Raw genomic sequence first — 1153433 nt, 5'->3', positions numbered from 1 at the left:
CGATTTCATCTCTATATAAGGAGATCTCTCTATACAAGTGACCATGTTTTATTTTTATTTATTTATTTTTCCAGAGGTACTTAGTTTATATTGGGCAAACTTGCAATCATAAGAAAAATAGGAAATATACTAAACCCCTATCACCAATACAATAATCATCTATATTACATTATATTTGCTTCATTGGCTTTTTTTCAATACATTTTTAAAATTAACATATGATTTATTATTTTCCCCCAGGGGTAGAGGTCTGTGAATCATCAGGCTTACACATTTCATAGCACTTACCATAGCACATACCTCCCCATTGTCCGTAACCCAACCACCCTATCCCTGCCCCCCCATCCCCCCAGCAACCCCCAGTTTGTTTTGTGGATTAAGAGTCTCTTATGGTTTGTCTTCCTCCCGATTCCATCTTATTTCATTTTTTTCCCTCCCTACACCCCATGACCCCCCGCCCTGCCTCTCAAATTCCTCATATCAGAGAGATCATATGATAATCTTCTTTCCCTGATTGACTTACTTCGCTTAGCACTATACCCTCTAGTTCAATCCACATTATTGCTAATGGCAAGATTTCATTCCTTTTGATGGATGCATAGTATTCCATTGTATATATGTACCACATCTTTATCCATTCATCTGCTGATGGACATCTATGTTCTTTCCATAGTTTGGCTATTGTGGACATTACTGCTATAGACATTCAGGTGCATGTGCCCCTTCAGATCACGACATTTGTATCTTTAGAGTAAATACCCAGTAGTGTGATCGCTGGGTCATAGGGTAGCTCTATTTTCAACTTTTTGATGAACCTCCATACTGTTTTCCAGAGTGGCTGCACCAGCTTGCATTACCACCAGCAGTGTAAGAGGGTTCCCCTTTCTCCGCATCCTCACCAACATCTGTCATTTCCTGACTTGTTAATTTTAGCTATCCTGGCTGGTGTGAGGTGGTATCTCATTGAGGTTTTGATATGTATGTCCCTGATGCCAAGAGATATTGAATGCTTTTTCATGTGTCTGTTGGCCATCTGGATGTCTTCTTTGCAGAAACATCTGTTCATGTCTTCTGCCCATTTATTGAGTAGATTATTTTTTCTTTGGGTGTTGAGTTTGAGAAGTTTTTTATAGATTTTGGATACTAGCCCCTTATCTGATATGCCATTTGCAAATATCTTCTCCTATTCTGTCAGCTGTCTTTTGGTTTTTTTGACTGTTTCCTTTGCTGTGCCAAAGCTTTTGATCTTGATGAAGTCCTAATAGTTCATCTTTGCCCTTGCTTCCTTTGCCTTTGGTGATGTTTCTAGGAAGAATTTACTGTGGCTGAGGTTGAAGAGCTTGCTGCTTGTGTTCTCCCCTAGAATTTTGGTGGATTCCTGTCTCACATTGAGGTCTTTCATCCACTTGGGGTCTATTTTTGTGTGTGGTGTAAGGAAATGGCCCAGTTTCATTTTTCTGCATGTGGCTGTTCAATTTTCCCAACACCATTTGTTGAAGAGACTGTCTTTTTTCCATTGGACATTCTTTCCTGATTTGTTGAAGATTAGTTGGCCATAGAGTTGAGGGTCTATTTCTGGGCTCTCTGCTTCTGTTCCATTGAACTATGTGTCTGTTTTTGTGCTAGGACCATACTGTCTTGATGATAACAGCTTTGTAATAAAGTTTGAAGTCTGGAATTGTGATGCCACCAACTTTGGTTTTCTTTTTCAACATTTTTCCTCTGGCTATTCGGGTTCTTTTCTGGTTCCATATAAATTTTAGGATTATTTGTTCCATTTCTTTGAAAAAAAAAATGGATGGTATTTTGATAGGATTGCATTAAATGTGTAGATTGCTTTAGGTAGCATAGACATTTTCACAATATTTGTTCTTTTAATCGATGAGCATGGAAGGCTTTTCCATTTCTTTGTGTCTTCCTCAATTTCTTTCATGAGTACTTGATAGTTTTCTGAGTACAGATTATTTGCCTCTTTGGTTAGGTTTATTCCTAGGTATCTTATGGTTTTTGGGTACAATTGTAAATGGGCTTGACTCCTGAATTTTTCTTTCTTCTGTCTTTCTCTTGGTGTATAGAAATGCTACTGGTCTGTACATTGATTTTATATCCTGACACTTTACTGAATTCCTGTAACATTCTAGCAGTTTTGGAGTGGGGTTTTTTGGGTTTTCCACATAAAGTATCCTATTATCTGCAAAGAGTGAGAGTTTGACTTCTTCTCTGATGATTTGGGTGACTTTAATTTCTTTTTGTTGACTGATTGCTGAGGCTAGGACTTCTAATACTATGTTGAATAGCAGTGGTGATAGTGGACATCCCTGCTGTGTTCCTGATATTAGGGGAAAAGCTCTCAGTTTTTCCCCATTGAGAATGATATTCACTGTGGGTTTTTCATAGATGGCTTGATGATATTGAGGATGTACTGTCTATCCCTATACTTTGAAGAGTTTTGATCAAGAAAGGATCCAGTACTTTGTCAAATGTTTTTTCAGCATCTCTTGAGACTCTCATATGGTTCTTGTTCTTTCTTTTTACTAATGTATTGTATCACATTGATTGGTTTGTGGATGTTGAACCAATCTTGCAGCCCAGGAATAAATCCCACTTGGTTATGATGAATAATCCTTTTAACGTACTGTTGGATCCTATTGACTAGTATTTTGGTGAGAATTTTAGCGTTTGTGTTCATCAAGGATATTGGCCTGTGATTCTCTTTTTTGATGGGGCATTATCTGGTTTGGGGATCAAGGTAATGCTGGCCTCATAAAATGCATTTGGCAGTTTTCCTTCCATTTCTATTTTTTGGAACAGTTTCAGGGGACTAGGAGTTAATTCTTTAAATGCTTGGTAGAATTCCCCTGGGAAGCTGTCTGGCCCTGGGTTCTTGTTTGTTGGGAGATTTTTGATGACTGCTTCAATCTCCTTACTGGTTATGGGTCTGTTCAGGTTTTCTATTTCTTCCTGGTTCAGTTGTGGTAGTTTATATGTCTCTAGGAATGCTTCCATGTCTTCCAGATTGTCAAATTTGCGGGCATATAGCTGCTCATAACATGTTCTTATAATTGTTTGTATTTCTTTGGTTGGTTGGTTGTGATCTCTCCTCTATCATTCATGATTTCATTTATTTGGGTCCTTTCTCTTTTCTTTTTGTTAAGTCTGGCTAGGGGTTTATCCATCTTATTAATTCTTTCAAAGAACCATCTCCTAGTTTCATTGATTTGTTCCACTGTTCTTTTGGTTTCTATTTCATTGATTTCTGCTCCGATCTTTATTATTTTAGTTCTCCTGCATGGCTTAGGCTTTATTTGCTGTTCTTTTCCAGTTCCCTTAGGTGTAGGGTTAGTTGATGTAATTGAGATCTTTCTTGTTTCTTGTGAAAGGCTTGTATTGCTATATACTTTCCTCTCAGAACCGCCTTTGCTGTGTCCCACAGATTTTGAACAATTGTGTTTTCATTATCACTTGTTTCCATGAATTTTTTCAATTCTTCTTTAAATTCTGGTTGACCCATTCATTCTTTAGTAGGATGCTCTTTAGCCTCCATGTATTTGAGATCTTCGCAACTTTCCTCTTGTGATAGAGTTCTAGCTTCAGAGCATTGTGGTCTGAAAATATGTAGGGAATGACCCCAATCTTTTGGTACCAGTTTTTTTGTGACCTAGTATGTGATCTATTCTGGAGAATGTTCCATGTGCACTAGAGAAGAATGTGTACTCTGTTGCTTTAGGATGGAATGTTCTGAATATATCTGTGATGTCCATCTGGTCCAGTGCATCATTTAAGGCCTTTATTTCCTTGTTGATCTTTTGCTTAGATGGTCTGCCAATATCAGTAAGGGGGAGTATTAAAGTCCCCTACTATTACTCTATTATTGTCAATGTGTTTCTTTGATTTTGTTATTAATTGGTTTATATAGTTGGATGCTCCCATGTTAGGGGCATAGATATTTAAAATTATTATATCTTCTTGTTGGATGGACCCTTTGAGTATGATATAGTGATCTTCCTCAGACCTTAGAATCTTTGGTTTAAAATCTAACTTCTCTGATATAAGGATTGCCACCCCAGCTTTCTTTTGATGTTCATTAGTATGGTAAATTTTTTTCCACCCCCTCACTTTTTCTTCATTTTTTTTTTAAGATTTTATTTATTTATTTGACAGACAGAGATCGCAAGTAGGCAGAGAGGCAGGCAGAGAGAGAGGAGGAGGCTCTCTGCTGAGCAGAGAGCCCAGGAGTAGAGAGCTCTGAGATCATGACCTGAGCCAAAGGCAGAGGCTTTCACCCACTGAGCCACCCAGGTGCCCCATCCACCCCCTCACTTTAAATCTGGAGGTGTCTTTGGGTCTAAAATGAGTTTCTTGCTGACAGTATATCAATGGGTCTTTTTTTTTTTATCCATTCTGATATCCTGTGTGTTTTGATTGGGACATTTAGCCCATTTACATTCAAGGTAACTATTGAAAGATATGAATTTATTACCATTGTAATGTCTGTAAGGTGACTTCTACTGTATATTGTCTCTGTTCCTTTCTGGTGTGTTACTTTTGGGCTCTATCTTTGCTTAGAGGACCCTTTCAATATTTCCTGAATGGGGGCGCCTGGGTGGTCCCGGGGTCCTGGGATTGAGCCCCGTATTGGGCTCTCTGCTCGGCAGGGAGCCTGCTTCCTCCTCCCTCTCTGCCTGCCTGCGTCTCTGCCTACTTGTGATCTCTATCTGTCAAATAAATAAATAAAATCTTAAAAAAATATATTTCCTGTATGGGTCATTTGGTGTTTGCAAATTGTTTTAGTTTTTGTTTGTCCTGGAAGCTTTTTATTTCTCCTTTTATTTTCAACGAGAGCCTAACTGGATATAGTATTCTTTTTTTTAAAGATTTTATTTATTTATTTATTTGACAGAGAGAAATCACAAGTAGACAGAGAGGCAGGCAGAGAGAGAGAGGGAACAGGCTCCCTGCTGAGCAGAGAGCCCAATGCGGGACTCGATCCCAGGACCCTGAGATCATGACCTGAGCCGAAGGCAGCAGCTTAACCCACTGAGCCACCCAGGCGCCCCTGGATATAGTATTCGTGGCTACATATTTTTCTCATTTAATGCTCTGATTATATCATGCCAGTCCTTTCCGTCCCTCCAGGTCTCTGTTGATAGGTTTACTGCCAATCTAATATTTCTACCATTATATGTTACAGACCTCTTGTCCTGATCTGCTTTCAGTATTTTCTCTTTGTCACCGAGACTTATAAGTTTTACTATTAGATGACACAGTGTGGGCCTATTTTTACTGATTTTGAGAGGGGGTTATCTGTGCCTCCTGGACTTGATGCTTGTACCCTGTGCCTAATTAGGGACATTCTCTGCTATAATTTAGTCCACTATACCTTCTGCCCCTCTCTTTCTTCTTCTTCTGGAATCCGAATTATTCATCCCTGCCGTGTTCCTGACGTTAGCGGAAAAGCTTTCAGTTTTTCTCCATTGAGAATGATATTTGCGGTAGGTTTTTCATAGATGGCTTTGATGATATTGAGGTATGTGCCCTCTATCCCTACACTTTGAAGAGTTTTGATCAGGAAGGGATGCTATACTTTGTCAAATGCTTTTTCAGCATCTAGTGAGAGTATCATATGGTTCTTGTTCTTTCTTTTATTAGTGTATTGTATCACGTTGATTGATTTGTGGACATTGAACCAAACTTGCAGCCCTGGAATAAATCCCACTTGGTCGTGGTGAATGATCCTTTTAATGTACTGTTGAATCCTACTGGCTAGTATTTTGTTGAGAATTTTCACATCTGTGTTCATCAAGGATATTGGTCTGTAGTTCTCTTTTTTGATGGGATCCTTGTCTGGTTTTGGGATCAAGGTGATGCTGGCCTCATAAAATGAGTTTGGAAGTTTTCCTTCCATTTCTATTTTTTGGAACAGTTTCAGGAGAATAGGAATTAGTTCTTCTTTAAATGTTTGGTAGAATTCCCCCGGGAAGCCGTCTGGCCCTGGGCTTTTGTTTGTTTGGAGATTTTTAATGATTATTTCAATCTCCTTACTGGTTATGGGTCTGTTCAGGCTTTCTATTTCTTCCTGGTTCAGTTGTGGTAGTTTATATGTTTCTAGGAATGCATCCATTTCTTCCAGATTGTCAAATTTGTTGGCGTAGAGTTGCTCATAGTATGTTCTTATAATAGTTTTTATTTCTTTGGTGTTAGTTGTGATCTCTCTTCTTTCATTCATGATTTTATTTATTTGGGTCCTTTCTCTTTTCTTTTTGATAAGTCTGGCCAGCGGTTTATCAATTTTATTAATTATTTCCAAGAACCAGCTCCTAGTTTCGTTGATTTGTTCTATTGTTTTTTTGGTTTCTATTTCATTGATTTCTGCTCTGATCTTTATGATTTCTCTTCTCCTGCTGGGTTTAGGGTTTCTTTGTTGTTCTTTCTCCAGCTCCTTTAGGTGTAGGGTTAGGTTGTGTAACTGAGACCTTTCTTGTTTCTTGAGAAAGGCTTGTACTGCTATATATTTTCCTCTCAGGACTGCCTTTGTTGTGTCCCACAGATTTTGAACCGTTGTATTTTCATTATCATTTGTTTCCATGATTTTTTTCAATTCTTCTTTAATTTCCCGGTTGACCCATTCATTCTTTAGAAGGATGCTGTTTAGTCTCCATGTATTTGGATTCTTTCCAAACTTCCTCTTCTGGTTGAGTTCTAGCTTCAGAGCACTGTGGTCTGAAAATATGCAGGGAATGATCCCAATCTTTTGATACCCGTTGAGTCCTGATTTAGGACCGAGGATGTGATCTATTCTTGAGAATGTTCCATGTGCACTAGAGAAGAATGTGTATTCTGTTGCTTTGGGATGAAATGTTCTGAATATATCTGTTATGTCCATCTGGTCCAGTGTGTTGTTTAAGGCCTTTATTTCCTTGTTGATCTTTTTGCTGGGATGATCTGTCCATTTCAGTGAGAGGAGTGTTAAAGTCCCCTACCATTATTGTATTATTGTTTATGTGTTTCTTTGATTTTGTTATTAATTGGTTTATATAGTTGGCTGCTCCCACGTTGGGGGCATAGATATTTAAAACTGTTAGATCTTCTTGTTCGACAGACCCTTTGAGTATGATATAGTGTCCTTCCTCATCTCTTATTATAGTTTTTGGCTTAAAATCTAATTGATCTGATGTAAGGATTGCCACTCCTGCTTTCTTCTGATGTCCATTAGCATGGTAAATTCTTTTCCACCCCCTCACTTTAAATCTGGAGGTGTCTTCCGGCTTAAAATGAGTCCTGGAGGCAACATATAGATGGGTTTTGTTTTTTTATCCATTCTGATACCCTGTGTCTTTTGATTGGGGCATTTAGCCCATTAACATTCAGGGTAACTATTGAGAGATATGAATTTAGTGCCATTGTATTGGCTGTAAGGTGACTGTTACTGTATATTGTCTCTGTTCCTTTCTGATCTACCACTTGTAGGCTCTCTCTTTGCTTAGAGGACCCCTTTAAATATTTCCTGTAGAGCTGGTTTGGTGTTTGCAAATTCTTTCAGTTTTTGTTTGTCCTGGAAGCTTTTAATCTCTCCTTCTATTTTCAATGATAGCCTAGTTGGATATAGTATTCTTGGCTGCATGTTTTTCTCGTTTAGTGCTCTGAAAATATCATGCCAGCTCTTTCTGGCCTGCCAGGTCTCTGTGGATAAGTCAGCTGCCAATCTAATATTTTTACCATTGTATGTTTCAGACTTCTTTTCCCGGGCTGCTTTCAGGATTTTCTCTTTGTCATAAGACTTGTAAATTTTACTATTAGGTGACGGGGTGTGGGCCTATTCTAATTGATTTTGAGGGGTGTTCTCTGAACCTCCTGAATTTTGATGCTCGTTCCCCTTGCCATACTGGGGAAATTCTCCCCAATAATTCTCTCCAGTATACCTTCTGGTCCCCTCTCTCTTTTGTCTTCTTCTGGAATCCCAATTATTCTAATGTTGTTTCGTCTTATGGTGTCACTTATCTCTCGAATTCTCCCCTCGTGGTCCAGTGCTGTTTGTCCCTCTTTTGCTCAGCTTCTTTATTCTCTGTCATTTGGTCTTCTATATCGCTAATTCTTTCTTCTGCCTCATTTATCCTATCAGTGAGAGCCTCCATTTTTTATTGCACCTCATTAATAGCTTTTTGATTTCAACTTGGTTAGATTTTAGTTCTTTTATTTCTCCAGAAAGGGCTTTTATATCTCCCAGAGGGTTTCTCTAATATCTTCCATGCCTTTTTCAAGCCCGGCTAGAACCTTGAGAATTGCCATTCTGAACTCTAGATCTGACATATTACCAATGTCTATATTGATTAGGTCCCTAGCCTTCGGTACTGCCTCTTGTTCTTTTTTTTTGTGGTGAATTTTTCTGCCTTGTCTTTTTGTCCAGATAAGAATATATGAAGGAGCAAGTAAAATACTAAAAGGGTGGCAACAACCCCAGGAAAATATGCTTTAACCAAATCAGAAGATATCCCAAATTGTGAGGTGGGAGAAAGGGGATAAAAAGAGGTTCAGAAAGAAAGAAAGAAAAAAAGGAAAAAAAACCCCCGAAAAGAATTAAAAATAAAATGAATAAAGAAAAGTATAAAAAAGAAAATATATATATATTAAACTAGTTAAAAAACGTTAAAAAAGAAAAGGGTAAAAGTTAAAAAAATTTTAGAAGAAGAGAAAAAAAATGAAAAAGAAAACAATTGAATTAACTGCAAGACTAAAAAATCACAGGGAGAAAGCCATGAGTTCCGTGCTTTGCTTTCTCCTCCTCTGGATTTCTGCTGCTCTCCTTGGTATTGAAACCGCACTCCTTGGTAGGTGAACTTGGTCTTGGCTGGATTTCTTGTTGATCTTCTGGGGGAGGGGCCTGGTGTAGTGATTCTCAAGTGTCTTTGCCCCAGGCGGAATTGCACCGCCCTTACCAGGGGCCGGGCTGAGTAATCCGCTTGGGTTTGCTTTCAGGAGCTTTTGTTCCCTGAGCGCTTTCTGTAGAGTTCCGGAGGATGGGAATACTAATGGTGGCCTCCTGGTCTCTGGCCAGGAGGAGCCGAGAGCCCGTGGCCCCACTCCTCAGTGCACCCTCAGAGAACAGCGCCCAGTTACTCCCGTCTGCCTGACCTCCAGCCGCACTCCGAGCTCACCGAGCCTGCGACCAGTTCAAGGTAACCCTGAGCTGTGAGCCTACTGTCAGCTCTGTCTTGTAGCCGGCTTTCCCGTTCCAATACCTGCAAGCTCTGCGACACTCAGACACTCCCTATCCTTCTGTGACCCTGCGGGACCTGAGGCCATGCTGACCCCGTGTGGGCTTCGCCCCGGGTTAGCCTCTGGAGCGATGTTCCTCAGCAGAACAGATTTTTAAAAGTCCCGATTTTGTGCTCCGTTGCTCTGCCGCTTTCCGGGAGCTGGCCCCTCCCCCTGGGGTCTATCTTCCCGTCGCTTTGGATTCACTTCTCAGCCAGTCATACCTTTCCGAAAGTGGTCGTTTTTCTGTTTCTAGAATTGCTGTTCTTCTTCTCTTCGATCTGCCGATGGATTTGCAGGTGTTTGCAATCTTTAGATAAGCTATCTAGCTGATCTCCTGCTAGCTGAAGTAGTCTCAGCCTGCTACTTCTCCGCCATCTTGACTCCTCCCTCCCTAAAATTAAAAAAATTTAACTTTGAAAGACTAAAGGATCATGGGGAAAAAGCCATGAATTGTATGTGTTGCTTTCCCCTAGCTCTGGAGTTCTGCAGTTCTCATCAATTGGTGAACTTGGTCTTGGCTGGATTATTCTTGCTGATTTTGTGGGGATGTGGCCCATTGCAGTGATTCTCAGATTTTTTTGCCTGAGGTAGAATTGTACTGTGCTTGCCATGGGCCAGGCTAAGTAAACTGCTCGGGTTTGCTCTTGGTAGCTTTTGTTCCCTTAACGCTTTCTGTAGAGCTTTCTAGAATGGGATTGAAAATGGTGGCCTCCCAATCTTTGGTCCCATAGGAGCCAAGAGTCAGGGGCCCACTCCTTAGTGAGAAAAGCAGTCAATCATTCCTATCTCCCTGGTCTCCACCTACACTCCAACCTCACCCAAGCTGTGACTGAGCATTTCTATTTCTGGCCCATGGCCCAGTTAGGAGTCTCTAAGCCCAGCAAATTCCTGCCACACCCTCCCATGTTGCTCTTCCCAGAGGAGAAAGGAGGGGTCTCCCTGGATCTGCTACTTGTAGGGTCCCTACTTAAAAATCAGTGGCCTGACTCTGCCTTGGATCATGGTTTAAGGTAACTCCTACCTGAGAGCCTACTTCTCAGTTCCATCTCTATATCTGGCTTCCCCATTCTGATACCTGGGAGCTCTGCCACACTCAGAAACCACTGTTTTTTTGTTACCTCATGAGTCCTGAGACCATACAGTCCCTGCAAGGGCTCCACTCCCTGCTTAGCCTCTGGTGTGACATCCCTCAGTGGATCAGACTTCTAAAAGTTCCAATTTTGTGTTCTGCTGCTCTATCGCTTGCCAGGAGCCAACCCATCACCCTATGGTCTATCTTCCTGTGTGTTGCCTTGAATTTACTTCTCCACATGTTATACCTTTCAGAAAGTGGTCAATTTTCTGTTCCTATAATTGCTGCTCTTCTATTCAATATCCTGTTGAGTTTTTAGGTGCTCAGAATTGTTTGATAACTATCTAGCTGCACTCCTGGGATTGGATGATATTTCAATCTCCTACTCCTCCACCATCTTGCTCCTCTCCTGCTCAAGTTACCATGTTTTAAATTCAAGTAGCAAGATTTAGAATCTAGTGCCATTATCTCTGATCATGATTAGAGTCTTTAAAGCAATCTGAACCTCAACTTATTTATCTGTGAAGTGGGAATTATTGTCCTGCTGTCTCAGTGGTGAGATCATGTGAACTCCATGGAGCCATGTCAGTGTTTGGATTACTGCTGTACCGAGGCACTTAGAGTGGTGCTTTGTGCATAGTAGGTGCTCAATAAATACTTGTTGAGTGAGTACATGAAAGAGAATGTACTCAAAGACCTTTAGGAAAACTGTAAAAATCTATGTTATGTTATGTTATTAGTTCTTAGGTTATGTTATATTATGTTATGTTAGGTTATGTTATTAGTGAACTAAGACAACTGTGGAGACCAGTAGCTTTTGGGGAGGCCGGAATTAACAGCATAATTACTTTGTTTTGACTTAGCCTGTCAATTCTAGTTGCCCATATAATAGGATAATGAGGACATCCCCTCAGCATTTCTAGCTTCTGGTGCTCATATGCATTTTCATAAGTCAACAGCACCTGGACAGCTTATGTAAGAACAGATTTGATGAGCATCCTATTTTTAATTAAGGATGTCTGCTTTTTAAAATCAGTCTCATTAGAGAGTTTTTTGCATCATGAGTCTGATCATTGGTGAAGCTGATAATGAAAATACAGAAGGTACATAAAGCCAGGGGGAATTGAATTCTAATCTTGAGTCAATGAGTTAATACATGAAAGTTCTTAGAATAGCACCTGGTATAGTAAATGCTTCAGAAGCATTAACCATTCTTATTGTTATCTATAAATTTATTCATTCATTCTTCTTTCCTCCTTTCTCTCTACCTTATTTCTCTCCTTCCTTTTATTTCTCCATATTTCCTCCCTCCCTCCCTTCCTTCTTCCTTCCTAATTCATTAATCTTCTCATTTTATGACTGTTTTCTGACACCTGTTTTGTGGCAGGATCCTGTGGGAAGTGTCAGATATATGAAGATTAACGGGGCACTCATGAGATAGTCACATGAAGCCAATTAGAAAGCAATGTGGAAATGGCATCTATTCAACCCATTTTTTTCCCCTGATATTGTGTTAATGTAACATAATTGCCTGAGTGGATATACTTAAGTTCTCCAGACTTTTCTTTTCTTTCTTTCTTTCTTTCTTTTTTTTTTTAAAGATTTATTTATCTTAGAGAGAGCAAGAGTGGGAGGGACACAAGGAGAGGGAGAGAGAATCTTAAGCAGACTCCTCACTGAGCACAGAGCTGAACATGAGTCTTGATTTCACAGCCCTGAGATCATGACCTGAGCCCAAACCAGAGTCAGACACTTAACCAACTGCACCACATAGGTGTCCCATGTTCTCTAAACTTTAGAGAACTTTTCTCTTCATATGGTAATAAGATGGCTCAATCAGTGCCCTACTTCAGTGCTTTCTGAAGATTCCTGGTAGTCACGTCTAACTCCAGTTTTTTTCCTGCTCTTCATTTGTCATCTTGTCTCCTACTTTCACTGTGCTAGATCTGAATGGATTTATTCCAAGCAACCCAAAGCACAACTAACTGAAGGTTACTATGGATAAGAGATTTTTATTGTGTTTTGAGTGGATAATGGGAAGTAGGAACATAACTTCATATGCAATGTCAGACTCTGGTATTTCTTGAAATGTATCACCTTTCCTGCAATTCCCCCATTAAAAATGCTCCTCTTTAGACTTTGGCTTGTTGTTCTATAAATGGAACCTTATTTTACTCTCCATAGTTTTCTCTGAAAACCCCTCCTCTGGTCCTTCTAGGGATGCGGATGGAAGTGGAGAGCAAGTGTGGAAACTAAAGACTGGAAAGAAGGCTAGGGTGGAAATTCAAGTGCCAGATGACAGTGATTTGGATTATCATAAGGGGAGGTTGTAAGCAAGCAAATAGATTCAGAATTCTTTTGAAGGTAGAGATGACACATCTGCTGATATGGGATCTTTCAGAAAAATGATTTGTGGTAGCTCCAAGATTACTGGCTTGAGCAACAGAAAAAATAAAATTATCAAAAGTGACTCATGCTTAATGCAGAATATCTGGGAAATATCTAAAATATAAGTAAGAAAACAATAATTACCTCAAATTCCTATTACCTAAAGATAAACATTGTTAAAAACTTGGTATTTCCATGTGCTCATTTTTTCCTCCCTATTTACTATTGTAGACATTTTCCTGTGTGTGTATGTATACATAATTACAAAAATACACAAATATATATATACACTGGCACACACACACACACACACACACACACATCCTGCTTTTTAAAACAAACAAACAAACAAACAAACATAGTGAAAATATATCTGAGCTATTGATACCCAAAATTTTTCTGCTAGTGGGCAGTGTTATGCAGGCAAACTTCCCTATAGTGTTATTTTCTAATATTCTGAGTATTTCCCCATGTCATTAGATGGTTTTGGAAAACACTTTATTTATTATTTTTTGGAAAACATTTTAAATAAATGCATAATATACCACAATACAGCTGTAATATAGCTTTAGCTATATTCTTTAGCCATTTCTTTATAGTTGGATGTCTAGGTACCTTCCATTACTGTGCTATGAAAAATCATGCTGCATTCAGTGTATGTAAACACTTGGTGTGTCTCTGATGACTTCCTTGTAAGAATTGTTGAGTGTAAAATCAGTAGGTCAATATTTTTAAAGGTTAAAAAGAAATGACTTCTTGATTATTGATTATTTCTCAGCATTATACCTAACGCATCATGATAAGCTGAGAGTTAAGGTCCCCAACAGTGAATCATTTAAGCACTCACTTACTCAGTGTCTCACCAGGCTTTTAAAACCTGTCCCTCTTCCACTTTTGATTAAACTGAAAAAGCTAACTATAATTAATCTTTGTTAATGAGCATGAAGAACATTCTAAAGTCATGTAGAAACTGATGATAATGAAATCTTTTCATCCAACATCATGCCTTTTATTTCACAAAAGAAGAATTTTCTTTTCCACCAAGCCTAGGCTGATCAATCTCTTTGGTAGGGCATACTCCTGATCCCAGTAGCAGATATTTCTAAAACTAAGAGCAGAATATAAAAATAATGAATATTTTCCTAAACCTATGTCATCTTCAAATGCTAGCTAAGGTTGTCACAAAGGATGATGACAAATAACTGAAGCCCAATAAAACAGAGGGCTCCATATACGCAGCCATGGAAAAGCATAACCAAGTTAGGTCTCTGGCTAGGAGGCAGTCTCAGGCTTGTTCAGTGGAAACTTGCTGTACAGTTTGGACTCTGATTTGACCTTGCAGAGATCCAGCAAGTGTGGCTCTAGTATTCACCCAATACAGTTAAGTTCTCTTGTACTGTTTACACCCCATTTTGGGTCCTCCTCTTCCCCTCCCCTCAGTTGATGTTAATTGGTTATTTCTCTTTTGGCTTATGAAACATGACAATGATTCTAGGAGTCAATGTTATCCAAAAGATGTATTCAGAGAAATGTCATTACCCTTATCCCAACCACCCCATGCCTCCTCCCCCATTCTTTCCACACCATTCTCACCCACTCTTCACAGGTAGTAATATCATTAGTTTCTGGTTATTCCTTCTTTTATTTCTTTTGCACAGATGAGCAGAAACATTTCTTTTCTTATGTACTTTTCTTTTTTACAGGAAGGATAGCATACTATATATACTTTTTGTACTTTTTTTTTCCAGTTAGCAATATCCTGGAGATTGCTCCCTATCAGCTCACAGAAATCTTATCATTCCTATACTGAAATTACATGCTGTGATGTGGTTGTATCATAGTTTACCCAATCAATCCCCTATATATGGGCATTTAGGTTGTTCCATATATTTGCAGTTGTAAACAATGATGCAGTGAACATACATAGAATTGAAGATTTACCTTCAAGAAGTGAGATTGCTGGTTTGAAAGTTAAGTGCACATGTAGTTTTGTCATACATTGCCAAATTTCCTTCCTAAAGTTTTACCAGTTTACATTCCACCTGCATGTATGAGGGTGTCTGTATCTGTTTCCCCAGTCTTGCCATACTTTTTAACTTATGTCCATCAGATAACTGAGCAATGATGCCTCCCTAAAATGTGATTTCTATATCCTTAACTCAACCAGATTGCCAAGTGATTTCTGTTTGGCAGCAACCTCCCTGCATTATGGCCTGGAAATTGCCTCCCAACGTTAAGCTGGACTGATCCTAAGTCTCACCTCATTTGTTTCACTTTTCTCAGGGATGATAGTCCTAAATTCCATTATCCAATGTCTAATACCCACCATTTCTGATATTTTGTTCAGTTTTCTAGTCGTTTAAGGCAAAAGCATAAAGTCAGTCGCTGTTACCCAATCATGGGTAGGCGGGGAAGCTGGACCAACACTCGTCTGATAAGATTACCAGACAGAGAAAAGAGATAATCAAAGATTATCAAGACAATAAAAAAATTCTGAAACTGAATAGACATGTTACATTGAAATAGACATTCTTACAGAGAATTGTAAAAAAAATTTTGTAACAAACTCTATCTGGTGAGAATTCCTCACCCTAAAAGAATAAAGAAAAAGTTAGGAAACTTTTATAGGGGGGAAAGAATACAATAGAAAGGGAGGCTTTCTCTACAAAATGGATAGCAGCTAAGTAGTGACAGACTTCTCATTGGCAGAATGCTGAAAACAATGTACCAAATTTTCAAAGATCTGACAGGATTTGATTTTTGAATCTAACATTCTATACCCAGGCGAATTAAAATATGAGTGATAACTGAATTTTAAAAGAGTATTGTGAAAAGCTTAATAGGAACAAATTTGAAAAGAAAGTTGCAATGTACAATTTTCTTAGAATATATATATTAGGCATGCCAGGGTGGCTCAGTTGGTTAAGCCGCTGCCTTCAGCTCAGGTCATGATCCCAGGGTCCTGGGATCAAGTCCTGCATCAGGCTCCTTGCTCAGCAGGGAGCCTGCTTCTCTCGCTGCCTCTGCCTGCCTCTCTGCCTGCTTGTGTGTACTCTCTCTCTCTCTCTGGCAAATAAATAAAATCTTAAAAAAAAAAAAAAGATTCTTTAAAAAAAATTTATATATAAATATATATATAGAAAATATATATATATATATAAATATCTATGTAGATATTTATATATAAATATATCTATAAATATATCTATAAATATAAATATATCTATAAATATAAATATATCTATCTATATAGATATCTATATCTATCTATCTCTATCTCTATCTATATAGATATTTATATATAAATCTCTCTCTATATAAATATATATATATATAGTTAGCAAAATTGACTCAAGAAGAAATAGAGAAATTGAATAGAACTATATTTACAAAATAAATTAAAAATTTATTTCAGCTATTACCTTTTAAAAGGCACCAGGCCCAGAAGTATCTATAGAAGAGTTTTATTAAACGTCAGGGAACAGATGAAAAAAAGAAAAACTTTCTAACTCATTCAAAGAGGTGACCAGACCTTGTTACCAAAGCCAGACAGGATAGTGGACCAGTGAAGGTCCAGTCAGGGGATAGAAAACTTGCCAGTTACTGAAAAACAATTAAATAATGAAAGAATGGGTAACTTGATATAAAATTGTTACCCAGGTAACTGAAAGGCTAGCAAGAGAACTATTAGCATTGTAGCTACAGCAGAAAGCAGGTTCCATACCAGGGCATGAAGAAATAAAGGGAAGAACTTAAATTTATTAAAATACAGAAGTTTAGAGGAGGGTCTATATGAACTGAAATTCAGATCTCTCCAGAGAAGCTACTGCCCCACTTGTCCTGGTGTCTGAGATGCGGTGGAGTGGAGATGTGGATCACGCTGAGGCTGGTTCTGCAAGTATTGAAAAAAACCCTACCAACTGGAGTCAGCCGTTGCTATGGGAAGGAACTGCCGCTGCCTGGGTCAAGAATCGTTGCCAGGATACCACACACAGGAAGAGGAGCAAACAGGAAGACCACAGCAAGCTGTCAGGAAGGAGTAAATCCCCTCTTCCTCTTCTAGCCCTGTAGTCTTCTTTGTTAGAGCCTAATAAAAAGCTAGCTGGCAGAGCAGAAATATGGCTTGCAAAATTCTAGCACCACGAATCAAAGTATGGAAGGGTAGCCTTGGACCTGAGCGACAGTAACTCGAACTATCACAGAGAGCACCCATGCAGAGGAAAATGTATTCCCACCCATTGATAAATGGATGAAAAATTCTTTTTTTCCCCCCAAAGATTTCATTTATTTATTTGACAGAGATCACAAGTAGGCAGAGAGACAGGCGGGGTGGGGAGTGGGGAGAGCAGGCTCCCTGCTGAAGAGAGTCTGATATGGGGCTCGATCCCAGGACCCTGGGATTCTGACCTGAGCCTAGGGAGAGGCTTTAACCCACTGAGCCCACCAGGCATCCCAGGATGAAAAATTCTTAAATAAAACACTAGCCTATTAAATCCAGCAATGTAGAGAAAAATAATATTTCACAAAAAAATTGGGTTTATCCTAGGAAGACAAGAAAGCTTCAATATTTGAAAAGCTGTTTACTAACAGGTAAAAAGTACATAGATACTGAAAAGGCTTTTCATATGTATGTAGCTCATCAAACCACTCAACAAAAGTAGGATTGGAAAAAAATCATTATCCCTAAAGGTGAAAATCCGAAAATTCCTGCTTCTGTCAGATACTAGACAAGGAAGCCCATTATCACTGCTACTATTCAACATTATTCTGGAGGGCTTAACACATATGTATAATGAGAAAAAGAAGAAAGTATGAATATTGGACTAGAAGAGATAAAATTGTCACTTTTCATAATTTTTTTAAATTTCAAGAGAACCAATAGAACAACTAGGCAGACTAATATGAAGATTCAGAAGATCACACATGATCACACAAGAAGCTAGAAACCATAGCTTTCTCATGTATAGCAGTGAGAACTAATTAGAAAGCATAAAACTCCTGTTTATCTTAGTGATAAAACTATAAAATGGACATCAAAAAACCTAATAAGAATTGTGCTTATGACTTAAAAACTATTATACATATATATATGAATAAACCTAATTAACAAGAAAGGTGCAGAAAGCTCTTTTCAAGAATACAAAATAAAATATATATTTTTACAATATAAAAAGACATTTTGAATAGGTCTGGAAGGGAAGAGTGATTTTCATAAACATGTCAGTTCAGTCCAATCTCAATAATGTTTATAGCTGAATTATTTTTTTTGAAAGAAAGCTAATAAACTGATTCCAAAATTCATCTGTTTGAAAAAAATTGGGCTAGAATAAAAAATATTTTGAGAAAAAAGAATAATGAGGATCTTGCCTTACCAGATATTAAAACATATTGTAAGGCAGTATTTTTTTTAAGAATTTATTTATTTATTTGACAGACAGAGATCACAAGTAGGCAGAGAGGCAGGCAGAGAGAGAGGAGGAAGCAGGCTCCCTGCTGAGCAGAGAGCCTGATGCAGGACTCGATCCCAGGACCCTGGGATCATGACCTGAGCCGAAGGCAGTGGCTTAACCCACTGAGCCACCCAGGCTCCCGTAAGGCAGTATTAATGAAAACAATGTGGTACTTAATGTGGAAATAAATAAATTGATCAATGAAGCAATAAGTTTAGAAATGGAGGCATACATTTACAGAATTTAATCTATGGTAAGGTTGTCATTTCAATAGTAAAGAAAGATTACTGGATATTGATTTGGAAAAGAGATCATAATCTAAAACAAAGTATCAGATTATTACATATATGTAAGTAAGACAGTATTAGGACAAAATAAGGAGCAGCATATTTAAATCTTAAAAATGAGAATGGCTTTCCTAAGTAAGACATAAACAGAGAAGCCCTAAGGAGAGAAAAATGGATGGACAGGACTCAGAAAAGTGGAAATTTTTTGCCCAAAGTAAAACACTATATATAAAGTTAAGAAACACAAGAATTCTTGGGAGAATGATTTTGCAATGTAGTTAATAGATAGTTACTCTCAATAATCTTTTCCAATATTAAAAACAACTTGTAAATGTTTCATTTAGGATTTTTAATTATCAAAATGGACTATAAGCCAGGCACTGTGCTAGCTCTTTCCAGACATGATTTAGTCCTCAGAACTACCCTAGGGAGTTGATACTATTATCTCTCTGGCAGAGCAAAAACTGAGATTTAGAGAGTCTAAGTAACTTGCTTAATTTCTCACAGTTTCTAAGTGACAGGCTGAAATTCAACAGCAACTCTGACTCCTGAGCTCTTTCCCAGGCCCTTTCTTCTTTCCAGTGCTAATTAGTTTACCTTAAACATTTCTAAAATTGCAGTATTATCTCCCACGAAGTATTCCCTGACCTCATCTTTTACGCTAGATCTGGCAGAGTATTATTCCCTTAAACCACCAATAACACAATGACTAAATAAATGCATTATATGGACAGGGTAATGTCAGTGAGTGTACAAATATTTATTCTAAGTGAAGGGAAAGAGATAACCTTATTGTGTCCATTCATAATTAAAAACTTGGCAAAAACAGTAGCTAGTTGAGAAATCTGAAGTTGGCCAGTTCGCTAATTTGGTGTGTGATGTTGTCAGAATTATTCATCAGCCTGGCTTCATGCTGACAAGCAATGATTTCTCCAGGGCCAAGTGATTTTCATGACCCAATCCCATAGGAAACTCTTAGGCAAGGAATTTGAAGATGTTCACTTTATCTATCAATGAATGTCTCCATACTAAATCAATGGGATAATGGGGTGGGAAAAAAAAAAGAATAAAGTTAAAGTTATCAGAATTAAAAAAAAAAAGTTTATTTAGATAAAACCCTGTGGCTCCTGTTTTCCACCTTATCTTGGTCAAATATTTGAACAGATTGGCAATTAAAGAGCTAAACTGACAGTTTTCACTTACATTTCTTCCTTGTGTGCTGCTAGATTATGAGTACTGTTGCCGTTGTTATCTGAGAGTGTTAATGTCTGAGCTGGTCTTTTAAACATCCCTTAATAGATTCCATTCCCTCCTGTCTGTACTTTTAATTCTGGCTTTTTTCAGAGTCCTGCCCAAGGCTCTGGTCTCATCCACTCCTATAGCTTCAGTTACCATGGGTATGCAGATTATATCTGCATTATTTAGGGAGACTTTGGCTGCAGACATCAGAATACCCAATAATGGCCAAACAATGATGAACTTTAAGTGTCATCTCACAGAACAAGAAGTCTGGAGATAGTCTGTTCCAGGGTTGGTTCAGGGGTTCAGAGGTGTCACCAGGTACCAAGGTCTTTCCACCTTTCAGCTTTGCCATTCGAAAAAGGCTGCCTCAGAGTTTCAAAATGGCAGCTAAAGCGCCAAACCTCAGGTTCCCAAATAACACATTTAGAGTGGGAAGGAAGGGGGTTTTGAAGGCAGAAGAGAGCTTTCTTCTCATGCTGCTCTATGTTTTATCAGAGAGAAAGATCCCTCCTAGAAGTTCCCCAGTAGACTTCCCTCTCCTTAAAAATGTGTAATATCTGCAAATTCAAAACTGCTTACCAGTTTTGATAAAAGATAAATTTTAGTTACTGATGGATAATACATGTTTGAAAAATTTAAGCAAGTGCTCTTAGTGTAGGATGCCCTGGAAAAGAGAGTATGAAGCAAAATTTCCATGCAATGCTTACTGAAGAGGGTGTAATCCTAAGAATGCTAGAGGGAGGGAAAAATGGAAATAAGACAAGGAAGGAAGGAAAACAATACAAGTTGGTATGTTGCCACACTTAGACACACTTTCTCAGGAATACATGGCTAGCTAATGTGGGACATCTCCTGAGTGGCCACATGGATTCATGATTTCTTAGAATAGTCCACTGTGGAAGAAGAATAAAGGCATGGCATTTATCTGCAAGCCTATTTCCATCTTCTGCTTCACTGGGGAAAGCCTGCCCTATAGGGCACCAAGTTTCACTCACTTGCCTGATGTTGCCCTTTTCAGCAACCACTGGCTGTGATAATCAGGTTGGGGCTGCACCCTAAACCTGCTGCTGTTCTCACATAGCTGGTGCAGAGAGGAATCTGTGGCTAAACCCAGCCCTTATCCCTGGGGAGGCTGAGAAAATTGGAGATGTTGGGATATGAGGTGATGGTGGCAGCAGCTGGGATGTGAGCCATCTCTGGGATTGCTCCAGCCTGGGAAGAAAGGCAAGTGGCCAAGGCTGCAGGGTATGTGAGGATGAGCAGATCTGGAGTGGAGCAGAAACAGAGCTCAATACACAAGCTGAAGATCCTATGTTGCATGAGAAATGGATGAAAGACTCTGAAGAGTGCTTTAACAGTGATGTAGAAAGAAAAAAATATGTATGACTTCTTTTCAGAGTTCTTTCAGCTACGTCTGATCTTTTTTCTGGACTCTCTTGGGTGTCCTTTCTACTTTTTCATAATTTTTTTTTTTTCTTTCACAAGTCCTCCAGTTGTCATAAAAGCTACAATTTGGTATTCTTAGAGTTAAAAGTTTTTAAGTTTAAATTTAGATTTACTTCTCCATGGATTAAAGGCCCCTATTTGAAAAGAAAAACTATAAAATTAATGGAATAAAATATTGAAAGATATATTTTTATGGCTTCAGGTAGGAAAGGATTTAAGACATAGCCACAATTTATAGAGAAAAAAATTGACACTACAGTGTTCAAATTCTGTGCATGAGAGTTTAAAAGACAGACCACAGAGAACATATTTGTAATGCATATCACTAGAAAAATTTAAGATTCCAAATATGTAAAGATTTAGTTATAAATCAATGAAAATCCAAACAACCCAATAGAAAAATGGGCGAAGAATATAAAGAGGCATCTCACAGAAGAGGAAAACTGAATGGCAAATAAACCTAAACAGTAATCAAGGAAATGCACATTAAAATGAGATATTATTTCAGTTTCATGATTTAAAGTAAAAAAGTAAGCAAAAAATAAGAAAGCTGACAAGATATGTTAGCGAAGATGTACAGAAATGAGAGTATAATTGGTAGAACAAGTTTGGAGAGCAATTCAGTACGATTGAAGTTTAAAGTGTTCATACAGTACAATGCTACCATTTCAGTTGCACGGACATATCTTATGAACCTGTGCCTCTGGAGTTAGACGTGAGAATGTTCGCTTAAGCATTGATTGGAATATTTCAAAATTGAAAGCAACCTTAATGTTCATCAGTGGGAGAATGGATATATTTCAGAATAATTATAAAAGACAATGAAAATGAATGAACTAGAGCCTAATGTTGAAAGAAAAAGCAGGTTGTAGGAGAATATGTACAAAGTTTAAATGAACCAAGGATGAAAAAACCTTAAGATTTCTTGAAAATGATTTGTTAGTGATTCTTGGGGTTTGAAAAAGATTTGTTGTTTCTCTGTATAGTTGAAGATTTCATGCAAAAACACTTATAGAAGAAAAAATCTGAAAGAAATAAAAATTTTAAGCTTATTTAAATTTAACTGAAATGTAAACTAAAGCTAAATTCAGAAGCATGCTGTGTTAATTGGAAATGTTTGAAAAAAATCCCATTGCATATAAAATGCTGAACTTTTTATTTATAACCCAAAACAATAGAGATCTGTCCACTTGATAAGAGTTGGCAGAATGATTCTACATGAAAAAGGAAAACAAAACAAAAAAAGCAGTAGAAAGGAAATGAGTAGGGCTTACTCTAATGGATAATCTGATTAGAATGCCTGTCACAGTATTTACTGATGCGGCTTATGTTTGCCAATATCTGTATAAAGAGGTGTATTGGGCAGGATATAGTTTTAATAGCTGTCACAAAGAACCAAAATAAAAATTGCTTAAGCAAGGGAAAAGTCTATCTGTTCAATCACATAATAGCCTTCATGTAAGTGGTTCAGGACTAAAATAGCAGCTGTGTGGTGTCAAGAACCCAGAATCCTTCAATCCTGTTGCTCTGTCTTTCTCAGCACACAACCTTCTCTCATGGTTCAAGATGGCTGCTCCAGCATTCTCCATCATGTCCACATTTCAGCCAATAGGAAGCAGGAACAAAGGATGTACTAAGAGGTTGCTCGTATTAGTTCTGCTCATATTCCATGACTATACCTAGCATCAAGGAAGACTGAGAAAGTCTTTATTCTGTGTCTCCATGTACACAGCTAAATTTCAGTAGTTCTAATTTTAAGCTTATAAAAGGAGATTGGCTATTGGGAAAGAATTAGGCAACTTGGTCCAAGTGGTGAAAATCATTATTTTATTTATTTATTTATTTATTTTGAAAATCATTCCTTAATAGCTATGAGTCATTTGAGTTTGAAAATATAAGCATCAGGGCTAAGACTAGGAAGAGGAGGTAAAATAAAAGGAGTTTGGATATTTCTCTGCATAGGCAAATGAAGGTATTAGGAAGAAGAGAAAGGGAGGGGTACCAAGTTACTTAACAAAGAAGTCTAGACTCCCCAAACTTTTATCAGGGTGTTATTCAAAGAAAGGCTCTGTGAGGTTGGGTGTTATGTGTGAGTGGGAATCCAGGAAGGGGCTGAGTTTCACATGCAAATTGATATTGTGCGTGACAGAGAGACCATTTGAGAAAGCAAACAGTTCATGAGCGGAAATACTTAGCATCACCCCCCCAACACACACACATACACACAACTTTCCATGGGCGTGGTGTCCTCGAACCCAATTTTGGAAGAGTTATTTCCCAAGAGTCTCCTGGGTGTTCATAGATATTGAGCCCCTGGCAGGCCTCTTTCACGTCTTCTAGACATGAAGTAGATTTGAGTTCTAGAAAGAACACAGCTCAGTCTCCACCTGCAGGCCTTGCTAAACTCAGTCTGATTTTGGGAAAGTCCATTCACCCACCTCTGTCCAAGCTTTCCCTGTCACTGAGAGAAATAGTGCAATGCAAAGACTCCAATGTGAGAATTTCATAAGGTTTGTTTGAGAATTTTGATGAAAATAGTTACAAAGATGGCCATGGCTTTGAAAGTTCTCTAAAAAATTGACTCTGGGGATTTAAAAAAGTTATTATTTTGTGGCTTAAGCTGAAAAATTATATTTAAATTGTTACTATTCAAAAAGTTCTTTGTATCTCAAGTGGACTCAGCTAAACATTCATTTATTATGATAGGTGCTATGGGAAGATAACACAATGCATTAGATACGGTCCTTGGCCTCATGTAGCTTTTCATTAATCAGTTAGATCATTCATTGATTATGTGAATATTTATTGAGCAACTACTATGTGCCTGCCACTGGAGTAGGAAATGGAATGGAATGAATGGAAATGAGAAATACTGCCAGCCCTCAAGAAGTTTCCTATGGGTGAGGTAGACATGGAAATAAACCATAAGACAGTGTGATTTATGTCATCAATGAGGCAAGCATAAGGTGCTATGCTTGTTGATAGCAAACATACAACTTTTAAAGCCAGAGTCATTTGTGAGGTCTTTAAGATGAAAAAAGTGCAGACTGGGAGGGCCCTTCCAGTTTCCAAAGCATCTGTGATTTCTCTGGTATTGTTTATAGAACAGAGCCTGAGAAAATCTTTTCTGCTAACAAGCCAGAATTTAGTTTATAATTAGACAAGAGGGCTCAACAACCAGGGGTGATGGAACATTGCCGAGAATCTTGGAAAGGACCAAAGGGAAGAAGTTTAACCTTAATTTAAATTTTGAGGTTTTAAAAATGTCCATTTATTTTCCATGGAAAGAAGGCTCACCCCACCTCAGAGACTGGGTATTTATGGGTAGGATTATTTGTTGTCTATTTATCTGCTTTAATCCCAAGTAGGAATTATTAAACATTTACTATGTGCTGGGCAGTGCCAGATGGTTTGTATATATTATCTTATTTAATCTTTATAGGCATCTTGTGTGGGAATTCTTAGTCCCATTTTATGAAACAGAGGTTCAGAAAGTGTAGTTTGTTTCAGTTTACACAGTAAGTGGGGCAGAACTGAGATTTGAACCCAGAATCTACAAGATTATAAGCCCTGTGCTCTGAGCCGCAGGATCTGTATTCCAGATCCTATAATTTTATTTTTAAAAGATTTTGTTTATTTGACAGACAAGAGATCACAAGTAGACAGAGGCAGCAGAGAGAGAAGAGGGAAGCAGGCTCCCTGCTGAGCAGAGCCTGATGTGGGGCTTGATCCCAGCACCCTGAGATCATGACCTGAGCAGAAAGCAGAGGCTTAACCCACTGAGCCACCCAGGTGCCCCCCATTTAGTTACCATTTACCTTTTATATTCTCCTGACTACTTCCAAAAACCCATGTAATAAAATATATTATAATAAACATAATAGCAAAGCAATTACAGTAAAGATAAAAAGGAAATCAAAAGCCCTTTGAGGTAGGGACAAATAATCACACTAAAATAATCACTTTTCAGAAATGTTTGTTGAATGAACAAATGAGTGAATTAAAGTAAAATCAGAAATTTTAAGCTTATCTAACATAAGAAAACATGTAATCTTGGCAAAACTAGTTATTGTGTGGACTTTAGTAACAGGGTAAATACAAATGGTGATATCTTCAACTATAGTATTTTAGAAGAAACAGAAGTGGTCTATATATAAAAGTTATTTTCATGGGACGCCTGGGTGGCTCAGTTGGTTGGACGACCGCCTTCGGCTCAGGTCATGATCCTGGAGTCCCGGGATCGAGTCCCGCATCGGGCTCCCAGCTCCATGGGGAGTCTGTTTCTCTCTCTGACCTTCTCCTCGTTCATGCTCTCTCTCACTGTCTCTCTCTCAAGTAAATAAATAAAATCTTAAAAAAAAAGTTATTTTCTAATGGTATTTTTAAAAAAGACAATAAATCCTTATGAAGAATTTATGGAAGGAGCTAAGCTAATATGCTCTAGGTAGGTCTCTTTCTGGTATTCTAATGTAATGATTTGGGTTCTCAGAGGGAAAGTCCTCTTCCCAGAGAAGACGTTGCCATACAGGGGAAACAGTGGTATTGGAAGGCTGTTGGGTTTTGGTTCAAACCCCAACACTTGGACTTTTCTGGCCATTTAGCTTTAAGCAAGCTTCTTAGCCATCTTCAGCTTCCTTTGCTATAAAGAAGGTAACAGGATCTACTTTGGAAAGTTTTTTTTTTGTATCAAGGTAATTATACGCAGAATGGCAGATCAGGACATAACGAGAATGATGATTATTGTCTAGGTTTTTTATTACTACTTGCAGCCGTGGATGCCTGAATTTGTTTCAGTTGCTTTTGTGCTTATACTTTTTTTCATGTTGTTTGTTTATATAAAGTAGATTTGGAGTTTGCTAGATAATCTATTTCGTAAAATAGGAAATGCTTCATTCTTGTGCACTGTTGTATACCTAGTAACTGGTGCAGAGCAGGGGCTCAATAAATATGTATTGAATGAATGATTGAATAAGTGAATGAATGAATGAATGAATGAATTAGGGTGAAGTGGGGAGTGCTTGTGCCCCTAACTACTACTTATCCTCATTATACCATGCATCAAGGCTTCTGATTTGGAAAACATCTTTCTAAATCACATTGTGCCTAAGGATGAGCGGTCTGAACCCTCCCTGAGATCTCGAGGGTCTGAGTGATATTCATTTGCTCCCTTTTCTACTGTTGTTGAAGATCTCTTTGATTTTCATAATCACCTTCTCTGTCCTACTTCCTTTTACATGTAGGAGGGAGAAGAAGAACTCCAGCTCTGGTTATAATTTAGATTTCATGTAATATGTCTATATGTTATAGACATATTTTGCTTATTTTATCAAGTAGATAGTAGCTTTGCTTTTTCAATATAGTGCATTCATCAATTAAGCCCAGGGAAAGAAGCCTACATTTGTGGATATTAATATTATGCTATTGCTATTAATATTATGCTTTAACAAACTATCCATTATCTTCACAGAGAAGATATTACCAAAGTGATTCATAGAGACTGATGCTTAGAACTGAATTTTAAAAGTCAATTAAGAAAAAATGTTAATAAACCAGGAATTTAATACTCACAGATAAGAAATCATAAAATGAGAAAGGATGAGAGAACATCCAAGGATGGGTTTTAGAGGAAAAAAATGAAAGGAGGTGACATTGACAAAATTAAACCTAGTAATTAAAATCCAATGAGCAATTATCTATTTTTCTTTATAAAATTAAACTGGGCCTCGTTCTGATGATAATCTGATTCTCTTTGGTAAGTACAGTAGCAGAGAGGGACAAAGCTTTGAAAATGGGCTTTGTTAAAGTAACAAAGCATTCACTCTTTTCAGCTTCATCCATGATATCTGATCCCCAAATCCGATACGGACACACTCCCTTCCTCTGCCTGCAAATAGAAAAGAGGGGGATGGGCTGACAACATCTTATGTCTGAACAATTTATCTTTTTGCAATGAGATGTGTTACCTTGTCTTATATCCTCTTCATATAATAGATGATGATGTATTATTGGAGTAGGAGTAGGAGTTTATTTCTGAAATGTAAAATCCCAGAGATGGGTATAGATTTTCAGCCCAAATTTGCCTATTGCCCCAGTCCTGCTTGTAAGACACCAAACCAATAGCTTATACCTAAGGTATAAGCTTGCTGTGCTGGACAAGGGGAGAAAATAGCCTGATCTGGTAGAAGAAGTGTTCTCAAAGGCTGTACACTCCATAGTCCAGGAAGGAAGATTTCAGCCCCATCTGCTGAGGTGCCACCAGAGTGTCAGGTCCAGGACCTAGAATTTTAAATTGCTGGCCAGAAACTCAAGTGTATGAAAATAACCTATTTTCCATTCTGCCATGCTGGAAAGATATTCGATCCTGGTCATTATTGGGACTCTACTCCGGTGTGGTGTCAAGTTCTCATACACAGTAAAATTTCATCAATCATGGGACACCATCCATGATATTCACCCCCGGTGTGCCCATTGTCCTAGCCTGCAGGGGCCTTTTCTGCAGCTCCCTGGTTCCTGCACCACTCTGATGGTGCCCGAATCTTTGGAAGGTCTTGGAACCCCTGGGCCTAGAGCCCAAATTTTCTAGAAATACACTGGAGCCATTTCTTTGGAAGTCCCCCTATTGCTCAAAGCAGAGTGGGGGTTCTTACTAACCTTCTCCTTTGCAGTCTTGGGAATATATTTCCTTTCAAGTATTAAGGGCTAGATAAACCCCAAAGTAGAATAGTCAGTTAGGGTACTTGCATTGCAGGACTTGGACACACACACACACACACACACACACACTTTGAAAATAATTGATACTACAAAAGATCATTTTATTGATCAAAAGAAATCTAAAATCAAGTAGATTTCTTCTTTAGGGAGGTTATGGGTTAGTATTGTTTCTATTTTGATATATGTTTGGAGGATGGTAATGTTGGCACTCCTTTCAGTCAGGATTTCTAAAATTTTTTTTTTAAGATTTTATTTATTTATTTGACAGAGAGAGATCACAAGTAGGCAGAGAGGCAGGCAGAGAGAGAGAGAGAGGAGGAAGCAGGCTCCCTGCTGAGCAGAGAGCCCGATGCGGGACTTGATCCCAGGACCCTGAGATCATGACCTGAGCCGAAGGCAGCGGCCTCACCCGCTGAGCCACCCAGGCGCCCCTGGATTTCTAAAATTTTTAATCTTGCCCCCAAACCACTTTTCTGTCTCTCTCCTCTCAGGTTACCATTAAAATCTCTTTGAAGATGTCCTTCAGGCATATTCTTCTTTCTTGTCAGTTGGATGTGTGGGGCGCTTGGGAGAGGATAGGCAAAGAAAAGGAAATACATGAGATCTATCTCCCTTAGTAGAATGGTGGCTTTTCTGGAGGAACTGGAGAAGAGAGCAACAACACATGCAAATGATCATTCCATTAATATCCTGCTTCACGGGTCATGGTAAGATGTTATAATCATGATAGAAGCAAAATTTGACAACTGTTTATATTTAGTTCTTTTGGGGTCGAGGCAAAGGATTATAACTGCCAGGTTAAAGGGGGCTATGTTTACAGGTGAAATGTGCATCTCTTCTTCCTGCAAATTAATTGCAAATGACATTGATATTTCTTTCATTTGTCTTAGCTGAAGGAGGAGATCTTTTCATTAATTTTTCAGCACTCAAGATGTACTCTTTAAGAAACAATATGTTTAGTTATTTTTTGTATTTTTGCCACTTGAACAGAATTTTTTTTTTCCTAAAGTGTATTCTGCTCTACCCTGCCTTTTAAATGGAAGAAGAGGACATAACATACCTCTCTTTGCAGCTCTTGCACACTCGTTCTCATCTGGGCTTTAGTATTAAGCACAGTCCATTCATGTTTTGGGGAATGCTTCAGTTTCTTGCATTGTGGCCACCTCTCACCTTGCTCTTCTGTTCTCTTCAGGTTTGCTGATGAACATTTGTTATTGGAAGGTAAACCAAGCACCTCGACTGGATACCTACCAAGTAAGAGCATATGGGCTCTGGGCCAGACCCTTTGCCCAACTTTAACACAGGAACTTCAGGATGACCATTTTAATGGCATAGTCAACTTTAATTGAGGAGGGCTATTAAATAAATGTTAGGCCCAGTGTTACTTAGTGTTCTAAATTAAACTTTATAAATTAAACTAAATTAAAACTTTATAAGACACCAAGATACTGATAATTTAATCCCCTTTTTCTAGTAGACCCTAGAACAGGTCAGAAACTTGCCCAATGGTCTTAGACTTAACATAAGTTTTTCAAACTACCTGTCACAATCCATGGATGGGTCATGAAAACAATCTAGTGGGTCAAGGTCAGTGTTTTAAAAATCAGAATAAAATTAAATAGAAAATATCAGTACAGATACACATAGAAAGCCTAAGCATTTTTTTTTTTTTTGCAAACTTCCATTTCAGTTACACATGCATGAATGTGTGTGTGTACATTTGTGTACTGTATTGTGGTATGAAATTTATTTGTTATCATGGGTCACAATCCAAAATATTTGAAAAACTCTTGTCCATACTCCCCCATAGAATAAGGTTGTTAGAAATGTGCCTTCTGGGAATGGCTGACATCAGAACTCCTGACAACCAAAGCAGATGAGAAGAATAGTCTACTCGTTATTCCAGAAAGGGTAGAGTTTCCTTATAAAGCTGTGGACATGAAACTATTGATGAAGCACTTGGGATATTTGGTTGAATTAAAAAGGCCATCCGGGACCATCCCAAGGAATCATCGAAATCACTGAAGACCTTCACGGTTAGTAGACACTGTCTATCTTACCATAAAGGACAACAGCTGTTATTGTCCAGAATTTACTGTAGAGTAGACCCTGTTTTAAATGCTTTACATACAGGCTCTCTTTTCACCTTTATAGCAACTTTTATGAGGTTGGTGTTACTGCCTACCGCTTAAGGTAAAGACCCTGGGATACACAAAGGGTGACTAAGTTGGATGCAGCTTGGTGTCTACACCATCACGTCTAATTTAGAGGAAGGGAAATTGATACCCTATCTTCCCTCAGAGTCTGTTCCCTCAGTGTTTAACAACTTCGTATTTTTCCTGATGAAAAGATTTTCTCTGAATGTAATTCAGATTGCTCATGCGGCAGTTGAAGCCCTTTCCCTCTTTGTCTCCTTTGTGGCGGCAGAGAACAGCTGGTCACCATCCCACTGACAATGATATGCCGTCAAGTAGGGGACAGTCATTGTCCTCCTTCCGAACCAACAATATCAGCTCCTTGAACCATTTTTCCTCAGCCCCATTTTCCACCAAACCTTCAATTACTTCTTTGTTTCTTTCAGTTCTTTGAGAATGGCTCCACAGTTTAACTCCTTACCAGACCTGGATGTGAGCCAGGATGAGGTTCAGGCACTTCTAGTTCATGTTCCTCTGAATTTCCCTAAGATGGACACCACAAGCCTGATTTCTAATCTGCATTCAACCTCAGGAGCCCCTCCCAGAATGTCAACACCCAGATCTTGGCTTCCTATGCAGGCACTCACAACCGTAGAGGACACAGAGATCTTCAGTGACCTTCACTTCATTGTGTGCTAAAGCTTATCATGGTGTCCTTAGTTGTGCCCCCTTCCCTGGGGGTGCCCTCTCCTGCCTTCCAAATAGCCTCACAACTCTCCCTTTCTTTAAAGGCTCTGCTCTGCCTGATGACCAGGAGAGTGGACTCTCACTCACCTTTGACAAGATGCACACATTTTCTGTTTCCCTGTAAGCTCTTTTGACTTTCTGCCTCAGAATCTTTGTGTATATATCATTCATTTAAAACATTAATTTGCAGTTTAATTTTTAAAACAGACAGTATGTGCACATAGTATCCAATTCAAAAGGTACAAAGAAGTACACACTGCAAATATTTTTCCCTAATATCTTGTACCCCAGAGGTAGGCAACCAGAGTTACCAATTTCTTATGTATCATTCCAGATACATCCTATGTATCCCATTTGTAATTTTATGTGTGTGTATATGCATACATATACATATATATACATATACAAACATGTATGTGTATGTATATAATTACATATGCAAATGTGTGTGGATCCACAAATTGGATAACTACTACAAACATTTTTCTGTACCTTCTTTTCAATGAGTAGTTTAGCTTGGATTCTGTTCCATTATGAGTTCATAAAGAGCGTCCCCATCTTCTTTATGGCTGTATAAGTTTCTATTCCGTGGATAGACCCTAATTAATGTCAATCTCTACTGAGGCACATTTTGTTCTAAGAGCATAGGCTTCAGAATCAGACTACCTTGACAGAGTTCTGGCTCATCACTGATTAGCTATATGGTGTTGGGTAACTTCTTTGTGCCTCAGTTTTCTTCTCTGTAAAATGGGAATTGCAATAGTACTTCCTCCCTAGGGCTGTTGTGGGGATTAAATATGATAATCAGTGTAAAGTGCTTAGAACAGTGTGTGTCACATAGTCAGCTCTCCAGTAAATATTAGCTTTTGATTGTTTCCCAAGTTTTGCTATTGGATTTTATGCTGCAGTGAACAGCCTTGAATATAGGAGTGAGATCAAGTATCTAATAGCCCTCCCAGCACAAGCAGAGGTCAATCAGAATGAGGCTGGGCACGGGGCTGACGCATGGTCCTGGCGGCCCCTGCGGTATCAGGCATGACCTCTTGAGTTGCCCTGTTGCAGCAAGGTCAGGGGGTTTGAGAGGAGGAGCTGAATGACAGGGCAGAAGTGGGGTGCTGGGTGGGCTCAGGGCAGCTGTGTTTACCAATATATCAGGAAGAATTTCAGTATTTTAACAATCAGTGCAGCACATCTGGAGCATACCAGGTGAATTTAGCTCTATGTTTAAGTATCATTTCACACATGATTGTATGAGTATTTTTAGGATAGATTCCTGGAAATGGGATTACTGGGTAAAGGGTTATGCACCCTTGCAATCTGTCCTTAGAGATTGTACCAACTGACATTCCTACCAGCAATAGATGGGAGTGCTTGTTTCTTTATCCTCACTGGTACAGTATGTTAGCAGACTTCTTTTTATCTGTGTCCATCTGATGGGTGAGAAATGATATCTCAGTGTAACTTGCATTTCTCTTATTACAACTGAGTGTAGATGGCTTTTTATGTGTTACTGGCCATTTATTTGTCATTTTTTGTCTTTTATTAGGATTCTTATTATGATTGAGTCTCGATGTCATTTTATATGTGTAATGTTCATGTGTATATCTTTTCTATGTATCATATTTGCATGTGGTTTACCCATTTTTCTTTTGTGTTGTTGAACTTTTTTTTTATGGATTTGTAGGAGCTCTTCATATATCATATGTCATTCATTTGCTTACTTACCATGGACTTTTTTTTTTTTTTAAAAGATTTTATTTATTTATTTGACAGGCAGAGATTACAAGTAGGCAGAGAGAGAAGGAAGCAGGCTCCCCGCTGAGCAGAGAACCCGATGCGGGGCTCAATCCCAGGACCCTGGGATCATGACCTGAGCCGAAGGCAGAGGCTTTAACCCACTGAGCCACCCAGGCGCCCCACCATGGACATTTTTTGAACACCTATAGTAGGCTTGGTTCTGTGCTAGGACTGGAAAGAGATTGAAAAAAAAAAACAACAAAACACCTCAGGACTTGCCTTCAAGGAGCTTACAAACTAGTGAGGGACATACATAAGGAAGTAAACAGTTGCAATAATGAATAAAAAATATGTTGAGGGGGTGAACATGGGGTGCTTTGAGGGTACAGAGAAGAGATAACATTCATATGAACTATGCTGATTAGGGAACTCTGCAAAGGGTAAACAAAACCTTTGAATAGCAGATGTTTAATAAAAGATTGTTCTATGTGTAAAGACTAATGTTTTAAGTACCTGGTTGGCTCCTGTGTTTCAGAATCATTTCTAAGGAGACCAGCATCATGATTTTCATCATATCTGATTCTGCTCCATAGTTATGGCCTATATTCAGCCTCTGAAACACAATAGGAATAGTGTAAATACAGTATCACCACCACTGTAGAGCTCTGAAAATATGCCTTCTTGACGATAAGTAGCCTTGTCCCCACTGAAGAAAGATAGCTTACCATTGAGCCATCATCTGAATTTCCCCAACAGATGGGGGCCTTTTCAAAATAAAATGGGCCATGTCCCCAAATGTGTTCTTTGTTCTACCTATTAATAATCTTTAGCAACCTTTGGGTTTAAAATGCAGGTTGGCCATAATACAACACTCAGGCCCAACACTGACCTTCATCTTTCTATTATATCTTTTATTGAGAACCTGCTGTGAATATTTCACATCCAATTAACCCATATAGCAGCACATAGCATTAAATGGGTCATCCTATTCTAAGACTTTTTTTTGGTAAGAGTTGAATGCAGTTTGGACAATCCACTCCAGCTGGGGCTAGAACAATTGAATGCAAGCCTCGGGCAGAACAAAAGTTCTAAACAGCTTCCCTTATGTGTTGTTCCTAGTGCACAGCAGACTTTTGAAACAGGGTAGGTCATAAACCTTCTAAGCAGCTTGTAATTTATCCACCAAGGGTGAAAGAATGCCATGTTCCTATTAGGAAGACTTCATGTCTGCATTAATAGACTGGACCAGTTACATAAATTGTGGGGCTCCATGGAAAATGAAAATATGAGGCCTTTTGCTAAACAATTATTAGGAATTTTTAAAACAATAACAATAGAGCATTCAAACACACAGGGCCTACTAAGTGAGGGACCCCTTGTAACTGCAAAAGTTACATGTTCATAAACAGCCCTGTTAATGAACTTCAAGAATCTGCAATGGGTTAGCACAGACCCCTGGAGCCACAGATGTGGAAGGGACCTTGGCTGTCATCTGGTTGAACATCCTCATTTGGTAGGTGGGGAAATTGGGTTTTAGAGAGATTAGATGAGTTGCCCCCAAATACCAGTAGGGAAAAGCAGAGGCAAATCTGTAACTATAGACCTATAGACATGATGTGCCCAAAATATGTGAAGAAGAGAGGTACAGATTACTTGTCACACCCTGAAATTTATAATTTCACCTACTATAAAACCATGACTTATGTTATAGCTAATTTTGCGTACCTTTGAAAGTTCTATTACGTTTCTGTCCATTGCATTTTCCTACCAGGGAATACAAATGGGATATGTGTCCCTTCTCTGTTCCCTGGGCTTCCTTCCCCACCAAACTATGCCCTGAATCTAAGCCTCATTAGCCCAGATTCTATGATCTTTTGACTAAGTAATGCTCAGTCTAGATCTAACCAGTGTTGAGTTAGATTTACTCTGTGATCTTACAACCGTGTGTGTGTATGTGAGTGTGTGTGTATAGTATATATTACATATATAGGCCTCATCAACACACACATATGTAAGTAAAATAAAAGCTCCGTTAATTGGTACATACCTTTCTACTTACAATGGAAATATTTGCTATGCTATTTTAAAACATATGCTATTTCATTGAAAACAAGCAAATGCTGGTCATCATCCACTAATTTGATTTTATGAACCACTAATGGGTCATGTCACACAGTTCAAAAGACACTGCTTGAATGTCCATGTTGCTTCTGTACTGGGAAGGGTGAGGACTGAAGACATCTCAAAGAACATTTCCTCTGAAAAAAGAAGCACCCACAAGGCCCCCAAGTGTTGAAGAAGGACAAGAACTAGACATATTGAGATCCTATTGGGAGAATATAAATTAGCATGATGTTTCTGAAAGCAGTTTGCTAAGTTTATTGTAGAATCTTAAAATGTGTTCACTCTGAACAATTAACTCTAGAAAAACAGGCTATAATCTTAGATATAGCCAAGGATTTAGCTACAAAGGATGATCATTGCAATATTATTTATAATGGAGGAAAATTGGGAAAAAAGTCAAAGTTTCAATAGTAGGCAATTGATCAATGAGGGCTTTATATCTATGAACTGAATGTTATATTGCCATTAAATTATGTTATATATGTAATGAAAGATTCAGTGATATTAAAGTATTTCTGATACAATAAAAGAGGAAAGCATATTCAGAACAGTATATAGCACATGGTATTTTTTTTTGAAAAGAGAAGATGTGATATATGATATATCTATTTGTATTAAAAAGAAGAAAATAATATCAGTGTTAATAGATTATTCTATGATCCTGTGGATTGTAAGAATATAAGTAAATTTTATTTCTTTCTTTATGATTATCTGTATTTTCTGTTTTTACACTAACAGTTTCTACTTATCAGTTAAAAGCAACAATAATAAAGGACCTCTCCAAAAAAGGGAGGGGCAGGGAAGATATAGAATGCAAAGTGCATTTGATCTAGGATGAGTGGAGAAACTAGCTTCTAAAGTACAATATAGTAATGTTCTATCTTATGGGTTAAAACGGGTTGTGAATATATATTTTTTTATTTGAAGAACCAATATTGTTTCTTTTTAAAAGTTTTTTAATTTAGGGGTGCTGGGTGGCTCAGTTGGTTAAGCAACTGCCTTCAGCTCAGGTCATGATCCTGGAGTCCCCGGATCGAATCCCACATCTGGCTCCCTGCTTGGTAGGGAGTTTGCTTCTCCCTCTGACCCTCCCCCTTCTCATGCTCAATCTCTCTCTATCATTCTCTCTCTCTCTCTCTCAAATAAATAAATAAAAATCTTAAAAAAAATTTTTTTAATTTAAATTCATTTTAGTTAATACATAGGATATTATTAGTTTCAGAGATAGAATTTAGTGATTCATAAGTTTTAAATAACACCCAGTGCTCATTCCATCAAGTGCTCTCCTTCATGCCCATCACCTAATTACCCCATACCCTCCCCCACGTTCCCCTCAGTAACCGTCAGTTTGTTTCCTATAGTTAAGAGTCTCTTATGGTTTGCCTCCCTCTCTGTCTTTAATCTTATTTTTCCTTCCCTTCCCTGATGTTCATCTGTTTTGCTTTTTAAATTCCACATATGAGTGAAATCCTATGGTATATGTCTTTTTCTGACTGACTAATGTCATTTAGCATAACATCCTCTGGTTCTAGCCACCCTGTTGCAAATGGCAAGATTCCATTCTTTTTGATGGCTAAGTAATATTATGAATATTTTATTTTTAAAATGCTCTGATCATTAAGACTGGCTGTCCAGGTTTGGATGAGTGTCCTGCTGTGTATTTCACCATCTATAGGATGGCTATCCCTGCAATGTGAACCTAGTGAATTAGTGAGTCATTTAAAAGTTGATTGCAGAGAGATGGGTCAGACTCCCATGGTTTCTAGTTTCCAGAAGATTTCACATTTTATAGTGGGGGGCTTGCTAGTGCTTCTCTTTGCTGTTTTCATGCCATGCATTTCCATGTGATATTTCATGTTGATTTTTACAGTAACCCTAAGAGTCGGGCATTGTTTTCCATTATATTATTTTGGGGGAGGAAACTAAGACCCCAAAATTGACTTGCTTAAGGTCATGTGACAAGACCAGAGTCAGGACTCATACTCAGGTCCCTGACTCCAATACCCACACTTCTGGCACTGCCCCTACCACGTTGTCTTCAGTCTTACAAATTTTCTCTAGTTTTGAGAGCACAGCCTCTTTAGGGCTATAGTGCCTAACCAGAGAAAAGAAGTTACTTAAGGCGGTGGTATAAGGACTGCTGCAGACTAACTTCTTAAAGACTTGGTTTTGGGACAAAGATTCACTAATAGCCAGGCCTGAGCCAATGGAGAAAGAGCCCAACTCAACTCTCCAGGCTTTCTTTCCTTCCCTCCCTTTCTATTTTACTGTTCTCTTTGTGGTCACTGCCCTGTGAAGCTGCGTGCCCTGTCTCTGTTCTCTGACTGTGGTGGTCACCCATGTCTCCTGCTCCTAGGTTAGGTCAGACCTTTGCTATTTTAACATTCAAAGTTTACCTGTTCTGCTTCGCATTTGCTTCAGGATCTTTGGTGCTTTTGATCTATGAGGAACTCATTCATTAGGGTGGGTTGGGGAATTTTCAATTAAAAAAGGAATCTTTGAGAAGATAAAGAAGCCAAAGCATTAATTTAAAAAATGGGAATTTCTAGGAATAGAGATTTTTTTTTTCAGAGTGGCTTTTATGTTATACATCTACTATTATACCAGAGTTGATCACTAACAATATGTTAATGACTTCCCTCATCTCTCTCTTATTCAGCAATTAATTAAAATATCCCAATACTGATAAGCATTTCATAAATATTTTGATCTTACTTTGCCAGCCGTAATAGTGTAATAAAGTAAAGGAGGACTATATTAGCTTTGGAGAAAACCAGTCCAAGTTTAAGGTCCCAGCTTTGTTGCTTTTGACAAGTCACTGATCACTAGGTCTTGGTTTCCTCATCTGTAAAATGGAGATAACACTTTCTATTTTCTAACTTACAAGGACTAGATGGAAGAGGCCCTCGTGCCCTTGGTGGACTGCTGAGTTGGCTTTCTCTGGCTCACAAGAGCCATTTGTTAAATTTTCAGGAACTTCTGAGTGGGTTGGTAAACATAGCCACATTAAAAAATTAAAGTATAGAGGGGCGCCTGGGTGGCTCAGTGGATTAAAGCCTCTGCCTTGGGCTCAGGTCATGATCCTAGGGTCCTGGGATTGAGCCCCCCATTGGGCTCTCTGCTCAGCAGGGAGCCTGCTTCCTCCTCTCTCTCTCTGCCTGCCTTTCTGCCTACTTGTGATCTCTGTCAAATAAATAAACAAAATATTAAAAAAAATTTAAAGTATATAAACTTACAATTAAATACATTGTTTTAATATTTTATTTATTTATTTATTTGACACAGAGAGAGAGAGAGAACAGAAGCAGGCAGAATGGCAGGCAGAAAGAGAAAGAGAAGCAGACTCCCTGCTGAGCAGAGAGCCCAGGACTCTGGGATCAGGACCTGAGCCAAAGGCAGACACTTAACTGCCGAGCCACCCACCCGCCCCTAAATATATTTTTTAAAAAGATATGATAAATGTTTAAAACTCCTCACCTGCTGGTTATTGTGCTGTATTTTGCAATTATATATGCTCCTGTGGTTATTCATATCTACTGTACCCATAAGGTGGAAATACTAAGTAATAATGTACCAATGAACCTGTTTCCCAACCTTGTGTTAAGTACCACCTGGTTGATAGTTTGACCATGATGAGAACATTTACATGACAGAAATGAGCAAAAAATCCATGAATTTGATTTGATTTGATTCATTGTTTTGTCTGAGGCAAGCAGGGCTGGCAGACAGAATTTGGTCCATTGATATTTTGGAACAACCTGCAAACTAAGAAGAGGTTTTCTATTTTTAAAAGATTGTAAACTATGACAGAGACCAGATGTGGCTGCAAAACCTAAAATATTTATTTTCTGGCCCTTGCAAGAAAAGTTTGACATCTCTGGGCTAGGTGGAATAAAGATTAGAAGTGTGTCCTTAGAACTTAGAAGTGTGTCCTGATTATAGCTTTACATTGTGAGGAGCACATACACAAAAATGAAGGCATGTCTTTCAAGGTCTGAAAACTATTATCTGATTCAGCCAAGAAGCTGCTCATGTTACTGATTAATGAAAGAGTTTCCAACATATATATTGGGACTGAAAGAGGGTGAGATTTAATGGATATAATTTGTTTGAGGGTAGCAGTTCAACAATATATCACACATGTGATTTCATGACAGCAAATGCATTGGGAAAAACATTCGTGGAACAGAATGCAGTTCCGTTGATCAAATCATGGTTGAAAATCAGTGAGCAATACAAGAGTTCGGCGAAGCTAAGTGAAAGCATTCTGTGAGGATCAGTTGGGCTACATGGAATTTACAATATACAAAAACTTTGTGTGATGTTATTATTTGTGAAACATGTTACACATGTCTAATATCTAAAAAGTAACATGAGCGAGCGCGCGCGTGTGTGTGTGTGTGTTGTCTGTCTTTGAGAGAACGTTCCTGGCATACCTACCTCCCCATCCATATTTCTTCACAACTCCTCTGTGTTCTTAGTTGAAAAACACGGGCCTTCCCTCCTTCATGGGATTCTGCAAGCTACTCCAGGCTCAGAGCTTTTGCTGTTGCCTTTTTCTTACCCTGAAATTTTCTCCTTCTCAATACCTTTCATTCCCAATGCCAGAGATCCTTCAGATCTAGTTCTGGTTAGGCAGATATGATAGCATCAAATGCCCAAGGGAAAAGAGTAGTGACTAATGCTTAGTTGGCAAGTCTATGTATCAGACACTCTTTATGAACAGCACTTTGCACATATTAATTGATTTAATCTTTACAATAACCCTGTGAAATAGGTAGTAATTATATGTCCATTTTACAGATGAGATGTTAAGTAAAATCCTAAGGTCTAAGGTCATACAGCTCACAGGCAGCAGAGCTGAGATTTGAACCCTAGTGATAAGTACCTGAGTCTGCGTCCTCAACCATCAGCCTCCATGGCTGCTAGGGGGAATGAAATCACAATACAGGCTCTTGCCATCCAAGAAGAATTGGTCTGGGAATCATGCAGGAGTCCTTCGGTTATCCCAGAGCTGCAGAGCAGGGGGAGTGTCGTCACAGACTCTTCAAATGGGAGGGGAGGATTTATGGGGCTGGGTTCCCCCTCTTCCTGTGATGAAGGGTGTGTCTGGGGGCATGCTTCAGTACATAGGGAGTCCATGGGTTTAGGGAGTGTGAGCCTGGAGGACCCACAGAGGCTACTTAATAAAAGTAAAATGTAGCACTCCTAAGGGGTTTGAAGTAGTAGACCTTCCACTAACTTTACAACGGGGAACATTGGTAGATGCGCATATACGGACACACACACACACCACACACACCCATGTGTGCACATGCTGCCTTGGAAAGTTCTTCTTTTCCCAGCTCACTCATTGATTTTTGCTAACAAATAATTATGCAGTAGTTTTCCATGAAAGCACTATGAGAAGACCAGGGATGGATACAAAGGCAAGTTGACTACCATGCTTTTCCTCCAGAAATTTTGTTCTTTTAAAGGGGTATGTAGGTAACTATTATATACAAGATCAGAGGAATTAAGGGACAATGAGAGAACTACAAATAAAGGATGAGAAAGGTTTGGTGGGCAGAGTAGGGGAAGATGAGGCATGGGGATGGCTTCAGGTAGAACACAGCACTTGTGGTGAACCTGCCAGACCTGAGAATATGAAAGGAAGGTGATTTAGGTAAAAGGAGGAACTTGAGCAAAGGCACAGAGCCAGGAGAGGTTGGCATAGGTGGGTAAGAGGTTAAGGTCTCTTGAAGAGACAAGATGTAAGAAAATGTTAGAAAGATGGATTAGAGCTAGACTTCAGATGATGAAAGGAGTTCTAAATGTCAGACCAAAGCATTTAAAATTTATTTTTATGGCAGTGGGAACCCACTGGGGGATTTTGATTAGCAGAACACCTAGGAAGTTGCTTTCTGGGTGCATAGTATGCAGATGACCATTTAATATCAGTTCAATTGATAAAACAATTAGTTCAATTGATAAAACAAAATTGAAACTTATTGGGTGCTTGCTGTAGGTCAGGCACCTTTCAAACATTTTGCACGTTTTTAACAATGCATGTAATTCTCACCACAGCCCATGAGATACTGTATCTCTACCCCATAGAGGAAGAAACTAAGACTCAGAGAGGCTATATGTCTTGCCCAGGGTTGTGACAAACAAGCCGGCATCTGACTGGAGCCCATGCTTTATATCGCCATGCAACTTGAGAAACGGAGGGGAAAAAAAAGTAAAGAGAAAAGAGGTATGAGGCCGATGCTGTTCTTCAGAAAGGAGGCTGTGGTAGGCCCAAATTAGCAGAGGAACAGGGTGGGTTGGAAATAAGAGACAGTCCAAAGATAGAATCCACATGGATCTGTTATTACTTGCTATAGGAGGCCCAGGAGAGGGAAGGGTCAAGAAGGCTCAGTTGCTAACCTCAGTCCCTGGGAGGTGGTGGAGCTATTAAAAGAAATTAGGGGGGAGGGGAAAAGACAGTTCAGTTTCAGACCAGCCTGCAGACACCTGGGGACTCAGAACCCTACCAAGGAGCCTGAGGAGATTCGCTTTAAAAGCTGAGCTTCAGGGTTTCTTGGACAGGTCCCATTCCTTTCTTTGGGGCTGTGGGAGTTTGTCCTGGGAATCTCGAGGCCCTCCCAAGGTTCCTTTCTATGTTTATATCATTTATCGGGGAAAGGATTGTTAATGACTAATCTGTGTTCATGAGGCACGGAGCCAAGGAAGAGATGTTGCTGCTGAGCCAGAAGGCCGTCGGTGATCATCCACAGCTTTTACTAGAACTCCCTCCTCTTTCTCCTCCTCCTCCTCCTCCTCCTCCTCCTCCTCACGCTGCTGTCTCCTGGAATCACCCCAATGCAAACCCAGGTTCTGAGCATTTGTAGCAAAAGTGCTGTGATTTGGAGAAGAAGATTGGCCTCAGAATCCTCCGAGGGCCTTGAGAGTTCATCTCCAACCTGAGACAATCTAAGTGAGTACCTAATTCCTCTGGGGCCAGGTATCCATCTGAAGGCAGCAGAGGGGAAGTTATCATTTAAAACTTCTCTTTAATATCAGGAAGTTTGATCGATGGATGAATTCTAAGTTACTAGAGTCTAATGCAAAATCCTGAAAACGAGAAGGGAAAGAAAAGGAAAGAAACTCTAAAAACAAACAAGAGGAAGCAGGAGTTCATGGGTCTAACAGTTGCTTACCTTATTGACAAATTATTTAGGAATATCTTTTAAACATTGTGGTTATCCAAGAGAATCACAGAGACAGTGAATTTCGGAAGTTTCTCTGTTCTGATTCCATAGACAATTTGACCTGAATAGTATGCTCTATTTTGGTGATTTATCAAATCTTGCTGTGAGTTTAGGAATACTGCTAATCTCAAATGACTTGAGATCTAGGGACAGGACGATGTTTAAGCCATGCGTAACTGAAATAAAATTTTTCCTAGAAGAAGAGTAGGTTTAAAAAGCTTTCTCTTTTGATTTTGGTTGTAAACTTGGTTTCCACTTATAGTATTAATATTGGATGGAAACACTAAAAAAGATGGAAAATGTTAGGAAGAACTTTGAGATTAAAATTGTCCAAGGTCTGAATCTACAGATAAAACATTGCCTTGTCCACTTACTGCCATAGTGAATTAGGCAACTAATTATAAGGTGATTCTGGGTTGTTTCTCTTTATTGAGTTTTTATTTCAAGGTGGGGAGGGGATACTCATGACTCACTTTGGATTCTCTCCTTGGGAAACTCACCTGAGTTTTAAAGAAATCTGATATTGCCTCTGGGGCTGCCTTAGATAAAGGGACCTCAGAGTATCGACAAGAGAAGTAGAGCGAGCCATCACTGGGTTTCTAGCTGTGATTTTATGAAATGATAAACACTTCATCTTTGAGTCACCCCCTCCTCCAAATGATGGACCTATGCCATTTGCACCGTGGACTCTTCTGTTTTGCTGAGAATGTTGCAATGTGGCTGATGCAACTTGGAGGTAGCTGATAATTACCACTTAGGGACAGCACACACTTGTTCTGAGACCCTCCCTCAGTATCTGCAACTGTGTTTTCCTCCAGACTCCTCTGCCCTCTTTCCAGAGTCCGAGAGGGAAAAGAATGTACTCTGGTCTTCCCACAAGTTCCATGCCTCCCAAATCTGGCCAGATTGTGATGCAACACCTGGTAATACTTTGTAAGGAATGGAAAAGAAATATGTGTGTCCATGAGTGTGTAGTGGAGTTTGCTGATTTTGAGTGTCTACTAATATGTCACAGGCTTTCCCTCAACTGCTTGTTTCTTTCTCACAATGAGCCTGCTTGGGAGTTTTTCTTATATTCATTTTACAGATGAGCAAACAGAGGCTCAAAGTGGACAGCTCATTTTTTTGTTTGTTTATTTTTTGAGTAAACTCTACCTACAATGTGGAGCTAGGACTCACGACCCTGAGAGCAAAAGTCACATGTTCTACCCACTGAGCCAAGCAGGCTCCCCCTCAGAGGACAAATAACCTATTCACGATCACACAGTTAGGAAGTCGCAGGTACTGAACATGAGGGCAGGTCTTTCTGACTCCAAAGTCCTTTCCTTGCTACCCTGACTTTGTCAGAAACTGGGAAACGTTGACATCAGGACTAATGGGAGAGCAGGCAAAGCAGCCTGTAAACGTTTTAGTGGGAAGGGGTGACGTGTTAAGCCCTAGCACAGCTGTGAGAAGTCCTAAAGCCTTGTAGAGTGTTTTCTAGTAGCTGCGCCATTAGCAGCGGTAACTGGAAACTTCCAACCGTATTTGCTTTAACCCAGAGATTAGTCTAGGAGCACTGGTTGGAGACTTCAGTCATCAGTATTTTAATTAAAGACTCCATGAGCCCACCATGGTGCTATGATTAGGGATGTCCAAGAAGAGCTTAGCACTGCTGTGGTTCACAGAGTCTGAAGGTTATGAAAGCCAGGAGAATACACATCACCATGTGACAGATTCGAACAGACTCATGCTGTCCATAGGTGGGTGGATGAAGGAAAGCATGAAGGAGTATGTTCTTTTCTTTTCTTTCTTTCTTTTTTTTAAAAAAATATATTTATTTATTTATTTATTTATTTATTTGACAGACAGATCACAAGTAGGCAGAGAGGCAGGTAGAGAGAGAGGAGGAAGCAGGCTCCCCACCAAGCAGAGAGCCCGATGCGGGACTCGATCCCAGAATCCTGGGATCACGACCTGAACCAAAGGCAGAGGCTCTAACCCACTGAGCCACCCAGGCACCCTGGAATATGTTCTTTTTTTGATAGTGAGAATTTTCCCCTTGTTTTTCTAAAGTCTCATTTTCCTCTTTCATCCTAGCAACAGAGAGCGTGAAGGGGCTAAGAGACATAGGAACAATTTTCTTCTTCCCAGCTATTTCTTATTGCTGTATTACTTGCTGCCAGTGGAGTTGTGGCCACAAGGCATCACTATATATGAGTCCTTAGTTACCCAGCTGCATGGGGAGGAAAAAGTTGTCCTTATCATTTCTTATAATTCTATGGGTTGGCTAGTTGGTTCTGCTTTTTCCTGGGCTCAATCATGCAACTGATTTCAACTGGAGTATCAACTAGGTCTTACTTCCACGACTGGGTCCTTGATGTTGCTGTTGGTTGGGATGCTTGCAATGGCTAAGTCTCTTTTGCCTGGAGTATTTCATTCCCCATCTTTTTATGGTGTGATGGTCTCAGGACATCATTCCAAGAGGGTGAAAACAGAAGCCACAGGTCTCTTGAGCCTTAGCCTTGGAATAGAACAATTCTGTTGGTCAAAGCAAATCACAATAATAACAACTCATTAAAGGGGTGGAGAAATAGACTTCACTGCATAGTGGGAAAAACTGCAAAGTCAGTTTTTGGTTCAAGATTACATTGGTATCACTACAGCAATTTGCGTAACATTTTCTGGATCTTTTATGAGCCTTTTAAGGACTCACTCTGTGCCTGAAAACAACTTCTTGACCATTCTGAATATAGCAGATTGTAGGGAAAAGGAGACAGCTTTCCTGACTATGAAGAGTAAATATTAAGAAGACAAAACACTATTTCTGGTAATTCTCAGGAAAGAGAAATTAACAAAAGGAGATTTGGGAGGGTTATTAAAACTATTTCCTGGGGTGTTCAATTCCATGTATAAAATGGATAAGAGATTTTCAACAGGAATGGATACAGTTCACTAATTAGGGATCCATTGTGGGAAAACAGCCTCAGTTATCAGGTTTTGTATGTGATTTAAAAAATCCTTCTCCAGGAGCACCTGGGTGGCTCAGTGGTTTAAGCCTCTGTCTTCAGCTCAGGTCATGATCCCAGGGTCCTGGGATCAAGTCCCACATCGGGCTCTCTGCTCAGCAGGGAGCCTGCTTCCCCCTCTCTCTCTGCCTGCCTTTCTGCCTACTTGTGATCTCTGTCAAATAAATAAATAAAATCTTTAAAAAAAATCCTTCTTTAGTTTTTATGTGTTTTCTTGGACATTTCAATTCACTAATGATCCTGTGGCCCAAACAAGACTGATTCTAAAGGTGGTTGGTTATCTGTGAAGGTATACTATTCAGTTTCCATTTGTGCATTCAGTTAGTTTATTCATCCATCCTCTAATGCATTCAATCAACAATATTTCTTGCATATCTACTATGTGTCTGGCAGTCTGCTAGGCACTGGAGATCCTGGGTGAGCTTTCCTAGAACTGATGGTACAGTGGGGAAGACAGACAATCAATCACCACAAATGAAAAGACAAAATTAAAACTATGACAAGAAGAAGTACTCAGTGGTATGAAAACCTCCTGAAGGGTAATGCTAGTCAAGAGAAGCTGGACTGGGGCTTGAGCAAGACAAGCAAGAGGCAAGTACAGAATAGAGGGAATACTTACAGTCAGGTTCATGGCCCTAGGGGACTCAACTTTTTTATCTAGTTGGAGATAAAGCTCAGCCACTCTTTAAGCCCCATTGTATAACTCCCATATGCAGAAACTCAAAGGGCTGTAGAGGCTGTAGGTATTTTTGGTTCACAATACCTGAAGGTAATATACTTTAATGGAGACTTGAGAAACACAAAAGAAGAATTAATATAATATAATATAATATAATATAATATAATATAATATAAATATAACAGGCAAATCCTTTACAGGCTTAATTAATTTGTACATATGAATGCATTGACTGCCTTAGGCAGAAGTGACTTTGCAGAACTGCCGATTCACCTCACTAGGGATTAGTAAGTGGTTAGTTACAGTCTCGGTGGGAGAGCTGCATGAGTGAGCATGAATTTAGAGTTAGATGTGGGTTTACATCCCTGTTCTGCTTACCACTAGGTGAGAAGGTCAATGTGTCAGAGTGACCTTGAGAAGCATGACCTTGTGAAGTTTGCTGAATCTCTTTGAATCTCAGTTTTCTCATCTATAAAGTTTGTATGTTAATACTTGACTAATTATAGATTAAATGAGATAACATAGTATGGATGCTGACACATAGTAAGTACTCATAAAATGATAGATATTATTTGTCTATCTCCCCCCAAATATGTACAGTAATAAATACTGTTTTGTTCCTAGAGGGCAACACTTTCAGGGTAATGTGATCACAATGACCACACTGGCTCAAGGTCATCCTTCCTGACCTCTGGTTGGTACCGGTCGAACATTGTCTTATACATCTCTCTGGACTTTGGGAAGGATCAATGTCCCTTACATTGTATTCTTGCCCTGAAAAGAATTACTTCAGTTTGAGTGCTTCTGGGAAGACCAGATTTTCTTTTTTTTTTTTAAGAGTTCCTTTCTCTTTTCTCTTAAGAACATTCTTCCAAATTTTAGCTGAATCCAGAGCTTCCCCTGGGCATGAAATAATGACAGCTAGAAAAAGCTTACTTTTTTTTTTTTTACTGTTCTTTAAGAATGCTTTACATATTTAACTTTGCCCTCAACAACTAAGTTCATCTGAGAAAAGCGTCACCAAGGATGGTGTCCTTGAGTGTGAACAGTTTATAGAGGACCAGCACATGTAACTGGTTTTTATCTTCATCTTCTGAGAACTGAGATTCTTCTAAATCAGAGTCAAAGCTGTTTAATTGAACAGGGTTTCTCCAAGGTCTCTGTTTGCAAATGGTTTATGCTGCATCAGAGGAGATCCACACCATGAACTTCCAGTGACACAAAGGATCTAAACAAGTAAAAATTGATAACCAGAAATTTGGAGTCTAAGTTACCAGTCACTCTGTGTCTTATCACATTAAAAACAAACAGTGTGAATGATTTCTGAAACTGTTCTTGGGTCCTTAAGTTAAGACTTAGCGTACAGCATCATACAAATAAACATGAAGTAAAATAAACATTTTGTTCCTGCTTCTACTGATACTCAGGGCTTAAGCTTTGAATCATCAGGCTTTCTTCTCCCTGCCCCCTCTTTATGTTTGCTGTATTCAAGGCCCCTATTTTCCATTTCCCAAGACCCCATAAAGTGAAGCACGTGATCCCCTCACTTCAGCCACAGATGTCTGCCTTTCACTGCTTACCCTCCTCATCCTACCATCTCCCTAGAGTACTCTTAAACATAGATCTCATTGTGCCATTCAGTGCTTCCAGTAGTGCCTCACTGGCCACAGTTAGAGTCCCCAAACATTCAATGGAAAGGAATACTTTGGGGGCACTTGGATGGCTCAGTCAGTTAAGCGTCTGCCTTCAGCTCTGGTCATGATCCCAGAGTTCTGGGTTTGAGCCCCATACTAAGCTCCCTGCTCAGTGGGGAGCTTAGTTTCTCCCTCTCCCTCTACACCCCTCCCCAACTCATCCTCTCTCTGTCTCTTTGTCAAATAAATAAATCAATAAATAATTTTTTTAAAAGAAAAGGATACTCTCTCCTCAGAGCCTTGAGAATGTGAAGGAGGACAGAATCATGTATGAACTTGCATAACTTCACAGATGAGGAAGATTTTTACACATATAATTCCATTCAATCTTTTTCATCATGAAATATTTCCCACATGCAAAAACATTGAGTACTATCATCAACCCCCTTGTATTTACCCTCCAGCTTAAGAAGGAGAGTATTACAGATGCTGTGGAAATTTCCTATGTATCCACCCAAGCCTTCTACACCACTACTCTGACTATGGATTCAACACTTCCATACATGTCTCTGTAGATCAGAGTGGGGATCACAAGTGTTTTCTATAAAGACCAGATAGTGACTATGTGGACTATGTTGAAACTTTTTAACTCACCTATTGTGTGAAGACAACCATAAGTATATAAGCAAAGGGGCAAGCTTTAAGTGTACTGTTTGATTTTCCTACCATGTGCTTGTGTTACCACTTTGAAAATTAGAGTTTCCTTTTCTTTAAGCCCCTTCAGGAATCATAACTCCATCCAACCTGGTTTGAGCAGACTCTGCCATGGATTCTGGATCTGGAGGGCTTTCTTGTTAGCTAATCAGGGGGAACCTACATAATGGATCTCCAGCCAGGGGTAATAACCCAATTGCTATAGAATTAGAGTAACTGGGCTTTCATTTGGGTAAGAGATTGATAAATTACGTCCTTTGTGCTAATAAGGATAATCATATCCTTATCTTTTGCCACTTCCAGGAAGAACATGACAAATGACAGGGAACTGGGCAGAACAAAGTAGGAGAAACAGTTAATACAGGTTATTTAATTGAGCTAACATTTCTTGAGGGCCTATTATGTGCCAGGCACTTGAAGGTACCAAGTTATATGAACATATACAGGAAAATATAGGAATCCAACATGAAGATGAGTATACCTGGAAAACACTACAGAGTTATCATATGGTACAGAAGTATGAGGGAGCTTGATGAACATGACTAAAGATTAAAAAAGACAAGTGTGAGAAAAAGCACAGAAGGAAACCCAAAGGAAGAGACAAAGAACCAAAATCTCCTTTTTTTTTTTTTTTTTTTTTTTAAGATTAGAGTATATGGGTCTTAAATTACAGGGCATACGTTTGGATTGAATATTAGGAAAATAAGAGTCTCTGTATATTGTGGGTTCCTGGAAATTATTATTTTGGGAAACTGTGGGATTTTCTATTCCAGAAGAGGACCTCTATCTAGAATAATAGTTGTCTGAATTTGGGGGATGTTTTCAATCCATTTATTATACCATATGCAGACATGCACACACAATTATTACACATAATTAGTTGATATATTAATATATACACAGTGAATACACACCTATATAATTTATATACACATATTAAACGTTGATTCTCCCTAATCTGCAACTAGCTTGTGAGTCTGAATGAGGTCTCATTCAACTTTCACTGGTTTATTCCTTAGGACCTTTAGCTTTCTGTCAAAGTCCAAGTATTTCAGAAATGCCTTAGGGTATCCTGTTGGTTCATGATCAGGTTTGTTCTGGCTGCTGCTTCCGTTATTTCTTGTATCCATGAGTGAGAACAGTGGCCAACCAGTAGTCACGATTTCTCTGCTTTTCTGTGGATTATGGTGAGACCTAGCATGCTGCTCCTATTACACAATTTCCCCAGAAAGGCCCTGGTCCTCTTGGGGTCAAAGTTCCATTGTGATATGTGGCAGAGTGGTGTGAGAGCGAGGGTGGCTCTGAAGCAACTACTCTCTCCTACTTGTTGGAAGAATTCTGTTGGAAGGGTCTACCTCTACTTTTTACATCAATGTTTCTAGGTTTCATTTTTATTTATAGCTTTTCTTTTCAGCTTATAGCGGTAGAAAGGAGTTTTGAATCCAGTATGGATTGGCCAAACACTGTGCTACAGTGAGAATTACACATTTCTCAAATGACTAAGGTTTGCTTTAGGGTGAAGGTCATGGTTCTTGGCTCCACCTGCCTTTAGAATGGGTTTTCTCCCAGCAGGCTCCTTGGCTTCCTGGAGAATAGATTCTGGTAGGGCATGCCATTGGTTCACTAGATGGGCCCAGATCTGTCTGCATTCCCATAGTGGGTATGGTTTGTGTCCTGTAGCAGGAGGTTTTCTTTCTTTCTTCTGTCTTCAACCACCCCCTCTCTAGTGTCTTCTCATCAACTCAGATGTACCCTAGTCTTGACCGTCTTTAGAAACTGCCCTTAAAACCATATCCTTCATCAGCATTTTCCATATCTTGACTCCTTTTCACACTAAAACCTCTCTATTAGGGCCTTAATCTTGGGGTTATTGTAATGACAATCTGTAATCATCTGTGTATACATGTGATTTTTAAAAAAAATTTTTTTAAAGATTTAATTTATTTATTTGACAGACAGAGATCACAAGTAGGCAGAGAGGCAGCCAGAGAGAGAGGGGGGGAAGCAGGCTCCCTGCTGAGCAGATAGCTCGACATGGGGCTCCATCCCAGCACCCTGGGATCATGATCCAAGCCAAAGGCAGAGGCCTTCACCCACTGAGACACCCAGGCACCCCCGTGTGATTATTTTTAATGTCTCTTTTCTTTATTAAGCTTGATGTCATCAGTCATAGACATTTCTTTTTCCTTTCACTGTTTTATCTCCAAAGATCCAGCCCAGAATTTAGTACTGAATAAGTTCTCAATAAATGTTTTTTGAAAGCATGAATAATGGAATGAAGGCAGCAACATAGTCTCGTAGACTGCCTTACCAGTAGCCCAGTGTATCTGAATCTCACTTCTGCTTGAACTGGAACATTCTGATGAGTGAAAGAACAATAAATAAAGACATAAATGGCAGGGACAGTCTAAAGAAATAAATATTTGCTCTACAGAAACCCTATATTATCTTCCTGAATAGCAAATATAGTTACTTATTTGTAAACAAAATGATTTCTTGGTGGAGACAAGATCAAGAGGTTTGAATATCATCCTTGGAAAACAGCCTTGGAAAAGAGATTCTGATAACACAAGTTTTCATTATTTGACCTTTTAAATTACTTCTGCAGGAAAGTGGGAGAAATATTGGAAGGCAGGAGGAAAAGAAGACCTAAAAATATAACTAAAAGTAAACATTGCTTCTCTTGGGCTCTTGGATTCATTCTGGACATTTCCTCATGATGAAACTTCAGACACTTTGGTGAGATCTAACATTATTTTTCTTTTTACCATAACTTTTTTTTACCTCACATAAATATAAACCATGGGAGACCCCAAGAGTGAAAATGCAAGCCTCTGAAATTTTCTGACAAAAGCAAAAGTTAAGATTCTGAGACAACACTTTCTGAATTTTTGATTTGCCAACATAGTGCCTACTCAAGAAGATTCCAGCAGGAAGTGGTCTTAAATCACTTTTGTGTCTTTGTAAATACCTGCTCAACTTTGGAATAAGGTTTAAGATAATAAGTTATTGATTTATCACATTTTTGTCCATGACTTTCTATTTCTTTCTATTTTTTCTACTTGTAAAAGAAATAAAGAAATAACCAAAATGTCATCAAATCTTGCCCAAATTTCTCAAGTGCTGAAACTTAAATGAAAACATATGGTGTTTTACCAGACATTAGAGTCTCTCTTTTGAAGGCACATATCCTGGGCATTTGTGAGTCCAAATGAGGTGTAAAAATGATAAATATTGAAAGCAGATATGTACTGAAAGGCTATGGCAAAATGTCTACAAAGGTATCTATTTGCTATTTTGTGTGTAAGTTTTTGTTCCCTCCTTCTCTCTCACTCTCAACTATCTACACTGCCAATCCTTCCTCAAACTCTCTACTTATTGCTTTGTCTTTCAGAGTTTTTTTGGGTTTTTTTGAAGACCACCATAACGAAGGGGCGTTCTCTCCAATAGAACAATTTGGTTGGGATCAAAAATGAATCTCATCGAACACTCCCACTTACCTGTCACAGAAGAATTTTCTCTTTCTGACAATTTATTTGGTAAGTTGTCAAGTTCCCTTGAATTTAAATTAAAAAAAAAAAAGGCAACCTGGAAATATAGGGGGGAAAATGTCTAGATGATGAATCCAGCAGAGACTGGCAAATGTTTTTGTTCCTCCCAAGTACTCAGTAAACATTAAGTACTATGCCAGATTAGAGTTGGATCAGACCTTGGATTTATTGAACCTAATGGTCTTCTTTTTTATAGATGAGGACTGCAAGACTGAGAGCTTTGTGACTAGCCCAAGGCCATGAGGCTAGATAATTAACAGACGTGAGAGTAGAAATGAATTCCTGTTACAGGCTAATTCTGATATTATTATAGCATGTACTAAAGTATGAAATCATGCTTCTTATGGTTTAATATTATACCTATGAAAAGCTGAGATTACTTAGATTACAGTTTCCACTATTCATCTCATGCTGGGGGATATATGGCATAGTGTCATGATTAGTCATTTAAATTGGATTGAGGACAAACTGTTCTAGGTTGTTTTCAGTAGATCTGTAACTAGATGACACCATAAAATGATATATTGCTTCACTTTATGCATTTATGAAAAAACTGTCATTATAAAGAGTTTTAATTGGGAACACCAGCAAACTCAACAGCAGCAATATTTGGGATGGGGTAGGGAAGCCGCCTGCCACTTATAAAATACTTCCCTTTTGTACAATAGCCCTGCTGGGAGACTTAGATGCTCCCAGTTTTCTACTCTCCTACTCTCCATCAATGCATGGAACATGGTAGACTATGATAGTGAAAATGCAAACATTTGAAATTCCACAAAATTCAGTGTTTGAAGGGATGATCCCCTATTTGGTTGCAGACATCCTTGAAAGAGATTAATTAATAGCTTATGCTATTATTTACTACTCATTAGTATCTTAGTGTACAGTGGTTTAGAGGGTCATTTCCAAGGAGAGTTCTTTTATTTGTATTACCTATTTACATATCTACCTGCCTCATGCAGTATAATAGCATTTAAAGGCAATGACCATATTTTATTAACCTTAGTTTGCATTTGTTAATAAGAACCAAGTAATAACTAATAAAAGGGAAGGAGAAAAGAAGTTTAGAGAAAAAAAAGAGATATTTATGAATAACGCTCAGAGAGACCTAAGGCAGTAGTATCTTTTGTGAAATGCCAGTTGTCAGACATACTTGTCTTATTTCTTCCATGTACATGCATTCAAGGCCAATGAGCCCTACCTCCATGGCCGGCTACCTGATTATTTGCTTCTGGTCTACCCTTCTATTAGTTCTTAAAATAAACGGTGCATGGACATCTTCATAATTCTTGTCTACTAATCAGAACTCAAGATAATTAGAACTATAAGTGCATATCATAAACTAAGGAAAATTTCACACAAGATTATTTTTTTACCTCACTGAAATTTTATGACTACGTGGTAAGACCCTCAAGCAAGCATGTTAGATTGAAGGCTAACCTCATCAGCCATGAAGTGAAAAAGATGTGAGCAGAGAGAGCAAAATTGTGGGGGTGCTGTCAAGTTAGAAGCATCTGGGAATGATTGCTTAAGGAAGCACTGTGACTCATGCCTCCAGTGTTGCTTTTCCTTTAGCTCTCCTTTGCTAGACCATATTCTCATCTTGTTTCCTAACACTGTCATTGAAGATTCCTGAGAGCACAGGCTGCACATGCTATAAGCACAGCTGTTATTCCTGGCTGGAGCAGTTTTCTCAAATATTCATCTGGTCTTCTCTCCTGGTACGCCAGTATCTGGGGTGGCCATGGGGACACTTTTTCTTTTTCTGCATTAAGTTCTAGAGCTAGCTCTAAGCATTATTATTACATCTCTTTCCTCCCAGGCCCTTGATCTCACTCTGCTTAACTAACCTGAGCTAAACATATGCCAAAGGGGTGGATAAAGACTTGCATTTTAATTTCTTTATTCCTCCTCCTCATCTTTTGTGTCCTGATGACACTGACGGATTCTTTGGACTTCCACCCTGAGCTTAGGATGCAGAGCTCTAGGGAAAACATTGTGGCCCATGGGTGAGTAACTGGCAATGCTGAACTCACCACTCCTGGATCTTGAGATATACCAGAGATTCACAAGTGTTAACCCATGGGCCCAACTAGCTGGAGAGTGGAATTCTTTTCTAATGGTCTGTGTAATGAATAATAGCTATCATGTCATTACAACAAAGGAAAGTGAGGCTGATGGTAGAGAATATGGATAGCCATCCTTTCTTCTGCCCAAAAGTTGAGTACCAGCTATATACTAGGCATTGGAAGAAAGCAGGGAGTAAGACAGGCAAAATCCTAGTGGAGGGTAGACTCACAATAAACACGCAAATAAATAAATAAATAAATAAATAAATAAGCAAACTATCATCAGGTAGTGGTGAGTGCTATAAAAACAACAAGACAGGGTGATATTAGAGTAACTGGAAGGATGGGGTTGCTCTAACTTCTGTGGTTGGGAAATGCCTCTGAGGAGTTGACAACTGAGCTCAGACTGACAGGCAAGAAGCCAAGGAGAACATTCTAGATGGAGGAAATAGTAAATGAAAAAGCTCAAAGTCTGGAATGGACTTCCTTGTCTTTTCATTTTTATTTAGGGCAGTTGAAATGGTCTAGAGAATGGGCTCTGGAACTTGTATTCTCATTGGACCCTTGTATTCCCAACTAGTATGGGTAATGGGAGATTATTAGACTACATATTCTGGAACCTCTGTATAGTTTTAACAATTGAGTCCACAAATTGCTACAGTTGTGTCAGAAAGTGGCAACTTGGATTCATTGGTACTCATCTGACCCAGGATGTGACTCTTAAGGTGGCCTTAGGTATGGCTGTTCTCCCTGCAGGTGATTAAAAGAGCCATAATGAAATCCCCGTGTTGGGACATTAGGAAGGTGATATGAAGATTATTCTGCAAATACTGATGAGCACTCACTAATGGGCACTGGAGACAGTGATGACCTCTGGAGTGAAGACTTTCAGTGTCTTCCACAGATGGCTATGAACCCCTCACTCACTGAAGGCTTTGCTTAAGGTGAAGGGGAAGCAGCTCCACATGTATAAATGGTAGCCCTGAAGAGAAGAGCCCAACGCAGGGACTTGTATGCAGGTAATCCATGTGAGAGGTGATCATGGATAGTGGAAGCAAAAGACTGGGGTCATGAGACAGGGATAGAGGAAAACCAAGACAAGATGAATTATGAGGGTCACTGCTGTGTAAGGGAACCTGACACCCCTGGGGGTAGCACAGAGAATTGTCTTCGAGGGACCAAGGGCTGGGGCAGTTCGTAACAGGTTGAATATCACCCCTGAAGACATAAGGTCTCCAGCACTTCTGGGTTGTGCTTCTATTACTCCTAGTGGAATCAGGCCAAGTGGTCTCTTGTGATGTTGGAGAAGTTCTGGGCAGAAAGCAAAAAGATGTGTGGCATGCTCCTGAAATGACAGACCGAATATGAGGTGAGTCTGAACTCAGGTGTGATCATTTGCTGTGGCTACAGCTGAAATGAGGAGTGGGCTGAAGGATGTGACACTGCCACCAGAGGGGTTTGCCACACACTATAAATGGGATTTTTCCCCAAATCAGTTTAAGTATTCAAAGGAAGGCTAAGATTTTGAGGGGGGATGGTACAGATTTGCTCTATAGTTCTGTTTCTTAGGCTGCTGTTTGCAGGAAAAAAAGGAAAGAAGCCTAGACAGAATAGAGTTGTAGAGAAGAGGCTGGAATGACCTTGTGAGGTCCTTTATTCTGCTGTCACACGTCCCTGACAAACTCAGATGGGAATCTAGCTCATTGGTAACTCAATCCACACACAGAACTCGGCATGGAAGGACATGGTGACCCCAAAGAGATAAGTCTCTTTTCCTTTGGGACATCCTGCAAGCCAGGAAGCTTGGTCAAAGATTAATTTAGTGAATTGAGAACGAGTTCCCTGATGAGTGAAGAAGGCAGGGCCTTGATGCAATTAGTGCATAATAAAAGGTAATGATGGCAAAGTCCATAGCTTCCTGTGGTTTGGTATGGAGAATAGGGTAGGAGATGGTATGTTAAATACAACCCATGTATTCTTTTAGTGAATTGTGCTTTAAGAACTCAAAAAAATCACAGAATTTCAGACTAATGGGAAAGCATTCTAACAATAGCACAGAATAAGCAATAGAAGGTACTGTCTTATGCTCCCGTATCTATCGTTCCCAGTACAATGAGTCCTGGTTCTTTTAGCTCAGTGATATTGGGAAAAGTTCCCTGAATGTGAGTGGAAATAAGCAATGAAATTGAAAGAAATAGTCTTGGAGGCCATGGAGACACTCTGAAGTTTAGTTTTGTCCTTTGTAAACAAGGATAATGACGACATGTCACAGCTTGTTGGGAGAATTGAATGACTGTCTGGGAAAGTGTTCTGAAGGCATCACATAACATAATTAATCTAGAGTTAATTAATCTAGCAACAACGTAGTTGTTGCTACTTAAATCGTTGAAATGACAAACACCGCTCTACCCATTAAGGGAAGGAAGTTCTATTTATTTTAACATTGTTGAATGCAAAGAATCTTCATGGAGCCAACAAACCCCGACAGCATGGAAATAAATGTGTGGATGCCCTAAGAAAGGAAACACATACTCTATCTCATCTTGGTATTATGGCATTGCTAACAATAGCTGTGGAATCCATAGTTTTATATTATTTTTTATTAGGGTATCTAATACTCTTTCCAAAGACACATTCTGAATGAAGTCCAGCAAGTGGTAGGAGGCCTATCTCCCATCATCCCTTTCCTTTAGCTATTTTTGCATTACTTTGTGCTTCTCTCAGCTACTGATGCCCGTTTTCTCTGGGTAAAGCTTTATTTTTATTAGAAGATACTCACTTTGGAATCTGATTCTTGTTTATGTATTTTGCTTAAATTGAAAGAATCTTTCAGATGTTACAAAATCAGCTAGATGTTTTAAAATACAACTAAAGAGGGGCGCCTGGGTGGCTCAGTGGGTTAAGCCTCTGCCTTCAGCTCAGGTCATGATCTCAAGGTCCTGGGATGGAGTCCCGCATCAGGCTCTCTGCTCAGCAGGGAGCCTGCTTCCTCTTCTCTCTCTCTGCTTGCCTCTCTGCCTACTTGTGATCTCATTCTGTCAAATAAATAAATAAATAAATCTTTAAAAAAAAATAAAATAAAATACACCTAAAGGTCTTTAGATGCAGTTTTGTGGAATATTTCTGAATTTGACTTCAGGTATCTGAAGTCACTGGGTTTATCTCACTGGGTTCAACTCAAGTGAATGTAGTTCTGTTCTAATGGGTAAATCATAAACAGAAGTTTCCAGAAGATGGAAGGATACTATTGGCTCACATAGCCCCCACAAAATGGGAGCTATGTTTTAGCATAATTTAAATATTGTTTCTTACCCACATCTTTTCCGCAGATTTATGCAATATATAAGATTCTTATTAATTCACTATGGGTTGGTTTTTGTTCTTCCAGGAATCTCAGATCTGATAACTCTTGTTAGTGGAGTTAAGAAATGGAAGAAGGTAAAGAACTAAGGACAGAGACTTTACTTATGACAAAATGGACTACTGCTTCTTTTGATAAGGCATGAATAGTTTGGAAAAGGCTGGAGAGAGATGAAGAATTTTAGACAAGTGGCCAGATGGTGGATAATACCATCCAGGTCCTTGCTCTCAACCTTGCAGACTAAGAAACAGATCTCAATGGAGAGTTCTAAATTCCAAAAGCTTTAAAAACTAAACATTTTAACCAAGCCGAGAAAGGTTGACTATGAAATCAGATTGCAAATGTATACATCTACAGGGATTTAAAAAAAAATTGTGACAATGGTAACAACTACTGTTTCTTGAGTGCTTTAAGAAATAGTCAGATACCATGCTTAAGCACATTTTAGACCTGTTAGCAGATTTCCTGCATGCAAGTCCATCTCTGTCATTTACTGGTACATGGTCTTGGGAAAATTCCTCAACTTTACACGAGTGACTTGCTTTATTTAATCAAGTTCTCAGAAGAATGCCTGGCACATCATAAGTGTGCTATAACTATCTGCCATTGACATTAATTCTCGCAACACTCCTATGAGCTACATACCATTATTATTCCCCTTCTACTGGTGAGAAAGTGGAAAGTTAACAATGTTTAATAATATGCTTAAGGTTCTATAGGTATAAGTGGCATCCAAAATATAATCAAGACAAGCAATTAGAATTAGATGGTTAAGGATCCAGGCAAACAGAACACTCTTCTTAGCCTTCTCTGTGGAAAAAGTCTTTCCAATGAGATTACATTACTCAAAGTCTTTGGCCAACTTCTCAAGGATAGTTTTCAGAAAAGCATTGCCAATATTTGCTCTGGGACTTCCCTTTTTTCATGACTTCATAGCTGATGCTCCCACTTACCATGAATAATGCATCATTCATATTGCTCCCAAGTACCATAGGCATAGGACCAACAGAACTTTCCATGATGATGGAATATTCTAGATCTACTTTGTCCAAAATGCCATAGCCACTATCCACATGTGGCTATCAAACCCTTAAAATAAAACCAGCATAACTAAGGAATTTATTCTAATTTGTTTAAATTAATTTAAGTAGCCATCTATGACTAGTGGCTATTATTTCAAAATTCAGTACACAGAATGGCAGAGGAAAATGTATTTTTAGAAAAAAAAGCATGAGGCTGTTGGGCATCACTGAGAGAGAAGCAAAGGTGTCCAGTCCATCTTATGAGAATATCCTGTGTGAATTTTACTAAGGAACAACAGTTTGCTTGATCAGCTAAATTGTCCTACTCGTTTCCTTGTTAGTATAGCAATTTCTGAGGACAAGAGGTCCATTTGTTTGACCATTGAGGAAGTCAGTAGAGAATTCCTTTAAAACAAACAAAAAAAGGATTTATAAGGATGATTGGGTAGCTCAGTTGGTTAAGTGTCTGCCTTCAGCTCAGGTCATGATCCCAGGGTCCTGGGATTGAGCCACACACTGGGCCCATTGCTCAGTGGGGAATCTGCTTCTCTCTCTTCCTCTCCCTGCTGCTCACCCTGCTTGTGATTTCTCTCTCTACATCAAATAGATAAATAAAATCTTTAAAAAATAAAATGAAAAACTCATAGATAGTTTATCCTGGTTTACATTCTCTGGGTAGCTCTCTCACTCATGATCCTCTCAAGGCAAGGATAGCTCTGGGGTTGTGAGGAGAAGATCATGAGGTCAGAAGTAGAGTGAAGATTGAGAATAGCTTTGCAAATGGTAAGCCTTGATTTGACAATCCAAACTAAAAAGTAACCATAGACCATCACTCTTTTCCTCTTTCTTGGCAATGAGGGCAAGTGTGCCTTAGTGTTTCAACCACGGGGTTTGAGTCAGAAGACCTGGGTTAAAGTCCTAACTTAATGCCTCACTAACTGCGTGACTTTCGACAAATAACTTAGTATCACTGGCTTGCCTTGTGGAGTCTGTAAAATATGGTAGAAGATAGAGGGCATCATAAATAATACCTTCCTCAGAGGGTACAAGTAGGATCAAATGATGTAATGCATATGGAACCACTTGTAAAAGTGTGAAGGCCGTAGAAATGTCTTGGCAAGGATGATTGCATTTATATAGATCACTTTTGCCTTTCAAATTGCTCTCATATTTACTGTATTTTTATCTTCACAACACATCTATGAGGGGAAATAGGGCAGGAACTATTATCTATGTTTTACCATCTGTTGATGGAGACAAATGAGGCCCACAGAACCTGAGACTGGCCTAAGGTTATACAGGGTGTCTGGCTGCATTAAGTCTGAGCTTACCCCTGGGCCTACCGAATCCTATTTTAAAACCCTTTCTTCCAAAAAATAACCAACAGCCACAAGCTTGATAGCCACAGATTATGCTGCAGAATTATTCCTACTCAGTAAGCCACCCTACAACCTGAGTCCAAAGCCAAATAATCATAACATTAATGTAGTGATGGTGGGTAGCCATTTACTGTGCTAAGCATTTTATAAATATTATCTTATTTAATGCTCATTGTAACTCTGTGAGGTTGTATGGTTATCAGCCCCATTTTACAGTGAGAAAATGGAGAAATAAAATGGTTCAGGAATTTGTCCATGTCCACAGCTAATGAGTACCAAGGGAGTCTGGAAGTATTAGTTTGTTAAAGAGGCTGTAATGAGGGGCACCTGGGTGGCTCAGTGGGTTAAGCCGCTGCCTTCGGCTCAGGTCATGATCTCGGGGTCCCGGGATCGAGTCCCGCATCGGGCTCTCTACTCAGCAGGGAGCCTGCTTCCTCTTCTCTCTCTCTCTGCCTGCCTCTCTGCCTACTTGTGATCTCTCTCTGTCAAATAAATAAAATCTTAAAAAAAAAAAAAAAAGAGGCTGTAATGAAGGACCAGACTGGGTGGCTTAAAGAACAGGAAAGGATTGGGTGCCTGGGTGGCTCAGTGGTTTAAAGCATCTGCCTTCAGCTTAGGCCAGAGTCCTGGGATCCAGCCCCACATCAGGCTCTCTGCTCAGCAGGGAGCCTACTTCCCTTCTTCTCTCTCTGCCTGCCTCTCTCCTACTTGTGATCTCAGTCTGTCAAATAAATAATAAATAAAATCCAAAAAAAAAAAAAAAAGGATTGTTTCACTGTTCTTGAGGCTAGAAAGAAGTCCAAAACCAAAGGGTTAGCATGTTGATTCCTTCTGAAGGCTGTGGGGTAAGGGTCTATTCCTGGTCTTGGGGTCTATTCTTGGCTTATAGATGACTGCCTTTTTCCTTTATCTCTTCATAGTGTCTTCTCTTGATGTCTGCCTGTCTCAGTGTCTACATTCCCATTTGTATAAGGACACCAATTATATGGGATTAGGGATCATCTTCATGAATATTTTAACTTGATTACCTCTATAAAAACCCTCTCTCCAAATAATGTCACATGCTGAGGTCTGGGGGTTAGAATTTCAACATACCAATTTGGGGGGCTGAGGAACACAATTCCACTAACATTGAATATAAACCCAGATCATTTGGTCTTGTACTGTTAAGCATTATGCTTCGGTGCTTTCTGACATAACAAAATTATATTATTCTGTACACTTTTGATAGAAACAAATGTCAAGACACAGAGTATGGCACTTGACCCCAAATCCACTTTTAGAGCCACTGAACAGAAATCTACTCTACCTATTAAGTTCTAAAACTCGAAAGTGCTCCCCCAAAATATTTAGCTAAAAGACTGGTTTCCAGCTACTAGGCAACTTGGCATCGAGGTCTTTTCTCATAAACATTTACAAATATTCTGCTCTGTAATGAAGTTAATCAGTAAGCCACACAACCTCTGGCCTCTATCACTGCTTACCTGGTCTCATTTTCAGTTGCTGTGAGTAAGCTAAGAATGGTAATGCAGTTTCAGGGGTTAGAAAATCCAATTCAAAGTAGTCCTCGCCATAGACACGCATCATCAGGATTTATTATGGAAATGATGAACATGAAGTCTGATAAAGGTAAGACACTGTTCACAGGTGCTCTTGACCAAACTTCTGCAACTGGACTGAGGAAGTGGAGGGCTTTTGTTTGAGATTTTAGCAACGGGTGTCTGTCAAAGATGTCTTAGTCAGAACCAGAAGGCTGGGGTGAGAAGTTGGGGCGGGGTGATTTTTGAGGATTTAGGGAGGTGAGTATCTCATTGAGATAAAATCTAAGTATGTTTCCCCTAAAATTGTTCATTAAATATTATGTAAAATTAGCAGGCTTTTCTCAAGTTAAACACTAGGCAGTTCTAATTAATGCCAGTAGACACATGAAAAAGTACTTTGAAGTACGTACTTAATGCAGTGTTTTAAAAATGGCACGTCTCAGATCCCAGTGGGTTACGAAGTCTATTTGTGGCTATGACCACCATTAAAAAGTTAGAATAGTTTAGAATAGAATAGAATAAGAGTAGAGTAGCATAGAAATGTCAGAGTGCACTTCAAGAAGTAAGGATAAGTGTTATTTTGTGAAAATCTTGTTTCAATTACTTCTACATATGTTTAAGTGTATACAGGAGTTATGATATAAGATGTATTTCTTCTTTTTTTTTTAAGATTTTATTTATTTATTTGACAGAGATCACAAGTAGGCAGAGAGGCAGGCAGAGAGAGAGGAGGAAGCAGGCTCCCCGCCGAGCAGAGAGCCCAATGTGGGGCTTGATCCCAGGACCCTGGAATCATGACCTGAGCTGAAGGCAGAGACTTTAACCCACTGAGCCACTCAGGTGCCTCAATATAAGATTTATTTCAAACTATGGGTTGTGATGAGAAAAATAAAGAGAGGTTGAGAAACACTGATTTACTGAATTGGTTTCATAGCAGATTTCTCCCAAATTGATGGAAAATCAGATAAGTAAAGAGTTCAGTTTTAGGCTTACACTATTTGTTTTCTCTGAAGTAAAACATAGATATATAATGAAAACATAGACCATAACATGTAATATTGTCTATTTTAATATTTTTTCAAAACAGAATCTTACCTCTTAAATTTTTAGTTAAAAGAGGAACTCTAATCATTTTTACAATAATTATAATTTTAAATATATGATTGTAGAGTTAGCAGCATACTATTTTATTTAAATATGTTTAAAAGTGATTGACACTGTATTTACAAAATCAGTTAGAAGGCAGGAAAAGCAAATCTTTGTATCATTTCCATTTAATAGGCATTTATTAAGCATACCATATCAGGCTTTGTGTAAGGCACCAGGAATGAAATAAAAAAAGGGGGGGGGGAATATAACCCAATATATTCCCCAAAGAGTTCACAGACTAACCACAACAATAAAAACACATCACAAACTCCTTGGAGCTGTACTATCTAATATAGTAGTCACTAGCCACAAGTGGCTAAGTAATTTTTAATTTTAATTATTTAAAATTAAATAAAACTGGGTGCCTGGCTGGCTCAGTTGATAACTGTCTGCCTTTGGCTTAGGTCATGATCCCAGTGTCCTGGGATTGAGCCCTACCTCAGGCTTCCTGCAGAGCGGGGAGCCTGCTTCTCCCTCTCCCACTCCCTCTGCTTGTATTCCCTCTCTCGCTGTGTGTCTCTCTGTCAAATAAATAAATAAAATCTTTAAAAAATTAAATAAAACTTAAAACTCAGTTTCTCAATATCGCTAACAACATTTCAAGTGTTTCATATTCCCATACAGTTAGTGGCTACCGTATTGATGGTATAGAATATTTCCATCACCTCAGGAAGTTCCCTTAGATGGTACCCCTTTAGAGAAACTACTGACTGCTAGAGACTCTACCCAGAAGAATTTTGTTTTCCTTTGCATGGGGTCTCAGACTTCCCAGGTGTCTATACATTCATGTGTTCCCATTTAAAAGCTCTTCCTCGGAGCGCATGGGTGGATCATTGGTTAAGTGTCTAACTCTTGATTTTGGCTCAGGTTATGATATCAAAGTCGTGAGATTGAGCTCTGCATTGGGCTCTGTGCTCAGTGGGAGTCTGCTTGAGATTCTCTTCCTCTCCCTCTACCTGTGCCCCTTCCCTGCTCACATACTCTCTCTCTAAATATAAATACATAAATACATAAATCTTAAAAAAAAAGAAAAAAACACCACTCTTCCTAAACGCTCAGGGAGCATTTCCCATCATAAGGGAATCTAAATCCCCCCTCCCCCACTTTGGGATAGACTGATTCTGGAAAAGCACTGATAAATCCAAATTTATAGATATATATTAATATATTATTATTTACTTTAAATTGTAGTAAAGTAAAAATAAATTTACTTTTATAGAAATCATGTTTTAAAGTTGACCCATCTCTGCTCTTTCACATCTGTGCTTTATCAGAAAGTTCTGGTATTTGTTTGCTTGTTTTTATCCCAGTCCTTGATATCTCTATACACACACACACACACGCACACATGCACATGCCTGCATATGTAGGGAATGACTGGGGCCCTTTTTATCTGTATTCCCTTTGTCTTGTTCACTGTTTGTATCCTCAGAGCCTAACACATTGTCTGGAAAATAGCAAGTATCGATACAATATTTATAAATGAAAGGAGTATCCTATAACTTATGTTATCAAAACAGACTAAGATAATTACTAATTAACTATCAGTTAACTATTAAAATTGGGATTTTGCTAGGTTTGCTAGGAACAAACGTGTTTTTTCATGACATTCAACTTATCAAAACGTTTCCTCAACTACTTTATTTTATACTCAGAACTACCTTATAAGATAGCAAGGCTGGCTGTTAATAGTTCCATTTTATGGAAGAAATGAAAACAAAAAATGTTAGGCAGTTGTTCAAAGTCTTACAGTCAATTCATGATGGAAGTTGTTCTAATCCCACTATTTTGGGTGCTGTTGACCATGCTGGGCTTCTTATTATAAGTTGCCTGCATACTGTGGAAATTTGGTGGGGACACTGAAATACTACATGTGGATGTGCTTTGAGGATAGAAGCATTATTTAATAATATTATGTGCTATTCTCATATTCTTACCATGTTTCCTTGCTTTCGTATAATATTGTCAATGTCTTTGTGAAAGCTTTCCATTTTGCTTGAAATGATTCCAAAGGACCAATAAGATTTTGATGCCACGATCTGACTTTAGTCAGGACTACATGCTATCTATTGATTATAAGAATACTAGCTTAATTGAAACAATGATTTGAGATCTTGGAATTGTCACGTGAGGAGGAAAAATTACACATTTCCCTGGATTTTGTAAAATCCAGTGTCTGTCATTAATTGTTTGACCCCAGGCAAGTTGCTTTAACTTGCTGGATCTGCAGGGGTCGGGGGTGGAAACCAGTAATTGACAGTATAAGATCGGTTGGGGGATAAAATCCAGCAATAAGTATAAGTGAAAGTAATGCTTTTAATGCTTTTCAGTTCTTTTCAAACCCACTCACTCCACAAATTTTAGTCATATTTGGTTATAAAATAGATCAGAATTTTGTTTATATTTTATCTCTTCTTTTTGTTGTAATCATATTCTATTTCATATTCTTCTATTTTGTGGTAGTAAGACAAAGCACCATTGCCAAAACTTGGTCTTTCAGATATAATCACTTAATGTTGGTTTTATATGGAGAAGTCAGGCATAGAAGACAGGAAGTTAATTTTTTCCCAGATAGTATATACTTTGTGCTTCGACAATCTTTTTCTGGATCAATGCAGAAAGCATTCTTTTCAACAAACTTTTGGTACGCATATATTCTACTTTGCCATTGTAGAAAAGCCTTGAGTTCTCACGACCATAGTCTTTTAGTTATTCACTAATGGAGATTTTAGATATAAAGAAGAACTGTAAGGTTATCCAGCATGAAGTCTTTTCTTTAGAGATGAGCAAAGGGCAGCCCACAGAGGATAGGTGAGTACCGTGTAACTAAACTCAGAACACCCTGGGACCTAGAGTCAGGGAAGACTTCCTCAAAGAAGCTATCCTTACAAAGAAATTTAGAGATAGATTAAGTGTAGAATAGTGAGATGAAGCTCTGTGAGCAAATGGCTGTATTGTAGACAGTTCTAGGCTCAGGAAGCAGTGGAGCTAGGGGCAGGGAAGGGAGGTTCTGAGTCTGGAACCTGCAGTGCAGATTCTAGGATTAGGTAACTCAAAACATGAGAAATGGCTGGAAGCGAAAAGGTAGGATCATGTGGCACCTTGCACACCTGATTGCAGCTTACCTGCAAGCAGAGGTATTGAAGGGACTCACCAGCTGAGGTATAGAAGGATGAAGAGAAAACCGTGTACTCTCATGCTTTAAAGCATCACACATCTGAAATTATCCCAGAAAGGAGTGATTCAGCACATGGTTCGGAAGTCAGACTATCCAAGTTCAAATCTCAGCTATTTAGGAACGTAGGAGTAAAGTTGCCTTCCTTCTCTGTGCCGCAAGCTACTCATTTGTAAATGAGGATACTCATGTTACCCACCTCGTAGGATTTTTGTGAGAAGAATTGCAAATATACAAGCGCCTGGCACTAGGATGGAGTTTCTCAGAGTTTTCTGACAGTAGTAGTAGCAATAATAACAACCACAGCAATTTTGGGGGGCACTGCAAATGTATAGATGCGTAGCTCTACAGTCCCTAATGGACAGTTCTAAATTCCAAAAGCTTTAAAAATGAAACATTTTAACCAAAGTTTTGACACAAATTTCTCTGGTGGCAAAAACCTGACCCGAATGGATGGGAGGATATTAATGGCCTTTATTTATTTACTTATTCTGCATCGTATGAATATTTATACATTTCACCATGGAAGATTGCTGTGTTTGATTCTGAGTTCTGTCCCAGACCACACAGGGAGAAAGAACACTGTGTTCTGTTCTAAAACACAGTCAATCAGTTCTGAATTCCAAAACACATGTGACCCCAAGACTTTCATAAAGAACTTAAGGAATAAGTGGAATAATCTGTATTACCTCATTCAATTCTCAACATAACTCTGGATAGATATTTTCATCCCGAGCTTGCTGCCATTAAAACTCGGCTCGTCAGTAGTTCAGCAAGGCTCGTCAGTAGTTCAGCAACTTGCCCAAAGTTCCACTGTTCAATGGAAGTGGAATTGGAATTTTGGTCTAGGGTTGCCTGATCATGCTTTGAAGAATCAGACACATTTGTACACTCTCCTATATTTTATTTATGTTCGTTAAAATTTTTAATGTTTTGCATAGCTTAAATATTTTTTTTCTAAAGAGTCATTGTTTGTGTTTCTAGGAAATAGAAGCACTTTCACAACCTGATAGTTTTCTAACATCTAGAGGTTTTATAGATAAAAAGCTCATTTTGTAATAACGGCAGTAGGAATAATGATTATTACTACTACTTTAATGGCAACTCTAATTTATCTGGCACTCTTTGTGTGCCAAACGTTTAGCAAAGTGTTTGGCATACATGATCTTGTTTAATTCTTACATCAGCCTAATGAGGTAGCTATTATTCTCTGTTTTATGAAGAGAAATTTGATCCCTAAAGACATTAAATAAATTGCCAAGATGCACACAGAAAATAAGTAACAGGACTAGAATTTGAACCATACTCACAATTCCAGGCACTGCATTCTTTTTTTTTTTTAAAAGCTCCTTCTTTGTTTTATCATGATTAAAATACTAATCTACATGGCAAAGTTACGAACAACATAAACACCATGCAACCTCCTACCCCAGAAAACAATGGAACAATCTCACTTTCCAGTCACCATCATCCAGTTTCTTTTGTATCGTGCAGAAACTTGCCTTGTACACATGCGTGTGCACACACACATTGTTCTTTTAATACCCACATAAATATATATATTATTCTATAAGTTAATATTTTCAAATGTCATCATATCATAGAAACCTTTCTTTATCAACACCTATAGATCTAAATTCACATCTACATAATATTTGAGTGCATGGACATAATGCAATTTAATAAGACTCCTATTGGTGGATATTTAAATTAGTTCCTGATTTATAGTTTTTACAGATTTTCCTACACATGGATATCTTTATAGAAGCCTTTCACACAAATACGTGCCTGTTTCTACAATAAAATTTCCTTGCAGTTTCTACAATAAATTTCCCTGCTTTAAAAGAGTATTTGAGTTTCAAATGCTGAAAGATAATGAATAATAGTCCTCTAAGAATGTTTGCTTTTCTGAGTGTTCTATTGAGCATTTTTAACCTTTACTTATTTGAGGATGAACATGGTCATATTTTATATTGCAATTTAAATTTAAATTTAATTGTTGATGAAGGTGAATGCATTTTTTTAATGTTTATAAAATACTTTGTGTTTGTATTTCTAAAAATTGTCCTTTCATATCCTTTATCACCATCACCCATGAGGTTGTTGAATTTTTCTTATTGGTTTGCAAGTGCTCTTTACCTGTTAGTGATATGAGTCTTTGGTCTATCTTTTATGTTGTAGATATTTTTCTGAGTTTGTAATTTGTCATTATTCCTTTTTATAGTTTTTTTGTTTTTGTTTGCTGTAAAGAAGTTGTCAATTTTTATATAGTTAAATTTTGGTCTTTTTTTAGACATTAATTCCAATTTTGTTACTCTTGTCCAGGTGTACTAACAGAGCAAGCAGCAGGACCTTTGGGACAGAATCTAGAAGTAGAGCCATACTCACAATACAACAATGTTCCGTTTCCGCAAGTTCAGCCACAGATCTCCTCGTCATCCTATTATTCCAACCTGGGTTTCTATCCCCAGCAGCCCGAGGAGTGGTATTCTCCTGGAATATATGAACTCAGGCGAATGCCAGCTGAGACTCTCTACCAAGGAGAGATTGAGGTAGCAGAGATTCCTGTAACAAAAAAGGCCCGAATGAGTGCATCAGCAGGGAGAATAAAAGGGGATGAATTATGTGTTGTTTGCGGAGACAGAGCATCTGGTTACCATTATAATGCACTGACCTGTGAGGGCTGCAAAGGTAAGCACCTCTGGTTGGCCATTCTCTCCTTGAGGTTTTACTCTTTGAACTGATTGTTGAAATCCCTCAGACTGAATTCTTCCCTTTTTCCAGATAACTTCCCATTTTCTCTTCCTACATGCCTACCTGTTATAAATCTCTAGGAAAAGCCTTTTAGTGTATTTAGCTTATATATAAGTAAAATATTTTCTAGTTACAACCTCACATATGGTTAAAGAAATTAAATAGATTATGGGGTTTTTGTTTGTTTTTGAGAGAGAGAGAAAGCAAGCAGAGGAAACAATAAAGAGAGAGAGAGGTAGAGAGAGAATCCCAAGCAGGCTCCATGCCCAGCAGAGAGTCTGACGTGGGGCTCAGTCCCACAACCCTGAGATCACGACCTGAGTTGAAATCAAGAATCGGACACCACCCACGCTCACCTGTTGTTTTTTTAAAAGAAAGAGAAATGAACGCATCCCTTTTAAAACTGAGATAAAAGAGAATAAGACTCTATTAGTTGATGTGTTTATTAAACCTCAATAGTAAACTTACTAGTTCTAATACTTCATTCCCATTTTATAGATGAGAAAAGTGGGTTACTTCCTCAAGGCTTCACAGCTAATTAGGGGTGGAGCTTCCAATCTATAACTGATAGGCCTAACTCCAGAGCATTTGCTCTGGAGTTAACCACTAGCCTATCCTGTCTTTTGATCCTTGCCACTATGAGTGGTCATTCTACTCTTTGAGCTAGTTGCTCAGGACTAATATTGACTAAATCAATGGATAAACTATTGGTATTATCTGGGCCAGATAATAAACCTCTGAAGTCAGTAATCTGAGTCAGGTCACTTCCTTACTGGTGAACACTTTGTGAAACTTGGTCCTCCTGAGAAGACTCTGGGGCATCCAGTGTGAATGGAGTGAAATAACTGTGCCTAAGACAACCCCCCAAAACACTGACTTTAAAAGTGGGCAGGGGAGGGGTGCCTGGGTGGCTCAGTCATTAAGCGGCTGCCTTCAGCTCAGCACATGATCCCAGGGTCCTAGGATTGAGTCCTGTGTCGGGCTCCTTGCCCAGCAGGGAGCCTGCTTCTCCCTCTCTCTCTGCCTGACTCTTCCCCTGCTTGTGCTGTCTCTCTCTTTCTCTGGGTCAAATAAATAAATAAAATCTTTAAAAAAAATAAAATAAAAGCAGGCAAGGGAAGAGTTGCCCCTAAAAGATATCCAAGGAAGCTAGAAATGGGAGGGGACCAGGAAAGTACAGGATCACAGAGCACAAGGGGACAGAGAAGGACTCAGGAGAGAACCCATCCTTGGGGAGATTCAGGAAGGAAAAGCTGGATCTGGATGTGGATATGATTTTTAAGAGCAGAGAAAGGTTGAGCTTTTTCATTGATTCTGACTTGAGACTTTGCCCCCATCATGGGAGCAAAAGGACCAGAGTGCAGGGAGAAGATGAGATGGAGTGAGGAAGAACCTGTGTTCTACATCAGAGGCTGGCAATGTTTTTTCCCTGTACAGAGAGAGTAAATATTTCAGGCTTTGCACCATTGCGGTTTCAGTTGTGATTACTCAACTTTGCAAACACACCCACATAAAGAAGGGGCATAACTGTGGCTTTATTTAACCTACAAAAATAGGCAAGGAAATTAAAAAAAAAAAAAAAAAAAAGCAAATGGACAGTAGGTTGAATTTGGCCCATAGGCCTGGCTGTATTTTGCTGACCCTGTTCTAGACCAATGGCTATGGAGGTTGAGTGCGAGAAGTAACTAGAAGCTGAGTAGCGAGAGAGTACAACACTCAGGGCATGGATACGGGACACGTAAACTCATTTTGTATGGCTGGATTGAATGGTATAGCTGGATTGAAATCATGGAAACTATATTTCATTGAATTCAGGATTATTCTACTCATCCCCCCTCCCCCCCGCAAAAAAACCCTACCTTTCTCTGGGGTTTTGTCTAAATTCTATGATTACGCAGTGCCCTGCAAGGATTGAGCACTGCAGGGGAGGCTCTGGTTTTCACCGTTGTTCATGCGGTGCAGCATCTGCCGGGTGTTATTCTAGCTGGTCTTCAGTCACCAGTCGGAAGGGTTTCTGAGGCTCCATTCTGGGGTCTTGAGCACACTTCTCCTTCCTGTCTGCTCTGCCTGCTGTTCCGCAGCTCAGCTGGGTGGGTTCCTGATGCTCCTCCCGTGTGGTGCTGACATGCCTGGCTGCCCAGAGAGGCATTTCACCTGTTCCTATGCCGCCCTGAGTACCAGCAGACCCGGATGCCTCTCTAGGCTGTCTCCAGGAAAGGGCACAAGAATTCTTTTGTTCTAGGACTCCTAAATGACATGGAGTTGCTATATTCTTTCAATACACACATCCCAGGGTACAATCTGGGCTTGAAGGTGGGAGGGACAGAAGTCAGGGCCTTCTCATGAACTTACCATGACTTGGCTTTTTTTGATTTCTCTTTATTTGTCTATCTGTCCCAACTTGGGAAAATTTAGTGTCTGGGATCTTGATGCTTAGGCTTTTGTGACTGAAAAGCCAATAATGAGCTCCTTTATGCTTTGTATATGTTCTCCTGAGGAAACAAATGAAAATTATCCTAGCTTAGAGAATAGGAAGGAGGCTCACAACATAGGGTAGACTACAAGGGAAAGAACCAGTACCCCGTGCCAGGCAGGTCTACTTGGCCAACTTGGCCCCCCACTCCACACTCCTTGGATATCTGTGCTTACCAAATACAGAATGAGTCTTACTCCATAGCTTTCCATCAAAAGAAGGGTGTGGATTTTGGGGTTTCCTAGACTGTCATTCTTGGCTGAGTAAGCATGTTACTTAATATATTGGTCAGAGTTCAGTGAAATAAAACAAAAATTTCAAGCAGTAAGGAATTAACACAGGAGAAGTTGGAAGGGTAGAGGAGCAGGTTCTGTACTGAGTCTCCAAGAGGATGCTCAGGGTCACCCTGCAGAACTGGCCTGCCAAGGACTTGCTATGGTCAAGAAGATGGGAAAATGGGAAGCGAACACAGAGCTGCTGGCTCCAGAAAGACACCACCATAGCTGCCATCCAAGGATCAGAAAGATGCCTCCCCCATAATTACTGACTCCAGAGCAATGGCTTGCCAGCTAAACTTAATATACCCATGACGAATACCCTGTGCCTTGCCTTTCAGTGCCCTCGAAGTTAGCAATGGGAAACCAAGATGCTGCTATAGCTCAATTCCACAGCCCTGCTTGCCCGCAGAAACAAGTCTTACAAGGGCATCTGTCCTGCAGAGCTTAAATCATATCCACAATGTTAGCTGCAAGGGATTTTGGGAAAGATGGGGTCCAGTTTTCCTGCCTTTACAATAGAGAATGTACCCTAGTGTAGAAGTGGGTGCCACGGATATCCGGCCAGCCAATTCTTAGTTTGTGGAATACTTGGCTTCTCTGAGCCTTCACTCTGCAAAAAAAAAAAAAAAAAAAAAAAAAGGGTAATATCTATTTCACAGGGTCTGTGTAGAATCAACTTAATTTTATATGTAAAGGTCCTGGCAGCTCTCTTTCTTTAGGACTTCACTGCACGTCTGTCAGATCTGTGATACTTACACACACATACACACAGGAGGAAGTTTTTAAAAACTTAAAAACAGGGACAGACTGGGTGGCTCAGTTGGTTAAGCAGCTGCCTTCGGCTCAGGTCATGATCCCAGCATTCTGGGATTGAGTCCCACATCCGGCTCCTTGCTCAGCAGGGAGCCTGCTTCTCCCTCTACCTCTGCCTGCCATTCTGTCTGCCTGTGCTCACTCTCTCCCTCTCTCTCTCTGATAAATAAATAAAAAATCTTTAAAATAAAATAAAAACTTAAAAACAAAACAAAGATCATGGCTAAACATCCTGATTTCATTAGTCTCATATCTATTTCTTTTTTTTTTTTTTAAGATTTTATTTATTTGGGCGCCTGGGTGGCTCAGTGGGTTAAGCTGCTGCCTTCAGCTCAGGTCATGATCTCAGGGTCCTGTGATCAAGTCCCGCATCGGGCTCTCTGCTCAGCAGGGAGCCTGCTTCCTCCTCTCTCTCTCTCTGCCTGCCTCTCTGCCTACTTGTGATCTCTCTCTGTCAAATAAATAAATAAAATCTTTAAAAAAAAAAAAAGATTTTATTTATTTGACAGAGATCACAAGTAGGCAGAGAGGCAGGTAGAGAGAGAGAGGGAAGCAGGCTCCCTGCTGAGCAGAGAGCCCGATTTGGGGCTTGATCCCAGGACCCTGGGACCATGACATGAGCTGAAAGCAGAAGCTCTAACCCAGTGAGCCACACAGGAGCCCCTCATATCTGTTTCTAATTATAATGAATGTTTTATTGTCAACACTTATGGCATCAATGAGAGAAATTCTAATACATTTTTAAAGAGCAATGATTCTAAGAGCACAAGCATAACACACTGACAATGTCTGCCATTTGCTCAGCATCAGATTACATCAAGAGTTTTCTTTTCTCCCTCTTATCAGTGGGGCATATGAAAATGTGCTCACATGTGGGTGAATTTTGATTCAAACTTCAAACCTCAGCTAACAAAACTGATCTGCATCTGACTGGAAGTTTCAAATGGCTGCATTTCCAAATAGGTCAATGTCAGTCACATCCATCTCCAGGCTGGGAGAGTCTACACTTGTCAGTGAGAGAATGGTAGAATTCTTAAAGGGCATTTTAATGAGTAAATGGGTGACCTATCGTCCTTTTGAAAATATTCTGACTTAGTTCTGAAGTTCTAGAAAAGACTCCATAGTTGTTGAGTCTATTCTGATGTGTGGAATAGATGCAGAGTGTTTCCAATGGGCCCTTTGTTTATGTGTCAGGGCTGAGGCGCCCTGACTCACACATGAACTTCCTGAAATCCTACTTGATTTTGAGGTCTGAGTTTATAAAATTTGGTCATGATCCTACTGAACTCTGTAGGTCCAATTGTCTTGGAGAGGGATGCAAGGGGGTGGGGCTTAAACTATTTCACCACATTGGAAGCCTTTTGTAGTTAAGTGTTATAAAAGTGGCAAGAGGAGTCATATTCTGATGGCAGACAACCCAGATTTCAACACCCTCTTCCCGTGCTGCTGATTCTCTTCTCAGATGTTCCAAGTTACTGAATGTGTCTGGGCTTCAGACTTCTCTCCTATAAAGTGAGGATAGTAATAAAGATGAGGAGGGGGAGGTGGAGGTTGAGATGAGGATGATGGTGATGCTGGTGAGAAACAGATAAGGTATATCAAATGATTATCATGCACAGGTTTTATCTGGGGCTTTACCTGTACTAGCTCATTTAATCCTCAGGACCATGCTTTGAGGTAGGCACCTAGGAGTTGGTGAGAGGATTAAAGAAGATAATATGTTTAAAGCAATTAACATAGTACTTGCTATGGTACTCAATAAATGTCCTCCAATAAATGTCCATTATTGGTTTCACTTATTTGTGGAGCATAAGAAATAACATGGAGGACATGGGGTGATGGAGAGGAGAAGGGAGTTGAGGGAAATTGGAGGGGGAGATGAACCATGAGAGACTATGGGCTCTGAGAAACAGAGGGGGGTGGGAGGTTGGGGGAGCCTGGTGGTAGGTATTATGGAGGGCACGGATTGCATGGAGCACTGCCTGTGGTGTATAAACAATGAATTCTGTTACACTGAAATTAAATTAAATTAATAATTAAGAAACTAAATGTCCATTATTATTACTATTATCATTAAGTTACTGTGAAGAAAAAAATGAGACATTGTTTTTGAAACATCTAGCTCTATGTCTGGCACACTTGAATGTTCAGTAAGCATTAGTTTTTGCTCCTTTGTTGGTGAATTCTTATTATTTTATTGTTGTTATTCTTCTGTTCATCCAGACTCTCAAACTTTGATCATACACAGTCTTCGAAACTCTCTTTCTTCCTATTAGTTAATTAAGTAAGCCTCCAGCTCCTGAGCGTTTGAATTCATTAATTCAGTTCTTTATTCAGCAACTATTATTAGGTACCAACCATATGCCAGGTTCTATTCTAAGCATAGGAGATGCAGTGAACAAAACAGACAAAATTCCAGCTCTCTTAGTCACCATTTTAAAGCAAAGCAGGGAAACAGTTTATATAACCGAGCTAAAATAGACAAAAAGAGAAAACAGCAAGACAAAAAAATAAAAGATTAAAAAATATAAAAGCAATGAAATAGTGTCAAAAAGAACATACAGAAAAATTAAATGGTAAAAGAATGATTTCCAGTGGATAAAAATTGAAATTTCAAATAAATATATAGTTAATGTGCAAGAGAAATAGAGACTATAAAAATTACATTTAAACAAGAAGGCATGTTTAAAGTAAATACATAAGCAATATGTAAATATGAAAGTAGTTACTAAAAAAACCTCTAGTTAAGCCTCCAGCTCCTGGGAGTTTGCCCACCTGGGAGTCTGAATGGCTCTTAAAGAGATGCAAAATCAAGCTCACACAGAGCATTATTACCCCTCCCCTCATTTTCACAATCTAAAAGCATTGACCTCCACCTCCATCATCTTTGAGATGATCCAGTGTAACCCTTTCAATGAGGGGTTGAAAACAAAAGCCCAATGCTAGAGTTATCTTATTTTTAGAGGTAGACGACTTTAGCTTTTGTTTTATCAAGTGAACATGGAAAAATGGCTACCCTCTTGGGATGGGAAAGAAAAGTAAAAAAAAGGCAGCAGTGGGGAGAAAAGGTTAACCTCCCAAATAGGAAAAAGAACAAACAACAAAACATCCACGAAACACTCAATAAGTTATTCTTTCATATTAGCATTGCTAAAATTATTGAAAAACACATAAATGGACGCAAATTATTGGGGAAGGTAATGAGTCTCTGTTATGGGCTGGTCAATTCCCAGCACAGACTGTTTATTTCATTTACCTTATAATGGTTCCAGTAGATGGTATTATCATCTCCTTTTTTGCAAATAAAGATACCAATATTCAAAAACTTGTCCAGGCCTCATGGCTATGAAAGAATGGAGTAGAATTGATCATCAGATCATTAGGACTCCTGAGCTATATTTTATCTCTGTGCTGTCTTTTTTTGTATCCTTCTGTCAATGACTTTCCAAAGACAGCACGAAAGCATATGCAAGGAAAATGAGTGTTTTAAAAGTTGGTTCTGTTTAGAGAAAGAACACACCAACAAAGAGAAAAACAAACAAAATCTAGGTGATGGGGAATCCAAACCCATTCGTTATTTGACAAAATGATCTCCTGACACAGAAGCAGGCACAACCATAAATTATTGGACAATATTCATTTGTGTACAAAATAGACCATCTTCTTAATAACTAAGTAGGGTCGTCAGCCACTTTCACACATAGAAATAACAACCACTGGTCATATCACTTTTAAAAATAAAGAATGAGGCATCTAAGTATCTTCATTTCTAATTGTGATATATATGAGCATTAGAATATATAATTTAAGAATTGCCTTTGTGGGAGCTTACCTTGCACTGTCTTATACTTTGACCCTGCACCTTGTATTAATAGGTTATGGTGAAAGTAGGAATAGACCAAGAGCTGCCTCCCAGGCAAACCCCCACAAAGGTGATCCTCAAATGATTTTAGGAAAGAGAGTGGTTTCTTTAAGTAGCCTCTGAGATTCCCTGTTCACTCCTCTGAGATGCTGTTTGTGTTTGTGCAGCCTGCTTTTAGCAGTCTGGAGGGAGGACAAGACATCTGGCTGGATAGAATGTTTTGGTCCTTATCTTCTAGGCACAAAGACTCCCCATTCCTTCTGGGCATTGCCCTGCACTGTGGTTTATATTTATTGCTTGAGACTACAGGCAAATACACTGTTCTTGGGGCGCCTGGGTGGCTCAGTGGGTTAAGCCGCTGCCTTCGGCTCGGGTCATGATCTCAGGGTCCGGGATCAAGTCCCGCAACTGGCTCTCTGCTCAGCAGGGAGCCTGCTTCCCTGTCTCTCTCTCTCTCTGCCTGCCTCTTTGCCTACTTGTGATCAATCTCTGTCAAATAAATAAATAAAATCTTAAAAAAAAAATACAATGTTCTCCATGACTTAGATGGATGGTGAACTTTCATAAAGGGCCAGATAGTTAATATTTTAGGCTTTGTAGGTATTAAGGTCTCTGGCACAACTACTTGGCTGCCATTGTAGTGTGAAAGCGGACATGCATGTAAATGAATAAGCTTTATAGTCGAATAAAGCTTTATTTACGGACACTAACATTTGAATGTCATACAACTTTTACATACCACAAAATAACTTCGAGGTTTTTTTTTTTTCCACTCACTAAACATGTAAAAACCATTCTTAAGTTGCAGATCATGCAGAAATAAGCAGAAATGGAACTTGCCCTGCATTTCGTAGTTAGACAACTCCTGGCTTAGCACAGTGTTCCCGCTGAATGCTTACAGGCCATCAGCATCTTGTACCTGAACTCAGTTTCCTCCATTGCTCCTAATCCTGCATTCTCTGCACCTATTTTGGGCATGTTTTTCACAAATTTACTCTGTTCCCTGGCTTTCAGAGATTAATCCGCTTTTTTGATACACTGAGGTATTTGTATTCTAACTCTTAGAGATTATGCTGTTTCCATGAACTTTTCTCTTATTTTGTGGTATTTTTTTTTGACAGAAGGGAGTATAGAAGTTTGGTGAATGCCCTTTGACTACTAAGTTGTTTGTAGATTTATCTGCTCTGAAAGGGGGTTAGCCAACTTCTCAAAATAATTCAAAGTCAGTCTTTTTAAAATGTATTTAAGAAAAAAAATCAATATGGATTATAGTTGATAGAAGTTAAGTGTTAGAGAAGTCAGGTGAATTTTTTTTTTTTTGTCTGTCTGTGGCTCTCCAATAGGTTAAAGGGTGAAAACCTCAAAGTTATCAGCAGGTACTAAATAGCCGATAATGATTTTCATCACAAGTAACAGCTGGTAGTGGTGAGAGTGTGGAGAAAACAGGACCCTCTTGCCGTGTTGGTGGAAATGCAAACTGGGGCCGCCACTGTGGAAAACACTATGAATGGCCCTAAAAAAGTTGAAAATAGAACTATCGGGTGATTCAGTAATTGCACTACTGGGTATTTACCTAACGAATACTAAACACTAATTCAAAGGGATACATACACCCCTGTTTATAGCAGTATTATTTACAATAGCCAAGATATGCAAGCAGCCCAAGTGTCCATCGGTAGATGAATGGATAAAAAAGATGTGGAATACGTATACAAGGGAATATTATTCAGCTATAAAAAGAATGAAATCTTGCCATTTGCATGGCATGGGGGGAACTAGAGAGTATTATGTTAAGGGAAAGAGGTCAGTCAGAGAAAAACAAATACCGTAGCATTTCACTCGTTTGAAATTTAAGAAATAAAACAAATGATCAAAGGGAAAAGAGAGAGGGAGAGATAGATGGATCAAGAAACCAAGAAACAGATTTAAAATTATAGAGAACAAACCAATGGTTACCAGAGGGGAAGGGTTGAGGGGATGAGTGAAATAGGTGATGGGGAGTAAGGACTGCCCGTATTATGATGAATGCCTGCTGATGTTTGGAAGTGTTGAATCACTCACCATATTGTACACCTGAAACGAATAGAACAGTGTGTTGACTAACTTGCATTAAAATGAAAGCTTAAAAAAATAGTAAATTTCATCAACTTCATCTCAGAAGTTTGAGGGATGCTTTTTCAAAAATAATAGTCTGACACTGCTTTTGTGAGGTGATCAGGAGTCTATAAACAAATTCTAAAATGATTAATGTCTAAAGACAGTTTTTAGCAATGTAAGCTCCTTACTAAAAGGATAGCCTAAAGCACAAATTAAAGGCATAGAGTTTGCCAGTGAGCATATCAGAGTTCAAATCTAAGCTCTACTGTTTACTATCTATAGGATTTGGAACAAAGTGCTTCATCTCTGTGATACTCAGTTTCCTTAGCTGCAAGAAGGAAATAATAATAGAATCTACTTCATAGGGGCGCCTGGGTGGCTCAGTGGGTTAAAGCCTCTGCCTTCGGCTCAGGTCATGATCCCAGGATCCTGGGATCGAGCCCCACATTGGGCTCTCTGTTTGGTGGGGAACCTGCCTCCTCCTCTCTCTCTGCCTGTCTCTCTGCCTCCTTGTGATCTGTCTGTCCAAAAAAAAAAAAAAAAAAAAAAAATCTACTTCATAGGATTGATATGAATATTAAATGAATCACCATATGCATATGTTTAGAACAGTGCCTGATACAAAGTAAGCTCTAAGTGAGTGAGTGATGGAGTCCTTTTTATTCGACAATGTGCTTAGATAGACCTGTAGACTGATTCTATTTAGGCTATAGTGGATGTAAAGATCACTAGTTATTCAGCTATGTGCATTTGTTGCTGTTTAAAAAGTGTGGAGACCCTGAAATGTTTTTTTAGGGTTTATTTATTTATTTATTTGAAAGAGAGAGAGAGAGAGCAAGCAGGAGAGGGGCAGAAGGAGAGAATCTCAAGCAGACTTTATGCAGAGCAAGGGGCCTGACATGGAGCCTGATCTTACAACCCTGCGATCATTACCTGAGCAGAAACCAACAGTCAGATGCTTAACCCACAGAGCCACCCAGGCACCTCGAGACCCTGAAAATGTTAAACAACCAATATTTTACTGATTTCAAACAGTCGTTACTGTCGGTCACTGGAGTCTGATGTGTGCATATGCATATGTGCTTGTGTGTGCACATATATGTATATATGCATTGGAAATAGGGTATAGTCTATGAGTTGTGTCTATATAAAGAAGCAGAGAAACAGGATATGCAGTATTTTGCACACTTGAGGGATCCATTTTCCTATCCTATAGACATTCTCCTGCCATCACAGGAATTCCCCTAGTGCTACACCTTCGTCAGATAACAAGGCCAGCCCTGTCTACTCATCTTTCATTATCAGGGAGTCTCTGTTCCTCAGTGAATTTCCTTTCCATTCATCTTCAAATTACTTTTCTGGGCATTGTTGAATATGCTCACGATAGAGTCAGAGGTACGCATATGGATAAATTTGCATAAGTATAAATATAGTATATGCACCCATATTTAAGTGATATAATGATAATATTGTGTTGCCATCTCAGAATGAAAGCTAATTAATTCAGCTAGCTATTGAGATGATAATGATTTCTTTCTCAGTTAATACCAAAGTTCAAGAAAAAAAACAAACCTGCAGAATTGTCCTAGCACTGTTCCTTTGATCCATCTTGGAATAAGGAGGTTTATTTCTGTTAACTATTGTGCTATCGGTATCTGCAATTTTTTTAACATTTTATTTATTTATTTGACATATCACAAGTAGGCAGAGAGTCAGACAGAAAGAGAGGGGGAAGCAGGCTCCCCACCTAGCAGGGAGCCTGACGTGGGGCTTGATCCCAGGATCCTGGGATCATGACCTGAGCCAAAGGCAGAGGCTCTAACCCCCTGAGCCACCCAAGTGCCCCTGGTTTTTTTTTTGTGGTTTTTTTTGTTTTGTGTTGTGTTGTGTTTTTTGTTTTTTAAGATTTTACTTGTTTATTTGACGGAGAGAGACACAGCGAGAGAGGGAACACAAGCTGGGGGAGTGGGAGAGGGAGAAGCAGGCTTCGCTCTGAGCAGGGAGCCTAATGTGGGGCTCAAATCAAGGACCCTGAGATCATGATTGGAGCCAAAGGCAGATGCTCAAGGAATGAGCCATTCAGGCACCACACCCCATGATGGTTTTTTAAATGGAATCTTTCCTGGGAGGGGCTAAATATTCATGTAAAGATTGACTCAGGTTGACTAAGGAACATCATTGAGCTCACTGATTTGGTACAAGGAAGAAAACTAACTAACTTCCCAACTTCTTAACTTCCTTCCCTCCCTCCTTCCTTCCTTTCTTTTTCTTTCTTCCCCCCTTCCTATTCCTTCCTTCCTTCTTTCCTTTTTTTGCCTAGAGGCTCTTTTAAAATGCGTGCTTTGGTATTTGCACTTCCTGTATCAATGTTGATCTGAAGCACAAAGTCTTTTTTTAGACTTGGTGTGGTTGGATTTGACATTTAGGAAAATGGTAAGATCTTTCCTACTGAAAGTTATACCAGCTGACAGATTCACAAGCAAGTCTATGGCTTTTTTAAACCTTGCTATCTCTAACTTTTTCTTCAGGCTCTGTTTTTACGTTAAGTTAGTTAACAAGTCCTGAGTTCCCCTGTTTCTTCCCAGTTCTCACCATTTAGTTCAGGCACCAATCACCTCTCAGCTGTTTTACATTTTTCACCTTGCCCCAAGGATCCTTCCCAAGATGCAGGCTACCCTCTTCTGCCAAAACCCTCTAATGGCTTCTCTCTTTCTGCATGGTAAAAACTCAGCAGTTTTGCCTTGTGTTGAAGGGCATTTAACCATATTCTGTCCCACTAATGCTCTTACCCACCATCCACTAATTCTCCCTATACTCTACCCTCCCACCAAAACAGATCATCTACCCCTCGTTGGTATTTCCATAACTTTCTCATTTCCCAGAATGCCCTTCCTCCCTCACAGTCCATGTTTCAAAACCCTGCTTATTTCCTAATGCCTGCCTAAATTCTACTTCTTTAATGAAGTGCTCTCTGATTTCCCCTCAAAATTAATCAGGGCCATACCTAGCCATATAATGCCTTTTCCTCAAGACACTCAATTTCTAGCTATTGGGATATTGTCATATTATACTTATTTTACCAGAACAATTTTTATGGCCTTCTGCTGGAAAAAAATTGCCATAACTAATGTGCAAATCTCCATGTCTGTGATGAAATTCCTGCCTGAGTTTGAATCCTCCTAATCCCCTTATTAACCATGTGATCATGGCCAAGATGCTTAATCTCTCTGCCTCTCTTCCACTTCTATAACATGGGAATATATAATATTATCTTCATCATAAAATTGTTATGAAGGTTAAATAACTCAATGCAGGTGAAGTGGTTAGAACAACAGCCAGTGAGTGCTTGATAAATGTTAGCTTTATTCCAACAGGCTGTTAAAATAAGAAGGACTCTTGCTGTCTCAGTTTCAGCATTCTTGAAGATTAGGTGCTATATCCAAAGTGAGTCCATCTTGCAGTGGGTAGTTAAGAAATAGTTAAAACCTCACCTACTTTGAGGGTATGAAGTGGTCAGGAGTTGGAAATTCTAGAGTAGTCTTTAAAGATTTTGGAGCATGTGACTAGTGCACCATAAATCCCATATCCCCAATGCAGAGGGGGAAGGGTGTGGGATGCAGGTATCTGTCTTGGGGACCACCACTGAAAGTATGGTACTTTTGTGAGGATTAGGAAAATGTGTCCCCCCTTCTCCAGGTGAAATCTATACACTAAGGAGGCCCTGCTGCCCCATGCCCAATGAAAGGGTCTTCAACAGGATCACATGAGGAGATTGATAAGTATCCCCTACAGCTGAGGAACACAGGAGACTGGCACCTGACTTTTACCTGAGAAGGGCCAGAGGTATGGCGACTGCTTATGAATAAGTGGGAGAGATTCCGCGACCTCCTCCCCAGTTTGGGGCACCAGAGAAAGCTGGCACAGGGTTATCTTAAGCTCATGACAAGAAGGCCACATGGAGGGACTACAGAGTAGAGGATGGTGGTAAATTGCTAAATTCCTAGATGCAGAAGAAAGGGATACAAGTCATGGGCTATAATAGACATGTATTTTCCCCATTGAGGAATTTCAAAGGAACATAATGAACATGTCCCAGTGGTGGGCATCCTCTAAAGAACCCAACCCAAGGGAGAAGGAGTCAATTTCAGAAACTTGCTGGGCACAAGCCAACTTCTAGCAGTACAGGCAACAAAGCACTTTCCTAGTACTTCTTCCCCTTGCCTCCCACAATCCTTTCCTTATTCACTACTTCACCTTGACTCTGGAAGTGTCAGAAATTGCAGTTATCCAGGTGGAGGAGAAAGAGTAGAAGTGGCAAGTGGGGAAAAAGAGAAAGGCCTTCCTGCCTGTAGCTTAACTGTGGTAGGCTGCCACTGCGGCCATATACATATTTGCTTTTAAAGCAAGGTTGGCATCTGTATTATTACACTAGGCTGGGCATCTTAAATACTGAATGGAAGCCTTCAATGTGACCTCTCCCAGGATGTTTGGTAAATAGCAACTTGTTTTGCAAGGCTTAGCTCAACACTGACCATTCTCTTTGCTTCCTCAGCCCAGCCCAGCCCAGGAACACTTAATTTCACTTGTTTGGTTGTTTGCATGGGTTTGCCCTCAACCAGGCTATAAACTCTAAGAGGGTAGGGATGACTTCTTCATCGTTGTACCACCAGCACCTTGAGCTCACTGGCACACAGTTGTCTCCCAATAAAGATATAAGGAAAGTAACCTGCCTTAAAAAAAAAATTAAGGGGCACCTGGGTGGTGCAGTGGGTTAAATGATGGACTCTTGGCTTCAGTTCAGGTCATGATCTCAGGGTCCTAAGACTGAGCCCTGTGTCAGGAAGTCTGCTTGAGATTCTCTCTCTCCTTCTCCCTCTGTCATTCCCACTTCTCTCTCTCTCTCTCTGAAACAAATAAATAAATCTCTAACTACCCCTCACAAATTAAGATTTTTCTTAAGAGAGGCTATGATTCAAACATGTCTTTATCTTTGAGACAGACGTTAACAATAGTTGTCTTCTGGACGATGAAGTGAGGTTGAAGGTACCTTTGTCACCTGTACTCTCAAGGATGGCCTGGGTGCTCTCCAGGGGTTCTTGAGAAAATGCTCTAGCATCCCTTATTCCTAATGTGTTTTTCTGAATAGGAGTTGTTATGAGTCCTTTTACTCCTTTCTATGTTTCCTCCACAGGTTTCTTCAGGAGAAGCATTACCAAAAATGCCGTGTACAAGTGTAAAAATGGGGGCAACTGTGTGATGGACATGTATATGCGAAGAAAGTGCCAAGAATGTCGCCTAAGGAAATGCAAAGAGATGGGAATGTTGGCTGAATGTATGTATACAGGTATTCACATCAAGCAATTAAATTCCACTTAAAATCTCTTAAGGAGGCAGATGCAGGTAACTCGTCTGATTAGAATGGTACTTCACATACTAAAGAAGGGATGAACTAAACTGTGGAAGTTCTGGAAAAGGATAAGGAACGCCTGAAATTGACCAAAGTATCAGTGAAAAAGGATTTTATTCCCCTGAAAGAAGCAGCTTTTTGCTGTTCGTTGTTGCAAGGAATCATATACGGAGTAAAATGGCATTAATCTGCAGTGAAAATAGCATGTTGTAAGAAGCTACCAGGAATAAAAACAGCCAAAAATTTTCTCCAAATTTGATTTAGTATCTTTCTTATTGTTTAATTAGCATAAAAATTCACAGTTGTGGGAAATTAAGAATGTTTTATAAGGTATAACTGCCTCTGAATTGTCTAAATAGAGTTTTAAACCAAGTCATTTTATTAGAAGTCCTTCTTCTCTTAGTGCAGCTTTGAACCAATTTGTATAGGTTTACACAGGAAATTAACTACTGTGAGTTTTAATATAATTTGGCCCTTTGATCTGATAAAGAGACACTGTATTAACTGCTGGTTTTGTGAGGAACCATAATCTTCATCAATTTGGAATGCATGCTCGTATATAACATATTAATTTTTCATTCTGCAAATTCTACAGACCACTCAGATTTTGAGATATGGCCTATTCCTCCTCAAAACACAAATGACAAACAAATGTCACCAAGGGGATGATAACATTCAGGGAGGGAATGCCACATGGAATAAAAGCCTTTGGAAGGTGACTCCAATTCTATTGTTTCCACACTGTACAGGCGACTGGGATGGACCCAGAGAAATAATGTGTGCAAGAGGGGGAAAAATAGGCCAGTGTAAATTATCCAGCTCTGGGTAGATGAAAGTTTTATAGTGGATGATCACTATCTCCTCTTAGCATATGAAACAAGAGACTGCAGTAGGAACGTCTGCTGGAATCCAATCTTGCAATGGAAATGCTTACTTTGATAGTGGGGGGTTCATGTTGCTCATCACTTATATATGAACTCGTTCCAATGGGAGCACTGAGGACATTTTTCATGATTCCGCGTACCAGAGTCTATACTATTATTAATGCAAACTTGCCCCATAACAGATGCAGAGTTTTATGTGATCTTACAAAATAAATTCCTGGACAAAAAAGTTCCCAGAGCTTAGTTTCATTAACATTGAGAGGATAAGGACGTTAAATGGGAATATGGAAGATTGTTCTGCATTATTTTTTATAGCTCTGTTTTAGTGTAAATTAATGATGATGTTATAAGATTCTTCAAAAGGAAATTTCAAAGTCCCTTTGAGTTATTTTCATCTCTGTGTTCTCAATAATGTACACAGTTCTGAAAAATGACAAGATTTAAAATTTTCCCTAAAGGATGTTGACATTTGTTTTGCTCAGCATGTGTTTACTTATGTGTGCTTAATGTGACATGGAATATACTTTTTAAGATACAGTTACATAAACATGGATGAAAAATAATATTAACATTATGTTATACAACGCTAGCTCTCAGGGTCCCCTAGACCAAGAATGGGGACAGTGTCCTTCACTTTTTTATTGACTGAATACCATGCATTTGTACAATGCTTTCGTGTTACAAACTCTTTACATAAAATACAACTTTTTTTAAAAGACCCAATTACTCTTAATCTATACAAAACTCTTTGAGGTAGATATTTTTCCTATTTTATCAATGAAGAAACTGAGATTCACAGGGGGAAAAATTTCTTGTTCAAGGCCAAGTCTCAAAATTCAGAAGGATTAGAATTAGTGCTGTGCCAAATTGCAGAGATGTGAGCCAACTACACATCAGCTGCCTCATGACCACAGGCCCAATAGGACTCTGGGCTGAAATCTCTCTGTTTTATCTTTTCAGGCTTGTTAACTGAAATTCAGTGTAAATCTAAACGACTAAGGAAGAATGTGAAGCGGCATGCAGATCAGACCATTAGTGAAGACAGCGAAGGTCGGGATTTGCGACAAGTGACCTCGACAACCAAGTCATGCAGGGTAATAACGTGCAATGGTGTCCGCTGAAGCCCACAGCAGCTGAGCTTCTAGGCCTGTAGTGACCTGGCTGAGAGGCTTTAAAATTAGAGCCACCGTAAGCAGAATTTCATTCCAGTTGTGCATTAAATGGGTTTCTTCTTTTTAGTGGAGAAAGTAAAATCTGCTCTGGTGTAGAAATTCAAATACTAGCAGTAAATAAAGCAAAATGAATGCTCTCTGTTCCCCTGGCTCCATTCCACACTTACTCCCAAGAGGATCCCAGTAGAAATGGTTCAGTGTAGAAAATGGATTTTTCAGGTTGAGGGTTTTTTTTTTTTTTTTTTTAACGATTTTATGTATTTGATAGAGCCCGCATGCACAAGCAGGGAGAGGGAGAAGCAGGCTCTCAGGGAGCCTGATGTGGGATGTGGGCCTGGATCCCAGGACCCTGGGATCATGATCTGAGCCAAAGGCAGACACTTAACCTACTGAGCCACCCAGGCACCCCTCAGGTTGAGTTCTGATGACAATTTTCTTTTTTCTTTCATTAAGAAGGGAAACTTAAAAGTGGGAAGGATGTGTATTCAGTAGAGGTTTGTGGGTTAGTCCCTATCAATGGGTAAAACTGAGTCGATACACATCTGTGGAACAATAGAGAAAAGCCTTTCCCATAGATCTCACGGATTATGCAAGAAATCCTTTGAGCAACCTGAGACAAAATAGAGGAACAAAACAGCATTTTGGATGATTGGTTAAACACATGGTGATAATCCACAGAGTATATGGGGAACTTTAATTTGCCAAAAGCTGAGAAAACAAAAATCCATGATTGTTTAAATCACACTCTTCTTAATGCTTATGATACTACTGACAAGGAAAACTTCATCCACAATTAGTTTTCCAAGTATAGTATTTCACATTCACTTCAGAAAAAAATACTTTCATATTATCTTGCCATAGGACATTCACACTTTGATATAAGGAAGCAAAGAGTTGACAAATTAACCATACTCTTCAAAAGATGCTAGTAGGGAGAAAGGGTTGTTCAGGGTCTGAACTGTGCAGATTGATGACTCTACTTCAAGGTTAGGCAAACACTTTTTTCTATAAAGAGTCAGATATTTTAGGCTTTGGCCATAGGTCTCCATGACAACTACTCAAGCCTGCCATTTTCGTGCAGAAGCAACATAGATAACACATAAACAAGTGAGTGTGGTTTGTTCCAATAGTCACAAAACCAGGTGGATTTGGTAGATGGGCCACAGTTTGCTCAGAATGCTCTTAAGTGTGGGACATTTTCCTTAGTGACTAAACCTTGAACTTTCACTGAACTTCCCTATGAATGGGCTTGATAGACTTCATATCCAGACTATCCTATATTCCCAAGAAGTACATGAAATGGATATTTTGTTACTCCTATTTTACAGATAAAAAAATCAACAACTTGGGAGACATTTAGTGAAAGGGTATAAGGCTTGCCCAAGGACCCAGAGTAAGCAATTACAGCACACAATTTCTGAAATTAGTTTATTCCAGATGGATGCACATATATGAAAGATGCCTTAAAACCACCTTCCCTAACACCTTTTATTTTTTTGCCAGTGTAGGAGAAAACTGAACTCACCCCAGATCAACAGAATCTTCTGCATTATATTATGGATTCATATAGCAAACAGAGGATGCCTCAGGAAATAACAAATAAAATTGTATGTACAAATACCTGAAAATAGTTTAAAGTTAATGTTTTCTGGAGCTTTTAGTATTTTGGAGATAGAATTTATATATAAATTTGTTATTTCTAAATGATTACAGCTGAGAATTTAGTTTATATGTTTAAACTTTTAGCAGCATTGAACAAAGAATAAGAGGTCTCATATCTGTCTAGGTGATAGTAATTGTTCTCTGGCAATCTGAAAAATATGAACTGAAATTTAAATTGTATTATCCAAATCTCATTCTTTAGTCTAATGATTTTGTGTTATTTATCCTTTTATCTGCTTATTAATCATTTGATTTTTTTTTCCTTAAAATTTAGTTGAAAGAAGAATTCAGTGCAGAAGAAAACTTCCTCATTTTAACTGAAATGGCAACTAGTCATGTACAGATTCTTGTAGAATTCACAAAAAAACTGCCAGGTATTTTTATATGTAGATACTTTTTTGTTATACTGTGCAATATTCTTGTGACATTGAGAGAATCAGTTGTGTTTATTGTAAAGTAGGGATTATTTTACATCCGATTTAAATTAATGTGTCTAGCAATTATAGACATGAAATGTTAGAACATTTCATGTTCTATTTAATGTGTTATAACATAAGATATGTGAACTCATAATAATTCTTCTAATTGATAAATTAAGAAATTGAGACTTTACAGATTTGTCATTCATCCATTTACTCATTTAAAAAGCATTTGTTGATACCTATTTCATGCTAAGTACCTAGCTATTACCTTCAAGGGGGTGTCTAAAGAAAGGCTATAATAAAAACAATTATATACAAAGTGCTGTTTGAACAGAGCAGAAGTGGTTGTTAATTGTATCTGAGAAAGATAGGGAGACTTCAAAGAAAACAATATTTTAATTGGGTCTAAAAGATAAAGCATTGGGGAGGGTATGGGATATAGTGAGTGCTGTGAAATGTGTAGGCCGGATGATTCACAGACCTGTACCCCTCAGGCAAATAATATATGTTAATAAAAATAATTAATAAAAAATTTTTAAAAAGATAAAGCAATTTTTTTTAAAGATTTTATTTATTTATTTGACAGAGAGAGATGACAAGCAGGCAGAGAGGCAGGCACAGAGAGAGGAGGAAGCAGGCTCCCTGCCGAGCAGAGAGCCCGATGCGGGACTCAATCCCAGGACTCCGAGATCATGACCTGAGCCGAAGGCAGTGGCTTAACCCACTGAGCCACCCAGGCACCTGATAAAGCGATTTTTTTGGTGGCACAGAAGAGAAGGAACCTCCCAAGTTGAAAAACCTGCTTGTGAAAATATAAAATATAAGGCATAAACAAAAATAGGATTTTTAGAGATGAAAGAGGAAAATTCAATGGGATTACAGCATAATGTGGTGGGTTCCTTGGTTAGACATAATGTAGTTGGTACCAGACTGATAAGGGCCTAACTAAGGAATTTAATCATCATTCCCTGGATTGTAGAGAGCTTTTGGTGCCTCTTTGTTGTTGTTGTTTGTGTTGACAGGAAAGTTATGGATTTATGTTATATAGATATGACTTGATCAGTTTTATATAAGATGGATTTGAATAGGGAGGGACCACGGAGGAGGGGTCATTTAGGATGCTACTGCAGAGGTCAAGGCAGAGGGCTTGAAATAAAACAACAGCAGTGGGAGACTGAAGAGAAAACAAAATGAAGAGAGATGCAAAAATTGACAGTACTTAATGAACAATTTTATTTGTGAAATGAGGGAGAGGAACTTATTCATAGTCATTTGGATGGTGCCAGTACAGAAACTGGAATTCAAGATTCTTGTCTCCCAGCTTCCCAATTCTTCCAACAATACTACCAATGCTATCTAAGCCAATACATTTAATTTGTTTCAGTGTTTTAAAAATATATTAGTACAATAGAATTCCATGATCTAGGAGAGTATAATTAATACCTTGTACAAGAGCATAACCTTGTAATATTAAATTACAGAAGGTAACTTCTGATGTAAGATTTTAATTAGGTTAATTTGTCTTCTTTTGCTGACATTATGCAGTTATTTTATTAAAGTGTCATGGATAGACATAAGCCTACATAAAACTCATAAAATGTGAGGAGAAAGTGTTCATTATCATTTTAACATTAATATTCTCTCATTTCTTTATTAACAACGAAAGAAGGACTTAATTTGTTATATGCTAATTAGGGCAGGCTTGATCAAAAGCAAGTGTATACAGGAGTGGAAAGTGTGGGAGGAGGAATTGGGAGAAAAGGAAAAATATAATGTTTTTGGTTGTTTGTGAAAAGAGAGTTTTTCAGTTCAAATTGTCTGTTGGTCTTGAACCACAAAATAATTGAAGAAAAAATTCTTCTTCATAGAATGTAGCTTATCTGAAAGCAACAGCAATAACTGACACATCTCTTTATTCCCCATGCTTAGACTAGTTCCTGAGGGGAGGAAAGAGTACAGTTAATGTATGTTTAATGGGTAAAGCAAGGGCACTGGCTGGCTCAGTGGAGAGAGCATGTGACTCTTGATTTGGGGGTTTTGAGTTTGAGCCCCAAATTTGGGGTAGAGATTATTTAAGAATAAACTTTTAAAAAATGAAAAATATTTAAAAACGTTTTAAAAAGAAAAAAAATAAAATACAGAAGGAAATAAAAAACACAAAACTCATGAGAAAAATTTTAGCAATAGTAACAATATAGTTAATATTTTAACAAAAATAATGGAAATGGCATTATTATAAATAGTAATAATAGTGCTGTAACTCCAAAAATGAAGGGGTTTTTGTGAAAGATAGATGAATTGTTTCATTCTGTAGTTCATTGAGCATAAACTGTGCCAGGCACTGTCCAGGGTGCTGGAGACCCTGCAGGCTTGGCTCCGGTCCTCAAAGGAGCTTTTCAATTCACCAACACAGTGATTCTTAATCCTTCACATTTCTCTCTTTTCTAAACTTCCACTGTTATTTAATACTTTTCTAAGCCATTTGGACCCTGATGATGTTAGTTTATTTTTATATGTGGTGTGTGTGTGTGTGTGTGTGTGTGTGTGTGTATACATGTGCATAGGAGCTTGTGTTGTTTTCCCATTTATTCAGTTATCTAATTATTCAACAAGTAATTCTTGGCTGTCAATTATGTGCCAGGCACTGGGAATACAAAAATGAAGAGAACGGCAAAGTCTCTGACTCCAAGAAGTTTATACTCTATTAGATGTGGCAGACAATTAGCAAATATGAATAATTTTATTATGTGAGGTAGTGGTAAACTCTATGAATAGAAAATAAAGCAGGTAGGAACCAGCAAATTCTGGGGGATATTATTTTAGTAGGATTACCTTGAAGCAGAGATCTGCATACAGTACATGTCTGTATACAGTGAGACATGGGGATAGCTGGAGAAGAGCATTTACCCTTGAGGCAAAACAACATACATGTTCATAGTAGAGCCCAGGGTCAGTGTGACTAGAGTGCGGTCAGTGAGGGGAAGGAGGAGGAAGAAATGATGTCAGAGAGGTAGCTGGGGACTATGGCATATAAGCCAGGATAAGGACATGTTCCTTCAGGTTATCAACTCATTCCCATATTTCTCTAATTTTTTTCTACCCTGTATGATAGATAGAGTGCTGAGCTCAGAGCAGATATCTTAACATGATCTTGATTGTTTTATTAATTTTTTTTGAAAATTCCCCCATTCTCCAGATTGACTAATGAGCTAGACAAATAATCCCTTAAATGTCTGGATATATGTGAAAATTTTTTCTTTTTTTTCCTTTTTTTTTTCTTTATAATTTATTTATTTGACAGCGAGAGAGATCATAAGTAGGCAGAGAGAGAGAGAGGAGGGAAGCAGGCTCCCTGCCAAGCAGAGAGCCTCACATGGGACTGATGTGGGGCTCGATCTCAGGACCCAGGGATCATGACCTGAGCCAAAGGTAGAGGCTTTAACCCACTGAGCTACCCAGGGGCCCCTGAAGACTTTTTTCTGTTTTGTGGATGCTTCCATTCTGCAGAGTTAACTCCAAGACACCAGATGCGACTAATATAATAGCTCAAAGAGTATCTGTTTGCTTCTAATTTCTGAGGGTTGCTTCATCTGGATCTCTGCTCTGCCATAATATATATTTTTGGTGTGGGTCTGACATCCTTTTTTACCCAATTTATTCAACAAATTCTGCTTAATAAAGATAAAAGTCAACATCTATTTGGGAGAGAACAATAAGCACTTAATGGCTCAAACTACCCAACCTTAAAACAATTATAAAATCACTTTATGGAAATGTTTTATCAATGGGAATGATAACGATGATGAAATACTGTTATATAAAATTCACAATTCCCTCACACTGATTTGATTATCATCTTCATCCAGGATTTCAGACTTTGGACCATGAAGATCAAATTGCTTTGCTGAAGGGGTCTGCAGTTGAAGCTATGTTCCTGCGTTCAGCTGAGATTTTTAATAAGAAACTTCCAGCTGGACATGCTGACCTATTGGAAGAAAGAATTCGGAAGAGTGGTAAGTGATTTGGCTAATGGTAAAGAGTTTGTTCCTGCAAGTAAGAACTTGTACATCCCACAAGATAGGCGTCTTGTCTGTCTTATGCAAAGTTATGTGCCCATTGTGATTAGTATGGAGAATGGCTCTAAAAAGATATGTGTTAAATAGATGAGGCCTTTAGAGGGTTGGTTCAAAAATCCTTGTTGTATTAGCAAAATACTAAAAATACTCTTTGCTCTATATTAAGATTAAAGGTCGAAGGAAAAAATTTTTTTTAAAGTTCAGAAAACTACTCTGATAAAAACAGCATACAGGAGCTGAGGTTATTCAGTCCAAAAAAGATTCATTTGTTCAAAACCTTCACGTCTGAATGACCATGGATCAAACTATTATCTATCTCTATTCAAAGTAAAATAAAAGGAACTATTAATAGCAACATTTATACACCATTTACTAGGTTTTAGACACTGTTCTAAATACTTTACATATATGATTTCATCAAATCCTTGCAAAGTCCTCTGAATAAGTACTATTATTATTCAAATTTAGTAGATAAGGAAACTGACACAGAGAGTGCCTAATAACTTTTCCATCGACAGACAGGAAGTCTGACTTTAGAAGCCCTGTGTCTAAACTACTATGTTACACTGTCTCTCAAGAGACAAAATGAAATAATAGTATGAGTTGAACTTATTACAGAGGAATACTGGGACAGAAAGCACTAAGAGATATTGGAATGAATTTCCAGGAATTCTGTGCTATTTATCTTAGAATCTGAGTCTTAAAATAGTATAACTTTTCATTTACCTGAGAGACTTTATATATGGATTGGGAGAGAAGGGATGAATGAGATGAAATGATGGCTTAAGATCCTTTCTTCCCAAAGTATTATCTTTTTATGAATTACTAGAACAAGTTTAAATATTTATAAAATTAGTGATTTAGAATAGAGATTGGAAGGAAAGTTTTTAGGAACTTCTGCATTTGCAATATAAGGAAAATAATTGAAAATAATTTTTTTAAAAAACAGCCATCCCATAATTGTTGTGTTTTCTTCTCTTAAACACTGAAAGCATAATTATCATCATTGTTAGATTTAAAGGATACACATTTTACAAAGATGCATTCATTATTCAAATAAATCCACTAATTTATTAGTTTAACATATATTTAAGGGCAAGATACTGTGGAGGTAGTGAGAGGAATCAGGCATCTTTCTTCTCTTAGGAAGCTTATAGTCTAGTAGGGAGATGTGATCTGTACATTGATAGTTACAATAAAATGTGGAAGAGAAATGAGATGGGGTGACATCTTGTTGGTAAGGCTCTGGAAAGATTTCATTGGCAAGCTGGGCCTTAAATGATATTTTATGTGACTATTCAGAGTGGAGGTACAAGAGAAAAGGACCAGCAGAAACAAAGGACTGAGGCAGGGGAGTTCAGGTTATACACACAAAGAAGAATGAATATTTGAGTTTGATTAGATTAAAGGTTACATCAAAGGGAAATGGAATTTTTTAGAAGTCAGAATCAAATGTTTGAGGACCTTGAATGTTAGGCTAAAAGATGTATCCTTCATTTTCTAAGAAACAGGGAGACATTAAAGATTTTTGAGAAGGAGAGGAAAAATGCCAGTCATGCTTTACAAATCTGCCAGCAATGTTAGGATAAACCAGGATGGGAGACGCCTCTCAGGAGGCAAGAGGTTTCAAGAATGTGCTCCCAGAAGAAATGAAGAGAAGGGAAAGAGTCTGAGAAATACATTGTCAGAGATTTCCGCCCTTTGAAAGACAGTATATTAGTAAGAAATATGGGTTCTGGTTCTGGACAGATTTTATTTTACATTTTCTGGAACATAGTGGTGTGTGTGTGTGTGTGTGTGTGTGTGTGTGTGTGTTTTCACTCATCTGTGCATCTGTCCAGGCAGCTGGGGTAAGGGAGAAGGGTTGAATCAGGTAACCTCCACAGTACCATCCAGTTCTAATTAGTTCTTAACCAATCAGTTTTTCTGATTGCTGGGTTAACCCGTCACTTGGGCAGCTACTGAAGTATCTTGATTTTTTTTTTTATTGTGATAAGAACACTTAACATGAGATCTACACTATTAGCAAAAGTTTAAGTGTACAATACAGCATTTTTGCCTATAGGTATAATGTTGTAGAGCAGATATTCATCTCACTTAACTGAAGATTTATGCCCATTGAGTAGGAGGGGGAAATGAGTTACTAATTAGTAGGCATAATAAAGGAGATCTTTCTATTCAACAAGTATACATTGAATACTTGATTTGTGCCAAGCACTGCACAATTATTGAGGTATGGAGGTGAGGAATTATGATCTCTGTCCCCCGGGAGCTTACAAACTAATGGGGAAGATGTATAAGTTAAGAATTCCTAAACAATGTGCAGTGTAATAGGGACTATGAGGGATGTATATGCAAAATGAAACTGAAGCAGAAAGATGTGCTTGACTTCCCTGAGTCTACATGGTGAGTCAGAAAAGGCTTACAAAGTTGACAAGTGAACCATGGAGGATTGTTGTGAACTCATCATGCCACAAAAGTCTGAGAAGGGTACTCCAACAGCTATAGCCATTAAATAGTAATACAGAAATTTAAAGTGCAAAAATGTGGAGGTGTGAGAGCATCCATGTGTTAGATCCACAAATACTGTGACATTGCTGAAAAATAGTATTTTTGAAGGTGAAATGTAATAATGCTAGATTTTTAAGGACCTTGAACACCACAAAAATAGATTAGTGTAGTTCCTGTATAATGAGTCTTGTAATGGTCTGAGCATATATGACATGACCATAGAAGTACTGTAGAAAGGTCTTTCAAGCAGTAATATGAAGGAACTTTTACAGGGATTGAGACAAGTCTATAAGGAAATCAATGCAATAACTAGGTGAGAAATGGTGAGGATCTTGCAGGTTAAAAACAGGTAAAAAATAGGAAAAAAACTTGCTTGATTAATGTAGGTTTCAGAACTTGTGATTTTGCAAGTTTCAGAAAAGTTCCAGAATGAAGTTTTCTAGAATGCAAACTATATAAATAACTACGTGTGTCTCTGGTTCATAAATAGATTACTTTACCCAAACATCAACCACATATTGTGACAATAAAAACCATCGAAACTCACATTCTGCTTCATATTTTATTATCTATAATGATGCTTCCATTTATTAATATTTATGAATTTGCTTCTCCCAGTGGATTTTCAGAGCATTGCCTCTTCCATACACCACATAAAAACCTGATCTTGCAAGATGACCTTTCAGAATAACTTTTTATTCTTATGCAAATATAACACATTCTTCTATTGTACATTTAATTCTAGAGAAACATAGCATCTCAAAGTTGCCCTGACTATGCCTACAGAACTCTTTAAAGAATATAATGTGAAATTTAATTTCTTGTTCTTCAAATTTGTACTCTTTTGTTTGCTATTATTAAATTCCAATTACATACACAAAAGTACTGTCTCCTGAGATACATTTACTTAATGAGAGCTATAGTGCTTATTTGTATTAATTGAAGCTTCAGAATATTATATCTGACATAACTTGTGGTTGGGTTATTTCTATATAATTCTAGTGCCTCAATTATATTATTTCTAATGTACTATTATGCAAACTAGGTTTTAAAGCTGAAATATTTGTTAAAACTAGAAATAATCATATGATACCATAAAATATGACAGCACTGAAATTGCTAACATTGAATGAGTTTACATTTTAACATTAAGGAAATTAGCAATAACTTTTCACAGACCATGAAACTTGTTCTGTTAACTTCAAATATAACCTCTGAAACATATTTTTTGGCTTTTTTTTATTCCCATAACAGACATAAATGAAATATCCAATCCCTAAGTGTTTATCAGGATGACAGTATATCTTAGGATTTTGCAGTTGTTAACTTATATACACATCATCTTACGTATATTCTCAATGGTCCCCAAAGGTGGGTTTTACACTCCTGTTTTATAGATGAGGAAACAGTCTTAGAGAAGCTAATTGACCTGCACAGTGTTGCATAGCTAATCAGCAGATTGCCAGGAGATGAATGCAATTGATCTAACTCAAAACCCGGTGCTCTTTCTATATGTTGCACCTGTCACTCACCATGGTCTAATATTTGCTCTACTATCCGCTAGTAGGGAATGCAAAGACCTAGTAAAACACAGTTCCTGCCCTTTGGTTGAGAGGGAACATATAAGGAGCAGGTAGCTATTTGAAATTGGCTTTAGGTAAATGATAAAGTGAATAGAATCAGGGAGATCAGAGAAATGAGAGATCCTTATCAGCATGATGGAGTTGTAGCTGGTTTATGGTAGCATGGTCAAGTGTACTCTATACCTTACTTATTTTTCTGCTTTTTAACTACACATAATTTCATTGCCTTAGCTTTGGCTACAAATGGAAACAATTCTAAGAACTAACTTTTGTAAAGAGGATGATGTAAGCTGATTGTCAGTTGAGATACTGACTTTGAAGAAAGGGCTGGAAATGTTAAGAACAAATAACAGAATATTTATAAGAAAAGTAAAATGCATAAATCAAAATTTGGAGCCCTTTACACCACATTTTGCTTTTCAAATTGATTATGTAATAATTATATTATTATAATAATTATATTGGCATAGACCAATGGGGGTTCAATCTGTAGGAAAAAGGCATTTTCAAAATAAAAGAAAGTATTAAATTAATATAGGAGTCAGCATTTTCATTGGCTCTCAGCTGTATTCAGTAAGCCTTTTATACTTGACCAGTATTGGACAATATGTATTTATTTATGTATCTGTTTCTTCCATTAGTCTGTTGACTGCTAGAATGTTATTCCCAGCATTATCACAGTGCCTGGGGCACCGCTGTTGTCAAAAATTGGTGAATTTTGTTGAGATGATTTAGAACCTGACGATCCAAACCCTGGCAACTCCTAAGCACCAGTGAAATATAATTTAGCCACATAACCTTAGCCACTAGGACTAATGGGAAGCACGTTATTTATTAAATATTTCAAATATTTTATTTTGAAAGTAGTAAGTTTTTTGAATTGCTAATTTGATGGCAACTTTTAACTTAAAGCCAACAGCATGGCACAAATGACTGACAGGGTAGAATTTGGCAGTTGAAGTAGAGGTTAGGGTCCAAGCTTTTAACATCTGAGAATGTTTCCATGTCCTAAGGGCATCCCTTGCCCCCATGATGTCTCACAACTATGTCACCTTTGTCACAAGGAACTAACAAAACAGAATATTGCCCAATTTAACAAACATTTGTTCGTCGTTATCATGTCTCCAGCAGGATGCTGATTACTGAGTAGAGCACCTTTAAGTAGTCAGGCAGTGTGTCAGGCACAGGGAGTACGATGTTGGTTCCTATTCTCAAAGTTTTGTTTTTTCTGGTATTTCACACTCCATTGGGAAGGAGAGATATGAATTGTGATACATGCATAGAAATAAACGTAGAGAAGAAAACAACTAATTCTGCTTCACTGTGACAGGGAAAGCTCCACAGAGGAAGCAAAATTTGAGTGTTGTCTTGAAACATGAGTGGTGTGTCCTAGCCTAATAGGGATCCTGCCTTATATTTCAAGCAAAAAAGCATGAAGACTAAAAATGTATCTTATTTGGTAGAGGAACTATCTGTTAGGATGCCCTTGGCTGATGATCATAGAAAATCCAGTTCAATATAACTTAAACAGTAAGGACATTAGCTCAAATGAGAAACCCAGAGGAAGGGTGGCAGCAGAATTGGTTAATGAAGTTGCTCAGCAGGTTATCAGAAAGACAAGTCTTTTTCAAAACTTCTGCTCTGCGATCCTTGGTGTATTAGCTTTACCCTCAGGCTGATTCTCTTCCTGGCCACAGCATTTCCAGGCATCACATCCAGGGGCAACTGTGCCCAAAGGAAAAAGAAACTTCAGAAAGGAAATTAATGACCTCTTCCTGAATATAGAAATCTTTCTTGAGACCTCCCAAGTAGACTCTCCTTTGCCTCAGTAGCCAGAATTGTACTGTTGCTGACTATACCAACAGTGGCTGGACCTTGGGCTGGAGCTTCCATCTTTTCCTCTGCAATAGCACATTGGCCATGGCACTGGAGGGGAAGAGAGGTAGAGAAGTGTAGACTGACATAATTCGGCTCCAGGAACCAAGAGTTTCTGTCATTACCTCACAGGGAAACTACTGGGATGGAGAGAGTTTTATAAGGAAAGTGGAAGGCAAACATTGCTTTGTGGGGCATGTCAGAGACTTATACCTTAACTTCTATGCTATGGGGTGGTGCCCTTTCTAGGAAAATGTCAAATTACATGGTTTTGAGCAAAAAGCATCATTTTTAGTAAGATTCTTGGTCTATCTTGATCCCATCATTTATAATAAATCAGATAGAGGTGTTTAAAATACCAGGAATGTTGTCTTATATACTATCTTGTATCACATACACACATCCCTCTGCTTTATTTTTTTTTTTTAAAGATTTTTAAAATTTATTTGACAGACAGAGATCACGACTAGGCAGAGAGGTAGGCAGAGAGAGAGAGGAGGAAGCAGGCTCCCTGCAGAACAGAGAGCCTGATGCGGGGCTCTATCCCAGGACCCTGAGATCATAACCTGAGCCGAAGGCAGAGGCTTTAACCCACTCTCTGCTTTATTTTTTGTCCCCAGTTAAAATTTGGAAGTTTAATTTGGAAATAAAAGACATTTACAATTCAAAATAACTTAAAATAGCATAGAGTTGATTCTATCAAGTAGTTTTTCTCTGACTGTTTCTGATTAATGAACAATTAATTGTTCAGTTACATACCTCTTTCTCTAGAAAGGTAAAACAAGAAACAGAGAAGCAGAGACACACTTTTTTTTTTTTTAAACAACTATGCCCTTTTCCATAGTAGTCTTTGTTGTTAAATTAGAAAATAGCCCCACCTTGTGGCCAAAAATCAGCTAATTGGGTAAAGAAACAAAAAATGAAACAGACTTAAATCTCCAGAAAGGAGGAGGCAGGAAAACAAGAAAAGATTGCCCCTTCGGAATGATATTATTATTACATTTCCTAAGTTAGAAATTGCTGGTTCATAAAACTTAAAGTACCCCTTTGTTGATGGTGCTCCAGTTAATTCTGATTATTAACTTCAATTCTAAAAGCAGATTTATATTTGATCTATGCTATAAGAAATTATTTTTAATTCTACTATTTTCTATATTTTCACTATATTCACTGTTAGCTTGTACAATATATACAATATAAACAATCATAACAAATATCTTTACCTCTTTTTTCCTCAAAAGTATTAGCTATAGTTAGATAACTAATGGACGTAACATTTTTGTAAGGTTAATGGATATTTAGAAAGACAAAATAGGAAATTAGGTAGTCAAATATGTTTTCTAAAAATTAAATATTTTCAAATCAACCACCTTTAATATTATCATCAATCTTTGTATGCTATTTTAAAATATAGCATGGAGTTATTATTTCAGGTAGCCACAAATGATGGGTGTAGTCCCTGAATGCTGAGGAAAGCCTAAAGACTGCCATTTTTCTTTTTTAAAGTAAAAAAGAACATCCTTACCAGGAAAATATAGATCTTAGTTTAGCTTTAACAAGTTTTCAGTGTTTTAGAAAAACACTGAAGCAGATCACTGATCAGCCAATTTATATTAATCTCTAGGGAGGTCCAGAATGTAAAAATAAAACAAAAACATAGCTCTGTAAACACAAAAGTAAATGAGCTGTCTAACTAAAATTGAGATAAACTGAGATAAAAATGAATTAATGAACTAACATTGATCTAATTTCTTAAATAACAATAATAGTATTTGTGCTAACATTCATTGAGGGTTTGCTATCAACCAGGCATTATGCTAAGCACTCCACATATATTATCTCATATAATGCTATTGTTATAATTCACATTTCACAGATGAAGACACTGAGGCTTATAGAATTTAAGTATTGTGACCAACATGGAGTCATAGATCAGATTTCAAACTGAGCTGGCTCACTAACTCTTAACCTCCTCACTAATTCTTAACCCGGACTGATATTCCCAGGCTCGCAACCTTCTAGATTTTAAGTTGTGTCTAGTTTGGTTGTGGGTATTCAGCTCAATCTGTAAAAGCTGGAATCTTCCACATGATGCAATACCCAAGTTGCTTAACAAAGACACTACTGTTAAGAGAGCCCCCTGGGGTCGATTAAAGAATCAAAAGTCAAGGGGAAAGAAGAGTGTGGCATTTGGACTAAAAAGAGAGAAAGGCCACGGATTCAGTTCCGGAAGACTCTTTAGATTATTCTAAAGGCAAGGATTTGGACTTTCTGATTCTGCGAAGCGTAATATTATATGAAAATTGTTCTCTTTAGGGTCTGGAATCCAGCTGCATTCTGGTTTGGTTTGGCCAAAGCTGTATGGCTCCAGGTCTGGTTGGAGATGGAATAGAGCAGTCCATTTTTGTGTGGACCAACTCTGGGAAATTCATCCTCATCTTAATTCATCCATAAATCACATCACAGTCTCTCTCTCTCTCTTTTTTAATTTCCATGGTCTTTTTCTTTTTCTTCTTCTCCTTCTCCTCCCCTTCTCTTCCTCCTGTTCCTTGTCCTCTTCCTCCTCCTTTTTTTCTCTATAATTCCTTAATCACAGCTCTTCTGGAGTGGAGCCATGCACAGAACAGATCCAGAATTAATACTTGTTGAAAGACTGTAGGAAGTGACACAAAGGAGTCCTAAGTTACGAAGAAGTGCCAGCTAGATAAAGGAGAAGGAGACTATTCCAAGTAGAGAGAATGTGAAAACTGGGCGATGTGAGTTATTTAGAAAGCTCTGAGTAGCTAAACATGGCTGGAGTAAAGGCTGTGTGATAGAAAGGTCAGGCAGCTTAGTGACCGCTAAGAGCCAGAACTCTGGAGCCTGCTAGTTTCGAATCCCGCTTCCACCTCTCACCAACTGTGTGTCTTTGGGTGAATTATCTAACTTCTTGGTGACTATCTCATAGGGTATTAGGAAGACTGAATTGAGGAGACAAAATGTGATTTAAATGTTAAGATTCTGGGACTAAACTGAAGACAGGAAGACCAATGAGGAGGCAGGTGTAGTAATCCAAATGAAAAGAAAGGACTTAAACAAAATCAATTCCAGGTGCCACAGAAAGAAGAGAGAGCACCCAGGGAGAGGTAGCAGGTCAAATCATAGGACTCACACCTGCCAGAGTTAAGAGGGAGGACTGAGTCTCAGTTGTCAGGCAGGGGCAGCTGGTGGGTGAAGGTATCAGTAATTGAGAATGGGAATTGAGGAAGGGGATGGATTTGGAGGAAGATGGGGAGTTTAGTTCTGTACATGATATTTTTGATTTTGGATGTATTGACTTTGAAGAGAACAGCGAAGTACCCATGCCCTAGTAGGCAATGCAACTCTGAGAAGAACCCTAGCTGATGTATTAAATGAAGATGTTTATACCTCTGGACTTAGGAACAACAATTTTTGTTCCTTGTTTAAGATGCTGCCTATACCTTGATTATAGATATTAATATTAAAAAGATTAAAACATATCTAGAAAATGGTTGGGAGATTCTTTGGGCAATTTGAGAATATTGTCATTTACTGGCGAATAGTTGTGACTGAAACAAAGGCTCTGCTGAGGGCAACTGGGTGGCTCAGTCAGTTAAGTGTCCGTCTTTTGCTCAGGTCATGATCCCAGAGTCCTGAGATCGAGCCCCACATTGCTCCTTGTTCAGAGTGGAGCCTGCTTCTCCTGCTTCCTTTGCCTGCCACTCCTCTTGCTCGTGCTCTCTCTCTCTCTCTCTCAAGTAAATGGAAAAAAAAAAAAAAGGCACTGCTGAAATTAGGAACACATAAATCACTGATTAGGTGATATTTTGAGGATTTTGTTAATTGACCTTCTTTGCAATGACCTGCCTTTGACTGGAGCCATAATATACAGTCATTATTTATACATTTGTGCATAAATATTAACGTGTGTGTGTATACAAGGTGTCTATAGTTCTATACTTTTTTTCATTTAAAAATTTTGTTATGCCTCTGCAATTTTTCATCTTTCCACCATAGGTATCTCTGATGAATACATAACACCTATGTTTAGTTTTTATAAAAGTGTTGCAGAATTGAAAATGACTCAAGAAGAGTATGCTCTGCTTACGGCAATTGTTATCCTCTCTCCAGGTAATTTTGTTGCTACATTTTTATTTATTTATTTATTTTTTTTAAAAGAATTTATTTGTTTATTTGACAACAGAAATCACAAGTAGGCAGAGAGGCAGACAGAGAGGGAAGCAAGTGCTCTGTTGAGCAGAGAGCCCCGTGTGGGGCTCCATCCCAGGACCCTGGGATCATGACCTGAGCTGAAGGCAGAGGTTTTAACCCACTGAGCCACCCAGGTGCCCGCTACATTTTTATTTTTATGCCATTTGTTTGTTCTACTCCCTCTCCAATGTAATAGTAATAATGTTTCTTTAAAGAAAATCTGGAAGACACAGCAGTGCAAAGAAAAAGTAAAATGGCCTGTAATCCCACCACTCAAATGAAATCATTGTTAATATTTCAGTGTAGTTCTTCTCAACCTTTATTCTAAACATAGTACTCGTTCATTGAATAATTGCATTTTGAACACATACCATGCATTAAACATGGTTCCAAACACGGGGGTGTACAGCAGTAAAGAAACAGGCAGGAGACAGCTGCATGGAGCTTGCGTTCCAATAGGGTGAGAAAGATAACGAATGAGGAGACAAAAATAATTTTCAGGAGGTGGTAATGTTAAATATATATATAATATAGATGATAAATTTTATAATTTAATTTATATATCATATTATAATTATATATGTATTTTCATATAATTTTTGTTTTATATAATATATAAAATAAGTAAGTATATATTTTATATAATACATACTTATATATAATTTAATTTATATATTGAGTTATAATTATATAGTATAAAATTTATAAATAATATTTATATAAAATATATAAAGATATATGTTTTATATATCTTTATTATATATTTATATTATATATTAATATATTTATATTATATATATTTATATATATGTAAAGGTGAGGATATAAGGAAAGAAAGTGGCAGCAGGATGTTGCTATAATTAGTAGTCAGGAAAGGCTTTTCTAAGGGTTTGATATTTGAACAGGAACCTAAACGGAATTACATACTTTTTAACACAATAGAGCACATATTGTCTTTTTTTTAAGTTTATTTTCCCATGTCATTAAAAATTATACTAGCAATGGGATGCCTGGGTGGCTCAGTTGGTTAAGCATCTGACTCTTGATTGTAGCTCAGGTCATGATCTCAGCGTTGTGAGATTGAGCCCCTGTTAGGCTCTGTGCTAGGCATGGAGCCTCCTTAGATTCTTTCTCTGCCTCTCCCCCTACCTCCTGTGTGCACACGCATGTGTTCTCTCTTTCTCTCTCTCAAAAAAAAAAAAAAATTTATATATATATATATCAGTAAAATTTGTTGTAATATATGTCTCCATCATATTGATATACAATCATTTACTGGTTAACATTGTTGGGTCCCCCAATAATGGGTCCATGGTCAAAGGAGTGAGACTGATACAGAGCGAAGGTCAAGCAAAGCTTTATTTTGTGCCAAGCATCAAGAATCAAACCAACCATCAAACAGACCTTACAGATAGGGCGACCCCTCCCTGCCTCACAGACTAACTTTTATAGAGAAAAGGCTATGTTGTTGGGCCTGGCCACACACAGATGGCGAGTGAGATTGTAACAGTCATGCTAGGTCACACATATGTGACCAGTTGAATTACAATTTACCCTATAGTAGACATTTGAACTAGCCTATCACCTTGGTGTGAATTGGCGCCCAAAAGGTGGGGCCCGACTCCTTGGTAGCTAGGGAGACCTTATGCATGCTTTACTGATTGGATGTCTCTACCTGACCTGACTCATCCCTGCATTCGGGCTGTTATCTCCACCTGACCTGACCCACCCTTGTATTTGGGTTTTGTTACCTGGGACTGGTTTCTTGGACTTGCTTTTAAGTAAGGGCGGGGGGCAGGGTCAGTTTAAGTTTTACTGCATAAACAACAAAATGGCTGTTTAACCGGGGTGGGGCCACTCTGGCTAAATAGGCCCTTACATTTACATCGCAAGCAAGTTACTGTTGCTACAGTTACGCCAAATTAATACTTCCCCACTCTTTAATTTTGTCTTTTTATCTTAAACCTCAAAACAGACAGACAATACATAAAGGACAGAGAAGCGGTAGAGAAGCTCCAGGAACCACTGCTTGATGTGCTCCAGAAGTTGTGTAAGATTTATCAGCCCGGAAATCCTCAACATTTTGCCTGTCTCCTGGGTCGCTTGACTGAGCTGCGGACATTTAATCATCACCACGCAGAGATGCTGATGTCCTGGAGAGTAAATGACCACAAGTTTACCCCACTTCTTTGCGAAATCTGGGATGTGCAGTGATGAACACTGCAGGGGCAACAGCATCTAGCTCTTGATTTTCCTCATAATATAAATCTGATGTACAACTTTCTTTTATTTCATTTGTACCTGGTCTCACACAAGAATTTTGACAAATATTTATGCAGTAATTCCATAACTTCCACAGTTGTAAATATAGAGCTAGATAGAATGAGTTTCTTTACATTGTATTTTATAAGGCTTCCGGGAATCTTTTGTTTAACTGGCATGCCCTGTTTGCCTAACTAAATGGATCACTCTTTACCTCTATCTGTTAAAATAGGGAAGATTTCATTTTGCTCTTTATCTTACCTTATTTGCATACATTTTATCAAAGAGCTGGTTTCAATTTTGGCAATAAACTGAACATAATGGCAACAGGCTTTTCTTCTGGAACAAAATTTGAAAAATATACAAACTCATTTCTTTAAATGGTGAATCACATCCTAAGGGGCCCGGTGTGTATCTGGGAGGTGGGGTGCGGGGTGGGTGGGTGAAGGGTAATTTACAAAAAGATAAACTCTCACAACACAGAGGGTGTTTTTCTCATCCCTGGAGAAGTCCTGGAGAATATTCATTTATTTGTAATAGCCCTTGGATTGGTTCATTTTCTTTGAAGTTCAAGGAGATAATATACAGAAAAGTTAATGATTCTCACATAAAGCATTTCCTCAAGCAAACCCTTTCACAGGCAGAGTCTTGAAGCAGCATTTTCAAATACGGAAGACTCCCTTGATGGGATATTCCCTTTTCTCTCTCAAAAGTATTCGCTATTGGCTTCAGTGTTTATAATTAATCTCTCTCTCTCTCTCTCTCTCTTTTTTTTTTTTTTTTTTTGGTTTGTTTTGTTTTTGGAAAACAAACCTACAGCTGGGTGCACAGCTGTTGTATACTTCCCCCAAAGCAGGAATTAGTTCATTTCCTTCATTCATTGTTATACTGTTGCATTCTTCTCCCCATTAGTCTTTGGTGAATACAATAAAATACCCTCTGTATGTAATGGGCCTGTATGTTCCCTTCTCCTGGAATCAGAGAAAATGGAGCTAGCTAAGCATGCAAAAAGATTTTTTGTATTAAAATATTAGAGCAACCCCAAAGTCCTAAATATAGTAAAAGAGGGAAGACGGTAGAGCTAGCTTTGATTGTATTCCATTTGATAGGAGAGGAAGACTTGAGTCCTTGCTAATTACAAGATGCCTACAGGGACACAGTAACTGCCTGGAGGGGTTTACAAAGAAGTGCCGCGGCAAGTTCTATGGGGTCACTGGGCAAGTCTCATGGAGGAGGTGACCTTTCCCTTGGGCTTGGAAGGGTATTCCAGACTTGGATCAGGGTGAGAGGAAAGGGGATTCAAGGTGAAAGGGGCAGCAGGAGCAAAAGCAGAGGCTGGTGAGTTGCGCAGCTGTTGACGAAGAACAAGTAATCTGGAGAGGGATCACCCTTAGCACAATCCTTTGTGACCCTTAGTTTCACCAGGGTGAGATGAAGATACCAGCAACTACCACCTCTAGGGATTGAGCGAATGAATGAAAAGGGGGAAGTTGCAGGCCCACCAAGGGAGAGGGGTGGTAAAGAAAGGACACTTCAGACGGAGAAATCAATTTCTGAATGCCTGAAGGAGGAGATCTAGTTTGAGGACCTGAATGTGGGTCGGTGTTGCCCAAATTAGAAGGCATCTGTGGGGAAAGTGATGGGAATTGAGTTGGAACTGAGGGGGCTCTGTAGACACAGCTAGGAGTTTATAGTGTAGGTATGGATTTATTCACATAGTGAAGACCTTATAATAGTAAATAATATGCTTCTCCTGTGGAAAACTAATTGTGATAAAATTACAAATATATATACAGGCTCTTTGTCCCCAGTTCCTGACACAGAGGTTCTAAAACCTTTGGAATTTTGTGATAGGGGTGAAAGGAGCATCTTTTGTTATTCATGACAGCTCCTTTCAAAGGGCCTGAGTTTACAAACAAGGGATGGGGGTGGGACTATGGAGCTTCAGCATGGGGGGTGATTGCTAGAGTAATCAACCCTGTTGATTAGAGAGCTCCATCTTTCAGCCCCATTCCCAGAATCTGAGGAAAAAAAGATGATCCCAGAGATTGAGGTCAGTCACAGTGGCCAAGTATTTAATCAAATAATGCCTATTTAATGGATCTTCCATAAAAACACCTAAATGATGGGTTTGGAGAACTTCTGGGTTGATGAACACATTGAGGTCCTGGGAGGGCAGTGTGCTGGAGAGAGCATGGAAGCTCATGTCCTCTCCCCTACCCCCATACCTTACCCCATGCCTCTTCCATTTGGCTATTATTGAGTTGTACCCTTTATAATAAACCAGTAACAGTAAGTAAACCGTTTTCTTGAGTTCTATGAACCATACTAGCAAATTATCAAAATTGAGGAGGGGGTCATTTGTAAAGACCTTATTTCCAAATAAGGTCACATTCTGTGGTTCCAGATGGACATGAATTTTGGGGAGGGGAGACAGTATTCAATCCACTACATACATATAACACTTTACTATTAATTAGAACTGTTGTTATAAAGTTTTATAACATTGACTTACTTATATTAATATAAATCTGCAAGATTTCTTTAAGATAAGCTTAGTATTGTTTTTAATGTAGTTGGTTCTCAATAGATTATCAGGTGAATGAGTAGTTTAGTTAGTTATGGGTTACTCAAGCCCTCTGTTGCCCCCAAATTTTATTCCAATACTTCATACAAGGTATAATCCATAGACTGACACTCAGTAATGTCAAGGCATTAAATGCAACAGCAGCGGCAGCCACAAAATGCAGAACAAAACAACTAAAAAAACCATCAAAAGCAAAAAAAATCAATCAATCAATCAATCAAGAACTATTTCTTTTTTTTTAATTCCAGTATACTTAACTTACAGTGTTATATTAGTTTCAGGGATGCAATATAATGATTCAACAATTCTACATATTACTCAGTGCTCCTCCTCAAGAATAGTATACTCTTTGGGGCACCTGGGTGGCTCAGTGGGTTAAAGCCTCTGCTTTCAGTCTGGTCATGGTCCCAGGGTCCTGGGATTGAGTCCTGCATTGGGCTCTCTGCTCAGCGGGGAGCCTGCTTCCCCCTCTCTCTCTGCCTGCCTCTCTGCCTATTTGTGATCTCTCTCTGTCAAATAAATTAAAAAAAAAAAAAAAAAAAAGAATAGTATACTCTTAAACCCCTTCACCTATTTTACCCAACCCCGCACCCTCCTGTCTTCTGGTAACCATCAGTTTGTTCTCCACAGTTAAAGAATCTATTTTTTGGTTTGTCTCTTTTTACTTTGTTCATTTGTTTTCTTAAATACCACATATGAGTGAAATCATCTGATAGTTGTTTTTTCTCTGACTTATTTTATTTAGCGTTATACTGTCTAGATCCATCCCTGTTGTTCCAAATGGCAAGATTTCATTCTTTCTTATGGATGAGTAATATTCCACTGTGTGTGTGTGTATGTATGCATATCTATATATATAAATATATATGTATATTTATATATATATAGTCTACCTACCTATCTATTTCTCTATCATCTATCATCTATCACATTCTTCTTTATCCATTCATCTATTGAAGGAAACTGGGCAGCTTCCATAAATTGGCTATTATAAATAATGCAGCAATAAACATAGGGGTGCATATATCTTTTCAAATTAGTGTTTTTGTATTCTTTGAATAAATCTCCAGGAGTGTAATTACTGTATCATATGGTAGTTATATTTTTAGAACCTCCATACTGTTTCCACAGGGGCTTCACCAGTTTGCATTCCCACTAACAGTGCATGAGAATTCCTTTTTCTCCACACCTTTGCCAACACTTATTGCTTCTTGTATTTCTTGTGGTTCTTTGCTTTTTTTACTTTAACCATTTTTTTAAAGAGAGGGGGCTTTAGGGGAGGAGGTAGGGGAGAGGGAGAAAGAATTTTAAGCAGGCTCCATACCTAGTATGGAGCCTGATGCATGATCTCAACCCCTGAGATCATGACCTGAGCCAAAATCAAGAGTTGGATGCTTAACCAACCAGGCACCACAGCTTCAGCCATTCTGATAGGTGTGAGGTGATATCTCACTGCGGTCTTGCATTTCCCTGATGATGAGTGATGTTGAACACCTTTTCATTGTCTTTTGGCCACCTGTATGTCTTCTTTGGAGAAATGTCTGTTCATGTCTTCTCATTTTTAATTGGATTATTTTTTTGGTGTTGAGTTGTATAAGTTCTTTATATAGTTCAGATACTAACCCTTTATCAGATATGTCATTTGCAAATATCTTCTCCCAGTTCGTGTGTTGCCTTTTAGTTTTATTGTTTCCTTCACTGTGCAGAAGTTTTTTATTTTGATGTAGTCCCAATAGTTTATTTTTGTTTTCCTTGCCTCAGGAGATAAATCTAGAAAAATGTTGCTATGGCCAATGTAAGAAAAATTACTGTCTGTTCTCTCTTCTAGAAGTCTTATGGTTTCAGGTCTTCCATTTAAATCATTAATACATTTTGGGTTTATTTTTGTAACTACAGTATGTTTTAAAGCAATAGAGCATTCTTTCAGGGCTGTGAAAAAGCCAAATCATATCTCTACATCGAAGGGGTATATGATTTTGAGAGGCTCTTCTGTCTGATTAGTCAGATAAGTGATTATTCCTAATGTAATAACTTAATATTTAGATTTCCAGGCATGGTGCTTTCTTAAAATGGGGCACATCTTCACAATTCTGGCAAAGCCATAACTAATAGACTTTATCATCTGATGAAAACAGGCTGGTGAAACTTGCTCTGCATGTTGTAACCATGGCAATTTCAAGTAAAGTAAGAACCTCTAAAATATAGCTATTAACCTAACCACCAATTAGAAAACCTACACATGAAAGTAGATTTCACCTCATTAGGTGGAACCCTCAATTACTAATTGTAGTGTTAAAATCAAGATAGGTAAGATGGTGAGTGCACTTAAGGAGTGGGGTACTAACCAGGAACTAATGTAAAAATGAGGTTAAGAAAGCATAAGAGAACTTTCTTATTTATAATACAGAAGGGAAAATCAATAAGAATCAAATAATTTAGAAGGAACTCCTCACCCAATGTACACATTTAACCAGTGAGGGATATTGACTTAAAGAAAAGTGATTTGCTTGGACTTTTTGGTTGCAGATTCATTTTCCTCCTGTCTTGTATCTTTATAAGGTACAGAAGTTACCAAGACAAACTACACAGACAATGAGAATAAAAAGAAAGCAAGCATAAAATGCCTTTCAGTCAAAGTTTCAGTAAATAGTTCAGAAATATTAGGTGGGGTGTGTGTGTGCGTGTGTATGTGTGTGTGTGCGAGAGAGAGAGAGAGAGAGTTTATATATGTATATAAGTATAGCATCTTTCAATTTTTAATAAGTGGTATTCAAATGTTTAGGCACACAGTATGCATGTAAGAAAAAATAGTTAACTAATGACTCATCAAACAACTCTTAAATTTCTGTAGAGAAGTGTGCAGATTTTGATATTAGGTAAAGCCCAATTTAAAGCTACAACTCCACTTTGAAATTTGTCTATATAAAGTAATATGATAAATTGTCCTTAGTTTTAAACAGAAACACTATAAAACATATATTTATTTGAACAATAGGTAAAAATTGATTTATTGTAGCCAGGGGCACCAAAGGCTTCTGGGATCAACTGCAGTAAAAAAGGAAGGCCCACTATAGGGCTTTAGGTTCAATTACCTGAATATGTCCAGTTTTGGATGACCCTCTTATCTACCCCAGAATGTCAACTCTGTGAGAACAGGACCCTTTGTGCTAGGATAGAGTCTGGTGTGGGGCACGTACTCAGTAATATTTGTTGAATTAACTTCTCAAATCTGTATCTCCTGCACCAACCAATTAAACCCCTCTGAGCCCCTCTACCTGCATGTTCCTCTCGCACTTCAATCTGAATACACCCCAAACCAAAGTGCAGTTTTCTTTTCCGATGGTTGTTTTCCTTGTGTTCCTTAGATTGGCACAATTATCACATGATTACTAAGTCCAGATAAGTCAGCTTCTCAGGTTATCTCCAGAGACCTCGTCCTCTCCATCCATTTTGAATTTAGTTTAGATAATTCTTAACTTCTAGTTTTTGGAATTGTTGCCAATCTCACTCTATTCTTCAAAAATCCTTGAAAAATTTTTTTTTCTAAAACACACCATCATATCATTCCCTTTTGATAACCAATCCCAAATAACTGCAAGAAAAATTCTGAACTCCTCAGCACCTACCAGACCTTTCATCTGTGCCTACTCTTTCAGCTTGATCTACCTCCCAATCTCCAGTCTTCAGTCTTTCAAGAACTACTATTCCCAGGACATTCCAGGTGCTCTCACATCTCTGGAACCATGTGTTCTTTGCCTGGAAAGCGCTCCTTATTCCCAATTATCCTTGCTTTTGCAAGATTCCTAACCATCCTTCAAAAACTCAGCACCTTTCAAACCTCTGACCATCACCTTCCAAGACTGTTAGGTGTTCCCTTCTTTGCAGACCCCATTAAACCTTTACCAAGGTACTCAGCACTTTAAAGGGCGGCATTGTCTTCTTCATTTTAGTCTCCTCAGCAATGCAGCAGCAGAATCTCATTTTTTTTTTTTAAGATTTTATTTATTTGATAGAACCAGCACAAGTAGGGGGAACAACAGGCAGAGGAAGAGGGAGGAGTCTCCCCACTGAACAGGGACCCCGTCACGTGGCTTGATCCCAGGATCTGGGGATCATGACCTGAGTCAAAGGCAGACGCTTAAGGACTGAGCCACTCAGGCTCCCCATTCTCATTGATTTTGATGAGTGAAGGAAAGAAGAAATTCTAGAGAGAGAGAGAACATCACTCCACATCAACGCTCTCATTTTACAGATGGGAAACTGAGGGCTAGAGAAGGGACATGATCTGACCAAATCGAACTAGAAGGGAAGGGTCTGGGCCTCCAGGCTTTTGACTACTGACCCCTCCCCCCCACCCAACTATTAACAAGTCACATTACAGTTGCAGTTATCAGACCTTTTTTTATTGCTACACTGAAGTCCAGTCTCTGCTCGATTTCAACCCTCCGAGCTAGTAAGCATCCCTCATTGTGATGAGGTGAATTTTTTTACCACCCCCCCCCCCCGCCCCCGTCTCTTGGGTTTCCTGAAGTAAGAGCCAACATCCTGTTTGCTTCCAGTTGTGGCCGGGAGCTCTCCATCTTTCAACACCGAACCTCACAGCGGGAGGGACCTCTCTCTCGGGAAGGTTTCTGCTTAGGACTCCTATTCCTATGGGTGACAGTTTGTCTCCGGAAACCGTGGCGCCCGCACTGCAGCCGGATCTCCAGCGGTTTACAGCTGGGAGGGGCTCTTAAGGGATCTGGGTACGACCCGGCAACACCCTTGTACTCTACCCGGCAGCTCTCCAGGATGTTTACAAGCGAGGTTGATTCACCTCTTCTGCCCATCGGGACAAATTTCGGGGCTGTTGATGTCGCCGGGATGCCAGATGGGGGGGAACCTGCTTCGAGACCAAGCCACTTCCCTTTTCCATGAAAAGCGGGGTTGGCCACCAGACTTGGAAGGCTCCAAGGGGTGGAAGGCGGGGCGCCCCGGCTGACTGAGGCGCGCGCGCGCGGGTCGCGTGCTCCCTGCGGCCTGGGGCGGGGCCTCCAGCCACGCCCTCCCTCCGCCTTCTGATTGGTCCTTTCGAAACAGGCGGCGAACCGCGGCGAGACCGGAGACCCAGGCGGAGGCGGAGGCGGCGGCGGTTGGTCAGGGGCGTGCCGGCTTCGCACAGATTGAACCGAGATGTCACCCCGCAGGGAGAAGTGACCATCCCGCGCCTGGGCGCGTGAGTACTTCCCTGTTTGCTTTCTCTTTTCCTCGCGAGCCTTTCCTCGCCTTACTGGGGCTGTCGCGCCTCAGTCTGCGGGCTCGAGGACCCTCGGCGCTCCGCCGAGTCGAAGCGCGGGTTTGGTGGGATCTCTCCCCGGAATCCAAGACGCTCTGCGATTGGCCCGCCGCGGAAGCCGCGTCCTCTGATTGGTCCCTGGGGCTGTCAAGGTGACGTTTTGCCTGCCCCGTCTTGCCCACCTTGGTGCGGCGCGAGGGGCAACAGGTGTGCAGGGGAGGGGAGGGGGGGCAGCAGGTGCGGACGTAGTAGGCTGGGGAAGAGGTGTCAAGCCGCTATTGGTCTGCTTTAGAAAACGAGAGGGAGATCAGAACCTGAAGCTAGTTGAAGGTCTCCAGGGGCACCCTTCTCCGCAAGCGCCCGGCGCATATAGGGTCACTTGATTCCTCAACACCACCTTTTGGAAGAATTAATAAAGTCATAGACCTTGGAAAGAGAACGACACAGACGTTCATTTTCTCCTCTGGCAAAGTTTACAGCCTCTTCCCTATTTGTTCTCTCCAGTCCGGGCAGGGCTTTGCTTTCCCAGCTGCATCCCTTAGTTTGGAGGGCTGCCTTGTGGGGTAAAAGGAAGGGAAGGCTTGTAGATTGCCCTGGAAATCTGGGGAAGCTCTTGGAAGGTGTCCTTCCTGATGCAGTCACTCCTGGTTCCTAACCAATCTTTTCAAGTTGAATTTTACGGATTTAAGAGTGCTGTGGTATGCATGGCGGAGTTGCTGATCCAGTCCTTAAGTGAAGAGATGGTTTTTTGCAGGCACAGTCCAAGTCACACTTTGGGTTTTGTTTTGCTCGCGTGAAGAGCGCTGACAACTACTTTATCAGCAGATAAGCAGTTGGTGAGCTGCTATGTGATAACATTTCTTGGGATTTAAATTATTAGGAATTGGAATTCTAGCCACCTCAGATTTTCTTTGGGAGGAGATTGGGTTGGATTTGAATGAAAAAGTGGAAACTGATGAGAATCTTCTAGCATATATTCTGATACAAGTTGTCTGATTCATCTGTTTCAAAAATTCCTTAACAGCTTTGGATAGTAGGTGTCTGCTATTTTGACATTATTGAATTAAAAGTAATATTTCTTTTTAACATGGCAAAGTTGCTAAGCATGCAGGTTCTGAAATCAGGTTTACCAGGGGTATGGCCTTAGGCAAATTTTTTAATCTTTCTAAGGCTAAATTTCCTAATCTGTAAAAAAAAAAGTTAACAATAATTCCTGCCTTATTGATGGGAGGATTGTCATGAGGATTAAATGAAATAAATAATCCACGTAAATGGTTTAGTACAGTGCCTGAGATATAGCTATTATTATTTCTTGCTGTTTAATTTGGATTAAGTTTCAAGCTACACCCAAAGGACTGAGAGGCACAGCAGGTAAAGGTAGTGGTAAAGATAGTGATGAGTTCTAATTCATTGATTAATTTAATACCTGTAAGCACTAAAAATAGTATATATCAAACACATTATTACCTAGATGGTGCAGGTAAGTGTTTTAGGTGCTTTACTTATATTAATGTTAAACCTCTTAGTAATCCTGTAATGTAGTTGGTGTAATCTGCACGTTATAGGTGAGGAAACTTAAGCTCAGAGAAAGTAAATAACCTACTTAGTCCACTCAGAATTCAGTCCACCCCGTTTTTTGTGTGTGTCACACTGCCCTTCATTTATATTCCTAGTGTTACATAACTTCTCTGCACAGAGTTGTTTGTATAGCACAGTTCATTTCTGCCATGTATAGTTTTATTTTTGAATACTTCATAATAAAAGAAATAGTAAATAATTTGTGATAGTAGATCAAAGTGTGTGATAAGAGAAGAATGTCAGCAACATACATGCTATTACTAAAAACTAAATGAGTCTAATGGTGTTTGGAGAATTCACCAGTTCAGAAGTAATGTTTCCTAATTTGTATTTAGCTTTGGTGTATTCACTCTATTTTTACTATGCAGCACTCTTCTATTATCCCCTCTCCAACCCCCTGTAAATCTCAAGTTTGGAGTTAAGAAAGTTCAGTTATTTCAATAATTTTTCTCAAGCCAACTATTGAGGAGGGAAGTAAAGGATTAAGGTTAATATGTATTGTTATAGTTTACTTTCAGTAACATGTCCGTGTATATCTGTGTTTATGTGTTTTATTTCCTTATTACCTATTGCCTTCTATACTTTGATATCAGATACACCTTTACATACCTAAAGAATCATGTCATGTACATAGAATTTGAGAGAATAGGAAATTTGAGTCTGTCAGTAAGTTTATCTCACTTCCAGTTTCACAATTTTTAATCAAAATTGAACTGCCATAAAGAAATGCCTCCGAAGGCATGTTTACACAATAAGGCAGTCATTGCATTTGTATTTCTTTAGTGTTTCTCCTTCTAAAAATACAAATGTTATTACATTGTTACGTACTAGGTTGTTTTAACAGAAAGTTGCCATTTATCTTATCAATAAATTACTAATTTCTAAAGAACTAGGATGTAATAAAATGTAGCATATGCACTAAACATTAGTTTCATCTTTGATGTTGAAAGCATCTTAGTAATTTATAGTACTATGACCATTAGTCATATGGTAGATATTGCTGAAGTGCTGACTGATGGAAATTTCTGTCCACTATCACACAACATATACTTTTCTGTAACAGTATACAGTTAACTATGGTTGAAGAGCTCACTTTATGTAGTTTCAAACATAATGACTTTTTTTCCCCTCTGATGGGTGACATGTTACAATTTTGGATCCTAAAAATAAAATTGGCTGTTGAAAAACTTGTTTGACTGTGTTCAGAAGTTTTTTTTATTTTATACCCTCCCTCCCCCAATTTAGAAAACATTGTGATCCCAATAATATAATTATGCATGCTGTTCTACAGGTTGCTTTTGGTCACATAACATCTTTTCATATCAGTAGATATAGCTATTATTTTTTCAAGTGGCTGAATAAATCCACTGAATGAAAGTATGACGACTTATTTGAGCAGTTTCTTGTTAATAGATACTTTATATTGTTTTTATATTTCTTTATATTAGTGTTTGTGTATGGGTATGTTTTCCGTAGAGTCTTTTAGTTTATCATATATAAAGGCAAAATGTTTTAAGTTCTTTAAAAGTTTTTTGATAAATGAATAGTTCTATTGAACATAAAATTAAGTTATTTAGGTAGAATCTCTATGAAATATTGCAAAAGGAAAATTTCAAATAGAAAAGCAAAGACTCCCCACAAATGAATAGTCTTTATAATTTTGCAAATAACATGTGATGTTTTTATGAAGCTGTAAGAATCTTATTTCTTTCTCTTGAAAAATCTTTTTATCTGCTTTGGAAGCTGCATTTTCCTTTAATGAGTATACCACAGATTTACTTCATTATTGTTTCATATTCTCTTTAGTGATAAATGTAACATTTACTGTATTTAGGAGTAATTCTGGTACTAATTTTAGCACTAATTTCTACACAGTAGTAGAAGAAGTAGAGAATGTTAAGGGTCTTATTTTAGAAAGTATAGAGTAAAATAAAAGCATATATTGCTGTGTAACCTAAATTAGGGAGGAGTTTGGGAGGTTTTTTTTTTTTTTTTTTAATTTTTTTAAATAGATGAATTGAATCTGAAATAGGTAGGAATGAGTCTGGAAGAAAGGAGGAGGAAGATTGTTGCATGTAGATAGATCATCACGCAAAGTCCCAGAGATGAGGGAGCATGCTTGAAGGGTCTAAAAGAAGTTCAATATGGCTGGAGTGTGAGGGTCTAGAAAAGAGGCTAGAGGGGATTTATCAGGCTTTGTTAGCTTTGTTGAGGAGTTGGGGCTTTATCCTGAAGGCATTGGAGGGTCATTAAGTGCTTTAAGTAGGGAAGGAGAAAGGTATCCTCAAATAAGGGTTTCTGAAGGATCAATCTGGCTGCAGCACATGAAGAACAGGTTGGAGGCTTGCAAAGCTGGGAGAGGGTGACTGTTTGGAAGCTGTTTCAGTAAACCTAGAGAGAGGGGTGATGATGACTTGAACTAGAGGCGTGGCCATAGATACTGAAGAGGAAATTTAGAGGTAGAAGCAACAAAGATGTGGTCACTATTTTAACTGACAAATGCAAGGACTCTGTGAAGGTGTGGGAGAGGAAGGAATCATGGATGATCTATTTAACTTGGTGACTGTTGGTGCTATTCCCTGAAATAGTAAACATAGGAAGCCTTTGTAAATATGTAAATGAGGAAATGAATAAATAATCTCAGTTATACAAACGCAGGGCCATTTGATGGTAGTGATGATGATGATGATGATGATGAGATGATGCTAGAGAGCACATAGCACAATGGGTTTTACCTATAAATTTTGCATTTTTGTTTGTTTGTTTGGTTGGTTTTTATTTATCTTTTAGCATACTATACAGACTGGTGTCATTTTTCTCACTACTTCAGTATGTTGGATCACTATATCTTCCAGTCATGTTCTGGGTGCATATTGCTTTCTTGGGGCCAAATATCTTGACCCTCTGGGCATAGCTTCCTTTCTCTACTATTACTTTCCTATTATTGCTGGAACAAATTACCACAACTGTAGTGGTTGCAAACAACACAAATTTGTTATCTTATGGTTTAGGAGGTCACAAATATGAAATGAGCTAAAAAAAAAAAAAAAGATGTTATTAGGGCTTCCTTCTTTCTGGAGGCTCCAGGGGGAAGTCCCATTTCTTTCCCCTCTCCAGCTGTGGAGAGCACCTGTGTTCCTTGTCTCCACCTTCCATCTCAAATCTGTTTCTCTGCTTCTTTGACTTTTCTTCATCCCTCTTTTTAAAAAATGTATTTTTATTGAGATACAGTTGACATGTCACATATTAGTTTCAGATGTACAACATACATGCTTGATATTTGTATATATTGCAAAATGATCACAATGAAAAATCTAGCTAGCATCCATCCCCATACATAGTTATAATTTTTTTTCTTGTGATGGGGACCTTTAAGATCTACTCTCTTAGCAGCTTTCAAATGTGTAATACAGTATTATAAACTACAGTCACCATGCTATACATCACATCCCCATGATTTATAAACTGTAGGTTTGTACCCTTTGAACCCCTTCACCCATTTTGCCCACCCCCTTAATTCCTACCTCTGGCAACCACCAATCTGTTCTCTTTATCTATCAGCTTGGTTGGTTTGTTTGTTTAGATCCCACATATAAGTGAGATCATATGGTATTTGTCTTTCCCTATCTGACTTATTTCACTTAGCGTAATGCCCTTAAGTCCTTCTATATTGTCACAAATGGCAAGATTTCATTCGTTTTTATGGCTGAGTAATATTCCATTGTATCCATACACCACCTCTTTATCCATTTATCTGTCATTGGACACTTAGGTTGTTTCTGTATCTTGGCTATTGTAAACAATGCTGTAGTGAACTTGTGGATGCATATAGCTTTTCAAATCAGTGTTTTGATTTTCTTTGAATAAATACCCAGAAGTGGAATTGTTGGATCACATAATAGTTCTTGTTTTCATTTTTTGAGGAACCTTCATACTGTTTTTCATAGTGGCTGCATAAATTTGCATTCCACTAAGAGTGCAGGAGGTTTCCCTTTTCTCTACATCCTCACCAACACTTGTTATTTCTTGGCTTTTTGGTAAGTCATTCTGACAGGTGTAAGGTGATACCTCATTGTAGTTTTGATTTGCATTCCTTGATGATTAATGATTTTGAGTGTCTTTCCATGTGTCTGTGGCCATCTGTATGTCTACTATGGACAAATATCTATTCAGGTCCTCTGTCCATTTTTTAAATTAACATATAATGTATTCTTTGCTTCGAGGGTACAGATCTGTGAATCATCAGTCTTACACAATTCACAGCACTCACCATAGCACATATCCTCCCCAATGTCCATAACCCACCCACCCTATCCTTCCCACCCCACAGGCCTCAGCAACCCTTAGTTCTTGGTCCAGTTTTAGACAGATTGTTTTGCTACTGAGTTGAGCTGGATATTAACTCCTTATCACATAAGATATGCAAATATTTTCTCCCATTCGGTTGGTTCCTTTTCATTTGTTGATGGTTTACTTTCTTGTGCATCAGCTTTTTAGTTTGTGTAGTCCCACTTATTTATTTTGGCTTTTGTTGCCTTTGCCTTGGGAGTTTGATCCAAAAAATCATCTCTAAGACTGATATCAAGGAGCTTATCACCCATGTTTTCTTCTAAGAGTTTTATGGTTTCAGGTCTCACATTCAAATTCAAGTCTTTAATCCATTTTGAGTTAATTTTTGTGTGTGGTATAAGATGATGGTCCAGTTTCATTCTTTTGCACGTGGTTGTCCAGTTTTCCCAATGCATTTATTGAAGAGACTGTCTATTTGCTATAACATATTTTAGGCTCCTTTGTTATACATTGATCATAAATGTGTGGGTTTATTTCTGGATTCTCTTAATTTTTTCCATTGATTTATATATTTTCATGCCAGTACCATGCTGTGTGTTTTTTAAAGATTTTATTTATTTTTTGAGAGAGAGAGAGAGACAGAGACAGAGAATGAGCAAGCATATAAATTTTAGGATTGTTCTGCTGTGTTTCTGTGAAAAATGCCATTGGAATCTTGAGAGAGATTGCACTGAATATGTAGATTGCTTTGGGTAATATGGACATTTTAATTGATTCTTCCAGTTGAAGAGCATGGAATATCTTTTCATATTTTGCATCTTTTTCAGTTTCTTTCATCAATGTCTTACAATTTTCAGTTTGTACAGGTCTTTTACCTTCTTGGTTAAATTTATTCCCGGGTATTTTATTCTTTTTGATGTAACTCTAAATGGGATTATTTTCTTAATATCTTTTTCTGATAATTTGTTATTAATGTATAGAAGCAACAGATTTCAATGTATTGATTTTTAAATCCTGTGGCTTTACTGAATTCATTTGTTAGTTCTAAGATTTTTTGATAGTCTTTAGGATGTTTTATACATAATATCATGTAATGTATAAATAATGACAGTTTTACTTCTTCCTTTCCAATTTGGATACTTTTCTTTTTCTTGTCTAATTGTTTGACCATGACTGCCAAATACTATGTTGCATAAAAGTAGTGAGAGTCGGCATCCATTTCTTGTTCTTGATCTTAGAGGAAAGCTATTCAGCTTTTGACCACATGATATTAGCTGTGAGGTTGTCATATATGGCCCTTATTATGTTAAATTATGTTCCATCTGTAACAGCTCTGTTGAGAATCTGTCTCATAAATTGGTGTTGAATTTTGTTAAATCTTATTTCTATATCTATTGAGCTGATCATTTGTTTTTTATTTTGTTAACATGGTATATCATGTTGAATGCTTTGTGGTTTGAACCATCCTTGCATTCCTGAATAAATCCCACTTGATCATGGTATATGATCTCTTTAATGTGTTGTTGAATTCAGTTTGCTAATATTTTGTTGAGCATTTTTGCATCTATGATCATCAGGAATTTTGGCCATGGCATTCCCCTTACATAGACTCTTGTGATTTTGTTTGACCTACCAAGATAATCACTCATCTCAAAGTCTTTAATTTACTCAATCTGCAGTGCCCATTTTGCCCACAAAGTAGTGTATTCACAGGTTCTGGGGATTAGGATGTAAACATTTTGGGGAACCATTATTCTGTCTACCACAAATGGAGTTCATTAAAGATGGGATAAAAGTGTACTTGTTCACTGAGACACACAAGTTCCTGAGTAGCTCATTGCTTCCAGAATTCATGCCCCTTGTCACAGCTATTCTATGCTTTTCACTTGGACCCTCTGCCTATACACCATTCTTTTTTTTTTTTTTTTTTCCTTAGTGATTCCTTTGGTTATCAGGCATCTCAGTTGGCCTGCTGGTACTTTGACTAGTAACCATTGTACATATTCCACCTTGGAAATGCTGGCTGAGAGGCAAAATAATTTATCAGTTCATGTCACATGAAAATAATAAAGAATACCAAAAATTTAAAAAAAAAAAAAAAAAAAGGTCTCCCAGTAGATACTTGTCTATGATTTAGCTGGTTCCAAGCTGCTGTCACATTTTGTTCCATAGCAGAAACACTGTGGAGAAGAGAGACAACCCAATTTTCCCTAGAGATTTACCAAAAATGTTTCCTAAACTTTAGGCTTAAATACTCTTTCAATACTGCTAGCAGCAGTCTAGGAACTTACAATACAGTTGGCAAAGCAATGCACAGAAATAACACAAAATGATATGAAGCAGTGTAAAGGCAAGATATTGGGGAAATGCTGTGTAAATTCAAGAGCTAAAGATAGAATCAGAAGTAATTCAGGCCAGTCAGGAAGGGCTACTGGGAGGAGGTTAAACAAATTATAAGCCTGGGTTAGTTAAGATGATGAAGAATCTTTTCAACTGTTCTTTCTCTATCTCCTATGCTAACTCCTTCTCAGGACTAATATTGGATTTTCTGTTTTTTCTCTTGTGCTTAGGCCCTTATTACTGCTTTCTTCATTTCTTTCTCAAGACAGAAGAATTATCTCATTCTTCTTAATAGCTTTACCTCCCAAGTATTTTCTGACAATTTCTACCTTCTCTTAAACTTTCTTCTCGGCTCTAGATTAGTATTACCATCTGCCAGACAAACACTTCCACTAGAATGTCTTTAAAGTCTTCTCAAATTAAACATGATCAAAGCACAGTGCTTTTGACCTGTCTGTATTGTGTTCCCTGCCTTGATTTGTTCACACTCTTATCATCCTCACCTCAATAAAAGCTCCCACTATGTATTTGCTCAATTGCTTAAGCCAGAAACCTGGGAGTCACTTTTGACCTTTCACTCTGCCCTTCCACTCCTCGTCTCTAACCATTATCAGGTCTTGGTTCTGACTAAAGTGGATATCAACTCCATCCGCTTCTCGAAAGTGGAGATAATGTTGCTGTTCTAGCTCACTCACTGTCACCAAACTACTGCAGTCCTGCAGATTTTCTAACTCTTCCTCTGCCAGGCTCCTCTCCATCTCTTTACCTGTGTGCTCCCATTTCCTATCTGGTCTCACTGTTTCTATCCTCTCCATGTCTCCTCCTTTCATTGTTTCCCCTGGTTCTTTTCCCCACATCTCTAGCCACTCCCCTTTCTGTTTCTTTTCCCCTTTCTCTGTTAAACCCATCACTATTTCACTGCCGTCTTCCACTCTCCCCCTCAAAGAGCTCTTTTGAAACTCGGAATTAGATTGTCTCTCCCTTGGTTAAAGCTCTCCCATGGCTTCTCACTGCATCTAGAATAAAATCTAGTATCTTCAGGAGGCCTAGTGGGATGGGGCTGCTGCCTAACTTTTCAGTCCCCTTCCAAGCCACACTTTGTTCTTGCTGCAGCCATGCCTGCTTCTTTCGGTTCTAGGAATATGCCACGTTCTCTCCTCAGTCTTCGCAAAAATTATTCTCTTCCTCTCATTCCCTAACTCCTACCGTTCTTCAAATTCATGTTTTCCCTTCAGCTAAACCATTTCTAAGCATTCGATCTAAGTCTCAGGTAGGCCCTGCTGTTTCCTTCCCCCGTTCTTTCCTTCAAAGTAAAATGGTCAAGATTTAACTCTGTGTATTCATTTGTGTGGTTGCTTTTTAAAAATTTCCCAACTGGTGTATTAGTTCCATAAGAGTAGTCACATGTCTGTTACGTTCATTACTGTGTCTCTTGGTTGTGGTCCTAGTTCATTAAAGAGGAAGAGTAAATGCTTGTTGAATCAATGCACGAGTGTTCACCCCATGGAAAAGCATCCAGACTGAACAGTGATGTAGCCACAGAAGTGAACAAATCTGAGGGAGGACAAGGAGCAGACAGACTGAATGGAGCAGAGGGTTGATGTTAGATAAGTTCCTGAAGACTTGTATTCTAGCAAAGAGAACTGTGAGTCACGGATTCATATCTGAGTATCCTCCCCATGATGACCTGGCTATTTTAAAGCTTTTGCTTTCACTTATAACTATATTTATTTATTAGTAAAAGAAGCTTCCCATATTATGTTTAATGATTTCTAGGTATTACTGGCCTTATCTCTTTTTAATTTGATAAGTTATATTAAATGAACTATAATCATGTCTCGTCAAAATATTAATCATATCAACTCATTTGTTAAGTGGTAGTTATGTGTCAGGTACTTCATGTGTGTCATCTCATTTGTTAGAATAACCATGTGGAGGAGGTGGTGGTATCCCATTTTACAGATGAGAACACTGAGAATCAGAAAAGTTAAGCACCCCAAGGTCATATAGCTAATGTGCTGGACCTGGAATTCAAACCAGTTGTATCTGCTACTTTCTACTACCAGAGCTGGTGCTTTTATGATGTGTTATTTTAGTGCATATTTTAAAAAATGAAATATCTTTGGTATGACTGTAGCATTTCTATTTTCCCTATTAGGCAATTAGGAAATATTCAGCCCAAACTTTTTTTTTTTTTTTTTTTTTTTTTTTGCCACTGAATCATATACTTTATTTTTTTTTTTTTTCTCCTTCATTTTTTTTTTTTTTTTTTATTTTTTATAAACATATATTTTTATCCCCAGGGGTACAGGTCTGTGAATCACCAGGTTTACACACTTCACAGCACTCACCAAATCACATACCCTCCCCAATGTCCATAATCCCACCCCCTTCTCCCAAACCCCCTCCCCCCAGCAACCCTCAGTTTGTTTTGTGAGATTAAGAGTCACTTATGGTTTGTCTCCCTCCCAATCCCATCTTGTTTCATTTATTCTCCTACCCACTTAAGCCTCCATGTTGCATCACCACTTCCTCATATCAGGGAGATCATATGATAGTTGTCTTTCTCTGCTTGACTTATTTCGCTAAGCATGATACGCTCTAGTTCCATCCATGTTGTTGCAAATGGCAAGATTTCATTTCTTTTGATGGCTGCATAGTATTCCATTGTGTATATATACCACATCTTCTTGATCCATTCATCTGTTGATGGACATCTAGGTTCTTTCCATAGTTTGGCTATTGTGGACATTGCTGCTATAAACATTCGGGTGCATGTGTCCCTTTGGATCACTACATTTGTATCTTTAGGGTAAATACCCAATAGTGCAATTGCTGGGTCATAGGGCAGTTCTATTTTCAACATTTTGAGGAACCTCCATGCTGTTTTCCAGAGTGAGCCCAAACTTTAAAGCTAAGAAAGTCCCCCACCCCCCGACCCTGAAAAAAATCCAGATATCCTCTGCAGTTATTTTTCTAAATGAAGCATTAAAAAATGATGAAATGGTTTTTTACATACAGAAAGGCATACAGACTAGTATAATAACCCCTGTGTTCTCAACATTTATCTTGAAATAAAATCTTACCAGTGCATTTGAAAAGCTTCTGGGCATTTCTTCCCAGTCTCATCTTTCTCCCACTCCTCAACAGTAAGCATTATCCCACTATCCCAATTTTGGCATTTATCGTATCCCTAAAGTTTATGTATTTTGGCAGTAATCTGGTGTCTGAGTGCTAAATGTGGTATGGTGGCAGTTAATGTCATTTTTTTCCTGAAAAAACTTACCTTGTTTCTTTGCTTTTTCGTCATTTTTTTCCCAAACTCCCCCTCCCCCATTTGTACCAGGAATGTACTATTCTACCTTATTACCTCCCGTCATATCTTACAATGTGGGTGGGGGATAAAAATGTACTCAGTTTCAAAGCCTACAGCTGTGGGAAGAAGGATCTGTTCAACAGGTTGGCATTTTCTGCCATCATGATTTTAAGTTAAATTGGTATGAAGAGGCTAACCATAAATGATCTTGAGGACCTCATGACTGAACCTGTTTCTAAGATGAGTAGGTTAGGCCCAAATTCTGTTCAGGTTTCAGGTGGATGAGTGAGTGCCTTTTGTGTTTCTGATTTCCTCAGACTGTAAAAGTTTAGTTCTCTTCCTTTAAGATCTCCAATCCTGGTCTTGTGAATGATTCCCAGCAGGGTTACAGTATAGTTTGGTCAAATCAGAGATCTTCTTGCCCAAATCTAAGGGAAAAGACTTCCTCAAGTTGTCAAAGAATTGAAATAGGCTCCTCCCAAAAGAGAGAAAGACAAAAACAAAACAAAATAAAGGCAATAATTTGCTGATTAAAATGCAGCTCCAAAAATGAAGTGTTGCTGATTCATCATATTTGGTTTATGTGAGAAAAATAGAGACTGAGACTTTTAGGGAAAGATAGAAGGGTAGGTAGTAACAAAATGAATGGGAGGTAAGAATTGTGATTGTGATGCAGACTCGGGATAGGGGTAACTGTAGAATAGATGCTACTGTTGGGATTAAATACCTGAGGACACAAAAATGGTTTAGAAAAAGAATACTAAATGACTAGAAAATATCAATAACTGGCTCTCAGGATCTGGAACATGATGAGTACTCATTAATTAAGTGAGTCACTGATACAATCTCATCAGTTTATAGTTTTCCAATAAAAGCATGTATTTGTATATGTGATAGTTTTTCATATATGAAGTTACATTATTGCCTATTTGAGTACAATTTATTAGAAAATTTCTTTTTAAAGGTAATACAGGTGGTTATATTTTTATCATCCTAAGAGTAGTTCTTTGTATTACACAAGTAGAATGCTTTGAAAAATATGTATAAAAAAGACTGTTCTGCTAAAGCTCAAGTGACTGAAGGTTGTGCACAAATTCTTTATTTGTTTCGTAAAACCAGTTTTGTTGGATTTTCCATAAAAAGTGCAACTACGAAACATTTTTGTGATAGCTTCTTTGTGAATGTGTCACTGTTCTTGATTTGCAGACGCCTTATAATTTAGGCCTTCTTTTGTTTTGGGTTGGCAGTTCCAACTGTTAAAGCTCTTGTCTGATTATGTGGGACTCCTTATTTTAATGGGAGCAGCTTCTTTGCTGCATTTTTAAAAAATAGTCTCGGAAGCTTCTTACTGTGGATCTTTGTTGAGGACAAAGAATTATTTATGCCAAAGGAAAATGTATTCTCCACTGAATTAGCTCGTGGGAAGCATAACAAGCTCATTAGTAATGCTCAATTGTACTTTGGCCTTTTGCTATGGTAGAGAGAAGGAAAAATGACATCAAAAAGGACATTCTGCTGTCCTTTGCTTTCCCGCAAAGAAAACGTGATGTAATATTAGACTTTTCAGTTAGATTTAGCTCAAGTTCAACTTTGGTACCAGAAGAAATGTTCCTGAAAGGAAAGTCGTATGTGTAGTTGATACTGTGCATGAGGTATGTTTGGCAAAACTTAGAGGAGAAAATAACTTTTTCTTGGAAATTGACAGCATTATAGACCATTTTAATTTTTTTATAATGTTTTAATGGTAGTTTATAATAAAAAATAGACTAGTATATTATGCTGCCATAAGCAATAAAAAATCCTAGGTTTTATATAGTCTCTTTTATTCTGAGTGTTTTTAAGCTCTTCACCTTTTTTCCCTCTAAAATTACATTAAATAATTGTACTAACCTAATTAATTAAAATTGTATTTTTTTTTCAATAGATTCCAAAAGTAGTACTTTGGAGTTAAAATTGCTGTTTCTTTTTTTTTTGTCTTTAGTATTTTATGTAGAAAACAGCTTATGAAAATTTATTATGGGAAGGCATTGAGTATTGTTTTATAGTTAAAGTTGATATCTGTCTTTTCTACCTTGTTGTCTGGCAGAAGAGGCTAATGGCTAAGCTTGTGAATTTCTGCAGAGTCCAGATGAATTTATATGATCTCTTTATAAAAATCAGATGAGAGATACTTGACTTCCGTGTCAGTTGTTGTGCTGTTGGTGTTTGCATTATAGTTTACATTATGTTTACAGGGGAAATTTTGGGGAGACTTTTATATATGCTAAGTTTTATTGTCAGTTTTATTTTTCTAGCCAGATGCTTCCAGAATTACCTTGATATTAGGCCAGAAACTGTTTCAGGTTTTCCTCTTTTAAATGAGGAGTACTTTCATAAGTGAGAAGCTAGGAGTGATTATTGATTTCTTCTACAGTCACACTGTTCTAAATAGAAGAAAAAGTTCGAAGTTTTCAGTCAAATAGGAGACTAAAGCAGATTCCTTAAAATTTGGGGGTTGGGGAGTAGGAAAGCTACCATTATTTGCATATTAATGTTTTGTTCTATTTTCAGAAAAGCAGTTTCATTTCAATATAGATGATCATGCAACCTGCAACTCAAGTAAGTGTTTTTCTTGGGAAAATATGTATTTAAATTACAAGATAATAATTATGTGAGGTTATATAAAATTAGATAATTAGAATACTAAAATTATCCCAAAATGCTTTTACTGTACTAGTTCTTTTAAGCATGAAATTTTAATAACAGAAATGACTATATTTTAACTTTCTAGTTCTGGAAAGATTTTAAGCTTTCACTTATACAAATTATTTGTAAAGAGTCAAAAATTCCTTAATCTCAGGAAACAAACTGAGGGTTGCTGGGGAGTGTGGGGGTAGGTATAGGGTGGCTGGGTTATGGACATTGGGGAGGATATGTGCTATGGTGAGTGCTGTGAATTGTGTAAGACTGATGATTCACAGACCTGTACCCCTGAAGGAAATAATACATTATATGTTAATAAAATTTTTTAAAAAGTCAAAAATTCCTTAGAATTGGTGTGTCAGCCCTACTACCCTGGGAAGGGAATTGGAACATTTTATAATTTTCCTTTCCTTACAATTTAGTATGTATTTGTAATTGAACGAGTTCTCAATGAAAACAATTATAAATTATTTTAGATAATTATGCCTGTGCCCTGTAATGCCTATAAATGACCAGACATTAAATCTTAAAATTTAAAGTGGTTTTTTTTTTTGCTTGTTTATTTGTTTTGGGTGAAGGGAAACAAGATGGAGATAATTAGACAAACCAGAATAATCTTACATTTGAATGATTTCCAGAAATGGTATTTGCTATATTACTCTTATATTCTTTTAAAAGTTTTCTTTTGATATAATTAGAATATGCTTGAATCTTAATTTAAAGATAAAAATCACATTGAAATTCTACCTATAAAGATGCAAGCCTCTGATAATAAAATTTGCTTTGTGAAGTGAGAACTTCAGAATCAATCATTTCTGGTTCTGGTTCTGCCAACTCTGTAAGATTCTGAAAGTTTATTTTACCTCTGCATCTTCACCTCCAAGATGAGGTTGTTGTTCAGGAAATCAATGGAATCGATGAGAGAACATGAGCAAAGTGCCTACTAGAATGTATGTTGCATAGTAGACACTTCAGCAGTTTGATTGTATCATTGGTATAACCAAACTCTCCACATATAAAACTGGAGATTATACCTATGTCATGAAACCCTTCCTTCCTTCCTTCCTTCCTTCCTTCCTTTCTTTTTCTTTCAAAAGAATGCTTATCACGATGACAGTGGTGAATACTAAAGATGATTTATTTATCAAATGTTAACAACAATTCTGAATATGATCCTGCTTATACTCCCTCCTATGTGTGCTATGCAGCTGTATTAATAAAGAGTTCTATTATACTCTTTCCCTTTTGGGACTTGGGAGTCCATGGCAGTCTCCCAAAAGGTCTTATGCTTGCTCTTTGGGGCCTCTCAAATCCCCATTGAGTATGCTCAAAACTCCTTTATTACTCAAAACTATTTTTTTATCCAATTATTTCAATTTGTTCTCTTTTGATCTAAGTCTCAGAAGTGTCATCAGTTTCATGTTAATTATATTTTCTTGATTCTTTATTGGGTGCTTTTTATAATTGCTGCATTGACTGTTTTTCTCATTCTACTCTAATGCCATTAATATTTTCTTAGCTTGGTGATTTTTCTTTAGAGTTTTGTTTTATAGTTCCATGAAACCTTCTCTGATCTAGAGTCTATAGATCCATCTTTATTAATTCTTTTCTAAGAGTACTCTTGACATGGATGTTTCTGCTTCTCTCTCTGATGAGTGTGAAAACTTTGTAGGATTTTCACCTCTTTCTCTGCTAATTATATTAGACCATTGTGTAGTTATTCATAAGTGCCTCCTAGAGAGGAGACATTCAGTAGGTAGCTTATTAGCTGATTTCTTGTTAATTTAATACATTAAGATCTTCCTTGCTCCTTTTTTTTTTTATATCGTTCATTCTGATTAGTAAATAAACATACGGTCTAAAAAAAATCAATGAACAATTGTTCCTGATCTCTTTTGGGTCATACATAGTCCCCTTTGAGAATCTGACAAAAAGCTATGAACTGAGAAAAGGCCCATTTGTGTATGGGCATAAAAGTTTGCCTACTTGTAAGTTAAGTTTTTGTATGTACTCAAGCTCATCTATAGATTGCCTGTGGATTAACAGTCTTTGCAGTATGACAGCTTTGACATGTTTGAGGTCATTTATATATACAGTTTTTGCTGTTAACATCTAAATTTTAACAACATGAATTATGGTACTGACTAGCCCATGTTATTGTAGTCTTTTTTGGGCAAGAATAGGAGAATCCAAATACTCTTTTCCCTAATGTGGCAAGAAATTAGAATGGCTTCTGTTAATGTTAGCCTCTTCATTTTCACAAACAATTTTTTTCAAAACCACCCTTCTAACTGTATCACATCCTTCCTTGACAAACACTTGCAACTGCTCTGCCTTTTTTCAGCTCAGCCAAATTGTTAAAAGATAAATAACATTCTATTTGCTATAAAATATCTTCAACTGTAAGATACATCTTTATTTTGATGGTGCAAAGAGTCATTTGCTAATGTCTTCAATTATTTAACAAATATTTAACTGACTACCATGTGCTAACAAAAATAAGACATGCTTATGAAAGGAAGATTTAAATAGTCAATCTTTGCTATACTCCCTTTGAAATAATTTTAAGAGAATTCAGAGAAATAAATAAAAAAGACATCTTGTCTTTTTCCTATAACTTTTAGTATCTTTATATATTTAGGATTTCATTCCCTAATCTCTACTCTTGGTTCCTAAAATAATGGCCCTCTAATAAGTTATTTATTTATTTTTAATCTTTTAATATTTTTATTGAGTTTTGCTACTTCTGCTTCCCGCTTGTGGTATGTATTCATGCCCCCCGCCCCTTGCTTTGGGATTTTTTTTAATGATTTGCTTCTCATCATAGGAACTTGGAAACAACTGTTTTTTTTTTATTTTTCTCCAAAGTTTGTCTGGATTAACAATGGTGTTATGGATTTTTATTTTGTGTAGTAAGACTTGCCTTAAATACACTTCAATAAGTTTAATATGTATATTTTTTAATTTTTTAATTTTTTATAAACATATATTTTTATCCCCAGTGGTACAGGTCTGTGAATCACCAGGTTTACACACGTCACAGCACTCACCAAAGCACATACCCTCCCAATGTCCATAACCCCACCGCCCTTCTCCCAACCCGCCTCCCCCCAGCAACCCTCAGTTTGTTTTGTGAGATTAAGAGTCACTTATGGTTTGTCTCCCTCCCAATCCCATCTTGTTTCATTTATTCTTCTCCTACCCACTTAAGCCCCCAAGTTGCATCACCACTTCCTCATATCAGGGAGATCATATGATAGTTGTCTTTCTCTGCTTGACTTATTTTGCTAAGCATGATACGCTCTAGTTCCATCCACGTTGTCGCAAATGGCAAGATTTCATTTCTTTTGATGGCTGCATAGTATTCCATTGTATATATATACACCACATCTTCTTTATCCATTCATCTGTTGATGAACATCTAGGTTCCTTCCATAGTTTGGCTATTGTGGACATTGCTGCTATAAACATTCGGGTGCACGTGCCCCTTTGGATCACTACATTTGTATCTTTAGGGTAAATACCCAGTAGTGCAATTGCTGGGTCATAGGGCAGTTCTATTTTCAACATTTTGAGGAACCTCCGTGCTGTTTTCCAGAGTGGTTGCACCAGCTTGCATTCCCACCAACAGTGTAGGAGGGTTCCCCTTTCTCTGCATCCTCGCCAGCATCTGTCATTTCCTGACTTGTTAATTTTAGCCATTCTGACTGGTGTGAGGTGATATCTCATTGTGGTTTTGATTTGTATTTCCCTGATGCCGAGTGATATGGAGCACTTTTTCATGTGTCTGTTGGCCATCTGGATGTCTTCTTTGCAGAAATGTCTGTTCATGTCCTCTGCCCATTTCTTGATTGGATTATTTGTTCTTTGGGTGTTGAGTTTGCTAAGTTCTTTATAGATTTTGGACACTAGTCCTTTATCTGATATGTTGTTGCAAATATCTTCTCCCATTCTGTCAGTTGTCTGTTTGTTTTGTTAACTGTTTCCTTTGCTGTGCAAAAGCTTTTGATCTTGATAAAATCCCAATAGTTCTTTTTTGCCCTCGCTTCCTTTGCCTTTGGCGATGTTCCTAGGAAGATGTTGCTGCAGCTGAGGTCGAAGAGTTTAATATATTTTAGAAGGAAAAATGATCTACATTTAAAAATCAAGAAGAGAATAGATGCACTTGGTATTAACTATACTCATACCTCCTTTTTAAAATTAAAAAACCTTTATTTTAAGGTAATCACAAACCTACAAAGTAGCTGTTAAGTGTAGAACAGAGATATTTGTTTGCTAAACCATTTGAGAGTAAGTTGCCAGTCTAATGCCCCATTACCTCTCAATAGTTTAGTGTGTATTTCTCACAAATAAGGACATAATCCTACACAACAGCAATGAAATAATTGGAACCAGGATATTAACATTGGTACAGTATTGCCACCTAATGTCATGTCCCTTAATCTGTCTAGAACAGTATCTTTGCTTTCTTTAATGACCTTGACACTTTTGAAGATTAGAGACCATTTATTTTGTTAGATGTCTCTCAGTTTGGATTTGTCTGTTGTATTCTCATGATTAGATTCAGGTTATGCATATTTGGCAGGAATATCACAGAGGGATACTGTGTTTTCTCACTGCAACCTTTCGGGTAGAATGTGATTTCTGTTTGTCCCATTATTGATGGTGTTTACCTTTGTCACTTGCTTAAGTTGCCGACTGTCAGGTTTCTCTACCGTAAAATTACTTTCTTCTCTTTGTGAAAGTATTTTGTGGGGAAATACTTTGAAACCATATAAAAATCTCATTCTTCGGGGCGCCTGGGTGGCTCAGTGGGTTAAGCCCCTGCCTTCGGCTCAGGTCATGATCCCAGGGTCCTGGGATCGAGCCCCTCATCGGGCTCTCTGCTCGGCGGGGAGCCTGCTTCTTCCTCTCTCTCTGCCTGCCTCTCTGCCTACTTGTGATCTCTGTCTGTCAAATAAACAAATAAAATCTTAAAAAAAAAAAAAAAACTCATTCCTCATCAACATCCCAGTTTGTTCATATATTTATATCTATATGAACTGATAGTTTTCTATTTTATTCAATGTCTAATGCTCAAGTTGCTCTTGATTTATCCAGTAGAAGTCCTTTCTTGCTGACCTATCATTCTTTGAGCCTTCTTTGCTTTCTGGTAAGATATTCCAGTCACCACAGGATTCATTCTAGTTTTCTCTTATTCTGAAAGAGTTGACCTTTTACGGCTTGTGAGAAACTTGGCTTCAGTTTGATAAATCCCTGTGAATATAACAATCTCCCATTGTTGCTACCACCTACTCCCTGAGTTGATGTTTTTCTCAGCTCAGTTGGGCTCTGACACCCTGCACTAGGATGTTCCCCATCTTCCCCTGGGGACGCCCTCCTCATCCTACTCAGGTTCTAATACTGTGCACAAGGCTGTCCCCATGTGTGGATACACTCTAATCTCACTCAAGTTCTGGTCCTCCATTTCAAGCTTCCCTCCAGTGAGGATCCCTAATCAGTTCACTTGGGCTCAAATACCCCTTCCTGAATTGAGAAACTAAAGTCTTTTCTCTAAATAATCTTACACTAAAGCACTTCTAATTGTATTTCAAAATTTTGCAAGTGTTGGTTTGGTATTATATTTAGGTCAATTTTTATTCTTAACATTGGGATTGGCCAGGTAGTAAATATTCTTGGCTTTGTGAGTAAGTAGGCAAAATTGAGGCTATTACATAGGTACGTAGATAACAACATGTAAAAACCATTCTTAGATTGTGGGCCTTGCAAAAATCAGGTGACATACCAGATTATTTAGAATTTTTTAAAGATAACACTGTTATTATGATCAGAAGTTATAAAATGCCATTTATGCATTTATTCATTCATTTATCCATTGTATAACAAATGTTGTTAGCCCCAGTGCTAGATGCTACAAAGATGTATCTTGTAAGGCAGATACCATTGACTGATTCTATAGCTGAGAAGCTGAAGCTGTGGTTCAAGTAATTTATTAAACTTAGTTAGCTAACAAGTGAAGGAAAAATATTATTTGTTGACTTTAATCCTGTAGTTCAATAGTAGAATCCATTCATTGATTAAGGATTCATTTATATTTACCACAGTATTGAATATTGAAAATGTCTCGAGTTTCTGGATTAATAGTTTGCTTCTACTTTATAACCTTTCTGTGAACTGCCACAGTTTTATACATGTGCATATTATGTATGGTCTATAATTCATCATATAAATATAAGTGTGGGTTTCACTAACTTTTAAAAAGGTCACATCCATTTGGTTGGTATTTTCTTCAGGTATGGTTTGGAGAAGACCTGCCTCTAAGTCCACGGAGTCCTCTGACCCCCAGACATGGGCCAGGTTTGGCTGATGTTTGTCAGTATGATGAGTGGATAGCTGTGAGGCATGAAGCCACCCTGTTGCCCATGCAAGAAGATCTGTCGATCTGGCTATCTGGTTTATTAGGTAAGGCTTAAAGAGATACTCAAAATTGTAGTTTTTTATTTACTAAATATTTATTGAGAATCTTACTTTTTGTTAAGGAGTGATTGTTCCAAAGGCTGAGGATACTCTAGTGAATGGAATATTTGATATGCTTATTCTTGCAAGCTTACATTCCTATTGGGGAGATATTTCAATTCACCCCGAACCTTAGCGCTTGGATAGTAAGAAAGGTTGAGGCTTAATAGAAAAGGTATATAGTAATCTTTGAATAATCAACATTTTCACTGTTAATGTTAAAACCTTTTTTTTTTTGTAAATATATAGGTCTGATTTGGTATCTCTATTACTGATGTGCTCCCCCCATCTCATATAAGCATGACATTCTGAGGGGAATATATATTGTAATTAAAATGATTACTACTTCTGAGGGATTGAGGGGCAAAGGCATGTGAAACCTAGAAGGAAGTGTCAGCTTGGAGAATATCTGGCTTCATATTTCTTTATCAGTTAGACTAGGAGTGCTCTGAACTATCTCCCAGAAAAACACTTTTTTAAAATTTAGATTTTTAGGGTGCCTGGGTGGCTCAGTTGGTTGAGCAACTGCCTTCGGCTCAGGTTATGATCCCGGACTTCTGGGATCGAGTCCCGCATCAAGCTCCCAGCTCCTTGGGGAGTCTGCTTCTCCCTCTGACCTTCTCCTCTCTCATGCTCTCTCTCACTCATTCTCCCTCAAATAAATAAATAAAATCTTAAAAATATAAATTTAGATTTTTATTTATATATATGCACAGAGAGAGAGATCAGAAGTAGGTAGAGAGGCAGGCAGAGAGAGAAGGGGAAGCAGGCTACCTCCTGAGCAGAGAGCCCAATGCAGGGCTCGATTCCAGAACCCTGAGATCATGACCTGAGCCGAAGGCAGAGGCTTAACTCGCTGAGCCACCCAGACGCCTCTCTTTTAAATACAGAATTTCATCTGTGGCCTTCCCAAGATAATTAAATACACTATACACTCTAATTATCTCATATCAGTTTGATGATTTGGATAGTTTTTTAAAAGCTTATTATGTAATAATAATCATCCTAAAGAAGGGATTTTAGAGGCAAAAAGTCTGGTATTCCCTAGGCGTTTGTTATACTATTATCTTTAATTTTAAAATCACAACAAAGGCCATGTTTTTTTGGAGAATCTTTTTCTTGTGCAAGCAGTAGTAATGTGCAGTAAATATTCTGGTTTTTAAGAAATGAAATAAAATGTCATTTTATTTTTTCTTCTCCATCACAGATATTTTTGTTTCTCTTGTCTTTCACTTAATTTCACATTATCTATTTTAACTATAACTTCTAAGAATGAATACTTGGAGTCCAATCTAATATTTGTCTTGTGTTTCAGCTATAATCTAATTACATTTAATTAAATTTTAACCATATTGTTTGAATTTACTGTTTCTAGTAGAATCTTGACTTTGAAATACGTTTTTAGGTATTGAAGTTAAGGCAGAAAGATTATTGGAAGAACTTGATAATGGAGTACTACTATGCCAACTGATTGATGTTCTTCAAAGCATGGTGAAAACTTTTGAGTCTGGAGAACCCAGGGTAAGAACATGTTTGACAGGAGGTGATTTTATCTATCTGTCTGTCATCTATCTATCTATCTATCTGTCTGTTCATCTGAGAGAGCAAGCAGGAGGAGGGGCAGAGGGAGAGAGAGAGTATCTGAAGCAGACTCAACACTGAGCCAGGAGCCCAACGTGGGGCTCCATCTCATGACCACAAGCAAGGTCATGACCTGAGCTCAAACCAATAGACAGACACTTAATCAATGGTGCTACCCAGGTGCCCTGACAGTGATTTTATACTTTGGTACATATTAATTTGTTTTTGTACATTTCTTATCATATCTGAAAAGTTGCAAACTTCTACCCAACTATGTATAAGACCTTAGATAATTTACCTAATCTTGCAAAATGGGAGAGTTAATATTTATGTTGTCAGATTTATTTGCAAGGATTTAGTGAAATTAAATGAAGTAATGTATAAATGGTATTTAGGTTAGTGCCTAGTGTAAGTAAATATCCAGTAAGTAGTTATATCTCCTTGAGAACAATCCTCATATTCTCACTTGTTTTGAGAGTTAAATGAGAAAAGAGCTTGTGATGGTTCCTGGGACACAGTTATTATTTTTACTACTATTATTATTACCATTATCATCACCATCTTTATATTCCCCATATTTTGTCTTGGTGGTAAATTCTATAATTTGATTGAATGAATAATAATTTCTTTTAGGTAGTGTTCCTCCATTGACCCTGAAATGATTTGAAATATTCAAATATTCAAATGATTTTAACTAGATAAGGTTTCCTTTCTTTTTATTGAATGTGGGTCACCTATGAGATCTGGAGTCTGTGAGTGTGCCATCTGGATACACACGTAGGGTTAGTAGAAATATAAATTGCTATCATCTTTCTGGGGGGTAGTGGGTGATATATATCACATTGAAAGTAAAGTATATCTTTTGATACTAACATAATTCTCCCAGGGATTTATTCTAAGAAAATAACTACAAATTCACAAACGTATTGTGCAGAAAAATTAAAGAACAACATAAATGCTCATCAATAAAGAAGTTGTTAAAAATTAATTATGAGGGGCATCTGGGTGGCTCAGTGGGTTAAAGCCTCTGCCTTTAGCTCAGGTCATGATCCCAGGGGGATCAAGCCCCACATCAGGCTCTCTACTCTGTGGGGAGCCTGCTTCCTCCTCTCTCTCTGGCTGCCTCTGCCTACTTGTGGTCTCTGTCTGTGAAATAAATAAATAAAATCTTAAAAAAATTAATTATGATGCCTAAACTGAGTGGAATGCTTATCTATTCATTAGAAATTACTATTTTAATCTGTTATTTTTCACCCCAAAAGATGCCTGCAGCCTTTAAGTGTGTATGCACACATACACATATAGATCAGATTGCAGACTAGCGTGTTTGTGTGGCATTCTGTATGTACAGATATGTGTACCCTTGTGTGTAGAGATGCTCACTAACATGTAAGTGAGAAGATTTCAGTTCACAATGAGAAGAACTCACAAGGCCATTTTAATTCTGGAAAATATAACAGGAAGGCTATATAAAGAACTGGTATTAGTGGTTATCTCTAGGAAGAGAGAGGAACTGAGTGGTAGAGGTGGGAGACAGACTTGTGCTCCATTCTGCCTACTGCAAAAAAATCTTAGCATAAATTGCTTTTTCAAGTAAAAATTTAAAACAGAACTAAAACCCCTGTCTCAGCAGGATTATCTAACTATTCTTGGTCCAGATAGTTAAAAACTTAGGTTTCTATGTAACTGTTAATTTTCAAAGACTTGAATTAAGAATGGGCTACTACTTCCTTATTTGACAGTCTCCTCAAGAAACTCAGAACCATATTTATGAATCCGTAAATAAGGAAGTAAGCAAAAATGAGTGTTCCATTAACCTTTAACATGGCAGTAATTTTGTGTTGTATTGAACTGTGTATGGAAAGACATTTAGAGATGTGCTTTGGAATTATTAGACTGTCATTTTTTGTTTTAATTAAGACTCTTGTGTCATTTTAAGAAGAACGAGGTTAGAGATGCTTGATCTTACTGCTAATTTTGACTTCCTATGAGTCATTTTCTGGAATATACTTGAAGTAATTTTTGAAGATACATTTCCTCCTAACGTGTACTTTTTAGTCAGATTCAATACACTGAACATTTATTTCGTAATATTAAAATGGATATCTAATGAAAATATCCTTGATATGAGTTTTTGAAATTAGTCTTTCATCTTTTTCAGAATTTTCCAATGGGAAAAGTGCCTTGTAAGAAAGATGCTGCCTCAGGTTCATTCTTTGCTAGAGATAATACTGCGAACTTCCTTTACTGGTGCAGGCACATTGGGGTTGATGAGACTTACCTCTTTGAATCCGAAGGTCTAGGTAAGTGTTGGTGTGATCATTGTGTTTAATGTTTATTAGGGTATTTTTGTATGTCTCACGCCTAATTTTTTTTTTTTCCAAATAAAGACTTTTTTCCAAATAAGGCCGTGTCTCATTTTCCTAGAAAAACTTATATTTCAAATATGTGTAAAACAATCGGAGAATCAGATTCTAAACAATATAGATTAAGCTTTTCATAATATCTTATATATTTAGAATGCCCTAGAAATATTTTACTTCCTAAATGAGTTGGCCAAGGAAAGGTTCTGGACTAATGCTTTGCTAATTAATGTTTTCATCAAGAATGACTCTACCAAAGTCTAAATTACTAGTAATTTCTTTTTGACTGGATAATTATAGAAATAACAAAAGGTCAAATGATGTATACTCACAGAATTTAGATTTACCTTGTACACAGCAGTTGCCAAGTTGATCATCTAAACCGATTCATGTTTTTGACAATTCATTTTAAAAGTCATACTTTGCCAAAGAATTATTGACATATTATCTCATTTTCTTTAAGTCAATAGAATCGTCTTTGCAGTGACTAATTTGAAAGCTACCTAAGTTTTAGACTACTATATATATATTTCCTTAGAGCATTTATACACATACATGCATAGAATTTGTAACATTTTGAAAAGAACAGTAGTATACCAAGTGTGGGCGGAAATCATGGGAGTAGTAGCATACCGTGGTAGAGAGAATTATGTTATCACTGATGTTGTTTAGAATTGCTGGTTCATGGTGATAATAAAAAAACAAATTTTTAGGTGGTATTATTATAGTTTGAAAATTCTCTGGGCTAAAGAAAAAGGAATAACCAGTTCACTGCCTTAAGCAAAGACTCAGGTTATTAGGTAACCATGTTTTCATAGTTCCCTACCAAACATAAATGGACAAAATGAACGAAAAACAGAACAAAATAAAATGAAATTTTCTGACTGTGCACACTGTTGTTTTGTTGCCTGTGTGTGGGGTCGGCTGCTCCCACTGCTACGCATTTGATATGCCTCTGGATATTCCTATCCAGTATACAATAAAAAAAAAATGTAATGGATTGCTATTTTATTTCCCATTTTGCACCCTGCTTTAATCCAGGTGTGCTGATTTTTTTTGACAATGAGGTTGATTTAATGGCATATATAAGTTGTAGAGATCAAAGGAAAGAGGAAATGCTTTGAATTCTCTAGTTTCCAGCTTACTGTTTCTGAAAGGATATAAAATTGTATATTTCCAATTGTTAGTAGAAATTAGACAGTCATCTTCTGACTCTCCTGAAGGTCAACATAGGACTAAATAAAGCACTGCTGATAACAATAACTGCTTTCTAGGCATTGAACTGATGAGCTAATATTTTTACTTACTAAAGGTTTTCAGAGGTAAAGCTCTAAATTTTTACATTTTGCTAGGAAATCAAAGCAAATAAAAGACCCCAAGTATGCTGTGGTTAAAGTATGCTTTAAAGCTACTTTTTAAAAAACAAGTTTAATAAAAATTTCAAGACAGATTCCTTTTGGTATGAATTTAAGATTCAAATATAGGCCTTCTTATTACATTGGAAGGGTATACTTTGTGCTTTGGGTATATAATAGATAATATTCATAAATCAAAGGAGAACTGCCATTTTCATTGGGGGAGTCAGTGTGCATGTTATGTTATTCATCATACATGCCATTATTCTGTTAAGTTTCAGAAGTTTTCTAGAGCATTTAACTCAAGAACAGGAACAGAAAGGTAGATGAGCCACATCTGTAGATGGCATCTATGGGTTTGCATATTGTGGACACTTTGAATAAATAGAATCATACTATATGTGGCTTTTTGTGTCTGGCTTTTTTCATTTAGCATGTTTCATTTACGTCATTGCATTCAGCGGTACTTGATTCCTTTATAGGGCTGGATGACTCAATGTATGGAGATACTGTATTTTTATTTTAAGATTTTATTTGCCTATTTAACAGACATCACAGGTAGGCAGAGAGGCAGGCAGAGAGAGAGAGAGGGAAGCAGGCCCCCCGCTGAGCAGAGAGCCCGATGCGGGATTCGATCCTAGGACCCTGAGATCATGACCTGAGCCGAAGGCAGCGGCTTAACCCACCGAGCCACCCAGGCACCCCCCTGATGGACATTTTGATTGTATTTTCTTTTTGGTCAATATGAATAATGCTGCTGTCTACTACATTTGTTTACAGGTTTTTGAGTGAACATGTTTTTAATTCTCTCAGGGATATACCTAGAAGTGGAATTGTTGAATCGTATGGTAATTCTATGTTTATCTTTTTGAGGAACTACCATTCTTTTCACAGTGGCTACACAATTTCATATTCCCACTGGCAGTGCACAACTTCACATCTCTGCCAACACTTGGTTTTTGTTTTTTCTTTTTTTCCGATGACTAAACTAGTGGATATGTGAAGTGGTGGCTCATTGTGATTTTGATTTGCATTTCCTTAATGACAAATGATGTTGAGCATTTTCATGGCTTATTGGCCACTTGGTGTGTCTTCTTTGGAGAAATGTGTCTTCAAATCTTTTGCTCATTTTTAGGGGCTTATTTGTCTTTTTTTGGTTGACTTGTAAGTTTTATTTATTCTGAATACTAGGCCCTTATCAGATATATGATTTGCAAATATTTTCTTTCTTTTTTTTTAATTTTAAAGATTTTTATTTATTTATTTGAGACAGAGAGAGAAAGCATGAGCAGGAGGGAAGGGTAGAGGAAGGAGCAGGCTCCCCACTGAGCAGGGGATCATGACCTGAGCTGAAGGCAGATGCTTAACTGACTGAGCCACCCAGGTGCCCTTGCAAGTATTTTCATCCAGTGTTTGGGTTACTATCACTTTCTTGATAGTGTCCTTTGGTGCATGAAAATTTTTAATTTTGATGAAGTTCAATTTATTTTATTTTATTTTTTAAAGATTTTATTTATTTATTTGATAGAGAGAGAGAGAGAGATCCCAAGTAGGTAGAGAGGCAGGCAGAGAGAGAGGGAGACACAGCCTCTCCGCTGAGCAGAGAGCCCAATGCGGGAGGCTCCATCCCAGGACCCTGAGGTCATGACCTGAACTGAAGGCAGAGGCTTCAACCCATTGAGCCACCCAGGTGCCCCTGAAGTTCAGTTTATCTTTTCTTTGACTGCTGTGCTTTTGGTGTCATATGTAAAATACTATGGCCTAATCCGAGGTCACACAGATGTTCACCTCTTTTTCCTCCTAAGAGTTTTAGAGTGTTAGTTTTTAAGTTTAGGTCTTTAATCCATTGGAGTTATTTTTTGTATATGTTGTGAATTAAGGATCTAAATTCATTCTTTTGCATACAGATATTCAGTTCTAGCACCATCTGTTGAAAAGACTGCTGTTTCCTTACTGAGTTGTCTTGCCACTCTTTTTAAAAATCACCTGAACACAAATGTCTAGGTTTATTTCTGGACTCTTAGTCCAGTCACTTGTCTATATGGCTGTCCTTATGCCAATAACACACTGTCTTGGTTACTGTAGCTTTGTTGTATGTTTTGATATGGGGAAGTGTGAGTCTTCCAACTTTGTTCTTGTTTTGGCTATTCTGTCTTTTATAATTCTGTATGAATTTCTGTAAAAAAAGACTGTTGGAATTTTGATAGGGCTTGCACTGAATCTGTAGGTCAGTTTGAAGAGTTTTGTCATCTTAACAATATTATGTCTCCCAATCCATGAACACAGGATGTCTTTCCATTTATTTGTATCTTACTTAATTTCTTTCAACGATATTTTGTAATTTTCCATAAACAAGTCATAAAATCCTTTGGTGAAGTTTGTTCTTAAGTACTTTATTCTTCTTGAAACATTGTAAATTGAATTGTTTTTTAAATTACATTTTCAGATTGTTTATTGCTGGTATATAAGGTGAAATGATTTTTGTATATTGATCTTGTATCCTTCAACTTTGTTGAAACTAAGATTGCTCTAATACTTTTCTTTTGTAGATTCCATAGGGGATTTTTATACAAAGGACAGTGTTACCTGAATGGAGTTAGTTTTCCTTCCTTCTTTCCAATCTGGATGTCTTTTATTTGTTTTTCTTGCCTAAATGTCCTGCCTAGAACCTCCTGTACAATTTTGAATAGAAGAGGTGAGAGTGGACATCCTTGTCTTCTCCCTAGTCTTAGGAGGAAGAGTCTCAGTCTTTCACCTTTTTTTTTTTTTTTTTTTTTTTTTAAAGATTTTATTTATTTATTTGACAGAGAGAGATAACAAGTAGGTAGAGAGGCAGGCAGAGAGAGAGGAGGAAGCAGGCTCCCTGCTGAGCAGAGAGCCCGATGTGGGACTCGATCCCAGGACCCTGAGATCATGACCTGAGCCGAAGGCAGCGGCTTAACCGACTGAGCCACCCAGGCGCCCTCAGTCTTTCACCTTTAAGAACGATGTTAACTATAGGTTTTTCATAGATATCCATTTTCAGATTTCCTTCCATTCCTATAAAGTTTCCTTCTATTCTAATTCGTTGAGGCTGCTTTTTTTTTTTTTAAATTGTGAAAGGAAGATTTGATTTTTGTCAAATGCTTTTTCTGTGTCTCCTGAGATAATTGCACATTTCTTTTCCTTTATTCTGATAATATAGTGGATTATATTGATTGATTTCATATGTTGAACCGACCTTGCATTCCTGGGATAAATCTCACTTGCTACTGGATTCAGTTTGCCAGTAATAAACTGAAGATTTTTACATCTATATTCATAAAAGATATTAGTCTTTAGTTTTCTTGTGATGTATTTGTTTGGCTTTGGTATCAGGATAATACTGACCTCAGAGAATGAGTTAGGAAGTACTCCTTCTTTTCTGATTTTGAAAAAGTTTGAGAAAGCCATTAACACATAGTCTTAAGCTAAAGATAGTTTAGAATAAAATTGAGGTGGTATATCTCATCAAATAATAGCTCCTGTTGAGAGATCTGAAATATAAATAATTTAATGTTATTAAGCCCTTAGTCTTTTAGACTTAAAATGCTACCAGTTAGGGTACATGCTAAATTTTCATCCTCTTCTCATTAGCCAGTTTTTAAAAAAAATTATGGATGATGATGATAATATGTAGAGAAAATGTCTTTTCTAAGTCTCCAAACAAGTAAACCTACTGTCTTCGTTATTCTTTTTTTTTTACTTCTCCTATGCCAGAAATTTATTTCTCTATTTAATTTGCCCTTTAAAATATGTGGTCTTATTTTTTTACAGTTTTGCACAAAGATCCAAGACAGGTGTATCTTTGTCTTCTTGAAATTGGTCGAATTGTGTCGAGGTATGTATTCCACATTATTTCAGAATTTCAGTGTCACTAATTTTATAAAAGCTACTTTATTTTAGATAGAGCACTATTTTTTATAAATAAAAGAAAATAATTTTGATTGAAATAAAACAACTTAATTTCCTTTTCTTTCTTCCTTTCTAACTTTGTTCTGTTTGCATGAGCTGTGTCGTGTGTCAGCATCTGCTCACCCATTTAACTTGTTGTCATTTAGTATTAAACTATAAAAGTCATTGCTTAAATTTTTTAAACTAAGAGTAAGGTAAGAGCATATAAAACTCTCGTAGCAGTTGAAGGCAAGGCAAATCTTCTGGACACAAAGAGGATCTGATAAGAAGGCTTAGGCTTAGTGTCCTCCATACCTGACTCAGCCCCATCTTTACTTTCAAGCTAGCTTTAAAGGTGGCTGACTTTCAGGATCTCTAGTTGAATACTGGAGCATCCAGTAATCCCAATAAATGCTATAATGTGAAGATTATATGTTGAATTTTTGATGGTCTGTGGGATATTAAAAAGCATTTCCAAATGTCCCAGTGAAACAGTTGGTAGAAGAGAATCAAATAGACTTCACTTTAAAAATAAGACATAACCTATTGTGATATGCAGGGAAGTGAATGAGTCAAACTTTCCTTGAATTATGAGATCTCCTAACTGGTTTTCAGATATGGGGTTGAGCCACCAGTATTAGTAAAACTTGAGAAAGAAATCGAACTAGAAGAGACCTTACTTAATACTTCTGGGCCCGAAGATTCCATTAGCATTCCGAAATCGTGCTGTCAGCATGAGGAGCTACATGAGGCTGTAAGTAATCACTGTATTTTCTCAGTTGTGATGTGTCAGAGTCTCAGTTTGCTGCAGGTGATGCTGTGTTTAAAAGAGAATGTTTCTTATTCAGAACATATACCAGTATTAACTACCACTCCCTGGCGAGTTTAGGGCACTGTATATTAAAGGTGATGCGTTGTTCGTGTATGATGAGGAATGGATGTGTATGTAGTTGAGGAATGGGGAGGTAAATAGGCTGGAATCCATCATGAAGGGAACTGGAGGTCACAGGAATTCATTGATTGTTTTTTTAATCATGGTAGTGGTATAATCTGATTTGCACATTGTAGGGATTACTCTCATGGTCATGTAGAGGTCATATTGGTTTTGTTGTAATAATCCAGGCATACAATGATGAGAGCCTGAACTTGAGCAGCAGTAGTGAAGGTGAAGTCAAAGGGACAATAACAGGACATATTTAACAGGTAGAATGGGAGAATCCTAATTCTGATAGGGAGGGAGAAAATCTAGGATGATTTTTGAAGTTTCTAAGTAAATAGTACACTGATACGTGGAGAATATAGGAGGCGAAAAAGTTCTGAGAGCGAATTGATGGGGTTTGGGGAATATTCCCCTGACAATGTATGCAGACTTTTAGATGATGGGTCTCAGCTGGGAAGTCTTTGAGCTTTACCTGGTCGTTGTTATGTAGAGGTCACTAGAGCTGCAGTTGTCCTTGGCTGAATCTTCTGTAGTGACTCTAGTCTAGTAAGTGATGGAGGTGAACTGAGTAGCAAACATTTTTTTTGCTTACACTGTTGTTTAGAATTATGGTCTTTTTCAGACTGTTGTATTTTATGAAAGTGCTTAATGTACAAAATTATTTAAGAAATAATGAGCAAGTCAGTACTGATAAACATTTGGAAAGTGTTGCTTTGATTGTTTTGTTTAATGTAATGAAAGTCTATAGTAAAAGATTTGGATATCCTTGCAAGACAGTTTAAGAAAATGTCAGCCTGAATATTTTTTACCAGGCCAAAATATACTTACTTATATTATATTAATGATTTATATGATGACTGTCAATGTCCATATGTGACACAGTGATAATGCAATAGGTTAAAAAATAAAGCTTACTTTAAATCTTATATAAACTAAAATATTGATAATTAAATAAAAAAGAAAACATTGGCAAAATATTTTTTTAGGAATTGGAAAGACTATATACAGTTTGATAAGAAAAGCATTTCCAGGGGCACCTGGGTGGCTCAGTGGGTTAAGGCCTCTGCATTCGGCTCAGGTCATGACCCCAGGGTCCTGGGATTGAGCCCCGCATCGGGCTCTCTGCTCAGCAGGGAGCTTGCTTCCTCCTCTCTCTCTGCCTGCCTCTCTGCCTACTTGTGATCTCTGTCAAATAAGTAAATAAAATCTTTAAAAGAAAAGCATTTCCAGAAGGTAAATGGGCAAGGACTGTTGTTCACACAAGAGGAAAATATAGTGTTGAGTCTTGCTGAGAATGAAGGAATTAAGATACACAACTTGCCTCATTAGTAAAATTTCTTAAAATTATAAAACCTGGTGCTGGTAAATTTTGTAAAACTATACTTAGGGATTGCTACTGGTGGTGGAAGATGATGTAAACTTTGAAAAACAGCTGACAAATGGTTATCAAGTACCACAAAAATGTTCCTCTTTAATTTTTTTACATTTGAAGGGGAATTAAAAAGTAGAATAAATGAAAGGTTTTTTTGTGCTATATATAATGGTGAAAATTAAAAGCAGTATGAATACTCTCAGAGCAATGGCTAGGTGAATTAGGATTCATTATCTTAACAGAGTAATCATTATATGTGATCATTATGAAGACTATGTAGCAACAAGAAAAATATTTTGTGAAAAGTATGTATATATGGACAAACTGTAAGAAAAAGAAGGAAAATAATCGATAGTAGATTAGTGCTTTTATAGATTATTTTAATTTATGTTTCCTTTAGTGTTTTTTTTTTTTTAAGATTTTATTTATTTATTTGACAGACAGAGATCACAAGTAGGCAGAGAGGCAGGCAGAGAGAGAGAGGAGGAAGCAGGCTCCCTGCCGAGCATAGAGCTCAACATGGGGCTAGATCCCAGGACCCTGGGATCATGACCCGAGCCAAAGGCAGAGACTCTAACCCACTGAGCGACCCAGGCGCCCCCCTTTAGTGTTTTAATATTAATTATACAGTAGATAAAACCAGAAGAGAACATTTTTTATCCATAGCTCTCACTTCTTTTAGGCTTACTCCTTTCTTTAGATTGTGGGTTAATGCTAATTTTTACTGCTGAATGTAAGTGGTATTTGGATATTTTAAACAAATAAAGCAAGTGACTTTTCATGTCTACATTCTTGTTGTGAACACTAAAAAAGAACACATTTCTTTAATATGCATATGGTATTTGAATACATTCAGTGTCCACCTCTATATCCATGATCTACAGATTTTGCAATTGTGTTTAATGTAAGGAGTAATTATCATCTGATTCATTATTTAGAGTGCTGTATTCAGCTATATTTCTGATGCTTATGAAACTTTTATTGATAGAAAGTAGTGACTGAAAAAATACCTCCTTTCAGATTACTTTGGTTAACATGTGTAAATAGTTCTAATAATTGTGAATTCTGTACCCATGTTCAGTTTACGTTTAGGCATTTTATTTATGCCTGTGCTGTGTGAGAGCATGAATGTGTGTGTACACATGCATATATACTAGGCTATGAACAAGAGAAACATAATTGAATGGCTTATGATAGTTCTATTTATGATCATATTATTTGTTAAATGAATGATGTGGGAAGATAAATTCTGGGACCTTGTGATCATGTCCTGGTGAATCCACCTGTGACTGTTCATTTTGGGTAGATAATGAAGACAGTCATGGATTTCTATCAGTGCTTAGCTAAATTAGGTGTATCTGAAGAGACTTTGGTTTAATATCATATGCAAATTCAATTAATGAGTTTGTGTAGATATAGTCTGTGTGACAATTGAGAAAAATATTCATGGCCTTGCTTTTTCCAAAAATGTAATTTTTAGGAAAACAAAATATTTTCCATGGTGACTGATAGCAACTTTTTTTTCAAACATCTCAACAGATGTTTTTATTTTTATTTTTTTCAAAGATTTTTATTTATTTATTTATTTGACAGAGATCACAAGTAGGCAGAGAGGCAGGCAGAGAGAGGAGGAAGCAAGCTCCCTGCTGAGCAGAGAGCCCAATGCGAGGCTCGATCCCAGGACCCTGGGATCATGACCTGAGCTGAAGGCAGAGGCTTAACCCACTGAGCCATCCAGGCACCCCAGATGTTTTTATTTTTTAATCAGTTTATAATAACTTCCTTATTTTAAATATAGAACTCCTAAACTTCTTTTTATATTCATTTTTATAATTTTTTAGATGTTTACTGCAGTTAAAAATTCTGTAAGCGCCTTGAGGGATAGAAGTAAGGACTTGTCTCCAGTTCTCATCTACTTAGCAGACTATTGAAGCAAAGTGGGTACTTTTAGAAAAATGCCTCTTGAATTGAATTGTTTAGAATTTCATCCAGTCTTGGGTGAATAGATATAAATTTGCCTCTGGTTATTTTAATAGTAACTTTGGAACAATCTAGATATCCCCCTCCAAATGTTTAGCATAGTGTTAAGGGACAAGTGCGAATTCCTACTTTAAGTTTATCTGACTGGCCTGTCTTTGACTTGACACAGATATATTAATCCAGGGCATAAAACAATTCAAGTTCAATAATAAACTCTTGTGTTTCCTATGACTTAATGAATGTGCTTTGAATTGACCTTCCTGTTGTTCAGATTCACAGACCTCCAGTGCTCAGTGAATCCACTAGGACCCTGATTAGACTTGGGCAGAGAGAGGGAGAGAGAGGGAGAGAGGTGGGGTAGGGAGGGAGAAAGGGAGCCTCAGACTTCATCCCTAGGGTTCCTGGCTGGCTCAGTCAGCAGAGCATGCGACTCTTGATCTCAGGGTCCTGAGTTTGAGCCCTACTTTGGGTGTGGAGCCCACTTTGAAAGCTGAGAGGAAAAAGGCTGTCACTGTCAGCTTTTATTAGATTAGTTAACGTCTAACCTCAGTATCTGTCCAGGAGCCTGGCTGGCTCAGTCTGTGGAGTATGTGACTCTTGATCCTTAGGGTCATGAGTTCAAGCCCCATGTTGGGTGTAGAGATTATTTTCTAAAAAATCCTAATCTCAGTATTTGTCAACAAGTAAAGGAGAGGTAATAATAAATGGTTCAACTGTCTTTAAATTTTTATCTTTTGATTTCCCATCTATCAAATAAACCTTGCATTTTAATGTTAAATATTTTTTGTCATAAGCACTAAATTTTGTTTGTTTTTAATCTTAGGTTAAACATATTGCTGAAGACCCCCCCTGCAGTTGTTCCCATCGATTCTCTATTGAGTACTTATCTGAAGGACGGTACCGACTTGGGGATAAAATACTCTTTATAAGAGTGAGTCCACCATTTATATCCTATTTCCATAGAGGTCTTATTTTGAAATTGGATTTATTGTTTAACCAAATTCCTTTTGCTTGCCTTTTACTTTTTAAAAAAATTCAATAGGGAGTGTTATTGATGGAAGAATTTTACTGTACAGGAAAAATATGGAATACTTGCTTTCACGAGTACATACGAGTTTTGGTAGACACCTTTAACACAATAAACTACTAAGGATAGCGAAGACTATTCAGACATTTAAAATAATTGTGGGGAAAAAAATCTTTATGTACCCAACCTGTTTTATTCCATGTTTCAAATTTTCTAAAAAGGCATGATTTCCTATAATAAGAAGAAAAAACTAAAACAGTACATGTAATAAGATTAAATATCAGTAATAAGAAAAGGAAGTTGAAATGTTGCAGTTTATAATAATGTATAGATTGGGTCTTAAGTATCAAACCTTTTCTCTTTGACACAGCATCAGTGTATTTCCCAATATCCTGATGTGCATATTCATTTCCTTCCTTTGTCCCACCTGTGATCTGCAGTTGATTAACTGTCCCCTTTATTGGTAAAGAGATTGAAGTTTCACCTGTTTGGCATTCTGTCCACTTTTATTTCCAATCTAGGAATATAATATAAAAATATTTAAAATTATTTCACTATCCATATTTAAAAATTTCATATGTTATCATTACCTCCTCACACCCTGCCCAACTTGCTTAGAAACATTTCCAAGACTTTTTGTTTTTTAATTAGCTTTCTTTTTTTAAGGCAGTCTGATATAATGATGGGAGCATGGGATTTGGAGTTAATGTTTGCAGGGCAATCTCCTACAATGGTGAAGAATTGCTTGCCGAGTGGATAGGGACCTGAAAATCAGCTGGGACTATGCTGGCCTACCCAGGATGCATCTTGGCTGCACAAAAGCGCCATTTGAGTTGTGCAGCCTGGTATGTTTGAGGCCAGGCTCAAGCTGTGTGATTTGAGACAATTTCTTCAACTTTGCAGAGCCATAATTTTCTTGTTGGCAAAGAAGGACTAAATTGTAAATTATATTAAGTTTTTTGAAAGTTTAAATTGCTAAATTATATATATGAAAGTAATTTATTAATTTGCAAAGTACAAGTTTTAGTTGTTTTTATCTTTCCTCCGTAATTTTTTTCTTTATTATGAGGCATATTTTCTGTAAGTCCTCATTTCTCCTTCTCTTCCTCTCCTTCTGCCTTTCCTTTCTCTTTTCTTCCTCTTTATTGAACAATATTGCCCTTGCAATTTTGTATATTTGCAATTTGGATTTTTAGGATGCAGGTTGTGTGCAAAAATTTTTCTTACAAATTAGAGGACCTATTTTAATTGCACAATTCAGTATGAATTAAATTGATAATTTTAGTAATGTAAGAAATAGACTATCAATTTATATTGAAGCTGCTGGCAAATACTCTCAATTTCATAGATCATAAACATCACAGGTTGTGATTGCTAATGAATTGGAACTGTGAACCTTATGGGCTTTTTGTTTATTTGTTTGTTTTTTTACTTTCTTTTGGGGGAAAAGATGCTTCATGGAAAACATGTCATGGTCCGTGTTGGTGGAGGCTGGGATACTCTTCAAGGATTTTTGCTTAAATATGATCCCTGTCGAATATTACAATTTGCTACACTAGAACAAAAAATTCTAGCCTTTCAAAAAGGAGTTTCCAATGAAAATGTACCTGATTCGTCTGCCAGGACACCTCAGCCTCCTGAAATGAATCCTTTGTCAGCTGTTAACATGTTTCAGAAACAAAAATCAAAACCTGGCACGCCAGTTGGTATTCCAAGAAGCAAAGAAAAGCAGGTACGTCCACTGGATGGGTTGCTGCCAGCATCTTCCCTGAAAGGAGGGAATCTGGGCTCTGTGTCAGTCCGTTCCAAATTGCTAGATTCTCCAGCATCATCTTCTCATCTTAAGCTCAAATCTTCAAAAGGCATCACAAAGAAACCACAGGCCCCTTCAATCAAAGCAGTAGGTAAAAGCACTTCTTCACCAGCTTCATCCAGAACCACACCTTGTGAATCTCAGTCATTGAGAAAACTTATCTCATCACACGATACTTCTCAGGCCAATCTTGTTATGGCCCAGAAGCCCAGAGATGTGCCTGAGTCTGCACTTGTGCCAAATAAGTCTTCTGGAAAAACTGAACCAAAGCATTTGAAACACACTCTGAAATCTTCCAGGGATAATGCAGAGTCTCCTTCAGCGGCACATTCAGATTCATCGTCAAAGCATCCAAAGCCACCTATGGCAAATATACATGTAAGGCCTAAACCTTCCCCCTCTCTCCATTCCCCTGCAAAAATAACAAAATCCAGTTCCAAAACTATACCCACAAGTCTAGGAACACGGTCTCAGCCCTCTGATAGAGCCCCACAAGCTGGGGCAATGCCAGCACACAAGCTTAAGTCAGCCTTAAATTTAAACCAGCCACTGTCTGTATCCTCAGTTGTACCTACAAAAACTGCACAGGAATCAAAAGATAAGAATATGGTTTCAGTTGCCAAAAAGCAGCCTCAGAATAAAAGTCCATCCCAGAAGATAGGACCCAGCTCCTTGAAGTCCCCTGGCCGTACCCCACTGTCTCTCATGAGTCTTCCCCAGTCCTCTGTCAAGACACAACCTGTATCAAAGTCAGCACAGATGGCCACTAAGAGCCAGTATTCAGCAAAAGGGCCTCCAAAAAGTGGCAAAGCCCCAGCTGCAACCAGGAAACCACCCTCATCTGGTAAGGAAGCAGTTAGTGGAGATAAAAAACCTACCACAAAGAAAAAGGAAGACGATGACCATTATTTTGTTATGACTGGAAGTAAGAAACCTAGAAAATAAGTACAAATGCATCCTTTAAGAAAACAGGAAAAGAAGAGAGTGAAATATGTTAGCATCACATCTTAAAAGTTTTCTCCTGTGGGTGTTTGTCCAAATAGGTTCAGATATTAGGCACAGGAAGGTGAGGGTTGGAGGTTGGGGATGGGTAGAGTGTGCATCAGAATTCACATTTCTGAATTCGCCAGAGGTACCCTTTTGAGGCAGACAGTTGTAAAATCATCAAAATGTTCTTATTAATAATAGATATTGATATGATTTTTAATACATAGCATCTTTGTTAATGTCTGCCCTTTAAGGGAAATGTAGAGCTAAATAACACTACTAGAGTTATAACTATAGTTGTTGAATTTTTGAATATGTATTAAATATGGAGGTTTTATACTGGCTAATAGCAACAGTGGTGCTCTTAATCTTAATATTAGTTATTGCATTTTGATAAAATAGCAACGGTTTGGCACTTGTCTTACAAAAGGCACCTAATTTAATTTTTTGATCAGGATTACCTGATTGAACAATACTAAGTACCAATGGCTGCTGCTGATTAGCTTGACATTACTCTAGGGTTGGTAGAATTCTATTACTTAACATTTTAAGCTTTCCAAATCAGAAGGAATGGTTTTTAACTGGCTTATATTAAAGTTGTTAATATTTTATTATATTTTTGGTAAAAAAAAAAACCATTAGATATTGACATATAAACTGAAATTGGTAAAAAAACAAAAAGAAACCCAAGACTTTTTATATGTTATTTATAAGAATCTACACCTTATATTTTAGATGAATGCTGTGCAATGTGAAAGGGGAAACTGAGTTAGTAACTTTTAGCATATTAAAAATATTTTTACTATAGTTTCCTCTGAGTACAGATATGAATTTTTACATTAAAATAATGTTTTAGGGACGCCTGGGTGGCTCAGTTGGTTAAGCAGCTGCCTTCGGCTCAGGTCATGATCCCAGCGTCCTGGGATCGAGTCCCACATCAGGCTCCTTGCTCAGCAGGGAGCCTGCTTCTCCCTCTGCCTCTGCCTGCCATTCTGCATTCTGTCTGCCTGTGCTTGCTCTCTCCCCCTCTCTCTCTCTGATGAATAAATAAAATTAAAAAAAAAAAAAAAAAAAAAAAAAAAAAAAAATAATGTTTTATATATCAGAATTATGTGTTAACAATCCTAAAATTAAGGTGTTACTAAAGCATCTTATGGTGATGCTATATAAAAATTCTATCATGTGATTATTATTTTTCTTTAGAGAGCACAATGCCAGTTTTAATTAGACCCTTCCAATTATATTAATTTTCTTTCATAAAATCATGCTGCTTTCAGTTTTTCAATGGCAAGTGGACAGTATAAATGCAGTGTTTTCGGCTCTGTAGGTAGACTCTCCAAGGAACATATCCACATCATGTAATGACTGCATAGGTTCCACTACTCTAAGATATTTGTAAATAATTTGTTTTTTAAGGGATTATGGCTATTTAAAAAAATCATTAATGTACTTTCAGAAGTTTTGGGGTGTGTTTAATAACTTTATAGTATTATCAGTTATCATAGGTTATTATATTCAATATTGAGGTTTGTGTTTCCCTATTAAGCTAAAATGTGTTTTCTAAAGAAAAACAATGGTTTACACAAATGTGCAATTATAAGATAATCATCTTAAGCTCACTAACATTCTGTAGATTATAAAGCAAGAAAACTTTGTATAAAACGAAGTGATCTTTTGTCTGAGGAATACAGTTAAAATCAGAGATATAGGCAAGCTAGTTTTTGGAATAATTGATACTTCTCTTCTTAAAAGAGACAGTCACCAAATACTTGGTTGAGTTCTGTTGCTCTGGGCATTGAGAGAATATTTACATTTTTGGAAAGTGAAATCAGTGTTCAAGAAGTGCTAGAAGCTTTACATTTTTAGTAATCAGAAATGTTTAATGCATCTTTCAAAGAGAAAAAATTTAATGTTCAAGAAGTTTATTCCCTCATAAGATCAAATAATATTTTGGTATTGGTAACTTCTAGAACTTAAAAAATAATGCTATTCCAACCAACCTATGAAATAAAGTAGATTTTACAGTATTAAACAGTAACTTTTGTATTGAGAATAATCAGGAATAAAAGTATCCCATAGGCATCTGGCATAAATTCCAAGAATTTTTTTTTAGAAAATTGGAAGTTAATTTATAAATGACCCTATTTTTCATCAGTAGGGAATTTCTCCAATTATATTGATGTTGCATGATCCCTTTCAAGATACCTTTGAAGCTTATCCTTCCAAGATAAAGATTTTTAAAAATAAACAACAGTTGAAAAATACTTTCTTCAAATATATTTTGAAGTGCTCTTAAAGACCTTCAAATATATTGTTTTTGATCATTTTCACAATTATTAAAATACAGTGTTGAAGTTGGAAAGAAGTTTTCACTTCTTCTAACTAAGAGTGCAAGATTTTATAAGATTTTTCATGCTTCATATTTAACAAAATGAATTAAGCTTAAATTACTAAAGCAGCTGGTGGAAGAAATAACATGTATTTTCAAAAAACAATGGAACGAGTTTTTATTTTTCTTTGCCAAAATTTGTGAACATGACTGGTATATCAATTTGATCTTAGGAGGAAAATGAAATGCTGGTTATTTTTAGATTGTTTGGGTTTACAGTGGGCATTTATGTCTTACGTCTTCAAAATATCTTGATGCATTATGTGACCTCTAACTTTCCATGTCACACAGAGTTTACAATTCCTAGTGGACAAGGGAAATTTTTTGAGAAACAGTTACTGTTCCTTCTGCGATCTTTTAATCCTTATCTCATTTAAAAATCTCTTACTTCCTTTAAGGCCTTCAATAACAGGTTGTTTTGATACATTTGTACATCCAGGTTCACATACTGACTCTATTGATATTCAAATGTGTATATATTCTTTTCTTGTGCAGCAGTGTTTGTATCAGATTTTAACTTTTGTTTTCTCAAGTATTAAAACTTAAACATATGCACTAAGTTTTCAGTGTGCTTTTTTGTGTGTTGGAAATGAATTCTGATCACTCGGTTCATGTGAGAAATTGCATATATCAAGCACTCATAATTTGAGAATAGTTTTGATTTTGCTACCTAAACTGCCCTTTTCATACTCGTGGAATTCACTTCACTGCTTCGAGGAAATTGTAAGATTCTGCCATTAAATAGCAGAATTTGTTCCCTAAGTTGCTGTATCTGTTAGAAGTTTGTCTCAATAAGGCTCATACTTAATAATTACCAAGATAATAGAAATAATTATTAGAGTACAGTTATTAGAGTACAGTTCAGTAGATTACACCAGTCTTATGTTCATGGAAGGCTCCTGACAGTAGGAATTTCCAGTGCCTTTGTCTTGATTTCACACTCAGACACAAGTGAAAAGAGTCTTGAAATACTCATGTTTGTATATTCACGATCAGAGCAATTATAAAAAGCAGTTCAATATGTGTTCATTAAGTATTTCCTGTGATATTTCAAAAAAGAAAACAGGAAAACACCACTTGGGCAAAATTCTTATTATATTTTTCTAGCTATTTGTGTGTGTAAAATTTTAAACTTAAATTCATGAGTATATGAAATTTGGGGGAATATTATGAAAACATTAAAAAACAATTGCCAGTAAATATGAAAATATAAAGAAATGTTTTATTAAATTTAAGCTGCTTTCCTATAAATATACTGATTTTTTTCTTATAGAAAAACACAAGACTTGATCTTGAAGAAATAATACATGCAAAGATTTAGCAGTAAGTTTGTTAACTATAGCACATAGTAATATTGGTATAACCATAAAACAGAATACAAATAGCCACTAAATATGATGTGGACATTAACTTGTCTTTTTTTTTTTTTTTTAAAGATTTTATTTATTTATTTGTCAGAAAGAGAGAGAGAGAGAGAGCACGAACAGAGGGAGCAGCAGGCAGAGGAAGAAGCAGGCTCCTTGCTGGGAAGGAGCCAGATGCAGGATTTCATCCCAGGACCCTGGGATCATGACCTGAGCCAAAGGCAGATGCTTAACTGATTGAGCCATCCAGGCGTCCCTACCATGATTTATCTTAAAAGAAGTATGTATGGTGGTGAAGTGGTTTGTTTTTGTAGGACTGCTGTGATACAACATTAATTCAGAATATTTTCTTTATTTTGGGTGTTCAGTCAGGGTTAGCACAAATCTTATTTCACGGGATGTGATATCTAGGTTAATATAATTAATCTCTTGTGGATAGTCCCTTAGAGTTTCATATAATACATTTTATTTAATGTAACCAACTTTCTTAAGTTGCTTTCGGTAAATTATACTGGAATGAATGAATATAATACACTAATGTTGGGTATGACTGTGGAGGACCTCTAGTGGTCAAATGTGATAGTATTGGGTACTTGTATCTACTCAGATCATCATTTAGTAAAACCTACTGAATGGTGGAGATAGAATGAAGAAAAAAGTGGTTCTCACATTCAGGAGCCTTGGGTTTACAAAGCACTTTGCAACTCACAGAACGCTTGGTTATATTAATAGCCAATCTTCCAAGCATTCCCATATTAGTATTATTATCTTCATGAGACTGTTAACACCATACAGACAGGAATTGCGTCTGTTTTGTTTACCACTGTGTTCCCAAAGCATAAGCCAGTATCTAGCACATAGTAGGCATTCAGTACATGTTTGTTAATAAATTTAGGAGTGAACTCTCTTTTTATAGATGAGGAAACTAAGGCTCAAGAAAACTGACAGTAAATATAAAAATACCTACTAGGAGTGATGGATTGAGCTTAAAGGATAAATTTATTTTTACCTATTTACCCTTCTCTACACATTTGATTTGTTATCTATGTTTATATGATAAGGAAATCAGGACTTAGGTGGCATCTTTTTAAAAAATCCATGGAAATACAACATCCTGCTTTGTTTTATTTCTTCTGAGAAAAGTTTTCTTGATTTAATTGTTTTTGGACTTTTCTATAAGTATTCTAAACTTGAATAGATTTAGAGATTAGTATATTTTTATATCTTTAGTTTATAAAGCTCTTAACTATGTTCAAAGCATTGGATGTAGGACAAAGTGATGAAGTAGAGGTGCTCTATAAATGTTTGCTGGGTGAAGGAATGAAAGAAAATTAAATTTAGTACAAAATAGTAAAATTAGCAATTAAAATCAATTTCCTGGCAGTGCAATGGAAGTAGATATTGGTAAAAGATACCACATTGTAGATGGCCCTAGGGGCTCCATTAAAAACAAAACAAAACAAAAAACTTTTGAAAATAAGTGACTGTCCTCTGAATGAACAGGTTTCATATGCTTCTTCCAGAATGAATAAATAGATCTCTCTCATGCAGCCCTGCAAGTGTGCTACAAAGTCACGCCATGCAGATCTCTCCAATAATTCATTGCCCTGTGCTGGGTGCTCTGGGACCCAATAAGTAGCTGTGGAAGAATAGGCCAACCTGTGGTGTTTATTGGAAGAGGAGGGGAACGTAACATTTTAAATTTTAATCCCAAGCACTGAGGTAAAATGAAGGCAAGTGCCTTTATTTATTTACTTTTAATTCTAGTGTAGTTAACACACAGTGATATATAGCTTCAGGTGTACAATATGGCAATTCAACAGTTCTACACATTACTCAGTACTCATCGAGGTCAGTGTACTCTTAATCCCCTTCACCTGTTCCCCACCCCCCTTTATTCACCTCCCCTCTGGTAACCATCTGTTTATTCCTTATAATTAAGAGTCTGATTTTTGGTTTGTGTCTTTTTTTTCCCTTTGTTTGTTCTTACATCCTATATATGAGTGAAATCATATGGTATTGTCTTTCTCTAGCTGACTTACTTCACTTAGCATTATACTCTCTAGATCTATCCACTTCATTGCAATGGCAAGATTTCATTCCTTTTTATGACTGAATAGTATTCTGTGGTGTATATACCATGTCTTCTATATCCATTCATCTATCAATGGACACTGGATTACATAATTTGGCTACTGTAAATAATGCTGGAGTAAACACGAGAATGCATGTATCCCTTTGAATTTGTGTTTTTGTATTCTTTGGGTAAACACTCCATAGCATGATTACTGGATAATAGGATAGTCGTATTTTTAATTTTTTGAGGCCTCCATGTTGTTTTCCACAGTGGCTGTACCAGTTCACATTCCCACCAACAGCGCACCAGGGTTCCTATTTCTCCGCATCCTTGGAAGGCAAGTGCCCTTAAACAGCAACATGCAGTAGTTTCCATTTACCTTAGGCATCAGCAAAAATGTTTTTGATGTCCATGAAGTCCCAGGTCTCCTTAGAGGTTAAAAAAAGTCAATACTGAAAATTATAGCCTTTGAGATCAGCAAAGCTCAGAGAACAAGTTAAGCAGAGAGCGTAGTTCGGTGTCTTCAGAGAGGGGAGATGCTATTCCCTTGACTACCCACACCTTCCCTCACTCCAGCCCCTCACCTGGCTCACAGTTAACCTTCATGTCACTCACTCAGAAACCCAGACCTTCCAAGCCTGGGTTGGATGTCTCCAGCGTACTTTCTCCCCAACTCACATTTTGTATCATTACATTGCACCAAACACCAATCTCCTGCTTACTTGCCTAAATCCCTGACCAAACCCAGAATAGGAACCCCATATCTCACTTGTTCATAGTTGCATCTCCTGCAATTAGTGCCTTCATTTAGTGCCTAAATGCTGATGGAAGGAGGGAAGGAAATACCCTTTTACTGAGGGAAATAAGCATCAGTGTGTATAAAGGGAACCTCTAGCTTAATGTTGTGGACCCACCTACTGTGAAAGGAGTGTTTTCCAGAGAAAATACCAGGGTAGAGTTTGAAGTCTGCAGACATGACCCGCTCATTTTGGAAGAAGAGAGGGAAAGAGAACAGTAATAAGAGGGGCCTTAAACTTACTGATTTCTTTCATTACATTAACCACAGACTGCTACAGTTTCATAGAAGAAAATGTTAGAAACTTCCCTACTTACTAGCCAGGTTTTTGTTTAAAAATATGTATTTTCAAAAAAAAAAAAAATGTTCAGGGATGTGAGAGAACACTCAGAGTGAACAGAGATTACTGAGGGTCCTGCAGCTAACTACTTCAGTCCTCACACTAACAGATGGGGAAACTCAGGTCAGGGAGTTTGTTGTTGGTAGAGCCCATTAGCTGCACAATTAAGCCAATCCTTTAAGCAGCAGAGTGAAGTCAAATGGCATAGGTAGTTGTCCCTTGGGTGTATGAATTATCCCAGTTCAATGGCCCTTTCAGTGGGTCCTAAATGCATTGGGTCCAGCCCAGCAGATTCTTTGTATTACCTATAATTGTGATTGCTTTCTAAAGCAATCTATGCAGCCACAATGCAGCAAAACATTTATTCATTTGCCATCTAGCAAACAGTTTTTCTGAGTGCCTACTCTGTGCCGGACACTAAGTTGTATGCTGGGGACACAGTGACAAGACCGGCCACTGTTCTCCAGGAGATGACAGTCTTCATTCAGGTCACTTTAAAAAAAAGTGCGATTTTTAAAAAAAATTTATTTTATTATTATTGTTTTTTTACTATAGTCCACTTGATTCTTTCTTTGTGATTTATTTCACCCATGGGATAAAATACCTTGATGAGAACATCTTATCTTCTCCTATTGCTTCAGACCAGGAGCCTATAAAAGAAAATGGAAATTTGGTATTTGTACCTGAGCCTTGAGGACAAGGGTCATTTGCCATGAATTGTTACTTGGAAAATAGAGCAGTAAGAATCAAGTCTAGGGGCGCCTGGGTGGCTCAGTGGGTTAAGCCGCTGCCTTCGGCTCAGGTCATGATCTTTGGGTCCTGGGATCGAGTTCCGCATCGGGCTATCTGCTCAGCAGGGAGCCTGCTTCCCTATCTCTCTCTCTCTCTGCCTGCCTCTCCATCTACTTGTAATTTCTCTCTGTCAAATTAATAAATAAAATCTTTAGAAAAAAAAAAAAAAGAAGTCTGAACAAGGGATTGGAAACAGAAAGAGACCTGAGCTTTTGTTGGGTAAGCCATTACTTAAAATCAAGAAACATACATCTTTAACACAAGGCTGCTTCTCTTCTATAGTATTTCCTTCCTACCCTTTCCACTAACCTCCACTTCAAGTCTTAAGTGTACCACAGAACAGAGATGAGCTCTCCACATGGCTGCGTGGAGAAGAAGGCTGGTCACCCTCCAGGTACCTCTGTCATGTCTAGAGAGTGCAGTTTAGAGATGCTTCCTGGGATTGGACTTCTCAGTGCCTTGCCCTACCTGATGACAGAAGAAACATGCTCTTGCTGTATATTGCAGAACAACACCTTCTGGGCCTTTGCTGCATCTTGTCTGCTGACCTATAGCTCCACAGAACCCAGAGGCATCCTGTAAAGACCTGGTGTATTGGCCACATATCCAGCAAGTCTGGTCTGTGGTATGCTGGTGTACACAGGAATAACACAACATTTCACCCTCTCCCAGAACCAAGACCAACAACTATACCCTCTCTACATCTTCAGTTTCTTTTGCCAGTTTTCCCCCTATTCCTACAAACATGCTATGGTCTCAGATTATGCTTTTTCTCCTCACTCCCTCATCCCCAAGTGGCAACCATGAGTTGGTCAGGGTGAGCTGGGCTTTGCTGCAGAAACAAGAAAACACTCGTCTTGGCTTTTAGCAACAAAGGTAATTTTCACTCATGCTAGATGTCCTTCGGGTCATTTGGGGCTCTGCTCATTGTAGTGGTTCAGGGACCCAGGCTGATGGCTTATTTTATTTTATTTTATTTTATTTTCAGAAAGGGAGTGAGAAAGAGAAGGGGGAGGGGCAGAGGGAGAGGGAAAGGAAGAATCTCAAGCAGACTCCAAGCCCAATGAGTAGCCGGACATGGGGCTTGATCTCACAACACTGAAATCATGATATGAACCCAAATCAAGAGTTGGATGCTTCACTGACTGGCCCTCCCATGTGCCCCTTGACAAATACTCCAGCAATTACTGTTGAGGGAGAAGGGGGTATGGGAATGGCCAGCCCCTCCTTTCTGAAACTCCTCCTTGGTCCTCCTGACATGATCCTGAATTTTCTCACGATTCTTTGATTCCTCCCTCATCAGTCCCATTTTCTGACTCATGTGCCCTCTCTGCGCTTTCCATGTAGCTAATCCCTAAGGAACATTCTTTGGCCCTCTTCTAGCACATATTTTCTCTCTTGCCAATTTCTTTCAAACTGTAATTTCCAGTACCATCTCTGTGTGAATGATTTCCAGATCTGTATTCTTAGCCCTATTTCCCTAAGCCCCAGTTCCATTGTCAGCAGCCACCAGCCTCCTCCCATTACTGCCTGAAAATCTCTTGTCTGAAAAGGAACTTTCTATCTCCACCAAAGCTACTCTTCCTCCAAACTGCCCTCTTTCTGTTGACACCTCTTCCTTTCCCCACACTGAAACTGTCAAATTATTTTACAGTGTGTCTTAAGTGTCTTAGATCTGCTGCCTTCCATTACAGCCCAAATTCCTGGCACTTCTCTCCCAGAGGGCAGAAGCTCTTTGGCCATGTTTTCAGCTTTTCTCCATTGCTCAAGGCTGTACATGGTGCAACTCCAGGGAGCACCATTCCAGGTGAATGGCATGCCCTAGAGTTGTGCAATGCAGTGGCTCTGCAGGCCACACTGTGTCCGTAGTAATCTGCCTACAGCTCAGCTTAATCATGACATACCACTGTTCAAAAACCTTCCTTGGCTTCCTAGTTCAACCTGAATGCCTTGGCTCTACCCCCACAGGTCATGATGGAAGTCACTCTTCCTCTTCTGAACTGACATCTTTCCTATAACAAATAATATTTTCTATCCTGCAATATAGTGATTTAAGAATAGTTTTTCCTCTTATATGCTTGCTAAGTGAGAAATTACTTCTTACTTGAGGTATTAAATTAATAAGTCAAAATGGTGAAAAAAGTCAAAATGGCTTATTGTGAAAAAAGTCAAAATGGTTTACGTTTTAAAAGAGAATGCATTGGCTCACATACATGGGAATGGCAGAGGTTACACCTATTGTTTCAGGCATAGCTGAATGCAGGGCTCAAGTGAGATTCTTGGGATTCCTTCCCTCTTTCCATCCAGGAAGCTGAAATTACAGCAGGCTTGTCTGGCGGCAGCTGGAGCCAAGGAGGAGATGCGGCTACTGCTAGAGATGCTGCCCAAGGCAGATAGGGAGAAGAAACATTACAGCTTCTTCCTTTTCCTGTTCTCTGGTGCCTCCCTTTGGCTGACCCCAGAGTCCAGGAACTGTAGGGCTCAGATGAGATCAGGGGAAGACAAAGGGGGGGGGTGGTGTCTCAGAACAAACAGGCAGACCACCAGCACAGGTAACTCACTCAAAGCTAGACAACAGTAGGTGGTGGAGCCTATCTTGAACCGTAGCAGAAGCTCTGAGTCCTCCCTATGCTGCAGCCAGCATGAAAGGGCATTCTAGTTGGAGCATCTGTGTGAGCAAAGGCACAGGGGGAAATTCTAGAACACGTATGGAAATAGCAGGGATTTCCCTTGAGCTGCAATATGGGGTGCTCTCAGAGGAACAGTGGAGGAATAGGATGCCCACTATAAAGCCTTAAGTCTGGCTCAAGAATTTGGCCTTTGTTTGGAAGCAAAGGGTTAGTTTTTGAGGGAAAAGAAAGAGTTAAGATAATTTATTTACAGCTATAAAAGCTTCAGAAACAAAGGAAATGCTGGGACTCTCTTCAAACAAAAGCAAGTACAAAGTGAAATAATCTTCAAGAATAAAGATTACAAATGTGGTAGGGTTTCTTTTTCCCTAACTTTTGTATGGTTGCCATCTTTGATACTTATAAGAAAAATTGGGAAGGAGCCCTCATTCATTCAAGTTGAGGACCTGCTGTGAGCTGGGCCTTGCACTGGGATTTTAGAGTAGGCCAACCGGAGTCATTTGTTGGGTTATTCTCATATTTCTCTTCTGGAGTTGCAGGAGCTCAGTCCATTTGGTCTGAAAAGAGATCTGTGGTGTCCAGAAAGTACATAAAGATGGTTGTTCACTTTGTACTTGTTTGTGGTTTTTAAATCTCAAGGTCATAGGCTCTGGCTGGCTTTGAAGTTAAATGGCTTGAGCTCATTTGCAATGATATTGGCAGACTGTGAATAAATACAGTGTGGACAGGAAAGGAAAATGCCTCTTGGGGAGAAGGAGATTGCATTTTTGTGGGGTGAGATTAAGTTAGTTATTAAGCCCCTTGACATTTCCATTTCTTTAACCACAAACTGAAGACACTCACTATTTAATAAGTTTATTGTCACCATCTTCAACAACACAGATGCAACAGCTAAATGCCTGATTGTGAGCTGTACAACATAAGGCACATCACCAAGGGGGACATCTTATCATAAAAGCTGAGTTTCTACAGAAAGCTAGCTTTGCAATTTTTAATCAACAGACAGTACATAAAAAAGTATGAATCCCTAGGTGTTTGGAAAATTAAGTTCAATTCCCCTCCCATGACCTAACACTTGCAATTCATTCATTCAGTGTTTATTAAGTACTTTCTATCTTCCATGAATCCAGCAAAGATTGATTGTTTATATGTATTCGTCCTTGGATAATGGTGAACAAAATAGTTATGGGTGGACCCTTTGTGGAGCTTGCAGCTAATGGAAGTACAATGTCCTACAGAATAAAAATCTGGTGAATATATACATTTTAATATACTTAAAAATAGTGGGGAACAATCTAGAATTTTTTTTAAAAAAGAAAACAAAACAATCAATCAATCAGTCAAACTAGAATCTTAGATCTCTTAGATTTCAACATTTTCAAAATCGGATAATAGTAAACTTTGGTAAAGACAGGCAGCAACATCAGCCCTCAAACATGGTTAGTGGGGAGGAAGATTAGAGCACTTGCTTTGGAGAGCAAGTTTCTGGTTATTAGTAAAGGTGAAGATGTGCATGCAAGACAGGCTAGCAGTTCTACCTCTACCTGGAAAAACTCAGACATGTGCATACAGATACAATAATACCCCTTGCAGCATGGATTGAAATAAACAGCCAGAAACAACCAAGATGTCCCATCAAAAGCAGAATGGATAAATAAATTGTGGTGTATCCAAGCAGTGGAATCTTCTGGAGCTGTAAAAATGAATGAACTTGAGCTATAATTATGCACATGACTCAGTCTCACAAATATTATATTTAGCTTTTAAGAAGGCAAGTTGTAGAGTGATAAGGCAACATGATTCCATTTACATAAAGCTTAAACATAAAATATACATGATTTGTGAATTGTTACATATGTAGAAAAAGTATAAAATATGTTTGATAGGGTGACCAACCATCCTGGTTTGCCTGTAATTTTTACTGTTTTATTACTGAAAGTTTCATATTTTGGGACCCACCCACTGGCCCCCAGTTCCAAGCAAATCAAGACAATTGGTTACATCACTTGAAAAAAGGGAAACATCAAGCTTAGAATGGTGGATTATTTCTTTTTTTTATTTATTTTTATTTTTTAATTTTTTAAAATTTTTTATAAACATATAATATCTTTTTATCCCCAGGAGTACAGGTGTGTGAATCGCCAGGTTTACACATGTCACAGCACTCACGATAGCACATACCCTCCCCAATGTCCATAACCCCAACCCCCTTCTCCCAACCCTCCTCCCCCCAGCAACCCTCAGTTTGTTTTGTGAGATTGAGAGTCACTTATGGTTTGTCTCCCTCCCAATCCCATCTTGTTTCATTTATTCTTCTCCTAACCCCTTAACCCCCCATGTTGCATCTCCATTTCCTCATATCAGGGAGATCATATGATAGTTGTCTTTCTCCGCTTGACTTATTTCACTAAGCATGATACCCTTTAGTTCCATCCACGTCATCGCAAATGGCAAGATTTCATTTTTTGATGGCTGCATAGTATTCCATTGTGTATATATACCACATCTTCTTGATACATTCATCTGTTGATGGACATCTAGGTTCTTTCCATAGTTTGGCTATTGTGGACATTGCTGCTATAAACATTAGGGTGCACGTGCCCCTTTGGATCACTACATTTGTATCTTTAGGGTAAATACCCAGTAGTGCAATTGCTGAGTTACAGGGTAGTTCTATTTTCAGCATTTTGAGGAACCTCCATGCTGTTTTCCAGAGTGGTTGCACCAGCTTGCATTCCCACCAACAGTTAGGAGGGTTCCCCTTTCTCTGCATCTTCGCCAGCATCTGTCATTTCCTGACTTGTTAATTTTAGCCATTCTGACTGGTGTGAGGTGATATCTCATTGTGGTTTTGACTTGTATTTCCCTTTTGCTGAGTGATGTGGAGCATTTTTTCATGTGTCTGTTGGCTATCTGGATGTCTTCTTTGCAGAAATGCCTGTTCATGTCCTCTGCCCATTTCTTGATTGGATTATTTGTTCTTTGGGTGTTGAGTTTGCTAAGTTCTTTATAGATTTTGGACACTAGCCCTTTATCTGATATGTCGTCTGTAAATATCTTCTCCCATTCTGTCAGTTGTCTTTTGGTTTTGTTAATTGTTTCCTTTGCTGTGCAAAAGCTTTTGATCTTGATGAAATCCCAATAGTTCATTTTTGCCCCTGCTTTCCTTGCCTTTGGCGATGTTCCTAGAAAGATGTTGCTGTGGCTGAGGTTGCTGCCTGTGTTCTCCTCAAGGATTTGATGGATTCCTTTCTCACATTGAGGTCCTTCTTCCTAGAATGGTGGATTATTTCTTTTTTTTTTTTTTAAGATTTATTTATTTATTTGACAGGCAGAGATCACAAGTAGGCAGAGAGGCAGGCAGAGAGAGAGGAGCAAGCAGGCTCCCTGCTGAGCAGAGAGCCCGATGTGGGGCTCGATCCCAGGACCCTGGGATCATGACCTGAGCCGAAAGCAGAGGCTTTAACCCACTGAGCCACCCAGGCGCCCTGGTGGATTATTTCTTGATGGAGGAAGAAAATGGGATTGGGTAAAACTACACTGGGTATAATTCAGCTGAATTTGTAATCTCTTTTTTTAAAAATCAGATTATGGATATGCAAGTGTTTGTTATATTATTCTCCATTTGTATATCTGAAGTATTTCATATTTAAGAAAACCCAAAAAATCTATTGTGGATGCTTTGGTGTGCCACCCAGATTCACCCCTGCCTTTTGGGGCTGGAGCCTTCACTCTTCCGGCTGCCCAGAGTGCTGGTATGTTTACCATCTGACTCCCAGTTGAGGTTTGAAGTTTCCCAAATCCCGATTGCCTTTGTTTGTCTAGAGCACTTCACTTACGGGGGAAGTCTGCAGTCAATGACTGCATAAGGGCACTTGGGCATAAGGGTTTATCCCTCTTTCCTTAATTTGGGCCCCGTCTGAAAGACAGTCCAGGCCCCAGTGCTCCCTGTGGGATCAACTGAGATGTCAGTAGTGACATCATCACAGTCCAACTACTACTTCCACCCACTTGTGCTTCCTTCCTTTCCCTTCCCTTCCAGGTGCTGATCAGGGAGCATTCCCCAATAAGCAATGATGCATGCAAATCTCCACCTCAGAGTCAATTTCCCTGGGCCGCTTGACCTGCATTAGTGTCCTTCCAGAAAGGGATAGATAGAAAAAGAAAGAGAGACTAAGATCACCATTAAATTGTAAATATAAAGCCCCTGCCTCTGTTTTTTTCTTTAACACCTCCCCCCCCCCGCCTTGTATCCTATTTTATTTTAAAATCTCAAGCTGACATGCTATACAGAATTTGAGGTGTGGCTGAACAGAGTCTGGCTATAAAAAAGGCCCTCAGTAAATTGATTAATTTTCAATGAACAATAATAAAATGATAAAATTTTTTCTTTTCATAGAGGGATTTTGTGTTAGAGAACATTCTGGCACAGTTTTTTAATTTTTTAATTGTTCTTGTTGTTTTGTTTTTGTTTTTGGCACATGATTTTGTTGTTCCCGCCAAATGAATCATTCAAGGAGGGCAGGTGATTTTTCCATCTGAGCAGAGTTTGTCACTCTGCGAATAAAATAAAGCAGTCTAAAACAATATATAATGAATCACCAAAAAAAAAAATTCACTAACTTGTGTAATGTAGATAATAAATACTCTTAGGATAGAGAGGAGAAGAAAATCAGAGATAATGAATGTGGTCAGGCTTAGAACACAGACATGGAATAAAAGTAAATGGGAAAAAGAATGAGCATCTCAGTGCGGTCCTCTATAAGCTAACCAGATCTTAAAGAAAGGTCAATTGCTTGATCTTGGACCACAACCTAAAAACTGCCAAGAGCACAGGCTGCCTTATCTGTCACCACCATCCCCTCCTAGTCCTGGCTCCTGTCACCCTGCACACTCCAGAAGGACACACACACACATATACACTCCCTACAGTGGTTCCTAAACTACCTGATTCTATCTCAAGTGTTCCTAGCCAAGTTCCCTGGGGGCAGACACGGTTTGGTACTGCTCTCTAAATTCTGCTGTCAGGAAAGGCCCCTGGAAGCTAGATTTAAATCACAGCACAACCAATTACTGGCTGTGTGAACTTGTTCAGGCACCACACCTCAATTTCCTCAATTATAAAATGAGAATATGGGGTGCCTAGGTGGCTAAGTCGGTTAAGCCTCGGCCTTTGGCTCAGGTCATGGTCCCAGGGTCCTGGGATTGAAACCGACATCCAGCTCCCTGTTCAGCTGGGAGTCTGCTTCTCCCTCTGGGCTGCCTTTGCCTCAGCTTGTACTCATTCTCTCTCTCTCAAATAAATAAGTAAAATCTTTAAAAAAAAAAAAAATGATGATTAAGCCAGAAAATGTTTCCAAATCATTGAGTGCAGTGCTTGGAAAACATGTATAGGGTTTAATAAATAGTCCATAAGTTGAATTTTAAAAAATTAAAAAATAACAACTCTAAAAAGGTGTAGGAATGAAATACATATTTCAATACTATGCAACTTATTTTAAACTGACTGTGATGTAGGATTAAAATAAATCTAGTGAGGAAAGAAGGGAGAAACAAACCTCACATTCTTCCCAACCCATCTGTAGAAATGTTAAAATTAGAGCATTCTTATGACAGAGAATTGTCATGATAGTTGAACTAAATTGTGTGTGGAGGGGGGAATGGTCAGGTTCTGTTTAATGTAACAATTCCTATGGGAGTAATTAAAATCTGAAGTTCTGTTTCTTTTTTTAGAAGTGATGTCTGCTTGAAATGAGCTCTAATTGTCCCTATTTACACACTGACTGCTGAACGCCCATCTTGCTGCAGACATCTCTGTAATTAGCTCCATTCAGGAACAAAGCAGTGACCATCTCTCAGCTGCTTCCTGGCTTTTGAGCTTCGGAGGCAAAGGAGAGTTTTTGGCAGACTTGCAAAATGGAATTTAAATCTACCACAAAGCAGTCAGTTGCAAGGGTGATAATTGCACAGTTCATTACAATTGATTTATACAGGCTCCAGGAAAGAATGATCTTCTGGCTAAAATTATCCAATGAATAACAGTAATATGTGAAATTTTCCCTCCTTGGAATTCGAATGGCTGTATTTAGAATAACGTGGTAATGTTGACCTATTTCTGATACAGTGACTAAGCCGGCTGATACTTGGGGGTGTCTCTTAATCATTCTCATAGATAACACCTTTTTGAATATTCACTTTGATCCGCTTCACATTCAGTATTTTGCACTTTTCAGAGAAGCTTTCAAGGAAAAAGAATGTAACTACCTGAATTACACCTTGTAAAAGAATATAGGCAAAAGTTAACATCAGGCTACTGGGCCCACAAAACGTTGAAGTGCCACCAAAACCTTTTACAAAGAGCCTATAGACTGAATTAGCATCCTCTCTCTGCCCGCAACACACACACACACAGCACAGACATACACATATACACTCAGAGGAAATGGAAAGTGTGTCACACGGTCACACGTAGATATCTTATTTTGTTTGTTCCAGTCAACCGAGGAGTTTCTTTATCCTGTGAATTTCATCCATCTACACTATTGTGATTGCTGATATATTTGGACTATCTCAGGTATTTTACCCCGAGTTTCTATTTTCAAACTTTTTCTTTTTCTTTTTTCTCCTTTCCTGCCTTCTGCTCTCTTTACCCCTTTTGCTTTGTACCAGGTTGTGAACATTCTGGTTTTATTCTTTTAATGGTTACATTAAACATTTGAACACATGAGCAAAAATACAACTCTCAAAGGAAACAAGGAATTAGCTCTGTTTATTTTCCCTCCTAGCCCCACCCATTGTTATTTTTCATGCTACTAACTAGAGTTTTAGGTACCATCTTGTCTCCAAATAAGAAAAAAATAATTATTATTTCTATCTTTCCTGCCAATAACTATTTCTATTTTATAGGCAATAATTGTGCTCCTCACCTTACTTGTGGATTTATTACTTGGGATTTTTCTTCTGTTTTGTTGTTGTTTGGTTGGTTTTTGTAATTTTGTCAGGGAAGATCTTTAGATAATAAACTAGTCTTTGCTTGAGAATATCTATTTTTTTTCTCTTTAAAAATTTTTTTTTAAATTATACTTACTTTTGGGAATAAGGAATACTTACTTTCACATGACACAAACTTCAAGTGAGCCAAATGTTTTAATTGGGTATAGAATTCTGGATTGAGTATTGCTTTTCCTTGGCACTTTGCAGACAGACTTCCATTTATTCTCTCATGTTTCTGCTGATTAGAAGTTTTGAATTAGTCTGATTGTCATTCTTTGTAGATTTTCTATGGCGGCTTTTAAGAATTTTCTCTTTTTTGATGTTCTGCAGTTATGCTTCTACAAGGTATTTAAGAGTAGAAGTTTTTTTAAAAGTTGTCCTGCTTGATATGCCTTGATATACAGTTTTATATACCTTTCATAGACCTTCTTAGTCTGCAGACTTATGTTAGAGCCTTATAGTTTGTCAGGTCTCTTTATTTCACTTTTAATTTCCTGTCACTTCATCTCTCTGTGTTGTATTTTGAATGATGTCCTCACTTTTAATCACTGCTTTTTTAACTGAATCCAGTAAACTGTTTTACTTACTTAGGTCAATGACTACTTTTTTATTTTCCAGAATTTTTTTAATTGGTTGTTTTTCATAATTCCTTCACCTTGATTATAACCCCCATCCTTTATCTCTTTCAAGATTTTAAATGTAATTAAAAGTCGCTTCTGTATATTTATTTCTTTGAGTATATACTTTCTTATTGGTTTGGTTTGTTGGCTGTCTTTCATGGGTTTGGATCCTTGTTTCATTTGTAAGCTTATAGTCTCAGTTCTCACTCATTACTATGGATGACTCTGTTCCACAGAAACTTTATTTTTAATTGTGACTATATTTTTAAGTTTAAAAATATATATAATTTTAATATTTTGGGGTTAGAAAGGAAAGATTCCATATACTCTTACTTCTCTATGTGACTGGAAATCAATTAATTTGAAATCAATTAATTTTTAATTAAAATCAAAGAGTATAAGAAAAGATAGAGCTGAAAAATGTATAAAATGCATTTGGGTAGAGTTAAATAGGATACAATGAAAAAAACTATAGACAAATTATAACTATAAGACATTTCTATATAAACCTGAGGTTCTGTCTGTGTTGGATATGTGTATTTAATTGCAGTATTTCTCCAAAGATAGATAATTAAGAATTATGAAGTCACTTATTTATATTTTGAATTCAACAATTATTGAATTCCTTGGCCCAGAAGTGTAGTAAGTGTAGTTATACAGAGGCCAGTAAGTCTTAGTTTTGCATCTGTAAATGGGGATCATAGTATATAACATGCAAGGCAGTTATAAAGAGTGGAGATGAAGATGATAAAGTTCCTAGGGGAGTATCTGGTAACATGGTAGGCAACTAATAAATTGGAGCTTTCCATACTGCTATTATCATCGACGGACGCTGTCATCATGGAGATCATGTTGATTTGGGAAAACAAACAGGTAAAGAAATACTTAAATACACAAAGTCTTATGAAACGTAAAGAAGGGACCAATCAACTGTGCGTAGGATGGCTAGGAGACCTGTGAGGAGAAGACACATGAACTGGGTCTTGAAGATTGTGCAGGTGTTTGCCAGGGAGAAATATTGGAAAAAGTGGCAAACCATGCAAACTTGAAACAACCCATTATATTCTGGGAACTGAAAACACTCGATACAAGTGGAGGACACAGGTGAGCAGAGCTAGAGGAGATACATTTGAAGAGGTGGGCAGAGGCCAACAAGAGAGGGAAGGGCATCTCAGTTACAAGCTGTAACGATCTGGAAAAGAGATGACCCCAGTTTAACAAAGAGGGTAGGAGGGAAGAGATGGGAACAGATTTTGAAAAATAGGAGAACACACGTGCAGGACTTGGCAACTGATAGAATGTGGAAATTCAAATGCTAGGAAGGCCACTTACCAGCTGTGGGACCTGCATAAGTTATTTTACCCTCTGGGCCTTAACTTCCTCACCTGTGAAATGGGGAGAAAAGTTAGGGCCTATTTCATGAGACGGTCCTGAGCATTAAAAGACACAAGACACATAAAGCATTTAAAAGAGCACCTAATTCATAGAGAGTATGAATACAGGATAACTTTTATTTTCATATGGGAAGTAGAGGGTGCTGGAGGAGCCACAGTGAAGCCCAGATTTTTCTGGCTTAGCAACTGCAGAGTTGCGGCTGCTACTTTCAGAGCCTGTGACAATGGAGGAGGAACAGATTTGCCTTGGATTTCCTGCTCATCAATGAAGAAGAGCCAAGCTATTGTGAAGGATCAGCTATAACAGGTCTCCAAGGAGTGGGTTGTTTCCTTCATTAGAGAACCAGTGCAGAGCTTACTCCTATACCCTGTGGGAAAGCAGTGTGCAAACACAGTACGAGGAGTGAGCTGGGGGGCCTGAGTCAGAAATGTCCTGGAGGTCCCTGGGGAATCTCTTGCCAAAAAGAAATGCACAGGAGGTAGGGGAAGGAACTTGGGAGCATTTTAAGAAACAAGTCCACAAATAGTTGCATGCTGCTTAAAAACTGAGAGAAAGAGACCATCCACTAAGAGATCAAACTCTTGATCCTGTGATTTTCAGTTAGGAGCTTGTGTAAGTTTTTCTCTGCTAATATCATACAGTCCTGCTGAGAGTCTCTTATGTTACATTACTTTGTATCATCTCATAAACACTTTGAAGGATAAGAAGAGCAGTTATTATTTTACTTTCCAGGTGAACAAACAGGCTCAGGGAGATGCTATTTGCTCGGGTCTCCATGCCTGAACAACAGGCAAAATCCAGACTAATACCAAATATTTTGACTTCTAGTCTCTCTTACTGCTTCTCAATATGCCTCGTTTTAGTGGGGACCTCTTTTTTCTCATCTCCTGTTGTTTCTTTCCCATGAAAGCCAGCCAGTCATTTAACCCGGCCTCTCCCTTTCCCCACACCATGCTAGGGAAGTAGCAATTTACCTGATTGGTAAACTGAGGAAGAATTCTCCCTTCATTCGTCTTGGGAGGGAGTCTGCCACCCAGAGCAAATTTCTATGCTGCACTGCAATGCAGGAGCTATGGGAGGCAGGGTGAGAGTTTTTTTCTGGTTCATTCCTGCCTGGAATTTGGGCTTGAAATCATCTAATCCAGGCCTCAGGCCCACTTGGTTAATACCATAAATGTTACCCTCCCATTGAGCTTCTATTATGAATAAGGTCAATACAATATTTTGGTTTCTATCTTTTTTTTTTTTTAAAGACTTTATTTATTTATTTATGAGAGAGAGAGAGCGCGTGCACACAAGCAAGCAGAGTGGCAGGCAGCAGAGGCTGAGAAAGAAGCAGGCTCCCTGCCGAGCAAGGAGCCCAATGCGGGACTCAATCCATCCCAGGACCCCAGGACTGTGGGATCATGACCTGAGCCAAAGGTAGCAGATTAACTGACTGAGCCATCCAGGCATCCCTTTGGTTTCTATCTTTACTCATTGTTTTATTTCCCAACTTTCTCAGAGCCTGAACAAAGAATAAGGTTACTATTTACTGGGGACCTGCTACATATCTGCAACAGTCTCGAGAGTCTGGAAATAAGAATGAAACCCTATGACCAAGCATAAAATAGCCACAGGAATATTGCGTGACTCAGAAAATGCACTGGACATCTACAGAAGTTAGCTTGGAGAATCTGCTGATGGTACAAGTAGCAAGTAATAGTTGGAAATGCTGAAAATGAAACCCATTCTCTTAGGACAAAAATCAATGGATCAGATAACAAATTAACCTCTATTCACTGTTTAAGTCTCTAGGAGCAAAAATAAAATCAATATGTACCAAGTATGCAGTGGTTCTAAAAAAAAACAGCATCAGAAATGAAAACTAAGGTGAAGCATGAGGCTTTCGGGGAAAAAACAATTTGTATAAAATAGGCTTATATGTGACCTTCTTTACTTAAAAATTAACTGAAGTTCCACTTCTTCAGTGCAGCTTGCCTAGAATAACCATACACAACTTTTTTTTTCTTTAGTGCTAACTATATGCTAGATAACTCCTGACACATAAAAATGTACACAAATACTCAGGTAAAGGGCAGAATGGGGTTCCTTACTGAAGAAAGAAGTTTAACAAACTTCTCAGTTGGGAATGAAGAATTTACAAGAGAAAGAAGACTCTGGACTTTGGACCAGGGCTGGCTAGACCTTGAATGTGTGTTTGCAGATCCCTGTTCTTGTAGATTCAAATGTTAGAACCCAAGCACATTCCTGCTCAGGCCAGAATAGATACCCCATAGCAAATTCCAGAAGAAGCAACTTGGTGTGTCTCTGGATCTTTCCTACTTTCCCGCTTCTCTGTTGGAGCCGTCGAGAGTGTTAGGTCAATGCCTCATTGACCTAACTAAAAAAAGCCTTAAAAAAAAAAAAAAGGCCTTTTTTTTTTTTTTAAAAGAACTGAAGTCATTCTTGGCATTTTAATATAGACAGCTACTTAGGTAGCTGAGGTCTGGATATAGCTGGCTTTTTCATATATTTAAAAGTATATAATCGTCTTTTTTTCAAAGGCCCAAACCAGTATGACACCATCATTATCAAATGGGAAAGAGGATTGTTATTCTGGATGAAATCAGTAAAAGGTGTTTTAGAGAAAGGGCAATTTGGAAAATAAAGACGTCAGAGTCGATTATTCCAAGTTAGAGTATTTTAGTTATTAGCAGTGGTTACCAAATAAGCTGAAAGTAAATTTCTTCCAAGGAGCTGCTCAACATTTGCTTTGCTGAGAAGAGGCGAGGAGCCACTTCAGCGTTCCTCTATAAGATGATGCAAGTTTTTTTTTAATCCTTGAAAGGGTTTTCTGAGGTCGGTATCCCTATCAGCAAAGGGTCGCTCCTGGCGTGCTCCGCACAGTAGGACAGGAGGTCCGCGGACGCCTTTGAAACCTTTATTCTCTCAACGGAGGCTTCCATTCTCAACTGTTGCACTGTCCTCCTGGCCTGGGCAATGTTGTTGGTGCTTGCTGGTTTGCGGGACATCTTCAACTATTGTTTCTACCTGAAACCAGTAAGACTTCCTGGGGCCCACCATTTTCAGGTTGTAACTGGCAGAGTTCTGTATAACGAATTAATTGGATTTGATTGGTCCTTTCTGAATGGATTCAGGGTCAGGTAGTCTGAAGAGTCTCTTCTGTTTACATAGAGTTCGAACTATTCATACAAACAGACATTCAAGGAACATTCACTGAGCTCACTACAGCTGAGCCTCAGAGAAGAATGTTCACCTCAGGATGCTTATTTACAAAGACTCTCTCCTGAGTTTCTGTTGCATTTTCATTTACTAAGGAAATAATACAAGACCAGTACTCTATCATGATAGAAACTTGCTTTGAAAATGGTGTGATGAGCATGTACAACAGATATTTTAAAATAGAAGTGTTACATTTGGTACTTTTAATAGTGATTGCTTCTTTCCTACTTTGAATTTTTGTTTGGCTGTTCCTAAAAATGACTTACACACTCTTCTACTAGGCTCTAAACTTCCTGGGGGGCACGGATTGGGTCATATTAATCTATGTAGCCCTCCTAGTGGTGTGTGTACAGATCGTGCTCAGTAAATATTTGCTAGATGAAAGCCCAGCCACATTACAAGAGAAGAAAGAACTCTAAGCCATCCTGAGGTTTAGTTGTTACTTTAACTTCCCATCAGGCTTACAATACTTCTGAGAATGCATTCATATGGAGAATAAAGATGTCTTGCTGTGGGCCACAGAAGTAATGGCAGCAGGAATTTTTTTCTAGATACCTAAAAAGTTTGCACATCTGCTTTAAAGTATATACTAGTGGTTGCAAAAAATGAGGACTTCTTTAATGCAACTAATCTTAAAAGATTTTACTTGTCAGAAATACCTTAATTTTATTAGGATTACTGGTCAATAGTAAATAAAATGTTTTTATACTTCTTGATAAATATCACCAACTGTTTTTGAAATAAGTTTTCTTGGTTTCTAATACCATCAGAGGGATAAGAACATATCTTTCACAGTAATCTTTCCCTTCCTCAACTCTGGGTAATCATCTTTTTTCCCTTAAAGTTTTACTCACTTAATAAATTAAAATGCAATGTTTGTTGTTCTTTTCATTTGCATTTCTTTTGAGGCTGAGCAATTTTTCCTATTTTTTAAAAAAATATTTTTAAGGGGCGCCTGGGTGGCTCAGTGGGTTAAATCCTCTGCCTTCGTCTCGGGTCTTGATCTCAGGGTCCTGGGATTGAGCCCCATATCGGACTCTCTGCTCAGCAGGGAGCCTGCTTTCTCCTCTCTCTCTGCCTGCCTCTCTGCCTACTTGTGATCGCTGTCAAATACATAAATAAAATCTTTTAAAAAAATCTTTTTTTTTAAAGATTTTATTTATGTATTTGACAGCCAGAGATCCCAAGTAGGCAGAGAGAGAGAAAGAGAGGAGGGAATGAGAAGCTTAGGGAATAAAATTATAACCATTACTGCTATTTCTGCTTCTGTACCTTTGCTTGCTAACCCATGAGGAGATGGAAAATACCAGCAGACTTTCTATAGACACTCTGTAACCACACATCCCAGCCCAGAATTGAACCTGACAGAATGGCCGCTCCCGGACCCCCCACCCGGCTCTGGGCCAAGAGATAACAGCCATCTAGTGCCAGAGAAACCCCCACCCAGAATTGGATGTGACAGAATGACCGCTCCCATACCCCCCCACCCAGCTCTGGGTGCAAGAGATAATAACCATCTGGCACCCCGCGGCTTGACAGGGAGACCCTGGCCAATCCTGAGGTGACACATACCCTAGTGGCACCAACCAAGCAGTTTGAAGAATGACAGCCCTTTGACCTAACCAATAATCTGTTCCCAGCCTTTTCCCGCTCTGTAGCGAGCCAGTTATATTATAGAGTTGCTTTATGATTTTCCCGCGGTACGTGGCGATTTGTTACAAGATACTATCATGTATGCTAAGTCCCTGCCTCCCCAAAAATAGTGTATAAAAGGTGTTGTGATCCCAAGCATGGGACCTCTTAGCGTCACTGTGCATAAGGCTCCACGTAACAGGTGCGTGGAGGTCCGGGTTTGAACTCCGAATAAATGACCCTCGCTGTTTGGCTTTGACTCTGGACTCTGGTGGTGGTCTTTGGGGGGTCCCTGTTGAGCAGAGAGCCCGATGCGGGGCTTGATCCCAGGACTCTGGGATCATGACCTGAACTGAAAGCAGAGGCTTTAACCCACTGACCCACCCAGGTGCCCCCCCCCCAATAAATTTTTTTAAAATTTATTTTGAGAGAAAATGAGAGAGCACGCATGCTCATGAGCTGGGGATGAGGCAGAAGGAGAGGGAGAGAAGCCTAAGCAGAGTTCCCCTGAGCAGGAAGCTTGATGTGGGGCTTGGTCTCACCACCCTGAGATCATGACCTGAGTCGAAATCAAGAATCAGATGCTTAACTGACTGAGGCACCCAAGTGTCCCAGGAATTTCTCCTATTAATGTCCTCTGCTCGTTTTTATCCTTAGCAGTCTTAGTGGCCTTCTTGCTAATTTGCTTAAATTTTATTACATAAAATTGAAAAATATTAACCCCTGCCTTTGTGCTTGTTGTATATATAGTTTTTCTAGTCTATTTGTCTTTCGTCTTATTTTTTTTATGTGAGGAAGTTTTAAATTGTGTGCAGTGAAATCTCTCACTCTTGTGATTCATTCAGTCACTCCCAAGTTTGGACTGCCCCTCAGAAGTTTGATAAATATTTGTTTTATTTTCTTCTGCTTTTTGAAAAATGGCCCAAGTTTTATATATAAAGACTAAATCTGTTTGAAATGTATTGGGATGCGTGTGTGAGATAAAGGTCTAAATAATTTTTCTACCAAATTGCTAACTATTTCAATACCATTAATTGAATTATTGTTCTCTTCTGTATTATTTGGTGATGTCTTTGTGAAAGATCACATATTAAATTCTTATATGTAATAGGGTTTACATCATCTTTTATTCTAGTCCAATGATCTGTCTGATTTTTTGAAAGAGTACCATACTATTTAAATACTGCTTTAGAATCTTCTACTATGTAGGACTCTTCTCTCTACCCCACCAGTGTTACTACTGCTTTTTTGGAAGTTATTTTATATTTTCACCTTTGTCTATTGTTTCACATGAAACTTGAAAATATTTTTGTCTTCTCTCCCTAAAAATAGTCCTGTTGGATTTTTGTCACTGATCTATAAACTAATTTGTGAAGAATTGACATCTTATGCTATTTACTTTTTCAATACGGTGTATCTTTCCATTAATCAAATATCTAAAACTCTCCTTAAATTTTTGGAATTTCTTTGTAGAGGTCATATACATTTCTCATAAAAATTAATCCCAAATACTTTTTCTTTTTTCTCTGTTTTTGCTACTGCATCTGGAATTTATTTCTCATTATATTTCCTAATAGCTTCTCAGTGATATATAGAAATGCTATTGATTTCACAAAACACATTTAGTTCTTACCCTGCCTTTTATTTTTATTTTTTTAAGATTTTATTTATTTATTTGACAGAGATCACAAGTAGGCATAGAGGCACAGAGGCAGGCAGAGAGAGAGAGAGAGGAGGAAGCAGGCTCCCTGCCAAGCAGAGAGCCCGATGCGGGACTTGATCCCAGGACCCTGAGATCATGACCTGAGCCGAAGGCAGCGGCTTAACCCACTGAGCCACCCAGGCGCCCCCTTACCCTGCCTTTTAAATCCATGGTTTCTATCTTTTGTAGAAGGATCTTAGGGGAAGCATTTATGAGAAGAACATTTCTATGTCATTTGCAAAATCCAGAGTCACCATGTGACTCAGTGCCCCTCAGAGGAAAGATGCACCTAGATTTCTTTTGGGGCAAAGAGATATATTTATGTCCTTTGCATCTCTGGTCCTCAAAACACTGCTTTCCTTCTCACCCCAGGGCCTCCCCTGGAATTCCAGCTGTGACCAACAGCTGTTACGCAGGAATGCTCTTTTGTCTCCTGGGTTTCTCTTTGGGGTCACTAGGCATGGTTTGCCCAGTTGGAATGCTTTTGTGACTTGCAGAGTGTGGCCTCTCATCCACGTCCTCATGAGGCCACTCTTCTTGTTTTGATGTCTCCAGCTGCTGTCACTGAGTGACCCTTTGTCTCCATTTATCCTGCTCACCTGGGAGTCCTTCCAGCCAGACTATACCTTGGTGAGACTCCAGGAGCAACGGTCCATCTTGTTTCCTTTTGTTGCCCAAGAAACCCAAAGTTAAACTTGTGACTGTTTAACTTACCTCTTGCAAATCTCTCCTCTTGATAGTTTTTTCAATCTCATAATTTTTTTATTGTCTTGCTATATATAGGATTCAGTATCATAAACCACATCAAATCTTTTTAAGAAAATAGGAAAGATACAAATCATTAACAACTAGAACTATTAAATAAATTGCACCATGTACACTATTTGTACTAACAACATTTAAAAAAAAGAGGAAGTAGTGGGGATATGGCACATAAAAGTGTCACTACGTGGCTAATTTTCCATTTGAAAAACAAGGTAGAATACCTTCTGTGTATATGTGTGTGTGTGTGTGACTGTGTGTACCATATATATGCATGTGTACAGGTTGGTATTCAAGCATACATGTGTGCACAGGTGATGAAAACATTTTAAATGAAAATGAAAAATATTTTAAGCCAATATGGTCATTGACACCTGGAACTGGATTATTCTGTTGAATTCCCTTAAAAAGTTTTTTAAAAGAGGGGCGCCTAGGTGGCTCAATGGGTTAAAGCCTCTGCCTTCAGCTCAGGTCATGATCCCAGAGTTCTGGGATGGAGCCCCCACACAGGCTCTCTGCTCAGTGGGGAGCCTGCTTCCTCCTCTCTCTCTCTGCCTGCCTTTCTGCGTACTTGAGATCTCTGTCAAATAAATAAAATCTTAAAAAAAAAGTTTTTAAAAGATTCCAGCAACTCTATTTTAACAACATAAATTTTGTTCTAGAATGAAAATCACTAACCAATGCATCAAACTCTTCTTCCAAATACTTCCCCATTGAACTGAGGGACATTAGGTTCCTGAACCCCAGGACTCTGTGCAGACAGCTGCTGAGACCGCTGTCCCAGGAGGCAGCCCCTGGATGCCAGTGCTCCCCATGTGGACTCAACCCAGACTACCTTCACCTCAACCTGAAATTCTGCTTGGGAAGTAGGAAAAAGAAGAATGGGTCTCCTTGACCCAGATCCCGGGCCAGACCCCCCAAATCGGGTCAAGGAAATGAGGTCTACTACCCGGAGCTTCCTGGAATCACTGCGGAGAGGACCCAGAACACCACCATCCTTATTCAAGCTGAAACAGACAATTACCGCCAGGTGGCGCCAACCGCGGCGTTCCGGACTTAGAATAGGTTTGGATCTTGCTGCTCTGTCAAAACTGTTAAATCTCGCCTTATTTAATTAGCCTGGCAATAATGACCCATTATTTACATGACTCGAGGGTTTTTATTTTATTTACTTCTCATTCTGTATTATGGATGGGAGAATTGAATTTTAGGTTATTATGAGACTGTACCTTACTTTTTTCCCCTTTCCATCAATATTTTATTTGGCAGCATTTGAAACCTAGAGAAAAATTACAAGAACAGTACAATATGTAATGAATACCCATATACCTTCCACCTAGATTCACTAATTCTTAATATTTGGCCTCATTTTCTCTCTCACCCAGATCTATGTGTACATTTTTTTTCCTGAACTATTTGAAAATTAGTTTCATCGTCTTCACCTTTCATCAACTAAATATTTTAGCAAATTGTCTCTTAAGAACAAGGACATTTTTCTGCACAACGGACACACTCAGAAAATGTGACGTTGGTACAGTACTATTATTAATATATAGATCTTAGTATTGAATTTCCTAACTTGCCCTGGTAATGCCACTTAGAATTTTTTTTTAATCCAGGATCCAATCAAAGATCACACTCTATATTTAGTTGTCATAACTCCTGTCCTTAATCTGACCAGGCATGGCTCCTCAGCCTTCTTTTTTGGGGAGAGGGGTGTCTTTTATGAAATTGACATTTTTAGAAAGTCCAAGCCATTTGTGCCCCCCCCCCGCCTTTTTTGGCAGTTGTCTGATTCTTTCTTTTATTTTTTTCTTGAATAATTTTGGGCTAAACATTTTTGGCAAAACACTGCAAGGTGATGATTCATTGTCTTAAAAAATAGTTTTTAAAAGGGTCCAGCAACTTTATTTTAACAACAAACTTTGTTCCAGAAGGAAAACCGTAATTATTGGCGCTTGCTTTTTAAACACATAAAAACCTTATTGGTACTTCCAAGTTTGTCACTGCATCCCACTTCCATAAGTAGATAACATTACAGAGAGCATGTAAAACAAGAGGAGATTAACATTGAAAATTGGTAGACCCAAGTTCATTAGGAATTACCTATAAATTAAGTCCCAATTAGTTCTATTAAATTTTGTTTCTGATCGATACCTGCCTTGTTTGACCAACAAGATTCCTTTCAAAGAGCTACCACTTCCCTCTCTGCATGGCCCTGGATGGCTGTCAGTCATGGGATTCAACCTCCCTACTGTGGTGATTGGTTCAACGATAAGTGGGATTCAACCTGAGCAGAGCCAGTGTCTTCCCTGAGAAATTATGGATTCTGGAAAAGAAAGTCTCTTCTTCTCCCGGGATCATGAAACGAAATATAACACTGGCTAGACCCATTTGTGGTCATCTTTCTGATCTCAAGGGGCAGTGTCTACAGAAAAAGAGAATAAAATCCACACACACAAAATGAAACAGTGGCAAGCTGCTGGGATAAACAGATCAACGGAGAGGTAGATTTAGTCCGTGTAACTTTTTTTTTAGTCCATGCATCTAGCCATGTCTGACAGTAGTTAGATCATCTAAGAGTTCCTCTCTCTTACCCACAAGCTATTTGAGTTGGGTTTCTATCTGTCACAACTGAGTTTTGACTAATGCACTCATGATTAAAAGACTTGGTCAGAACATCAGGGGTATTTTCTTTGTGATTGTGAAAGCCACGTCAAGTCACTGAGGAGCCCCAGGTTTCTGGGCTATACGTAGGGATGATAATAGCCACATCAGGACTGGGAGGAATAAGGAAGGAACTAAGTCAGTCCTTCACAGTGCCTGCCTCATATTAGGGACTCGGTGAGCTCCAGACATGTATACAAAAGTGTAGAGCATCTGCCAGCCTTTTGCCATTTGCTCTGTGCCCTTGAATTTTCTCTCTGTCTGCCCAGACTAAGTCAAACTTTGCTGAGAACACTGCTTGGTCAGGTAATATTAATTGCTCACTGTCATCATCTTGGTCATATTCTCTCCATTTGTCCTATAAATGCAGCAGCACGAACAGAGCATTGAATATGTCTGGAGGGTATTCAGCATTTGTTAGGTTATTATTGTTCCAGGTGAGGGAGAAGCCGTGGGTGAGGCTAAGTGGAACTTAACTGCATTGACATTTTTGGCAGCAGGCACTTCCGGCATAAGCTAAACCTGAGGCTGGGGTGAGGGGTGGTGGAATGGAAGGGGAGGGGCAGTGAGAAAAAAATGTTGGGGTTGGTTTTTGTTTTTGTTTTTTTTGTTTTGTTACCATTTGTGTTTGTTTTGATCTCATTTATTTTCTTCTGCAACAGTTTCCAGAAGGCAGATTCTTCTGTCAGCCACAATAGCTTGGGTTTGTTGCTGTCAAAGGGATCAGTGTCTAATAGGCTTTCAGAAAATAAAGGTCCCAGAGAAGAAATCATGAAGTTTCTGTAAGCACCTTCCTGACTCAGGCATATCATAGGGATTCAAGAATTGCAAAGACCCTCACAATTGCTACATTTTTCTTGGCTCTTGCTCTAAGTACCTTAGCAACTGCTAAGAAGGGACCACCCCAGACAGGAACAAACAGATGTTCTGGTTGACGTTAGACCTGGATGATCAGAGGAGGTGACACAGAATTGCTGGCTGGGGCAGACTGTCCCATGGCATGAATTTCCACCCATCCTATGGTGTGCCTGGAGTAGGGAGCAAGGGTACAGCAGGGTCCACTCATGCCTGAATAATCAACCTCATGTGGAGAAAATCTGCTGGGTGTGATTTGTCGAAGTCAACCAATTCAGTTTGCTAGCAACTTCCTGTATGTTTTGGGGTTGAGTGATGGTAAACTCAAGGTTGGAAGCAGATGATTTGACTATATCAGTTTCAAGGGTCCTGATTGAAGAGTAATCCTTTTTTTTTTTTTTTTATTTGATTGCTTGAAGAAGGACCATGGCATAAGCCTGGCAGAAACTCTTTGCTGGAGGGGCTGTTAGATCCTCCTGGGAAGGAGTTGGTGCTAAGGACAGGTGCAGCACACAAATTCTGCCCAAGAACAATGTCTCGATGGTCTGAGGCAGGAGTGGTTTGAGTATAGTGAAGTTTACCTTCCAGGTGCTCCCAAGAGAGTCCTAGAGAGAAGCTACAAGTAAAAACCCAAGAGCTTCTCTTACACATCTCTATGAGTGTCTGGAACACTAGTCAGCAAAGCTTCGGGCCATGCTTGAGGAAGGACCCAAATACACAGAAAGAGCATTTCCTCTTTCTAGCAGAGTAGCTATAGACATCACAGTGAGACTTCAAGGATCAATGCAGGGAGCATGAAGGATGGTGGCAACATTGGTGGTCACCTAGAGGGACCTGAGTGCAGCTTTTGTGGGTCCCAATACCTCCATGAGCCAAGGCAATTCATGGTGTGATGGAAACAGCACTCCACATTGGTGCCAGAGAGAATAGTGCACTGGCCTTGGTGGCTGAGACCTGGACAAAGACCTCTGTGAGGGGGGGCGAGATGATGGGGGACAGGAGGAAGCACAGAATTCTGTATTGATGAGCTCAGGAGTGCTCTTGCCCAACACTTCCCAGTAATAATGGGGACAGGAGAGTGGGACAAATGTAGAGAAATATGGTTTGTCACAGTAAATGTAACCCCATTGTTACCCCTTTTCTCCCAGGAAGTGGCCGGGGATGAGGGGAGAGGGGTACGTGGGTTCCATCTGTAATTTCAAGTTGACTTTCTCCGATGATAAACAACTCGTGCTACAGAAGAGGAGAAATGATGCAGGGTTGTTGTACTTAATTGGCTAGGAAGCAGAATTCGGAGGAAGCCTGATCTGCTCTTGGGAAGATCAGCTTGTGGCTTTCCCTTAATTCCCCCTGAGGGCCCAGAGTCTAAAGGTAGATTTAGAAACGTCCGGGGATTTTGTGAGCAAATCTTCTTAGGAGGAGATTTGAGCCCAAGAACTAATAAGAGGAACGATCACATCTAAATCAACGTCATATTTTGGGGCAGCATTTAGTGGCCAGTCTCAGTAAAGGAACTATTACATAACTGACGATAAAGTGAAGGAAAGAGGAGAGAACAATACTCAGATGGCTCCACTACAGGCTCTTCAGAAATACCATTTGCAAAAACAGCGACTGTCTTGGATTGCCTGTATATCATCTATTATTCTCTAGTGAGACTACTTTGTGCACAGAATTGTATATCCAGACCATGATTGCTGAAGCCATCAAACCTAGTTTTCTGATTTTTTTTTTCTGATTTAGTGCTTGGGAAATTCAGTGTGGCAGAATACAAGGACATTTACATTTTAATCATAACCTGGTTTGCTCTACTTTTACCAGCTTGTGTGCCCTTGGGATCACGTGACACCGCTCAGCTTCAGTTCTGTAGGACAGGGAAATGCAGGTAATAACATTTGCTGAGTTCCTGTTAGCGTGTCAGAAACACACAATTCTAAGTTTCAGCAGGAGTTATTAATACAGTATAACATTTATTGCGGTCTGATTCTAACAAAGGGTGTAAAGCAAAAATAGCTCTAATAAGCACACGTTGCAGACTGAGCCGGTCATGGAAGTGAGAATGAGAGGGGCTGACATCCAGAGACCCAGGTTAGGCCTGAGCTGCTTGCTCTTGCTTTTCTATTGATTGCAGCTCTGGGGGATGCTGAAGACGAAGCCCAGCAACTCCAATTTGAATCACAGCAGTCATGGTTTTAAATCATTTAAACCTTGGTTTACCTACTGAGGTAAGATGGTTCAACGTTTTAGAAAAAGGCCACTCCAGTACTTGAATTGAGGATTGTGATTATGCCACATCAAGCATCCAGAAAACACCAAACCTGATGGGGAAATGGACTTGAGCTCTAGTTGTGCTGTTTCATTCCAGTTTCTACCCTTGATCACACATAAGGTCATCCTCCATGACTGCACTTTGTGGCTGAGGTCCCACAAAATCTGGGTCCACTCTTGATTCGGATATTCAGAGCATCATGAGGAGGAGGTAAAATTAGAAAATGAGGCTTAAAGGTTGAGGAGGGGCAGGTCCATGAAACGGGTAGAGCAGAGCAACATTCCAGACAAAGGGAAGTGTCCGTGTGAGCAAATGGATGGATGGATAGAGAGGAGGAGGAAGGGAGACATGCCCTTTGATAGAAATAAATTTATCTCCAACATATGGCTGGAGCTTATGCTGCATAATAGCTACTACGGACTCTTCTCCCACTGGAAGTATCATGGCTAAAGTCACATCTATTGGATGATTGGCAAGACCCCTATCTGAATCGTGCCCGTGCTGGTTACGTGTTACCTGTGTGGTCTAGAGTTTGATATTTCCTGCAATCTCCTGGGCCTCAAGTGTCTCAATTAATATCCAGACATTAATATCCACTTCAAAGATATGTTCTAAGAATTAAATGAAAATTTGTAAGGCTGTTAGTGCAGTTCTTGGCCTGTATTAAGTATTGGATAAATGTTAGTTTTAATCATCATCATCATCATCAACAGGTAATTTCCATCCAAGAAAAAGCAGTGACTGATTACAATAGCCACCTGAACCACATTTAACAAACACCAGACTGAGCTAAATCATCTCAAAACCAGAGATTTCCAGGGGCACCTGGGTGGCTCAGGTCATGCCTTCGGCTCAGGTCATGATGTCAGGGTCCTGGGAATCGAGCCCCTCATCGGGCGCTCTGCTCAGCAGGGAGCCTGCTTCCCCTTCTCTCTCTGCCTGCCTCTCTGTCTACTTGTGATCTCTGTCTGTCAAATAAATAAATAAAATCTTTAAAACAACCCCCACTCCCCACCCCCAGATTTCCAGAAGAAATGCACAGGGATGTTATCTGAACATCTTCACTTGCCCAAACATATGACCTAGCCTGAGAGATCAGAGCCTGGTTTGAGATGCTGGTTACTGAATGGGGCACAGTGAATCAGACACCATGCACGGTGTAATCAAAGCTGGGTTCTGTCCGGGCAGTACAAACAGAACGGATCATCTGGAAGAAGGTTCTAGGGATTGTGGTCCTTTGTAAGAGCTGTGACTCTGGACTGTAATTTTTGCCCTCCACAGAGAGTAGCAGCATGTTCAAAACAGACGAGTTGGAATACTGATTCCTGAGATTACTGGCTCTGTAACCTTTTGTACTATTTCTTGTGTTTCTTCATCTTTAAAATGGTGATGCTCTACTTAACTTCCAAGGTTGCTCTGCTCATTGGATAAATGACCGAAAGCAATGGATACAGAGGTTCTATGATTAGCGCTGGTGGGATTGTGACCCAAAGGTTTCCAATGTTCTTAGACAACGTGCATTTCTCAGAGAGCAGAAATGCCACCTGCCCATAATAAATAATTCAGGGAAGCTGAATTATTTATTTATTATATACTTGGGTTTACAAGGAAGGAAATTGGTTTCTTTAAAACAATAGCATTGATTGGCTTAAATGGCAGAAACAGCACTCTTCCATCCTTATTTACAGACCCTGGACTGAGTTCAAGCATGCAGTGGCACATTATGGATGTACCTTCTGACCTGAGTCCAATATGAGGGTCAAAAGATCAATTAAGTAATCTTAACTCGTGAGTGGAGGGGAAAATATTTTGGCTAAAACATTGATCTTGGTTCTGAAATGAAAGACAGCGGAGCTAAAGAAGTTCATGTATTCACAGGCAGTGGCATCACTTTCTGGCTCATATCCCGGCCGTGGGGATATATGACTGATGGAAGGCAAAGGGAACCCAAGGTTGGGAAAAGAGGGTGAATGGATATTTACTTAGCACCTATTCCGGCCAGGCACCCCTCCTGGCTGTTTCATGCAGGCAGCTCACCTAATGTCTTTTAATCTCTGGGTAGTTAATTTCCTTATTTCTCATTCTTAGGTAATACAACTGGCCAGTGGCCGATGTTGCAAAAACCAGGACCTGACTCAAAGACCAGTCAGTGTTCTTTGTCACACCCAGACTGACTATTCATTTAATCAGTCAACAAGCATCCATTGGGCTGCTTCTATGTCCTGGGCATTCAGGAAGCAAAGACACGCCAGGTAAGGTCTCTGCCCCCAAAGAGCTTATAGTCCAAGAGAGACAGACAATTAAATCTGTAATTACAAGGCAGGGTAGAAAGGATGGGGTCAGAGGGAGATTTATTCTGAATCTTAATCTTGAAGGCTGCTCATTTTTATGTGTCCCTTCTAAATAAGTAATCCACTTATATGCCTACATCTGTATTTGTAATTTTTAAAATTGTTTTCCTTAAAGGGGTTCCCTCAAATTGTAAAAGCTTCAGAACCCACTAAGCCTGGGTTCAGCCCTTGGCAGGATAGAGTGAGCACCACGGACATGGAGATAAAACATGTATCAGCCAGGAAGGGTCCTAAGAGCTGGCACATGAAATGAGACTTGAGTGAGAGAGGCATTTTTAGCTACAAGAAGTGGAGGTCAGGTGTGGGGTGGGCAAAGAGAACAACTGAGAGTGTGTTAACTTTTTCAGGAAGCCATGAGCTGGGTGGTCGTCGAGAAAGGTGTGTTGGCTGTGGGGTGGCCAGCAGGGGATGGGGTATTGGTGAGGAAGGGCCAGGTGAGATACTGGGCCAGTGTAGAAAAGAACTTATATTCTGAATTCTCCAGAATTTTAACTCTTATCCTTCAAGCTGGAAGGAACTATTGAAGGATTTTTAGGACTCCTTTTTTAGGTTTATATTTTGCAAGCATTCCCCTGGCAGTAGCATGTAGGATGACCTGGAATTAAGGTGACCAACAGTTACTCAGGACTCTACTGGTTTTAGAACTGACAGTTCTGTATCCTGGAAAACTCCTCAGTCCCAGGGAAACCAGGACCGTTGGTCACCCTACCTGGAGGAAGGTGGACCCAAAGCAAGAGAAGGTGCTTTTAGTGATCTCTGCTGAACTTCCGAGTTGTCATGCGTGTAGCTACCCACTTGGATGTCTAGTTGGCATCTCAAAATCAGTGTGTTTAAAACATTATGGCCTTTGACCTTGCTGTTTCGTCTGCCAGAAATGCTGTTCCCAGATACCTCATGGTTCACCCCTTCAACTCCTTCAGGCCCTTACTCAATCTTACTCTCCCAGGGAGGCCTTCCCTGAACTCCTACACTTGCTGTTTCCTATCCTTACTTTGAATGTCACTCTTTGAGAGAGCATGGAAACTCTATACCCTCTTGCCCATATCTGGCTGTTTCTGAGTTACATCCTCTGATAAACCGGCGATCTAGTAAGATGTTTCCCTGAGTTCTGTGAGCAGATTAACTGAACCTGAGGAGGCGGTTGTGGAAATCTCCGATTCACAGCCACTTGATCAGATGCACAGGGGACAACCTGGACTTGGCTGTTGGCATCTGAAGTAGAGGAGGGGGTGGTCCTGTGGGACTGGGCCCTTAACCTGTGGATTCTGATGCTATCTCCTGGTAGACAGTGCCAGAATTGAACTGAATTGTAGGACACCCAGTTGGGTGGGTTAAATAAATGTTGAATGAAGCATCTGCACAAGAAATGATGAAAATCTGAAGTAGAGAGGGAGAAGATGTAACACCTACTAAGGAGATCTGAACTATATGACTTATTGGAAAGGAAAAAAAAGACTCCAGACCCATTACAAATAAAATAATAAAAATAGATTAATTTAAAATTAATAAAAGAGCTTTCATTTCATTTAAAAAAATAGTGCTAACACCTTTATGAACCAATTTTTTTTCCCTCTTAGAAAAGGCAGGAACTTGGGTTTGCTTGTCATATTGAAAGAACTAATTACCCTCCTCACTGGTAAAGACAGTGAGTAAGCTAGAAGCATTATTTCAGAAAAAAATTTCAGGAAAAATGATCCTTTCTCTTCTCCCCTCTTTCTTGCTAGTGTATTTATAAACCTCCAGGCAAGGAAGCGTTTTGCTGTTCAGACCTTCGTGTTGACTCTCAAGAAGCAAATCTCTCTCTCTTTTATAAAGATTTTATTTATTTATTTATTTATTTTTTGAGAGAGAAAGCAGGAGAAGGAACAGAAGGAGAGGGACAAGCAGACTCTACACTGAGTGCAGAGCCCAATGTGGGGCTTGATCCTAAGACCCGAGATTATGACCAGAGCCGAAGTCCAGTGTCAGCCCCTTAACTGACTGAGCCACCCAGGCACCCCAAAAAGCAAGTCTCCTGAAGGTCTTTGCAGAAAGCCCTGTTTGCTCTTGAACGTGCTGAAGAATATTGCTTCTTTCACAAGGTCTGTTTTGTGTCTTCAATTGATAGATGTTACTTTTTTCCTATTTACCATTCCTTACTCCTTCCTCTTGGGGTTCCCATGTCCTTCCCTCTTCCCTCTCACAATGCTCATATCTACTGAACTTGCCGTGTTCTCCATGTGTGATGCAGGGCACATGCGTCATCTCTAATTTCTCCGCTGCTCTGTGAGGTGCTATTATGATTCCCATTGTACACATGGGGAAAGGTAATGCTTACAGAGCCAAGCAGTGTAGCAGGTGCTATCAGTACCCTCTCCCATGTTCCTCAGGTCTTCACCATCTTGGAAGATATTGGCTGACTTCCCACGGCAAGGGTCTGCATCTGTTTCCCTGGCCACCACAGTAGCCCAGAAGTGCTAGAGAATTATGCTCATTTCCCCATCCTAACACCCGCTTCGCCACCACCACTAGTCTTTAACCAATGATTGATGAGAATGGCTGTAGAAATACCCCAGCTCCGGGCCCCTGGGTGGCCCAGATGGGGAAGCGAATGCCTTTGGGTCATGTCATGACCCCAGGGTTCTGGCATTGAGTCCCACATCAGGCTCTCTGCTTGGCAGGGAGCCTGCTTAACCCTGTGCTTCTGCCTTTCTCTCTCTGTGTCTCTCATTAAAACAACCACCACCACCACTACCACCAGCACCTCTCCCCACCCCCCCCCCCCCCCGGTCCCTGGCTCTTTAAGTGGGATAGAACTGAACAGCATTTCTTCATGCTGCCTCCCAGGGACTTCCAGTAAGATTATGCTCCAGTGGCCTAGAGGTAACTGTTTTGGTAATGTACTTTTTTTTTTAAGTTCTTTATTTAAGTTCCAGTTAGTTAATATACAATGTAATATTAGTTTCAGGTGTACAATATAGTGATTCAACAATTCCATACATCACCCAGTGCTCATTACTAGTGCACTCCTTAATGCCCTTCATCTATTTAACACCCCCACAACCTCCCCTCTTGGTAACCATCAATTTGTTCTCCATAATTAAGAGCCTTTTTTGGTTTGCCTCTCTCTCTATTTTCCTTTGCTTGCTTGTTTTGTTTCTTAAATTCCACATATGAGTGAAATCAGAGTATTTGTCTTTCTCTGACTGACTTATTTTATTAGCATAATACTTTCCAGCTCTATCCACATCATTCCAAATGAAAAAATGGCAAGATTTTGTTCTTTTTTTATGGTGTAATAATATTCCATGATATATGTAATTCCATAAAATCCATATAGACCTCACATCTTTACTCACTCATCAATCAAAGGATACTTGGGCTGTTTCCATAATCTGGCTATTGTAAATAATGGTGCTATAAACATCAAGGTGCATTGAATTAGAATTTTTGTATTCTTTGGGAAAATGCTTAGTAGGGCAATTGCTGGATTGTAGGAGAGTTCTATTTTTAACTTTTTGAGGAAACTCCATACTGTTTTTCCACAGTGGCTGCGCCAGTTTGCATTCCCATAATACAAGAAAATTCCCTTTCCTCCACATCCTTGCCAACACCTGTTACTTCTTGTGTTGTTGATTTCAGAAATTCTTACAGGTGTGAGGTGATATCTCATTATAGTTTTGATTTGTATTTCCCCTGATAAGTGATACTGAGCATCTTTTTCGTGTGTCTGTTGGCCACCTGTATATCTTCTTTGCAAAAATGTCTATTCATTTCTTTAGCACATTTTAAATCAGATTATTCATTTATTTTTAGTTGTTGAGTTGTTTAAGTTCTTTATATATTTTGGATCCTATCCCTTTATCAGATATGTCATTTGCAAGTATCTTCTCCCATTCTATAAGGTTGCCTTTTAGTTTCATTGACTGTTTCCTTTGCTGTACAGAAATGTTTTTATCTTTTGTTTTTATGTAGTGTCAATGATTTATTTTTGCTTTGTTTCTCTTGATTCAGGAGACCTATCTAGAAAAAAGCTGCTATGGCTGATGTCAGAGAAATTATTGCCTATGCTTTCTTCAAGGACTTTTATGGTTTCAGGTCTCACATTGAGGTCTTTAATCCATTTTGAGTTTGTTTTTGCATATGGTGAATTAGAATGGTACGGTTTCATTCATTTGGATATTCCTGTCCAGTTTTCCTAGTACCATTTATTGAAGAGATATTTTTCCCACTACATATATATATTTGTGCCAGCACCATACTGTTTGATCACTATAGCTTAGTAATATAACTTCAAGTCTGGAGTTGTGATGTCTCCAGCTTTGCTTTTTTTCTTTTTCTTTTTTTTTTCTCCAATATTGCTTTAGCTATTTGGGTTTTTTTTTTTTTTTGTGGTTTCATACAAATTTTAGGATTGTTTGTTCTAGTTCTGTGAAGACTGCTATTGGTTTGCATTAAATGTATAGATTTCTTTGGGTAGTGTAAATATTTTAACAAAATTCATTTTTCTAATCCATGGGCATGGAATGTCTTTTCATTTCTTTGTGCCATCTTTGATTTCTTTCATCAGTGTTTTATAGTTTTCAGAGTACAGCTCTTTCATCTCTTCTGGTAGGTTTATTCTTAGGCATCTTATTATTTGATGCAATTGTAAATGGGATTGATTCCTTAATTTCTGTTACTTCATTATTGGTATATAGAAGTGCAGCAGATTTCTGCACATTGATTCTTTATCCTACAATTTTACTGAATTTGTTTATTAGTTCTAGAAGTTATTTGGTGGAATCTTCTGGGTTTTCTACATATAGTATCATGTCATCTGCAAATAGTGAAAGTTTTACTTCTTTCTTGCTGATTTGGATGATTTTATTTCTCTTTGTTGTTTGATTGCTGTGACAAGGACTCCCGGGATTATTTTGAATAAAAGCAGTGAGAGTGGATATCCCTGTCATGTTCCTAACCATACAGGAAAAGCTCTCAGGCTTTCCCCATTGAGGATGATGTTAGCTGTGGGCTTTTCATATATGACCTTTATTATGTTGAGGTATGTTCCCTCTAAACCCACTTGTTGAGGGTTTTTATTATGAATAGATGTTGTGCTTTGTCAAATGCTTTTTTGGTGTATATTGAAATGGATTTTCTTATTCTGCTGCCTTCTTTCTTAGGAAAACTATTTTGGAACTTTCAATGGATGCCTCCATATCCCTCTCTCACTTCCCCCACTGGTGTTTCCTGGGATCACTTCCTAAAATTTCTCACAGTGGAATCCTCATCTTAAGGTCTGTTTCTAGGGGAACCAAAGATAAGTCCTTGCTTAAAGTTGAGTAGCTACCAGAGGGCAGAGCTGAGCTGCATACTCAAACTGTGTGATGCCAGAGCTTTTGTGCTTAATCACAGTGTTTTAAACCTTGCCTTCGCTTTATTATTTTTTCTCTTTATTCTATCTCTTATAGAGATAACTTTTTCCTTATGTGTCAAATCATAAGAAACAATGCTTTTTTTTTTTTTAAACTATCCCGATAAACCATCTGGAATATGATAGCATTTTGTTCAGATTGAAATTTTAGTTTATAGTGACAAATTTAGGTATGAAAGGACCAGTTTCTGAAAGTCCACAACCTAGCATTAATGGGAACACCATATGATATGAGTCATGACAGGAACATGAGATAGGGTAGACTCATGATAAGTTAGGGGTTCTTGTTAAGTTAAAACTGAACTTGCTGGAATGTCTTGGTCAGATTATGGAATTGAGAGAAAAGCTTCACAGTCAAGTCTCATAAAGGACAGAAAAATAGGGGTAGCTTTGGGGAATGAGAAACTCCTGGATAATCTTTTTGGTATTATGGTCAGGTTGATGAAGCTTCAGTCATTCTCCATCTTGGGGAAGAAGCTAATTCCTGGGAAAGAGGTGTGATTGGCTGAGCTGATAGATATATTACTGATTCATATAGCACTTTGATTAACACAAGCAATGGGGGGAAATACCATTTTCCCTGCAAAGAAATCACCTTGCTGCTTTAGAAAAGGAGTGGGATTCTGGGCAGTCGAAATGGCAAATGCTCTTCAGGAAGAAAGGGGAAAATGACTGTTATGTAAAGAAAAGAGAAGAGGGAAAATGACAGCACACAGAAGAGACAAATAAGGCACGGTATAACAAAAAGTGAGTGTGGATATTCCCTGCTGTCTACAAAGACCATGCAGTGTGTCAGTTTCCTTCTGGTGTAATCTCCTGCTATTCTCCCTTTTGTTCGTTCTGCTCCAGACACACTGGTTTTCTGGTGTTCTAGCATACCAGATACACTCCTGCCTCAGTCCATTTGTGCTTGCTCTTCCTGTTCTGGAACATCAACTATCAGCATGGCTGTTCCTTTATCTCCTTCAGACCTTTGTTCGTATTTCACCTTCCAAGAGATACTGTTTCTGTTCACCATGTCCCCGGACCCCCTCCTCTGCCTCATTTATCTCCATTTAAACTGGATGCTATCTACTACCATGACATATTTATTTACTTTATATATGTATTCTTTCATGAGAATAAAAACTCCATGAGGGCAGAGATTCTGTAACCTCAGTTTTCTAGAGCACTCCTGACACATCATTAGTGCTTGATAAATATTCATCAAATGAATGATGAATGATCTCTCCCCTTTCCCTTCATTAAGTCTATCAACTTTGAATATCAGGTTTCAAAATGACTCAGAGAGACAAGGTCAAAATGAGGTACTAGGGCAGGCAAATGGGGGACAGAGGCTGTCTAGTAGAGGCCCCTGTGGGCCAGAGAATTCTCTACTCCTCCAACCCCTGAACACACAGAGAAGCCACAGGCAGATGCCATTATTCTCTCAGTGTTTTAATTAATTCCTGTTAAAGTTCGGTTTTATAACCTGTGGCAATAACAATATTAATTTATTTAATGATATATAAAAATAACAGTAACCCTAAGAGGAATGGTTGGATGATTATCTGTTATTTTATGGATGATTATCTGTTATTTTATATATTAATAGGGGCTCTGGGAAAGGAGGAAGGATAGGCTAGCCAATATATGAAATTAATTCGTGAGAAACTCATTAAAGTGTGAACTGACCTCAATCTTACTCAAATAAAAAGTAATCCTTATCAATCTTGAAGACCCATTTTCTATGAGGTTTTGCCATTTCTTTTATCTTAGAGTCTCCAAATATAAACAGCTGAGTTGTATTTCTTATTTTGCAAGTCACCAGACAACAGCATTAAAGCTTTTATTTTTTTTTTGTTTTTTTTTTTGTGTGTGTGGAGGGGGTGAGTGGGAGAGGCTGATTTGGGTATAAGTCTGCAAAATAATGTTTCTAAGTTAAACACATCTCAATGTTTTGCTCCAAGTTTTCTGAGAATTAAGTAACAACAGATTAGTTAAAGTCCGGAATGATGAAAAATAAGTATAGGTCATCAAAAATTGGTTTAATGACCATTAAGACATTTATCGAGCACTTAAAATATACCAAGGCACTATGTTATGTGTGTATGGTTGACAGAAATCAGCTCATTTAGCTCAAAAGACTTTTCAGTTTCAGGTCTATAAACATTAAAAGGCTCTTGTGCCAGGCAGTGAATATATAAAAATAAACTACAATTTCTGTCTTCAATTTTTTTTGTGTTAGATTAATTTCTCTTATGTTAATGATATAGTGTGGAAAAATATCCATAAATTTGAAGACACATGTGCCCACGTGATCTTCATGTGGGCACACAAAGACCTTCATTCTGAATTCATGCTTGTTTATCTTCCCTGCCTCATTGTCTGTTTTCTCCACAAATTATATCTAAATCCTACTCATTTATCTAAATAAGCCATATGATTTCACATCCGTAGGAATTTATACATGTTCTTCTCTTTGCTTTAAATTCTCTGATCTATCCACTGAATGCTGAATACCCTTCAAAACTTATTTCCCATGTCAACTCCTCCATGAGATTTTCCTTGAAATCCTGTCCCCATGCCTTGCCCACTAGAGCTGACTATAGTTGTGGATGTTTTGCCTTTCCCATATCTAGTCTATCTTCATTTGGCAATAGCACCCATTTTTCCTGATGAAGCCACTCCTCCTACTTTCTGTCCATAAGGTTTAGGTGAGACTGATCCCACCTCCAGCTCTCCAGAGAGGGTAATTGAGTTTAAACTCCCAGTCCAGGGTCCCTGTGAGTGGCTCAGGGATGGGCACGTGACTTGCCCAGACCACTGAGAACCAGCGTCAGCACTTTTGTTAGAACTGTTGAGAAAGAAGCTCCCGACTTCAGCTGAGGGTGCCCAACTACCAGACAAACCTGGTGGCAGTCTTGGGCCTATGCAAGGAGAGCCTGAAAATAAATCCAACACAGAAGAAAGCAGAGCTTAGGAGTAGACTGAGAGAGATTTCTAGAGATGAAGATCCACTTTTAAAATGCTTGAAAATTTTAACTGTAGATATTTCAGCATTTTCTTGTTGAATAAATGAAGGAATGAACCTATAAATTCTCCCTTTCTTGAAAGTTGAAACCCAACTAGACTGCGTTGGGTTTCAGTAATTTGCAACAGCAAGTATTCTGTTAAATATTCCCTTTCTCACTCTTATATGATAGATAGATAGATAGATAGATAGATAGACAATGTTATAGAAAACAACAAAACAACAACATTGTTTTCAGTATCCTGGATACCTGTTCTCCCACAAAACTGTGAGGTTCTTGGGGTGCCTGGGTTAAAGCCTCTGCCTTCAGTTTGGATCATGATCCCAGGGTCCTGGGATCGAGCCACAGGTCAGGCTCTCTGCTCTGTGGGGAGCCTGCTTCCCACCCCCCCTCTGCCTGCCTCTCTGTCTACTTGTGATCTCTGTCAAATAAATAAAAAATAAAATCTTAAAAAAAACAAACAACTGTGAGGTTCTTAAGGAAAGAGCATGTCTTGTGCCTCAGTGTATCTTTAATAGTAGCATAGTGTTTGTTGAATAAAAAAAGGAATTAATTCTTTCCTTTTTCTCTATACCAGCATAGTAGAATGCTACAGAACTAGGAAATCCCAGGCACCTTCTGAATCATACTTAATGCATTTATGTTATGTCGATGATGACTTGTATAGGTATAACCCTCATAATCTCTGAGAGAAAGTATTACAATGATCACATCTATCAATTTCATAGGCTTTTGATGAGATAAAAAAAAAAAATCCCTGCCTCTAGAAAGTTATAGTAGCATGTGATATGGGTCAAAATTAAGTATAATAATAACAACAACATTTATATGGTACTTACTATATACCAGGCTCTGTTTCAAGAGCTCACAACAACTTTATAAGGTAGATACTATAATTGTCTCCATTTACATCTGGGGAAACAGAGGCATAAAGGGGTTTACAACTTACCCAGACCCACACAAAGAGCACATGGCAGGCCCTGCCTGCAGGAAAGGATCAGTTGAAGATGATAGATGGTGAGTCAATAAAGGCACCCAGAAAATGTCTTAAGTGAATAGAAGGAGAAGAATATGAGGAAAAGGTTTAATTTTACAGGAAAAAAACCCCAAAAGACTCAGATTCTGTTTCATTAAAAATTCAGGGCCAACATTTTGCAAAATAAGTAATTAAAAGATGTTTGTAATTTGCACCTATATACCTCCTGTTCCAGTGTCCAACCAGGTACCCTCATGGCTCCATCACATTCCAGTGTCCTCTATGTATATAAACTTGGACAGTGTCTGGGCCGAACCTATGACTCTAGTCGCACACTTGGCTGAAATGTCTCACTTCTTTCCCTGGTTCCCAGGATGCCTCATACACACAAGATCAATGAATGCTAATATATTAGTCATTTCTCCCTTTTATTGGTTGCCCCTTCTAAAGGATGTTTGGATTTTAAACAGAGGACTCAAAAAATAGGAATTTCTTAAGCTAAAGGAATATTTTGGCTTCTAATTTCCATGTAATTATAGGCATAGAGATACAACTTGGGTGTTTTTTTTAATCTTTAATTTTTAATTTTTTATAAACATATAATATATTTTTATCTCCAGGGGTACAAGTCTGTGAATCGCCAGGTTTACACACTTCACAGCACTCACCAAAGCACATACCCTCCCCAATGTCCACAACCCCACCCCCCTTCTCCCAACCCCCCTCTCCCCAGCAACCCTCAGTTTGTTTTGTGAGATTAAGAGTCACTTATGGTTTGTCTCCCTCCCAATCCCCTCTTGTTTCATTTATTCTTCTCCTACCCCCTTAACCCCCCATGTTGCATCTCCATTTCCTCATATCAGGGAGATCATATGATAGTTGTCTTTCTCCACTTGACTTATTTCACTAAGCATGATACGCTCTAGTTCCATCCACGTTGCCGCAAATGGCAAGATTTCATTTTTGATGGCTGCATAGTATTCCATTGTGTATATATACCACATCTTCTTGATCCATTCATCTGTTGATGGACATCTAGGTTCTTTCCATAGTTTGGCTATTGTGGACATTGCTGCTATAAACATTCGGGTGCACGTGCCCCTTCGGATCACTACGTTTGTATCTTTAGGGTAAATACCCAGGAGTGCAATTGCTGGGTCATAGGGCAGTTCTATTTTCAACATTTTGAGGAACCTCCATGCTGTTTTCCAGAGTGGCTGCACCAGCTTGCATTCCCACCAACAGTGTAGGAGGGTTCCCCTTTCTCCGCATCCTCGCCAGCATCTGTCATTTCCTGACTTGTTGATTTTAGCCATTCTGACTGGTGTGAGGTGATATCTCATTGTGGTTTTGATTTGTATTTCCCTGATGCCGAGTGATATGGAGCACTTTTTCATGTGTCTGTTGGCCATCTGGATGTCTTCTTTGCAGAAATGTCTGTTCATGTCCTCTGCCCATTTCTTGATTGGATTATTTGTTTTTTGGGTGTTGAGTTTGCTAAGTTCTTTATAGATTTTGGACACTAGTCCTTTATCTGATATGTCGTTGCAAATATCTTCTCCCATTCTGTCAGTTGTCTTTTGGTTTTGTTAACTGTTTCCTTTGCTGTGCAAAAGCTTTTGATCTTGATAAAATCCCAATAGTTCATTTTTGCCATCACTTCCCTTGCCTTTGGCGATGTTCCTAGGAAGATGTTGCTGCGACTGAGGTTGAAGAGGTTGCTGCCTGTGTTCTCCTCAAGGATTTTGATGGATTCCTTTCTCACATTGAGGTCCTTCATCCATTTTGAGTCTATTTTTGTGTGTGGTGTAAGGAAAAGGTCCAATTTCATTTTTCTGCATGTGGCTGTCCAATTTTCCCAACACCATTTATTGAAGGGGCTGTCTTTTTTCCATTGGACATTCTTTCCTGCTTTGTCTAAGATTAGTTGTCCATAGAGTTGAGGGTCTATTTCTGGGCTTTCTATTCTGTTCCATTGATCTATGTGTCTGTTTTTGTGCCAGTAACCTGCACATCATCTTGATGATGACAGCTTTGTAATAGAGCTTGAAGTCTGGAATTGTGATGCTACCAACTTTGGGTTTCTTTTTCAATATTCCTTTTGCTATTCGAGGACTTTTCTGGTTTCAAATAAATTTCAGGATTATTTGTTCTATTTCTTTGAAAAAGATAGATGGTATTTTGATAGGGATTGCATTAAATGTGTAGATTGCTTTAGGTAGCATAGACATTTTCACAATATTTATTCTTCCAATCCAGGAGCATAGAACATTTTTCCATTTCTTTGTGTCTTCCTCAATTTCTTTCATGAGTACTTTATAGTTTTCTGAGTATAGATTCTGTGCCTCTTTGGTTAGGTTTATTCCTAGGTATCTTATGGTTTGGGGTGCAATTGTAAATGGGATTGGCTCCTTAATTTCTCTTTCTTCTGTCTTGTTGTTGGTGTAGAGAAATGCAACTGATTTCTGTGCATTGATTTTATATCCTGACACTTTACTGAATTCCTGTACAAGTTCTAGAAGTTTTGGAGTGGAGTCTTCTGGGTTTTCCACACATAGTATCATATCATCTGTGAAGAGTGATAGTTTGACTTCTTCTTTGCCGATTTGGATGCCTTTAATTTCCCTTTGTTGTCTGAATGCTGAGGCTAGAACTTCTAGTACTATGTTGAATAGCAGTGGTGATAATGGACATCCCTGCCGTGTTCCTGACCTTAGTGGAAAAGCTTTCAGTTTTTCTACATTGAGAATGATATCTGTGGTGGGGTTTTTCATAGATGGCTTTGATAATATTGAGGTATGTGCCCTCTATCCCTACACTTTGAAGAGTTTTGATCAGGAAGGGATGCTGTACTTTGTCAAATGCTTTTTCAGCATCTATTGAGAGTATCATATGGTTCTTGTTCTTTCTTTTATTGATGTGTTGTATCACATTGATTGATTTGCGGATGTTGAACCAACCTTGAAGCCCTGGAATAAACCCCACTTGGTCGTGGTGAATAAACCTTTTAATGTACTGTTGAATCCTAGTGGCTAGTATTTTGGTGAGAATTTTTGCATCTGTGTTCATCAAGGATATTGGTCTATAGCTCTCTTTTTTGATGGGATCCTTTGATGGGATCAAAGTGATGCTGGCCTCATAAAATGAGTTTGGAAGTTTTCCTTCCATTTCTATTTTTTGGAACAGTTTCAGGAGAATAGGAATTAGTTCTTCTTTAAATGTTTGGTAGAATTCCCTCTGGAAGCTGTCTGGCCCTGGGCTTTTGTTTGTTTGGAGATTTTTAATGACTATTTCAATCTCCTTACTGGTTATGGGTCTGTTCAGGCTTTCTATTTCTTCCTGGTTCAGTTGTGGTAGTTTATAATAAGGCCATCCATTTCTTCCAGATTGTCAAATTTGTTGGCGTAGAGTTGCTCATAGTATGTTCTTATAATTGTTTGTATTTCTTTGGTGTTAGTTGTGATCTCTCCTCTTTCATTCATGATTTTATTTATTTGGGTCCTTTCTCTTTTCTTTTTGATAAGTCTGGACAGGGGTTTATCAATTTTATTAATTATTTCAAAGAACCAGCTCCTAGTTTTGTTGATTTGTTCTATTGTATTTTTGCTTTCTATTTCATTGATTTCTGCTCTGATCTTTATGATTTCTCTTCTCCTGCTGGGCTTAGGGTTTCTTTCTTGTTCTTTCTCCAGCTCCTTTAGGTGTAGGGTTAGGTTGTGTAACTGAGACCTTTCTTGTTTCTTGAGAAAGGCTTGTACCGCTATATATTTTCCTCTCAGGACTGCCTTTGTAGTATCCCACAGATTTTGAACCGTTGTATTTTCATTATCATTTGTTTCCATGATTTTTTTCAATTCTTCTTTCATTTCCCGGTTGACCCATTCATTCTTTAGAAGGATGCTGTTTAGTCTCCATGTATTTGGATTCTTTCCAAACTTCCTCTTCTGGTTGAGTTCTAGCTTCAGAGCACTGTGGTCTGAAAATATGCAGGGAATGATCCCAATCTTTTGATACCCGTTGAGTCCTGATTTAGGACCGAGGATGTGATCTATTCTGGAGAATGTTCCATGTGCACTAGAGAAGAATGTGTATTCTGTTGCTTTCGGATGAAATGTTCTGAATATATCTGTGATGTCCATCTGGTCCAGTGTGTCATTTAAGGCCTTTATTTCCTTGCTGATCTTTTGCTTGGATGATCTGTCCATTTCAGTGAGTGGAGTGTTAAAGTCCCCTACCATTATTTTATTATTGTGATGTGTTTCTTTGATTTTGTTATTAATTGGTTTATATAGTTGGCTGCTCCCATATTGGGGGCATAGATATTTAAAAGTGTTAGGTCTTCTTGTTGGACAGACCCTTTGAGTATGATATAGTGTCCTTCCTCATCTCTTATTATAGTTTTTGGCTTAAAATCTAATTGATCTGATGTAAGGATTGCTACTCCTGCTTTCTTCTGATGTCCATTAGCATGGTAAATTCTTTTCCACCCCCTCACTTTAAATCTGGAGGTGTCTTCAGGCTTAAAATGAGTTTCTTGTAGGCAACATATAGATGGGTTTTGTTTTTTTATCCATTATGATACCCTGTGTCTTTTGACAGGGGCATTTAGCCCATTCACATTCAGGGTAACTATTGAGAGATATGAATTTAGTGCCATTGTATTGCCTGTAAGGTGACTGTTACTGTATATTGTCTCCGGTTCTTTCTGATCTACCACTTGTAGGCTCTCTCTTTGCTTAGAGGACCCCTTTCAATATTTCCTGTAGAGTTGGTTTGGTGTTTGCGAATTCTTTCAGTTTTTGTTTGTCCTGGAAACTTTTAATCTCTCCTTCTATTTTCAATGATAGCCTAGTTGGATATAGTATTCTTGGCTGCATGTTTTTCTCGTTTAGTGCTCTGAATATATCATGCCAGCTCTTTCTGGCCTGCCAGGTCTCTGTGGATAAGTCAGCTGCCAATCTAATATTTTTACCATTGTATGTTACAGACTTCTTTTCCCGGGCTGCTTTCAGGATTTTCTCTTTGTCACTAAGACTTGTATATTTTACGATTATGTGAGGGGGTGTGGGCCTATTCTTATTGATTTTGAGGGGTGTTCTCTGAACCTCCTGAATTTTGATGCTCGTTCCCTTTGCCATATTGGGGAAATTCTCCCCAATATTTCTCTCCAATATACCTTCTGCTCCCCTTTCTCTTTCTTCTTCTTCTGGAATCCCAATTATTCTAATGTTGTTTCATCTTATGGTGTCACTTATCTCTCGAATTCTCCCCTCGTGGTCCAGTAGCTGTTTGTCCCTCTTTTGCTCAGCTTCTTTATTCTTTGTCATTTGGTCTTCTATATCGCTAATTCTTTCTTCTGCCTCATTTATCCTAGCAGTGAGAGTCTCCATTTTTTTTTTAAGATTTCATTTATTTATTTGTCAGAGAGAGATCATAAGTAGGCAGAGAGAGAGAGAGGAGGAAGCAGGCTCCCTGCTGAGCAGAGAGCCCGATGCGGGACTCGATCTCCGGACCCTGAGATCATGACCTGAGCCGAAGGCAGCGGCTTAACCCACTGAGCCACCCGGGTGCTCCGAGATTCTCCATTTTTGAATGCACCTCATTAATAGCTTTTTTTGATTTCAACTTGGTTAGATTTTAGTTCTATTATTTCTCCAGAAAGGGCTTTTATATCTCCCGAGAGGGTCTCTCTAATATCTTCCATGCCTTTTTTGAGCCCGGCTAGAACCTTGAGAATTGTCATTCTGAACTCTAGATCTGACATATTACCAATGTCTATATTGATTAGGTCCCTAGCCTTTGGTACTCCCTCTTGTTCTTTTTTTTATGGTGAATTTTTCTACCTTGTCATTTTGTCCAGATAAGAATATATGAAGGAGCAAGTAAAATACTAAAAGGGTGGCAACAATCCCAGGAAAATATGCTTTAACCAAATCAGAAGAGATCCCAAATCGTGAGAGGGAAGAAGGGGGATAAAAAGAGGTTCAGAAAGAAAGAAAGAAAAAAAAAAGAAAAAAGAAAAGAAAAGAATTAAAAAAAGAAAACGAATAAAGTATAAAAAAGAAAAAAATGTATATATTAGATAAACTCGTTAAAAAACGTTAAAAAAAGAAAAGGGTAAAAGTTAAAAAAATTTTAGCAGAAGAAGAGTAAAAAAATGAAAAAGAAAAAAAGTTAAATTAACTGCAAGACTAAGGAATCACAGGGAGAAAGCCATGAGTTCCGTGCTTTGCTTTCTCCTCCTCTGGAATTCTGCTGCTCTCCTTGGTATTGAAACTGCACTCCTTGATAGGTGAACTTGGTCTTGGCTGGATTTCTTGTTAATCTTCTGGGGGAGGGGGCCTGTTGTAGTGATTCTCACGTGTCTTTGCCCCAGGCGGAATTGCACTGCCCTTACCAGGGGCCGGGCTGAGTAATCTGCTTGGGTTTGCTTTCAGGAGCTTTTGTTCCCTGAGCGCTTTCTGTAGAGTTCCGGAGGTCGGGAATACAAATGGCGGCCTCCTGGTCTCTGGCCCGGAGGAGCCGAGATCCCGGGGCCGCCCTCCTCAGTGCACCCTCAGAGAACAGCGCCCAGTAACTCCTGTCTGCCTGACCTCTAGCCGTGCTCCGAGCTCACCAAGCCTGCGACCAGTTCAAGGTAACCCCGAGCTGTGAGCTTACTGTTGACTCTGTCTCTGTAGCCAGCTTCCCCATTCCAGTACCCGCAAGCTCTGCGACACTCAGACACCCCCGATCCTTCTGTGACCCTGCAGGACCTGAGGCCACGCTGACTCCGCGTGGGCTTCGTCCCGGTTTAGCCACTGGAGTGATGTCCCTCAGCGGAACAGACTTTTAAAAGTCCTGACTTCGTGCTCTGTTGCTCCGCCGCTTGCCGGGAGCCCCCCCCCCCCCGGGGTCTATCTTCCTGTTGCTTTGGATTCACTTCTCCGCCAGTCCTACCTTTCAGAAAGTGGTTGTTTTTCTGTTTCTAGAATTGCTGTTCTTCTCTTCGAGCTGCCAATGGATTTGCAGGTGTTTGCAATCTTTAGATAAGCTATCTAGCTGATCTCCTGCTAGCTGAAGTAGTCTCAGCCTGCTACTTCTCCGCCATCTTGACTCCTTTCAACTTGGGTGTTTTTGATAGAGAAAAGACCTATGGGGGGGACAAAAGACCTATGGGTAATATTCACTAAATGTTTACTGTGAGCAAGTTGTGCCTAATGTTTGTATTCTGTGGCAGAGACCATTAATTTTCTCCCAATATGTTATTTATTTCTTACATATTAAAAGGAATCTGGTTTTTAGCTAGACATTTGGCTGGCTGGAATAAAAAAAAAATTCCCAGCTTCCCTTGCAGTTGGAAGTGTTATACAATTACGTTCTGGCCAACAGGATGTTAATACATGTTAATGTGGTGTTTGAGAAGTATCCTTACAGGAAGGAGGCATGCCCTTCTGTGTGCCCGCCTCTTTCCTGCTGGCTATATTGTGCATCTGATAGGGATACTGGATATTGTGATATATAATAAGAAATATATATTTGGTCTTTATTATCTCTTCTGGCACAAAGCTCCTAAAACCTTTGGAATTTCCTAAGTGATGAGAGTGCTAACAGTGTCTTTTGTTATGTTAATAAGTGATTTTCAGAGCACCTAAGGATGGGGCCCGGTTGTCTGGAGAACCCTCCTTGTGTTTAGAGGGTTGGAACTTTCAGTCCCTCCCTCCTGACCTCCAGGGAGGGAGAAGAGGCTGGACGTTGTGAGGAGATGGTTGTGAAAACCTCTGATTCATAGCCAACTGACCAGAAGCACAGGTGACATCCTGGGCTTGGCTGTTCGCATCTGAATGGAGGAGGGGTTGATCTTGTGGGAATGGACCCTTAACCTGTGGATTCTGACGCTATCTCCTGGTAGATAATGTCAGAATTGAACTGGATTGTAGGACACCCAGCTGGTGTCCAAGAATTGCTTGGTTGTATGGGGACTGCCCACCCCTGCCTTGCACATCCACCCAGCTGGTGTCTAAGAATTGCTTGGTTATATGGGTACTGCTCACCCCTGCCCCATACCCCCACCCAGCTGGATCTGGGTGCAGAACCTTTAAATGCTCAAGCAACTATCTTGGCCAGTGATGTTTGATGCCATGTGCTAGGATGGCAGAGTCACACACGATGAGCTTCTTCTCCTAAATTCATCAATCACCTACATTACTCCTCCTTCCGTGGGGATCAGAGAAAAGCCAGGAATGTGAGCCTAATGGAAGTTTTCCAAATGGGAACATGAGCAATGGGAAATTGGTGTTACATGACACAGTACTTTTTTAAATCTTAATTTTATTTAGTGAAACTAAAGTAATACAATAAGTATTATTGTACAGTTCAGCCTGACTGTAAAACCTATGTCCTTAACCACTACAGAGACTGCATAGGTTACCATTACTAATAGTAGCATGCTGGTAAACAGTTAACAACCAGCTGCAGGTAGTGCAGGTACACCAGTTCCTTGGTGTACATATTCCCATCAAGTCAGTTTTAAGCTACAAATGGTTCAACAGTTGACTTGCAAAATTCCTAAAAATTTAACAGTCTGGGCCTTTATGAGCCAGCTCTGGAACCCATCTAAAGTATACTTACCTGAGCCTAAGAGGAATAGCTACAGGCAAAGAGCAAGATGTTTCCAGCTGTCCATCCTAAAATCCAGATTTTATGGTTCTGGGTCTAATTAAGATAATGGCATTCCAGAGCAAGTAGAACACCTCGTGGGCCCTCATGATGTTGGATAGGAAGTGATTAAAGCACAATAGCTTGGCTTATGGCCTCTGAGGAACTACGTAACAGTGTCCTGGCTTACCTATTTCTTTTTGATGGGCAATCCATTTTCAGAGAGATAACATGTACCAAGTGACTCTTCTGGTCAAAAAGAGTTTCAAGTGGTTGCGCTCCGCCGGGCCGCCGCCTGAGCGACTTCGCCCCCCGCCGGTTCTCCGCAACTGTCGAGTCGGATTCGGGTCGCCGGCATCCGTCCGCCAGGGCGAGGGATGCCATTGTGTTCCATCTGCAGGCGGGACTGAGAGCTGGGACTTAAGACACCAGAAGTGTCCTGCGCCCACGGAAATGTACTCAAGAAGAGTTCTGAGAGAATATACTCAGTTGTCCTTCTGTGATTAAACGAGACGCTGCTGTATTTTATTGAATAAAAGATTGAGTTAGAATAACCAAAGTAGCTTGCGGCATTCAAATTGCATGATGCGGGGAGGAGTCAAGATGGCGGAGAAGTAGCAAGCTGAGACTGCTTCAGCTAGCCGGAGATCAGCTAGATAGCTTATCTAAAGATTGCAAACACCTGAAAATCCATCGGCAGATCGAAGAGAAGAACAGCAATTCGGGAAACAGAAAAACAACCATTTTCTGAAAGGTAGGACCGGCGGAGAAGTGAATCCAAAGCGACGGGAAGATAGACCCTGGGGGGAGGGGCCGGCTCCCGGCAAGCGGCGGAGCAACCGCGCACAAAATCAGGACTTTTAAAAGTCTGTTCCGCTGAGGGACATCGCTCCAGAGGCTAAACCGGGGCGAAGCCCACGCGGGGTCAGCGTGGCCTCAGGTCCCGCAGGGTCATAGAAGGATCGGGGGTGTCTGAGTGTCGCAGAGCTTGCGGGTATTGGAACGGGAAAGCCGGCTACAGAGACAGAGCTGACAGTAAGCTCGCAGCTCGGGGTTACCTTGAACCGGTCGCAGGCTCGGTGAGCTCGGAGCGCGGCCGGAGGTCAGGCAGACGGGAGTAACTGGGCGCGGTTCTCTGAGGGCGCACTGAGGAGTGGGGCCCTGGGCTCTCGGCTCCTCCGGGCCGGAGACCAGGAGGCCGCCATTTGTATTCCCGTCCTCTGGAACTCTACGGAAAGCGCTCAGGGAACAAAAGCTCCTGAAAGCAAACCCGAGCGGATTACTCACCCCGGCCCCGGGTAAGGGCGGTGTAATTCCGCCTGGGGCAAAGACACTTGAGAATCACTACAACAGGCCCCTCCCCCAGAAGATCAACAAGAAATCCAGCCGAGACCAAGTTCACCTACCAAGGAGTGCGGTTTCAATACCAAGGAGAGCAGCAGAATACCAGAGAAGGAGGAGAAACCCAAGCACGGAACTCATGGCTTTTTTCCTGTGACTTTTTTTAGTCTTGCAGTTAATTTAATTTTTTCTTTTTCATTTTTTTTTTCTCGCCTTCGTGTAAAATTTTTTTTTAACTGTTACCTTTTTCTTTTTTAACGATTTTTTACTAGTTTATCTAATATATATATTTTTTCTTTTTTACATTTTTCTTAGGTGTTTTCTTTTTTAAAAAATTCTTTTCTTTTCTTTTCTTTTTTTTTCTTTTCTTTTTGTTTTTTTTTTCTTTCTTCCTTTTTGAACCTCTTTTTATCCCCTTTCTCCCCACTCACGATTTTGGATCTCTTCTAATTTGGTTAAAGCATATTTTCCTGGGGTTGTTGCCACCCTTTTAGTATTTTACTTGCCCCTTCATTTACTCTTATCTGGACAAAGTGACAAGACGTAAAAATTCAACACAAAAAAAAGAACAAGAGGCAGTACCGAAGGCTAGGGACCTAATCAATACAGACATCGGTAATATGTCAGATCTAGAGTTCAGAATGACAATTCTCAAGGTTCTAGCCGGGCTCGAAAAAGGCATGGAAGATATTAGAGAAACCCTCTCGAGAGATATAAAAGCCCTTTCTGGAGAAATAAAAGAACTAAAATCTAACCAAGGTGAAATCAAAAAAGCTATTAATGAGGTGCAATCAAAAATGGAGGCTCTAACTTCTAGGATAAATGAGGCAGAAGAAAGAATTAGTGATATAGAAGACCAAATGACAGAGAATAAAGAAGCTGAGCAAAAGAGGGAGAAACAGCTACTGGACCACGAGGGGAGAATTCGAGAGATAAGTGACACCATAAGACGAAACAACATTAGAATAATTGGGATTCCAGAAGAAGAAGAAAGTGAGAGGGGAGCAGAAGGTATACTGGAGAGAATTATTGGGGAGAATTTCCCCAATATGGCAAAGGGAACGAGCATCAAAATTCAGGAGGTTCAGAGAACACCCCTCAAAATCAATAAGAATAGGCCCACACCCCGTCACCTAATAGTAAAATTTACAAGTCTCAATGACAAAGAGAAAATCCTGAAAGCAGCCCGGGAAAAGAAGTCTGTAACATACAATGGTAAAAATATTAGATTGGCAGCTGACTTATCCACAGAGACCTGGCAGGCCAGAAAGAGCTGGCATGATATTTTCAGAGCACTAAACGAGAAAAACATGCAGCCAAGAATACTATATCCAGCTAGGCTATCATTGAAAATAGAAGGAGAGATTAAAAGTTTCCAGGACAAACAAAAACTGAAAGAATTCGCAAACACCAAACCAACTCTACAGGAAATATTGAAAGGGGTCCTCTAAGCAAAGAGAGAGCCTACAAGTGGTAGATCAGAAAGGAACAGAGACCATATACAGTAACAGTCACCTTACAGGCAATACAATGGCACTAAATTCATATCTCTCAATAGTTACCCTGAATGTGAATGGGCTAAATGCCCCTGTCAAAAGACACAGGGTATCAGAATGGATAAAAAAACAAAACCCATCTATATGTTGCCTACAAGAAACTCATTTTAAGCCTGAAGACACCTCCAGATTTAAAGTGAGGGGGTGGAAAAGAATTTACCATGCTAATGGACATCAGAAGAAAGCAGGAGTGGCAATCCTTATATCAGATCAATTAGATTTTAAGCCAAAGACTATAATAAGAGATGAGGAAGGACACTATATCATACTCAAAGGGTCTGTCCAACAAGAAGATTTAACAATTTTAAATATCTATGCCCCCAATATGGGAGCAGCCAACTATATAAACCAATTAATAACAAAATCAAAGAAACACATCAACAATAATACAATAATAGTAGGGGACTTTAACACTCCCCTCACTGAAATGGACAGGTCATCCAAGCAAAAGATCAGCAAGGAAATAAAGGCCTTAAATGACACACTGGACCAGATGGACATCACAGTTATATTCAGAATATTTCATCCCAAAGCAACAGAATACACATTCTTCTCTAGTGCACATGGAACATTCTCCAGAATAGATCACATCCTGGGTCCTAAATCAGGACTCAACCGGTATCAAAAGATTGGGATCATTCCCTGCATATTTTCAGACCACAATGCTCTAAAGCTAGAACTCAACCAGAAGAGGAAGTTTGGAAAGAACCCAAATACATGGAGACTAAACAGTATCCTTCTAAAGAATGAATGGGTCAACCGGGAAATTAAAGAAGAATTGAAAAAAATCATGGAAACAAATGATAATGAACATACAACGGTTCAAAATCTGTGGGACACAACAAAGGCAGTCCTGAGAGGAAAATATATAGCGGTACAAGCCTTTCTCAAGAAACAAGAAAGGTCTCAAGTACACAACCTAACCCTACACCTAAAGGAGCTGGAGAAAGAACAAGAAAGAAACCCTAAGCCCAGCAGGAGAAGAGAAATCATAAAGATCAGAGCAGAAATCAATGAAATAGAAACCAAAAAAACAATAGAACAAATCAACGAAACTAGGAGCTGGTTCTTTGAAAGAATTAATAAAATTGATAAACCCCTGGCCCGACTTATCAAAAAGAAAAGAGAAAGGACCCAAATAAATAAAATCATGAATGAAAGAGGAGAGATCACAACTAACACCAAAGAAATACAAACTATTATAAGAACATACTATGAGCAACTCTACGGCAATAAATTTGACAATCTGGAAGAAATGGATGCATTCCTAGAAACATATAAACTACCACAACTGAACCAGGAAGAAATAGAAAGCCTGAACAGACCCATAACCAGTAAGGAGATTGAAATAGTCATTAAAAATCTCCAAACAAACAAAAGCCCAGGGCCAGACGGCTTCCCGGGGGAATTCTACCAAACATTTAAAGAAGAACTAATTCCTATTCTCCTGAAACTGTTCCAAAAAATAGAAATGGAAGGAAAACTTCCAAACTCATTTTATGAGGCCAGCATCACCTTGATCCCAAAACCAGACAAGGATCCCACCAAAAAAAGAGAGAGCTATAGACCGATATCCTTGATGAACACAGATGCGAAAATACTCAACAAAATACTAGCCAATAGGATTCAACAGTACATTAAAAAGATTATTCACCACGACCAAGTGGGATTTATTCCAGGGCTGCAAGGTTGGTTCAACATCCGCAAATTAGTCAATGTGATACAACACATCAATAAAAGAAAGAACAAGAACCATATGATACTCTCAATAGATGCTGAAAAAGCATTTGACAAAGTACAGCATCCCTTCCTGATCAAAACTCTTCAAAGTGTAGGGATAGAGGGCACATACCTCAATATCATCAAAGCCATCTATGAAAAACCCACCTCAAATATCATTCTCAATGGAGAAAAACTGAAAGCTTTTCCGCTAAGGTCAGGAACACGGCAGGGATGTCCATTATCACCACTGCTATTCAACATCGTACTAGAGGTCCTAGCCTCAGCAATCAGACAACAAAAGGAAATTAAAGGCATCCAAATCGGCAAAGAAGAAGTCAAATTATCACTCTTCGCAGATGATATGATACTATATGTGGAAAACCCAAAAGACTCCACTCCAAAACTGCTAGAACTTATACAGGAATTCAGTAAAGTGTCAGGATATAAAATCAATGCACAGAAATCAGTTGCATTTCTCTACACCAACAGCAAGACAGAAGAAAGAGATATTAAGGAGTCAATCCCATTTACAATTGCATCCAAAACCATAAGATACCTAGGAATAAACCTAACCAAAGAGACACAGAATCTATACTCAGAAAACTATAAAGTACTCATGAAAGAAATTGAGGAAGACACAAAGAAATGGAAAAATGTTCCATGCTCCTGGATTGGAAGAATAAATATTGTGAAAATGTCTATGCTACCTAAAGCAATCTACACATTTAATGCAATTCCTATCAAAGTACCATCCATCTTTTTCAAAGAAATGGAACAAATAATTCTAAAATTTATATGGAACCAGAAAAGACCTCGAATAGCCAAAGGGATATTGAAAAAGAAAGCCAACGTTGGTGGCATCACAATTCCGGACTTCAAGCTCTATTACAAAGCTGTCATCATCAAGACAGCATGGTACTGGCACAAAAACAGACACATAGATCAATGGAACAGAATAGAGAGCCCAGAAATAGACCCTCAAATCTATGGTCAACTAATCTTCGACAAAGCAGGAAAGAATGTCCAATGGAAAAAAGACAGCCTTTTCAATAAATGGTGCTGGGAAAATTGGACAGCCACATGCAGAAAAATGAAATTGGAACATTTCCTTACACCACACACAAAAATAGACTCAAAATGGATGAAGGACCTCAATGTACGAAAGGAATCCATCAAAATCCTTGAGGAGAACACGGGCAGCAACCTCTTCGACCTCTGCCGCAGCAACATCTTCCTAGGAACAACGCAAAAGGCAAGGGAAGCAAGGGAAAAAATGAACTACTGGGATTTCATCAGATCAAAAGCTTTTGCACAGCAAAGGAAACAGTTAACAAAATCAAAAGACAACTGACAGAATGGGAGAAGATATTTGCAAACGACATATCAGATAAAGGACTAGTGTCCAGAATCTATAAAGAACTTAGCAAACTCAACACCCAAAGAACAAATAATCCAATCAAGAAATGGGCAGAAGACATGAACAGGCATTTCTGCAAAGAAGACATCCAGATGGCCAACAGACACATGAAAAAGTGCTCCATATCACTCGGCATCAGGGAAATACAAATCAAAACCACAATGAGATATCACCTCACACCAGTCAGAATGGCTAAAATCAACAAGTCAGGAAATGACAGATGCTGGCGAGGATGCGGAGAAAGGGGAACCCTCCTACACTGTTGGTGGGAATGCAAGCTGGTGCAGCCACTCTGGAAAACAGCATGGAGGTTCCTCAAAATGTTGAAAATAGAACTGCCCTATGACCCAGCAATTGCACTATTGGGTATTTACCCTAAAGATACAAATGTAGTGGTCCAAAGGGACAATGCACCCGAATGTTTATAGCAGCAATGTCCACAATAGCCAAACTATTGAAAGAACCTAGATGTCCATCAACAGATGAATGGATGAAGAAGATGTGGTATATATACACAATGGAATACTATGCAGCCATCAAAAGAAATGAAATCTTGCCATTTGCAACAACATGGATGGAACTAGAGCGTATCATGCTTAGCGAAATAAGTCAAGCAGAGAAAGGCAACTATCATATGATCTCCCTGATATGAGGAAGTGGTGATGCAACATGGAAGCTTAAGTGGGTAGAAGAAGAATAAATGAAACAAGATGGGATTGGGAGGGAGACAAACCATAAGTGACTCTTGATCTCACAAAACAAACTGAGGTTGCCGGGGGGAGGGGGTTTGGGAGAAGGGGGTGGGATTATGGACATTGGGGAGGGTATGTGATTTGGTGAGTGCTGTGAAGTGTGTAAGCCTGGTGATTCACAGACCTGTACCCCAGGGGATAAAAATATATGTTTATAAAAAATAAAAAATTAAAAAAAAAACAAAAAACAAACAAACAAAAAAAACAAATTGCATGATGCTATAAAGAACATTTTTTTTTAACAATTAAAGATATTTAAAATAAAAAAAAAAAAAAGAGTTTCAAGTATTCCTCCTGTTGACAAAATGCTAAGAATGGCATCCTTTAAGAATGCATTGCCCGACTGAGGAATTGTAGTTCTGCAGAGAAAAGCAGGACCAGAGAGCGCTTGGGTGAGAGAGAGAGAGAGAGAGAGGGAGCGCTCTGTTGTCACAAATCCATAGTTGATATCTTGCAGGGCATGTTGGAGGGATGCAGTTCTTCCTCCAGTCATCAATGGAGGGCTGTAGCTCAATGAGGTCTGTAATTTGAGCAAGTGCTGAGAGGAAAGACTAAGACTCTTTAATAAGTTGTCTGTGGTGACAAGGGCAAAGCAGGGCATGCAGATGAGGATTTGGACAAAACTTACCCGAGAAAGTTCCCTTACTTTCCACATCCTTAGGAGAAAGGCTGGAAACTGTTATTGGAACCCACTGTACATCCTCTGTAGTGTGTGGATGGGGAGTTTATGCCACAGCTATAAATAGTTCTCCTAACAGAGTGGGCTCAATCACACTCAATAAATCATTTTGCTAACTACATAAATTCCTGAGTTGAAGAGGCTCTTCAGCTTCACTGGATACAGATTCCAGACCTGGAGGCCCCTACTCATGGATGAGAGGCTCTGCACGTGAATAAATCAAGGCCTTCAGCCCCTCCCAGGATTCTAGCCCAACTGAGGCCTAATCCTGTCTGTCTTCCTATGTTACATAAGCAGGATGTTTTGACCTGACTGTTCTCCTTCGCATCCCTCTGCTCCCTAAGAGAATCTGTTGCAAGGCCCCAGTGTTTTTGATCCACATCACTTGTTTTGAATCTGTTTTATTGCTCCCAAGGTTGAATTGCAAATTTCAGTTTTCTAGTGGTGACATAGTGGTTGTTCAGTAACAGAATTGTAGACTTCTTTTTTTTTTTTTTTAAAGATTTTATTTATTTATTTGACAGACAGAGATCACAAGTAGGCAGAGAGGCAGGCACAGAGAGAGAGAGAGGGAAGCAGGCTTCCTGCAGAGCAGAGAGCCCGATGCGGGGCTCGATCCCAGGACCCTGAGATCATGACCTGAGCCGAAGGCAGCAGCCCAAACCACTGAGCCACCCAGGCGCCCCGAATTGTAGACTTCTTACATGGAGATATTAGAGAGTGAGGGTCTTGTCCTTTGGTCCCAACATGTCCCTACTTATGAGGCAATAATGCTCACGTATTAGTCCACAAACAAGCCTCAGAAGGACCATGAACTTCTAATTTGCATGGATCATGTCTCTAAGTCTGTTTTTTGGGGTAGTGGGCCTATCAGATTCTAAAAGTATTTTGTGACCCTTCCACCCCAAATTAAGATCTGCTGAAATTGTCCCTACCTTTTGAAAAATGTATTTGACTTTGAATTATGTCTTTTTGATCCTCTCCTCATTGACATTTTCTTTAACCTTAAAAATGTGAGTTGTCGTCTTCTGCATTCTGTCTACATGATCTTCCTATCCCTATCCTTCTCCTCATCATCATTTTATTTTAGGGCTTTTCAGTGAAGGCTCTTGAAAAGTAAGTAACAGATAAATGGATGATGTTGAAATTAGTATTCCTGATCTGAGTCACAGGGTATGTCATATAAAAATATTTAGGTGTTAATGAGAAATCTCATTGTACTCTGGAAATCAGAGCAGGTGTCTGTGAGTGGTGACTATGTGCTGGTTTTATGCTAACACTTGATGTGGATTATCTCATCAATCTGGTAGTCCTTTGAGGTGGGTACTGTCACTAACCTTATTTTATAGTTGAGGGAAATGAAGCTTGCAGTTAGAGTAACTTGCATAGGTCTCCAGCCTGGGTCTGTCTGGCTCCAAAGCCTAAGCATTTAACTGCTGCCCTGATTAGAGCTTTTTCTGCATCTAACAAGAATCCCCTTTCTTTTTCTAACTTTAAGCTATGAGAGCGTGGATCACAAAAAGGAGCCTTGAAACTATCAGGTAGGATTTTTTTTCCTTGCCAACTTTTATTTTAAAATATTTCAGACTATGGAAATATTATGAGAATCATACAATGAACATCCACATATTCTTTATGTCAATTCACAAGTTGTCAGCATTTGCACATTGTGCTCTTTCTCTCTACGGAGAGATCTTTTCTTAACGATATGAAAATATGTAGCAGGTGTTATGACATCTCATTCCAAAGTTCTTTAACATGCCTTTCCTAAGAAAAGGTCGTTCTACTTTTATAGTGCCATGATCACGTATAAGAAAATGAACAATTCTCTGTGATCCAATATACAGTCTGTATTTAAATTTCCATAGTTTTTCTTTAGAACATCTTTAATGCCTGTTTTCATTCCTTTTTTTGATCAGGATCCAATCAAGTTTCATGACTTACATTTTCTTGTGATAAGTCTCTAGTCTGTTTAAATCAGAACAGAACTTCTGCTTCCCTGGTTACTCTATGACATTGACATTTTAAGAGTCTGAGCCAATTGTGTTGTGGTCTGTCACACATGGTGCATTTGTTTTGTTCTTTCTTTGCGATTAGATATTGGTTAAACATTTTTAACTGGAAAGTGTTATTGGTGGTGTTTTATTGTATCAGATCAGTAGGTACCTCATGCCAGGTTGTCCCACTATTGGTTTTTACAAAGTTTGACCACTTAGGTAGTGTGATGGTCACAGACCTTTCATTGTTAAGATTACTTTCCCAATGTAATTAATAACTTGTGATCATTTGAGAATTTGTGAATGTTCTCCTTCCCAACTATCTCTCATCCAATGGTTTTAGTTTTTATTAATGACTTGCCTTAAACAATTAATATATGGAAAATGACAAAACTGTGATTTTTTCCCTATTATTTCTTACACTTTCTTTTTTTCCTTTTATTTGGTGATATTATTCTTAAGAAACAAAACAAAACAAAACCAAAAACCTTCCCCCTCCTCCTTTTTTGAGTATCACTATAGAATCATAATTTCTTAAAACTAGTTCATTGCTTCTTTGTCCTTTTGACATAGCCCCATTAATCTTTGAGTACTTCCTTGACATCTGGCCCAAGATGTCTTGGTATCACCTTTTATGTTCCCTGCCCTGGGCCTGGAACCATGCCCATAAGAAACCCTGGTTTCCTTGAATGGGAAACGGCATTACAAACAAAAAACTCAGTGTGAGGTATACTCATTACTCCTGGAGTATTACTGTTTCTGGTTTTATAGAAAAAGCTAGAAAAAATATTAAATGATGAACAATAATGATTCCTCAACTGAAATAGAAACCAATCTAAAACCTTAATCCCACACAATATATATGTATTTTCCTTATCCCATAGTGAAAACCTTGGTTTTCAACATTAACATAATTACATGTTTATACTATCATAAACACAATAACACAATAAACACAATATGGTGTCAAAAACACAACAACCAATAACCCTGTCAATTATGAACCTATTAAGCTCAAGATGTCTTTGCAATTATTTTGATCTTAAAATATATTCTATTAAAAATGCACAATCTTAGTATTATATTTAAAAGTTACTTGAATTAATTTATTATCCTATTTGGTGATCTTATTGTAGATTCATTTCTTTCTGTAGTCAGTGTTAAGGTTTCTTTTTTATTAAATTTTATGATTTGACTACATAAAGTATTTACACATTAAACTTAAGACTAGTAAAAAGTTCTGATCAGAAGTCTTGCTGTCACCCTTATTCCTTATACCCCACCAGCTGCCCCCTATGGGCTCTTTTTAATTTACCCTCCCTGACTTTCTTTTTGCAAAAATAAGGAAATATATACATATACGTTTTAAGTTCCTCTTTCTTATACAAAAGGGCATACTATGAACACACTTGTACTTTGCTCTTTATCAGTCGCCAGTATTTTCTGCAAACTACTCCGTATCAGTTCATAGAGATCTTCCTCATTGTTTTGGATGGCTGTGTAATATTGTGTGGATTTACCATAATTTATTTATTATGCCCTGTAGATGGATATCTGGACTATCCTTAATGTTTTGTTATTACAAATAATGCAATAATAATGAACTTGCATATATATTTTGCTTTGTGAGGGTATGTTTTTCAAGGTAAAGTTCTAGCAGTGAGATTGATGGGTCAAAGGGTTAATGTATATATAATTTTGCTAGTAGATGCCAAAATCCACCTCCTTTTGGGATGTACCATTTTTCTCTCTCACCATCAATATACAAAAGTTCTCTTTTTTCCCCATAGTCTTGCCCTAAGTATATTATCCAGTCTTGAGTTTTTTACCAACCAGAATAGTTGAGAAATGGCATCTCAGTGTAATGTTAATTTGTATCTCTTTTATTATGGGTAAAATTGAATATTAATATATATTTAAAGGCCAGTTGTGTATCTTTTTCCATGAACGGTCTGCTCATATCTTTTAGTATCCACTAGATTTTTAATGGATATCTTAGCAATCATCAAATTCTATTTATAATGTTGGAGTTTACAAAAGACTTTCACAAGTCATCCTATTTGATTCTAAAAGATTTTGAAAACCTCAGAAAGAATAAAGACAGCACTGGTGAAATAGAACAGTCTTGTTAATCTGGAAAATATGGGAGTCCCTGCAATTACATATGAACTATCTTGTCTGATGCTGATCGAGCCCTTGAGCAAAATGTTTCAAGTAGAAGATTATTAATGCTGCCCAAGGGAAGCTTGTAACATCTGTATAATCATTTAATGATCATCCTAAAACATCCAGAGTGGTCACACAAAGCTCCAGTTGTTTTCTGGTTACCGTACGCCTGAAAGGAACAGTGGGATGGAAAAGTGGGTCAGCAGAGCAGCAGCCACACCTGTGAAACACTACAGTCTTGTGTCTCTGGTCACTTGGCTGATTTTTATCGTTGGTTTTTGGAATTTTTGCTTTTATTCTCCCTTTTATTCAGAGAGTAACTTGAATTCTCCTCAATATCTAAGCAGTTGCTAATCCCCAGCAATTTTCCTTAAGAGGCTCCCTGCTGAAAACGTTCCATTTAGCAAAATGAACCACTAAATGCTATTGTTGGGCCAATATAGAATGAACCACCCTGCCATACTGTGACCCAGAGAAAGGCTTTTGGAAAATAAAGATCTTTCCTCCGTTGGAATAAACCTGCTCTGCAAGGAATCAAATTGTTCCTCTTGTCAGCATGATCTTCTTAAGTAAAGAGAAAGATGAATGTGTTCTGTCCACAATTGAAGTTGGCCAGGCAAGTTGGGGGGGTGGAATGGGTGTGGAAAAAGCCTTACTAGCTTCCCGATTGATCTGAAAATCACCTTCTCGAAGAAGTAAGGTGAGAGAGAGAGCACACATCTCTACTTTACAAACCACTTTCACTCATGGGCAGGAAGAAAGATACAATATAGTGTCTCCATTAAGCTTACACTATCCTCAGAAATCATGCCAAAAATGAACACAGCGTTGGAAATGGAGGGAAATGGATGACTCAGGGTTTCTCATGAAGGATGCAAAACAGCTACTCTCAGACGCTGTCCCTTGACGAAGGCAGAGGTCAGAAATGACTAAACAGAGCACCTGGGTGGCTCAGTTGGTTAAGTGTCTACCTTCGGCAGAGGTCACGGTCCCAGGGTCCTGGAATCAAGTTCTGCATTGGGCTCCCTGATCCACAGGGAGTCTGCTTCTCCCTCTGCACCTCCTCTCACTTGTTCTCTCAACCTCTCTCTCCCTCTTTCTCTCTCATATAAATATAAATAAAATATTTTAAAAAAAGAGAGAGAAAGGACTAAACACAGTTTCCATCTGAAGTTATGCACCACAGACAATGACGTACTTGAGGCTTCCATATTTCTATAGGGTAGGTTGTTACAAGGGTAAACACCAGGTCCAATAATAAATATGAGAGACAAGATAGTGCACGTAGATCACAGGAGATTAAGAGGTGGGTGCAGGAGAGTTCATATACTTTTAAACTAACTTGACTAAAGTATCATTCATAAATAATAAAATGCATACATTTGAAGTGTAGTTTCAAGAGTTTTAACAAATGTATATACTCATACCACCACCACCACTGTCAAGATCTAGGATGTTTCCATCATCCCAATGATCCCAGTGATCCCTTGGGTCATTCTTGGACCCAAGCAACCACTGACCTGCCTTCTGTTCTATAGATTATATTGAAATTTTCTGTGAGTTTCATGGAAATGGAATCCTGTAGTATTTATACTTTTGTGTCATGCTTTTCACTCAGCTTAACATTTTCAGATCCATCCATGTTGAATTTTGTACCAGCACTTAGTTCCTTTTTATTTATCCATTGTTTGGGTATATGACACTTTGTTTATCCATTCACACATTGATTGACATTTGACCTGTTTACAGTTTGGGACTATTATAAATAGTTTGGAACTATTATAAATAAAGTTGCTGTGACCATTCACATACAAGTCTTTGTGTGGGCTTTTGTTTTCATTTTTCTTGGATAAATAATAGAAGTAGAATTTCTGTGTCATGTGGCAAGCATATGTTTAACTTTGTAAGAAACCACCAGACTATTTTTGAAGTGTCTATAGCAGTCTACATTCCCACAAGCAATAAATAAGAGTTTAGTTACTCCACATCCTCACCAACACTTGGTATTGTTACTCTTTTAATTTTAGACATTCTAATGGTGTCTTGACTTGCATTTCTCTGTTAATTAATTATTTTAACATCTTTTCATGTGTTACTGGTGGTTTATATATGCCCTTTACATATTTTTTTGCCCATTTAAGAAATGTGGGGGGAGGTATTTGCATTATTGTGGTTGTTAAGAGGTCTTTAGAGATATTTTTGATTTCTTGGTACAAATTTTTTTTTCATCTACTTGTATTGCTAATATTTTCTCCTAGCCTGTGTCTTTCATGGAGTGCTATTGGTGGACCAAGACAAAACAAAAACAAACAAAACAAAACAAACCAGCACCCAAACAAGAGACAAGAAGAAACACTTACTGTAGGAGGAGGTGACTTTTGAATTCAGATTTGAAAGAGGAGTTAGTGGGTGGTTGAAGCCACCGTAGTGGAGGTTTCCCAAAGGCATCAAAAAATGACCGAACCTTACGTTGTTCTTTCCTTTCTCGTAGATAAAGCTCCAGAGTGGGCTGATATCATTAAAGTAGTTAATACTAATACTTGAGTCACTATTAAGGATATTCCTGCAAAGAGGTAAATACTAAAAATAACAATCTTCTTGCCAAATTACTTTCAGTCTACTCTTTTTTATAAATCTGAAACTGATGGAATTATAGTGGGGGAATTTTGGAGAAGGGTGACTTCTGGCTTTGTCTGTAAATGTTTGTCAATAAGTGTCTATCAGTAAACTGAAGAATATGCCAAGGCAACACTTAAACCATTTCTTTCAATTTCCTTTGTCCTATAAGTGGCAAAGTAACCATCCTTTGTAAATTGTCATTGTCAAAGTATTAAAGCAATCTATGAGTCACCTGGCCAGGTTATGGCCTTGATGGACAGTTGCTTCATTCCCTTTTCTGTAGTAACAGCTAGAAATACTATGAGGTGAAGAAACACCATAGTTCCTGGTCACAGAAACTGAGAGATAATAGTGACTGTTTCCCTGGGATAATTGTTTTCTGTTGGTGTTTCCAGGGATTGAACTGGCCCTTTCCTTCAAAATGATGGAGATTCCTGAGATAGATAATGGGTATATAGGTGAATGGGTGGATAGAAGAATAGATAGAGAATAACTGGGCAGCCAGAGGGAATTTTACCTGTCTATCTGTGAGGATGATAGATGAAGCAGGAGTAGAAAGAGTGGGCATTGAATGGGAAGGAGTGAAAGAAGGAATCAAGAGATAATAGATCACTGTGGTGCTACTCAGGAAAAGCAGAAATAAAAGCAAACAGAAATGGGGTGCCTGGGTGGTGAAGTGGGTTAAAGCCTCTACCTTCAGCTCAGGTCATGATCTCAGGGTCCTGGGATTGAGCCCCACATTGGGCCCCCTGCTCAGAGGGGAGCCTGCTTCTTCCTCTCTCTCTGCCTGCCTCTCTGTCTACTTGTGAACTCTCTCTCTCTGTCAAATAAATAAATAACCTTAAAAAAAAAAAACAGAAGAAGCTAACTGTAAGCAGAGGACCACATGCACCTTAAAATACTCATAACTGGGTGCCTGGGTGGCTCAGTCATTGAGCATCTACCTTCGGCTCAGGTCATGATTCCAGAGTCCTGGGACTGAGCTCTGCATCTAGCCCTGCATTGGGCTCACTGCTCAGTGGGGAACCTACTTCTTCCTCTCCCCGTGCCTGCTGCTCTGCCAACTTCTGATCTCTCTCTCTCTCTGTCAAATAAATAAATAAAATCTTTTAAAAATACATATTACTGGAGGGACTATGAAAGGGTAAGATTTTTGAGAGTTGACTCCGCAGTGGCCTTGCCGTACAGCTCATCAGAGGGTGAAGCGCAAGGCTGCCAGGCAAGAGAGAGGAGCACCCTTGCCGGCCCCCTTCCCTCTAAACTCCACTCGCTCATATTCCACTGTCTCCTGCTCAAATGAAAAAAAGATGAGATCTTCTTTATACTCATTACGGGGTTTTGTTTTGTTTTATTGACATATTCACATAATATGAAATCAACCCTTTTAAAGTGTAGAAGTTGGTGGTTTTTAGTATAGTCAGCAACTTGTACAAATGTTATCACCATCAAATTCCAGCACATTTTCATCACCCCCAAAAGAAATCCCAAACCCATGAGTAGTCACTCCCCATTTCTTCCTCTCTTCAAGCCCTTGGCAACCACTCTCTACTTAATTTTTTTTTTTTTTTAGAGCAGCCTTAAGTTTACTAAAAAAATTGACATGAAGATAAAGAGATTTCTCCTATACTTCCTGCCCCAACACATGCATGGTCTCCCATATTATCAACATCATCTACCAGAATGGAACATTTTTTACCAAGGATAAACCTACATTGATACATCATATTTGCCCAAAGTCCATAGTTTACATTAAGATTCACGCTTGGTGTTGCATATTCTATGGATTTGGACAAGTGCATAATGACATGTACCCATCATGATAATATCATATAGAATACTTTTGTTTCTCTAAAAATCCTATTCATCCTATTCATTTCCTAATACACACTATCTATCTACTTCCTGTCTCTATTGCTTTGTCTACACTGGGAATGTCATATAAATGGAATCAAGCATATGGCATTTTGTATCTGGCTCCTTTCACTTAGCATAGTGTGTTTTTTCTTTTTTTAATTAGTAAATTTTATTTTTCGGAGCAGTTTTACAGAAAAATTGTACAGAAAAATTAAGAGGAAATAGGGAATTCTTGTACCTTCTTTCCCCATGCCTTACACAGTTTCCCTACTGCCTTTATTAATTTTTTTTTACCATCTTACTCATTTTTACATGTACAGTTCAATAAAGTTAACTATATCCCAATAGTTGTACCAGTACAGTGATTTTTTTTTTAAAAGGTTGGGACGGGGCACACCTGGGTGGCTCAGTGGGTCAAAGCCTCTGCCTTTGGCTCAGGTCATGATCCCAGAGTTCTGGGAACTGCTTCCCAGAAGCAGGGAACCTGCTTCCTCCTCTCTCTCTGCCTGACTCTCTGCCTGCTTAAGATCTGTGTCTGTGTATCTCCTTAAGATCTGTGTCTGTCAAATAAATAAATAAAATCTTTAAAAAAAAGGGGGGAAAGCAGTCTTTTCTTTTCTTTTTTTTTCTTTCTTTTTCTTTTTCTTTTCTTTTCTTTCTTCCTTTCTTTTCTTTTTTTTTTTTTTAAGAGAAAGATAATAGGGTAAGGGGAGAAGGAAAGGGAGAGCAGGCTCCATGCCAAACCAGGAGCCTGATGCAGGGTTCCATCTCCCGACCCTGAGATCTTGACCTAAGCTAAAATCAAGAGTCAGATGCTCAACCAACTGAGCCACCCAGGAGCCCTGGAAAGTAGTCCTCTCAGTCAAGGAGAAAGAAATTGTGCTCTCCCTAGAACTGGGAGCTCCTGACCTTTATAAGACACTCTTATTATCATGTAGCACCCCAGAGGCAGCCCCATGTGGCTGGGGGTTCTCTCCCCCTTGCCAAGCCCCATTAAAGGCCTGAGGAGCAGTGGTGACTCTCCAAGTATGTGCATGTCCTTCCCTGACCTTGTAGCATTGATTTGTTCTCCTCCACTTTAGTAAATATTTTAAGGTATTGAATTGGATTTTAAGTATCAGAGGCTTATTTTTATCTTGAATAAAATTTAACTGAATTCATATCGAAAGCACTAAATGATTCAACTTTAAATACTTGTTGAGTGAGTTCTTCCTAAAGCAACTTCAACTGTTTATTTGTAATATATTTGTCTCTTGGTGCACAGAGGCCGACTGTTCTGGAATATTGATATTGATATAAGTTCTGGAAAATTGATAATACTCTTGAACATTGGAGATTTTTGCATGCATGCAAGGTAATTTAGGAATAATTCCCATAGGACTGCATTACTTTTCTATGAATATCAATGAAAGGATAAATTGAAGAAAAAGTATAAGGGCATAAAGAGCTCTCTGCATTTTTAGTTTATCTATATCCAGTAGGGAAAAAATAACCTCACTGGATTGGAAATAATAATTGTTACAATTTTTTGAGAGATTAATATGTACCAGGTACCATGTTAAGCATTTTTACATGTGTTTTCCTTTTTGAAACTCTTAAGAGTCATGAGTTAGATGTTATGAGCATTTTTTATTGAAATATATATATATATATATTTTTTTTTTAAGATTTTATTTATTTATTTGACAGACAGAGATCACAAATAGGCAGAGAGGCAGGCAGAGAGAGGAGGGGGAAGCAGGCTTCTTGCTGAGCAGAGAGCTGGATGCAGGGCTTGATCCCAGGACCCTGAGATCATGACCTGAGCCAAAGGCAGAGGCTTTAACCCACTGAGCCACCCAGGTGTCCGTATTGAAATGTATTTGACATATAACATTTATATAAGCTTAAGGTGTACAACATATTGGCTTGATACATATTTGAAATATGATTGGCATTGCAGCATTAGTCAACACCTCTATCATAAAATAACCACTACATCTTTCTGCACATCTTTTTAACAATCTTTTGCATATGCACATTCTCATGGTGGGAATAATTAAAGTTCTGGTCTCTTACAAAATTTAATGTTTATAATATAGTTTTGTTGTCTGTCACTACTGTACTGTGTATTAGATCTCCAAGACTTATCTGTGCTCTAATTGCAAGGAAGCACACTTAAACATCTCATGACTTTTGGAGGTAAATTTAACTTCAGAGTCCAAGTGTTAAAGCACTTTGCTGACATGCAAGTTAGATCAAGTAAATTCTCATCCTGATTTTATGGCTCAGTGTAATTGGGTCTCATTTTCCTCATCTGTAAAATGGCGATATTGGCTTATGTCCCTGATTCTTAATCTGTGGTTGCCTTGGAAATGTGCTGAACCATGCAGTAGGGAACATGGTTTACTAACAGTCCCCAGCTACTTCCTCTGTGAAACTAAGGCCATACTTTACCAGGCTGCTTTCAGCCAATGACTGAACATGGCAGGAGTACTAAGGCTGGCCCAATCTGGGCTTCCTCTGATGGGCAGGTTTGGCTCAGGGACTCCAACAGCTGGGCAAGTAATCCTCAGAACTACACTGCAGTCTGAGTCTCTTCCTACCCAACCCTTTCTACCTTATACCTCCTTCCCTGATACTAGACCAGCATCATGATCTGCAACCTCTCCAAGCCTACTCTTGTCCACATCCCATTATCCTTCCAGAAATATCCTTCAATAAAGGATATTTTTTGCACAGCTAATCTGGTCTTGGTATCTGCTACTTCGAAGACCAACTTCCAACCTGGGTAGAAGGGTCAGGAAAATGTTTCAAAGGGTCCAGAAATTCCACACTCAATAAGCAATGTCTTTAGATTCTATGAATTCTGTGTATTACATTTTATGAACCATTGTTCTCCAAATGAATATGGATAATAAATATAATGTAGAAAATAATATAAGAAAATTATTTTATTTATAGTTATTTTTGTTACTATGCATGTTTTCAACCATGAATTTTAAAAGAAAGATAACAAGAGTCTTTTTGCTTGAAAATTTTGGGAGCTACTGGGCTCAGGCTCACTCAGGGCCTCTCAGATCTGATGTGCTTCAGTTCCCTATTTGGGCTGTACAGCACAGTGGTCACAGAGCAGGGCTGAGAGAATAGGCTTTGGCACAGGGCAGACCTGGGTTTGAATCCTTACTCTGTTTCTCACGAGCTGTATAAGCTCAGGCAAATTGCATAACTTCTCCAAATCTTTATTTCCTCAACTGTGAAATAGAGATCTTAGGATTGACTTCTGCACAGTATGGTTGTGGGGGTTAAATATGAAAAAAATGAGTGTAGAGTACTTTGCCTGGTGCAGAGTAAGTGCTTTGTAAAAGTCCACTTGAGTTATTAACATTACTCATTCTTAGTTTCATTTTGTGTATTCTTCTTCGCTTCTAACCAAAAGATCATTTGTAGTGTATTTCATAGGGTTTAACTCTACTTCATGAGAAGAGGAGATAGTGTTTCTTATCTTCCTAAATTATGTGTTTCATCCTTCCAAAGAAAGTACATCTCATGTTGAATATACCCCCACTCCTTTAGGCTTAGACCTTTGTAACCAACTCTACTTTCATTTAATCATCTGGAATAATCTGGATCTTAGTGTTTTCCCCCATGTGGTTTCCTTTCACAGCCAATTTTGTCTTTAATGCTTCGACTGAATAATAACACAGAGAACTGAGGAAATCTATCGTTCACATAACCCCATCTCAAAGAGATGACAATTTCAGGCAGATGTAAGGGTTTGAGGTTTGGAAGCAGGGCAGCTTTTGGAATAATATAAATGATTGCTTATCTGAATGCTGATTTTACATTTGACAGCAAAAAGTCATCTGGGGTGGCTCATTAGTGAAACAGGTGCACGGGCAGCTGTTCTAATTAATGTGTTTGGAATCCCCATTCTTGATTTCTATTAAGGATTAGAGAAAAGCTTTGCTATCTACCTGATTATACAAGACTGGGATGAGGTCATATAACCACTAGGAATGTTGTTAGCTGAAGGTAATAAAATACATGACTTCAGTGGCTTAAACAAACAAAAGTTTATTTTTCCTATCAAAAACAAGGTCAAGAAGCAGATAGTTGTTTGTGCTGGTTTATCAGCTCAACAATGTTTATGCATATCTCCCTGAGATTCTTTTGGCCTTTCCTTCATTGTCTCAAAATGGTTATAGGAATTCCAGTCATCATGTTCACAGTCAAGGCAAGAAGAAGGAGGAAAGAGTGGGGAATGAGGAGGTCCAGCAGATTCCCAGCAGACCATTAGTATGAGCAAACCCCATGCTTATGTCTCATTGGCCAAGACTGTACATGTGGCCACGGCCTTACCTGAAAAAAAAGCTGGGAAATGAAGTTTTCAGCAGAGCACTTTGCTATCTTATACACAATCAGGATGCTATCAGTTAGGGAAAGCTGAAGCAGGTATGTTGGGAGGGTTACCAATTCAAGGAGCTCTCAGAGACAAGTCTAAGAATGTTATTGATATTTATGTCTTAGATCCACCTTGTTTTCTTTGTGGGGAGAATGAGAGGACTAAGAAATGATGTAGTGAATAGCGATCAAAACATATCACAACAAACCTGAAAGAGGCGTCTGCTGCATTCTATTTAAGCTTCCACTATATTGAGAAATACTTGTGGTAAAACTTAGTCATCTTATTTTTAGTAACGAAGAAATGTTTGCGGTAATGATCTCATGTCAATAGGATTTATTGCAATCACAGATATAACAGAAATTCTTACAGAATTGCCTTGATTTCTCTGAAACAATGAGATATATTTAGGGGACAGTATATCCTGGAATGTGACAGGCAGTTGTAATTCACTGGAATTAGTTGTCCCCAAATTCACAATTTAGTTTTAAGTTATAAAAAAGATTCAAACTACATCAGGAGCTTAAGCAGAATATAAATAGATCTTAGAGTCCTGAGGTGTGCAATATAAAATAGGCCATGCCTCAGGAGTTTCTTGTGAAGATGCCTGCAACATGAACTTTTGGACCCTGATTCTGCAAAAATTACACATCTTCAGAACCAGGTAAAAGTGTGAAAGGTGGGCAAGTATCTATCTGAGCTCTTTCTTGTTTGTATGGTATTTAGCTGCCTTTGTCAGAAATTATAATGGATATATATATAGTTTTCATTTCTATTTGAAATATTGCTTAAAATTAATTATATATTTGTCATGGGTAAAACCAATGTATCTACTTGACTTGTAGCATTTATTTGCATTGCTTAAATAATCCTCTTTCCTGATATCTTTATTATAGCATCTTTAAATGATCTAGGCATCAGATTTCCCTTTAAAAATTAATGATATTTGGAAATTGTTATTCACGGAAAATTTGAAAATTACACAAAAGTAAAAAAGAAAACTTCCTATTATTTAAGACACATTTAGATGTGTTTATTTGATTCACGCCAATGACCACTTGTAGCAGTGTCCAGGATATCCAAGATATACACAGATACATAGTGATGTTATATGCCTGGAATGTACCAATACCTACTTAAATCTGGACAGATAAAATCATATTCTAACCATGTACCAATTGATGCATTTGGTGAGAGCGGTCATTTACAGGCCAATTTGAAAATGGAAATGAGGTTGAAGATGGCAGTTAAGAAGAGGCAGCTAGAAGAAGCATTTTATCATTTATCATACTATGAGTAGACCTGGTAATTCATTAATTTAAAAATATATGTAAATACATATAACCAGAGAAGTTAGGTGACATAACAGGACACAGATACAAAGAATCAGAACTAGAACCTGGGCTTTCTTATCCTTACACTAATGAGTTCTCCCACTAAAAATCGATGTTCAGATCATGCAAGTGAACTACAAACCTATTCAGCTAAAAGCTCCTCTTTTTTATATTTTCATATTTCGTATATGCTTGAGGATATGTTTAGGAACTAGAACTATTTTAAAATAATGTCTGTATTTCTTGCTTTGTTTTCCTTTCTCTTCTCTCCCTCCTTCCCTTCCTTCCTGCCAGGTGAGTGACAAAGAGATTTGCATGGTCTTGGGAATCAGACTTGGATTTGAATCTTGGGTCAGCTGCTCACTAGATATGGGATCCTATGCAGTTTGTTTAAACTTTCTATGCCTCAGTTTTCTTCACCTACAAAGCTGATGTACGTGCACTTGTCTTAAAGTATTATTTAGTGTGTAATGGTGCAATTATCCTTGATTCTACTGCAGCAACAACTCAGGTTTGTTTCTTGTTCAAGCAAAGTCTATTGTGGGTCTGGGTGACCCAACGTTCAACATTCCACATTGCCTCATTTTTATGGCACTGGAATATTAACAGAGTCTTGTATGATCACCACAGCAATTAAATACTTCAGCCTAGAAGTGACATGTATCATTTCTTTTTTAATTAATAAAGAATTTCATGGAAATTCCTGACTTGAACAAGCTAAAGAAGTGCAGTGTTCCCCCTGTGCATGTAGAATGGAAAGCACCACTTGTTGGTAAGCACCACTTACATCTACCCCAGCCTGTTTTCCTCATCAAGTTTTCTGTGTACTCTTCTCTGCACACGAAATCCATTCATTTTTCCCCATGTTGACAACCCAGTAGTTCCATCTCTCTGAGTCCAGGATGAAACACACTTGAGATCCAAATTTTGCTAATCTTAATCCAGAGCCAATGATTTAGAGTTCATGGAGTGCTTCGTGCCTGACACAGGGCAAATTCATTATGACTAGCAGTGGGGATAGCAGGTAGACAACAGCAGCAATTATAATATCTTTCCAATCCTGCTATGACATAGCAACCCCTTCTTCATCAGGGTATTTTTGTATTTCAAGATACCTTTTGTTTCAGCAGCTAAGTATCAAGTTCCCTTTCTTAGGGAATTCACCTCTTTTCAGTTGAGTCCATGTGATTTAGATGGGAGTGCTCCTGCGCTCCTACCATGAGGGGTGGGCGTATGACCAAGTCCTACTAAAGAATCGATTTATTCTTGTCTTACTGGCCACTGAGATAGGTTTACTGAGATAGGTGCTCCACTCAACTTGGTTCAGGGAGTCTCAATCCTTAAACTTTTACTGGAAAGTGGGGAAAAACCCACTTTTTCTTTTAGGATGTTGAGAGGTTGAGATGAAAGTCTGTACCTGCTGAAGGTCATCTTGTGACCAAAGTGAGAGCCTTCTAGAAATGAAATAAAAAAAGAAGAAATGTCAAGGAGTCATGAGAACCAGTTCTGCTGGCAGTATTTGAACCACTGGATTCATGCACTACTGATTCTCTGGTATTTTCAATGACCTGAACCAGTAATTTCTCCTTTTGGTTAGCTTGGATTGTTTGGGTTGTGCTGCTGATAGTGGTAGATTACAAAAATGGCCACATATTCTTCCCCTCCTTATATTCATACCCACCTGCTATATAACTTTGAGAGTTTTCCCCATTGACTCTGGGCCTAGTTAGGTGATTTGCTTTGGACAAAAGATTCCCACAAACAGGACACAGAAGAGGTCTGAAAACCATGTATGCAACAGTTTTTCCTCTCTTGATGCTTTTTAGACCCCTCATCACTGCTGCTATGTGAATAAATGCAGACCACCTCCTTGGGGAATAATGAGAGATCATGAAACAGAGAACTGCCTTAGCTGAGCCATCTCAGATTAACCAGCCCAACCAATCTACTAACTAACCACTGACACATGAAAAATACAGCAGAGATCAGCCAAGCATTGTTCATACCAGAAAAACTTCCCAGAGGATCATGACCCAAATAAATGATTGCTTATTTTAAATTAACAAAATTGGGGGGGGGGTTGTTAGGCAGCAAAATCTGATTGATACATTTGCCAACAAAAGTGTGCTACCTGCTATAACCACCTTATGATAGTCCTTTATACTTGTCTTGCCTTTTTGTTTTATTTTTAAAGATTTTTATTTCTTCATTTGAGAGAGAAAGAGAGAAAGAGCATAAGCAGGGGGTTGGAGCAAAGTGAGAGGGAGAAGCAGACTCCCAACTGAGCAGGGAGCCTGATGTGGGGCTCAGTCCTAGGACCTTGGGATCATGACCTGTGCTAAATAAAGGTAAATGCTTAACCAACTGAGCCACCCAGCTACCCCTTGTCTTGCCCCTTTTAAAGCATACCAATTTTATAATAGTTTAATGAGCATGTAAGTAAATGCTTGAAATGAATAGGGGAACTTAAGGGTCAATATCTTGCCCACAGAATTGATTCCAATGTTGAATGTTTTAGGAAGGAAAGAACTGTGGAGGGAAGAACTGTGGGGATGCTGACTATCTTTTTATGCATTTATTGACTATTTGCAATCTTTTTTTTGCAAAGTGTTCAAATAGTTTGCTCATTTTTGGGGATAGGTAAGGGAAATAGTTTATCTTATTATTGAGTTGTAAGAGTACTTTATATATCTTAGGTACAAGTCCTCTATTAGATAAAAATATTGTTAATTTTTTTTCCAATCTGGGGCTTTTTGTTTTCTTAATGGTGTTTATTGGATAGCAAATTTTATAATTTTTAAGTCTAACTTATCAGTATTTTATTTTATGTTTTATTTTTTTAAAGTATTATTATCATTATTATTTTTAAAAAATATTGTTAATTTTTTTTCCAATCTGGGGCTTTTTGTTTTTTTCTTAATGGTGCTTATTGGATAGCAAATTTTATAATTTTTAAGTCTAATTTATCAATATTTTATTTTATTTTTTATTTTTAATTTTTTAAAGTAGGCTCCACACCCAGTGTGGAGCTCAACATGGGCTTTGAGTTCATGACACTGAGATCAAGACCCAAGTTGAGATCCAGAGTTGGATGCTTGACCTACTGAGCTACCAAGGCAACCCCTAATTTATCAATATTATAAATGGTCCATGATTTTTATATCTTATTTTATAAATTTTTACTTATCTCAAGATCACAAAGATTTTCTCCTGTGCTTTTTCCTGGAAATTTTTATTGTTTTAGCTTTTTACATTTAAGGCTGTGATCCATTTCAAATTAAAATTTGTTTTGGTGTGAGATAATTTTTCATCTTTCCCTTCTGCTCCCTTCCCTCTCCTTCCTACCTTCCTTCCTTCCTTTGCATATGAACGTCCAATCATTCCAGAACCATTTGTTGACAAGACTATCCTTTCCTCATTGAATTACCTTGGCATCTTTGTTGAAAATCAATTGACCCTATAAGTGTGGATCTATTTCTCGGTGCTTTATTTTGTCCCATTGATCTATATGTCCAGGTTTATGCCAATACTACACTGTCTTGATTCTGCAGCTTTAGAGTAAATCTTGAATCAGATAGTATAATCTCCCAGGACGGTTTTTCTCTTAAAATTGTTTGACTCTCCATTGTCATATAAGGTTTAGAATTATCTTATTATTATTATTGTTTAAAAGACCTGCTGGAGTTTTCACATGGATTGCATTTAATCCATTGTTCAATTTGGGGAGAATTCACATCTCAACAATATTGAGCTTCTCAATCCACAAACATAATATATCTAATCCCCTATTTAGGTCTTCTTTACTTTCAGCAATGTTTTCTGGCTTTAAGAATACAGATGTTGTACAATTTTGACAATTTTATTCTTAAGCATTTTTAATGCTATTATAAGTGGAGCATTAAAAAATTATTGCTGGTATTGAAATAGAATAACTTTAGTTTTGGTAGTTTGTGTCTCTAAAGGAATTTGCCCTTTTCATTTAAGTTGTCAAATTTGTTGGCATGAAGTTATCATAATATTATTTTATTATTCTTTTTATTTTATTTTATTTTAAAGATTTTATTTATTTATTTGATAGAGATCACAAGCTAGCAGAGAGGCAGGCAGAGAGAGAGGAAGGAAAGCAGGTTCCCTGCTGAACAGAGAGCCCGATGCATAGCTCAATCCCAGGACCCTGGGATCATGACCTGAGCGGAAGGCAGAGGCTTAACCCACTGAGCCACCCAGGCGCCCCCATTTTATTATTCTTTTAATATCTGTAAAATCTGTAGTCACTGTCCTTTCATCTCTAATATTGATCATTTGTGTCTTTTCCCATTTTTTCTTCATCAGTTTACCTAGATGGTCTCAATTGTATTAATCTTTTCAAAGAAACAGCTTTTGGTTTTATTGACTTTCTTTATTGCTTTTATGGTTTCTATCCCTTTGGTTTCAACTGTTATCTCTATTATTTCTTCCCTTCTACTTGCTTTGGGTTTAATTTATTTTTGTTTTGTAATATAATTAGGTGGAAACTTAGATCTTTGATTTAAGACCTTTCTTATTCTCTAATATAAGCAGTCAGAGCTATAAATTTCCCTTTAATTGCTAATTGAGTGTACACTACAAATTTTGACATGGTTTTTGCCAATTTTTATCCAGTTCAAAATATTTTCTAATTTTGCTGATATGTTCTTTGACCCATAGGTTATTTAAAAGTGTATGTTTCATTTCTAAGTATTTTGAGATTTTCCACGTATCTATCTACTATTGATTTCTAATTAAATTCAATTGTAATTGGAGCACACACTCTATAGGATTCAATCAATTTTAAATTTGTTGAGACTTATTTGTACACAGTTGTGGTTTATTTGAGTGATTATTCCATATGCAACTGAAAAGAATATGTATTCTGCTATTGTTCAATGAAATGTTTTATAAATGTCACTTAGGTAAAATTGATTCATGTTTTTCAGATCTGTAGCCTTACCTTTTTTTTGTCTACTTGTTTTATCTTTTACTGTGAATGTCAAAGTAGCCAACTATAATTGTGAATTTGTTAATTTATTTCTTTAGTTCTATCACTGTTTTGCCTCACCTATTTTATTATTAGGTCCACAAATATTTAGGATTGCTCTGTTCTTTTGATGAATTGGTTCACCCCCCCCTTTCTTTTTAAGATTTTATTATTTATTTATTTGAGAGAGAGCGACAGAGATAGTAACAGTGATAGTGAGAGAGAGTGAGCAAAAGCAGGGAAGAGCAGGAGAAGCAGGCTCCTTGCCCACCAGGATGATGTAGGGCTCCATCCCAGGACCCTGAGATCATGACGTGAGCTGAAGGCAGATGCTCAACTGACTGAGCCACACTGGAGCCCTGAATTGGTCCTTTTAACAGGAAATGTGCATCTTTGTTATTGGCAACAGTCCTTGTTTTAAAGTTTACTTAATCTGATGTTAATATATCTCTTCTAGCTTCTTATTAGTATTTCATGTTATATTTCTCTCACCTTTTAGTTTTAACCTATCTGTGTCTTTATATTTAAAACACATTTCTTGTAAATAGTATATAGTTGGGTCTTCCTTTTTTGTTTCATCTAAAAATCTCCTCTCTTTAATTGGTATATATAACATTTAATTGTAATTGTTTTTATTGCTGGGTTTAATTTTACCTTCTTGCTATTTGTTTTCTATTTGCCCAATATGTTTTTTTTCTTCTTCTTCTTTGGGATTAATTGAGGTTTTGTTTTGTTTTGTTTCACTTTATCTCCACTATTGATTTATTAGCTATTATTCTTTGTTGTACTTTTTGCTTGAGAATTAGAGCAGGCTTCCTTAACTTACCATATACCAGTATGAATTAATTAATAAAATGTCTCTGCACATATAATGGAAGAATCTTTCAATACTCTATGTTACCTTTATCACCTTTTCTATTATTATATATTTTATATCTATTTTATAAATCCTGTAATACATTACTATTGTTTTTTATCTTTTAAAGAAATTAAGAAACTATATCCTCATCCTTAAACAAATTAGCTCATGACTAGTTGAACACCATTAGTTGATTTGTTTAAGTCTGATTAACTGAATTAATCATTGTCCAAGGGAGATGGATTTATCTTTAGACCACTCAGACCTATAGAAACACTAACCTGGACACACTTTTTCTGACTAGCATAGGGTTTTTAGAGAAGAAATAGAAACACGAAGAAACAAATTTTGTCTGTTTTAAAAGGAAAAGGAAGTAATTGATGTGGTCTAGGTAGCCAACAATGGCCACTGGCTCGAGTTATTTGCTTATTTTTAATGGGTGTGGCTCCAATACTTTAAGTGGCTGTCATCCACTAGAAACTCACACAAACATACTCTAAGAAAGACCAGTTCTGTATGATTTGATTGATTAGGTTTCATAGGTATCATTTAATACCATTATTGTACAACACCAATGTCAATGCATTTTATATGAATTGCAGTTAATTTTAAGGATGGCGGGTATAATGCCTCTGTTTTGAGTAGCACTCCTGGGAATCTATGACATATAGGACAAGAATCTTACCATAAAGTTTATCAAGAAGATTGATTAACAGAAAATATTAAAATGGAATATTGAGGAAGTGGTGATGCAACATGCGGACTTAAGTGGGTAGGAGAAGAATCAATGAAACAAGATGGGATTGGGAGGGAGACAAACCATAAGTGACTCTTAATCTCACAAAACAAACTGAGGGTTGCTGGGGAGAGGGGGGTTGGGAGAAGGGGGGTGGGGTTGTGGACATTGGGGAGGGTATGCGCTTTGGTGAGTGCTGTGAAGTGTGTAAACCTGGCGATTCACAGACCTGTACCCCTGGGGATAAAAATATATGTTTATAAAAAATAAAACATTTTAAAAAATGGAATATTTGAATATCAATTAATGTAATCTATCACATCATTAATCTAAAAACGAAAAATTACATGATTATATTAAAAATGCAGATTATACAAAAAATTCAGTAAACAGAAATAGAGAGGGACTTCCTCAACTTAATAAAGACTATATTTACAAAAACCTCCAGCGAATATCACACTTAATGGTGAGAAACTCAAAGCTTTCCCACTAATATCAGACACAAGGCAAGGATGTCTCTCTCACCACGACTTTTCACATCATATTGGAAGTTCTACCTAATGCAAGAAGAGGACACAAAAGGTATCTAGATTGGGAAAGAAGACTGTCCTTGTTTGCAGATGACATGATCAGCTATGTAGTAAAGTCAAAAGAATTGACAGCCCACCTCCCTCCAAACAAATAAAGTTCTCCTGGCATTAATAAGTGATTATAGCAAAGTTGTAGGATATAAGGTTAATATACAAAAATCAATCACATTTCTATATACCAAGATGAACAAATATAATTTGAAATTAGAAACACACATCCCCTAAAAATGAAATGCTCAACTGTAAATATGATAAATATGTGCAAGACCTATGTGAGGAAAACTATAAGGCTGGTGAACAAAATCAAAGAAGAAATAAATGAAAGTTTTTCCATGGTCATGGATAGAAAGATTCAATACTGTCAAGATGGTCAGTTTTTTCCAGCAAGTTATTTTGTGGATATTGACAAAGTATATGGAGAGGCAAAAGACCCAGAATGGTCAATACAATATTAAAGGAGAAGAACAAATTTGGAGGCTGACATTACTTGACTTTAAGACTACTGTAAAGCTACAGTAATCAAGACAGTGGTATTGATGAAAGCATAGACAAATAGATCAATGGGACAGAGCAGAGGCCAGAAATAGACCCACATGAATATAGCCAACTCATCTCTGACAAAGGAGCAAAGACAATACAATGGATCAAAAATAGTCTCTTCAACAGATGGTCATCTACACATCATCACAGGAAATGCAAATTAAAACAACAATGAGAAACCACTATATACTTATTAGCATGGCCCAAATCCAGAAAACTGACTATATCAAATGCTTGAGAGGATTTATGGAGCAACAGGAACTCATTCATTTCTTTGGGGCCGGGTGGGGGGGGGATGTAAAATGGTATAGCCACTTTGGAAAATAATTTGGCAGTTTCTTACGAAACTAAATATACTCTTACTATTCATCCTTCGTATTTACCCAAAGCAGTTGAAAAATTATATCCACAGAAAAAAAACTGCACATGGATTTTTATTGCAGCTTTATTCATAATTAGTAAAATTTGGAAACAATCAAGATGTCTTTCTGTAGGTGAATGGATAAATAAATAGAAGTGTACACCTAGGCAATGGAATATTATTCAGCACTAAAAATAAATGAGCTATCAAGCCATGAATAGACATGGAGGAAACCTAAATGCATTTTACTAAGTGAAAGAAGCCAATTTGAAAGGGTTACACACTATGTAATCCCAACTATATAATATTCTGGGAAAAGCAAAACTTTGGAGACAATAAAAAGATCTGTGGTTGCCAGGAGCTGGGGCAGGGGGTGAGGGGAAGGATGAATAGGCAGATTATAGAGGATTTTTAGGGCAGGGAAAATATTCTGTATGATACCATATTGATGTATATAGGTCATTATACATTTGTCCAAACCCATTGAATGTATGCTATCAAAAGACTCTAATCTATGGACTGTGAAAGATTATGATGTGTCAATATATGTTCACTGGTTGTAACAACTGTATCACTCTGGTGGAGAATGTTGGTAATTGGGGAGGTTATGTATGAGTCAGAGTAGGGCTATATGGGAAATCTCTATATCTTCCCCTCAATTTTGTTGTGAACATAAAGATGCTCTAAAAAAAATGAAACCTTAGTGGAAAAAAAAAAGGAATTCTCTTTCTTCTTTATTTCTTTCTCCTCTCTTTCTCTCCTCCCCTCCCCTCTCTTCCCTTCCTTTCCCTTCCCGTATCTTCTTTTTCTGACCGATGTACCTAAAAACCAAAAGCAAAACAAATGAAAAATGTTCCATTCCAAAATGAGATGTTATATTTCTCATTGAAAGCTTGCAAGTGACGTGGTTACACACTGGTTTTGCAACCTTGAAAATACAGTATTGAAAATGAGAAGGGTGAACTACCAGAGTCCTGAGGGCTGAGAGACGAAGTACTAGCAGCTAGCCAGAGGAGAAGATTGCCTGTGTTCTGAGAAGTTTAGATGGATATTCCCAGAGGGGAAATCTCTGAGGAACCTACAAAATGGTCCCACCAGGTACAGAAAGATCTAACCTGACATGAAAGGCTGTTGTCACCCAGTATTGGCTCTCTGGGCTTTTGGATGTTTCACCAAATGGAGAGCCATGAGTTCAAGACAATGAATGGAGAACCAGGGAGCTCTTTGATTTAACATGTTCTTTTCACTTAAGGACTCTCCTGCCACTGTTGTTTAAATCTTCTCTGGGTTTTGTTTACTTTTTATTTCTTAGTCTGCTTTTCTGCAGTGGAGGCAAATATTTTCCTCCCTAATGACCATATTCTTCTCACATGAAATTTATTCTCAGAAGACAGCTAGCAAAATCCGTTCAGCATTTCTCTTGGTTATTAGTTTTATTTTGAATGAGTAGATGTTATTTTAAGCCACTTTTCCTTATACATGTTGTATCAAAGAGATATTTAAAATATCATTTTTAAAGTGCTCATAAATAGGGGGTTTATTTATTTACTTTTAAAAAGACTTTTTAAAAATTTATTTGGCAGAGAGAGAACAAGCAGAGGGCAAGTGAGAAGCAGACTCTTCACTGAGCAGAGAACCAGAAATAGGGCTCTATCTCAGGACCCTGGGATCATGACCTGAGCCAAAGGCAGATGCTTAACCAACTGAGCTACCCAGGTACCCCATAGATAGAGGCTTTAAATGTCTCCCCCAAATATCAGTTTGTTATGTACATTCCGATAATCCCATTATGTTTGCTTTCACTTCTCTCAATAGGGACTTAGAAACTTAAATATGCTCCAGATGAGGTCTAATTTGTTCTTCAGAGTCATTAGGGAGTTCAGTGACTTGGATGTCTAGGGTGGGCAGGTGTGAAGCAGAAAGATATGCAAAAAGAACACATTGCTACCAGTCATAAAGTATTAAAATACTCCAACCTTGGTTGGTAATAAACAGGCATTGCCCCCAAGACCACCACTGCTTGGCATCTTGGTTTCCCTAGACTTCTCCAGCAGCAAAATGGGTAAGCCAGGCAAGCTTGGGGTCCCTGTTTGACTAGTGGTGCCTGCACAGTATTGTCTGTTCAATATTATGAATGCCACCACTTGATGAAAGAAACGGAAAGGAATTACTCCTTGATTGGTATTCTTAAGGGAATCCTGAAAAAGTGGACATGATAATCATAACTCATTTAAATCCTATGCTATAACTATTATTATTATTACCTGCATTTCACAGATGAGGAACTGAGGCCCAGGATGGGTTATTCGCCCAAGGTCACACAACTAATTAGTGGAGGAATTTAGAATTTGAACTCAGGCTGACCCCAGAACCAGTGTTTTTTTGTTTGTTTGTTTGTTTTTAAGTCTCCTCATGGCTCTGACCTTCTGTGAGTCTCTAAGCAATAAACATTTATTGGGCTCCTGCCATGTAAAATACTGTGTAAAGCACCATGGGTGAACTAAAGAAAAATAAGACGTAATCCCATCTTTTCATAGTTTACCATCTAGCAAATTTGGTCATGCTCTTCTTCTCCCGATTGGGACAACACAAGTAGGGCATAATCCCTTTCTGTGTCAAAGAGACCATGTGAAGAACAAATTCCAGAGGAAACGTTGGGTACATAGGACTCTTGTTAAATGGCGTTCACTGAAGATCAGAAAGGTGATATTTTCAAAGGTTATTTTCTGGGGCACAGGAAGTAGTTTTTTAATGTGGACATTTTGGTTTTTCACATTGAGAAGGAAATTTGTGATAATGTTTTTCATGAATATGAATTTAGAATAAGGTAGATCAAACTGCATCCAACCAAAAGGGTTTGAATATAAAACATTTTCATCTATCTGCAATCATCTATCTGTACAGCTATTACAACACTCAGAATTTTAGGATGAGATACATGTGCCTGTTTTCAGAAAAATTCTGTCATTTATTTAACAACATAGAGTATATTTAAGGTAAATGTGATGGGATCCCCCCATCCAAGTACTAACCAGGCCAGACACTGCTTAGCTTCCGAGATCAGATGAGACCGGGCACATTCAGGGTGGTATGGCCATAGACTGTGATGGGATCCTATCTTAAATTTTCTCTGTATTAATGCATGGGATTTGATAAAGAGGTAGTGTCCCCTTAAAGCAAGTTCTATTAGTGTGATATGTTATGAAAGGCATTCACGCAAGGACAGAATGCCTGAAGCAGACTCCAAACATTTATTACTGGCAAAATTTTTCTGCTTTAAATTGAAGTGAGATCTTCATGACACTGAGAAATGGAGACGAGGAAGACAGAAATAAAATAATCTACTCTCTTCTTCGAGATAAGAACTCACTGTTCAGGGGTGCCTGGGTAGCTGAGTGGGTTAAGCCCCTGCCTTTGGCTCAGGTCATGATCTCATTCATGTCCTGGGATCGAGCCCTGCATCAAGGCTCTCTGCTCAGCACCTGCTTCCCCCCACCCTCTGTCTACTTCTCTGCCTACCTGTGATCTCTGTCAAATAAATTAAAAAAAAAAAAAGAAGAAGAACTCACTATTCATGTTTACTTTTGCAGGGTTATTCAACTGGTTGGCCCTGATATACTTAGGAAAACCTCACGTAGCCTCTTCTAGACCATCACACCTTCTACCTATCAGTGCAGGTTACCTATTTTTTCTTAAGGGAAAAACTATAAATAAAATGGTATTTTAAATAGATTTAGAAAACAAGACAATCAGATGCTTTATATATATTCAACAACATTTGGGAACAGGCTATCATGAGCTCTGGAATCTGGTTTCAAATCTTGGATCCATTCTTACTAACAGTTAATTAGTTACTCTGGGACTCAGTTTCCCTAACTGTCAAATGGTCAATAGTATCTATTTTGTTAGTCTTAATATTTGTTAAGACTATATATATATTATATATACATATATAGGACTTTACATATGTACTTAAATATATATTAAAATGAATATGTATACACATATGTAATTAATTATATGTAAATAATTGTACCATTAATTGTTACAAATTTGCCACATTTTATAGAATGTGTTATAAACATTGATTTAAAGTCCTAAAGCATGAACTTGATGTATCTGTTTCTTTGACATCTTACGTTACTGGGTTTTTGTTTTTGTTTTGTTTCAGAAAAATAGTATGGGGATTTTACATTTCCATTTGAAAACCCCAGATTTAAACATCAAGGATTAAATGCTTTATATAATTTAAATTTATTTAATTTTGGAATTTTGAAAAATGAGATTGTTATTTCACTTTATCTATATGTATTTTTCAAGTATGACAAATTAAAGCATGGGTCCAAGGGGGTCAGATTGTTATAACAAAACGATCTAATATGTAGTTATAATTCTCTATTGTTGCTATAATAAGTGATATACAAGTATATTAAGTGTTACAGGAATACAGAGGAGGTAGGGACATAAATTTTGATCAATCATTAACAGTGGTATTTTAAAATGTCCAATTTGTTAAATTTTGATAATGGACCAAACTCGGAGTCAAGTTGATCATGGGCAAATGAAAACTAAATTATGCTTCATAGTTTAAATAATGAGTATTTACAGAGTAGCTACTAAAATCCAGAATTAAAATATTATTAAAAATGTTTATCACAGAGAGTCAGTCTCTTCCACTGTCAAATGCAATATAATCACATTCAGGCAGTTAATAGTGAATCGAATAGTTCTAGCTCAGGGCATGCTGAGAAGAAAACTAGTTTTCCTCAGTCTACTATCTGAAAAAAAGCATTTCCTGGAAAGATTTAGAACACAGCTTTCATCAAGGTTGTGGCAGTTCATACTTTACTCCCCAAAACATGGCAGATGAATAAAACATAAGAAAATTTGAATGATAAGCCTGTCTTTAAGAAATTTTCCTGGCAACAACACAAATTCTGAACCTCATCTTTTAAATTTCATTTCCTTGGTGAAGTCATCTGTGAATCCTGCAAAGACAGAAAGAACCGCTTGCTCCTGGTGGCCAGGTTTCTTTCATAGCCTATGCTCCATGACAGTATCATAATTCTTTGTTGATATTTGTTACCCTCAAGAATGTGAGATAGGGAGACCACCCCCTCCTGCTCCAGACTGGGAGGCAGGAGGCTGCTTAATGATGTCAATGTCACCAGACAGCACAGGATTCTTAACAAATCTAAGATGTATTTGTCCATCAATTCCTCAACCAAGAGGCCTGGTATTTTCAATCTTAGTTTTATTGAGGACACTGAATATCTCAAGGACTTGGAGTGGTATTGTTTGGGCAGAGGTTCATTTGGCCTTAAGAGAGGTTAATTAATTAGACACTACATTTTAGTTCTTGCTAATTAGAAAGAGCTGCCAAGAAGAATTAAAGTGCAATTTGTAACTCATTTTGATTGTCCTTCTTCATGACCCTACCTGAGCTAAAATGTGGAGGTAAAAGGAGAGGAAAGCTGGAAGTCAGAAGACAACTTGAAAATGGCCTTGGGTAGCAGCAGTGACACAGAGAAGGACCAGAGTTGGGAAAGGCTGACACCTGCTCCCAGACTCAGGTGCTAAGGAGCTAGGAGGTTGGGGGATAGGGAGGCTGCTGAGGTCCTGGAGGATGAACTGGGGGAGGTCCTTGGGGTGCACTGGGGGAGGCAGACCTGCTCTGAAGCCCACCTTCCGGCTACACCGGTGTCCTCATAGAGGATCTGAGGCAGGTTTCCACATGCTCTAGGCCTGGGGACAGCAATTCAGTGTGGGAGCAGGTGAGTGAGAGGTTGAAGAGAACTAAAGGGAGAAGCATATGGCAGCTCTCAGGAGGCAAGTTCAAGGCATGAGCAACGTCCAAGACAGTGCCTCAGAGGCCTCAGGGATGAAACCACCTGCATTCCACCTAACCCCAGCTGTCGTCCTGTGAGGTGGGCATGGCAGTAACAATGGCTACCCTCACTTTAGGGATGGGGAAAATGAAGGTTCAGAGCGAGTGTCTCGACTAAGCGTCCACGCTGGTGGTTGGTTGGCCTAGCCAGCATAAACTGTCAGATCTATACGCTCTCACTCCCCAGGGCGCCCTTTCCCCGACGCCCTTTCCACTTATTACAAAGGCGAAGGAAGTGTGGGCACTGATATTTCATCCCTGAGCCTCCACCACCACGGGTCACCTAGCTGCCCTCCCAGAAGAGCAGGAGAGGGGGAGGGGCAGGAGGGTCGTCAGAGCAAAAAACTGATGATAGGGTTAGACCGAGCATGCCCAGGGTCTTCAGCCGCCAGAGCAGGAATGTGCGGAAAGCTTCCTAAAGAAACGCCCAGTCTTGCGTTCCATAGATTTCTCTGCCCTCTCTGTGCCTCCATCCGAATTGGTACAACCCCAAACACAGTTGATAGCCTCGACCTCTTCGCCATTCAATTTGTTGGACGCTGGTGGATTTCAAGGCCGCTTCCCTTGGTGACCAGGCCAGTGGAAAGCCCTCCCGCTCCGCGGAGGGGCACTCATGGGCTTGTGAATTCACTCTTGGGACTAGCGAAACTCCAGTCCTCTTGACCTCAAGCGCGTGCGTCACTGGATAGCCTCTCCCTTTTTCCTGTTCTCCCAACTTCTTACCAGTTTGTTCTTGGGAATGGCAAAGCTCCACGTGCTTCTGGGTCATTGGGCGGCCTTCCCTTTTTTCCTGTTCTTCCTTGCCGCCTTACTCGGGATCCCAGGGCTTCCCACTCTCTTTCTCCTCCCGCTTGCCCCTGAGCTGATTCCAAAAGGAGAACCCACCCACGCAGTAGGATGGGTGGGCTTCCCGGTAGGGAGAGCTGGGCGGGGCTAGAGCATTCAGTCACTTAACAAATAACTGCGTTTTTGCTCTGTTTGAAGCACGGGTAATCACTGTGGAACAGGGCACCGGTCAGAGCCTCGTGGGGGAGACAAATGCACCAATGAAAGTGACAGGATGGTGAGCTGCGACAGGTCTGGGCTGTTGGGGTCAGAATTCTGTACTTGGTGGTGAAGGAGTTCATTAATAAAAATCCACAGGACTCATTTGCCACTCTCGTCTGGGCTTTGGCCTCAGAGGCAAACCCTTCCTGAGACTGTCTGTCCTCTAGGCTGGGAATTGCGCCCCAGAGTTATAGGCGGTCAGTGCCACCACCTGCTTCTTTAGGAAAAGAGCTGGAGGCTTGAGGTCCGAGAGGCTATGGCGCTGTGGCGCGCTCCGGACTCCCCGACCCCACGTTTGCCCGCGTGACTCTACCGCCTCCACCTGGAGGGGCACCCTGCTTGGAGTGGATCCAGTCGGGTCCCGCCCGACGTCTGCCCGTAGGGGCCGCATCCGCCGCGCGCCCGGCACCTCCCACGGCTTGCTTCGCTCCTCCTCTCTCCTGGTCGCCAGTCCTGCGCTGCAGGTTCAATCCCCGCGGACACTGGAAGTGCGGGGACCGAAGCGCGGCTGACCGTCTGCGCCCTCGCTCCCCACGCCCTTGCAACCGAGACCCGGCCGGGGGCACCTGCGAGCCGCGGGCACCTCTCCCGGGCGACCGCGGCGGGCTGACTGGGCATGCTCAGGAGCGGGGCGGCCGGGCGCCGCGGGAGCCAAGCGCATGCACTCGCGGGGCCAGGGGCCGACCGTCCAGGGGCGCGGCGTGCAGGCGGCCGCTCTGGCCGACGCCCTGGCCAGCTTGGGCAGGACGCGAGCCAGGATGGCCTCCCTCACGGCATACGGTAACGGCGGGCGGTCGCCGGCTCTCGGGGAGGCTGGAGCGGGCGGGGCCGGGAAGCCGTCCGAGCACCCCGGGGAACTTCGGGGTTCGGCTCCCGGGAGGGTCAGGACGGAAGGGAGGGGGGGTGCAGCGTACGGGGGCGTGGGACTGGGGGGCGGGGTGGCGAGGCTTTGCGGGGTTGGAGTTGCCTGAAACCTGGGAAGGGGGTATTAGCAGAAGGAGTTGATGGAGTAAAAACGCCTGAAATGTAGGTGTCTGGGAGCTTTGGGTCTCCAGAAAAATTCCACTCGCTTCAGACCACAGAAGGGAAGGGATAAGGGTGTTAAGTTCGTTTCTAGCGGTGCGAGGCTTGGAATTAGGAGGTCTTCGTTCAGTCAGGGCTTATTCTGTCCCTGACTGACCTTGGGCAAGTTATTTAAACTTTTTTTTTGTTTGTTTTTGTATTTCTCCATCTGTAAATTAGAAATGAGAACATCTCTGACAGATGCTATGGAGTTAAAATAATATGTACCAAAATACGTTTTTAATGCAAAAAAAAAAAAATCAGCTTGGAAATAAAAGTTCCATGGAAATGGAAGGCATTACCCCCCCCCCCCCCCACCACCACCCCATTTTGGCTAAAGAAATATATATTTTTATTATTTCTTTAAAGGCATTGCAGAATTCTAAGGAAAGCAAAATCACAGTATGAAGGTTTCCAGCTCAGCTAGAAATCCCAGCACACTGGGGAAGCCCACAAGGCTTTTTATCAATATTACTGCTTGTGTGAAAAAAGCAATTCTGTGTAGACCTTTGTCAGAGATGCTGCTGAGATTGGTTATAGGAGGCTGAAACTCAAGTAGACCCCCCCCCCTCCCGGGCTTGCAATCAGTTGCTGTGATAACATCTAGTTTTGGCGTTTTAAACGTGAAGATAATGAGAATTGTTGGAGAAGGTTTTGCGGGGACCTCTCCAAGCCTGGAGTTAGTGGGAGGGAATTTGCTGCTTTTTGGTGTGGAGACTTCATCTCCAGGCCAGTGATGTCACCTGCCATTTTCCCAAGGTTAAAGCAGTTGGTCTTTCTTTTGGGGGGGGGGTGAGGGGTGGGGGAGAATCTAAACTGTTTAAAATGACCACTCAGGTGGTCCTGAGGGTTTGCAGTTGATCTTTGTGAACTGATAAAGAACTGTGAGAAGATTACAAACTGCATACTACTGGTGTGTGTGTGTGTGTGTGTGTGTGTGTGTGTGTGTGTTTTAAACTTAATGCATCTTCTGCTGGGCTGTGAATTGTTCTTACTCCTCCTGCACATTTAACACATAACATTGTTATTCTTGGGTTGCCATCTAAGGATAATCCAGCATTCTGATAGTCTTTTAGGTATATTCATTGGCAGATATCTATTTTTACACTTTTTTTCTATCAGAAGTATCCATTATGTTAGATTTCGCATGGTGCCCTGTGGATACTGTCAGTGATAGTAATAATCAGTTCTTTAAATTTCTAGAAACTTCAAAAGCTTAATTGGGCACCCAGGTAGAGAAAATGAATTCAGAAAGAGTGAAATTGTTTTTTGAAAAGCAAGTGTATTTCAGTAATTAAAAGTGTGACTTTTGTGGGGGTCAACTTACACAGGTTTCTCTTTAGGACCTTAAAGGGAACTAAAGTAGATTTAAATAAATATATCAATTAGAATTTGCACTATTTTAAATATATTCTTCACACTTGTCTTCCTTCCTCATCCCTAGAGTGGTGAATACATTTGACCACAGAGTAAACATTAATTCTTTGGTCCATAGCGAAGTGACCCAAGACATGACAAGATAAGTTAGTTCATCAGGGATTCCATCCTGGTGAATGAGTTAAGGAAAAACAAATTTGAGCACAGTCAACATATTCCTTATCCGCTGAATGCTGTTGAGATCATTATCTGATGAGAGCTTGGTCCAGCTCTGGAACATTCTACAAATCATCTCTGACAACTGAACTGCTTTAAAAAAATGTTCCCTTTCAGTTCTGTTGGATTTGGGTTTAGCTATCATGATGGGGGATGATCTAAGTTTCTTACCCGGGATTTATAGGTTTCAATTTTTATATTCATTTGACTGATTTAATAAAGGCCTTAGTCCTATCTTTAGCACCGGGGCTGCCAGGAGAATGAACAGTTATACTGTAGACTGTGTGTTTTAGGATCCTGAGGGAGAAATTTGGCTTATGTATGCATTTCATTAGCAGCAGCCTCCAGTAAACCTCATTAGCTTCCCATCTAAATATGCATTTTTGATCCTATATTGGAACTTGTTCTTTCACATTTTAGCATGAATTTTTACTTTCAGACAACCATCTAGACTCCTATCTTCTAGAAATGTGAAATGAAATTCAGGTAGTCAGTAGCTGTAATATGCACTCTAACAAATATATGTTCAATGGATGATGCAGTTTTAAAAATTCTGGATTTTTAATGCCTCAACCTTTTGTACTCACTGCTGATTTTTCTTTCTTTGTCCTTTAAATGGTTTGGGTTCTTAACCACTTTTAGCTTATTATATAACCATGTGCATGAGATGAAGGATGGGTGACAAGTCTCCTTTAGAGAGAAATGACTGGGACTTGATTTGTTCTTGGCCATCCAAAAGAAGGCAGAGGGGCTGTGTTCTAGTCTGAACAAGAAAATGACTTGTGGTTGGACCTGTCAGCTTCGGATCTGAAGATGCTTAATATGAGGCTTGAGGAGCTTACAGAGCATAGTGGGGCTATTTAGGGAAAGTGTCTCTGAGGAGATATTTGAACAGAAGGGACAGAAACAGAATTTGAAATGAAGGGATGGAATGAACCATTCCGTTATGTAGGGAAAGACTATTCCTGGCAAAGGGAATAGTAAGGGCAAAGGCCCTGGGGTAGGAATGAGATTGTCATGTTCAGAGCTAGCTAGAAGGTCAGTGTGGCTTGAGCAGAGACAACAAGTAGAAGATCAGAAGGAAATGTAATCAGAGCCAGTATTGTTCTTAAAACTATTCTTTCCTCATTTTCCTCCTACCTCTTAAGTCGCTTCTTTGTGGAGTCCCTCTGTTTATGTTGGTGTTTTCCTGGGTTCTGTCTTTGCCTTTATAATCTTACTCTCAACCATTTGGAGGACATTAATTAGACACCTACCAAATGCTGGACAATGACCCTAAATGCAGAGCTAGTCCCTTGTTGGGAGACCTTTAAATTAGAGTGACAAAGTTTTCTGCATTTTAAAGTGGAAGTGTGGGGCATGCTGGAACATAAATAATTGATAATGGTACTCTATATGAATGGCCTTGGTGAAATTTCACAAAAATCTTTAAGAAATTGGTCCAGTGTTACCCTGTTATCCATTTGAAGAAATTGAGGTATGGATAGGTCGAGGAACTTACTTAACCTCACATAATAAATAGGGAGCCCAAATATAGATTTAGAGAGTTTGGCTCTGGAGACTTGGGCTAAGGGTAGTTAGGATGAGGAAGAAAATGAACAAATGTGTGTGTGGGTAATTCCAGACAGAAGGTGTGGCTTAAGCGAAGTTTAAAGACCACTGGTGACCAGAAGTTCAGTATTTATGATTAGAAGAAGGTATGGGAAATGGGTATAGTAAGAGTCAAGACTAATCATACAGCTTGAGTATGAAATGAAGCAGAGAAGGGATGAGAGCATGGGACACAATTTCTCTTCCCCTGACTTTGTCTTTATTCAGGTGATTTCCCAATGGAAATCTCCAAGTCACCGACTCGGAACTTTTTTGTGTGTGTTAGCTTGTATACCTAGTTGTAGGCTCACCTTCTCTACATATGTCTCTCTAGCATCTCAGTTTAGCTCAGTGTATCCAACACAGAATTCCCCCCCTCCCCCCAACATGTTTCCCAGAGAATAACTTCAGCTCTTCAGCTGCTGAGCTCAAACTATGTTTCAGGCTCTAGCCTGGACCTTGGACGGCCTGGATGAGTGAGATTTCATTCTTTCTCTCACAGATGGCGCGATCAGCTGGAGGAGACAGACTTCTAAACTGAGGATTATAATGCATTGCTGGGGGATGGTGGGGACGGGGAGAAGTGAGGGATAGGTCAAGAACAGTTCCCCGGGGGCGCCTGGGTGGCTCAGTGGGTTAAGCCGCTGTCTTTGGCTCAGGTCATGATCCCAGCGTCCTGGGATCGAGTCCCGCATCGGGCTCTCTGCTCAGCAGGGAGCCTGCTTCCTTCTCTCTCTCTCTCTGCCTGCCTCTCAGTGTACTTGTAATTTCTCTCTGTCAAATAAATAAATAAAATCTAAAAAAAAAAAAAAAAAAAAGAACAGTTCCCCGGAGGAGACAATGTTAAGAGGCTAATTGGGAGAAGGAGGGCATCCCAGGAGGGAAAATAGTGTGAACAAAGGGGAGACATGCTAGGGGGCATAAAGGCAGGTACCAGGAACACATGTTGGTAGAGCTTGACAACCTGGAGAGGTTGACAGGGGCCATTGTGTTCTCTCTAGGCACCTAGGCCAGAATTCTGGGAGCCCTCTTTGAGTCCTCTGGAACATACTAATCATAATACCTTGGGTAAAGGGATTCACCTCCTGTGTCTTATTTGTAAAATGGGGTCATTGAAGTAGTACTGTAGTTGCATATGGCTGGTACGAGGAAGCATTAGCTAGTTGTCACTGTCAATGGCTCTCCCAGCCAGTATACTCTCAATCACCAAGTCCTGTTGATTCTTCTTCCTTAAAATCTTTCTACTGCATTTTCTCCTCTCTGTGCCCACTGCTCTTACATTAGTTGAGACCAACATCATTGTCATTCTGACTGTAGCAGCAGCCTCCCAGATGGTTTCTCTGCCTCCAGTCCTGTGTCTTTTGGTCCCAATGGCAAATCTCATCCTGTATTCTGCTTATAACATTTTGGTAGCTCCCCTCTGCTCATAAGTCAAAGTTTAACTTCTCTCATTTGGCCAACACGGTTCTTAAGGAGCTGACCACCCTTCTCTCTTGTGGTCTCAGCATCCCACCTTTTAGGGACATGGGTTGTTTAGCATGACTAATTACATCAGGCTTTCTCAGGTGTCTGGACCTTGGCCCATGCCCTGAAACATAGCCCCCTCCTCCCTTACAAGGTTCACTTTTCTTCCCTTCCTCTTGACTTGAGATGTCTCATGGGAAGTCTTCTCCCCCCAACTTTTCATGTTGTCCTATGGATTTTCCCCTCTGTGGGCTGTAATATCCCAAAGGACAAGGAGCATATCTTGTATCTTTGTAATCCTGCACTGTGCCCTGCACAGTGCCTGACGCATAATAGGAGATCAATCCTTGGCTGTCTGACTGACTGAATGGACTCTATCAGGGGGGCAGGGCACTACATACGAGTTTTTAAAACCTCACTTTCCTATGCAACTAACAAGCAAAAGGACTTTTACCCTTCAGAAAAGAGGAACAAGCAAAAGACCAAAAGCATCGACACCATGTGGTACAATCAGATGTGTGCTAACTAACTGGAACTCATGCTTTATTTACAAAATAAATCCAAGGAGGTATTTGATGACTCCTCTTATTTTTGCCTTTTACCACCTGGCATGCTTGTTATTATGCAATGCAGAGACTCATGGTCAACATTGATTAGGATCCTTTTGATGAAGAAGCTGCAGCAAAACATGTACACATTATTCTTTGGCCTTCAGTCTCCACATTTTAGAAGTCTCTTTCTGGGATAAGATCAAATTAAATTTTTATTTTGATGCTGTGAAGAAGCATTTTAATCTTTTCTTTCAAAACACTTTGTTCTTGGGGCTTCTGGGTGGCTCTGTTAGTTAAGTGTCTGCCTTTAGCTCAGATCATGATCCTGGGGTCCTGGGATAGAGCCCCATGTTGGGCTCTCTGCTCAGCGGGGAGCCTGTTTTTCCCTCTCCCTCTGCTGCTCCTTCTGCTTGTGCTCTCTCTCACTCTCTCTCTCTGTCAAATAAATAAATAAAATCTTAAAAAAATAAAAAGCCACTATGTTCTTTGTAACAGTCATGTGAAGTCTTCTATTAGAACATAGTCCTAGACAAGTAGTTCACAGCTACTAAGGACGTTTCTAGAACAGACAATTGAAAATATGTTTTGTGAGTGCTCACTCTGTGTCAGGCACTGTTGTAGGTTCTGGAGGTAAACGAAAACCAAAAACTACTTGTTTTCCTCAATCTTACATTTACTAATAAGAAATGGATCTTTACCTCCTGGCAAAGTGAAATAGAATGTAGGATTGTCAGCACTGAAGCAAATAGGTAAAGGGGGAAAGAAAGGAAAGGAAAGGATTTTCTCTAATTAGGCTTCAAGACAGGGCTTTTGTAGCTGTGGAGACTGTGAGAGTGGAATCAATCAAAGGGAAGCTGAGATAATGAATATCAGGCACAGTGTTTAAAATTCAGGAACAGTGATTAAAATTTTTGAAAGCTTACTAAAGGCTTTGGCAAACATTCATTGTGCCTTCTATGCATTAGGCAGAGCTAGGCACTATGGCACAAGACACTGCCGTCTAGGAGTTTGGGTCTAGCTCAGTTCCCTTGGGGGATGCAGAGGCTGCTACTACCAATATTGTTACAACTAGTGCCTGTCCTGCTTGTCTCCTAGTGCTATTGCCAAAATCACATGAAAGAGCAAATGCAGACATTTATGAAAACAAGAAAGCCCTATAGCAATTTAATATACAGCATTATGTGTTGCTTTTATTGTAGTAATAAAGAGATCTGGTATAGGATCTGGTATAGGTTTATAGGAAGTGCTGTGTTGAGTGGAAACACACTTACTGCACTTTGACTGATTCATCAGCACCTTAGTGAGACCTCCCAAGACACCAGTTCCTGCTGGGGGCCAGCCTTGTCTACTGTATGTGGTGGGCAGTCAACACTTTTTGAATGAATGAATTTCAGTCACAGTGTAAAGGAGGAATTTAAAGCCCAGGGAAGTTAGCTGATGATATACAGGTTATATGGCTAGGAGGAAAGGCTGGGTCTTGAATATTAACTTTTCTGTAAGCCTATAAAATATATAGCAAATGTGGAATAGATCACATCAATATTTCTGAGCAATAGATACATGCATATATACATACACATATTATATATATATATACGCATACATATATTCTACTAGTAGGTTCTCTAGAGCCTTTTACAAACAACATAAAGTGATTCTTTAAAAATTAAGATGCAGTAGGCAGCTCATGCTATACAATGAATATGTATTTTATAAATTATTTCCAGTGCACTAGTGTGGATAGTTACAAAAGGAATTGCATAATGTTTGTTTTTGTAGAGCTTGTAGTTATGTATCATTTTTCTTTTTGGTAAATTCTTGTTTCATCTGTTCACATGTATAAGTAGATTTATGATATGATTTAAAGGGTTTGGTGAAAATATTTTCTTTCCTTTTTAAAAAATCCCCTTCCTTTAATTGTTGGCGAGATATTTCCCCAGGCTTTGTGGATTCCAGAGGGGGGCTATACCTGTCTGCAGTCCCTCTACCAGCAGCGTTGGCACTAGCTGAAAGTCTTTTCAAAATACAATTGTCAATTTTATCTCAGTAAAACTTAAAGGAAGAAAAAGAAAAGAAATACCAAATTAAAGGCCCACCCAAGACCTACTAAATCAAGATCTTTATTTTTTTAAGATGATTTTAATAAAATGCTCAAGTGATGTGTAATCTTAAATTTTCCTTTTTAAAAGAGATTTTATTTATTTATTTGACAGAAATCACAAGTGGGCAGAGAGGCAAGCAGAGAGAGAGGGGGAATCAGGCTCCCTGGTGAGCAGAGAGCCCGATGTGGGGCTTGATTCCAGGACAGGACCCTGAGATCACGACCTGAGCTGAAGGTAGAGGCTTAATCCACTGAGCCACCCAGGCACCCCACATTTTCCTTATTTTCACTAAATTTTTGCTTGCTCAACCAGTTATTGTGTATTGAAGTCTCTCCATATGATGGTGAATTTGTCAGTTTCTTCCTGTAGTTCTATTAATTTTTGCTTCATGTATTTTGAGGTTATTTTATTTTGGGCACACAGAGGTAATATTTTTCATACCTTCCTGAAACATTGAGCCTTGAACCTTTTATCATTATTTATTGACCCTTTGTATTCTTAACAATGATTTTTGCCTTAAAGCATTTTTTATCTAAAAATAACATAGCTACTCTGGCTTTATTTTGGTTAGTATTTGCTTGCTATTTTTAAAATATTTTTTACTTTTAACATTTCTGTGTCCTTATGGTTTAGACATTTCTTTTATAAGTAGCATTTGATTTTTTTAAAGAAATCTTTCTCACAATCTCTTAAATAGCAAATATCGACCATTTACGTGTATTGTGATTACTAATATATTTGAATGAATTCTGCCATTTTACTTTGTATTTTATTTGTCTTGATTTTTATTCTTGTGCTTTATTCCAATTTATTTCCTTTTCCTAAGTTAACTTTTCAAGAAAAAAAAAATTTATTGTTAAATCCTCTCTCTCAATTTTCCCTACCATCTATCTGTCTCTCCCTCTAACACAATCACCTGGCTTGAAATGCAGTTTATTTCTGTTGTTTCAATAACTACTCTTCTACTTTCATTTAAATCATGCCTAACAAATCTTATACCTACTCATTACACATTAACTAACTCTAAATTTAATATGTTGACCTCACCCCTGAATAGTCCTTTGCCTTTGAGGGTCCAGCTTCTGGCTTGTGTACTATTATTATTTAGTATTTGATTCCTATCCTTTGTTTTTAAGTCTCCCAAATTAGACATCATAATGATCATTTTACACTGAAAGTTTTTGTTTAGGTTTGCCTACGTATTTCCTAGAATTCTGCAGTCAGTGGAAAGACATAAGTAGGTGTAGTGCTTTCTTTTTCCCCCTGTGGTTAAGATGAAGGTAAAATACATTAAGTGTTGAAATGGGTGAGGTTTTCTTTTGTTATAAGAGGGTTCTGTTAATGAGTATGCCTAAAATAATTTGAGACAAAAAAGTGTTAATTTTGTCATAAAATTTCTGTTAAGAGAAATATATAGGATGATGTCCACCTTGTTCCCTGTAGACTCTCAGTGCTTATCACATCAGATAAAGGACTCTCAAAGATATAGCACCAGATACCAGAAGAATCCTCCTAACACAGCTTGTGATATTAGTCTGTCCTCCTCCTGTCTTCCCCTCTGTTCTCAAATATTTGTCTAGTGTTAGACAAACCTGGGTTTTAATTCCAGCCTCATGACTTCTCAGAAGTATGAGTCTGTGCACATTCCCTAATTTTGTGAGCTTCTAGTTCCTCATCTGTGTAGAGGAATAATCAAAGAGTTGTTTTGGAGCTTAAGTGAAATATGGATGTAAATTAAATAATCAGTGTTTAGCGTAGTGCTTGGTAAAGAGCCAAGCTCTCAATAACTGGTATTATCTGATTCTACCACCATCTCCTTTTCTTTTTTTCCTTAAGATTTTATTTATTTGTCAGAGAGAGAGATACAGAGAGTGCACGCACTAGTAGGGAGGGTGAAAGGCAGAGGAAAATCAGGCTCCCTGCTGAACAAGGAGCGCCATGCAGGACTCGATCCCAGGACCCTGGGATCATGACCTGAACCAAAGGCAGTTGCATAACCCACTGAGCCACCCAGGCGCCCCACCATCTCCTTTTCTTGGATTTTTTTTTTTTTTCAGAATTTTCATTACTGGTTTGCCCTGTCATGATTTCTTTTCCTCTTTATTTCTTAAAAACAATTACTGTGAGTTAAAACACATATAAAAAAGGAGGGGAGAGAAGTTTGTAGTTTAACAAATACTTACAAAATAAATATTGTGTAATCACTACCTAAATCAAAATACAGAACATTTCCAGTACTGCAGAACCTACCCCCCTCCCCATCCCCCCTCCAAAATCAAAGTAGCTTCTTGTCCACCAAAAAGAACCACCATGCTGAGTTCTGTCCTAATTATTTTGCTACTTCTCTTTATTGTATTACCATCCATGTGTGCATCCCTAAACGATATAATTTAGTTTTACTGTTGAAATTTTTCATCAGTAGGATCATGAGTTTTGGGGTGGTTTCTTTCATTCAACAGTGTTTGTGGGATCTATCCATAATATTTTGTGTAGCTTTACTTCATTTCTTTTCTTTACTATATGACATTCTGTTTTATGGATATCCTTGCTTTTTTTGAAGTATAAAATAAATCATAGCTAACACTAATTGAACACTTTCTATGTGCTGCCTTACAAGGTAAGTGCCTTTATTATTCTCATCGTACATATAAGGAAACAGAGCTACATAGAGGTGAAATAATGTGCCCAAGGTTTGGAACCAGGTGTCTAACTTAGATATTGATTCCAGAACCCATAAGTTTTATTAATCTCAATTATAGTCTCACATTTTCCCACTAGTTAACCTGATTTTTTTCTTAACTACAATTATCCCTAAAGGATTAAATGATATTTAGACACTCCCTTCAAAAATTTAGCATTTTAATTTTAATTCCTACACGGGAGAAGTATTTTTTTACACAGAATGCCATAACTTGTGCCGAAACTACCACAGTCTTTATACTTTTGTGTTTTGAGTCTTTTCAGACTATTGCCACCAAAATTATGCCCCAGTTTTACCATTCAGCTTTTATTCAAATTTCAGTAGCTTTACCATTAAGTTTTATTTATGGCCTCTTCCTGAGCATTCATTCCTTATTCAAGCATCCTGCTTCTTTGTTGATTGCTGATTTCTGAGTATGCTTTTCTCCTTCATTTCTTTTCTTTTCTCCCCATGCATAGCCACTTCTGGACTTACGAATTTCTCTTTATATGTACTTATTTATATATCAGCTTTGATGCTGTTGACCTTATCCCTGGCAGTTCTTGTCTCTTCCAAAAATCTTTTAAGGACAGATCATTAGCAAAGGGTTTACAAAGAAATTAGGAATGACAACTTTAGAGCAGTTAGATACGTTTTAGGTCTGGATCTTGTTGATTCAGCTGATTCCACAAATGTGTACTGAATTATTTGCTAACTATGCATTTGTGTAGCCAATTTATTTTTATTAACCATATCGTACCAACTCCCCCACCACTAGCAAAAAAAGAAGTGAGATAAGCATTATTGTCACCATTTTCAGGTAGAAACAGCTAACAGTTTGACTAAATTCTAAGAGTTCTTGTGTAGCAGAAATGGGCTTCAAACATAGGCCTATTGTCTCCCAGCCCAGTGTTCTTCCTCTAATGAAGTTACACTAACAGAAAAGGGAAATTCATGCATCCTTTTAAAGGATTTAAAAAATTTAAAAAATTTCATGCATCCTTTTCTCTTTCTTTCAACCAACAAACAGGTACTGAAGAGTCAACTGATGGCAGGCACAGCAATAGATTATGGAAATCACAAACTGAATAGTGCATGGCTATGCCCTTGACAAGCCCACAGTTTAGATCTGTGTAAATCAGGGCAATTTCTCCTGCTCAGTGCTGGCGTGGGGGCGAGGGGTGTCTGAGGATATGGGAGTACCCAGACATGCTCAGGAAGTACCTTAGAGAGTGCAGATGGTTTGGGAATGTTTCTTGGAGGAGGAGTTGGCCACATGAACTTGCTGAAATTATGTCTCCCACATTAAAAATAGTTCAAAACATTTTCTAGCATCGTGTTTGTGGATGTACTGTGGCCTTGACATAGTTTCTGAGGGCCACCACCATTTCTCTGCCCTCTGGATCACCATCTGCTTTTGTTAATATTTCCCAACTGCTCTCCAACCACAGGTATATAGGGATACCCCTGCAGGGGCCTCTCATTTCCTTCCTTCTGTCCACGTATCCGCTGTTCTTTCCTCCCAAGAGTGTTCACGTACCATACCATCTTCTCTACTGGTCTGCATCGTGGTCTCATTAAAATATGATTCTCAGAATGTATCTTTGAGTGCAATTGACTTATTCTTTTTTTTTTAAGATTTTATTTATTTAATTGACAGAGATCACAAGTAGGCAGAGAGGCAGGCGGAGGGAGGGGCGGGAGGCAGGCTCCCCGCTGAGCAGAGAGCCTGATGCAGAGCTCAATCCCAGGACCCTGAGATCATGACCTGAGCTGAAGGTAGAGGCTTAACCCACTGAGCCACCCAGGCACCCCGCGATTGACTTATTCTTAATAATTATGTCCCCTAGCCCGATAATTTTCACCATTTATAGATCAGAGTTTCAAAGTTTTCCTAATATTATATAACTTAATATTCCAGTAGTTCCTTTATATCAGTTTGGTAACCATTAGTATAATGACTCTTTGTCTCTAACCTATAGAGTTTCATATTAGAAAATCTATATTTACTTTGATATTTTAAAATCACATATTTATGCCCTGCTGTGTTTCCTAAACAGTTCGAAGTAGTTCTGATCTCCATGTGGTATCTGTTCTGCTTCATGCTGTGGTGTGGCCCTGGGGGCCAGAGCCATCTCAGCCTTCCCATCAGAGACTGGGGTTGGGGTGGGCAGGGTTGATGCCTGCTTGTTCTACCTCATGCGTGATGCGATGTGGGTGAAAATGCTGGGATGCTATGTCAGTGGAGCCTTTGGGTTTCTTTTGTCCCGAATGCCTGGAGCATTTTCTGTTCACAGTCATGAAGAATTTAGTGTGGTGTGTTGTACTTTTAGCCTCAAAGGGAATTGTTTCTATGTCTCTCGTCCCCACTGACCTTCTCCCATGGCTCGGTCACCCTCACTTCCGGTCAGGATGATTGCAGCAGCCCCAGAAAGAAGTCTCTTTGCCTCTTATCTTGCTTCTTCCAGTATATTCTCCATAAGGTCACAGAGTGATCTTTCCAAAGTGAAAATGGGATCCTTGTATCTAGGCAAGATCCACACTGGTTAATGTGGTTTATAAGACCTGTCATAGACTAGCTGCTGTTTATCTCTCCTCTTCCTGTGCTCAGCTGCCAACTCAGGAGGCTGCCTATGGCCTCAGCCTCCATTCTTGAGGAAGCCTCTCTGTTTGGATCTTTTCCCTCAGTTCCTCCCCCTTTGGCCTAGTCAGGCAGTACTCACCTTTAGGTTTTAGTTTATTTATTTATTTATTTTTTAAGATTTTATTTATTTGCCAGAGATAGAATGAGAGCGAGCGAGAGAGAGAGTGAGTGCACAAGCAGAGGGAGGAGCAGAGGGAGAGGGAGAAGCAGATTCCCAGCTAAGCAGGGAACCCCCAATGCAGGAATTGATCCCAGGACCCCAGGATCACGACCTGAGCCCCGGGCAGATGCTTAAAGGCGTCCCTAGGTTTTAGTTTAGATGTCACTTCCCTGAAGCCTTACCTGCTACCCTCACTAGATCAGAGGTTCTCTCACCTGTCCCCGCACCTTTGCCAGCATCCCTTTTCAACCCCATCATAGTAACAGTGGCACCCCACTGAGATCGCCTGTGTGGGGCAGTCTAGGTTGTTTGCTGAATGTTCCAAGTGCCTGGCGCTGAGCACTAGCTAAGCATCAGTGAATTGAACGAATGAAGGAGCAGGAGACTGCCCAGAACTGGGGGCTGGCTCATCTACCAATAGATGACATATTCACACTGTGTTCATGGTGTCTGCCAGGATATAACCAACCTTCTCTTTTATTTCTTAACAGACAGAGATGTGAGCAGTGGGAGTTATAACCTTTCCTCTGCAACGACAGGCAGCTACTACAGTTGTGTCAGCCAGATCACCATAGGTGAGCAATTTTGACATTTTGTTTTATAAAAACTATTATTGCTTGGAAGTGCGTGGGGTGGAGGTGCTGAGGAAGAAGTAAGTAGAAAATCTAAAGGCGCCTGTATTTTCAGAATCAGGGCAGGTGCTCCTGGTTCACCTTGCTGGAGCACCCTCTTGTGGATTCTTACTGCTTTTGCATAGGTATTTTTGGAGGAAATGTGGTCCAGAGAGCCAGAAAAACAAAAACAAAAACAAAAACAAAGAAACCTCTATGTTTTCCAAGCATTTCATCATTTGCTTTAACTTTTTAATTTGTATATCACCTGTTTTATTATGTATACTTGATATTAAAATTGACTTCCTTTTTAAGGTTTATATTTATCTACTGCTTCTGTTGGCCATTAACATGCATTATTTTGCTTCATCAGGGCTCTATGAGGAGGACACTGTTACTTTCCCATCTCACAGATGAGGAAATATGATCTTTTCCACCTAGGCAATAATGAATGTATCCATGATTTCAATCCAGATTTGTTTGACACTGAAGTTCATGCTCTTAAACACTATATAATGGTTTCTCAAACCTCCGTAATGTGGACTCCAGTGAAAAGAAATAATAACGATGAACCCCTAAAATTGATTTAAATTATTTTTATTATAATGATACTTAAGTATGTTCAAACATAAAACTAAGTATAAACACCTTATTCATACAAATATCTATGTAAATCAAATCGAGTTTTAAGTTTTATTTAAATAAATAATTATTTGTTTATTATATTTATTATTTATAATAATTATTTATTTAAATAAAACTTAAAACACTGTCAAGCAAAAAATTACAAATCTATCACATTAATTTACTATGATAAATATTGGTATCTTGCTGACGTACAATTACTTCTTGTAATGCAGCGTGGTATTGGCTGCAGCAATGTGGGATCTTTGAGTTTAGTACAGCTTTACAGCTAATTCATGATATCTCTGCTCTGCCATTTGCTTTCTCTGCACAGCCCACTATGAAATCTTTGCTGCTGCTGAGGTTATTGGATCTTCCTTTGGCATGAATGCTCCTTGACATATCCATCTCTCTTCTTTTCTCATTGAGTGTAGCAGTTAGTGCCAACTTGCTGGAAACAGAGAAGAAAATCTAGGCCCTAAAATTAGATGGTGGAACTGGGTCCACAATACGCATCTATTAATTTTTAACTGGCTATATTAACTTTAAAATGAAAAACAAAAACAATTAAAAAATTCTTGTGGAGACTTCATGGACTCTGGTTTGAAAATACTAAATAACCTACAATGACATTCCTAAAGACATTTGTTAATTAGTGGGAGGTTCAGAGGAGAAGGGTGACAAGATGAATGCATGGATGAGAGAAGGGATTCTGTTGATGGATTTCACGTGTGTGTGTGTTGGGGTCTGGTGTTATAACAGAGTAAGTGGCTGTGACTTTATCCTTGACATGAGACAGTAATGAACTTGATAGGTGGGATAAAGAGCAGGTCTGGAGGGACAGATGTGGGAGAGCTGGCAGGACTAGTCATTGACTGGATAAGTGGAAAGACAGGTGTGTTTGAGTCAGGTGACAGGGGGTCTGAGCCATGCCTAGAAATACAGCAATCAGGAAGAGGACTTGATGGCTATAGGTTAGATACATTGGGCTTGAGGTGCCTGTGAGACTCCCACCTCAGAATGACCCACAGGAGAGAATGGGCAGGAGATGAAGATACTGGAATTCTCTGCATAGAGAAGTCAGTTGAATTTTTGCAAGAGGGTTAGATCATAAGAGTCAGTACATGGAGTGAGTAGAGGGCCAACAGCCAGTCTTTAGGAGAAGCATAATTGGTAGAAATAATGACAGAGGTAGGAAGACCTAGTTAGCTCATTTTTTGGAAAGCTCAGGGAATTTCTAAGAGAAGATGAAGAGGTTAGATTTCAAGGGCTGTCCTGGTGATATCCCCAAGAGCCATGGTAGTAAGTGGTGGGAGGGAAGCCAGGTGGCAAAGCTTGGCATGAGGATTGAAGAGCTGCGAACAGACACTTACCTCTTAAGACATTTGTCCATGAAAGTAGAGGGGTAATAAATAGTGAAGACCACATGGGAGCTTTCTTAGTTCCAAGAACTGTTCTAGGTCCTTTTACTGTATTTACTCATTTAATCTTTACAAAAATCTTGCAAATTAGATACTGTTATTTTCCCCACTTTTCAGATGAGGAAACTAAATTCTGGAGAGGTTAAAAAGTAATTGAAATTACATGGATAGTGACAGAGGGGATTTCAACCTAGGTAATCTAGCTCTCACTGGATGACACTCTTGCTATTTGCTATAGGCCTAGTGCCCTTTCTTGATCCTTTTTGGGTTCCTAGACTCAAGTCCAGTGTGTGTGGAGGTTCTCCCCGGCCCCGCAGTACTAAGAAAATTTCAGACACCAACAGAGTGTCTGAGATTTCAGTTCAGTTCTGACACCAAAGCCACTTTTGTTAATAACAAGACACCCATGTCACATTTATGGCTCTGAAACATTTTCAGCAACGGTAGATGAAGACCAAATAGACCTGGAAAATATGGTCTCAATGGCCAAATATATATTTCTTGTATGTCATTTTAGTGCACATAGTCAGCTTCAGCCACTATGTTAAGGTATTATGGGTTGAATTGTGTCCCCTGAAAAGATATGTTGAAATCCTAACCTCTGGATGTGACCTTATTTGGAAATGAGATCTTGGTAGATGTAATCAAGTTAAGAAGAGACTCCATTAGGGTGGACTTCTAATCCAATATGGCTGGTGTCCTTACAAGTAGGGAAGAAGAGGCACAGACACACACAGGGAAACATTACGTGATGGTGGAGGCAGAGATCAGAGAGTTATGTGTATAAGCCAAGGAACACCAAGGATGGCTAGTAATGTCAGAAGCTACAAGAAAACCATAGAACAGGTTCTCCCCTAGAGACTTCAGAGAGAGCACGGCCCTGCTGATATCTTTTCAGACTTCTAGCTCCAAAGCTGTGAGAGAATAAATTTTTTTTTTCCACCCTGTTTGTGGTACTTCATTAACAACCCTGGGAAACTAATAACAGTAGGTCTGTACTATGCAGTCACCTCTGAAGGGGCGGTGGGTATGACAGACAGTTTTCTCAGAAGATGACAGCATAACTGAAAGCCTCTTTAGTGTTTCTTCAGTTCCCTAACTCAAAGTGGCTGAAATCATAAGGAAATTTATTTCACATAACAGGAAGACCAGAGGCAGGTCTGTCCTCAGGATGGGTTGATTAAGCTGCTCAATGATGTTGTGAAAGACCTTCTCCTCTTTGCCTTCTGGGAGAATTTATCTTAGTGTGGCAGCCAGATGGCTGCTATGGTTCCAGGAATTACATCCAGACATGATCAGAGGGAAAAGAGCTTTAGTGGCTTCCTCAGCCTTTCATTTGAGGAGCTGACACTTTCTCCTGAAGCCCTCAGACACTGCTCCTATCTCATTGGGCAGGATTGGGTCACATGACTCCCCCTTAAACCAGTCATTGGCAGGGAAGATGAGACAGGTCAGAGTGGTTGAGGGGAGGGATGGGGATGATGTCAGATTGCCCTCATTGCTTTGGCTGAGTGGGGGGTACGCTGAATTCCCAAAGTAGAACTCTGTTGGGAGGAAGGAGAGGGATGGATTCTGTGCAGGCAACAGGCAATGTCCACTATCCACAGTTTTTTTAAAAAGATTTTATTTATTTATTTATTTGACAGAGAGAGAGAGAGAGAGCGTGTGAGTGCGCACAGGCAGATGGAGCAGCAGGCAGAGGGAAAGGGAGAAGCAAGGAGAGAGAAGCAGACTCCCCACCCAGCAGGGAGCCCCACATGGGGCTAGATCTCAGGACACTGGGATCATGACCTGAGCCAAAGGCATATGCTTAACCATCTGAGTCACCCAGGGGCCCCTCACCACCCACAGTCTTTCTAGTACAAAGCACATGGGCAATATTTATAGTAAAACCAGAAAATAAATAATTAATGGCCTTATACTCAAATTACTAGAGGGAGGACAGATCTGTGGATCACCAAGCAGTTCTTTTTTTAAAAGCTCTTTTTGGTCTCTTTCATCTCCTATATTTCAGTCCTTCTGTTATGGAGTACTTACTCATCCATTCCATTGTAAGAAATAGCATGCCTGTGGACTTCCTGTTAATAGTTCCTTATAGGAACCTATGTCCTACCAAAAGAAGAATTGCTAAACCAAACAACAATAACAAAACAATTAAGAACCAACAACAATAACAAAAACAACTAAGGAACAGAATATAAAGACTCCTGAAATCTTTCTCTATATCCATGAAACTCCTGGATAACTCCTTATTTTCTGATAGTAAACTCCCACTCTACCTAAGTATGAGAGATTTAAACATGTCATAGTTAATTAACATTTTCAGTTTACATTAACATTAATATTAACATTTCAAAACAGCTTACATTTTGAGTGTCCCTTACATGCCACTTCTCATGATTTTGGGTGATACTTTGACATAGAACTCCAAGGGAACTGAGACCCCTGTTCCTACCCCACTCGTCATCAGGGGACAGGATGGTAGGTAAGGGAGGATGGGTCGGCTACTAATGTGACATTTCTGTTACTTGCTTCTTGGACATTTGGATGCCAGCTGTTCCCCTGGATGGTTGGTTATCCTCTCAAAATACTTTGACCTCATTGCAAATTTAGGCTGGTCCATTTATATTCCATTATAATCACACAGATATGATTATAGTTAATTTGTATCAATAGCATGGATTAAAATATTTGCTAATGAACTCCATTTCTGGAGTAAATGATGTGGTAATTTTTGAAACTAAAAAAAAAAAGGGCTTGCTAGCTATGTGAATGATGTTTCAAAAATTAACTGTAGGGGCAACTGGGTGACTCAGTGGGTTAAGCCTCTGCCTTCGGCTCAGGTCGTGATCTCAGGGTCCTGGGATCGAGCCCTGCATCAGGCTCTCTGCTCAGCGGCGAGCCTGCTTCTCTCTCTCTGCCTCTCTGCCTACTTATGATCATTGTCAAGTAAATAAATAAAATCTTTAAAAAAATTAACTGTAACTATAAGTCAGTTCTTTTATAAAAGAAATGGTAAAATCTGAAATTGTGGAGAATTCAGATTTTATTGGGACTTTAAAACATAACACTCTTGCTCTGTGCTTTATTCTGTACAATGGCTCCAGAGAAGCTTGGGAATGTGGAAAGAGAAGAGGGGTTTAAGTAAGGTTCTGAATGAAGCGACAAGCAAGGGAAAACAATTAAATAATAAAATAACAATAAATAATATGTAGAATATGTATATAGAATATTATTATTAGTAAACGAACTATATTCTTGTAAAAGGATTGTCCAGTGTAAATAGAAGGTACTACATCTTCAAGTTTTTTAACAAATCATAATGGAATGTCAAGTTAAATGGAGAAATCAGGAATTTCATTTCTATGGTCCAGTGAGCTGTGGGAGAGTGTTGGTCATACAATCAACAAATTTGTGTCAGAAATTTAGTCCAGGGCACCTGGGTGGCTCAGTCATTGGGCACTGGCTTTCGGCTTGGGTCGAAATCCCAGGATTCTGGATCAAGCCCTGCATTGGGCTTCCTGCTCCACGGAAAGCCCGTTTTCCCTCTTCCACTCCCCCTGCTTGTGTTCCCTCTCTCGCTTTCTGTCTCTGTCAAAAAAATAAATAAAATCTTTTAAAAAAACGTAGTCTAACAAACATGATAAGGGCAGGCCTGGGGTCTGTAGCATTCAGTTCAGTCCTCTACAGCTTTGGCTCCATTGCAGTTCTAAACATTGAGAATTCGTGTTCCCTTTGATTATCTTCAGTGGCTCCAAAGCCCTCACTCCCGAGAGATGCACTCACCTTCATCATTACATTCTGCATAGTAGAACTCACCTTTTAGGAAGGTGACCTACCAAGAAGAGTCCAAACAATCCAGTGGGCAAGTTCTCATGTTTGTAACCACTTCCTTTCCACGATCATTCTGTCCATTGGGATTTGTCTAAAGTTGTTGAGGAAGGAATAAATAATCTAAGAGTGATTTGTGGGGCTGGGATTGGGGGGGGGATAGGCCCCATTTCAAGGCCCCAGAATCCCTCTTGCCACCTCCTCTCTTAGGCACCCGTGTTCATCTTTAGCGAGCCTGGCCTTAAATCTTAACTGTTGCTTCTGTAGAGCTATTGACTTTGAGGAAGTTATAATGTCCGCTGGCCTCATTTTCCTTATCTGTCAAATGGGAATATTAGTAGTATCTGCCTGACAGGGTTATTGTGAGGTTAAATGAAGTGTTGCTGGTAGGTCCCTTAGCACAATGCCAGTAAAAATTAGTTAGTGAATTTATTATTTTATTACAATGATGTTACTTTTTCCTAGGCCTCACCTATGATTTCTATGTGGGTAACTACTAAATTTATGGCTCTGGTCTCAGTTCTCCTGATCCCACTTCCATTTTTCTCCTAGCTACCTGCCAGATGTTTCCACATGGATATTTCCATGAAGGCTCAAACTCCTCATGTCTAAAAACACACTCAACCTTCTTCAGCCCTTGCAAGCCAGTCCTTCTGATTGCCACAGTTAGGATGAGGAAGTCTATGTTTTCGTTTGTCACAAGTCTTCTCTGATATCTTGCCAGGGAAGGACTGAACTACCCCAAGCTCTTTCTTTGGTCAGTATCATGTATCTCTCTGGACTTCTTTTCCTTTCCTGCTGCCAACACTTAAATGTGGTCCCTTAGTAATACTCCCCTAGCCTCTCCCTCACAGCTTTTTGCATTATCTCCTTGCTGCTGGCATCGAGGAACTCAGTGAACAGTGGGTATCCATTGAGTGCCATTCCTAAGTCTAGCTTTGTGCTAGGGACTGGTAGAAGAGGAAAGAGGGAAAGAGCCAAATAGACATTGGAAGGGAGTTTCAAAGATGACTAAAACATCCTTGAACCTTGAGAAAGGCTCAGTTCATGAAGGACCCATGTATGGAAAGAATAAAATGCTTGGGTGTAAAGTGTAGGCATTGATTATTTGACACATACCCTGTTCAAGATGGCCCCAGACACCATGGTTGGGCTGTAGAATCTACATAGATGTCCTCCCTTGTTACCTCCTCTGGGCTTTCTTTTATTTTCCTTCTTTTTAAAGATTTTATTTATTTATTTGACACAGAGAGAGATCACAAGTAGGCAGAGAGGCAGGCAGAGAGAGGAGGAATCAGGCTTCCCGCTGAGCAGAGAGCCCAATGCAGGGCTGGATCCCAGGACCCCAAAGTCATGACCTGAACCAAAGGCAGAGGCTTAACTCACTGAGCCACCCAGATGCCCCATCCTCTGGGCTTTCTTGATTCTTCAACCTGCCCTCCCCAGTTTGAACTTTCTCTTCCAATACCTCCAGTACCCACACACCAGCACTCTGTAGTGGGCTATCCTTCACAAATGGTTTAAAAAGCTTGGGGGTGTCAGCGGAGGCCTCCCAGAAGAGACAACCACCACAGCAAGAAGGGACAGGTTCTGACTACCTTTGTTTTCTTTAATTTGATTATGCTAGTCCTCACTTCATAGACTTTCAGGAATATTGTTTTACTTGCCAAAAAATTAAGTTTTTTTACATTGGCATTTAAGACCCTCAACTGTCTTGTATCAGCTTACCTTGCCATTCTTCTTTTCCCCCTGGATTATACTTATATTCCTAAATTCTATATCCAGGTTGCAAATGTAAAATCCTGGAGAAGTTAAGAATGTAAGACAAAGGAGTAAAACAGGCTGGGAGTAAGGTATTAGGGAGTGGTGGGGACTGTGGCAGACTGGAATTCCCTCACTCCACCTGAAGAAAATAGCTCCTGGAGTTTCTCCAGCTGACACTTGCTATGTGGTAATGTGGTCCAGTTTCACTTGCTCTTGAGGAGAAGATCAAGAGATTTTTCAAGAGAAACTAGAAAGCTGGATTCTCTTGAGAACTCTCTAGATTTTTATTGTTGTTAATTTGAATTTGACTTTTACTTCACCTTAAGAAAAGAGTGGGCCAGCTAAGACACATCTGCAGAACCGATCTGTCCCTCTATTTCCTCTGGCCTCTAGGTTGCAACACTTGCTTATAAGGCCAAGTTTATACCACCTTCTTCATGACCTTGTCCCTTCACCAAGAAGAACTTTCTCCCTTGAGATCCTGAGGGGGTACATTTCTGTCCTACTTGAAACTATCTCTTTCACTTTATTTTGTACTGTAGTCCGTTGTGGTTTAGAGGAAAGAACACAGATTTTGGAATCAGACAGATCTGGGCTTAAATTCTGCCTCTGGCACTTCCTGGCTGCTTAACCGAGGGCGAGTTGAGATCCAGTTTCCTCATCTACGGAACTGAAATAGTAACAGTCTCCTTGTACAGTGGCTTCCTAAATATATGTTGAACGGTGAACATGACCCATGAAGTGTGATGATTCCTGCTTCTTTGTTAGTAAGATGCATCCTTATCTCAAGTGGTATTGGGTTTGATTCACAGCTACGACTCTGAGAAATACGAAAGCGGATATGGTAAGAGGCGTTGCTTGCTGCTTCTAACCTAATGTGTTTGTTTCGCCAGGTTATGATGTTGCTGGGCCTGTTGCAATTGGGCTCACCCACTGGAAAAATCCATATGCACAAGGCAGACCTACCCTTCCATCAGATCTGCCTCTCTTTGTCTCCAAAGATGCGGGCCTCCCTGTGTACCACCGATCCTTCACCCGCAAGACTGAGCTGGCTACACCTTTGTCTTGTCCAGCCTCACTGTCCATCACTCCAGTGCCTTCTTACAGCAGCAGCAGCCAGGAAACCCTCAGTCAAGACACGACAGGTAATGGTGTTCGTTCCCTGTTGGAGATTCAGGACTCAGTGTATTTAAGGTTCCTTCACCTGTTTATTTACCTGCTGAACAAATTGCATCTGCTTTCCTGATTATATGGTGCTGTGGACTCCCAACAATTCCCCTGTATTCACTGGTCTTTAATAGCTTGGCTGTACCTGAAGGAAAGATGTGTTTAGAAATATTTGATCTAAGTGTTAGTTCGATCATCTGGAAATCAACTCTGAATCAGAATTCCAAGTTTTGTCATATGGATTTTTGTTTAATGTCTTTAATTTTATGTTTAGTGGCAAGCCATCTTTCTTGGGCTAAACTTTTATATTCAGAAAAGTTATCAATAAGTCATTTATGAATACCTTAGTTACTACCAATTCATGTTGCTCCAAAACTGATCTTTGTCACAGGTCTGCAGACTGCTGCCAATGGGCCAAATCTGAGCCATCCACCCGTTTTTGTGCAACTCAAGAACTGGGAATAGTTTTTACTTTTTAAAAATGATTAGTGTCTTTGTTCATTCATTATGTCTAATTTCGTCTTAGTTAGAGTGGCTGTAACAATACCTAGACCAGGTAGTTTATAAAGAACAGAAATTTATTTCTCATAGTCATGGAGGCTAGAGGTTTGAGATCAGGGTGCCAGCATGGTCAGGTGAGGGCCCTTTGTCAGGTCTCAGACTTCTAATAGTATCCTCATACGGTGGAAGGGACGAGGGATCTCTGTGGTGTCTCTTCTTTGAGAACGCTAATCTCATTCTTGGTGGTTCCACTATCATGACCTAAACATCTCTCAAAGGCCTCATCTCCTAATACCATCACTTCAGGTATTAGGATCTTAATGTATGAATTTGGAGGTAGAGGGGGCAAACAGTCAAACCATACAGTTAGAAAAAATTAAAATAATAATAATATTTTGATACATGTGAAAGTTACATGAAATTCACCTTTCTCTGTTCCACATTTCAAAGTTTTATTGGGACATAGATACACTCATTAATTAATGTATTGTTTCTGGCTGTTTCCCTGTGATAGTGGCAGAATTGAGTAATTATGACAGAGGCTGTATGGCCTCTGAAGCCTAAAATACTTACGATCTGGCCCTTTGCAGAAAATGCTTGCCAGCTGCTGATCTATGTGATCTTTGGGAGTCATGGCTTAAGCAGTCAGGGCAAGAAAAATGCTCACAACAACACATTGCCTTAAAATTTATCACTTACATTTCACTTTAAATGTTACAGGAAGCTTTATGCAAGAATAACCAGTTAATTGTTTTTATTTCTAAAGTCTAAGTTGGAACTTTAAATTACGAAAAAATCTATCCTGCCACATTTTTCTTCCATAGATATAGCACTTAGGAGTAATGGCTTAGTTGGACAAACCCAATGTGTAATTCCTGTTCTGGAAATAAATCTTTGAAGTTGACAGACACTCAACAGTCGCAACAACATGTAACAGTTCACGGATGCTGCCACCTAGAGGTGAGATGCTGATGTTGCAGAAGTTCCAGATCAAAAGCAAACTGAAGCAGTAGATTGCTGACGTAGCACGAAGTGTGTAGGCTCACCATTGAACTTGTTAAAAATGAAGATTCCTGGTCTCCTCCAGAGGATGCTGTGTCCATGACACAAAGTAAGCTTCAGCAGTCTATATTCGGCAGACTACTCTCTCCTGGAATTTTGGTTTCTGAGGTTCACCCCTCCAGATGTCTTTGGTTAAGTGGCTAGATAGTACTGTTCACCATTGAGCCGTGGAGGGACATTTGCATACCGTTAGCCCAGCCATGGCAAAAACAAACTATCTTTCTACGATCAACTTGATAGTAGAAAAATTACAATCTGGGCTGAACTTTGAAATCCTCTAGGATTTGAAATTATCATGAATGAAAATGGATTCTGTTTGCTTTAAAATTTTAATACAATCTGAAGTTAAAAAATGAAGTGCTGCCTTTGGCTGGGGTAGCTGCAGGGTTCTGGTATTTCTTGGCAAAGAAGAGTGTGAAATGGCAGCTGCCAGATTAACATTTTATCACGTTTCTCTGTGAGTTGACTTCTTTCTTTCCATAGAGTGCCATACTCAGAAGCAATCCAATTTCTAGAGGAGGTTTCTATTTTTAAAATGCAGATTTTCAAAAACAAATTAAGAGCCCATAGTTTTCTTCATTCCTGGGAATTTTCCATTAGCAATAAAATACTGTATTTTTTCCAAGCAACTGTTTATTATTTTTATTTGTATACTATAAATATTTTTATTTGTAGCCTCAACATTTAAAGATATATTAAACAAGGATGTAGTATTTTTTAGTTAACATATAATGTATTATTTGCCCCAGAGGTACAGTCTGTGGATCATCAGGCTTTCACATTTCACAGCACTCACCATAGCACATACCCTCCCCAATGTCCATAACACAGCCACCCTATCCCTACCTCCCTAACCCTCAGTAACCCTCAGTTTGTTTAATGAGATTAAGAGTCTCTTATGGTTTTTCTCCCTCCTGATCCCATCCTGTTTTATTTTTTCCTTCCCTACCCGTCAGACCCCACCTCCGCCTCTCAAATTCCTCCTATCAGAGAAATCACATGATAATTGTCTTTCTCTGATTGACTTATTTCACTCAGCATAATACCCTCTAGTTCCATCCACGGCTATTGTAAATGGCAAGATTTCATTTATTTTGATGGCTGCATAGTATCCCATTGTGTGAGTGTGTGTGTGTGTGTGTGTGTATGTGTGTGTGTGTATCACATCTTCTTTATCCAATCATCTCTTGATGGGCATCTAGGTTCTTTACATAGTTTGGCTATTGTGGATATTATTGCTATAAACATTCGGGTGCATGTGCCCCTTCGGATCACTATATTTGTATCTTCAGGGTATATACCCAGTAGTGTGATTGCTGGGTCATAGGGTAGCTCTGTTTTCAACTTTTTGAGGAACCTCCATGCTGTTTTCCAGAGTGGCTGCACCAGCTTGCATTTCCAACAACAGTGTAGGAGGGTTCCCCTTTCTCTGCATCCTTGCCAACATCTGTTGTTTCCTGACTTATTAATTTTAGCCATTCTGACTGGTATGACGTAGTATCTCACTGTGGTTTTGATTTGTATTTCCCTAATGCCAAGTGATATTGAGCACTTTTTCATGTTTCTGTTGGCCATTTGGATGTTTTCTTTGCAGAAACCTCTGTTCATATCTTCTGCCCATTTCTTGACTGGATTATTTGTTCTTTGGGTGTTGAGTTTGTTAAGTTCATAACAGATTTTAGATACTAGCCCTTTATCTGATATGTCATTTGCAAATATCTTCTCCCATTCTGTCAGTTGTTTTTTGGTTTTGTTGACTTTTTCCTTTGCTGTGCAAAAGCTTTTGATCTTGAGGAAGCCCCAATAGTTCATTTTTACCATTGCTTCCTTTGCCTTTGGTGATGTTTCTAGGAAGCAGTTGCTGTGGCTGAGGTTGAACAGGTTGCTGCCTGTGTTCTCCTCAAGGATTTTGTTAGATTCCTATCTCACACTGAGGTCTTTCATCAATGTGGAGTCTATTTTTGTGTGTGGTGTAAGGCAATGGTCCAGTTTCATTCTTCTGCATGTGGCTAAGCATGTAGTGTTTTATTATAGAAAATTGAAGATGCTGGGGCGCCTGGGTGGCTCAGTGGGTTAAGGCCTCTGCTTTCGGCTCGGGTCATGATCCCGGGTTCCTGGGATCGAGCTCCACATCGGGCTCTCTGCTCAGCAGGGAGCCTGCTTTCCTTCCTCTCTCTCTGCCTGCCTCTCTGCCTACTGTCAAACAAATTAAAAAAAAAAAAAGAAAATTGAAGATGCTGGTATAGCTTCTATAAATCTCAATTAAGATTTTATATAGGTTAATTAATATATTTATTTGATTTTGTACAGTAATTTATTGATTTTATTATGTATTTTCTGTGTGAAAGCATCCAGTTTCCTTTCTCCTTCCTTTTCTTTTTTTTAAGTAGAGTTAATGTCATTATTTTCTTATATTTTATTTTTTGCTTCTCTTGCTAGTTTGAAGAAACCTGTGGGGTGAGATAAGTCAGTTCTGCTACACCAGGATTTCTTAAGCGTTCCAGATTTTGCCAGACATCCCTTCACATTTCTAAGTCATCTTTCTTCTGCACAAACTGTCTAATGGGAGGTCTAATGGGAGGAGCTGACAAGTTTTAGTCACAAAATCACTCTACACTTATTTATTGATTGTTGGGATTTTCTTATGTTTAATAATTTCTTCAAACATACTTAAAAATAATATTTCCATTTTATAAACCCCACCACTCTACAATTCTAGAAGCAACTAAAAGACACAGAATGCCTAGAACTTACCTGGGATTGTCATTTTATTGAGCTGTTTTTACTCTTGTCACTGCCCTATGCTATTATCCTTTCCCTTCATTGTATGACTAACCTGTACAATAGCTTCTCTTGATTTGACTTTACTTAAACCTGTTTGCCACCTTGCACAGTGAACAACCTGTGAAACTCTGCATGGTGGCCCTGGACATGGCACTCCTTCCTCATGGTGGAGAATGTTTTAATCGGTAAATCAACTGTAGCAGGTTAAGTTGGAAAAGCAGTCTCCATTGTTCGGCTGGCTCCATCCATTCATCCTTCCAGCCATCCATTCCTCTGATACATACTAAGTTCCCACTCTGTGCCATGTACTGTGATAAGTCCTTGGAATAGAAAGCTGAGTAAGGAGCTCAGAGTCTACAGGAGGGGGCATATAAGTAAATCAAGTATTTTAATTCAGCATACTAAGTGCTAAGATAGAAGATTTCACAAAAGTGAATAACAAGTGAATAACAAAGGAAATAACAAATAAAAATAACAATACACTTTTTTGTTATTGAATTATTTCATTAATATACTATTAAAATACAAATGAGGTATTAAAATATGCTGTTATGAAAATGTAACATTAAAATATATTTATCAAAATATATTGAGTACAAAAGCTGTTATTGAATTATTTCATCAATCAAAAGAAGGTAAATTTGAGAGAACCAAAGGAAGGAATTCTGAAACTGGCTCTCAGATATTCTGTGTAGGTTTGATACTCAGTTTTTGATGATCAGGCTTTGTAACTTGCTTCGCTACCTGCACATGGCTTGCATTTTTGGTCACTCTGCCCCCAGCTAATTCTCGGTCACTTTCTCCTATTGTATTCAGTGCCTCGCTGCAAGCTCATGACTCTTAAGTGCTATTACCATGTCTGGTTTCCCTGCCAAGCTTTAAAGATGTATTTACAACTGCCTTCCAGAACATTCAGCCTGGATATATCCCAGACATCTCAAAACTATGTGCCACAAAAAGAACTTGCTTCTGGTACCTCTCAGAGTTGAATTTACTACTCTATTTAATGGTGTCACAGTCTGTCCAGACTCCTAAGCCAGAAAGTCAGTGTCCTCATGCTCAACTCTCTGCTGGCCATCAGCCTACACAGCCAGCTGGCTGACACATGCATTATGTTCGCCTTAGAAATATCTCTAATTAAGAGCATTCTCATCATCCCTGCGGACACTATCTCTGCTCCATTTCTTTCTTTTTTTTTTTTTTAAATAGGTAGGATGATTTTTTTTTTTTAAAAGATTTTATTTATTTATTTGTCAGAGAGAGAGCGAGCGAGAGCAAGCATAGGCAGACAGAGTGGAAGGCAGAGTCAGAGGGAGAAGCAGAAGCAGGCTCCCTGCGGAGCAAGGAGCCCGATGTGGGACTCGATCCCAGGACGCTGGGATCATGACCTGAGCCGAAGGCAGCTGCTTAACCAACTGAGCCACCCAGGCGTCCATTTCTTATCATCTCTACCTGCACTAGTATAGCAGTCTTCTTAATTCCTAATTGATTATTTAAAAAATTCTTAATTCTTCCATATCCACAGGTGTCACTTTTCCAAATTCATCTGTCTGTGTTTCTCTCTTGCTCTCCTCTTTCCCTGCTCTATTACTGCCCTCTCCTTTCACTTGGGAAAACTTCTCCCATTGTCGATTTCATATATGGTACCGGAGGACTTTTCTAACTAGCGTACCAGACCCCCTAACACCTCTCACTACTCTCTTCAGATGTATCCACACCGTGGTTACAGGTGGTTCTTCACTGAAACTCAGAGATTCATGGTTTTACACACGCCGTGCCATCCGCGTGGAGACCTTTCTTTACACTCTCCTCCTAGAACATTTTCTCTTCAAGCCTACCTACAAGGTGCCCTTCTCTGTGAATTCTTTTCCTTTTCTCCTCAGCGTATTTAATCATTTTTTTCTGTTTCTGGCAATTTCTGTTGACACTTTGAATTCTGTTCTTGTTAGATTGTAAAATAGGTTTTGTTTTGTTTTTTTTTTCCATGTTGGCCGGCTTAGTAGATATAAAGATCTTGAGTTGAGGATTAGTGTCTTAATCATGTATTTGTTTGGTCAATGGAGATCCTGGTATATGGGAAGTATATTTTCTATGACCATTTCAACTGCAGATTAGACGCATTTGAAGAGAGAACGAGGCCTGAAAGATAGAGCTGAAGGAATTACCCTAAATACAAAATAGAGGGGATGTAATAAAACAAGGAGGAGGAGATTGGAATATAGAAGACAGAATGAGAAAGCCCAACATACAATTAATAGAAATCCTATTCTGGAGTAAGAGACTAGGAAGAGTGGAGACACATAGAATATTTAAAAAAAAAAAAAAAAAAGACAATGAGAATTTTCCAGAATTGATGAGAGACACAAATATTTTGATTCCTGGAACAGTGAATACCAAGCAGAATAAGTAAAATAAGCAAAATCCACTATTATTATAAAATAAGTAAATCCACTATTATAAACATATCGTGGTGAGTCAGCAAAACACAAAGATAAAATATTAGAATTCTGAGGGGGGAACAACAGATTTCTTGCAAATGAGAAAAAAGTGAGGAAAGCCTTTCCAGTAATAATGATAAAGGCCAGAAGACAGTGGATTAGTATCTTAGAAGTGCTGAAGAAATAACAGTCAATTCAGAATTCTAAATCCAGCAAAATGATTATTGAAGAGGGAGGTCAGTATAAGAACATTTTTGGAAAAAGAGTGGGAAAGTGTACCCAACACAAGCCTAGTGAAAGAATGACTGAAAAGCCCGTTATTGAAAAGAAGGAAATTGAACCTAGAAGAAAGATGAAAGAAATAATGAGGGGGGAATATATATGTATTTTTAATTCAGGAAGGTCCCTCTAAAAGAATGACTTTCAACCAAAAATAATTTGGTTTCATGGTGGACATTTGGCAATGTCAGGAGATATTTTTGGTTGACACATGTGGGCAGGAGGTATTACAGGGTTTGAGGCCAGGAATGCTGTGATACATTCTGCACGTGACCTGGTCCTTAACTTATTGTTCCATTAATTCTTTTTTAAAAAAAAATTTTTTGTTTATTTATTTGACTAAGAGGGAACACAAGCAGGGGGAGTGGGAGAGAGTGAAGCAGGCTTCCCGCCAGCAGGGAGCCCGATGTGAGGCATGATCCCAGCATCCTGGGATCTTGACCTGAGCCACCCAGGCTCCCCTCATCACTAATTCTTAATGCTCTTCCTCCCTTTGAGTTTCTCTTTCTGTGTGTTATACCATGACATTGCAATGGGCCCTGCCTTTGTGGCATTTCCAGGACTCTTCGTGCTGCTCTATCTGCAGCCGTTCTTAATAAAATACATCTTTGGCACTTTTGATTTTCCCTTTTCCATACTTCTTCCTGTCCTCTAACTCTTCCTAAATTTTATTTCACGCTGCCCCTAGGCCTTTTCTCTTCTTGTTCACTTACATCAGTTTCTCAACCTTGGTATTATTGACATTTTGAGCAGAGTAATTCTTTGCTGTGGGAGCTGTCTTGGGCACTGTAGATGTTTAACAGCATCTCCGGTCTCTATCCAACTGGGTGCTGGTGGGACAACCAAAAATCATCACCAAACGTTGCCAAGTATCCCTGGGTGGGGGGTGCAAAATTGTCCCCAGTTAAGAACCACTGATTCACACCAATTAAATCTGGTCCTATTCTTTGGAGTTCTGCTTAGTGGGAGTAATCTGGTAACCTAATTGTTTAGAATGTGTCTGTGGGTTGTAATGGATTTTACCTTATATTTAATAAGAGCCTTTGCAAATCGTATCCTAGTTGAAAGCAAGGAGGGACTTCCTTTCTGAAGATGGAGATTCCCACCCCCAAGTTTAAAGTGTCACCTTTAAAAAATTTTTATTTATTTATTTATTTATTTATTTAAAGTTATGTATTTATTTATTTTTAAATTTCTTTTCAGTGTAACAGAATTCATTGTTTTTTGCACCACACCCAGTGCTCCATGCAATACATGCCCTCCTTAATACCCACCACCTGGTTCCCCCAACCTCCCACCCCCCCCCCCCGCCCCTTCAAACTCCTCAGATTGTTTTTCATATTTATTTCTTTATTGAGAAAGAGAGAGAACATGAACTGTGGGAGGGCCAGAGTGATAGGAAGAGAGAGATTCTCAAGCAGAGTCCACACTGAGCACAGAGCCTGATGTGGGGCTTGATCCCACAATCTGGGATCATGACCTGAGCTGAAACCAAGAGTTGGATGGTTAACTGACTGAGCAGATTTTCATTTGTGACAGGAAAGGAAGGTGTGAAATGACTATTGTGTTTCAAATTGGTAATCATTTCCCAAGAGTCGAGCTTTTACCTGTGTGCCTGCAGTCTAAGCAAAATACTGTGTCTCACCATGGGATGGAAGGTGTTCACTTATGTTTCCTAGCGACCTCGTAAGCTTACCAGTGCTTCTGTGTGTGGACTCTGACATCTAGAGATATGCCAGACTCGTGATGCTATGAATTTGTCTGAGATAGAGAGTACCTTAGAAGAGGTATCTGTTTGTGTGATTTAATTTCTTTCAACAAATTGTGACCAGATACATTCAAAAGTGATGCTGAAGAAAACAGGGGAGTTTTAAATTTCAGAGGTAAGGTGCCACAAAAAAGTGACCCTGCAACTTGAGCTCCTGATGTGACCGTGAGCGTAATCTGACCCAATTGGGAGCTCAGTGGTCTCCTTTTAGAGATGCCTAGAGATGCCCATTGGCCTGCTCCTGCTTGTGCACTGTGTGCCCAGTCAGGCAAAACCCAGAATTCTGCTTGAGTGTCAGCCCAGCTCAATTCATGATACAGAGTAATGGAAGGATAACTATAAAAAACAGGACCATATAAATTAGACATAGTTTTTCTAAGCCATTATATTTTTTAAATATGAAAAAGTTTGAAAGGTAGAAATGAAAGGAAAGAAAGAAGAGAAAAAAGAAGGAAAGAGAGAAGATTTCTTACAGACAACATAGAGTTGGGTCTTCTGTTTTTATCCACTCTGACAATTTGTCCTTTAAGTGATGTATTAGACATTTAAAATGATTGCTGATACAGTTGGATTAATATCTACCATGTTAGTAGCTGCTTTCTACTCATTGCATTTGTTCACTGCTTTTTTTTTTTTTCCTTTCCTTCTCTGTTTTTTGTTTGTTTGTTTGTTTGTTTTTTCCTTCTCTGGTTTTAATTGAATATTTTACATAAATCATAATAGAATGGGTACCTCCCTGCTTCTGCCTCTGCTTTCAAAATTTTTCCTCTTGTCAACATGTCCCTGAAGGAGTGTTTCAGTTTTGTAAAAACGATATTTATCTACTTAACTTTTCAGAGCACTATGCACACAGTGGGAGGGGTAGTAAAAGAGGGGAAAAGAATCTCAAACAGACTCAGTGCTGAGCCTAAGGGCTTGATCTCATGACCCTGAGATCATAAGCTGAGCTGAAACCAGGAGTCAGATGCTTAACTGACTGAGTCCCCAAGGTGCCCCAGGAGTGTTTCAGTTTTAACTTTACACTGTGGAAAAGATCTCCTGGTAAGGGTTATGTGAAATGTGGGTCTGATGATTAACCTATGTAAGTTGGGTAATTGTAACAAGTAAAACCACTTGTCCTGGCTTTTTGGAAGGTGATTTGTGGTTTTCTAGAATACTGGTGGGGTAGAAGATATCACAGTAGAAGGGCAGGCGTTTGAGGAGAGGTTGTTCAGATAAGGGACTGGTGTTTGAGGCAGTGGGACAGTGTATGGAGGCTGATTCCAGAGCAGCTGGGAATAGCTGTATTGTTCTATTCAAGGTTGAGCACTGAATGCGTTGTCCATAGAAATACTGTTACATGTGCTAGCTGGGTTCTCTCAGGCTAGTACTCCAGTATTTCCAATGTTTTTTGGCATTCGGTGAATTAATTGACATTTGTGATTAGGTCCAGAATCTTAATCGCCATGTATATGCCACTTCTCTGAGAAAAACTCACATGGAGTTAGGGACTACTTGCACTTTAGGACTAAGAGGATCATTGGAAATATTCATTTGACAAGAGAATTGGCTAAGAGAAATAAATCCATGAACTACCTTCAAGTTTCTGAATTTCCCCACATTCTCTTATATTTGGCTGTATTGTTCTTCTCAGAATTCAAGGCCATGCCCTGTCACTTGATTTCTGATTCTAGCACAATCCTTCTCTGTTAATTCCTTCTCTGTGTGTGGTGGTTATTTAGTTTTAGAAGATTGAAGCATCAGTGAATCAGGAAATGATTAATGGCACATGAAGACAAAGTCAATTAAACGATGCAGCTATGAAGTTACTTGAGGATTTCTGATATAAGAAATTGAAAAGCTTGACTTAAAGCTGTGTTAAATCTGATTTGCAAAGAATAATATACTTTAGAATCAAAGACACGCAGATGCTCCAAAAAGCCATTCATTCATCTAGTCATCTAAACTCTTGCTACTCCCAGTTTTGTCCTCAAGAGATAAGAGGGCCTGATTGAAATAGTTCCAAAGGCATAGAAATGATGGGCATTTTGGAGATAGCTTCAGTTGGACTTGTGATTGGTGGATGAAATATGTGAGTGAGTGGTGATCCCAAGTATTTCCATAAAGTTAATATATAATACTGAAGCTTGGAAGCTTAGACCAGTGGTTCTCAAACTTTAATGTGAGTAAAAATCACCTGGAGATCTTGTTAGACTGCAGATCCTTCTTAAGTAGGGGTGTATGTGGAGGGGGGAGGGTGAGATTCTGCATTTCTTACAAGCTCCCATGTGTTGGTTGTGGAGCTTGGAATTTAGTATGAGATGCAGATAACAATATTATACCAAAGAAAGTATGGTTACCAACGGGCAGGTGCTGTGTGAAGAAAAGGATCTTCTTAAAGATCCTTGATAGTATTGTATTGATCAAAACATGTGTCTGAGTTCCCAAAACAGCACTGCATAACCACCAGTTGTAAGTGGGAGGTCTCTGATGAAGGGAAAATTATTGACCTGTGAGGTATAGATGTTCTCAGTTTTTCATATACATTGTTTAGGTCCTAAAAAGCAAGCCAAAAAACCAACGGCCCTGGTAAGAACTTGAGAGGGAGCTTAGTTATCTTAGTTTGGGTTCTCTGGGAAATGGATTCTGAGCGGGAGATGTACATGTAAGAAATTTGTTAGGGAGAGCCCATGGGATCAAGGTTGTGTGTGTGTGTGTGTGTGTGTTTAGGGGGGATGGAACAGAGGAGGATTAGGCAGAGAGTGGATCTGGACTGTAATGATGCACAAAGGCCTCAGTCCATTGCAAAAAAAGATCTGGAGCTGGGATGACCCTTCAAAATGGTCCCATCCTGGGGTTTTTGGACACTCCCATCATTGCCTGAATGCAACCTGCTACAGGGAAGGGGGGTGATCTTGAGAAACTTTGTTTGGGAGCAAGGACTGGAGACAGAGACTCAGCCCAGAGCCATACAGTGTCAACACCGGCAGCAGCCGGGGGAGTAAGAGGACACAGGCTGGCCTCCACCATGTGGGCTGGTTGAAATGAAGGCAGAGGATATAAATAGGAATGAGGTGGAGGAACCTTGCTGCCCTCAAGCTTTGGGTAGGGTAAGTCTCTGCAGATCTTGGTGGGATCCGGAGGAGATGACTTGCTGCCTGTTTGTTAGAGTGCTGGGTGGAATCGGGTTGGCGTTTTTGAGATGAGGTTCATCAGAGTACATTCAGGAGGTTTGTGAGTACCAGCTGATTTGTAAGTAATTTGGAAAGGCAAGACCAGGTAGAGGATCAGGGCTTAGCTCTGTGGAAAGAGGTCCGGCGTCGGGGCAGATTTTATGAGCACCTGGATTCAGGTTCAGTCTGTAGCTCTCTCCAGCAAGGAGGAAGCTAAAATAACCCCCTTCTGTCACTGTTCACCTTGTTATGAGCCTGTATATTTGGAAACTTGGTACAGTTTTTTCTTTTTCAGGAAAATAGGATACCACTGACTTAGGGTTGTAATTGGAAAATGGGAGAGTTGGCTGTAGTTTTCTCTTTAGAGGTAGAGTGATTCGTATTTATTCAAGAGCTGTTCCCTCAAGTGCCTCCTAATACGCGCCACTGCCGCAGGTCCTGGGGATACCGTAGTGAACCCTGGGCAAGGCCCCTTTCTTTGTGGAATGATGGTGATGCGGGCTAGTGGATGCGACCGATATTAAGTCATTGCACAAACAACGAAAATCTGGTCAGCTCAATGAAAGACAAAGACACTCCCCGGGATTTACGGAGGGTGCTGCTGGTGGGGCGCTGCGCAGCCCCTAGCCCAGGTCCCGGCCTGGACTCGCAGCGGCGGCGGGCAGCGTGGGCGGCGCCTGGGGCTCCGGGGACTCCGCGGTGGCTGCGGCAGGCTGGGGCAGGCTGGCGGACGGCAGAGCGCGGCCGGGGAGCGGAGGCGGGCGGCGGGGGTGTCGCCGGGGGCCCGAGTGATGGAGGCGGCAGCGGCGGGCCGGCTGACGGTAGGTGGAGGCGGCCGAGGCGGCGCAGGTGGAGCAGCGGCCGCCGGGGAGTCTCGGCGCGGCGCGTACAGCAGGGCCGCCCCGGGCGAGCCCGGCCACCTGGCGGCGCAGTCAGATCCCGGCTCCCACAGCGGGCGCAGAGCCTGCTCGCCCCCAGCAAACAGAAGCGAAACCCGACTAGGAGTGTAGCAAGAAGGGGTTTAGTTTAGATTTTGGAAACCGGTGCAATCTCTGAGTGTGGCAGCAGGCGGAGAGCGATCTCAAAGGTGCACTGGAGCTCGGGAATGTGGACCTGGCTTCTCTCCCAAGCTGTGTCACTTACCATGTTACCTTCGCATGAAGGGCTTGACCTCTTAGAGCTTTGATTTCTTCATCTGTGAAAGGTGCTATTTTGAGACTCAGATGACGTGCAGTAGGCAAAAGTGTTTTTAAAATCCTAAAATGTGAGTGAAAGGTGCTATTAATTACCCGGGCTTACCGATTGCTTCTCTTCTCTTACGGGTCTTATTTCTCTTGGGCTGGGCTTGGATGCCCAGTTTGGTGGGCTGTAAAATGTTATTCAGCTGTCTTCTTTCAGCTTGTGGCTTTCAAGTTTGGGGTTTTTTGTTGTTGGTGGTGGTGGTTTTTGTTTGTTTGTTTTTCCTTTGCTTTGACTCTTACCTAAAGTGAGAAATACTTTTGTATTGTGATTCCCCCCTCCCCTATCGCCTCTGAAAAAAGTTTCAGAAACTATTTAGCCTTATTATTTGTCATGTATTCTGTTATCTTTCATTCCATTCTTACTTCCCCTCCCAAAATGCTCATCAAGATCTACCAAATCAGGGGCACCTGGGTGGCTCAGTGGGTTAAAACCTCTGCCTTCGGCTCAGGTCATGATCCCAGGGTCCTGGGATAGAGCCCCTCATTGGGCTCTCTGCTCAGCGGGGAGCCTGCTTCCTCCTCTCTCTCTCTCTCTCTCTGCCTGCCTCTCTGCCTACTTGTGATGTCTCTCTCTGTCAAATAAATAAATAAAATCTTACAAAAACAAAAAAATAAAAAAAAGATCTACTAAATCAATGTCATTCTTACTAATGAATTACAACTTATACATTGAACATTATTAACTTGATTCCTTCTGAAACCATATAGGGTTGTCATAGGAACAATTTTTTCCTGGGGTCTGTACAAGGTTTATTGTACAAGGAAATTATTTCTTTGAGGACTAATTATTAATGTTCCTTAAATCCTCTGTGATGCCTGTGATGACAGGACTATCTTGAAGCCGGATCCCACAAAGGGGCTCTAGGTTCCCTGATGTTTCCACAGTGTTGAGTCAACAAAGAACTGTGGTAAAGAAACTCGTTTCAGTTGATCATCACCATAATATAATACCATATATCGAGGGACAGCAGAACCTCAGTGGCCTACGACACTAAGCATTTACTGATACATCTGCGATGAGGTGGCTCTGTTGATCTGGGTGGAGCTCATTCAGTGTCTTAGCTGACTCTTGGCTGATCTAGGCTGACCTAAGCTGTAGCAACTGGATGACTGTGCTCTGTTCTCTAAGTCTTTCATCCTCTAGCAGGTTATCCCCGGTGTGCTGTCCTGAAAGAAAACTTTGCAAGCTTCTGATGGCAACATACTTGCTCATATCCCATGGAACAATCCATGTTAAATGGCTGAGCCTGGAGTTAAGGATGGGACAGAATGTCTCTCAGTGGGAGGCATTGCAAAGTTACATGGCAAAAGGATGCGGAATTAGGGAAAGATAAAGAATTAGAGCCAATGACCCCATTTATCACAGCTTATCTTCACACACTTTGCTTCCTTGATTCAAAGGAGGCCCTTTCTCCTTTCAGATCAGACTCCTTGGGCCTGGACTAATGATATTTGCCCAAAAGAGACCTAGTGCTGTCCTCCTCATACCCTGATTATATTGTTGTCCTTTACCTGAACTTCCTTTAGAAGCCCCTCTTTTCCAATGCAGATAATCTTAGAAAAGTATGCTTGCATGATCTACCAACATAAGATGTGCCTGGGGTTGCCTGAGTCCTAGCTATGGGCATAATTTAGATGAAGCCATGACCCACACCACTGATTTTACTCATTTTCCCCAGTACTTCCTAGGAAGTAACAGCATATTACTTATGACATTGTATTATGGTATTTTGAGTTAATCTGTGAAGTTAGATATCAAAATGAGAGATCCTAATGAGTAAGGCTACCAATAGTCTGTTTCAAAATATGGTCTTTTGTCCCGTGTTTTCCCCCTGAGACTTTGTTCTGAATTTCTAGCTGTCTACTGGACATCCTTACTTCTGTATTTCCATTAGCACCAGTCTAAACCATTTCAGTGTTCCCTGTTTCAACAAAATGTATCGCTGTCCATTCTGTTCCTCACAGAGTAAGAAGTCCTTTTTACCTCCTCATCTACAGTCATGCTCTGTCATTTCTCTTACAAATAATGTCGGGTATCATTATTCAGACAAACACGACATTGTTCTTTGATTACCTATGGAGCAGGTTCCCTGTTAAGCACTGGGGATGAGAGGGTCACTAAGACATGACTCCTCTTTGAAGCACAGCATTCATTCAAGGACATGAATTGTCAGCATAGAATTCATGCTCTAACATAGAGCTATGAATGATTTCTTCCATCCATTCCCATGTTTAGTTGTTTATCACCTCAGAAACCTACCCTTTTCTCTTCACTCTTGTGGTCACTTCCCCTGCTGTGGATTAAAGTTTTCTATGCTTGACTAGGGCAGTAGCTTCCTGGATGGCCTCTTGGCCTTCACTCTTACCAGTCTCTTCTGTCCTGGCTGGCTACACTGGTTAAAACATCAGTCCCAACGTGCCATTCTTGGCTTGAAAACCATCAGTGGATTTGGTACTTCTACAATAACTGTAACAGTGAATTATTGTATGACCCAGGAATCCTCTTAGGTACATAATCAAAAGAATTGAAAACAGGTGTTCAAACAAAAATTGATACACTAGTGTTTCTGGTGGCAGTATTCACAACAGCCTAAAGGTATAAACAGTCTAAATGTCCATATGCTGATGAATGGATAAGCAAAATATGTTATATTCATACAATGGAACATTATTCAGTCATAAAAAAAGAATTAAGTACTAATAGATGCTATAATGTAGATGAACCTTGAAAATATTGTGTTAAGTGAAATAAGCTGGACACAATAGGTCATATATTTTATGATTCCATCTATATGAAATATCCAGACTAAGCAAATCTATAGAGACAGAAAGCAGATTAGTGGATGCCAGAGGCTGGGGGAAGGAGAAAATGAAGAATGATTGCTTAATGTATATAGGGTTTCCTTTTGGAGTGCTGAAAGTTTTCTGAACTGGATAGTGGTATGATTGCACACATTATGAATATACTAAATGTTTCTAATGATTAATTTTATTTGTCACACAAATAAAAAATCAAACTATCTGTGGTTGGGGACCACCAGTAATTTGAGTCTGAACTTTATAGTATGGAGTTTAAGATTCTTATGCTCTTGCCTTGGCTGTCTTCTTATCTATGTTGACTTCAAATCTCCTATGTTCTGGCCCTGATGGTGTACGTAATGTCTTCCTGCCTTTACTTATGCCGAACTCTTACCAAGAATGCCCTGTTATTCCTTCTTTTCTCCCTGATAAAATTTAAGATCTGGATCAAATGCCATTTCTCTATGAGGACTACCCCACACTCCTTCCTCTGTGCTCCCATAGCGCCACATTCAGACAATTAACCACAGCAAGTCCTAGTTGAGTATATATCCTCACCCTGCCAGATGGTGAGTGCCAGGGAAGCAGGGAAAATGTCTGATTTGAATTTGGATCCCTATGGTCTTGGACAGTAAGTGATACATAATTGTTGATAAATATTTGTTGAATTAAAGACTTGTTTATTAAAGTCTTGGTTTTGTCCTTAAACTAAGGCTGTATCCCTAATCCTTAAAACTCTTTGTAATAATCGTTATCTTTGGATTACAGTCATCCTTGATTTTCTTGATTTAATTACAATTAATTGACTTAACCTTAAACTTGTTCCCAGTTTACTAGCTCCTGCTCAACACAACGATTGGTTTTCTTGGCACTTTGAGCATTCACTTCGCTTTTGCCGGCTCTCACATTTGCTAATATTGCAGCTGATGTTGTCTTGCTTCCCTTTCCTAGGCACAGAAATCCTTTTGATATTTTAACATTGAACCATTTTCTCTATTCTAGGATAAGTGTGACAGAGGACAGATCTTTTACTCCTTTACCAGAGCATCATTTGGTCTTAGAATAGCGTAGTTTGCGAAGAGGGTCTGTGTGGTCAAGCATGAAAAGGGTGGTCTTCTCGACTTTATCCCAAGTCAGGGTTTCAAGTGTCATTAGTAATACTAGTACCATTTTATGAAGCATTAGATATCATTTCTTTCCTAAATAAAATGCAACCAGGAAGATTTAAAAGTTCCATCTAAGTGATTTTGAATATTGTGCATTATCCATTATCCATCTGTGCTGCTAGCATTTTCCTCCCAGTTTTGAAATATAATTGTTGTATAACATTGTATCAATTTAAGCCATACAACATAAGGATTTGATACATGTATTCTATAGATTGCCTTTTCATTTTGTTGGTAGTTTTCTTTGGCTGTACAGAAGCTTTTAATGTGATATAATTCCACTTGTTTGTCTTTTGCTTTTGTTATCTTTGCAAATCCCCAACACCAAAAGGTCATTGTTTTGACTATTAAGGACCTTACCACCCCTCATGTTTTCAAGAAATTTTATGGTTTGTATTGATAGCTTCAAATTACAACATAGCAAAGACAGCTAAAGTTAATATTTTTGAGTTGAAGATTCAGGATGAAATTGAAGGTGTCACTTTAATTTGTGCACAGAAAATTATTTTATAATGAGGTTTAAAGATGGAATAGGGATTGACCAGAAAATTCCAAGAATTAACAAGGGACAGGGGAAGAGTTAGGTGATATACCTCATCTCACCTGACCCAACATTTGATTTTTTTTTTTAATCTGTCTTAAATCTTGAGGAAAAAATTGCTGTATAAATTCAGTTGTACTACTTACTGAGATATATTCTTATCATTTGACTAAAACACAATAGTAGCCCAAAAATGTGAACTTTCAATTTGGTCTTATTTGCTCTGAAATTTAAAAATAAATTAGGGATGATGATAATACCTACACTATAGTGTTTTTGTAAGGATTCAGAAAGTCACTCAACTTAAAGTTTTTAGGACCAACAGACACACAATTACTGCTATTCTCATGACCATAAATCTAGTTAGGTACTTAATTCATCTAATACTTTCTGAGTACCTCCTATGTGCCTGCCATTGTGTAAAGTATTGAGGATGTAAAAATGAAAATGTAGGGTCCCTAGCCTACATTTTGAGGCTTCCAGAAGAGGAGATTGTTATGTAAATAGTAACGATTCACTGGAATACACTCCTCTCTCATCAACTGCTTTCCTGCCATCCTTCTTTGTTTCATGGCTGCTCTTTACCATAGTGGGTTCTGTTCCTTTGGCCTCTTCAGGTATTTTACCTTTTCAGTTCCTCTTCTTCCCAATTAGCATATATATTCACCAATTCTACATCCTATAAACAAAGAGACAAAACTCAGTTCTCAATCTGTTAAAAAAAAATGCACCCCCAAATCCCCCAACAAAATAAGCAAAACTCAACTCTTAATCCCCTCTAGCTACTGCCCATTGTCCCGCTCTTCAGAGCCAAACTCATCCGAGAGAAGCCAGCGCTCATTCTCTTCCCTTTTTTGATCTTCTATTCCTTAACTCTGTATCTGACATCCCCTCCACCCCCACATGAGATATATTCTTCTTAGGTCTTCAGTGACCACCTCGCTGTCAAACCCAACAGATATTTTCTCATCCTTACCTTTCCTTCTCTCTGTGTGGGATATTTTAACTCTTGGGATATCTCTTCCTTAGAGCTCTGTTGCTATGAGTTTTGTCATACTTCTCTGTCCATCACTAGACCTTCTCTTACATATGTCTCTTAACAGTCTACTCAAAGTCTGCCTTTTGCATCCTCTTACTCCATCTGCCTTTCTGGTCTGTAGCCACGAATCCTATTTCATCTGAGGTCTGTATTCTGTATTTTAGGCTCAGATCTTCCACCTGATCCTTTCTGACTTCTTTCTGGGCATGTCCATATAGATGTCGCACAGCACCCTAACTCAGGTTAACCAAAAACCATCTTTTACCTCAAATTCTTTTCTGTCCTGTCTGTATTTTCTATCTTGTTGAATGTACTCCGTTGTCCAAGGCAGAAAATTAAATTAATCCTAAGTTCTTTGCTTTGTCCTATTCCCCACATCCAGGTGGTAAGCCTTGCTGAGTCTGTGTCCTCATCCCCACTCTCCCTGCCTTGGTTCAACCCTTTGCACCTTGGTCTGGACTATATTTAGTTCCTGGTCTTCCTTGCAGTCTCTCCAATGCATTCTGTACATGGCTATTGCCTTAATCTTTCTAAAGGGCAAATCTGATTATGCCACTCCCTTTGTAACTTTACTGGTTTCCAGTTTCTAGAGAATAAAGTTAAATCTCTTTAGCCCTTTATGATTGGGTCTCTGCCTTTTCATCTTCTCTCTGATTACTGCTATATACTCTTCTTTCCCTGGTTTAGTTGCTAAAGTAGGCTTGATTGTGAGAGCCTTGAGTGCTATATGCCAAGAAACTTGACCTTATGTAGGAGGGAGTGACTGAAAACTTTGCATTTAAGGAAGGTGAATTTCAGAATTGAGAGAAACCTTTGAAGCCCACTGAGTCTACTCTGTTAATTCTTGATGAGTAGATGTCTCCTCTCTGAACACCGTTTGGCAGCCTGTCTCCTGTTCTTTGTTCTGATTTATAAAGTGGGAACACCAGCTTCTATTCAAGCATATTATGAAGTCAAAAGTTACCATTAAATTCATCAGAGATGACCATCCCACCGTTTTCTTCCATTCCTTTTCCTTTAGGGTTCCTCAAGAACTTTTTCCTTCTGTTTCTTCCATCCAAGATGTTCTTTCTGCCCATTTACACTGTATGTCTATGAATTTCAATGAATGTATATCTACTCTCCATTCCCTCAAAAACTGTAGATTTTGATATAAAGGAAAATAATAAACACCCAAGACACCCTGGATAATGTTATACCTGGGAATGTACTAGATGAGGTTTCTTGGATCTGAGATTGACAGTTGAGGGCCTTGCCTTGGGTCTGCCCTTCTTCAGCCTGGAGCTGATTTGCTCTGAAATACTCTGACCCAGATGCACTGTTTGCAGAAAGACTGGCCCCAGAGTCACCTGCCCTTGTTCTTGGCTCATTCAGGTTTAGAGTAAGGTTGACATTGAACTATACTTGGATGTGAGTTGTTGGTGCAGATGGTGACCTCAGAGTGGAATGCTTGCCATGTGGTCAGTGTCTGAAAGCAGATAGGTGCCTTCTTTGAGGAGGAGGCAAGTGTCAGCTGGTGCACAAAGGCATATCATACAAGTGGAGTGAGTAGGTCTGGAGCCGGCAAGAAAAGGAGGCAGATCTCAGCATTCTAACAGTCCTATCTGGAGAAAGCTGCTGGGTATCTGTCCTTAGGAGCAGATCTAGAATTTGTTTCTTCACAGAAGATAAGTTACTCTTCCAAATTCTGTGACTTAATGACAGCTACCACATTTAAATAGTTCACCGTGTGCTTTCACATGCATGATCTTATTTGATGTTCACACTGACCCTGTAAAGTATTGTATCACTTTCCTAGGACTGCTACAAAAAATTGCCACAGACTTAATGGCATAAAACCACAGAAATTTTTTTTTCTTCTAATTCTAGAAGCCAGAACCCTATGAGCAGGGCTGTGCTTCTTCCAGGGAACTCTAGGGAAGAAATTCCCTTTTCCAGCTTTTGGTGACTCCTCTTGGTTTGTGACAGCATAACACCAGTCTCTGGCTCTGTCCTTGCATGGCCTCCTCTGGGTGTGTCTTCCCTTTTCTGTCTCTTTATAAGGACAACTATTACTGGATTTAGGACCCATTCTTTCTTTCTTTTTTTAAGATTTATTTGAGAAAGAATATGTGAGCAGGGGAAGGGGCAGACAGAGAGGTAGAGAACCCCTAAGCAGACTCCCTGCTGAGCAGAGCCTGACATAGGGCTCGATCCCAGGACCCTGAAATCATGACATGAGCCAAAATGCAGTCAGATGTTCAACCGACTAAGCCACCCAGGCACCCCTTTAGGGACCATTCTAATGCAGGTTGAGCTTGTCTTGAGAGCCTTACCTTAATTATATCTGCAAAGCCCCTACTCCAAGTAAGGTCACATTCTGGGCTTCTAGGCGAACATATATTTTAAAAAGCACTATTCAACTTACTATAATTAGGTATAAATCAGCTCCTTTGAGGATGTGGAAACTTAGAGACACATGGAACATGTGTCTTTTGCTCAGAGACACATGGAACATGCTAAGTCTTCGGACAAGAAATCTCTTCCTTTCACTGGGTCTTCTTAGTCCTCCATCTCTCCAAACACGGGCCATCTGTATACAGTGGGGGTACTGATTTCATTCTGTGTATTTAAGAACCTACTGCATTCCTTGTGAAATGCATATATCCTTGTCAAATTAAGAACAGACTAATTTAAGAGCTTTTTAAATTTTGGCTAAGATCAGAATGAGGAGAGAATGAGTTCATAATGGATTCCTGTGTCTTGGCTGATTTGTTTTTTCTCCCCTAATTCTTTTTTCCTACATCTTCAGAGCTATCAGGAGGGGCTGGGCAAAGCCTAGCTGCTAAGGTCTGTGATCAGTGTGGCTGAGCCAACTCAGTGAAGACATGTGACCTTTTCAATGTTGCTGTTTTTGTTGTTGTTGTTCCTGGACAAAAGGCACTTACACCCCAAACCTGAAGTAGGAAAGGAATATAAATATAAGTAATGTTTTCTGTTTCTGTATACATTTCTCTGGGCCAGATGAAACTGTGATGGGGTGCAAGGTTGTCCTGTATCCTTCTTCTTGAGCCTGTTTCCCCAGGGACCGTCCCACTAACCCACCATTGCTGTTCAGGACCCTTCCCCTGGAGCAGTTCCCCATACCCCCAAAGTTTTCCCCTTTTTTTCCCTCTTGCATATAACCTGTGGTTCCATGTGCCATTTTCTCAAGGACTTATGTGTTTTACTTAAACAATTCATTATGAAATATTTCAGAGATGAGAAAACACTTTAAAATAGGAAACCCATATCCATGACTTACCCGAGGACCTCAAATATTGCTGGTACATTTGAAGCCCTTATGTACAGTTCCTTTCCCCCCAGAGATAAGTGCTATTCTGAATTCAGGGTTTTTTATTCCCATGCATTTCTTTTTTGAATAGTATTTTTTTTTTAAGATTTTATTTATTTGACAGAGAGATCACAAGTAGGCGGAGAAGCAGGCAGAGAGAGAGGAGGAAGCAGGGTCCCCGCTGAGCAGGGGACCCACTGAGCCACCCAGGCGCCCCTCCCATGCATTTCTTTACATGGTTACTCCATTGCTCTATTCCTGTGACACACGGTCTTGATCCCATGGGAATGCAGAGCTTCTCTGGGCTTTGAAGGAGGCCATTTGGGGTGATGTATCGGGGAAAGATAAGCTGCTAATATTGGTGCTTACTATATATTGGGTCTTGTGTTTAGGGGTCTTTTGTGTGCTCATCATGACACTGGCAGCGTGGACATCAGCCATCAGCATTTGGAGTCATTATCCTTATTTTATAGCCATGAAAACCAGGAACAGAGATGGGAAGTAGTTGCCCTGAAGTCTCACAGTTAGTATCTGTCTGACTGCACCAGGTTGTTCCTCAAACTGCAGCTCCTCTCTCCATATAGGGTTCTAGTTGGGAGCCTGGCTGTATGACTCTGAATGAGTTTCCTCACCTCTCTGGTCTGTCTTCCTTTCTAAATGAGTAGCTCCTGCATACCCTCCGGACGTGGTGCAGGAGGATCTACTGGTACCCAGAGTGCTTCATCCTTAGTTCATGGGTCTGGGTGCTTTATTTTAGTAAGGAGGCCTTTTGTGAATTGGCCTTGAATTTTGCCATGACTTATATACCCACTTTATTCACCAGTCTACCCCACATTTATTAAGCATGGGCCAGCACTGGGGCTTCACCCTGACAGTCGAAGAGGGGTACATACTCATTAGTCATGTGCTGAGCTTCCTTTCTGGGTTCTGAACAAAAGGCCTAGTAACTCCTTCTTTTCTAAACTGAGGACCACCTCTTAGCACCTCAAGGAGAAAATGCAAGGACAGTGTGTGGGACGTGCATATTTGGGCAAGAACATCCTCTAAGGAGACCTAATACATTTAGCTGCAGACAACTTTTTAAAAAATTTATTAATTATTTTTATTAACATATAGTGTATTATTTGCCCCAGGGGTACAGGTCTGTAAATTGTCAGACTTGCACACTTCACAGCACTCACCATATCACATACCCTCCCCAGTATCCATAACCCAACCACCCTCTTCAAACTCCCCCTCCCTCCAGCAACCCTCAGTTTTGTTTCATGAGATTAAGAGTCTCTTATGGTTTGTCTCCCTCCCAATCCCATCTTGTTCCATTTTTTTCCTTCTCTACCTCCCAAACCACCCCCTCTGCCTCTCAAATTCATCATATCAGGGAGATCATATGTTAATTGTCTTTCTCTGATTGACTTATTTCTTTCAGTCTAATACCCTCTAGTTCCATCCACATCATTGCAAATGGCAAAATTTCATTCCTTTTGATGGCTTCGTAGTATTCCATCATATATATATACCACATCTTCTTTATCCATTCATCTGTTGATGGACATCTAGGTTCTTTCCATAGTTTGGCTATTGTGGACATTGCTGCTATAAACGTTCGGGTGCATGTGCCCTTTCAGATCACTACATTTATATCTTTAGGGTAAATACCCAGTACTGCGATTGGTGGGTTGTCAGATAACTCTATTTTTGACTTTTTGAGGAACCTCCATGCTGTTTTCCAGAGTGGATGCACCAGCTTGCATTCCTACCAACAGTGTAGGAGGGTTCCCCTTTCTCCGCATCCTTTCCAACATCTGTTATTTCCTGGCTTGTTAATTTTAGCTATTCTAACTGGTGTGAGGTGGTATATCACTGTGGTTTTGATTTGCATTTCCCTGATGCTGAGTGATGTGGAGCATTTTTTCATGTGTCTGTTGGCCATCTAGATGTCTTCTTTGCAGAAATGTCTGTTCATGTCCTTTGCCCATTTCTTGACTGGATTATTTGTTCTTTGGGTGTTGAGTTTGATAAATTCATAATAGATTTTGGATACTAGCCCTTTATCTGATGTCATTTGAAAATATGTTCTCCCATTCTGTCAGTTGTTTTTTGGTTTTGTTGACTATTTCCTTTGCTTTGCAAAAGCTTTTGATCTTGATGAAGTCCCAATAGTTCACTTTTGCCCTTGCTTCCCTTGCCTTTGGTGATGTTTCCAGGAAGCAGTTGTTGTGGCTGAGGTCAAAGAGGTTGCTGCTTGTGTTCTCCTCAAGGATTTTGACAGATTCCTGTCTCACACTGAGGTCTTTCATCCATTTGGAGTCTATTTTTTGTGTGTAGTGTAAGGAAATGGTCCAGTTTCATTCTTCTACATGTGGCTGTCCGATTTTCCCAACGCCAATTGTTGAAGATGCTGTCTTTTTTCCATTGGACATTCATTCTGGTTTGTCGAAGTTTAGCTGACCATAGAGTTGAGGGTTTATTTCTGGGCTCTCTACTCTGTTCCATTGATGTTTGTGTCTGTTTTTGTGCCAGTACCATGCTGTCTTAATGATGACAGCTTTGTAATAGAGCTTGAAGTCTGGAATTCTGATGCCACCAACTTTGGCTTTCTTTTTCAATATTCTTCTGGCTACTCGGGGTCTTTTCTGATTCCATATAAATTTTAGGATTATTTGTTCCATTTCTTTGGAAAAAATGGATGGTATATTGATAGGGATTGCATTAAATGTGTAGATGGCTTTAGGAAGCATAGACATTTTCACAATATTTGTTCTTCCAATCCATGAGCATGGAATGTTTTTCCATTTCTTTCTGTCTTCCTCAATTTCTTTTGTGAGTACTTGATAGTTTTCTGAGTACAGATTCTTTGCCTCTTTGGTTAGGTTTATTTCTAGGTATCTTACTGTCTTGGGTGCAATTGCAAATGGGATCGACTCCTGAATTTCTTTCTTCTGTCTTATTGTTGGTGTATAGAAATGCAGCTGATTTCTGTGCATTGATTTTATATCCTGACACGTCACTGAATTCCTGTACAAGTTCTAGGATTTTTGGAGTGGAGTCTTTTGGGTTTCCCATATAAAGTATCATATTGTAAACTTGTATCTGCAAAGAGTGGGAGTTTGACTTCTTCTTTGCCAACTTGGGTGCCTTTAATTTCTTTTTGTTTTCTGATTGCTGAGGCCAGGACTTCTAATACTGTGTTGAATAGTAATGGTGATAGTGGATATCCCTGCCTTTTTCCTGACCTTAGGGGAAAACCTTTCAGGTTATCCCCTTTGAGAATGATATTCGCTATGGGTTTTTCATAGATGGCTTTGATGATATTTAGGAATATACTTGTTATCCCTACACTTTGAAGAGTTTTGATCAAGAAAGGATGCTGACAAAGCAAACTGAGGGTTGCCAGGGGGAGATGGGTAGGGAGAGGGTGGCATTGGGGACGCTATGTGCTATGGTGAGTGCTGTGAAGTGTGTAAACCTGATGATTCACAGACCTGTATCCCTGGGGCTAATAATACATCATATGTTAATTTAAAAAAAAAGGGAAAGGATGCTACTTTATCAAATGCTTTTTCAGCATCTATCGAGAGTATCATATGGTTCTTGTTCTTTCTTTTATTAATATATCACATTTATTTTGTGGATGTTGAACCAACCTTGCAGCCCAGGAATAAATCCACTTTGGTGAATAATCCTTTTAATGTACTATTGGATCCTATTGGCTTATATTTTCGTGAGAATTTTTGCATATGTGTTCATCAAAAATACTGGTCTGTAATTCTCTTTTTTGATGGGATCCTTGTCTGATTTGGGGATCAAAGTAATGCTGTCTTCATAAAATGAGTTTGGCAGTTTTCCTTCCATTTATATTTTTTGGAACAGTTTCAGGAGAATAGGTACTAATTCTTCTTTAAATGTTTGGCAGAATTCCTGTGGAAAGCCGTCTGGCCCTGGGCTCTTGTTTATTGGGAGATTTTTGATGACTGCTTCTATCTCCTTACTGGTTATGGTCTGTTCAGGTTTTCTATTTCTTCCTGGTTCAGTTTTGGTAGTTTATATGTCTCTAGGAATGCATCAATTTCTTCCACATTGTCAAATTTGCTGGTGTATAGTTGCTCATAATATGTTCTTATAATTGTATTTCTTTGGTGTTGGTTGTGATCCCTCCTATTTCATTCATGATTTTATTAATTTCAGTCCTTTCTTTTTTTGATAAGTCTGGCCAGGGGTTTATCAATCTTATTAATTCTTTCAAAGAACCAGCTCCTAGTTTCATTGATTTATTCTACAGTTCTCTTAGTTTCTATTTCATTAATTTCTGCTCTGATCTTTATGATTTCTCTTCCCCTGCTGGGTTTAGGCTTTCTTTTCTGTTCTTTCTCTAGCTCCTTTAGGTGTAGGGTTAGGTTGTGTACTTGAGAACTTTCTTGAACTTTCTTGTTTCTTGAGAAAGACTTGTATCACTATATACTTTCCTCTTAGGACTGCCTTTGCTGTGTCCCACAGATTTTGAACAGTTGTGTTTTCATTTTCATTTGTTTCCATGAATTTTTTCAAATCTTCTGTAATTTCCTTGTTGACCCATTCTTTAGTAGGATGCTCTTTAGCCTCCATGTGTTTGGGTTCTTTACAAATTTCCTCTTGTGATTGAGTTCTAGCGTCAGAGCATTGTGGTCTTAAAATATGAAGGAAATGATCCCTTTCTTTTGGTACCAGTTGAGACCTGATTTGTGACCCAAGATGGGGTCTATTCTGGAGAATGTTCCATGTGCACTAGAGAAGAATGTGTATTCTGTTGCTTTAGGATGGAATGTTGTGAATGTAACTGTGATGTCCGTCTGGTCCAGTGTGTAATCTAAGGCCTTTATTTCCTTGTTGATCTTCTGCTTGGATGATCTGTCCATTTCAGTGAAGGCGGTCTTGAAGTCCCTTACTATTATTGTATAATTGTCAATGTGTTTCTTTGATTTTGTTATTAATTGGTTTATATAGTTGGCTGCTCCCATGTTAGGGGCATAGATACTTAAAATTGTTCTTCTTGTTGGACAGACCCTTTGAGTAAGATATAATGTCCTTCCTCATCTCTTATTATAGTCTTTGGCTTAAAATCTAACTGATCTGATATAAGGATTGCCATGCCGGCTTTCTTTTGATGTCCATTAGCATGGTAAATTGTTTTTCCACCACCTCACTTTAAATCTGGAGGTGTTTTTGCATCTAAAATGAGTTTCTTGTAGACAGCATATTGATGGATTTTGCTTTTTTATGCATTCTGCTACTCTGTCTTTTGATTGGGGCATTTAGCTCATTTACATTCAGAGCAACTCTTGAAAGATATGAATTTAGTGCAATTGTAATGCCTGTAAGGTGTCTATTATTGTATATTGTCTCTGTCCCTTTCTGATCTGTTTCCTTTAGGGTCTTTCTTTGGTTAGAGGACCCCTTTCAATATTTCCTGTAGGGCTGGTTTGGTGTTTGCAAATTTTAATTTTTGTTTGTCCTGGAAGCTTTTTATCTCTCTTTCTATTTTCAATTATAGCCTAGCTGGATATAGTATTCTTGGCTGCATATTTTTCTCATTTAATGCTCTGAATGTATCATGCCAGTTCTTTCTGGCCTGCCAGGTCTCTGTGGATAAGTCTGTTGTCAATCTAATATTTCTACCATTGTATGTTACAGGCTTCTTGTCCCCAGCTGCTTTCAGGCTTTTCTCTTTGTCACTAAGATTAGTAAATTTTACTATTAGATTATGGGGTGTGGACCTATTTTTATTTATTTTGAGGGGTGTTCTTTGTACCTCCGGGATTTGATGCTTGTTGCCTTTGCCATATTAGGGAAATTTTTCTATTATAATTTGCTCCAATATACCCTCTGCCCTTCTCTCTCTTTTTTCTTCTGGAATCCCAATTCTAATATTGCTTCATCTTATGGTATCACTCACCTCTCAAATTCTCCCCTCGTGGTCCAGTAGTTGTTTGTCTTTCTTTTGCTCAGCTTCTTTATTCTCTATCATTTGGCCTTCTATATCTCTAACTCTCTTCTGCCTCATTTATCCTACCAGTACAAGGCCCCATTTAAAAAAAAAAAAAGATTTTATTATTTATTTGACAGAGAGCTCACAAATAAGCAGTGAGGCAAGCAGACAGAGAGGAACACAGGCTCCCCACTGAGCAGAGAGCCCGACAAGGGGCTCAGTCCCAGGACCCTGAGATAATGACTGGAGCTGAAGGTAGTGGCCCAGCCCACCGAGCCACCCAGCAGCCCATAAGCCTCCATTTTTTTTATTGTGCCTCATTAATAGCTTTTTTGATTTCAGCTTGGTTGGATTTTTGTTCTTTTATTTCTCCAGAAAGGGATTTATTTTTCCAGACATGATTTCTCTGATATCTTCCATGGCTTTTTTCAAGCCCAGCTAGCACCTTGAGAATCATCATTCTGAACTCCAGATCTGACATATTACCAATGTCTTTATCGATTACATCCCTAGCTGTCAGTACTGCCTCTTGTTCTTTTTTTTAGTGATGAGTTTTTTCACCTTGTCATTTTATCCAGATAAGAATATATGAATAAGGGAAAAAATAATTAAAAGGGTGGCAAAAACCCCAGAAAAATGTACACTAACCAAATCAGAGGAGACCGCAAACTGGGGGGCAAAAATGGAGGTAAAAAGAAATAAAAAAAAAAATATATATATATATTTATATATTTGTTTATTATTAGACTGGTAAATAGTACAGAGCCACCCACTTGATTTTTGGTGTATTTTCGTCTCTTAGAAGAAACTACCTCCCAAAATTTTAATGAAAGAAAAACATATATATATATATTTACACACACACACATATATATAAATAAAATAAGGGTAAACACGAGGGTTGGAATATGACTATAAAGATGAAAATTTTAAAAAATTCTAAAAAAGGAATTGATAAGTTGGTTTGAAAAAGAAAGAAGAAAAAAAAGAGAGAATGCGTTCAGGCTGGAGACTAGAACAATGCCCTGTGCTAGATTTAAGGTATATTTTGATCTATTAGAAGAAATTGCATCCCAAAATTTTTTAGAAAAAAAAAACCCTATATGTGTACAAAAAAAATAAGGTTAGATTCAAGGAAGGATAAAATATGACTATAATAATGAAATTTAAAAAGATATTTTTAAAAGAAAGGTATTGTAAAGATAAACTAGTTAAAAAATGTTGAAAGAGGAAGAGGCAAAGTTTAAAAAAATTAGAATAAGAAAAAAAATTATAAATTTTATTTCACTTTGCAAGACTAAAGGATCATGGGGAGAAAGCCATGAACCCATGCATTGCTTTCTTCTCTCTCTGGAGTTCCACTGTTCTCCTTGATCAGTGAGCTTGGTCTTGGCTCCACGTTCTTGCTGATCTTCTGGGGGAGGGGCCTATTGAAGTGATTCCTAAATGTCTTTGCCTGAGGCAGAATTGCACTGCTCTTGTCAGGGCCTCCTCTAAGAAATCTGCTTGAGTTTGCTCTCAGGAGTTTTTGTTCCCTAAATGCTTTCTGTAAAGCTCTAGAGGATGGGAATGAAAATGGCAGTCTCCCATTCTTATGTCCTACCTTTCAGAAAGTCGTTGATTTTCTGTTCCTAGAATTATTGCTATTCTTTTCTTCTGTCTCCTGTTGAGTTTGTAGGTGTTCAGAATGGTCTGATAACTATCTAGCTGAACTGGGACCTGATGTCATTTCAGTCTGCTACTCCTCTGCCATCTTGCGTCTCTAAATCTGCAGACTAATTTTAAACTGGAAAACCATCTGATACCCATGGATGGTTGGGCTAATTGTCACTTGATCATTTTTGTTCATATGCTTCCTCAGAGCATCATTGAACCGAACATGTGTCCTGGAAAGTATAGTGCTGGCAGTGTGTAAAGTGACAGCTAATACTCTTGGTCATACTCTTATTGGGGATGACAAGAGGTGAGTCCAGAAGCCATGATTATAGGTGAGTTGCTTGCTTGATTATACCCTCATTCCCGCTATTAGGGTTTGCAAGGAGAAAGGCGCTTGAGAAGGACTTCAGTTAAAGTGAGTAAAAATGTCAAACTGCTTTGTTTATTTAAAGAAATGTACTGAGAAGGAATGAAAATGTGGTAAAACCTTGTTTTTCTAAAACTGGGAAGAATGAAACATTTTACTGATCTCTTGAGGGGTGGGGACAACAAAATAAACTTCTCTGGAGAGGGACTGACTGCTAGACAGTTTGAGTTTGGAGTCAGGCTTTAGGGGTCTAAGTCATAGCTCTGTGACTGATTGGCCAGAGAATCTTACATCTCAGTTCTTGTTGGATAATGCCACACCTTATTCACATGAAGCTGCCTAGAAGGGCCTTTTTTTAATGCTGGAAATGTAAAGTTGTTTAACATGACATTAGGTAGAGATATTCAGGTAGGATTGGAGGAATGCCAGGACCCACAGTGCTTGAGACCATGTGGAATGGTAGTGATGGAAGATTTGAGTCTTATTTGTATGTACACTGTGTATAGTGCTCACCTAAGAGCTGTGTTCTCCTCTAACTTGGCCAAAAACAAGGTCCAAACCCACCAGAGGGACCAGACAGAAGTCCTCATGCTTTGTAATATACATATTTCACACGGTGGGTGGAATGAAGGTTGTGGAGATGAAAAATTCATTGAAACCCAGGGAAAATGTTATGACTCTGACTTTGTACATTTAACATTTATTTCAACCCTCCTCACACTGCATTTTAATTTATGTGCTTACATATCCAACTCTCTTGGGTCTCTGAGTGCTTCTGGGTCACAAACTTCATCTTATTCCTGTATTTTCAGTGTATTTTTAACACCACGCCTGGGCATCATAGGTCCTCAATGCGTTCATTGAATTTAATTGCTTTATTTCGTTTGTTACAGCTTTGAGCTGTAAATGCTGTATTTTAAGTTAGTTTTTGCTAGTATTTTTGAATGAAAGAAGACAGGATATTTTTCTGTGACTGCAAATGCTACAGTTTCCCCCAAATTCTCTGATTTCCCCACACTGAGTTCACATTATACTCAGATGTATTAGGTGGAGTGGGAGTAGCATTAATTTTAAAGGCAAAATGATGTTTTTATAGAATCTGACTTTGACTCCTTTAAATCTAAGTAATTACCAGATATTAAAAATGTCATGTCATGAATCTCTGTGCTTATGATAGCATCTAATGTGTGAGGAACCATCTGTTTAGGTAGCTATTTACAATGTGACAAATAGCTTCTCTCTTGAAACCAAGAAAAAACCAAAATATGTAGATAAAGAAATTTATTCATGGAGTCATTTTTTAAATGAAGAAAATACTCATGCCTTCACATAGGACTTCAGAAATCAATTTTCTTAGGTGCCATTGACAAAATTACACATTCTTGTCAATCTCACTTTTCTCATCAAAGATGCAGGGATATCCTGAGATATATTTGTGATTTAAAAAAAAAATGACATAATGTATTATTTGTCCAGGGGTACAGGACTGTGATTCATCAGTCTTACACAATTCACAGTGCTCCCTATAGCACCTGCCCTCCCCAGTGTTCCCCACCCAGCCACCTAAACCCTCCTACCTCCCTCAGTTTGTTTTCTGAGATTAAGAGTCTCTTATGGTTTGTCTCCCTCTCTGGTTTTATCTCGTTTCATTTTTTCCTTCCATTCCTCTATGATTCTCTGTCTTTTTTTTTCTCAAATTCCTCATAACAGTGAGATCTTATGATAATTATCTTTCTCTGATTGACTTACTTTGCTTAGTATAATACCCTCTAGTTCCATCCACAGCATTGCAAATGGCAAGATTTTGGGGTTTTGATGGCTGCATAGTATCCCATTGTGTGTGTGTGTGTGTGTGTGTGTGTGTGTATAATCACATCTTCTTTATCCATATTTAGAATTTTTCCATATTTAGAATTTATCCATATTTAGAAATTTATCCATATTTAGAATTTTTCTAAGAACTGTAAAGGAATATACAATAGAATTATCATAAAAGGGCAGGTCATCTGGATTGTAGATTACTTCTAGGAAATCTTTGTCAGTTCTGTGGACAAAAGAAAGTACAAGTACATCTAGACTGATACTCTCATCCCCTATGTCTAATATGACCTCTTTGTTTCCCACCCATAGGACTATGGTAGGGCTCCATTAAGTTTGTTGAAACTTAATGAAACTTAATGAAAGCCATGTCTTGGGGAGGCTTGGGAGCCAGAGCCAGAATTCTAATTGTTATAGGACATTGGCTTCACACATTACTTCCAGGAGTAAAATGAACTTCGAATTTTATTGACTAATACTATTTTTACATTTTTTTCCTCAGCCAAATTATTCAAACTTTTAGGAGATAATATTTACATATTTCAAGTAATTCAGCTTAGAGACTGTTTATTATATAAATAGTAATAAAAACACATTATATTAATTTTAGAATTTATAAGATATTTGGATAAATATAGTGATAGTTATATAATATACCATGTTTCCCATTTTGCTTTGGCTACCAGAAAACACAAAGCTCAGCTTTCGATTATAATGCTCATTTTAGCGAAAGTCAGTTTTAAGAGGGCTGTCCTTAGACTACTAGCATCAGAAATCACCTGGAGTGCTGTTCATATGGACTCTGGACCTCACCCCAGATCTGCAGTAGATTTCTTGGACCCTGGGCCTTAATCTGCATTTTATTTTATTAATTTTTTTTAAGATTTTATTTATTTATTAGAGAGAGAGAGAGAAAGATCACAGGTAGGCAGAGGCAGGCAGAGAGAGGAGGAAGCAGGCTCCCTGCTGAGCAGAGAGCCTGACGTGGGGTTCCATCACCCTGGGATCATGACCTGAGCCAAAGGCAGAGGCTTAACCCACTGAGCTGCCCAGGCGCCCCTTTTATTAATTTTTTAATTAAAGATGTTTATTGAGGACGAGAGAGCACAAGAAGGGAGCAGAGGGAGGAGAAGATTCCTCACTGAGCAGAGAGCCTGACATGAGGCTAGATCCCAGGACCCCAGGATGATGACCCAAGCCGAAGGCAGATGCTTGACTGACTGAGCCACTCAGGTGCCCCAGTAATCTGCATTTTAGATGAAACACTGGTTATTCTTAGGCACATTAAAGTTTGAAAATTCCTGGCTTAAGATTTCAGAATCTTGATTCTTCATTTCATTACATGAGTTTTAACTTTTAATAGCCATATTTTATATCTTATAATCACCCATAGCCTTTTTGGAATAGGCAAAGCAGAATAACTAAAAATATTTATCTGTTTGGAAAAGATTATTCTGTGTTGGTTTTTGTAATATACATTCTGCCAGTTTCCTTGTATTTCCTTTCCTGAGGTGTAAGGTCTTCAGATCAACTCCTGTGTTGAAGGAGGTGAGAAAGAAGGCTTGTGGGTAGGAACTGCTAGCTCCTATTTGACCCCTTTGTTTTGGCAGGAGGACCTAAAAAGGCTGGACATATATCTCATGGTTAAGAGTGTAAGAGGCCCTGTCTTGGGGTGGGTGCGGTGTGCATGTTGCATCTATTAAACTCTTTCTAGTGCAATGCAAGGATCCTTGGGGGTGGGACTTTTTCAGTCCCTTGAGGATGGCACAGAGCCTGGAACTAAGACTGCAGGGGGAGGGAGGGAGGAAGGAAGGAGCAGAGGTGCTGATTGGTGTCCAGAGCCTAAATTTAACCTATTGGTCTAAGTTGCTGAGAATTGTTATATCCTTGGATATGCCTATTTTTTAAAATATACATTCTGAGCCAAATCTAAATGATTTTAGAATATGATTGATTCTGTAGTACCCCCCACATCATGGACTCTATTGACAAGGAATGGGTTAAATTAGCAGATTTTGGCCTGAAACCAAAATGCTCTTTGGTTTTCTTGAAATATTCCTATTATTCTGTCTGGCCTGTATTCCTTCACTCCCAAATCTCTGCACTCTTTCAGCACCCAACACAGATGGCATTTGAGTCACAGGGAGACCATGTGGCATAATGTAATGACTTATAGGCCAAGAACACCTCACCTCAGGGATGCCAAACCCTCAGGGAATATTGACACTTGGAAATCTGTGACCAGGCACACTAATTAATTGTAGATTTTTTTCCTACCTTGGAGTCCAATGCAGCTGCAGAATCCCAAGGCTGTGCCACCAACTAGGTTGATAAAAAAGAAACCTATTGGCCATAGTGACCTCCTTTCCTATTCCTCCGTCAGAAGTAACCTCTCTTCCTTTAATTCTTTTTAAAAATAGGTTTATCAATTATTAAGTAGATATAAAATATTTATAAAGTATACATAAGGTAAAGAATGACACAGTCTTAAACACCTGTTTATCCACTACCCAATTTAAAAAAAGACCATAAACATTGCCTTTGAACACTCCTGTGGCCTTTCCCTGATTGTATTTTTTTCCTCTTCCATATTAAAAGTAACTACTCTAATAAATTTGGAGATTTTTATTTTATTGCTTTATTTTACTTATTTTTTGCTTTATTTTATAGTTCTACTATACATTCATATCCCTAAACAATACATAGTTCAGTTTCTTAATTTTGAAAATTTCTGTTTCTTAAAATTCAAGGATAACTAGCATGTATCATTATACATAGTTTAGTTTTTGAATTTTATATAAAAAGGAACAGTGTATTTTTGAGACTTTATTTTTCACCTGAAGATAAATTGGAGATTCATGTAGGTTGTTATGGACTGGTGTAGTTTATTTGTATCTGCTCCTGTATAGTATTTCAGCATACTAATATACTCAACATGTCTATTCTACCATTTACAGACACTTGCACAATTCTAGTTGGGACTATTAAGAACAATTTTTTTTTACATAGCCATCCAGGCCTCACTCAAAAAATTGAAAAATCCCCAAAACACCAGATCTCTTTACACCATAAAGAACTGGAAAATCACAACAGATTATTTCCCTTCTTGTGCGTGGGGTTAGCTTAATCAAGATTAGAGCAGAGATCAATGAGTTAGAAACTAGAGATACAGTAGAAGACCTCAGTGAAACTAGAAGCTGGTTCTTTGAAAGAACCAATAAGATCGATAAACCACTGGCCAAACTAGGCCAAAAGAAGAGAGGACCCAAATTAATAAAACTATGAATGAAAGGGGAGAGATGACTAACACCAAGGAAATAGAAACAATCATCAGGCATTATGGTTAACAGTTATATGTCAATAAGTTAAGCAACCTGGAAGAAATGGAGGTATTCCTAGAAACCTATAAACTTCCAAGCCTGAAACAGGAAGAAATTGACAACCTGAATAGACCAATATCTAGTAATGAGATTGAAGCAGTGATCAAAAACCTCCCCCAAAATACAAGAGCTCAGGACCTGATGGATTCCCTGGGGAATTCTACCAAAAATTCAATGAAGAAAAAATACCTATTTGCCTGAAGCTCTTTCAAAAAATAGAAGGAAAACTTTTGCTATGAAGGCTCTTTCTATGAAGCCAGCATTACCCTGATCCTCAAACCAGGCAAAGACCCCTTCAAAAAGGAGAATTTCAGACCAATATCCCTGATGAATATGGATGCCAAGATTCTCAACAAGATCCTAACTAAAGATTATCTAGCATGACCAGGTAGGATTTATCCCTGGGATGTAAGGGTGGTTCAACATTCCCAAATCAACCAATGTGATAGAACAAATAAGAGAAGAGAGAAGAACCACGTGGTCCTCTCAACTGATGCAGAAAAAGCATTTGAGAAAATACAGCATACATTCTTGATTAAAACTCTTTAAATTATAGAGATAGAGGGAATATTCCTCAATTCATAAAATCCATGAAAAATCCACAGTGAATATCAGTCTCAATGGGGAAAAGCTGACAGCCTTCCCTTTGATATCAGGAACATAACAAGGATGCCCACTCCTGCCACTGTTGTTCAATATAGTGCTAGAAATCCTCGCAACAGCAATTAGACAACAAAAAAAGTATATATTCAAATTGGCAAAGAAGAAGTCAAACTCTTTCTTTACAGATGACATTATACTTTATATGGAAAACCCAAAAGACTCCATCCTCAAACTACTAGAAATCATACAGCAATTCAGTAATGTGGCAGGATACAAAATCAATGCACAGAAATCAGTTGCTTTCTTATACATGATCAATGAAAATATAGAAAGGGAAATTAGAGAATCAATTCCATTTACTATAGCACTAAGAACCATAAGATAGTTGGGAATAAACCTAACCAAACAGGTAAAGGATCTGTACTCAAGGAACTACAGAACACTCATGAAAGAAATTGAAGAAGACATGGAAGAGCATTCCATGCTCATGTATCAGAAGAATAAACATTGTTAAATTGTCTATACTGCCTAGAGCAATCTAGACTTTCAATGCCATTCCTATCGAGATTCCATTGGCATTTTTCAAAGTGCTGGAACAAACAATTCTAAAATGTGTATGAAACCAGAAAAGACCCCGAATTGCTAAAGAAATATTGAAAAAGAAAAACAAAACTGGAGGGCATCACGTTGCCTGATTTTAAGCTTTACTTCAAAGCTGCGATCACTAAGACAGCATGGTACTGGTATAAAAACATACACTTAGACCAGTGGAACAGAGTAGAGGGCCTAGATATGCACCCACAACTCTATGGTTAAATAATCTTCAACAAAGCAGAAAAAAGATATACAGTGGAAAAAAGACAGTCTCTTCAATAAATGGTGCTGGGAAAATTGGACAGCTGTGTATAGGAGAATGAAACTTGACCATTTTCTTACACCATACACAAATATAAACTCGAAATGTATAAAAGACCTCAATGTGATGCAGGAATCTATCAAAATCCTAGAGGAGAACATGGGCAGTAAACTCTTTGACATCGGCCACAGCAACTTCTTTTAAGACCCGTCTCCAAAGGCAAAGGAAACAAAAGTGAAAATGAACTTTTGGGACTTCATCAAGATAAAACCTTCTGCACAGCAAAGGAAACAATCAACAAAACAGAGGCCACCCATGGAATGGGAGAAGATTTTTGCAAATGATACTACTGATAAGGTCTGATATCCAAAATCTATAAAGAACTCCTCAAACTCAACATTCAAAAAAAGATAATCACATCACAAAATGGACAGAAGACATGAACTGACACTTCTCCAAAGAAAACCTACAAATAGATAAAACACACATGAAAAAATGTTCCTCATCATCATTAGCCATCAGGGAGATTCAAATCAAAACTACATTGAGATACCACCTTCACCAAATGGCCAAAATCAACAAGATGGTAAACAAGTGTTGGAGAGGATATGGAGAAAGGGGAACCATCTTATACTGTTGATGGGAATGCAAGTTGGTATAGCCACTTTGGAAAACTGTGTGGCGATTCCTTAAGAAATTAAAAATAGAACTACCCAATGGCCCTGCAATTGCACTACTGGGTATTTACCGCAAAGATACAGTTGTATGAAAAGAAGGGTCATCTGTACCCCAATGTTCATAGCAGCAATGGCTACAATTGCCAAACTGTGGAAAGAGCCAAGATGTCCTTTAACAGATGAATGGATAAAGAAGATATGGTCCATAAAAACAATGGAATATTACACCTCCTTTAGAAAGGATGAATACCCAACTTTTACATCAACATGGACAGGACTGGAGGAGATTATGCTGATTGAAGTAAATCAAGCAGAGAAAGTCAATTATCATATGGTTTCACTTACTTGTGGAGCATAAGGAATAACATGGAGGACTTTAAGAGAAGGAAAGGAAAAGTGAACTGGAGGAAATTGGAAGGGAAGATGAACCATGAGAGACTGTGGACTCTGAAAAACAAACTGAAGGTTTTGGAGGGGGAGGGATGGGGGGATAGGCGAGCCTGCTGGTGTGTGTTAAGGAGGGCACCTATTGCATGGAACACTGGATGTGGTGCATAAGCAATGAATCTTGTGACACTGAAAAAAATAAAATTTAAAAAGAGAAATATACCATGCTACATGATTGTTGGATTCAATTTTATGTTGTCAAACTATAAATTCTTCAAATTCAATAAATACATAAATTTAGTCCAAAAAAAGAGAACAGTTTTGTTGGGATGCCTGGTGGTGCAGTCAGTTAAGTGTCTGACTCTTAGTTTTGGCTCAGATTGTAATCTTGTGGTCGTGATCTCAGAGTCATGAGATGGAGCCAGGCATTGGGCACTGTGCACAGTTCAGAGTCTACATAGAACCGTCTCTCCCTCTGCCTCTGCCCTCTCCCTTCTTCAAGTAAATAAATCTTTAAAAAAATTTTTTTTCCTTGTAAATCCTCTTGTATATGTTTCGAGGTGCAAGAGTTTCTTGAGGGATCTACCCAGGAGTGAAATTCCTGGGTCGTATGCATAAACCTGCTCAGCCATATTAAAGGCCATATTGTTTTCCAAATTGGTTATATCCATTTACACTTTGACCATCATACATAATTTCGAAGAGCATGATGATGATGGATGGCTAACTCACACAGTTCACTGTGCCTGGTAGTCCTCTGAGCACTTCACACCTATAAACTCATCTGGTCCCCGCAGCAGCTCTGAGTGTCCTCATTGCACTACATGCCTGCCAGCTCTGAAAGTGTCCTTTATATTTTGCATATCTAGTGGATGGGGATGATAAGTTATTATGGTTTTTATTTTGTATTTCTGTGGTTACCGATGACATGGAACATCTCTTCCTAGGTCTATGGAGTGCTTGTTCAAGTCCTTCCCTCATTTTTAAGTTAAGGTTTCTTTGGTTATCTTTAAGTCCTAATACCTATACTTTTTCTACTTTCTGTTGTAACTCTGAATCCTATCTTATTTCTTCCAATAAATTGTGAGCTCCCAAAGAGACTGATAGTGTTTTAGATGTTTGCGTTCTCACAGAGCCAAGCATTATGATTTGCACCTGGTCATTGCACAGGAATACTTACTTTTGAAAGTTTGTACCCTCTTACCAACCTCTTCCTATTTTCCTTAGCCCACAAACATCACTTTTCTATGAGTTTCTTCCTTCCTTCCTTCCTTCCTTCTCTACATATAAATGCTACCTTGAAGTATTTGCCTTTCTCTGGCTGGCTTTTTCACTTGTGTATTTTACTCAAGGCTCATGCATATTGTAAATAGCAGGATTTCTTTCTTTCTCATGGCTCAATAATATTTGTGTGTGTGTGTGTGTGTCTTGGTGTGTGTGTGTGTGTGTGTGTGTGTGTGTATCTTGGTGTGATATTGTGATTTATAATAAGAAATTTGGATTTTTTTGGTCCTTTTTTCTGGTACAGAATTTCTAATACTCTTGGAATTTTCTAAGTGATGTGAGCAATTAAGTTCTTTTCTTAATGAGGTAACTTTGGTAAAGCAAAATGGGGGCTGCTTGCCAGTGGAGTTAGCCATGTGATTAGAGGGTTGGAACTTACAGTCCCAGAAGGGAAGAAGAGCTGTAGGGTTCATCAGTTGCCAATGACCAATGACTTAATATGTCATGACTATGTAATGAAGCTTTCCTAAGACCCTAAAAGGTCATGGTTCAGAGAGCTTCTGGGTTGGTGAACACATGGAGGGACTGGAAGTGGAGTGCACCTAGAAAGAGAATGGAAGCTCTGTGCCCTTCCCCATGCCTTGCGCAATGCTTCTCTCCCATTTGGTGCTCCCAAGTTATATCCTTTTGTAATAACCCAGTAAGCAAAATGTTTCTATAGGTTCTATAAGCTGTTCTAGCAAATTAATCAAAGCCAAGGAGATTGATTTAGAAACTTCTTTTTATTATCTAGTCAGTTAGAAGCACAGGTAATATGTAACCTAGACTTTCAATTGACCTCTGTGTGGAGGATTGTCTTGTGGGGCTGAGCCCTTTTATCTGTGGAATCTGATGCAGTCTCCAGGTAGTGTCAGAATGAAGTTAAAATGAGTTGAAATCTTGGACGCCCTGCTAGTGTCTGAGTATTGCTTGTTGGTGTGAGGAAACCTACACACAGTGCTGCAGTGAACATGAGAGAGCAGATTTCTCTTCAATATCCTATTTTCATTTCATTTGAATATACAGAAGTAGGATTGCTAGATCATATGGTAGTTCTATTTCTAATTTTCTGAGGAACTGCCATACAGTTTTCCATAATGGCTATACCAGTTTATATTCCTACCAACAGTGCGCAAGGCTTTCTTCTCCTCTGTCCTTGCCAGTACTCATTTATCTTCTTGATGTAGCCATTCTATTAGATGTGAGGTGATATTTACATTTTGATTTGGATTTCCCCGATGAGTGATGTTGAATACCTTTTCGTGGATATACTGCTTAGCCATTTGTAGGTCTTCTTTTAAATGTCTGTTCAATTATTCTATCCAGTTTTTAATCAGATTTTTTTTTGACTATTGAGTTGTAGGATTTCTTATACTTTGGATATTAAACCCTATAAATACTTTCTCATCTTCTGTGGGTTGTCTTTACATTATGTTGATGGTTTGCTTTACTGTGCAGAAGATTTTAATTTGATAGAGTTCCACTTGTTTGGCTTTTGTTGCTTTTGGTGTCCATGAGAATATTTATTGAATGAAATAAAGACTAGTTTTGCTTTATAAAATGGTAATCCTTTCCCCCAGTCTAGCCTGAAACATTTTCCGTCACAGATTAACTGAATACTTGCCAGGGATGTTGCAAAAGAATTCCTCCATTGGGAAGGAGGTTGGACTATGTAACATTAACTTTCTTCCAACTCTAAAATTTTTCAATCTCTGTGAAAATCTTTGTCCTGTCTAGGAAAGTTCCCTTTGTATCTTGCTTCTAAGCCTTGACCAACCAGCTTCCTAGATCACTTAGTCACTTACTTAAAAACAAAACCCAACTTTATCATGAAATATAAACACAGATATGCAGACAAGTACATTAAAGTATATGGATAATTATAGTACTCAATTTTTAATACAACCTGTATTGTGATGTTGGGTAACAGGTCAGCCACCCTTAGAAATTCAGCGTCTTGGGATGATCTAGAGTGTTGGCAAACTGGTCTGTGGGCCACATGTGGCTCAATGTCTGGTTTTGTAAATAAAAATTTCTTAGAACACAGTTATGCTAATTTGATTTCATATCCTCTATGGCTACTTTCATGTTACAACAACGGAGTTGAGTAGTTATAGCAGAGACATATATGGCTCACAAAACAGAAAATATTTACTCTTTGGTCCTTCACAGAAAGTTTGCCAACTGCTGTTCTAGAGTCTGACTTGGAAAAACGGAACTGCTTCTATGTCCTGTGTGGTATCTTCTTCTCAATAAAAGTAGTCTAGAAAACCTTTGTTTAAGAAGAGGAAGTGGGGTGCCTGGGTGGCTCAGTGGGTCAAAGCCTCTGCCTTCGGCTCAGGTCATGATCCCAGAGTCCTGGGATTGAGCCCTGCATCAGGCTCTCTGCTCAGCGGGGAGCCTGCTTCCTCCTTCTCTCTCTCTGCCTGCCTCTCTGCCTACTTGTGATCTCTGCCTGTCAAATAAATAAATAAAATCTTAAAAAAAAAAAAAGAAGAGGAAGTTAAATAATTATAACATTCAAAAATGTTAAGCTCAAGGATCTATTTTAATGAAATCTTACGAATAGCCAGAAACTAAACCCCAAGCAAATTACCTCTAAATCTTGACCTCCTTAAGGGTGTACTGAACTGCATCAACAACATTTTATAACGAAAAGACTGGAGCAACCCAATAATTTTTTAGGTCAGAGGGTATAACTAATTGAATAGAAAGAGATCAACATCTTGAGATTATATCCCTGGAGAAGGCAACACCTGAAACAGATTGAGTTTTTTGATTAACTTATTCCTCCGTGAGTAGAGGTGAAACATCCCAAACAGATGAAAATACTTGATGGGAAATAGAGCTAGAGCATGCATCATTCTGGAATTGACATTTAGGACGTGCACATGCACACTGCCCCCTTCCCCACACCACACACACACATACACATGATGTGTTTAGTCAAATACAAACCAGGAGGAGAGGATCCCTGTCTGTATGTTTTCTACTTGGACAAAGAAAGTTTTGGCTTTAGTTCTTTTTTACAACTGTCAATTTCACTACAGCAAAATCAGTCTAATTTTCTTTGGACCATCTCACAAGTGAAAAAGTAAGGAATAATTTTTGCTTAACTGCCTATAGGGTAAGTGCAGTTGAAGCCCAATGATTGTGTCAAGTTAATTAAAGAAAAAAAATTCCAGTGTAATCTCTCCTCCAAGCTGTATTTCAGTCTAGAGGTCTGATATGCTCAGGGGTGGGATACCTTTCATTGTGTTTCTCTGAGGTGAAGAGTGAGTTGTAATTTGAGAAAGGGCTATACAATTCAATGCCTGATTATACCACCTTCTTCTCCTTCCTTCTACAATTAAAATACATATACATATATGTATCTTTCCAAATTTGCATTTGAAGAATGCTTGTGTAGGGTTTCTGAGTGAAAAACTAAACACATTAAAATAGCTGTCTTTGAAATAGAATTTTTTTCCCTTTCCTCCAGAATAACTACTGGAAGTACAGCTCTTTGGAAATGTATTTCTTTCTTTCTTTCTTTCTTTTTTTTAAAGATTTTATTTAGTTATTTGATAGAGCAAGAGATCACAAGTAGGCAGAGAGGCAGGGGGAGGGGTTCGATTCCAGGCCCCTGAGATCATGACCTGAGCCGAAGGAGAGGCTTAACCCGCTGAGCCACTCAGGCGCCCCAGGAATGTATTTTCTTAAAAATGATGTGTGGAACATAGGTGAGCTGGAGATTAGAAGGAGGCCACAGACCCTCTCTTCTAAGAAGAGCGATCCATGTTCACGTGAATACCTATCTTTTGCATTATTAGTTCCTTTATATCCTTCATCAAAGCAGGTATAAATGACAGGTGGCAGTGTGATACAGTGGTTGGGAGTTCAGTGTTCGTTATCACACCTGGGATCACTTCCTGATTGTGTGACCCTGGAAAAAGCTGTTTGTCCTCTCAGAATTTTAAGGAGCTCAGCTGAAAACTGCTAGCAATACTGATGTCTACCATAGTGTTGTTTTAAGTATTAAATGAAATAATATTTATAAAAGCCTTAAAGTAGTACCTAGAATATAGTAAAGGAGTAAGAGAAAAAATGAGCAGGACACTCACAAGCTTGTTAGTTGCTACTCCAGGGATGAAGCTACTGACAAATGGTATAGATTGTGTGTGTGTGTGTGTGTGTGTGTGTGTGATTGTCATTATGACATTTTAGAGGTAAGAGCCTTTTGTTTGTTAAGGAAAACATTTAATAGCTTTCTCCCACCTGTGTTTTCAGATACGTAGATTTTTAAAAATTTGCAATCCATACTGTAACCACAGACTTCTTACCAATCACTGATTAAAAGCAGCACTGAATAAAGGTGCCAAAAGGCTAAATGATGATAGTAAACATTTAGTGAGTGCTTGCTATAATGCCAGGTGCTACTTGTTAAAGAACTAGTTCTCTTAATCTTTGTAAGACCTTAGAAGATAAAAGTTATTATTCCCATTATGCAGGAGGGGAAGTAACCTATCCAGGTTACACAGGTAGGAATGGGTAGACCCAGAGCTCAAGGCCCCGAAGTCTGGCTCCCGAGTCTGTTCTGGGCATGCCATTGTGTCCTGGATGCTCAGATTTTCCTGACGTCTTCTCAGCAGTGAATAGAGTGGTTTCTGGGGCTGAGGCTATTAGAATGAACTCCTGGGAGAAGTGTGCAGAGATCTAGACCCATGTTCGAACTCACATAAGTTAATGGTTTGGTTCAAAAATCACCCTAGGGATTCAGCACCAGAAATGACTCACGGCCTCCCTACCTGGGAAGATGAGGTCTTGCTGTCTCAGTTTACTTTTTTTTTTTTCCTAGATCTTTCATTATGGGGGTCAAAGAGTATAGACTCTGATATAGTTGTTGGAGTCTGTTGATAGGATATCTTTTGACGACCTTTTTAATGTGAAGGGGCTACTTGAATTTGTCATAAAGAAATACTTGTAACCTTTAAGAGTTGTTTCTAAGGATTAATTTAAGACTGAAGAAAATCCCCTTCATCTTCAGGGCCCACCTGGTCAGTTGATTTTCTTTCTTTCTTTCTTTTTTTTTTTTTTTTTGCATTTATTTCTTTTACAAATACTAATCAAAAAAGGAAGAAGGAATGCCTTTTCAAATAACTCCTAGCCTTTTCTTTTCCTTTGGGGTAATTTTCTTTGCAGACTACGTTTTTAAGAACTGGCTAGGAATGAATAGAAGATGAGCAAAGAATGATTACGTGGGAGAAAAATATCCAGGTAGTCCTATTTAAGATTATTCCTTAGGGACACTGCCAGATGTCTTAGATGAGACACACAGGTATTCATTTTTTTAATTTAATTTATTTTTTAAAGATTTTATTTATTTATTTGTCAGAGAGTGAGAGCCAACACATGCACAAGCAGGCAGAGTGAGAGGCAGAGGCAGAGAGAGAGAAGCAGGCTCCCCGTTGAGCAATGAATGCTGTGTGGGACTCGATTCCAGGACCCTGGGATCATGAAGGCAGTGGCTTAACCAAATGAGCCAACCAGGTCCACCAACACACAGGTATTCAGTCCAGGATTTTAGCATTGTGAGGCCCCTCAAAGACCATGTAGTCCCCATTTTTGCAGGTAAGGAAGCTGAGAAAAAGCAATTGAGCAACATCTTTTCGTATTTTGAACTGATTGCTGGGAAGAGCAAAAAGCCATGACAAGAGGCAGCTCCCAGAATTTTCCCTAGGCTGGCAGATGCAGCCTTAACATTTAGTTTCCCTAAAATTTGGGATCTTTCACAAAGAGAGTCTATAAATTAGACATTTTCTAAGTTGTATGTGGGAGAAAGAAAATGTTGCCTTTGTTGCATGTAAAACTTGGCAATAAACAGTGCCTTATATTTTGCAATGATAGTGCTTGGAATTCAGGCTTATTTAATTTAATCCCTGTCTATCTACTTCCTTCCACAAAATGAATCTTTGTGTCTACAAAGATTTTCCAGCCTTTTACTTATACTAATATCCCCCATTCAGAAATTGCGATTTACTCTTTTTTTTTTTGTTTTTTTATTACTTTTTTATTTTTTATAAACATATATTTTTATCCCCAGGGGTACAGGTCTGTGAATCACCAGGTTTACACACTTCACAGCACTCACCAAAGCACATACCCTCCCCAATGTCCATAATCCCACCCCCTTCTCCCAACCCCCCTCCCCCCAGCAACCCTCAGTTTGTTTTGTAAGATTAAGAGTCACTTATGGTTTGTCTCCCTCCCAATCCCATCTTGTTTCATTGATTCTTCTCCTACCCACTTAAGCCCCCATGTTGCATCACCACTTCCTCATATCAGGGAGATCATATCATAGTTGTCTTTCTCTGCTTGACTTATTTCGCTAAGCATGATACGCTCTAGTTCCATCCATGTTGTCGCAAATGGCAAGATTTCATTTCTTTTGATGGCTGCATAGTATTCCATTGTGTATATATACCACATCTTTGTGATCCATTCATCTGTTGATGGACATCCTGGTTCTTTCCATAGTTTGGCTATTGTGGACATTGCTGCTATAAACATTCGGGTGCACGTGCCCCTTTGGCAATTTACTCTTTTGATTTTCACTTGCGACTAGGAATGCTCTTTTTAAAATTAACATATAATGTATTATTTGCTTCAGCAGTACAGGACTGTGAATCATCAGTCTTACACAATTCACAGCGCTCACCATAGCACATAGCCTCCCCAATGTCAGGAACCCAGCCACCCTCCCTATCCCTCCTCCCCAACCCCTCAGCTACCCTGTTTGTTTTGTGAGATTAAGAGTCTCTTAGGGTTTATGACTAGGAATGTTCTTACATAGTCATTTCATTGCCATTCCTCATTGGCTTTAGAAGATAGTGCTTAATATTTTTGAAAATGTCCTTTTTCTTCCTCTCTGCCACAGCAAGGAGTTTCAATAGACTTTAATATTTTTGAAGGCAAATGAGGGTGAATGTATGCTTGAGTTTTCTGTGGAATCTTATAGTATTTGAAGGCAATGGGAGTCAGTAAGGTAGATAAGTATAATTTAATTAACATACACAAATTAGAGATTATAGCAGCTGAGTTCCAGTGTTGTTTTCTGCCGCAAGGAAGAATCAAAATAGAAGACTCCTGGTCATTTAAAGTCCAGAAAAGACAACTCCTGTGTCTCCTTTCCTGGTCTGCTCTGGGCCTGCCCCTCCTATTGGAGATTGCATGGTGTGCTGGAAGGAACACTGGACAGAAAGCTGTATGATCCAGGTTCGTGGGCTGACTCTGCTCCCTACACCCTGTTAGGTTTGGGGTGCATAACATTACCTCTGTAGTCCAAAGTTCTCTCATTTGTCAATTTGGGTTATGGCTAAGACCAGTGATTATGTCCTGGCTATGCATCTTGATCAGTTGGAGAGATTTTGTTTCCTGGATATTTTATTGACTGTATTAAAACAAATGTTGGTTGAATTTTATAGTGAACACTCACCACCTGGATTCTACCATTAACACATTATTTTAAAGACCCCACCCCACTAATAGATTAAACACAGATTCACTGACCAACTCATACATATTATGGAATAAATACCTCTGGGATTAGGGAAGGTGAAGAGGGGAAATTTCTTTATATACTTGTGTTTGAGATTTTGTTTCGTAGTGAACATGTATTACAACTGCTATTATTGCTATTACTAAAAACTTCCATAGCAAAACAAACACTTACACATATTATTCTTGGACTCCAACCTCCAAAGAGTGATACAGCCGGTCTGGGGTCAGTCTTTGGCATCTCTATTTTTCTGAAAAGTAGGCAGGATTGAGAACGCAGAACTATGCAGTCACTGAAGTGCCACTGAAGGTTTAGTATTCTAAGGGGCTATGAACTCCCTTTTTTTGTTTACCAGAAGTCCCCTCTATAGCAGATTGGTTTCAGTTTCCTCTACATTGGTTCCATATTTTTTCCTGGTTCATACACAGGCATGCAGCTGAGAGCTGCTATTGTCATAGTGATGAGTCTGCAGCATAAGGAACATCCCAATGTAAGTGGAGGAAACCTCAGTTTCAAGCAATGCAACTGGCTTCCTGCCCTCTTTTTTTACTTTTTTTTTTTTTTTCCAATTCTAACTTGGGACAGTTTGATATCTCTCTAAAGCCCTTAAAACTACCTTCTTTTCCTCTTTCTTTTAGATGATTGCCAGTTTGTTATGATTCAGACCATTGCTGTTCTAGGTGGCTTCCTATTCTCCTCCATTGGTTCCGTTCAGACGTGCTTGCTCCCCAGGGAAACTCTCTTTAACCTCTAAGATCTGGGCTGGGTGCACTAAGCTCCCCAAACATCTTGGCCATTCCTCCTTTTGAGGTACTTTTCTCAGTCCTGTTGCAGTTGCTTATCTGTGCTTCTTTGTGTCTTCCTTACCGTGCTGTCTTATGTATCTTTGTTCTGTCTTTTGGTGGCATGCAGTAGGTGCTTGATATCTAGGTTCCAGACGTTTCTCTCTCCGTATCAGTGACCTATGTCAATAGGAGTTTCTTGCTATCCTTGATGAGACTTTTGTGTTTCCAAAAGACTATGTATTTGTCAGCCATTTAAATACTAATATTTTATTCAAGTTACTAATTTAAAATTCTAGTTTTTCCCTAAACTTTTAAACTCAAACTTTTTATTCAATTTTAAATTTATAAATGTTAATAGTCACAAGGAATCTGGTTATAGTTTGGTCTCATTTAGTTAATTAAATTCTCTTAAACACTCTAATGCATTAATAATTCTAAAATTGTTTTGTTTTTAAGACCTCATTTTCCTGCCTAATAAAAATGTTCTTAATTCTTACAAATCTAATAAGTGTATAATGTGGTGAAACTTCTCCTAAACCTTCCAATATTGTAACAAGCTTAGCAAAGTTCTGCCTTACTTTTTAATTTCAAGGCACAGAATCACATAATTTACATTGGAATTGCAATGGTCATCTGCTAGCTAATCCAATATGCCACACTCTCTTAAACATTATAAACACTTCAAATATTGAACTCAAAAATACTGATATGACAGATTTAATTTAAAACATTATTTACATGAATTTCTAGGTACTCCCAGCCTTAAGGGATGTTTGCCCACCAAAAAAAGGAATTCTACCATCAACCATTCCACTAGGTTTCAAGGTCAGGAGGTGCTGATGTCCAGGTGGATTTTTCTTAAAAATATGGGGGACATGTAGACTGCTCTTTCATAGTTGGTATGCCAGGGAGGTCTCCAAATCCACGTATCCACATGGAATGAATGGTTTTACAGTCCTCATCTGGTGGATTCTGGTTATATCTTCTGTGGTCTGTTTTAGGTCTATCATCCTCCATCCTGGTTGCTTCACTACTAGACTGGTTAAATCCGATCTATTTACTGCTTGATTGTATTCCATTTTCTCTTTTCTCAATCCAATGTTTGTAGCTATTTAGATAATATCTGATTGTATTCTGTGTGTTTCTGTAGTTCTGCTGACATAGTCTTTGATGACAGTTAATAGTTGTTTTGCTATGAAGGACCCTTTTATTATCCCCTACCACGGATTTTGGAAGACTATGGGGGAGGGGAAAGGGCAATATTTAATAAATGATAATTACTGATCACTTTATTTTGGCTGACCAAAGACAAATTTAACTTCCTATCAGAGTTTCTTATTTGCATGAGTTAACCGGTACTACAAAATGGATTGATAGAATTCCAATCAAAAGGAAAATTGTTTGTTTATTTGTAGCCTGATCTGTGCATATGCCTAACATCTGTTGGGCTTATTGGCAAATGAAATCATTTCTCAGGTCCTCCTCATTTCCTCTGTAGGTATCAGGGGGTGGACTACAACTAAATCTTAAAAATTTATCTGTTTTCCTTCCCTTCTCAATGGCTGCTTCATTCTTTCCATCTTTTGGGGACCTTGCTTATTCACTGCCTTTACCCATCACATCTCTGATTTCCACCTTTCTCTCTTCTCTTTGGCCCATAAGCATCTTGCCCTTGTTAAAGAAGTTCCTGCTTGATTTTGAATTCCTGTGAGCATTTTTTCATCTACCCTAATTTATTGTTCTGCTTAATTGGCGATTATGTTCTGGTATTTTCTCTACTTCTCTTCTTTCCTCTCTGACCAGTCCTTTGTCACTTTCATTAACTCTTCTCATAGAGGCCGAGGGAGAATAATGAGCACAGGTTTTGGAGTCAGACAGATCGAGATTTGAACCTCAGCTCTGTCATCAACAGGTATGTGACCTTGGGAAGTGCCGTACTTTGCTGAGCTTCAGTTTCCTTCTCTGTAAATGAGAACGATAACACCTCACTTAGAAGTCATTATAAGAATTAAAGGACAATGTGCATATAGTGTCTTAAGTGGTGACTGGCATTTTATAGACTCTTTTTGTAGTTTCGTAGTAATATGTGTATTAGCCAATCTTCACGGAAGCATGGTCTTTTCCTTCCTTCTTTGTGAAGCATTCAGCTTTTATTTTGTGCAGTAATTCCAAAATTTCTGTCAAATCTATTTCCCAGCCTCCAGATTTCTGTGTCTACTGGTGTGCTAAATATCTTCACCCGGATGCCCCATCTGATCCAAGATTCAACATTATTCAAGCAATACTCAGCCTGTGATTACTTGGCTAACAGAATCTCATTCCTCACAGTTGCTCTGAGGCTGGAGATTTCCTCCCTCCCTTTTTACCTCCTCCCTTCTATCTACCCAACCGGTGTGCACTGAGCATTCTTTTATGGACTGTTCATTGTGCTCTGTGCTTAGGCTACAGCAAAGAGCCAGAAAGTCTAAAGCCTGAAGAGAAGGATGAATTTTAAGAAAGTGTGATAGGTCCTATGATGGTGAAGAACAGAGTACAGAGGACCCTGGCAGACTTGGGATGAAGTAGGGCCAAGTTTAAATTTCTTCTCCCATCTCCATTTTGAATCAACCCAATAAATTCTACTTAGGAAAATTTTATTTCCATTCCTTTTTCTCTCTTCCCACTACAACTCTTGTGTTCAGTCTCAGTATTCCAGACACATTGGTCATGCTGGACATTCCTAAGAGTTTTGCAAATTTGTCTCCACTTTGTCCTGTAAGCAGCTGCCAAGGTCTCTTCCTGAAGCACAAATCCAATCATATCTCTCTTGCTTAAAACTTTTTTTTGGCTATCTCTATCAAAATTCAGTATAGGAAACAGAGGTCACTCTAGGTATTCTAATCATGAAAGGATTTAACGTGGGGGATCAGGGATTATAAAATCAGAGGAAGATTAGAGGAGCAGACACAGGAAGGATACACCAAGAATCTACCTCTAAGGTCTCTACGAAAAGTCTGGAGTTAAAGAACCTCAGCCGTAGTTGTTCATCAATCAGGAAGCCAGAGGTGCTACTGCCGCTCAACTGCCTTTCCTTACCCAGAAAGACAAAGTACCCCAGACTGGTGCTGCTGGAATACATCATTTCTCTGTAATCTTACCAAATTGGAAAGCAGCCAAAAGAGATCAGAAAATGGTCTCCTTTTAATTTCTACCTTCCAAAGCTCATGCAAATACATCAAATTCATGGAACCTGATTTTTCTTCTGGGTCCTGGCTTCAAAGAGTCTGGTAAATGTAGGTTTTAATTTGCTAGCCTCTGTATGGGAAGGGAGACTAGAAAGAGGGAGGGGTTGAGGATGAGCAAGGCACTCATGGCATCCATCCTGCCAGGCTCTCTGCTGCCTATAACAAATGCAACCTAATGTTCAAAGCTGTGTGCAGTTTCATATATGCCCATCATATTTTGCTTAACCTCTTATACCACCTATAATGTCTGCCACTGGCAGGTGCTAAAAAGATGTTTGTTGAATGTCTGAATGAATGACTGAATCCATTCATTCCTGATGCAGTTCTCTCCTGCTTCTGGCCATAACTTTATCAGGTGTGATCTTCATGGCTGGTCCCAACTTCTACCTGCAGAGAGCCTGCCATTTCTCTGAGGCCCAGCCAAATCTGCCCTCCTCAGAAGGTCTTCTAAAATTCCCCTGCTCCCTGCTTGTACCTGTATCTCAGAGCTCATCACCATCTATCTATGTTGCATATAGCTATGTACTCATGTTTTTTTTTTTTAACTACCATGTTGTGAACTTCAGGAGAACAGTTATTGTTTTATTCATGAACATGGCATTCTTTCCCTCCATGCTTCTTCCCTTCCACTTTTCTGACCACCTTCCCCTTTCCTCCTCCTTTTCTCCAGATAGAGCCACTCCAAGACCCTTCTTGGAGATTTTCCTTTCACTTTTCTTATTTTCCCATATTGCAGTTGAAACTTGATAATTTATAGGTGTGGTTAAATCTTTGTAGCTGCCTTTCTCTTGTCTTGCATGAAGACCTACATGCCCATTTTTTCTTAACCTAACACATTTTTCCTGTTTTGCTCCAAGGCAGTAATACAGAATAAACCTAAAAGGGGAAGAGCCTTAGAAGGAAAGAGGATAAATTTTAAATTTCTTTTTAGTTTTTTAGTGGAATTCACAATATGTTCAGTGTTCTGGTTTTGTAGGCCTTGACAATAGAAACTGTATTAGTGGAACATTCCAGACATTATCATATTCATAGCTGGGATTCTGAGGTATAAAGACAGAGTCATGTGATTTGTCTGTGTTAGCCACAGTCAAGTTCTTAGAACTTTACTTTGTTTGGAGTATGGGAATCTTCTCACTATTCGTTCAAAAAGTTCATTTTCCAAAGACCTCTACCTCATAAGACAACTGAAATTTGTAAAACAAAACCTGTAGTCTTCAGGGAAAGTGAGTTTTTCTTTTTGTGCTTAAATAAACTTTTAGAGAAGTTTTAGGTTCCCAACAAAACTGAGCACAAGTACAGAGAATTCACATATACCTCTGTCCCAAATCCATTGCCTCCTCCCTTATTAACATACCTCACCGTAGTGGTACACCTCTTAAAACTTATGAACCTACATTAATACATCATCCCCCAAAGTCCATAGTGAATATGAAGGATCACCCTCAAGGTTATACTTTTGACAAAAACCCATGAAATATATGATGTATCTATCATTACGTTTTATAGAGTAGTTATAGGCCTTAAAATTCCTTTGTTCTCTACCTATTCATCTGCCTACTTAACCTCTGGCAACCACTTATCTTAACTATCTTCATAGTTTGGTGTTTTCTAGAATTTTATATAGTTGGAATTATACAGCACGTACCCTTCTAATATTGGCTTTTTTCACTTAGTAATACACATCCAAGTTTCCTCCATGTCTTTTCATGGCTTGATAGCTCATTTCTTTTTACTGTTTAATAATAATGTTCCATTGTCGGGATATAACACTGTTTTTGGACATTCACCTGCTGAAGGACATCTTGATTTTTTCCAAGTATTGACAATTATGAATAAAGCTGCTATAAATACTTGTATACTGGTTTTTGTGTGGACATGGGTTTTCAACTCATTTGATAAAAAATAAGCACAGTTTTGGATTGTATGGTAAGAGTATAAGAGTGTGTTTTAAAGAAACCACTAACTTGTTTTCTAAAGTGGCTGTATGACTTTTGCATTCCCACCAGAGATACAGATTAGTTTTTATTAGAGGTTCAAGGGACCGCTTAAAGATTCATAAATGGAAAAATCCATCCCTACAAAGGTATAGAATGGTCAGTGTATGGCCTAGTTTCATTTTACCAAAATATGAGCCTGTCATAGTTATTTCAAATGCTCATTCTGTTTCTCCTCTCAACTCAAATAATAGAACTCAAGATTGGTTACAGGGAAAATTATATTTTTAAAAAAGGCAGACTAGATAATCACATCTGTAGCACTGATACTATGGTTCATTCTTGACTTTTTCTGCTTGTGGATAAGCAACTTTGGAAGAATGAGGAATGCAGGTGTTCTTCTGCTCCCCACCCCAGCTGACTTGGCCAGGTGTCTGCAGTCATTTGGGTGGACTTCCTTGCTGATGAGGCTATCACCCAGTTGGTCACACCAAGGGGAAACTAGTTCCTTAGGTGTTAGTGGACATTGCAGCTACAGACAGAATTTTATTCCTATTCTTTAGATCCATTGTAGCTAACTTTCTGTGAGAAATTAGATAATAGTCTGACTGGGGTGGAGGGTCCATTGTAAGGGCTAGATCTTGCCTTACTTCCTCAAGCCGCACCCCTTCTTGCAGTGGTGCCTTTATACTGGGTGGGGTACTGGATTTTCAAGTAACAGCCGCAGACCATTGGTAGCCTCACTGTTAAGAGTGAAATTCTGCACTCAGGAACACAGGACTCTGTCCCCTCCAAACTTAAAGGCTGGTGAAATTTCTCCAAGAAGGCCCTTCTGCTCAAGAAAATCAATAGCCTTTCCTCTTCCAGTTAATTCAAAGTAGAAATTATGTTTGGAATGCTTTATTGCTCCCAAGGTGCCCTAATTAGTTGGGTTATCATTAAAAGCCAGGAGTTTCAGAGGTTGAATCTTTGTGGAGTAAATTAATGCCTGTGGTGTTCTATAATTTCAAGGAGAAGGAGAATTCTTAAATAAAAAAGTGAGCTAATTAAAAATCATTTCAGAGGGATTTTTAAATTTTTTGAACTGAAAGATTTTTTCCCAATCATATGAAAAACAATTCCACAAATACACAGAGTATCCATATATACCAGTTAGTAAGCTGAGGGGCTAAAAAGACAAGATACTCTTACATCCCTCAGGAAACACAGACTCTAGTAGAAGAGTCAGATACAAAGAGGAGCCTAGTCTCCCTATTACCATTTATTTGAGTGTGAAGAGGGAGAGTTCATCTGAGGATGCAAAGATAAATAAAACTCAGGACTAAAACTTTCCTGAAGGAATCTGCTAGGAAGAGAGAATATCATGGGATCAGTGCCATAATGTAGAAATGGTTAACTCTAGCATGTAGGGAGTGGTGTCTGGAAATGCTTCAAGGAAGAGGGAGATGTTTGAGTTGGGTCTTAAACAGTAGGAGTTCAGGAAGAGGAGGGCAGGGAGAAGAAATTCTCAGCAACAGAAAAAGCTTGTGACAAGACCCTGGAATTTTAAATAGCTTGGCAGGTCTGGAGCTCTGAATATTAAGACATAGATGAATGGGAGTAGTGAAATGGGAATATGAGAGTTAAGGAATACCCTTCATCTTGCACATGGTAAGAAGCAAGGAAGAGTTTTCAGTGGGAGAGAGAACAATGGTGTTTTCACTTAAAAATCCTCAGGTAGTTGTGGGGGATGGATTGGACAAAGTGAGATTGAAGTCTTCTGAGACCATCACATTAGCCCAGAGGAGAATTGGTAATGATCCTGGGGTGTGGCAGTGGGTTGCTGATGGACAGAAGAAAGAGATGTTTTGGAGTACAGGCAAGATGAGTTAAAGAATGATGCCTGGGGACTGCCTGGGTGTCTCAGTCAGTTAAGCAGCTGACTCTTGATTTGGAATCAGGTCATAATCTCAGGGTTGTGAGACTGAGACCTGTGTTAGGCTCCACACTCAGTGGGGAGTCAGCTTGTCATTCTTTTTCCCTCTCTCTCTCTGCCCCTCCCTCTGCTTGCTTTTGCTCTCTCTCTAAAATAAATAAATCTTAAAAAAAAAAAAAAAGAATGATGCTGAGATATATACGTACCCTATAGAGTAGCCAAAGTAGTCTTCTACATAAAGGTCAATAAAAATTTTATTTGGGCCACACAGTAGAGTGATGCTCTTAATTGGAAAAAAAAAAAATCCAAAGGAAGAACAGGTTAGGAGGAAAAAATTGTTTGGTATCAAGTCTAGGATTTTTTTCCCCCTTTTTAAAAGACAAGACAAAACTACCTGATTCCTGCCAATGACAAATCCATATGCCTGTTTTGTAGATTGGCATGCTATTGCTAATTGAAAATATTCTAATTGAAAACGATGTCCTTCCGATGACCATTGGAAAGTAACCTTCATACATTATACAGGATTGCCATGGTTATTTATTTATTAGGCCTCCTCTCAGGCTGGGCTAATCAGAAACAGGGATGATGTGGTCAGGCTCGGGAGGATTTCTGTATTTTGCCTTCGAGACAGCTCCCTGGGAGGGGAGAGAAATTGCCTAGATTCCCGGACTGCTGGTAGTCTGAAAACCATTTGTTCTAGTTGATGCTTCAGAGATCAAGGACCTTGTCAACTTCTCAGGATGAGCTTGGACCAGAGTACTTTAAACATTAAAGAGAAGGAAAATGCAAAATAAGGATCTAGTAAAGCCCCTGATTTATGAAATAAACATAATTTAACATTTTTGCTCAGTTCTTTTGTTCCTGTGTATAGGTGAGGATCAATATGCCATTCTTGGTAATTTCTGTTTCTCATGGGGCAAGAGTTGGCATATGACATGTAGATGCCCCCATCCCTGAATAATACTTTAACGTCTGTTATACATTATTAAATATCTATATAAACTTGAATATTGTGGTATTGTCCTGAGTATCATATTAAGTGACTTCTGAGATTTCATTCCACCTCAATAATCATGGATGATTAGAACTTTGGATAGATGTAGTTAAACAATATATACATATTGGTCCTGCTGTAAATATTTAAAACATATATACTGAGTACTGAGTGATATAGCATGAGTACTGAGTACATAGCATGTTCTGGATACTTATTTTTAGGCTCTGGGGACATAACAAGCACATCTTGGCCTGAAGGGAGCCTTCTTTATAATGTAGAAGATAAAATGTTAAATCAATAATCATATAAGATAGTTACAGATAGAGGTAAATATGTAAAGTCTAGAGAGGAATGTGCTGAAAAATGATTGGCAGAGTTAGGGAAGCCTTTGCTTGGATCTGAGGCAGAGAAAACCCATACAGAGATCCTGTAGTGAAATGAGCTTTGTGATTCAAGAGACAGAAGGAGAGCAGTGGTTGGGGTATACGTAGATACCATAGAATGATGGAGAAACGGCTTTTTCCAACGAGCAATAGAATGCTTATTAGAGACTCAGATTTATGTATGCTGCATATAAATGCCTATCCCATCTCATTCAACAGCTTAGTGAAATAGGCATTCTGACTCCCATTTCTGAGATGAAGGACCTGGGTGTGAGGGACTAGGTTTCTAGGACCCGAGTCTGGGCATTCTGATTCTTCCACTGTCCCTAACAGCAGACCCGCAGGATTGAGCAAGGCACTTGGAAAGAAATGCTGAGTCACTGGCTTCCTAGGCTGCCTTTCAGAAGATATTTGTCTTAAATTTTGTGATGGCTTTGATGGGCTATTAACGATGATCAAGCAATGATAGTGGTGGCAGTAACTGCCAACTAGCATAGAGTTTTATAGTTTGCCAAGTATTTTATGTGGTTCCGCATTTGTGGCTCAGAAGAGCCCTCAAAGGTAAGCAGAACTTGTTTTATTCTTCTCATTTAGGTTAAGAGATTACCTGAGGTGACACAGGGGACAGGGCTGAGACTTGGCTCCTCTGATTCTAATTCAGGGCTCTTGCCTTAAACCACAGAAGCTCCTGATGGAAGGAGGAGATATATATGGCTCATAAGCCTGTAGTCCTTCAGACTTCCAGAAATCAAATTTGTGCTTTCTTTAGAGTGCTTTTGCCTGTGAAGAAGAAGTATAAAAAATGGACTCACTCATGAGTTTATTGAACTCCTATTGTGTGCCAGACACTGGGAACATGAAAGGATCTCAAATAGGTTAAAAAATACAAATTATTTTAGTACAGTGTTTCTGGCCCTATAATACAAGACTAGAAATAATGCTATGAAAATGCAGAGTAGGATGTGATTAAGTCACTTTGGGGAAAACTTCATCAAGAAAATAACCATAGGGCACCTGCGTGGCTCAGTCGTTAAGCATCTGCCTTCAGCTTAGGTCATGATCCCAGGGTCCTGGGATCAAGCCCTGCTTCGGGCTCCCTGCTCAGCAAAGAGCCTGCTTCTCCCTCTCCCACTCCTCCTGCTTGTGTTCCCTCTCTTGCTATGTCTTTCTCTGTCAAATAAATAAAATCTTTAAAAAAAAATAATCATAAACTGGTTTTAAAGGGTAAACAGTAGGGTTTTTTAAGGGAAGGAAGGTTATTCTAGGAAAAACAAATAGTTGGTGTTCCTCAGATACTCTATTCCTTTATCATGGTAATTGGGTGTATACAGAGCATGGAATATACAAGAAGGACTCATGGAAAATGATGAAGTTCAGTTGCAAAAGGCCTTGAGTGCCAGGCTCAGGAAGCTCTGTATTTGGTCTGAACTTCACAGGTGTTTTTAGTAAGGCAGTGGTATGATTATACTCACTGTGTTTTAGAAACCAAATGCTATTAGCAAGGGGATGCCAGGTTGGGACAAGGGAGAAGTCAGAAATTATCGTAATAGTTTGGTAGAAGGAACAAACACCTGAATTGGTTGTCATACCTAATTATACATTGAGGAGAACTGTAGGAGTAACAGTGAGACTTAAAGATTAATGTGGAGACAAACCAGTTGAGTTTTTGAATGCACACACTGTTTTTTTCTTTTTTTTTTAAAGATTTTATTTATATATTTGACAGAGATCACAAGTAGGCAGAGAGGCAGAGTGGGGAGTAGGCTCCCTGCTGAGCAGAGATTCCCAATGCAGGGCTCCATCCCAGGACCCTGAGATCATGACCTGAGCTGAAGGCAGAGGCTTAACCCACTGAACCACCCAGGTGCCCCACACACTGGTTTTCTATCTGAATGCACAAACACCTTGTTTTGGTCTCCCTAGACTCAATCTAATTCTCTGATTCTTTAAGCCACTGTTGATTTATTTTTCTATCTTCAAAAAGGAGAGAAAAAGTTTTAGGTCGGTGATCTTAGGGATCCTTTCTGTGTGATGTGATTGTTGATTCCATAGGATTCCTCTGGCTGAGAAATGCTGAGTGCAAACACATCCTTGAAAATTTGGATGCTATGACTATATTTATGTATTGCAGATTATTTACCTTTTATGTATTTGCAACTGTTAATGCATATTTGAAAGCCCGCCTACTAAGCACGTTGGGGAAATTATTTTCATCCAGTGACCCCTGGTAGGTAATCATTAGCAGAGCAACATACTCTTTGAATTTCAGGCTTCCCACTGAAGACTGAAGGAGAATTTAGGTACGAAGTAAGGGATTATACTGCAGTATTTACGTCAGATTCCACACTTTTCTGGAATATTCTCTGCTCTTCTAGTAAGTAGGGACCACTCATCTTGGTTTTAACATGTAATGTAGAGTTAGATTTGAGAAAAAGAAATCAACAAATACCAATTGCTTGTTCTTCAAATTCTAAGCATCAAGAATTCATTTCTGTTGTGTAAAAGGGTTACACTTAATCTGAGGTAAAATTAGTGTTTCTCCTTTAACATGGAGTTGTCCCATTCCTACTCACCCAAATTCGCATAACACTGTAGGAAGAGTCCCTAAGGCATCTGGCCTGTTTAGTCAAAAAGATTTTAGGGGTTCTCCTATGCCCAAGTCCTGGGTGTCCATGGGGAAGAGGAAGCATTTGAGACTGCTCTGGTTGTTCATATGCTGGTATTAACACCTGGGCAAGGAAGCTCCTTCAGCTTCCTGGATTCCCAGTTACTGCACTGAACATAATCTTATTCATGTCCTGGGAATGTTGTGAAGACTAAGATATGTCAGTCCACTTGAATGAAGTTGCATACATAGTAGGGTTCAGAATATATTAGTTCCTTCAGACACTGGTTTATGGGAGTTAGGTAAGAGACAGGCTTTTTCTTTAGGAAGATTTTAACTTTGTTTTCAAAACCATTGATGGGCAACATGTTACTTAGAATTCGCTGGTTCTCATACCTCTGTAAACAGATTCTGATGTCAAAAAATGGCGGTATATGGCCAGTTACCCTCTTGGCAATCAAGAAAATAGGTATGTTTTTACTTTTTTTTCTTTAGACTGGTTATGGAAAATAGAATCATTTTAGTGTCAAAAGACCTATCTTTAGGAATCCTGGTCTTTCAGACTTTTTAAAGCTGTGTCAGCAGGCTTCTCTAAAGCAGATTTTCTGAAAAAGCTATCTTTTTTTCTTTTAAAACACATGGCAGGTATAGGTACATATTTCAAATTACCTTCCAGTTTTTGAAAAGAAGTGTTAGTAGTCCCAGAAATTGTCCCAAGTCAATTGACTTGGATATTTTGTCCTCCACAAAATTTAACTGGCATTTGTAGTTATCTGAAATGGAAGGTGGTTCTATCATCTTTTGAAGAGGGAGGAGTGGAATAGTGGCCAAACTTTAAAAAATTAATTGCATTATGGTAAGTGACTGGAATACCCATTTTCATTGACCTAATTGTATATCGATGTGCAAATATTTAATCTAAGTAATTTGTACTTCTGTGGTTTTATCGTTTTCATGCTTCATTATCACCCTATATAGTCAAGCTGTTGAACCTGTTCCATAAACAGTATTAATCTCAATTACTTTGGGAATTTTAAACAATATTCCCTTATTAAATATATTCTTTGTTATGCTGCCCATGTTTTTGCAGTGTCAGAAGCTGTTGATGCTGATAAAAGCAAACATTTAGTTAAAAAACCCTTTCATGTTTTAATGAGATTAAAAAAGAAAAACACACACATTTCTATTTTCCCAGGGTTTTGGTTATGGAAAACACCTTGTTAGGCTAATTTAGAACCTTGGAGTCCAAAATCCAACCTCATGGCTTGGTTTTATTTGAGGGACATTAAAATAGTAGATCATTTTCAGTCTTGGCCAGAATGACAGTGTTGATATTTTGAAAAGAAGAATTTTAATTTGGGGCACCTGGGTGCCTGAGTGGCTCAGTGGGTTAAAGCCTTTGCCTTCGGCTCAGGTCATGATCTCAGGGTCCTGGGATGGAGCCCTGAATCCAATTGGGATGTCTGCTCAGCAGGGAGCCTGCTTCCTCTCTCTCTCCGCCTACCTCTTTCCCTACCTGTGATCTCTGTCAGATAAATAAATAAAACCTTAAAAAAAAAAAAAAGAAGAAGAATTTAAATTTGTCCATGAGACTATAAACTTCTTGAAGGCAGGTTCTGTCACTTTCATCTCCCTACCTCTGACACATAGTTGCTTGTTTTTTAAGTGTTTGCTGGTTGGAGTTGAACTGAAGTGAATAACGAAACAGAATTTGGGACTCTATGTTCCAGATTTTCCTTATTTAATGTACATAAGACTACCCTGCAAACCATCCTTTCTTCATTTCAGAAATTCCATTTTATTATGTTCATCTTTGATGTGGAACATTTTTATGGCCTCCTGCTGTGACTCATTTGAGTGAGTTAACTGCTTCCTTGGAGCCCAGCCCTTCCTTTTAAGCTGTGGTATTCAGGTTCCCCAAAGTTAGTTTGCCTCTGGCTGGAGATCACAACAAAATGTCCAAATGATACTTCAACTTCTAGGTAAAGAAAGAACTAAAATAAAAACTCTGCCTCATGTAAGTCACCTGTAAAACAAAACTAGGAGCATTTGTGTCTTCCCATTAACTCTTGACTAGCACAAGAGAATTAATCTTTTGTGACAAGATAAAAAGGTGACCCAAGGCCATTCTACCTACATTTAAAAAATAGTTCTGAAGTTTTAGTATGGAGTCCAATTTGACTGGCATTTAACTTGAGAACCTACTCCTCTATCTAATTTAACTGTACAACCCCAAACAGATTCATATATATGTGCTAAGTTTATAGGTTCAGTATTAAAATTGAATGGGGGAAAAGCAAGAGGGAAAAAGTGTTAACTTCTCTACTCATCCTTTTGTCTCCAGAAAGGGGTTTGCTCCTGTGCCTCTTCCATTAGTCTAGCACAGTTTGTCACACTTCATTGTGCCTATGAATTGTTGTACAGGGTTGTTTACCCAGTACCACACATTCTCTCTTACCAGTGATTTAAGAGACCTCAAAGGGAACTTTTAGCTATCTTCATACATTCGTCTCTAACAACTACTTCTGTGCATATATTACACAAGAAAATGATGACATCGAGAAGCAAATTTCTGGAGAGAACTTTTCAGCCTTTTCTGCCTAAATTTTGGACTTGTGTAATAGGGAGACCAATCCTGGGTCTCCTCATCCTGTGCATTGGCCATAAAGAAGCTCATGTCCAAGTTGCCGTCCCCAAACTCAGGACGACCTCTCCGTGCACATGAGCAGGTTGTCTGGTCTGGATATGCCAGTAGATCTCATTTAGGGTGGGTTTCAAATCTGGATTCTTGCAGAGATGCTGTGGGATGCACAGGAAACTTCCTGAACGTCTGGCTCTCTATGGGGTTTTAGAGCTTGTTTTTAATAACAAGCAAATATGAGCAGCAACTGGATGGAGAGCGAGATGCCAATCCTGCCAAACTTCTTTTAGAGGCAGGGGGCTGTCCTGCCCCTCTCAGAACCGGCTGACTTCCGATGCTCTCTTGTCACACTGACAAGGGCCCCGTGGCTGGGCTGATTGGTCGCCGGCAATAACTGATATGGAATACTGATACATTCTCCCTGGCAGTTCCTTCCACTCCAAAGAGGCTCCTTTCCTCCCCTCTTCTCATGTTCGCGACCCCAGCCTGGTGCCCAGCCAACCCCGTCCAGGACGCCCCTGCACCCGGGGGAGGACAAGTCCTGGGCGTGATGCTCTGAGCCGGCGGCGGCGGCGAAATCCACCCGGCTGCTTTTCGCTCCAGCTCGCTCTCCGGAGAGTCCTGCTCCAGACTTCTCAGGGTTTTTACAGCACAAACAACTGCATGCGGGGCACAGGGGAGGCTGAAAAGGACTTGTGTGTGGTGGTTCTATAGCCTTTGCTGGCTTCATCCCGAGCCTTGCCTGGATTTCTTTCTGCCGAAGACACGGAGGAAGGATCCCTTCTCCTTCTTTTGACTCTTTCTATTTTTATGGTAAGTGCTTGCATTGAATGAGCTGCTCTGCTGCAGTGAACTGGAGGCTCTCGCTGGCTCCCTCTCTTCCCAGCTAAGCTTTAGTGACCTTCTCTTTGCGTTGCTCCCTTTTCTCACGGATCTGTGTCGGGGGTGATCCGGTTAACTAAAATGCCGGGGGTCATTGGTCTGGGCTGTTTGTCTTTTAATTTCAGTTTTATTTATTTATTTTTCATAAACCTGAGCTGCTCGGCTGTGATGGAAACATTAGCACTCTCTCTTTGTCCTTGAAGCAGCAGCCAGGGGAATGTGTTCACGGTGGTAAACTGCAGCAGTGTGCGGGGAGTCTGTGGAGGGTGGCTGACAAATTTGGGCAAGATGAATCCTTGGCGTGCTGAGGGGCACTCTCGGAATCCGGAAGGGCTGGGGCTGGGCTGCCCACACAGCAAACTCTTCCCTCTTTCCAGGTGAAGATGAGCATCCGTGTGAGTTACGTTGGAGTCTGCCCTAGGCAGCGGCACTTGAAGTACCTGTCCCCCGAGTCCCCGAGTCCAGAACGGCCCTGTCTCTTGTGGGCTTTACAACTTGGGCAGGAACATTCACGGCAGGCGGAATCCTGCACTGGCAGATGGAGTAATTCATGACCTCATTGCTGCTTTTCCTTTGGAATCTCAGGGTGCCTGTTCTGCAAACCCTATTTTACGTCCTCTTCAGAGGCCGGTGGGGCAATGGTGATAGGAACGTTTTTTTGAGATGACAACATAGTTTCATCCTCCTGGGAGAGAAAATGCTTTGAGGCTACTGGAATGGTCAGACTTTTCTAAGTGGAAAATGAGCAGGTTTCTGGGAAGAACGTGCGTGTTGTGGTGTCCACAGGCAGATTGTTTATTCCAGAACATCACTCTTAGAAGAGTGCCCTAATTTTTCACCTGGTCTCCTGCTTGCTGCAGACAGAACCACAACTTCAGGTCTGTTGCTGGCTACCTGCCTCTTGCAGCCCATAGGAAACCAAGAACATTTTGGTATAGTTCTTACTGGTGGTTGATGGGAGTAGCTCTCTTCACAAGGGGGTTTTCTTCTCTTGTTTTTTAGTAGCAGGTGTGTTGAATTGTTTTGGCATTTCAGAAAATAAGCCTTACCATAGTAATGCTGCTTAGTTCTTTTCCAGCCTTGGGCTGGAGCTAGGTTGTCTTATTTGATTTTGTATGGGGTTTCCAGTTCTGGTCCATTTCACTCTGGGAAAGGTTCTGATCAAATGTAATTCAGCCTGTGATTTGTAAGATACTGCACTAAAAAATGTGATTTTTGGTAACAGATGAGAAAAAAAAAAGTGGGATAAAATGTCTGGTCTTTCCCCCTGTTGATTGGGAGTTTGGAATATAAAGTTCCTTAACTGTTTTGCTCATTCTCACCACTTTTATTTCTACTGCCTGTGTGGATTTTTCTTAAAATAGTGGTGATGACATCCGGCATATGCTTTTATTCTGTTCCTTGGGTTCAAAGTAGATATATTTGGTGGAAGGTTTTTACATGAAAGCATACATTTAAATAAAAAGCAAGAATTTGTGGATGTTTACACGATAGCCCAGTTGCAGAGTGAAACCCACAAATAGGTTAACTGCAACAACAAAAACATTAGAACCCTTGCAGACTGTAGTCTCTGAATCCTTAAGTAATGTTTGAAATACTTTCAGCATTGTTTGGATTAGCTGTTCTAATATCTACTCTTTTTCCTACACTCAATTATGGCTCAAAGCAACGTCGTGATCTGACTGGTGGACTTCTTGGCTTCCTTTGATCATTCTTTCATGCTTACTTGTTTACTTTCATCCTTAATGGTGTTTTCTTACATTGTATATTCCTTTTTCCCCTCCAGTTGTAAGGATTTTTATCAGGTGCCTGGCAACACAATTTCAGGTATTCATCAAGATGGAAAGAGAATCAGTTTGTATGTCGTGGAAAGAGACTCCGTATTTCACACTGTGAACAATTTTGGATGCATTTAGAAAATATTTCCCTTTAATTAGTAGCAACTTAAGCTTTGAGAGAAAAAGCTCCTTAGGCTTCTTTATCTGGCTGAACAGAATGTTTGCTTATGCAAGGAGAATTTTGTGTGTGTGTGCATATATGTGTGTGTATATATATGTATGCAAACATATACACAAATGTACTGTTGGTCTATTATGTGAACATATTTTTAATAGTTGTAGCATGCCCATTTAGAGAATAGAACAAAATTCCCAAGCTATTGCTTAGCATCCTCTAGCTAGCTTTTTTTTTTTTTTGGTAGGGATTTCCCCACTTCTTACACCCCTCCTCCAGATAACGCCTTTGGGAATTTCTTTGAATTGGGGGAATGCATTCTACAGCATTTTTTTGTCTCACAGCATGGTGTGATGTTAATTCCTTTGCAGGGTCTCTGAAGGCAGGAGAAATTGAAACTACTGCAGGAGAAATTGATAGAAGCGGTGCTGAGTGGAGTCAGTAGCCTCTTGGTGTGATGAAGTCACCACAACATTTTGTATGTGTTAACTTAGCTGCTTTACCTTGCAATGGATTTTGCTGATTGGAAATGGGTCTAGAAGCACCTAGATTGGTGTAGATGCACTTACTCATTTTTCATTCTTCTTAATTATAGCTATTGTTAAAACCGTGCTTTTACTGTCCCTGTTAGTGGTGGTTTAATATGAAACCTGCAGCTTCTGTTGTCTATCAGTCTTCCATGTTTATCCTCTTCATTTCTGTGTTCTTTCCTACTTCTGCTTTGTGTATGTTTCTACGTGTGAGCACGCATACGTGTACACATAGGAACTCAGGCAGTGAAAGTTGATGACTAATGAAGAGTTGGTTACAGCTTCTTTTTTAGTAGCTGAACTCCAGAGTTCAACCTGCAGTCCTGTTCATGAGGGAAGAAATTGCCCCCAATAATACAAACACAACCTCATGCTTCTGCAAGCATTCTTGTCATTGAAACTACTTTCCATAGTTGATTACCAGTACCAGGAATAGAATCAGTTTTGCATTTTAATTAATGACATTCTAGATCTGTCTAGGTTGGACTGCCCTCAAATATTGACATGCTTACTACCTACAAGGTCTTTGTATTAAGAGGAGGAGTTTATGGAGTTCATTTTTATAAAGCAAAAAAAAATTTGATTATGTGACACAGCCTTCCTTTGGGAGTTAGATGAACCAGATTAAGGATGTTGGCTGAATTTTTCTGTTGCTTTTTCTAGTACAATTAATATACTTCCTTTACCATCTCTCTCCATGAGTCTTTTTTTTTTTTTAAACAGAGGATAGAGGGGAATGTACAACTCCCACATAAAGCTGTTTAGGGCGAGGACTGTTCTTTAACAGAGGTTCAAGACCACTTCTAACACCAGCTATGGTGATCTACTTTGAAAGGAACTTGCTATTCAATTGGCAACTTAGATTTTATAAAATAGAAGAAATGCTTCATGAGCTGTATCGAATAGTGCATTTTTGATCTGTGCCTCCCTATTGAATTCATCTAGGGCTATAGTCATTAGACAGCTTTGCAGAAGATAATCATGTCCTCAGTAGCATAATAATCTAGCCAGACTGTCACAAATGTTTTTGTTGCAAGTTATATTTCTTGGGTTGTAGAGGGAGATGGCAGAATTTTGGAGGAGAACCAAATCACAGCCCCAAAATTCTTCCCTTTATTTAGCATTTAATACTCCAGTCAAGCTGTTTGCTCTTAAGTCTGAAGATCCAATAAATTGTTAAAAACACATAATGACATGTTTTGAGAAGCCTTTCCACTAATAGAAATCTTTGACCCTTAATTAGGCATCTGTGCTAAGACATCAATGACCTTTCCGCTTGTGTGAGCCAGCAGCCATTCTTATAGAAAGCAGACATCTTGTAATACAGCAGGAATTTACTTACTTACATTTTTCCTGTTTGTCCCCTACTGGGGACCTCCTGTGAGTGTCAGAGGGAATGAGTGTCTGGAGACAGTCAGAGAAGACAACTAGTCACAGTGGGATGCCTTCAGAACCCAGGGTTCCAGTACAGCCCCAGGCACCAACTGCTGTGAGACTAAGACTCCTATTTGCCTCCTTGGGCTTGGGCCAGATAATCTCAGAGGGGTCTCTCAGCTATTGAAAACTATGAACTGTTATTTTACCTCTATTTTTTACTAGATGGATGGTACTTTTTAAGGCAGTTGATCCAGATTAGACATTCTTGGAGAGAAGATGGGTTATACATTCTCTCGATCCTAGAAGTTTGACCATGGCACGAGCATCAGTATTATACAGAAAAGTGTGATCATGGTGAACCGTCACGAACAGAGCTCCTGTGTATGTGATCACTACCAGCTTACCCTGGGATATTTTGAAATGTTTCTCCTTACCGTCAATAAAGGACCTTGAGGAGTGTCTTATCAAACCTCTCATTTCCTAGATAAGGTACCTAAAGCTCAGGGAGGTTAAGTGCCTCCCCAGGGTTGGAGACCTGGTTAGCACCTGGGCAAGACATTTTACTGCAATGTGCATGAATTTACTCAGATCTTTGTTCCATTCCTGGTGCGGGGCCCTTTCCACAATACACAGCTGACACTTACTGTGTCATTCATTGCTCACAAAACTGCTTTGTGGCATCTAACTCACTGGTGTCCATTATTTCTGGGTTTGTTTCATGCAGATTACGTGGCTGTACCAGTCAGAGTGAGTCACATCAAGCCAATATTTATGGTAATTTGTTCATGCTTATGTAGAAATGCATTTTTTTTGTATTGAAGTTTTGCTTTTCTTTTGAACATTTAAAAAATTTAAAAACACTGTGCTGAGTTTTTTTCCGCCTGCGCTTCAACTATTTAACTGATGATCAGTTTTGTAGAGAGAATATTTATGGATTGAATCTTCCATTCATTCACCTAATACTTATTGAGCACCTATTGTGTCCATCCAAATGCCACACGGCAGGGGCGCCGTGGTGAAACAGCTGGACGCTGCCATTTCTGAGGTTATTCAGAGTCTAGCTACGTTTCATGGAGTTTGTCTTGACTCCTAGCCAGTGACCTGTTTCACATCGCTTCTCAAAGAATCCAGCTGAAAAGCCGTTTGCTTGGTCAGTTTCTGCCTTGCGATTATTCCACTGACAAGTTCTTTTCCTGAAAAGGCACCTTTGCTGTCATTGCAGCATGTATCATCCAGTTTTCCAAAACCCTGTTCTTAGCTTCTGTTCTGTTACCTGACTGAACAAAAGAGATTAATTGGCTAAACTTGTTTGTAACTGTTGTGATTCACAAAATGAGTGTTCCCTTCTTCGGAAAAACTGTTCCCTGGAATCCTAAATGGGTAGTCTAGATAGCATGGTGTCTAGGGAACTAATTGCAGGTTAAAGACCAAATCCCTTGGCCTTGCATAGCAAGCCCATTATTATGTACAGATATTTGCTTGTTTTATCTCTTGTTCTGAAGCTCCTGTGGAATGTTTCAGAAGCACCAAACCTATTGCAGTGCCTAGAGATATGCAGTGTTCTCCCTTGGATACAGTGCCTTTGCATGTGCTGGTTCCTCAGCCTGAAATGTTTCTCTTCTCTTCAGACTAACTTTCGAAGAAAGTTCGGATACCATCTCTCATGAATGCTTTGTGATGTTTACCCTCTTTACTGACCCCTGTTGTACAGAGCTGAGCTAGGTCGACGGTGTCTATCTTAAGATCCCTTAGTACAAAGATCCCATAGGACTTGATAGACTGTATTGTGATTATTTGTCTATTGGTTCTCTTTCCCAAATAGGTATTTTGTTCCTTGAGGGCAGGGACTCTATTTTCATCTCTATATCCCAAGGCCTAGTTCAGTGTACTGCAGATACCAATAGCTAGCAGATTGGGAATCGCCATATGAAGCCTATGGTGCTGGTATTGGCAGCTACTGCTCTATGTGGAGAACTTAATTTTTCAAAATAATGTGACTATATGAATTAGGCTACAAAGGATAAAGAGATTGGCAGTCATCCTAATGTAATCCATTAGAAATTTTATGTAAAACCCCCCAGAAAATGATTATCTCCAAATCAGTTTCAGTAAAGCAAACAAGAATTAAGTGCCTTCTCTAAACAAAGCATTGTATTAGATCTCTGGGAATGAAAGATTTAAGAAAAACCATAAGCTAGTAAAGATTTGTTTCTTGTATAAATGGTCTGATAATAAGGCAGAGATTCTGCTAGGCTGGAGATAGGCATATAAGTTTGGAGGTAGAAGGTGCAAGGTGCATTCCAGAGAGGGGAGCTGGCTTGAGCAAGAACCTAGAGATTTGATGGTCAGCAAGAAGATGTCTTGGGTAGTGGTGGTGATGAAATGGAAAAGGCAGGGGAAGACCAGAGACCTTTGGGTGGGGGAGATGGGGATGGTATCAGAAGAGCTAAGTGACACCTTATTATTTCCTGAAAGACAGGAGATAATTAATGGGGCCTGGATAAAGCCAAAAAGGAATCTCTCCTCAGGTTTAATTAAATCAAGTCTGTATTCAGGGAAAGAGCAGTTGCTCAGTATATAACCACATAAAACGTTTGCTTCTCCCCCAGCCCGTTTACCCTTGAGGGTACACTTTGACATTCAAAGTCATCACAAGGAAATGAAACCAGGAAATCTAATCTGAATCAATCAGTTTAGACCTAGAGAGAATTTAGGATGGAGGTCACTGAAGTGCCTGTGAAAATACCGTCCAGAGTGTAAAGAACCCCATGGTCCTTTGGTGCTTCATTACTCACACCTTCTGTTTCTTTTTCTTTGGCAATTAGCTTTGTGCTATTTACAAAGAATACAATCATTTTATTAATTAATGAGGTTATGAATGGAGAAGCTGCTTTCATGTAGGTGAAAGAGTCGCTTATTAAAAAACTATCTGTAATCACTTCTATTCATCCCTAAGGTGTGATCTCTCCTATGCCTCTTCCCACTTTCCTTTTTTCTAAAAGAATCAGGGAACAAATGTTTAGGGAGTGGTAAGTTAAATTTTGTGCCTCTGAGAATTGGATCTGGTCAGATGCCTCTCTACCCTGGATGTAACCTCAGAAGATGGAATTGTAAGGATAATCTCTAGATCCCTTGGCCACAGCATGAAAGCAAAGAGATTCTGAGTGAGAGATGATGAGGTAGAAAAGAAGCTCATTCACTAAACAAGTGCTTATTCAGGCATAGTTCTGGGTAGAGAAACAGTGAACAAAACCACCTATATTTTGCTTTCATGGAGCTAACATTCTGGGAGAAAGGGGAGAAAGGGGAGGGGCCAATAGACAAACACATTAGCAGATACAAAGCATGTCACAATGGTGAAAATAAAGAATGTTTATGCTACTATTATAGTCATATTTGGGGTTTCCATTCATTGAACATGTTCATAATATTTAATTTGGCCCCATGCATTGTTTTTAGCTTACTGCTTTTATATTTACTTTCTGACTAGGCTACATAAACTGCAATCTTGAGGGGTTTTTTACCCCCCTAGGTAAGTATAGCTGTTGAAATAATTGGAGTACGGTGAACAGAAGTTATAATCAGGCATTTAGCTCTGGAATTGACTTCAAGAAAAAGTAAGATGGACATCAGAGCTCATGAGTATTTTTCTCAACAGTAGAACTGTCAGAATTCAGATGAAGAATATAGGATAGAAACAGACCTGTCTCTCACTTGAGTCTGAGGGTAGCAGATTGGACTGCTCTTCTGGAAGACTGGGAGCTTGAGTTTAGGGGGCTCTGGCACTGGGAGGGAGGCAAGGAAGTGGTGGACACCACCGGTGAACACAGCTCCTTAGGAAGAGATGAGAGTGATCTAGTAGGTGTTCATACAAGAAATTTAGCAAGAAATTTCAATTTGGGTGGGAAGGAAGGAAGATAAAGTCAGTGAGATGCATGTACCTCAAGGAGCAGCACTTGTAAAAACAGGTCCTGCCCAATTTAGAACATTTGGGTAATAAGTCATATAAATGATGTCTTGAAACAAAAAGCAATATTTATGAATTTTTAAGAATTCTTACACTATTATGTGTGATCTTTAATTCAGTGTCTGTGTTCTATTATATTCCAAGCAAGATTTTGGTCAGTACTTTCTACCTTTCTTCTAAAATAATTAGGATTTAAAGGAAAATTTCTCCTGGTGGTGGAAAGAGACTGGGCTCTGGGGTAGACATTCTGGTTCTCATCCTGGCTCTACCACTTACTCACCTTTGGACTTTAGATAGGTTGCATAGTCTCCTTGTATATCATTGTCCTTCAATTGTAAAACTCAAACTAACAGTCCCTACCTGATAGAGTTATTGTGAGTGTTAAATGCAGTAGTACATGGAAAGCGCTTGACACAGTGTCTGTAAGATGGTTATGTTGCCCAACAATTGTTAACTCATTATTTGTCTCTCTTGTGTTAGGAATTTGTTTGTGTGTGCATATTTACCTGTTGAGCAGACTCTTTGAATGATCATGATCACACTTTCTTCTACATGTTTGGATGAATGATTTTATGATGAAGTTTTAGAAAGAGCTCTGTTTTTGCTATTAGTCTTTTAAATGCTGATTCAGTTTACTTGAATTGCAAGTCTGTATCACAGTGACCTATGAACAGGGGAATTGAAGGAGTGAATGACCACAGGGGTCCATGAAGGAAGACCACTAGACATAGTAAGTGACTTTCTGTCAGGAAAAGAGAAAAGGGGGGGGGTAGGAGCAAGATAGCAGTAAATAAGATTAAATTCCTCTCACTGGTACAGAGGAGTTAGGGATCGTTTCTCCTTACATGGTGCATGGTCTAAGCAAGCCACTGCTACAGTGTTGTTTGCTCTTTCTAGGAGAGAATAAGCAAGGAGATGGGATTGGTGTAGATGCAGGGCAGGATGGTCAGGGTGGTGTTGTTATGTGGCAGTTTGTAGGAAAGATTTCTAAAAGCAGAGTGCTTGGGTCACAGTGTAGATGGGTTTAAAATGAACTCTTATCAAGTAGCTAGTAACAGAAGTATGCCAATTTATATTCCCACCAGCACTGAATGAGAATGCCTGTTTCACCAAATGCCTGCTGCATCAAAATGCAAACATTTTGATCTCTGCTACTCTGCTAGGTGAAAATTAGTACCTCATAGTTTAGTTCGAGCATCTTTTCATGTGTTTAACCCATATTTTCTTCCTCTGTGAACAGTCTTTTAATGGTTTTTGCAAGCTCACTTTTGAGTTTTGGTCTTCTTGATTTGGAATAAAGAATTTAACATTTTCTTATGATTTTACCCCCTACTTTGTCATCTGTCTTTTGATATTGTTTGATATTGATATTGATATTTTGGGGATAAGAAATTAAGTTTTATGTAATGAAAGTTGTCATGTTACTTCTGTTGTTTTTGGGTTTTGTATAATAATGAAAAAGCCTAACCCACTTTGGTATCATAAAACTGATCCAACAATGTCTTTTTTGTATTTTAATGACTTAATTCTTATTCACACATATTTTAGTTTAATAAGGAAATAGAAATTTATTTATTCCCAATGACTACCTAGTTGCCTCCAAACATTTTTTGAACAATATATCTTCATATCTTTTCTTTGCCTGTGATAGCTTAATTCTTGAGAAAGTTGATATTTACTTAGACCAGGGTGGAGGTGACATGAAAGGGTAGCAGGAAAGGGTGGCATCATCTATTAAATCCCCTTCAGCAGTTTGAACTGTTTGGGGAGTTTGCTCTGTTTTATTAACTGTTAGTTTCTTAACTAGCTCTACACTGTTAATTTCTCTATTTTGTTTTCTCTACTTAGCCTTATTATCTGGTGTGGCTAGTCTCCTCTTATTATTCTTTGTTCCAAGAGGTTCCTGGATCTTCTTACATGCTTGTTTTTCTATATAAACTTTAGAAGTCGTTTAGTACTTAAAAAAAAAATGATGTTTTGGAGGAAGGGTTAAATGTATAGGTTAGTTTACCAAGAATTTATGAAATTGAACCAACCTGTGCCCAGAGTTCCCATTTATTCAAATCCTTTAGGATCTGGCTAGTGTTCTCATAGTATTCTTCACATGTCTTGATAGTAGTTTTTTATTTAAATAATTTGATAGGTTCTTGTCTAATCTTCATATGTTTCCAGGTATTGAGGGATGAGAAGGGAATAGGAGTGTTCTTTAGGCACCATAGAATGAGTAAATAACCTAGGGGAAAAAAATACTGAAAATTTGCATAGATTGACTCATGTTTCTTTTACCCCTCCTTAAAAACCCCATCTTTTGAATTGTTGTTCTAACTAAAAACATGTATTTGCCTTGAATCTCTAACTGTGTTTAATACATGTTTTTCTCATTCCCAGATTGAGAACACCAATTGCTTGGATCCTTTTTCACAGCGTTCTGTAACATTGTCTTTTACTAATTTATTTACCCATTAATAAATTAATTAAGGAGGCATTTAACAAGTACTTACTATAGGTCAAACATTAAGAATATGCTAATGAGAGGTCCCTTTCATCAAAGGGTTTGCTGTTCACTAGTAGACTGGCCTGAAAACAAATAATAATAATGTACTTCTTGAAATTATATGAAGGGTGGAATTGAATCCTGGAGTTGGAGTGCTTAAGGCTATCCTGGGGCAATCAGGGAATGCTTCACTGAGGAAGTAGCATCTAAACTGGGCCATTTAAATGAGTTGCTGCCAGGTGGGCAGAGCAGGGGAAGCTGTACCAGAGAGAAACTAGCAAATACCAAGTCACTGGGATATGAGTGAGTTACAAGTAATTTAGTTTGAGACAGGAAGGAAATGACGCTTAGCCAATGTGCAGGTACTGCATTTCAAAAGACTTTATATAACATGTAGAAGAAGTTTTCCTTATTCAAAAGGCATTGGAGAGGATTTTTGAGCAGAAGAGACTAGGTCAGATTGTAGACTGCCTCACTTTGGTAGCTATATGGAAGATAAGTGAGAAGGGCAGGGGTATACACTCAGGAATACTCCTGTGGAGGTTACAAGACGAAGCACAGTGAGAGACTATTTTCTCTTAAACTAGGGCTGTGGCATTAAGAATGACAGGGATCCCATGTAATTCAATGATTCCACAGTTATTTATTACATTCACATATAGGCCAGGCTTTGTACTAGGCTTCTAGGATGGAACAGCATATAGGATAGATATGCTTTCTACTTCTAATGAGATTACATTCAAGTGGGAGGAAACTGACAAAGAAGCTGATAAATAATCTGATATGACAGGCACTGGTAAATGGAATGGAGCAGAATGAAGGGGAAAGGCAGGGTGGTGTGGAGCATGCTGTTCAGGACACAACTTTCAGCAGAGTGATTGTTGAATACAGACCCAAGGTGGGGTTGGGGAGGGTGTAAACCAGAGGTTGTATGGGAAGGAGGGTCTGTGCAGAGGGAATGGCTGGTGCAAAGGCCCCGAGAAGAGACTGTGGTTGGCATGATTAAAGAATAGCAAAGAAGCCAGGAGGGCTGGAGCTGAGTGACAAAGGAGGAGCTGGGAGCCAGAGGTCATTGTGGGAATTAATTAGATGTTAGAGTGAGATGGGAAATCTGGCAGTGGTTTGAGTACAGGGGTGTAATGATTTGTCTGGTAGCATTGAAAGCATCTTGTTCGTTGCTACATGGAGAACAGATCATTGCGGGTTAGGGTATAAATAGATCAGTCAGGAGGCTAGTCCAGGAATCTAGGAGAGGTGATGATGGACCAGGGTGGTGGCATTGGATGTGATTGAAGGATGGCAGGATTATGGATTTGCTTCCAAACCGAAGCTAAAAGGATGCTGCTAGAAATGCCTAGGAAGTGAAACTGGCAAGAATGGATAAGATAACTACTGCTAAGGAAATTTGCAGTATTTTCAAGGGAGATGAGGAAAGAATAGTTCGGAGCGCCACTGTAGCACAAGCAGTTAACACAGCCAGTGTGGTGAGTGGGCCATGGTGAACTCTTACCGAGTCCTTCCATGCATCTGTATACTTGTAAGCCACACTGGAATGTGTGAAATGATTCAATAGAGAGTTCCTAGGATTGCCTTACTCTAAGAGGCTGTTAAATAGGGTTAATTGAAAGTATATAAATGGTGTCTACTTTCCTGGGCAATAAAATTGATAAAGAGACTACACTTAAAGTTAACTTTAAACAATTTCACAGGCTGAGGATTTTCAGCAAGCAGTAATCAGAGCTTTGGTAATGTAAGAAATTGGCAGCCCATTTTGTATTGACATGGGTCAGAGGAACATTGTGGGGGACACAGAAAAGGACCCACAGATCATGGATCTTAGGAGTGTGGGGGAAAATGAATTAAGTATGGTTGAAAATTATAAATTGCCTAACCTTTTATCCAGGTGCTTTTAGATAAGTGTTCTCTCTAAAGCTTAGGTACTTTTCTTTACTAGCAAAAAGGTTATAAAATGTTCCAGAGAGTCGAGTCAAGGCTAATTCCCTTATCTTTGGACGTTATCTTTGAGTGGTGCAGGGCTGTCTGTTCCAATCATAAGTATATTTCTGTAAATCATGTGGTGTGTTCTATTATGAAACAGAAAATACATTCATGAAGGTTTTTTATGGGTCCAAGCCAGGTACCCCTTTTTTCAGACCTTGCCTTTTGAAGGATTTTAGACTGTTCATAAGAATTCAGGTTCCCCTTGCTTCCCCTTGCAAAATTTAGGATGAAAACCATGCCCAAGGCTGTTGCAGTCAGTGTGGATGGGGTAAATTTCCACAGTAAGACAAGTTAGAGATCAAAGCCATATAGGATTGAAGACTGTTCTCCTGGCCATAACTGATCAAGGGCTATAGTTCAACACATATTTTTCTCCAGTTAACTGTATATACAGTCAACCATGCACAATCCTCATTGAATTGGGTGGGTTCATTCTTTCTTAAATTCATCTGTTTTGTCATCATAAGTCACAAAATTAACTCACTATTATAGCCAGAGTAACGGATAAAAAAGAATCTCTTAAACCACAGCAGTTAATGTAAAAATCTTTCTTCTGTTAGTTGGCTTGTTTTTATAACTTTGTATAGGCTTAGGTAGACTTATGTCATTGTGTTAATGATGTACTATGCATGTGCGTGTGCATGTGTACATGCATGCTGACACATATACATATGTAATTCCTCTCTTTTCCTCCCCAGACTGTAGTAGTCTTTCTGAAACATGAACTCTTCTTACGTTTTTAAATTTCTTTTCATCTAGCTTAGTGTCTGACACAAAGTAGGAGCTCAAAAAATGATTGTTACTCAAAACATAGAAACATTGTATTTTATTGTTCTGTTGACTATACAGTATACCTTGTTTACTTTTGAAATACTGATAGAGACTCTAATGATTGTACCCTGTGTTCTTGGCATCTTGGTTTTATGTGACAGTCTATGACATATTCATGACTCCAAACATTAAAAAGGCAGCCTTTTTAAAAAATTTTTTAAATTTTTTAAAAATATTTTATTTATTTGACAGAGATCACAAGTAGGCAGAGAGGCAGGCAGAGAGAGAGGAGGAAGCAGGCTCCCCGCTGAACAAAGAGCCCGAAGTGGGGCTCCATCCCAGCACCCTGGGATCATGACCTGAGTCGAAGGCAGAGGCTTTAACCCACTGAGCCTCCCAGGTGCCCCAAAAGGCAGCCTTTTTAAAGGGAAGTGACTCTGTGCATGAATGTAGAAGGAGCATATGAGATTATGAGACAAAACTCTAGTACATATGTACATATATAGGTATTATAGGCTTATTTTCTCCTATTAGAAGGAATTTTAGGCTGCTGATAGGAATAGATGATATTTGATGTAGTGAAAGTTCAAAAGCAAGGAGGACATGGTGGGAACAAAATGGAACCAGGTATGCAATTAAATTGCAGGTCAGAATGATCTAACTGTAGGATATAGAGGCCACAACTTTGGCTCTAAGCTTTCTGTCAGCCAGCAGGAAGAGGAAGTTCTTGACGAAGTAAAGAGAAGCCAGTTGCTCAGAATGATTATAACTATTCTTGGCACCAACATCAGACAAGAATTTCTCCCAAGAGTCCCCGTAAAGAGTACACTGTGTTTTGTTTTGAAAATGATCAAGTCTTGTAAGGCTGATTCTCCTGAAACACATTTGTTTTAATTGTGTTGCTTCAAAGCCGATTTTGTAAAAGCAACTGCAAGGTTCTGTCCAGGTACTCCATTCTCTAATGATGTGGTTTAGCCCAGAGATGTGAAGAGCAGATGAACTACTTGTCCTTCAATCTACCCTGTGTACTGTTTTTCTCAGCAGAGGGTTTGAGAATTATTCATTACATTGAACTTAAAGGTGGCGTTACTGCCTCCTACATAGGCCTAGATTGCAGCAATTCCTCCTACATAGGCCTAGATTGCAGATTACAGAGAGATACGGTACCCTAGCAGAGTGTCAAGTTAAAACTGGGCTTTAGCATCCTTTGGAGTGAGCTGAGTTGCTAACAAAGACATTTGCCTGAATAGAAAGTTGCCCTCCTTATTTCCAAGGGTTGCGTGGTGGGGAGCCAAACAGCTAGGCCAGGATTATACACAGAATATTCTCTACTGGGGCACCTAGGTGGCTCAGCTGGTTAGGTGTCTGCCTTTGGCTCAGGTCATGATCCCAGGGTCCTGGGATCAAGCCTTGTATCTGGCTTCCCTGCTTTTCAGGGGAGTCTCCTTCTCCATCACTCTTTGCCCCTCCCCTAACTTGCGCACTCGCTCTTTCTCTCTCTGTCTCTCTCTCTCTCAAATAAAAAAATAAAATCTTAAAAAAAAAAAAAAGTTCTTTAGTACTTAGACAAAGGGGATGGTCTACTCCAGGGACTTTAAACAAGTATTCCTGGGGGTGTTTCTGAACAGTCAGGAAAGTGTGGAAAGTTCCAAGGGCATCCGTTTCCAAAATCTGGACTGTGTGCTCAGTCTTGTTTCTCCTCACCCTTTCACAGTTACTCTTTTCGCATTTTAGTGAAGAAAGGCATCTCTCTTATCTGTCCTAAATCTTGCTGTAATGTGTTGTGCATGGGCATAGAATCCACCTGGGCACTGAACAGAGCAGCAATTTGAAATATTTTCTTACAAAGTAGTATGGTAGTGTTAGCCATAAAAGACTCACTAACATAAACATATGCTGTCTCGGGATGAACTTCTGTGGGGAAGGTAGACTGATGTTAGAGCTAAAGAGAAAAGCTTGCCATATACGTTTTCCAACTAGAAAGGAGGAAATTGAATTTATTTATAAAGTTGATGATGGTGCTTATATAAGGGTTCTCTAGAGAAACAGAACTAAATAACATACATAAACACACACACACACACACACACCCCTGGTTGTGGATAGGGCAGAGAGAAAAATGATAAGTGAAAAAGAGATTAAGAGATTATAAGGAATTGACTCATGTCATTATGGAAGCAGAGAAGACCCAAGTTCTGCACTTGGCAAGCTGAAAACCCAGAGGAGACAATGGTATAAATTTCATTCCAAAACCCAGCAGGCTGGGGCGCCTGGGTGGCTCAGTGGTTTGGGCTGCTGCCTTTGGCTCGGGTCATGATCTCACAGGGTCCTGGGATCAAGCCCTGCATTGGGCTCCCTGCTCTGCAGGAAGCCTGCTTCCCTCTCTCTCTCTCTCTCTCTCTGCCTGCCTCTCTGCCTACTTGTGATCTCTGTCTGTCAAATAAATTAAAACAACAACAACAACAACAACAAAAAACCCAGCAGGCTTGAGATCCAAGAAGAGCCAATATTTCAGTTCTAGTTCAAGGACAGGAAGAGACCAATGTCCCAACTGAGGGCAGTGAGGAAAGGGTTCCCTCTTAGCCTTTTTGTTCTGTTCAGGTCTTCAATTAGTTGGAGGAGTCCCACAGGCTTTAGGGAGGACAAACTGCTTTACCCATTCAAACATTAATCTAATCCAGAATAATGTACCAGAATAATGTTGGACTGAAAATCTGGATACCTTGTGGCCCAGTAAAGTTGAAACATTAAATTAGCCATCATGGTAGGAAATACAAGTTATGTTATTAAAATTTAACTGTCTACTTATGACATAAATTATGTTTTTGTAATTCTATATGAGTTTATGATGATGTCAACTTTAAACTTCATGGGGTGAATTAAGACTTTGGGAGAGAATACTTAAGTTTTTGTTTGTCTTTTGTTTTTATTTTTTAGGATCTATATGAACAAGTATTTGAAGACCACAAATTACTCCCTATAGTATGATTAAAATAATTGCTAGTTTGACACATGCTATACCCAAAACAAAATCTCAAAGATAGGTCAAAGTTTAGTTCCCCTTTTTTAAGGTAAAGAGAATAGGTTCAAACTATGTCATTGCAGGAATTTTCATTATCACCATCTTGATCAAAGTCACAGTTCTTTCATGACTGGATCATCACAGCAGCTTCCCTGCTTGACCTTGACTGTTACCCTGTGTTCTCAGCACGGATGCCCAGAGTTATCTGGTTAAAACAGAAGTCGTGTCATGCCAGTCTTCTGCTCAAGGTCCTGTTTTGATCTTCCCTGGACCCAAATGATTTCCTCACTCTGTCTTACACTATTTCCCCCCCTACTCAGCTGGCTCACTGTGCTCTAGTCACAGTGGCCACCTTGCTGGCCTGGAGCATGTCACCAGGTGATTTACATTCTCCCATCTTTGCCTTGTTATTCCCTGTGCCTGGGAACCCTCTTCTGTTTCTCCTCTTAGTCCAAGCCCTACCCTCAAGTCTTTGCTCAAATTCTCCGTGAAGTCTTGCTCAACCACCCTCTGTATAACTGCATCACCTTCTACCTTTTCATATTCTCTGCATTGCAGCTTAACTTTTCTTCCCATATGCTCACTTCTCAACAATTTTGTGTGTCTTGTTCACTGGTATTCCCCAGTGCTTGGAATAGCACATAGCAGGCACAGGGCAGCCACATAGTAGGCATAGAGTAAGTATTTATTCAGTGAGTAGGCCTATGTTTTGTGTAGTTTTCATAGATCAAGTTCATTATTTTATCTCCTTTTTGACAACTAGCAAGATAGGTAGTAAAAAAAAATATAGAATCTTGAAAAGGCACAATTATTATTTAGTGTTTTACTAAATTTGAGTTGAAAATCTTTACTTACCCCTGTTTTCCCTGTTCCTTGATAATGATTTTATCTTAAATTATATTTTCTGTGCATTTATCCTGTTTGAATTTTTTATCAAAAAGTGTTTATTTTGAAATCTTGAATACCTGTATTTCTTAAAAAGTCAAATCCATTTTAGATGAATTGATGTAAACATAGCCATGCACAGCTGGGCTTTCTGGATGACTGCAAGGTCAGGAGGGGCTATTGCTCAGGGGTGCTCAGGTGTTGACTCTGTTTCTCCGACTCCTCCCCACTTTCTTACTGTGGCAATATTGCCTTGCACATGTGCAGCTGGGCTCACGAACCAGGAGATGTTTTTAGCACCACTTCAAAAGAACAGGTAATGTTGTTAGCATAAGTTCTTCCAGAGCAGTAAACTAAACCTGAGAAAGGAAAGGGAGGGAATCTGGTGAGATTTAGGTTTCTCTCTCAATTCTGGCAGTACCCTGCCCCCATGGAGAAAGAGGGTCATTGGTGGCACCAACATGCCCCATAGGGAATCAAGGAAGAAGAGAAACTCTGTGCAAAGATATGCTGCATCTCCCACTACTTCGTATAGGTACCTTCTTTTTTTTTTTCCTGTTAAATTCTCTGTGCTTGCTAAATAAATTGGGAATTTATAGCCAAGAAGCGTGTCTATGTGTGTTGCTGGTGGTGATGGGGTTGTTGGGAAGGTTGATGGTATTGGAACTGTTGGTAGTAGACTGTTTTGATGGGGCTGGTGGTGCTGAAGGAGGAGGACGAGCTGGTGGTATGCAGAGTTTTTTCTATCAATCCATAGTAAGACCCATTGTGCCGTATGACCTAAATACAATTATTGCCATTTATATATATTTGTATATACATATATAAATAAATTATTTTGGAATAGCTATAAGGAGACTCTATTAATGTATCTTTCAAGACATCCTAAGATTTCTAGGAATTTCTTTGAGTCCAATAAAGCCACTTCTCTGTTTGAGGTCCTTTGGACTCTAGCCTTTAAAAAGTTGTTTATCTGGTGGTTGTTCATACACACATGCTCTCTCTTACTCATAAGGATTCTCTGTCAGGGTAAGATATTTTCAGCCTAGTGTGTTACCATCCTAAATTCTTCAAAGCAAAAGCAAATCTTTTGTTTCCCCATTAAGCCTGTTTGCAGGGTTAGCATCTTGATGGTACAATGAATTTTCCAGCTAACTTCACACACTCTGTCCTGTTGTGTCTTTACAATAGTTATGAAAGGTAGGCAAGGATTACTATTATCTTTATATGTCATTTGAGGGTTCGTTTTATAGATAACAAAAATTGAGACTCAGATAAAATGGATTACTCAGGTCAGTAAATCCCAAATAGAGTGAGGACAAAGACCTGCATCTTGCAACTCTTGATCTTTTAATCAGCCTGTTTTTCCTTTTCTGATCCCTAGTGGTTTCCTCTCATCCTCCCCCACTGACAGCAGACAGGGAACATCCTCCCTCTCAGTATTAGCTCCTTGCCTGGATCATTGAATCCTTGCTCTAGATCAATTCTCCAGTTTTTATATGAATACAGAATGTCAGGCCAGCTTCTAGCTCTACTTTTCCTTCTTGTTCCGATTAATACTTGGCTGTATACTTGCATATAATTCTAACAGATTGGATTGTGTCTATGCTAATTCTCCTACCAAATAGAAATATCTTTAGTTCTAGAAAACTGAGTTTGTTTTGTTTTTGTTTTTGTGACAGCTTATATAATACAGAAAGACATACTTAAAAACTTTATTGAGGTATATTGTACATAACATATAATTCATCCATTTCAAGTATGGTTGACCCTTGAACAGTGTGGGGTTAGGAGCACTGATCCCCTCTCTGCACAGTCAAAAGTCTGGTTATAATTTTTGAGTTCTTAGAAACTGAACTACGAGTAGCCTAATGTTGATTGGATGTCTTATCAATAACATAAATTGTTGTTTAACACATATTTTGTGTATTTGTTTTATACTGTATTCCTAAAATAATTTTTTTTCTAAATTTTTTGTATTTCTAGGCTGTGCAGTTCATCTGAGTTTTTTAAATTATTACAAATCTCAATTTTCTAATATATTTCTTGAAAAAATTCTGCAGACAAGTGGACTCACACAACCCAAACCTGTGCTATTTAAGGGTCAACTGTAGAGAATTCAATGATTTTTAGTAAATTTTTCAAATTGTGAAATCATCACCATAAACCAGTTTTAGAATATTTTCATCAGCTCAATAAGACTCATCATGCCCATTTACATCAATATTCCTGTTTTTTTTTTTTCTTCTATTTTTGAGAGACTGCAAGTTCACATGAGAAATGCCCAGGAACAGTTAGCTAAGGATGGAAGAAAGCAAGAATGGCAGGACCAATTTTATCATTTATCAAAATATGAATAATAGGATTGCCTATTTATTTTTTTTAATTTTTTATAAACATATATTTTTATCCCCAGGGGTACAGGTCTGTGAATCACCAGGTTTACACACTTCACAGCACTCACCAAAGCACATACCCTCCCCAATGTCCATAATCCCACCCCGTTCTCCCAAACCCCCTCCCCCCAGCAACCCTCAGTTTGTTTTGTGAGATTAAGAGTCACTTATGGTTTGTCTCTCTCCCAATCCTATTTTTTAAAATAATATTTCTACTAGTTTTTCATATATTTTTATAGCTATATAAGCAAAAAGATATTAAAGCAGGCTCTGTCTATCTCACTTTTGCCAGCGATCCCAAAGACCAAGACTAGTATAATAGGTTTGCCCATACCAGTTACCTATTCAGAAGATAAGAGCCAGAGGTTAAACGTCAGAATTAGTTACTGTCTGCACCATCTTATGCATGAGGTTAAAGTTGGGGTCCAGCTGACCATGTCGGGGTAGAAAGAGTGTGCTCATCCTTATGAAGTTCTGGAATCTCCTCTATATCCCAAACCAGAACATGTGAAAAACTGAGAAGAGTTTCCATGAGAATGAAGTGGGAGAGGCGGCCCTAGGTACAGGACCATAAATTGGTGGGGCAGGATTGTGAGATTCTTTTCATAGATCAAGTAGATGCTCAGATTATTTATCTGAGATAAAGGAGTGCATGCAAGAGGATTGCCTGGGAGACTGGATGAGAAAGAGAGTAATACAATATACTATATATAAATATTTATTAATATAAGTAAATATTTATGATATATGAATATAATATAAAAATATAAGTGATTATAATTTCCCTAAGTATTCTGAAAAACATAGGAATGTACTCTAAACAGATCATACAAAAAGTGGCCCATTTGCAATTTGACCATTGCGTAGAGCTCTGGAATCTGACACGCCTGGGTTTAAGTCTCTCCATGGTCCTCACCAAATTACTTTGAGCTTTCAGAGCTGTTATGACCAGTATTTGTTGTAATGATACAGTCATTGACTTTGTTAATCCTGAAACTTGGATTTCAAATGTTGAAATTTCTGATATTTGACATCGGTTGTTGAAAGGCAAATATAACTATTCTATATAAATAGTCAATGTCCATGATTTAGCTAGAGATCTAAAGTAGTCATTAACAGATAACTTGAACATTTAGCATATAGCATTTCAATATTTAGCAAAACCCATGGTATTTCACTTACTGTACTGCCATTTACTTATTTGGATTAAATTTGTTACAAGTTTTTATAAGCTTGTATTCATATATGTTGAAAGTAGAAATAAATGGAGTATAAATAGTAATCCCATTTTGTCTAGACTACAATTCAGATTTACTAATTTTAAAATAAGACTATTTTAGGCATTATTGTTAGTAAGACTTCAGCAGATAACATTACATATATGAGTGTGTGTGTGTAAATTTGAGTGTCTATTTTTTGCCAACCAAGAGAAGAGTCATTTGAGGACAAGACTGAATATTTATGACCATGAAACTAAACAATTGAAAAATTTGGTATATTTAAGCATTGCAATAAATAAGCAAGAATACTTAACTATTTATGCAATTTGTGTATAGAAATGCATTTTGCATATTGGCAGATGGGATCCATGAATTTTAAAAGGAAAGTTTGGTTAGATTTAGAAGAGAATGAAGTTAATTTTAAAAATATATTTAATTCAATGTTCTTTAATTATCTTCCCAAAGCATTTAAAATATGTAACTGTCATAGCACCACCCACATGGCATAATATTTTTTAATTTAAAATATTTACTGAGCATCTACTGTATGCCAGGCAAACTACTAAACAGTGGGCATACAATACTGAATAATATGGTATAATCTCTGTCCTTAAAGAACCTAGAATTCGGTGTGATAGACATAAGAAATAAACATGTGACTGAATATATAATGGTCATTGCTATGAATAGTGAGAAGAAAATTACATGAGTGAGAATAACTGGAGAATCATAATTTGTGGTAGTAGGGAAAGCCTCTATGACAAAATGGTATTTACGTGAAGATCTGAAAGATGAGGAGACATTATGCAGTTTAGAGTAGGTTAAGAATAGCTCAGATGGAGGGAATAGCATCTGCAAAAGTCCCGTGTTGGGAAGGAATATGGACTATTTAAGGAGGGGGCAGGGAATGGATATGAGTAGCTCAGTTAGCAGGTTATTACAGTAATTCAGTTGAGAAATGAGGTAGTCTAGAGACTAGACTAGGTTAGTGACCATAAAATTATAAGTAAATGGCAAAGCAGTTTATGTGCTTATGATGATCACACTTTCTAACAGCACTACTTATTTTTTTCCAAACTTTTCAATTGTAAGCTTCTTAGAATTGAGGATTTGTATCTTCTTTACTTGTTATGTCTTCAGAGTTCTTAGCCCTTTAAACTAAGTTGTTGAGCCAATTTTTTTTTTAATGTAGAGAAAATAACATTTAATTTTAGAGAAAAAATCTTGATTATTTATTTGGTGGGGGGATGACTTAGGAGTTTTCTTGAAGGCAGAGCTATGAAATGTAAATCCTTTACAATTTGCCTTTGGGTTGTTATTTTGTAGGGATCTGGGAAAATATAAAATTCAATCAATGGACACGATTGAGCATACACTTTATACAATTCCATAAAGTGTATGTCATAGAGACCTTTCAAAAGATAAGTTAAAAGGTAAAAATTGCTTGATTATCTGACTCTTATAGAACATGCTTACTTGGTAACATCCAAACATGAAGGTACAGTTTATATTCCATTAGTAATTATTGTATCTGAGTAATTTAACTAGTTCCCAAGGGATGGAACAAAGACAAATAACCCCTATTTAGGGATAGCATCGTTAGAGTCTGGTTTAGGTCTTTTTGGTTTGTGTATGACTTGAGATTTTGAAAACAAAATGCTTGAGAAGAATCAAAACAATATTATAATGAAGATGACAGCAGGTTTACTGAAGAGCTCACTTAGCCATATAGCTAACAAATTATATGTGAAATGAAGATTTTATTATAATGTAACCACTACAAATCCTCACTAAAGTATGGGCAAACTTTATAGCCATGAGTGACAGAAGGAAACACTGTTATTCAGTTGTTGGGTCCCATATTTTTATCTGCTGAAGTGGCCATTTGACTTTCATACTGTACACTTTTTCTTTCTTTTTTTTTTTAAACATTAAGAGCATTTTTAAGCTCACAACAAAATTGATCAGAAACTATAAAGAGTTATCTTATACCCCTAATCTCACACATGCTTAGCCCCTATCTTAGCCGTTATCAACATCCCCCATCTGAGTGGTACATTTGTTAGAATTGATAAACCTATGTTGACCCATCATAATGGCTCAAAGCCCATAGTTTACATTATGGTTCATTTTTGGTATTGTATATTCTCTGGGTTTGGACAAATGTGTAATATTATTCATCCTTATGGTATGATAGAGTGTTTTCATGGCCTAAATATCCTTTGTGATAGGAATCCTCTAACTGTTTAAATCTTCTTCACCCTGCCCCTAGCAACCCTGATCATTTTACAGTCTCCATAGTATTACTTTTTCCAGAATGTCCAATAGTTAGAATTACATAGTATGCAGCTTCTTCAAATTGTCTTCTTTTCAGTGAGTAATATGCATTTTAATGTCCTCCCTCTTCCCCCAAGTCCCCAATGGAATAGAATAATATTCCATTGTCTAGATATATTATAGTTTACTTACCTGTTCACCTACTGAAGGACATCTTAATTGCTTCTAAATGTTGACCATTATGAATAAAGCTGCCATAATATTTGTGGGCAGGTTTTTGTGTGGACGTAAAATTTCAGCTCCTTGGAGTAAATGCCAAGCAGTAGAATTGCTGGATCACATGGTAAGAGTATTTCTAGTTTTATAAGAAACCATTAAACCCTCTTTCAAGTGGTTGTACTGTTTTGCATTTCTATCAGCACTGAATGACAGTTCTTATTGCTCCATAGCCTCAGCAGTCATTATTCTGGATTTGAATGATTCTAATAGGTGTGACTGGAACCTAATTGTTTTAATCTGACTATAATGGAATGAACTTCCTTAATATCATCAGAGATAGTTAGAAGGCTTTTTAATTTAAAATGCTTAGGACTAATTTTGTTGGTCAATGGAAAAACATATTTAGATGAGAGAATAATTAAGACAACTTAATGTATGCATTTTTGAACATTTCACTTTAATTGAGAACACAGATTAGGCTGATTTGCTAGTCTTTTGTGTGCAGCCATAGGCATTTCTTCAAGTAAGAATCGTTAATTTAATCTGTTAATTTGTTCTATGTTATCTTGTATAAACCATGACTGTTTAATTCATGAATTAAGAGGACTTAAATACTTATGAAAATAATCTAAGTGCATAAGTCATTTAGTTTTTATGATTTTACTCATTATTACCATAGTTTCTTGTTTTATAGCAAGTTTATATATATATATGATTCAACTTTATCAAGTGTTTCCAAAGCTTTTAACTTTTTTCATAGAAGCACCAACTCTTCTTAAATAAATACTAAAATTTTATTGGCTTACACACTAATTTAAAAAGAAAAAAATAATCACAGAATTACAATAATTATGAATGGCATAAAAAGTTTTGGGGAGCAAGCACAATTTTTGAAAATTATACAACTCCAAAGGGAGCAGAAGTAGATGAATATGCTAAAGATGAGCTAATTTAAACTCTGATTTTGGTGAACTGTGATATCAGTCTTTTTACACTTTACAGGGACTGAACATTGTTGTTTAAATTGAGGTTAAGTTGGTTAAGTTGGCAATGTCTAGAAATCATGACCTTGTAGATTGTGATGGGCATGATTGACTTGTGGGAAACTGAGGAAAACCTAGCCGCCTGGAAAATGATTGATTATCCAAGTTATTTTCTAGCTTCTTCTTTATGGTGACTCTGCCAAAACTCAAGACTCAGAACGTAGGGCTATGCTTTATAGGCAAAACATTTTTTTACTCTTTAACTATGTGTAGGTTTTATAATATACTCAATATAATTCATGTGTATTAAAAACTAATCCTGCTTTTAAATGAGGAAATGTATTCTTTGGAATGTATTCATGAATAATTAGTTTTTGAAAGCCTTTGCGTCCTGGCCTCCTTAGTTCTCTAACCTAATCTTTGGTCATTCTTCTCATGGTTTGAAAAATTAAATAGTAAATTGCAGTTCCCACTGTTTCATGGTCCCTTGCCTTTACTTTTGCTTTTTCCTTTGTTGATACTCTCTTCCCACTTTTGATTGACTTTCTAATATATTATCCTTAAGAACTCAGTTCCCAGCAACTCAGTTTGGGCTCGTTATTCCTGAACTTTGATAATGTGGCATCTTTTTTGTAGAATTATTTTAAAATTGACTGCACATATTGTACATTGGATTGTAGGTCTTCCAAAGGTAAGCACTGTGTCTCTCTTTTATACACTGGATTTAGCAAGTGCACATGCTAAACCCTCAGTGCTTGTCGAACTAAAGAGCAGCGTGCTGAAGCTCATATTTTGTAAAGTTCAAAACAGCCATTCAGGCATAGAATTTTATAACTAGCCCTTGTAAAAGTTGGCTGTAGAGAGCAAACATTCGGTAAAGGACTAAAAAAGGGATAATGTGAAAATTGCATTTTTAAATTTCTGGTATAATATATTTGTATCTTGGCTACATACTGATATTGTCATTTTAGGATTTGAAAAATTTGGATCACCTACAGTAGAAAAATGTACAAATGATAGAAGCTTAAATATGTTCATCTTAAATCATCCCAGGCTAGTTTTTTTTTTTTTTTTTTTTTATAAACCTTAGATTGCCCTCAAGTAGCTAAAGAAAATTGAAGGTGGGGGAAGTTTCATGTAATGCAGATAGAGTTAATTGATTTTTAAAGTTGTAAAAAAAATTGTTTATTATTAATCAGCTTCATCATTATAAGCTGAATGACCATCTAATTACCTAATATGGTAATACCTAATGGGAGAAACAGAGAGGCATTGTTGAAAGACTATTAACCTAAGATTCAGATAATTTGGTTCTATTCCCAGTGATGCTTTATTCTAGCTTTGTGGCCTTGAGTAAATTGCTGAAACTCTGATTCAACTTCCAAATTTGCATACTGGTAGTTCTCAAATGTGGACGATTTTGTTCCACAGCAGACATTTGGCAATGTCTGGAGACATTTTAGATTATCATGATTTGGGGGACGTTATTGGTATTTGGTGGATAGAGACCAGAGCTATTGCTAAGCATACCTATAGCACACAGAACAGCTGCCAACAACAAATTATCTATCCCAAATCTCAGTAGTGCCAAGACTGAGAAATTCTAGGTGAGATCACATATCCTAAGAGGGTGTTTTCCAACCTAATTATCTCTTATTCTCAAACTTAGGCTGATAGTGTGTTTTTTTTTTTTGTCTGTTTTAAGTGACCTGAATAATATAAAGGTGACATTGAATGAATTCAGTTGTCTAATAGGTCTTTAATTGAGGTTTTAGTGATTTAGAATGAATTAAATAACATAAGTGGAGAAGAAATGTCAAAATTTACTACTCTGCACTTTATGTGATTCAGCATTCTCAAATGTAAGTTAATTATAATTATAGAAACCCCAGGATAGATGAAGATGATTACTTTTTCTGTAGTGTGACAGTTTTCCAATGTTAACTGTCAGAGAGGTACTATTAGTATTTATAGAAAAGGGGAGAAAACTATTTAATGTTGGAGAGCTTAAATGCTGTAATTTCTTTGAAAGTCATATTTCAGTAAATACAGATTTAGGGGTGGATATGCATCCTTATGATTTAAAGTAAAATTCATCAGTGGTATAAAAATATTTTAGTATCCTGAATTTTATGGTGTGGGATAGTTACAAATGAGCATCAGTGCTAGTAGAATTCTAAATTATTTTGGAGGAAATGTGCATTTTGAAATTCTTGGTGGTGATTAGTGGTTATACCCCATCTGCTCCATATTTTTATGACATAAATGTTGGCTTAAAGAGCTTGAGAACAGGTTTCAAAAGCAACAACATAGGTACTCTCTTTTAAGAAGAGAGCTAAGAGAAGCACTCTCTTCTAAGTGTAGATAGTTTTTCTTTTGTTGTCTTCAAGGTCTTTTAGAGAGTGTAGTGAAAGCATGAAAGCCTTGAGGTAGCTATGGAAGGAGAAGTTGGAGGTGGGTCTCTGCCTTTTGTCTTGTCACTTCTCTCTTTATTCTTTCTTCCTGTTTGCCTACTCCAATCCCATGCACACTTACTTACCCTGCCTGGAACCCCAGTTGGAACCGATGCCAAGTTCCTTTGATGGTAGTGCCACGTCTGATTTGTCTTTCTATCTCTAATGTCTGGTATGTGGTGGCTCTAAATTATTTCTCTGTCCTTAGGCTCTTTCCCTCAGGCAGCAGTAGCATAGTTTCTCCTTTTTGTTCTGTCTTCTTTCCCCTTCTGCCTATCCCCCCCTTCCTTCCTACTTGGCTTGGCATTTAAAATTTGCGTGGTTGTAAAGCTACATTTTAGCATTTGTAGATGTTTAGAGCAGAAGAAAAACCTTCCCACCTGTCTTTAACCTGCCACACTGCTGGAACCCATTCATTCTTCAATCTATCTTACTCCTACCTTTTATTACCAAAGAAATTCTTTCTAACAGCTAACTTGTAGGTCTCCTGGTTTTCTTTCCACCCCAGTAAGAAGATCATTTTTCTCAAAACCAATGCCCCCTTTCCCTACCCTGATTATTATGTAGCAGGAGATTTGACAGAACAATGACAGGGGATGATTACAGAACAATTCTTTTACTGTTGAAATACATTTGTGGCATTACTGTCTCAAGGAAAACCAAACACTTCTCAAAACTGAGAAAAATGTAAGTCAGCAAGCTTATCTCTAATTCCCCATGATAAAAGAAATTGAGTGTGTTAGGGCTGTCAGTAGTACTTGTATAGTTCTTTCTCTACTGCTATGTCAATTATTTTTCTCCCCCTCAAAATAGAACTGGTATACAGGCAAAATTTAAACTACTGGTAGATTCTGGACTACTTCCACTATTGGACTTAAATTCATAGTGTATCCCAAGGGCCTGTTCATTCCTGGTTTGCAGTGCAGAGTTGAACTTTTAATCTTTTGTGTGTATGCTTGAAAAGGAAAATGATTAAAAAAAAGGGATACTTCTCTTCCTTCTGCTTTGTCATCCTGACCCTCGTTGTTCTGGTTGACTTTTTTTTTTTAAGATTTTATTTATTTAGTTGACAGACAGAGATCACAAGTAGGCAGAGAGAGAGAGAGAGAGGGAAGCAGGCTCCCTGCCAATCAGAGAGCTCGATGCGGGGCTTAATCCCAGGACCCTGGGATCATGACCTGAGCCAACGGCAGAGGCTTTAATCCACTGAGCCACCCAGGTGCCCCCTGATTGACTTCTTTATTAAAGATGCAAGGTCCACTTAATCTGCATTGTGCTCAGCTGGGCATCGTTTTTCATATCTTACTTTTTATTGGTCAGCACTGTTATGAATAGTGTTGAAACTCATTTACCTAAACACTCTGACTATGCCATAGCCAGCACACTTTCGAATAAAAGTGCTTGCATTTGTCAGAACTGAAGGGACATACCTGTATTTCTGATTGGCTCCCACATTTATCTGTTGATGCCCTGAAGGTAATTGTCAGCTGTTTTATTTATAGAAATGGTTTATTCAGTATAGTCCTATCTAGTAAACTCCCATATGGTACCTTAGTATCAAATGGGTAATCAAAGCTTAGGGACTAATTTCCAAGAACTAATAAAACAAATGTGAGCTTTATTTGGGATAGTCTAGGCATCAGTGACTAGGATACTGAGAATGGTTTTGCCTTTCTCTCAGCTATTTGGTAGACAGGTAGACAGCAGTTTTTAAACAGGTATGCCCAGTATAGTACTTTAAAATGTTTTATTTTTATAATTAAAAATCTGTATGGACTAGAAGAATAAAAATGAAGTGACTCAATTTATCCTCCTACTACCTTTATATTTCTCTTGGCAATATGCTTTGAGATAATCACAAAAATAGAGATGGAATCATATATATTAAATTTAAAAATAAAAATGAATCTATATATGTATTTTTTTTTTCAGTTAATTTGTCTTAGAGCAGGTTACATGTTAGGATATGTAGGTCCACCTCATTCTTTACAACAACAGTGTGGTACTCCAGATCATAGATACAATGTGCCATAATTTAGGTAAGTTTTTCACTATTGATAAACACAAGGCTGGCTATTTCTAGGGTTTCACTGTTATAAATAGCAACTTAGGGAACATTGTTGTACCGATATCTTGGAGTAAATTGGCTGAAGTTTCTGTAGGATTAATATGTAGAAATGGAATTTATTGCTTAGCAGCTATATATGTTTTGAATTCTGATAGGTATTCACAAAATGCTTCTCTCCAGATAGTCTTTTTTTTTTTTATTTTTTATAAACATATATTTTTATCCCCAGGGGTACAGGTCTGTGAATCACCAGGTTTACACACTTCACAGCACTCACCAAATCACATACCCTCCCCAATGTCCATAATCCCACCCCCTTCTCCCAAACGCCCTCCCCCCAGCAATCCTCAGTTTGTTTTGTGAGATTGAGTCACTTATGGTTTGTCTCCCTCCCAATCCCATCTTGTTTCATTTATTCTTCTTCTACCCACTTAAGCCTCCATGTTGCATCACCACTTCCTCATATCAGGGAGATCATATGATAGTTGTCTTTCTCTGCTTGACTTATTTCGCTAAGCATGATACGCTCTAGTTCCATCCATGTTGTTGCAAATGGCAAGATTTCATTTCTTTTGATGGCTGCATAGTATTCCATTGTGTATATATACCACATCTTCTTGATCCATTCATCTGTTGATGGACATCTAGGTTCTTTCCATAGTTTGGCTATTGTGGACATTGCTGCTATAAACATTCGGGTACATGTGCCCCTTTGGATCACTACATTTGTATCTTTAGGGTAAATACCCAATAGTGCAATTGCTGGGTCATAGGGCAGTTCTATTTTCAACATTTTGAGGAACCTCCATGCTGTTTTCCAGAGTGGCTGCACCAGCTTGCATTCCCACCAACAGTGTAGGAGGGTTCCCCTTTCTCCGCATCCTCGCCAGCATCTGTCATTTCCTGACTTGTTGATTTTAGCCATTCTAACTGGTGTGAGGTGATATCTCATTGTGGTTTTGATTTGTATTTCCCTGATGCCGAGTGATATGGAGCACTTTTTCATGTGTCTGTTGGCCATCTGGATGTCTTCTTTGCAGAAATGTCTGTTCATGTCCTCTGCCCATTTCTTGATTGGATTATTTGTTCTTTGGGTGTTGAGTTTGCTAAGTTCTTTATAGATTCTGGACACTAGTCCTTTATCTGATATGTCGTTTGCAAATATCTTCTCCCATTCTGTCAGTTGTCTTTTGATTTTGTTAACCGTTTCCTTTGCTGTGCAAAAGCTTTTGATCTGGATGAAATCCCAATAGTTCATTTTTTCCCTTGCTTCCCTTGCCTTTTGCGTTGTTCCTAGGAAGATGTTGCTGCAGCTGAGGTCGAAGAGGTTGCTGCCTGTGTTCTCCTCAAGGATTTTGATGGATTCCTTTCGTACATTGAGGTCCTTCATCCATTTTGAGTCTATTTTTGTGTGTGGTGTAAGGAAATGGTCCAATTTCATTTTTCTGCATGTGGCTGTCCAATTTTCCCAGCACCATTTATTGAAAAGGCTGTCTTTTTTCCATTGGACATTCTTTCCTGCTTTGTCGAAGATTAGTTGACCATAGATTTGAGGGTCTATTTCTGGGCTCTCTATTCTGTTCCATTGATCTATGTGTCTGTTTTTGTGCCAGTACCATGCTGTCTTGATGATGACAGCTTTGTAATAGTCTTTTAATTGACATGTTCACCAGCATTGAATGCAAGTGTTTATTTGCCCCAGACCCCAACTGGTGACCAGTGGTTTTCTTGATGTAAAAAATTTTAAGGTTCTTTGGTGTTTGGCCCCATAATTCTCAACCCTGACCACACTCACTAAATAGAATCCTATTGTACTCCATGAAGAGTACAAACAAACCAAAAAGCCATGGATATGGATCTTTTGAGCAGCTTAACTAAACCTAGGCAAAACAAATGAAGTGACTGTTAGCAGCAGAGTCCTCTGCTCACCCTGTGCTAAACAAGCAGGCAGGCTGGATCACATGGAGAATTGCACAAATCAGGATTGTTATGAACCAGTTGGCAAGTCAAAGGTGTTTCTCCATTTCTTCCTCCAAATTCCCAGGCTGAGTCTTGGATCTAACAATCTCCTTTGGAAGAAAAAGTCCACATCTACTAATGTTCAAATGATAGCGAGCATTTACTTTGAGACTTCACAGTCACCCTTCTCAGATCTTCTCAAGTGAGACAGCAACCCCTGGACCTGGTAGCAAGTGTGTGAGAGAGAGTCTGGGAGAACAAGCACCCCCTCCTAACCCCAGGCACACATATGCACACAGAGAGAGCGGGACAGAGGGAAACATTTCTCCAAGGGAGTCCAAAAAATAAGCAAAGAGTATGGATAAGAGAGTGTTAACTGGGCATTATCCCAGCTATACTTGGTGGGTGGGGGATTTTTTTTTTAAGACAAAGTCTTAAATCTTGATCAACTTATTACTTGATGGAGAGAGGAGCGGAGGGACAGGTGGTAGAAGAACACAAACTTCCAGTGGGAACCATTACACATTGTATTAGATGTGTATTGCTTATCCTCAGCATTCTTACCCATACTATCTTTGTGGCTAAAATTTGAACTCTTTCTATTTGTTATTTCCTTTCAGATCTTACCACTTAGTACATTATGCTTTGTTTTGTATTTTCCTTCTCTTGATGTATTTTTTGCTTGAAAACAACAAATCTACTTGAAAAAATTCCAACTTCAACTTTTTCATTATGTTTTTTTTGTTATATTTATGGATAATGTACAGAACTAATTTTATGCTGCAGTTATGTCTAGGTTCGATGTCATCTTTACCACCTATTTATTGCATTATGTAAATATTAAGGCATAGAAATACTTTTTTTTAAACTGTGCCTTAATAGGAAATTGGCAGCCAAATTATGTCTTCTACTTAAAAATTAATTTACTTAGACACATGGTAAATTCTTAGGTAAGCCAGCTCAAATTCTATACCAATTCAGGAAGTCCTCTATAAGTAGGTTATCATGAGAATTGGTAAAATATGTCATATCACTTAAAAGTAGAGGGTCACTCCTTTTTGTTAAACATTTATCTCTTCTTTTCCATACCTCCCATTTTCCCCATTTTCCCTTATTTCTTGTTGCATAAAAGGCATTTGGGACATATATTGCTGCTATTTTTTACTTCCACATGTAGGACAGAACTCTGGAAAATTAAAGACTTTGTAGTGTCATCCTTGACTTAAATCATGAGCCAGGTATTTTGAAACAACTTTATATTAAACAATTTTAAAAACCAGTTTATTTGTATAAATCAAGAAATTTCCTTTTTTCATAAAGTTTCTAGTTTTTTTTTCCCCTTCGAATGGAAGCCACTTGGAATTACAAACTGTACAGTCTATAAGTATTTTACAAGTCTGATAAAGCTATGTTTTGTAGTTTGAGATGACTCTGCAGGTAGCAACAAAATCTACTTGGAGAATGAGCTATTATACACCCACAGACTGGATTTGATGAAATGGTAGGCAATTAAAGTTTACATAAACATGTACTGTATTAGAATAGTTCACATATAGTAAAGATAATTGGATTTTTTTGGTACAGTAACCAACCAGTTAGACAATAGGAATAAAAGTGCTATAAAACTTATTTATGAAGAATGTCATTAAAAGACAGCCCTTGTTAATATTGAGAAGTTTCGGGGGTGTGAGTGGGCAGATGAGGAACTAAAAAAATAATGTCAACATAAAAATCAAACCAAGGGTTTCTGAGCTTGTTTTTCACAATTGAGAGCTTTTGAGACTGTGTAGGAGACTGTGCACTTTCGAAAGAGACCTGTATTAGAAGCAGGAAAATCTGGCATTGGACTTGGCTCTCCTGTATATTAGTCATGTTACTTTGTCCTTCAGGTCTCCAATTCCTCACTTTATTTATTTATTTTTTTTCAGTTTCTCACTTTAAAAAGGACTGTGCTGCAGAGGAAGGACTTAATAAATGCTTGCTAAATGAAAAGGATTTTTAAAAGAATCCTTTTCCAAGATTAGGAAATTCCATTGGGAATACAAAAAATAAACATGAAAAGATAGCAACAAAGATTTTTAAAAACCCTCCAGCAAACATTCTTTTTTTTTTTTTTAGCTTAAATTTGTAGATTTTTGAGATTTTTCTAGAGAATGCATTTTCTTAGATGGGCACAAAATGACTTCTGGTCTCAGAATACCATGCCATATTAACTGATTTACAACGAGTCTGGTATCCTACAGAAATACAACTCTGGATAATGCCAAATTGTCACAGATGGGAATGAATTAGTTGTCCAAAACATCCAAGTATGTGATACATAAAGCAACATTGGCAGCCTGTGGGAAAGATCTTATCAATGAAGTACACAAGACAGTGAATGTTTACTTCACAGAGGAAGTGGCTTCAGAGACCAGAAAACTAAGTTGTCATAGAAACTCCCATGACAGATATTTTAATTCTAGTATTGACACATTAAGTGGAATCAGAAACAAAGGAAGTATATTCTAAAAACTAACTTAGATATTGTGGTTTTACTTTTAACTTCCTTAATTGTCCATTTTCAAAAATATTCTTCATATCTAGAAGGGGGTAAAATATTTCTCTGCAACTCATCCGTAGATTTTTACAGAAAAGCTTTATGACATTGAATCTTTTTGTCAAAAATTGTGAGCTGTCTCATGTTTCCCATCATATATTATCTTTTTACTTGAATTAAAAATAACTTCACTGGTATCAATAGTGACATAGGAAAGAATATGTCTCAACTGTCTACATTTTCATACACAGGATCTTAAAATTTTTTACTTAAGGAATCAAATAGTAGCTATTATTGGTTTACAAGTAAAAAGTATTTTAATCACCTTAATAGTCAGCCATTTAGTAAAACCGACATATGGAATTACTGAATTATCCGGAAAACTAGTATTTATTGAGGGCCTATTATGTGCCTGGCTATGCTAGACTATGTATATAATTCTCATTTAATCTTCTAACTACTCTGCAATATATCTTTTTAATTTTTGATGTATAAGCTGAGGCTAGAATATACAATGATGTGGCCAAGATCACATACAGGTAGATAAGCTAAGGTGGAATTTAAACTCATTGGGCTTCCAAAATGGCACTATGCTGCTACATATAATTAACTGGATACAAAATCTAAGGAACAGAATGGACTTCTAGAATAAGTAATATGTGGCTTAGATAGGATAAAGACTAGGATAATATCTAGGCTTCACATATGAAGGACCAAGTTAGATGGAGTTAGACTTCTCTAATTGGATTTCCAGCCTGGTGTGAAAATTTGAAACCCTTAATTATGGACATGAACATATTTCCACATAATTTAACTAATGCTACTTTGGTAAATAATCCAAAGTATGCCTATCTGTGTTTTCAGCTTTTATTTTTTTTAAAGATTTTATTTATTTATTTGAGAGAGAGACAGTGAGAGAGAGCATGAGCGAGGAGAAGGTCAGAGAGAGAAGCGGACTCCCCGTGGAGCTGAGAGCCGGATGCAGGACTCAATCCCGGGACTCCAGGATCATGAGCTGAAGGCAGTCGTCCAACCAATTGAGCCACCCAGGCTTCCCTGTTTTCCGCTTTTAAAAGGGAATGACGTGGTTCTAGGTTTTTGGTTATTTACAACCTATTGACTGGATATTTTCAGATGTTTTCCTGTAACATTTATGCGTTATTATCTATAACATGTTAGATATTATTAAACAAAATTAGTCCTTAAATTCCACAAAATTACTTTATCATAGAACTTGTTACCAATATTAACCATCTTGGAAATATGTATCACTGAGGAATTTGAACCAGTCAAATCATTAGGAAGAAGAATGTAATCATCTGGACCCTAGCCAAGCACCAGTGATGGGCAAATTAGTTGCACCATGCTCTGCTGTGGCTGATGTAATATTTTATATAAATGAACATAGATTAGTTGAAAAAGAGTAACATTTAGAAGTGAAAGATAATGTAATAGAAACTGAAAATTTGAATTGGAATGTGAAAAATGTCTGAAGAGGACAACTTTGGTAAATGTATAAGCATATTTTTCTGAAGTATGTGTTTAAAGACAGAAAAAGTATGTCTGAAGTTGCAGTTGGGAAAGAAAGATATGGAAAATGGTGACTGGCCATAGAAAAAGATTGACAGAAGACATTCAGTATGATATGATCTGATGGATGCAACTAATAAAATGACTACAAATAACCAAGATGATCCATTAGTATTGACACATTGAGTTCCACTAATCTAACTATGGATGCAGTATGATGAATACTTCCCCTCCACCCCACCAGCAACAATATGTCAGGTACTGTCCATGGTGCTGAACTTGTGTTGCATGTGAGAAATGGTAGGGATGTTTTCCTTCTTCCAACTGCAATGCTGTTTCCTTACCTTGCACTGTTTTTGATTGTAAATGCAATGTATAAATCTTTCAGTAATATTCCTTGTTACTGCCATTTCCAAGTATGGTATTTTTTCATAGAGATTCCAAACTTAACATCGCTAAAAGTTAGATCCTGATATTTTTTCCAAACTAATTCCTCTTGCAGTCTTCCCCATCTCAGTTAATGGCAGCCTTGTTCTTTTACTCAGGCTGAGACCTTTGGCATCATTCTATACTGCACTATTTCATATACCACATCTATTGGGTCTAACCTTCAGAATAATCTATAAATTTAATCAGAATCTAACCAGTTTTCACCACCTTACTGTGACCATCCTTGTACAAGCCACCATTATCTCTCTCACTGTTCAAACTTTTCACTGGTCTTCCTGCTCATGTCCTGCTCCCTCTTATTCTCACTTTCAAAGTCTGTTCTCAGTCCAGCAGCCAGAGTAATTTTGTAAGATGTTAAAGTCAGATCATATCACTTATTTTCTGAAATCCTATGATGGCTTTCTGCTTCAGTCAGAATAAAAGCCAAAGTCCTTCTGGTACAATGTGGCTTTCTTTACTGCTGTGTATTTAAGTTATCTACTTTTCACCACCTCATGTATCCTATTTCATCCACACAGAAACCCCTCCTCTATAACAGTTTGTCTCCTCTTCCTTGGGTTTTTCCCCTTTAGCATGTTTATAATCCAAGAAACTATATATTTTAATTAAATGTATTGTGTTTCTCTCTTAGATGTAAACTTAATGAAAGTAATGATTTATTTTTGTGCTTTGTTTACTCCTATGCCTAGAATAATGCATGGCACATAGTAGGAGCTCCAGAAATATTAATTGAATGAATGGGATTCACAAATGATTGGTTTGGATGATAATTAAATGTCAGTATTTGATTATATACTTGGATACATCTCATTCTGTAAGATTATTTAGACAATAAAATGTTCTTAATATTGATTGTTTTATGGTTTAGATTCTTGTTTCTATGTGTAATAAACTAGGTATGAAGTCCAGCCATTTAAGATGCAAAAGATCTTAACAGAAGTTCCAGAGCTGGTCAGTTCTCCAGCAGAAATCTTACATGAAGTCCCTTTATCCTATATATCTCGCCTTCATTATTTACCCTATTTCTAACATATATGTCTTAGAGAAACTGAAGGTTTCTAGTGGTATAGGGCTAAGAGGTGTATTCTTCTGACACGATTTCAGGTGGAAAGAGGTAGGTTGTATCTAGTCTTACTTTTAGAAACGATTTAATTTGTGATCTTACTAAAAAGAAAAAAAAAATGAATGTGCACCATCCACTAGGGGGTGCTGAACATTTATATTCAAAGTAGGGTCTACAGTCTCATTTGTCTTGCCCAGTTAGGATGTCTAGTCTAACTTCAGACCATTTCCTTATTTGTGTTCCTTTTAGTATTTTGTATGAAACTTACATATATTTAATACTTAACCCACTCCCCTCTTCCCTAATATATTCTCCAGTCGGAGAGAGCACTCATGGGATTGTTTGTCTTTTCACCTTTAGATACTGTGTTTAATTACTGATAATCTCATTCTCATTTGCCTGGTGGCAGTGGCTCATACAAGGAGGCTTATGGCACTACAGGTCTGCTATGGTCTTCCCACCTTTAGTAATCCTTCACTTTCCTAAAAATTGGCAAAATCTTTTAAGTGAATTTTGCTTATGCATGTAGGAGACTTCAGGAATATATTTATGAGTCCGTTTTTTCAAGTTTTTGATTTTGTGCTGTTTTAATTTAGGAAAATAACAGCCCACACAGAACCACCCTACTCTTAGTAATTTCTATACATAATTGATTGTAAAGGAATGGGAAGACCAATATCCCATTGCCAAGAGTTAAGCAGGAATCAGATAAGAATAGGGGCAAAAAGTGGAGGTAGAAATACATATACGAATAACTTTCTTCTCTCTAATGTAATATAGCTTACTAGGTCCTTAAGTTAAACTTTGTTCTTCTTTAGTTAGGACAAAGTGCCCTTATTCGAGTGCTGGTAGAGATCCACGTGTGAAAAATGTATCTTGATTTCTTTCAATACATTACTATCTGGAAAAAATGAGTCAATGTATGTTGTAATGCAAAGGTTAAAATCAAGTTTTTTGGTGTTATAGACCTTGGCTTGTAACTAACTCTGTTGCTGTTAGTTCATCTGCATGGTTCCATCAGTTAAGCATCTGACTTTGGATCACATCATAGGTCTTAATCTCAGGGTCATGAGTTTAAGCCCCACACTGGGCTCCACGCTGGGCACAGAGCCTACTTAAAAAACAATAACAACAAATAACTAACTGCTGCTTATTAGGTGAGTTAATTTAAGCCTCAATTTCTTCATCAGTCCAATAAATTTAATAATCTATACCCCATAAAATAAGTGTGAGAATTCCTAGAGACTTATGTATCTATATCTATATCATCAGTAGTGCTTGTGTAGTTCTTTATATATGCATATAAAAATGCACGAATGCACATGTATGTGTATAATGGCCAACACACAGAGTATAGCATACAGTAGCTGCTCTGCAGAAGGTAGTCCCTTTCTATTTTCATATTAAGATTCTTAATTTAGTTTTTAGATTATCCCAGTCCTAGCAGAAAAGTTAAAAATTGGCTTCATTCTCCCTTAACACAGTAGAAATCACTAGTAGGAATTCTGTCATTAGAATTTTTAGAAAGTAAGGAAAAACCAATATTTTGCTTTATGAAGATATTTTTATTACTCCTGGGTGGAATTCAGAGAAGAAATCAGGACAAGGTAATTCACTCAATATTAAAGTCATGCCTGTTGAGTTATGCTTGATTGCAACACTGCAGGAAGAATCAACTTTAAGTACAATGAGCTACACAAAAAACTCTGTATGCAATCCTTTCTTTGGCATAATGAATCCCCAGACCTATTCCTTTGTGAAATGGGTGCCATAGCTTTCCGTGATGCAGTGTCTCTGTAAAATTACCTGTCACTCCTCCATATTTTGTATAGTTTTCACAGGTCATGTGTTGACAATTTGTCTAACATGATGCACCATGTTAGAGAGAATTAACAGTATTATACTTAGTCCTGGCTCTTCTACTCAATATTTGTGTAACATTGGACAATTCCATACAGTTCTTATCTATTAAGAGAAATAGTAATTTTACCTATTGCATATCCTTGTATTGGTGCTTAAGTAAAAATGTAGACATAAGGGCTTTATAAACTGTAGAATGCTCTCCAACTGTAAGGTAGTTTTTATTGCTGGACTGGTGGCTGCTGCTTCCACTTGCCAACCATGTTTCTGAAGCAATATAGAGTTGCTGTTTAAAGTAAAGAATATGTAAGAGGCCCCAGGTGTTGGGAGGAAACCAGCATTTCTACTTATTTTTTCAAATGGCAGTGGTAAGAAGTCTGAGATAGAAAATCAGGGGATTAATTAGGAGATGATTCTCTATCTGTTCAGGGAAATGAATGGTCTTTTTAGGATGCTTTGGAAATTAAACTTTATTTAGGATTCTGTTACATTTTCTACGTGAGTGTTTCCAAGTATTCCTTGAGTAGGACCCAAACAGATTCTCCTACCTAACACTAACATGCTTTTTCCTTTACTTGGAAGGACACCATAGTGTAGGTCCTGTTACCTGGGATCATCTGATCTCAGCCTTGACAGCAGATGAAACTTAAGGGCCTGCTTCTTGGGTCATAATGAACATCATGTGGGCTCTCCAGCCTCTCTTTCAGGGCTCTTTTTTTTCGTTCTTCCTTGCTTGAACAAGAGTTTCAGACAATGCTCTGCTCCTGTCATCAATGGTGACCTGGCTGCTGAGATATGTTTCTCACATTTTATTTCACTACTCCAGCATATTTATCTTAAGACATAGTTAATGCTAGTTGTATTTATTGGTGGCTTATGTATCTACTTTGAGCACCAAAGTCTGGATTTTTAAAAAAAAATTTAAAAAAATTTTCATTTTTGGCTATTTCAGTGATAGAAGGCTTTTGTAAGTGCTATAAGAAACCTGCTTCATGTGGAAAGTAGACTAGAACCTATGTCTTAGTAACATAAAAATATATTTCCCTTTCATGAAGAGCTCAACATGTGTATAGTACATTTTAAAATTTTAATATATTTACAACTTGTGTTTTACAGTGCCTTTTCTATTGCATTGTAACTTGGCCAAATATACCATTTTAAACTGATATTTAAAACTGTGAGAAGAAAGGGTGCCTGGGTGCCTCAGTCATTGGGCATTTGCCTTTGGCTCAGGTCATGATCCCAACGTACTTGGATTGAGCCCCACAGCTGGCTCCCTGCTTGGTGGAGAGCCTGCTTCTTCCTCTCCCTCTCCCTCTGCTTGTGTTCCTTCTCTCACTGTGTCTCTCTGTGTCAAATAATAAATAAAATAAAACTGTAAAAAGATCCTGTGGCTATTGATAAAAGTACTTTAGTAGAAAACACTGACATTTAAAACATTGCCACGCCGTACTGGTTGACTTTTCTTTGACATTATTGTAAATATCCCATTGTTGATATTTAGCCATTTTCCTGATGCCAGGTTCCTTGCATAAGGCCTTCTGAGTTTATTGATGCTTGTGAATTATGCATTTCAGAGGTACCCAGAGAGGGCCCCCTCCAAAAAGAAAATGTTTCTTCCATCAGTTTTCTGATGGAGATTTGCTATAATTCCAGATAGTTTCCTTTTGAGTTTTTGTTTTTGAACAGGTAGCTTCACAAATAAAGTCACTCAATGAATATTTGTGTGCCTACTATGTGATATGTACCATAATTAATTGTTTCTACTGATGGGAAAAGTGATGAGCTGGTTTTGATGGGAATGGAGAGGAAGAAAGCAATCTAAGAACACTGGGCTCCTGAGTCTAGTAATAAAAAACTGGCACAGAAATAGGGTATTAAGAGTCACTTATGGTTTGTCTCCCTCCCAATCCCATCTTGTTTCATTTATTCTTCTCCTACCCACTTAAGCCCCCATGTTGCATCACCACTTCCTCATATCAGGGAGATCATATGATAGTTGTCTTTCTCTGCTTGACAAACTGAGGGTTGCTGGGGGGAGGGGTTTGGGAGACGGGGGTGGGATTATGGACATTGGGGAGGGTATGTGCTTTGGTGAGTGCTGTGAAATGTGTAAACCTGGTGATTCACAGACCTGTACCCCTGGGGATAAAAATATATGTTTATATAAAAAAATAAAAATTTAAAAAAAAGAAATAGGGTATAGGCAAGTTTGACCAAAGGATATGTTTAATAAACAAATAAAATGTAGCTACTGAAATAATTCTGTGATCCTGACATCATCAAGTTGTACTATAGTGGAATGCCTAGTGACCTCATGGTAGGTAAACATGGGTTTTACCTGGTTGTCTGCCACTAAACCACTTATTTGTGACCCTTGAGAAAGGCCCCTCACTTCTCTGGGCTAAAACTTATTAGTGGAGTGATGGAATGGGACTAAATAATTTATAAAATGAGTCTTTCTTCTTCTCTGAATGCCGCACACCTGAATTTTAATGAAGATATTGCTGGTTAATATTTATTGGGAAGTTAAAATATAGCAGCCACCATCTTTATTCCCATATGACAACGGATATGATTTGTAAGTTATCAGTCCAGTACTCGGTTCTGGTGTCAGAGCCAGGATTTGAATGGAGACCCATCAGTCTCTGCAGTCCTTGTGCTTAGCTCTTACGCTGCACAGCCTCTGAGTGAAGACTGAAGAAGAAAGGGAGCCTCTCCTCCCCTGCTTCTCCAAGATTTCAAGATGCCACTTACCATGAAAGATTGCAGATGATCTATGCAGGAGAATTATGTTCCCTTATATTTCAAGATGCCCAGCAGGCCTGCTAGGGTCCATACTTATTTTTTTGGTTCAACGCAGGAATCCTTTCTATAAAATCTATGACCAAAACTATTTTTGCTAAAGGGTGTGTTGGGGTAGGTGTTGGGATCAGTTGGCAAAGAAGCAAGGCCAATAGTTTCTCTGAAACACCCATTAGGGAGAATTAGCAGTGACAGAAGAATATCTCTTTAAGTAATCCCTCTTCTAATTCACATAGAACAGATGACATTTGTCTATGTTCACTTATCACCTCAGGAGTCATTCTGATTTCTCAGAAACTTATGTAAAGTGTCAACTTAGGTAAACATTATTTTATGTTGCTGGTGTTGGAACATTTGCTTTAGTCAGGAATATTCAGCTAATAGTTCTTTTTCTCGCTGTGCTTATTGCGTGTGTGTGTGTGTGTTCAGATTTACTGATCAGTGATTTCAGGTAGTCACCTGCCAAGTCTAAACCATTTGCCTCTCAAGATGTGCTGAGTTAGTTTTATCTTATCACAACAGAAATGAATTTATTGGACCATTTTCTGTTACATGATCTTAAAGATACCATCTTAAATAAAGAGAAGGTAAAGAAAATAAGATTTCAATCCTAGGTTTCTTTCCCAGATCTATCTCATTGCCTTTAGTATATTGTTCATTTCCTGCTAATGTTTTTAACATTTAAGCTCAATAAATATTTAAACTCATGTGTAAGCAACTGATTTTTAGACTTTTAGAAGACTGATTGCTTGGGACTGACCCTTCCAACCAAGTAAAAATTTTTTTTTTCTCAAAATAGTCTATAGTTGGGACACCTGGGTGGCTCAGTTTTTTAAACATTTGCCTTCAGCTCACGTAATTAATCTTGTGGTCCTGGGATCAAGCCCCACGTCCAGCTCCTTGCTCACTGGGGAGTCTGCTTCTTCTCTCCTCCTCATGCTCTCTCTCTCTCTCTCAAATAAATAAAATCTTAAAAAAAATATTCTGTAGTTTATTGTCTCCATTTATTTGTGAACACCAGAACTAAGCCCAGATGGGGGAAGGTATGCATGTTTTCCAGAAAAGTATTGAGGAACTAGATAGTGTAATTAAAATGGAATATGTAGCTTATGGTGGCCAGTCTCTATTTTTAACCAATTGAGAAATGAAAAACTAACACTTAACACCTTCATTCCAGCACCTGATTAGTTGTTGGGTTTTGTGGTAGCTCAAGGAAAACATTGTATGAAAAGAATAATAAACAAATGGAACATATTGTTAGTAATATGCATATTTACATTTGTTTATTAGTTTAGATAATTCATTTACTATTCCATGAACAAATGTGATAAGAAACACATTTTTTTCAAATTTGTGTTTCTTAACAAATTTGTTTCTAACCTCACTTTCATTCCTGAATCCTATTCAAAGATGAGTAGTCATAACCTGAAGATTTAAATTGAGATGTTCTACCATTTACTACTTTACACTTAATCTCAGATATTTTCAGCTCTTCTCTAATTAAGCAGTTTTTCTGTTAGTCACTTAATCTTACATCCCCTTGAAACCACACTTTGATATTACCTCCAGTCCAAGTTCCACCACTTTCTGCTGGTTGTGGGTTCTTGTGTCAAGTGCCTAGCAAAGTACCTGGCTCATAAGAGTTCTTTAAATCATGGTTTTGATTCCCTTGCCTCAGAGCCTCACCCTTTTTTAACATCCAGACTAGGTTTGGTCACATCTCTTACATGAAGCCCATGGGACTTATATCCTTCTCTGAGCCAAATAAGGAAAGTTATTTGTCACTAAATAGATACCACTGTGAATTTTTTTTTTCATGTTGTATCAGTTGGGGCTCTTTGGCTAGAAGCATTAAAAATGGATTTGGCTAACTTGAGTGAAAAAAGAAAATTTGGGAGTAAGCTGTGCATAGCCCACTAAATTCACCAGAATCTGTAGAACTAGGGCTGGAAATGAATGGAAACAACACAGTATCACATGGATGAAGAATGAAGAATCAGGTGAATGGTCTCATAGCTGGAACAGTCTGATCAGCAAGCCACTGCTGAGATGAATGAACTCTAACCACTTCTCCCACTGTTGTGGCAGTTTCTCAGGATGCAAATAGAAGAGAAATAACCAAATAACCAAGGCAATGAGTTAAAGAATTTGTCTTTTTTATTGCACTAGAAAAAGGCCAGGTGCCTGAACTTACCATCCCCAAAGACAGCATGTAGTGGGAGATAATAACCCCCTTAAAAGAAAAAGGTGATGCTGTTAAGAAGGAGAAATAGATGGTTAGTGACCAAATAGGGTGTTCTCTACCAGTTTTGCCCTTTAATCTCCAGAAATTTTTATTTCTTTGAGAGCACATATTGTATTGTACTATTTTTTTTAGCATTCCTATAGTTTATTCATTACATATTAATCTCTTATGTGTGCACCAGTACCTATCTTAGGTGTATATAAATACTATATACCATATATATATATATGGTATATACAGGCGTATATACTGTATTCAGTAGTATACACATAAACACTTCTTCAGAAATCTTGCGTTTTGGTGAGGGAGTGAGACAGTGAGCAAAATGAGTAAAATTTGGGTTGTGTTAGTAATAATGTCAGTTATGGAGGAAAAATAAGGCATGGCAGGGTGGTAGAAAATGCTTTGGTACAGAACTTGCAGTTTCAAAAAAGAGGCCAAGGAAGGTCATACCAGGAAGTTGACCTTTGAACAAAAACTGGTTTGCACAGGTAGCAAGCAATGCAGATATGCAGGGGAAGAGTGAGACATCAAAGGGAACAACAAATGTAAAAGGACTGAGACACGTGTTCCCTAGGGAGGCTGAGGAACAGCATGGAGGCTGGTGTGGTTAGAGTGTAATGAAGGAGAAGGAGTTGAGATTAGAGATGTAGGTGAGAACTAGACCACCATGGAGGCAATACATGAACAACACATGGCCTCTGTTTCCATGGGTCTTATGGTCTAATAGGCACAGATGCGTGAAGACCTACATTACAGTGAGTATATACATTAGACATATGGGTGGGATTCACTGCACCCAGGCAGCAGGACAGGCCTGGCTAGGTGTCTACGAGCCTGTGAGCTCTTTCATGGAAAGACCTGTTTTATTCATTTTACTTCCTTAACTTCTTACAGAGTGCCTGGCATGTATCTTTTTTTTTTTTTTAAGATTTTATTTATTTAATTTAGAGAGAGAGAGCATGTGCAGGGAGGAGCAGAGCAGGTGGGAGAAGGAGAAAGAATCTGAAACAGACTCTGCACCCAGCACGGAACCCCATGCCCAGGTGGATCCCTTGACTGAGATCATGATAGACTGAGCCACCCAGGTACCCTACTGGCATACACCTTTTATGTATATATTTTAAAATTCATTTTGAGTTACTGAATAATGAATAGTTTGGGCATAATACTCTAGGAGGAACTTATTTTCCTTAATCACACATAGGTGAGGCTTACAGAGATGACTGGGAATAAGGGAAAGTCACAGAGGATGGAAAAGCTGGGATTTGAATCTCTGCAATTTATTCTCTACTCAGTATTTTTCCTGTCCCTGGCATCATTGCTTTGATGTTATGAAATACTGAAAACAAAAATCACTGAAAAGAAATTTTTAAAAGGGGGGGGTACTTTCCAAAAAAAATTGCTAAAAAAGATTATGGAGAGATACACATAATATCAATTTTAGTTGTGTGATTTGTAATGCCAATGTAGTTGACTATCTTGCTGCAAAATAGGGATTAGATTTATTGGTTTATTTGTGCTGTTTTATCTCCATGTGGAAATTTTTGGGCTTGTTATTGTAATTTTTCTCTGCAGTGTACCCAACGAACATCCAAATGTAAAATGAAACACATCCCGTATGGCTGCAGGCGGCTATCAGGCACCTGATAATTTGAATTTTTCTATTGCAGCTGGTGATGTCAGTATTTTCAGCTATTTAGTATTATTTAATGCTGAGTGGCTCCTTCCACCATGGCCCCTTGAATTGTGAAGTGGAAGTTTGGTGCCCTTATGTAACCCAACACTTGTATTATTTAATTAAGCAAGGTGCTACATTAATCAACAAAATAATCCAAGCAGAAATCAGGAAAACACATTTCAATTAGTGACAGCAGGACCACTGCCTGAGGGCCCCATTCATCCAGCAAAAAATATGACAATGCCAGAAAAATATAAAACATTACTTATAATATTTTCTGCTAAACCAGTATTTTTTGGAGTTGATAATTTTTGCAACATACCTCTCACTTACTTCCCTTCATATTCCATCTGTCATTAAATTTTTGGAGTCCTTACAGATAAAAATGTAAATTTGTGTTAAATATTTAAAACTCCTAGTAAAGGCTTGTCTGGGTTCAGAAGCCTATTAATTTGAAAAACATTTTGTGTCAGGTATTGTACTAGGCATTAGGGATACAAAAATGAATTTAAATACAAAGTCTTTCCTTAAATTTTTAACAAGAGAGTGAGAAGCCATTAACTAACATACCACGTGAAAATGGCTATGTTAGAATATTTGGAATAGAACACTTTGAGAGTCTAGAGGAAAGAGAAGGTATTCCATCAAGGCACAGAAAATGCTTCCAAGAAACTTTTATGATAAAATGGAGAAAAAGGGAAGAGATTTCCAGGTGAAGGAAACAGCATGAGCCAAGATCTAGATCATTGTTAAAGTTTAACACTGTAATAGAGCCATATGAGATGCATACTGAAGGATTGAGATTTATTCCGTCGGTCAAGGAGAGAGGTTATATGTGAAATTCTTGTGGAATGTTTAAGTGAAGATGTCAGAAGACCTTTAAGAGATAATAGGTGTGGAACTCCTGAGGGGAGTTGGATTGATATCCCTAGAGAAGAAATTCACATTGAAAGTGAAAAGGGCTGGTAACAGGAGGTCAGAGAAAAAAGTACTGTTTGTGGGTGGGAAGAAGAGAGGAAATCAAAGGAGCAGGCTTTGCCTTGTATTTAGACCTGGTCTGCCAGCTATTCTTTTAGTAGTAAAAGATAATAACAATAACAAAAAAAATGATAATAGTGATAATGGTAGCTAATATTCATTGACTACCTATTCTGTGCCAGGTATGTTCTAAGAAATTTTTGTTTAATCCATATAGCAACCCTATAAGATAAGCAATATTGTTGTCATTCCCATTTTACAGATGAGGAAAGCCAAACACAAGGGTTTAAAGTCATTTGCCCAAGGTCACTGAGCTACTAAGCAGTGAATCTGGGACTCCAACAGAGGCAGCCTGGCTCCAGATTCTGTACCGTATTATCTCTCTGAATTCTAACCATTTTTCAGAGAAGAATTAGGAATAAAAATTGGTTTCTAATGCCCAACAGTCAGGGCCCAAGAGTTCAGTGAAGTTACATAAAAGTATGGCTTTAACAGATTTTTATCTTTAGATTTCCAAGTCAGCATGTGATTGTCTGATAGAAGCATCGTAGACATATTGAAGCAATTCTACTTCTCAGAAAGTCCCCATGCCCCCTTGTAACTCCCCTTCCTTTCTAGCAGACCAGCTGATTCTGTTCAACATGAATGAGGCTTGGGTACTCAGTATTGCACTGGAACATATCTGGCCTGTTGGTGGTCAGGGTAGGCAGCATGTCTGATTAGCTGATCCCTGTGATATTAATCATGGAATAGAAGACACAGTGGTGCCAGCTGGCTGAATTTGGTGGTGGTGAAGATGAGGGGATACAGTAGCAAATGGTTGGAAGGAGCATGGAATAAAAATGAGTTGGGTGCCAACTTGATAGATGACTGAGCCCCAAGATTTTTGACGTTTTTGATGATTCTAAGATGACAGTCTCCTAGGGAAAAGGAATAGAGTGCATATTCAGTGTAAAACCAAGAAATACCATTAGTGTAACAGGGATACAGAAAAAGAGGAAGTTCACAGGGCCTGACAAAGTCAAGGAATTCTTTGCCAAGAGAAAGGGATTAGAACTCAGTAAGTGTGCAATAGCTTGAGCAAAGAAATGCTGGGAATGCATAGGGTGGCCACAAAAGTTAGAACAGCCTAAGTATCAGGTCACATGTGTGATGAGGAAGGTGGGAAATAATTTGAGTGAGGTCAGATTATGGGGGCCTTCAAGGGAGTTTGGTGTTTGGGCATCTCCACTGGCTCCCTTTTTCTTAAACAAAGAGTTAATAAATGCAAGGGTGTTTTAGGGTCATTGATTCTAATACATTGCATTACAGAAAGACTGCAAGAGGGAAGGGCAGTTAGACTGAGATCCTAAAGTATGTGTGAAATGGATGGAGGCCTGGAAGAAGGTGGACCTATGGGACTAAGGAGTAATGTACATGTCCATCAGGTAGTGTGAAGGGAGGATTGAAAATACAGTTAGAGTAGATGGAAGAGAAGGGACATGATAAGTACATTCCAAACGCAGCCTTGAGGAGTGGAAGGCTGAGAACACCATGGATGAGGTACATGGTCAGTTTTTTTTCCTCCCCTCACTTTAAATCTCAAGGTGTCTTTGTGTCTAAAATGAGTTTCTTGTAGACAGTATATCAATGGGTCTTGTTTTTTTTAATCTATTCTGATACCCTGTGTCTCTTCATTGGGGCATTTAGTCCATTTACATTCAGAGCAACTATTGAAAGATAGGAATTTAGTGCCATGTATTGCCTGTAAGGTGACTGTTACTGTGTATTGTCTCTGTTCCTTTCTGGTACGTTACTTTTAGGCTCTCTCTTTGCTTAGAGGACCCCTTTCAATACTTCTTGTAGGGCTGGTTTGGTGTTTGAAAATTCTTTTAATTTTTGTTTTTCCTGGAAGGTTTTTATCTCTCCTTCTATTTTCAATGATAGCCTAACTGGATATAGTATTCTTGGCTGCATATTTTTCTCATTTACTGTTCTGAATATACCATGCCAATTCTTTCTAGTCTGGTCTTCTGGGTCTCTGTGGATAAGTGTGCTGTCAATTTAATATTTGTACTTTGTACATTACATATCTCTTGTCCTGAACTGTTTTCAGGATTTTCTGTTTGTCACTAAGATTTGTAAGTTTTACTATTAGATGATGGGTGTGTGTACCTATTTTTATTGATTTTGAGGGGGGTTCTCTGGCCTCCTGGATTTTGATGCTTGTTTCCTTTGCCATCTTAGGGAAAATCTCTATTATAATTTGCCCCAATATACCTTCTTCCCAATATTCTAATACTGTTTCATCTTATGGTATCACTTATCTCTTGAATTCTCCCTCATGGTTCATTAGTTGTTTGTTTCTCCTTTGCTCAGCTTCTTTATTCTCTGTCATTTGGTCTTCTATATCACTAATTCTCTCTTTGACTCATTAATTCTAGCTGTAAGAGCCTCCATTTTTTATTGCACTTCATTAATAGTCTTTTTAAATTTCAACTTCGTTAGATTTTAGCTTTTAATTCTTTAGAAAGGGATTCTTTAATATCTTCCATGTCTTTTTTCAAGCCCAGCTAGCACCTTGATAATCGTCATTCTGAACTCTAGTTCTGACATATTACCAATGTACGTATTGATTAGGCCCCTAGCCATAAGTACTGCCTCTTGTTCTTTTTTTTGTGGTGAATTTTTCTGTCTTGTCATTTTATCCTGATAAGAATATATGAATGAGAGAGTAAAATCTAAAATGGTGGCTAAGACCCCAGAAAAATATATGCTAACCAAAGCAGAAGAGACCTAAAATGGGGGGGGGGCGGTCGTGGAAGAACAGGGGAGAAAAGTAAAAATAAAACACACACACACACACACACACACACACATATATATATATATATATATATATATATATATATATATATGTATGTATAAAATTAGACTGGTGAATAGAAGAGAGCCACCCATTTGATTTTGGGTGTATTTTGGTCTCTTAGAAGAAACTACCTTCCAAAATTTTAAAGAAAGAAATTTTATATGTATACAAAAATAACGGTAAACATGATGAAGAGATGGAATATGATTGTAAAAATGAAAATTCAAAAAGATTCTAAAATAAGAATTTATAAGTTGGTTGGAAAAAGAAAAAATAGAAGAGAGAATGAGATCAGGCTGGAGCTTGATTTAGGGTATATTTTGATCTATTAGAAGATGTTATATCCCAAAACTAAAAATAAAAAACCTATATGTATACAAAAAATAAGGCTAAATAAAATGAAGGGATAAAATATGACTATAACAATGAAAAGTTAAGAAAAAATTTTTTAAAAAAGCTATTGATAAGAGAAAATAGTTAAAAACATTAAAAGAGGAAAGAGGAAAAGTTAAAAAAAAATAAAAATAATTTAAAAAATTTAACCTTGAAAGGCTAAGGGATCATGGGGAAAAAGCCATGAATTCTATGTGTTGCTTTCCCCTAGCTCTGGAGTTCTGCAGTTCCTGGTGAATGTAGTCTTGTTTGGATGTTCTTTCTGATTTTCTGGGGGAGGGGCCTGTTGCAGTGATTCTCAAAAGTCTTTGCCTGAGGCAGAATTGCACTGCCCTTGCCAGGGGCCAGACTAAGTAATCTGCTCGGGTTCACTCTTGGTAACTTTTGTTTCCTGAATGCTTTCCATAGAGCCTTGGAGGATGGGAATGAAAATGGCAGCTTCCCAATTTCTAGCCTGGAGTAGCTGAGAGCTCGGGGCCCAACTCCTCAGTGCTCCCTCAAAGAAAAGCAGTCAGTCCCTCCCATCTCCCTGGTCTCTTGCTGTACTCTGTGCTCACCCAACCTGTGACCGAGCATTTCTATCTTTTGTGCACAGCCCCATTTGGAGTCTCCAAACCCAGCAGATCCCTGCCACATGCTCCCACACCAATCCTTTTGAAGGAGGCAGGACAGGGTCTCTCTGGATCTGTCCCTCGTGGGGTCTCTGTTCAAAGAGAAGTGGTACCACTGTGCCTTGGCTCATGGTTTAAGGTAACCCCAAGCTGAGAGCCCCCACCTCAGCTCTGTCTCTGTAGCCAGCTTCCCCTTGATAACTGACAGCTTTGCTGCACTCAGACATCCCCAGTATTTCTGTGACCCTGCAGGTCCTGAGACCATGCTCCCCACAAGGACTCCATCCCTGCTTAGCCTCTGTAGCAATGTCCCTCAGTGGAACAGACATTTAGTTTTGTTCTGTTTTTTGCTCCACTGCTCCACTACTTGCTGGGAGCCAGCCCCTCACCCTGTGGTTTATCTTCCTGTCCTTTCGTATTCACTTCTCTGTGCATCCTACCTTCCTGAAAGTGGTTGATTTTCTGTTCCTAGAATTGCTGCTCTTCTTCTCTTCTATTTCCTGTTGGACTTGTATGTGGTAAGAATGGTTTGATAACTATCTAGCTGAACTCCTGGGACCTAATGCTATTTCAGTTTCCTGCTCCTCTGTCATGTTGCTTCTTTTTGTTGCTTGTTTTTAATTCTCAGTACATATAATGGGCATCTTAAAATCAGAGACATTTTCTGTTCATTGAAATAAGGTAAAATATCCAGGACCCACTGCTTGTTTGATATTTGCTTACTGTGGATTTAAGACAAACATTTTAGAGACTTCTTTAGGCAGAATTTTGTTTCATTTATGTGGATTGAGTGGATTTGGATGCTGTTCACTGGTTAATTTAGGGTGTCAAGAAATAATGATGCTGTGTCTATGAGCTTAAACTTTGAGAAAACTAGTGAATTATACAGTAGCTACAGTGTGTATTGGTCTTCTCTGAAGTCTGAGTAAGTAGTGCTTTGCACATTCCTACACTGCTTCTTTTCATCTGAACATGGATCCATTGCACTTTTACATAACATTTCTAATACTCAAGAATAGGATAAATGACTTCTCAAGGATAAATTACGTTAGCCACATTGATAATCTGTGTCAATTTCTGTCAGTTTCTGTTTGAACTTCCCCAGTTTGAAACAGTTTGTACTACTGGGTTAGTTCAGAAAAAAACAGGCATTATGCCACTTACATTTGGGAAGGTGAAACCCAGAGAGGGTAAACAACTTGTTCAGGTCATGCTGGTTAGTACAAAGTGTCAGAGAAGAGATGGACCCAAGTTGGATGGCTTCTTGTTCAGTGCTCTTCTTCTCCTTTGTTCCTATTGAGTTGTTCTAGAGGTTGATTTGAGAGCAAAATAAAACCAAATCCCTTTTTCTGAGTCACAGCCCCGCAGGTATGTGAAGGCAGTCCTCACAAGTTGTCACTTCATTTCTAGGCCACACATATCCTTTTTCCAGACTGGAAGTATCAGAACTCCCCCAAAGATCATTGAAGTGACATTTATGTAGGAACAGGTCAGATTTACTCAATTGTGGATTGGCCAAGGGGGTATGTTGGGCTATAAAATGTTATTTCCTACATTTGTCTTTATTTAGCCTCCACTCAATTTACTATAAAAGTACCTTCAAATCTACCACATCATGTCATTTTTTTTGAGCTGGGTCTCCAGACCCTGTTAGAATCCTTTAGGTATATATACAACACTGTTTGACAAAATCCAATGAAATGACCATCTCCATTTGTCTAGCACTGGTTCTTAAAGGAAAGTGAGCAATGACAACTCTCTCTTAAAAAACAGCAAAAACTAAACACCCTTACCACATACCTACTGGAACAGAAATTTGGGGAGAGCAGCCCAATAAAGGTATCATTAAAGTAAATACACTTGAGAGATTCTAATGTATCTTTGAGATATTACTGTTATACTAATAAGTTCTAAAACGACATTTAAGAAATGCTCCCACATAAGTTTTTTTGCTCATACTAATCTCGCCCTTATTTGATATCATCATGACTTTTTCCATAAAAACTGTTACTGAGCTAGGTATCCCTACTCATGCACATATTCATGTATTTATTCCTTCATTCAACAAATACACATAGAGTGCCTGCTATGTTTTATGTATGGTAGTTAAAGTGGTAAATGAGCAAAATACATATTGCCATGGAGCTTATATTCCATTGCAGAGGCAAGCAACAAATAGGTGGAAGTCTCTCTTCAGAAGTGGTAAATGCCATGAAGAAAGATATAGCTGTGTAAGAGAATAGGGAATAATGGATAGGAGGTTGAAACTATACAAATAGAATGTCAGAGAAGGCTGAGGTGGTATAGTGAGGAGAGTCTGGAATAAAGTGAGAGAGAAAACCATTAGAAGATCCAGGGAGAAAGGTAGTCCAGGCAGAGGGAATAGCAAGTGCAAAGGCCCTGAGGCAAGGAAGAATTTGGACTGTTACATTTCGTGTTAGTATACAACTATTTTTGATTCTGCAATTTAGTTGGCCTAGTCTTTCAGAAACTTAGGATAAAACTTAGCAGAGCCTTGTCAAAGATTAGTTGACCATAGAGTTGAGGGTCCATTTCTGGGCTCTCTATTCTGTTCTATTGATATGAGGAATTTGAGAGGCAAGGTGGGAGATCATAAGGGGAAGGGAAGGACAAAATGAAACAAGTTAGGGTTGGGAAGGGATAAGAGGCTCTTAATCTCAGAAAACAAACTGAGGGTTGCTGGGGGTGGGGAGAGAGGGATAGGGTGGCTGGCTTTTGGACATTGGGGAGAGTATGTGCTATGGTGAGTGCTGTGAATTGTGTAAGACTGTTGATTCAGAGACCTGTATCCCTGAAGCAAATAATACACTATATATTAATAAAAAAAACAAACTAAACAACAACAACAACAAAAACCTAGAAGAGCCTGAAGGTTGAACTTTATTGAAATAGTTTAGGGGTTTCTCATTTTCATTTTCTTATCTTAGTCAATGTCTTTTAAACAATATTTAGTCTACTTTTTTCTATTTGCTCTTTGTAGAAGATAATAATTGAAGTTGGATAATGGTGTATCTTCAATGACAGTTTTGTTAGTGTGTTTTAAGAAAGGTGTGTTGCATTCTTGTGGATGTCTAGAATTTTCCTGGTAACTGATTCAACCAGACTGGTGGACATGACACTAGCATATATTTCAGCCAAATATACTGTATATCTTCTGATGTATGCTTATACTATAGTGTCCTCCCTCCCCGCCCGCCCCAACCCAAAGCCAAGGACATAATATTCTTACTCATTTTCTGGCTCTGAGTGTCTTTGTTTTTGCAGCCTAACCTTTTGTCATCTTTGGCATTTTTCATAGGCTCCATATCATTCCTGGCTTTAGTTAAACTTTACTGACATTCTTACAGATCAGTGCTTTTGTCTATTTCTTTCCTTGTTACTTGTTTTCCCTTTCATCTTCTGTGTGCTTATTTTAAAACCTGATGTTCTCAGAAAGTTCTCTTTATGTTATTTTCTTTAGAATTTTGCTGTTTTGCCTGCTCTTCAGAGCTGTTTGTGCGTGTGTGCATACCCAAGCACATCTGTGTTATGTGGATGTCATTCTTAGAGTCTCTGGTTCCTTTTGAGGGAGGTGGGTTCCTATTTAGAACATCCTGAGTATAAAATCATGCTTACTTTACTTCAAAGATTGATGAGCATTTTTATTAAAATCCTAAGTACATGTCTTAATTCAGGCTTTCTCTTCTTTTGTGAACAAACTCATATGATACAATTTCTTTTTCCCAAAGTTCCTGTTTCACCAGCATCACTAGCCAGTGATTCTTTGTTAGAATTATGGTAAAGGAGCAGTTGCTCTTCTGTTAGCGTAGTGATTAAGAGCAGGGCCAAAATATGGGTTCAAATCCTTCTCTGTCACTTACTCTCTGGGTGACACTAGGAAAGTTGTAAGGAAAACAGAAGTAATACACTCTAGCTGCTTTGGACAGTGCTTGGTACATGGCCATCACTTAGTGATCTCTGAGGCCCGGGTGCCTCAGTTGGTTGGATATCTGACTCTTGATCTCGGTTCAGGTCTTGATCTTAGGGTCATGAGTGGAGCCCACTTAAAATACTAATACTAATACTACTACTACTAATAATAATAGTCACTACCACCACCACCACCATCGTTATCCTCCTCCTCATCAAATCATGTTTCTGAGAAAGTGAATTGTCAAGGCCAGTCAAGAATTACCAGGTTCTCTAAAGAGGTATCTGGATTGATAAAATTTCCCATCACTATGATATTTTAACTCTATAAAAATATTTCCCATCTACATTAAGAAAATATACTTCACACCTCTGTTCCTAAGAACTTCAATTTCTTTTTATATGGCAGTTTAATTCTCCTCAACTTCTGGTCCCAGACTTATAAATCCAAATCCTCATCTTCATCAAAGTGTTCAACAGAATTGGAGGCCTTACTGGTGTCAAAAGTACCCTGTAATGTAGACAAAATAGATAAATTACTTTTGACTTGATTAGAATTTTGAACAAGGAGAAAGAAAGAGCTTAATTAGTCATTTTAGGGTGAATAATTCAACCATGCTGATAGAGTGGCATGTAATAATCTGACAGTGGTGGTAAGAATTTAGAGTTTCATCTGAAATACATAATGTTGTTCATATTGAAAAAGTGGTCAGGGGGCACCTGGATTGCTCAGTGGGTTATGCCTCTGCCTTCGGCTCAGGTCATGATCCCAGGTCATGATCCCTGGATCCAGTCCCTGGTTGGGCTCTCTGCTCAGGGGGAGCCTTCTCCCCTCCCCATCCCACCTGCCTCTCTGCCTACTTGTGATCTCTGTCAAATCAATCAATCAATCAATCTTTTTTTAAAAAAGTGGTCAGAAGTAAAGAATATTGATTATTAGACACTTCTCTTTGGATAGAATTTAAGCTAATAAACTTACTACTTTATTTCTGTTTCTTCCACTTAAAGTCAGAGACAAGACAAGGCACATCAAAGATGTTAATGCTGCATTCATTCATTCATTCATTCGTTACCTCTTGGGTGGCCTCTGTACATCAGGCACTGTTCTGGGCATTAAGGTTATAGAGGTGAACAATATAAGGTGCCTGCCTTCACAGAGCTTATATTCTGGAGGAAGGAATTAGATGTTAAATAAATCAGAATGATAATTTCAGCTGGTGCTAAGGGCTGTGAAGAAATAGACAGACAATATAATGGACTGGGAGTACTACCAAGGGGAAAGAAATGCAATACTTAGTAGAGAGATAGGAAGGTTGAAAAGTTGCAGTTCTGTGTGGGGGTAGTACTTACAGGTGCAACTGGGTTTTCTATTTTCTCCTATATGGATTGGGAAGCCATTTATGGGTTTCTGGCAGGAGAGTAACATGCTCTGAATTTCATTTCACAGCAATTCCTCTCTCTCTTGTCAATAATGTATTAGAAAGAGATGAGAATTTATGTGAGAAGACCCATTAAGAGTTGGGACTATAGGAAGGAGGATGGTGGTTTGGACTCAGTGGGGGAAGTGGACTTGGAGAGAAGTGAATAGGTTCAAGATATATTTCGGGAGCTGAGTTAACAAGACCTGCCAGTAGACTGGCTGTGTGGGATGATAAGACAGAAGGATGTTTCTGGCCTATCTAATGGGTGGAGGATGGAGCAAGCCCTTTACTGAGAAAAGCGGAAGAGAAGCTGGCTTTGGAGAGAGTGGGGATAGAGAAAGAATGATGAAAATGAAGGTAGGTTTTATTATGCTTGAAAAGCCTATGAGGCATCCACATGGAGGTATAGATAGCCCACCAGTAGAACGATCAAGAGAAGAGTTAAATTTGGGAGGTTTAATACTATGGGAATGGGAAAGAAAAGAGCCCTGGACAAACCTTGGTGAAATCCAATTTGGTAGATAGAGAAAGAAGAGATTATTAAAAATAGAGCTTTTTCAAAAACAATAGCAATCTTTTTTGTTCCTCATGATTCTGTGGGTTGAGTAGGCTCATCTAGGTAGTTCTTAGTTGTGGTTTCAAGCAGCAGCTGGGGTCTTGGGTCCCCTCAAAACTTTTTCATCCCACACAGATTGCCTGGCTGGAAAGACTCCAGTGACTGGGGCTCCTCAGGCAACTCTCTCTTTGAGGTCTATCCATATGGCAGCCTCAGGGATCTGATCTCCTTACATGACAGCTGAAGTATTGAAAAGGAACAGCCTGAGCGGAAGGGGGAAAACCAAGAGAATATTTTATTGCTAAATCCAAGAAGAGAATTTTGAGGGAGGTAGTTGTCCATCATGTCAAGTTCTACTGGAAGATTAAGCTGAAGGCACAGAAGGTGCATCATATTGGCAAGATGGAAGTCCTCATGCCCTAAGCATAAATGGTTTTGGTGGAATATGTGGGGTTGGGGAAGATTGGAGGGATTAAGGAGTGAACAGAAGGAGGGAAAAACAGATGGAGATGGTGAATGCATTTGATTTCTCTAAAGAAGCTGTAAAGGGGCCAGAGAGAGTAGGACCCAGAGGGGGATGTGAATTTAAGGGAATCTTAGACATTTGAGATGATACCTAAAAGAAAAGTTCATCTGGGCAGAGGACTGGCTGGCATATGGTAATTCTGGGGCTTATACGGTAGAGATAGCTTGGAGTCAAAGTCTCTGTTTCCTTTTCAGTTTAAGGAAGTCTCTCTCCCTCTGTCTCTTGCCAGGGGCTTTTTGAGTATCCATCTGTGACCTGAAATTAGCCTGTCCCTACATATCTTAGTAACATGAGCCAATAAGTTTGCTTCTTTTTTCATGGCTTAAAAATACTTGCTATATTTTATTGTCTATATGGTACATATATCTATATATGAAACATGTCTATATGATGAACTTCCAAAGAATTTTAAAAAGCACACTGTATAGTTCCCTTTAACACCCATCCAGACTAAAGAAGGGGGGGGTGGATAGGAAAAAGTAGTATTTTATTATAGAGTTGTTTTTTGGATAGCATATATAACATTTACTTTACCATTTCAATGTAAGTTACTAGGTATTTAGAATTGGAAATGAAATCTGACACCATCTGGTTCAAATTCTTCACTGAATAGAAGACATGGTTGCCTCAAGTGAGTGAATGACCTGTGGAAGAAAAAAAGCTAGGACCTGGGTTGTAACTAAGAAACCAGATTTCGGGGTCACACAGATATGAATTTGAATATGAATTTGACTATGAATTTGATATGAATTTGAATATGAATTTCCTGGCACTGACCCTCACAAGTCCTGAGCTTATAAAAATTATTTAACTGTTCTGTTTGTTTTCTGGTATTTACTCTGAGTTAGTTAATTCATTGACCTCACCATTATTGTGAGGCATAAATCAGATTGCAAATTAATTAGTAAGGCATCTCGCACCTACATAACCTTTGTTTAGTGTTAGCTCTATATAGTCCCAATTCCTTGAGTGAATTAATACTCTAAACACTGAAAAATTGAAGATCACAATAATAAGGGTCCAAATTTTCTCTTGTCAGCTTATTGTTTGCTTTGGCTAAACCAGTAATTTGACTTTTCACTTGAAATTATTATTCAGATAAATTGTAGATTCACATGAAATCATAAAAAATAATTCAGAGAAAACCCACATACAATTTATTCAGTTTCCCCAATGGAAGGACTTTGGAAAAATTATATCACTCACAATTTGGTGTTATAAAAAGAAAATTTTTTAAAATTCTATTTTGTTTTTTTTCCAGTGTTCCAAAATTAATTGTTTATGCACCACACCTAGTGCTCTATGCAATACATACTCTCTATAATGCCCACCACCTGGCTTACCTAACCCCTGACTCCTTCCCCTCCAAAACCCTCAGTTTGTTTCCAGAGTCCACAGTCTCTCATGGTTCATCTCCCCCTCCGATTTTTTCCCCATTCACTTCTCCTTTCCATCTCCCAGTGTCTTCCATGTTATTCCTTATGCACCACAAATAAGTGAAACCATGTGATAATTGACTGTCTCTGAAAATTTTTAATTGATGCTAATATCTATTAAGATACCAGAAGTTATTCCTTAATACACAACCCTTCAATAGAAAACAAAAATTACGAAGCTTCCAAATTCTATCTTTGTTCAAATGGAATTGTGGATAGCATGAATTTTGATACTCTTTTTTTAAAGTTATAATTAATTTTACATAATTTGGAGCTAAAACAATGTCCTGATTTGAACATCTGATAGAACCATTAGACAAGAGGATTTATTGCAGCAGACTTCTGACTTGGCTTTCCTTTGGTGACCTTGGCCAAGCCATTTAAATTTTATATTCTAGAGCTAATTATAAACTTGGGCAAAAGTATGTATCTCTGCCTGATTCATGGGAATATTCTGGAAGAATTAGACACCATGTTTATCTATCCCCTGCCTATCTTTGCATCCTCCTTTCTTTTCTTGATACTCTCCTTTTGTCTTCTATACTTGGCCATAAGAATGTTCTCAGTTCCTCAAGCACAGCATGTTCTATCTCATTTGCTCTCATTTTCCTATGCTTTTCCCTTTACCTGGAATTTACCCCCATTCCCTCTCTGCCTTGCCTCCCAATCTATTCACACATGCGTTTTCTCCCTCCTCTCCTCCCCAACCCTCCCTAAGTCCTACCTATTTTCCTGATCATATCTTTAACAAAGTCTATAGGGGAAGCTCCCCATGACCTCTCAGCTGGATTAGGTTCCCATATTCTATGTTCCCTTAGCATTCTGTGCCCTTATTTCATGGGACTCAAGCCCATGTCCTTTCTGTGTTTTGTCTGGTGCCTATTTTCACCAATATACAAAGGCAGGAATCCATCTGTGACCTGTCCCTACACATCTCAGTAACATGAGCCAATAAATTTTCTTTGTTGCTAATCACATCTATCATAGTACCTGCTGCAGAGTGGGTTCTCAATAAATATCCATGGAATGAGTAATTAAATAAATTTAATAAACATAGGCTTAGCTTTTTTTTTTTTTTTTAAGATCTTATTTATTTGACAGAGGGAGATCAGAAATAGGCAGAGCAGCAGAGGGGTCCGGGGGGGAAGCAGGCTCCCCGCTGAACAGAAAGTCTGATACAGGGCTGGATCACAGGACCCTGAGATCGTGACCCAAGCCAAAGGCAGAGGCTTAAGCCATTGAGCCACCCAGGTATCCGTAGGCTTAGCTTTTTGGAAGAAAACACCACACAAGACAGGTGGAATTATGGGTGGTATTTATTTAGTATGTGATCATCTAGATTTAAGACCATTAAATGTTTAGAACTCTATCTTTATAGGGTGGTTTGGTTTTCCCTTTTCTTTTGTTTCATGTTAGAATTGTTGTGTAATTATCTTGCAAAATCCTCAAAGTGTGGCTAAGATGAATTTTAAAAAGGAAGACAAGCCCAAAATAGAAAGGAATGTTTACTTTAATGCATTAGAGTTGTGAATGTGAAGCTCTTTCCAGTCCTCAGTAAAAAACATACAGTAGCAAATTGCTGCTTCTCATTCTGCCTCAGATGGTGAAAATACCTTGCAGTTTTCAGGCGAGTTGAGGTTGTATGTGCTGTATGCATCCGATTGCCAAATATGATGCTGTAACTAATTTTGTTGTTGAGATAAAATAATGCTAAAATGTGCTGTGTGCTTTGGTGTCTTGTACTGACTTAAAAAATAATCAAAGGAGAAATTTTTGTGTCTCTGTCAACTGAAATCTCAGTGCTTTTTTTCTCTCCTTGTAAGAGGTGGTAAATGTTACCTTTTGGGGGACTCGCCTTGATTTATCTCATTGTTCCTACTTTCCATTTTCTCTGTCTTGTCTTGGGAAAATCCCAGTGAAGCCAGCTTTCTGCTTACTCAACACTTAAATTGGAAGGGGGGAGCCAAAACATCGCTGTGTCTCTTTTTCAGTCTTCAGCAAAGTATTTTGAATTTCTGCCAGGAGATCCTAGATCCCAGTGGTTCTCATACTTGGTTTACCATCAAAATCACCAGCCAAATATCTTAAAAACTTAAATTTTCAAAGCGTCATGCTCTAAAATCCTCATTCAGTATGTCTGGAGTAGAACCTGAAAATCGAACTCTTTGATGATAGTCATGTACAATCACATTTGGAAACTGTGGGAATCCCAGATGCTTGAAAATGTTTCTGTCCCTTTGATGCTTTTGGGCTAACATCTCAATGCATGAACTTGGTCCTTTGTGGTCTCACTTCTTCTCGTCCATTGCTCCTAGGTTCATTTCTCTTCATGACCTTGCACTTTCTCTCAAACCAAGCCAACCACTGGTAGGCTGCAGAATGTACCACAGGTTTTGTCTACATTCGGACATGGTAGAGAGTTCTTATCCCCTCCATGTCCTGGGTAATTCTCACTTACCTCTTAGACTTCTCTCTCACCTCTTTTGATTGAGTGGAGCCCCTTGTCTGGGCTGTCCTTGGCCTTTGTTCTTCCCTTCCCTTCCATGCTTATCACATTGTATTGATTTGCCCAGCACAATGTAGATGCTTAATAAATAGTTATGGACTGATTAAGTTGCCTGTTTGCTTCTGTCTTTCGTACTGTATAGTGAGTATCTTAAGATATGACCTGTGTCGGGAGGTCTGGATGGCTCATTCAGGTAGGCTTCTGACTCTTGATTTCTGCTCAGGTCATGATCTCAGGGTCATGAGATCAAGCCCCGCATCTGGTTCTGCATTCAGTGGGGAGTCTGCTTGACAACACTCTCTCTCCCTCTCTGTCTGCCCTTCTCCCCACTAATCCCTAGGCTTGTGTGTGCACACACACTCTCTCTCTTTTTCTCTAAAAGGAAAGAAGGGATGGAGGGAGGGAGGGAAAGAGGAAGGAAATTAAAAAAAAAAAAATAAGACCTGTGTCTTTTCTGCTTTGTAACCCTAGGACATGTGCTGGTTAGCTCATGGAGAGTACTCACCTAATCATAGTTAAATCATGAATGAATGAATTAACTGTTAAGGAAAACAGAATAATCCTGACCTTTGGCTAGAAAGATATTTTGATGTTTGTCATTGTTCAGAGTTGGAGAGCATTTGCCTATTACAATACATATATATTTTAGTAGAATAAAAAAAGACCTTGGGCTGTTAGCAGTAGTTGTTTATTGTGCATATTGGAGAAACAGGAACATAATGGTAAATTGTCTTGTATTTTTCAAGTGTTTTATTTTTATAGATGTAACACCTATATAAGCTGTTAAAAATTTTAAAGATACAGGTAAGTATACAGAAAAGTTTCCTTCCTGCCTCTGTTCCCCAGCTACCAATTTCTTCAACCCAAGACAATCAGTGTTGCAGTTTTATGCCTCTTAAAAGATAAATGATACCATATGCTACATATTTGTTCAACTCTGAAATTTTTTTACTTACGGCTGTGTTTTAGTAAACATCTTATGTAAATGAATACACAAGGACCTTCTTTTTATCTCTTTTACAACTTCAAACTAATCTACTTTATGAATGTATCCCAATCTACACATTCACTTTAGTACCTTATTGATGGATATTTAGGTTCCTATTTCAAACTCCCTATCTATGAATTAGTTTCCTTATACATGTTATTTGGGATATTCATTTGTATATGCAGGAAAATTTTTAGAGTTATATTTGCTGGATCATTGAGTACATGCCTTGTAATATTGGCAGTGCCAAAAATAGGGATCGTCTTAATTGTCCTGTTAATTGTCATCACAAAACTCCTACAGTACCTTGACTATCCAGGACTTGTGGCTCTGACCATTAAGGACATGGTCCTTTCTTAATAAACAGAGTTGGTTGAAATTAGTTGGAAGTATCTGAGGGCAGTGGGAACTTGGGGAGCTTCCTGTAAGTTAGCATTGAGGCTGAGTTTTTAGAATGTTCGTGTTTATAGATTAAATATTAAATAATTTGAGGATACTTGTTTAAATACTGTTAATAACTATAATTAATCATGTTCTCATCAGAGTTTCAATACTGTTCTGCCATGATTCTTAGAGAGGGGACTGTGTGTGTGATTAACGGAAGGAATTTGGAAATGGTAGTAAGTAATAGCAAATAGTTAAAAGACTGACCTGGATGGGAATGTTCTTCCCTGTATATGTACCATCTTAACTACTAAAGAGAATCATTCTTCTTCTATTCTTTCCATTTTAATAAGAGATCATGACAATAGCACTTTCTGGTAGGATTTCCCATAGTACTCATGATAGGTTCAATATTACTTTCTTTTGTTTTTCTGTTTTGGAGCTATTGATTTTGTCTTAGGTGATTTTTTTCTGGCATTACAAAATGTGAGTCTATTATTCCTTATATCTAAATGATAAGCATAAATTTTACCTGAAATACCCAATGGCATGATTAATATTTACTATAACTCATAATTGCACTGGCAGAACTTAGATCATGAGCACTGTATTTTAAAACATGCATTTTTATTATATTTTAAGTAAGATTCATTTGTTCTGATTTTTTCCTAATCATTGATCAAAATTTAGGAAATACAGAAATCTATTTTAAAAAGGAAAAATTCCTAATCTTGTAATATAAATGCAGAAATTATTGATATTTGGTCTATTTCCTTTGACCTTTTTGATGAAACATTTATTTTCAAATACTCAAAAGTTTACTCTGTGTAATCTATGTGGCATCCTGTATTTTTCAACCACCATATTATAATATACATTTTTCCAGATTGTTAAATTTCTATAAATTATTTTAATAGGGCACCAATAGTCCATCATATGTATACGATATAATTAACCATCCTCTTATTGTGGGATATATGTTTCTGATTTTTAACTTTTATAAAATATGCTACAGTGACATTATCTTTGAATGTTAGTCTGCATATACGATTACCCTAGATATATACCTGAAAATCTCAACACTGGATCATAAGATATAAATATTTTTTAAACTTTTGATACAAACTACCAAAATGTTTCCAGCAAGAGTTTATTAATTTATAGCTTCTCTATCAATTGTTGAGATTGCCCATATCACTATATTCTTTCAATACTGCTATTTTTTAAAACCATGCAAAATAAATCTTCCTGATTAAATTTTTAATTTTATTATTAAATAGAGTATTTTAGAAGTTTGTGACCCATTTTTTCCTCCCTTTTTGTTAAATATATATTCTTACCTGTCCTTTTGTATTTCTGTCTTTAGGTGATTTATACTTCATAAATTTTTAAGGTTATTTTCATGTGAACCATGTTTCTATGTCCCAGATTTTTTTTTTCAGATAATTCTGGTTTGCTTTCATTTAACTTTTCTTGAACTAGGCAATTTCAAGAAATTTTATTTAGATCAAATCTATTGGTGTTTCTCTTTGTGAATCTTCCCTAGTTTTTGTGTTTGGAAATCATTTCCACATCCACAATGCAGACATATATTTAGCTATATTTCATCCTATATATTTTAAAAGTTTCATTAAAGGTTTGAAATTTCATAAAGGAGTAACTCTGAAATGCATCAGGTGGTGTGTAATAAAAGAAGCAGAGTATAACGACCACAAGGGATATTTGAAGTGAGGCTGTTAGGGAAGGCCTCACTGCTATGTCCACATTTGAGCTGAGACCTGAGGGGGCCAGGGAGTAAGCCAGCCAGGTGTGTGGATGTACATGTTCCAGCAAGAAGGATTAGCAAACATAAGGGTTGTTGATGGGAACATGCCTAGCATATACACCGAGGGAATATTAAAAAGACCAGAAAAGACCTCGAATAGCCAAAGGGATATTGAAAAAGAAAGCCAACGTTGGTGGCATCACAATTCCGGACTTCAAGCTCTATTACAAAGCTGTCATCATCAAAACAGCATGGTACTGGCACAAAAACAGACACATAGATCAATGGAACAGAATAGAGAGCCCAGAAATAGACCCTCAACTCTATGGTCAACTAATCTTCGACAAAGCAGGAAAGAATGTCCAATGGAAAAAAGACAGCCTTTTCAATAAATGGTGCTGGGAAAATTGGACAGCCACATGCAGAAAAATGAAATTGGACCATTTCCTTACACCACACACGAAAATAGACTCAAAATGGATGAAGGACCTCAATGTACGAAAGGAATCCATCAAAATCCTTGAGGAGTACAAGGGCAGCAACCTCTTCGACCTCTGCCGCAGCAACATCTTCCTAGGAACAACGCAAAAGGCAAGGGAAGCAAGGGAAAAAATGAACTACTGGGATTTCATCAAGATCAAAAGCTTTTGCAAAGCAAAGGAAACAGTTAACAAAATCAAAAGACAACTGACAGAATGGGAGAAGATATTTGCAAACGACATATCAGATAAAGGACTAGTGTCCAGAATCTATAAAGAACTTAGCAAACTCAACACCCAAAGAACAAATAATCCAATCAAGAAATGGGCAGAGGACATCAACAGACATTTCTGCAAAGAAGACATCCAGATGGCCAACAGACACATGAAAAAGTGCTCCATATCACTCGGCATCAGGGAAATACAAATCAAAACCACAATGAGATATCACCTCACACCAGTCAGAATGGCTAAAATCAACAAGTCAGGAAATGACAGATGCTGGCGAGGATGCGGAGAAAGGGGAACCCTCCTACACTGTTGGTGGGAATGCAAGCTGGTGCAGCCACTCTGGAAAACAGCATGGAGGTTCCTCAAAATGTTGAAAATAGAACTGCCCTATGACCCAGCAATTGCACTATTGGGTATTTACCCTAAAGATACAAATGTAGTGATCCAAAGGGGCACGTGCACCCGAATGTTTATAGCAGCAATGTCCACAATAGCCAAACTATGGAAAGAACCTAGATGTCCATCAACAGATGAATGGATCAAGAAGATGTGGTATATATACACAATGGAATACTATGCAGCCATCAAAAGAAATGAAATCTTGCCATTTGCAACAACATGGATGGAACTAGAGCGTATCATGCTTAGCGAAATAAGTCAAGCAGAGAAAGACAACTATGATATGATCTCCCTGATATGAGGAAGTGGTGATGCAACATGGAGGCTTAAGTGGGTAGAAGAAGAATAAATGAAACAAGATGGGATTGGGAGGGAGACAAACCATAAGTGACTCTTAATCTCACAAAACAAACTGAGGGTTGCCGGGGGGAGGGGGTTTGGGAGAAGGGGGTGGGATTATGGACATTGGGGAGGGTATGTGCTTTGGTGAGTGCTGTGAAGTGTGTAAACCTGGTGATTCACAGACCTGTACCCCTGGGGATAAAAATATATGTTTATAAAAAATAAAAAATTAAAATAAATAAATAAATAAATAAATAAATGAAAAAAAAAAAAAAAAAGAAAGCCAGGAGGTGGGTAATTCAAGGCTAGATCAGAAGTTTCTAGTAAGGCATCAAGGATCTAGTCTTCTTCTATCACACTAAGCATGTATGTGGCTGCCATATTGTTTATAAAATTGTCCACTAGTCATGAAATTCTGATTCCAGACAAGGGGAAGAAGGGGAAGAAGCACAGAGGGGAGGTAAGACTGTCCTTTGTCACAAGGAAACAAATAATTTTTCTGTAATATCCAATACTAAGCATCTGATTATTTCATGGTCAAAATTGGGTCACATACCTGCTCTTAACTTTAGGGGAGTCTTTAGAAGGAAATATTTTGAATTGGGTACTTGGCTGCTTTGACTACAAGCTGCACTTTCTTAGTTAAGAAAGAGGGAACTAACAGTGTTTGCCACAATGGATAGCCTATAGCAGAAGCAATACAGATAAGTCTCAAAAGAAAAATATACATGGTCTGGTCAATATATGTGTAAAAATGATAAGATCTATAAAATTCCAAAAATGCAAGTTAAAACTGTGATCACTCTGACTCATTAAGTTGGCCAAATTAATCATAGTTTTCAGTACTCAAACTTAGTGAGCATAAGGTGAAATGACACTCCTTTAGGAAGTATAACTTGGTATAACCTTTCTGGAAGCAATTTAATAATACATGTGCTGTGTGTGTAAGAGTATCTTAGTGAGGGTTTGTTTTGCATTTCCCTGATGGCTAATGAAGTTGAGCACCTTTCATATGTTTCATGACCATTTGAATTTCCTCTTTGGTGAGTTGCCTGTTCAAGTCTCTTGCCCATTTTTCTACTTAATTGTTATCTTTTTCTTATTAATATGAAGTTCTTTTTATTTTCTGGATACAAACCATTTGTCTGGGATATGTGTTGAAAAACCTCCCAGTCTGTAGCTTAATTTTTCAGAGCTTTCTTAATAATATCTTTATATACAGAATTTCTTAATTTCAATGTTGTCTAGTTTAGCAGTCTTTTTCTTTATTGTTAGTTTGTAGTTTGTATGTCCTGTTGAAGAAATTTTTCCCTTACCTCAAGTTAAGATATTTTCTTTTAAGATGTTCTGGAAAATTTACTGTTTTTATTCTCATATTTAGATCTAAACATACTTATTTAAAAGGTTTCTTTTTCTCAATCATTATCTTTGCCATAATTTAAATATCTTTATTCACATCCATCTTCTTCTGAGCTCTTGCTTCTGGTTGCTCTATTTATCAATCACTGCACTAATACTATTCTTTCTTATTTACTGTAGTTTAAAAATAACTTTTGATATCAAAGATTTGGCAAGTTCTTCTATGGTTTTTTCCCTGTTCATTTGAAAGTCCTTCATGTGTCTTTACTATAGAAACTGCAGTATACTTCCTTGACCTATTAAAGTCTACTGTTAATTGAGGTACACAGAAGTGTTTTATATGTATACTTACTGAAGGTTAAAGATAGTGTCTCTATCCCAAACAACATAAGATTCTTGTTTATTTTTTTCAAGAAGGCCTCCTGTTCTGCCTATTGAGTTTACATATCAATTCTAGCATAATCTTGTCATAAAAAACCTGTTAAGATTTTGACTAAGATTGCTTTATATTTAGAGACTAATTTGGAGAGAATTGATAAACTTTCAATATGTAAACACAGTATAGCTCTTTATTAGATTAAGGCTACTTAGATGTTTAGGCATGTTTTTCAGTTTTCTTTATAAATAATAATGCATAATATTATTTTTAGCTTTATTTGTAGATATGTGTTATTTTAATGCTCCTACAAAGACATTTTCTTAATTTTCATTTTATTACTGGGATTAGAAATACATTTAATGCTTAAATTACTAACTTTATATTCAGCAACATTGCTACATTTATTTGTAGATCCTTGGATTTTCTATGAACATAATTATATCATCTATAAATAACGATAGTCATGTTTGTTTCCTTTCAAACATTTTATCTTTCTTGTGTTACTGTCCTGGCTAATTTCATCTGTTCATTGTTTAACTGGTGATAGCATGTGTATGTATTTTGTACTCTATCTTAAAGAAAAACTCTCAGTAATTCACCAGTGTGATGTGTGTTGCAGATTAATCATCAGATTAAGGAATTTCCCATTTTCCCCTAGTGTACATATGATTTCCCTTTCATTCTGTTGACTTTTAAGACTTTTTAATTCTGAAAAATTTCAAACTTACAGAAATGTTGCAAGAATAATGCCATGTATTCCTTAATATTCTTTATTTAGATTCACTCATTGTTAATATTTTCCTCATTTATTTTATCACTGTCTAGTCACATTTTCATTGTAACTGTTCCTGAACCATTTGGGAGTCAGCTGCACTTATATGACCCTGTAATTCTAAATATCTTCTAAGAAAAAGTATAACCTTTTTTAAGCCTCTGTATAAAGATCAAATTTATGAAATATGACATTAGTTTGATTCTATAATCCAATGTGCAGTCCATAGTCAAATTAACCCAGTTGTCTCAATAATGTCCTTACAGCAAAGTTTTTCCTCTCTGGGATCAGGCATTGTATTTAGTTGTCTTATCTCTGTAGTTTCCTTTAATCTGGAACCTCAACTCTTCTTTGTCTTCACTTTTATTATGTGCTTTCTATTCCTTTTCTGTATTCATTTTTCCCCCCTCTTCCTTTCTTGCTTCCTTTTGGTTTGGGCATTTAAATAAATTGTTTTTTATTGTTAGTAAAGACTGTAGTCTTTCATTACCTTTACCTTATATATGAATTATGTCATTTTTCCTTGACTTACTAAAGCCTAGTGTTAGTAGTAATATCCATAGAGGTTTAACATGTATATTAGTCAAGGGCTAAAGATAATATTTCTTTCCTCTTTCCCAATAGCACAAGGATCTAAATACTAAATCTTCCCACATTTTTATGTAATACTTCGGTTTAGTATTTTACATACACCTGCTTTCTGGTCCTCTTATTATATTAACTAATATTTCTTGTTGTTTTTTATACTCAGTAGTTTTGTATAGTTTTACCAGCATAATAACCAGTTTATTTCCTTATTATTGCTTTCTGCATCTCACTTATTCCTCTGGATTCTGCTTGGTTCTTAACAAGGAGCATCTTTTTTGGCTCTATGCATGGTAAAATCTTTCATGTTTGCTTGAAAATGTCTCTTTTGCTTCATTCATGAATCATAGTGTTGCAGAGTATAGAATTCTAAAGCAAGTTATTTTTCTTCAATTCTTAGAAGATAATTTCCTAGACATTCTTAGAAGATATTTTTTCATTGCTTCCTGCATCTTTTGTAGCTGATGAGAAATCTATCACTCTACTCATGCTTTCTTTATTATCTATTGTCTTTATTTGCTTTAGCTACTTCCTCTTTTCTTTGAAGGAGTGTAGTTTTAAGTTGTGGTAACTGTGGTCAAGTTAAGAAGTATTAGAGACCTGGGGTGCCTGGGTGGTTCAGCGAGTTAAGCCTCTGCCTTTGGCTCAGTCCTGATCTCAGGGTCCTGGGATCAAGCCCTGCATTGGGCTTTCTGCCCAGCAGAAAGCCTGTTTCCCTCTCTCTCTGTCTGCCTACTTGTGATCTCTCTCTCTCTGTCAAATAAATAAATTAAAATCTTTTAAAAAAAGAAAAAGAAGTATTAGAGACCCACATCTTCTTTCAATTGTAAACATTTTTCAATCACTAGTTTGAATTTTCTCCTTTGCTATTCTGTCTTCTTTCATTTTAAATCTTGTGTATACACAGGTTGACTATTCTGTGCTTCATGTTTCCTAATGGATCCTGTATATTTTTTTCATTTCATTTCTCTGTGCTGCATTCTGCATGGTTTCCCCAGTACTATCTTCTAGTTTATTAACTCTCTCCTAAGTTGGCTTATTTTTTGGTTCTTTTTCAGAACAACCTTTTATGTCCATAGAACTACATCCTAGTCCATTTTACTAATTTGATATAGTAAAACATTATCTCTTTAAAACTTTTCTATTTCTTTAGTTCTTGGGTCACAAATTATTGTTTTTTATATACTTAATTTTCCTTATCATGTTCCATTTCCTTATGTGTTTTGTAGCTCTCCTTTGTGAACTGATCTTCTGCAGGAGTTTTGACTGTCGTGGTTGTTTATGTGTGCGTTAGTGAAGGGGTTCCATATGTCCTGGCTCCTACATGGGTCCTTTCAGAAACATTTGAGGATTACCCCTAACGGACTAGATCTTGAACCAGTTTCTCAGTTAATTTCTCAATTCAGGAATCTCGATCCATGCAAATATGAATTTGAATTCTGTACCTATGCATGATCAAGCCTAGGGTTTGGATTTCTCATAGGTGGCTTTTCTTTTTTCCCTCTCTCATTGTTCAATCAGCAGGATTCCTTGCTACTTTCTTGAATGAGTGGACACAGTTTATCTAGTGCCTTTTTCATGGACTGGGTGACATTTTGAGTTCCTGGGGTTTGTTTAGGGAGACTTAATACTAGCTCTTACCTCATGTAGTCCCAAGCACATTTTCTTTTACCTCCTTTTATGGGCTATGACCCAAGTTCCTAGGTTCTTATGTCTTAATTTGAACTCCATTTGGACCACAAGTGTATCAGTTTCTGCTTTCTTATCAGGAATTGAGTTCCTTCTTTGTTTTTGTAGCTTGAGTATTCCATTTCTTATTTTCAGACGCAACTCTGATCACTTTATTTGTTATATCTGTATGCATAGCTTCTCTGTGTGAATAGTGTCAGCTTGGTTCAGCATATGCTTTTTTCTCCTTTATTTCTGTTTTTTAATCTTCATTAACTTCTGCTTTCTGTCCTTAAGCTTTTTGTTATTATCATTATTTACCAAAACAATTTTATGTTAACATTGGAGGAGATTTATTTTTAAAAAAGGAAAGAAAGAAAAAGAAAAATTTCCCCATAATCTCATAATTGGGGCAGAATGGCTAATTTGTAGTATCTGGATATTCTTCAAATCTTTATTCATAGGTTTTTTTTAGTTACGACTATTCCACATATTTAATTTTGTGTTCTAACTCTCTGGTTTACACTTTTCCCCACATTTCTAAGTAATCCTCAAATTACCACTTTTAATGGTTCTGTGATACTTTCTTGAATTGATGTACTCTATCATGCTTAGAGAATTTCTTATTTTCAGTTTTTCATTGTTTTAAATAGTTTTCCCAGAATATTTTTTGAAGATGTAACTTTTACATTATTTCCTATTTCCTATTTCCTATGGCTGAAATCTCAGTTAGGAAGATGTTCAAATAAAAATCATTGGTCAGGCATTGCCAATTTGTCCTTTGAGTAGACCTTCTCATCTTATAGTAACATTAGGAATACATTTACATAGCAACCACAAGCATTTATTTAACACCTACTGTGAGGACAGCTCTGGTTTTTGAACACCATAGTGATGAAAAAGACCTACTTCATGTTTCAAGTAACTTACAGTGAAGTCAAGGATGTAGCTGTGTTAAGTTTTATAATATTATGGCAAAAGGAACAAATGCTATAGTCAAATCTAATCAAGGAAGAAATTTCACAGAAGAGCTTGCATTACAGTTAAGGATAGAGGAGAGAGTGGGATCTCCCTGGGCAAGGAGAGGCTGGACAATGTTCCATGCTGAGAAAACTTAATGGACAAAGCCAGAGGCATGGAAAATTCTACAGTGCATTTAGAAAACATTGAAATTGATGGTGTGGCTGAAACAATGGGTGAGAGAGAGGATCAGGTGGCAGATGATGTTAAAGGGGTGTTGTTGGATTGTAGATCTTGAGTACTTTGCTAAATGGTTTTGAATATAATCAGCCAGAGTGTTCATTTCTGCCTCTAATTGCAAATGCTGGGTTTAGAAAAGCACGCACTGTAGAATCATGGTACCTTATGGTATGCAGAGGTCTTAGCCAGTTCTCTATTTTTTAAATGAGAAAAATAATTGCTATAGAATTTAGGAAACTTTTTCAAGTTTATACTGATACATTGAGGTATATCGGAGGGTAAGCTTATTTCCCTTTTCCATAAAATATTTGTTGAATTATCTGTTCATGGCCCTATACTAAGCGCTGCTTCTGAAGAGAAGAAAGTGAATAAAGTATACGGCCTGCTGTCATAGTTGGTCAGGGAAAACAGAGTGGGGACAATGATACTGATGGGTAGAAGGTATTCAAAAAACATAGAAGAGGGGCTGCTATTTTAGCTTGGCAAGGTGGGTGGGAGAGAAATTGTGGAAGATGATGTCTTATTATAACATATCATGAAGATGATGTCTATATTGTATCATAAAGAGTGGGTAGAAAGAAGTTTGCCAGTTATATAAAGACCATGGTGAAGGAAAGGTGTTCCAGCATGAACAAAAGCATGAGGTTGGAAATAGCAAGGTGAATATGGGAAACAAGGCCATTTCTTATTGTAGGAGAATCTGTTGTGAGGCAGAGGGTGTCAGGATCTAAAGCAGTGACTAGATGGCTAGATTGTGCTTGTCATGGTAAGCAGTATGAGCTTTGTCTTTCAGGATAGCAGAGGATCTTAAAATACTTAAGAGGGAAACTTGGCAGGACTTTCTGACTGATTGGAGGTAGGGGCTAGGCTATGGGAGAGATGAGCAGAATATGATTCTCATGGGAACTTACGTTCCTTCTCTAGTTAGTTGGGTTCATCAAGATTTAAGGGGATGGTGCTTTTGTTTCAGTAGAAGCAGTGGTGTGGCGGTATGTGGTGTCTATGGCAGTGGAGCAGGCTTTATTGGGCATATGGCGGCTCAATCATTCTTGAAATACCTGAAAGGACATCCAGGTACATTTGGAGGTCACTGCCAGGGGCATGGACATTATCACATTTTTTAAAACCCCTCTTCATTGCTAAGAAGTTTGCAGGTATTAAAAACAACAACAACAACATAAGATTCAGAAAACTTTAAATGGATGATTTCAAATGTACAATAGACAAAGCAGAACTAGAAGTTCTTATGGGTAGAGCAGCTCCTCGTTACAGAATGACAATGCTAAGTGGTAATAGTAACTAATATTTATGGGGCACTCGTTTTCTACATGTGGTGCTAAATGTTTTGCATTCATGATCTTATTGAATCCTTACTACAGCCCTTAAATGAGGAAAAAAGAGCACAGAGAATGTAATTACTTGCCCAGGGTCACTAATTAATACACATGCTGAGGGATACCAACTCTAAGCCCCTCACTCACAAACTAACTCCAGGCCATCCTTCTTCCTTGTGAAGCTGATAGGCAGAAAGGTGTGGTTCCACATTGAGATTTTCAGGGTTCAGCTGTCAAAACAATGGCATCATTAGTTCACCCATGTGAAATAAGAGGTTGAGTGCTTTACATCAGCTGTTTGAGAAGCGGTAGATGTGGGATGAAAGAAAGACATTAGATGATCTCTGAAGCTGAGTCTGTAGCAGAACTACAACCTCTTTAAACCAGAATTATAAAATTTATGTCATTGCTTCTCTTATGAAAGATTTTTCTTACTAAATAGGTCAATGGGAGAAGACAAAATGAAACAGATTAAATATTAAAGGCCTCCATTTGAAATCAAACCATTAGAACCAGCAAAGAAAATTAAATATAACCATTCCTTAATTTCTTGGCAGGGATATATGTATGAAAAACATAAATTCTATCATCAGAGATAGAAGTATTTGAGATTGAGGACTTCATGAGTTAAGGAGAACAATTTTTTTTAAAACTGTGCCTCTGGAAACCATATACATAATTTATATTTGCTAAAATAAAACCATAAACCTCATACTAAATATAGAAAATAGACATTTTCTGTATTTACATGGGTGTGGATTATATAATTAACTTATTCTTTGCTTTTTAGACACTTTATGCTCCTCCATTGTTCATAGTTCCTTTTAATTTCCTCTGTTTACATAAAACATAAAACATTTGCACAGAAAAAGGATTTTGTCTTATTTGAAATGGAGAACCAGGAACAGAAAGTGTGACTTACCTATCTCTCTTCTTAGAGATAGAAGTGGAGTTTCAGGATTTGGGGTCTATTTTCCCTTAGCTTCCTGTTTCTTGCCAATAATTGTATCACAAAAACCACTTCTCCTCTGCCATCCATCCTGCTTCCTTTCTCTATTTTCCACCCCCATTTCCTCTTTTTCTAATTGCTCCCAACAGCAGTGACTCAAACATATATTAGAAGCAAGAGTCCCACAGTTGCCAAATAGGAGTAAGAATTTCACAAAAGGAGTCATTGTGCATCTGGATTTTCATCTCCCAGAGAAAAAGAACAAGGACCCTTAAGGAAAGATAAGCCTTAGTGTACAAAGTAACATTATAAATGAAACAAATTCAGGAAGAACACTTTCCTATACTTCCACTTCTGTTACATCTTTAACGTAACCTTCCAGGCTGTTTACAGTTACTTGATTCTCTCCCTCTTTGGGATACAGTATCATAGAGTGGCTCTTCCTTACTCAACTGAACTCAAATATGGCCCTATGACTTGTCAGAGCCAGCTAAATTCAAGTGGTAGTGGCACATGTCATTTCTGAGCAGACGATTCAAGAGTCAGTGCATGCTTTGATGTATTGTAGTTTTTTTTAAAGATTTTGAGAGAGAGAGAGTGCACACAAGTGGAGGGCAGGGGCAGAGGCAGAAAGAAAAGCAGATTTCCTGTTGAGCAGAGAGCCTCAGCGCACTTGATACCAGGATCCCAGGATTACTGCCTGAGTGGAAGGCAGATGCTTAACTGACTGAGCCATCCAGGCACCCCAGTGTATTCTGATTCTTGACAGTAGCTCTTTTCAGCTTGAGTTTCTTTAGGGATGATATGAACAGTCCTGTAGCTGACTCACAACAGGACATGTAACTTGATCAAGAAATAAATCATTGTTGTTTAAAGTCACTGAGATTCTGGGGGTTGTTTCTGTGCGCAAACCCAATTCATCTTCATATATTAAAGTCTTCCAGCATCTTAGGCCCATTAAAAAAAAAGTATAACCCTGGGCACCTGGGTGTCTGTCAGTTAATCTTCTACCTTCAGCTCAAACCATCGATCCCAGGATCCTGAGATCCATCAATCGATCAAGATCACATGGGGAAAAATCCCTGCTCAGTGAGGAGTCCCTTCTTCCTCTTCCTCTGCTTCTGCCCCTTCCTCCAGCTCTCTCTCTCTCTTTCTCTCAAATAAAAAAAAATCTTTTTAAAACATGTATACTCTTGGGAATACAAGTTGGTGCAGCCATTTTGGAAAACAGTATGGAGATTTCTCAAAAAATTAAAAGTAGAGCTACCCTATGACCCTGCGATTGCATGGATATTTATCCTAAAGATAGAGATGTAGTGAAAAGAAGGGCCATCTCTACCCCAATGCCTAGCAGCAATGTGCACAGTCACCAAGTTGTGGAAAAGGCCAAGATGCCCTCCAATAGATGAATGGATAAAGAAGATACAGCCCATGTATACAATGGAGTATTATGCCTCCATCAGAAAGGATGAATACCCAACTTTTGTAGCAACATGGACAGAGCTGGAGATTATGCTGAGTGAAATAAGTCAAGCAGAGAGAGTCAATTATCATATGGTTTCACTTACTTGTGGAGCATAAGGAATAACATAGAGGACATTAGGAGAAGGAAAGAAAGGTAAATTGGGGGAAATCGGAGGGGGAGACCAACCATGAGAGACTGTGGACTCTGAGAAATAAAGTGAGGGTTTCGGAGGAAGAGGGTGGGAGGCCTGGTGAGCCTGGTGGTGAGTACTAAGGAGGGCACGTATTGCAGGGGGCACTGTGTGTGGTGCATAAACAATGAATGCTGGAGCACTGAAAGAAATAAAATAAAATAAAATGGTAAAAAAGTGTATAATCCTATATGTAAATCACAGATGATTTGCAGACTTAAAAATTTAGGGATGCCTGGGTGGCTCAGTTGGTTGAGCAGCTGCCTTCGGCTCAGGTCATGATCCCAGCGTCCTGGGATCGAGTCCCACATCGGGCTCCTAGCTTGGCGGGGAGCCTGCTTCTCTCTCTGCCTCTGCCTGCCATTCTGTCTGCCTGTGCTCGCTCTCCCCCCCCCCTCTGATAAATAAATAAAATTAAAAAAAAATTTTAAAGTATTTTTAGAGCATTAACTTTGAGAATGCACTTTTTCTGCATTTCTACAGTAGTGACTAACCTATTGCATGATAGTTTAGTGTTTAGAGATCCAGAGGCTTCTTAAGGACAGGATGATGTCTTATTCTTTCTTAACCCTAGGCATCTAGCATTATGTGTGACATTTAGTGGGGACTAGATGATGATAGATTAATGAAAAAGACTAAAAAATTGCCTGGCACCTAATAGGTGATCAATAACTATTTGGTGTTAAATATCTTTGTATTTGTGGTTGCACAAAGTTCATTCACCTCCTTGGTGGTAGCTCCTTGGCTTATTTTCCAGGCACAAAGGAACAGTGTAATGTGATTTCTCAAGTTGTATTTTCCATGCCAACAGGGCCTTTAAAAAGCTTTATTTAAAGAAGTACCGTTAGTGCAGCTTTGGCTGGAGGGTTGATGAATTTGTATACAAACTTGTTTGGACCTGGATGCTGCGCTTCCATCTGGGCATTATAATTACGAGGAAATCCTGATGCTAAAGCTTGACTAGTGCATAGTTTGTGATTCAAGGTTTGTTATTTCACCAGGGATTGTGAAGAATTTTATCTGGTTCAAAATGTGCCTAATACATGTTATTCTGAATGTTGAGGAACTATCAACATTCTGCTTTATGTGCTTGCCTTGGTCCAGTGAAAGCTCTGCCTCAGTCCCTTTGCTCCTCCCACCAACCCCATTTTATTTGTTTCCTCTCCAGAAGGATTTCGGGCATCTGGGAGAACATGCATACACAAGCTGTTGTGATCAGGTTCCTACTTGCCTACCCTTCCATTTGCTCCCACCTCTCTAAATTTAAATTCCCTAAATGGAGCACACTTGGTTCAGTTGCCTTTTTTCTAAGCAGGTTCTCCAGTGTCCAAAAAGCCATTCTCCAGGTTTGTTCATTTATTCTTAAATATTTATTGAGAGCCTACGCTATACCAGACATTGTTCTAAGCTTTGTAGAACAGCTTCTTGGGGGCTTACATTCTGTTGGAAGAGACCAATGACTAGCAAATAAGTAAATAGATAGTATGCCAGGTAGTGATAATGAAGAAGATAAGCGAGATCATGAATGTGGGCGTGGGGCAGGACAGTGCTGCTAAATTTTGCAGGGAAAGGAAAACCTAAAAGTGCTTATTAGGTGCCTTAAGCAAGGAAGAAAGCTGTGAGTGCAGGGGATAAAGGGGAGCTGGAAGGGTTCACAGTGATAAATGCAAATACAAAGGCTCTGAGGCAGGAGCATGCTTGCAGAGGAGACACAAAGAAAAGGAAGGAATCCTTGTCCAAGTCAGAGGGGTAGGCTGGAGATGGGCTGCACAAACCACGTAGGGCTTTTTGATCAGTGTATTTTTATCTTTTTTTTTTTTAAGATTTTATTTATTTATTTGACAGACAGAGATCACAGATAGGAAGAGAGGCAGGCAGAGAGAGGGGGGGAGGCAGGCTCCCTGCTGAGGAAAGAGCCGAGGATATGAGATGCGGGGGCTTGATCCAGGACCCTGGGATCATGACCTGTGCCAAAGGTAGAGGCTTTCACCCATTGAGCCACTCAGGCGCCCTAGTGTATTTTGATCTTCAGTCTGAATGAAGTGGGAAGCTATTGGGCATTTTTTGGGCAGAGGTATGTCTTAAAAGGATGGCTGGCTGATGTGATGAAAAGAGATTGTCAGGTGGGTAGAAAGGGAAAGGGTAACCAGTTAGGAATCTCTTAGACTTATTTAAACTTGATATGAAGGCATTGACCTTCAATACTCAACTTAAGTGTTGGCTTTTCTAGAAAGCCTCTCCTAATTTCCCTAGACTGAGTTGGGGCCACTTTTGAGGTCCCATAATGAATTTATTTTTGAAATGAAGGTGTGTACTTGAGCTGGCTTAAGTCTGGAAGTCAACTGTAGAATTGAGAGTTCTCTGAATTCATTGCCAATTAAACACTACATTTATTTAAAGATAACAAAATAAGGTAATTTAAAACATATATGTATGGTATGTTATCATACTTTACAGTAACTGCCATAATTATTTGGAACTTCAGGGAAGGAATATTTTGATAAGATTTTAAATTACCAGTTAATGGTAATAATAAAAAGCAGACTGACTCATAGTGGGTTCTATTATTGTTCTTAAATTCTTTATAATCTACTTTTTTAGTGCCTGTACCCAGGGTTGGCTTTTTCTACCATGTCCTTCGTTTGTCACTGATGGTAAAAATTTTTTCTATTGTAGGTGACAGAGCACCCAACTCAAAGTGCCTTGAGCAAAACAGAAGTCCAGAGGAATATCTAGCTTTAAGCATGATTTGGTCCAGGGATTCAAAATTTTCCTCTGGGCTGGCTTCCTTCTCAGGCAGGCTGTCTACTCTTGGGTACAAGGTGGCTGACAGTGTCGCTCCAGCCCTGTGAATCCCTTGCTCTGGGTCACTGCAGCAATAGTCCCAAAATATCACTCTAATACCATTATATGCTCACCATCGAGTCAAAAACAGTGGCCAAGAGGATATGAAATTCAAAGTGACCAAACTGGTCTAGGTCTCTTTTCCCCTTGTCACTGTAACTTCCTCTTCCTTTAGGGTTAGATTTACGAGTGCAACACCCCCCCCCCTCCTCCTTCTCTCCCGTTCTCTCTCTCTCTCTCTCTCTCTCTCACACACACACACACACACACACACACACCCTTTCCTAATCTCTGCGTTTGCCTCAAAGCCTTTACTTGAGCAGATCTCATATTTCATGTGTGTGTGTGTGTGCGTGTGCATGTGTGTGTGTGTGTGTTCAGAAAAACAAAATAATGCCTCACAAAAGCTGCATTTTATTTTACCCTGTTGATGCTATATAAATCTGAGTCTCAGCATGAAACAGATGGAACACTCAAATTAGGATAATTTGAGAAGAATGTAATAAAGGGACCATTTGCAAAGGTGTAGGCAGGGTGTAAGGAAACCACAGGAACAGTATAGCACTCTGGGGCTTGTAAGTGCAGCTCTATTTACCTCCCCTAGGCCTGAAGGGGCGGAGGTAGATAGAAGCCTCTGGCAGACTTGTGCAAGGGGACACACCAGTTGTTGCTAGAAATGAGGATGTATGTTTGAGTCTGTTTAGGTCTAGAGACCATCTATATAACTGGCCTCCCGATGGCAGCAATTAACAACCTGACATCGCTCTCCTTTAGCTTTCCTGTCTTCTACTGGTGGCTCCCATTGGCAGAAACCTACCAGAAGCCACAGGGCAGAAGAGCCCATTGATATAACCCATCCAGGTCAGCCTCTTAGTGCATAGGACAGGATGGAGAGGGTGGAGAGAAGATCTGGAGGGACAGTGGGTGATACTCGGCACAGTTCATGCCTTTGGCCTCTCTGTATATCTGTTTATCTTTTGTCTAAGTGTAATGTTCCTGTGACCTTCACAGGGTTCTCAGCGAGTCTCATCCTATGGTTCATTGTTGAATAATGTCACTTCAGTGATGCTCCCTCCTCAAACCAGGAGCAAGGGAATAAAGGAACAACGCAAAGCACAGCTGCTGCAGTGCTGGATTCTGTTGCATGAGTTGTCTTTCCCCATGTCATGCTTTCTGACGCTTATTTCCTCCAGCTTCTCAGCTAGATAGGATAGGAAGAGGGAGACCCAAAACTTTTATTCCTGCAGAATCTCAGTTTTGGCAGTCTGTTTTTTCTTGGGTTGCTTCAGTGTTCCCTGGTTCCATGGAGGAGCACAGTTCTCCGTGTTATATTAACAGCCCAGTTTCTACCCACTAATTGGGATTAGTCAGTGAATCCTTCTCTTGCCTGCTTAGTCATATGGCCAATTCAAGTGACCCAGAGCCACCTCAGCTTCCAACTCAGTGGAACTCTGGCGGTGTTTCCCGATTAGAAGCATGTCACTAGGCACTAAGGCTTCCCAGGTCAGATAGTCAAAGTTGTGGGGATGAAAAGCAAAATTTCTAGAAGTGGATTTTTTGGTATTAGGGTGGGAGTTAGGACAAGAACACTCTCACCTCTCTTCCTTGTTTCTGGACCAGTATATTTTGGGGGAGGAGGAGATAAATTATGTAAAATGCTGTTTGCATGGGAAACATGGTAAGATCAGTAGATCCATGGATGAGAGCGCAATGCTGCCCTTCTTTTGTCTCAAAATACATTCCTGGGACATAGGCAGTGTTGGATAAGAGAACACAGCAATGGATAAGTCATGCTTCAAGTCCATGAGAGGTGGTACTGGCAGAACTGTTCTAGAGAATAATACGACAGATCTGCTGCCACAGTAAAGGTATATCCTGTTTTTCCCAATAACTGAAAGCAAATTAATTCTGATTTTCTTTACTATGGGGATGGAGGGAAATAGCATTTTCCTGGTTAGTAACTGCATACCATATGCCACAGTCTGTTGATTTCTACAATAAAATACTGTGCCTGGAGCCGCAGTTGTGATTGGCAACGCCACTTGGTTCAGTTTGTGATTGTCTCCCAATAGTCTCCACAAACCATCTGGCTTTTTCTGAGTTAAATAAAGATAAGATAGGAATCCCCACCCTTTAATTCTTCCAGTCTTGGGTAGTAGCACCAATCCCTGCAGTTCCCCTACTTGTATGATTTTAGTTTATTCTTTTGGATGGAGTATTTCTAGGAGTGTCTATGTAGCCCTCACTCAGTGAGTCAGTGAAACAGTGTGAGGGTTTTGGTAATTGATAAATATATCTGTCTCTGCTATACATTCCAGATCTGGGGAAATGGTCCTGGGATAAGTGTCTGGTCCATTGGAGCTACTGTGAGGTAGACTCAAGCCAAGACTCTTACCACATATCTCCACAAGCTGCCTTACTTTGAATGGGGCAGTATTTCAGAGAGTGTTGTAATTCAGATCTGGTATCTAGTTTGTGGAAGTTCTGAGTATTTTTCCTTTCTCTAGTGCATAGTCACTTTAGAAACAGCCACAGGATCCTCCAGGGGAGGTCAAAGGGATAACTGAGGCAGCATTATAGGGTTATCCTCAAAAGGACTCAGGCTCTCCCTCTGTTGGGAAGCTGTGTGTTAGTGAATCTTGGTAAGAGGGTGAGAAGCCCTACTGTAATGACTGTATTAAATCTCAGCCTATCAGGCCTAGAATTTTTCCTCTCCTATGTGTCAAGTAGCACCTTCGTAGGTCGATCTGATTTTCTTTCATTTCTTCAAATCTTGATCCTTGTGGATCAAGGCTCTAATTACCACTCATTCCTGCATCCATCTTGTCACTCTCAGTCAAGTACCACCATCTGGCTTCTACCATTCTTGGATCCGTTTATCTCCATTGAGATCAAAGAACTTGATTTCTTTTCAGCATTATCCCTGCCACTTTCCATCTTCATCTTCAGAGGACAGCCACCATGAGCTTTTAAAGGGTGCCTCCCTTCCCAATCTTGGTGAAGGGTGGGAGTTCTGGTTAGGGATTGGTGATTGTTCATAACAAGGACACTTTAGCATCCCATCTCTTTAAGGTTTTAGACTCTTTCCCCTACAGTAGAAATAAGCTCCTTCAACTTCTGTCGAGGGCCAGATGGTATGTATTTTCTCAAGACACAAAATTTAGCAAATGTTTTTGCCAAAGACTAATAATTTTTGTTGTTCTGGTGGCGGTGGTTGTGGTGGTTTGTACGCTTATATTTTAAGATTAAAACAACTAAAAATTATTCTTAGGTTGTGGACTATACCAAAACAGACAGAAGTCCAGATTTGGCCCAGAGGCCACAGTTCGCTGACCCTTACTGTACAGGATGGCAGGGAGATTTAAAGTGACATCATAAACTTAGGGCACCTTTGAGTCCAGGATTTAATTTGATGGTATGTCAAATCACTGATGCCACTCTCTGATGCTCAGATAAAAACATGAAATCCTAAACATTGAGTGAGTGTACACTGTTGCTGAGTTAAACCAGACCAATGTCCTTAGAAACTCAAATCCTCCCCTGGCTCCTGACAATACAGATTGGCAAGGTTCTAGAAGTGTTAGCCATGTAGGCTGTCTGATACTCCTCTCTCCAGGCTTTACTAGGTTAGGTATAGACCTAGAGGTAATAAGAGGTGGTAGAAATGGGTTCTGGGAGAGAATGAACCATAAACGGCTTATTATGCAGGGAGAGGCTGATTTTGTTAGGGAGGAAATATCTATCCCCATGTGCAGAAGGATTTTGTGGGTTCAAAGTTTTTGCCTTTGTCTATGACCATTTATCAGGGTTACACACCCTGACCACCAGGACCTTACCTTAGTATCAAACACCTGTGTACAACCTTTATAATATGGCCCTAGGCTTGTTCTTCAGCCATGTCTGTCCTGTGACTCTAAAAGATGAGTGATTGCTGTACTGTAGGAGATGTGTGGCTATGAGAAATTTCTCTCTTATTCACTTATGCTCTCGATTGTATAATCGCAGATTTCAATTTCTCATTTTTCCATTTATACACCTTCTAGGGCTGCGAGAAGAAGCAAGAGACTTGATAATATTTATAATCACTGCCATCACCATAGTAATAAAGTGCCTTGACTTCTTAACCTCCCAACACCTTCCCTTCCACCTGTATTTCATCTCATGCCACCACTGGTGACAACTTGAGTAACTGATGTCACCCTTGGCCTGGGTTGTTGGCCTTCCCTTTCCTCCTTTCCCTTTTCTCAGGTTTTGCCTGCATTTCTCAAATACACAAGAAATCTGATGCCAGAATCCCACTTCACAGTCTTTGTAGAAAGCAAATAGCTTGTTCCGATTAGGATAATTTGAGAGGAATTTCATAAAGGGATATGATGGGAGAGAGCAGTTGCTGGAATCTAATGCAGTTGTTACTATGTAGGAAGGGTTCCCAGAAGGGAAATAAAAAGATCCTAAGTTAAGGGATAGAGTCCACACCTTTGACATTGTCCTGTAATATTTGATGCAGTTATGCAGCCAATCTCATTTTAAATGTACCTTATATATAACTCCAGAGCGTCCTATGACTCCTTTTTCTAAAAGTTCACAAAATAATTTTTTCACTTTCTTTAGACATCCTTATCAGGTTTTTTAGCTGATGGAATTCAGTTAAACAGCCTTGGCTGTCTATTGAAAAACTAAATGAATACAGTGAGGATTTTTCAGTTTTCATTAACTTTTTTTTACAGCATAGTCCTTGAAACATGACAGTTTGTCATTCCATAATTTGTAGGAATTTTTTTTTAGAAAACCATCCCGATCTATTTTCTTCAAATACCATCATAGCATAATTTATTTTAATCCCTTAGCCTGTGGGTCATTTTTATCTGATGATTACTTTCATTTAAATTTTAATTAGGGTTTGTAAGCTCTTCCCTTAGATACTGCAGGACAATAAATAAACTTTTATAGTGTGGCAGTGTGATCCATAGCTCAGGAAATCAATATCCTGGCTTCTATATGCATTAGTTCAAAGCAAGAAGTATTTTTTCATTTGTTCTTGAATAACTTTAGATTTCCAAACATAAAGTTCTACATTCTGTAAGTTAAAGATGTAGGTTCATTGGTTCTAAAGAAGTCTCCTTCTTCAGAGTGTTGTTTTTCAGGTATTATTGGGATATGTTCTTATTTATCTGGAGAATGGGTCCTCTTAACTCTTCTGCATATCTCCTACCCAGTACTAGGAGATGACAAAAAACCTCATTTAATAGGTGGCATACAGGCCTCGTAACATTATTGTCCCCATATATGAGGTTATTAATTATTTCCTGGAAATCATTTTACTAGGGCAGTTCCTAGTCACCTCTCTCCATCCATCACTTTGTGATTACTGAGTTTTTATATCACCTTAAATTTTGATGAGCTGTTGCTAAAAGAAAGAAGGTCATTTATCATGTCTGTTTTATTGAAAGGACTAGACAAGACAAAGAGGAGCTACCTAAACCATTATGCCCATGAGACTTTCTAAGCCATGTTCTTCAAGAGATGAGAATTTTTTTAATCAAACTTTGTACAAAAATAAATGAAGGGGCGGGGGATGGGAGGTTGGGGGATTCAGGTGGTGGGTGTTGGAGAGGGCATGGATTGCATGGAGCACTGGGTGTGGTGCAAAAATAACGAATACTGTCACGCCGAAAAAATAAATAAATAAATAAATAAATAAATAAATAAATAGGGTGTTGTTTGTGAGAAGCCCCTTTCTCTCCATGCCAAACTTTTTTGCACCTTTCGATATATAGCTTAAAAGTCTGCTTCTCTATGAAGTGTTTTTTTTTCTTTTTCTTTTTCTTTTTTTTTTTTTTTGAACCTGCGAGAAGCAATTAGCTGTTCCCAGAGCTGTGCACCAATGCACCTTGTATGCATTTCTGTTATAGCACTAAACACCTCTTGGTTTGTTAATGTATGTTTTTACAAGTCTTTCTCCTCCTGTAGAGTGAGCGCCCTGAGAGCACAGACTGTTAATTATTTACCATTCTGCACACAGGGCTGCTCAGTGCTTGATGCCTGGCTGAGTAAATTTTGAGCAGCAAGCTTAGCTGACATGTCTTTGCATTTATGTGGGATTGCTATTAATAACTCAACAGAATTTATGATGCATTGAGGATGTTGTTTTCCTAGTCTTGGCAGCCAAATGGTTACTGGATGAACTTTTTCAGTTTTTTGCATTCATTCATTCATTCATTCATTCATTTAGCATTGATTAAGCACCTATTAAATGCCAAGCTCTGACTTATGCTTTGGGAATTATAGAAGAGTAACTCCTTGTGCTGTCTTGCCCTTCTTTTAGTTAGGAAGAAAACATAAAAACAAAAAGTTGTATCACTGCACTATAGATGCTATCACAAGTCAGAGTGGGAACAAAGGAGTTGGAATGGAGCAGGGCAGCTGAAAGACAGGCACCAGCCCCCAAAGGAAAGTAAATGCATGATCATGAGGTCAGTTCCATTTTCTGAGCAAACCTGGCAAGCTGGTATAGTCAGGAACATGGGCTCATGTGTCCAGGTAACCATTTGTTTTTCACTGTATAATGCCAAATGATAATGAGGATTAGCTGCAGAACTAATACATATTATCAGCTAAGCAAGTCATTAAACATAAATGTAAATCCAATTAAGCTACTCTTTTAGCTTTAATAAACTAATATGTTACCGTAAGAACCTTGTTAATTTGTATGTTGATAGGAAAAAGCTACAAAAATGACCTGATTTGCACTTTAATTTATATTCAAGCAGCAGTGATTTTATAAAAATGGGACACATTGGCCATCTACAAAGTACTTAATATATGATTTCTACAAGTCATTTAAAGTGATTATCATATAATCCAAATGTTTCCCTGAGGTTCCTATAGGAAGTAAAGAATGTTTAGTACTAAGTACATAGGTCCTTTTTTCCCCCACCATCTATTAATGTAACAAACACTTACTAAGTGTTCACTATGTCCCAGCAAACAAAAAGACAAAAATCCTAAATTTACTCTTGACCTGACTCCTGAGGTCACATAGAATAATTACTGGAAAGGATACTTTCAGAGGCTCCTTTCAACATCCTGCAGCTGGGACACCAAAGCCAGTCTTTTGTGGGGCTCTCTCCTCTTGAAACTACATACACTCCAGAGATATGCTGCCAGAGAAGTGAGTTTGTGTTAATTAAAGTAACTGGTATGGCTATAGCAGATAAACATCAAAATCCCTGGCAAGATGGTGGAGAAGGAGGAGACCCTGTTTCAATAAAGTGAGCTAATTATCTACCAGAACACTCTGAACACCCATGAAATCAGCCTGAGATATAAGATTATACACTTCTGCATCTCTACAGGGGCAGAAGACGTCAGTGGGGAGGGAGTGGTGATTCCGATTGCTCAGAAGTGTTTCAGGGTGAACCTTGCCAGGATTGCGGTTGATATATTCAGCTATACATCCCCTCAACCACCTTTCACCAAAATTACTAGGGGGAGGAGCACCAAACAGGAAAAATTCAGCAACTGTGCCCTCTCCATCAGAACTATTGGTTATGGACATAAACAGTATGTCAGAAAGGGAATTCAGGGTAACAATTATCTGGGCAATGGCTAGGTTGGAGAAGACCATTAGTGACAATATAGACTCTCTAAGGGCAGATGTGAAAACCGCCTGGGAAGAAGTTAAAAATGCTATCAATGAGGTCCAATCTAATCTAAATACTCTAACAGCTAGGGTAACTGATGCAGAAGATAGAATTAGTGATCTAGAGGACAAACTGATAGAGAAAAATGATCAGGAGGAGGCATGGAAGAAACAGATTAGAAACCATGAAAACAGAATTAGGGAAATAAATGATGCCATGAAACGTTCCAATGTCAGAATTATTGGGATCCCTAAGAGGAAGGAGAAAGAAAGAAGACTAGAAGATAGTTGAACAAATTCTAGATGAAAATTTTCCCAATCTAGGGAATGGAACCATTGTTCATGTCCTAGAGGAAGAAGGATCACCCCTCAAGATCAACAAATATAGAAAGACCTTGAGACACTTGATTGTCAGACTGATGAATCATAATTTTATTTTTTATTTTTTTTTTAAGATTTTGTTTATTTATTTGATAGACAGAGATCACAAGTAGGCAGAGAGGCAGGCAGAGAGAGAGGAGGAAGCAGGCTCCCCACTGAGCAGAGAGCCCGATGTGGGGCTCCATCCCAGGATGCTGGGATCATGACCTGAGCCGAAGGCAGCGGCTTAACCCACTGAGCCACCTAGGCATCCCCATAATTTTAGACAAGAGCTCCTGAGGGTAGGTATAGGGAGGAAATTCCTTAGGTACAGAGGAATGTCTATCAGAACAATGTCAGACCTGTCCACAGAAACCTGGCAAGCCAGAAAGGGCTGGCAAGACATATTCAGGGCCCTAACTGAGAAGAAGATGCAGCCAAGAATAATTTATCCAGCAAAGTCGACATTCAGAATGGATGGAGAGACAAAGAGCTTCCAAGACTGGCAAGGTTTAACAGAGAATATAACCACCAAGCTGACACTACAAGAAATATTAAGGGGGGGGATCCATAAAAGAAGAAAGAACCCAAGAGTAACGTAGAACAGAAATTTACAATCTATAGAAACAAGGACTTCAGAGGCAACATGATGTCAATAAAAAACATATCTTTCAATAATCACTCTCAAGGTGAACGGCCTAAACACTCCCATAAAATGGCACAGGGTTGCAGATTGGATGAAACAAAGTACCCGTCCATATGCTATCTACAAGAGACCCATTTGGAACCTAAAGATATATCCAGACTGAAAGTGAAGGGATGGAGAAGCATCTTTCATGACAACGGGCCAGAAAAGAAAGCTGGTATAGCCATTCTTATATCAGATAAATTAGATTCTCAACTAAAGAGTGTAGTCAGAGATAAAGAAGGACACCACATCATTCTTAAAGGGTCTATCCACCAAGAAGATCTAACAATTGTAAATATTTATGCCCCTAATATGGGAGCTGCCAACTACATAAAACAACTGCTAATCAAGATAAAGAGTCATATTGATATGAATACATTAATAACAGTGGATCTTAACACACCACTCTCACTAACAGACAAATTATCCAAGCAGAAAATCAATAAAGAAACAAGAGCATTGAATGACACATTGGACCAGATGGATTTCATAGATATATACAGAACATTCCACCCTAAAACAATAGAATACTCATTCTTCTCAAGTGCACATGGAACTTTCTCCAAAATAGACCACATACTTGGTCACAAATCAGGGCTCAACCAATACCAAACGATTGAGATTATTCCCTGCGTATTCTCAGACCACAATGTTTTGGAACTGGAACTCAACCACAAGGAAAAGTATGGAGGGAACTCAAGCACTTGGAAACTAAAGACTACCCTGCTTAAGAATGTTTGGATCAACCAGGAAATCAAAGAAGAACTTAACAATTCATGGAAACCAATAAGAATAAAGACACATTGGTCCAAAACCTGTGGGATACAGCAAAGGTTGTCCTAGGGGGGAAATACATAAGCATCCAAGCCTCACTCAAATAAAAAGGAAAAATTCAGAATACACAGCTCTCTTTATACCTTAAAGAACTGGAAAATCAACAACAAATTAAGCTAACCCCACACACAAGAAAGGAAATAATCAAGATTAGAGCAAAGATCAATGAGATAGAAACTCGAGATATAGTAGAACACATCAACAAAACATCAGAAATTATTATCAACAGAAATTATTATGAAGTCATATGCCAATAAATTAATCATCAGAAATTATTATCAACAGTCATATGCCAATAAGTTAAGCAACATGGATGAAATGGATACATTCCTGGAAACCTATAAACTTCCAAAACGGAATCAGGAAGAAATTGACAATCTGAATAGACCATTATCTAGTAAGGACATTGAAACAATGATCAAAAACTTCCCCCCAAAGAAGAGCCTAGGACCTGAGGGATTCCCTGGGGAATTCTACCAAACATTCAAAGAAGAAATAATACCTATTCTCCTGAAGCTGTTTCAAAAAATTGGAGCAGAAGGAAAAATTCCTTTCTTGTTGCTATTATTATTATTAATTACATTATCCACAATTACCATTTATTGAATACCATCTTGCAATAAGAATTTTACACTAATTGCCTCGAAATTTTCACAACATCTCCATTTACCCCTTGGTTCACTAGCACGTATATATTGTGCTGCTCTCATTAGCCAAGTATGAAGCTAGGGTGGACACAGTAGTAAAAATTTGATCATATTAGGGATATATATTTTGATAGGATTTTTTTGACATACTACATCTGCTATAAACAGTAGAGGAATCAAGAATGACTTTCAAGTTTGGGCATGAGAAACTGGAAGAATGTTGTCATTTGCTGAAATCAAGGGATTGAGGCAGGGGCAGAATATGGGGAAATGCAGAAGTTGTTTTTTGGGGGGCGGGTGCTTATCAAGTTTGAGATCTCTCCTAGTCATGCTGCCAAGGTGGCAGTTGGATAAAGAAGTCTGGAGCTTAGGGGTGCCTGGGTGACTCAGTTGGTTAAGTAGCTGACTCGATTTCAACTCAGGTCACTGTCTCAGGGTTGTGAGATCAAGCCCGGCATCAGACTCTATGCTACTCATGGAGACCGCTTAAGATTCTCTCTCCCTCTGTCCCACCCCCACCCCTGCTCACGTCCTCTCTCACTCTCTCTCAAAAAAAAAAAGAGGAAAAATTCTGGAGATTAGCAAAGGTTGGGACTAAGGATTTAATTTAGATGTCATCAACGTAGATATGGCTATTAAGCCAAGAGAGCAAATGAGAGCCTTAGAATAAAGGCATAGATAGAAGAAAATGGTTTGGGTTGGTGTTTAGGGATCCTTTAACTTTGAGGAAGGAACCAGAGCCAGCTTGGGGTATGTGACTTTCACAGGTGTGTACACAGGGCTCCTAAGCTTTAAATGGTCCATGTTTGGTTTAATGGTTTACTATTGCTATCTGGGAATTCTTAATTTTTTAAGGGCCCCACATTTTGATTCTTCAGTGGGTCAAATAAATTATATATAAATTCATCAGTCCTAGGAGAAATTCCATGTGAAGCAAAGGAAATTGAATGTGGGGTCCTGAGGACAAGGCAAGAAATGGCTTTTAAGGTGGAAGATGTTGTGAGAGAATCAAGGAAAATAAAGACAGAGAAGTAACTATGGGTTTTGACAAGATGGAGATTGCTGGTGACTCTGACAAGAGGCACCAAGTGGAGTGAAAAGGGCAGAAATCCCACTGATATTGGCTGAGAAAAGAATGGTCTTAGAAGAATAGTCAGGTAGCTGACTCTACCCGCAGGTTTGTGGTCAGCAGGGTGTAGGGAAAAGTGATGGTAGCTGGAAGGGGATGCTGAGTCAAGGAATGTTTTTGAAAGTAAAGGATGTTTATCTGCAATGTGAAGAACTCAGTAGACGGGGAGACACTGGTGATGCAGTGAGAAAGGGAAGAATGGTAGGGGAAAGTTCTTCAGTAGGTGAGAGGGAGCATGTGGAGGACAGGTGAGGGGTGATTTTAAGAATAGACATCTTCATTTCAAAAGCAGAGAAGGCCTAGCCCATGGATTCAGGTAGGTTGTCAATTGAGAGTTGGTTCTAGGCTGAGTACCTCTTTTTTTTTTTTTTTTTTAAACAGAATCTGTGGTAAGGTTAGTAGCTGAGGTGTTGGTAGAAGGTGTCATGGGTTTGGTGAGTCACTTTGGAGAACTGACAAGTTAGTTTACTATGAAAAAGTAGGATCTGGGGGAGATCTTGTGCTGAGGTCCCATTTGAGATTTTGCAAACATCCATGTCAGTCAACATGGTTGAATGACCTTTTTTCAGCATCTTTCAAATTGTTCAGGTGCAAGTCTAGAGTAGAAGAATAGTGGGATTTAGACAGAATTGGTTGTTATTGTCCTTGTTTTACAGATGAAGAAACTGGGATTCAGAAAACTTGCTAGTGATTGGCAGAATTCAAATGTAAATCTCTGACTCCAGACCCCAAGTTCTTGAGTACTATGCCATATTTCAGAGATGTTCTTGTTAATATGCACTAATCAATATAGGTTCTATAATATTTTGCTCCTCCCCCAGCAGTGAGTAGGTGGGTAATAGCATAGTTTGTATCTCAGTTTTTTTCTAGTGTTATCCAAAATGTCATGCTTGGGTGCCTGGGTGGCCCAGTGGGGTAAGCCTCTGCCTTCGGCTCAGGTCATGGTCTCAGGGTTCTGGGATGGAGGCCCACATCAGGCTCTCTGCTCAGCAGGGAGCCTGCTTCCCCCTCTTTCTCTGCCTGCCTCTCTGCCTACTTGTGATCTCTCTTCCTCTGTCAAATAAATATATAAAATCTTAAAAATAATGTCATGTTTTTCAGCTAGTCAACAAATCATGGGCTTTAGAATTAAAGGATCCATTCAACATTTATTGAGCACTTGTGGTATGCCAAGCAATATGGAAGGTGCTGAGGAGATAGTAGTGAATTAATCTTAGTCTTATCCCCATGGAATTATAGTCCATTGAATTCAGTGATATAATATATGGACAGTGTTGTGTCCAACCCAAGTTGGGCACTTGATACACGTTAACCTTTGCCTTCTTTATGTGGTTGTCTTCAAGTAACTGATGATACTTCTTGTTGAGAATGTAAACAACCAGGGGGAATTTGTTCCATTTCCTGATCAGATACTAAGTGAGGGTCCCTATTATATGTAAATATCCAACTGTGTTACCACTTAAAAATTGGTTCCCTCCCAGCCAGATCATAATCAACAATTTGGAGCCAAGGCAAGACTCCTACTGAGTTGATATTCTCTCTCTCTCTCTCTCTCTATATATATATATATATGTATAAATATATATATATATATACACACACCCCTATAATATATATTATATATATAAATTATATATAGAGAATATATGTAATATATATAATTGTTATTTTGTATATTATATATAAAATAACATTTTTTAAAGCAATAGGAATAAACACAAGTTAGCATGATTGCCTGTTGGCAGTAATCCCTGAATAGTGTTATTGTCTAGTTGGCAGTTAGGTATTTTATTGTATTTTATTTTATAATGAAAGAAGCATCAACATTTTGTGGTTTATTTGATCTCTTAGCCCAATGAGAATTCTTTAAGTGAAGTGAATCAACCATTGATAGATCTTAAATTTTACCCTCTCATGCTGTGATTCACCAGTCAATATTATTTCTGAGCTCCAGACCTTGAAATCTCTGTCTGTGGTACTTGAATTTATGTTTCCCAAGAAGCCAAGCCTTGGGATGGTGATTGTTTTCTAACACAAATGAGGGTAGATTTTGTACTCCCGGAGGAGGAAGTATTTTGTCTTTCAGCCCTGCATCAAAGGGTCTATTGCAGGAAAGTTTGTAAAATGAATGAAGGAATGGACTCACAGTGGGGAAAAGGGCCCATTTGGTATTAATGTTTTTGAGTTCAATGCCATAAATCTCACTTTCTAAAATTGCTAGTACTGTTAAAGTTTCTGATAGGGAAACAAGCCATTGAAACATAACTTCGTCAATATTAGAAATATTATTCACTCTGCTTAGCTTCTTATTTTATACATTCCTGGTTTTGTAGAAATCATGTCGTAGATAATGTAGTAAGAAATTAAGAATTTTGGAGACCTATAGATTAGTCTCAACCTCCTCTAATGGAGCTGATGTTGATAGTTTTAGATAAATAACTGTGAGCTCCAGCTTCATTTGGGAATCAGGGGTAGGATTAGAGCATATGAATGTATTTGTGCTCTACCTGTAAGATCAGGCATCCCTCTGGGCTGAGATCAGATCGTCTTCTTTTGCATCTATTATAGCACTCAGCACAGTACTAGGCACATTGTAAATATGTAATAAATATTTGGTGGATTAAAAGTTAAATTTTGAGAAAGATATATATATATATATATATATATATATACTTTCAAGTACACAAAAAGTGTCTATATATATATAGACACTTTTTGTGTACTTGAAAGTTTCTGAGATCTTAACCATTCTTACCACACGTTAACTATGTGATATCATGGATGTGTTAATTACATCTTGGTAATCATTCTATAATGGGTAATACTGAGTGCTTACTACACACAGGTACTGTTGAAGGCACATGACACAATATTGTGAAGGCACAAGCTTCACAATAACTCTTTTGAGGTCGATTTTTTCATTATCTTTTGTTGACATATGAGGAAACTGAGGCATAGAAGTGCCAGGCCACAGTCCAGACTTGAATCCAGAAAATCTGGCTCCAGAATTTTGTCCTAATCACTATGCTCTATTGCAGTATGAAAAATATATTGTAGTATTGTAAGTCTGAAGTTAATTTATAAAATAAAAAGTTACATCAAAACTTAATTCTCATTTCATATCTAAAGAGCAGCATGGATCACTGCTTCTCCACTTCAGATTAAAAAAAAAAAATGCCTTGACTATATTTCTTCCCAGTGATGTGATTTTTTTGTGAGGTGAGTAATTTAAGGTCACTGCCAGTGGATCCTCACCACCGCTGCGCATTTGCAAGACCTCACTAAAACTCATTGGTATGTTGAGACCCCTGGGTGGCTCAGTCGGTTGTATGCTTTTGGCTCAGGTCATGATCCTACGGTCCTGGGATCAGGCTGCCTTCTGGCTCCTTGCTCAGTGAGGAGGAGTCTGCTTCTCCCTCTCCCTCTGCCCCCCCCCCATTCTCACTCTCAAATAAATAAATAAAGTCTACAAAAACATGTGAATATGTTTAGTATAACTTCCAGCCAGGCCTTTGTGCTGCAACAGTACCTACTCTGTCTAAGCTGTGTAGACATTTATGTGTGTGACCATTTTCTCTGAAATTCCCTTCTTTATATCCCTACACCCGTCATGCATCCACCCAGTGCACTTCCAGGAGTCAGATTTAGTGGAAGAGTATGCCTTTTCATGAGTTTTTTTGCAGAATATCCTCAAGCATTGATTGTGCTTATCAAATTCTCCACTCTTAATAATATGTAAATCACATTGTAAAATGATTTCCCATTAAGTTTATGTTGTTAAGTCTTAGCAGTCTGTTGTGATGGGAGAGTTTGAGACCAGAAAATCTGATTTAGTTTTTACTCTACTTCTGAAATTGTGGGTGTCGTCTGGGCCTATCATGGAACTGTACTAGACTCCATTTTCCTCATCTGGAATATGAGGTTGTTGGAATAGATCTGTAAGCTTTCTCCCAACTCTAATGTTACATGTTTGTAGAATTTTATAATCCAGTACAGTTGTTTAAAAGGGGGAAAAGCAGTTGTCATAGCAACAATAATTTAATATACAATAGTTTCTTTTTTTCTTACCTTTATTGAGGTATAATTTAATATATTTAGGGGCATCTGGGTGGCTTAGTTGGTTAAGTGTCTTCCTTTGGTTAGGGTCATGATCCCAGAATTTTGTCTTAATCACTATGCTCTATTGCAGTATGAAAAATATATTGTAGTATTGTAAGTCTGAAGTTAATTTATAAAATAAAAAGTTTTTTTTATTATAAAATAAAAAAACTGGCATTGAGCCCCAGTTCCGGCTCCCCCTCAATGAGGAGTCTGCTTTTCCTTCTCCCTCTATGGCATACTCTCTCTCAAGTAAGTAAGTGAAATCTTTAAAAAAAATTAAAGTATTCAATGTGATGATTTGATACATGTAGACATTGTAAAAGGATTTCCACCATCAAGTTAATCACCACATTCATCATCTCACAGATTACTCTATGTGTATTATCTCTCTCTGTGTCAAATAAAATCTTTAAAAAATAACACAATATATGGTATGTGCCAAATTTTCTTTATCCATTGATGGACATTTAGGTCGTTTCTATGTCTTGGCTATTATAAATAATGGTACAGTAAACATGGGGGTACAGATATCTCCAAGATAATGACTTGATTTTTTTGTTTGTTTGTTTTTGGATACATACTTAGAAGTAGGATTGCTGGATCATATAGGAGTTCTAGTTTTAATTTTCTGAGAATCTTCCATATTATTTTCTATAGTGGCTATATCAATTTACATTCTAATGAGTAGTGTAAAAGGATACCATTTTCTCCATATCCTCACCAATAAGTGTTATTTCTTACCTTTTCCATAATAGACACCCTAGCAGAGTGTGAGGTAAAATCTCATTGTGATTTTGATTTGCATTTCCCTGATGATTAGTGATATTGAGCATCTTTTCATGTACTGGTTAGCCATTTGTATGCCATCTTGGGGAAAAATGTCTATTCAAATCTTCTTCTGCCCATTTTCAAATTGGATTGTTTCCTTTTTTGTTATTGAGTTGTAGAAGATCTTTATATATTCTGGATATTAGCCCCTAATAAGATATGTGATTTGCAAACATTTTCTCCCATTTAGTAAGTTGCTTTTTCATTTGGTTGATAGTTTCCTTTGTTGTGTGAAGCTTTTTAGTTTGATGTAATTCCACATATTTATTTTCTTTTGTTGTCCTTGCTTTGGATAATAAATCTAAAAGAACATTGCCAAGACCAGTGTCAGGAGCTTGCTTACCTCCTATGTTTTCTTCTAGGAATTTTACAGTGTCAAATATTCCATTCAAGTCTTTAATCCATTTTGATTTGATTTTTGTGTATGGTTTAAGATAAAGGAACAGTTTCATTCTTTTGAATGTAGCTATCTTGTTTCCCTAGCACTATTCATTGACGATATTGTCCTTTTCCCCATTGTATATTCTTGGCTCTTGCATGAATTTATTTCTGGATCCTCCTTTCTGTTCCATTGATCTATGTGTGATTTTTGTATCAATACCATATTGTATTGGTTACTATAGCTTTGTTATATAGTTTGAAGTCAGGAAGTGTGATGTCTCCAGTTTTGTCCTTCTTTCTCTAGATTGCTTTGGCTATTTGGGTTTATTGTGGTTCCATACAAATTTTAGGATTGTTTATTCTATTTCTATAAAAAATTCCACTGGATTTTTAAGAGAGATTGTATTCAATCTGTAGATTGTTTTGGATAGTATGGACGTTTTAACAATATTCTTCTAATTCATTAGCACAGAATATCTAATCACTTATTTGGGTCTCTTTAAATTTCTTTCATCAGTGTTTTGTGGTTTTCAGTGTACAGATCTTTCACCTGCTTGGTTAAATTCACTTCTAAATATTTTACATTTTTGATGTTACTGTTAATGAGATTATTCTCTTACTTTCTCTTTCAGATAGTTTGTTAGTGTATAGAAATGTGGCTGATTTTTGCATGTTGTTTTTGTATCTTGCAACTTCACTGAATTTATTAATTCTAACAGTTTTGTTGGAGTTTTTAGGGTTTTCTATAAATAATACATCATTCAAACTGAGGAAATCTTGCTTGTACTTTCTCTTTTTCACTTTGGATACCTTTCAATTTTATTTCTTACCTAATTGCCCTAAGACTTCTAGCACCATGTTGAATAAATGTGGTCACAATAGGCATCCTCATATTTTTCCTGTAATATAGGAAAATCTTGCAGCTTTTCACTTTCAAGGATGATGCTAGCTGTGGCTTTGTCATATGTTTTTATTTTTATTATGTTGAGGTACATTTTTTCTATGCTCAGGTTGTTGAGAGTTTTATTATGAAAAGATGTTGAATGTCGAATGCTTTTTCTGTATCTATTGAGATGTCATATCATTTTTTCTTTCATGTTGTTATTGTAGTGTATCACATGTATTGATATGTTGAGCTATCTTTGAATTCCGGGAATAAATCCAACTTGATCTTGGGTATGCATGATCCTTTTAATATGATGTTGAATTGAATTTGCTTATATTTTGTCTGAGGATTTTTGAAAATGTTCATCAGGAATATTGGCCTATAATTTCCTTTTCTTGTAGTATCCTTGTCTGGTTTGTTATCAAAGATAATGTCGGCCTCATAACATGAGTTTAAAAGTGTTATTTCCTCTTCAGTTGTTTTTTGGAAGCATTTGCAAATGATTGGTATTTAAAAAAAAAAAAAGACTTTTGTTTCTTAGGAGGTTTTTGATTACTAATTTTTATCTCCTTATCAGTATGTATGTATGTACTCATTCATTTATTCATTCATTCAGACTATTTGTTTATTCATGATTCAGTTCTGGTAAGTTGTACATTTCTAGGAATTTATTCATTTTTTCTAGGTTATCTAATTTGTTGGCATACAACTATTCATACTAGTGTTCTTTTGATTCTTAGTATTTCTGTGTTATCAGTTGGAATCCATCTTTCATTTCTTAGTTTTCTTTCTCTTCTTCTTAGTCTAGGTTTGTCAGTTTTGCTGATCTTTGCAAAAAAACAGCTCTCCATTTCATTGAACTTTTGAGTCTTATTTCTTTTCAGTCTGATCTTTGTTCACCTCTACTTCTGCTAACTTTGGCCTTAGTTGTTTTTCCTTATCCAGTTTCTTGATGTGTAGAGTTAAGTTGTTTATCTGAGATGTTTCTTTTTTCATCTTTTTAAATTAAAAAAAAATTTATTAACATATAATTTATATTTTGCCCCAGGGGTACAGGTCTGAGAATCATCAGGCTTACACATTTCACAGCACTCACCATAGCACATGCCTTCCCCAATGTCCACCACCCAGCTGCCCAATACCTACTCCACCCCCAACAACCCTCTGTTTCATGAGATTAATAGTCTCTTATGGCTTATCTCCCTCCCGATCCCAACTTGTTTCATTTTTTCCTTCCCTACCCCCCACCAACCCCCATCTGCCTCTCAAATTCCTCACATCAGAGAGATCATATGATAATTTTCCATCTCTGATTGACTTATTTTGCTTGACATAATGCCCTCTAGTTCCATCCACATCATTAAAAATGGCAAGATTTTGTTTCTTTGATGGATGATAATATTCCATTATATATATAAACCACATCTTTATCCATTCATCTGTTGGTGGACATCTAGGTTCTTTCCATAGTTTGGTTATTGTGGACATTGCTGCTATAAATATTTGGGTGCACATACCCCTTCAGATTACTATATTTGTACATTTAGGGTAAATACCCAGTAGTGCGATTCCTGGGTTGTAGGGTGGCTCTATTTTCAACTTTTTGAGGGTAGCTCTATTTTCAGCCTCCATGCTGTTTTCCAGAATGGCTTCACCAGCTTTCATTCCCACCAACAGTGTAGGAGGGTTCCCTTTTCTCCACATCCTTGCCAACATCTGTTGTTTCCTGACTTGTTAATTTTAGCCATTCAGACTAGTGTGAAGTGGTAGATCACTGTGGTTTTGATTTGTATTTCCCTGATGCTGAGTGATGTTGAGCACTTTTTTATGTGTCTGTTGGCCATTTGGATGTCTTCTTTGCTGAAACGTCTGTTCATGTCCTCTGTCCATTTCTTCACTGGATTATTTATTCTTTGGGTGTTGAGTTTGATAAGTTCTTAATAGATTTTGGATACTAACCCTTTATCTGATATGTCATTTGTGAATATCTTCTCCAATTCTGTCAGTTGTCTTTTGGTTTTGTTGACTGTTTCCTTTGCTGTGCAAAAGCTTTTGATCTTGATGAAGTCCCAATAGTTCACTATTGCTGTTGCTTCCCTTGCCTGTGGTAGTGTTTCTAGGAAGGAGTTGCTGCAGCTGAGGTTGAAGAGGTTGCTGCCTGTGTTCTTCTCAAAGATTTTGATGGATTTCTGTCTCACATTGAGGTCTTTTATCCATTTTGAGTCAATTTTTTTGTGTTGTATAAGGAAATGGTCCAGTTTAGTTCTTCTGCATGTGGCTGTCCAATTTTCCCAACACCATTTGTTAAGGAGACTGTCTTTTTTCCATGGGACCTTCTTTCTTGCTTTGTCAAAGATTAGTTGACCTTAGAGTTAAAGATCTATTTTTGGGCTTTCTGTTCTGTTCCATTGATCTATGTGTCTGTTTTTGTGTCAGTACTATACTGTGTTGATGATGACAGCTTTGTAATAGAGCTTGAAGTCTGGAATTGTGATTCCACCAACATTAGCCTTCTTTTTCAACATTCCTGTGGCTATTCAGGGTCTTTTTGGTTCCATATAAATTTTAGGATTTTTTTCCATTTCTTTGAATAAAGTTGATGGTATTTTGATAGGGATTGTGTTAAATGTGTAGACTGTTTTAGGTAGCATAGACATTTTCACAATATTTGTTCTTCCAATCCATGAGCATGGAACATTTTTCCATTTCTTTGGGTCTTCCTCAATTTCTTTCATGAGTACTTTATAGTTTTCTGAGTACAGATTCTTTAGCTTTTGGTTAGGTTTATTCCTAGGTGTCTTATTGTTTTGGGTGCAATTGTAAATGGGATTGACTCCTGCATTTCTCTTTCTTCTATTTTGCTGTTGGTGTATAGAAATGCAACTGATTTCTGTGCATTGATTTTATATCCTGACACTTTAGTGAATTCCTGTATTAGTTCTAGCAGTGTGGAGTGGAGTCTTTTGGGTTTTCCACATAAGGAATCATATCATCTGCAAAGAGTGAGTTTGACTTCTTCTTTGCCAATTCAGATGCCTTTAATTTCTTTTTGTTGTCTGATTGCAGAGGGTAGGACTTGTGGTACTATGTTTAGCAGTGGTAATAATGGACATTCCTGCCATGTTCCTGACCTTAGGGGAAAAAAGGTTTTCCCCACAGAGAATGATATTCGCTGTGGGTTTTCATACATGGTTTTGGTGATATTGATGTATGTACCTTCTATTCCTAAACTTTGAAGAGTTTTGATCAAGAACGGATGCTGTACTTTGTCAAATGCTTTTTCAGCTTCTACTGAGGGTATCAAATGGTTCTTGTTCTTTCTTTTATTAATGTGCTGTATCACAATGATTGATTTGCAGATGTTGAACCAAACAGCAGCCCAGGAATAAATGCCACTTGGTTGTGGTGAATAGTCCTTTTAATGTACTGTTTGATCCTAATTGGTCAGTATTTTGTAATAATTTTTGAATCCGTGTTCATCATGGATATTGGTCTGTAATTCTCTTTTTTGATGGGATCTTTGTCTGGTTTGGGGATCAAAGTAATGCTGTCTTCATAGAATGAGTTTGGAAATTTTCCTTCCATTTCTATTTTTTGGAACAGTTTCAGGAAAATAGGTATCAATTCTTCTTTAAATGTTTGATAGAATTCCCATGGGAAACCATCTCGCCCAGGGCTCTTGTTGATTTTTGATGACTGCTTCAATCTCCTTACTGGTTATGGGTCTGTTCATGTTTTCTATTTCTTCCTGGTCCAGTTTTGGTAGTTAATATATGTCTCTAGGAATGCATCCATTTCTTCCACATTGTCAAATTTGCTGGTGTATAGTTGCTCATAGTATGTTCTTATAATTGTTTGTATTTCTTTGGTATTGTTTGTGATCTCTCCTCTTTCATTCATGATTTTATTAATTTGGGTCCTTTCTCTTTTCTTTTTGATAAATTTGGCCAGGGGCTTATCAATCTTATTAATTCTTTCAAAGAACCAGCTCCTAGTTTCGTTGATTTGTTCTACTGTTCTTTTGGCTTCTATTTCCTTGATTTTTGCTCTGATCTTTATGATTTCTCCTCTCCTGCTGGGTTTAGGCTTTCTTTGCTGTTCTTTCTCCAGATCCTTTAGGTGTAGGGTTAGGTTGTGTTTTGGAGACCTTGTTTTTTGAGAAAGGCTTGTATCACTATATTATTTCCTCTCATGACTGTCCTTCCTGTTTCCCACAGATTTTGAACAGTTGTGTTTTCATTTTCATTTGTTTCCATGAATTATTTTCAGTTGTTCTTTAATTACCTGGTTGACCCATTAATTCTTTAGTAGGATGCTCTTTAGCCTCCATGTATTTGAGTACTTTCCAACTTTCCTTGTGTGATTGAGTTCTAGCTTCAGAGCATTGTGGTCTGAAGATATGCAGGGAATGATCCCAATATTTTGGTACTGGTTGAGTTCTGATTTGTGACCTAGGATATGATCTATTCTGGAGAATGTTCCGTGTGCATTAGAGAAGAATGTGTATTCTGTTGTTTTGGGATGGAATGTTCTGAATGTATCTGTGATGTCCATCTGGTCCTGTGTGTCACTTAAAGCCTTTATTTCCTTGTTAATCTTTTGCTTAGATGATCTGTCTGTTTCAGTGAGGGGACTGTTAAAGTCCTCTACTATTGCTGTATTATTGTCAATGTGTTTCTTTGATTTTGTTATTAATTGGTTTATATAGTTGGCTGCTTCCATATTAGGGGCATAGATCTTCGTGTTGGACAGACTCTTTGGTATGATATAGTGTCCTTCCTCATCTCTTATTATATAGTCTTTGGCTTAAAATTTAATTGATCTGATATAAGGATTACCACCCCAGCTTTCTTTTGACGTCCATTAGCATGGTCAATTGTTTTCCCTCCCCCCACTTTAAGTCTGGAGGTGTCTTTGGGTCTAAAATGAGTTTCTTGTAGATAGCATATCAATGGGTCTTGTTTTTTTTATCCTTTCTGATATCCCGTGTCTCTTGATTGGGGCATTTAGCCCATTTACATTCAAGGTAACTATTTAAAGATAGGAATTTAGTGCCATTGTATTTCCTGTAAGGTGACTGTTACTGTATGTTGTCTCTGTTCCTTTCTGGTGTGTTACGTTTAGGCTCTCTCTTTGCTTAGAGGACCCCTTTCAATATTTCCTGTAAGCCTGGCTTGGTGTTTGCAAATTCCTGTAATTTTTCTTTGTCCTGGAAGCTTTTTCTCTCTCCTATTTTCAATGATAGCCTAGCTGAATATGGTATTCTTGGCTGCATATTTTTCTCATTTACCGCTCTGAATATATCATGCCAGTCCTTTCTGGCCTGGCAGGTCTCTGTGGATAAGTCTGTTGCCATTCTAATATTTCCACCATTGTATGTTACAGATCTCTTGTCCCAAGCTGCCTTCAGGATTTTCTGTTTGTTACTAAGATTTGTAAGTTTTATTATTAGATGATGGGGGTGTGTACCTATTTTTATTGATTTTGAGGGGGGTTCTCTGTGCCTCCTGGATTTTGAAGCTTGTTTCCTTTGCCATATTAGGGAAATTCTCTATTATAATTTGCTCCAATATACCTTTTCCCCTCTCTTTCTTTCTTCCTTCTTCTTCTGGGATCCCTATTATTCTAATATTATTTCATCTTATGGTATCACTTATCTCTTGAATTCTCCCTCGTGGTTCAGTAGTTGTTTGTTTCTCCTTTGCTCAGCTTCTATATTCTCTGTCATTTGGTCTTCTATATCCCTAATATATCACTATATCACTAATATAATCACTTCTATATCACTAATTCTCTCTTCTGCCTCACTTATTCTAGCATTAAGAGCCTCCACTTTTGATTACACCTCATTAATAGCTTTTTAAATTTCAAATTGCTTAGATTTTAGTTATTTGTCCAGAAAGGGATTTTATTTCCCCAGAATGGGATCCTCTAATATCTTCCATGCCTTTTTTGAGCCCAGCTAACACCTTGATAATCATCATTCTGAACTCTACTTCTGACATATCACTAGTGTTTTTTTTTTTCTTTTTAAATCACCAGTGTTTTTATTGATTAGGTCCCTAACCATCAGTACTGCCTCCTGTTCTTTTTTTTTGTGGTGCATTTTTCTGCCTTGTCATTTTATCCAGATAAGAATATATGAATGAGAGAGTAAAATACTAAAAGGGTGGCAAAGACCCAAGAAAAATATATGCTAACCAAATCAGAAGAGAACCAAAACTGGGGGGAGGATAAAGGAGGAAATAATAAAAATAAAAAATATATATATATTAGACTGGTGAATAGAACAGAGCCACCCATCTGATTTTGGGTGTATTCTGGTCTCCAAGAAGAAACTACCTCCCAAAATTTTAAAGAAAGAAAAACTTATATATATACACAAAAAATAAGGGTAAACAATATGTAGAGATGGAATATTACTGTAATGATGAAAATTTAAAAAGAGTCTAAAGGAGGATTTGATCATTTGGTTGGAATAGAAAAACAATTAAAAGAAGAGAGAATTTGTTCAGGCTGGAGCTCGATTTATGGTATATTTTATCTATAAGAAGAAGCTATATCCCAAAATGTTAAAGAATATAAAACTTAGATGTATACAGTAATAAGGTTAAATACAATGAAGGGATAAAATATAATAATGAAAATTTAAGAAGATTTTTTTTCAAAAGGTATTGATAAGAGAAAATAGCTTAAAAACATTTAAAGAGGAAGGAGGAAAAGTTTTAAAAAAACAGAATAAGAAAGAAATAAAATAAAAAAAGTCAACTTTGAAAGACTAAAGGATCATGGGGAAAAAGCCACGAATTCTATGTGTTGCTTTCACCTACCTCTGGAGTTTCGCAGTTCTCATTGATTGGTAAACTTGGTCTTGATTGGATGTTCTTGCTGATCTTCTGTGGGAGAGGCCTGTTGCAGTGATTCTCAAATGTCTTTGTCCAAGATGGAGTTGCCCTTGCCAGGGGCCAGGCTATGTAATCTGTGAGATTTTGGTCTTGGTAGATTTTGTTTACTGAATGCTTTCTGTAAAGCTTTGGAGGATGGGAATGATAATGGCAGCCTCCCAATCTCTTCCCGTAGGATCTGAGAACTTGGGGCTCTACTCCTCAGTGCTCCCTCAGAGAAAAGCAGTCAAATCCTCCCATCTCCCTGGTCTCTGGTCATGCTCTGTGCTTACCCGGCCTGTGACTGAGTGTTTCTATCTCTGGTGCCTACCTCCATTTGGGGTCTCCAAATGCAGCAGATTCCTGCCACATTCCTATGCTGCTCCAGAAGGAAGAACGAGGGGCTCTTTGAATATGCCAGTTGTGGGGTTCCTGCTTTAAGTGCAGTGACACGACTGTGTCTTGGATCGTGGTTTAAGGTAACCCTGAGCTAAGAGCCCCCACCTCAGCTCCATCTTTGTAGCCAGCTTCTCCGTTTGATACCTGGCATCTCTGCCAAACTCAGACACCCCCAGACTTTGTGTGACCCTGTGGGTCCTGAGACCACACTGTCCCCACAAGGGTTCCATCCATGCTTAGCTTCTGTAGTGATGTCCCTCAGTCGAGCAGACTTCTCTAAAAGTTCTGTTTTTCACTCCACTGTTCCTCTGCTTACTGGGAGCCAGCCCCTCCCCCCACAGTTTATCTTCTCGTCCTTTCGGATTCACTTCTCTGCATGTCCTACTTTCCCAAAAGTGGTTGATTTTCTGTTCCTAGAATTGCTGCTTTTCTTTTCTTTGATCTCCTGCTTTGAGTTTGTCGGTGTTCAGAAGGTTTGATAACTATCTAGCTCAACTCCTGGGACCTGATGTTATTTCAGTCTCCAATTCCATATTGCTTCCTCTCCCCCTGTTTCTTTTTCTTAATGTAGGTGTTTAGCACTATAAGCTTCTTTTCTAGAACTGCTTTTGCTGCTTCCTATACATTTAGTAAGTTGTGTTTCCATTTTATTTGGCTCATATTTTCTGGTTTCTTTGTTGATTTCTTCTTTGACATATTCAGGAATATGTTTTTTAGTCTTTACATACTCGTGACTATTCTTTTTTTCATAATTTGTTTCTAATTTTATATCATTATTTTCAGAAGTGATGATTGATAGGGTTTCAGTATTCCTAAACTTATTTGGACCTGTTTGTTGCCCAGCTTATGATCTATCCGGGAGAATGTTCCATTGCTCTGGAGAAGAATTTGTATTCTGCTGCTGTTGGATAGAGTGTTCTGTATATATCTATTAAGTCCCTCTGAACTAACATGTTATTTAGGCTAATGTTGCCTTTTGAACAGACTTTCAACACTGTGTAACAAATGACAAAACAGTTTTAAAAGATCCTTTAGAAAAAATATATCTTGCTTTGAGTTATCTCAAATCCTTTTGCTAAATATTTTTGCAATGTAAGGGATAGATTATTTTAAATGTTTAAGGAAAAAATAATCATTTACAATTTAAGGTATCTCAGATGGGTCTTAAAATATAAAAATTGTCTCCTAGGCAAATTTTCATTAATTATTAACTGTATCAGAAATTAATACTGAAATTAGTCAAGGTCAATTTTATAACTCAAATCACATAAATAACCTTCACTGTTCTTTTGGAAATAATCATTGTAAATTTGATTTAAAAGTTATATTTCATAGTGCATGTAACTTAGTGTCATTTTGTTCCTGTTTTTCAAACATTTGTTAAACCAAGTGTCTATAGAAGCACATTATATAGCTAGAAATCTAATTGTACCATTATTAGCATAGAGCTGGAATCAGTAAATAATTAGTGGGCTGTATTCTGAAGTTAGTTTTGATAAATTTTTAGACATTTTTGAATTAACATTTGTTTTATGGTCAGTTAAATTAAATATTGATTAAGGAAATTGATACAGAGCCATCTGTCTCCTTCCCTGTTCCCTCAGTACACTGCCTTGAACATCTGGGAGGCCATACTGACTCTGGGAAAGGCTCATTGTCAATGAGGGCGACTTGGGATTGGCCAGTAGACCAGGGTGTTGGAATTATTAGCAAAAATATTAATCAGATTAAGAAGAGCTGGGAACCTGGATTAGTGTTTTATTGCTATGGTAACAAATTTCCACACACTTGGTGGCTCAAAATGACACAAATTTATTAACTTAAAGTTCTGCAAGGTAGCAGTTTGACATAGCTCTCACTTGCCTAATTAAATTGTTAGCAGGACTGTGTTTCTTTTGGAGTCTCTAGGGAAGAATTTGTTTCCCTTCCTTTTCCAGTTTCTAGAGCTGCCATATTCTTTGCTTCATGTCCCTTCCATGAGCCAACAACTGAGCATCTCTCTCTGACCCCAGCCACAAAACAGTCTCTGTTTTTAAGGCCTGATGATGGGATTGGGTTTCCTTATTTCACCCAGCATAATCTCCCCATACAAAGTCCTTAATCAAATTTGCACACTCCTCTTTGCCATGTGTATGGTTCTGCCTGCCATAGGACTTGAATTCAGTGTATTGGATTCACTGTCTTCACTTTCTGTGTTTATTGGCCATCTTCTCATTCTTTAGCTTTTTGTGTTTAAACTTCCATTTCTGTCTCAGTGTACTTTGAACTCTTCTCTTCTCCGTTCTCAATTTCCTCAGCATTCCTTTAGCAATTTGGTACTTCTCCTACTTCTCCTTAGAGCAACATTGCTGTGTAGGCTAGTCAGGCTGCCTGGGTTCAAATCTTGGCTGTGCCACTTATGTGTGGCCTTTGGTAAGTTACATATTATTTCTGTACCTCAATTTTCTCATCTATAAAATGGGAATAAAGAATTTGTATGTCTCATGTGTGATTGATACAATGATTAAATGAGTTAATGTATTTATTACTCATAGAATGATGCCTGGCACATAGTAAATCCTCTACAAATGCTAACTATTGTTGCTTTTATTTTGTTTACTCCTTTCTAGAAATTCCATTAAGATTTATCTGAGATCTCACTTCTTTTCTACAAAAAATTATTTTCTATAGTATCTCTCAGAGCTTTAGCATTAATCTGTCTCCTTCACTCACCCCCTCAGTGCAGTTGTGGACAAAGAACTGCAGCCAGAAACATTTCCAAACTCCACACCTCTATTTCTGGCAGTGCTGGGTGAACATTTTATTTGGTTGTCCAACTCCAAAATCTGTGGCTTAAAATTAATACCTTGGAAAAAGTTATTTTTCCAGGGGGAGCCAGAAACCTAACATATACAAAGCTTAACCCAACATCTTGCCTATTAAATATCCCATCTGTTTTTATTTCTGCTAACCATCTTCAGATCCAAAGTTAATTTTGATTCTTTCCTCACACCCCTAAACCTCAAAAAGTTTATCAAATTCTACAGAATCTACTTTCAGTCTCTTCTGAATCTGTTTGAATCCTTATTGCCACTGTTCTGATCCAGGCCTCTGTGGTTCTTAGCCTGATCTATTTCCGCAGTTGAAGTAGTCAATATCTTCTTAAATCCCTGTTCTGATGATACACCCTCCCAACCTTGATCACATAGCTTCAGTGATTCCTTGCTGTCCTAAAATGAAGATGATACTCTTAGTGCAGTGTTCAAGGCTCTTGACAAATTGTCTAAACATTTTAAAATTCCATATAAAAGTCAGTTATCTCAGTCTAAATAGCCAGTGTTACTGCTCACGTATCTTAAACATGCTTGAAACTGGACACCTCTTCCTCCCATGAATTCACTCTGTTCTTTCATACCCTCAATGCCCTTGTTTCCAAGAATGCTCTTTCCCTTCATCTTTGCTGATTAGAAACATACCCATCAGTATAGACTTAGTGACACCATGTACTGCCCTCTTCACTTGATCTTAGCCAAAAGGCTGAGAAGCGATGTACTGCCATCTTCATGAAGACTTTCCTAATAGCCTTTCCCCCATAATTCTGGGTGGGAAAAACTATAGCCCAAAGACCAAATCTGACCTCCTGCCTAGTTTTAAAAGTAGAACTTCATTGGAACTGAGTCACATTCCTTTTTTTATAAATTGTCAATAGCTGCTTTGGAGCTATATGAGCAAAGTTGAGTAATTGCAACAGAGATCATATGGCCTGCAAAGCCAAACTATTTACTATATGGCTCTTTATAGGAAAAGTGTGCTTGGAGTGTATATATTCTGAATTGTACCTCCCTTGTGGCCCTTTCATCTCCCCCTTCTTTTAGAGTTACTTCCACATACTTTTTTTCCTTGCCAGAACACAGATTCTACCTTCATCATCCTTATTTCTGTCATTGGAGGGTGTAGAGCTCAGTCACTGTCAGTAGAAATGTTATTTTGTAAGAAGGAATTCTTTTTAACTAAATTTTTGCTCACTTACTTAAATGACCAAAATCTTACATAAAGCACTGTTCCTTTTAGGGGGTTAGTGCTTATCATTTGATGTTACTGGCAATAAACCATTTTGTTTCACTTTTAGAAGTGTCTTATTGATTGCCAAGATAAATTAAAGTTGAGTCCAAGGATTTTAAGGAATAATGTTCTTAGGCTATTTAAGTTGCTCACTTGGAGATACCACTTAATAAGTGATTCCACTGAAATTTAGCAATTGTGGTGTTTACTGTTTCACAAAGTGTGAATTTTACCATATAAAGGAGATACCTAGTTTCTTCATTATTTTTGTTGTCTACTGCGAACTGTATGTATTTGGGATGTGGTAACAGTTGACTATACCACTCTATTATGAAAAATGTCAATTTGTTAAATTTGTTTTAGGAAAAACAGAGATGCCTTTTCACTTGTTGCTTAAGGAAAGACAAAATGACCTGATCTTTTTTTAAATCCAAGAAGTGTTGCTATCTTTCTCCAGATGACATTGGAATCCCTAGCTCTTTGCTTCTTTAGGACTGGGGTATGCCTCCTCTATCAGACTCTGAGCTCCATGAGTGTAAGGACTTTATCCTTTAATCTTTGAATTCTTGAATCCTCAGTGCTTAGCAGAGTGAGTTTTAACAAATGTTTGTTCCGTGCATCAATCAGTAAACAATTGAAGGTCTCACAAAGAGCTCTTTCCCAAAGTATTAATTTTAAACCATACTCTTGTAATTGCCTACTTCCATCTTGTTTATATCCTTAAATATAACCTATGACAAATTTCTGGTTAGAAGTTTTATATCTGTGTGTATGATGGCAGGTTGGGGAGGGGGGTACATTTTGTCTAAGGCCACACAACACAAGGAAAACCCTTAAACTTTCATGGAATGACAAGAATTCCATAGCCTTTTTCTCAGTGCTCACCAGTGTGAGAATGTAAAGATTTAGGTTAAGTTAAATATTGCTAGATGAGGTGAAGGTCTAGATTAGCATTCAGAGTAGTGAAGAAAAAAAATAAAGATGACCAAAATGTCACAAAATGAGAAAATCTTGGGGAATAAAGATGAAGGATAACACACATGAAGTTTTTGAGAACCTTCCAAGGAAGTTCTCAGTGATATTGTTGTTGACTTACGAGGATGTAGTACCTTTACATGTTAAAATTGAAAAGGATGGATTTCCAAGTCTCTAATAACCAAAGTGCAGGAGAAAACAGAATTCTAACAAATGAAGAGACTAATAAAGGTGATACTTTGCATGTTTCATAGGAGGGATTGTGTTAAGGAAATTAAGAGGTACAGAAGCACTCAGGGTCTAGCAACTGTGAAGGCTTCACTATTTTTTTTTTTATTATGTTATGTTAGTCACCATACAGTACTTCCATTAGTTTTTGATTTAGTGTTCCATGATTCATTGTTTGTGTATAACATCCAGTGCTCCATGCAAGATGTGCCCTCCTTAATAACCATCATCGGGCTAACTCATCCTCCCACACACCTCCCCTCTAAAACCCTGTTTGTTTCTTGGAGTCCATAGTCTCCCATGTTTCATCTCCCCCTTCAAGTTCCCCCTCCTTCATTTTTCCCTTCCTTCTTCTAATGCCCTCATGTTATTCCTTATGTTTCACATATAAGTGAAACCATATGATAATAGACTTTCTCTGCTTGTCTTATTCCACTCAGCATAATCTCCTTCAGTCCCTACCATGCTGATGCAAAAGTTTGGTATTCATCCTTTCTGATACCTGACTAATAATCCATTGTGTATATGGGCCACATATTCTGTATCCATTTGTCTGTTGAAGGGCATCTTGGCTCTTTCCACAATTTGGCTATTGTGGACATTGCTGCAATGAACATTGGGGTTCATATAGCCCTTCTTTTCACTACATCTGTATCTTTGGGGTAAATACCAGGTAGTGTGATTGCTGGATCAAGGGTAGCTCTATTTTTAATTTTTTGAGGAACCTCCACATGGTTTTCCAAAGTGACTGCACTAACTTGCATTACCACCAACAGTGTAAGAGCATTCTCCTTTCTCCACAACTTCTCCAACACTTGTTTCTTGTCAATTTTTGCTATTAACTGGTGTGAGGTGGTGTCTCAATGTGGTTTTGATTTGAATCTCCCTGATGGCTAATGATGATGAACATTTTTTCATTTGTCTCTTAGCCATTTGTATGTCTTCTTTGGAGATATGTCTGTTCATGTCTTCTGCCCATTTTTTGACTTAATTATTTGTTTTTTGGGTGTTGAGTTTGAGAAGTTCTTTATAGATCTTGGATATCAGCCCTTTGTAGTATCATTTGCAAATATCTTTTCCCATTCTGTGGGTGACCTCTTTGTTTTGTTGATTGTTTCCCTTGCTGTGCAGAAGCTTTTGATCTTGATGAAGTCCCAAAAGTTCATTTCTGTTTTTGTTTCCTTTGCCTTTGGAGACATGTCTTGAAAGAAGTTGCTGTGGCCGATGTTGAAGAGGTTACTGCCTATGTTGTCCTCTAGGATTTTGATGGATTCCTGTCTCACATTGAGGTCTTTCATCCATTTAAAGTTTATCTTTGTGTATGGTGTAAAAGAATGGTCAAGTTTTATTCTTCTGTATATAGTCATCCAATTTTCCCAGCACCATTTATTGAAGAGACAGTCTTTTATCCATTGGATATTTTTTCCTGCTTTGTTGAAAATTAGTTGACCATAGAGTTGAGAGTCCATATCTGGTCTCTCTCTTCTGTTCCATTGATCTATGTGTCTGTTTTTGTGCCAGTACTTTACTGTCTTTGTGATCAAAGCTTTGTAGTATAACTTGAAATTATGCAATGTGATGCCCCAGCTTTGTTTTTCTTTTTCATCATTTCCTTAGCCATTTTGGGTCTTTTCTGGTTCCACACAAATTTTAGGATTGTTAGTTCCAGAACTTTGAAAAATGCCATTGGTATTTTGATTGGGATGGCCTTGAAAGTATAGATTGTTCTGGGCAGCATGAACATTTTAACAATGTTTATTCTTCTTATCCAGGAGCATGGGATGGTTTTCTATCTTTTTGTGTCTTCTTTGATTTCTTTCATGAGTTTTCTGTAGTTCCTAGAGTATAGGTATTTTACCTCTTTGGTTAGGTTTATTCCTAGGTATCTTATAGTTTTTGGTGCTATTGTAAATGGAGTTGATTCTCTAATTTATCTTTTTATAGTTTCATTATTAGTGTATAAGAAAACAACTGATTTCTAGGCATTGATTTTATATCCAGCCGCAGTACTGAATTGCTATATGAGTTCTAATAATTTGGTGTTGGAGACTTTTGGGTTTTCCACATAGTATCATGTCATCTGTGAAGAAAGAGAATAGTTGAACAATAGTGGTGAGAGTAGGCATTCTTGTCATGTTCCTGGTTTTAAGGGAAAGGCTCTCAGCTTTACCCCCTTGAGAATGATGTTTGCTGTGCGTTTTTCATAGGTAGATTTTATAAAATCAAGGAATGTTCCCTCTATCCCTATAGTCTGAAGAGTTTTGATCAGGAAAGGATGCTGTGTTTTGTCAAATAATTTTTCTGCACCTATTGAGAAGATGGGTTTCTTGAGAGACTATGGGTTTCTTCTCTCCTCTCTTATTTATTTGTTCTATAACATTGATTTATTTGTGACTGCTGAACCACTCTTGCACACCAGGGATAAATCCCACTTGGTTGTAGTGGATAATCCTTTTAAAGTACTATTGGATCCTACTAGCTAGGATCTTGCTGATAATCTTAGCATCCATATTCATCAGGGATATTGGTCTGAAACTCCTTTTTGATGGGGTCTTATCCTGGTTTTGGGATGAAGGTAATGCGGGCCTCATAGAATGAGTCTGGAAGTTTTCCTTCTGTTTCTCAGGACAATAGCTATTATTTCTTCTTTGAATGTTTGGTAGAATTCCCCAGGGAATACGTCAGGTCCTGGACTCTAGTTTTTTGGGAGTTTTTTGATCACTGCTTCAATCTTGTTACTGGTTATTGGTCTATTCAGGTTGTCAGTTTCTTTCTGTTTCAGTTTTGGTAGTTTATAGGTTTCCAAGAATGCATCCATTTCTTTCAGGTTACTTAATTTACTGGCACATAGCTGTTGATAATAATTTCTGATAATTGTTTCTGTTTCCTTGGTGTTAGTCATGATATCTCCCCTTTCATTCATAATTTTATTAATTTGGGTCCCTTCTCTTTTCTTTTGGATAAGTCTGGCCAGTGTTTTATCAATCTTATTAATTCTTTCAGAGAACCAACCTCTAGTTTCTTTGATGTGTTCTACTGTATTTCTGGTTTTAATTCATTGATCTCTGCTCTAATCTTAATTATTTTCCTTCTTGTGCATGGGTTAGGCTTAATTTGTTGTTGATTCTTCAACTCTTCAAGGTGTAAAGACAGTTTGTGTAATCAGGATTTTTCTGTGTTTTTGTGTGAGACTTGGATGGCTATGCATTTCCCCCTTAGGACTGCCTTTGCCATATCCCATTTGTTTTGGTGTTTTTGTTCTCATTGGTTTCCATGAATTGTTTAAGTTCTTCTTTAATTTCCTGGTTGACCCAAACATTCTTGAGCAGGATGGTCTTTAGCTTACAAGTGTTTGAATTTCTTCCAAACTTTTTCTTGTGACTGAGTTCCTGTTTCAAAGCATTGTGGTCTGAGCATATGCAGGGAATAATTTCAGTCTTTTGGTGTCAGTTGAGACCTGATTTGTGATCCAGGATGTGGTCTATTCTGGAGAAGGTTCCATGTGTGCTTGAGAAGAATGAGTGGAATGTTTTGGTTAACAGTTGGCTTATGTAGTTGACTGTTCCCATGTTGAGGGCATGGATATTTACAATTGTTAGATCTTCTTGTTGGATAGACTCTTTAAAAATGATATTATGGGGACGCCTGGGTGGCTCAGTTGGTTAAGCAGCTGCCTTCCGCTCAGGTCATGATCCCAGCGTCCTGGGATGGAGTCCCACATCGGGCTCCTTGCTCAGCAGGGAGCCTGCTTCTCCCTCTGACTCTGCCTGTCATTCTGTCTACCTGTGCTTGCTCTCTCCCCCTCTCTCTCTGATAAATAAATAAAATCTTTAAGAAAAATGATATTATGTCCTTTTGTATTTTAACTACAGTCTTTAGTCTAAAATCTAATTTGTCTGATGTGAGAATTGCTACCCCTGCTTTCTTTTGAGGTCTGTTGGCATGAAAGATGGTTCTCCATCTCTTCATTTTCAGTCTGGGTATATCTTTAGGTTCAAAATGAGTCCCTTTTAGGCAACATAGGGATGGATCCTGTCATTTTATCCAATCTGCCACCCTGTGCCATTTTATAGGAGCATATCGGCCATTCATGTTAAGAATGATTTTTGAAAAATATGATTTTATTGTCATCATGTTGCCTGTGAAGTCTTTGTTTCTGTAGTTTGTATCTGTAAATTTCTGTTTTATATCACTTCTGGGGTCTTTCTACTTTTAGAGAACCCCCCTTAATATTTCTTGCAGGTCCAGCTTAGTGGTCACATATTCTTTCAGTTTCTGCTGGTCCTGGAAGCTTTTTATCTCTCCATCCATTCTGAATGACAGCCTTGCCAGCTAAAGAATTCTTGGCTGCATGTTCTTCTCATTTAGTACCCTGAATATGTCTTTCCAGGTCTCTGTGGACAGGTCTGATATTCTAATATTCTAATATTCTAATATTCTAATATTAGGTTATTCTAATATTCCTCCCTCTTTGTGTAAGGAATCTCTTCCTCCTAACTGCCCTTAATATGGTTTCCTTGGTTCTAAGATTTGTGAGTTTTACTATTATATGCTGGGGCATTTGTCTGTTCTCCTTGATCTTGGGAGGGGTCCTCTCTGCCTCTAGGACATGAATACTTCTTTCATTCATTCATTCTTGGCTTTGCTTTGTTCAAATATATCTTCTAACCTTTCTCTCTCTCTACCATCTCAGGAATCCAAATAATTCTGACATTGGAACATTTCATGGCATGATTTATTTCTCTAATTCTGTTTTTATGGATTTTATGCTGTTTGTTCCAGGCCTCCTCCTGTTCCTTCTTTTCTATAAGTTTGTCTTCTGGATCACTAATTAGTTCTTCTGCCTTGTTTACCCTAGATGTCAAGAGTATCTAGATTAGACTGGATCTCATTGATAGCATTTTTAAGTTCTGCCAGTTCAGCTCTCACTTCTGCCCTTAGAGAATCCATGTTGTCATTAATGGTTTCCTCCATTCTAGCTATTGTCTTCATAACTGTTACCCTGAAGTCCATTTCTGACATCTTGCTTATATCCATATACATTTGTTCTGTGGTAGAGGTCACAGTCTCTGAATCTTTCCTATGTTGGGGGTACCTTCTCTTAGTCATTCTGTTGAGAGGTGGTTGAGGGAATGTATAGAGTCCAAATTATTGACCACAACCCAAGCAAGATGCACCTGTTTGTTGGCCTCTTGTTCTTCCAGCCTACCTTCTGGGGGAGGGCCCTGCCATGCTATTACTTAGGCAAACCTGTTTGGGCAGAGTTGCCCTGCCCACTGTGGGAGTGGGGTAGGGAATGGGCTCAGTAAAAACCAGTTTGGGGGGCTTTTGTTCCCTGAGGTCTTTCCCTGGTGGCTTTCTTGTCTCTTCTGAGAGTCAGAGTAGAAGTGACTATATCTAAACATGTCTCAGAGCAGAGAGATCGCAGTCTGTTCTTCAGTGAGCTCTCCAGGCCACACTGTCTCCATTTCCATCTGTGCTGCTAAAAACTGCAGTGTCCTGTGTTGTACACCCCACAGCAGCATTCCCAGCCCTCGCTTCCAGGTCTGGGCATGTCTCTGGCCTTTGTGCTTCTAAAACTGCCAGCTACCCCCTGTTCACATGTGCACCCTGACAGCTCCAGCTTTCAGTCTGGGAGGCTGCCTTAAAGTCTTTTTCCCGCAGTTACTGGTCTGCAAGTCTGTGCCAGGTCCCCAGTGCAGGAGGCTTTTGGGCTCTGGTGGTGCAGGATCCCAGATTCCACCTCCCCCTTCCATTTATCTTCTGATATCTGCCTGCAGAATCATAGCTCCCCACTTTATATCTTGAGACCAACCGTGAGGTATCCCATTTGTAGAGATCCAGGTGTATCTTTTTACATCACAGGCTGATTTTGTGGGTGTTCAGAATGGTCTGGTAGATATCCAGCTCAATTCAGGGGACCTGTTGAAATAGGGTGCTTACTCCTCCACCTCTTTGCCTCAGAGGGGCTTAATTATTTGTAAAGAAGCAAGGGTAATATTAGAGCCCAGCAGAAAGAGAGCCATGTAAAAGGGGCCATCCAATAGGAGTAGATCTTGTAGAGGATCCTCAGAAGTGTTGAAGTAGGGAGGGAGCAGGGAATAAGTAACTCAGGCAAAGCAATGCAAGCACATTTCATGTCTCTGTTTTCATTATGTCCTGTAGCATCTCATTAACTGAAGCAAGTCATGATGACCAAGTCCAAAATCAACAGAGCAGGAAACATACTTTCTCTCCCTACTGGGAAGGACTGATGGATCACATGATAGAGAGGAGGTATGAACTGAGGACAATCATTCACTGTGTCACCGTGGTTTCCTGAAATGAAGTGCTTCTGGTAGAATTCTGTAGCGGGGGGGGGGGGGGGGGGAGAGAAACTCTCTCTAAATCAGACCCAGGCACAGGAAAGAAAGTAATTACAAAAAAGGTTATCTAGAATCTTTAGGTGGGTTTGAGGGAGAGAAACCTGGTAATTTATCTCCAGCACTTTATTTGAATTTAGTAATGCTGGCTATACATTCTTATAGTCTCCTATCCTTTCTGGTTCTATAAATTCTTTATGTAGACATTGAGCTAAAAGTTAAATCTGGGTAATATTATATCTAATCCTTAGCATTTTTGTCTCTTACCAAAGTGCTTGAATGCCAAGTTCATGTGGCTTTAGATAGAAAACTGTCAAAAAATTCCAAATAACAGTGTCTTGGCAGTTTTGATATGTTTTGATGTGTTGGTGCTGCTAGATTTTGCAACATGTTGATGCCAATCTGTCAAATAGCCTGCTACAAGGCAGGGAGACCAAACAGGTGACATGACACACGCAAGAACCTGGTATGATGGAGGAAGGTTGGGTTGTAGCAAATCCTATCATCAGGTCTACTAAGACTAAATAGTCCTCCATCTTCAGACCCCCAGAGAGGTCTCATATGAGTTACATCTCAGCATCTGTGATTGCTCCCTAGAATGTACCCATATTCAGTTGCCCACCATTTCTGATACTCAAAGCTCCTCAGAATGTTTGCTGTGGGTCCACCTGAGTTCATCACTGAGGTTGCACAAATTCTGCCCCTGTGATGGGATTTGACCTAAGCTAAGAATAATTGGGGTACATCCTTGGCTATGTGCAATCTATGTGTTTGAATTTTCTTCCTCCCTAGGGTATGGGAGGGTATCATACCCTAGGGTATGGGAGGGTATTTATATTTTATAAATATTTTGTAAAATGTACTTTGAACCCAAAAAAGAGGATATTAGAAAAGCTCCAGAAGTTTGGGAAAGCAGTTCTAAGCCTGAGAAGCAGCCAGGAGAATTTTCATCTCTGTTCTCATAACTGTTTTGGTAAGAGGAAGTGTTGGATTCGTTCTCTACATTGTAGTTAAATCTGAGAAAAAAAGAGAAAACTAGAAATAAATATCCCCTTGCATAAATTACTTTTTTTCTTAATCAGGAATAGGTGATTTTTATGTTTTGCTCATGGTAGTGACATTCAAAACATAGGTTTTCAGTGGTTTGAAAAGTAATTTATCTAAGAAATGACAAGGAGAGTGATGCAACCCAGAGATGCTCTGGCTGCAAGTTGTAAAACATCGACAGAACTGCAGATGTTCCCATGGCACTGAGCTCTTCTGAATCACAGGAGTGACATTTAGATGAAAGCGAATCGTTTCTACATGGGTGTACTTCTACTGCGCAATGCAGCCAGAGCTAGTGAACCTTGGAAGTGAGCCAGAAAGAAGGAGCACCAAAGAATTTTATTTTATTGAGAAAAATATTCACATTTTAGATAAGATTTTAAGGAACTGTGAGGTACTTAAAAGAAATATGAGCTTGTTTTTTCTTATCAAAATATTAAACATTTATTGTATTTCTGTGGAGTCATCGAATTTCTCAGGGGAAGGCAGACCAAGTAAGAAATATGGGCTTGAAATTTGGGAGACAGAGCAAGAGTGACTTTGGGAGAGGATCACATGAAGACAAGAGCTGGAGACATGGAATCTTGAAGATTGCTTGGCTAGGAGATAGAGAGAAAGAGAAGATCAAAGTTAAAACCTTGAGAAACAACCCACTGTGGTAGACTGATAATAGTCTCCAAATATACATCCATGTTCTAATATGCAGAGCTTGTGGAAGTGACCTTATTTGGAAAGAGTTTATAGATGTGATTAAGGACCTTAAGATAAAGAGATTATCCTGTCTTACAGGTGGTCTATAATGCCATCATGCATGTCCTTATAAGAGAAAGGCAGAGGGAGATAGGAGGTGATGAGACCATGAAGACAGGTATTGGAGTGATGTGGTCACAAGGCAAGAAATACCAAGGAATGCTAGAACCCATGAGAGGCTGAGAGAAGCAAGGAGAAAAGGTTACCTCCAGAGCTTCTGGAGGGATCACAGTCCTTCTTGACTTCAGATTTCTAGCCTCAAGGACAAAGGAATAAAATATTTTTGTTGTTTCGAGCCACCAAAGCTGTGGTAATAAGTTATGGTAGCCCAAGGAAATTAACACCCCCACCTTTGGGAACAAGTTAGAGAGTTTCCAGTTAGGAGAGGGAGTGGTAACAAGCATGAGTGTCATGGAAACCAATGGAAAAATTTAAAAACAGATGAGCAGAAGCAATGGTGTTAAATTGTAGGGCCTAAGGAGTGAGAGAGGAAAGTGCAGAGAAGTCACTGATATGATAGAGGCAATGATGACCTTTGCCTTGCACTGAACACTTGCTGTATGCTGGGCACTGCCCTAAGCACTCTGTAGGTATTAACTCATTTTCATGACTCTGTGAGGTAGAAACTGTTATTGTCCCCATATCACAGGTAATTAAGCTGAGGCACAAAAGACTAAATAACTTGTAGTAAGGAAAATAGGTAGAATATGGTATGACCCAGAATCGAACCCAGAAATCCTGATTCCAGCACTCACATTTTAACACCAACTATGCTTGCCCTCTTCATCCCTAAAGGATGTGTTTCTCAAGGTTCTGCCTGCATATCTTTTATCAAGTAAGGTAGATGATAGGTCTCAAGAAAAAAAGATACTTTTTTTGAAAGGTATTTTGAGGTGGAAAGGTGGTAAGATTAGAAACTTGACATTGCCTGGGCTCCATCTTCTCAGCTGCATTGGGGAGGAAGCTGTCTGCTAAAGCTGAGGAAAGCAACCAGGTTTCAGGCCTTAAGGTGTCTGGGAAAGATGATGAATATATAATGATATAGGAAATATGAAATTAAAAATTTGTTGCACAGGTCAACATACTCAGTGTCATTTCCTTGGCTGGCTCTTAACTCTGCTCTGCCTATTCCCGAGGAGTCTTTGCACCATATAGAATGCAACGTGCAGAAGGAGAAGGAACTGAAGGCAAATATTCATCCCATACCTCTGTATGGAGTGTACTTTTTTTCAGAGCTGAGGAAGGACTCTGAGAAGTACACAATAAGATCCTTGCTCTTAGAGACTCTTGAGCTAGTTGGAGAAATAGGATAGCCATGTGCTGACAGGTGAATGAGAGTAAGAGTACTTACTGGCTCTTACTAAGGTATTTGGTAGATGGTCGAAAACCAGGAAGACATTACAAAATGGATAGAAAAGAGAGAGAAGAGATAGTTTCATAAGAGTTTGTGTCCAAGTCATGTCAGCATAACATACCTTCTAACGCTGCCTTGTTAAATTATTTAGAACCACTATAGACTTAAAACAGCCTATTTAGGGGCATCTGAGTGGCTCAATAAATTAAGCATCCAATTCTCGATTCTGGCTCAGGTCATGATCTCAGGGTTGTGAGATCAGACCCCATGCCATGCCCTACATTAGGTGTGGAGCCAGTGTAAGACTGTTCCTCTCCCTTCTTTCAGCCCCTCCCCCTCCCTCTCTAAAAAGCAAACAGAAACCCACACACAAAAAGCCTATATATTTGTATATAATTAATTAAGTTCATTAGATTGCATGCTACAGTGGAAAAAATGAGGGTTAAAATTTCAGTTACTCACTTATGTGACATTGGACAAGTAACTTTGCCTCTTGAGCCTCAAGTTTCCTATCTTTAAAGGGTGGATATGACTTCTCTGTTTTGTAGGGTAGGGGTGAGGCATTAATGGTGTAATGATCAATATTTAACACAGTGCCTGACATTTAATAGATGACTAACATCAACATTTTTTCCCAAAGTAATTAAGAATTAAATGGACCATGCAATTTATTGACTGATAATTTATTTCTGAGGATGTAACTGCTGAGTCTTCAGTAAATGTTAACTTTTCATATCTGTAGTATATTTGATGTCTTATGTGCTATTTGTTTACATATCTCTCTCCCCCATGGACTTAGCCATTGTATGAAGAGAACTCTGGTGGACCAGGTCCTTTATCTATACCTCTGAGAAATCTTAATTTTTGGAGGACCATATGAATTTGCTGAGCCAGTAAGGATTCCTCATGAATTTCCTTATAGCATACCATCTTCCCCATATTCATCCTCTCATGGCAATACTCATGAATTTTTTTGACATTTTCCCCATGATCTACATTTTATATATTTTAATATGGAATTTAACATTCCAAGTACCTATGCCATTTATTTCCACAGTGTTATTTTTATTATCATTTATTTTATATTTATTTATTTATTTATTATCATTTACATTTTATACTTCCTTGAAAGGAGTTTTATAAGAGCTAGAAGTGCCACACTGACTCATAGTTCTGGTTCCTTTACCCCAATAATCCTCTACAAAAGGGACAAGGAGAAATGTTTTTTCAAGAGTGGTCTGTCTCGTGGTAGCAGACTCAGACTGCATGTACTGTCTGATGTTGATTTAAAGCATCTCCTAGCCCTTTCATTTGTCACCTGAAAATTGTCTACTTTCTTCTGGAGTCTTGTGGGTCTAGAGATAACTCATTTTGCATCTCTCTGGAAGTATGGAACATATAGCCATGGTAGGGAGCATGACAGAGTGGAAGAAAACCAGCTTGATGCTGTTATGTTAGTTCTGCTCACAAACACCTAGGAGTAAAAGACTCACAATTGGCCAGGCATCTGAGTGTCAGAGTGGGACAGGCATTGTGAGGGAAAGGCTGCCTGTGGTCTCCCAAGGGGTTACCCTGCATGGCTGGCCTTACCTGGGTGAATTTCCCAAGAACAAGTCTCGGGCTCATAGCATTGTGGACTTAGAAACCAGATCCGTGGGCAGATTCATTCTAAGCCATCATGAGGAGATATAAGTGTAGAAAGAAATTCAGGGTGCCAGTTTGTTAGGCCACACTGAGAACCTTGGTCTCTGGGTCCGTGGGAACATTAGTATGATTACTTTCTCCCTGCAATAGAAACCAAATCCTAATCTGAAGATTGTCAGGTGAGTGCTGTTAGAGCAAGGGCAGTTAAGTGGATAAAGGAAAGTAAAATTGTGTCTCAGGACTGTCTGGCTCTTGGTATACTTGAACTTTTAGACTCAAGTCTAAAAGTAGTGTCTGGATGGGCACTACTCATGTTTGTTTATTATGAGCTTTATTGTTTTTGTTGTTGTTTTGCCTGGCTGACCAAACCTTATTCTGATTTGAATCATCGTTTCTTAATATTTATTAGAATTTACTATTTGGCCCAGTTCACATCGTTTTGCTTTTATTTCCCTCATTTCCGGTTTTTTTTTTTTAAGCTTTTATTTATTTATTTGTCAGAGACAGAGAGCTCAATTAAGGGAACAGCAGGCAGAGGAAGAGGCAGGCTTCCCACTGAACAAGGAACCCTATGTGGGACTCGATCCCAGGGACCTGGATCATGACCTGAGCCAAAGGCAGACACTTAACCAACTGAGCCACCCAGGGTCCCATTTCTGGATTTTTAATAGACTTCTTACTGTGGCCTTCCAGTACTGATAAGTAGACTGATTGTTTTTCTTTGGCAGACTCAGTTTTCTCATCAATATAAGGCACCAGATTAGTTAACCACTAAAGTAACTTCCAACTCTAGATTTCTACCTTCAAATTATAAGATAATTTCTCTTCTTAATAAAAAAAAATTCTGCAGTTGGGTGAAGCACAACTTTTCTCCCTCAGATAGCATAATTCCTGACCATGTTCCACTCCCCTGGCTTCTTGGCATTAAATAAGGCTAACAGGCTTTTTTTTTAAAGATCTGGATTCAGTTTTCCATGAGTCTGAATTCTACTCTGTCCTCGCAGTGCTTCTTTAGACAAAATTTATCCTTCATATTTCAGTGAGGCCTCTAAAATAATTTTCCAATTCTTTTTTTCATCAATAATTTATTAGTTGGAAATATGTAGTGAAAATTTTATCAACTATTTGGTTACCTTCAAATATGGTTAGTAAAGGAAAAGCAGTGAGCTTCTTTCCCTATATCAATTTTCTGAGTAATGAATTGGTGTTTTAGCAACATTTAATGATGAGCAATGAGTGTTCTTTTTTAAAAATCTTTGAGTATTAATAATTTATTATTTTAAAATATCTTCAATATGTTATATGGTTCATATGTATCAGTAGGTGTAGTCCATATTGATATAAACAACACAAGCCAATACAGTCAATATTGTTTTTATGAGATTGACATAATGTCTAGAGTTTGCTTTAAACTACTTTAGCATCTAAAAAGCATATCAACAACAGAGGGAGTAGAGTATGTTGAAACAAGATTAGAAAAATCTTTTTTTCTCTCCATCTTTATGGAAAAATCTGGATATTTTTTGAAGTTAAGTGATGGGTACATGGAATTTATTATACTAATCTTTTTGCCTTTGGTATGTTTGAAATTTTCCTGGATAAAATAGCTCTAAAAAGGGACATAATTCGAATATTATCAGAGGTACAAATCTGAGTTCAATCTTCAACTCTGGTCTATACATGAGTCCCATGGAAAAGTTGCTTTTTTTTTTTTAATTAAAAGTTGCAAATATCTTCTCCCATTCTGTCCATTGTCTTTTGATTTTGTTAACTGTTTCCTTTGCTGTGCAAAAGCTTTTGATCTTGATGAAATCCCAATAGTTCATTTTTGCCCTTGCTTCCCTTACCTTTGGCGTTGTTCCTAGGAAGATGTTGCTGCGGCTGAGGTCGAAGAGGTTGCTGCCTGTGTTCTCCTCAAGGATTTTGATGAATTCCTTTTGCACATTGAGGTCCTTCATCCATTTTGAGTCTATTTTTGTGTGTGGTGTAAGGAAATGGTCCAATTTCATTTTTCTGCATGTGGCTGTCCAATTTTCCCAGCACCATTTATTGAAGAGGCTGTCTTTTTTCCACTGGACATTCTTTCCTGCTTTGTCGAAGATGAGTTGACCGTAGAGTTGAGGGTCTATTTCTGGGCTCTCTATTCTGTTCCATTGATCTATGTGCCTGTTTTTGTGCCAGTACCATGCTGTCTTGATGACAGCTTTGTAATAGAGCTTGAAGTCCGGAATTGTGATGCCACCAATGTTGGCTTTCTTTTTCAATATCCCTTTGGCTATTCGAGGTCTTTTCTGGTTCCATATAAATTTTAGAATTATTTGTTCCATTTCTTTGAAAAAGATGGATGGTACTTTGATAGGAATTGCATTAAATGTGTAGATTGCTTTAGGTAGCATAGACATTTTCACAATATTTATTCTTCCAATCCAGGAGCATGGAACATTTTTCCATTTCTTTTTGTCTTCCTCAATTTCTTTCATGAGTACTTTATAGTTTTCTGAGTATAGATTCTGTGCCTCTTTGGTTAGGTTTATTCCTAGGTATCTTATGGTTTTGGGTGCAATTGTAAATGGGATTGACTCCTTAATTTCTCTTTCTTCTGTCTTGCTGTTGGTGTAGAGAAATGCAACTGATTTCTGTGCATTGATTTTATATCCTGACACTTTACTGAATTCCTGTATAAGTTCTAGCAGTTTTGGAGTGGAGTCTTTTGGGTTTTCCACATATAGTATCATATCATCTGCGAAGAGTGATAATTTGACTTCTTCTTTGCCGATTTGGATGCCTTTAATTTCCTTTTGTTGTCTGATTGCTGAGGCTAGGACCTCTAGTACTATGTTGAATAGCAGTGGTGATAATGGACATCCCTGCCGTGTTCCTGACCTTAGCGGAAAAGCTTTCAGTTTTTCTCCATTGAGAATGATATTTGCGGTGGGTTTTTCATAGATGGCTTTGATGATATTGAGGTATGTGCCCTTTATCCCTACACTTTGAAGAGTTTTGATCAGGAAGGGATGCTGTACTTTGTCAAATGCTTTTTCAGCATCTATTGAGAGTATCATATGGTTCTTGTTCTTTCTTTTATTGATGTGTTGTATCACATTGACTGATTTGCGGATGTTGAACCAACCTTGCAGCCCTGGGACTAGTGTCCAGAATCTATAAAGAACTTAGCAAACTCAACACCCAAAGAACAAATAATCCAATCAAGAAATGGGCAGAGGTCATGAACAGACATTTCTGCAAAGAAGACATCCAGATGGCCAACAGACACATGAAAAAGTGCTCCATATCACTCGGCATCAGGGAAATACAAATCAAAACCACAATGAGATATCACCTCACACCAGTCAGAATGGCTAAAATCAACAAGTCAGGAAATGACAGATGCTGGCGAGGATGCGGAGAAAGGGGAACCCTCCTACACTGTTGGTGGGAATGCAAGCTGGTGCAGCCACTCTGGAAAACAGCATGGAGGTTCCTCAAAATGTTGAAAATAGAACTGCCCTATGACCCAGCAATTGCACTACTGGGTATTTACCCTAAAGATACAAACATAGTGATCCAAAGGGGCACGTGCACCTGAATGTTTATAGCAGCAATGTCCACAATAGCCAAACTATGGAAAGAACCTAGATGTCCATCAACAGATGAATGGATCAAGAAGATGTGGTATATATACACAATGGAATACTATACAGCCATCAAAAGAAATGAAATCTTGCCATTTGCGACAACATGGATGGAACTAGAGCATATCATGCTTAGCGAAATAAGTCAAGCAGAGAAAGACAACTATCATATGATCGCCCTGATAAGAGGAAGTGGTGATGCAACATGGGGTCTTAAGTGGGTAGGAGAAGAATAAATGAAACAAGATGGGATGGGAGGGAGACAAACCGTAAGTGACTCTTAATCTCACAAAACAAACTGAGGGTTGCTGGGGGGAGGGGGATTGGGAGAAGGGGGGTGGGATTATGGACATTGGGGAGGGTATGTGCTTTGGTGAGTGCTGTGAAGTGTGTAAACCTGGTGATTCACAGACCGGTACCCCTGGGGATAAAAATATATGTTTATTAAAAAAATATATGTTTATTAAAAAAAAAGAAGGGAATCTTTCTGCCCTTCAACAGACGAATGGATAAGGAAAATGTGGTCCATATACACTATGAAGTATTATGCCTCTATCAGAAAGGATGAATATCCAACTTTTGTAGCAACATGGATGGGACTGGAAAAGATTATGCTGAGTGAAATAAGTCAGGCAGAGAGAGTCAATTATCATATGGTTTCACTTACTTGTGGAGCATAACAAATATCATGGAGGACATGGGGAGTTGGAGAGGAGAAGGGAGTTGGGGGAAATTGGAAGGGGAGGTGAACCATGAGAGACTATGGACTCTGAAAAACAATCTGTGGGGAATGAAGTGGTGGGGGGGTGGGAGGTTGGGGTACCAGGTGGTGGGTATTATAGAGGGCACAGATTGCATGGAGCACTGGGTGTGGTGCAAAAATAATGAATACTGTTATGCTGAAAATAAATAAATTTAATTAATTTTTTTAAAAAAAGTTGCAAAAAAAAAAAAAAATAGAAGTTGCTAGGGGAATCCTAGGGAAGATGGCTAAGGAGCCTAAGTTCACTTCTCACAGATACATCTAGATACTACTCACTTCAGAACAAACAACCCAGAAAAGGAACCAAAGACTGGCCAAACTCCACAACTAAATGTAGAGAAGAGGCCACATGGAGAGGGTAGGAGATGAAAGGACTTGGTAGGAACATAAACCCCACGAATTTGATTTCTTGAGGAAGGTTAGCCACAGGTACAGAGAAGGGTGAGAAACAGCTTAGCACTCTGGGGAGCCTATAAGCAGAAGAGGAGTCCCCACAGCATTTGGCTCTGAGAATCAGGGACTGAATTTCATGAGTACTTACAATCAGCAGGACTTAATGTTTGGAACTTTAAAAATCAGCTGGCTGAAGCTCTCAGGGTCCCAGGGGCAAAAGGAAGCTGAGCCCCTATCCTTAAAGACAGCAGAGCAAACAGCCTCTCAAAATGCCGCTTGGAAGAAGCAGTTAGAAAGACACCTGGAACTTAAAGGAAGGAAAGTTAGTTACTAATCTCAAAGTTCGCTGAGAGATTTTCCAGGAACAAAGGAGCTGGCAGGTGTCATTTTCCTCCTCTACCCCTCATGATAAACACACAGCCACCTGTGGGAAGCAGCTGGACACCAGCACACCCTACCTAACTTGCTTATACTGCTTCCTGCCCCTCCATCAAGTCCTCCTTCAGTACTGGTGATGTATATCCCTTTCCTGAGAAGAACCATAGAGACCTCACCAACACTGTATCTCCCAGCCACCCGTGGAAGATGTGGGCACCTTGTTAAGAATGCATCTCTCACCTGTGGGTTAAGAATGCATCTCTCACCTGGTTCTGTAAATACCTTCCCTGAGAAGAACCATAGAGGCCTCACCAACACTGTATCTCCCATCCATCTGTGGAAGATGTGGGCACCTTGTTAAGAATGCATCTCTCGGGACGCCTGGGTAGCTCAGTTGGTTAAGCAGCTGCCTTCGGCTCAGGTCATGATCCCAGCGTCCTGGGATCGAGTCCCACATCGGGGTCCTTGCTCGGCAGGGAGTCTGCTTCTCCCTCTGCCTCTGCCTGCCATTCTGTCTGCCTGTGTTCATGCGCTCTCTCTCTCTGACAAATAAATAAAAAAATCTTAAAAAAAAAAAAAGAATGCATCTCTCACCTGTGGGTGGTTTGTGGGGTGACCAGTCTAACCCAGGTCTCTGCTAAGGCTGTGTATTCCCTGTGGAGGAGAACCAGCACTACCTAGTTAAAAATGCACAGCTGGCCCACTACTTTCAAGAGCAAGAGATGTAGCTGACTTCCCAAACACACAGAAACAGACACAGAGAACCAGACAAAAATGAGGAGACAGACAGAGGAATATATCACAAATGAAAGAACAGGACAAAATCAGAGCAAGAGACTTAACAGAAATGGTTATAAGTAACGTGCCTGAGAGAGAATTTAAAATAATGATCATAAAGATACTCACTGGACTTAAGAAGAGTGGAGGACATCAGTGAGGCCCTTAACAAAGAGGGAGAAAACATAAAAGAACCAATCAGAAATGTAGAACACAACAAGTGAAATTAAAAATAAATTAGATGGAAAAAATAGGCTGGAGGAAACAGGGGAATGAAATTAATGAACTAGAAGACAGAGTAATGGAAAGTAATAAAGCTGAAAAACTGAGAGAAAAATTATGCAAAATGAGAATAGACTTAGGGAATTCAGCATAGTTCCATCAAGCATAACACTGAATTATAGGGATCCCAGGAGAAGAGAGAGAAAAGTGGGCAGAAAATTTATTTGAATAAATAATTGCTAAAAACTTCCCCGATCTGGGAAAGGAAACATATCCAGCTCCAGGAGGCACAGAGATCCACCAATAAAATCAACCAAAGGTGGTCCACACAAAGATACATAGTAATCAAAATGGTAAAAAGCAATGATAAAAATTTTTAAGAGCAACAAGGTAAAAGAAATCAGTCACATACAAGGGCATCCCCATAAGGCTATCTGTGGATTTTTCAGCAGAGACTTTCCAAACCAGAAGTGGGTGGCACAATATATTCAAAGTATTGAGAGATAAAAATCTATAACCAAGAATACTCTATGCAGCAAGGCTATCAATCAGAATAGAAGGAGAAAGAGAGTTTCAGACAAAAACTAAAGGTGTTCATGACCACTAAAGTAGCCCTATAAGAAATAATATAGAGAGGGTACCTGGGTGGTTAGGTTGTTTAAGTGTCTGCTTTCAGCTCAGGACATGATCCTGGAGTTCTGGGATGGAGACCAACCCACATTTGGCTCCCTGCTCAGTAGGGAGCCTGTTTCTCCTTCTCCCTCTGCCCGCTGCTCCCCCTACTTGTGCTCTCTTTTTGTCTCTCAAAATAAAATCTTAAAAAAATAATAATAATAAAAGGAACTCTTTGAGTGGAAATGAAAGACTATAAATCAGAGTATGAAAAGTGGGAAACACAAAAGCAGTAAAAATAAGTATTTCTGTAAAAAAAAGTCAAGGAATCCATAAAATAAAAGGATGTAAAACATAATATTATGTAAATAAAACATGGAGAGGAATAAAGAATGGGTTTGAACTTAAGTGACCATCAACTTAATATGGATTGCCATATGCAGAAGGTGTTATCTACAAATCTAATGGTAACCACAAATAAAAGCCGCATAATAGAGATGTAAAGAATAAAGAGAAAGGAATCCAAGCATATCACTAAAGAAAAGTAGCAAGCCATGAAAGAAAGAGAAGGATCTGAGAAAAACTACCAAAAAAAGTAACAAAATGGCAATGAACACATATCTGTCAAAAATTACCTTGAATGTGGGTGGGGTTGTGGACATTGGGGAGGGTATGTGCTATGGTGAGTGCTGTGAAGTGTGTAAACCTGGCGATTCACAGACCTGTACCCCTGGGGATAAAAATATATGTTTATAAAAAATAAAAAATAAAAAATAAAAAATAAATTTAAAAAATTACCTTGAATGTAAATGGACTAAATGCTCTAATCAAAAGTCATAGGGTGACAGTAGATTACAAAAAACAAGACCCATCTACATGCTTCCTACAAAAGACTCATTTCAGACCTAAAAATACTTGCAGATTTAAATTGAGGGATGGAGGGGCACCAGGGTGGCTCCGTGGGTTAAGCCTCTGCCTTCAGCTCAGGTCATGATCTCAGGGTCCTGGGATCCAGCCCTGCATTGGGCTTTCTGCTCAGCAGGGAGCCTGCTTCCCGCTCTATCTCTACCTGCTGCTCTGCCTACTTGTGGTCTCTTTCTCTCTGTCAAATAAATAAATAAAATAAAATCTTTAAATTGAGGGGATGGAGAAACATTTATCATGTAGATGGGTGTCAGAAGAAAGCTGGAATAGAAATACTTAAATCAAACAAAATAGACTTTAAAATGAAGACTTTAAAATAAAAATTTAAAAGAAGGGCATTATATAAATAAAAACAAATATAAACTATTGGGACTACATCAAAATAAAATATTTCCTCACAGCAAAGGAAACAATCAATAAAACTAAAAGGTAGCCTACTGAATGGGAGAAGATATTTTAAAATGATATATCTGATAAGGGGCTACTATCTAAAATATACTTAAAAACTCAACACCTAAAAACCCACAAGTAATTCAATTAAAAATGGGCAGGAGGCATGAATAGGCATTTCTCCAAAGAAATAGGCACAAGAAAAGATGCTCAACGTCACTCATCACCAAGGAAATGCAAATCAAAACTATAATGAAATATTACCGTACACTTGTCAGAATGGCTTAAATCAGTACAAAAACAAGTTTTGGTGGGGATGTAGAGAAAGGGGAACCCTTTTGCACTGTTAGTAGGAGTGCAAACTGATATAGCCACTGTGGAAAACAGTATGAGGGTTTCTCAAAAAGTTAAAAGAGAACCATCCTATGATCCAGTAATCACACTTCTGGGTATTTACCCCTCAAACAAAAAAACACTAATTCAAAGGGATTCATGCATCCCTATGTTTATTGCATCATTATTTGCAATAGCCAAGTTATGGAAGAAGCCCAAGTGTCCATCAGTTGATGAATGGATAAAGAAAATGTGATATATATATATATATATATATATATATATTATTCAGCCATAAAAATATGAAAAATATGAATTCTTGCCATCTGTAGCAGCATGGATGGAGATAGAGAGTATATTACAAAATGAAATAAGTCAGAGGAAGTAAAATATAATGTGATTTCACTCATATGAAATTTAAGAAACAAAACAAATGAGCAAAAGTAAAAGAGAGACAAACCGAGAAATAGACTCTTAACTATAGAGAACAAACTGATGGTTAGCAGAGGGGAGGTGCATGGGGGATGTGTGAAATTGGGAATTAAGGAGAGCATTTGTTGTATTGGGCACTGGGTAATGCATGGAATTGTTGAATCACTATATTGTACACCTGAAACTAATATAACACTGTACGTTAACTCTACTGGAATTAAAATATTTTTAAGAAAGGGGAAAAATGCTCAATTTTTATTGAATCTCCAGATACCCCAGTAGAAATTGCTAATCTAAATAAGTGCATATTTTCCCAGGATTTTGGTAAGAATTTTAATATTTGACTTCATTGGATCTCCATTCATGAAACTCTTGTCATGATAACTGAGGATGTCCACTCTTGAATGAAATAATGTTCAGTGAATAATCCAATGTGAAAGTCAATCAGTGTCAGAATTCCGGTGTCATTAACATCCCTTAAGAATTTGAACCATTGTAACTTAAACTGTCTGTATTTTAAGTCAGAAAGTAATTTGGTATTTTAACCATTCAGAACTGACTTTTTAGATAATAATGGTGCTATTTCTCATTCCAGGTTTAAGTTTATCTATTCATGGGGCTGAAAAGCATTTGCAAATCCATCAACGGCGAAGTGTGGCAAGACGCCCAGGGTCACATCGCCTGCCTGTGGTCAGGCATTCCTCACTTCCACCAGGCAGGAGGTCAATAAATATGGAGGCAAGCTCTTCTGGAATCACTAATGGGAAAACCAAAGTCTTCCACCCAGGTAATGCGTGGTAAATATTCAACAGAGACCCATTTTAGTAGCAACGTAGTACTGTCAACATTATATTTTTATTACAGTTAAACTTACTTTTTATTTTTTATGTTTATTTTTTTAAACTTGTCTTTTAGAGTCTTGTTTATTTCCCTCCTCTTTTCCCTTTGGTCAGTGGTAAATATCTCCAAGACCAATAAGAAGAGAAAGAGCTCAGTGTGTCAGAAAAAGGTTAAGACTATATTCTACCTACCTAGTGGAATCTAAGTGAAAATCTGAGTGAGTAAACTCTTACTCAGTTCAGAAAAGCTTACTGTATAATACAATAAAATAGAAATTTGGCCATTTTCTTGATAATTTGCTCTAAGATAGTCCAGGTAAAAATTCAAGCTAAAAATGCCCACTTCAAAGCCTGCATTACCTGACTTGCCTTGGCTATATTGTCTGGAGATTAGGAGAGAAGACTGGAGTTATATTGAGCTTCAAGGCTCTGGAAAACATCTGTGATTTCTTAAAAATATTAAATGAGTCTATGTTAAAATAGGTAATCTCAACTAAAAGGTTTTATTTGCTTGTTTATATGAGAAGCTCATCTAAGCTTTCACTCATTCATTCATTCATTCAGCAGATTTTTTGAGTGCCTTCTATATGCCAGGCATTATTTTGGGTATTGAGAAAACATCAGTGAATAAGGCAACATTTCTGCCCATCTGATTCATAGAAACACTGAACTGTGAGGCAGTTCAGAAGTCCTTTAGTGTAACTGTCACCTGATCCTGATTCCTCTGAGTTATGTACTGGCTGGTGGCTACCCAGCCCCAACTAAAGCCAAACCTCCATCTCTAGATCTATCACACCATCTCTCTCTCAACTGATAACCTTGTTTCCTAACCTCACTGAGCTACTCCTGGGCCACTGGGCATGAATTACTACATATTCCTTATCCTCCTTCTCCAAATCTGCTTACTTTCATCCTTCTTCTCTTTCCTCCAGTTTTCAGAAAGTGCAGGTCCTCCCACTGTCCTTGCTCAAGCCTTCACCTGTGGTCTTGGCCACAGCTCCTCTCTTGAGCCTCACTCAGGAGAATGTGTACCCTCATTCTTGTCTTTTCTCCCTCCCTTGCTTTTGACTTAAGAAAACTTAAAAGTTTCTCCCATTCTAATCATTTTTATTTGAAATTGATCTTTTCTCTCTTCTGCCATGTTTTCTTCTGTAAAAGAATAATCTACTCCTGTTTTCTCTTTTCTCTCACTTCCCAGCCATTCTTGAACCTAATACAATCTAGTTTCTGGATTCTCCACTCTAGCACAGCTGTCTTATGGTCCTTTGTAACCTTTTATCACAGAATACTGAGTGGCAGACTCTTCTGATGCACCAGATCAGGGTGGACCACCACTTCTTCCCAACACTGTTCCCTGGTTTCCATGATGACCTTCTTTCTTGGTTCTCCTCTTACTTTTCTCACAGGTAACTTGGATGGTTTCCCAACCACCAGTATCTCTCTCTTCCCCTTGCTTCCTATCCCATTATATCCTTTATATCAAATCCAGAAAGATTTGTCTCAACCCTAATCGTGTCATTCACCTTGCTGATCCTACTGATTTTGAGGTAAAGTTCAAACCTCTGAGCATGTTAAAAACAAATGCCTTTTTTGTTCTAGCTCTACTACATCTCATCCTTTAGTTTTGCCACCTTCTGCCTTTACTTTATATTCTAGTATATCAGTCCCGGTTCAACCAAAAAAGCAGAACCCGTAGAAGATGGATATTTAGAGATTTTTATAATAAGATTTTGGCTTCCATAATTGGGAAGGCTATGTAGGCAAGTCTGAAATCCATAGAGCGGGCCCTTATGAATGACATTCTGGAACTTTTGGGCACAGATGAAGCTTCTGTCTGTAGGAGAAATTTCTTCAGAGAAGCCTCAGCTCTGCTTTTGAGACCTTTCAATTGGTTGAATCAGTCCTACCCAGATTATTTAGGACAATCTCTCTTACTGAAAGAAACTAGCTATGTACTTTAATTATGTTTAGAAAACACCTTCACACCAACACCTAGATTAGTGTTCATTGAGTAACTGGGGACTGTAGTCTCTCCAGGTAGTCATATCAACCAGACCATCACATCGAATCAGACTGACTTTCTTTCAGCTCTCCATCACATGACGCTATTCCACGTCTCCAACCTTTGTTCATGCTGTTCTCCTTAGGGTGCCCTGTCTTTGTTCCATTATCTTTTAACATTTTGAAATTATCTGTGTATCTCTCCACTATAAGGTATTCAAGGGCAGAGATTCTGGATTATATATCTTTGTCCTTTCAATAAATATTTGTAGGGTAGAATTGAACTGAGTGTCCATTACTTATTTACCAGACTGTTACAGTAGTTTTATTGTACATTTTCCCAGATTTATTGGGATATCATTGACACATTACAATTGTTTTATAATTGTTCTACCTGACTTTCTATCAACAAATGTTTATTGGAAGCCTATTAAGTTACCAGGTACTCTTCAAGTATTTGGGATACATCAGTGAGTGAGGTGAGGGATGAGTCTGTAGTTTGAGGAACAGCACAGAGACCCCTGAGCCTAGAATGAGGGGAAACACCAGCCTAGATAGGTCAGATAGAGCAGGGCCTTGTAGGCCACTATAAGGACTCAGAGCTCTTTGCAAAATGAGAGTTCTTAAAGGTTTTTGAGCAGAAGAATCCCATGCTCTCACTTAGTTGTTTTTTTTTTTTTTCCTAAATTTACTTATTTATTCAGGAGAGAGAAAAAGAGAGCATGAGAGTATGTGAGGGTCGGGGGAGGGACAGAGGAAGAAGAGAAGGGGAGAGAATTCTCAAGCGGATCTCCCACTGAGTGCAGAGCTTGATGCAGGGCTTGATGCTAGGATCCTGAGATCATGACCTGAGTCAAAATCAAGAGCAGGATGCGTAACTGATTGAGCCACCCCGGTGCCCTGATGTGACATATTTTAAAAGGCCCACAGTTGCAGCTGTGTGAAAATACACCATAGATGGAGAGGGTAAAAGGAGAAAGGTCAGATAGGAGACCATCATTACAGTCTGGTAAAAGGGAAAGTGGTAACCCTAACTAGGTGTGGGAGAAATGGTATTAAGAATTTGGATTCTGGAAGTATTTTAAAGTTGGACCATCAGGATTTCACAGTGGATCAGATGTGGGGTAAGAGAGAAAAGAGAGCTAGAGATGGCTCTAAGGTGTTTGGCCTGAATAAATTAGATTGGTATCAACTGAGATGGAGAAGGCTGCAGGTTAAGTAGATTCAGTGGATTTTAGGGAGGAGGAGGGAAAAGATGAGAAGACCAATTGTAGACATGATAATATTGAGAACTAATGAGTTCATATGGGTCAGTGGAATAAGCATGTCTGGGGTTTGAGAGATTGATCTGGGAAGGGGAAATAAAATCAACTTTTGTTGACATATAAATGGTCTTTAAAGTCATATGATGAAAAGAGATGACTGAAGGAAGAAGTAAAGATGGAGAAGGGGAGAGGATGAAGGACTAGAATCTGGGTGACTCTAACAGTAAAGGTAGGAGAGAATGAAGACCAAGAACAAATGACTGTTAAGGATGTAAAGAAACTAGAAATTACATGTTTTGGAAGTAAAGAAAGTTTATCAAGAAGAGAGGAGTGGGGGCACCTGGGTGGCTCAGTAGGTTAAGCCTCTACCTCCAGCTCAGGTCATGATCTCAGGGTCCTGGGATGGAGCCCCACATCAGGCTTTCTGCTCAATGGGGATCCTGCTTGCCCCTCTCTCTCTGCCTGCCTCTCCCCCTACTCTCTCACTGTCAAATAAATAAATAAAATCTTAAAAAAAAAAAAGAAGAAGAGAGGAGTGATTATATAGGTTAAATGTTGCTGAAACTCAAGTAAGATGAGAGATAAGAGTTGGCCATTGATTTTAGTAAAGTGGCAATCAATGATGACTTTGATAAGAACAGTTTTGGTGAAGTGGTGGGGATGAAACCCTAATTAAAGTGAGTTAAGTGGAGCCTGGGTGGCTCAGTCCTTACATCTGCCTTCAGCTCAGGTCATGATCCCAGGGTCCTGGAATTGAGCCCCACATCAAGCTCAACATCAGGCTCCCTGCTCAGTGGGAAGCCTGCTTCTCCCTCTCCCTTTCCCTTGCTTGTGTTCCCTCTCTCGCTGTGTCTCTCTCTGTCAAGTAAAATAAATAAAATCTTTTAAAATAAATAAATAAAGTGGGTTTAAGAGAAAATGGAAGGACATGAATTAGATATTGTGACTATTGATGACTTTTTAAAAGCAGTCTTGCTGTGCAGGCTTGTGAAGAAATAAGGCCTGGGCTGAAGATGAAGTAGTCAAGAGAGCATTTTGTTTTTTTCAAAATAGCACATCTCAGCAGATAATTTATGATGTTCAGGAGAGGGGAGAATTCATGATGTGGGTGTCAGTGAGAAATGAGAGTTATACACAATAGAATTATGAATAATTTATCCATGATAACAGATGGGAAGGGAGAGTGTGTGTGGCTGTTGGCAGTGCAATGAGGGTCTAAAAGGTTCTTCCCTATTCTATCAGTTTTATCTGTAATGTGGGAGGCAAGATCATCACTGAGAATGAGAATGAAATCTTGTTCAGAGAGGGAGGGAGAGGGAGATGTTATAAAGATAGGTTGTACGGATGGGGGAAATAAGATTGACAGCCAGCCTACATTAAAGGACTATTTGAAATTCATGGTCATGAAATTAGGACAAGTCATCATGGTTGTGTGTTTTTCTTTAACTCTGTTTAGGTATATGCATGAAGACATAGAATAGACGTACAGTTATATGTAGTCAGGGTTGTGATTTTTGCCAAGGAAGTAGGAAAAGAGAGAGAGAATCAAAGGTGTATGAGAGGGAATTATGACAATTGGTTATGTGATTCAAATGTGATAAAGAGGAGAGTGAAACCAATAAGGGAATGAGGGGGTAGTGGGAAGTTGAGAGAATCGGTTGAAGGTTCCAGATGGGTTGAAAGCATGTCAGGTTAGGGTAGGGAGAAGTAGAGCTAGAACATTAAGAGGTGGTTGTAAAAGAGTGAGTGAAATGACTGGCACTGATATTATGGAGGATTTTGTTATTATTAGTAATGACAAGATCGATACTAGGGTATGAAATGAATGGCTGTAATAGAGTGGAAGGCAAGATCATTGGAGGAAAGAATTCTCAGGGACTGAAAGGCCAGGGTTTGGGAAAGATCATCTATATAGATACTGAAACTGTCAAAGATTGAATAGTATTTAGAAGAGGAATAATAAACCATGACTTGAGCTCATCCAGAAATGAGGGAGCATGACTTGAAAGTGATATAACAACCTGAGATTCAATACTAGGGATGTTTAGAGAATAGGGAAAATTGGTGGTCTGAAGGTGTTATTAATATTCAAGGAAGATACCTCTTCCTCTCCAGGTCCATTGGTGTTAGGACTATAGGAGAAAAAATAGTACCATAGGAAAGAGCCACAGGTAAGCAGTGACTTCTGGAAGAGTCAGGCTTTGATAAGAGCAAGATGATGAGAAAAGTCTGAGAAAGACTGATGATGGGAGGAGAATTGTGGAGGGTCCAGTGGAAGAGATTTAGATGCGGGAGAATTGCATTCAACAGCTTTCTTTAATTATTTTTCTGAACCATCCCAAAATTTTCCTCCAAAGATCATTAATATTATCCCTCCTCTACTTAATAATCTTTATGGCTGTCCAAAAGAAAGTGCAACCTTATGAGTCCAGTTTCTCAGGCCCTCTACAGTGTAACCTCTCCCCTTTTTTTCCTGGCTTATCCTTATACCCCAGTCTCCCTTATTCTACTTTAACCACCTATGGCTCTTCATTATTTCTCAAATAAGCTCCTTCCACTTTTGGAAATGCTCCTTCCCCCAGTAAATCTCTACTTAGCCCTTCTCATTCCACAAAATGTAAACCAGTTCCATATCCTCTCAAAAGCCTTCCTAGATCTCATTGGTCAGAAAGCCCACTTTCTAGTACTTCTACAGAATTCAGAAGCCTTATCAAGTCCATGCTTTTTTATATTTCATAGTTCTCCTGGAAGTCAGGAACTGTATTCAATTTTTCTTTGTATTCTCCATCTCCACTAACCCCATGCTTTATTCAGAGAAAGTTTACTAAATGATTATTTGCTGTTTGTCAAAATCTATTCCACCCACTGCATACAGGTTTGCATACTGAAGTTACACAGGCTAAATCTAGTTCCTTCAAGTGATGTTCCTTTAAAAACTCATCTTGAGCTATTTCCCAACTGAAACATTTCCTTAAGTGTCTTCAATGCTTCCTTCAATGATATGGTATTCAGATTGTTTACCATCCTACTCACTCTACTATTAGAAACCATCTTATTTCAATTACTGCCTCTTTGACTATACAGTGCCCAGAATTACATAGAGTATTTTGTTTATGTGTGACCCAGGTAGAGTCAGTCAATGTTTAGTTGACATCCTATGCTGAAATAAATATAATAAAAATTTGAAGAAATATTTAAGTATTTGCTAATGGTATAATGTCAGTGTGAGATAATTTAGCAGATCTCAAGTGACTGATCTCACATTAAAAATATCACTATGTTTATCCATACTTTCATCATAGATATTGAAACCTACTTGCATTGGGTAATGGTAGAAAATATAAATAAAGCCAATTCTTTAGCAATGAATTATAATTAAAATTATTTTAAATTATAATTAAAAACCTGTTTTTAAATATATATATATTTAAAACTATTCTGCAAGTTAGATGTAACTTCAGATACAACCTTTTATTTTTAGTATACTTACACTAATGCATCATAGCTCTCTGTTGGGAGATTATACAAGAGCTCTCAAACTTATTTGTAGTGAGTCATAGATTTTAGAAGCATCATGAACATTTTAGTAATATTAAGGCCTATTACGTGATCATCATCTTTTTACAAAGTTAATAATCCCAGTTCTCAAAGTGCTCTCTAAAAGCTCACTCAGACTGGTTGTGAAGTACAAAAAGGAAAAAATAAAGAGTCTCGTTGATCTTCAATGCTATCATCCCTGAACAATTTCAATTCATTTATTCCCCTTTGAGTTTACCAAAATTTCTGAGTTCCTACTATGTACAAACAAACATTTATTTGGAAGATAACTTGTTGGGACTGGAATGGTGTAGAACTCTATTACACATGGACCTTAGGAGGCTTACAGTCATGTCCAGAGAGAAATCAGCCTGGGTTCTTTGGTTATAAACAACTGAAACTAATTATTTAATCCAAGCAAAGAATGAATTTAAATCTGGAGGATATGTATGGAAATGGATGGAAACAGCCTTGGAAAAGGAAGAGAAACCAATAAATGAATTATTTGATTATCTGGAATAAATAAACCATTTGTTTTAGTTTTGCATTATTTGGCTGAAGTTTTGAAGACTTGGGAAAGCCAGTCTTACTGGCCGTGCACCTTTCCCTTGGCTGAGGTGGTGATGAAAGAAAGGATGGTGAAGGAGACTTCTCCAGCTGTTATAATAGGATTGTAGGACCACCTGGGCTACATATTGTAAGGGAAAGACACTGCCCCAAAAGTAGAGGGGATGTTAGAAAAGAGAAATGAATATACAAGAATGTCCACTACAAGGACCTCTATGTAACCTGCTGTATTAGAAGCCAAACTGTTTTAAGGGCTGGAACAAAGATAAAAATAAATCAATGGGAATATTCTTAGTGAGAAAAATTTAAGAATTCATAAGGTGTAAAGTCTACAAATTGGACTTTGAAGTCAACTAGAATATCAACAGGAGAATGGAGGGATGGCCATTCATATGTAGGAGAGTTATTGTTCTAATAACAGAGAATGTATTGTGCTATTTATTAATGTAGACTTCGTTAGAGATTTTTGAACCCAGATATGTTAACTGATAGCTATGCAGACTTAGGCAACTGACTTAATTTCTGTAAATCTCAGTTTTCTGACCAGCAAAATGAGGATATTAATACCTATTTCATAGTGTTAGAGTTGCCAGCTGAAATACAGAGTTCATAGTTAAATTTCAAATAAACAGCAAATGCTTTTGGTGTATTTCTTGATACTACATGGGGCACCTTATAATAAAAAATTACTAGTTATTTATTTGAAATTCAAGTTTAACTGGGTACTTGTATTTTTATGTCCTATAGCTGGCAACTCTATATAACAGTGTTAGGACAAGTTAATAAATGTAAAATGCTCAATATGATCCTTGTCACGTAGTAAGTGCTCAGTAATAAATAGTAGTGATTACTTTTGTTTTCATCATCACAGACAAAATTCAGAAGCCTGAAAGTGAATGTGTCACAGGACATTTTCTGGCTCAGTCACTGTACCATAGAGCGGTTTTTCAACTTGGGCTAGAATGAATATTCTCATTGTGCTATACAACACAGGAGCTGTTTACCTTTGTCTTGTATGTGTGTGGTTTTGTTTTTCTTCTGATTGTTTCAGATTATTTCTCTCGTGTGTTGATTTCAATCTGACCTTATCTTTTAGCCACTCATAATTAACAAATATTATTTTCTATTCCCTTTTATAGGCCAATAATAGAAGTATTAAATGGTACCAAGCTTGGGACTATAATTTAAGGATCAAGAGCAGAGTAAACTGAAGTATTGACTGCAATGTTTTTAATTTGAAACTGTAAAACTTTGTGGGTATAGATCACATTATCCCAGTTTAATGACTATGCCACATAAAATAGAATTAGAAGCTTTCTGCAATCTTAAATACTTCTTCTATTGCTTTTCCTTTATCTGTTAGGCCTATCATATAGTCCCAGAGGAATATCATCAATCCCAGAATTTGTCCATTATTCTCTTTTAGAGTTTGTAAAATGGCATTTTTACTGATATGTTTAATGGTTTTCCCAAGTAATTTCTGACACAATTCCTTTTTTCTTTTAATTTAAAACCTGAGCAGTCCTTTAAGCCTGATTATCATATATATATATATAATATATGTATGTATGTGTGTGTGTGTGTGTATGGTATCTAAATGCTGGGACAAGTTGATTTCACACAAGAGACACTTTAGGATTTTGTAGTTCTGTCTGTATACGGAGGTGTTAAGTGTTTGATAGAAATAAAATTATAGCTACAATTTATTAATTACCATATTCTCAATCTCAAGAACTGTTAAGCTGCTTGCATCATTCCTTATCTCATTTAATTTCCCTAATATTCTCATGCAGTTATCCTTATTTTTCTGACTGGGGAAACTAAGGCACAGAGATGGTTAAATAACTTGTCCAAAGATGTATATCCGGTAAATGGCAGAAGCAAGATTCCACATGAGTTAGTCTGATTCCCTTATTCAATGTGCTGATGTTACCTTCTTCTTTAAATGATGTGGTGGCAATATATTTCTAGCAAGTTAGTATAACAAAGCCTTGGAAAACTTAAATTACAAGTCCTGTAATAGTTCGTACCTTAGCATAAGAAGACTGTACTGAAGAAGGGATCAGTAAGATTCCATTGGAAAGTGATGATCCACTTTGTAGCTTTCTTTTTTGTTCTACTCTGCATTAGGCCTTCATTTATTTATTTACTTATTTATCCTCCCTTTTTCTGGTTCCAATTCTGGTTCTGATTATAGAACACATTCCCATTTCCCTGAGTTTTAACAATTACTTTCTGGCCCTTATGTCAAGCTCTGATCTCAAATTAGGGAACAGATTGAACTCAGCAAGTGGCTTTCATGTTCTCTTTCACCCCTTAAATGGCAGTACCAAGTACCAGGCGCTATGCGGAAAGGGACAGGGAAAGACAAGGAGCAAGTAAGGAGAGATTTTTTTTTTTTTTAAGCCAAGAAAGACTTGTGTTTTTCCTAAGAAGCCAAATGAATGTTGACTTACCTCTAGTTCTGCCAAAATGAGAGTGGAGATTCAACTCGTTCTTTAGGGAAAGAGTAAGGAAAAAGCAAATGGATGGCTATTCTTTACCACAGTAAGGATTATAATACAGCCACCTCACATTAAATGATGCTTCATTGTTTTCAAAGGGCTTTCACAAATATTTCTCCTACATCTCATTTAGTTCTTCCAGCAGCCCATGAGATGGAATTATTCCTATTTTACTGTGGCTCAGGAATTATTCCTATTTTACTGTGCCCAAATGCATAAAATTAGTAATTGGTACCTATGTTTTTAATTTCTTATGAGTGGGTTTGTGTTTTTTGTTTTTTTTTTCAGCTATGCCCTTTACCCCCCTTGAAGATGAAAATTAGTTGAGTGTGAAATTTTAATGTTTTTCTCATCACTTTATCTGGAAACAAACATTGAGAATTGTGGCTGAAATTTCTTTACTGAACCTAAAGAACCTGGCTACTCTTCCTGAATAGATCTGAAGCTGGGTAAAATTACGTTTGTTTTATCTGTGAAGTGGGTTTTTCATGTGACTGGAAGATAAGATCTTCCACCTGGCTTTGAAATTATGTGGTAGAAAAACTGTAAGAGTTACTTTGGGCTTCTCTTTCATTTCTCGTTGTGTTGAAGGTAAATGAGGTATCTTTCACAACAGTCAATGGTATGATTTGGAAATAACCCTAATCATCCTTCATTTTAATCTCTTCTGCTTTAAGTGTTTTTTATTTTTTTTTAATGTGTGATGTGAGTTTAGTAAATATGGGGTGCTTAGGAAAACAAGCTATTTTGGGCTTTGTTATCTGTGTTCCTTGCTCTCACTTGCTGAGTAACAAAATTGTGTTTTCTAAAAATATGTGCCAGATTCTTTCCTTAGATATTTACATTTTCCTTTCTCTTTGCTGAGGGACATATGCACATCTTTTGACTTATATCATGCATGTAGAGAGAATTTTCTGAGGTATCTTTTCACAACCATTTGAACACACGAAATGAAGAAAGTTGAAGAAAAGCCAGCTACAAGGAAAGCCAAATGACTAATTTCTGGAACAAGGATTGTATTTTGTGGAACATAAAAATCTATCTTCTGCCCAAGGTTACTTCAAAAATTTTATATTTAAGAAGGAGAGATTTAAATTATAATTTAGCTCAAGACCATACAAATATAACTAGTGACCTTACCCCAACCTAAGCCCTTAATTGTGGTATTTAATAATAAACTTCTACTATGCTTAATTTCCTCAGTTAGAGGTGAGAGTCATGTACAAAATGGACAGAATCTTAGCTCTCATGAGACTTGTTGTCTTTTAAGGCCATGCTCTCATACATTCATCTCAAGTTCTTCTGTAGATTTATTGTGCAATTTAAGAAAATAAGCAACATTATAGTAATGCTGAAGGTCTCATGGTTTCTATTCTGCAACCTCTCCTAAAGTCCTGAGGATTTTTCCTTCCCTTCTTCTATAAGAACACATTTCATCATAGCAACAGAACTCAGTGCTAGGAGATAGGAGGACACCCCCCCCCGCCCTTTTGCCCCCCACCCGCCATGGAGCCCTTTCTATAGGACTCCCAGATCCTTCCTGCCGTTTGGAGCTTTGCAACTCTGATTTCTAAGCCCTCTTTGGAACATCTAGAGCAAGGATGCCCTATAATTTAGGAGACACTGTTTACCAATCCTGAGAAACATGAAAACAATTTTGTTGAAAGTCAGCCATTACTGGCTCAAGTATTAGAATTATTCTTTCCATTTTAAACCTGAAAAACATCTATCTGCTATTAGCCAAATGTGGCTCTCTGTCAGGACCCAGTCCAGAATTAAGTCCTTAGATCTGCTCAGTGTTAATCATTTTGGAAAAAATATCTAGCTTTTATAGTGACTGGTGTCAGTGAATCTGTCTGTTTATTCCTTCTAATACAATGCTGGGCTTTCTTTTGTAAGACAATGATCTTGAAATATCACTAGATTTATAGTTATACAACACTAATATGAAAGAGTGATTCATGTATCTTTTTACAATAGCATTTATGAAGCATCCTCTCTTGTGAAGCCTTTTTAGCTTACAGCATGCTAGATAGATTATTGGTAAGCAATATAAATGAAATTAAGAAACAGAGATAGAAAATTTTTCTAGAACTGGTGGAATATCCCACATGTGAATCTAGGGTTTCCAATTTCAGATCCTTCAGAAGAACTGAATTTATTTTCTTCCTTCTTAAAAGATATATCTTGAGCATTGTCTGATGCAGGGAAAGTTTGTAAAGAAGACAGAACGTACCTCCCCCCCTTCTTAATACTGTGCTTCATCTTAACACTGTCATAAAAACACTGAATTCACTACAGGGAATTGAAAACAAACTCTCAATGACAAGAATGTTGGGTTTTTTGCAGCCTATTAAGTCCAAAAATATTCATGTGAGGATTTATTTTAGATTTTGTTATCATGTTTTGATATATCACTATTGCCTATTCTGTAAAAATGTTGCATTTGATAATTTGTATTAAGAATACCTCTTGGGACAGGAAATACCAATTTTTATTTGCAGAGTATAAATAGAATGTAGACAGATGCTCAGATCAAGCATCATTCATTATGAGGAAATCATAGAAAATATCATTGTTCCTTTTATCCCACTTTACAGAGTTCCCCATCTTGTATGTTGTATGGCAAAGGTAAGATTTAACTTGTCACACTTCTCTTTATTTCTGTTTCAACATGAAATCATTATTTCAAGTCTAATTAGAGGTTTTTAATGCATTTTTAAATTTAATCCAGGCCCTAAACTTGGAATTGGCCTTCATTTTTCAGAGAACAGAATTTGTCATTATAAAATTAGACAGTTGAGACATAGAAAATAGATCATCAAAAAAAAAAGGAAAAAGAAAATAGATCATCACTTGATGATCTAACACTATGAACCATATTTGCATGCATGTAAACAATTGTCAATAATTTTTTAGAGCTTCTCAAAAATTTCCTCCTTTCCATTTTATAAATGAGAAAAATAAGGCTCATTATTTAATGGCTCAGGGTTACATACAAAAGGAATTCAAATCCAGGTCAATGTAGTATCAAAATCTGCTTTTCTATACCATTATGTATAAATTTGCAAATATAGGATCTATTTATATTTGAACAAGATATTGAATTTAAAGTCATTTAGAGTTATTGAACTGAGACAATATAACAGAATAACTAAGAATAATGATTGGATGGGTGGGTGGAGGGCAAGAGGAAGTGGCAGTCTATCATATAACTTATATTGTCTGGTATCATAGCAGGAAGTAATAAGTAATATATAAAATTGATCAAGATACAATGGCATACCCACATGGAAATAGCTAAAGAAGTAAAAACAAACTCTTGAGAGTATTGATGCTAAAGGAATGGGTTTGGGGTTAAGAAGGGGGTAAGGTTGACAACTGTTGACTTTCATTATAAGATTTAAGATGTTGGTACCTTAGCCTTTTCTTTATTACTTGACAGGATTTGAGAAGAGTTCACAAAAAAGTGTTTGATTTAGAACATGTCTCTCACAGTTATCTATAGATAACCTATCAAGAAGTCTTAAAATTATGTACAATGAAAGAAAACTGGGATGTTTTCTCAGTCTGTTTCCACTGTTACTAGTAATATAAAATTGCAGTGTAAGAACTTTAATTGAGAAATTAATATGTTCAAGGCATTGATCTAGATTCTATAGGAGATAAAAAGGTAGATGCAGTTTGGTCCCAGGCCTCCATCATGTTATAGTTTAGTTGAGGGTGCTAGAGATTTAGAAGAAAATCTAGATGGGGAGAGATAAGAGCTCACATGTTGTCTGTGTCTACTCCATACTGTGACAAATACTTTACCTACCTGATTTTTGATGGGAAACATGTACCATAGAAAAGATAAAATATAAGTAGCTATAGAAGTTCAAAATAGAAATATAGGAAATGGTGTTTGCTTGTTAGGGTCAAGAAATGCTTCCTAAAGCAGAGCATTTAGGAAGGGCCTTAAAAGTAGAAAGGGAGGAGAAGGGAATTGGGGGAAATCAGAAGGGGAGGTGAACCACAATGGACTCTGAAAAACAATCTGAGGGTTTTGAAGGGGCAGGGGGTGGGAGGTCGGGGTACCAGGTGGTGGGTATTATAGAGGGCACAGATCGCATGGAGCACTGGGTGTGGTGCAAAAATAATGAATACTGTTATGCTGAAAAAAAAAAAGTAGAAAAGGATTTCTATGGGCAGAGATGGAATGGGAGAGGTATTGACATATGTGTTAATTGAGACTCCTATTTAGAACTTTTTTTTCTTTTTTTGATTCCTTTTGTATATAAGCATTTAGCTAAATCCATGTAAACTAGTTCTAAATCTAAAATGAATTTTTAACATTTTTTTTTGCTCAGCTGAAAATCTTTTATTAAATGTAAGCACTGTTATTATGGTTCCTTTTTATTAGAACTACTTTCAACTTGACTCACACAACAGAATCACAATTAAGATTTGAGTATAATCATTCAATCAAGTGTGAGAAAAGCTCAAGGTGGATTTGGATCACATGAATTTTGTGGCTATTTTTGATTTTTAAAATTGTTCATTATGTTCTCCACATGGTCAGGAATCTTTTTAAAGTTTCCCCTCTTTAATATAACTTATTGGTTTAGTTTCCTTGGGATTACATTTGGTTGCATGCCAATGACTGAGGCCCAGTGGTGTTATATTTTATTTTAAAACTTCATCATTTTGAAACCATGACATTTTCACCATCTTGCCTCTGAAAAAGAGCTTTGTGTTTTGACTCAAAGTCAGAGGCATCTCTGACTGTAGAAAGAGCTTTGATTCTTTACTTTTTAGAGATCACATCAAAAATGTAGGACTAACAATAAACAAATATCAGAAGTTCAAAATAGACATAGAACTTTCTGTATTGAAGTGTTTTGTCTTGTTCACTGGGCAGTGTGCGCTAAAGGTAAAGATTGTCACCTTGAAGGATTCATTTGAAAATGTCCTTGAACAAGTGATCACTTTCTATTTAGAAAAGTTTACAAAAGTCCTTGTTTTATAACATCCTTTACTTTGTCATGTTGGACTTTAATGAATGACTTCCTGCCAGAAGTTCCAGACCCTTATATTACAATTTAAAGTGTATTTTATATTTCTTTGAGAGCAGAGGAAGGAAAATACCTTTTGTTTTAGGGATTCTAAATGTGATCTTACAATTTACCATGAAGAGAATGTTGCATCCCACAATTTGGAGCTATTTAAATTACATATTTTAAGAATTAATTTATTCATTAATTTACATTTAAGAATTTAGAAAATTATATGTTAGATTTTATGTTAGATTGGTCCCTTATTAGCAACTGTAGTCTTTAAGTCTTGAATCCTGAACTCTCGATATTTAATGTTCTCCAGCAAGTGTAGTCTTTAAGTCTTGAATCCTGAACTCTCGATATTTAATGTTCTCCACAGTCTGAATTTAATGACTTCAAAATTACAAAAATATTTTGTTTAGTGTTAAAAAAATAGAGAAGATAAAGAATTAAACAAAATATATGAATGTTTTACAGGTGAGAGATAGCTTCTGTGCCCATTTGGACTATTTCTTACTGCCTTTTTTTCTAGTATATAAGGATAATTTTTTTTAATTTATTTTTTATTTATTTTCAGCATAACAGTATTCATTATTTTTGCACACACCCAGTGCTCCATGCAATCCGTGCCCTCTATAATACCCACCACCTGGTACCCCAACCTCCCACCCACCGCCCCTTCAGAACCCTCAGATTGTTTTTCAGAGTCCATAGTCTCTCATGGTTTACTTCCCCTTCCAATTTCCCTCCACTCCCTTCTCCTCTCTAACTCCCCAAGTCCTCCATGCTATTTGTTATGCTCCACAAATAAGTGAAATCATATGATAATTGACTCTCTCTGCTTGACTTATTTCACTCAGCATAATCTCTTCCAGTCCCATCTATGTAGATACAAAAGTTGGGTATTCATCCTTTCTGATTGAGGCATAATACTCCATAGTGTATATGGACCACATCTTCCTTATCCATTCATCCATTGAAGGGCATCTTGGTTCTTTCCACAGTTTGACGGTCGTGGCTATTGCTGCTGCTATAAACACTGGGGTACAGATGGCCCTTCTTTTCACGACATCTGTATCTTTGGGGTAAATACCCAGGAGTGCAATGGCAGGGTCATAGGGAAGTTCTATTTTTTAATTTCTTGAGGAATCTCCACACTTTTCTCCAAAGAGGCTGCACGAACTTGCATTCTCCACATCCCCTCCAACACATGTTGTTTCCTGTCTTGCTAATTTTGGCCATTCTAACTGGTGTAAGGTGATATCTCAATGTGGTTTTAATTTGAATCTCAATAAATCCATTTATCTCTATCCCTGTATCCATTTTCCTTACATTTTCTTGAGATCTTAAGCATTAAATATTCTTTAAAAACAGACTTTAATGGCCTGAATGCCTCTTTTATGTTGTTTTTTTGGTGACTTTCATACTTCTATACTGTTCTCAAACCAAAATAATTACTAAAAAATTGTGGAATTTTGGTTATTAGAAACTATAGCTATTAGTCAAAACTACTTCTACATGAATTTATGAGCTCCTGACTAAGACAAAAAAGATAAACAAGTTGGGCTTCTGTTTATTAGCCTCTTTAGCAAGTCATTTGTTTTTTAGTTTATGTAATGGTATTTGTCATGATCTGAAGCACTAGAACATGAGACTATTGGTAAATCCATTTCCCTTAGTCCCAATAGCCTATATTTTTGACTGCTTTGATATGAGGGGTATTCAAGACTGGTAGGAGCATGTGTTGAAGTTGCATCTTGAAAGCTTAGTAGATGTGTGACTTTGGGCAAATTATTCCTTTTCAGTGCACCTTCATTTCAAAGGTAAAGACTAAATGAGATGATAAAGTACATAGCCCAGAGCCAGCCTATAGGCAGTATTGAATATTTATTTTTTGTCATTGTCATTATAAGGCCTTTGATTATTGAGCAGAACAAAGGCAGTTAGCCTTAGCAGAAGTTGAAATCAGTAGACTGTCTTTGTACTTATGCACATTAGCTGGCCATTGGGGGAAAAACCAAATAACCCATTTTAATTCCTGTTGAGAAGCTTAGTCTCACCTGTTAACTTCAGTGAGGCAACTGCATGCATGCATTTGAGAAGTTCACTATGTCTGCAGTGCTTGACAATGCTTGATAGTCACTGAAATGCATGCTGGTATCCCAAAGAATAGGATTGTGGCTTCCTTCTCATTATTCAGTAGCTAGTTTCTGTATAAATGTCAATGTTCCTTTAATACATTATTATGGATGATAATAGTAGTGGCTTCCATTTACTGAGTGCTGACTATTTAACAGCTAAGAGCTGTTCATGCATTATGTCATTTAGTCTTCATGGCTGTTTTGTGAGACTGTTATTATCACCCCTATTTTTTTTTTATTAACCTATAATGTATTAGTTGTTTCAGGGGTACTGGTCTGTGATTCATCAGTCTTACACAGTTCACAACACTCACCATAGCACGTACCCTCCCCAGTGTCCATAACCCAGCCACACCCAATTCCTCTCCCATCCCCAAACAACTCTCAGTTTGTTTCCTGAGATTAAGAATCTCATACGGTTTGTTTCCCTCCCCAGTCCCATCTTGTTTCATTTTTCCCTCCTTTTCCCCCACGGCCCTCTGTCCTGCCTCTCAAATTCCTCATACCAGATATAATTTTATAGATGAGAAAACCAAGATTTAGAGAGACTCTGTTTCCTAATAATGATTTGAATGCTGGTTTGCAGGACTCTAGAATCTAAGTTTATAGATTTATTTAGAGCTGTATGGCCTTTGTTTCAAAATTATCATGTAGGCTTAGTCATTTGTTCAGCCTTCCTTTGTTGAGGGCCTGCTAGGCACTGTTCTAGGTACTGGGTGATAGCTCTTCTAAAGCGTACCTTCTATTATATTAAGTTACTTCTGTCCACATCCCTCCTAGAATGAGTGTCCTTATACGATAGTGACTGTGCCATATTCTTTGAGTTTTAGGGTTGTAACTAAAATTTATTCAAGGCTAAGAATAATATCTGGGCTTATGAAATAATTATTTCTACAAAAATATTAGAAGCTTAGGCATGCTCCACTCTATTTATCAGGCTATCTTTTTATTTTAGCACTGGCTTTTTAGCTCTTCGAGACTCCTCAGAGTTAAAGATGTTCTTAGTGATTATTTTAAGAAACATTTAAAGGTTTATTATTATTAGTGATAAAACTACTTTTTGAGGTCTTGGTTTCTTTGACATCTTTAATGTTCTATAGATGTGTGGAACAGCACACACACACACACGCACAAATTCTTCTTTAGAGCACACCAAAAATACATGAGAAAAATATAGTACAACAGGTTTAATTATATCATAGAAAAAAAAAGTATTCTGATAGAATTGAAAAATAAATGATGTAGCAGGAAAGTCCAACTGTGAGGGGAAACACGATGTCTATTTTCCTGTATTATCAAGAATATTAAATCCTTTTCTGTGAATGAATCATAATTTTAGAGAAGATGATATGAAGTATTTGTGTTGAATGTCACTTTTTAGCCATATGAAGATGAAAATAAATTTTAAACAACCTTGGGTGGAGGCTAACATATATCTTCACCTAGATCAGTAAATACTGTGAAGTGTATGATATTTTAGTAGAGTAATTGCCTTATTTTTTACATTGGAAATACAATTAAACCATTTTGGTCCCATAAGGAGCAAATGGTTGGTAATGTTTCTCATTTTTTTTTTAAGTCCTTTTTCTAAGAGGGAGGATCATTGGTGAATCAGCTGGCTATTTGTGTTAGATTTTGACATTGCTTCTCCTTGGGACCCTAATGCTGGGCTCTCTGATAACCAGTGCAAACTCCATGAATATCTTTCATTTCTCTAGAAGGAGGTGTGGATTTGCAAGGCTACCAGCTGGATATGCAAATACTACCTGAAGGCTCAAAGAGTGATGTGGACTTTTCAGAGATTCTTAATGCAATACAAGAAAGTAAGTTTCCCTCAAATTTTAATTTGACCATGAAAGGAGAAACTATTCTAGTACTTGGGAGGGATGATAAAACTAGAAGCCTTAGATGCCAAGTTTAAAGAAAATGAAGGAGATACTGTGTAAAATAATTTTGAGTCCAGAAGAGATGGTTAGTGAAATGCAGGTTTAGTTTGTGAAACTAAGCCACACAGTATTGGGGCCTTTGAAGAGGCCTGATGGTAGAACTGGAGTTCCATATTTAGTATACTATAATACATCGTGAATCACTAGGTACTATAATATTTAGATTCATTAATTAATCATAATCAAATACATTTTCAAGAATACTATTATTAGAATACTATTCCTTTGCTCAGATGTATGAGTAGTTAGAAGTAAATGGTGATGTAGTGGTATCATGAATTTATTCTCCAAAAGTGTGTATTTCAAGTCACTGATGATAGGCTATAACTTGAGAAGTGACCTCTCTCTTCTAAGCATTTTGATTAATGTTAACTCTTCTTACATTACTTTGTTTTATAGATTTTACTAAGAATTTGATCTTAATACATTTACTCAAGTTGTAGATTTAGCATTGAGGATGGATGATGTAGTATCATAGACTAAGTCATTAAAATTTGTGTTTCATTATCAGAGCCCTAATACTAGATAATGATACTCTTTTAAGATCAAATAGTATTCTACAGTGTTGTGCTTGAAGGGATTAGATCTGAAGAGCACTCCAGGAAGAACCACTATAATTTTTTGCTACTTTTTTGTGACATTGCATTTCTATACTAAATTTTTAATGAGAAATTTAAAGTATTTTCATGGCAGTTATCCCCTTTTGTCATCATACTACCCTCCCAACCTTCTGAGATAATTAATACTTCCACTTTATAGGTAGAACTGAGGGTGGAAGAAGTTATGTGCCAGGCTAGTATGATCAAGAATGGAGACCAGCTAGAATGGAGGGTCTCCTACCCTTTATCTAATTCCTTTCTGAATGTGCTCAGTATGGGCTTGAAACACATCAAGCGGAAGGATCCTAAAATTGAAGATGAGGCTGGTTCTAAGAGAAATATTTTTAATGAGAAAGACAAAAGGACCAGCTATTTGTTCTGCTTGGGCAATCCCTTAATATAAGGTTAATGAATAAAAGAGAAAAAAATTTCCCCAGGAGATTAAAAATCCAATTAATAAACATGGGGGAGAAAATAATTTTTTCATGGAAAGTTATAAAATTCTGTAATTACTTCATCTGATTTGAAAGATGATAGATTATAGAGTGCCGAAAGGATTTTTTTAAATTTTTAATAAGTGATAAAGTTGACTTCTATGCAAGTGCAGATGAACCTAAGGCTTTTTTAGGGCTGCATGAACTTATATCAAAATGACTTAAATGGTTATGAGAGTATTTTTAAATAATTTTTTATTTTTTTAATTAACATATAATGTATTATTAGCCGCAGGGGTTACAGGTCTGTGAATCACCAGGTTTACACACTTCACAGCACATTAAGAGACTATTTTTTTAAAGTAATTTTTATTAGCATATCTTACTAAAGGCAGAGTTGTATATGGTATTGTTTAGAACAGTGAGCTCTTTGTGATCTAATAGAAGCATATAAGTTTGAGTAGTTAATATTTAAGTTTAAAATTAAGAAAAGGGAAATATTCTTTCATGGTTTGTCTCCCACTCTGATATCCCCGCATTCATTTTTCCCTTCCTCCTCCTAATGTCCTCCATGATATACCTTACGCTCCACAAGTAAGTAAAACCATATGATAATTGATTTTCTCTGCTTGACTTATTTCACTCAGCATAATCTCCTCCAGTCCCATCCATGCTGATGCGAAATTTTGGTATTCATCCTTTCCGACACCTGAGTAATATTCCTTTGTGTATATGGACCACATATTCTTTATCCATTCGTCTGTTGAAGGGCATCTTAGCTCTTTTCACAGTTTGGCAATTGTAGCCATTGCTGCTATGAACATTGGGGTGCATATGGCCCTTTTCACTACATCTGTATCTTTGGGGTAAATACCCAGTAGTGCAATTGCTGGGTCATAGGGTAGCTCTGTTTTTGATTTCTTGAGGAACCTCCACATGGTTTCCAAAGTGACTTCACCAACTTGCATTTCCACCAACAATGTAAGAGCGTTCCCCTTTCTCCATATCATCTCCAACACTTGCCTTGTCAATATTTGCCATTAACTGGTATAAGGTGGTATCACAGTATGGTTTTGATTTGAATTTCCCTGATGGCTAATGATGATGAAAATTTTTTCATGTGTCTGTTAGTCATTTGTATGTCTTCTTTAGAGAAGTGTCTGTTCATGTGTTCTGCCCATTTTTTGGACTTATTTGTTTTTTGGGTGTTGAGTTTGAGAAGTTCTTTATAGGTCTTGGATATCAGCCCTTTGTCTATAGTCTCATTTGCAAATATCTTCTCCCATTCTGTGGGTGGCCTCTTTGTTTTGTTGAATATTTCTTTTGCTGTATAGAAGGTTTTTATCTTGATGAAATCCCAAAAGTTCTTTTTTGCCTTTGTTTCCCTTGCCTTTGAAGACGTGCCTAGCAGAAAGTTGTTGTGGCTGAGGTCAGAAACGTTGCTGCCTCTTTTCGCCTCTAGGATTTTGATAGATCCCTATCATACATTTAGGTCTTTTGTCCATTCAGAGTCTATTTTTGTGTATGGTGTAAGGAAATTGTCCAGTTTTAATCTTCTGCATGTGGCTGTCCAATTTTCCTAACATCACTTGTTGAAGAGACTGTTTCTCCATTGGACATTCTTTCCTGCTTTGTCAAAGATTAGTTGACCACAGAGTTGAGGTTCCATATCTGGGTTCTCTATTCTGTTGCATTGATCTATGTGTCTGCCTTTGTACCATGCTGTCTTGGTGATCACAGCTTTGCATTATAGCTTGAAATCAGGCAACATGATGCCCCCATTTTTATTTATTTTTTTCTTTTTCTTTTTCAACATTTTCTTTGTGATTCAGGGTCTTTTCTGCTTCCATACAAATTTTATGATTATTTGTTCCAGCACTTTGAAAAATGCCATTGGTATTTTGATCAGGATGGCTTTGAAAGTATAGATTCTTCTGGGCAGCATAGACATTTTAACAATGTTGATTCTTCCAACCCATGAGCATGGAATGTTTTTCCATCTTTTTGTGTCTTCTTCAATTTTTTTCATGAGCGTTTTGTAGTTCCTAGAGTATAGATCCTATAAAACACTGGGTGTTACATGCAAACAATGAATCATGGATCACTATATCAAAAACTAGTGAAATACTGTGTGGTGACTAACATAATATAATAAAAGGGAAATATATTATTTCACCTTCAAATGCAAATCAACTCTTTTTAGGTTTAAGAATTTTCTAATACTTTGGAACCAATCTGTTTTCTTGTTAAAAAAAAAATAAGTTTTTTGTTAAGTAGTTTTAGGAAACTGCCTACATGGCTTTGGTCATTTCTGGTAGGAAAGATTTGGGCCATTTATCTACCTTCAGTTTCACCCTAGATTCCAAATGTGATTCAGATATTTAACAAATTAGTTGAAACTTCTAAGTATAAATACACATAGTTTGGTTCTTAAAGGGACTGTACCTTAGACTATTATTTATAGGAAGCTTTGAGAGACCAACTTACAAAAATGTAAAAATACATAGGATTTGGACATCAGAAAAACTCCTCTCTCCTACAGACATTTTTGTTGAGATGACAGAAAATTTTATTATTTTCTTGGAATTTTGTGAATATATATACACACACACACATACACACACACACACACACACACACATACACACACATATGTTACATATATATAAAGGTTATATTTATATAACCTTTAGGATCAAGCTAGGAGAGAGACAGAATTTGAAACATTTTTTGAGTTTCTAAGACAAGCCAGCCATTGTAATAAGTGCTCTTCCCTTACTATCTCTTTTCTTAAAACAACCCTACAAGAAATAGTAGATGTGTTTTCTCCATTTTAAAGATGAAAAAACTGAGTATACTTCCCCAAGGCTCTATGGTTAATATTTGACAGTCAGTATTTAGTCATATGCTGGCCCTTGTTCTGATAAATAAAAGATTAAATAAACATGATTAGGAAAAGTGAGCTACTCAGTATTTTTTTTAATTTATTTTTTATTTATTTTCAGCATAACAGCATTCATTATTTTTGCACCACACCCAGTGCTCCATGCAATTTGTGCCATCTATAATACCCACCACCTGGTACCTCAACCTCCCACCCCCCCAACCACTTCAAACCCCTCAGATTGTGCTACTTTAATTTTAATAAAATTATTCTTATTTTGTTATATCTTGATGCAAGAATTCTTCCCCATGCTTCTATACTGTAAAATACTTTACATTTTTTTTTCCTATACTGTTTAAGCCCTAACAATGGCTTCTCCTGTTCAAAAGATATCTTAGAGTGGCTAGCCACCTACAGGTTGTTTCTCAGATTTCCCCATAACAGACGTACAGCTTATAAAGAAGGAAAGTTATTTCAACCATTCATCCATCTCTCCACCTGACCTGTCATGTACCGGGGCACTGTGTTATGCATAGTATCTTAAAGCAATGGTGAAAGTTTTTGTGCACAGTTCAGTTCAAAAGAAATTGAAACAGAGATCACATTTGTTTTATTGTTCAAAATGAAAGCAACCTGATTGTTTTCTAAGAGGAAAACATTCCTATATGACAGTATAATGTAAGGGTGTATGTGTGTGTGTTTTCCTTGATGTAATTTTTCCCTCTCTCTCTTCTAACCCATTGTTTCCCATCCCAAGGTGGTAGCTAGGTGCCCTGAACTCCTTTGTTTCAGCAGAGTTCTGTGTTACCTAAAGTTCCTGGCTTTTGTTTTCTGAAAGTCTGAGCTTCGAGAGGCTAATCCTTGGTAAAAAGAGACAGACACACAGAGAAATACCCACACAGAGACAGAGTGGGAGAAAAGGAATTTCCTGTCCAGCTCCCTTAGACTGTCTTGCAGTGGTAGCATGGCTTCCCATGGATGGGGGAAAAGGGAATGAATGGCTGGGTTGTATGCTAGGAGCCAGCACTTGAGCCCCCTGAAAGCCAGCATTGGCTAACATTCTCCAGCCTGAAGAGATCTTCCATATTTCAGCAAGTTTTGGGGGTTCTGGGAAGGAGGCAGTCTCATCTTCCTGTTTCATTGTTGCATATCTAGTACCTTAAGCAGAGTACAGAGTATAGTAGCTGCTCAACAAATTTCTTTCGTGAGTGAATGAGTGAATTTTACTCTAAACTTACAAAGTAAGTGGCTCAGCAGTAGCAGTGTGGCTTGGAGACCTGAGTGGTCTCTAAACATCCTTTAGATGTTTAGAAAACCTTTGTCAAAATCTTTTACAGTCCTACATATGGTGGGTAGAGGAATGGGAATGTCAACAATGACTGAAATTAAGTGGTCTACCAGGCCAGTTGGGGGAGGGACGTAATGTAATGATGACAAGGTCATAGGGGCAATGCTTACTCTTGAGTTTGTCTAATAAGATTCATATCACCTTAACAGTCCAAGGATTTTAGTGCCTACTGTATCATGTACAATAATAGCAATTAAAACAAAAAATCCTGCTTTTTTAGTCACTGGGTTTTAAAAATCTGGACATTTTTTTGAAAAGCAGACATTTAGAAATATTTCATTGTGACATCAGATTGAGAATCAAGTCTTAAAGCCCTATAGTCCATGTCTATGTGTATGTACATTTATTATATTAGCAAACCATTAAGAAAGATATTATTCAAAGGCTATATTGAGCCTCTTAATTCTTGCTTTAAATTATTACCAGGGCCCAGTCTTTTCTAGGGATCAGTTCTCTCCCCTCCCCCACTTCTTGTTGCCCACCCCTCCTGCCTTGTCTTTTTTTCTTTTCTTGATTCCTAGTATATGCAGATACAGATTGTGAGGACTGTCAAGTGGCATTCATACCATAGCACATTATTGTGTTATGGTCTGTTAGGTTCTAATGAAGGGAAGAGAGCAAAAAGCAAAGTGTCTGAAACGAGGACTTGCAGGTTGGAAGGATCTTGTTATCCTGTAGTTGGACCCTCTGCCCTTGCATGTGTGTCTGTGTAATCCACAGTGCTGTTCCTGCACTGTGCTTCTGCGTCCGCAAGACTGAGTCATTTCTCGGTGACATCCAGTGAGTCATTTTGAATCCAATTACTTGAGCCCTGATTTCCATTTTTTTTTTAAATTCATATGGCCATGCTGTTTCAAAGGGGAAGATGGGGAGGATGGAGGTGCTGACATATATTGAAGACATAATCTTGCCTGGCAACTCTGTGGTTGACCTTTTACTCATATTACTGTATTTAGTCTTAGATTCTGCTTGCCGTAATTTCCACATCTGATGAAGGGGGGATAGTTCTAATAAACTGTGTAAAAGCCCTTAGTGTGGTGCCTGGCACATGGCAAGTGCTACATTAGTGTTGGCTGCTGTCTTGTCTTCATTCCTATCAAAAATCCTGTGTGAGACATTGTATTACACCTGCTGAAAATATAAAGACATTAAACCTTAAATAAATTAAATAATCCAATCTAAGAGCTAGTAGGTATGAGACTAGCATTTGAACCTAGGCTTGTCCAAATCCAGAGCTAATGTTCTTTCTGAAGAAGGGGAAGTTATGGTCAGGAGACTCGGAGGATCTTTAATATAGAACATCATTGATTTCATTTCACATTGTAAAAAGATAACCAAGGCTATTGAGCAAACCTGCTTTAGGTACTTGGTTCTTCTCTAAATATCATTCCCAGGTAGTTAAGAGGTACTATTATTATCTGCCTTGTTATAGAAGTAATTGAGATGTCTGTCCTTTTCTTGAGAACAAAGTTAATAGCAACAGAAGCTCTTCCTAAGAAACATGCTGTCCCAGGAATAAGTTAATGATCTTTGCCCCATTGCACAGTGTTCTGTAGATGCCCCATGCTGTGGTCTATGCTCTGTTTTATAAACTGTGTCATTACTGAGCCAGGAGATGCCAATGAAATTTTTTTAATGACCACAAATTAAAAAAATATATATGAGTTTTTTTTCTTTGCAGAGATCTATTTTCAATCTTAAAATATTTCAAGTAAACTTCCCATGGCAGAAAAAAGTGCCTACTCTCATAGCTATAACAATTAGAACCCTAGCTTTCTTTCCTCAGATTTTCTTTGGGGAGATGTTATACAATCATATAACCGTTGCTGTACAACACTAGCAGAGATTTCCAAAAATTTTAAAGCAGTAGAATCTATTTTTTCTTCTTCAAATATATTTTCACATATAATCTCAATATATAAAAAGGTAGCTGAGTTGTTTGGGGTAGCTGGGAGTGGAGGGTGCAGTGCTTTTCCCACTTAGTTTCCTCTTTGTCCTTTCCATTGCTCCTGAATCTCCCCCCAAAGGATCCTGCAGTTCTAGGGAACACACTTTAAAAGCCACTGACCTTTGGAAAGGAATAAAACTAGCTAAGGAGGATTTATATCTTTTCCAACTACTTTATTTATTTTGAATTTTCCAAATTGGGCTCTTTTTTTCTCTCATTGGCAAACCAGATAGTCTTAGGGGTGTTATTAAGATTCACTTGAAGCATGTTGAGCAGAGTCCTAGGCTTGCTGGTATACACATGTTAAGTGGTGTTTCGTCTTTAAAATCCCTGTGCTCAGTCTGTGTGTTTCTCTGACTTTTTAAAAACATTGAATCTATCTGTTAAATTTTAAAAAGTGTCAGACCTGTCCAGCAGCAGATGTAAAGTCTAGCTTTATTCAGATAAATATTGCAACAGTGACAAGATAGTTGGTTGGCAACTAAAGGACTTCCTGTGATGGAAAGCCAAACATGATTTTTTTTTTAAGATTATTTATTTATTAGGGACAGAAAGAATGCACACACACTATGCATCCATGAAAAGGGATGGTGGAGGGAACAGAGGGAAAGAACTGGGATGCAGACCCACTAAATTGGAAACCCAATGCAAGGCTGAACTCCAGGATCCAAGACCATGACCTGAACTGAAACCAAGAGTTGGATGCTTAACCGACTGAGTCATACAGGTGCCCCAAGCCAAACATGATTTAGGAACAGTAGTATGCTTTCCACAGAAACAAGAGGCCAGCTAGAAACAGCATAGATTTGGGGGTCAGAACCGGGTTAGATTTTATCTCTGTCACTTACTAGCTTTGTGGCCTTACTTAGTGTCTCTGAACCTGGATTTTTTTCTCATAATACCCTTTTCCTAAGGTATTTTGAGGAAGAAAAGGGAAAACAGACCCCAAAATTCTTAATACATAGTCAGCTCTTAGTACATTGTATTGCTCTTGTTTTTGTCTTCCTTTCCACTGCTTCGTATTCAATCTCTGAGTCTGGGAAAGAAACAGACACTTTATTTATTTGGGGGGGGGTCTTTTTTTTAAATTTCTTTTCATTTCAGAATTCATTGGTTTTGCACCACACCCAGTGCTCCATGCAATCTGTGCTCTCTCCAAAACCCACCACCTGGTTCCCCCAACCTCCCACCCCCCGCCCCTTCAAAACCCTCAGGTTGTTTTTCAGAGTCCATAGTCTCTCATGGTTCACCTCACCTTCCAATTTCCCTCAACTCCCTTCTCCTCTCCATCTCCTCATGTCCTCCATGTTATTTCTTATGCTCCACAAATAAGTGAAACCATATGATAAATGACTCTGTCTGCTTGACTTATTTCACTCAGCATAGTCTCTTCCAGTCCCGTCCATGTTGATGCAAAAGTCGGGTATTTCTCCTTTCTGATGGAGGCATAATGCTCCATAGTGTATACGGACCACATCTTCCTTATCCCTTCGTCCTTTGAAAGGCATCTTGGTTCTTTCCACAGTTTGGCGACCGTGGCCATTGCTGCTATAAACATTGGGGTACAGATGGCCCTTCTTTTCACTACATCTGTATCTTTAGGGTAAATACCCAGTAGTGCAATGGTGGGGTCATAGGGAAGCTCTATTTTTAATTTCTTAAGGAATCTCCACACTGTTCTCCAAAGAGACTGCACCAACTTGCATTCCCATCATCAGTGTAAGAGGGTTCCCCTTTCTCCACATCGTCTCCAACACACGTTGCTTCCTGTCTTGCTAATTTTGGCCATTCTAATTGGTGTAAGGTGGTATCTCAATGTGGTTTTAATTTGAATCTCCCTGAGGGCTAGTGATGATGAACATTTTTTCATGTGTCTGATAGCCATTTGTATGTCTTGATTGGAGAAGTGTCTGTTTATATCTTCTGCCCATTTTTTGACATGATTATCTGTTTTGTGTGTGTTGAGTGTGAGAAGTTCTTTATAGATCCTGGATATCAGCCTTTTGTCTGTACTGTCATTTGCAAATATCTTCTCCCATTCCGTGGGTTGCCTCTTTGTTTTGTTGACTGTTTCTTTGCTGTGCAGAAGCTTTTGATCTTGATGAAGTCCCAAAAGTTCATTTTCGCTTTTGTTTCCTTTGCCTTTGGAGACATATCTTGACAGCTATATGTAGAAGAATGAAACTCGACCATTCTCTTACACAGTATACAAAGATAAACTCAAAATGAATAAAAGACCTCAGTGTGAGAATAGGAATCCATCAGAATCCTAGAGGAGAGCATAGGCAGTAACCTCTTTGATATCAGCCACAGCAGCTCCTTTCAAGAAACAGATACTTTAAAGCAATCTCTAAGATAACTAGAAAAAGAAAACAAATAGGTGGGTATTAAGGAAGGCATGTATTGCATGGAGCACTGGGTGTGGTGCATAAACAGTGAATTTTAAAACACTGAAAAAAATAAAATTGAAGTAAAAAAAAAAGAAAATTATAACATATAAAAATATTCTGAGTGAAATAAGTCACGCAGAAAGAGTCAATTATCATATGGTTTCACTTACTTGTGGAGATAAGGAATAACACTGAGGACATGGGAAGATGGAGAGAAATGAGCTGGGGGAAATTCGAGGGAGAGACAAACCATGAGAGACTGTGGTCTTTGAAAAACAAACAGGGTTTTGGACAGGAGGTGGGTGTGGGTGGGATGAGCCTGGTGGTGGGTATTATGGAGGGCACATATTGCATGGAGCACTGGCTGTGGTGCATAAACAATGAATTTTGGAACACTGAAAAAAAATTTAAAAAATATTGACTAGAAAAATCTTTTGGGCACCAAGATTTATCATAGTTCTAAATCAAAATGAGCTGGGACCCTCAATATTTGATTTCTATAAAATTTGATCTTTAGTTTAGCATTGTGAATGCATAGTTAAAAAATAAAAACAAATTGATAGACTCTTACAACTAGTTTTTATTTACTTAAAAATGGGCACCAGTGCCTCCTATTTGCTAATCAGTTTGAGAGAACTGTGTTGGGCTTTCACCTGGAAGAGTCCCTAGGGCTAGATGTAAAGAGAACTTATTACAAAACAGACAGCTAAATGTTCAAATTAAGATGTAAACAAGTTTTTTGTTTTGTTTTGTTTGTTTTGTGTTGTTTGCATTTTAAATCATTCCTGAAGGTTTCCTTTTTTGTGTGTGTTTTCTTTTTTGTCTGTGTTTAAGGTCAATATGCAGTATTTTCAAAGTTCTGAATATCAGATGTAATAATTTGGAACTCGGGACAAAAATAGTAAAATGAGCTGGCACTCTGGAGGACAAATATAAATAAAGCATTACACTACACAGTCTTATGTTGTCTTCAGTGACCTATAATTTCACTGGATTTTCTCTGTATCAGAAAATACTGAGATTAAAGTACTCCTGTGCTGTTAATGCTACCGTGGGATTTTTCTGCTGCATTTGAGGAATAGGAGAGTTAAAAGAGCAGTGAGTCGAGTGCTTTGATTTTTTGGTATTTATTTCTTACTCTCTAAAAGATACAAGACACCCTTAGTGTTTGTTTTCCCTGCCTTTATAGTCCTGCTTCGATTTTATTCACTCATGTCTTGTTCATGTTCGTGCCTCTAGCACCTAACATAAATGTTGGCTCAGTGAACAAATGGCAGAAGATAATTAATTTATTTGCTTACTTATTTGAGCCCTTGAAATACATTTTTGGCGTTTTTCCCCTAGAGGTGAATAATGGCTAATAATCCAAGTGATTTACTGAATAATTTAAATAATTACAAATATTTAGTCAGTAGATTCAGTGCTGTCGAGGTAAACTTGCCTTCCCATAAAAAGAATGTCAGAATTGCCCTGTCTTCTGACCCTCTGACTTCTCTGCTCCGTCTCTATTCTGGGATAACAAAGCAAGTCAGCCTACAGAAATCTCTTACCTATTCTGAGTTTGATGATTTACTCAGACTCTAGCAGGTTTTTGGTCTCCCAAAATTGCCTCCCAGGCAATCTGAGGTTCTTGACTATTGTGTAGCTATTATATGCGAGTCTTTGCTACTTTGTTCCCTGTTCTTCTTAGGCTGAGTGCCTGCTTTTTGTGAAGGACAATCATTTGAGCCTCTCTCTTGCTTTCCACATGTGTGGTATCTATCTATCGCGACTCACCTTCCCAGTTCTGTTCACACAGCCCTTCCTGAGTTTATGCAGAGCAGGTCTGTTACTTGGGCTGCATGAAAGGTGAGGGGAATCCATTAAAAGTAACACTGTTTGAATGTAGAGTATCTTTGTGACATCCTTGCCATGGATAAAAAGGCCCCACTGTCACCTTGACTGGATGGTGAGCTCTGTGAAGACAGGGGCGATGGTTGTCGTGTCTAGTACTTGACCTAACCCAGCACAGTGCCCGGCCAAGATAGGTAGCTAAGTACTTGCTGAATAACTAAAGTAACTTGCTGAATAAACAGATTTTTTAAAATTGATTAACTCTGGAAGTTGGAGGTTGTTTTTCTCCTTAAAGAAATGATGTAAGTTTGCTTCAAAAGATATTATACTTTGTTTCTAAAACTTAGCTTGTATAGCTGATCTGTCAGTAAGAATGGTGGAGTATTGATAAAGGACAGGTGTTTCTTCTGTCTGTATAGCTGTCTACTTGTTCTACAGTCTTCTTACTGGCCATGTGTTCACCTGAGAATTTTGACAGATCAGCATTTTTAATCCCTGTTAAGACTCTTGGGAGGCTGACAGGTGATAATGAGGTCTTAATATCACTTAATTCTCTAAAAGTTCTCTAAAATTCAGATTGTATGACATACTGATTTCCCTTGAGCTCTCAGGTAGCATTAGCTGCATCACAACTTCTTCAGCAATAATGATGGGCAGAAGTAGGGAAAACAGACTTCTCTTCCTTTTTCCAAGCGAGCTGATCCCTCTAGAATCAAAGACGTGCACCTTTAATAGAGCATAATTTTTCAGTGTCGACACTATTGATATTTTGGACTAGATATCTCTTGTAGGGGGCTTTTCTGACATTGGAGCATGGTTAGCAGTACCCCTGGCTTTCACCTGCTGGATGTTAGCACTACCCCCTCTTCTTAGCCAAAATGATAAAAAAATGTCTCCAGACAATGCCATATATCTTCAGGGTGACAACAGAGCCCCAATTGGGAGCCCCAGAATATAGAGGGCTTTAAAGAACTGGTTGTACCAACACCAGAAGGTGATACCAGCAGAAGATCTTATAGTTTTCTACATTAGCAAAAGCAAAGGGGCAATTCTCATGGACAGATGAATGCAAGAGTTTGTCCCCAAGGAGAGCCAGTCACTTGGACATGAATCTCATTGTCCTCTTTAGCTTCTTTATTTCACACCTTACCCCAGTCTACCCTTCATAACAACCATTCCAACTTGTAAATGCCTGACCTGTCTTGTGCTGCTGAGACCCAAGTGCTGACGTAAGGTCCCAGAGTCTAAAATTGGTAAGCCTGCATTCCTTGCCGCTCTGCTGTGGGTCAGACTAACATTTATATGATCTCAATGAATCCTCTTTTAAGCTACCCTGAGAGAGAAGTTTCCCATACCTGCCTCACGAGTGAGGAAATGGGAGCACACGTTCACACAGCTGAGGGGTGGAATTTAGAATCGTAAGCAGATCTACTTTGCTGAAACATTTTTATGCTATTGTTCAAATCTAATCAATATCTACTTGAAATTTAATCACTATGCACTTAAAATTTAATCAGCCTCTACTTGAAACTGTGGAGCTCCTGGCTCGTGAATAAGAATTGTGTTAGGAAAAATATATATACAATGTCCTAGAACCATAGGATATTGGAGAAAGGGGGGCTCTCAGACATCATGAAATGTGTCCACCTTGAGATCATTGTTCTGTCATTAAATATGTGTTGAGGGCTATGCCAGGACCTCTGTCCACCAGTCAAGACAGACAAGGTCCCTTATGGAACTTCTATCCTAACAGAGTAAATATCCATCACACAGTAAACAAATGAATAAACAGTATAATTGCAGTTTGTGATAAGTGCTGTGAAGAAATGAGCAGTGAGAGACGATAGAGAGTAAGTGGTGAAGAGGGACTTTCCTTATGCAGGCCTGTCAGAGAAGTTGTCTTTCCTCTTGACATCTCCCACAACACTGGACAGACTGTGCTCCCTCAAAACTGTACCTTTCCTTGAGTTCCTGGCCTATTAGAGGTGCTCCTAAATCCCAGTTGTAGGAAAAGACCATGATATTTTTCCTTTGGATCTGCAGAGTCTAAAAACCTGTAACAAGTGTATTGGTTTACTCTTGCTGCTGCCACAAATTGTCACAAACTTAGTGACTTAACACAAATTTATTTTTCACTGTTCTGAAGGTTAGAAATCATCAAGATGCCAGCAAGACTGTGTTCCTTCTCAGGTATAGGGGAGAATCTGCTCTCTTGCCTTTCTCTACTTTCTAGGGCACCTGCATTCCTTGACTCATGGCTCTATCCTCCATTTCCAAAGCTGACATCATAGCATTTTCCAATCTGTCTCTCTGATTCTGACCCTCTTACCTCACTTTTAATTACACTGGGCCCACTCATGTAATCCAAGCTAATTTCCCATTTTAAGATCCTTGAATTAAGCACATCTAGAGTTCATTTTACCATAGAAGGTGACATATTCATGTGTTCCAGGATCTAGATCACCTTTGGGGAGCATGATTCAGCCTGCCACAGTAAGCAGTAAGTGTTAATTTATTTGCCATGCCGATTTTATTTTACAGAGGAAAAACTTGGATGTTAAATGAATTGCTTTAGAACCTGGTCACACCAACTAAGTAGATGATCTCTATTCCCACTGTATCCAAAAGATGTTCTTTTCTTTATAGCACTTGATGCAATTTATAATTCTTTGACTATTTGTTTTGTTTACCAGTTACCACAAGGGCAGGAAGACATGTCACTTTTGTTTATCAGGGTATGGCTATCACTCAACTCTGTGCACAAGATAATGTGCACCTCTCTAAAATTTTTTTAAATGAAAGGATGAATACTCTTGTATGTGATAGATAAATAGTACTGTATTGCCTACAAATTATTCTGCACAGAGGCTTGTGGTGGATTAAAAATCCTTAGCAATTTCTAAAGCATCAAAGGAAAAGGTGAACCTCAATGTTGGTCTGCCATTCGAGATGCTAAGGAAGGGTCCTGTACCTGGCACTGTATGTCTTCAGCCACTAGTGCTGAACTTTCTTATCTGGTCCACTTCAAGGTATTATGTATTTGAATGGTAAAGTCTTTATTTGGAAGTCTGATATATAGTTCTTTATGTATTGGCATCAACAATCTCTTGGGAAAGCCCTTGAATGGGTACCTTCATGATTTCAATTCATGATTAGAGAAAGAGAAAATGCAGCAAACCTAACTACATGCTTTATTACTGTATAAAGTTTTCTTTATTAGACCTTGGGAAGGAACAAAGGAATAAAATTACAGATCTTACTGAACCTTGACAGTTGGCACATAATATGGGTTCACTTAGCAAGTTGTAAGGCACTTTCATGAAAAATAAAATGAGATAAAGTAAAAGAGGTTAGGTCCAACACAGAGAATGAGTTCTTAGAAGTAATAAGTGAAAGTACTTGATGCTAAACAAGTAGGTGAAGGAAAACTAAACAAACATAACACCTCCTCTTGTCATGGAAGGAAAGTTATATTTATATTATGGAGGTACTTCACTTTGCTTCACATTTTCCTTGCCTTAACAAGACACTGTTTGATCAACATGTTTTACATCTGACCTTATTTTCTCATACAAAATAATATACCTATCATTCAAGGTGTTATTGAAACAATGAAAAAATATGAAGCCAAAGGGAGTGTCTTCTATTTTGGTATTGATTTTAAGATCCCAAGTTCTTAACCCCACTTCTAATGAATTTGTTTTGGTTTTAGTGGCCAAGGATGTCAATATTCTTTTTGATGAATTAGAAGCTGTCAACAGTCCTTGCAAAGATGACGATTCTCTGCTTCACCCTGGAAACCTGACCAGTACTTCAGATGATGCTAGTAGATTGGAAGCAGGGGGAGAGGTAAGTGTATGATTTCTTAAAAATACAATATTTCATCCAGGTAGAAGCCTGTGAAGTGTATTCCAGCAGATTGTGTGAAGTCATCATCTCGTTGAACTGTGGGTTTCCAGAAAACAAGGGACAAGTTTTATAGTCTTTTGATTTCCTCCATAGGTCTAGCAGATTTTAGGGATCCTGAATCTACCTATGCTTAAAACAGACTTTCACTAAGTGATAGATTTCCCTTCTTATACCTAGAGACATTTCATTTATATAAAGGGAGACACTTAAAATCACCTGTCATTTTGTCATAATCTACATTCTGAGTGTCACTACTAGAAAGAAAGCTTTACAAGCATGGACTTCCTTGAATAAATCTCCCAGCACATAGAACAGTGATAAAAAATGGACCAGCTCTCAGTAGATTATGTTGTCCAAAGCCACTCGCCAGTTTCTGTTTGCCTCTGTAATCTGGAAACATTGCAATTGTAAATAGATCCATCTGTTAATATGTCATTTTGGAAGAAAAGTCTTTTGTTAGGGGCATTCACTATTGCTTAGATCTTGTCTCAGTGGAGTTTAATACCTTCTTTGTATATGCATTAGGTATAGGTAATAGGAACCAAAATCAGTCATTTATGCATATTCCTACTGTTATTATTTGAGAGGCGGTTAACCATTGACAGGATAACACCTTTGAACAGGAAAAATTGTTTACTTCTACCAAGCTTCCCGGACTTCTTTCTACCAACACCATATGCTACTATTCATGTATTAAAACAAAAACAAAAAACCTCATTCCTTTTCATCTCTTCACTTAGTTACCTTGAGTGCCATGATGTGACATAAAGGAGGATTCTCAAAAGGGACCTCGAAGAGCACCTAGTCTTATCTCCTTAACTTACAGAAAAGGAAACAGCCTCAAGAGAGTTAAGGCTTTGGTAACCCTCCTCCTGATGCTGTGGCTGAAACCTTATTTTTGCAGACAGATACTGCTGTGCTAAGTCTACAGAGTGGTTCCCTTTTCTGGTAAATAATTGTGAAGAAAGTGTTTATTTGGATAGACCTCTGAGTACCTCTTAAAGCAAAAGTAAAATAAATAAATAAATAATAATCAGTGAGGGCTGGTCATCCATTGAGAATGTCTGGACCAAGACATGGGATGTGACATTTCCATTCCTCCTAGCTGACACTTTCCCTTTTGGATGAGACAGCAGGCATTGCACTTGTGCAAGAACGTACATTCTAGCAATGACCTTGGAGGCCTGGCATGTTTGCCTCCCATATACCACTATTTGAAAACTGATGTAAACTGGGCCTAAAGAAAAGGCAGCCAACCCCCATCCCCCCATTTCCACTTTCTAGGTTCATAGACATGTTTTCGAAATCTATCAGCCTGAGAAACTGGGCTAAAGCCTAACTGGCCTGTACTTGATGTCTCTTTCAGTGTTGCACATGATTATAACAAGCCTAGGGAGCCTGGAAGAAAATTACACCTACTGTTTTGTTCTTTAATTTTTTATGTGTGATGACTACTAAATAATATTTGTAACTTACATGTAAGTTTTGAAAATAACAATTGAATTACCATCCAACGGATGAACTAAGTATTTTTCAAATTATGATGGCAACCTAGTTTTGGGTTACTAACTCCCAATTATTTTTAGTGGAATGGAAAATTAATATTAGCATGTATGCAAATAGAAAGGATAAGTTATCTTGTGAACTTTTGTCTCAGATACTTGGTATGTTTATATATGCACACAAATATCACAGAGTAAGCTTTTTTTTTTTAATTGTGAACAAATTTCTGAGGAATGTTGAACTAGAATAATACTAAGACCACCAAAGCAACTTTAATCTCATCCCTCTACCATATTCCTGAATCACTGCTTTTTTTATTCTCTTGCCCTAAAAACAGCTTTACCATGCACATATATAGCCTTAACAGCTTCTTTCTAGTTTCATTTTATTTTGTGCTTTATTAAAAATCATGTAGCATGAAGTCTTCTGTGATTTGTTTTTTTTTCTGTCAATATTGTTTTAAGATATATGCTTGCTATTAGATGTAACTGTAGGTCATTCGTTCTTTTTTAATTTTTTTCAGTGTTCCAAAATTCATTATTTATGCATCACCCCCAGTGCTCCATGCAATACGTGCCCTCCATAATACCGCCCACCAGGCTCACCCAACCCCCTACACCCTCCCCTCCAAAACCCTCAGTTTGTTTCTCAGAGTCCACAGTCTCTCATGGTTTGTCACACGCTATGATTTCCTCCCACCACTCACTTCTCCTCTCCATCTCCCAATGTCTTCATTTTTATTGTTGCATAATATTCCACCATATGACTGTCCTATAATTTTTTTTACCTCTTTGCCTGTCCATAGACATTTGAGTTGATTCACATTTTTTATTTTCTATTCTTATGAACAATGTTGCTATAGATAATTATATACATGTCTCCTAGTTGCTTTTTTTTTTTAAAGATTTTATTTATTTATTTGACAGGCAGAGATCACAAGTAGGCAGAGAGGCAGGCTGAGAGGGAGGAGGAAGCAGGCTCCCCGCTGAGCAGAGAGCCTGGCCCCCACGGGGCTCAATCCCAGGACTCTTGGGATCATGAACTGAGCCAAAGGCAAAGGCTTTAACCCACTGAGCCACCCATGCGCCCCTCCTAGTTGCTTTAATAAGGATTTTTCTTGTTATGGGTTGTATGTTATGTAAATGTTCAATTTTACAAGATAATGCCAGTGTGTTTTCCAGAGTAAGTATATCAGTTTTCACTCTCACTTTTAGAATATGATCATTTTCAGTTGTTCCACATCCTTGCCAACATTTGGTATTATTGTTAGGTGTCTTAAGTTTTGTCTACTTCACTCAGTTCTTTTTCCAATTTTTATTTTCTCTTTCCTGCTGTTTACATTTTTCATTATAAAGATGTGATCTTGGTAAAACACAGTGAAAAATTCATTTACTTATAATTCTTTAAATTGATTTCTTCCTCTCTGTGTGCAGACAGTGCCAGAAAAACACAAATCGAATGGACTTTACTTCAGAGATGGAAAGTGTCGAATTGACTATATTCTTGTGTACAGAAAATCCAACCCACAGACCGAAAAGAGAGAAGTATTTGAAAGAAATATTAGAGCAGAAGGATTACAAATGGAGAAAGAGGTAATCTTTCTTGGATGAGAATCTCATCTTGGATGAGAAGAAACACAAATGTATCTATTCATACTGAGAGGCAATTTATGTTATGTTTGTTATGTTAATTGAACATTTCATTTGGTTGGAGTTCACCAGTCTACAGTGTTTGGGGATGTTCCAATAATTAATTTTTTGAAACACAGTTTGACTTTGAGAGCATTTTAATGCCAAAAGAGTCTATGAAAATCAAAATACTCTATTTCGACTAAATGAATTATTTCAAAGTGTTATGATTTACTTGAGTTCCTATGCCCATTTTCTATGTCTTTGGGAAGGGAGGGTTCTATTACATGGATTTAAGAAAACTTTGGATAAAGCACAATCATCCTACTCTGGAGCCTCTTTTGACATTTCAGGAAACATAATGAGCTTGGGCATCACGTACCAGGAGAGACTATCTTGCTGAATTGGCCAAAAACAGCTGGACTTTAGAAAATGATTCCATTTTAAGAGACATTCAGGTGTCTACCAAGTTCCATAACTCAAGATTTAACCTTACCAGTGCTTTGATAAAACACTCCTCTTTCCTTCTCTGTATTGGTATTTTTAAGAGAAAAATTACTAAGGAAGATACCAGAGGTCCAGCCACACCTCTGACCCACAATGAGATTATTGTGTACCCCCAAATACTGCACATTTATAGAACTTGGCCCTGTTAGCTAGATTACATAATTCTTCTTAGATTTTCCTTAAACATGTTGCAAAACTTCTGGAGCTTTTCATAGTCAATGAGAAGAACATATTGGCAGTTAAAAATGTTTGCTTCTGATTCTGCTCTTCAAGGCTGAGGGGATACATTTTGAAATCAGACATCTACATTCTTCTTTGTATGGTACACATGGGTTGCGTGCTGGTCTTAGGGAACTTTAGGTATGTGGGATTTTTCCAGATCTGTTTGACCTTAACTCTTAAGCATTTATGAAACAGAGTAGTATTTTTCTGGAACATCTCCAAAAAGAGAACTAGAAAAATGGCAAGGCTGCCAGGGTGGCTCCATTGGTTGAGCATCTGACTCTTGCTTTGAGCTCAAGTTGTGATCTCAGGGTCCTGAGATTGAGCCCCATGTTTGGCTCCTCACTTGCTGCAGAGTCTGTTTCTCTCCCTTTATCTATCTCTCCCTCTGCCCCTCATCCTGAGAGCACGCCTTCTCTCATTCTTTCTTTTTTGCCTTCTCTCTCAAATAAATAATTATTTTTTAAAAAATGGCAAGATGACAGTGGCCCTAAGAGAGGTCTCCTCAGGAAAGTGAATCTGGGTTTCTCCAAAGACTATCTCAGTTGGAGGCTTCCTTGGAGCAACACACAGGGTTAAATATGTTGTTTCCACTTTTTTGGGGCTTCAGGAAATCTTTTTTCTACTCATAGAACATATCTTTGATAAATCTTGTTCTTTAAGTGCTTATTGAGACAACTGTATACTCTTTTCTTAACATGGTAGTGCATTAATATTTTTATTTTTTATAAGATTTTATTTATTTATTTATTTGACAGAAAGAGAGCACAAGCAGGCAGAGGAGCAGGCAGAGGGAGGGATCATGACCTGAGCCCAAAACAGACACTTAACTGACTGAGCCACCCAGGCACCCCTTTATTTTTATCCTTGGAAATCATTCATTCATCTTTTTTTTTTTTTGTTTGCTTGTTTGCTTTTTCTTTTTTTTATTTATTTTCAGCATAACAGTATTCATTATTTTTTCACCACACCCAGTGCTCCATGCAATCCGTGCCCTCTATAATACCCCCACCGGGTACCCCAACCTCCCACCACCCCCGCCACTTCAAAACCCTCAGATTGTTTTTCAGAGTCCATAGTCTCTCATGGTTCACTTCTCCCTCCAATTTCCCCCAACTCCCTTCTCCTCTCTAACTCCCCATGTCCTCCATGCTATTTGTTATGCTCCACAAATAAGTGAAACCATATGATAATGGACTCTCTCTGCTTGACTTATTTCACTCAGCATAATCTCTTCCAGTCCCGTCCATGTTGCTACAAAAGTTGGGTATTCATCCTTTCTGATGGAGGCATAATACTCCATAGTGTATATGGACCACATCTTCCTTATCCATTCGTCCGTTGCAGGGCATCTTGGTTCTTTCCACAGTTTGGTGACCGTGGCCATTGCTGCTATAAACATTGGGGTACAGATGGCCCTTCTTTTCATGAAATCTGTATCTTTGGGGTACATTCCTTCATCTTTTACTCTTTTTCTTTATTTGGAATTTTTATATAAAGAAATGTGAATTGCCACCTGATCCTAAATAATGAAAGTCCTTCTTCTGATCCATTCTGACTCTGTCAGACAGTCTTAATTCTCATTAAAACTAGGAAGCTTTGTTCAGTTACTGAGAGATTTCTATTTTAAGCTTCATAGCTATGTACTCCATTCCTGGGGTTTCTTCTGCCTAGATCAATTTAATGCCATCTTATGACTTATTAGTTAAAACTCAAAAAGCTCAATACTTTTCTGAATAATACCCAATACTACAGAGATTGAAAATTTTCTGTGTCTCCTAAAATATCTTCTGTGCTACAGTATTCATCTACTGGAATTAACACAGGTAGCAGAGAATTGTTGTGCCTTTTGTTACCCAGTTGTGCTGACCATGGTGTGCTGGATGATTGCTCTATGATTTTGGTTGCATACAAGATAATATTATTTGGTTGTAATTTTTAAAAATTTTAATAGCTAAGTATTTGTTTACTGTATACTAGAGAAAAATAGCAAATAGAAAAATGGTCATGTCACTATATGGAAAACTTCATAAAAACTTATCTAAGCATTTCTTCTTCCTTTTCCCTCCAAAACTACTTCTCCAGATGGCAACTTTCCTATATCTCCTTTTCCCCCATAATCCTCTATCCACTACCAACAGCTAGATTTTTCCTTTTTCTGGAACCTTTGTTCTAAACAAACTTTCCCACTGCCCGGCTCCAGTCTTTTAGATACATGGCACAACTGGCTCTAATTCAGCTCTGAAATTAAAGCAGCTAATTCTGCTTTGTGTTCTCATGGCCAAGCAGGCTCAGCAAGAAGAGTCTTCACAGGTTCTTCTCTGCCTGAGAGGTAGCAGGAAATTATAGATAAATTAATTTTTCCCTGTCACAAATAATTAAATAAAATATCCCTTAGTTGAACAATAAACTTGCATCTACTTAGTGTTATTAGATTTAGAAGCCTTCAAAAGCACTCTTACTTGGGACGCCTGGGTGGCTCAGTGGGTTAAGCCTCTGCCTTCGGCTCAGGTCATGGTCTCGGGGTCCTGGAATCGAGCCCCGCGTCTGGCTCTCTGCTCGGCGGTGAACCTGCTTCCCTCTCTCTCTGCCTGCCTCTCTGCCTACTTGTGGTCGCTCTCTCTCTCTGTCAAATAAATAAATAAAATCTTAAAAAATAAAAAGCACTCTTACTTAAATCAAGTGTTTTATAAAGAGCTACAGCCAAGAGACAATAATACTCATAGCTATTTCAGCTTCTGGAAGTTACTTCACTTTTTCACCCAGAAAACAAAGAACTTAGCTCAAGGTGGAAAAGAAAAAAGAAAACCTGGAAAGCCTACTATTGAATCCATTTACATCTGAAATGATTAACACTACATACATTTTATGATTAGTGGTTTTTCTTCATTAGCTGTGTGTCATGATGCCCAACAATTACAGAAAACATGTCTCATAGACTTAGAGGGTTTTGCCTTCACATGGATAAAGACAGGCTCTGTAGTTAAACATTTCGACACTAAGAGAATCGTTATCTCTTTTAACACTAAATTTCAAGAAAGAACTAGGAGAATCTTTAATTCATGATAAAAGTGAAGACATAGTCAAATTTAATCTCCCCTAAAAAACTTTGCCACTGTCTGATTAGTCAGCAGCTCAGTGCTTACTTTTGGCACCCTGGGTCTTTAATATTCTGTAGCTCATCTTTCATATTTGACCAGAGAAAGCAGTCCACAGCAAAATTCCCAAATAAAGCATCATTAAGTCCAAATCATCTGCTTTTTTAGTGTGTATTGAAGGAAATCCCCCCCTTTAAAGGTAAACTCTTATTTACTTACTCACATTTTCCATTTCACATTTTTTTTCATTTAAAATTTTATATCCATCATTGGCTATTAGTATTTGAAATGATTATCATCAATAAGTTTATCTTTTCCTTCATATAAATTATCAAATTGTGGATGATTTTTGAATTTCTTGGAATATGTGATTAGTAGTTATATTAATGAAGTGCTCTTTCTCTTTAGACTGATGCAGAACTTGGAAAACCTCTATCATTGGTCATTACAAAATAACTATAATTAGATAAATCATACCGTTTTGATGATACTTAATTCATTCAGTAAACACATACACTTTCTCTTTGCCAGGCACTGCTTCAAGTACGAGGAACTTAGCAGTAAATAAAACAGACAAAAAGCCTTTTTCTGTTGGAACTTAAGCACAAAATTAAAAAGTAAATATATATATAAAATATCAATAAACATCATATGGGAAAAAGTAAAGCAGAAAGTGTTGGATGGGATTTGTAGTTTTGTAGAAGTTGCTAAGGGTAAGCCTCTCTTTCATAAAAAGAGAATAGTAAGTTCAAAGGCAGTAACTTCTAAGGCAGACGTTTTCCTGGCAAGTACATGGAACAGTAAGGAGGCCAATATGACTGCACTGAACAAGGTGCAGAATAGTTAGAAATTACTCCAGAGAGACAACGGAAGACATATAACATCAGGCCTTAGTGGTCTCTGGGAAAATTTAGCTGTTTTGAGTGACAAGAGCACCCCTGAACAGTTTTGAGCAGAGGCATGACAAGATTTGTTTTCCATTTTATTAGGGTCACTCTGGTTGCCTGGTGATTTTAGGCTATGGAAAAGGGAGTCATGGCAAGGGCAGAAGGAGGGAGATCAGTGAGGAGATTTGTTGCATGGATCCTGGAAGGACGGATGGTGGCTTGGTCAAGCACACAACGGAGATGTTGGGAAGAGTAGAAAGTAGACATTATGGGAATTTCAGGTATGTTGGGTGAGCGATGTGAGAGAGAAGGGCCACAAGGCTATTTATCTGTTACATGCTATTTAAGGAATTGGAAGAAAGGAACTGTCATTTATAGAGAAGCAGAGAAGAGTGGATCCTCTTGTAGACAGATTAAGCTTGATGTGTTCCAGGGGTAGAGATGTTGACTAGGACAGAAGAGCCTGGAATACGGAGAGCTCTGACTGTGAGATACACACTGGAATGAGCTCACTGAAGGAATAACTACAAATGGAAGAGAGATTGAACTGTGGGACACACCTGTGTTGTAAATTTGGAGGATAGAAGAGTCAGCAGAAAGCCAGAAGGGGACTCAGAGGGTGTGGAGCCTGGAGGAGAGTGTTTCAGCGGGGAGCAATTGTGTCATATGCTGCTGAGAGGGCTAGTAAGATCAGGACCAAAGTCAGCAGTTGAATTTAGCAACATGGAAGAGTTTGGTGAGCTGGGCAAGGGAAGTTTCTGTGGGGTGGTGGAAGCAAAAGCATGACCAAGGTATATTCAAGAGAGAATGGGAGGAGAAAACTTGGAGAGAGAAGTTATAAATAGCTCTTTCAGAAGAGAGAAATGGGGTGAAAACTGGAATAAGAAGGTGGGTCAAGAAAGAGTTCTTTCTATTTAAGAAGGGAGAAATAACTGCATGTTTTCATGCTAATAAAAATCACTTACTTTCCAAAATTAACATTGTAGGAGAGTGAAGGAAGAATTTACAGTGCAGTGCCCTTGGAGCAATAAGAAAAGAATGACCTGGGGCACCTGGGTGGCTCAGTGGGTTAAGCCGCTGCCTTCAGCTCAGGTCGTGATCTCAAGGTCCTGGGATCGAGTCCCGCATCCAGCTCTCTGCTCAGCAGGGAGCCTGCTTCCCTCTCTCTCTCTCTCTCTGCCTGCCTCTCTGTCAACTGTAATTTCTCTCTGTCAAATAAATAAATAAATAAAATCTTTAAAAAAAAAAAAAAAAAGAATGACCACAAGTTCTGCCCATTGCAGGGACCCACTTGCTTTCATCTGTGCCCAGAAATGCAATCTTCCCTCTCATGATAAGGGTATCTTGACCATGTTCCTTGCTAAGACCAACTCTTAGCTTTGGGTTCAAGATCCTATTCGCTCAGTCTTATTCAACAGCATTGCCCCTAAATGTCATTAATTATAGTAAGCTTTAAAAACACAACAAAAATTGCAAAATAATGCATTCTGTCGATTTTATTTTTGCAGTTTTCACTTATTTCTAGAAGGGATTGAAAACCTAACTGCAATAATCACATACACAACACTTAAGGTTAGGCACCTTGGATATTTTCCTTTGAGATTATAACAAAAGCAGTATTAAAATGTTAACTCTTATATTTATTAAGCACCTACTATTATCATCCCCATTTTATAGATGAGACAATTGAGGCAAGGCAATAATTTGCCTCAGGGGATGAGGCCAACAAGAAATAAAGCTAGGATTAAAACCTGAGCATACTTGCCCTTCATTTTTTATATATAGTGTTTATTTCTGGTATTTGAAGATGGATCTCAGAGTTGAGGAGATTAGGAGAAAGGCTGAGGGGACAGGTGGACTTAGGAAAAGGAACCAGGAAAGTTGGGATTCATAATGAAGTTGGGTGCTGTTTAGATTGTGCACTTTGGCTGCCATTAGCCATGGACTTGAATCTTGTTACAACCACTTACAAGCTGCATCATCCTGAGTGGCTAACCAAGCTTTTCTGGATCTCAGTTTCCATATATTTAATAAGGAGGATGATATTGCTTACTATGAATTGTGTGATGATTAAATGAGACCGTATAGGCAAATACATTATAAATCTTTGTTTTTTTTTTAAATATTATTTTACATTTTACTTTGCTTTGGTTTTACCTTCTATTTATGACAAGTAATATTGATTTTCCTATATGACTGTGTTGTAAAAGTTTTTTTATACAGACCTGTACCCCTGGGGATAAAAATATATGTTTATAAGAAATAAAAAATTTTAAAAAAATAAATAAAATAAAATATTCTTAAAAAGTGAGTCCATTTAAGGAAATATAGGAAATTAAAATATTGTAAATAACATATGCGCTTTTGGCAAAAATTGAGAAGTTGGCACAAGCATGATTCCATTTTGTTACTTGCCTAGTGGTTGTGGTGGAAGAACCTAAAACCTCTTGGTTTTCACACCTTTGTATAATTTCCTCCCCTTGAATGCAGGCAGGATTTGTGACTTGCTGTCAACCAATAGACTATAGCAAATGTAGTAGAAATTCACTTCTGTGATTATGTTATGGTATTTATGACCCCATCTCAGTCAACTGACATTAGAAAGACTCTTGTTTGTTGGCTTTAACGAAGTAAACTACCAGGTTGTAAGACAGTCTGTGAAGGGGGCCAGGTACAAAGAAAGATGGGATGGCCTCTAGGAATCAAGAGTTGCTCCCAGTTGACAGCCAGCAAGAGAACAGGGACCTCAGTCCTAAAACCATGAGTTCTGCCAACAACTGGGGGAATTTGAAAGATCTTGCCTCGCTTGAGCCTCTAATGTATCTGTAGCCCTAACCATGAGTTGTATTGGAACCTGGTGAGACTCCAGAGCAGAGAAGCCAGCTATGCCATGCCAGGGTTTTGACCTACAGAAACTCTGACATCCCCAATGTATGTTGTAAGCCTGTAAATTCATGATGCGATCTGCTATACAATCATAGGTAGCCAATAGAGTGATTAAAAGTCTGGGTCTAGACATTCTCAGTCCTTGTTTTTATTTTCCAGCATTAAAAGCTGTGTGCTCCTGGGGAAGTTAGGTCAACTACATAATGAAACTAATGAGATACACTTCATGGTTATTATGATAGTTAAAGGAGATAATTCATATCAAGTGTTTAGCTCTATACCTGTCATATTTTAAGCATTTAATAAATATTTATTATTATATCATTATAGTTATAATAGCTGAATAAAGTATATTAATACTTTAAAAATAGTTTTTCAAGGCAAACTTTAGAAAATTTTTCTTATAGTTTATAAGTTCCTTAAAATATAACTATTAGGAATAGTAACATTAACTGACCATTTGTTGCTAATGTATATACATTAATGAGCTTAATGGTTATCTGTAATGCTCTTGGAAAAACTCAATACATTGGGCAACAAGTTTAGCATTCTCAAGGTTCAGGTATTTATCTCCTTCCAGAGGATTTAGTTTTGGATTCATCAAGGAATGAAGTTATAGATCAATCCAGAGCTTTAAAAAACAAACACCTAAACCTAAATATTTTTCGCCCATCCTAATCTTGCTTTACCCTCTTCAAGGGAAAATTTCACAAAGATTTCCCCATTTAAAACTAATTTCACCCAGAAGTTCTTGCCTACAGAGACTTCCTGCCCATACCACATTTTCTCTTTTTAATCCCTGTTTATGTTCTACAACCACATCCAGCTAGTTGCTGTAAATGCGCTCTCAGGATCCAGAGCTCTGAGATATGAGGAGAAGAGAAACAGGGACTCCTTCCTTCCTTCATAGTTAAAACTATGATGATGAGTGTCAGGACAAATTGAACTATGCAAATTCCTGTCCTCTAGTGCTTTCTGGCCTTAAAAGAGAGATTTACTGTACTTAATAATCTCTACTTCTTTATATGTCACATATAGGTATTACCAAGGATCTCAGGTTGAGGAAAAGGGAAAAGAAATTTAAGGGCAATCGTAAGAGCAGAGAAAACAGATTTTCTCTGAACATCAAAGCCCTAGAGATTCCTTATAGTTCTGTGTTAGTCCCTTCAGGCTGCTGTAACAAACTACCACACACTGGATGGTTTATAAACAGTAGAAATTTCTCACAGCTCTGGAGATTGGCAAATCCAAGATCAAGCAATCCACAGATTTGGCTTCCGCTGAGGACCCACTTCTTGGTTCATAGCCATTGCCTTCTCATTGTGTCTTCACATGGCAGGAGGGCTGATCTAGCGCTCTGGTGTCTTATTTATAAAGGCTCTAATCCCATTCATGAAGCCTCCACCTTTCTGACCGAATAACCTTCCAAATACTCCCATCTCTTAGTATCATAACATTGGGGATTAGAATTTCAATATATGTTATTCAGACCATAATAGTGTCTATCAGGGGTTACTATTGGCTTTTTCATTAAGTTTTTAAATTCCACTATAGTTGACATACAGTATTATATTAGTTGCAAGTATACAATGTAGTGATTCAACAATTCTATACATCATTACTCAGTGCTCATCATAATCAGGGTATTCTTAATCCCTTCACCTATTTTACCCATCCCCCCACCCACCTCCCCTCTGATATGCTTTGTTTTAAATGAGTACCCTCAATTAAATTTATTATTTTTTCAATGATAATATTTTTTACTTGAAACATACTTCAGAACACATGGTTCTAAAAGATATATATAAACATTCCATCCAAGAAAAATAGAGTACAGATTTTCTCCAAGTACACGCAGAAGAATTCCCTGGTTAAATCACATAAAAAGAGGCATAACAGGGGGGAGGGGGTTTGGGAGAAAGGGGTGGGATTATGGACATTGGGGAGGGTATGTGCTTTGGTGAGTGCTGTGAAGTGTGTAAACCTGGTGATTCACAGACCTGTACCCCTGGGGATAAAAATATTTGTTTATAAAAAATAAAAAATTATATAAAGCAAAAAAAAAAAGAGGCATAACAAATATTATAAATTTAAGAAGACTGAAATCATACCAAGTATGGTTTTCAACCACAATTCTACAAAACAAAAGATCAACAATAAAGAAGGCTGGAAAATCTACACTGTAAATATTAAATATTTAATATGTAAATATTAAACAACATACTACTGCACAAACCAGTGGTCAGATAAGAAATCAAATGCCAAATCAAACTATGTTTCAAAACAAAAGAAAAAGAAAATATAGTATTCCAAAATCTATGGGATACAGCAAAAGCAGATGTTAGAGTAAAATTTATGCTTGTATTTTAAAAAAAAGCTCAAATAAACATAACACCACAAAGAAGTAGAAAAAGAAGAAACTTAGCTGAAATTTAGTAGAGGAGAAGTAACAGAGAAAAATCAGAAATAAAATAGAGACCAGAATAAGCAATAACATAACATTGAAAGTAATAGCCAGTGCCCCTCCAAAAAAAAAAAAATGGCAGTGCTTTTACTACATTAACTGAGGAGAAAAGAGAAGTCTCAAAAACCAGAATGATAAATGGAAGAGGAAACAATACAACAGATAACTATAGAAAATACATAGTGTCATAACAGATTATTATAAAAAATTATATACTAACAAATCAGATGACTTAGAAAAGAAAGGATTCTTTTTTTTTTTTTAAGATTTTATTTATTTATTTGACAGACAGATCACAAGTAGGCAGAGAGGCAGGCAAGAAGAGAGAGGAGGAAGCAGGCTCCCTGCTGATCAGAGAGCCCAATGTGGGGCTTGATCCCATGACCCTGGGATCATGACCTGAGCCGAAGGCAGAGGCTTTAACCCACTGAGCCACCCAGGCACCCCAGAAAGGATGATTCTTAAAAATGCACAAGTTACCATGATTGAATCATGAATCTTGAATCTAAGAAATAAGAAATCTTTTTAGACCAATAACAAGAATGAAAGTTGAATTAGGAACCAAAAATCTCCCAGGACTGGAAAGCCTAAGACCACATGATTTCATTGGTAAATTCTACCAAACATTTAAAAAAATAATTTATGACAGTTTTTACCAAATCTTAAACACAATGGAATAGAGGGAACACATTCAAAATCATTCCATGAAGCTAGTACTACCCTAATACCAAAGCAGGATAAAAACAAGGACAAGAAAGTCTATTTTGTCTGATAAGTGTAAGTATATCACTCTGACTTTCTTTTGACATCCACTTGTGTGATAAATGTTTCTCCACACCCTCACTTTCAAGCTGCAGTTGCTTCTAGGTCTAAAATGAGTTTTTTATAGGCAACATATACATGGGTCTTGATTTTTTTCCCCCCAACCCATTTTGACACCTGGTGTCTTTTTTTTTTTTTTTTTTTTTTTTTTTTTTTTTTTTTTTTTAAAGATTTTATTTATTTATTTGACAGAGAGAGTTCACAGTAGACAGAGAGGCAGGCAGAGAGAGAGAGAGGGAAACAGGCTCCCCGCTGAGCAGAGAGCCTGATGCGGGACTCGATCCCAGGATCCTGAGATCATGACCTGAGCCGAAGGCAGCGGCTTAACCCACTGAGCCACCCAGGCGCCCATCACACCTGGTGTCTTTTGATGGGAGCATTTAGTCCCTTGACATTCAAAATAATTATTGATAGGGATGTATTGTTTGCCATTTTATTACTTGTTTTGTGGTTGTTTCTGGACATTTTTTTCTGATCCTTTCTTGTCTTTGACACTTTTGGTCTCTCCTTTGCACTCAAAGAGTTCCATTTAACAGTTCTGGTAGAGCTGGTTTAGTGCTCACAAACTTCTTTAGGTTTTGTTTGTCTGGAAAACTCTCTCTCTCCTGCTATTCTGAATGATAGCTTTGCTGCATAGAGTATCCTTGGCTGCAGATTTTTCCTACTCAGCACTTGGAACATATCATGCCACTCTCTTCTGGATTGCCAAATTTGTGGTGGGAAATCTCCAGTTAAACTTACAGATTTTTCCTTTTAAGTTAAGGACTACTTTGGTCTTGCTGCTTTTAAGATTTTTTTCTTTATCACTATGTTCTTCAAATTTAATTATAGTATGTCTTGGTTTTGGCTTACTTTTGTTGATTTTGTTAGGTGTTCTCTACCTCTGGATCTGGCTATCTCTTTCCTCCTCAGGTTAGGGAAATTTTCTACCATTATATTTTGAAATAAATTTTCTGCCCCCTTTACTCTTTCTTCTTCTTCTGAGATTCCTGTAACATGAATGTTGTTACGTTTGATGGAGTCACTGATTTCCTTAGGTCTATCCTATTGTTACTTAATTCTTTTTTTTCTCTTGTTTAACTTCATTGTTCTCCATTATTTTGTCTTCTAGGTCATTCACTAATCAGTTCCTTCACTTCTTCCATCCTGCTGTTCATTGCATCAAATGTGTTTCCAATCTTGCTTATTGTATTCTTCATCTCTAGATGAACTCTTTTTTAACTCTTTTATCTCTGTTGTGTTTCACTCATGTCTTCTTTTCTCAGGCCCAGTGAGTATCCTTATGACTGTTACTTTAAATTCTCCATCAGTCATGTTACTTATACTTGTTTCACTTAGATCTCTGCCTGTAGCCTTATCTTGTTCGTTCTTTCCTCTTTTAAAAAAAATTTTATTTATTTGACAGAAAGGGACATAGAGGCAGGCAGAGGGAGAGGGAGCCCAATGTGGGGCTTGATCTCAGGACCCTGGGATCACGAACTGAGCCCAAGGCAGACACTTAAACAAGTGAGCCACCCAGGTGACCCTCTTGTTGTTTCTTTTGAGATAAATTCCTCCATCTTGACATTTTGTTTAAGTCTGTGCCTTCTTCTCTGTGTTAGAAAAACCAATTGTGTTTCCTACTCCTAAAAGTAATGGCCTTATGAAGAAGAGATCATGGAGTACTCAGAAACTGGCGCCTTAGGGAGTGCCTCTAGTGTGTGCTGTGTGTGCTCTGCTGTTGTGTTTTGACTGTTCTATCCTTTATGCCAATCACCTGCAGAGACTCTCCTTGCCAGATGCAGGCAGTGTTTGGTTCCTGGCCTGAATGTGGTGAGTTTTAACTAGGTGTGCTCTTGTCTGCTTGTGAAATGAGGCCTGACACAGACTCCACCAGAATGGAGGCCCTGCAGAACTCTCTGGGCAGGAGACATGGTGTAAGCAGGGTTTTGTGCTGGTCTTCTGGGGAAGGGGGTCCACCATGCTGGAACTGATGCAAGCTTGACAGGACTGTTCCACAGCAGCATAGGGGTGGGTGGGGAGGGATGTGTTGTGTGTGTGTGTGTGTGTGTGTGTGTGTGTGTGTGTGTTGGGGGTGTTGATGTAAGCAAGTTAGGCAGCCAGTATCTGGGCTGGGCTGCTTCCCTCAGGTGACTCTGTTTATGCTCAGGGGTTGGAGACAGAAATGGCACCAGCCAGTTCCTTTGTTCCTGGAGAGATGTCTCCTCCAATGCTGCCTCTAGATTAACAAATTATCTCCCCACTGTGTGTCCCAGGCATTTTTCAGATCACTATTTCCATACTGTCTGCCCCCAATTTATTTGCCTGCCTTCTCTCCAGGAACAAGACAGGCCCTTTGAGCTCTATCCCAGCCATGACCACTGACCTTTAAAACTCCAGATTTTAAGCCCTATTGATTGCAAAATCTCACAAAATTCAGTCCCTCTCTTTTTCCAAAGCAGTGGCTTTGGGGAAATATTCTCCTTGTGTGTTCCCTTGTGTGCTTCTCTTTCTCCTTCCTTTCTCTGCAATCACAGCTCCCTCCCCTCTGCAGCACCTATGATCTGTTTCTCTCTCTCTCTCTCTTTTATTTTTACATTGTTTTATTTTTTTTTAATTTAATTTTTATTTTATTTTATTTTTATTTTTTTCAGTGTTCCGAAATTCATTGTCTTAAACCACATCTCCACACCTACTTTCTTCATGTGGCTACTTCTCTCCCTTTAGTTGTGGACTTTGTTCTGTCAGTATTCAGGCTAATTTCTGGGATATTTAGGATGAATTCATAGTTATCTAGTTGTGTTTGTGGGATGAGGTGAGCCTAGGGCCCTCCTACTCTGTTGCCATCTTTGATCGGGGTTACCATTGTTGATGCATGCTTTCACTTGCCCCTTTTAAAAAATGCTATCTTAGGGGGCACCTGGGTGGCTCAGTCTGTTGAGTATCTGACTCTTGATTTTGGCTCAGATCATGATCTCAGGGTCCTGGGGTCAGGCCCCATGTTGGGCTCTATGCTCAGTAGGGAGTCTATTTAGGTTTTCCTTAGCAGAAGCGGAACCTGAGATGAGGATTTTGCTAAAGTTGATTGGCAGAGTACTCTCAGGAGAAAGGGAGGTGAGGAAAGTAGAAAAGGGCAGGGAGTAAAGCTAAGACAAAAATATGTTCTTTGATTCAACAGGGAAGCTCTGCAGCAGAGAGTGCACCACATAGCTGGGTGACTTTTAAACCAAGGGTCCCCATGTTAGTTACTGGCTGAGGTTTGTGGAGGTGGTAGGAGGTGGATGGTATTCGTTTTTGACAAAGGATAATTCTCCAACATTCATGGAAACTTGACTTCTGGGCCAGGCATCATTAGCATTCACTACCACTGATAATGAGTTTGTAGTTGAGATTTTAACAAGTCTTTGAGGTTCAGATGGCCTACTTTGAGATCCCAGTAACCAGGGAATTCATGAGGGTCCTTGATGGAAATAAAGAAAGAAGAAATTCACATGGACATTTTAATTTTGCCCAGTCAGTGAACAGCTGATTTCCATGGCTGTGTCTAGGTAACACCAATCAATTTAGGTCTAGGGTTTCTCAGTTCTGCACTATTGACCTTTTGGGCTGGGTAAGTCTTTGTTGTAGGGGCTGCCCTGTATACCAAGGGTTGTTTAGCAGCATCCCTAGCCTCTGTCCACTAGATCCTAGTAGTGCCTCCCCCAAAGTTATGATAACAAAAAATGTCTTTAAGCATGTCCTATATCTCCAGGAAGGGAAGCAGATGAGTGCCAAATCATTCCTTGTTGAGAACCACTGAGTTATATACCCTTTGATTCAACATCAAATAGTTGCAGTGTTCATGAGGTAGTTAGAGGAACTAAAGGCAGCTATTTCATGTGGACTAACTAATTTAAACACTTTTGACATCAGACTCTTGAGTCAGAAAGGGCCTATGTATTTGAGCGGGAAAATAGGGTAACATTGGCCTTTCAGGGATTGTGGATCCAGTTACTACTTTATCACCATAACTAGATATGGTTCTTAACCTCTTACTACCTCAGTTTCTTCATTTATTACATGGCAGATAATTCTCTCTTTTTAATCTGTTTAAAAGATTTATTTATTTGTCAGAGAGAGAGCGAGCGAGCACAAGTAGGCAGAGTGGCTGGCAGAGATAGAAAGAGAAGCACACTCTCTGTTTAGCAAGGAGACTGATGCAGAACTCGATCTTAGGACCCTGGGATCAGGACCTGAGCTGAAGGTAGCTGCTTAACCAACTGAGCCACCCAGGCATCCCAAACATGGGAAATTCTAATGGGGTTATTAAAAGGAGCAAAGGAGTTAACACACTATAATATGCTTAGGTAAGAGTCTGGCGCTCGTTAAGTGCTTGGTAAATGCTTGCTACTGGTATTGATAATGAAGGGAGTGACTTCAACCAAGGGTCACCGGTTTCTTTATCTCAGGCAATCAACCCTATCACCTCTTGGCCTGAGGGTCCTTGCCCTGATCTGTTAAGTAGCAAAGATATGGGTGGTAAATCCTACCTCATTGCCAGGACTCAGTCCTTTTTGATGTCACCTACAACTATAAGCTCCATATCAGTCCATCAGAATCATGTCCTTATTCTCACTGTTCCATCTTCTTAAGACAGATGTGGGAGAGTTCTATCAGATTGTGGGAGAGTCCTCTCCTTCTCTATCTCTGTCTTACTCTGTCTCCCCCTCTTCTCTCTCTTTTATTTCTCTTCCTCTCTCTCCTTCTCCCTAACAACCCCTTTACTTTTACTATACTTTTTGAGACCAGTTAAAGATCTGAGGGCCTAATTATTATTGCCTCCATTGCTTTTGCTTATTTACGCACTTCTGTTGCCAGGTCAAGATGACCAGTACAAAGTTATCTTGAACTGACTTACTCAAATGTTTATCTAAATAAACACACATTTCTTACAATTCATGCATATTCCTTTGCTAGACACAGAATAATATTAACAGAGAAAAACACCCATTATACAAAGCACAGCTGAAGAACTGAGTTGGTATTATCCCACAAAACAAAATAATCTGAAAGACTTCCTAAGTGATCTAAACTGAACTTGTCTGATATAAAACAAAATTTGCATTGTCATCCCTTACTTTGTACCAAATGTGGGCATTGCATTGTTGCACTTCTGAAAGGAACTGAAGCCCTTTCTTTATGGTGTTATTTTTGTTCCTGTTGTTTTTACTGCATGTTATATGAAATTGCTGAAGGTGACTCAAAGTATATACTGGAGATAAGGCATACTTATTTATTAATGAGATGGAGAAATTTCAAAGCTTTGAAGCAGTCCAGAGAACTATAAGTTAATCGTCTCCTGCCTATAATCCATGCAAGTGGAAACTTTGAAATGATGAATTATATGCTGAATTTCATTAACCAAGCCTGATATACTTCGGTTGCAAAAGTGATGATGCAACACTGTCCCTGGAGGCAGGGACCAAGGTTTAACTCATTTCCTATTGTGTTTTAGGCATATTTTAAGAGCAGTTGTTAGTGTCTGATGACTTCATTTCCAGATGGATTCATTCTTTATTCATTCATCAAATAACTAATGAGTATCTGCTCTTATTGAGGGAAGAGAAGCATAAATAAACAAATATGTCAGATGTTATGAGTACTATGGAGGAAATAGGCAAGAATACTGGGAGGGAATCACTAGTTCGTTCCAGAAGTTCAGAGAAGTTCTCTAAAATAATGGGAGAGCTGATAAGCACAGAGAAATTGGTATTTGCTTTCCTAAGTTCTACGCTCTGAGGCAGTTTAGAGTTTTCCACTGTTTTACATTTGTTTTGCATTTTTGTTTGTATGGACAGAGATGAGGTTGGGAAGACTAAGTCGAACTGACTAGGGAGGGTATACTACAGGAAGGGGAACCAGCTGGATTTGGCTGGAGGAAGGATCTGGAAGGACCACAGTGTTTTGTATCTAAATGGGTTCCCCCAAAGTTCATTTTCGCTTTTGTTTCCTTTGCCTTTGGAGACATTTCTTGAAAGAAGTTGCTGTGGCTTATATCAAAGAGGTTACTGCCTATGTTCTCCTCTAGGATTCTGATGGATTCCTGTCTCACGTTGAGGTCTTTTATCCATTTTGAGTTTATCTTTGTGTACGGTGTAAGAGAATGGTCAAGTTTCATTCTTCTACATATAGCTGGCCAGTTTTTCCAGCACCATTTATTGAAGAGACTGTCTTTTTTCCACTGTATATTTTTTCCTGTTTTGTCGAAGATTAATTGACCATAGAGTTGAGGGTCCATATCTGGGCTCTCTACTGTGTTCCACTGGTCTATGTATCTGTTTTTATGCCAGCACCATGCTGTCTTGGTGATCACAGCTTTGTAGTAAACTTGAAATCAGGTAACGTGATGCCCCCAGTTTTAATTTTGTTTTTCAACATTTCCTTAGCGATTTCGGGTCTCTTCTGATTCCATACAAATTTTAGGATTATTTGCTCCAGCTCTTTGAAAAATACTGGTGGAATTTTTATTGGAATGGCATTAAAAGTATAGATTGCTCTAGGCAGTATAGACATTTTAACAATGTTTATTCTTCCAATCCAAGAGCATGGAATGGTCTTCCATCTTTTTGTGTCTTCTTCAGTTTCTTTCATGACTGTTCTGTAGTTACTCTAGTACAGTTCCTTTACCTCTTTGGTTAGGTTTATTCCCAGGTATCTTATGGTTCTTGGTGCTATAGTAAATGGAATCTATACTCTAATTTCCCTTTCTGTATTTTCTTTGTTAGTGTATAAGAAAGCCACTGATTTCTGCACATTGACTTTGTATCCTGCCATGTTGCTGAATTGCTGTATGAGTTCTAGTAGTTTGGGGGTAGAGTCTTTTGGGTTTTCTGTTTAAAGAATCATGTCATCTGTGAAGAGAGAGAGTTTGACTTCTTCATTGCCAGTTTGTATACCTTTTATTCCTCTTTGTTGTCTGATTGCTGTTGCTAGGACTTCTAATACTATATTGAACAAGAGTGGTGAGAGTGGGCATCCTTGTTGTGGTCCTGATCTCAACAGGAAGGCTGCAAACTTTTTCCCATTGAGGATGATATTTGCTGTGGGTCTTTCATAGATAGATTTGGTGAAGTTCAGGAATGTTCCCTCTATCCCTATACTTTGAAGCGTTTTAATCAGGAACGGATGCTGGATTTTGTCAAATGCTTTTCTGCATCAATTGAGAAGACCATGTGGTTCTTTTCTCTTCTCTTATTTATTTGTCCTATCACATTGATTGATTTTCAAATGTTGAATCATCCTTGTAGCCCAGGGATGAATCCCACCTGGTCATGGTGGATAATCTTTTTAATGTGCTGTTGGATCCTGTTTGCTAGGATCTTGTTGAGAATCTTAGCATCCATATTCATCAGTGATATTGGTCTGAAGTTATCCTTTTTGGTAGGGTCTTTGTGTGGTTTGGGGATCAGGGTAATGCTGGCTTCATAGAAAGAGTCTGGAAGTTTTCCTTCTGCTTCAATTTTTTGAAACAGCTTCAGGAGAATAGGTGTTATTTCTTCTTTGAAAGTTTGGTAGAATTCCCCTGGCAATCCGTCAGGTCTTGGGCTCTTGTTTTTTGGGAGGTTTTTGATCACTGCTTCAATCTCGTTACTAGATATCAGTCTATTCAAGTTGTCAATTTCTTCCTGTTTCAATTTTGGGAGTTTATAGTTTTCCAGGAATGCATCCATTTCATCTAGGTTGCTTAGCTTATTGGCATATAACTTCATCAAGATCAAAAGCTTCTGCACAGCAAAGGAAACAGTTAACAAAACAAAGAGGCAACCCACGGAATGGGAGAAGATATTTGCAAATGACAGTACAGACAAAAGGTTGGTATCCAGTATCTATAAAGAACTCCTCAAACTCAACACACACAAAACAGACAATCATATCAAAATATGGGCAGAAGATATGAACAGACACTTCTCCAATAAAGACATACAAATGGCTATCAGACACATGAAAAAATGTTCATCATCACTAGCCATCAGGGAGATTCAAATTAAAACCACATTGAGATACTACCTTACTCCAATTAGAATGGCCAAAATTAGCAAGACAGGAAACAACATGTGTTGGAGAGGATGTGGAGAAAGGGGAACCCTCTTCCACTGTTGGTGGGAATGCAAGTTGGTGCAGCTAATTTGGAAAACAGTGTGGAGATTCCTCAAGAAATTAAAAATAGAGCTTCCCTATGACCCTGCAATTGCACTATTGGGTATTTAACCCAAAGATACAGATGTCGTGAAAAGAAAGGCCATCTGTACCCCAATGTTTATAGCAGCAATGGCCACGGTCGCCAAACTATGGAAAGAACCAAGATGCCCTTCAACGGATCAATGGATAAGGAAGATGTGGTCCATATACACTATGGAGCATTATGCCTCCATCAGAAAGGATGAATACCCAACTTTTGTATCAACATGGATGGGGCTGGAAGAGATTATGCTGAGTGAAATAAGTCAAGCAGAGAGAGTCAATTATCATATGGTTTCACTTATTTGTGGAGCATAACAAATAGCATGGAGGACAAGGGGAGATGGAGAGGAGAAGCAAGTTGAGGGAAATTAGAAGGGGAGGTGAACCATGAGAGACTATGGACTCTGAAAAACAACCATAGGGTTTTGAAGGGGCGGGGGGTGGGAGGTTGGGGGAACCAGGTGGTGGGTATTGGAGAGAGCACAGATTGCATGGAGCACTGGGTGTGGTGCAAAAACAATGAATACTGTTATGCTGAAAAGAAATAAAAAATTTTAAAAAATGGCTTCTCCCAGGGCTCAGAGCAGGGATAAATCAAATGCTTGAAACTACTTTCCTTGGGGAGACCAGATCTGGTTGCAAATCACCTCCTTAACTTTTTCTTTGCCATTCATCAGTTTAGCTGTCACCTCTGTTGGTGCAACCTCTTTTGAGTTCTTTCATCCTTTTGTCTATACACACACCAAAATTTCTTCTTTTCATGTCTTCCCTACTGCTTGTAACTGCTTAGAGTTAGGGTTCTGCATGAGGACAAGCCATTCTGTGTCTTCCAAGAATGAAGTGTTCAATATTGATGCTTGCGGCACTGCTGATAAGGCTACTGAGTGAAGTACAAACTACTTCCTGAAGTACCGTAGGGGTGGGTCTAGGAGCTGGTCTGGAAACCACTACAGAGATCTCAAGAATGTCTGACTATGGGACAAATGATTCTCAAAAAACTCACTGAAGCTGTCCTTAACTTACACCAATAACTTATACAGCTGCCTCTAACTCCTTACCTGGGGTGGAGAAATAGCTGCTTCTTTTCCATCTTCCAGATTTCACCTAAGCATCACTCATCTTTCCACAGGGAAGGGAATTCTGTAAAATGTAGTCCTAGCTTTTTTTTCTCAGCAATAGGGAGGGGGCCTTAGGAAGGGGCAGAGGTGCCAAGTTGACAAAGAACATTACAGGGCGGCCATCAGCCCTACTCCTGACAGGATTGATTAGCCACCTGTCCCTTCACTTAGGGCTATGCCAGCACCCCCTCTGTCATATCCAAATAGTTTTACAGTTGTAAGTCATGAACCTTAGTACCACCCCCACCAAGATGGTGGGGGGATAGCCCTTTCTGGTGTTTCACATGGGCATGGCTGGGTGAATTGTCTACAATCACAGTGCCTTCTCCACACCCACACCCTTGCTTTGATGCTAACACTAAATAGTTCTGTTTGTTCAAAACAGAGCTAAGTTCATTAAGACCAAATCTTTAATTTGAGAAACAGTAACTCAAAGCCTGCGTAGACATCCATGTATTTGTGATGTAGAGGAAAGTGAAAGAACAAAGCAAAGACAAGCTGAAAACTCCTTCTCCCACAACTGCCCACAGGTGGAATAAAAGAGGAAGGTCATCTCCACCATATCCAACTCTTGTGATGTGTATTGATCATCATGCATATGTTTATTGAGCATCTATCATATTTTAGGCACTGTTCCAGGCAGTGGAAAATCAAAAATAAAAAAGTCTACTAGTTACCTATTGTTGCATAACAACTCTAGAACTACTGGCTTAAAATAACACTCCTTGGAGCCTGGTTGGCTCAGTGGGTTAAAGCCTCTGCTTTCATCTCAGGTCATCATCCCAGGGTCCTGGGATTGCGTCCCGCATTGGGCTCTCTGCTCAACAGGGAGCCGGCTTCCCCCTCCCTCTCTGCCTGCCTCTCTGCCTACTTGTGATCTCTCCCTGTCAAAGAGATAAATAAAATCTTGGGACTATGGACTCTGAAAAACAATCTGAGGGTTTTGAAGGGGCAGGGGGGTGGGAGGTTGGGGGAACCAGGTGGTGGATATTGGAAAGGGCACAGATTGCATGGAGCACTGGGTGTGGTGCAAAAACAATGAAAACTGTTACGCTGAAAATAAATTAAAAATTTTAAAACAAAAACAAACAAAAAAAAGCACTCCTTTATTTTACTCTCAAATCTATGCTTGAATAGAGCCAACAGGAATAGCTTTTCTCTGCCTCATGGGGTATCAGCTAGAACAGCTCTTTCTAGGGGTCTGGTGGATCCCTTTTCAAGATGGCTAATTCACAGAACTGGAAAGTTAGTGCTGGCTGTTAGCAAACAGTTCAACCTGGCCTGTGGGCTGTGGGCCTTGGTTCCTTTCCATGTGATCTCTCCACAGGCTTTTCTGAGGCTCCTTTGGTTCAGGCTTTCCTGTCACATGGTGGCTGGGTTTCAAGAGAATAAGGCGGAAGTGCATTTTTATGACCTAGACGCAGAAGCATTTCTTCTACTATATCCATTTGCAGATGGAGGATCAAAGGGAAGGGACAGATTCTACCTTTTGATGGAAAGTGAAAATGATCTAGAATATGTATGGAATGAAGGGTACTGTCAGGGCCATCTTTGGAATATACAGCCTCCCATAATATGCTCAGTGTGTTGAGAGGTCATTGATTGCTGTGAAATAGATGGTTGGTATACAGCATGAAAAGTTTCTGTGAAAGTGCTAAGGGAACTTCAAACTCTGTCCAGAGGTTTCAGGAAGGTTCAAGGAAGTGACCTGGGTCTTGAAGGATGAATAGATGAATAGGTATTTTCTGCATGGCATTGCAGAAAGGGAGCAGTTTGAGCAAAGGCATAACTTCTGATTGAGGCCTCAGGGCTTCTTTGTGCATCTCTGCTTCCCCATGTAATGTTCATGGAAATCTCATGAGGACTGCAAGGGTTTCCCCCACAGAGCCTAGCATAGTGCCTGGATCATCATTTCTTCTTGACTTTCACATTATTTATGCTCCTTCAGCAATTTCCCCTGAATAAAATTCATGTCAGATATAATTGTTTTCCTAAGTCTTAATAACTGGACTGATAAAGCCAGATATGCCTTTTTTAGTTATTTTTAAAAAATATTTGGGGCGCCTGGGTGGCTCAGTGGGTTAATGCCTCTGCCTTCGGCTCAGGTCATGATCCCAGGGTACTGGGATCAAGCCCCACATCGGGCTCTCTGCTCAGTGGGGAGCCTGCTTCCCTTCCTCTCTCTCTGTCTACTTGTGATCTCTGTCTGTCAAATAAATAAATATTTATTTATTTATTTGAGAGAGAAAAAGTAGAGTGAGAGAGAGCATGAGCAAGGGTGAGGGGTGGAGAGTGGGGGGGGAGCAAACTCCACAAACAGGGAAGCCAATGTGGGGCTTAATCCCAGTATCCTGGGATCATGACCTGAGCCGAAGGCAGACACTTAACCAACTCAGCCACAGAGGTACCCCCAGTTATTTTTTTAAAGGTCTAACTTAATATTAATTAGCTTCTTTGCAACCAAATCCGTTTAAATAGAGTAATCTTATTGCTGGATTTCTTGTTGGCCTAGAGTTTTAGTAAACCAATGGTGCCAGCTATTATCTGCAGATTTAATTTAAACGAAGACTATGATGGTCTTCTAAGAAAATGCTGTTTGTTACTCACTAGAGTTCTTTTTATTTATTTTTTTTAACTTCTGTTCTCCTCTGTTCTGACTTTTTCTACATGCATTGAAATTAAACAGAGCTTTATGGAAGGCTGGGAGTAGACAGGCAGAAGAATGAAACTGTACTACCAGCTACTTCCCTTGACCTTAGCAGTCCAGCAGGCAGGAAAGAAAATTACACACAGTGAGACCTCATGTCCATTAGTGTTTCAGAATTGCATTATGTCTCCTCTTGGGACCTCTCCTCCTCCACAGTCTGTAGGTTCCTTGGTTTAGCCAGGATATTATTTTGGAGTGCACAGCAGTACATCACTTCGGCATTCATTTGAAGCTGCCTTGATTCAGCTTTTCAGACTAATAAGTGCCTTTGGGTTCTTCTGAAATCTAGTTCTTCATTCAGCAACTCATGGATAACACGGTATACGTTACGTTTGAGGCATCTCCTCTTATTTCTGATGGCTGGAAGGGCTCTCCCACCCCGCAGTTCTCTGTACAAACTCTAGTAGAATGAAAACAAAACAAAGCAAAACACAACACAACAAAACTACTAGTTTTGATTCATTATGTCATACAGCACTCTGTTTAGTTGGCAAAACAAAGAAAAGTAATCAACATTTCAGTACTGAATTTTAGTTTGTGATTTTCCTTTTTTCCCCCTGTTTATACTCAGTGAAGTTGTACCTCTACCTCCCTTTAAAATCAAGTCTCTTAAGGCTTCTGGGTGGCTAAGTTGGTTGGACATCCAACTCTTGATTTTGGCTTTGGTCACGATCTCAGGGTCCTGATATCCAGCCCATGTCTGGCTCTGTGCTCAGTGGGGCATCTGCTTGACATTCTCCTTCTTCATCTCCTTCTGCTCCTCCCACCTCTAAAATAAATAAATAAATCTTTTTAAAAAAGATAAAATTAAGTCTCTTTAGGGAAAGAGAGGTCTAAGTAAACTCTTAAATATTTGGAACTGAAGCTTACTGTGAATGAATGTAAATGTTCTAAATTGTCACTGGGAAGTACATCAAATATGATAATGAGCCTGTTGAGTAATTGTCCCAGTCATGTTTTTAGCATCATTTCATCACCATCATCATGAACATCAGTGAACAGAACAAAGAAGCCCTATCCTCATGGTGCTCACATTCTAATGCAGGAGACCGTGAATAATAAACATAATAAATAAGAAAATAGCATAGTATATTAGAAAGTAGTAAATGATACGGCAAAGGGAAGAGTAGAACAGGATAGGAGAGTCCTGGGGATGAAGGAATTCTGATTTTAAATAGGGTATTGAGTAGGGGGCTTACTGAAGGTGACATCTGACCAGAGACTAAATAGATGAGGGAGTTGGCTACTTTTCACCCCTTGACTGTCTCACCTTTGTATCTCCCCCTACCACCACCACCACTCACACAGGCTTCCCTGATAACCTTGCTTATGCTCTGATAAGAGAATAGAAGCAGTTGGGCAGGATCTTCTGCATCTGTCCCTATCACTGCCTTCCCTCTGTTGCTATGTATGAGTGTCTGCCACTTCCCAGGAGCACTTTAATTATGTGCTGTGTCCCTTCCCATTTCACCTTCTCAAGGACCTTGCTCCTGTAACCATCTCCTCTCTCTTCAACATCATCAGTTTTTTTTTTTTTAAGATTTTATTTATTCGTTTGACAGAGATCACAAGTAGGCAGCGAGGCAGGCAGAGAGAGGGGGAAGCAGGCTCCCCACTGAGCAGAGAGCCCAACGTGGGGCTCGATCCCAGGACCCTGGGATCATGACCCGAGCCAAAGGCAGAGGCTTCAACCCACTGAGCCACCCAGGCGCCCCAACATCATCAGTTTTTGCTCTCTTCTCAGTCAAACATGCTCCTGTTAACTCACATCTTAAAGAGAGAAATCCCTTAACCCCCTATGTTCTCCTCCAATGAATGCCTCATCTTTCTTCTCCACCTCACAGAAAATCTTCCTGAAAGATTTGTCTGGTATCACTCTCCCCACTTTCTCACCTACCATTTTCCTTTAAAACTACTCAGACTGAGCTTTCTCCTTCATTTAATAGAAACTGCTTTCATAAGTGTCAGTCATGACCAAATCCAGCAGTCATGCCATCTGTTATCTTACTGACATTGTCAGCAGCATTGCTGCTCATAGTTTGTTTGTGCCTTAAAAAAAATGTTCTTTTGGCTCTGGAGCATGTCATGCTCTCCTTGCTTTCTCCCTTCTTGATTGGTTCTTTCTCAATCTCCCTTTCTTGCCTACCTCTTCTCTTTGATCTCCAAATGGTAGAGCATCCTCAGTCTTGCTCTTGAGTTCCCTTTGCTTCCAGATCTCCTTGTGATCTCGTGAAGTTCCACGCAGATCTTTATATAACTTCTACATGTCACTCCAGGCTTTGTCATCTTAGAGGCATAAGGCAACAGTGTTTAGTTCTTGATCTCCAGATAATAGGGGAGGGTGAAAGAGACTGCTTTTATAGTTAGCAGGGAAGCTTCACACAGCAGTGTTCAAGGCTCTGCACACAGCTCAATGGCCAGAGCTCATGATATGGTTCTAGCCTACCACAGTGGGCCAGGAAGCTCAGAAGACCATTTTCCCTGAAGGAGAAGAGAACCTAATGTTAGGGACACATTAATGGAATCCATACAACATTATTTCAAATATATTATTTAATATGTTAACATTTATATCATCTAACATTTAATCTATTTAATATTTATATATTATATAATACTTAATAACATATATATCTCTATAGGCCAGTAGATAGATAGATAGATAGATAGATACATAGATACATAGATACATAGAGAGATACCTTAGTTCTATAAAGTAAGGCAAAGAAGTTACATCAGTTCCTCACTAGCATAATGTTGATATGAGTTAGGTAAAATGTATCAGGTACATTTCTTTTTTGTCAAAACTCATATGAACCTCATTATTGACAAATTTTTCATGACCTTTAGGTAAAAATCACTTTGAAAGCTATACAGCCTTGTGCCCTATTATTCAATCCTCCAATTTTGATTAGCATTTCTACCAAAAGACAAATAGAACAGGCCTAGGAAGGATGTCATAACCTTTCCAAGCTCATTAGAAGGTATTTCCAAAGTTAAATTGCTTCTTCACTGGCAGCAGCCACTGTGTGCATCTGTCCTTTCTGGGTCATGGTTATTTTATGACTGTTAATCACTGTAATTTAGTAAGGGCATAATGATACATGGGTTATTGACTAAGTCATAACTGTAAATAGTTATCAGTGGGTTGATCGTTAATGTTAATATAAAGCATAATAGTGATGATATAGATATTTTCATGTTCAACTTATCTAATATGCTACCTTGAAGGAAGAGGGAGATGTTATGATGATCTGTAACAAGTGAAAGGACTTTTCAGGGTATGTAGAACAGAAATGACATTGCTTACTTCCGAGGAGAGATTTAGTGCTACACAGAGAGAGCATCCACAAAGGGAGTGTTTTCACTCCTGTCCTCCCATAGTACATTAAACCAAATTCTGTTCATATCCATCAAATTATTTATAGTTAGTATAATAATGCCTCTACTAAAATGTGAGCTCCCTGAGTTGCAGGAACGTGTCTCAGGTTTCTCTAAATCCCTAGGGTCCAATATAGTGCTTGGGATGTAGTTAAGATTAGCTTTTATAATATTTGTTTGAATGACTTTATGATTCATTATGTTGTGAGGAAGAAAAGACATTTGCTTTACACACTCGGTTTACTGTGATACTAAGTAGGTGATGGAGGAAGGCTATTCCATACCAGTGTGTATTAATTAGCACTACTCATCAGATATAATCCCTCTTCCTGATGGTCTTATAGACAAATGGATCCAAATGACTATTTATGTCCAATGGGATGGGCACAGAAGTGGCATGTGTCCTTATGAGATTCTTATGTCCTTATAAGATCTTATGAGATCCTTATGTCCTTATGAGATCTTCCTTCCCTCTGGCACAGTGACCCATCGTCATGAATCACTGAATTATTAAAGTGAGCTGACCTGTAATGAATAGGTAGCAAAAACAAATTAGCCTTTATCATTGCACCATTCAATAAAAATTATATAATCTAAAATTTTCTAACAGTCACATGTGAAAAGTAAAAAAAAAAAGCAAATTAATTATAATTGTTTATTTAATACAATAGATTTAAATTATTTAAACATGTAATTCATATAGAAATTAGGCATTTTACATTCTTTATTTCAGATATTCTAAGTCTTTAAAGTTTAGTGTATATTTTCTACAGGCAGCACATCTCAGTTTGGATTAGATATATTTTAAGTGCTCAGTAGCCACATGTGGCCAATAGCTACCATGTTGACAATATAGCTTTACCATTTTAAGTCACTGATATTTGGGGTTATTTGTTGTTGCAGCATCACTTAGCTGATCTTGACTGATAGACCAGACATTGATTTTCTTCAGATATCCTGATGAAGTATGTTTCCTAAGCTTGATGTAGAAATCACCAGGATTGATGCAGAGTAACCAAGAGTAGGTTGCATTGGTGTTCATTTAATGGCAACAGAGGGAACTTTTGATGAACTGTGTGAAGATCAGTCTTTAGCTCCTTAGTGCTGTATCTCCTGATTATGACCTAGAGGAGTGTTTACTTGAGCTCCTCATGTGTTTAAGCCATTTTGAAACCTTTGTGGTAGGAAAAAGATGAATTTTTTCTGAAAGGGTTTTAATAAGGTAATCAACAACGTGAAAAAGCCACTTGTAGTTTAGATCCCAAGATGTTCATAAATTAATTTAGGGAACATTCACTTTCAATGACTATGTGCTAAGTAACATACTGTATATTGGGAATACAGCTGTAGAAAAGATGAACAGTTTCCTAGAGACAACAGGGTAATATGTAATTACAGAATTAACTCATTGAAATGTGACCTGTATTGGTTTTATATTGCTGCATAAAGAGATTACCTCAAATTTAAAAGAATTTAAATAACCTATGTTTATGCTTTCATAGTTTCTGCAGGTGTCAGGAGTCCAGGTATAATTCAACAGAGTCTTTTGATCAGGATCCCATAAGACTGACATCAGGTGTCAACCAGGCTGCATTCCTTTCTGGACTTTACGATTCTCTTATGGTTTTTAGCAGAATTTAATTTCTAGAGGTTGTAGGACCAGCACCCCCATTTTCTGAGGGACTTCTCTCAACCACACATGATTCCTTCCCATCATAGACCCTCTTAAACACAGTATCTCACTTCCTCAAAACCAGCAGAAAAATCTCTCTGATCTTGAGGATAATCTGTGGTAGTGATTAACTTAAAGTCAGTAGATCAGTATCCTTATCCCTGAAGTGATAGCTCCTCATATTTACAAGTTCCACACACCCTCAAGGAGAGGAGTTTATGCCAGATGAGTACATTGGGAGGGTGGGAATCTTGGAAATAATATTAAAATTCTACCCACCAAACAACTTGATACCTGAAAGAGTTGGAATCTATCAGGCAGAGAAAATAGCATATGAGAAAACCCTGAGACTATCAGAAGCTTGGTGATGAAGAAAGAAGAAGAAAGGCCCATGTGACTGGGAATGTAGAGAAAGAAAGAGTGGCACTAAATAACCACTTTAGTGATTTTCTGGAGAGCCATGGGAAACCATGGATCACAATGCATTTTTAAAGGCATTTCTGATGCCAGTGAGAATACACAAGGAGGAATGGAAGTGGGAAGTGGGGGGGGAAAAAAGAATGGAATCGGAATGAGCCCCCCTAAGAGGCTGTTGCAGTCTTTGAGGAGATAGATGATGGTGGCTCAAAGGAGGACGGTGGCAGTGGAGATGGAGAGAAGTGGGCAGATTCAAAGGCATTTAAAGAGGGAGAATCAATAAGACATGGTGAGTAATTTTATGTGGGGTAAGGAAGGAGTCAAAGACAACTCCTGTACTTGAACAGTTTGATGGGAGGTTTTACCATTTCCTGAATCTAGGGATACTCAGGAGAGGAACAGTTTTGCCAGAGAAATGGATCCATTTTATGGATCTTATGTGCCAATGAGACAGCCAAGGGCAGGTATCATGGTGATCATTGGCTAGGCTGATCTGGAACTCTGAAGAGTGGTCTGGGCCAGAGATAAGAATGTGGAAGGTTTTGTATGATAGGTGACATTGAAAGCCATTGGGAAGGGATGAGATCATCCAGGGAAACAAGGAGATGAGACTAGAGCATGAAATGGACAACCCCATTTAAAGGTCTGCTGAGGAGGAATGAGCAGTCCTTTCACACATATATTTCCTGTTGCTGATTCTAACATCATTCTTAGGGAATGAACATTGAGGCCATTTAGGAGTACAGTACCTCAGAGGTTTCTCTCCATCAGGGCATAGTGACAGTGTGTATGTGCATGAGTTGTAGAGAGAGAATTACATCATAATCAGCTGAAGAGCCTTTTTGAAGTACACTCACAAATTCTCCTGTGTCTGTAAGGGAATAAAGTATAAAAAAATGCAAAAAAGGAAAAAAAAATCTCCTTAGAGATGTATGTCCTTATTTTTCAGAGAAAATGGGAGCTCAGAAAAGTGCAAGTAGCTAGATGGCATGACACACAGCTGGCTAGATGCCAGACCAGCTGAGAGGAGCAGAAATTGCTTGGTGATTACCTCCAGCCCTTCACCCCTCCAGAAATGTACAATTCTCCATCAGTTTCAGAGCATAGATTACTGATCCATCAAGAACTTATAGCATCAGCTAGGGGTTAGCAGAATGTCCACCAAGCATTCAGGAACTCTAGGAGCAAGAAGAAATCCTTATTCAACCATTTACAGCACAACCATATCAGTTTTAGAACAACCTTGCAAGGTGTTTATTGTTATCCCCATTTTACAAATGAGGAGATGGAGGCTCATGAGCTAAGTAATGTGCCCAGAAATATACATTGTGAAGGGAAGAACTGGGTTTCATATTTGTTTTTGTTTTTGTTTTTTTTAAAGATTTTATTTATTTATTTGACAGAGAGAGATCACAAACAGGCAGAGAGGAAGGCAGAGAGAGAGGAGGAAGCAGGCTCCCTGCTGAGCAGAGAGCCCGATGCGGGGCTCGATCCCAGAACCCTGGGATCATGACCTGAGCCGAAGGCAGCGGCTCAACCCACTGAGCCACCCAGGCGCCCCTCATATTTGTTTTTACTATTGGCCTTACATTCATTTTAAGATGTATAGAGGGAACTGTATGCACTATTCGCTGGATTCCAATGTGTCTCTAAGCATTTTTTCCAAAAAATAAAATGACATTGGAATTGAATCCATGAGAAAATACATTCACATGAGCCCCAGATCTCCTTAGTCCAGCTGCCTGGATGACAACCTAGGCTCCACTTCTTACTTACGCTGTGACCTTAGCAAAGGTACTCTACCTCTTTGTGCTTTGGTTTCTTGTGTGCAACAAATCAGGATAACAGTAATGCTTGCCTCATAGGGTTTGGTGAAGGTTATATTATTTAATGTGTGCAAAACCCTAAAAATATTTCCTAGCATGTGGTAGCACTATGTAACTGTTCCCACCTCTACCACTGTTTTTTTTTTTTAATTGAACTCTAGTTGACATACAATGTTATATTAGTTTCAGGTGTGCAACATAGTGATTTGACAACTCTATACATTATTCTGTGTTCACCATAAGTGTAGTTACTATCTGTCACCATAGAATGTTATTATAATATTATTGACTGTATTCTCTTTGCTGTACTTTTCATCTTCATGACTTATTTTATAACTGAATGTTTTTACCTGATTATCCCCTTCATCCTCCCCCCACCAACCACCAATTTGTTCTCTGTATTTATGATTCTGTATCTGTTTTGTTTTTTAGATTCCATATATAAGTGAAATCATATGGCATTTGTCTTTCTGTGTCTGACTTATTTCATCTAGCATAATACCTTCTAGGGTATAATATAGGGTCACACACACACACAGCCCACATCTTCTTTACCCATTCATCTATCGTTGGACACTTAGGTTTCTTCCATAACTTGGATATTGTAAATAATGCTGCAAAAAACACAGGGCTGTGTGTATCTTTTTGAATTAGTGTTTTCATTTTCTCTGGGTAAATACCCAGTCGTGGAATTATTGGATTGTATGGTATTTCTAGAGGAACCACCATATTGTTTTCCACAGTGGTTGGACAAATTTATATACTTGAGTCCTCTCTTTTTGTCTTGATGAATCTGGCTAAAGGTTTATCAATTTTATCTTTTCAAAGAACTAGTTCTTGGTTTCATTGATCTTTTCTGTTGTTTTCTTCTCCATTTTATTTATTTCTACTCCGATCTTTAAAAGATTTTATTTATTATTCGAGAGAGAGAGTACAAGCAGGGCAGGGGTACTAGGAGAGAGAGAGAGAATCTCCAGCAGACTCCTTGCTGAGTGCAGACCCTGACGCAGGGCTGTATCCCACAGCACTGAGATCATGACCTGAGCAAAAACCAAGAGCCAGATGCTCAACCAACCCAAACACGCAGGCACTCCTCTATTCTGATCTTTATTATTACTTTCCTTCTACTAACTTTGGGATTTTCCTTTTTCTAGTTTTTTTATGTGTAAGGTTAGATTGTTTGAGATTTTTCTAGTTTCTTGAGATAAGCCTGCATCACAATAAATTCCCTTTCAAAACTGCTTTTGCTGTGTCCCAAAGATTTGGGACAATTACATTTCCATTTTCTTTTGTCTGCATGTATTTTTTTTATTTCCTCTTTGATTTCTTCACTGTTTGTTTAGTAATGTGTTGTTTAGCCTCCATATGTTTGTGTTTTTTCTGTTTTGTTTTTTGTTTTTTCTTGTGATTGATTTCTAGTCCTGGCATTGGCATTTTGCTCAGAAAATATCCTTGGTGTGATTTCCATCTTCTTAATTTATTGAGACTTGTTTTGTGGTCTAACATGATTTATCCTGGAGAATATTCAATATGCACTTGAAAAAAAAATATGTATCCTGCTGTTTTTGGACAGAATGTTCAGTATACATCCCTTACGTCCATCTGTTCTAATGTGTCATTGAAAGCCACTGTTTTCTTATTGATTTTTCTGTCTGGATGATCTACTCACTGATGTAACTGGGGTGTTAAAATCTCCTACTATTATTGTACTACTCTCAATTTTTACCTTTATGTCTGTTAATATTTGCTTTATATATTTAGGTGTTCCTATGTTGGGTACATAGAGATTAACAGTTGTTACATCCTCTTGTTGGACTGATCCCTTTATCATTATGTAATGCCTTTCTTTGTGTCTTCTTATAGTCTTTTTAAAAGTCTTTTTATATAAGGATTGCTATCCTGCCTTTTTTTTTTTCCATTTCTATTTACACGGAATATCTTTTTTATCCCTTCACTTTCAATCTGTATGTGTCTTTAGGTCTGAACCACTGTGGTCTTTTTCTTCAAGAGGCCTGAGGGGCGCCTGGGTGGCTCAGTGGGTTAAGAGGCCTGAGGTCCTTGCTGAAATTAATATCTTTTTTATTTGACCCAGCATTTTAAGGGTTTGCTTTGTTTTCCTACCAGTAAAGTTATGAGAAAGTGACATCCAGCTATTTGCCTAAGGGGATACAGAACAGGTGCAAGTGACTACCCTGATTTGACCCTTTGTGCTCAATAAAATGAAACGTGAGGCATATTTATGCCTCAGGCCTTTTGGCTTTGACTCTTCTTGCTGCCTGGAATGTTCTCTCCCTGGATAACGAAACTGCATTCTTATGCACTTTCTTCAGGCTTCTGCTCAAATGTCACCTTATCAAAAAGCCTATTCATAATGCTCTATCTAAAATAATATCTTCTTCCTACCATTACTTTCTATTTCCTTACCCTTCTTTTTTCTTCTTCAAAGCATACTATCAGATATATTATATACCTGTTTACTGAGGGTCTCTCTTTCCCTGGTAGAATTCACAGAAATAATGATTCAGTCTGTTTTATTCATGGCTTTCCTCCTGATACCTCATAGGCTCTCAGCAAAGTTTTGTAGAATACAAGAATGTGTAAGTAAGCGAGTGTTAAATTATAGATCCCAGGATGAGATTCGTGGTCATCTGCAAAGAGCACCATGATTTTCAGGTGCACTTCCCCTGCACACGTTTGGAACAAACTGAATGATTCCAGACCTTCCTTCTGCAGGTGAGGAAACTGAGGGCAGAGGGGAAGAGGCCTGTTTCCAAATCTAAGGTCCAGTCAGAGACAAAGCCAAGACTGTGTAGTTTTCAATGTGCTTTCACAGCTTATGCCAATCAATGCCTCAAAACAGCCCTGGAAGTTGGCAGCTCAGGGCTCATGTTATCTCTGCATGGTCAGGGGGGAACTGAAAGTCAGAGGAGCAAAGTGATTTATCCTGGTGTGCAATGGAGAGAGCTGTGGCAGGACCTGCACATGTGTTCTTTCCACTGCACAGCACCACCAAGCGGGTTGTTGGCCAATGGTTACCTTTCAAGAGAAGCCAAAGATACTTCTGGATACTTTTAGAAAGTATGCCTTGGTCTTCTTTAGTCTTTTGTGTCCTAAGTTCCAGCTCTTTTAAGCCCATTTCTTTCAAGTTAAAACAAACAAACAAAAAAGGATTTGGTGTCATCTTTTGAGTTCAGTTAATCTAAGATGATAAAGGGGCCTTTTTAACTTTGGCAACCACTTGTAGAACCCCCAAGACTTCTCAGGGTGCTGTGGACAGTCCTAGACCTATGGAGACTCTTTCCAATCAGACCTCCATTTCATTTTTCTCATTCCACCTGTTCCCTCTTCCTTTTGGGTACAGACATAACCCCAATCTTACTTTTTATTTTAGACGAAACCAGAATCTAATGAGCTTGCAAGTAAGAGAGGCAGGCTCCCTTGAGCCAACCATTCACTCCATGATATCCATGGAGAGGAACAATCTTCAGTTCTCACATGCAGGTGCCTTTCCTAGTCCCTCCAAGCAAATACCTCTTTATTCCTAATGTTCCATCACTATATATTCATGGCCAAAATTTGCAAGTCAGGCTAGAAGAAAGTGACCTTTTTTGTTCCTCAGTCAAAGCTTTAACTATGAAAATTTTTCAAATGTCTTTGATGATGCATCACATACCCTCTTCCCCATTTGAAGAGCGCTTTAGTGCACAAGGGAGTAACTAAATACTTGCATGCATTAAAACATGTAGCCCTCAGAAAAAATCTGAAGTAAATTCTGTTATTCACACTTCACATATGAGAGAATGGAGGCTTACAGAATGAAATATTTTGCTCAGCCTCACCAGCTGCTAAGGTAGCATTTCTAGCTGTTGAACCTTGGATTCCAAAGCTTAGGGATTCCAAATCCAGGACTTAACCATTACACCATGTGGTTCCACTACTCTATTTTTTTTTTCAATATATAGAGAAAGGTTACATGTCATGCCTTGTTTATTTCTTATTTTATAATTCTCCTCAAATTCTCCTAGCCATGAAGATCACATGCAGTTATTATTTCTTCATGGCTAGGATACTAGTTTCTCATGGATAGGAACTCTCTCCTTTTTTGTGTAGGCCAAGGCACATCAGAGTTAGTTGCCTCATTAGAACACAAATGACCCTTTCTTAATGCGAACCTAGTGATTAACAGACATGTAATAAATGTTTGGTAAATAAGTGATTAACCAAATCCTTTTAAATTACTTTTCTTTCTCCTGCTACTTTTTAAGAATTGCCACCATCCTGTTTTAATATAAACAAATTAGTGAACATGGACCTGAAATGAAAATAAATGGATAAAAATTTCTCAGAATGAGATTTCTATGGCAAATGTGATTTCTGGTATATTTCCTTTATGTAAACACACACACACACACGTGCGCGCGCGCGCACACACTATCCATGTGTGACTGTGTATAAGATCATGATCTCTTTCAGTCCTGTATCACAGATATAAAATGAAACTCAAATTGCAATGAGCTTTTTCTTTGAAATCAGCATATGTGTGTGTGTGATGAGGGCATGGAGGTAGAGTGGAGGTCAGTCTGCATGTCCATCTCAGAAATCCTAGGAGGTCGTCAGGAGTTTTTGCCTGAGAATTCCTGGGAGAAGTGTGGAGAGCATGCAGTCAGAGACCGGGAACTCCAGGTACAGTGCACAAACTCAAGTCACTTCTGACTCCTTGACAAAGTTCTCTGAGAGGACTGACAGCTGTCCCCAGTGGGAAAAGGGAGCCATTCGTGGGCTTCATTCTTTGCTGCTGGTTTGCATGAGGGCAGGGAGAGGCACTTGGGAGAGACCTGGCTTGGTACTGGTGTGCCCTCCTTGAAATTAGCTCTAACTCCTCATGAAAGCTCCTGGCTTCCTTTCAGGAAACCAGCTGAACGCTGTTGGACACAGTTCCACCTGAGCTCTGCAACCTCTTCAGAGAAAGGGCCAGCAGCAGTGTCAGCAAGCTCAAAGAGGCAGCTGCAGCAGCAAAGAAGAGACAAATGGCACTACTGTGTAAGGCCAACTTCAGGCAGCAGCCTGGGGTAGCTGAGGGAAGGGCTCCTGAGTGTCATCCTCCTAGAAACCTCCATCCTTCCCAGCTTCTATTTTGTCCCTCTTCTTGTTGTTTCCCATCTACCTCTCGGGCAGCACTTTCTTAGCCTTCTTTGATGGTTGCTTCCTCCTTTCTCAGACCTTCTAAATGTTGATGTGCCCTAGTGCCTAATCTTTGTTACTTGCTTAGGTAACCTCATCAAGTTCTGTGCTTTTAAATATCAATGGTGTGTCTGTAATTCTCAAGTTAATAAGTCTCATCTCCCCCCTCCCACCCTGAGCCAGATTTATATACTCATTTGTCCACTTCACACCTGTATGTAAATATCTCCCAGGGATCTCAAATATAGCATATCCCAAAGTAAACAGAAACTTTTCTGTGATTCTTTTCTAATTCATTGTGTTGTACTACCATCTATCCACTTCTCTCACCTGTGAAATTCTCTCATCCGTGAAATGTGAATAACAAAATTTACTTCAGATTTCTGAAGAAATAGCATGCATACTAATCTGGACACTGGATTTTTTTTTTTCCTCTCCTCATTTGACCAATCCCAAATCCTTTGAAATCTACCTCCACATTAATCTGCACTGTCCCATTTTTTCCTCACTACATCTACCTTCTGGTTTCAGCTACCATCTTGTCTCACCTGACCTACTGGAATAACTTTCCTATTGACCTTCCAACTCTTGTGTTCCCTCCGGGACATTTTTCCACAGGACATTCAGAGTACACTTTATAAAAGAAGAAATTTTCTTCTCCTTCTGCATTTAACCCATTGGTGACTTCTTAGTAACCTTACAAAATAAAATCTGAACTCCTTACCCTATTGAACATAGCCAGGCATAATCTGTCCATAGCCATTTTCTTTAACTCCATCTCAGGTAACTCTTCCAAACTCACACTACAAAGTCCAGTCACCTGAGTCTTTCAATTTATGGTACAATCTCCGTGTCTTCCTACTTGCTGTTCCGTCTGTCTGAAATGCTCTTCATTTGGTTTCTCCATGGTTAGCACTTTCTCATCTTTTGGATCTCAGGTTAGATGCCATACCTTCAGAAGTCAACCAAGCAATCTAAAGTCAGGGGCCTCCAGTTCTTCTCTCCCATCGCATTATATATTTTCCTTTTTGTCACTTCTCATAATTTTAAATCATATGTTCATTTGTTGTTTAATGTTTGTTTACTGCTCTAAATTCTGTCTACTTGGAGATTGAGCAGAGTATCTGATATGTAGTACTCAAGGAATGTCTGTTGAATCTTATTGAATGAATGAATGTTCTTAAAGGTACATGTAAGAGACCCTGGGGGCCATGGAGCCACCTGAGACAGGAATTGGGGGCTTGCCTCTGTGGGTTTCTTCAGACTTAGACTTGTAGTCAAAAATTCTCTTCAGGTATTGGTTCCTTATTTATAGGTTGTAACTTGGATGATTAGGAGTGCTGTGTTCTTCCCAACATCATCAATATGACATGGCCCTTCTTGGAGATCATGATAACTAACATGTTTTACCTATGCATCTTATCCATATTATGCCATTTAATATGATTCCATAGTTAGATTTTGCTATCATTTCCCATATTACAGTTGAACAAACTAAGGCACAGAGAGGTTAAACAGCTTGCCCAAGATCACAGAGCTAGTAAGAGAGACACATAAGAACATGAATATGTATAATCTGACCTCAGAGTCTGCATTCTTTTTTTTTTAGCTTTTTTCCTCTTTGAATTTATTTAAATTCAATATAGTTAACATATAGTGTAATTTTAGTTCCATAGATAGAATTTAATGATTCATCAGTTACATATAACACTCAGTGCTCATTCCATTCTGTACATTCCTTAATTCCTATTACTCAGTTACCCCATGCCCCACAGCAACCCTCAGTTGTTTCATAGAGCTAAGAGTCTCTTATGGTTTATATCCCTCTCTGATTTTGTCTTATTTTATTTTTCCTTCCCTTTCCCTATGTTCATCTGTTTTGTTTCTTAAATTCCACATATGAGAGAAACCATATGATAATTGTCTTTCTCTGACTGACTTATTTCACTTAGCATAATACCCTATAGTTCCATCCTTGTTGTTGCAAATGGCAAGATTTCATTCCTTTTGGTTGCTGAGTAATACTCCATTATATATAAATACCACATTTTCTTTATCCATTCATCTGCAGATAAATATCTGGGTTATTTCCATAGGTTGGCTATTGTGGATATTGCTGTGATAAACATCGGGGTGCAGGTACCTTCTTACACTACTGGTGAGAATGCAAACTAGTGAAGCCACTCTAGAAAACAGTATGGAGGTTCCTCAAATAATTAAAAATAGACTTACCTTATGACCCAGAAATTGGACTACTAGGTATTTACTTCAAAGATTTAAATGCAGGGGCTGCATTCTTAAATTAACCTCTGATTTTCAACTACCCATGTAGCCCTGCACTGGCTCTCAAAGTGACCTCTTCAAATCCCATAGATTTAAATACCATCTATGTCCTGGCCATGCTTGCTTTATATCTCTGGCCCAGACTGCTCCCCTGCACTCCAGACTAATTTATCTTAACTACCCACAGGCATCTTTTCATAGGTAACTGAAAGTTAACATTTCCAAAACTGAGTTTGTACTCTATCTCTATCCCCCACTTCCAAACTTGTCACCCCAGTAGCATCTCCTTCTCAGCAATGGTATCAGGGGTCATGAGATGTAAATATGTGTACATCCATACATGTGTCTTAGAGAGATGGCCTGAATTAGAAAATGGCATGATATTTCTTCTTTTCCTTGCTATTGCTTGATGTAAATTTCCCTTACTAAATCATGGCCTACCCAGGACATACCCAGGACCAGGACATATATTATCCTGCATTCCTAGCATCAAGTGCCTAGAAGGTGTTGAAAGGATCTTGTTGAATGAAGGAAAGAAAGAAGGAATGTTTTCTGTGAATGTTATCTATTTCTACTGCAGGTAGTTTCCATTCTACTTCTTAATTTCTCAGGATGTTTTCTTCTTCCCATGTTTCTAACCTAAGGGATGGGATATTAATGAAACTCTGTTTCCAAAAATCATTTTCATTTCTCTTCGCTTTGTCACTTGCACCCTTGGATTTATGTGGAAAGGAATACTAAATAATGAGGAAAAACCCATTTAGAAATGTAGTGTAATCATTCAGTGGTAGAGAAAAGAGTGATATATGAGCCATATAATTAGCAGTAATCTGTTTCATATTTATTTTTCTGGGCTGAAGTTCAGTTCCTCCTTGAAAAATTGAATGCAAGTAATAAGTTACACACACACAGCCTATGAATAGACATCCATCGTCATCCAAGGGAATTCAGCTAACATTTTCTCAAGATTATAAAAATAACTTTTAATTGTCTCAAATAAAATTTCCGTTCTTAATAGCTTAATATTGCTTCATTTTTGTTGCTTTGTTTTCTAAGATATAGAACTCAGTTTATTTTTTATAAACTAATAAATGAACAGTTCAGAAATTAGGTATCTTCAATGTATGTACAAAGCCATGGATTTATTTATTTATTTAAACCTCAGAATTTATTAGGTAGAATTGACAAGGGAGCCAAGGGATGTGAGTGTTAACTGTATCTGGGATAAATGTTCAGTTTGGCTGTGAGTGAATTACTTGGCCACTCTCTCTCTCCGCCTCTAAGAAATTGAAAGAAAAAGCCTCTCTTACAAGGTTTATGTAGGAGTAAAATGAGGTAACAATGTCAAAGTGCTTCCAAAATTACAAAGGTCTAGAAGATAATAGTAAAGTGATGGCTTTATAATTATTGTTATAATTGAAATAAGAAAAATGAAGTTGTTTTTATCATGCTGAATAAATCAAAACAGCTATACTTTTATGCAGAAAATGGAAGAGATCCCACATTAGAATTTTAGTTGATTTTGTGTGCATTCAGATAATGAACTTGGCTTTTCCATGCACAGAAATGTAGCATTTAAAATGTGCCCTAAGTAGAATATTTTAATGATTTCTCTTTAATGTTTTTATATATTCATGGAGATATACAAAATGATTTGTCTTCTACTATATTTACTTTCTGTAAACCTAGCAATTACAATAATTTCATGGAGAGAGTATATCCTAAGATGATATTCTGCTATAAGTCATAGTTCAGTTGAGTCTTTGAATCATTCACATTAACATATTCCTTGTGCAGTTTCCCTCTTTGTATCATAGGAAGATGAGAGAAGAAAGAACAAGTGAATGTAGAATCTTGTGGAAATCTGAGTTTAAATTCCCATTACACAATTAACATTTTAGGTGGGAGAGCCACAAAACCTTCCCAGACTCTAAAGTATGTCTTTAATATAAACAATAAGATCCTTTTTTTAAAAGAAAATGAAGTCTTTCTTTTGTTTTATAACTTAGATAACTATACTATATATTGGAAAACAAGTGTCAATATTTTCTGATGTACAAAAAACTCAACTTATAAGCTGAGACCATCTCAGATCTGCATCTGCAGACATGAAAGGGACAGGATGGAGATTTTCGTGGGTGTGTGCTATTTCTCCATGTTCTGTATGGACACTGACACCTGTGAGCTCATTCCCACTCACCCTGGCTACAAAGCTCTAAGCACCCAGTACAGAGAGGATTGGATATAATGAGTTACTAAATAGAAAACCAGTTCATGCAAAGAGACCCAGCACTGGTCCATTACATCTTCAGTGTGTACTAGCTTGTCTGTGCTCTGGCTGGGCTCCTCATTTGCAGTTACCAGATATGTTGGTTCTAAGAGTCACTTCATCTGAAGTTACTTCTTGCTTCACAGGACAAACAACTCTCATCAGGGCCAGGACTAACTGTTCACATTTCACTAACCATATTCTGAATTAGAAAAGTATTGGTTGTGTGCTCCCTCTGGACCAGGCATTGTGCTAGACCCAGAGGATTTTACTGTGAATAATAGAAACTTTCCTTGTTTTTAGGAGACTTACAGTCAGAGGTCTGCTTGTCCCAAGCTAGAATATACAACTTCATTTTAGCCTGAATTGCCAGAATGTTTGGTTTTTTAGACCAATATCAAAGGGTGCTCTTCACCATGGTGGATTTGGGCCCAGGTCCTCCTCCTTTTGGGAAATTTAGTCCTGTCAGAGTCCCTGGGAAGTTTGTAGTTGATACCAATTTGATTTTCATAATATCTTGAAGAATTCTTATAAATTAAGTACAATATTTATAAGCCCAGCAAGATGACTTTGAATGAGAATTTGAGCAATGAATTGTAATTGCACATCATCTGGAATTTAAAAACAATTCTCTATAGTGCAAATTTACCCCATAAATTTGGGCTTCTATTTTTGCCAGCATGTTAAACTATTGGACTGTTTATGAATACAGTTACAAGGAGAGGTTAATCACAAAAGCCTAACACATCTGTTGACATTCTTATACTATAAAAATTTAAATGGCATGCAGTCCAGAATGAGCCGTGTGAAAAAGATACGGATAAATAATAGTCCATTTTGCTGGTTTAAGCTGGTTTGGCTCTCACTATTTTCTCATTTTTCTTCTACCTCCTTCCACAACCCAGCCCTCCCCCTGGGAAATAACTTCCAAAGAAAATCTAATTGGAGAAGTCCTTTTGGTCTTGTTGGGTGGTTTTTAAAATGCAAAATCCTTGGTGGTTTGGTGGCTCAGTCAGTTAAGTGTCTGCCTTCAGTTGAGGTCATGATTCCAGAGCCCTGGGATTGAGTCCCACGTCAGGCTCCCTGCTCAGCAAGGAGGGCCGTCTCCCTCTGGCCCCTCCTCCGTTTACGCTGTTTCTTGCTCATTCTCTGTCTCTCAAATAAATAAAATCTCTTAAAAAAATAAAATGCAAAGTCATCATTTACTTCCCTCTCTATGTGTTGTATTGATTAAAAGCCCAAGAGGAGGCAGAAGTTTTGGGCCAAAGAACACAGTCCTTTGAAAAAGCCTTCCCTGACACTGACCCCGAGTCAAGACTCACATCAAGTTCCTCCTTCTGCACCACCACCAATTTTTGGCTTTTGCCTGGTTGGTTGAAAGCATCTTTTCTCTCTGATTTTGCTGCAGCTCTCCTTCCTTACATTATTTTCTCCATGCAGCAGCCACAGTGATCTTTGAAAGTCTAACTCAAAATGACTTCCCAGTGTTCCTAAAATAGGGTTCAGTTGTTCTGTTGGGGCTGGTAAAGCACTGCACAGACTGATTCCCCTCACCTTTTTAGCCTCTTATGCTAATTTTCATGATGTATACACTCCAGCCACCCTGCTCTCCTTACTGCCCCTAGAACATCAGACACACCAAGCAATTTCCCAGCTTAGGGTCTTTGTACCTAGATCACTCATCCCATGCTTTCCCCCAGTCCTGGCTCCTTTTTGTCTCAAATTTGTATGTCCTCTTTGCAGAGGAGCCTTTTCTGAACCCCTTGCCCAAAGTAGTGTGACCCCATCCCTATAACTTCTCCCATTAACTTCATTATCTTCAGAACATTCATCATTACCTGAATTCATCCCTTTCTTTTAAACTTTTTTTGCCTATTTCTTTTTTTGTTTGTAAGTTTGCAGAATGTAAATGTCATTCATATCTCTTTTGTTCACAGCTGGGTTTCCAGTGCCTGACACACAGTGGTATATTTTTTGAATGAATAGATGCACATGTAAGGACCCAATTTTTTGCTGAAGAATGCCCCAAATCTTAAACTCCATATAGGTTCATGTGTTCTAAGTTCCAATTCAATTTAAGCCATAGGAGACTTGGATATACTTTTCAATTTAGTTTCTTTTTTCTGTTTCAGTCCTCTCTAATAAATAGTGACATTATCTTTGTGAAGTTGCATGCCCCATGGGAAGTGCTTGGAAGATATGCAGAACAAATGAATGTAAGAATGCCTTTCAGGTAGGTGTAAATATGTATTTCCCTACTCTCTGCTGCTTCCTTGTAAAACTAATATGCTCCTCTGTTGAAACAAATAAAACTGAAATGCAGACTGGAGTAGTATTAGAGAGGATTCTTAAAATATCTAGGAAATGCGTTAAGTCTTCATGACTTCTAATGACTTCATGACTTTTTGTGAAAATTCCTGGCTAATTCAGTCCTTAGTAGGTAGATATGTCAAGTGCCTGTGAGAAAGAAGCCTTTTCCAAGTAGGATTTTCATTTCCAAAATGCCATTTTCAGAAGCCCTGTGTGTTGTTGCTTTGAATGGCCACACTCCAGACATCAATGGTGCAGGTCTTTACTGACATTCAAATCTGCTTCCAATAAAGCAAGTTCAAGAAATTTCATAAAAATGTGATACACTTTTAAAATTTTTTTAAATTTTTAAATTTTTAAAAAGTCGGGTCATAAATGCTGTACAAGCACAAGCATTGGTATTTTTCCCAAGGGTAATTAGAAAATACTTTATGTGGATTGCTTAGTTATTTAAAGTATTAATTTACCTTCATCTCATAGTGAATATTCATATTTTCCATAAAGATTAAGGAAAAGTGATCTGCATTTGCTAAAGTATTAAACTTGAAATTATAAATGCCAAGATATATGGAAAGTAAATAATGGAATCTTCTAAAGGAGATGGAGGGATTTAGTACCAAGGACAGTTCTAATGGGAATAAAGAATTAAATACTTTTGATCCACAATTTGCCCATAAGAACAAGTCAGATGACAGAAACCAGGCAAACTGGTGCCAATTCTAAAATATACCACCTAATGAGCTGTAGAAAATTATAGAGACAGAGAGGCGCTAGGGACCCATTTAGAGAAGGGCAATTTCTATTCAGAGGTCTGTAATGTATCTCCCTGGTGTATCTTGTTTTCTTTGTTTATTGGCCTTTATATTCTGATACCAAGTCAAAATACAGGCTGGGATTTCTAGCATCTGTTTATGTTGAGGCAAAATTCTCAAAGGAATTGAGATAACCATAGTTCTGAACTTTCGATTTATTTTATTTATTTATTTTCAGCATAACAGTATTCATTATTTTTGCACCACACCCAGTGCTCCATGCAATCCGTGCCCTCTCTAATACCCACCACCTGGTTCCCCCAACCTCCCACCCCCAATCTGAGGGGTTTGGTTTATTTTTGTATTTAAAATGTAACAAAGACATCTGAGAATCCAAGAATTAAAAAATATATAAAATCACTTGAGTCATTTATCAATTTAGTTTTCATTGAAACTTATTTACTATAGTTATAATTAAAGCCAGTTATTTATCAATGCTATAACTGTCCACTATGGATTAATGCTATATTACACATAAAAGCCAAAAGGAAAATGAAATCTGTGCTTAGATACAGTCATATATATCAGACCAACATCTTATAGCCAACAATCAAAAGTCTACATTCTGATGTAAGTGTGATAGTAAAACTTAGTGAAATTGATACATTATCCCTCTGAGCAATCTCACAAAACCTTCCGCCAGAACACACTTTTCAAGCCAAGAACCCAAGCAAATTGTAACTTGAGCGGTGTTAACGCACAGCAAGTTCCTTGTACCTGGAAGCACATCATATATGAAGGGCCTGACTGTATCATAACTAACACTCCTATATGCTCATTACATAACAAGGAAGTGCTGCCTTCAAGCAACATTAATACTTCCTTTATTAAGAGAATGTGATCCAGGGAATAAATGATAACCACAATAACTATGAATAATGTTCTTTTTAAATGTAGGGGTTTCTGCAAGACAGTTTTAGGAGACAATACTGTTTATGTGTGGACACTAATTGCTCTCATAAATATTGATGTGATTTTACCTAAGCATAGCTTCACTAGCTACAACCTGATGCATTTAAAGTGTGTGCTATTATTTTATCCAGTGTTTCAGATAAATAACTGTAGCCTAAGAAGATCTATGTATTTCCAAAGGAGGAATTTTTCTGCCATATCACTTCAACAAAATGTACAAATATCAGTTTGGCTACATGTGGATGCCTCAAAGAATGTTATATGTATTTATTTTTTTTCTGTAGATTACACTTTTGAATCCCAGGTTTAGTATTCTTGGATTTTTATCCCTATAATGTTTGAAACAAAGTTGAAAAATAATTTTCTTATGGGAAGTTGTAAACAAAATTTGCTTCTTAAATACCTGTATGTCCATGGATATGGACTCTTTTTAATTAATAGACTAATTTTAGGGCATTTTTAAGTTTACAGAAATTTGAGTTGAGAGTACAGTGTTCCCATATATCTCTTCTCATCCCATTCACAGTTTCCTTATTGTTACTATGTTGCATTAATGTGGTATCTTTGTTACAATTAATAGACCAATGTTGATGTATTATTATTATTATCTAAAGTCCATAGTTCAGTTTAAGGTTCACTCTTTGAGTTGTATATTTCTGTGGGTCTTGAGAAATCCATAATATCATGTATCCACCATTATGTATCACACAGAATGATTTCACTGCCCTAATTTCATCTGTCCATCCCTTGTGCTGCCCACCCCAGAACAAACCCTTAACAACCACTGCTTCTTATTGTCTCCATTGTTTTACCTATTAAAAACATGAATATATTTTTAAGTTTTCACAGATCTACAAAGAAAGTTGTATGTAGACTTCCCATTTTCCATAGTATCAGAATACATATAAACCACATCAGTTTCATTACTACTCCATTGGTGGAAGCCCTAACTATGAAAAGGCTGACTGCAGTTTTTTAAAAATATCTAATCCATATGCTCCCCATTCAAATTACATCCTAAATTTTATCTGGAATGCTTTAAAAATGCAGATATAAAGAAGTACAACACATCCTTAACAGTCTCACATTTTTTATGATTTTTTATTTTTTTATTAACATACAATATATTATTAGCCCCAGGGGTACAGATCTGTGAATTTCCAGGTTTACACACTTCACAGCCCTCACCATAGCACATACTATCCCCAATGTCCATAACCCCACCACCCTCTCCTCACCCCCTCTCCCCCCCAGCAACCCTCAGTTTGTTTTGTGAGATTAAGAGTCTCTTACGGTTTGTCTCAGTCTCACTTTTAACGGATTTTTTCCAAGATTCTTTGTTTTGTTTTGTTTTTTTATTTTTTTAAATAAATTTATTTATTTTCAGCATAACAGTATTCATTATTTTTTCACCACACCCAGTGCTCCATGCAATCCGTGCCCTCTATGATACCCACCACCTGGTACCCCAACCTCCCAACCTCCAGCTACTTCAAACCCCTCAGATTGTTTTTCAGAGTCCCTAATCTCTCATAATTCACCTCCCCTTCCAATTTTCCCCAACTCCCCTCCAAGATTCTTTGTTTTATCTACTTAACTCACCTATATTAGGGCCAGTGTTTAGGTAGTATTCACTAGTGTGGTTATTTGCAGCAGGATGTTGATCCTGATTAGTGTTCTTCCCATACTAGTGGTAAAATACATCTTTTTATATTACCTTGTCTATATCAAAGGAGAGAAGGGTTCTGTAAACTAAAGTGCTCTGTAAATATTAGCTAATATAATAGTATGTCCATTAAATTGTGCATGTTGCCAGCCAGATGGCAATCCATTTCTTCATTCCTTGAAAAAAAGCTGACCTCAGCTAAATTCATACAAATACCAGTTGCCCCAAATCATTGCTCTGCACTGGCTATGTAGGCAAGGAGTGACCAAGAAAAAAAAAATTATGATAATGAGATGAAATATCAATGGACAGTATTTCATAAGATTTCATGACTCAAATGCATGCCCTATGTTCCCACTACATTTCTCACTGTTAATCTCTTTTTAGTTTTTTCTTCTTCACCTCTTACAGGCTTCTATCTTCAATCTCCTTTCCTTCCTTGCTAGTTCAAACTGTAACTGACGATGGGTTTTCTTCTCGACTGGCTTCATTTTTGCTGTTCTTCCAGGAGAAAAATCTATTACCTGCCCCGCCGGTACAAGTTCATGAGCAGGTTAGTAGCATGCTTTGTCATGATGTGTTTGATATGTTGGCCTGTTTGTTCCAACAATGACAAGGAATACGAGCTGGGGAGGATGAGCTTTTGTCCCATGGCAAAAGTGATTTCCAAGGGCAATCCAAAAATCGCTATTTCAGGTTAGCCTGAAAAGAAAAAAGCAAGATGGGAATGTTTCTCTCAGAATCTTTCCTATGATTTCTCCACACTTGGAAGGACAGCATTTATCTGCAGTTCTGTTGGGGCTGCTTTTTGTCTTTAGCCTATTCTCTTAGACAAATTACCAAAAAACCCAGATGTTCAGCACATCTTTGGTCTGAATGTTATTTTTTTCTACATAACCCCACCCTCCACCATAAGTAACTTGAAATCTTGAAGTGTAGATAATCAACATCTCAAAAAGCTGATAGCTGTCTAGCCCACCCCATGGGTGGGGCCCTCCTATGTTAGTAACATTTTGTTAATAAAGTATGCAGATGTATTACCTTATCAAAAGCCCTTTCTACCCCCCCTTTTTTTTCTTTTAGCCTTCCCCACCCACCCAACATTCTACTGGCTAAAGATTGCCTTTAATGTACTATGTATCTTTCTAAAGTTTGTTTCTTAATTTTTTGAGACATTAGGGAACAAGGGAGAAGCATCAATGATGTCCTATAATTCAATTCTATTGTGATCACTGGAAAACTAATTTTAAAATTTTAATTGGTCTTATGTAATCATTTACCCTGAGCTGAGCTAATGGTTAAATTTGGAGACCATTGCATTTCTCTGAAAATCCTTTTTGTTCAGTTCTGTGAGAATTAAGATTTATGTTTGCTCTGTTTATGTGCTGTGCAAAATATAAGAGTAATTGACATGTTCTAGTGGGTTTACTCAAATGCATGTACATTCAATAAAGTATGATATAAGAATTGACATCCAAAGAAACCAAGACGTGTTTTCCAAAATTTCCCTGTGCAATATCTTTACTGAGCAGTGCTTCTTTGCTTAGACTGTAGCCATGGCATTTGGATTCACCATGATTTAGATTAGTCCCTTGTCATATAATGACCCTCTATAAAATCCCAAGATAACATATTAGCCTATATCAGTAGTCCTCTATAGTTTTCAAACTTTAACCAGCATTAGAATAACCTGGGGGGGCGTGGGGCACCTGGGTGGCTCAGTGGGTTAAGCCTCTGCCTTCGGCTCGGGTCATGATCCCAGGGTCCTGGGATCGAGCCCCACGTCGGGCTTTCTGCTCTGTGGGGTGCCTGCTTCCTCCTCTCTCTCTGCTTGCCTCTTTGCCTACTTGTGATCTATGTCAGATAAATAAAAAAAAAATCTTAAAAAAAAAAGAATAACCTGGGGGGCTTATTAAAACACAAGATTGCTGGACCTGTCCTCTAATCTATGGTGTTGATGTCCACCTCTCCACCTGGATGGTATGTGAAGGCAAGGATGGCTTATCCAATTCTATATTTCTGGTACCTAGCACATAATAGATGGGGTGAGTGGGAAAATGAATCTCTACACATGTGAGAAGATTTGAATGAGGAAAAAGGAGATCACAAAGAAAAGCATAGAAAAACCAGTGTGGCTGAAGTGTCAGACACAGACTTGGAACTGAAACATTTGCCCTCACTATGGAGGGGAGGTAAGCAATGAGGGCTTGAAAGAAAATGGTGTAAAAGGAACCATAAATCTCAAACTTGGATTGGACATCAAATGTCATCAAGTCCAGCCATTCAGCAGATACCTGAACCTCTGCTATATGGTCAGCCAGCCCATGTTTGAACATCTGTGGAGACAGGGAATTTCAGAACACAACTGTGGGTACCTGACTTTTAGGAAATTCTTCCTTAAAATAAGCCATAATCTCTCTGTCCCTTCAGTTTTTACTCCAAAGAACGTTCAGATTACAGTTCTCCTTGGATAGATGAAAAATAATCTACAGAGCAAAAAGGCAAAATGTATGAGAAAGATTGTGAAATTATAGGCAAAAAGACTTATTATTTGGAAATGGGGGGGGATGAGAAAGAGGTTTCCATATCTAAGGAATTGGAAAATTGTTGATGGTAAAAGGAGAGTGGAAATTCAGAAGAGATATGGCTATGGTGAGAAAGATGATGATTTTTGTTTTAATAATCTTGTATTATAACTCACAGTAGGTCTTTGACACATAGGTGTCCTGAGGCCCTCTGGAAATGATGGCAAAGCAATTGAGAAAAACAAGGCTATTGATGGCAAAGCAATTGAGAGCAAGGCTAGAGAATCCAGTTTGGGAGTCTGAAGTATAGAAGTCATGACTTGAGTCAGAGGAGTGGATAGAGTTCCCCAGGGAAGGACTAAAATGCAAAAAGAAGGCCAATGGCAAGTCCTTGGAAAATCTCATTAAGAAGGCAGGAAGAGATGGAAGAAAAATGAAAAATAATAATTTAAGAAAGAGGCAACCTAAGGGAGGACAATGTCAAAGAGACCAAGAAAGAGTTCTCATAAAAATGGGTGTTCTTCAACTTCTGATGGAGGCTGAGAGATGAGAATCGATTTTTAATATTTAGAAGTTAGTGATAACTACCATGATAGCAGTCTCCATGAGAGATGATTCTCAAAGTTGAGTGGACCTCAGGATTATCTTCAGGGTTTTTTAGTACTCAGCTTATCTAGCCCATTCCACGAGTTTCTGAGATGAGGCACAATATTTTGCACCTCTATCAAGATCCTAAATGGTGCTAATGTGGCTGATCTGGGACTATGTTTTGAGAATGAGGACTGCAGAGAGGAGGGTAATAGAAACCAGATTACAGCTGGTGGGGGATGGAAGGCCCTGATGAATTAGAGGCAATGCGGGATCAATACTACCCTCATAAATTTTGAGACAGAGGAAAATAGAGGAGGGACAGGCTTAAGAACAGTAGCCAAGAAAAGGAAGCAGAGGAGAGGAGACTGTGTGACAAGGGACCAATCACATATTCTCCATGAGCAGCAGAGAGGTTTTGAGTGAGTAGGAGTTTGGGAAATCCTTGTTTCTTGAACTGAAAGTACAATTTACTGAACAGTCATCTTTGGCCTGAAAAAGTCAGGCCATAAGAGTGCATAAATCATAACTATAAAAGAATTCGGGCATTGGAAGTCACTGGAAGACTCAGACAAATGAAGGGAAGAGAAATCCTAACTAACTGGTAGTATGACCTATCAATTCAGATTACCTTTTAAGACATTCATTGCTTACCACATCACTGTAGTGGTATACCTTAGTGAAGCCCAATGTCCGGTGTCATTTTTAAAGTGCAGTTTGTCAGAAATTTTGGTATCTATTTTAAGTCTTGTTTCACCTCAGGACAGATTTAGACAGTGGAAAGTATCTCTTTGTAGACAGCTCTGATAGGCCAAATTGAAGGGCATATCTATATCTGGCTGTCCTCGTTGTACACCAGTAATAAAACATTGACTCAGTATTCTAAAATTCTCTTGTCATACTAAATATGGATATTCAATTTAGGTTTTAGTTTCATCCACTTAAATAATAATTTCATTGCTTTGCAAAAGCCTCCCTGAAACAACCTTATCTCCTTTAAAGCCAAGGGAAATTATATTATAAAATTTCTGAGCAGGCAGAGACATAAAGCATCTTTTCACAAATATCTTTATTTTTGAGAATCACCTGACTCCCATAAAATACACTCATGTAATTCAGATTTATATTTTTTGATTAAATGCTATTTTCATCATGTACTTGGTCCATTAAATGCTCCTTTGACTCTTTGGGAAGATTTATAGGCCTTATAAATTGTCTATTCAATAAAGAAAGAGAATTTATCATCCGTCTTTCGCCCCCCACCCCCATTTTTGCCTCTGCCAAATACTGCAAATAGAGTCAGTAGAAGATGTGATTACAAAGGAACAAATTGGATTATGGTCAGTGGTTTGTAGCTAATGTCTCATTACTTCTCATTCCTTTTCCGTCCACTCCCCCATATGCACCTGCCTGATGTTATCCTTTGCAGTCATTGGGCAAAATGTCTGCTGCCCCTGCTACATGATACATTCAGTGCAGTTGTAATCTTATCAGTTGCATATACAGATAAATGACAAAATGACTTATATTTTCTATCCTAGTATTAAAAAATTAATATATGTAAATGTTCCAAAGCCTTTGGAATCTGCTATGAGATATTTAGGTTGTGCCCCAGTTAGTAGCCTTGTGACCTAAAAGAATCCTAACTCCTATCCAAGAAGAGGCTATAAATATAGGAGACTTGGCTCTCAGAAGAGGAAAAAGAAATTCAAGGCTCCTGCTGTCTAACTGTTATCAGTCCAGGAGGGCTTCATTTATTACAATGTAGGGCTCTGTGTGGTGCCTCCACCTTAAAAAAAGAAGAAGAAGAAGAAGGAGAAGGAGAAGGAGAAGAAAAAGAAAGAAAGAAAGAAAGAAAGAAAGAAAGAAAGAAAGAAAGAAAGAAAAGTTTATCTGTATGTTCCCTCTAGGTATATCATCCCTGAAAATGTAATCTGTTAGAAATGTGATGCTATTCTAATATTCTGGTCTGGGGAAAAGCAGGTGTCTCTGGAGTAGCCTATTTCATTTCATTTAGCCTAATTAAGTTGTCAGTACAAACTCCCTCCTGGGTCCTGGTGGCTCAAGGGAAAGGCCTTGTCTTCTTCAGGGTATACCCACAGCATCCAGGTTGGGGCTCTGCACACAGCAGGTAATTTATAAAGGCCTATTGATGGCTTAGTATGCAGGGAGTGAAGCCCTTTGGCATGTGGCCTTTAATTATCACCACTCCTAAGGTGAATAGGATAGTCTTCCCTTTGCAGCTGAGGGAACCAAAAATCAAAGAGGTTCAAGCAGAACCTTCCCACAGCACATTTCCAAGGCACAGCTTGGGAAGGTGCAGCACACCAGAATGGGCAGTCTGTGCCCATCTGCCTGTGCTGGGCTGCCAACTCTTTACAGCCACGCCGGATCTGACCTGTCATGAACCAGAACTTGGCAGGGGTGGGGTGGTGGGGTGGTGGTGGCTGAACTTACTGTAATACTTTCTATAAAAATATCCATCTTTTAGTCCAGATACTAGCTTGACAAGTTAAGGCTAGAAATGCCCAAGTGCATGACTGATCAATTGTCTCCTTACTGATTTTCCTATATAGTCTATAATACTCAATAAATGAGCCTCTATAAGGCTCAATAAATGGCAGAAATAGAACAGTGACAATGTGTCCAACCAAAATCAATACTAAATCAATAAGCCAACATTTTCTCTTTGCTTTTCCCAGTCAGTGAAGACTTTATTAAGTATGCCCAATTCCTATATTTAAGAGACAAATTGGATACTTTCTAGTTAGTTGGTTCCTCAACTCTGTAACTAAGAGAATTTCAGGATTGCCTCTTTAGGGAAGTTTATTAGATGGAGATGGGGGCACAGACTTCAATATAGAAGTGAGAATCTTAGTACTTGAATTCCCATTGATAACTCTACATAATAGTTTATCATCCTCATCATCTTCTTCATCCTAGACACCACCACTGAACTGAGCATTTTGTACATATAAGGCAATGAGCAGACACCTGATATTTGTTATCTTGTGTAAGTCCTCACCACTGACTCATGAAATGGGTGCATTCACTCAAAGAGGTTTAGTCACTTACTCAGCATAGGACTTATCACTAGAGAGATGTACAACAAATTGTGAACCTACTTTAACTTCAGAGTCCTTCATCTGTATGAAAGGTTATCCATTATATTGTGAAAAGGAAAGCTCTCCATTAACTTAAGTTTGTTTAGGATATAGCCAAGATACTATTGCCCAAATCACCAGCAACATGTAATATCTAAAAAACAGCAGAATCAGAAACCCAACGTGGGTCTCATGCTTTCCAGTCTGGTGGTTCTTGCACTATGTGTTTTTATCTTGCACTGTTGAAGAGGATCCTCAGTGAATCCTAAGAAGCAAGTTTGGTATGAGAGTGTTTGTTGAAGAGTGGCCAATAGTCATCCAGCCACAGAGAAACAGATCCTTGTTCTCAGAGCTGGGAACTGGCAGGTGGAGTAGCATGTGGAGTGTCAGCCTCAGCATAGGGAGCCTGACCAGCCATGGCCAGGTCTCAAGGAGAAGATCAGATCAAGACTGTTTTCAGAGGTGTATTAATTTCCTATTACTGTTGTAACAGATTCCTGCAAATTTAGGTGCGTAAAACAACACAAATTTATCGTCTTATAATTTTGCAGGTCAGTAGTCTAGGGGAGGAGGCTTAACTGATTTCTCTGCTCAGGGTCTCTCAAGGCTAATGTCAAGGTGTTGGTTGGCTAAGGCTCTTCTTGAGGCCATGAGGGAGTATAATCTTTAGGCTTGTTCAGGTTGCTGGCACAATTCAGTTCTGTGCAGATTCTTTAGGACTCTTAGACAAAGGTAATTTTCAACTTCTAGAGGCTGCTTGCACTCCCTGGCTGCTGGCTTTTGAAAGCCAGCAATGCCCAGTTGAGTCCTTCTCACACTTTGAATCTCTCTGATGTCCCCTTCTGCCTCCTCTTTGCTATGTCTAGATAGAGAAAGTTCTCTCCTTTTATTTATTTTTCTATTTAAAATCCATTTAATTAACATATAGGGTATTATTAGTTTCAGGGGTAGAATTTAGTCATTCATCAGTGACTTACAACATGCAGCGCTCATTATATCAAGTGCCCTCCTTAATGCCCATCACCCAGTCCCCATCCCCCCCCCACCTCCTGTTTATTTCCTAGAGTTTAGAGTCTCTTATAGTTTGTCCCCGTCTCTGATTTTATCTTGTTTTATTTTTCCCCTCCCTTTCCCTATGTTCACCTGTTTTGTTTTTTAAGTTCCACACATGAATGAAATCATGTATTTGTCTTTGACTGACTTCACTTAGCTAGAGGGTATTATGCTAAGAAAAGTTCTCTCCTTTGAAATGGCTCATATGATGAAGTTGGGCCCACCTGAGTAATCCAGGATGCTCTCCCTCTCTAAAGGTCTATAAACTTGCTTACATCTGCAAAGTCCCTTTGCTGTGTTGCATGACATATTCACAGGTTCGAGTGATTAGGATACACACATCTTTCAGGAGTTGTTCTGCCAAACAGAAGAGGGTACAAGCTGCTATCCACATTTGAGTATTTGTTTCTGTCATTTTGAAGAGCACACAGCACGGACCAGCATTATGTGGTAGAACCTGTACAGTCCATGATTTGTCCTCCTGCTTCTCCTCAGGTTACCCCACTGAAGGCCTATTCACCTACCCCAACCCTCAGCCAGTGTCTCAGGGGTTTTGTTTTTAAGATATTTTTTGAATATCTTTTTTTCCACCATAGTGTTTTAAAAGCCCAGGTCCTCTGCTTTCCATCACTTTTATATTAGCCTCCCTTGTCCTTAAGAAGTTGCTAATGACACCGTTTACCTGGCAGTTTCTGCAAAGCATTGCGTGCACACCATGTGTAGGCTTCCTAACAACATCAGTAAGATGGTTGATGATGATGATTAGTACATTTTAAAATAAGGTTTAAACAGGTGAGTGATTCCTGGAAGATCACACAGCTGATAAGCAACAGATCCAGGGTTTAAGCACCCCATTTCCACACCCCAGCTTCTTTTAGGAGCATCCCTTCTCTTCCCTCCACTTCTGGCCCCTCCTCATTTTTCAATGAATCATTTTCATTACCCTGTTCCACTCTCTTTTCACCATCTCCACATTTCATTTAAATTGTGGTGCTATAAGCTGTTGCCGAAAGCTGCCATTTCATTCCCATAGAGTATTGATGCCTGCTTTTTCACAGCTTTATTTGTTTTTATCCACACTGAGCACTGTACCCAGCTAGATTTAATTCATAGTCGTGGCACGCAGAGCCCAGATTCTGTAAGAATGTGAACCTTGCAAAGTGTAATCCGATTAGTGCTGCAGACTGGAGATGTGTGGGAGTAAAAGCTCTATTATGAAAAGCTCTGGGCCAATGTCCTTTTTCTTGAATGAGTTTAAAGGCAATCAGATGAAATAAAGCCAGGAGTTACGGGGAAGACCACCAGCTTAGCCTAGGAAGTATAGTTTATGAGTCAATTTAAGGACTAAATCATTGAACTTAGACAAGTTGTAGATGCCAGTGAAACACAATTAACTTTGAATTGAAAAAAAAAAAATAAGAAAGAAAGAAAAGAAATGTCAAGAGGCAAGCTGGTTGTTCAATTCTTATTTGGGGGGGAAGATAGTAATATTAGCAGGTACTCAGTGTACACTGTATTTCTGGAGATTTTATGTATATACTGATTAATCACCATAACCCTATGAATTGAGTATTATCATGCCCACTTTTTTAAAAAAGGAAATTAAGGCACAACAAAGTTAAATAACTTACCCAAGGTCACACTGCTAATATTTACAGAACCAGGATTTATTTTTTTTTAAGATTTTATTTATTTATTTGACAGAGGGAGAGAGGCACAAGTAGGCAGAGAGGCAGACATGGGGGTGGGGGTGCGGGAAGCAGGCTCCCGGCTGAGCAGAGAGCCTGATGGTGGGGCTTGGTCCCAGGCCGCTGGGATCACGACCTGAGCCGAAGACAGAGGCTTAGCCCACTGAGCCACCCAGGCGCCCCCAGAACCAGTATTTAAATTCAATTACTGCAACCCCATGTTCTCAGTCACTGTGTTCTACTGTGTCTCTGATGCACATTATGTCACTGTACTTCAAGTTTTTTTTTAAAGAGTGGGGAGGGAGGGAGGACCAGGAGAAGGAAGGATGGAGGAGATGGGAACTGTTTCCTCTCATCCCACTTTGGGCTCTTCCAATTTGCTCTTCTTTTCTGGGCACATGACCTTTAGTAGAATCTTGATTTCTGCGCGTATATATGTGGTAGCTATGAGTTGTCTTTGAGAGGAAGGGCCTAGAAAAGTTGTGAGAATCTTTCCACTTTGAACTTTCAGGGGTTCTGAAGAAAGTCCAGCCACCACTGGGCAGAAGGGGGTTATAGTGAGACTGGAACCCTGCAGAGAATAAAAGAAGTGGTAAAAGAGTTTCCTATTATTGTTCATCTTGGAGCTGATTGGTTATAGAAAAAGCAATTCCTTAACCTGGAAATTTCATTGAAAATGATAAATTGCCTTGTAAATATTTTTTGAATTGGAAAAAAATCCACCCAAATTCCATGTGTAATTAATAGACTTAGAAGGCATTTAGATATTTTCTTCATTAGAAGACTCCATCTCTTCTGTAGTTCTTAAGAACTACAGAAGTTCTAGTAGTTCTAGTATCAACTGTTTTGATGTGGTGATCACTAACATCAAGAGCCCCAAACCTGCATTCCATTCCTGGCTTTATTCACTGGCTGGGTAATTTGAGCTGGATACCTAACCACCATGGATTTCTTCTGTGATATGTAAAATGAGTATGGTACCTGTTCATTCTGCCTTACTGAGATGCTATTTGATATGTGCTCTTGGAAGACACTTGCTTTAGTGGATATAGATACCTGATATAGCACAGTTGTTTTTAAGTATGCTGTGCATTTTGTTCCTTCTGGTGGTTTTCTGTGAATAACTGACAATCTGGTCACTTGGAAGTCAGATGTTTTCATAAGCAGAAGCCAGAGGAAATCAAGAGGGGGCCAGGGGAAAACTGTCTTGTAAACCACCTTCACAACACTGTTGTTTTCTGTGACTTTGCATCCTTGTGCACCCTGGCCAGAGTGACACATGCGTCATCGTGCCCCTGTACCTTGAGAGCCATGGAGTCAGCTTAAAAGAATGAAAGCTGAACTGCCTGATGTCTGAAGAGAGGCAGCTCAGGGAAGGTGTGAGAGGCAGGAAGCAAATCATGACATCATGCTCTGTGCACACAGGCAACCCATTGGGATGTGCTGTCAGCTGCCCTGCTGAAAGTTAACTACAGTCAGAGCACTTCCCTAACCAAGAGAAGATGGGGAAATTTTCCAAATACAGAATGAATTTCTAGAACCTGCAGAATGTAAGCAGTTAAAGTCTCTGCTGCTTTGCTTAAGGGGCTGTCCAGTTCCTTTCCAGAGCCTTCCAGGCTTGGTCATTTATTGGCATGTTGGTGAACATATAACACTTGGTTACTATTTCATAGACAATAATTTTGAGGTCCTGTGATGAGACTGAAAAAACACTGGAGTTGAGACTCTCTTCTTTCTGTCTGTGAAATGGGGTGTCATGTACTCATGTACAATGGGAGTGTCTGGGGTGTCTGGTGTTATAATTATTGCTCTGTGGAGGCTTCCTTCTTATTTTTTGGGGGCAATGCTGACATGCTGTACCCTTTGGTCTTGCCTTTCGTGTACCACAGGATCGATAAACAAATAAGCAGGTTTCGGAGATGGTTACCTAAGAAGCCCATGAGGCTGGACAAGGAGACACTGCCAGACCTGGAGGAGAATGACTGCTACACTGCCCCTTTCAGCCAGCAAAGGATCCACCAGTGAGTGTTTCGTGTGAAAGCCTTTGTCTTACTAAGGACATGCAGCTGTGGTAGACCTTCTCCTGCACGCCTTTGAGTCCTTGGCATGTGGAAGGAACAGCTTAGTGCCCTTCTTCCCTGAAAGTCCTGTGAGTGTTCATATCCCTTTTGTATTTGGGTAAGCTAACTATTCTAACAAACAATCTCCATATCTCAGTGGCCTGACACAGTAGAACATGTGTTCATATATTTGTTGGGTAAATGACCTTCTCCACAGTGATTTAGAGACCCAGGCTCCTTCTATTTTGTGGCTCTGCCAGTCCCCATGCTCAGAGTCCCTTCAGGCTCATCATCATCTAACCAGCAGACAGGGAAGTTGGTCTACCCTTGACCCTATTGAAAAGAGGTGTCATTGGTTTGTTTTAATCAATATCTGTTCACTTCTCTTTTTCCTTTTCTTCAGCAACTCACCAGGTTCCCCCAGGAAAAGCCACATTCTTGAGTAGCCCACTTGCTGGCTCTTCCATCAGACAGTCTCTGAACAGTGATTTTTCACTTTTGACCTGCAGGGGGAAAGGTTGGCTGAGTAATTGAGCCTTTGGGGTATTGCAAAAGTGATAGAGAATTGACTCTGAAACTTCTGCAATGACAAGAAATTGCGATGGGGGGTCAGTGGTAGGAGAGAAAAGCATGCCAAAAACTGTAAACAACTAGGCAAAAACAGCCTCTCAAAAGACAAATAAGTAAGTTTGGCCCAGCCTTGCTCTCAGCCAGACTTCCAGAATTCCTGGCTCTCCCCACTCCAGCCATAGAGACAGCCTGAGTAAAAAGGACTTCCCCAAGGGGAGGAAGAGGGTAACAGATTTTTTGAAAAAAATAGGTTGCTAACTTTGAGGGAAAACAACAACAACAACAACAAAGGGCAGTCATCAAGTTGCAGGGAATATATGGTTGGGGCATGTTTTGGCAACAGAAAATCAGTTAATGTCTTTGGACTTCTAGAAGGTGAAGGAGAAAAGAAAAATCAAGGAGTAGATGTTCTGCATCAAAATATAATATATAATGCAAGGGAAACAACTTTGTAAGCCTCTAAAATAGCAAAACTTTTGATCCCCAAAAGTCAGATTGATGCCAACCCAGCCACATTATGGGAATATTAAAAAAAGTCATTGAAAAAGACATGAAACTCATAGCCTGGCCCCAAAATCCTAGTTAGATCCTCTGCAGGAAATAAGAAATGGAAATGTTTCACGTTAACTCCAAGATCAAGACTGTGTTGTTTATCGTAAAATTTCCTGGACAAGTGATTGGATGTTTTAAATTTTTCTGAAGTAGAGTCTGGTTTACATGCAGAATTTTCTCTTTGCCTCTCACCTGCCCAAGAGAACACCTAGCACAGTACAGGAACATCTCACAATTTTCAGATGGATTACTTATCAGATGGATAAGTAGGTAGTTAGAAAATAAAAGAAATATAGGGTATGTGCATAGGGTTTTGCTTTGCTTCAAAGAGATATATGTAAATAGAAGAGGAAGATTTTCTACTACTCATCTTCATGCTGGTTACATTTCCTGATGTTCTTTCTTGCTTTAGAACATATTTCTTAGCAGAATTCTCAAGTCAGAAGCATCTAGGCACCCATCAGGATTTCTAGAAAATCGAACCAAGATTCATATCTTTATAAGTATTTTAAAATATTTAATAAATGAGGAATGATAGCCTGTGAGATCACAAAAGTACTCAGCCATCTCCATCACAAATTTACGAGGCCCTTTTTTGTTATGTTTGGGCATTGGTTCACTGAATAATTAATTCATTTACAGTCTCTGATTTGATGTCTACTTCTTGCCAGGTACTGTCTGGATACAGAGGATATAAAGATAAATGATAAACAGTCTTTACCCCAGCCTAAAGACAGAAAGACCATTTTAAATAATTGTATACAATATGATGGGTGTTACTTAAAAGAAAGAGTGTTCCATACTGCAGATTTGGGGAGAGGTTCTAAAAAATAAGAAGTGAACACACTCAAAAATGCTTGAGATGGGTCTTAAAGATAACATTTGTCCAGGAAGGTAGTGAGGGGAACAGATATCAAGAGAGAATAATTTATGTGTAAAAGTATATGGGTATGGGGCGCCTGGGTGGCTCAATTTATTAGGAGTCCCATTCTTGATTTTGACCCAGGTTGTGATCTCAAGGTCATGAGATCAAGTCCTGCCTTGGTCTTCACCCTGGGCATAGAGCCGGCTTGAGATTCTCTGTTTCCGTCTACCTCTGCCCCTCTCTACCCTCACTCCCTTCACCACTGCCACCACGGGCATGAAACAGGAGGGAGTATCTGAAGAACTACAAGTAGTTTTCTGTGTATAGACATAGGGTATGAGAAAACCTGGCATTATTGTTTGAAATAGGAGAGTGATCAGTGAAAGATGAGCTTTCAAGACAGGAGAACCAAGAAGGATAAAGCAAAGGGATAGCTGGAAGGAAGGAAACCTAAGAATCTGGCCTCCGGCCATTATACAGTTGGGTGGTGAAGAATTAAACAAGGGTCTTGAACATCATGGGCAGTGGGAATTTTTTTCGCTTTGAGAATTGTCATGCCGCATGAATATGTGTAGAAGTAAGACTTGAGGAGTGCTGGCTCTCCATTTGGAAGTGATTGGTGTAATCAGAAAAAAAAAAAAAATCCCTAAAGATAGATGTTTCCCTAAGGTGACACTAATGGGTTTAAAGTAATCAGAAGTAGCTGGTTAATGAGCTCTAGGGTTTATAATATGTTTAGCTAGTTTTCTAAATGCAATCCAAAATCCCATGTGACTTCTTGGTTTTGCAGAATGTTTGATATTGTGTTTGTCTAGGAATAAAAGTGACTAATAGATGTGTGTGTGTGTGTGTGTGTACATGAATGTAGAGGAAAAAGAAAAATTAGGAGTTCAATAAATACTGACCAAAGTGGAAAAGAAGTCTTAAAAAATTCTTTGTGCTCAGGATAAAGCCCAGAGTCTGAAGCTGGCTGACTAGCTTCTACTTCCATTCTCTGTTGAGTGCTTCATCCACAATGAACTGCTTTAACCTTAACTCACAGCGCCCTTTTGACTCCTGTTGTACAGAGTCTTCCCTTTGTCTGGAGCACTCTTTCCCTTAGACTTCTTTCTTTCAGGTTTCATCAGAGGCATTTCCTTCAGAAAACATCCCAAGATTTCCAACCTTATATGTGCATTTCAAAAACATCATTCTGTATGCACTTGGGAGAATGGGTTGGAGGTGGACAAGTATAGAACCAGGGAGATTGGTTATATTATTTCTAGGTTTAAAAGTAAATTCTGGGTGAGGTGCATTCTTCTGTATCTTGATAAAATTTATTTTTTTCTATCATAGCTCTCAATATAGAACCGTATAGGCAGTAAAGTTCTTGAAAGTCTATGTCTACATCATCATTTTTTAATCTCATAGTTGGTGCTTAATAATGATTTGTCAAATGAGAAATTAATAGATGAAATAGAACAATCATGTGAAGAACGAATAGAGATGGTGTGAAGTTCGCTCACTGCACACTCCTCTCAGGCCAAATTCAACCCATTCTCTCCTCCAGTGTGGTCCACTTCCATTGTTCCTGGTCTAGTTAATGGTACTTATATTTGTGCAGTTGTTGAAACCAGAGTTAGGAAGGTATTCTAGACCTCTTCTTCACCTCCACTTTCTGCATTCACTGCATCTCCAGTCTGATGATTTTCCAAGCTAAGTGTCTCTGTAATCTAACAACTTCTCTCAATGTCCACCATCATTATCTCATTTCTGAAACCTAGAAGTATTGTTTCAATCCTTGCCTGTCTCCAATCCATTCTCCCATGTGCTAAAGAATGATGTTTTCGAAATGCATTTCTAATCATGTCACTTGATCTTGTTTAAAAACCTTAGAATTAGGGTGCCTGCATGGCCCAGTCATTAAGCATCTGCCTTTGGCTCAGGTCATGATCCCAGGGGCCTGGGATCGAGCCCCACATCGGGTTCCCTGCTCAGCAGGGAGCCTGCTTCTCCCTCTCCCCCTGCTGCTTGTGTTTCCCGCTCTCTCTTATTTATTTGTCAAATAAATAAGTAAAATCTTTAAAAAAAAAAAACTTTAAAATAAATATCAAAATTATTGAAGTGAAAATAAGGTCTTAGGTGGCCTGACCATCTGGCCACTCCTCTCCAGCCTTATCTGCCTTCACTGTCTTCTACCCTCTCTTCTTATGGTCCAGACATATACAGCCTCTCTCAGATCTTTGGATGCACTCTCCCTCAGAGAATAAGCACATGCTGTTTTCTCTCTTGGAATTCTCTTCCCACTTCTTCCCCCTTCCTCTAGTTTACCCTTATTCAGTCTTTAAAATCCAGCTCCAGAACTATTCCCAGGGAAGCCCTTCTCTACTCCTTCCAAAGACCAGGTCTCCTTGCTGTATTCTCTTTAAATCATGTTTCCTATATAACATTTTTTATTTGAAATTCTATAAATTTGTAATTATTTGGGTATTACATCATAAATCCTTCAGCCCTCCAGGTAAACTAAACTCCATAGAGGCATATACCGTGTCTGTTTTTGCTCACAGTTATATCTCTAATACTCAACACAGTGCCTAGCTTACCGTAAATGTTCAGTATTTGTCTATTAAATGAATGCAGTAAGGATGAGAGTAATAAAGACAATATGGGAAAATATAATTATAAACCTTTATGCTCTGAACTACATTGTACAAAAAAATTTAAGTTGAGAATCAATTAAAAAACAAATAGCCTAGCATTATATTTGAACATATATTAATGTTTGAGAAGCAGTAGAGGGAAACCAGTGAGTACACATGTCTGCAAGTCCACATATGATGCCATTGGTCATTTTATATGGTACCATCAAACACTTACAGATAGAAAAACTCTCCTAGATGTCAGAACCTTAATACTTAAAACAACCCTATGGCAGAGGGAAAATTATTGTCACCATTTGCAGATGAGGAAAGTAAAGCACAAAAAGTTAGTTCACGTAGCTAGGTTAGTCCACCTACTGAAACAACCCCCAAATATCAGTGCTTTAACACTATAGAAGTTCATTTGTTGTTCACATCATTGTTTAGTGTGGGTTACCATGAAGAAGGAAGTACAATGTCTCTGCTCCACAGAGTCATTCAAGTACTCAGGCTGCTTCTGTTGTAACTGCCAACCCTTAGGTCCCTTGCTAGGATTGACATGAAAAGAGGAATGAGAAATTTTGTGGGAAGTTTTTAATGGGCCAGGTTAAGAAGTGGTGAACAACACTTAAACCCACATTTCATGGACCAGAATTCAGTCATGTAATTGTCCCCACTCAAGGGATGCTAACATAACTAGTCTATCTCTGTGCCCAAGAGGGAAAAGTTAACAGGTTTTTTGAACAACTCAGCAGTCTGTCTCAGTGATGGAGCAGGAATTCAAATTCAGACAGGGAGGCTCCAGATTCCACATTCTTTTTTATTTTTTAAAGTATTTTATTTATTTATTTGACAGAGATCACAAGTAGGCAGAGAGGCAGGCAGAGAGAGAGGAGGAAGCAGGCTCCCCACAGAGCAGAGAGCCCAATGTGGGGCTTGATCCCAGGACCCTGGGATCATGACCCGAGCTGAAGGCAGAGGCGTTAACCCACTGAGCCACCCAGGTGCCCTCAGATTCCACATTCTTAAGCATTACACTCTACTGTGGGATTTTTCAACTTTTGTGCTATTGACATTTTGATCTGAATAATTCTGTTGTAGAAAGCTGTCTTGTGTGTTATAGGGTGGTTAGTAGATCATTGTTCTCTATCCATTTGATGCCAGCAGCAGTTCCCTCCCCCCTTGGTTGTGAAAATTAAAAATGTTACAGACATTGCCAAATTTTCCTAGAGTGTGGGGAGGATGGGCTCAAAATTGCAGCACTCTCACCACTTGAAAACCATTGCTTTACTGGCTTTTAATACATGATACCCTTCGGGCAGGACCACTCACTTTTTGACATCCATTAAACTCTAGTTGAATCTGATAATTATGACAGAACTCTGTTTAAGATTTAAGTTTTTTCCTTGTCACCTCCTTGCCTGTGAATGTTGGCCTGCTTAAATATCATCACCCTTCATTCTTAAAATGGCATTTGCAGTAATATCCTGAGGCAGTTACTTTTTAAGGCTGATACTCAAAATAAAGGTTTATGCTGGTAGACCGAGGAGAGGAAATGTAGATAAGATGCGTGCCAGTTTTTATAATAGATATGTGATATATTTTTTCAAGAACTAGATCAATTCTGAATTGCCCTTCAGGAAATGTTTGTGTTAGATATAAGCATGAAAATGTTTCTCCCTGTAGTTTTATTCCTGTTATTACCATTAGTTTATTTTTATGAAAACCTATAAAAATGAGGTGAAATTAACCATTGACCATTTCCTAATAGAAGATTCTGAAATTTGTGTTTGTTGTAGGTGCCTGTGATTAAATAGGTACTCATTCATGCACATGCCCCATGATTGTTGTTGTTCTGAGTGCTTGGGAATCAGCCGTGAACAAACAGGCCAACATCATTGTTCTCCTAGAGCTTACCATATAGCTGGGGCTAAGTGGCAAAAAATTATAAACCAGTGGTTCTCAATAGGTGAGTGATTTGGCAAGGTCTGAAAATATTTTTGGTGGTCACAACTAGAAGCCGAGAGTGCTACTGGTATCTAGGGGATGGAGTGCACAGGCAGTTCCCATAACAAAGAGGTCTCCAGCCCTGGATATTCGTAGTGTTGAGGGAAATGTTTAAAAAGAAAAATCTTCTTCTACCCAGAAGAAGAATAAATGAAACAAGATGGGATTGGGAGGGAGACAAACCATAAGTGACTCTTAATCTCACAAAACAAACTGAGGGTTGCCGGGGGGAGGGGGTTTGGGAGAAGGGGGTGGGATTATGGACATTGGGGAGGGTATGTGATTTGGTGAGTGCTGTGAAGTGTGTAAACCTGGTGATTCACAGACCTGTACCCCTGGGGATAAAAATATATGTTTATAAAAAATAAAAAATTAAAAAAATAAAAAAAAAATCAATCATAGTACATGTTAGAATGGGTTAAATATTATGGACAAAGAGAAAAAGAGGAGTAGGGGTTAAAAATGAAGAATCCTGGCATGGGATGTGTGTGCAGGTTAAATTTCCAAAGATGGTGTTTATATTCTTCTGTGGACCTCAGAAAGAAGGTGTGATTAGAAAAAAACTTAAAGAAGGTGAGGAGGGGAATGGAGAGGGGAGTTCAAGATAAGGGAACAGCCCTAATCTATGAGCACATGTGGTTGAAAGTAAGATCTTTGTGGATGGAGAGGAAATGATGAGACTGGCAATAGGGATGAATTAGAAGGGAAAGAGGCTTGGCTTTTACAAAGAGAAGCTAGCTATGGTCTAATTTAACTATTGAAAATATCATTGCAACTCTTTGAAGAACAGACTGTAGGAAGCAAAAGTAGAAACGGGAACTAGTTAGGAGGCAACTGCAGACATCCCAGTGAGAGATGATGTATTTATTTATATATGTATATGTATTTTCACATTTCTACTTTTTAAAAGTCTGTAGTAACAATGGATATCACATATAACTCAATATCAACCCATTTCCTTGCAAAGCTTATTTATGCACAAAACATTTTAGCTAGTGTCCTGTGAATGTATGAAGTAGACATTATACAAAGACCTCTTAAGATGACTTTTGCTTATATGCCTTTCTCCACCCACTAGACTGTGAGCTACTGAGGGCCAGAAGTTCCTGCCTGGCAGCTAGTGACACCCAGGGTATGATTATGATCATAAGACTTAACAGAACAGGAAAGAGCACAGCAGAGTTGGCACTGTTGCCACTGTGGGAAGACAGAGCCAGGACTCCAGAGTCTGGTTCTCTCATTTTAAACCCGGAACATCCATATGAAAAGTTGAAAACCATAGTCAATAATTAGTCAGTTGTGATCTCCATGTTCTACTTTAATTTACCCTTGACTTGTTGACTTATTTTTGGTCTCATTTTTACTAATAGACTATCTTCCCTATCCAGTTTTATGGCATTAAATTCCATTCTCAGGGCTAATGCCTGACCCCAAGACACTTAACTCCTACATCATACATTTTAATGCATATGTCATGTGCATGCGGGGAATGTCAAGTGTGTATATCAGAAGACAACTTGATGTGGAATTGGCTTACATGCTTTTTTCTCCCCTTCCAGACCATGATCTAGGGAATAACAAAACAACACAGCTCTTTGTGCCCAAGAAAGAACTGACCACGGAAATCTTGGTGCTCGGATCCGTGAGGGCTGATAAGGACAGAAGAAAGTTGCTGAACGGTTGTTAGTGGGAGGTTCTTTGGAAACTCTCCTTGATTTCCTTCTGAATAAACCAGCAAACCATGGCAATGAACCATGGACAGCAGTAATCAGTCAGTTCACTACCTAGCAGCTGTCTTCAAGTAGTGGTCACAAAAATTGTAATGATAAAAAGTGGTAGTAGCCACCATTTTTCTGTTATTGTATTCCAGAGTTGTGAAATAGACACATTACAACTCTGAGGGTACAGGTGTATGATGAAGGTCAAAGAGACTGAGTGGCTTGCTCATAGTCACTCTAATCAATGGCAAATTAGCCAACAGAAGTGTGTATTCTCCACAGTGCTGACACCTCAGGTGTGTGCCACATGGGCAGAGCCAAAGAACAGTTTACTTTTCAGCTGCATTACACTAGCATGAACAGGTGCACATAAATATACCTGATTACCTTTGGAATTAGTTAAAGCATTTGAGGTGGGAGAAACAGACAAATAAAATGGTAAAATATAAGTAAATATTCTGAACTAAGGAGAATATCATTTCTTCACGGGGGAAAAAAAGGGCTTAGATTTGCAACCTTCAGTGGCCTATCTGTAAGTGTTGATAAATGACCCAGCAAATTGGGCTTTAAGCATAGTAGGTAGAGCAGAGGGAGAAACACAGTTAAGCACATATTTCTGATTGCCCGAGAGGAAGAAAACCAACCGCTTAGTGAAGCAGGACTTTTCTTAGCATTTTCCAAGCATTTTTCAAGAAATAAAATTCTTGTATAGAGAAAGGAGGGAGAGTTGTGAATAAAGCAGTCAACAATTTCCTTAGCAACCTACTTAGAGCAAACATCTTGTAGGGCTTTTCCACGGGCTGTTTTTTGTAGGTCCCTCAGCATGGTTCTGGAGAATTAATTGCTTGAGGCTCTAACATTTTGGAGGAGTTTAGATATCAGCAAAATACTGCAGTATATTCTAAACTAACCTCATGCAAATTGTTTTTGTCTGAACTACATTCTGCAAGAATTATAGCTGCGAATTGATTAAAAAGCAAATAAGCTCATGTTCCACTTCAATGTATATTTGTATTTGAGAAACAAAAGCAAACCTGTGGGTACACATTTTTATAAATCATTGTGCAATACCATTTGGCCATTTTACATGGTATCACCCAAACTGGATTTACACATTGTTTATCAGCCATAATTGTATGGGAGCCTAAGAGCCCTATCTCACAGAAAGCTCTCCTGCTCTAGCCAACTATGGGTCCCAAAGCTTTCAGCATTAGGGTCAGTCATTCATTGGAGCATTGTAGTTCCAGAAGGCCCCCTCAAAACTCAGACAATTTCAGAGAAAGTAATTCAATACAACAGTAGGGATTCTGTTGAATAGTAGGTCTGTGAATAAGGTATAATCATTATCCCTATATTTATAGAGGAGGAAACAGACACAGAGAGAGTGAATACCTTGCCCAAGGAAACATGGTAAGTAGTGGGACTTGGATTCTAAGGTAAGGCACTCTGGCTCCAGTCTTAGCCTCAAACTATATATTGGTTCTCTATGGCTGCTATAAAAAACCACCACAAATTTCGTGGCTTAACACAACACAAATATACTAGGTTAGAAGTCTGCCGTGGGTTTCACCAGGCTAAAATCAAGGTGTGGCAACCTGCCTTCTATTTTAAAGGCTCCAGGGGAAAACCCATTTCTTAGTCCTCTCCAGCTTCTGGAAGCTTCTGCATTCTTGGCTCTGGGCCCCTCCCTTCAACTGCAAAGCCAGTGACGGTGGTTGAGTTCTTCTCACATCACATCATTTCACTCTGACCCGGCTTCTGTCATCTCACCTCCTTCTCTGACTCTTCTTCCTTCCTCTTCCATTTTTAAGGACACCTGTGAATACCTGGGACCTGCCTGAATGGTCCAGGATAATCTCCCTACTTTGAATTCAGTTGAGAAGTAACATACTTCTATCTGAAATAATTCTTTTTTTGCATTAGAGCTTAAAATAGTCATAGGTTCTAGGGATTAGGATGTTGACATTGTTTTGTCTAGCACAACTATATAAACTGACCAATCTGCATAACCCCAAGGGTCCAGAACAGAAGACAGGTAAGTTTGGGCAGAAGGAAAATAAAGAAGGAAGAAAGCACTGTGGCAATAGGATTTAGGGACATTAAATGAAATGACTTGTGCAAAATATTTAGTCCAGTACCTGGCCCTTAGAAAACACTCAATAGTTAGTAGATATGTTTGGGAATGATGATGAACCACGAGTACAATGAAAATTCTTAGGATAATCTCTGAAAAGTTGCAGTTAGTACATAAAGGGCAAGTTATATAGTGAATAAAGGACAAAGACTAATTTTTGCAAAGTTAAATATCTGACGTGAACTGGAGTAGCATTCCTTTCAATCTAAATGTTTTTTTTTAATATTGTAGATATGTTATGGACTGAAATTTATGTCCCTTCCAATTCATATGTTATATCTAAGCCCTACTTTGATAGTATTAGGAGGTGAGTCCTTTAGGAGGTGATTAGGCCATGATGCTGGAGCGCTCATGAAAGGGATTAGTGCCTTAAAGAAGAGACCAGAGAGCTAGCTTACTGTCTGTCAACCATAGGAGAATACAACCAGGAGTCTGCAACCAGCAGAGAGGACCCTCACCAGATCTTGACCACACCATGATCTCAGATTTCCAATCTCCTGGAAATAAATTTCAGTTGTTGAGAAGACACCTCCCAGTCTATGGTAATATTTTATAGCTGCCCAAACTGACTAAATGCAGGATACACTGCCATTTAACATTTATTAGTAATATATGTACATTTGTTTTCTAACTCCTATTAACATGCTAGGCTGAAACTACAGATTCTTCCAGTATGTGCCTTTTTTTTTTTTTTTTCCTGTTTGGAATTTTTCTGGTGTTTTCATCAATCTGAAATCTTTAGAGAGTCCTTCAGGCAAAGAGATACTGATATTGATTTAGATAGGATTAATGTTCTTTTAGTGCCCCTATGACTTACAGCAGGTCTCACAACACATGTTTTATTGCAATCACTTATTTGGCATTAGGATCCTCAATATGCATGTTGTTTTTATTGATCCATAAAGTCAGGGGAACCCTATCTCTGTCCTGGAAAGTTTTATACTGAGTTGAAAAATGAAACAAGCTGCACAGCCTGAGATTTAAGTTTTTGAAGATGACGTGGCTTCTTTTAAGTAGGACATAACTTAATGAGTTCAGTTTAAGAGTCAAAAGATGCACCTAATCTTGTGGGAAAATATAACTTTGGGTGCCTGGAGACCCGGTAGTTAGTTAGCTATGTTCTTTTAGTATCTGTAGGACCAACTATGAATAAGCCACTGAGAAGGTTGTTTTTTTGTTTTTGTTTTTTTTTTTTTGCCATTTATCCATCTGTAAATAGTTTTTTTCATTTGCTAACTCATTCATTCAACAATACATTTTTACCGAAGTATAATTAGCATACAGTGTTAGATTAGTTTCAGGTGTACAACATACTGATTCAACAATTCTATACATTACTCAGTTTTCACTATGGTAAGGGTAGTCACCATCTGTCACCATATAACATGATTACAATCTTGTTGACTATATTCCCCATGTACTTTTCATCTCTGTGACTTATTTATTTTATAACTGGAAGTTTGTACCTCATAGTCCCCTTTAACTATTTCATACATTCCCCCAGCCCTTCCCCTATGGCAACAACCAATTCATTCTCTATACTTAAAGGTCTGTTTTTTGGATTGTTTCTTTGTTAATTTGTTTGTTGTGGTTTTTTTGTAGATTCCACATATAAGAGGAGTCATGTGGTATTTGGCTTTGTCTGACTTATTTTATTTAACATAATACCCTCTAAGTCCATCCATGTTGTCACAAATGGCGAGGTTTTGTTCTTTTTTATGGCTGAGTAATATTCCTGTGTGTGTGTGTGTGTAGCAACTCTACTCATCTATGGATGAACATGAGTTGCTTCTGTAGCTTGGCTATTGTATATAATGCTGCAATAAACATAGGGGTACATATATCTTTTTGAACTAGTGTCTTTGTTTTCTCTGGATAAATATCTAGCAGTGGAATTACTTGATCATATGGTATTTCTATTTTTAATTTTTTGAGGAAACTTCATACTGTTTTCTACATTTTTACCAAGAGTACATGAAGGTTCCTTTTTCTCCATATAAACCTCTCCAACACTTGTTTGGCTTTTTTTTTTTTTTTTTTTTTTTGTCATTTTGATTCTAGCCATTCTGGCTGGTGTAACATGATATTTCATTGTAGTTTTGATTTACATTTCCCTGATGATGGGTGATGCTGAGTACTCTCAGATGTGTCTTTTGACTATTTGTATATCTTCTCAGGAAGAATGTCTGTTCAGGTTCTTTGCCCATTTTATTTTATTTTTAAGATTTTATTAATTTATTAATGAGAGACCGAGAGAGAGGCAGAGGGAGAAGCAGGCTCCCCACTAAGCAGGGAGCCCAATGCAGGACTCGATCCCAGGACCCCAGGATCATAACCTGAGCCAAAGGCAGACACTTAACCAGCTGAGCCACCCAGGCACCCTCTTTGCCCATTTTAAGATCAGATTAGTTGGAGGTGTTTTTTTATTTGTTTGTTTGTTTGTTTGATTTTGGTTTGGGTTTCTTGTTTGTTTTTTGGTGTCAAGTTGTATCAGTTCTGTATATATTTTAAGATATTAACCCCTTATTGGATGTATCTTCTTCCATTCAGTAGATTGTCTTTTTATTTTGTTGATAGTTCCTTTGCTGTGCAAAAGCTTTTTATTTAGGTGTAGTCCCAATTGTTTATTTGTGAACTTGTTTCTCTTGCCCAAGGAGGGATATCTAGTAAAATGTTGCTAAGGCTGATATATAAGGTATTAATGCCTGTGTTCTCTTCTAGGATTTTTATGATCTCAGGTGTCACATTTAGGTCTTTAGTCTTTAGTCTTTAGTCCATTTCGTTCTCCTTTCTCAAGATTGGTTTGGATATTCAAGGTCTTTTGTGGTTCCATACAAATTTGAGTATTATTTGTTCTAGCTCTATGAAAAATGGTGTTTGTATTTTGATATGAATTGCATCAAGTCTGTAGATTGTTTTGGTTAGTATAGACATTTTAACAATATTAATTCTTCCAGTCCATTAGCATGTAATATCTCCATTTGTTGGTGTCATGTTCAATTTCTTTCATCAGTTTATTCAAAAATACTTTTAGTGTATTGTATGCCAAGTATTATACTGTAGTAGAGAATGTCATTTTGTGGTCATATATATATTTATATATGTGAACATATTTTTTAATTTAAATTTTTAACTTGAGCATATTAAATGTGATGAGAAAGATATTATATAACTCATAAAATGGTAGAAAGACAATTTAAAGCATTCATAGGAAAAGGGAAGTTTTGCCAAATATATGTAAAATAAAATAAACAAGGGCTAACAAAAAGGGAAGCAAAGGGATGAGGACTGTGCATTGTGGATGGATTGCATGTTGAATAATCGTACTGTGCATTACGTCATCTGGACCAATGGTCAGAAGGAACAAGGGAGATCAGTGGGGGAATTCTGTGCCACCCATTCTCCATTCATTGTCTTATCTGACCTTTGCAATAACCCTGCAACATAATTTCATTATCCTTACTTTATAAAAGATAGAACCCAGGCTCAGAGAAGTTAAGTACTTTACCCAAGGCTACACAGTAACAAGCAGACTTTGGGGTTAGAACCCAAATCTGCCTGATTTTAAATCCATGCTCTTTCTAAAATACCACAGCTAACATTCACCACTCACTCGATATCAGGTTACTCATGAGACTAGTAGTATTATTATATCCATTTAGAAATAGAGAAATGGAACAGAGAGGGTTAGCCTATTATCTGAGTTACAGAGCCGGCAGAAGCAGGAAATCCTCCTGAACAATGAGATTCCATGAGCTCACTCTTACCTACACTGTTAGCATACTCAAACCCAGGCTTTCATATTTATCTTCGTTAGGATTTGGGGATGAAAGACAATAGATTTATCTCTTTTAAACGTACACTCTTGAATCTAAGGGAAGGGCTGTCGTGATTCTAACAATTGTAAGGCTTGGGGCAAGAGTACAAATGAAGCTTATAGACCATATATCTAAATAATTAAAAGTAATACATCATTTTTAACAAGTACAACAGTTTCTTTTAAACTACCTTGACAAATACATCTGCACAAAGACCTGAAATTCTAAGTTCTCAGAATTCTTAGAAATCTGTTTCATTGGTGGGGTGTGGGGAGAAGGATTTCCCCCGACCCTCCTTTTCTCTTCCCATCCCTAGCTCTGTCTCACACTGAGGGGCCTCAGGCTCATGTATGTGAACACCCAGACCCCCTGTCCAGGTGCCATCCATTTCCCCTGCAAACATCTTGGCTACCTAGTAAGCATAGAACTGTCTTTAGGAGGTAGGCCTTAGAGGCCCACAAAGACCAGAAGTGGCCTTGGTGATTTGGGGAAAGGCTCCAGGTGGGCACAGTCTCTTGGCTTTGCCAATACTCTACCCCATGGGAAGAAATATATCTGGGGAGGCTGATTTATGAGTCCTCTAAAATCCAGAGTCTGGACAGGGTACCTCTTACATCTGAGAATGGCACTGGTGGGGGAATTCAGGAGTTAAACCTGTGGCCTTTGTGAATAGTACTTTATTCAAATGATTGCTAATTCAGAACCATGTCTTAGAAATATCTTTATCCTTGGAAACAAATTTGATTCTTCTCATTTTCCACTTCTCTCACCCCCAGTATGACACCCACAATATCAATTTTGTATTTGTCACTCCTGATTAATGGTATCACCACTGCATGTTGACCAAACTTGACACTACCCTCTTCCTCATTGTCTACCATCACCGCTTAGCTCCTCCTTTCTGACCTCATTGCCACTGCCTTAGTCAAACTGGCCACCAGCTCTTACATGAAAAATTGTAAGTCTGCTGAACTCCTTCCTATTCCCCAACTCCCTTATCCACCACATCCATGTAGCTGGAGCAGATGCAAGGCTCCTACTCATAGCTCACATAGCACCTTTGTACCATTAGTCCACCCTTCCTCTAAGAATTCACAGCCCACAGATTGACAGGCAGAGTATCTTGGTTTTCCACCCTTCCTTATCCCTTAGCCAGGCACTCTTCCTCATCTCTTGGCAGTAAATAAAATGCACTGCCACATGTGGTAGCATTGCTTTCTTAACAGCTTTCAAAGATAACCTAAGCCCTTTGGGATCAAGTTCGAACTCCTAAGGACATGGCACACAAAGCTGTTTTCTCCCCTCCTCCCAGTCTCCGAGGGTGGATATGCCGAAAGTTCTTACCACACAACACTGGAGGCTACCCTGTGACTCCTGTTACGTGTTCCTAAGGTGTGCTCTTCACTCTCACTATCTAGTGAAAGCCTGTTCTTCCCTCAGACGTTGTCATCTTTGTGAAACCCATTGTATCTCATGCAGATGGTGTTAGACTTCTGGGCCCATTAGCCTTTGTAAATACTGTGATTACAGGAATGATTATATTGTACCACAATTATTTGTTTCCATATCTTGCATAAAGCACAATTGAGCAGCCAAAAGTAATCAGAAGGGATTTCCAGTTTTCACTCGAGTTTCTCAAAGGACACAAAACAGCCAAGTACACGGTCTCAGCAACCGCTTGTTATCCTTTCTTCTTCCTTCACTCCCTCCCTTACTGCCTCTGACACAAATTTCTTTCCTCCACTGAAGCCTTCACAGCCTTTCACTCCTCTCCTCCCCATAAGCCTTTGTTACTGGGACTGGCATAGCTTTTCCACAAGGAAGAAAAAAAAATCCACCCTCTTCAGGACAGAGTAAATTAACTCATAAATTACAGGATTGCCTTTGTTGGTTTAGAGACAGTGCCAGTCAGATTATGCTAGGTTCTGCTACAGTAACATCCCTCAAACCCCAATGTCTTATTCAAGGCATCTTAATTATTTCTTGCTCACATAATATGTTAGCTATGGGCCAGCTGAGGCTCTGCATTACATGTTTTTTTTTCTTATGAGATATTGGCTGAAGATGGAACCTATACCTAGGACATACCTTCTCATGGCAGAGGGAAAAAGTAATGGTAGAGCCACACATTGGCTCTTAAAATTTCTGCTCAGATGTGCCGTAATCATTTCTGTTCATATTCCATTGACCAAAACATGTCTTAGGGCCAAGCATGGAAATGGGATGGGAAATGGTACTTCTCCCCAAGAAGAGGAACCACAAGTCCATGATAATGGGTAGGGATATGTAATCTTCACAAAGAAAAGCAGCAAATTGGGAATAATAAAGGATTGTGCCTAGGAATACCTTATGTTAATATTATTTTGTTCTGTCACATTTATATAGCACATTAGTCTGTAGCTCTACTAAGGTTCAGATGATCTCTTACACTGTTTTTGCTTTGTTTTGAACATCCTCCATATTTTTAGGAAAGAAAGTTCCCATACAAGTAAGCAAAGACAGACAGATAAGAGAAAAGCTCTGTAGGGTAGAAACCAGACTTGGAATTAAAATACTTCAAAATTCAAATTCAGAAAGCATTGTGATATTGCAGGTGATATTCTTATCAAATTAACGAGCAGGATAGGTAGATGGTTGTTTATGTTGTGTATGATTTCAAAGAGAGAGAAAGCCTTTTCCCTGAAGGGTGTTTCTCTTTCTAGCTCCCTGGACCTCTCAGGTCCCACTCAGGAAAACTGAAACCCAGCAGTTTTTTCAGCATGGAGGTTAATGCTGGGAATCCAGAAAATAAGGGTCAGAGAACTAATATGTCATAAAAGGAGCACTGAGTCCACACAGTTATTAACTGCAGGAGGTGTGGGAAGAAGCTACTGCCCCTAGGGCTAGGGTGTCTGAGGGAAGAAATTGATTTTATTAGAACCTTCAAGCTGGAACTGACCCCCATACCTCTGAGGAGGAAATGCTACCCTGCTGGTTGTGGGTTGTGGGACAATGTGGTGGGTCTAGTCTGGGGTGTTTTGTTTGTTTGTTTGTTTGGTTGGTTGGTTGTTTTAAGATGGAAATTGGAACCAACTGCCACTTTGAGATTGAAGAATCACTGCTGGATCAATGTTGTCAGGACACTAAGCAAACATGAAAGACCAGATCCTTTCACCTGCTGTTGTTCCCCTTCCAGTCCCCCTCTAGTGCCCCCAAGCAGCAGAACCTATCAGAGAGCCAGCCACAGGGAGAGCTGTATTTGGCAGAGTCCTTGTTCCAGCATACAGAAGAGGGTAGAGAAGAGGGAGCTAAGACAGTAGCATCCATGATGGTACAACTGATTAACAATGTGAACTTTAATCCTTTGGCTAAAGTCATCTGCATTTAAAATAAATGTCCCTGGGCAAGATGGAAGTTTTAATGTATTCATTCATAACCTATTATGAGTAAGCTCATCAGCTTGTTTCTAAAGATTTAAAAATAAAGAAGAGGAGGGGTGCCTGGGTGGCTCAGTTGGTTGAGTCTGCCTTCAGCTCAGGTCAATAATCTCAGGGTCCTGGGATCCAGACCCGCATTAGGCTCCCTGCTCATTGGGGTGCCTGCTTCTCCCTCCCCTCTCCCTCCGACCCTCACTCCTGCTCACTTGCCCCCTCACCCTCTCTCAAATAAATCTTTACAAAAAAAATAAAGAAGAGGAGGAAAGAAGAGCTAAGACAGAGTGCTTTGGCTGGAGCAGGGATAGATGAAAGATCTCACTAAGATGGAAGAGCGGGGGAAATGTCAAAAAAGAAAAAAGACCAGGGAATTATGGAGAATAAATTTTTACCAACTTCCAAGTTTTGTGGATGCTTGGCAGGGTTTCTAGGTCTTTGCTGACCACAGCAATATAGATGAACCTCAAGAAAGTAGATCTATCTGTTCCTTTGGTCAGCACACAGTCCTACTTAGCTCCAGTAAAGGAATATAAAAATAAGACCCATGACCAAGACCAGACTAAGACAGTAGCCACGGATGAGTCACTGAATGATCAATTTATGCAGTGATAATTGCCTCAGTAAATCAGGCAAAACCTTACTATTGACTCAATTACAGTAGCACCCTAATTAGTAGAGAGCTGAGGCCTGGGTTATTCTAAATTGGATTTTTCTGCTCTGAGGATTAATTGGGAAATCACTAGGTTTCCAAACTTGTTTTTTTATAGATTTTTAAAAAATGATTTCCTCTTCATTCTGGCTCACTTTTGAATGGGAAATAATAGTGGTCTCTACTAAATGTAAATGCTGCTGTGCTTTCATGTTTTCATCCTGCCTATTTATTCCGGTTTAGTCAGCATCAAGCACCTGTTTTGTGACAGGCATCGTGCAGGGCTGGACAAGGATGAATGAATCAGAGTGTCTGTCCTTAAGGCTTAGTGGCTGAGCTCTCACGGGCTCTGGAGTCTGTGAGACCTGGGCCCCCAATCCCAGCACTGCAACTCACAAGCTGTGTGGTTCTGAGCATCAGTTTCTTTATCTCTAAATTGGGATTCATAATAACACCCATGTATTGTGAAAATCAGCACAGTATATCAATGGCCATGGTAAATGTTCAGTAAATTTGCCTATCAGTAATACACATACCTGGTATATGAATAGATAATTTTGCTATATGTATGTTCTACATATATTGATTTTCTCAGTCCATTGCTAAAGGTGGAGATAATTTAGGACTGGTCTGAGTTGCTAGCAAGTACAAGATAATGCTTTTTTCTCTCATCCTCTTTTCTCCTCTTCCCAGCAGCTTTCCTTCCCCTTTTCTTGCCTGTAATCGTTTGGGTTTATGAGAAGTATTTCCATCTAGACTTGAGACAGCTTCTTCCTCCAGAACTAGAGAAAATTAATTTCTTTTGTTTAAGTCACCCAATCTGTGGTACTTTCTTATAGCAGCTGTAGTACAAATATTTATTGTTTCTCTCTTCTTGATCATTTGATCATAAATACTTTTCCCTCAGAATTTTGAAGGTCTTGCTCCTTTCATTCCAAAACTCAGTATTGCTACTTGGGACTTCAAAAATATTCCAATTCTTATTTCTATTATAATGTGAGTTTGTATGGTTTTCTCTTTGTCCCCAGTGTTCTGAAATAATCACAGTAACATATCTTGAGGTGGCTCTGTGTTCATCTGTTTTAATGAATCATCAGTGGACCCTTTCATCTTGAATACTCTTTTTCAGTTCAGGGAAATATTCTTGAATAATTTCTGAATTCTCTTTCTGAATTTACCCTTTTTCTTTCTTTTTAGAATTCCTAGCTGATCCTCTCATATCTGTCTTTTCTCTCCTTTTTTGTTCATCTGTAAATTTTTGCTCTAGGAGATTTTTCTCAACTTATTTTCTGGAAAATTTTAACTTATTTTCAAATGCTTCTATTAAGTTTTTAAATTATGCTATAATTTTGTTTTAATTTACAAGGGCTATTTTGACTTTCATAATGTTCTGGTTTTTAAAAGTCATATTTTGAGCTTTTTCCACCATTATAATATCTTAACTTTCTGAGCATAATGATTTTTTTTAATGTTTCATCACTCCACATAGCCTAATATCCTCTAACATGTTTCTGTTTATTTTTTACTATCTTTATTATTCTCTATCTTTCGTTAATGAATTTCTTCAGATACCCAGTGATCTTTGACTGACTGTCCATGTGGAAGAATAGGAGATGTAAAACTTGAGTACAGTTTCAGAGTAATGGGTGAGGTTATCAACTGATAGTTTTGTTCTAGGGAAATGGATGGGGGTGGGTGGGGAGTTCATTTTGGAGTCTCCAATCTCTCTGTCTTCAGATCTTTCATCTTACGCTGGTCAGATTCCCCAGAGAAGTCTCTGCCAGTGTCCTGCCTAGAAAGTCAAAACTTGACTGCCAATGTTTTGGAGCCTAAGTGGATGGAGACAGGAATCTCAGCTTCCAGGATGCAAACATCCAGTTGGTCCTCCCAATTTTCACTATGGTTCCCCTACTCCTACCCATGTCTGAGGTTTTAAAGTTCAGGGGCTGTATTATTACCCTATGCAAAAAAAAAAAAAAATTCCTCACAAAAAAACCCCAAAAACCAAAGAACAAAACACAACTCTCCAGGCTTCTGTGTTAAAGTACAGGTGAAGATCTCGGGATCTAACTTCTTCCTAAGCAGCTTTCAACCAGTACTTATTTCAGCATCCCCTTCACCCGACTTCTAGAGGCCACTGATGCCCTGTTCTAAAATTTTGTGAGATATTATAGTATAAATATGATTGCTTTTGGTCTTGCACAGAGCTGGTTTGGGAATCTGCTAAGTCTGTTACTACCTGTTCGTGTGCTTCTCACATTCTAACAATTTTTTGCTGTTGCTTTCTGCTCTTTGTTCCTTGAGGGTTTATACCTGTATGTCAACACATGCAGCCCTGCATTGGGCACCCTGCTCATGGAATCCGCTTCTCACTCCCCCTCTGCCTTTCCCCCTGCTTGTGTGCTCTCTTTCTCTCTCAAATAAATAAAATCTTAAAAAAAGAAAAAAATAAGCATACACACACACACACACGCAAACATGACTGTTATTTTCATGGGGTTTTGAGAGCCAAATTAAATATAAGTGTTTAATTTCCCATCTTTATCTGGAAGTCTCAAGAGCAAGTATTTCTTAATTTGTATTTAAGGTTTAAATAGAAAAGACTATGCCATGAAGTAGAATTAGAAATGACCAATGGAACAAGAAACATGTTTCACTTTGCCTTATATTTCAGCAGTTTGTCACCTTAATCCTATGAAGAGGCTTTAAAATCTTTACCAAAGGGTAAGAACTCTGAATATTACATGTATTATATATTTGGTCTGATAGTCATCTCATCCTTTTAGTCATAACAACCATACTTAACATAAGAAGCTAGTTATTGCACTACGGTGCCTGAAAACCAAAAAAAAAAAAAAAACAAAAAAAAAACCTCTCAAAATAGTCCTTGTCACATAAAAATTAATTGGTTACTTTGTTCCTACTTAGATTTTAGATTTTCATTAATTTGAGGACATAATTTAAGTGACAGTTAACTGTATCACCTCTGCTTCTCCTTGTTAAAAAATAAATCTCTATTTAAAAGTCTAATTGAGAAAGTTTTCTGAAATATTTTCAAAGCATTTGCTTTCACTTTTCTTTGAAATAATATAATTCTAACCATCAGAAAAGACTGGCATATTTATAGGTCATCTATTGCTACATAACAATCTATCACAAAATTTAACTTAAAATATATCTTATTTGCTCATGATTTTTTTATTTCAGCAGCTCTGCTGCTTAAGCTGGCCAGTTCTTCCACTGGTTTCATGTGGAGTCAGTAAGTGGTTGCAATCACTCTACAGAGGAAGGTGGGCAGACAATGAACATGTAGATACATATCTCCCATCACCACCACCAAAAAAAGTTCAGAGAGTAAAACATAGGAAAAACAATAAGGTAATGAGAGAGAAAGAGAGACTTGAGGGACAGGTGAGTAACTATCCTGGCTAAGGTATTAAAGGTGACATTTAAATTGAGACCCAAATGTTGGAAAGAAACAGTTGAACAAAAATCTAGGTGTTGTATGAACAAAAGCCCTGGACAGTGTCAAGCTGGGATTTTTCAGGGCAGAAGAAAAGACAATGTTTCTGGTTTATAATGAGCAAGAGGAGGAGGAGAAGAGATAAATGCATTGGTGTAGGCAAGACCAGACCATGTAGCAGGAGCATGTGGACCATGGAAAGGAATATAGGTTTTATTCTAAATCCATGGGAAGTTGGTGAAGAGTTTTAAGCAGAAGAGGGATGAGATTTAACTTGTTTTAAAAGATCCTTGCTGGGGAGGGTATGTGCTTTGGTGAGTGCTGTGAAGTGTGTAAACCTGGTGATTCACAGACCTGTACCCCTGGGGATAAAAATATATGTTTATAAAAAATAAAAAATTAAAAAAAATAAATAAAATAAAAGATCCTTGCTATGTAGAGAATGAACTGATGGAAGAAAGTGAAATTGGAATACTTGGGAAATTATTATAGTGATCTTGGAAACAACTTCAAAGGAAAGTGGGTAATAAAGATCAGATTCAAGATAACATTTGTGAAGAGGAGCTCAAAGAATTTGATTGCATATTGAAATGAGAGAAAGAGAGGATAGAGGTTGCATCTAAGTTTATGACTTGAGAATTTGATGTGTCACATGCTATTTTTTTTAAGATGGAAAAGGTGAGGGGGGAAGCAGATTTTTACCTTACAAGGGTATAGATCAAGAATTCTGTCTAAAACATGTTTGGTTTGAGTTGCCCAGTCATCTACCAACTAGGTTTGATGATCTGTCTCAGTACTTTATAGTCTCACTTTGTGATCCCTGTCCTTGGGCAACTAACACACCATAACCCTCATTTCCTGACAAGTTACTGTGTCCCAAAGAAACTCATTGGCTTCCCCAAAGCCACACAACTAACATGAAGAGGAAGACTTGAACCCAAGACCTGTACACAGTCTTATAGAGCATTTTCACCCTTACTCATTCTCCTGCTCCAGTTTTGTAGGCAAAGGGAGATGCAGCATAAGGATCCCATTATTGAGGATTTGCCCACATGCTCAAGTTATCATTCACATTCGAGGCAATTGTCCATCTTCTAGCCATATGTGGCCTTTATATTTTAATTTTAATCAGTTAAAATTAAGTAAAATTTTATTTTCTCATTTGTGCTATCCCCATTATAAATGTTCAGTAGCTACATGTGACTAGTGGCTTCCATATTGGATAGCATAGATAAAGAATATTTTCACTATCTCAGAAATTCTTACTCAATAACACTGGACTCTAGGTCATTTGTACTAAATGTGAAGAAAGTGTAGTCATATCTTAATATGCCTAAAAGGAAAGTTTAAAAAAAAAAGAGCTTATATTTGTTTAAAAGTAACACATTTAATGATAAGCTGATTTTTTACCCAGCTCTAATGAACACCTTTCCCCAATTCACACCCTCAAATGTTTGGGTGTTTCTCATTTTATCTAATAAGAATAGATGCTCCTCTGAGGAGAGAAACTAGATCGGTTCCACCTTTGCATTATCCTCCTTCAAAATACATACATGCATAACACCCACATTCCTTTGTACCCACTGCCCACCTCTTGTTCCACAGAACAAGCAGAACATTTACAGAATGTTTACAGCCAGCCTATCACAGAGCTTGACAACACTGCTGTGGGTGGTTGGCTATGGCAGAACATATGACTGAGTGCAAATAACCACAGCCTCAGAGAGTCTGTAGCTAAAACATCATTTCATCACATATTCTCTTCCAATTTTTCCCCTTCGTCCTATGGAGGAGATCGGGAGGCTCACCAAGTGAAAACTGAGGGCTGCTGACCTCCAGAGAAGGCAGGAGAGTAGAGACCCTAGAGGGGAGTCTATAGGAACTTCAGGCTCGGGTTTGCTGGTTACTTGGTGACAAGTCAGCAGGGTCTTCCTCATGGGGCAAGATGAAAGCATCCAGAAAGTGCCATTCACACACACATGCATACAGGCAGGCATGTGCTCTCAGCAGTTCCTTTTACAAATGAATGGGAAAATTTGGAACTGACAGATGGGTTTTGAATCCTTCCTCAATTGTGTGACTTTGGGCATATTATATAACTGCTCCAAAGGGTCGAATAAGGAGACGTATGTGCAGAGCTTCAATCACAAAATTATTCCTCTGCCAATTCAGTGTATTCCTCTCCTTATCCTCTAGGGTGGAGGAGAGAACAAACCTAGAACAGAAATTGCATTTTCTCTTTAAAATTTTCATGTTTTTTTTTCTTAAAAGATTTTATTTATTTATTTGACAGACAGAGATCACAAGTAGGCAGAGACAGGCAGAGAGAGAGAGAGAGAGGGAGGGAGACAGGCTCCCTGCTGAGCAGAGAGCCCGATGTGGCGCTCGATCCCAGGACCCTGAGATCACAACCAGAGCCGAAGGCAGAGGCTTTAACCCTGAGCCACCCAGGTGCCCCTTTCATGTTTTTTTATAGGTAGTACTTAATGTATGATAAAAATTTCCTAAATGTGTCAGTGAAGTTTCCTTCCTTTCCAGCCACCTAGTTCTCCCCAGAAGCAGTTAGTATTTCTGGATGTCTGTATGTCCTTTCTGTAGCCACCTGTGCATGTGCAGACAAATAAATACATCATTATATTTATATGTACTTCCTTATATGTGTATGTTTTTCTCTTTGATACAGATAGCCATGACGCACCTGGGTGGCTCAGTTGGTTAATCATCTGCTGTTCCCCCAGGTCATGACCCTGGGGTCCTGGGATTGAGCCCCAAGTCTGACTCCCTGCTCAGTGGGGAGTCTGCTTCTCCTTTTGCCCTTCTCCTGCTTGTGTACTTTCTCTCTCTCTCTCAAGTAAATAAATAAAATCTTTAAAAAAAAAAAAACAAATAGCTATCTATTTTGAACCTTTTTTCCTCTGTAGTATCTGGAAGATTTTCTTATATCTACACTGAACACCCTTAATCTCTTTACAGATGCAGAGTATTTCATTGTCGAATTGTACTATAATTTGTCTTTACTCTCACTGGTGAATTACTTAAGTCATTTTTAGAACTTTGCTATTATAAGCCATGCCATAATTTTATTATCTGTCATTTTGCACATGGATAAATATACTTGTAGAATAAATTTCTTTTTTTTAAGATTTTATTTATTTATTTGTCAGAGATCACAAGTAGGCAGAGAGGCAGGCAGAGAGAGAGAGGAGGAAGCAGGCTCCCCGCTGATCAGAAAGCCTGATGCGGGGCTCGATCCCAGGACCCTGAGATCATGACCCGAGCCCAAGGCAGAGGCTTTAACCCACTGAGCCACCCAGGCGCCCCTGTAGAATAAATTTCTAAAAGAATTGCTGGTCAGAAGATATGTATATATGTATATTATAGCATAGTTATTAATATTATTATAAACGCATATTTATATGTAATATATAATTTTGTTGGACTTGGCTAAATGACCATTATAGAATTTGTACTAGTTTGCTGATGTGCCATTAATGTATGAAAGCAGAGTTTCTAAGCCAGTACAGAGCACTGACACCTCAGAGACTGAGCCTCAAGTCTTTTTTTTTTTTTTTACCATTTAATTTTATTTCTTTTCAGTGTAACAGAATTCATTGTTTATGCACCACACCCAGTGCTCCATGCAATACGTGCCTTCCATAATACCCACTACCAGACTCCCCCAACCTCCACTCCCCAGCCCTTCAATTTCCTCAGATTGTTTTTCAGAGTCCATAGTCTCTCATGGTGCATCTCCCCTCCAATTTCCCTCAACTCCCTTTTCCTCTCCATCTCCCCTTGTCTTCCATGTTATTTGTTACGCTCCACAAATAAGTGAAACCATATGATAATTGATTCTCTCTGCTTGACTTATTTCACTCAGCATAATCTCTTCCAGTCCCGTCCATGTTGATACAAAAGTTGGGTATTCATCCTTTCTGATGGAGGCATAATACTCCATAGTGTATATGGACTACATCTTCCTTATCCATTCGTCTGTTGAAGGGCATCTTGGTTCTTTCCACAGTTTGGCGACTGTGGCCATTGCTGCTATAAACATTGGGATACAGATGGCCCTTCTTTTCACTGCATCTGTATCTTTGGGGTAAAGACCCAATAGTGCAATTGCAGGGTCATAGGGAAGCTCTATTTTTAATTTCTTAAGGAATCTCCACACTGTTCTCCAAATTGGCTGCACCAACTTGCATTCCCACCAACAGTGTAAGAGGGTTCCCCTTTCTCCACATCCTCTCCAACACATGTTGTTTCGTGTCTTGCTAATTTTGGCCATTCTAACTGGTGTAAGGTGGTATCTCAATATGGTTTTAATTTGAATCTCCCTGATGTGAGCCCCCAAGTCTTATGTTTGCCAGAACAGCCCAGCTTACATGGTGCTTATGTGTGTGCATGCGCATGTGTATGTGAATCATTTGAAGAAGGTTGTTTTGGCTAAGTGGCTAAGGAAAGCTTGAGAACAACAATGTCAAGAGTCATCACTGTGCCTTCTCTTAGCCCTTCAGTTTGAAAGAGGAAATGAAATTGTTCCATACCCAGTACAAAAATCCTTTGGCAATTCTCTCCTTTGTGGAGAGAATGGTTCAGGTGGTAGCTGAAAAGATGAAATGGGTAGAAATATTTCCCAGAAGAATTTGATGCCAAGGTATAACGAGACGATATTTAGTCACATAACCCCAGTGTTAGCAGGTGTTCTCCAGAAGGTCGGTTCATTTGAGCCAATTGTAAGGTCTGATCATGAGCCAAGACCTGTGCTAGAATACAGAAATGAGCATGGCTGGTCCCTGCCCTCAAGAAGCTCATCCAGAGAAGTCAAGTAAGTAGGCAGACAGTTTCTATATGATGTCATAGAAACAACAACAATGATGACAGCTAACTCTGAGAGCTTATTAAAATCAGACAGTGGGGCTCTGCAATGCTTGTCATCTCACCTGATTCTTCCAAACAAAAATGCTATGAAAGTAATTACAGTGTTATCCCCATTTCACAAATGAGGAAACCAAGATCTAGGGAAGTAGAGGGACAGTCCAATACCCATCGTAAGTGACAAAACTAGGGTCTATTCTGTGGACTGTCTCACTTCAAAGTCTTAAGGGGGAAGGAGGGGTAATGTTAGAACTTAAAGCTGCATTAAATGGTTTTATCCCTCCTTCTCTTATTGTAGCACCACATTACTTTTCAGGGGGAGGCCCAGGGGCTCAAGGAAGACCCTTAGAGGGAGATGTGCCCTGAGCTGAGGCTCAAAGAATTTGTGGAAACAAGGCAAGTATTCCAGACAGAGCAACTCTTGGGCTGATCTCAAGGAGAGTCAGCCTCCAGGAGTCAGGAAGTTTTAGCACAGGGAGACAGGTGAGTGGAGTGGGTAAGAGGGCAATCTCTGCAGTCAGACTGCCCGAGTTGAAATCCTGGCTCTCCTCCTTAGTTGAGTAACTTCGGGGGCATCACTCACCTCTGATTCTTCACCTGTAAGATGGAGCTATAAAATACTATGCCCTGTGTTATTGCAAGGATTTAATGGGTTAATAAATCTGGGGTGCTTAGAATAGTGCCTGGCACGTGCCCTATATATTTGTTCCCACTGTAGAATCTCCAGGCTCCAGGTACAACCTAGATATAAGAAAGAGGAAAACAAAATTTTGAAGCTCATCTGCAGTGCTTATTATAGAGAATGATTACATGAGCTCACAAAAGGTAATGTGGTGCTATAAAAGGAGAAGAAAGCAGAAAACCATTTAATGGAGGAGGGACATGGGCTTTTAGGCCAGAATTGTCCTGTCAAGCATAGTCATATTTATCATCTTTCAGTTATCATCTGGTATTGTGAGTCAAAAATAGACTTTTTGATTTGTCTCTCTTTTTTAATGGCACCTTTATTTGGTATTAAAGTGGAATGGTCTGTCTTAAATAAGGTGAAAAAGTAGAGAAGGATAAAATAAAAGGAACTGCATTCAGTGTAACTTTTGGTTTTCTTCTCTCCTTCTTTGGTGCAATAAAATGTTTTCAGAAAACCCTAAAGAAAACACCAGCTAAGCTCTGCAGCTTCCTCATTCACCCACATATCATTTATCTCTCATCTACCAAGTCAAATTACTTTTTCTGAGAATAGTTTTCTATAACAGAATCCTAGGGAAGTAAAAGAGGAAAATACTTCTCAGGGAACCAACTCATGTGATTTACATTTTATTTTCACATTCTCTGGACTTTATCCCCTTTTTATGTTATCTCAAACTCACATTCCCAGCTTGTTCCCAAACCAGATCCCATGCCCGGACTGTCTACTCTGGGTCAGTTTTCTCTCTTCCACCTGGCATTTAAACAACTCTTGGGAATCTATCTTCTTGAAGAAAAACCTTTAAAAGCAATTTCCCTAATATAAATCCCAATGGCCCTCACTTACTGCTATTCAAAAATATATACCTGTATTTGTATGAGCCACTCACTAGATACTGGGGCTATAGAAATTAGTATGATGCAGCCTTTGGTCCTGAAGGAGTTCAGTTTTGTGTGGTATCCAGACGTGCAAAGGGAGGTTGATTCTGCCATCTCTTCCATACAATCATGTTCACTTCCTTTATGGTTTGTCTTTCCTATTAGACTGTAAGCCTCTTAAGAACAAAGATTTTGTGTCTTGTATACTACTGTGTAACCAGTACCCTAGACAGAGCCCTCAATAAACATTTGCTGAATGACTGAGTGGATGAATGAATGAAAAGAAGTGAAAATACAGAATAATTGATAAATCAATGTACTCACAAGATAAGAAGTAGCACAGAGGAGGGCATACTGAATTATTTGTGGGAAAGGAGTGGAGTTGGAGTGGTGAGGAGACCTGTTGGGGGAGGTGGTTTCTGAGCTGGGTTTTGAAGGCAGTGGCTTGCACATTGATAATCCTTGCACAGTGTCCCCACTCTTAGGAGGTACCTCATAAAAATTTGCTGAGTTAATAAAGTCCACAATTTATGAAGCAATTATACTTAGAGTATGTCTAATATTATACCGTTAAACACATTCCTGGGAAGGGAAAACATGGCCTCTTCATGCTGGATGCTGTGGTCCTGGAAGCTCGGTCACCTAAAACCTCTTAGTTCTCAGTAGGGTAGGGGTATCCACTGGAGAGCCCAGTGTCTTGGTGTGTGTGTATGAGCTTTGTGAGAAACTTTAGAGGTTGGGTCATCCACTAGCTGATAAAGAAAGCAACTTCAAGTATATGCTTTAGGAAAGGAGTCCCATTCAGCAAGGAACATGGGAAAGGAACAGACAGAGGCCCTGAGCTAGACCAGAGCTTATTACCTAATTTTCATATTCACCATCCAAATCAGTTTCACATCTGAAAATTTCTTAAAAAAAAAACCAGGTGGTTATGACATGGAGGGGGTGGAGGTGGGAGATGAGAGGAGATAAAAACAAAATATATTTTTATTTGAATATATCTAATGACCTTATTGAGGAAAATTTTTATTTTATTTTATGGTTTTTAAATTGTATTTAACTCCAGCTCCTTCCTGGCACAATTATGTTAATGCTCAGGAGACTTAAGATCCCAAACTACTGAGGAATGTGAACCTCCTGCCCCTGGTGTGCTCTCTGGGCTCTCTCATGCTGTTCCAGACCTACCCTTTCTGTGATCGATTGAAGACACCTCTGTATGAGTAACACCACATTACGTCAAAGATTAGATTCAGCACCTACAATTAACCTTCAGCTTGTGTTTTTAATATGTGTGTGCAGCTTCATCATACACAACAAAGACACTTTCTTCAACAACGCCACGAGAAGTAGAATCGTACATCATATTTTACAAAGAATAAAGTATGAAGAAGGAAAAAACAAAATTGGTAAGTAGTTTATTAGTATAACAAGCTATATCTAATTTCTGGAATGACAGAATTTTTTTTCTTGGGCTTTTTAAAGTTTATATCAATTCTAGAACTGTTCATCATTTATAAAATCTCTCCTCCCTTGGTGGGTAGCTCACAAGGTGTAAAAATCTTAATACCATCCTTAGATCTCTTTAAAATAGCATGTTACCTCATTTGCCTAAGATCATGGAGAAATTCTCTCAGTTCCAACAAATATTTATGGAACTTTCATTGTGTGCCAGGCACTGGGCTGGATGTTGGGGAGATGGGCATGGTTCTCTCCTGGGGCGCATATTCAAGAAGGTGAAAGCTTACAATAAACAAATAAGTAAATACGGTGAATAACAAGGTAAAAACTGAAATGGTGGGTTCAAGTTGAAATGAAGTGGTCAGGGGGAGCTTCATTGAGAAGCCAGGGTTTGAACTGAGACCTGATGAGAAGAAGGGATTGATGTAGGAAGATGGTGGTGGCAGGGGGATGGGGAGTTCTATGCAAGTGCAGAGATGAGCTGTCACACATAAATAAATTCTCCAAATAATCACCTTCGCCATTAAACAGCTTTTATAATGCACATATATGTATTTTTATTTAACTTGTTATTTAACTTGTTAAAGTTCAGCATAATTAATATACAATGTTATATTAGCTTCAGGTGTACAATATAGGAATTCAACAGTTCTGTACACAATGCTCATCCTGATAAGTGTACCTTAATCCCCTTCACATATTTCACCAACTCTCACCTCTGGTAAAAATGAGTCTGTTCTCTTTAGTTAAGAGTTTATCTTTTGGTTTATCTCTTTTATTCATTGTTTTGTTTCTTATATTCTACAGAGTAGTGAAATCACATGCTATTTGTCTTTTTCTAACTGACTCATTTCACTCAGCATTCCATTTTCTAGATCCATCCATGTTGTTACAAATGGCAAAATTTCATTCTTTTCTATGGCTGAGTAATAGTCTATTGTGTGTGGGGGATGGATGTGTATACCACATCTTTACCCATTCATCTATTTGTGGACAATAAATTTATATTTGGAGGATTTTTATGAGAAACTTTCCATATTACCAAATTGTCTCCATTTTTTTATTAACATATAATGTATTATTGGCCCCAGGGGTACAGGTCTGTGAATCATCAGGCTTATACATTCCACAGCACTCACCATACATAGCACATACCTTCCCCAATTCCCATAACCCAACCACCCTATCCCTACCTCCCCATCCCCCAGCAACCTTCAGTTTTTTCATGAGATTAATGGTCTCTTATGGTTTGTCTTCCTCCAGATCCCATCTTGTTTTATTTTTTCCCTTCTTACCCACCATGACTCCCTGCCATGCCTCTCAAATTCCTTATATCAGAGCGATGATATGATAATTTTCTTTCTCTGATTGACTTATTTCACCTAGCACAATACTCTCTAGTTCTATCCATATCATTGCAAATGGCAAGATTTCATTTCCTTTGATGGTTGCATAGTATTCCATTGTGTGTATATATACCACAGCTTCTTTATCCATTCATCTGTTGATTGACATCTAGGTTCTTTCCATAGTTTGGCTATTGTGGACGTGGCTGGTATAAACATTTGGGTGCAAATGTCCCTTCAGATCACTACATTTATATCTTTGGGGCAAATACCCAGTAGTGTGATTGCAGGGTCATAGGGTAGCTCTATTTTCAACTTTTTGAGGAACCTCCATGCTGTTTTCCAGAGTGGCTGCACCAGCTTGCATTCCTACCAACAGTGTAGGAGGATTCCCCTTTCTCCACATCCTTGCCAACATCTGTCATTTCCTGACTCGTTAATTTTAGACATTCATATTGTGTAAGGTGGTATCTCACTGTACTTCTGATTTATATTTCCCTGATGCCAAGTGATGTTGAACAAGTTTTCATCTGTCTGTTGGCCATTTGGATGTATTCTTTGTCAAAATGTCTGTTCATGTCTTCTGTCAATTTCTTGATTGGATTATTTGTTCTTTGGTTGCTGATTTTAATAAGTTCTTTATACATTTTGGATACTAGCCCTTTATCTGATATGTCATTTGCAAATATCTTTTCCCATTATGTCAGTAGTCTTTTGGTTTTGTTGACTATTTCCTTTGCTGTACAAAACCTTTTGATCTTGATGAAGTCCCAATAGTTCATTTTTGCCCTTGCTTCCCTTGCCTTTGGCAATGCTTCTAGAAAGAAGTTGCTGTGGCTGAGGTCAAATAGGTTGCTGCCTGTGTTCTCTTCAAGGATTTTGATGGATCCCTGTCTCACATTGAGGTCTTTCATCCATTTTGAGTCTATTTTTGTGTGTGGTGTAAGGAAATAGTCCAGTTTCATTCTTCTACATGTGGCCGTCCAATTTTCCCAACACCATTTGTTGAAGAGACTCTCTTTTTTCCACCAGACATTCTTTCCTGCTATATTGAAGATTAGTTGACCAAAGAGTTAAGGGTCCATTTGTGGGCTCTCTGTTCTGTTCCATTGATCTATGTGTCTGTTTTTGTGCCAGGACCATACTATTTTGATGATTACAGCTTTGTAATAGAGCTTGAAGTCTGGAATTGTGATGTCACTAACTTTGGCTTTCTTTTTAACATCCCTCTAGCTATTCATGGTCTTTTTTGGTCCCAAATGAATTTTCGGATGATTTGTTCCATTTCTTTGAATAAAGTTGATGGTATTTTGATAGGGATTGTGTTAAATGTGTAGATTGCTCTAGGTAACATAGACATTTTCACATTTGTTCTTCTAATCCATGAGCATGGATTGTTTTTCCATTTCTTTGTGTCTTCCTCAATTTCTTTCATGAGTACTTCAAAGTTTTCTGAGTTCATATTCTTTGCCTCTTTGTTTACGTTTATTCCTCAGTATCTTATGATTTGGGGTGCAATTGTAAATGGGATCGACTCTTGAATTTCTCTTTCTTCTGTCTTGCTTTTGGTGTAGAGAAGTGCAACTGATTTCTGTGCATTGATTTTTATATCCTGACATTTTACTGAATTCCTGTATGAGTTCTAGCAGTTTTGGAGTGGAGCCTTTGGGTTTTCCTCATAAAGTATCATATCATCTGCAAAGAGTCAGAGTTTGACTTCTTCTTTGCCTATTCAGATACATTTAATTTCTTTTTGTTCTCTGATTGCTGAAGCTAGGACTTGTAGTATAATGTTGAATAGTAGTGGTAATAGTGAACATCCCTTCCATCTTCCTGACCTTGGGGGAAAAACTCTCAGTTTTTCTCAGAGAATGATATTCGCTGTGGGTTTTTCATAGATGGCTTTGGTGATATTGAGGTATGTACACTCTATCCCTACACTTTGTTGAGTTTTGATCAAGAAAGGATGCTGTACTTTGTCGAATGTTTTTTCAGCATCTATTGAGAGTATCAAATGGTTCTTGTTTTATCTTTTATTAATGTACTGTATCACATTCATTGATTTGTGGATGTTGAACCAACCTTGCAGCCCTGGAATAAATCCCACTTTATCTTGGTGAATAATCCTTTCAATGTACTGTTTGATATTATTGACTAGTATTTTGGTGAGAATTTTTACACCTGTGTTCATCAAGGATATTAGTCTGTAATTCTCTTTTTTTTTCTTTTACTTTTTTCTGTTTTTTTTTTTTTAATTTTTTATTCTTTATAAACATATATTTTTATCCCCAGGGGTACAGGTCTGTGAATCACCAGGTTTACACACTTCACAGCACTCACCAAAGCACATACCCTCCCCAATGTCCATAATCCCACCCCCTTCTCCCAAGCCCCCTCCCCCCAGCAACCCTCAGTTTGTTTTGTGAGATTAAGAGTCACTTATGGTTTGTCTCCCTCCCAATCCCATCTTGTTTCATTGAATCTTCTCCTACCCACTTAAGCCCCCATGTTGCATCACCACTTCCTCATATCAGGGAGATCATATGATAGTTGTCTTTCTCTGCTTGACTTATTTCGCTAAGCATGATACGCTCTCGTTCCATCCATGTTGTCGCAAATGGCAAGATTTCATTTCTTTTGATGGCTGCATAGTATTCCATTGTGTATATATACCACATCTTCTTGATCCATTCATATGTTGATGGACATCTAGGTTCTTTCCATAGTTTGGCTATTGTGGACATTGCTGCTATAAACATTCGGGTGCATGTGCCCCTTTGGATCACTACGTTTGTATCTTTAGGGTAAATACCCAATAGTGCAATTGCTGGGTCATAGGGCAGTTCTATTTTCAACAATTTGAGGAACCTCCATGCTGTTTTCCAGAGTGGCTGCACCAGCTTGCATTCCCACCAACAGTGTAGGAGGGTTCCCCTTTCTCCGCATCCTTGCCAGCATCTGTCATTTCCTGACTTGTTGATTTTAGCCATTCTGACTGGTGTGAGGTGATATCTCATTGTGGTTTTGATTTGTATTTCCCTGATGCCGAGTGATATGGAGCACTTTTTCATGTGTCTGTTGGCCATCTTTTTTGCAGAAATGTCTGTTCATGTCCTCTGCCCATTTCTTGATTGGATTATTTGTTCTTTGGGTGTTGAGTTTGCTAAGTTCTTTATAGATTCTGGACACTAGTCCTTTATCTGATATGTCGTTTGCAAATATCTTCTCCCATTCTGTCAGTTGTCTTTTGATTTTGTTAACTGTTTCCTTTGCTGTGCAAAAGCTTTTGATCTGGATGAAATCCCAATAGTTCATTTTTGCCCTTGCTTCCCTTGCCTTTGGCGTTGTTCCTAGGAAGATGTTGCTGCGGCTGAGGTCGAAGAGGTTGCTGCCTGTGTTCTCCTCAAGGATTTTGATAGATTCCTTTCACACATTGAGGTCCTTCATCCATTTTGAGTCTATTTTTGTGTGTGGTGTAAGGAAATGGTCCAATTTCATTTTTCTGCATGTGGCTGTCCAATTTTCCCAGCACCATTTATTGAAGAGGCTGTCTTTTTTCCATTGGACATTCTTTCCTGCTTTGTTAAAGATGAGTTGACCATAGAGTTGAGGGTCTATTTCTGGGCTCTCTATTCTGTTCCATTGATATATGTGTCTGTTTTTGTGCCAGTACCATGTTGTCTTGATGATGACAGCTTTGTAATAGAGCTTGAAGTCCAGAATTGTGATGCCACCAACATTGGCTTTCTTTTTCAATATCCATTTGGCTATTCGAGGTCTTTTCTCGTTCCAAATAAATTTTAGAATTATTTGTTCCATTTCTTTGAAAAAGATGGATGGTACTTTGATAGGAATTGCATTAAATGTGTAGATTGCTTTAGGTAGCATAGACATTTTCACAATATTTATTCTTCCAATCCAGGAGCATGGAACATTTTTCCATTTCTTTGTGTCTTCCTCAATTTCTTTCATGAGTACTTTATAGTTTTCTGAATATAGATTCTGTGTCTCTTTGGTTAGGTTTATTCCTAGGTATCTTATGGTTTGGGATGCAATTGTAAATGGGATTGACTCCTTAATTTCTCTTTTTTCTGTCTTGCTGTTGGTGTAGAGAAATGCAACTGATTTCTGTGCATTGATTTTATATCCTGACACTTTACTGAATTCCTGTATAAGTTCTAGCAGTTTTGGAGTGGAGTCTTTTGGGTTTTCCACATACAGTATCATATCATCTGCGAAGAGTGATAATTTGACTTCTTCTTTGCCGATTTGGATGCCTTTAATTTCCGTTTGTTGTCTGATTGCTGAGGCTAGGACCTCTAGTACTATGTTGAATAGCAGTGGTGATAATGGACATCCCTGCCGTGTTCCTGACCTGAGCGGAAAAGCTTTCAGTTTTTCTCCATTAAGAATGATATTTGCAGTGGGTTTTTCATAGATGGCTTTGATGATATTGAGGTATGGGCCCTCTATCCCTACACTTTGAAGAGTTTTGATCAGGAAGGGATGCTGTACTTTGTCAAATGCTTTTTCAGCATCTATTGAGAGTATCATATGGTTCTTGTTCTTTCTTTTATTGATGTGTTGTATCACATTGACTGATTTGCGGATGTTGAACCAACCTTGCAGCTCTGGAATAAATCCCACTTGGTCGTGGTGAATAATCCTTTTAATGTACTGTTGAATCCTATTGGCTAGTATTTTGTTGAGTATTTTCGCATCTGTGTTCATCAAGGATATCGGTCTATAGCTCTCTTTTTTGGTGGGATCCTTGTCTGGTTTTGGGATCAAGGTGATGCTGGCCTCATAAAATGAGTTTGGAAGTTTTCCTTCCATTTCTATTTTTTGGAACAGTTTCAGGAGAATAGGAATTAGTTCTTCTTTAAATGTTTGGTAGAATTCCCCCGGGAAGCCGTCTGGTCCTGGGCTTTTGTTTGTTTGGAGATTTTTAATGACTGTTTCAATCTCCTTACTGGTTATGGGTCTGTTCAGGCTTTCTACTTCTTCCTGGCTCAGTTGTGGTAGTTTATATGTTTCTAGGAATGCATTCATTTCTTCCAGATTGTCAAATTTGTTGCCGTAGAGTTGCTCATAGTATGTTCTTATAATAGTTTGTATTTCTTTGGTGTTAGTTGTGATCTCTCCTCTTTCATTCATGATTTTATTTATTTGGGTCCTTTCTCTTTTCTTTTTGATAAGTCTGGCCAGGGGTTTATCAATTTTATTAATTCTTTCAAAGAACCAGCTCCTAGTTTCGTTGATTTGTTCTATTGTTTTTTTGGTTTCTATTTCATTAATTTCTGCTCTGATCTTTATGATTTCTCTTCTCCTGCTGGGCTTAGGGTTTCTTTCTTGTTCTTTCTCCAGCTCCTTTAGGTGTAGGGTTAGGTTGTGTACCTGAGACCTGTCTTGTTTCTTGAGAAAGGCTTGTACCGCTATATATTTTCCTCTCAGGACTGCCTTTGTTGTGTACCACAGATTTTGAACCGTTGTATTTTCATTATCATTTGTTTCCATGATTTTTTTCAATTCTTCTTTAATTTCCCGGTTGACCCATTCATTCTTTAGAAGGATGCTGATTAGTCTCCATGTATTTGGGTTCTTTTCAAACTTCCTTTTGTGGTTGAGTTCTAGCTTTAGAGCATTGTGGCCTCAAAATATGCAGGGAATGATCCCAATCTTTTGATACCGGTTGAGTCCTGATTTAGGACCGAGGATGTGATCTATTCTGGAGAATGTTCCATGTGCACTAGAGAAGAATGTGTATTCTGTTGCTTTGGGATGAAATGTTCTGAATATATCTGTGATGTCCATCTGGTCCAGTGTGTCGTTTAAGGCCTTTATTTTCTTGCTGATCTTTTGCTTGGATGATCTGTCCATTTCAGTGAGGGGAGTGTTAAAGTCCCCTACTATTATTGTATTATTGTTGATGTGTTTCTTTGATTTTGTTATTAATTGGTTTATATAGTTGGCTGCTCCCACGTTGGGGGCATAGATATTTAAAATTGTTAGATCTTCTTGTTGGGCAGACCCTTTGAGTATGATATAGTGTCCCTCCTCATCTCTTATTATAGTCTTTGGCTTAAAATCTAATTGATCTGATATAAGGATTGCCACTCCCACTTTCTTCTGATGTCCATTAGCATGGTAAATTCTTTTCCATCCCCTCACTTTAAATCTGGAGGTGTCTTCGGGCTTAAAATGAGTTTCTTGGAGGCAACATATAGATGGGTTTTGTTTTTTTTATCCATTCTGATACCCTGTGTCTTTTGACAGGGGAATTTAGCCCATTAACATTCAGGGTAACAATTGAGAGATATGAATTTAGTGCCATTGTTTTGCCTGTAAGGTGACTGTTACTGTATATGGTCTCTGTTCCTTTCTGATCTACCACTTGTAGGCTCTCTCTTTGCTTAGAGGACCCCTTTCAAGATTTCCTGTAGAGCTGGTTTGGTGTTTGCAAATTCTTTCAGTTTTTGTTTGTCCTGGAAACTTTTAATCTCTCCTTCTATTTTCAATAATAGCCTAGCTGGATATAGTATTCTTGGCTGCATGTTTTTCTCGTTTAGTGCTCTGAAAATATCATGTCAGCTCTTTCTGGCCTGCCAGGTCTCTGTGGATAAGTCAGCTGCCAATCTAATATTTTTACCATTGTATGTTACAGACTTCTTTTCCCGGGCTGCTTTCAGGATTTTCTCTTTGTCACTGAGACTTGTAAATTTTACTATTAGGTGACGGGTTGTGGGCCTATTCTTATTGATTTTGAGGGGCATTCTCTGAACCTCCTGAATTTTGATGCTCGTTCCCTTTGCCATATTGGGGAAATTCTCCCCAATAATTCTCTCCAGTATACCTTCTGCTCCCCTCTCTCTTTCTTCTTCTTCTGGAACCCCAATTATTCTAATGTTGTTTCGTCTTATGGTGTCACTTATCTCTCGAATTCTCCCCTCGTGGTCCAGTAGCTGTTTGTCCCTCTTTTGCTCAGCTTCTTTATTCTCTGTCATTTGGTCTTCTATATCACTAATTCTTTCTTCTGCCTCATTTATCCTAGCAGTGAGAGCCTCCATTTTTGATTGCATCTCATTAATAGCTTTTTTTATTTCAACTTGGTTAGATTTTAGTTCTTTTATTTCTCCAGAAAGGGCTTTTATATCTCTCGAGAGGGTTTCTCTAATATCTTCCATGCCTTTTTCGAGCCCAGGCTAGAACCTTGAGAATTGTCATTCTGAACTCTAGATCTGACATATTACCAATGTCTGTATTGATTAGGTCCCTAGCCTTCAGTACTGCCTCTTGTTCTTTTTTCTGTGTTGAATTTTTCAATCTTGTCATTTTGTCCAGATAAGAGTATATGAAGGAGGAAGTGAAATACTAAAAGGGTGGCAACAACCCCAGGAAAATATGCTTTAACCAAATTAGAAGAGATCCCAAATCGTGAGGGGGGAGAAAGGGGATAAAAAGAGGTTCAAAAAGGAAGAAAGAAAAAAAAAGTAAAAAGAAAAGAAAAGAATTAAAAAAAAGAAAAATAAAAATATAAAAAAGAATATATATATATATATATATATATATATATATATATATTGGATAAACTAGTTAAAAAACGTTAAAAAAGAAAAAGGGAAAAGTTAAAAAAAAATTTACCAGAAGGCGAGAAAAAAAAAAAACAAAAAATGAAAAAGAAAAAAATCAAATTAACTGCAAGACTAAAAAAATCACAGGGAAAAAGCCATGGGTTCCGTGCTTTGCTTTCTCCTCCTCTGGAATTCTGCTGCTCTCCTTGGTATTGAAACCGCACTCCTTGGTAGGTGAACTTGGTATCGGCTGGATTTCTTGTTGATCTTCTGGGGGAGGGGCCTGTTGTAGTGATTCTCAAGTGTCCTTGCCCCAGGCAGAATTGTACCGCCCTTATCAGGGGCCGGGATGAGTATTCCGCTCGGGTTTGCTTTCAGGAGCTTTTGTTCCCTGAGCGCTTTCCGTAGATTTCCGGAGGACGGGAATACAAATGGCGGCCTCCTGGTCTCCGGCCTGGAGGAGCTGAGAGCCCAGGGCCCCACTCCTCAGTGCGCCCTCAGAGACAGCGCCCAGTTACTCCCGTCTGCCTGACCTCCGGCCGCGCTCTGAGCTCACTTAGCCTGCGACCGGTTCAAGGTAACCCCAAGCTGCGAGCTTACTGTCGGCTCTGTCTCTGTAGCCGGCTTTCCCGTTCCAATACCCGCAAGCTCTGCGACACTCAGACACCCCCGATCCTTCTGTGACCCTGCGGGACCTGAGGCCACGCTGATCCCCGTGGGCTTCGCCCTGGTTTAGCCTCTGGAGCGATGTCCCTCAGCGGAACAGACTTTTAAAAGTCCTGATTTTGTGCGCGGTTGCTCCACCGCTTGCTGGGAGCTGGCCAATCCCCCCGGGGTCTATCTTCCCATCGCTTTGGATTCACTTCTCTGCCGGTCCTACCTTTCAGAAAGTGGTTGTTTTTCTGTTTCCAGAATTGCTGTTCTTCTTCTCTTCGATCTGCGATGGATATTTAGGTGTTTGCAATCTTTAGATAAGCTATCTAGCTGATCTCCGGCTAGCTGAAGTAGTCTCAGCCTGCTACTTCTCCGCCATCTTGACTCCGCCCCCCTGTAATTCTCTTTTTTGATGGGGTCTTTGTCTGCCTTTCAGATCAAGGTAATGCTGGCCTCATAAAACGAGTTTGGCAGTTTTCCTTCCATTTCTTTCTTTCTTTCTTTTTCTTTTTTTTTGGGGGGGGGGCAACAGTTTCAGGAAAATAGGTATTAGTTCTTTACATGCTTGGTAGAATCCCCCTGGGAAGCTGCCTGGCCATGGGCTCTTATTTGTTGGGAGATTTTTGATGACTGCTTCAATCTCCTTACTGGTTATGGGTATGTCGGGTTTTCTATTTCTTCCCGGTTCAGTTTTGGTAGTTTATACGTATCCAGGAATGCATCCATTTCTTCCACATTGTCACATTTGCTGGTGTATAGTTGCTCATAGTATGTTCTTCTAATTGTTTGTATTTCTTTGGCATTGTTTGTGATCTCTCCTCTTTCATTCATGATTTTATTAATTTGGGTCCTTTCTCTTTTCTTTTTGCTAAGTCTGGGCAGGGGTTTATCAATCTTATTAATTCTTTCAAAGAAGCAGCTCCTAGTTTTGTTGATTTGTTCTACTGTTCTACTGTTCTTTTGGTTTCTGTTTCATTGATTTCTGCTCTGATCTTTATGATTTCTCTTCTCCTGCTGGATTTAGGCTTTCTTTGCTGTTCTTTCTCCAGCTCCTTTAGGTGTAGGGTTAGGTTGTGTACTTGAGACCTTTCTTGTTTTCTTTAAAAAGGTTTTTGCTGTATTGTATTGTATGGCTATGTACTTTCCTCTCAGGACTGCCTTTGCTATGTCCCACGGATTTTGAATAGTTGTGTTTTCATTTTCATTTGTTTCTATGAATTTTTTCAATTGTTCTTTACTTTCCTGTTGACCCATTCATTCTTTGGTAGGATGCTCTTTAGCCTCCATGTATTTGAGTTATTTCCAACTTTCCTCTTGTCATTGAGTTCTAGCTTCAGAGCATTGTGGTCTGAAAATATGCAGGGAATGATCCCAATCTTTTGGTACTGATTGAGACCTGATTTGTGACCCAGGATGAGATCAGTTCTGGAGAATGTTCCATGTGCATTAGAGAAGAATGTGTATTCTGTTGTTTTGGGATGGAATGTTCTGAATATATCTGTGATGTTCATCTGGTCCAGTGTGTCATTTAAGACCTTTATTTCCATGTGATCTTTTGCTTAGATGATGTGTGTATTTCAGTAAAAGGGGTGTTAAAGTCCTCTACTATTATTGTATTATTGTCAATGTATTTCTTTAATTTTGTTATTAATTGGTCTATATAATTGGCTGCTCCCATGTTAGGGGCATAGATCTTCTAGTTGGACAGACCCTTTGAGTATGATATAGTGTCTTTCCTCATCTCTTATTATAGTCTTTGGCATAAAATCTAATTGATCTGATATGAGGATTGCCACCCCAGCTTTCATTTGATGTCCATTAGCATGGTGAATTGTTTTCCCTCCCCTCACTTTAAATCTGGAGGTGTCTTTGGGTCTAAAATAAGTTTCCTGTAGACAGCATATTGATGGGTCTTGTTTTTTATCCATTCTGATACCCTGTCTTTTGATTGGGTTATTTAGCCCATTTACATTCAGGGTAACTATTTTAAGATAAGAATTGAGTGCCATTGTATTGCCTGTATGTGGTAACTGTTACGGTATATTGTTTCTGTTCCTTTCTGGTCTACTACTTTTAGGCTCTCTCTGCTTAGGACCCATTTCAATATTTCCCGTAGGGATTGTTTGGTGTTTGTAAATTTTTAGAAATTCTTTTAATTTTTGTTTGTCCTGGAAGGTTTTTATCTCTCCTTCTATTTTCAGTGACAGCCTAGCTATTTGTGGCTTTTTCTTGTTAACTGCTCAGAATATATCATGCCAGTCTTTCTGGCATGCCAGGTCTGTGGATAAGTCTGCTGCCAATCTAATATTTCTACTTTTGTATGTTACAGACCTCTTATCCCAAGCTGCTTTCAGGATTTTCTCTTTGTCACTATGACTTGTAAGTTTTACTATTCGATGACAGGTTGTAGACCTATTTTTGTTGATTTTGAGGAGGGTTCTCTGTTTCTCCTGGATTTTAATGTTTGTTCCTTCACCAAATTAGGGAAATTTTCTACTATATTTTACTCCAATATACCTTCTGCTTCTTCTGTCTTTCTTCTTCTCCTTGGACCCCAATTATTCTAATATTATTTCATCTTATGGTATCACTTATCTCTCGAATCCTCTCCTTGTAGTCCAATAGTTCTTTGTCTTTCTTTTGCTCAGCTTCTTTATTCTCCATCATTTGGTCTTCTATACCACTAATTCTCTCTTTTGCCTCATTTGTCCTTGCAGTAAGAGCCTCCATTTTTTATTGCACCTGATTAATAGCTTTTTTAATTTCAACTTGGTTAGATTTTAGTTATTATTTCTCCAGAAAGGAATTCTCTAGTACCCTCCATGCTTTTTTCAAGCCAAACTAGTACCTTGAGAATTGTCATTCTCAACTCTAGTTCTGACATCTTGCATCTTGTCCATATTGATTAGGACCCTACCCGTCAGTACTGCTTGTTTTATTTTTTGTTTTGTTTTGTTTTGTTTTTGTGGTGAGCTTTTCTGCCTTGTCATTTTATCCAGATAAGAACAGATGAATGAGAAAACAAAATACTAAAAGTGTAGCAATGACCCTAGAAAAATATACACTAAGCAAATCAGAAGAGACCTAAAACTCAGGGAGAAAAAAGGAGAAAAAATTTTAAAAAATTAAAAATTAAATGTATATGTATGTGTGTGTGTGTGTGTGTGTGTGTAAATCAGACTGGTGAGTAGAACAGAGCCACCTACTTGATTTTGGGTATATTTTGGTCTTTAGAAGGGACTAGCTCCCAAAAATTTAAAAGAAGAAAAACATATATATACACAAAAATAAGGGCAAGGACAATGAAAGGATGGAATGTGACTGTAAAGATGAAAATTTAAAAAGATTCTAAAGGAACTGATAAGAAGTTGGTTGAAAAAAGAAAAATAGAGGAAAGAATGTGATCAGGCTGGAGACTAGAACAAAGCTATGTGCTAGATTTAGAGTATATTTTGATCTTTTAGAAGAAATTGTATCCCAAAATTTAAAAAAAAAAAATTCTGTATCTATACAAGAAATAAGGTTAAATACAATGAAGAAATAAAATACTACTAATACAGTGAGAATTTTTTAAAAATGTATTGATAAGATAAAATAGTTAAAAACATGAAAATAAGAAAGAAGAAAAAGTTTTTAAAATGGAATAGGAGAAAAATAAAATTTAAAAAATTTAACTTTGAAAGACTAAAGGATCATGGGGAAAAAGCCATGAATTCTAGGTGTTGCTTTCCCCTAGCTCTGGAGTTCAGCAGTTCACATTGATTGATGAACTTGGTCTTGGCTGGGTGTTTTTGATGATCTTTTGGGGGAGGGGCCTGTTGCAGTGATTCTCAAATGTCTTTGTCTGAGGTGGAATTGCACCACCCTTTCCAGGGGCCAGGCTAAGCAATCCGCTCAGGTTTGCTCTCAGTAGCTTTTGTTCCCTGAATGCTTTCAGTACAGCTTTGGAGGATGGGAATGAAAATCGTAGCCCCCCAATCTCTGACCCTGTAGGAGCTGACTCAGGGCCCCACTCCTTAGCACACCCTCAGAGAAAAGCAGTCAATTCTTCCCATCTCCCTGGTCTCTGGCTGTCTCTGAGCTCACCCAGTCTGTGACCAAGCATTTCTATCTCTGGTGCATGGACCTCTTTGGAGTCTCCAAACCTAACAGATTCCTGTAGCTCACTTCTGCGCTTCTCCTTCTGGAGGAGGAAGGACAGGGTCTCTCTGGATCTGCCACTTGTGGGGTCCCTGCTCAAAGAGCAGTGGGCCACCTGTGCCTGGGATCATGTTTTAAGGTAATCCCGAGCTGCGAGCTTCCATCTCAGCTCTGTCTCTGTAACTGGCTTCCCCACTCTAGTACCTGGGAGCTCTGCCACACTCAGGCACCCCTGGTCTTTCTGTGACCCCTCAGGTCCTGAGACCACACTGGGACCACAGTGTGGTTCCCTGCAAGGGCTCTAACCTCCACTTAGCCTTTGGAGTGACATCCCTCAGTAGAGTAAACTTCTAAAGGTTCTGATTTTTGTGCTCTGCTGCTCTCTCACTTGCTGGGAGATGGCCCCTCCCATCATGGTCTATCTTCCCATTGCTTCAGATTCACTTCTGTGCATGTTCTACCTTCTAGAAAGCGGTCTATGTTCTGTTCCTAGAATTGCTGCTCTTCTTCTTTTCTATCTCCTTTTGAGTTTGTAAGTGTTTGGAATGGTTTGATAACTATCTAGCTGAACTCCTGGATATCATCAGGAGACCTGATGATATTTAGGTCCCCTACTCCTCCACCATCTTGCTCCTCCTCCCAATTATCACTGTTATTAAACAAATTATCATATATCATGAGAATTCAGGTGGCTTTGTCCTTATCTCTGTCCAAATGAGACTTTTATCAATAGTTTTAATAATGACCTAGTCAGGAGACAAAAAGCATTCATAATTTTTACAGAGAGAGTTTAATATAAATATATTATTAAATATTATTTATAGTAATATAAAAACTATGGGAGAGGATTGGAGTAATCAGGAATTGGCTAGTAGAGGTTAAGGAGAACTCTAGGGAATAAAGAAATAGCAGATATTAGGGGCAGCTACCACTTCTAGCAAGACTCTCCTCACAAAGCTGAGACCTATATTCTGTTGGAAATAGTATAGCTGTGGTTTAGTAGTTGGCATAGCCAAGTTTTCTGAGGGTAGTGAGGGGAACTGACTAGAGGGCCGTAGATTCCAGGGAACCCATTCATTGGAAGGAGTTGCACCAACAACATTGCTCTGTGAAGCTGTTCAAGGAGACATCTGCCCTTGGAAAGGTCCCATGTGCTACTGACCACCATGCCCTGTAGGAAATTGATTCCATAGAAGTCATGTGTTGTAGAAGCATGCTGAGGGGAACATATTGGTACCAGGAAGACATACTTTTCCTGAAGGGTCTTTCCAGTGCCTTCTGCTGACAAATCTTAACATTGTACAAACTGGTAAAGGATAAATATTTGCAAGGTCTAGCTCCATTCTTGCAAAGAAGACAATGAAAGTGTACTTGGATCAAAGGGACAAATATATTGATAACTGGTACTTGGCCTAAACAGCCTGCCCATCAAGCTTTCAGGTAGGGTGGACTTTGAAAGAATGCATTAAATATGTTTGTCACTGGAGTCAGGAGCATAAAAGATCTCAGTGATCTGGAAATCTGAGCCAAATTCAACAAGATGACATTTAATAGTTTGTAAATGTAAAGTCCTACACTCGAATTCGGCAAAACAACTACCCTGGTACAGTGTGGGAGAAATGTTGCTCAACAACATCAGGAGAGGAGCAGACTTGAGAGGCTTAGTTGAATGCAAGCTCAGTGTGAGTCACTCATATGTGAAGCTGCCAAAACTACTTTGATCCCAAGCTGCATAAATTAAAATATAATAGAGAGAAAATGATAGCTATCTAGTCCAAATATGGATACACCTGAAATAATATGTTCAGTGAGAGTTTATGTAGGTGGTATGGTAAAATGAGACCTGATTTAGATCCTTCTTAATATCAATGGAGTTGTAGATTGATGTATCTTCATATTCTCTGCATCAGTCACCCATCTTTGAGACCCATCCTCTCCATAAAATCCTCCATGACCATTCCAGCTTGAAGGAATTCTGCCCTCTTCCAGTGAATCCCTATGGCAATTACTTTTAGAGTTTATTTGATAGATAATCATAAATAACTCTTATTATCTTGAATTCTTTATTTTTCATGTCATTATGAAAATTCTATCCTTAAAGAGAACTACTGTTAAGCTTTGATGTATTAAATAATTTAATATTACTTTAATTACTTTTTTCACATTTATCCCCCATTTGCCCATGTAATTTTAACAGACTTAGAGTATACTACACAAAATTTCAACATACCTTTTCCAGTTAACATTATATCATGAAAATGCTAAAAAAAAATGAGTGGAAGTGAAATGATTATGGCAGTAGCTATTCTCAATTATTTTATAAAATGCACATTTATTAAAAAACAAAAGTGAAAATGAACTTTTGGGACTTCATCAAAATCAAAAGCTTCTGCACAGCAAAGGAAACAGTCAACAAAATAAAGAGACAACGCACGGAATGGGAGAAGATATTTGCAAATGACAGTACAGACAAAAGGTTGATATCCATGATCTATAAAGAACTCCTCAAACTCAACACACACAAAACAGACAATCATATCAAAAAATGGGCAGAAGATATGAACAGACACCTCCAATGAAGACATACAAATGGCTGTCAGACACATGAAAAAATGTTCATCATCACTAGCCATCAGGGAGATTCAAATTAAAACCACATTGAGGTACCACCTTACACTAGTTAGAATGGCCAAAATTAGCAATACAGGAAACAACATGTGTTGGAGAGGATGTGGAGAAAGGGGAACCCTCTTCCACTGTTGGTGGGAATGCAAGTTGGTGCAGCCACTTTGGAAAACAGTGTGGAGATTCTTCAAGAAATTAAAAATAGAGCTTCCTAATGATCCTGCCATTGCACTCCTGGGTATTTACCCCAGAGATAGAGATGTAGTGAAAAGAAGGGCTATCCATACCCCAATGTTTATAGAGGCAATGGCCACGGTCACCAAACTATGGAAAGAACCAAGATGGCCTTCAACAGATGAATGGATAAGGAAGATGTGGTCCATATACACTATGGAGTATTATGCCTCCATCAGAAAGGATGAATACCCAACTTTTGTATCAACATGGATGGGACTGGAAGAGATTATGCTGAGTGAAATAAGTCAAGCAGAGAGTCAATTATCATATGGTTTCACTTATTTGTGGAGCATAACAAATAGCATGGAAGACAAGGGGAGATGGAAAGAAGGGAGTTGAGGGAAATTGAAAGGGGAGATGAACCATGAGAGACTATGGACTCTGAAAAACAATCTGAAGGTTTTGAAGGGGTGGGGGTGGGAGGTTGGGGGAACCAGGTGGTGGGTGTTGGAGAGGGCACGGATTGCATGGAGCACTTGGTGTGGTGCAAAAACAATGAATACTGTTATGCTGAAAAGAAATTAAAAAATTTAAAAATAAAAGAATTTAAACAGGAGTATTATTGCAGGACTTTGATTATGTAGGGATGGAGTTTCTTAGTTGAACAGGGGTTTTCCAGAGACTAACCACATCACAAAGCATTACCATTTTGGGGTGGGTGGAAAAAGAAAAAGTGCCTTCACTAATATTGATGCTATAGTTTGTAGCACACCTCACAATTTATTATAACACACTAGTGTGTTGAGAATCTGCAGCTAAAAATCACTAGTTGGACAATAAGCTCCTTCATTGTAAATAAGTTGCCTAGTCATCATAGAGAGAGAGAGAGAGAATGTATCTTTGTTATCTATTCATCACTTCAGTGCTTTGAAAATTGGTAATGATGATCTGGAGTAGTATCTAATTAGAAATGGCCAATTACAGAGTAAATTACTAACTTAGGGTAAGGCATTACACTAAAAAAATATGGAGTAAAAACCACAAATGCTTGGTTTACCTGATGTTTCATAGTCATCTTTGGTTTCATAAATAAAAGAAATAAAATTTTAGAAGAAAATTTAATTTGTTGATAGAATAGTATTTATCTAATGTTATTTCCTACCTGAAACTCTTTCTGAAAGTGACATCTTCCACAAAACCAACATTTTTTAGAGAGAACACCGAAATACTGATTTGTAAATGTGACTTGTAAGGACATTTTGCTGGAGTATATACTACCACTATGTAAGTTTTCTGGATTCACTCTGAATCCATTACAACTGTGAAAATCAAACCTGTTGAAATCCACTTTCAAAATAGAGCAATTAATAGATCAATGTAGATTTATTTAATAATATAAGTGCATAAAATAAATTTTTAGATTGACTAGTATTTTCAAAATTGGTACTCAAGGGGGAAGTTTCGTGAAGTGGTAGACTTCAAATATTTACTTTCTCACTTTGCAGGACTTTCATAAATTATGATAAACTTACTGGGGTCACCATCAGAGTCTCTTATTAGGTTCCTGTGAATTCTGTTTCTTTCTAATATCTGAGATGTTTTAAAGTTTATTGACAAGTTATGTATATTTCTCAATAGAAACTCCAGGCTATGAGACCTTGCCACATAATCATTTATTCATTCATTACAATGGTATTTATCAAGGGCCTTCTGCATGCTAGACAGAATACAAAAGCTGTATAAGTATTTGCATTTCCAATGTTTTTCTTAGACATTTATTATTAATATCAATCATCTTAATACACATTACTGTATTACTGTGATTAAAAATACCTAAACAATGATTGACCCTGCATCAATAAAAAGTAAATCAATGCATGGTCCATTTCCCAGTGAGGTTAAGCCTCTGGACTCTAATCAGGGTCTAAAGCATAGGGAGCATTCCTCTATTAGGCACTTGAGAGACATCCTGCTAGTCATTGTCTTTGAGGTACATTTTAGGAAGCAGCATAATTCTTGATTTGAAAGACACTTTAAAGACCAACACATTCGATTTCCACTTTTGGCCAAGACAGAGAAATAGGCACAAGATTTACTCTCCCACCTGAGATAATCAAAGAAAAAACAGAAAGAAAGAAAGAAAAAAAAAAAACTGCAGGAGACTATGCTTTTCAAGACACCGAATGTTGGGCAGTCAAGAATAGAGATCGCTGGGAGACAGAAAACAAATGAGGCGAGTGCTATGATTACATCAGCTTAACTACTTTGACATAGTTTCTAGATGGCAGCCCAAGGAGGGAGAACCCAGGCAGAACCCAGTAGATTCCTTGAATTGAGAAGTTGTTGCTAAGAGTCCAAAGAAACCAATCCAGTTTGAGTTCACAGAACAAAGCAATGAAAAGTAGAAAGTTTTGCCAAGAGAGAACCCTGAAGATCATCAGACCCCTTTAAGTATTTAGCAGAGTACTAATTATTGCCTATGTATTAGGAAACTACCCAAAGGCAGTGAAAGAACAGCCCCCAAAGGATTTCCAGTGAAATAGGAACACCTTATAGTTCACAGAGCATTAAACATAAATGTTCTAAAGATCCTTATCCAAAATTGAGAAGTTAATACATGGAGTAAAAAATCGATGCCTAAATTCTTTGCTGCCTACAAGAAACTTTAAAGATGCAAATGGATTAAAAGTAAAAGGTTCAAAGACATGCTTAATCAAAATAAAGCTGAAGTAGCTATATTGATATCAGACATAATAGATTTCAGAGCAAAGAATATTATCAGGGATAAAAGTAAATTCAGGGAATTTATCAGGAGGATAGAACAATCCCACAAGCCTGGAGTTTCAAACTACATGAAGCAAAACCTGACAGAACTGCAAAGAGAAATAGACAACTCCACAATTATAGTTGGATATTTAAATACTTCCTTGTCAGTAATTAATAGAATAAATAGAAAATCTGTAGGGGTTAGAAAACCTGAACAATATTATCAGTGAACATAACTGATCTTTTAGATCACTCCCCAAAACAGCAGAATACCTTTTTTTTTTTTTTCAAATGCATATAGAACATAACCAAGATAGGCCATACTTGGGGACATAAAATAAGACTTAGTAGATCTAAAGGGATTCAAATCGTACAGAGTATTTTTGACCACAGAAGAATTAAATTCAATGTTAATATGAAGGTGATCTCTAGGAATATTACAGATATTTAAAACTAATAGCTTTTAAATAACTCATCAGTGAAAGAAGAAGTCAAAAGAAAAATCAGCATGTTGTTCTCAATGAAAATGAAAATTAAATATCAAAATTTGCAGTATTTAGGGACTAATTTATAGTGCTATGTGCCTATATATAAAAAGAAAAATCCAAATTAATTACCACCACTTCCACCTAAACAAGAAAAAGAAATTAAAGTAGGTAGATGAAAAGGAATAATAAAAGAGAAGAAATCAATGAAGTAGAAAACAGAAAAAATAATACAGAAAAAAAAATAATACAGACCAAAAGCTGTTCCTTTGAAAAAAATTATAAACTTGTGACCATACCCAAGGTGACTTACCAGTGAGTCATGCCCAGTGTAATTCCTTTCCCTTAAGTGTAGGTAGAAACTGTAGCTTACATTTAGCCAACAGAACATTGCAAAGCTAATGGTGTCACTCCTGTGGATTATGTTACACTATATGGAAAAGTTCAGATCTTCCAGATGTGAAAGAGTTCTTAACCAGTTTGACATCAACTTAATCAAAGGGAAGATCATCCTGGATGGTCCCGACCTAATCAGGTAAGCCCTTTAAGAGTGTGTAGGCCTGTCCCCAGCTCAGAAACTTGCGGCAACAGGGACTCCTTCTCTCTGTTGCTGGTTTTGAAGAAGCAAATTGTGAATATAGCAACTGCAAGGAAATTAATTCTATCAATAATCAGTGGATCCTTTCCTAGTTGAATCCCCAGGTAAGAATGCAGTCTAGGCCAAACCTTCGCTTTGGTTTTGTGAGACCCAAAACAGAAAACGTAGGTAAAACATGCCCAGACTTCTGAACAAAAGAAACTGTGAGATAATAAATGGCTATTGTTTTTAGCTACTGCATTTCTCGTGATTTATTACAGTGACAGAAAACAAATACAAATTTCCAACCAGGCTTATCAGAAAGAAGAGAGTGGAGTGCACTATGATGAGCACTGGGTGATATATGGAAGTGTTGAATCATTACATTATATACCTAAAATATAGCCCTGTATGTTAACTGGGGGTTAAATAAAAACTTAAAAAAATAAGCTTATATATATAAGCATGAAAAATAAGAAGAAAGAACCTAATTAGATCCATATGGATTAAAGGAATTGAATTTGTACTTGAAAATCTTCTCACAGAAATACCTCTGCAGGCCCAGATTATCTTACTGGTAAATTCCATCAGACATTCAAGAAAGAAATAATACCAGTTTTACAAAACTCTTTCACAAAATTGAAGTGTGGAGAATATGAGAGCCGTTTTACTCAGGTACCTAAACCAGGGAAAGACTGTACTAGAAAACTGCAAATCAATATACTTCAATGAATATGGAGGCTAACATTGTAAACAAAATTCAGTCAATAAAACACAACAATATGTAAAAAGGATAATCCATCATGATCACGTAGGGCTTATCTAGGTCTGCAAGGTTGGCTTAGTGTTTGAAAATTAATCAACGTAACACAACTTTGGCAAAGTGAAAAAGGAAAATAATATGGTCATCTCCACAGATACAGAAAAAACATTTGGCAAAATTCTGCATTTGTTTGTGATAAAAACTCAGCAGACTATGAAAAGAAAGGAACTTCCTCAACCTTAGTAAAGTACATCTATAAAATACTTAGAGTTAACATTGTACTTGATGGTAAAAACCAAAGCCTCCCCTGAAGATAAGGAACAGAACAAGTATTTCTTCTATTATATTCATCATTTCACTATCCAAAATGCAGTAAGACAGGAAAAATAATAAGCATCCAAACCGAAAAAAGAAGTAAAACTGTATTTAGTCTCAGATGACATGATCATCTGTATAGAAGCTCCAACAGGATATACAAAAACACTAGTAGAATGAGTAAAGCTATGTTGCAAGAAACAAAACAAATACAAAACTCAATTGTAGTTCTATAAACTAGCAACTAACACTAAGGAATTAAAATTTTAAAGACCATACCATTTATAATAATATCCAAAAAATGGAATACTTATCTGACAAGAGATATGTAAGGGGTGTCTGGACAGCACAGTTAGTTGAGCATCTGACCCTTTTTGTTGTTGTTGTTGTTGTTTTAAAGATTTTATTTATTTATTTGACAGACAGAGATCACAAGTAGGCAGGGCAAGGGGGAAGCAGGCTCCCTGCCGAGCAAAGAGCTCCATGCGGGGCTCGATCCCAGGACCCCGAGCATGACCTGAGCTGAAAGCAGAGACTTTAACCCACTGAGCCACCTAGGTGCCTTGAGCATCTGACTCTTGGTTACAGCTTGGGTCAAGGTCCTCAAGGTCCTGAAGCTGAGCCCTATATTTGTGACTGTGTTCACTGCAGTCTGTTTGAGACTCTCTCTCCCTCTCCTTCTGCCTCTCCCCATCTCTTTCTCCCAAATAAAATCTTTTAAAATTTTTAAAAGATCTTTTAAATCTTTTAAAAAGGTATGTAAGGTGTATACACTGAAAACTGCAGAACATTTGTGAGAGGTATTTAATATTTTAATAAATATATCTTGATACAATCTGTTCATAGATCAAAAGACTCAATATTGTCAATTCTACCCAATTTAATCTATAGATTAAATTTGCAATCTCAGACTCCCAAGGTTGTGCATGTGTATGTGTCTATGGTAATTGACAAGCTGATTAAAAAATTTATAACCTAGAATAGCCAAAATAATTCTGAAAAGACAAAAAGCACAAATGGAGGGCTAACATTACTTGATTTCAAGAATTATTATAGATCCAAAGTAATCAAAAGAGTGCGGTGTTGAGGTAAATATAGACAAATAGATCTGTGGAACAGAATAGAGAATCTATAAGTCAATCCTCACACCTGTGGACAATTGATTTTGACAAATGCTTAAAGAGTCAGTAGACAGAGGATTCTCTTTTCAAAAAATGGTGCTGGAACATTTCGTACCCATATGCAAAAAAAAAAAAAAAAATGAACCCATATATAAAAGTTGACTTAAATAGATCATAGATCCAAATATAAAACCTAGGGGCCCCTGGTTGGTTCAGTCAGTTAAGCATCTCCCTTTGGTTCAGGTCATAATCCTAGGGTTCTGGGATCGAGCCTCACATTGGGCTCTCTGCATTGGGCTCTCTGCTCAGCAGAGAACCAGCTTCTCCCCTGTCCCTTTCCCCCAATTGTGCTGTCTCTCTCAAATAAATAAATAAATAAATAAATAAATAGTATCTTTTAAGAATTCAAAAAATAAGTATAAAACCTAAAATTATAAAAACCCCCAAAGAAAATTTTCATGGCCTTAGGTTAGTTTGGAATTTCTTGAAAACAATTCATAAAAGAAAAAATTGGATAAACTGGACTTCATCAAAATTAAAGCTTTTGATTTTTGAAATATATTTTTGAAAGAATGAAGAGAGAGTCCACATACTATGAGGAAAAAAAAATTCAAAGCATATATCTAATGAAAGACATCTAGAATATATAAAAAATAGCCATAACTAAATAAAACAATTAATGGACATAAGATTTTAACAGATATTTCAGAAGAGAATATATACAGACGGCAAGTAATGTTAAATATATACCCACCATATGATCTAGTTATTCCATTTCTCAGTATTTTCCTCAGAGAGCTAAAACCAGATATCTATACAAGGACTTTTACATAAATGCTCACAGTAACATTATTTGTAATGTTTCAGGACTGGAAACAAATATCAAGAGGAATACATAAACAGTTAGAGATCCATATGATGGTATACTCAGCAGTAAAAAAAAAAAAAAAAAGAGTTACTACATGGAGGAATCTCAAAATAATTATCTTAAGTGAACGAATTTGGATAAAAAGGAGTAATGTTGTATAATTCCATTTATATAAAACTCTAGAAAATGCAAACTGATAATGACAGAAAAAAGATCAGTGTTTACCTCAGAGATGGCCTAGGGAGGAGTGCAGTTATGAAGTGGCATGAAAAAACTTTGGGGTATGGATACGCTTACTATCTTGACTATGCTGATGGTTTCAGGTATGCATATATAAGTCAAATCTCAAATTGTGTGTTTTAAATCTGTGCCATTTATGATATGTCAGTTATGCCTCAATAAAGCTATTTAAAAAAAATCCACATATCCAGGGCACCTTGGTGGCTCAGTCAGTTAAGTGTCCAACTCTGGATTTCAGCTCAGGTCATGATCTTTTAAAATTTCAAGTCAAGGTCAAGGTCGTGAGGTCGATCCCTGCATCAGGCTCCATGTCCAGCTTGCAGCGTGCATGAGAGTCTCTCTCTCTCTCTGTCTCCCTCTGCCCCTCCTTTCCCTTGTATGCTTGTGCTCTCTCTCTCTAAAAAAAAAAAAAAAAGTCATAATCCCAGCACCCCTCCCCCCTTTTATGCATGAGAAAATTGAGGCCTGAGGACAAGAAGACTTTTTCAAAATCACACCGCTAGTCCACTACGGAAGGGCTAGATTTATCCACATTAAACTTCTGAATAAAAATATAAAAAGAACTGGTAGAAAACCTTTTTTGGGGGGGTATGATAAATTCATCCACTTTCTCAGTATATTCCCATCTTTGTGCCAGACACTGTACTGAGTATGCTTCACTGTTTTGTTTCTATTTGAAAATCCAGTTTCCCAGCCCTTGATTCCGATTTCCTAGCAGATAGAAAAACTTTCTAAACTGTTGGAGTCCCCAGCTCGGTTTGAATCACATTTGAAAGCTTAGATTGTTTTCTCCAAAAGTATCACTCTTATATTAGTCATGAATGTTGTGAGAACTCAAACTCAGTATTAATTCAAAGTGAATTTTTTTTGTTGTTCTAGGTCTGAATCGTTTGCTTACCAATGGCTCCTATGAAGCTGCATTTCCTCTGCATGAGGTATTGTCCTGCGTTTCCTCCGTCAATTTCTTGTTATTAAATCAGCTTCTGGGAATAGTCATTAATTGAGTTTGTTGATATGACATTTGTTCAGAATGAATTGAATTTTTTCAATGGGTAATTAGGGAGGGCCTACTTGAATTGTGATATCTCTCCCCCAGCATAAGTTTATTTCAATATATATTTTTTATGTAATTGTAAGAGTACTTGAATCAAGAGTCACTCAGCATAAATTCAGAGGAATCAATGAGGGACTCCAAGTCGTAAAATAAAGAAGCATTGAAAATTTGCATGAGGCACCAGACCTGTGGGGAAAATGTTCCTGAAACATAGTCTCTGTAACAAAGAAGTTTATAGCTATTCCTTAGAGAGTAGGAGGGAGTCATCTTGAAAAGCCTCTGGTAATCAAAGGGTGGTGAATGGAAATGAATAATATTGTATCTATTATTTCTCATTTAAGACATATAAATTTTGATATTCTCTTTATTTGCTACATGGGTTTTGTCATATATAAGGACTTTAGAAATATAACTCTGGTTATCCGTAACCTTACTTTCCCCCTTTAATCTTGGGTTATTTAACCCAGAATTCTCTTGTACACATAGGTTTTTGGGGATATAATCCTTGCCATTGGTGAGAGTTTGTTGTCATCTTCATGGTGTTGAACCCCTACTTTGTACCAGTCATTGTGTGACAAAGAGAGCACAGAGATAATTATCCTTGCCCATTCCCTGTAGGGCCTCACAAACTAGTGAGCCTGGACCTCCTAGGAGTTATTTCCAGAAGTCTTCTCCTGGAAGCAATGTTAACAGTTTGCCAGTAAACTTTGCAGAACAGTTCCAACAATTTGGAAATGGCAAGTCTTTCCAAAACATGCCTTTTATTTGGCTTACAGTGCTGTTCCTGTTGTTTTAAACACCACAAGGATGCAAAGACAATGGGGAATTTTATAAATCTTGTTCATTAAGAAAATGAAAAGCTTTGGCCTCACAACTTACTCACAGACTTCCATAAAATATTTTTGGAATGACAAAAGCAAATTTTCATTTGCTTTTTTGTCATATGAAATTTGTCATGTGAAAATTTTCATTTTCATGTGACAAAAGCAAATCTTGTTTCACCCAAAGGTTTTCTAAAGACACACACAGGTGATTCTGAAATTTCAAGACAGATTCTCACCCCCACATACACACACACAAACATCATGTGGCTTCCTGTAGTTATTCATTGGACTGGCAAAAAAAGGTTTCAGTGACAACTGCATCACCCCCCCACAGCTGGGCCCTTGCCCGTAGTGAGGGCAGGGTCTGAGCAATGGTAGGTGTGCAGAAATATCTGTGCAGGTGAGTAGGTGGCAGGTGTGAGGATGTCTGAGAAGATGCAGCTCTGTAACCACATAGAGTAATTCAAGGCCTCTTCTCTTTGGCTTGCACATCTCAGTAAAGCCCTGTATTCTATAAGAAGAGACCTTCCAAATTAGTAATACCAGCAATAGTAACATAATCACTTCTGAATCTTTACTCTCAGTTTAACATAATTGTATTATTTAACATCCTAATGACCTTCAAAAGCAGAAAAGCAAGAAGGGCAGATATTGTTGCCCTTGTTTCATGTTACAAATTTAAATAGAGTTTTAGAGAAAAGTTGCCCCCTCTAGTTATGGTGGGAGTTGTTTGTTGAGCTGAGGCTAGAACCTGAGTTTCTTGTCTCTCAGCCTCATTCACTTTCCACTAAGCAAGACCTTCTCACGTTAGTGTCAATAAGTAGTCCACTTCCAGAAAGTACTTTTTCTGTTTATGAAGCTAACATCACCACTAACTGAACTCAGAAAAACCTGTACCTGTCTGGCCCTTGGTCTTCTCATTTGTCCCATGAGGTGGCTGAATTAGATTTGAACTGTTGTAATTTTAAGGTTACACCCATCTTTTTTTTTTTTTTAAGATTTTATTTATTTATCTGACAGACAGAGATCACAAGTAGGCAAGAGGCAGGCGGAGAGAGAGAGGAGAAAGCAGGCTCTCCGATGAGCAGAGAGCCCGATGCGGGGCTCGATCCCAGGACCCTGGGATCATGACCCGAGCCGAAGGCAGAGGCTTTAACCCACTGAGCCACCCAGGTGCCCCTGGTTACATCCATCTTTTTATATTTTAGGGGTTTTGTATGGATAATGTAGAGATACAGCTGTGACTGTTTACCAACTGCCCTGTCTTGAGACAAATGGAAAAGAGAGCTAAGTTTTGGGCATGGCCTCTAGGCAAGACACTTTATTCACTCAAACCATGAAAGAAACCTAATGAGGCAGAAATGATTAGTTCCATAATGAACTAGAAATCTAAGACTCAGAGAGCTTAAGGTCTCCTACCTAAAAGTAGTGGAACTAAATTTGAACTCAGCTCAAACCTGCCTGATTCCTAGCAAGCATGTACTTTTTACTACATACCACCATCAACAAGATTATGTCCACAATAACTGTTTTCCTTTTAATAGTATGGATCCATTTCTTTCTTATATCACCCCTACCACTACTCCTTCCATAAAAGACTAGTGTTACTATCAGCTTTTCCTTATGGCTTTTTTGGATATTACCTCACGAAAGTGTTTTTTTTTTTTTTTTTTTTTTTTTTTATCCCAGGGAAGTTACAGAAGTAAAAACTCCATTAGAACCCATGGAGCGGAAAACCATAGACATCTGCTCTATGAGTGCTGGGCCTCCTGGGGTGTGTGGTATAAATACCAGCCTTTGGATCTTGTAAGGTGAGTTCTTAACCAATTGCAAATGTAAAACTTGCACAGAATGGTTTGGACAGGCTGTCAGCTGGGACAAGGAAAAATTCTGAGTCACAGAGCTTTTACGCAAATCTAGCTTCATCTCAAGAAGGGAACTCATAAGAGGACATTGGTCATTCTTGGTAAATTAGATCTCACTCTGATGAGGATAGTGCTTCTTCCAGAAAGGTCTCAGGAAAGGGCCTGTGAGATCAGTTGGGCCTCCCACAGGATTTTATATGGAGCAGGTCATCCATGTGACTGTTACTGACAAATTATCTATAACAATTGCAGAAATGTTATGTGCTTACATATATTAGTGAAAAATGGACTATTAGTTACTATCTATGTAAGTAGGAAAAATGGAGTTCTATCACTCTAATAAATTTCAGACTTATTATAATTTTCAACTAATAACCTTTAAAGATTATTTTAATTCTGCAAGTCAAATTTGTATATCAGCTTTTAGCTGATGATAATTGTACAGTGGAAATGTATGTTTTTTTAACTATTTATGTCCAAATTTCTGCCATGGCAGCATTATACTCCAACATCTCGTTGCTTATTTAGAGACTGGTTTTTAAGATTGGGTGGCAACAATCCATACTTCATGGATTCCTTATAAAAAAGAAAATCATGTCTCATTTCCTAGACTAGATGGATTCGGCTTTCTTTCCCTAGTGCCCCTAAAAAAATGAGCCCAGAGGAAAATGAAATAATACAACAACTCACTTTACATTTTATCTCCCTGGGTAGTCATTCTTCCTGCCAGAGTCCTAGTTACTAAGTATTTATTCCTACTGACCCAGAGCCATTGATGAATTGTGTACTTTCCTTTGTATTAGTAACAAATAATCCAGATAATCTGGGTGAGTGGAAAATATTTCGTGAGATGAGATTTTTTTCTTTTGACCAGTCTCAATGCATGCTAAAACAGTGGAGGAAGAAAAAAATAAATAAAAGTAAGTGCACTTCCCAGCCTCAGTCCCAATATTACAGGATTATACTGATCAAAAATTATAGAAGATTACTGCAGGCAAAATATCCACCCTCCTTGACAGTGTTTTGATTAAGACTTTATGAATATTAATTAATGAGCATTAATTAACTACCCATTGTGTTTTTAGTATGATGCTAAATAATCTTTTTTTTTTTTTTTTTTTTACTACCCATTGTAAGAGTTTTTGAGAGCGATGATGCAGACAGATAAGGCTTGAGCAAAGACTATGTGGGAGATCCCAGGATGGGATCATGAGAAACTCAACCAACTTTCCTTAATCTTGACAAAGACAAATGGAGCCACATATCTGAGAAACTCAGTTTCCTTCAGTAAAACAGGCTCTGCATACTTGAAACAACTAGAAAGCCATACAAGGCTATGTACAATTAGATAAAATGTGTGATGAAGGTGATTAGTTTTATAAAAATTTGGAAAAATGGAAAGGATAGATATGGGTTGGCACTTCTGTGGAAGGTTCTGTAGAGCTGAGCCTGGAAGAGAGTAAGATTTGTATAGGACAAAGGAAGGAAGATGAAAAACATAAGCAATTTTCCAATAGAACAATGCAGTGGAGTATCTAGGAAATATCAACTCTTGAATAGCTCTCGTCCTATAGATTTTGCTTCCTCCATGTCTTTTAATTCAGGCCACACCCCAGAACCTCCTCAACCATACAGCCTCCTTCACCTAATAACCTGGATGATGGCTGTTGTCCCATAATTGGTCTCCCTTTTTCTACTCTGGTCCCTTCCAATCCATTCTCTACCCTCCAAATAGAGTGATCTTTTTAGTATCAGTGAAATTCAAATCAAAACCATATTGAGATATCACCTTACACCAATTAGAATGATGAAATTGACAAGGCAAGAAACATAAATGTTGGAGAGGCTGCAGAGAAAGGAGAATACTCATACACTGTTGGTGGGAGGGCAAGTTGGTACAGCCACTTTGGAAAACAGTGTGGAGGTTCCTCAGAAAATTAAAATTAGAACTACTCTGATCCACCAATTGCGCTACTGGGAATTTACCCCAAAGATACAGATGTAGTGAAAAGAAGGGCCATATGCACCCTAATGTTCATAGCAGCAATGTCCACAACATTCAACCTGTGGAAAGAGCTGAGATGCCTTTCAACAGATGAATGGATAAAGAATATGTGATCCTTATATACAATGAGATATTACACAGTCATCAGAAAGGATGAATACCCAGCTTTTGCAAAAACATGGATGGACTGTAGGAGATTATGCTAAGTGAAGTAAGTCAAGCAGAGAAAGTCAATTATCATATGGTTTCACTTATTTGTGGAACATAAGGAATAGCATGGAAGACATTTGGAGAAGGAAGGGAAAAATGAAGGAGGGGAAATCAGAGGTGGAGACAAACCATGAGAGACTATGGACCCTGAGAAACAAACTGCATTTTAGAGGGGAGGAAGTGGGTGGATGGGTTAGCCCAGTGACGGGTGTTAATGAGGGTGTGTATTGCATGGAGCACTGAGTGTTATATGCAAACCATGAATTAGGATCACTACATCAAAAACTAATTATCTCAACAGAACAGGAGCTAGATGCTGGTTTAGATTTTTGATGTGCAAGGTTAAAATATAAACTTCATTTTCTGTTGTCACACACACAAAAAAAAAAAACTAATGATGTACTGTATGGTGACTAACAGAATATAATAAAAAAAATAGAATAATTTTTTTGAATTAAATCTGATTATGTCCTTTGAATGTTAAAACTCTCTTGTGATTTTTCCATTCTCTCAAGACAAGGATCAATGCATTTAGCGTGGTTTATAAGATTCACCAAGGCCCAGCCTCCGCCTGCCTCATCAGCCCATCTCTTGTTATCGGTGCACTGGGCACCTGGTCCCTTCTGCCCTTCTGCCACAGAGTCTTTTATACTTACGGTTCCTCTGCTGGAAACACTTGATCCTGTCCCCGTCTACCTAGTTAATAGTCACCTCCTCATAGAAGTCTTCCCCATGTAGGGTGGTCCCATGGTCTTGGTTGATACACTTGGGGAATTGTGTTCCTCTCCTTTTGTAGCCCTTTTCCCAGTGTTCTAATTATAAACTTATTTCTTTAATTGATTGATGTCTGTCTACTCTGTCAGCCTGTGAGCTGCACAAGAGCAGAGACCAAGCTGATTTTGTATCCTCAGTTCCTAGCACAATATTTGTCACATGAAACTTATATTTTTATTTGTTGGATGAATAAAAGAATATATCTGTTTATTTGAATGTACGTTGGAAAAGTCTTCGGAGAGTGGCAAGTTTCTGTTGGGTCACAGTGGAAGATAGGATAAATAATCTTTAGTCCACCTTTCAGAGCTTTTGGGAATTATTGAACATTCTAAGAGGAAAGCAGAAGCCAGGGTTTGGAAATAGGTGGTCAGCAACATTTATTTAGAATGAGAATGAAAAAATATTAGAATATTCTTACATTAGACTAAAAAGTAATTCACTTCTAACTAATGAAATCTAGCACTTGAGAGGCACAGAAAGCACAGCTCAGGTTGTATTCTAACATAAGTCAATTATATTATTAATGTGTTTGAGAAAGAAAAAGCAAAGAATTCCCTGACTTTGTACACTTATTATCAATTATATTATTAATGTGTTTGAGAAAGAAAAAGCAAAGAATTCCTTAACTTTGTACACTTCAAGGCACTAGGCAGACCAGTTAGTCTCAGAAAAATATTTACTGAGGTAGATGTTGAAACTTGTGAAAAATCATCACTTAGAAAAGTTGTTCTCAGTATCAATCATTTTGAATCTCTGTAGAGTTCTTTTCTTTCTAATAGCTTGTGATTCAAGCATTGTAAACATCTTAAAAAGCTACAAAATATTGGAAGAGGTGTTTACAATTTTTTGTAATAACTGTTTCCTATTTTTAAAGATATATGTAATGATAGTACATGTGTTACAAACAAGCACACACTCAGAAACAGCAAAGATGAGATGATGTGTTGTCACCACCACTTCAGATTCTCCTGGTTCTGTCGTCATAAGTGTTGTATCTTCCCGAATGGGCACTGGTTTATTCTGTGTTCTCAGAACAAGCTTGTATAGAATCATGTTCTTTTATGGAAGGGTTCATTCTATTTCTGATATATAATGATAGGAGAAGAAATTAAAGCCCGAGCCTTAGTTTGGTCAAGTGCTCTATTCTCTTGGATGCCTGTGTTATCAGCAAGGCCACTACAAAGTAACGTGACTGAGCAAAGTATTATAATGCCTAACTCTACACACTTCACTTTGATTTGTGAGGCTCCTGTGTCTTAAACAGGCGGTACTTTGGAGAGAAGATTGGGTTGTATTTTGCCTGGTTGGGCTGGTACACTGGCATGCTCTTCCCAGCGGCCTTCATTGGATTGTTTGTCTTCTTGTATGGAGTCATTACTCTGGATCACTGCCAAGTCAGGTACGGGGAGCTCTGGGTAAGCCTGCCTTTGCTTCTACGTAGAGGTGGGTGGTGGTGCTTTCGGGATGTTACCAGATTGTAGGACTTCTCTTCCATCTAACTTCATTCTCAGTCACTCCTGGGAAAAATTCAGAAGGCTCAATTTACTAGCTCTTCCATTTATTGCCCATGCTGCTGTAATCTTACCAGGGAAGCAAAATTTACATTTATGGACATATAAGCCACTCTGTGTCCACAAAAAAAAAAAAAAAAAAAATTGCTTTCATTCACTGGCTAAAAGTTGCTCTCTTTATGACCTTTTACCTTTTTTTCTTTTTGCTAATCCTGCAAAATAGTGGGCTAATAATCCTTTTTATGAATTCTATGTTTTTACAAGGACCCTTTAAACCTGAGCCAGAAAAACATCTTACCAACTTGTTGAGGTCTTGAGAATGATTCAGTGTTGAGGATTATTTCAGCTCTCTCACCAGAATATAGTTTAAGGTATTCATAGAGATTTTATTGCCAGGCTGGACAATGATCTTAAATAATAAAAGTAGCTTTTAAAAGTGATTGCAAAAGTAAAAGTGATTGATTGATTTTCCCACTTGTAAAAATATTTTACTCTGTGGTGGAGTTGTTAATAGGATGTAGTTTTCCCATAGAACTAATACATCACATTTTTATTTATCCCTCCATTATTAGTTTTCACTTATCATGCACATGGAGATTGAGGCAGGCACTTTTAGGTACCTGGTTGTTCCTATAATTCAGAATGAAATTGCTTCAAATTTCTACAGTGTTGTGAATGACTTTTGTTTCATTTAGGGTATAACATCCAGTGTTATGCTTCATGTATTTTTCAGAGTGTAACTTTTTAAAATGTAAAACCAAGAAACAACCTCATAAATAAGTAGGCTTATCAAATTATTAAAATGTGCAAGCACTTGTTTAATAAGAGATAAGGCTAGGAAGATTGTGAGGACAATAATCTACTGGGTCTTATTTAGTGGTTAAGGACTCTGGTGAAATTGGAGGGGAAAACACGCTCTTATGTCATTAAAAAGCAGTCCTTTTCTGTTCTCTTTTCCAGTAAAGAAGTCTGCCAAGCTACAGATATCATCATGTGTCCTGTGTGCGATAAATACTGTCCATTCATGAGGCTGTCAGACAGCTGTGTTTATGCCAAGGTAATTTCAAATCTGTAGCACTTTAGGTACATTGAATTTTCTATACATTTTCCAAGGAACAGGGGGTAACTATATTCTCTTTGTCATTTCTAGTCTTTGAGTCTCGAGTTTATGTTGTAGGAGAGAGTTAACGTTACCTCTGTCACTTGACATTCTAATTCAAATATGTTTTTTACTGTATATGTATTTTAAATGTATTAGCTCTGATCTTCATCAGAGGAGGCTGCAGTGTGCATACTGAAAAAATACAGTTGTTGGAGTTAGAGAAAGACTCAGATCTTGACGTTGCTCTTTACCATTTGTCAGTCCCAGAATAAGTTATTGACCTCTCTGAGCCATTGTTTTCCTATCTGCAAAGTGGAGAACATGATGCTTATTTCACTTGATTATTATAAAGTGTATACTGAGCAAAGTACTCAGCAGATGGTAAGATCTTAGCGAATGAGAGCCACCATCATCTTTCTCTTTCATTATTGTTATTGTCCAAAAAAATTTAGATTCAGGACTAGTTCAACTACATGCCTCCCTGACCGTGCACATGGACAGTTTCTTTGAGACTGAGCTTTCTCATCTCTAAAATGCGTGCAGTGACACCTGCCTTCTCTGTCCCATGGCTTGTCATGAAGACCAAAAAAGATACTAATATAATACATATGTGGAAAAAATAATTAAAAAAAAAAAAAAATACATAGCATCATTATGTCTATTATATGTTACTTCATGTTATGCCTTACTTTATTACAATTTTAGACACATGCATAGAATTCCTTATTTTTTACTTATGGGCCAGGTCACTAATACAAAGCAATAGCTGGAGTATAGGCTGTTGAGGACTTTTCCAAGACCACGACCTGTTAAGTTGCCCTGATTTCAGATACAAGAAGGGTTGGCAGACTTTACTGAATGTTTGCAATCCCTGCAGCTTGGATCTATTTAATTATACTGTTGGTATGGCAGAGTTTTGCTCGTTTTAAATGAGAGAACATTTGAGAACAGCCCAGGAGCCCACCCATCCATGATATCTATAGCATTGCAGGTGGCCGGTCTACGTGTGTAGAGCCCAAACCACAGCAGGCAGCTGTGATCTTAGAAAGATGTGCATACTTGCTGCAGGAGACCAAAAACGCACAAAATACTCTCCCCACCTTTGGAGAACGTACAGATAGACCCGAGTGAATGAGGAAAATTTAACAGAACGAGCTTGGGAAATACAGATTTGGTGAGAATCAAAAGTATTTTCTCAGTAATATAATCTTGTTTAAAGATCATGAGATCATCATTGAGCTCGAATGACTCAGGTGCAAGAATTCTGCTTTCTGGGATCTCAGAAACCGAGTCTTTTGTTGTTACTGTTGTCTGGAGCTATTTGTTTTTTATGTGGAAAGATATGCCTTGAATGAAGTTCTCTCTTAAGAGATCCACAATAATTCCCTAAAAGGATCATCATGGATAGTTCAGAGTGCTCAATTTTATAGGAGGTAGTTAAGCAGTTATCCTACCGAAAGTAAGATCTAGAATAATCATGATTATAATAATAGCTAGGCTATAGATATAAAAGTAGCTAGGCAACTTACATTTTATTTTTAATCCTTACAGCAAGGTAGACGTTATTACTCTCATTTCAAGATAGATATTATTACTTCAAGATAGATGTTATTACTCTCATTTTACTCAGAGGTAAAATTACTCATCCATGGTCACACAGAAATAATTGGCTAGGCCTTGGCTTATCAGACTACAAAACACATAATCATTGTGCCATACTGAGGCTACAAGATGTTTATATTCTGGATTTTAGAGTTGGTAGTGCCTTAAAAAACTTACTAAAATAAAAGCTAAAAAAAATGTCTCAGATGGAAGAATTGAAGTTCTATAGAGTTTCCTTTAGAAACTCCTTTTAGAAATGCTAAACAAATTTCATGGGGTTGAGGATACATAGGGATATTAGATCCAGTCAGAGCCCAGGTCCAATCTAACCAAGGGCTGTTCTGCTGGTCAGGAATGCTTTATCACCACCTTTTACATTTGCTAGGTCAGAAACCCACCTCAAATTGGCATAAGTGGAAAGGGACTTATGGGCTCATTTAACTGGAAAATACACTGGAATAGCTCACGCTGTCTGAGAACAAGGGCCTCCAGGCCTCAGATGTCCCTTTTTGGCTCCCTGTCCACATGATCCTTCTGCAGAGAAGTTCTCCTCACATGATCGGGAAGCTGGCTGCTGACTGCCGCAATATGAGTCTTCTATCTTCCTCTCTTTAAGCATGTTTTTATGCTTTTTAAAAATGCTTGGTCTGCTGGTTACATTGCTGTAACACTGGTTACAGAATGTCTGTTTCAAAACATGTGCATTACCTAGTTTGGAATTCTTTGGAGTCAGCTGTCTTCCCCCCATACTTCATTATTTTGACCTGTGCGTGTTTGTCCCCTGGAGGTGTCAACCACTTTGGGTAACGGTCAGAGGCCAGGCATTCAGCTCTCAGACCTGGAGAGCTTTAAAAAAGGAGAAGACAGTGTTCCCAGGCACCACTGTGTGCTGCACTTTTCCAGAGGACTTGTTTGGTCAGTGTTTCATTTTTAACTCAGCCAGGAATAAAACAGAATTAGGTGAAGCCACTCTCCCTTGACTGTAATCTATCAGCCCTGGAGTTTCAGAGGACCTGGACTGAGGAGAGAATACCTGAGGACAGCTTATGGCCAGGCTGCACCTTCTCATCTCCTCAATAAGGCAGAAGTCTGAACATCCGTGATATTACCCCAACAACCAGCTCCTGTGGTTTGGCCTGTTGTAGCTGATTTGGTGGGAGACACTAATTTTCCAATGACCATTGAGGGAGAGGCTGGAGTAGGACTTGTGTATTGCTCCAAGCTAAGCTCCCAGTCTGCTTGGAAACTGCCACTAACTCTCCCTGTATATCACCACCACCTCCATCACACACACACACACACACACACACACACACACACACACATCCAAGGCAACTTTCCATCTCCCCTGGGGTTTCTCACAGTCTTGTTTTTGTGTTTTGCTAGTTCCCAGAATCTACTATATTGCTTCTCTAGGGTTTATTTTGGCAAAGGGAGCCCTCAATCTATTTTAACTTACCATTTTATAGGAACCAGAAGTCCTTACTAACTCACCCCTCCTGATTCACATATTCCCAAGTAACTGCAGCAGAAAAAATGTCTCTCTCCAAATGTTTGTCTGTCAGTCCCAGGAAGGACTCTAATTGATTCTGTTTGAGCCACTTGCCCCCCAGTGACCTACATGAGAGACATCTATTACCAAGATAAGGAAGAAAGGTAAGGTGAACAGCCAAAAACAATGACCACCACAACTCATTCCATCATCTCCACCGATGATACTGGCCACAACTTCCACCAGCTCCCTGCAAATACCCTGATAGAGAGCACAGACCAGCCACATACCCTGGAACTCTCAGGCTTGATTTAATGCTCGGTGCATTAATACAATATATAATACAATTTAACACTCCCTCTGGCATATGAAATAAATTAGGTTTTGCCTTTTATCTACATTTGGTATTTGAATGCTGCTCATCTCTCCTATGTTCAAATAAAAAGAAGGCATAAACTTTTGGAAAATTTTGAAATACTTCACACTCTGATATAACAGGAAAAGACCTGTTTATAGTTGGCACATTCTCGAAGGGATGGTAAAGTATGTTTTATAGAGAGCTGTAGAACATCCAAAAAAGGTTATGCTTTATGAATGTATCAGTCATCATTTCAATTTAGTATGGCATTGGTATGATTTATCCTGAAGGCGGAAATGAGCATAGCAGTTTTGCAGGATGAATATCTTTGCTTTCTGCTGTGGTGTTTATGTTAGAATGTATTATCTAGCAATAAAGTTTTTGATAGCTGTCTTTGTGTAATGTGTAATAGGTAAATACAGTGATTATCTGAACCTTTAATAAAGGTAGAAGTGGATTTTGTTAATGGTCCACTCTCTTTTCTTTGTAATATTAAAATTCAGAGGGCATCCCAGAAAATGTTTGCCCAAAAATACACAAACAAAATAGGCATGTTTTCAAAGTGAATAAATGAGCCATTAAAAATAGGAATCAGAAGTCTTTAAAGCAGCAACAATAATACCTCCCTAGTCTTAAATATAGTAAGTATAACCATATGTCCACTAATAACAGTATTTATGGTGCATAAAAGAAAATTCTTAGCACCATTGGGGCTGCTGATAAATGTTCAGCTGCGTGATGCCCACATAAAGGGAACAAATTCTCTTTTGCATATCCAAACTACTTCATAGTTGGATGAACCCCCTTCTTGATTATGATCCAAAAGGAATAGCTCCCAAAGAAACCCTGCAAAATTCATTTATTTTTACAAAATCTGAAAAAAAAATGTGAATTGAAATATAGTATATGAGAAACTAGTTTAACTGTAATTCATAATGTTCCTAGGTAACCCACCTCTTTGACAATGGAGCCACTGTCTTCTTTGCTGTTTTCATGGCAGTCTGGGGTAAGTGTTCTGTATCCATGTCATTTGAGTTCCCTTTATTTGCTCTATAATAAGTTCCTTCAGAAATCTGACTTTGTCATGTGGCTATGAAAGGAACAGTCTCAAGTAATTTCATCTGGCCATTCTATTAGATATGAGCTGATAAAAAATATACTTAGTTTATTTAAAAAGTAATGTCATAGAGGAGAAATACATCTGATTTCTCTTAAACCTTCAACAATTTCATCAACATCCCATTATTAAAGTAAAATTCACCTCCTGTTGGAGATAAAAATAAACCTTATAGTATGTCAAAAAGTGTGGTAAAGATCTAAGTACTCATAGAAGTATACAGGACTTTCTGTTGTAAGTGGAATCTTTTCATCCAGCGAATGTATGAGTGCTCACCACTGGCTTCCTTCCAGTTTTGGTTAAAATGACCCCCCAAAAAACAAGAGCTACTTAAAAAACAGAATTGAGTTCTTCTAGATCAGCTAAGGTCCAGAGCTCTCATAATAACAAGGTATGATGGAACATTCATTTAAAGAATTTCTTAACCCAAAGAAAGTACTTACCCTACTTCATTGTAAAATGGGTTTCTTAGTCTCTTTCTCATCAAATCATTATAATGTTTAGATTTAGTAGTACAAAAAAGAGTCTGGACAAAGTTAGAGTAAACAGTTAATGGTGGTTACTTTTGAAGAGAAGTTCCCCTACCAGTTTGGAAATGGTAAGTGAGCAGGGATGAAAGACAGATTTTTACACTATATATTTTTACTTTGGTTTGAATTTTTCACAATTATTATGTACTTCTTCTAGAACTTAAAATGTCAGAACCCGTTTTGATGTTGCAAAACTCTGCTAACTCAAGGGTTAGGCTCATGTTGCTTTTCAAGTCTGTTCTTTATGTTTGAATATCTGATCTTCTCTATCTTTCAAATACCAGCTGAATTGTGATCTTCATTCTTCAAACTTTGTAATATTTTATTTCTGGCATTCTTTGGACACTTAAAATGATATGCATACGCAATTTATCTTCCCTAGTAGGTTCATGTTCCTCAAGGATCATTACGGTTATTGGCAATTTCATACACTTGTTTTGAAAACAGATTCATATTTGTTGGATGGATGGATACATGGATGTATGGATGGGAACAAGAAAAGAGAAAAGGGGTAGAGAAGCAAATTATCAAAAGGGTTTCTTTCTAAGACAGGATTTATAAGTGGTCTCTTTGACAACTGAAAATATAAAAACCTTGTTCCCTCCTGAGGTGACTTGTTCTAGGTATATTCTGTCTTCCCTGCCTAGAGATCTTCAAAGGCAAATTGCCTCTCCCACTACAGCTCTGTTGAAGGAACATGTCTTGAAACCTATGACTCCAGCCCCTCTCAGTCAGTGGGCATTGAACCCAAGACCTTAGTCAAACCATAACATAGTAAGTAGCTTAGAAAAAGACCTGAGATTCTATATGAAAAGACACTGGAAAGATCACCCACAGCCTTATTCTCAAACATGTGGATGGAAAAGTGTGAAGAGAGACAGGGAGTTAACAGTAGGAGTTGAGACAAACCATAAGTGACTCCTAATCTCACAAAACAAACTGAGGGTTGCTGGGGGGAGGGGGGTTGGGAGAAGAGGGTGAGATTATGCACATTGGGGAGGGTATGTGCTTTGGTGAGTGCTGTGAAGTGTGTAAACCTGGTGATTCACAGACCTGTACCCCTGGGGATAAAAATATATGTTTAAGAAAAAATAAAAAATAAATAAAAATATAAATAAATAAATAAATAAATAAATAAAAATAAAATAAAAATTAAAAAATAAAATAAAATAAAAAATAAATAAAATTTAAAAAGAATAAAATAAAAAAAATAATTTATTAAAAAAAAAGGAAAAAAGAAAAAAAAAAAAAGAAAACAGTAGGCATTGACACTGAAAAAATCCAGACAGAAGAGGAAGGGGGCAGAAAGAAGGAAATTGAGATTGACTGTGAGGTAGAAGCAGGGATCAGGAGAAATTAAGAACAAGTTGAAGTTATGAGAAACCAGAACCTAGAAATAAGCAAAAGCAAACTATAAAGGGTCCAGAACTCACTGGTAGCCAACCAGAAGAAAAATGCAGGACAGTCCCTCAAAGAGAAAGAAAGAACATAGCCAAGTCATGTTGTTAGTATAATATCGGGGTAAAGATTTAGAATCTCTTATGGCTGGAGTCTCTCAAACTGCTAGCTTCTGCCTCCTTTTCTAAATAGGCTCAGTCTTTTAATTCCCTTGGGATTCTTGCCTCCCTTGACAGTACTTGTGAAAAGCCTTCATTATCTGTGCTATACCTTAGCACATGTACATTTCCTCCCTTGCAAACAAAGGAAGCTAATCATAACAGAATTTTGGGTATGGGACTGAGCTCTCAGATTAAGAACGTATGTAGGATTTTTCTAAAACATCTTTGTATTTGCAACCGTGATAGAAGTATAATAAGCCACCCAGTGCTGAAGTTTTGCCATAGTTACAATTGAGGATACTTTATAAAATGTATTCATTTACTAAACCAGTGATTCTCAAACTTTTCCCAGTCATGACACACATATGAAATACTATTTGCACAGCATACTGATATACATTATGTGCATGATACTGTCCTGAGTACCTCTACCTTACCTGTCCCAAGAGATGAAGGTTTTATTACTTCTTACATATCTATAATCATCCCTCACATACCCACTGGGCAGATCTGCTTTAGGCTATGGGTCTACTATGTAATGAGTTTATTCTTATGTATAGAGAGTAATTTATTGGAAGAATTAATACACTAAGCTCTTTTCCCCACTTTAGTATTTAACCAATTTTGACTGAAATAATGTTTTCTTCTCCTGGTTTATCTTCTGAGACTGTAGAGAAATGAAATTCTGGTATAATGACATTTGTCTAAAGGGCGGAGGTCATCATCTCCCTTACTCCTCACCCAGTACCACCATTATAAAGGAGATTACATCCCTTCTTTAAAGGTTGTAGTGTCTTGTTCTGGTGATAACAAATAGCTGTATTTTATCCTTACCAACCTCATTGATTGGTGGTGGCTGCATGGAACATGAAGCTGAGTAACTTCTGAGTTGCAAGTGGGTGGATTAGAGATTTGACAGTCCTTGGGCTTGGAGAGTATCCAGTAAGAATCTGATGGATGTGCTGCAATAGCCTTTGGGCAAAAGGGAACATTTTAGGGCCACTCCAGGCAAGGCAAGCCTGGAATAATTCATCCTCTGAATTGCTTTCTTTTAGTTGACAAGTTGCTGCTTAAATCTTTTATGGTTCCCAGAAATGTGATAGTTTGAGAAAAAAGGACGAATTACCCCAGATGTTTCATTTTAGATGAGTCTATGCTTTTTGCAGAAATCTGGAATGGCGAGGGGTGCCTGGGTGGCTCAGTGGGATAAAGCCTCTGCCTTCAGCTCAGGTCGTGATCTCAGGGTCCTGGGATCAAGCCCTGCATTGGGCTCTCTGCTCATCAGGGAGTCTGCTTTCCTTCCTCTCTCTCTGCCTGCCTCTCTGCCTACTTGTGATCTCTGTCTGTCAAATAAATAAAGTCTTAAAAAAAAAAAAAAAGAAATCTGGAATGGCCAATAATAACAGCTGTAATAATAGCCTACTATTTATTAAGGGCATACTATCTGCTAGATACAATCCTATGCATTATACAGAATCATCTCAGTTAATTTTTATAGCAATACTTGAGGAAGATACTATAATTATCTTTATGTGATAGATGAGGAAGCTGGGAAAATAGCTAGAAAGTGGCAAAGCCAGGAGTCAAATTGGGGAATCTTGCTAGATCATGTACTGTTTATAACCCTATTTACTTCTGCTTCAGAGATCTAAACTTAAAGGACTGTTAAACTTGTCCCAAGCTCCATTTATGCTGTTTTGCAATGGTGATATTCTATAAAAGTGTGTCAGTTCTAATGGATCTCAGTTTAATGGTCCCAGATTCATCTTTTATGATTGACAAGTTACATTTAAGAAAACAAATGCACTTTATTTTGGGGAAATTGCCGGATACAGAGATGTTGAGAACAGATGTGAGTGGTTTACAAGACTTCTGAAGGACAGGGTTGATGTGTTTGTTTTGTTGCCTTTTGCTTTGTGTGTTCACCAGAGAAAAACTAAGGGCTCCACTTGGAACCAGTCTGCAGCAGCTGGGAAGGGCCTTTGTATGGGGTTAAAAGCATGACAAAACCATACTACTACCTTCGTGATAGAAGGGTCTCCCGGGGACCCTTAAGGTATACTGTGAGCCTAGGGCTCTGGGCTCAAACTACAGTGTGGCTCTTTCCTCAATGTTCATTTTTGTTCAGAACGATTCAAGAGACAGAACAATTATGGCCAAAATTAGCTTTTCTCTCTAAGGGGGAAAAAAAAAATGAGTCGTTAAGGAGCTAGATTTTGGCAGAGACTTGTCAGGAATCAGATTATCTTTCTCTTTTCTTCATTTCTGGGTTTTTTCCTCCTTTTTCTTTTTTCTTTTCCTTTTACTTTCATTGCCAAAAATTAAATTGCCTTCAGTAAATAAACATATCGAAGTCCTCAGTTTTCTCCTATCAAACTAACAAGATTGTGGTTATTTTAATGGAAATTCAAAGATTCTTTATATGGTTCTATCAGTAATTTGTAAGTGAAATATGTCTAGTTTTTGAAAATAAGTTTTATAATAATTTCCTTTTATTTCTAGATATTTACACTAATTTTCTCTTTCTAGACATATATATATGTCCAACAAAATATAGTGATTATATAATTTAAAATATATCTATATTTACTAAATTGCTATTAGTTCTGTAGGTGTAGTCACATATGACACCTCATTTATTTCTTATAACCCACCAGAAAGAAATTATAATCTCTGTCTTATAGATGAACATTTTGAGGTTCAGAGAGCTTATGCAATTTGGCCAAGATTACCCAGCAACTGCTAAGTGGTGGAGTCTGGATTTTAGGCCCAATCTGGTCTGCTAACTCAAGTCATTCCAAAGTTTGTATTCTATGTCATGCACCTTTTGTAGGATGTGTTAAGATTTCATGACTCAGTAGACAGTGCATTCTCACTATCACTTGGTAGTGGGTATACAAAAAGGAGTAAGATGTGATCTCTGCTCTCAAAAATCTCATTGGATGTTGAAGGACAGTTGGTAATTATAGAGTAGGATATCAAGTCCTATTTACAATGGGAAAATGAGGACCCATGCTGCCAGCTTCCCGAAGCCAAAAGGAAAAGCAGAAATGGTTTCATCCAAAAGAAAATCCTGAAACCAAGTCTTAAGTTTGCCAAGCAAAGGAGTGAGTTTGGAGGGAGGTGTGGAAAACATTCTGAACTGAGAACAGTGTGGGCTAGGTTCTGAAAAGGAAGGCCACTCAGTGGGATAGGAACATGTAGTATATATTAGTTTCCTAGGAGTGCTGTAACAAAGGACCACAAGGTGGGTGGCTTAAAATAACAAAAATTTATTCTCTCACTGTTCTGGAGGCTAGAAGTCAAAAATCAAAGTATGAAAAGTGTCAGTTCCTTTTGAGGGCCCTGAGGGGTCAACTGTCCCATGTCTCTCTCCTGGATTCTTAAGACAGTGAGCAATCCTTGATACTCCTTGGCTTGTGGGTACATCACTCCAATCTCTGTCTCCATCTTCATCTGCATTCTTCCTGTGTTTCTGTGTCTTCACATGGCCATCTTCTTACAAGGACACTAAATTGCATTGGATCAAGAGCCCATGCTATTCCAGTATGATTTCATCTGAACTAGTTAATCTGCAATTACCTTATTTCCAAATAAGGTCATATTCTGAGGTTAGGGCTTTGTTGAAACATCAACATATCTTTTATGGGAGACACAGTTCAACCTGTAACATAGAATATGTTGAGGGCTGAAGTTTGTTTATCGTAAGACATTTGTGTTTCAACAGGGAACCATGTCTTCACTCTGTAGTCAACAGAAGGCCAACTGAAGTTGTAAGTTGGAGAGTGACATCATCAGTTGTGTTTGGGAAGTAATTCTGGCAACAGCAAGAGAGGAGTGAAAATGGGTCACTTGGAAGGCTGTTCCAATATTCAGTCAAAATATTATGCAGATTCAGCTTTAGAAAAGATCTAAATCACAGAATAAAAACCTTATACATAAAGGTGTTTTCCTAGTTTCAGTTATTTATAATAAGCAAAATAAATATCCAATAACAGAAGAATCACTAAGGAAATTAGGAGCAGCCATTAAAAATTAGTCTTTCATAGGGTGTCTGGGTGGCTCAGTCATTAAGCCTGCTTCTCCCTTTCCCACCAACCCCTGCTTGTATTCCCTCTCTTGGTGTTGCTCTGTCAAATGAGTAAATAAAAATCTTTTTTAAAAATGAGTCTTCCAAACAAGTAATAGAACACAAAGATTGTATTTTACAAATTGGTAAATACAGGATATAAAGTACATAAATAAATATGACTTTGGGTATAGTAAATACAAATGAAAACAAAGTGATTATGCCACGATAGTAATGGTAGTTTTCTCTGGGTGAGGGGATTATGGGAAGTTTTATCAGCTTTATTTAGGTGTAATTTACATAAAATCCAGCAACTTTAAATATACATTTGACATAGCCTGTAAAATTGTACATAGTCACTTAACCATCACCATAATGATGAAATAGAACATTTTTATCCTCCAGAAAATTTCCTCATGACTTTACAGTGAGTTGCTTGGCAACCTCTAACCTGCTTTCTACCACTATAATTTCACCTGTTTTAGAATCTCATGCAAATAGAATCATTCAATATTTAGCAATTTGTGTCTGGCTTTTTTTCACTAAGGTTAATGTGACTGAGATTCACTTATGTTGTTGCATATATCAGTAGTCTATTCCTTTTCAGTACAGAATAGTGCATCACTGCCTGGATATATTAAAAGGTATATATCTATTTACTAATTAATGAATATTTAGATCCAGTCCAGCTTTTAGCTCTTAAAAAATAAACAGAATCATTGTATATTAAAAACTTTTTGCATATTTGCATAAGTCCTTGTATCTATTTCTCTTGGGAAAATAACTAGGAGTAGCATTACTTGATCTTAGGATAAGTTTCTAAATTTATAAGAAATTGTTTTTCAAATGCTTGTATCATTTACATTCCCAGTAACATTATGTAAGAGTTCAGGTGTTCCACATTCGCACAAACTTGGAATTATCAGTCTGTATCATTGCTATAATTCTAGTAGATGTGCAGTATCTCATTGTGATTTTAATTTGCATTTTCCTAATGACTAGTGATGTTGAACATGTTTTCATTAGTTTATTTCAAATCTGCCCATCTTTGGTGAAGTGTTTGTTCAGTTTGTTGCCCATTTGTTATTGGTTTTCTTATTTTTAAGTTAAAAGCATTCTTTACCCACTTAAGCCTCCATGTTGCATCACCACTTCCTCATATCAGGGAGATCATATGATAGTTGTCTTTCTCTGTCTGCTTGACTTAGCTTAAGTGGGTAGGAGAAGAATAAATGAAACAAGATGGGATTGGGAGGGAGACAAACCACAAGTGACTCTTAATCTCACAAAACAAACTGAGGGTTGCTGGGGGGAGGGGGTTTGGGAGAAGGGGGTGGGATTATGGACATTGGGGAGGGTATGTGCTTTGGTGAGTGCTGTGAAGTGTGTAAACCTGGTGATTCACAGACCTGTACCCCTGGGGATAAAAATATAAAAAAAAGAAAGAAAGAAAGAAAAAAAAAGCATTCTTTATATTTTTTTTCAAATATTTTTCTCAGTTTGAGGCATACATTTGTTTCTTCTTAATGGTGTCTTTTGAAAAAGTAAAAGTTTTACTTTTTTTCTTTTCTGTGTGTGCATTTAATTTTTTATATAAGATGTCTTACCCAAACTCAAGGTCTCTAAGAGATTTTTCTGTGTCTTCTCATAAAAAGCTCATAGTTTTAACTCATGTATTTAAGTTCATGAGTTATTTCAAGTTGATTTTTATATAAAAGGTAAAGGTCAGATCTTCTTCTTTGCAAAAATGGATAGCCAGTTGTTCCAGTACCACTTGCTGAAAGATTATCCTTTTCCTCCTCAAAATCAATTGTTCATGTATGTGTGGATCTACACCTGGAATTTTTTTTAATCTACTTTTTTACTCTTAAAAAATCATTTTTATTAGCTATAATTGACACATATTAGTTTCAGGTATACAACATAGCGATTCAATATTTATATATGTTACAAAATGATAACCACAGTAACACTAGTTAACATCCATTTCCACACATTGTGACAGATTTTTATCTTAAGAATTTTGAGATCTACTCTTTTAGCAACTAACAATACATACTGTTAATTATAGACACCATGCTATATATTATATTCTTAGGACATTTATTTTATAGTTTTATATTATATATTCAAAATATGTATATTTTATAGTAAAAATCTATACCATTTGACTCATTTTGCCCACCTCTGGAAACCACAATCTGTTTTCTGTACCTATGAACTTGGGGGTTTTGTTTCTTTCTTTGTGTTTAGACTCCATGTATAAATGAGATCATAAGCTTATTCTTTTATTTTCTATTTTATTTTTATTATTTTATTAAATTTTTTATTTTTTATAAAAATATATTTTTATCCCCAGGGGTACAGGTCTGTGAATTGCCAGGTTTACACACTTCACAGCACTCACCATAGCACATACCCTCCCCAATGTCCATAACCCCATCCCCCCTACCCCCCTACCCCCAGCAACCCTCAGTTTGGATCATAAACTTATTCTAATGAAAATTCAGAGTTTCTATATATGGTAGTGTCAGGAAGAGCAATGCTTCTATCCTTGTTCTTATTTCTCAAGATTGCTTTGTGTATTTAGGGTCTCTTGCTATTCCTTATTATTTTAGGAGTTTTTTTATGTTTCTGTGAAAAATGCTATTGGAATTTTGATAGGGATTACATTGAATCTGTAGATTATGGACATATTAAAAATATTAATATTTCTTCCAGTCCATGAACATAGAATATCTTTCCATTTAGTTGTGTCTTCTTCAATTTCTTTCATCAGTGGTCTTACAGTTTTCAGTGTACAGATTTTTCAAACTCCTTATATATTTATTCTTATCTATTTTATTCTTTTTGATGCATTTATGTATTATATAAATTTTATATGTTGATTTTATATCCTGAAACTTTACTGAATTTGTTTATTAATTTTTTTATTAACCATTTTTTACTAGAGTCTTTGGGGTTTTCTATACATTATATTGTGTCATCTGCAAGTAGTAATAATTTTATTTCTTCCTTTTCAATTAGGATGCCTTTCATTTCTTTTTCTTAACTAATTGTTATGGCTAGGACTTCCAGTACTATGTTGCTAAAAGTGGTGAGAGTGGGCATCCCTGTCTTGTTCTTTGTCTTTGAGGAAAAGCTTCTAGCTTTTCACCATTGAGAATAATATTAGTTGTAGGTTTGTCATCCATGACCTTTAATAAGGTGAAGTCCATTCCCTTTATACTCACTTTGTTGAGAGTTTTTGTCATAAATGGATTTTTAATTTTGTCAAATGCTTTCTCCATATCTATTGAGAGGATCATAAGATTTGTATCCTTCATTTTGTTAATGTGGTCTGTCATGTTGATTGATTTATGGATGTCGAACCATCCTTGCATCCCTGGAATAAATCCCACTTGATCATAGTGAATGATCATTTTAGTGTAATGTTAAGTTTGATTTTCTAATATTTATATATTTTTAACTTTTTTTGAGTTTTTATTTAAATTCTAGTTAGTTAACATATAGTGTAATATTGGTTTCAGGAGTAGAATTTGGTGACACATATAACACCCAGTGGTTTGCTGATATTTTATTGAGGACTTTGCATCTGTGTTCATCTCAATATTGGCCTGTAGTTTTCTTTTATTGTGGCATCCTTATCTAGTTTTGATATCAGGGTAATTCTAGCCTCACAAAATGAATTTAGAAATGGTCCCTCCTAGGGGTACCTGAGTGGTTCAGTCGATTAAGATCTGACTCTGGATTTCAGTTCAGGTTATGGCTCCAAGTCATGGGATCAAGCCCCACATCTGACTCCACACCCAGCATGGAGTCTGCTTGGGTTTCTCTTCCTTTGCCCCTTCCCCCACTCACTCATTCTTGTTCTCTCTCTCTCTAAAATAAATAAATCTTAAAAAAAAAAAGAAATTTTTCCTCCTCTTCTATTTTTCTTCAAGAATTTGAGAAGGATTATTATTAATTCTTTAAATATTTGGTAGAATTCCACAGTGAAGCTGTCTGGTACTTGACTTTTGCTTGTTGGGATATGTGTACCTTTATGGCAATAAACACTCTCTCTTGATTACTGTAGCATAATAGTGGGCCTTGAAATGTTATTCTTTTTAAACATTGTTTTGGCTATATTAGGGACTTTGAATTTCCATATATATTTTAGAATCAGTTTGTCAGTTTCTACCAGAAAAGATGTTGATACTTTGAGTGTAATAGAGTTGAATCAAGAGATCATTTTGGGAAGGTTGAAAAGTCAATATCAAATATGTCTATCTATGAACATTATTTAACTTTTTATTTATGTGATCCATAATTTCTCTGGGCAATTTTATATTAGTTTCAATGTATAGTTTGGAATATTGTGTTAAATTTATCACTAATATTTTTAATTTTTTCATAAATAGTTTTATTTCTATAATGTTAATTTCCAGTTGCTCATTGCTAATATGTAAAAATACAATTGACTTTTGTACATTTACCTCATATCCTGTAAATATCCTCACTTATAAGTGCTACTAACTCTCATAGATTCCTTAGGATTTTCAACATAGATGATTGTGACATTTATAAATACAATTTTGTTTCTTCTTTTCTAATCCATATGGGCCTAATTTTTTCTTGCCTTATTACAGTGACAGAATAATGTTAGATAGAAGTTATAATGTCAGACATCCTTTCCTTGTTTTCAGTGTTGAGGGTAATATATTAAGTCTTATACTATTAAGTATAATAGAAAATATAAGTTTTTGTAAATAACACTTTATCAAGTTGGGGAATTTTACTTTATTTCTCGGGGCTGAATTTTTATCATGAATGGGTATGGAGTTTGTTAAAAGCTTTCATCTGTATTAATAAAATAATCCTGTTTTTTAAAAAGATGGTTGATACATTCATTAAATTGATTTACTTTCAAACACTACAGTGACACTGAATTACAAAACAAACCCACTTCATTGTAATATACAGTTGACTCTTGACAGTGTGGAGATTAGGTTCACCAACACCTTTGCAGCTGAAAATCTACATATAACTTTTGACTCTCTCAAAACTTAAGTACTGATAACCTACTATTGATTGGAAGCCTGTCCAATAACATGAAGGGTTAATTAATACATATTTTATATGTTATATATATTATATGTTGTATTCTTATAATAAAGTAAGCTAAAGAAAAGAAAACATTATTTAAAAAATCATGAATTGCTGGCTTTGGCAGCACATGTACTAAAAAGTCGTGAGGAAGAGAAATTATGTTTAGAGTAACTGTATCCAAAAAGCTATATAGGTGAACCCATACAAATCAAACCCATGTTGTTCAAGGGTCAACTGTATTATCTTTTTTCTATAGTTGTGTATTTGATCTGCTAAAATATTTTTAGGATTTTGCATCTATCTTCATAAAGGTTGTCTGTAATTTTCTTCTGGTGTTTTTTTTGGCTATGAGGTAATGTGGCCACATAGAATGAGTTAAATGTTCTTTTTTCTGTTTTCTGGAGAGGTTTATATAAAAATGATATTACTTCTTTCTTACGTTTGGTAGAATTCACCAGTAAAGCCACTTGGGCTTAGAATTTTCTTTGCAGGATAGTGTTTAATACAAACTTAATCTCCTTAACAGATGGAGCTCTTTAGATTATCTATTTCTTCCTGTCTTCAAGGATTCTGTCATTTTATCTAAATGTGTGAACTTACTGGGATAAATTTGTTCATAATAATCTCAGATTTTACCTTTCGTGGGACAATCTGTGATCTCATTTTATTCATTCCTGAAATTATAGTTCATGTCTTTCTCTTGTTTTCCTATTCATTCTGCATAGGAATTTATCAGTTATATTGATCTTTCCATGAACAAGTTTTTGATGTTAATGGTGTTTTTATATTGTCCTTATGTTTTCTTTTTTATTAATTTCTGCTGTTATGTTTCCTTCCTCATGCTTACTTTGGGTTTAATTAGCTCCTTTTTAAAAAAATTTCTTAAGGTGAATGCCTAGTTTGCCAATGTGAGATCTTTCTTCTTTTAAAATATGAGTTTAATGTTATAAACTTCCTCTAAGTGCTGCTTTAGTTGCATCCTCTGCATTATATTTTCACTTTTAATGAGTTCGAAATATTTTATAATTTCCATTCTGATTTTCTCTTTGACCCATGAGTTATATAGATGGGTGTTGCTTAATTCCAAAAAATTGGGGAGATTTTATAGATATCTGCCTCCTATTGATATTTAGTTTAACTCAGAGAACATATTTTACATGATTTCAATCCTTTTAAATTTACTGAAATTTGTTTTATAGCCCTCAATATGGCATCTCAACAAATGTCTCATGCCCATTCGAAAAGACTATATATTATGCTGTTGTTAAGTTTTATGTTTTGTAAGTTTCATTTGGGTCCACTTGGTTGATTTTGTTTTAATCATCTATATTTATACTAATTCCAGCTTTATTTGTGGATTCTTCTAGTTTGCCTTTCAGTTATATCAAGATTTTGCCTCATGTATTTTAAATATAGGATGGTTATGTCTTCTGGAGGCCCCTTAGTCATTATGAAATTATCCTCATTATTCCCAATAATATTTCTTGTTTTCAAGTAATCTTTGATATTAATACTGCCATGTCAGTCTTTCTTGATTTGGATTTGTATGGTATCTTTTTCTTTCATTTACATACGTATCCATGTCTTTATATTTAAAGTGTTTCATACACAAATAATAGGAAGTCTTACTTTTTTTTCCAGTCCAAAGATCTCTGCTTTTTCATTAGCATTTTTATACCAATACATTCAATGTAATTATCAATATATTTGGTTTAAATACATGTTCTTTTTATTCATTTTATATGTGTCCCATATGCTGTTGTTTTATTTTCCATCATTTTCTCTCCTTTTGAATTAGATATTTTCATGATTTAATTTTATCTCCACTATTGATTTATTAGTTATACTTCTTTGTTTTACTCTTATAATGGTTTCAAGGATTTATAATATACACCTTTCATTTATAACAACCTATTTTCAAATAATATAATGCTATTTCACATGTGGTATGAGCACTTTAAAATGGTATGCTTCACCTTTTATTTTTTGTCCCTTGTATTATTATTGCCAAATATTTTACTGCTATTTTTGTCCTGTATCTTACTGCTATTCTTGTTATATATTTTATTCTACATGTTATAAACCTCTTGATACATTGTTATTATTTTGGCTTTCAGCAGGTAATTATCTACTAAAGAAATTGAAATGAGGAAAAAATTCATTTACCCATATATTTGTTTTTATGTGCTCTCCCTATTTTTATATTAATCCAGATTTACATCTAGTGTCATTTCCTTCTTCCTGAAGAACTTCCTTTAAAGTTCTTATAATGCAGGTCTATTGGTAATTAATTTTCCCAGATTTTTAAGGTCTAAAGATATTTTGCTTCACTTTAATTTTTTTTATTAAATTGATTTATTTATTTTCAGAAAAGCAGTATTCATTATTTTTGCACCACACCCAATGCTCCATGCAATCCGTGCCCTCTATAATACCCACCACCTGGTACCCCAACCTCCCACCCCCCCGCCACTTCAAACCCCTCAGATTGTTTTTCAGAGTCCATAGTCTCTCATGATTCACCTCCCCTTCCAATTTACCCCAACTCCCTTCTCCTCTCTAACACCCCTTGTTCTCCATGCTATTTGTTATGCTCCACAAATAAGTGAAACCATATGATAATTGACTCTCTCTGCTTGACTTATTTCACTCAGCATAATCTCTTCCAGTCCCATCCATGTTGCTACAAAAGTTGGGTATTCATCCTTTCTGATGGAGGCATAATGTTCCATAGTGTATATGGACCACATCTTCCTTATCCATTGATCCGTTGAAGGGCATCTTGGTTCTTTCCATGGTTTGGTGACCGTGGCCATTGCTGCTATAAACATTGGGGTACAGATGGCCCTTCTTTTCACGACATCTGTATCTTTGGGGTAAATACCCAGCAGTGCAATGGCAGGTCATAGGGAAGTTCTATTTTTAATTTCTTGAGGCATCTCCACCCTGTTCTCCAAAGAGACTGCACCAACTTGCATTCCCACCAACAGTGTAAGAGGGTTCCCCTTTCTCCACATCCTCTCCAACACATGTTGTTTCCTGTTTTGTTAATTTTGGCCATTCTAACTGGTGTAAGGTGATATCTCAATGTGTTTTTAATTTGAATCTCCCTGAGGGATAGTGATGATGAACATTTTTTCATGTGTCTGATAGCCATTTGTATGTCTTGATTGGAGAAGTGTCTGTTCATATTTTCTGCCCATTTTTTGATATGTTTGCCTGTTTCGTGTATGTTGAGTTTGAGTTCATTGTAGATCCTGGACTCCTAGAGGAGAACATAGGCAGGAATCTCTTTGATATCAGCCACAGAAACTTCTTTCAAGATATGTCTCCAAAGGCAAAGGAAACAAAAACGAAAATAAACTTTTGGGACTTCATCAAAATCAAAAGCTTCTGCACAGCAAAGGAAACAGTCAAAAAAACAAAGAGGCAACCCATGGAATGGGAGAAGATATTTGCAAATGACAGTACAGACAAGGTTGATACTCACTTTAATTTTTAAAAGACATTGTTGCTGGATGTAGAATTCTAGTATTCTAGGTTAGCAGGGTTGGTTTTGTGTTTTTTTTTTCCTTTTCCCTTTCAATACTTTAGAGCACAGGAGTGCTAAATCAGGAGTGAAGTATGCCTCTCAGGAGACATTAGACCATGTGTAGACACATTTTTGGTTTTCATTACTGAGAGAAAGGAGTGATACTGGCATCTGAATTTAGTGGGTAGACATCAGGGATGCTGCTAAATGTCATACAAAGCACAGAACAAAATGCCCCCAAACAAAGAATTAAATGGTCTACAATATCAATAGTGTTGAGTTTGAGAAACATTGCTAAATTTACAGTCTTCCTTTGCTTGAAGTCATATGGCCTATGGCCTAGTTGAGTTTCTTTTGGAAAATCATCTGACAATTCTCTCAGATTCTCATTTAATCTGAAGATTAAAGTATCATCAACATATGGAATGTTTTGGTGTTGAAAAATAACTTATTTTTCGAGATAGTTGACACAATGTTAATTGTGTTAAGATTGAAAAACCCTGCCTTAAGAGATGCGTTTTCATTGCGTGGAGACTTTCACAGTTTTTATAAGATGTCTGCATTTCTTCTTCTATAAGATGTCTTTTCTTTCTTCTTCTTTGTTTTTCCCCCCTATGTAAGATTTTCCTCCCTAGTATTTGCTTTGAAGATTTTTACTTCTTATTCTCGGGAATTTGACTGAGATGAGTTTTGATATAATTTTCTTTGTGTTTCTTATAATTAGGGTTTGTTAAGTTTCTTGCATCAATAGTTTAATCTTTATCAAATTTTGAAATTTTTCCAAAATCACTCAGCATTGTTCTACAGGTCACTTACTCCTTTTACACATTTTTCTTTCTTTTTTTTAATCTTTGTGTCATCTGTAATTGTTTCTATTGATTTGCCTTCAGATTCACTGATTTTTTTTTCTTCCTGAAATGTCTAGTCTTCTGTTAAACCTATTCAGTGTACTTTTCTTTTTATAACTTTCATTTTCCAATATCAAATCTCAGTCATTTAGGGCTTTTTATGCCTATATTACTCTTCTCATTGTATTCATGTTTTCATCTATCTTCTTGACATACAAAGCATACTTATAACAGTTGTTTTATCATCCTTGTTCTATCATTTCTGTCAGTTCTAGGCTGTCTCCCTGGGATTGAAATTTTCACCTGTTTATAGGCTTTATTTTCCTGCCTATTTGTATGTCTGGGAATTTTTTTATTAAACAGAGAATAGTGTTGAATTTCATTTTTTGTTATGTTTCCTTACTGTTAGACTTTGTTCAGGTATATGATTAACTCTCTTGCAGCCCTATTAGGTCATCTCCAGACTTGTCATTAGCTTGTTAGTGTAGGTCCAGAACCACTACTAGGGGATGATCTTTATGAGGCCTCTTATAAGTTCTATGTGTTACAACATCTCTGTACTCTGACTAGTGGGATTGGAAATTTCTTTTGGCCCTCTGTGAAATCTGATGATTTTTTAGCTATCATCAAGCAGTTTCATGTAGTTTCACCCCATATGCATAAAGAGCAGAAGGCACTTCATTGATTTTGAGTTTTCTTTCAGTATAGTTCCTTTTTCTCTGGTACTCTGCCCCACAAACTCTTGCCACCTCATTCTCCCCACTTTAATCTCCCAAGCTTAGTAAAACCACTAGGCTCTGTTTGGACTCCTCTACCTGAATTGTAGCCTGTAAATGGCCTCCAAATAATGAGATGGTGTGATCCTAAGGCTCACCTTACTTATTTCTTTACTCTCAGGGATCACAGTCCTGTACTATCTCTTGTCCAGTTCTGAAAACAGTTGTTTTTTTACATTGGAGCAGTTAATCCTTATGGGTAGAAGCAAGAATCCTCAGTCTTCTGTAGCTTGATGGCTTTTTATAGAAGGCAAGTGCACACTCAGGCAGGGTCTCAGAGCATTGTGTTTACTTGGGGAAACTGCCATTATCCACAGTGTCTCTTCCAGTTCAGAAGCTCTTTTGGAATACCCAAAGCTAATTGGACTTGGGCAAACAGAAACCTCTTTTAAACTGTGCAAGCATTAGGGCATAATCCAGAATATGAAAATGCAAGTATATGATAGAGAGTATTATTTTATAATGACCATCTAGAACACCTTCTTCCTATGTCAGAATAATTAGGAAGCCAAATTAATCATCATATGTTGTTTGAGCTTGGAAATCAGTGCAGCTAGTGAATCCCTAGCACAACAAAGGAATGCAATTAATAACTTAAATGAATGGAAAAAGGGAGCAAGAACTATTTTTTTCTGCTGAATACTTAGTTATCTTTATTTCATTTCATGGAATACCCCTAGAGACTGGTTTATGTCCAAATGCCCATCTAATAATCTACATTAGATCAAACTGCAAAATTTGTATTCTTAGACCTTGTTTTTTCTAAGTTACAAATTGGCCACCCCCTATTTGGATATATTTACTTTCTCCTGAATGGTTCTAAAATTAATAATTAGGCTTCAGCTTCTTAAAATAGAGTCACATTCCTGTTTTTTTCTTGGACCCTGAAACTAACTTTATCTTGGCATTTTGGGGTGTTTCACAAACTCTCTCGTCACTCATTTACATTCACTTGTATTATTATTGCCAAAGTCCATCTCAGATGTTGCAAGTTAGCAACCAGTAAAAATAATCTGTTCCTCACTAATTTAAAAATATGCAAATAAACTATTATTTTTACACTGAGATAGTTCACACGAAGATATATTTTTATGATTTCTCTTGAATAATTTAAAGATCTGGCCACAGTGCAGTCAATGGAAACTGAAGACTACCTATCACTTTATTTTGCGTACATACTCCCCAACGGGTCCTCTTCCCTACCATTCCTTATCTTGCAGTTTCCTCTTCTAGGTTTTGTACTGCTGTGGTTGTTTTGGCATTTGAGTTTGTGATTCCTCACTAAGCTCATTCATTATGTGTAGATTTTATGAGTTAAAATCTTGGGAGGTGACCTCATTCCTCTAAGTTCTTAGGAAGCACATCTATGTAACTTCCCTGTACCTTCTCCAAATGAAAATTCTCAGAAAGTCATGAAGAACGGAAATAATGAAATCTGTTAGTATTATTCATTTCACTTTCTAAAAGAAGGAAATTAGAATTGGGAGAAAAATGACTGTGTAATTTCCTAGGAAGAGAATCATGTTGACTAGATTTCTGAAAATACTTTGAATCATCAGACAGCAGGACACTTTTCTGAAATAAAAATCACCTTTCCTTTTCCTATATAGTGCCCATTTTATTTTTGGCTCAATTCTTATTTTTATACAAATAGAACATAATCTTTTGACAAGTTAAGGAAAAAAACCTATAGGGTCTTTAAAAGCCTTTGGGATTTTTTTCAAAAATAAGAAATAAACATGTCTTTATAATTAATTTTCTAGCATTAGACACAATTCTTTTCTGGACTCCCAGGCTAGAAATTTTCCAAATGAAGAATCAAATTAGGCTTTTGAATACCTATTGTGTTATCAAAGGGCAAGAATTAGCAGCATGTATTCCTAGCAGCTTTGGGAATAAATGTAGGTTTTGCCCACATTTATTCCCACAGGCCTCCAAAGAAAAGTATAGATCTAAGGGAAGGATAGAGAATAAATGCCAGGTTCTCACAGGGAACATATAACCTGGGGTATGGTACTTTGGTTTTTATAACTAGTTTAAGCAAAGTGCTCTTGTGGCTCAAAGAGTAAGCTTTCTTTTTCTTTTTATCTCTTCCTTATTCAGTAGAAATTAAAGGCCCCAGATTAGACTGTGACCTTCTAACTACAAGGCAGATAGCACCCCTGGCTCTTACCCTAAATGCCATTTGCTCCTAGTCATTGTGATAGCCCAGATAATCCTGTTATGGGTTGAATTGTGTCCTCTGAAAGATATGTTTTAATCATAGCTTCCAGTACCTGTGGAAGTGACTTTATTTGGAAATAGGGTCTTTGAAGATGTAATCAATTTAAGACAATGTCATACTGTATTCCCAGTGTGGCTGGTGTCCCTACAAGAAGAGAAAATGGAGAGACAGACAATCACAGAGTAGAATGCCTTGTGAAGATAGGCAGGGAGATTGGAAGAGTGCTTCTGCAAGCCAAGGGATGCCAAAGATTTCTACCAACTACCAGGAGTTAGGGAAAAGTGCATAGAAGATAGTCTCCCTCAGAGCCTCCAGTAGGAATTAACCCTGCCAAAACCTTGATTTTGAACTTCTAACCTCTGGAACTAGAGAATAAATTTGATGTTGTAAGCTCCCCCACCAAATAATAATAATAATAATAAATAAATAAAAGGTATATTAGGCCCAAATCCCAGTTGTCATTTACTAGCCATGTGACTTCTCTGGACCTCAGATTCCTCATTCATAGGATGATGAAAATAATACCCACCTTGACAGACTTTTGAAAAAATAAAACACAGTACCTAAAATGTAATAAATTGTTACTATACAGTGACTAAATAGTACCATATTTCAATGCTGCCATGGAACCCAAGCTATACAGCTTAAAGGGGATCTTTTTCCTGCATAAAATTCTTGAAATGCCTTAGGAAGATGACAAAAAATAGTAATTCAGTGGGTTTTTCCTTTCTGTTTGCAAAATGTTAACCATAGTTGTACTTTCAAAAAAACCTATATTAGTTAGGATGAATACAGTTAACTGTGTAATACACAAAAATCCAAACCTAGATGTTTAATAGAACTCATGCACATGAGGGGCATCTGGGGTGGCATAGTGGGTTAAGTTTCTGACTCCTGGTTTTGGCTCAGGTCGTGATCTCAGAGTTCTGGGATCAAGCCCCACATCAACTCCCTTCCTATAGTCTCACACTCTCTCAAATAAAGAAATAAATCTTGAAAATAAAAAAAAAAAACATGCACATGAAACCCAATCAGGTATTTCTGGTTGTTAGCCTTCTACATGGTCATTTAAGTACCCAGGTTCCTTTTATTTGGTGGCTCTATGCTCTTCTGGATCCTTAGAATCTTCTCCATTCACCCCTCAAAAGGAGAAAAGAAGCATGGGATGATATAATTACTTTCTAATTTTTTTAGTCCAAAACTGACATACATCACTTGTGCTTAATTTCCATTTATCAAAATGTGGTGACATCTAATTGTAATAAAGGCTGGAAAATGTAATCTAACTATGACTAGAAAGATAAGAAGTTGTTTGGGCAAATACATAGAAGTCAGCTACAAATTGAAACTAACAATAATTGTTCTGCTTAAGAAAGTGATAGTAGAGCATGGCCTGCTGAACACTCTGTCATGTCCTTTTTGTGTCCTTTATGGGATATATGTCACAATCTTCTCAACTGCGTACAATTCTGAGCCAGTGGTGTCCTGGTATTTGAACACAAACCTACCTGAACACTAACCTTGACCCTTCTTATACTTAAATTCAGAAGTCTCAGGTTTTTCTTTTCTTTTTTTTTTTTTATTGACATCTTTTTTTTTTTTTTTCAGTGTTCCAAGATTCATTGCTTATGTACCACACCCAGTACTCCATGCAATACATGGGTATTAAGGAGGGCATGTATTGCAAGTCTCAGATTTTTCCAATGCTTCCACTAATATTGTGAGGGGCTTGCTATTTGGCACTGATGGTAATACATGGGATGAACTTCATTTGTACATAGGTTAGGTAGTAGTATGGGGTAGTATAGAGTAGAAAGGGGAGAGAAGAGAGCACACAAAACTCTGTCTTAAAACTAAGGACTTGATATTGCCCTATCTAAAATAGGTAAAGGAAGTAACTCGTAAGTTTTTTCACCTTCATGCCTCATGCAATGTCTCAGTGAGTAAATGGGGTGAGCATTCCAGGTTGGGAGATAGCTCTGCACACAGGGTCATTCAGGGACTCATAGTCCTACAAACAAGTTGTTTGCAATCCTCCCAGGCCTTGACATCATTTGCATATCAGCTGAGTTACTGGGGCTCCATCTATCCAAAAGGGTAAAGAGAATGTGGAAGAAGCACCCTCACTGTCTTAAGATATCAACAGGCAAGTGGCATTTATCACACTTTTCTGTTCACATTCCACTGTGAGAACTGTCTTGGGCCATATATATCCAACAGCAAGGGGATCTGAGAACTACAGTACAGGTGGGCAGCCACCTTTTACTGTGGAACAAGGCAAGAATGCATCTTAGAGGTAGGTAGTCCTTGCCACAGGATTCATTCAACCAAGTAATAATTAGAATGATACTGGAGTGCTTGGTGGCTCAGTCCATTAAATGTCCAACTCTTAATTTTGGGTCAGGTCATGATCTCAGGATCATGAGATTGAGCCCAGTGTTGGGCTCTCTGCTGGGTGTGGAGCCTACTTTGGATTTTTTTTTTCTCTCTGCCTCTCCCCCTCCCCCAGTGCTCTTTCTCTATCCCTCTCTCTAAAAAGAAAGAACAGAGTGATATTTTATGGCAAGGCAAAAGAGAAGTATAATAAGTTTCAATTTTTCATGTTTGTTATTATTTTACACTGCTGTATAAAGCATTCATAAGATATAATTAGATGTTTTTCAAACGTATACCCTAATTTCTTATAATATTTAGATAAATAAGAAAAGAATAATTTGCCATATTGCTTTCATTTTCATGACATCATGTCATTTGTACATTTACTGTGCCTCTTGGATACCAGTCATTGTGCTAGACCCTGAGGAGATAAAAACAGCTAATATATATAGCCCATATTATCAAGAGCCCACAACTAGTGATAGAAATGATCAAGTTTCTCTATTGTTTTTTAAGTGCTGAATGCTATGCTCAGCACTGACCTAGAGGTATCTGCACAACTCAGCATGGGTATAGAGAAGGTTCAAACGGAATGGTTGCAGAACACACAGAGCCAAATCTGGAAACAAGAGTAGGAGTTGGCCAAATGGACACAAATAGGGAAGAACACTATAAACCAATGAAATAGTGTGGGCAAAGCTAAGAAAGTCACACAACAGCTCACTCCAGGTAGCCTGGAGTCTAGGGTACAAGTTGGGACAGAGGGAGTTTGACACAGGCAGAGTCATTAGGAGCCTTGCATCCTGAGCTGGTAGTGGGGGTTTTTCTGTAGGTGGTGTGGTTCTTTGATACCCAGATATGGGCAGACCTTGTTTTCAAAAAAGCATTATCTACATAGATAGATTGGAATCGAAGGACTTCAGAATGCTGGCAGTAAGGTTAAACCTTCTGATACATTGAGAAAAAGATATTTTAGACCAAATTCTTGTGGAAAGAATTCCATATAGTAGAAAATCTTGCCAAACCCTTAGGAATTGTAAGTCTTTTGAGAATCAACCCCTGAAAGAAATAACTTTTTTTATTGTGTTGTTAGTCACATCATTAGTTTTTGATGCAATATTCCAAGATTCATTGTTTACGTATAACACCCAGTGCTCCATGCGATACGTGCCCTCCTTAATACCACCACCAGGCTCACCCATTCCCCCACTCCCCCCCCTTCTAAAACCCTCTGTTTGTTTCTTAGAGTCCACAATCTCTTGTGGTTTGTCTCCACCTCCACCTCCCCTTCATTTTTCCTTTTCTTCTCCTAATGTCCTCCATGTTATTCCTTATGCTCCAAGGTAAGTTATACCATATAATTGACTTCCTCTGTTTGACTTATTTCACTCAGCATAATCTTTTCCACTCCCATCCATGTTGATGCAAAAATTGGGTATTTGTCCTTTTTGGTGGCTGAGTAATATTCCCTTGTCTGAGTAATATTCCATTGTCTTCTTTATCCATTCATCTGTTGAAGGGTATCTCAGCTCTCCCCACAGCAAGAAATAACTTTCTAATCAAACTTATAGTACTGAGTGGTTTAGTGGTAGAAGACAATTATATATATTAATGTAAAGCCATCTTCAAAGGAGACAAGTAGGAAAAATGTGAATTTGTGATGTAAGGCAGCATATAACTAGACACATTCAAACTGCAGTGGGCTCCCAGGGCTGTGAGTATTTAAGCAAGAGAATTTAAATCATGAAGTAATAAGGGTATGGGATTGAATATTTGCCTTGAATGGAGGCAATCTATATTGGATTATATCCTCACTCATGGTTAGAGATAGCATTAGATTCTTCCTCAAATGCAAAACACAAGACAATAGCAATTATACAAGGAACTAATTTCTCCCCATCCTCCCAAGTCCTGGAAGGGAGGAAGATGAGTATTAGCCACAAAAAGGAATTATTGGTTAGAGCTTCTCTCTCCTTCATGTAGGATTCTGCACCTGCTGGGGAGAAGAAAGGTGGTGGAATGTTTCTGACAGCCACTGGTCTGTTTTAGAAGTCCGTTCCTTCAAATGAGACCCACAAGTGGGTTGGTAGGGCTTGCTGGGAGCAGCAACAGTCAGTGAGACAAACAGGATGCTTCTCCTGTGTCCTCAGGCTGTCCCAGAATGGTTCCCCTCAGGCTTCTCTGAGGTCACAGGCTACAGTTCTGACTTTTCATGAAGAATAGCCACACATTCAAGGACTAGCTGCTTTGTCGATTTAAGGCCAGGGGAGACTCTGGAAACAAAAAAGAAAGTCTTTAGAAAGCACCATTTTCTTGGGGGGCCAGAGAACCTTATATAATAATTGTCCCGGGGGCCCATGCAAAGACAATTGGTAAGGCAGAAAGTTAACATAGCAGGCCTGCTTTAGAAAATCCTGCCTACCAGATCGGCCCTAGACTCTTGCCTCTGTAAGTCTGAGTACCATAGCAAGGCCCAGGAGAGATGGATCTACCAGTTCTGTCTCCTGGGTGTTTCTGTGATATCTTTTGTTGCAGTCATCCTCAAAGTTTGAGTGTGCGTGTTATGTGTATATGTTGTGCGTCCTATCATTTGGCTTGTGACTTCTAAGACAGCAAGGTTATGTCTTGATTTTCTTTTCCCTTCTGTCATTTGTATAATAATTGAACTGTAGAAAGTTACTTTGGCTGAATGAGGATAAACTTCCATAATTCCCTGAGTGGGAAAGCCAGCTACCCCATACCTCATTAAAAAAAAAAGGATCTTATGGGGCGCCTGGGTGGCTCAGTGGGTTAAAGCCTCTGCCTTTGGCTCAGGTCATGATCCCAGGGTCCTGGGATCGAGCCCCACATCCGGCTCTCTGCTCCGTGGAGAGCCTGTTTCCTCCTCTCTCTCTCTGCCTGCCTCTCTGCCTACTTGTGATCTCTTTCTGTCAAATAAATAAATAAAATCTTAAAAAAAAAAAAAAGGATCTTAACAAAATTTGCACACGATTTTCCCTTTAATGTGACAAAAAGAGAAATAGTTTGGGGAAAATATTAAAATAATAAAATTATTTCTTTCAGTGAAATAGTAACATATGTTTTACATAGATATTTGTTGGGAAGAAGATTTGGGAGACAATCTCTGCTAGTCAAATACATGAAACTGCTAAGTTTTATTTTGGCCTTTCTGCCCTTACCGCCCCCTCACTTTTAAAAATAAATATTCTATCAATGAGAAAGATGTTGGTAACCTAGTTTTCTATATTTTTATATCCCAGGAGCTTTGTTATTGTAAGTCTTTTCTGCCTCAACTTGCAAATCAGCTTAATTTAATTCTAAATGAAATCTCAAATTTTTCATTATGTTTGACACAAGCTTAGTAATTCTCTGAAAAGGTCTTTGTTAAATGAAGCTTAGCTAGAAATTCTGATATTCAGGGATGCTTACACAAACAACTGTCATTCTCTGCAATGAGTTCATTATTCAGTGACAGTTAACAGCATTGTTTTATTTAAAAATGTCTTTGTGTTTCTCTTCTTGTTCCAGCGACAGTTTTCCTGGAGTTCTGGAAAAGACGGCGAGCTGTAATTGCTTATGACTGGGATCTGATCGACTGGGAAGAAGAGGAGGTTTGTATTATTTACCTCAGAATTTTTCAAAAAGCAAATCAACGAATATACAGTCCTCTTGAGTTATCACTCTGCTCTGTGACAGAAGCCAGGTTTACTCATAAAGCATGTCAATACCTGTGTTTGCAAAAAACTTCAGGTAGTATGAAAAAGAACAGACTATAAAAGAAAGAAGAGACAACATTGTGATCACTTACTGGATTAAGATTCCATGGCTAAGTAAAGCATTTCACTTGTAGGTGGAGACATCAGAAGCATTAGTAGTAAGATTTGTTTAGTTTTCTTTTTTTTTCATTTATTTATTTTCAGCATAACAGTATCACTTTTTCACCACACCCAGTGCTCCATGCAATCCGTGCCCTCTCTAATACCCACCACCTGGTACCCCAACCTCCCACCCCCCCGCCACTTCAAACCCCTCAGATTGTTTTTCAGAGTCCATAGTCTCTCATGATTCACCTCCCCTTGTTTAGTTTTCTTAAATAGTGTTCTTTACTTTAACAGGAGAGTATTAATTAGTCTTACAGCTCTAGGAATATGGAAGGAAACGTCATGAGAGAATTCCAGGGAAATGTTTCTGAGAGCTCTCCAGAACCCTGGACAGTGCTCAGAGCAGCAAAAGCTCAAATGCATGACCTCAAGTCCTTAAATACTGAGTAGAAACTACTCCTCAAATGTCCTCCACGGTGGAAGGGTCTAAATGCCACTTATTCTAGCCTGTGGCACTCAGATGGCTGTGCAGAAAAGCCCAAACTTGCTGCAAGCCTTCTTCATGGAAAATCCAGGGTATTAGGTTGCTGGGGCTCCCATAACAAAGGACCACAGACTGGGTACCTTAAACAACAGAAATTAGTTGCTCATGTTTCTGGAGGCTAGAAGTCTGAGATCAAGGCATTGGCACAGTTGGTTTCTTCTAAGGGCTGTGAGGGCAGGATCTGTTGCAGGCTCCTCTCTTGGACTTGTAGACTGCTGTCTGCTCCCTCTGTGTTCTATCATCATTTCTCTGTGCACGTCCATGTCTAAATTTTTTATAAAAAGCCAGTCATATTAGGGGTCACTCTAATGATTTCATTTGACCTTAATTACCTCTGTAAAGACTGTCCAAATCAGTCACACTCTGAGGTACTCTGGCTTAGGACTTCAACAAATGAATTTGTAGGGGGAGGGGGAGACACAATTTAGCCCTTAACATGCAGAAACATAGGTCTAGCTCCTGATTCACCACAAATCCCTGGATAATTAACTCAGCGACTCTTAGATGACACTCACAGCCTGATAAATTCAGAGTTTCCTAAAGAAACAGAAGATTCCAGGTCCTATTCTGTTTATATCTTCAAGTGTCACTTCCTAAAATAAGTGAAAGAAGGCAGAGCCTGTTTATTACTGTATCTCCCCTCTCTCCTTCCCCATTACCTGTCACTAAGTGAAGTCCAGCCTTGGGTTTATTCTGCAGCAGGAGTGAGGCTGCCCTTCATTCTACACACACAGGCTACTGCCAAACTGTGCCCATTGTCCGGAACCTGTTTTCTGTCAGCTTCTTCACTTTCCGTCAGTGTCTCCATCTGAGCCCTGAGTTTCTGCCTGGGTTAACTTAATCTCCATTTCACCAGACTTTCCTCTCATTTTCCCTCCTCTTGCAATACATTCATGTAGAATAGGTACTTAATTAGCCAGAACCACTTTAGCATACCCTCTTGCTGATTTCCTGTTTCTAATCCCATAATTGCTTTTTAGTCAGAAGCTTTTCACATTAGATGGAGCTCAACTAAATGAAACAAAGCCTCAGCTTGATTTAGAATTAGAGCTGCCTTGATTTTAGCTGGATTTGAAAGATGTTTACCTGGTTTTTAATAATGAGTAGTACATTTAAAATCTACTGGATAAAGGTGAATGACTCTTACAGGAGCTTATTAAAAAATAGGTTTACCATATTTATGGCTGCCTCAATTAAAAAAAATTTAATTGTAGGAGAAAACTAAGAATTATATTTGTCATTATAACTCACAACATGAATTCTAGACATTTTGCTGTTCAGAAACTTTCTTTGCCCTTTACATTCCCTGGCAATAAAGTAAAAGTTTAGTAGTTATTTCAAACTGCTTAGAATAGTAGAGTCGGTCCCTTTTCTCATTCTCTTTGTTAAGCACAGTTTAATAAGATAACATAGACACTTAACTACTAGTCTAAATTATACCGCCTTGGTGATAATAAGTCTGAATCATTACCCTTTAGATTTTCTTCAATTTGCTAATGCCCAGACATTTAAACCTGGCTCTCTGAGCCCACCTCACTGATTGATTAGTATGCTAGCTGTTGATTCAGTTTATAATAGAGTAAAAAAAAAAAATGTCCTTTTATTGTGTGTATGTATTTCTCCAGTGCTTAAAAAAAAATGTGTCTGTCTGTTCTTCAGGAAGAAATACGGCCCCAGTTCGAAGCGAAGTACTCCAAGAAAGAGCGAATGAATCCTATTTCAGGAAAGCCAGAACCATATCAAGCATTTGCAGATAAATGCAGCCGACTTATTGTTTCTGCATCTGGGATATTTTTTATGGTTTGAAACTTTTCTACAAAACTCTTTGTTTCATAAAGTACAAACTTGTAGCACGGTATCAACAATAATTATATCGGGTATTTGCATAATTTTACAAAACATTTTTACACATTCTTTTATTTACTCCTCACAAAGACTCTCTGAGATAGTCAGAGATAGTACTGCTGTCCCGTGTTCCAAATGGAGCCACTGAGACTTTAGAAGGGTAAGGGGCTTGTTCAGGATGAGCCAGGAAACAGCCAAGAGCTCCAGTTCTTTCTGCTTGCCTCTCTGTGCCTTGCTGAAAGGAAGTAAGAGTTGAGATAGGACCTGCAGTAGTGTTTTTCAAACCTTTTGCTCACCATGCCCATATAAGAACTACATTCTCTGTCATAACCCAGTGCCAGGAGATGTAGGAGAAGAATAAATGAAACAAGATGGGATTGGGAGGGAGACAAACCATAAAAGACTCTTAATCTCACAAAACAAACTGAGGGTTGCTGGGGGGAGGGGGCCGGAGATAAGGGGAGTGGGGTTATGGACATTGGGGAGGGTATGTGCTATGGTGAGTGCTGTGAAGTGTGTAAACCTGGCGATTCATAGACCTGTACCCTGTGGGATAAAAATATATGTTTATTTAAAAAAAATAAAAATTAAAAATTAAAAAAATTTTAAAAAATTAAAAAAAACTAAACAGAGTAACTGAAACAATGCTCATCTTTGCAATATGCAATACTCTGATTTTTTTTTTGTTTTATTGTAGTCTGTTTTTTTTAATGCCAACCATAACCTCCTAAAATTGACTTCTAGATTCACTAATGGTTATGTCAGTTTGGAAAACACTACCTTGAACCTGAGTTGTTGGCTTTTCCTAAAAAGAAGTCTTTGGTGATCAACTTTGACCCTGTTAACCACCGAACAAAACTTATGCAAATTTTTCAGAAATGTCATATTTAGAACCTTAAATGGTGGTTACGATTCTCCTTTCCTGTTTTCAAATGATGAGTGTATAAACAGGTGTTGTAGATCAATAGATTATGAAGGACAAGATGGTGGCAAATCTAGACACATTACCCACCCTTTAGTCAAAGAAACTGGAGAGATGAAAGGGTAGGCAGCATGCCCAGTCTTGGCTCAGACCAAGATTCAAATCCACACCTTTCTGCAGACACTACTCTGTAAGTAATTGTGTCATGCTTTGACTTTCATAAGAATTCACATTTATTGTCTTGCTTTTTGTTTTTGAAAGACCTGTAGATATAGAGTGAGCTTTTCTTACTCTGCAGATGGGCAACCTAGAGCAAAGGAAGCCAAAGCCACAAACTATGTGCCCACAGTCACAGTGCTAGGTAGAAGCTGAGCCATGACCCAGACCTGACTTCTGAGTCCAGTGAGCTGTCCATTCCACCACATTGCCACCCTGTCTCAAAGTCAGTGTAGATTTCACTGATCTCCCCATCAGTGATGGGGATTAAGATGTAGGCAATTGTTGTTGTTGTAATTTTTGCCAGTTCCAGCTCAAGCTTTATACTCAAGCTTTTAGAGCATGTCACTCATAGAAAGCCAAAAACAGTTGGTGTAAAACAGAAGAATGCTTCTAGCAATCTCTAAGTCAGTAGAGTGCATGCTGGTTCTCAGCTTGGTTTTTGATAACTAAGTTGGTAAAGGTCTTTACTCTGATATAGTGAGTCATCTAATGAAAGACACAAACATGTTGGGGTCTCATATTGCCAGTAGATAGAAGACATGTTGAGTTCTCATCACATACCATGAAATCTTCAGAGAAAGATAGCTCAGTTCAATGTCCATAATTGATTAATAAGAGATTATGTACCTATCACAGAGTTGGCTTATTCAGCAACAAATAGCTGAACATTTACTATGCACCTGTAATTATGCTAAGGCACTATAGAAACTATGGTGAGCAAAACAGATACCATACCAGCCCCGATGGAGATTATAGTGCACCCCCTCCTTGATCTGAAGTTTTGCTATCTGGAGTTTCAGTACCTGCAGTCAGCCCCAGGCTGGAAGCAGACAATCCTTCTGACATATCATCAGAAAATCAGTAGTAGCCTAATGCTATATCACAGTACCTATGCTATCTGCCTCACTTCATCTCATTATGTAGGCATTTTACCATCTCACATCATCACAAGGAGAGTGAGTACAATACAATAAGATATTTTGAGAGGGAGAGAGACCATATTCACACAGTCTTTCTATCATATTGTTGTTCTGTTTTATCATCAGTTACTGTTGTTAGTCTCTTACTGTGCCCAATTTGCAAATTAAACTTTCTCATAGCTATTTATCTATAGGAAAAACCATAGTCTATGTAGGGTTTGATAGTATCCAAGGTATCAAGTATCTACTGGGGACCTTAGAAATATCCCCCATAGAAAATGGGGACGGTCAACTATACTTTCTAAATGGGGGAAACGGGCAACAATCAAACTGAAAAATTGTTAGAAATTATAAATTGGATACTAAAAGAAGAGTACAGGTATCATATAGCAGTAACAAAGTCTGAGGGTCATTAAAGCTTTAGTTATGAAGTGGTTCTTGAGGTGTGAAAGAAGAGTAGGTGTTAACTAGGCTCTGTGTGTGTGTGTGTATGCATGTGTGTGTTTGGCATGGGAATGGGGGGTGGTCAGCCTTTTAGGCAAAGGAAATGGTCTTGAAGATTAGCCCGTTTGAAGCCAGGAGAGAGGTTCTTGAGTCCCCAGACTTAAAGGAAAATGTCATTCCACAAGATGGAGAAAGTCTTGCCACCATGAAGACTTTGCTTTTATCCTAAGAATAAAAGAAATCAATAGTTTTACACAGAAGAGTGACATCATAAGATATCCATAATAATAATGCTCAGTCAAATACCCTGCTTAATAAAATATTACCCCATAGCTTACATAGTTTATCAGCTTTCAAGCACTATGGTTGTTCTATTTGAATAACAAAGAAAATACAGGCAAGAGAAAGTATTAATCACAATGAAAAGTTGGGATTTTATTGTGATTTCTTGAGTCCATTCCGCTGTTGGTTTATTTCCTTTTCTTGTTTTCTAATGGTGGAATTTTACAGTGGTGGGGACCCTCCTCCTGGGACATTCCATCAGGGTGGGTGCTCACCGGCTTTCCGTCTTCCTCCCAGATCTGCGTGGTGATCGCTGCCGTGTTTGGGATCGTCATTTACCGGGTGGTGACTGTCAGCACTTTTGCTGCCTTTAAGTGGGCGTTAATCAGGAATAACTCTCAGGTGGCAACCACAGGGACTGCCGTGTGCATCAACTTCTGCATTATTATGCTGCTGAATGTGGTAAGTGAACTATAAGGTAACGAGCCTGATAGGTAAAAACTATGTGGGCTGTGGTTTTCTTCTGTTGCTAGAGGGACCCAACCTTGGAACGGTGAGTCTGTCATGCAGCACAGATGGCTGGGCAGCAAACTGCCTGGCAGGTCATGCACTCGGGTCTGGGGATTGAGAAGGCTTGAGTCAAATCCAGGCTCCAGGATTTGCTCCAGTGGAAGGCACTAGCTCTCTCCGAATTTTAGTTTCCTTATTTAACCAGTAAGCTAACAGTGTGTGTATACCCCTTGGGGAAACGTAGAGAAAGAACATTATTTTAAAGGCCCAACCTAGAATCTGTGACATAGTTCAACAGTGTTAGTTCCCATTTCTTTTTGATTTTGAATGTCAGGAAAGTGGTCAGTACCCAAAGCATTGTTTGAGATAACCTTGCAAGGCACACATCAGGATGGAACCTGTTGCTTGTGTTAATTTCGGGTGATTTTCAGTTCTATATTTCAGCCCAGGTGTCTCCTCTGAACCCCATACATCCGGCTGACTACTCCCACCATCCTCATCCAAACCCTTCTCTCCCCTCCAGAATCAGTTCCTCCATAGCTGCCTCCCATGGTAACTGCTCAGGATGAAAACCTTGGCATTACCCTTGACTCCTCTGTTTCTCTCAGTGTCTGTTTCCAGAGTTTGATCACTTCTCACATGTCCCCAAGTCCCACCCTGGTCCAAGAGCGCAATAGCTCCCACCTGGGTTATTGCATTGCCTCCTACCTGGTCTCTTGGCTGCCTCATTTGCTCCCTCAATTTAGACTCATCACAGCAGCTAGTGCAATCTGCTTACGGTGAGCGAGTTCCTGTCCCTGTTCACTCATCATGCCCGGTGGCTTTCCTCTTGCTCAGAATAAAAGTTCACATCTTCATGTGGCCTCCAGGCCTCTCCTTCTGGCCCCAGTGACAACTCTGATCCTGTCTCCTACCTACTCACCCTATTTCTCCTGCTCCAGCCTGGCCTTCCCTTTGTTCCCTGGATGTGCCAAGCATGCTCTCACTCTAGGGACTTTTACTTGCTCTTCTCTCTGCCTGGAATATTCCTCCCCATGGGGTCTGCATGGCTTCCTCCCTCCCCTCCTTCATTTCTTTGTTCAGAGGTTACTTTTCTAATATAAAATTTCTGTGGTCACTCAGGTTTAGAATCGTAACTGCCTCCTGCCATCTAACAACTTCCTGTCCCCTTGCCTGCTCTATTTTTCCCTGTGGTATTTATTACTATGTAATATGCTGTTTTTAAGTTATTTTATTATCTGTCTTCCCCATTGGAATGTAGATCCATTAGGGCAGAAACTTTTGTCTATTTGTTTTCTACTCGCTATTTCCCAGTGTCTGGAATGGGATCTAGCACATAGTAGACTCTCAGTAAATTGTTTTTATTTGCAGAACAAATAGTATTATTTGCTGACATTGCTAGATTTAAGATGAACCTATGCATAAAAATAGTGACATTAGAGATTTGTAGCAGGGAATAAATAAGATCTTATATGTGGAGTCATAGACATGGAGTAGCTGTTATGGTTCCCTCACACTTAGTTATGTTGCATCTTAAATCTGGATATGATAATATCCATAATGCTGAAATTCTCTCATCATTAGAAAAGGGTGTTCCAAAGGCCAATTAATTTAATGTTATTATCAATACAGTTTAATCCGTTTGGATTATCATTCCTAGCTCCTTAAATAATCCTAAATTCTATAACCAACAAACTCAGAGTGATTCTTAAGAGAATTCAACCTACCCAATAATAAAAAACTTCATTTAGGATTTTTTTTTAAAAGATGTTATTTATTTATTTGACAGATAGAGATCACAAGTAGGCAGAGAGGCAGGCAGAGAGAGAGGAAGGGAAGCAGGCTTCCCGCTGAGCAGAGAGCCTGACATGGGCCTTGATCCCAGGACCCTGGGATCATGACTTTAACCCACTGAGCCATCCAGGTGCCCCTCATTTAGGGTTCTTAAGTGAGCAAGTCATCACTGAACTAATGAAATATAGTTGATTTATTATTATTACCACTATTACTATTTACCATTATTACTAAAATACACAGGAACTTCTTTATTATTTTAGAAAAAAGTTTCAGAATACGGAAGTTCCAAAAATGAAACAAAAGCAGTTGCTAACCACCTGAAATGACTGTAAAAGTATGTGGTCAAGTGGAGGGCGAGAGCGGACATGTGGCACCTCTGGCCCTCTCTACTCCAGGACTCAGCTCCTCTCAAAGTTAATTGTGGAATATATTCATTGGGAGGGGGAGTGATTGATGGTGAAATTAACCAAACAACCAAAGTAGTGAAATAGTCTGCGTCCAGGTAGTTTGCAATGAATTAATGACCTTTTTCTCTCAAATGCCATATTAAAATTAAATTTATGCATCTTAAGAAATACATACAGTGAGTCTATAAATACATGGTTGCTCATATATTTTGAGCAGATATACCAGTATTGTCAGAGTTCGACTTTGTTGAACTGGAAATCACTTATCCAGCAATCTCTACTTCACGAGACACAGCCAAGAAAAGAGAAAATAAACTAAAAATGAAGAAGGTAGCATAGGGAGAGGGGAAACTATATAGTTATGGACATTGCAAACTATATAGTTATGGACACCTACTATGTGCTGGGAACTAGACTACTAGGCATTTCTATGCTTTATCTAACAGGTATTTCAGAGTGACCAAAATGGATAATGTAGAGTCTACACACTAAAGCTAACATGTATTATTTTCAAGAAGGCCCTTAATGAGTATTTTCATTTATTTTAGGTACATGTAAACACCTTTGCTGTTCTGATTTCTCATCAACATCAGACTAGAAAAACAGAAGGTCACTAAGGCAAGAATTCTTGCAAGAGAAGGAACTGATAAACCATAGCAAGGGAAAGAAAAGAAAATAAGAAACACATGTAAGAACTTTCAAAGCAGCACCATCCAAGACGCTACTGTGCAGGAAGCAATGCCCATGACATCCCCATCCCAGCAAACACATTCCTAGTCCTGTCTTATGCCCTGAGGCCTTACAGGTTCCATTACAAAGGCAACTGAGTATGTAATATAGTTTGGAAAGATTTACATCAGAATATCCAAAAAATAAAAAAGTAAGTCCTTAGGCAAATAACACATAAATAACAGATGACAGACTAATAACTATGAGGTAGCTTTGACCAGTTCAGAACTAAACTAGCTAATGACTTCTGAAATTACTCAATTTAAGGTATTTTCATGACCCTACAATATACATTTTTTATAGCTACATAAATTATTTCCAACTACTTAAAATTCTGGCCATACTTGTCTTGCAAAAAAAAAGTCATCATTTAGACATGAATCATTAATACTTTCCATTAATTGAATATTAAAAACCTTGAGAGCTAGATTGGTTTTTAACTTCTGTTCATTACAGCCTCTAATTTTTTAATAGTATTGTTATAGATCACATACCCTGTTTCTGACATTCTGCTAGAGTTGTCCAACCTTAACTAAAGAAGGAGACCTATAAGCTTATTTTCCAGATTTTATGATGTCTATTTACTCTGTTATGTTTTTGTTGTGTATTTACTCTTATGTAGCGTGTACTCTAAAAATAAAATACAATATATTTTATAAAAAAAATTCTGCATCCTGGGGAACCTGGATGGTGAAGCATCCAACTCTTGATCTCAGCCAGGTCGTGATCTTAAGGTAGAGAGTTCAAGTCCTGTGTTGGGCTCCCAGCATGGGTCCCTCTTTAAAAAAAATATTCTGGACCCCAACAAAATATGATACTTCCTAGTGACTGGTTAAGGGATGCTTACTAATTTTCATTTTATTTCTTCTTGAAAAATAAATGCCTCAAAGATGGAGTAAATAGGAAGGATTTTCTTGCTCCTTGATGTACTATTTTAATCCCATTCTGCCTCACTAGTGAACTAGGAACATCTCAGTATGGTGGTCAGAAACAAACGATGCCAACAAAGAATACATTCCAAGAGGAGATATAACCATCCTTTTTATGCAGCCATACCAATACAAATCTGATATTTCATTATACTCTCAACACTGAAGACCACAGGGTCTTATTCCCGAAAGAAGTGAACCAGAGAACATGGGATGCATCAGAACAGGCCCCCATATATTGTTTGGGTGGACAAAATCAAATTAGAAGTACTCAGAGCTTCTTTGGAAGTATACTTCAGATCAGAACACTTTCTGCCAGTTACAGATTTTAACTCTCACAATTTGTGGCATCCAGTTTGGAAACAGATTTTCTACTGCTTTTATCAGAACAAACCATCCATGATATCTATCTCAACTTCCTAATGAGAAATCAGACACTTTCCAGAAGCCACTCATCAGAAGATCTTTCAGTGACCATCAGGCCCTCTGCTTACGTGCCCTTTCTCTTTGTATCCTGCTGAAAGTTTCACTGTCCATTCCCTTGCATCTTTAACATTTATAGAATGGTCACAGATGCCATGGATCCTGACTGTGGATCCCCATATACTTTGCCTTATTTTTCAAAATGTTAATATTGATCATATTTTGATTACTGTGCTGTTCCTTTTTTTAAATTTTTTATTTTTTATAAACATATATTTTTATTCCCAGGGGTACAGGTCTGTGAATCGTCAGGTTTACACACTTCACAGCACTCACCAAAGCACATACCTCCCCAATGTGCTGTTCCTTTTTTAAGTTTCATTTTTTTGGCGGTGTCTAAACCGAGATAACATGGACATGTCACCAGCTACCAAGACCTTTGAGACAGAAGTGCAAAGTGAGCCACTTGGATAAAAGCATATCAATGTGAAAGATCTAAAGGATAAACTGGACAGTCAAAAATTGTATTTTGAGAAAGATGATCTCAGTCAAATCTAATTTTCCTTGAAAATCACATAACTGACTTTAATAATAGAGTGTATTTGTAAAGCAAAATATATTTTATTAAAACATCTGTCCTAATCTGTACTTAATCAGTACTTTTAAGATAAAATGTATGACTATACCACTGGATTTCTTATTGAAAATTACACCAATCTCTTTTAACTCTGGACTCTTAAGAGTCTGTGGCTTCTGCACACAAAATATGATACTATGGCCATATTAGTTATATTATTATAGCAAATCATAGTCATTGTTCTAAGTTTTGAGTCATACAATCAGTATTTTACTTAACTCTGTACTTAGCAGAAGTCTCGGATAAGAAAATTCAGAAGTTTGGAAGGACCGCAAGATAAATGGTCCAGTACCCATTCTCAGTCACAGAAAAGAAAAACAGTGGTCTGAAGAAGAGATGAGGTGATGTGCCCAAGCTCTACAGCTTGCTGACTGGTAAAGTCATAATTCCAGCCTGGGGAACTTTAACCAGGGCATTTTTACTACTTTAAATATGATCTTAATTTTCATGTTGTTCCAATCCTTTTGACTAGTTTTCCTTTCCATTTTACTGTCTCATTGTAGAGAAGACACCTGCTCTTTTCCTTGATTTAGCCCTCTCTCAGGAATCTCCTAGATCTGGGTTTGCTCTGAACTGTGGCCTCTGCACTTCCATATACATATGCATACATGGGTGTGCATGCACACACACACACACACACACACACACACACACACACACTTTTCCCTTCCCTCTCAGGACCCTGCATTTACCAGATGGCTGGGCGAGTTAAGGATGCATCCAATGTACTCATGGAAAAGCAGAATACCAAAAGCTTAGGGCTCCTAGTAAGTTTTCATCATCTCAGTATTTATGAATGCTCTAATCTAGAAAATACAGCAAGTCCATACACAATGAGTTTACAGAATCTTACCATCAGAATCAGTCTTAGAGATGCTAAGGTCCAAGAATGTTGTGATTTGCCCTGCATCACTTAGCAAGCTAGTAATTAGTCGCAGCTGGCCTTGTTGCCAATTATTTACTCTAACATAGGAAGTGAGATTTTAAAAATAGTAAAATGGGATCTTGTGCTTTTCTTTCTTGCCTTGAAAGGACACAGCTGTTTGTTTACAGTGTGTTCATTGTTGAATAATGTGTGGTTAATGAAATTATTTTTACTCATGACTTGATTACCTATTTCCTTTATAACTATGGATTTTATAGCATCCACAGCTTTATTATTCAATATATGGAATTTGTTTTACAGCTCTATGAGAAAGTTGCACTTCTTCTAACAAATTTAGGTAAGTGAGACCCTTTTTATTTCATAGCACAACATTGCAGTTTGGGAAGTATCTTTTCAAAGACTGATTTCCGAAACCCTGCTGAAGAGAAATATTCTTTTTGTTTTGAATTGCATACAATTATTTGCTCTTTGCCTTCAACAGGGCATTTTAAATATGTCTAGTAATTGGGGAGTCATTTCTGTTTTTAAACATCTTTATTTTTTTCTGTGTTCCAAGGTTCATTGTTTATGCTCCATGCCCAGTGCTCCATGCAATACATGGCCTTCTTTAATACCTACCACCAGGATCGCCCCATCTCCACATCCCCCTCCCCTCCAAAAGCCTTAGTTTGTTTCTCGTAGTCCACAGTCTCTCATGCTTCGTCTCCCTGACCAATTTACCCCACTTTACTTCTCCTTTCCTTCTCCTAATATCCTCCATGTTATTCCTTATGCTCCACAAGTAAGTGAAGGGGAGTCATTTCTACTTAAAGCTTTAAAACCTGTCATAAACATTACCTATCATGGGCTAATGTAATTTGAAACAGGTTTTCTCTTAATGCACAAAAAAATTATAGCATCATTAAAGTAGTAGATAAAGTGCCCAGAATCATTGGAAAAAAGTGTTCATTTGCTTTGCTTTCAATTTTTATTTAATTAAAAATGTATCAAGCTTTTGTGGTGTATCTAAACCACAGCAAGATGAGTTGCTTTGAAGATTGGGGGCCTTCCACCACAAATGTAGGTGGTCTAATCATTACTTATAGAAATAACAATCATCTGGATAAGTCACCCTTAAAGGTGACATTTCTCTGAATCCATAAAACAGACCAATCTGGTCTGTACACTGTACATTTTCCATGTTTTCAAGATAAAGAAATTGTCCCAATTTTATTAATGAAACATTGGTCATTTTACTCTATGCAATTTAAGAAAATTACATACTCCCACATATAAACCTATTTTAGCACTTTCCCATATGTAGCTTGTCGGGAGGGATCAAAAAAGTGCTTTTATTTATAATCATTATAATACAAGATGACATTTATTGAGCCTTCCTATGTGCCAGATACAGAGCTAGATACCTGGTATATCTCCTTTAATGTCATTAAAATCCTCCATCATTACCACCCTTAGCCCAGAAACATAGAAAGAAGTTTATATCCACTAAAGAGGTAGGTACATTGGCAGATTGTGTCCAGTGGCCCCTTGATCCAGGCTGGCAAAGACGCCAGGGAGATACAGCCCTGGCCCTTCTGTGGTTGGGACACCTGGGCACCCACCCAGCTGGCTAACAACCTGGGAGACCTTCCTATGTAACCAATAGTTCAGGAGCAGAAGTGAAGTAAAGATAAAAACCCTTTTAAATCCTTTGTCTTCTCTTTCCTCAACAGCGGTACAGCCTTGTTAAATATGATTCTCCTCCCCCTTCTCAGATATGCCCTCAGCAAGCATTTTGAGGAATTAGGGGAAAAGGAATCGATGGGGTGAAATGGCAAAGAGCAATTAGAAGCAGGGACTATGGAAACATAGAAAGTACAATGGAATTAAACATATTCTCATTGACATTACTTGGGATGAGGATGCAGCTTCTAGGGAAGGATAGGTGCATTTGATATGAGATGTCAAGTTGGAAGTCTGATTCATATTTTGATTCATATCACAGTGTCCAAAGAGCACTTGCTTTATGGAAGTCAAATATAAGGAGATGAGAATTGGCACCTGGTCAGAACACTGTAAGATGTAAATGGTGATATAGGTTAAAACTCTAAAATGAGGTCATCTCCTGGGTATTTGTCCATGAGAAAGAAAAATGATGCATGAGGGTGACAAGCAAAGAAGTCAGATACTCACAGCATTCTGAGAGGGGAGGGGTCTGACTCTCTCTCGTGCAGCAGCACCTGGCATTTCACAATAGAATTGAAGAACAAGGAATTAATTAGGAAATGGGAGGGGACCGACTCCACACCCTACCCCACAGACAGAAACTAAGAGCAGAAGGAGAGCAGCCCTAGCTTTCTCTCCTCTAGGCTCTCTGTGCATCCTGTCACAGCAGAACAACCTGGATATTCCATCCCCTCAGATAGGTCAGTAGCTCCTTCCCACCACACCCTGGCTGGGCTGGTCTGCAAGCTTGAGGTGGTCTATTCCATCATCCACCATCTATAGGAAAACTGGGGTCTCCTGAAGCCTTCTCAGGGCACCTCTGCTCCTATCCTGTGTGTATAGGGAGTAGGGCAGAGGGAGTTAAGAAGGGTCAAAGGCAACCTCTCAAACTCTACTCCCTTTTTGTCCACAGAACAGCCTCGCACAGAGTCCGAGTGGGAGAACAGCTTCACCCTGAAAATGTTTCTTTTTCAGTTTGTCAATCTGAACAGTTCCACATTTTACATCGCATTTTTCCTTGGAAGGTAAGGACCTGATCTCTCCACACTTCTGCAGGCCAGGGATAGAGCACTCAGAGGTCACTGACCAGGGTGACAGAGAAGCACCTCCTTTAGAGTAATTTATACAAAGAGTAGAAAGAGATTAGACCACTCCTTTCCTTTCCTGTTCCCTTCCTAGGGAATGGTCACTGCACTCAAAAGTTACCTGTGTGCCTTTTCTTGCTAAGGTACATAGAGGAAAAACATTGGCACAAGTGAAGGATGGATTTAAAACTTGTGGGCTCCATCCGCACCTGAGTCAGGCCCCCAGATCTCACACTTTTATGAGCAGTTGACCTAAGAGGTGGTAGAGAGGGTGGAGAGGGGGATCTGCAGCGTGTCCTGGATGCCCACCTTCATAGAAGAGGGAAGGACATCCAAACGGGAGAGGGGGTGATATAGGATGCCAGAGAAGAGTGGACAATTTCTGAATCCAGCAATTACAAGGATTTGCAAAGGCTCCTATGTTAAGTAGTCCTGTCCTATGAACTCTTTTGTGCCAGGAAGTAGTCTCTGAAGAGAGAAAAACCAGAGACGGGTGAGTGTTGGATTTGGGCGGGATGGGTGTAGCACTTCTCAGTATCGGAGCTACTTCAGTGTGGAATTCTAGTCAAACAGTAAAGCTCTTTTTTTTTTCAAATTAAGCTTCTATTCAAAAAGATCAGAACCTGTTTCAATCCAACATGCTGTTTGTTATATAGGCCAGAGTGATTGATATTTAGCAGAAAATGTTCAAAGTCACACAGAGCAGCAAGAGCTGGCCTCTATGGTCAGCAGCCAGACAGTCCAGAAAGGAAATATTCCTGGAAAATTCTAGAAGTTGCAGTCATGGCAGCTCTGGAGAATTTCCTAATTCTCTCAGACCTGAGTGTACCAGTAATTTTCATTGGACATGTGCTAAGCTGAACACAATAATCACAAAAAGCTTAGACCTATAGGGTGCTAATGGTTTGTTTTTCTGTGTGTTGAAGATTTACAGGACACCCAGGTGCCTACTTGAGACTGATAAACAGGTGGAGACTAGAAGAGGTCTGTATTCTTCCATCACTCCTTATTTCCTACAGTCTTATATTAAATAGCCTAGGGCAACTTTGTGCAGATTAGAAACCAAACACTCTTCCTTCCCTGCCATTGATTCTGGAATTTCTATGTTTGCTTACCTCACAGTGCCATCCTAGTGGATGCCTTATTGATCTCTGTATGCAAATGGGTATTATAATGGTGCTAAAGCAGACATGGAATAATTTCATGGAACTTGGCTACCCGTAAGTACCTTAGATTTCTATAGTTGAGTGGGAGCATTGCTAATTATTGACTTTTCTAGGTGTGGCAAGTAAGATAAGCAGTGCAGACTCAGCCGTGCTGATACCTGGAGCTAAGTGTTCATGCTCAGTTATTCAAAGGCAGTCATGAAAGTAATAAACATCAGCTCTTGGGAGATTTAGTACAAGAAGTGTGAATGATCATGAATATTCTTTAAAAAGTTCTCTGTGGGGCCCTAAACATTGAACACTTGCTTGCAGCTCCTTTAAATAATGCTTCTGACCCTCATGCTGTAGCATTTCAAGGCTCTCACCAGCTATGACTCATTAACTAGAACTCTACCCCCCCACCTCCATGGTAAATCAGGAATGGTAATTTTTTCAAACTACCTTAATTTCAAACTGTATAAAAAAGGAACTTCTGGAACAGAGAAAAGTTTAGGGATGCAGAAAGGAAACTGGAATATTTCTAAGTCAATATATCTTGACAAGTAAAAATAGGATCGCCTGATGGTAATAGTAGATGTTGATGACAATAGACAAAAACTTCCATCACTTTTGTAAGGATATCCTTGAATTCTGCTATGTTTGCTCAGCTCTGGTCAGTTAAGTTTTAAAGGTACATAAATCAACAACTTCTATTTCTGCTTTAATTCCCTACCTACTGATTTCCATGTCAGCTTGCTGTCTCTATAGAGAACTCCAGGTTTCAAGGAGGACCACTCAGCCAGAATGATTAGCTAGAACTTGGATCACTTCGAAAAAGTCACTTCTTGGCTCTTAGTCGGAACCTAGGCCAGTAATTTTCTATCCTTAGATTTTTAGAAAACTTATTCCAAGTGCTTGATGTTGTCTGCGAAACTTTTTTAAATGCATAAAATTTAAAAATTAGCAGCATTATATGCTACTTTAAAGTGTAAACCATAATTTATCAAAATGTCAGACATCAACAGAACTATATTTTATCTTCTAGTAGTATGGACAGAGAGCAAAACTGCAAAGTAGGTTGTTTATTTTTTTATACCCATCCCATTATTTCCTTATTTTGCCATTTGTTTTTGGGTTTTTCTGGCATGTCTAATCTTGGATACCCCTCCATTTTTCCTTGTCCCCTATAGCACACAGACCTGGTCCTTACCCCCACTTTCTCAATCCTGTTCCATTTCATAAGATGCACTCCTGACCATTACTAAGGATTAATGTGCTAATCTCATCAGTGTGAGATGTATTTTACTGGGAATCAGAGTCCCTGTTGAGCTCAAGCTAAAAGCAGGCAAGTCCAGTTGTGGATGTGCAAGCTTCCATGTGCTAAGAGGGGAAGCATTTAATGGATCTGTAGAGCTTCCAGGCCCTCAGAATATGTAGGCCAGCACTCACATGATTAAGTTTGCCCATGCATCCTAAATTAAGTCAGCTAAGCCAAACCTTCCTCTACTCTGTGGTCTGGGTGTTGCCTTGGTGCTAGAGGAAAAGTTTATAGATGTTGTCCTCCATCCTACCCTCTGAGGCAACACAGAACATGAGATAATTTCATGAATAGTTAAAAAGTCATTCTGTTCATTTGCAAGTGCAAATGCATGAAGTACAGCCATTGATACAATCTTGCTAATCCAAGGTTTTATTTCCTTGGCAGCTGATCCTAAATGTTTTTAAATTATGGTTCTGTATTTGAAGTCTGTCTTATTGCTTAAGTCTTATGAACAGTCATATATTTTTTTTAAAGGAATTGATCTTGTTGTGCAGGTTAATTCAGAATTGGTGGACCAGAAGAAAAGTACGACAAGAACGTGGACCCGAAAGAAAAATAAGTTTCCCACAGTGGGAAAAGGACTACAACCTTCAGCCCATGAATGCCTATGGACTCTTCGACGAATACTTAGAAATGAGTATGCAAATATCCTATTTAATCCTATTAATTCTAAATGCCAATTCTAGAACTCAAGCTATATTCAGCTAGACAGGCATCCTCTATCATTGAGGCCAGCCATGTGGGAGAATTCTCCAGCCGAATGGAGAGGAGGGGAGTTTCTTGCTTTAAGAAGCTCAGTCCATAGAGATGGTGTCAAAAGCCTAGGCACTTTGAACTCTTCATGACATTGTGCACTTTCCCTTGTAATCAATCACCAGGAAACAAAAATGATTTGGAAAACTTGGTGAACCAAAGAAAAGGGAGTTACCATGGCATGATTGATTCCCTCATTTAGCAGACATGTATTGAGCCATGTTATGTCCAGGCAGATGCTATGCTTGCCACAAGAGCTACAAGAAGGAATAAGGCACAGTCCCAGCTTTCAAAGAGTACATGAGCTAGTGGGGGAAAGCCAGAGATATAAAGTGCCCTCGATGCTGGAGGATGCATCAGTAGAGGGGATCAGGGGAACAGCCATTTCTCTTGGGGAGGATGGCAGGAAGCTGGGAATGCTTAAGCTATACTCCACTTACATTCAAGGACTTAAATTTGTCTATTAATCAAACCCAAGTTATTTATCTTGTATGTTGTACATGTACCCAAACATGTATTCAAGAGCATGGGCTATGGAACCAGATTACCTGGGTTCAAATCCTAGCCCTATCACTTGTTAACTATGAAACTTGGACAGTTAATCCCTGTCTCAATTTTTCACCTCTAAAGTAGGGAAAATAATGAGAGTAACCACTTCATAAGGTCCTTGTGTGGATTAAATGATTTAATCAATGGAAAGGGTTTAGAACAATGACTGGGCTCATAGGATACACTTGGTACATGTTATTTGTATTATCGTTATTATTTTCCTGTTCTTATCTCCCAGGGGAGAAAAGCTAACAAATTTGCTTAACAGATATATTGAGTGTATATGGGTTGCTGTTCTTTTTTTCTTTCAATTATGTTTAAGCTCTTTAACATTGGGGTAAAAGTGGGGTAGGGATGAGCAAGATGCATTACTTCTGAAAGAAACAGTTCTTTCTGGGAAAAATCTGAAAATTAAAGGAGTAGTAGAATTGATGCTTAATGTTCTTAGATTGCTTATATCTTAAGTATCTACTATTGTTTTTGGAGTTTCAATTATAGAATGGCAGGATAATATAACTTAGAGGAAAAAATCAATGTAGGCATTAATAATAAAACTTAATAAAGGGAATTCATTAAGAGAACTAACCATTTTGAGGTCTCTTAATAGACTTTTCTCCCATAAAGAAGGAAATGAACAATAATGTTGGTATATTGAGTGCTTGAAAAGAATTTTTTATGTGGTTAGAATGAGTAGTGCTCCAAATGCTGCAGTATCTGCAGCAAGAAACAAATCTCAGAAACATCACAAGCAGACTAGTGAATCCTGTGTCCTTTCATTCTTCTCATTTAATTTCTTAATGATTTCCTTGCTTTGTTATTTATATTTTTAATGTAATCGTTGCAGTATGATAGTGCAGAAAGTATATAACTAAGTGTACAGATCAATAAATTTTTAAATATTTACCAATCTATGTAGGTGAGAATTTTGCAAACTACAGCACCCAGGTCAAGTTGAGTCCATTGTCTGTTTGGTTTTTTTTATTTTCAGCATAACAGTATCATTATTTTTGCACCACACCCAGTGCTCCATGCAATCCGTACCCTCTCTAATACCCACCACCTGGTACCCCGACTCCCACCCCCCACCCATTCAAAACCCTCAGATTGTTTTTCAGAGTCCATAGTCTCTCATGGCTCACCTCCCCTTCCAATTTCCCCCAACTCCCTTGTCTTTGTCAGTTTTTATAAATACGGTTTTATTGGTTCACAGCAATATCCAGTTATTTACATATTTTCTATTGTTGGTTTTACACAATAGTATAGTTGAATAGTTTTGGTAGAGACAGGCCTACCAAGCCTATAATGTTTACTGTCTGGCTCCTTAAAGAAAATGTTTGCCTTTCTGTATGGTCAATCAGGAAATAAGATATCTAAGAATCTATCTATCAAAGAAGATTCTTCGACTCAAAGAAGGCTCTTTGTTTTCTCTCCAAGTCCTAACATCCTCACTAATCATGCTATTGATTTCTAACACCATAGATTAATTTTTCCCCTTTTTTATCTACATGTGAGTGAAATTGTACAATACATACTATTTTGTAACTGGCTTCTTTCACTAAATATCATATTCATAAGATTCTTCTACACATAGTAAACTTTATTTTCATTGCCATATAGTATTCCTAGAATGTATACCTGGAGCAAAATTATGAAGCTGGTGGGGTTTCTCTTTTAGTATATGTGCTGCTGAAGCGAGCACTGGAGTTTCTCTTTGATACGGATCTCATCTTGCAAATGTGGTTGTTTTGTGTGTGTGTGTGTGTATGTGTGTGTGTGGTGTGTGTTTTGCATTTCTACTCCCAGACACTCCCCAACTTTCTCTTCTCCCCGCAACACACAGACCCCATCACCACCAATCCTTCAGTCCTCTCTCATATCATAAAATGAAGTATGAAGTATGAAACTTCATGAGCACTCCTAAGGATAAATGTGCTAGATAAAAGGGAGTTGGGGTAAATTGGAAGGGGTGGTGAATCATGAGAGACTATGAACTCTGAAAAACAACTGAGGGGTTTGAAGTGGCGGGGGCGTGGGCGGTTGGGGTAACAGAAGGTGGGTATTATAGAGGGCACAGATTGCATGGAGCACTGGGTGTGGTGAAAAAATAATGAATACTGTTTTTCTGAAATTAAATAAATTAATTTAATTTTAAAAACTTTTTAAAAATGTGCTAGATAAATGCTTTTTAATAGGAATCAATGCCTCTGTCAAGCTTGAGTCCAAAAAAAGGCAAATTTATTTGTGGAAATGCAGAGGTCAGTGTGCCAACAGATGAACGATTTTGTGAGTCTACAGATCTTCTAGGCTCCTGAAAATAGGTATGTGTCATTATTTATCTATGCTACGGGTGATAGACGTGGCTTATTACCAGGTTTGGGCTCTGACAAATAGTATTGTGAACATTTTTTACATGTGATTTGGTTAACATATATGCATATCTCAGAAGGGAACTTATGGAGGGGTGGACTTAGTAGGCCATAAGATAGGCATTTGTTGATCTTCAGATACTTTCAGTTTTCAAAACTGGGTTGTACCAGTTTACACTCCAACCAGCAATCTTAGAGCTTCAGTTAATTCCAAATACTCACTGAAACTTGTTAGGTCTTTGCAAATTTTAGCCACTCTGATTGGTACATAGTAGTATCTCGTGATTTTAATTTGAAATTTCATGACAACTAGTAATGCTCAGCACCTTTTCATATGGTTATGGCCATAAGGCTATTTGATTTTTTTGTGAATTCTCATTTAAATCCATGTTCTTGTTTGGTTTGTTTGTTTTTTTGTGTGATTTGTAGAGGTGATTTACCTATTTTGGATATGAGTCCTTTATCTAATAGCTATGCTGCAAATTAAATATCCTTTCCTGGTTGGCTAATTGACGTCTTACTCTTTTATTTTTCATTTATTTATTTTCAGCATAACAGTATCATTATTTTTTCACCACACCCAGTGCTCCATGCAATCCGTGCCCTCTATAATACCCACCACCTGGTACCCCGACCTCCCACCACCCCCGCCACTTCAAACCCCTCAGATTGTTTTTCAGAGTCCATAGTCTCTCATGATTCACCTCCCCTTCCAATTTACCCCAACCCCCTTCTCTCTAACTCCCCATGTCCTCCATGCTTTTTATTATGCTCCACAAATAAGTGAAACCATATGATAATTGACTCTCTCTGCTTGACTTATTTCACTCAGCATAATCTCTTATTCACTTTAATACACCAACATAAAAGTTTCAACTTCATTCTTCAGAATTGGTTGCCTATAACTTTTAGAGTCAGATTTCTAATTTCTATACATAGCTCACTTTTCTATTGGGATTTTCTTTTCTCCTTGATTTTTTTAAGACTATTTTTTTAAAAGCAGTTTTAGGTTTACCACCAAATGGAGAAGTCTCAGGATTTCCCATATGCCTCCTATCTCCACACATGCTTATCTTCCCCATTATCAACATCATTCACCAGAATGGCACATTTTTTTTTAATCAAGGATAAATTTACATTAACACATAATCACCTGAAGTCCAGAGTTTACTTCGCACCTGGTGTTTTACATCCTGTGAGTTTGGACAAATGTATAAAGACATTTATCTATCCTTATAATATTAAATGAAGTATTTTCACTGTTCTAAAAAGCCTCTGTGCTCTGCCTACTCATTTTCCCCCCAACCTTGCCAGTAACATACCTTTTGTCAGGTTAAAGCAGTTTCCTTATATCCCTAGATTGCTGAAGTCATCATGAATTATAATTAAATTTTATCAAATCATTTTTCTAAAACTACTAAGATGTGAGTTTTTCTTTATTAAATGTGGTGAATTTCATTGATGATTTTGTTGTTGTTAACATTGTTACAACAACCTAGCAAACTTGGGGTAAAAACTCACTTGGTCATACTTTTTTTTTCTTTAATTGCCAAATTTAACTTGCTAATATCTGTGTATAAGTTCATGAAACATATCCTACTACAGTATTTCTCTTTTGTAATGTTTCTTTCGGGGATTGGTGTCATTGCTATGATGACCTCTGATTTGGAGAATTTTCTCCTCTGTTTCTCTTCTTTTAAACTGTTTATGTAACATTATTATTTCTTACATACGTATTTGGAAAAGCTCAATGAGGTTGGTTAGACCTCAAATTTTCTTTGTGGGAAGATTTCTGACTGTAGATTTAATGTATTTAATAGATATAGGACTATTTAGATTTTCTGTTTTTTCTGGTATCCTTTTGATAGTTGGTTTTTTATTGTGTTTTTCAAGAAATTTATCCATTTTGTCTAATTTTGAAATTTAGTGGAATAAAATTGTTTATAATACCCTTCTATTAACTTGTTATATGTATAAGGTCTGTAGTAATATTCTTTTTCATGAATAATTCAATAGTTAGTGCTTTTCTCTTTAACAGTGTGGCAATAAATTTATTAGTCTTTTCTAAAAAATATAAATTATGTTTTTTAAATTTTTTCTCTATTATACATTTGCCTCCTATTTCATTCTTTCTGCTTTTATCTTTATTTCCTTTCTTATGTGTTCTTTGGCCCAATTTTCTCTTTTCCCAACATTTTAAGAAAGAAATGTAAATTACTGATTTTCAGCTTTTCTTCTTATCCAATATAGGCATTTAGAGCTGTAATTTTCTCTATGAACACTGCTTAGCTATATCCCATAAGTTTTGACAAGTAATATTTTCATTATCAAGATGTATTCCAGTTGCCATTCATTTTTGACCTATGAATTTTTCTAGTGATGTTTTGCTTACCCTCAAAGCATGTAGGTATTTTCTAGTTATCCCTCTGTCACTGATATCTAATTTAATTCCACTGTAGTTAGAGGATATTCTCTATGTTATGTCAGTTCTTCATTATATGTTGAGATTTTCTTTATGTCCCGGCATATTTTGGTGAGTGTTTCAAGTGTATTCTGCAATTGCTGGATATAATGCTCTATGGATGTCATTAATCAATGTTGTTTGTGCTGTTTGAATCTTCTATGTTCTTATTCAACTATTTTATCTACTAGTTACTAAGTATATTAAAATCCCCACATATGATTATAAATTTAACTTTTAGTTCTGTCAGCTTTTCCTTTACATATTTTGAAGCTGTGTTATTACATGCAAACCTTTTAGGATTTTTCTAGTTTATTGTCGAATTGACCTTTTTATGTAAATTCATTTTTTATCTCTAATGATGCAATATATTGAAGATTTGATGAGCAATAAGCTATGGAGTTAACATTAAAACCTTCCAAAGGACAGAACTGAGCCTCTTGCTGTCTTTTAGGACTGAGAAGATAAGGATTCACCACATTCTCAGTCAAGGCCAAGAAACAAGAAAAAAACAGAGATGGACCATGTTTTATACAAACTGTCCCCAACACCAGCACAGCTTAATCCATGACCAAATTGAAGTGATCATCTCCTTTATTTTTTTTAAGATTTTATTTATTTATTTGACCGACAGAGATCACAAGTAGGCAAAGAGGCAGGCAGAGAGAGAGAGGGAAGCAGGCTCCCTGCTGAGCAGAGAGCCTGGTGCGGGACTCGATCCCAAGACCCTGAGATCATGACCTGAGCCGAAGGCAGCAGCTTAACCCACTGAGCCACCCAGGCACCCGATCATCTCCTTTTTTTATCTATTAGCAGCACAAGGAACACTTTCTTGTAGATAAGAACGTAACTGAGAGCAGAGATCAAGAAACTTGCCCTTAAAAAGCTAGATAGTAAATAATTAAGGTTTTGGGGGCCAAGAGGCAAAATTGAGACTATTAAATACTTTATATTATATAAATACTTACAAATAAAAACACTTCAAATATAAAAAAATCATTTTTAGCTCAGAGATGATTTTAAAAGAAACAAAACTGTATCTGGCCAGATGTGGCCTGCAGGCTATAGTTTATTATTTCTTGATTTAGGACTTCTACATGTCTGGCCAATAATAAAAATTATTGGGCATGTGGCTATTGAGTTATAAGAAAAGTAAACAATTTCATAACAAAGAAAGGTGTCTATACTTCAAATGCAAAATCAGAGTTGCATACCATCAAATACTATGGAAAATCAAGCAAATATGGTATCACAAAAAGAAAATAATTCTCCAGCAATCAAACTCTAAGGCACAGAATATCATGATTTAACTGATAGAGAAATCAATATAGAGATTTAAATACAGAGAGTTAAATGCAGATTTAACTGATAGAGAATTCACAAAAACTCAGAAAGGCAATTCAATGAACTTGGGAATAAAATTAATGAACAGAAGTGGCTCTTTACCAGAAAGATTAAAATTATTTTAAAAAGAACCAAATAGAAATTCTGGAGCTGAAGAATTCAGTGAATGACATGAAGAATGCAATAGAGAGCATAGGTTAGGTGACAGAGCAAGTCAGATGGAAGAAAAAATAAATGACTGGGAGGAAAGGAATATAGAAATAATTCACTTAGAAGAGGATAAAGAACTTGGACTTTTAAAAAGTGAAGAAACCCTTTGAGAGGTATCAGATTCAATCATAATAAATATAAGAATAATTGGTATACCAGAAGGAGAAGAGAGGGAGAGGGTGTCAGAGAGCTTCTTTAAAGAAATAATAGCTGAGACCTTCATAAATCAGGGGAAGGCCTTAGACATACAAGTGCACAAAGCTAATAGAATACCCTGTTATCTCAATGCAAAACAAATGAAAAAACCAACCAACCTTCTCCAAGGTACATTATAAAGAAACTCTCAAAAATCAGTAATAAAATTAAAGGAAGCCAGGGGAAGAAAAGCAACCTACAAAGGAATCCTCATTAGTCTATAAGCAGATTTCTCACAAAAATTCTACAGGCCAGGGTGGCTCAATTGTTGAGCATCTGCCTTTGGCTCGGGTCGTGATCCCAGGGTCCTGGGATTGAGCCCCACATTGGGCTCCCTGATCATTGGGAGGCCTGTTTCTCCCTCTCCCACTCTCCCTATTTGTAGTTGCTCTCTTGCTGTCTCTCTCTTAAAAAAAAAAAAAATCTACAGGCCAGGAGAGCAAGGAATGACATTTAAAGCACTGAAAGATAAAAATTATCCACTAAGAATACTTTATCTGGCAGTTATCTGCCAGGGATGAAGGAGAAATTAAGACTTTCCCAAACAAAAACTAAAGGAGTACATCACCACCATACCTGCCTTGTAAGAAATGCTGAAAAGAAGTCTTGAAGCTGGAAAAAAAAAAAAAAAAAGATGCCAATTGAGGACTTAAAAATATATGAAGGTACACAAAACTCTAGTAGAGGTGAAAAATGTATTTAGAACAGAAAAACCAACTTTATAATAGGTTGGTGGATGGTGTATTAACACCTTAACTATTGTATAAAAGCTAAAGGAAAGCTGGATTCAGAGTCCAGAGTGCTCACCATTACACCACATGGTTTCACTTATTTGTGGAGAATAACAAATAGCATGGAGGACATGGGGAGTTAGAGAGAAGGGAGTTGGGGGAAATTGGAAGGGGAGGTGAACCATGAGACTATGAACTCTGAAAAACAATCTGAGGGGTTTGAAGCGGCAGGGGGTGGGAGGCTGGGGGAACCAGGTGGTGGGTATTAGAGAGGGCACAGATTGCATGGAGCACTGGGTGTGGTGCAAAAATAATGAATACTGTTATGCTGAAAATAAATTTTTAAAAATTAATAAAAAAATAAAAAAATTAAAAGAGAAAATAACAAATGTTATAATTAGAAAAAAAAGTTAAAGGAAAAGAGCATTAAAAGTAACTATAGCTACTATAATTTGTTAGTGAATTTACAGCATAAAAAGAGGTAATTGTTACACCAAAAATATAAAAAGAGGAGTAAAAGTGTGGAGGCTTTATAGACAAAGATTAGTGGCTATTAGCATAAAATGGACTGTTTTATATATTTTTTATGTAAGCCAGAAAGAAACCACAAAGCAAAAATCTATAGTAGATTCATGAAACACACACAAAAAAGACTGAGTATATTGTGATGGAAAACACCAACTTTAGAGGTAGACAGAAAGAAAAGGAAAAAAATATATAAATATAAAACAACCAGAAGACCTATGGTAAGATGACAGTAATAAATCCTTACATATCAATAATCACTCTAAATTTGAATGAATTCAATTCAACAATTAAAAGGTACAAAGTGACTAGATGGATTAAAAAACAAGAGCCAACTATATGCTGCCTGTAGGAAACTCATTTCAGCTCTACAGACACACAAAGGAATGGAAGAAGAAACCAAAAGAAATGCAAGTAGAAATCAACAGAAAGTGAGATTAGCCATACTTGGGTCAGACAAAATAGAATTCAAGGCAAAAAATGGTAACAAGACAAAGCCTTAAAAGGATACTTCACCTTGACCAAGTGGAATTTATTCCTGGGCTGCAAGTTTGGTTCAACATCCACAAATCAGTGTGATACAATACATTAATAAAAGAAAGAACAAGAACCATATGATACTCTCAATAGATGCTGAAAAAGCATTTGACAAAGTATAGCATCCTTTCTTGATCAAAACTCTTCAAAGTGTAGGTATAGAGGATACATACCTCAATATCAAAGCCATCTATGAGAAACGCACAGCAAATATGATTCTTATTAGGGAAAAACTGAGAGCTTTTCCCCTAAGGCCAGGAACATGGCAGTGATGTCCACTATCACCACTGCTGTTCAGCATAGTACGAGATGTCCTAGCCTCAGCAGTCAGACAACAAAAAGAAATAAAAGGCATCCGAATTGCCGAAGAAGTCAAACTTTCACTCTTTGCAGATGATATGATACTGTATGTGGAAAACCCAAAAGACTCCACTCCAAAACTGCTAGAACTCATATAGGAATTCATCAGAGTGTTAGGATGTAAAATCAATGCACAGAAATCAGTTGCATTTCTATACACCAACAGCAAGATAGAAGAAAGAGAAATTAAGGAGTCGATCCCATTTACATTTGCATCTAAAACCATAAGATACCTAGGAATAAACCTAACTAAAAGCTAAAGAATATGTACTCAGAAAACTATAAAGTACTCATGAAAGAAACTAAGGAAGACACAAAGAAATGGAAAAACGTTCCATGCTCATGGATTAGAAGAACAAACATTGTGAAAATGTCTATGCTACCTAAAGCAATCTACATGTTTAATTCAATCCCTATCCAAACACCATCAATTTTTTTCAAAGCAATCCTAAAGTTTATATGGAGCTAGAAAAGAACACAAATATCCAGAGGAATGTTGGAAAAGAAACCCAAGCTGCTGGCATCACAATTCCAGACTTCAAGCTCTATTACAAAGCTGTCATCATCAAGACAGTATGGTACTGGCACAAAAACAGACACATAAACCAATGGAACAGAATATAGAGCTCAGAAACAGACCCTCAACTCTATGGTCAACTAATCTTTGACAAAGCAGGAAAAAATGTCCAATGGAAAAAAAAGAGTCTCTTCAACAAATTATGTTGGGAAAACCGGACAGCCACATGCAGAAGAATGAAGCTGGACCATTTCCTTATACCACACACAGAAATAGAGTCCAAATGGATGAAAGACCTCAATATGAGACAGGAATCCAACAAAATCCTTGAGGGGAACACAGGCAGAAACTCCTTTGACCTCAGCCACAGCAACTTCTTCCTAGAAACATCACCAAAGGCAAGAGAAGCAAGAGCAAAAATGAACTATTGGGGCTTCATCAGGACAAAAAGCTTTGCACAGCAGAGGAAACAGTCAACAAAACCAAAAGACAACTGACAGAATGGGAGAAGATATTTGCAAATGACATATCAGATAAAGGGCTAGTATCCAATATCTAGAAAGAACTTATCAAACTTAACACCCAAAGAACAAATAATCCAATCAAGAAATGAGCACAGAACAAGAACAGACATTTCTGCAAAGAAGACATCCATATGGCCAACAGACTACATGAAAAAGTTCTCAATATCACTTGGCTTCAAGGAAATACAAGTCAAAACCACAACAAGATACCACCTCACACCAGTCAGAATGGCTAAAATTAACAACACAGGAAACAACAGATGTTGGCGAGGATGAAGAGAAAGGGGAATCCTCCTACACTGTTGGTGGGAATGCAAGCTGGTGGAGCCACTCTGGAAAACAGTATGGAGGTTGTAGTCACACCAAACTGCAGGATACACTCCCTCTTTTGTCCCGAGAAGGTTTTGTTGATGGGCAAGGCCTGAAGTCAGACCAGATGTCTGCCCCAGCCCACTGCTGGGGTTGCAGTTGGACTGTTAGGTGTAGTTTAACTTCCCCCTCCCCAGAGAAGAGCATGAGTGACTTTGAAGTGCTGCTGGCTACTGTGGAGTCGGCTTGCACAATGCCACTGCTTTCGATGGCTTCCTGCCAAGGGTGAATTGAATGGGGTATGTTCATAGGAGAGTGTGGAGGCAGGGTGAGTTGTTAGCAGGCTAGATGGAAGGTGTTCAGGATGATTTTCACAAGTGTCCATGTATCTAGGCTAGGGGACAGGGAGAGGAATGGCACCCACCAGTTCTTTTGTTCCTGGAGAAGTCTTCTAAAGATCCCTGCCCTTCCAGCACACATTTTGAGATTAGTAAATAAATCCTCCTGTATACTCCAGGTGTTTTTAAAACTGCTGTTTCTATGCTATATCTCAGTGGGGCTGTTTATTGTCCTGTCTCTTTAAGGATAAGAACTCAAGGTGGTGGGTATTAGGGAGGGCACATATTGCACAGAGCACTGGGTGTGGTGCAAAAACAATGAATACTGTTACGCTGAAAAGAAATTTTAAAAAATAAATAAATATAACTTTAAAAAAAAAGAAAGGATAAGAACTCAGTTTTCTATCACCCTCTAAGTCTCTCAGATCTGAGCTGCTAATTTTTAAAAGTTCCAGGTGTTAAGCTCCACTGATTGAAAATCAGAGACATTTAACTTCATGAATTTTTAGAAAGCCAAATGTTATGGGGATTTGTTTCCCAAAACTGGTCACCATTTTGGGGGTGCCTCATGTAAGTTCTGCTCTTCTCCCTTCTCTGTGCCTGTAATGTTTCTCCCTCTAGTAGACAGTCTCACAGGTCAGTTTGGCTGCCAATTGAGTCTTCACCCTTCCTACCATTTTTTGATATAGACTTTCCTCTATTATTAGCTGTGGAGAGTCTGTTCTTTGCATCTTTGGGTTATTTTCTGGGTTATTTACACTGATGTGGGTGTTGACTAGACATAGCTAGGGACAAGGTGAGCTTTAGTTCTTACTCTGCCATCATCCCCAGAAGTAACAAAAGCAGTTTGAACTATATAGCAATAAATGTATTATTAAGAAATTTAGAATATTTTGGGGTGCCTGGGTGGCTCAGTGGATTAAAGCCTCTGCCTTCAGCTCAGGTCATGATCCTGGGGTCCTGGGATTGAGCCCCACATCAGGCTCTCTGTTCAGTGGGGAGCCTGATTCCCCTCTCTCTCTCTGCCTGCCTCACTCCCTACTTGTGATCTCTGTCTGTCAAATAAATAAATGAAATCTTAAAAAAAAAAATTAGAATATTTCAAATACCCTAACTTTATACTTCAAGGAACTGGAAAAAGAAAGAACAAACTGCCCAAAGTGACTAGAAGGAAGGAAATAATAAAGATGAGAGCAGAAATAAATGAAATAAAGACCAGAAAAAAACAATAGATAAGATCAGCAAAATAGGGATGATTTGTTAAAATTGACAAACCTTTAGCTAGACTAAGAAAAAAGAAAAGACTCAGATAAAATTAGAAATAAAAAAGGAGATAATACAATGGATATTGCAGAAATTGTATAAGAGGCTATAATGAATAATCACATATCAACAAATTAGATAACTTAGAAGAAATGGATAAATTCTAAAAACAGACAACCCAGAAGAGTGCATCAGAAAGGAATAGAAAATATGAACAAACCAAAGACAAAGAGATTAAGTCAGTAATAAAAAATACCCCACGACAGTGAACCTGAGATCATATGGTTTCACTGGTGAATTCTACCAAACATTTAAAGAAGAATTAATACAAATCCTTCTCAAACTATTCCAAAAAACATAAGAAGAGGAAACACCACAAGGCCAGAATTACCTTGATACCAAAGCCAGTTAAGGATACTAAAAGAGGGGTGCCTGGGTGGCTCAGTGGGTTAAAGCCTCTGCCTTCGGCTCAGGTCATGATCCCAGGGCGCCTGGGTGGCTCAGTGGGTTAAAGCCTCTGCCTTTGGCTCAGGTCATGATCCCAGGGTCCTGGGATTGAGCCCCACATCGGGCTCTCTGCTCCACAGGGAGCCTGCTTCCCTTCCTCTCTCTGTCTGCCTCTCTGCCTACTTGTGATCTCTGTCTGTAAAATAAATAAATAAAATTTTTTAAAAAAAAGGATACTAAAAGAAAAGTATAAGGAAATATCCAGGATGAATATAAATGCAAAAATTCTCAATAAAATATGAGTAAACTAATTATTTTAGTGTCTTTCTGAATTCAAACACTGTAACCAAATGGGATTTATGCCTGGGATGTAAGCTGGTTGAAAACAGACAAGTCGAATGTAATACATTAGTAGAACAAGAGATAAAAACCATATGATAATCTCAATAGAGTCAGAGAATGCATTTGATAAAACATGACTTCTTTTAATTATAAAATTCCTCAAAAGGTTGGGAATAGAAGGAACATATCTCAACATGATAAAGACCACACAGGATAAACGCACAGCTAATATTATACTCAGTGGAGAAAAATTAAAGACTTTTCCACTAAGATCAAAAAATAGACAAGGATGCTCACTCTCCCTACTCTTATTCAATGTAGTACCAGAATTCCCAATTAAAACAATTAGGCAGAACAGAAAAAGGCATCCAAATCAGAAAAGAAGTAAAATTGTCACGATTTGCAGATGAAATGATTTTATATACAGGAAATCTCAAAAAGAGTCAACTAAAAAAAAACATCAGCACTAGTCAACAATTTCAGTAAAGTTGCAGGATGTACTGTGCACTAAGAGTGAAATATCTGAAAGAGAAAGAAAGCTACCCCACCTAGAATAGCATCAAAATCTACACCTAGGAATAAAATTAACGAAGAAAGTGAAAGATCTGTACGGTGAAACCTATAAGACTTTGCTGAATGAAACTGAAAAGGCACAAATGGAGAGACCCATCCTCTGTTCATGGATTGGAAGAATTAATGTTAAAATGTCCATACTGCCCTAAGCCATCTGCAGAGTCAATGCAATCCCCATTAAAATATCAATAGCATTCTTCAGAGAAACAGAACAAAAACAAAAAAACAGACAAAAGAAAACAAAAAGCAGGGAGCCTGGGTGCCTTTATCAGTTAAGCAGCTGCCTTCAGCTCAGGTCATGATCTTGGGCCCCTTATGAAGCCCTGTATTGGGTTCCCCACTCAGCGAGGAGTGTGCTTCTCTCTCTTCCTCTAACCTTCTGCCTGCTTGTGCCCTGACCCCTCAAGAAATAAAATCTTTAACAAAAAAATAAATAAATAAATAAAAGAAAAAAGCCCTGAAATCTGTATGGAAATAAAGAAGAATTTAAATAATTAACACAGTCATGAGGAAAAAGAACAAAGCTGGAAATAGCACACGTTGCTGATTTCAAACTATATTATAAATCTGTATTAACAAAAACAGTATCTTACTGGAGTAAAATAATACACATAAACAATGGAATATAATAGACAATCCAGAATTAAATACCTTCATGTTTGGTCAACTAATATTCAACAAAAGAACCAAGAATAACTTAATGGGGAAAGGATAGTCTCTTCAACAAATGGTGTTAGAAAAAACTGGATAAACACATGTAGAAAAATAAAATTGAATCCCTCTCTTACATTACTCATGAAAATTAACCCAAAATGGATCAAAGACTGAAACATAAGAGTCAGTACCATATAGGGAAAGAGCCATAAAATCAAGACAAAATAAGTTCTCCAATATAAGCAGAGTTGTAGAAGCTACTAAGGAAGCAATAGTTAATTACAATTATGAGAGGTTCTAGCAGAGGCCACACTGAGTTTAAGCTTGAAGGAAGATAGAACTTCACCAGGATATGAGTAAAAATGCTAAGTATATGACTCCATAAAACCAGAAGTTTGGTGTGGCCAAAGTAGAGGATCGCTTGGGAAACCTGGCTAAGCATGAGGTATGTTTGGACATGAGGCTTGGAAGATCCTTGAATGGCACAGTGAAAAGTTTGGGATTTAGTCTATAGGCAATGAGAACCTTCTGAAATGTTCAGAATAGAGAGAAGATTGATGATTCTTTATGGGCTATAACCAATATTGACAGAAGTGAGATGGGGGAAGGAGGTGAAAATCTGAGAAAGAGAAGTCAGTTAGAACAGGAGTGAACTCCAGTAAGGAGACTGGAGACTTGGTTTTTGTGCAAGACAAATCTGAAGGGAAGGAAGATATGAAGGGAGAAACAGATTTAAGGATGAGGGATTGAGGTTTAAGATTGAATCAGGGTTTGGAGAGTACTGCTTCTATAGCATAATAGGAGACAAGTGGAAACTCCCTGATAAGACTCAAGGTGCAAGATAGAGAATTGAGAATCCTTATCAGAGAGATAATAATTAAGTCATGAAAGTAGAGGTACTGACCCAAGGACAGAAGTCAACAAAAAGATGACGCTAAGGGGAAAACTAAGGAGATGGCTATTGGGGAGTGAAGCATAGGCATGGAGTATGAATGTGACCCAGGACAGGTGACACCCTGGAGGTGGCAGTGCCACAGAGATGAGGTAAATGGACTGACTCTTCAGGACTCTGGAACCACATTAGCCATGTTGAAATTGCTTCTTAGTTGTGTGTCAAGTAAGTTATTTGACCTCTTAGTGCCTCCGTTTCCTCACCCGTAAAGTAAGGGTAATAATAATGCCAATACAATAGAGTTATTATGAAAACTAAATGAGCTAATATATGTGAAGTAATTACAACAGTGGCTGTTACATAGAAATGGTATATAAGTGTTAGTCATTATTAGGTTCTAAAATACTCTTAAAAAGCAAAAACAAACTATACAGTCATTCATTTAGCTAAGTACTTTTTTGCAGTCCACAATACCCAATAAATTGTATTTTTAAATTTTCATTTATGCTGTCTGGTTGCTTTGCATCAGGGACTGCCTTTTTGTTTGTTTGTTTGTTTGTTTGAGTTTGTTTTTAACATTTTATTTTGCAAAGTTGCAAAAATAATAGAGTTCCCCTATACTCGTCACCTTATTTCCCCTAATATGTTATATATTTATTGAAACCAGAAAATAATCATTAATACACTATTAACTAATCACAAACCTTATATTAATATTACCAGGGTTTTTTTTTTTTTTAACTTTTTCTTGTCCATGACCCATCCTGGATCCAACATTGCATTTAAATGTTGTATCTCCTTAGTTTCTTCCAACCTAGGACAGTTCTTTGTTTTTCATGATCTTGATACACTTGAAGAGTACTGGCCAAGAGTTCAGTAGAAGGTCCTTCAGTTTGGGTTTATCTATTGTTTTCTCATGATTAGGTCGAGGTTATGCCTTTTTGGCAAGATCACCACAGAAATGGTGTATGCTCAGTATTATCATAACAGGGGCATGAGATGTCAATATGTCTTATTACAGGTAATATTGATTACCAGGTTTTTCCACTGTGAAGATAATGGTTTCCCCCTCCCCAAAAATATGGGTTTTTTTCCTCTGTAATTACTCTCACATAGGGAGATACTTTGAGAATATACAAATGTCCTATTTTTTTTAACTATAATTCCCCTATTAACTTTAGCATTCTTTGGTGGTTCTCGCCTGTAATAATTACTGCAATGTTTTTGACCAACAGTGATATTGTATCTTTATCATTTCTTTTATATTTATTTTTATGCATTTATTTTCTAATTTATTAATTAAAATTCTACCATAGGGAGGAGCTATCCCTTCTCCCTCATTTATTCAGTTATTTATATCAGCATTATATTAGTATATTAGATATTTAGTCTTTAGATTTAATGCAATACTCTCATTTATTTTGTTGTATATATTGTTCCCACTCTTGCCATTGGTAGCTCCTTCAGGTTTGTCCTGTGTCCTACTGACATGCTCCCCATTCCATTTCAAGGACTTCCTAACTTTCTGGCATTATGAGATATTCCAGCCTTCCCTTGTATTTTCCTGCCATGGCTCTGGAATCAAACCTTTTTTTCAAGGAGCTGTGTACCTTTTATTAAACAATGGTACTTAGAAAACAAGATCTGGATCCTAGGTATGGTCATTGCTCCTAGGATGTCATTCCTTCCAGGTCCAGGTAATGCCTCTTTTTCCAGCATCCTGGCCATCTTTGTGAAAGAGATGTTTCCTGGGCTTCTATATTGGAAAAAATAAGGGTGAAGACAAGGACACTTTCAGATTATTATCCTTTTGAAAGTAGTAATGGAAAACCAAGACTCTGTTCTTTTTCCTTTTTTCTTCTCTAGTTCTTCAATTTGGATTCACAACTATCTTTGTGGCAGCTTTTCCCCTAGCACCACTTCTGGCCTTACTGAATAACATAATTGAAATTCGACTTGATGCCTACAAATTTGTCACACAGTGGAGGCGACCTTTAGCTTCAAGGGCCAAAGACATAGGTAAACTGGATTTGAAATGTTTTAAAGATATTAACTATATGGTGGATAAAGTAAAAACAAACACCAACTCTAGATTTTTACTTATGGTTTCCATGTAAGAGGACTTAACTTATTATGTTAGCTTTAAATAACGTGAGACAAGAAGTAAAGGTGCCTATTTGGAAATTCATAATTTCCAATACTAGAGACTTTGTGCTTAAATAGATTTTCAATTTTGTTATTTGAACTTGGAATCTAGAATTTTGATTTATTATTGCTTATTTCCTTTTTAAAGTAATCTTCCATTTGCTTTATTTTGCCCAAATGTTTCCCAGTCACATAAAGCATAATCCAGTCTTTCTAAAGACAGAGATGGCCTTTGACAGGAGAGGCTGAGTCTAATCAAATGCAGCCTCTTGAGCACTGCCTGAGATCAGAGATGATCTTTTACTTACTTCTGCATCAATTGCTTGGAACAGAACCAGCAGGCACTCAGTGTATATGGAAGAGAATTGAATATAGATGTACATGGCTCACAGCAGTCTCTGACCTCCATATGAAAGAAACCACATTCAGTGAGCACCTATCCTAGGTCAGTGCAACAGGCCCTGGGCCCACCCAGATGTCAGCACCCTTCAGGAGCTCCCATTCTCGTAGTGGCTTGACAGTGGAAGTGCTCATCTTATTGGATAATGTATTGGTGCCTTATCACTGACTAGAACTCTCTGACTTAAGCCTGATCCTGACTGACTCATTAAGTCTTGAGCATTGACACTTTCCCAGAAACTCCTTCAATGCCAAGGTGTTTGCAAGTACAAATTCTTACTCTTGGTGACAAATGTATTTAGGAATTTGAATGGACCCATGGAAAGGACTATTGAAATGAGTTACCCCAGTTGTTTTCCTACTGTTATTCCTGCTGTTGTGTCTGGAACTAATATAACACTTCTCTTTGAATAGGAATTTGGTATGGAATTCTTGAAGGCATTGGAATTCTCTCGGTTATTACAAATGCATTTGTCATAGCGATAACATCTGACTTTATCCCTCGCTTGGTGTATGCTTATAAGTATGGACCTTGTGCAGGCCAAGGAGAAGCTGGACAAAAGTAAGTTTGTCATAAAACTGTCATGAAATCCCCATTCCCTATGCACTGTGTGATGCTGGTACACTCAGTCAAAAGCTTCTGCATTGGAGCAACCCAGGATGAGAAGGACAGTAGTCGGGGAGGTGAAGTTATGAGGACACTTGCAGCTAAGGAAAACACATCCTGATTGACTGAAGAGTTGGGGCTCAATACAGGTAAACTTTAGATGGAATTAATCATTTCCCCTACCCCTAACCCCTGCTCACTATGAATTCAGAAATGTATGGTTTGCTAATATGTGTAAGCCACAACAAGTAGCACATGATCTAGTATACAGTTATGTCATTTTTATAAGTTTGTAAGAGGACAGTTACAATCTGATTCCTCTTGTGACATCATATGGAGACTTTACAAATTCTGCACCAGAAATGTGCAACCATGTGATAAGTATCCTGTAGGTACTCAATAACTCAGTAACTGAATGATTCTTTCCTGGCTATTGACCTGACCAAGGTACATATTACCTCAGGCAAATTCAATTCTGTGGCATCACCTAAGTGATCCCCAAAAGTCATGACTTTCTGGGTATTTCTGGTCAGGTAAAGTCCAAGCAAAATTATAACACATCCCCTAGATTTCATTTCTATATCCTTTTTAATAGGAGAAAAAATTCTTCTTGGCTAAAGTAAAAATAATCCAGTTCTAATTGTGGAATTTAGATGTCTGTAAGTCAGAGTAGATTATGTTTTGGGAGACTTTTCAATGTCCCAGAAATCATCCCACATGGGCTATGACTACTCACACAGGCAGCCCTGCTTCCTGGTTTACCAGTCAGAACAAAACTAATCCATATAACTACTGTAGTTAGATTAGCCCCAAGGAGTAATGTGCTACCAAATCAATTCAACCAAATTCATGTACCCCTGGCCTAGGTCCAATTTCATTATTAATCCTACTTAACTGCTCTAAGGCATGAATGGTTGAAAGCAGTAAAGCTTACAATCCCACTATTTGAAGAGGCTTCTATAAAATTCTTTACTATAATAACCATGTGGCCATTAGACACTAATTATCTAGCAACTTCAAGTGAACCATCCCATTTTAAGAGACTTAAAGATATACTATATTACTCATGTAGTCTTTCTAATTTTAACTGTTGCCAGCATCCTCTGTTTGACTGAGCCTAGAAAAGCTTGCCTTTGTTTAAACCACTTTCCCATTTGTTTTGCATTTGATTCTCAAAACAACCCCAGGACTGGGACATGCATTATTACCCCCACTTTGAAGAGCAGAAAGAGACTGAGAGATTAAATCCAGAATCACAAGGTGGAGTAACTGATGGAACCCCCATGAAGGCAAAGCCTAGACTCACAGTTCCCGCCATCCTGAACCACACAGCCATGGGGGCCATTGCCACATAATGTTTATCTAGCTTACCCAACAGGAGAAAATTTCTTGGGGGTTTAAGTCCCAGTGGTTATTTAAATTCTTCCTGGACCACAAATGTAATGAAACCTGTTTTGGTTTGTGGGGAAAACCCAAAACCTGAAAATAATATGGGAATATTTACATGCAGTTGATAGTGAATCAAAGCTTATTGACAGCTTATTAGATTTAAGACAATGTTCATGGAGACCTGAGTCTCTTTGATTTAGGTTTTATTGGGCTCCCTGGGCTATTTGTTATATATCATCTTCACATAAGAGCCTTCTGGCATTTTGAATACTTATAGTTCTACCTTCTATCTTCTAATCCATTGGTCATTTTTCTTGTTTGCAAATAGTTGCTTTGGTATAAGTTCCTTCATGAATCTTGTGTTCTGCCCCACCAGCTACTTTATTATCCTTTTTAAGATTTGTTTGTTGTTGCTGTTGTTGTTGTTGTTTTTCCAATTCGGAAATGCTTTAGAAATGAACTCATAGAGGAGCAGCATTGTCAAATTTTAGAATGTTTCAGGCTTTTGAGGTAGCATGTGCATAGTCAAATTATACTTATTATTTAATTCATCCATAGAAATGCCCTATTTCTTTCTTTCTTTTTTTTTCTTACCATTTTTTTTTAAATTTTTTATAAACATATATTTTTATCCCCAGGGGTACAGGTCTGTGAATCACCAGGTTTACACACTTCACAGCACTATTTCAATTGAGGCTGACTCTAAATCAAAAGTGCTCCAACCAAACCAACCTCCAGAACTCCAGAGTACCTCAGTGCCTCCTTCTGTTTTTTCAGCTTTCCCTGGCGACTCTAAAGATGAGAATTTCATGCATATGTCCAGAGTGACTCAGTTCACATGCCTCTATCCCTATGAAAGGATGTATCAGCCATTCCTGACTGTATTTCCATACTCTCATGAGTGCTCAGTGAAAGCATCTTAGAGGCATAGAAGGGAAGGTTTTCTCATTGTCCAGCCAGATCTGAACATGGGAGGAATACTGTGAGTTGAGGCAGTGTTCTCCACACAGTGGGTTCACAGGAAATTTTTAAGTGTTTCATCTGTCTTCTTAAGATAGTTCTTTTTGGCTGCAGCCTGCCTAGGTAGATTCCTGAACCAAGGCCCATGCTCAGATTGTTCACTGTTTGCAAAATAAAGTGACTTCGTCTTTCTGGAAATCGTCACATGAGCCCTCTAGAAAAGCACTTGGAGAACTAAAATCAACTTTGGATATGCATCAGGAGACAAATTATGAAGTAAAATTGAAGGTGTATACTATGAAATTTAACTCTGATTGACAGAATAGTTTTAATAAAGAAATTAAAATTATTTTTCAGATAACACCAAAAAATCATTTTGAGTCCCCCCCGCCACTGAACATTTTAATAAACCAATTATTTTGTTACCAGGCTAGAGTTGGGGAACATTCTCTAAGAATATGTGCAGGCTTTAGGATTACTGGGAGATCTATATCTGTTTTAGTGATCTAAATCAAAGCTGGTTTTCATGTAGAAATAGTGAAATCATAAAGACTTAGAGACTTGATGAAGGACACGATGCTCAAACTGTCACAGAATGAACCACAAATATCTTAATAAATATATTTTTGTAAATTGTAATCTAATCAATAGATCAACAGCATAACCAATTATAAAATTGTATTTAAAAACATAAAGTGACTGTACAGAGATTTAATCTTTCTTTTTTCATAATGTCTGGCATTTTTATTGAAGTAAGTCAGGAGTCCAGTTTCTTCTGTCCTTATCTCATTAGCCTAATTATCTATAGATAAGTTTATAAATTTGTCATTTATTATCTAAGGCACATTTGACTTTAAATGCATAAACCAGATCTTATTTCCTCTAGCTTTTTCATTTGAGCCCTATCCCATTCTCTTTGTGAATGATCTAGATCTAAAATCTCAAAGGCAAATTTAATAGCAAAATTCACGACACTCCACAGTAAGTCTGATCTGGAATCTACAAATTCAAAAGTCAACTTCACTTTCTTTTCTTTCCCTTAAAACTGACTAGTAATGATCACTAGTTCACTTTTTTCCTTAGAGTAAAGGATTAAAACAGTAAGTCATGAATGGTTTTAAAACCAGAATTCTCAATGAATATGGTCTTTACAGAAGTTCCTTGGAAAAGGCATGCATCCTAATTCAAACAATACTATCCTTACATAACATATTTTCTGAATCTCCTTTCTTGGAAATGCCTTCGGAGGCCCTCTACTGGCCCCTTAAGAAAATTAACTTGTTTTATATTTACAGAAACCCTTCCTTTGTCTGATAGTTTTTTCTATCTCTTACTGCCTGATCATCAGTATAGCTTCATCTTTCCTCTAACTTGGAGCTGGTGGTGTGCCACATTGAGGGTGTGGTGATCTCCTGCTAGCAGATTGGGAGACATGGATCTGCCGCTGTCTATGGCCTCCACATTGACACATGAATGCCCTTATCTGAACTTCATACAGGGAACTGTGAGAAATCTCATTTCCCTGAATTGTGACTACCTTAACTATTTATTGTGGGCAATAGCTAAGATTCTACCGCAGTGAAAAGGCTTTGAGAAATGCCCAGGCAGTTGAGTATTAGCAGCCCCTCTTCTTCCCTGATTATGGAAAGGATATAGAAGGAAGACTTATGCAGTGAATAACTGTATACATGTCCTACATCCATGTGTGATGCTTTGTACACAGGAACACAGAACCAAACACAGATTTTCAAGCTGGATTTATAACTGACATTACATGAATATGCTTAATAAATAGTTCAAAGATACATCCTCTTTTTTTCGAAAGGAGAGTGTTGTCCATGAGACTGATATTTTACTTAAATTTAGAATTTTCCTCAATTGAGTTTTTGGACAGAGCAGCCATTAAGCCACAGTTTTTTTTTGTGTTTTTTTTTTTATTTTTTATTTTTTATAAACATATATTTTTATCCCCAGGGGTACAGGTCTGTGAATCACCAGGTTTACACACTTCACAGCACTCACCAAATCACATACCCTCCCCAATGTCCATAATCCCACCCCCTTCTCCCAAACCCCCTCCCCCCGGAAACCCTCAGTTTGTTTTGTGAGATTAAGAGTCACTTATGGTTTGTCTCCCTCCCAATCCCATCTTGTTTCATTTATTCTTCTCTAATCTCAATAAAACTGCAGGGCTGCTTTGGGTAGTAAGAAAGAGTGCAAGAAGCTTATGAATCTTTCATTTCAAAGTTGGACCTGTTTTCTGCAAGTTTCCAGAGCACCTTTCGTCTCTCACTGTTTGGCTCCTGAGAAGACTCTGCTATATTCTATAGTTCACAAAAACTGTCTCCCTCTCTATGACAGCTAATAATCATCAAAGCACTCATTTGCTTTCATGCCATGGTCTAGGCAGTTCAAAGACAAGGGAGACATTATTCCAAATTAGCTTCTAAGGAGTGGTAGGGGAGACCTGCGGCCAGTTGGATTAAGGCATATTACACACCCACTGACCGTGGGTTTCACCCATGAGTGACTTGACAAATGGGTCCTTCTGCTTGGTTCATTTTTTTAAGGCCCTGATAAAACCTCAGTGATTTGTCTTGATCAAGACAACACACAGAACTTATGTCTTCTCAGAACTACCTGTGTGTCACCATTTTGGTGTTCAGCAGCTTGGAGTAATTATGTCAGACAAGTTAATGAAGAGAATTTGAAAGCTATGATTTATTCATTAAATCAATAATTATTTATTAACCTTCTGCAAGGTACAAGAAATAAAATTAATAGTAGCCACTCACATTTAATTAAGATCTTGCTATATGCTAGACACTCTATCACTCACTTTACATGTATCATTTTGTTTAATCCCCACAATGACCCTATAAGGTAGGCATGTCTGTTATTTAATGAAGTTACATAACTTGCCAAATTTGCATGGCTAGAAAGCAGAAGAGATACAGTTTGACCCTCAAACCTAAGTTTTTAGTATTGTAATATACTGACTCCTCATACAGAATAGAAGATGTGTCCTCAAGAACCTTATTAGCTGTGGGATCTGTAGGTAATAATTTTATTCCTGGTCCATTCTTAAGACCTTGATAGAATCTCTGATGCTTTAGTTTTCCTCAAATGAAATCAGTTGAATTTGATATTTAGTGGATTCCTACACTACACAAGACATAAAAATACTTATGACACCTGCTCTACTCCAAAAACTAAAGGAGAAGACCTCCATCCATGCAGGCACCTCAAGCACAAGCTGTATGGTAATGGTGCAGTTAGGTACAGCAGCAGCATACAGAAGAGGGAATGAGTCTTTTTCTGGTGGGATTAGGACATCCCCCCAGAAGGAGTGCCATTTTAGTTGCTCATTGAAAAATGAGCACTATTTCTTTCTTTTTTTTATATTTATTTTCAGCATAACAGTATTCATTATTTTTGCACCACACCCAGTGCTCCATGCAATCCGTGCCCTCTATAATACCCACCCTCTCTAAAACTCCCCATGTCCTCCATGCTATTTGTTATGCTCCACAAATGAGTGAAACCATATGATAATTGACTCTCTCTGTTTGACTTCTTTCACTCAGCATAATCTCTTCCAGTCCTGGCCATGTTGCTACAAAAGTTGGGTATTCATCCTTTCTGATGGAGACATAATACTCCATCGTGTATATGGGCCACATCTTCCTTATCCATTCGTCCGTTGAAGGGCATCGTGGTTCTTTCCACAGTTGGGTGACCGTGGCCATTGCTGCTATAAACATTGGGGTACAGATGGCCCTTCTTTTCACGACATCTGTATCTTTGGGGTAAATACCCAGGAGTGCAGTGGCAGGGTCATAGGGAAGTTCTATTTTTAATTTCTTGAGGAATCTCCACATTGTTCTCCAAAGAGGCTGTACCAACTTGCATTCCACTATTTCTACTTAGAAAGAAATGAAGAGAAAATAGAAAAGATAGCCTGAACAGAGGCATGAAAGCATATGGTATATGCAGGGAATGTAGTTTAGCATGACTGTAGCAAGGGATGTGATTTGGAGTGGGAGGGTCATAGAAACACCAGTCACACTTGAGGGATTATGACAGAGTACAGATATTCATTAATAAAGGAATGTGTTTGTGTATGTATGTGTGTTTACACCATCAAGGAAAGAGACAGTGACTTGCCTACTAATCATGCAATGCTGTCTTTCTCCTATTTCTGAGTATTGATTGGGGTAGTGATGTTCTGGATGATGATTCTGAACAAGAAGAATGGAATAAAAGAATGACTTGTTCCTGATTCCACATAACCGGGGTTTTTCAGTAGATCCTAATTTGAGTGCTTATAACAAAGCTAAAGGCATTTTACAAGTATAAGAGCTTCTAGGAAGAGCTTCTAGGAATTGGATTCAGAGGTGATCAGAGAACTAATTATAGAATTCTTTTTCTCTTTTAGGTGCATGGTTGGCTATGTAAATGCCAGCTTATCTGTGTTTCGAATTTCTGACTTTGAGAACCGATCTGAGCCTGAGTCTGATGGCAGTGAGTTTTCGGGGACTCCTCTCAAGTATTGCAGGTGAGTATGGCACACTTAGCCAAACCTGGGCTGGCTCTGCCATAGGGAGGTTTTGCTCAGACAGCTCTTTCTGACTGAGTGGGTTTAAAGCAGTGGTTCTCAACCTTGACCGTGCATTAAAATCCACTGGAGAATTTTAAAATGTCCTCTTGACCAGGCTGTGACCTAAAAAAATTAAAACAAATCTCTGGGGTGGAAGGCAGACATCCAGATCCAGAGAGCCATATAAGAGTAACCCAAAGAGACCTATACCAAGACTTTATAATCAAAAGAATATTAGAAGCAATAAGAGAAAAACAACTTGTTACATACAAGGGGAACCCTTCCTCAATAAAACTATCAGATTTCTCAGTAGAAGTTTTACAGACCAGAGGAAGTGGCATGCTCTATTCAAAGTGCTAAAAGGAAAAAACAAAACAAAACACCTGCCAACCAAGAATATTCTGCCCAGGAACAATGTCCTTCAAAATTGAAGGGGAGATGAAGAGTTTTCTAGACAAGCAAAAGCTAAAGGAGTTCATCACTATTTGACCAGCCTAACAAGAAATGTTAAAGGGACTTCTTTAAATTAAAATGAAGGAGGTACTAAATAGTAAGAAAACAGATGAAAATATAAATTGCACTGGTATGTATATAGAAAAGAAGTGGGAATGATCACTTACAAAGTTAGTATGAGATTAAAAAACAAAAGTGGAAAAAATCATTATAACCACAATAATTATTTGAGGGACACACAAAATATGGACATTGTGACATAAAAACAAAATGGAGGAAGAGTAGGGGCACCTGGGTGGCTCAGTGGGTTAAGCCTTTCCCTTTGCCTCAGGTCATGATCTCAAGGTCCTGGGATCGAGCCCCACATTGGGCTCTCTACTCAGCGGGGAGCCTGCTTCCCCCTCTGTCTCTGCCTGCCTCTCTGCCTACTTGTGATCTCTCTCTGTCAAATAAATAAAAATAAAATTTTTTAAAAAATAGAGGGAGAGTAAAGATACAGAGAATAAAGATATAGAGCTTCAGAATGTGATGAAACTTAAATAATTATCAACTTAGACTATTAGTTGTTATAGGTTAGCCTTGATTAACCACAAAGTTAAAAACCTACAGTAGAGATACAAAAGAGAAAGGAATCTAAGCCCACCACTAAAGACAGCTATCAAATCATAAAGGGAGAGAGGAAGGAAAAAAATAAACAGGAACTACAAAACAGTCAGAAAATAATTTAAAAATGGCAGTAAGTACATATCTGTCAATAACTACTTTAAATATAAACAAAATAAATTCTTCAGTCAAAAGACATAGAGAGGCTGAATGTATAAAAATCAAGACTGATCTGTTTGCTACCTATGAGACTCACTTCTGATGTAAGGATATAAATAGACTGAAAGTTAAGGGATTGAAAAAGATGTTCCATGCAAATAAAAACCTAGGAAAGCTGGGATACCTATATTGTCTCCTTTAAATATAGACTTTTTTAAGAAAAGAATATAATAGACAAGATCATTTTATAATGATAAAGAGGTCAGTCAAACCAACAAGATTTCTCAACATACGCAACACAGGGGCACCTGGTATATAAAACAAATATTAATAGACCTAAGGGAGAAATAGATAGCAATACACTAATAGTAGAGAACTTTAATACCCCACTTACATCAATGAATAAATCACCCAGACAGAAATTCAATAAAATAATTTTGGCCTATGTAGCATGTTATAGATTTATACAGAACATTTCATCCAAAAGCAACAGAATACGTACTTCTCAAGTGAACATAAAACATTCTCCAGAATACAAATCAAAGCCACATAAAATAACACTTTACACCAGTCAGAAAGGCCAAAATCAACAAGTCAGCAAACAACAAATGTTAGCAAGGATGTGGAGAAAGGGGAACCTTCTTACACTGTTGGTAGGAAGGCAAGTTGGTGAAGCCACTCTGGAAAACCATATGAAGGTTCCTCAAAAAGTAAGAAATATAGCTACCCTAAAACCCAGCAATTGCACTACTAAATATTTACCCAAGGGATACAAACATAGTAATTTGAGGAGAACCTGCACCCCAGTGTTTATAGCCTCAATGCCCACAATAGCCAAACTATGGAAAAGCCCAGATGTCCATCAACAGATGAATGGATAAAGAAGATGTGTGTGTGTGTATATATATATACACACACATATACACATATATATGTATATATGTACATATACACACATATGTATATATACATGCATGTGCGCATATATGTACATATATGTGCATATACACATGTGTATATGTGTGTGTACATACACATACATACATGCATACACACAATGGAATTTTTCTCAGCCATCAAAAAAATGAAATCTTACCATTTGCAACAATGTGGATGGAACTAGAGGGTATTCTGCTAAGTAAAATAGATGAATCAGCAAGACAACTATATGATCTCATATGTGGAATTTAAGAAACAAAAGGGGATCAATAGAGAAGTGGGGGAGTAAAATAAGATGAAATCAGAGAGTGCCGGTCCAGCCCGAGAACAACACCTGAAAGTAGGGCTGGGAGATTTAAGGAAAATAGAGAGAGAGAGAGAGAGAGACAGCGGGCTCAGGAGGACTACCCCATCTCAGGCGAGTAGCAACTTTATTTCTTCAGGTAACCACTTTTATACAGCTTCAGCACAATGCTGGTATCAATACTCAATCATATACATCAGTGAAAAATGAATCAGGCAGGATGTTAACAGGCTATTAACCTCCAAAATTTGTGATAATCTTAAGGTTCCAAGAATGTGTTTTTTCTCAAGACAAGTCATAAGTGAATCACATAAAACTACGCAAATGTTATTTTCACCCTGAATAGCCTTTCAGAGTCAAGCCATGCGAGCGTCCCCACTGGACTTGCTCCAAGTTCCCTTGGCACACAAGGGCGTCCCCAAGTGTGTCCAAGTTCATTTCTTATCCAGGCTTCCAGAGCCATAACAATGCAAACAGTTTCCAACAAGAGAGGGAAACAAACTATAAGAGAATCCTAACTATGGGAAACAAACTGAGGGTTGCTGGTGGAGGGGAGGAGATGGGGGATGGGGTAAACTGGCTGATAGACATTAAGGAGGGAAGTTGATATAATGACCACTGGATGTTATATGCAAGTGATTAATCACTAAACTCTGACTCTGAAACTAAAATACATTGTTAAGTATATTGCATTTAATTAAAAAAAGAAACATTCTCCAGGATAGATCATTAAAACAAATCTTAATAAATTTAAGATTGAAATCACATGAAGCATCTTTTCTGACACTGGTGGTATAAAATGAGAAATTACAAAAATAAAACTGGAAAGATTCACAAGTATGTGGAGATTAAACATATTACTGAACATCTAGTGGGTCAAAAGGGAAATAAGACATAGCTTGAGACATTGGGAAATAGAAATACAGCATAACAAAACATATGGGATAAAGCTGTCCTAAGAGGGAAGTTCATAGCAATAAATGTCTACCTCAAGAGACAAGAAAAATCTCAACCTAACTTTATAGCTCAAGGAACAAAAATAAACAAAAAGAACAAATGAAGTTAGTAGAAGGAAAAAAGTAACAAAGATCAGAGCAGAAATAAGACTAAAAACAAATAGAAAAGATCAATGAAACTAGGAGACGGTTCTTTGAAAAGATAAATAAATTGACAAACCTTTAGCTAGACTCCTTAAGAAAACAAGATTCAAATGAATGAGAAATGAAAGAAGATGCTTTATAACTGACACCACAGAAGAACAAAGGATCATAAAAGACTAGTGAACAATTATATACCAACCTAGAAGAATGGATAAATTCCTTGAAACATACAAATTACCAAGACCAACTCAGGAAGAAACAGGAAATTGGAACACACCAATTACTAGTAAAGAGATTGAATCAGTAATCAAAAACCTCCCAACAGGGGCTCCTGGTGGCTCAGTCGGTTAAGCCTCTGACTCTTGATTTCCGCTCAGGGCGTGATCTCAAGTGGGCCTCCAAACTGGGCATGGGATTTGCTTCAGATTTTCTCTCTCCCTCTGCCTCTCCCTTTCTAAATGAACAAAAAAAACCTCCCAAGAAACCAAAGTCCAGGACCATACAGCTTCACTGTTGGGTTCTACTACCACATATTCAAAGAATTGATACCAATTCTTCTCAGAATCTTCCAAATAATAGAAGAGGAGTAAATACCTCCAAACTCGTTTTACATTACCCTAACTCGAAAACCAGACAAAGACACCACAAGAAAAAAAAAAATTACAGGCTAACATCCTTGGTGATGTTACTTACAAGAGTAGGGATGTATCTTAGTAGCATGGTCGTAAAAGAAAAAAAAAAAAGCAAGCCTCAGAAGACTATGTACAGTATAATATCCTTTCTAGAAAGTTCAAAACCAAAACTAAACAGTATGATATTCAGACAAATGAATATTGATACAAACTTTTGTTAATAATAACAATGAAATTCAGAATAAGGAAAGCAAGGGGATGAGGAGAAGGAGGAAATGGGGGTGAGGTATAAATTTTTGATACGGTTTTAATTCTTGTGTTACATGGTAGATATATGAGAGTTCATCATATTAAGTATTAAATATAAAGGTTAGAAAAAAGAACATGAATAGATCAATGAGATTTGTTTAAAAAAATTAAATATGATTAGGCCAATTCTGTGTACCTGAGGTTGAAAATAATGTTCTATGGAAATGCAAAGGATGAAGAATAGTCACGAGGCTTTTGAAGAATAAAGTGGAGATTTTCCATACATTAGAATTAGTATAAAATTATAATAATCAGTATAGTGGTATGACTGGATCAAATAAATAGAAAATGGAATCATTTTGAAAACTTAAAAATTGCACATTAAAGATATAATCACAAAATAACACATACAGTATGATTTCATTTATATGGAGTTCAAAGCAGACAAAACAAAGCACTGTTTATTCAGGAACACTTGTGTAAGTAGTGTAACTATAGAGAAAAGCAGGAAATTAAATAGCAGTTAACTTTCTGAGTGTCTGGGATTGCTTTTGAGGCATTTCTAAGTTATTGACTCCTGTTAATATGGTTAAGACACATGTTCTGTGTTTTAACGTGGATGGCAGTTATGTGAAGTTCACTATCATCCTTTTAAATGTATATATACTCTCTCACTTTTAAAAATGGGAGTAGATTAACTATACCTGTCAATGGAAAAAATATATATATTTGCAAACCAATAATCCATTTCCTGAGAAACAAAAGCTGCTTTAGAGAATGCACTAACTTAAGTGGGAACACCCTGACTTTCCCACAGGTAAAATTGAAGTCAAGAAATTACAAGTGTTACTTTATGAAAACAACTCTGACTTTCTTGAAAAAAAAACTCTCCAAACATTAATTCCACTGGACCACTTAGTTTCTTTGAAGGTATTAAATGAAGATTAGAGAAGTAGCACATTGATTCACTTAGCTTTGAAACTTAGCTTTCTGTCTGTTTCTACAGCAGCACCAGGGTAGTGTTTTCTTTGCATAAATAAATAAATAAAATAGCACTGCATCAAAATAAATATTTGACATTTGGCAAATAAATAGCACCACATCAAAAACAGAGATGAGCACAAAGACATCTGAGCACCTCTCAGACCTGTGCCTCGTTGGAAAGTCCAGTGGGATCAGTAGTAGGCTGGCACATCAGCTGAGAGCTCTACCTGAAGCATTCATCTGCAAACTCAAAGAAGAGAGGGGAGAGTTCAAAATTTTAGCACCTGGTGAGATGGAAAACATAATTGTGTTACTAGGGAAACCAATGTCCAAAGAAACTTCATGAATTACCTAAGATCATAAAATGAGGCAGACCCCAAATACAGTTTCAGTGTGCTTTCCAGTGCATAGTTCTGGAGAGAACTGAGGGCAGTGAAGCAGATGATAGCCAAACTCATTAGCACACTGCAATTTAATTGTCTTAGAGTAGCAATGAGGAGTCTTCTAAAGAGAAACTTGACTTTTTGATACAATGACTTAAGAGAGTAGGAAGGCCAGAAACCTGCTGTTTCTGAAAACTGAAACTTCTTAAAAATTTCATAGATTCTGAGAACAAGACTCAGAAGTGCCAGTGTAGGCACATTGCATCCTTTCTGCACAAATTAGCAGAGCTCTGTGACAGATCCACAAATGGTTGTATACTATACAGAGGTTGAGCCAATAGATGCATATTCTCAACCACTGGATCTCTGTATAGAAATTATCTGATATTGCCATCTCACTGTAGCCACCAATGTAAGTGCTTTCTAAATATTAATAGTGTGTATTGCATGGAGCCCTGGGTGTGGTGCATAAACAATGAATTCTGGTACACTGAAAACTAATTTAAAAAAATACAAAATAAAAAATGACAATGTACATTTCATGCAGTCTGTAGTTAAAAACTCAAAATAAAAATATGTTTTACCTTCAAAAAAAGAATGTTAATTTTTAAAATATTTAAAAATCCATTAATTAAAATGTAAGATCACCACCTAAAAACAAGTGTATTCTTCTTTTTTGCATATTTCAGTAGTCCTTGCTTATCTGTGGGAGATACAGTCCAAGACCCCAAGTGGACGCTTGAATCTGTGGGTGGTACCAAACCCTGTATATGTTATGTTTTTCCCATACATACTTACATAATAAAGTTTAATTTATAAATTAGGCATAATAAGAAATTAGCAACAATAATAAAACAATTATAACAAAATACTATAAGAAAAGTTATGTAGTATCTCTCTCAAAATATCTTCTAGTAGTGTACTCACTCACCTTTCTTTTGATGATATAAGAAGATATAATTCCTACATGAAGAAATGAAGCAAGGAGAATGACATAGACATTGTGACCTAGCATTGGGCTACTATTGGCACCGTGACAGTAGACAGAAAGAGGACCATCTACCTGCTGACTGTGGTAGGGAAGGTGTGGTAACTGAAACCACATAAATCCAAGCAGCAGAATGGGGTGGGGCGGCAAACTATGACTTGCATATATGTACAGTTTGATAAACAGAGTCATGTTTGGTACTCTCTGTCATCATTGGGTCATAAAAAGTATTTCAATCTTTTCAGTCTTCATACTTTTATTTAATGAGTGTTTATATTTGATATAAATGAATTCATTTATTTGCTACAAATTTATAGCAGAAATTTAAGAGTGATATGTCCATATTGTGTCTTTGGAAACAGTCAAGGGAAAACCATGATTTTCCATCCAGTGAATTTAGGAGGGATCTGGGGAGGAAGAGATTTACTAACATTCTTCAAAGGAAAAGCTGAACAAGGTCTAAGAAGCGAAGAGCTGGGGCAATCACAATGAAGGGCAAAAGAGCAGTGTTGAGGCATTAATAGGAAAGGAGCAGTATGTTCCAAGAGTAATCTTGTTTTAATAAATGCTGTCATGTAAAAAAAAAGTTTAAGGAGTTAATGAGGGTAACTGTTGAAACAATTTTTATAAATTTTTTTAATAAATACAATAAATAATAATATAATAAAAGCATAATCATTTTTCTTCTAGAATGTTTACTCAGACTACATTTGAAATATAGGTAGCTAAAGAAACACAGAAATCACGTTTGTTATCTTAATTGAAGAAAGAACAGTTCCTGATTCTTGTGCTCTGCAAAAGGTTAAAAAAAATTAAAAAAAGAATAGTTCATGCAGACTTTTAGTCCTGAATAGTTTAGACCTTTGACAGGAACCATTTATATAACCATATATTCGAATAAAAATGTTCTAGACAATTACCTAATTGTCATCATTATAGAGGGAACCAATGGCTTGAAGGCACTAATAGATTAATTCTTAATTTCAGCAGATATGCACTATAAATATAATTTTACTGACAAAATAGATAATTATTATATACCATAAGCATTAATGATAATTAAGATGATGATTGTGAAGATAATAGTGACAGCTCATTTCTACAGTCCTTGGTACTTTCCAAAGATGCTCTGCATAGGACAAAAATTGACATATTGGCCAATGGACTAGGATAGGCAGCCCAGAAATAAATGCACACCTACATGGTCAATTAATCTGCGAAAAAAGGAGGCAACTGAGAAAAGTCTATAAAACAAATGGTATTGGGAAACCTCCAGTTATAAAACTGGACAGCTACATGCAAAAGAATGAAACTGGACCACTTTCTTATAACCATATAAAAAAAAATAAAGTCAGAATGGATTAATGACCTAAATGCAAATCCTGAAACCATGTAACTCTTAGAAGAAAACATGGGCAATAATCTCTTGGACATCAGCCACAGCAAAATATTTATGGATATGTGTTCTCAAGCAAGGGAAAGAAAACCAAAAATAAACTACTAGGACTACATTGAAATAAAAAGCTTTGGCATATCAAAGGAAATCATCAATAAAACAAAAAGAAAATTTAAAAAATGGTATCCTAGTAAATGGGAGTAGATATTTGCAATAGATCTGATAAGAGGTTTATATCCAAAATATATAAAGAACTTAACACCAAAAAAATTATCAGATTAAAAAAATAGAGTGAATAGACATCTTCCCAAAGAAAACATACAGATGGCTAACAGACACATAAAAAGGTGCTCAACATCACTATCAGGGAAATGCAAATCAAAACCACAAAGAGATATCACCTCACACCAGCCAGAATGGCTAGTATCAAAGAGACAAGAAATAAGTGTTGGCGAGGATGTGGAGAGAAGGGAATTCTTCTGCACTATTAGTGGGAATGTAAACTGATGTAACCACCGTGGAAGACATTATGGAGGTTCCTCAAAACATTAGAAATACCATACAATCCAATAATTTTACAACTGAGTATTTGCTCAAAGAAAATGAGAACGAAAATTCAAAAAGATACATGCGCTATAAACATTGGGGTACAGATGGCCCTTCTTTTCACTACATCTGTATCTTTGGGGTAAATACCTAGGAGTACAATTGCAGGGTGGGAGGTTGGGGTACCAGGTGGTGGGTATTATAGAGGGCACAGATTGCATGGAGCACTGGGTGTGGTGAAAAAATAATGAATACTGTTATGCTGAAAATAAATAAAAAATAAATTTAAAAAAAATTTTAAAAAGATACATGCGCCCTTATGTTTATTGAAGCATTATGTATAATAGCTAAGATATGGAAGCCACCTATGTGTCTGCTGATAGATGAATGGATAAAGAAGTGGTAGTTTGTATGCTTGCAATGAAATATTACTCAGCCATTAAAAAGAATGAGATCTTGACATTTGTGACAATATGGATGGGCCTAGAGAGTATTGTGCAAAGTTAATAAGTCAGAGAAAAACAAATACTATATGATTTCACTTAAGTGTGGAATATAAAAAACAAATCAAATGAACTCTTAAATACAGAGAACAAAGTGGTGATTGTCAGAGTGGAGGTAGGTAGGGGAATAGGCTACATAGATAATGGAGATTGCAGACCTCCACTTATAAAATAAGTCCCAGGATGAAAAGTACAGTATAAGGAATATAGTCAATAATGTAATAATGTTGTATGATAACAGATAGAGGTATACTTATGGTGAGGAATACTAATGTTTAAATTTTGTCAAAGCAATGTGTTCTATACCCGAAACCAATATAACATCGTATGTCAATTATACATAATTTTAAAAAAGATACTCTATATAGGAATTGTCTTGTATCCTCATATACAAATTAGTGCCAATCCTAATGTTAGGTACTATCTTACTTGAGAGCCTGGATAATCATAACTTTTCCTCAGAGAAGGGAATTTGGTATGTTTACACACAGAACTGTTAGAAGAATTAGCATCTCCAGACCTTTCCACATTTCTAATGGGGGCTAATGAAAAGAACACTGGGTTTAAGACATGTGAAAACTCTATAATATTGAGAGCCATTTTTCAGTTTTCCTACCTGTGACAATAGTAATGATAATGGCAAAGATAAAATGGAGTCAAATGAATTTACGTTCCTAGGACAGGTGCCTGGTTCCTAATAGGAACCAGGTATTTCACAAATATTTATGGGATTTGATGCTGACCCAAAAGTTATAGTTGGAGCAGATATTAGGAAGGCCTCCTCAGTGGCAAGTGGCAGAAATCTAGTATAAATGGACTTAGAAATAAATTTATTCGTTCAGGTAACTGGGAAGTTGGCAGGATGATAACTACACTAGTAATGGCTGGATCTCAAGCCTCCAGCTGTGTCAGGAAGACAGTGCCTCTCTGCTAGCTCTGTGTTGTTCAGATGACTTCCTTCACAAGCAAGCTCTCTCCACACAGTCTATGAGAACCAGCAACAGCTCCAGGATTTTACCTTCTGTGGACTTGTTATAATTTACTAAATGTTCATTCTAGCAGAAGTCCTGGTAAGGATTCTCACTCTCACTGATCAGGTCTGACTCATCTTTTGAACTGGGGTCAGGGGTCAGAGGGGAACCCTGCCTAACCCACATGGATAATTCCCCAGAGAAGAGATATTCTTTTACCAGAAGAAGAAAGATGGACAAGTGACAGATAGGGATAGAGATAGACAGTCTGGGATAGAGAAACTTTTTGAACTATCTATGATGAATGAGAACTACATAGTGGGAATTGAGGAGATTTGGGAGTCAGGAAAATAAGTTCGGAATATAACATTCATTCTCCTGTATATTTATAGATACCGAGACTACCGTGACCCTCCTCATTCACTGGTGCCCTATGGCTACACACTGCAGTTTTGGCATGTCCTAGCAGCTCGATTGGCTTTTATCATTGTGTTTGAGGTATGTTCTTTAACCTATTCCTTTGCCATAATTAAGTAACTAAGAGTAATGCATAAATGTAAATGTGAGAACTTTCAATGGGATTATGTATGTCCAGAAGTATTACAGTGATTTTATATAGCCTCTTTAAAAAGTCTTTTTCTGGGGCACCTATGTGGCTCAGTGGGTTAAGGCTTCTGCCTTCAGCTCAGGTCATGATCTCAGGGTCCTGGGATAGAGCCCCACATCAGGCTCTCTGCTCAGCAGGGAGCCTGCTTCCCTTCCTCTCTCTCTGCCTGCCCTTCTGCCTACTTGTGATCTCTGTCTGTCAAATAAATAAGTAAAAATTCTTAAAAAAAAAAAAAAGTCTTTTTCTTCCCCTTGAGTTGCCCAAGAAACAACTGAAAGTCTATTCTTGATTGTTTATGGGTAGGTCACAAATCATCAGTCCTAATGTTCTAGGGCCATTGTTCTTCATCTTTAGGAAAATTGCAGCTTTTTCCATCACTACTTCTGGAGAGTCAGATACATCATGTCTGTAATTTGCTTTTCACAAGCCCTCCGAGGTGATTCTTTCTTACGTAGATGTTCAAGGACTATAGTTTGGAAAACATTGAACTGGCTCTTGTATAAGTGGTAGCCTCTGTTGTGTTCATCACAACATTACTCACACTCAGGACACAAGTATTATCTTAGACTCAAAACTGACTTTTAATCTACCTAGCAATTACATATATTATATATCAGTAAAAATACATCATCTATTTTTAGTCTTTAAGAAAATTGCTACTAGAAATCATTTGCATTTCTGTGACTGTACTTATATATGGAAATTCCACCTCCTGTCACATATGTTAAAGTCAGATTAATGCAAACCAGGACAACTTCTTGGCTTGGACTGGACATTTCCTGTACCTCTTCTTCCATCATTTTTTCCTTCATTCCAGGTAACCAAGAGAAGATAAACTGTTCTTCCCTGGGAATTCAGTTATTTAATACTCTAGAATAATGAGAGTCTTTAAATTATCATCTAGTGCTTTACTGGTCATCATATAGACAAAGAGAAATGACAGTGTTTCTAGAGTTTCAGCTTTAAGTAAGTCAGGTAAAGAATTTGTGGCAGTTTACCAGAAAAAAAGTTTCTTCCTGAAATGATCACTTCCTTTAGGCCTACTGGTCATTTTCGTAATCAAAATTTACAAAGCAAATTTGGCAATCTGCAAAGCATTTTGAAATGTTTTCTTATAATCTTCCCCCATAATGCCCATTTTATACACAAGCAAATTGAAGCTCCGAGTGACTTCTTCCCAGGTACGCAGACACCTCTTCAGTAATAAAAGCTACAGAGCCAGGATTCAACCCCGGGTTTCCTGACTCCATGGTGTAGGTACTTCTGGCTCACCTTTACATTCTCTGACCACTCCTTCTCTGCATTCTTTCCTGATTCCTTTTCTCATTCCCTGAGAATTGTCATCAGACCAAGTTTAGTCCTCACCTGTCCCTGTGATCATCTTTCCTCACATACTTCCCCTGGCCTCCTTCCACTCTCCAGGCATTCAAGAAGCTCCACATCCCTGGAGTGAGAGGAGTTCTTGCACCAAGTTCCAGAGCTCTTTCCAGCTAAGGATGGTAAATAGAGCTAACTTATTGTATTCTCTTTTATGTTTTTAGCACCTCGTGTTCTGTATAAAGCACCTCATTTCATATCTGATCCCAGACCTCCCAAAAGATCTAAGGGATCGAATGAGAAGAGAGAAGTACTTGATTCAGGAGATGATGTATGAAGCAGAACTGGAACGTCTCCAAAAGGAACGAAAGGAGAGGAAGAAAAATGGAAAAGCACACCACAATGAGTGGCCATGACCAGGTAGGTGAGAAGTGTGCTCATGGTCTAAAACCTCTCCTTGGGCTGAAGGAGGCACTTTAAACTTCCTGAGTCAAAGCTTGTCATGTCCTACTGACAGAAATCAAACTCCTTAGAAGTTTCCCAAACCAGCCTGTTTCTAAATTGCACAATTTAATTTTATCTTCCCTTTGCACATAATTCCTGCAACTCTTCTCTACCTCCATGCCACTCTTGGTCTGGCAATCAAGGTCTTTAGGAGTTGGCCTCAGTGTTCCTGAAATAAACCTCCCTCTCACCCTTCCACTCTAGTCTGGAGATTCTCTTTAAACAGAAAGAAGAGACATGCTGCCTTGGGGATGGAAAGTCACCTTTTTATCTGACCCAAGATGGCCTTCCCTTCATCACCCATTTATTGTTTCCTACCAGGCTGGGCCATGTCACACCATACCCTCTAAGTTTTCCCCAGATTCATCAGCTCACTGAGTCTCACTTCTTATAAACTTCCCTGGTTATTTCATCAGTGTTACATATATTGACACATATATGGATCTGTATTATTAATTTATGATTTTCAAATAGTTATCAGGCTTCTCCAGCCCAATTTTAAGCATATTTAGGAAAGTCCTTATGAACGGTAATTTTATTCTTTCAACTAGTTAGCATAGTGTTAAGTACAAGGCACCCTTTGAACATAATTAAGTTGATAAAGGTTAGGTGGATTAAAGCTGAAAACATTGCAAGAAAGTTTCATAATGTTCCCACATATCTTATCAGAAAGTTTTTCTGAAACCTTCTCTCTGACACTTCTATTAGCTGTGTGTCCTTGGGCTAGTTAGCTAAGCTCTGGGCTTCTGTTTCTTCAGTGATGAAATGATAGATGAGCTCTCTCTTTTGGTATTCTGGCATCCAATACAATAGCATTTCTTTTGCCTTCCTCACCCATCATTCCTCTGTCTCCACTCGTTTGAAGACTAACTTTGAAATCATTGTTCAAAATTTGACCTCCAAAAGAAAAATGAGGTATATGTGGGGGAAAAATTATGTTTTTCACTTTTTGTATTGGTTAAGATGTAGCAGATATCTGCAGAGATGTTAGTGAATTTGTGTCACACCAGATCTGTGTTAAGAAGTCCAGAAGGCTATTATGAGTTGGATATGAAGATAGACTTGGAGGAAATCACCCAAATCCCAGACACAGGTAGTATAGTGGTATATAGATACTGAACAATGCTCTAACCCTCAATTCCAAAGTAGGCCTTTCACAATTCCAAAGTAGGTTTCACTTAAAGTCAAGACATTTTTTGCAGCATAATAATTTTGCCATTTCCCAAATTTGCCGTTTGGTTCTGTGATTTGGGAAAAATTGCTTAATTTTTCTAAGACTTCTTGTTTGGCAGAGCTGATGCGCAATTCAAATAAGGCAATGTATGTGAGACACATATTAAGCAATAAAGTGCTATAGAATACTGTAGGGGATTTGTATAGTTAAACATTTTGTTGTAGTCTTTCAGATTCTAGATCTGGTTTTTCCATTCTCTATCTGTAGGACCTGGAAGGGAATATTCATGTGGATTCGATTTCCACATTTGTAAAAGTAAAGTAGTTGGACTGAACAATACTTTAAGAGCCTATCCAGCTTTAATATTCTGAATCCTAGAATCTGTTCCAAGCCCCTGGTCCTGATACTCATTCAGATCACCTCTTCTGTGGCTCTGGTCAGCTGTCAGAGGAGAAAGACTGACTATCCAGATGGCTTTGTTTGGGGGTAGGAGGCAGACATTAGTGAAGAACATTGCTCCTAGGAGCTCCAGTGGCTAGAGACCAGGGTGAAGCAATGACATTACCTACACCCAGGGGCTGCACTGGTCTGTAGGGCTGGTAACCAACTGGGAGCTTCTTCTAGCCTCATCACAATGGGCTGCTCTCTCCCCAGAGGCCATTTCTAATTTTTGCTTGAAAGCATAGTGTTTATCCATCTGACTCTATGCCTGCAACAGTTGGCAGGTTGTCACTTTGCTTCAGACTGCCTTTCTGACTCAGTCTGTTCATCTGTAAAGCAGACATAATAATGTTTGTACCATACCTGACTCGATTTGGGGTTACAAATTCTTTAAATGCTTTTGATGCATAGTCAATACAAAACAACCATTACACACTGTGTTCTTAAGCCATCACATGTACATAGGGTTTTAATGCCTTCTTTTCTCTTTCTAGGTAATAGTTTATTTCCAAACCAAGGACCTGAATTCTGTTTACTTCTCCCAGCTGTGCAAAAGCACATCCAAGTGAATGACTAAAACGCAGCCGCAGTGCATGTTGCAGACATTGGCATCAGCAGGGGGGTCAGCACCCTAAAGGACTACTGGAAAATCATGCTGCTGTGAAATCACATTGCAGCACACAATTGCTATCTATCCATAGACCATTCTTGACCAAGCAAGCATGCACGTCATGGGCAGTTACATTCTCAAGTTTTTAAAACCAAGGGGAACTTGTATACTGGGCCTGTTTTTCAGCCTGTTTGCTACCTTTTTTGCATTCTACCCCATGTGAATTTTACAGACACTGGGCTAATAAGGGTATTCAAACACCTGGACACACATTCTTAGAATGTCATCATATGGTCCTAATTCCATGTCACCAAACAATAGATACAAGACCCTGTTTACAACTTTTTCTTTTTTTTTTTTTTTAATTTCAGATCTTTCTGAGGAGATTATTATATATGACATATCTATAGCTATATGTATGGCCATAGATGTATTTCTCTGTGTACATATGTATAGTCATGTATTCTTACATATGTACATACAAATACAGAGATATATAAAGTACATAGAAATTCCTTACTTGTAAATAGCCAAAGGGTACTGACATGAATGATAAATTTTCACATTTAAATAGTCATCAACATGAAGCCATGTTTAATGCTTGTATAATGTGATGCAATAAAATTTAAAATAAATTTATGCACATGGAATATTTTCAGTTGGGTCTTCTGAAATTCTGTTGTATTTTTTTTTCTCATAGAACAAGAGAAATCAGAGTGGGATCTTTAAAGAAATGTTTATTACTCCCACATACTCCTGAGAAATCACTTCACCCTTCAGAGAGACTATTTTTTCTAAATCCATTTTTTCCATCTTGTTTCTGTACTACCTTTTCAGAGTACGAAGCCACCTAATTAGAAATTTCATAGAAGAATATGGAAAATACCATTGACATACTTTGTTGAAGAAATATGAAATATAGCCAATGATAATTAATGCTGTTTTGATTACCTTGCTTACTAGTCTGGTCTGCTACTCATAGGAAGAAGCCATTCTATCTGGGGAGAAAAAAAAGTTTCTAAGCATGCCTGTTGTGGTAACTCTTTTTCTAGAGATAGCAGAACTTGCCCTTGAACTATGTTATCATCTTGTCTATTTCAGGGAGATGAGAGTGCTCCCATTACCATGTCTAACAAACACTGTCCTCGTTCAGATGTGTTCTCTCTTAAGCTGATTGATTCCCAAGTACCATAGATGTTTTCTTAGCTTTTATAGAAGCAGGCAGTCAGAGTGGCTTTGGGCAGGCCATAACTTCAACCATTTCTTATTTTTCTTTTTCCATGACCCGATGTTCATAGGAGTGAAATTCTAACCCCACCAGGGCCTAAACTGTAGAGAAGTACTTTATGGAAACTGAAGACAAAAGGCCATTGAAAGAGTTTTCTTTTCAATCTTTGGCGAAGAAGTCTGTGAAATACTTCACAGCAGCTGGGAGAGGAACTTCTATGAGAAGTCTTAAGAGATGAAATGCAAAGAGACATTCCAATAAAACAAAACTCGCTTTACTGACTTAGCTTGTAACTTCTGTTTGCTATGCCTCTCCAAGCTCCAAACATCATGGCCCAATAAATCCTTGAGGCAGGGAGAGCAGCAAGGGAAAAAGAAAGAACTGCAAGTCCTTCTTTGGGTTTGGAATGGGCCATGAACATTCAAAGCTAGGTAGAGGACTACCAAACACACTTGTCAGGACCAAGAAGTAAAACATTTAAGTACCACTTTCTACTGGTCTGAGCATAAATGAACTTAAGACAGCTCTATAGCCAGAATTTTTTTCTGCCTGTGGAGTTCTGCCTTTGCTATTCCAAGTGCTTCAGACAATCACAATTCCTGATATGTTTCTGGCAAACAATTCTTTTCTTCCTTTCTTCCTCTTATACTCTCTTCCTCCCTTCCTCTTTCCTCCCACCATTCTGCTTGCCCACTCGTCTTCTCTTTCTTTCTACAAATGCAGTGAGTATACTTATTCACCTTCCCCGTTTGGGGTACAAGGAAAATGTGGTGAATATCTTAAGGTGTTTTTAGGTTTGTTGTGGGGAGAACGGCAAAGAAGGTGACAGAAGAGAATTTCTGATAGTTTATAAGAAATCAAGTGTAAGGAGTAACATCACCAAGACAGAGACATAGTTTCCATTTTGTGAGGAAGAGCAAAGTCAGGAACCTAACAACTATTCATGGATAAGGCCACTGAGAAAATTTAGAATGCAGGAGTGATGCTGAAGCACCCCCGTACAATGGAGACCAAAAAAGACCACATTAGAAGAGCAAGAGGAACAGCTACAGGCTGACGGCATTGCTCCTCCTCCAGGCCGATACAGTGCTATGCCAAGGTCTTTCCTGAGCCTCAGTTCCTCCAGGGAAGATGAAGAGTGCTGTGTGGACATTCAACACCTCCAGCATTATGGGTCACTTTTTAGCAGTGCCCCTTCTAATTGTCCCCCACAGAAGTTACAGGAAAATCTGCAGGACTTGGCCACTGGGATTCTGATTATGACGGAGAGGAGAGAAAGTGCTTGCAACAACCAATAGTCAGATCTTGGAAAGCTGAGTTCTTAGCTCTAATGCCAAAGAAGTAGTCCCAGCCAGTGGCTTTATCTGCATGGCCATAACCAGGGAACTTGGATGTAGATCTGCCTGATTCAGGTCCCTAAAACACACAAAATGGCTGAAAGCACCCAAAAAACCCCACAAAATCCAATGATATGCTGCCTAAAAGACACACATAGACTGGGTGAAGAGATGGAAAAAGATATTTCAAATAAAGGTAGCCAACCAAACAAAACCCAAGTACAGCTCTAGTTCTAGCAAACAAAATAGGTGTTAAGCTAAAATGGTAAAAAGAGGAAAATAGGGTCATTATACAATGATAAAGGGGTTAATCTATCTATAAAATGTAGCAACTGTGAATATTTACACCCAACATCAGAACACATAAATATATAAAGTAAAAGTAATGGAACTAAAAGGAGAAATGAACAGCAATACAATACTAGTTGGGTACCTTAGCACCTACGGTCAACAGATAGATCATCCAGACAGAAAATCAATAAGGAAATGGCAGATTTGAATAACACTATAAACCTAATGGAGCTAACAGACCTATGGAGAACATTCTATCTGACAACACCAGAATACACATTCTTCTCAAATGCACATGGAACATTTTCTAGGATAGACTATATGTTAGCAAATTCAGAAAGCCTGAAAGCATACCAAGTATCTTCTCTGCCCATAATGGTATGAAACTAGACGTCAGTAAAAGGAGGGAAACTGGAAAGTTCATGAATGAATGGAGATTAAATACTCTCCTGAACAACCAATGGGTCAAAGAAGAAATTAAAAATATCTTGGGACAAATGAAAATGGAAACACAAAACACTAGAACTTATGGGATATAGCAAAGCAGTTCTCAGAGGGAAGCTCACAACAGCAAAGGCCTACATTAATAAATAAGATATAACTCAAACAATCTAACTCTACACCATAATGAAATAGAAACAAGAAAAACTGAGCCCAAAGGTAGCAGAGGAAGGAAATAAATATTAGAGCAGAAATAAGGAACAAAAAATTTCAAAAGATTATCTTTTCATAAAACCAACTGTTGTTCGGGGGGGAGCAAGATGGTAGAGGAGTAGGAGACCTAAATTTCATCTGGTCCCATGTATTCAGCTAAATAGTTATCAAACCACTGTGAACACCTACAAATTCAACAGGAGATTGAAGAGAAGAATAGCAGCAATTCTATGAACAGAAAAGCAACAACTTTCTGGAAGGTAGGATGTGCAGAGAAGTGAATCCAAGGCAATATATGGGAATATAGACTGCATGGGGAGAAGAGCCAGCTCCCGGCAAGCAGCAGAGCAGCAGAACACAAAATTAGAAATTTTAGAAGTCTGCTCTACTGAGGGATGTGGCTCTAGAGGCTAAGCCAGGGTGGAGCCCTCACTGGGACAGTGTGGTCTCAGGACCCATGGGGTCACAGAAAGACCAGGGGTATTTGAGTGTGGCAGAGCTCCCAGGTATTGGAAGGGAACCAGCAGGGAAGGGTACTTGCAGGGAAGCCAGCTACAAGACAGGTGTGAGGAGTGCACTCTCAGCTCAGGATTACCATAAACCATGATCTAAAACAAAGTGTGGCCATTGATCTTCAAGCAGGGACCCCACAAGTGGCAGATCCAAGGAGACCCCCCACCACCTTCTCCACTAGAAGGAGCAGCACAGGACCTTGCTACAGGAATCTGCTGGGTTTGGAGGGTCTGAACAGGACTGCGAGCCAGAGAAAGAAATGCTCAGTCACAGGCTGGATGAGCTTGGAGTGTAGCTGGAGACTAGGGAGAGAGGCATGATTGACTGCTTTTCTCTGAGAAGGTACTGAAGGGGGGCATGGTCCAAGCTCTCTACTCCTGTGGGGCTGGAGATTGGGAGGCAACTATCCTCATTCCCATCCTCCAAAGCTATATGGAAAGCTTTCAGGAAACAAAAGATACTGAGAGCAGAACCAAGTAGATTACTTAGCCTGACCGCTGGCAAGTGTGGTACAATTCCACATTGGGAAAAGACATTTGAGAATCACTGCAAGAGGCCCTTCCCCCAGAAGATCATCAAGCCCATCCAACCAAGACCAAGTTTACTGATCAATGAGAACTGCAAAACAACAGTGCTAGGGGAAAATAGCATATAGAATTTATGGGAATTTTTCCCCATGATTCTTTTGTCTTTCAAAGTTAAATTTTTAAAATTTGTTATTTTTTCTATTTTTAAAATTTTTTTCCTCTTTCCTACTTAAACCTATTTCAACTATTTTTTCTTCCTAATGCCTTCTTTTTTAATTTTTTAAGTTCTGAAAGAGTTTTTTTTTTTTTAAGATTTTATTTATTTCACAGACAGAGATCACAAGTAGGCAGAGAGACAGGCAGAGAGAGGGGGAAGCAGCCTCCCTGCCAAGCAGAGAGCTCAATGTGGGGCTTGTCGATCCCAGGACCCTGGGATCATTACCTGAGCTGAAGGCAGAGGCTTTAACCCACTGAGCCACCCAGGCACCCCTCAATACCTTTTCAAAAACCTTTTATAATTTTAACTCTTATAATCATATTCTACCTCTTCATTGTATTTAATCTTATTTTTTGTATAATTTTTTTATTTCTTTAAAATTTGGGGTTACAGTTTCTTCTAAAAGACCAAAATATACCCTAAATCTAGCATATGCCTTTGCTCTAGTCTCCAGCCTGATCACATTCTCTTTTTTTCTTTTTTCAACCAACTGCTTATCAATTCCTTTTTTTTAAATCTTTTTAATTTTTATCTTTACAGTCATATTCTAACCTTTCATTGTGTTTATACACACACACTCACACCCACACACATACACACACACATTTTTTTTCTTTCTCTAAAATTTTGGGAGGCAGTTTCTCCTAACAAACCAAAATATACCCAAAATCAAGTTTGTGGCTATGTTCTATTCACCAGCCTAATAATATTTTTTTTCCTTTCTTCTCCCCCTGGTTTTGGGTCTCTTCTGATTGGCTTAGTGTATATTTTTTCTGGGGTTGTTATTATCCTTTTAGCATTTTGTTCTCTCACTTGTCTATTCTTCTCTGGATGAAATGACAAGGTGGAAAACTCACCTCAAAAAAAAAAAAAAAAAAAAGGAATAAGAGGCAGTACTGACTGCTAGAACCCTAATCAATATTGATATTAGAAAGGTATCAGAACTAGAGTTCAAAATGACAATTATATTAACAAGACAGGAAACAACATGTGTTGGAGAGGATATGGAGAAAGGGGAACCCTCTTACACTGTTGGTGGGAATGCAAGTTGGTGCAGCCTCTTTGGAGAACAGGGTGGAGATTCCTTAAGAAATTAAAAATAGAACTTCCCTATGACCCTGCCATTGCACTCCTGGGTATTTACCCCAAAGGTACAGATGTCGTGAAAAGAAGGGCCATCTGTACCCCAATGTTTATAGCAGCAATGGCCATGGTCGCCCAACTGTGGAAAGAACCACGATGCCCTTCAACGGACGAATGGATAAGGAAGATGTGGTCCATATACATGATGGAGTATTATGCCTCCATCAGAAAGGATGAATACCCAACTTTTGTAGCAACATGGATGGGACTGGAAGAGATTATGCTGAGTGAAAGAAGTCAAGCAGAGAGAGTCAGTTATCACATGGTTTCACTTATTTGTGGAGCATAACAAATAGCACGGAGGACATGGGGAGTTAGAGAGAAGGGAGTTGAGGGAAATTGGAAGGGGAGGTGAACCATGAGAGACTATGGGCTCTGAAAAACAATGAGGGTTTTGAAGGGGCGGGGAGTGTGAGGTTGGGGTACCAGGTGGTGGGTATTATAGAGGGCATGGATTGCATGGAGCACTGGGTGTGGTGCAAAAATTATGAATACTATTATGCTGAAAAAAATAATGAATACTGTTATGCTGAAAATAAATTTAAAAAAAAAAAGGAAATCAAAACCCATTTATCCTTCCCTTGTTGATTCAGTGTCAGTACTCTAAATATATTATTCAAATGTACAGCAGGGACAGATTAAGAATGTAGTGAAGTGCCCCAGCAGACCCTTCTAGATTCAACACTCCAGAACCTCAAATGATTCTCAGGAAAGTGCTAGTAAAAAACCTAACATTGCATCTTGGCCTTCAGAGCTGGCCACCCTACTTCCCTACTTACAAACTTTCCTCACTTTAGTCCAATCTCCATGCTAGCCAGGTCTACCTCCTCATATCCCCAAGAGGAGGAAGTGCCTTCACTCTTTCCAAAGCTTTCCTTATACTCTTTGTCTGTATACCACACTCCCTGACGAAACATATTTCCTCTCTTCTTTGCATATTCAAATAATCTCTAGCTTCAAGGTCTAGCTCAAATTCCAACTGTTCCACAGATACGTCTCTCAACAAGTCCTATCCCTCTTTACCGAAGTCTCCTATCAAACAATCTGCAACATTCACTCAGACTTTTTCCTCAGCTAGTACATGCATGTCTATCTTATGTCCTCACATAGCATCTAAGTGATAGAGGTCAAGAACCATACCTTCACCTTCCTAAATGCCTAACAGAGTGGGATGCCGACAGTCAAGTGATCAGTGCTTCTTAAAATAAATGAAACTAAAAGGGAGCCATTGTTATTATGACATGCAATCAATTTAAACTCACTTCCTGTAAACACATTTCATCATGAGGGGGACAAGTGTAAGACATTAACTTTAATACTCTAGTGAAGAAGTTAAAGTCACCAACATTTAAATGACAGCTATTGATTTTCCAACAGAGATACTGAGTAATTTCTCTAGATTTCCCATTGATTGTCCAAATTTGGATACCAGCTTTATAATATTTAACAAAAAAATTTTAAGAAGGCTTGCTTAACAACACTTTCATTATACGAGTGGTTTTGAATACTTGATATACTCAATCCTCAACTAGAGAAGGGTAAATACCAAAGCCGTTATTAATGGTAACTCTGTAGAGCTGCACTACAGCTTACCTAGACCTCAGCCCCCAACGAGGTAATCTTTAACTTTTGTTAATTCAGACCTCACTAATTAGGAAGTTGTGATGATATGGAAGGGCTGAAGTCAAATATGCCAAGAAATTACTGTGAACAAAATAAATATTTGAACAATTTTCAAAGGTATCATTCATACACAGTTTATTTACTAATCATAAACCCAGTTTGTTTTCCCAATTATCATTATCATCTAGTTCAGTAGTTCTCAAACTAATTCTAGTATGCATCAGAATCACTTGGGTCCTACCACTACCATTTCTGATTCAGGTGAGCCAGAGAATTTTAATTATTACAAGTACCCAGGTGGTAGTAATACTGTTAGTTGGGGACCACTCTGAAAACTACTTATCTGGTGAATATTTTGCTAAAATTTGAACTCCTTTAATATACTCTACAATTCAAGCTGAATTTAATCAGTTTTCTCTGTGCAACATTTTAGAGAACATCTCTCTGGTGGAAAGTTCAGTGGGTAGCAATTTTAAACTCGGGTCTTGGTATCCTAGCAGTTACCAGTTAATTGTATCATTCAATACAAAGCACTGCTACTACAGGTTCCTAACTAAGCAGAGCACTGGGCATTTCTTGAAGGATTGATCAGTGCCACAAAAGGTCTTTCACCTTGACCTGCACTTTGTATCAACCCAGGAGCCCGAGAATAAGTTCTTCCAACTCCAACTGCTCACCCTCACAAATTTATGAATGAGCTTACATTAATATGCACAATGAGGAAAAATATTAAGATTATAGGCTCTGGAGTCAGACAAAACTAAGTTCAGATCTAAGGTGTATGAACTTGGGCTACTGATTTAACTTCTCTAAGACAAAGTTACCTCATGAAGTTCACATTGTAGTACACTCTGAAATCCTCCTTCAGGAAGGACTTCTTGCCATTGTATTGGGAGTGGTAAAGCCAGACAACCTTTATACCTTGGCCCCTTCTTAATTGCCTCATTGCAGAGATCACCTGCTCCATGACCACACTCCTTCCTGTGACAGCCCCACTCAGTGACTGAGCGAATATGAAAGTTTGGCTGCTGGCTGTCTTGGCCCAATGTGGGGTAACTTCTCCTTACTTCAGAATCTCTGGGGGAAACTGTCTTTGGATCAATGCTGCAGCTCAAACTCCACCTCTGTCCAAATCTGCGTTTTCAGTCTTCCTTACACAGGTGAGTCCTAGAGACTCTCCTTAATGAACATTAAACACAATAAACTTGATCTCAGACTCTACTTCTCAAGGAATAAAACAAGTGACATTCACTTAAAAACAAACCAAAAGGTGGATGAAAGTTATAAGAAGTAGGATTTGTATAGATTCATTCATTCAACAAGAATTTATTGGGCCAGACTGTTCTGGATGTTAAGATACAGCAGTGAACACAGATGATTAAATTTAAGAAAAGAGATCATGAAAAGCATTAAGAGACTGAAATCAAGTTTTAGCAACAGTGTTGACTACTTGCTATAAAAAGAGAAAGGTATTTCTGCCTACCATCACCACTTCTTAGTTGTTTTTATTTAATTGTCTAAGCTTATCGTATTCGTGTTCTGTTCAGAAACCATAAAATCCTTTATTGCTAGTCTAAGTAGGTCTTAGCCTATGTGAGCCTAATTCCCAAAAGGGTTTCCTTCCTTACCTCCTTGTTGCCCTTGGGAGCTTAGAAATCATTATGTTGCTTTTCTACTACACTAGATTGTAGGAAATTGGGACACTATTTAAAGTCCTATTCATCTGGACACCTCATACAGTAATTCCTGCTTTAGTGCTTAAGAAACAGTAATTCCTGCTTTAGTGCTTAAGAAACATGGTAAAGTTTTTTTTTTTTTTAACATTCCAAGGCCCTGTGCCTGCCCAGACATATCACTTAGCTAAGTATGTACTGGGGTCTTATGGCTCTAAGCTCAAACCAGGAGCTGGAGCATGGGTTGTATTGTTTTTCAAACTACATAAGCCTATGGTGGTTTGCTGCTGCCATCCCTGGCTCAGCACAGAGAGTAGAGTAGAGAAACCCTTCTCCAAGGTTCATCAATATAGTAATTCTCTTTTCTTCCTTCTGACTGTTGCAGCGTAGGGGGGTCCATTTATACTCTAGGAGTTCCAGAACCAAGCTCTTACCGTCTAAGCTATTCTATCCTTATCAACCTAAGAGGCTAGACTTCTGACATTCAAAAGCCAAGAAGAAATACCTCCTTTCTCTCTTTTTCAAGAAGAAAAAGAAATTCCCTGAAGCTTCCCTTCCCTGAGTTATAAATACCAAAGACCTGATTATTTGGATGGGAAGAAGAGCCAAGGAGGCAACAGAATGCTCCAGAGACTAGGGGAGGTCATTGGTTAATTTTCTGAATAACTCACCACTATACTTCCCTCAGAACCTCCTCAGGTGCCTTTCTTCTTTGATTACATCCCCTGTAGATGGCCTCCTTGAGCCAGACCCTTGCCTCTCCAACATTGTTTTTCTTTTTTTAAAAAAATGTTTATTTATTTATTTAAAGAGAGAGAAAAAGAAAAAGAGAAAGAGAGCATGAGCAGGGTGAGGGGCAGAGGGAAAAGCAGACTCCCCACTGAGCAGGGAGCCTGATGTGGGGCTGAATCCCAGGACCTGGAGATCATGACCTGAGCTGAAGGTAGACACTTAACTGACTGAAACACCCAGGCATCCCAACTCTCCAACATTGAAACCAAGGAACTCCTTGATTCTTACCACTTTTTTGCAGCCTTGCCTTTGCCTAGGTATCCCAGCTTCTACCCAGTGTTACACAGTGATGCCATGCCTCTCTACCTCTTTTCTCCTCCGCCCACGCCATCTATCTTCACTACTGGGTCTATTATAAATTGCACTGTACTCTACATGCCTTACTTATTGAAACATCATGTTTTCCTACTCTGCCTTAAATATATGAATAGGAGGCTTTATGGTTTTCTAAAATCATATTATATTTACTTCTATTTAGCTCGCAAATGACTTTTCTCTGTAACTCACTTTCAATTAAAATAAAATTCTCCTAAATGAAACAAGATGGAATCAAGAGGGAGACAAACCATAAGAGACTCTTAATCTCACAAAACAAACTAAGGGTTGCAGGGGGGAGAGAGAGAGGGAGAGGGGGGTGGGGTTATGGACATGGGGAAGGTATGTGCTATGGTGAGTGCTGTGAAGTGTGTAAACCTGGCAATTCACAGACCTGTACCCCTGGGGCTAATAATACATTATATGTTTATAATAAAAAAATTTTTTTAAAATTTTCTCCAACCCTTGGAATGGAAGAAATATTTGCAAATAATTTATCGGATAAGAGACAAATCTTGAATATGCAAAAAAACACAAAACTCTTACAACTCAATAATAAAAAGACAAGCCACTAAAAAATGGTCAAACGGTCTAAATAGACATGTCTCCAAAGAAGATGTACAGATGACCAATAAACATAAAAAGATGTTCAACATCACTATCAAGGAAATGAAAATCAAAATCATAATGAGATACCACTCCACACCCACCAGAATGTCTATAATAAAAAAGATAGTTAATAATAAGTACTTATCAAGATGTGGAGAAGTTGGAACCCTCAGTGGTGATAAAAATGTAAAATGGTGCAACCATTTTGGAAAACAGTCTGTCAGTTTCTCAAATGGTCAAGCATAGAGTTACTATATGACCCAGCAATTCCACACTAGATACATTCTCAAGAGAAGTGAAAATATATGTCCACACAAAAACTTGCACACAGTGTTCAGAGCAGCACCATTGATAATAGACACATATTGAAACAATATGTATTTCAACTGAGAAATAAATAAATAAATAAAATGTGGCATAGCCATACAATGGCATATTATAAGGCCACAAAAATGAAGTATTGATATATGCTACAACATGGGTAAGCACTAAAAACATTCTATGTGGAAGAAGCCAGTCACACAAGACCACATATTCTGTGATTTCATATATATGAAATGTCCAGAATAGACAAATCTGTAGAGGCAGAAATTAGATTAGTGGCCACTTGGGCTAAGGGGACTGGGAGAAAATGGGGAGTGATTACAATGGATATGTGGTTTCTTTTGTGGGTGATGAAAATGTTCTATGATTGTGACAATGGCTGTATAATTCTGGGAATATAGTGGCCTCTAAATTGTACGTTTCAAATGGATTGAATACCATACCATCAAATGGTATGATGTGTGAATTATATCTCCATAAAGCTTTTATATAAAAACAAAAGACTCTCCATGTACTTCACGATTCACATGTTCAGTTTATAACAGATTACCACATTTTTCAGATTCTTTTGGCACTGCTAGGCATGATGAACATCTCCTCATGCCTCCCCAGCCCAGGATTAAGCAAATGAAAATAATAATAATAATAATAATAATAATAACAGAACCTTCAAAAAGTTGTGGTCTGTACTCACACAAATGGGGCCCCTTCCTGCTAGAAACATACAGAAATTCTGGATAAAATATCACAAAATAAAATTTTTAATAACATAATCAAACTTGTAAGAATGAAAGAGGGGTGCCTGGGTGGCTCCATGGGGTGAGCCTCTGCCTTCAGCTCAGATCATGATCTAAGGGTCTTGGGATTGAGCCCCACATCAGGCTTTCTGCTCAGCGGGGAACCTGCTTCTCCCTCTCTCTCTGCCTGCCTCTCTGCCTACTTGTTATCTCTCTCTCTCTCTCTCTGTCAAATAAACAAATACATAATTTTTTTTAAAAGGATGAAAAGGGAAACACCAAATACCAATATTGAAAAGAAAAATGACTGATGGTTGTCAGACAGGAAGGGGGTTGGGAGGTGGGCAAAAAAGGTGTCGGGGCAACTGTATGGTGACAGAGGGTAACTAATTCTGGTGATCACTTTGCAGTATAGGCAAATGCCAAATTTGGTACACCTAAAACTAATTATAAATCAATTTTACTTCAATTAAAAAAAATCAAACAGGTGTTAAATAACCTATGAAGGTATAGTTCCTAATGAGTTTATGGGTCCTCATGTGGACTAAGATGAGGTTTCTGCTTCCAGAATGTGAGAGTGAGAACTCTATTGCAAATATCACCAAAAGCCTGAAGCCTTGAAGAACTGCCCCATTATTTAAAAGGGAATTTTAAAGAAAGTTTGCCTCTTTCCAAGTCTTTGATGGAGAACAAATTACTTGAGGCTCCAACCCTAAACCCTGTGCCATCTATGGGTAGAGGATGAAAACTGATTCTGTGAACTTAAGACAGAAGTCCTAACCTAAGATAATGAAGTAAGATTGGTAGAAGGCAATTAAAACATGGGCACAGCCAAAGCTGATCTAAAACTTCTCTGTAAAGACTTTCACTAACTAGAGCCCAAGGAATGCTCACTAGAAAAAGTACAACCCCTACTGAAGATAAACTTCCAGTTAAATGTTCAACTATATCAGGAAAGAAACCACCATGGTGGAGAGTAAGCAAATGAACAAGTAGAAGAATTAGCACATCAAGAATTTCAAATAGATGGGGCGCCTGGGTGGCTCAGTGGGTTAAGCCGCTGCCTTCAGCTCAGGTCGTGATCTCAGGGTCCTGGGATTGAGCCCCGTATCGGGCTCTCTGCTCTGCAGGGAGCCTGCTTTCTCCTCTCCCTCTCTGCCTACCTCTCTGCCTACTTGTGATCTCTGTCTGTCAAATAAATAAATAAAATCTTTAAGAAAAAAAAAAGAATTTCAAATAGCATAAGAGAAATAAATATGGTTAAAATTATTAGAGATAAAAGAATAGTTTGGGGGGCACTTGAGTGGCTCAGTGGGTTAAAGCCTCTGCCTTCAGCTCAGGTCATGATCTCAGGATCCTCGGATGGAGCCTACATTGGGCTCTCTGCTCAGCAGGGAGCCTGCTTCCCCCTCCCCCCCCCCCCCGCCTACTTGTGATCTCACTCTCTCTCTGTCAAATAAATAAATAAAATCTTAAAAAAAAAAAAAAATAGTTTGGAATCACAATGAAAGAATCCAGTTAGGAAAGAATAGGAAACTGAAAAATTTGAAAAAGCACATCCAACTCTGAAAATGAAGAAAATAAAGTCATTGAAATGGAAAATTCAATGGACAAATTAAATAGCAGAGTAGGGAAAGCCAGAAAGAAAGTGACCTTTCATGTATATGTATGTGAGGCATCCTGAAATTTTTAAATTTTATATAGAAAATATGAACCAGATTAGGAGACATGGAGGATAGGATAAAGAGGTATGCTGTTCCTCTAATAGGAGTTAAAGAGTTACAGGACAGAGAAAATGGGAGGGGGAGAATATTCAAAGAAATAATAGCTAAGAAATTTTCAGGACTGAAGACGTGATTTTTTATTTTCAAATACAGTGTTAATTACTCAATGCATAAAATATTCTTCAGCAACAAAAGTTCTGCATGTTTATTTGCTTATTCTTTTATAATCTGAATGTAGTATACAGAAAGAGTCCTTTTCTGGTAGAGTGGAAATAATTCTCTGTAAAAGCTGATAAACTTAATTATATTCATTTTGACATTTTCTTCCCCAAGAACAGACAACTGTAAAGACACTTGTGGAGAGTTTAATCAGCAAGCTGAAAAATCAAAAATGCAAACTTGTTTTACATTATAATGTTCAATTCCCTCAAGATTTTTTTACAATGGGCAAATAACTTAAATATAAAAGTAAATTTTACAGTAACTAAATTATGTGGTGAATTTTCAGTAACTGCATGCACTCAGTTGACTCTGTATCAACAACTATTATTGGGAAAAACTAAGAATTTTCTATAAGAATTGACACAGTGAGTCATTCTCCTGATCTTAACCTTGTCCCTGTCCCTTGTGTGTATATCATGGATAAGTTGTTAACAAATAAACTACTTTCTGGGATATTCACGGGTAAAGCAAAATTATGAAATCTTCATATTCATGTATTTAATATTTCCTTCATCCTAATATATGTTAATGTTGGAAATCATGTTACAAAATGAAACCTTCATAAAAGTTGTTTTCATAATTGTTCACATTTTATATTCTTAATATTTTCAAAATACTATAAAAATATATGGTTATTATCCTGTATCCTAACATTGTGTATGCCAGTGACACTTTAATTCTCCCCTGTAGATGAGAATGATCAGATAGAAGAGTCAAGGCAATTTCCCTAAAGGAATAAAACCAGCATGTGTGACTTCAGGAAAATCAAGATTGCAACCCTAACCTCTAGGGCAGGGTTTCTTGAACTCAACACTATTAATACTTGGGGTAGGATCATTTTTTGTTGTGAAGAGGGGTTGTCTTATGTATCACAGGATATTTAGTAGTAACCCTAAATTCTATCCACTAGATGCCAGTAGCACCTCATCACCAATGTGACCACCAAAAATGTATCCAGATATTTCCAAATGTCCAAATGCAGGTGTATAACTGCCCCATTAGAACCACTGGTCTAGAGAAAAAAATTAATGCATAAGCAATTAAATAGATGCATATACATTTATATCCTACATGTAAAAGTTTCATTTCTCTATGGAGTGAATATGACTGGCCATTTCTCTACGGAGTGAATATGATTGGGTGCTTTTTTTAAAAATAAAGTTTCCATTCTCTCTGAATAATCCTGCTGATTCCTAAATATAATTCAGTTTTTCTACAGCACATATTTTTTAGAGATGGGACTATAGCCACATCATTACATTGCAAATTCTAAACAAATTGTCTTTTTTTTTTAAACAAGTGACCTTTGTCTCAAATTTTTATTTCCAATCATATTAAAATTTTAAGTAATATTATTTGAGCTAATAAAGTGCTATCTAATCTTTTATACTCACATTATTTCTGTGAGGTAGTTAAGTGTTTAGAGTTCCATCATTAGAGGAGATTAAGGATAAATTCAAGGTCATATAATCTGTCAATGACAAAATGAAAATAGACTACTTATGTCGCTTTTCCCTGCTGTTGGGACTGTTGTGATTCAGAAATAATTAAGAACATTAGATTATTTCATTCACACTATGATATATTAATGTTTTACTTCTTTGTGATTTTATACAAAGATTCAGATAAGATAAATGATTTTTTCATAATTAATAACAGCAATTTGATTTCTTAAGAATGCGGTCTGGCACTCTTATGTGTTCATAAAGGTAAAATACCAACAGTTCCCAAAGTCACAAAGATGTATTTGGTTAAATAAAGTGCACAAGAATAGAAGTATCATATCATTAAGAACACGTGGCATAATCTTTGTAGTTAGATAAGGAAAAATTTATATAACTGGACTTTGATTTCCAAAACTGAAGCATTCTACACTCATGTGCATTTACACTTACTAAATAAATAACAATAGTTCAAATCATACTTGCGTGAAACAAATAAGGTGATATCTTCCTACTCATTAAAAATTGTAGAAAGATTTACAAAGTTTGATATATGCTTACAAACATAATGATTAAAAAATAACGTCTATACACATATGAAATATATTAACACATCATTAATTTAAATGTTACATAAATCTTTCTTTAGATAAGTGCTACTTCCTATTTTTTTATTGCTTCATGTTTTCAGTTGGCAACCTTTAAAAGTACAGAGCATCCTTACCTAAATATCAGAAAATAAGCAAAAAAGTATTTAATTCTAAAATCTATTTAATATACCTAAATGCTTCTCACATTATTTTAAAATATTGTAAGGCAAACAAACAAACAAAAGAAACACATTTCCAAACAGTATCTAATGCAAGACCTGTAGAAAAAAATGTTATTAATAAAAGTCTGTGATCAAACCCTTAGCTGGAAATGTAGCAAGATAAACAAAATAAACTTTGAGATTTCTACTTGAAATTTTAAAGCATGAAACAAAGCATATAGTTGGTAATTCAGAACATTAAAAAAAGTAGTGTGTTTTACTCTTTAAATGGGTGAATACACTAGAATTCAAGACTTCTAAGACTTCTAAGCATATGTATGTACCCTTAAACTCAAATTAGTATCATTCAACATAACTATGCAATTCCATGGAACTTAACTATTTTAATCATGTAAATGTTCTTGGGTGACCAAATCCATAAGTACTTATGTTGTAAATACTTTAGTCAGTAACAGGTTCACAGGATTTCTAATTTATAGTCTGTGACTTCGTAAACCAGAATCTGGGGTAGCATGATTCACATTGGGTGTTTCAAGACATATATAAGTCCAAGGTAACATAGTATTTTGAAAACTTGGAAGAGAAGAAAAGTAAAGTGTACAACAAAATATGAGCTGATGGGTCAGAAATTGGGATTGCATATAAGAACTGGGGTGTAAGGCAATATAAACAGCCAGTGGCCAGGAGTTGTAGATAATTAGCAAAAAGGCACAAGAATAGATAAGTAGAACCAAAAAGCCCTTGATCACTGGGCCCATGTTCTCTCCCAAACAGGATGCTTCTTGATTATCACCTTCCTGAGCCAGAATTGGTTCCAGATAATAATAAGCTCCCTGATAGGGCTGATACGGATCAGTGAGAAGCAAAGATCTAGACAACATGGATTTGTCACCTCACTGTTTCCTAAAAATACAGTATGTTATAGAAAGACAAAAGGTCTTTTCAGTATTATATCTGATTTTGGGAAACCCCAAAACTTATATGCTAGCAACAAATGCATGGAAAATATTTTTAATAATGCCCAAATTTAAAATACTCTTTTTTGACCATCAGGTATGTGTGTATATGTGTATATTAATCCTTTAGCAATATGTGGTCATAACTTTCACAATGACATCTTCATTAAAATAAAAAAGAAATAAAGGAAAATGCTGATGCTGAAATTCTTAACTCCAGAGTAGCACCAGTTAATGAATATAGTAAGTGAAGAGTCAGTACTTTGCTTCAACAAAATTTTACCCCCAAAGTTTCCCCCAAAACTTCACTCATTATCAAACCCTCCCCCCAAAAAGAAATCCAAATCTGGTCCAATTATCTTAGGAAACATATGTAACTGAGTCACTGTTTAAGATCATTTAGTATCACAGACGCTTCACAAACGAGTCCCACTCATCTTGCCACTTTGATCTGGGAAGTTCAATTCAATATGGTTGAAGGCAGGATTATCAGTTCCACCATCTTCTACCGGGTGAGATTTATAGCTTAAAATATGCTCCTTCTAAAAGAAAATGTTAACAGTGATTAGCAAAAAAAGGAACTATTCTAAATATTCTAAATAATAGTTTCTGCTTTTTTTCCTCTAAATCCGCTTTGCAGTCTATTGAAGACAAGATATACAATAGAAATCAAAGAATAGGGCAAATATTTTCCTTGCCCATCAGAGTTCAAAAGAGAGTCCAAGGACTAACTAGTATGCTATCCTGGTAATAAAAGCACGGTCTTACTAATGTAAGGAGAAAGAAAGCCAACTTACTTTCTTAAAAATGTCAAAATTGGATAAAAAGTCCTCTTTGGTTAATAGGAATCTGCGGTCTAAGTTTTGTTTCCTTCCTCCTGAAAAACATTTACATCATTTACAATGTTAAAAGGTATCTGTAACTACCCAGTGACGGCCCATCATACAAGCATTTACCTTGTGCACATTCAACTCTACACACTCATAAAACACGCAGAGAAAGAGAATCTTTTACGTAGTGCTGAAGACTTGGCTCACCATTTCCCTTTTCCTGGTCTTAGATTCTGCAAGCCTCTAACTGTGACAAATGAGTCTAGTGTTTGAAGATGAATGAGATGGTTCTTAAATGCAAGCCACCTACCTCATATGGTACTTAACCGAAGAACCCAAGACTCATAAGGAAACTGATTTAAAAGCAACCTCTTTGATCTACCAATAAAATATCAAGCCATCTGCCTCTGCTGCAGACAGAGGAGTTGCCTTTCCCCAGTTTAATGGCTATGAATGTAGAGGTGCATGAGGAAATGCAGGAAATTATGCAATGCTGAATACATTAGTTAAATGAAAATCAATATAATGATTGGTATTTGATTCAACTCTTCTTCCCTAACATTCTGTTTTATAAAAATTATTTTTTGTTTTGGTATTTTATTTGTAGATCAAAGACAAAGCTTTTTAAAATTGTGTGGTTCTCAAACTACTTTTATACAAATCATCTAGCAGACATACATCAAATGCAAATTCCTAGACTTCAACCTGGACCAACCCAGTTCGAAAGTCTGGAGAGGGGCCACTGAATCCTGATTTTTACCAAATTTCCAAAGTGATCTTCATGCTCTCTAATATTTGGGAACCACCACTTCAGTACAAATATTAGGGTTTTAATTATGGGAACCTCTGCTTTTCTGGAGATGAAATCAACTTAAAATTAATTCATTCGACATTGTTGAGTGCCTACCATCTGCTAGAGACTCTACTAGGTGCTGTAGAGACAGACATGAGTAAAACAATTACTATACTCATAGCTTATGGTTTATTTAGGGTCTTATTTACCCCATTTTACTGATGAGGAGACAGACCCACTCATGGTACACAGTACATGGTAGGGTGAAACTGAAATGCCAACCCAGTCTGTATGAACAGAATTCTTCCTGAATCTTCCTATTTATTTCTCAAATAGTGTTAGGATTTCATGTTTCTAGATTATTTTCTCAAGGTGCTCATTGCTGCTATGAAGTGGAAATAAGTCATTTATGAAATTAATGAAGTTGAATTGCTTTTTTATCACTGGATGCCTGCTCACCTAGGTAAAGCATGACTTTATAAAACAAAAGAAGCAGGCATATATGGTTATCAGAATAAAAATTTTAAGGGAAATAGGGGGTAATTCTCAAAGGGAATGCTCCAATACTCCATTTTTTTTTTTTAAAGAAAAAGGAATGTGTTGAATAGGATCTGAGGTCAAATAGTACAAGGAGACTGTTTAGGTGTATTCCTGACCTGAATCATTGGGTTACCAGTAAGAAACTTTAAAATCCATCTTAAAATATATCAAAACAGACAGAAGAATAAATCTACTGTGTTGGTAATTTTTGTTATGAAGAAAGGCACAGTCATTTTTGAAATGAAAGAGAATAGTTAAAAATGTGTTTAAGAGGTAATGAATACCAACAAACTTTATTTATAAATGTGTAATTATGCTTTGAATATATAATAATTTTAATTAATATAATTGTTGATGTCATTATATTAATATCACTACTAATTATTAATATAATTTGTTAATTGTAAATACAGGTATCACAGAAGTGTGAAAGGCAGTGCTATTCAGGAGCCACAAAACAATGGCTGAGAGAATTCCTTCAAGTGGCATAGTGCTGGTAGCTTTGTAGCATAAAGCAAACAAAGACATCAGACATACTAGGACAAAGTATAGGATTTCTGACTAGTGACTGCACCTTTGATGAAGAGGGCAGTGCAGCTGCCTTCCCCTCCTCTGGTTACTACAAATGTACATGGGTGAGGGAATGCAGGAAATCAGGAAGTCTGGCACTTCTCACTAGCTCTATACGCTACCCGGCTTTGAGCTACCACAGTCGCTCACCTGGATTACTGCAATAGCCTCCTACCTGCCCTCCTTCCCTTATAGACTATTCTCAAAACAGGATCAGAGTGCTCCTTTGAGAATTATTGGAAAAGTAATTGGAAAAGTATCCCATGTAGTAGACCTAAAAAACGTGATGGAAAATACGAGAGAAAAGAGAAGAAAATTAGAATAACTGTCTGAGACTAAAACATTTGACTAACAAGAGTTTCCAGAAAGTGAAAACAGGAAATTACAAAAATAATATAAGAAAATGTCCACAAACTGAAGGACATAGGTCTCCAGATTGAAAACACCATAACAAGGGCTTACGGCAAAGCAATCATTGTGAAATGAGTCCCATGCAAAGTGCCAAAAGGTAGCATGGCACTGGTATTCTCAGTAAAAATATAATCATTTAGGAGAAAATTAAGACATCCTTTCAGAAATAAGAAAGCTATTTTTTTAGGATTCTCTACTCAAACAATCAATCAAATATAAGGGAGATTTAAAGACATTTTTTCAAAAGACACCACATCTTTAAATCTCTTGTCTACACTTTCTCAAGAACATGCTAAAGGATGTGCTCTATTCAATTAAGGGGATAAACAAAAATTATCAATAATGGAATACTGGCAATAGAGAATCCAACACAGGAGGGAGACCAAGGGAATTCACAAAATGAAGTCCCAGGGTAACAGCTCTATAGCAATCCCAGAGAGCAGTGTATAAAATGTGTATTATCAATATGTTTTTTAAAATAACATTTTTAAATTTATGGACCTGTGAAAAAAGCCTCACACTATGTTCAGATGTAAAGATTATAATGATCATTCCTATTGTATACTTCTTTACAGTTTGCAAAAAGCCAGCATAGGACAATGAAAATATCATGACACAGGACTGCTGTAATAATACATGTAGAATCCTAGCATTGCAGTAGCTACATACAATTTTGTCAAGCACTTTGTTTTTTCCTACAGTAACTTATGAGAAAGGCAAGTCAATTGCCATTATCCTCATTTACACATAAGATAGCTAAGCCTCAGAGTAGCCATATGGACTTCCCTAAGTTTATGCAGCTAGTAAGTGGTAGAACAAAGGTTCAAATAGGATCTTCTGCTTTCAAGTACAGGCATTCAAATTTCCCACGAGGAAAATGGAACAAGTAATTAACCTAGTTGTTAACAGGACTATCAAAAAATAACATAAATAGATATAAAAGAGATATAGCAAAAACTGATATCTAGGTAAATACAGCAATACTAATGTTTCGATATCTACCTGTTGGTAAACTGATTAGCATTCCAATGAACACCGTTACCAAAGTTCCAAGAGTGCTGAAGTATAGATATGATAAAGAATACCAGTTATCCATCAGTGGAGTCCTAAGAAAGAACAAAATCATAACTGTAAGATTTTATGTAATGCTACTAGCAACTAAAGCATTGTCAATAATTTTCATGCATGGCAAAGTCACAATAAAATGTTTAACAATGTTTTTAATGTTTTAACAAATGTTTTTAATGTCATAAACTATTGTTCCATCTTTATCTTATTGGATCAAGAATTAAAAGCCTGACTTATTCTTGACCATACACCATCATACTAAATGTCCATCTGTATTCATTCACCTCTGCTTTATGTCCCAGGCACTGTTCTTGTCATTGGAAAGTCTACCATAAGAAAAGCTAATAAGGCTCCTGCCCTCATAAAATTTGCATTCTAATGGAGAGAGAAATACAGTAAATAAGTAAACTAATAAATACAATCATTTCCACTGGTGAAAAGCACTATAAGGAAATAAAACAAGGTAACGTGAAACAGAGTGGAAAGAACGAACTATACCCTAATGTCAGAGAAAGCATTTGTGAAACGACATTTGAACTGAGATATGAATAACAAGAAGTTTCTGAGGAAAGTGTCCTAGACAGAGGTAAACACCAGCGGACTAAATCATAATTAGCAACATAAGAGTAATACAAGATGAAAGGAAGGCAGAGGTCTTTTTTGTTGTTGTAGTTAGATTTGTATGAAGTTTGGGTTTTTCTCTGGGCAACAGCACTTGTGGCAGTATTTTAAATGAAGGAGTAACATGACCTGATGTTTCTAAAATGATTGTTCTAGAATCCCACTTTTAGCTTTAATAGAGTAGCTTGATTTAGAACACATCTGTCTAAGAACAATGGATAAAAAGTGGAAGAATGGGGCAGGCAGGAATTAGAAATTGAGAGGCCAAGATCCCAGAAAGAAGGGAAACACATTGAGGTAAGCTATTGAAATTAAGATCATGCAGTATTACTGGTGGAAAAACAGACAAAATAGAACAGAATAGAGAATCAAGAAACAGACCAAGAAGATAGTATCTGGTTTAGTTAAATTTGATACTCATTTGCAATGGGGCAAAGGGAAGGTCTTTCCAATAAGTGGTATTTAGTTAACTGAATATCCATATAGGAAAAAAATGAGTCTTGATTACAGCACCTACAGAAATCAATTACAAAGTAGATTACATTTCATTTATGGAAATAGTTAACAATAAAGCCTTTAAATGAAAAATTAGAGGAATCTCTTTATGACCTCAGGATAGGCAAGGATTTCTTAATTGGAACACACAAAGGACTAACAATATAGGAAAAGACTGATAATTTATTCTTTAGTAGGATATTCTTTAACCTCTATGTATTTGAGGTCTTTTCAAATTTTTCTTATGGTTGACTTTACGTTTCATAGCATTGTGATCAGAAAATACATGGTATGACCTCAATCTTTCTATACTTATTGAGGCTTGATTTGTGACCTAGAATATGATCTGTTCTGGAGAATGTCCCATATCCACTCAAAAAGAATGTGTATTCTACTACTTTAGGATGAAATGTTCTGAATATATCTGTTAAGTCCATCTAATCCAGTGTGTCATTCAAAGCCATTGTTTCTTTGTTGATTTTCTGTTCAGATGATCTGTCATTGGTATAAGTGGGGTGTTAAAGTCCCCTCCTGTTATTGTATTATTATCAATGATCTCCTTTAATTTGTTATCAGTTGTTTTATATATTTGGGTGCTCCTGAGTTGAGAGCATAAGTACTTATAACTGTTAGATCTTCTTTCTGGTTAGACACCTTTATTATGACATACTGTCCTTTATCTCTTGTTACAGTCTTTGGTTTAATTCTCAAATGACATGATACTTCTCTGTAGAAAACCTGAAATACTCCACCAGAAATTGATAGAACTAATACATATATTCAGTAAAGTAACAGGATACAAAATCAATGTACAGAAATCAGTTGCATTCCTATACCAATAATGAAGCAGCAGAGAGGGAAATCAAGGACCTGATTAATTTAAATTCCACCAAAAACCATAAGCTATCTAGGAATAGACCTAAACAAGGAAGTAAAAAAGATATGCTCTGAGAACTACAGAACACTTTTGAAAGAAACTGAAGATGACACAAAAAAATGGAAAAATATTCCATGCTCATGGATAGGAAGAACAAATATTCTTAAAGTATCTATAATTCCCAAAGTAATCTCACATTTAATGCAATCCCTATCAAAATATCACCAGCATTTTTTTACAGAGCTAGAACAAACAATCCTAAAATTTGTATGGAACCACAAAAGACCCCAAATAGCCAAAACAAACTTCAAAAAGAAAAGCAAAGCTGGAGATATCACAATTCTGGACTTCATGTTCTATTACAAAACTGTAGTGACTATGACAGTATGGTACTGATATAAAATGACATATAGATCAGTGGAAAAGAGTAGAAAACCCAGAAATGGACCCACAACTATATGGCCAACTAATCTTTGGCAAAGCAGGAAAGAACATCCAATGGAAAAAAGACTGTCTCTTCAACAAATTGTGTTGGGAAAGCTGGATAGCAACTTGCAAAAGAATGAAACTGGACCACTTTCTTACACCACACACAAAAATAAATTCAAAATGGATGAAAGACATAAATGTGAGACAGGAAACCATCAAAATCCTAGAGGAAAACACAGGAGCAACCTCTTTGACATCAGCCGTAGCAACTTCTTACTAGAGGCAAGGGAAACAAAAGCAGCAGAGAAAGACAACTATCATATGATCTCCCTGATATGAGGAAGTGGTGATGCAACATGGGGGCTTAAGTGGGTAGGAGAAGAATCAATGAAACAAGATGGGATTGGGAGGGAGACAAACCATAAGTGACTCTTAATCTCACAAAACAAACTGAGGGTTGCTGTGGGGAGGGATGTTGGGAGAAGGGGGTGGGATTATGGACATTGGGGAGGGTATGTGCTTTGGTGAGTGCTGTGAAGTGTGTAAACCTGGTGATTCACAGACCTGTACCCCTGGGGATAAAAATATATGTTTATAAAAAATAAAAAATTAATAAAAAAAAATTAACTATTGGGACTTCATCAAGATAAAAAAGCTTCTGCACAATGAAGAAAAAATCGACAAAACTAAAAAGCAGCCTTTGGAAGATATTTGCAAATGACATATCTGATAAAGGATTGGTATCCAAAATCTATACAGAATTTATCAAACAACACCCCCCCAAAAATAATCCAATTAATAAATGGGCAGAAGACATGAATAGCTATTTCTCCAAAGAAGACACACAGATAACTAACAGACATGAGAAGATGTTCAACATCACTCATCATCAGGGGAATACAAATCAAAACTACAATGAGATATAACCTCACACCTGTCAGGATGGTTAAAATTAACATAGCAAACAACAAATATTGGTAAGGATGTGGAGAAAGGAGAACCCTCTTACACTGTTGGTTCGAAAGCAAACTGGTGTCTGCACTCTGGAAAACAGAATGGAGATTCCTCAAAAACTTAAAAAGAAAGCTATGATCTAGCAATTGCACTAGTGGGTATTTACCCAAAGGATACAAAAATATGGATGTAAAGAGATATATGACCCCTTCAATGTTTATAGCAGCATTTTCTTTTTTTTTTTTTCATTTTCTTTATTTATTTGACCAAAAGAGATCAGAAATAGGCAAGAGTAGCAGGCAGAGAGAGAAGCGAAAAAACGGGCTCCCCACTGAACAGAAAGCCCAACGTGGGGCTCCATCCCAGGACCCTGAGATCATGACTTGAGCTAAAGGCAGAGGCTTAACCCACTGAGCCACCCAGGTGCCCCATAGCAGCATTTTCAACTAAATAGCCAAATTATGGAAAGAGCTCAAAAGTCAATTGACCGATGAACAGATAAAAAAGATGTGGTACATATACATAACGGAATATTAACCATAAAAAAGAATGAAATCTTGTCATTTGCAATAATATAGATGGAGCTAGAGTATATTGTGTGAAGCAAAATAAGTCAGCCAGAGAAAGACAAATACCGTATTCGGTCAGAGGTGGAATTTAAGAAGCAAAACAGATGAACATGGAGGGCGAAAAGATAGAAGCAAACCGTAAAACAGACTCCTAACTATATAGAACACTGAAGGTTGCTAGAAGGTAGGTGGGTGGAGGGATGGGTTTAATGGGTGATTGCATCAAGGAGGGCACTTGTGATGAGCAACGGGTGTTCTATGTAAGTGATGAATCAATAAATTCTACTCCTAAAACTAATATTACCCAATGTGTTAACTAACTGGAATTTAAATAAAAACTTGAAAGGGAAAAAAAAGTCTTATAAGTTGAACTTAATTAAAATAAAGAAATTCTGACCACCAAAATAGTATCATTACAAGAGTAAAAAGGCAACCCACAAAGCAGGAGAAAAATATTTCAAAATATGTATTTTATCTAGAATATATCACAAATTCTCAAATAAATAAGAAATAAAAGAGAATCCATTTAAAGCTGGATTAAAGAATTCAACAACCAAGTCACAAAAGTACATATCCAAATGGAAATGGCAAACAAACAAACAAACAAAAAACCCACCCCATGTAATAAAAAGGTATTGAATGGGGGCACCTTGGTGGCATGATTTCAGGGTCCTGGGATCCAGCCCCGCATCAGGCTCTCTGCTCAGCAGGGAGCCTGCTTCCCCCAACTCTCTCTGCCTGCCTCTTTACCTACTTGTGATCTCTCTCTGTCAAATAAATAAAATCTTTAAAAAAAAAAGGTATTGAATGTAGTTGATCATAAAGGAAATGCAAATTAAAACTATGATGGGCTACCAATGTATACCCATCAAGCATTAAGGAATTTAAAGAATAAAAACTGTATCTAGGTAATGGAAACATGTTATCCAGGCAACCAAAGAGTATTTTGTTTCATCTTTAGCTGTGTAGTTTATTCCCCTTGTACTCTAGGGACACTGAACTATGTATGATTTCCTAAGATACCACGTGGCTTCAGACCTTCATGCTTTTGGATATACTGTTTTCCCACTGAGCAATATGCCCCACTTCTGTCTGTCCCTTCTATCCAACCCTGGTCACCTGATTAATCTTCCTCTAAGAAGGTTTCTTTGACTCTACCAGGAAGGGTGCCTCTCTTGATCACCTATGAGCACCACGTACCAGAGGGTATTGTTTAAGTGTTTATTTTCTTGTCCAACTTCCCTTTTGGTCATTTTCTGTGACTTTCCAAACCCTCTCCTTCCAGCCAACCTCTGTATCCTTCAAGTAGTACTACCTCTCTAAAGTCTTGATGCTAATCACTCCAACTTTGTTTATATTCACTCTTTTAACAGATCTTCATCAAGTATTTATTACTATTTACAATGTGCTAGTTTTATACTTACTGTGCTTACTGAATTAATTGTTTTGTGTATATTAGCACACCCTCTCCAGCTAAACTATAACTTCCTGGAAGGCAGGAATCAAAGTGAGTAAGAGAGGACAACTTTCTTGTGATACTACATAAACGGCCAGCCCAGACCTAAGTATGTTATTTATTCTTAGAAATTCTTATTTATTACCTGTTATTTTATAAACAAGCTAACATATAAAAGTAATCATTATGGTACCAGGTACATACTAAACTTCAGCTAATTTATTTGTTTCAGAATCCAAATAACTATTTTGTCTCAGTCTCTTAAATTAAGAGAGATATTTACATAATCAGGACAAATGCTAAGCAAAATTGTGAAACAAGAAGTATATCCTGAATGTCCTCCCACGTACCCTTCAATTATTTTTTTCTCCCTTTCTGACTCTAACAACTACCCCCTCCACACACAAACATTAGTGTTTTCATGCTTGTCCAAACCACTTTCGGCATTTCACTGCCCCTCACCCCATGGCACCCCACCTAGTCAAACCTCCCTCCAAAATGTCTCAGGTTCTGGAACTACCAACATTTATCAGCCTTGAATTTCCATTGGCAAGCATTCTCATAGTTAGGAACTCATGATTTGAACATGAATCACTATTAACAAGTCACATTCCTTCTCTCAGGAGTGCTTCCAGTTTAAAAGGGAGACACAGCACGTCTTGACCCAAAGGGAATGAGTCTTTAATGATTTCATTCCAGGAAAGCTGAAACTGGGGGCAACAATTTGGGGGCAGCAGCCTCATTTTTGTATTCCTTGCATATCTCCATAGGGTTTAGGTTTTAAGGCTAGACATTTAATTGTTCACTAAAGAAATATTGCTCTTATATCTACTGTATTATAAAACACTCACCTACCTATAGATCTACATCATTTCATTAAATCAGATGAAATAAGGACCCAGAGCCCCAAAGTATACCGCATACAGAAAACTCCAGCAAGTGAGTTGATCACAGCTGCAACTCATTGCCAGTGCTCTAAAGATCAGGAATCTTTAAATCTAAACAAACAGCAATGACCTAACATATTTAGATGATTGTAGCTTTAGACTATAAAGACTATACTTAAAGCCTATATAAGCAGTGTTTCTTTTATAATTTTGCTTTTCATTTTAAAACACTTTAGTTCACCAAGATGATTTTTTATTCAACTAGAGCTGATATTTGGTAGCATTTAACCATAACAGAATTTTTTGGTCATTATTCAATTTTTCTCCAGATCTGTAAGTGAGGCAGAGGTTTTTATTAAAATTAAGAACATACATCAATTTTTGCTGTTACCAAATAAAATACTATAGCCAGAAAGCCACAAGGGCTCTACCCATTTCAGAATTAGGGAAAATTGCAGCAACTGGGCAACTGGGGTTCTCTATCTGTCACATGCATTTCTTTAAAATATGACACTATAAAGCTTAATTCAATACCTTTCCACACTGTGTGCTTGAAAAGCACTAGTAGAAAATGGCATTTCTGTGGTTGTCACCCAATTTGTCACATTGTGTGTGCTGTTACAGCCATAGGTTTCAAGGATTAGTGGCATTGTTCTCTCAGGCAGTGGAGGATAAAGTTGAGCTCCAATCCCAACCCACAGAGAAACAGCAAATCCAGCCATCAAACCAACAATTGCTCCCTGTAAAACAAGAATGTTTTTAAAAGAAAAATAATGTAGTTTTCTTTGAGACAGAAATTAATGTCAGAAGATTAAGCTTAGCATGGTCCAAGCCAGATTTACCAGCTTCTCTCCTAAAATCATTCTCTCCCCACAAATCCTTGCTTCTTGTCAAGGGCAGCATGAGCCAGCGGTCCCTCATCTCAGAGCCCTGGGGATCCAGTAACTCCATTACTTTTCCATATCCTTATCTCAACCTGCTTTTTTTTTTTTTTTCCTAATCTCATAATTCTATTCCTTCACTCTGTTTCCACGACTAGCAGTCTTTTCTGGCGTCCTCCTCTCTTCACACCCAAAAAACTACAACAATCACATGGTTGACCCCAGGCCAACAGTCCCCTTTATTTTTGCTTAATCTGTGAACAAACAGTATGCCAAATGCACAAAAGACTATGAAGGGGAAAGCAGACACAGAGTTTAGTCCCATATTTAACAACATGCATGATTGTAATTGTGCTTCAGGGTAGCTAGGAGGAAAATAGGAAGCAGTTTTCACAAATGACTGCAACGGTGCATAATACCACACCAAGTATTTCTAAAGACAAAAAGAGATGTCTCCTCTGAAGACATTTGGTTTCTCAATCTTTGGAAAATGGGTTCCTCGCTTCTGCTTTTCACCAGCAGTCTAGATGCTCTGCTAGACCCTGAATAATTTAAACCCCAGTTCCAAATTATGGGGACAAAAGCGAATCTTGAGCTGGTGGGCCTCTTCCTCTGTGGTGAAAATTTCCCCCTTCTTTTAAGAATACTGACCAGATGGGGTGCCTAGGAGGCTCAGCGGGTTAAGCCTCTGCCTTAGGCTCAGGTCATGATCCCAGGGTCCTGGGATCGAGCCCCACATTGGGCTCTCTGCTCAGCGGGGAGCCTGCTTCCTTCTCTCTCTCTGTGCCTCCCTCTCTGCCTACTTATGATCTCTGTCTGTCAAATAAGTAAATAAAAATCTTTAAAAAAAAAAAAAAGAATACTGACCAGACAGGGCAGCTCCCCATAGAGAAGACAGGGGAGAATACTTGAAGTAAGGGAAAAAACAAGCAAAATAATAGGGTAGGAACAAAGAATGGTGTATTGATAGGATAAGATGAAGGCTGATGACAAGATCAGAAGATTTATGTTGGGGACAAACACTATGAGCTCTTTCATTAAGTTGTGAACCTTGAAAGCAGAATTAGATTTTTTTGGTTTTGGTATCTCAGCACTTACTAGAGTGCTGGACATATAGGAGGCGTGCAATAAATATTTTTTCAATAATATGAGATTGGAATAGTAGTGTGGCCAACTGTTGACAAGCCAGACTTGCTTCTCAGCATTGTACATGGCTTGATCAAAGATCCACAAAATTATAAATCCCATGAGTGCAAAAATATTCAGAGTTCTCTATTCCCAGGACAGTGTTGAGCTCATAAATATTCAATGAATGAATGACTGGAAGGGAGGGAAGGAGGGAGAAAAGAAAGGAGGAGGAAAAGCAAAGGAAGGGAAGGGGAAAGGGGGAAGGAGAGGAAGGGAGGGAAGGATGGAGGGAGAGAGGAAGGCAGGAAGTCCATTCCAAAGCAAGGGTAGATACTCTGCTGATGAAAAATGTGAGTATAGTTAAAAGAGGCACCTCCTATGACAGGAATAATAATATCACACTTCTCCCCAGAAAAGGTTATATGGAACCAAGTCTGCTATAGCTATTCTGGAGGCAACCCATGGTGGCAGTAAATGTCAAAAACCAAATCAGTCTTTCTTAATGTTTCAGACACTCAGTAAACCACTGTGCATTTAATAATGCAAGGAGTCTAATCAAAACTTCAACATTCTGAGGTAGATACAAACTATTCTTTCATTGGGATTAATTTCTACCAAACTAGTTTTTCATATGATACTTCAATGACAATTATTTGAGAATAATTATTTTTAAAAATTTTTCATTTGAGTACAGTTGATATATAATGTTACATTAGTTTCAGGATACAACACAGTGAGTCAACATCTCTATACATTATGCTATGTTTACCACAAGTGTGGCTACCATCTGTTAAGAATTATTTTCCTTAAGAATTATTATTTTTTATTTTTTTATTTATGTTATGTTTGTTATGTTAGTTGCCATACAGTATAGCATAAGTTTTTGTTCCATGATTCATTGTTTATGTATAACATCCAGTGCTTATTAATAATAATAGTAATGGCCTTTATGAGTAGTCATCTTACCAATCCATAATGCCTCATGAAGAAAATGGAATTCTAAATGTAAAGTCATAGTTCTGCAGTTATTCTATGACTGTATGAAACAACCATACATACATTATCAGTTTTTCCTGAACTTCAGCTTATAGCAGGACTACCCAGTGAAATCTCTCCTGGCTTTCAGAGAAATAATTTCAATTTCATTTATTCCAAACAAAATTTAGTATTTTAAAGCCCAAAAATGTCTGTGTAGAAGAGAGGTATTACCTCATTCTGGATACTATTCCAATTATGATCACCCCTTTAAGGACAGAACCATAATATTGGAACTATTGCTTTAAATATCAGGAGTATAGACTCTCTGGTCAAGATGGTGAGGAGCTTATATTATTACTTCTCTTTGCTGTACTCTGACTATTCACAGGTATCCTCAGCTCTACTGCTTTTAACTCTTTCACATCTGAGCCTGTTGATCTTTCTTTAAATCCTAGTGATTTTTAGAGGTAGAGTTTAGTGACCTCTGAGGCTAATAATACACTATATGTTAATTAACTTATTTTAAATTTAAAAAATGTTTATAGAAATCCTAATGACTTTCAAGAAAGGCAAAAAGATAAATCCACAAAAAATCTTCCTTTAGTTATGTAATATTCATAACATATATTACATATAATGTATAACATAATATGTATTGTTTCATAATAAATATCCTTTATTTACATTATATATTCTATTCTATTATATGCTTAGTTATATAGTTATACTGTAATATTATATGATTCAGCTATATAATATTCACAATATATATTATTTTGGCAGTTTCCATTTAGTTTCACATATGTAGGATCCCAGTGCATAGCACTTTATTTTATATTCCAGCAAAGTCAATATGAGTAATTTAAGCCATTAAGTCACTAATGACAGATATCAAAGGAAGTATATCCTTCAAATTAAGAAAAAATTAGAAAGCCGCTACTATAGTTGGGAAAGTAAGTTTTACACATATTCACTCTTTATACTCACAATTGAGTTGGCAAAGGGAACCAAAATGCCCAAAGCAAACAAGCCCAGAAGTGGTCCACCAACCATGCCAAATATGCTGAGTGCTGCCTACAAAAATAATAAAAAGTCATAACTAGCAATCTCAAATACCAAGTTAAAGTGTTTCAAAGTAATTTCATCAGAATGAGGATTTAGAGTTATCAATCTCCTCCCAAAAATCATGGCAGCCTTATCATTGACAAATAGGTAATCAGAACTTGAATGCTTCTGCTTCTCAGTCTCAACTATTCATTTGTTCATTCAGGTATCTTCAATAAAGGAAGCAGAATATAAAGAAGGTAGAGTCACGACAACACAGCAGGAACAGCTATATGAATTCATAAGCCCAGAAGGACACTACTTCTCCCAACTGTTCCTGCAAGTGATAATAATCAATCACACCACTCCTTTGTGCTTTGACAGTCTCAAAATCTTCTGTAAAACAAGACTGTGGATAAGTACTGCTAAGTGAACAGAGATGGCAATGAAACAATGCCATCCTTGATTCCCTAGGAATGGAACTAGAATGAAAAATATGATTATTTAAAAAAAATATTGCTCAAATCATTTTGATTTAAAATCTAATTGGCTAATTGAAACCTTTGCTTTGGTGTATAGATGCCAAAATCATGCTAGTGAAAAAAAAGTTATAATGTGAATAATGGAGAAATGCAAAACCTGAAAATTTCAAAAGATGTGAGTTCCCAGTAAGCCAATGGTTAATTTTTAAGAGTGGACAGAAGCATAAAAGAAGGATTAGAGAACATATTGTCTACAGAGTACAGGGGCTTGATAACAGAATCAGTAAATCAAAGAAAAAATATCAAGTCAAGAAAATTTTATAAGATATAGATGGCAGTTCTAGGTTAAAAAAATTCAGAAGTCTTCCTTGTGGTGGTGGTGTGGATAGAGTTGACAAAGAACTAGTGTTTGAGGAGGATATGGGTTCAGAATATAATCCTAGGGAGTGATTTCACAACTTCTCTTGACCAAAGCCCAGTAGGAAAGAAGACAGCCTTCACTGAAAAATATGAAATAAGTCACATGGCCCATGAAGCAGGCTGTGACAGTATGACCTGTGAGCCAGTTTTAGAGGTATAAGGAATATAACCCCCCCCCCCCAAAAAAAAGCCTGTTTCAGGGAATAATACCTTGGTTAGACATGAAGCAAGGAAGAACTGGCTTGGAGTTATGATGACACTATTAGGACACCTCACTACAGATACTCAGCCAGAATTGATAAGAAGGGAAAGAAAGAAGGGAATCAATCACAATAAGAGTTATAAGCAATAATGCAGACTATGGAGGAATAAGCAATAATGCAGACTATGGAGAAAAGCATATTCAGAGGAGTTTTATTGGTTATGGCTTAGATGTGTTGGATAAGCTTGGAGCTTCTGAATATCATTCATTCATTCATTCATTCATATACTCAGGATGAGATCAAACTATTTTAACAACTGGTATGCCACAAGCAAACAAACCAGAATGGACCCAAGCCTTAGGTCTAAAGAAGGAGTTTGGAGGACCTGCTTTGCTCAACAGTGACCTTCAACTTTCTGGATCATGGGGAGGGCCAGGTGTGTCAGAGAGCCACGATAAAACTGCTTCAGTAATTAACATGTGCTTGAAATAAATTAAAAAATAGAAAGTCTTAGAGAAAAAATAAATAAAATGTCTCAACAAAAACACAGCAGATATAAAGGACTAAATGGAAATTATTAGAACCGAAAAATACTAGGTGAAATCTTGGTAGATGGGTTCAACAGCAGAATGGAGGAGATAGAAAAAAGAATTAGTGAGCTGGAAGATAGGCCAATAGAAATTACCTAATCAGAACAACAGAGAGAATATGGACTTTAAAAAAATGAAATGAGTTTCCAGGATCTGTGCAAGTATACTAAAAAAATCTAACACAGGTAATGAGAGTCCTAGAGGAGAAAAGAATGAGGCTAAAAAGCATTTAAAGAAATAATGTATGAATTTCCCAAATTTTACAAGAGATATAAACCTACAGATTCAAAAGCTGCAAAAACTCCAAACAGGACAAACACAAAGAAATAATGCCAAGACACACTGAAATAAATTTCTGAAAACAAAGAGAAAGTTCTAAAAGTGATCAGAGAAAAATGATACCTTTCCTGTAGGGGAAAATAATTAGAATGGCAGCAAATATATCATCAGAAATACTGGACCAGAAGAAAGTGGCACATATTTTTCAAGTGCTGGATAAAAAGAACTGCTGACACAGAATCCTATATCCAGCAAAAATATCTTCTGGAAATAAAGGGAAACCAATACATCCTCAGATGAAGGGAAATAAAGAATTTTTGCCAGCAGACATATCCTAAAAGAATGGCTAATGAAAGTTTTCTAAAAAGAACAGAAATTATTAAAAGAAGGAAACTTGGAACATCAGGAAGGAAGAAAGAATAAAATAAGCAAATATATGGCTAAATATAATAGGCATTCCTTCTCCTCTTGAGTTTCCTGAGTTATATTTGATTGTTTAAACAAAACTTATAATACTTTAATGTAATTCAAAATGCATGTAGAGTAAATATTTGATAACTGTATTAAAAACTGGGTAAACAGACATAAAGGGAGATAAAGGTTCTATACTTTCCTCAAATTGGTAAAATGACAAAACAAGTAGATTGTATTCTGTTTATGTAATACCTAAAGCAACAATTGAAAATGCTATTCTAAGAGGCAAACTCAAAACAATACAGATAAATAAAAATGGATTCTAAAAAATGTTTAAGTATCTTATAGAAAGGTAGGAGGGAAAGAGAAAGAACAAACATAAAACAAAAAATGGCATACATACTCCCTAACATACCAATAATTACATTAAGTGGAGAAGATGGTCTAATACAGCAATTAAAAGACAGAAATTGGCAGGATATATTTTAAAACATGGCCCAATTATATGCTGATTCCAAAAAGCTTACTTAAAATTTAATATAAGCAAGCTGAAAGTAAAAGGATGAAAAAAAAGGTGTATCAAGCAACCATTAATCAAAAGCAAGTAGGAGTAACTACATTAATATCATATAAATTATACTTTAGGTAAATAAAATTATCAGAGAGAAATATTATAAATAACAAAATAATTATTCACCAAGACACAGAAATCTTAAATATACATGCACCAAATAAGAACTTCAAAATACATGAAACAAACACGGAAAAGAAATTTAAAAAAAATTTTTTTAACTGATAGAACTAAAAGGAAAATAGACAAATACACAATTATAGTTTAGAAATCACCATTCCACTGTCACCAACTGATAAAAACAACTAAACAGAAAATCAGAAGATGTTGAAGAACTCAATGACACCATCAATGAGCAGGATCTAATTGATACTTAGAGAACACTGCACCTAACAGCAGAGTACAATTTTAAGTGCCAATGGAACATATACCAAAATGCCATATCCTGGGCTATAACACAGACCTCAACAGATTTAAAATAATCAAAATCATAGAGAATGCACTCTTTGATCACACTGAATGAAACTAGAAATCAATAGCAGAAAAATAATAGGAAAATCTCTGAACACTTGGAAACTAAGTAACATAGTTCTAAACAATTCATAGGTCAAAGGGACATCTCAAAGGAAACTTAAAAATATGAAAAGTCGTGGAACACAACTAAATTAATACTGACAGGAAAATTTTTGCAATTAGTACACACACTATAGACGAGGAAAAGTCTCAAATCAATAATCTAAGGTCCTACCTCAAGAACAGCAAAATAAACCAAAAGCAAACAGCAGAAAAGACTAAAGAACAAAAGGCAATAATTGCAAATAGAAAATAGAGTAAATCAGTGAAATAAAAAGGTAGGGGGTGCCTGGGTGGCTCAATCGTTGGGCATCTGCCTTTGGCTTGGGTCATGATCCTGGAGTCCCAGGATCAAGCCCCACATGGAGCTCCCAGCTCAGAGGGAAGCCTGCTTCTCCCTCCCCCACAGCCCTCATGACTGTTCCCTCTCTCATGGTCTCTCTCTCTGTGTCAAATAAATAAATAAAATCAGAAATAATAAATAAATAAATAAGAAGGTAGATTTTTGAAATTTTTATGTTTACAAACCTCTAGCAACACTGGGAAAAAAAAGACAAAATTACCAATATTAGGAATAAAACAGGCAATAACACTACAGACACCAAACACTACAGACTACAGACACTGCAGACACTAAACATAGAATAAGGGAATACTATGAACAACTCCCCATACACAAATTTTACAACTTAGATGAAATGGACCAATTTTTTAAATATACAGCTACCATAATTCACCCAATATGAAACAGATAATTTGAATAGCCCTATAACTTATGGATATTTAATTCATAATTTTAAAACACCCAGAAAAGGAATACCCAGGCCCAGATGGTTTCACTAGAGTATAACTACCAAACTTTTAAATCATTAACACCAATTTTATACAATCTTCTAAGAAAATAGAGATTAATTATTCTCACTTTATTTTATGAAGCTAGAATGTCTATGATATCAAAACCAGACAAAGCCATTACAAAAAAAGAATTACAGATCAATATTTCTCATGATGCAAAAATCCTTAATAAAATATTAACAAATAGAATCAGAAATATATAAAAATAACTATACGCCATGACCAAGTTTATTCCAAGAATGCAAGGCTGGTTAAGCATTTGAAAATCAATCAATGTAACTCATCATGTCAAAGGACTAAAGAAGACTATCATATTACCACATCAATCAAGGCAGAAAAAGCACTTGACAAAATTCAACATTCATCCATAAAAAAAACTCTCAGAAATATTGAAATAGGGAATTTCCTCAACTTTGTAAAGGGCATCTACTAAAATCTTACAGCTAGCATTATATCTAGGAGTGAAAGACTAAATATTTTCCTCATCCAGACTGGGAAATAAGGAAGGGGTGTCTACTCTTACTACTCTTATTCAACCTGATGTGGAAGTTAAAGCCAGTGCAATAAAGAAATAAAAGCTATACATACAGATTGTAAAGGAAGAAATAAAACTGTTGTTTTTTGAAGATGACATGACTATCTGTGTAGAAAATCCCAAGAACTAATAAATAAATTCAGCAGGGTCTCAGGATCCAGCACAAATATACATATATCAATTATATTTCTACATATTAACAAACATATGGACACCAACATTAAAAGTACAATATCACTTATAATCACTTTGAAAAAATTAAATATTGGGATAAGGAGGGAGATGGTAGCTGAGTAGGAGGACTCTAGGCTCCCCTTGTCCCGCGAATACAACTAGATAACTATCAAATCATCCTACATACCCCAGAAATTGACTTGAAGACTGGCAGAACAACAAATGCCACAACTAAAGGTAGAGATGAGGCCACATGGCAGAAAGTAGGAAGTGTGGAGACATGGTTTGGGAGAGATAGATCTTGGCCATTGTGGTAGAGAGAGAGCTGTGGTCCCAGGGAAGGGCAAGAGACAGATAAGCGCACAGGGAAGATTTTGATTCCCTACAGCGATTGGTTTGGAAAGTAAAGGGGCTGAGTTTCATGAGTTCTTGCAACCAGCAGGGCTTAAAATGTAGAGTTTTAAAGACTAGTGTGTTTGGCTTGAGGTGAACCCAGGGGAATCGGGGTTACTCTTGGAAAGAGGGCAGGGAAAATAGCCTACGAACATACAGCATGGAAATAGCAATCTGAAGAGTGCCTGGGGCACATAATGGGGAGGTTATTTGCTCTTCTTGGCAGCATTCATGGAGAGATCCCTCCAGGAACAAAGATAACTGGCCTCCACTGCCCCTCAGCATAAGCACAGGGCCACCTGTGGGAACAAGTATGGTGCTGATACTCACTACCTAACTTGCTTACACCGAGGCCCACCCCCCACCCCAACTCCGGTGGAACTGCCCATCTCCAGTGGAACTGACCAACTTGTTTTGGTGCCAGCACAGTGGTCCCTCTCCCCCAGAAGACTGGCCCAAACCTCTACCCACACCATGGCTCCCTACCCATGAATTCTGCAGGGCTTCAGTTTTGGCAGCTGTGACAACAGGACTCATTTCATAAGCAGAGTAGAGTACCAGTAGTTAAAATTCCCTACATTCAGGTCAGGGAACAAATACTCTCACAATAGGCAAAGAAAGCATCTGTAGACAATTGATCTGAAGGATAAAGTGGCCAGGGCACAACAGCAAAGTAAGCAAAGTACATGCAGCACACCGTGGAAACACTCTCTGGAGTGTAGGCCCTGGAGAGCAGGTGACATTATACTACCAACCAGTATATAACCTCTTCTTCATAAAGCTATTACCTTCAAGGGGAGGAAATGTAGCTGACTTTTCTAACACAGAGAAGGTAGCCCAGAGACTTAGACAAAAGAGAGGATAGAGGAATTTGTCCCAAATGAAAGAACAAGACAAGCCCACAGCTAAAGATTTAAATACAGATACAAGTAACACGCCTGATAGAGAATTTAAAGTAATGATCATAAAAATACTTGCTAGACTTGAGAAAGTGGAAGTCCTCAGCAAGAGCATTAATATGGAGATAAGGAATAACACAGGAGAAATAAAGGGCCCAATAAACAAGATCAAGAACATGCTCTATGGAAAGAACAGCAGACTGGAAAAAACACAGAAATAAATCAATACCTAGAAGACAGAGTAATGGAAAGTAATCAAGCTGTACAAAAGAGAAAAAAAAGAATGAGGAAAAATGACAATAGACTTAGAGAACTCAGTGACTCCATCAAAAAGAGTTACATTCATGTTATAGGAATCCCAGAAGAAGAGAGAGAAAAGAGGGCAGAGAATTTATTTGAAGAAATAATAGCTGAAAACTCCTAATCTGGGGAAGGAAACAGATATCCAGATCCAAGAGGCACAGAGAACCCCCAACAAAATCAACAAAAGCAAATCCACATCAAGACAGATTGTAATTAAAATGGTAAAATATAAAGAAAAAAATCTTAAAAGCAACAAGACAAAAGACAACAGTTACATACAGGGGAAACCCCATAAGGCTATCAGCAGAATTCTCAGCAGAAACTTTCCATGTCAGAAAGGACTGTCATGTCCATTGGCCCACCTAAATAAATAAATAAAAGAATGGGCATGATATATATTTAAAATGCTGAATGGGAAAAATGTGAGGTCAAGAACATTCTATCCAGCGAGGCTATCATTCAGAATAGCAGAGATAAAGAGTATCTCAGAGAAACAAAAATGAATGGAGTTCATGACCACTAAACCAGCCCTGCAAGAAATACTAAAGGGAACTCTATGAGTAGAAAGGAAAGACTATAAGTAATGGTATAAAGATAGGAAACACAAAAACAGTAAAAATGAATATTTCTATAAAATATCAGTGAAAGAACTCACAAAATAAAGGATGTAAAATATGACAACATATACCTAAAACTTGGGGAGTAGAGGAGTAAAGAATAGGTTTAAACTTAAACAACCATCAACTTAATATAGACTGCTATATGCAGAAGATGTTATATACAAACCTAATGGTAACCACAAATCAAAAACTGGTAATAGATATGCAAAGAATAAAGAGGAAGAAATCCAAATTTATCACTAAAGAAAACCAACAAATCATGAAAGAAAGACAAGAAAGGATCAGAGAAAATCTTCAGAAACAATCACAAAACAAGTAATAAAATAGCAATAAGTACATATCTATCAATAATTACTGTGAGGGGTGCCTGGATGGTTCAATAAATTAAGCCTCTGCTTTCAGCTCAGATCATAATTCCAAGATCCTGGAAAAGAGCCCTGTGTTGGGCTCTCTGCTCAGTGGTGGGATATGCTTCTCCCTTACCTTCTGCCCCACCCCCCTACTTGTGTTCTCTTTCTCTCAAATAAACAAATGAAATCTTAAAAAAATAATAATTATTTAACTATAAATGGACAAAACACTACAATCAAAATACAGGGTGACATAATGGATAAAAAAACAAGATTCATTTCTATGTTTCCTACAAGAGACTCATTTTAGACCTAAACACACCTGCAAAGTAAAAGTGAGAAGGTGGAAAAGCATTTATCATGCAAAAGGACATCAAAAGAAAGCTGGAGAGGCAATACTTGTATCAGACAAATTAGACTTTAAAAAAAGATTCTTGGACACCTGGGTGGCTCAGTAGTTTAAGTGTTCGACACTTGATTCCAGTTCATGTTCTCAGGTTTGTGAGATTGAGCCCCATGTCAGGCTTCATGTTTAGCACAGTCTGCTTGAGATTCTCTCCCTCTCCCTTCCCAAATAAATTAAATCTTTAAAAACAAAAATTAAAAAAGATTCTAACAAGAGACAAAGAAGGACACTACATAATAATAACAGGGATAACCCAACAAGAAGATATAAAAATTGTAAATATTTATGCATCTAACATGGAAGTGCTCAAATACATTAAACAATAAGAAATGTAAAGGTACTAATTGATAGTAATACAGTAATATTAGGGGATGTTAACACCCCATGAAATCAATGGACAGATCATCTAAATAGAAAATCAGCAAGTAAACAATGGTTTTGAATGACATACTACCAGATGGATATAACAGATATATTTAAATCATTCCATCATCAAACAGCAGGATACACATTATTTCATGTGCACATGGAACATTCCCCAGAATAGTTCACATATTAAGCCACAAAAGAAACCTCAACAAATTAAAAAGGATCGAAATTATACCATGCATCTTTTCTGACCACAACACTATGAAACCAGAAGTCAACCCAAGAAAAAAATCTGAAAGACCACAAATAGATGGAGGTTAAATAGCATGGACCCATGACTCTATGGTCAACTGATCTTTGACAAAGCAGGAAAAAATATACAGTGGAAAAAAGACAGTCTCTTCAATAAATGGTGATGGGAAAATTGGACACCTATGTATAGAAGAATGAAACTTGACCATTCTCTTATACCATACACAAAGATAAACTCAAAATGGATAAAAGACCTCAACATGAGGCAGGAATCTATCAAAATCCTAGAGGAAAACATAGGCAGTAAGCTCTTTGACATCAGCCACAGCAACTTCTTTCAAGATATGTCTCCAAAGGCAAAGGAAACAAAAGCAAAAATGAACTTTGGGAACTTCATCAAGATCAAAAGCTTCTGCACAGCAAAGGAAAGAGTGGGAAGGAAAGAGGCCACCCATGGAATGGGAGAAGATATTCGCAAATGACACTACAGACAAAGGCCTGACATCTAAGATCTATAAAGAACTCCTCAAACACAACACACACAAAACAGATAATCATGTCAAAAAAATGGGCAGAAGACATGAACAGACACTTCTCCAATGAAGACATACAAATGGCTAACAGACACATGAAAAAATGTTCATCATCCTTAGCCATCAGGGAGATTCAAATCAGAACCACATTGAGATACCACCTTACACCAGTTAGAATGGCCAAAATCAACAAGACAGTAAAAACAAGTGTTGGAGAGGAGGTGAGAAAGAGGAATCCTCCTACATTCTTGGTGGGAATGCAAGTTGGTGTAGCCACTTTAGAAAACAGTGTGGAGACTCCTTAAGAAATTAAAAATAGAGCTATCCTATGATGCTGCAATTGCATACTCAGTATTTTCCCCAAGGATACAGATGTGGTGAAAACAAGGGCCATCTGTACCTGAATAGCAGCAATGGCCACAGTCGCCAAATTGTGGAAAGAGCCAAGATGCCCTTCAACAGACAAATGGATAAAGATATGATATGATACATATATACAATGGAATATTATGCCTCCATCAGAAAGGATGAATACCCAACTTTTGTATCAATATGAATTGGACTGGAGGAGATTATGCTGAGTGAAATAAGTCAAGCAGAGAGAGTCAATTATCATATGGTTTCACTTACTTGTGGAGCATAAGGAATAACATGAAGGACATTGGGTGAAGGAGAGCAGTAGTGAGTTTGGGGAAACTGGAGGGGGAGACGAACCATAAGAGACTGTGGACTCTGAGAAACAAAGTGAGGGTTTTGGAGGGGAGGAGAGTGGGAGGTTGGGTGAGCCTGGTGGTGGGTATTAAGGAGGGTGTAAATTGCATGGAGCACTGGATATGGTACATAAGGAATAAATCTTGGAACACTGAAAAAAATTAAATTAAAAAGAACATGCTACTAAACAATGAATGGGTCAACTAGTTGACTAGGAAGCAAAATGAGAAATTAAAAAGTACACAGAAACAAATGAAAATGAAAACACAATGGTTTAGAGCCTTTGGAATGCAGAAAAAGTGGTTCTAAGAGGGAAGCTTATAGTAACACAGGCCTACTTCAAGAAGCAAGAAAGGTCTCAAATAAACAACCTAACCTTACACCTAAAGGAGCTAGAAAAAAGAAAAACAAAGCCTAAAACTAGCAAAAGGAAGGAAATAATGAGGATCAGAACAGAAATAAATGATACAGAAACTTAAAAACATAGTAGAATAGATTTTAAAAAAAACAGGAGCTGGTTCTTTGAAAAAATTAATAAAATTGATAAGCCTCTAGCCAGACTTATGAAGGAAAAATAGGAAAGTCTCAAATAAATAAAATTACAAATGAGAGAGGGAAAAATAACAACCAACACCACAGAAATACAAATGATTATAAAAGAATATTATGAAAAACAACAAATTGGATAATCTAGAAGAAATAAATTCCTAAAATCATGTAGTCTATGAAAACTGAAACAGGAAGAAATACAATATTTGAACAGACCAATTACCAGTAAAGAAACTGAATCATTAATCAAAAACCCCCCAAAAAACAGAAGTCCAGATGGCTTCACAGGTGAATTTTATCAAACATTTAAAGAAGAACTAATACCTACTCTTCTCAAATTATTCCAGAAAATAGAAAAGGAAGGAAAACTTCCAAATTCACACTATGAGGCCAGCATACCCTGACACCAAAACCAAATAAAAACACCACAAAAAAAAAAGAGTACAGGCCAATATCTTTGATAAACATAGGTGCAAAAATATTTAAAAAAAAATACCAGCAAACTGAATCCAACAATACATTAAAAAAATCATTTACCACAATCAAGTGGGATTTATTCTTGGGTTGCAAGGGTGGTTCAATATTTGCAAATCAATGTTTGCAAATCACAGCAATAAGAGAAAGGATAAGGGGCGCCTGGATGGTTCAGTGGGTTAAGCTGCTGCCTTCGACTCACGTCATGATATCAGGGTCCTGGGATCGAGTCCCGCATCCGGCTCTCTGCTCAGCAGGGAGCCTGTTTCCCTTCCTCTCTTTCTGCCTGCCTCTCTGCCTACTTGCAATCTCTCTCTGTCAAATAAATAAATAAAATCTTAAAAAAAAAAAGGAGAGAGAAAGGATAAGAACTAGATGATCATTTCAATAGATGCAGAAATAAGCTCATATATATGAGAATACTAGCCAGTCATAAAAAAAGAATGATATCTTGCCATTTATAATGACAGGGCTAGAACTACAGAGTATAATTCTATGCAAAATAAATCAGTCAGAGAAAGAAAAATATCATATGATTTCATTCGTGTGGAATTTAAGAAACAAAACAAAGGAGCAAAGGAAAAAAAGTAGAGAGAGAGAGATGAACCAAGAAACACTCTTTTTAAAAATTTTTTATTTAATTTTTTCAAGGTTCTAAAATTCATTATTTATGTACCACACCCAGTGCTCCATGCAACCTGTGCCCTCCTTAACAGAAACAGACTTTTAACTATAGAGAACAAACTGACGGTTCCTAGTGGGGAGGTGGATGGTGGGATAGATTAATAGGTGATGGGGATTAAGGAGCACACTTGTCATGATGAACACCAGGAAATGTATGGCATCATTGAATCACTATCATTATATTGTATACTTGAAACTAATAGACCACTGTATGTTAACTAACTGAAATTACTTTAAAAAATTATGGAGCACCTGGGTGGCTCCGTTGGTTAAGTATCCAACTCGTGATTTTGGCTCAGGTCATGATCTGATGAATTGTGGGGCTGAGTTCCACTTTGGGACCTGTAGTCAGTGGGGAATCTGCTTGAGATTCTCTCCCTCTGCCCCTCTCCCCACTCATGCTCACACTTTCTTTCAAATAAGTGTCTTTTTAAAAAGCTTAAAACAATTGATTAATTGTAAGGTATAAATATCACTAAATACACACAGAACTTATATACTGAAAATTAAATAATGGTTATAAGGAAAATCAGAGATCTAAATAAATGAAGAGATATACTATATTCATGGATTCAAAGATTCAATTATAGTAAAGATGTCAAATCTCCCCAAACTGATATATAGGTTTAGTGTAATTTTATCAAAATCTAAGCAACATTTTTTTAGGTATACAGAAGATTATTCTAAACTTTATATGGAAAGGCAAAGGAACAAGAATAGTTAACATATTTTTGAAAGATAAGAATAAAGTGAAAGGAATTAGTTTACCTGATTCTAGACTTATTATAAAGCTACAAAAATCAAGACTGTATACTACTGGCAGAGAGACAGACATACAGATTAATAGGACAGAAAAGAGAAACCAGAAATAAGCCCACACAAATATGCCTAACTGAAAAATATTTTATTTATTTGAGAGAGAGAGGGAGCATGTGCATGCAAGCTGGGAAAGGTGCAGAGAGAGGGGCAAGCGGACTCTGCACTCAGTGTAGTCTGACAAGGGGCTCAGTCCCATGACCCCAAGATCAAGACCTGAGCTGAAATAGTCACACACCCAACTGATGGAGCCACTCAGGCACCATCCCTAACTGATTTTTTATATAGGTGCAATTGAGTGGAAGAAACACATCCTTTACAACTGTACATCTATAGAGAAGCGGGGGAAGGAACATCAATCTAAGTCTCACACCATTGAGGAAAACTAGATAAAGGGTATATGGGATCTTTTTCTATTATTTCTTTTTTTTTAATATTAATTTATTTATTTTCAGCATAACAGTATTCATTATTTTTTCACCACACCCAGTGCTCCATGCAATCCGTGCCCTCTATAATACCCATCACCTGGTACCCCAACCTCCCACCCCACCCCACCCCCGCCACTTCAAACCCCTCAGATTGTTTTGCAGAGTCCATAGTCTCTCATGATTCACCTCCCCTTCCAATTTCCCCCAACTCCCTTCTCCTCTCTAACTCCCCATATCTTCCATGCTATTTGTTATGCTCCACAAATAAGTGAAACCATATGATAATTGACTCTTAAAATTGCACATAAATCTACAATTATATCATAATATAAAGTTTAATTTAAAAAAATTTTAAAAAATTTAGGCAATTCAGTTCCTTGCAATTGCTTTGTATAGATGACTAGAGAAGTCTGGAAGGATAGTCACATCAACATTTTAAAAAAGGAAGAATTCAGTGTTTGTGATTCAAACCTTGCAGAAACAGCTCTTACCTGCAACAAAGCTCCCATTAGTGATGCCAATGCAGCCATTCCAATGCAGAGAACTCCAAAGAGCACACCTAAATGGATGACATAAAAGCCAGTGTAAAATTCAGACCGAGAGGATTAGAATTCTCAATAGAACAAGCTACCCTGTCTTTGATTCAAAGTAATTGATATGATTGTGGTGAAAATTGGCCACATACATCAGAGCCAGCCAAAAAAAGGGAGGGGGTGTTTTCCTACGGGATCAGCAGTGTGCAAAGGGGAAAGAAAACTCTGATATTGTGTACCGGGATTAGTGACAACATTAGGTTATATAAGTAAAAAAATCCCTAGCATTAACCAGAGAGACTTTTAAGCTAAGAACTATTATGTTATTAATCTAATCCTCCTTAAACATTTGTTTTATAAAGGAAGGCTCAGGTCTCTGTTTCCAGTTTGCCAGAAACAGGACACAATCTGTATGACATGTTGGGGGAGGGGAGTAATAAACATGAGAAATTAGAGTCGTCTGATCTGAAGTGTTCATTTCTTCTAGGAAGTGACGATCCACACCAAGGGATGGTTTAGGACCTTTAGCCCTCTTGTAATCTCCAACATCACTAAGTCTTTCCTGTTAAACTAGCAAAGAAAGATAATATCAAGTCTGATGTTACCCATTCTACCAACTTGTTTTCCCAAACTTTATAAGAATTCTCAAGCCACCACTGTTGCTCAGATTATAATTATAGGGTTTTTTTTTCCTTTGGTTTTTATACTTTCCACATTTTCTCCAAATACATGTTTTACCTTTTTTTTTTTTTTTTAAGATTTTATTTATGAGTGCTGTGAAGTGTGTAAACCTGGAGATTCACAGACCTGCACCCCTGGAGCTAATAATATATGTTTATAAAAAATTTTTTAAATTATTTAAAAAATTGAAAAAAAGATTCTATTCATCAGACAGAGATCACAAGTAGGCAAAGAGGCAAGCAGAGAGAGAGAGGAGGAAGCAGGTTCCCCGCAGAGCAGAGAGCTGATGCAGGCCCAATCCCAGGACTCTGGGATCAGATTTTTATTTTTGAATATTTTCATTTAGCACAAATCACCTGGAATCAGTCAATATAACTTCCCACACACACAAAAAAAATCAAAACAGGGCGCCTGGGTGGCTCAGTGGGTTAAGCTGCTGCTTTCGGCTCAGGTCATGATCTCAGGGTCCTGGGATCGAGTTCCGCATCGGGCTCTCTGCTCAGCAGGGAACCTGCTTCCCTCTATCTCTCTCTGCCTGCCTCTCGTCTACTTGTGATCTCTCTCTGTCAAATAAATAAAATCTTTAAAAAAAATCAAAACATAAAAAGAGTAATAACTTTGCTCATTATAAAATCAGTGCATTCATTACATCTAATTTACACTAGAAGTCACATCTTTGTTAAGTATATTGGGTAAATAACCTTATTGAACCTGAATGGAAAACTTATATTAAGTTTTTACATAGAGTTCATGTCACAATGATTTTTTAAGCCTCCAAATCCTAGTGTAAATAGTATTTCCAACATATATAGTTTGATTCTTCTATATCTGATAGCTTATGAATGGTCACCACTATGGGGTTTTGGTATTCAAAGTTAATGGGAACACATACAAATTACTTTCCATGTTCTTCTTTATGATGTCCCTACTGTTCATACCTCAAGATAATGACTTTATATAATTCTTCAAAGTCAATGAAAACCTCATCTACACTAGTAGAGTTGATTTGTTATTAATTACCATCAACATCCTTCCTTGAGCACCAGCTAGTACTTCTTATTTTATACACATTATCTCTAAACCTCATAGAACCTGCAATATTAATACTTTTGCAACATTTTTCATACAAAAAAATTCGAGCTGTATTGAGTTATTGGGTCTGCTTGAGGCTAACAAATTGGTAAAGCAAGACGGTCTGTCTGGCTTCAAAAGTTTCTATTTAAAAGCATATAGCTTCAATAATCCTATAATGAACCAATCTAAATACTCTTAGGAAGCATTGTATCATTCTGAAATTATGCTCCAGGATGAAAATTAGGCACATAATAAGATGGTGCAATGTTATTTAAATTTAAGGGACACCAAAGAATATAAATTAAGTATTTATTCCAGGCTATAGTCAAGATGATTACATATAGAATTATGGTTCAAAATAGAATATTATTTACTATTTCTTTGACAGTCTATTAGTGTTACTCAGTTGAAGTTAAACATTCTTTTTAAAAATAAGTTTGTTACTCATTCATTCTAGAATGCATATAACCAAAATTTCAAACACAAAGAATGAAGTACAGTAACCGGATTCCTTTGAGTTCAGTTGGTACAGTTGGGACATCTGGAAACTGGGGTCTTTAAACCTTTCCATGCAACTGATATTTAACCCCTAATAAGATCCTATAACCTATCAATAGAAGTTGAACATTTCTTGTACAATATAATTGACTATCTCCAGGGCAATCTACATGTACAGATAGGACAGACAACCAAGATGGGTCAAAAATCCTAATACTTCGTTTCTTTATCTTCAATTCATACACACAGACTATTTACTCTATTTTGGGGGGGTTAGGTTTTCTTTTTTTATTTAAAATCCATTAGCTAACATACAGTACCTCATTAATTTCAGATGTAGTGTTTGATAATTTATCAGTTGCGTACACCAGTATTCTGTCCTTTAAGCTGACGATGCTCTCTTATGTAATAAAGAAGAAAAATGTGGTTCTTGGCTCCAAACTAAGGGTATTTCTTAAAACTGTTGGCTAAAGTTTGGAAAGGAAAAGGGTTGAATTTTTTCTGTGGCTAAGAATTTTAACATAGATTTGGTATATGTGCTGCCGAAGCGAGCACGAATTTTAACATAGATTTGGGATAGGAAGAAGTGAAAAAAGGATAGCCAAATAAGGACCCTAAAAAGATGCTCAACATCACTCATCATCAGGTAAACAAATCAAAACCACAATGAGATATCACCTCACACCTGTCAGAATGGCTAAAATCAACAAAAAAAGAAACAACAGGTGTTGGCAAAGATATGGAGAAAGGCAAACTCTCCTGCACTTGTGGTGGAAAAGCAAACTGGTGCAGTCGCTGTGGAAAAGAGTATGGAGATTCCTCAAAAGGTTAAAATTAGAACTACCCTATGATCCAGCAATTACAGTACTAAGTCTTCACCTGAAGAATACAAAAATTCTGATTTGAAGGGATACATGCACCCCAATGTTTATAGCACCATGGTCTATAATAGCTAAATTATGGAAACAGCTTAAGTGTCCATCAGCTGATGAATGGATAAAGACAATGTGGTATACATACACAATATTAGCCATAAAGAATGAAATCTTGCCATTTATAATGACATAGATGGAGCTAGAGTATATAATGCTAGGTGAAATAAGTCAGTCAGAGAAAGACAAATACTGTATGACTTCACTCATATGCGGAATTTAACAATAAAACAAACAAGCACAGAGGGAGGAAAAGAGGGAGGCAAATCAAGAAACAGACTGACAGTTACCAGAAGGGAGGTGGGTAGAGGGATGCATGAAATAGGTGATGGGGATTAAGGACTGCGCTTGTCATGATGAGCACTGAGTGTTGTATGGAAGTGTTGAATCACTGAAACTAATATTACACTGTATGTTAATCAACTGGAATTTAAGTTAAAACTTTAAAAAAAAAAATAAGGACCCCTGGATATTGTTCTTCGTGGTCCCCTGACAATTAATTGCTTGAAGTGTCTCTCAAATCTTGATTGCAAATACAGCATGACTACATTTAGGCATGCATATATATATATATATATATATATATATATATATATACATTAACACTCATAGGTTCTTCTATATCTTCCATGGAAAAGATTTCTGGTATTTCTTTTTTCTTTTTAAATATTTTATTTATTTATTTATTTATTTATTTGAGAGAGAGAGAAGCCAGCATGAGAGGGGAGAAGGTCAGAGGGAGAAGCAGACTCCCCAGGGAGCTGGGAGCCCGATGCAGAACTCAATCCCAGAACTCCAGGATCACAACCCAAGCAGAAGGCAGTTGCTTAAACCAACTGAGCTACAGAGGTGCCCAAGATTTCTGGTATCTCTAAAAATCATCTCCTCAAGGTAAAATGGGATCGTGAAAATGGAAACTCACTCATTCCTTGGGAAATCCAAGAGAGAGACCTTTCTGAGAGCGATCTGAAGTGAGGTTTAATTAGATCTTCCACAGTTACTGCTGCTAAAGCATTAATACTGGAGGATACTGTGCTGTAAGAGAAAAATCAATCTTTTGATTTACAATATTTTAACTTTGATAGTACTTTAAGTAGGAATAAGAAAGGGGGAACCAAACTGTCATTATAACCAGATTTCTACTATTTTTAATGATTACAACACCCTCTTTGTGGAAGCTGCTATCATCCAAGAATGATTCAGGCAACATCCAAAGGGTTGATAGTGAGGAGAAGAATTTTATGTTGCTTCCACTTTTCAATAAATCCTTAGTGTCTATGGAGAGAATTTACACAGACTACATAGTACTACTATATAATGACTTTAAAATATATTCCTTTTTGTGCATAGAAAGGACTGTCATAAATCCTCAGAAACATATGCCATAAATATCAATACTATTAATTTCCTGGATCCTCACTAACAAACACTGTACATGTTAGTAATAAGAATTCATTCCCTGGCACAAACACTGGAAAAAAGTACAATGAGTAAGCTGAAAGGCAGAACAAGATTCTTTGGACAGTGTATATTATTCAGCATGTAATAGGAGATTTAATTCTAATTTTCCATTTGACCATGTTTAGATATACATAAGGTTTAAAATAAGACTGTAGGCATCCCTTTTTGATAATCAGTGAACACTACCATCAATTGATCATTTTTATGATGACCTTACATAGCATGTGATGGTGTATTGCAGTAGAGCCCAAGTTAAAAGTGGAGACTGAGGTTAATAGACTGATAGTTCACACGGATAAGAGTGAGACCAACAGAGAAAATACATGGAGTAGATTACCCACTTTGGGACACTGGTGCTCATATACAGAATTCAGCTTTATCCCCCAAAATATCCAATAACAAAAGAAAGATCCCAACAGGAAAACCATGTATTATTAGAGTCATAGTTTATACCTTAATGTTCCACTATAAGCACAGGCCACAAAAAGTCCAGGAAGTCCCGGAAAATCTTGCAGAATGTCCAGCACCAAATAAGGCATAAGCTGAAAAATTCCAAAATTTACTTCTATTTGCTATCAAATAAAATTAATTAATGCCTCATTTATCTTGTGTTCTTCAAGAACTAAAGGAACCTATTCCATATAATTTAAATTTCTAAATATGAAAAATTAAACTCTTATTGCTAATACTTAAAATAATAGCAGAGTAGTTAAGAACACAGGGTCTGGATTCAAACAGAAGTGGTCTTTGTTACTTCTCTAAGACTTAGTTTCTTCATCTATAAAGCAGGGGTACTAAAACTAACTTCACAGACTTGTTATAAAAGTTAAATTATATCATCTATGTAAAGCTCTTAGTATAGAACTTATCTCTATATGAAATCAAGACCCAGTGTCCCCAAGATATCTTAAAAGTGTAACTTCAAGCAGTATTCCATACTTAAACATTATTTCCATTGTTACTGTGATAACAAGACCTAAAATTCTCTACCCTAATATCAATTTTCTCAAAAGTCCTCGGGGGTGATATTTCATATTCCGACTGGCCCCCTCAGGTATAGGTCCAGCAAGGTAAGACTGATAGATAGAAAAAGAGTAAAGCTCTATCTAGACACTAATCTTTCTTCCTCAGGGTGAGCTCCAGCAGAGTGTCACAGAAATACATCTTTGTTCTCCTTGGTTAAGATTTTGACCTGACTTTCTACTACTGGGCCTTATGTGCATTGTATCCCTAGGAGATGCTAATTGCATTAACTCCTCAATAATCAATACAATACCGGAATCATCCAATCAGGAGGAAACTTACTTTTTCTTTTCTTTTTTTTCTTTTAAGATTTTATTTATTTATTTGACAGAGACAGCCAGAGAGGAAACACAAGCAGAGGGTGGAGAAGAAGAAGTAGGTTTCCAGTTGAGCAAGGAACCCTCCCTATGCGGGGCTTGATCCCAGGACAATGGGATCATGACCTGACTCAAAGGCAACTGACAACTGAGCCACTCAGTGCCCTGAAAGCTCTTTCTTTTTAAAAAATTCAGTACAGGGGCGCCTGGGTGGCTCAGTGGGTTAAAGCCTCTGCCTTCGGCTCAGGTCATGATCCCAGGGTTCTGGGATTCAGCCCCGCATTGCATCAGGCTCTCTGTTCAGCAGGGAGCCTGCTTCCTCCTCTCTCTCTCCGCCTGCTTCTCTGCCTACTCGTAATCTCTGTCTAGTAAATAAATAAAATCTTTAAAAAAAAAATTCAGTACAGGCTTTCTAAAAGTGGATGCATGCAAGACACCCCTGAATGCATTCTAAGGCAAGGAGTCTCAAGGGTAGGAAGCTATAGATATTTTTTGTTGTTGTCATCTAGGGATAGGGAAAGATATATGAGAAACATTTTTAACATCCCTATTATCTTCATGATATAAACTACAGACAAAACATTCTTCACTAGAGAGCATATAAGGGGAAGAGTGCATCTACCTTCAAAGTAAACATGATTCTTAGATTCTCTGAGCAAATAGGAAAGATCTATTTATTGACAGGAGGACACATGTGAACATAGGGTTGAGACGCACAGCTCAAGGAGGTTCTCATTTTCTAGCCCCACAAAACTGCATTATTTTTCTAGGAGTATGTGATGCATTTATGTCAATACAAAATTCAGTCTATCTTCAATCTAATGAGTCTTCTGGGCACTTGATTTACAAGCAAGTCTTAGACCATAATTTTGGCAAGAACCCAAGCTTTGGAGTCTAGTAGTCCTGGGTTTGAATTCTAGCTACACTTTCTGAAAGGTGGTATACAGCATAGGGGTTCAAAGTTAGGACTCTGGTGGCAGCCTGCCTGAACTTGAATTCTGGTTCGAGGTTTACTAGCTATTACATAGCTTGTCTGTGCCTCAGTTTCCTCATCTCTGAAAGGAATATAATCAGAGCATCTATCTCAGTGTGTATCTTTAAGGATTCAAAGTTGAAGTTTATATAAAGCACTTATGACAGTATGATGAATTCTTGCAGCTATACCTATTTATCAGCCCTATGTCCTTGAGCAAGTAATATAACCTCTCTGCGAGTCACTCATTTCCTCATCTCTAGATTTAGAATTACTGGGTTATGAGAATTAAAAGAGAGAAAGCACGCAGAGCTCTAGACACATTCTCTCACTGCTTGGTTGGTACTCTATAAATGTTCACTCACTAGATCTGTTTCTCTATCATTTAAAAACTGGAAGGTAAGCTGTTGATAAAAAAGTGATCGAAGAATATTCACAAAATGTTTTACACTACCATGGTTTGTATATAGTTTTTCTTCTTTAACTGTATTTACATTTCTATTTCCAGTGTTGACCTAGTTCTCTTTAACACTTGGCTTGGAATTTTCCAGGTATTTCAATATTTTAATCTTGGATACAGCATTCTTCCTTCTTGCTATATATGCTAAAATAAATTTTTACCAAATGCTTTCTAAAAATTAAAGATGATTATATTATAGTCATTTGCTCTTTCTCTATAAAAACATGAATACTCTTTCCTCCCAAACTAATAAGCTTTCTGATAACATTAATACACATGTAAGAAAGACATGGTACTAAACCTGGTCTGGTGCAGATACTTTCTTGGCTGTCCAAGGATCACAGTCATGGTACCTGGAATACAGGGCAAGCCCACATAACACTGAGCAGACAAGGATTGCCCAGAGTCCCAGAAGATTGATGTAGAGAGACCTAAGGAAATGAAAACAAACCAGCAAATGATATTTGTAATTTCCATCCCCAAAATAGGAAACTTGTTACATATACAGAAGAGACCTTCATGATTACTCAATAAATGCACAGAATCTTTCAGTTATCAAAAATGCTTTCTATTTTATTCTAGCCTAACCTTCTGCTTGTGCTGTCAATCAACAATGTATTTCGAAATACTTGGAATAGATGGAGGCTTCTCTACTGAATAGATGTGTGTATCCTTCTGGTCAGAGTTCCACGGGCATTATCAGCTTTATAATGATATCCAGTTATACTACTTCAGGGCTTCCGGTCATGAAGTAAAGATTTTTAATGGTCAACAGACCAGTAACTATTACTCATTTTTCCTTTTTAAAGTAATAGAGTTAAAAACTGCTAACCACTGTTAGCACCTACATAGAAACCCACTGAACTTGTTTAAATGTGGTTTGCAATATCACCTAGTAAGTATGAGAGGCAAACCTGCATTCCTTGAACAGGTATCTTCTCCAACAATGTTCAGCATCATAAGACATGGTACGTGTTCCAGGAGAACAGTACTGGACTCGGACCTGAACATAAATCTTGGTTCCATCTACTATATATGACCCTGGGCAAGTAATTTAGCTTCTCTGATCCTCAGCTTCTTCATTTATACCTACAGATAATGATGCCTACCTACCTTGCAGAGTTTTAACATTAGATGAAATAGTATGTATTACATAGCACAGTGCTTGGCATGTAATAACATTTGTTAAATAGTAATTATTGATATTATGAGTGCTAATGGCACCGAATTCTATGCCTTAATAATCAAGTGAATAGTAAACATTGTTCTCACTATAATGTCCTCATTTCTTTTCCCCAGTAGTGTTGTAGTGAATACTGTAAAATGCTGCCTTAGGGGGGAGAGAGGTACCATCCTCAAAGTCATGCCTCCTTCCTTGGGGTACCTGTGTCCAGTGACTACTAGATTCAGAATTTTAAAGGATCAGTCTCCTTACCCTAACCTAGGACAAATCTGGAGTCAGTTCAGCATTAGGGCTTCCCCTAAGGCTTGGCTGAGAAACACATTACAATCCAACTTCTCTCTTTGGCCAATTCCGCTTCCTTCTCTTCTCTTTCTTCTACAGGTGGTGATTCCCCCACAGTCTCTGGCATGCCAACCTCCATTTCAGAGTCTGTTTCAGGAGAATGCACCTTCAACAGGTACCAAACAACAGATTGCTAACCTTTTCCCTTGATTGACTAAATTTACTCTGTTTTGCTATTGGCTAAAAATAGCCTAAGTAACTACAGCTCATCTCCAAATCACCAGAAAATATATCCAGACACTTTCCTGCTCACATACCCTTGTTCACAAAGGAGTCTAATACTTTACTATATGGTTTTATTTGACATTAATACCACTAAAATAGATCACTTATCAATAATATCTGATATTCTCCACAGTTGATCAATGTCAGTAGGTCTTAACTTTTTTAAAATTTTTATTTTTTTAATTAATTTATTTATTTTCAGCATAACAGTATTCATTATTTTTTCACCACACCCAGTGCTCCATGCAGTCCATGCCCTCTATAATACCCACCACCACCTGGTTCCCCAACCTCCCACCCCCCCGCCACTTCAAATCCCTCAGATTGTTTTTGAGTCCATAGTCTTTCATGATTCACCTCCCCTTCCAATTTGCCCCTACTCCCTTCTCCTCTTTACACTATGGAGTATTATGCCTCCATCAGAAAGGATGAATACCCAACTTTTGTAGCAACATGGACTGGACTCAAAGAGATTTTGCTGAGCTAAATAAGTCAAGCAGAGAAAGTCAATTATCATATGGTTTCACTTATTTGTGGAGGTCTTCACTTTTTGACTGGGATTCATTCTTCTCATGGAGCCACAGTTAAAAAGTAGGAGAAAATGGTTCCTCTCAGCTCAGGGAGTCAGCTGAGGGCCATTCCAAAGGAAATTGTTTCTTATTAAGAAAGCTCAAGGTTCTAATGCTGGTCTCTTAGTTATAAAATTGGACCTTTGAGTTTCATGTTCCCAAAGAAACAGAAGAGCATATGCGTAATTAATTTTGGAGACGCATTAGCTCTAGTATAGATTTAAAGTCCAGTGGATCACTGGATGTATAAATTACACTCCTTCAAAGTTCCTTAAAATACCAGAACACTTAAGCTCACTTATGGGGGGCTCTATATTCAGTTTCTGTGCTGATATTTGTGTAGATCTTTTACTATTGAATTTTCCAAATACAAATAATGTCTAAACCTATTTACTCTCAATATATTAGGTTATGACATGTGACATCACAATATTTTCATGTTCTTTGAATAGAAATTTAATTGCCATTCCTTGTCCTACTCCAACCACCCAGTTACTCTTAATCTATTTATAACTCTTAAGGTCTTAAATGCATATGGGCCAGTCAGCTTTATCTATCAGCATGGGGAGCAAGGGTCACCATACTGATCTAAGGTCTCCTGAGATAGAACCAGTCACCATTTATATTCTTTGCTCAAGCCAAGACTGGATTTAGAATTCCCCGATCACGTCATCCTTCTGACCTCTGGACTGTGTCCAAATAAATGTCTATATGGAATGCTCTCCCACTATTCTCTACCTGCCCGTATATGGTCATTATTCAGGATCTGCTTGGTTGACAGGAATCTCTCACCCAATCTCTACCTGCACATCCTATGATTGAGGTCACATTTACTGGACCACTACCAAGTGTGTGCCAGGCACATTTTACAATACCTCTCCTGAGATGTATAATATTTCTTATACTCATTTTGTAAATTTGGAAACTGGGACTCAGGGAGACCAAGTAACTGGCCACTCAAATGTATTAGAGTAGAGTAGTAGCAAGTATTAGAGCAGAGTTATAAACCCATGACTATGTCTAAAAATAAAATATACCAGCATATCTGGCAATATAATGCCCTTGACCATTTCTTCTATCATTATATTGTTCCATAGAACTGTGATACCTTTCTAGGGTTATTTCACTTTTTGCATACTTGTGTATGTTTTCATAACTAGATGTTAAGTTCCTTCATTAGAAGAGCCATATAATTCTAATTTTTATCCTCCATAACTCCTTATACAAATAGATACACAATAAATGTCTACTTAGTTAATAGGATTTATTTTACTTAATAATTCATATAAATATTTCAAATATCTGATTTAAAATACACTTAATTCTTTTATAACTAAGTATATAATTTATTTCTTGGAATTTCATGATACAAAAGGCTTAAAACTGAGCAAAGCTTGACTACTTAACAAGTTTTGATAAAGACACTGAAGGTTATTAATGATTTCCATACCAGAGTTTGGCTTACATTTTTGCCTGGAACCTGCTTTTACAGGAAATATATCTCTGTACTTGGGATTGGTTGACACCATAGATGCTAGTCCATGTGAAGGTCCCTCCTATAATAATTGTCCAGAATGTATGTCTTTGCAAAGGATTGGGATCAAAACTAAATGAAAAGAAACAGAAAACAAATTTTAACTATAAGCAAAAAACTACAGAAAATCCTAGAATATCTTTTGGAAGCAAGCAATGTGTATCTATATAAATACGCATACAGATATAAATAGGTACAAATTTATTAAATAATAAAAAAGGCAAAATATTCCTAACTTAAGTTCAATGAAATAAAAATGGATACTTTCAGAGAATTGGAAATTCTGGATGGGACTGAAGGAAAACAAATGTTCTAATTATTCTGAGCTTTCATAAAAATTGTTCTCCAGTGGCCTTAGGAAATTGTTATTTAAATAAGTCTGCTGTGCTATAATCAGAGAAGAGCATGAAACTAAAAAGAGAGAGAGCAATAAAGGGAATAAGGTTCCTAAGTGCATCATAGCAATAGATACGGTACTGAAATGAACACAAAACCTACATACTTTGCATATATAATTTCTCTCCTAACACATGTACAGTCATATTTCTAATTTATATTCAAGCTCAAGAACTCAATTAATGCAGTTTAAAGGCTTTCATCTTCTAAAATTACCATGTCATTATAATCATACTTTCTTAAATGCTGTGTGCACAAGCTAAATGCTAATAGTGAAAAGTCACTAAATGCATGTACTTAAGTCCAAAATATTGTCACAAAGAAAGCTCAACTTTTGTATTGAATATGTGTTTTAACTCTTCTTAATGCATTATCTAGGAAGGAATGATTCTGTTCATCCATGATACGCAATATAAGTTTGACAAATTTCTGCAAAATTGGCTTTCATAGAAACTTTCTAAAAATTATGAAATTCTCAAAATCCATTTCAATCTTATATTTAAGATGAATTAAGTGCTCAGATTTCATGTATATCCCAGCATTCCTATGGAAATATAAGAGCCTCTACTCCATTATCTAACACTTCCTATCAAAGTTAAGTGTTTCAAGGGTGTTGACCCTTTAACACATAGAGAAAACAGCTACTATATTAACTGATTAGAGAAAACAGCTACTATATTAACTAATTTAGGCCATACAAAATATGTATGACAACTATAACCATACAGACAATACCAACACAAAATCCTTCTCTTGCTTTATCACCACGAGAGCAGGTATTTTGCCCACCAATATTCTCAAACATATCAGACACACAAGAGATACACAATAAGGCTTTTCATTATTATTTAATAGTTGGAATCCTCCAAAGTGAATGTCATAAAAGTGTCTAATCTTTTACTTTTAGTAATCTCTTACTGGTGTATGACTTGTCACTTCAATGAAGCAATATGGGCTGCCTTTGTACAAAGTGAGAGTTGTCTTGCAGAAAAATTAATGATTCTACATCCTCTTCCCTCAGCCTCGCCTACTAGGAAATTTAGGAGTAAGCAAGATATTCTGAGTGCCCATTAGTTTTTTCTGCTTCTCTGTATCCATTCTCTTGTCCTCTAGTAACAGCAACCCAATCTGCTTTGGGGAAATGACCATTTCACCATAAAGTAGTCTAAATGGTTGTCAATAATATGTCCTGTTCTGCCACAACTAAGGAATGGAATAATGCCCAGACTAGGATAAGTGGAGGTGCTCTTCCTTGGAATCTCAGTATTGAAGTTAAAAATCAATTATTGAAAATAGTGGAAGTTGACACATCATAATTCAACTTATCTCTGCAATTAACACATTGTCCTTGACCAATTTCTGAAAAGGCTCTTCTCAAACATTAGCACCATTTTCAGAAAACTAGAAGAGAGTCACCAAGTAAGAAATGCTTTTTTCTTTCTTCTTGCCAGTGATTTAAGCTTGCCACTCTCAAAATAAGACTGCTTGAAGAGGAAATAAGCCAGTCCATATGAAAATGAACCCCTTCCCACATTGAACATGATAACAAGAATGGCACTACTGCTCCACACCAAAAGGTGTTTAAATATTCCTCTAAGCTGTGTGATATATTTCTGATGAAATATCTAGTTTCTCCACTGGTCTTTCTCTAGGAAAACTAAATAGCTGTTGAGGATATGCTATATTGTACAATATACTGACACTTGAGGCATTAGTCATAAATTTTCTAGTCAATACTCTAGAAATAATATATAATATTATAAAATATTTGTACATATATAATTATGAAATATAATAATATATATTGACAGGGCAATATCAATAGAAAAATTCTCTAGGCTGCTCGAAACAAAGAACTGTCAGAATGACAGCATGATCCTTTAGTGTTTTTCTCTTAAGAGGTTTCCTTTTCTTATTTCTCTACTCCCTCTTCCCTAATTACACTACCCCATCGTTTGACCAATTCCAGATTTTAATATCTAGAAGAAAAATGCTCTTTTGCTATCAATCCTTTCTCAGAAGGAAGTTACATTCTATGTAACTAAGCAGCCATCTGACTGCTTTAACCCCTTAAAGACCTGGTAGAAACCCCCTCACACATTAACATACCAGCTTCAATTTTTCATACCACATTCTTAGCCATCTATTTGTTTTCTGATGTAAATCTACTACTTCAATGATGAGATTATTTTTATAGGAAAGAAAAAAACAAAAGGAGTGTTCTATTGACCAGGAGATAAATAGCAACTTACTTCCAGAAGTTTAATCTTCCACCATTATAACAATCATTTAGAATATTGCTGATTCCACCTTGAATTACTACAGCCCGTATAATCACAGATGCAAATCCAGCCACCATGATCCCAACTTGAAAAACATCTGTCCAGATAACTGCTTTAAGACCACCCTTTGAGGGAAAAAAAATATTAGGATTAATGCTCTTATCAGACATTATTATCATCTACATGCTTATATATTATGCTGGACAAGAATAATGAAAACATAGATCTTGGCCAAGGAATACACTTAAGGTAATAGACAGTAAGGTTGGGAGAACCTTCAAAAGAGGTGTGATTTAAGCCAACCTTTCAGACAGAAGCAGAGGTGAAGATGGAAGGTCATCCCAGAAGAGAAAACAGCATGGACAAAAGCACAAAGAATTCAAAGTCCATGACATGTTGAATGTGGCCAGAATGAAACTGCAAAAGGCAACGTCATAGATTTTACCTATAGGCAGGGCTGATATTCAATCAAGTATGCACACAGAATGTCATACCAGTTGTTGACATACTAAAACTGTTTTGTACTAGCCACTGACATAAACTTCCCAGTGTCTCTCTCCAGTCCCTGTGTCCTTGGCTGAACTATCCCCTCCCTGAGATCCCCATCTTCTAAAAGAAATCCACTAAAGTCTTAAGACTTATTATGTCAGATATGTCATAAGAGTTGCACCACTTCTAGAAACTAGCATCCATTATAATACCAGTGTCCATACTATCTGGTTGTTACATATTTTCACTGCGATTCCTGCCTTTAGGCAATGGGAAACTACCCTACATTTCTTTTTTTAAATTTAATTTTATTTTTTCAGTGTTCCAAGATTCATTGTTTATGCACCATACCCAGTGCTCCATGCAATATATCTTAGGTTTCTAAGCTGAGGAATAGTATGAACACAAATATAATAATTGAGCAATAGTAAGGGTGAATTAGGAGACAAGACTCAGGACCACTGCAATGGTTCAAGTAAAGGAAAAAAGTTTCAGTTATAATCAGTGCTCTATAAAGAATCAAATTTTTCCCCAGCTGGACTCTTTCTTATAAAAAAGTTACACTGTGGGTGGTAAGAGTAGGAGAGGACATACAAACAATCTAGTCTGCAGAACACAACTATTGGAATTTTCAACTTTGCAAAACAGTTGGTAGAGTGAAAGAAGAAATAAGGTTCTTGACATACCAGTGTGCAGTAGAATGTACAGACCACCCCTGTTGCCACTACCGCACCCCACAGATCAAATCCCGTGACTGTAAAAAGAAAAAAAGAAAAGAAAATGCATGTATAACTGTGAAACATGTATAATAAAAATATTTCTCAAAAAATCATCAATAGAAAGTGATTTTATTTATGGGGCACCTATCTTTCTACCTACTTCTCTACTCCTGCCTAAAACTAGATCCAAATCTCATAAAATGCCCCTAAACAAATGAAGTTTAAAATTTTACTTGGTAAGTGAGATGGAACTAGTTTCTGCCCTTTGAGAACATACCTGGATCTACCACTGCCTACATTAAGTACATGAAAAAGCATTTATATTGTAATGAAGCTAAGAAACAACTTGATTCTGTAAGGTAGTTACCCAGACTGAATGGGGTCAGAAAGTGTGTGTCTTCATAGTTCAAATAAACACACTATTCTACCAGTCCTTGAAAGACAAGTTGTGCATGTTACTAAGAGGAGACCAAGAAAGAGAAAAGTCATATAATTTGCTACCATTTATCTAAGTGGAGGGGCATATTATATTCTTTCTAAATGGAAGAATAACAACTCTGCCCATATATGTGATCATCTATATAAAATGGGCCAATTCCTTGAAAGACACAATAGGCTAAAACACTCATGCAAGAAGAAATACACTATCTAAATAGGCCAATAGCTATTAAAGAAATTGAATCAATAATTAAAAACCTTCCAAAACAGAAAGCTCTAGGCCCAGATGGTTTGACTGGTAATTTCTACCAATTTAAGGAAGAAATTATACCAATTCTTTGCTATATCTTTCACAGAATAGAAGAAGAGGGAATACTTCCTAATCCATTCTAAGAAGCCAGGATTGCTCTAATACCAAAACCAGATAAAGACATTACAAGAAAACTACAAACCAATATTTCTCATGAACACAGAAGCAAAAATCTTCAGCAAACTGAAAATTAACAAGTAGAATCCAAAAGAGTATAAAAAGAATTATATACCATGACCGAGAGGGATTTATCCCAGGTATGCAAGGCTGGTTCAAAATTTAAAAATCAATTAATGGAATCTATCATATTAACACACTAAAAAAAGAAATGTCACGTGATCATATCAAAAGATGCAGAAAAAACATCTGACAAAATGCAACCTCCATTTATTATAAAAACTCAGTAAACTAGGAATAGAGGGGAAATTTCTCAACTTGATAGACTATGTACAAAAATCCTACAGCTAACATCTTACTTAAGACTGAGAGAGTCAAAGCTTTCCCACTAAGATCAGGTCCAAGACAAGGATGTCCCCTCTCATTGTTCCTTTTTAACATTGTACTGGAAGTCCTTGCTAATGCAATAAGGCAAGAAAGGCAATAAACAGTATATATATTGGGAAAGAAGAAATGAAACTCTTCTTTTTTCACAAATGACATGATCACTGATGTAACAAAAACTGAAACTGGTGATTACAGCAAAGTTGTAATATACAAAAGTCAATTGTTTTCCTATATAATAAATTAGCCTCAAATGTGAGTGACATAATTGATAATGTTAAGATGTACCTTGATTCATTTGCAGTGACATGAATGGAACTAAAGGGTATTGTGATAAGTGAAATAAGTCACTCAGAGAAAGACAGTTATCATATGATCTCACTGATATGAGGAATTTGAGAAATGAGACAGAGGATCATCGGGGAAGAGAGGGAAAAGTGAAACAAGATGAAATCAGAAAGGGAGACAAACCATAAGAGACTCTTAATTTCAGGAAACAAACTGAGGGCTGATGGAGAGGGATGGGGTGACTGGGTGACGGGCACTGGGGAGGCTATGTGCTATAGTGAATGCTGTGACTTATGTAAGACTGATGAATCACAGACCTGTACCCCTAAAAAAATACATTATATATTAATTTCTCCCCCCCCCCCCAAAAAAAAGATGTACCTTGATTCAAAGCCAGGGCAGAAGCACAACTGGAGTAACTTGGACATGCACACATTGTGGAGTGGGCATGTAAAATGATACAACCATTCAGAAAAATTGTTTTCCAGTTTCTCTTAAGTTTTATACATGCACCTGCCTTGTACTAGGTTATCATGGGTTTATGTTTAACTACACTGCTTCCAGGTATTCAACCAATAAACCAATAGAGATAAAAATATATGTCAAAAGCAACTCCGGGGCACCTGGGTGGCTCAGTGGGTTAAGCCGCTGCCTTCGGCTCAGGTCATGATCTCAGGGTCTTGGGATCGAGTCCTGCATCGGGCTCTCTGCTCAGCAGGGAGCCTGCTTCCCTTCCTCTCTCTCTGCCTGCCTCTCCATCTACTTGTGATTTCTCTCTGTCAAATAAATAAATAAAATCTTAAAAAAAAAAGCAACTCCTCAGACACATGCTACCAGAATCTACAGGATGACCAAATCTGGTCTTGGTATTGATGAAGAGGACGCTACTTCTGATGCTGGCAATGTTGCCATAACCAAAGAGATGGTGACCCTCAAAGGAGATGACAACGTATCACGTATGGAAGAAGCAGAATATGTGCTGCCCCAAGAATTATTTGTACATATATTCAATACTTTGTCATTATTCCTTCTGGTAATATATTTTCTTTTTTGGGGGGGATAATATATTTCAAGGATGTTGTTCTTTATTTTTTTGTTAATATTTTAAAAATCTCGGGCGCCTGGATGGCTCAGTGGGTTAAGCCGCTGCCTTCGGCTCAGGTCATGATCTCAGGATCCTGGGATCGAGTCCCGCATCGGGCTCTCTGCTCAGCAGGGAGCCGGCTTCCTCCTCTCTCTCTCTCTGCCTGCCTCTCTGCCTACTTGTGATCTCTCTCTGTCAAATAAATAAAATAAAATAAAAAAATCTTTAAAAAAAATCTCTATGACATGGCAAGAACTATTTAACGGGGAGATAAGATTTCTTTGTGAGTGAGATGCTGTGATATTTAGGAACTAAAGCCCAGCTCCTTTTTCATTCCTAGTTCCACACTGGCTTATTTTAATGGAACAAGGTAACATTTGTTTTAAGATGTATGTAAACTAATGTTGACTGTGTGGTCTAAAGTGTTTAGGAATCGGGGCCCCTGGGTGGCTCAGTGGGTTAAAGCCTCTGCCCTTGGCTCCTGTCATGATCCCAGGTCCTGGTATGGAGCCCTGCATCAGGCTCTCTGCTCAGCAGGGAGCCTGCTTCCTCCTCTTTCTCTGCCTGTCTCTCTGCCTACTTGTGATTTCTGTGTGTCACATAAATAAATAAATAAATAAATAAATAAATAAATAAATAAAATCTTAAAAACAAAAAGTGTTTAGCAATCAAGCAGATTCCTTAGTAAGGACCAAATTTTTTGTCACTAAAGTGTTCTGAGCTATACCTTGATGTTTAAAAGAAAAATATTGGTTAAAACAACTTTTACCTTCTAGGATCTATTTTTTAAATCTTCTATCCCCTATAGTTATCAGCTGCATGTACCAGGCACCTAGAAACTCATATGTTAAACTGAACCAACTTGATGGGAATAATTATCTATAGGTATGTTTTCCAAAAAAGAGCGTTGTTTAGCAAAATTATAAGCCTATTTAGGTGTGTTGTAAAGCTGCTCAAAAAGTAACTTAGCAAGTTCTGTGAGTGGAAATGCAGTGTTCAAGTCACATTCTGCTTTAAAAGTTTGTAACAAATGCAAATGAACTTAAAAAAAAGCAAAGCGAGACAAAACAAAACCTGTACAAGAATGATCTTAATAGTCTTAATTCATAATGGCCTAAAAGTGCCCAACGTTGTTGATGGATAAACAGACTGTAGAGATACAGATGATAAAATATTAGCAATAAACAGGAATTAACTCCTGAAAAATATTTTGTTGAGCAAAATAAACCAGTTACAAAAGAGGCACTACATGATTCCATTTATATAAAATCTAAGAAAAGGGAAAACTAATTCATGGTTGACAAAAAAGTCAGAGAGTGGCAGCTTGGGTTGGCAGGGGAATTTATTAGAAAGAAGCACAAGAAAATCTCCTAGGATTAAATGGTAAAAATAGTCTGTATCCAGTTGAGTGATGGTCACATAACTATGTACAATTGTTTAAAACTAGTTCAACTGTACACTTAATTTCTGTACATTTTATTGTGTATAAGTTGTGTTTCAACAAAAAATGGTTTTTAATTTCAAGAAGCAAGAGGGGGGCCACCTAGGTGGCTCAGTGGGTTAAAGCCTCTGTCTTCGGTCATGATACCAGGGTCCTGGGATCAAGTCCCATATCGGGCTCTCTGCTCAGTGGGAGCCTGTTTCCCCCCTCTCTCTGCCTGCGTCTCTGCCTACTTGTGATCTCTGTCTGTCAAATAAATAAATAAATGAATAATAAGAAAATAAGAAGCAAGAGGGGCATCTGTATGGCTCAGTTAGTTAAGCATCTGACTCTTGACCTCAGCTCAGGTCTTGATCTCAGGGTTGTGATTTTAAGCCCTGCATTGGGATCCATGCTAGGTGTGGAGCCCATTTATAAAGAAAAAGGTTTTAAAAGTGAGAAAGAAAAATTTATCAAATCAACTAATTGCATCTGCATAAACTTATTTCAGTCCTGATTCTAACAAACACTGAAAAAAAAATCAAGGAAAGCTGAACACTGACTTCATATTGATTTTTTTTAATAATGTTCATATTTTATTTATTTTTTCAAGATTATTTATTTGTCAGAGAGAGAGAGAGAGAGAGTACAATCAGTGGGAACGGCAGGCAGAGGGAGAAGCAGGCTCCCCGCTAAGCTGGGAGACCAATACGGGATTCAATCCCAGGACTATTGGGATCATGACCTTAGCCAAAGGCAGACACTTAATCAATTGAACCACACAGGCATCCCAAAACTAATGTTAATATTTTAGATATGAATATGGTATAATTGTATGTACAAAACACATCCCGGTATGAACTTCTAGTTATAAAATACCTAAGTCACAGAGATTTAAGGTACATGACTATAATTAATAATCCTGTATTACACATTATAAGTTGCCAACAGAGTAAATATTAAAAGCTCTCATCCCAAAAAAAAGAGCTTTTGTAACTGGGTATGGAGACAGAGGTTAACTAGACATTGTGGTAGTCATTTTGCAATAGATACAAATCTTAAATCATTATAATATAATACAATGTTATAATTAGCACATCATTATTTTTAAAAGATACTGAATTCAGATGAAACTATGAAATACTTCAGATGTACAGCAAAATACTCTACTGAGGGAAACAGAGTGAACCAAACCAAGAGTTGATAATTTTTCGTGTAAAGTATACATTAGAGTTCAATATACTATTTTCTTTTTTCTAGCATATATTTATTTAAAGTTTTCAATATTTTTTTAAAAGGTAAAATTTTTTTAAGGTAAAAATGAATCTTAACACTTAGAGAGTGTTAAGATTCATTTCAATTAAACAAGTTTCTATGGCACATCTGTTGCATACCAAGTACTATATTTATCTTTGGCCACAGTAATATATGCAACTGATATTCAAGTAGTCAAAATTCAGCAGCTTCTTGGGCCCTAATTCCTACGGAATAGCCCAGTAAACTGATAAGATCAGAGTCCTTGATTTCTTCATAGATGGAAGACAGAACTCTCTTACTGCCAGAACTGCACTTTAAAACCCTAAGGCCACATCTTTAATTATACTTACTGCCAATAGGTAACTTATGAAGTTTATAAGTTAGCTCTTTACACATGAAATGGCTTGATCATGATGTTGGTAATATTGACTTGGAACATGCCTGACATTCAGAATTCAAGAGCATGTTATATAATGGAATATTTTATAATGATACTGTTGTACTTTATAAACTTAGGTAATAATTATTATCCATCTGCCATGAAAGCAGGAAATTAGAGTGTGGGTTTAGCAGGGCTTTCCATTTTATATTAACTCCAGGAATTACATCACATTTTCCCCATCAGACTACACCTGTACATTTCATAAGGAAGCATAAATGATAAACTAACATCTGATTGATAAGAATCCAAAGGATATGGGGTTTTCCCAAAGCCTTCTAAGGATATGACTAACAGGCATCTTTGCCTCAGGAAACTATTCCAGTTCCATGGCTTTTATATACCCAAAACCAGAGAGTACAGGAGTATGTCAATCAGCACCATCTTCATATATTTGTTTAAAGAGGACACCATAGCCACTTTCATTTTGTCACTAGGAGTGAGCTGATATTTCAAATCAAACAAATCTCCTTCTCTTGCATTTTGGACAACAATAGAAATGGAAATAAGGAAAGCTCTCTCTCTGCCACATTTTACTATGGAGTTGAGCTGAGTAACTCAGAAGCCTCTTGACTATGGACTTCCACCAAGGAAGAAAGCGCAGCCATTCATGATTTAGACAATAGGGGGCGTTCATTCTGAAGGAATGGAGCATGGTGGGTTGGCACTTCAGAGATTCACTCCTCCGGGAAGTCGGCCCTTCTATTAATCATAGATCTTTTGGAGCTATGGATCCAGAAATGCAAAGAAGCTGCTAAATACTAAGCCCACCTTGCTCCCCTCAAGCTGATGAAGGTTATTGGAAACATCCCTCCAACTCCACAGCTCCTCAAAGAGAGAATAAGTTCTATTAAAAATGACCCCCCTTGGGACGCCTGGGTGGCTCAGTTGGTTGGACGACTGCCTTCGGCTCAGGTCATGATCCTGGAGTCCCGGGATCGAGTCCCGCATCGGACTCCCAGCTCCATGGGGAGTCTGCTTCTCTCTCTGACCTTCTCCTCATTCATGCTCTCTCTCACTGTCTCTCTCTCAAGTAAATAAATAAAATCTTTAAAAAAAAAAAATGACCCCCAAAATGTAAGTGACATAACTGGTAACTCCAAAATATACCTTGATTCAAAGCCAGGGCAGGAGCATAAATAACAATTCCAGTATACAAAATCTACGAGAAAAAAGAAACAAACTGTATGAATTATAAAATAAAGTCAATTTTTTCTATAACCTCAACAATGAGTTAAAACAGTAGTTTCAATATACTTAATAAAATATGTTTGTAACTTGAAAATGTTATTTAAGTGGAGTTGATTCTCCTGTTTGTGGTGTGGTCATAGTTTTACAAAAATCTTATATGACCCATTTTGTTAAAATTATGGACTTTTCACATGGTGCTTAGTGCAGATAATCACTGATTCATCCCCTCAAGCTTGAAATCAACTCTCCTCAATATAAACAATTAGGAAGAAAAAATACAAGTTTAAAATGAGATGATTCCCCATTCACATGATTTCAAACTATTTTAATCACTACATAATTAACAGGGAAAACAGTGAAAATTTTGTAAACTGGTTTTAAAAAGTTTTCATGCTCACTAATTAAACAAAAGTATGTATTTACACTAAAAAATCCTGAAATCCAACAAAAATCATATTCCATCTTTTCTATATATTATTTTCCACTCACATACCTAACAAATATTTATTAATCCAGGGATGATAAATATGGTCTTTTTTCTCAGAACATCATTTCCACTGCATTTGATCTTTCAAATATATCATATATATTCTATGTGATGTTTTTCTATAAAAATGTATTATGGTTCTATGATTCTCTATGAGTCCATGTTTACTCTATAAAAACATATGAAAAAAGCCATATTACAGTATTTGAATGATTGATTATATTACATGGGTAGATCAACGGAAATAAGTCCTTCAAGCGAGAGATGCTAAAGCTTTCCTCTTTTTTGCAAGAAGGAACCAGACTTCCACAGTCATTATCCTGACCAAGTTGAAGATTTGAAAACAAGGCCATGGACCATCTTTCTAACACCTGTTCTCCACTTTTCATTTCTGTAGGCATTTGTAAAAATTACACAAAGAGGGTCTGAACAGTTGGTAAATGCAAGCTACCAGCTTCAGTTCTTTGTCAGGATCTCTGCCAGACCCCAAAGGGCTCCTTTCTTTGACCAATGACCAATCTAAGTTATACAATTTACAGAAACATAAAATGGAGTCAAGTTAAACAATTTACAAAGGCACTCTGTGACCCTGTTGCAAATGCTTCGGCAGCTTGTGATTGGGGAAGTGAATTACAAATAAGGATGAGAATGGAAAGTCCTTCCTGGACTTCCATGATCAAACCCATCCCTAAAGCACCCAGCTGCCAAGAGGAAGATGGATATAAATGAAGAGACAAGCCTCCAGCAACTTGGATGAAGAATGGAAAGTTAGTTTACTCCTGTTTTCAACCCCTCTTTTTTATCTTTCCTGTGCTTACCAAATAAGTTTAGCCCAGGTGCCTTGGCTGAAAACATTTTAGACAACAGAAGGTAAAGCAGACTAAGGGAGAGTGACTTACTGTTTGAACAATGAAGAGGACTGTTCCACAGAGACGGACACATTTGTTAAACCGAAGCTCTAAATACTGTTTCCAAAAAAGGGAGAAATGGTTAATATGTGAAAACTTTATATACCTTTTAAAAAATGATCTGCTTATGAAGGAAAGGGGTTAGAAATTCAAAACAACTTCAGTCATCAAAAAGAATGACATCTTGCCATTTGCAACAATGCGGATGGAACTAGAAAGTAGAGTGAAAGAAGTCAGTCAGAGAAAGACAAACACCACATGATTTCACTCATATGTGGAATTTTTTTTAAAAGATTTTATTTATTTATTTGACAGAGAGAAATCACAAGTAGACGGAGAGGCAGGCAGAGAGAGAGAGAGAGGGAAGCAGGCTCCCCGCTGAGCAGAGAGCCCGACGCGGGACTCGATCCCAGGACCCCGAGACCATGACCCGAGCCGAAGGCAGCAGCTCAACCCACTGAGCCACCCAGGCGCCCCTCATATGTGGAATTTAAGAAACAAAACAGATGAACATCGGGGAAGGGAAGAAAAAATAAAATAAGATAAAAACATAAAGGGAGGCAAACCGTAAGAGACTTTTAACTATAGGAAACAAACTGAGGGTTGCTAGAAGGGAGGTTGATGGGGAGATGGGGGAACTGGATGATGGGCATTAAGAAGGGGACGTGAAGTCATGGGCACTGGGTGCTATATGCAGCTGATGAATCACCAAATTCTACCTCTGCAATTAATAACACATTCACTATATGTTAACTAAATTGAATTTTAAAAAAATTTAAAGCAACTTTATAAGTGATTTGTATTCTGTATTCCTATATTACTACTATTTTTCTTTACATATACCAAAATTGGCTCTTGCTTTACAGTACAGTTCATTGGATTTTCACACCTACAGGATAGTTCCATCACCCTCGGAGAACTTTGTTATGTTGTTCCTTTACGGTCAAACTGTTCCCTAAACCCTAAACCTTGGCAATCATTGATCTGTTCTCCATCCCTAGTTTTGGCTTTCCCAGAATCTCACCTAAGTGGATTATATTCTGCAACTTCAAAATGCGTGAAGTGCTCTTCTCCCCTTTTCTTGCTATCTACTTCAGACATTTCCCTGATTCACTTGGGACTCAGCCCTTCCCACTGCAGGCAATTGTGATGGACTTGTCCATCAAGGTGTCCTGCCTCTTTTGACTAAGGGATGGTCACATGACCTAAGCTCAGCCAATCAGTTCCTCTCTCCAACGGGTATTTGGCTCTTGGATGTATAATATAAAGACAGAAAATGATTGAAGCAGAAGCAGACTGATCTAACAGTGGCCTAAAGAGGCTTCACTGGCTTCTGTCCTTTTCACAGGCTAGTCATCCAGCTTTTCACTCTGTTCTATGGGCTACCCCTATATCCTTCCAAATAAATTATTTTTTACTTAAATTGGCCTAAGTCAGTTTCTGTTCAGAGCCAACAACCCTGCCAATTTTTCATACTCTCCTTGGTATCTGCTATATCTTGAAATATAGTCAGCTCATCTCCTATATTATATGTTATAATATAGAGTTAGAATCATAGAATTTTAAAGTTGGAAAGAATCTGGGGTCTCGAACATTCTTTAACTTGAATCCTATTACTCTCGTAGAGGGAATTTTAAAGCTGACAACAGTCTTCATACCAGAAAAAAAGGAGGAAGGAAAAACTGACATTAAGTAATAGTCTGGAGAAACGACACCAGATATTTTTGCTCCATAATCACAGGTAACAGTTCTAGAGTATTTGCTGTGTACACTGCCCTCCCAACAACTCCCTGAGGCCAGAACTACCTATTAGAGGAAAGGGCACCAGAGCTAAGAGATAACACCAGAGTTGCAACCTTATAGCTCTCAAAGCCGCAATGCAAGTCTAGGACTATTTAATGCATAAATCTGGACAGGGAACAACTATATTATTCCAAATAAGTAAGCAAGGAAACCGACCATAGCTTTGAGTAGGGGGACTGACACATAGTAGGACCTTCCAAAACAACTGACAGGTAAAAAATATATGCAGCACATTATAGTTTTGCGGAGGAGTTCCAGCCCTCAACCCAGTCCTACTTGTGACTGCACAAGCTTGGGGCAGTCACTGGAGATCTTAGGCTCCTCTTCTTGAAATTGAGGATCACAGTATTAATTCTTTTCGCTCTTACTTTGCAGGAGTTTGGAAACTATTGAATGATATAAATGGATGGGGAAATATTATAAACTGTAACCCAAAACTAAGACATTAAGAAGTTGGATCTAAATCCACAGATTAATATAATTCACAATTATAAGCATACATACATATTCACAAATAAATATATATGAATAATAAAGACAAATATAATCCAAAAATACATATTTTACACACACACACACATATATGTACACACACAGATACATATACACACACATATATTCTGGATAACTCAGATCCAACACACAGATTACATGGATCCAGAAAGATCCTGAAAAAGTGGGGAATGAAACTGGATCCCTGCATTTTACTTCTTGTCTGTGGGTCTGGAATGGGCGAAACACCTATCAGGCCTATACTTTGAAGGCAGGGACAAATATATAACAAAAATGCTTCTGAACAGCTAATTCTAGTAAAGAAATGTAAGCAGGAAGAGATTTCACATTGAGCTAGAATGCCAAGGTATCCCTCGATGCTGGACTTCTTATTCTCTGTAGGTGGTTCCACCTCTCAGCACAAAACATGCAAAAAATACTCACAAGAAAGTGTTTGTTATGGCCAACTGTCAGGGACAAAGCATGTTATCTAACCTCCCTGACCCCTACTGCTGGGCACCCGCAAGTCATGAACACCCCCAGCACACCCAAATCCTTGGTGTTTGGTTCTACTTCTCTTGTTCTCTCTGCACTCTATTACCCTGCCTGGGTGTATAACAGACTTACCAGAGTTTTCAGAAGCAGACAGGAGGCACCACTGCATAGTCCCAGGCATGTGTCTACTTTGTCTCACACTCTCTCATGTAGCTTAATTTTGTCTGCCAACATGGGGCTTTCATAGTACCCCACCTAAGGATTGTTTAGAGTATTGATTCAGATAATGCATGTGTAAAAAACATGCAGCCCAGTGCCACACATGTATTAAACATTTGGTAAACATTAACTTTTTGCCATTTTTGGCTGGAACCCTCCTAACAGGCTCCACCACGGGAAATGTGTTGGAAATCTGTTTCTGGTTGAGTTAATGTTGCTGCCCCTTAGGAAGCATGGGTCAGTGCTTATTAGAGGAGCATTCCTCTCTGGGGACTGAAGTCCTCTTGCAAGGTTCTTGAAACCTCTTCTGAGTTCTAGAGTTGGTTAACTACAAATCAGAGCCCATGGATGCAAACTGCCTAAGGGCTCATCAGGTAACATACACTAGTGGATCAGCCAGGTGTTCATATATTAAAATGTTGAAATATTCCTCATATCCACTAAGAAATATGTCATCTCATCTCTCTCTCTCTCAAAACCAAGTACTCCCTTCACCCCTGTCCCTTTTCTCTTTCACATTTTTGAGGAAGACAAAAATGCAGATAAAGATCTCTCTATCATAAGAAAGTAACCATGCACCTATAATGATGAGGCCTCAATACAGAAACTGACAGGAGGTGAAATCAATGGCTTTAAAACGAGTTCCTGCATCACAGGGAATGTGAGCCCAGTGTCATCACTCTTCTAAATTTTTGTAAAGATTTTATTTATTTTTTTGACAGAAAGAGAGTGAGAGCACATAAGCAGAGGGAACAGCAGAGGAAGAGGGAGAAGCAGGCTCCCCGCTGAGCAGGGAACCGGAAGTGGGGCTCAATCCCAGGACCCTGGGTTCATGACCTAAGCCAAAGGCAGACACTTAACTGCTTAGCCAACTGAGCCACCCAGGCACTCCCAGGCTTCTAAATTTTCAAAAGAAACTATAATCTGGAATTTTATTTGACTTCTCAACATCAGAAATGCTAAATTAATTTTCTTTCAAAACACCATAAGGGTCAAAATAAAAAAAAAAAAAAAGAGAGAGAGAGAGAGAGAGAAAACAGTTTGGTCTGGGACAGCCAGCTTTGTTACCTTTGAGCAAAACAGAGAAATTCTATCCTGCTCACTTCTGGGATGATGACTGAACTCTCCCAAACACAATGGCCAGTGAGTGGAAGGCATGCTGCCCCAGGGGTGCCTCGCCCTGGATGGCGTCACTATAGCCCAGGCGTTTGTCACCAACACTTGTGCCATTGAGGCCCTGTAGCTGGCACCAGTTGAACCAGCCTCACTAGGAAACCACCTTTCCAGTAGCTCTGGATTAGAGCACTCAGTACCTAAGCTCAAGGACTAAGGAATGAGTGTAATCACCCTTTGGATCATGACCTGTGAAAGAGGAAACTCTGCCCTATTTATCCGTGTTGCTCATGGGATAGTACCTAGGAAAAGGAGACCAGTGAGGGCACTGAACAGGCCCCTCCACACCTCAGAGCTTTTATGCCCCACCCCCAATTCCGCACTCCCATTCACAGCTCTTTACACTAAACCAAACATTCCCCATCTTTGCAAGGCCCTTTCCTGCAGACAACTGAAGAACACCTATAACCAGCGGAGCTGTGCACCAGGAAAGATCTTTTTCCTTAATCATCTTTTCAGATACAGAGAAGGTAGGCCTGTTGGATAACCTTGCAGCCAAGTCTTCCTAGTGACCCCAAAACAACCACCTCTGCCCCTACCACCACAAATACTTAGGGTCAGCGTTCGTCCAGCACTCACCCTGCTCCAGACACTATTCTGAATGCTACATTTGAATCATCTCATTTAATCCTCCCAACAAATGGATAAAGTAGTTGGTATCGTTTTCATTTTCAGATGAAAAAAAAAGGGGTGGGGCATAATGGTAAAATAAATCACCCAAGTTTACCCAGCTAGTAAATGTAGAATCTGGTCTCAAATGCAGGTACTGAGACTCCTTACAGCACCTTAACCATTGGGGAATCTGTCTCTCCAGGGAACATGCCTGTGTGGAAGCTAGGAGGGGAGAGTGCAAATTCTTCTCCAACTTTCCCGGAAAAGCGAATGGTGTCTGGGAATCTGGGACAAGGCCGTTCCTTTCAAGGAGGAGGGGCTGAAACTTGATCACTTGCCCTCCCCAGAATAAAAAGTATTAAAATCTTTCCCCTTGACTCCGAATCAAAGATGCTCAAAGCAGAAAGGGTCTTTGTGAGCACTAGTCCAAATCATTCCGTTTACATTGGAGATTTCTCTTTTTCACTGAGCTCATGCAAGATTCTGTTGCCTTCACTGGACGACTCTCCCCAAAAGGGGACCTCAGGGCAGGTCATGGACCTGGACAGGGAGGGATTTCGACATGGTGCAGAGTCGGCCATCAAGAAAAATCCCTCCAAAACCCTGAAAAGCCCTGCCCCTTTTTCTCCCCAGCGCCCCCTTCCCCCTTTTTTACCTCGTAGGTGCTGGTAATTCCCAGTTTGTAGAACACCGGCAGGAAGACCTCCGCGCTGATGGCCACCACAAAGAAGTAAGTGATGGCAAAGATGCTGAATATGGCCCCAAAACGGTACACCTCCGTGGGGGTGCCCAGGACGGTGACTGCCGACATGAAGCTGGCGGTGAGGGACAGCGCCACCGGCACGGCAGTCATTCTCCGGCCGCCCATCAAGAAGTCCTTGGAGGTCTGCTGGCCACCCCCGGCGAAGGCGTAGTAGATGCCAATGGCAGCCGAGATGAGCAGCATCCCCGCGAACACCACGTAGTCCCACACCACGAAGGTGCCGATGCCCCGCGGCGGGTCCATGGTCGCTCGGTCGTGCGGCTGCCCAGGCCCTGCGTACAAACGGTGGCCCTGCGACGCGCTGCCCGAGCCCGCGCTTTACCTCTGCGGCCCGGCGCTCTCTACTTATTCCCCGCGCGGCCGCCGCCGGCGCGGCGGGCGTGGCGCCCGCGGGGATTGGAGGCGTCCTCCAGGTATCCGTCCCCCAGCTGGCCGCGAGCGGCCCGGAGACGGGGAGAAGGCGCCGTCAGTGGCCTCTGCGCCCAGGGGAGCCAGCTCAGCTCCTCTAACTGGGACTTCGGAGGGGAGAGGGGCACCTCCGCCACGCTAAACCCTCACCGGGTGCAGGGCTCGGGGTGGCCGCGGACACCTGGGAGAACCCGAGTCTTCAGCTGCGTTCCGCCGCGAACTGACAGGGGGTCTCTAGAGACCGCCTAAAGGTTACCAACTGGCACCTGCGGGAACGCACCTTTTAAATAAGCTGGCGACCCATGGGGGGTATGGGTCGAAGGGTATTTGTCACGCCTGCACTTTTAGCTTTCCAGTTCAACAGTTCGGGTCCTTAGAAGATACACCTGGAGTGGGGCGCCTGGGTGGCTCAGTGGGTTGAGCCGCTGCCTTCGGCTCAGGTCATGATCTCGGGGTCCTGGGATCCAGTCCCGCATCGGGCTCTCTGCTCAGCGGGGAGCCTGCTTCCTCCTCTCTCTCTGCCTGCCTCTCTTCCTACCTGTGATCTCTCTCTGTCAAATAAATGAATAAAATCTTTAAAAAAAAAAAAAAAGAAGATACACCTGGAGTAACTAGATTGCCTTACTTGATAAATTAATGGGCGATTCCTGTGACAGTGCGCATTGAGTTGAGCTTCCAGTTCCTAGACAGGTAAGCATTTACAAAGGACAGGAAGAAATCTGCGCTATTGGTGCCTGCCTTTTCATTCAATAAGCATTTCTGATCCCCAGTAGTCTCTCCTTAACATGACAGTTCCTATAGTATTAATAATACCTACTATTTAAGGAGACTTACTCTTTAATAATAATACCTTAAAAATAATACCTACTATTTAAGAAGTTCTATGTGACACAGAACATGCTTGGCACCTTATACATTAACTAGTGTAATTCTTTCAATTACCCTTGAGGTAGGAATAATCTCCATTTTTCAAATGGGGGAACTGGCATAGGAAGATGAAAACACTTGCCCAAGGAAATGGTGGCGGTTTAAGGTTTTGATCTCAGAATTTGTTCTTCAAATCACAATACTATATTTTGTAGAGTTCATGTAGATAGATGTTAAATGTAGTTATAAATACATACATTTAAGTGAAGACACTTGAAAGCATATGGAAAACAAGATCATATCCAGTATCAGTCCTCGTGTCATATTTTAACTGGCTTGCCTTGAAATATTACAAACAATACATGAGTCAGACTTGTAAAGCAATGTGACTCCAGGTTTTTCCTGTAAAATAGACCCTCCAGTCAAAAGTACCCTAGCATAGGTCTATTTCAGGCCACCTTTTTCATTGTCATACATCTGCATAATTTGCCAGGTGATTCTTGGTAAACAATCCACAGAATGCGTTTAGCCCAACCCACTATGTGAAGGAAGAAAGCTATTTCAGATTTTATGTTTTGTGAGCTGGCATTATTTGTATAACATTTTCAAAGGGAACTAAAGAAGGAAATAGAAGCTAAATCCAAGCAATGCAATCATTTAAACAAATATGTGGTGTGGAATTATGTCCCAACTGTGTAAAATTTGCTGTCTTTGCACTTATGACTCTCTTGGACAAAGACAGCATTTTCTCCTGTTCTTACTGCCTGGCACTCAAACTCACCAGGAAACATCATCTCCTAATCCCACCTGCTTTACAACCAGCTATACTTAGTCCTCTTAGTATGTTTATACTCATTTGTTGGCCTTCCTGGTGGTATAGTAGTGCAGTTGCTTTGATCAAGGCTCTTAATGTAGGAGTATTTTATGGATTCCATGAGTCCAAAAGCAGGAACTGGAAAGCCATTCTACATACTGCTTCATTTTTTTCCCTTTTTCTCCAGATGTGTTCTCTATTGCCACAGGCGCATGGTCAAAAATGCCCTTAATTCAGTGGAATGCAGAGACTAATTAGCATCTTTGAATTCTAATTCTAAATCCCTGCAAGGAGAAATCCTTCTGGGGTAGCTTTGGCCACAGGTCCCCAGACTTCTAATCCAATCATCCCTGGCCAGAAGGGCAGGGTTCTCACTGTGGGCTACACAGATTCACCCTGACAGTAGGGAAAGGGGAATACTTCTCCACATAGGAGGGTGATAATGTCTGCAAAGTGTCTCCTCTATTAAATGTCCGTGTCATTTTATTATCTCCTCTGCGTAGAAGATAAGCTTGGGAAAAGGGACTGTGCTTGCCTATCAGTGTAAACCCCCAGAACCTAGTTTGTTGCCTAAAAAATATGCTAAACCTACTGTATTGATCCTACCTTACAATGCTTATTGGCATCCAGAATTTCCCCCTAAACTTCTAAAAATGAAATTTGGAAATCTGATAGTGATCCTATTGAATCCTGAATCTAGATTACTCAGATGCTTACCTATGTTTTTGAGAGGAAAAGTCAAGGCAAGTGTACTACCAATAAAATTCTCTTCTGTCTGCCTATTCTTTACCTTGGAATCACAACCACAGTTACTAGAGAATATTCTTCTGAATTGGCAAAGGAAGATAAGAGCACACGAGCCTTCCTCTACAGAGTACTTTCTTAACATCCTTCCACCTAGGAACATTGAGGTAAGTTGGAAATTTCAGGTTAGTACAATGGCAAATGTCATCACATGGCTTGAGTTGGGAAAGAGGTCCATGAGTCAGCACCTAGCATCTATACCCTCACACACATATCTTCTTTTGTTTCTTTCTTATCCGGGTCCTACTCTAACCAACTCAGTGTCATCAATGCTGAGTTGTAGTACTAGGTACTTTTATTAAGTAATGGGAACAATCAACCTAATAGATTTCGTAGGAGAAGTTTTATCTAATGTTCTGTTATGATTCCTACTAAATAATAAGGGCTGTGAAACTCATCATATTTCTCCTTCTAGCAAAACTGCCATAGCAGCTCAGTAAGCCCAACTTTTCTACTATCATAGCCCAGACCCTTAGCTTGGTTTTCTGGCACAGATATTTCCCTCCTTTTGCTACTTAATTTTTGTTGTCTTCACCAAGTCTCAACATTCCCTGCATATGTATCTTTTATTGCACGTAATCTCAAATCTTCTTTTGGATACAGAAAGTTATTCACAAAGAAGGAAAACCATGTACCAAAATAAATTCCTTGTGCATACCGCAGTACCTCCTAAATCATCACTAACATGGCATCAAAGAAGTAAAAAAGGTGTCAGCCCATAAGGACAGAGAGAAAGCAATATGAGATGACTGCCAATAAAAAGTTTGCCATAGTTTGGGAAGAATGAATGCAGAGAGACAAGCAGAAAGTGACACAGGTTTCAGTCCCCCCCCCCCCCCCCGTGTGAAATACCCTAAGGAGAGGAAGCTGACAAAGCAATTTGTACAATAATACCCCTGGGAAAAGTCAGAAATCAGAGGGGCCATATACTTCTAAAGGTGAAGTATAAGGTAAAATGAAAACCAGAAGACTCCTATATGGAGTGCTTTGGGACTGGCAGTCAGGTAAGTACCTCTCCTTCTTCCTTGGTGGAAAACTACAGACACCTTCTGGAGAGGCTAACCACTAGAGTGAGGCATTTTCCTAGAAGACAGGGATTAGAGAAAGTGTCTACTGAATGGCAAGACACCCTCCTCATCCTTTTCCTACTAGGCTCCCAGCGTGAGGACATTGTGTATGTTCTCAAGAAGGACTGGAGAGGATTTCTTTCTGAAGACACCAAGCAGCCCAAGAGAATGTTGGCATTTAAGGGTTCTATAAAAAAGCAGAGCCCCCACCTGACCATCCTAAAGTGAGGCCCTCCCATCTATGAGCTCTACCTCCAAACACACTTTCCTGCTGGCTTCTACTGTCTCTCTCCTTAATATGAATGGATAGTCAGGGATCACTATCCCTTACAGAAAAACCTTTTTTTTTAAAATTTTTAAAAGATTTTATTTATTTATTTGACAGAGAGAGGGAACGCAAGCAAGGGGAGAGGAAGAGGGAGAAGCAGGCTTCCCACTGAGCACGGAGCCTGGGATCATGACCTGAGCTGAAGGCAGACGCTTAATGACTGAGCCACCCAGGTGCCCCACGGAATAACTTTTTGCAGGAAAGACAGAGACAAAAACAAACCATAAAAAAAAAAAATTACACGGTGCCTGGGTGGTTCAGTCAGTTAAGTGTCTGCCTTCAGCTTCTGTCATGATCCCAGAGTCAGGGGATGGAGCCCTGAATCAGGCTCCCTGCTCAGCAGGAAGTCTGCTTCTCCCTCTTCTTTCTCCTCCTCTCCGTTGTTCTCTCTCTCTCTCCCAAATAAATAAAATCTTTTAAATAAAAAAGAAACATTAAAAAAAGAGTCAATGAAAAAAGCAAAGGAAAACCCTAAAAATCCAGAGTTATTCTGAGAATACAAGGAAAAATCCAGTTTTTCTGAGAAAATAAGGAAAATTCTTCATGCTGTGAAATGCAAAGAGTTTGTTATTAATTTCATGGAGGATAAGAATGTGCTTTTGGACATCAAAAATATAGAAGCAGGAATTAAGAATTAGTAGAAAGTCAGAAGATAAAGTTGAAGAAACCCTCTATAAAGCAGAACAAAAGTATAAAGAGATGAAAAATGGGAGCTAAAAGAAAAATTTAGAAGTTCAGTGTTGGGAGTCTATAGCATGACTAAAGGAATTCTAGAGAGAGAATGGAGGAAAGGAAATTATCAAAAGAAAATTTCCCCACATCTTAAGAACATGAATTTTTTTTAATTTAAATTCAATTAACATATAATGTATTATTGGTTTCTGAGGCAGAGGTCAATGATTCGTCATTCTTGTATAATATCCAGTGCTCATTATATCACATGCCCTCCTTAATGTCCATCACCCAGTTACCCCATCCCCCTCTGCCTCCTTCCCCTCCAGTAACCCTCAGTTTGTTTTCTGTAATTAAGAGTGTCTTACGGTTTGTCTCCCTCTCTGATTTTGTCTTGTTTTATTTATTCCTCTCTTCCGCTACGATCCCATTTTGTTTCTTAAATTCCACACATGAGTGGAGATCATATGATAATTGTCTTTCTCTGATTGAATTATTTCACATACCATAATACCCTCTAATTCCATCCACGTTGTTGTAAATGGCAAGATTTCATTTTTTTGATGGCTGAGAAACATTCCATTGTGTATATATACCACATCTTCTTTATCCATTCCTCTGCCAAAGGACATCTGGGCTCTTTCCATAGTTTGGCTATTGTGGACATGGCTGCTATGAACATTGGGGTCCAGGTGTTCTTTTGGATCATTACGTTTGTTTCTTTGGGGTAAATACCTAGTGGTGCACTTGCTGGGTCATAGGGTAGCTCTATTTACAACTTCTTGAGGAACCTCCATACTGTTTTCCAGAGTGGCTGCACCAGCCTGCATTTCCACCAACAGTGTAGGAGAGTTCCCCTTTCTCTGCATCCTTGCCAACATCTGCCATTTACTGACTTGTTAATTTTAGCCATTCTGACTGGTATGAGGTTGTATCTCATTGTGGTTTTGACTTGTATTTCCCTGATGCTGAGTGATGTGGAGCACTTTTTCATGTGTCTGTTGGCCATATATCTTCTTTAGAGCAATGTTTGTGTCTTCTGCCCATTTTTTAATTTTTTCAGCGTTCCAAGATTCATTGTTTATGTACCACACTCAGTGCTCCATGAAATACATGTCCTCCTTAATACCCACCACCAGGCTCACCTATCCCTCAACTCCCCTCCCCTCCAAAATGCTCAGTTTGCTTCTCAAAGTACACAGTCTCTCATGCTTCCACTCCTCCCAATTCACTTTTTTCCCAATTTCTCCCAATTTACTTTCCCTTGTCTTCTTCTAATGTCCTCCATGCTATTCCCTATGCTCCACAAGTAAGTGAAACCATATGATAACTGACTTTCTCTGCTTGACTTATTTCACTCAGCATAATCTCCTCCAGTCCCATCCATGTTGACACAAAAGTTGGGTATTCATCCTTTCTGATGGCTGTGTAATATTCCATTGTATATATGTGCCATATCTTCTTTATTCATTTGTCTGTTGGAGGGCATCTTGGCTCTTTCTTCAGTTTGGCGATTGTGGCCATTGCTGCTATGAACAGTGAGCCCTTCTTTTCCCTACATCTGTTATCTTTTGGGTAAATACCCAGTAGTGCAAATGCAGGGTCATAGGGCAGCCCTGTTTTTAATTTTTTGAGGAATCTCCACACTGTTTTCCAAAGTGGCTGCACCAACTTGCATTCCCACCAACAGTGTAAGTAAGAGGTTTTCCTTTCTCTACATCCTCTCCAGAACTTGTTGTTTCCTGTCTTGTTAATTTTGGCCATTCTAACTGGTGTTTTCTTAATTGGATTATTTGTTCTTTGGGCATTGAGTTTGTTAAATTCTTTATAGATTTTGGATACTAGCCTTTGATCTGGTATTTCATTTGCAAATATCTCCTCCCATTCTGTCAATTGTTTTTGGTTTTGTCAACTGTTTCCTTTGCCCTGCTAAAGCTTTTTATCTTGATGCAGTCCCAATAGTTCATTTTTGCCTTTGTTTCCCTTGCCTTCGGAGTTGTGTCCAGGAAGAAGTTACTGTTGCTGAGGGCACAGAGGCTGCTGCCTGTGTTCTCCTCTAGGATTTTGATGGATTCCCATCTCATATTTAGGTCTTTCATCCATTTTTAGTTCATCTTTCTGTATAGTGTAAGAAAAGGTCTAGTTTCATTCTTCTGCATGTGGTTGTCCAATTTTCCCAGCACCATTTGTTGAAGATGTTATCTTTTCCACTGGATATTCTTACCTGCTTTGTTAAAGCTTAGTTGACCATAGAGTTGAGGATCCATTTTTGTGTTCTCTCTGTTCTGTTCCACTGATCTATGTGTGTTTTTGTGCCAGTACCATACTGTCTTGATGAACACAGCTTTGTAAGAGAACTTCAAGTTTGGAATTGTGATGCCACCAGCTTTGCTTTTCTTTTTCAAAATTCCTCTGGCTATTCAGGTCTTTTCTGGTTCCATACAAATTTTAGGATTATTTGTTCCAGTTCTGTGACAAAAGCTGATGGTATTCTAATAGAGATTTCACTGAACATATAGATTGCTCTAGGTAGCATAGATGTTTTAACAATGTTTGTTCTTCCAATCCATGAGCATGGACATGTTTTTCTATTTCTCTGTCTTCCTCAATTTCTTTCATGCATATTCTATGGTAAATTCTTCAGGTGGAAAGTTCTCACCAAGTATATAGACAGTGAAATTTAAAAGACCCACATTTAGGAGTTCCTGGGTGGCTAAGTGGATTAAGTGACTGACTCCTGATTTCAGCTGAGGTCATGATCTCAGACTCCTGGGATTGAGCCCCACATTGGGCTCCATGGTCAACGCAAACTTTGCTTGGGATTCTCTCTCTCCCTCTTCCTCTCCCCATGGACATGTGCATGCTTGCTCTCTGACTCTCAAATGAATAAATACAATCTTTTAAAAGAAAAGACCCACATCAAAACCCAACACTCTGAAATGCCAGAACCCCATATATAAACAATCCTAAATGCTTCCAGAGATTAAAAAAAAAAGAAAAGTCATGCTGCTGGGGGGAGGGGGGTTGGAAGAGGGGGTTGGCGTTATGGACATTGGGGACGGTATGTGCTATGGTGAGTGCTGTGAAGTGTGTAAACCTGGCGATTCACAGACCTGTACCCCTGGGGATAAAAATACATTATATGTTTATAAAAATAAAAATTAATTAATTAAATTTTTTAAAAAGTCATTACATACAAAGATCAGAAATCAGAATGGCATCAGACTTTCCAACAGCAACATTGAAAGCTAGAGGACAATAAAGTACCTTCAAAATTCCTTAGAAAATTATTTCCAGGGGTGCCTGGGTGGCTCAGTCATTAAGTGTCTGCTTTTGGCTCAGGTCATGATCCCAGGGTCCTGGGGCCAAACCCCACATTGGGCTCCCTGCTCCATGAGAAGCCTGCCTCTCCCTCTCCCACTCCCCCTGTTGTGTTCCCTCTCTCACTGTGTCTCTCTCTGTCACATAAATAAAATCTTAGAAAATTATTTCCAACCTAAAATTCTAACCCAATCAAACTATCAAGCATATGTGAGAGGAGAATAAAGATGTTTTCAAATTTTCAAGATCTCCCAAATTGTACTCTATGCACCATTTCTTATAAAGCTTCTGGAGAAGTGCTATACAAAAACAGGAAGAAAATACTGAAAGGGAAAGACAAGGGAGTGAGGAAACAGGGGATCTGGGGAAACTAGGAATCTCCATGTGGAACATACTCTCCCAAAACAAGCAAAAAACAACGAGATGTCGTGCTCTCCCTGCCTGCAGAGATGACGCAACACCAACACACACACAGGTCGATGCACAAGCTCTTGTTTATTCCCTGGTCGATCTTTCTTCCCCCCTCCCCCACGCGGGGAAGTTCCCTTGCCTTATATAGGGCATAACAGCCAATCACAGAGGTGTTCACGTGAACAGGAGGTATCTGGGGCTCGTAGACAGTGGTGGCATAACAGCCAATCACAGAGGTGTTCACGTGAACAGGAGGTATCTGGGGCTCCTAGGCAGTGGTGGCATGTGGTGTTCATGTGACGAGCATGAGGTCACGTGTGGCCAGGGCCGATGTTTTTCAGGCTGTCCGTGCTGCTCTGGCTATGTAGCCGGCGCCATCCCAGGGGCGCTACTGGTGCCATCTTAGGGGCGCGACCCTGACAATGAGATATATGGATTGCCTTACAGTTTGACCTTTATGACAGAGGAATTTAAAAAATTCTTTCAGGGGGCGCCTGGGTGTCTCAGTGGATTAAGCCTCTCCCTTCAGCTCAGATCATGATCTCAGGGTCCTGGGATTGAGCCCCACGTTGGGCTCTCTCCTCAGTGGAGAGCCTGCTTCCCCCTCTCTATCTACCTGCCTCTCTGTCTACTTGTGATTTCTCTGTGTGTGTGTCAAATAAATAAAATCTTAATAAAAATAAAAATAAAAATTCTTTCAAAAAGTGGGATGATATAGTGATGGCAGGTACATGGAAAACCAAGCAAAATATAGTTGACTCTTGAATAATATAGGAGTTAGGGGCACTGACCCTAACTGCAGGGTGGAAATCCACAGATAAATTTTGACTCCCTGAATAGCAGCCTACAGTTGACATGAAGCCTTACCAATAATATAAACAGTCAATTATCTATTCATCTGTTGAAGGGCATCTTGATTCTTTCCATAGTATGGCTATTGTGGACATTGCTGCTATGAACATTGGGGTCCAATAATGGCCCTTCTTTTCACTACATCTGAATCCTTGGGGTAAATACCCAGTAGTGCAATTGCTGGGTCATAGGGTAGCTCTATTTTTAATTTTTTGAGGAATCTCCACACAGTATTCCAAAGTGGCTGCACCAACGTACATTCCTACTAATAGTATAAGAGGGTTCCCCTTTCTCCACCACTTCTCCAACATTTGTTGTTTCTTGCCTTGTCAATTTTTGCCATCCTAACTGGTACAAGGTGGTATCTCAATGTGGTTTTGATTTGAATTTCCCTGATGGCTAATGACAATGAACACTTTTTCATGTGTCTGTTAGCCATTTGTATGCCTTCTTTGGAGAAGTGTATGTTCATGTCTTCTGCCCATTTTTTGACTTGATTATTTGGTTTTTGGGTGTTGAGTTTGAAGATTCTTTATAGATCTTAGATAAAAACCCTTTGTCTGTAGCCTGGTGATGGATAATAAGGAAGGCACGAATTGCATAGAGCACTGGGTGTTATATGCAAACAGTGAATCATGGAACACTACATCAAAAACTAATGATGTACTGTATGGTGACTAACATAACATTAAAAAAAACAGTCAACACATATTTTGTATGGTGTACATATTATATACTGTATTTGTACAATAAACTAGAGAAAAGAAAATGTTATTAAGAAAATCATGAGGGGGGTGCCTGGATGGCTTAATGGGTTAAAGCGCCTGCCTTTGGCTCAGGTCATGATCCCCCGGGTCCTGGGATTGAGTCCCACATCGGGCTCTCAGCTCTGCGGAGAGCCTGCTTTCTCCTCTCTCTGTCTGCCTTCCTCTCTGCCTACTTGTGGTCTCTGTCTGTCAAATAAATAAAATCTAAAAAATAACAATAATAAATTAATTTAAAAAAGAAAATCATGAGGAAGAGAAAATACATTTACAGCACTGTTCTGTATTCATTGAAAAAATATGCATGTAAGTGGACATGCACAGTTCAAAGCCATGTTGTTCAAGGGTCAACTGTATTTCCTGCTAAGTATGTTAGGTTGTACAGCTACCAAATAGGTAAAAACTAAAGTCAGCTAATACCAAGTGTTGCTGGGAATGTGGAGCAGTGGGAACATGCATATAATGTTGATATAAATGCTTTTGGTAATATAGGGATGAAGCTATTCATGCACTGTGACACCAAATTTTCACATCCTGTTGTGTGACAAATGAAATTTATGTGTCTGTGCACCAAGGAGTATTCACAAGAATGTCTGTAGCTATAAGACTTAGTTCAAACTGGAAACAAGTACATCCACAAGAACATGGATTAAGACTCTGTGGTATCCTCACACAATCAAAATGGATGTGTGCAACGACATGGTACAATTTTATAGAGCTAACTAAAAGAAGTCAGATACAAAAGGACATGTACTGTATGACTCTATTTATATAAAATTCCAAAACAGACCAAACTATACTATGTTGTTTCACAATGACTGTAAACAGTGGTAAAACCATAAGGAAAAAGAAGGAGGCTGTAATCATAAAAGGCAGAACAGTGTTATCTCTGGGGAGAGGTAGCAAGTTTCCATCAGGAAGGGATACATAGAGAGCTTTCAGTGTGCTGGCAATGTTTTATCTCTTGATTTTAGTATTGGTCAATGATTGTTCACTTTATAATTATTCATTAAACTGTATGCAAATATTTTACAACTTAAAAGAAAGCTAGGTTTTAAACAGCATGACAGATTGAACACATATTCACTTTTTGCTCCCTCTCTGACCTCACTGACATGACTGCAGTGGAATAAAAATAGCATAAACTATAAAAGATAAACAGAGTGAAAGACAAAAGAAGAGGAATAAAACTTTGGAATCCAAAAAGCAGATGAATACATAGAAACTTCCTTAGAAAACCAGAGGAAGCTGAAATTCAAGCCAAAAGAATAGGAAGCCTAGGAAGAGGCTTAGCTGTGACTCAGAAGCTCAGTAAGATCAGGAATTGGAGATAACAAAAATTCTTGAAGGGGACAGGGTGCTGGGGAGGGGTGGCTGAAAATAGAATTCATTTAAAATCTATATATGAGGAAATTTTATCCCTACCCTGGTCAGCTGGGCAACAGCCCCTTCCCTACCTCAGCAGAAGACTTAATTTCACTTCCAGAAGAGGTTAAATCAGAGACAGATCACACTGGATACAACTGTAGCCTAGCTGTTATACTGAAAACTGGGGGACTAAGGAATATCTACATATGCAAAAAAAAAAAAAAAAAAAAAAGGAAGACCCCTGGCATCTTTCCCCCAGTCATCTCTTTCCCAAACTCTTCCCCAAGACTGTAAATCTCCACTCACTACATCAGGTCCTCACTGAACTGTTTGTTGTCTAGAACTGATACGTAGTTGTTGCCCTGAGATCTCAGTTTATCATACCCCAGGGATTTTCCCAGTCTTTTTCCAGTTGATCTCTCTTTACCTTCTTTGGTACACTCCTTTGTCCTGGCCGCATACACCACTCAGTAGCTTCCTGAACGACACTTTAGTCATATATATGATATATATATAAATATATATAATATATATATAAATGATATATTTATGATATGTATAAATATATATAGTGATATATAAATGTATTAAATATATACATATTTAGATATTAATGTAATATATAAATATTAAGATATACATGATATATGACATAAAATATAATTGATATATATAAAATAGTATATACATATTAAACATATGTATTGATTATATATAATCATTATATATCATTATCCATATTATGATATATAATGTATTAAAATATATTTTATATATAAATATGATATATAATATATATATGATGTATATATATAATGAAATATATATTATATATATAATGAAATATATATAAATATGATATATATATGTATATAAATATATAAATAAATATATGTGTATATAAATAAATATATATGTATAAATAAATAAATAATATGTATATGACATAAATATATATGTATATATGTATATAAATAAATATATATGAATATGTTTATATTTTATATATATGATATATATAAATGTATTAAGCTATATTTTTATTTTTGTTTTCTGCCATTTATCACTATCTGCCATTATTCTATTCACTCCTACTGTTCTGGATAGAACTGTGTTTGCAGTGGGGGTGGGGGATGTTACAAGTAGTAATACCTTCATTTCAGCTTATGAGTCATTTTTCACACTCAGTAAGACGGATTTGGACTTCTTCAGGTAGGAAGCCACTGGCATAAGCACCAATGTGTCATCCTTGCAGTCTTGAAAATAATGTGGATTGCTCTAAGTTTCTCCCTTTAAAGTACTCATGGAAATATTCCTCCTGTGCATCATTTTCATTCATGTTTTTATTCTTTATTGCTCTTTTCTTCTTAAATATTTAATTACATAAACACTGGGTAGCATATAGTTGATTTGTGAGCACAGTCTTATGACAGTTATTTTCCTATGATAGAATTGGGTCTATGTTAATGGAACTGGCTCTGATTTTAGCATAACTGGGAGTTAGTTTAGGGGTTTTAGAGAAAATTTTTTTTCCAATTGAAATTAATGCTAGTTACAATTTCAGCTTATGGGAGAATGAGCTATATTTTCCCCCACAAGGGCCTTTATTCAGAAACAAATTACCCTCATTGGTTGGAGAATATTGTTCATTACTTTTTCATGTATGTATTCTATGTATTCTATGTACACTAGAATGTTAGTTCTGTGGGACAGAAATTGTGTTATTTAGAACAACAATACACTGGTGCACGTAAGCATTCAATAATAGATACATGATTTCACTCATATGTGGAATTTAAGAAATGAAATAGATGAACATAGAGGGAAAAAAAGAGAGGAAAACCATAAAACAGTATACACTGAGGATTGCGGGAGGGGAGGTCCACTGGGGAGATGGGGATTGTTAAATGGTTGATGGGGATTAAAGACGGCACTTGTGATGAGCACTGGGGGTTGTATATAAGTGTTGAACTACTAAACCCTACACTCAAAATTAATATTACACTATATGGTAACTGGAATTTAAATTAAAATTTAAGTAAACAAAAAATAAACAGGAATGAACATATAAGATTCACTTAAACTTTAAGGGAGAAAAGTATTATTTTTTGGTTTTGAAAATGAGAAATATGATTAATGATTATAGTTATGTTAAAGACATAAAAATAATGACATGTTAGAAGAAAATAAAAATGACAACAGTTACTGGAAAGTTGTGATTATGAGTATTTTTTTTTTTTTTGCTAAACTTTCCATTTTCTGAAATGTTACATTGTTTTATTTTTAAATAAAGGTAATAAATAATAAAGTACATTGAACTGGAAGTCCAGAAATCTGGACTTCCAGTACTGACTGTGCTGTGTGATATTAGTTAAGTCTCTGAATCTTTCTATGCCTCTGTTTCCTCTTTGGGAAATGGAAGGTCTTGGGACTTCCCAGCTTCAAAATTCTGATTGTCCTTTCTGCCAACAATAGCTACTCCTACTTCTTCCCTCTGTAGCATCTATTCTTGACTCTGGGCCAAAGTGGAGAAATGTTTTAGAATGTCAGTAGGCCAATCTAAATAGGCAGGATTGTTTTCATTGCTAATAATCTTTATGATTATTATTTCCTTTAAAGTGATAGATTCTGTTATATTTGCCGTGACTACTCCAGTGTCTGACAGTGGTGGTGTGACTTGTTTGCCCAAAGTTCCAGGAACTACCTCAGGAAGCTCTGAGTCCAGCTGGTGGTTGGCAGGAGGTATTAGCACATTCCATGGCATCAAACTCCTGCTTTTCTGGTTTGGGTAGGGTGATGGGTTGTCCTTGGGTTAGCACCAACTTCTCTGCTTTCATTACATATGACTTTTGCTTCCCTATAAACATTAGCGTATCTCAGGGAGCATCCACTGACTATCAGATGGGGGAATCCTCAGCTAGAAGGCCAACCTCAAAAACTCTGTATGTTACAGGCTATGCTTCACTTTAAATAGAATCATTTTAAGTGCACATGCGGTCACTCCATGCTCCTTAAGATGAATTAGTTAAGCATAGTGATACTTGGAGAACTGCCATCTAGTGAGCAAGTTCTTGTTATGCCATGAGGCAGTGATAAGGGACCCAGTAGACTATCAGTTTCAAAATCTCCAATGATTAGAAATAATTTCCTTAGTTAGTTTGCATTTATACTTGTGACATGTACAAGTCCCAATTTCACAATGGAGTGAAGGCACACCTTTATGCCAATATATTGATGATTTCCCTGAAGTCTTTCAAATTAACACAGGGACAGGTGTTACTGTACCATGATGACTAGGATTATAAAGTATGCCAGTCTGCTTGCGTAAAGTCAGGAAATAACCCAGGTTTTTAGTACAGGACAATGTGAGACATCTGTGATTAGACAGTGTGAGACATCTGTGATTAAAAGAATGGTTTTTAGGATTAAATAAGCTAACACGTGTAAAGTACTTAAAGCAGCTGCTGGCATATAGTAAATGCTCAATAAAAGTTAGCTTTGGCTGTTTTTAAAAATGTATATAGTATGTACTTAGTTAATTTTATGTTCAAATACATTTGTGGCCCCTTTTCCTTTTAGGAGGGAAGAAAGTTGTTGAGGGCAAAGAATCTCCCCCACCCCTAACTGTAATAGAAAAATTAGAATATGCAGATAAGCAAAAAGAAGACCTACTATACTCATAATCTAATCCACATTTTTATGATGGCTATTCTTCAATATTTTGTACAAATACAATAGAGGAAAGTATTTGTAAATGTCATCATCAACACATAGCATATGTTGAGTATCAACCACTGTGAAAGATCTAGAGTAGAAACAGATAAAAAAGAAATGCATCACACAATCCTCGACATCAAGGATCTTATATTCTCATTGTGGAGATAGGACTTAGAAAGAAAGTAAAGGGGCACTTGGGTGGTCCAGCTGGGTAAGTGTCTGCCTTCAGCTTGGGTCATGATCCTAGGGTCCTGGGACTAAGCCCCATATCCATCAGGCCCCCTGCCTGGCACAGAGACTGCTAGCCTGCTTCTCCTTCTCTGTTACCCTTCCCCCTTGCTTGTTCTCTCTCTCTCAAAATAAATAAATAAATAAAGTCTTCAAAAAAAAAAAGTTTAAAAAAAATCTATAATAGCAGAGGGCGCCTGGGTGGCTCAGTGGGTTAAGCCGCTGCCTTCGGCTCAGGTCATGATCTCAGGGTCCTGGGATTGAGTCCCACATGGGGCTCTCTGCTCAGCAGGGAGTCTGCTTCCTCCTCTCTCTCTCTCTCTGCCTGCCTCTCTGCCTACTTGTGATCTTTCTCTGTCAAATAAATAAATAAAATCTTTAAAAACATAAAAAACTCTATAATAGCAGAAAATCATCTATAGGGATAGTGGTCCTCTCACCAACAGAACTAGCAGAGAAGAATCTACTATGGCAAATGAGCACAGAGCATCAGGGATGAGGAGAAGGGCTAATACCACTTGAAATTTCCTTTCTTGTAAAGGTGGAAGAGAAGGAATATTTCCCCACATTATGAGTGCTCAGCTCACTGGCACTAGAAATATCCCCTCTGCCCCTTTCTTCTTCAAAAGGGCAGCCACCTGGACCAGGTGGTGTGCTGGAACTTTCACTGGCCAAGGGTTGTTTTATGCCAAAGGATAATTGGTTCCTGGGGGAAACATGGTTTAGTGCAGTTGTGAGAAATGCTCCCAGCCCAGCCCTGGCTGCCTTTCAAATTCTAGCAATTAGAGGAACTTTGCCAACCAAGTGGAAAGCACCCGCACCTCAATCTAAACCCAAGTGTAAACCCAATAGACAAAAAGCTTTCTCTTGTCCCCCCCAAAATTTGAAGCTTGACTGAAGAATCCTGAAAGTTATTGAAGTCTCATAACCTGAATCTATTGTCAGTTTTATTTCCCATGACACCCTATGTGCTTAATCTGGCAAAAGTCTCCCTGTTCAAGTGCCATCACAAGGCCCTTGACCTCTCTGAAAAGAGCAAAGAAAGGAAGGAGGTTTGAGTTTCCCAACACATTCTCAGATCAGAAAAGGGCTCAGTAGGTCTCAAAACTTCATTCCCATGCTTATTTCTAGGAAAAATGAGTTAAATGGTCCTAGAAACATTAACTTTGTTAGGCTAGTACTTTGCAACACTGCAAAAGGCAATGCTATTCATCCCCAACGTGTACCGAGAAAGGATTGAACAAGGTGGGGGAAGCCAGCCTATATCTAGAATCTCTTAAGGCAGATCTCATACCATTATTGAGTTTGAAAGGTAGGAAGTCCCATCCTTATGAACAGGTTATGCTCCTAAAATCTATTTTCTGTATGTTTTTCAAATTGAAATATAGTTGACACACAATGTTATATTAGTTTCAGGTGTACAACAGAATGATTCAACAAGTCAACACATTATGCTATGTTCATAAGTGTTGCTGCCATGTCTCACTATACAACCCTATTATAATACAAAATTGGCTATATTTCCTATGATCCACCTTTTCTTGCTATGTCTTATTCATTCCATAACTGGAAGTTTGTATCTCTCACACCCCCTTACCCATTTTGCTCATCCACCCTTCCCTCTGGTAGCCATTAGTTTGTTCTCTGTATTTATGGGTCTATTGCTGCTTTTTGTTCATTTTTTAGATTCTACATATAAATGATATCATATGGTATTTGTTATTCTCTGACTTATTTCACTTAGCGTAATACCTTCTGGGTCCATCTACCTTGTCACAAGTTGTAGAATTTAATCTTATTTATGGCTGAATAATATTCCTATCTATCTATCTACCCTCTATATATTTATATTATCTCTCTAAATATATTATCTATTCAGATATCAACCTGGATATCTATATTATATCTATCTATATAGAATCTATTGATGGACCTAAGTCTTACTTATTTACAAAATGTGTTTGGAACTAAGAATATATTCCACAACCTTCCCTGAAACAGTTCTATTATTTTTTAAATTTGATGTGTTTTGTTTGGGGAGGGTCCCTGATTTTATAAAACTTTTAATTTAATTAAGCTAAGACCTATATATGATAAAAAGTCAAATGGGACAATAAGGCTTATCATCAAAATACCCCACTCCCCTCCCACAAGTTCTCATTCCTGAAAAACCATTTTATATTCTTTTAGTTGTTTCTTCTAGTTTTGACCTGCAGTTTTCTAAGTAGCTATGTATTATCGCTATTTCTTGATGTTTCAAGGCTTGGACATTTTCTGTTACCTCCCTACCAGAGAAATCAGGTTCTCCTTTCTTCATCTTCACATACACCCACACATACTTTCTGTTTCCAATTTCCCCAATAGAGATGTATCATAATTTTTTGTTAGAGAAAATTTCACCATATCCATATATTTTATTATGGCTATATGATTATTCATAGCCAAGTCACATAGTGTATTAAAAAGAAGTTTTATGTAACCTGTGCTTTTCCTAGAATAATTATTTCTCTCCCTTTTCTTTTTTATTTGCTTATTTTCTTTGAACCTCTTAACAACTTTTACCTTTAATGTCCCAATTACTCTCTATCCTCAGGCAAGATTTAGATTTGCAAGACTCAGATTTGCAAAAGCGGTAACAATCTTCAACTTTTATCCCAACTTCTAGGTATCTCACTTTGTACTCAGTGAGATACAATTCTTGAGAAAAATAAAATAATTGGCTAATCAAAGAAAGTCTAAGTTCTTAAAAGATACTTCCTATTGATAGAATGAGAAAAAATTCCTTATTGCCTTTCCTGCTTTTTGGCAAAATTCTTCTATTGATTACCATCCACAGAAAAGTAAGTTTTCACTTTTAAAATTAAACTGTAACTACTGAGAGCACAAAGAAATGTAACTCAAAGGAAATTCATGTTGAGTACAGAAGGCATACTGTGTCAGGAAAATACTGACTGTATAAAAGGCATTATTAAAATACTTAAAAGGATAAAAAAATTTCTGAAGGCATGCCTCATACATCACAGACCCAGCCCTCTCATGTCTGTAAGTCCTCTGTGTGCTGATGGTGTGTTACTGCTCGGGTTACGTAATAACAAGTTGCTATTACTAGATAATGGTTAAACAAGGCATGAGGCACTAGGGCACTCCCTTACAGATTCTTGTACCTCTCCACCACTAAGGTCAGAGGAAACAAAGTTGAAACCAGGAACCAGGCAAGGTTAAGGCTAATCTTCAACGGGAATTCCTCATTTCATCTGTTGTCTTGGTACTATAATGTTCCTATTTGTTTTATTCATTATTCCCTATGATATTTGGATAAAACCAGATGACCTACCCAAACTCATTGAGTTATATACATTAAATATGTATGGTTTTTACACGTCAGTCATACCCCTATAAAGTGGTTTGAAAAATAAAAAGTCAATCCAACTCATTAAATAAGCTTAGGCTGGGGCGCCTGGGTGGCTCAGTGGGTTAAGCCGCTGCCTTCGGCTCAGGTCATGATCTCAGAGTCCTGGGATCGAGTCCCACATCGGGCTCTCTGCTCAGCAGGGTGCCTGCTTCCTCCTCTCTGCCTACTTGTGATCTCTCTCTGTCAAATAAATAAATAAAATCTTTAAAAAAAAAATAAGCTTAGGCTGACTTTAGAGAGGTTACAAGGAGCTCTTTATTAATTCGAGAGACTGTTCAAGGTGGAATAAACAACATACACTAATGAAATCCACATACTTTTTGTGATTTGTTACTCCTGATGCACACTTTTCTTTGCTATAATGTTGTAAAGTCTGATAATATGATAAAGTGATCATTTTTTTAAAAAAAAAGTCTTATAATTTAGATGTGTATTGTAGTTCTGTAATGCCACCCTTATACAAAACAGTTTTAAAAATCCTTTTCTTTGAATTATCTTCAACAATTTGGTAGGGATCACAGATAAATTATAAGATGCCCAGTTAGGTATGAATTTAGTATAAGCATGGAACATACCTATATTAAAAAGTATTTGTTATTTATCTTAAATCCAAATTTAACTGGGAATCAAAAATATTTTTTTTTGGTACAGGTCTGTGAATCATCAGTCTTATACAATTCACAGCACTCACCATAGCACATACCCTCTCCAATGTCCATAACCCAGTCACCCTATCCCCACCCCCACCACTCCCCAGCAGTCCTCAGGTTCTTTCCTGAGATTAAGAGTCTCTTATGGAGCACTGGGTGTGGTGCATAAACAATGAATCTTGAAACACTATAAAAATAAAATTAAATTTTTAAAAAAGAGTCTCTTATGGCTTGTCTCCCTCCCTGGTCCCATCTTGTTTCATTTTTCCCTCCCTACCCTCCACGACCTCCTGCCCTGCCTCTCAACCTCCTCATAAAGAGAGATAATATGTTAATTGTCTTTCTCTGATTGACTTATTTTGCTTAGCATAATACCCTCTAAGTTCCATCCATGTCATTGCAAATAGCAAGATTTTGGGGGTTTTGATGGCTGCATAGTATTCCATTGTAAATATATATACCACATCTTCTTTAACCATTCATCTGTTGATAGACATCTAAGTTCCTTCCATAATTTGGCTATGGGCATCAAATTTAACTAGGTATTTTTTATTAATTAATTAATTAATTAATTTTTAAAAATAAACATATAATGTATTTTTATCCCGAGGGGTAGAGGTCTGTGAATCACCAGGTTTACACATTTCACAGCACTCATCATAGCACATACCCTCCCCAATGTCCATATCCCCACCACCCTCTCCTGTCCCCCCTCCCCCCAGCAATCCTCAGTCTGTTTTTTGAGATTCAGTCTTTTATGGTTTGTCTCCCTCCCAATCCCACCTTCTTTCATTTTTTCTTCTCCTAGCCCCCAGGCCCCCACATCGCATCTCCACTTCCTCATATCAGGAAGATCATATGATAGTTGTCTTTCTCCGATTGACTTATTTCACTAAGCATAATACTCTCTAGTTCCATCCATGTCGTCGCAAATAGCAAGATTTCATTTCCTTTGATGGCTGCATAGTATTCCATTGTGTATATATACCACATCTTCTTGATCCATTCATCTGTGGATGGACATCTAGGTTCTTTCCATAGTTTGGCTATTGTGGACATTGCTGCTATAAACATTCGGATGCACGTGCCCCTTCGGAGCACCACATTTGTATCTTTAGGATATATACCTAGTAGTGCAATCGCTGGGTCATAGGGTAGCTCTATTTTCAGTTTTTTGAGGAACCTCCACACTGTTTTCCAGAGTGGTTGCACCAGCTTGCATTCCCACTAACAGTGTAGGAGGGTTCCCCTCTTTCTACATCCTCACCAGCATCTGTCATTTCTTGACTTGTTAATTTTAGCCATTCTGACTGGTGGTATCTGAGGTGGTATCTCATTGTGGTTTGGATTTTTATTTCCCTGATGCTGAGTGATGTGGAGCACTTTTTCTTGTGTCTGTTGACCATCTGGATGTCTTCTTTGCAGAAATGTCTGTTCATGTCCTCTGCCCATTTCTTGATTGGATTATTTGTTCTTTGGGTGTTGAGTTTGCTAAGCTCTTTATAGATTTTGGATACTGGCCCTTTATCTGATATGTCGTTTGCAAATATCTTCTCCCATTTTGTCAGTTGTCTTTTGGTTTTGTTACCTTTTCTGTGCAAAAGCTTTTGATCTTGAAGTCCCAATAGTTCATTTTTGCTCTTGCTTGCTTGCCTTTGGCAATGTTCCTAGGAAGAAGTTGCTGTGGCTGAGGTTGAAGAGGTTGCTGCCTGTGTTCTCAAGGATTTGGATGGATTTCTTTCTCACATTGAGGCCCTTCATCCATTTTGAGTCTATTTTTGTGTGTGGTGTAAGGAAATAGTCCAATTTCATTTTTCTGCATGTGGCTGTCCAATTTTCCCAGAACCATTTGTTGAAGAGGCTGTCTTTTTTCCATTGGACATCCTTCCTGCTTTGTCGAAGATTAGTTGACCATAGAGTTGAGGGTCTATTTCTGGGCTCTCTATTCTGTTCCATTGATCTATGTGTCTGTTTTTGTGCCATTAACTGGGTATTTTTATTAGCTAACTCTGGCAAACGTACATCAAGGGCATTTCTTTGTAAGAAACTTAAATGACAATAATCTTCCATGAAAGATATTGCTCTATCTTGCTCTGTAATCTTGTTTCAAAAACACGGTGTTTTTGTAAAGTGTGGTCCCAACAGGAGGACAGTTCATGAACTTCGCATCAAAAGACAATTCTTTATACAACAGTGCTAAAAATGGGACTTCTTTTCACATTCTTATAAATATGAAGCTCACCTGTTGCTTACAATTTTTTTAATTTTGTATTTTCCAAGTGTGCATATTGTACACTTTTGGGGGATATGCTTAGTAATGCTATGTGTGATTTTTCTGGAGGTTGATAACTTTGCTTGCAGTAGATTTTCTTTAAAAGAATGGGCAGTTACATGCATACTTCAAAAGTATTTTCCTGTAAAAAAAAGTTATATAGGTTTTGTTTGCTATCTTAATTTTGGTTGTATTCTTTGATGTTAACACATTTTGTATAATTGTATCGTATAGCTGTATTGAATCATGTAGTACCAAATATTAGATGTGATTTAATAGTGTTAATGAATTTAAACCCATTTTAGTCACTTTTTTTTCCCGAAAAATACTGCCAGATGCTGATGTTCAGTGTAATTTCTTTGCCTGTTCAGTTACAGAAAGTGGTGCTCAGCTGTAGAATGTATTGTACCTTTTACCACCTGATGTGTACACCCATGTAACAGAAAAGGGCAACAGTAAGACAGCAATCCTACAGAAAGAAAGAAAAAAAAAAGATATTGAAAGATATTGTGATTTCAGCCATAGTTCAAAGTCTTTAAAAGTGAGACAATACCAAGAAGTGTTAACGCCCCTTTTGTTTTAAAATAACATTAAAAAAGTAAGCAGACAGGTTTTCTGATAGGCCTTGTAAACTGTCTCCTAACTGTTCAAAAATGGCTTAAGTTGAACCATGAGAGACTGTGGACTCTGAGAAACAAACTGAGGGTTTTGGAGGGGAAGTGGGTGGGGTTAGGTGAACCTAGTGGTGGGTATTAAGGAGGACATGTATTGCATGGAGCACTGGGTGCGGTGCATAAACAATGAACCTTAGAACACTGAAAAAATATAATTTTTTTTAAAGAAGAAAAAAACAAAAATGGCTTAAATCAATAGTAGGCTTTGAAAAAGTAGCTACCATCCAAAATAATCAACAAGAAAGCCAGATTCTGAGCAGCAACTAACAAAACGGAGCCACAAATTTGTGTAAGGTATCAAATGTTAAGTGTCGGATTAAAGATTTACATTCCGACTTTTATATATTTCGTTCTATATTTGGCTTAGTTTTAATATCTGCATGTAACTCTATAAAGTCTTTTGTTATTCTTTGGGAAGAAGTATATAAGAAAGAAGATTTCTCTAGAGAAATTTAAATGAATTTACTCCCTGGTAAATTAACTTTCTACATGAAAAAAATGCAATCATCTTTCTTCCTGAAAAAGCTCAGGTTTATTGAAATAAGGAGATATCTGAACAGACCTCAACAGAATAGTGAAGGCTGCTGGCAAGCAAAACAACAAAATTATTGACCCTACTTCCTTTTTTTTTAAACATATTTTTAATTACTGAAGCATAATTTACAATTTATATTAGTTTCAAGTATGCAATATATTCAACAATTCTATACATTGCCCAGTGTTCATCGAGACAAGTGTACTCTTAATCCCCTTAATCTATTTCATCCATCCACCCCCAACTACCTCCCTTCTGGCAGCCACCAGTTTGTTCTGCATATTTAAGGCCCTGGTTTTATATTTGTTTGTCTTTTTCTTTGTTCATTTGTCTTGTTTCTTCAATTCCACATGAGTGAAATCATACGGTATGTCTCTTTCTCTGACTGATTTATTTCACTTTGCACTTTACCCTCTAGATCCAGCCATTTGTTGCGAATGCTTTCACTTTTTTTTTTCAAGATTTCATGCTTTTTTTAATGGCTTTTTATATGCCTTTTTAAAACTTCCATTCCAGGGGCACCTGGGTGGCTCAGTGAGTTAAAGCCTCTGCCTTTGGCTCAGGTTATGGGTCTCAGGGTCCTGGGATCAAGACCCGTGTCGGGCTCTCTGCTCAGTGGGGAGCCTGCTTCCCCCTCTCTCTCTGCCTGCTTGTGATCTCTATCTCTCTCTCTATCAAATAAATAAACAAAATCTTAAAAAAAAAAAAACAATCCTCTCAATTGATGTAGAAAAAACATTTGACAAAACATAGCATCCTTTCTTGGTTGAAATTCTCCCCAGTGTAGGGATGGAGGAAATATAACTCAATATCATAAAAGCCATCTAAACAAAGCACATAAAGAATATCATTCTCAATGGAGAAAAAGTGAAAGCCTTTCCCCTAAGCTCAGGAACATGATAGGGATGCCCATGCACACCACTATTGTTCAACACAGTACTAGAAGTCCTAGCCTCAGCAATCAGACAACAACAACAACAACAACAACAAAAAAAAAAAAAAATCAAAGGCATTCAAACTGGCAAAGAAGAAGTCAAATTCTCACTCTTCACAGATGACATGATCCTCTATGTGGAAAACTCAAAAGACTCTACCCCCAAATTGCTAGAACTCATACAGGAATTCAGCAATGTGGCACAATACAAAATCAATGCACAGAAAGCAAATGCATTTCTACACACTAACAATGAGACTGAAGAAAGAGAAATTAAGGAATTTATCCCACTTACAATTGTACCAAAAACCATAAGATACCTACATAAACCTAACCAAGGTAGTAAAGGATTTGTACTCTAAAAACTGTAGAACACTTAAGAAAGAAATTGAGGAAGACACAGAGACTGAAATATATTCCATGCTTATAGATTGTAAGAATGAATATTGTTAAAATATCTGTGTTACCCAGAGCAATGTACACATGCAATGCAATCCCTATCAAAATACTTTTTTCACAGAGCTGGAACAAATAATCCTAAAATCTGTATGGAACCAGAAAGGACCCCAAATAGCCAGAGGAATGTTGAAAAGGAAAACCAAGACTGGGGACATCACAATGCCTGACTTCAAGCTCTATTTCAAAGCTGTAACCATCAAGACAGTATGGTACTGGCACAAAAACAGACATGCAGATCAATCAATGGAACAGAATAGAGAACCCAGAAATGGACCCTCAACTCTATGGTCAATTAAACTTCAACAAAGCAGGAAAGATATCCAATGGATAAAGGACAGTCTCTTCAACAAATGGCACTGGGAAAATTGGACAGCCACATGCAGAAGAATTAATTGAGACCATTTTCTTACCCCATCACAAAGATAAACTCAAAAGGGATGAAAGACCTAAAAGTGAGACAGGAATCCATCAAAATCCTACAGAACACAGGCAGCAACCTTTTTGACCTTGGCTGTAGCAACTTCTTGCTAGACACGTCTCCAAAGGCAAGGGAAATACAAGCAAAAACAAACTACTGGGACTTCATCAAGATAAAAAGCTTCTGCACAGCAAAGGAAACAGTCGACAAAACCAAAGACAACTGACAGAATGGGAGAAGGTATTTGCAAAAGACATACCAGATAAAGGGCTGGTATCCAAAAATCTATAAAGACCTTATCAAAGTCAATACCCAAAAAACAAATAATCCAGTCAGGAAATGGGCAGAAGACATGAACAGATATTTCTCCAGAGAAGACATACAAATGGCAACAGACACATGAAAAAATGCTCCACATCATTCAGCATCAGGGAATTACAAATCAAAACCACAATGAGATATCACCTCACACCAGGTCAGAATGGCTAAAATTAACAACACAGGAAACAACAAATGTTGGCAAGGATGTGGAAAAAAAGGAACCCTCTTCTTACACTGTTGTGGGAATGCAAGCTGGTATAATCACTCTGGAAAACAGTAGGGAGATTCCTCAAGAAGTTAAAAATAGAGCAACCCTATGACCCAGCAATTCCACTACTAGGCATTTACCCCCCAAATACAGATGTAGTGAAATGCGATTTTGGATATCATACACAAACATATACAATGGAATATTACTCAGCCACCAGAAAGGATGAATACCTATCATTTACATCAATGTGGGTGGAACTGGAGGGTATTATGCTAAGTGAAATAAGTCAATCAGAGAAAGACAATTATCAAATAGTTTCAATCATATGTGAAATATAAGAAACAGTGCAGAAGATCATAAGGGAAGGGAGAGAAAATTGAATAGGAAGAAATCAGAAAGGGAGACAAACCATAAGTGACTCTTAATCTCACAAAACAAACTGAGGGTTGCTGGGGGGAGGGGGGTTGGGAGAAGGGGGGTGGGGTTATGGACATTGGGGAGGGTATGTGCTTTGGTGAGTGCTGTGAAGTGTGTAAACCTGGCGATTCACAGACTTGTACCCCTGGGGATAAAAATATATGTTTATAAAAAATAAAAAATTAAAAAAAAACCCTGGTGATAAAAATATATGTTTATAAAAAATAAAAAATAAAAAAAAAACAAAAAAACAAACAAAACAAAACAAAACAAAAACTCCCAAAATGGAATGGGATACATCATGAAGTTCCATGTCACTGGAGATATTCTGTATCATTACGACTCAACAAAGCAAACAAATCCAAAGCAAAGCAAATCAAAGCCAAACAATAATCTAATTGAAAAGTCCATGCTCCTTCCACCATGCCAAGCTAAATTTTCCAGTCTCTCTGATATAGATATATTTCCAATGGTGTTTGGCTTTTCCATGTCTCTCACTCCCCTTCAATGATCAGGGGTGTGTTTTCAAGATGGGTACCTAGTATGTGATCACAGAATGGTGTGGACTAAATTATACATAAAAAGATTGATCTAAGGTCATGAAACTCGACCATTCTCTTATACCATACACAAAGATAAACTCAAAATGGATTAAAGACCTGAATGTGAAATAGGAATCCATCAAAATCCTAGAGGAGAACATAGACAGTAATCTCTTCAACCTTGGTCACAGCAACTTCTCTCAAGAGATGTCTCCAAAGGCAAAGGAAACAAAAGCAAAAACAAACTTTTGGGATTTCATCAAGATCAAAAGCTTCTGCATAGCAAAGGAAAGAGTCAATAAAACAAAGAGGCCACCCACGGGATGGGAGAAGATATTCGCAAATAACTCTACAAAGGACTGATATCCAAGATCTATAAAGAACTTCTCAAACTCAGCACCCCAAAAAACAGATTATCATGTCAAAAAATGGGCAGAAGACATGAACAGACACTTCTCCAAAGGAGACATACAAATGACTAACAGACACATGAAAATATGTTCATCATCATTAGCCATCAGGGAAATTCAAATCAAAACCATACTGAGATACCACCTTAAACAGTTAGAATTGCAAAGATTAACAAGGCAAGAAACAAAAAATGTTGGAGAGGATGTGGAGAAAGGGGAATCCTCCTACACTCTTGGTGAGAATGCAAGTTGGTGCAGCCACTTTGGAAAACAGTGCGGAGACTCCCAAAAAATTAAAACAGAGCTACCCTATGACCCGGCAATTGCACAACTGAGTATTTACTCCAAAGATAAAGATGTAGTGAAAAGAAGGGCCATATGTACGCCAACGTTCATAGCAATGTTCATAGCCAAACTGTGGAAAGAGCCGAGATGCCCTTCGAGAGACAAATGGATAAAGAAGATGTGATTCATATATACAATGGAATATTATGCCTCCATCAGAAATGATGAATACCCAATTTTTGCATCAACATGTATGGGACTGGAGGAGATTATGCTGAGTGAAATAAGTCAAGAGAAGAAAGTCAATTATCATATGGTTTCACTTACTTATGGAACTTAAGGGATAACATGGAGGACATCAGGAGAAGAAAAGGAAAAACAAAGCGGGGGGTGGGGCAGGGGGATCAGAGGTGGAGACAAACCACAAGAGACTGTGGACTCCAAGAAACAAACTGAGGGTTTTAGAGGGGAGGGGAGTGGAGGGATGGGTGAACCTGGTGGTGGGTATTAAGGAGGGCACGTACTGCACAGAGCACTGGGTGTTGTGCATAAACAATGAATCTTGGAACACTGCATCAAAAACTAATGATGTATTTTATGGTGACAAATATAACACAAAAAAATAAATAAGGTCATGCCTAATTCAAAACATAGTATCATAGAATTGTAGTTTCTTCATTAGTAAACCTGAAATAATACATAATCTGATGCCATTTTTTCAAAGAACTTTTAAGCCTCACCCTTCTTCCCTACATCTGGGAAAACTGGTAAGAGAGCCAAGACGCTCCCTTTTTTGATGTTGATGGGAAGTTCAAAATTCCCTAACCCTCACCCTGGCCCAATCCCCTAACTACCAAAACAAAACACCCAAGCCAGTCCCCTTTCCAAACTCTCTCTCAAGCCATCTCCTTGGGAGCCACCCTGCTTTCCCCAGAAGGCCTCATTATAGAATAAACTTTTTCATACCCTCTTGGTATAGATGTGCCATTATCAGTCTTAACATGCGAACCCAAATTGGGGTTGGGTTTCCCCTTGCTTTTGAGGAGTGGTCACAACATTGGGAATAATATCAAGTAGCATCAAGAATTATTGTGAGAATAAGAAATAATATAATATAATAAAGCATAGTGCTTTACAGTCACATAGCTAATGAGCACCTACTAAAAGATAAAGTTGAAATGAGTTACTATAACAAAATTTAGAACAGTGTCTAGGACATGTAAGTGCTTTCTAAGTGATAAATAAAGAGCTTTCATTATTTCTTCTAGTGTAATCAATGCTTTAATTTTTGCACATGAAAGGAAATCCATTCTTGATATCCAAAATCGCATTTAGAAAGCATTTGCTTAAAATATGATACATTCTCAATGCACTTATAAGCTCATTTAAGAAAAACAAAATTTCTGATTCCTAGATGTTATTTCTCAGGTATAGATAGTTAAGATTTTTATAAGAATGTGCATTTATATTCTTTCATAGTAATAAACTGGAGAATATGTAGAGTGGCCGGCATTGTCAGCCCTGGAAGAGTTTTAGTTCATTCAGGAATGGAGACCTCCCATCAGGATTCTGATGATAGTAAAACAATGGAGTTGGAATAAGGTTCAACACACCCCACTTGGGGAATAATTCATCACTCACACACACACACACACACACACACACACACACACCCCTAACAAACTGACCACTCTATGAAACTTAAGAGGAGAAAGGATATAATTGTAATTTTTTAAAGCCCCCAAGATTTCCAGAGTTAAAAGAACTGAGGGCAGCTTTATAAGAAGCCATGAGAGAGACCAACCATGGCAATTTGGGCATGCTTCCAATTTGTACTCTCATGCAAGTTAAATGTGCATTTAATACACCCCACTATTAGCAAGTCGTTGCTGTTAATCTGTAGTCCTTTATCAAGTAAATTTCTGCAGCCTTTGACTTGAAGTATCTATGAACTGCAGGAGAAATGAGATCTGCAGTGCTTCAAGGAGAACTAGGACCTATTTGGAGACTGTACTGATAGCTACAGATAATAGCCTGGAAGACCTCTAGGAAGAACTATTAAGTCCAAAAACATCATCAGCTTTGAGAGACAATGTTTGAGACAGGTCAATCTAATCATTATGGCCTTCCTTGCAAGTGATGGTAGATGCTTCTATGAAAGAAGACACCCTCCAAAAACAATAATTGATGTTATAACTATGATAGGTCATTGGTTCCTTATCCCCACTGACCCTCAAGAAGATTCCTTCTTTCCTTATAAGAGGTAAAGGGAGAATAAGACATTGTGGTCAGTGTGCATTTAATGGGAAAATCTCTATCAGACACATTAAATTGAAATGCTAAATAAATGTTAATTCTCTTACCCCACTTTCCTCCTTCCACATTCTCATCCTTCATATGAAGTGAAAAAGCCCCATGTATTCCTTTTAAATAAAAGAGAAAAGGAATGCGCTGTAGGATCCCCTTGGCCCTTCTAATAATGCAAGTGACTTAACAACATGTACAAAAGATTTAACTAGAATAGAGTCCAAATTTTTGAAGTAAATAATTTGTAGCCTCACTATCTCACCTTTAAACTAACTGGAGGGAAATTTTTAGAAAGCAGGACAGAGGCCACCCCATGGGAGGCCAATAGGGCAAATTCCAGGAACTGTATGTCCCCACACCAAGCCCTGTCCTGATGTCACCATACACTGCCAATGCTGGCAGTGTGGACTGCTGCACAAATGCATATTCAGGAAGAGCTGGCATCGGGGACCTCAATACACACCCCATATTATTCATTCTTACAAAGTGACAGTGTTCTTTTTTTTTTTTTTAAGATTTTTATTTATTTATTGAGAGAGAGGCAGTGAAAGAGAGCATGAGCGAGGAGAAGGTCAGAGGGAGAAGCAGACTCCCCGTGGAGCTGGGAGCCCGATGCGGGACTCAATCCCAGGACTCCAGGATCATGACCTAAGCCAAAGGCAGTCGTCCAACCAACTGAGCCAACCAGGCATCCCACAAAGTGGCAGTGTTCTTTGCAGGTAAGTTATAGACATGGTCAGACTTCCAGGATTTCTGCTTTAAATAATGGGACCTCTACAACACCAGCCATAACAGTTTTTAGGTTTATATTGTTGGGTTGGGTTTTTGGTTTTTTACAAAACGGAAAATGGGTATTGTGTTTTGTTATTGCCCAAAGGCTGGCATAGTACCTGATACATCTAGACATCCAGGATATCACATGTTGTTTGAATATTAAATGAACCAACATGTCACTTAGCAAACTGCCAGTCCTGTTAGGACTCTAAAAGAATGATAACAGCTAACACTTACATAGTTTCTGCTACCCACCAGACCCTGTTCTAAGTGCTTGAAGTCACATTTTTTTTTTTTTTTTACTATTTTCTTACCCTTGAAATAGTCCTATGAGGTAGGTATAACAATTAATAGGAACAACTATTATTATATCCACTCTACACATGGGAATATAGAGACTCAAAACAATTAAATAACTTGTCTCAGATTGCCAGGTTATAGTTGAAGCAGCTGATTGAATTTAGCCCAGACATTCTGGTTCTGGAGTCAGTGCCCCTAACTACTAAGAAATACTGCCTCATAAGAATAGTAAAAGCAAAGTTTCCACTTATACTGGACCCTTCTTACAAAGAGATGCTTGAACCTACGGTCATGTGTGCTTTAATATACAACTATATCCTGTGGAAGCAACACAATATGAAATCCTGAACTCTCTTCTATCTAGTGAGGATCCAGAACTTAAATATATACAGTCCCTTTCAATTGGATTAGGAAGAAAAACCTCACAGTTCGAACTAAGCAACAGTTTGCAAATATACACTTTTACATAACAACCCAGTCATTAAAAATTAATGAGCCAGGTTTGGTTTGAGATCCTACTATAAAAAATAATCATATTTAATTTACAGAAGACCCAGGACTGCTTTCCTGAGTGCAGCCATTAACTCAAACAGGTCAGGTCTGATGCTGTAAGACATAGAAGTCCAGGCCATTATTATTCTGAAAGCTCTGAACTCTATAATGTAAAGAAATGCAAACATATGGCTACTTGATATGCAGGTTTTATTAAATATTTACAAGTTAATAATTTAACAAGTTAATTTTTATTACTTTTTCTTTTAGCTCTTTCTTTCTTTCTTTTTTTTTTTTTTTTTTTTTGCAGTGGGGAAGGGTAGAGGGGAAGAGAGGGAGAGAGAGAATCTCAAGCAGGTTCCACTCCCAGCACAGAGCCCAATGCAGTGCTTGATCTCACAACCCAGAGATCATGACCTGTGCCAAAATCAAGAGTTGGATGCTTAACTGACTAAACTATCCAGGCACCCCTAACAAGTTAATTTTTAAACAAAACATAATATGGTGTACAAATTGTGCTATTTAAAGGGCAACTAAAGTATTTATAAAAACATTACTTCAAAATATACTTGATAATGGGACACAAATTTAAAGTTGCTGATGGAATCTTGGTGAATGTGGGTAGAATTTCATTTGGAGATGTGATTTTGAGACCCTTCTTAAGTGTCTTGAGCCAAATGGCCTTCCTAGTACCCCATGGTAGACCTTGGTGGAATCTAAACAGGTCCCTTCCTTCCATTTTTCCCTCCCTTCTTTAACCCACCCTTCTTTCCTTCAACTTATTTTACATTTCAAATAGATTATATATCATTTTACATTCACCTAATCAAAGATTCTAAGAGTCTAAAAATGATTAGAGTCAAAATTTTCTGTCCCATCTCTACCCTCATCTTTTAGTTTTTTAATATTTATTTATTTATTTGAAAGAGAGAGAGAGAGAAAGCACACAGAGGGAGTGGGAGAAGCAAACTCCCCACTGAGCAGGGAACTGGACACAGGGACTCTGGGATCAAGACCTGAGCCAAAGGCAGATACTTAACCAAGTGAGGCACCCCTGCCCTCTCATCTAACTAGTTCCTACCTTCCCCCAATAAATGGCCACTCATACTAGCTCCTTGTATCACATTCCAGAGATTGCTTTTCTTCATGTACAAGTGAATATCAATATGTATCTCCCCTCCTCCCTCCCTTCTTATACTCACAGCATATGACAGATGCCCCCTGTACCTTTCTTTCTTCACTTAAAAACAGCATGTTTTGGGCCACTGGGTGGCTCAGTGGGTTGAGCCTCTGCCTTCAGCTCAGGTCATGGTCCCAGGGTCCTGGGATCAAGCCCCAAATCAGGCTCTCTGCTCAGCAGGGAGCCTGCTTCCCCCCGCCCTCTGCCTGCCTCTCTGCCTACTTGTGATCTCTCTCTCTCTGTCAAATAAATAAATAAAATCTTTAAAAACAAACAAACAAACAAAAAGCATGTCTTTGAGATTCCTCCATATCAGAACATAGACGCTTCTTTACTCTTTGCACAGCTGTCTAGTATTTCACTGTGTGCTTGTTGTAACATATGTGGCCAATGCCATATCGATGAATACTTAAGTTCTATCCCACTATTTTCTTATTTCATACAATACACAAACGTGTCTGTCCAACTTCTTTCTTGGTTCATCTACATCCTAACCATGCCTGTTTTCTTGCTGGATTCTCTCTGTTACTTTAAATACTGGTCTTCCACAGGATTTCTTTTTCTTCTAACACTGTAATTTCTCTTTAGGAAATCCCAACTACTTTCCTATCTCAACTTTCATATCTTGATACATGTTTAAGATTCTAAATTTATATCTGCAGCCCCTCTCTCCTTCCTGAGCATTCCACATCCAACCATCTAAAGGATACCCCAAACCCAACACAACTAAGTACAAAGATACCACCTTACCCCCCAACCTCATTTCTTCCTGTATTAATATCTCCATTAACTGACTTTATTTGGTAGACCACGTGATGAAACTGGTCATTAAAATAGGCAGCAAGGGGCGCCTGTGTGGCTCAGTGGGTTAAGCCTCTGCCTTCGGCTCAGGTCATGATCCCAGGGTCCGGGGATCAAGCCCCGCATCGGGCTCTCTGCTGAGCAGGGAGCCTGCTTCCCTTCCTCTCTCTCTGCCTGCCTCTCTGCCTGCTTGTGATCTCTGTCTGTCAAATGAATAAATAAAATCTTAAAAAAAAAACAGGCATCAAATACTTTATTTTGCATCCTAATGGTTTCCAAATCCACCCCCTCCTCTTCATCTCTATATTTTTGCCTTCGTTCAGTCTCTGGTCCTCTTCCACCCAACTTTCATCTTCTCAACTGGCTTCTAACTCTAAACTACATGTTGCAAACTGAAATGCCAACAGGCAATGGACAAGTAACTTAACTGAATAAAACAGATCAGATATAGATATTTTGATGTGACGGCATCTTGGAGAACACATACATCATCCAGAACACTTCCAGGTCTTTTAATGCAGAATGTGGGTTGCTAGATTTAGCAAGTAAAAATTCAACTCTCCCATGCAATATTTGGGACACATTTACACTACAAAATTAGCCACCGTTTAGCTGAAATTCAAATTCAGTTGTGTGCCCTGTATTTTATCGAATGACCCTATCCAAACCCTTCGTCAGAGATAAGAGGGAGAAGACAAAAGAGATGACTGCTGACGTATGCTAACAGACAGTGGGGTTGAAAAGTCAGGCTGCTGGCATAAGAAGGTCTAGTTAATCCCAGGAGATAGGAAAATCAAAGAAGGCAGGAACAAATAAAAGTGAATTTTGTCTGTGGATACCAATTCACTCACCTACTATGTGTTGAATTGTGTTCCCCAAAAAGATATAGTCAAGTCCTAAGCCCCAATACATGTGAATGTGTAACCTTATTTGCAACTAGGGTCTTTGCAAATATAATAAGTTAAGATGACATCATACTGGATTAGGGTGGGCCCTAATACAATGACTGATATCCTTATAAAAATAGGGAAACTTGAACACAGAGACAGAGAGAACACCATGTAAAAACGCAGGCAGAGACTGGAGTGATATAGCTACAAACCAAAGAAGGCCAAGGATTGTTAGTTTCTACCAGAAGCTAGGAAGAGGTAAGGAAGGATTATTCCTTAAGGCCTTCAAAGAGAGCATGACGCCTTGATCTTGGACTTCAAGCCTCTAGAACTACAAGAAAGTAAATTTCGGCTGTTTTAAGCCACCCAGTTTGTAGAAATTTGTTATAGCAGTCCTAAGAAATTAAGCCCTTTCCCTCCAGAAACCACTTGCAGCAACAGTGCTGGTATGTGACTGCTCTGAAGCAGAGAAAACAGGAATAAAACCAGTGACCACAGCTGGGCTAGTGTCCCTTCCCCTGGTTTGGTACTATGAGATTTTTGTCATTCTCTGGTAAATGAATCTCAACTGTGTAAACTTGGGAGCCTATCTGTCCTGCTACAAGGTCTGGAAACTCAAAGCCATTTCCTCTGCAGAGACAGAGCCAGCCTTGATAATAATTGAGCCACTGGCTCCAGTCTGTCCCTGTGACCCAGCCTAGATCTTTGCCCTTGGGTTTCCTGGGTTTCTAAGAAGACCATGTGTCCTTATAACAAACCCCCACTTTTCGCTTAAACTAGCTTGTACTAGCTTCACTAATGGTCTCTCTGTTACCTGCTACCAGAAGACCCATCCTAAAGTTTAGAATTATCTCTGTGATGAATGGAAAAGAGGCATTCAGGTACTAGTTTTCTAGGACTTCTGTAACAAAATGCCACAAACCGAGGGAAACTAGAAGTCTAAAATCAAGGTGTTGGCAAGGATGATTCCTTCCGAGGACCTTGAGGGAAGGATCCATTCCAGGCCTCTCTCCTTGGCCTGTAATGGCCACTTTCACATTCATTTGGCATTCTCTCCATGTCTCTTTCAAGCTTTTTATAAGGATATCAGTCATATTGAATTAGAGTATCCCCTAACGACTTCCGTTTAGCTTGATCACCTCTGTAAAGATCCTCTCTCCAAATAAGGTCAAATTCTGAGGTACTGAGGGTTAGGACTTTGATATTTGATATTTTTTATAATTTATTTTTTTTATTTATTTTCGGCATAACAGTAAATATTTGATATTTTTGTGGGCATATAATTCAACCCATAACAGTAGGAAGCCCATTTGAGACTATAAGTCCTGACATCTGCAAAACTTTATTAAGTTACTTTATACCCACTGGTCAAACAAAGGGCAGGTTATTCTTGGCAATGGCCCCACCTTGTTTTCAAAATACAGCTCAGATTCAGTCAAAGAAAACTGTGCCAACTCTAATTCCACTAAAGACTTAAGCACAGAAACTTGGTTTAATCCTCTTTGCTTCTCTCACCATCCACTGAAATTTCAGTGCTCTCAAACTACCCCCTCAGACCCAAGAGGCTGCATTTCCAAATTCACAAAGTTTCACTTGCTTTGGTCACCATCTTTGTTTTTTAAACTTATACATTCAAAGAGAAATATCAATGAAGGAGATATCCAGACAGGACTTTGCCAATTACTTTCAAAGACAAGGATAAAAGGGGTCCCTAGTCCAGGATTCATTTTGCATGGGTTGAAAACAACAAAACTTACAGTCTCAGTTTTTTTTTTTTTATGTGTATTCATTTTAAATTTTCTTGAAGATGAGTATATTTCTAAGAAGTCTCTATTACTCGGGATGCCTGGGTGGCTCAGTGGGTTAACCTGCTGCCTTCGGCTCAGGTCATGATCCCGGGGGCCTGGGTCCGAGTCCCGCATGGGGCTCCTTGCTCGGCGGGGAGCCTGCCTCTCTCTCCGCCTCTGCCTGCCTCTCTGCCTGCTTACGTGCTTTCTCTCTCTCTCTTTCTGACAAATAAATAAATAAATAAAATCTTAAAAAAAAAAAAAAAAGCAAGTCTCTATTACTCAAGAAATTCCATATTTATCATGTGATAGTTAAATGAAGAGGATCTCCAAGTATCTTGGCAGGCTAAGATTCAAAATCTGGTTTTCAAATTTTAGGTTCAGAACCATACCTAGGCAAAACTCAGGTTCACCAATCTGATAAAGACTAATGTATAAAATAGAATGCCAAGGTATTCACCCATGTTTGGGTATAGACCTTTTATGGAAGAGTGCACTCACGCCTGCTATTCACAAAAGCCCCTTGGGGTGCCTGGGTGGCTCAGTGGGTTGAGCCTCTGCTTTCGGCTCAGGTCATAATCTCAGGGTCCTGGGATTGAGCCCTGCATGGGGCTCTCTGCTTAGCAGGAATCCTGCCCCCCCCACCTGCCTCTCTGCCTACTTGTGATCTCTCTGTCAAATAAATAAATAAAATATTTTTTTAAAGCCCCTTTATTGGAAGCAGGTAGCTTCCAGATGTGGACTATGATAGAGACAGGTGTATACCTTCCCATCTCCCTCCCCTTGCATTCCCTCAGCTGCAGAGACTATGATGGCTAATAGCTCACACAATCCTTAGCTAAAGACAGCCTCTGCATTCAAGATTATGCCCCTTTTCAGTGCAGTCTGCACATTTTGACTGAGAAGTCTTGGTGAGAAGGCTTGGTCTCTTGCTCCAATTCATGAAACTCAGGACAAGTCTGCTGGGCTATTTCTGCTCCAAAGGGATTAGCGTAGGCCTCTGCTGTGTCAACCTTCATTCTCCCAGCTTCTTCCTCTGCCACATTCTTGCTTTGCTCATTACTCCAGAGATATTGATCCTGATAGCTCTCCCCAATTAATTTCCTGCACACAAAACTCCATTTCAGAGTCTGCTTGCCAGGGAATCTGATCTGCAAATATGCATAACTGGAGATGCCTGTACTGTCATTTTTTACAAAAGATAAGAAGGACAATAAATACAATCACCATGCAGCAAATATTTATTTGGCAGGGCCTAGACTAGATAAAAAGGGGTAAAAGGATGAATGGGTCTACCAGTAGATACTCTAACATAATTACATAGTCACGGGGTAGAGATGTCTCATGGAAGCTCCAGGTAGGATCAAGGAATGTCTCCTGGATATGATGCCTGATCTGACTTTGGAGCAATAAGGGAAGAATGATAAGAAAACATTCTAGGTAGAGGGAAGCATTTTCAGTGTGGTCAGGGAAGTAATAATTATTATTATATTTACTAGAACATGGAGTTGTCCAGAATAAGTTTTATACCACCAAATTTAACTCATTCAGTAAACTAACCACAATTACAACAGAAGTGCTTGGTGGCCGTGTGGGTAAAGTGGCATCATAGTATTCTCAGTGTTTAGATCTTAAATTTCAGAGTTTAAAGGAGAAGAGCATGGAGAAAGAGGGAAGTAGTATTACCATCCACTACATGACCTCCTCACTGTGTTCTCTATTTGAACACTGGAGGGAAGAATGTTCTTCTATCAAGCATGAGTAGCGATTTTTCCCTTGAGCAGCATTCTAAGTCCATACCACATTCTCAGCTATTGGGAAATCCTTTCCCTCTGGATGCCTTCTCTCCCCTTTCTTTCTTTCTTTCAAGTCCTCATCATTCTTCTTGGCCTTGCTTATTTTTTCTAGACTATGGCTCAGGTGATTAGTTAATTTCCCTTGGTGGAGCCAGAGTGGTCTTTGGGTGCGGGAGAGAAGAGGCTTTAAGTGCTGTGCTTAGGTGAAGGGGTTGAAGAAAACAGCCTTTTTATTCCCAGCCTCTGAGTGAACATTCACAAGACAATCCAATTACCTGCTCATGTTGGCCATCTCCCATAATATAAATCAAACACTTTGGTAGGCAAACAGTCTGAATATTTTCCTCCTCTTTGTAACAAAGATGCTTTCTCTCTTCCCTTTCCTAAATCTGTTTGGTATGGGAAAGAACCCTCAAAGAGGAATACACGGGCACCTCACCCCAGGAATGGACATCCTGATACATAAAATGACACTCAAAGATACCCCAGCAAATAAGTAATAAGCCAGCATTTAAGCCCTGGTCTGTTTGACTCCAAAGCCCATGGGTATTTCACAGTGTTCTGTGGAATAGGGGAAGGATAGGGATCTAACATGTACGGAGCATTTTCTATGTGCCAGTCCAGTGGGAGGGGTTTTACACTGGTCATCTCATCTATTATCACAAAAATATCTTTCATACTATGAAGGGGATATAAACTCAAGAGCGATTCTTCTCAAACAATACCACCAAGATGCACTCAACAGAGCTGGCAGAAGAGAGCCAGCTCTCATCTCATGTGATCTAGAGGTGTAGCTGTGAGCAGAAGCTGCAAATAAGAAATATTGATGTGGCCTTGTTTCCTGTATAATTTCATTAAAAATTTAGGCTTCAACTCCATAAAATTTTTGTTTTAATTTTAAGAAGTTATGTCCTTGCCTCTTAAATTCTCAAGTGAAATCAACCTTTCATAAAAATCTCCGTTTATGTTGTGGTTCCCTTGCTTCTAATGCATAACTATGTGGAAACCTTCAGCAATGTTTATTTTATCATACTTTATATCAACAAATACCAGGATGTAATTTGCATGGGGAGAGAAACATTGCCTGTCTTGTTTACCGTGGTAGTCCCAGCACAGAAAGCAGTGCATGGAGTAGGGGCTCATAGTACTTGCTGGAATGACAGTAAGAGGCAATCCCTGGAGGGTAGGCTTTTTGTAATTAGTCGGATCATTCTCTTAATCCCTATCTTCATGAGAAACTGAGGAAAAATCTATAAAACTGCATAATGTGCAAACTTTTTTTTTTTATTATTTGTAAGAGAGAGAGGAGCTAGAGTGAGCACAGGCAGACAGAGTGACAGGCAGAGGCAGAGGGAGAAGCAGGCTCCCTGCCAAGCAAGGAGCCCGATGTGGGACTCTCGATCCCAGGATGCTGGGATCATGACCTGAGCTAAAGGCAGCTGCTTAGCCAACTGGGCCACCCAGGCGTCCCCATAATGTGCAAACTTTTAATGTACTGTATGGGAAGGTAGGATTAGTCTAAAACTTGTCCATACTAGAGAAATGCCTCCTTTTATAACAAGACTTTATTTTTATTCCTTTTCTTCCTTTTAGTGAGAAGGATATTATGGACACAAGAGATATCAGAGGGACAAATAGTGTCATTCTACCTTGGTTCCATATAAAATGCTCTACTAAGTTTTATACCGATGTTAGTACTGCTTCCGTCTCTTAGTCAGAGGTAAGATTTCCCAACCATCCGAGCAGTAGACTGGTTGCCTATTTGAATCAATCAGTAATTTTTTCCCAACAAGATGGATCATAAAGGTATTTTGCCCCCTCCTAATATCTTCTCAAGGGCTGAAGTTACGGGTTTATAACATCTGTTATGATCTGAATGGTTGTATCCCCCTGAAACTTCTATGTTGAAGCCCTAATCCCCAATAGAATAGTATTAGAAGGTGGGCCTCTGGAGGTAATTAGGATGAGGTCATGAGGGTTGAGCCCTCATGGTGGGATTAATGTCTTTATAAGAAGAAGAAGAAACCAGAGCTCCCTCTTGCCATCATGTAAGGACACATCTAGAATGTGGCCATCTGCAAACCAGGAACAGAATTCTTATCAGGAACCAAATATGCTGGCATTCCTATCTCGATTTTAGTTCTCCAGAAGTGTGAGAAAATAAGTGTCTGCTACACTGCCTAGTCTATGGTATTTCGTTTCAGCAGCCCAAGCTAAGACAATATCCAATCATAAGTTTCTTTTTGCCTTGCTTTAAGTACAAGATAAGTTTCTTTCTAGTTATAAAACTTTTAAAAGTTCTCACAAAAAAACTGAGGTTTGCTTGGGGGAGGGGTTTGGGATAAAGGGGGTGGGGTTATGGACATTGGTGAGGGTATGTGCTATGGTGAGTGCTGTGAAGTGTGTAAACCTGGCGATTCACAGACCTGTACCCCGGGGATAAAAATATATTATATGTTTATTTTTTAAAAAAGATATTAAATAAATTAGGAAAAGATTATTAAATAAATAATGTTTTATTTTTTTTTAAACTGTTAAAAGAAAACAAGCATGGTTTCTAAGTAAAGGGGCTTTTAAGATTTTATTTATTTATTTATTTATTTGTCCGAGAGAGCGAGCGTGCGCTCTGCACATCCACACATGCACACAAGCGGGCAGAGTGGCAGGCAGAGGCATAGAGAGAAGCAGGCTCTCTGCTGAGCAAGAAGCCCAGTGCGGGACTTGATCCCACGACCCTAGGATCATGACCTGAGCCAAAAGCAGTGGCTTAACCAACTGAGCCACCCAGGTGTCCCAGTAAAGGGGCTTTAAGATGGGATTTGTAGATGTTACTTGCTTTCTTTTCTTATAGTAGCTATACAGCCTTTCTCTGGGAAAGGGATGACAAATTGTGGTATAACTTTTCTAGACAATTGTTATAGTGTGTTAATCTCAACTGCTTCCCCTGATAAGGAAAAATTGTTACATGGCCTTGTCATGAGAGGGATTTTCCCAAGGATTTCCCATGACCTATTGTATTGAGAAAAGCAGGTTATGAAATTACATGTATTGTATAGTTATATTTTTAGTAACATGCATATTTATAGGTATAAAAAGTGTTCTGGAAGGATATACCCAAAGGCGTTAATAGAAGTTATAGCTACATATGGAATTGTGTGTAATTTTTAACTTTTCCTTTTTGTTTACTTATTCTAAATTCTTATGCCACAAAAATGTACTTCTTTTGTAATATGAAAAAAATGTTTCAACTACTAAAATAATACAAAATTCAGAAAAGCTACTTAGATTCTATGGCTTTCAGGAGGAGGTAAGGAAACTTTTACTGAATACTTGCTATATTTCAGTAATCCTGCAAGATGAGTGGTAATTATTCCCATTTTACAGAAGAGGAAACATGAGGTTCAAGGTTACACAGATAATTTAAATTACATACTGGTACAAAGCAAAACCAGAATTAAACCAGATTCATCTAATCCCAATGGCCACACTCTCTCCACTTGACCTGACAGCTTCCAGCACTGCATGATAGAAAGCACTAGAGAGACCCAGTTTTACTCATCACCACTCACAGCAGCTTGTATACAACAGGCAGTTGATAATGGCTGCACCCAAGGGGCATCTGAGTCGAGTTCCTTTCTTACAGCTCAGGGCAGAAGAACCATGTGGGGCTCAGAGGCATCCACTCGCCCCTTTACTCACCTGAGTAAAGACTGTGAGAATCTTATTACAACTGCAGTGCAAAGTGCTGCATCTTTTAAGACTAAATATGGCTTTCATTCTCTCTGCTTGTGGTAAAAGCCCATTATTAGTGTGACTTAGAGCCCTTTGATAATTCTGAGATACATGTGCTCTTAAGGGAAGCGTCTCTACATCATGCTTGACGGACAATTGGCCTCTTTAACAACTGGCAAAACATCACAGTATTGCCTCAACTGCCCTTTGTTCCCTGTCCTGTTGGATGTTTTGTTAAGCATTAATAGGACTTTGGTTTCCCATCACACCAAGGAACTTTGGACAAATTATTTATTATCTCTCCTTGCTGTCACATCATTTCTGTGAAGAGCATAATTGCTAACCATTGTTTTCCCATCATTAAAATGAACATAGTAGCATGCTGAATGTTGCACTTCATGGAATATGTTTAGCTAAGTGGCAAGTGATTGGCAAAAACCAACGTTATAGATGTAATAAAGGCAAACTATGAACAGAATGTGACTGAGTGGTGACACTTAGGGAGTGGGATGTGTGATGATGGAGGGAAAATATCCGTGTTACAACAAAGATTATTTATGAAGCTCTCATAATGGGCTGGACCCTGGGCTAAGTGCTTTACATATGTTGTGTGATTCATTCCCATAAGCAGGAGCTGATCCAAGCTGTGTGAGGCTCTGAAGCTCACACACTTTGGGGTGGGGGTCTTTTCGATTATAAAATTCAAAATACAACATGCCTAAAGACTCCCTAGGAGGGGTCCATACAAATGAGATTCTTTGATGCTCAAACTTTCTTAGCTTTGTGGTAAACCCATAAACCCTCTCAAATATGTACTATCCATTCTGTGTATGAGGAAGCTCAATGAGGTTAAACATAACCCCATCATAAGCTCCCAAGTGGCAGAGCAAGTATTCTAAGCAGGCTTCCAAAATCCTTAAAGAATTACTCAAAGCCACCAAATCAACAATTCATAAGGGCAAACTCCCCTGAAACAGCAGCACAACACCTTGATGTGGCTCGGAGAGTTTCCTGGCAGGGCCAGCCCCTGTCAGAACCTGCAGGGCTTAGAGTTGTGGAAACTTGCCTAGTTTCTGCAGGGATTTGCATCTATTAGATTTACAGAATCTGTAAAGCTACTGCTGAGGGAGAGGGAAAGACAGGCTTTAATAACTCTGTTCAAACCAAACAGCATGGGGGAAAAAAGTTCCTTTTAAGACATACATATTTAATTTATCCATATTCCTGGATAAGAAGCTATTAGTGCTCAAAACTGGATCTAATGATGTGCTGTGAACCATCTCAAGGGGCCAAAGAAGCCCCAATCTATTTGTAGTGTTTTCCAGTTTCTATGGTGTCAACACTGCATGATATGGTTTCAAGCTACTAGGGGTTGCCTGGCTCACAAAAATCTTGAATATTCAGCAATCAGCTCTTTCAGGCAGGTATAAGTCATTCCAGCACAACCATTCCAGCACTGTGATGCTTATGGACTCCAGTCCTTTGGGTATTATAAAGGCCTTTCTTAAAACTTAGAGGCAAGGGATGCCTGGGTAGCTCCTCTGGTTAAGCATCTTGGTTTTGACTCAGGTCATGATCAGGGTCCTGAGATGGAGCCCCACATCTGGCTCCATGTTCACCACAGAGTCTGTTTATCCCTCTCCCTCTGTTCCTCCCCCTCACCCAGAATAAATAAAATAATAATTTAAAAAGCCCTAAGAGGCAAATACTATTGGCCCTGAAATCTTGTCTAGTTGGCACTGTGGACAGAAGACTTGAGATCTCTAAATCTCAAGAATGTTAAGAGAAATGAGTTTGAAGTTCTTCACAGTCCACAGGGACCCATTTAGAAAATCTTTCTGCCACGTGTACTCAACTACTGATATGGGTATGAACCCTCAGCCTCTGTCCCACCTTAGCCACCAGGCCTGTTGACCCCCTTCAAGCCTCTGCCCTCCCTCCACCCCAGGAATAACTAAAAGAGCCAAGGATAGGACCACTGATAAAGGTAAAAGTGACCAATTCAACTTCCTAATTTACAGATAGGAAACAGACCCAAGGAGAAGAAAAGTGGTAGGAGTCATACAGAATTTTAAATACTTTTAGGGAGACTAAAACTAAGTTACCTGCCTGTCTGCAGTTCTTTCTAATACCTTGGTGTTGAAGCAACTAAACCTTATAATAAACATTTCATGATAGTATCTTTGAACCACACCATATCTTCTAGATTAATTTTGTGGCAACATCAGGAAAGAGATAATTTGGCTGTTTGGGGCCCTGACTCATTTCCTCTGCCTCTGCATTTTTTAGTTTTCTAGAGCTGAAAACATTCTTCACTGTATAGTTAAGCTCAGGGCTATTCAACGGGCCAACAGCAACCGGAGCCTGAGAAGGGGCTTGCATGGAGGTAGTTTATTTGGGGCTGTAATCTGGGAAAGTAGGGAAGGGCAATAAAGGTGTGTTATTAAGATCTGGGCAACTGGGATTTGACCTCAGTGGACTTGACCTCACTGGGACCCTACAAGGAACCTTAAAGAATGCCTTTCAGGGTTGCCTGGGTGGCTCAGTGGGTTAAAGCCTCTGCCTTCAGCTCAGGTCATGATCCCAGGGTCCTGGGTTTTAGCCCCGCATCAGGCTCTCTGCTCAGCGGGGAGCCTGCTTCCCTTCCTCTCTGTCTGCCTGCCACCTCTCTGCCTACTTGTGATCTCTGTCTGTCAAGTAAATAAATAAAATCTTAAAAAAAAAAAAAGAATGACTTTCAGAGTCAGGGGATTCTTGCAACATGGACTTTCAGTACAAAAACAAACAAACAAACAAACAAACAAAACAAAGTCAGTCCTGGGACAACCAAGATGAGTTTGTCATCCTATTAGAATTGTTTGCCCAAGAGTCAGAAGATGGGAACATTTATTCACTAGCTCCCATTCTTCACTGATGAAGTTGCCCTGTGACATAGATGCCAACTCCCTTGCACTTGCATGTTTGCATATGTGGAAGCCAACATACATTTTTGCAGGTGTCCAAAGGAGAGTGAGAACAACGCTGGGACAGAATGAGATGCAGTGCATCTGAGGTGAGGGACTGTAAGTTCTCACCTCTGGTAGCTGGATGCTGCACCACTGGCTGAAGTAAAGCTAGGCTGGGAGGATGGGAGGCAGTGTACAAGGGGCATCCAATGTAAGGCATGAAGGTGATGCAAACAGCCTTGGTCCTGAGCTGGCAGGAGTTATCAAGTGACCCTCCAGGCCCTGGGATTACTAAAGTTGCTCTGCAGCTTACTAGACTGACCTTTCATGAACCTACCCATGATAAGACATTGATCTTTACATGGTCTTCCTTCCTTTCCTTTTCCATCAATCCATCCATCCTTCCTTCCTTCCTTCTGCCCTCCTTCTTTCCTTTCTCACTTTCTTTTTTCCTCTGTCAATAAATATTTAGTGAGTACCTATATCCCAGGGACTACCAGGTGCTAGAGATATAAAAATAACTAAACACAAACCTTGCCCTTAATAAGAACCCTCAATAAGAACCACCAATCATAAAACAGATAGTTACAATACAATACAACTCTGTAGAGAAATGGGCAAGAGGTGAGGCACCTGGGTGGCTCAACTGGTTGAGTGTCTGACTCTTGGTTTCGACTCAGGTCATGATCTTGGGGTTGTGGGATTGAGCCCCATGTCCGGCTCCACAGTCAGCGTGAAATCTGTTTGTCCCTCTCCTCTCCCCTCGGCCCCTTCCCCCCACTAAAATAAATGAATAAATAAAATCTTTTTTAAAAAAAAGAAATGGACAAGAGGAAAAAGGGAGAAAAAAAGCTTCACACAGAAAGTAACATCTAAGGATTATAGTAATGGCAGATAACTTCAATAGGATGCTGACTCTGTGCCAGAAGATGTTCTAAAGTCTTTCCAGCACCAACACATTTCATCCTTACAACTGCCCTAGGAAGGAGGTACAACAATTATCCTCAATTTAGAAATGATGAACCTGGGGCGCCTGGGTGGCTCAGTTGGTTAAGTGTCTGCCTTCAACTCAAGTCATGACCCAGGGTCCTGGGACTGAACACCATGTTGGGCTCTCTGCTCAGAGGGAGCCTGCTTCTCACATTCCCTCTGCCTGCTGCTCTGCCTACTTGTGCTTTCTCTCTCTCTCTCTTTCTAGCAAATAAATAAATAAGATCTTTTTAGAAATTTTAAAAATTAAAAAAATGATAAAGCTGAAGTATTGGTAAATAAGATTTCCAAGATTTTAGGCACAATAGCACACACTGATAGCTATTCATCAAAACCCATTTTCTCATCTTCAAGGGCACTCAGCTAGATTACATGCCAAGCCTCCTTTGCAGTGAGGTGTAGCCACATAACTGAATTCTAACTAAAAGACATGTACCATGTCAAGCCTGAGCAATAAAAACCTTCCAGATATATCCTCCATATGCTTTCTCCCTTCTGGATATCTAGAAAGAGTGATCTTGGAAAGCACATGTGGAAAAGGGTCCAATCTCCATCAGTCTATGTGCCTAAATAGAGGTGCTCTTGCCCCACTGACTCTTCACCTGTCCAGCACTGTTACTTGAACAAGAAATAAATTTCATGGTGTTTGAGGCATTATGTATCTTTTGGTCTTTTTGTTAACAGCAACAATGCCACCTATTTTATGAATCTCTTTATTAATGCAGCTAGTCTACTGTAACATTGGCACATATGAGAAAGTGGCAGAAACTAGAGTTGAGAAGATAAATCATGTCCTGTATAACATAAAAATGTCTTACCCTTTTTTCTCCCAGAAGTATAGAATAATGATTTTAAGATGGAGCAGAAGAAAATAAAAGGGTAGATATAGATCCAGCTGGGAAAAGAGGATAGTTGACAGAGGTCATATACAATGTACTCTTTTTTTCTGAGCAATATGAAGCAGAGTCATCTTCCAGAGGGCATGCTGGTTGTGCAGCTATGGGGTGGATTGTGAAGGAACAGGCTGGGAGCCTGAGAAAGGTGGCAAGGATTAATAAGGCGATATGCAGCAGTTAAGAGAACAGACTTTGGAGAGAGGAAGCAAGATAATAGAAGAGTGGGAACCTCGTTTCATCTGGTCCTTTGAATTTAGCTAGACTAATATCAAATCATTCAGAACACCTATGAATTCAACCTGAGATGTAAAAAAAGAATTGCTGGGGAGCACCTGGGTGGCTCGGTGGGTTAAGCCTCTGCCTTCAGCTCAGGTCATGATCTCAGGGTCCTGGGATCAAGCCCCACATCGGGTTCTCTGTTCAGCATGGAGCCTGCCTCCTCCTCTCTCTCTGCCTGCCTCTCTGCATACTTGTGATCTCTCTCTCTGTGTCAAATAAATAAATGAAATCTTTTTTTTTTAATCCTTTAAAAAAAGTAATTGCTGGAACTCTACAAATAGGAAAGCGACCACTTTTTACAAGGTAGGAGGTACGGAGAAGTGAATCGGAGGGGATATATTGGAAGATAAACAGTGGGAGTAGAGAGTCTCCATAAAGCAGCTGCCGGAAAGTGATACAGCCCCAGACTGCAAAATCAGAACTTTTAGAAATCTGTTCCAATGAGGGACATCCCTGCCTGAAAGGTGCTCAGGTAACAAAATGGAACAGAATCCTAGGTGGGAGAATGTGGTCTCAGGATCCCTAGAGTCACAGAAAGAACGAGCCAGCAGAGCCAGCAGAGTTCCCAAGCATTGGAGGGGGAAAACCGGCTATGGTCAGCAAACTGTGGAGTGGACTCTCAGCTAGGTTTGCCATAAACCATGACCTGGGGCAAGACCTGGCCACCACTCTCCATGCAGGGGCCCTGCTAGTGGCAGTCCTGTGGCAAGCAACCCTCTTCCCTCCCCTAAGAGGACTGATGCCTGTTTGCACCACAGGAGTCTGCAGAGTTGGGTGCAAACAAAAGTGAAGAATGCTATTCCCTGAGGGTTAACTGAAGAGAGGGGGACCTTAATCTATCAGCTCTGGGGCTGGAGATCAGGGAAGACCATTTTTATTTTCAATCTCTAAGGTGGCACAGAACTTCAGGGAGCAAAAGCCACATAGAAGAACCTGAAGCAGTTTACACTGAGCCTGGCCCCCTGGCAAGGGGTGGTGCAACTCTGCCCAGGCAAAGACACCTGCGAATCAGCACAGCAGGCCCGTCCTCCAGAAGGCCAGCTGGAACAACATGTGAACACCAAGTTTACCAAGCACACAGAACTGCAAAAAACTCCAGTGCTACAAGGAAAATAGTATATAGAATTTGAGGGTTATTTTTTTCCTCATGATTCGTTTGTCTTTCAGTTTAAAAATTTCCTTTTCTGTTTTCTTTTTTTGCTTTTCAAGTAGTTTCTTATTTTATCAACTCTTTGTTTTTAAGTCTTTTTGAAGCTTTCATTTTTACATTTATGTTCTATAGATATATTTTGCAATTTTGTCTTCATTTCACTGTATTCAAATTTATTTTTGTATATATAGAAGTTTTGCTTTCTTTACAATTTTGGGATTTAGTGTCTTTTGACAAATAGACTAAAACATACCCAGGACCGAGTTTATCACCCTGTTTTGTCTACCTGGGACAGTATAGTCTCTTCTTTTTTTCCTTTTTTTCTTTTTTTTCCCTTTTTTGGTTCCTGACCTCTTCAGATTTGTCTAGTGTGTATTTCACTTGGGTAATGGTTGCTATTTTTTATTTTACTCTCTTGTTCATCCATTCTTCTCTGGGAAAAATGACTAGTAGGACGAATTCACAACAAAGGAAAAAACCAGAGGTAATACTGTCTGCCACAGATCTAACTGATATGGATATAAGTAAAATATCCAAGCTGGAATTCAGGATAATGATTATAAAGTTACTAGATCAGCTTGAAAAAAAGCATAAAAGACACTAGAGAATTTCTTAGTGCAGAACTAAATCTAATCAGGCCAAAATTAAAAATATTTTAACTGGGATCCAGTCTAAATTGGATGTTCTAACATCTAGGGTAAATGAGGAAGAAGAGAGAGCCAGTGACATAGAAGACAGGATGATGGAAAGAAAGGAAACTGAGGAAAAGAGATAAAAACAACTAATGGACCATGAAGGGAGGATTCAAGAAATCAGCAATACCATAAAGCGAAACAATATTAGAATTATTGGGATCTCAGATGAAGAAGAAAGAGAAGGAGGGACAGAAGGTATATTTGAGCAAATCACAACTAGAACTTCCATAACCTGGGGAAGGAAACGGGTATTCAAGTCCTAGAGGTAGAGAACCCCTACTCAAAATCAATAAAAATGATCAACACCCCAAAATATAATAGTGAAGCTTGCAAATTTCAGAGAGAAAAAAGTCCTGAGAGTAGCTTGAGGCAAGAGCTCCTTAACCTACAATGGTATAAACATTAAACTGGAAGCAGACCTATCCACAGAGACCTGGCAGGCCAGAAAGGGCTGGCATGATATACTCAGGGTACTAAATGAGAAAATCATGCAGCCAAGAATTCTTTATCCACCAAGGCTGTCATTCAGTATGGAAGGAGAGATAAAGAGTTGCCAGGACAAACAGAAACTAAAAGAATATGTGGCCATTAAACCAGCCCTATAAGAAATATTAAGGGGATCCTTTATGTGAAGAGAGAGCCCAAAAGTAATGCAGACCAGAAAGAAACAGAGACAATATACAGAACAGGGACTTTACAGGTAACACAATGGCACTAAATTCATATCTTTCAATAGTTACTCTAAATGTAAATGGGCTAAATGCTCCGATCAAAAGACAGGGTATCAGATTGGATAAAAAAGCAAGACCCATCCATATGCTGTCTACAACAGACTCATTTTAGACCTAAAGACACCTCCAGATTGAAAGTTGGTGGAGAATCATTTATCACACTAGTGGACATCAAAAGAAAGCTGGGGTAGCAATTCTCTCATCAGACAAATTAGATTTTAAACCAGAGACTGTAGTAAGGGATGAAGAGGGACACTATATACTTAAAGGGCCTATCCAACAAGAAGATCTAACAATTATAAATACTTATGCTCCTAACTTGGAAGCAGCCAATTGTATAAACCAATTAATAACAAATTACAGAAACACATTGATAATCATACAATAATAGTAGGGACTTCAACACCCCACTCACAGCTACGGAAGGATCATCTAAGCAGAAGATAAACAAGTAAGCAAGGGCTTTGAATGACACACTGAACCAGATAGAACGGTCCATCCTAAAGCAATAGAATACACATTCTTCTCAAGTGCTCATGAAACATTCTCCAGACTTGATCACATATTGGGTCACAAATCAGGTCTTACCCAGTACCAAAAGAAGGGATTATTCCCTGATATTTTCATACCACTATGCTTTCAAACTTGGACTCAATCACAAAAGGAAATCTGGAAGGGACTGAAACACTTGGAAGTTAATGAGGATCCTACTACAGAGTGAATGGATCAACCAAGAAATTAAAGAAGAATTTTAAAAATTCATGGAAACAAACGGAAAATGAAAATGAAAACACAACTGTTCAAAACCTTTGGGGGTACAGCAAAGACAGTCCTAAGAGTGAAGTACATAGCAATACAAGCCTTTCTCAAAAAATTAGAAAAGCCACGGGATGCCTGAGTGGCTCAGTGGGTTAAGCGTCTGCCTTTGGCTCAGGTCATGATCCCAGTGTCCTGGGATGGAGCCCCACATCTGGCTCTCTGCTCAGCAGGGAACCTGCTTCTCCCCCTCTCTCTGTCTGCTGCTCTGCCTACTTGTGATCTCTCTCTCTCTAATAAATAAAATCTTTTTTAAAAAAATTAGAAAAGCCTCGAATACAGAAGCTACCTTACACCTAAAGAAAGAAGCTGGATAAAGAACAGCAAATAAAGCTCAAGCCAAGCAAGTGAAGAGAAATAATAAATATTAGAGAGGAAATTAATGAGATAGAAACCAAAAGAATAGTAGAACAGATCAATGAAACTAGAAGCTTCAAAAGAACTAATAAGATCGATAACCCCCTAGCCAGACTTATCAAAAAGGAACGAGAAAGGACTCAAATTAACAAAATCATGAATGAAAGAGGAGAGATCATACCAACACCAAGGAAATACAAACAATTTTAAGAACATATTATGAGCAGGGCACCTGGGTGGCTCAGTCGTTTAAGCATCTGCCTTTGGCTCAGGTCATTATGCCATGTTTTGGGATTGAGCTCCATACCTGGCTCCCTACTTCTCCCTCTCCTTCTGCCTGCCACTCCCCCTACTTGTGTGCACTCTCTCTTTCTTCCCCTATCTCTCCCTCTCTCTCACTCTCCCTGTCAAATAAATAAGTAAAATCTTTAAAAAAAAAAAAAAGAACATATTATGAGGACTATTAGCCAACAAATTAGGGAATTTGGAAGAAATGGATACATTCCTGGAAACTTATAAATACTAAAACTGAAACAGGAAGAAAAAGAACACCTGAACAGACCCACAACCACCAAGGAAATTGAGCCAGTAATCAAAAATCCCCAATAAACAAGAGTCCAGGGCTGGATGTCTTCCCAGGGGAAGTCTACCGAACATTTAAAGAAGAACTAATACCTATTCTTCTAAAGCTGCTTCAAAAAACAGAAAGGGAAGAAAAACTTCCAAATTTGTTCTATGAGGCCCAAATTACCTTGATCCTAAAACCAGACAAAGACCCCACCAAAAAGGAGAATTACAGACCTATATCCCTGATAAACATGGATGCCAAAATTCTCACCAAGATACTAGCCAATAGGATCCAACAGTACATTAAAAGGATTATTCACTATGAACAAGTGGAATTTATTCCTAGGCCGCAAGGGTAGTTCAACACTTGCAAATCAAACAATGTGATACATACATTTATAAAAGAAAGGACAAGAACCTTATGATCTTCTCAGTTGATGAAGAAAAAAACACTTTACAAAATATAGTATCCTTTCTTGATTAAAACTCTCTACAGTGTAGGAATAGAGGGAACATACCTCAAAATCATAAAAGCCATCTAAGAAAAGCTCACAGTGAGTATCATTCTCAATGGGGAAGAAATGAAAGCTTTTTCCCTAAGCTCAGGAACATGACAGCGACGCCCACTCTCACCACTATTGTTCAACACAGTATTAGAAGTCCTAGCCTCAGCAATCAGACAACAAAAAGAAATCAAAGGCATTCAAACTGGCAAAGAAGTCATCAAACTCCAACTCTTCACAGATGACATGATCTTCTATGTGGAAAACCCAAAAGACTCTACCCCAAAATTTCTAAAACTCATACAGGAATTCAGCAATGTGGCAGGATGCAAAATCAATGCACAGAAAGCAAGTACATTTCTACACACTAACAATGAGACTGAAGACAGAGAAATTAAGGAATCAATCCCATTTACAATTGTGCCAAACACCATAAGATACATACTAATAAATCTAACCAAAGCAATAAAGGGTCTGTACTCTCAAAACGAAAGAACACTTATGAAAGAAATTGAGGAATACAAAAAGAGATGGAAAAACAGTTCATGCTCTTATTTAGAATAATAAATACTGTAAAAATGGCTATGCTACCCAGAGCAATGTACACATTCAATGCAATCCCTATCAAAATACCATCAACTTTTTCACAGAGCTAGAACAAATAATCCTAAAATTTGTATGGAACCAGAAAAGATGTCAAGTAGCCAGAGGAATGTTGAAAAGGAAAACCAAGGCTAGGGGCATCACAATGCCTGACTTCAATCTCTATAACAAAGCTGGAATCATCAAGACAGTATGGTACTAGCACTAACACACACACACATATATCAATAGAACAGAGAACCCAGAAATGGATCCTCAACTCTACAGTCAGCTAAGCTTCGACAAAGAGGAAAGACATCCAATGGAAAAAGGACAGTCTACTCAACAAATGGTGTTGGGATAATTGGACAGCTACATGCAGAAGAATGAAAAGAGACCATTTTCTTACACCATCACAAAGATAAACTCAAAATGGATGAAAGACCTAAATGTGAGACAAGAATCCATCAAAATCCTAGAGGAAAACACAGGCAGCAACCTCTTCGACCTCAGCCACAGCAACTTCTTGATAGACATGTCTCCAAAAGCAAGGGAAATACAAGCAAAAACAAACCACTGGGACTTCATCAAGATAAAAAGCTCTGCACAGCAAAGGAAACAGTCGACAAAACCAAAGACAACTGACAGAATGTGAGAAGGTATTTGCAAATGACATATCAGATAAAGGGCTAGTATATAAGATCTATAAAGAACTTATCAAAGTCAACACCCAAGAAACAAATAATCCATTCAAGAAATGGTCAGAAGACATAAACAGACATTTTTATAAAGAAGACATACAAATGGCCAACAGACATATGAAAAAGTGCTCAACATCACTCGGCATCAGAGAAATACAAATCAAAACCACAAAGAGATACCACCTCACACCAGTCAGAATGGCTAAAATTAACAACACAGGAAACGACAGATGTTGGCAAGGATGAAAAGAAAGGGGAACCCTCCTACACTACTGGTGGGAATGCAAGCTGATGCAGCCACTCTGGAAAACAGTAAGGAGGTTCCTCAAGAAGTTAAAATAGAGCTACCCTATGATGCAGCAATTTCACTACTAGGTATTTACCTCAAGAATATAAATGTAGTGTTATGCAGGAGCACCTGCATCCCAGTGTTCATAGCAGCAAGGTCCACAATAGCCAAACTATAGAAAGAGCTGATACGTCCATCAACAGATGAATGGATAAAGAAGATATGGTATATATATACAATGGAATATTACTCAGCTATCAGAAAGGATGAATACTTACCATTTACATCAACATGGATGGAAACGGTAAGTGAAATAAGTCAATCAGAGAAAGACAATTATCATATAGTTTCACTCACAGGTGGAATATAAGAAACAGTGCAGAGGATCATAGGGGAAGGGAGAGAAATCTGAATGGGAAGTCATCAGAGAGGGACAAAAACCACGAGAGACTCAACTCTAAAAAACAAACTGAGGGTTGCTGGAAGAGAGGAGGATGGGGGACGGAGTAACTGGGTGATGGGCAGGTGATGGGCATTAAGGAGGGCATGTGATGTGATAAGCGCTGGGTATTATATGCAACTGATTAATTACTTAACTCTGCATATACATGAGTACTATATTGTACTCATGTATATGTTAGCTAATTGAATCTATATTTAAAAAAAGAAAGCAGACTTCGGAGCTTATATCAGTCATGCTGTAAAGAAAACAGATAACACTCTAAGTATGTATTTCAAGTAGAAGAGTACTTAATACAGGAAATACGTGCTGGAGCTGGCAGAAAGTCTTCCAAAGCTAAATTCAGGGATATCCCCATTAGATTTCAGCTTTGTTGCCTCAAAGCCAGAGAACAGCCACCCAAGAAAAGCCGAGTTGCCACCCAACTCAAAAGCTTTCAGGAAATGACTGACAACTTCAGATACCTCCACAGTCCCAAGGCAGGTGAAATGGCAGGGAAATGTAGTGACAAAAAAATATATATCACATTCGGGAAGTCCATTTGGGTGTTTTTAAAATCTAACTATAAATTCTTTGAAACTTTTTCCCTCAAGACATGTGATGTATGTCCATTCCCATAGAAATAGAGTAGGCTTAAGACTGTTCCAATCAGGGACGCCTGGGTGGCTCAGTCAGCTGAGCCCAGGTCATGATCCCAGGGTCCTGAGATCAAGTCCCACATCAGGCACCTTGCTCCTTGCTCAGCACCTGGATGGCTCAGTCAGTTCAGCCCAGGTCATGATCTCAGGGTCCTGGAATCAAGTCCCACATCAGGCTCCTTGCTCAACAGAGTCTGCTTCTTCCTCTTCCTCTGCCCCTGCTCATGTGTGTGTGCACATGTGCTCTCTCTCTCTCTCTCCACACCTCTGTCAAATAAATAAATAAAATCTTAAAAAAAAAAAAAGACTGCTTCAACCGGCAGAATATGATGGAAATGAAGCTATCTAAGATTAGTGCATAAAAGGCATTGAAGATTCCTGTCTTGCTTACCAAGAAGAATCATTCTAGAAGCCCTGAGCTGCAATGTAAGAAGTCTGACTACTCTAGGCCACCATGCTGTATGCAAGCACAAGCCACAGGAAGAGGTTGTCCTCCTCCACATAAGAGGAAGCAGGAAGGTCAGAGAAGGCAATGAGCCCATGGAAACAGAGGAAGAAAAGGGGATGTGCTGGGTTGATACAGGCCATGAGCCAAGGAATGCTGGCAGCCTCAAAAAGCTGGGGGAAAAAAAAGAAGTAGACTGTCTCCCTAGAGCCTCCAACACAGCCTGGTTGACTATTTAATTTTTTTAACTGTTCTATTTTTTTAAATTGTTTATTATATATTATTTTATTATTTATTTTTAGAAAGAGAGTATGTGGGCAAGTGAGGAGGTGGGCAGGGGAAGTGCAGAGGGAAAGGGAGGGAGAGAATCTCAAGCAGGCTCAACGCTCAGTGCAGAGCCTGATACAGGGCTTGATGATCTCAAGACCTGAGCCAGAATCAATAGTTGGACACTTAATTGACTAAGCCAGACAGGTACCCCTGGCTGACCCATTTTAGACTTCTGGACTCCAGAACATATACTGGAACATGTTTGTGGTAATAGGCTGCACTAGTAGCAAACATGCAGTGCCTGAGTCTGAGGACACCCTCAGTAAATATTTATTAGGAAAGAAACATGTGAACTAGGCTATAAGCATCTCTTCTCATAAGAAACATGGACTTGTACTCCTGCATAATTTTTTAAAAAGTTTTTTTACTGTCTGACATCCAAATATTGGGAGTTATGATATTTTCAGTTCCCCTAAACTCCTAAAGCCAGACATAAAGTAGGCAGGAATAAGTCAAATAGAAAAGTTGTATTTTAAGAAACAATGATAGGTAAAATTATTTGAATATTTACCATGTGCTTTATTTACATCTTTCATTTAATCTCCACAACAGCCGTATGAGGTACCCACTACTATCATCATGCCCAGAGGAAGTAAATAATTGCTCTAAGGTCTTGTAGCTCATAAGTGATAAAGAAAGAATTAGAACCAGGCTGGCTGACTCCAGAGTTTGAATATGTAGTCTTCACTCTGTACTGCCTTGGTGTGGGAAGAGAACAGCACTAGATGATGGAGAGCCGGCTGGAAGTCCTAGTGTAAAGGTCCAGGCTTGCCTCTGTGTGCCTTTAGTTGGGAAGGTAATGGGATGACAGAAACAGAGAATGGAATGATGGCCCTAATTTGGCGTCAGGTTTCTTCTGAAAAATGTAGAGGTGGGCCAGATGGCCCTTCAGAACAGGGCTTCTGTATTTCCAAGTTAAAGAAAAATCACTCATGTTAAGTGAGTGAAATAAGGATAGGGTAGCATCATACCCTCCTTGATACACTGAAGGAATCTGTTTCCCTTGGTGAGCATCTGGGTAAATTGCAGTGTCCATTTGCTTATGTTATCTCCTTACCACCACGCTGTATGAAGGAAACAAAGATGAGTGTGGTAGACTGATTACAAAAACAGCTCTAATTCTTCACTCTTCCCCGTAGCTAATGCTGTTTGCAATGGAAATTTGTAGCTCTTCTCATTAAGAGATGGAAACTAATTCCCTATCCCTTGAATATGGGCTGCTTTTGTCACTTGCTTTGCTCAGCAGAATACAACATTGTATGTTCTGGGTTGCTCCTGAAGGTTTCTTGTGCCAATAGACAACTGAGATGGCTAACTTTCAGACAAAGCAGAAAATATAGCAAATGAACAATGCCTGTGTAAATCAGAATAATTCATCAGGAAAATTAATCTAGGTTGCAAGTGACAGAAATCTGACCTAGACTTGCTTAAGCACACAAGGAAATTTATTGGATTATGCTATTAAAAAGTCCTAGGGTAGACACAGCTAGCTCTAGATACACCAGATTTATCACTGGGCACTTGATTCCCTCCATCTCTTCGTTCTACCTTTGTCTGTCTTAGTTTCATGCTCATGCATGCTTATCCCTCATTGGGTAAGATGGCCACCCACAGTTTTCAACTTATACTCTGTTGTATTCATCATTAAGTAAAAAGAGGATTTCTGTTTCCCCATAATTCAAGTAAAAGTCCCAGGGACAACTTTCACTGGACCAACTAGGATCACATACCTACTCCTGTTTTTGAAGGAGGTATGTATCCTGGGTCTAGGCTTGAATCATGCATCCAACCCAGAAGAAAGGGGACGTATTGGTCTTGAAACCACACAGACTAAGCATAAACAAAAGGGGGGTGCCTGGGTGGCTCAATGGGTTAAAACCTCTGCTTTCAGCTCAGGTCATGACCCCAGGGTCCTGGGATCGAGCCCCACATCGGGCTTTCTGCTCAGTGGGGAGCCTGCTTCCCCCTCTCTTTCTGCCTGCCTCTTTGTCTACTTGGGATCTCTCTCTCTATGTGAAATAAGTAAAAAATCTTAAAAAAAAAAAAAGAATAAACAAAAGGGGGATTCCCTAAAGGAATGCTGAAGTAGTGCTACCAAAAGAATGGACAGTAGATGAAAACAGCATATGACTTCTTTACTCTTCAGTATTACTAATGAAATAAAGAAAATGAGAATGAAGTGATGACTTCTTAACATTGATTCTTCTGCATAACAGAAAGTGGTTCACTCCTACCCATAAAAATTTCTCAACATTAATGTCAAAGTAGCTATTTACATGCACAATGTTTCCTCCACCCCACTCAGACAAATTGTCTAAAAATCAGATTTTGATCACATCTATCATGTAAGCAGATAATAAGATCAAGTGGCCAACACACCAAAGGAAGTGTTTGTGACAGCCATAGCAGCTATCAGGTATCTGAACTTGATCTCAAAGGCTCTTGAAGTGTGCCCATAAGCCACCTGAATCATAAAATTGGTTCGAAGTCCTAAATGGAGAGGTAGCATAGTGCAGTGGCTAAGAGGACAGACTCTGAATACAGTCTGTTATATTTGGGTCCCATCTCTGCCTGCTTTATGACACTATGTGATCTAGGGGGAAATTCCGTAGTTTTTCTGGGCCTGTTTTCCCATCAGTATATGGAGATTACAGGATTACCTTGTAGGAAGAGAAAATGAATCATTATGTGCAAAGCCCTTGGAACAGTATCTGGTATGTGGTAATAAGAGCTATAAAGTGTCAGCTATTAATCATCTGGAGGATGCATGTGGCAACAAGTCTTTTGAACCTGGGGTAAGAAAGTATGGCACAATAAATCAAAGATGTGTCACCTTGGCTGAGTCACTTACTGTTTCTGAAATTATTTTGTTTCTTCATTTACAGTAGGATAGAAATTAGATCTACTCTGCTTACCTCGCAGGCCTGCCACAGGATCAGAGATTATGGGTTCTGACTGCTTTAAAAACTCAAGTCCTTTATTAATATTCATCACTGCCATCCAGATGATCTGATTTGTGCACTAGCAGGTAAGTTTTCCATTCCACACTGCTCTGAGTAAGGAATCAGGAAAGAAAATCTGCTGCTGAAATAAAATAATGGATTCCCCAACCAAACCGAAGTCAAAAGTCATCAGGATTATTTTGTGATCTAAAATACCCACCACCACATTGATACCTAGCATGAAGTTAAACTAATTGTAATGGAAGCTATTAAATTAGGGGTCAGGACATCTGGATTCCAGTTCCGAGCACTGTGCTTAACTTACTGTGTCATCTTGGGTGAATCATTGCATTTCTCTGGGTTGCTCCAGTCTATAAAATGAGGAAAGTCTGCAGTACTGTGACAGCATGGCTCTTTGGACAGAGGGTTCTGATCACTTCCAGGTAGAGTATTACCTATCATTTCAGCTAAATCACCACTGAATCTCTGGAAAATACATCTTTCCAGATGGCATTTTACCATAAATATAATATTTGATTAAGAGAATACATTTAAGAGTATATGTTGACACCACAATGACCACATGTATATAAGCACAGATCAACTTATAAAAGCTCCAATAGAGGATGGCAGTCTTCCTTTCTTTTAACCTACAAGGCATCGGGCAATGTCCTCTTCCATGGACTCTCTTCCATTCTCCTTGCCTTGAGACTCTCAGGTCTTTCTCAGATGGTGTTTTAGCAGTTTCCTACTATAGCATATAGGCCCTATGCAATCTGCTCCCCAACACCAACCCTGACTTCCTCTCCTCCTTACTCACAGTATACCAGACAAGCTGGGCTCCTGGCTAGTCCAGGACCAGACCAGAGCTTAATCCTGCCGCAGGGCATTTGTACTTGCTGTCCTTCTGCCTAAAATTATCATCACCATATAGCCCCATGGCTCCCTCCCCCACTCCCTTCCTTCAGGTTTCTGCTTCCCTAACCACCGTATATAACACAGTAAACTCTCCCCACTTTTCTCTGGTGCTCTTTGAATTAGGTACCAGCTAAGCTGTAATAACCAAGAGATCCAAAAATGAAGTGGCTCATATTAAATATATGTTTATTTCCTTCTCATGCAACAATAAAGAGTTGAACAATCTAAACCTGGAGGCTCTGCCACCTTCCACACTTGACCTCCAAGGATGGTTTAGTCAATGCCATTTACCAGCCAGTGGGATAAAGGATAAAGGATAAAGTGCCTTTATCCTTCAGCACATGACCTGTAAGTTACATGAAACACCTCCCTTCATAATCCATTGGACTGACCTTGGTCACAGTATATCCAGGAGCAAAATGGACTGAAGGAAATGTATGGCCACATTACCAGCTAAAACGCGAGATTGGGGTTCTTTTTCTAAAAATGAAAAAGAACAAATTCTGTGAAACAATAAGAGTTTCTGCCACACACTCTCTACCTACTCTCTCTCCATAGTATTTATTGCCATCTAATATTCTATAGATTTTTTGTCTCCCCACACTAGAATATGACCCCCATAAGGTTTTGAATTTTTTTACTGCTGTATCTTCAACCCTTAGATCAGTGCCTAATACATAGCAGGCACTCAAGACTTATTAAGTGAATAAATTAATTTTTTCTGGTGTTCTGAGGCATACATTTTTCTTTCTAATTAACTTTGGATCTCACAGATCCAAATTTTCTTGGTTTCTAGTATTGAGATTCTGGTCCAAATTCCTCCTGGCATTCCCAGGATCTAAGAGCAGGTGTTGTCCTTCTAGAGCCCATCTCAGACAGCCATATTGTTCTCCAGCGGACTTTAGGTTTAGAAGGAGAAGTTAAGAGGAGTGTGATTTTTAGAAAATTAATGGGCTTTTTTTTTTTTTGGAGCAGTATTGTTGTTGTTGTTGTTTCTGTTTGTCTTCTTTTGTTTTTAGGGAGGGAGGAGGGATAGAGGGAAAGAGAAAACCCTAAGCAGGCTCCATGTTCAGAATGTGGCCCAACACAGGGCTTGATCTCACAATCCTGAGATCATGACCTGAATTGAAATCAAGAGTCACAATGGAGAAAAACTGAGAGCTTTTCCGCTAAGGTCAGGAACACGGCAAGGATGTCCATTATAACCACTGCTATTCAACATAGTACTAGAAGTCCTAGCCTCAGCAATCAGACAACAAAAAGAAATTAAAGGCATCAAATCGGCAAAGAAGAAGTCAAACTATCACTCTTCGCAGATGATATGATACTATATGTGGAAAACCCAAAAGACTCCACTCCAAAACTGCTAGAACTTGTACAGGAATTCAGTAAAGTGTCAAGATATAAAATCAAAGGAAAGAAATCAGTTGCATTTCTCTACACCAACAACAAGACAGAAGAAAGAGAAATTAAGGAGTCAATCCCATTTACAATTGCACCCAAAACTATAAGATACCTAGGAATAAACCTAACCAAAGAGGCTAAGAATCTATACTCAGAAAACTATAAAGTACTCATGAAAGAAACTGAGGAAGACACAAAGAAATGGAAAATATTCCATGCTCCTGGATTGGAAAAATAAATATTGTGAAAATATGCTACCTAAAGCAATCTACACATTTAATGCAATTCCTATCAAACTACCATCCATTTTTTTCAAAGAAATGGAAAAAATAATCCTAAAATTTATATGGAACCAGAAAAGACCTCGAATAGCCAAAAGAATATTGAAAGAAATCCAAAGTTGGTGGCATCATAATTCCAGACTTCAAGCTCTATTACAAAGCTGTCATCATCAAGACAGCATGGTACTGGTACAAAAACAGACACATAGATCAATGGAACAGAATAGAGAGCCCAGAAATAGACCCTCAACTCTATGGTCAACTAATCTTCGACAAAGCAGGAAAGAATGCCCAATGGAAAAAAGACAGCCTCTCCAATAAATGGTTTTTGGAAAATTGGACAGCCACATGCAGAAAAATGAAATTGGACCATTTCCTTACACCACACACAAAAATAGACTCAAAATGGATGAAGGACCTCAATGTGAGAAAAGAATCCATCAAAATCCTTGAGGAGAACACAGGCAGCAACCTCTTCGACCTCACCCGCAGCAACATCTTCCTAGGAACAATGCCAAAGGCAAGGGAAGCAAGGGCAAAAATGAACTATTGGGATTTCATCAAGATCAAAAGCTTTTGCACAGCAAAGGAAACAGTTAACAAAACCAAAAGACAACTGACAGAATGGGAGAAGATATTTGCAAACAACATATCAGGTAAAGGGTTAGTGTCCAAAATCTATAAAGAACTTAGCAAACTCAACACCCAAAGAACAAATAATCCAATCAAGAAATGGGCAGAGGACATGAACAGACATTTCTGCAAAGAAGACATCCAGATGGCCAACAGACACATGAAAAAGTGCTCCATATCACTAGGCATCAGGGAACTACAAATCAAAACCACAATGAGATATCACCTCACACCAGTCAGAATGGCCAAAATTAACAAGTTAGGAAATGACAGATGCTGGCGAGGATGCGAAGAAAAGGGAACCCTCCTACACTGTTGGTGGGAATGCAAGCTGGTGCAACCACTTTGGAAAACAGCATGGAGGTTCCTCAAAATGTTGAAAATAGAACTACCCTATGACCCAGCAATTGCACTACTGGGTATTTACCCTAAAGATACAAATGTAGTGATCTGAAGGGGCACGTGCACCTGAATGTTTATAGCAGCAATGTCCACAATAGCCAAACTATGGAAAGAACCTAGATGTCCATCAACAGATGAATGGATCAAGAAGATGTGGTATATATACACGATGGAATACTATGCAGCCATCAAAAGAAATGAAATCTTGCCATTTGCAACAACGTGGATGGAACTAGAGGGTATCATGCTTAGCGAAACATGTCAATTGGAGAAAGACAACTATCATATGATCTACCTGATATGAGGAAGTGGAGATGCCACATGAGGGGTTAAGGGAGTAGGAGAAGAATAAATGAAACAAGATGGGATTGGGAGGGAGACAAACCATAAGTGACTCTTAATTTCACAAAAAAAACTGAGGGTTGCTGGGGGGAGGGGGGTTATGGACATTGGGGAGGGTATGTGCTATGATGAATGCTTTGAAGTGTGTAAACCTGGCAATTCACAGACCTGTACCCCTGGGTATAAAAATATATGTTTATAAAAAATAAAATATAAAAAATAAAAAAAAGAAAATAAGGAATTTAACGTTCATGGCAGAAATGCAAATGGTGAGTGGAAATGAGGAAGGAAAACAAGTTGAACATAGAAGACAATGATGTGTACACATGAGTGCACACATGCACGTATATGCATGTGCATGTGGGTGTACATGTGTATGTGTTTTGGAGGATGGAGAAGGGGATTACAAATATTTTAACACTGACTGAGAACCACATTAACTCCCCTGTAAATAGTTGAGTCACTCACTGTATTCAACAAGAAAAGCAGCAGCAGCAACCTATTTGCAAGACGTATGCTTAAAATCAAAGACAACAGCCTTCCACTTGGAATAGTCTAATGCAGAGGCTGCAAAATGAAGTGCCTACAGGTCCAGGTGGATACCTTAAACCAATGTATGGGCCAGTGAAGGACCTCAGGGAGTTGTGGGAACAGGGACAAGGGGGCTGCCACTATTCAATTCCAGCTGACTGTTGCTTTTCCTTTTTTTCTTTCTTTCTTTCTTTTTTTTTTTCTTTAGAGAGAGAGAGAGAGAGCAAGTGCAGCATGAGGTAGGGGGCAGGTTGGGCAGAGTGAGAAAGGGAATCTTAAGTAGGCTCCATGCTCAACAGGGAGCCCAATGCAGGGCTTCTTCTCAGGACCCAGAGATCATGACCTGAGGTGAAATCAAGAGTTGGATACACTTAACTGACAGCCACTCAAGTGCCTTGATTGTTGCTTTTCCAAATGTAGGTGAGTTTCACAGATTTTTGTAAAAGAAGCAGGAATTCTGGAATTTCACCTGAAATTCCCAGATTTTTGACAAATTAAAATATTTTAAGAATATTATAAACAGAGTCACCTGGGTGGCTCGGTAGGTTAAGCATCTGCCTTTAGCTCAGGTCATGATCCCAGAGTCCTGGGATTGAGCCCCACATTGGGCTCCCTGCTCAGCGGAGTCCACTTCTCCTTCTCCCTCTGCCCACCCCGCTCACCACCCCCTGCTTGTGCTTTCTCTTTCTCTGAAATAAATAAAATATTTTTTTAAAAGAATATTGTAAACAAAACATACCACTGGCTTGAGGAACCCAACACCCTGTAATTTCTGATATTTCTGATGCCTGCATTTTAAACAAAAGAAAGGAAAACAGAAGCTCAACGGTCCCATGCTAAAATGTGGTCACATATTTGAGAAAGACAACTATAAAAATAGTAACTTCTAATGACTAAATAACTCTCTTAAGTTATAGGAGACTTTGACCTGCTTTACAACAAAGGATTTCCTTACCAACCAGGAAGTAAAAAGGCAGGTTGGGCTATTACACTTTTTTTTAAACATAAGGAAACTGAGGCTGAGTGGTTAAGTCACTAGTCCACTTATCAGCTAAACATGGAAAATCCCAACTGTTCTTCTGGATCTAACCTCCAAGCTCTTGATGCTTTCTGATTTCCACACAACTGTGAACAGTACATAGTTCTCTCAAGAACAGGATGACTTCTGGATCAGCTTGCCCTGTTACTTACAAGTCACTAAGAGATCCTCCTTGGTCCACTCTTTCTTCTCTTTCACTTCACTTGTCTCTGTTCATTTGAGACATCACTTCCTTATGCCCTTGTTGGGTTGAGATCATCTCTGATTTGACATATTCCATCCCTTGAGCCCCTTTCTAGATAAGACCATGCTACCAGACAGACCCACCCCTGTATAGACCCATCACCTATAATATCTTAGCTCATTTTTCAGTAGCTTTGTATGACTGTTGTCCCCACTTTATAGATCAGGAAACTGAGGCTCTCCCCATATCTCAGCTTCACTGTGTCCCTTGTATTTTCCTTCCATTAGCCCAAGGATGATAGCGATAATGCCAGTGCCCAGTGCTAACTTGACAGGGTGTGGCTTAGGATGAGGAATTAGAAATAACCAAATGTATACCCAACCATTTTGAACCTTTTCATATACTATTCCCTTCCTTTTATACTTTGCCCTTTACCTAGATAACATCATTCATGTCTGTGTTCCTCCTTTGCCTGGCTAATTTCTATTTATCTCCTGGGTCTCAGCTTAGATGTCACCTCTACCCAGAAGTCTTCTCCGGATTCCACTTCCTTAAACTCATGTAATCATATAGTTCCATGCGCTTGAAGTTATAGTGTACTAGGTAATAAGGAAACAAAGCTTAAAAGGTAAAACTTCCAAGAATTCCCTATCAAGCTTAAGAAGGAAGGAAGGCAGGAACTGTAAATTTCCTGACTAGAATAAATGGATCAGGCAGAACAACAGTGGCGGAAAACAGAGGATGACATGGGGTATTCCAGGCTTTGGCACAGAGGAAATAGAGCTGAGGGCAAGGAGATAATCATAAGTAAACAGAGATGTTTCCTATGGCTGCTTCATAAACTTAAAACATAGAACCTCATAAACTTAGCTTTGGGAGAGACTTAAAAATCACATGGTATAACCCACATCCAATGCAGGAGTTACACTACACTTGAGGTTTTCAGGGTTAAATAAAGTATTTAAATGTTTTAGTAACTCAACATTCACTAAACAATTCTTAAGTTTAAGAGATTTTCTTAAGTTTAAGAGTATGTTGGTGGTGCAGAGTTGAAAAAGTACATGGTTCCTGCCCTAAAAGAACTTTTTTGGTAGCTAGAATAAATGTTTACTTATTTATCCACTCAGCAAAAATTTATTCCTTTTGCTATGTGTCAACACAATGACTTATAAGATTGGTATTACTATCAACTCCATTTAATAAATCAGAAAGCTATGTCTCAGATAGATTAAATAATTAATCAAAGGTTGCACAGTTATGGTATATTGACACTGTCCTAAGTGCCACTCATCCATTAGCTTATTTATTCTACACAACAGGCCCCTGTGAAATAGGTGCTTTTGTTAACTCCGTTTTACATTTAAGGAAATCATGCTTAGATAGGGTAAGTAACTTCCCCAAAAGTCCTACCTCTAACAAATGACAGAGCTAGGACATAAACACAGGTAATCTTTTCCCAGCATTCATGCTCTTAACCATCATGTTATATAAAGAGGTTGTTCAGCCAAAGTTATCAATACAGGCATAACTCAGAGATATTGCAGGTTCAGTTCCAGACCATCACAATGATACAAGTATCGCAATAAAGTGATCCTGATGAATGAAAAAAAATCTTGCCATTTGCAATGATATGAGTGGAACTAGAGAGTATGATGCTAAGTGGAATAAGTCAGTGAAAGACAAATACTGTGTGATTTCACTCATACACAGAATTTAAGAAGCAAAACAAATGAGCAAAGGGAAAAAGAGAGAGACCAACCAAGAAACATACTCTTAACTTTAGAGAACAAACTGATGGTTACCAGAGAGGAGGTGGATGGTGGGATGCGTGAAACAGATGATGGGGATTAAGAGTGTTGTAGGGAAGTGTTGAATCACTATATTGTGTACTTGGAACTAATATTAGACTGTATGTAACTAACTGGGATTTAAGTTAAAACCTTAAAAAATACTTTATGATAAAAAATGCTAACCATCATCTAAGCTTTCAGCAAATCATAATCACTGAGGACAGTTAACTATAACAAATATAGTAGTAATGAAACAATTTGAAAAATTGCAAGAATTACCAAAATGTGACAAAGAGGCAAGTGAGCAAATGCTGTTTATGTGAAGTGTGTAAACCTGGTGATTCACAGACCTGTACCCCTGGGGATAAAAATATATGTTTATAAAAAATAAAAAATTTTTTAAAAAATGCTGTTGAGAAAATAGCACTGAAAGACATGCTCGATGCAGAGTTGCCACAAACCTTCGATCTGTAAAAAACAGTATCTGTGAAGGGCAATAAAGTGAAACACAATAAAATGAGGTATGTGTGTATATGAAGATCATGTAATGGGTAACCGTGCAATATGTAATGTACAAGTGTCGGTTCTTTTAATGTCCTTGATTTTCATTTTTCTCTCCATTCCTTATAGTCCCATTAACTCCATTACAAAAAATAAGAAAGAAAAGGATGCAATTATCTGGGGAGTGATTTTAGCAATTAGCTGAGAATATTGCTTAGAGTGGGGCCTCCTACCTTTAGATGACTGCAGACTTCTGATTTTCTGAAATTATCTCCACACTTCAGTGTGAATGATCTTATTTGCTCTTTTCTGAGGAGAAGGTCTACAGCTTTTACAGACTTCCTTAAGAGATTGGTGATGCATTGGGGTACCTTGGTGGCTCAGTGGGTTAAAGCCTCTGCCTTCAGTTCAGGTCATGGTCCCAAGGTCCTGGGATCAAGCCCTGCATCGGGCTCTATGCTCCACAGAAAGCCTGCTTCCCCCTCTCTCTCTGCCTGCCTCTCTGCCTACTTGTGATCTCTGTCTGTCAAATAAATAAATAAAATCTTAAAAAAAAAATAGAGATTGGTGAAGCATTAAGGTGAAGAACCATCTAAAGAAAAAAAAAAGCCTAAAAAACCTAAAAACTTAAAAAAAGAAAAACCTAAAAAACCTTAAAAAAAAAAAAAAGCTTACTGGAAGCCAGCCAAATATTGGGCACTTCTCTATTTTATTATTAAAAAATCCAGGGTGCCTGGGTGGCTCAGTTAGTTAAGCATTTGCGTTTGGCTGAGGTCATGATCCCAGGGTCCTGGGATCGAGCCCCACACTGGGCTCTCCACTCAGCAGGGGGCCTGATTTCCTCTTTCTGCCTGCCTCTCTGCCTACTTGTGATCTCTCTCTCTCTGTCAAATAAATAAATAAAATCTTAAAAAAAAATCCATGAATGCTGGGGAGGGTATGCGCTATGGTGAGTGCTGTGAAGTGTGTAAACCTGGTGATTCACAGACCTGTACCCCTGGGGCTAATAATACACTATATGTTAATAAAGGTTTTTAAAAAAAATTTTAAAAATTCACATTAAAATAATATCTATGAATGCTATGGAGCCATTAAAAATATTTACAACAACCCCATAATGACATAGAAAATACTGATGTCGTAATGCTAATAGTAATACGAAAGTGTTACACCTACTTCACTTCTTCGCCCAATTTCCTCCACAATCCATGCATATTTTGCTTCCTTTCTTCAGCACTGGACTGTACTTGTCAAGGTCACCAGCGACCTTCACCTTGTCAGATCCAGCAGCCACTTTCCTAGCCTGGGCTTTCAGCATAGTTGACCACTGGTTCTTCTTCCATGCCACGAGTAGTCTGTATCTACCTCACTGACTCTCCATCCCATTCCCCTTCCAGTCCATTGCTAAATGTTGGAGCACTCCGAGGTCCAGCTGGGTCTTCTTCATCCTCCTTTTCATCACTTTCTCCCTAAATGATCTCAACCAGTTCTGTGGCTTGAAATACCCCACACGGTTCAGCAGTGGAGTATTTAAGGCATTTAAGCCACACCTCCAGCCCTGACCTATACATTGAACTCTGGGCAGGAATATATTCAATTGTCTACTTAACATCTTTCCATATGTAAGATGTAAACATCTCACTAAATACCTCCAAACAGAATTATAGTAATATTATTGTCTGTCTTATTCAGCTTACAGAACAGGGCATGGCCCTTAGATTCTCAAGAAATACTTGTTGAGTGAGTAAGTGAAAAAAAAAAAAATACATGTAACTGTTTGTACAATTATCTTTCACAAGATAAGAGTGATAGAAAAAATACCGAAATATCAACTGACAACACGAAATTATAAGATTTTCCCCCCTAAAACTCCTTTTCTGTTTTTCAATTTTATTTGAACGGATAGTGGTTAAGAGTATCAGTCTTTGAGGCTCGGAGACTTCTGCTAGACTACCACTTACCAGCTGCATATCCCTGCTTTCTTCGCATGCCAAAGGGGTTTAAAAATATGCTCATGCAGCCTTCACAATGAGCCTTACTATGAAATTTTTGATGTAAAGAACTTTGCAGAGTGCATAGTTGAAGGGAAATGACTCTTAGCTAGCAATGCGGACTGGCTTGTTTTCTTTTATAATAAAAAATACACGTTTTTCTAGAAATCTTAACTGAAAAGACAAAAAGAACCCTACACTAGGACCCACCACAGCTCTCCGCTTCCTCGCGGGGTTCCCAGGAGGCTGCGCCTGCTCTGTCACTTCTTCCGCCCACGTGATCTTTTTAGTCTCCTCCCCGCCTTCAACATGGCGGCGCCCAGAGGCAGAAGTCGCACGTGATGAAGTCTGAGCATCAGGGAATCCGGGAGTGCGAGTGTGTGAGCTAGTCTCCCTTCGTACCGTCCGTTGCATACCCTCCCCCCGCGACCGAGGTCCTCGCGGGCCCCTGCCTCTCTGCAGCCATGAAGATTAAGCCCGTTTCCCACAAGACCGAGAACACATACCGGGTGAGCAAAGAGACTTGGGCCCAGAGCAGTGGTGTGGGTCCCTGCTGCTTCAGCCTTGCTACTGGCTCAGAGCGGGATTCTCGGGGCTTCAGTCTTCTGGGCCGAGCCTGAGTCCCTTATCTGGCAAAGGAGGGAGACTTTCCGGGTGTAGTAAACATAGGCTGGGGAAAGACGTCTGGATCGCCGACTTCGCCCGCGGTTTGGGGGGCCTGGCCTGCCTGGGAATTCCCGTAGTCCAGAGTGAAATGCATGGTCTTAGAGAAGTGCTTAGGAGATGTTCTCCACTTCTCTTTTATCCTTAAAGACTAAATTGGGGCGCGAGCCGGCGGGAGGAAATGAGTGAATTCCAGCTAACGGCTGTGACATCACTTTCTATTTGTTCCCTTAGAATTATTTTGTTACTGTACAACCGTTTATCTGTGTTTAAAAACACTATTGCTGGAACGGCTTAGCCAGATCCCTGTGCTTGTAGCGGGTTATGAAATCTAACACATCTGGCGAGACCACATTGCCAACTTTCTCCTGGGTGCACCTCAATCTAGCATGGAAATTTTATTTGAAATGACATGATTGAACTTTTTGCAAATACATTCATGGAAGTATTTAATTATTTTCATAAAGTGGTGCAGGACATTTAAGACTGTGTCTTTGAGTTTGTTCTTACACTTTTGTGATTCATCAGTGATGTCTGTTTCTAGTTACAAAACACAATTATATATTTTATGATTGATTGAAAATGCAAGTCTGAAATTGCAAGCAAAGCAAACCATTACTTGTAATGATAGTACAAGAGTACTATCTTATAGTACAAGCTTATTGAAACTTTAAACTTTCTGTTTTCACAAGGAAATTGTCAACATGTGATTATTATACAGTACTCAAAACAGGTATTCAGGATGTGATAAGTATTAAATGATGATTGTATATTAAATATCCTCCAACAGTTTCTTACATTTGCTGAACGACTGGGGAATGTGAATATTGATATTATTCACCGGATTGATAGAACTGCAAGCTATGATGAGGTAAGAGAACATTGTATTAGCTAATCTTCTAGTATTCATAATTGGTTTTTTAGTCTCTCCTTTTAGTATAAGTGAATTGTTTTTCAGGCCATTCCTTTATTTACATGAAATGCATTAAACCCGTGTGATCTTATACAGTAGTTACACACAACAAATTAAATGTAAATTAAAGTAAATTAAAAATTCAGGGGCTCAGTAGCCATATGTGGCTAGTTGCTACAATATTAAGCAAGTGCAGATATGGAACATTGCTGTCACTGTAGAAAGTTCTATTGGGTGATGCTGTGTTAGACAGTTAACTTGACACTTAGGTGACTTCTGTGATTCCAGCTTCTTCCTTTCCCATGTGCATTCTGAGCTGTGCTGCAGATTCATATTCCTGAAGCTGCCATTTTAAAGAGACTTTGAGCACATCACTTTCATGGGGCTTAGTTTCTTCCTTTATAAAAAGGAAGGGGCTAAACCACATATTTTTTTCCAGTTCTAACCATGCTCTCAGTCATACCTCTACTGAAAAATCTTGTTTTACTACATGAAATCATTGTTCCCCCGTTAGCCTTTTAAGGTCCTGTATATCATGCCTTGAACTTAAGGGACTCATCTTCAGTTCTTACAGTTCTTCGCTTGGCTATAGTCACTACTCACTGTCGTTTTGGATATCTTATCTCCAGTCTGCAAATTTCTTTCTTTCTTTATTTATTTTAAAGACTTATTTATTTATTTATTTATTTGACAGACAGAGATCACAAGTAGGCAGAGAGGCAGGTAGAGAAGATGCGGGGCTCCATCCCGGAACCCTGAGATCATGACCTGAGCCGAAGGTAGAGGCTTAACCCACTGAGCCACCGAGGCGCCCCTCAGTCTGTGAATTTAGTATGTTAACTGATGTGATCTGGGTAAGCATATAAGGCTTTGGCAACTCATGCTGAAGGAGCCTAACCTAAATTCCTTGTAGGTATAGGGTGGGGTGTTGAAAAGGTAATGTAGACAAGATGATAGCTGAATTGAGTCTTGTTATTTGTATTTAGCATGGCAAAGAAGACAGGAAATGCTGGTTCAGGCTGAGAGAGATGCCTGTATAAACAGACTAGAAAATGCATGTCACATTCAAGAAACTGCAGAACATTTCAATGTGGTTATAATTGTATGTGTAATGTTTGTGTGTGTTGATTACTGGGATTGGGGAGGGACACACTGGTGAGAGACAGAGATGAAGGTACAGTCAAGGAGCATAAAAGACTTCATATGTCGAGCTAAGTTTGCATTTTATCCTGAAGCTGTAGGAGGTCATTCTAGGACTGTAAGGATTTTAAGTCAGTGAGTGACATGATCAGGTCTAAGTTTTAGATCTTCCTGCTTTAATGTGGAAGAAAGAGTAGGATTGGAGTCAGGACAACCAGTTGTGAGGATATGGTAGTTACATAAGTAAGAAATTATTATAGTAGCAGCAGTCAAGAGGGAGAGAAGGGAAGGATTCCAGAGATATTAAAAAAGTAGGGTAGGACTTACAACCTGCTGGTTATGAAGGGAGGAAGGGAATTAAGGTTTTTGTTCTAAGAACTGAGTAGTTGAAAACATAACTTACCAAGATAGATTTATAGGAAGAGAAGCACAGGGTTGGTTCCATTTGGGGCTTGTTGAATTTGATATACCTACAGCCATCCAGATGATGGTATCCAAAAGATATTTGAATATATGGATCTGGAGGAGTACGGGTGACTTTGGAGGTAGAATTATAGATTTAGTGTTCAGTATATGGTTTATAGTTTAAGCCACAAGAGACATAGATGAGTAAGAGGTAGAATGTCGAGTTAATAGAGAAGAGATTCTAGGATAGGATCTTGTACTGGATGGTCTTCAGTGGTCTCAATCACATTTGGCTGGGACTTGTTAGTCTTAGTTGTCCTCATGGTCTCTTATTCTCCAATAAGCTAGACGAGGCTTCTTTTCATGATGGTAGGTTCTTTTCAAGAGAGGAAAAGCAGAGGCTACAAAGCCTCTTAACACCTAACTTTGCTGGTTGCATGTTCATTTCCATTGCACATTATGGTCGAAGGAAGTCAGAAAAGCAAGGCCAGATTCAAGGAGTGAGGAAGCATCCTCACTCCATCCCTTTGTGGTAGGGGCTATGAATAACAATGCAAAGGGAAAGTGACATATTTTGAGATCGTAGAAAATTTGGCATGCTGTTTGTGTGTGTACTAATTTGAACTCTCTCTCTCCATACACATACACACAGGGTAATAATTTATTGATTTTACTTTTCAAAGTATAATGTAGGGACACCTAGGTGGCTCAGTGGTTAAGCCTCTGCCTTTCGCTCAAGTCATGATCTCAGGGTCCTACGATCGAGCCCTACATTGGGCTTTCTGCTCAGCAGAGAGCCTGCTTCCCCCTCTCTCTGCCTGCCCCTCTGCCTACTTGTGATCTCTCTGTCAAGTAAGTAAATAAAATCTTTAAAAAAAAAAAAAGTATAAAATAATATATACTGTGGTAATAAGCTAAATAACATGACAACATATTGGTGAACTTAGAAAAATCTGTTATCTCACCCCTACCATTCCTTATTGTCAAGGAAACTAATGTTGACATTTTAGTATATATGTATTCTTCTATACTTTTCTCTCTTATGATATGTGCAAATATGTGTATTTATAGAAGTCTTTTTTAAAAAAATTGGTTCCTCCCATTTGCTTTATTATGTTTCTTGCTTTTATCACTGTGAGAGTTTATCATCAACATACTTCTAATTCAATATAGATAGAACTTTTTGATAGCTGTATAATATACCTGAGTATTTATGGGCCATAGGTTACGTTAAGCATTTTCCTGTTGTTGCATAGTTAGGGTGTTTGGTGTTTTCCCCCACTACAATAGAGCTGAATGAACATCTTCATACTGGTATGTTTGTAAGTTTTATAAGAAATATCTCCAGAATGGGAATTGATGGGTCAGAGGACATACCTATTTTGTTGGTTTCCTTTTCTTGTTTTTTCTTCCATTTTAATAATTGCCAGAGTACTACCCCACAAGGTTATAATTCATATTTCTAAATTCATATGTTAAGAGCACCTTTTTTTCCTGGGCCTAAAAGTGTAGAAAACAGAAAAAAAATTTTTCTCTTTAGTGTGGCTATTACTTAGGTTTTAGAGACTTATTTGCTACAACCAAATCAATAAAATACTGATTTTATAAATCATATGCCTATATTGTACAGCTGATTGCTATTTAAGTTTGTTAATGCCCTTCATAAGAAATATTTTTAAACTCTTGACTATTATCATTGTCTCAAGGTATTACTATTTCATTATTCTTATTTACTTTGATCATAGTTTTTGAGTTGCCAAATTAATGGACTGCTTTAATCTTGGCAGGAAGTCGAAACCTACTTTTTTGAGGGTCTGCTGAAATGGAGAGAATTGAACCTTACAGAACACTTCGGTACATTCCATTTTGTTTCTATTTTATTCTCCCATCATTTGCACTTTCTGTGTTTAAAACAACTAAATAATGGTATGGTAGAAAAGCAGAATCTCTCTCTCTCTCTCTCTTTTTTTTTTTCTTAAACCCAGGCAAATTTTACAAAGAAGTTATTGACAAATGCCAGTCCTTCAATCAGTTGGTCTATCATCAAAATGAGATAGTTCAGAGTTTGAAGACTCACCTGCAAATCAAGAACAGTTTTGCCTATCAGCCCCTTTTGGAGTAAGTAGTATGTTGAGAGAAAGCTCAATGACACCTACCTGAATTTTAAGTTTGTGTTTTAAAGGGTGCTGGGGTGACTCAGTTGGTTAAACGACTCTCTTCGGTGGAGGTCATGACCCCCGGGATCCTGAGATTGAGCCCTGTGTCAAGCTCCCTGCTCAGCGGGGAGTCTGCTCTTCCCCCCACCCCCGCACCTGTCCCCCGCTTGTGCTTACTCTCTCCCGGGCTTGCTCTCTCTCTCAAATAAATAATCTTTAAAAGAGGCACTTGGGTGGCTCAGTTGGTTAAGCATCTGCCTTCAGTTCAGGTCATGATCTCTGGGTTCTGGCATCAAGCTTGGCTCCCTGCCCTGTGGAGAACCTGCTTCTCCCTCTACCTCTGTTCCTCCACCAGCCCTGCTTGTGATCATGATTTCTCTCTGCCCCAAATAAATAAATAAAATATTAAAAAAAAAAAAAACAACTAAGAAATGTTGTGTTTTATAGCTACATTTGCCTTAGATCTGGTGTTTGAATTTAAAAACAAGAATTTGCCTTTTCTGTTAGATTAGAACATTAGTGCTTTGCCAAAAAGCAGAATCTTAATGGTATCCTTTTTTTTTTAACTGTTTTATACGTTTAAGAAGATCCCATTTTTTTGCACACTATAGGAATGACTGAGTGTAACTCGTGATGAAGTGCACCTTCTTGCTCCAGCCTCATTTCTTTGCTAAAAAAAATTTTTTTTTGAGAGATTTTATTTATTTGACAGAGAGAGAGACACAGCGAGAGAAGGAGCACAAGCAGGGGGAGTGGGAGAGGAAGAAGCAGGCTTCCTGCTGAGGAGGGAGCCCAGTGCGAGCCTAAACCCCAGGACCCTGAAATCTTGACCTGAGCTGAAGGCAGACTCCCAACAACTGAGCCACCCAAGCACCCCACTTTGCTAAACTCTTAAAATGTGAAAAATGTTTTATGTCTCTTAAGACTTAGTTTGGAAGGTTTAATTAATCCTGGAGATCACAGGCAATCTGCTATCATTTGTGAAATAGATTTACAGACTTTGTGTTTTGATACATGTGTCTTGATCTTATGTTTTAATCCAGCTTGGTTGTACAGTTGGCACGAGATCTGCAGACGGACTTTTATCCACATTTTCAGGATTTTTTCCTGACTATCACCTCAATCCTGGAGACTCAGGACACAGAGTTACTAGAATGGGCTTTCACCTCACTGTCCTATCTTTACAAGTACCTGTGGAGACTAATGGTGAAGGACATGTCCAATATATACAGGTGACCCTTTTCTCTCTGTAATACAGTTTGGCTTAGGGGTTTGTGACTTTTAAATTTTCTTTTATCTGATTTACAATTCAGTGCTGTTTAGTAAATTTATAAAATTGTGCAAATATCACCATATCAGTTTAAGAACATTTCCATCATCCCAAAAGGTTTCTCATGGTTCGTCTCCCACCCTGATTCCCTGCCCCTTCATTTTTCCTTTCCTTCTCCTAATGTCCTCCATGTCAAGTTTTTATTTTTTGGTCAAGTGCAGTCTTTATCAATACTGACAACCAGGATTTCGCACTCCTACCCCATATTTAGTTAAAATGTACACAGTATCCATCATGTTTACCTGCTGATATGGCTGCATAATTCTGACATGCTTTTTTTATTGTTTTCTTTCTTGGGAGTCTGACAGATCAGACTCCACACTGCCTTTCCAACTCAGTCTCTAATTATACGAAATTGGTTCTCCAGCCATAGTGGTCCATCATCTGTTCTATTAGTCTGCATTGACCTGATCTTCTCTTATCTCCAGCTACTGATATCCTGCTTCCCCATCAAAGCCAAGCTTGGTTTTCATAACCTCCACAGATTTTTCTGGGCACCTTACCCTAAAGTGAAAACTTTGTACTCTGAACCTTTCTGGCATTCTACACATTTACATCACACAACTTCTGTTATAATTGTTTGTTCACAGTGTAATGATGTGTTTTATAAATCTTGAACTCTTCAAGAATCCAGTCTTAAATATCTGAATTTACCCAGCGCCTAACATATTTAGTAAGCCAAAAGAGGTACTTAGGGAACACTGAGCAAATGTGAACAGGGAAAGAGGATGAATTCCATAGTCGCTTTCCTGCTTAAGAAAAAAGATTGAGTATAGTCAATTTCAGTCCGGTACTTGATGGATTTTCCCCCTTGGTTTACTGGTTATTTCTGCATACTTTAGTTGCCACAAGAACATGAAGATTTATGCCCTCCTCCTAAGTATAGGTGTCGGTATGGGACAGAACTGTCGATTTTGTTTTTGTCACTGCCCCTTCACCCTCCCCTTTGTTGAACCACGCTTCCCTTTACCCCACTTTGAACAAAGAATGAGAAAGAAATATTTTTCAGCCTTTACTAGTTTTCTGTGAAGCTTTTGGTAAAATGTATTAGAAACCAAGATTACTTCATTCAAAACCAGCAAGATCTTTGGGCAGTGTGCAGTATGTGAGGGGTTTAGGTTCCAAGATCCCTAGTAGATACCTGAAAGCATAGATAGTACTAAACCCTCTATGTGTTATGTTTTTTCCTACACACACGTACCTATGATAAAGTATCATTCATAAATGCAAGTAAGAGATTAACGGCAATAACTTGAACAGTTATAACAACATACCGTAATAAAAGTTGTATGAATGTGGTCTCTCTTCAAAAATACCTTATTGTTCCATACTCAGCCTTCTTCTTATGATGTTAGGTGATAAAATGCCTGAGATGACATGAGGAGAATGACAACTCAGTTCAGTGAGTGTTTATTGAGCACTACCTATGTGTTCAGCGCTTGAGATACAATTACAAATAAAACAGATAAAAATCCATCTTTGGGCAAAGTTTACAGATTAGCAGGAGAACATCTTCGGTGCATGCCTGGCATACTCAAGGAACAGCAAGGAGTCCTGGGCCGTGGGGCAGTGTGTATAAGCAGAGGGTAATTAGGCGGTGCCACACTGCATTAGTAGGGTCCCAATCATATAAGGTTCTTGTGGGCACTGTAAGTTCTTGGCTTCTACTGTAAGAACTCTTGAAATGCCTCTTGGATCCATCTTTCAGCATTTCCCTCTACCATAAGCCTCTCTCATGCCTTGTTCTCTCTCATGCCTTGTTCACCCACATTCGCATGACTTAAGCAGCTTTCTGGTTGGACTGCCAGCATCTTCATTTATTTCATCCTGCATACTGTTACTAAATTAATCTCTCCAAAACACTCATTTCCCACTCAGCCAATATTTATTAGTACCTTCTGTGGGCTACATACTGAGAATATGGCAAAAATAGGAGACCATGTTTAAACCATGTGACCAGTTTAAACAATGAGATTATACAAGTAATTATTTAGTTACAGCTAAGTGTCTTTATTACCTTGATCAGGTTGCTTGGCCTTTCTGTCTTGGGCTTATTATCTGTGGATTGGGGATAATAGTACCTATACTCCATGGGGTTGTGTTGGTTAGAGGAAGTAACACAGAGTAAGTGCTGACACAGATATAAGCTGAAGTCTAGATTCCTCTGTTTGGTGTTCAGAAGTACCTGTTTACCTGGGTGGCTTTACCTGCTGCAGTCATCCCCAACCCCACCACCCTTTTCCTTTCAGACAGACTGGCTTCCTTGTCCTTTGACTGTGATCATTTCTACACATCCTGCCTTTGTTCTCACTTTTATCTCTAATCCTATGTACGCCAGTACCCACCTGAATTCTTCTCATCATTCAGGAATCACTACAAGTTTTAGCTATTCATGGAGTCTTCTCTGTAAAATCTGTACCACCAATCCTAGGATTTTTCTTTTCTATTATCTTCATCTTCTGTCTTGGTAAATGAACGAGATTTTAAACTACTTGCTTTATACTGGCAATGTATTCCTCATATACCTAGCTCAGTGTTGGACATAGAGTTGATGCGGAGTATGTATTTATTAAAACGTTATTAAACATGTCGTATTTTCTCATTTGTAGCATGTATAGTACACTCCTGGCTCATAAAAAACTACATATAAGAAATTTTGCTGCTGAAAGTTTCACTTTTTTGATGAGAAAGGTTAGTCTGATATCGTACGTGTTTATTGTTCATTAATCCTCAAGAATCTGATGAACAGAAACATATCTTTTAAATGTGGTTGCATGGACTAATATAGGTAGATAGATAGATAATATAATCTATATGTTATATAGATTATGAAATATGAATAATGAATTATGAAATATGAAAACAATATATAATATAACATATATATAAGAAGAAATCTTTACTATTTTATTTCATGTTTAGGTTATCTTTGCTTATTAATGTGAAATAATTTAAGTCACTGTTTTATTGTTATTTAGGTTTATGGTAGCTTTCAGTCTAAATATCAGAAGTACCCTCTAATTCAAGTCAGTAAATATATGAATGGTGAGAGTAATAGAAACTTTTATAGTAATTTCACAGAAGAAACTCTTATCATGATGTCGCTTGTGTTTCCATAGTAAATTTTAGAGGATTCTTATAGTGAAACAGAAACACTGGTATTAATTTCTTTTCTACTCCTAAGTGTATGATTTACTTCGAAAGGTAGAATGTTGCTTTATGTAGTTTTTCTTGGCACAGACATGTGCATTATTGCACTGAATCAGTGCTGTGTGTGAAATTAGAAGTGATATACTATTAGAATAGTTTGAAATCACTGTGTCTCTTCCTTTTAGCATTTTATCCTAATTACATTTAACTATGAACCTGTGCAGCAGTAAATAATATGTCTTCCTTTGGATTTCTTGTGTTGTAAATGTAATTTTCCATTTCTTTTATGTGTTTTAGGTTTCTGATAAAAATGCACTTTTCAATTTAATGTTTCTTGATCTTGAAGAACATCCGGAAAAGGTAGAAGGAGTTGGACAGTTGCTCTTTGAAATGTGCAAAGGAGTTAGAAACATGTTTCATTCCTGTACAGGGAAGGTAAATGACTGGGAGGATCTTTTGAGTCTGTATGAAAGAGATTGAAAGGAAAATGGACAAGATTTATGTAAATAGTATAGAGAGAGGATACTCTGGAATAAATAAAAAGCACTAGTGGGAAGCATTAGGGCTTTAATAACAATACTTACCTAGGCTCTAGGTGATTAGGTATATTTACTTATAAAATTATATTTTATAATAAAATAAAAGCTGTTTTCTTTATCCTGGATCCTAGAAGATAACATAAATTGATTAATGAGTGAGGAGTGAGCATTTGGATGATAAAATTCTCCCTCCTAGTTTAGAAATTCCTTATGGGACATGTAGTTAACCATCAAAGCTGCCATATCTTTGATCATTCCAGATCAGATTTTAATATAGCTTAATCAGAGTGGGGAATAATCAGAGTGGGAAATAAGAGTATAATACTTTAAAAATAAGAGTGTACATGTCCATTTTAATGATTATTGGATTCCCACAGGCAGTGAAGCTAATTTTACAAAAACTAGGGCCAGTTACTGAAACAGAAACTCAATTGCCATGGATTTTAGTTGGAGAAACACTCAAAAACATGGTCAAATCAACTGCGTTCTACATCTACAAGGAACATTTTGGTACATTTTTTGAATGTTTGCAAGTAAGTTCTAATTTTTAAGGATTTGTGTATACTAAGGAACCCGAGATTTGATTGTTCTTGCTCATAGTTTAGCATACCACTCCTGGAGACTGTATTTTATAATTGTTATCTTTATACTTTTACACACATAATTAGGACTTTTGTTTCCCTTTTTTGCCCCACTCTCTATCCCCTGTACTTTTTTGATATTTTGAGATGCCTTAGAGCACTATGGTTAAGAGCACAGCCTTTGGAGCCAGACTGCTTCTGTTTGAATCTTGGCTTTGTCACTGACTTGGGAAAGTTACTTAAATCTCTCTTCCCCAATTTTTTCATCTGGTAGGATTATGGGACAGTAATATTCTTTACCTCGTGGTTGTTATGAGGATTGTGAGTAAATACTTATAAAGCACTTTATAACCGTGCACTCAAAAGTGTTAGCTATTACTATCCTTAGTGACTTCTGGGAAGTGTGTCTTTCTTTCAAAATTGTGAAAATTTGAACCACTTCATCCAATACTTTCATTATTGGATTAACAGATGATATTTTATAGTTATTCTTTCTGTTATATTCCCCATTGACAGGAATCACTCTTAGATCTACATACAAAAGTAAGCACAAGTAACTGTGGGGAAAGTTCTGAACAGATAAGAAGGTTGTTAGAAACATATTTGATACTTGTGAAACATGGGAATGGATCAAAGATAACCAAACCTGTCGATGTTTGTAAGGTGAGTTCCCAGCTTCATTTGCTTAGAGTCTGTTCATTAAAAGCTATTGCTAAGTGTGCATTGTTTTTTCTTTTATTTTATAGGTATTATCTCAAACATTACAAATAGCCAATCTTTCTACAACTTGCCGGGAGACGCTCTTGGCTGTAATTTCTGCTTTGATCCTGGGTGAAAATGTTTCCTTGCCGGAGACCCTTATCAAAGAAACCATACAAAAAGTAATTTACTTCAACAGATATTAATTGAGTAGTTAATAAGATATTTAGCATTGAGTAAGCCTCCGGGGGAATACAAATGAAATGTGGCAAAGGCTCTGCCTTCAGGGAACCTATAATCTCATCAAGGAGATGTGAATTGTACACAATAATGGAAAGAGGCAAAACCGAAGGTGATAAAGTAAATGGCAAATATTCAGCAAACGTGTAGATTACCATGTGTTGGGTGTGGGCTAGGTATTCCAGGGTAGGTATTATGGTACCTGTGGTTTTTGATTGTTAGGGAGGTGGGGCCCTGGAAGTGAGTTATTATAATGTGTTGAATTAATCTGTTGTTGTCATATTGAAACATAATGATTAATTCTGCACAGGGTTGAGGGACAAAGAATGCTTTCCAAAGGACTTACGTTTGGGATAGTCCTTGAAGGTTAAATAGCATCTGCCAGTCAATGAAGGGGTTAAAAATGGCTGGAGAGGGAATAGCACAAGATGCATCAAAAATCCATAAATGGGAAAAAAAACCAAAAAAATCCAGAAATGTTTTCCTACTGAGTATATGGACACATGAGGAGGTATGGTGTATACAGCGAGACTCTGCTTGGCTTTGCAAAGTTAGGTTGGGTTTTATCCTGTAAGTAGTGAAAAGCCCTGGAGAAATGTTAAGCAGGGTAATGATTTGATAAGATTTGCATTTTAATGAGTTTAGAAGATGGTTTGTAAGGAGGTGGGATTGAAATTAGACCAGTTAGGTTCCTCCTAGACTCATGCAGTGCCGCAGTATATTGCATGGGAAAAGGGTATAAAATAGTACTGCTTGCCCTTTCGTAATTCTCCGTCCGTGGGAAAGAACTGAAGAGCTCTTAGGCAGAACCCAGCATAATCACTAGAAATCCAGGGCCCCTAACATTTGTAAGTAAATTCTTGCAGCCAAAGGGCAAGCATTTGTACAAAAAACTGGTTGAAGTGTGCCTGCCACTTCCTTATTCCAGCTGCTTTCCCAAGGAGAAGGGTTCAGTGCCATTGTCACACCTGGATGTGTCCTTCCGCACAGCAGCAGATTCAGCAGTCAAGTTCTTTTTTGCCTCTAGTAACTTGTACTGAGTGTCCCACCACTTCCTGCTTGCAAATGAGAGGACCTTGAAGGTTTAAGATGATTTTATTTTCAGGAATGGGGAAAGTACTCCCTGTGTACTTAATGTTCTTTACCTGTGGTCCACAGGTTTTTGAGAGCAGATTTGAAAGACGTTTAATTTTGGATTTTTCTGAAGTTATGTTTCTTATGAAACAGTTTGAGCAGGTGAGCAACTAAAGTTTTGGATTTGTTTTGTTAATCTGTCAGGATAAAATAATCAAACTTAAAAGTCCTATGATTCTTTTTTTTTTTTTTTTTAAAGATTTTATTTATTTATTTGACAGAGATCACAAGTAGGCATAGAGGCACAGAGGCAGGCAGAGAGAGAGAGGAGGAAGCAGGCTCCCTGCCAAGCAGAGAGCCTGATGCGGGACTCGATCCCAGGACCCTGAGATCATGACCTGAGCCGAAGGCAGCGGCTTAACCCACTGAGCCACCCAGGCGCCCAAAAGTCCTATGATTCTTGTTTGAGAGGAATAGAATAAATATTTGATATTTTAGTCCATATATTTTAAAGCAATTATATTTCAGTTTTAGTTCACAAGTAAAACTTTATTCCATATGCTGGGGCATTTAAAGTGACATTAGATAATCGACTTGTTTTTAAGTAATCCTTGAGGAAGTTGTGGAACCATGTGGTAAAGTTGAAAAAAGACTATAAGGAAGTTTTATGTGAGTTTGAAACATAGAAAATAGTTTCTGAAACATTTGGATTGCAGGATAATTGCTAATGCACTTCACTGTTAGTATGTAAATACCTGATGTGGTGAGGTAGACACCTTTCCTGTTAAATCCTGAGTCTATTTCATCCCTGTTCCCTCCATTCTGTCAAACATTTGCCACTCCTTGTAACTGATCTTCCACAGCATACCTCATGGAAGCCTGTCTGTCTCTGTTCACTGATTTCCCCTTTAGGCATTAATACATTCTCATTTGCTTCAAGAAAAACCTTCTTCATTCGTGTCCTTCCTTCCTGTCCAATGAGAGCCCTTTACCTTGCTCTGGTTTTCTTAGCAGCGGCATCTTTTCCTTCTCCCTTTTTCCCTTTGGTCTTTTTATGAACATCTTATTTTTTCAGAATACTCTATGCAGTTTTAAAAGTCAAGCAGGGCTAAAAGTTAGACACTTGATTTCCACTCACATGTTCCTCACCAAGAACAACCACATCTCTTGTTTATTTTTCTGTTACTTTATATTTTCTAATCATTCAGATACACTGCTTTTCCTTGATTCATTCGTTCTACTACTCTTCTGTAGACTTCCTCCTACGGTGGATATGTTCTGGTTCTTTTATACCTCTAATCTTCTCAACAGAGTTACATCACAAATTTTGGTTGGTTTCCTATTCACCGTATAATTAATCCTTCTAAGCAAGTATTTTATATTCACATTTCTTTTTTATATACCTTTTCATTTATCCTGAAATTATAGATTGCCTCATTCTTTAAAAACTGGAAATGATTTTTCTTGACTCGCTGGTTAGTGAGTCTATCTGCCATCAGCATTCTAAAATGCTTTCACCTGTCAGAAAATTTAGCAGCTCATTTTTTTTTTCTGTCCTTTCCTAGACACATTCCTCCTCGAGCAGTGTGAGTCTGTATGGGTTGCTTTCTCAGCCCACAGCACAGATGTCATAATAGGACTTCCTTTGCTTTTTTTCCTATTTCCTGGGTCCCACAACTTTCCCTTATTTTAGTTTACTCTCTTATTTTGATGGTACATATTTTCCAGATTTTCTAGAGAAAGGACAAATGGAAGTAAAGTTTTGAGATTTAGTACCTTAGAAAATGTCTTTATTCGTATTGCTAGCAAGATAGCTATAGAATTATAGATTTTCTCATTTCCCTCAGGTTTTTAGGTATTGCTCCATAGTCTTCTAGTTTTCATAGTTTCTGTGGAGAAGAGGTCTGAGGCCTTTGTGATCCTGATCCTGTATTTATGATTGATTTTTCCATCTGTGGAAGTCTTAGAATTGTCTCTTCCTTAAGTGTTATGAAATAAGTATGTGTTAATAAATGTGATTTCCTTTCTTATTTTTAGCTTTTTCTACCCAGCTTTCTCTTGTATATTGAAAATTGCTTCATGATTAATGAGGCTGCTGTCAAAGATGAAGCTCTAGCCATTTTGGCCAAGCTCATTCTCAACAAAGCAGCACCTCCCACTGCTGGCTCGATGGCAATTGAGAAGTATCCCCTCGTCTTTTCACAACAGACGGTGGAGTAAGTTCTAAGTTTTTATTCCCTGTAATGTTGGTAGGATTACCCATTTTATAATACATAAGAACACTGTAAAAAATGAAGATCTCTGTATATTAGCTGAGAAGATGTCCATGATATATTGTTCTGTGAAAAAAGGAAGTTGTAGAATAGTTGTTTAGTATGGTACCATTTTGCAAAGTTAAAACAAAAAGTGTAAATAAGCAACGGAAAAGACATGGAAGGCTACATAAACAGGTTAACCTGGTTAAGGTCAGGAGGATGGTATATGAAAGAAAGAGGTGACTATTGATTTTTTTTAATCTTTTATTTTTAAAATAATTGTACATTCATTTGTATTTGAAAGAAATCCTACAGAGAGGTTCTAGGTACGCTTCAACCAGCTTCCCCTGGTGGTAACATTTTGCATAAGTTAACTGCGTATATCACAATGATAAAATAGACATTTTTCAGATTTCATCAGTTTTACATGCACTCATCTCTAGCTGTGTGTGTATCTGGCTATATGGCGCTATGCAGTTTATCACATGTGTAAATTGATAAGCACCAACAAAGTCAAGATAACAGAGCTGTTCCATAACCATAAGGCTCTCTTATGCTACCTTTTAATAGCCACACTCACTCTGACACTCTGCCCTCCATTCTTTTCTTTTTTTTTTTAAGATTTTTATTTATTTGTATGTGTGTGTGTGAGAGAGAGAGAATGAGAGAGAGAACAGGAGAAAAGGGAGTCACAGAGGGAGAAGCAGACTCCCTGCCGAGCGGGGAGCCCGATTCGGGACTCGATTCCAGGACTCCATGATCATGATCTAAGCCGAAGGCAGTTGCTCAACCAACTGAGCCACCCAGGTGCCCCATCTGCCCTCCATTCTTAACCACCGGCAATTATTAATCCGCTCTCTGTTTTTATGATTCTATCATTTTAAGAATATTATATAGATGGAATTAGAGAGTACACTTTTTGAGATCAGCTTTCAGTCATGCAATTCCTTTGAGACCCATCCAAGTGGTTTGCATCAAGAGACCATTCCTTTGTTGAACATCTTTTCGTGTGCTTGTTGTGGAGTAGCAGCCCATGGCATGGATATAGTGTAGCCTATGTATTGATTTACTTGTTGAAAGACATTTAGGTCACTTCTAGTTTTTGGCTAGTATGATGAATAAAGCTGTTAACGACCATTCATGTACGTAACTTTTTTTTTTTTTTAAGATTTTATCCATTTATTTGACACACAGAGAGAGAGATCACAAGTAAGCAGAGAGGCAGGCAGAGAGAGGGGGAAGCAGGCTCCCTGCTGAGCAGAGAGCCCGATACGGGGCTCAGTCCCAGGACCCTGAGATCATGACCTGAGCCAAAGGCAGAGGCTTAATCCACTGAGCCACCCAGGCACCCCATGTATGTAACTTTTTGTTGCTCTGAGATAAATACCCAAAAGTGGAATTGTTGAATTATATCATAAGTATATCCCTCATTTCATGAGAAACTACCAGGAGTTTTCTAGAGTAGTTGGGCCATTTAATAGTCCCACCAGCAGGGGCGCCTGGGTGGCTCAGTTGGTTAAGCGACTGCCTTCGGGCTCAGGTCATGATCCTGGAGTCCTGGGATCGAGTCCCAATGGGCTCCCTGCTCGTCAGGGAGTCTGCTTCTCCCACTGACCTCTCTCCTTATGCTCTCTCTCTCTCTCAAATAAATAAATAAAATCTTAAAAAAAAGAAAAATTGTCCCACCAGCAGTCTGAATGGTCAAGTTTCTCTGCATCCTCTCCAGCATTTGGTATCATCACTGATTTTTATTTTTTGTCAATCTAGTAGGATATAGTAAGATCTCGTGGTTTTAAATTGCATCTCCTTAGTGGCTAATGATGTTGACCATCTTTTTCTGTGTTTATTTGCTATGTGTATATCCTCTTTAGTGAAATACCTGTTTATTTCCTTGGCCCATTTTATAACTGGATTGTTTGTTCCTTTACTATTGAATTTTGAGAACACATTATATATTCTAGACAAAGGGTTTTTTTGTCAGATAAATGGTCTGCAAATATATTCTTTTAGTTGATAGTTTGACTTTGTTCACTTAAGATTTTTCACAGAGCACTGTTTAAGATTTTGATGGGGTTCCATTGACCAGCTTTTATGGATAATGCTTTCGATGTCAAGTCTAAGAACTCTTTGCCTAGCTGTAATTCCTAGATATTTTCTCCTACTTTTCTAAAAGTTTCATAGTTTTATGTTTTACATTTAAGTCCATGGTGCATTCTGAGCTAATTTTTATATAAGGTGTGAGGTTTAGGTCAAATTTCTTTTTTTGCCTATGGATACCCACTGTTCTGGCAACATTTGTTGAAAGGCTATTCTTCTTCATTGAATTGCTTCTGTACCTTTGTCAGATCAGTTGGACATATATGTATGGTTCTATTTCTGGTTCTCTGTTCTCTTTCATTGATCCATGTATCTATCCTCCTCTAATACCACTCTGTCTTATTACAATAGCTCCAAAATAAGTCTTGAAACCTTGAAAAAAAAATTCCTCCCATTCTTCTGTTTCTTTTTGGATTATTTCAGCTATTGCTGGTCCTTTGCTGTTCTATATAAATTTTAGAAGAATCTCATCTATGTCTACAAAAAAACTCACTGGGATTCTGTTTGGAATTGCCTTAAATCTAGAGATCAGTTTGGAGAGAACTGACATTTCCTTAAGGATACACAAAAGTTTTAACTTTATATCAGGAAGATGGGAAGGGGAAAAAAGAAGTGACTGTTAACTTTTAGATTATATACCTTTGCATTGTTTGAGTTGTTAAGAGAGACATGGATTATTTTCTTAATTTCGTTAAAAATAATCACATATACACTATGGAGTATTATGCCTCTATCAGAAAAGACGAATACCCAACTTTTGTAGCAACATGGACGGGACTGGAAGATATTATGCGGAGTGAAATAAGTCAAGCAGAGAGAGTCAATTATCATATGGTTTCACTTATTTGTGGAGCATAACAAATAGCATGGAGGACATGGGGAGATAGAGAAGAGAAGGGAGTTGGGGGAAATTGGAAGGGGAGGTGAACCGTGAGAAACTATGGACTCTGAAAAACAATCTGAGGGGTTTGAAGGGGTTGGGGGTTGGAGGTTGGGGTACCAGGTGGTGGGTATTAGAGAGGGCACGGATTGCATGGAGCACTGGGTGTGGTACAGAAACAATGAATACTTTTATGCTGAAAATGAATTAAAAAATTTTAAAAATATATGATACCATGGGAAAAAAAAAATAATCACATACCCTGAGCCACCCAGGTGTTAAGTGTCTACCTCCAGCTAAGGTTGTGATCTTAAGGTCCTGGGATTGAGCCCTGCCTTGGGCTCCCTGCTCAGTGGAGAGCCTGCTTCTCCCTCTACCTCTGCTTGCTGCTCTGCCTACTTGTGCTTTCTATCTCTCTATCAAATAAATAAGTGAAATCTTTAAAAAAAAAAAAATTAAAATAATACATACCATTCAGATATTGAAAACAGGGTTTGTATAAATAAGTAAGAGAATTCTGCTTATCATTTTTCCAGTAGTTGTGCATGTGATTTTAGAAATTATAGGTTAGGAAACCAGTTCCCTTGTCATTCCTGTGTGTTTATACTTAAGTTTTGTATTTCTTTGGGATTTGTTAGACTTGCTGCATTTGTGGTTTGCTTTGGGGCAGTAGGAATAGATGGACATTCCTTGAATTTTTGCTGAGTACTCAGTTTTGAAGCATCACAGCATCCCTTGAGATGCGTGTCATTGTCCCCATAGTCTCACAGCAGAGTTAGTTTTTGATTCTGGATCAGCATGAAATTCCGGAGGAACTCATCTTCTTCACATGTTGCTCTTCTGCAGACCTTAAAAGTAGCTTTTCTATCAAAACTTGCTAATAGAATCTGTTGGTTTTCCAGTTTACTGAGCTCTGATTCCTGAGGCAGGAATAATTACTTATGCCTGTAGAATTATTCCCTTGGAACTTTCCTCTTGATTGCAACACCAAACCAACTCCCGACAGGCATATTCCTTGCCTGTAGCCAAATTTTATTCCGAAATGGGAATGAAGCTGCTCTGTTGCCTTGTGTGAGACCATCTCAGTCATCTCAAATCCTCCTTGAAATATGCCCTGATAAGAGTAAACAAGTAAATGGAGGTATATTGGCTTAAGGCGGGTGCCACAGTTTCTGTCCTTTTTCTCTGAGAATATGTACCTCTGCACTCCCACAGAGATAGGATATATGTGAATCATCACCTTTGTCTGAACATTCTTAGTAATATTCCATCCATCTAGCTCACAGATTGTTGTGAGACTAGAAAGAAATAATAGATGTAAAAAGATTCTTTAGAAGATGGATTTATTCTATCAATAGACACACGCTAATTGTATCAGGCACTACTCTAGGCTTTGGGATATAATAATGAATGAGAAGAAGTTTCCTTCTTTTTTGGACATTCTTGGACTGGAGGGATGTGAGACAGATAACAAATAAACAAGAAAATTTAATGATAAAAAGAAAAATAAAACTAGGGTGTTGAAAGAGAGAATGAATGGAGAGGCAGCATGATTCCTCTCTAGGGAAGGGACCTTTGGATTGATTGTAATGATGGGAAGGATCCAGCCCAGCAAAGGTCTAGGTGAAAGGCTTTCCAGGCAGAGGGAGGACTTAGTGTAAAGGCTTTGGGATAGGAATAAGCCGAGTATGTTTGAGGAACAAAAGAAAGTCTGTGTGTGTACAGAGCATCAAGTAAGGAGGAGGGTAGAAAGAGAGGACATGAGAGGCAGGCCAGGGTCAGATCACATGGGGCCTTGTAAGGTAAATAGGGAGTGCGGATTTTATTGGAGGAGCTCATCAGCAGGTGTGATGAAGCAGCCAAGCTATGACTCACCTTTTTTTTTTTTTTTTTTTTTTTTTAAGCATCTCGATGTTTTCTTGTAAGATTTTTACAGATTGTTGAGTCTTTACTACTAGAGAGACTTTATATCAAGGACTTTCAAAAATTGTCAGTGAAATTGACTAAACTGTCTCTTATAATTTCCAAACATTGACTATCTTGATAAGTATGAAACAAAAAAAAGAATAGAACTTTTTAGTTGATTTTCATAATAGGGACACGGGAATAAAAACCTGATCTTCCACTTCTGTTATGTAACAAGCTAACCAACTGGACATGGAGGCTAAATTATTAAAACAAATAATTTTACTTACTGTTTCTGACTTTTCTTTCAATTAGATTTCTGTCTTTCAAATTGAACTGAGGTCTAGTTCATTGGCAAAAGGGAAAAGAGGCAAACAAGAAAAGTGCCAAAGTAACAGATACCTAAAGCCAAATGTCATGTCAGAAAATGTCCTCGAATAGACTTTTATGAGATTAAAGAAGTAGAGATGATTCTAAATTGTAATCACTTTAGTGGCATTTGTCAAATTTACCACTATGTGCAACATCATTCTACCTTTGTAACGTAGTAAAATTTCTGTCATAAAGGAAAGTGGGGTGGCGCCTGGGTGGCTCATGGGTTAAGCCTCTGCCTTCAGCTCAGGTCATGATCTCAGGGTCCTGGGATTGAGCCCCGCTTCAGGCTCTCTGCTCAGCAAGGAACCTGCTTCCCTCTCATTCTCTGCCTGCCTCTCTGCCTACTTGTGATGTCTGTCTCTCTCTCTCTCTGTCAAATAAATAAATAAAATCTTTAAAAAAGGCGGGGGAGAATAGAGGAAGTCCATTCATTACAATAAGTTACCTCTGCAGTTTTTAAAAACATGTCCATCCGCACATCAGACAGAAAAAAAGGAATCTGAGAATTAGAAAATTCAGAAATAATAGAAAAAACTAGGAGAGACTTGCTTTAAGTTATGAAGCAAATTAAAATAGGAAATAGAAAAAAGTAGAACCAAAGGCACCGAAAAAGCTTCTTACCAAAAATCAGTAAATGACTCGCAGTTGTTTGGTTATTTATATTCAACCACTACTACCAGTTCCCTCCTCTCCACAAATCTTCCACATGTGGAAAGGAATCAGTTTTATTTTAAATTTCAGAGGGCAAGAGCAATGATGTTCTCTTCTGTTTTAAACTTTTTTTTTTTTTTCACAGACCTGTACCCCTGGGGCTAATAACACATTATATGTTTATAAAAAATTTTAAAAAATAAATAAACATTTGTTTTTCTTCTCTTCCTTCAGATCCTATTTAAGGCAGAAGAAGACCAGATCCAAGGGAGGAAAAGAACAGATCCCAGTATTGGACCACCTCTTATCTATAATTCAGTTACCCCCAAATAAAGATGCTACTTACCTTTCACATTCTTGGGCAGCCCTTGTTGTGTTACCTCATATTAGGTGAGAAAATAAACTATGGTTAATTGTGAAAGAGTGACTTAGCATGCTGATTTAAACATTTATTAGCCCTTCCTTGCTATTCCCTGAAAAAGCATTGAATGCCAGTTTTTACTTTTCCCTTTGTCTCCCGACTTCTTGGACAGACCTCTTGAGAAAGAGAAGGTGATACCACTGGTCACGTGCTTCATAGAGTCACTCTTCATGAATGTTGACAAGGGAAGCTTTGGAAAAGGTCAGTTACAATCCCCGTTTGTTTTCTTCTCTTTCTTTTCTGGCACAGCCAACGTGACTGTCAACACATGGAATACTAGACAATAGAGCTAACATTGTGCTCTGATGCAAGGAAAAAGAGGAGAAGGTGACAGTTGCACTTGTGCCTCATAATGTGGTGAGCACAAGCTGAATCTGAGGACTCAATGTCAGAGGTTGCCATGGTATCTAAGACCCCTCTTTTCCAAGCCCTCGCTTGTGTCCTGTTCTCTGTCTCCCGTTCACGCTCTGTATACACCTTATACCCCAGGCACTTCCATGTGCTTTACCCTGCTCTACTCAGAACACCCTTTCCTGCTCTATACTTGAATATCTCCTCTCACTAACCTGAGAACAGCAATTTGAAAGTAGGTATTTTGTTTCATTCTAATACAGTATTTCTTTTCTAACATTATGTATAGTAGTTGTTCATTCATTTAGATATTACTGTGCTAGGTTCTCTGTTAGATACGAAGCAGACACATTAGAAAATAAAGTAGACTCACCGCAGTTCAAGTGCTCACTAGTCACATGTGGCTGGTGACTGTGGAATTGGACTGCAGCTGCATATTGGCACAAGTACAGAACATTTCTATCATTGCAGAAAGTTGTAAAGGACAGTCCTTTTCTAGTATCCAGAGCAGGGGTTGCCAAAATTTTTACGTAAAGGACCAAATAGTAAATATTTTAGGTTTTCATAGTCAGTCGGGGCATATTCTTTACTGTTGGCTTGTTGTTTCAAACAACGTCTGGCTTGTGGACCAATGTTTGCCAGCCTCTAGTCTAAGATTAAATGTATGTCTAATTAAAAAAAAAAATAGTGAGGCACCTGTGTGGCTCAATGGGTTAAGCCTCTGCCTTCGGCTCAGGTCATGATCTCAGGGTCCGGGGATCGAGCCCCGCATCCGCCTCTCTGCTCAGCAGGAGCCTGGTTCTCCCCCTCTCTCTGCCTGCCACTCTGCTTACTTGTGATTTCTCTCTCTGTCAAATAATTAAATAAAATCTTTAAAAATAAATAAATAAATAAAAATAAAAAATAAATAGCTTATTAGCTTTTGAAAAGTACAAGTGTGTCTCCTTTAAAATTCTAATTTGGATAATGCCGGTGAGTTGGACCATCAGACTTCCTCTTTATCCTCATTAATGAAACATATACTTTATTCTCTATTTTTTAATATATTTTTCCCTTAAGAAAGCTAAAATACAAGACTTGAGAACCTTCTCTTTTCAGTTCCCTCCTGTTATATTCTGACATTTGACAGATGATAAGGAGGCACAAATTCATTTTAATTTAAGAACTTCTACAAATGGCAAGTATTAGACAAATGAGATGTCTGGTAGTTTTTGTGTCAAAGGAATAAGTTATATAGTTTCTTCTTTTTTCTGCCCTTAGGAAATTTATTTGTTCTTTGTCAAGCTGTAAATACTCTGCTAAGTTTGGAAGAATCATCTGAACTTCTTCATTTGGTTCCTGTGGAACGTGTGAAGAATTTAGTATTGTAAGTAAAAATACCTCCCATTTAATCACGAATAAAATATAAAAGCTTCTGTTTTTGTGAAATCTTGGGCATAATGAAAGTCCTTGTTTTGATCTACTTTATACCTAAGTTGTATTCATATTAGAAATTTATTATTGATTTGAATCCTTAACGTAAGTTTATGTTTTACACAATCTTTAAATGCATATTTATCTTTGTGGAGAGGTATTTTACCATCTGTGTAAACTACTGTAGTAGACTGTGTCCAACCCTAACATTGCACTATGTTGACCTTCTAGAACTTCCTGAGTCATTCCAACATAATATTTCTACTACACTCCTTCTGTCTTAGCTTGGCATATTCACCATTTCAGAACACTTTCCTGTGGTACTTTTACTGCCTACCAGCACAGCCCAGCTTTTTGTTTTTGTTTTTGTAAGTTGATGTCAGCCAGCTCCCGACTTTGGTGTAGCACTGGGCTGTTACCAGGAAGCTGTTTTCTACTCAGCTTAGCACCCTTTCTAAAGGTCATACCTTTTCAAAACCTGGTAAAGCAGTTGACTTCTTTTTCTAGAATCTAATCCATTTTATTTTATTTTATTTTAGATTTTATTTATACATTTGAGATAGATACAGAAAGAGAGCATGAGCAGGGCGAGAGGCAGAGGGAGAAGAAGAAGTAGACTTCCTGCTAAGCCGTGAACCCAACATGGGATTCAATCCCAGGAACCAGAGATCATGACCCAAGTCGAAGGCAGATGCTTAACCATCTGAGCCACCCAGTTGCCCCTAGAGTCTTAATCCATTTTAGCTCCATGCTTTTTAAAACAGATTTATTCATTTCCTTCATTCAGTAAATATTCATTTGCTTTTTTCACATACCAAGCCCTTTTCTAGGCACTGGGAGACACGGTCAGTGGCTGAAACACACAAAATACCCTGTCTTCATGGAGCTACCATTCTAGCAAGAAGAAACACTAAACAAAATAAGTAAAATACATAGCACGTTAGACAGTGGTAAGAACATTAAAGCAGAGTCAGGATAGGAGAGTCTGGAGGTTGGGGACAACAACAGTTTCAAATAGGGAAGGACTCATCAAGAAGGAGACATTTGAGCAGAAGTAGCAAGGGAGTCAAGCATGAGGGGATCTGGGATCCGGGGCTCTCTGTGTTCCTGAACCGGGAAGACAAGAGTGTCACTGCTGTCGGGGGTGCCCCACAAGGAGCCATCGTGGAACTTTTCTCTTGATCTCAGTGCCAAGCCCACTTCCAACAGGCATATTCCTTGCAAGTAGCCAAATCTGTAGGTTCTAAGCAATGGGAATGGAGCTGCTTTGTTGGCTTGCATGAGGCCATCTCATTCATCCCAAATCCTCCTTGAAATATGTCCTGACAAGAATAAATAAATAGATGGAGGTATATTAGCTTAAGGCAGGTGCCACAGTTTTTGTGCTCTTTCTCTGAGAAAACATCCCTCTGCAACTCCCACAGAGATAGGATACATGTGAATGCTTGTCATCCTCGACCGCATTACTCACTTTGCAAGACCTCAGATTCTTTATCTTTAAAATGACACTAAGTGTCCTCATTAAACTTTTACCTGGTCCCTTTTATAGTTTCTTCACCAGTCGTAATTTTCTGTAGTTTTATTATAGTCCAAATAATCGACTATATGGTGCAGGTTGGATCTAATAAATATCTTGTTGCAGAACATTTCCTTTGGAGCCATCTGTGTTGCTGTTAGCTGATCTCTATTATCAGAGATTATCCTTATGTGGCTGCAAAGGGCCACTTTCTGAGGAAGCTTTAATGGAATTATTTCCCAAGTTACAAGCAAACATTTCAAGTGGTATATCCAAGGTAATGGTGTTTTGTGATGTGTCCTCAGTCTCTCATCTTTTGATTCTGTATGTGTTGCCAGTGGTTGTCAGAATCCTTAATCAGAAAATGCTGCTGTGGGATGATTTCTTTTTAATGCAGTGATTCCTAAACACTGACCTTACAAATTGATTGCAACAGGTTTAATTGGGGAACTTAATGGAAATACAAATTCTGAGTCCTCGCAGGCTAGAATTCTGACTCAGTAGGGCTGAAACTGAAAAATCTGCATCATTTTTTAAAGCCCCCATGTGATTCTGCTGTGTGATCAGGTATACAAAAATACCTAAATATGTTAACATACAAATAAAAATCACTAGTTACATCAAAATTGTAAACTTAATCCAATTCTTTGTACTTATTGATAGAGATGCTTATAGTGTCATAGTTGAAAGAAAAACATTGTTCCATGAGCAACTTTATCTTCTAGTCTCTTCTGGCCATTAAATTGTTCCATATACTATTTGAATAAAGTGTTGGTTGGTTTCTAATATGAAGTAAGGGATAGAGTAACATGTATCTATTGACAGTGGAATATTTCCCTTATTCTATAACACTTAGATCTCACTGGCTGTAAATCAGTTTCTTATGTGTAAACTTTAGAATTTGAAACATGCCTTTTACTTTCTCCAGATTCGGCTTTTGACAATAAGGATCCTAAACCATTTTGAAGTTCGACTTCCAGAACCGATGGAGGTATTTTAACTGTTGATTTGGATAGCTTTTTAAAAATGCAGTTCTTTTTTATTTCCAAAATGACACTTTTGCAGAAAACTCAAACACTATTTTATAAATATCTATCTTAAAACCTGAAAATTTTGTTGTAATTCTTACTCCTGCCCACACTGAAAATTCACAGGTAATTGGTGAATATTCTTTCAGATTTTTGTATCCACATGTATATTTTAAATAAATGGCATCATGGAGGTTTTGTCATATAGCACGTCGAGGTTTACTTCCTTTCTTTTGAAGTTTGAACAGTATATCATAGTTTAAAATATCTTGCATAACCAGCTCTCTGTTGATGGAGATGCTTAGGTGGGACGTTTGTAGGTTTTCAGCTTTTCCAGTAAAAGGGGAGTGAGCATCCTTTTGTTGATAATAGGGAAATAATCCCATAAAGCAAATTACTACTTCTAAAAGTAGAATTGTAGAGTGGAAGTATATGTACACATTTTTATTTCAACAAATATGGCCAATTGATTTTAATCACTTTGAGAATAAGTTTCCTAGTTTTCAGTGGTCATTTCTATGCTAAACGTTAATCTTAAATTAACTACCAAAATGGAAATGCTATGAGGAAAAATTAATCATTTACCAAAAAAAGTGTTGCTTATTTAATTTAAAAACATTAACATAGCCTAGTTTCCCTTTTTTAGAACTTTGGCCACATTTCATGGTCTTTCTGCGAAGTCAAAGTACTGATCTACCTCCTTGGTTTTCTCCATTCACTTAGGATGATGGGCTCTCAGAGCGTCAGTCTGCCTTTGCTATATTACGCCAGGCAGAACTTGTCCCAGCAACTGTGAGCGATTACAGAGAGAAGCTTCTTCATTTGAGAAAACTAAGACATGATGTGGTGCAGGCCGCAATCCCTGATGGGCCATTACAGGAGGTATAAAACAGTGTCCATGTTTTTTTAAACTTAATTTATACTTTATGGTCTGTTTTGCTGGCTTATTAAAAATAATTTTTTAAGGATTTTATTTATTTGTTTGACAGAGAGAGAGATCACAAGTAGGCAGAGCAGAGAGCCCGATGCGGGGCTCGATCCTAGGACCTGAGATCATGACCTGAGCCGAAGGCAGACACTTAACCGCTGAGCCACCCAGGTGCCCCTTGCTGGCTTTTGAAAAGAGAAGGCTATCAAGTAGTTAAAAAAATTTTTTAAACTAGATAAATCTCCAGTTTTCTTAGATGGTTTGAATTATATGGCTCTGCAGACTTTTTCAAAGTGGAATGAATTTACTCTCCTCTGTTCTCCTGAATAGGTGTAAAATATGTGAAGATAGGTAGGAAGTGGCAACAGGAGTTTAAAGTTTAAAACTTGATATTCTTCTCCAGATTTGTTCACCACCTCAGGATGTCAGGCCTCTACCTTTGGAATTGGGGATTTTTCATCCATGACCCTTGGAGATAGGTCACAGTTCCCTTTAGGAGGAAGGCCAAGTGGAAGCATTCCCCTTAGATCAGAGCGGTTCCGCTCTTAACCTGTTTTATATATTACTATCCTGTGTTGTTTCATTTTAGAAAAGGGCTCTCCTGCTAAAATAGTAATGAATATCTCACCCCCAAATATTATTAGAACTACCATTCTATATGATGCCTCCCTAGCATGACGGTTGTGCTCAAGGCAACTGAGAAAACTTCCCACCCTCTGAACTGCCTTTAATGCCTAGTATTGAAAACTCAGCCATCTGCTTGCAAAGCCCCAGCTGCCATTCACAGTGTACTGTCTTGGGTTTTTGTTATGTTTACTGCTCAGGTTTTGTCCTATATATAAGGTGAGAGTAAGAGCAGTGTTTGGTAGGTAGGAATTTAATTGTGAGTCAAGTCTGTTGATTCAAATGCTATGTCCTTTGTGAACATCTTGAGTGAGTTTGAATTTGCTTTAGTGATTCTTCTCTGTTAAATAGCGAGTGATATGGGGTACCTGGGTGGCTCAGTGGGTTAAGCCTCTGCCTTTGCTCAGGGTCCTGGGATCAGTCGGGCTCTCTGCTCAGCGGAGAGCCTGCTTCCCCCAACCTCTGACTGCCTCTTTTCCTACTTGTGATCTCTGTCTGTGTGTCAAATAAATAAATAGAGTCTTAAAAAAAAAATAGCAAGCGATGTTTTGGGGAGGGTTGGAATTTTGGATTGGTACCTACAACTTGTTCCTTAAAGCACATGCTTCCTTACAACCTCCGGTTGTCTGAATTGGGATATTTGTATTTTGGCGTGTTCTATTGTAGTTTATTACCCATTTACTGAACTTGCCTCCTATCATTGCAGGTGCCACTTCGTTATTTAATAGGGATGTTGTATGTTAATTTCAGTGCCCTCTGGGATCCTGTCATTGAACTCATAAGGTAAGCATGGGTTAAACAGATGAAGCCGTTACATTTTTAACTATGGCAGAGTGATCAGGCCACTATTATACTTCTTCTAGGTGTGATTTAAATGAATGGGTGTGTATAGTATCTGTAGCTCCAATTCTTCCGGGGCAGAGTAAAGAAAAAGAAAACATCAGTTATTCTCTCTATTCTCTCCAAATTTCTTAACAGTTCAAATGTTCTGTGAATGTTTCTTTGTGAAGTGAAATAACTTTGGAGGACTTTCTCTTTTTACTTTATATGATACATCTATATTGTTGAATTTTTTTTACAGTGACAAGATACTATAGAATAATTACAAAATTTAATTTTATATATATTGAATCAGTGAGCCACACTTCAGTTCAAAAATAAGGACTTTTTAAAACCCTAGTTGTCTAAAACCATAAGTGACTCTTAATCTCACAAAACAAACTGACGGTTGCTGGGGGGAGGGGGGTTGGGAGAAGGGGGTGGGATTATGGACATTGGGGAGGGTAGGTGCTTTGGTGAGTGCTGTGAAGTGTGTAAACCTGGTGATTCACAGACCTGTACCCCTGGGGATAAAAATATATGTTTATAAAAAATAAAAAATTAAAAAACAAAACAAACAAAAAAAACCCCCTAGTTGTCTAGTGTCCAAAATTCCTTCAGCTCTAAAAAGGGATAATCATATAGAAAGTACATATATTGTGTCTCGTATGTAGTCTGTCCTTTTGTAGGCATTTGTCTTCAGATGGTACTCTGGCTTTTTGTCAGATTAGAAATACATCATGTGTGACTTCTCAGAACCCTAACCATTAGTTTTTATCTGATAGAAGTAGAGTAAACAAATCTCTTTCCAATTTGGAACTGATATGTCTGCCTTTAAGAACCATCAAACCATTATGCTGAAAACAAGGCCTTCCTTACATCAACTTCTTAATTTTGTTTATTGCACTTAAGGAAGAATCTGATACATGTGTTACCAATAGCCCACTGTCAAAAATGTTGGTTTCTCACTTACTGAATGCCTTTAATGTTCTCCATGGCTAGTTGGCTGTCTCCCTCTTGGGTACATCTATCTGAAAACTGGTTTATTTGTCATGTATAGTCAACAGCATATATAATTCAGTATAATAGTTATCCACCTTTCCCTAACAATCTCTGTTTTACCCAGGGACATCCCTGTGGTCAGAGGATGACTAGGAACTGGAAACTGATCTTTGCTAAGAAGCCCTTTAATCTGGACTGTCACGGGCCTCAGAATGCATGAAAAAAGTAGCCAGGAAAAAGGGAGGCAGGAGTTCAGCCTGTGTCACTATGGAGACTGTCTTCAGTTGCTGCTCGGTAGAACTGTTGGCTAAGACCTGCGTAAGAGTCTCTACTGGCCCCTCATCTATTCAGGAACAGAAACACCTAACATAGACACACACACACACACTCTTAATCACAACCCGGTATAGCAATAAAAAGGTATTGGGCTGTGGCATTATTAAAGATGGTATCTAATCTCCAAATGTAAAAAAAAACAAAACAACAACAACAAAAAAAAAACGGGTGCTGGTGAATGTTGACCCCCTCCTTGGAGTCCATTTGGTTAAGTACAGGCCTAGAGGTAACCAATAAAATATTAGGAACAGGAAAAAAAATCATATTCTTGGAAAATTATTGGCAGAAAGAATTGAAACATTTTGAGCTAATGTTGCTAAGATACGAGATAATATAAACATTTACGTGATTCTTCTCTTCAAATTTTGAAAGGTATGCATGTTTCATGTAGTTTTTATTTGCCTTTTTGTTAACAATAAATATATTTTGATTTGGTGGCAGAAAAACCAACACTTAACATTAGCTTTGAACAATTTTCTCTCAAGTCCTCTCCTTTCTTTACTGTGCCATATACCTCATGCCTGATGCCCTGTTCCCATTATATTGTACCTTTAAAAATAGTCTACTTATAGGAATCTGCTTAGATTTTTAAAAATACCCTTTAGTATTTTATGAGTATAAAAATAATTCCTCTTCAAAAAATTAAAAATAGAAATACCATATGATTCAGTGTTTCCACTACTGGGAATTTACCAAAGAAAACAAAAACACTAGTTCAAAAAGATACATGTTTGCTGCAACATTATTTACAGTAGCCAAGATAGGGAAGCAACCTAAGTTGTCCATCAGTAAATGAATGGATAAGAAAGATGTGGTGTATGTATACTATAGAATATTATACAGCAATGGAAAAGAGGGAGATCATGCCATTTGAGATAATGTGGGTGGACTTAGAAGGTCCTATGCTAAGTGAAATAAGTCAGACTGAGAAAGAAATATCAGATGATTCCACTTGTAAATGGAATCTTAAAAAAACAACAAAAGAAATAAACAAAAAGCAGAATTAGACCTATAAATACAAAGAACACACTGATGGTTGCCAGAGGGGAGGGAATGGGACTGAGCAAAATGGGTGAAGGGGAGTGAGCAATACAGACTTGCGGTTTTTGAATGAATAAGTCACAGAAGACAGAGCATAAGGAATACAGTCAGTGAAATTATAATAGCCATGTAATGGAGCAGGTGGCAGCTACGTTTGTGGCAAGCATAACATAAAATAATAAATTTGTGAAGTCACTAAGTTGTACACCTGAAACTAATATTGTGTGTCGGTTATATTCAAGTTAATAATAATAATTCCTGCTCAGTGCAAGCATTTTGAAAAATATAAAGAAGTACAAATGTTGTTTAAGCCCTATATTCAGGGATAACCTAATTAAGTTTTAGTTGTATCTTTTCACTTTTTTTTTTCTCCAGTGAGAGGTCTTTTAAAAAGGATTATAGCACATATTCTGTTCTGTGATCTTTTCTTTTAGTTCCCATGCATATGAAATGGAAAATAAGCAATTTTGGAAAGTCTACTATGAACATCTAGAAAAAGCAGCTATACATGCTGGTATGTAAGGGGAAGTAAAGGGTAGGTTGGGAAGAAAAGAGGTGGTTTATTTAATTGTTTACTCCTTTATTGCACATGAATGGGGAAACAAATGAGAAATAATTACTTGGTAAAAACCTTCAGATATAATTTATTGTTTCCTCATATATTAGAAAAAGAAAAGTCCTCATTTGAGGAAACACATAGGACAAATAATAACATTTCTCTAGTGGTTCTGATGACTTTTCTCCTTGCAGAGAAAGAGCTGCAAAATGATGTCAGAGATGAGAAGTCCATTGGAGATGACAGTTGGGAGCAGACTCAGGAAGGAGATGTTGGAGCTCTTTATCATAAACAGTTGGCATTGAAAACTGACTGTCAGGAAAGACTGGACCATACCAACTTTCGTTTTTTGCTCTGGCGAGCTCTGGCAAAATTCCCAGAGAGGGTAGAGCCACGGTCCAGGGAGCTCTCCCCACTTTTCTTGAGATTTATCAAGTAAGTATTCCTTCCTAGGAACATCCCTGGTAGAGTGTGAAGAAAAGATATGAAGTCTTAAGCTTCTAAGTAGCCTGAGTGTTTTTAAATGTCAGTCATGTTTTCAAATCATGGACATATCTGTTTAGCACTGGCTCTCAGAGAACTAGTTTTTGTCACCACTTAATTTTAAAGGAGTCAGATTCTCACCAGCCTATAAATGATGTTAATAAAAATTCCAGGTTAAATTTAAAAATCTAAAAATAAAAATTACAGGTTACAAAATAAGAAAGGCCGTGTTGAATTCGATCAATGTATAATGTCCTTGTTGTTTCTTGCCCTGTTTGTTATTTTATTTCCTGCCTGGGGCTTTATCTTCCAGTAACCCAAGCCCAGCCACTCTGTTGTGAGCCTCCTGATGTTTCCCAGAATGCTGAGGGAATGTACTCTGAAAGAATAACAATAACTTTCTGGAGCATTGTTTAATTGTGACTAGGTAGGCTGTGTGAGAGTCGGATTACTTTAAAACTCTAAAGATAAGGGATGTGATGTACAGAACTGTACTAATCATTCAATAAAAAGTATCTTTTCTAGTAGCATTTCATTTATATGGGAAAATGCCCTAGGTGTAGTTTAAGTGGGCTACAAAACACAACATGCTTGGTTTGTTCAAGGATCAGCCAGGAAGTCTCAGTGGCTGTAGCAGTGACCCTGGGGAGAAAGCAGTTGGAAATGAGGGCAGAAACTTAACAGGAGACCAAACTGTGTAGGGCCTTTAAGTGATTGTAAAGGACTTTGTTTTTTTCTCTTAGTGAAATGGGAAACCATTAGAAGGTTTAAATAGAGGGATGGCATGACTTAAATTTTCTTGAGGATTTTTCTAACTGTCATATTGAGAATAGACTGTAGGTTGGCCAGAGCAGAGAGATAAGTTTCAGAGATTATAAAAGTCCAGGCAAGAAATGATGGTGACCTGACCAAGGTACCAGGTACTAGTTAAACCTTGTACATAGCTCAACTGATGAAAGGTAGTTGAATTCTGGATATTCTTGGATTTTAATTCAGTAAAAAATATTTTTGAAGGATTGCAACCCGGTCAGCCTATGGGGTGTGGTCAGCCAACAGATTAGAAGTATGGGTGTTTGGGGGCAGGAGTATGGCCTGGAGGGTGGAAGGGAGGAACTAGGGATGTGTCTTTTTTTTTTTTTTTTTTAATTTTATTTATTTATTTGACAGACAGAGATCACAAGTAGGTAGAGAGAGAGAGGGGGCGGAAGCAGGCTCCTTACTAAGCAGAGAGCCCGATACGGGACTCGATCCCAGGACCCCGAGATCATGACCTGAGCCGAAGGCAGCGGCTTAACCCACTGAGCCACCCAGGCGCCCCTAGGCATGTGTCTTAAGGGTTTGATCTGAGTGACTGGAAGAAGAGAGTCACCATTTATTGAGATTGAGAGGATTGCAGATGTTTGCATGTTTGCACGCTTGTGGGGAAGATTGGGAGTTCATTTTTAGACGTGTTCAGTTTGGGATATTGAATAGACATCTAAGTAGGGGTGTTAAGTGGGCAGTTGAGTTTGGAGTTTTGAGCTGAAGGGACAGGTTTGGCCTAAAGATTATAAATTTGAGGATCATCAGTATACAGGTGATTTTTTTAAGTTAGGAGAGCCCGAATGAGGCCACACCTAAAGTGCAAATGCAGAGAGAGAGGACTTCCGAAGACTGATACTGATATTCAGAGGTTGGAGATAAGGAACCAGCGACAGAGGAGGAACCAAGACTTCATAGTACCTCAGGAGCCAAGTGAAAAAAAAGTATTTCAATGAGGTAGTTATCAGTTGGGCCAAACGTGTCTGAGGCATCAGTCAGATGAAGCATAAGGCTTGACCGTTGGCTTTAGAAGTGACCTTAACAAGAATTGTTTTGGTTAACCTGGTAGGGATGAAAGCCTGATTAAAATGAGATTAAAAAGAAATGAAGAAGAAAAATGAAAACAGCAAGTATAGACAGTTCTTACAGAAAAGAAGCAGACGGGTGCAGGGAGATGTGGGAGCAGAGAGCTGATTTTGCTAGGTTGCTATTTAAGATTCAGACATCATATATCTGTATAATACTGGTATGAATGATCCAGAAGGTGGGGGGGCGGGGGGACGGATAGGGGGGATATGTAATGCAAGAAAGGGAATAAAATTTCTGGAGTCATGTCATTGAATAGTTAAGATAGGATCCAATGCATAAGTAGAAAAGTTTACATGAATAATTCATTCTGGCAAAGGTTATAAGCAAAGATTCGGGCTGATCAGTAGATACCATGGGAGAAGAGTAATGGTTTTTCACCTGACTCCTCAGGCTTTAATAGTGAAAATAGTGATGTTTAGCTTCTTTGCCTTTTTTTGAAGATCATTAAAATAATATTTATTATTTGTTTTGTGTGCATAGAGCTATGCTTATGCAAGCTAGGACTAAGAGTGTTACTAGCAAATAAATTTCTTACCATGTTAAGTTTCCAAATTATTCCCTAAGAAAGAAGTAGATTACAAACGGATTATTAGAGATGGAGAGAGGAGCCTGTAAAAGCAAGTGGTTTTGAGTTTAAGAAGACTTAGAGACCAAAGACACAATTTTTTTTTAAAAGATACACAATTTTTTAAAATATTTAAAATTAGTTGGCAATGATTACCTGTAGCGAGTACTTTTATAGATGATCCAAGCCAAGTAAAAACTCAAATGTCACCTTTAATTCCAACTTCAAAATATATTATGGGCTTTTATTTTATTTTATATTTTAGTTTTTGATCTGACATTTATATATCTAAATATGTTTCAAATAATTCAGTATTAGAGCTTGTGAATCCCTTGTAACCGTTCTTTGAAGGAACCAAAGCAGAAGTAAGAATGACTAACAACGAATGACTAACAACGACAATAATACGCCGATAATAGGTGACGTTTAATGAGTACTTGCTGTGTACTAGGAGCACTCTTATAAGCACTCTGTGTGAGTTATCTCACTTAACAAACATGAGTGAACATGCTGTTCATGGAGAAAAGGTTTAAACAAATATGTCCTGTAAGGTTAATTGAGTGTTGAGAATATAGCAGGGATGTCATTAAGTAGATGATGGTATGGTTTATAACTGACAGAGCAACTTTGTTCATTTTAATTCACTTATCCATTTTTAATGTGTTAAGTGCAGGATCCTGCTGGGTGAGAATACAAAGCTGAATATGGCTTAGCATCCCAGCTCTCCAGGTATCATTTAAAGTACTAACCTGGAGTTTAACATGTGTTAACCTGGAATTTCTTCTATGTGTTGATAAGTTGCTGTCCTCAAACATGTTATTTTATCAGTTTATTTTTGAGTGAAGACCTATGAATAACTGCTGAATGAATGAATTAAAGTGACACAAAACCAGAGCACTATGTGACAGCCTTCAAGATGATATTAGTTACTTAAAACAGTGGGCCACAATTAAAGGGATAGAATTTAATAAAAATAAATGTGAATACCAATTGCACAAGCTTGGTTTGAAGAGACAAAAGGTAAAAACTTGCTGATTTTCATGGCTTGTACGTTCAGTTTGAGTCTGTGTCATGTTGTGACTGCCCCCTAAAGCAACAGAGTTGACCATTCCATCTGTCTTACCAGACCACATCCAGAGGACTGAATTTCGTTGCAGCACTGTATTTTTGCAGAAGGACATTGGCAAAGCAGAATGTTTCTGGTGGAAAGTGACCAACATGTTCTTAATGCTATACTTTAATTAGTTATTTAATATAATCCTACCCTACACCACTTCCTCCAGTTATGGTTCCAGAAACAGGGACACTGATTTCAACTCAGTCCAAAATATTTTTAACAGTGGGATTTTTAAAAGCATAACTGCCATTAGTGGTAGGTTTGTCAAATAGGGTACTTAAGCGGGGCTGAATAAAAAAAGACTAACGTGAGGAGGCATGGCTAAGGTGCCGCTGATGACTCCTCAGTGCCTGACTCTGAACCGTGGCCGTGCATCCAGCTGCCATGAACAGAGTGAGGAAATTCGGCTTCCTCTCTTTCCACTATAGCAATGAGTATTACCCGGCAGACCTGCAAGTGGCTCCAACCCAGGATCTGCGAAGGAAAGCCAAAGGCGAGGCAGCAGAAGAAGTAGGAGAGGAACCTGCTGCTGGAGATGCCGAAGAGCTGGAGGAAGAGGTGGCGCCCGTGGATGAACCCTCACAGAAGAAAAAGACAAGAAGAGCTGCAGCAAAGTAAGTTCAGCGCTGCTGACAGACCATAAGTCCAAGGTTCTAGGAGAAATGGGAAAAAACCTCTGATGGCCTGTGTGCGACAGAGCCTTGGACAAGGTGAACCACCCAGATAATTACTTACCTAAGTGCTATATATCCTGGAGACTGTCTTTTACAGTCTTCAGAGTTTTTTGGTTACTTGCTTGTTATTATTTTTTTCTTATTTAGCCTCAGACTGTTAGAATTGGAGGGACTTTGGGGGTCATCTAATCATAAGTTGTTTCTACATTGAGAGCAGTGGGCCTGGAGTGTTTGAATGCTCTTTGACCTTTGTCCTTCACGTTGATGGCACCAGGTGTCGTGTTTCTGTGCTGGGGGACCACATAATGGAACATCTCTTCTCTTATAAATAAACGTGTCAGCACTTTTACTTGGCCTTTTGAGTTCTTTCCTGGCTGCCTTTTTTTCCTCATGCTTCTACATTCTCTTTCCTGTTCTGTGGGTTGTTCATTAACCTAAATTGTTAAGAAACCTTGGAAAGAGTGGAGGTGATCAGGCTTTCAGAAGTTCTTGCAGCATACTTGAAGACTGCATTGGGGCAGCAAGGATCCAGTGTACTGGTGCTACCGTGTTATTTTAAAACTTAGGATCTCAGTCTGATGCACGCATTTGTTGAGTCTTCCCACAAGCCATTTATTGGTTCATCCATTCAGCAGCGGTATTGAGTGCCTTCTGCTAACGGTTGGGCTGCAAAGATGAAGGGTACTTAGCTTGCACTGCATAGGAAGCACAGTCTGATGCTTGGTCGAATTTTTTCACAGAAGTATTTCTAAAGGAGTTCAAGGACAGGACAGATATAAAACAACAAACAACAAAAAGGCATTATAGGAATGTACTAAAAAAGTGACTTATTTTACCACTAGAAGACTGTTAAAAAGGAGAGGGCCCCACTGACGCTGAAAGATGAAAGTCGGCCAGGCAGCTGGGGCAGGGACAGACTCTGCCAGCCTCTGGAAACAGTGTGTAAGGCCCCGGGGCAAGAAAGAACATGGCCGCACGTCCTGAAACTGTAGTTCCTTCTGTTTCTCCCTGGCAGATCTCTTGAGCGTTCTGTCCCCTCCTACTCCCCGTCAGACAAAGACTGCTATTTTGTGCTTCATGTCCTCAGCAAGTAGCTAGCAGAAGATGAGTCCTCATCTTTGATGAACAAATGAATAAGCTATCTGTCCAGTCATGCCTCTTCGTTTCTCACTCCTAGACCTTTGCTGTGTGCTCCCCTTTCTGCTATGCTCTTGACTCATTTCTGCCAGCTGAAATTCTGCTTATACTTCCAGAAACAATTCCTGTGCTGCTTCTTCACTGAAGCTTTTCTTGTCTCCTAAACTGAAAGTTCTCTTAACTCGGCTTCAGACTTTCGAAGAGCCATCCATGCCTCTATCATGGTGCCTCTCCTTTCCTTGGATATTCGTTAATTTTTTATAGATCTGCCTTGTAAATCAGAAAGTCTCTAAGGATGAGGTCCACATCTTAATTTTTCTGCCCCTTGTAGCAAAACTTAGAATATTGCTAACATATGCCATTGAAAATGTAAGTAAATTGGTAATCACATTCCTAGGGCCACCTCAGTACATTCATAATCCCAAATTTATAATCTTTCATGGAATATGCTTCTCACTGGCAAGTATTTATTGAAAACATGGAAACTGGTTTCTGTTCTCTTTGACTTTTTTTTTTATTATAGTCTCCACCCTGGGCGTGGAGCCCAAGGTGGGGCTTGAACTCAACAACCCTGAGATCAAGATCTAAGCTGAGATCGCAAGTCAGATGCTTAACTGACTGAGCCACTCAGGTGCCCCTCTCTTTGGCTCTTTAAGGCTACATGGCTCATAAAAATATAATGTTGGGGGGAAGGAACGGATGTTTTGAAAGAAAGTTTTAAAAGTTTATTTGTAAAACTGTAGTGAAAGACAACTATCATATGATCTCCCTGATATGAGGAAGTGGTGATGCAACATGGGGGCTTAAGTGGGTACGAGAAGAATCAATGAAGCAAGATGGGATTGGGAGGGAGACAAACCATAAGTGACTCTTAATCTCACAAAACAAACTGAGGGTTGCTGGGGGGAGGGGGTTTGGGAGAAGGGGGTAGGATTATGGACATTGGGGAGGGTATGTGCTTTGGTGAGTGCTGTGAAGTGTGTAAACCTGATGATTCACAGACCTGTACCCCTGGGGATCAAAATATATGTTTATAAAAAATTAAAAAATTAAAAATTAAAAGTAAAACTGTAGTGACTCAGTGGTAAGTGTATAGGGACATTGTATCAGTCAGAGCTCTCCAGAGAAGCAGACCAAGAGGATGAAGGGGTGTGTGTATGTGTGGTGTGTGTGTGTGTGTGTTTGTATGTGTGTGTGTGGATAAAGAGATCTATTTTATGGAATTGACTCACATGATTATGGGAGCCAACAGGTCCAGAATTTGTATGGCAAGACAGCAGGCTGGAAAATTAGGAAGGATCCAGTGCTATAGTCTTGAGTACAAAATTCACAGACTAGGATTTCTATGCCACAGTCTTGTGGCAGAATTCCTTCTTCTCTGGGAAACACCACTTCTTGCTCTTCAGACCTCATGGATGAGGCTGATCCACATTATTGGGGGTAATCCTCTTTATTTATGGGCCCAGCATACTTCCACTGTGCAACTCTGCTTAATCCTCTTTATTTAAAGTCAACTGATTTTAAGTGTGAACATCTACAAAATACTTAATTGCAATACATAGATTAGTCTTTCATTACATGTAATTTAATGTTCTGATTAAATACTATAATTTATACCAGTTGACACATAAGACTAACCATCATAGGCATTTAAGCTAAATATAAGCAGAAATGCTACCTTACCCCCATTTCTGTATCATATGTAAAAAGGTTATAACTTCCAGATTATTTTCCCTGTAATAACCAGTAGGATTTTTTTTTTTTTTAAGATTTTTATTTATTTATTTGACAGAGTGAGAGAGTGCATGAGGAGGGGGCCTGCAGAGGGAGAGGGAGAAGCAGACTCCACACTGAGCAGGGAGCCTGACACGGGGCTCTATCTCAGGACCCTGGGATCATGACCAGAGCCAAAGGCAGACGCTTAACCGCCTGAGCCACCCAGGCGCCCCTAACCGTAGGATTTTTACAGTTGTGCATTTTTCTGCCCAAGAGCAAAGAAGAGCATTATTTACTAAACTCTTAGGAACAGAGGCCCTGCAACTCTTATTTTTTCATTCAATCCTTACAAAGTCCAGGTGATCTTGTCTTTGTCAAGATGAGGAAAATGAGACTCTGAAGCATTCAGCCACTTTCCTCAAAGTCAATACCACACAATGCTGCTTGGTTTCTGTCTCTTCATTCTCCCTGCTTTTGTTCCTGAGACAGGGAAATAAAACCTCTCCAAATTGTTAAGAATTTATTCATTTGGGTTTTTTCTTTAAAGCCCTAATACATCTTATCAATTTTAAACAGGGAGAAAACAGTTTGTTTCCTAAGTATTTTTAAAGCTTTCTGGAAGAAGTCAAGTGAGTAATTATAGTAGAAGCTCTCTTGGTCTCTTGTAGTGGATGATGTCATTGGCTTGGAGTCACATCTCCATATTTAACTTTTGACCACAGTGTGTTGTTCTTTCTTCTTCCTTCTTAGTAAGCAAAAGCTGTGGTTATCAAAATATGGATCTCTGCTTCCTCACATCAGTGTTTATGTCATATGAAAATGAGGAAGAATATATTTTACCACCTTCCTGTCTATTGCATAGAAACTAGATAAGGAATCATTCCAGAAATTTTCTGTGTTCAACTTTGCAAATATATCACTGTTTTGATTAATTCTTCCTGTGTCTGGTTTAATTTAAAGCATTCTGAACACATCCTGAATGATTTTCTGGAGTGGGGCAGCCTGGATTTCAGGGGAAGGCAGCCTGAGAGTTAGAATTTCTGGAGAATAATTTAAGCTTCTTTGTATAGTTAGCAGGCATTTGGTATATTTGTCAGAAAAGACTAAAATTGATGGGCACTGTCATCTTAAGAAAATCTCTGGGGATGAGGTGCCTGGGTGGCTCAGTCAGTTAATCATCTGCCTTCAGTTCAGGTCATGATCTCAGGGGTCTAGGAATTGAGACCCACATTGGGCTCCCTGCTCAACAGAGTCTGCCTCTCCCTCTCCCTCGGCCCCTCCTCCTTGGCTCGTGCTCTCTCTGTCATGTTCTCTGTTTCCAATAAATAAATAAAATCTTTAAAAAAAAAAAAAAAGGAAAGAAGACCTCTGACAGGACCTGGGTGGCAGTTAGTTGAGCATCCAACTCTTCATTTCAGCTCAGGTCATAAACTAAGGCTCACAAGATAGAGCCCTGCATTGGGCTCCACACTGGGTGTTACACCTGCTTGGGATTCTCTCTCCCTCTCCCTGTGCCCCCACCCCACCCTGCATGCATGTGCTCTCTCTCCCTCTGGCTAAAAAAGAAAAAAAGGAAGTCTCTGTTCTTTAATTCTGTATTAACCTATGGTTTTTGGTTTTGTTTTTTTAGGCAATTAATTGCTCATTTACAAGTTTTCTCTAAGTTTTCAAATCCACGAGCCTTGTACCTGGAATCCAAATTATATGAGCTGTATCTTCAGGTAAGCAAAATAAATCCTTGTCACAGCCATTCTTTTTGACTTTTCTGTCATTCATTTATTTTACCAAAATCATTTTTAGATTTTTAATAATTGTTGGTGAGTAGGGCCCATGTGTGCATTTTAAGTACAGTGTTTTAAAAATTAATAATTATTTTCTATGTCCTGAGAAACAGTTTTAGACTGTACTAATAATTGTTAATTTTAAAGAAATTTTGGGTGACTAAACATTGATCAGCTGTATTAACAGTGGAGGTTATGCCAGAAAAAGGTAGCTACTTTTCACTTCTAGGTAGTGCTTATGCAGTGCCGGGATTTCAGGATCTATTACACTGAGTGAAAGCTGATAGTTGGAATAAGAATCTGTTGCATTCACAATAACAAGATCTTCAGTTACAGAAAAGATTGCAGAAAAAATTTAATGTCAGAAGCAGAGTAAACATTGGATGTCATTCTAAGCCATCTAGGGAAACAAAATTTCCTTTCTTCATCTGGATGTTTTTTAGGTGGAACTTACATGATTTCAGCAGAACTTATCTTTGTTCTGCCCATAATTCAGATACAGTTTGTTTATAAAGCTGGAGTTCAAAACTGCAAGAAGCAGAATTCTTAGGCTCTATCCCAGGGTCTTCTTTCCTGGCATCTTACTGACCACTATAGCTTTCACAGCATTGCGGGAGCTTTCTCTCATCACAGGACCAGCCTTGCTGTAAACTCAAATTTATGAAGGGATTTGGAGGGTCTGTCATGTGGGATTCAGGGGTCAGAGTTTTGTTTCCATTTAGTTCCATTTAGCATGTATTCTATTCATGCTGTACCTCCAGGAAGATGTAAGGCTCTTGTCAGCAATCAGCTTTAACCCACATCTAAAAATTTAGATGATAAGAAACCTAGTTTAGCAAATTAACACAAGTAAATTACTATCCCATGGTGTGTGTATATGTGACTTCATTAATTTATTTTATAAAATATCATTCTTAGTTGTTGCTACATCAAGATCAAATGGTGCAAAAAATAACCCTGGATTGTATAATGACATATAAGCATCCACATATACTCCCTTACAGGTAAGTTATTCGAAGCTAAAGAAATGCGCTTTCCTTGGCTGGTTTTTTATCTTTCTGCCTTGAGAGCCTTTTCTAAAATAATTTTCTGAAGGCCTGGAAATTTCCTTTTTCTACTATAGTCATAATGCTATTTTCAGATAAGAAATGAAAATTGAAAGTGTGTTTGTGTATTAAAAATTTTTCTTTTCTCGTGTTTTAAAAATTTTTCCTTTTTAGATAATAAGGTAGTAAAGAGACTACTAATTGATAAGTATGTGTTGAGAAGGTTATATCATTTCTTGTTGCTTTAGTAATGTCAAAATCTTAATGATTACTTAGGGAATCATAATGATTCACTCTCAATAAGAACTGAAGAAAGCTTTTATATTAATCTCTTTTAAACAGCTGAATTATTGCTAAGTCTTAATTCCTCATAATCACTTTTACCTTTTAAAATTTGAAAACTTGTCATTTTGTGAAAATTTTCCTTTACAGGTGTCAACCACAACATAGATATTCTTATTTCATTTCATATCAACATAGATATTCCAATTTCTGTTATACATATTACTGTACTACATTGCATTTTTTTAAAGTACCATTGATTATTAAGTGATGATTTGTGCTATATTCCATTTTTAAAGGGAAAACTTACAAAGATTGCTTGAAGACAAAAGTTTTAAGGAAGAGATTGTACATTTTAGCATTTCTGAAGACAATACAGTAGTGAAAACAGCCCACCGAGCCGATCTGTTTCCTATTCTGATGAGGTATTTATACTGTTTAAAACTGATTTGTTTACAAGTTGATTACAAAAACAATTGTGAATATACCGCTATGATTTTTGCAGGGATTATGATTTTTTAAATTTTATTTTGTTTATTTAATTTTATTATAAAAAAACTTATTTTATTTTATTTTGATTTTTTTAATTAAACCTTTTGGGGAAATCAAATTGTTATAGAGACTTACTTTAAAATATTTTGTTCCTAACATAAAGAAAGATCTTGCCATGGAGTCATTTCAACAGTAATGTTAAAATTAAATCCTCTGTTCCTCTAAGCTTTATTATTGAGAAATAGTAAAAATAATTCATTGGGTATATAACTATGAGATATAAAAGCTATTGATTTTTGGTGTTGATTATTTAATCATCCACATTACAAACCTTTCTTATTAGTTTTAATTGTTTTTAATGGATTTTCTTGGTTGAAAAAGTAATAGTAACAGTCATCAAAGTGTTAGTTTCCTATTTAAAAAAACCCTTTGAGGAGGTGCCTGGGTGCTCGGTCAGTTAAGCATCTGCCTTTTTCTTGGGTTTTGATCTCAGGGTCCTGGGATCGAGTCCCAGGTTGGTCTCCCTGCTCCCTGGACACCCTGCTTCTCCCTCTTCTTCTGCCTCCCACTCCCTCTGCTCTCTCTCAAATAAATAAATAAAATCTTTTTTTTTTTTTCAAGGGGGGGGAGGAAAAGAAAAAACCCTTTGAGTTTCCATTTTAATGGGAATAAAGTAGAAAGTCCTTATTCCTCCTTCAAGAGCCTGGTATGACCTAGCTGCCGACTACCTGTCCAGCCACACCATGCATTTGCTGCCACCCCCCCGCAAAGCCCACTTCCGTGACAGTGGACCTGCTGTTCCCTATGCTTGGAACACATGACCACTAGCTCTTCTTTTTCACTCATTCTCCTCAAATGTCGTATTGTCAGGATGCCTTCCTCTATTACCTTGTGTAAAATTGCACCTTCCTCTATTCACCCGTTAGTCCCTGACCTTGCTTTATTTTTCCTCGCAATCGTGTGACATAACCTCCTACTTAGCAGTTGTCTCCCCTGCCAGAAGGTAAACCCCATGGCCTGTAGAAAATGTTAGTCAAGTTAACTTTGTGTTCTTTTATGATTAAAAAAAAAAAAAACCCTCTTTTTTTCTGTCTTTTAATTTACATAGGTAATCTACACAGCAGAGCAGAATTAGCAGTGGTGGTAGTGTTTGTAGTTATCCCTGTCTTACTGCTCTGGATTTAACAGTAATGATTCTAGAGCAGCCCTTCTTAAAATTCGGTCTGCTCCTTCTTGTCAGGGGCTGTCAATGAGCTGCTTCCAGGGGGTACAAGAGGTTAGAGCTTTTTTTTAGAATACTACTAAGAATTTACCTTTTTCCATGGTGCCTATATTTGTGCTGAGATCACAAAACAAAGAGTGGGTAAAACTGGTGGTGCCTTAGCACTTACCAGGACAGTGGCTTCATTACCACAACCTGGAGTTAAAAAAAAAAAAAAAAGAAAAGAAAAAAAGCTCGTTTCATTTAATGTTCTTGGTGAATCTTAAGCCCTAAGTAGTTGTCTTTTTATTGTTTTATATGACAAAGTAGGAAGTGTGCATAACTCTGTGAATACGAGTTGTCTCATGGAATGGCATGTTTTCCAGATAACCGATGCAGGTTACAGAATCATTCATGGCTAAAGATCCATTCAAAGTGTAAGATAGGTAGGCGGATTTTAACGTAACAGATCACAAAGCTTCTTAATATGGTTTCAGATTCTGCATTGCAACCAGCCTTTAAGAAATAATCACTTGTTGGGGCGCCTGGGTGGCTCAGTGGGTTAAAGCCTCTGCCATCGGCTCAGGTCATGATCCCAGGGTCCTGGGATCGAGTCCCACATCAGGCTCTCTGTTCAGCGGGGAGCCTGCTTCCTCCTCTCTCTCTGCCTGCCTCTCTGCCTCCTTGTCATCTCTGTCTGTCAAATAAATAAATAAATAATATTTAAGAAATAATCACTTGTTGAAGTTTGGTGTAGTATCAAAGTGGGATATCCACAATGATCTCAAAGAATTACCTGAAAGCTTACAAAATATTTTTTCCTTTCTCCAACTGCATATGTATTTTAGGCTGGATTTTCTTCAACTATAATATGTTACAGTTGATTGACTACAGAAACAGGAAAATCTAGTTATTTTCTAATAAGCAAGACAAAAAAGAAATGTGAAAAAAAAGAAAGTAAAACATGCCTTTAGACTCACTATTTTTGGTGGGGAGAGATTTGGAAAATAAAATTATTTTTCATTAAAATTTTTATGTTAACTCATTTTAATTTCTACCAAGATAAATATCGATAGATAAAACTTACATACACAAAAGCTCTTTGGAGACCTCAAAAATGTTTAAAAGCATAAAGGGGTCCTAATATTGAAAAGTTTAAAAAACCACTCTGTTTCAATTTTGAATGTTAAAGTAGTAACATTTATTATAAATTAACATTTGTCATACTAAGAAAGTAAGTCAGTCCTATCACTAGGCGGTATTTTATCAGGAATGGATAGTTGAATTTTATTAGAATGCCTATTAAGCATGTATTAAAATGATTATATTAACTTTTTCTGTGAGCCATTGATCTATATCAGCCCAATAGGCTTTACTAGTGATTCTTGCATTCTTGGGATAAATCTTTATTTGGCTTTAATATTGTTTTAATGCAGCACTGGATACTGTATTTAAAGAAATGGGTTTTACATTTGTAAGCAAATCAGTATATAATTTTATACTTTTATTTTTGTTCTTCAACCCATCTCATTATCACAATTATACCACCTTCATAAAAGAGAAAGGACTGTTCTTTCTTCCTCTTAGCTATGAAACTTTATAGCATGAGAATGTTTTCCTTGAAAATTTAAAAAATTCATTTGAAAAACTATATGGGTCCCATGTTTACTTATGATTAGTTCTATTCAAGTTTTCTTCTTAAGTTCCTTTTGCTTATTTGTTTTGTTTTCTTTTCTTTTCCAGAAGATTACACATTTAAGACTTTCAGGTTTCCTTATTTTACTTAACATTATATTCACTTATTTCCTTTTAATCTATGTATTTTCATTTTCATTTGGCTTGCTTATTTTACTGCTTTTTTCCTCCTACATAGAACCACCTTTCGGCTTTTATCTTTATTATTTCCTTCTTCCGGCTTCCCTCAGCCTTGTTGTTTGGGGTTTTTTTTGTTGTTGTTGCTCTTGTTTTTCTGATTTTTTTTTTTTAAGATTTTATTATTTTACTTGACAGACAGAGATCACAAGTAGAGAGGCAGGTAGAGAGAAGAGTGGGGGGAAGCAGGCTCCCTGCCGAGCAGAGAGCCCAGTGCAGGGCTAGATCCCAGGAACCTGGGATCATGACCTGAGCCGAAGGCAGAGGCTTTAACCCACTGAGCCATCCAGGCACCCCATTTTTCTGATTTTTCTATGTTAAATATCTAATTTCTATTTTCATCCTTACTTGTTTTATAATAACCTTTTAAGTCTGTCTTATTGCTGCTATTCTAGCCTCTTAGGAAAACAGAATGACTAGTATTGTATTTTAGGATTAATGTGCAAACAAAATAATGTTCTTTTGGCTTTTTTAGAATTTTGTATGGCCGAATGAAGAATAAGACTGGCAGTAAAACTCAGGGGAAAGCCGCTTCAGGCACCCGCATGTCCATTGTCCTGAGGTTCCTTGCTGGGACCCAACCGGAGGAGATTCAGATATTCTTAGACCTGCTGTTTGAACCTGTGAAGCACTTCAAGAATGGTAGTTCTCAAGTTTCTGCTACTTTGAATGTGTATTTTCTCCTGCAGACTTAAGATGTCTCTGGCTAGGTTTCCCATGCTCTTAGACATCTTTCTAATGGGATTGTTCCTCCCAATCTCATTGGTGGCCTTTTGGCTGAAGTGGAGTTAGTTATTTTAAATTTTGATTGAATTAGGTGGAGCTCACAGTTTATCCTGGGGATTATCATCATCCATGGGTTAGTAAGCCCCTGCTTAGAAAATGTTTATTTTGGGGCATGCCTGGCTGGCTCAGTCTGTGGAGCATATGATTCTTGAGCTTGAGGTTGTAAGTTCGAGGCCCACATTGGGTGTAGAGATTATTTTTAAAAAATAAAATAAGAAAGAAAAGAAAGCCACCTGGGTGGCTCAGTGGGTTAAGCCTCTGCCTTCAGCTCAGGTCATGATCCCAGGGTCCTGGGATCGAGTCCTGCATCGGGCTCTCTGCTCAGCAGGGAGCCTGCTTCCCCCACTCTCTCTGCCTACTTGAGCTCTCTCTCTGTGTCAAATAAATAAAATTTAAAAAAAAAAAAAAAAAAGAAGAAGGAAAGAAAGAAAGAAAAGAAGTGTGCATTTTGTTGTTGTGCATTTAGGCCATTTGAAAAATAGTACTTACCCAGATAGAATGAATAGGTTTCTCCTTAGAAACTTAGGGCATACTGAGAAATTAATTTTAATTGTCTTAGTATTTATTTATTCACTGAGTCATTCATCTGTTGACTATGACTTGTTAAATACCTCCTGTACCCTGGATACTTTTGAAAATAGAAAAGTAATTATTTATTCTCTTAACCTCACCATCTAAAGTGAATAGTATAGGTATATCCAATGAGACAAAATGCTCTCTGGTATGCAATGTTAGTAGTTAATAATAATAGCTAATATTTATTGAGTGCTTACTCCATGCCCAACATTATGATGGGCCCTTTTACATCCAACTCATTTGATCCATAAAACAACCACCCGAGGTATCATTACTTGACTGTTCCCATTTTACCAATGAGGAAACTGAGGCTTAGAGAGTTTACTATTTTGCTTACCATTCAGCTAGAAAATGGTAGATCTTTCTGATTATAGAATCTCTTTCTCACCCCGTAATCGCTTTGTTTTAGGCAAACACAGGTATTTACTTGTACGGTTATATGTTGTATGAAATTTTGTGGGTTTTTTTTATGATAATGGATTCAGCTGTTAAAATGTTTTCGTTTAGTGTAATATTGCCCTGTGAAGGAAGCTGGCTTTGATGAAGACAAAGGCATTTGTTCAATGAAACAGCTTCCATTGTAAGAGGAGAGCTATATATGATACTGTTTTTGGATAGAGCATTTAGGTGTATGAATTAGCAAGCTCATGATTTCATACCAGTGGTTTGAAGTAAAGTTCAAGCAATAACAATTCAAGTCTTTCAAGTAAATTACGAAATCAGTTTGGTGCCAGTTTATAAAGGAGTGTTGTTTTATTTATTCATCAGTGGTGTCGAGAGAAAACATTTGATCTTCAGTATTCTAGAAACTCCTAATGTAGCAGGCAGTACATTTTCTATGAAACTGCCCAAGTCAACATAGACAGTGAAAGCTGAGAGTGAGAAAAATGCATGGGAGTTGCTAGGTGGAACAAAAGACTAATGCTATTTCAGGTTTGGGGGACTAGTCTAAATAGGATGAGAATGGAGATTTAGTTCTGGCACAAGTTTCTCCTTTATTCTCAGTTTCCTCGTCTGTAGTGTGGTAATACTAAAACCTCCCATGCCTAGTTCACTGAATTTGGTAAGAAAATCAGAGGAAAATACATTAAGAAAGTATATTATCAGGTATAAATCATTGGAACTCTAGAAAATACTTTATCATTGAGGGAATTGAAAAAAAGAAGCTGTAATTAGTAACTAATATTTCCAATTGAAAAAAGGAAGCTGTAATTAGAAAGTAAGTAATACTTCCTTTTACATGATATCTTTGTTTCATTAGGAGAGTGTCATTCTGCAGTCATTCAAGCAGTAGAAGATTTGGATTTGTCTAAAGTTCTTCCTTTAGGTCGTCAGCATGGTATCTTAAATAGCCTTGAAACAGTATTAAAGAACATCAGTCATCTGATCAGTGCATACTTACCGAAGATTTTGCAGATACTGCTGTGCATGACAGCGACGGCATCACACATCCTTGACCAACGAGAAAAGGTGAGACAAACTCACTGTAGTTGCTTTTTTCTTGGGCTAGTAAGAGTCTGCATTTTACTTGGGAAATTGGTTGGGACCTGAATATCTAATAGTCTTCACTGTTTTAAATATTTATGAGCAGTTGGAGGATGCAAATTATAGGTGACCCTTGAACAACCTGGGTTTAAACTATGTGAGTCCACTTAAAAATGGAAATTTTTTTCTGATAAACATAGTGCAGCACCATAAATGTACTTTCTCTTTCTAATGATTTTCGTTTTGGTTTTTTTTTTTAAGATTTTATTTATGGGGCGCCTGGGTGGCTCAGTGGGTTAAAGCCTCTGCTTTTGGCTCAGGTCATGATCTCAGGGTCCTAGTAGGCAGAGGCAGGCGAAGAAGGAAAGCAGGCTCCCTGCTGAGCAGAGAGTCCGATGTGGGGCTCGATCCCAGGACCCTGGGATCATGACCTGAGCCAAGGGCAGAGGCTTTGACCTACTGAGCCACCCAGCTGCCCCCCTGATGATTTTCTTAATAACTTTTACTCTATCTGACCTTATTTTAAAGTAAGAGTACATTATATAATAGATATAACATACAAAGTGCATGTTAATTGCTTGTTTATGGTATTGGTAAGGCTTTCAGTCAACAGCAAGCAATTAATAGTTAAGATTCTGGGGGGTCAAAACTTAGGACTATGCAGGGGTTCAATGCCCCTGACCCCTGCATTATTCAAGGGTCAGCTGTATATCACTTGTATATTTTAAAGAGACTTTAAATAATAGATGTGAGTTAGTTCTATATATGGAGATATAGCTAGTTTGTTAGTTCTATATACAGTATATATAGTACAGTTCTATATACAGGGATAGCTGATCTGGTATTTCACATTCTAATTTCAAGAGCCTAGAGGTATAAGACATCTTCCAACTTTATCCAGAACTCTTGGAGAATGAACAGAATACAGTTAGCCTCACCCTTGTTACTTTGAGATAAGAGCTGCGCAGAGATCTTTGGCAAGTAAAAGCTTGCCTACTGTAAGTGCGATGTTTTGAGTAAAGATAAGTAGCAAGACCCAGCAGCCAGCTAACTGCCAGAAGCTTCACAAGATGGTGCTCAGTAAATATTTTCTGAATTGTATTAAAGACAATATATTTATGTTCTGTTGAAACAAGTTTGTGGGCATAAGTATTTGGAAAGCTTACGGAAACTTAATGTCTTTATGGACTAAAGGCCTCTTAGTGGGACTTGAAGTGAAGATCTAGACTCAAAGATTTTTGCTGTTGATTCTCAGTTAATGATAAATGGGCACAGTTTTAATTGGGCTCAAATTTGTTTCATTTGATTTGTTGATATGCCTGGTGAACAGCCTCTTAGATATGGTCATGTTAACTGAAAATTGACAGCCAGAATTTTATGCTGGGTTTTTTTTTTTTTTTTTTTGGACTACACATGGATATAAATCTCCTTTAGTTGATGAAATGCTGTCCTCTGATTACCAAGCTCCAGGGATTTAGAACATACCTTCTGTTTTTTAGGCACCATTTTATTTTCTTTATTCTTTCATTCCTTCAACAAATATTAATCGAGCCCCTGCTATGTGATAGGGACTGTTGTAAGCACTGGACATGGAACAGTAAACAGGGAAAACAAGAATTCCTCTCCCCTTATTTATTTAGTAAATATTTATTTCATGCCTACCATCTGCCAGACATCATTCTAGGTGGGGAATGAGACTCAGACAAGGACTCAATATAATGGGAGAAAAAGACTTAATAAATACAGAAACAATGAGAATAATGTCACTTGGTGGTGAGACCTGAAAGGGAAATAAATGAGAACCTCTGCAGATCTCTCTCTAGCTTTCGTCCCGCCAGTACTTCTGCCTATCAGTTCTCCCCAAGCCACACGACTCCATCTCCTCATCTTTGGAAGATGACTGGCCTGTACCTGGACTCTTCCTTCTCACACTTAGCCTGAAACTCCAAGCAGGAATCTGGGGAATGTATAGGATTCCCCTTATCAGTTTACCCCTTTAGGGCTTACTGCCCTTTGCTGCCTACTATCTAGTATCTGAAAATTATTATCTCATAGATTCTCTTCAGTTTTTTAGTTGCTTGAGAAGGAAGGCCAAATCAAGTCCCTGTTGATCCATCTTGAACAGACATGGAAAAACTATGAGAAAGGGGGAGGCTGAGAATAGTCCTCTGACAAATACAAGGCTAAGAATGGCTCCTGGTCCCAACAGCCAGAGCAGAAACCCCATAAAACCCAAGGCACCAGGAAGAATCCTAGGTAGGGGAGTGCCTCAGTAGTGGAACCAGATTAGCTCAGGAATAAAGGCTGCCCTGGCAACACCTAGCAAAGATCATGCTTTTCCCAAGTAAATTAATTACATCAGAGAACAAAACTCAAAAGCTTTCAAATGATTTAAATGAAAACAAAATTCAGTGTCTCTGACATCCAGTCAAGTTTTCCCAGGCATGCCAAGAAGGATGAAAATTTTACTCATAATAAGGAGAAAAATCAATCAATAGAAGCAGACCCAGCCTGCTTTTTGCTCAGATGATAGAATTAGCCAAAAACTTAAAATAGCTATTAGGGATACACTCCATATATTCACAAAAGTAGAGGAAAATATGAGCATGTTGAGGAGAGACGTGAAGATGTGAAGGTTTTAAAATAAAATCAAAGGATGTGATAGGAAATGACCAAACTGGGAGTGAATGGGTGCTGCTTTTATTAGGATGGCCAGTGTCCTGTCTAAGGAAGTAGTATTTGAATTCCTCTATCGATTCAGCTGTGGGAAGAACATTTTTAGGCAGAGAAAATGACTAGTAGTGTTAAGTCCCTGAGGTAGAACAGTTTTGACAAATCTAAGAACAGACAGAAGGGCAAGTTGGATAGAGCACAAGGAGGGAGAAGAATCATGTAAGATAAAGTCGAGAGGTAGGTAGGGCCTCATGGGCTCTGAGATGGATTTATTTCAAAGTGTACTGGGAAAACTGGAGAAGTTTAAAGCCAGGGAGTAATAAGGTCTGTTTGATATTTTTAAAATTTCACTCTGATTACTTTGTGAAAAAAAGGCTTGTGGGGGGCCAACACTGGAAGCTGAAAAGAGGTCTTGGAAAATTCTTTCTCTGTGTTATATGAGAGCTTCGTGGTATTAGGGGGAATTCTGTGAGAAATTTTCATTTATGCCTTATAGTGAGTAACTTCATACCTGGGTATATTAAATCATAAAAGGCTAGAGATTTTATAAACCCTGTATAATTTCTCTGACTTTTTGGTTAACTTAGAAGAAGTTACTCAGTAATGCAGCCTTACTTCTGAGTCAACAATCAGTGACTCAAAAGATCATTTATGCAATTTTATAGATCATTAGTTAGTGAGGTGCTAAGGTTTTTGTCAGTTTGGAGCTTTTTAAAAAAATTCATGGACAAGTTCAAAGAATTCCTTGAGGTACTGTAATGAATTACTGAATAGTAATACTGCTTAAGTAAGTTAAACTTCTACATGTGGGTATTTGAGCGAAGTTATACATTTACTTTTTTTGTATCTTTTAATTCCTCCAAGACATTGACTGACACTGAAGTGTATATCATGAGGGTTATTTTAGTTTGATTTTATTATTTTGGAACATTTAAACAACGGAGTAACTTAAATGTACATGAAATTCAGTCATGTAGACTGTTCCTCTAGGAACTAAAGTCTACAATTTTCTTCATGATGTTGTGGCCATAAAACTTGATAGTCGTTATTTAGAGTATTGTGTTGTCTTCATAAATTTCAGGGTGTTTTTTAGATTTTGATGTAGCTCACTAAGGTCACATGTAAAAATATGTTGGCCACTTACATATCCAGAGACCACAGTATATTAATCGAATGGAAAAACATTTAGTGGTTGCGCCTTACCCCATTTGTTTGGTTTTTACAACATTCCTTTAAGATCTGCTAGAAATTATGCCTCTTCCCTGAAGCTTTTCCTTTTTCAAAAAATTTTTTTTTAAAGATTTTATTTATTTATCAGAGAGAGAGGGGGGGAGAGCGTGAGCACAGGCAGACAGAATGGCAGGCAGAGGCAGAGGGAGAAGCAAGCTCCCCGCTGAGCAAGGAGCCGGATGTGGGACTCGATCCCAGGACGCTGGGATCATGACCTGAGCCGAAGGCAGCTGCTTAACCAACTGAGCCACCCAGGTGTTCCCTTTTTCAAATTTATAATCCGCCCCCCCCCATTGGATATCTTTGGCATTTCCAGTCTGGCACACTAGTTAATACATTTTCCTCCAGTGGTATTTTTAAGCTGAGGTCAGTGGCTGTCATGCCATTGGACTTAATGGTGGGGGTCACTAACTTATTGTGCTCTGAGCCTGAGCACACGGGCCACGTATTTGTGATTTTGTAACCAGTAGGGAAGGAGATGCCAGTAGAAGTAGCAAAGTCTGTTATGAAAGAGCTTTGCGGTTAACTCAGGCATCCACCCACTCCAGCCTGTGTGCCTCTGAACAGACAAACTATGATTTTTTTCCAAATTGCATTTTCCTTTGAACTATATGTTTTGAGATCTTCCCATACCTTGATTCAGTCGCCTCATTCTCTTATACTATATGAAGTATTCCACTATAGAGAGAGACCATAAATTCTTTAACTAGTCTCCTAGACTAATGTTAACAAAAATGATTGAAAACTCCTAGTTTTAGAAAAAATAAAAAATAATACAAGTTATGAAACAGTGAAAAAGAAAGTCACTTCATTTGAAATAAAGGTTTATTGCCGGGGGGAGGGAGAGGAGGGAGAGGGTGGCTGGGTTATGGACATTGGGGAGGGTGTGTGCTATGGTGAGTGCCGTGAAGTGTGTAAACCTTGCGATTCACAGAACTGTACCCCTGGGGCTAATAATACATTATATGTTTATAAGAAAATAAAAAATATTTTTAAAAAAAGAAATAAAGGTTTAATTTTTCCCCCTAATCTAAGGTATTTTGATGGCAAAAAATAAGAAAAAAGAAAAAGGAAGGTTTGTTTTATTTAGAATGTTCTGTTCATAGGAAGGAATCAGGATTATATTTGAGACAATAACTTAGCTAAAGAAATACAACAATGTAGGACACCAAACAGCTGTTCCACTTGTGATTTTTTTCCCCTGCAAAGGACACTTTAATGTGATTTTACTTGGCAGTGATAACGGAACACATCTCACCATTTGATTTTTTAAGTCTCTGCTTTCCTATCTTGTTCAATGAGAAAAGCAGTATGATATGATGAGTTGAATTTCCATGTAGATTAGAGCCACAGTCAATAGACTTAACAGGATGTCCAGTTTGATTCTTAGCCATCTGAGCAACAGTGCCTCCTTGAGGAATGAAGGATAAAAATGAAACATGTGTTTTTAAGAGAAGATTTTGTTTTACAGATACAGCTCAGGTTTATTAACCCACTGAAAAATTTAAGACGTCTTGGAATCAAAATGGTAACTGACATCTTTCTGGACTGGGAGTCTTACCAATTCAGAACAGAAGAAATTGATGCTGTATTTCATGGTGCAGTGTGGCCCCAGGTAAACTATTTTACTACCCTCTTCCCAGACACCTTCTGCTTCTTCCTTTGGTATGACTTCAACCAGCACAGTCTACACCCAGACATGAATGCCTATCCTGGCCTTTTCTTTTACATCGAGGCTTCCTTTGTTTCTGAACATTTTAGAACACTTTGCTTTGCCTCCACTATCACCTAAAGCTCAAGAGCTGGTTTCTTTAATACCACGACATTTATAGTTAAGGTTAATTTGAATATGGTTGTGTCTCTTAAGCAAATGGAATATAACTGTTACAGCACCTCAGTGATGTGTCTCTGGATTTTTGACAAGCATAAGGGAAAATACACAGATACCCTTGTTACCTTGTTTGTAACCATTTTGTGATGACTCCTGTTATTTAACTATAGCTAAAAAGACTATGGAAGAGACTTGATTTTAGGAATTCTAGCTGCTTGAGCTCTGTCGCTTCTAACCAATTGAAACCTAAAGTACCTCATTCCTTCTAAGGGTCTAGCACTTCTTGCTCCATCTTTGCCATTTTCCCCCTGTAACCATTATTTTGGATTCCTTTATTTTTTTCTTCAGTCTGTCCTTTAAATGTTAACCTCTGTCCCTTGGCTGTTTATCCCTTGGCTGTTTATCCTCTTGGATTTCTGTACTTGCTCTGCTTTTTAGTTGTTTTTTCCCGACAATTCTGTATGTTTTTATTTTGTATTCTGTTTTTATTTTGTGTCCTAGATCAGAAGGCTTGGATCTGAGAGTCAGTATTCTCCTACTCCTCTGCTGAAACTGATTAGTGTCTGGAGCAGAAACGCAAGGTATGACCATTTTTCTCCCACCTTTAAAAAGGACAGTGTTTTAGACCATTCTAGTCAAAATGAGTCAAGGTTACTAATAATATGATTTATGGTGAAATACTATAGGTGCAGTTAAAGAGAATAAGGTAGCTGAATTTCAGAATACACAGGTTTAAAGAAAAACACAAGCTGCCGAACAGTGTAACCCAAGAAAAATACCTGTGCATGTGTATAAATATAAAGTGAAGTAGAAAATGCCTAAAAGGATACATGAGAAACTGGTAATGTTACTATAGCATGTGGAGGTTTGGGTACCCCAGAACAGGAAAGAGGTAATTTTTATGATATATCTTTAGAGTGTTCATTTATTATTTTTGAAAAAGGGAAAAATAGGGGGCACCTGGGTGGCTCAGTGGGTTAATAATAAGCCTCTGCCTTCGGCTCAGGTCATGATCTCAGGGTCCTGGGATTGAGTCCCATATTGGGCTCTCTGCTCAGCAGGGAGTCTGCTTCCCTCTTTCTCTCTACTTGTGATCTCTCTCTGTCAAATATAAAAATAAAATCCTAAAAGAAAAAAAAAGGTAAAATAACATTTTGCAATGGAAGTTAAACTTACACATATTTTAGTAAAACGCATTTTTGCTAGATTTACAGTTTCATTAAAACTTAAAAATCAGAAGTACTGTTATTGTTAGGGATGTACTTCCAACTTTTCTGGAAGAAAAGAGCTTAAGCACTTTTAGCACTAACTATGTTAAAAGTGCTTGAGCCATTTTCCAATGATGATAAAGTGGTAAAACTATCTGAATTTTTTTGGTTTTACCCTCCTGCTGATCATTAGAGGACTACATCCCTGAAGTAGAACAGTTGCTGGTTTGCCACTGGCTGGAAAGCCTTTGTGTACTCTATCCTTGTGGGTGTGTTTCCTCTGGGTAGGATGCTCCTGTCATTTGTGTGTGTCTTTCATCTTTCATACTGGGGGTGGATTCACCACCTCTCCCAAAAATGATGCTGCTCTCTGAATGTTGCATATGCTAACACGGTAAATGGTTCTTTGGTCTGTACTCCTGATTCCCATGTTATACAGCATTGGTTTTTATGTGAGTATATATACGTTCACATTCTAGAAGGTTTATAGTTGAAAAATAGCCTGTCTTCAGTACATTTCTTTTAGAAAAGGCTCATACCATGTTCACATCTCAGCTTTACAACTTAACTACCTCAGTGGCTTTAGAATCGTCTCAGTTTTTTTATCTGTAATATAGGGACAAGGTTACCAAATTATAGAGATGTTATGAGGATTAAATGAGAGAGATACATAAAGTGCCTAAATAACAATCTTTGTGAGATGCCTGGAATTATCCATCAAATTTTAGATTTTAAAGTAATTTCCCTTTTGATGTTGGTACACACATATATTTAAACTCAATATGGAAATTCTTACTGAACTTGTTTTCAGAAAAAAATATATTGAGAAATAAGATGACAACTTCAGTGTTTTTCCTTGCAGATATTTCCCTTTCCTGGCTAAACAGAAACCTGGGTTCCCAGAGTGTGATATCCTGACCAACGTTTTTGCAATTCTCTCAGCAAAGAATCTCTCAGAAGCCACAGCCTCTATTGTGATGGATATAGCCGATGACCTTCTTAACCTTCCAGATTTTGAACCCACAGAAACACTTTTGAGCTTGCCAGTAACTGGATGTGTGTACATGGAAAGTGCAGATGGTATGTGTGCTGTACAAAGTAAATGATTCTTAGATTTCTGAAGCATTTGTGCTCTCAGAATGGAAAATTTCAACACAATTTGATTCTTTTAATTACTTTTATTATTAAAAGAATTTCTTTGCTATAGGAATTAATACCAATTCATATAAACTGAATTTTCTGTGTAGTAGTAGAAATTTGGATTATTTATGCTCCAGAAAGCTCAACTATCCATCAGGAAATTTAATGACTTCCACTGTCATGTCTCTGAATTCTTCTTGTCAAATTATCCTAACAGTTCTTTTACTAAACCAAAAATGTCTTACATAAAGCCTCAGGGGCTTTATAAATTTATAATTTAGCTAATAATACTGCTATTATGACTAAGAAAAAAGTTATTTAATCTTTATAGTTAAAATTTATTATATATATATTTTTTAATTTTTTATTTTTTTATAAACATATATTTTTATCCCCAGGGGTACAGGTCTGTGAATCGCCAGGTTTACACACTTCACAGCACTCACCAAAGCACATACCCTCCCCAATGTCCATAATCACACCGCCTTCTCCCAACCCTCCTCCCCCCAGCAACCCTCAGTTTGTTTTGTGAGATTAAGAATCACTTATGGTTTGTCTCCCTCCCAATCCCATCTTGTTTCATTGATTCTTCTCCTACCCACTTAAGCCCCCATGTTGCATCACCACTTCCTCATATCAGGGAGATCATATGATAGTTGTCTTTCTCCAATTGACATGTTTCGCTAAGCATGATACGCTCTAGTTCCATCCATGTTGTCACAAATGGCAAGATTTCATTTCTTTTGATGGCTGCATAGTATTCCATTGTGTATATATACCACATCTTCTTGATCCATTCATCTGTTGATGGACATCTAGGTTCTTTCCATAGTTTGGCTATTGTGGACATTGCTGTCATAAACATTCGGGTGTACGTGCCCCTTCAGATCCCTACATTTGTATCTTTAGGGTAAATACCCAGTAGTGCAATTGCTGGGTCATAGGGCAGTTCTATTTTCAACATCTTGAGGAACCTCCATGCTGTTTTCCAGAGTAGCTGCACCAGCTTGCATTCACACCAACAGTGTAGGAGGGTTCCCCTTTCTCCGCATCCTCGCCAGCATCTGTCATTTCCTGACTTGTTGATTTTAGCCATTCTGACTGGTGTGAGGTGATATCACATTGTGGTTTTGATTTGTATTTCCCTGATGCCGAGTGATATGGAGCACTTTTTCATGTGTCTGTTGGCCATCTGGATGTCTTCTTTGCAGAAATGTCTGTTCATGTCCTCTGCCCATTTCTTGATTGGATTATTTGTTATTTGGGTGTTGAGTTTGCTAAGTTCTTTATAGATTTTGGACACTAGCCCTTTATCTGATATGTCGTTTGCAAATATCTTCTCCCATTCTGTCAGTTGTCTTTTGATTTTGTTAACTGTTTCCTTTGCTGTGCAAGAGCTTTTGATCTCGATAAAATCCCAATAGTTCATTTTTGCCCTTGCTTCCCTTGCCTTTGGCAATTTTCCTAGGAAGATGTTGCTGCGGCTGAGGTCGAAGAGGTTGCTGCCTGTGTTCTCCTCAAGGATTTTGATGGATTCCTTTCTCACTAAAATTTATTGTATTTTTATGAAAATTGAGTGCTCTCCTTGTCTATCATTATGAAGATAGTATACGATTATCCCTTAATAGTTCATTAGAATCAAAACATTTATTACTTTTTTTTCAGATTCTATCACAATGGGAGGACGATTAATTCTACCTCATGTACCTGCAATTCTCCAGTATCTTAGCAAAACCACAATAAGTGCAGAAAAGGTGAAAAAGAAGAAGAATAGGGCACAAGTCAGTAAGGAACTTGGAATTCTGTCAAAGTAAGTGATATATTGGTCCTTAAAAGATAACATTACTATCCGTGGTTTTAATTTTTGCTAATTTTTTACCCAGTTTTTCAATTATTTTAATGTGGTAATAAGCTGAAAAGATTTTAAGTATTTTTAAATGCCCTCCATTTTTAAGATAACGTAGAATTCTTCTTCTCTGCCTGTATATTCATTAGAAAACTTTATGGTATCTATCTTCATTTTATTATGAGAGAATAAGCTTCAAAATTCTAAAGTAGGTTAATAGATTTGTATATTTTGTTCAGTTAGAATTTTGAGTTACATGAGATCGCATACTTTTCATTGTTTTTAAAGTTTAATTGATAAAAATAATTCATTTAAAAGAGCGTGTTGTGGTTGTTCTGTTTGTTTTTTAAGGGTCAAGATCTTGCAAGGATTTTTAAAGATTCTTTTTGACAATAGACCTAGTAATATAAAATCGTGTCTTCTGTAGCAGGGTTGTTAAACCAGAGTACAAAAAATGTTTGCATTTTAAATTATGAATTGTTACAGGACTTAACTGTTCAAAGTTTATTTTTTCTGTTACCTCAACAACAAAATGATATATTAGAATCTTCCAGGAATTGCTTTGACATGTCTTATTCATACTATTGTATTTCTAAGTTATACAAAATGGGAAACCACACAAAATATACTCATTAAATTTTATCACAGGCTGTGTGGTAGTGAAAAGAAAGTGAGAGATTAGGCACCATAAAGACTGGGTTTGAAAGGCCTGCTCTGCCACTTCTTAGATGTGACATCAGCTTCTCTGAGTCTCAGTTTTCTTTGGGCAAGATTGGGCTAAACATTTCAACATGGAAGGCTATCGTGGGAGTTAAATTGAATACCGCATGTATAGCCTTAAACAAGTCTTGGCTCTTAAAAATGTTATTTTCTTTGTAAAGTGAGAAATTACTAATTGTCAAAAAATAGTAATAACAAAAATAATTTAAAAAAAGAAATTGCTGATATTCAGATTATAGCATCGGAGTTTCCTCTTACCTACAAAATCAGATGTTGCAAGAGAAATAGATTAGTAGCCATGAGCCTGAAGTTGGAGAGAAATAAAAGTGGACCCTGCATAGAAGTCAGTTAAACTTTTCCTACATGAACACATAAAAGCCACCTGTGTCTGTCACATGTTTTCTACAAAACGTTTAACTACTTAGAGAAATACTCTTCACTTGTGTATCTTACATATCAGTTTTTCACCTTCTCTAGGATCAGCAAGTTCATGAGAGACAAAGAGCAAAGTTCTCTGCTCATCACACTTCTTCTTCCTTTCCTCCACCGTGGCAATGTTCCTCAGGTAAAAATTCACAGGACATTGGCTTTGTCATTAAAGTGGTACTTGATTATTAAGGTTCATCCATGAGCAATAATTTTCATTGGGTAGATCCTGTGATGTATTTGCAAAAAGATTTTATACAGAAATATAAAATTAGAAATAGAGGAGACGCTTTGGGAAAGAGGTAGGAAAGGGGGGGATCAAGAGGCTGGAAGCATCCTCATCAGTCCTTCATTTTTCTTTCTGTAGCTTCTAATCCATTTTTTTCTCACTTCTTTTTTTTTTTCCTCTCACTTTGATCAATAACAAATCTGGAACCCAAGAAGCGCATCATATAATCTTAAGTATGCATCACAGTTGCAGAACTGCTAATGAAAAGTCAGATTATATTAATATTACATGGAGCTAGGAGTTTCTAAAATGATTTTCCAACTTTTAGTTTCATCTCAAGTCAAATCAAATGGCTCAAACTCAGTGAGGCTTTAGTAGCTACACTGAACATCTCTTACTATACAGTAATTCAGTAGAGAAGACCACAGATCTGTAGAGAACCAGAAGTGAGGATTTTTCTTCAGCAACCTCATTTTTCTTGGCCCTTTTTGGACTGGACATAGAAGAAATTATGTTCCAAAACCATGTGTATTTTCTATTAGAATTAAAGGAAGAAACTGTTAATGGACATTATTGTGGATTTTATCTGATGTTAAAATGAAAGTTAAAACTTTCAAAGGCCTATGAAATAACTTCTGAATACTACTTGTGCTTATTGAAAGTTATTTATTTTTTGTGCTATAATATTAAAGCCAAGTTGACCAGTTTTCTAAATAACTAAAATGTGCTTTCTCTTAATGTTCCTTCTTAAGGATACAGAGGTTGATATTTTGGTGACAGTACAAAACCTGTTGAAACATTGTCTGGAGCCTACAAACTTCCTCAAGCCTCTAGCAAAGCTCTTCTCGGTTATTAAGAATAAGTTGTCAAGACAATTGCTTTGTACAGTTTTCCAGGTCTGTAGTACTCATTTTTACCCCAAACCACCTCTTTTTAAAAAGATCACTGTGACATTTAATACATATTGACCGCTTCCTTGGTGTCAACATGATGTTTCATATAATTTTGAGTGGAAAGAGGGAATTGAAGGGAGGAGGACAGAAAAGTTAAGATTTGGGACGCCTGGGTGGCTCAGTGGGTTAAGCCTCTGCCTTCGGCTCAGGTCATGATCTCAGGGTCCTGGGATCGAGGCCTGCATCAGGCTCTCTGCTCAGCAGGGAGCCTGCTTCCCCCTCTCTCTGCCTGCCTCTCTGCCTACTTGTGATTTCTCTCCATCAAATAAATAAATAAAATCTTTAAAAAAAAAAAAAAAGAAAAGTTAAGGTTTTATTCAGTAATAATATACTGTTTTCATTCCTTTCAGACTCTTTCTGATTTTGAGAGTGGATTAAAATATATTACTGATGTTGTCAAGGTAAGAAAGTCTTATATTTCTCTTTTGCTTCAAAAATATTGTCATTTTTTGGGACGCCTGGGTGGCTCAGTTGGTTGGACTACTGCCTTCGGCTCAGGTCATGATTCTGGAGTCCCAGGATCGAGTCCCACATCGGGCTCCCAGCTCCTCGGGAAGTCTGCTTCTCTCTCTGACCTTCTCCTCGCTCATGCTCTCTCTCACTGTCTCTCTCTCAAATAAATAAATAAATAAATAAATCTTTAAGAAAAAAAAAAGGTATTGTCATTTTTTTTTTAATTTAAGATTTGTATACCTTCATCTACATTTTCAGTGTTTCACAGTGTTTCAATGTTTTCATTTCTTGTAGCTTAATGCCTTTGATCAAAGACATCTTGATGATATCAACTTTGATGTTCGCTTCGCAACATTCCAGACTATCACCTCTTATATTAAAGAGATGCAAACTGTTGATGTTAACTACTTAATTCCAGTTATGCATAATTGTTTCTATAATATGGAGGTAGGTTTTTATAGGAAAAATTTATGAATTATTTTTCATTGTTTTGATAATACAACTATATGATTTCTTTTTTTTTTTAAATTAACATATAATGTATTATTTGCCCCAGGGGTACAGGTCTGTGAATCATTAGGCTTACACGCTTCACAGGACTCACCATAGCCCATACCCTCCCAATGTCCATAACCAAACCACCCTATCCCTACCCCCGCCCCCCAAGCAACCCTCAGTTTGTTTCATGAGATTAAGAGTCTCTTATGGCTTGTCTCCCTCCTGATCCCATCTTATTTCATTTTTCTCCCCCTACACCCACCCATGGTCCTTCGTTCTGCCTCTCAAATTCTTCATATCAGAGAGATCATATGATAATTGCATGACCTGATTTCTTAATTTGTGTTGTGAGCAAGACACAGATTTTTGTGTATAATTTCTTGTGGCTGCAGACTGTTTTGTTTGGTGAAGACCATATTGTTATTCTCATGATCTAAAAGACAAATATTTTGAATAAAATAATATGTGGAAGCACTTTGAAAAATACAAAAGCCATGTGCTAGAATAGGGGAAATTCATAGAGACAGAAAGTAAATCCGTGGTTACCAAGGGCTTGCCAGGGAGGGAGAAATGGGAATGGTGAAGAAGGACTTCTGATTGGCACAGGGTTTTGTTTGGGGCGGGGGGATAAAAATGCTCTGAAGTTAGATAGTGGTGATGGCTGTACAACCTTGTGAATATCCAAGAAACATTGAATTGTACACTTTAAAAGGGTGAATTGTATAGTATTTCAATTTATATCTCAGTGTTTTGAAGTTTTGTCACTGTATTATTTGACAGTTTGCCCTCTTTTATTGATTCAGAAATATAAAGGGTTCATACTATTTTAAGTACCATGTTGCTGGACTGAATTAAAACCCAAAACTGGGGAAAATGAAACCTTTGATTTATAGTTAACCATGTAATGTCATCAGTAATCTCTTTGTGGCATTTTATAACTATTCATCTGATGTTAATGATTATGTAATATATGAAAAAGTAATCTCCCCGTTTGGGTCTGATTCTTCATATTTCATATCAAATTCTAGCACAAAGAATTCCAAATCACTGCCTGCTTAGCTGAGTTAGCAATACTTGCTCCACATTCACTACCTACATTGCTCACCCTAGGAATTGGAGCACAACTAACCAAAATTATACCAGCCAACTCTGTCGTTTTCAGTTACCACATGATACTGAATATTGAAAACAAGATTTAGTGAATCTTTTATTCTGTTTGCTTTGGGAAATAAAACTAATCAAAAAGTCTATTGCATCTTATTTTCCAAATCAGAGTGTGACTTCTCAGTAAGCATGATTTTTCAGTTATTTACTACAGGACTACCTCATTTTATTAGGCTTTGCAGATACTGTGTTTTTTGGTTTTGGCATTTTTTTTTTTTTTTTTTTTTTTACAAATTGAAGGTTTGTGACAACCCTTCTTTGAACAAGTCCTATCAGTGCCATTTTCCAACAGCATTTGTTTATTTTATATCTCTGTGTCATATCTTGGTGATTCTCCTAATATTTTTTCATTATGATTATTTATCACAATGATCTGCGAGCAGTGATTATGATGCACTAAAATAACAGATGATAGTATTTTTTAATTAAGGCATGTACCTTGTTTTTTTAGGCATAATGCTATTACACACTTAATAAATTATAGAATAGTGTAAACATACCTTTTATATGTACTGGGAACCCAAAAAATTCATTTGTTCATTTCACTCACTTTATTACGATTTTCATTTTGATCTGGTGGTCTGGAACCAAAGTCACAAGATCTCTGAGGTATGCGTGCATATTCCTCACAGCCCTACATTTAGTTCTTCCTTAGATGTGATGTACTTGGGGAACATTTCTTAGGAGGGATCTTTACATAGAGGAGTATCAACATTTTATAAACTGCTCATTGGGAAATAATATTCCATATTATAGTTATTACACAGAATAACTTTGTTTTGTTTTGTTTTTTCTTGTTTCGAGTTAGGAGACATGTCTTTAAGTGATAATGCCAGCATGTGCCTGATGAGTATCATCAAAAAGTTAGCTGCCCTGAATGTCACGGAGAAAGAATATAGGGAAATCATTCATCGTTCACTCCTGGAGAAGTTGAGGAAAGGATTGAAGAGCCAGACAGAGGTATTGTGTTTACAATGGGAATGTTTTATGTTAAAAGAAAATTGTAAACATTATAGTGGTTTTTTTTCTGTGTTTCTTTACATTATCTAGAAAGCAAATTCTTTTATTTTTATTTTTTTAATTTTTTTAAATTTAATTTTATTTTTTTCCAGCTCCAAAAATTCATTGTTTATGCACTATACCCCAGTGCTCCATGCAATACGTGCCCTCCTTAATACCCACCAAATTCTTTTAAAAAAAAATTTGTTTTTCTCAATTTGGCATTTGCAGAATATACAACAGGATTATACCACAGTGCTTTCCTGTTTAATTCAAACCTTTCCAGATCAACCAGAATTTAAAGACTTGGTACAGCTCACTGATTGCCATGATCCAGAAATGGACTTCTTTGAGAATATGAAGCATATTCAGGTAGAAAACACTTTCGTGTTGAGTTCTTTTTTCCTGCCTATAAATTAAGCATCTCAGGGGTGCCTGGGTGGCTCAGTGGGTTAAAGCCTCTGCTTCAGGTTACCTGGATGGCTCAATGGGTTAAAGCCTCTGCCTTCAGCTCAGGTCATGATCCCAGAGTCCTGTGATCAAGCCCCACATTGGGCTCTCTGCTCTGCGGGGAGCCTGCTTCCTCTTCTCTCTCTGCCTGCCTCTCTCTGTCTACTTGTGATCTCTGTCTGTCAAATAAACAAGTAAATAAAATCTTTAAAAATAAATAAATAAAGCCTCTGCTTTCAGCTCAGGTCATGATCCTGGGGTTCTGGGATTGAGCCCCGCATCAGGTTCTCTGCTCAGCAGGGAGCCTGCTTCCTTCTCTCTGCCTGCCTCTCCGCCTACTTGTGATCTCTGTCTGTCAAATAAATAAATAAAATAGTTTTTTTTTTTTAATAAGCACTTCAAACTGTTCTATCTGATTTAAAAAGATATATTTTACTTTTCCAAAAAGTTTTGAGCCTCTCATTCCTTGGTCTTCGTGATTGTCAGTCAGATTAGCATAGGAAATGATCAATTTTCCTAGGGTCTGTTTTCTTTCATGGTATCATAAACCACAATAATAGTGTCACATTTCTTTGCCATTTCCTAAGTATATAAATGCTTTAGGATCCTTTGTTAAACAAATGCTATGGATTATATCTCTGGAAGCAAATCAAGGCACAGGTGTTTGTTCATGTAACACATGGACTGTATTTCACTCCTTTAATCTTTTCGTGGAATAATAACATGATACTGAAATGGAGCTGGTTGTAGGTGAGTGTATTCAGTAACTAATTCTTATTTTATCTAACTCATAGATCCACAGACGAGCAAGAGCCTTGAAGAAACTGGCAAAACAACTAATGGAAGGCAAAATTGTCCTGTCTTCTAAATCTCTTCAGAATTTTATCATGCCTTATGCCATGACTCCAATTTTTGACGAGAAAATGCTCAAGGTAGGACATTAGATCAGGGAAACCATTAAACATCTACCTATACCATGACGTACATATGGGGTTGTGACATTCATATTGATGTCAACACAATTAGAGGCTTAAAATAGTTCTGAAGCCCTGAGAATGGTACTTGGCACATAGTAAATGCTCTGTAAATAGTAGCTTTAATCTTTATTTTCACTATTATTAGCCCAAAGAGGCCAACCACAAAATAGTTCCCCTCATAGAAATAAATGATCACATTACTAACATAGCATACTTTTATTTTTGTATTATAGGACTTAATTCTGATAATTACCAAAATCATTGTTTTCCCAAATGGCTCATAAGAAAGGAAGTTAAACAATAACTACCTTTTCTTTAGCACTATACCAGATACAGGAACTATTCTAAGTACTTAACATAATCTTACTTCATCTTCATCATAGCTTAACCCTATAGGTGCTGTTGTCACTATTTTACAGGAAAGTAAACTGGGAATAAGTGAGGTATTTAACTTTCTCAAAGACATACAGAATGAGAATCTGTATTTGAACTTAGGACTCTCTTCATTATTATACTACATAGTGCCAAAAACAGTGTTGTGCACATTGTAAGGCCTTAATATTTATTGTTTAGATTGATGAAATACAACACCCAAAAATTCAAGTCTAATTGAGGTGATACCAGGAGTTGTGACTTGAATTTATAGTGTGTTGACCACATGGTATTGTGCAAAGTTAGGTTTCCCCTGTTGTTTCAAAAATTTTTAAAGAATTACCTAGGTAGGGGCACCTGGATGGCTCAGTGGGTTAAGCCTCTGCCTTCAGCTCAGGCCATGATCTCAGGGTCCGGGGATTCAAGCGCCACATCTGGGCTCTCTGCTTGGCAGGGAGCCTGCTTCCCTCTCTCTCTCTATCTTTCTCTCTGCCTGCCTCTCTGCCTACTGGTGATCTCTCTGTCAAATAAATAATAAATAAAGTCTTTAAAAAAAAAATAAGTAAATAAAAAACATTTTTATAAGAAGAATTAACTAAGTAAATGAAAGAATACTCCCCAAAATTCCAGTTTAAAGAGTTAGTAAGCCCAGCCAACTTATACTTTGATGGCAGTAAAATAGGAAAGAGGTGTAGATGGAAAAAATAAATTATATTTAGTTTTGGTTGATGTTAACATGGTATACCCTTTTTGTGTTTTATTTTTAACATATTTGTGACTTTTTGATTTACTGTTAATTTCTGGTAGATAGCATATAACTGAGTCTTGGCAGTTTTGTCAAATCTGACAACCTCTGCCTTTTAATTGGTTTTAGGCCATTTACATTTAATATCAGTATTAATATGGTTAGGTTTAAATTGTTGATGTTTTTATTTATTTTCCATTTGTCCCTCTTTATTCTTTCCTTGTATGGAATTAATTGGATTTTTTTTAATGATTTTATTTTATCTCTATTGACTTACCAGTTATCATGTAGCTATTTTTATATAGGTTTTGGCTTTACATCAGTTTTAAATGACACTATCCATCGTTATTTTTGGTTTAAACAGTCAATTATTGGAGTGCCTGGGTGGCTCAGTCACTTAAGTGTCTGCCCTCAGCTCAGGTCATGATCTCAGGGTCCTGGGACTGAGTCCTACGTCTCCCTCCTTGCTCAGTGGGGAGCCTGCTTCTCCCTCTACCCCTCTCCCTGCTCGCCTTCTCTCTCTCTTTCTCTCAAATAAAGAAAATCTTTTTAAAAAATAGCCAATTATCTTTTAGAGAGAGCTTTCAAAATAAGGAAAGATCTTTTATATTTGCTTACATATTTGTGATTTCTGGTCACTTCCAGTTAATTACAGTTTTCCAGTCATTCCTTTGGGTAGATCCAGACATATTCCTGTTTCATTTTACTCCTAACAGGAAGACCTCCTTCAGATTTTTTTTTGTGGCACGGGTCACTAATGATGAGGTCTTTCAGTTCGTATTTGTCTTTTCTCATTTTTGCTCTTATAGGTAATGTTTCTAGGTATGGAATTCTAGATTGACAGTTATTTTTTTTTCCTTTCTTTTCTTTAAAGAGAATTGCTCTACTGTCTTCTGGTTTATATCACTTCCAACAAAAAGTCATTCCTATCTTTATTCTTCCTAGTGTAATGTACCCTTTTTTTTCAGCCTGCCTTGAAATTTTTCTCTTTATCACTGGTTTTAAGCCATTTGATTACAATGTGCCTTAGTGTAGTTTTCTTCATGTTTCTTTTGCTTGGGCTTTATTGAGCTTCTTGGAGCTACTGAGTTGTAGTGTTCTTCAAATTTGTAAATTTTTGGCCATTATTTTTTCAAGAATACTTTGGGTCCCCTTCTTGCTTTTGGAGACCCCACTATATATTAGGCCACTCAGAATTGTTCCAAACACACTGAGACTCTTCTTTTTTTTCTTTTCTTTTTTTTTTCCCCCATTACTTTTTTTTTCTAGGTTTCATTTTGTTTTACTTTTGTATCACTGTGTCTTCAGGTTCGTTAATCTTTTTTTCTTCCGAGTCTAATCTGCTTTTAATCCCATCTAGTGTGTCTTCCCTCCCAGAACTGTCTTTTCCATTTCTAGACATTCAGTTTGGGCCTTTTTTATACCTTACCTCTTTCTCTCTAACATGTTCTTGCTTTCCTGTCCCTTCTTGATCTTATGGAATGTAATTTTATCATATGTCTTACTGCCTTTGTCTACTATTTGTCTATCATATGTGTCATTTTGGGGTCTATTTCAATTGGTTGATTTCTCTTCTTGTGAGAGGTATTTTTCTGCTTCTTGGTATGCCCGTGCAACTTGCCTCTCCTTGTAGCTCTCTCTTCTCTGGTGCTCTGCCCTGTGGTCTCTAGCTGCCACAGCCTCAACTCTGTCTCCTTGCATTAGGGAGACCACTGAGCCCCTTTTGAGTTTCTCCTCTTGTGCTGCAACACTGTGAATTAGGGCAATTATAAGACACGCTTCATTTGTTACCTTTCTGTCAGGGAAGACTGAACTGTGTTGTTTGATGTCCAGAGTCTGAAAACTGCTATTTCATATATTTTTGTTTAAGATAGTTTAAGTCCAGTCCCTGTTCTCTATGATGGCATGAAAGAGATGTCTCCAGTGCAGTGTACTGTTGAATGTTGAGCTGTGCATTAAAGTTAACTTTAGTATTTGTCAACTTTTACACTTGAATTTACTTCATTTATTGTTTGTAGACTTGAACCCATCAGAGAGGTCTGAGTGGGAAAAAACCCAAAGTGTATTAATATCCTTTAAAGTACAGTGTCATTCCTTTAATTGATAGTGCCTTTTCTTAGAGCTAGGGGGAAAATGGAGTATACTTTGGGCATTCCTTCCTTATAATTACTGATCATCTACTGTCTAAGCTTTTTAATGTATGAAATTAGCTCTTGTGTTTTGTTGGCAAATGTTATTCTATGTTGATGATCTTGATTTGTTTTACAGCATGAAAATATAACCATTGCTGCCTCAGAAGTTATTGGAGCTATTTGCAGACATCTTTCTTGGTCAGCATATATATATTACTTGAAACATTTCATTCATGTTTTACAGACAGGACAGATCAATCAAAAGTTGGGTGTCAGGTATGTATGGTCAAACTTCTTATTTTTGTTTTGTTTTTAAAATATCAGCATTGTATTATTTCTTGAAGTGGTCTTACTAATCTCAGTTTACTTACAGCTTGTATTAATGAGGTTATGCTAATGTTTGTAGGTCTTCAAATGTTTCCTTTTGATCATCAAATGATGTGAATCAAACAAACATTTCTGTGTACCTTCTTTTTTTAACAGTTTGCTAGTAATAGTGTTAGAAGCATTCCACTTTGATCACAAAACTCTTGAAGAACAAGTAAGAAAAATCCAGAATGATGAAAGTAAGTTTTTAAAACTTCTTTACTAAATTTTCATTCTATTCTTGGATAACTGATGATGATGAATTAAAGTTAGCAAAATTCAGCTTACCACCTTTTTCTACAGTGACCAGTGAATGAGTCAGGAGGAAGTTAAAGCAGATGCTTTGAGTATTTGTGTAAAAATTTATTTAAGAATAGAGAAGGCCAGTCTAAATTGTATGATTAAAAAAATGAGCTGTAGATTATTTATATAGAAACCCAGTTTTACCACCTGCATTATGGAAAGAACATTAAGCAACAGATCCAAGAAAGCATAAGATAAGAATTTAAAGCAGAGTGATAATTAATGAAATATAAAGTAGATACAATAAGAAAAGTTCATCAAAGCTAAAAATAGATATTTGAAAAGATTATAAATTGGCAAAGCTCTGTCAAAATTTGTCAGTGAAAATAGAAGGCATAATAAACAACATTGGGAATTTTAAAAGGTCATAGTTAAATGAAAAAGGTAAAATAATGTTATGATCTATGTACTTATAAATTTGAATACTTGCATGAGACATAAAAATTCTTAGAAAAATAAAATACAGGGGCACCTGGGTGGCTCAGTCATTAAGTGTCTGCCTTCAGTTCAGGTCATGATTCCAGAGTCCTGGGATCGAGCCCTGCATCGGGCTCCTTGCTCAGCGGGAAGCCTGCTTCTACCTCTCCCACTCCCCCTGCTTGTGTTCCCTCTCTCACTGTCTCTCTCTCATTCTGTCAAATAAATAAATAAACTTAAAAACAAAAATACAAAATCTGGCTTTAGAAGAAATAGAAAATCTGGATGCATCTCTAACCACCAAAGAAATTGACTCTGTAGTTAAAAGCCATCTTCTGGGACGCCTGGGTGGCTCAGTTGGTTAAGCAGCTGCCTTCGGCTCAGGTCATGATCCCGGCGTCCTGGGATTGAGTCCCACATCGGGCTCCTTGCTTGGCGGGGAGCCTGCTTCTCCCTCTGCCTGCCACTCTGTCTGCCTGTGCTTGCTCTCGCTTCTCTCTCTATGACAAATGAATAAATACAATCTTTAAAAAAAAAAAAAAACATCTTCTAATGAAAATACCATTGTTCACTCTGTTTTATAGGGAGGCTCTACAAATATTTAAGGACTCAATAATTTCAACCTATGCCTGTCATTTTAGATGATAGATAGAGGAGGCCTCCACTAACTCATGAAGTTGGTATAGTTGGTTAATGGAATTTAACATATTAACATCCAAAAAGCATGTGGTCTTCTAAAGAGACACAAGGGAAATAGTTGATTAAATTCAGCATCTATTCATGATACCAGATGAGAACTGATTAGAAATTTCCTTAACCTGTTAAAAGAAAAGAATGAACACTTAAATGGACCAGTGGGCTAATTATTTTTGCTAAAGACATTGAAATATTCTGGCCCTCAGTTTGCACGACTCTAGCATTCCTTCCTATTCAGAATTTTCTAATTCTATGATTCATAGTAAAATCACTATAGAGTCACACTAATTAATAACAAAGACTGGCTTGAATTTGTAGGCACTATGTGTGTTTTAAACCACTAATATACTAAACTAAAGCCCCTTAACAGTTTTTCTTCAGGCAGTGGAATCTACATTTTGTAATTTTGCATAAACAGAAACATTAAAAATTAAAATACTTTATTTGCTTAACTATCTCTTTTCTTCTTAGATATGTTTGGAGTATTTATTGAGCACCTACTATGACCTGGGCTTTTAAAGACATTGTCTTATTTGTTCTTATAAAAATCTTAAAAGAATCTTAGTTGGTAGTTACCCCATTATTTTTTATATAAAAAATTACAATTCAGAAATGTAAAGGAATATGGTAAGTATAAAGCTATATGGCCAGTAAACAAAATAAAGACTAATAGCTGCCATTTTTGAAAGTTAGTGAAGTGTCAGAAACATATTTTGGGTGCATTGTTGACTTTATCTCATTTAACCATCATAGTAGTCTTATAAGGTAGATGACATCTCCATCTTATTGATAAAGAATACAAAGCCTACTCTGGTCACATGGCTTGTTAGCAGAGCCAAGCCTGGACTTGCTTCACAGTACTGTACTGCCTAATTTTCTTTAATAAACTGAACCCTATAATCAGGGACATTTCCACATGAGAACTCTTGGCTGCCATTATGATTTTCATGCTCATGAGTATAGGTTTTTGTTTTTGGAAATCCCCAACCACAGTACTTTGGAAGCTTTTTTTTTTTTTTTTAAGACCCCCCCCCCCCGCTGGCCTAGTCGCCTCACATATTCCTGCACTTGCTCTTCCACCCTCATAATTGTGAGTTTACTTGTCTCTATTTGTCATTAGGCTCCAAACTGTAAGACACCAAAACACCATAACCCTCACATTTAGTGCTCTTTCCTCAGCACTTATCTTGCCTACCTGTAGTGATGATTCGTTTTTATTAGATGTTGGTGGGAAAGACTGTGTGACAAATTGTGTTGTTTCCTTACTTGATGTAAGGTGACTTTTGTTGTTTACTCAACATAGATGCAATAGAAGTGATTGAGTTGCCGGAGCATGAAACCATGGAATTAGAGCAAATGGATGAGGAAGAGAAGGAAAACAAATGTAAGAGTTTGTCAGACGACAGCAAAGAATTGCAAAATCCCGATCCACCTGATTGTGAAGAGACATCAGCTAGAGAACCTGAGTGTATCTCGGGGTCCATCTCTTTCCTTCCTCGGAATAAGGAAGAATTGGAGAGAACAATTAAAAATATCCAAGGAACCATAACTGGGGATATCCTGCCCAGGCTACATAAATGCCTGGCATCTACGGTAATCATTCTGTTTGGGACACAGGATGTCTGAGTGAAACTGGGTGTTTGGGGGGCCCTGTCAGGCTGAGGCTCCTAAACTGTTATTGACTTCAGCCTTGGGATTTTTCTTTTTCCTCAGCATTTCACAGCTTACCTCCCTTGATTTGTCTCATCATCTTTAGGTTCATCTCCTGCTGCAGCTAAGCAGTGGTGTTTCTTTGTTATGGTTTTCATATGGTAGACATACGCTTTCTATCTCCAAAGCAGTTAATTAGATGACTCTCATTTCCAAAAAAAGAAAAGGTTTTTAAAAATCAGAATATGTTTCCCTTTACAACATCTTGGCTACTTTTCTGCTGTTCACAGTTCATCTTCTTCCTGGTTAACAGGTATAACATTTAGCTGTGGATTCTCAATAAGTCAGAGCCTTTCCTTCTCAGTGTAAAACATGGATTGGCAAACTGTGGTCCATGGACTATATCTGGCCTGCAGCCTGTTGTAGATGAAGTTTTATTGCAACACAGTTACACTCATTGTTTTACATATTGTCTAATTCAGCTTTTGTGTTACTGCAGCAGAATTGAGTAGCTTCAGCAGAGACCCTAAAGCCCAAAATGCTTATTTATTAGACCCTCTACAGAAGTTTTCCAGCCCCTGGTATAAAATATTAAATAGATTACTTTGTATATTTGTAAATATAACTTCTTATTTGAGGCACTGTATTTCTTATATACCAACAGTGTCATTCAAAGTCTGGAAAAATCCCAATTGATACAGATTTCTTATGATTTTTATATATTTCATAGCAGTCTTAATCTAAATCAGTGAAAATATGGCTTTACATTTTTCTGGTTACTCCTTTGGAAAACATTTTCTTATTCCTACTAGTTTTATAAATTTTAGATGATTATTCTCAAATTGCATAATTTAATTTGTTTTTTAAGACAGTAGTTGTGGAAATGTAATGTAATGAAATAAGATGTATCAAAAGAGCTTACTCTTTAAATGCAAGGTTGCATGTTTGCAGGTCCCTGATCCATTTATTTCTATTTTAGTTTAACCTAAATTTTTCTTACAGACTAAAAGGGAAGAAGAACACAAGCTCATAAAATCCAAGGTTGTGAATGATGAGGAAGTAGTTCGAGTTCCTTTAGCTTTTGCCATGGTTAAACTAATGCAGTCCCTTCCACAGGAAGTTATGGAAGCTAATCTGCCAAGGTAATATTGTGTGACATATTAGAAAAGTTCAATGAAACTCAAAAATTGGTTCTTTCTTCCTGACTCTTAAATCTCTTTTGTGAGGAAGAGGAGAAGTACTGTCACAATTTGCTGTGATTTCAGATTTTAATTGGGAAATTTGGGTACTGAATAAGAGACCAAAGGATGGTTGTATTTTTATTTGCATCTGTATTTAGACTAGTCCTTTTCAACTTTTCATTTTCTAGTATTTTGTTGAAAGTGTGTGCCCTCCTCAAGAACAGAGCACAGGAAATCAGAGACATTGCACGCAGCACTCTAGCAAAAATCATAGAAGATCTGGGTGTGCACTACCTACAATATATTTTAAAAGAATTACAGACTACCCTTGTCCGTGGATATCAGGTAAATTGTATTATGTGCCTTATATTCATTCAGTTTGGACTGAAATTCAAATATTTACAATTTGAACACTCTAAGTGGTAATGCTTTTGGCTCTGTCTTCATTAAAGTTGATCCACTGTGGTAGCAATCAAGAATATTCACAAGTTTCTAATTTTAAAAATCTATGTTTTAAGAAAACTATATTTGATTTTTATAGACACTTCTAGGCCTGGGTTATATAACCTTTTTTCCCAAATCATTTGATATACCAAGTTTTGTATTTTTTGAGTTCTTAAAAATACTTTTGTTGAATCCATGTCAAATGTATTAACAAAAATGTAAATAATAAAGCACATATACCAAAAAATAATAATAATAAATTAAAAATTAATAAAAATAAAGAACATATACATTTGTTTCAGGTTGAACCATATAAGTAATAAAAGTAATAGGATCTCTAGGTGGAATAACAAAGCTCTTTGAGTAGTGACATGGCTGGTTAGCTACTCCCAAGTTTGGATCTTGGACAAGCACCATCAGCAACACCTGGGAGCTTGTTAGAAATGCACAATTTAGGGGCACCTGGATGACTCAGTGGGTTAAAGCCTGTGCCTTCGGCTCAGGTCACGATCCCAGGGTCCTGGGATGGAGCCCCACATCAGGGTCTCTGCTTAACAGGGAGCCTGCTTCTCTCTCGCTCTCTGTCTGTCAAATAAATAAATAAAATCTTAAAAAAAAAAATGCACAATTTAGAGCCCTACACCTGATCTAACTATCTGCATTTCAGTAAGACCCCTGAGTGATCTCGAGTTTGAGAAACACTGTAGCTTGTTCTTTTCAAGTACCCAGTCAAGACTCCTGGTAGTTAGCCTTACTTCTGTACCTGAATTTGCTCAAAGATAAGCTTCCTGTTCTATAGGTTTTAAACCTAACACACTAAAAATATCAGTCTCTCTTTGTATAATTTTTTGATGGTTGCTCTAGGAATTACCATATACATACATACTTTTAATATTCTACTTAGAATCAGTATTTTATGACTTCAAGTGGAATATAAAAATCTTACCACCATATGGAACCCTTTACCCTTTTTTTATTTTATAGTCGTTTGTCTGTTACCTATATATTGAAAAATTTATCAAGCAGTGATCGAGTTATTTCTTATAATTGTCAAGCATATTTTAAAGAGCTCAAGAGGAAAAACAAATAGTCTATTAGTTTGCCCAGATATTTATCATTTCTGCTACTCTTCTTTCATTTCTGAATTTCCAGGTTTCTTTCTGGTAATTGTTTCCTTTCAAGTCTAAAGAACTTCTGTCATCAGGGGCACCTGGGTGGCTCAGTGGGTTAAGCCACTGCCTTCGGCTCAGGTCATGATCTCAGGGTCCTGGGATCGAGTCCCACATCGGGCTCTCTGCTCAGCAAGGAGCCTGCTTCCCTCTCTCTCTCTCTCTGCCTGCCTGTCTACTGTGATCTCTCTCTGTCAAATAAATAAATAAAATCTTTTTAAAATAAATAAATAAATAATAAAGAACTGCCATCAGTCTTGTAGAGCAGGTATGACGGCAGCAGGTGCTCTTAGTTTTCTGTCATCAGACAGAAATTGACATCATTGACAATACTTTTCTTTCAGCACTTTAAAAATGTTGTATCACTTCCTTCTGGCCTTTCCTATGAATAATCCTATTATTCATATCATTGTCCCCCTCTAAGTAATGCATTGTTTTCTCCTCTGACTGCTTTTAAAGACTTTATCTTTGCCTTTATTTTCCAATATTTTGATTATGATATATCTGAGTTTGCCCTGTTTGAGATTTGCTGAGCTTCCTAACCAAATTTGGAACACTTTGAGCCATTATTTCTACATAAACTTTTCTGCACTGTACTCTGTCCTCTCCTGGAACTGCAATGAAATGAATATTAGACTTTGTTTTTTTGTTTGTTTTTTTTTAAGATTTTATTTATTTATTTGACAGAGATCACAAGTAGGCAGAGAAGCAGCAGAGAGAGAGGAGAAAGCAGGCTCCCTGCTGAGCAGGGATCCCTGCTGGGATCATGACCTGAGCGGAAGGCAGAGGTTTTAACCCACTGAGCCACCCAGGCGCCCCCATTAGACTTTCTATTTTTGTCCCATTGGTTCTTGAGGCCCTGTTCGTGTTTTTTTATTTTTTCAGTTCTTCCTGGTTTTTTGGCATAAATTTTTATTGATTGTCTTCAAGTTCACTTACTCCCTTTTTCATCTCCATCCTGCTGTTGGGTCATCCAGTGAATTTCTTATTTTGGTTGTTGGGTTTTTAGTTCTAAAATTTACATTTCATTCTTTATATCTTCAGTTCTTTGCTAGCACTTTAGATTTCCGTTCATTTCAGTCCTCCGGGTAGAAAGCTAGGGCTTTATTGCTCCCACTCTGCCATGGGGCCAAGCGGTGGTGAAACAGAGAGAAGAGCAGCTAGAGTTGGCTGCTCTCAGCATGCGCTTCCGCTGAGGCAGAGGAAGGTCCCCTCCCTCAGAGTTGTGGCTCCTGCCAGTTGCCATTTCTAGTCCCTTGCCACCACCACCACTATAGGATTGTAGGGGCTGGGGTGTGGAAGAACGGAAAAAAGAAAGAAAAAAACAAACAGGGATTCCTGTCCTCTCTTAGAGCATTCTGTGTTCCTACTCGTACTCATCAAGCCATGGGGCTTCTCCTGGAGTTCCCTGCGTCCCGGCATCCACTTCATGTTAGCTGAGGGATCCTTTTTTTTTTTTTTTTAATTTATTTGACAGAGATCACAAGTAGGCAGAGAGGCAGGCAGAGAGAGAGAGAAAGAGAGGGAAGCAGGCCCCCTGCTGAGCAGAGAGCCTGATGCGGGGCTCGATCCCAGGACCCTGAGATCATGACCTGAACTGAAGGCAAAGGCTTAACCCACTGAGCCACCCAGGTGCCTCTAGCGGAGGGATACTGAACAGAAACAGTGATAAATGCCCTGCAAGTTTGATGGTGCTGGTGTTCTGGTGTTCTTCCTCAGTAGCTATTCCATGCCCCTTTTCCAGGTGTTACAGCTGCTCTCAGTGGGAGAGACAGAGCAGTGTGTGCTTTCTCCATCTTACATGGAGTCAGAGCCCTAGTCAGTACTCATTTTTATTCTTTTCATTCAGCCAGCATTTATTTCATGGCTGCTTTATGTGATGTACTGTGTTAGGCCTGAGCATAGAAGGATAAATACAATATATCTCTGTCTTTTGGATTTATTCACATTTGAATGGAGCACCTGAGATACTTAAATGAATAACCCTTTTTTTTCTAACCACCTGTTTTTTAAGTCCATTCCATGATTTGTTAAAATAACTAAAATAGTGATGGGAGAACAACTAGTTTGAGTTTTAATGTTAATTGTGTAGACACTGTCAAAAGTGTATTCTTGAAATGTCGTTCTTCATCCCCCACAAAAGGACTTTTAAGTATAAAGCTCTCAGCAAACATTTTAAGTATATAAAAGTACATGAAGATCTCCAGTAGATATATATGAAATTATGCCTTTAGAATCCAATCGTGGGGTACCTGGCTATCTCAGTTAGTATAGCATACAACTCTTGATCTTAGGGTTGAGTGTGAGCCCCATGTTGGGTGTAGAGATTACTTAAAAAATAAAATCAAATCTGTATTTTGATAACCAATTATGTACTGACAACCAATTATTTTTCCTTAGCCTTTGATCATTATCTGACATTCACTGTGATTATTTTATAGCATTAGAAGCAGCATAAAGAATGCAAAAAGCTTGAGAGGCAACATAACATAGTGATACAGAGCAGAGGCTCTGGCATGGGTCTATACGGTTTCAAATCCTGACTCTCCTCCCCATGCAACCTGTGGCAAGTTACTTGATCTCTCTGTGCCTCAGCTTCCCTCTCTGAAAAGTGATGATAATATAGCACCTACACCATAGATATAGTAAATGAGAATTAAAGGATTTAATACATCTATGTGTTGTTAATACAACAATATTAATAGCCAACAGTAAGCTCTTAGAAATGTTAGCTATGGTTACTGTTAAGGGCAAAAATGTGTTTCCTTCAGAACAGCTTTGGATTGCACTCAACATTGGCAAGCTCCTTAATTCACAAGTTGGTTTTTAAAGTTCAAGGCTTTTGTGCCTTTCTTTATAAATCAGTGGCCTAGTTTAGTCACAGTAGTAGAGCCCAAGCACGGTAATGTTCAAAATGATCATTTGGTTAAAGTCTCTTACATGGTGATACTTGTCAAAGCTTCTCCCTACAGTAATGACAGATACTACTCTAAGTGGTCTCTGCAGTACATCTTAGATCTTACTTTTTTCCTCGTGTGGTATGCTTCACCATTCATATTCTTACTGTGCATTTCATTTTAGGTCCATGTGCTGACTTTCACTGTTTACATGTTGCTTCAAGGCCTCACCAACAAGCTACAAGTTGGGGATTTGGACTCTTGTTTAGATATAATGATTGAGGTAAGATTTAGAAAAAGGAAGTTCCACTGTTTTTTTTTTACTGGGCAAAGGACACAAAATCAGTTCACAAATTAAGAAATAATTATAGCCTTCAGAAATGAAAATAATGTACAGTTTTATCTCTTAGATTAGCAGAGATTTAAAAAGCTGATCAAATGGTGTGAGATGGGCACTCTGCCATTGCTAGTAGATCATGAGTTTTGGTATAACCTTTCTGGAAAGAACACTAATGTTGTGTGTCAGAAGCTTTAAAATAAGCAAAAATTTCAACTACTTCCAAGAATCTGTTTTAAAGGAATAGTCAGAGATATATTTAGTCTGGGGTTTATATAAAAGTATAGAGCTTTACCTATAATAATGAAAAATAGAATAATGAAAAATTAATAACAATCAATTTTTAAAATTGGATGATGTGATAATTGGGGGGGGTTAAAAAGAAACTAAATTTGCCACACAGTCTTTGTTCATTCATTTAAAAAAATGTAGATACTTAAAAGCATTTTGAATTAAATATATCAGTCTTGATAATTAAGTTGCAAATATCATATGAGTTTTTTAAGGAGAAATTACTCTTCGGTAAATCAAACAAGAATATCAAAGAAGTGCCTGTCTATATATTCTATAATTATGTATGTAAATCTATATAGTATTCTTCTTTTGTTTCCCCTTAGAAATAACCCTTCAGGTGTCTCTGTATTTGCTTGTCTTTCAGTAATTGGTCCCTGAACTACCATGAAAAAGTGAAATCTAATAGGAATTCCTACCATCCAATTTCAGTCCTGTAAAAACTTGCTTTCCCCTGATCTAGATGTATCAGAGACTGCTTATGTTGACGTATCTTGCTGATTGCATTTAATTGCTATTTGGCTTTTTTCTCTCAAAGATTTTTAACCATGAGTTGTTCGGTGCCATTGCTGAAGAGAAGGAAGTGAAGCAGATCCTCTCCAAAGTCATGGAGGCACGAAGAAGCAAGAGTTATGATTCCTATGAAATCCTGGGCAAGTTTGTAGGGAAGGATCAGGTTACAAAACTTATTCTTCCATTAAAAGAGGTAAGGACTTGAATGTAATACAGGAGATCCCCACATTACATATCATGAGCTCTTGGAAGGAGCCATGCAGGATAAACCTTAATGCTGGATCTGACCACTGGGATTTCCTTTAGTGCTAAGAGCACCTGTACCATATAGCCACTAGCTGGCAGCCCTCGTTGGGCATTCTAAACCAAGAACCAGACTCCTAGATGTAAACCATGCAATGCAGAAGCAAAAAAATTGAAATGCAGGTGAACTTTATAGCTGGGTTAAGTCAGCAGCTAAGAACATAGCTTTTGTGGAGTCCGACTGCTAAGAGGGAGGAAAGTACATTTGTTGAACATGTATTATGTTCTAAGCATTGTTTCAGTATCACTTCTAATCTGCACAAGCACTCTGAGATCAACAGTACTTCTTTCATCTAACAGATAAGAAAATGCAGGTTCAGAAAGGTGGAGAAGTCGTGGTGAAGGAGGAAAATAAGGATTTAGCTGTAGATCTTTCCGTTCCAAAGCTCACCTTCTCTGCACTGTTTTCCTTCCGCCTCCTATTGGTCAGGGGCTGTAGTTTGCTGACCTTCGTAATGTTCTCTGTGCCTACCACAGGGGTGAGCACTCAGTAAATGTTAATAATTCCTTTTTTTTTTTTTTTACAATATTATGTACTAAAACCAGCACTATTTAATGACATGAATTAACCATAATTCCGAATGTTTTGGTGTTAGAGGAACTCTGTAATTGTTTCTACAATGCATTAATCTTATCTAAACCTAAGAATGTTAAATATGTCTTAAGGATGAAAAAGAGTCAACAGAATACAGTTTTCCGTGTATATTATCAAGTCCCTCCAAGGTAATTAAAGCTATTAATATCATGTCCTGTGCAAGGGAGTAGCTGTTACATGCTGAAGTATGTGTTGGGGTTGATGGTCCTGGATTCCCATTAAGTTTCTCTGATTTGGCCCAATGACTAATATCAAACCCTGAGGCGTGGCCATCACAGCACTTTATTAGTATGGTTTTAGATGAGTAATGACTGCATTTTGTAAATGTTGTGTATGTGTGTGTGCTTGCCTGTAACACACTTGGAGGGATGACATCTTCCAAGTGTTACTTCATTATCTCCAGCCCTGTGCCCTAAGGTCCCACCAAGAGAAAGCACAAGATCTCCAGAGGCACACTTGCTGCTGACAGTGGTTGTCTCTGGGATCGAGGTTATGTGTAAATAATACTTTGTATTTTCTGTTTGAAATTCTATTAAGAATGTTTCTTTTTTAATTAGGAGAAAACCAAACATATATTAAAACGTAAATACATATTTTAAAAACTACCATCATAACAAATAAAAATGTAATTCTGTTTTACCTTCACATGATATTTATGTTTGCCTCTAGATCTTACAAAATACTACAAGTTTAAAACTGGCCCGGAAAGTTCATGAAACCTTGCGCCGAATCATAGCAGGATTAATTGTAAATCAGGAGATGACGGCAGAATCCATTCTATTGCTCAGTTATGGTTTGGTCAGTGAAAATCTGCCCCTGTTAACAGAAAAAGAAAAGTAAGTTTGAAATAAAAGCAAAAACAAAAAAACTATCCTTAGGTGCTTGCTTCTGATAAGCCATTCAGTTCTTACTCGTAAGTGGATTAATTTAATAATTTACCTTAGTTGTGTGTGTGTGTGTGTGTGTGTGTGTGTGTGTGTAATTTGCCTGAGTTATAAGATGGTACTACTTTGTGGTGTTTGGGTTAACATCCTTCCAAGTGATAAATTTCACCTCAAGATTAGTTTCCCAGTAAAGGAATGAGTTAGCTGTGACAGCGGTTAGGTATTTTGGCACTTCTCTGAGACCATTTTTGTTTTATTTACTGAATCAAAGTTAGGATAGATTTTAAATATATTCTGATTATATATTTTTATATATATAAATATATACAGGTTAAACAGATTTTTAGATCTCAAAAGGTTTTAAAATACCTTCCTTTGGATTTTACTTCTGGGTTCTAAAAGAAACTTCTTGCCATATGTTTCAAAATTCAAACGGCATGTCCCCTTACTATTCATCTTAACTGTGTGTTTGTCAATCTGCTGTCTCTTTGTGAGACAACCTAAGAATCTCTGTGTTTCTTTATGGTTAAAGGAGAGAAAATGCCCACAGTGAACATCACATTACTTAGTGCTGCGCTCCAGTCACCAGGCAGGGCCACTGTAACTGCTTGGAATGCAGCACACAGTGTTCCTCTCCCTGTTTCTCCTTTGTGATTGACAGAAACGCAGCAGCTCCTGCACTGGATCCACGTCTCCCACCCGAGAGCTGTCTTCTGCTCCCCCCAACTCCAGTTCGAGGTGGGCAGAAAGCTGTTGTGAGCAGGAAAACCAACATGCACATATTTATTGAGTCCGGGCTTCAGGTGAGCATTAAAGTGCAATTTGCTACCCACAGTGAGTATGCTAAATTTCCAGTACTGCTCATTTCCACTGTAAACGCCTTATCATAAGTAAATTATGAGTTTTTTAAAAGGCGAATTGGCCCATTTACCCTTTTCTCTCTTCCAGTACTTATTTTGATAATATAACTGTCTCGGAATTAATGATTCTGACCTAACATTTATTATGAGTTCGCTATTGTTTTGTAGAGGCAGCTCTAAATTTGTTTTGAATTTTTTTTTAAAGCCATGAGCTTCTAAAAACAAAAATTTGATCATTTATTTCCTTTTAAAAGCCTTCATTGGCTCCCAGGTTTCCTAAGAGCCCAGTCCTCCTTCTGGGCTATGAGGGCCTAGCCTCCTGTTGCACCACTGCAACACAGCCCAACCCCCCTGGCTTCTGTTCTGTAGTCCCCACGCTCTTCCCACTCCAGGACCTCACCCCCTGCTCCTCCCTTTGCCGGGGTCCTCACAGAAGTCTCAAAGCACACCGCGTTAACAGTTAATTAATTATTTGCGAGTCTGCCTTCCTGACTGAGCTCCATTATGCAGGGACCATGTTCATCTTGATCACTGCTGTGTCCTGTGTGCAGAGCCAGCGCCTGAATCAAAGTAAATGCTGAGTAATACTTGGTAAATGAACTTAGCGTCTCACCTGCACCCTGAGCTCCCACTTCCCTCACTTACAAGAGAGTCTCCCAGACTCTTTCCCATTCCTTCAGAATTTCTGTCACATTAGACAGAAGCATCTTAATGTTTCATGCTTGTCTTTAAAATCATTTCACCTTTACCTAACTCAGTTGGTCTTAGGAGCAACTGGTGTGAAATATCGTTTTTTTAATCTTTTAGCTGCTACATCTGAGTCTGAAGACTTCCAAGATCAAGTCTTCAAGTGAACCTACTCTGGAAATGTTGGATCCTTTTGTCTCTCTCCTCATAGACTGCCTGGTTTCCATGGACGTGAAGGTGAGTTTTGTTCCTTCACAAGAGCTGTGTCATACAAAATATCCAGAACTTCAGGTCCTGTTCTTTACAAGATGATTGAGTTTTTTAAGTGGATTTACGATATTATCAACTCCCTCTGTTCCCTGCATTACATTGCTTTTCAGTGTAATAATCCCATGTATTTGGAGAGCCGTTAACAGTTTTACCGGCCCTGGAACATCCATTACTTATTTCATTTGATCCTCAAAACAGCGTCATGAGGGTGAGCCGTATGGTCCCGAGTCCGCTGTAATCATCTTTATCGTCCTTGATACTACTGCCCCCCACTGCTGTGAATCCCCATAGTGACCCATGAGGTACATATTATTAATGCTTCTGTTTTATCAAAGAGAAAACTAGGCCTTGGGCTAAGTGACTCGGCCCGGATCACAGACCTCATATATGAGCCTCAGTCTGTCAGACTCCAGAACCTACACTCCTCCCATTTCCCGATTTCCTTTCTTCCAGTGAAGATGCCAGGAGGTTAAGTAATCTCTCTGTAGTCAAATAGCGAATAAACTGCAGAGCTTGGGATATGAGCCCTGGCCTTTCCGACTCCCAAGGCCTTTCCTTTGTCTTCATCTAATTCAGTCCAAAAAGACCATTACAGCAACTAGAAGGCATGGGTCTGTTAGGTAGAGCCGAACTAGGTGATGTCAGCAATCTCTAAGGTTTAGCCCAGACGTTCAGGGGTTCTCATGTAATTGCTTGGTTCCAGCATATGTTTTTCATATCTTTTGCACAGCACTTAACTATATTAAAGTCTGTAATGTATTGTTCCCATGCTTAGTTTCTGAGCCAGCTGTCTGTTCCTTAAATAGAGGGATGGTGTGGGGTGCCTGTCTCAGTTGGTTGAGCGTTCAACTCTTGATCCGAAGGTCGTGGGTTCAAGCCCCACACCGGGCATGGAGCCTACTTAGTAAAATTAAAAATTAAAAAAAGAATGAAAATAGGGGGGCGGTGTTCTCTTTATCTTTGTATTTCTAATATTTAGAATGCCTTATATACATATGCTTAGAATGGATTAAAGTACCAGTCTAGAAAATAGAAGTCATTTATAACGTATTTTTCCACACACAAAACAAAGGTGCTAAAATTGGCCAGCCCATCCAATCTTTTACTTGTACAGGTTAAGAATATACTGACCACTTTTTCTTGTTTGCTTGGGATATATCTTTACTTGCCATGGAGAAGCAGTAAGTTCTACCACAGAGAAAAGGAAACCTCCCTCTCTTCTTATGCTTTTGGTACAGTTCTTCCAGACTGAGCTGGGCAGAGTATTTTACTCTTTCAGCTTGATCACTTTTAGAGCCTACATAGCGTTGGGTGCTGGGCTATTGGATTTGGTCACTACACAGGTTGATTGGTTTTATTTTTGTTTTTCAGGTGATCACAGGTGCTTTACAATGCCTGATCTGGGTCTTGAGGTTCCCTCTGCCTTCCATAGAAACAAAAGCAGAACAGCTGACCAAACACCTTTTCCTTTTGCTGAAGGACTATGCAAAACTTGGAGCTGCCAGGGGCCAGAACTTCCACCTGGTGGTAAATTGTTTCAAGGTGAGGTGTTTTCAATTGTACTTAAAATAGCCAGGACCAGAATTAACATCAAAATTATAGTATTCCCCATTATCCTGTGTGGTCTTGGTCAGAATTTTTTCCAGATTAGTTTACTAAGGCCAGAGGGTTATAAAGCCATACCATTTCAATGAATCTTCATTTGTAAGATGTCCTGGTTATTAACCTCACCATTGTAACTTGCAGTGTGTGACCATACTTGTGAAGAAAGTGAAATCTTACCAGATAACTGAAAAGCAGCTTCAAGTTCTACTAGCATATGCTGAGGAAGACATTTATGATACTTCAAGACAGGCCACTGCATTTGGTCTTCTGAAGGTACAGTATCACAGCATGTTGGATTTTATACTTTTTGAGTCTTGGGTTAGATACTTAGAATAATGTGGAACATAATGTTTTGACTAGCTATGGATTTCCAAAATTAATTTGTAAACATTATGATATTGGTGGATAACATTATGATATTGATGGATAAACATTATGATTTTGGTGGATTAATTGTAAGTTAATATATCTACTTATTAAGATGTTTGAATATAAACTCCCTATCAATACTTCCAGAGATTTTTATAAAGATACAGGAAAATACAGGAAAAAATACCATGCTTGTGGGGTGCCTGGGTGGCTCAGTTGGTTGAGCATCTGACTTCAGCTCAGGTCATGGTCCTGGGGTCCTGGGATCAAGCCCCGTATTGGGCTCCCTGCTCAGTGGGAGCCTGCTTCTCCCTCTGCCTCTTGTTTGTCACTCCCCCTGCTTGTGCTCTCTCACTCTGTCAAATAAGTGAATAAAATCTTAAAAACTAAAACACCATGCTTGTATTCATCATATTGGACATTGGAGTTTTTTCCTTTATTTTTTAATATTGTAAAATATATATAAAACTTAAAATTCACCATTTTAAACATTTTTAAGTGTATGTTCTTTAGCTTTTGGCGATTACCTTCATTATTTTTGAGGTTGCCTATGACTGCTTTAACATCAGGTCAGCTTACACCCATCTGCAGTAGAAGATGAAATGAGATGTCTTTTCCTTTTGTATCTTAGGCCATTTTATCAAGAAAGTTGTTGGTCCCGGAAATTGATGATGTCATGCGGAAAGTATCCAAGTTGGCAATTTCTGCACAAAGTGAACCTGTCAGAGTCCAGTGCAGACAGGTTTGTCGAGACACTTTATTCCCATGGGAAGGGTCGGGTCCTGTCTTCTCAGTTTGGTTTTTAGAAACATGTCAACATTGGCTGAATTCTGAAGATTATTTTGTGTCACGTGGTTGTTACTTAATTCTAAGACTCAGGAACCCATTTACTTATCAAGTATGAGGAGCAACTCTGCTTTGTCCTAAGGGCATTTTCAGTTAACAAAGAGCACTTTGAGTTATAGCACATCACAAGTGGAATGTTTCAAATAGGTGAAGATGTTTTCCTTCTACCGCATAGTAGCCTGCACCAAAGGTTTCCATCCCTTGGTTCAGTCAATTAATTGTGTGTATCACTGTGTGCCAGGTGCTGCTGGAAAAGCAGTCAACAAAATTTTTACAGTCTCTATCAATGAAATTTTTACAGTAGACAGCCACAAAGCAAAAATTCCACAGTTCTTTAATTACAGACCATCCTAAGTGCCAGGAGGGGGGAAAGCACTGTCATATTTCATCTTTTACAAGACACACCATTATTTATACACCTCAAAGAAAAAAATCTATGACACAGTGTAAGATGCCATCAATTTCAAGACATAGCCCAATTTCAGAGATGTTAAAATGAGAAAAACTGTGCCTTTTAGAATTGAGAAAATATGGAGGAGCTTATGATCAGGTTGAGGACTACCCTAGTGTTAGAATCAGGGCTTTCCTGAGAATTGGCCTGTAAGCCAAAATGTGAAGGAAGAATAAGGCTTAGCTTTCTAGGTAAAAGGGGGTAGCCAGTGCCCGCAGAAGGTAAACCTCGAGGTCAGTAAAGGCCTCGCTTTTTGGAGGAGCTAAACAGAAGGAGCCAAGTCAGGCAGGATCTTATGCTCTTACTGAAGATTTTAGGGCTTTATACTACTAGCAGAAAGCTATTGAAGTCAAGGGAGGAGAATGATGTGAGAAGATCTATTTGTATACATTTGTTCATCCCTGATATATGAGTGCATATCACATCCAGGACGTAGAAGGGTCTGAACTGGAAATAAAAACTCAGGGTTGAACGAATCTGTGGGCTGCTGAGACAGCCACATTGGAAAGGGAGGAAGCAGGTCTCTAGAAAAAGTCTCCTTGAGTTGGTTAAGAAGAAGGAGGGCCAGATGTTACTTATCAAACTCTAGCTATGTGTCCAGAACTTTACATACATGACTTCCATTTGTAGTTACCCTTCAGAAGAAATAATACCCCCATTTTATGGGCTATTATGAAAATTATTATGGGGTATTATGAAAAAAACGGGCCTTAAAAAGTATAATGATGTGCCTTAGCTTTTGCAGTTTATTAATAAAGGAGGCTGACTAGTATAATGGCTTGAAAACAGAGCCTTTTCATGCAAATAGACTAGGCATGGAATTCTGGCATTGTCAGATGAGCAAGTTAACTTGCTTCTCTGTGCTATCATGCTTCTCAGCATCTGTAAAATGGGGTTACTTATCCCCTACCTTCTAAGGGAGTGATGACAGTTAACTGAGAAACACTTAGTACAATGTTTGGCATATAGAAGAGATTTAATAAATGAAATAGTTACTCTGGTCAGTATTAATATTATCCTCACTGTCATTCTTATTCATGGGGAAATCCAGGGTTGAACCATAGTCCATACTGAATCCACCACAGCACGCCACCTATGGAAGAGAGGTGCTCCCTACAAGTGAGCGTAGATTTGGAGCCCAAAACAACCATGCCAGTGGTAGGCCAGGACTTGAGTGTTAAGCAGGCACGTGGTGTAGGACCTGAGTAAGCCAGGTGAGAGGAGAAAGGAAAGTACATTGTTGATTCTGAAGGCAGGCTTCACCTGATTGATTACTCTTACGAAAAGCCTTTATAACTTACCAGTGTGTCTTAGGAAGCAGGGATCCTGGAGAGACAGGACCCAAATAATCATCTGTGTGACTTCTGTTCCTAGGTTTTTCTGAAATATATTCTTGACTATCCCTTGGGTGACAAACTGAGACCAAACTTGGAATTCGTGCTTGCTCAACTGAAGTAAGTTTAAGCCATAAACTACACAGGGACAGAGAGTTAGTACCCTCTCTCATTTTAATGTGGCAGCTGTCTTAAAAATGACAAAACCTAAACTTGATGGCACCTTCTCTAAGGGTTTTACCCTGTGCATCATTGACTTGATTATCAAACAATGTGCATGGCTTCCTTGACAGTTCTCTGAAGGCTGCTTTTCGAATTCAGTCTGAGCATTGATTTTCATTAGCGTCTACTTAAGGAGAATGGTAAAAAAGAAATCTAACAAAATTACATTTAAAGCTGTATGGTAGGGACGCCTGGGTGGCTCAGTTGGTTAAGCAGCTGCCTTCGGCTCAGGTCATGATCCCAGCGTCCTGGGATCGAGTCCTATATCGGGCTCCTTGCTCCACAGGGAGCCTGCTTCTCTGTCTGACTCTGCCTTCCACTCTGTCTGCCTGTGCTCGCTCTCGCTCGCTCTCTCTGACAAATAAATAAAATCTTAAAAAAAAAAAATAATAAAGCTGTATGGTAGCATGATAGATATATATAAACATTAAAGTTGGGAAAATGGAGTTTTTTCCACTTTTTAAGAAATAGATGAACACCTTAAAACAATGTTTAAAATTTTTAAAAACAATTATTGGTAAATGTAAAAGATACTAACAAGTCTGTCTAATCTTCTTGCCCTAGTTACGAACATGAGACTGGGAGAGAGTCTGCTTTGGAAATGATCTCCTGTCTCTTTGACACATTCCCTCAGGTACCTTGAATCACAAACTGTGTGTGTGTTCCCCTTGAGCCCTGGGAGCCACAGTCCTCCCATCTGAGCACCTGTGAGAATCCCAGTCTGAGTATGCTCATAACTGCCTGTTTTCTTTTAGGGACTGCTCCATGAGAACTGTGGACTGTTCTTCATTCCTCTTTGTCTAATGATGGTGAATGATGACTCGGCCATGTGCAAAAAGATGGCATCCATGACAATCAAATCCTTACTCAGTAAAATCAACCTTGAGAAAAAAGATTGGCTTTTTGATATGGTTACCACCTGGTTTGGAGCAAAAAAGGTTAGCGTTGCTTTTAGTCATATTTCAATGAAAAGTCTTAGTTTTTGGTGTTTTAAGTAAGAATACATATGTAGTCCCACTACATGATTGTCGGCCAGTTACACTGCCCCATGAATGGATCATTTATATACTTAACCAGTCCCCATTGATGAATCTTTGTTTTCAGTTTTGCTTATTCAGCTAATGAAATATAATTTTTGTCAATGATTGTATCCCATTGCTGACTCTACCACCTTCATCAGTGGCCTGTGTTTGTGGAATATAAACAATGTATGTCCTATCTTAATATTGGCTTTAAGTATTAAAGTCAGAATGGGGAATGGAGGTACTGTATGAAATTTATTTCTTTTTTAATTAAAATTTTTTATTTCTGAAGTATAATTGACATACATGTTATATTAGTTTCAAGCATACAACATAATGATTTCACAGTTCTTTACATTATTTGGTACTTAACCATGATTTTTTTTTTTAACTTAAAATGGGAAGGTATTAATAGGTAATGATGAGTTCCATTTTTTTTTTAATGTTATTCTTGGGTATGAAGACTTCTCCATATTCTTCATGTCAGCCTCCAAAGATCCATATTCTGTTGATTTCTGGCATCATAAAGAGATATTTAGGATAAAGTCACGCCCACCTTCATTTTATGATTTTGGAAATGGCCTACCAAGTTGTGTTAACATTGTCTTCTGGTGGTTTTTATTTGGTAGAGGTTAAATAGACAACTGGCTGCCCTCATCTGTGGCCTGTTTGTGGAAACTGAAGGAGTCTCTTTTGAGAGAAGACTTGGAACTATTCTTCCTGTGATCGAAAAGGAAATTGATCCTGAAAACTTTAAAGATGTAAGTAATTTGCCAAAGAATAAAACTTGTGCTAATTTTTGTAGTTTTACTTGAGGTGGCATAGCTAATAGATTAAATATTATTTGTGTTCAAAAAATGTTACTAATGAAAGCAAGAATATAGTGTAGTTGGGGGGGGAAAGAAGAATTGTGTAGTTGAATCTTTTTTTTTTAATGAGGTTTAAAGTAAGTTATCTTCCATAGTATATGAAGAGTGAAATTTCTCCTGCATGGTTGATTTCACCAGACCACCACCAACCACTCTACACTTAGCAACATATGGAGACATTTTTTTGTTTGTCACAACTGGAGGGTGGAGGCTGCCACTAACATCTAGTGGGCAGAGGCCAGGAATGCTGCAGATCATTCCACAGAGCACAGGGCATCTCCCATAACAGAATTATCTGACCCAAAATGTCAGTTGATGTTGAGAAAACCTGGTACAGATCTACATGCTGGAGTAAAAACATCCATCAGAAACTTTTGAAATTATCGTACTTGATTTACATTCATCCTGTTTTTAGATCATGGAAGAGACTGAAGAAAAAGCGGCAGATCGCCTTCTGTTTAGTTTTCTTACATTGATTAGTAAACTCATCAAGGAATGTAATATCATTCAGTTTACCAAGCCCTCTGAGACGCTGAATAAAATCTGGAGTAAGTGTTTCCCTTTTATTTAAAGTTAAAAACAAACACATTAGTTGTAATAGAATTATTGAAAACGGATTTGGGAAATTAGAATATGAACACTTAGAAAGTATATAATGTCAGGGAAAAGGTCCATGAGAAAAAGATTTAAAAGGCCCTTTCAAATTGATTACAGTGAAAATGTTTCTTTGTAAGAAAAGTTATACATATTTATGACTTCACAAGTAATACATTTCATTATCTTGTTTGTACCTAAATAAGAATATTATTATACCATAACACACTTAGTAGCTGGTTTTTTTAAATAGCTATAAATAATCCACCATGCAAATGTGCCATGATTTAGTAAACCATTTAACTTCTCTGGGACATTTATTATATATCACTCTTTATGTGAAAAATAAGATCCTAGAATTTTTTTGTTTAACATACTCAATTTTGATTGTCTATAGGAAATAGACATTAGAATGAAAGCTTTAAGTACAGTTGCAAAGTTACTATATGGCCCACTCTGGTATGACTTCACTGAGGCATGTCCAGATTGTTACAAAATAGAATACACAGAGAACAAAAGTAAAACCCTGTTAATGAAATAAAGCAGCATAGACTAAAACTCAGATATGACATGATTCATCCAGAATTTTAATCCTGTTCCCTAAAACCCATAAGGCTTTTCAGATTGGGCATGTAACTCAGGAGTATAAGCTTTAGGGTCAAATCAAGTTGGGGCCCAGGCCTGGTTTTGCCTGTTACAGTTGGCACATTAGCTAGCCCATCTGAAAGCTTTCCTCATGTTTAAAATGTAACTGACAATTCTGATGTCACATAACTGTTGTGAGGTCTAAACAAGATAATTTATCTAACACACTTAGTCCTGTGCCTGGCACACATAAAGCCTCAAGAAATCAATAATAACTTTCCACTGATTTCAAGAAATATTAGAAACAAATGTGTGCCTATATGCATTATTTATTTTACTTAATTTAGAAATTGTAAATGTTACAGCCACCTTATCTCCTTTGAACCTGAAACTAATTCTAATAGAACAGGTCTGTTTCTGGGCTTACTCGTACCTCTTTTGTCATTCACCATGTTAGGAGTTGGTTTTCTAGTTGTTTCCAGTGTTTCACCACCTCACTTACCCCTAGCTTCTTGAAAACTTCTGGAAAACAGTGACTATTTTGTCCATCTTTGGTTCCTAAATCCAAGCACATAATAGATAACGAATGCCTACACTAATCACATTTACCATCAAAGAGTCAGGAAAGTTGAAACATCTGAAAATGCATTTTGGTTCCCTTAGGTTATGTGCACTGTCACCTGAGACATCCACACAGCTGGGTGTGGCTCACTGCAGCCCAGATTTTTGGATTACTCTTTGCCTCTTGCCAACCAGAGGAACTTATTAGAAGACATAAGGCCAAAAAAACTAAAAAGAAACTCTCAGTACCTGTAGCAATAAAGTTCTTAACAAATGACCTTGAACAAAAGGTAAAGTTTCCCTAAAACCTTTTTCTTTTCTTTGTGATCTACATGAGATGTTCATTCTGCTTCATGTAACTGTCTTGGAGTTGGTCCTTGGGGGAAACTCTTTTTAACAGCTGACTTGTTGCACATGTTATTCTATAGGAGTAGTGGGAACTAGAGAGTTCAAGGCCAAGGTTTTCCAAAATAATTTATAGACTATCCATCTAGTCAGACTTCTGCCTAATCGATCCTGCGTCCTAAATGAGTTGGTGTTCATGAAAATATTAGTGAGAAACCATGTTGTATCCATCTCCGAATTCCTAGGACCTAAAACGATGCATGACTCATAGTAGGAACTTTATAAATACTAAACAAGTAGAAGATGGAAGGGAAGGAAAGAAGGGAAAAAATACTGGAATGTTGTCAAGTTTTCTACGAATAATCTGAGGGATTGTATCACCCCAGAGCTTGAAAGTATCCCATTTTTTTGAGCTGAAGTCCCTTGGGGCAGGTAGAAGGAGACAGTGACACAATTTCTGATCATGGATCTTCCCTCTCCAGACTTGTACAAGTCATTCAGAGCAAAATCAAGCATCTCAGTTGCCTTATTATGGGTAGTTACTTTGAGTTTTTAAAAACAATGAAAAGTATCCTGCATTGTGTCTGCCAATGTCCATTTTCTTTTCACAGATGAAAAGTATCTCCCTAGCCTCTTGCCATCAGTTGCATTCCAAATTCTTAGATCAGTCTCTAGGAGAGCAGGTAAGTATTGTCATCATTCTGGTTTAATATAAGGGATCTAATCTACCAAGTCTAGGAATAGGCTTACATTTCGTATTTGTATTTGTTTTCCTATTTTTTTAAGACTTTATTTATCCATTTGGCAGACAGAGATCGCAAGTAGGCAGAGAGAGAGGAGGAAGAAGGCTCCCCACGGAGCGAAGAGCCCAATGCGGGGCTTGATCCCAGGACCCTGGGATCATGACCTGAGCTGAAGGCAGAGGCTTTAATCCACTGAGCCTCCCAGGCACCCCTTGTTTTCCTATTTTAATGATTCGGGTATTAAATGAAATAAAGACATAACATTGAAATACATGTTCAGTTATCACATAAATCTAATCAGTTCCGGGATCCATGTTGGGGGTATTCTTGGCTTCATTTAAAATTCCCAATAAAGGTGATACAGTAGGAAGCTATTAATCTTTCCGTGTTCAGTTTTAAGAACTATTCCACATTGTGACCAAAGCTTTGAAGAGTATTAGTTGGTTGACTGAGTTGATTGATTGTTCATGATGAACAATAACTAGATTTCCTTCCCTTAGCCCTGGAAGCTGAAAAGAAAGTCATAATGGTCATGATACAGTGTGGTCTGAGAATAGTCTATCCCTAACAGAAGGCAGATAAGTCACTAAAAAGTTTTAGGGGTTTTCATATGATAAAATGTTACTATAAGTAAAATGTAAATAGGGAAGCATTTATAAATATGCAGCAGATATAAATAACTTTTGATTAGGGTCTACTGTTACCTTTTTTTTTTTTTAAAGATTTGTTCCCTTTATTTTTAATCTCCTTTGATAAAGCCATTGGGTTGGTAGATGATGAGATGACATAGCTGTGGTATCTGGTTATGAGCAAGGCATTTGATCATGTCTCTTGTCGTTATGGACGAGATGGAACAGCAGTATAGATTAAGTGACGGGACAATGGAAACTGAACGCTGTATCCAAAGAGCGATCTCAAGTAGCATGCCTTGAGACCCTGACACTTCTACCACTTCTTCATGAAAATATAGCATGCTTCATTATATGGCAGGGCCAGAGAAAGAATGGAAAGCTGTTTGGTGGATAGCAAAGTGAGACCGGAGAAATCCTGCAGGGTAGTAGCAGGTGGGGTCTCATATAATACAGTCTTTTTTTTTTTTTTTAAGATTTTATTTATTTATATCTAAAGAGAGAATAAGAGAGCAAGCATGAGAAGGGGGAGGGGCAGAGGGGCAAACAGACTCCTTGCTGAGGAGCCTGCTGTGGGACTTGATCCCAGGACTCCAGGATCATGACCTAAGCTGAAGGCAGTTGCTTAACCAACTGAGCCACCCAGGCGCCCCATACAATACCCATTTTTTTTTTTTTAAGGATTTTGTTTATTTAACAGAGATAACAAGCAGGCAGAGAAGCAGGCGGGGGTTGTGGGGGGAAGCAGCTCCCCACCAAGCAGAGAGAGCCGGATGCGGAGCTCGATCCCAGGACCTCGGAATCATGACCCGAGCCGAAGGCAGAGGTTTCAACCCACTGAGCCACCCAGGCACCCCTACAATACCTATCTTAACAGAGGTTGACAGATACAACTGTAGAAAGTTGGGACAAGGATTTACTAGTACTGACCCAGGATGAAAGAAATTAAAGAATTTAGTTCCCTGTAATCTTAGGGTGAAATGGCTGCCACAAGGGCAAAAGGCCTCCAAAACTGGGACTGTCTTCAGGAAGGCCAATGTTCCAGAAAAAGGAAGTAATGATCTTGGTATGAATTCTTGATGGCCAGGCTAGCCTTGGACAATGCATTGGGTTCTGAGTCCTTCATTTAGGGGGAACTTTTGACACACAGCACCTCTAATAGAGCATCCAGGAAGATAAAGGAACCGAAAACCAACTTGGCTTCCTCCTTCACATAGTTAGTATGAAATATCTGTATCAGAGATTTCATGGGAGTTCAATTAGGGACTCAATATATGGGTTCATTACTGTTAAGTCTAAAATTTAGGTCCCTGGGCTGTTTAACTGGATCAGATGGGATTTGAGGAGAAAGAGCTCAGTGCCTAAGAACGTAGGTTAATTCTAAAGACCTTTAAATCCTGACTGACCACTTTCTTTGTCTTTGGGGGAGTCATTTAATAATTCTGAGCTGTAGTTTTCTCTCCTGATAATAGTACCTAATAGTGATATTTTGGAGTTGAATTAGAATGCTGTGCATAAAGTCATTGCTCAATACATGGAAACTTTTACATCTATGAAGAGATTTAATGGAGGAGGGATGAAAGCGCTCTTAAAAATGTAAATAGTCTGGAATGAAATCGTTTGCTTAGTATTCTTTGTGATCTTAAGGGTAGAACTAGGCTAAGTAGATGAGTTAAATGAAAATGGGTTTGGATACACTATAAGGTAGATCTGAAGAGTATCAAAATCTGGAACAATCATCAGTTTAATAGTATAATACCCACTTACATTTTTTCCCCTTATTGTAGAATACCTATCTTTTACTAAGCTGTATTTATTTCAAAATCAAAGTCCCAATCCCTCCCTTTATCTCCCTCCCCCTTTAAGGTTGTTAAGAATTTGCTATTTGTAGCCAAAGTCTTATATTTACTGGAACCTGAATCTGAAGATAAGCAAGGTGAGATAAAAGAAGACATGGAAGAACAAGAAACTTTAGGAGAGGGTGTGGCCACAGGGGAAGTAAAACAATCCAAGCCCTGTGCAGATGAGAAGATGGACTCTGACAAAGAAGAGAACGAGGAGGACTCTGACAAAGAAGAGAACGAGGAGGCAAAGGAAGAACACAGCAAGCCAGCCACACTGCTGTGGTTGATCCAGAAGTTGTCCCGGATCGCGAAACTGGAGGCTGCCTATTCACCTAGAAACCCCTTAAAGGTGCGATGAATGTACAGAGTAACTGAAAGTAGTCATTTTAAAACAAAATACATTTCAAAAAGCATTTTAGTGGTGTTAGTAATTCTCCCAAGTCTCTAGGAAATTTTTAACCCAAAACTGATTCAGTAATATCTGCCCCAATAGAAACCTTGTTTTCTAAGTTAACTGTTTGTATGGCTACAGTAAGACAAACACTTCAAATGAACAATGAATGATCTCTACTTTCAGAGAACGTGCATCTTGAAGTTTCTCGGAGCTGTAGCGATGGATCTTGGAGTAGACAAGGTGAAGCCGTATCTCCCAGTGATCTTAGCTCCTCTGTTCCGAGAACTGAACAGCACATACTCGGACCAGGGTAACTGCAGCCTGTCTTTGAATACTTGCACCTCAGGAATCTTCACTTCTTTCCTGAATGCTTCCTTCTTCCTCCCTCTTTGCCAGAGTTTAAGAAAACTTGATAGGAATCAAAACAATTAGTAGCAAACAAATAAGGCATATTTGACTGCTTTCTATGTGCTTTCTTGTGTTGTGAATGTTTCTCTCCTAAAAGAGGTTTTATACCTAAGCATAGGTTAAATATTCAAAGAAATATATAACTTGAAGTAGTTCTAAACCTCATGCTGCTGTGGACAATAATGAGTAATAAACTGTATATTCTCTTATTGTGAATTATAAAGCCAAAGTTGAAATATTTTTTAAAAGGTTTTGAGAGAGCACAAGCAGGGAGGAGGGGCAGAGGGAGAGCCGACTCCCTGCTGAGCAGGGAGCCCCATGTGGGGCTTGATTCCAGGACCCTGAGATCATGACCTGAGCTGAAGGCAGACACACTTGAGGCAGCAGCTTAACCCACTGAGCCACTCAGGTGCCCCAAAAGTGTGAAATATTTTTACTTTTCCTATTTTTCATTTTTCTTGCCTGGGCATTTGGTGCATTTCCCTCACGGATCCTAAATGGTCTCTCTAGATAGTAGAAAAAGAGACCAGAGGTAAAGTAGATAGTAAGTTTTAAAACAAAACAAAGTGAATGTCAAAGCAGGAGCTATTTCAGTCTTGCAACCTAGAGAAAACTTGTTTCCTCTCAAGAGGAAAAAGCAATGGTCAAGGCCAGGTCTGCTTTGGTTCTCCTCACCCAGCATTTTATTGAGTCCCTAATATTTGCCAGGCACTGGAGGTTCAATGGTAGAAAGGAGTCTACTCCCCATCTTCAAGAAATCTGTAATCTAGGGCTCCTGGGTAGCTCAGTGGGTTAGGCCGCTGAGGTCTAACCCACTTTGGCTCAGGCTCTAACCCCGTTTGGCTCAGGTCATGATCTCAGGGTCCTGGGATCAAGGCCTGCATCAGGCTCTCTGCTCTGCAGGGAGCCTACTTCCTCTCTCTCTCTCTGCCTGCCTCTCTGCTACTTGTGATCTCTGTCTGTCAAATAAATAAATAAAATCTTAAAAAAAAAAAAAAAAGGGCTGTAATCTAGAACAACTCCTGAAATTGAATACAAAAACCTGTGGGTCATTTGCATTTGGGAGACAGAAGGCAGGGAATGGTGGGAAAGCAAAGATTTTTGTCAGCTTCTCAGAGTCTTTGATCCCCCCTCGAGAAAAGGTTATGGCCAGAGCTAAACATCTATGACCCATGAATTAGAGAGAGCCTAGAGACACACTTACCTTTCCCCATCCACACAAAGTTGAGGAGGCCAACAAAGCAACCCCAATTGTTTGTCAGGTTCTCAAATTAGTGTCTTCCAAGCCAGGATTCCGCTGGAAACTGGGCTTCATGGTCTGTGATCTCTTGGTGCATCCCAGAGGAGTCGTGCCTGGGACTGTCAGGCCCAACACCTCCATCCTCCCACCTCAGATACGTAAAGGCTGGATTTAGATCAGTGTTTAATGTTCAAGTAATAAAAAGTGACAGTGCCGCAAGAGCTTAAATTTTGCATGTTGTTGGTTTTATAGATGTTCAAATGTGTCCTTTCCTACATGACTACCTCTGATTATTACTCTGTGTGTTATCAGATCCTCTGCTTAAGAATCTATCCCAGGAAATCATAGAATTACTCAAAAAGCTGGTTGGACTTGAGAGCTTCTCCTTAGCCTTTGCCTCAGTACAGAAGCAGGCTAATGAGAAAAGGGCACTCCGGAAAAAGAGGAAGGCTTTAGAGGTATGTCTGCTGTTTGAAACTATGGTGTTCCTTAGACTTAGTATTTTTAACCAGGGGTATGTGCATGCATGTGTGTCACACTTACCCAGGCAGGAAAGAGGAACTGCGTATGTTTGAGAAGTGGGGACTTTACAACTGGGGCTCCAGATTGTCTTTAATGGGAATGTGTTACATGTGTGATATTTAAAGGTGAATAAAATGGCCCATTTCTGCATTTGATTTTTACTGGTTTAACATTTACTTTAGAAGTAATATAAAATTTCCTTTTTTTTTTTCCCCCCCAAGTTTGTAACTAATCCTGATATTGCTGCCAAGAAAAAGCTGAAGAAACACAAAAATAAAAGTGAAGCGAAGAAGAGAAAGATAGAGTTCCTGCGTCCAGGCTATAAGACCAAGAGACAAAAGCGCCACAGCCTGAAAGATTTAGCAATGGTGGAGTAATGTGCTCCCTCTGCTGATAAAATATCTCAATCTACCCCAAAGCATGAACTTCTCCACATATCTGCTGGTCTGAAATCACAGCAGGTTTTATTATTTAAGTTAAACTGGTACAGATTGTATATTACACAGTTTCATATAATCATGCTCATTTATTTTTAAATTAAAACATCTTCATAATATTACTGTTACCCTTACTGTCTAAAAAACATGTGACACTTTAAGACAACAGCAAAACAGAACATGTAAGTTAGGAATAAAAGTGATTTGCAGTATTTTTCTGGGGAAAATTATAAAACTTTATCAAAAGGCATTAAAAGAACTCTGTGCAAATGGAGAAATAACCATGATCACGGTCAGGAAGATGTAGTATCATAAGATACTAGTTCCTCCCAAGTTGGATCCCACTGGTTAAAGGCATATCTGTGTATAATTACAAGAATTCTTCATATTATCCTAACAAACTGATTCTAAAATTTATATGGAAGATAAGCTGAAAATAGCCATGATGTTCTTCAAAAGCGGTAACAGGGTTTTTCCCTGGTCAGATATCAAAAGTAAGTCACAAGAAGTGCTATCCATAGTGAACATGTGATAAATTCTACATGAATATTAAAAATTTCTGTTTGTGCAGACACAACTGGGATATGGTATGTAGCATATACGGATAAAGAATGTAGTACGCAGGTTGTATAGTAAGTATGAATCAACAAAGGCAATCCAGTAGAGAAAGTGTCAGGAAGGAGAAACAGGCATTGAGAGAAGAAAAATAAATGGCCCTTAAATATTAATACTGAGCTGATGTGGCTATACTGGTTCTTAAACATTCAAGTACTTACGTACTAGTTGGTACGTAGTCACTGCCTCCTGACACCAAGTGCCACCCTAACTAGGTGAGTCCTAGATTCCCTATCTCCCCACACCAAAAATTACAGAATTAATACCTGGACTGGCAGGGGTCCTCCCCCTACATCAGCTATGTCTGGTTATTAAATATTTTGAATTACTCCTGTATTCAACCTCAATAATTATAAAAATGCAAATTAACATCAATGAAATTCCATTTTGAACTCTTTAGGTTGATAAGGTTGAAAATGCCAAGTGCTGGCAAGCTTGGTGAAGCAAAGGGAACTCTTATAAACCTTCACCTATGTGATATCTTTGTCTCAATCTACAACTGATGTGGAAGCAATATTTTAGTGCTTGATATATGTGGGGCAGGGAGGGATCTGGGTGGGCCGAGAGAACAATCCATCCTATGTGCCAAGCATTTGGCTAACATTTTATTTGGTCCTCATAGTATTCCTAAGAGCTGCCTAAAATTGGTTCTTTACAGATGAAGAAACTGAGACTGAAGTTAAATAATTCACCGAAGGGTAATAGGCTGTAGGTGGCATAATCAGGATTCACACCTAGGATTGAAAGCCTATGCTTTTTATAATTTCTAAGTATGGAGTCAGAATACAGCATATGGCATAGAAATCAAATGTTCAAACATTCCTGAACTTTAGCATCTGTGTTTTGATGTAGCTCATCTCAAATAGGAGTTCTCATACTTCCAAGGGGTTTATAATGTGCCAAAGGCATAAACACGGGGCATCACAGAAGGCTGACTGCAATTAATTCTAAGTGATTTAAAGTGCATGTACTAGTTTTATGAAAATTTTTAATATAAATCAGGAGTTAACACTAAGGCAAAAAGCAGAAAGAACAAGTATCTCGGGGATATTAAGAACAATTTAGTAAATATTTATTTAGTGCCTACTGTATGCCGAGTATACCACACTAGATGCAAGGGACACTAACAATAAATAAGGTATGGTCCCTACCCTCAAGGAGCTTACATTTCCACAACTTAAAGTGCATCTCAAGTACTCTAGTTATAAAATTCCACCACTCCTTTTTCAAATGTGAACACATAACTCAGCACAATTACCAACCAGGGTTATAAACAGAATATCAGAGCTAAAAGAAATTTTTGATATGATTTGTCAAAGTCTCTTGTTTTATGAAAAAACAGACAGACAAACAAACTGAAGGAATGGCCATTTGTGCCTAGAACTCATGCGTTCAGATTTTAAGTCTGGTGCTTTGCCCATTTTCATCGTTCTCCAAAATAATATTCAATAGATTTTTATATCATTCAAACTCCTGTAATTTTCTACTAGACAAGGACCTCATAATTTATACCATATTAAAATCAGTATATGCTCTATTTACCACATTCTAGTCTCTGTGATAAAACAAATAATGATCATTCACGTGGTGGTTTGGCTATTACTTCAGGTGTGCTCAGTGTTCAAGACGCCAAGAGCTATCTGCTGCCCAGCATCTGCCTGCCAGGGCCTCTTCACCCATACCTCTCAACAGTATTCCTAAAGTGGGCAGGCTGTGGGGGATGTACTGAGCTTCTTAGGTACAAACCCAGCCACTGACCAGAAAGGAACCCAAGAGAAGCTGAAGAGGTATTTTCCTAGCTGGCATATAACCTACTATTTCAACCATGCATATACTCTAAGGTGCCACAATGTGCCAGGTACCACACTGGATTCCAAGGAGATAGATTTATATATAGTCTATCAGGAGTGATTTGGAAACTATGAAACAATATTAATTACATGCTCAGTAACCGTAGGAGCAGCACTGAGAACAACTGGGCTTAGAACCTGTTCTTCAAAATAGACTTCAGAAGCCAAATTAAGAATGGGTGCTGGGGAATGGGTAAAAACATCGAAGTCCTGCAGGTGAAAAGAGAAAGCCACATTCCTTTGATCTAAATGATCAAACTATGAAACAAAGAGGCTAGAGGCCTCCAGAAAGGCAGTAGCAGGAACAGGGAATGGGCCACTAGTATGAGGGGCATCAAGTTTTTTAAATGCTGGTTGTCCAACTTAAAGATTCCCCCCAGTTTAAGTAAATACAAGGGACCATATTCTGTCACCACCATAGCCAATTGTGTGGTAGACTGGATAGTTTGAAAAGTTCCTTTGAACGTAACTGTTTTTGATATCCTAGCACTAAGTTTATTTTTTAAAGCCAAGAATGCTCAGTTTCTCCCTGTACACCAATAATGTTTGGCTTTTCAAATTTACATGTCCAATTACAGATAAATAAAAGAAATGAAAGACAGTAAAGACACCTCTTACAGTGCTTCTTAAAATAGGTTTTTTTTTAAATTTCCTTTAATATGTTGTGGATTCCATCAAATATAACCCTTTAGGATTGTTTTTACTACCTCTACCAGTATAGACAAATTTATGGAAATTATTTTGAATATACCATGTCTACTTCAATTAGCATAATTTTATGTAGGCAATTAAGGATGTCTATCTTGCCAGTATTGCGTTTCAGGAATTACACAGTTTATGGGATAAGCTTGACACCGAAATCTAACTTTGAGCCTGTTCTGACCTCACTAGCTGGTGACCCTGTGCAAGCCAACTAATCAGAACCTTGGGTCCATGTCCATAAAATAAAGACATTACAACCTGTCATACCTCTATCACAGGGTTCCTATATATATGAAAATTTTTTTGGCAACCATACAAGTACTATAAAATGACAATTACAGATGTCAATGAGGTTAACCACCAAGATAATTTTTTGGCTTCATGCCTATCCCCAAAAGCTTTTAAACAAAACAGCTTAAAGTGGTCATTAACCAAATGAAGACTCTGTTACCCAACCATGTCCCTACTCTACTAAGTCTAATCTTTGGAAGAACTTAATTCATTTTAGTGGAAAAAATCAGGGTTAAGATATTTATTAGTGTTTATACAAACAAGCTGCAACTACTAATTCAAAAATAGGAGGGTTTTTCCTCAGTAAAGAGTACATTCTTTAATAGGACTCTATTTGAATAAGAATTCCATACAAATAGAATATATACTTAACACAAGAAAGCAAGGGAGGATTTTACATTACACAGAACAGACATTCAGTTGGTTCAATCATGGGTGAGTTACCCTTCCAACCAAATACTTATTTTTTATATTTATTACAAATATTGCATTCAGTTCAGTATATGCCAACAATCACACAGTTTTAACATTTAGTAGCATGAAGCCCACTTAACTGTTTCCTTCCAAAGGGATATAGGATGTAGTCTTCATTTCACAAGGGTAGAAGTGACTGAACTACTGTCTGCTCTTTAATGTTTCAACTAACCTGTGAAGACAAAACAGTTTCATAACATTAACTTCAAACTTTCAGGTATAGAGCATGATCACTTATAGTAAGTTTTATGCTGACAGTGGATTTCAAAGCATTTTAAATGATGAAAGCTAAGACAGTTACACTGAAGAATAACATTATGGACCCAATTTCCATGAAAGCCTTTTAGCTTTCACTTTTATCTGTGCTCTGAATGAATAATCAAAAAGACCAAATATCTTTTTTCCGGGCTGTTAACTACTTGCAGCATGGCCAGATGTGCATAACTCAGAGGTGAAAACTAGTCTCAAATTGCACGAATCAATTACATGACAGTGTAACTACTGTATCACTGGTCTGTGACAAGGACATCCAACTATGTGTGTGTTAAGGCAGTGAGCATGGAGATACGTAAGGGAAGGTTCTTGAGAAGAAGACAGTCTTAACCTAAGTCCTGAAGGATAAGGAATTGGAGGATGTGGTAAGGAAGGGAAAAGTTTTTAAAAAAAAGGCAGAAAGCTGGCTTATCTATCTATAATCAGGTAGGTGTGGCTGAAATAATAGCCGATGTATATGAAGACCAGAGGAAGAAAAGGCTGGAAGAACTTAATATGATAAGCTGCAAAGTAATCTGAATTGCATCCATAAGACTAAAGGGAAAGCACATGTGTACAAGGAGCTACACACACAAACAAATGCACAGATGGCTTCTGTAAATATACTTTACCATTCCATTGCCTCATCAAGGCCAGTGCCTTTGGTTGCTGAAGTTTTGAATATTTGCCATTTTCGGTCCTTCAGTGCGGGTAACCCAAGTGAATTTGCCATCTCTGAGGGAGTCATGGCCTGTTCCATGTCCTGCTTATTTGCAAACACCACTAAAATGGCTTTTCTCAGCTCTTCTTCCTAAATAAAATAGAAGGTACTTAATTTTCTCTAATTAATTTGCTTCCTTGACTTTAGAAAGAAATGTCAACAACTATATTATTTTAAAAGTTTATTCTATAATTTTGAATCTACAATGTTCATTATAAATTATTTGAAATTATAGAGAAGTATGAAGGAAAAAAGCTTCATCCATAATCCTACCTCCCAAAAATGATCACTCTTAATACTCGATATTTTCTACTGCTTTATAATTCAGATACTTACAATTTATTAATATATACATTAACACATTTAAGATCACATTTATATACTGTTCTATACCTGCTCTAAAAAATAAACATTAAATCATGGATATTTTTCCAAACAATCAAAATTTTCCCAAAAAATGTAATGGTTTAATACACTCTATACTATGAATGCATATTACCATCAACTATGTAACTGTTCTCCAGTATTAGACTCTCACTAGGTTCTTTTTACTTCACTATTACAGAAACCCAAGGGACACAGTCATTACACAGAAATCTTTGTATGAATCTCTAATTCCTTACCAAATTCTCTAAAAGTAGAATCAAAGTATGAACTATATTGGGATTCTTATTATATATATTAATAAACTACCTTCCAGAAAGGTTATAATAATTTAGGCTCCAGCAACAGTGTATGACAGCCTTGGAAGAATTAGAAATTACATATTCTTCCAAACACAGCATCTCATTAAATATTATCAGAGTATTAGAAATGCAAATGTTATGTGCAATACAGTTTTCTCCTGTGCACTTTACGTTCATGCCTTTTGCTCAGTTTTCTACTTATTTGCAAAGGGTCTTGATATGATTAAGAACAATAATCCTTAATCACTGATTGTAAAACTATGTACTGGTTCCCTGTTTTACACTAATTTGTATTTGCATGGTTTTCGTTTGTATTAATATAATTAAATCTATCTTTTCTTTTGTAATTCCTTCCAATCCTTTGATTTAGAAAGATCCTCCCTATCTAGAAACGTTAAACATATTCTCTTACATATTCTTGGAGTTAACAACTTCAGTTTTTTACATTCAATTCTTTACTCCAGGAAGAATGTATTTTTGTGTACAAAAATAACTTAAATTGGTTTTGCAAGTTTGAATGTAACAGAACAGACCTGACTCATAAGTTCCATGTACTTTATATTATACATTCAGTGACTGAATCAATTATAAATTACTTCCTAAAGAATGAATAATTTTTAGTTCTTACTCATAAAATTATACAAGTCAAATCCCAATTTCACAAATAATCCAGCACAACTCAAGAAACTGTATACTGAAGCTAATAACACATTTCTTTTATGTAGTACTTTTTATGATAAAAATCCATACCATTTAGATTATATCTAACTAAGTAAGCTTTTATTTTAAAAATCCATTACACTGAAAGCAGTTAAACAGTCCCTTAAAATTCCTTACACTTCAATTTGTTTTAAGAAGCTCTTATGATAAATATGATGCTACATTGTGAAAAAAAAAAAGCAACATTTTAAAATCAGTGGGTCTGCAATTTATAACTCAGAAAGCATTAAGTCATTAGTAAAGAAATCAGAAGTCCGACATATTCTGAGAATGCTTCTACTCTGGTAATCAAATGGCCTAGAAAACATTTAAGCATTCAATGATTGGCTAAGTCAGAATCATAGTTCTGGAAGGAAAAGGGAACTTACTCATCTAATTTTCACAAACAAAGGCAATTTCGTTATTACTTAAATGAACCATAAGCACATTTGAAAAGCTTATTTAACAACTGGAGATTTTTTAAACTTTTGATTATTTAATGCATCCTCTGAATTCAGCTAGCCAATAAATTACCTTATGAATTTCAGTGACTACAATGTTTTGAGTTTTTAAGTGTTGTGCACTGTTCTACACATCAGGAGTATTAGGGTAAACTCAACTTACATTTTAGGGTGGGAGACATATATGAACAAATATATTTTAAAATACTGGAAAGAAAGAGTAAGTTGTACAAAAAATAAGGCAGAATAAGGTGTTAGCAAATAACTGAGGCTCCTCTCTGAGGCAGAAACATGAGATAAAACATGCCAAGACAGTAGCCATGCAAAGATGTGGAGGAGGAGCATTCCAAGCAGAAATATGAGCAGGTGCAAAAAGCCCGAAGCCAAGCGTCGAATGTACAAGCTTGGAGTATCCAAAGAACAGAGAGGTCAGTATGACTGAAGCTGTAAACACTAGAAAGAATAATGAATGAGAAAGCTGGAAGAGATAAACAAGGGCCAGAGGTGTGCCAGAAACCCAGAAATTCCAAAACAAACAAACAGGCTTTGTTTTTATAACCTAATCTGCTTCCTTAAACTAAGTTATACAACTAGAAATAGATTTTATGAAAAAGTACTTCACAGGAGTAACTTAAAATAGTTTCTTCAGTTTAGAGAGAGTTTTACCTCTGAGCTTCCTAGAAAGAATCTAGTTTAAAGAACTTCCTGTTTGGATTTTTTTTTTTTTTTTGGTCTTTTTGTCTCCATCTCTCTTCCCAACAGAATTTCTAGAATAGGAAGTAATTTATATAAAAGAAAATGACACTAAAGCCAAGGGGGGAAATTTTCCTGCTTTTAATTATTCCTGCAAGTAGTAACAATAAAAACAGCAAGCAGATGTAAAAGATGTCTCTACACTTGAGTAAAGTTTTCTTACCTCCAACATAGCAACTAACTCTGATTTGGAAATGCCAATTCGATCGCGGTCACAACTGTCTACCACATAAATGACTGCATCTGTGTTTGAATAATAACATCTCCAGTATGGCCTAAAGAAAATTCAGAAAGGGAGAATATATTATTATCTGAAAGAAAAAGAACAAGTTATGTTAATTTATATGCTAGGACTTGGCAATGATGGGGATTAGGAGGTTTACATGCCAATCTTGCCAGCCCCCCGGTGTTAGAATCAATGTTTCTGATGGTATGTATCATATCCTTCAGATGTGGAATGATAAACATAATTCACAGGATCAGAAGTTTCAAAACGAGTTCAGACTTTAGGCTAAGAGAGGACTTTATAATCAATCTATGAAATCACTAACCGTACTGAGATAAAGTTATACATAGACCTTATTATGACATCTAATAATTCTCTAACTAGGAACTCCTTAAGGAATGGGTTCTTAAAAAAAACTTTTAATATGATTTTATACAGCAGACATTAAACTGACTAGTGAAGACTTCATGAGCAGAAATAGCTAAAATTAGACAGGGACACAAAAGTGGTTCAAAAAATAAAACCAGTTAAGGGGCACCAGGGTGGCTCAGCCATTATGCATCTGCCTTCAGCATGGGTCAGGATCCTGGGGTCCGGGGATCCAGCCCCATTTCGGGCTCCCTGCTCAGTGGGAAGCTTGCTTCTCACTCTCACACTCCCCTTGCTTGTGTTCCCTCTCTCACTGTGTCTCTCTCTGTCAAATAAATAAATAAAATCTTTAAAGAAAATAAAAATAAAACCAGTTAAAAGGCAGGAGGATGTTTGGAGAATGTCCTACTTATGTTTTAAGATGGTAGGTACCACAGTGAGCAACACTGACAGTCACCAAACCCTCACAGTGGCCATGCCAAGCATAGAATGCAGGGCAGGAGACCTATGAAGACCTAAGTTCTACAGGGTATCTATGTTCACATTAGCCCTAAATGGTGGACTGAAAGTTATTTTTATGAAATCCAAAGCAGTCTGTTTCAAGACAGAGTGACAAGAACTAAATGGAAGACCCTTTTCAGATAAAAACTACTGAAGTAATTAGATCTTGAGATTTTCATGAAAAAACTTTTCATTAAGGTAATATGTGAAGAACTGGCTTCCTTAAATTTTTTTATTTGAATTCAACTGAGAGAATAAGTAGTTTTACCTCATTTTAAACCAAGTGGTTCCCATTTAAATTACAAAAGAAAACATATTTGACTTACTGCTCTTAACCTTTAAAGGGCTTACTAAATGTTCAGTACTACAAAGTAATCTGGTCTCTGTATACCATACCTGATACTTGTCTGTCCTCCTAAATCCCAAACTTGGAATTTAAGGTTCTTGTATGTTACCGTCTCAACATTGAATCCAATAGCTAGAAAAGAAATCAAAATCAGTAGTCTATGTAGACTAATGCATTCTACTTTCAAAGTATCCAATCCAATTTTAGCAATTAACAAATTACTACTGAATCACATTATTGGTTAAATTATTCCACTTAAGACAAGACAAAACAGTTGCTGTGCTATACACACACACACCATCAATTAGGAATATCAGCACCACTTTCAGGTTATATAAGAATCCCCAGTCACCTCTACAAATATAGAATTTTTAGCTCAATGGAAATCAAACTGTTAAACTCTCTGTATAATACAACCCTGGCATACAAGTGTTTAGGAGGTTATGTTTAGAAAGAACAGCCACAGATGCATTACAAAAAATGGAATTTTGACGGACAGCAAGTAAGCAGGGAACAAAACCAAGAAAGCCTAAATTCTAAACTTCAGTAGGTTAAGGATTCAGCAATACCTATATACTACTTTATGGAAACTGGTTTCTCTAAGTGTGGCAATCTCACAGACCCTTTGCAGACTTCCTCAAGAGCTCATCTGTAGTAAGGTTGTGGCTAGACGGTCAATGGAAAGTGTGCCATCTCTCTTCCCTCCCATCCTTTTTCAGGGGAGCTCTAACACCACATGGCTAAGGCAGGATACTGTTTTCATTGAAAAGAATCTAAGGGAGGGTGGAGAGGATTCTGAGAAAACTGGTTTCCAAGATTTTAGAAGCTTAAAAAATCAAAGTGAAAAATGACTTATAGCTATAACTGGACAATTAACTTTTGTTTTAAATTTAAGTGTATGTTGGTAAATGCTTCTAATGAGTATACAGTAAATATTCTCTATCACAACTGAAAAATAGCTATACTACACCTGAGTGAAAAACTAAAAAAGCAAGTTTATGATATCTCCCTTGGAATTAGGTAGGAGTGTAATCACCATCTTTACCTCAATTAAAAACACTTTATATGCACAGGACAAGAGTATGCTGTACAGTTTATTCACTGAAATGCAATTCACTGGGCTGTGTGCACTGCAAGGGCCAAGACTTAACCACAACAGAGATGGGTTACTTTGAAAAGCAAGAATCACGGGAACTAAAATTTACTGACACAAAGAAAATAACCGATGCCACGGGGCTTAAAAAGTTCTTCTTTCATGAAACCTAGACTTCTTTTTTAATCTGGAAATTTAAATACTACTAAATATAAAAATATCTTGAGTGACGAGTGATTTCAGAGGCATAATTTAATACTCTTCAGCAAATTCTACAAACTCTTAGTTTAAATATATTAATATTCTCTAAGTAAATTCACATCAACAAATTAAAAAAGTATAAACAACAGTATTCTCATGTAGTCAAACAGGACTGTTTGAGAATATCCTTCTAAGGTATCAACAACTGATTTAAAGTTGAGGTGTTTCTTCTCTTGATATAAAAATATCAGTAATACCTAAAAAGGTACCAGATTAATTCAAGAGTCTGTCTCTTCCACTCCATTCTTTATAAGCGATCAACAGAATTAAAAGAAACAAATCTTAATTAAAATTGTAACAAATAGGGGGAAAAAAGCCTATCAGGGGGAAAAAAAGCCTATCAGATGCAATAACACCACTTAACACCTACATAATTCTTTAAACAGGTTTACAAAGTATTTTATGTACTTCATAAAGTCAGTGGGTGTTATCTTCATTTTATCAATAAAGATACTGGCTCTCAATGAAAGTGGCTTCATTTCCCTTCATTAAAGTGGCTTAATTCCAGCCAACTTTAAAAATAGCTCTAAAGAGGGCGCCTGGGTGGCTCAGTGGGTTAAGCCGCTGCCTTCGGCTCAGGTCATGATCTCAGAGTCCTGGGATCGAGTCCCGCATCGGGCTCTCTGCTCAGCGGAGAGCCTGCTTCCCTCTCTCTCTCTCTGCCTGCCTCTCCATCTACTTGTGATTTCTCTCTGTCAAATAAATAAATAAAATCTTTAAAAAAAAAAAAATAAAAAAAAAAAAAAAAAAAAATAGCTCTAAAGAGCAAAACCCAGCCATGCACAGGGGTTTACAAACTGCCTCTAAACTTATGAAAAATAATGTTACCAAATATATACACAATGGAATACTATGCAGCCATCAAAAGAAATGAAATCTTGCCATTTGCGACAACATGGATGGAAGTAGAGCGTATCATGCTTAGCGAAATAAGTCAAGCGGAGAAAGACAACTATCATATGATCTCCCTGTTATGAGGAAGTGGTAATGCAACATGGGGGCTTAATTGAGGATAGGAGAAGAATCAATGAAACAAGATGGGATTGGGAGGGAGACAAACCATAAGTGACTCTTAATCTCACAAAACAAACTGAGGGTTGCTGGGGGGAGGGGGGTTGGGAGAAGGGGGGTGGGGTTATGGACATTGGGGAAGGTATGTGCTTTGGTGAGTGCTGTGAAGTGTGTAAACCTGGCGATTCACAGACCTGTACCCCTGGGGATAAAAATATATGTTTATAAAAAATAAAAAATTTAAAAATAATAATAATGTTACCAATATTATGTCCATACTAGTTTACAAGCCTTACTATATTAAAATTACCTAATCATTACATTAAATGGAAAACAAGAACCCCTACAATTAGTTTATCATAACAACACTTACTAGGAATAGTAGTAACGACTTCTCCAACCTGTAATCTGTATAAAATTGTAGTTTTTCCTGCTCCATCTAATCCCAAAATTAAAATCCTCATTTCCCGGGTTCCAAACAAACTGGAAAAAATACTTGAGAAAAACCCACCTGAAAAAGTAATAAAAGATAAAATGCATTCAGTATCATTTTGTGAACTAAGTCCATAAAACATTTAATCTTGCCCTTTGAAAGTGATACCGAATTAAATAATACTGTGATATTCTCCTCAATTCTTAGGTGCGTAAGTTTGCTACCAATGATATATGTTAATCAAGATCAAACAAGTAATTACTGATTGTCACCAGTCCTAAATAATGTGTCAGGAAGGCACAAGAAGATATATTCCCGAATAAGAGAAACAGAACCACTGTCCTCATGGAGTTCACTGTTTTATGTAAATTGTTTTAAAAGATTTTACTTACTTATTCCAGAGAGGTAAGAGAGAGAGCACAAGCAGGAGGAGCAACAGAGAGAGAGGGAGAAAATATAGCAAGGGGGGCAGCAGAGAAAAAGGGAGAAGCAGGCTCCCTCCAGGGAGCCTGATGGGCTGGATCCCAGGAACCTGAGATCATGACCTGAGCCAAAGGCAAGTGTTTAACTGCCTGAGCCACCCAGGCGCCCCCTGGAGCTCACTTTCTAATCATGAGAATATAGATAGCTTAGCATGATCTCCTCACAACCCCTAAACACTAAAGAACAAATCAGAATGACAGTGGGACAATAAGGTTCTCACATGTGAAAAGCTATTGTTTTCACTGTATTGCACCACCATCATCTCTCTAAGAAATATAACTTGCAAAAGAAATTGAAACACAGAAGCCCAAAATAACAAAACCTAGTTTTGAGAGAAAACTCATGTAAAAAAGTAATAAATGTATCAATGTTTCATTAAACATTTCCAGAAAGTTTCCTATACATAAGGCATTGTGTAACATAAAAGCACTTGTGAACAAGAGCTGTGATTATCAGAATCACCACTGATTGGTGATTAAAAGCTTCTGTAGCACCTGGATGGCTCAGCTAGTTAAGCCTCCCACTCTTTTTTAAAATACATTTTTTTAATGATTACCAGAAAAAAAAAAAAAACACTTTGGCCTCTTCCCACCAAAAGTCATCAGAGAAGATTAAAAGACAGTTACATGAACAATTAAAAAAAAAAAAAGTTGATAACTGAAGTGATGTCACATGCAATGCATGGCTATCTGACACAGAAATGACACAATTAGGAGCCTCAAGTCTAGAAAAATGAAGAACCATGGGCCAGAGAACCTTAGAAAAGTGTAACAGAAGGTGCATAACTTGACAAAATCTATTCTACCTTTTACACCTTAAAAAATAAAAAAATAAATGAATGAATGAATAAAACCTGGGGCACCTGGCTGGCTTAGTCTGTGGAGGATGCACTCATCTCACAGTTGTAAATTCAAGCCCCACCTTGGGTGTAGAGATTACTTAAAAATAGAATCTTTAAGGAAAAAAAAGACTTAAGGGTGTTCTGGGAAAAGACAGGAAAGCACTTGTGTTCCAAGACAAGAAGTAAATCCCCTGGAAAATGGAAGAGGAATTAAAACAATCCAAAGAATTTGCATCATTTGGACAGTTGTGAACCAATTTAAAAATCTGCACCTTCATTTGGGTTCCAGCCGGGAGGGAAGCTAGCGATAGCTGGTGCTTGTGAGGACAATGCTGTGACCTCAATTAGCACTCCAAATACCGATCTTAAAATTTCGCTCACAGACCAGTAATGACCAATACAGTCCCTATTTCCTTCTCCACCTTACTCTATCATTTCCATGAAAAGCTACAGATAAGCAAGCAAATACCAAGTTGGCTAGAAAACATTGGAGCAACATTCCCTTTGGATTTCTTAAACTGACGCAATCCCAGGGACCAGGACAAGAGAATCAAGCTTCCACTGTGAGGTCAGATCTCATCTTTAACGCAAGAAACCTGCGACTGACAAACTGCCAAGCTTCTCAAGGCCAAGTCTGTCCCCCCAATCAAGCTGGGTCTGAGGAGGTGAGGCAAAAGTTCATGGTCAGGGTTAAGGACTCAGGGCCGGGTTCCCAGGCCAAAGCGCTCTCCGGGGCCGCGCTGCCCCCACCCCCTGACCCTTCTGGGATTCAGGGGCCAAGAGTGAGAGCAGGGGCGAAAGTTCCAAGCAGGGTCCACCCCCACAGGTGACCAGCCAAGGTAAGTTAAGTCTTCAGCGACCCGCCCCTGCAAAGCTGACTACTCTGGGCTTCCCAGGCTGGCCCCCCTCCTCCTCCTGATTCTAGCCCTCGGCCGCAGCACCTCCACCGCTCTTGGGAGCCTTTCTCGGATTCCTCACCCATGGTGAACCGCCTGTCCGCCCTTGTCGGTGGTCAGAGACAGGCCCCGGCCTCGGCAGCTACTCCTATTCGGGCCTCGGCGCCTCCACCTCTGCTCGCCTTGGCCTCCGGGTCCGGCTTCGGCTCCCAAGCGAATCCCTTGGAAGTCCGGTCAGCCAGCAACTTCCACGTCGGACTCCCGGCGGGGGCGGGAGCGAAGGGCCGCAGCGCCTACGCGCCAGGAACGGCGACCTGAGCGTCCGCGTCGTCGCTTTCGACGAAACTTTTCGGCGCGCTAGGTGGAAGCCAGAAGATAAAAATATTCAAGGACCCCAAATCTCTCTTGATTCTGTCTTTTTGTACTTAAAGGGCTTCCAAATAGGGAAATTCGAATTTTCATTTTAAATTCTGACACCCAAAAGTGGCGAATCTGCCAACCAGAAATTCGAGTCCGGCCTCCACACTGCAGCCGGAATGGACGCCGGCACAGAGTGTAGCGTCGCAGAAGTTGTAGGTGCTGAACTACCCTGCGGGGAAGACGTACCTTTTCCTGGGTGCTTTTCCCACACGGAAATAGGACTGCGTAATAATGGTAGAAACAGCCCCGCGCGGCCAATACTAGTCAACCTTACACTTGAGGTGGCTAACGGGGTTTTTGGAGTCGCAGTGGCGTGCAGGGTCTGCGTTAGAGCCGTTCACCCCTTTCTTCCACCTGAGCACCTGACCCCTCTTCTGCGATGGGCAGGATGGACGAGCTGGTTCAGATCACAAGGACTGAGGACCTGTTCCCTCCATGGGCGTGAGAGTAATGCCAGCTTTGACAGAAAATTGTACTGGGAGGAAGGAAGTGATACTGGGAAGATGGGGAAAAGGGATTCCCCTAGATTCTGATTTTTTTTTTAAAGATTTTATTGATTTCCCCTAGATTCTGATTTTTTCAAAAGATTTTATTGATTTATTTGACAGAGATACAGAGAGAGAGGGCACCCAAGCAGGGGGAATGGGAGAGGGAGAAGCAGGCTCTCCGCTGAGCAGGGAGCCCGAAATGGGGCTGGATCCAAGGTCCCTGGATGATGACCTCAGCCGAAGGGAGACGCTTAACCGCTGAGGCCCCAGGGGCCTTTAGACTGTAACCTTTTTAAAAGGTTGAGTGTGGGTCTCTTAAAAATTCTTAAAGGTGGTTACCTGGGTGGCTTAGTTGTTAGGCGTCTGCCTTTGGCTGTGGTCATGATCCCGGGATCCAGCCCCACCTCCGCCTCCCTGCTCAATGGGAAGCCTGCTTGTGTCCCTATTCTCGCTCCCGCTCTCTCTCGCTCTCTCAAATAAATAGTCCTTTAAAAAAAAAAAAAAAGTCTTACAGGCACACCGAAAAGTAAACCTATCTCTAGCTCTCAATCCCACAGTTCTTCACAGAAGTCACCATTGTATACATTGTCTCCTTCCAAATATAATTTTTGCATATTATGTTTTTATTTAAAGTAGAGATTTTCATCCATTCAAAAGACGTTTATGGACTGCTTCGTTTTTACTTCAATTTTCAGACCTCTCCAGCTGTCTAGGCATTGAACTAGATTTCCCTGTTGCTCTCGCCTCCCTTCCTGGCTTCTCAATCATAAATTCACAAAAATTTTCCTTCCAAGGAGAAGTTCGGTTTTATTTGTTATTTATTGTTTATTTATGGGAGATTTGAGCCACTCTTTAAACATCTAGACCTTTTTAAGGTTGTGCTTTGTAAGCATTATGTTATCCCAGCTGTTGGATCTCAGTGGGCTGAGATTCCACTGACATTTTTCACCTGTTCTTCATCAACCTCCAGTCCATATCTTCCCACGCTGAGCTACTGCCACTTGGCAAAAGATTTATGTTTCCACTATAATGCACATAATTGTCTGAAAATGCGAATTCCTTTTAAGGGAGAACTGAAAGGAAAGATACACTGTAAAGTTTATATTTGCACCACATATTCTGAACCAGATAAGCAAATGAGACTTTTTGAGAACACTGAGTAAACTGAAGCGCTATATACAGATGAAAAAGCATTGTTAATACTATTAGGTGGCATTTCAGCCTTTTATAAGGTGTATTAAGCACCTAATTACAAGTCACGATGGAAACAGTATAATAAAAACCTTTTAGGTGATTTGATCAAAAACTTTATTTTTAGGGCACTTGGCTGGCTCAGTTGATTAAGCAAACGCCTTCAGCTCAGGTCATGATCCTAGAGTCCTGGGATTGAGTCCTATATCAGGCTCTTTGCTCATCGGGGAGTCTGCTTCTCCCTCTGACCCTCCCCTTCTTGTGCTCACTCACTCTCTCTCATTCTCTCTCTCTCTCAAATAAATAAATAAAATCTTTTAAAAAGCTTTTTTTTTTTTTTCTTGAAGATGTATTTACTCATTTGGGGGGCAGGGTTTGGTGAGCAGAGGGAGAGACTCCAAGCACACTCCTCACCAAAGGGCAGGGCTGGATCTCAGGGCCCGTGAGATCATGACCTGAGCCAAACAGAGTCAGATGCTTAAGACTGAGCCATCCAGATGCCCCCAAACACTTTATTTTTAAAATTTATCCATTTAACTCTTTGCCTTGTCTATTAAGATTTGATCTCATTTCCTGACTGCATCAAAAACTTTATTCTCAGAAACATTTGATCTACAGAAGAATCTGCAAATACTGAGATATTAAATTTTTTTCTAATGTAGATTTAGAACAACTAAAATAACTTTTCCTGACCATGTTCAAGGCCTTATGCTGTGCCTATTAAATAGTCTATAACAATCCCTAACTCTCAAGGTGCACTCATTAACTCAAGGATGCTTAAGATAGAAAATTTAAATTGTTTCACAAAGTGCTGAGACATTTGTAAAAGCAAAGCCATAAACCGCTTGAAGAAACTTGGCTAGTCTTTATTGATGATAACATCACAGCTCTACCTTCTCCCTTCTCTCAGTTCCCAACTTCTAAGGCTACAGCAGTTCCTACTTTCATAGGAACACAGTTTTCAGAGTGTAAAGGAAAATTTAAGGTTGTGAAAAGTTAGATAACAAAACTTCCACTTCCTGTATCTTTTCTGATACCAAGGACAGTCATTATCTAGGAAAGATACTTATCTTTAGGGTAATATCATTTTTTAAAATGTAGTCATTCTTACTATATTGGCCTGGTATTACAGTTCCTGCTTACTAAAAAGAAATACTTGAGGAAACAATTTATAGTGGCATGCTGGAATTAAAGCTGAATATTTAGATTGTAGGTCTGTGGAATTTTATTATTCAAACAAGCACAAAGAATTGACCTCACCTTTTGAACTCTCTGCTCAGCAGGGAGCCTGCCTCCCCCTCCCACCTCCCTCTGCCTGCCTCTGTGCCTACTTGTGATCTGTCAAATAAATAAATAAAACATTTAAAAAAATAAAAAATAAAATTGCAACCTACCCAACATCCTCCTCATCCTGATGTTCTTTAGAACTTGCCACTAAATATATTATCATTTATTTATTATACCTATTACATACTGTGAATGCCAATATTTCTTGTACTTGGGCACTAAAATATTTGTTGAATTATAAAATAAGTTTTTAAGGCCATGCCATGAGGTTAGTTAACTTAAATGTATATTGTACAATATAATTAAATGTGTTTCCTAAAATAGCTACACCAGAACCTCTTGGCCAAACTACCATTTTCACAAAGGAGAGGAGAGGCCACCAGGTGGTGGTATTGCTTCAGACTAATTCATAGACAGAATTCATTTGGTCCACTTAAAAGCCAAGTGGGTAATCCTTTTCAAATCTCATGGTCCAATAATAATTTGCTAAATTTTAAAATGCGAATGTTTTAATGCAATCCAAACAATTAAAACAAGTTCAAAAGTCCTTTTACTATAAAGTCATGATAAGATCAAATAAGTTCAGAATTCTAAAGCTAAGAGGAACCTCAATTCTATCCACCTCAATTACAGATGAAGTAGAAACGCAGCTGGGACAGCAACCCTGAACATTTAACTTCCAGACCTGGAGTAACTAGATGCTTTCTGTAACTGAGCCATGATCTATACATTTGGCAAATTGATTTTCAAACACATGACCATGACTCAAGCATCTGGAAACTTAATATTTCTGTATGTTCCATTACCTAGTGGAAGCTATGTTTTTTGCTCAGATTGTATTCCATGAAGTGGAAACGTATGAAATATAGTAAATATGAATATATAATAAATATAAGCTTCAGAAGGGTTTATCATACTGTGTATTTATAATTGTATTTTAAACTAAGGAGCATTTTGCAATCATAACTAGGCACTGATTTTCACAAAGCAAGATGTGTATTTATATTTCAAATGTTTCCTTTCGATGGTATGTATTTTGTCAACAGAGAATTTCTCTTCAAAGGTTTTTTTGTTTCTTTGTTTTTTGTTTCTTGTTTTCTTGGAATGCCTGAGTGGCTCAGTCAGGTAAGCACCCAACTCTTGATTTCGTCTCAGGTCTTGATCTCAGGGTCATGAGACGGAGCCCCATGTTGGGCTCCATGCTTAACAGGGAGTCTGCTTGAAGATTCTTTTTCCCTCTCCCTCTGTCCCCTCTGCTCTCTCAAAATAAATAAATCTTTTTAAAAAATAAAGGTCTTGGGCACCTGGGTGGCTCAGTGGGTTGAGCCGCTGCCTTCGGCTCAGGTCATGATCTCAGGGTCCTGGGATCAAGTCCAGCATCGGGCTCTCTGCTTGGCAGGGAGCCTGCTTCCTTCTCTCTCTCCCTCTCTCTCTGCCTGCCTCTCCATCTACTTGTGATTTCTCTCTGTCAAATAAGTAAATAAAACCTTTAAAAAAAAAGGTCTATTTTTCTTATTGAGATGTAATTCACATACAATAAAATTCATAATTTTTAAGTACAATTAAGTGACTTTTACTATATTCACAAGGTTTGCAATGATCACCCAAATTTCAAAACATTTTCATCACCCCAAACAAAAACTCTGTACCCATTAAGCAATAATTCCCAGCTGACCCCACCCCTAGCCTCTTAAAACCTCTAATCTATTTTCCTATTCTAGATATTTCATATAAGTGGGACCACACAATATTTGTCCAATTTTTGCCTGGCTTATTTTACTTAGCCTAATGTTTTCAGGGTTCATTCATTTACAGCATTTATCAAACACTTCATTACTCTCTATGGCTGAATAATATTCTATTATATGGATGTACATGTTTTGTTTATTCATCAGTTGATGGATATTTGGGTTGTCCTCGCTTTTGGCTGTTTGAATAATGTTGCTATGAACATTTGTGTACAAGTTTTTGTAGGAATAAGTGTTTTCAGTTTTGTGGGGTATATACCTAGGAATGGAATTGCTAAATCATACAGTAACTCTTGCGTTTAACTTTTTTTTCTGTGTTTCACTTTTTGAGGAACTACCAAGCTGTTTTCCAGCTGCATTGTTTGCTGAAAGTATTTTCCACCATTTTACATTTGCACTAACAAGTTTGAGGATTCTTATTTTTCACATCCTCACTTATGCTTATTTTCCACTTTTTAAAATCTGGCCATCACAGTAGGTGTAGAGTGGTCTCTCATTATGGTTGTTATTTCAATATTTGTGATAACTAATAATTCCTGATAACTAACAACCTTTTCAGGTGCTTATTGCCTATATGTATATTTTCTTTGGAGAAATGTATATTCAAATCTGTTACCTATTTTTTAATTGAGTTATTTTTCTTTTTATTGTTGAGTTGCAGAAGTTTTCTATATGTATTTTGGATACCAAAACTGTATCAAATATATGATTACAAATACTTTTCCAATTCTGTGAGTTGTCTTTGCTTTGTTAATGGAGTCCTCTGATGCACAGTTTTTAATTTTGATGAAGTCCATTTTACCTGTTTTTTTCTTTTGTAGCATGTGGTTTTGGTATCCTATCTAAGAAACTATTGCCTAATTCAAACTTATGAATATTTACACCTACATTTTCTTCTAAAAGAAAAGTAAAGTAAAACAAACAAAGCCCCCTAAATCTGGTTCATTCTCCCAATTTCCCTGTTTCTCTGCTCAGTGATCCAAATTTTGTCTTGCCTTAACACCTCTGGTTAATGCAGACTTGCTCCTTTCTAGGCCATCCATCAGCCTCAGGTGACCAAACCCTATTCATTCTTCTTTTACTTCCTAATCTTAAGCAGTAATCACTTAACTGATTTATCTGTTTCTCCCCACTCTCAGATGCCCCTGAACGCCACCGTTTTGCTTCTAATGAAAGTCTTCCATGTACTAGGTACTCAGTAAATGTTAACAGAATAAAAGTCGTGTTAATTTCTCTGTCATAAGCCTTTAAAACTCATTTTAGAAAGATGTTTGTAATTGTTGGTTACTTACTTTTCCAGGAGACTGTGAGGCTTTTAAGGGCAGGGCCTTTCTTATTCTTCTCTGTATCCCCATTGCTACTACATTGGAGTTCAGTAAATGTCTGTTAAATTCATGAATGGATGAGGCCTGAGATTCTTTTTTTTTTTTTTTTAAGATTTTATTTATTTATTTGACACAGAGAGAGAAAGATCACAAGTAGGCAGAGAGGCAGGCAGAGAGGATGGGGGGAAGCAGGCTCCCTGCTAAGCAAAGAGCCTCATGCGGGGCTCAATCCCATGACCCTGAGACCATGACCTGGACCGAAGGCAGAGGCTTAACCCACTGAGCCGCCCAGGCACCCTGAGGCCTGAGCTTCTTAACGGGGCATTCAAATACTTCCACACTCAGGTCCAGCTTATTACCCCTCTCTAGATTAGGCAAACACTATGAATTGGGGGGAAACTCAGTTTCCAGGACACTCTAATTTTGGTTCTGAAGTAAAGTTTAGCACTATTATCAGGGAAGGCACCCACTGCTCTGTGGTTCAGATTCCTCTGCAAAATGAAGGATTGGAGTAGATTACAGCTTCTCAACCTTTAATGTATGTATACAATGCACCCATAGATCCTGATCATGTGGGATCAGACTCTGATCCTGTGTTTCTGCAAGTTCCCGGGGATGTTAATGCTATTGGTCCACTGACCACCCTTCAAGGAATTATAAGACTGTCCTCTACAACTTTGTTTTATCTTCTGGACATGCCTCATGTGTGACTGAAACTATAACATTTTCTATATTGCTTCTCCTCCCTGGGATGCTTTCTCCATTCATCCTCCTATATGAATCCAACATATCTTTTCAAAGCACTTACTCCTGGGCAAGGATTTCTCTGACTGCCCTAGTGCCCCTACTCAATCTTTTTTCACTCTATTAAAATATTTATTGTTAGGCACCTGGGTGGCTCAGTTTTGGTGAAGCGACTGCCTTTGGCTCAGGTCATCCCAGGATGGAGTCCAGCAATGGGCTCCCTGCTCAGCAGAGAGTCTGCTTCTCCCTCTGCCTGTCCCTCCCCGCTGCTGTGTGCTTTCTCTCTCTCTCTCTCAAATAAATAAATCTTTAAAAAAAATAAATAAAGTATCTATTATGTTGGTGCTTGGTGTTTGACCCATCATCTGCAGATAATTGGTTCATTATTGGTTCTTGTATGTATGCAAGTACCCAGTTAGTTTTCTTTACTATAAGGCTTAACATAATGCCTCACATATGGGAAGTACTCAACAAATCATTGTTGAATAAATGAATGAATGAACGAATGACTCACTTCAGCATTACTACTCCAAAGAGAAATCAAATGTTTTACTGTACTATATTGTTTTCTAGAATAAGGAGGAAAGATCTAATATGGAATTTCCACAGTCTACTTACATGAGGCAATTCAATCTAAACAATTTGATCTTTCAAAAATAAATGATATCAAAATATCTAAAATGAGTTATATTAAAACTCAAATTTCTCTCTGCAGTTTCTGAAACGATGAAAATGGTTACCACTGGTTTCTGTCCCAATTCCCAAAACCAGATATGCATAATATATTACATGTAGGAACTTGGCATTATATAGAATAAGAGGTTGGTCCTATAGAATAAGAATTAGTATTATATCATGATTTCAATAGCCTGGTTAAACAACCTGCCTTACACCCAACACTATGTTATATATCAAGTAATGAAGCAAACTCTGGTGAAAAACAAAGTCTTTATTATTGATTTAGAGAAGTTGTTTTTTAATTTTAAAGTTAAAATAAGGAAGTTCTTTGAATATTGCCTAACTCACTATTGTGGGAAAAAAGTTAGAGGCATTTGAGAACATAGTACCCTACTTTGCATTTCTATTAAAGTTTTTTTTTTTTAACTTGCAGTATTTGTTTTATAAGATAGACTTTAACTCAAATATCCATTTATTATTTTTGACAAAGAAAAGAGCTATATTGTACATTATCAAATTCCTGACCAGACAGATGTTTTGGTTGTAAGTTATCAAATTATAAAAATTTCTTGGTAGACTGTAAAGTGCCAGCTCCACAAATATAAAACACTTTAATCATGATTATGCATAAAGTATAACATTTCTGCAAAGTGTTAGAAAATATGAGTTGAATGAGCATACCTAGTAGAAGTACTGTATGGCTTGAGTGGAGATATTAATCACAATGAATCTCATTGTTAGTGGGTTTTAATAATCTATATCAGTTTGTTTTATTTAAACTCCAAACGATTTCCATTCTTAACATAGTTTACCCACCTCTGATGGAAACTCCTCCCCACAAAACAAATAATGAAATAAAAAGTCTCAGCAGACTTTTTATAAAATTTTAATCATCTTTTATTTACCACTCTAGCTCTGATAAAATATTTATGGGAAGAGGTTATTTTTAGTTCAGACTTTGCAAAGCTCTGTCACCTCCCAATCTGAGTTCAGCAGAATGGAGCAACACAGGATATACAACTGATGGAAACCACTAGGACTAAGAAGGGGCTTTTGTTATTCTTAAAAATTGGTATCTCTCTTGAGGTACCTGGCTCAGGCAGTAGAGCATGCGACTCTTGATCTCAGGGTTGTGGGTTCGAGCCCCACGTTGGATGTATAGATTACTTAAAATGAAATCTTTGGGGGGAAAAGTATCATCTCTATAGAATCTGGAAGAACACTTGAGATCTCCGGGGCCAGTCTCCTAATTTTATAAATGGAAATATTGTGGCCCTGAGGTTACCCAGTTCATAGTTAGAGTCAGGCTTGAACTCTTCTCCTTCTCTTCAATCCATGATGGCCCTTTTCACCTTTTTAAGTGAGACATGGAAAAACTATGAGTAGTGAGAGCATCAGGAAACACACATAGATGAAAGAGGTGGCCCAGTCTCTTCTGGGCTGGCTGGGGAGCCCTGCCAGTTTATCCATACCCTGCTCAGCTCTCAAGAGTCGGCCATCCTTGATAGACTCAAACTTCAACCACTGGCTAGAAACGACTAGATGGTAATTACACAAATGGTACTTTTCTAAATGTGTCTTATTATCCATATTTGTCTCTGGATGTCCACATTTTTCAAAAAGGGAAACAAATATTGACTTTCCCCATGAATTTTTCCCATTATTGCCCTTCATCTTCATCATATGCACTTTCTAATATAAATTATCAAATATTTACTTTGGGTCAGTCAGTGTGCTAATCTCTTTAACTGTTTTACTTCATTCCATTTTCATAACTCTGTAAAAAGCATACTGTTTGTTATTCTCCCATATTTAAAAAAATATTTTATTTATTTATTTGAGAGAGAGAGTATGACCAGAAGGGACAGAGGGAGAAGCAGATTCCCCCACTGAGCAGTGAGCCAGACATGAGGCTAGATCCCAGGACCCCAGGATCATGACCGGAGCCAAAGGCAGAGATTTAACCGAGTTAGCCCACCCAGGCACCCCTCCCACTTTTTTTTTTTTTTAAAGATTTTATGTAATTATTTGGGGCACAGAGGGCACAAGCAGGGGGAGCAGCAGACAGAGAGGGAGAAATGGGCTCTCCACTGAGCAGGTGCCCAATGCAGAACTTGATCCCAGGACTCTGGGATGATGACCTGAGCCAAACATAGACACTTAACCAACTAAGCCACCCAGGCACCCCTCCCACATTTTAAAGAAAGAAAGAAAAAAAAATGAAGCTTAGATGGGTTAAGTAGTTTACCCATGGTACAGAGCTAGTAGTTGGTAGAGCTAAGATTGGATCCCAAGTTCTTTGGCATGAGAACCAGACTTCTTAAGCAGAATTGCTAGGTTCTGCTACTGAGAAAGAAACTGACCTACCCAAAATAAGAAATGTCCTTATTATTTATAATTTATATTTATATTTATGTTTATATGTATATGAAAATATTTACATATTATGTTCTTTTTTAAAAGACTTTATTTATTTGAAAAAAAGATTTTATTTATTTGAGAGACAGAGATCATGAGCAGGGTTAAAGGGAGAAGTAGACTCCCTGCTGAGCAGGAGCTCAATGTGAGACTTGATCCCAGGACTCTGCGATCAAGACCTGAGCCGAAGGCAGATGCTTAAGGACTGAGCCACCCAGGCGCCTTAAATATTTTCTAAATGGTGTGTTCTTTTCCTTTTATTTGGGATAGATAGTAGTAGTCAATATGAGGAAGTTTAGACCAATTTATCAGTCATTTTCAACTTAAATTTTATTCTTTGCAATGCATAGCTTTTTAAAACTTATATATGTTTATATATCCAAAAAAGTAAGTTCAAGTGTACAAAAGGGTGAAGGATGTAAAGTCTCTCTCCTACACTGACTTCCATATCTAGAGTCATTTCTCAGAATTAATCACTATAAAGAGTTTTAGGTATCCTTCAAAATGTATTCTATGCATATACACATGTACAGGCACATCTCACTTTCTTGTGCTTCACTTTACTGCATTTGGCAGATATTTGTGTTTTTTACCATGTGAAGGTTTATGGCAACCCTGCATAGTGCAAGCCTATCAGCACTATTCTTCCAACTGTATTTGCTCACTTCGTGTTTCTGTGTCACATTTTGGTGTTTCTCATAATACTTCACACTTTTTCATTATTGTTGTATTTGTTATGGTGATCTGCGATCTTTGACGTTGCTATTATAAGTTTTTGGGGGGGGGGCCATGAACACTGCCCTTCCTTACAAGACAGCAAACTTAATTGATAAATGTGTATGTTCTGACGGTTCCATTAACCATGTTCCACTAACCAACTGTTCCACGTCTCTTCCTCTCCTTGGGCCTCCCTACTCCCTGAGATAACCATATTGAAATTAGGCCAGTTAATAACCCTACAATGGTCTCTATGTATTCAAGTGAAAGAAAGAGTCATATGTGTCTCATTTTAAATCAAAAACTAGAAATGATTAAGCTTAGTGAGAAAGGCATTGTCGAAAGCCAAGATAGGCCAAAAGCCAGGCCTCTTGTACCAAATAGTTAGCCAAGTTGTGAATGCAACAGAATAGTTCATAAAGGAAATGAAAAGTGCTTCTCTAATGACCACACAAATTACAAGAAAATGAAACAGCTTTATGGCTAATGTGGAGAAAGTTTTTTGGTTTTTTTTTTTTAAGATTTTATTTGTTTATTTGATAGACAGAGATCACAAGTAGGCAGAGAGACAGGCAGAGAGAGGAGGAAGCAGGCTCCCCGCTGAGCAGAGAGCCTGATGTGGGGCTTGATCCCAGGCCCCTGGGATCATGACCTGAGCCGAAGGCAGAGGCCTCAACCCACCCAGCCACCCAGGTGCCCCTAATGTGGAGAAAGTTTTAATGATCTGGATCAATCAAACCAGCCACAATGTTCCCTTAAGCTAAAGCCTACTCCAGAGCAAGGCCCTACCTCTCCAGTTCTATGAAGGCTCACAGAGGTGAGGAAGCTACAAAAGAAAATTTGAAGCTAGCAGAAGTTAGTTCATGAGGTTTAAGGATAGAAGGGATCTCCACAACATAAAATCGCAAGGTGAACAACAAGTGCCAATGCAGAAGCTTCAGAAAGTTATCCAGAGAATCTAGCTAAGACAATGAGGGTGGCTGCACTAAAAAGATTTTCAATGTAGACAAAACAGTCTTCAATTGAAAAAAGATGCCATCTAGAACTTTCTTAGCTAGAGAGGAGAAATCAATGCCTCACCCCAACATTTTTTTTAAATTTTTTTAAATTTTTTTATTTATTTGACAGAGATCACAAGTAGGCAGAGAGGGAGGCAGGGAGAGAGAGAGAGAGAGGAAGAAGCAGGTTCCCCGCTGAGCAGAGAGCCCGATACAGGGCTTGATCCCAGGACCCTGGGATCATGACCTAAGCCAAAGGCAGAGGCTTTAACCCACTGAGCCACCCAGGCACCCCTCACCCCAACATTTCAAAGAACAGGCTGACTCTCTTGGTAGGGACTAATGTAGCTCTCAGCTTTAGGTTGAAGTCAATATTCATGTATTATTCTGAAAATCCAAGGGCCCTTGACAAATATTCTAGATCTACTATGCCTGTGCTCTATCAATGGAACAACAAAGTCTGGATGATAGCACATCTGTTTACAGCATGATTTTTTAAATATTTCTAGCTCACTGTTGAGAACTACTGCTCATAAAAAAAGGATTCCTTTCAAAACAGTACTGCTCATTGACAATGCACCTGGTCACCCAAGTTCACTGATGGAGATGGACAATGAGATAAATGTCATTTTCATGCCTGTTAACACTACATCCATTCTGCAGATTGGGAAATAATTTAGACCTTAAAAAGCCTTAGTATTGAAGAAATAAATTTTGCAAGTCTATAGTTGCCATAGTGATTCCTCTGATGGATTAGAGCAGAGGAAAGAATTCATCATTCTAGATGCCATTAAGAACATTTGGAATTCTTGGGGTGCCTGGGTGGCTCAGAAGGTTAAGCCTCTGCCTTGGGCTCAGGTCATGATCAGGACCCTGGGATTGAACCCAGCATTCGGCTCTCTGCTTGGCAGGGAGCCTGCTTCCCCCTCTCTCTCTGCCTGCCTCTCTGCCTACTTGAGATCTCTCTCTCTCTGTGTCAAATAAAATCTTAAAAAAAAAATTTGGTGGGGCGCCTGGGTGGCTCAGTGGTTTGGGCTGCTGCCTTCGGCTCGGGTCGTGATCTCAGGGTCCTGGGATCGAGCCCCGCATCGGGCTCCCTGCTCCGCAGGAAGCCTGCTTCCCTCTCTCTCTCTCTCTCTGCCTGCCTCTCTGCCTACTTGTGATCTCTGTCTGTCAAATAAATAAATAAAATCTTTAAAAAAAATTGGAATTCATGAGATCAAAAATAAACATTAACTGAAGTTTGGAAGAAGTTAATTCCACCTCTTATGAATGACTTTGAGGAGTTCAAGGCTTCGGTGGAGGAAGTAACTGCAGATGGAGTAGAAAAAGCAAGAGAACTAGAAGTGGAGTCTGAAGATGTGACTGAATTGCTGCAATCTTATGGTAAAACTTTATTGATGGGGAATTGCCTCTTATGGATGAGCAAAGAAAGTGGTTTCTTGAAATGTAATCTGCTCCTTGTGAAGATGCTGTGAAGATTGTTGACATCACAATAAAGGACTTAGAACATTACATAAACTTAGTTGACAAAGCAATAGCGGGATTTGATAGGATTGACTCCAATTTTGAAAGAAGTTCTGCTGTGAGTAAAATGCTATCAACAGCATCACACGCTACAGAGAAATCATTTGTAAATGGAAGAGTCAATCAGTGTAATAAACTTCATTGTCATCTTATTTTAAGAAATTGCCACAGGTGCACCTGGGTGGCTCAGTGGGTTAGGCCTCTGCCTTCGGCTCAGGTCATGATCTCAGGGTCCGGGGATTGAGCCCCGTATCCGGCTCTCTGCTTGGCAGGGAGCCTGCTTCCTCCGTCTCTCTCTGCCTACTTGTGATCTCTGTCAAATAAATAAATAAATCTTAAAAAGAAAAGAAAAGAAATTGCCACAGCCACCCTGTCTTCTACAAACACCGGCCCGATCAGTCAGCAGTCATCAGTATTAAGGCAAGACTTCCACCAACAAAAAGATTATGACTTGCTGAAAACTCCGATGATGGTTAGGACTTCTAATCAATAAATAAGGTATGTACATTTCACCCTTGAACAACATGGTTTTGAACTACACAGGTCCATTTACATGTGGATTTTTTTGACAAATACAGTACAGTACTGTAAACAATTTTCTCTTCCTTGTGATTATTTATTTATTTATTTTGAGAGAGCTAGAGGGAGAGGGAGAGAGAGAATCTTAAGCAGGCTCCATGCCCAGCATGTGAGCCTGACACAAGGCTCAATCTCACAACCATGAGATCATGACTTGAGCCAAAATCAAGAGTCGACACTTAACCAACAGAATCACCCAGTAGCCCCTCCTTGTCATTTTCTTAATAACATTTTCTTTTCTCTAGCTTACTTTATTGTAAGAATATAGCACATAATATATATAACATTCAAAATGTGTGTTAATTAACTATTGTTGTCAGTAAGGCATCTGGTCAATAATAGGTTATTAGGAGTTAAATTTTGGAGGAGACAAGTTATTTTGTGGATTTTTGACTGTATGGAGGTTGGTGCTCCTCAACCTCTCCTTGTTTGTAGCAAATATACATTTTTTTTTTTTTAGGACATAAAGCTATTGCCCACTTAGTAGACTATAGTATGATTAAACACAACTTTTATATAGACTGAGAAACCAAAAACTTTATTTTACTTGCTTTATTATGATATTTGCTTTACTGTAGTGGTCTGGAACTAAACCTGTAATATCTCCAAAGTATACTTGTATATGTATGCGTCCCTTAATCTACATGGTAGCATAATATTCACACTGTTCTGTATCTTTTATTTTATTTTTTTATTTTTTTTTTAAAGATCTATTTATTTATTTATTTATTTGACAGAGAGAGAGAGAGAGAGAGATCACAAGTAGGCAGAGAGGCAGGCAGAGAGAGAGGAAGGGAAGCAGGCTCCCTGCTGAGCAGAGAGCCCGATGCGGGACTCGATCCCAGGACCCTGAGATCATGAACTGAGCCGAAGGCAGCGGCTTAACCCACTGAGCCACCCAGGCGCCCTGTTCTGTATCTTTTAAAACTTAACAATAATGTATCTTGGCACATGCTCTATATCAATACACATAAATTTACCTCACTCTTTTTAAACAGCGGCGAAATGTTCTACTGCAGAAGAACAGGAGAAAAAAGTGAAATGAAAAGGTAAAAATTCATTAACATCAACAGACAGTGTTTCTTTGTCTCATTCTTTATATGTGACTAGAAGATTTCCAGCTCCTTGCCCTGCGTATCCCACAGATATGTCCTCTCAGACTCCAAGAGATGAGAGACATAGGTGAACCCTTTTGTGTCAGAGCAACTTATCTAGTTATTGGCTTTGAAATGATGCACAAGCCCTTCAAATCTGAGTGATAAACAACATGCAACACTCAAAATTGGCTTTCCTCTACAGTAATTTCCTTGGAATAAGTCTTCTATGAAGCTCAGGGGTTTTTCATGCAAGATCATCTCTGGTAGACCCTCTTCAGCTAAAGTCCAGATATTCCGAGTTAGGTCTCACTCCATTTAATAAAACTATATTCCTTAGTTTAAGACAAGTCACACACACCACCCCACTCCCACCGCTAAACACACACAATGAAGTGCTCCCATAGAATCCTCTTCTCTCCCATGAGCCTTATTGGCATGCATGGCAAAAAGAGATGTTTAGTAATGGACATCAAAATTGAGTTTTTTGTTTTGTTTTGTTAATGTTTATTTATCTACATAAGGAGTCTCCACACTGGTGAGGAGCCCAATGTGGGGCTTGAAATCACGATGCTGAGATCAAGACCTGAACTGAGATCAAGAACCAGATGCTTAACCAACTGAGCCACCCAGGTGCCCCTGTTTTGTCCTGTTTTTAAAGTTTATTTTTTAACGTAATCTCTAAACCCAGCGTGAGGCTCAAACTCACAACCTGGACACTAAAAGACACATGCCAGCCAGGCACCTTAAAGTTGACTTTTTATTAATGGATTTGAAAATTGATGTTATTATTGTCATTTACAACTGAGAAAAGTGAGGATAAGTATCAAAGATGGAAAAAAGTGGGTCTATTGTTTTCAAGCAGGAAGCTGATATTAACTGATTTTAAAGTCTTCTATTTCTCCAGATTCCCTCACCAGGGTTGGGGAACTCCTCCATTCCCAGCCAATACAAGCACAACCTGAACCCAAACTCCTTTTAAATTCTTTCTTTCCTTCTTTTTTCTTTTTTCATTTTTTAAAGATTTTATTTATTTATTTTACAGACAAAGATCACAAGTAGACAGAGAGGCAGGTAGAGAGAGAGGGGGAAGCGTGCTCCCCCCTGAGCAGAGACCCCAATTCGAGGCTCGATCCCAGGACACTGAGATCATGACCCGAGCTGAAGACAGAGGCCCAACCCACTGAGCCACCCAGGTGCCCCTTTCCTTCTTTTTTCTATGTAATCTCTACACCCAACATGGGGCTTGAACTCAGGACCTGAGATCAAAAGTCACATGCTGTATCAAGCGAGAGAGCCAAATGTCCCTCCTTTTTTTTTTTTTTTTAAGATTTTATTTATTTATTTGACAGATAGGGATCATAAGTAGGCAAAGAGGCAGGCAGAGAGAGAGGAGGAAGCAGGCTCCCTGCTGAGCAGAAAGCCTGATTTGGGGCTCAATCCCAGGACCCTGGGATCATGACCTGAGCCGAAGGCAGAGGCTTTAACCAGCTGAGCTACCCAGGGGCCCCTTTCCTCCTTTTAAATTCTAAGTTCATCACAAGCAGGTGTGTGCACTTGGGCACTACACATGTTTAGTTATTTATTTATCCATTCATTGAACAGATATCATTGAGCCCGGGTGATAGGCCAGCCACTGTGTTTAGTCCTGGGTACTCCCCTGCAAAGGAGAATGTGTTGCATTCAGCATATAAACAAATAAATAAACAAGCTATATGTAGACTGCAATAAATGCTATGGAGGAAATGGGTAGGGTAATGTGATCAAATGTAACTAACTGGGTAGAAGGGGCTATTTTAGATGGAAGGGTCAGGGAAGGTCTTGAAGGAGGTGACGTTTTAGCTGAAGCCTGAAGGGTGAAAGATGAGAAGGAGCCAGTCATACAAGGACTGGGGAACAGTGTCTGGGCAAAGTGGGCAGCCGCTACTTGATCCTTCCAGTTCGCTTCAGCACTGTTGAACTCAAAATACACTTCTCAAATGAAAATGAATTCACACTGCTTTGCCTCCTACCAAAACGTATTTTAAGGCCAACTATTACCTGGCCAATTGCTATTAAAAGTAATACACTAAATAATAGTTTCTATTATTAGTTATTTATTTTTGTAAATTGTCTAATGTATATTATAAGGGATAGCCTCTCTCTGTCATTGACTGAGGCAGGATAATATATTCCTTCAACAAATATATATCAAGGCCCTACTATATGCCAGATTTTCTGCTGGACTCTGGTGATAAACTAATGAATCAAAGAAATTTCATTTGAAGTAAGTACTGGATTGACATTGGATTGGGGCCCAATACTCTCTCAAGAGTAGTATTCATGTGTTTTATGTGTTGATCTTCCAGATGAGAGTTTATTATAGAAATCAGTTCCTCTGCTAAAAAATAAAAAAGAAAAAGAAAAAAAAAGATTGGAAAAATCACTGGATCCCCAATGTCCCTTCTGTAAAAAGACATGTATTATTATGGGGAAATTTTTTTCTTTTTTCCTTAAATTCCTTATAAGCTACATGTGGACCTTTCGTTTGAGACAACACAAGAATCATATGAAATAAAGTGAATTATTATGCTTCAATGAATGAAAAAACTCATACTTACTTTTAACACAATTACAACATTTTCCCCTAAGGATATAGAATATTAACCAGAGTTCCTTGCCTTCTCAAAACACAAAAAACAAAAACAAACACCCTGATATTCAATTGTTTCTGATTTTTAACATTCTTCTTGTTCTACCAGAATTCTTAAAGAAGAGTTTACATACATTTTAATTGAATTCTTCTCTCCTTTCAAAAATTCTGACAATCTTTTAAGCAATAAGGAAGGAAATACCAAACTGGCAAAATGTGGGATGTGAAAATGGTGCCTTGGGCATGAGAAAACTGCTCCTATTATGTTAGCAAGTTTCGAGTCCTTTACAAAAAGAAGAACTGACTTATTAATATCAGTTTTGCTTAGTCATGTATTTTTTTTTTTTTTTTTTTAGTTATTTTGCAGCTATGTATTGGCTTTTTCGCTGGCATCAACGTGGGAAACAAAGTCACATGAATTGAACTTAGTGCTAATTTTTTCTGTCCTTTTCCTCTTTGACACCTATCTAGGGTATACAGATGTTATGAAATTCATAGCAAAGACCTCCAGTCACTTCAGGGAAAAAAAGATCACACCCCTTTCTTCTCTGGCTTACAGTACTTAGACTGTATTTCTTTCCTTAGACTGTGTAAGACCAGTATTCCACATTATTATAGTGCTTGGTATTAGGTAATAAGTTAATTTGGTAATGAACATGCCAGGTGTTGATTATCAGCCCTTGGCAACAGTACCAAGTAATATTATTCCTTGATCCTTCATTCGGGTTGTCTCTTCTGCCTTGCAGCAAGGGCCCTCCTAGAGATACTAACCTCTGTGCATTCAGACCCAAGTCTCTGGCCAAGTCTATCAAGTTCTAGATCTTTCTGAGCTCTTTCCTTCGTTTATTCCTTAGTGACTTCCAACTATTACAAGACATTCACACTCAAGTATTAGGAAAAAAGAAATTATTAGTAAGTGTTCTCCCCAATTAATACTTTCATTGTAATTCAAACATTTTCTGAAGTCATGAATATTATAAGGTTTCAGGTAACTAGTGGAGGAGATATTTCTCCCTCTTGCAGCTTTCTATTGGTACTTTTCAAATTCTACCCCAGAGAGGCTCATCTTTGCTAAATGGACATAAACCTCCTGCCTTTCTTACTCAATGAAACTTGCTTACTCATAGTTCACAAAGTTCCCCTGAAGATGATTAGTAAGCATTATTCCAAAGTTTCAGCAAAAACATTGAGAGATACTGCCTAACAGTATTAGATTTAAATTAGTGGTTTGAAAAGAAGTCACGTTGCCTTATCTGCTAGCCAGTGTTTCTGCTAAATTAGTTTTTTTCTGACTTAAAAAGCGTTCATACAGGGGGACGCCTGGGTGGCTCAATGGGTTAAATGAAGCCTCTATCTTCAGCTTGGGTCATGATCCCAGAGTCCTGGGATTGAGCCCCACATTAGGCTCTCTGCTCAGCAGGGAGCCTGCTTCCCTGCTTCCCACCCACCTTGGCTGCCAAGCCAAGGTACCCAAGCTCACCCAGCTAGTGATAGAGCACATTTCTCAGTTACAGACTCTCACAGCACTCTCGTCCTCTCTCTCCCTCCAAGCAGAGCATTTTGTAACTACTTATGTCATTATTCAATGAATGCCTGTCTCTCCCATTGGACTATTACTACCATGATTACAGGAATTCTGGTTTCACTTGCCACTTACCAGAACAATCAGGCTTGTAGTCAGCACTCAATAAATATTTGTTGACTATCAGTAAACACAGAGTCAACTATCAGTAAAGATAAAATCAAAAGTATACTTAGTCTTTTGAATAATTATCATTATTCACATTTTTGTGGATATTATATATATCCACACATTATGTGGATATTGCTTAAATTAATCAACAAAATGTTAGATTCTACTATAGTAAAATATAAACTTTGAAATTTCAGTGGCTTAAGGCAAAAGGATTTACTTCTTATTCATTTGAATCCTGTATGTGATAGGCGACCCATCCCCATCTTGTAACTACTCCACCTAGAACATACAGCCTCCAAGGTCATGATGGCAGGGTGAGAGCAAGATGGCGGCAGTACACTAGCTCATGAGGACCTCTGTCCAGAAGCAGCACGCGGGACTTCCACTTGTAGTCTGTGACCAGAATTGATCCCATGGCCCCACCCCCATGACAAAAAAGGTTGAGAAAGCTTTAAGGGCCCACATTCTTTGTAACACTTTAAAACCTTGCTTCAAGGAGGCAATTCAAGATCACACATTGCCATTTGTGGTTCTTTTAATCCCCTTACATCTGGAGGAGTTCCTCAGTTTTTCTTTATCCATCATAGCACTGGCATTTTTGAAGAGTGCTGGCCGGTTATTTCATAATTTGAGTTTATAAACTCAATTCAGGTTTTCTTTCAATTAGATTCAGATCAGGAACTTTGGGCTGAAATGTTGCACATATTGTGTTCTCAGTGTCTCATCAGGATACACATGGTCTCAGTTTTCTCCACTACTGGTGACATTAACAATAGACACTTTTTCAACTGAATAGCTAAATTGAGGTCATTTATCATCACACAAATGGATTTTATAATTCTTATTATTAAAAACCAATCTGTTGTTCTTCAAAGCCTTACTCTGATTAATCACATAGGTGAGATTAAGTCAGAGCGGCTAGGAGCACAGGCTTTAGCACCTGACATGTTGGTTCAAATCTCTGATCCCACTTAGCAATTGTGACCTTGAGCAAATTAACTAATCCTTTATTTTCTTCCTTTGGAAACTGATCATAATGAGAGTGTTGGCAGTTCATTTTCCTGTAATGAGGATTAAACAAAACAATGAATGTAATAAAGACTTACTAATTCTTGACCTCACAAAGTAAGTGTTAAACAAAAATTAGTTTTTGTTATTATTTTAATTAGTCCCTGCAGTGGATATCAGAGACAGCTGTCTGAAGGTCATCATATCAAGGTTGCTGAAAAGAAAAACCTCAGTTTTCCACCTATGTGTTTCTTCCCTGTGAGTCTCCTTTATTGCTCACAAAAAACACTTCTGGCTACCAGATGTGTGGAGATTTTTTTCCCCCACACCAAGTAATTCTTTGTGACACCAACTGAGTGTCCTACAATTTAACTCCATTCTGACACTATTTACCTGGAGATAGTGTCAGATCCCACATGTAGGGTTCAGTCCAGATGCCAATCATAAGCCCAGGCTGTCACCTGTTTCTGACCAGGCAGTTATACATTGGAGGTCCTGGTGACCCTCTCCTTGGATTTGATTAATTTACTAGAGAGGCTCACAGAATTAGGGAAACTCTTAACATTTATGAGTTCATTCAAGGATATTATAAAGGATACAGATGAATAGCCAGATGAAGAGACACATAAGGAAAGGTCTGGAAGGATTCTGATTATGAGCTTCTGTCCCCACAGCGTTGGGGTGTGTCACCCTCCAATGTGGATATGTTTACCAATCTAGAAGCTCACCAAACCCCATACTATTGTGATTTTTACGGAGGCTTCTTCACATGGGTATGATCAAATATTAACTCTATTTCTAGCCCCTATCCCCTCTCTGGAGAACTGGGAGTTGGGGCTGAAGATGTCAACCTTCTAAACAAGGCTAGGTCTTTCTTGTGACTACCCCTATCCAGGAGCCATCCAGGAGCCCACCCAGAGTCACTTCAATAGAACAAAAGATGTTCGTACTACTCTTATCACTTAGGAACTTATAATAGTTCCAGGAATTCTGTGTCAGGAACCAGAGGCAGAGACCAATATATATCTTCTATTATCTCACAGTTATATAAGAGAATGTCTTTGTTTTTAGGACATATACATTGAACTATCTAGACATAAAGCCATGAGGTCTAAAACTTGCTGTCAAAGGATTTGTAAATACATGTGTAAATAAAAAAGATAAGCAAATATAGCAAGTCATTAACATTTGCCAAATCTGTAATATTCTTAAAATTATTTAAATCTTGACTTATTTCAAAATAGAAAGTTAAAAAAAAAGAGAAACATTTATTTGTGGTCTCTTTGGCACCAGGCACTACTCTGGCCACAGAAAATTAAGTTTTTGGCAAGGGTATGTACAGAATGCTACATAACTCACTGTAGATAATTCACTGTAGATTAGGCTGGTAGAATCCAAATGCAATTGTCTTTCTTTATCAAAAGGCTTTTGATTCACTAGGCTTGCTTTTCAAAGCAAAGTTATGATTCCCTCTCATTGGAGGTTTGAAGGAGTGAAAAAAAAGAAGTTTCTGAGTGGGGTGGTCAGAAGGGGCCATGAATTTTTGTAACCATTATTTCCATGGAAATATAAAAACTGAGGAGAAATGGAAATCCCCTTTGAAAGCAAAGGCATTCATTCTGGCAATAGACATCCAAGTTCTGGTGGGGGTGACTGCGATTTAGAAAAACCACCTCTTCCGTTCAAACTCATTCTTGCTTAAAGTATTGATGCACTGAATCAATCACTCAATAATAAACACAGATACTGGTGGCTTCCCATCCTCCCCTAAAGCATGGGGACATGTAAGTTACCTGAAAAAAAGCAAGCAAACAAATGGCAAAATTTCCCAATCTCCTTTCCCCAGGTCAGAAGAGTTTTTGAATCACCATTGTGTAGAAGACCTTAAACTGGGGGAGTAAAGTTTTGTTTAAAAGGGATATAAATAGGTCATAAATCAGAATATTACAAAGCAGAGAGAAACTCTGAGAAAACAAAATCACTTCTATACAAAAGAAATGTTTAACAGAGCATTTTTCCATGTCCTACAGATTTGTCCTACCTAATCAGCCATCATCATTTCTGAAAGACGATGGAAATCTTTTTAATACCTCTTTTCAGCACACATGCTTCTGAATAATACAAGAAGTTTAGAATAAATGATTTGACAAAGACAAGGTGCTCAGAACAATGCGAGGCACATACTACATTGCCAATAACTTATATTTTAAAAGAGATAAAAACTATTAGCTGAACAGAATTGAGATCGGCTCCCACTTAAACCATAGTTATATGGGAATAAGTCAGGCCCCACTACAGTATCCTAGGGGCCTAGAATTTCTTCTGAGAACAGTTCTGAGTATGATATTTTAAAGTGCCTTTCCAAGGTCCCTTCTCTCTGTGGCTTTTCCTGATTCATGCAGACCTTCATCTCATATCCACACATAACTAAACTTTCAAAATTCTTTTCCTGCGTCTATTGGTCTTGCACAACTCCTCCAGCTGTTTCCTCATATAGCTCCCTAAAGACTTTCAGGACTGAAAGGACAGAAGTCTTGTACTGTTTTTTGTATAGGCTCAATCATCAATGGGTTAAGCTGAATTTTGCTGAATTCCAGGTTTTAAATAGGAGGGTCAGGATTAATTTGTCTCTACATGGTGTCACCATAAAAGTGAAGATTTCCCACAGGTAGATACTGCTATGTGAACTTGGGCAAGTTATTTAACTCCTCTGGGCCATATTATAAGTAATGTCAGTGACGTCATTTTTAGTGTTATTGATATTAGGCACAGGAAAAATTAAATTTGGAAAATGGCAGAGGTGGGATTTCAACCCAAAAAGTCTGTCTCCAACCTTAAGAGTCTGAGCTCTTAACCATTGCTCTTGATTTCTTAAATTGAAAAAAAGACCCTGGATAGCTATTGATCTGGTCTGTGACACTATAATTTTTCTTGTTCTAGAATTTCATATAAATTGAATCTTACAGTATGGTGTCTTTTGTATCTGAATTCTTTTACTAAGCAAAATGCTTTTGAAATTCATCCATGTTGAGTGGGTGTATAAAATAGTTTGTTCCTTTTTCTCCTCAGTAAAATTCCATTGTATGGCCATACCGCAATTTGTTTATTCATTCAAGAGTTGATGGAAATTTGGATTATTTCCAGTTTGGGCACTTTATGAATAAAGCTGCTATGATCATTTTTATACAAGTCTTTGTGTGAACATGTATTCATTTCTCTTGAGCAAATATCTTTAAAAGGGGAATGCCTGGATCATATAGTAGGTGCATGTTCAACTTTATAAGAAACGAACAGACTATTTTCCAAATGGCTATACAATTTCATATTCCCACCAGCAATGTATGAGAGTTCCAATTGCTTCATATCCTTACTAACACTTAGCAATTTTCAATCCTTTTAATTATACCCATTCTAGTATGTGTGTAGATGTAGCTCTTTGTGATTTTTATTTGAATGTCCCCAATGATGAATGATGCTGAGCATCTTTTCATGTGTTTATCACTTATATATTTCTCTTTAGTGAAGTATTTATTAAAATCTTTTGTCCTCTTTTTAAACTTGAGTTTTAGTCTTATTATTGAGTTTTAATTTTTTTCTAATGTTCTGGATATAAGCCCTTTATCAGAAATAAGTTTTTCATATATATTCTCCCAGTTTGTGGCTTGGTATTTCATTATCTTTTCAGGATCTCTTGAAGAACCAAGGTATAAATTTATATGAAGTTCAATTTATCAATTCCACTGTTTTAGGTTCTGTGTATTTTGTATCTTATTTTAGGAACCTTTCCCAAACATAAAGGCATAAATCTTTTTATGTTTTTATATTGAAGTTTTTAAGTTTTACCTCTTTATTCTAAATCTTCAAATTGTTTTGAGTTAACTTTTATATATGTTATAAGGTAAAATTCAGGGTTTTTTTTTCCCTTATGTATATAAAGTTATTCCAGATTCACTTTAAAAAATTAGTCAAGGGGGCACCTGGGTGGCTCAGTGGGTTAAGCCTCTGCTTTCAGCTCAGGTCATGATCTCAGGGTCCTGGGATCGAGTCCCACATTGGGCTCTCTGCTCAGTGGAGAGCTTGCTTCCTCCTCTCTCTCTCTCTCTCTCTCTCTCTGCCTGCCTCTCTGCCTACTTGTGATCTCTCTCTGTCAAATAAATAAAATCTTTTAAAAAATTAGTCAACCATACACGCATAAGTTTATTTCTGGATGCTCTGATCTTTTCCACTGATCTATACGTCTATCCTTATGCCAATAGCACACTATGATACAATTACTGTGAGTTTTTGTTAAGTCTCCAACATTGTTCTACTTTTATATAATTGCCTACTTTACATTCTTTGAACTTCTACATAAATTTTATAATCAACTTGTCAATTTCTACAAGTCATGTGCTGCATTTTGATTGATATCGTCTAGAATCTATAGTTAAATTTGAGAGTATTTGACTTCTTAATGATATTTAGCTTTCTAATCCATGAACATTGTATAACTCTCCACTCATTTAAATCCTCTTCAATATCTTTCAACAATGTTTTCAGTGCTCAGGTCTTAAACATATTTATCCTTAAGTATTTTGTGTTTTTAAAATGCTATTATAAAAGATACTATCTTCAAATTTCAATGTCCAATTGTTTGTTGGCAATATATAGAAAATATACTATTAATTTTTTTATATTAGTCTTATATTCTTCCACCTTGTTAAATTCATGTATTAGTAGCAGTAGCATTTTTGTGGATTTTTGAGTATTGTATACATAACTAATCACCTTTAAATCATCTTTAAGTAAAGACAATTTTACAGCTTCCTTTCCAGTCTGTATGCTTTTTATTCCCCTTTCTTGTCTTATTACACTGCTTAGGACTCCAGTACAATACTAAATTGAGCAAACTGAACACACTTGAAATGTACAGAGTTGAAGTGGGTACATTTTTTTTAATGTAAATTATATCTGTTAAAGCAAAAAACAAAGAGACTATTAGACTGAGGTGACTCATGCCTTCCTTGATAGCCAACATAAGCAAACCAAAACCTAGGACACAATCAATCAGTGTAAATGCACTCATATCCAAGAGGATGAAATTTAAGAACAACCAGGACATCTGGATACCTCAGTAAGTTAAGCTTCTGCCTTTGGCTCAGGTCATGATTCCAGGGTCCTGAGATGGAGCCCCACATCAGGATCCTTGCTCCTGCTCCAGGCTCCACTACCCCTGCTTGTGTATGCTTTCTCGCTCTGTTAAATAAATAAATACAATCTTTAAAAAAAGAGAGAGAGAAAGACATTTTAAAAAACCAGTCACAAACATCTAACTAGGCTTTCTTGTATAAAACAATCGCTTAAGCTGTAGCCAGTCAATTTCCTTGCTTTGCTTCTCTATCTGCTCTACAGGAGCCTAAGAACCTTTCCCCTAGCTTCTGTCAGGGGAGTGCTTTTAACCACTTTTGGTTTGGTGCTGCCCAGTTCAAATCGATATTTGCTCATATAAACTCTTGTAAACTTTAATGTGCCTCAGTTTATCTTTTAATGATTCTCAATAACTAATTAAAAAGAAAAGTAGGTTCTGTGTTCAATGTGGGGCTCATACTCACAAATCCTAGATCAAGAACCAATCACCCCAACATTGATTTTTTTTAATTGAACTGAATATATCACAAAAGTCAAAAGTTAAAGAGGCCTTTTCTTCTGTGATGGACATTAAATCAGTGATACAAAAGAGTTAAAAATTGCAATTCTTGATCTTGATCTGAAAAAAAATAATAAAAGGAAGACAATGATGGCTAAAATTAAGAAATTATTGAGACAATTGACTTGGAAATTTTTTCTTACTATGTTAAGTATGGAAATGATTGGAAAAGATGAAGGTAAAATTACTAAAGATTTTCAAAATATTTGGTGATGGTGGTACAGGATGCATAATTCAAAGAATTAAGGTATTAGGGGCACCTGGGTGGCTCAGTGGGTTAAAGCCTCTGCCTTCAGCTCAGGTCATGATCCCAGGGTTCTGGGATCAAGCCCAGCATCGGGCTCTCTGCTCAGCAGGGAGTCGGCTTCCTCCTCTTTCTGCTTGTCTCTCTGCCTACTTGCGATCTCTGTCAAATAAATAAATAAAATCTTTAAAAAAAAAGAATTAAGGTATTAACTTCTGATGACCTTTAGAAAATGATTGAAGAAGCTGTCTGTAATGGGGTTAGAGCAATAAATAAGGAGGGATCACTGAGAATGATAAAAAGAAAACTATTTTTTATCAATATCAATATTCTGGTTTTTATTTTTTTTTAAGATTTATTTATTTGTCAGAGAGAGCTCTCATGCAAATGTGAATAGGAGGAGGGGCAGAAGGAGAGAATCTTCAAGCAGACTCCCCTCTGAGCACTGAGCCTGACCCAGGCTTCGTCTCAGGATCCTGACTCCCCGAGATCATGACCAGAGCCAAAACCAAGAGTGGGGTGCTTAACCAACTGAGCCACCCAGGCGCCCCTGGCTTTTGGGTTTTAAACCCCATTCGTGTACGATTTTTTTTTTTCTGTTAATATAGTGTTAGTTTATAGCTTGTAGAAGCAAAAATCAAGTTGACTTCCTTGAACTGTGAACTAAGAACAATACCAATCCCACTCAGTGTTCATCATGGTAAGGACATTCTTAACTCATCCCCTCTTTTATCCCCAATTGTGAAAATTTTCTTTTACGAAGGAGGAAAGCATATATTAAACATGTGTTTTATGACAAAATGCCATCCTCTTATTTTTTAAAAGATTTCACTTTTTTTTAACTAGGTAATACATATGATAAAAAAGAAATTGAAAGAGTACCAAACACTACATAGTGAAAAGCAAGTCTTTGCTCTCTTGTACCCAAACTCTAGTGTTCCCCAAGATACTCATTTTTTAACAGTTTTTAACAGTTTCTTATGCATCCTTCCAGGCTAGTGTATGAAGCACATATAATACTAAAAATAGCCTTATAAGTACAATCAAATTCTTCTACATACACTAGTATTGTGCATCTTTTAATTTAATAATGTATCTTAGAATTCTACATTGATATAAAAAAGTATCTCACGGTAATAGTTACAGAATATTTCACTGAACACTGTGCAACAGAAACCATAAATTGTTCACAAAGCCTAAAATATTTATGACTTGGTTCTTCACAGAAAAAATTTACTGGTTTCTGTTTTTGCTACTGATTTTTCTTAATAGTGATTAGAGAGCATGATCTAATCACTCACTATTGAATTGGTAGTTAATAACAAAGAAGTTAATATTAAAAGACCTTGAGATACTGTATTACAAATTAAAAACATAGTTAGAAATAACTCCTGGGTCAAGGAGGAAATCATAATGAAAGTTAACAAATAATTAGGACAGGATGACAGTGAAAATATTCTGTATCCGAATTTGTGAGATAGAGCCAAAGTTATGTTTTTAGTCTTAAATAGGCTCATAGTGGTAAAAAAAAAGAAAGAAGGAAAAAAAAGAACAACAACAACAACAAAACCAAACACAAATAAGTATTAAAGACAAATATCCCAAATAAGACATTAGAAAGGAAATACAGAACAAATCCAAAGAGAATAAATGAAAGATATATTAAATGTGAGAATGAATCAAAGAAACAATAAAAGCAAGTTGAAATTTTTTGAAAAGATCAACAAAATTATTTTTAGTTTTGTAAAATAGAGAAAGCATGAATGGATGTATTTTGTTCTTATTTGTGGCTTTGCATTTTTCCATTCTAAAATGTCTATTTGGTCCTTCATACCTGCCAGCCCCCCCCCCCCAACTCTGCTTTTAACAAAGAATAACAATTGCCAGTTCTCTGGTGAGATTTTCAATCTTCTGTTTTATCTCCTTAAACACTATAAATACAATAATTTTTAAGTCTGGATTGAGAAGCCCAGCGTGAGAAGCCCTTGTGTGGTTATCTTTATTTTCTGTCATGAACTACCGGTTCTCCTTCTATTTGCCTAACCTATGTGTCTAATGACTCTGTAATGTCTGCTGAACATTTTACTTGAAACAATGTAGAAGTAATTTGAGGCTATGATGCAATCTTCTACTGAAAATGGCCTGAGGACATTAACAACAGGGATTGCCTTAATCCAATTTCAGGGATTGAAATGACAGGTACAAAATCAGGCTAAAATTCCTAGTAGGGCAAGTCTACCCATGGTTTTTATGTACTCCTGGTGTAAAGGCCTGCAGGAGAATTTAAATGCCTCGCCTCCCAAGAGCAAGCTGCAGTGAATGTTTAATGCAGCAGAAAAGATGTGAAACAAAAAGGGCATCCTACGTAGGCTCCTAATTTCGTGCACACTCAAATCCCTATCCCTAACATGTCTGACATTTGAAGTATTTAAAGTGAGTTCTGACTGCAGGAAAGGTCAGATAAAGATCACTTTATTCAGTGCCTCAAAGCAAACAATATAATCCTTTAATTAAACGGGACCCTCCCTCCTAAGAAGCCCTTGGAGCCATTGTGTCTTTGAGCCCTTGACCTGCTATTTCCTCGATGGCTTTTTCTGCCCGGACTGTCCCACCGATGTCCATGTGTTTCACTTCCCCAAACTGCCCCACAGTTGATCAAACATTTTTTTTCCGACTTATTATAACACTGTCCTCAAAAGGAATTCAGGTAAATATATTTCCTTCACCGCTATATGTTTGTGATGATAGATTAGGTTTAGATATTGTAGGTTGTTATTCCTGGAAACTACCTGCCCACCCCACCCTTATCTGTCTCTGCATCCCACCGTGAAGAGGGTCTCCTAAGAGATTCCGGAGTGTTCTACCACACCCAGCATCCATCTCCACAATAGAGGTGGTTTTCCCCAGAAGCAGTTTACCTCTCCTTCTGTATACTTCTTGGATAGTTCTAGAATAGGCTTCTTTCTCTGAGGATTAGCAACATTCCCTCCTGAATGACTCAATCTCTTTTTGGCTATACTGGCTCACCCATTTCTTTCAGGAGGTTTTGAGCTTATTTTTATTCTCCTTGCGGTTTCATCTAACGGGAGCAATATTATGTTTCCTCTGTCCAAGCTCCTGAGAGACTCTTACTTTGAACCTCTCTGATGGCGATCCTTGTAAACACATGAATATTTAGGCACATTAGCACAAATCAGTACCACAGATCTGACAATTCAATCTGTGACTACTTCTTCTCCACAGAAACCGTGGGAGTTGGTGCCATGAATGCAGAAGTAAAGTAACCGGGCTTTTTGGTTTCTCATTAAACAAAATTAGAGAGCATAGATGCCTTACCAAATATATTTAAAATCAGGTGGGTCTGCTTTTATATTTTTCCAAAGTAGCATGCCAAGAAACATGATTCTAGAGTCCGTTTGCAAAGTGCACTGCTACCTGATGGAAAAGTTATTCCCATTTAACGAAGGGCTTCAAACAAGAAATTGCACTTAGAATTGATTGGAGGCTGAGGTGTGAGGGACGAAACTGGCTTTCTAAATGGTGAGACTTTTTCATTACTGTCATATTTCTAAATTTTTGTCATAAATGTATACTTTTTAAAAAAATGTACATTTAAAAGAATTTATTTATTGGGTACCTGAGTGGGTCAGTTGGTTAAGTGTAGGTCATCATCCCAGGGTCTTGGGATGGGAGTCCCACGTTGGGATCCCTGATCAGCAGGGAGTCTGTTTCTCCCTCTATCTTTCCCCCTGCTCATGATCTCTCTCTCTCTCTCGCTCTCTCAAATAAATAAAATCTTAAGGAAATTATAAAGATTTATTTATTTATTTGAGAGACAGAGCACGAGCAGGAGGGGCAGAGGGGGTGGCCGAGAATCTCTGTTAGACTTCACACTGAGCACAGAGCCTGAGATGATGACCTGCGTCAAAACAAAGAGTTGGACAGTCAGCCTACTGCACCACCCAGGTTCCACTGACCCAGAAACTGAAACATTTATTTTTTTAGATTTTTATTTATTTATTTGACAGACAGAGATCACAAGTAGGCAGAGAGGCAGGCAGCGAGAGAAACTGGAGGAAGCAGGCTCCCCGCCAAGAGGAGAGCCTTACGTGGGGCTCGATCCCAGAACCCTGGGATCATGACCTGAGCTGAAGGCAGAGGCTTTAACCCACTGAGCCACCCAGGTGCCCCCAAACTAAAACATTTTTAATAAATTATGTACTACTTCCTTGAATCTCCTGGCTTTTCCATTCTCAGGAGTATCCGCCTGCTCTAAACTTTGTGCTTATTACTCCCTTTGGTTTCCAAACACACACACACACACACACACACAAACACACCCATGGAAAGATAATAGGCTACATAAATGACAGAAATATAGATGATAGATAGATAGATAGATGATAGATAAGAGAAAAAAATAGGAAAGAAAGAAAAAAACCTGATTAAAATATATTGTTTAGTTGGTTTTGAACTCTAAAAATCTTGCTATATTTTAAGTGGTTATCTGGGTTTTACTCTTTTTTTATTTAGACTTTATTTATTTATTTGAAAGAGAGAGAGAGAGCTCATGGGCGAGAGAGAACACGAGGAGGGTGAGGGACAAAGGGAGAAGCAGACTCCTGGCTGAGCAAGGACCCCAATGCGGGACCAGATCCAGGGACTCCAGGATCCTAACCTGAGCCAAAGGCAGAAGCTTAACCAACTGAGCCACCTCTAGGTTTTACTTTTTTTTTTTTTTTTTAAGATTTTATTTATTTATTTGACAGAGATCACAAGCAGGCAGAGAGGCAGGCAGAGAGAGAGAAGGAAGCAGGCTTCTGGCTGAGCAGAGAGCCCCAGATGCAGGGCTTGATTCCAGGACATGGGATCATGACCTGAGCCAAAGGCAGAGGCTTTAACCCACTGAGCCACCCAGGCATCCCTAGGTTTTACTTTTTTCACTGAACATTGTAGTCAAGATTCTTCCTTGTCATTGAATTTAGCTGGAGTTTATTCATTTTCATTCTTCTATATGATTCCATTATTTGAACATAGCACAATTTATTCATTCTCTTGCCAGTGCGGATATTCATGTGTGTATGTATGTATTTATCTTTGTGTGTGTTTGTTTATTTATTTATATAAACTCCTCTTTCTTTCCATCTCTGTAGAGATACGAGTTGTTGCAGATCTTTTCTATTGTAGACATGGCTGCTAACACCATCTTTGTACAGCTATCCTGTCACTCACGTATAAGTGTTTATATACTTACAGACATTCACAGAATGAAAAGAAGTTTTCCTAAGATTGTAATAGCATATCGAGATGGGTATAGTTAAAACAGAAGCAGACTGACACCTTGAATCAACTGCAAACCATAAAGCAGGATACCTGAGCATCATACTTTACATATTTGCTTCCAGAGGGCAGTCAGCCCAAATTGCAAATAAGAGGACATTGATGAAAAACATGAAAGTAAAAATTAAAAAAAGACAATGTTGGTATCTGCCAACATTTTCCAGGGATGATATCTGAAAGCTAAATTGCAAATGAGGAGACCTGAATTCTAAGTAACACTAACTCACTGAGTGATTTCTGATCTGAGCGTCAGTTTCCTCTTCAGCAATATGGTGGTAAGACTTGCCTTGCCAGCCTCATGGGCTTTTGTGAGTGAAAATGATACACGGCCCTCATTTATTCAGCTGACCTTCACTGAGGTCCCATGTTGGATTAGAGTGTTTTGCCACCTGCTTCAGGAAAGCAAAAGACATATGAGAACTATTCATTTCCTCTCTGGAGTTGTCAAAGTGCTATACAGCAGAGGTAATGCTGAAAATGACAAAATCCTTTTTTTTTTTTTTGAAGATTTTATCTATTTGTCAGAGAGAGTGCACAAGCAGGGAGAATGGGAAAATGGTAGGCAGAGGGAGAAGAAGACTTCCCGCTGAGCAAGGAGACCTCTGTGGGACTTAACTCCAGGATCTTGGATCATGACATGAGCCAAAGGCAGACGCTTAAGCAACTGAGCCATCCAGGCACCCTGTAATTTCTCTTTTCTAACCATACCAAAGGCATTCAGTAGATTTTAAAAAATGAGTATTTTCATTATTAATTTCAGTTATCTGATAAAAGTTTAATATAAAATATTATATATTTTCATAATGCATGCCAACTGGTTCTAGAAACTTAGAGCCAGTTATAGACACATACCTTAGCTGTAACTTGGGATCTTATTAAGTGTCAGTTTCCCAAACTGCTTTGAGTTCAGAGTATCCCATCCCCAACTCCACCCCACTTTCCCTACCAGCTTCCTACCAGTTAACCAGTTAACCAGTTAACTTCTGTAGCAATGGGTTGCTGATTCTCCATATCCAAGGACATTGTAGCCTTGTTAATGGATTTTGTTAAAACATAGGGCTAACACTCATAAACTGCTAGGGAAAAAAAAAATCTAACCAAAAGGACCTAGAGATGAAGCAGAACCAATTGTAAGCCTATCTTCCTGGTGAACTAGAAAGTGAAATAGACATGATGACCCCAGTAAGAGGGGGGAGGGAGGTCATTCCTCTTCCCTTTCCCAGGCCAGTGAGCAGTTTGAGTTTAGAAGCTTCTGAGGCCAGAAGGGCTAAAGGGAAGAGGGATACTTGCTCTCTGGATTGAAGATAAGGATCTATTAAGAATTCAGCTATGGTTAAGTTCACCTAAACTAGGTTCACCTACCTAGAACGCAGTCAAGTGTACCAGTAGGTTGTCAGAGAGAGTGTCCCTGCACAAGATCAGTCATGATTTAGAACACAGGATAACTATCAAGTACATAGGGGGCAACTGGGTAGCTCAGTCAGCTAAGTGCTGCCTTCAGCTCAGGTCATGTTCTCAGGGTCCTGGAATCAAACCCCGAATCCCGCTCCCTGCTCAGCAAGGAGTCTGCTTCTCCCTCTGCCCCCTCCTCCCACTCATACTCTCTCTGTCTCTCTCAAAAAATAAAATCTTAAAAAAAAAAAAACTACTATTTACATTGACATGGATGGAACTGGAAGGTATTATGCTAAGTGAAATAAGTCGATCAGATAAAGATAATTATCATGTGGTTTCACTTATATAGAATGTAAGTAATAGTGTAGAGGATCATAAGGACAGGGAGTGAAAAATTGAATGGGGAATGGGAAGAAATCAGAGAGGGAGACAAACCGAGAGAGACTCTCGATGCTGGGAAACAAACTGAGGGTTGCAAAAAGGGAGGCGGGTGGGTGGATGGGTAACTGGGTGATGGGCCTTGAGAAGGGCACATGATGTGATGAGCACTGGGTGTTACATGCAACTAATCAATCATTGAACATTACATCAAAAACTAATGATATATTATATGTTGGCTTAAATAATTAAAAATAGAACATGGGATAACAAATCACCACCCGTGCAGCCCTCCACTGAGACCATGCATGTACGTCTGTCGTCTCCCCTTCGCTATGGAGCCGGGTGGTTTTGCACTAGGTTTTTTTTTTTGTTTTTTGTTTTTTTTTTTGGTTTTGGTTTTTTTGAGAGAGAAAGGGAGAAAGCAGGTGTAGGGGAGAGGCAGAGGCAGACTCCCTGCTGAGCATGAAGCTCAACATGGGGCTTGATCTCAGGACCCTGCGATCATGACCCCAGAGGAAAGCAGACACTTAACTGAGCCACCCAGGCACTCCAGTTTTTCACTACTCTTATGTCAAAGAGTATGAACACTGATAAGAGCTATTTTACCATAAATACATAGGGACTATGGAGAATATTTGTACCCTGGTTATTGGAAAGAGGCACCAGATATGGCAAGAGAAGATCTGGGTTTTGAGTCCTGGCTCTGCTGCTTGCCAGCTAGGCTGTAGGTCCCAGATGTGGTAGAAGATGCACAGTTTTGGTGAAGGCACAGCTACCATAGGATATGTTTACTACTCTTCTCCACCATCTCAATAAGACCTCTCTAGAGCCACTGTCAAGTTTTTTTATTTATTTTTTTTTTAGATTTTTAAAATTTTATTTATTTGACAGAGAGAAACACAGTGAGAGGAAGAACATAAGCAGGAGGAGTGGGAGACAGAAGCAGGCTACCCACTGAGCAGGGAGCCTGACTCAGGGCCTGGTCCGAGGACTCTCGGATCTTGACCTGGGCAGCAGCCCAATGACTGAGCCACCCAGACGCCCCAAGCCATTATCAAATTCTTATTCTCATTCTCATTTTGTTCGTTTCACTCCAAAGATAAGGAAGCAAAGTCTGCTTGAATGGTTAAAAGTCTTCAATTGGAGTCAGATAAAACTGGTTTGAAAAACCTTCACCTCTCTACCACTCACTAAAGGTGTGACCTTGAGTAAGGCACTTACATTCCCAGAACCTCGATTGCTTCCTCAGTGAAGGGGGATAATTATAAAGCAGTACCTAAATTGTTGAGCATTTATTAAATGCCAGGACAGTCGAAAGTACATTATTACATGGATTCCCTCAGATTTTCAAAACTCTATGTGTAAGTAAAATCATTATCAGCATTTTGCAGAGAGGAAATAGAAAGGTTAAGTAAGCTGCCCCAGCTTACACAGATAGGAGATCCGGATCCAGAATCAGAACTCACAGGTTGGACACCTGGGTGGTTCAGTCGTTTCAGCGTCTGCTTTGGGCTCAGCTCATGATCTCAGGGTGCTGGGATTGAGTCCCACATCAGACTCCCTGCTCAGCTACAAGCCTGCTTCTCCCTGCCTATCGCTCCCTATGCTTGTGTGTGCTCTCTGTCTCTCTGACAAATAAAATCTTAAAAAACAAACAAACAAACAAACAAAAAAACCCCTCATATTGTAACACCACTTCATAGCATTATTGTGAGGTTAAATAATCTATTATAACATAAGTAGAAGTAAATATATGACAAGTTTAGCACAAAGGATAGAAAGGGATATAAATGAAATTACAGTTGACTTTTGAACAACATAGGAATTGGGGCATCAACACCCCCTGCATAGTCGAATATCTTTGCATAAGTTTTGACTCCCCCCAAACTTAATTACTGTTAAGCCTACTGTTGACAGTAAACCTTACTGATAACATTAATCAGCTGATTAACACATGTCTTGTATCATGTCCTGTATTCTTATAATAAAGCTAGAGGAAAAAAATGTTATTAAGAAAGTCGTTAGGAAGAGAATATACATTTACAGCACTGTACAGTGTTTATTTTAAAAAGTCTGTATATAGGGGGACCTACACAGTTCAAACCTGTGTTTCTAAAGGGCCAACTATATACTGTGATAAGGTTCTTATCTGATACATGAAATGGTAGAATGGTAACTCAAAAATTACAGAAGTTGGGGCATCTGGGTGGTTCAGCTATTAACTGTCTACCTTTGGCTCAGGTCATGATCCCAGGGTCCTGGGATCAAGTCCCACATGGGGGGGGGGTGTTTCCCTGCTCAGCGGGGAGCCTGCTTCTCCCTCTCCCACTCCCCCTGCCTGTGTTTCCTCTCTTGCTGTGTCTCTCTCTGTCAAATCAATAAATAAAGTGTCTAAAAATCTTTTTCCCTTTTAAAAAAAATTAAAGAAAAAAATGAATTAAAAAAATTACAGAAATACCATAACATATAATCAAAATATAAAAAGCTAAAAGAGAAAATAAAATGAAATAATAGAAATACCTGTTTTATCCAAAAGAAAGCAAGAAAGAAAGGAACAAGGAACAAAAAATAAATAGGACAACTGGAAAACGAATAGGATGATAGCAGACTTAACTTTCTTTCTTTTTTTTTTTTTTTTAACGATTTATATATTTATTTACTTTAGAGAAACAGTGAGTAAGCAGTGGGAGGACCACACAGAGAAGGGGAAAGAAAGAGGGAAGCAGACTCCGGGCTGAGCTAGAGCCCAACACCTGGCTCGATATTATAACCCTGAAATCACAACCCTCAGATCACAACCTGAGCTGAAATCAAGAGTTGGATGTTTAACCCACTGAACCTCCCCCAGCACCCCAAAAGACATATTTTAAATACAAAGACACAGACAGATTAGACATGTCAGAAGTAAAAAGGATAAGAGAGCTACTGTGGTTAATATCAAAGTAGACTTCAAGGATTACCAGAAAGGAATATTTTTTAAAAATACAGAAATTTTATGATGCTAGAAGATGCATTTCCAAGTGAGTATGCATCTAATAATAGAGCTTCTAAATACATGAAGCAAGAATGAACAGAAATAAAGGCAGAAATAGACAAATCCACAATTATGGTTGGACATTACTCCTTGTAATCTCTGTAATCTTCTGTAATCTTTATAACTGATAAAATATGAAGGCCAAAAGAGTAAGAATATGGAAAATTTGAACAATGTTATCAGTGAACTAGATCTAACATTTATTAGGCAATATGTATAATAATCGTAAAATATACATTCTTCCAAATACAAATGGAACATTCATTAATAAAGGCCCTATGTTGGGTCATTAAATAAGTCTCAAAAAATTTCAAAGAATCATCTAGTGTAATTAATTATTAAAGTGAGAGTGAGGACTAGTTGTCTTATAATCTGTGATTCTATGAATTCTCCTACTCTGATATGAGAAATTTTCTAGCACTTTCTCCAAATCTAGTAATATTATTTGCTTGCTAGGTTTTCAGAGATCTTACTAAGTTTTTCTTATTTTATTTTATTTATTTATTTGACTCACAGAGAGAGGGAGGGCACAAGCAGGAGGAGCAGCAGGCAGAGCGAGAGGGGGAAGCAGGCCTCCCGCTGAGGACCCCAGGATCATGACCTGAGCGGAAGGCATACGCTTAACCGATTGAGCCACTCAGGTGCCTGAGATCTTAATAAGTTTAAGACTCAGTTCTTTGATCCCCTAAACAATGGAAGATATTTCTTTATTATTATTATTTTATTATTATTTTTAAACTTGCAGTATAGTTAACATGTAGTGTTATACTGGCTTCAGGTGTACAGTAGAGTGATTCTGCAATGATATGCACTACTCCGTGTTCATCATGATACATGTTGATGTATCATATATACATGATACATGAATGAGCACCTGTTTCACCCCTGTCCCCCTCCATCTTACCTCTCCTCTGGTAACCATCGGTTTGTTCTCTATAGTTCAGATTCTGATTTTTGGTTTGTCTCTCTCTTTTTTTTTTGTCTTCGTTCATTTGTTTTGATTTTTAAATTCTACAGATCAGTGAAATCATATCATATTTATCTTTCTCTGACTATTTCACTTAGTTATACCTTTCAGATCCATTCATGTTGTTGTTGTTGTTTAAGATTTTATTTATTTATTTGACAGAGATCACTAGTAGGCAGAGAAGCAGGCGGATAGAGAGGAGGAAGCAGGCTCCTTGCTGAGCAGAGAGCCCAATGCGGGGCTCGATCCCAGGACCCTGAGGTCATGACCTGAACAGAAGGCAGAGGCTTTAACCCACTGAGCCACCCAGGCGCCCCCCATTCATGTTGTTTTAAACAGCAAGATTTTTTCTTTTTATGGCTGAGTAATATTCCATTGTATATTTGTACCACATCTTTCTTTCTTTCTTAGAATGAGAGAGTGCATATGTGAGTTGTGGGGGAGATGGTTAAGCAGAGGGAGACGAAGAGAGATAATCTTAAGCAGGCTCCATGCTTAGCATGGAGCCCAACAGATGACTTGGTCTCATGACCCTGAGATCATGACCTGAACCAAAATCAAGAGTCAGATGCTTAACTAAGGCATCTCTCACCAAATCTTCTTTATCCATTCACCCCTCTGTCGATGGACATTTGGGCTGCTTCCATAATTCAGCTATTGTAAATAATGCTGTAGTAAACATAGGAATGCATATATCTTTTTGAATTAGTGTTTTTGTATTGTTTGGGTAAATACCCAGTAGTGGGATACTGAATCGTATGGTAGTACTATTTTTTATTTTTTTGAGGGACCTAACTAATAAGGGAGTTATTCAAGTAGGAAGAATGGTAAGAGCTTGAATTTAGTCTCCCTTTTCCTGTCTTCTGAAGCTCTCTAGGGGCACCTGGAACTCTTGATTTCAGCTCAAATCATGATCTCAGGGTCCCAAAATTAAGCCCCATATTAGGCTCTGTGCTAAGCAGGGAGTCTGCTTGAGATTTTCCCTCTCCCTCTCCCTCTGTCCCTCTCCACCCCACTTGTGGGGGCTCTCCCCCTCTCTCTCTCAAAACACACACACATACATACATATATGTGTATATATACATATACATATATATATATATATATACATATATATATATATATGAAGCTCTCTCTTCTCAGAAAATGCAGTCTCCCACCTGAAGCTAAGTACCGTATGATTTAGAATTCAGAACATCTGTTGCTTAAGGTTCTCTATAATAATCTGTTACTGCTGAGGACAATGAACTTCTGCAAAAGAGACTTCATCAAGAATCCTCTCTTTAGGGCCTCTGTTACTTCAGCTCAGTTCTGGTGTTGAGGGAATCATTGATATCCACCTCAATAAAGTTCTGTTATGTGTTTGTCTATTGGGTATAAATGGTTTAAGAAGCAGTACTTAGGGACACCTGAGTGGCTCAGTCAGTTGAGGTTGAGCATCTGCCTTTGGCTCAGGTAATGATCCCAGGGTCCTGGGATGGAGTCCCACCCACTTCGGGCTCCTGGCCCCGTGGGGAGCCTGCTTCTCTCTCTGCCTGGTGCTCCCCCTGGTTGTCTTCTCTCTCTCCCTCCAACAGATGGATAAATAAAACCTTTTTTTTTTTTTTTTTTTTTTTTTTTAAGGGAGGGTGGAGGGGAATGCCTGGGTGGCTCATTTGGTTAAGCTACTGCCTTCAGCTCGGGTCATGATCCCAGGGTCCTGGGTTTGTGTCCTACGTCTGGTTCCCTGCTCGGAAGTGAGCCTGCTTCTCCCTCTGCCTGTTTTGCCTGCTCTGCCTGCCACTCCCCCTGCTTGTGCTCTCTTTTTTCTCTCTCTCTCTCTGACAAAGAAGGTGGTTTTGAAAATCCAATATTGCAGGAGTTCCTAAATTGGACTCTCTTGGCCTTACTCGGAAGGTTGCCTGGTAATGTGTGCTGATAGCATTTTCCTGGGAACGGAACTCGCTGCTTTCAGTAGATTCTTCAGGAACAGAAGACTTAACCTCTAAAATGCTAAAAGGACCTGCATCATCTTTTCAAGTTGTTTCAAGTGTTTTAACATCTTAGCCCTACAAAGGACACAAAACTACGTTTCTGTTTTCTTCCCTGTAATATTGGGTTATGTCAAAAAAAAAAAAATCAGTGTGTTCACTGCTTTGGCTAAAGAAGTTCTTAAAGATTTTTTTTTTTTAAGATAAATCTTATTTATTTATTTTAGGCAGAGGAAGAATGTCAAGCAGACCCCACACTCAGTGCACCAGACTCAATCTCCTCATCCTGAGATCATGACCTGAGCCGAAACCAAGAGATTAACAGACTGAACCACATAGGTGTCCCAGATTTTTTTTTTTTTTTTTTTTTTTAGGTACAATCTACCCCACAATGTGGGGCTTGAACTCAACCCCAAGGTCAAGAGTCACATACTCTACAAACTGAGCCTGGCTGAGGAAGTTCTAAACAGCAAGCTTGACTGCCACTCAATTCTTTTTCAGGGTCCATTTAACAATATCTTGCAGAATAAACTCTACAGACACCAGTTGGGAGAATACTGGCTTAGAAAGTTCTCTTATTTTCCCATTCATTTCAAATTTGTACCAAGCCTGCACTCCTGCAAGCACCTGCTGGGTGCTACAGAGACAGCCATGTGGGCTGAGAACCCTGGTCAGGGGGAACCTAACCTGCAGACACAGGGCTCCAGCATGGTGGCTGAGAGTGTGTTTATAAAATTACCCAAATCTAGACCCAGCCCGGCCTATCTCCCACATCTAGACCTGAATCTAGATCCAGCCCACCCACTCTCTCACTTGCAATTAGACCTTAGGAAAAACCATGAAGATTTTTTGAGCCTCGGTTTAGATTTCTAATCTGTAAAATGGGGCAAAGCAGGTAACTAACTACTATCACATGCAATTTTTAGAGTCTTCTGAAATATTTTTTTGGTTCTTCTGGCTTGATGTATGGGTTGTTCTGGACCCTCGTTCCTACTTTCTAACTTTGCCTCTCAGGCCCCTGGATTCATTTTGCCTGAGCTTGAGCCCCTGGGGCTTTCCTCCTATGCCTGGAGGAAACCACACTCATTTCTTTTTTTAAGATTTTATTTACTTATTTGAGAGAGAGAGAGAGAGAGCCTGAGAAGGGAGGTCAGAGGAAGAAACCGACTTCCCATGGAGCTAGGAGCCTGATGTGGGACTCGATTCCAGGACTCCAGGATCATGACCTGAGCCAAAGGTAGTCGCTTAACCAACTGAGCCACCAGGGGACCCTAAACCACACTCATTTCTATCTAAGGTTCTTTACACCTGTTGCTTCCCCTGCCAGGAGCTACTTCCCTGGATCTTTGCATCCCGGCATTTCTTTCTTTCTTTTTTTTTTTTTTAAGATTTTATTTATTTATTTGACAGAGATCACAAGTAGGCAGAGAGGCAGGCGCAGAGAGAGGAGGAAGCAGGCTCCCCGCCGAGCAGAGAGCCCGATGCGGGGCTCGATCCCAGGACCCTGGGATCATGACCTGAGCCGAAGGCAGAGGCTTAACCCACTGAGCCACCCAGGCGCCCCCCGGCATTTCTTTTGCTCACTATTTCTTTTCATTAGATTTCAGCTCACACACACATTCCCTACTCAGAATTTTTGTGACCATTCATCATGACTACATACTCTCTCCCTATCACCTTCTCTTACCATTCTCTTAGTACTCATTTTCTAACACTTGCATAGTTTGCCCTGAAAAAGAAAAAAAAATCCTTCTCAATAGAACTTGTTCAAGGTTATAGTCCCTGGATACTACATAGTGTCCACCAGAGAAAAAAGCTCAGAAATACATACTTGTTTAATAAATGAATAGGATAGAACAAAGCGGAGGGCGTAGACAGGGAAATGGTACAGATTAAAACCTCATCAACATCAGTGATTACAGTGTTATACAGTCTTTACTATAACATCTACATTTCAGAAGAGTAGAAGTGTGTTTACATTTGCATAACAAATTGGGTCCAAAAAGTAGCCAGTCCAGAACAATACTCTCGTATCAAAGGTGAGCTCAGATTCCAGCAATGCAAAACAGAAAAGTCTCTCTCCCCACCCACGAGGTTTACAAAAAATTCTTACGTGGTTTTCCCCCTGGCGAAATGTGATATCTATTAAAATGGTAGAAGGCTGCAGTTAGGTAAGGTTGGTTCAGACACGTGTTTCAGAAAGGAAGTTACTTCTGCTGGGTCCTTGTGGATACTAGATCAGACCCTGATAGACAGGTAAAATGGAATGGGTAAGTGGGCCTGTGATGGACTGGGAAGGAAGAATTAGAGGTGGAGGGAGCACCCCACAATTTTCATCAGAGCCACCAAAATCCATTTCCAATAGAACTTTTAGCTAAGTAAGAGAACTGGACTTCTCTGCAAATCCGCAGCTTCAAGTGTATCCCAGATCACCAGGCATGAGCCATTCCTGACTGTTGGGGAGCCTCTGCTGGATTTAGGTATGCAAGGAAGACCATAGCAATGGACTCTACTTCCTGCTCCTAAAATAAATTGTGGTAAATGAGGGTAAGGTTGGGATGAGGAGCCGGAGGACAAGAGCGGGAACCTTTAGGATCTCTTAAGACGATGGGTAGGAGTGAAGAGGTTTGAAAGGGAAGAGGCCAATTTGGGAAGGCCAGAGTGAAGGTTGTTTATAGTCCCGGCAAGAAAAGCAATATAGGATCTAGAATCAGGGGAAAAACAGGAACAAAAAGGGATGAACGAGAGTTGTGCAGGTCAGAGGTTTCCAGTGTGTTTGCGGGGTCCAGAGGTGCTGCAGTTAATGCTGAGCGGGATTCATGGGGTCTGTTTGGATGCTTTTGGCCCAGGGGATATCAACTTCTACGTGTTTCTTCAAAATAATAGCCCCTGGAGTCTGTTGGCCGTATCATGAAATAGAAATCGTGAGTACACTGTATCTTTTAAAAAAAATCCCCTTTTGTAGCACTTCCTTAAAAACAGCTATTTAATGCAACTCTGCCAGTGAGTTCTTGACAGTTCTGTCTTAACGATTCTGATATTAATGAAACATCTACTTTGTAAAGAGCTGAAGTGTCTTCCTGGTAAGTGTTTAGCTTCTGATTCTCAAAATACCTTGTGCTAATTTTCTCCTTTGGCCTAAAGAATGTTTCTTGTATCAACTGTTCAGATACAAGAAAGATTAAGCAATTGAAGTAATCAATAGCGTTTTTGAGCTTTTTTTTTCCCTTTGGGTTTGCTACTTTTAAGAGTTGCGATAGTTGTGTTTTGTCGTGTATTTTAGTCCAAGTTATTTAAGTATTTGATTGAAAGTACACCATTCATGTATTTGCTGTAGTGCATATGAGTTGAGGCATAATTAATTGAAAGTTCATTGACTTGCCTTTTTACAAAAACACATATACTGATAATATTTATTAGGGATCATAGCCCAGGCAGTGATTTATGGGTTTTCTTTATTTTTTTTCTCTTAAGTTTTTGCTAAATTGTTCAACATTTCTCACATAGGAAGCTGTCTTCCAGCTTTTTTGAGATATAATTGACATAAAAGAAAGTGTAAGTTTAAGGTGGAAAATGTGATACTCTGACATGCAAATATATTATGAAATGGTAACCACAGTAAGGTTAGTTAACACTGTTAACCTCACATAGTTGACTTTGTTTTTAGCGATTTTTTTTTTCCTCACATTTTCTTTTAACTGACTGGTATAGTGATTTCGAAGAGCTGAATAGAATGTTAGTGTCTGATGTATTATACTGATGTAATTATTATATTGATGGATATGTATAATAGTGTATTGGATTAAATCATCTCTGTATTCTGTAGTGTTAACAGGCTCACTGCATTGGTGGGATAAATGATAATGTGTAAACAGTTGCTTGTGCTAAATAAAAAAATAAGCAATTATGCCCCCCCATGCTCTTTCTTGTTATGCAGATATGTTTTTAGTCTGCAGAATGTTAATCTTTTTTAAAAAACCATTTAATGTTGGTTTTTTTTTTTTTAAATCACTGTTTGTTTAGAACAGAATCTAACAGGGATTAGAAAGTAGATCAGGGTTCCTATCTTTTCTAGTGAATGGATGGGTTTTACAGGGTAAATTTTATTTGTAATGTAGATTCACATTTCAAGAGAGAGAAAGCCTTTCTTCACCAGATTCTCAGTAGGCTGACACGAGAAAGACTGAGGGGAAAAAACCCACAACATTATAAATGGAGAGCTATGCTAAGGTAAAAAGGTTTCTGATTTTCAGAATTTTTAAATAACTTTTCTTTTTAAGAATTTATTACACCCAATGTGAGGCTCAAACTCAAAACACCGAGATCAAGAGTCCCCTTCTGACCCAGCCAGTCAGACGCCCCTTAAATACTTTAATTATAAATACTCTTCTCAGTAATTTTTATTAAAACTCTCTTACAAGTTAAACAACTTTAGGTAATTAACCCTGTTGAGCTACTTTTAACATTTAAAAAGTTTTGTAATAATTAAAAAAAATGTTTGTAGGAAATTTTGTAAGAAGAAAAATGTGTACTCATTAAAGAGACTTCGGATGGTACTTTGGTTTTTAAATGGTATCTTCAGAAAATATTTTGAGTAAGAGCTTTTAATTCAGAGGCAAATTAAATACACTACTAATTTTTTTATTAATCTTTTTCAGAATTGCCGATATATTAATGAAGCATGGTAAGTTGTCATTTTCCAGTCTTCCCTTGGATGATTTGGAGGATGAGCATCTCTTGAAGGATCAGTATCCTCCATTTTGAAAGTAATCTGTGGTTCGGATTATAAGGGTATGAAATGGTTTGCAGAACCGTTTAATATGGGGGCACCTGTGTGGTTCAGTGGGTTAAGGGTCCAACTCCTGGTTGCAGGTTGGGTCATGGTCTGGAGGTGGAATCAAGCCCTGCATCGGGTTCCGTGCTCAGTATGGAATCTGCATCAGATTCTCCCTCCCTCCCCCTTTGCCCCTCCCTGCTCACACACTCTCTGTGTCTCTATCTCAAATACATAAAAGTTAAAAAAAAAAAAAGTTTAATTCTATGTCTCAGGGATATGTTTTTGAAATGAAGAGCATTTGCATTTTAAGTACCGATTCAGATTGTTCTGTGAAAGATAGTTCTTTTGTTTGTTCGTTTTTGTATTTGTTTTTTAATTTTTTCTTTTCAGCGTAACAATTCACAGTTTTTGCACCACACCCAGTGCTCCATGCAATACGCTCCCTCCCTAATACCCACCACCTGGTTCCCCCAACCTCCCACCCCCCCCCCACCCCTTCAAAACCCTCAGGTTGTTTTTCAGAGTCCATAGTGTCTCATGGCTCACCTCCCCTTCCAATTTCCCGCAACTCCCTTCTCCTCGCCATCTCCCCTTGTCCTCCGTGTTATTTGTTATGCTCCACAAATAAGTGAAACCATATGACAATTGACACTTTGCTTGACTTATTTCTTGATCCCTTTTTCCAAATCCGTCTCCTGCAATACAACTCCTACTAAACTTGTAAGAGAATGTTAAATACTGTTTCATAGAATGAGGACTGTTCTCTAAATACTAGATGTTACAGAGCAGTGGATTTCAACCAGGGTTGAGAGAGTGCTGCTGCCATCCAGTGAGTGGGTGGAGACCAGGGATGCTGCTAGATTTTCTGCCGGGCACACAACAGCCCCCTGCAGTAACGACTTAGCCAAACTCGGGTATCAGTAGTGTCGTGGGTGAGAAACCACCCTTTACAGTAGAAAGATGAAGTTCAATTGATAATTTCTTGATAATTTCATAACTTGAGGATTCTGCCTTTCTAGCAGTCCTGCATTGAACAAGACAAGCTGGGACAAGCCTTTGAAGATGCTTTTGAGGTACTGAGGCAGCATTCAACGGGAGATCTTCAATACTCCCCAGGTACAGTGTCAGTCAGCTGCTTTCGGTACATCAAATGCCTTCTTCATGACACAGACACACGAATAATTGTAACAGAGAAGAGCATTTTTATCTAGTGCATCTAAGGTTTATTCTAACAAGCGAAAAGCTTGCAGGGTTAAACCCTAGCTTATGTAAATTTAAAGTGTCACATATGAAAATGCAAAGAATCTAGAGAATGACATTCCACATAGGAAAACTAGCACATAAAATACTAGTACATAAAAAAAAATACTAGCACTATTAAGTATATCTGGTTGATATTTATCTAATAATTTTAACTGTTTGGAGTGGGCTTTTTGGTTATTCTAATTTATTTTATAGACCTTCCATACAGGAGATACTCTACTCAGGAGAATATTCTTTTCTTTGAGAGTAAATTCTTACTGTTCCTACTGTAGATAGTGTAGGTGAAGTATAGGTATCTTGCCTCTTGAGGGAACACATGATGTGGTAAGTTCCAAGATAAAAGAAATCATGGGGTCTCTGCTTGCAAGGAACATGTGCTCCAGTAAGGGAAATGGGATATGAAAAAGAAGACTGTGATACCAACATAATGCAATAAACACAGGGAAATACAAAGTTGTAGAGAACACATCATGAAGCAACCACATACATAAGTATATATGCGTATATAAACATACATACATTAGGCACACACACACAGTTATAAACTTTGACTTTTGGAGTTTCTTTCTCTGTTTTTAAATTAGATTACAAAAATTACCTGGCTTTCATCAACCACTGCTCTCAAGTCAGAGGAAATTCCACCTGCTATGGTATGCTGCCTACAGAGGAACCTGTCTATAATTGGAGAACAGTAATAGTGAGTACATGTACCAGTAGATCATCTCCCGGTATCAGGCAAATTCCCTCTTCACACCTGCGTTCCACTTGGTGTATGCCACTTGGTGTATGCTCGCTGAAACCCAGCTTAGAGGCAGCTGAGCAGAGAAAGCTCACAGACATCAGTGGTGTAAATTGGACCTCATGGGTGGTCCTTGGTAATGCTGTCAAGAAGGAAACTGCCGTCTGTCATTGCTTTTCACCCAGCATCAGGGTTTGAATGACTTCTACAAGGAGGTGTTTTTAGGGTTCTTATATTACTGCTTCTTGTCCATTTGGAAAATTGAAAAATAATATGGTTCCCCTAAAAGCCATAGGGCAAAGGCCAAACTTCCCCTGCATTCGCTTTACCTATAATCTTGTATTAACCTGTTCTGTTGCCCTTTCTAAACGCAGAGCTAGCTACATCCCCCTGTAAACAAAGTGTTCCCACCATTTATCTCTCTATTCATGTGTTCTTTGTATTACTACTTTTTTAAAAATTGTATTTATTTGACAGACCACAAGTAGGCAGAGAGGCAGGCAGAGAGGGGGGGGGGAAGCAGGCTCCCTGTTGAGCAGAAAACCCAATGTGACCCTGGGATCATGATCTGAGCTGAAGGCAGAGGCTTGAACCCACTGAGCCACCCAGGCGCCCCTCTTTTTTTTTTTTTTTTTTAAAGATTTATTTCCTTATTTGAGAGAGAGAGTGGGGCCAGGGGTAGAGGGAAAGCAGAAAGAAACTCAAGGAGACTCTCCTGAGCACAGAGCCTTGTAAGAGCCTGATACAAGGCTCAGTCCCATGATCCAGAACACATGACCTGAACCAAAACCAAGAGCGTTAAAAACTTAATGGACTGGAGGCGCCTGGGTGGCTCAGTGGGTTGAGCCGCTGCCTTGGGCTCGGGTCATGATCCCGGGGTTCTGGGATGGAGCCCTGCGTTGGGCTCTCTGCTCAGCGGGGAGCCTGCTTCCGCCTCCCTCTCTGCCTGCCTCTCTGCCTGCTTGTGATCTCTCTCTGTCAAATAAATAAAATCTTTAAAAAAAAAAAACCTTAATGGACTGTACTACCCAGGTGTCCCTGTATTGTTTTCTTAATGCCAGCTATCTTTTTTTTTTTTTTTAAGATTTTATTTATTTATTTGACAGAGATCACAAGTAGGCAGAGGGGCAGGCAGAGAGAGAGGAAGGGAAGCAGGCTCCCTGCTGAGCAGAGAGCCCGATGCAGGACTTGATCCCAGGACCCTGAGATCATGAACTGAGCCGAAGGCAGCGGCTTAACCCACTGAGCCACCCAGACGCCCCTCTTTTTTTTTTTTTTCTTTAAAAGATTTATTTCCTTATTTGAGAGAGAGAGTGGGGCAAGGGGTAGAGGGAAAGGAAAAAGAAACTCAAGGAGACTCTCCTGAGCACAGAGCCTTGTAAGAGCCTGATACAAGGCTCAGTCCCATGATCCAGAACACATGACCTGAACCAAAACCAAGAGCGTTAAAAACTTAATGGACTGGAGGCGCCTGGGTGGCTCAGTGGGTTGAGCCGCTGCCTTGGGCTCGGGTCATGATCCCGGGGTTCTGGGATTGAGCCCTGCGGCAGCGGCTTAACCCACTGAGCCACCCAGGCGCCCCAATGCCAGCTATCTTAATGTGGTGCAGTATAAATATGAAATGGTTTTTTTCTTTTCTTTCTTTTCGTTTCTTTTTTTTCCAGTCACTACTTTCAACCATGCTATGTCAGATGTCCTCTTCCTGACCCTCTAAATTGTTCCATTAGGGCCTTTCCACAAGACATTTCTTTGAACAGGGAATTTAGGTTCCAGCTTAACCTCTTCTACCTCCGCTTGGGGTTACCAGGTGAAATACAGCAGTATTTTTATTTGCTGAATCTGGCAGCCCTGCTTCCTCTTCAACTTCCAGTCCCTAGGACATATCCCAGCATCTATGGTTGGGGACTTCTTGCCTGCTGGGAAGCCTCTTACATGGGATATGTTGGGGTGGTTCAAGTCATCTTCATTAGATGACCCCATGAAGACCTACATTTGCTTTCTGAATGTAATGGTAAGAGTTCGAGCTGCTTCCGCCTGTCCCCTCTCTTGGCTGTGCCCTTCCTTGGCTGCCATCTTTCTCCCTTTGTTTCTTCTTGCCCAGATGGACATCCAACAGAGGAGTGAAAGCCCATCTTCCCCTTTGTGCTGGCACTTCAAGTTTGTACTAATAATTCTTCAAAGTTTTCCTTTCTCACTGGTATATTTAGGGATAAGGGAGGAAGCAAGTCCCTCCTCTTTCTCATAGGAAGGGGATTGTATGAAAGTCTTCACAGGGCCAAAGAGTAGCTTCTGCCCCTTGGTCTTCTCTCCATGTGGGCTTGAGGCTAGTTCTGCTCTGGGAGATAAATCTGGCTGCAGTTGAGGATTCTGCTTTTTAGAATTTGGGAGATGCTTAGCACTCTTTTTGTCCTCAGCTTTTGCCTTTAGCCATCAGCTGGGGCCACATGGAAAGTCCCACTAACATCCTGCTGCATTATTTATATAGAACAGTGCTGCGGACCTCTATTTTGAAGGAAATACTCATCCATCTCTGCCAAACATCCCTGAAAATCAGATGGTACAACCTGCTGTTCTCCATCAAAAGGGAGGAAAAGGTATGTGGATCCATCAGTCTTTTTTTAATTTAATTTAATTTATTTATTTGATAGAGATCACAGTAGGCAGAAAGGCAGGTAGAGAGAGAGAGAGAGGAAGGGAAAGCAGGCTCCCTGCTGAGCAGAGAGCCCAATGCAGGGCTCAATCCCAGGACCCTGAGACCATGACCTGAGCAGAAGGCAGAGGCTTTAACCCACTGAGCCACCCAGGTGCCCTGATCCATCAGTCTTTCTATAGGTAAAAGAACCAAATCATCTTCAAAGACACTTTAAAGGGATTTCATACCTGAATTTCGAACTGTGTTTGCAAAATACTCTAGTACTGTAATTAAGAATAATTGACCTCTGACAGGCTGAGCCACTCCAAGCCACTCATCTTGGGTGAGGATTCCCCTTGCTTCATAGAAATGTGAAGCTGTAGAGTGTCACTTCACTCAAGTAAATCTGTATTCATGAATAATGTGTCTATATTTGGGGTGTAGAAAGGGAAACTTTTCCATTAGTTGTTTTAGCAGTCTTAACACTAATTGTGAAGGGCTTGGTATGGAAGTTATTTTCTCCATTACATTTCCTGCAAATGAAGTTTCATCATAATTCAGTATTTCATAAACTTGAAATCCTGATTTCATAAATTTAAGCTGATGGTGATCTCACCCAACAGATGGGTAAAGTGATAAAGCAGGATAGTAGCCTCTATGTTGCCATATGTTATTGGATTGAGTACAAATTGGTACAAAGTTTTGAAAGGCCGTTTGGCAATAACTACCAAAATTCAAATGTTAATATCTTTTGACTCTTAGGGACTACATAACTGAGTGAGTGTGAACTCTGGGTTAATTGTGTGAGCCTGGGAAAATGACTTAACCTTTTGTACCACAGTGTCCTCATTCAAAGAACAAATAATGATAATTGTACAAAGATTGTAATGACTGTAAAAATTAAATGAGGAAGTCCATGTAAAGCATTACATTCACAGCTTGGCTCTGGATTATTTCTCATAATACTGTAGGGTGTGTGTGTGTGTGTACACATGTGTACCCAATATACATTAGGATGTTCCTTACAATGTTTGTTAAAGGAAAAGAATGGAACCTGTTTACTGCATCGGTATATAAGGTACAGAGAAGTGTAAGATGCATCATAATTTTACAATGAAATTGTTTTTAATGATACTTTATCACAGTTTCTAAATTATTTTCAGTAAATTTTTTTTGAAAAACTACTTTCGTTCCTATGTCTGCATCCTAGCATACTGTATCCTAGAACAAAATTTTAAATATTCAGCAATAATCTAGCAAGGGAATAAGGCATAAAATCACACACGTAAAATAAATCTGTATCACTGGATTTTTGTATTGAATATTGAACTATTACTAGTAGTAATTTAATACAAGGAGAATATTACTTCTACCTCTGTCCAAGTGTTTAGCTTGTCACTATTATTATTTTTTAACTAAAAACCTGTATCTTTTCTTTGATGTTTTATGGTGTAAAGCTTTGCCGGTATGGGACATAACACCCATAATTTTTGGTTTTTGAAGTTTCTTCTTCCACCTGAAATTTTGAAATTACTTGGGGAGTCATTATCCAGAGAAAAATAGTACACGTATAAAACAGAACACAGAGCTGTTAAAAGGCGTGAAGGCATATCTTACGTGTTGATAAAGAACTCTTTTTTTTTTTTTTAAAGATTTTATTTATTTGACAGAGAGAGATCACAAGTAGGTAGAGAGGCAGGCAGAGAGAGAGAGAGGAGGAAGCAGGCTCCCCGCTGAGCAGAGAGCCCGATGCGGGACTCGATCCCAGGACCCCAAGATCACGACCTGAGCCGAAGGCAACGGCTTAACCCACTGAGCCACCCAGGCGCCCTGATAAAGAACTCTTAAAGTACAGTTTTTGGTTTTAATCCTTTTTAATTCCATGATTTAAAAGTAGTAATGCACATTATTAAAAGTTCACAGAATTCAGAAATTCACAAGGAATAAGTGGAAATGTTCTTCTTTCTTTCCATGATATGTCCCAGAAGTAACCGTTGTTACTTCAACAGCTGAGTATTTTACCCATCTGTAGCTAATTTCTGATTGTTCTCTGACTTAATGATCTATTACTTACTGAAAAAGCAAAATAATATGATACCTCTGACATTTTTAAAAGATATGCATATGTTTATGTGCAAATTTTTTTAATTTTAAAAACACGTATGAGAATAGACTGGAATTTTACTTTCACTGTGCTTCTGTTTGAATCTTTTACTCTGAGCGCATGATACTTTTTAAAATAAGTTTCAGTACTTCTTTCAAAACTGAAAACATTTTAAAAGGTGAGGATCCATTATTGTTTGACCACTGGATAAGAGACAAAGTTTATTTAAGGCTGTGACTTTCAATTCATGATGTGTTTTTTGGTAAGTCCCTTTCATTTCTTAATTTGTAATTTCAAGATAATATAAAGCAAAAAGATAATCTTCTTAAAAACCTTTGAGGTTTTGGGATGAATGATGATTGATGCAAGAGTGTTACTCCCCAGAGACTGTTCAAAGCAGTTTGGGAATCCACTATTCCACACTCTCGAGGGGAAAAGGGAATTCGGCTGTGGTTATGTTAAGCTATTGGCAGATCTGATGAGGCATCGTATTTACAGGCCAATTCAGAAGTCACAAAATGGGCTGTCCCCCTTGGTTCTCTGTTAGGCCAAAGACATCCAGTCAACTGAACAAAAATCAAAGTAAATCCTCCTAAAGTTTTCTGTCTAGACATTATGAAATATAAAGGACTATATTCCGAAAGAGGGAAAAACTCTGGTAGTGCCATTTTATTTCACAGCAATGAAAAAATCATAGTACCCATTGTTAACTGCTCATAAATGATACCAGAATGTCATGAAGATGGCAGTAAAGGTGGCTTCTCCATTCCATTTTCTTCTGTCTGCTCTTTCTCGGGCACCTGGGTGGCTCAGTGGGTTAGGCCGCTGCCTTCGGCTCCAGCTGTGATCTCGGGGTCCCGGGATCGAGTCCCGCATTGGGCTCTCGGCTCAGCAGGGAGCCTGCTTCCTCCTCTCTCTCTCTGCCTGCCTCTATGCCTACTTGTGATCTCTCTCTGTGAAATAAGTAAATAAAATCTTTGAAAAAAAAATTCTCTTCTGCTCTTTCTCATTTCACATAACTAGGTAGAGCCACGGTTTTTGTCTTTTTTTTTTTAAATCTAAGTCTTCGATATTAGTTTCACTAACACTACTTTATATTTGAATACTATTTTGCATTTTTTAAAAAATACATTCACATTCCTTACCTCATTTGACTTAACTCATTTGAATAAAGCCCTTTCAAATGATTTGCTTTGTGAAAATGGCTTTTGAGGCTTCACTTTACTTAAAACCACTAAACTTCGCAGTTCATTTTCTCAGTTTTGTTGTTCTAAAATATGACCTGGAATGGGTAGTCAAGATTTAATTGCGAAGAAAGATCCCCTGACAGAGGGTAGATTCGGATAAAGAGGCATCAGGCTTCCGTTTTCCAGTAAAGGACAGTACAAAATTTTTTAAACATCCCCAACAAAGTATGGTCCAACTGAAACTTCAGTAGGGCCCAAAACAGATGTCTGACTTTGAAGTCCCAATGCAGCTTTTGAGTTTTGTAGCCACTCAACAGACCCTACCTGAGAATGTTCTTTGTGTGTAGCCACGGTGGAATATGACATTGTTTTTCTCCATTTTAGGCAGGAAGAAGCTCCGACTGTTCGAATACCTTCATGAATCCCTGTGTAATCCTGAGATGGCATCTTGTATTCAGTGGGTAGATAAAACCAAAGGCATCTTCCAGTTTGTGTCAAAAAACAAAGAAAAACTTGCCCAACTTTGGGGGAAAAGAAAAGGCAATCGGAAGACCATGACTTACCAGAAAATGGCCAGAGCACTGAGGAATTATGGAAGAACTGGGGAAGTCACTAAAATCCGGAGAAAGCTAACTTACCAGTTCAGTGAGGCCATTCTCCAAAGACTCTCTCCATCTTATTTCTTAGAAAAAGAGTTCTTCTACTCGCCGTATGTTCAACCTGAGCAAGGCTTTCTCAGCTTCAGTAACTGGAATGCAAATTATAATTGTCCATACGCTGATTACCATGAGCTAAGTCACCCTGATTGCTAAATACGCTATATTTCATGATTTCCTGACATCAGCAATCTGTACCAGTTTCAGGATTTTTCTCTTAAATGCTGGAGAGGGAAAAACAATGAACGTCATTGTTTCTAATCTTTTACTAAATGGTTTATAATCTATACAGACTTTGTGAAAAAAAATCTACCAGTGAACAACTTTTAAATGTCCAGCCCCATTTGAAAATACAAACTAAATGTCCTCACTCTTACTGTTTATGCAGTACTTCTAGGTAAACAATGCTAGTAGAGATGATTTGATCTATATAGATTTAAATGTTTTCCTGTCATAAACTCAGGCAAAAAAAAAAAAAGTCTAATGTATTATCTGATAGCTTTAGCGACAGCAAAATAATTGCACATGATAGTCTTCATGCTAAAGTACATTTATGACTTTCAAAACTTTATTTTCACTGCACTTCAGACTTCATGGTCTGCAACTCTGTGGCGCTAAAAAAATGATCTAAGGAAAATGCCACCTACCTTAATGATAGAACTCCAAAGTTTATACTTCCCACACATCATTTCCTGGCATCTCTGTGGTGGGGTAGATCCAGAAGCCAAGATTTCTTGCTATCCTGCCACTCAGCCACAAGAAGGTGCTCTTGCCTTGTTATCTCTGGTCTAACTTTGGAAAACTGGACTTCCTCCTCCCTTAAACTAGCCCAGCTAAGATCAGGCTGGGAAAATTGGAGAAAAAGATAAAAGGATAGATGCTAGCAGATAAATCCAGGGAGGAAACGGGACTTGAAAGCTATGGTTTATTCTGAGTATTCCATTAGGAATGAAAAAAGAAACCCTGTTTCTTAACTTCCTGCTTGGCAGATTGATTTGTATCCCATCTGTATTGCCATGATGGAGGAGAGCTTCCTAGACTGTATGGGCCATCTTCAGTCCAGGCCAAGAGCTTCCTGGAGCCCACCCAGTTTATAATTTGTTACCATTACCCTTTTTCTTTGTGTCTTTCAGGGATTCTTTAAAAATGGCAGACTAAATGAAGGTAATGATATTGGCTATCTGCACATGTAGTCTGGCCTTCTGGAATAAACTGAATGTTTGCATCTTTCCCAAAGTATGTTGAAACCTAATCCCTAGTGTGATGATTTTTGGAGGCAGGCTCTTTGGAAGGAAGAGCTCTCACAAATGGGTGTAGTGCCTTGAGAAGAGGCCCAAAGAGCTTCCTCGCCCCTTCTGCCTTGCGAGGACACATGACGGCCTCCTGTGAACCAGGAAGCAGGCTCTTAGAGACACCGAATGTGCTGGTACCCTGATCTTGGACTTCCCAGGTTCTTGAACTGCAAGAAATTTCTGGTTATAAGACACCCAGTTTACGGTATTCTGTTACAGCAGCCCAGAGGAACTGAGATGACTGTTCAATCATGCTAACCTTAAAAAGTAGGACCTAGCATTTATGTTCATTCTCTGCAAAGAAATACGCTCTGTAAATACAAATTTTACCAGACGTCGCAAAGAGGAAATGGTGAAGAGGTTTCACCACACAGCTCATTTGGCAAATAACTTAATAAAATTGTATTAACATTTTCTCTCCAAAGTCCTACCTACACCCAATGCCAGCTTGAAGGGTTCATCTTGCCAATTCTCCAAAAAGCCTCCAGTCAGCCCTGATTCCATCTGTATTCTGCAGAGTAGATTTCTCTTTGGCAGAAATCTGGGCTCTGCTTTTTACAAAAGTGGGCTGATCAAAAGCCATTTTAGTAGGTTGGTCCTTAAAGACCTGTTCATTCCTGCTGCTCAAACACTAAAACCTCCATACATTGTATGACACGTACCATACTTGAAACAGAGTGTTACTCCCTGTCACCACCCAAGGACCGGGGAGAGAGACTTGTTAGACTCTATTGTGGTCGGTCTTTTCCTGGTATATGGTATCCCAGTCTGTCCTTTGGTCACAGTCATCTGGCTGAATGACTCAGTTGAACTCTTCTCTGGTGAGCTGTGCTGTTAAGTGAAAGACAGGGCTGCTTCTGTTGTGAAACCTCAGTTCTATCAATGTGGATTTGTAAGTTTTATTAATACTTAACTAAAGTTTACCAAATACCTTACTGAAGAGCAATTTATTGGTTGGGCTCATACGGCGTTGTGAACTATGTCAAGTGCATCAGTGTGGCAGCATTAGTTACATCTAACCTGTACAGACTGATGGATACATCCACTTAACCATTGTCTAAATGATGATACAGCATCTCATAACTGGTTTTTCCAAAGCCCACCTTGAACATCGCTTGAAATGAATCATACAGTTCGTATCCTTCTGCATTTGCTTTTGTTCCTTTTAATATATTGATGTTCATCAGTGTTGCTGGATATGAGGAATTTATTATTTTTCATTGCTTTTAGTTCCTTATTTTTAAAGGACTGTGCCTGAAATCAATCTCTCAATCTCCAGAGTTTACAAAAATTATACAAATACAATTACGCAATTACAATTACACAGTTATAAAAGGGGCCCTGAATATTTTCAGATTCACATTGATTCACATGAATATTTTCATAGTCACATGTCTTATTATCAGACATGATGCCAGCCCTTCACGAGAGTTGGAGTGTTGTACACAGTCTCATAACCACAATTTATATTTAGATGTTTTGGTTCATATATTTTTACCTAACTCATGTATAATTTGGATGGAATTTCAGTGTGTATTTTGATGGTACAGGCTCTTGATAATGATACTGTAAAATAAGCTTAAAGCAATTTACTACTTTTTCGTGAATTGGTGAAAGTTATATTTTTGACAACTGAAAACCATTTCTTCCAAGTTTCCTGCCCCTCATTTCAAAGCTGGGGATACTCTGTTTGCCTTTGCAATATTAGTTTGGATTTGATGGGTGGCTGCTGCTTTAATTTAAACCTGGGTGGATTTTAAAAGCAGTGGGTAGTTACTTAGGAAAAAAAGGGGCTGCGGGTAGGGATTGTGAGTGCTTTGCCAGGCAAGCACAGCGAGGCATCCCATGAATATGTGAAATACACTACCTCAAGGAGTGTCGGGAGCAGCCCTAACTTAGCTTGGCCATGAACCAATTAAATAAAGGACTAAATGTGGAAGAAGAATGTAGAGCATCTAGGTTTTTTTCAGTAGTGGGCCCCAGAATCAGAAATCCGAATACAGAGAGCACATGAATGTATCCATGGTCAGATAAATGAACAATACATGTCAAAGAAATAGATGTGGTTCAAATACGAGAAGTTTGCAAATTATGCAAGAACAAAGCTTTGTACAACACTTGGATGTGCTATCAGAGAGAGCTTTATCTCCAACAGCTGTGGGAGTTCGTGAAGATTCTCTTTGATAAGCACACTCATCCAGGATTTGTAGTAGGGAATTAATCAACAAAAGGCTAGTGAGTTCATAGGCAGCTTAAGTGAACAATTTCCTGTAATCAACACTTTATAATGTAGGTGAACAAGTACAATTTTAACAATCATGCTTTACATAAGTAATTAAATTACCGTAATTTATGTGATGAAAGATGACATTTACAAGTTTTAGAGTGACTCTGCTACCTTTTGGAAAACTTCGTTTCTTATCAACTCTTAGTAAAAGGGAGACTTGTTGGAATGGGCTATGGGCTATGGGCTATGGGCTTCCAAGTAATGAAAGCCTTTGACTCAAACTAGTTTAAGAAAGAAAATTTACTGTCTCACAGATCAAGAAGTCCAAATGAAAAAGAGTAGGCTACAACTGTGATACATTATTGTTCTGGCTTTGTTTTCTGATGAGTCTTTGGTTATGCTTTCTTGCCATTGGCCTTATCCTCAGGTTTGCTACAAGTAAAGTGACTACTGCATTCCGGTTCTGTCAGCACAGCAATGTCCACCAACAGAAAGAGCCACTTAATCTAGTTCCCTCTTTGCAGTTGGGGAAATTTTCCAGAACCCCCCTAAAACATCTATTGTCCATACCTGCGATCCCTGCTCAATCCTGAGTCATTGACTGGCAAGGGAAAGAGACCATTGAGAATGGCTCAGACCAAATGGAATTTAATTCTGGAAGAGGAAAATGATCCCTTGAGTCCATGAAGAGAGGGATTAATACCTGAATAAAACTGGTGTTTTGCCTGAAAGGAGAGAGTAAAGATATTGAGTAGAAAACCAACAATGTTTGCTGTAGTCCACTTCTCTGATTGCCCGATATCTCTACATACACTTAAAAGGTGTTCAGGCCTTTGTTGAAATTATTCACGTACTCCCTGAGAGGACGTAATCTTAAGTTTCATCAGGTTACTACATGCAAGTCCAGGATTGTTGGGTAATGCAGTTTTAACACCATTTTTTAGTCATGGTAAGAGTGTCATCAAAGAGATAATTTATTGCACTCCAACAGTTCCAAGAGAGAGTATACATCTTGCCAAGGTGGCTTCGTGGAGAAGTACGTGGGTCAGTCATGAGGCAGATGGGAGGGGGACTATGGGCAAGAGGTTTTATTGTGGTTTCTGCAAGAAGAAATGGATGAGGCAGGTGAACAGGTTTAAGGTTGGCTGTTTTGAATAATTCAGTGGCCAAAGAGGCTTCCCCTAGTTGCCTGGTACCTGGCCCTGGGATGTTTAGGATGGGTATAGTGACCCAGGGTATGAGAACCCTACAAGAAAAGCAGTTGGGGTGTAGACTCTGGATTGATTGACTTGTGTTTAAAAGTCACACCCTAGGGAGGATTCCTGGAGGGGGGTGGAGAAGGTAACAAGGCAGGCAATTTGCCAAGGCAAGGTAACTCGGGCCTATTACCGGGTTGTCCAGAGCCAGGTCTGGCATATGCATGCAGGGCAGATGTTAAAGCATCAATTTTACAGAAGCTAGAAGCATGATTAATACAAATGTTCATTTGTCTCCTCTGATCCATTACTGTGTTTGCTCTTCATGGTTCAACAGTAGACTATAATACACAGTCTGATTGGGAAAGGGCAAGAGCAGAAAACCACTTCCCTATAACACATATATTACCCAGACTACACAGAGATGGTGAGACTCCTGCCTGGGAGAGGAGTGAGTCCCTCTCAGTCAATGAGGTTGAACGTCTTTCTACTCTACAGGGAATGCCCTTCATCCTGTCTTTCATGATCCCTGGTTCTGCCTCTTGGAATAATCTCCCAGTTTATTTTTCCTATGGTCGTTATCTGAAATAGGCATTTGAAAGATTTATTTTCTTAGTACCGAGGAGCAGTGTGTTGAGAAGTCTGGCATTTGCCAATTGCACATTTTCGCATTTGCTGCCGACAACACCCTACTTCCTGATACTGAATTTTGAACTCTTTGGGTTGTAGCTAGCTGAAATCAGCTTTGAAGCTTTACCTCACTGAAGTATTCACTAGGCTGCATTAAGAGATAACTGGCTTACAGAATTTCTGAGGAAGCTGGAAAGTAAGCAGCCAGACGTAAAACCCTAACCACTTCAAAGACCTGGCCAAGTGAGGACATCACATAACACTGCCGGTGTTACCAGTTACTGGATGCCTCAACTTACGTCATCTCATCTCACATGTCACTGAAAGAGCTACCATAGCAACACAATTGCCCCCAGAAACTATCTTGCTGCAACTGCCATTGCATTCAGAGATGGTTGTCTACCATTCCTGCTTCCATAAATCACTAGATTCCCCATTCAAATTTTGGGAAGGGAACAACTTCTTGGCTCATCCTTGGCCAAGTGTCCATACTTGACTGCAAAGAAAGCTAGAAAAGTGATTATCTGGAACTTTAAATTCTTATAGTGGGAGATTGTTTCTGCATCCTATCAAGACAAGGTCAAAAATTCCCCAAACATAGAATGGGGTTCAGATGCTGGCCAGCCAAAAGAATGACAAAAGTTCATTAGAATTTTTAACTACAGTAACAAGGATCAGAGCATGTATAGTTTAATTTTAAAGACCTTTGCCCTACCTGGCAAATCTCCAGAAATGCTCTTTGTTCTTAGTACTTTTGTGCTCATAGGAATTTAAATAGTCTCTAAACAAATTTTCCTTATCTGTCTGAGAAGGCAATTTCCACACAGTATGTAAATTATCCAAACATTAAATAACATTTTCACTCACATTTCTATAACTGAAACTAACGCAAGAAATTGAAGTCTGTAATTTCTAACTTTCACAATATGGAGGCTCAATTCATATCTGTTTTCCTTTGTTCAAAGCTCTCTTGTAATGTTCCAGTTTCATGATTTAATTTCATTGGGATTAAATTTGAAGAAGTCAAAATAATCAACCAGTTACAATTAAATAAGATAACCAATACTGATTTTTCCCCAAGAGCATTTTCTGGTTACCAAAGCTTTGAGGATAAGAGGGGGTACATTAGAAGTACTCAAGCTTTAATGGACCCTTAGAAGCAGTTCTCATTTAACGACATATGCGAATTGGTAGGTACTTACCTCTGCTTCTTCATCCTGTAGTTGGAATAATGCTGAGAAATACTCTTGCTGGTCCCTATTCCCCTATTGCTAGTTCCTGGAACCATTTCTCAAAGTACTAACTTTCACATTCTTGTCTTAGTGACAGTTTCTGGAGGAGGGGAAAGACCCAATAAGAGCCATTAACTGAATCAAGTTACTTATGACACTCAGTTGTATCGGTTCTGAATGAGAGCAGTGGACCAGAAGATAGAATTTACTAGAGTGCTAGCTAGTGTGTTTGCTATCTTCTCTTTCTTCCTTTCCCTTTCTCTTTCAGGCGGACTATACTATGAATCAAGGTGGGTGTTAGCACCCCCTTTTATAATACCAGAAGAATTTAAGTATCTTTTTCTGAGGTTATCTTGCTAATGAGTGTCCCATTGTCAGTCTGAACTCAGGTTCATCTAATTCTTTCTACTACACCATAATGGCCTCTGATGTAAATACTACGTTAAGCATGCATTAATACAGGTTCTCTCCTGTGTCACTCCTAGTTCTTCATAGCATTAGCATTTTGCAGAAAAGCCTTTGCTAAAATTATTCAATACTATTAACAAAAACCATATATAAAATAACCACCTACTCACCATCATTGTTGATGGGAGAATTTAACAGAATTTAAGCTTCAAATAGTTCTAAAAAGTTTATAATGGGAAACAGTAGTAACCCTGCTCTAGCCCTCTCTTCTTCCAGACTTGTTCACCGGAGGCAACCACTTCAAGTTTTTTGGCTATTTCTTTTATATTTATGACACGTCTAAATAAATGCTAGTGCTACTATTTCTTGGTTTCTCAACTTTAGATATTATATACTAACATTACTTGCCTGCACTTTCCTATGCTGGGCCCCCACTTAGAGGATATCAGTCTTCCTCTCATTTTGCTAAGGAATATCTTCAAATGACTCCTTTATTTATTTATTTGATTTATTATTATTTTTTAGAATGAGAGAGGGAGCAAGCAGGAGTTGGGAGGGCAGGGAAAAGGAGTGGGACAAAGAGAGAGAATTCTGAGCAGATTCTGCCTGCCGCAGGGCTCTATCTCACGACCCTGAGATCATGACTTGAGCCCAAACCAAGAGTGGATCGCTTAGCCAACTGAGCCACCAGTCATCCCTCAAATAACTTTTTAATATTATTTCACAATAGACTAATATTTTTAATTCATGTATATGTAAAAGATTTTCCTTTTATCCTTAGACTTGAATCATAGTGTGACTGGGTAGCGAATTAAAGGTTAAAAACCAGTTTCCTTCTGAATTTTGAAGGCATTTCTTCCTTATCTTCTACATTCACTGTTTTTTGTGACACTACAGGCCCTTGAGACAGTAGCTCCTTTTCTTTTCTTTTCTGAAACTTTGAATCCCCTTTTAATTCTAGGTATTATAAAATTTCTTAACTTGTGCCCTGCCATGGGTATCTTTAAAAATATCCCTAGCATTTATGGGCTCTTTTAAGCCTGAAGACTTAAGCTTTTCAGTTACAGGATATTTTTCTTGTTATTTCTTTGATAATTTCCACTCCACTATTTTCTCTGTCTCTCACTTTAGAGCTTCTAACCTTCAGACTCTGTGAATTGATCTTGTAAGTCTTTTTTTTTTTTTTTCTCTTCTCTTTTTCATCTCTCTTATTCTACTTTCTGGGATATTTCTTTAACTTCGTATTCTAATTCCTTTATTCCAATTAAATTTGATTTTAGCTATTCTATTTTAAATATCCAAATGTTGGGGCACCGGGGTGGCTCAGTGGGTTAAAGCCTCTGCCTCCAGCTCAGGTCATGATCCCAGGATCCTGGGATTGAGCCCCACATGGGGTTCTCTGCTCAGCAGGGAGCCTACTTCCCCTTTCTCTGGCTGCCTCTCTGCCTGCTTGGAATCTCTGTCAAATAAACAAATAAAATCTTTAAAAAAATAAATATCCAAATATTTTATCTTTTCTTCTGTTTCATTTTCACTGTATCTTGTTTTTATTCTATGGATGCATTATCTTCTACTATCTCCCCAAGGTTAAATATATGTTTTCTTCCATTTCCAGCATAATTTCCTATTTTTGTTCCCAAGAACTCTCCTCTATTTTTTTCCTATTTACTTTTCCTTCTGTCTTGTGTTTGTGATTTTCTTCAAATGTCTGGTGATTCTTGACTCTCCACTAATATGAAAGGCACTAAAAAGCATTTTTTTGGTGGAATTTGCTAACTATGGGCTTCACTTTAAGATTGTGTGGTTGAGAAATGGCTATTTCTTTAGGAAATCCAAATACTGTCACCTGCAAAGAAATCTTCCCAAGAGCAGTACGGCTAGGGGAGACTGACAGGCTCCTGCGGTTCTCAGAGCAGGTTGAAAAAGGATCTAAGTGTCTCACATTCGATAAGCAGATGTTCATTTAATATCAGTGTTTTTAGCTTCACATTTCACTCTACCCTCCAACCATAAATTGGAACCATTCTGATTCAATTTCTTCACATAATAAATTTATAATTTATTATATATGTAATATATAATCATATAATTTATAAGTTGGGAGAGTTACCTTTCTGGATGGAGGAACTGGAGATGAAACCACTTCATTTAAAGACTTCCAACTAATTACTTGTTTTCAACCCTAAGTTGCCTTCCACTTTCTATGCTACCTGTTGCCTCCAAATCCTAAACTTCTCAGAGGCAAATCAGCTTGCTTCTTAAGTTTCTCTTTCTGTATATATATGATTTGAAATTGACTCTTCTTGGTCAAGGCAGCTACTACCTCTCCACTGGATCATTTGTGGGTATATTTCTTTTCTTTTTTTTTAAAGATTTTATTTATTTATTTGACAGAGAGAGATCAGAAGTAGGCAGAGAGGCAGGCAGAGAGAGAGAGGAGGAAGCAGGCTCCCCGCCAAGCAGAGAGCCCGATGCGGGACTCGATCCGAGGACCCTGAGATCATGACCTGAGCTGAAGGCAGCGGCTTAACCCACTGAGCCACCCAGGCGCCCTGTGGGTATATTTCTGTTGCCTATTTTTCCTCTTGGTCCCAGTTTTTGGTATGTCTGGTAATTTTAAAATGAATGCTAGATATTTCTTTTTATTTATTTGTTCAACAGATAGAGATCACAGGTAGGCAGAGAGAGAGAGGAGGAAGCAGGTTCCCTGCTGAGCAGAGAGCCCGATATGGGGCTCGATCCCAGGACCCTGGGACCATGTCCTGAGCTGAAAGCAGAGGTTTTAACCCACTGAGCCACCCAGGCACTCCATGAATGCTAGATATTTAATATGAAAAATTACACACCCTGAATGGTCTTATTTCCTTCAAAGAGATTTTTTTTCTTAGCTTTGGTTAGAATATCGAATATAGATTAGATCTATAGATCACCTCAGGTCATTCAGGGCTTGAGCCAATTCAAGACTGAGTTTCAATCTTTATAAGATAAAACCTATTCTTTTTAACACTATTTCTTAGAGTATAACCCTGCACATGTGTTATACTTAAATTTAAATTTTTTACTTTGAAAAATCTATTGACTGATTTTAACAAATAAATCAGATGAGAGTTTTATAAACATATGTTTTTGAAACTGTATATTTACTTCCCAGGAATAAAAGGAAATGTATGATGTTGGAGGAACATGGTGTTTAGTTAAGGATCAACATGCTACTTCATTTTGGAGAACAAATTCTATGCAGAGATAAGAAAAATCATTATTTTTTTATTAAAACAAACTTGAATGCATTAATGATAGAACACAGTATTTCCATTAATTTTATTTATTTATTTATCTATTTATTTATTTATTTATTTCACATATAATGTATTATTTGCTTCAGGGGTATAGGTCTGTGACCCATTGATTCTTATACTAAGTCATAAAATGATTTTCCATTTCTGCAAACTGTTTCAGTTTACGTACCCCAGAAATCATTCTCCTTGAACTTAAGTGGGGAAGTTTGAGAACAGTGATTGCATCTAATTTACTTTTTCCTCCTTTCTTATTGCTATAATGGCCAGGAAATTCATAACAAAACGTCATAAACATTCAATAACAATCAGTCCCTTTCATTTATTTATCCATTTAACACTCTAATTCATAAGCCTGATTTAATTATCCATCTTTTTTATATGTTTATTTATTTTTCTTATCTTCATTTATCAAGCACACTTTTTTTTTTTTTTTTTTGAGAGAGTGAGCTCTCAAGCGGGGTGGGGAGGGGTAAGGGGAGAAGGAGAGAGAATCTTAAGCAGGTTCCATGCCCAGCACAGAGCCCCACACAGGGCTCTATCTCTCAACCCTAAGATCATGACCTGACCGGAAAACCAAGAGTTGGATGCTTACTGACTAAGCCACCCAGGTGCCCCTATTAAAGACACTTTCATGTGTACTTATTGCTTGCTTCTTTATAGCCTTCTTGGGTAGATTGGGGCATAGACATATCTATCTATCTATCTTTCTATCTATCCACTTATTGCATTATTTTATTCATTGCCTTTTTTTTGGTAAGCTACCTTTGAGTTTTCCTTGAAAGACAGTGACATGACTTACATACTTTGTGTGGCACTTCTACTAAAATCACTGGGAAATCAACCTAATCTAATCTAAGGAGCTTAGACAATGAACATAAGAGACATTAGTGTATCTTAGGCTATTCAAATGGATTTATTATATTGCTGTACTTTAAAATATGTAAGGTACTTTAAAATACAAGGAAAACCATTATTTGTATGCATTTGGTTAGAGGAAATTAGTATTTCTTTTAGGTTTCCTTATGTAAATTTTTTCAGAGGCAAAAACAACTCAACATTTATTATGGATATTTTTAGAAGCCTTATATGTAGGGACTACATGATATCAGGATGATGTAAAAACATTTTTGTAGAGCAAGAATATCCTATCATGTCCCCTGAGTGACAGAATGAATATGTCATTCAAACTCATAAAAATATTTTTGCTATCTTATTACCTCCATACTGAATAACTTATTCAGCTTATTTGACTTTGGGTCCACGGTCACACAGCTAAGAAAAGGCAAAGCTGGAATTTAAGCCTAGACTGTCTGACTATTGAGACTCTGATCTTAACTACCATGCCGGTACTAGAAAAATCGATTAAGTCATTAGGCCTAGGAATAAACTTGGAAATTTAATTTACTAACCTTACATAGAAACATTTCTTTTCTGTTGATTGTGCCAGATTTTCAGCCTAAAATGCGTTATCATATATTAAGATTCCTCTACTTCTACATAGCACCATCATTCCATTATGTCTTTCCATACGGGGTTAAGGAAGAAACCCTTCAGCCTCTCATAGTGTGTGGTGTACCTGACTTTGTTAAAAATCTTCCTACTTCTACATTACTATTAAGAATTGGCATCAACAGAATTTGACTGCAACATCCTATAAAATTGCTTAACTTCTTTGTTAATTTACTTTAAAATGATCTCTTTGTTTATTCAGTAAACATTTATTGAAGGCTGCTATGTTCCAGACACTGTTGGGGATACAGTGGGGCACAGGATAGATAAGGTCTCAGTTCTCCTGGAGCTCACTTTCTTGAAAAGAGACAGATCATAAAAAAACAAACAAAAATGTTATAAATGTCTTGCAGAGAACTAAAACTGGGAACATAAAAGTGAAATGGTGGAGAGAAGCTCTGTCACTGCTCATAGATCCTTAAGACTTTTGATTTTAGATGATGGTTTTCTTCCCTTGGAGAAAACTCAGCAAGCACAAAGTCTTCCTTCAATTTATCATGTTACTGGTAATAATTGATCCAGGACTCTTTCTGCTATTGATGGGTAAAAGGTCTACATATCCTCAAGGGATTGGTTTGTTTGGGATAAATGGCTTTACCATTTGTAATATCCTTCTAAAGATTGGATTGAGAACAGTTTCTGGAGGAACCCAGATATAGAAAGAGAACACAGAGATAACTTCCAACTTGGACTGACCTTAGTCATGCTCTTCTGGTGATATCCCCTATAAAAGAGGAAAATATGATGATCCAACTCAAATGCCTATTATTAGAATTTAACACACACATAGCATTAGGATATATTGTTTCTTGTATTCATTTGCTAAAGTTTCTGTAACAAAGTACACCAAATTGGGTGGCTGAAACAATAGAAATTCATTGTCTTTAAATTCTATAGACTAGCAGCTTAGAAATCAAGATGTCAGAGTTGGCTCCTTCTAAGAGCAGTGAGGGAAGAATCTGTTTTTGGTCTCTTTTCTGGTGTCTCTTTACATCATCTTCCCTTTATGCATCTCTCTGTGTCCAAATTTCCCTCCCCCTTTTTTTTAATAATTTCATTTATTTATATGACAGAGATCACAAGTAGCAGAGAGGCAGGCAGAGAGAGAGAGGGAAGCAGGCTCCCTGCTGAGCAGAGAGCCCGATGTGGGACTAGATCCCAGGACCCTGAGATCATGACCTGAGCAGAAGGCAGCGGCCTCACCCACTGACCCACCCAGGCATCCCAAATTTCCCTTTATTATAAGGACACTGGTCATATTGGATTAAAAGCTCACCCTAGGGGCACCTGGGTGGCTCAGTTGGTTAAGTGACTGGCTTCGGCTCAGGCCATGTTCCTGGAGTCCTAGCAGGATCAAGTCCCACATCTGGCTCCCTGCTCGGTAGGGAGTTTGCTTCTCCAGCTGATCTCTTTCATGCTCTCTCTTATTCTCTCTCTCTCAAATAAATAAATTAAATATTAAAAAAAAAAAAAAGAAGCTCACCCTACAATGGCATGACCTCAAACTTATGTATTAATTCTATTTCCAAATAAGTTCACATTCTGAGATACTGGGGGTTGGAATCTCAACATACGAATTTTGGGGAGACACAATTCAACCCAAACCCAGCCACAGAGAACTTTGTGCTACATATGATAATTGCATAATATTTTTTTAAGTATTAATGAAAAAAAAAACCCTCTTTCCAATGAAATATTTACTCAAAATGTTACACAGTTTAAATGCATTGACATCTAGGCAGAATATCCAGTCAAGGGGGTCTTGAGAGGAAAAAACCCTCCCTCTAAATTAAAGAGCTAAGAAAATTACATGTTGATTTGTGACACTAGCACATGGAGAGGTAAGTTTTATTTTCTCTCTGTAATGTGTCCATTGTATTAACTCTCATGGTCAAGGTACCTGAAACTCTTGCAGCATTTAGTTTCTTTTCTCACAGAGCTCTCTGCCTTTGGTAGACTTCTATTACCCCTATGTAAATAGTGGTCCTGGTCCCAGCCAAAGCTTTCCATATTAATTAGTTCCCATGAACTGACTATAAATTTGTGGATATTATGGCTAGTTAATTTTTATTTCTTCTTTTTTCCTTCATTGACTTTTCAGATATTCTTTGAACCCAAAACTACACATCTAATCTTGATCTCACATGTAATCATCACAGTATAGGAAATTTTGGTATAATTTCGGGAATAGAACACTTCCTTTCCTGATGATGAAAACCAAGCACATGCTAAGGACTTCAGCCTTTTCTTACCTAATCTTTACCTTACAGGATTCCCCTTAATCAGTTGGTCAGGGACCCCTTTGACCACCATCTTTTTTCTTCAAAATGGCAATTGCTTCATTTTTTTTCTGGTTGCACACATATAGAGAATATGTCTGGTAAAAAGTTCATAAAATACAGGTATGAAGGCCCAATAATACCCAATACCTTTTAAAATTTCTCCTTCCAAACCTTTTCTATACACATATACATATGCATGTATTTTACAAAATGGTGCCATAAGTGTGCACTCTGTTTGCAATCATCTCTTTGCACAGAAAAATGTAGTATGAACATATTTCTTTGTTGGCAAATAGAGCTTCATATTATCGTCTTAATAGCTTCATGCTAGTCCTTGTATAGATATGGCATGATGTATTTAATAGATTCCAATCTCGATCCATGACATTCCCAGAAAATTTTTCCAGATTTCATACCAATCTTTACCTATTTCTTAGGGACCAGCCTTTTCCAGTTCAAATTGCAAGTTTTAACAATAAAATTAGAAACCCAGGGCCCCGATGCCTGAGACAACCTCCGTCAGGTCACATCCTGTGCAGAGTGCCACCATTTTCCCACTGTGAAACGTTACTTGAACAGATTCTCAAAATAGCACTCCCTCTTTTTAGCATGCCAGCGTCTCACTTGTGTTATCTGGCCCTCCCAAGCGGCCAGCAAGAATTCTCAACTCCTCGGCCTCGGAGTCCCTCTGTCCGTGTGCCAGACCAGACTTAGCCATCAGGGCATAACGTCGGGGATCTGCAAGCAGTTGGACCTTTGGGGCAGCGAGTGGGAATGTGGACACATGGAGCCGGCCAGCTCGCTGTCTCCACCCGTGACAAGAGATCCTGGTGTCATGCGTAGTAGTGTTCTGAGTTAGGGATAAAAGGTCAGGGGTACAGGCTTATGGCACGCTCTAAACGCAACCTAGCCAACTCCCATTTTGTACTTGCTGTTACCTACAAGTTACAGAGCAAACCTAAGGAGATTACAGAGTTTTCAATTCTCTAATCTTCACTAGACATAGTATAACTTAGTAAAAGAGCATTGGCTTTTAGAAACAGTCTTCAGTTCAGACTAGATCTGCCACTTATTATCCATGAGAACTGACACATAAGGTACCCAATAAACCCTTGAGTAAATGTGTTGAAGGTATGTCTGTGAATTTCAGTTTTGGTAAAAAGGGGATGATAATAGTAAAAAGGGGATGATAATAGCACCACTTCACTAGATTGTTGCGAGGACCATTAATGAATGCACAATTGGCATGTAAAAGGTGTTTCATAAATTAGAACTGCCACTTTACTATTCTCAGAAGAAAAAATAGAGCTCTTCTTACTAGAATCAGTTCTACAATGCCCTTGACCCATTTGCTTGTTCAACAAATAGTTATTGAATGAATACTATGATCATGCCATTCCTCTGCTAAAGCATAAAATCCCATTTAGAATAAAATGCAAATTTCTTTTTTTTTTTTTAAAGATTATATTTATTTATTTGAGAGAGAGACAGTGAGAGAGAACATGAGTGAGGAGAAGGTCAGAGAGAGAAGCAGACTCCCCGTGGAGCTGGGAGCCCGATGCGGGACTTGATCCTGGGACTCCAGGATCATGACCTGAGCCGAAGGCAGTCGTCCAACCAACTGCGCCACCCAGGCGTCCCAAAATGCAAATTTCTTATCTTGGCCCACACGGCCCTGCATGACCTGGCTCTTTCTTGCATCTCAAACCTCAACTTAGCTTTCCCTTCACCCTCTTTTTTTTTTTTTTTTTTAAGATTTTATTTATTTATCAGAGAGAGAGAGAGGGGGAGAGAGCGAGCACAGGCAGACAGAATGGCAGGCAGAGGCAGAGGGAGAAGCAGGCTCCCCGCTGAGCAAGGAGCCCGACGTGGGACCCGATCCCAGGACGCTGGGATCATGACCTGAGCCGAAGGCAGCTGCCCAACCAACTGAACCACCCAGGCGTCCCTCCCTTCACCCTCTTATGCTCCACAGATTGTCAGCTCCTAGAACCAGCTAAGCTTTCTTCTGCCTCAGGCCTTTGCATGTTCTGTTCTCTCCACCCGGAATACCATCTCCTAGGCTCTTTGAATGACAGGCTTCTCCTCATCCTTCGTGTATCAGCCTGAAGGTCAGCTTCTCAGAGAAGTTATCCCTATGCCTAATGACCAGCATTTATCCCCTAGCACAGCTCTTAGCATCTTGTTTATTTCCTTCCTACTATTTTTTGCAATGTGTATATCATTTCTATTTATTTGCTTACCTGTTTATTGTCTATTTTTCCCACTAGAACACAAGCCCCATGAGCAGGAACCTCCTCCCTTAACCATTGTTTGCTCTTCCTTGCCTAGGACTGTGCTTGTCACATAAAAGGCACTTGGTAACTTGTTATATGGAAGAATGAATGAATGAATATTTATTATTTGAAACCCTTCAGGAATAGAAATTCTAAACCTCTATGTTGGCACTCTCTAGAGCAGATGTATTTTGATGTGAAAAATTATCTTTATGTTAGGATACACTTTGTAAAAAAATTCCAGTATAATTAATGTACAATGTCATAGTAGTTTCAGGTGTACACTATGGTGATTCAGTAATTCTATCTATTATTCAGTGCTCATTAAGATAAATGTACTCTTAATCTCCTTCTCTTGTTCCACCCGTCCCCACACCTGCCTCCCTGTGTGATACACTTTAAGAAATGGATAGATTGGGACGCCTGGGTGGCTCCATGGGTTAAGCCTCTGCCTTCAGCTTGGGTCATGATCCCAGGGTCCTGGGATCGAGCCCCGCATCGTGCTCTCTGCTCAGCGGGGAACCTGCTTCCTCCTCTCTCTGCCTGCCTCTCTGCTTCCTTGTGATTTCTCTCTGTCAAATAAATAAATAAATAAAATCTTTAAAAAAATAAAAAGTGCTCATTAAAAAAAAAAAGAAAAATGGATAGATTGTGACTTGGGGAGAAGGGACAGTCTGTATCCTTTAGGAGATAAGCAATCAGGAGGATATTCCAGCAGCAGAGAATTTGAAAACTCATTTTTATTCAGGGACACCAAGAGTTGCTTCTCCACCATTTTCTGAGTAAGGGTTCATGGTTAAGAGGATGGGCTTTGGGGCCAGGAGCCTAGATTCACATCCCTACCCCACCACTTAGTAACTGTGTGACTGTGGACAAGTCAGATGGTGGCTCCAAGTCCATTTGAGTGACAGATGGCCCCTGAGTCTACTACAGAGTAAGTGCTCAGTACATGTTAATTAATTATCCTTTTTATCTGCTAAAAGGACTCTTTTAGACATACAGTTGCAAATTTAAGATACACCAGTAATGGCGTACCTAGATGGCTCAGTTGGTTAAGTGTCCCATTCAGTAACTATTAACCGCATGCGGCTATTGAGCATTTGAAATGTGGCTAACACAGATGAAGCACCGAATGTTTACTGTTTAATTAATTTTTATTAATTTAAATTTAAATAGACACATACAGCTGGAAAAGCACAAATTTCTACTTAACCGTCTCCCCACCCACCCCCCCACACCCCAGTCCTGGGCAGAGCTTCCTTGTGGCAGCTCTTTGGAGAGCTGACAAACACAGGGCAGTGTGAAGACCTGGGTGTGTATGGATCTACTACTTTCTAACAACTTGACCTTAACCAACCAACTCCATTTCTCAGCAACACAACCTCCTCTGTAATGTTAAAAATTTCCTCAGAAATTCTCTATTTGTTCTATTGTGATAATGTAAAATCATAAATGTAATACAATTGGAAGGATTATTTTTTAATTTTTATTTATTTATCTGAAGAGAGAGAGCAAGAGAGCACAAATAGGGGTAGCAGCAGATGGAGAGAGAGAAGCAGGCTTCTTGCTCAGGACTTGAAACCCAGGACTCTGAGATCATGATCTGAGCCGAAGGCAGGCACTTAATCAACTGAGCCACCCAGGTGCCCCCACAAGGATTTTTTTAAATTAATTAATTAATTTATTTGACACAGAGAGAGAGATCACAAGTAGGCAGAGAGGAAGGCAGAGAGAGAGAAGGGAAGCAGGATCCCCGCTGAGCAGAGAGCCCGATGAGGGGCTCGATCCCAGGACCCTGAGATCACGACCAGAGCTGAAGGCAGAGGCCTCAACCCACTGAGCCACCCAGGCGCCCCAAGGATTTTTTTTAAAGCTTTATACCACCCTTTCAGATTTTCTCTCCTATGACCTGCTTTAAGGGGAATGGCTTTATCATCTTCAGTCTTCTGTGTCCATAGTGCCCAATACATGGTAGGTCCTGAGTTAAAATGCAGCCTCCATGCTGAATGTTTTCCAGTTTGACCTGCATGTCTTGGTGCCCCAGGACATATAGTAAAAAAAAAGAGAATGTCTGTATTATTTTTATTTATTTATTTATTAGATTCCGTGCCCAGTGTGGGGCTCAAACTCACAATCCTGAGATGAAGAGTCACATGCTGTACCAACTGAGCCAGCCAGGTGCCCCTTCCCCTTTCCAAAAATATTTATATTATTTTAAATACACTAATATGCCTTAAACATTAATCATCCAGAAGTTTTTATAGTCTTTATTTTGTCCCAATTGTAATTCATAGTTATTTTAAAGTTGGAAAATGCAAAATATTAAAAAGAAAAAATACAGTTCATCTACAATGTCTACCTCATTAACATTTTGAAGCACTTTTTCCTATTATATATTAATTTCTTCATTCATTTAACAAATATCTCAAGTATTTGCTATGTACCAGGCATTTTCTAAGTGATAATACTACAGCAATGAACAAACTAAATAAAAAACTCTGCCTTAATAGAACTACATTCTAGTGCATGATGCATGAAGACTCAGTAAAACAAATTAAAAAACTAAATCAAGATAATATTGTTTATATTCTTGCATTTCCATTTGTTGTTTATTTCACTTTCTGTTAGGTTGGGAGTGTTTCTAGTTTTTATTTTTTAAGTACGTCTGACCTTAACATCCATTGCCTGCTGAATCAACACATGGGGCTTGCTGGGGCAAAAGGAAAAATAAATACTTAAGTTATGTCTTTAGGAAATTTATCCAGAACATGATGTTCTTGGGGGAATCAATGACTTCCAGGGAAGGTCCCATACTGTGTACCTTGGAGTATCCTGTTCAGAGAGCCAAAGAATCCCAAGTCCGGGACTTAATGTTCACCTCTCAGTTTCTGAGTCTTCAGGCATTACCATTTCATCTTGTGACTCTGAAACATTTCTTTAAGTCTTGAAAAGACATTTTTCTGATGTCATCAGGACCCACGTAGCTTGTGGTCCACCCTTTTCTATTCCTGTATGACTAACCTCTGGCTAATTACTCTCTCCCTTTGCAGACTCAGATGAAAACAACTAAAACATAAGTCCTGCAAGAGGTGGCCAAGTCAAAGTAGTGAGGAGATGGTGAATGGGGAAGAGAGCGCAAAACTCATACTGTGACCACTGGACAAAGAGACAAGGAGAGTTTGTCCTCTTTGTACCCTGGACCATGACCACCATGGTACCCTCCTCTTCAGGTGCAGTCCCTCTCTTCTTGTTTCTTTCTTCCTCTCTGCATGTCCCCACACCCACTGCCCCTTGGGATCTGCAAAAAGGGAGAAAAGGAGGCTATATTTCCTCAAAACATCAAAGGCAAGGATTTCATCTGACTTGGGAATAACAGACCAAATCTATGAATGAATGCCATTGCTAGGTAGAGAGAAACATTATGTTGAAGAGCCCCAAGGTAAATCGTCAAGAGGAATGTTTTGTTTTGCTCTGTTGTGTTTTTTTATTGTGTACAGGGAGTAAGGGAGATGTTAATTGGTTGCTGGTATCTACCCATTAAAGGCTTGAACCAGGATAGAGTCTAGAAATGAGTAGGCATTCCATACAACAAACAGTGCCACAGAGCTATATGTACTGAAGATGATAGCCAACATGTCTCACTGTTTTGACATTTTACTGCTGATGACTTAAAGTGACATCTCTGCTCCTCTTTTGTTTCTTTCCACAGTCCTCACAGCATCATTCATGTTTACACCTGATTTGCATTGCTAATGGTCCTATACAAAATGCAACCAATAGCAATGAAAGGCCTTGCTACCAGATGAAAAGACAGTATAATGCAGTTTAATAAGAGTATGGATCAGTGCTGTCCAATAGAAATAGAACACAAGCCATGAATGTAATTGAAAACTTTTCTCATATCTTCATGAGAAAAAGAAATAAATGAAACTAATTTTAATCGTGTCATAATAAACCCTATCTAAAATATCATTTTAGCATATAACCGATAGAAAAATTTAATGAGATGTATGTGTTTTATACTAAGTCTTCAGGATCTAGCATATAGCGCATCTCAATTCTGACTGGCCACATTTCATGTGTTCAACAGCCACAGGAATTAGTGGGCACTATATTGGGCAGTGTGGGTACTCTGCAGACAGAGTACCTAGGGTATAATCTTAGGAAGGTTAAATAACCCTCTGTGTTTCAGTTTGTTCATCTATAAGCTGGGAGAAATGATAGACCCTACTTAATTTAGAATTGTTATATGGATTAAATGAGCACTTAGAACATTTCCTGACACAGAGTTGGTGCTCAGTAAATATTACCTTTTATTATCGTCAGATAACCATTTAACCACATCCTTATAATGATCAAAGAAATCTTTCAATAAGGTCCGGCTCTGAGCTTTCCAAATAGGGACTATATGTCTGACATTTTGCAAAGATAATCATATGCCACTCCAGAATTCCTATCTCACTTCAAATAAAGACTATCAGGGAGAGTTTGGTCTTGAGCTGTGCTTTCACAAAGCTGGGTAGCCTGTAACTCAACAAAGCTCCTTATATTATTATTTTGTAAGTTCCTTATACTATTAAGTCTGCAAAAAGATTTTTTTTTTAAGTAGGCCCTAGGCCCAACATGAGGCTTGAACACATGACTCCATGATCAAGAGTCATACTCTCTACAAACTGAGCCAGCCAGGTGCTCTTGCAAATAGACTCTTACTGGATTTTCCAAATAAACAATTTTTATTGGGATATAAAATTAGGCTCACAGCTATAAAAGTATTCCAGCTTGTTTCCGATGATCTCTTCAGAGACTGAAACCATGATTCACTATAGTAGAAGATAGCACTTGTCTTCTTGAAACTACAGCTTACAGCTACAAATCCATATTAATACCACAGGATATATTTGAGGGCCCAAATACCATGATATATTAATTGTTACCTGGAGCACTTTTATGACAGTTTTTGAATAAACAATGGAGTAATTCTACAACAGTTATTTTGGGCCACTTAAAAGTATATTTTTGATGTCTCTAAATCTTTATTCTTCCATTTATTTACATGTATGGTCATTCAACTATCCATTTATTCAACAAATGCATATTGAAGGCTTACTATGGGCCAGAAATTTTGCTAGGTACTGAGGAGTCAATAGTAAGCAGAACATACCCTGTCCCATGAGCTTACAATCCAGTGGGGGATAAAAATGTTAACCAAACAGGGCGCCTGGGTGGCTCAGTGGGTTAAGTCTCTGTCTTCAGCTTGGGTCATGATCTCAGGGTCCTGGGATCTAGTCCCGAATCGGGCTCTCTGCTCAGCAGGGAGCCTGCTTCTCCCCCACCCCCTGCCTGCTTCTCTGCCTACTTGTGATCTCTATCTGTCAAATAAATAAATAAAATCTTTTAAAAAAGTTAACCAAATAATTACACAAATAAAATTGCCAACTGAACTGACATAATTGCTATTGAGAAGAGAAAGGATTGCTTTGAGAGCCTAGGAGGAAGGCATTTGATTTGGTCAGGGAAGTTTTCCCCAAGGAAGTGCTAATAGGGCTGAGAGCTAGATGAGTAGGAGTTAACCAAGTAGAGAGAGCAGGGAACAGCATTCCAAGCAGAGGAAACAATAGGAACATAAGTCCTGGGGTGGCAGGGACACAGTGGGGAAGGGACAGAGACTAAAACAGTGAGGGCAGGTTGTCTGAGCTTTAGCTAGAAGTAAGTAGGGCCCAGCATCTTTATATTTACATAAAGAACATTGGGAAGCTGTCATTGGGTCTCCAAAACTTAGGGATACTTTTCTTTGCTGGGTCAAACCTCACTTTGATTCTTTGTTATGATGATGAAATAAAATGTCAGAATACCAAGACATAGAGACCAGGCAAAGGGCTACACATGGTCTTTTTTCTTCTTTTTTTAAGATTTTATTTATTTATTTGACAGACAGAGATCACAAGTAGGCAGAGAGGGGAAGGGGGGAAGCAGGCTCACCATTGAGCAAAGAGCCTGATGCGGGGTTTGATTCCAGGACCCCGAGACTATGATCTGAGCGGAAGACAGAGGCTTTAACCCACTGAGCCACTCAGAGGCCCCCTACACATGGTCTTTATTTCTTTTCAAGTGCAACCCAAAATAACAGCCAATCCAACTCTGCCTCTGGTCCTCCCTTTAGCTGCTCTTTTTCAGTTATCCAACCAATTCTGAGCCTCAGGCTTATGCTTCTCTCAGTGTTTAGCAGAGCATATAATAGCAATGTTTTGATCACAGCTTATGTGAACTCCTAAAGAAACCAACTGTTCCAGAAAAGGAAGTGAAGCTCTTACATATTTAAGTCTGACCAAAGAATCTCCATTCTAGGTAAGATCAGAGGGAAGACATGATCATATTTATCTTTTGAAAAAAAATAGCTAGAAGGGTGCTTGGCTGGGTCCATTGGAAAGGCATATGACTATTTTTTTTTTAAGATTATTTATTTATTTATTTGACAGAGAGAGAGAGAGAGATCACAAGTGGACAGAGAGGCAAGCAGAGAGAGGGGTGGAAGCAGGCTCCCTGCCGAGCAGAGAGCCCAATGTGGGGCTTGATCCAAAGACCCTGAGATCATGACCTGAGCCAAAGGCTTAACCCACTGAGCCACCCAGGTGCCCTGAGCATGTGACTCTTGATTTCAATGTGTGTTTGGGTCCCACACTGGGTGTAGAGATTACTTCAAAAAAAAAAAAAAAAAAAGAAAGAAAGAAAGAAAGAAAAAAAAAAGAAAGGAAAAGATAACTAGACTAGATAACAGGTTTAGAGTTTAGAGAAGGTTAAGAGAGGATGCAGGTTGATAGGAACACCACTGCTATCTCCAGGCAATAGGTAAAGTCAAATGTGAACACAAGTAGATGGATCTGAAAGATAGAAGGCAAAACCAACTGGGCTTAGAAATGTAATGGTTACAGGAAATAAGAGAGAGGGGCATGTCAGGAATAACTCCTGGAATTTAAAAAAAAATTTTTTTTTTAAGATTTTATTTATTTATTTGACAGACAGCACAGTAGGCAGAGAGGCACTCAGAGAGAGAGGAAGGGAAGCAGGCTTCCTGCTGAGCTGAGAGCCCAATTCGGGGCTCTATCCCAGGACCCCGGCATCATGACCAGAGCAGAAGGCAGAGGCTTTAACCTACTGAGCCACCCAGAGGCCCCACCTACCAAATCTCTTATATTGAAACCTATTTTTCAAGTCACCTTTGCAAACTCCTACAATTGAGTCCTGAAAATATGGTGAGGAAAACCACTGTAGTCCCTTCCCTGGATAGAGGGACCCTACATAACTCTCTATGCCTCGGTTTCCTCATCTGTCAAAGGAGAGGAACAATAATACCTATCTCAGAGAGCTGTTGCATAAATAAGTCAATCAACATATGTAAAATGTCTACACATACAAAATAGTTTTTATGTTTTGACCACTAAAAAAGCGTTAGTGATTTCTTTGTCATTATTATCAACACTATTATCCGACAGCTGGGTGGCTGGTAGGAGACATTCCTGGTCTAGTGTTCTCTTGAGATGGTATCAGAAAGAGAGAGTGAATTAGGCTTTGAGAGTTCCTGATCTGTCTGGAATGGATGAATGTGCTACAATGTCCTTTTTGTACCTGCCAAAGACTCATGTGGACCTTAAACACAGCTCCTGAGACTTTTCCAAGGTACACAGAGTTACCAAGCAGATTGAAGATTCCTTGAGATTCAAACCACCAGACATTTAAACCTATCAACCCAAAAGTTAAGGGGCATCTGGATGGCTCAGTGGGTTAAAGCCTCTGCCTTCGGCTCAGGTCAAAAACTCAGGGTCCAGGAATCCAGCCTGCATGGGGCTCTCTGCTCAGCAGGGAACCTGCTCCCCCCACACACACCCTTTGCCTGCCTCTCTGCCTACTTGTGATCTCTCGCTGTCAAATAAACAAATGAAATCTTAAAAAAAAAATCCAAAAGATAATACCCTCCACCCTTAAAAGGAACCCAAAATAGAAGGATTTATCCATCCCCGCATCATAATACCAAGAGGACAAACCGAAGCAAAGGTGGCACCACCGTGATAGGGTAAGTGCCATAGTTGATGCAGCAAAGCACAATTTCACCAAAAAAAGCCCTGATCAGATTTTTATTTAGAGAATGTTAGGCCTTGCTATTCCTGGAGCTGATCCATTTGCTCAGCAGCCCTTGCCCCTTGCCCCTCACCCAGGGTGTGATTTATGCATGACTGAAAGCACACCAGCTAATTCTCTTTGAGCCTGTACTTCTCCCTAGCTTGCATTTGAAGATGGTTTATGGGCACAGAGCTCATTTCTGGAATGCTGAAAGGGCTAAATATTTGCCCAGTGGGCACTGCACCAAAGGCGGCTGCAGCTTTTTAGCTTTGATGGTTGCTTCAAGGTAGGATTTTACAAATCTGTTTCCCTGCGCGCTTAACTATAGAGACAGAACGCAAGCCAATACACAAATTCCCTTACCCAAACTGAATGGATTCTCCCAGACTGCCCCAGCTTTCTGATTCCAAGTATGATCCTTTCACAGTACTCCTGTTAATTAACTATGGCTAGAGAGGTGTCAAAGAGCTTCAAATAAAATCTGAATGAACTTTGAAGTGAGGGATTCTCTTCACTGAGTTTGAGAAAAGGCCCATTCCCTTCAGCAGCAGGTGGTGTATTTTCGTATGTATATAAAAGCATTCTCTGGAAATGTCAATCCTACAGATCTGGGGGCAGGACGTAAGGTAGATTGAACCAATCGGGAGATATTTTTCATGCCATCTCAAAGTAACTCACAGATGCCTGACAGCTGCAGCTGTCCCGGCCCCTTGCGATGGCATTGCTCTATGACTCAGAGGGATGTTTATGCCAGAGAATGCTGCCACTGCAACACTACCCCAGAGATGCCCCAGGAGAAAATAATTTGAAAATAAGTGAGAGAGGAAGATCCTTGGGCAGATTTAGTCAAACCCAGCTCCATATGTAAGTGCAAATAGTAGTCTATGAGAAGGGGGAAAATGCGTAGGTTTGGGGATCAGACAGACCCGCCCATAATTCTGGGCTCTGGCATTTTATATTCAGCCAGTTATTAATGCATTCACCCACTCATTCAACTAATATTTATTGAGGATCTACTATGTGCCAGATACTATGTTCAGTGCTGAGATAAAAGATAAGCTACAGGGGCGCCTGGGTGGCTCAGTGGGTTAAAGCCTCTGCTTTCGGCTAAGGTCATGATCCCAGGGTCCTGGGATCGAGCCCCACATTGGGCTCTCTGCTCAGCAGGGAGCCTGCTTCCTCCTCTCTCTGCCTGCTTCTCTGCCTACTTGTAATCTCTGTCTGTCAAATAAATAAATAAATAAATAAATAAATAATCTAAAAATAATAAATAAATAAAATCAGGAAAGCTTTAAAAAAAAAAAAGATAAGCTACATACTTTGTGAGGCCAGTGAAAAAGGAAAATGCAGGTCCCTTGTTTAAAAAGCATTAAGAATTTCAAGATGGTGACCACAGAGCATTAAACCAAGCATGGGGCCTTTCTGAGCATAGGGACTATGTGACTACATTACATGAAGCCAGTTAGCCAGTTCTTATGATAAGCCTTAGGAAATGAGCATTTGTACTCTTGGAGCTAAATTCTGGAAAGGATTCATTAATCACACCAATTAACTGAAAATCATGACTCTCTAAGGACATCTGAAGGACAGGAGCATTCTACCATGCCTGGAAGGGAGCATGTCTCAGTCTGCTCAGGCTGCCACCACAAAATACCACAGACTAGGCAGATTTAACAACAGAGATCTATTATAGTTCTGGAGACCGGAAGTCCATGATCAGGGTGTCAGCATGCTCAGGTTCTGGTGAAAGCTCTCTTCCTGGCTTGCACATGGCCACATTTTCGGTGTCCTCACATGGCAGAGAGAGAGAGAGAGAGCTCTGGTCTCTTCCTCTTCTTAAAAAAACTAATCCAACCATGGGGTCCCAACTGTCATGACCTCATCCAAACTTAATTATGTCCCTAAACCCTATCTCCAAATACCATCACATTGGAGGTTAAAATTTCAATATATGAATTTTAGAGGGACACAAACATTCCATTCACATGGGGGTTTGATTAGTCAAGGAGACCAGGAAAGCCCTTCACCAAGGAACTGATGCTTAAAATGAGATTTGAGTGATATAAGTAGGCACTAACCAGCAAAAATGAGAGCTGACCTGTGAAGGACACCCGTCATTCCAGAGCCAGTGATGAGCTTGCAAAGGAGAAAAAGAAGCAAATGTCAACACAGGAGGAAACTAGGAGAGGCATGAGTCATGGGAGCTAAGGGAAGGAAGTGTTTCAGGAAGCACAGAAATCCTATGTGGGTGACCCTGGCAAGTGGTCTCATGTATCAAGACAGGGATATGCTCCCGAAGGTTTAGTGGAATTGTTGGCACACATCATTTTTTATTCCTTCCTGGTAATAGTGTCTATCCAAAAGCAGGTTCATCTTCTCCCAAATAGGTAGTCCAGTTATCAATCTTGGTGCATATTTCAGATAGGGAATGGAGGCAAAGAAAATCCCAGTTTAAGAGATTTCCAGGAGTGAAATAATGATCTGGGGACCATGTGAATACACATGGTATGAAGCCACCAGACGCCACCTCCAACTCCAGCCCATCTCCCCACTCTTCATCTCATTCACCAGACTCTACCTTCCCTGTGCTTTCAATCCCAGAATGTAGCCCCATATTCCCCACTCCTTAACTTTTGCAGGGCTGTTGCTCTGCCTCCATTTCCACCCTCAGACATGGCTCAGCACCATCACTCATTCTTCTGATCGTAGTTTGATAATGTTTCCTTAGAAAGCTTCCCTTCCCCAAGCTTCTGTCTGTTTTCCCCTTGTATGCCACCACAAATATGATATGGAAATAAATAACAAATATAAAATAGAATTCTCCTTATAGTCCCTGCTCTTGCTTGGTGCCATGTATCCTACTTATGCTTCTACTTGCTAATGACGGTGTCTTATTTCACCATTGACCCCTGGCAGGCAGGTATGTGTCTACCGTAGTAGATCAATTACCTACCACACTGAAGTTATTAAATGAATGAACATAAAAATGTGTTCATCACAAGCCAAGGGAGCCCAAAGTGATGTTCTTGCTCAAGTCTGACTTTGAGAGGAAAACGTTCTTGAAGATTACTTAAGCTTCATTTATAATCACTTCCACAGGCTCCTCCAATTCTGCCACTCTCCCATCACCATAGCAACTCACATATGAAAAGAGAAATTTTCTGAAGCTTGTACTCTGACTCTTCACTTACATAGTGTGTGTGTGTGTGTGTGTGTGTGTGTGTGTGTGTGGAGGGGAGTCTTTCAATTCATTGAACAAGACGTGGAGTCAAGATGAACACTGTGCTCTGAGATCTCCTGTGATGGAGAATTTACTTATCAGTCAGATTGTGTTCCTAACTGGGAGATGGCACCGGGGTAGGGCGGGGTAAAGGATGTAAACACTTGGGATTGATTATGGAAACATGTCTCAAGTTAGACATGTTCATGCCAAATTCCTAGCAAAGAATGGGGAAAAGAGCAGATTACAAGTTTTCTGCCTCTTTTGTGTTCGCTCCAACACCATCTGAATATTAGACCTCCTTAAGAACAGTGTTGGGCTCAGCAGCATTTGTTTCCTGCAACTTACACTTGCTGATGCTATTCAACAAGTTCACAAGCAAAAAAAAAAAAAAAAAAAAAAAAAAAAGACTAAGTTCACATGGAGAAGAACCTTGGCCATCTTCCTCAACAGAGTGTAGCCAGCAGTTCAAAAAGGGCCTGGTTTGAAGTAGATATTCCAGGAGGAAGCATTAATAAGGAGGCAGAGAAGAGAGACATGGAAGACAAGGCCAATAATGGTGTGTCACTGAGTACCGGACATGATCACATTGGGGAAATCTGGGAGACCATCTCAGAGGCATCTCAAAATTATTTGCCTTCCCCAGAGGGGAAGAAGCTAAGGTATTTATCCTCCAATTCTGAACCACTTAGCCTGCTTCCAGGGGACCAAGAACAGGCCCTTAAGGGAAGATGACTCCTACAGGCATGACTGGAATGGTTAGTGCCCAGGGGTCATGGAAAGGGCACCAACAGGATCTTTTAGGGAGAAAGAGAAAAGTAGAGTGAAAAGCAAAATGAAGAGAACACAAAAACAACTGTGTGCATACAGAGTAATATCTATAAAAAATTTTTAACTAGTAAGTAGAAACACCTCAAAATTAACCCATCTATACAACTCCTCTCTCTACCTTAAATAAGCTCTCTTACATTTATCAATTTATAAAGATTTATAAAGACTGCTGTTTTTCATTCATGGATTTTCAATTAGAGCAACACATTATAAAGCACTTATAAATAAAAATGTATTCATAGAAGAGAAACTTCCCTCAAGGGCTAATGAACATGATAAATACATGAAAAGATACTCTACCTCACTGATAATCATCAAAATGTATATTAAAACAATGAGATACCATTGGGGTGAGTACTTGAGGAAATATTAAAAATATTAGTAATATCCAATGTTGACAAGGATATGGGGGAATAGACATTGCCATGCATTGCTATTAAAAATTTAAATTACTAAAAAAATTTTGAGTTACTACAACTATCAGGGAAAGAAATGTAGCAGTATACACTAAAATTAAAAACATTCATACATTTTGGTTCTTTCTGGAGTCTCTCCTAGATAAATAAAAGCACCAGAGTATAAGGATATTTATACAAGGATGTTTAGTGTGACATTATTTGAGCAAAAATATTAATTCCATTAATATAAAAAAGAAAATTTGTAGTATATCCATACTAGTAAAAATAATACTGTATGTATTTATTTTAAGTACTATTCATGTTACAGTGAGAAAATAAGTTATACTATAATGTGTATAACTCAATCCATTCAAGTTAAAAAAGGTAAGAGGAAAAGCCTTCCATATGTATAAATATATTTGTATGTGACAGGGGAAGATATGGAATGATATATTTCAACTGTTACTATTAATTACCTTGAGATTTGAGGAAGAATGATGTTGTGGTAGAGGAAATTGTATTGTTGGCTTGTGGCAAAAAGCAGGCATTTCTTTTGAGACTTGAAAAGAAAATCAAATAAAGGGTGAGGGAAAAAAACCCTCAAGGTTGGCAGGACTGTTGAGCAACAGATGTTGTTGACAGGTAATTGGGGTCTGTAAGAATCAGACATCATTCTTGAAAGGAGCTGAGCCACGTAAACAAATTTCCTAGAATAAATGGCACTCACTTTGAGAATATACCCTGAAGAGATAGCTACCTCTCCCCTCTTTATGACCCCTTTTATTTAAAAAAAATTGTATAATTTTTTCTTCAACAATACAATAGAAAACTCACATGGCTGAAAACCAGGGAGTAATTAAGCAAACCATAATGTACTAAGTACATTTCAATACAATCACTAAGGCCGGAACTAGATATATACTCTGCTTGTGATTGAGTCCTGGGTCTATCTCTTGCTGGCTGTGTGACTTTAAGAATGTGAGTTAGTGGGGCACCTGCGTGGCTCAGTTGGTTAAGCCACTGCCTTCGGCTCAGGTCATGATCCTGGAGTCCCAGGATTGAGTCCCAGGATCAAGTCCCACATCAGGCTCCCAGCTCCATGGGGAGTCTGCTTTCCCTCCGAACTTCTGCCCTCTCATACTCTCTCTCTCAAATAAATAAATAAAATCTTTTTTAAAAAGGTCAGCTAATTTCTTTGGGCTTTAGTTTCTTCATTTTGAGATGGAGATAACAAGAGTCTCTAACAAATAGATAGCTAAGATACACATATCCTTATGGTTACTACTATTACTTCATAATTTATGAAATAAATGAGAAGATGAATAGAAAAATGGAGAACTCTGTATGGGATACGGCTAAGTGAAAAAGTAGAACAGGACATGTGTGTTTTATACTAGTTATTTAAAAATGATTTACACAATGATTAAAAGAAAAAAGAAAATTTATAATGCGAGTAGTTGGTATTTTAACACGGAATTATTTGCCTCTTTAATTTTTTTGACCTTTTACTTTCAGGTTAGTTAATTACATAATAACAAAAATATATATATATAATATTGAAAGCTGATTTTTTAAAAAAAGATTTTATTTATTTATTTGACAGAGAGAGATCACAAGTAGGCAGAGAGGCAGGCAGAGAGAGAGGAGGAAGCAGACCCCCTGCTGAGCAGAGAGCCCAATGCGGGACTCGATCCCAGGACCCTGGGATCATGACCTGAGCCGAAGGCTTAACCCACTGAGCCACCAGGCGCCCTTGAAAGCTGATTTAAGAAACAAAATTTCTTAGATGTTTGTCCTTTGACAACAAAAACAATGTTTTCTGGTGTGCTTGGGACAAACGTTTATGATGTCACACACACGCACACACACATCTCCAGAATACCCTCATTGTTCTAGGCTTCTCATCAAGCTGTGGCTGGCAGTTGCAGTCTTACCGAAACAGAGTTTTCTAGGACTTCTTACCAAAAGGACCAAGGTACAGGCTGGTGGAAGCACTGAAGCAGATCCACTCGGAGACTAAAGAACAAGGAATGCACAGCTATATGTCTATGCAAGAAAACTATAGAAGTCTGGTTATTTAAAAAAAAAAAAAGTGGGGGGGGGTTGCATCTGGAGGACTCCGTCATTGAGAGTCTGCCCTTGGCTCAGGTCTTGATCCCGGAGTCCTGGGATCGAGCCCCATGCCAGGCTCTGTGCTCAGTCGAGGACCCTACTTATCCTTCTCCCACTGCCCGCCACTCCCCCTGCTCTCTCTCTGTGTCAAATAAATAAAATGTCTAAATAAATAAATAAATATTTAAAAATTAAAAAAAGAAAGAAAGAGGAAGCCTGAGTTCCTTAGCAGACCAGATAAGGCCCCTCGGAATCTGGTTCAGCCACCTGGTTGTGTCTGCCCCTGGCACCATGCAGGCTCCACCAGACACTTTGCACCAGCCCCACCAGCCTTTCTGCCAGGCCCTGAACACAGCATGATATGTACGCTTCCATGCCCTTGCTTTGGCTGCTTTCTCTATCAGGAATGTCCTTTCTACCCTCTAGGATTCCTCTGCAAATTTTTCCCTGATTATTTTCTTCTTTCCCACAGAAGATGGAATTACTGTTCTCTGTTCCCAGCACTGGGCACACTTCTCCACCAGACCACCTACCATGCTGTACTCTTTGGTTCTACATTGTGATACCCCCAATGAGATTATCATTCCTAGTCATTTTTTGTTCCTCTTTTACCCTGCAGGGTCAGTCACTAGTAAATAAAAGGACTCCAATATGCTGGTTGGAAAAATCCATGCAGAATGAAAGCCCAGAAAGAAAATTGGATATTCAGTGACATCTAAGGACGGCTTGATTCAACAGCTCACTGTTATGCAACCAAGTCTAACACAGAATTAGGCATAAATCAAAGCCATGTTCAGATGTCACCAAGGGGTTCTAGTTTGAAGAAGCACAGAAACAACCATGATAATAAATTCACCTAATTTTATCACTGCCTTCCATGAGTTCAAGCACAGTAATAAATACACTTGCCAGCAATTTCCTTTCTTTTCTTCTCTCTCATTTAAAAAAAAAAAAAAAAAGACTTATTTATTTATTTCAGAGAGAGAGAGAGCATGAGGGAATGGACGGAGGGAGAGCAAGAGTCTGCTTAAGACTCCATGCTGAGGGGCGCCTGGGTGGCTCAGTGGGTTAAGCCGCTGCCTTCGGCTCAGGTCATGATCTCAGGGTCCTGGGATCGAGTCCCACATCAGGCTCTCTGCTCAGCAGGGGGCCTGCTTCCCTTCCTCTCTCTGTGATCTCTTCCCTTCCTCTCTCCTACTGTGATCTCTCTCTGTCAAATAAGTAGAAAAAAAAAAAAAAAGACTCCATGCTGAGCATGGAGCCGTGTGGTGTTTGATCCCACCACCATGAGATCATGACTTGAGCCAAAACTAAGAGTCAGATGCTTTACTGACTGCACCACTCAGATGCCCTGCTTTTCTTCTTTCTTTTCCTCTTTTCCTTTCTATCCATTTCATTTACACAAATTTTGACCAAGCATGTAGCCCCATGCTACCATGTTGTGTACAAGCATTAATAAGATGTCATTGTGGCACTATTTAGATTTAGAATCTTGGTGTTATCATTTAACCACAGAATGAACTTTGGGGATAGCAACCTCTATGACTCAGTTTCCTCATCTTTGAATTGACCTAGCTTTTCTTTCACCAAGCAAGAATCCTTCTTTTGGGGGGGGGGGGCTTTGAGGAAAGAGAGAATTCTCTTTGGTGAGACAGTGAGGGAAAAAAGTTGTAGATATCCTGGCATCAATTTTTTTTTCTTGGTCCCATCACAAGGGACCTTTCACATGCTTTTCCACTGCTAACTTGGTTCTCCTCTTCCATTTGACTCTGTCATATTCCTTCCTGCAGGTTGCCAAAGGAGTAACAACAGCCGGTGGGTTGCCAGGACAGAAAGGAAGAAGGGGTGACTAACCACCTGACTGTAACTTAAAATATCTTTTTTACCCTACTGATATGGCTATTGGATGTTATTAGAATGGTAGAATTTGCGCAGCTGGTGAATGAATACTATCCAGAGGGATAAGATAATCTGGTATCTTTGGGGAAGATGCTATTGCTTCAATCTTTAAGTATTATGTGTGAAAGTGAATTATTGAAGAACTGTATTAGCAACAAATACCTCACTGAATTGTGCTCAAAATATATGAACAAGCTGACATTGAGAAGGGAGATAAAATGAAAGACTGAGGGTATTAGTGAGTTTATATTTTCTCCAAGCTTCAAACTACGGGCTTGGAACCTTATAATCCAGAATCAGATCTCATCTCCACCACTTACTAGCTGTGTAACTTGGGTGAAAGGAGTTCCTTCATCTGAAGAATAAAGTTGATAATACCACCTGCCACAAAGGATTGTTGTAGTGATCAATAGTAAGGAGTAATATTACATTAGCCCTCTTGAGATGGGGAGTTGAGAATGGTTTTCTTCTTACAGTCAATGTTTGATGAAATAGAACTTGAGCATTATAATTGAATCTGAATGGGATGAGCTTAGAAAGCAAAGGGGCTAGGAGAAATTTTCATTTGAATGACTTGTAATTAGCTTGGATAATAGAATCACAATATATTATAAGGAAAGAGAGCACAGCAGATGTTTTGCCAGGTCCTCACTGAAACTATTAGCACTTCGTATATCAGAAGTTAAACCTAACCCCATGAGCAAGGCAGTTTGAGACTATATTTATAACTGCCCTGGAAGTCTGTTGCTTAGATGAAATGTCCTCGTTCATTTGGGATCCAAGTCAAGTTCAGGCCATGAAGGAAGGGGGAAAAAACTCTAGGTAGCTGGTACTGACCTATAACAGGGTTTAGAATCTACATTTTAACTTGTTACAGCTTTTTTCTAGAGCGGATACTGAGTAATATTGAACTTGAAGGGAAGTTAATATTATCCAACTAACCACAGTGTGGTTTGTTTTTTATCATAAAGTGTTTTTCTCACTCCAGAAACCAATATTGCACTGTATGTTAATTAACTAAATTTTTTTCTTAAAAAATGTTATTCTCTGTATTAGTATTTAAAAACTTATTTTCCTGTAGGAAAGTCTTGAAGGCTTGAATATTCCTGAATTGCTTACCGACAAAGGAAAATGACTTTGGTCATGTGTTCTTGGTGGCGCTGTTTTTCCTTTTCTTTTTTTAATTTTATTTATTTATTTGACAGAGAGAGATCACAAGTAGGCAGAGAGGCAGGCAGAGAGAGAGAGAGAGAGGGAATCAGGCTCCCTGCTGAGCAGAGAGCCCCGATGTGGGACTCGATCCCAGGACCCTGAGATCATGACCTGAGCCGAAGGCAGCGGCTTAACCCACTGAGCTACCCAGGTGCCCCTGTTTTTCCTTTTCTAAATTCAACTCCCACCAGTAGCCAAGGCAGTGCCCTGAGGACAAAGTTGGCTATAACCAGGTGTAACCAGAGTTAGTGACATTTCCTTACTGTACCTGTCACCAGCTGTATCAGATGCCCACTCTTTCATCAGTCCTATCAAATGCCCCCTAAGGAGACGATTATAAATGCCATGAGAAAACGGGCCCAACATGCATTTGGGAACGTTACTGGTTTTTAGGAGAAAGGCAGGCCAAAAGAATGAAAAAGACCCCCATCCATTAGCCTTTTGGTTGGAGTTTCACAGTTGCTTTAGATTTGGGGCACTTGAAACACTTCACTCCCATCTGCAGGAGGATAAGGGAAGGAGAGGTTCTTTGTTCAGGGTTCAAGTACTCTTGTGACCATCCCAAAATAACTCCCAGTGTAATACAGTGGGGCCTCAAAACCCTCAAGCCTCCAGCTCCCTATCATGGTCTCCCCTATTGTTCTCTCCTTCTTTCTTAGGTGAGCCAGGCACTTGAATGAAATTTTCCGTCAACACTCAGGGTTGTATAAACCCCTGTTTCTGTTTTCCAAGCCTACTGGGAGACTCCCTGTCAGTTAAAAAGAAAGTACATAAGCCGGACTTATCAAGTACTCCTCTAAGTAAGTTTTCCTAGTGGCTTACACTGTTCTTCACTCAGATTCGAACCAGATTAAGTCCATCTTCCCAGCTGGTTTCATTTCACCAAAGGATCTTATTTTCTTAATTGGTCAAATTTTGCAAGAATTGGGATATTTGCAACGAGCCCTTTATTTACGAGGCCTTGTGTGCCGCTCTTTAACATGCATTTATTTTGTCAGCCAAGTTATTATGCTGAGTTGAGCATTAAAGAAATCTGATCGTTTCCTTGGTCTCTATTTTGGAAGATGCCAGAGTTTTATCCTTAGTGACGGCATGAAAACAATATTTAAACTAGGTTAACAAAGAGAAGGGGCTGAAATGGGAGGGTAAAACTGTAAATGCTTTGTTTGAAATTACCTCAGGATGCAGCATAAGAAATGAAAAGGAGCATCTTTAAAACTGGGCAGTTTCTAGAGTTATTGTAAAGTGGCGCAGAAAAACAGCATATAAACCGTGTGTATAAAAAATAATGTGGAACTGATACCAAAAGGAAGGAAACAAACCAACAACATTGAATACTTGGGTAGTGGAATTTCAGGGGACTAATTTTTTTCTTTTGTATATCATGTGGGATTTTTCCCCTATTTCTATAACTTTTCTATAGCTGTGTGATTTTACACAATCTTTGCTATTTCATTCAAGTGTTTTTTGTACAATAAATTTCTAGAAAAGGAAGTGCACATGTAAATCAAAATGTTTTAAAAGGGCACGAACCATTTTTTTTTAGAAATAAAATTTAAATAATAAAATATGACATAGCTTCATCTTGCAAACTTCCTACTTTCCTTTAAAAATAATTTGTGTTGGGTTTTTATAATCCTAGTTACAAATGGGACATGGTATAAGAACTGTCACTATTTTATTGAATAATCCTCCATATTATTATTATTTATAGAACAGGTTCACATTAGATATATATTTACATATATTTATACTTTCTGTTCTGCTTGCTAAATTTCCCTTGATATATGTCAAACATAACACTCCATGACAAACTGTTTAACTCTACTTCTTTCTTTTTGATGGCTGCGAGTTCCTTTGCATGTGCCCGCTCATTGTGCTGCAGACAAATATAATATATTTAATCAGATTCCTGTTACTGGGCCCTTGGCTCATTTTCTTAGTCATTGCAAACAGTGCCACAGTAAATACCTTTTTACGTTATCTTTACCGTCTTGTGCACAGAGTTTTGTGAGTAAATTTTTAGAAATGGAAATGTAAGTTTCCAAAGCAGGCTGGCGAATGTGCTTGACAGCCTTTCCAGCTTATCATAACAGGATGATGATTTGTATATCCTGTAACCAGCTCCTGCACACTGCACTGTCTGGAAAGACACTTAAGTTTTTTTGGAAAAACGGGGAGTGTTCAGTTTCTTCACCAGTAGATGGCACCTAATCTTCCTTTATATTGACTAAAATCCCCCCTAACTTCCACACATTCCCGAGGTGTCACTGAGCCCGCACTAACAAAGCGATGATCACATCACGTACAAATGCTCCTGTCTCATTCCACTTAGCCCATGTTTGTATTGTTCTGGTTCCAGGACGCTGAGACTTTAAGCCCGAGGCTCTAACTTGAGCAGGAAGAGTTTATTTTGGGATGAAGAATCTTCCCCCATAGGAGGGCCTCTCAACCAGTGTCTCTAGTTCTCTGCCTTTAGAAACTGGGAAATTCTGGAGGGGAGAACTTTATTTAAATGCGCAGAGCTGTCCTTTTCTCTCTGAAAATTCCAGACTCCTGTGTTGGTCACTCAGTTTACAGAGGGGAACACAGAGCTGCAGGGACACTGAGAGGTCTCGAAGAGCAATTTCAGTCCATTATGCTTGGGAAAAGGACTCTATAAATCTCCTTAAGTCTATAGAGTTGGTGGGATAAATATATAGAGAGTATGCATTTCATCAAACCTATAAATATATGTGTTTAAAATGGCCAAACAGCATTTTGAAACAGCAAAGTCTAATTTTTAAAAAATGTGATGACACATCATTTTGCTTTAAGCAGGCAGCAGTGTCTTTTAAAATAAATGTATCAGAAAAGCTCAGCGTAGGAGTTTAATATTTTACTTTCTTTTAAAAAAAAAAAAGCTATTTTGATCAGAGTGACTGTAAAGTTTTTCCTACAAAAAAAAAAAAAAAAAACCACATTAATATGACCTTGAATGTACCTTGAAGAAAAATAGAAGAGAGAACTGGAAATGTGTGATTTATTTTTTCTGTAAATATGGGAATGTCCTGACAGAGTTCTTTTCTCTCTTAAAGAACAATTCAAGCACATGGGATTTTCTCAGAATAGATAAGAAAGGCAGGCTTTTGGGTTTGGCAGGAAAGGGAAAATAACAATTTATGACATATTTGACCAATTGCACCATGTAGCACTATGAAAATTCCACTTTGGTCCCTCTGGGGCTGATTTTATATGGTTATGCTCATAATCAGCATAACCTGCAAAAGTATAGTCTTCAAAAAATATCCAGATCTTCTTTCTTTCTCCTATTTCCCTTTCAAATCAATTAGAAAATGTAAAGTTAGGGTCTTTTCTAACAGACTATTTCATAAACAATCGGATGATGTGGACCAGTGATATACCAAAAACACCTTTGTTTTGCTCTAAGTTGCTGAACATATCATTGACCCTTTCCCTGGAATATCATGATATTGTTATTGGGGAGGGGAGAAATGAATGGTGAATTTTCACGCATCTTTAAAAATTATATAATGCAGGGGCGCCTGGGTGGCTCAGTGGGTTAAGCCGCTGCCTTCGGCTCAGGTCATGATCTCAGGGTCCTGGGATCGAGTCCCATATCGGGCTCCTTGCTCAGCAGGGAGCCTGCTTCCTCCTCTCTCTCTCTGCCTGCCTCTCTACCTACTTGAGATCTCTCTCTGTCAAATAAATAAATAAAATATTTTTAAAAAAATTATATAATGCAGAATTACTAGGTTATTGCTATTTGACAAAGAAGCTGAAATGTTAGTGAGCAGCCATGAAAGAAAAAAATAGGCCTTTTGAAATTATAAAGTTAGTGAGCAAGGAGATGATTATAATTTTAGTGGCCTTTCAGGAATACCCCCACTGTAAAAGGGAGCTACACCTGCAGGAATCCTTCCTTTGGACCAATCAACCACACCACTTGGTCCTTAAAAGTCTGACTGATGAGACCTATAGTTAAAGACTTGGCTGGGACGCCTGGGTGGCTCAGTTGGTTAAGCAGCTGCCTTCGGCTCAGGTCATGATCCCAGTGTCCTGGGATCGAGTCCCACATCCGGCTCCTTGCTCAGCAGGGAGTCTGCTTCTCCCTCTGCCTCTGCCTGCCATTCTGTCTGCCTGTGCTTGCTCTCTGCGCCCCCCCCCCCGATAAATAAATAAAATCTTAAAAAAAAAAAAAAAAAAAAGACTTGGCTGTGTATTTTAATCACCTGGAAGAATGTGAGTTAAAAAAAATCCTTATGCTGGTGCTCTCTCCTACCCACCCCAGTTAAGTCTGAATGTGGACCCAAACAAGGCAGTGAAAGGCCTGATATAGGTATTTTTTTCAAAGTTCCCCAGGAAATTCTGATGGATAGCAGGGTTGCAAACCCCCTAAATCTGAAAAAAAAATTTCTATTTCAAATTCCCCGAGCAACTTGCAAGCATCTGCTTAGAACTTGACATTTTTCCCCTTCCTTCCTCAGAAGAGGGCCATTGGGACTGTAATAACCAAGACAGTTGAGGGAGAGAAGAGAATCTGACTTGTGTAAAGATACCCATGGAAATTATTTAAGGAAAGTGAACTTGTCTTACTGACGGTGCCTCGCGGCTACTATTTATGATGTTGTGCTTACCAAGGTCATTTGCATCCTTCAGAACATTTCCTAAGAAAGGATGAAGCCAGTTGGCTTCCTCTGATGTCTTGCCCTCTCCCCTATTTAGTAAGCCCTCAAAATGTGAGTCTGTGACACTTTCAAGTGGAGGACATTTTTGGTCAAACGGCATTCTCCTCCTTTAGGAAATAGGGACATGTCTTAACAATTTCTTCCCAGCTTTTCGTGACTGACTGAACATGAGAAGCAGAGACCACAGCAGTTAAAGGGTGGGTGTTGGGGACAGACCACATAAGTTGAAATCCTGACTCTTTTACTTCCTAAATATCTGTATATTTGGACAAATGACTCAATTTCTCTCAAACTTGTTTTTTAAATCTGTGAAATGGTGATGATAATTTCAGGGATAGTGGAAGAATTAAATGAAATAGTGAATGCAGAATCCTTAATAAAGGATTAAATCGAATCATCTATGCAAAACGCTCAACATAATGCTTGAGTTAGATACCCTATCTAAGTAGTCAAGGAATAATAGATATTATTACCTTTTAAAAAATATTTTATTTATTTATTTGACAGAGAGAGAGAGAGAGGGAGAGAGAGAAAATGCAAAAAACAACCCTCAATTTGTTTCCTGAGATTTAGAGTCTCTTATGGTTTGTCTCCCTCCCTGGTCCCATCTTGCTTCATTTTTTCCCTCCCTTCCCCCCACTATACCCTGCCTTACCTCTCAAATTCCTCATAGAGGAGAGATCATATGATAATTGTCTTTCTCTGATTGACTTATTTCGCTCAGCATAATACCCTCTAATTTCATCCATATCATTGCAAAAAGCAAGATTTCATTTTTGATGATTGTGTAGTATTCCATTGTGTGTGTGTGTGTGTGTGTGTGTGTGTGTATACACACACCACATCTTCTTTATCCATTCATCTATTGATGGACATCTAGATTCTTCCCATAGTTTGGCTATTGCTGGACATTGCTGCCATAAAACTGGGGTGTTGGTGCCCCTTTGGGTCATTATGTATCTTTAGGGTAAATACCCAGTAGTGCAATTGTTGGGTCATAGGGTAGTTCTATTTTCAACTTTTTGAGGAACCTCCATGCTGTTTTCCAGAGTGGTTGCACCAGCTTGCATTCCCACCAACAGTGTAGAATGGTTCCTCTTTCTCCGCATCCTCACCAGCATCTGTCATTCCCTGATTTGTTAATTTTAGCCATTCTGACTAGTGTGAGGTGGTATCTCATTGTGGTTTTGATTTGTATTTCCCTGATGCCAAGTGATGTGGAACACTTTTTCATGTGTCTGTTGGCCATTTGGATGTCTTCTTTGCAGAAATGTCTGTTGATGTCTTCTGCCCATTTATTGATTAGATTATCTGTTCTTTGGGTGTTGAGTTTGATAAGTTTTTTATAGATTTTGGATACTAGCCCTTTATCTGATATGTCATTTGCAAATATCTTTTCCCATTCTGTCAGTTGTCTCTTGGTTTTATTGACCATTTCCTTTGCTGTGTAAAAGCTTTTGATCTGGGTGAAATCCCAATAGTTCATTTTTGCCCTTGCTTCCCTTGCCTTTGGCGATGTTTCTAGGAAGAAGTTGCTGCAGCTGAGGTTGAAGAGGTAGCTTCCTGTGTTCTCCTCAAGAATTTTTATGGATTCCTGTCTCACATTGAGGTCTTTCATCCATTTGGAGTTTATTTTTGTGTGCGGTGTAAGGAAATGGTCCACTTTCATTCTTCTGCATGTGGTTGTCCAATTTTCCTAACACCATTTTTGAAGAGACTGTCTTTTTTCCATTGCACATTCTTTCCTGCTTTGTTGAAGATGAGTTGACCATAGAGTTGAGGGTCCATTTCTGGGCTCTCTATTATGTTCCATTGTGGGTGTCTGTTTTTGTATCTGTTCTTGTGCCAGTACCATACTGTCTTGATGATTACAGCTTTATAATAGAGCTGAAATTCAAATTTGAAGTCTGGAATCATGATGCCGCCAAATTTGGTCTTCTTTTTCAACATTCCTCTAGCCATTCGGGGTCTTTTTTGATTCCATATAAATTTTAGGATTATTTATTCCACTTCTTCGAAAAAAACTGATGGGATTTTGATAGGGCTTGCATTAAATGTGTAGACTGCTTTAGGGAGTACAGATATTTTTACAATGTTTGTTCTTTCAATCCATGAGTAAGGGATGTTTTTCCATTTCTTTGTGTCTTCCTCAGTTTATTTCATAAGTGCTTTACAATTTTCTGAGTACAGATTCTTTGCCTCTTTGGTTAGTTTTATTCCTAGATTTTTCATGGTTTTGGGTGCATTTGTAAATGGGATTGACTCCTTAATTTCTCTTTCTTCTGTCTTGCTGTTGGTATGCAGAAATAACAACAGATTCCTGTGCATTGATTTTATATCCCCACACTTTACTGAATTCTTGTATGAGTTCTAGCAGTTTTGGAGTGGAGTGTTTTGGGTTTTCCACATAAAGTATCATATCATCTACAAAGAGTGAGAGTTTGACTTCTTCTTTGCCATTTCAGATGCCTTTTATTTCTTGTTGTTGTCTGACTGCTGAGGCTAGGACTTCTACTATTCTGTTGAATAGCAGTGGTAATAGTGGACAGCCTTGCCATGTTCCTGACCTTAGAGGAAAAGCTCCCAGTTTTTCCCATATTGAGAATGATATTTGCTGTGGGTTTTTCATAGATATTGAGGTATGTGCCCTCTATCCCTACACTTTGAAGAGTTTTGATCAAGAAAGGATGCTGTACTTTGTCAAATGCTTTTTCAGAATCTACTGAGAGTATCATATGTTTCTTCTTCTTTATTTTATTGATGTATTGTATCACATTGATTGATTTGCAGATGTTGAACCAACCTTGCAGTCCAGGAATTAATCCCACTAGGTCGAGGTGAATAATCCTCTTAATGTACTGTTGGATTCTATTGGCTAGTATTTTGGTGAGAATTTTTGCATCCATGTTCATTAAGGATATTGGTCTGTAATTCACCTTTTAGATGGGGTCTTTGTCTGTTTTTTGGGGTCAAGGTAATGCTGGCTTCATAAAATGAGTTTGGAAGTTTTCCTTCCATTTTTAGAAACAGTTTCAGGAGAACAGGTATTAATTCTTCTTTAAATGTTTGGTAGAATTCCCCTGGGAAACCATCTGGCCCTGAGCTCTTGTTTGTTGGGAGATTTTTGATGACTGCTTCAATCTCCTTACTAGTTTTGGGTCTGTTCAGGTTTTCTATTTCTTCCTGGTTCAGTTTTGGTAGTTTATACATCTCTAGGAATGCATCCATTTCTTCAGATTGTCAAATTTGCTGGCATATAGTAGCTCATACTGTGTTCTTATAATTATTTGTATTTCTTTGGTGTTGGTTGTGATCTCTCCTCTTTCATTCATGATTTTATTAATTTGGGTCCTTTCTCTTTTCTTTTTGATAAGTCTGGCCATGGGTTTATCGATCTTATTAATTATTTCAAAGAACCAGCTCCTAGTTTCTTTGATCTGTTCTACTGTTCTTTTGGTTTCTTTTTCATTGATTTCTGCTCTGGTCTTTATTATTTCTCCTCTCCTTCTGGGTGCAGGGTTTCTTTGCTCTTTTCCAGCTCTTTTAGGTGTAGGGTCAGGTTGTGTTTTTGAGACCTTTCTTATTTCTTGAGAAAGGCTTGTATGGCTATATACTTTCTCTCAGGACCGCCTTTGCTGTATCCCAATGTGTTTTCATTTTCATTTGTTTCCATGAATTTTTAGAAATTCTTCATTAATTTCCTAGTTTGCCTATTCATTCTTTAGTAGGATGCTTTTTAGCTTCTATGTGTTTGAGTTCTTTCCAACTTTCCTTGTGTGGTTGAGTTCTAGTTTCAAAGCTGTGGTCTAAAAATATGCAGGAAATGATCCCAATTTCTGGTACTGGCTGAGACCTGATTTGTGACCCAGGATGGGATCTCTTTTGGAGAATGTTCCATGTGCACTAGAGAAGAATGTGTATTCTGTTGTGTGAGAGGGAATATTTTGAATATATCTGTGATGTCTGTCTGGTCCAGTATATCATTTAAAACCTTTATTTCCTTGCTGATCTTTTGCTTAGATGATCTGTCCATTTCAGTGAGCGTGATGTTAAAGTCTCCTACTATTATTGTATTATTGTCAATGTGTTTCTTTGATTTTGTTATTAATTGGTTTATATAATTGGCTGCTCCCATGTTAGGGGCGTAGATATTTAAAACTGCTAGATCTTCTTGTTGGACAGACCCTTTAAGTATGATATAGTGTCCTTCCTCAACTTTTCTTATAGTTTTTGGCTTAATATCTAATTTATCTGATATAAGGATTGCTACCCCAGCTTTCTTTTGATGTCCATTAGCATAGTAAATTGTTTTCCACCCCATCATTTTAAATCTGGAGGTGTCTTTGGGTCTAAAATGAGTTTTTTATAGACAGCATATTGATGGGTCTTGTTTTTTTATCCATCTTGATACTCTGTGTATTTTGACTGGAGTATTTAACCAATTTACATTCAGTGTATCTATTGAAAGATATGAATTTAGTGCCATTGTATTGCCTGTAAGGTGACCACTACTGTATATTGTCTCTGATCCTTTCTGGTCTGTTAGCTTTAGGCTCTCTCTGCTTAGAGGACCTCTTTCAATATTTTCTGTAGGGATGGTCTGGTGTTTTTTTGTTTGTCCTGGAAGCTTTTTATCTCTTCTTCTATTTTCAATGAAAGCCTACCTGGATGTACTATTCCTAGCTACATATTTTCCTCATTTAGTGCTCTGAATATGTCATGCCAGTCCTTTCTGGCCTGCCAGGTGTCTGTGGATAGGTCTGCTGTCATTCTAATATTTCTACCATTTTATGTTACAGTCCTCTTGTCCTGAACTGCTTTCAGAATTTTCTCTTTGTCACTGAGACTTGTAAGTTTTACTATTAAATGACAGGGTGTTGACCTATTTTTATTGATTTTGAGGGGATTCTCTGTGCCTTCTGGATTTTGACGCTTGTTTCCTTCACCAAATTAGGGAAATACTCTACTATAATTTGCTCCAATGTACCTTCTGCCCCTCTCTCTCTTTCTCCATCTTCTTCTGGGATCCCAATTATTCTAATATTGTTTTGTTTTATGGTATCACTTATCTCTCGAATTCTCCCCTTATTGTCCAGTAATTATTTATCTCTCTTTTTCTCAGCTCCTTTATTCTCCATCATTTGGTATTCTATATCACTAATTCTTTCTTCTGCCTCATTTGTCTTAGCAGTAAGAGCCTTCGTTTTTTTATTGCACCTCATTAATAGCTTTTTTTAAATTTTAACTTGGTTAGATTTTAGTTCTTTTATTTCTCGAGAAAGGGATCCTCTAGTATTTCCTGTACTTTTTTCGAGCCCAGCTAGCACCTTGATAATTGTCATTATGAACTCTAGTTCTGACATATTACTAATGTCCCTATTGATTAGGTCCCTAGCCATCGGTACTGCCTCTTGTTCTTTTTATTTATTTTTTTTTTGAGGAGAGTTTTTCTGCCTTCTCATTTTATCCAGATAAAAAATAGATGAATGAGAGAACAAATATTAAATGGTAGCAGTGACCCCCGAAAAATATACACTAACCAAATTGGAAGAGACCTGAAACCAGGCAGAGAAGAAAGGAGAAAGAAAAAACAAAAACATATGTATATATATTAGACTGGTGAATAGAACAGAGCCACACCCTTGATTTTGGGTGTATTTTCATCTCTTAGAAGAAACTGACTCCCAAAATTTTAAAGAAAGAAAAACTTATAGATAAACAAAAATAAGACTAAACATGATGAAGGGATGGACTATGACTGTAAAGATGGAAATTTAGAAAGATTCTTAAAAAAGGGATTGATAAGATAAGAAATTGGTTGGAAAAAGAAAAAAAAAAAAGAGGAAAGAATGTGAATAGGCTGGAGACTAGACCAAAGCCATGTGTTAGATTTAGAGTATATTTTGACCTGTTAGAAGAAACTGTATCCCGAAATTTTAAAGAAAGATAAAGCTATATTTTTAAATTTTTAAAATTAAGGTTAAATTTTTAAATTAAGGTTAAATACAATGAAGGGATAGAATATGACTATAACAATGAAAATTTAAAAAGATTTTTTTAAAAGGTATTGATAAGATAAAATAGTTTAAAACATTAAAATAAGAAAGAAGAAAAAATTTTAAAAATAGAATAAGAAAAAATAAAATTAAAAAAAATTTAACTTTGAAAGACTAAAGAATCATGGGGAAAAAGCCATAAATTCTATGTGCTGTATTCCCATAGCTCTGAAATTTTGCACTTCTCATTGATCAGTGAACTTGGTTTTGGCAGAGTGTTTCTGTTGATTTTTGAGGAGAGGGGGCTTATTGCAGTGATTCTCAAATGTCCTTGCCTGAGGTGGAATTGCACCACCCTTGCCTGTGTCCAGGCTAAGTAATCTGCTCCGGTTTGCTCTGGGTAGCTTTTGTTCCATTAATGCTTTCCGTACAGCTTTGGAGAATGGGAATGAAAATGGTGACCTCCCAATCTCCAGCCCTGTAGGAGCCAAGAGCTTGGGTCCCCACTCCTTAGTGCACCCTCAGAGAAAAGCAGTCAATCCCTCCCATCTCCCTGGTCTCCAGCCACCTTCCAAGCTCACCCAGCCTGTGATTGAGCATTCCTATCTCTGCCTCATGACCCCATTGGAGTCTCCAAACCCAGCAGATCTTTGCAGTGTGCTCCCGCATCACTCCTCCCAGATGAGGAAAGAGGAGATCTCCCCAGACCTGCCACCTGTGGAGTCCCTGCTTAAAGAGCAGTGGCCCACCTGTGCCTTGGATTACAGTTTAAAGTAATCCCAAGCTGAAAGCCCGCTCCTCATCTCCATCTCCATCTCTGCAGCCAGCTTCCCCCTCTAATACCTGAGAGCTCTGACACACTCAGACACCGCTGGTCTTCTTGTACCCCATGGGTCCTGAGACCACACTGACCCAGCGAGGCATCCACCCCTTCGCTTGGCCTCTGGAACGACGTCCCTCAGGGGAGCAAACTTCTAAAAGTTCCGATTTTGTGCTCTGCTGCCCTACCGCTTGCCGGGAGCCGGCCCCTCCCCACCGTGGTCTATCTTCCCATGTATCACCTCAGATTCACTTCTCCGCACATCCTACCTTCCAGAAAGTGGAACTTATCTGTTCCTAGAATTGCTGCTCTTCTTCTCTTCAATCTCCTATTGAGTTTGTAGGTGTTCAGAATGGTTTGATAACTATACAGCTGAATTCCTGGGACCCAGTAATGTTTAGGTCTCCTACTTGTCCACCATCTTGCTTCTCCTTGTGGTCTCTTCTGAATAACAAGTGGTGCTGCCTTAACCTACCATCTTATCATGTTGAATAAAGAAGCTTTTACCAAATTATTACTTTCCAAGTGTTTCACACTAGGAGAAAATGGGGAAAGGTGATTTCATTTCCTCCAGGCAGAGTCTTTCCAGTCACAATTAGCCTGAGATAGGTAGTCAGCTTTTTTCTCTGTTTTTTGTATTATTATAAAAAAATTTAAACAGAAGAATAAGATCATGAACTTTCATTCTATATGTATAATGATCCATCACCCACTTTCAACAACTATCAACTCATAGCCAATCTTTTTTGATTTATAGTCTACCAAGTCCCTTGCTTCCTGTATTATTTTGGAGCAAATCCTGTATTCCCAAAGTTGGTCTTTTTCATAGCTAAAACACTTATTTTATTATTTCCATTTAGAAATATTTTTTTTAAGATTTTATTTATTTATCAGAGAGAGAAGGTGAGAGAGCGAGCACAGGCAGACAGGATGGCAGGCAGAGGCTGAGGGAGAAGCAGGCTCCCTGCTGAGCAAGGAGCCGGATGTGGGACTTGATCCCAGGACACTGGGATCATGACCTGAGCTGAAGGCAGCTGCTTAACCAACTGAGCCACCCAGGTGTCCCTCCATTTAGAAAATGTTATTGAAATTTAATATGCTTATGGAAATGTGCATAGATCATAATAATATAGCTCAATTAACTTTACAGACACAATGCATTGGTGTAACCAGCATCTAGATTGAGAAACAGAACATTATAACTTCTAACAGTGTAGGTTAGCTTTGCCTGTTTTGTTCTTCATAGATGGAAATGTATAGTATGTTCTCTCTGTGTCTTTTGCTTCTGTACAGCTTTTGGTTAGCGTTAGGTTTGTGACATTCATCCATATCATTTATTCTCATTGCTAGCTAATATGTCATGACTTATCCATTATAGTGGTGGTGAACAACTGGATTATTTCCAATTTTCTTTATATTATGACAAACGTTATTTATCTTGTCAGGTGCATAAAAAATGCACTTCTATTGGGTATGTGACTAGGAGTGGAATTGCAAGGTCAGATTCAGCTTTTTATAAATATTGCCAAGTATTTTTCCAACTTGGTTGTTTTAGTTTCAGTTTTTAAGTATTTGTTTTGTGGTGTTAACCTGGGAAGTTCAGAGCCCATCCACATGGTCCTGAGGAGATGAAGGGCCTATGTAGGAAAGTTCTTAATCCCTAGAAGGGAAGATCTAAGAGGTTTTAGATACCATATCTGTACCTTCTCCCTCTTTAGTAACTTTCTTTGGAGAAAATGTTTAATTCCTTAATTGGGATTATAGAGCAGACTTCAAGGGAGCTTGCTAACTAAGGTCCTGTGTAGGTGGCCCAGGATCACATACATGTTATTGTATTTAAAAAATGTTATTGGAAGTTTAGATCATTTATGTAATATAAGTTTGGGATATAACTCTGTAGATCTTCTACTTGGGAATATGTCCCAAGGGACAAATCATACACAAATAGAGACACATGGATGTAACAGGAAACTTGGTCTAGATGTGCAATGTGAAGATCTCCCTTTGTCTATAAAAGGGTAAATGGGGGTGCCTGGGTGGTTCAGTGGGTTAAGCCTCTGCCTTCAGTTCAGGTCATGATCTCAGGGTCCTGGGATGGAGCCCCACATCAGGCTCTCTGCTCAGCAGGGAGCCTGCTTCTCCCCCTCTCTGCCTGCCTCTCTGCCTACTTATAATCTCTGTCAAATAAATAAATAAAATCTTAAAAAAATAATAAATGGGTAAATGACCATGGTGTTATGGTGGAACTAGACTTAGTAGAGCTTGAAGGATAGTAGCGACAATGTGAAATCAAATACTCTAGCGTAGATGACTGGACTGGTGGTAGAGCTATTAACCCTGGCAAGGAATATGGAAGAAGCAATAGTCATGCTCTGTGGCTAATGCAACTTTGACTATAAGAAGTCCTTCATGCAGGTGGGGATAGATCCTTCTTCAACCAATGAAAGAAATTGTATCTGGCTTCTTGAATAGTTTCATGGTGTCACCAACAATCACACTAAATCAACAGTGGCATCAGAAACAGTGAGCTCTAGTCCACTAGATGGTATTGAAGAAGTGTCGACCCATCCCTCCACCATGAGTCTGACAATGCGGTGAACTGCCATGAGGTGAATTATTATTAGTGTCTCTCCCCAGCAAACTATAGGCTCTTTGAGGGCAGGCACTGGGTCTTTTCATTGTTGAAAACCCAGGCTAACACTGTGTTAGGCCCAAAGGAGATGCTCAATAAATAGACATAGAATTGAATTGGATTGAAGTCCCTTAAGGGGACTAGGGTTTAGTCATAGGAGTCTTGGATGTCTCAGGAAACCATAATTGAATCAAATGATAGATAAGAGATGCTTCTTGCCCATGGAAGATTTAAGGCATGCCAGAGGCTTTTGTATGCAGAAAAGATTATTCAGAAACTAATTTGGGATAAACAATTTATTGTCATTGCACATTATAAATCTAGGGGTTTTTTTTTAAGCTTTTAAATTGAACTTACAAATATATTTTTACCTGTGGTAAAATTTAGCCATCATTTTCAAAGAGATAACATTAGATTGTTCTATTTGAAAATCTAGTGAGCTAAATCGTCTTTCTAAAACAGGACATTACTCTAATAAGCTGTTTTATAAATTTATGTATTTGGTTTTCTTTTAAAAGATTTTACTTTTATTAATTAAATAACACATTAAATATTTAAATAACTTGTGTGTGTATAAAATAAAATTTTCTGAGATATGCTGATATAACCCAAAATCTCCATGAGGTTTCAACTTAAAACAATTACACATTTTACACTGGAATTATGAGGCTGTCTCCTAAATAGTATAGCACAAATGCCAAAGAGCAATACAAAAATATTCATACCATGATTTTGCTTCTCTAAAACTTTTCTACTCTTAGTTTTAAATATTTCTAGAGTTTAAAGAAACACATTGTCAGTTAATGAAGATGATTACTATGTTAGCTAACTAAGCTTGCCCTTTTTACCATGAAAAAACTATTCTAGAGATTTTGTCCAGACAGGAGACCTAGAACTCCAGAGGTATTCTGCACTCCACTGTCAACCTGGAGGTCCTTCTTGTAGTCATTATAGTTTGGGCTTTGGGAGGCTGTCCTCTGTCTTGCAGTACCCAGTTCTCCATTGTCAAGAGTCTGCAGCTCCCTAACAACTCTGAACCACGCTAATCAGATGGCTGTATTTTGTGTTTCTTCAGCTCTTAAGATATGTGTGTAGGTTTCTCACTTATGCTGAAGACTTTTGGACTTGATATAATTTGAAGATACATAAATGTTTTTCTTCTTAACTTTAAAGACTCAGAAGTTGGGGCTCCTAGGTGGCTTAGTTAGTTAAGCATCCAACTCCTGATTTCCACTCAGGTCCTGATCTCAGGAATGTGAGATGAATCCCACACCAGGCTCTGAGCTGGGAGTGGAGCCTGCTTGGGATTCTCTCTCTCTCTGTCTCTCTGCCCCTTTTTTCCCTGCCCTCATCCCAGGTTCATTCAGGTGCTCTCTCTCTTAAAAAAAAAAAAAAGATTTAGAATTTGACAAAGTCCTAAAATAGGAAAGCGTTTCTCTATTTAACTTTAGGAAATTAAAGACATCATACCCTTCAAGAATATTAAGATCGGGGGCTGCCTGGGTGGCTCAGTGGGTTAAGCCACTGCCTTCAGCTCAGGTCATGATCTCAGGGTCCTGGGATTGAGTCCCACATCGGGCTCTCTGCTAGGCAGGGAGCCTGCTTCCTCCTCCCCCCACCCTGCCTCTCTGCTTACCCCTTTGCCTACTTGTGATCTCTCTCTGTCAAATAAATAAAATCTTAAAAAAAAAAAAAAAGAATATTAAGATCGTGCTATGACTTTGATTTGTGGTCCTAACTCATGAAATCATTCTATTGATACGTTCCCTCAAAATGAAGAAACAAAGATCCGTTCTTATGGATCTTTCCACTTCATTATCCATAGATAGACATTCTGAAAGTCCATAGCAGGATTTGCTAATGGATCACTCCTTTTTCCTCACTTAGCCCAAATGGTATTCAATGTCCTTAATGTCCTGTTGCAGGTGACATTACAGAGCTCTATGAAGTAAGCCTACAGAGGGAATCTCTTTGTCACCCTCGTTGTCATGCTAAAGGAACATTAAACAACTGAAGGTTGGAAAAAATGTGTTTTCAAAGGAATGATGTTCACCTAAATTTGAGGAGGTATAGTTTAATTGCTAAGACTATGGATTTCTGGGGTCCCCTGGGTGGCTCAGTCAGTTAAGTGTCCGACTCTTGATTTCAGCTCAGGTCATGACCTCAGGGTCCTGGGATCAAGTCCCGCATTAGTTCCCTGCTCATTGGGGAGTCTCTCATGCCCTACATGCCCTCACTCTCTCTGTCTTACAAAACAAAAAACAAACAAACAACAACAACAAAACCATAGATTCTGAGAAACAACTGCTTTCAAATACTTGCTTCACTTCTTATGAGCTTTGGAAAATTTTTAATCTTGTACCTCAGTTTCTTCATCTTAAAATGATGATAACAGTGTTACCCATCTCACAGAGTTTTTAAAGAATTAAATGAGATAATACATGTAAAATGCTTAGCAAGATGTCCAGGACACTGTAAGTGTTTACTAATAAATAGTGACCGTGATTGCCCTGAATTTTCTGGGAGACAGCTGAGGGAGGAAACACACCTTCACCCAGGGAGGCAAACTGAGGGCACTGTGGGGCAACAGCAGCAGTCAGGGCAGCTGAGAGGGACCAGAGTCTTTGCAAACAAAGGACAGGGCAGAAAATAAATCTGAGCCCCAGAATCCCATCTCGGAGGCCCCAGGGCTGCAAATAGCAGCTGCAGCTGCAGCGCCAGGACTGGCCATTACATGTCCACAGTGTCAAAGGACTCCCAGCGACAAAGCCGTCTTTTCCATCACACACACACAGCATCAGCAAACCCTCATAGGAGTCAAGTCTGAATATGAAGTGACCATTTTTAGTAGAATATAGCCACCTAACTGATAATAGGGACTAGATGAGAAAGAGGGCTTGGCAAATTTTCTCAAGGGATGAGATGTTCTTGTATCTACCACAGGTGATTCTGAATCATTTCACTGCCAGGAATAGCCCCTCCCACCTGTAAAACACTTAGCAGGTCCAGACACGGAGCCACACACTTCACATGTATTAGCTCATTTAAGCCTCCCACTTCTCTGCAGGGCCGATGTTATTATTGTGTCCATCTAGATCTTGAAAGGGGGCCAGCAAAAGATGGAGGAATCTGAGGCTCAAGGGCAAATACTTTGTTCATTATTAGAAGATTCTAAGTACACGGCCAAATCTAGACCCAATTCTATCTGGCTCCAGCATCTTATCTGTTTAATACTTCTTTGTGTGACCTTGAAATGGCAGTGATATTTCAGTCACAGATTATTCCATGTGTATATTTCTTGTTACCTCAAATAGTCCCTTTTGTGATGAGGCAGGGTGCTGCTCTTGTTTGTTTTGTATCTCTAAGTTTTCAGCAAATAGTAGAAGATGAGTAGATACTTACTGACAGATTTGGAACAATGTTACAAAGTGATAGGGGAATGGGAGGAATTGGTCCGATCTCAATGGCATACTTCAAAGTTACTTTAAAAAAATACTTGCCTCAGGGTGCCTGGGTGGCTCCATGGGTTAAAGCCTCTGTCTTTGGCTCAAAGGGAATCTCTTTGAGCCAAAGACAGAGCCCCGCATGAGGCGCTCCGCTCAGGAGGGAGCCTGCTTCCTCCTCTCTCTCTGCCTGCCTCTCTGCCTAGTTGTGATTTCTCTCCGTCAAATAAATAAAATATTAAAAAAAAAAATACTTGCCTCTTGGACCAGATGCATTTATTTTTTTCAGCTTCAAATTACCAAGTGTCTGCTGTAAGTCTTGATTAAGAGAAAATCCTGCCTCAATAATACTATAGTCTAGAAAAAATATTGCAAGTTCAAATGCCCACCTGGACCAGGCATGTAACACAAATGATTGAAGTGGCCCAAAAAACAACTAGGGTGGCCCTGTAAGTTCCACCATATTGTTTCTCTCTGGGCCAGATATTTCCAAGGGAAGCCATACATTCATATTTTATGTGATATTTATATTTTTTGTATGAAGTATGTGGGCCAAGCAAAATTCACCTGCAAGTCTGAGATCTCTGGCTTAAGCAATAAGACACATAAATAAGGACAATATAAGGTTAACAAAACTATAATTACCCTGCAAGGATTGTACATGAAGTATTCAGAGAAGTCAAATATAATTTGGAGTTAGAACATTAGAGATGACTCTGGAAGAAGTCATCTTCGAGTTTATCCTTCCAAAATGGGTCAGCTTTGGAGCCACTGTGATGGGTAGGAATGCTGCTTCAGCTGCCGGAAACAGTAGGAATGAAGATCTGCAGATGGGAAGTGATGGGTCAAGGTCAGAGAACTCGGGTTCCATTACACTCTACTTTGTTTTTTGTTTTGCTTAGTTTATTATAACAAATAAACTAACAAATATACAATATGTATGGAAAGAAAATGGAAGCAAAACATGGTTTTTGTTTTGTTTTTTCTTACTGAAAAAAACGTATTTTACACATCATCTACAGTCATCAAACTTAGGAAAAATTTTGTGTGTTTTCAGTAAGCACTGTAAGCACAGAGAAGGAGATACGGAGGCTGGAAATTGTTAGGGTCCATAAATCAATGGAGATTTTTGAGGCAGAAGAGCTCTCACTGCTTGTAGTCTACTGCATGGTGTGTGGTAGGACATGAAGCTTAAAAGAACATCTGAGTCTTGGAAGGGATCCAGCAGAGGCACCAGGACTAATTTGGGAGATGAAGGGTATGTCTTATGAGAAGAGGCTTAGAGAGCTTAACATGCTTCTGCTTTAAAATAAGGCGGGTGAGCAGAGTTCTATTGATAGCCTGCAAGGCTTCCAGCATGAACTTGTACTTGGTGTGAGATGAAATTCAAAGTCACACTAAGGAATGTCAAGAAGGCAGGTTTCTTTCTTTCTCGTTTCAAGAATGAGGAATCCAGGAGCATTTTGCTCAAGAAAGTTTTTAAAAATGGAATAGATTCCCCTTGAGTATTGTGGGGAGGGGAAACAGCTTCCATTTATCACCATCTGTTCATTCGTGGGCTTAATTTAAAGACTGGTTATTCATAATATCAATTTACAATGCCGTGATAGAAACATCACTGTCCTGGTAGTTGTAAGGGCATATAGAACAAACTTCATACACACACACACACACACACACACACACACACACACGGAAAGAAAGAGAAATGAATTTCACTTTAGTCATCGCTTTGCAAAACTCTGCTAAAATTGTGCAAATTCGCCAAGTCTTCACCATCTTTGCCTCTTCTTCCTTCTTGTTTTGCATACAACGAGGCAGGTTATGATTGGGAAAACTGATGGACATGAGGATATCAGTAAGAATTCTGTGGGGTCAGGTTTCACATTTTAAATTACTAGATCACCTGCTTTCTGTTGTGTTTTGACTCACCTAATTTGGATCCTGGACCTGTGCTTTTCACAATTTACTTAAAACTCAAAATTCTCCATAAAATATGTATGGGAAGAAAATGGAAGGAAATATAACAAATATAACAAATAGGGCACCTGGGTGGCTCAGTGAGTTAAGCCTCTGCCTTTGGTTCAGGTCATGATCTGAGGGTCCCGGGATCAAGCCCCACATCTGGCTCTCTGCTCAGCAGAGTCTGCTTCCCTCTCTTTCTCTCTGCCTGCCTCTGCCTGCTTGTGATCTCTCTCTCTGTGTCAAATAAATAAATAAAATCTTTTAAAAATTTTTTAAAAAATCAGAAAACCCAAATATAACAAATAAACTAACAAATATACAATATGTATGGAAAGAAAATGGAAGGAAATATAACAATTATAACATCTCTAATGGATTAAATTTTTAATATCCAATACACATGGTAGGCTCAGAAGTGGAACTCGGGAATGAGGTCTGAGATGGGTTCTGGGAGTCATTCACACAGTAATAGCTGAGAATGCGAGATGGGATTAGCTCACCAAGGGAGAGAATGTACATAGGGAGCAGAGGGCCCGCAGCAGAATCTTGGGGAAAGCCCACCACCCCCAAAACCCCAAGGCAAAGAGAGAGAGGAAAATCAGAGGAGAGGTAGGGTCTGTTTCCTGCCACTTAGATATACAGACCCCTTCCTCCTGACCACTGTCCTCTTCTGAAATGGGCCATTTAAACAAAGCCTTGAAGCTATTTTGTCCACATACCTTTTGCTACGTACTGAACTGTGTGCCTCCAAAATTCATATGCTAAGTCCTAAGCCTAAATTGATGGTATTTGGAGATTGGGCCTTTGGGAGGTAACTAGGCTTAGATGAGGTCTTGAGGATGAGATCGTCATGATGGGATTAGTGCCATTATAAGAAGAGACACCAGAGGGGCACCTGGGTGGCTCAGTCTGTTAAGTGTGCAACCCTTGATTTTGGTTCAGGTCATGACCTCAGGATTGTGAGATGGAGCCCCATTTCTGCTCTGCACTCAGCGGGGAGTCTGAGGATTCTCTCTCCTTCTCTGCCCCTCCCCACTCTAAAATAAATAAATCTTTTTTTTAACCTTTTTTTTTTTTTTTTAAGATTTTATTTGTCAGAGAGAGAGAGAGCACAAGCAGGGGGAGCAGCAGATTGAAGGAGAAGCAGGCTCATTGGTGAGCAAGGAGCCTGATGTGGGATTCAATCCCAGGACCCTGAGATCATGACCTGAGCCGAAGGCAGATGCTTAACCAACTGGGCCACCTAGGTGTCCCTAAAATAAATAAATCTTAATTAAAAAAAAAAAAAAGTGGCACCAGAGAGCTTGATCTCTGTGTCTCCCTGCCACATGAAGACACAATGAGAATGCACCTGTCTGAAGACGGGGAAGAAGGCCAGAACCTGACCATGCTGGTACTCTGATCTAGACTTACAGCCTCTAGACTTGTGAGAAATAAATGTCTTCTGTTTAAGGTACCCAATCTATGGTATTTTCTTATGGAACCCTGAGCAGACTACCGCACCTTCAAAGAAAATTTTGGACAATCTTTACACATTTTCTAAGTGCTTTTTTTTTTTTTTTTCAGTAGGTCCATACTCAGTGAGGAATCCAAAACTGGACTTGAACTCATGATCCTGAGATCAAGACCTGAGCTGAGATCAAGAGTCAAACACTTAGAGGCACCTGGGTGGTTCAGTCCAGTAAGTGTCTGATTCTTGATTTTGGCTCAGGTCATGATCTCAGGGTTATGAGATCAAGTCCTTTGTTGGACACCACACTGGGTGTGGAACCTGCTTAAGATTCTTTTTCTCTCCCTCTCCCTCTGCACATATGTACACACTCTCTCTTAAAAAAAAAAAAAAGATGCTTAACTAACTAAGCCATCCAGGCACCTCTTTCCAATTGCTATTTAAAATTTTCTGTTATAAGCTTAAATAGTGCAAAGAATGCCATTTCCAACCTTCCATAAAAGTTGGCGTCAAAAATAAAAATAAAACTGTAACCTCAGTGTTTTAAATATCTCCATGGAATAAAAATTTCAAAATGATACTACTAGCTATCATAATATATTCTAAACATATAAGTAAGTTCTTTAATCCCTGGAAATTTAACATTATTCCCCTTCTCCCTGAGTAAATATTTTCATTCTATAGGATTCTACTCCATTTAACATAATTTCTTGACTTAGGTTTTTTGTTTGTTTGTTTGTTTGTTTGTTTTTAAGATTACTTATTTTACGAGGGAGGGAAAGAGAGAAAGTATGAGCAGGAGGGGCAGAAGGAGAGAGAAAGAGAATCTCATGTAGACTCTGCGCTGAGCACTGAGCACGCAGCTTGATATGAGACTTGATGGGGGGACCGTCGATCTCATGACCCTGAGAGCCAAAAGCAGGAGTCGCATGCTTAGCTGATGGCCCCATCCAGGCTCCCTGCCTTAAGTTTTTTGGGTTTTTTTGTTTTTGTTTTTTAAGATTTTATTTATTTATTTGACAGAGAGAGCTGAGCTGAGCAGAGAGCCCAAGGAGGGGCTCTATCCTAGGACCCTGAGATCATGACCCTAGCGGAAGGCAGAAACTTTAACCCACTGAGCCACCCAGGTGCCTCGTCCTGCTTTAAGTTTTAAAAAATCTTTTATCTTATATATTTTTGCCTCAAAAGTTATATAATTAGAAATTTTTAGAAACCTTTTTTTTTCTATGACCACAGAGCGTTAGAGTGTTAGCAGTATATTTAGAATTAAATTATTTTTATAAGTATTGTTTATACACAATTGATTAAATCAACATAAAGGATACTACTCGATAAGCAATTACTAAGCCCAAAATAATATTTTATTGGAAATAAAATATTTTCCCAATTAATATATTTATTCATACTTGGATATTATCTATTGTGAGAAAGGGATCGAGGTCGGCATCAATATCAGAGAGACTGTTCCAGCCATAAAAGGTCACATACTGTATGACCATTTATATACAATAATCACAGGATAGGTAAATCCACAAAGACAGAAAACATATCGTTGATTGCCGGGGCTGGGCCGGAGGGTGAATAAGGAGAAATGGCTTCATGGATTTAAAGAGAAAGCACACCAACCAGTGACAAATGTACACTGCATCTATGGATAGATTCAAATTTATGTGGGAACTGGACATAGAATCTAGGCAACATTTCAGGTCAGTGGTAAAGTAACAGTGACATGGTGCATAAGGCATGAGTCCCTGTTAAGCTGGGGGATGTGAACAAAAACAAGTTTATAGCCCCTAACTCACACAATAAAAATATTTTAATATTTAAAAGGACTTGAGGAAAATTTATAAGAGTCTTTGAATAATCCTGGGTGGAGAGACTTTTTTTTTTTTAATAAGACAGGAAATCCAGAAACCATAAAGGAAAAGATGACAGATTTGAATAAATACAAATTTTAAAAATTTGTTCTATCACAAGACACCATAAAATCAAAAGACAAAAAGGGGGGAGGTGATTTGAAACATATATTACAGAGTTAATATTGTTAATAAAAACTAAAGTATTTGAAAAAAGCAATTCACAGAAAAAGAAACAGATCACCAATAAACATGAAATATTGCCTAACCTTTTGGAAAAATGGAAATTTAGAGAGATAATAATAATTTCTTACACATTGAGTTGACAAGTTTTGGGGTTTTTTTGTTTGTTTGTTTGTTTTTTAAAGATTTTATTTATTTATTTATTTATTTGACACAGAGAGATCACAAGTAGGCAGAGAGGCAGGCAGAGAAAGAGGAAAAGAAGCAGGCTCCCCACCAAGCAGAGAGTCCAATGCGGGGCTCGATCCCAGGACCCTGGGATCATGACCTGAGCTGAAAACAGAGGCTTTAATCCACTGAGCCACCCAGGTGCCCCAAGTTTTTGGTTTTTTTAATGATAACATCCAGGATATCAGAAAAATAGGCAATCTTGTATATCGCTGATTGACCTGTTCTATAGGCAACTTTTTTTTTTCAGAAAATATTCTAGTAAAAATCTATTAAGATTTAAACTATGCATCTGAACCAGCAAGTTCACTATTAAGAATCTATCCTACTAATTAGAAAGTATCAATATACAAGGTTAATGTCTATAATGTTTGCTACAGTATTAACTGTGGTGGTGAAACACTGAAAACAATCTAAATGTCTACCAAAAAGTGAAGTTAATTGAAAAAATAAGGCACATTACTGCACACCCATACCATGAATGATTATTCAGCAATTGAAAAGTTTGAGTTAGGAGCATCTGGATGACTCAGTGGGTTAAACCTCTGCCTTCGGCTCAGGTCATGATCTCAGGGTTCTGGGATCAAGGCCCGCATCGAGCTCTCTGCTGAGCAGGGAGCCTGCTTCTCCCTCTCTCTGCCTGCCTGTCTGCCTACTTGTGATCTCTGTCTGTCAAATAAATAAATAAAATCTTTAAAAAAAAAAGATTGAGTTAAGTATATGTACATACACACATGTGTATATATGTGCATGCATGCACATACATATACACACATATGTATATATGTATGCATTCACATACACACACATATATTAGCATGAAGTGACAGGTTAAGTGAAAAAAGCAAGTAAATTAAAAAATAGATTAATAACTCCCCATATGTGAATATATAAGTTTGTACTTTTATACACAAGGAAATTTAGACCTTAATTCACATCATGGAGTGAGAACAAGGTTAGGAAGAGGATGAGGCTTACATTTATACTTCTCTGTATTCTATGGTTGGGGCAGGGAACATTACTGCTTTTGTTTGGGAAGCTGTGGCAGAGATTGATACTTGCAGGTCCAACACACATTCTCTTTACTCTCTTTAGCAATAAAAGTCCATTGCCGCTGAGAACAAAAAATCCACACTTCCCAAATTCTTTTGTAGCCAAAGACAGCCATATAATTAAGTTCTAGTCAACAGGATGTATTAGATGTTTTGTGTAGAACCTCAAAAAAGTTCTCTTAAAATGGAGAAAATGAGTTCTTTTTTCTTTTTTGCTGCCGCCTGGAATGTAGATTTAATGGCCAGAGCACTAGCAGCCAAACTCGGCCATGAAGTTACCTAGAGAATGGTGGAGCAGGAAGAAGCAGCTTGGATTTCTGATGACACTGTGGAACCACTCAAATGACCCTATTCTAGTTACTTTTGGATTTGCTTTATGTGAGCAAGAAATATCTTGGTTTAACTGCTGTTGTTTTAGAGCTATACTCACCCAAATATAACCCTAAATAATAAAAAAGGAAAAGCCCAAAAAAGCATGTAATAAAATTCTTTTTCTTTAATAAAAGAAAAAAAAAGAGCCTTGTTGACCATTTTCCCCCACTTCCTGAGAGTGTTGTTGGATTGAAGTCTGTAACCTACTAGATGGATATATAAGATCTGAACCAAGGATTATGTGTTCCTAAAACAATACAGTCCTAGCAAAATTACATATATCTACTTACTATTCCAATTTAAATCTTACTTGAACCATCTTGTACACTTCACAACCATTTGTCCTAGAATTTGTCCATACTCCAATTCCTCCAGTAAGTTCTTGTCTTTTTACAATCATGTCCTGTATCACTAAAATTTTTGCAGGTCATAAATATTTTCTCCATGGGTTGCAATATATCTTGGCATTTGTTCACTTCAGTAAAATGATCAGTGCATTAAAGACCCAATGGAGTTTCTGCAGAAGCCAGTGATGGCATGGCACCTCTTTTGTGGCATGTGTGAAATCTCTCCATCACTGTAGACATTCTTCTGCAACATGACACCTTGTCCTTATGTCCATTTCATATGCGGTGTCCAGCATGCTGGGAATGTTGGGGGGAAAAAGATTCTTTTTAGGGGCCACTCATAAAGAATCACAATGTTAAACCTAGAAGGGGCCTCAGAGGTCATTTTTTTTCAACCCCTCATTTTACACAGAAGAAAGCTGAGGCCTAGAAAGGCCACCCCTTTCTTAGATTAACTCAACTGGTTAATGGTAGGTTGAAAAATAGAACCCAAGGGGGTCTGACTTCAGATTCTAGCCTCTTTAATTGGTTTCATCTGTGATAGATATTTTCATGGTAGACTCAGAAAAAAAAGTTACAGTTTCTTTCAAGGCACTTCTAACTTTATATTACAGAAACTTCTGTTTTCTGGCTGACGTTTAGCTGTTTCACATCTAAGAGCACAAGAATATCTTAAAAAGCAGAACAATGTGGTCGGTCTCATTATGTGGTTGAAAAAGTCTTTCTTTGTAGAAGATGTTCACTGACCTTCTTAACTGGCTTTCCTTCCCCTCCCCACCACATAGCTAAAGCATGATGCCATTGAGTTCTAAGTTGAGTTTCCATCCTTATATGAAAAGTTAGCTTGGCACAGAGTTTGGTAGAGCTAAGTCTGACCAGCTGTGCTCTTAGCCACAAGGGAAATTAAACGAGACAGTGTGGCTGGTTCAGTACAAATCAATCAAAGTCCCTTGAAAATAATCTCAAAAACACATGCCAATAAAGATACCTGAGCGGTTATCTTGTCACGTAAACTAATTTTAGTCCTGGTCTTTGAGGTGCCATGTATGAGACAAAGAAAGCAAGGTGTGTTTTTTAATTTGATCACATGATAGTTCATATTTCTTCATCAGTTCTATGAGAGTTTTGGAAGAAAGTGGCCAAATCTGACACAGTCTGCCAATATGAGTTTACGTTTGTGTGTCTGCTTGCCATCCTGAAGCAAGACAATGGCTACTGGTCTATCTTTCCTCACAGCCCAAATATTTTTAAGTGAACGATTCCTTGGCTTTTAATATATCCTCACAGTTGTACAACCATCACCACTACCGGATTCTAGAACACATTTTCATCATCCCTCAAAGAAATTCCATATCTATTAGCAGTGACTCAAGGGAGCAAAGCTCCCTTTGGCCCCTGACAACCACGAACTGACTTTCTAACTCTATGGATTTGCCTAACACGGACATTTCATATCGGTGGAATTGTACACTGTGGTCTTTTGCACCTGGCTTCTCTCACTTGGCATATCACTCTGAAGCTTCACGCATGTTGTAACTTCTGTCGTTACTTCATTCTTTTACACGCCCTGTAATTTTTTTAAAGGACATTTCTTTTTTTTTTAATTATTTTTATTAACTCATAATGTATTATTTGCCCCAGGGTGCAGGTCTGTGAATCACCAGGCTTACATATTTTACAGCACTCCCCATAGCACATACCCTCCCCAGTGTCCATAACCCAGCCACCCTCTCCCTACCCCTTACTCCCCGGCACCCCTCAGTTTATTTTGTGAGATTAAGAGTCTCTCATGGTTTGTCTCCTCCCTGAACCCATCTTGTTTCATTTTTTTAAAAGGACATTTCTTGAAAAAAGTAAACGCTACGTATTCCTCAACAGAAACACTTGGTATTCTTCGGTAAGAAAATGAGACAGGATCATCAGTATAGAAATTTGGCTTGATGGGGAACCTGGGTGGCTCGGTTGATTAAGTGTCTAAGTATCTGACTTCAGCTCAGGTCATGATCTCAGGATCTGGGATGGAGCCCCAAGTCGGACTCTTTGTTCACCAGTGATTCTGCTTCTCCCTCAGCCTCTCTCCCTGGTTGTGAGCTCGCTCGCTCTCTAATAAATAAATAAAATCTTAAAAAAAAAAAAAGAAATTTGGCTTGACAAATTAATGTTACTGTGTTAATAAAAATGGGAAAGAAAATTAAAACCAGGGCGCCTGGGTGGCTCAGTTGGTTAAGCGTCTGCCTTCAGCTCACGTCATGATCCCAGGGTCCTGGGATCTAGCCCTGCATCAGGCTCCCTGCTCAGCGTGGAGTCTGCATCTCCCTCTCCTTCTGTTCCTCCTCCCCACTCATGCTCTCTCCTTCTCTCTCTCTGTCATTCTGCTCCCCCTCTCTCAAATAAAAAAATTAAAAATCTTTTTAAAAAGAACATTAGGGGCACCTGAGTAGCTAAGTGGGTTAATCCTCTGCCTTCAGCTCAGGTCGTGATCTCAGGGCCCTGGGATCGAGCAAGGCCCGCATGGGGCTCTCTGCTCAGCAGGGAGCCTGCTTCCCCCTCTCCTTCTGCCTGCCTCTCTGCCTACTTGTGATCTCCTTCTCTCTGTCAAATAAATAAAAAAAAATAAAATCTTGAAAAAAAAATTAAAAAAATAAAAGAACATTAAAACCAATGATTGAGGGCGCCCGGGTGGCTAAGTGGATTAAGCCGCTGCCTTCGGCTCAGGTCATGATCTCAGGGTCCTGGGATCGAGTCCCGCATCGGGCTCTCTGCTCAGCAGGGAGCCTGCTTCCTCCCCTCTCTCTCTCTCTGCCTGCCTCTCTGCCTACTTGTAATCTCTCTCTGTCAAATAAATAAATAAAAATCTTAAACAAAATCAAAAAACAAAAAAACCAATGATTGAAAACAGATGAATATGAAAAGCTAATGGCAGCATAAAATTGTTCTCCAAACACAGAGATTTTTTTCCCCTTATAATCTTAGTGAAAATTAAGGTGTATGTTGAGCGAGCATACTATGATTTTAACTTAATTTTTTATCATCTGACAAACGTTTTGCGCTCCTGAGTTGACACATGCTTCTGTCAGACAGAAAGAGAAAAGTAAGAAGGAACACGAAGCTGCAGCTGAATTTAGAAAGTTAGAGGTGTTCTCATAGCCACATGAGATGGACAGGAGATTCCTTCCAGTAGGCGAGAGAGCAGAGTGCAGACAACAGATGTGAGAAAGGTCCTCCTAGCTGTCAAGTTCCAGCATCCTTGTGTTGAAGAAAGGGAGGTGCCAACATGATTGCTGTGCAGACAGCGTATAAAAGCCCTGGACTTTCCCCCAGCTGCTTGTCACGCTGACCTGCACCCTTTCTGACTGCCTGTGGGGTTTCTGTCAGCCGGTGTCGGAGGGGAACAAACTCTTTGGAGAATAACACTTTCTTGTGGTCATGCCAGAACCCACTAAGAAAGAGGGTAAGACTCAACCATAAATCTCTTTGCTGCACTTTTTAATAAAATACGTTGATTTCTTCAACAGACTACAAGAGAATAGAATCACTGTGATTTAAGGAAAAGATCCTTTCCAATAAACAGACCAGAGGCAAATTATAGGAAAAGTATAACAGATTGAAAAATACCTGATACAGATGGTTTATGAAGGTGTAGGGATAAAATGATCAAATTTTTATGTTATCATTAAGTTGAAAGGGATCATCAAAGTGACATGTAAAGAAGTTAATTGTTCATGATGAATAGACTGCATTTTCAAGCATATTCTCTTAGATTCAGTAACTAAGTTTTCACCATGTGTTTGAAACTCGTGGGTGGTGGGAGGGACTTGTAGCACTTTCTTAGTTAATAAATTTGATCGAGATTTCAAAAAAGAATTTATGACAGTATCTCCAGAGTTGCTATAGTTTTTCATGGAAAGACATTTAAAATATACAGATATACAGATGCAGGTATTTTTTTGTTTTTATCGGTGTTTTGAAACCTTCATTACTTATTATATTGCTAAATTCTTGCATGCAAAAAGGACATCAGACAACTTGATAAAAGAATTTTACTGCTAGGTTGTGTTCTTTAATGAGTTTTGTTGTAGACCTATTCATAATATGTAGCCTTTTAAAAATAATTACACTGAAAATATGATAATATTCTTTATTAGAAGAAATGCTTCCTCCAATAAGTAGTTTTTCCTTTCTATGAAAAGATAAGTATTTGAAAACTACTAATTAGCAAAAAATAAATTGGAATTAGAAATTACTAAAATAACTAATGAAAAAACCCACATTAGCTGCACAAGTACATTGAGTTTAATTTTTAATGGAAATATCTTTTTAAAATATTATTTCATTCGTTTTAGTCTTCATTAGTGCTTACCGAATCTTTATTTTTTACTTCTGCAAATAAAATTTTAAAAAATGAAAAGGAAGCATAAAAATTTTAATTCTTAAAACTGCTTTTAACCACTGTTTTGAAGAACCTTGGAAAAGATGCTAGACATTGAACCTGAAGTTGAAATACTACCCAAATTACCAAAAGTCTTTGAAATATATTTTCTTTATATAATTAAGCAACCAGTGTTGACAGGCTGTGGTGATCAGTTTACAGGTTGGCTTTACTTAGTGGTGGAGGGCATTGATGGATGAAGTCTTCCACCCAAAATAACCACACCAAATGCATGCATTAATATGGGAACTTAATCCCGACTATCAGGCAGTGAGTCCAACCCCTGCTAAAGTGTCTTATTTGTAATGCAAATGATTTACATGTGTATTAAGTGTCCTTTTTATTTGATCTGTCACTTGACTAGCCTCTTCAAGGTTTATTTGGGTGAATTGCATTCTAAGTTTCCTGACTAAGGACAGAATATTGTTTTAATTATCCTGCATTTAGTGGATGAATTTGCATGTGTTATTTTAACACTCCATTGAAAATGACAAGCTGAAAAACTAATAAGTAAGATGACAGACTGTAGAGCCTATAAAGCTAATTAAATTATTCTGATTGCTAGGGGTGATGAAGTTTTACTCTTGGTCTGACAACTGAATCTGACCCACTCTGCTTTTAGAAACAATGAAATTTTAGAGCTACAAAGGGGAAGATCTATTTTTAACTTCAGCATAGCGCCCCCAAAATGTTTCTTTTTTCCTTTTGAATAAATCAATACAGATACCATAGTCGCCACGATCATCTTTTGCCATAAAAGCACTGTTGATATGCTGTGTCGGAGTCCCCCGACCCAGGACAGTAATTATGTACTCATAGATTCTTCGTTAGTTTAAATTTGGATGGTGGGGATAAAAAGAGTTTTACTGATATATTTAAAATTGTTTGAGGAAGCACAGGGATTTATTTGTTTGTTTCCTGGTCAGCAGAACTGATTCTTAAAGGAACTGCACCTTACACAGTTTTCCTAATGAAATCACTGCCTTTTAATAGTGTTTCTATTAAGGAGTAAGGAGTATGGCAATTCAGGAACTCTTCTGGTTCTTGCACCTTCTCCTAACTGATTTCATTTTCACTGGGGGTGGTTTTGTTCCATAAAAGCATCCCTCTGGACGATCGCCTCAAGAATAAACCATGTCCCCAAACCAGTTCTTCAGAGTCATTTTGAACTATCGACAGAAACCCCCCCAAGGGACAGGTTCCTTCAGTCCCTATAGATCTACTTACATCACTTCTCCAGCTGGGAGAACCATGCCCACTTGCTATGAATCTTAATAGGGTACATGGGCCTAGGATCCAGGAGGACCTGGCAATTCCTCAAAAGAGGCTGAGCTTTCAGCACCTGTAAAAGATACCTCTCTTCATCACCTCCCAATCTACTGTGGCTGAATTCTGGGAGCTTCATGTTGGGTCTTGGGAGAACTAAAATCTTCTAAGGAGGTGGAGGAAGGACAGGTGTAACTTTGTCCCTCAAGGAGGAAGTCTAGTGGAAGTCATTAGTCAACAGTCCTGATTTAGGCTCTTGAAAATATTCTGGATGGCTCAGTAACCCCTTTTGGAGAAAGAAAGCCCTGCTTTTAAGGAGCAACCACTTCCCATTGCTCTCCTCTCCACCTTCATCAATTGTAGAGTTACTCATCAGAGAAATTTTAGAGTATTTGTACTGACCATTTGGAAATAAAAGATCTATCTTGCACTGGGGAATCATGCAGAACCTGAGGCCTAGCAAAATTAGATTATTCTAATCAAATAGTAACAGGATGTGGGTGGAAGTTTCAGATTTGTGGGAATCTCCCAGAATGCCTTACTGATACATATATTTATGTATCAGCCATTAACTGAGGACTTACTATACGCTAGTCTCTGGGATTCTGTTCTAAAAGCCCTCATGGTTAATTGCCTCTGGGTTCTACTATGTAAAGAAATTACCTTTCACTAGAAATTTCTCTTTTCCTGTCAAAAAGTGATTTCTATCAACGTGAAACTAGAAAATTTCTAATTAGAAATTAGAAAATTCTTCTGCCGTAGAATCCCTAATAGTTTAAAATACTGTAAATGGCTTTTCAATCCACAAAAATGATTTCCTCAGAATTCTGTCTCCACAGTACGTGATCATTAAAATCTGGTTCTTTAATATACTTAGACAGTTGTTAACTGTCACAGTCTATAGGGCTTAGAAAAATTAACTTCTAAAATACCAGGTTGAGGCCTTAACAAGATTTTCACTATTTGTTATGTGATATATCAAGCCCTGTTATATTTCATGTGCTTAACTTGTAGGGAAAAGGTGTAAGTTCTCTTTGGTGCTTGGGTGCAATTCATAAAACCTTGGGAGAGACGCTGTAGGCTTCTTGTCTTCCATGTAAAACCTCTTCCTGAAAATTCAAACGTATGACAAAACATAGGTTCATTTATGACCATAACTTTAAGGGACCATTCTGATAACTCCAGGGATCAAAGGTATGGCATTGTTGCTGTGGACTCTTTTGTAACATCAACATACAAGGTCTATCTGTCAAAACCATCTTGGCCATGTTCCTAGACAGGAACATGGTGATAGAGAAAAACTTTCTTTCAGTTCATAGGAGATTTTCCTTCGCTTTATCCTTCCTTCTTGGTCCCTAGAGATTTCATCACATTTTAAACTTCTGCCCCAAACCTATCTGAATGCAGAGCAGGATTTATGACCTCTTGCTTATTCCTCAGCATCGCCCAAGGCTTAGTCATCATCAGAAAATGTGCCCTGGTGATGGCTAACCTCCCTCTCAGATTTACTCCTTGACCTTCAAGTTCTACCTGCATGAGGCTGGAAGGCCTATTTCAAACACCAAAATAAATTCTGGGGGGAAATGTCATCTCACATTTAGAAGACCACCTTTCATTCAAATTGAGGGAGAAGGGGCACCTGGGTGGCTCAGGTCATGATCCTGGGGGTCCTAGGATGGAATCCCGCATCAGGCTCCCTCTCTCTCTCTCTCTCTCTGTCAAATAAATAAAATCTTTAAAAACAAATTGAGGGAGAGTTAATTTGTAGGAAGTAAGGGAAAGAATGGGAGAAGAGGGAGGAGCTATTTGATCAAGGGCAACGATTTTCCTCCAAATTTGAAATGGTGCGTGTAGGCCAAGTTGTAGATTTGGATGAGGAATAAAGAAGCTGTATGAATGAATGCCATGCTCTTTCCCCCTGAAAAAATTTTGCCACGCCAAACAGGAGATGGGTGGGGAAGATCTGAGCTCTCTGCTGTAAGAAAGAATACTCCGGGGCAAACGCACACCAGAGAGGCTTAATACTTGGCAAAATCATTCTTTTTCAGTAGCCTGCTTTTATGACCGCCCGGGCTGCACCTGTTAGGAAGATAAATAAAGGACTGGCCAATTCTTTCCTCTCAAGCGTCCTAAATATATCGCTTTAAAAAAACTTTGGAAAAACAAATTGTATCCCTGCTTCTCATCCAGTAAATCTGAAGAAGTCTTCCCCAGGCCTTTTAAACCCCAGCCAAGTCAGCGGTCAGAGAGTTCCTGAAATGAACAAAGGAAAAGGCGGGCCTCTCCCGTGTGTCCAAGGGACCTAAGAGAAAGGAAAAAGGAAAGCACCCACAAGCCTCCGTTCCCGCAATGACTCCCTTTATTTTGGACACAAGACATGGCCTTGAAACATGTTATTTTAGGCCCCTGATGGACACACAATTCACACTTTTCCTTATTTATAGCGACTTCAAAGGATCCCTGCATCTGACATGGACACTGGAGAAACCATCCAGGCTGAAGTCACTTTTAAGAAATGCATGTCCCTTGGGGTGCCTGGGTGGCTCAGTTGGTTAAGCCACTGACTTCGGCTCAGGTCATGATCCCAGCGTCCCGGGATCGAACCCCACATTGGGCTCTCTGCTCAGCAGGAAGCCTGCTTCAACCTTTCTCTCTCTCTCTGCCTGCCTCTCTGCCCACTTGTGGTCTCTGTCTGTCAAATAAATAAACAAAATCTTTAAAAAAAAAAAAGAAAGAAAGAAATGCATGGGCGCAAGGACTAAATAAACAAGTGGCCTTTTTAGAAACTTGAGCAAATATGAAAACAATGGTTTTGTAATACTTTCGTAAGCAAATAGGTCCCTTTTTTAAGTGTTAGAGAGTTGTGGAATGAAACTGCCATGATAGAAAATAAGTGTGGTTTTTTTACTGCCCTAGAAAGCATTTCTGTTATTTTTGCTGAAATTTCTTATAATTATTTTCTCTAAAATTTACTTGTAGGTTCTTTATGCACACACAGAGAAGAATTTTTATTATTGTTAATATGACTATTTTTATCTGTGCTCCTCCTTAACTAGTCTTTGAAACCTATATTAAGAGACACAAAATATTCTTGGCAGCCTATGACTTCTGGTAATTCTAGACCTCATCTCTAGACATACTTGGATGTGTTAGGTAATAAAGAACAGGATTAGAGAAAGCTCAAGCAATCAAAAATAAGCAGAAAATTTTTATTTTATGTGTGTACCTGAGGGACTTCGGCCATGTCTTCTTTCTTTGTTTTTATTCTCTGTCAGTTCTTGACAGGAACAGATGTGTTTTCTGCAGTACTTGTTGGTACAGCCTATTACACCCAAGGAAAACCCAAAAAAATATGTAGAAAGGCAGTTTACTGATTTACAGTGTTCCTATTTAGGGTAATCACGAAGTAGCTATTATTTACTCAAGAGCAACTTCCTCATATTTGAAAGTATAGTGATAAAAGAATATGAAGCTGTGAAAAAGAAGACTTTATCACTTAACTTCCTCTAAGTATGCAAATTATCTCATAACCAGAGAGAACAGGGCTTCAGTCCCCACAGCTTTTTATAAAGACGAGCCCAAACTATAAGAGTGACAATATCGTTTGCTCTCCTCTGTGTGGCTAGGCCCAGTTTTAACTTACAAAAAGTACATTTGTTTTGGATGGTCTCACCAGTAGACAACAAGCCGAATTTCAGGATGTTCAGGATGTTCCCATTCACGGACAGAGTTTTCCACTCCTGTGTTATAGGCAGTGCATTTTTTATGCATTTCCAGAGGAAAATTTTAGATTCCATCAGACTGGGGCGTGAAGTTGTCGATTTGGCAAACCAGGATCATTTAATCACACGCTTACTTCTCTCTCTAAAATGAGTTCATAAAAAGCTAACTATAATCTGACTTTCATTATGCCTTTCAAGTCTGAAATCCACTTTGATAAGTCTTTTGCCCTTTTACACTCTCTTAGGAATCTTTTTATGGGCCAATTTGGCACATCAATATAACACCTAAAGTTATGTTTATTAATATGTCAGATGTTAGATCTTATAATTTTGTTTTATTCATTTTTTTGGCTTGTACTGTAGATATTTACAAGAACCTAGGCTAGAAAATTTTTTTTTCCTCCAATCATCTATTTAGAGGGAGAATTATCTAATTCTCCCTCTAAATAGTACTAAATCTCTTTTTAAATTCCTCAGGAATTCTTTGCTTGTGTCAGCTAATAGCTTTTGCATTTAATAAAATTTTATATATCTTGCAACAGATGCTCTATTTATAACTAAAAATTCACTTATTTGTATAATTCTTCATTTTGATTTCTCATTTTTTAAAAGTTAGATGTCTTTAGAGTTGTCCTGCATATAGTATGCATTTGGGCTTTTTCCTTATGCCTGTTAACTAATATTCATTATTAAGCGTAGTGACATAAACGAAGTGTACTATTCATAGAACATTCTAGGTTCTTCCAATTCCAGCTAGACCATGTATTGAGTTAGTTACACTACATATGCCTCAGCTTCCTCCTCTGTGAGACGTGAATAATAATAATACTTAACCCATTAGGTCTTTACACGAAGGAAATAAGATAAATAAGGTAAAAAGCTCAGAACAGGACCTAGCTCATAAGAGCTTAACTCTTTTCCTTCTAAAACAGCAAGCTCAGAATATAGCATAAGGTGTTACATGCCTTCTTCTCATACATTTTGAGGGCATTCCAGAAACCCATAGCAATCACTGTAAGGTACCTAACAATGCCTGCTCCTCTACTCTATATTTATTTAATAAATATCATCAATATTTAGAATACATTCCCAAACAGTTGCTGTTATTATCCTAGCCATGATCACCACCAACATGAGTATTTCCTTTTTTTTACTTGTAAATCATCTTAGCTTCCGCCCACAGAAGCCCAGATCAAATAAGAGGTCTAGGAGCGCCTGGGTGGCTCAGTGGGTTAAAGTCTCTGCTTTTGGCTTGGGTCATGATCCCGGGGTCTTGGGATTGAGCCCCACATCTGGCTCTCTGCTAGGCGGGAAGCCTGCTTTGCCCACCCACCCTCTCTGCCTGCCTCTCTGCCTACTTGTATCTCTGTCAAAAAAAAAGAAAAGAAAAAAAAAAGTCATCCAATTCTAAAAATGTAAAAAAATAAATAAATAAGAGGTCTACACTCCAGAGCCTCTGCTGTGTTCCTACTGAAATATGCCATGTCCAGTTGGGGGTCTCCAGCTGTTAAACAGATGAAGATGACTAGTTGTTTCTTCACTGTTCCATTGTGGGAGCATGGCCTTACCCACTTAGATGAAAGAGTCACCCTGCACAGTCGACCGTGTAACTATATCCCCCCCAAAGTGTGAAAGGCTTGGGTTTGTGGAACATTAAGATTTCTCTCCCCAACAGGGGTGCTTTTAGCAGGTGGGGTCTTCCTCAGGTCTGAATATCTCTAGGATGTCCACGTAACAAACTCTCCATGACCACATATGGATGTAATTGATTGAGTGCCACTGTGTTTACTGCTGTGGAATTTTATTTTTATGACCCCACCTGGCAGCAGGCCTGTCCTTCCTCTATTTTTAAAAAGTCACCCAATGTGAGGCCCAGCAATGCCTTGCGGCAAGGCCTTTAGGGGATGTATCTGATAACCATAGAACCACTTAAGAATGGTGTGATTGTGGTGATGGTCTGCCCAAGAACAGCATCTCAGGAGAGGCATAATCAGGGACTAAAAGGGCAAATTGTTAAAAATTTGAATCACTTTTGCAATAATTTCCTTGTGACCTGAGCTAAATTTTTAAACTTTTTCTATTTGCGTAAAGATTTTCCCATACCACCACCCCCATCTATGCCACTCCAACTCCTGTTTGATTCTTACTTCAGAACATTTTAAGAATAACGTAAAAGAGACAATTCATCAGATCTCAGCAAATGACCTCATTTTCATCCAGCCCCATGTTAACAATGAGAGGCATAGTGTTGCTATGCAATACTAACTATATTTTAATCCCCTTCCTGTGTGGAATGACATCTGCAAGCTGAAACACAGTGTAATTAGAAAGACATAAGAACAATTTGACTAGAAGGGGGAAAAAAGTCCTGTGAGTTCAGGGAAATTCCATCAAACTGAATAATGAGTCACTGAAAATTTGCATACTTGATGCACAATTAGATTCATCTCTTCAGAGTCTTAGAATATGGTCTGACAATATTTAGCCACAGTGAATGAATATGGATTTTATTGACTGAAGCAGCTGATTTCCTTGGAAATCTAAGAGTTTATTTTGCTCTTGAACCTTATTATTTTAACCATTTTGGGTAGAAACATACCGAAAATGGTATGTTACTCCTTGCTTTTAAAACAAAGGACAGCTGTGTATAACTTTGTCTTAAATTATAGATATTAGTTAGTGTACATGATATCCTGAGAGCCCAGATTATTTGCTTTTGTATTAAATGGGCTCATATTACTTGTATTTTGAGTTTGTGTACAATTTTTCATAGCTCTCCTGTTTTATCCCTTGCTAGAAGTCCACTGTCTTCTTTTATTACTCTTGTCAGTCAGTATCTGACACTGCCCTTTCTTTTCTTTGTTGTTTGTTTTTGGACCCAAGGCCAGGTCTTTAATCCCCCAGAGTGGGGCTTCACTGTAGAGTGTCCCTGGGGCACCTGTGGCAACATGTTTAAGGAGGCACTCACTCTCAGGGTCATGCAAGTGCTGGATTGGCACTTGTGAGCAAGGGCCTCCTTAAATCTGGCCCCTGGCCTGCCTCACCCTAGTCCCACTTCCCAGGCTAGCTGAGGACCTGGGTGGGCTCTCTTGTGAGTAAAGCATTTGGTGCTCTCAGTGCACAGAGCCTGAGGAGGTGGAGACAAATCCACTTTGCATTTTGGAGACCCTTCTAAACTGGCAGGTCAGCAGCTGTTATCTGGACAAGTGAGGTTGCTAGATACTTGAATTCTGAGTAGGGAGATGGTGAGGTACTAGACAATATTGCCCTTTTGTCTCTATTACTGTACACAAAGGAAAATAACTTATATTTCAGCCCACTAAATCAATTTGTGATTTTTGACTGCTTCATTCATTTTATTAATCAAAGCTACAGATTTTTCCTTAATGACATATGACATGAGTTTATTTTTTTAATTCTTTTTTTTTTTAAGATTTCATTTATTTATTTATTTGACAGAGAGATCACTGGTGGGCAGAGAAGAAGGCAGAGAGGGAGATTGGGAAGCAGGCCCCCTGCCAAGCAGAGAGCCTGATGTGGGGCTCGATCCCAGGGCCTGGGATCATGACCTGAGCCGAAGGCAGAGGCTTTAACCTACTGAGCCACCCAGGCGCCCTATTTTTTTTTTTTTTAAGTACATAGGCACAAAATAATTTTTTTAAAGATTTTATTTATTTATTTGACAGAGAGAGATCACAAGTAGGCAGAGAGGCAGGCAGAGAGAGAGGAGGAAGCAGGCCCTCCGCCAAGCAGAGAGCCTGATCCCAGGACCCTGAGATCATGACCTGAGCCGAAGGCAGAGGCCGAACCCACTGAGCCACCTAGGCAACCACAAAATAATTTTTTAAGAAGATTTACCACAAATTCTAAATGTTTCTTAAACTTTTTGGTCTCAGATACATTGGCGCTTAATAATTATTGAGATACTAAAATGTGTTTGTTTACATGCATTATATCTGTTGATATTTACTACATTAGAAATTAAAATTGATAAAATTTTAAAACATAAAAATACACAGTACACATTCTATTAGCTTTCAGACAATTTTGATGTCATCACACATTATATATTCTCTGCATATTTGTTGAGAGAATATGAGTGAAAAAGGCAAACCATGCATTAACATTATTATGAAAATAGTTTTAACTTTATAGACTCCCTAAAAAAGCCTCAGGAGTGCTTGAGGAGCCTAGACAATACTTTAGGAGTCACTATTATAAATCAGTAAAGAATTGCCTCTAAAAAGGTATCTAAATCCTTAAATACCAAGGTACAAGATATCCACACCCACAGCCTATAATGAATAGAATAGGGGACAAATTAAGCATAAAACTATGAAAATGTTACATTAAACATTTATTTATGTCCAAAATCTAGATTCTGATGCATAAAGAATATGACCACAAACACATTGTCATTGTGTTTGCTGATATTTTTGATGACACTTATAATTCATATATCCAAAACTTCTCCAGGTATTATTAACACCTTCATGCAAATAATATTCTATATTAAAGCAGTCTCCATTGTGCTGGACATATGAGGTCGAGGCTGCAACATGCACGCAGTCCCAAACCCCATTATCAACGGGGGATATGCCAGACGTGTTTAGCCTATTTAACCTAAGAAGAAAGATAACTTGCTATACTACCAAAAATGACAAAAACTGGAGTTGGCCAGATAGAGCCTCATTCACCACAATGTTTACAATATATAAAGCATTCACACAGCTTATTTCAAACCAAGAGTGAGACTTTGAGAATAAATAATATTTAAGAATAACATAACAGGGGCACCTGAGTGGCTCAGTCGGTTAAGCATTTGCCTTCAGCTCAGGTCATGATCCCAGGGTCATGGGATCGAGCCCCGCTTTGGGCTTTCTGCTCAGAGGGTAGCCTGTTTGTCCCTCTCTCCCTCCCACTGCTTGTGGTCTCCCTCTCTCTCTCTGTCAAATAAATAAATAAATCAAAAAAAAAAAAAAAAAAAAAAAAAAAAAGAAGAACATAATAGTCTTTGTCTACACACCAAATTACCAAAACATGGTTTTAGCACATTTATTTTATCCCAAAAAAGTGACAAAAAGAAAGCCACAAAAAAGACATAAAATCCTACCCCTCAGTCATCACAACTGTTATTATTGTGTTCTCCCTCTCTTTTCCATGCCTATACAACATATTCACATGTTGTAAGTATGTTCTCCAAGGTAGCAAAAGGCTAAGTTAAGGGTCAATAGGATACTTGAAAGTAGGTCAAACAATGTATTATATGAGCCCGTGAGCCCATGGGAAGAGAGAGCTGGGATGTTTCTATCATTTTGGTGTGGAGACACCTCGATAGAGAGGGGCAGGTTAATTAATGCCTCCTAAGACTGAAGATTTTTTTCCCCTCTTTCAATTTACTGACCATGGAAGCCTTGATCCTGGAAAATAGGAATGGACCTCATTGGAGCAAACCTGACCATTTATGGAGTGACGAGGTTCTGGTCTTCCAGCAGAGCACCAAGGCCACATATGGGCTGTCTGTTTACTAGCCGCCACCAGCGCCCGTCAGTTAGAACGCCCTGGCACTCTCCGTGCAGGAATGCCATTGGTGGCATACCTGTGCTTTTTACAGTAGGTGGTCATAGGAAAAATCCACCATAAATAGATCGAGCCCTTTGAACACGTTTCAGTGTTGCAGAGGGAGGGAAAGACTATATCTGTGAACTAAAAAGGATCAAAGAACAGCCATCCTTGCCTGAGGAAGAAGGAGGTAGCTTTCGTTGCTGGTTCAGAATCTAGTTCGTTTTCATGCTGTCCATAAGAATATTTCCTTGGGCTTATTATTTTCTGGGTTTCCGAGTTTCTTCCTTTTGTTAAAAAGAAGTTTAAAACAGCAGGTTCTACATCCTTTAGTCCATCCCGTTTGTGTGTTTCCTAATCAAGGCAAGGGGAAGAGGGAGACAAAAGTCTGACTTCATTCACCTGGCAGAAAAGTCCTACAAAAGCTGCCTTTGGGTTTATGAATAAGCAGAAGCCTAGCAGGGCCTCCCTTTAATAAATAACCTTCTGCTCTAAATCTAAAGACATGGAGAGCTTCCCAAGGACAGGTGCCTCCTGAGAGTGTGGACAGGGCTAAGCTAATTGACAGTGGAACTGGCATGGCTGATTGAGGGTTATTTGCTGAAATTTTTATTATTTGGGTTATTTACAGCCCAGATTTTGGAAGGCAGAATTCCTTAGAAAGGCAAGGATTGTATTGGCACCAAGGGGCAAAACTCTAGCCTGATTGCTCTCCTGCCATTGTTAAGAAACGATGGGGTTGGGTGAATGCCTTCCAGCATTCAGCCAGCAGGAGGGTCGCCAATGGGAGACATAGTGTTCTCTGTGGGTAACGCAGATGAAGAAAGCTGCCCTTGGAGTGCCAGCAAATGGTTCTTGATTTCTTGGCAATGAGAAGAAGGGGTTTTTGTGCGGGTAGGAACACTGTGCCAGTCAACTATATTTATAGAGCACCTGCTGTGCAGAATTTGAAAAGGAGGAGGAGACAGACCTTGTCCTCAAGAATCTTGTGATCAGAGAGGAAAACTCCCCATGTACTGTAAACCCTTCACCATTTACAATCACGTTTGAAATGGGACAGGATTAGGTGATATTTAGGGCATAGTCTGAGCTTACTTACCCAAAGTGTGGGGTGTGGACTAGCAGCCTCAGAATCACCTGAGAGCCTGTTAGAAGTACAGAAAGTTACACCCCCACAGACCCCCAGAATCAGAATCTGCACTTGACCAAATCCCTAGGTGATTCATATGTGCACAGCAATTTCAGAAGCACTGGAGGGACTATAGATGTTGAGTCTTGAATGTTCTGAGAGTGCAAAGCCACCTGCTTTTGTGACTGACTCGATAGAAAAGAGTAGTTAATTTACCTGTGAGCTTCTTCTTCTTTTTTTAATTAAAAAATGTGTAGGGGCACCGGGGTGGTTCAGTGGGTTAAGCCGCTGCCTTCAGCTCGGGTCATGATCTCGGGGTCTGGGATCAAGCCCTGCGACGGGCTCCTTGCTCAGTGGGGAGCCTGCTTCTCTCTCTGCCTCTGCCTGCCTCTCTGCCTGCTTGTGCGCTCTGTCTCTCTCTCTCTCTCTCTGTCAGATAAATAAATAAATAAAATCTTTAAAAAAAAAAATGTTTAAAGTAATCTCTACACCCAACATGGGGTTTGAACTCACAACCCCAAGATCAAGAGTTGCATGCTCCACTGACCGAGCCAGCCAGGAGCCCCAATCTGTGAGTTTCTTAAACACAGGCATCTCATCTTATCAGTGCCCACTCTTGGGAGATTTATAATAGATTTATGCTCAATGAATTCCGACCACCTGGGTCCTTCTTCCCACAGTTCCCATTCAGTGGGTACTATGGAAATCGTTGTGTATGAATCATTGTTATAGAGGCAGCTAATGAATCTGGGGAACATACAAATGGCTCTTAGAGGTGTGGGTGAAGCTGGGCTTGGCACAACCTATCAGCGACAAAAGATGCCTTGGAGTAAGAGAGATATATGAGCAGTTCCTTGAGGCAAAAGGAGATGCCTTGGGTTCTGAGACATGCCTGTAATCGTGCATTTTCAACCTAATTCCTTTGATTCCTTTAATTGTGGCCTTTACCATTCCAGCTTCCCCATTTCTTCAGGTCCAAGACAGCTGGAATTCTTCATTTCAAATGTCTTGCAAACTATTGAGAGTTCATCTTTTTATCCTTTCTCTTCCACGAGGATTTACTGATTGGTGGGTCCATTTATCTACATTGTACAGACTCTGCAGTGTATGTAAATTTCATCAAAAATCAATTACTATTACCATTTTACGGTTAGGAGAGTGAGAGGTCTACCTCCTCTGCTTCCTCAGCCCCCGACCCAATTCCAAACATGTTCTAACGTGATACAGCCACAGACCTAGAAATAAGTCAAATCCCTAGCAAATGGCATGTGTAGAAAGACAGGAGTGCTGTTCTCACAAATGTGTCAGAGTAAAATTATGACAATAACAATGATAACAATAAAAAGAGATTGAAGTGTATATGGTGTCTACCACATTCCTTGCTTCCGCAGGAATTCACCCACTTCTCCCAACAACTCTTAAGATAGGTTATGCTATTGTGTCCACTACATAGATAAGGAACTTCAGGCACATTCCACTCCTACAGCTAGAACAACACCCATAGGAGGCTATGTGGCCATGGCAATAGATTAACCAGCTCACCAGGAAAAATGGAGTGATATTTCTGGAAAGTCCATCAGTCCACTTCTGCCTCCACCAAATATGAAAGCTGAGAAGGGAAGTGCAGTCCCACGTGATAAAGTCCAAGTTCTGACTCAGGCAGACCGGACAGAGCCTGGCTCCACCCTCAATGGGCTGAGGGACCTCAAAGGGCCTCACTTCCCATCTGCAAAATGGGGATAATTAAAGCACTGATTTTAGGGAGTATTAAGGATGGTAAGGATTAACACCCATTAGCATACACTGTGTCCTTCATGCAGTGGAGGCCTATAAGTAGTTGCTGCCTATTTATTTCTCCACTGGCTATAAAGTAACAGGGTTTCTATGATTTCAAGAAGGAAAAGTTCTGGCTCTGCCTTCATACCAAGCAGGCATTTTTAGAGTGCAAACACTCTAAAAATATCAGCATTAATATTCTATAATATTTCTGTAGTTCTGTTGATAATCCAATTGGCAGTTAATGATCGAAATTCTGTGGATTTGTTGGAACTTGAACTAAGCCCTTTAAATTCTCATTTTGTTTTGATTTGGGGGCTTTTACATACAAACACAATGGAAACGGACAATTCACATTCAGAACACAGTTTCAGTATCCAGAGTAATTCTCTTTTATTTATTTTTATTAGATTTCACCCTTGGCCTTACTTCCAAAACAGGATTTTAAGTAAGCAAGCATAGCTTCCCTTACAAAAATGGGCTTTTGTTTACATAGATGCTGAGAAAGCATGGCCAGTGTGATAGTCCCTACACTATCACCAATGAAGTCCTTTGAATTCTTTTTTTTATCAATTCACTATGCATTTAATGTGTTTCCAACAAGAAAATGTGGTATTAGGGAGACAAGAAAGGAAATGAAAGATCCCTGTTCTTGTTCAGCTAGGAGGGAAAAGAAACAAATACACTGTGATAAATGAAAAATAATTTTATTTTTAATTTTTTTAAATATTTTTTTATTTATTTGATAGAAAGAGATCACAAGTAGGCAGAGAGGCAGGCAGAGAGAGAGGAGGGGAAGCAGGCTCCCTGCTGAGCAGAGAGCCCAATGGGGGGCTCGATCCCAAGACCCTGAGATCATGCCCCAAGCCGAAGGCAGAGGCTTAACCCACTGAGCCACCCAGGCGCCCCTGGAAAATAATTTTAAAATAATTAGTGAATAAAGAGTATATTATCATGGGTTTCAGAATGCCAAGAGAATAAGGGAGGGGAACAGAAGGGAAAATCAGTTCTGGGAATCCTCAGAGAAATACAAAAAGATAGATCAAGACTGACAAAACAACGATAGTAGTTATTGTTGTAAATTATAGAGCTCTATCTACATATGGGAACTGTGCTTATAATTTAGTTAGATTAGTACCTTGTTGTTATTTCACAAATGAGTCCAGGGAGGCTGACAGAGATTAAGGAATTACCCTAGATTACACAACTAATAAGGTGTAGAGTCAGGATTCAAACCGAGATCTACCTGACACAATCACATGCAGAGAATAAAGTCTACTGGGGAGAAGATCATCAGTCTTCTCAGGGGCAGAAAGGTCAGACATTGAAAAGAGAAACCAGAACAGCGGAGGCCACCAGGGTGCGCTAAGGGAAGGGAAGGAGGAAGTTCCCACTGGCAAAGGCTTTGAATGTGAACTTAAAGAGTGTAGACCTAACCAAATAGGGAACAGAGACCCTCTCTGGTAGAATAACAGGGTGAAACACGGTTGTGGCATTAAGTAATCCCTGCAGTTATGGGAAAAAGAGGCTGGAAGCCAGAGAAACTCATCTACAAGGAGAGCCAGGCAGAGGTTCTCGGGCATTAGGCAACAATGACCCTGTCCGAAAGATAGTATGCCAAAGAAGTTGGCTTCTTGCTCTCTGTATTCTGATACCTGTGCGCTGCAACGACTCACCCAAAGCCAAGGGGTCAACATTAGATTCCCATTTCTGCACTCAGCTCTCTGAAAATAAAATGCTTTGGCTGAAGGCTTTGTCTTCTGGTTGATCTGGCACTACAGATCCTTTCCATGACGTGGTAAAGAAACTAAAGCGTTTCTCTCGATGCCATCCAGGGGACACTTGTTTCACTGTATCCTCAAACTACATTGCATCCTGCCACATTACTTTCTGCCCTAAAGCTATACGTTTTCTCTCCTTTGGTTTTATTTCTTCCTCTTTAGTAAATAGTACGGTATTTATGGGAATCTGAATGAAACTTTTTTATTTTTTAATTTGGAGTTTGTACCCAGCACACACACAAAAAAATTAGTGATGGAAGGAGATGTCACGGCATCCTGATAGCACTGTGTTGTTCCTTTCTTGATCTGTTGGGGTGCAGTCCATTCTTTCTTCTATGTTCATTCCAGCCTGCCAAGACTACACATAGTGATGACCTTTGGGCTAAACTCTTTGCTGTGAGCTGTTTTCCTCTTTGCATAGAAAGAGCCAGTCGTGGGAAAAATAACTAGAAAATCCTAGATCTGGACAGGAACAGAGCTCCTGGGATCCCACATGTGCTTATAATATGAAAATTTTTCTTTGACAAGCAGAAAATAAGTTTAAAGGAGATTACCTTCATTAACTGCCTCTTCCTGCCCTGGAGAAGGAGGAGTTGATTCACACACATGTCACTAATTCCCAGTTCACGGAATCCATGGGGATTCAACGGGAAATTCCATGCCCTTTGGTCATGGGATATTCCTTTAGCTACTTGGACATAATATATTTTTTAACAGAAGTTTCTTTAACAGAATTCACTGCCAGCCTTCTTTATAATTCTGGATATCCAAAGCCAGGTATAAAAACCTCAGAACCAAAGTTCTCAAAAATTTGGATATGTGTAGATAGAAATCTACTCCAGGGGGAGTCTGAGTGACTCGGTTGGTTATTTCCACTCAGGTCTTGATGTCAGGGTCCTGCCGTCAAGGCCCTGCACTGGGCTCCGTGCTGGGTGTGGAGCCTGCTTGAGATTCCCTCTTTCCTTCACCCTCTGCCCCTCCATTCGTCTTCACATGCACTCTCTCTCGCAAATAGATAGATAGATAAATAAAAAATTTTTTTAAAAAAAGGAAAGAAATCTACACCAGATACTTGCATTCCCAGAAATGACCGGGAGAGGAGTTGATTCTGTTTCCCAATGAGTCTTGCTTTGACTTGTGATAACTCTGCAGAGCCAGAGGATTTTGGTCTCATCACCATTCAGGAAGCATGTCTCATGGGAGCAAGATGATGTCAGAGATGCCACCGTGTCCTCGCTCTCTGGGGAAAGCGGGCTCTCATTTACGAGCATTGTCCTCACCTTAGGTTCTGCAGGGTGTGAGTACTTTGGACCATGAGGGACACGCACGCCACTCAGTGTGTCTCATCTTCTGCTCTTTGCAACCTGTGCATAGGGGATAAGTGCTGTATTCACTTTTCCAGAAAAGGAAAACAGGCTCAGTTTAAATGCCATTAAATGTTCTGCCTGCTGGCCAGGACACCCTGGATCCCCACTTTACCTGTGCTCTGCCCATCGGTCCACCATGGAAATCTATAGACTACGATTTAGATCCTCACCTCATACCACACACTAAAAGGCAGTATGTCTTGGCCACAGGTTGAAACTTTTCCTGCTCCATCCCTCTTGTCAGTACAGGTGAGTTGGCTGCCTAGAGTTGAGGGCAGTGTGGGGCTTTGGAAAATAGCTTTTGCCTGTGAGAAGTGAGACTAACACTTCCATTATTCTTTTCATTTCCAGAAAATGAAGTGTCTGCCCCAGCCCCAGCCCCAGCCCCACCCCCAGGTGAGTAAAAACACCGCTTCACGTGTTTGGGCCGCAAATACAGAACGTCCACCCCAGCATGATCTGGCCTCCACTGAAGCTGTGAGTTTTAACCTAACTCCTATGGAGAAGTTGGATGACCACACTTGGCATAAGTTTAGACTACTAATAATAGTCATAATAATAATGCATTGCATTTATATATCCGTCTCATGGTACCTGATTTGAATGGCACGTCATATACTTACGAAACCTTTCTAGTGACGCCAAAGTTGTTGTTATGCCCATGTTTTAGCTTTGTGGAGCCTGAGCCTCCAAGGGAATGAAGGATTTGTAGCACTTCTTCACATAGAGCTAAAGGCAAACAAAGCCCACACTTTCTTGTGAGTTTAGGGAACACATTTTACCTCAGTCCTGGAAGACAAGCAGCCTCCTGCCCACTTGAACTATATCACCAGCAAGCACCTGGAGAAGCAGTTTTCAGGACAGTTTGGTGGCCTCTGAGGCTCCACTTCTCCCGTTCTTAGTACCCTGTTGTCCACCAGGTGGCAACAAAAAAACAAGGAGTAAAGAGTTGTAGGGAGCGACAGTGGGCATTACTACTTCACAGAGCAGGTGAAGCCCGCTTTTGCGTTCACATAGACCTAAGGAAGAGAAAAGACTGAAACTCTAAGCGGAAAACATTTCCCTGGATTCTGTTTGCTTACAACCAAGTAGAAGATAAAATACAGCCTGAAGAACTCCTTAGTATAACACAACCGCCATACTGAAACGCAAGCAATACTGGGAGACCCTCCCAAGGCCATCTGTGACTCAAGGCAGGTTTCTTAAGTTGACAACACGGTGTGAAGGAAGGGGATGAGAGAGCACTGGAGACCACAGTCTAGGTGAAAGAGAAGCTGACTAGGCCTTAGTTGCTGGTGATCTTTTTGCATGGACATTTATAATGAGATTATGAAGCTCTTCCATCCTGGAGATCATTTTCAGGAGGGAACTTTGAGAAATCTGACTGTTCATGGGAGCCCCTTTGTCCAGCTAAGAACACTGGATTCACACTCTCAAAGCCCTTAAACAGTATAGAAGAATATTGCTATGTATCAAAATGAATGAATGAGGCTCTGTGCCTTATGGGTTCAAACAGGGACAAGCTCTGTGTAGTCTTCTTTTAGCCGGTGCAGTGTGACATTCTTCTTAGGATGTTCTTTGGTGTGTTTTCTCCTTGCACATACCAATTTATTTTTGACAATACTGAGTACACTGAGGACCTACAGGCCATTATGGATATAACTTTTTCCTTCTATTCTTCAGATCAGTTGCTGTCACTGAGCCACTCTAAATTTTCCCTTGTTATAGCATACGCATATTTCATACTCATTGTATAATACTGACCTCCTGTTGCTAAAACCGGTCTCCTCCCAAACTCTTAAAATAGTTATTAGTTAGCTGAGATTCAGACCTCTGCTCATCAATCCAAGAAAGAGAGAGAATTCATGCTTAAAATCATTATTTTCTTACACATATCCCAAGGCAGACACCATTTGCAGGTATCTAAATATGATTCCGGACAGAGAGATCTCAACTGATGAAATCGGATGTTACTGCTCTCAGGTTCCATTAATTGCCACTCATCTCAACCTAGAAGATTAGTACATGCACCAAAATATTTTCCTTGAAACTACTGGACAATTATAGATTTTATACCCTGACTCATTATTACTATATTAACCGGAAGTCTAAACAATTGGAATCATTACATGGGTCAATCTTCCTTAAAAAGTCAGTCCCTTTTGAGGTCTAAAATGAAGTGACCCACATTTTATACTCACTTTCACACCAGCATGTTTAACATAGTCCCAGCATAGCTAAGTATATTTTAACAAAATCTGTATTGCATGTTTCTCTGTATACTTTTTACAAAAGTGGTCAGATTTACTCATTGCTTTTATTAAAAGTTTAATGTGATTCTACATTATCATTCCCAAGTTCATAACTCATGTATAGCATAATAAATGAATATGTAGAATCATTTATGATCTCTTCTGTTCTCATTAATTTCTTCTCTCCCTCCCTCTACCCGTTGCTCATCACATAATAAAATGTTTTCTTTAAGACACTTTTAAAAATGTGCTTGTACTTTCCACACAGAACCAAATAAAGAGAAGGAGGCTGAAACCACACCAGCAAAAGGTGAGTTAGAGGGAGGGAGAACAAGGCTGAATTCAACAAAATTAGAAGCAGGAAGAGGTCAGTAATGATTGTCATGATGGTCTGATAGAATTTCTCTGCATTTCCTTTGATCAGTGTGGTTTTGAGTTCTTTCGCATCTTCTCTGCATGGCCAGTCAGCATAATGAATGGATCAGTTTTCATGATACATATTTCTTTTTTTTTTTTTAAGATTTAATTTATTTATTTGACAGACAGAGATCACAAGTAGGCAGAGAGGCAGGCAGAGAGAGAGAGAGAGAGGGAAGCAGGCTTCCTGCGGAGCAGAGAGCCCGATGCGGGGCTCGATCCCAGGACCCTGAGATCATGACCCGAGCCGAAGGCAGCAGCCCAAACCACTGAGCCACCCAGGCGCCCCATGATACATATTTCTAAAAGAAAAACAACAATGATAAAAATATCACAAGTGTTTGTTGAGATGCCAGCAAATTAATTGGTAGTTTGCAAGTTACGTGCATGTGAAGGAAAAGATGTGTCTGATCTTTAGGGGATTACGCCAATTTGGAAAGTTATCTGGATTACACATAATTTAAAAAAAAAACTGTTTTTGTATTACTGTGTGAACTGTTCCAGATTTCACTAGTAATCTTGAAGGCTAGCATCTCATTTTGTAGCACTATGTATTTTCATGGACTTATATAATGGCTTATGTACGTTGACACATACAACCTTAAGCAAACATTATGTTGCTCCTTATTGAGCTGGAAACTCATTTATCATTACAATATTATTCTATTTTTATTTTATATGGACATAATCCAATCTGAGAAAATGAATCATCTTTATCATGTACTGCTGTGGATCCATGAAATATTCATTCCTTTGTCTCCCCATGGAGGAAGTCATTGTCATTACTGACCAGCTCTTCTAAGATAAGGAGCATTACTCTTCCAAAAAAGAAAGTTTTCACAGAGGTAGATTTGACAGTTCTGCCTGTATGTTTGTATCATCATTTTTAAACGTTCATCTTTTATTTGTGAATTGAATCACATAGTTTAAATTTTGGAATAACCAATTATTTCCTGATTGCAATAAGATATTTCTCTTTGTCTTGGATGCTACTCAAAATTATGCTAAGTATTTCTTTGTTCTTACTATGTCATATTTCATTACCTAATTCCTATGGTATTATTGTCTCCTATACATTAATAAAATACTTTTCTCTTTTTTTCAGTACACTGGACCTCTTTACTTCAGCTACCTTGAACTTACACTTTCATAAATGAACACACAATGTTGGTGCACTCATTTTGTCCTTGACCTTCAGTGGCTCCCATGGATAGTAACATGAATACTACTCCTGGCCATGTGGGCTACAGTCTGAAGGTTATTTGCTTATGGAATGCAGACAGTGCAAACTCCTAGAACTCCTTCCATGAGATGGGTTCAAGGATATTTGGGCATCTTGGCTGAAGCTATTGTAACATTATTCTCTACAAGACCAATGGCATACACCTCTGTTTCCAAATTTGGAAAGGTAGTTGGACTAGGTTGTAAGGCTCAACCAACAAAGTAGATGATATAATCCCAGAGGGCAAGCTGTCAGTGTTTCAACAAAGCCTGTGACTGACCCTTAATATGAAAAGTCATTATATTATATTCACATGCTTACATGAGAATATGGTTAAAATCAACCAGTCAATGTACAATAAAAGCTCATTACTATATGTAGAACACAGTATGATAAAAGAGCAAAGACAGATGACTAAGGAATCCTGTAATTAGCCTTACTTTTTCCGACATTTGCAGAAGTTAAGCAAGGCCATGGCCACATGAAGTCACGTGCCTAACCACATAAACTGCCATGATTACATTTGCTCTACAAGATTAGGAAGCAAATCGGTTTATGATACAAAGTGACACCCCTAAATAAAGAAAAGTAGGTGGTTGGAAGTTATTTCTTTTTTTTTTTTTAAAGATTTTATTTATTTATTTGACAGAGAGAAATCACAAGTAGATGGAGAGGCAGGCAGAGAGAGAGAGAGAGAGAAGCAGGCTCCCTGCCGAGCAGAGAGCCCGATGCGGGACTCGATCCCAGGACCCCGAGATCATGACCTGAGCCGAAGGCAGCGGCTTAACCCACTGAGCCACCCAGGCGCCCCTGGAAGTTATTTCTTAATACACAATCCTCTTCAACTATTACTCACTTTCATCAAGGACAGGGAAATTTCAAAGAAAATGCTTAAGTAAAAGGCAACGCAATCATGGCTATATGTGTTTCCCTGGCTGAGAAAGAAGGCTTGCATGAGCATAGCAAGACTGACAGGGGCAACAGGACAGGTTCTTCTGCATTGACCAGAGTGTCTCTTCCTACCCTTTACCCTCCCCCAGCCCTCAGCCCATCCCATTGTTCTTTAACCAGTCAATTCAGGCTCCACTCCTCTGTGCAGCTTCCATCTGACTGTCTTAGCTCACTTTCATCTGCCCTTCCTCCTCCTGATTTCTCTTGGACCTTTCGCCTCTGTTGCTAAATCACTCTTTTCTCCACTTAATCACGTATTAGTGGTTCACTCCTTTCCCTAACAGGTTGGAAGTTTTCTGACAGTCAGGCACCATGTCTTAACACCTCTTTGGTCCCCTTAGCTCATTTCTCCCAGTGTTTGGCAGAGAGCGGCATGTGGCAATCTCCTAGTAAATACTTGTAGAATGAACAACTGAGTTTCCAGGAGGGCTTAGCTGTTGATGATATGGACAGTGGTCATCTCCAGAGATTTGTATTCCCTTTTGCCATGTTTGCTGGATAGGAGTATGAATATCGCATGCATACTTTTAGTCAATGAGATTGAGGAGGAGACACTGGGGTTGTGCACTGTGTCAGAACAGATGGATGATTTTTACTGTAAGGCCAACTCACTTAAAACTATTGAAAATGGTCACTCCTGGATATTAGTACATTTTCAGGACTTTAATTCGTCCTCTGTTGAGTTAATTGAAGTATATTCAGTTAATAGCTCCAAAACTATTACCAGTAAGAACATCATTCACAACAATGTAGCCTTAATATTTTTCTCAGATTGCCTGAATTTTTCTACAACAATCTGGAAATGTTCTGAAAAGGTTTTTTTTGTTGTTGTTGTTGTTTTCATAGCTGCAGAACGTTGTTTGGTTCCTAAATCAATCTTATAAGTAGTGTTTGTAGTTAGATTTGCCAAATATTTCACATTTACTAAGGGTCTCTATCTGGGAAATAGCTGATTTCCCAGGAAGAAGTTTTAATATGTGTTTGTTAATTTGCTCGCTTGCCTCTGGAGTTGTCCATCCAGCTATCCTGCTCCCTAGTACTGCCAACTTTCTCCTGGAATTGAAACAAAAGAGATGACAATATAGAAATGGGTGTAATCAAACAACAATACCAGAAATTAGATGCACAAATCCCATTTAGAGTAATCATACTGGGAAGCAATGTCCTCATAAAAACAATGCTACCATGGCTTAGAATTCATCCAGAATAATACAGGTGGCAAATCAATGAAGTACTTTCTATATGCTCAGGGGGACCAAAGATCTGTCTTTTATCCCAATGTCCTCTTATTCAGCAAGTTTTCACTAAGTGTTGGCTCTGTGCCAGGCACAGGTCTGGCTGCTGGGTCCTGCAGTTCTGGAGCCAACTTTAGGGAGCTTTGGAGAGGAGAGCAACCGTCAGCAGAGGACAGTTTTAGAAGAGGCAATTGTCACGGAGAGCCATGTGTAAAGAATAATGTGGGTGATCAAGTAGGATCATACTTCTTTAGATCAGCCAGCCTTGGTACATGTGAACACAGGGTAGTGAGATTGGGTCTCTTCTCTACCTTAACAATTGGCCCTAAGGGAGGTTCAAAACAGGTCTTAAAAGTAACTCCAGATGTGTCAGAGCATAGAATCAAACACTACTTTAAAGAGCAGTATTCATTTCCATACATAACTTCTGACATTTAAAAACGATTTTTTGGTTTTTGCATCTTAATAGTTTATAGTCTGTCCATATTTCAGTAAGCCCAACTGGGATATTTACTGCCTCTTTTTATTTTTCTTCCAGAAAAATATTTGGTTCTGTAATCACTGCAAGTAAATAAAGATGTGTTTTCTTTTTCCAGGCACTCACATTAATATTACCACATAAACTATCGTGAATGAACCTTGTGCATATTAAAGATCTCATGTAACTTGAGATGAAGAATCTTTCATTTGGTGTGAATGTGGTTGGCAGATGAGGAAGTGAATCAGACCAAGTTCCACCCAGTTTTCTCTTAACTGTTATGAAAATTCTTAAAAGAATGATTAAACTTCTTTTTCTTCATTTAGATCCCTTTTCTGCAATAACATTATTCTGGTGCTTTTTACTCAATGCTACATTTTTTTTGTGTCTAATTTTACCTTTAGGTGTCAGACAACCAACCATATAATGGACTTTCTCTATGCTTTCTAATTACATTAATTTTTTGTAATGGTCTTTGTTAGAAGCTAATATTACCACATTTTTCAATTCTGGGACACAACCATTATAAGTTGCAACATAGATTTAATAGATTTGGAGGAGGAAAAAACTCATCAAATATATGTATTCTGATTTTAGAAGCATCAAGATGTGAAGGCATGTGCCTTTTCATTATGAAACTATGATAAATTTATCCAATGCCTCCAAACATGATGAATTCATGTTAGCTGTTGATGCTACTGCCTTCCACACATGGTTGTTGTTGCTGGTCTTGTTATTTTTGTCATGGGAGCCAACGTTTTCCACAACTGATTTCTCCACTTGAGGATTCTGAACTTAGTCACAATCAAACAAGGTATTATATAGGTATTTAAGTGAGGTTTGTTGAGAGCCACATATTTTAATTTATGTGCTTTTTGGTCTTTGCAAAGATCTCATCTATTGTCCCAAGTTTGCATGACTTAAAAATTAATTTAGAAAGGCAACTTAAATCAACCACAAGTAGAAGTTAATTTATGGCAAAGTAAGTATGTAGAAGCATAAGAATCTATATATTCTACTCTCTCTTCAGTTCTCACCCTGCATTCCAGATTTCATGTGTGCCCCCTTAAAATCCCAGGCTTGTAATATGAGGCCGAGTTTCTTCTCTGCTTTCCAGGCTTTCTTCTCTGGGAACTTCAGTTATTTCAAGAATCATTTTGATGGTTTTACAAATGCTATTTTCCCATGACTTAAAGACAAGTGAAATTTTGCTTCGGTAAATTTCCTTCCATGAACTAGGGGAGAGAGTCTGCTGCTATGGTCTCTGGTCTTTAGATATGCTATACCCTAAGGATCCAAGAACAGATGTCTTTCATCATTATGGTAGTCACTTGTAAACAGAAAAAAAGAAAATATAACTTACATATTGTATTTTTTGTTTTGTTTTGTTTGAAAATATTCTTTGTATGATGCCAAGCCTTTCACATATGTGTTGTTGAATTAGGCACAACCCAGAAAAGTTGGATATTCAGTTTCTCTGCTAGCAGTAGAACCTGTTTTCTCACAGTAAATGGGAACAATTAGACCTTTCATTCTCATCCAATTCAACCAAATTCAAGCAGGCAACTTCTCAAGAGTTTAAAGTCAGGATCCAACATCTTAACTACATTTCCAATCTAATGGGATGCCAGGACCAAAGCTACTTTTGAAAGGGAATCAAAAACTTTGCCCCTGGTCTATTATATTTTCTAGCACTTCAGTAAATTTGAACATGTATGTATGATGAATCGTCAATTGAGAAGTAACTGGTGTTCGGAAGTAATGTTGGATCATCCAGAGTATCATTTCATGATACCTTAAAACACTGTAATGGTCTAAAATACAGTAATAGTCTAAAATAAATGGACATGCCCCCCCAAAAGGTTTTAGGTTTGCTTTGAGTTCTTATTTAAATTCTAGTTAGTTAACATATAGGGTAATATTGGTTTCAAGAGTAGGATCTAGTGATTCATCACTTCCATCTAACACCCAGTGCCCATCACAATAAATGCTCTCCTTAAAGCCTATCACCCAACTAGCTCATTCCTTGCCCACTCCCCTCTATCATTTAGTGGACTTTGAAACTACTCACCTATCAGATGTTTACTTAAAAAGTGGATTCTCCTTTCATTTTAGTTTTATGAAGGTATGCTAATACTCTTTTCTCATTTTGAATTCTAGACAATTAATTCAATTCACCATGCACAGTGCACAAAGCAAACACGCAACCATAAAAATGCCTAAAATGAAGCGATCATTTGATCAAAATGGTTCTAGCTTCTACTTTACATATAGCAAAGATGCTCCTTTCTAGGATTTGTTTGAGGTTTAAAACTTTATTTTCAAGAATTTTGACAGGGCTTTAAAATCAAGATTCTTTTTTTTTTTAAGATTTTATTTATTTATTTGACAGGGAGAGAGAGAGAGCATAAGCAGGCAAAGTGGCAGAGCAGAGGGAGAGAGAGAGAAGCAGGCTTCCTGCCAAGCAAGGAGCCCGATGTAGCATTTGATCCCAGGACCCTGGGATCCAGACCTGAGCCGAAGGCAACCGCTTAACCGACTGAGCCACACAGGCATTCCTAAAATCAAGTTTCTTTACATATTTCAGTAAATAAGAGTCTCTGATTAGGTTGCAAGAATAAAATTCAAATACTGAATTAAATGCATAGCTAATAATATAGAAAAATCTCAAGATATTTTATTTTAGTTATGCAGAATTGTGATTATTTAACGGTGTTTTGGAATAGCTCAGACATAGCTATATTTCCCCAAATGCATGATTTTGTGGAATATTAACAGATGTTTCAGGAGAAAAGTATTGAAAAAATGAACGAAGTTTGGGAAAGGCTAACTGCTGGATCTTTTTTTATCTCTATCCCTAAATGTCAGTGCCCATTAGCACACAGAAGTCTGTGATACCCTTCAGGAAGTGCACATTCATACAATCCAGTAAAATACATGCATTTAACTTCATTTAGTTTAGCATTTTTCAAGCTTCTTTGAGCCCAGAAAGTTTCCTCTGGAGATTCCTAAATCGCACAGTGTTCAGCGAATCTCCTCCATTTCAAAGATAATGACATTAAGTTTCTTACGTATTACATTCATTATTTTGTTAAAAAGTAATAATACATATTGCTGGTTGGCAGTTTTAGAAAAGAATTTCAGGCTAGTAAATAATCTTTGTAGTAACTATTCTAATAGATTATATAAAAATGTGCTATTTTACCTCTTGTTGGGAATTTTTTAAAGCACTTTAAAATTAACAGCTGGGTGCATGTGCCCTGTATCCTATTTTATATAATCATATAGGTTTGTGCTTTGAAATTCACAACTATTCTAGTGTTTTAAGTACAAAGATTATTATTATTTACCCTAACATTAATGTTTATGCTTTGGGAAAGCAAAGGCAGAGATTCAGATAACACCAAATGCCTATTTAAACATCTAAAATTGTAAAGACACTTCGAAATTCAGACATTTTAGAAATGGAGAATATTCAGTACCTCTGTATATAAATAATATAAGGCATATTTTTAATTTTACAAACGTGCTTTCATAAGGATTAAAAACGTATACAGCATACCAACATTCATATAATCATGGGAAAATGCCCTCAAATTTCCTAAAATTAATATTGGTAAATTTAGCAAGTGTGACAAATTTATTTATCTTAGTTAATGTAGTCACTTTTGCCTTTTGTCTCCTAAATATAAAAGGGGAATTAATCACAAGTTTTTCAGGGGCAGAAGAGACTAAGTTCTCATTCATTTATGCTTTTTTATGTCTATGTCCAAATGACTATGGCATATGAATTACGTCTGACATTGACTTCAGGTTACAAAATAAGAACTTGAAAACACCTCTATTGTTGACTTTGTTAAGGTTTGGTTTTTAACATTAATTTTTTTTCCTAATGTACAATCACATGAAATATTTGCACAGAGTTTCATTTCTCAATCTACACTTTCAGAGGATTTCTCTATTCTCTCATCCACTTACTTATTTTTCTTTTTGATCTGAAATATTGAGTTTAATCTTTTAGGTACTGAGTCTTCTGAAGCTTACTCATCAGTTTAAAGCATTTTGTGTTTTCTTTTCTTCTTTTTCAGCTTTCTCTTTTTGCAGGATACTCAGGACAAAATCCTTTTCTTCTTGACTTTTTATTCCTATTTCTTGTTTCAGATGAAGAGGAAGCCTCCCCACCTAGCGCCCTGCCTCCAGGTTAGGACAATTCCAACATCTTACCCCACATTATAATTATTGTTAATTGACAGTAAAGAAAAAGGAAAGGCAGAGAACCTTGATGAGACAGTGTGTAGAACAGGGGCACGACGTTTTGCCCCTGTCAGCCCAGGAGGGATACTTTGGTTTTAATGGTGATCTTTTATATATTTTTTAAAGATTTTATTTATTTATTTGACACACACACAGAGATCACAAGTAGGGAGAGAGGCAGGCAGAGAGAGAAGGGGAAGTAGGCTCCCTGCTGAGCAGAGAGCCCGATGTGGGGCTTGATCCCAGAACCCTGAGATCATGACCTGAGCTGAAGGCAGAGGCTTAACCCACTGAGCCATCCAGGCACCCCTATTTTTTTTTAAACAAAAGGAGAATTTCTTTGTGAAATAAATAAGATTAGTAAATCTTGGATATAAATTTTAGGGACAAAATGTTTGATCTATTTCCAGCTGTATGCCCTTATCCTCTGTTCTTTAGATATTTGCGTTATTTTATTTTATTATTGTTTCTTAAATAAGACACACACTTTTTATAGATGCTTTCATAGTTGAAGGTCTACTGATTTTCAACCCAAGCTGACTCTAGTTCTTTCTCCCCATCATGAGGAGAGACAGGGTTTGGGGGAATCCAAGAAGGTTGAAGTCAGCTCTCCATTTTCACTTCTTGCCCTTGTATCATCCAAATCACGCTTTCCTTTCAGGTTTGGGTAGTCGGGCCCTGGAAAGAAAAGATTCAGGTGAGCACTCGCCTGGAGTAAGGCGACCGGACGCCATGCTAATATAGTCACTAATGACCTCATCTCTTGAAGCGGTTTTGATTCTAATCTTTGTTTTATTCAGTTTGTAGCTTTTTTTTTTTTAGCAATTTTTCATTATGTACCCTCTTACAAGAAAACTAATTTATTGAGAAATAATTAATTTTGCATGACACACACACAAATACAGTAACTTAACCACATATACCACAGATTTGTGGTCATTATAGCTGACATTTTTAACATTTAGCAAATGCACAGAGATGAAGAAACTGAAAATCTCCATTTGGGGGATCTGCTTAAGTTAGAGAATAATTCACATTTCCATAGAACTTTATTACATTTTATAAAAGCCTCCATATGCACCGTGTCAGCAATCACTACAATTCATTCAACAAATTCATTCTGAGGACATACTACAATTCTACTGTGGGCCTCATGGACCAGGCACTTTTGTAGGTACTTGTAGGTATAAAAAAGGAAAAAAAAAAAAAAAAAAAAGTTCCTGCCCTCATATTACAAATATGAGTGGCCACAATTCATTATTACTATGAATTTCACAGACATACACATACCCCACCCCACCCCCCTACATAATCATGTGACTACATTGCGTAACTTCATTGTGAAAGTTGACGTCACTTCATGATGATCTCCATGAATAGCATGATCGATACATGAAAACTAAAATAACTAAATATTTTTCCTTCTTTTCAAGAAACATTAACAGAGTTGGCACCCATGCATTTTTTTCCCCCAGTTACTAAGTGGCTGAAACTGAACTTCTCTACATTTAGCTCGTGGAGACAGAGGGAATGTCTTCAGTTCTCTCCCCTGCCCTCCTCACTGGAGTGGACTGCTGATTCACACCAGCTAAGCACCTGGAGTGCAACCTAGAAAATGAAAATAAACTTCACTTTCAGCTTCTCGGTCTTCATGGGAAAGCCTCAAAGAATTGATTTTTTTTTTTCTTTTTCTGCTTCTCTTGCTTCTAGTATTCTTGAAATTTGTGCCTGCTGGTCATGATCCCTTACTTAATCGTCCAACTATGGTCTCATCTATACAACCCTAATGGAATTATCTAATCCTATAGCAGCAAGGAATCTAGGAATACCAGGCCAGGTTTGGCTGCTTGATCTTTCCCAGTTGACTAGCAAACTGACCTATCCCTTTAGTTTTTTCCAGTTCTGTTATATGGGTGTGGCACACTGTAGTCATTCACCTAATATGACGTGGTACTGCCTCAATACACAGTATACTTCCCACCTTGTCTATCTGTTAGGAGACAGACAGAATGGAGAAACAAACCATGGCTGCCAACAAACACAGAGTAACAATGTACCTGAAAAGTTTTACTATTTCTAGGAATACAAAATGTTCTTTACCCTCTCATGAAAGAGGCATCCCTGTAAGAATGAGGATCTGTCACTCTCTCCCGATGGCTGCAGGGGAGAGGGATGGAGAGAATGATGTTATATTTATCCAGGTCTATTAGACAAAGAAAAGCCTCGGCGTTGACAAGAACAAGAAACCCAGGTAAGTCTGCCTGAGAAGAACTTGGTCCTGAAATGATCCTTTTCTTCCTTTCTGCTCATTAGAATGGTCTCTAGGTGAATCACCTGCTGGGGAGGAACAAGACAAGCAGAATGCCAATTCCCAGATGTCCACTCTGTTCGTGGAAAAGCCTCAGACAGGATCAGTGAAAGTTGGTGAGCGCCAAGCATGAAGTCTTGCTTTTCTCTTTAAATGGAAGTGAAATTCACATTGCATGCACTTTACCTTTAAAGTGAACAAATGACCGGTGGTTATCAGTGTTGTATAATCGCCACCTCTAGTTTCCAAATAGTTTCATCATCCTGAACAGAAACCATGTACCCCACCAAGCCATTACTCCCTATTCTTCCTCCCTCTCTCCTCCCTCCCAACCACTAATCTGCTTTGTGTCTATGGATTCGTCTATTCTGTATATTTAGTATAAATGGAACCACACAATATACGACATTTGGCGTCCAGCTCCTTTCCCTTAGCATAATGTTTTCAAGGTTCTTTAAAGCTGTAGCATGAATTGGTACCTCATTCCTTTTTATGGATGAATACTATTCCTTTGTATTTATATACTAAATCCTGCTTTTTATAGCCTGAAAAGAAGAGTGACAGCTATCATTTCATAGTAGTTGAGTGCCTGGACCCTGGAGCCAGATTGGGTTCAAATCAATCACCTCATCTGTAAAATGGGAGTACTACTTGTGAAGTACAATGAGCAGCATCTGGCATACCTTAAAGCTCTGAGCCAGTGTTTTCTGCCATTATGACATGCTCCTTCCATAAGATGATTACAAATCTGCATACACGTTGTATGATAGGGTGTAGTATCTCAGAGGAAACTAGTGGGACAGGGGGCTCAACTTTGGAGAGATTCATTCAAAAAATATTGATTACACCACCTGTTTTAGGCACTGTGCTGAGCACTGAGTATAACACGTGAACATTCAGAACTCACAGTCATAATGGGAGGAACATACAACAAGAATTACAGGTAATCACAAAAGCCAAGTGCCATGATGGAAAAAAAACAGTATGGTAAGCTAGAGAGGATTTGGGGGTTCAGGAATTTTGGTGAAATAAATTTTTTAAAAATTATTTATTTATTTATCTGATAGAGAGAGAGAGCACAAGCAGAGGGAGCAGCAGAGGGAGGAGAGGCAGGTTCCCCACTGAACAGGGAGCCTGATGTGGGGCTTGATCCCCGGACCCTGGTATCATGACCTGAGCCAAAGGCAGATGCTTACCCAACTGAGCCACCCAGGTACCCTGCAAAATAAATTTTTATAAGGAATATATTGTGATCACAACAAATGAGCACAAAACTGACTATATTCTAAAATTACTGCTTTTAGATCTATAATACAGAAGCATACTGCAGGTATATGGGAATATTTGTTCCCTTGTGTTTCTGGAAGACGCCAAAGTGCTGGGCTAGAGTTTTGATGACCTTAGGGTCCATCAGTCAATACAAACAGATAGGCAGGTTGATTTAAAAAATATTAGTTTCATTTAGTCATAGTTGGTCATATAAGTCCAGACTTCCCATCATCATACCTAATAAGAAGAATAGAAAAAAGGCCATACATTTATAAGGCTTTCTATTTTTATTTCATGTATATATGATAAAGCTAAGCAGAAACTATTCCCACCGATTAACCCATTTCTCCTTTTCTTTCTCCTAAACCTCAAAAACAGAACAAGTTGGAGTATCCTAAGGACTCCTAGAGCATGTGTAAAAAATTCAGGGCACAACTCCAGGGGCACCAGTCACATCATAGTCTCTACAGTGCAATCCTCTATAACTCCTTCCCAAAACAAATAGCAATTTTTAAGCCTCAGCCTGAATCACTTGTGCTTTTTCTAGGTGGAAATATCACCTTTATAGCTAAAGTCAAGGCTGAAGATCTTCTTAGAAAACCCACCATCAAATGGTTCAAAGGGAAATGGATGGACCTGGCCAGCAAAGCTGGGAAGCACCTCCAGCTGAAGGAAACCTTCGAAAGGCAAACTCGGGTATGGCTCTTAACTCCTGGCACAGGGGCTTGGCTAAGTCGTTCCTTCCGTGTGGAGAGAAGGTCATTTTCAAGTTCAGCTTTAAGAAATTTCAGTTCCAGAGAATTTCTCTAGAGTTATCATTCCTGGGGTCTGCACTCAAGCATGGTTGCCCTGTTGTGCCCTGGGGCTGGGAATCACACTGACCCATCCTGTGTTGAGAACGCTGGGCTGGAATGCCCAGATACAGACACAGCTTTAAGCCAATGCTGAGGAATTTCGTAAATCATCAAAATGTGATAGCTTCTTTCTGTTGACATGGTGGGTCTGAAATATGCCTGATGCATTTCCCTGCAGATATACACATTCGAGATGCAGATCATCAAGGCCAAAGAGAACTATGCAGGAAACTACAGGTGTGAGGTCAGCTATAAGGATAAGTTTGACAGCTGCACATTCGATCTTGAAGTACACGGTAAGAGAGTCTTCTTATCTGGAGAGCTGTGGGTTTTTTTCATGGTGTGTGAGGGGATAGGAGAGAAGAAAGTCATTTAATATTATGAGGTTGCCTGGGTGGCTCAGTGGGTTAAGAACTAATGTCAGATGGGGAAGTTATCCATCCGTATGTGCTGTATACTGTCCAGAGTGAGTTTAACAGGAATAAATGTAAAGGTGTACATGTAGATTGGGGTGAATAAAACCACTTCGATAAGTAAACAAAGAGAACGTTGACTTGGCAGCAAAGATCATAAACTTAAGGCGAATCCCAAATGTGATAAAGCTACAAGAAGCAAAGCTGGTATGATTTAATACTGGGCTAATATAAGTGGTATAGGACCTAGGTTTAGGAAATAACACTACTCTCTGCAACATGTTAGTTGCTCCACATTTGGAGTAATGTCTTTGGCCATGGTCACCACACATCTGCCTGGCTCTCTTATAGAGTATGGTACCCAGGAGGATGAAGAACTCAGAAACAACATCCTAGTCACCTGAATGTAGTGTGAGGGAGGCCAGGCCTAGACAACGCATAAATAGGGGAAGTGCTATCACACAAAAGTGTTTCAGACAAATTAGAATCTAAAGGTAGGAATTAGGAGGAAGTGAATTTTTTGTCTTCACTTTAGCATGAGCTTTCTATTTAAAGCTCTGTAAATAGCCTGACAAAGGTGTGAGAGGCCCATCTCAAGAAATCTGAAATAAAGCCTGGGTGATCATGGAGGTGCTGTAGAGATTTCTGTATTGAGTGGGAATCTGGTGCTGAGTGATGCCTTTTCAACCTGGCATTTCTGAGAATCACCTGAAGGGCTTTTGAAGAATATTGATTTCTTGGTGCCCATCCCTGATCTAGTGAATCAAAATCTCCAACAAGGAGATCAAGAAGCTGATTTTTTTTTTTAAGTTCTTCAGGTGATTCTAGTGTGAAGGCAGGTGGAATGACAACTGGATCTGGTAATTCCGGCAGTCCCCACATTGATTCTGTGTGAAGGAGGATGAGGTATGAGACCTCAGTGGCTCAGCCATCCAGGAGGAGAGCCACCCCCACGCCCCCTTCACCTGGTGTTCCTTCCATCTGAAGAATCCCCACAGCTTGGAAAGGAACTGAGCACAAAATTGCCTACTTAATGGGTATTTATTTTATTGTTTTCTTTCCTTTCAAAGAATCTACCGGGACTACTCCAAACATTGACATCAGATCTGCTTTCAAGAGAAGGTAACTTCAAAAGGGGAATTTAGGTAGCTTCTGTATAATGAGCAAGTGGAGGGTTTTCAAAGCACACATTCCCTTCCTCCACATTCTGTATTCCAGAGAGAGCATCTCTTCGCTGTAGTCAAACATACTGTGTACCCAAAGGTCAGTGTTGTAGAAAAGCCATAGGTTTAATGTAAAAACTGATCATTTTTTAGAATATTCTCGTCATAGTGAAGCTCCCATTTTTCCAGGTTTCACAGTTGCCTTATAAAAACATACTCTTATGTCTTCACATGTGGCTTCTTCCTTAATTGCATGATTTTCAACCAGATGGCCAAGAAAGGTATATAATAATAAAGCATCAGTTAAGTAATGTCAGAAAACTTTCATTTATATTGTTTTTCATCTAGAAATTACTTATGGAGCTATTTAGTCATGTGTCCAGAAAACTGCAATTAAGTAGCTACTTACTGAAGTTAGCCCTATTTAAATACCGGATTGCTAAAGGAAAGACCACGGAGTCTGACAGAACAAGGAACACTGTAGAAAGATAAAATATAGATACCTGTTTGGTTTATTTTGCAGTTGCCAACGCTGAAAAATTAGGGGTGGTTGGGGAAAAGGAAGAAAAATGAAAAAAAAAAAAAAGTTCCAGGCTATTAGAAATGTAACTAGCCCCTTCCTGACATTATTTTACTCTCTGCACTTAATTTTTCTATACTATGAGTTCATCAATGAGAGCAGATATTTTGTTCTTCTGAAGACTGAATCTACTTAGTTTTGTTGAGTAAGGAAAGTCATCCCAAACTATTATAAAGCAATGATTTAGTGTGTTAATAAAAGGCATATTTCTCTCCTAAATTATGAACAAATGAGAATTTTAATTGCTTAAAAATATATTTAATATCACCTGATCAATCAATGGGTATTTTTTTAAGTCATAACCTTAATTCCTATTACTTTCCTTCACCCCATGTTCAACAAATGCAAAGGGTCCAAAAGTATCTTCATCCCATGTATGAGCATATTCTAAGAGAAGGGGATGTAGTCTACTAAGTTTTGTGGTTTAAGAGAATAGAAATGGGTTTATTTCAAAAGCTCTAAATACCTACTATTAAAGAAATTTTGAAAACACATTACTTGACTTTAATTCTTATAACTTACGTGTTATACACACTGTTTTTAAACCCACAGACTCTTTTCTTAGAAACCATAACTAACATTTGTTAAAGAGCAGGAAACAAAATCTTCATTAAAAAATTAAACATGTAAGTAAATACGTAGTGCCATTTAAATGTCAGCTCCATAGCTTCTATTTAGAGTTTATATGAAATCATGAAGGTCAATGCATGCCTAATTTAAGATGCATTTCTCAGTAGGAAAGCACTCCTAGTAAAGGGTTCATCAATAATTCAAAAACAAATTTTTGAAAAATACATTTTAAAAGGTATAAATATTAACAAGAGAGTGAAAAGCTTACAATGATATCCCTTTAAAACAGAAAGGAATGCATCTCGTGAAAAGCTCTGCACTAGCTCCATTTTTATGTTTTGTTGGTATCACATTATCTGATTCAACTATTGATGGACACAAAGAAGTTACCTTTGAATATAAGCTTTGTACTTATATATTTGACATTGGTATACTTCGTCCTCCAAGCCAATCTCTGACCCAAATAACAGAGGTCAGCAAAAGTCCTTTGCTTTTTACATAGGTATGTTTCTAAAAACCCCAACTTGGAAAAACAAAGTACTTTGTGTTGCTTGGCTTAAGCGCATTTGTGTTACTCTGCTTTAACACAAATCCAAGCAGTTTCATAAAAGCAATCTTCAAAAATATGTCTTCTGAAATCATAGAGTAACACAAGCTTCTCATGTTTACTTTTCCACAAGTACATACTCCAAAACTTAAAATGTCACTTGTGTGAAAAGAAAGAGTTTGTGTTGATTTAGTCCCATGACTTGTGTGCTGGTACGAAATGGCATATACGTTATATGTAGAGTGTTTGGGGGAAACTGTGTGTATATGTCTTCGTATTAAACCCAGATTTGCTTTTCTTTTGTTAATGACAGTGGAGAAGGTCAAGAGGATGCAGGGGAACTTGACTTTAGTGGTCTCCTGAAACGTAGGTGAGAACCCAGCGATGGAGTGAGGCGTTGTGGCCTGGAAATCTTTTAGACACCCACTCAGAGAAGTCAAGTTTAAAGTGGATGTTTTTCAAAGAATTTCTCATTTCCTAAAATGTGTTTTGCTTATGGAATATAACACAGAGTCAACTAAGAAAGAGACAGAGAAATCAGTGCATACTAATCTGCTAAAGATTTCAGCTGATGCTTTTTAACCTTCTTTTTAAATCTTTTTAAAATCTTTCTTAGTTGGGGATGAGGAGATCTGAAAACTGAAGCAGAAGACCCAAATACCTAGAAGTCTCTGATTTCTTTGATGATTTCTCTCATTTCCATCATGATTCCTTGTCATGATCAAATAAATAAAACCTCTATTCCCCGCCTTTGATATTTTACCAAAAAATCAATTTCACAATTTTGGTAAAAGTCTCTGCAGGTATATGTATGTGTGTGTGCGTGCACATAATATATATATATATATATATATATACATATATATATATGTTTATATATATATCTCAGATCTACTTTAAAACGGTATTTATAATTAACTGTATTCCATCAAATCTAAGACACAATTCATTTGAATATATACCTGTATTTCATAAATTATTAAGCAATGAAAAAATTGCCCCAAAGAGTTTATTATGACACACTATTGATTATAAGATACATCCTTATTTAAGATGTTTAAAATGTCAAAAGATATGCATTTTAGAAGAGATAAAATACAGGAGTAAAATGGAAATAAATATTTAGTATTATCATTCACACTCCCTTAACATTGTTCTCTTACAATAAAATTTATAGATTTAATGGTCGATATTCAATACATAATCATCTTACAGGATTTCTGCCCATATATGCATATAATCATATATATGTGTTATATGTAAAGCTATGCATATCCAGATATTTACTATAGGGCAACAAAAAGAACTTGATTTTTGCTAGGATTTTATTTAAATATGAAATTTGTGCATAAATAATAAAACTATGATTCTAAATTAATAATATATAATATTGATATTCGTTTTCATTTAGCTTTTCAGGTTCACTTTTTATTACTTTTAGTGCTTTCTATAGTTACTAAAGAAACCTAAGTATATATGCTTCACAACAAATCACAAATTGTAATAAACTGGACTCTATTTAGTTTAGTTGGATGGCTTTATCCATCTCAGTTTGGACGGCTTAATCATTCTCAGTTTAGTTGGATGGCTTTATCCAAGTCCGTGTGAATGAAAAATTCAGTTGAAAACAGAAATATTAACAGGTGCAATTTATTAATTACCAATGAATATTAGCCAATCAAGAGACCTTGGCAGTATAAAATACATCTTTCCCTCTTTAGATACTTCAAATAATCATTAGTCTAAATAATATTTATTAATTCCCCAAATTTATTTAAAGCAGTAGTATAAGTGGATCTCCGTGAACCTTGAACCTTACCCTTCCTCATTCTACAGGTGAGAAACCAAAGACCAGAGATGTCAGGTGACTTACCCTCAGTCACACAGCGCTTTAGAAACAGGGCAGGGACCTAAATCCAAGTTTCCCTCTAAGTCAGCTCATTTCCTGTGACTCCACATAAGAAATACCACTCTGAATATGCCTTGGAAGTTGGGTGATTCAGCTTATAATACAAATTGAGAATTTGAGAAGAGAACATTTTTTTTTCCTCCTGCTATCATTTACTCAGTCAGGAAAATGCTAAATGCTTTCTTTGTGCCTTGTGTGTGCCAGTGCCTTCCAGTGTCTGGCACACAGAAAGGGTTGGATACGCATTTGGGGGAAAAAAAGGTAGCGATAAAAACATGGATGTGGGTCTCAACTCTCCTAGTTACTAACTGCATGACTTTGGCCAAATTACATGTCCTCTCTGAGACTATTTCCACATCTATAAATGTGGAGAACAAAATCTAGTTAAATCAGTTATGTGATTTATGTGTATTTATGTGACTAGTTGATCAATTATGGAAGAGGCTGGCTCATAGCACGTGTCAAATATTCACTCCCACCAAAATGTGACCTTTTCCCTTGAAGAGCCTATATTCACAAAAAGACATACTACACAGGCACAAGCATGCGCACACACACATGAATCAATCAAGATGTGACACAGTCAATTATTAAACCCCATGCTCTGATTAAGAAGGAAAAACAAAAGAAAAAAGACCAAACTACTGCAGTAGTGTGCAGAGTAAAAGAAATCTAATGCATATCAAAATGAATAAAGAAAACAAATGAGCAAAAAAAAAAAAAAAAAAAGTGGGCAGCCAATAGGTCTCCAGTTCTCATTTTCTTTACATCCCCTAATTATGATTTTGACTCATAATTAAATTGTTGTTAGCAAAAGACTATACTCATTTAATATGATATACTAATCTACCAATATAACTTTAGAAATCATTGTGTTTCCCTACTGATTTGTGATTGCATGTGTTTTCATTGTGGTAATGACACCATTTCTACTCCTCCAAGAGTGTGTGGCAAAATCCCTACCAGATTAAATATCTTTACAACCATCATCATTCTGTAACAAAAGATCTCCCTGACCTGAACAAAGCCATAGTATTTCAAATAGACATGAACTAAATCAGATTAAATCTATTAGGCAGTATCTTGTTATGAGATTTTATATATGTATAAACACACACGTGTGTGTATATATATCTATGTCAAATACATATATATTTGAAATTTTTATTCTATATAAAATGTGTATAATTGCTTTGTACTTTACTAGGACCATTAAGTTAGAGAAATTTTGATGTAGATGTAAGTACTGCAAATGTTATATAGGTCTATCCCAATGCTTGAAAAGGCATCAGTGGTGCCTATGGAATTTGAGTTTTTCTTCCTACTGTAATTTAACATAACCATGCAGATAGGGCCATGTGCAGCCACCATGGTAAGTAAAGATATGTTTGGATGAGTTAAGGTAACCTCATTTTCTAGTAAAAAATAATGAATATTTCTTGCAATTTGGAATTGAATTAAGTAATGGATAGAAAAAGAAGGAATAGGCAAGAAGTCACTGGTATGTGTATACCAAGTTTGATAAGATTAAGAACATGGTAGAGTGAGGTATATTTTGGTGTTTTCATGAAAAAAAATTGTGAGGATGATCAGTTTTATGAATCTGTCAACAAAACTGACTTATGAAATCACACTGAAAATGATGATCTTTATATTGGCTTCTCTTATATAAATATTCACCTCATGGACCTAGGTATGCCACAGTGTTTGACCTGTGCTGCTTCCTATCTATTTTGATCTAGTTTGGTATCTTTGAATCCTGTCACCAGTGTTAGGAGGATGGCTGAAATTATACTTAATTCTTGGTTGAAATACAAATTTAACACAATGTAATATGGCATAGTTTTATAGTTTGGGGACTATAGGCTGGACTATGATAAAAATAGAGCATTAATAAAGTGGTCAAAGAAACATCTACAGAGACAATATATAGATACATACAGACACATTTTAATTAGAATTCTCCAAAACTTCCTACAAAATATTTAAAGGATTTATTTAAAATTTAGACTGCTTTCAGGCACTTGACCTATTAGATTTGGCAAGTTATTATCGATATTCCAACTTCAGGACAATTTTCTTAAGCTTTTCAATTTACCTGTGTTAATAGAGGGTGTAATTATGATTTCATTGACATATGAAGATAATACTTGTTTCTTGAGTATTAAAAGATTATTTATTTATTTATTTATTTATTTATTTATAAATGGGCTCCACACCCAGTGTGGGGCTCAAACTCATGATCCTGAGATTAAGAGTTCCATGCTCTACTGAGTCATGTCCATGTCTACCTGAGACATCCAGGTGCTCCGTATCTTTAGTTTTTTAAGAATTACATTTTCCTAATGATGTTGCCTAGTCCTTCTCATAAAGGTTACCGATGGACCAATGCCCTCTCACTTCCTTCCATTTTTTCCAGGAGATTTGCCTCAGCATCATCCTCCACTGGGCAAAAAGACTTACATGACAATGTAAATTAGATATTCAAAAGTCATCCTTGCCTAACTCTACTTTAAATTCTCTCTTAATATTTACATTCTCCTCCCCTTCCCTACAATTACAATCTGGTATTTCCTTTAAAAAAAAAATGCAGAAACAGGTGTAATTAGTGTGACAATGCAAACATATGTAACCCATCATTTGCTAACCTGATAGCATGAATCTGTTTTCACACTGATGTTTAAGATCTGTTGACCAGTTTTCCTGGAAAACTATATCCAAACCAGTATTATTCACAATAAGTACTCACTGCAGTATCTCCAAGTTAACCTGATAGAAACAGTCAACTAAATCTTAAATTTAAAAAAAAAAAAAATCAGGACTATTTAGCCAGCAAAGGAAATCAATTTAAATTACATTTTGCATTTACACTAGTGCCCTTTCCCTAAAGAGTGTTTATTCTTGAGTTTTTCTTTCATTTAGTTGGTTTTAAAATAACGACAGACAAGTGTATTTGAAATCTTATATATTCTTACTCATATATGTTCTTTATATTCTCTGTATATTCTTTAGTCAGTGATAAAAATTTGGGTCATAATTTTGATAATTACACTAACAAGTTACCTTCCCTTTGTTCATTGGAACCTAGCCATTTGCTTTACAGTTTAACATTTATATTTTTATAATTCATACTCAACCTGCTTTCAAAAAAGTTCAAGCCAGTACTTTAAGATTAAATATGAGAGAATTTTTGCTTCATTTTCCTTTTTCCCTGCCAAGTTAGAAAAAAATTTGTTAAAAAGTCAATATAGCCACAAAAATCATATTTAAAACAAAACAAACCCTTCTGGCAGTTTCAAATATTTTTTTTTTTTGCAAAATATGATTAGTGTGCACATTTACTAATATGATAGGAAAACTATTTGCAAATTCCTAGGATTTTAAATACTTATTTATACTGTCTTCATATATAGCTAAAATGTGTACAATAATGAAGGTAGAAAGAGATAATTTTTCTTTCATAAACCAATGTTTAAATCTTCTCATTCTCAATCCACTTTTCGAAATTACTTCAGTACCCATATCCTAGGTGACAACTGATCTTAAATTCCTCAAAATCTCACCTTCTCCTTACACTTTCAAGTGAAAATAAATAAAAACCTATTCAGAATATTTTCTTTCTCTCTTCCTAATCTTCTGTTTTTAACCAGGAAAGCGAGGGTGCTAATATAAGCGCATACATCTAATCTTTAACTGCCTGAAAGCTTCCTTGAGACTGCGGGTTCTACATGCTCAGGCTTTAAAAAAGGGGGTGGGGGGTTTAACCCTGAACCGAGAAATGGGTACCATACTCCGACCTTCATTCATTGTCCTTAAGGGCCGGTGGGCGGCTACTAAACTAGGGAATGGTTTTCCCCGGGTAGGGAGGTGAAGCAGCAGGAGGAAGAACCCGAGGTAGACGTGTGGGAGCTGCTGAAGAACGCGAACCCCAACGAGTATGAGAAGATCGCCTTCCAGTACGGGATCACCGACCTGCGTGGCATGCTCAAGAGGCTCAAGCGCATGCGCAGGGTGGAGAAGAAGAGCGCAGGTGAGCCCTCTGGGGGGTGTGGCTGCGGGGACCGCCGCGTCCACGCCGCGGACCTTCCGGTCTCTGGCTGGGTTTGGGGTGGGCACCGGTGGGGTGGCCTTCGCAGTCGTTACTCTTCTCTTCGTTACCTGTGACTTCGGGCGAAGTAGCTCCCCGCTCTGCACATCATCAGTAGCTAGGACGGTAGCCGAGAGCTAGCGGAAGTTTAAGGTAATGGAGATTTACTTTACAAGTACCACAGACAACAGGTAATGGAACATCAAGTACGTTCGCTGTCACTGGGGATTTCTTAGTGGCCCCTTTCTTCAGCCTCCACATCTCCCTCCCTCTCAGATTCTCGATTCTTACTTAGGTAGAGTTGGTTCTATGTTCCTTTTTTTACCATCGTATTCTTCTACTCGTTTACCGGGGAGTGGGGAATTCATTTCTCACTCCAAATGCAGAAATCAGATTATTTTGTAAAACAGCTATGCTCCTCTGCATAAAGATCTGAAATGACTGCGTTTTGTTGTGGTTTTAAATAACTCTTTAAAAACTTTCAAATGTTGCGATTTAAATAAAAAAAGAAAAAGAAATACATTCTAAATTGATCTTAAGCTCTTCAAAATTTCCTGTACTTGGTCCTTGTCAGTTATCTGTTTTGTGGCACAAAAAGGTAACATATCCGTCCTATTATTGTTTATTGTTTTTTAAGATCCAAATAGAATTTATTTATTTAGGCGCCCAACCTGGGCTGGGTGTCCAAATAGAATTTTTCTATTTAATTTATCCACCTCTGTTTAAAAATCTGCCCTTTGTTTCTAAACCTCCCTGTAAACTGGTTGAACAATTAGACCCAAAGAAATACAAAAGAGTTTTGTTTTTGCTTGTTTACGTAACTCAGCCATTCCCACTATTTCAAAGCTTCAAAACTTTTTGAAGTTTTATTCTTAAGAGGTGTCTGAGATGGTACAGTCACAAAGATGTGAATGCCACGCTGACATCTCTTTTCCTCACACTGGCCCATCTAATTCTTATCACTTAGCTCTCAATTGATGTCTTGAGGTAAATGATCGATAACTTTTTTAAAGCTCATGTTTATTATGTTAAGGTATGAGGAGGTGAGCTGATTTAAGCAGTAGTATAACAAAGTTGGAATGATGGAAATGCAAGCATAAAAATTTCATGAGGCATTCCACACTTGTGTGTATCTTCCAAACTGTCTAAATGAGTATTATATTAAAATCAGGGGAAAATGATTAAGTCAAGCAAAGAAGTTAACAACTGCTTAGGACCTTTCAAAGAATTTTTTAAAAAAACTACCATGTTCTTTGTCATTTAGAGTGTTCTGATCCCAAGTTCCTAACCATTTTTATATAAGGAGTGTTTTAAATGTGTCATTATTTGGGCAAGTTTCCACAGTACGAAAACTTTGATAAGCCTACTATTTCAATTAGTCAAAGGCATTCGATTTAATCTTAGGAGTCATTGAGTTTATCTCATAAACTCTGTGATTAAAAAAACTATCATATACAGGGAGTACAAATATAATGCCAATGATCCTGATAGTAATCTTGCTAGAAGAACAGGCATGCTCTTCAAGTTTAGTTTCATTTGGATGCTTTATAATTTCCTGAAGAATTAGGACAATCACTTTTAAAGATTCTTCAGTAATTATTTTTTCCTTTTCTTTTTTCCAATTTTTAAATTTAAATTCTATTGGCCAACATTCGTTTCAGATGTAGAGTTCAGCACTTCATCAGTTGCATGTAACACACAGTGCTCATCACATCATTAATGCCCATCGCCCAGATACACCATCCCCCCAACCACCTCCCCTCCAGCAGCCCTCAGTTTCTTTGCTCTTCAATAATTCTTATGTTTCTTTCAAAAACATGTGGACTCTCTTCAAATTTTTAGACCATCTTGTCATATATAAATCAACACAGAATTCTAAAATATATCAGATAATTTGGAAGATTCCTAATTTTTTTCTACTTCAAGTCTCAATTTTTCATTTAGTTTTAGGTTCTTAGACACACACCGACTAAGTTCACAGCATATATATGCCCATACTGACATAGTTTTGCTTTTTCTCTCTACCAGCTTTTGCAAAAATTCTTGATCCTGCCTATCAAATTGATAAAGGAGGCAGAGTAAGGTTTGTTGTGGAACTGGCAGACCCAAAGTTGGAGGTGAAATGGTATAAAAATGGTCAAGAAATTCGACCCAGTACAAAGTAAGTGGGCTTTGAAAATAATCAGTGATAGCTATATAAATCTAATAGTAGTCTGACTCAATTTTCTGGGAATAAAAAACATTTTATTATACCTTTTTAATGCAAAATCATATGGAGGGAGAGTAAAAACTTTTCATATATTTTGGAACCATTAAAATTACCATGATATATAAATAAAACCTTGGTTTTTGTTTTAATTCCATACAAACTATTTTTGAGTGATTCCAGTTCCAGATGTGCCAATACACGTTATATATGATTATTGTCAAATACAATGTCAAGAGCATTGTCAAATTTCTCCCAATTTTTAAAATAAAATTTTGAAATACATATTTGATATAACAACTGGAAATAACACCTACAATTAGAGAACTTTTGGTTTTCCAGAAGAGCATCTAAAGACTGTATTTTATTTTTTGGCCCTCTCTCCAATGAAGGAAACAAACTAATCCCTGATGTCTGATGGTATCGCTAGTCTATTATGAAACTACTTTACAGAGATCCTTCTCAGCCTGAGAGCTTTTCAACTCCAGTATATTTTTTTAAGTTAACAGGAGTCACATGTACATTTACAAAAGACTTTAATCCTGAAAATCTGTCACTTCTGGAATACATTTAGGTGGTTTCCAGTTTCTTAATGGGGCCATGCCTACAGAGTGACTTTGTGATGATAATGTTTAGTCTGATAAAAATCTCTTGAAAGTGGCTTGAATTTACCAAAAACACAATTTTAATCAGTTATCTTTATCTAGAAAATGTTGTGTAATGCTTTATTCTTAAAGTGTTCAATTTGAGAATTTTCCAAATGAGAACTTGTTAGTCTGCTATAATGCCCTAATATACTTACCCATAATCTGGTCACAGACAATTAAATTTTGTGATATTCCTGGCTTTTAGCTTTTTGTTTCCAAATGCTCAAGTCCTTTTTCAGTAGGTGCTTACTATGATATGATAACACTAGTTCTTAAGCTCATTTAAAAGACCATCACATTATGTAAAATTACCGCCTATGTTAGTGATTAAGTTCATAGTATTGCTAAAACCACATAATCACTTATTCACCTAACAAAATCTGTTGTGACACTGCACTAGGCAATGAGTGGAACCAATGAATCAATGAGTAAGACTGAGTCCCTGTCTACCTATAAAGTAAAAGAACTGGTCCTTGAAAAAAGTGTACAGGATTCTAAATCTCCCTGACAACCTCAGCCAACCCCATTTTCCAATAATGGGTTAAAAAAATTAAATAACAAATATATGAGTACTAATTTATAGATGAAATGAAACCTTCTATAAAAATACAGAAATTATATATTATATGTAAATATGCATATGTATTACATTATGCATTAGAAATATAACAATTGGCTTCATGTTTTCTATTAACTACGTAGGATGTGCTACATAAATTACAAATCAAAATTATATCCCTGACTTTCAAACATTACTGAATTATAAGCCAGATTTGCTGGTAATTAAGTAAAGAATAAAATCAAGTTCACAAACTGTTCTCTCCCTCCTATTTAACACAGATACATCTTTGAACATAAAGGATGTGAAAGAATCATGTTTATCAATAACTGTGCACTGACTGATGATTCAGAGTACTATGTGACAGCTGGTGATGAGAAATGTTCCACCGAGCTCTTTGTAAGAGGTAAAATGAAATCTCCTACTGTAGTCTTGAACAGCCTCTGCACTCTTCCTCCCAGGGGTAGTAATTAAAATGAGCATGACAAGGTGAGCTCTTGAGCTCCAGAGCAGAGGTCATAGTACCTCTAGAAATAGGTTAGCCTGGGTGTTAGATTGACTCTGCGTGGAAGCTCCTCTACACTGGCAGTTATCAATTAATAATAATTATTATTATCTTAAGTTATCCTAATTAATCGTCAAGTTTGTTGAAGACTAGAAAAGCTGAGGGGAGAAAATGAGTCCAAATGCCTTATGCTTTTGACTCAAGCAAGCGGTAGATAATTATTCTGGATATAGTTTCTAAAACCCAGCAAACTCGACTAGATAGTCCTCATTTCACACATTCAGCTGATCACAAGTAGATTTCACTTGAAACCAGCTTCATTAATAAAAGGGTATCAATGTTTGACACGGAGGGTGCTGAAGATTATCATTGACTTAAACTTTGTGAAATAGCCTGAGGGAGTCCACGAACCCTCTCAATACAGACAGCTCTGCAATCTCTATCGTCCATCTAGAACCAGAATCAAAGAATCATGCTGTTATAGATTCTCCTTCATCAGAAATTCCTACCACATGGTTAGTCATTTGCCAAAAGAAGGATATTTGATACATGTTTTGCCTGTTTTCCAGAACAATAATTGTTTGGATTTGAGGAAATTAAGAAAACCTACTCAGGGTTACCAGCTATTTCGCCAAAAAAGCTTTAAAAAAAAACCCACCAACTATCTACCACCATCTAACCATAGCCCTATGGTAGATGATACTTTCTTACTGTTGGTCTTTAATTTGTGAACAAATCTGTGGTCATGAGCAGGTTTGAACATTTAATGATTCTGATTCCCCCTTTTTTCACACTAGAGCCTCCAATTATGGTCACCAAACAGCTGGAAGATACGAATGCTTACTGTGGGGAAACAGTGGAATTAGAATGTGAGGTATCTGAAGATGATGCCAATGTGAAATGGTAAATAGCTTTCCTGAGGTCTGTCCATTTTTAATAGATTGAAAAAAATGCCTTCATGGATTGGAGAACAGGAAATGGCTTTTACACATATGAAAAGAATCGTAATCTCATTTGTGTTCATAGAAGTGGTAACTAAAACTGTGAAGATACTTGGGGTTTTTTTCACCTATGAAGCTGGAAAGCAATCCGGAAATCTAGATTGATAATGTAGGGAAGTAGGCACTTACTGAGAAATGGGTGATTTACAGTTGCCGGGGGTCTGTTAGACTCTAAATCTGGTAGATGTTCCTAACTTCTATACCTTGCTTACTCTCACTATGGCATGCTGGAAACTTACATGAAAAAATATACTTACATACATATTTTTCATTTAATTCACAGTTACCTTATTGTTACAGTACTACAGGAAAATATTTTAGACTAAGAATCACCGATCACTTTAAAGAATAAAAGCATTTCTTTTGTCTGGATAGGGAATGTTTTCTCAAGTTCTAATTGAGTAACCTCAAAATTAAAGCTAAGAGTTTCAGAATCCTAAAATGAAATAGTTTATTAAGAAGTATAGTAAATTACACAGCGTGTATCTGGCAAAGAGTAGAATGTTTATTCTAATCTAGAATCATAGCTAACTTTAAAATATATTAAATGATGCTATTCTTATTGGTGTGGGTCAAGAGGTAAAATCCACTCTTAGCATCTTCATTGGATTGATCTTGAATGGGAAGAAGGGACCTACATTCTTCTAATGTAATTTTTCAGACAATACTTGTTACATTATTAATCCATTTGATATGATGATCTATACATTCTTTACTTCTTTTTTTTAAAGATTTTTATTTATTTATTTACTTATTTGACAGACAGATCACAAGTAGCCAGAGAGGCAGGCAGAGAGAGAGGAGGAAGCAGGCTCCCTGCTGAGCAGAGAACCCCATGGGGGACTCGATCCCAGGACCCTGAGATCATGACCTGAGCCATAGGCAGAGGCTTTAACTCACTGAGCCACCCAGGCGCCCCGATCCATACATTCTTTAATTCAACAAATAGTTCTTAGATCCCAGGATATAGCAAAAAAAAAAAAAAACCCAAAGAACAAAACCAAGACCAAAAATGTCCATCTCCTAAAAAAGAGTTTTATAAAAGCTTTATACAACTCTTTTTTAAAAAAATCTATTTACAATCTATTTTAACTCAGGTTTAAGAATGGTGAGGAGATTATCCCTGGTCCAAAATCAAGATACCGAGTTAAAGTTGAAGGCAAAAAACATATTTTGGTCATAGAAGGAGCAACGAAGGCTGACAGTGCAGAATATTCTGTAATGACAACGGGAGGACAATCGACTGCTAAGCTCAGTGTCGACTGTAAGTAAGATGTCCTTGGATGTCTTCCAAGTTGGCTAACTATTGGTGTTGCATTTGTTAATTCAATTTTAATTTCAATCTATTTGATTTCTACTTCTGGCAATTTTAAATATGTAAAATTGGATTCCATCCTAACTGAGTGTCTATGTCACATCAGTCAGGGTCTCTGAGATAGAAACCAACTACTCAATTTAATAGTAAAAACAGGGGGAAGGGATAGGGTGGCTGCGCGATGGACACTGGGGAGGGTATGTGCTATGGCCAGTGCTGTGAATTGTGTATGACTGATGATTCACAGACCTGTACCTCTGAAACAAATAATACCTTATATGCTAATTTTTAAAAAGGGGGAAAAACAGTAAAACACAGTTTTGGGGAGTATAAACATCACCTTCCAGAGAAGTTATCCAAATAGTTAAGAAATACTTTAATCCCAAGACCACATAAATAGATAGTAAATACTTCAATGTCATATAAAATCCTGATGTTTGCATAACCCATGGGTGAATTTGCTATCTATTCATTATATAAACATTCAACATTCTGCAGTTACATTTAGAGTATGAAGAAAGTTGCTCAAACCAAGAAGGCTCAAATGAGAACATTGTAAGAAATTATTTGCTACCAAGATCAAGAGGCATACGAGAATTTATGTACTTCCCCAAATGCCTCCAAATAGTAGTCAGTCCTCAACAGCAGAGTCTGTCTCTTCCAATTAACCGTGAGAATTAAAATAACAAATCTCACAGGAATTTTCGTAATACATGCAGAGCAAAAATCCTGCTTCCTGACTTCTTGCATAGTCCAGTTGTGATCCATAGGATTCCTGGATTATTCAGAGGTTATCTCAGTTACACTCCTTATGCTTCACAGAACTGCGGCCATTTTAGTTTACTATGAAAAAAGTTTTTCAACCATAGGCAACCTGAAATTTGTTTCATTTAAAGCAATTACAAACAAAAACAAAAACAAAACACACCACACACACACACACACAATAAGTAAATAAAGCAATTACAGCCAGTTCTGCTATAATGCAGCATAGGCATTTCTAAAATCATTGAGCTATACGAAGTCATGCAATAAAACCACAAGACTAATGGAGAAGGTGAGGTTATGGGTACAACACTCAAAAATTTTGTCAGCCGTACATTAAAAAAAAAAGAAGAAGAAGAAGAACCAAATTTAAAAAAAACAGTATCACAGTTTTACACATGTCAAATGGTTAATAAATATGGCACTTTACATTAAGTGAGACCTGGAATTTGCTTGTGTGAGTGGTGTTGGAAGTGTTGCCACTAGGGAGCCACTGTGAAGTGATGGAAAGAGGTTATTTGAAATTGGACAGACAGTGGTAATTTTAGATGTGCATGAGTGTGGCTCATACCGCATGGGTGAATTCAGGGAGCTGGTAAATGTTCGACGTGTGCGTGAGTGCAATTTGTGCGTTCTTACCTGGCTCAGTCAGCTGGATGCTGTTTTCTCTTTTTCATGAATCAAATCATGCATCATCAAAAACAAAATTTTTGTTGTGTTCCAGTTGCCCCCTAACATATCAATTGCACCAGAACACATTTTCATTTTCAAAACAAGAAACCATCTTGGCCTCTCCGGTGTTTGGGTTTGGGACCTATAATTATCTTTTTTTTCTGTAGTGAAACCTCTGAAGGTTTTGACACCTCTGACTGACCAAACTGTACACCTTGGAAAAGAAATATGCTTGAAGTGTGAAGTCTCTGAAAACATAACAGGAAAATGGACTAAAAATGGTCTACCTGTTCAGGAAAGTGACCGTCTAAAGGTTGTTCACAAGGGAAGGTGAGCAAGTCAGGTGGCTCATAAGGGAGGGCTGGTCCCCATATCCTCTCTCTTCACTTCCTAAATTATATATTTGGTGAGGAGGATTAGAGAGTTGTCCTAAAGAGAGGATCTGTGTTTGGTTCTTTGCTTCCAAATAGCAAGAACATGTGATTTCTCTGTTCTACGTCCTGTCCTACCAGTGAAACTTTACCTGCACCTCATGGCTTCGTGCTTTGACTATTCAAAAGCCAATAACTGATTCTTTCCATCCAATCATGAGGTTAAAGGACTGATATTGAGTCCTAGTTAAGGAATGAATCAAAATGGATTAACAGTCCGTAACTAGTAAGTGTCATGTGACCTCCCACAATTTGGGGGGTGGACATAATGCCCTGGAATCTAGCAAATATCTTAAAAGGCAAAAGTTCATAATCTTGGATCTGTGGATCCTAGGAGATTGTGAATCCTCTAAAGCAAGGTCTGTGTATACAAAAATACACACTTTTCTCTAGAGAGAGGATCCATGATGTCCATCAGATATTCACTGACCGCCCCCCACCTCAGAGAGTTAAGAACTACTGCTTTTAGATTTGGGATAAAAAGCCAAGGTCAAGATTATTCTTGGTAAGTTCTTAAATCTTAAAGTGTGGCACTGGTGAGATGTTATATTTCAGTCTTTTTCAAAAGCTATATGATGAGACAAGAATAATGGACTCTTGCATGCATGATAAGCAGGTTGTATTCATACAGATAATTTCATAAACTCCAAAATGAATACTCAGTGTAGGTCAATAATAGGATAATTAAGCCTTCACATTCATATTCTCTCTCTCGATTTCCTGATCTTTCTCTCCAGCTAGCACTAAAAAGTTAATCAGATAAAGGCCAGGTATCTCTTCAGTTGGGCGGCAAACCATCTAAATCTTTGTAAATTCTTAGAAATGTTTTTCTTGTTTCCTTAGAATCCACAAGCTAGTGATAGCCAATGCTCTCACTGAGGATGAAGGTGAATATGTATTTACACCAGATGCCTACTCTATTACTTTGCCTGCCAAAGTTCATGTTATTGGTGAGTAGATGAATCGTTGCAGAGTTTTATATTCATGTTTTGTTGTTGTTTGCTTACCTTGGAAATATAACACATATGAAACTGTGATATTTAAAGAAAAAAATGCATGAATTCGTATGTCATTAATTGTAATAGTTGATTCTTACGGAGTCTTATAGTGAAGTTGTTTTGCAAGGTCCCCGGCACCTACTACTTTGACTCCTCTTATATTCTTTTTAGCCAGATGAAATATTGGTTACTACCAGTATTTACCACTAGGAAAGTACTAGCCCAGATATTCACACAGAAATGATTGTCTGATAACAAAGGCTATGTTTAATATTCTAGATCCTCCTAAGATCATCCTGGATGGTCTTGATGCTGACAATACAGTTACAGTAATTGCAGGAAGCAAGCTTCGTCTTGAGATTCCTGTCACTGGAGAGCCACCTCCCAAAGCCATTTGGAGCCGAGCAGATAAGGTTTGTTTTGCTTACACACACACACACACACACACACACACACACACACACACCCACTGATGATCCCACTTCCCATTTTCAATTAGATGAAAGAAGAAAGCAATATACACATAGGGGTTCAGTAGAGATATAATTCCTTTGATTAAGGAAGATGACTAATTTTCATGCAAATATAATCCTCATTCATTTACTTTTCATATTTCTAACTATTTACTATGTGACCAGGCAGGTTTGTGTCTGTGTGTGTGTTTGTTGTTGTTTGGGTTTTTTTCACCAGGCAACTTTTTATGTACAGTGAACAAGATCCCATTTTTCATTCTTTTTTAAAATTCCTTTTTAAATTTAAATTCAGTTAACATAATGCATTATTATTTTCAGAGGTAGAGGTCAGTGATTCATCAGTCTTATATAATACCCAGTGCTCATTACATCCTGTGCTCCCTAATGTCCATCACTCTGTTACCCCATCCACCTCCCCTCCAGCAACCCTCAGTTTATTTCCTATGGTTAAGAGTTTCTTATGGTTTGTCTCCTTCTCTGATTTTGTCTTGTTTTATCTTTCCCTCTCTTCCCCTATGATCTTCTGTTGTGTTTCTTAAATTCCACATGTTAGTGAGATCACATGATAATTATCTTTCTCTGATTTACTTGTTTCACTTGCCATAATACCCTCTGGTTTCATCCATATCATTGCAAATGGCAAGAGTTCATTTTTTGATGGCTGAGTAGTATTCCATTGTATATTACACCAAATCTTCTTTATCCATTCATCTGTCCATGGAAAACTGGGCTCTTTCCATAGTTTGGCTATTGTGGACATTGCTGCTATAAACATTGGGGTGCAGGTGCCCCTTTGGATCACTACATTTGTATCTTTGGGGTAAATGCCCAGTAATGCAATTGCTGGGTCATAAGTTAGCTCTATTTTCAACTTTTTGCGGAACTTCCATACTGTTTTCCAGAGTGGCTGCAACAGCTTGCTTTCCCACCAACAGTGTGAGAGGTTTCCCCTTTCTCCACATCCTTGCCAACATCTGTTGTTTCTTGGCTTGTTAATTTTAGCCATAATGTCTGGTGTGAGTGGTATCTCATTGTCTTCGGATTTGTATTTCCCTGATGCCAGTTGATGTGGGGCATTTTTTCATGTATCTGTTGGCCATTCATATGTCTTCTTTGGAGAAATGTCTGTTCATGTCTTCTGCCCATTTCTTAGTTGTATTATTTGTTCTTTGGATATTAAGTCTGACAAGTTCTTCCTAGATTTTGGATACTAGCCCTTTATCTGATATGTCATTTGCAAATATCTTCTCCCATGCTGTCCTCGTCTTTTGTTTTTGTCGACTGTTTCCTTTGCTGTGCAAAAAGCTTTTTATCTTGATGAAATCCCAATAGTTCATTTTTGTCTTTGTTTGCCTTGCCTTTGGACACGTGTCTAGCAAGAAGTTGCTGCGGCCAAGGTCACAGAGGTTGCTGCCTTTGTTCTCTAGGATTTTGATGGATTCCTATCTCACACTTAGGTCTTTCATTCATTTTGAGTCTATTTTTGTAGATGGTGTTGGAAATGGTCCAATTTCATCCTTTTGCTTGTGGCCCATTTTTCATTCTAATGAGTATCACAGAATGGAGTGGAAGAGAAATAGACAATAAATTATTAAATAAGTAAATGAGCAAAACCACTTTGGATAGTAATAAGTGCCTTGAAGGTTTTTTTTAAAAAACAGAGTAATATGATTAGCAAGTGATTGTGAGGTAAATGACCATAGTCCTTCTGAAGAACAAGGAAACCATTATGTGACGATCAAAAGAAAAAGATTTCTGGGTAAAGTCAATGCAAGTGCAAGGGACAAGAGGAGAGGAGAAAATGAGCTTGATGTGTTGAAGGAGTTGAAAAAAAGCCACTCTGCATCAGAGTGAATGATGAGGGGAATAATAAAGAAGGTTGGAGTGGTGGAGTAGTAGTTCAAATGTCACTCTTGGGCTCCCTATAAAATGTATTATAGGCAGTAAAACTATCCCATATGATATTATAGTGATGACCACCTGTCGTTATAGATTTGGCAAAACCCACAGAATGTAAAACACAAGAGTGAACCCTAATGTAAATTCAGACTTTGAATGATAATGATGTGTCAGTGTAGGTTCATCAGCTGTAACGAAAATACCACTCTGATGTGGGATGTCAGTTGTGGAGGAGGTTGTGCATGTGTGGGGAAGGGTATCTATGAGAAGTCTCTATACTTTACACTCAGTTTTGTAGTGAGTCTAAATCTGCTTCAAAAAGTAATTTATTGGGGCACCTGGCTGGCTTAGTTGGTTAAGCAACTGACTCTTGATTTCATCTCAGGTCATGATCTCAGGGTCATGAGCTTGAGCCCTGTGTTAGGCTCCAGTCTGGACATGGAGCCTGTTTAAGATTCTCTCTCTACCTCTGCCCCCTCAACCCCACTCTCTCTTTCTTTAAAAACAAAACAAAATAAAACAGAAGAACAGGAAGAAGAAGAAGGGGTGCCTGGGTGGCTCATTTGGTTCAGCTTCCACTTTCAGCTCAGGTCATGATCCAGGAGTTCTGGGATCGAGCCCCATGCGGGACTCTCTGCTCACGGGGAGTCTGCTTCTCCCTCTCCCTCTGCCCCTCCACCCTGCTTGCTCTCTCTCTCTCTCTCTCTCTCTCTCTCATGGTTTCTCTCTCTATCTCAAATAAACAAATAAAGTTTTTTAAAACAATAAAAAAATTTTTAAAAGAATAATTTTTTAATAAAAAGGTTGAGTTTCTGTTTTCTAGTGGAAAAAAAAAAGAACATCGTTGAGCTTTGGGACAACCTCAAGCAGGGAAATGAATGTGTATTTAGAGTTCCCAAAGAGGACAGAAGAATATGTAAAGAAATAAGGATCAAAATTTTTCAAAATTTGATAAAAACTAAAACTTCAGGTACAGGAATCTCATTAAAACCCAAGTACAAGGAACATTAATAAAACCACATCAAGACCCATTATAACCAAATTGCTCAAAATCTGTGATTAAGAAAAAAAGACTTAAGTAACCAGAGAAAAAAGTCCCATTAAATGTATAGAAACAAAGACAAAAGTGACAGCAGATCTCTCTAGAAGCAAGGCAAGTGAGAATACAACGGAGCAACATCTTTAAGGAAAAAACGATCAACCTATATTTCTATGAATGCTAAAAAATTCCTTTTTTTTTTTTAAAGATTTTTATTTATTTATATTACAGAAAGAAACACAATGAAGGGGAGAAGGAGAAGCAGGCTTCCTGCCTAGCAGGGAGCCTGATGTGGTACTCAATCCCAGGATACTGGTATCATGACCTGAGCCAAAGGCAGATGCTTAATGACTAAGCCACCTAGGCATCCCTGAATTCTAAAAAATTCTACAAATTCTAAAAAAAAAACCTATCAGTCTAGAGTTCTATACTGAGTAAAAATAAATAATTTTTAGAAATGAAGACAAAATAAAATTGTTTTCAGATATATAAAAGCTGAAAGAAATCATCACTGGTAGACCTGCACTACAGGGAATGCTAAAAGAAGTCATTAAGGGGCTCCTGGGTGGCTCAGTGGGTTAAATCCTCTGCCTTCAGCTCAGGTCATGATACCAGGGTCCTGGGATCAAGCCCCGCATCGGGCTCTCTGCTCAACGGGGAGCCTGCTTCCTCCTCTCTCTCTGCCTGCCTCTCTGCCTGCTTGTGATCTCTGTCTGTCAAATAAATAAATAAAATCTTAAAAAAAAAAAAAAGAAGTCCTTAAGTCAGAAGGAAAATGATTCCAGATGGAAACAATTTTTACAGAGGAACAAAGAACATCAGAAATGATAACTACATGGATAAACATAAGAGTTTTTTTCTTATTATTTAAATCTCTTAAAAAGATTATTGACTCATTAAAAATAATAATCATATGCTGTAGTGTTTATAACATAAATGTAAGTAAAAATTATGACAATAGAAACATAAAGTCAAGAGGAGAGAAATGGAAGGTAAGAATTAGGAGGTTTGAAAGGGAGGTATGCTATTTTGATATCACCTGAAGGTAGACTGAAAAACATGTATACTGTAAGACCCAAAGGAACCACTAAAATAATAAAAAGTTATAGTTAATAAGCCAACAAAGGACATAATATGAAAATCACAAAAAATATTTAATTAATCTTTAAAAAGGCAGAAAAAGAGGCATAAAGTACAGATGAGACAAGTAGAAAACAACAAGGTAATAGAATTGCAAAGAAAAATAAATAAATTAGAGATTTCAATATTCTTCTCTCAGTAGTTGATAGATGTAGACCATCAGTAAGGCTACTGTGGGTTTGAAAAATAGTAGCAACCATCTTGATCTAATTGGCATTTATAGAACACTCCACTGACAAATGCAGAATGGGCATTATTTTAAAATTATATATGGTGGGCGCCTGGGTGGCTCAGTCCGTTAAGCATCTGCCTTTGGCTGGGGTCATGATCCTGGGGTCCTGGGATCAAGTGTCACGCTGGGCACTCCCTACTTAGCAGGGAGTCTGCTTCTCCCTCTGCCTGCTGCTCTCCCTGCTTGTGCTCTTGCTCTCTCTCTCTCTCTCTTTCTCTGTGTCAAATAAATAAACAAAATATTTTTAAAATATAAATAAATAAATAAAATTACATATGGAAAGTTTCCAAGATAGACCATAAGTAAGTCTCAATAAATGTAAAAGTATTTAAGACATGCAAAGTATGTTCTTTGATCACAATGGGGTTAATTAGAAATCAATAGCAATAACATATGGAAATTTTTCAAAATTTAGAAACTAACACTTTTTGGAATAAATCATGGATCAGAAAAAAGAACCACAAGGGAAATTAGAAGATGTTTATGAGCATACCACTAATCATAATTTTCAGAATGCTACTAAATCAGTATTAAATAGCCCCATATCAATTAAAGAAATGAAGTTTGTAGATAAAACCTTTCAGAAAGAAAATTCCAGGCCTAGATGGCTTTATTGGAGAATTCTATCAAAGATTTAAGAAAAAAATAATACCAATTCTACATAAACTCTTCCAGAAAATTGAAAAGAGAATAGGAGTATTTCCCAACTCATTTTTGAAGCCCAGTCATTCCCTTATAGCAAAACTAGGAAAAGGCATTAGAAGAGACTATAAACCAAAATCACTCATTAACATAGATGAAAAATTCTAAATAGAAGTTAGCAAATCAAATCCAACAATATATAAAAGGAATAATACATTATGACCAACTGGGTTTTATCCCAGGAATGCAAAGATTGGTTTCACATTTGAAAATCAATTAATATAGGGAAGCTTGGGTAGCTCAGTTATTTAAGCATCTGCTTTCAGCTCAGGTCATGATCCAGGGTCCTGGGATCAAGTCCCGCATTGGGCTTCTTGCTCAGCGGGGAACCTCCTTCTCCCTCTGCCTGCCATTCCCCCTGCTTGTACTCATGCTGTCTCTCTCTGACAAATAAATAAAATCTTTTTTAAAAAAAGAAAATCAATTAATATAATTCACCGTATTAACAAACCAGCAAAAAAAAAAGTAAGCATGGTCATCTCATAGATAAAGAAAAACATTTGACAAAACCCAAAATCTATTCCTAATAAATATCTCTCAGCAAACTAGGAAGTAAAAGGAACTTGCTCACCATGATAAAAAAAAAAAACCTGTGAAAATCCTACAATGGTCATTTTACTTAATAGTGAAAGATTGAATGTTTCAATTCAAAGATTGAATGTACAGATCAGCAGCAAAAGAGAGATGTCCGTCCTCACAACTTTTTTTTTTTTACTTTTAATTTTTAATTTTTAATTTTTTATAAACATATATTTTTATCCCCAGGGGTACAACTATCATATGATCTCACAACTTTTTTTATTTAATATTTTATTTGAGGCAGAGAACACATGCAAGAGAACACAAGTGGGATAGGGAGACATGGGGGGTAGGACTCAATCCCAGGACCCTGAGATCATGACCCAAACTGAAGGCAGCTGCTTAATCAACTGAGCTACCCAGGTGCCCCCCATCTCACAACTTCTACTCAACATTGTAATAGAAGTTCTAGACAGGGCAATCACACAAGAAAAAGAAATACCAGATACTCATATTGGAAAGGGAAAAATAAAACTGTGCTTATTGTTATTATAGATGACACAATCATAGATGTAGAAAATTCAATGTAACCTACAAAAAATATGTCACAAATGGTCATAGTAGCCTTATTTATAATTTTTTAAAGATTTTATTTGTTTATTTGACACAGAGAGAGAGAGCAAGTGAGCACAAGCAGGGGGAGCAGCAGAGGGAGAGGGGAAAAGGAAGAAGAGGGGAAAGGAAGAAGGCTCGATCACAGGACCAGAGTCCTGACCTGAGCCGAAGCAGATACTTAACCAACTATGCCATCCAAAGTCCCCAGTAGCCTTACTTATAATATCCAGAAACTGCAAACAACACAAATGTCCATCAGTGGATGAATGGATAAACAGATTACAGGATATTCACACAATGGAATACTACTAGCAATAAAAAGGAATGGATTATTGATGTATACAACAACTTAGATGAATAATGATGCTGAATGAAAGAAGCTGAATAGCAACAAAAATATTTCTAAAAACTAACAATACCAAATCCTTTTAAGAATATGTAACAACTAAAGACTCATACATCACTGGTGGAAAGGCAAACTAGTACACCCGCTGGAAAACAGTTTGGTAGTTTTTATAAAGGTAAACATGCACTTGCATACAACTCCACAAGACAATTCCTAGGTATTTACCCTAGGGAAATGATATGTGTCTGTACAAAAACTTGTACATGAATGTTTATAACAGCTTTATTTATAATCGTCAAAAGTTGGAAACAACCGAAAAGTCCCGTTGTACAAACATACAGCTTGTACATGCATACACCAACTGCTCATGGAATATACACTCGGATACTACTCAACAGTGAAAAGGAAGGTACTAATAAAACATGTAGTAACATGGATGAATCTAAAGAGCATTATGCTAAGTGAAAGATGACCGATCCAAAAGACTGCATATGGTTTCAGTCCTTTATATGACATTCCAGAAAAAGGAAAACTAGAAAGACAAGTAACAGATTGGTGGTTGCCAGGGACCAGTGTGGAGTGAGTGAGTTGACTGTGAAGGACCATGGGGATACCACTGGGAGTCATAGAAGTGGTCTGTATCTTGATTGTGGTGGTGGTTGCACAATCACACAAGTTTATAAAAATTCATAGAACTCTATGTCTAAAAAGTGTGTGAATTGTACTCTGATAGCACAATAGACAAGCAAACAAAATGTTGAAAACAAAAGAAGATAATATAACACCAGCCTAAATAAGTATTTTTCTTTTCACATTAAAAAGAAAGCAGAACATCTTCTATAATCTTAAAATTAGAATTTAGCTAATGTGAGGAAACTTTCTTTTTTTTTTTTTAATTAACATATAATTATTAGCCCCAGGGGTACAGGTCTGTGAATTGTCAGGCTTACACATTTCACAGCACTCACCATAGCACATACCCTCCCCAATGTCCATAACCCAACGACCCTCTCCCTACGCCCCTACCCTGCAACCCTCAATTTGTTTTGTGAGATTGAGTCTCTTATGTTTTGTCTCCCTCCTGATCCCATCTTGTTTCATTTTTTCCTTCCCTACCCACCAAGCCTCCCACTTTTCCTCTCAAATTCCTCCTAAAGGGAGAGCATATAATCACTGTCTTTCTCAGATTGACTTATTTTGCTCAGCATAATACCCTCTAGTTCCATCCACATCATCGCAAATGACAAGATTGCATTTCTTTTGATGGCTGCCTAGTATTCCATTGTATATATATATACACCATATCTTCTTTCAATTATAAAACAGAAGAATTATGAAAACTATAAGCTATTGCAGGTATTTTTATTGCTGTCACAGTTTTTTGTTATTGAAGACGTGTGAGTCCTAATCCAAACCCAAAAGAGTAAAGAGTTAATTTAATCGTTACTAGAAAATTACCCAGTTTCTAAATTACCTTGACCTTCTCTGTGTTTTCTCTTTGTATACTGGCTGTTCATTGTCATATAGGAAGATGATCTAGGAATCAGAAAATTGGAATGCTGTTTTAAATTTCTGATTTAAGAAAGAAGGAAAGTAGTGAAGGAGAAGAAAAGGGGGAGAAGGAGGTGGAGGAGGAGAAAAAAAAGAAAGAAAATATAATGAAAGGCCCAACCTACTCTGTCTTTACTTAAGGAATTAGATGTTCATTCTTTCATGTCCTATTAGAAGGGAAAGATCAATACTCAACAACTTGTATAGAAAATAGGCGTTGTGGTCTTCTTCAACCCTTTTCGGTATTTCTAAATTTTCAAGACATATAAGGAAATGAGCAAATCATGATCAGTTCCTGATATGAATTTAAATATTCTAATTTCACGTCCAAAGAGACTCCTCTCCTTAAACAACAGTTCTACAGTCATATTTTTGTCCTCCAAATTTTTCTTTGGTGAGTTCATGGTTAGTGGGCTTTTGAGACAAATCCCACAGCTTCCTGCTGTGTAATATGGAATGTTAATACCTTTGTCCTTAGGATTGGTGGAGGATCACACTAAGAACATGTATTTTAGGCATTAGCACTACATCCAGCTTAAGTTCTAAGGCACTCTGGAGTAGTCCTTGTCAGATAGGTCATGCTGTATTTTGTTTCTCTCCTTCTTAGGCTATTGCGGAGGGCAGTGGCCGGATAAGAGCAGAATCTTACCCTGACAGCAGCACTCTGGTCATTGATGTTGCTGAAAGAGATGACTCTGGTGTTTACCACATAAATCTGAAAAATGAAGCTGGGGAAGCACATGCAAGCATCAAAATTAAAGTTGTGGGTAAGTGCTCTGGGTCAACAGACTTCTAGAATGAAGTTGACATGTCCATATGCAGAGTAGACTTGGGCAGCTCTTGGTTCTCTTAGCTCTTCTGGGTAGCCAACAAAGGAAAACACAGTATAGCTATATTTTATAAATCACCATTTTTCTATCTTTGCCACTTCTTTTCTTTCCTTGCCTTCTCTTTTCTTTCCTTTCCTTTTTGAAAAATTTCCTTCCCAGGGCACCTGGCTGGGTCAGATGGTTATGCTTCTGCCTTTGGCTCAGGTCATGATCCAAGGTCCTTGGATCAAGCCCCACATCAGTCTCCCTGCATCAGGCTCCCAGCAGAAGGAGTCTGCTTCTCCCTCTCCCTCTGTCTCTGCCCCTGCTTGTGTGCTCTTTATTGCTCTCTGTCTCTCTCTAATGAAAATAAATAAATAAATAAAATAAATCTTTGAAATTTCCTTCCCTTCTCTCCCTTCCCTTATCTTTCTCTTCTTTTTTCGTGCCTAGAGGTCCAATTGTATAAATGCATCACTAAGGTTAATCATTTGGGGCTGCTGGTCATTAGCTCTTCATAGCCGTATTCCCTTTCAGTGCCCTCTAAACTCACTGAAACACAATTGCTAAACAATTTCCAACATCACAATCATCGTAGAAGAGTAAGATCATCTTTTTTGTAGAAGATCTTCATTGTAGAAGAGTAAGGTCATCTAAGGACCTCCTAAGTACAAGTTTGAAACCAGGTGAAATGAGTCCAGCGGATTATTGATGGTCCAAGTTTTTATGGTCTCTTCATCTCTCTTCATTTTTCCCTTAAGAAATATATTTCAAATGGACCAGAAACTAAGGTCACTTTATCAGGCACTGAACTATAATAACAGGACATGGTAATTTGCCATTTTTGACTTGGATTTCTACCAGTCAACATCTTTATTATTCCAAATAATTTATAACAATAGTCCTTGATTCAGTTCTGCTGAAAGTTCACCTTGTATTTAAAAAAACAAAAAACAAAAAACAAAATCACATCTGATATTTATGCAGTAATTTCTTAGTTGCCATTTTCAAGGTAAAGAACAAGTGTCTTGGGGCGCCTGGGTGGCTCAGTGGGTTAAGCCGCTGAACTTCGGCTCAGGTCATGATCTCAGGGTCCTGGGATCGAGTCCCGCATCGGGCTCTCTGCTCAGCAGGGAGCCTGCTTCCCTCTCTCTCTCTCTGCCTGCCTCTCCGTCTACTTGTGATTTCTCTCTGTCAAATAAATAAATTTTAAAAAAAAGAACAAGTGTCTTGAGTTCCATATGGGGCTTATTCTCTAATGTTGTAACACTAAAGAACTTGAATACATTATTATTTTTATCTTTATTGGGCCCACTGTCCCTTATCCCATATGGAGTGTGACTTTTTGCCTAAATTAGTTACTATGTGCATTTCAATAAGAACGGAAAATTATTCAGAAAAAAAATGCTTCAGTGATTATCACTAAAAATCCTTTTTTCAAGTGACATTTTTCATTGTGCTCTCATATATGCTTACTTTATTTTATTTTTTCATTCTAGTCTATTTATTCCATTTTTTTGCTTACTACAGATATCCCTGATCCTCCAGTGGCACCAAATGTGACAGAGGTGGGAGATGACTGGTGCATCATGAACTGGGAGCCTCCTGCCTATGATGGAGGGTCCCCAATCTTAGGTAACTATGTTAGTCTGTCCATGGAACTGCCAGTGGAGTTGGAATCCTTTTTATGCTGATTAGTATAGAGGGCCTTTTAAAAACTGCATTTAGAAGAAGACCTATCATACTGTGACTTTAAATATCCATTCAAATTGAAATGTATGTTGGAATTCTCTGTAAGTACTTGCAATTTAAATAACTCTGATAACTCTAATATTATCTGACTGCCTATTCTTTTTTTGTTTGACATTTACATTTAATATCCAATTTTGCAACATGTATAAGTCTAACTTTAAATTGTCCTAGTCAGCAAATGTCTACTTCCATAGAACTATGTCTATGAAGAAATTTCTTTTAGAGATAAATACTTAGAAGAATTTGCTTCCCCTATGGAACAAGAATTTTTCCTACTTGAAACTCATAAAACTGGTCATTTCCCTCTTCTTACCTACACTCTTGGGACTCGGAGCCAAATCTATTACTCAACTAAGGGAATGGTATAAGTTTCTACAGTTTACATATCTGTTATTTGTTTTTCTTTCTTCTCTTCTTATACAATTTTATTGTATTATTTTTAATATTTTAATATTATATTCTTTTTATCCATGTCCTATAACATTAATGTTTATATTCCCTATTATCTCTCTCAAACAACTGATGGGATAAGGTGGCTTAAAAATATATGCATACCTAACTACTTCACTTAAATGCTGAGAATATGAGAAATTTTAAGAATTCTAACACCTGACAAAGTTTAATTTTGGAGACCATGGAAAAACCTCAATTTCCACTTTGTGTCACTTGCAGGATACTTTATTGAGAGGAAGAAGAAACAAAGCTCCAGATGGATGAGGCTAAATTTTGATCTCTGCAAAGAAACAACTTTTGAGCCTAAGAAGATGATTGAAGGTGTGGCCTATGAGGTCCGCATCTTTGCGGTCAATGCCATTGGCATCTCCAAGCCCAGTATGCCCTCCAAGCCTTTTGTTCCTTTGGGTGAGTCAAGAGAGATGCGTCTCTGTCATGCAGATCACTGCGCTGGCTTGTGACTGCTCCATTCCCACCTCTAAATGGAGCACACCTGGAAGCTTCTTAGAGTGGTGGGTGAGCAGAAGGTTGGAGGCAGTTAGGGACAATTTTCTAAGAAACTGAAAAACAAGTTTGGTAGAGTTGAATGTCTTCATAATGTAGACCCTGGAATTTATTACCAGAATTCCAGTGAGAGCTGTAGGTGGCTCTGGAGTCTGCTTTCCTCTTCAGGCACTTATCTGAGCCCAATGACACAGGACCACTCCCCATGTGTCCTGAAGGTATAACCCAGCACCTACCTAGGTGTAAGCATTGTAACTCAAACAGAGACCACTTCAACAAAGCACACTTGAAAACTAGTCTCTTTGCTTTACGATCACACCTTAAATGTTACCTATTGATCCAACAAAGTCACTTCTTTATGTTTTATTTTTTAAGATTTTATTCATTTATATGAGAGAGAGAGAGAGATGACAAGTAGGCAGAGTAGCAGGAGGGGGGGGGGAGCAGGCCCCCTGCTGAGCAGAGAGCTCCATGATTCGGGGCTTGATTCCAGGACCCTGAGACCATGACCCGAGCCGAAAGCAGAGGCTTAACCCACTGAGCCACCCAGGCACCCCAAAGTCAGTTCTTTAAAGACAAATAAACCAAGAGAAAATGTCCACACTCTTTTATGGTAGTGAAGTCCTTCTTTCAATGGAAAGGAGATTTAGTGCAAGAGTTTGCACTTTAAAGTTAGAAGGTTCTGGGAAAATTTACTCTGGATTATTAGATCTCATTTGGCTTTTTTCAACTTCCTTGGGCTTCCCAGCCTCCCTCGCCAATCCAAACTGGAGGGAAAGTGTGGCAGCATTTCTAAAAATTTCTATGCCTGGCAAATCTTTGCCTTCCACACAGTATAGGCTTGAGGAGTCTTCACTGAATTTTATTAAGACATGGATGGGCCTTCTATGTACATACTTATTTGTATCGTAGTTCATTTTATTACAGCTTATGCAGTAACACCATAGTTAATGTCTTCTGTTTCTCTCTCTCTCTCTCTCTTTTTTTTATCTCCAAAGCTGTAACTAGCCCTCCTACCCTTCTGACCGTTGACTCTGTAACTGACAACACCGTCACGATGAAGTGGCGGCCCCCAGACCAGATTGGTGCGGCGGGTTTAGATGGCTATGTGCTAGAGTATTGCTTTGAAGGAAGTAAGTACAACTGGTAGTTAAAATGAATACCATCATCAATAGGTGAGATACGCTCCTCCTCTTTCTTTTGTTGTTCATTCTTGGGAAATCTCCTTCCGCAGAAAATGACAATAGGTAAAGGTCATCCTTCTAACATGGATTAAAAACTTAGTCCTTCTTTGGTACTCGATGCTAACAAATGGAGATCTCAAAAGTATCCTAGCTAGTCTACCAGATCAGACAACATGATAGGTCTAAGACGTAAGAGTAAGGGAGTCTGACAAAACTTCAGGGATTTCCACCTCTTGAATTTGAGTGTTAAAATTGTACCAAGCAAAATAAAAGTCTAGTTAGGATGAAACGAATTAGAATTCTAAACCCTATACTAAGCAGAGGTCAGCTATCAAAAGCGCTGCCTATTTCTGGGTAACAAAGAGAGATCATATTTGGCTAGTTGGTGATCATCCCCTACCTTCCTAAAGAAAAAAAAAAGAAGAATTAAGGATCTCTTTCAGTGCTTAGAGAAAGCAGCATTAAACCCCAGAGAGTGTATTCAATAGATTTGACATGTGACAGAACTTGTCTCTGTATGGGAAATTGAATCACTTAAATTTAAGAGGAGAAGAGAAACAGTGCCCTCCCCAAAATGTTGATAGAAAAAGAGAAATGACACAAGAAAATATGGGCCAGAGTGTACCTAAAACCAAAAATGATGTAAAGTTCACTGAAAGCATCTTGTGTTTTTTGATTTCCTACTTGACATGATTTGAAAATTGGCGAATAAAACTACCCCTGTTTGAACTCGGGTTCCGCTCTAGATGACGGGAGGTAGGTTAACAGTCCACCCGGGAAGCGTGTTCCTATCTCCATAAATGATAGGCCAAGACAACCTCTGAGGAAACTCTTTGGATCCCAAACTTTAATATGGATCTTACATGAAGGACAGAAACTACAGAGCACATTTGAGAAATCAGGAATGTGAACATAAAGCACCTTTCCAGGAGGAAAACCTCTATGGAAAAGAAACTTCGTATGAAGAAACAACTGCTGAAAAGGAAATCCTAGGCCCCTGGATCGGGACATCCCTCGAAATGAGCACCACTGGTGGCTGTTGTGGTTGCGGGGGAACAAGAAGGGGGGTGGGGGAGGGGCAAGGCATCCGGGAACAGTTCCATTTTCATTTGCTTGGCTCCCAGAACACTCTGCTTGATTTCTCCAGGGCTTAGAAAGCCACTAACCAAAACCAGTGGGGACATTATGAGAAAGTTCCCAGGTATCCCTGTGTGGGAGTGGGGTAGTGTCACTAATGCAACAGATAGATTCTTGAGCGCTTCAAAATAAGTGTTATGGCCATTCCATCCCTCCTCCCCACCCCATTTCAAAAAAATCCTGAGTAATCCACTCTGTTATTTATATCACCCCCAGCAGCAAAATCTCCCAATCTTACATGTGATGTGGCTGCTGAGCACGAACATTTGTGTACGTATGAAACAGAGCAAATTCTTTACTCTTTTCTTTCTGATAGGTTTAAAAAGTAAGAAGATACAGCAAAATGATAGATGGCTGTCATTTTGATGTTACCCACCTTAGATAAAATACAACGAAGTGTATTTTACATAATTTTGTGTGTGGTCTGTGTAGATATATATGTATATGCGTTTATACATATATATATGTACACAGTCATTATTATGTATCTATTTTGCCACATAACATTTTGGAATTAGCTTTCTATGGAAGTTCTTTCATAACGTGTATATCTTTCTTCTTGCAGTCTTTTCTTTCTTTATGTGGCTGCCCTATTCTTCATTCTTTTTAATGGCTGTTGTCCTCCAGACTAATTTTCTGTAGTGTTTAATGCTTTTAGATATGTCAGGTTTTATTCTGTAAGAAAATTCGTTCTTTTATAAGATCGTGTGTTGGTTTTGAGTCTGCCTTTCTCTTGTTTTTTGGGTTTTGGTTTTTTGTTTTTTTAATGCCTGCAGCACATTACTCTTCTTTGTTGTCTTCCTTCACACTAGCTCTTTCTTTTCTTTCTTAAAAATTCTCCTCGTGTATCAAGTAACTTTCGTATTCCTTCCCCATCTCTCCGACACCATTTTCTTTCGTTTTCCTCAATAAAAGTGGTTCAGATGTGAAGGGATGGGCTATTTTTTCTTCCCCTCTGATCTTGTTTCGTCCTGTTTTCTCTTGAAATTTCTCCTTTACTAGGTCTTTACTCTTTCAAGCACATTTTCTGTCTCCTATTTTCACTTTCTCATCAACTGTCTCTTCACTATGAAAATACCAGCACAGTAGCTCCCAATCTGACCATTGGCTTAAAGATGTATCTCTTTTTTGATGTCCTATTGAAATTTTAAAATTTTTATCAGTCCATATGCCCTTGCAGCCACCAGGATATTCTGTCTCCCTGTTCCTTCTCCCTGATACTTCTAGAAGGGATGGAATCAGAGAGAGGAGAAGGTTCCGTGGGCTTCCAATCCCCTGCTCCTCTCCTGAGAAACTAGAAAGGCATCATCCCAAACCAGTGGGGTGTCCTCACGACCAGTCCAGGAGCCAGCGACATTCCCTCCACCCCATGCGAAACTCAGGGACCCAGGCAGACTCCATTTGTTTTCTTGACTGCAGAACCCATTGCCATGGCAACGGGGGGAGCTGCCTCCAGAGCTGCTGGGAAGACAGAGTTGACTTTATCATGAGTGCCCTCACTCCCAGCCTGTGACGATTGAACCCCGTGGTGGAAGCACTATGTTCCCTGGGTACCTGGGAGGACCCTCCCAGGCGGAGGGGGCAGGAACAGGTCAAAGAACAGACTGTTCCACTGTGTGCTGCTCCTCTGTGGAGTCCAAGACCTGCTCCTCTTTTCTCTTCAGGGTCTTGCTTTGTTCCTCTCTACCTCTTGTTCCCACAGCTGGAAGTGCCCAGCCTCTTTTCTCCTCCTCTTCTCTGTGGCAGGTGCCTCAGGACAAAAACCGTAGTCTGAACAGAGCAGGCTGTGGCTCTCCTGAGGAACTCCCCCCTCCCTAATGTGTTTGGTCTCTTCCGTCACTGCTCTGAAGACAAATATCTTTGCATACTTTGCATACTTTACTAACAGAGAATGCTGACTACTGATACGATATTCTTCTGGTGTGAAAGTGGGTGTCTTTAATTAATTTTAATGACGGATTCTCAAAGGTACATCAGCAAAACAGTCTGATGAAAATGGGGAGGCTGCATATGATCTACCAGGTAAAGTATTCTATCAAAGCTTTCGAACTTTTTTACTTACGATAAAAGTTTCTGGGAATGTTCCATGACCAGGCATGAAGTACACCTACCACCCACACACAAAAAAGCCCCTAGAGATCAAGGGAGTGGGTGGGCAGTGAATTAATAATGTGGAATACAAACTTTCTCTCCCTTCCCCCCCACTGAGGGCATAATGCATACAAACTTTTAGAAGGTGAAATATTTGCAAACCCCTCTCTTGCTGTTATAGACAAAGCCTACCAAAACCTTTTAAAAATATCAACATTTTTGATCAAGGTAAAAAGAAGAATGCCAATTCCTTAAGAGGTCTTGGCTCCTACCCAAGCTGTGTTTCCTTTTTACCATGGATATTAGCTTCTTGTCTTCATAAATGGGAGCATGATCAGACTCCCTGGGCCCATAATAGTGCCTCATAATAAAAGACCAGCTAAGATGAAACAGAGAGATTATGTGACCATAAAGGTCTGTGTCTCTCATTCATAAGAATAACATTTTCGTTTTCCAAAGTTGAACATGTATAGGTGGCTAAATGTCATGACTATGTCAATCCTTATAAAACTGAATTGGAATAAAACTGCTACAAAACTCTTGGGGACAGTTACTATGATTCAGAATACTCCAGTATCACTTTAATTTCCTGAATCACAGTAACTGTCCCCAAGAATTCAGGATACTCTAGTATCATGGTATCTTGAATAAGAGGTTTTTCAGAAATAGCAGAATCTGATGATCCTTCTTCCTGTCATTTACATTAGCCATTCGAGACCATTTTTCATTTAAATATGAAAAATGCTCACCCATGTAGTATGACTCCAGACCAAAAACGTATTTCCTCCAACTGATTTAATTATGAGTCAAATGCTAGTTTGGAGCCGACTGTACCAGTTAGGGTGATTTCTTTCACTAAATACCATTTCTCCTTGTTTTCTTTCTCTTTTGTGGGTTTTAGCCGAAGATTGGATAGTTGCAAACACAGATTTGATTGACAAGACCAAGTTCACCATCACAGGTCTGCCTACAGATGCAAAGATCTTTGTGCGTGTGAAGGCTGTGAACGCCGCAGGCGCCAGCGAGCCCAAGTACTACTCCCAGCCCATTCTGGTGAAGGAGATCATAGGTAGGTAGGCAAGACTTTTAGAATTTTGTCTCCATTTCCAACATCACTTGGTTTTATGTTCTAACCCCCTTTTTTCTCAAACCTTTCTGTTTTGCTGTCGCTCCTTTGATGTATAGTCAGTGCCCCTCCGGAAGTTAGGAATGAACGAAACATCTCCTTTCCACCAGTGTGGAGGTCAGTATTTGCAACTCGGTACAAGGACCAGTTAGTTAACCTCACCAGATCCCGTGAGCCCACTCTGGCTGAGCTGCCGATTTCCACTAAAGAGAGGGAGCATGAATGCAGCAGGGCACACAGCAACAACATGGCTCCGACGGGTCTGCGAGGCCAGGACCATCTTCATAATGAAATGAACACGTTAGTTGCCCTTTTCAGTGTTTGGCATCTGCCCTGGTGATGCACAAGTGATGGATCCGCACAGACTCAGTCAGTGCCATCAAACTCTGCTAGTTATTTCTGTCTTCCTCACCACCTTGAACTTGTAGTTATAGTTAAAAAGCCAGCTTTGCCTCTGCATGTTCTTTTTGTTTTTTTTTTTTTTTAAGATTTTATTTATTTATTTGAGAGAGCGAGAGAGATAGCGTGAGCAGGGGGAGGGGTAGAGGAGAGAGAGAACAAGGTGGGGCTCAATCCCAGGACTCCAGGATCATGACCTGAGCCGAAGGCAGATGCTTAACTGACTGAGCCACCCAGGTGGCCCACCTTGGCATGTGCTTGATGAAGCATAAAAATTATTAATTCATTATGCCTTGGTCCTCAAGGACACATTTTTCCTATGTTTATGTAGCAATGAAATGCAAAAGATGTACAGAGGCCTTACACTGCATATTGCAGTGCAATGGTTGTCTCTAGAATAGCACTTGTGTGACTGAGTGAGAGGCTGAGCTAGTGACCGTTCTCAGAAAATTCTATTTTTACTTGAAAAAGAAATGACTGGCTATTTGGCAGGTATTTTGTAGAAAATGAAAGCGATGAGGCTATCACTTCAAATAAAACAAGTTACAGTATTTGTTGTCAGCGTTTCAGTGAAAAAAAATAAGCTTTTAGGGAAAAATTAGAATTTTGGAAAACTTATATCCACCCCCATAGACTTAACTGCTCTCAACACTTATAACTGTTCTCATTAAATAGGCAGTGATATTAATGGATGTAATTTTTTTGATATTGAATAATGGAATGTGTCAGCATCTGGAAGTTCTACATAATTTGGTGAAGCAATATTTCCCAAATGACAAATACATGTTAAAAACATGCATCAGTACAATGTATATTAAAAATGTAAGCTAGACCAATGGATTTTAATGTAACAGAGTGTGAAAAGTTAATTGAAATAGTTTCAGATTCCACATTTTCCCTCACCTTTAAGAAATTACAATTTATCGGGCGCCTGGGTGGCTCAGTGGGTTAAGCCGCTGCCTTCGGCTCAGGTCATGATCTCAGGGTCCTGGGATGGAGGCCCACATCGGGCTCTCTGCTCAGCGGGGAGCCTGCTTCCCTCTCTCTCTCTCTGCCTGCCTCTCTGTCTACTTGTGATCTCTCTCTGTCAAAAAAAAAAAAAAAAAAAGAAATTACAATTTATCGGGGTGCCTGGATGGTTCAGTGGGTTAAAGCCTCTGTCTTCGGCTCAGGTCATGATCTCAGAGTCCTGGGATCGATCCCCGCATCAGGTTCTCTGCTCAGCGGGGAGCCTGCTTCCTCCTCTCTCTCTCTGCCTGCCTCTCTGCCTACTTGTGATTTCTATCTCTCTGTCAAATAAATAAATAAAACTTTAAAAAAATTATAATTTATCATGTTTTAGTTTAGAGTCAAAAAGGAATATCCAAAATTGTCTAAAAAGCTTATTAGAATATTTCTTCAGTCTGTGGGAAGCCAGATATTCTTCACTAAATGACTTCAACTTATGGAACATATTGAAGTCAAATTGAAGGCAGGAAGAAGTTGGAGATTGCAGATCTCCTCTATTAAGTCAGACATTAAGCAGACTTGCTTAAATAGAAACTAATGCCATTCAAATGTTATTTATGTTTTTATTTTTACATGAATAACTAAATATTTCAAATATCCTGTTTTAATTTCTAATAGGGCAAGTACTGATATAGACGGCACACATAAACAAAAGCTGAGAAATTGCTTTTTTGAGAGCGATCCTTAATAATGTTTAAGAGTATAATAGAATACTGAGACAACATGTCTGAGAGTTGCCGCTTCAGGGGAAAGAACACTGGACGGGGGCCTGGGTATCTGGGTTCTAGACCATGTTCTGCCACAGACTCATGTTGTGGCTGCCTGAAACCTTTTAGAAGTGAGTTATGGGATAGATGTTTGGGTGGTTGGTTGGGTGAATGGATGGATGAATGGTTGGGTGAAAGAAAACATGAAGCTTGCACATTTTCTTAGTGGATTCTAGAGACAGCCTATGTAAGTTGAATCCTGTTTCCATCGTGTGTTAGCCGTGTGACCTCAGGCAAGAGACTTGATCTTCCTGGAGCCTTAATTTCTTCATCTGCAAATCGGGGATAATAATAGCACCTGACCCATCAAGAGGCTCTGAGGATTAAATACATGGATCCATGTTGCTGCTTAATAGAATGCTTGTCACATAATAAGCTCTCCATATGTGTTAGCTTTTATTGTGATGATTGTTTAGTTTACTGCAGAATCTGGCTGAGTTTTTTTTCCCTCATTTGTAAAGTTAGGGAGCTAGGGGATCTCCAAGTTCTCTTCCAGCCCCAACATTCAGTAGTCATCATCATTGTCACCATCATCATCATCATCTCCTAAAGTTTATTGAGCACTTATTATTCTCAACTATTATGCTAAATGCTTTACGTGGATAACCTTATTTAATCCTCCCAAGAGTCATATAAATTAGATGCATTCATCATGCTGATTTTATGGAAGAAAAGTCTGAAACCAGAATTCCTATATATTAGATCTAAGACTCAAACGCAGATCTTGGACTCCGAAGTCCACACTCCTGAGCATGGGCTCTTAAGGCTAACTCAGCTTCCAATCCTGGCTGTGTCACCAAGGGCAAGTTACCTAACCTCTTATCCTCCTGTTTCCTTTTTTTTTTTTTTAATTTTATTTATTTATTTGAGAGAGAGAGTGAGAGAGAGCACGAGAGGGGTGAAAGTCAGACGGAGAAGCAGAGTCCCCGTGGAGTTGGGAGGCTGATACAGGACTCAATCCCGGGACTTCAGGATCATGACCTAAGCCGAAAGCAGTCACTTAATCAACTGAGCCACCCAGGGTCCCTCTGTTTCTTTATCACGAAGTAAAACAGTACCTATCCTACAGGGTGTCCTTGAGTTTGAAATCATGAAAATACACATGGAAAGTATTTTGTCCAGTGTCTGTCACATACTACGCCTTCAAATGATGAGAACTGCTTCATCCTTGTGAGTCTACAGGCTTTTGACTCTCTGCTTCTGATGGGTTTGCAACAACATATCCTAGTACTTTATGGTGGTTAATTAACCAACATCAGTACATGTGGGCTACAGCCACCTCTTGTGTGTCTTATAGCCACACAGGGAGAGAGTTAGTATCCACTTGCAACAGAACTACCCAAATAACAAGTGCTACGTGCGTAAACTCTTTTGTTTCGTTTTGTTTTGTTTTGTTTTTTTCTGGTGAGAAAAAATGAGCAGTCCTACCAACCAATGTGGTGCCTATAGATCTTTTGTGGAATGTTCACTGGAGAATATTCTCGCTGTTAGAACCTATGAAAAATATATCAAAGGTCCTAAGAGAAAATTTGCTGTTTTTCTCTAACATTGTTTTAGACTTCTAATGACTGTAAAAAAGGGAAGTTACCATAAATTCAAGGAGGTCAAGGGTAAATTCTGTTGAGTCAAACTATGCAAACATCTCTATTGAGTCAAACTATGCAAACATCTCTGAAAAAAAAACTGTTTAGAACTAAAGTTACTGTACATGATCTGGTAATGGCACATCTGAGATTTTCCTGTAGAGACATCAGCGCAAGTATATCCCAGTGAGTATTATGCCAGTGTGCTTCTGTAAGGCTATTTCCCGTATACCCTACTGATCACAAAATTATACTATTCTACTTTCACTCAGAGCCTCCAAAGATTCGCATCCCAAGGCACCTGAAGCAGACTTATATCCGCAGAGTTGGTGAAGCTGTCAATCTGGTTATACCTTTCCAGGTAATAACTCAGGGATATTTATTTTCTTTTTTCAGTGCTGGGATGTTTAAGAAGTAGAAACAGTTACTCTAGCACTTAAACTCATGCTGATTCAGGATTTCTTCAGGGGGAAAATAGATAAATAACGCAAGAGATATGGAGAGTGAGTAAACAATCCTGTGCTTGATGAGAAAACTATGAAACTGATAGATACTCCTTCTCCATGAGATGAATGATACCTAGGTTGGACCGGTCTGAAGCTCAGGGACTATGGTTGGGCAGAGAGGAAATAGCAAGGAGATGCCCAAATAAGAAAAGCTTAAAGCTTCTGGCCCTGCACATCTGTGATAAAACTAATCTTCATTTTAAGTGAAGCTCTTGGTATAACATTCAGGAAAACAACATGTACTTACTTCCCATAATCAAGCCAAAGGAAGAGGGATAACTGAATGTTGAAATCTAGAGGCCACTACTGAAAGATGCAAACATTGTTAAATCATTGCTCCAGCAAAAGAATCTGTTGTTTACAAGATTAACCAGACCTCACCTACAATAATAATTTTGGTCTGGTACACACACACACACACATACTGCACCACCACCCCATGGACTCTTTTTATGCCTCTAGCCAGCACTGTTCAATAGAATTTTCTACAATGATGGAAATGTTTTGTAGCATCAATGTCCAACGTGGTGGCCACCAACCAGATATGACCATTGAGCACTTGAAATGTGGTACTTGAAACTAGTGCAACTGGGAAGGTTAATTTTTCATTTTCCTTAATTTTTTTCAAAGAGTTTATTTATTTATTTGACAGACAGAGATCTCAAGTAGGCAGAGAGACAGGCTCTCTGTCGAGCAGGGAGCCCGATGTGGGACTCGATCCCAGTACCCTGAGATCATGACCTGAGCCGAAGGCAGAGGCTTAACCCACTGAGCCACCAGGTGTCCCTCATTTTCCTTAATTTTAATTAGCTTTAGTTTAAATAGCCATGTGTAGCTTGTGGCTCTTCTCTCAGAAAGCATGGCTCTTGAATTAGAATTTAGGTTTCTGCACACATTTGAATACACACAGAGCTCATTCAAACCCAGGATCCCATGACAAGCAAGCTAGAGGAGAGCCATTTGGGCCTCCCTTATTGCACTTGGAGTTATAGCTTAGAAGAGGCAGTTGCCTTCTACATGCAGTTTGTGAAATCAGAAGGAAAGCCAAGGAAGATGCAAGTCCTTTATCCAAAAAGTGAGGATAATGATACTTATTATCTTGCTGTGAAGATTAAAGGAAATATTAAACATCATGTACCTAGTGTAGTGCTTGCACAAAGAATGCAGACAATAGGCAATATGGGTATCACTGTTTCTGCCACAGTTGCTAACCACCAGACTATCTCCAACTTTGCCTAGAATGGGGTAAGCAACTGTCATTTTTTGTAACGCTGAAAAAAAAAGTCTTGAGACCATCTGATTTCCCTCCCCCTCTACTTTTTCTGTCTTTTTAGGGAAAACCAAGACCAGAAGTAACTTGGAAGAAGGATGGTGCAGAAATTGATAAGAATCAAATAAACATTCGTAACTCTGAGACTGATACAATCATATTTATCAGAAAAGCAGAGAGGAGCCACTCTGGGAAATATGATATGCAAGTCAAGGTGGACAAATACGAAGAAACTGCATCAATCGATATACAGATCGTTGGTAGGTTTGAAAGAAAGAAGTACAATGTTCTGTCGAAGCAGTATTTGGTCTTGTCATTAAGGCAAAAGTAAGAATTTTTATTAAATTCTTTTTCTAGAATTAGAAAATATAGGTAAATTGGTAACATTAGTACTTCAAAATAATTTTTTACTGACTGAAAATACTAATCATTGGAGACTTAGGGCATACATGTTAAAGAAAATTAATGCACATACTTTTAGTATGAAACATGTGTACTGCTTCATAATCCACTTCTCTCTTATTCTGTTTCTCATCTCCTTGGTGACAAAATATTTTCTGTTTTGAATTCTTGCATTTTTTTTATGACTATAGTAGATTCTAGACACAATTTACATGTTTCCTACTACACCTAAAATTTGCTAATAATAAAGTTTTAATGGAGAATGAAAAGTTTTTATTAAGTGTAAGGAAGATATACCTAAATAGTTAAACACTAAATTGGTTGATCCTGTAAGGCTAGATACTCACTCATTTGTCCAAATAATAAATAAGTGTAGTTCTCCTGTCTAGAGTTAAGGGAATAGATGGAGGATGTCTAACAGATGGACCCTTCTCACTTGCTATCATTTTTGCCATGTCAAGAAATACATTTAAGAGCAGTGCTATAGAAGACTTGTTTCCAGTCATTTTTATTATCATATTTCAGCAAATTTGATGAAACTAGGGGCTTTCTCACCAAAGGAGCAACTTCCTGTGGCAGATTGGATAAAAGTTCATGCCCTTTAAATTAAGTACTCTCTTCCTACCAGCTAAACTTTCTTGATTTTTTGTTAAGTTGAGAAGAGTGTTGAGGCTGCCCTGTGCCCTTGGATCTGACTGGGCTCCATTGTAATGGGAGCCTGCGTGGGAGGGTCTGGAAGAGGGATGCCCTCTGAAACATACAAAAGAAATTTTCTTTTCTACTTTGCCATGTAGGTACTTTATCAGGTAGTTATAGTGTTTGGGCCATTGATTGCACACTCAAAGTGCTCAACGAATAATGATTTTCATTCTAATTATTTTACTAATTCCAAATTTATGTTGGCAGAGAGATAAAACAAGTTTTCCTCATGCCCATTAAAGGTATCTTTTGGGTATAACAGAGGAACCCACTCACAGGCTGTGGCCTGCCTCTGAGCCTCTCACCAAATACCAGAGATGCTTGGCCCAAATGGGCTGTTATGATTTGGAGTCCCAAGTCAGCTCACATTTCCCATTAGGCAGGGTAGCCTTGTGCTTCATGGCCAGTAGCCTGTCCTTGGAGGGATGACTAATGAAGTTTCATTTAAATTTTCTTTTCAAAATCCATTTCTTTCCATGAAGATGAAAGTCAAGAGTTTTTAGAGAAGCTTAGCTGGAGTGCATTTCATTACTCTGATGTTTAAGAATGATGAAGGGAGGGGCGCCTGGGTGTCTCAGTGGTTAAAGCCTCTGCCTTCAGCTCAGGTCATGATTCCAGGGTCCTGGGATCGAGCCCCACATCGGGCTCTTTGCTCAGCGGGAAGCCAGCTTCCTCCACTCTCTCTCTTCCTGCCTCTCTGCGTACTTGAGATCTCTGTCAGATGAATAAATAAAATCTTTAAAAAAAAATGATGAAGGAAATGTGGGTAGAAATGCAAGGAAGGATGGATATTTCAAATATCCTTCTGTAATGAGGTACAGCGGTCCCCTCTATCGATGGAGACATGTTCCCAGATGTCTAAAACCACAGGTAGTACCAAACCCTATATATGCTATACTTTGTCTTCTACACCCATACCTGTGATAAAGTTCAATTTATAAATTAGGCACAGTAAGAGATTAACAACAATAACTAGTAATAAAACAGATCAAGTATAACCATATACTGTAATAAAAGTTAATGTGGTCTCTCTCACAAAATATCTCATTGTACTATACTTACCCTTTTTCTGATGATGATGTGAGATGATAAAATGCCTACATGATGACATGAAGTGAGGTGAATGACGATGATGCAGGCATTGGGACATAGTGTTAGGCTACCATTGACCTTCTGATGTTATGTCAGAAGGAGGTGCATCTGCTTCTGGACCTCACTTGTCAGCAGAAAGCAAAAGTGCTGTTAAGGAGGGACCCACTGCAGAAGTTGAGAGGGAAAGTGATCTTACAGTGATGCCATGAATTCATCTTATAGACCGTCCAGGTCCACCTCAAATGGTGAAGATTGAGGATGTCTGGGGAGAGAATGTTGCTCTATCATGGACACCACCAAAGGATGATGGAAATGCAGCCATCACAGGGTACACAATCCAGAAGGCTGACAAGAAGAGTATGGTAAGGTCTGGCTTTCTCTGGTTCAGCAGCAACAGAATCACATTTTATCAGAGGTGAAGGTGGGGCATGAGGTCCTCTATGGTGAGGAATGTGTGGGGGGCATGGGTAAACAATGTGGCCTCATGGAAAGGATAAAGCCTTAGGAGTCACAGAGAGTTGGATTTGAATCCCAGTATTGCCACTTAAGAGCACATGTACATGGACAGTCACTTAACTTCTTTGATCTCCATTTTCCTCATCTATAAAATAGCGACATGAATACTTAACTTTGCTTGGTTATTGTGGGGCTAAAACAATATAAAGCAGCTGGCACAATGCTCAATGGAACTTAATTCATTTGTTCACCAAATATTTACTCACTCTGGATTCTAACTCAAATTTAATCGGTGCAACACTTTCTCCTTATAAGATAAATGTTGCGTAACATGGACAGAAAGACATCAGTTAGAAAAGAGGGATTCTAAAGGGAACAGTGTGTGTAAAGGTCCTGAAGAGGGGAGGAGCTTAGTGTGTTTCAGAAGTCAGAGTATGAGTTAGTATTAGCTATATTTTATCGCTGAGGAAGCTGAGGCTCAGAAAGGATAAATGACTTGCTCGAGATCACCAGATTTTTTAAAATGTTAAAGTCTAGGTGTTCCTGCATCAGAATCCATCCACTACACCCTACTACTGCCCTACTTGTAAGTGAATGAATGAATAAATGACTGTTGGACACACAATGGCATAGAGCCATTTTTCATTCTTACAGGAAGAGTAAAATATCATACTCAATGATGTTGATAGGAAGTCATTCGGCAACTACACCAGTAGATCTCAGTAAGAACTTCAGTTATGAAGTCACATCAGATTGTAATTTTATGACCTAAGTTATGAAAGGGAGAAGGTTTTGTTTGGCCCTTGTTTGGACCTTGCCTCTTGTTTGGACCTTGGCCCAGATACTGGCAGTGAATCCAGGGGTACCGTGGTTCTTATAGAGGGTCCTTCAAGCACTGCCCTCTCCCCGACCCCCAACATACTTGCTCAGTGTTTGTCTTCTTAGATATTCAGTCAACTCCAGATGAACCAGGACTTTCCCAATGCTTCATGTACCTGAGTTGTACCCGGCAACAGGGGCTGATCCCTAACCCCTGCACTCCTGTGTGTCTGTTGCATTTCAGCAGGGACAGACCTAGAGGCCAAACAATGCTCCCTCTGCCCAGTGTAAGTCCCAGGAGATCACCACACCATTGCCTCACTGTGGCTACAGGTGCTATTCTTCACTTAAATTCCTATTGTCACTCATCACTTCATAAACACTGTTTTCATTGGGTGTGCCAACACATTAATTTACTCATTTATTTACTATGTGTTGAGCACTGTTCTAGCTGCTGGATTGGGAAAAAAAAGAAAAGATCACTCATAATCTAGGCAAGAAGAAAGACATCACAGTATCACATGATAGAATAATACACCAAATGTTGGAATAAATGTTGGAATAAAGTGCTTTGGGAATAAAGGAAGGCATAACTAAATTTGTCTGGTGTCTTAAAAATATCCAAAAATACAGAAATAATGATGGCCCCTAAAAATTCTGAGAAAAATCCTTCTCCTTTATGAACTTTCTGTCATAAAATATATTTTCTCAATTAGTGATACTAAACATACATGCGGCAAGGTGGTTCTTTACTGGTTGCAAGATAAACTTTGAGATCACTATGTTTCTCAGGATGATGAGAAAATAATTGAAAAGAAAATTACTTGTTTGGGTTCTCATTCATTTGTTCAAGTATCCAATAAACAATTATTTTTTGCACAGTACCCATTATGTGCCAGGTATTCTAATAGGCCCTGGAGATACAGGAGTGAGAAGAAAAGTCTGTCTTTACCTTGATGGTGTGTTCATTTCAGTGAAGGAGGTAGAGACTAAACAAGTAAAATAGTAAATATATAATGTAATTTAAAGTAGCAGTTTCTATTAAAAAAAAGAAAAAAGCCTCGCCAGGTTAAGGTGATAGCCTAGAGTGGTTGGAGGGGAAACAATTAAGAAGGAGGTAATATCTGAGCAAAGACCTGGAAGGCAAATTTATTGGGTGATATTAATTTTTCTCTAGTGATTTAATGTCATCTCTTCCTCAGAATAGGTAAGTTTAAATTAAAATTCTTTAATTAGGGGCACCTGGGTGGCTTAGTTGGCTAAGAGACTACCTTCGGCTCAGGTCGTGGTCCTGGAGTCCTGGCACGGAGTCCTGCATCAGGCTCCCTGCTTAGCAGGGAGTCTGCTTCTCCCTCTGCCCTTCCCCCTCTCATGCTCCCTCTCTCTCAAATTAAAAAAAAAAAAAAAAGAAACTTACAATATTATATAATTAGACTTCATTATGCAAGAGATAGGTGACAGACACTATATACTTACGAAGGAAATATAAAGGTAGGAGTTGACATCTATGATTATGCATCTAATATGCAAATGAAGATTAAATTATACATAGTCAAGTATAAGTCTGTTGTAAAGTATAAACAAATTAAATGTATGTCATTATTACTCTCAATATAAAAATCAGTGCTATTTTTCTTTTAGTTAATGAAACATCCCTGTTATTTATTCTGATCAACAGTAGGAATAGTTGTGTATTTTTAGATGATTTTTCTCAAACAAACTTTTTTCCCCCATAGGAATGGTTCACTGTCATTGAGCATTATCACCGAACCAATGCCACCATTACGGAACTGGTCATAGGAAATGAATATTATTTCCGGGTCTTTGCTGAAAATATGTGTGGCCTCAGTGAGGATGCAACAATGACTAAAGAGAGCGCTGTGATTGCCAAGGATGGTGAGTTAGCAGTAGACTGGTTTAAAGGGGGTTCTCATTTCAGTTTGTGGGAGTGAGAAGCATTTTCCTTTTTTTTTTTTAAAGAGAGTCTTCACTACATAGGCATGGTTGATTAAATCACTGGTCTTTGTGATTAAACACAAGCTCCAGCCCCTTTCCTGCCCCTGGGATTCTGGGGATGGGGCTGAGCGTTTGAACCCACTAATCACAGGGCTGGGTTTCTCTGGCAACTAATCCCCATCCTTGGGTCCAAAGGTCACCTCATTAATGTAAAAAAGACCCCTTTACAACTCCCCTCACTTAGGAAATTCTAAGGATTTTAGGAGCTCTGTGCCAGAAATGTGGCCAGAAGACCAAATATCTACTTCTTATTATAAATCACCATATCACAACTAGACATCTGGAAACCTCAGTTTTCCATGACTAGATGGAAAGGCCTGGAAGAAGAGATGTGACGAATGGGAATTCTGAAACTGATAAACACACATTTTTAAATTGCAGTAAAAATATTCAAGCAAAATGTTCATTTTATCAGTAAAATATTTAAATTTTTAATATTGCATTTTTTTTTAAAAATGCAAGCTTAATTCATTCCAGTTTCTGGGCTGTGGGCCTAGAAATGGCTCAAGTTATAGACATCGGAATTTATTTCAAATTAGCCACTCTCCTTCAAACCCTTGCTCATTGCGTTCACATTAAAGCACACTGTTGATCAAAATACTGACACCAAATTCTTCTCAATATTTCTTTCAGTCTCAGAGGACCACACTGGCTTTCTGTCCCAGGTGGGATTGACTATCTCTTTGTACCCTTCAGAATGAATGTAGTATGATATTCACCCACGTTTTTACATGTTTTTTTTTTTTTTAAGCTCAGGGGAATTTTAATCATGAGTAAAGTATGCCAAGAATAATATATTCTCAGGCCAATTTGTATATTCCTCATTGTTTCTAAGGTAAAATCTACAAAAATCCAGTGTATGAAGATTTCGATTTCACAGAGGCACCCATGTTTACTCAGCCTTTGGTTAACACCTATGCTGTGGCTGGTTACAATGCTACCCTGAACTGCAGTGTGAGAGGAAATCCTAAGGTACCTTATGTTTGGGGTGTTTTTTTTGTTTTGTTTTGTTTTGGTTTTTTTTTTGCACATTAGTGAAATTTAAGAATTAGTCTCAAATTCCCTTTTTTTATATTAGACACAGTATTATTGTGGGTAATAATATAAACTGACTTTCCAAGTGTTACTGTGTCTTTCTCTGGGATAGGAAGAAGGTACAGCATTATGGTGTTGGTGGCTAATTAAATCCACCATTTAAATATAGTAATAAAATCTGTTTATATTTCTTTACTAACTAAAGGATACCTACTAAGAAAAAACAAAAACACTAATTCTTAAAAGAGCTGAAAGTTAAGGAAATGAACGTAGTATCATTTTACCTGAAAAATTAGGTGGTAATGTAAATTCATCAAATTCTCTGAAACAGATTAAAGCAAATAATGATGATATTATAATGCAAGACAGAATTTAAAATGTGCTGGGATAAGGATACAGAGTACCCAGAAAGAAGAAATCACATCTGATTGAAGAGATTTAGAAAGGTTTTAAGGTTTCTTATTGGTATTTGAAAAAAAAATGAAATATTGAATGCTGCTCATAGAGATATCTATTCCTAGGTGGCACTGTGGGAAAAGTGCCCTAGAATTTGTAAAAATTGCAAAGTGGCATTTTTCCTGCATTATACCATGAGCAGGAACAGAGAAGTCAAGGAAGAAGGTAGACTGAGGATGAGAGGAAGATCCTGAATTCATGCTTAGTTGGAAGTAACATGGATATATCCAAATGGGAACGACCAGGAGGGAGAGGGGCGGTTCACCAGAGCTTAGGAGAAAGGCCAGGACTGTGACTCTTGATTTGGAAGCCTCCCACCTCTTGGAGCTGAAGCTCTAGAAAGGATACCACTGAGGAAAGACAGTAGTGAGTGAAATGGCAAAGTCCAAGGTATAATCCTCAGTGAACCATCCCATTTGAAAGGAGGAAGGTGATAGTATGAAGGAGACAGAGAAGGAAGTCTCTAGGGTCTGAACAGGGCAAAAGCGTAAAAAAGGTGGAAGAGAGAACATGAAGAGTACATATTTACCAAAGGAAGGAGAAGACAATATGGGAAGGGAGAAGGAGGGTCAAGGGTATCAAATATAATTCAGAGGCCCAGGAGAATAGAGTCGTCTTCCTGGGTGACTGACTGGTCCTTACTGATCTTGCATTATCTGAAGTGGACCCATTCTACTGGATGATCAGTAGAGGTGTTTGAGGAGAGATAAAATGGTGGGGAGGCATAAGCAGCACATAAAGAATTAGAAAAGAATGTCAGGAAAAGGAAGTGAAGAAAATCAGATGGTTAGGATACCCTATGGGGATTCTCTGAAAAGTGCCCAGCAGTATACATTCTTCAGGACGAGCTGACTTCAGGGACCTGTGGCTCAAATTGAAATGCTTCTGAAGAAGCATTTGGGAAGAGAGCCCCAGAGCGGTCCTCTGAACAAGTCTGGCTTGCTTCTTCAGAACTTCTCATACATCTTCTTGCCAAGCAATAAGAAGAATTTCATTTGAGAGAAACAATGCTCAAGCAGATGTGGATTCTTCTTAGATGTACTTTCTTTCTAAGCTATTCTTTAAAATCTGGTCCCCTGTTTTAATGGTCTCTTATTACAGTAGGTACTGATATGTTCTGACCTATTTACTTACTTCAATCTTCAGCCCAAAATAACCTGGATGAAAAACAAAGTTGCTATTGTGGATGACCCAAGGTACAGGATGTTCAGCAACCAAGGGGTCTGTACTCTGGAGATTCGCAAGCCCAGCCCCTATGATGGAGGCACTTACTGCTGCAAAGCAGTCAATGACCTTGGGACTGTGGAGATCGAATGCAAATTGGAGGTGAAAGGTATGAGTTTGAAGATCTCATGTATAGACTAAAATGAAAGAAAATGATTTGATTATTGCCCTTACTGCAAAATCCAAATTGTTTGCTAAAATGTCTAGGGGTGGCAGGGGACGAGGAAAGAGAATTCTGGGAGAGAAGACATTATTCCATACTGCACTCACTCTGATTTATTTGAGTAGACTTATTTTCATCTCTTGTAGTTCTTATTAACTAAAGGAATATTAATTTCAGTGGAATGGTAGTATGTGTATGGTAGAGTTGGAGTGAATAAAGTTAGTGAGATATGACTTTGGTGATATAACCTATATTAGAAAAAAAGTCTAGTGTAAAAACCCATCTAATGAAACTACAATTAAAGGCTTTGTACTATTTTTAATTAGTTTACTATTTTGTGAAACCTTTAATATATATATGGGTAAGTTTGCTAATTTAGTGTTTACTATTGCACATATAGAATATAGCATAACCATATTAAAATCAGTTGCCTTTAAAAATCACATTAGAGAATTTCCATTTATAGGTGTGCATTTATACTAGTTTATAGAAGTTTTGCAACTAATGTAAACCAAGAAAACATGTAAGGATTAATTGGTAGAAAAGTCTCAGAACAACCTGTCATCTTAATGAGTTTTTGTAGTAATTGAGTTTAATTTTTATACTGAAGTTTTTTCTTGACAATCAAAACCTATTTTGGGATACCATGAGAACTCCTACAGATGTCAGAGTCCCTGTTATGAGATAATGGGTGACATGATCCAAATGTCTTTTTTCTTTTTCTTGTTATATTTTCTTGTTTATATTTTATTGTTTTATGATAACCAAAATCTTTATTTTTTTATACCTCTCTGTAATGAAATTATGATCCAAAAATCAGAAAGATAACTTTGTAAATATCTATTTAGAAAAAATAGTAAATACTTAAGATAATAATGTAAGAAAGAGGTTTTAGTCCTTAGTCTAGTATAAGTATAAAAAGTTATTTGTTGAAAAAAAATTTTTATAACAAAAAACTGTTTTCTTTCTGCTATGATTTCTGTCCATCCTCAAGTAATACAGTATGGTAGATTCATGACTGAACAAGAGGAAATTTTTTTATTTTTTCTCTCAAATATAAAACAATAATATTCTTAGAAAATGTCAAATGTGACTATTGAGATAGTGTTTACAAGTTTAAATATTATTTTAGCTGTTTACTAGCTCTAAATGCAGTTAACAGTTGCAGATATATCTGGTTTCTCAACTCCTAGCCTTATTATTTTCAAGGTATTGTTGGTACTTACGTCTCAATATTCAATAAAGAACAACAACAAAAAAAGCCCAGTACCAGGTCTGCATGCTTTGAAAATAAACACATGTTGCTATTGATATAAAATGATTATTTCACAAATGGTTTACCATTTGGAGTCCTCCGTAGTAACAAATAATATTGTACATATGGATGATATATCCTTTATAATAATTGTATAGTAAGTTGTATAGGGATTGCATTTAATAATACAAGTAATGTACCTTGTATGAAAGTTCATGATAAAGTATCAACTGTGCTGTGTTGGTCAACACTTTTGGTCCTACGAGTAAAGCCAAGATTGTTGATCATCAGATTGTTATCTGATAATAGGTGATTTGAATCAAGTTAATCTGAGAAAAAAAAAAGGTAAGAATATCAACTGAGAATAAATAAATACTGGTACAAATATTCTAATTCTACAGTGATATATCAAGGAGTAAATACCCCTGGACAACCAGTCTTCCTGGAGGGGCAGCAACAGGTTTTAAAAGTTCATATCCCACTGGATATTTCTACTTTCTGTTCCATTCCTCTTACATGAAATCGCACTTTGCATGTAAAGCTTGACTTTCTCATTTGCTTTTCATTGTATTTCTTAGCAGCTCATGGCATACGGTGTTTATGCCATGAACAGGAAGGCCAAATTATTCAAGGATATTGATTAATGTAGGCACTGTGTTTTGTCAGGAAACTAAGTACCATACCACACATCTCCATAAATAAAGCCAGAAAGCTACATTTGAAAATGACCTCATGGTAGACATCAGATGATTAAAACTTGGGACTCAGTGTCAGTTCTTTAATATTTTCATTTTTGAATGTAGAGAAATACGACCTTCCTTTAAGATAGTTTCCTTGGATTCATGTTAAGTTCAGAAGACTAACGTTTTTAAATTGTTAAGTGGTAGAAAAGAGTTCTGGACATTTTTTTTGGAGAGAGGACACAAGAAATTTGGAAATTTTTGGATCCAATATTTAGAAACTTTCGTAGTTAAGATTTCTGATGAAAAACTTACCAGTAGCTTACCAGTACCAACTTACCCATCTATCTTTTGGGCACTTTGGATATTTTCATAGGATTAGAATTATTTTATATATTTATGAACTTGAAAGAAAATTCCAGGCCCTATTACTAAGTGTATTAAGCAGTAAATGAGTCCTATCCTGTATGTATAATACACTCCCATTTGGAAGAACGAGTTAAGTTTTTTGGGCCTGGGTAAGCAAACTGATGTAAACTCTAATGATGTAAATAATTAGATGCCCGAGTTTACAATTCCTAGAGAAAATGTCAGCTTACAAAAGATGACAGAATTAGGGCTCTTTCTTTAAGGTTTGGTAGATTAAACATAGAGTCACTTTCTAGTCTAAGTTTGTTTAAGCCTTGTGTTTATTTAGATCATATATAACCAGTTCAGAATATTACAGATACGCTAGTCTAATATACCTACTTGATAATTTTGCCTTGTAGAATTTCAACATATATATATGTGCACTAATGCTTTGTCTATTGTCTCTGTTTTTCTTTTGTTGAAAAACACAATATATATATGTTGTAGGTTTTTTTTTTTTTTAAGCTAATGGTTTGGAAGCTCTTAGCATAAATATTCAGTGTACAATCAGATTGGCTTTGTCACCTGTTCAGGCAAAGTGGTTGTGCATATTAATAAGTGTTTTACATATTAATGATCCTTTTGAAGTGACTGGATCCCTGCCCTTCATTCCACGCGCTTCTATTTCCCTCCATCTTTCACATGACTAAGGATTAATGAAATCACCTCATCATAATTGTGACTATAATTTCATCCAACAAGCACTCAACTTTGTTTTTAGAACTTTATTAATGCTTACAACTCTCTCTCTCTCTTTCTCTCTCTTTCCCTTAGTCGTAGCACAGTAAGGATTTTTGAATGTATATTACCATCTAAGGTAAGCTTTCATATGGTTTTGGCATATGAAGCTTATGACTATCATAAGCCATACAAAGCCTGTAGAGTATGGCATGATTTTCATTATGTAATCCAATGAAAATAGACTTTTTAAAATCTCTAACTTTGTAGTTTTAATTTGTATTTAAGTATCTTGAAATTAACAGCTAGTACTTATTCATCACAACAATCTCCTGTTGACATGGAGCAAGTTGCCTAATGAAGTAGAGCATGAATTAAAGCATTTAATGTAGATGAAAATGATACCCAAGCATTCTGAACGCTTTGCATCAAGGAATGGACATGTACATAAGTGGCATCATTTCTATAAATATGTGATTTGAATTTTTTTTTTAAAAAAGGAGAATGACTTTCCCAAATTTGCATTAAATAAGTTTTAAGAATGTTCAAATGGCATGCTGTTTTTGCCTGGACGTGAATTTATTAGTAAGTAGTAAAGCACTTCCTTAAAGGACCAAGAATTTTTATGGTTTCATGGGTTCTCTTGTGAGGGATAATTTTTTTTTTTAATGTAATTGAGAAACCTGGAAGGTAAGTTTGAAATATTAGTAGGTGTTTCACCTTCAGAAGGTATTGGATGGATTTTACTCTTTTTAACAAAATCTTCCCAGTTTTTGCACGTTTGACAGGATATAAATAGCCAAAGTTAGAGGAGTGGTCCCTTTTTTCTTCTCCAATGTGCTTGACTAGGAATTCTTTGTACTTAACTAAAAAAAAATATTAACAAGGGCAGCTGGATGGCTCAGTCAGTTAGGTATCTGACTCTTGATTTCTGCTCAGGTCGTGATCTCAGGGTCATGAGATACATCCCCACATCCAACTCCGCGCTCAGCACAGAGTCTGCTTGAGATTCTCTCCTTCTCCCTCTGCCCCCTTCCCCTGCCCATGCTCTAAAATAAATAAAATCTTTAAAAAAGAAAAAAAAAGAACATTAACAACAAACAGGAAACAGATCTTTCCACTGATTCATAACGTGGCTTGCATTTATCTGCCATTCAGTCAGAAGGCTTAAATCATCTGTAGAAGAATCCTAAAACCTCTCCAAGAGTAATAGATACTTTCCAACCAGTCAGGAATTCCAACTAAGATTGAATAATAGCAGGGAACAAAAAACTGCTGTGGGTCTGCTGGGAACTTACTTTCCCTTCTAGTTGCCAAGTGCTTTAAATTTTAAATGTACTAAACCCAGAAGACTTCCAAGTAGGGGCTGAATGAATCTTTGTAACTAACTGGAACATAATTAGTCACATTTCTAAGCAGCTAGTCAGGAAGTAGTAGTTAAGTAATCTTTCATGTAGATGGTTTTGACTTTGCCTTTTCCTCTCTGTCCTCTCTAGGTGGCCTTTCCTTCTGCAGGCTCCTCTTGCAAGGTGTGCCTCCTAACATAATTGATTCATATTTGCGAGACTTGCAATCAAGCAATCCCGAGGAATACTAAGGGCATGGGCCCTGCCTCCCTACACGCCACTGCTTTGAAATCTGGTTGCAATGAGAAAGCATTTTCTGTTTTTCTACCAGGCACTCAAGTGTGGTCGTTTTCTTTCCTCCTGATATTGAAGAAAAAAATGTTTGCACGGATTGCTTAATTAAAAATTGCATACAAAATTTCATTTGAAGTCAGATTTTTGGTCATTATTGCCTGTGCTTGGTCACTGTACTTTACCAAAAAAAGCAAGCTATACAATTAGCAAAAGCAGTCATTTTAGTTTAAAATTGTAGGCTGTAAATGCTTTATTTTTTACAGAATAAAAACACATTGTATGGGGTGTCTGGGTGGCTCAGTTGGTTAAGCGACTGCCTTCAACTCAGGTCATGATCCTGGAGTCCTGGGATGGAGCCCCATGTTGGGCTCCCTGCTCAGTGGGGAGTCTCCTTCTCCCTCTGACCCTCTCTGCTTTCATGCTCCCTCTCTCTTATTCTCTCTCTCTCTCTCTCTGGCTCTTGCTCTCACTCTCAAATAAATAAATAATATTTTTTAAAAAGCTCACAGACATATATCGTACAATACAGCACAGATTCTGAAAACCCTCTCTTTTCTTGATCGAGGAGATTTTTCTAAGCAAAACAAGGCTGTTTATTTCACACAATCCTGCTTAACACCAGTGGATCTGTACCCTCTTTCCCATTTGAATTCACTGCAAGACTTCATAAAGTCTTTCAGGTGAGTTTTCTCAATGGAAGGGAAAATATATTCAATAAATGGTACAATAAATTTGAAGTGTTTATGATGAGGTGACAGAGTGCTCATTTATGTGTCTGGGATTATGTGCTCAGACAGAACTCAGGACAAAAGAGTGGAAGCTGGGGTGCTACCCAACTTGGGCCTGACCTTCATTGGTTTCTGGTGGGGCCTCCTGGCTGAGTGCATCAGGGCTCCTGCCAAACAGCTAGTTATGGTGACAGAGAGCTACTGCAGACTACAGAGAAATTACAGATTTAGAGTTTGCTAATGGCATCCTTTCCAACTGATGGAGACCGTCAAAATATGGAAGTTGAGAAACAGCTATAGGAGCTCATCATCTTCTTGGTGCCTTCCTGTCACTCTTTCTGACTTCCTAGAGAAAGTTTCTGTTCAGGGAATGGAATGCAGTGTGAGTAGGTCACTTCACGGCTATTGTTTATTCCCTCACCTCCCCCCATTTCTTCCTTTTGGTCTTTTGTGCTAGGAGTTAAATACATTGTGACCTGCAGATGGGCCCATAGCATTCTGGGACAGCATTTTAAGATATCTGCTCTGCTTCCTTTCCAGATTAGGCCTGGGAAGTTGTGGTGGTCATGCTCCTGGGTTGATGAGGGTTTCATCAAGGAAAGGAATGGATGATCTAGGTAGTTGTAGTACCTTAGGAACCAGCAAGGGAAAACTCGTGTTCTTGTCCAAACTCTGGCCTCTTCTGTTCTGGTGGGTTGGTGATCTTGGCTTACTGGTTGTTAAGAGTATTAGCTATCATCCCATGTGCTCAATAATTGTGAAACAGTAATGTGTGCGACCGCAATGTAAATATCCATTTTAATCAGAAAATTATTGCACATTAT

General features: G+C 38.3%; 9 protein-coding genes across 28 annotated transcripts; 6 read left to right on the top strand and 3 right to left on the bottom strand.

Annotated features, from left to right (window-relative positions):
* The first annotated feature begins 41321 nt into the window (after window positions 1–41321).
* Window positions 41322–103781, top strand: NR1H4 (nuclear receptor subfamily 1 group H member 4). Of its 3 annotated transcripts, XM_004742957.3 has the most exons (11): window positions 41322–41555; window positions 50473–50603; window positions 51259–51403; window positions 67437–67802; window positions 82580–82732; window positions 84640–84773; window positions 86360–86458; window positions 86788–86887; window positions 90802–90948; window positions 100998–101111; window positions 103168–103781. In XM_004742957.3, exons 3-11 carry the CDS (start codon window positions 51337–51339, stop codon window positions 103404–103406), a joined length of 1419 nt encoding a protein of 472 aa, XP_004743014.1. In that variant the 5' UTR covers window positions 41322–41555; window positions 50473–50603; window positions 51259–51336; the 3' UTR covers window positions 103407–103781. The 3 variants fall into 3 exon arrangements, with proteins under 3 accessions (XP_004743014.1, XP_004743013.1, XP_004743012.1); XM_004742956.3 differs by lacking the exons at window positions 41322–41555; window positions 50473–50603; window positions 51259–51403 and adding an exon at window positions 60735–60875 and having other exon boundaries at window positions 82580–82720; XM_004742955.3 differs by lacking the exons at window positions 41322–41555; window positions 50473–50603; window positions 51259–51403 and adding an exon at window positions 60735–60875.
* Window positions 103782–110662: 6881 nt separating this feature from the next.
* GAS2L3 (growth arrest specific 2 like 3) lies at window positions 110663–150223 on the top strand. Of its 4 annotated transcripts, XM_045084797.1 has the most exons (10): window positions 110663–110786; window positions 111121–111256; window positions 125391–125438; window positions 131816–131984; window positions 133444–133559; window positions 135781–135922; window positions 141133–141196; window positions 141865–142003; window positions 146365–146472; window positions 148019–150223. In XM_045084797.1, exons 3-10 carry the CDS (start codon window positions 125415–125417, stop codon window positions 149324–149326), a joined length of 2070 nt encoding a protein of 689 aa, XP_044940732.1. In that variant the 5' UTR covers window positions 110663–110786; window positions 111121–111256; window positions 125391–125414; the 3' UTR covers window positions 149327–150223. The 4 variants fall into 4 exon arrangements, with proteins under 4 accessions (XP_044940732.1, XP_012906966.1, XP_004743017.1 ...); XM_013051512.2 differs by lacking the exon at window positions 110663–110786 and having other exon boundaries at window positions 111079–111256; XM_004742960.3 differs by lacking the exons at window positions 110663–110786; window positions 111121–111256 and adding an exon at window positions 111286–111468.
* A 21357-nt stretch (window positions 150224–171580) lies between these two features.
* Window positions 171581–171837, bottom strand: LOC123393296 (guanine nucleotide-binding protein G(I)/G(S)/G(O) subunit gamma-12-like). Its single transcript, XM_045084852.1, has one exon. It carries the CDS (start codon window positions 171776–171778, stop codon window positions 171581–171583), a length of 198 nt encoding a protein of 65 aa, XP_044940787.1. The 5' UTR covers window positions 171779–171837.
* A 67708-nt stretch (window positions 171838–239545) lies between these two features.
* Window positions 239546–696972, top strand: ANO4 (anoctamin 4). 3 transcript variants are annotated; one of them, XM_004742962.3, is made up of 30 exons: window positions 239546–239866; window positions 253424–253507; window positions 262077–262328; window positions 452226–452417; window positions 471239–471343; window positions 486615–486751; window positions 489748–489906; window positions 532014–532114; window positions 536090–536134; window positions 546429–546560; window positions 576147–576253; window positions 600833–600888; window positions 603521–603642; window positions 607950–608084; window positions 609157–609253; window positions 613696–613756; window positions 638401–638483; window positions 640897–641037; window positions 644167–644331; window positions 650488–650524; window positions 652805–652916; window positions 653903–653960; window positions 654099–654196; window positions 655937–656079; window positions 673199–673351; window positions 674291–674438; window positions 681271–681390; window positions 692035–692140; window positions 693791–693986; window positions 696180–696972. In XM_004742962.3, exons 1-29 carry the CDS (start codon window positions 239746–239748, stop codon window positions 693980–693982), a joined length of 3462 nt encoding a protein of 1153 aa, XP_004743019.3. In that variant the 5' UTR covers window positions 239546–239745; the 3' UTR covers window positions 693983–693986; window positions 696180–696972. The 3 variants fall into 3 exon arrangements, with proteins under 3 accessions (XP_004743019.3, XP_044940731.1, XP_004743018.1); XM_045084796.1 differs by lacking the exon at window positions 471239–471343; XM_004742961.2 differs by lacking the exons at window positions 239546–239866; window positions 253424–253507; window positions 262077–262328 and adding an exon at window positions 324113–324239 and having other exon boundaries at window positions 696180–696971.
* A 13379-nt stretch (window positions 696973–710351) lies between these two features.
* Window positions 710352–770785, bottom strand: SLC5A8 (solute carrier family 5 member 8). Its single transcript, XM_004742974.3, has 15 exons — window positions 770275–770785; window positions 764817–764882; window positions 763350–763401; window positions 756470–756537; window positions 755265–755419; window positions 752548–752688; window positions 749065–749194; window positions 746444–746532; window positions 745452–745564; window positions 741303–741370; window positions 727869–727955; window positions 724429–724634; window positions 717541–717644; window positions 714192–714271; window positions 710352–713936 (listed from the first exon to the last, which is right to left on the bottom strand). Exons 1-15 carry the CDS (start codon window positions 770623–770625, stop codon window positions 713811–713813), a joined length of 1836 nt encoding a protein of 611 aa, XP_004743031.1. The 5' UTR covers window positions 770626–770785; the 3' UTR covers window positions 710352–713810.
* A 67430-nt stretch (window positions 770786–838215) lies between these two features.
* UTP20 (UTP20 small subunit processome component) lies at window positions 838216–935173 on the top strand. Its single transcript, XM_045084792.1, has 62 exons — window positions 838216–838443; window positions 839388–839468; window positions 842843–842909; window positions 843041–843173; window positions 844255–844443; window positions 847151–847232; window positions 847989–848126; window positions 848608–848763; window positions 849328–849474; window positions 849558–849692; window positions 850909–850986; window positions 852862–853040; window positions 859222–859377; window positions 859521–859609; window positions 861020–861125; window positions 862815–862965; window positions 863617–863679; window positions 864440–864598; window positions 865975–866051; window positions 868901–868980; window positions 869217–869457; window positions 873506–873691; window positions 878235–878325; window positions 879304–879389; window positions 880013–880138; window positions 883754–883920; window positions 885902–886110; window positions 891500–891643; window positions 892361–892440; window positions 893930–894147; window positions 895873–896017; window positions 897251–897338; window positions 898181–898324; window positions 898732–898782; window positions 899129–899281; window positions 901301–901456; window positions 901727–901867; window positions 902740–902877; window positions 906308–906447; window positions 906655–906737; window positions 909257–909546; window positions 910606–910745; window positions 910973–911129; window positions 915479–915577; window positions 916461–916628; window positions 918003–918169; window positions 918879–919020; window positions 919885–920001; window positions 921406–921576; window positions 921781–921912; window positions 922640–922750; window positions 924680–924759; window positions 925426–925495; window positions 925617–925799; window positions 926513–926644; window positions 927168–927300; window positions 928595–928782; window positions 929449–929520; window positions 932076–932402; window positions 932631–932757; window positions 934408–934553; window positions 934839–935173. The coding sequence occupies exons 1-62, from the start codon at window positions 838399–838401 to the stop codon at window positions 934992–934994; spliced, it is 8406 nt and encodes a 2801-aa protein (XP_044940727.1). The 5' UTR covers window positions 838216–838398; the 3' UTR covers window positions 934995–935173.
* An 819-nt stretch (window positions 935174–935992) lies between these two features.
* Window positions 935993–949345, bottom strand: ARL1 (ADP ribosylation factor like GTPase 1). 2 transcript variants are annotated; one of them, XM_045084793.1, is made up of 6 exons: window positions 949101–949340; window positions 946739–946876; window positions 944051–944132; window positions 942722–942833; window positions 939871–940049; window positions 935993–939158 (listed from the first exon to the last, which is right to left on the bottom strand). In XM_045084793.1, exons 1-6 carry the CDS (start codon window positions 949102–949104, stop codon window positions 939128–939130), a joined length of 546 nt encoding a protein of 181 aa, XP_044940728.1. In that variant the 5' UTR covers window positions 949105–949340; the 3' UTR covers window positions 935993–939127. The 2 variants fall into 2 exon arrangements, with proteins under 2 accessions (XP_044940728.1, XP_044940729.1); XM_045084794.1 differs by lacking the exon at window positions 946739–946876 and having other exon boundaries at window positions 949101–949345.
* Window positions 949346–991594: 42249 nt separating this feature from the next.
* On the top strand, window positions 991595–1006202 carry SPIC (Spi-C transcription factor). Of its 4 annotated transcripts, none has more exons than XM_045084791.1 (7): window positions 991608–991668; window positions 992704–992815; window positions 993244–993269; window positions 994385–994478; window positions 995210–995322; window positions 997850–997958; window positions 1001672–1006202. In XM_045084791.1, exons 3-7 carry the CDS (start codon window positions 993267–993269, stop codon window positions 1002097–1002099), a joined length of 747 nt encoding a protein of 248 aa, XP_044940726.1. In that variant the 5' UTR covers window positions 991608–991668; window positions 992704–992815; window positions 993244–993266; the 3' UTR covers window positions 1002100–1006202. The 4 variants fall into 4 exon arrangements, with proteins under 4 accessions (XP_012906969.1, XP_012906968.1, XP_044940726.1 ...); XM_004742970.3 differs by having other exon boundaries at window positions 994382–994478; XM_013051515.2 differs by lacking the exon at window positions 992704–992815 and having other exon boundaries at window positions 991595–991668.
* Window positions 1006203–1064363: 58161 nt separating this feature from the next.
* MYBPC1 (myosin binding protein C1) lies at window positions 1064364–1152010 on the top strand. 9 transcript variants are annotated; one of them, XM_004742977.3, is made up of 34 exons: window positions 1064364–1064561; window positions 1082494–1082538; window positions 1084663–1084704; window positions 1092859–1092897; window positions 1093613–1093648; window positions 1095265–1095375; window positions 1097076–1097224; window positions 1097561–1097678; window positions 1098866–1098917; window positions 1100969–1101025; window positions 1106428–1106594; window positions 1108680–1108812; window positions 1110345–1110469; window positions 1111366–1111471; window positions 1112667–1112833; window positions 1114489–1114651; window positions 1115596–1115702; window positions 1116030–1116163; window positions 1124874–1125033; window positions 1126606–1126710; window positions 1127500–1127688; window positions 1128783–1128917; window positions 1130322–1130375; window positions 1132074–1132127; window positions 1133098–1133265; window positions 1137352–1137440; window positions 1138920–1139115; window positions 1141271–1141410; window positions 1144060–1144219; window positions 1145175–1145311; window positions 1146977–1147163; window positions 1148874–1148932; window positions 1150338–1150380; window positions 1151738–1151794. In XM_004742977.3, the coding sequence occupies exons 1-33, from the start codon at window positions 1064537–1064539 to the stop codon at window positions 1150341–1150343; spliced, it is 3615 nt and encodes a 1204-aa protein (XP_004743034.2). In that variant the 5' UTR covers window positions 1064364–1064536; the 3' UTR covers window positions 1150344–1150380; window positions 1151738–1151794. The 9 variants fall into 9 exon arrangements, with proteins under 9 accessions (XP_004743034.2, XP_004743032.2, XP_004743033.2 ...); XM_004742975.3 differs by having other exon boundaries at window positions 1148874–1148941; XM_004742976.3 differs by lacking the exon at window positions 1130322–1130375 and having other exon boundaries at window positions 1064365–1064561; window positions 1148874–1148941.
* The last annotated feature ends 1423 nt before the right edge of the window (window positions 1152011–1153433 follow it).

Source organism: Mustela putorius, unplaced genomic scaffold (genome assembly GCF_011764305.1).
Source record: "Mustela putorius furo isolate JIRA1106 unplaced genomic scaffold, ASM1176430v1.1 tig00000788_pilon_pilon_pilon, whole genome shotgun sequence".
In the NCBI taxonomy this organism is placed as follows: domain Eukaryota; kingdom Metazoa; phylum Chordata; class Mammalia; order Carnivora; family Mustelidae; genus Mustela; species Mustela putorius.
Note: the sequence above shows the minus strand (reverse complement) of the source record. Positions and strands in the feature narration are given on the sequence as shown.

Coding starts and splice junctions, on each gene's coding strand:
- GAS2L3 (XM_045084797.1), top strand. CDS start 125,415: ATGATCATGCAACCTGCAACTCAA. Junction 131,985..133,443: donor CTGGCTATCTGGTTTATTAG/GTAAGGCTTAAA, acceptor ATACGTTTTTAG/GTATTGAAGTTAAGGCAGAA. Junction 142,004..146,364: donor ATGAGGAGCTACATGAGGCT/GTAAGTAATCAC, acceptor TTTTAATCTTAG/GTTAAACATATTGCTGAAGA.
- NR1H4 (XM_004742955.3), top strand. CDS start 60,767: ATGGTAATGCAGTTTCAGGGGTTAGAAAATCCAATTCAAAGTAGTCCT. Junction 82,733..84,639: donor GGCTGAATGTATGTATACAG/GTATTCACATCA, acceptor TTATCTTTTCAG/GCTTGTTAACTGAAATTCAG. Junction 84,774..86,359: donor CGACAACCAAGTCATGCAGG/GTAATAACGTGC, acceptor TTGCCAGTGTAG/GAGAAAACTGAACTCACCCC.
- UTP20 (XM_045084792.1), top strand. CDS start 838,399: ATGAAGATTAAGCCCGTTTCCCACAAGACCGAGAACACATACCGG. Junction 838,444..839,387: donor AGACCGAGAACACATACCGG/GTGAGCAAAGAG, acceptor ATCCTCCAACAG/TTTCTTACATTTGCTGAACG. Junction 892,441..893,929: donor GTCTGGAGCAGAAACGCAAG/GTATGACCATTT, acceptor TTTTCCTTGCAG/ATATTTCCCTTTCCTGGCTA.
- ANO4 (XM_004742962.3), top strand. CDS start 239,746: ATGCACTCGCGGGGCCAGGGGCCGACCGTCCAGGGGCGCGGCGTGCAG. Junction 239,867..253,423: donor GGCCTCCCTCACGGCATACG/GTAACGGCGGGC, acceptor ATTTCTTAACAG/ACAGAGATGTGAGCAGTGGG. Junction 546,561..576,146: donor AGCCAGCAAAGGATCCACCA/GTGAGTGTTTCG, acceptor ATGTGTGTGCAG/CTTCATCATACACAACAAAG.
- SLC5A8 (XM_004742974.3), bottom strand. CDS start 770,625: ATGGACCCGCCGCGGGGCATCGGCACCTTCGTGGTGTGGGACTACGTG. Junction 764,883..770,274: donor GAATTACCAGCACCTACGAG/GTAAAAAAGGGG, acceptor TTTTGGAAACAG/TATTTAGAGCTTCGGTTTAA. Junction 752,689..755,264: donor GGAAGATTAAACTTCTGGAA/GTAAGTTGCTAT, acceptor CTTTTCATTTAG/TTTTGATCCCAATCCTTTGC.
- SPIC (XM_013051514.2), top strand. Junction 994,479..995,209: donor AGATCTTCAATACTCCCCAG/GTACAGTGTCAG, acceptor TTTTTAAATTAG/ATTACAAAAATTACCTGGCT. Junction 997,959..1,001,671: donor CCATCAAAAGGGAGGAAAAG/GTATGTGGATCC, acceptor TCTCCATTTTAG/GCAGGAAGAAGCTCCGACTG.
- MYBPC1 (XM_013051516.2), top strand. CDS start 1,064,537: ATGCCAGAACCCACTAAGAAAGAGG. Junction 1,092,898..1,093,612: donor ACCTAGCGCCCTGCCTCCAG/GTTAGGACAATT, acceptor CTTTCCTTTCAG/GTTTGGGTAGTCGGGCCCTG. Junction 1,112,834..1,114,488: donor TGCTAAGCTCAGTGTCGACT/GTAAGTAAGATG, acceptor TTTTTTCTGTAG/TGAAACCTCTGAAGGTTTTG.
- ARL1 (XM_045084793.1), bottom strand. Junction 942,834..944,050: donor GGAGGACAGACAAGTATCAG/GTATGGTATACA, acceptor AATTTTCTTTAG/GCCATACTGGAGATGTTATT. Junction 940,050..942,721: donor AGTTAGTTGCTATGTTGGAG/GTAAGAAAACTT, acceptor TATTTTATTTAG/GAAGAAGAGCTGAGAAAAGC.
- LOC123393296 (XM_045084852.1), bottom strand. CDS start 171,778: ATGTCCCGCAAACCAGCAAGCACCAACAACATTGCCCAGGCCAGGAGG.